We start from the raw sequence: 1,153,433 nt of genomic DNA on the forward strand, positions 1-1,153,433 counted from the left end.
TAAAAAAGAGGTCTCTCAAAATCGTTTTCATCTCTGTACCAAACCAGTCTGATCAGAGCCCGGCCCGGTTTATTACCCCTCTGACTAAAAACAAGGACAGAGTCTCCTTGAGCCAAGAAATAGCTTTTAGAAAAGAAGGGGCCTAGCTTTGTGACACACTTCAAGCTCTATCCCTGCATTTCCCATTTGTAATTCACTTAGTCTGCATAATTTAGCACGGCCAATCCACCTAATCTGCATATCTTTGGACTATGATGGAAAAACAGAGCACCCAGATGATACCCACGCAGACACAGGGATAATGTGCAAACTCCACACAGACAATCACCCAAGGGTAGAATCAAACCGGGTCCCTGGCACCGTAAGGCAGTGAGGGAGCCACTCTGCCACTGCCACTCTGCTGCAGATGTAGCATGGTTAATGGTATCCACCATAACATAGGAAAGCATCAATACCATGGTATTGAATATCTACCTGTCTACCTGTCCATCTTCCTTCCCACCTATCTGTTCCCCCCTCCCCCCCCGATCTATCACAATTACCCCCCACCTGCATCCACCTATAACCTTCCCAGCCACCTTACTCCCAGCTCTACCCCTCACTGTTTATCTCTAATCCCCTTTCCTCCTCCACATTCCTGATGAAGGACTTCCTGCTCCTCGGATGCTGCCTGACCTGCTGTGCTTTTCCAGCACCACTCTTTTCAACTCTGACTCTCCAGTATCTGCAGTCCTCACTTAGAATGTAGAACGTACAATACTACAGCGCAGTACAGGCCCTTCATCCCTCGATGTTTCACTGACCTGTGAAACCAATCTGAAGCCCATCTAACCTATTATATTCCATTTTCATCCATATATCTATCCAATGACCATTTAAATGCTTTTAAAGTTGGTGAATCTTACACTGTTTCAGGCAGTGTGTTCCACACCCTGAATACTCTCTGAGTAAAGAAACTACCTCTGACATCTCCCCTCAATTTAAAGCTATGCCCTCTCGTGCTTGCCATCACCATCTGAGGAAAAAGGCTCTCACTGTCCACCTTATCTTATCCTCTGATCATCTTGTATGACTCTATTAAGTTACCTCTCAACCTTCTTATCTCCAACGAAAACAGCCTTAAGTCCCTCAGCCTTTCCTCGTAAGACCTTCCCTCCATACCAGGCAACATCCTGGAAAATCTCCTTGACACCCTTTCCAAAGCTTCCACATCCTTCTGAGAATGCAGTGACCAGAACTGTACACAATACTCCAAGTGTGGCCGCACCAGAGTTTTGAACAGTTGCAGCATGATCTCATGGTTCTGAAACTCAATCCCTCTACCAATAAAAGTTAGCACACCATATGCCTTCCTTACAACTCTGTCAACCTGGGTGGCAACTTTCAGGGATCTATGCACATAAACACCAAGATCTTTCTGCTCATCTATAATACCAAGAATATGACCACTAGCCCAATACTCTGCATTCCTGTTGTTCCTTCCACAGTGAATCACTTCACACTTTTCCATGTTAAACACCATTTGCCACCTCTCAGCCCAGCTCTGCAGCTTATCTATGCCCCTCTATAACCCACAACATCCTTTGTCAATATCCACAACTCTACCGACCTTAGTGTCATGCACAAATTTACTAACCCATCCTTTCTGTGCCCTCATCCAGGAGTCACTTATAAAAATGACAAACAGCAGTGGCCCCAAAACAGAATCTTGCTGTACACCACAAGTTCAGTTACCAGGATGTACATTTCTCATCAACTACCACTGTTTGTCTTCTTTCAGCTAGTCAATTTCTAATCCAAACCGCTAAATCAACCTCAATCCTATGACTCCATATGTTCTGCAATTAGCCTACCGTGGGGAACCTTATCAAAAGCCTTACTGAAATCCACACACACCACATCAACTACTGTACGCTCATCCACCTTCTCAAAGAACTCAATAAGGTTGGTGAGACACAACCTAACCTTCACAGTGTTGACTATCCCTAATCAACTTATTCATCTCTCGGTGATTATAATCCTACTACTTATAACCTTTTCCAAAACTTTACCCACAACAGGTCAGGGATGAAGTAAGGCTCACTGCTCTATAATTGCCAGGGTTGTCTCTACTCCCCTTCTTGAACAAGGAGACAACATTTGCTATCCTCTAGTCCTCTGGCACCATTCCTATAGACAATTACGACATAAAGATCAAAGCCAAAGGCTCTGCAATCTCCTTCCTGGCTTCCCAAAGAATCCCAGAATAAATCCCATCTGACACAGGATACTTATCTATTTTCACATTTTCCAGAATTGCTAACACTTCCTCCTTGTGAACCTCAATCCCATCTAGTCTAGTAGTCCATATCTCAGTATTCTCCTCAACAACATTGTCTTTTTCCAGTGTGAATACTGACAGAAAGTATTCATTTTGTGCTTCCTCTATCTCCTCTGACTCCACACACAACTTCCCACTAATATCCTTGATTGGCCCTAATCTTTCTCTAGTCATTCTTTTATTCCTGATATATCTATAAAACATCTTAGAGTTTTTCTTGATCCTATCCACCAATGACTTCTCATGTTCCCTCCTGGATCATCTTAGCTCTCTCTTTAGCTCTTTCCTGGTATGCTTCTAACTCTCAAGTGCCCTAACTGAGCCTTCACCCCTCATCTTCTTGACAAGAGATTTAACTTCCTTAGTAACCATGGCTCCTGCGCTCGATAACTTTCTCCCTGTCTGACAGGTATGTACTTATTAAGAACACGCAGTAGCTGTTCCTTGTATAAGCTCCACATTTCAATGGTGCCTATCCCCTGCAGTTTCCTTCCCTGTCCTCTGCATCCTAAATCTTGCCTAATTGCATCATAATTGCCTTTCCCCCAGCTATAACTTTTGCCCTGGCTGTAAATACCCATCCCTTTCTATTGTTAAAGTAAACATAACCAAATTGTGGTCTCTATCACCAAAGTCCTCACCTACCTCCAAATCTAACACCAGGCCAGGTTTATTACCCAGTACCAAATCTAATGTGGCCTCGCCTCTTGTTGGCTTGTTTACATAATGTGTCGGAAAACCCTCCTTCACACATTGGGCAAAAACTGACCCATCTAGAGTACTTGAACTATAATAATCCCAGTTAATATTTGGAAAGTTAAAGATCCCTACTACCTTGTTACTCTCGCTCCTGTCGAGCATCAGCTTTGCTATCATTTCCTCTACATCTCTGGAACTATTCGGAGGCATATAGAAAACTCCCAACAGGGTGAACTCTCCTTTCCTGTTTCTAATCTCAACACATACTACCTCAGTAGACGAGTCCTTAGATGTCCTTTCTGCCACCGTACTAGTGTCCTTGACTAACAATGCCACACTGCTCCCTCTTTTACCATTTTCTCTGTTCTTACTGAACTATCTAAATCTCAGAACCTGCAATAACCATTCCTGTCCCTGCTCTATCCATGTCTCTGAAATGGCCATAACATTAAAATCCCAGGTCCCGACCCATGCTGCAAGTTCACCCACCTTACTCCAGATGCTCCTAACGTTGAAGTAGACACACTTCAAAACCAGGCCAGATCCCCTTAAAGCATTTCATGTATGTTGCCCTAACTCTTATAAAGATAATTGTTTTAAGCAGGTGTGAAGTGGATATAGAACATAGAACCCTTTTGAACTCTTTCTTCAAAGTATAGAGAGAAACAGAGTTAAGATTTCAAGTCCAGTGATCCTTCTTCAGAGCAGTTCATTTATTTCAACTATTATGTACAAATAATATATTTCCTTAAGCACATAAGTATCTCAGCAAGCATTAATCTAATAAGCTATAACAATAATATCATGAGCATGACTGTGAAACACACCACACACTGGAACTTTAAAATGTGAGCAAAAATGCTGCAACAAATCAGGTGACATAATCACAGTATTTCCAGTTTCTTAACAGTACTTATATTTTGAATTAAATCAGTTGGATTCTAGCTCCATGGTTTTACGCTTTGCGTCGAACTCTGCAAAGTTTGGTTTAAAGGCTGGTGCTTCGGGAGTATCCTGAGTCCAGCTGGCTTCGCTGAATTTTGTTTGGAACTAACATTGAGCCTGCAGTCACAACTGATTGTGAAGAATGTTCACCAGCAGAAAGCTGGTGATAGATTTATGATATTTTGGTGAACAGTCTCTAAAAGTGTTATAGCATCAGTTTTGTATGTCTTACCAGTATACAAGGGATGTTACCATTCTTTTTAATCATCACCTGAGAGTTGAACCTGATTGTTAGTCAAACATTTACAAGTGGGAGATATTTGTGAAGTTATATAGTTGGCAAAAAATTATATTTCATTTTCTGATATTTTACAACAAAGTACTTTGGTTAATATCTCCCTCATGAACCACTTTTGTGACAGGTAATTTTGCTGAAATTTACCAATCCATGAGGCAAAGGAAAAAAAAATTAATTTGAGGAAGATAAATTTACAGAAAACAGTTAAAAGCCCTTGGCTCCTGAATTGCAGGAACCATTTTATTAAAAGTTTGCCTCTCTTGCACTGGATGTTACATGGTGTCAATAAAATCTCCTCTCATTCTGCTAATCTCCAATGAATACAAGCCCATCCTACTCATCTTCTCATAAAAGAAAATCTCTGTACCCAGAATGAGCCAAGTGAACCTCCTTTGGAAAACCATTAGATCTGTCCTTTAATAAGGGAGTCAAAACTGTTTACAGCATTCCAGGTGTAGTCTGACCAATTCCACGTATAATTTTAACAACTCCTCTCTAACTTTATACTCCATTCTCTTCAGAATGTCGATAAGTAGTCCATATCCAGAAATGGAGTTTGGGCAGATGGAAGGCACATCACTGGGAGAGGGGGGAATATTTGGAGATAGTGATCAGTTATATTTGGGATAGTTATGGAAAAGAATAAGGAGGAGCCTTGGAAGTTCTATCTGTGGGAAGGCTGGTTTTACCAAGCTAGGATATGAAGACACAATTTGGAGCAAACGGACTGGGAGCAGCTTCTTGCAAATGAAACTACATCAGAGCAGTGTGAGGTATTCAAAGAGAAAATAACACGAGTACAAAGCGAATATGATTCCTTGAAGACAATGGTTGGGACCGAGATGGGTAATGCTGAATGTTAAGATGAACAAGAAATGAGATGTGTATAGCAGATACTGAAAGCTGAGTATGACAGAGTCCCTCGAGGATTATAAAATAATTCAAAGAAAACTTAAGAAGGAAATCAAGAAAATAAAGGAAGTGCATGAAAAATATTTAAATAAAGAGAAATTTGGAGGGTTTATTAAAATATAGAACATAGAACATTACAGCGCAGTACAGGCCCTTTGGCCCTCGATGTTGCGCTGCCTGTCATACTAATCTGAAGCCCATCCCACCTACACTATTCCATGTATTAAAAATTAATAAAGAGCAAAGAATAGCTAGGGAAACTGTAGGAACATTAGGGACCATATAGGTAATCAATGTGTATACCTGGAAAACCTGAGTATAGTCATAGAGTCATAGAAATGTACAACATGGAAACAGACCCTTCGGTCCAACCCGTCCATGTCGATGAGATATTCCAACCCAATCTAGTCCCACCTGCCAGCACCCAGGCCATATCCCTCCAAACCCTTCCTATTCATATACCCATCCAAATGCCTCTTAAATGTTGTAATTGTACCAGCCTCCACCACTTCCTCTGGCAGCTCATTCCATACACATACCACCAACTGTGTGAAAAAGTTGCCCCATAGATGTCTTTTATATCTTTCCCCTCTCACCCTAAACCTATGCCCTCTAGTTCTGGACTCTCCAAACCCAGGGAAAAGACTTTGCCTATTTACCCTATCCATGCCCCTCAGAATTTTGTAAACCTCTATAAGGTCACCCCTCAGCCTCCGACGCTCAAGGGAAAACAGTCCCAGCCTGTTCAGCCTCTCCCTATAACTCAAATCATCCATTCTGGCAAAATCCTTGTAAATCTTTTCTGAACCCTTTCAAGTTTCACAACATCTTTCCAATAGGAAGGAGACCAGAATTGCACACAATATTCCAACAGTGGCCTAACCAATGTCCTGTACAGGCGCAACATGACCTCCCAACTCCTGTACTCAATACTCTGACCAATAAAGAAAAGCGTACCAAATGCCTTCTTTCCTATCCCATCTACCTGCAACTCCACTTTCAAGGAGCTATGAAACTGTACTCCAAGGTTTCTTTGTTCAGCAACACCCCCCAGGACCTTACCATTAAGTGTGTAAGTCCTGTTAAGATTTGCCTTCCCAAAATGCAAAATGTGAGCATTTATCTGAATTAAACTCCATCTGCCACTTCTCAGCCCATTGGCCAATCTGGTCCAGATCCTGTTGTAATCTGAGGTAACCCTCTTCGCTATCCACTACGCCATCAATTTTTGAGTCATCTGCAAACTTATTAATTGTACCTCTTCTGCTCACATCCAAATCATTTATGTAGATGACAAAAAGTAGAGGACCCAGCATCGATCCTTATGGCACTGCACTGGTCACAGGGCCTCCAGTTTGAAAAACAACCCTCCACCACCACCCTTTGTCTTCTACTTTTGAGCCAGTTCTGTATCCAAATGGTTAGTTCTCCCTGTATTCCATGAGACTTAACGTTGCTATTGGGGAACCTTGTCAAACGCCTTACTGATGTCCATATAGATCACATCTACTGCTCTGCCCTCATCAATCCTCTTTGTTACTTCCTCAAAAAACTCAATCAAGTTCGTGAGACATGATTTCCCATGTACAAAGCCATGTTGACTATCCCTAATCAGTCCTTGCCTTTCCAAATACAGGTACATCCTGTCCCTCAGGATTCCCTCCAACAACCTGCCTACCACCAAGGTCAGGTTCATCAGTCTATAGTTCCCTGGCTTGTCCTTACCACCCTTCTTAAACAGTGGCACCACATTAGCAAACCTCCAGTCTTCTGGCAACTCATCTGTGACAATATAAATACCTCAGTAAGAGGCCCAGCAATCACTTCTCTAGCTTTCCACAGAGTTCTCGGGTACATCTGATCAGGTCCTGGGAATTTATCCACCTTTATCCGTTTCAAGACATCCAGCACTTCCTCCTCTGTAATGTGAACATTTTGCAAGATGTCACCATCTATTTGCCCACAGTCTGTATCTTCCATATCCTTTTCCACAGTAAATACTGATGCAAAATATTCATTTTGTATCTCCCCCATTTTCTGTGGCTCCACACAGAGGCCGCCTTACTGATCTTAATGAATACTCCACACCAATCTTCACAGTGGAAAAGGATGACAGAGGTACACACACCAAGGTGGTGGACTGTGAAATATTATGATAATGGTAATATATTTGCTGTGGTCTATGTGGACTTGAACTTGACCTTTGGTGAGGTCCTTCAATGGAGAATAGTTACGAAAATAAAAGCCCATGGTATCCATGGTAAAATGGCACAGTGGGCCCTGTTTTGAAACTCAGGGTGATGTTAGAGGGAATTTCCGTTACCAGGAGTTTGCTTCAAATGGGGTTCTATCAGGGTCATGCTGGAGTTCTTACAGTTTGTGGCCCACATTGATGATTTGGATTTAAATGTATGGGGTATGATAAAGAAGTTTGTGGATTATAGGAAGTTTGTAAGATGGTATATCATGAGAAGGACAGTCATAAACTGCAGGACGATATTGATGGATTTTTCTTCCTGGACAGAGCAGTGGCATACGGAACTCAACACAGAAAAGTGTCAAGTAATGCAGTTAGGAGAACTAACAACTCAAGAGTTTATACTGTGAATGGGAGGACATGAAAAGTATTGAAGATCTGAGGGGCATTGCTGTGCATATCCACAGATCTCTGAAAGTAACAGTGCAGGTACATGAGGTGGTTACGAAGGCGTATGGAATACTTGCCTTTATCAGCCAAGGTGCATTATACAAGAGCAAAAAGGTTATGCTAGAACTGTATAAAAACAACTGAAATACTCTATGCAGTTTTGGTCACTACATTATAGGTAGGATGTAACTGCATGAGAGAGGGTGGAAAGGAGATTTATCAGGATACTGCATGGCTGGAGGCTCCGAGCTATGAGAAAAGACTATTCAGATTGAGGTTGATTCTCCTTAGGTCAGTGATGGCTGAGATGGGACCTGATAGAAGTGTGTAAGATGATGAGGGGCATGGAAATATTGGCTAGGAAGACACTTTTTTTCCCATTAGAGAATCGGTCAATAACCAAGGGGCACAGGTTTAAGGTAAAGGGTGGAAAACTAAGAGAAGAGTTGAGAAGCAATTATTTTCACTCAGAAAGCTAATCTAGAAAATGGGATTAATGTAGCCATACTTCTACTGACTGGTGCTGACACAATATGCCAGCCTCTGTGCTGTAAATGATTGGGTATAATATAGCAGGTGACAGCTAACCTGTGTGAAACATCTGTGTGAAGCTGAGCACATCGCCCTGAAATCACATGTCCCTTCAGGACCTGTCTCTGTGCAACTCAGACTGTAGCCCAGTCATTCATTATTTAATTAATCTTTTAAAAATGTATATTCTCAGAATATATATCCAGATGGTCAGGCCTTAGCTGAGTTTCCTATTGCAATGAACAAAGCGGGAAATCGAGGGGAAAAGATGTTTTAATTAATGTTTGCAAAAAGGAGTAAGATACACCATGTCAAGTTTGGTGAAGGATATGGAAGAGGTGTTTTTCCTTTTACTTTTTACTCAGCTTCCAGGATTTGAATTCCTATTGTGTGCAGCAGAAGAATCAAAGCATCAAATTAAATCAGTGACTGCTATTCTTAGAAATATTCATTTCTTTTCGGTACAGTAAATATTGCTTTGTCTTATTAGTATGATAAAGTTTTATGGCAGCATAAAAACCTATTGGAGAGAAGAATGCAATATTAGATGAAGGAACAAACTACCACAGATCCTAGATCTGCACCGAAAACAGAAAGTGATGGGTATCACAGCCAGTCAGGCAGTATCCATGGAGAGAAAGCAAGCTAACGTGTCAAGTCTAGAAGGCTCTTCAACACAGCTGGAATACTGGATGTTTGTGATTAAGGGATGCCAATAATTATGGCCAATTTAATCTACATTTAAAGAAGAAGCATTATGTTCTCTCATATACATGCCCTGTCTCATACAAACACACATACATCCCCCACACTCTCACCCACACACATACCCTCCCACAGTCTAATACTCCATCACACCCAAGATTTCACATGCACAATCATACTCTCTCTCACGTGCACTCACACTCATATGCACGCACTCATGTTAACTCTCTCACTCTGTCCCCTATGCACACAAATATAAGTCTATAGGCTGAATTTGTACTTGCTGATTTATATTTACAGATACATTCTATTTTGCTCAAAACATGCACAAGCTGCAAGCAGCCAATCCATGTAATATTTTGTTAATTCCACTTTGGAAATAGAACCAGCCTGACTCAAGATTGGAATATAGATATACCCTAACCTCACACCTTTAATGCATCATCTGAGCTGAGATGTCACCTTTTTGTTATAAAACCTTAAATTATCTTGAGAAGATGACTTCAAAGAAGTTCTGGTGTTTACATATTAATGAACCAAAACTTCTAATCCATTCTAAAAGATGAAAGACTTAATAATTCAGGTGTGTCCAATGTATTATTTCAGTTGCATGACACTGTAATCATTTGCTATAAATTCTGTGTCTTATGATCTTACTCTCCACAACCACCTGATGAAGGAACAGCACTCTGAAAGCTAGTGCTTCCAAATAAACCTGTTGGACTATAACCTGGTGTTGTGTGATTTTTAACTTTGACAGATTTTCTGTTGTGTTCTTCATATTTAGTGTTTGGGATTTGGCACAACATTTTAATTACATAAAATAGATACTTTTTTGGCTTTACTTAATTTGTAAGTAACTTTTTTCTGCCTAAGATTAAGCAACAAAACTGCAGTCAAACAATGATGGTATCACCCTGGCCAGAATGCAGCACAGAGAGGGCTTGGAAAAGATCTGTCCAAGTGCCCTGTTACAAGTTGGATTCCTTTCAAAAAACATCAATAAAAGGGTTCAAAATCTTGGAAGGCATCACAATATGAGTAATATAAAATCTGGTGTTTTTGTCATAAAGTTGAAATCATCTTCAACATATGTATGTATGTTTAAACACTTATCTGAAAGAGTCCACCCAGCAACCGTGTGTCTCGTCTTATCATTTAAAGTCGTCCCAGGTGTTAAGCTGTCATTCTCACAGAGGCACTTTTAACCACTCTGATGATTTTGTTGTGTTCACAAAATACAGATGGCTTGTGGAGGACATTATTCAAAAGAATTCATTGGAATTGTTCAGAGGATTACATAATGGATCTCGATAGAGTAAACAAAATCTCCAAAAGCTGACATAAATTCCAATTTTTTTCATTCACAAAAGCAAAATTGAGGTTTATAGATAGACCAATGTGATGCTAGAGCCATCAGCTTCATTGAGGTGTTTAAAATAATAAAGAGCATCGATAGGTTCACTGAAAGATATGGGAGTCCCTAACCAAGACAGCTCAAACTTCAAAATTAAACTTGACCATTCAGAATAAAAATTAGAAAACAACTGTTCACAAGGAGTCATAGAAATCTGAGGTCTTTCGAGGACAGGAGTTTCTGAGATTTAAAAAATTGTCAAAACTATAGGCAACAAATTAAATGTGGAAGGGAGGTAGAACAGTGAAGTTGAGGTACAAGTCAACAATAATCTCATAGAACACTATAAATTCTGAAATTCCTCTTCTTAAACCGATTCTCTGACATTACTTCTAAAGTACTTTGGGTAATTGGAGAAGAGTGGTAGCATGGCCACTGTAAGAGACAACGCATAGAGTTATTGAGTCAGAGAGTCATACTGCAGGGAGGTAGACCCTTCGACCCAACCAGTCCACACTGACCATGTTCCCAAACTAAACTAGTCCCATCTCCCTCTGCTTGGCCCATATATCTCCACACCTTTACTATTCATGTACTTATTCAATTGTCTTTCAAATGTTGTACTGTTTCCACATCCACCACTTCCTCCACCAGTTTACTCCACATGCAAACCATGATCTATGTAAAAAAAGGTTGCCCCTCATGTATCTTTTAAAGCTTTCTCCTAGTTAAGGGGCAAAATGCCCAGAGGACTTAAAGATAATTGTTCCTATGTGTCCACATGAAACAGACTTCTGATCGTTTGGTAAAGATGGTACTGGTGTATGCATTGTAGTACCAAGCCAATGAGCAATGCTTTAATTTAAAAATACATTTTCTCGCTTTCAAATCCCCCCGATCTCCTAAAGTCATTGAGATAGCTATTGTCATATGCTTCTTGTCCATCATTGGCAGGTGTATTAAGTCATAGAGTTGTATAGCATGGAAACAGACCCTTCTGCCTACCTCATCTACGCTGACCCAGTCAAGATGGAGATTAACTAAGATAAATCTGAACAATTCGATATTTATCTAAGTTAAATTTCATCTGCCACTCCTCAAACTATTGATCCATTTGATCATCGTCACTGCCCACTACGCTGTATCTTTTGGCAAATTTACTAACCGTTCCTCCTATATTCACATTCATATTTACTAACCGTTCCTCCTATATTCACATCCATATTTAATAACTATTCCACCTAAATTCACATCCATATTTACTAACGATTCCTCCAATATTCACATCCAAATTTACTAACTGTTCCTCCTATATTCACATCCATACTTACTAACCAATCCTCCTATATTTCATATATATTTACTAACTGTTCCTCCTATATTCATACCCATATTTACTAACCATTCCTCCTATATTAAAATCCATATTTACTAACAATTCCTCCTATATTAACATCTACATTTACTAATCGTTCCTAGTATATTCATATCCAAATTTACTAGCCGTTCCTCCAACAATCACATCCATATTTACTAACCACTCCTCATATATTCATATCTATATTTATTAATCGTTCCGCCTATATTCACATCTATATTTACTAATGATACCTCCAATATTCACAACCATATTTACGAACCGCTCCATCTATATTCACATACATAGTTAGTAACAATACTTGCAACATTCACATCCATATTTACGAACCATTCCTAATATATTCACATCTATATTTACTAACCATTCCTCCAATATTCACGTTTTTATTTACTAACCATTGCTCCTATGATGAAGGGCTTATGCCCGAAACGTCGAATTTCCTGTTCCTTGGATGCTGCCTGACCTGCTGCGCTTTAACCAGCAACACATTTTCAACTCTGATCTCCAGCATCTGCAGACCTCACCTTTTCCTCCTATATTCACATCCATATTTAGTAACCAACCCTCCTATATTTCATATATATTTACTGACCGTTCCTCCTATATTCAAATCTATATTTACTAATCATTCCTCTTATATTAACATCCATATTTACTAACCATTCCTGCTATATTCACATCTATATTTACTATCCTTTCCTCCTATATTCACATCTATATTTACTAACAATTCTTCCTACATTCACATCCATATTTACTAACCATTCCTACTAAATTCACATCTATATTTACTCACCATTCCTTCTACATTTACATCCATATTTCCTAACCAATCCTCCTATATTTCATATATATTTACTAACCTTTCCTCATATATTCACATCTATATTTACAAACATTCCTCCTATATTCAAATCTATATTTACTAACCATTGGTCTTATACTCACATCAATATTTGATAACGATTCCTCCTGTACTCACTTCCATATTTACTAACCTTTCCTCCGATACTCACATCTATATTTTCTAATGATTCCTCCTATATTCCCATCCATATTTACTTACTGTTCCACCTATATTCACATCTATATTTAATAACCGTTCCTTCTATATTTCCGAACCATTCCTCCTATATTCACATATATATTTTCTAACATTTCCTTCTATATTTCCATCCATATTTACTAACCGTTCCTTCTATATTTCCATCCATATTTACTAACCATGCCTCCTATATTCACATTCATATTTACTCACCGTTCCTCTTATATTCACATCTATATTTATGAACTGTTCTTTCCATATTCTCATCCAAATTTATTAACCATTCCTCCTATAATCACATTATATTTACTAACCATTTCCTCCTATATTCATCCATATTTACGAACCGCTCCTCCTATATTCACAACTATCTTTACTAACCATTCCTACTATACTCACATCCATATTTACGAAACATTCCTCCTACATTCACATCTAGATTTTCGAACGATTCCTCCTATATTCCCATCCATATTTACTCTCCGTTCCTCCTATAATAACATCTATATTTACTAACCATTCCTTTTATAATCACATCTATAGTTACGAACCATTCCTCCTATATTCACATCGATATTTACTAACCACTCCTCCTATATTCACATCTATATTTGCTAACGATTCCTCATATATTCACATCCATGTTTACTAACCATTCCTCCTATACGCACATCTATATTTACTAACCATTCCTCCTATATTCACATCTATATTTACTAACCATTCCTCCTATACTCACATCTATATTTACTAACCATTCCTCCTATATTCACATCCATATTTAATAACTGTTCCTCCTATATTCTCATCTATATTTACAGACCATTCCTGTTATAGCCACATCCATATTTACGAACAATTCCTCCTATATTCACATCTATATTCACGAACAATTCCCCCTGTATTCACATCCATATTTACTAACCGTTCCTCCGATATTTACATCTATATTTACGAACCTTTCCTCTTATAGTCACATCTATATTTACTAACCATTCCTCCTAGATTCACATCTATATTCACTAACTATTCCTCTTACATTCACATCTACATTTACTAACCATTTTTTTCTATATTTCCATCCATATTTACTAACCGTACCTCCTATATTCACATACATATTTACTAACTGTTCCTGCTATATTCACACGTGCATTTTCTAACCTTTCCTCCTATATTCTCATCAATATTTACTAACCATTCCTCCTATATTCACAACTATATTTACTTACCATTCCTCATACATTCACATCTATATTGACTAACCATTCCTCCTATATTCTCATCTATATTTACTAACCATTCCTGTTATAGCCACATCCATATTTATGAACAATTCCTCCTATATTCATATCTATGTTTTCTAATGATTCCTCCTATATTCACACCTATATTTACTAACCATTCCTCCTATATTCACAAGCATATTTACGAACCATTCCTCCTATATTCACATCTATATTTTCTAATGGTTCATCCTATATTCACATCCATATTTAATAACTGTTCCTCCTAAATTCACACCTAGATTTTCTCATGATTCCTCCAATATTCACATCTACATTTACTAACCGTTCCACCTATATTCCCATCCATATTTACGAATCATTCCTCCTATATTCACATTCATATTTACTAACTGTCCCTCCTATATTCACATGTGGATTTTCTAACAATTCCTCGTATATTCACATCTATATTTACGAACCTTTCCTCTTATAGTCACATCTATATTTACTAACCATTCCTCTTATATTCCCATGCATATTTACGAACCATTCCTCCTATACTCACAACTATATTTTCTAACAATTCCTCCTATATTTACATCCATATTTACTAACTTTTCCTCCTATATTCACATTTAGATTTTCTCACGATTCCTCAAATATTCACATCTATATTTACTAACCATTCCTCCTATATTCGTATGTATATTTACTAACTGTTCCTCCGATATTCACATCTATATTTACTAGCCTTTCCTCCTAAATTCATGTCTACATTTACGAAACATGCCTCTTATATTCACATCTACATTTACTAACTGTTCCTCCTATATTCACACGTGGATTTTCCAACGATTCCTCATATGTTCACATCTATATTTACTAAACGTTCGTCCTATATTCACATCTATATTTACTAGCCTTTCTTCCTAAATTCATGTCTATCTTTAAGAAACATACATCTTATATTCACATCGACATTTACTAACAGTTCCTCCTATATTCGCATCCATATTTATTAACCGTTCCTTCTATATTCCCATCCATATTTACGAACCATTCCTCCTATACTCATATCTATATTTTCTAACGATTCCTCCTTTATTCACATCCGTATTTAATAACTGTTCCTACTACATTCACACCTAGATATTCTTACGATTCCTTCTATATTCCCATCCATATTTACTAACCATTCCTCCTACATTCACATCTATATTTACGAACCATTCCTCCTATATTCGCATCTATATTTACTAACCGTTCCTTCTATATTCCCATCCATATTTACGAAACATTCCTCCTTTATTCCCACATCTAGATTTTGCAATGATTCCTCCTATATTCACATCCGTATTTAATAACTGTTCCTACTACATTCACACCTAGATATTCTTACGATTCCTTCTATATTCCCATCCATATTTACGAACCATTCCTCCTATATTCACATCTATATTTACGAACCATTCCTCCTATATTCACATCCATATTTACTAACCGTACCTCCTATATTCACATACATATTTACTAACAGTTCCTCCTATATTCGCATCCATATTTATTAACCGTTCCTTCTATATTCCCATCCATATTTACGAACCATTCCTCCTATACTCATATCTATATTTTCTAACGATTCCTCCTTTATTCACATCCGTATTTAATAACTGTTCCTACTACATTCACACCTAGATATTCTTACGATTCCTTCTATATTCCCATCCATATTTACTAACCATTCCTCCTACATTCACATCTATATTTACGAACCATTCCTCCTATATTCGCATCTATATTTACTAACCGTTCCTTCTATATTCCCATCCATATTTACGAAACATTCCTCCTTTATTCCCACATCTAGATTTTGCAATGATTCCTCCTATATTCACATCCGTATTTAATAACTGTTCCTACTACATTCACACCTAGATATTCTTACGATTCCTTCTATATTCCCATCCATATTTACGAACCATTCCTCCTATATTCACATCTATATTTACGAACCATTCCTCCTATATTCACATCCATATTTACTAACCGTACCTCCTATATTCACATACATATTTACTAACAGTTCCTCCTATATTCGCATCCATATTTATTAACAGTTCCTTCTATATTCCCATCCATATTTACGAACCATTCCTCCTATACTCATATCTATATTTTCTAACGATTCCTCCTTTATTCACATCCGTATTTAATAACTGTTCCTACTACATTCACACCTAGATATTCTTACGATTCCTTCTATATTCCCATCCATATTTACTAACCAATCCTCCTACATTCACATCTATATTTACGAACCATTCCTCCTATATTCACATCTATATTTACTTACCGTTCCTCCAATATTCACATCTATATTTACTAGCCTTTCTTCCTAAATTCATGTCTATCTTTAAGAAACATACATCTTATATTCACATCGACATTTACTAACTGTTCCTTCTATATTCCCATCCATATTTACTAACCGTTCCTCCTATATTCACACGTGGATATTCTAACGACTCCTCCTATATTCACATCTATATTTAATAACTGTTCCTCCTATATTCACATCTAGATTTTCTTATGATTCCTTCTATATTCCCAACCATATTTATGAACCATTCCTCCTATAATCACATCCACGTTTACTAACCGTTCCTCCTATATTCACATTAATATTTAATAACTGTTCCTCCTATATTCACACATGGATTTTCTGATGATTCCTCATATATTCACATCTATATTTTCTAATCATTCCTCTTATATTCACATTCATATTTAATAACTGTTCCTCCTACATTCACACGTGGATTTTCTAATGATTCCTCATATAGTCACATCTATACTTACTAACCATTCCTCCTATATTCTCATTTATATTTACTAACCATTCCTGTTATAGACACATTCATATTTACTAACTGTTCCTCCGATATTCACATCTATATTTACTAGTCTTTCCTCCTAAATTCATGTCTATATTTACGAAACATACCTTTTATATTCACATCTACATTTACTAATTGTTCCTTCTATATTCACATCCATATTTACTAACCGTTCCTCTTATATTCACATCTATATTTACTAATCTTTCCCCCAATATTCAGACCTGTATTTACTAACCATTTCTCCTATATTCACTTCTATATTTTCTAGGTGTTCCTCCTATATTCACTTCTATATTTTCTAGGTGTTCCTCCTATATTCACGTCTATATTTACTAACTTTTCCTCCTGTTATCAAATCTATGTTCACTTATCTTTTCTCTTATATTCACATCCATATTGACAAACCATTCCTACTATAGCCACATCTATATTTACTAGCCATTCCTCCTATATTCACGTCTCCATTTACTAACTATTCCTCTGATATTCACATTTTTATTTACTAGCTTTTCCTCTTATAGCCACATCTATATTCAGTACCCATTCCTCCTATCTTCACATCCATATTTACTAACCGTTCCTCCTATATTCACATCCATATTTACTCACTGTTCCTCCTTCAATAACATCTATATTTACGAACCTTTCCTCCTATATTCACATTTGTATTTACTAACCGTTCCTCCTATATTTAGATCTATATTTTCTCACTATTCCTCCTATATTCATATCTATATTAACTAACCATTCCTCCTATATTCACATCAATATTTACTAACCCTTCCTCCTATAGTCACATATATATTTTCTGACCATTCCTCCTATATTTACATCCATGCTTACTAACCACTACTCCCATTTTGACATCCATGTTTACTAACCATTCCTCTTATATTCACATCTATATTTACTAACCGTTCCTCCTATATTTACATCTATATTAACTAACCATTCCTCTTATATTCACAACTATATTTACGAACCATTCCTCCTATATTCACATACATATTTACTAACTATTCATTCTCTATTCACATCCATATTTACTAACCGTTCCTCCTATATTCACATCCATATTTGCGAACCGTTCCTCCTATATTCACATCTACATTTTCTAACGATTCCTCCTATATTCACATCCATATTTAATAACTGTTCCTCCTAAATTCACACCTAGATTTTCTCACAATTTCTCATATATTCACATCTATATTTACTAACCGTTCCTCCTATACTCACTTCTATATTAACTAACCATTCCTCCTATATTCACTTCCATATTTACTAACCATTCGTCTTATATTCACAACTATATTTAGAAACCATTCCTCTAATATTCACAACGATATTTACTAAACATTACTTCTATATTCATATCTACATTTCCTAACTGTTCCTCCTATATTCACATCTATATTTTCTAACGATTCCTCCTATATTCACATCCATATTTAGTAACTGTTCCTCCTTTATTCACATCTGTATTTACTAACTATTGCTCTTATATTCACAACTATATTTACTAATCATTCCTCCTATATTTACACACATATGTAATAACCGTTCCTCCTATATTCACATCTAGATTTCCTAACCATTCGTCTTATATTCACATCCATATTTACTAAGCATTCCTCCTATATTCACATCCATATTTACGAACCATTCCTCCTATATTCACATCTATATTTACCATCTGTTCCTCCTCCTATATTCACATCCATATTTAATAACCGTTCCTCCTATATTCACATCTATATTTACTAACCATTCCTCCTATCTTCACACCCACATCAGTTGTGTAAATGACAAAACCCTTCATCTGCACAGGCCCTATGATTCAGCATTGCCTCCTGAAGCACCCTCCCAGGCTCCTTCCTTCTTTGCCTTCAGTTTACTGTCCAAATACAGGTCTAACCCCAACTTCAAAGTTAGGACAAGGAACTCCGTGTAAAAGTATAATATTTGGGTTAGCATTAAGTTTTTAAAATTATGACTGATTGCTGGCGCTGATTCCTATTCCACAATTCCTATCCAAACAACCGAGGCAACTAACCCCCAGGAGTCCAGGTTGCTGTGCCTACCTACGTGTTTATATGCATTCTGTGGTCCAGAGCTATGAGTTATCATAATAGCTGCTCCTTTCTCATAATTATACAGCCCAGCGGTTCTGTCTCAAAGGAATAACGGCCCCTTTACTGTGGTACGAAATGGTTGCTGATGGTAATGGGGAGAAAGCAGGAGAATGGGTTTGAGAAACATATCAGACATGATCAAATGGTGGAGCATTCTTGATGGGTTGAATGGCCTAATTCTCTTCCTATATCTTATGGTCTTATAAACTGATGTTTGGAGTTTTAACTCAGCAGAGGATAATTAGAATTTTTGTCAGCGATATTGGAGAAGCAGTTAATAAATATCTTTTGTAAAATTATATTTTGTTAAAATAAATTCTTATTTCTTAATGCATATACTTCTTTGAAGCATACAAATAGTTCACAGGAAATGTTCAGCCATGGCTATTTAGAGAAATTACAGTTTGTTAAAAAACATAATAAACCTGAGGGAAAGGAATTTTGAAAATCAGGAAAGGTTAGAAGAAATAGAATATGTGATCAAACTTGCAAAGAACATTAAAACTGATTCTCAGAGTTTTTACAGGTATGTTAAAAGGCAGTGATAAAGAGAAGTAACATGGATCACTTAAAATCAGGAAACGGTAGATGTAATGGTGAAAAAGAAAATAACAAAGACGTTAATGCATTTGTTTTCGGCTGCACTCACCATAGATTTTTTTTATTCATTTACAGGATATGGATGTCACTGGCTAGGCCAGCACTTATTGCCCAGAGGGCAGTTAAGAGTCAGCCACTTTGCTGTGGGTCTGGAGTCACCTGTAGGCCAGACCAGGCAAGGATGGCAGTTTCCATCCCTAAAGGATATTAGTTAACCAGATGGGGTTTCCTTATCAAATGGCTATCCTTAGACTCTTAATTCCAGATTCTTAATTGAATTCAAATTCCACCAGGATTTGAAACTGGGCCCCCAGAACATTCACCAGCTCAACAGTCCAGTAATAATACCACAAGGCCTTTGCATCTCAGTATTTACTTTCCTGAGATATACAGGGGCAATGAAGGATCTCATGGGAGTCAGGAACTTAAATTGATCAATATTAGCAAAGAAAACATTCTGGACAAAAGAGTGGGACTGAAGTCTGACATATATAGTTGGTACATATGCTGACATCCCATTAATGGACGTACAATCTCTCCTAAGGGGGCTACAACATGAAGCAAGGCTTTCCCTTCTAGTTACCTGCAGCTGCCTCTAACTTTGTACTGCCTTGTCCTGCAAACTTGAAGGTACTGTACCATGAGTGTCATGCAATCTCCTCCTTCCTCTAGGAGCTGATACAGTTAAAAAAACAGGTGGTACATACAAAATGTGACAATCTGGGTTTGAGATTTTCAGCAGCACTAGGTTTGTGAAGGTGACACAAAGCTAACCATTGAAGTATTATGGCACAGATGGAGGCCATTTGGCCTGTCAGATCTGTGGCAGCTCTTCAGATGAGCGTCATTACTAACCGCCAATCACCTGCTTTCTCTCCATGCTCATTATTTCTATCCAAATAATTATTCCGTTCCCTCTTCAATGCTTCCATGAAATTGCATCATCCACACTTCCAGGCAGTGCATTCCATTCCCTAATGACCTACTGTTCCACAATGTCTCCTCACATTTTACATTTCTTCCAATTTTTTTGTCATCTGCAAACTTTGAAATTGTCCTCTACACAAGAAGAATTAGATTATTAATATATATAATATATATCAAGAGAAGCAAGAGTCCCAGTATCGGCCCCTGAGGAACTCCACTACAAACCTTCCTCCAGTCATAAGAATATCCAGTGACCATTACCCTCTGTTTTCTATCACCCTCCCCATATCAGATGATGTGTGCAGCCAATGAAAAGACCAGATGGTCGCATGGACCAATCACAGGTAACCCAGTGTTTCCCTGCATGGCCCTGATCAGATCACCATATTTTCAAGGTTTTGAGAATTTTATCCCCCTCTAGAATTAAAGATTGCGAACTCACAATAAATGGTCGGTAACTTATGACAGGAATGGGAAAAACATTCTTTCCCCAGTAGGTTGTGAATCTTAACAGATAGTTGTGGGTTCTTGGCCACTCAGAAGTTCAAGTCAGACAGATTTTGCACACTAAGGGGATTAAGGTATTTGGGAATGTAGAGTTGTTGTGGAAGTTCAGTCATGGTCTTACTGAATGCCAGGAAACGTTTTCCTATGTTTCCAATTCGTGTGCAGAAACAAACTTGCAATAGACATGGCAAAGTTCATCAGAGCCCATAGCCCTCACGAAACAAATGGAAGGTGTTACCTCTTTAAGATTTAGTATGTGACTAGAATCTGGGGCTATGACTATTTTGCATGGGGCGGCATCAGTTAGCACTGCTGCCTCACAGCTCCAGGGACCTGGGTTTGATTCTAACCTCAGGTGATTGCCTGTGTAGGGATTGCACATTCTCTGCGTGTCTGCATGGGTTTCCTCCCACAATCCAAAGATGTGCAGATTAGGTGAATTGGCCAAATTGCCCATTGTATTCAGGGATGTGTAGGTTAGATGCATTAGTCAGGGGTAAATGTAGAGTAGGGGAATAGGTCTGTGTGGGTTACTCTTTGGAGGGTCAGTATGGACATGTTGGGCCAAATGGCCTGTTACCACACAGTAGGAATTCTATGATTCTGTTCACAATGTTTGAATATTTCCATTGAACCGATCTGTGTTCACCAATTAAGCTTAGTTTTCACTTGAGGAAAATTCACTTGTGTTGCAGTAAATAATCACCTCAGAAATCCACCATTGTTCTCATACCTAACAGTGTCCTTCACCAAAACAGATTAGTAAGAACAGGATTACTACAATAATTGAACTGTTATAACACTTGTCACAAGCATGTTTGTAATTGTACATGCAAATATAACATATTCAAGACAGGAGAGAGAAAGAAAACAGGCATCAAGGAAATCCTGATGACACAAAACATCAATTGTGGAAGACCATAAAATATAGGAGCAGAATTAGACCATTCAGCCCATTAAGTCTGCTCTGCCATTTGATCATGACTGATACATTTCTCAACCCCATTCTCCTGCCTTCTCCCCATAATCTTTGATGCCTTCACTAATGAAGACCTATCCATCTCTGTCTTAAATAGACTCAATAACTTGGCCTCCTCAGCCTCTTGGGCAATGGCTTCCATAGATTCACCACCTTCAGGCTGAGGAAATTCCTCAAATCTCATTTCTAAAGGGTCACTTCACTCTGAGGCTGTCTCTATGATTAGTGGTACCACCATGTCCACTCTGTCCAGATCTCGCAGTATTCTGGAAGATAAGGGCCTATGGAGTTGGGACTAATATATTGGCATGGATGGAGCTTTTGATAAATGGATAGAAATGAGAGAATAAGGATAAGTATGGTATTTTCAATTTGTCAAGCTGTCCCTAAGGGTCAGTATTGGTGCATGAATAACTTGTAATTAATATTAATTACTTTAAAGAGACTGAGACTAATGCATCAAAGTTTGGTGCTGATACAGGGCTGAGTGAGGATGTAAATGCTGAGAAAGATACAAAGGAGCTGCAAAAAGATATATGTTGAGTGGAAAGCAAGGTGGTAAATGAAATAAAATGCAGAAAAGTTACTAAGAATAGAACAATTTTTGATCAGAAAGCCATGATACTTATAAATGGTGATATTTAGAAAAAAATGAGTTTAACTGCACATAATCACTCCAGTGTGGAAATAGGCCATTCAGCCCATACTGCTCCTCTGAAGACCGTTCCCCCCAGGCACACTCCCCTATCCTATCCCTGCATTTCCTGTGGCCAACCCAATTAGCCTGCACATTACGGGTAGTTTACATGGCCAATCCATCCAAGCTGCACATTTTTGCACTGTAGGAGGAAACCAAAGCATGTACAGGAAGCCCACACTGGCACAGGGAGAATGTGCAAACTCCATACAGACAGATGCCCAAGGATGGAGTTGAACCTGGGTCCCTAGCACTGTGAGGTGGCAATGCTAAACACTGAGCCAACATACAAAGTATAGATTAAAGTGGTGCTGGAAAAGCACAGCAGGTCAGGCAGCATCTGAGGAGCAGGAAAATCGACATTTCAGGCAAAAGCCCTTCATTATGGCTTCACCATACAAGAAGGATCAGCAAGTAATCAGAAAGATAAATGGCTTTTACTGCAAGAGGACAGAAGCATAAGAACAAGTCATTCTACAATTGTACAGAGCTTTGGTGATACTATATATGACTTATTATAAGCAGTTCTGTCTCCATACCTAAGTGAGGATATACTTCTCTTGGAAGCAGTACAGCAAGGGTTAACTTGACTACTTTCTTTTATGTAAGGCTGTATAAACTGGTTATGTTTTCCCTGGGATTTTAAAGTATGTGATGTGATCTAACTGAAGAACGCATGATTCCAAAGGGACTTAACAAACCTAAGTCAAAGACAGCAAATGCTGGAGAAACTCAGCAGAACTGGCAGCATCTGTGGCAAGAGAAGCAAAATTAGAGTTTCAAGTCCAATAATGACTCTTCTTCAGAAAAGCTTCTGAAGAACAACTCTGAAAAAGTGTCACTGAATTTGAAATGATAATGTTGTTTCTGTATCCCCAAATGCCACCAGACCTGCCGAGTTTCTCCAGCAATCTTAGTATATACTTCAGAACTCCAGTACTCAGAGTGTTCTACTTTTGTTATGACAAGCCTGAGAGATTGGTTTAAGGAATTCAGAACACAGCTGTACATCCTCAGGAAAAGAAATTGATCATTTAGGATTAAGATGATGTGAAGATCATCACCCAGTGGACTGTGAATCCTTAGAATCATGTTACCTCAGAGAGTTGTCAATACCCCAACACTGAAGATATTAGAGACTAAGCTCCTTAGACTTTTGATCTGTCAGGGAATCAGGACCAGTTGAGAGTGGACAGGAAATTGAGGGAGACGCAGAAGGTCACCATATTCGTATTGAAAGGTAGAGCAGACTCAAGGGACTAGATGGCCTATTCCTGTTCAAATTTTCAATGTTCTTAAGTTCCTCAGTAAATTAAAGAAACTGCCATTAAAAAGTAAAATGATGAACTAGTTTATAGTGAGTGAAGGAAACCTTGTATATAAGTGACATAAACCTGCTTAGAGAACATCATCAACTTTGAGCTGAATTTCCAGTTAATAACACTCTAATTTGGTGACAACGCCTTTTATTATCCAGTTAATTATTTTTCAGGCACAACTTGTGATTAAATCCATAAGAACCTTTGAAAATACATGTTGTCATTGAAATAGCTACAATCCAAGTGTTACATATGTGATGCATTCAGTAAAAATTTTATGATATTATGTCAAAAAAATCTATGAAAACAAGCCAAAACAGAGGAAACAATTTCAGTTGACCAAATGTTATGGCCAGTGATTATTTTTTTTCTGATAGCATTCCAGAGTAATTGCATCCCAAAAGAGATGACAAGAGTTAAACAAAAGTGCTTGCCAATTTTTTGCAAAGGTGTTTAGGACATTATCCATGTTGTTATTTTATGCAAAATGTGCAAATAGCACGGCTCCCATACCTTAATGTTAGTTAATATTTTGAAGGGAAATTAAGTTACAGTTGCCTGGTCTTCAGTTTTCTGGCAAATGTGTATTCAGATCACCACATTTGGAACCCTTTGAGAAAGTTAGGGAATGCTGCAATGCCATCTGGTGGAAAAGTCACAATTACTTATTCCAAAAGGACAAAACCTAATAATTCACAAATAAAAATGCCAGTAATCTAAAAGATTAGTCATACAAGGGTGTTTCAGTCTCAAGATGTCAGATAAATTCCATTTTTCTGAGGCATCGCTCAAGTGGGCTCAGAAATACATCATTGGTAAAATTATTAGCTCCTGAAAATGAGGAGAGGCAGCATATTCTGCAACTGATGCATGCCTGTTTGTTTTAATGCAGGCAGAATGCAATCAGCATGTTCGCAGTGCTCAATAGGGGGTTCAGTTCACTGTAGCAATACCCCGCTTAAAACTGCAGCCGCGAGTCACTGGCAAAGTGCATCTGAGAATGAAGAGCTGCCATTAATGATCCAAAATTGCAGAATATGTACTCAGAGATTTTTGCTGGAGGTGGACAGGAAGAATGAGATTTTCTTTCGATAGCAAACCAGGAGAATGTCTGAACAGGCTCCGCAAAGGCAATGCCTCAGTCGAGGAGCCAATGTCCCTAAGGCCTTCAGTGCAGGGCTGCAGGGTTTTCGTGCAAATGGGCAATGTCAGTGAGTGCATTTCAAGTGTCACGTCCTTATATTTGTTTCAGATATAAGCAATTCACCACACCTTAATCATTTACCAGAGTCAAGATTAAAGTGGTGCTGGAAAAGCATTAGGAAGTTTTTTGCCCAAACATCGATTTTCCTGCTCCTCAGATGCTGCCTGACCTGCTGTGTTTTTCCAGCACCACTCTAATCTAGACTCTGATCTCCAGCATCTGCAGTCCTCACTTTTGCCTAATCATTTACCAATCAACCACCTGTATTAACCATGACACATATCTAATATCTGCAGTTTGTTCTCACACATTCAGCATTGTCATTAGCCTTACACCTATATCTCACAACTTGTACACACTGCCAGCTCATCAGGTGGTGTATGTGTTGTCACAATTCTCTCTCACCACATATTCACCAAGGCCCTGTGTGGCTTGTATGAATAAGGACAGAAACCTCTTCATCTAACTAGAAGAGTTTCTTGTAATAAAAATGTATATAATTTATTGCATCTTTGTACGTATTAACACGTTAAAAGGCGGCAGTGAGCACTATTACAGAGATGTGTAGAAAGACCTAGTCTATCGGCTCCTTCATGATCCTGAGGCACTCTCTTCCCCAGTCTTCATGGCATCATTAATGTGACTGGTGTTTCTGACTCTCAGTTCATAATAACCCTTCCAGACCAATGTACAACGTCAAACATGGCAAACACATCGCTTCAAGCGACTGCAGTGCACGTACTGACACATTTTCCTCCCCCCTACAGAGCAAGATGGAAAACAATCAGAGACAGCAGCACCTAACTGACAGGGTTATGTTCTGCATGTTCACATCCTGATAGAGGAGATAACAAACACAGAAATTGCTGGAAAAGCACAGCTGAGCTTTCCAAGCAAGTTCTGTTTTCGTTTCTGGTTTACAGCATCCGCAGTTCTTTCGGCTCTGATCTGATAGAGGCGATTTGTTTCCTATCATCGGTGGGAGCATAATTGAGGCTGGCGCATTTGGCAGGGCCAAAACCCTTTTGTATTCAAAAGCTGTTTCCATTTACAAGCTGCAGATGCTGAAAACACACAACTCTTGGCTGTTGCTATCCAGCCTTACACTTACTGGAACCCTCCATGTATGTGCTTTCTTTCAGATACCCAATCCTAGCCATGTCATGGTACAGTAAAAAGTGAGAAAGGAAGAGGACACTAATAATGACACTGAAAGTGTCACTTGCCATAACTACATACTGACCTTTTGTGATGCAAACTCTTGGCCTCCCAGATCCCTCTGTATTTCAGGGCACTGGATTCTTTCACCATCTGGATAACATGCTTATGGTCCTTGGAATGGACAATTTCACACTTCAAACATTGTACTCCATTTGTCACTTCATTTCCCACTCACACGATGTAGCTATATACCCTTGTAGCTGCTTTATGGCTTCATTAAAACTTACTTTCTTACTAACCTTTGAAGCATCAGAAAATTTAGCAATCATTGAGTCAGTCACTTCACCCCAGTAACTCATATTAATTATTAAAGGTTAAGCCCAACTTGTGACACTTGGCTCATTACTTCCTGTCAACCAGGAACAGGCATACATGTGTCTACTTTCTGTTTTCTGTTAGCTAGCCAAGCTTCCAACCATGTGCCACTCTTTATATCATGAACTCTTATTTTCTGGGGCAGCCTTTGATGTGGCCCCATATCAAGTGCCTTCTGAAAATTTCAGTACAGTTCTCCTGTTCTCTGTTATCCACAGCACAAGTTACTTCGACAAAGAAGCCCAATCGCTGAGTTATACACAATTTCACTTTCACAATCACTTTAACTCAGCTGATTGGCTTGCATTTTCTTACTTCCTTGCTATAACATTTTTAATATAGTTTTCCTTCAGCTAACTAAACTGTAATTTCCTGTTTCCTGTTCCCTTCCATTTTTCAATACTGCTTAGAAAATTCACTCATGTAATATGCTGACTGGGCCAGCATTTATTGGGAAGGTGGTGGTGAGCTGCCTTCTTGTACTGTCCATGTGCAAGGGGTAGATCCACAATGCTCTGAGGGACAATTCCAGGATTTCCACCCAGTGGCAGTGAAGACACAGTGATATATTTTCAAGTCAGGATGGTAAGTGGTTGCTGCTACTGAACATCAGTGCTGGAGGGCGTGGATGTTTGTGAATGTAGTGCCAATCAAGTGGGCTCCTTTCTCCTGGGTAGTGTCAAGCTTCTTGAGTGGTATTTGGGCTGCATCCATCCAGGCAAGTGTGGAGTATTCCATCACACTCCTGGCTTCTGCTTTGCAGATGGCGGGACAGGCTTGGGGAGTCAGGAGGTGAGTTACTCGCCGCAGTATTCCTAGCCTCAGGTGTGCTCCTGTAACATTATGTTTATTTGTTGAGTCCAGTTGAGTTTCTGGTCCTCGATGCCACAGTCACTCAAATGTGTGTCAAGGGAAGTCACACTCATATTACTGGATGGTTTAATAGACAAAACTGGTGTTTTGTGGTGACTTTTATTTCAGATTGTGACCAAATGGACATTGTAATGATATGTATCAAAGTAAGCTGTGAAACTTCTGGTAAATAGCAAATTCAATTCTCGTTCACTTGTATCACAGTTCAATGAACCAATAGTGGACAACCAAACCACAAAAGGAATGCATTGTTTGCCTCTGCCCTTCCTTCCTCGTCCTCCTTTTCCTGTTCCTGCTCTTCCTCCACAGTTGCACTGGGATTGTAAGATCATGATATGAACACTGTGCAAGATGTGACTGTAGTGCTGTTTAAGATCTCACTGAGTTTGTTCTACCATGTTTTCCATGGCAGCACAGCTCTTGTATACGTCTATACTGCACACGTGCTCACACCTTCCACTAAATTCACAAGTTGGTGTTCAGCAGATTCCCTTTGCCGACTGGTTTTCATCCACATGCTTTCTCTGGGTAGCTCAAATGCTGATGGGACAGCAGTCCTTCACAGAATGGCACAATCAGGACACAAATCAGCTGACTCATAGGGATAATCCCTTCTTGTTGGAATATCTCCACTCTTAAATGTCTGCTCTGTGAAGTAGATGTTGTCAGTAGTATCCTGTACCATGAAAAAGATTATAATCCTTAGGAAGCTGCATACTCATTCCGCCTATGTCTCTCTGGCAAGAGTAAGTGAAACATGGTTGATACGGTTGTAGCTTTGCTCGCTGCCCTGGAAGCTTTGTTTTTAGATGTGTCATCACCATGCTAGTTCGTATCATCAGTGAGCCTCTGGTGAAGCACTGGTGTTATATCCTCAACCTCAACTTGAGCTACACATCTTCTCAAAAATCGCAAAATGAAACATATTTAATATTCCTCACAAACAGAACTGCAGTGATCTCCCTTACACAGCACTGAATGGTGAACTAGGAAATTTGTGAATATCACCTGCTCAAACTCATAACAATCCTGCCACACCAAAAATTCAAGGTCATTGTCACCTTTACAGTCACTGGTAATGCAGTCCCCCATTCTGATGAGGCTCCAGTTCTGATTAACACAGGGAACAGTAGACACTCAGTGATTCAGAAATGCTACAAGCATTGTTTCTTGCTGGGATTGAATTAGTGTTATGATGTGGTTAGATACCAACAAATTTTAAAATTATTTTCATTTTTGGGTACCTAAACTGAAGTGTTTAATAAAAGAATTAGGAAACAGCATTCACTAACACAAACATCAAAGAACACAAATACTAAAACTAAACTCCACCTTGATTAGTCAGTTTTTTTAAAGGTATTAAAAGTATAATTAACACAGTTATTTATACTATATATCAAACTTCTTAACTCAAATTTCTTTGACTTAGCAGCCCTAAAATCTCAAGTCAGGTGCAAATTTAAATGATTAATCAATTTGTCTAAGTACTGTTGTTGAAGTTCTTATAAGGATTGTAATTTTTTTCACTATCTAGTTATGATGGTCCTTATAGATCTCCTTCAGATGTCCCATAAATGTAGATTCCTAGTTCATCACAATCATTGCTCGCATCTTAAGGTTTACCACTTTGACTTAGAACTCTCCTCAATCTAATGTTTTTTTAACTCTGGAGTCTTCCATTCAGACTCTCTCTCTCTCTCTCACACACACACACACACACACACACAGTCATATTTGTTAGTTTTGCTATCTCAGAAGACAAGATCATAATCACTGTATATACTTGTGTAAAAGTTGAATATTTTTAGACTTTGTTTTAAGGTTGAATTTATGGGGTCAACTATTACATGGATTCTATTTTTGAGAGATTGAAATTCGTGCTACAGGTCAAAATAACATTTCATTATCAGAAGCGCAATTGATGTCGAAACGAAAAAAGAAAAAAGATGTTAATCTGTTATCTGTGAAGAACTAGCGTTAATGGTCAGCAGATTCCCTTTGCCAACTGGTCTTCATCCACATGCTTTCTCAGGGTAGCTCAAATGCTGATGGGACAGCAGTCCATCACAGAATGGCACAATCAGGAAAATTCCAGATATTTGGGCCAAAAATAGGAGTTGACTTTTATATCAGATTGACTTTTACTCAAGTTTATATGGCAGTAAAATCCTTCAACTATCGAGGGTTTTTGCCAGTATGTAGACTTTCAACTGAATTCACAGTAAAATTGATTTTTTAGAGCAATGAATATGACCTCATACCAAGAGCTCTTCTCCCTCTCCTTGATGTGCAGACAGATGATCCTCTGTCTATTGTCCCTACCATTTGACCAGCCAAGAGGACTACAGCCATCCTGCCCATGTCTGGGAACAGAGTAGGCTGAGTAGAACCAGGGTAACTATGAGGTGCCCCAGCACTCTCTTTAACGTTCAGCAACTTTTAAGTACCACTGGAAAGCTGCAAGCACTGTCACTAAGTCAGTAACAATCTGAAGGACTCAAACAGCAACTAACTGCAAACGACTTTATGTTCCCTTGAGAAAGCACTAACAGACAATCCTCCTTATTCCGGAAGGATGTTCAGCCCTTCAAGGTTCAGAGAAGGCAACAGCTGGGGTTCACAGCTCAAAAGGAACCAGCATTGCCCACAGACTGACATCATCTCCTGCATATTCTGATTTACGCAAAATGGTTTCCTACACAGCCTGGATCAGGAGTGAAAACACCATTTTAATAATGAAATAGTACTTGTAGCACCAGAAATGTTGGCACAGATGAACAAATCTGCTGGCTGTTATTTTTATAACTGCAGCTTGCTATATGGTAATGTACTCTCCAGAACCAAAGCAGCATTTACTTGAATCTAGCTGCTTCTCTGAAAAAGCCTAGAAAACCATTCAGTTCATGGGCAATTAGAGATGGGTAACAAATGCTGAACTTGCCAGTGACACCCCATTTTTAAAAAAATGTAGAAATCATTCTGGTGCAACATATATGTTTCATTCTTGGCTTTAATTTCAGTTTTGCATTAACCCTGTCCAAAATGACTTTGAATTGGAGTTATCGAGGGTATTTTTAGTCAAATAATTCCCAAGTACGTCCTGAAGATATTTTCATGGTTTCACTTTAGCTAAGTGTCACTGGTGTAAAATTAACTTTAAAATGTTCCCAACCTGATCATGGCAACCTTGTCTCAGGTTAATACAATGGCCAGTGAAGAAAGTAGCATTTCAGAAAGAGAGGTTGATAAATATTCCCAATGGAGCACACTTGTTTTAATCGTGAGGTAGCTGTGGTTTTGCACAAATCTTCAGCACATGCCTTCAACTATTTTCAGCATTTTGGTAACATTTGTTAAAAAAATTGAGTAAACAATCCAAACTGTTTTCATAGATATTGTCACTATTACATTTTTCAGACCATGATCTTACTCTAGTGCTATATTCAATAATAATTTCTTAATATTTTTACTCTCTTTCAACATGATACCAGGTATGATTTCTTTTTATTCCTTTCAAGATCATAATTCATTTTCTGTAACTGAACAAAAATTAAATCAGTCTCAACTAATAAGGTATTTTTGTTATTTTCACAGTAATTCTGTTCTTCCTAATTTGGCCTTGTGAACACTATTCTGTGATTGATGATTTAACACAGAGAACTTGAGTTTCATTAAAGTTGCCTAAGTAACTGTTCCACATTAATGAGTCAAACATATAAATGTAACACCATAGCACAGCTCTGTTTCCCTGCCATTACTACTTGTAACTGCCTGGTACAAGTCCAATGTGCTCATTCCAGCCCATCCCCAATTGTTTTTTGACCAGCCAATTAGTTATAGCGCACTAGTCACGTTTAATCAGCTACAAATTGCCGCATCTTTAATTCCCACCAGAAGGCTGATTCAACCCTTCCAAGAGAAATATATACCAATGTCTCCCTGGCATGCTACATACACCTTCCTGCAATTTAATTTTCAAAAAACACTGTGACATTCCTGAAGTGTAGAAAAATATAATTAAAATTTCCATTTGTGAAGCATATGTACTGTAAAAATGTCATACAATTTCTCCTATTAGGACAGCATTGGCTAAGAGTTCAGCTTTTAGATATACAATCACATATTACACACAAATGCTGCATTCAGCAGTTCTCTGGGTTTGTTATTTTTGTACTGACTCCTAAATAATATCTTTATGAGTATCACTGATTTTTGCACATTGTGCTACATTTTAAAGTGTATAGAACATTGTTGGCATCAATTTGAGTAGCCACATTCCATCCAAGTCTAAACCAGATGTGTGTCATCATGGAATGACGTCTTTAAAGAATTGATTTTAAATCAGCTGGAATTCATATCATGTACTTATGATTTTAGCAGAAGTGTTCTGGACACATGTATAAGTACATACAGAAAGCAGTAGTTTTCTTTATAAATAAAGATGGCAGAGGGAAATGAAAGCAACATGTTGGGGTGATTGCCATCCCCTGGCAAGCTCAATACATTGTAAAGATGTTAGTAATGCAGTCAGAGCTGGGCATCTCCCAGAGGTTACAACTAGTGTGCACAATGTAACATGTTGCCAAAATGGTATCGGCCACATTCTATATTTCACCCATAGGAAGCAGTGAATAAAACAAAAGTATTGTAACATATCACAATAAATTTATTGATAAGTATTATACTGAGAGGCTTATCTTTGGACAAGACAGTAAAGCCTTTTTAACTAGGCACTCCCAAAATCTTCCTACTGAAAAGCAGAGCCTTCTTAATGTTCCCAAACAACGTGCTTTGTAAAATACACACGGATATATTCTGAAACCGCAGACCTTCACTAATTGCAAACTATGAACTGCCTTCAAATTACCTGGCTTTTTTTTTCACTTTAAAACATAGGACAAGCTTTAAAATGTTCAAATTGCATATTCTATCTGAGCCTGTTACACAGCAGTTCTGCTGGTCAATGGATCATGAGTAGATTCATTTTGAGGAGGCTGATCACCAAAGTTTGAATCCCCTGTGAGCTGCTGGATGCTGGGCTTTGAATGTTCCTGTGGCTACTGGTGTCCAGCATCTGAGTCCTGTCTGAAATGACTGTCTGTGCTGACAAAAGCAGCAATATTCACATCTTACTGGAGGGCGAATATTTACTCAGCCCCGTAGAGACACAGATGGCAAGCCCACACGGTACCATTGTCTGCCATCGATCAAGCTAATTTGGAGTTGGTTACGCCATGCAAGTGCTGTACTTGGCGCATCTGACTTATTGCTATACCTGCTTCCAGATGTGAGTTTTTAGCATTGCTGAAACTGATTAGGTGCTGATCATAGTCTTAACTGAAGCTCCGAGAGTGCTGGTGGTATTTATACAACATGTGCAATGATTACTTTTGCAGTAAGGTTAGTGAAACTGTCTCCTCAACTTGTGTGCAAGGAGGCTGGGCACTGAGCCCTGCGCTGGTGTTAGTGGCTGCCAGCCAGTCCGATGTGGCCACACTAATTGGTGGTAGTAGCAGGCGGAGGACATGGGCTAAGTGGATGTTCAGTGCTTGGTGGTTCCTCACCATTGTGGAGCAGCTTGAGAGGGCTTGTGAGGACATTGGGTGCAGTTACAAAGCGGATGATACACAGTGGAACTGGACTGGGGGACTGAACTATCAACTGTCTGACATATTTTATAACCTCAGGACCAGCTTTTCACTCCAAGAATAAAGAGACACAGAGCTGGAATCTTGCACACAGAGCTTTTTCCTCCATCCTCGAAAGCTAACTGCCTATAATTACAGCTGGTGCTTGTCCTCCATCAACCAGGCCCACTGCCAAGAACAGGCCACCAGCATTCTCAAAGATCCTACAACCTCTACCATCGGGGAGAAGATACAGAAGCCCGAGTACACGCAGCAGCTGGTTTCAAAACAGTTTCTACTCTACTGTTGTTAGAATACTGAATGGACTCACAGACTCTTAACATTCGCCTAAATCTGTGTTTTTGTTTTTGCCGTGTTTATCTATTATTTACGTATCTCTGCTACTTAACTCTGTGATCTGCCCCTATTGCTCAAAACACAAAGCTTTTCACTGTGCCTCGGTACGTGTGACAATAAATTCAATTCAATTCCTTAACTTGTCTGTAAGTTATAAGTGTCACAGTAAGCCTAACAGCTTCATTCAAACGATTGCATTTTCTTTGATAAGGAGGATGTTATTGTGTTTTAATCAAGTTAGAAAGTGCTAGTCTGAAGCCCAAGCCACTTTCAAGTTGCGCCCCATATTAGAATCAGTGTACCTACCCCAACCAGATAGCTGGAGTTCGAGAGATACGTTGCATTCAGTTGGCAAGTTTCTGATAGGCAACACGTCAGTGATTTCTGTCAACATTTCTTTCATTGCCCTTTAGAATAATAACAAGCAATTCAGTGTGTCCCAGAACTACAATATCAACTCTGCTCCATTGCTACAACTGGATTTCATTATTCGGTGAAACTCTCCACACATCAGCTCGAATTTATTTAACTGTGGTGCCAGTACAAGTTTTGTCGGCTTGCTCGAAACAAAAGTGAACAGAGAGGAGCACCGAGGGATGACATTGTGAAAAGATTGAAACTGAAGGTGACAGTATCCACCAACAGGCACTGGGGAACAAAACCAGACATTGCTGGAAAAGTTCAGCAGGAGTGGCAGCATCTATGGAGAGAAATCAGAGATAACATTTCAGGTTCAGTGACCCTTCCTCAGAACAGAGGCACTCTGAGTACCTACAGGGTAGAGTGAACCATCACCCGGTCACCACAGTCACCACGCAATGCCAACCATGCTCTCACCTGGTCATCATGCAACACCATCCATGCTCACACCTGATCACCACGCATCGCCATTCATGCTCTCACCCGGTCTCCACGCAATGTCACCCATGCTCTCATCTGGTCACCGCACATTGCCATCCATGCTCTCACCCGGTCACTACACATCGTCATCCATGCTCTCACCCAGTCACCATGCACCACCATCCGTGCTCTCACCCAGTCACCACACAATGTCATTCATGCTCTCACCCAGTCACTACACATCGCCATCCATGCTCTCAAAACCAATCACAACATCGGCATCAAACCAGCAGATAAAGGAGGAGCCATCATCATTCGGAGTAGAACAGATTACAAGGAAGTATACTAACAACTGAACACCCAGGAACACTACAGGCAACAACCAGCCAATCCGACCCAAAAGCACACCAGTGAACTAAACATGTTGATGAGAACTTTGGATCCAGTCCTTCAGAGTTCCCTACATGCCCTCATTCCACATCCTTCTCGCGGAGGCAACGTCTACTGCATTCCAAAGATGCACAAAGCCAACACACCAGGGCGTCCCATCGTATCAGGCAGTCCCTGTGTGAGAACCTTCCTGGCTATGTCAAAGGCACCTTGAAACCATTGTACAGGGGACCCCCAGCTTCTGTTGCAAAACTACAGATTTCTTATGGAAAATCAGCACCCTTGGACCAGTCGAACCAGGAACAGTCCTTGTCACAATGGACGTGTCAGCACTCTACACCAGCATCCCCCACAATGACGGCATCATGGCAACAGCCTCATTACTCAACATCAACAACTGCCAATCTCCAAACACTGTCCTACAACTCATCCGCTTTCTCCACGATCACAAAATTTTAATTTTGACAACCAGTTATTAATCCAAACATATGGAACAGTTGTGGGGATCAAATTTGCACTCCAATATGCCAACATCTTCATGCACTGATTCGAATAAGACTTCTCTATGCAGGCCCTCCAACCAACACTGTACACTAAGTATATTGACGACATTTTCTTCCTCTGGACCCATGGCAAGGAGGCAATGAAACAACTACACAGCGATATCAACAAGTTTCATCCCACCATCAAACTCACCATGGACTACTCCTTAGTATCTGTCTCATTCTTGGACACATGCATCTCCATCAAGGATGGGCACCTCAGCACCTCACTCTATCGCAAGCCCACGGATAACCTCACGATGCTACACTTCTCCAGCTTCCACCTGAAACATATTACAGCAGCCACCCCTATGGTCGTGCCCTACACGTACACCGAATCTGTTCAGATGAGGAGGAATGCGCCAGGCATCTGGAAGTACTCAAGGATGCCCTCATAAGAACAGGGTACGATGCTGAACTCATCGACCGCCAGTTCCGATGTGCCACAGCAAGGAACCGTAATGACTTCCTGAGGAGACAGACACAAGGTGCACCTGACAGGGTACCTTTCATTGTTCAGTACTTCCCAGGAGCTGAAAAACTATGCCATGTTCTTCGTGACCTGCAACACATTATCGATGAGGATGAGCACCTCACCAAGACCTTTCCCAGACCTCCACTTCTCACTTTTAAACAACAACCGCCAAACCTTAAACAGATCATTGTTCGCAGCAAACTGCCTGGCTCTCAGGACAACTCCATACAACCCTGTCTTGATAGGCACTGCAAGACATGTCAGTGTGTCGACACGGATGCCACCATTACGCGTGGGGATATCACCCAACCTTTACGCAGCAAGTACTCATGTGACTTGGTCAACATTGTCTATGTGATATGCTGCAGACAAGGATGCTCTGAGGCTTTGGACATTGGTGAAATCGAGCAGAGGCTATGACAACGGAGAATGGACACCGCACAACAATCAACAGACAGGAGGGTTCCCTCCCAGTTGGGGAACACTTCAGTGGTCCAGGACATTCGGCCTCAGACCTTTGGGTGACCATCCTCCAAGGCGGACTTTGGGACAGGCAACAGAGAAAAGTGGCCAAACAGAAGCTGATAGCCAAGTTCGGTACCCATGGGAATGGCCTCAACAGGGACGTTGGGTTCATGTCACACTACAGGTGACCACCATTGCACTGTACAGACACACACACACACACACACACACACACACACACACACACACACACACACACACACACACACACACACACACACACACACACACAAGACTTCTACAGACCCATAATTCACGCAGACCCTCTTTCATACGCAAGGTCTCTCTCACACGCTCACACATACTCTCCCATACTCAAACATGCATCCTCTCACAAACTTATACCCCTTTGCACTCACTCTCACACGCATGCACATGCTCAAAGTCATTCACACCCCACCCCACTCTCCCTTCACCCCCACCACCCCCCACTCCCCCACCCCCCAAACCCCACATACACCGACCCACATGCACACACACATAGTGGGGTGAATTTGGACTTGCAGAATTTCATTTTTGCTCAAAAACTGCATGAATCCATGTAAGATGATGTAAGTTTTTTTTAAGAAATGGAATCAGTCTGAACATTGGGGCACAGACAGAAAGCCTTTAACCTCACATCTTCAATACATTATCTGAGCTGACATGGCACCTATTGTTAAAGTTCACTTGAGAATGTAATATTAAAAAAAAGTTCTGGGATTTACTTATGAAAGAACTGAAACCAACGTGGTTATTCTAAAAGGTGAGAGACTTAACACACAATCCAGATCTTTTTTCAATATATAATTTCAGTTACATCACAATGTAAACTTTTGCTATAAATTCTGTGTCTTACAATCTTATACTCCACAACCACCTGATGAAGGAGCAGCGCTCCGAAAGCTAGTCCTTCCAAATAAACCTGTCAGACTATAACTTGGTGTTGCGTGATTTTTAACTTTGTCCACCCCAGTCCAACACCGGCTCCTCCAAATCAATTAAGATGGGCAGTCCGAGTCTGAGGCTAAGGCTGCAAAAGGGAATGGAATAATTGACAAGAAGATATAGTTTGTGATGTGCATTGTACCAAGGATTTTTCTACCCAGTGTTTAATTGGGAGATTTTGCAGCTCCAATAGAACACTGGATAAACACCATACTAACACAGGGTGGTGCCATCAACCTACTTTGATGAATTGACTCTGTGTCTGCAGATGAAGGAAATGGCACTTAGATGAACAATAAGAGAGAGACCAAAGAACAAATCCTTGGGGAAACCTGGAGTTCACCAATGTAATGGCAGAAAGGAAAAGCATTGTTTAAAATGCCCTGATCAGTCTGAGAGTCATATAGTGGAAGGTGGTCATTAGAGAAGGACAATTATTTCAGTGCTACAAGAAGGATGGAGGAGGATGAGAAGGGGTAAACTACCATGATCTCAATCATACAGTATGTGGTCTGTTACTTTCGTTAGTTACATTTCACTCCTGTGTCAGGTAAAATTCTGATTGGACAGGGTCAAACATGAAGTTGCAAGGAAGGTGAATGCAATTCTGTGAATAAACAGCATGTTTAAGGGCATTGGTGCTGAAACAGGGATTGGTGATAGATGGGGCACAGTGTGTCAGAACCGAAGGGCCGAGGACAAGTTTGAGAAGGGGCTTTTATGAAAGGAGGAACTTCACATGAAAGAATAAACAATTCAAATGATGAATATTAAGTAATCAACTGTTTAGCAGAATGAGTTTCATGGACAAATGGTCAAAATGGAAGCGGAAGGAAAAACTGGAGGAAAATATCCTGTTATATAGTGATAGAGTGATAGAGATGTACAGCACAGGAACAGATCTCCCATGCTGACCAGATATCTTAAATTAATCTAATCCCATTTGCCAGCACTTGTCCCATATCCCTTTAAATCTTTCCATTCGTATCCCCATCCAGATGTCTTTTAAATGTTGTAATTGTACCAGTCTCCACCATTTCCTCTGGCAGCTCATTCCACATACGGACCACCCTCTGTGTGAAAAACCTACCCCTTAGGTTCCTTCTTAAAGCTAAAGGGTTCAAAGGGTAAGGGAAGAAACCAAGATCAGACTACTGAATTGAATGGATAATGATCAGCTATGATCATATTGAATGATGGGGCAGGCTTGAAGGGCTGAATGGCCTAATTCCTGCTCCTATTTTCTATCATTCTATGTTTCTAAGCTGTGAGTTCAAGGTTAAGATGGGGGCAGCCTAGAAGGAGGTTTGGCTTGGTTTCACAGAGCCAAATGGGGAGCAGAAGTGGCAGCTGAATGGTTGGTCTTTGTCTAACAGAAACAAAACTCACGAGCCCCTTCTGTGTCCAGCTGGAGATTGGATGGGGGGTCAGGGTTCAGAACAAACAAGGAATACTGAGTGTACAAGACACTGAGTAAAAAAACTGACTTCAAATTAGCTTGCGTCACTACCACACATCTCAAAGTATTTTCAACAATGTAGCACTTTGAACTGTAGTCGTTGTTAAAAGGTAGGAAAACCAGCAGCCAGCAGCAAGCTCTCACAAACTACAATATGGTAATGATCAAATAATCTGTGTTTTGATGTCTATTGAAGTATAATTCTCGGGCTACCTGAATATCATTGAGTGTTTGTTGCCTGCATGTGCAGTAGCAAACATGAGAACTGCTCCTTCCCCAGCCCCCAACCCTGATCCTGGCCATTTGTTTTCAGATGTATCAGGTTTCCCAGCTGAAGGTTTTAAATTGCCCTCGCTTATTCATGCTTTGAAGCTCGCAGAGAAAAGCTTGATAATAAAGATACATTTCTACGGGGCCTCATCTCATTTCTGAGAAACGTGCTGTAACATTTGCATGCAATGAATTATACTGTTGGCCCACAGGCAAATATAGCAACCATTTTACAAACAGAACAGAGATGGATGGTCTGTTAATCTCTTTTTAGTATCAGTGGTGAATGACAAATGTTGGCTATGACTGAAACTTTTCAAATCATGCAGTGAAGGTTTTAAGATCCACATCAGTGAATGAAGCAGGGAGGCACGCTCAAGATCTAATACTTAAAGGAGAAAAGCATTTCTGACAAAAACCTTCCCTTAAGATTAAATTTTAGAGAAAATTTTCACCCTTAGTGATTTAGTGCGAATCAAATGGAATGAAACATTTTTTAAAATGCACCTGAGTTAATTCAGACAAAAGATTATCAATTTCTCCAAAGCATAGATGGTTGTAGATGGAAAGTATTCTGCCTGGAGGTCAGTGTTGAGTGGAGTCCCACAGGGCTCTGTGCTTGGGCCTCTGGTCTTCGTAGCTTTTATAAATCACTTGGATGAGGAGGTTGAGGGGTGGCTTAGTAAATTTGCAGGTGACACAAAGGTTGGAGGTGCCATCGATAGTATCGAGGGCTACTGCAGGCTGCAACGCAACATAGACAGGATGCAGAGCTTGGCTGAGAAATGGTAGATGGAGTTCAACCTGGATAAATGCAAATTCGAACTCGAATGTTGAATGTAGGATTAAAGACAGGATTCTTGGCAGTGTGGAGGAACAGAGGGATCTTGGTGTTCAAATACATAGATCCCTCAAAGTTGCCACCCAAGTGGATAGGGTTGTTAAGAAAGCATGTGGTGTTTTGGCTTTCATTAACATGAGGATCAAGTTTAAGAGCCTCATGGTTTTGCTGCAGCTCTACAAGTCCCTGGTAAGACCACACTTGGAATATTGTGTCCAGTTCTGGTCGCCCTACTATAGGAAAGATACAGAGGCTTTGGAGAAGGTGCAAAGGTTTACCAGGATGCTGACCGGACTGGAGGGCTTGCCTTATGAAGAGAGGTTGACTAAACTTGGCCGTTTCTATCTGGAGAGACGAAGGAAGAGAGGAGACCTGATCGAGGTGTACAAGATAATGAGAGGAATGGATAGAGTCAATAGCCAGAGACTTTTCCCCAGGGCAGGATTGACCGGTACGAGGGGTCATAGTTTGAAGATATTAGGAGATAGGTATAAAGGAGACGTCAGAGGAAGGTTCTTTACGCAGAGAGTTGTGAATGTATGGAATGTGTTGCCAGCGGTGATGGTGGAAGCAGAGTCATTCGGGACATTTAAGTTACTGCTGGACATGCACATGGATAGCAGTGAATTGAGGGGTGCGTATGTTAAGTTATTTTATCTTACATTAGGATTAATGCTCAGTACAACATTGTGGGCCGGAGGGCCTGTTCTGTGCTGTATTTTTCAATGTTCTGTGTTCTATAAGTGGTGCATTATTGAATGGAATTAGCTTTATTGCTACATGCATTGAAATGATTACAGTGAGAGGTTTACAGCAGTATCTTAGATACAAAGCTACATCGGCACAGGCACCTAAGATCAGATTCTTCAGAAACAATGAAAATTAGAAATAAAGAGGCCAGCATTATTGGTTGTAAGAATAAATTAGAAAATTAAAGAGGAGGTCTGTGACCAGTGGAGTGCCACAAGGATCGGTGCTGGGTCCTCTACTTTTTGTCATTTACAAAATGATTTGGATGCGAACATAAGAGGTACAGTTAGTAAGTTTGCAGATGACACCAAAATTGGAGGTGTAGTAGACAATGAAGAAGGTTACCTCAGATTACAACAGGATCTGGACCAGATGGGCCAATGGGCTGAGAAGTGGCAGATGGAGTTTAATTCAGATAAATGCAAGGTGCTGCATTTTGGGAAAGCAAATCTTAGCAAGATTTATACACTTAATGGTAAGGTCCTAGGGAGTGTTGTTGAACAAAGAGACCTTGAAGTGCAGGTTCATAGCTCCTTGAAAGTGGAGTCACAGGTAGATAGGATAGTGAAGAAGGCGTTTGGGATGCTTTCCTTTATTGATCCGAGTTTTGAGTACAGGAGTTGGGAGGTCATGTTGTGGCTGTACAGGACATTGGTTAGGCCACTGTTGGAATATTGTGTGCAATTCTGGTCTCCTTCCTATCGGCAAGATGTTGTGAAAATTGAAAGGGTTCAGAAAAGATTTACAAGGATGTTGCCAGGGTTGGAGGATCTGAGCTACAGGGAGAGACTGAACAGGCTGGGGCTATTTTCCCTGGAGTGTCGGAGCTGAGGGGTGACCTTATAGAGGTTTACAAAATTATGAGGGGCATGGATAGGATAAATAGACAAAGTCTTTTCCCTGGGGTGGGGGAGTCCAGAACTAGAGGGCATAGGTTTAGGGTGAGAGGGGAAAAATATGAAAGAGACCTAAGGGGCAGCTTTTTCATGCAGCGGGTGGTACATGTATGGAATGAGCTGCCAGAGGAAGTGGTGGAGGCTGGTACAATTGCAACATTTAAGCGGCATCTGGATGGGTATATGAATAGGAAGGGTTTGGAGGGATATGGGCTGTGTGCTGGCAGGTGGGACTAGATTGGGTTGGGATATCTGGTCTGCATGGACGGGTTGGACCGAAGGGTCTGTTTCCCTGCTGTACATCTCTATGACTCTATGACTCTAAGTAAAATGTTCAGGATATCAGTGTTACCTTCCCTGTCCATACTGATACTCAGCCATCTCATTGCTGCTTGCACTGGACCCACCAACTTGGGAATCAGCCCCCTCTGGGCACCATTAATCTGTCACTGGGCCCACTTCGCTGATACCACTGAGCCCACACTTACCCCAGAATGAAGAGTCCCTGGCTTCGCTGCCCAGTCAGGCTATAGCTCCCATTCCGGCTGCAGACAACATCCTGCCACCCTCGCCATCTTGAAGAATCCAGTGCCACTGCCGCCACCGATGTCCCTGATCGCTGGATCTCATACAATCTGTTACTTTTTATCAATCATTTCCTCTCAGTGTGACAATGGGACATGGAATTAGAATTTTCTAACAAAGACACTAAATTCTACAAACTGAGCCGGGTAGATGTTTTATAACTTCAATCTATATACTTCAAGATTCCTATAAAACACTCAAGAGGTGAATTATTAGGACTGAGAAGATAAAGAAATTAGAGAAAAGGATAAGTCTGGAATTGTTGGAGAGTGACACAAGTTTGGATCTTACGCTTTTATGGCTCAGTGTGATTGGGATAGAGTTTGGTAGAGTGATTCTCACTGTGTGGGCAAGCCAGTTTTCTCATATTTTTTTTACCAAACTCTGCCTCCCATTCATTTGTGGGATGTGAGTCTCACAGTTTATTTCTCATCCCTAGTTGCCCCTTGAGAAGATGGAGGTGAGCTGCCTCCTTGAACTGCTGCAGTCCACTTGCTGTGGCTTGATCCAGAACACCATTAGGGAGGAAATCCCAGGATTTTGACCAGGCAACAGTGAAGGAACAGTGACATATTTCCAAGTCAGGATGATGAGTGGCTTGGAGGGGAACTTGAAGGTGTTGCTGTTCCATGCATCTGCCCTTGTCCTTAGAGATGGAGCTAGTTGTAGGTTTGGAGGGTGCTGTCTGAGGATCTTTGATGAATTTCTACAGTGCATCTTGTAGATAGTACACACTGCTGCTACTGAGCGTTGATGGTGGACAGAGTGGATATAGTGCCAATCAAGTGAGCTGCTTTGTCCTGGATGGTGTCAAGCTTCTAGATTGTCATTGGAACTGTACTCATCCCGGCAAGTGGGGAATATTCCATCACACACCTGACTTGTGCCTTGTAGGTGGTGGACAGTTTCTGGGTAGTCAGGAGGTGAGTTACACACTGCAGTATTCCTAGGCTCTGATCTGGTCTTGTAGCCACTGTATTTATATGGTGAGTCCAGTTGAGTTTCTGGACAGTGATAGCCCCAGGATGTTGATAGTGAATGTCAAGGGGCGGTGGTTAGATTGTCTCTGATTGATGATAGTCATAGTCTGGCATTTGTGTGGCATGAATTTTAGTTGCCGCTAGTCAGCAGAAGCCTGGATATTTTCCTGGTCTTTCTGCAGTTGAACGTAGGCCGCCTCAGTATCTGAGGAGTTGTGAATGGTGCTGAACATTGCAATCATTGGTGAACATCCCCACTCCTGACCTTACGATAGAGGGAAGGTCATTGATGAAGAAGCTGAAGATGATTGGGCCGAGGACACTACCCTGAGGGATTCCTGCAGAGATGTCCTAGAGCTGAGATAACTGGCCTCCAACATCCACAACCATCTTCCTTTGTTCCAGGTGTGCCTCCAATCAGCAGAGGTTTGCCCCCAGATTCCCATTGATTTCAGTTTTGCTCTGGCTCCTTGATGTCACACTTGGTTGAATGCAACTTTGATGTCAAGAGCTATCACTCTCCCCTCCCTCAACTCATTCATTGCTGTTTGACCCTATGTGGAGAGAATCATGCCTTATCTTTACCCCATCTTACTCTAGCCATTCGTAAAGCCCATTGCATTCTTGCAGGAGTGCTGCCAAATGCAAACGGTGCGGCTTGGTTGTGTTAGGTGTCAGGAGACATATCAGAGAGGGATGCTCATACCACCTAACTAGCTTCACTTCAAAGAATTTGCTCACCACCACCTACATCTGGCCTATAACCTGGTGTTGTGTGACTTTAAACTTTGTCCACCCAGTCCAACACCAGCTCCTCCACATCATTGCTTAAAGTCGAGTTGTTTGACCAATCAAATTGCTTCATGGGCAAGTAGGAAGGGGAAATTAATGTTGGCATCATAGCCAAGAAAGAATAAATGAGAAAATAGCAAATTACAGGATCATCCAGTTTGGTACAAAATGAAATTTTGCATTTGTTTCTCCATGACACTCCTTGGAGTGACTCCAGTACTTTGCCAAATCTCAATTCCAACCATGAAATGATCAACAAATATTCTTAATCTAAAACATTAAAGGCCTGTGGAAGCCAAATTGGCTGTTTCTATACCACAAAACCTTTTAAAAATCTGAACTTGATAAACAGTAAACTTGTTCCTTTCATTCACTACAAAATATTTTTGATTGAATTTGGTTACCCTATTAGGGGAAGTCATTAGCCATTTTGGACCAGGGAGGAAAGGAAAACTTAATAACTTACCTTGTGTTATTTTCCAACACCATCTAGCATCTTATTGATAAGATCTTACTTTGTTTCACTTGAATAAAGTCAAAATACAGCAGATGCTGGAAATCTGAGACAAGCATTGAGAATGATAGAGAAACGTCAGAGGTCTGACAGTATCCATGGAGAAAGGGACAAAGGTAATGTTTCAAGTCTGTATGATTCCATTCCGAGGAAGGTTCAGGCCAGATTCAAAATGTGAACTCTGTTTCTGTCTCCACAAATACTGCCAGACCTACATAGGTTGTTGATTAGTAAGGGGGTTAAGGGTTACGGGGATAAAGCAGGAGAATGGGGTTGAGAAACTGCTATAGACCAGACCAAAGTCCCTCAAAATATACTAGGAAGATAGACTAGATCCTAACTTTTTTTCTTTTTTAAATATTAATGTAAGGTGATGCATTTCAGACGTAATTTGATTGGTCAAACTACTGGACTTTAAGTAATGATGTGGATATGCCAGTGTTGGACTGGGGTGGACGAAGTTAAAAATCACACAACACCAGGTTATAGTCAACTGGTTTATTTGGAAGCACTAGCTTTTGGAGTGCTGGTCCTTTGTCCAAAATCTTCTCCTTCCAAATAAATCTGTTGGACTATAATCTGGTGTTGTGTAATTTTCGACTTTAAGCAAAACATATTTTAACTTTATGCAAGATAAAACACAGACAAAATATAAATAAAATAAAAGAGCTTAACTTAAACTCTGTTAAAATGCTTAAAAGTAATAGATATATTAACGACGACTAGTTAACTGTTTCAATATAATAACATCCCATAATCACACCCTTGGCAAAAGCAAATTCGGTAAAATAGATTGTCTCACATGCAATTCTAGCAGCAGGAAGATAACCATATCTTTTAGCTGTAACACAGAGGGGAGTAAGAGTTTCCACATCTAGCTTCAAGACTCCAGCAACTGCAGAAAGCTTAAACTAAGAATCCTGGTTCTGTTGGCACTTGACCCCACCCATTCAGGCTGCTTCTATTGTTTGACTTAAAAGAAAACCTAAGGCCTCACAAGCTGTTTTTTTTTTTGGTTTTGAGCAGACTGCTCGCTACCTCTGTCTCAACTTTCCTTCATTAAAGAAAGGACAAAATACACCTCTTGAAACCAGAGTATAGTCATAGAAACGTATCAGCCATGAATAAATAGTGCCACAGACTTGGTGGGCTAGATGGGAGTGAAGGGGCTCAGTGGTTACACTGCAGCCTCACAGTGCCAGGGAGCCAGGTTTGATTCCAACCTCAGGTGACTGTCTGTGTGGAGTTTGCACATTCTCCCTGTGTCTGTGTGAGTTTCCTCTGAGTGCTCCAGCTTTCTCCCACAGTCCAAAGATGTGCAGGTTAGATGGATTGGCCATGGAAAATATAGGGTTACAAGGTAGGGGGATGAGTCTGGGAAGGATGCTCTTCAAAGGTGAAAATGTGTTGCTGGTTAAAGCACAGCAGGTTAGGCAGCATCCAAGGAACAGGAAATTCGACGTTTCGGGCATAAGCCCTTTGATGGGCCATAGCGATTATAGCGATTCTACAAATAACTGAATTCTGCTCCGATGTCCTTTGATCTTATCAATTACTGAGTTGCTGCAGCACTTTCTGTGTTTTTTCCCTTACTTTGCTCTTTGTGTTGCAGGTGCTGACTTTCAAATAAGAGGCTCAATAAAAGGCCCATCTGAAAGATCCCGTGCCATTATCCAAAGAATCAGAATTGACTTATCCCGCTGGCCAGGCTAATGTGCACCAACCAACAATTCCACGAAAGGACAGGACTGGCAGGGAAATTCCTTGAAGGTGCTCCCAATCCACCAGAATTACTTGGAAGAAGTGGAGAGTCAGAGTCACTCAGATTTACACTTACTTCCAGAGAACTTAAAGTGGTGGAGAACAAGCAACCTGAAGGAGTATATGAACTATGACTTGGCTATTTATCTCAGTACTATATGCAGGACCATATTGTGCACAAATTCATTTCCACATTTCCCTGCGAAACAACTGTGACAACCATTTTCTTTAAACAAAAGGCCATAGAAGTGCCCTTTCAGATACCCAGAGTTGGTGAATAGTGCTACACAAATGAAAGTTTGTTTTTCTTAAACAAAACTCATGTATGATGAGTGATGCCTGTTCACTGGATCACACCTTCAAATTTGTAAAAGAAGCAATGAAAAAATAATTAGAAGGGAAGTATAATTTTTTAAGAAACGCTTTTTATGTGATTTTATTTTTTAAATCCATCTAGATATATGAAGAATGACCAGTTTTCTTTTAAACTGTTGGACAAGAACTCATCTGGAACAAAACACCATCATTTTCATTTCCGCTGCGCTGTACTCAGTTGATAGAAAGATCACTGGATATTTTGTTTTGTTAATGTCTCTAACGTTGGGAATTGGCACAATGTACTGGTTTAGAGTGCCAATGAAAATGAGGCCAATGTAATGGGGTTGTAAGGATCCACGCTGAGCAAATCCATTATATCAGACCCCCTTAAGCACCCAGGGTAAAGGATACAGGTTCCAATTCTTTTGAGTCATATATAAATGAATGGTTTGACCTTTCTCCACTCAGATTCCCAGCATGACTGTATCTGATCTCAGCTGGTTTAGGAATATAAGAAATAGGACAGGAGAAGCCCAGTCAGTCTTTTTGACCCTCCCTGTCATTCAATAAGATCATATTCTACCTCAACATCACCTTGTTGCACTATCCGCATAGCTTTTAATGCTCTCAAATATTCAAAACTCTATTATTGAGTATATTCAAGACAGAAGTCAATAAATTATTCACAGCAGTGGTACGAAAAATTCTAAAGAGCCATAACCCTTTGAATGAAGATTTAATTTTCCTTATCTCAGTCCTAAATTGTGGGCTCCCGTTCTGGGACTGTGGTTGGATGTTCTAAATTTCTCAGCCAGGGGAAACCATCTTGCAGTATCTATGGAGAGGGCAAGCTAACATTTCGAGTCTAGATAACTCTTCATTAAAGCTCTGTTGAGCTAACTCAAAATGTTAGCTTGCTCTCTCTCCTCCATATTGCCTGAGCAGCTGTGTTCTTTTTTTTTCAGTACAGAATCCAGTGTCTGCAGTAATTTGCTCCTCTCAGTATCTATCCTCTGTAACAACATTACTTTTTAAAACATTTTTTGTATGTTTGACTGTGGACTGAAATGGGAAGAGGACTGTGAGAAACAAATGTTTAACAGACATTTAGACAGACACATGAACAGACAACAAATACAGGGATATGAACCATGTGCAGGCAGATGGGATTAGTTTAGAATGGCATCATGATCAGGGCAGCCATGATGGGCGAAAGGGCCTGTGCTGTACTGTTCTATGTTCTAAAGGATTGTGGAATTGATTACTGCACACTATACAATAAATTTATCCAGCACTCATTATAAGTGCTGTTTGCAATGCTGTTTGTTTTAGTATTATGGGGGGTTACTACAGACAAACTAGAGCCTGGGAACAGGTATGAAGGAAGCTTCAACTGGCAGCATATAGCTGATTGATCTGGAGAATGGTGACTTGTTGGTAATGTCAAAGGACTTCTGCCTGCCAACAATAGCTGGTTCGCAGGTAGCTTGAAGATATGAATGGTTGGCCAGAAGTCATTGGACTTCTGAAACAGAAACTTTCCATTTTCACTTCAGTTAAAAAAAAGGCACATCAAGCCAGGAAAAGCCAGTTTATTCCTCCGTGTCAGTTGCTATGAGGTGCATCTTTCATCCAATAAGTTAGAGACTTCATAAATGTGAACCAGTCACTCTGTGCCTCCCACAAAAAGACCAAAGACCAGGAGGTCCTGACAAGCCAAAAGACCATCTTCATGACCCCTGTGAACTGCCTGCTCAGTCTTTCCCTCCATCCATTTGCTTTGTGTCTGTCAGTGTGCTGAGGGGATATTTAAAGAGGATTGAAGTTTCATTCAGGAGAATTATATATTGACATTTCATAATTGTTTATCTGTAGATGGAATCTATTTATTCCTAAAACCTGTTAAATGCACAAACCCGGTCCATGCTCTCTCAATATCAGGATCTAAAATACAGGTAGATTGGAAAATTTTGTGTATTTCATTAAATCTTTATATTTTGTGCTGATTCTGTGGGTCTTAATTTTCAGCATGCTACCCAGTGAGGTGAAATACCTGTCAACCCACTTCAGAATGTAATGTCCAGGAGGCCAGTGACACAGTGCAGACTCAGCAGCCTCCAGCCTCCTCTGTCTGCCCGTATGGAGAAGGTGAGAGCTGTCCTGGAGAACCAGGTCCAGTAAGCTCAGGGTCTATTAGAAAGGCACACACAGATATCAGCCCAGTCCCAGAGGGGTTCTCAGCACTGAGGGATGGGCACAGTGGAATGGGGAGTCTGCTACATGGTCAAACATCCCTTCTCTCTGCCCGGGGGCCTCTGTGTCCAAACATGATGGTGTGAATGAAGTGGTCAGCAACGTGTGGGGCAGGGCAGTGTACAGTACAGGTGGAGACAGTGAGCTGAGATTGCTCGGGAAAAGGAGGACCATCCCTGTCCGTGTGTAATGAAGTCACCCTTTAAAGAGGTTCACATCACACTCTGTCTCACAGGCTGAGACACTTCAACCACCCATTCCAGGGTTGGAAGGCAACAGTGAACACTCTCTACAAGCCAATAAGACCAAGAACACGCAGGTTCCCATCCCAGTAATCCTTCCCTTAAATCCCACTGGCTTCAGATCTCCCCAGGTCCAAACCGAACCTGCCCACCTTTCTTCCCAGACCCTCGTGAATCAGGTGATCATGCCAGCTACAGCCATACATTGTCTCACACACTCCCCTCCCCTCAGTGAATCCAGGATGTCCCGCACCATAGGGAAAAACCTGTCTCTGAATGATCCCATTCATGTCCAGGCTTCACCATTCCTTCAAAAATGGAGTTATCCCACCTCACAATTCTCATTTCCACTTTCCTGAAACTGCAGCTCCGAATCATCATCAATAGGTCCCCAGGTCACCAGCAGACACCAACTTTGTCACCGGCAAACCCCCTTTCTCGTTAGTTTCTCCAGACAGACTCAAAACGCTGACCATGGTGCAGACCCCCGACTGACAGTATCACAGCTGTGAGACCCCCGACTGACAGTATCACAGCTGTGAGACCCCTGACTGACAGTATCACGGCTGTGAGACCCCTGAATGAGAGTATCACAGCTGTGAGACCCCTGACTGACAGTATCACAGCTGTGAGACCCCTGACTGACAGTACCACGGCTGTGAGACCTCTGACTGACAGTATCACGGCTGTGAGACCCCTGACTGACAGTATCATGGCTGTGAGACCCCTGACTGACAGTATCACGGCTGTGAGACCCCCGACTGACAGTACCACAGCTGTGAGACCCCCGACTGACAGTACCACAGCTGTGAGACCCCTGACTGACAGTATCACGGCTGTGAGACCCCTGACTGACAGTATCACGGCTGTGAGACCCCTGACTGACAGTATTACGGCTGTGAGACCCCTGACTGACAGTATCACGGCTGTGAGACCCCTGACTGACAGTACCACGGCTGTGAGACCCCCGACTGACAGTATCACGGCTGTGAGACCCCTGACTGACAGTATCACAGCTGTGAGACCCCTGACTGACAGTATCACGGCTGTGAGACCCCTGACTGACAGTACCACAGCTGTGAGACCTCTGACTGACAGTACCACAGCTGTGAGACCCCTGACTGACAGTATCACAGCTGTGAGACCCCTGACTGACAGTATCACGGCTGTGAGACCCCTGACTGACAGTATCACGGCTGTGAGACCCCTGACTGACAGTACCACAGCTGTGAGTCCCCTGACTGACAGTATTACGGCTGTGAGACCCCTGACTGACAGTACCACAGCTGTGAGACCTCTGACTGACAGCATCACAGCTGTGAGACCCCTGACTGACAGTACCACGGCTGATGGAGCCCCGACTGACAGTATTACGGCTGTGAGACCCCTGACTGACCGTATCACGGCTGTGAGACCCCTGACTGACAGTATCACAGCTGTGAGACCCCTGACTGACAGTATCACAGACTGTGAGACCCCTGACTGACAGTATCACGGCTGTGAGACCCCTGACTGACAGTATCACGGCTGTGAGGCCCCTGACTGACAGTATCACAGCTGCGAGATCCCTGACTGACAGCACCACATCTCCCCAACTGTGTTAACTCTACCGGCCCCCCCCCCCCTTTCCCCCATCCCTGGACAGGCTGCTATGGCACCAAAGCACTGGCCATGTCCCACTCCAATACTGCAGGACAGCGACCTGAGAATGCCCTTGACCTACAGTCCCTGATTTGATGGATACCTCCCCTGACTTCAGGATGACCTACCCCCCGAGGTATTCCTGCTGGTTTGTTGGAGATGCCACGGGCTCTTCTAGCTCATAGTGTAAGGGTGAGACTGATGAAGCATACAACAAGATGTCCTCCCCTTCCTTGGTGTACTACCGACCAGCGAGGTGAGGTGCTTGCTCGTGTGACTGCATTATTCCTCAAGATGGTAAAAACAATGACTGCAGATGCTGGAAACCAGATTCTGGGTTAGTGGTGCTGGAAGAGCACAGCAGTTCGGGCAGCATCCAAGGAACAGCGAAATCGTCATTTCAGGCAAAAGCCCTTCATCAGGGATCCTCACGGCTAGGCATAGATGTTGTAAGCATGCAGATGGATGTTTAGTGAGTGAGTGCTCACAGAGCAATCCAACAGCGCTGAGATACACTAGGGAGCTATGTGCCTGCTCCTACACAGGGTGTCCTTGCAGCAGCCTTTCAATGCTGGATTCAGGTGTACAAGGTGCACTCTGGATGGTGAGCTCCCAGACTCACACCTGGAATGTGTGGATTGACTGGGCAGGCTGGGATTATATCATCTCGGGTTTAAAAGACAAGAGCAACTTGATTGAAATATAAGATCCCGAGGGTCTTGACAAGATGGATGTGGAAAAGTCATATCCTGTTAGGATAGAATCTAAAGTTCGGGGCCATTGTTTAACAATAAGAGGGTCACACAATTGAAACAGAAATCAGGTGAGTTCATCTTCCCACAGAGATTTGTGAGTTTTTGAAACTCTGTTCTGAAACAACAAGGTTTTTGGACACATTGAAGGCACAGCTGGATAGATTTCCAGTAAACAACGAGTCAGAAGCTTATTAGGGTAGGGAGGAATGTGGATTTGAGATGACAATCAGATCAGCCATGACCTTATTAACAGTGGAGCAGGTTCAAGGGGGATGAGTGGCCTGTTTGAGCTCCTTGTTCATTATTGAAATAAATCCACAAAGGCTGGTATCCCATCATCAAATTACCCTTTATAACACATCACTGACACTGATACAAGTCCCTCAGAGCCAGCTCTCAGAGTGAACAGAACCTCTGACCTTCCCATTCTTATCTATCAGACCGTGCTCCCTGAGTGGACCAGGTTAACAGCCCCAATCAGGGAACTCATGGATGTGGATGTAGATGTAGATGTAGATGTAGGTTTGCTCACTGAGCTGAAAGGTTCATTTTCAGATGTTTTGTCACCATACTAGGTAACATCTTCAGTGAGCCTCTGCATGAAGCACTGGTGGTGTAGCCCACATTATATTTATATGTTTGAGTTTTCTAGGGTTGGTGATGTCATTTCCTGTGGTGACATCATTTCCTGTATTGATGTTATTTCCTGTTCTTATTCTCAGGGAGTGGTAAATGGGAGCACTTGGCCCATATCCCTATAAACCCTTCCTATTCATATACCCATCTAGCTGCCTTTTAAATGTTGTATTTAAAGCCGCCACCACTTCCTCTGGCAGCTCATTCTATATATGCACCACTCTCTGAGTGAAAAATTTGTCCCTTATGTCCCTTTTATATCTTTTCCCTCTCACCTTAAAACAATGGCCTCTAGTTCTAGACTCCACCACCTCAGGAAAAAAAAATGTCAATTTACCCTATCCATGCCCCTCATGATTTTATAAACTTCTAAAAGGTCACCCCTCAGCCTCTGACGCTCCATGGAAAATAGCTCCAAGCCTGTTCAGTCTGTTTGTCATGCATAGATCAAGTCAATGGCTCAGTCCCAAGCAGTACCCAAGTTACAAGAGTATGAGGACCTTGCCCAGGCTCCTCTGAGAGAGCTTGGCTGTAAAGTGAGACAGAGAACTAGACTTTCCCATTAATTGCCACCTTGGGATAAAGATGAAAGGTCATTCTGGAAAGTACACGTCAGGTTTTGCTGCATATTTCTGGATGAAAATGGTTACAATATTACTACTTCCTGTTTGCTATCCATGAATCAATGCTTCATCCATGTTGGAGACAAAAAAAAGCCTGCAGATGCTGGTGTATAAAGGAGACAAACAGGAGGCTGGAAGGACACAGCAAGTCAGGCAGCATCAGGAGGTGGAGAAGTTGATGTTCTGGTATTAACCCTTCTTCAGGACTAGATGTGGGGGTAGGGAAAGCTACAGATTAAGACCCTCATTATATGTAGCTCCCTACCCCCACATTTGTCCTGAAGAAGGGTGAAGACCCAAAATATTGACTTCTCTACCTCCTAATGCTGCCTGACTTGCAAGTTCTTCCAGCCTCCTGCTTGTCTATTCCATCCATGTTATTTGGGTGAGTACTACTGCTGTTTCCCCTTTCTCCAAAGGTAGAGAGTGAGTCTAATGAGTTAAAAAAAATTAAAGCATTAAAAACTAAGCAAAGCATTAAATTTAGCATCATTTTATTCAAAGTGACACCAAATGTAGATGAACATTCCATTACATTTTTATGAAGTAAAGCTCTTTAGTATTTGTACAGAGTAATAAGACTTATAGTTAGTCAATTTGCCAGTGGTAAAGTTTATTAGTAGCAACACGGTTAATTATCTCATATAAGCTCTGAGGAAGTGTCACTGGATCCAAAATGTTAACTCTGTTTTCTCTCCACAGATGCTGACAGATCTGCTGAGCTTTTCCAGCAACTTCTGTCTTTGTTTCTGATTTCCAACTTCTGCAGTTTTTTCAGTTTTTAGTTATTTCATAGTTTCTCTCTCCACAGATTCTGCCAGATCCACTGACTCCCTCCAGGAATTGTCGTTTTCATTTAGATTGTATGTTGTCAACCAATGAAAAATACAGAGGAACAAATTTGGAAATAAATTACAGAAAGGTGCAAGAATAATCGAGTAATTATAATGGGAGAGTTTTGTCATCCAAATGTAGATTGAGATTGAGATAGGGGTAGCAGTGTAAAGGGCAGTGAGCTCAGAAGTTCCAAATATCCATTCAGGAAGATGTTCTATAGCTGCACATTTCCAGTCCATGGAGAAAGGAGACACGTCATTCTTGAGTCAGAAGTGAGCCAAATGAATCAAATGTCTGTAGGGCAACATTTTTGGGCAGTGTCACTGTATCATAAGGTTTAGGTTGGCTATGGAGAAGGGTAATCCACGGGAAGGACAAGAAACTGGGGGAATGCCAACTTCAATGGGGTAAGAATAGATCTAAGCTTGAGAAATTGGAATCAAAAATTGGCAAGCAAGCTGTAACTGAACAATGGGCTGCCTTTACAGAGGAGATTGTTGGGGCACAGTCAAGATATATTCACGTAAAAAGAAAAGATTCAGCAAACAGATCCAGAACTCCATGAATGATAGAAGAAATGAAGCATTTCTGACAGTTGTCAGGTGGATAATACGACCGAAAATCAGGCTGAATATTCATGATTCAGAGAGGGCATGACAGATATGAATATAAAGTATGAACACATATATACACATGAACAAACACCGAATTGTTTAATGCATTGTCTGACCTGCTAGGGTGCCTGCTGTCACCAAGGACCTGATGAACAGCAAATAAGAATCAGGGAAGAATCAGGCTCCAATTTGCAGTCAGGGTTTTGTGCCGTGCTGACAGTCCATTCAGTCCAATGTGGAAGTGGTCCCCAGTTACATGAGAGGAATCATCAGCACAAACATGCCGCCACATCCGGTCACCAAAGCCTCAGTTATCATTGCAGCATAAGCCGAAGCCAGCCAAGATCTGAGTGTTGGAGTGGTACCTCAGACGGAGGTCCCACTATCCTTACCTGTTGCCCTGCGAATTCAGACCGCTGACACCATACCTGCACATACTAGTCCCCACTGGCTCTCAGGGTCTCACAGAAGACGGAGATGATTTGAAATTTGAGCATTGTGGAGTAGGAGTGGTTCCAAGGAGTAAGAACCCGATGCCTTGCCTCAGCTTGACATTAGTCATCCTGAAAGTATTGCCTCAAACATACTTTACAGATACACATGGTTACTTTTGTGATATCACATAGGTCACAGCAATGTTCTACAAAAGCATTTTAAGCATTCTCTGATCTCAAGTGCATAAAAAATTAGATCATTTTAATTTTACAGTAGCATGCACAAGTTATTGGCAAACAAGAACTTCTCTGTGATCTAATTACCCCCAATTCTTCATGATATCTGACAGGAAAACAGAAACCATTTGTTTTTTAAAAGCATTTTGCAGCCAAGTTGATTATTATCTGAATTGATCTGTAAAGGCTAACAGTAGCTGAGTCATTTGATGGTTAGTTTATGGTAACAATAACCAGTCCTAGCTTTCAGAAAGTGGCTGAGGTTTCTTACATTTCCCCTTAGTAAACTTGTTACTTTGGCAGCCATCAAGGAAATGGATACTCTACAGTTGGATAAGATGGAGCTTTAGATGGCATTTTAAACATTAAGCCTCAATCGTCCCATTGCAGTTTCCAAGCCAGGTTTTACTGGTGCTTCAAGCTGAGGACCTTGCCCCCGTGAATTTGCAGTGTTGACTGTTGTAACTTGATGACTCATTTTCCAAGATCACTTTATTACTGGAAAGCCTTGTCTCCCAGAAAGTCCCAATTCAAAACGTTTTCCCAAAAGCATTTAATCTTTGAGATACAGGCCTACACATCAACAAATACATCAAATTGAAAAGAGATTTGGCGTTCAAACGGGGAGCCATTGACAAGGTTTACTGCAGGATTGTTTTCTGCTCTTTGTCTGTCAATTGCTTTTCATGCATTTTAATCAAGTTTTTATTTGAAATAATTTGAGGCACATAATGGCCAGAAATTGTATTCAATTTTGTTGGCTGGTTCTCTGCTCTCATGGTATTTGCATCCTTCAGGGTGATCTCATATATCAGTAGAAACTGGGTTTGAAGGATTTTACCAGTTGGCCATGTTTTAGATACTTCTCTAATTTTAGCGCATTAAAATGAACAGAAAAGAAATTGAGAATGTATGAAATGTAAAATAAAGTTGTTGTAACAACATTGGAAATACCAATCAATTAACATCTTCAAATGCTGAAGGTGGTTTACAATATTTGGATTAATTAATTTCCATTTCATTAATTTTCTTGCCCTTACAAAAACACTTGATTATACAGTGTCTGATCCCACCCTCTCCTTGTAAAGGGTTGGATTTCCCAGTAAAGGCTGGAGTAGGGACTTACATTTTATAACAAATAAAATTGCTAATATCAGTACTTATGTGATGATTCATCTACCTCCAAAGTTGAACCTGTATTTTTTGGTCTAGTTAGCTCTTTTGGCTCGAGTTATGTTTGTACAACAACTGTGTACTTGCAAAAACAGTTCAAAACATCATCATGACACTGAATATCATTGATTTTATTGGGCATTGTGCAAAGGGATCTGCTTGCACTCAAAAGGATGGCATCAGTAAATGGTCATGACAGATGAAAGAAAAAGGAAAAAAAAAGGACCTTTAATGACTTTTAAGACATCTCAGAGCATTGATATTGAGATGGTCCATGAGGTTCTGAGGAAAACCTGTAGTTTCTGATGGCATGGTGGCTCCCTTTAAGAACTATGGGCAGAATCTGATTGGGGTGTGAACGACATGGGCTCTCGTGCAATGTGTGGAAGAATCAGAGTAGAATTCTGGCAAGGCTTATTGCAACATCAGAAGTATCTTGTAGCTTGGTAAGAATCTATTAATTCACCTCTTTATCCAGAATTAAAATGAGTGAAACATGTAGATGGTGCACACTGGTCCAACTTGTTTTGTATATACGAAACTGAAAGAACTGCAGATGCTGGAAATCAGAAATTCCTGGAAGAGCTCAGCGGGTCTGGCAGCATCTATGGAGAGAAATCAGAGTTAACGTGACCCTCCCTCACAACTGGTGTCATTGTTTGAGATGTGACCCATTACGGTGGTGGTATCAGCAAATTTCTACATAGTGTTAGAGCTGAATTTGGCCAAACAGTTGTGAGTATACAAGAGTATAGCAACGGGCTGAGTACACAGCCTCGCACATGAAGGAGGTGTTGTCACCTATCCTTACTGATTATGATCCATAGGTCAGGACATCATAAAATCATAGAAATATACAGCACGGAAACAAACACTATGATCCAACTCATCCATGCCAACCAGATATTCCAACCCAATCTAGTCCCATTTGCCAGTATTTGACCCATATCCATATCCCTCCAAAGCCATCCAGATACCTTTTAAATGTTGCCTCCGTTACTTCCTCTGGCACCTTATTCCATACACATATCACCCTCTGCATGAAAAAGTTTCTGCTTAGGTCTCTTTTATATCTTTCCCCTCTCACCCTAAACCTATGCCCTCTAGTTCCCCAAACCCATAGAAAAGACCTTGTCTATTTATCCTATCCCATACCCTACATGATTTTATAAACGTCTCCAGGGAAAACAGCCCCAGCCTATTCAGCCTCTCCCAAGAGCTCAAATCCTCCAACCCTAGCAACATCCTTGTAAATCTTTTCTGAATCCTTTCACGTTTCACAACATCCTTCCAATAGGAAGGAGGCTAGAATTGCATGCAATATTCTTAACCAATGTCCTGTACAGCTGCAACATGACCTCCCAATTTCTGTACTCAGTGCTCTGACCAATAAAGAAAAGCATAGCAAATGTCTTTTTTACTATCCTATCTAACAGTGAGTCTACTTTCAGGGAGCTATGAAATGTCCAAGGTCTCTTTGTTCAGCAACACTCCCTAGGAACTTACCATTACATGTATAAGTCCTGTTAAAATTTGCATTCCCAAAATGCAGCACCTCGCATTTATCTGAATTAAACTCCATCTGCCTCTTCTCAGCCCATTGGCCCATCTGATCAAGATCCCATTGTAATCTGAGGTAACCTTCTTCGCTGTCCACTACACCTCCAATTTTGGTGTCATCTGCAAACTTACTAACTGTACCTCCCCTGTTTACATCCAAAGCATTTATATAAATGATGAAAAGTACTGGACTTAGCACTGATCCTTGTGGCACTCCACTGGTCACAGGCCTCCAGTCTGAAAAGCAACGCTCCACCACCACTCTCTATCTTTTACCTTCGAGCCAGTTATGTATCCAAACGGCTAGTTTGCCCTGTATTCCATGAGATCTAAAATGTGTTGCTGGAAAAGTGTAGCAGGTCAGGCAGCATCCAAGGAGCAGGAGAATCGCGTTTTGGGCATGAGCCCTTTTTCAGGAATGAGGAAAGTGTGCCAAGCAGGCTACGATAAAAGGTAGGGAGGAGGGACTTGGGGGAGGGGCTTTGGAAATGCGATAGGTGGAAGGAGATTAAGGTGAGGGTGATAGGCCGGAGTGGGGGTGGGGGACGGAGAGGTCAGGAAGAAGCCAGCATCTGCAGTCCTCACTTTCTCCTTCCATGAGATCTAACCTTGCTAACCGATCTCCCATGGGGAACCTTGTCGAACGCCTTACTGAAGTCCATATAGATCACATCTACTGCTCTTCTCTCATCAATCATCTTTGTTACTTCCTCAAAAAACTCAATCAAGTCTGTGAGACATGATTTCCCATGTACAAAGCCATGTTGACTATCCCGAATCAGTCCTTGCATTTCCAAATACATGTACATCCTGTCCCTCAGGATTCCCTCATACAACTTGCCCACCACTGACATCAGGCTCATTGGTTTATAGTTCCCTGGCTTGTCCTTGCCACCCTTCTTAAACAGAACCACCACGTTAGCCAACCTCCAGTCTTACGGCACCTCACCTGTGACTATCGATGATACAAATATCTCAGCAAGAGGCCCAGCAAACACTTCTCTAGCTTCCCACAGAGTTCTTGGGTACACCTGATCAGGTCCTGGGGATTTATCCACTTTAATCTGTTTCTAGACATTCAGAACTTCCTCCTCTGTAATACGGACATTTTTCAAGATGTCACCATCATTCCCTACATTCTACATCTTCCATGTCCTTTTCCACAGTAAATACTGATGCAAATTGCTCATTCAGTATCTCCCCCATTTTCTGCGGCTCCACACAAAGGCCGCCTTGCTGATCTTTGAAGAGCCCTATTCTCTCCCTAGTTACCCTTTTGTCCTCAATATATTTGTAAAAACTCTCTGGATTCTCCTTAATTCTATTTACCAAAGCTATGTCATGTCCCCTTTTTGCCCTCCTGATTTCCCTCTTAAGTATACTCCTTAAGTATACTCTTCTAAGGATTCACTCGATCTATCCTATCTGTACCTGACATATGCTTCCTTCTTTTTCTTAACCAAACCCTAAATTTCTTTAGTCATCCAGCATTCCCTATACCTACCAGCCTTTCCTTTCACCCTGACAGGAATATACTGTCTCTGGACTCTCATTATCTCATTTCTGAAGGCTCCCCATTTTCCAGCCGTCCCTTTACCTGCGAACATCTGCCCCCAGTCAGCTTTTGAAAATCGTACAGTCATAGAGTCATAGAGATATGCAACATGGAAACAGACCCTTCAGTCCAACTCATTCATGCCAACCAGATATTCCAACCCAAACCTAGTCCCACTTGCCAGCACCTGGCCCATGTCCCTCCAAAGCCTTCTTATTTGTATGCCCATCCAGATTCCTTTTAAATGTTGCAATTGTACCAGCCTCCACCACTTCCTCTGGCAGCTCATTCCATACATGCACCATCCTCTGCATGAGAGGGTTACCCCTCAGGTCTCTTTTATATCTTTCCCCTCTTGTCAAAGTAGCCTTCCTCCAATTTCGAACTTCAGCTTTGAGATCTGGTCTATCCTTTTCCATCACTATTTTAAATCTAATAGAATTATGGTCACTGGCCCCAAAGTGCTCCCCCACTGACACCTCAGACACCTGCCCTGACTTATTTCCCAAGAGTTGGTTAGGTTTTGCCCCTTCTCTAGTAGGCACATCCACATACTGAATCAGAAAATGTTTTTGTGCACCCTTAACAAATTCCTCTCAACACTAAACCTTCTAAACCCTCAACATTATAGCAGTCCCAGTTGATGTTTGGAAAGTTAAAATCCCGTACCATAACCACCCTATTATTCTTACAGATAACTAAAATCTCCTTGCAAATTTGTTTTTCAACTTCCTATTGACTATTTGGAGGTCTATAATACAATTCCAAAAAGGTGATTATCCCTTTCTTATTTCTCAGTTCCACCCAAATAACGTCCCTGGATATATTCCCAGGAATGTCCATTCTATGTACATCTGTAATGCTATCCATTATCATACCATTACACCCCTCCCCTCTTACCTCCCTTTCTATCCTTCCTGTAGCATTTGTATCCTGGAACATTAAGCTGCCAGTCCTGCCCATCCCTGAGCCATGTTTCTGTAATTGCTATGATATCCCAGTCCCATGTTCCTAACCATGCCCCGAGTTCATCTGCCTTCCCTGTTAGGCCTCTTGCATTGAAATAAATGTAGTTTAATTTATCAAGCTGACCTTGCTCTCTGGTTTGTTCCTGTCTGCGCTGACTGTTTGACTTGCTTCTATTCTCAGATTGATCTCTTTCCTCACTATCTCCCTGGGTCCCACCCCCCACTTTGCTCGATTAAATCCTCCTGAGCAGCTCTTGCAAATTTCCCTTCCGATTTAGGTGCAATCCGTCCTTCTTGGACAGGTCACTGTTACCCCAAAAGAAATTCCAATGATCCAAAAATGTGAACCCTTCTCCCATACCCCAGCTCCCCAGCCACACATCCATCTGTTCCATCCTCCTATGCCTGGGCAGCACGGTGGCTCGTTAGTTAGCACTGCAGTCTCAAAGCGCCAGGGACCCAGGTTCAATTCCAACCTTGGGCAGCCCTCTGTGAGGAGTTTACACATTCTCGCTGTGTCTGTGTGGGTTTCCTTCCACAATCAAAAGATGTGCAGGTCGGGTGGATTGGCCATGCTAAATTACCCATGGTGTTAGGTGCATTAGTCAGAGGGAAGTGGGTTGCTCTTGGAGGGTCAGTGTGGACTTGTGGCTTGTTTCCACACTGGAGGAAATCTAATCTTCTACCCTCATTTCCTTGTATCAACGAGAGCTAGAACAACTCTCAAGGATCTCTTTTTTAAATTGCTGCCTAACTTTCTATATTCTCAGAATCTCATCCTTTTTCCTTCCTATATCATTGATTCCAATATGTACAATGACCTCCTGCTGGTCTCTCTCCCCTTTGAGAACATCCTGCATCCTCTCTGAGACATCCTTTATCCTGGCACCAAGGAGGCAACACACCATTCTAATTTTTCACTGCTGACCACAGAAACATCTGTCTGTGCCTCTGACCAGAGAGTCCCCTATCACAATCAATCGCTTGATACCTGACATACCCCTCATTACATTAGAGCCAGTCTCAATACCAGAAACTTGGCTGTTCATGCTACATTCCCCTGAAAGTCTATCACCCCCTATATTTTCCAAAAAGCATAATTGTTTGAAATGGAGATAGTCACAGAAGACCCCTACACTACCCACCTACCTCTCCTACTTTTCTTAGAGTTAACCATCTACCTGACTGTATCTGCTGTTTTTCTCCCTTCCTATAACTGCTACCCCTAGCTCTTGTAAATTCCTCATTGCCACTAACTGTCACTCCAACTGATCCATTCAATCTGACAGGATTCTCAACTAACAACATTTATTACAGATATAATCCTCAGTAACCCGTAAACCCTCTCTAAATTCCCACACCTGACAAGAAGATCATATCACTCTTTTGTAGATTGGAAGGAACAAAAGGCCATTTTGTTCCTTCCAATCTACAGACTCTGAAAATAACATCATCTTATTGCTGTACAGAACACTGCTCCAGGCTAATTTAATATTTATGGTTTATGTTTTTAAAATTTATTCAAGAGACAGATCCCAGTAAAAACGTATCATCAAGAATGAACCCACTCTACTCACTATTGTAGATTTACAGCAAGGTTATACCTAAAACTATTTACGTAGCTTTTTCTGTGCTGTGATCTCTCCCAAACAGGTTCCTCCAAGATGAGTTGTCAATTTCGCTGTTTTGTGAATTTTTCCTTGAGGAGTCATGATCCAGTTGCAGAGCAGGAAGCAGAGTACTAGGCCTTGCAGTTTGGAGATGGGTTTGTTTGGAATCATGATGTTGAAGGCAAAGCTAAAGTCAATAATTAGGAGTCTGATGTAGGCATCCTTGTTATCCAGATGTTCCAGAGATGAGTGTAGGGCCAGGGAAATGGCATCTGCCATGGACCTATTTTGGTAGTAGGTAAGTATCTGGCTCATGTTTTTTGCAGCTCTGAGTCAAACATATATAGAAGAAAATTTAAGTAGTTCACAAGTTCAGTCTACTGTACAAATAATTGTTTACATTGTACTTTCAATGTCCTTAATGTAACTGACTACTTAAGATAGAGGATCACTATTAATATTCACATTCTTTGATTTTTGTGTATAACGTTCTTTTTGTTGTAACATTGAATGCTATGGTTTCATTCTTTAGTCTGGTTTTCAGATTTCCAAAAGAAATGGAGTAATAAAACTGTTCAGTTTTCTCCTGTTTGCCAGCCGCACCCCCACGTTGGTGGAAATGGTGGAGTTAACCGTGGGCCTGGTTCCACCCCAATGCTGCAGCTCCTTTCATGGGCTCAATGTTCTTGTTCATTGTGGACACCCATTCCAAGAGTGTGGACATGCATCGAGTTCATTCGTCAAACACAGGGGCAATAATAGAAAAACCACAAGCATCTTTTACACGGACTCCCGGAAGTGCTGGTCACAGAAAATGGACCATCATTTGTCAGCAGGGAATTTGAGTATTTCTAAAGTTGAATAGTATTTGTCATATAAGGACAACTCCATACCACTCATCATCCAATGGTCTGGTAGAAAAAACAGCCCAAACATTGAAGACAGGCCTAAAGAAACAGCCTACAGCGTCACTAGATATCCTCCCTCTCCATCAAGTGTTGAAGATATCTTGGAATCTGAGATGAATATAGTGGACATTGTCACCCCATTGCTTCAGCCATCTGAAGAGGAGAATTAATTTCTTCCGAGATACTCTGGACGTAAGAAGGAAGCACCGTCCCAGGAGGAGCTACACAAAAAATGAACAGCCCTTGTCCTTGGACTCAGATGGGGAGGGATATAATGATTATAACAAGGTCAGCCAGGAGGACCTCACAGAATATGAGTTCCCTGTTTGGGGCTATTCACCTGGTCCAATCAGGGAGCCTGGACTGACAGTTATAAACAGGAGTGTCAGTTCACTCTGAGAGCTGGCTATGATGGAGCTAGATCAGTGTCAATGATTTTCCACCTGTAAATCAAGGGTGACTTAGTGATGGGATACCGGCCTCTGTGGAGTTATTTCAATGGGATCCTGTTTCTCACCATTCTCCAAGAGAATCTCAAACTTTGGCAAGAGATTAATGTGCCACAGTCTTCATGAGCCAGTAATATCTATAATGTGGCTCTGTATTTCAATATTTTGGCCTAAAAAGCAATAGATTTCTTCCCCCTTCCTTAGCAGGTAATCGGCAAAACTACATTGACACGGTTCCAGAGAGTAGGAGAACTGATATGTCCTCTGACAATCTTAATCAAGACTAAATTACACAAGATATTGTCAGAGGGCATTTTTATCCAAATCATTTATTCACGATAAATTGTGTTTGATTGGAGACATTCTACTTGAATCACTCATCACTTCATGTTAATACAAAAAGAATAACAAGATCAACAAATGTGAAGCAAGATTTCAATGTCAACTCTTCTAATGAGCAGTTTGCAGCAGGACTTGAATTTGTGTCACTTTGTTTGTATAAATTCCCATACTCCCCCTGCAGAATGAGGTCACTGCATGGTTCAGTGCTGGCATTTGATTTGACACATACAACCGAGTGCAATAGGGCAGTGGGATCTCTGGATAGAACCAAACATATTCAAACAGTTTGCTTCTATAAATGCAACAACGTTTGAGGACTTTGTTTCACATGATGAAATGTAGCTATTTTTATGAGTGAGACTTTGTAAAGTCTTTTTTATAATATATTTTTATTGAGAAATAAGATTTTTTTTTAATATTACAACAAGTACAAAACAATGCAATTCAAAACAGTACAAAATTAAACCCAAATAATAAAAAAAATCCCCAACCCACCTCCTGTACAAATGTATAAACATACATAGAAAATTTTAAAATAAAAAAAACCCAAACTAGCTATTTAACTAAATAAATAAATAGCCAACAACAAATAAATAAATATTAATAACTCAGCCCAGCCAAACAAGACACTCATACATTCACAGTTCCTCCTCCCTGGATATTGGACTCGTGAAACACAATCGTTATGGCTATATAAAAGCCTTTGTTAGTGTGGCAGATAAATCTGGGTCCAGGTATTCCAAAAAGGGTTGCCATGTCTTGTAAAAATTCTCATTTTGTGGTGTACCATATTTGTGAGAAAATCCAGGGGAATATGCTCCATAACAACCTTCCGCCAAGCCGACAGGCCTGGGGAGGGTTTTGGGGTATCCAACCTAGCATGATATTCTTTCTTGCACAGAACGTGAGAATATTGATTAGTTTTTTCTTATGTGCGTCTGCAGGAAATACAGTGGGCCGGCCCAAAAGGAGAGAGATAGGGTCCTTCTCCACCTTTACACCCAAAATCCTCTCCATTGCAACTGCCACAGCACTCCAATATGTTTGAAGCCTATTGCAAAACCAAAGACAATGGGTGAGAGTGCCCGGACAGACTTGGGACATGCTGAAGATACTCCGGGTATAAATTTTGACAAACGGTCTGGAGCTAAGTGGACCCTGTGGAGAGTCTTCAGCTTAAAGCATCGGTCCGATTGCAAATTGATATTTTCCTTGCATTCTCCCGAGTATCCTCCCATGCCTCTGAGGAAACTTCAACACCCAGCTCTCTCTCCTAGACCCTGCAGAGTCGATCAAACTCTGCTGAGGTGGCACCCCCCCCCCCCCCTCCCCACCCCAATTGATGATATAAAGTACTGACAGAGTGTACTCTTAGCCCTTAGCACCCTCCTCTCTATTTCAGATTTGCAGGGATCAGTCAAAAGTGATCAGTCAAAAGTGTCTTTTTGAATAAAATCCCTAACTTGAAAAAAACAAAAGAGGTCCCCTATTCGGTAACTCGTACTTCCGTACTAACTGATCAAAGGACATCATTACATCTCCCTCATATAAATCACCCATGCAAGATATATCCTAGCTGCCCAACGTTTAAAACCTGAATCTATCATACCTGGTTGAAAACCTGGCATACCCACTAAAGTGTAAACAAAGATGTTTTGCCAATATTACCTTCCCTCTGCCTAATTGCCCTCCATGCTTTAACAGTATTGATGACTATTGGGTTATGGCAATATTCTCTAACTGTCCTCACCTTGTCCAAAACAGCAAACTGGTAAGGGGGCATCTTGCCTGGGAGGCTTCGATATCTAGCCATATTGAAAGAGGATCCCCACAAACCCAATCACTCATGTAGGTCAAATGAGGTCTTATTTGCTAATTTTTAATGTCTGGAAGGTCTACTCCCCCCAATCTGTGAGGCAACTGCAGTTTAGCTAGTTTAATGAGGGGCCACTTACGATGCCAAATAAAGGAGATGAACCAGTCATTCAGTCTCCTGAGTGTTTATTTATTGAAAATCAGGTTGAGCATCTGTATAGGGTATAGCAAACGTGGGAGAATATTCATCTTAATAAGTGCTATCCGACCCAACTACAAGACTGGAAGTGCCTCTCATCTTTGAAGATCTTGTTTAATTTTTCCAAATAATTGAATAAAATCAGCTTTAAACAGCCAATCCAGAACTGGAATGATGAATATGCCCAAATATATAAAACCCCCCTGTGACCACCTAAATGAGAATCTATAGTTGCCCTCATAAGACCACCCATAGGCATAGCCTCTGATTTAGCAAAATTACTCTTGTACCCCGGAAAAGCGCCAAACACGTGAATGCATTGTATCAGGCAAGGCACTGAAACTGCTGGATTCGCCAAAAACATTAGGACATCGTCTGCATACAACAAAATCTTATGTATTTTTGACCCCACTTCTGGAGCTGATATGTTGGGATCCCCACGAATGGCCTTTGCCAAAGGTTCAATCACCAAAATAAAAAGCAATGGTGTACGGGGACAGCCCTGCCAGCTGCCCCTAGAAATATTAAAATTGCTTGATCGTACCCCATTGATAATGACCGCTGCGAGAGGTACACTGTAGAGAACCTTTGCCCATCTTATGAAGGCTTCACCCAGACCAAACTGGTTGAGAGTATAGAAAAGGTACGGCCACTCAACTCGGCCATATGCCTTCTCTGTATCTGGAAAAATCACCAATCCCTGTATTGACTGCTGGTGGCATGCTTGAATTACAGTAAGCAGCCTCCTAAACATTATTGGAGGATCTACGACCCTTTATAAAGCCCGTCAGATCCTCTTTAATAATAGAAGGTAGCACAATCTCCAGCCTGAACACAAGAGACTTAGAGAGGATCTTAAAGTTCACATTTAAGAGTGAGGTGGGCCTGTATGAAGCACAGTCTTCCGGATCCTTCCCTTTTTTAAGGATAAGTGAAATATTAGCCTCTCTCAGAGATGGTGGGAGACAATCATGACTGTATGAATCATTAAACATATTCAGCATCGGGCCTGACAGTATATTTATAAATTCCTTATAGAATTCACTGGGACCAGGCGCCTTTCCACTCTGAAGCTGCCTCACAGCTTCCTGCACTTCTTGCTCTGATAATGGGGCATTGAGAAAGGACAGTTGTTCGGGAGTCACACCCGGGAGCTTCAAGTCTATAAAAAAGGATTCCATTTTGGCCTGCCCCTCCACACAACCCTCAAATTGGTATAACATAGAGTAAAATCCCTGGAATGCCACATAAATCTTTTTAGAGTCACATGTTAGGGTCCCAGACCCCTCCCTAATCACCGTAATGGCTTGTGGGGCACTCCTCTTTCTGTCAAGATACACTAAATATTTGTCTGGCTTGTTACCATGCTTGTTTAACCTTTACTTTACAAAATCCAGCTCCTTCTTTGCCATCTGCGTGAGCACGGAATTTAGTGCAGACCGCGTAATCCTTTGTAGTTTGACCAACAAGGGTCTGTCAAAGTAGACCTTCTTGGTTGCCTTCAACCATGCTTCAAGGAGACGTTGCTGCTCACCCTTCTGCCACTTCCTACTTGTGGAATATGAAATAACTAACCCCCTGGCACAGGCTTTGGCAGTTTCCCAGAGAACGGATGAGCTATCAAGCGAGCCTATGTTGGTGTCTAGGTAGGCCCAAAATTCCGTAGAGAAATACTCCACAAACTTACTGTCCATGAGGATAAAGGGATCCATTCGCCAGTACCTCGAACCCACTGTAACGTCCTTAATCATAACCATAAGGTGCACTGGAGCATGATCAGAGATGGTAATATTACCAATCGTACAAGATGCCACCAGATCCAGGGTTACCGCAGGGGTCAGAATAAAATCAATCCTCATGTGACATCTGTGTGGATTGGACAAAAACATGAAATCCCTACCTGTAGGGTGGAGACACCTCCAGATGTCCACCAACCCTAACTCCCCACACAGACCCACTAACTGTTTAATTTGTACAGAGGGTATTGAGGAACCTTTAGGCAACCTGTCTACTGTGGAATTCATGAGACAGTTAAAATCTCCCCCTATAATGATGTGCTGGGACTTAAGACTGATCAGTTTAGAAAAGCATCGACCAAAAATTTAAGGGGATGAGCTGGGGAACAATAAACATTTAAAACATTGTATTCTTCCCCATTTAAAATTAAGAATTACAAACCTCCCGGGTGTGTCTTTAACACATTCCAACAATTTAAATGGGAGATTGTTCCTAACCAATATAGCCACTCCCCTGCTTCTGGTATTAAATGATGAAAAATAAACTCAGTCAAAGCCATTCTGCTGTAATTTCAAATGCTCCTTGTCATCCAAATGTGTCTCCTGTAACAAAGCAATATCCACCTTCTCCTTTCTAAGACTCAAGAGTACCTGCTTCCTCTTAATTGGTGCGTGACTTCCCTTGATATTCCAGGTACACCATTTAATCAAATCATTAGCCGTAATCTTCTGCAATTACATTTAAATTCCAAAGAGGAAGAACCCGAACCACAAACTGCTGAGCCTTAGTGTCACATGATCAACTAAATATAAAAACTACATAAACTAAAACCACTACATTTAACAAACATACAAAATTACTAAAAATAAAAAACAAAAAAAACAAAAAACAAACCAACATATAGAGCGCCAATAGCACTGAGTAGGGGAACTCATCCCCTGCCCAGAGGGGGCAACTACCTGTCCCAAACTGCCCATTAGTAGGCATCTAACCATCCCAACCACCTTCACTTCTCCCAGCTAGAACCGCATCGCAAGCACAAGCAGAAAAGAATAAACACCCCATAGAATATCAATATGAATAAAAAAACATACTTTTATATATTAAAAAGGGGGGAAATAAATACCCCACCCATCCCTTGGTATATCCTAACTTAGAAATTGAAAATGTACATCTTAACCACCGCTGAACATAGTTTAAACCAAATTATTATCAATAGAGGAAAAAAATAAAGCTCCAACTGGCCTTCCTCCACTTCTTTTCCAAAGTGATAAACACATACTCAAACAACACTGTTTATACTGAAACTGTTCAAATTAGGTTAGTTTGTCCACAAAGTCTCTTGCCTTCTCCGATGTGTCAAAGAGATGCATGGATCCATCTAAGGTGATCCGAAGCACTGCCGGATATCTCAGGGAGTACTGAATCCCAAGCTCCCTCAGTCTTCTCTTGACACCATCAAAAGATTTTCATTTCTGGATCACCGCAGCTGAAAAGTCCTGAAAAAACATGATCTTAGACCCTCTGTAAATTAGGGCCTTTGGATCCTTCCCCTGGAGTCTGGAAGCCTCCATGACTCTCTCCTTATCCCGGTAATGATGGAACCACACCAGGAAAGGATGAGGGCATTGACCCAGACCCGACCTCCGTACTGCAACCCTGGTGAGCCCTCTCTATCTTCAATCCTCTCATTCCAGCCTCTGGATCAAGTAATTTCTGCAGCCAAACCTCAATAAATTCTGCAGGCCGCTCACCTCCCTTACCCTCAGGCAGACCGATCATCCGAATGTTTTTTCTTCTGACCCTGTTTTCAAGATCATCCACTTGGTCACACAAATTACGGACCTGCGTCTTCAGGGCTTGGATCTCATCCTTGAATGAACTGGCATCAGCTTCCACCCCTGTGACCCTGTGCTCCACCTCATCCGTCCTCTTCTCCAGGTCTCCCAGCTGCTGCTCATCCTTCTGCAGCATGAGAGAGACTGGACCCAGCTCCTCTTCAATCTGTTTCCCCAACATCTCGCGAGATTTCGAGAGCTGGTTCACCAGGTCCTGGAGAGTAATCGGCTCCGAGGCTGCTGCAGGCTGAGCTGCAGATTCGACTTCGGGTGCTCCTCCTCCTTTTCTCGGCATCTCTGGACAGCTGAAAATAAAGATAAGTTAATTTTTAGACTTTTTTGGGACTTCACGATCTTTCCAGAGTCCCAAGAAATCCTGATGACCTGGGTTGGGCGGGTTAAAGGACCGTCCTGCTCCTGCAGCGATGCAATCTTCTCAGATTGCAGCCATCTTCGATCCTCCTGTGTAAAGTTTGATAATAACCCACTTTGTGTTGTTTATCATTTTCCATAACTTGTTGAATTTGCTTTGTGGCTTGTGCACTTACTGCTTCTTCTACATCAAGTTGAAATATTGAAAATACCAATTTCCATTTCGATATTGTTACCGAGGTAACTTTCTTGACCAGACTCACTGCTGGTTATCAACTATTATGGCTTTGATGGAGCCTTATACGCTAATGCACACCAAATCAATTCTCTGGCATCAGAAGTGGATGTTTTCAGGATGACTAATAACATCTTTATATTTGAAATTAACTGCAGTGCTAGCAGGAGAAGTTTCCAATGTAGTTGTTGATTTTGCTTTTATCAGAGATGCTGCAGAACATCAGAAATAATAGTTATCTACTTTGGCTTCAGCAGAATAGAATAGAGTAGAATAGAATAGTAGTTTATTATCTTGTGTAGTTTTATTAAAAAAAGTGAAAAGCTTCGTAAGTAGCCATACCACAGTAGCTGTCTTAATGACAGAAGTCATAAATAAGAATCAAACAAGTAAAAACTAAGACAGAGTTCAGCTCAGATTATTTTCCGTTTGGGAAATGGTGATTAAGATGATGAACACCGGAATACCTGGAAGCAGCTACTGAAGCAGACTTCCACACCAGGATGAGACCTGGAGACCGACATGCCAAGCCAAGACTGCTCCTCCAGGGCAGGGCACCACAAATGGGAGACCGCCACTCCGGGCTGGAATACCAGAGCTCCCGGCTGGGATGAGACCTCCACAGCAGGATATTATTACACCTCACTGGGTAAAGCATTGGAAACAAAACCCCACTTTTCCCAGACTCATCATGAAAGTTAAAGATTTTAAAAGTATACAGAATTTCCCAATGTAACTTCTTTAGTGCCGGGATGACAGAAACCAGATAAGTTATAAATCTATTGTGTACGAATACATAAAGTGAAATAGAAACATTGCATCTCCAGGGTGCAGATAATGGAAACAATGTGTAAACTTTCAAATTGACCATCAAACCAAATCTGTTACCAGCTGCGACATAAATTGAATCATCAAATTTATTTATTATATAAACAGATTTTTGCAACAATGGAGTCATAGTCACTTATTACAATTTTCATGAAATTCAAATTCCATTAATTACCATAGTGGGGTTCAAACCCATGTACTAGAATATTGAGGGGGTCTCTGGATTTCCAGTTCAATAATAATGCCACTAGGCCATCAACTCACTCACTAGCTTCTTTTCAATGTCCAGAAGTACTTTCACACACAACTGGCTGGTATCTTTCTCCCCATCACCAAATCACCTGTGGGTTCATTTTAATTTATTAGCCACCACTGTTAAATCACCTGTGTTTCCATTTGTTTAATTAATGTGCCAAGCCCATTAATGGCCCATCACATCCATTGTGAAATGTTTAATTTAGCTGAGCTTTTGTCCCTCTAGATTTTCAAGTAGTTTCACTTTTCAGGAAAGCCTCATGAATATTGACACAGAGCCCTGTTGTGTTTATTTGTGAATAATGCCATGACCTGTTAATCTGTTATTTGTTCCATGACATAGATGCCAAAAGTGTAAAGCAATAGAAACCTCTGACTAGAGGATGGATGGTAATGTCAGTTACGTTTGTGAAATTATGTTGACTCACACTGAAATTATAGCCCAGTAACAGTGCATTTGGCCAAATTCATCCACATTGTCCATATTGTTGATCCTCCACAAACAAAGAGCTTAATCCTATCGACCTGTACTGTTTTAATACCTCTTCATTCCTCTGTCCTTCAATCACTTTTCCAAACTAATACATTCTTAAATGTTAATTTGTTCTCTGCTTCCATAATAAACTGTAATAGTGCATTAGCGCTGAAAATGTGTTGCTGGAAAAGCGCAGCAGGTCAGGCAGCATCCAAGGAGCAGGAGTATCGACGTTTCGGGCATGAACCCTTCTTCAGGAATGAGGAGGGTATGCCAAGCAGGCTAAGATAAAGGTAGGGAGGAGGGGACTTGGGGGAGGGGCATTGGAAATGCAATAGGTGGAAGGAGGTTAAGGTGAGAGTGATAAGGTGAGGGTGATAGGCCGAAGTGGGGGCGGGGGTGGAGAGGTTAGGAAGAAGATTGCAGGTTATGAAGGTGGTGCTGAGTTCGAGGGTTGGGACTGGGACAAGGTGGGGGGAGGGGAAATGAGGAAACTGGAGAAATCTGAGTTCATCCCTTGTGGTTGGAGGGTTCCTAGGCGGAAGATGAGGCGCTCTTCCTCCAGCCATCGTGTTGCCAAGGTCTGGCGATGGAGGAGTCCAAGAACCTGCATGTCCTTGGTGGAGTGGGAGGGGGAGTTGAAGTGTTGAGTCACGGGGTGGTTGGGTTGGTTGGTCCGGGTGTCCCAGAGGTGTTCCCTGTAATAGTGCATTCACAATTTAAAATTCCACAATGCAAACAAAATGTTCCTCATTTTTCATCCTAAATTACTTTGAATTGATCACATACACTGAACTTTATTTTTGGTCATTGTAAGATGTTTGTTTCCTCTACATCGAATGCCTTCATAAAATTCTCTCTCAAATTATCCTTTAACCACTTTCACTCTAATGATAAAAACCCCAATTATTTGTCTCTTGATCTGTAATGATTTAGCCAACGAGCAAGAATTAGCAGATAGAGTTTAATTTAAATAAATATGAGGTGTTGCATTCTGGAAGATCAAACCAAGGCAGGACTCATACAATTAATGGGTAGGGACTTGGAGAGCATTGTTGAGCAGAAGGAGCAGGTTCATAATTCCTTGAAAGTGATGTAACAAGTAGTCAGGATGGTGAAAAAGGTGCGTTTGCCGTCTTTGTTCAGAACATAGAATAACAGAGTCAGGAGATCATGTTGCAGCTGTCCAAGACATCAGTGAGGCCACTTTTAGAACACTGCATGCAACTCTGGTCTCCTTGCTTTAGGAAGGATGTTATTAAACTAGAAAGCATACAGATTAAATTTGCAAGGATGTTGCCGGGACTGGAGGGTTTGAGTTATAAGGAGTGGCTGGATAGGTTGCGACTTTTTCCCTGGAGCATCAGAGGCTGAAGGGTGACCATACAGAGACTTATAAAATCATGAGGGGCCTAGATAAGGTGAATAGCCAGCGTCTTTTTACCCAGGCTAGGGGAGTCCAAATCTAGATGGCATAGGTTTAAGATGAGAGGGGAAAAACTTTAAAAGGCACTCAAGAGGCATCTTTTTCACACACGGAGTCATTTGAATGTGGAATGAACTGCCAGAGGAAGTGGTAGATGCAGGTACAGTTACAATGTTTAAAAGACATTTTGATAATTTCATGAATATGAAATGTTTGGAGGGATGTGGCCCAAATGCAGGCAGGTGGGACTAGTTCAGTTTGGGAACGTGGTTGGCAGGGATTGGTTGGACCGAAGGGTCTGTTTCCATGCTGTATGACTCTATGATTCTGACTCAATAAAAAGCCTGAGAAATATCCTTAACATTATGAAGAAAACCAGTGAAGTATATGATTTGGGTTTAGAATCCTAAAATGCTGGAAACATACAGCAATGCAGATCAGCTGTTGAAAAGAGTGAAGAGGTTACTTTGTCCCAATGTATTTCCAACTTTTTCAGATTTCTTACAATGTGTTTCTTTTTAAGGTATGTTTTACAAATGTACTTAAAAGATGCAACAATTTCTCCAGAACCTATATAGTCCAGGGAATGGATGATATGAGAAAAAGTTTGCAACATACCTTAATATAAATAATGAATAGAAAAGCAATACAAAATGTCAGCTTGTTTTTTGGGATATAGATTTTACTTAAATTTGCATTAATCTTCTAATCATCAGTGGGAATAAAAGACATCAGAAGCAAAACTCATCTCATGTCGATCTACAGAGGTTTACATTGAATATTTGAAAGGAAAATAGCATGTTTGAAATGCAGTGTTTTGCAATGAGAAATATAATAATGATGTAAATGATAACATTATTCTGCAATCAGCAAAGCAAAGACATGTTATGATCCAGACTCAAAGAGGAGCAGAAGACAAACTGTATGAGAGAGCTGTGTTCAGCATAATGTATGTCTCAGTGTACTGTAAAGAGTTTACAGTAATATCAAGAATGAGAGATTATTATTCTAATGAGTTACTATAAAGCTAGAGATAAAAGGGACTCAGTAGTAGCAGTTGAGCAAGACAATGTGGTGCAGACACTTAATGTCCAAGAGAACTGAGTATCTATGGAATCCATGAAGGGATGAGTATGTGCCCTTGAGTCTGCGGAAAACATGCAGTCAGTTGACTTAATTTGTAGCAGTCCAAAAAGTTCTGTCAAAGCACACATCACTTGACAATTCCAAAGAAAAAAGACCATAAAATAAAGGAGCAGAGTTAGGTCATTTGTCCCATTGAGTCTGTTCTACCATTCTATCAGGGCTGATATGTTTCTCAACCCCATTCTCCTGCCTTCTCCCTGTAACCCTTGATCCCCTTACTAATCAAGAACCTATCTATCTCTGTCTTAAATACACCCAATGACTTGGCCCCACAGCCCTCTGCAGCAAAGTGTTCCACAGATCCCCACTCTCTGGCTGAAGAGATTCCTCCTTGTCTCAGTTCTAAAGATTCTTCCCTTCACTCTGAGGCTGCAACCTCAGCTCCAAGTCTCTCCCACTAGCGGAAACATCGTCTCCTTGTCCTATCTATCCAGGCCTCTTGGCGTTGTCATTTTCAATCAGATCAGCCCCCTCATCCTTCTAAACACTATTGGGTACAAACCCAGAATCCTCAACTGCTCCTCTTATGACTAGACCTTCATCCTTGGGATCATTCCCGTAAACCTCTTCTGGACTCTCTCCAAGGCCAACGCATTGTTACTTAGATACAGTGCCCAAACCTGCTCATGATATTCCAAATGCAGTCTAACCTCAGCAGTACATCCCACCTCTTGTACTCCAGCTCAAATTAAGTAAAAATATTGCATTTGCGTTGCATAGTAATTGGAACCAGGTGGATCTTGTTGACTATGGGATCCTTGATTGGGGTTGTTTAACCTGAGCCAGTCAGGGAGCCCTGGATGACCAACATTAACAGGAGATTTTAAATCTCCTCAGTTGAGGGAGTGACTCTGAGCTGGCTGGTCACATGTAGTGTACTGTGCACGAGTAAATAAAGGGGGACAGGGTGATGGGATACTGGCCTTTGTGCAGTTATTTCACCTTCTGAACTCCCAACAGAATCTACAAGTTAACCTTTCCCTATTTCCTGCGCCTCTATTTTTCCAACAAAAATGCATAATTTCACACTTTCCCACAATCTTACTCATCTGCCACTAATTTGCCCACTCTCCTAGCCTGTCCAACACCCCACTTCCTCAACACTATCTGTCCCTCCAACTATCTTTGTGTCATCTGCAAATGGAGTAATAACATCCTCAGTTCCTTCGTCCAGATCGTGAATATGTAGCATGAATAGCTGTGGCCCTAACATGGACCCCTGCAGAACTCCACTAGTCACCAACTGCCAACCTGAAAAAAGACCCTTTTATCCTTACTTTCCCTTCTGCCAGTCAGCCAATCCTCTATCCCTGCCAGTACCTTGCCCCTAGCACCATGAGCTCTTATTTTATTTAGCCTTCTGTGTGGCCTTCTGGAAACCCAGATAAATCATGTCCACTGCCTCTCCTTTGACTAACTTGCTCATTACATCCTCAAAGAATTCTAACAGATTTGTCAGGCCTGACCTCCCCTCCTGAAGCTGTGCTGACTCAGCCCTATTTTACCATGCACATCCAAGTACTCCACAATCTCATCCTTAATAATGGACTCTAAAAGCTTACCAACCACCAAGATCAGGCTAACCAACCTATAATTTCTTGCTTTCTTCCTCCTTTCTATTTAAAGAGAGATGTTACATTAGTCATTCTCCTGTCCTCTAGCACCCTCCCTGACTCCAATGATTCCTGAAGGATCACCATCAATGCCTCCACAATCTCCTCCACTATCTCCTCCTGAACTCTGGAGTACAGCCCATCTGGTCCAGATGATTTATCCATTTTCAGATCTTTCAGCATCCCCAACTCCTCCTCCTTAGTGATGGCCATGACACTCACCTCTGCCAACTGACTGTCTTGACATTCTTGAAGGTGGGTAATATTTTAATTATAGATGCTCCATCAGAAACGATTGCCAGTAGCAGGTATTTCTACCTCATTCTTCCTTGATCCTTTTACCGCTTTGTTATTTACAATTTCAGTTTTCATCTATTTCTATTTTGAATTTTCAGTCGATTTCAGAAGAGTGTTTGGGGAAGTTGATTAACAACGGAGTGAACAATATGCCTAAACTCAGAAACAAACTCAATTGAGAGGGACTTAGAAATAATAGCAATTCAAAGCAAAAGTTTTGTTAAATTTGCTTTTCATTGCATTTGGCAGATTTTCCTGGGATATTACCTTGGCACAGAGAATATGAAGAAACTAGAAAACAGAACAGTACAGCACAGTACAGGCCCTTCAGCTCATGATGGTGTGCTGGCCTTTTATCCCACTCAAAGATCAGACTAACCTACCTACTAACCTATTTTATAAACAGTGAGAAAATTAATAAAGCCAAAGTACAAAGGGATCTGGGAGTGCTAATACAGGATTCTCTAAAGGTTGACTTGCAGATTGAGTCCATGGTTAAGAAAGCAAATATAATGTTGTCACTTATTTCAAGAGGGTTGGAATGTAAAAGCAGTGATGTGCTACTGAGACTTTATAAAGCTCTGGTTAGGCCCCATTTGGAGTACTGTGTCCAGATTTGGGCCCCACACCTCAGGAAGGACATACTGGCACTGGAACGTGTCCAGCGGAGATTCACATGGAACATCCCAGGAATGGTAGGTCTAACATACGATGAATGGTTGAGAATCCTGGGATTGTATTCGTTAGAGTTCAGAAGGTTGAGGGGAGATCTAATAGAAACTTGCAAGATAATGCATGACTTAGAAAGGGTTGACGCTGGGAAGTTGTTTCTATCAGGTGGGGATACTAGGACCCATAGACACAGCCTTAAAGTTAGAGGGGGTCAATCTAAAATGGAAATAAGGAGACATTTCTTCAGCCAGAGAGTGGTAGGCCTGTGGAATTTACTGCCATAGAGCGCAGTGGAGGCCGGGATGTTAAATGTCTTCAGATCAGAGATTGATAAGTTTTTAATTTTGCAAGGAATTAAGGGATATGGGAAGAGTGCAAGTAAGGGGCGTTGAAATGCCCATCAGCCATGATTGAATGGTGGAGTGGACTCAATGGGCCGAATAGCCTTACTTCCACTCCTATTTCTTATGGTCTTATGATCTTTCATTGTACTATCTTCCATGTACTTGTCCAGCAGTCACTTAAATGTCCCTAATGTCTCTGACTCCACTACCACTGCTGGCAGTGCATTCCACACACCCACCACTCTCTGTGTAAAGAACCGACCTCTGACATATCCCCTAAACCTTCCTCCAATCACCTTAAAAAAATGCCCCCCGTGATAAACATTTCCACCCTGGGAAAAAGTCTCTGGCTATCCACTCTATCTATGCCTCTCATCATCTCGTACACCTCTATCAAGCCATCTCTCATCCTTTTTCACTCCAATGAGAAAAGCCCTAGCTTCCTCAATCTTTCTTCATAAGATGTGCCCTCCAGTCCAGGCGACATCCTGGTGAATCAACTCTGCACTCTCCCAAAAGTTTACACACCCTTCCTATAATGAGGCAACCAGAACTGAATGCAATTATTCCAAGTAACATTTGGTGGGTCAGAACATTTTATTGATCCCTCTCCCATTATTTAAATGTTGTGGGGATGTCAGTGTTGGACTGGGTTAAAAATCACCCAATGCCAGGTTATAATCAAACAGGCTTATTTGGAAGCTAGTACATCCAAATAAACCTGTTGGACTATAATCTGGTATTGCATTATGTAAATGGAGAAGATTATATGGGTTTGTATGTAAGTTAGCTCGCTGAGCTGGAAGGTTTGTTTTCAGGTGTTTCATCACCATACTAGGTCACACCATCAGTGAGAGTCTCTGGTGAAGTGCTGGTGGTATGTCCCACCTCTCTATTTGTAGGTCTTGGTTTCTTAAGATGAGTGATGCCATTTCCGGTTTGTTTTCTCGAAGAAAGGTGGATAGGTTCTAAATCAATGTGTTTATTGATGGAGTTAAAAATCACACAACACCAGGTTATAGTCCAACAGGTTTGATTGGAATCACACTAGCTTCGGAGCATCACTCCTTCATCAGGTGGTAGTGGAGGGTTCAATTCTAACACACAGAATTATAGCAAAAATTTACAGTGTGATGCAACTGGAATTATACAGTGAAAACTTGATTGTCTGTTAAGCTTTTCATCTGTTCGAATACAGTGATAGTTTCACTTCTTTTATGTGTAAATCACAAAACTTTTTTTTTTAAAGTTGCATTCTCGGGTTAGCTGTTAACATTGGTGATAGCTAGACAATATGTTGAAGGTGTTGGCCCCCTGTATTCTCTGTCTATGCCATGTGTTTAGATTGATTCTAATCCAAAAAGTGAGATAACGAAGTTTTATATGAATTCATGCAGTTTTTGAGCTCAGAGTTCTACATGAATGCATGCAGTTTTTGAGCTGAAAATGTGTTGCTGAAAAAGCGCAGCAGGTCAGGCAGCATCCAGGGAACAGGAGATTCGACGTTTCGGGCATAAGCCCTTCTTCAGGAATCATTCCTGAAGAAGGACTTATGCCCGAAACGTCGAATCTCCTGTTCCCTGGATGCTGCCTGACCTGCTGCGCTTTTTCAGCAACACCTTTTCAGCTCTGATCTCCAGCATCTGCAGACCTCACTTTCTCCATGCAGTTTTTGAGCAAAGTACAATGTAACCCTGCAAGTACAAATTCACCCCACAAAATATATGTGTGCATGTGGGTCTTTGTCTGTGTGTGTCTGTCTGGGTTGGGCGGTTGAGTGTGAGAAAGTGTATGTGTGTGTGTAGTGAGTGCAGAGTGTCTTAAGTCTGTGAGGGGGTGCATGTGTGAGTGTGGGAGTGTGTGTGACTGTAAGGATATGTGTGTGTGTGCGCATCTGTGCGTATGTGTGTCCATGTGTATGTGTGTATAGGAGTGCCTGTGTGTGTGAGAGTGTGTGTGTAGTGCAATGATGATCATCTGTAATGTGACATGAACCCAAGGTCCCAGTTGAGGCCCAACCTATGGGCACCGAACTTAGCTATCAGCCTCTGCTCAGCCACTTTTCTCTGCTGCCTGTCCACCTTGGAGGATGGTCACCCAAAGGTCCAAGGCTGAATATCCTGGACCACTGAAGTGTTCCCCAACTGGGAGGGAACCCTCCTGTCTGTTGATTGTTGTGGGGTGCCCATTCATCCATTGTCGTAGCCTGATGGAGTTCTAGTTAGAAATCCATGCCTCTAAGAATTCTCGTGTGTGTTTTTGTTTCACCTGTCCTCGGATGTGTGTGTTGTCCTGGTCAAAGTGCTGTCCTTCTTTGTACGTATATTATAAGGGTTTCTTCACAGGCATGTCCACTGACTTATTCAGTGCATTCCAAAGTACCTGAGTAAAGACCCAGGAAAATGTATCCAACATTTTTAATTTTCTCCAATTAATTCAAGAAAATTAGATGGTATCCGGTCCAGTCAAACAACAAAGCCTCTAAGCTTCAAACAGAGTGATGCATTTTGAGATAATAACAGTTGCATATCCTCAGCATGTGCTCAACAGGTAGCTTGCAGGCGTCAATATATTTAAGGGAAACTTGCAAATACTTTGAAATCTTGATCATACTCACAGTCAACAAAGGACCACAGTCAAAACCAGAAAGTTGCAAAGTGATCAAGGCATCAGGCAGTATTTTGGATGCGGCAGAAGGCAATACAAACAAAAAAAAATCCAACAAAAAAATCCAAAGTTGCAAGCTACCCAAATGGGTTGGAACCAAACAACTCTGAACTCGACTTGGAAGCAGTTCCTCCCTTTTCAACATTTGTACATCTCTACATACATATCAAACCCTCCTGTGTCCAATAGAACATGATTAATCAGTTATCTTTGTAGACGTAATCCCACAAATGCATTGTTCAGAAAGAAAACAAATTAGTGAGTTGAAGAGAACGGAGATTTGGCTGACCTTGGAATGTTTCTTCTCCTCCTGTTCCTGGAAGGCAGTGTGATGTGTGTAATTTCAAATGTGGGAACAATTTTACTCATAATGAAGCAAATCTCAGTAGATTTTGCCACTGATTTGTTCATTCTTTAATCATATTTTGTGTCGTATACACTAACATGTTACATGAAGGTTCACAAAAGGGGCAATTAAGACAGGAGTCATTTTGATGTCAAAAGGACTATGTGATACAAGGATTACAAAAAAACCATGCTAAGCGAAGATATAATGGACAGAGTATTACATCCAATGTCTGTCACATCTTCCCACATGCCATTCACAATGTATTCTGGAATTGACCGATATCCCTGGTGTGGGTGCCATCTTTCTGAAGCTGTTGTGCACTGGACAGTCACTGGCAGTTCAAAGCTGCCCTGTACGGTTCCTGACATTCATTCTGGACTTAGCACACAGGAAATTGAAGCCCTAATTTTCCAACAGAAATATAAAGTTGAATCCACAAAGAACCTGCTCTGGTTTATGTTGCATTTTCTAATGTTGGTAAGATCTCAACTGGAATATTAATGTGATCAGTCAGACTGTTAATTAAGCTTTTAGCAAATAATAGTAGGAATAAATAAGAGGCTTGCCTTTACTCAAAAGAATCTCACTCCACCACTTGAGACAAAGCAACAGATTAGGTGAGATGATCTTAAATATACAAAAGGTCTCCTTCCCGCTGTTCTTTGTGGCAAGGTATTCTAAAGACTTAAACCCTCTGACAGAAAAAATTCTTCCTCATCTCAGTCTTAAATTGGTACTCTTTATTCTGAGACTATGCCCTTTGGTCCTGGGATCTCCCATAAAGAGAACTATCTGCTAAGCACTTATCCTGTCAAGCCCTTTAAGAATCCTTTATGTTTCACTGAGATCACCTCTCATTCTTCTAAAGCTCCAGTGAGTGCAGTTCCAATTTGCTCATAAGACAATCGCTCCAGACCAGGGATCATCCTAGTGAACTTTCTCTGAATTGTCTCCAATGAAGTAATGTCTTCCCTTAAATAATGGGTCCAGAACTGCACACACTACTGCACTACTCTCACCAGCACCTCATCGAGTTGCAGTAATACTTCTCTACTCTTATACTCCATCCCCTTTCAAATAAGGGCCAGCATTTCATTAGCCTTCCTAATTACTTAAAAATGGATTTCAACACTTTTCCATGAATAGATGTTAAGCTAATTGGTCTATAGTTGTCTCAATGAACAGATAACAAAGACATCTAGCTTTATGTTAATAAAATTTAGGTCTTAAGTTAAGATGCAGTAACCCCTCTGTGAACATTCATTACTCTGATGCAGACTTTTATTGGACCTCCCACTGATACCTTAAGCCTGAAGTTATAGTGGCAAGTCATATGCAAGAACATTTATTGAATGATGTCAAAATGAATTCATAACTTTAGAGTCATTATTTCACCCTGGTAAATCTTCTAAATCTTTCCAAGATTCTAATTTCTGGATTCATTCCATGCTCTTCTGATTTTTATTTGAGAACTGCATAAATGATTGAACCAAACAGCATATTGGCAGAGAACTAAAATGCAATACTTCAAACACATTCCATCAAGTAATTGATGACCTTACCCTTTACACAGCACACATATGCACAAAGCTATTGATGCTATGAAGCAGTAATGTTTACTCACAAGAATTAAAATTTAAAATTTAAACTTAAGATGATCTGCAAAAGTAGCAAGACTGAAATGAGGAAAAAGCTTTTTTAATCAGTGAGTAGTTAGGGTATGGAATGTCTGCCTGGAAGTGTGGTTGAGGTAGGTTAGATTGAGGCATTCAAGAGGACACTGGCTGATTGTTCGGACAAAATATCTGTGCAAGGCTATGCGGATAAACGGGAGACAGGCACTAGATAATGATGTCCATCTGATGAGCTGCTGTAGGCACGATGGGCCGAATGGCCTCCTTTTATACTGTAACAAATTCTAGAATTTGATCACTCTTCTACACAGTATTTGTTCTGCACCATTGGCTGCAATGATATCTTCAATCAGTTCAGATATTAGTCATGTAGAAGAATGCGCTGATTGACATGAAATACCGGAACCATGTTCAGCTGCTTCATCAATGACTTTCCATCCATCATGGATTCAGAAGTGGGAATGTTTGCCAATAATTGCACAATGCTCAATTGGTCTACTTGTCAAATGCTGAAGCAGTCCATTTGTAGAAAGACCTGAAAACACTCAATCTTTGACTGATAAGTGGCAAGTAACAAATGCTATATAAGTGCCAGTCAATGGCCATCTCCAATAAGCTGGAATCTAACCACCTCCTCTTAACTATCGATGCATTACCATCTCAGAATCCCTCACTGTCAACATCCGCGGGGTTAACAGTGACAAGAAATTGAACTGATCCAGTCAAATAAATACTCTGGCTATAAGAGAACATCAGAGACTGGGAATTCTGCAACAATTAACTCCTGTGACAGGCCCATGGGAAGAACTCTATTTTCTTGACCGTATATAGTTGCAAGATGAATGTGGGTATGCAGTGATTAAAGTAAGCAGCAGAGAAACTAGCTTCAAATTAGATACTGGAGAAGCCTTATTAATCCATTCAATACGATGCCAAGATTGAAGCCAGGAATCCTCTGACAGTCCCTTCCATTAAACCATGCGACTGAGAAATTATAATAGCTGCAGTAAGAGGCCAGATGTGCCCTACACTTCATTACATTGGAAAGGAAATCTTACTCATTCCAATTCTTCATTAAGCAAACCTGCTTGGAGAGCTTTGATACCCTGCAGTTAGGAGACAACAAAGACACTTCAGTCCTGGCATTGCAGGATGGTAAGGCACAACCTTCCTTTCTCTTGAAATTGAAGCAAAATGGTGGGGAAAAGGGCCAAAGAATACAGTGAGAAGTCAGCAAACCAGAGAGTGGTTTTCTCTTGGATAATGTAGTGACAGAGAAGGAAACGAGCACACTAATCATTAGATCACTCAGCTCGAAAGGTTTGGACCTTCCAGTACTTTGGGGATACTGAGGAGTAGAATGAGTGAGGTAACCGTCTCAATGTCCAAATCACCTTGCAGCAAATTCCCCACTTTGCTCAAGTGGTGTGGTGAGATTCTCACCGGGGAGCAGTATGTTTCCAAATGATGTTCCTTATTGTTCTATAAACATTTTGTTTACAGCCTAACTCACCACATTAATATTCCAGTTACAATCTTATCTAACTCATGACACAACCGAGCCATCAGACAGACACAGAAACCAGATCCCATTGATGGTGGGTTCAACTCGATAGTTGCTACAACAGACCTTCATGTTGGACACTGGGCACCAGTATCCCGGACACACACTGGTCACACACACCCCACATCTGTAGACATTGGCATCAGACATGTGCTAGACTCTGTGAACCCCAATGACAGATCTTCAGTTCAACTACAGGTGCACCTAAAAGTCAGCATTTCACCTCAGGCTGCACTGGGAACTCACATTGCTAGACTTTCTCCCAGATGGCCAAAACGTCTTCAACCAAAGTGGCAACCTTGGTCTGATGATATGATTCTTCTGCTGGTCCTAGAGTAAGAGGAAATCTCACCTCTGCACTACCCCATCCAGCATGACCTCCAGTTCCCTGCCCCACACAGAGGGGTGCCAATCTCCCGCTGACTTCTATTCCAGGACAAATGTCAGGCGGTGGAAAGGGCACTTCTAGACTAACAGTGCTTGTCTGGCTGTACAATGGGCTTTGAAACACAGCACATGTGTGAAGGATGCCAGTGAATGTCAGGATATCTGTGAAGTGGTGAGTTTTTCTTGGAATGGTGTGTGGTAAGATGGTGCCAGAATCAGATGGGAGCAATGCCAGAGGGGCAGAGTGTGCAGTTAATGGGGCAAATTTGGTAAGTTATGGTGAGAAAACACATTCGGTCTCCATGGCAGATGCCTGTCCAAACAAAAAATGCAAAACTTAGATTCAGCCAAAAAAATTTAGGATTCAGCCCAAAGTATCCACCCCCAACACTAGAGTGTAATGTGAGCAGTTGCACCTTCGTAAGGACTTCCATTCCCATTCCCCCTAACAATCATTCTGGAACATGAAGAATTACAGAAACATTTTGCATGCAATGCAGAGTTTGGCTCAACCTTAGATTCATTTGATTATTGAACTCATAAAATCCCCTCCCAGACAGAAATCTTCCTTACTTGCCTGGAATTATACACAAACCCACAGCATAACTTGATACAAAGGTGACTGAAACTTGGGGAGCTGAAAATGTGTTGCTGGAAAAGCGCAGCAGGTCAGGCAGCATCCAAGGAACAGGAAATTCGACGTTTCGGGCATAAGCCCTTCATCAGGAATGATGAAGGGCTTATGCCCAAAACGTCGTATTTCCTGTTCCTTGGATGCTGCCTGACCTGCTGCGCTTTTCCAGCAACACATTTTCAGCTCCCCACTCCAGCATCTGCAGTCCTCACTTTCTCCTGACTGAAACTTGCATAGGCCACCACAGTTCAAACACTTCCACAACGTGACTGCAGTTTAAACACTCCCCGAGCACAAACTGTTTAACGAAAGCACACAATCACACACGCAGCTAGCTGTCACTGGGGCTGATTGTCCACCTGAATCTGGAGTGGACCAGTTCTTATCGCTCTGCTCCCAAATGCAGTAGCCTTGCTTTGGTAATGTTCTCTTTTCAGGATGATCCATGTCATAACTATCACAATGACATGCTCTGGTTATATTTAAACAAAACACAAATCTCAAACAAAAAGAGAATTTGCCAGAGAAACTCAGCAGGTTTGGCAGCAGCCGAGGAGAGAGACACAACATTTCTGAAATTCTGATAGAGGGTCACTAGACCTGAAATATTTAATCTGTTTTCTCTCCACAGATGCTGTCAGACCTGCTGAGTTTTTACAGTACCTTCTGTTTTTGCCCTGTTGAATGATCCAGTGTTTAACCTTGGTTTATTCCATACCCTGGTGGAGAGGGGACTGGGTGGACATTACAGAAAACAATCCATTCCTAACCCCACAGTGAGAAATGGCTGACATGAAGATTGAAGGACGTGTGATTGCCGTTTCTATATCATTCTCTAGAAGCCTGTCACTTCCAGTCTCTTAATTATATTCTGCAATGACAGTTGCCTTTGCTATTGTTGGGGATAATGTCACTTATAGACTTGTGATAAGCCAGAGTTCAGAGTACACTCCTGCAGAGTTACAATTAACCCCTACATATCTTCGAGTAAAAAGTGAGGTCTGCAGATGCTGGAGATCAGAGCTGAAAATGTGTTGCTGGTTAAAGCACAGCAGGTCAGGCAGCATCCAACGAACAGGAAATTCGACGTTTCGGGCCGGAGCCCTTCATCAGGAGCCTCATTCCTGATGAAGGGCTCCGGCCCGAAACGTCGAATTTCCTGTTCCTTGGATGCTGCCTGACCTGCTGTGCTTTAACCAGCAACACATTTTCAACCCCTACATATCTGCCTAGTTCACCTCTGTACATTGTGTTGAGGTTTGGCTATTCATGTTTTACAGTTTGGGGTCACATCCATGGTATTGTGGCTTTTAGATCTACCGTTTTATAGTTTGGGGGAAGTTCATGTCCTACCGTTTACACAAGTCATTGCTATTGGCTACAGCTGTTTGTTGATCAGCTTCCTGTTCCCTTCTCTGATACAGAATAGCTAGCCTCCTGTCCACCATAAGCTGCAGTGTGGTATCCAAAACTTGTGGAACTTCAGCTCTTCGCTGGTTTGCCATTCCCTAATTGTTCCAGAAATAGATTCAGTTCCTGCATTACTCTCAGCACCTGCTTTATTTTAAACTCATGCACGAAGAGAGCGTTTGGTATGCTTTCCTTTATTGTTCAGAGTTTTGAGTACAGGAGTTGGGAAGTCATGTTACAGCTGTACAGGCCACTGATGGAATATTGCGTGCAATTCTGGTCTCCTTCCTATCGGAAAGATGCTGTGAAAATTGAAAGGGTTCAGAAAAGATTTACAAGGATGTTGCCAGGGTTGGAGGATCTGAGCTACAGGGAGAGGCTGAACAGGCTGGGACTGTTTTCCCTGGAGCATCAGAGGCTGAGGGGTGACCTTATAGAGGTTTACTAAAATTATGAGAGGCATGGATAGGATAAATAGACAAAGTCTTTTCTCTGGGGTCGGGGAGAACAGAACTAGAGGACATAGGTTTAGGGAAAGATATAAAAGAGACCTATGGGGCAACTTGTTCATGCAGAGGGTGGTACGTGTATGGAATGAGCTGCCAGAGGATGTGGTGGAAGCTGGTACAATTGCAACACTTAAGAGGCATTTGGATGGGTATATGAATAGGAAGGGTTTGGAGGAATATGGGCCAGGTGCTGGCAAGTGGGACTAGATTGGTTTGGGATATCTGGTCAGCATGGACAGGCTGGACCGAAGGGTCTGTTTCCATGCTGTACATCTCTATGACTCTATGAGCTGTGATTGCCATTGGCTAGGTCAGAATGTATTGCCCATCTCTAATTGTCCCAGAGAAGATTGTGATGGGCTGCCTCCTTGAATCTCTCCACCCTGGAGGCTTCCTGCCTCTATTCCTGATGAAGGGCTTTTGCCCAAACTGTCAATTTTCCTGCTTCTCGGATGCTGCCTGACCTGCTGTGCTTTTCCAGCACTACACTGATCTGAACTCTGCCTTCTTGAAGTGTTCCTCTCCGTGACACAGGTACACACACATCTCTCGAATGAGGGGAGTTCTGGAATCTGCATTTGTGATAATGGATGAGTGAATGGTGCTACATTTCAAATTCAGAATCAGAGGTTGCAGCTGATGGTTCTTGTATGCCACTGCCCTTGACTCTACAGATTAAAAGCTGTTATCAAAAAAAAGATCCCATTTACCATCCCCTGAGAAAAAGAACAAAAAATGACATCACAGCAGGAAATAACATCACCAATCCAAGGAAACCTAAATACATAAATAAAAAGCAGCCATATCACCAGTGCTTCGCCAGAGGCTCACTGATGATGTTACCTAGTATGGTGATGAAACATCTGAAAATGAACCTTCCAGCTCAGTGAGCAAACTTACATCCAAAATTCCTTAGTGATTTACTCACATTCCAATTTAATTGAACAATAGATTCCAAGGAAAGGTAGTTGTCTGTGTTAATGGCTGCTTTGAAACAACAAAGAGAAAACACAGTTGGCTTACAGATTCTACAAGAACGTCAGTTTGTGACAATGGTGTCTAAGCACAAATATCTGTGAACATGGTTTTCACAGTAGCGAGTAAAATGGAACACATTGAATTTGAAATTATTTTTGCTGTATGAATGGTATGCTCACCAAATTGGTGTTTGGAGATAATTATTAGAGAAGTGTTATGTGAAACTGAAGCCCAGATTTCTATTTCATAAATCTTGTTAAAAGATACGGAGCCCCACCCCAGCAGCATACATTAGAACTTGGGTTACATAATGGTCATCATTTTCTGGCCATTAATTTAAATATTTGGAAAATCACATGCAGTTCAAGCCCAGACGCTTATTGTGTGCGCTGGTGGTCGAGTCTCCTTGCTTGAAGTGCAAAGTTTGAAAACTGTTCCTTTAATCTAAAGCAATTTAAAATACCACGGTTCATATAAAATATTCATGTTATCACCAGAGTGGTTTCATAGAAACCCAAGCAGATTTCTTCCTGTGCTGTGTTCTGATTTTAGTTTAAATAATTATCAGTTTATTCATTTGTTAAATATTATTATAATGTTTTTCCAATTGTAAGCAATTGTTTGCATAAATTATTATTTCTGTGTTTGTGCAGATATTGTGGAATATTTGCAATGTGCAAATAGTTGGGACGGATGTTATTGCAGCACCAGCAGGTAAAATGCAGCGTCATTTGCAGAATCTGAAGCTGTACATTCATGGCTGTGCAAGGTCTGTAAGCTGTTATTATGTTACTAACTGTGAATCCATTAATGTGTTAAATGGTTTGGATCAATACTGAAAGCATACTGAAATGACAAAGTGAAAAAAGATACAGGGCAGAGAAACATGCAGATAGTGAGATCGAGGGTAGGTAGGGGTATAGTAGTAATGTCAGAGTCTAATGCTGACCTTAACAAATCCCACCACGAGTAATAATTGGTTAGGATATGGAATGCACAGCCAGAGAATGTGTGGAGCTAGATTCAATCCCTGCTGCCAAAAAGGAATTGAATTCGGAAAAGAAATTTGCAGGGATGCAGTACAAGTGTGAGGAATCAGATTGGCCGAATTGCTCTTGTAAAGAGTTGACATAGACTCACAAACTGAATGGCCTCCTCCTGTTTTGTAATCCCTTTATGACTGTACACTATTCTTTTCATCCACCAAAGAACAATTGTCAGTATCTGCAGACACATCTTCCCCAGCTGTTTAACAGTGCAATAACATAACGTCACAAAGATGATCAACAGACTGAACAATATGACATCTGGAGAGGAAAATATTACCCAAAGTCAGGTTACTTTCTTTTCCTTTGGTTAAAGCCAAACATAACTAAATAACACGCAATAATGCACACAATGAAGACTCAGCTGCAGTTCTCAAATTCAAGTGGTAGTTCACCACTGTGTAAGTGCAAGGTGATCATTTTTAGTGATCAGACTGACTGAAAAACATTTGAAAAAAACACAGGTTTCAGAGTGTCTGCTTCTACTTCACAAGGGCACTATTTTCCTATTCATTAAAATGAATGGGGATGCTCCCAGATTAGGGGGAGAGGGTGAAACCACCGATGGTGGTTTAACCTGAGGGTCACCATATCTCTGGTGAGAGGAGAGTTTGAGAAGGAGAGTCCTTTATGGTTACCTCAGCTAATGTGGGAATTGAACCCATGTTGTTGGTGTCACAAACCAGGGAATTCACAGGCTATAAATTCAGGAGCAGGAAAATGGCCACTGACTAAAATATTAAAAATGGAAATATTCCCTTTTTTTTAAAATGAACTTCAAAGAAGAGTAATTAAGTCAAAAATACTGATACCATTTAAGAATGTTGATTCCTCCTTGACAGATGAACTTAAGTGATTTTTGTTTTAATCTATCTGCAGATGTAAGTCATTCTTTGTAAGTATCTTTCATAGTTGAAGTGACTAGAATACCACAACTCGGATGGTTACTTTCATCCTGAGCAATCTTCACTTTCTTTCCCTTTAAAACTGACGTCTCTTTTCACTCAGGATTTTCAACTTACAACTCTTAATGACATTGTTCTGTCATAATTCTGTGTGGTGTCAAGGCAATCTATTTTTATTCAAAGCTATATAAAAAGAATCCGTTGCTAGGAAGCTATTCAGTTAAAAAAGGGTTTAATTAAGGCACATTTATAGCATCTAACTTTCTTGGCTTTGATGGAAGTGTAAATACAAAAGCATGTGTGAATTAAAAAGGAACCAAATGATAAAACAAAATTCGGAACGCAATGAGGGCAACATTACCATCAACATTTTTTTTAGCTGAAGTGATTGATGCGATATTTTTATAAGAATGGAAGATTTGCATTCCTTTTTAGAGACACATCAAACACAATTAATCATGAGACATTGAGGGAAAATGAAGTGTTTTATTGTGGATGATGAAATACTTTTACATAATTAAAAGTACATATTTTCAAGAATGATCCCATTCACTAGTCAGCACTGATTAAAGGTCTTTTTGTAGTATTGCCACATATGGGTTCAACAGTGCATTCCCTTTCATTAACACAAACCAAAGGGCACGAAGGAAAACAGGTTAAATGTGAAAATAGTTACTAACTCAGAGACCATTAATCATTGCCGTATGGCACATCAGAATCAGATGAGCAGACGCATTTTGTAACTTAGTTTTGCATTTAGCAGAAAGGGAGATTTTTATGTGCAGCCGTCTCAACTCCAAGCCACATAGAAACTTAGAACTACTGGATCGGAAACAGATGTATTGACAACCCATAACAAATTAAAGTATATTACAATTAATGCAATACACAAAGTCAGAAACATAAAAGCCTAATTATGTGCAGAAGTAGCTTCTCCATTAAACCTCCTCCTTCCTAATTACATTAATAAACCAGTCATATAGACCAAGCCAAAGATGCTTGATCAAATATACCTCCAGTGACTCCCCTGCTTATTTCCCTCACCCCTAATAGATTCAAACAATTCAGCACTCACTCAACTTGTTTCTCCTTAATTAACTTACCACCACAGAGATAATATTTATCACTTCTTAGCAGTTACACCAAATGAAGGAATCAATATCCAGTGGAAAGTATTGTCCTTCTGTTTTCGATAGGAAGTGCATTGTCGACATGTTATCTCCTTGCAACACCGGGAAGAGTAATCTCAGTTTTTATCAAAAATAAGAAAAGTTCAATCAGAGCATTTAAGGAGTGTCGGGGTACTGCATTAGACTTCCTTTCTGTTTTGGAAACTCAGAAATGTATATGCCCTTTTCATCGCAATGATATGTTATTATGACAAAGTGCTTCAATGCGATGTCCCTTTAAAGATTACTTTTTGAATCTCAGTATAATTTTGGGTCTGCTTGACAGATGTTGCGTAAAACTATTAACAGTTATATTGTGTGTCTGCAGGCAACCTGCTCCCAAACCTTTGGCTTTGCTATTCTTAAAGGCAAGATTTAGAATTTGTCAGAAGTACACTACACAAGCTGTTTGTCCATTTTTCTCCCATCTCCAGGGGGATTTGCCTGGCTTTTACACAGCAATTCCTCTGATTGTGCAGCCATCATCAAGACCAGACTGGGGGAACTGGGTGTAACCCAATTAGATCCTCACTACAATCAGAACATCAATATTCAATGTCTTGTTGGATGTTCAAGACAAGTTCAATTCCCTAATAAAATTAGACTGTTTTGAAATGTGCAGCCATTTTGTATCTAACGTGCCAGAGGAGATCATCAGGGAAGTATGTGTTGACTGGTGGAATTAAAGGGGTGTATGATTTTTTTCCTAACAAGCACCTACCAATAATAGAAGCAACCAGAACATTATGAGCTTTTGCCAAGTTTAAGCAGTTATCAAACTGATGGCTCTGTTGTCAATTAGTGGTAATGATGTAATTTGCCAGTAATGCAGTAGGATTTATACAACATTTGTAACATTAACACTTTAAGATAATAACACTAATTGTCAAGTCAATATGATGGAGTCTTATTATTGTCATGTTTGGTTTTTAGGCAAAAGGCTGTGAAATTACATTTACAGGGCTTCATCCCAATCTATCCAGCAACATCTAAAGTCAATGCAATATCCTCTGTGGTAATGAGTTGCGTAGACAAGGAAGGTGTCTGTTGTTATATGTGATGTGGCTGCCCTCAGCTGGGTCAACATCTGGATAACAATTGATATTGTGTTTCTATGCCAGACAGAGCTAAAATCAACCAGGTTTCTCTCTTCCATTCATCATCCAGTTCCTCCTGTTGGAAGGTGCATAGACACAAAAGATTAAATGAACTTGATTCACTATTTGCCAAATGAAAAATCAGAAGCTGTGCTTCATGGTGGAATGAAAGGCAGTCCTTCCATTTCAAACTTACCCTGATGTAACTTTGACCGACTAAAATTATTGTTGGCATAAAACTTCCAAGAGACAAAAGAAACTGCAGATGTTGGAATCCAAGGTAGACAGGCAGGAGGCTAGAAGAACACAGCAAGCCGGGCAGCATCAGGAGGTGGAGAAGTCAATGTTTCGGGTGTAATCTTGCAATCCTGAAGAAGGGTTGCAATCCTGAAGAAGGTAAAGCACAGCAGATCAAGCAGCATCAGAGGAGAAGGGATGTCGATGTTTTAGGACTCCTGATGAAATGTTCTTCACTTGCTGTGTTCTTCCAGCCTCCTGTATGTCAACCATAAAAATTTTCAACAGCCTTTAACTCCCCTGATCTGATGGTTATCAGAGCAGCCAGCCTGCTCACTAAGGTCAGGCAGAGACTGGAGGAGCTCCTGACAGGTGTCTGTAAAACCTATCATTGTGAGGTCAGGAGGGGCAGAAATGCTCCAAATTTTGGATTAGTGGTGCTGGCAGATCACAACAGTTCAGGCAACATCCTCCTGCCAGCACCACTAATCCAGAATCTGATTTCCAGCATCTGCAGTCATTGTTTTTATCCCAGAAATGCTCCAAAGTTGACATAGGAAGGGTATGATGCTATCACCCAGGGATCCCTTCTTTCTACTGTAAAGCACTGCTCACCTCCAAACACAAGTGGAGATAGTGAGAACTGCAGATGCTGATGAGTCAGGGTGGATAAGGAGTGTAGCTGGATAAAGCACAGCAGGTCAAACAGCATCAGAGGGGAAGGGGAGTCAATATTTCAGGTCAGAACATTTCATCAGGAGTCCTAAAACATCGACATCTCTTCTCCTCTGATGCTGCTTGATCTGCTGTGCTTTATCCACTCACCTCCGCACATAACTAACTGGACCGCTGGACAAACGAACAAAAGAACTGTGGATGCTGGAAATCAGAAATTGCCAGAGAAACTCACCAGATCTGGCAAGATCTATGGAGAGAAAGCAGAGTTAACATTTCAGGTCAAGTGACCCTTTTTCAGTCAACTCAAGATGGACACATGTTTTATGGCTCTTTGCTTGCTTTCCTAGTCCTCACTCCCTGCCTCACGTTGCTTTCCAAGCGCACATTGGCTTCAGCACTCACTCACAAGCTGCCAGCTTCTGTGGTTTAACACAGATGAAGAGGCAGGTAACCTATGGTTGTAGACTGACAGCTCAGTGTCGGCCTATCAGTCAGATAGGGGGTGGATTTGTTACTGTACAGCATCATTCCATCAACATCACAGCTATAGTATGTGGCTAGCAGGTTTTGAGGCAAAGGCTATGTGATTGCAGCAAATGGCAATGTGAACGTGCAAAGAGGACCGTCATTAGTGGGATAAAGGGGACTGTGATCAGTCAGGGAATACCACTGCAGTCAGTTGAGGGACTCATCTGTTTGCAATTCAGAGGATTGGCCAGAGTAAGTTTCTGTTTGATCTTACCAGAGGCCAGGGTCTACATCCTTGCAGTCCTGGAATGGGGCTACAGTCAGTCCTCCAGGTTAAATGCAAGTAGGCTGGGAAACACAGGCAGGTCATCCAGGGTATGGGCACAGTCAGCCCTAGAGATTGGTCATAATAATCAGGGGATGGTCTGCGGTGTCCAGGAGAAAGCAGGCAGCTGAAGTCTGGCATTGGACTTCATTGCACTGGGTCACAAGAGATTGGGAAACCATGGATGGTCAGATGGGACCTCAATGGGAGGGGATTGAAAACTCAAGAGTGCAACAGCGCCACAGCAACATTAGCCCTTACATGGGGAAGGTATAGAGCCAACAACGGCAGCCATGTGGATTTCCAAAGTCTTGGGCTCTGCAGGCAAAGTGGGAAAGTTAATAATTATGGTCGAAAATATGACGCAGCAAAAGCACAGCAAGTCAGGTAGCATTTGAGGAGCAGGAGAGTCGATCTTTCAGCCATAAGCTGTTCATTAATAATGAAGTAAGTACTGTATGCTCAATGAAATGGGAGAGGAGGGGGAAGCAAAAATGTGATCAAAGCCACACGGACAGCAAGAGCAAAAAGAGCATGCAGGATGGGCTGGAAATGCATGTGTGACGGGCAAGTCTGCAAATTATTTACACTGACCCCCAAGGTGGAAACTCACCAAGTGGGATTGAAAATAAACTGCACAGTAACTGCACAAAATGCCTGTGGACACATGCAAAGCGGTCGGAGTAATTCACTGTCATTTCTTCAAGGGTGGAGTAAAAATCTTAGAATTTGACATTCACTGGTGCTATCACTTAATCGCCAACTATCAACAGCTTGAGAGTTACCATTAACTAGACTCATGACATAAATACAGTGGCTACAAGACCAGGTCAAAGGCTAGGAAAACTGCGGTGAGTAACTCACCTCCCAGCTCCCCAGAGTCTGCTCACCACCTACACAACACAATTAGGAGTGTGGTGGAACACTCCCCACTTGCCTGGTGAGTGCAGCTCCAACAACACTCAAGAAGTTTGACACCATCCAGGACAAAGTAGCCCACTTGATTGGCACCACATCCCCTCCCTCCACCACCGCCACTCAGTAGTAGCAGTGTGGACTATTGACAAGCTGCACTGCAGAAATTCACCAAAGATCCTCAGACAGCACCTTCCACACCATGACTGTATTCATCTGGAAGGACAAGGGGCAGCAGAAACTTGGGAACCTCACCACCTCCAAGTTCCCCTCCAAGCCACACACCATCCTGACTTGGAAATATATTACTGTTCCTTCACAGTCACTGGGTCAAAATCCTGGAATTCCCTCTCTAAGGGCATTGTGGGTCAACCCACAGCACATGGGCTGCAGCAGTTCAAGAAAGCAGCACACCACCACCTTCTCAAGGGGCAACTAGGGATGGATCAGCCAGCGACACCCACATCCCACAGAAATGAATAACTAAAAATCTGGAAGATTTCAGATGCTCTAATCTCAGATGGCCTGCCCCATCATTGGCAAATTTTGCAATTTACAAGAAAAGGAGCTGCTTTTAGAAGGAATGGGTGCTAATCCTTTCCTGATATCTATCAAGGTTATACCTACCCTGACTTTTATACTAGCACCTTACTACAAGGAGCAACTGGTGACTTTTGTGATCAACTAATCCTTGATCCACAAATTTATCTGGGAAATTGAAGACAATACTTCAATTTCTACTTCGTGATGAGGAAATTCAAGCTACCTCAGACAGTGGGATTCTCCACTATGGCTGCCTCCACCCCCCTCCCCCACACCCCCACCCCCCACCAATGTACAGGCAGCTTGGGCCCAGAACATTCCCTGCACTTTTGTGAAATCTGGCCCAAGCCACTTGTATTGAATTGAGTTGTTTCCAATATCAAGGTGGGCTACACCTGACTTCCCATTCAGTCTTGCCACACACCTCACCATAGCCCACATCGCTCAGATGCCGGAAGGATTCTGCTCCATTACCGAGTCTGCCTTTCAATTCAAGGGTAATCCAAAGTTTAGACTGCAAGCAGCTGACACATGGCAATTGACGCTTGGAACGTTAAAATAGAAGATGTGCGATGGTCTAAAATGGGAGAGGATTGATGAGGGCAGAGCAGTAGATGTGATCTATATGGACTTCAGTAAGGTGTTCAACAGTTCCCCATGGGAGACTGATTAGAAAGGTTAGATTTCATGGAATACAGGAAGAACTAATAATTTGGATATAGAACTGGCTGGATGGTAGAAGACAGAGGGTGGTGGTGGAGGGTTGTTTTTCAGACTGGAGGCCTGTGACCAGTGGAGTCCCACAAGGATCAGTGCTGGGTCCTCAATTTTTTGTCATTTACATAAATGATTTGGATGAGAGCATAAGAGGTACAGTTAGTAAGTTTGCAGATGACAGCAAAATTGGAAATATAGTGGACAGCGAAGAAGGTTACCTCAGATTACAATGGGATCTGGACCAGATGGGCCAGTGGGCTGAGAAGTGGCAGATATAGTTTAATTCAGATAAATGCGAGGTGCTGCATTTTGGGAAAGCAAATCTTAGCAGGACTTATACACTTCATGGTCAAGTCCTCGGGAGTATTGCTGAACAAAGAAACCTTGGAGTGCAGGTTCATAGCTCCTTGAAAGTGGAGTCGCAGGTAGATAGGATAGTGAAGAAGGATTTTGGTATGCTTTCCTTTATTGGTCAGAGTATTGAGTACAGGAATTGGGAGGTCATGTTGCGACTGTACAGGACATTGGTTAGGCCATTGTTGGAATATTGCCTGCAATTTTGGTCTCCTTCCTATTGGAAAGATATTGTGAAACTTGAAAAGGTTCAGAAAAGATTTATAAGGATGTTGCCAGGGTTAGAGGATTTGAGCTATAGGGAGAGGTTGAACAGGCTGGGGCTGTTTTCCCTGGAGTGTCGGAGGTTTATGAAATCATGAGGGGCATGGATAGGGTAAATAGACAATGACTTTACCCTGTGGTGGGGGACTGCAGAACTAGATGGCATAGGTTTAGGGGGAGAGGAGAAAGATATAAAAGAGACTTAAGAGACAACATTTTCATGCAGCGGGTGGAGCGTGTGTGAAATGAGCTGCCAGAGGAAGTGGTGGAGGCTGGTACAATTGCAGCATTTAAGATGCATTTGGATGTGTATATGAATAGGAAGGGTTTGGAGGGATATGGGCCGGATGCTGGCACGTGGGACTAGATTGGGTTGGGATATCTGGTCGGTGTAGACGGATTGGACCGAAGGGTCAGTTTCCGTGCTGTACGTCTCCATGACTCTGTAATAACTGCAGACACTGGAAATCTGAAGTACAAACAGAAAATGCTGGAAAAGCTCAGCAGGCCAGGCAGGATCTTTGGAGAGAAATCAGAGTTAACGTTTTGTGTCCAGTGACCATTATTCAGAATTGATGATAACTTGGAAAAGGATAGTTTGTATACAGAGTTTGGAGAGGGGGTGGGGAAGAGGAGTAAACAATAAGTGGAGAAAGAGCCCAAACAAAGAGAAGAACAGTTGGACAGAGAAAAGAATGGATAAAGACCAGCCTCGGGGAACAATAGCTGCTCAGATTGGAGAGTGTAGGTACCTTGAAAGTTCTGATGCCTTTGGTAACCTCATGGTTCAGGACTGAATATTTCTTGGTTTTCTACATGAAAATATCATTTTAATAAAATTCCTTTTGCATTGACTATTTGTATAATTTGCCATGCTTTTCACCTCAGCGCTGGGAACAGTACCATTATAGTATTGTTGCTCGATTAGTAACACAGAGGAGCAGCTCTAGGCTCTGGAGATATGAGTTCATGCCCTCTCATGCTCCTAAACTCCAAATGAGGACAGTCTCAGTGTACTCACCTTCTCCCTGTACAGTCCTTCCATACCATTCCAGAGCCTGCTCTGGCCTGCCTCCAATACCAATGTTTCTTTCCTCAGGTGAGGGGACCAAGCTGACCACTGTATATATGCCAATTCTGGTCTGACATGTGGCCTATATAATTTTAGCAGGCCCACTCTATTTTGAGTAAAAAATGAGGTCTGCAAATGCTGGAGATCACAGCTGCAAATGTGTTGCTGGTCAAAGCACAGCAGGCCAGGCAGCATCTCAGGAATAGAGAATTCGACGTTTCGAGCATAAGCCCTTCATCAGGAATAAGAGAGAGAGCCAAGCAGGCTAAGATAAAAGGTAGGGAGGAGGGACTAGGGGGAGGGGCGATGGAGGTGGGATAGGTGGAAGGAGGTCAAGGTGAGGGTGATAGGCCGGAGTGGGGTGGGGGCGGAGAGGTCAGGAAGAGGATTGCAGGTTAGGAGGGCGGTGCTGAGTTGAGGGAACCGACTGAGACAAGGTGGGGGGAGGGGAAATGAGGAAACTGGAGAAATCTGAATTCATACCTTGTGGTTGGAGGGTTCCCAGGCGGAAGATGAGGCGCTCCTCCTCCAGCCGTCGTGTTGTTGTGTTCTGCCGGTGGAGGAGTCCAAGGACCTGCATGTCCTCGGTGGAGTGGGAGGGAGAGTTAAAGTGTTGAGCCACGGGGTGATTGGGTTGGTTGGTTCGGGCGGCCTGGAGGTGTTCTCTGAAGCGTTCCGCAAGTAGGCGGCCTGTCTCACCAATATAGAGGGACCCCACCACCAAGGATATATTTCCCTCCCCTCCCCTATCAGCGTTCCGCAAGGACCACTCCCTTCGTGACTCCCTCGTCAGATCCACACCCCCCACCAACCCAACCTCCACCCCCGGCACCTTCCCCTGCAACCGCAGGAAATGTAAAACTTGCGCCCACACCTCCACACTCACTTCCCTCCAAGGCCCCAAGGGATCCTTCCATATCCGCCACAAGTTCACCTGTGCCTCCACACACATCATCTATTGCATCCGCTGCACCCGATGTGGCCTCCTCTATATTGGTGAGACAGGCCGCCTACTTGCGGAACGCTTCAGAGAACACCTCCGGGCCGCCCGAACCAACCAACCCAATCACCCCGTGGCTCAACACTTTAACTCTCCCTCCCACTCCACCGAGGACATGCAGGTCCTTGGACTCCTCCACCGGCAGAACACAACAACACGACGGCTGGAGGAGGAGCGCCTCATCTTCCGCCTGGGGACCCTCCAACCACAAGGTATGAATTCAGATTTCTCCAGTTTCCTCATTTCCCCTCCCCCCACCTTGTCTCAGTCGGTTCCCTCAACTCAGCACCGCCCTCCTAACGTGCAATCCTCTTCCTGACCTCTCCGCCCCCACCCCACTCCGGCCTATCACCCTCACCTTGACCTCCTTCCACCTATCCCACCTCCATCGCCCCTCCCCCTAGTCCCTCCTCCCTACCTTTTATCTTAGCCTGCTTGGCTCTCTCTCTTATTCCTGATGAAGGGCTTATGCTCGAAACGTCGAATTCTCTATTCCTGAGATGCTGCCTGGCCTGCTGTGCTTTGACCAGCAACACATTTGCAGCCACTCTATTTTGATCCTACATTCCCTTTGAAGTAAAGATCAACTTTCCATTTGTCATTTCTATTACCCTCTGAGCTTGGGGCAGCATGGTGGCTCATTGGTTAGCACTGCTGCCTCTCAGCCCAGGGACCTGGGTTCTATTCCAGCCACAGGCAACTGTTTATGTGGAGTTTGCACATTCTCCCCGTGTCTGCGTGGGTTTCCTCTGGGTGCTCCGGTTTCCTACCACTGTCCAAAGATGTGCAGGTTAGGTGGACTAGTCAGAGGGTAGTGAGTTTGGGGGGGTTACTCTTCAGAGGGTCAGTGTGGAGTTGTTGGGCCAAAGGGCCTGTTTCCACACTGTAGGGAGTTTAATCTAAAGACTTAGATGCTATTTTATATGATTTATATATTACTGCCAAATCCCACTTGCTATAACTTTCTGCAGCCTTTCTTTATTTAAATAATATTGAGCTCCTCTGTTTTTCCTGCCAAAGTACATAACCTCACATTTTCTCACATTATGTTCCATCTGTTAAGGTTTTGCCCACTCACTTAACCTCTCTATATCCCTCTATAGGCTCCGTGTGTTATCCTCCCCACCTGCCTTCTCACCTGTTTTTTGTGTCATCTGTAAACCTTGTAACAATACAATTAGCATCATCATCCTAGTCATTAATATAATTTGTAAATAATTGTGGTCCCAGCACTGATGACTGTGGCACACCCCTAGTTACAGGTTGCCATCCTGAAAATGTACCCCCACCCTCATATCCCAACTCTCTGTCTTCTACTAGTGAACCAAATCACTATCCTCGTTAATATATCAGCTGCAATGCCATGGGTCCAATCTAATCAAGTAGCCTAAAGTGTGGTAGCTTAACGAAGGCTTTCTGAAAATCCAAAAAGCTTACATCCACTCCCTCCCCTTTATCTATCCGGCTTGTAACCTCAAAAAATACTCAAAGTTGTGATACATGATTTCCCCTTCACAAATCCATGCTGACTCTGTTTCATCATAATATGTATCTCTAAACCCTCTGCAATTACATCATTTATGTTACTCTGTATCATTTTATCAATAACAGACATTAAGCTATCTGATTAGATTACTTACAATGTGGAAACAGGCCCTTCGGCCCAACAAGTCCACACTGACCCACCAAAGCAAAACCCACCCATACCCCTACAGTTGTCCCTTACCTAACACTACGGGCAATCTAGCATGGCCAATTCACCTGACGTGCACATCTTTGGACTGTGGGAGGAAACCCACGCAGACGCGGGGTGAACGTGCAAACTCCACACAGTCAGTCGCCTGAGGCGGGAGTTGAACCCGGGTCTCTGGCGCTGTGAGGCAGCAATGCTAACCACTGTGCCACCCACTGATGTATAGATACCTGATTTTTGTCTCCTCCTTTTGAAATATAGGCAGTTTTCCAATCCTCTGGGACTTTTCATGAAACTAATAATTCTGAGAGGATTACTACCCTTGCATCTATTTTCTCTGTAGCTACTTATTATAATGTCTAAGATTTAGCTCATCAAATGCAGATGACTTTTTGGTCTTTCATTCCCATTGGTTTCCCTAGCTCCTTTTCTTGAGTGAGTTCTTATATTTATTTCCTCAACCATTTGCCACTGGAAAGTAAGTTAGTTATTGTTGTGGCACAAGCAGTGTCCAGCTACTAAAAAAAGTGCTTTACCTAAAAAACAGGTTGGCCACTTACAGGAAACACGTCAAAACAGGAAACAGTCCCCGAGCACCACAAACCAGTTAGCTACTCACACAAATAAACTAATGAGGTAGTCCACACTACAGTAGAAGATAAAACAACAAAGGTATTCTTCAGAGAAATATGCAATTGAGGTGCTAATCTTGGCAAGAGGCTATTTATGTCAATGGACATCTTATTGATTTTAGATGTGATACAGAGATAAGTGTTACTCGAATATCACATGGTCAGTCAGAAAAACACCCCTCACTATCAACCTCTGCTTCCTGCCTTTCAGCCAATTGTGAATCCGATGGGCGTTTACCTTTTCAATATGTTTCCCATGCAGCACCAAATCAAAATTCTAACTGAAGTATCCCCGCTCAGTACCTTGTACATTTTAAGAAATTCGTTCCCATTTCTCTAAACTCCAATGGCCCCAGCCGATTCGACCTTTCCTGATTAGACCATCCCCTCATCAGCAGAATCACTCTCGTGAACCTTCTCTGAACTGTTTCCAATGTATGTATTTCCCTCTCTAAATAAGGATTGTAAAATTGTACACAGTTCTCTAAGTGTGGTCTCACCAGTGCACTCAACAGTTACAGCAAGAATTCTCCACATTTAAAGTCTATTCAGCTTGTATTAAAATGTAATGTTTCAATTCAGCACAGTCACCACTATAACAGAGAAAAATCCCATGAAAGATTTTAGTTGATTGGAACATACTCTACAAAGCATCAGACGTTGCTGAGACCCATGTAAGTTCCCATCAGGATAAGTTGTTCATTGGTTAACAAAAATTTATCTATCTCAATTTTACAAAGGTATCAAGGGATAGGGCCAAAGGCAGGTATATGGAGTTAGGCCACAGACCATCTATGGTCTATGTTGAATGGTGGGACAGACTCAAGGGGCTGAATGGCCTACTCCTGTTCCTATGTTCCTAAGACAAGTCAGGTCAAAACCAGATTCTGGATTAGTGGTGCTGGAAGAGCACAGCAGTTCAGGCAGCATCCAAAGTGCAGCGAAATCGACGTTTCGGGCAAAAGCCCTTCATCAGGAATAAAGGCAGTTACCTAGTTGATTTTAACCCAACTGCAAATCCTCTTGCAAGGATGCCTGCCTTGAAGAAGTTTTCCTCCTCTCTCTACAAGAATCTCAGGGAGTCCCTCTCCCACTGCAACTCCCAGGTCATTTCCTCTGCCCTGAAGCTACTGTATGCTACTTTCTCCCCACCCCCACCCTCCTCTAGCTTATCTCTCCACGCTTCAGGCTCTCTGCCTTTATTCCTGATGACGGGCTTTTGCCCGAAACGTCGATTTCGCTGCTCCTCGGATGCTGCCTGAACTGCTGTGCTCTTCCAGCACCACTGATCCAGAATCTGGTTTCCAGCATCTGCAGTCATTGTTTTTACCAGGTCAAAACATGAGTTCATGCATTAAAGTGATCATTCTTGATTGTGACATATGTATAAGTTCGCAACATTCCTTGCATGATCGAGTTCCTTGTAACATACCTTTTGTTTTATAGGCTATCGCTCCTGGATCCTGTATTGACACTATCAGAAACTGCAGACAGCAGTGAAAGGTGTTGGACGGGTGCTGTTATGACTGGATGCCTGTATCCAGTGTGGTCCCACAAAGGTCAGTGTTGGGTCCCTTACTGTCTGTGGTTTACATACATAATTCGACCTGAATGTTGGAAGGTCAATCAGAAAGTTTACAGACAATACGAAAATTGGGAATAAGAGGGTTGAGAAGAATATGGGCCAAATGCTGGCAAAGAGGACTAGATCAGTTTAGGATATCCAGTCAGCATGGATTAGTTGGACTGAAGGTGCTGTACATCTCTATGACTCTATAGTAGAGCAGTAGATGGTGATGAGGATTGTCTTAGATTAAAGATGAACACCTCATCTTCCACCTCCAAACACTTCAAACCCAGAACACAGTTTCCTCATTTCCCCTCCCCCCACCTTACCCCAGTTCCAACCTTCCAGCTCAGCACCATCCCCATAACCTGTCCTACCTGCCAATCTCCCTTCCCACCTATCCCCTCCTTCCTCCTCTCTGACCTATCACCTTCATCCCCACCTCCATGCACTCTTAGCTACCTTCATCCAGCCCCACACCCCCTCCCACTTATCTCTCAATCCCGGAGGTTCCCAGCTTCATTCCTGATGAACGGCTCCTGCCCGAAACGCCGGATGCTGTCTGACCTGCTGTGCTTTTCCAGCACCACTCTAATCTTGACTTAGTTTAAAGACGGACTAGTCAGATGGGCTAATCAGTGGCAAATGAAATTCAGTCCTGGTAAATGTGAGGTGATGCACTTGTAAGACCCCAGGAAGCACTGAGGGTCAAAGGGACCATGGTGTACCTTGAAATATCAGGACAGGGAGATAACATGGCTAAGAAGGAATGTGGAATGCCTTTACTATCCAAAGCACAGCATTGAAGAGCAGGGAGGTGATGCTGGAATTGTGTAAAATATTGGTTAGGCCTCAGTTAGAGTATTGTATGCAGTTCTGGATTTTATGGTATAGGAGTGATGTGATAGCGCTGGAAAGGGTGCAGAGGTGATTTACAAGCATGTTGCATTGGTTGGAGAGTTTCAGTGATGGAGAGAGATTGGACAGACTGTTTTCCTTAATGTGGAGGGGTTTGAGAGGGAATATGATTGAAATTTATAGAATTATGAGAGGCAGAGATAGGGGAGACACATAGACATTACTTTAAAAGATCAGAAAAAGTTATTATCCTTGTCTTCAACAAGGTCATCATTAAAATTGTATGCAACAAGAATCAGGTGGGCAACAGGTGGAATATCAAAGTTGACTTTGGTGTTTTTGAGCTAAGAGGAAAGAAGTCTTGCTGCTGGACTGACTCCAGCTGCCTTTATAATGGTGCCTGGTAAAACATGGAGATGAGTGGACCAGGAATGGTGCCTGGTAAAACATGGAGATGATAACAAGGACTGGTATTAGCTTTGGGATTCCCCATGACGATTCTCTTGTCAGGTCCGCCTGAGGAATGACCAGTTCAAAGAAGGTACCTGTTTGTTATTGGATCCTGTCGAACTGCAACAAGGATGTTTGGACAAGAGTGAGGATTGCGAAGGGCAGGTGTTATCCATTAAAATCAATTGACAGAAATATTCAATATTCACACATTTGTGTGGGGTTTATGTATGGGGAGGTGATGACCTCGTGGTATTATTGGTGGACTGTTAATTTGGAGACCCAGGTCACATTCTGGGGACCTGGCTTGGAATCCTGCCACGGCAGATGGTAGAATTTGAATTCAATACAAATCTGGAATTAAGGATCTAATGGTGACCATGAATCCATTGGAGATTGTCAGGAAAAACCCATCTGGTTTCCTAATATCCTTTCAGGAAGGAAACTGCCATCCTTACCTGGTCTGGCCTACACGTGACTCCAGACTCACAGCGATGGGGCTGACTCATAGCTGCCCTCTGGGCAATAACTGCTAGCCCAGCTAGTGATGCCCGCATCCCAAGAATGAATTCAAAAAATTGGGTGTAATGCATTTGAGCATGTATGTCAAAACTACAAGGAAAACAGTGGAGACTAACATCTGCTTAAAATTAAGAGAGATAAACAATTTTCTCAAATGGTTTAGCTGAAGTTTCACCTGGAATTCTTCCCTCCCTTTACAGAACAGAGTAGGTACATTTCAAATAACACGTCACCAGCTTCTGATCATTTCATGATGTGGAAATGACAGTTCAGGATCAAGCATTATTTTGTAAATGGTATCTTCAAAAACTGCAACATTGCAAATTTCCTTGCAGTTAACTCTCGACTTTGAAAGCATGCCAATTATGCTACTGTACTAACGGTGTGCTCCAGTGTTTACGCTCTGATGCTCTGTTGCTGAAGATCAAGCTCTGAACTGTGCAGTGAAAACTTTGGGTTGGTTTTACAATCAACAACAGGCCGATGTGTGAAACCAGATTTCACTTTTCCACTATGTCACTGATTAGCATACTTACCATGCACACTTTCCTTACATCTGTCTGCTAGAAACATTCTTCAAAGCTAGAATAAAAGTCTTTCTGGAAATGTGACACCCATATTCTTGTACAGTTCAAGTTCCACTTCTTTCAACTTCAAGGTGTTGAAAAACCATGTTGGTTTAGTAAATCAGGGAAATATGAACCTCTTACACTTAATCCCATGCTGTGTGGGGCTTCAAAAAATAGGCATCAAAATCCAACTGAATTTTCCTCAACCTTGTTGCATATACTGGCATACACGATCTGATTGGGAACCATTCCATTATTATCATCACTGTATTGTGAAATAACAGTGCGACTCTTCAGTGCAAAAGAATAGACTCCCGCAATCTTTTAACAGACATTACTCAAAGTGAGATTGGAGACTTTGAGGGCAAGTAGACATGTATCTATACCTCACAGCTACCATATTGATCTGCAAGTGATGAATGTTTAATTTCCTGAGATAGATTTATGGAGCTTCATGAGGAGAGTGATATGATATAATGATAACACTGCAGATGGCGCATCTCCCCCTCACCCTGCCCCAGCTCTTGATGAAGAAAGGCAGGAGGCTGGAAGAACGCAGCAAGCCAGGCAGCATCAGGAGGTGGAGAAGTCACCTTTTTGGATGTAACCCTTCTTCAGGGCTGGGGGTGGGTGTAGGGGGAGCTGCAGATAAAGGAGTGGTGGGACCAAGGTGGTGAACTGGGGATAGGTGAACACAGGTAGAGGGTACAACCTGGTTGGTCAATGGGAGAAATGAATCCGGATGGTGGGAAAGAGCAGGGGAAGGGAAGGAGAGGGGCTAGGAAAGGATTCAGGAGATGGGAAGGGATGGAATTTGAAATTGGACAATTGGAGTTTGTTCCACAACTCTTGATGTAACTGAGAATGTCACTAGCAGTGAGTAAGTCAACCTCAAGCTGAATATCACTGGCAGTGACTTAGCTGTTTGATTCCAATAAAATGGAGATTGCTTCAAAATATAATTGAGGAGAAAATCTTGGGTAGAATCTCACTGGTGAAAATGTGTTGCTGGTTAAAGCACAGCAGGTCAGGCAGCATCCAAGGAACAGGAAATTCAACGTTTCGGGCCAGAGCCCTTCATCAGGAAGGGCTCTGGCCCGAAACGCCGAATTTCCTGTTCCTTGGATGCTGCCTGACCTGCTGTGCTTTAACCAGCAACACATTTTCAGCTCTGATCTCCAGCATCTGCAGACCTCACTTTTTACTAGAATCTCACTGGGCCATGAGCGACATGGGCAATGGTGAGAAGTGTGGAAGTCCAGCTATGCCATCTACAATGTCAGGAGCAAGTTTCTGCATCATTTAACTAAGTTTCAGGCCTTGAGATAAGATTCTCGTAGGCAGTTCAGAATTGTCTATTAAGGGGGTTTACAGCTTGCCATCAACACTATTAACTGCAAGTCTCACCCCTTTAATTTACAACTTTCTATCGTACCACGCAGCTCAAGTGAACTAGATGCAGAGTATCCTCAGTGTGGAAGTCACTACAGGTAGTTTCCTACTCTCCATGTTGGTTACCACGCAACAGCTTCTTAGAGATCACACCACAGGCACCTGGCTGAGACACTCCTCAACCATGGATGCTGGCTTTGATAATTGCCAATCTGTCAGGATCTTCATGGTGCATTTCCAGTCACTTGCATGGCATTTAGGAAGCGCAGAACTGCATTGTGGGATCTGGTGTCATGACCTCTTCTGCGATTCTCTGGGAAAAGGACAGCCCTTCTCTGCTGTGCCTAATCCTCCAAGTCTCTGTCAGAGAAACAAAGCATCATTTTCCATCTTTCCCACATCTTGGAATGACTGTCCTTCAACAAAGAATGTTATTACTCATCCGGTTTCACAGTAGCCTTTTCAAGATAGCATTAGCACCAGTGGTCTTCAGTTGGATATCCAGTGAGTGATGGCAGATTGTATAATAGGGCTAGAATCAGGTCACCACTGGGGCGGGCTAAGTATTGAATGAGGCAAATTCGGTAGGCTGTGGCAATAGATCTCACGAGGTCTCACAGATAGAAACTCTCCATAAAACACAATAAAACTGACACTTAGTTAAAAAAATGTAAGATTCAGTCTGTTGAGATTGGCCACTACCATTGTAATTAATATGTGGAGGACCCAGATGAAGAAACAGCACTCCAAACGTGAGTACTTCCAAATAAGATCATTGGACTATAACCTGGTGTTGTGTGATTTTTAACTTTATCATTATTGTCATTAGCTGTTGATGCAAAATAAACATGCTGGTGAGATTAGCAGTTGTTGCCTGGCAAAGGGTGTGGGGTGGGGATGGGAGGGGGCGTGGTGAGCTATCTGCTTGAACCACTGCAGCCCATTTGTTAGGAAAAGTAGTCCAGGATTTGAATTCCATAACATTGAAGGAACACTGATATAGATACCAGAATAATCCAAGGCTTTCGGGAAACTTGTAACTGGTGGCTTTCCCATGTGCCTGCTGCATTTTCCTCCTAGATGGTAGACATCTTGACGTTGGAAGGTTTTGTTGATAGAGTTTTGCAAAGTTGCTCGAGTACATCTTAAAGATGGTGCACTCTGCCATCAATGTTCACCAGTATTAGAGGATGTGAATGTTTAAGATGCTGGATGGAATGTCAAACAAATGGGCTGCTAGATGGTGTCTAGCTTCTTGAGTATTGTCAGAACTACACTCATCAAGGCAAGTGGAGAAAATTCCAGCACATTCCTAATGTGTGCTTTGTAGATGGTGAGTAGACCTTTAAGTCAGAATATGAGTTGCACATCACAGAATTCCTCCCCCCACCCCCAACTCCTCCTGACCTGCTCTTGAGTATTCACTAGGCTGAATCCTGGGATTAAAGGGGTAACTTGTGAGAAAAGGTTTCATATATTGCTCATTGTAGTTTAGAGAACTGGAGATTGATTTATCACAGAATATAATATCCTACATGGACCTCCCAGCTTAATGCTGACAGATAGGGATTTTTTCCTGGTGGGACCGAATAAAACTAGAGGATACAACTTTAACAATAAAGTGCCTCACATTTAAGATGGAGATGAGAAGAACCTTTGCTCTCAAAGGATCATTCTCTTCACATGACAGCAATGTAGCCTGAGTCATTAAATACTTGTAAGGCTAAGTTACATTGATTCCTGATTATCTGCGGGAGTCAAAGAATAAGGGGGGTGGAGAGGAGGGTCGAGTTGAGGTCAGAATCAGACCTGCCATTGTCTTATCAAATGATAGTGAGGTTGGATGACCAACTCCTGTTCCTAATTCACATATTCATTTGATCATATAACATCTATCCAGCTGGTTCAGGGAACCTCTTGGTCAAGAATAACCTTGAGGATTTTGATAACGGGGGATTTAGTGACATTACATGTGTGTATTGAACTGAGTAAGATGAGACATACTCAATTGCAAGCAGCCATGAGCTAACTTAATTTCTGTTTCATCAGCAGAAAGGGAAATATAGCAAAATATTCAGATCTTACAATGAACTCAAGAGCAATGTTGATGCTGTTGAATGTCAAGGAGAGGTGGCTAGATCTGTTTTGTTGGAGATGGACAATGCCTGGCACTAGTATGATGCATATACTTACCCATTATTCAACAAAACATGTGGGCATGATCGAATTCAATATCTGAGAAGTTAAAAAATGGTGTCAAATCCAGTACAATCTTTAGTAAGCAACCCCATTCTGACCTTATGATGGATGGAAGGTCATTAATAAAGCAGCTGAAGGTGGCTGTCCCTCGGACATTACCTTGAGGAACTCCTGCAGTGATGACCATGGGCTAAGACGATTGGCCTCCAACAACTATAATTACCTTCTATTATACAAAGCCTATGATTTAAGTCAGTGGAGATCATCCCCTATGTCCCATTGATTTCATTTCGGCTGGCATTGATACCACAGTCACAAGAGGAGGCTGAGATGGATTTAGGTGCTAAAGGTTGCAAAATTGTCTTGCTTTTGGGCTGAGATTCCTGCCACCAGGATTATTGAGGATGAGTTAGGTTCATGGAATAGTGCCTTCAGTCAGTAGTTTCATGGCCCTTAAACCTCCTCCATTCAGTTTCAATTATCCCGTGGCTAACCAATACCCTCCCAGGAGGAAGAAAACATCGGCTTTGTACTTTATTTCTGCAGGTTATATGCTGCACTCTGTTTATTACGGTTTAGAATCTGAAAGCACATTGCTCAGTCGACGAAAATTAATTTAAAAGGGAAACGTAATTCAAGTGAGATAGCTTTCTTCACAAGATGTATGATCTGCAAATGCAAGGAAAAGGGCTTCGCAACACTTGCCCTTAAGAAGCTCAATATCACATTCTGACTTTCCTAAATTTAATTCCTTAGCATTCACCCAACACAAAGAAGCTGCTTGTTGGCTTCCTGCACAGTTTGATTCTTGCTCCCAAAAACAGCAGAAAGATTCAACTGGAATTCAATTCAGAACTGAGGGTTGGAATTGGAATTGAACCAGTCTCGACTATCCTGGAATTGAATTCAGCTCCTTACCCTGTAGTTCAGAAGTAAAAATGCTACCTGTAAGTCACATACATAGAGCCAAATGATCAGGCTGTGATGACTTCTACCTTACATTCACTTTTATGCACTGAGCGAGTCAGCAATCTGTGACAGATAACACTGATGGAACAAAGAGTTCTCAGAGTTACTCGGTGACAGAAAGGAATGGTGTATTGTAAGGTTTTCAATCGGTCACTCAGGACTCATTGTAGAGGAGTTCAAAAGTCACAGACAGTTGGGAAATATAGGGAGTGCGTGAGGGAGGGAGACTCTGTGTTAGGAATACTGCAGTTAGCTGTGTTGTTGGGAAAGGAGCTGAATTACAAAGGTTCCATCTGGGAGACTTAATGAAGATAACTACTCAGTTCTGTGATGATAGAAATTGGGAGGAATTAACAGGCAGCTAAATACTGGAGTCAGGACTCAAAGTTCTGAGGATCTGAGAACGTAGGAACACCACTGGCTCAGTGTTCTGGGAAGCTTTAATTAACTCTTTTATTGACACCTGAGGGCAATTGCTGGAAAATCCATGAGATCTGTCATGATTATATTTGCTATTTGCACTATGGGGTATTTCCATTTATAAACCTGCTGTATTCAGGCAGAGCATCCATATTTGGAATGTTTTTGAAAATATAAACTGTTTCTTAGCTACATTCAAACATAAATTGCTGAGATGAAAGATTCTGAATGCTGTGAGAGAGTCCTGTAAATTTAACTTTTCTTTGGGCATGTAGAGTTATTTTGACTGGCTGGGATGCCTTTTAGATATTTATAGTGTCGTCATAATACATGTTTTATAGTTGTTTTCTAGAGTTATCTGGCTCAACATGACTAGACAGCAGCATTTTTTATGATGACTGATGTAAAGAATTTATTTAATAACAGCTGACTTTTCCTGATGCTCTATCTTAGCAATTCCTGCACCTCCACAGGACATGATTGATTCGTCCTTTGTTACCTGAAGCTGTAGTGGTCAACATCTGATGTGTAACATTAGAAGGTGTGCAACCTGTGGGAGCAATTTTGAGCACCACCTACTTTAGGCTCACCTGTGTTGGCTACTGTCCCAATGGTGGCTGCATTATACACAGATTGGAATCATAGAGATGTACAGCATGGAAACAGACCCTTCCATCCAACCTGTCCATGCTGACTAGACATCCCAACCCAATGTAGTCCCACCTGCCAGCACCCAGCCCATTTACCTCCAAACCCTTCCTATTCATATACCCATCCAAATGCCTCTTAAATGTTGTAATTGTACCAGCCTCCACCACATCCTCTGGCTGCTCATTCCATACACGTACCACCCTCTGCATGAAAATGTTGACCCTTAGGTCTCTTTTATATCTTTTCCCTCTCACCCTAAACCTATGCCCTCTAGTTCTGGATTCCACGACCCCAGGGAAAAGACATTGCCTATTTATCCTATCTATGCCCCTCATAATTTTGTAAACCTCTATATGGTCACCCCTCAGCCTCTGACGCTCCAGGGAAAACAGCACCAGCCTGCACATCCTCTCCCTGTAGCTCAGATCCTCCAAGCCTGGCAACATCCTTGTAAATCTTTTCTTAACCCTTTCAAGTTTCACAACATCTTTCTGATAGGAAGGAGACCAGAATTGCATGCAATATTCCATTAGTGGACTAACCAATGCCCTGTACAGCTGGAACATGACCTCCTAACTCCTGTACTCAATACTCTGACCAATAAAGGAAAGTATACCAAACACCTTCTTCACTATCCAATCTACCTGAGACTCCACTTTCAAGGAGCAATGAACCTACACTCCCGAGGACCTTACCATTAAGTGTATAAGTCCTGCTAAGATTTGCTTGTAGGCTCTACCCTCCCATTATTAAGGTTTTGAACTCGCCAGCACTTTGCAACAGTACTTCCACAACAAAGTCTTCAGGTTGGTGTAATTGTCATGGGTATTGGGCTAGATGCTGTCACAAGCCTGATTATTCTGTCAGCTAACTCGACCCATGTTAAAGTCTCAGTAATGCCCCTGGTCTCAGAATCTGTTGATCAATGGTCTTTGTTGATTATTGCCTGAAAGAAATTAATTCCATTTTATATTTTTTAAATTGACCTTAACGTGTAATTGATCTTCACGTGTTGACCATATTTTGTTTGGAGTTTTCAGATGGGCATTGGACGAAGTCAATATGTTCAGTTGATAGAAGCATTCATGGTCCGTAGTAATATTACTCTTACTTGTTAGTTTATCACTTTTGGAAATATTGCAGTTCAGCAAATAAGGCTTAACGTGTTGTTGGAAGTAAAGTAAAATCAGATCGGTGATCCCTTCTATCCTAATTCAGTATTAGAAATTCTGTCATGATCTTTGAATCTTCTTGACAGGGTTTTTAAAGCTATCTGGAGCTTTGGACAGCCATGCTAGTTTCCTCTGGCTTTCAGTTAAATTGGTTCTGAGTTGCAGTATCTTTAATGGTCAGTGCCTCAGCTTGTCACAGGTCACTGCTTGACAACAACGGTGATATTGTTGAGTTCTTACGGTTATTCTCTGTTTAACTCTACGCTCTGCCTGTGAAGCAGCAACATGGTGTGTGCAAAAATGGTTATGGGACTTCCAAAGTGAACGCAAGCTGTAATAAAAATACTTTTTACAAACTAAAGTGAGTCATTATTATTGTCATCTCTTTGTCAAAAGCATGCAATATTTCTTCCAATATATTTTGTCCTGCATTGTGGTTACTGTTGGGCTCCTATAGATTATTTTTACTCAATATCAGTTTAGATTAGATTCCATACAGTGTGGAAACAGGCCCTTCACCCCAACATGTCCACACTGACCCTCCGAAGAGTAACCCAGCCAGACCCATTTCCCTCTGACTAATTCACCTAACACTATGGACACTTTAACACAGCCAATTCACCTGACCTGCATATCTTTGGACTGTGGGAGCAAACCCAAAGCACATCCACACAGACAGGGGGAGAATGTGCCAACTCCACATAGACAGTTGCCTGAGGCAGGAATCAAACCTGGGTCCCTGGCGCTGTGAGGCAGCAGTGCTAACCACTGAGCCACCATGCCGCCCCATCTTTTCTTATTATTCCTCATTTCCACCCAAACAGATTCTAATCCCGATATCTGAATCAAGATGATATGTAACTATTGTGCAAATGCTATCCTTGTTGAGTTGAGTAATAATTGACAAAAGTTTGTGATTTGTCCCCTCAAAGGTATATGCTTGTAATATTACAGCAAGGTGCATGCTCTATTCTTCTTCCAAAAGATAATCACTAACTAGCCAAACACAAGCAACAGCTTTACTTTTCGATACGCAATATGTGAAAATCTTCCCAGAACACTTTGCTCAGGAACCTTAGTCTGAAAGGTAATGTTCTCTATTAATCCTCTCAGTTTATCCTTTGACCTGGAGGTTGCACTTACAAAGCATCATTATTGTAGTAAAGCAACCAAAGTTACTCGAGTACAGGAGTTGGAACATCATGTTAGGACTGTACAAAACATTGATAAGGCCATGTTTGCATACAATTCTGGATGCCCTGCTATAAGAAGGATGTCATTAAATTGGAAAGGGTACAAAAAAGATTTACCAGGATGTTACTGTGACAAGTAGGTTTCAGTTATAAGAAGAGGCCGGATAGGCTGGGACTTTTTTCCTTGGAGTGTAGGAGGCTGAAGGTTGACCTTATAGAGGTTTATAAATCATGAAAGGCATGAATAGGGTAAATAGATATGGTCTTTTCCCCAAAGTGGGTGAGTCCAAAACTGGAGGCTACAGGATTAAGATGAGAGGAGAAAGATTCAAAGGAGACATGAGGGACAACATTTTCACACAGATAGTGGTGTGTATATGGAATGATCTGCCAGAGGAAGTGGTAGAGATGGGCACAATTGCAACGTTTAAAAGACATGTGTACAGGTAATGGATAGGAAAGGTTTAGAGGCATATGGGCCAAATGCAGGAAAATGGGACTAGTTCAGTTTAAGAATCCTGATTGGTATGGAAGAGTTGGGCTGAAGGACCTGTTTTCGTGCTGTACGACCTTATGACTCTTGAACAATGGTGTGGATGGCAGGATGGTGGGGGTGGAACCAATATTGAGTAGATTTAAAAGAGAAGGTGTGGAAGCAGCCAAAGATTTTGATTTTTAGGATAATTCTATAGCTTGAAAGTAATGTAGAAAGCTCCCTAAATTTGGGAAAAACATCATGAGTGCGGTTGTCCAATGCAACAAATGATCTGATTTTTAATATCCTGTGAATATCAATATTCGGAATACAAAGTTTAAAAAAGGCCCTCTTAACCACGTTTGAAAGAACACTTGAAATGAAAGCACTTTGACAAGGTCCAAGATTGTGAATGTATGTAAATGAAAATCTTTCTCTTCCTTTCAAGTTGATACCATTATGAGAAGGCCATTTTATACCATGAACTTTTACTCATTCAGCATTGGACTGTGAGTTCCACTCAGGAATCAAAACCCGCCACCAGAGATTAGATTTTTATTCCTCTGGTTAAGGGTCTGTTCAAACTTGAGTTCCTGAGATGAAAAGACATTTCTAACACTGCGCTACAGTCCCCAGTGGACAGCAGCATTTATTTACACAAAGCAGCAATCACAATGGAAATGAAATAACTGGGATAATTAGGTGACAGAATTGGAGCACGGAAAGATTTTAATAGACAATATCTGTAGCATAAATCTTGTAGCCTTCATTTTAGGGCATTTACAATTACTTTAGGAGCATTTGTAATGTGCGGTGAACTTGGATCAAAGGTCAGGTAAAAGTAAACTCAGTTAGATTTCACAAGTTTAACATCTACAGCTGCCTGAAAAGTATCAGTTTAGAAAGCTAAATCTCAATAAACTGATTAAATTGTAACAAAACAACCATATACCAGACAATGGCTCCATAGGTCAGTGCAAAACAAACAGACCAAACTAATGCAGATTTTGGCCTTGTCCCATTAAGGTCCCATTCCATTGTAATTAAGGGGCCCATTCAGCCTTTGTTCACTAATATCCCTGCAGTTATTGGCAAGACCAACATTTAAAACAATATAAATTGCTGCCTGTTACTATTGGATCAACATAATTGTGCTATACATTTTTTGATGTACAGCAGCGTAATTTTATTTCCCAATTCCGGAATAGTTGTTGCTTGACATCAATATTCCCACAAGATGACTGAAAAGAAGCTTACTAGACAGAACTTGTTTTGGATCTTTTCCAGTTAACTGTTTACATAAGGCCAGAGCAATGTTTACCAGATATCAAATTTAATCCAAGGCAAACAGAAGAGTTTGTCAGCTAAATCACAGAGTTACAGCCTAGGTGTTCTGCTTATTTGGATTGGGCAGTGAGAAATCTCTACTCGCTGGTTTCAGGGTGAAGGGAGTTTTATTAACTTTTAGCTGGCAAGGGAGGACTGTCTACAAGTGGAAGTGTAATAATTTTTCTTTGACTGACATTTGGCATTGTTCATCCAAAGCAGGAATAATATTCATATAAGGACACAGTTCCACCATCGGTACCAGTTTGAGAACTTCTCACAGAAATGAATAGTTGGCCAGCCCCAGGTTCTTCCTACCAAGTGCTGGATGGTGAAAATAGGGTTCTCCATACAAGTCAATGCTTGCCTTGAGAACAGAATTTAAATATTGCTAAAGGGAGGCACAAGCTTTTTTTCTTGTCTCATCAAAACCTGCAGCCACACCAGGAAAGGGAGCACCAATTTATACAGCATGAGATAGGGTGCTGGTTGGTTGGACCATGGTTGCCATGGAGAAGTAACTGGATCTATAATCAATCTTAGTTAGTTTATTAACGTTAGATCAGGCAGGTAGGCAGACATGGGGATGCCAGAGGGATTGGCAGGTTTTTTTTTAACCTTCTCTCATTGGAAACGGGTGCAAGGTATGTACAAACACCTTTGCCAACGCTGTGGATTCTGTGTATGAATAAATGCAGCCTTTAGCAGATGCAACTGAGTACAATAAGACCCTGTGAACCTGATTGATAAGTCAGTTTCTGGTGTAATTCCTCGCATAGTCTGGATTGTTTACTTAATGTTGACCAATAGCTGAATAATTTCTAGTGCTGGACACTATGTTCTGAGTTTTGCAAGCACGGGTTGATTGAACACGTTTGGCATGTTGCCTGCTATGGACTGTGAAAGGAATATGTTGTTGGATACAGTCGATTGGTGGTGGAACATACAATCTACATGGCTGATATCAGACTGGCCCTGAAACTCATAGACCCCATGACTCATTTGTGAGGTCAGTAGAACATCTTTGTGTTCTGACAGCAGTGGAAGTTAGTGTAGAATGGCGCTTGTGTGCTTACTGTAAAGTTGCAGTAGCAATTGGTTAACCTCGCCTGTTACTCAAATGTTTGAGACATCCTCTCTTTTCAGGATAGTCTGAGATGGATTGGGCACTTCTCAGGACCATGAATAAGGGTCCTTTCATAAGTCTGCACAAGAGACAGTGGAGGATAATTTGGTCAGGGACATAATAACCAATTTTGAGATATGTTTTGGAGATCAGTGGTCATTCTATTGAGGTCATGTTTCAAAGGCAACCACCAAAGATGTTGACAAGAGCTGGGCATAAAGGTGATCCCATGGCAACACCATCTACGTAGGTTTTCATGACAGAGTGGTCAAGTGCACATGGCTTTAATTACTTCCAGGAATGGTACATGAATGAAGAGGTTAACATGTTGAAAGAGCATATGGACATGGTATTGCTGTCAAGATGTAACAACTATATATCTGAACAAAATGTATATGACTGGAGAAACTGGTCTTCTCATGCTACAACTTTAGGTTAATCAAAGGAGTGGCATTTTTCTATTTATCATCAAGCCACAAAGATGCTCTGCCTTCAACACAAATGAGGAATGTGATATGTGAGTTTCAGTGCTAGTGTGATGCCAAGTACATGGACTGAACATCTCAGTGACTAATGGACCACATCCTTTGACTGTCTGCACTGGATAACATGTTGACCATGCTCAATTAGCCTGTACTTGCAAAACCATTTCTAGCTTTAGATGCAGTCCAGCTATTCAACAATATTTGAGCACTAAATAATCTAGGCTACATATTACAACAAAATCCAATTGATGATTATGAGTTAGACATGCTGTGCATTTAAGGTGCACATTCTAGAAGCTGTATACTTCTAAATCCAGGACTTTGTTCTGTGCAGGGGAAAGGAGTTACACTTTTTTCACTGAAGAAGGATTATGGAGACTGTCAATCTTTGCTGCATTTGTCATGGCAACACTCTGACTAATCAGAGTCCATATGCCAGGTTTGAGATTAATCAATTAATTAAAATTGACAGTTAACATATCCAGGTGCATCTGCATGTGAACTATGGTTCAAATGCTTCAACTCTGTGCCTCTTATTAGCAATGTTTAAGTGAATTATTATAAATGTTTAGGCAATGTAAGTTGATCCCCAACATTCAAGACAGCTACATTACAGGTGTTAGTCAGAGACATAAAACCCTGCAGATGCTGGAATCCAAGGTGGACAGGCAGGCAGCTGGACAAGCACAGCAATCTGGGCAGCATCAGTCAACAGAAATTGAAGATGTTGGCAAGAGTTGGACCCAAAGGGGATCCCATGGCAACACCATCCATTGATTCTACTGTGTTCCTTTCCTTTTTATCACCCATTTAAGAACAAGTTATATAGTGTACCATTGGCCCAATGCTGAACAGTTGGAATTCAATATCATAATTTAATTCCTGCTTTTACAAGTTTATTATCAGAGCTGCCTGTTCTCACCCACCTCCAGATTTTTGGACAGTGTGGGCAGTTAAACTTGAAAAAGCCAAGAAGTGATGAATAAACAACAAATGCAAACAAATTCAAAAGGTAATCAAAACTTTATTTGAATTTATTCAAGCTGATTTTTAACAATTATTATCATGATGGTCAGCAATATTTAAAATTATGAGTTACATTTTAATCTTGGAATAGTGCAATTTCAGTCCTTATTTGGGTCCAAGACCTATATTATTCTCTACATTCAACTATTACAAGTAAGTTCTACAGCTATTAGTATTTGATAAAATGTAGAATGGCATAATCATTTGCATTTATTGCTTAAATTAATGTAAGTCTGTTTAATTGTGAATTATTATGTGGTACACACAGTTGTTCCGTTATTCACAAGGCTTTTTATAAACTGTGACAATCAAAGAGGAATTTCTCTTCTACCATTGTGAAGTTGTTATAAAAGAGAGTTGAAGTGGGAGTTTTTGTGATTGCCACAACAGAATGGCTCCCACACAAATTAAGACATTGCTGTAAGAAGATCTTATAGATTTTTCAAAATTCAAGATGGCAAAACACCATTGTCCAGTTCACCTGCAGCAAACTGTATATGGAGAGGGAATCAACGCATTTGATTATTAAACATTTTAGTATTTATCTCATTTTTATTCTGTTTCTTATGTTCCTGTGTGTTGTTTGAATTGTAATAAACACAGCAGTACTCTTAACTTCAACACTGGTGATATTCCAGTTCTAGTTTCAATCAAAAGCAAATATGGACGAGTGAAACAAAAGCAGAAATTGTTGGAAAAGTTCAGCAGGTCTGGCAGCATCTATAGAGCGAAGTCAGTGTTAATCGTTCAGGTCAAGTGACCCTTCCCCAAAATAGTAACTCTGATTTCTCTCCACAGATGCTCCCAGACCTGTTGAGCTTTAGCAGCAATTTCTTTGTTATTTCTGATTTACAGCATCCACAGTTCTTTCAGGGGTTTTTATGAAAGAACTGAATTTGGGTCCAGATACGTAAATTTTAATCCATTCACTTCATGTAATTATTAGTCATTAATCACAATCTCAGCAATGTAGCAGGATAGCATTTTGATTACTCCAATTTCAGAAGTAATTGGAAAGGAAGACAGTGATTTTAAGACTCGAGGTGTCGTATGGACTCTGAGAATAACAATGGAATTGATTGCTCAACATCAAATCATTCCATATGCATATCCTGCTTTGTTTCAAGTCTGTGTCAAGCCTTTCCAAATCAGGGAGAACGAGAAGATGGTTCATTTACATTAAGTCTTAAAGGAGCTAAGTAGAAATGTGACATTTCCATTTCTCAAGAAAGAAGCCTTTTTAAAAGTTAACAGTTTTGGCAAATTACAATCAGTTTTGTCCTATAACCACTGATGAATCAGTTCCATTATTATTTATAACTCAAAACAAAGGTGAAAGGATAAGATGCAACTTCAGCTGTGTTAATAAGCCTGTGTTATCCAGGCTGCTAAAGATCACTGTGTAAATGATAAAACAATACCCTTTCTATCATTGATTAAAGGTGTGGAGCCTTACCTCTGTCAAACTCAGGCATCTACAGAAGCCACTGACCATGTAGAACAATACTGGACTTGCACCCAAACAACAAATATGCTCTTTGAAGTCTTGAATTATTAGCATAGTATTTCTGATCAGTTATGCTCACGTACAAACCTGTTATGTTCATATAAAACAAAAGAATGCAGCATGGTTACAGTAGAGCATTTGTATGTGAACTTCACCTATTTCAAATTCTTCAGTTTAATTACATTAAAAAGTATTTTCATTCGAAGTGATTATTAAGAATGAAACTATACTCTATCCAATCTCTGGATATGATGTACAGACAATGGGCCAGACAGAAGCTGCATCAAAAAGCTAAGTAGTTTGCATAGTTTTAGTTTGATACAATTTCCCCTGAATTCCATCATAATTGGAACTCTCTTTCAAAAACCGCTTGAGATTCTTGAATAAATATCTATGTTCCAAATTTGACCAGTGACAGGTTAGAATATAGAATAATTGAATAGTTTAAAATTAGGTCTAATTGGTTTAGTTTCTGATAGGATATTCAATATGCTGCAATTCCCAATAACCTTTTCTGCTATATAAAAGGAGCAATTATATTTGCATAGAAAAACAACTTCTGAGAATTTTTGAGAGGCAGAATCAGTTCGAGACTCCTGAGAGAGAAAAAATGTGCTAGAAATTTCTCAGAAGCTGTTATTAATATCGGCTCCCACAGTGGAAGAACTTTGCGATTCACTGAACTGATCTTTGCATGATAGATGGATGAGTGACAATGAATCAGCAACATCTTTTACATTTCTTCCATATTTCCAGTAACTTTATTTGTAGTATTGAATTGTACTTAGTGTATAACTTCCAATGAACACAGAGGGAAAAATAGCTAGTTTTAAATAACTTTATTTCAGATGATTTAGTACAAAAAAAACACATTAATGATTACATCTCCATAACTACATGGCATTCCTAAGTCCAGAACAGTCCACTTTACACAATTTGTTAAATATTTGGCATCACTTCATTGTGATATCATTAAAACAACCATTCAGGATAGTGGGAAACTATGCAGAGGTTTTATTTGAACAGGCCCCATTTTTGTTACTGAGTTTGTTTTCTTATAAGATTTCAATTATTGGAAATTCTTTCCATACATTACAATTGCATTTCTCCGGCCAAAGTTTGTAAAATATTATCACATTTTGATTTCCATTTTGATTAGACTTATAAAGCTGATAACACTGTGTATCCTCTCAGTAAAAGTGATTATGATGACGGGTCAGAATCTCAAAGTCTGAGGTCATTTTTCACTTTAAATTGCAATATGTGTGTTTTTTAAAGAGGACTGATACAGAGAACATTACTACAGATATAAAAGACTTCTGTGTGGGATTGATGGGAAATAATACCTAAACATATCAAAGGAACTTTAAACAGACTGGATTGTGATGACATGTGACTACAAAGATAGTAAAGGATTAATCTCCCCAGGCTCATCAGCAAGCCAGCCCTGCAAGTTTTGTCCCAAAATGCAAATTTTGTGTCTTTCCATTTGAAGAATATACAAAAACAGTGGCTTAATCAGCCACTTTCAACTCTACTGACATTGACTAGTGGGACTGTACATTCTGCATTTGAGCATTTATGTGCTGTGAAATCACAGTTAAGAACTCTTCCCAAATGTCCCTATGTTGCAGTAAGAGGCTCTCTCATTCCAATTGCTATAAACCAGTTAAAAAGACTCAAGACAAAGGAAACCCAATAGGCTCACAAAGCCAAAGTATCTCAAATAATATGCAAAACTAAAGATTGTGAAACTGACTATTTATCTATAAACCTCAGCGCTAACAGGAGCTTCTGCTGCAGCAGCGGCAACCTTCAACTTAGCTCTTCTTGAACAATTAACATTGATCCACATAGCTTTTTCATTTATTTTTATTGTGTTGGCCTCCCCTCTTAATTCTAGCCTGTGTGTATGTGTGTATGTGTGTTGTCTGACTAATTCTTCTCATATTTAGTAATTAATAAGCTCACTCTTTCAGTGTTAATTGAAGAAAGTCCAGTGAAATTGGCTCATGTTAAGTTCATTGGGTCTGGGAGGCAAGTATTTACAAGGAAAGGGATCCTGCTTAAATTAACCTTTTGCAACCAGCTGAGAACTAGGTGAACATAGAAGAGGATCTAGTTTGGCTCTCTGCAGCTGGGAGCCTGACTGTTTGGGGTATCCCATCTGGAACCGAACAAGTTATGGGGAACCTTGCCCACGTCTGGCCAAAGCAAAATAAATATGCAAAAGAATGCCAGCTGGATCTGTAAGAGGAGCACAATTTGTTTCCAAGCAGGGCTAATGTGTTAGTGCAATTTGCTTTCAATTTTATTTCATTGCAACTATTGCTACAGAGCAATTGATTTTTTAAAAAATAAAGTTTCCCATTTTTTTATTCTTCCAAAACCATAGAGAGCACTTTGCCTAAGTTTGGTAATTCAATAGAAATCAAGCTCAAAATTCCTCCAGGCTTTAAAAGTCCCTTTTTTTGTTCTATTTCCCACTTAGTCTTATTTGTGTATTGCAAAGTGTTACATCTGCCTCAAACCACAATAATTTGACAGTGACATAGAATGTGAAATATAGTGGAATTTGTATGGTCTTGCAGCTAAAAATGGATTCATCTTCAAAAAATATTTTAAGCATAGTGTCTTGGTCACCACCGAGAGTAATCCATTTAAAATGTTTGTAAATAACTTTAAAAATAAATGCAAAATCATTTGTTGGCTTCATTGGTATCAAATAGTCCATTTCATAGTTAATTATCCCTTGATAATCAGTACTTTTAAACTATGCTTGCTTTGCACTTGCATCAAGAAATAAAGATCAGTTTTTGGAGACTCCTTGAAGACCTACAAACAGATGTAATTAGAGCAGTTTGATCCAGGGATAAGGCCAATTTTGTGGTTGGGGTCCAAGGGGATTTTTAAAACTAATCATTAACAGCGTAAAAAGTTGAGAAACTCAGTGTTGAATGTAACTTGTCCTTAAATTCCTTGATTTTAGCACTGTTTAGCTGCTTTCAGGAAAATAAATAAAATGTAACATAGGAGAAAATCTTAGCCCTTATTGTATTTCAAGTTCCTTTGAACATTTTATGATTATGCATTTTAAATATTCACTGTACTAACTTTTTCAGAACCCACTGATAGAATTTTCAGGTTTTTGTTTCCATTATTAAAAATGAAAAAAAAAGTCATATTGTCTGCCTTCAGTGCGAGAGTTTTCAAAACTCAAAACATAACAGCTGCAGTAATCATGCAATCCAATGTGTGTTGCTTGATGTCTAGGTTCACCATTTTCCAAATTGTTTTCCAAGCATCACAAATTACACCAAGCATGCCAGCTGGGCATACTTCGGTCGTAGCTCTTACGTGACAATTATACATGAATGGCTCGTTGTTAGAGCCATATTTGCAGTATGATGTACGTTTTGGAACCTCTAAAACAACTTTGAAGGACAAAAGCTCACTTGATTGAAAGCCCATTATCGAGTTTGAACATCCATCTCCTGTGGTACTGAACCTGTAGAGTGTATTACGGACAGACCACGTGGCAGAAACTTGCCAACTGCTTCCCTCAAAACCCACAAATTATAATCTAGAAAGACAGGAGCTGCAAACTCATGTGAACATTAATAACTTCTAGTTTTCTATCACCACCCCACCCAAGTTGTAAAACACACAGCCTTCTATACAAAGCTAAGATCATTTTGGATCATCTTCACCACATAGAGATTATGAAGACCCACAATCCATCTTCAAGGATAACACGATAGGCAATTCATGCCAGCCCTGCCAGCAACGTCCAAGCAAATAAACTTTTAGGCATTTTTTTAAAAATCATTGGATTGCTTAACACAGTCACAGTCAGGAAGAGAATTTAGAAACCTTACTTTTTGTAAAAAAAAGCAGCAAAATGTAAAGTAGAGGTCGATCAAAAGTAACTATTCACAGACAGCACTCTCAAAGAGGAACTAACCATCTCATCATGAAAGCACGATTAATTTAGAGGAAGGATTGGCACAAATACTAAAGAGAATTGTTGCTGGATGCTGAATAGGCTATGAAAATGTTGATTGTGGAATGCAATGAAGGTTGAATAATTTGGACTAATAATGAATTTTCCACGCAATTGCTTGCCAATAATCGGGAAGCATTTTACCATTTCCTTTGTTTGAACTGTTACTGGTGACTATTTCAGGAGGTTAAATAAATTAGTGAAACTGTTTGATGCTTTAAACAAAGTAATGTTGCAAGGAAGATTGTTTTTCTTTTTATATATTTGTTGGCTGTCATGTTTTTATTTAGAGGAAATCAAGCCACGAACTTATTGATAAGTCAAAGTAAAGAAAACTTTGACAACAAGTAAATAATTGAGCAAATGTCAACACATTAGAACATTAGAGTAAAAAGTGAGGTCTGCAGATGCTGGAGATCAGAGCTGAAAATGTGTTGCTGGTTAAAGCGCAGCAGGTCGGGCAGCATCCAAGGAACAGGGAATTCGACGTTTCAGGCAAAAGCCCTTCATCAGGAAACCTGCAGTGCTTTTGCCCGAAACGTCGAATTTCCTGTTCCTTGGATGCTGCCTGACCTGCTGCGCTTTAACCAGCAACACATTTTCAGCCCACATTAGAACATTAAACTGGCAACAATAATGAAAGACAATATTAACACTCTTGATCATGGAAGAGTGGTGCAGTGCAGTTTTGTTTGTAGCAGATCAATTCTAAGGTAAGATTAAAGGATCCAATAAAAAATATCAGCTTGGATTTCTTCTAGAATGCATCTGGTTTCCTGGAAACCATGCAGAGGCAGCTGACCATTTGATTCTGTGGGAGGCTTCCCACTGGAATTCTCAATCTTTATACCTGGAGGTTACCTTGGACAATATATAAGTAGATGAGGCTCAATTCTAGATTCATTTTCTTTCTTACATTTTGTGTCTTCGGAGGAAATAGTGTCATAGGAAAAGCGACATTTTATTGTAACTCAAGTGACATAGACAAATCTATTGATTTGCTGCCCAGATTTAATCAGAAAGGACTTTTTAATATATAAGTGTAAATTGTGCTGGTGAAATTGTGTGTCATGTCATTCCTGCGAATCCTGGCTCCCATGCTATGTCTTGTCATCTATGTCAGATGCCTTGAGGAAGAAAATGCCATCAAAACCATCTCATCCTTGATGATCGATCACTCTGATTGGATTACCAAACATTGAAATGAATTGCTGTCTTTTCAGTTTACCCGGAAAGATGGTAATTCTGCCGGGCATCATTGCCTCAAAACCCAATTTACTTCAAACCTATTCAAGTTTAATCACTTTAAAAAACAGAGTCAGATCCTCTTTGCATCTATATCTTTCCCAATGGATCCAAAACCAAAAATATGAAGACTATCTTCAATTCTGAAAGGTGTGCATGAGTAGTGTTGAGTTAGGCTTGGGTTGGTTTAAGTTGCTATGCTTTGTGGTGCTCAAATAATTACCTGCTATTGTTTGTCTCAAAATACTCAAACATGAAGAGGAACAAGCTATGAGAGAATTGAGAGTGTGGCACTGGAATAGCATAGCAGGTCAGGCAGCATCCGGGGAGCAGGAGAGTCGATGTTTCGGGCAAGAGCCCTTCCACAGGTGCCCAAGGAATTCAAATCCACTGAGGATGCTACAGCCTTGCTGGTCTCAATAGGCTGTAATATGAAAGCAAGGATCAGCTGACACACTCACATGTGAGATGGGCTTTGAAGCAACAGCAGGTATTTGAAACATTTAGTAGGTTTGCCTATTAAAGGTCATAGCTGGAAAAGTGAAAATATGAAGAATTCGTGATGAATACCACCTGACCCTATTATAATCAAGATAGTTGTATTTGTATGATTATCCATCTTGGTTATTGCGTAAGCATTCAATTTGATCACTATCTAATCCTAATCAGATCTAGTGTGATCATCATAATTTGTTACATTTATGATACTGATCAGTACTAAACCTTTCATACAGACACTTTCAGACCTATTTACGTCATCTACCACAAGCTTCTTTCCCTGTTAATGTTATGTATTTATGTACGTAATTACATTTACCATTGTTCTATCTCCCCTCAAGTGTCTGACTTTATAAATTTAGGAGATCTGGATGTTTTATCATTCCCCGAAAATGCCTTCTCTTCAGACTTAGAGGGCCAGTAGATTTCTCAGTACAATACTGAGAATACTTTGATTATATTTGTGATAGTTTGAGATCTGTACATCCCTCTAAATTGGAGAACCCACACTGTCTTGTATTTTCTCTCTGAGAACTTATTTTCTGGTGAGCCAGAATTCTGAATCTTTGAAAGAGACAATTACTTAGTTGCAGGATTTTGCACCTTTGGACACTGATCATCCTTTCTCAGAAAGATAGTTTCCATGGAACTGTTTGTAGGACAGCTTCAATCTGTGTCAGTAGATTTCTATTCTCAATCAGCCTGTAGCCCCGTGCTGAACTATGCAGACTGTTTACTTGTTGATTGGTTTTGACATTATTGTGAAACCAACGTGTTCCATTCTTCAGTTCGACTCTTCAGGGACTGCTTCTTGCTTGGCATGATCACAGTTACTGATGTTTCCTCCTGGGAAGATAAGTAATCCAAACATGTTTCTTGAACTTGTCTCTTTGAATCACCTCAGCATCTAACATCAGTATTGAAACCGCCATAAAGCCTGTCCAACAGGCTTTACTGTACTCCAAGTCTCATCAGTTAGATCAATCAGAGGAAAACATTTCCATCAAACCAGCATGGTGACATGATCTAATAAATGTCACCGTAGTTTATTTCAGTGGTTCCTGTTTCTTAGGGGAGCCCTAGGAAACCTTCTGCCAGTTGTATTTTGACCATTTGTTCCTTGGCCAGTTATTGCATGCCTGGCTGTCTCTTGCCTTTAAATAGTTTAACTACTCCTGTCATTTGGGGTAGATTGATGTCAGGTTATGTCTTCACATTGAAAAGTGAGAACCCTTGATTATAGGTTTCCTACGTCTGTACTGGAGACTGGTTTGTGGATGTACTTGCATTATTGTCAGTTGTGTTTTTAACGATGTTTTCTTTACCATGACTCGTTATCTGAAGATATAGTGATATTTGCCCCAGTATTGAATTTGACATTTGAGAAGCCCATTCACATAAATAATAGCTTGCCAAAAAACTATTTCAGGATCATTCATTTCTCTGTGAACACTGTGGAACTTCCATCTATTGTAGCCTGCTCCATCCCAATAATCTATTTGTGTTGGTAGTGATTCTATTTATTGTTTGTCTGTGACTGGAGGGAGTTCTACTTCTGAAAATGAACAAAGGGTTTGTGAGGGTTAAAGCATTCACTTTGAATGGCTGGTCTGCAGCCAGTATCTTCATCCAAGCAGGATGAGAGAACCCCAAACCCACTGGACACTGAAAGACTCATCCTGCTGCAACTGGAATAAAGGAGCCTGTTCAAAGGCCAGGGAGAGTTTGAGACTTAATTTTCTAATGTCCCGTACCTGCTCAGTTATATAAATGGTACAGAATACACTTTTGGTTGTGTCACTTAGTGGGGAACTAGATTTTCTGAAACTTGAAATACAATTTCCCAATACGTAATCAATGTTGATTTTAATTTTTTAATATATTGGCTGAGGCTTGTTTTCCCTGGAGGCCAAGGGGTGACCTTATAGAGGTTTATAAAATCATGAGGGGCATGGATGGGATAGATAGACAAGGTCTTTTCCCTGGGGTGGGGGAGTCCAGAACTAGAAGGCACAGGTTTAGGGTGAGAGAGAAAAGACATGAAAGGGACCTAAGGGACGACTTTTTCACACAGGATGGTGCATGTATGGAATGAGCTGCCAGAGGAAGTGGTGGAGGCTGGTACAATTACAGCATTTAAAAGTCATCTGAATGGGTATATGAATAGGACGGGTTTGGAGGGATGTGGGCCGGGTGCTGGCAGGTGGGATTAGATTAGGTTGGGATATCTGGTTAACATGGACGGGTTGGACTGAAGGGTCTGCTTCCGAGCTGTACATCTCTATGACTCTATATATATCATGCCTCGTAAATTATAATCTTTATATATAAACACAAGATCTATTGTGATAACTGCAGCATACCTACTCCAACGTCTTCATCCTACATCAGGAAAACTGGCCCCAAACAGCCAGAATTTTGTACGGGGATAAGGTGGCAGAGTCAAGTCTACTGACCCGAAAACAGGGCCACGTCATAGCTGGGCCTTATGTAGGGAATACACCTCAGGCTTGATGTAAGAGGAGAGCCTCGAAGGAGCTGCTGCTCAGAGACAACAAGTAGGTCAAAGTGTTCTGCTGCTGGGAAGAGACATCAATCAAGAAGCAGGTGAGCACTTACAAGAATCTTGTCCAACTGATTGCAGACAGGAGCAACCCATCAGAAACTATAGACATTGCTGTGGCCTATATACCCTGTAATGAAGGAGTACTCTCCACTAAGCTAAGGCTAGAAACATTTCACAAAACACCAACCTTGGCACTATCACAATACAGTACATTGTTTTCACTCAGATTACCATACTGTGTCAGGGATAGTCTAACTGATTGCATTGATGGACACCACATGAAGAACATAGAACATAGAACATTACAGCACAGTACAGGCCCTTCGGCCCTTGATGTTGCGCCGCCCTGTCATACTAATCTGAAGCCCATCCCACCTACACTATTCCATGTATGTCCATATGCCTGTCCAATGACGACTTAAATGTACTTAAACTTGGCGAATCTACTACCGTTGCAGGCAAAGCATTCCATACCCTTATTACTCTATCTTCACCTTCCGCCCACAGTGACCAATCACAATGGATTTTACAGAGCTGCCCTGTTGTTGAGGTGTTTGTACCTTGTCCCATGTTGTTTCCTGCCTGGGTGATCTGTGTTGGTGAAGGAGTCACCCATGAGCCTCAATATGTCTACTTCCCAAGATTTCTGAGTTTTGAACGCACCCACTACATTCCTGCTGGCTACCTATCTGAACAGGTTTGCAGCATTCTGTCTCATCTTTTGGTCATACACGGTTTGCAAAGATGCTTCCTCACTCCCAAAGTCTGCACACTCTGCCTGAACCCACTTTGTGAATTGTACAGGTCCAACCCCATTCTGCTACCAGGGTTTACTCAACAACTTAGCCCCTCCCCACTCCCATGGTCTACACAGTATCCTCCATTACCCCATGAACAGCCAATCAGTTGCAGAGTCACTGTGATGTTAGTTTTGCAAGAGGGATGGCAGCACAATGCAAATCAACCAGCAACACATAAAGCTTGATTCTTTGGGCTAAGTTTCCGATGCACTAAGAGAGCAAGTAAATATCCCTGAGGTGCAGCCTAGTCCAGCGTGTAAGCTGAGTGCATGGTTCTGTGCACAGAGTGTCCCTACTGTAGCCTGTTCAAGGCTAATTGCTGGTACATTCTGCAAGGCAGGTCTGTGCTGCCAGACTGAATTGCCAATGCATCAGAGAATTATCAGGATGTTCAGAATGAGCTGGCAGATGTCAGATACCAACGTTGGGGTGTGTGTACCTTGTGCCCATTGATGGTGCCCTAAGCTGTAATTTGGCAGCAGGCAACATGGTTGACTCCAGCAGATATGTGCTCTGGTTTCCTTATGAAAGAGTGAATATTAATGAACCGAGTTGTGACATTACCAAGACCTTTAACAAATTAATCCTTGTCAGTTGGTATATCACTGAGAAGCTCACTTGTCAAAAGGATAAAAGATGGCGTGCTATGATCTTGATGACCAGATAGGTTTTGCCAGAGTTCTGAACTGATTCCCCTGCGCATCCTGCCAAACATAGCCCACATCATCAGATCCCTAGAAGATTTGCTGTTCAAAAACTAGCTTCCCTACACATGGTCTGCCTTGTGTGTTAATAGCACAATGCATCATTCCCGTACAGCTAATTTTCAACAAAAGTCAACAGTAAATACTCTGCCAACAAGTTGTCACAGATATGCTCGAGAGATGAATATATCACTAACTTCCTATGATCTTGGAACATAATTGCAAGTTCTACAGGCATTCAGTGTAGTTGAGTGGTAATTATGCATAGTTGTCACCCAACCATTAGAAAGTCATTAGCGACTTTTTGGAGTAATTTCTTTCCAGCAGTAAACCGAGACTGCAAATCAAAATATTTAATACGGTACTTTCTAGTTTTATGCGGGTCAGGAAAATGTTTGCTGATTCTGGTGAACATTTATCCATTTCAAGGTCTTTGTTTCATTGTACACTAACATCAGAAAGTTCCTCAGGCCTCTCCTAGTTCACCAACAACAAGGTATTGGCAGAAAGTCCGAATAATTCTGTTCATGGAAGCAAGCAATCAGGAATGGCGACAGCATTAAAGAGGCTGGTTCCAGGGAGTCCAGAACCAGGGGTCACAGTATCAGAACATGGGGCAGGCCATACGGGACTGAGATGAGGAGAAATTCTTACACCCAGAGAGTGGTGAGCTGCGGATTTCACTAATGGGCATTGTCAAACCATTAGCTTCACCATGTCTTTGTAACTATTACAACCAACTCACACATTACTTCAGCCTTTCAGGACATTACGTTGCAGCTCAGGGACACTTGTAGCTTACCTGCTTCTGCCAGATCATTGTCCCTGATGGCCAAGTGGTTAAGATTCAGTGCTTTCACTGCTGTGGCCTGTGTTCTATTCCTGGTCAGGGTATCAGATTTTATGTGCTGAAAACTTTGAAAAGCATAAGGATAGATAAATCCCGTGGGCCAGACGAGGTATACCTTAGGTTACTCCAAGGAGCAAGGGAAGAGATCACATGTCTTGTCACTGTTGACTGGAATAGTGCCAAATGATTGGAGGGTGGCAAATGGTATTCCCTTGTTCAAGAAAGGAAACAGGGACAACCCTGGGAATTAAAGACCAGTCTTATGTCAATGTGGGCAAATTGTTGGAGAGGATTCTGAGAGACAGGATTTCTGATTACTTGGAAAACCATAGTTTGGTTAGAGATAGTCAGCATGGCTTTGTGAGGGGCAGGCCATGCCTCACAAGCCTTGTTGAATTCTTTGAGGATGTAACAAAACACATTGATGAAGGCAGAGCAATGGATGTGGTGTACATAGATTTTAGCAAGGCGTTTGATAAAGTTTCCCATGGTAGGCTCATTCAGAAAGTAAGGAGGCATGGGATACAAGGAAACCTGTCCATCTGGATACAGAATTGGCTGGCCCATAGAGGACAGAGAGTGGTGGTAGATGGAAAGTATTCAGCCTGGAGCTCGGTGAGTAGTGGTGTTCTGCGAGGATTAGTTCTGGGACTTCTGCTCTTTGTGATTTTTATGAATAACGTGGATGAGGAAGTGGAAGGGTGGGTTAGTAAGTTTTCCAATGACACAAACATTGATGGAGTTGTGGATAGTGTGGAAGGCTGTTGTAGGTTGCTACAGGACTTTTACAGGATGCAGAACTCGGCTGAGAAATGGCAGATGGTGTTCAACCTGGAAAAGTGTGAAGTCATTTACTTTCAAAGATCAAATTTGAATGCAGAATACAGGGTTAAGGGCAGGATTCACTGTGGAGGAACAAAGGGATCTTGGGGTCCATGTCCATAGATCCCTCAAAGTTACCAAACAGGTTGATCGGGTTGTTAAGAAAATGTATGGTGTGTTGGCTTTCATTAGCAGGGGGATTGAGTTTAAGAGCCATGAGGTTATGCTGCAGCTCTATAAAGCCCTGGTTAGACAACATTTGGAATATTATATTCAGTTCTGGTCACCTCATTATAAGGAAGGATGTGAAAGCTTTAGAGAGAGTGCAGAGGAGATTTACCAGGATGCTGCCTGGACTGGAGGGTGTGTCTTATGAAGAAACGTTGAGGGAGCTAGGGCTTTTCTCATTGCAGCAAAGAAGGATGAGAGGTGACTTGGTCGAGGTGTACAAGATGATTCCCAGGGTGGAAATGGCAATCATGAGGGGGCATAAATTTAACATAATTGGAGGAAGGTTTGGAGGAGATGTCAGAGGTCAGTTCTTTACACAGAGAGTGGTGGGTGCATGGAATGCACTGCCAGCAGTGGTAATAGAGTCAGATAAATTCGAGACATCTAAGTGACTCTGGGATAGGCACATGGATGATAGTACAATGAAGGGCATGTAGTTTAGAGTAGGATAAAAGGCCAGCACAACATCGACAACTGAAGGGTCTGTACTATGTTGTACTGTTCTATGTTCTAAAGTGTTGAAAATGTGTTGCTGGTTAAAGCGCAGCAGGTCAGGCAGCATCCAAGGTACAGGAAATTCGACGTTTCGGGCATAAGCCCTTCTTCAGGAATGTTCTAAAGTGTATCTAACACAGGAAGCTGGTTCGACCCCATTTGGAGACGGTGAGCAGATCTGGACACCACCTTTGGGAAGGATATGTTGGCCTTGGAGGGAGAACAAGAGTGATACCTGAACTTCAGGGGCTAAGTTAAATGGAAAGATAAGACAAATTCGGCCTGTTTTCTGTAGAATTTATAAGGTTAAGGATAGATCTGATTGAAGTCTTCAAGATATTAACAAGTGATAATGATAAATTGTTTCCACTGGTTGCGTATCCTAGAATAAGGAGAATTTGGGCCAGACTGTTCAGGAGAGATAGAATCATAGAGAGGTACAGCCGGGAAACAGACCCTTCAGTCCAATCTGTCCATGCCGACCAGTTATCCCAACACAATCTAGTCCCACCTGCCAGCACCCGGCCCATATCCCTCCAAACCCTTCCTATTCATATCTTCATTTAGATGCAGTTTAAATGGTGCAATTGTACCAGCCTCCACCACTTCCTCTGGCAGCTCATTCCATACACATACCACCCTCTACGTGAAAACGTTGCCCCTTAAATCTCTTTTATATGTTTCCCCCTCATCGTAAACTTATGCCCTCTAGTTCTGGAATCCCCCACCCCAGGGAAAAGACCTTGTCTATTTACCCTATCTATGCTCCTCATGATGTTATAAACCTCTATAAGGTCACCCCTCAGCCTGCAACTCTCCAGGGAAAACAGCCCCAGCCAATTCAACCCCTCCCTGTAACTCAAATCCTCCAACCCTGGCAGCATCCTTGTAAATCTTTTCTGAACCCTTTCAAGTTTCACAACATCCTTCCCATAGGAAGGAGACCAGAATTGCACACAATATTCCAACAGTGGCCTAACCAATGTCCTGTACTGCTGCAACATAACCTCCCAGCTCTGGTACTCAATACTCTGACCAATAAAGGAAAGCATACCAAACGCCTTCTTCACTATCCTATCCACCTGCGACTCCACTTTCAAGGAGCTATGAACCTGCACTCCAAGGTCTCTTTGTTCAGCAACACTCCCTCGGACCTTACCTTTAAATGTATAAGTCCGGCTAAGATTTACCTTTCCAAAATGCAGTACCTCACATTTATCTAAATTTAATTCTTCTGCCACTCCTTAGACCATTGGTCCATCTCATCAAGATCTCATTGTAATCTGAGGTAACCTTCTTCGATGTCTACTACACCTCCAATTTTGGTGTCATCTGCAAACTTACTAACTGTGCCTCTTATGTTCGCATCCAAATCATTTACGTAAATGACGAAAAGTAGCAGACCCAGCACCGATTCTTGTGGCACTCCACTGGTCACAGGCCTCCAATCTGAAAAATAGCCCTCCATCAACACCCTCTGTCTTCTACCTTTGAGCCAGTTCTGTACCCAAATGGCTAGTTCTCGCTGTCTTCCCGTGAGCTCTAACCTTGCTTACCAGGCTCCCATGGGGAACCTTTTCGAACGCCTTACTGAAGTCCATATAGATCACGTCTACCACTCTGTCCTCATCAATCCTCTTTGTTACTTTTTCAAAAAATTCAATCCAGTTTGTGAGACATGATTTCCCACACACAAAGCCATGCTGACAATCCCTAATCAGCCCTTGCCTTTCCAAATACATGTGCATCCTGTCCCTCAGGATTACCTCCAACAACTTGCCCATCACCGACGTCAAGCTCACTGGTCTATAGTTCCCTGGTTTGTCCTTACCACCCTTCTTAAACAGTGGCATCACATTAGCCAGCCTCCAGTCTTCCGGCACTTCACCTGTGACAATTGTTGATACAAATATCACAGCAAGCTCTGCACGGTAGCTGAATGGTTAGCACTGCTGTCTCACAGAGCCAGGGACCTAGTTCGATTCCACGCTAAGGCAACCATCTGTGTGGAGTTTGCTCATTCTCCCCATGTCTATGTGGGTTTCCTCCAACCCTTCAGGTTTCGACCCACAGTCCAAGGGTGTGCAGGTTATGATGGATTGGACATGCTAAATTATCCCATAGTGTTCAGGGATGTAAAGGCTAGTTGGCATAGTCATGCAGGGGTAAGGGGATAGGGTGTGAGATCTATGGAGGGTCGGTGCAGAACCAATGGGCCCAAAGGCCTCTTCCCTCATTGTGGGGATTCTGGATGTTTGGAACTCTCTTCTACAAGTGGCAGTGGAAACTAGATTAGTTTTTCAGTTTAAATTTGCTATAGATAATTTTTTGTTAAACAGAGGTATTATGGGATATAGAGGCAACAGGCAGGTAAATGGAGAAAGATCAGCCATAACCTCATTGACTGGTGGAACAGTCTCGAGGGGCTGAATGGCCTACTCCTGTTCCTCTGAAGCTCTTGAAAGAAATGAGCATCTCTGATCCACTTGAGAATGGAAAGCAGCACAAGTCACTCTTGACAAAGTAAGTCACAGGCTCAGACTCAGCCTGATAGTCAAGGGCTCCCATACCAACCACTCCTTGCCATGAAAACATTGATCTTTATTATGTGGTCTTGGGATGTGGGCTTCACAGGCATGGGCAGTATTTATTGCCACCCCCAATTGCCCAGAGTCATCCATACTGTATTCCTGATGAAGGGCTTTTGCCTGAAACGTCGATTTTCCTGCTCCTCGGCTGCTGCCTGACCTGCTGTGCTTTTCCAGCACCACTCTAATCTTGACTCTAATCTCCAGCATCTGCAGTCCTCACTTCCAGCTACTCATCCATACTGTAGCGTAGCCTGGTGTCACATGTCGGGCCAGACCAGGGAGCAATGGCAAACTTGCTTTTCCAAGTTTTTTTTAAATGAACATTGCTGGTGTTTGTTTTGTCATCACTGGGCTAACTTTTTAATTCCATATTCTTAGTCGATTCAAATTTCACCGTCTGCCGGGGTGGGATCCGAACCCACAACATTCACCGGGGGTTACTAAATGATTAGCTCAGTGACATTACCACTGCCGGCCTGCCTCCCCTCTTCCTTTCTTCCTTGCACCTTCCCATTGAGCTCTTAACCTTCCTACACAGCTCTTTGACTTACGTCTTCATCCGTTCACATCACCATCTGATCACTAACCCTGCAGTTTCATAATGCTAACCATCATGCTGATCTCTATTTCCATCATAGCCAGGGAAGTTCTGGCCATCAGTGACCCTTGTCCCCAAGACCCATGTCCTCCAACGCACTATTGCCACACCCACTTATTGGTTGAATGTTTTCCCTTCATAATTTTTGCCCCGTCTGTATCCCAGCATGCTGCATCCCATCACCAGAATTGACTTCCAGAACTTGCCAATCACAACAATGGCCTGAGAAAGCCCCCTTCAGATTCACTGTGCTGACCCCCCAGGACTGACCACAGCCCTTCTCTCTAACCACCAGCTGGAGAGGCCTGACTGATAATTGAAGAGGACCCTGACTGACATCTATGTCATTGTCTGACTGACCTGCCGTCATTCCCTGGAACGGTTGCATTGGATCTGCAGGACTGACTGTGGCCCACAGTCCAGACAATGGTGGAATGAACACCTTGACACTTACCTGGGGAAGGAAGCCGTAAACCTAAAGTAATCAAGCCCTTTGATGGATTTGAACACAGGGTGATTATGACAGGTCCATACTTGGGATGTGTATTAATCAGCAGATATTAATCTTCAGTAGCAGAGACATTGCAAACTTCTGTGAGACATGATTCACCAGGTATCAGTATGACATATATCTTCTATAATCCACAGTTCCTTCCCACCTCAGGCGGCTGACTGTGTGGAGTTTGCACGTTCTCCCCGTGTCTGCGTGGGTTTCCTCCGGGTGCTCCGGTTTCCTCCCACAGTCCAAAAATGTGCGGGTCAGGTGAATTGGCCATGCTAAATTTCCCGTAGTGTTAGGTAAGGGGTAAATGTAGGGGTATGGGTGGGTTGCGCTTCGGCGGGTCGGTGTGGACTTGTTGGGCTGAAGGGCAGGTTTCCACACTGTAAGTAATCTAATCTAATCTAATCTATTTGAAAGTCGGTAACAAACATAGCAAACTGAGCAATCACTGAGAAGGAATTCTGGGAATTCTCGGGACAGAAGCTGAAGTGCACTGTATGATAAATAAATCTTAAATAAAGAATGCTGGTTTCCATTGTTTGTATTTAAGACAATTTGAATTAGCAATGTTTACAAAATCAACATTTATTGCATTCCAAAATTAAATTCAAGTACGAAAATTAAGAAACCATACAGCAGCTGTCCATGGTTGTGGGGAGTGTTTTACATTTGTGGGCGACACGGTGGCACAGTGGTTAGCACTGCTGCCTCACAGCGCCTGTAGACCCGGGTTCAATTCCCGCCTCAGGCGACTGACTGTGTGGAGTTTGCACGTTCTCCCCGTGTCTGCGTGGGTTTCCTCCGGGTGCTCCGGTTTCCTCCCACAGTCCAAAGATGTGCGGGTCAGGTGAATTGGCCATGCTAAATTGCCCGTAGTGTTAGGTAAGGGGTAAATGTAGGGGTATGGGTGGGTTGCACTTCGGCGGGTCGGTGTGGACTTGTTGGGCCGAAGGGCCTGTTTCCACACTGTAAGTCTAATCTAATCTTTACAGAGGCAATATTGTGCTGGGGTGCAATAACATTTTATTCTGCTTTTGGTTCTCATTAAGTAAAATGACCTCGTGAGGAGGCCCAGTGTGGTCAGGGAGGAATGAAACTGAATTGGGGGGCAGATCGACACCATCAGGAAAGACTGGAAGCAAAGTGGGAATGAAGTGGAAGCAATGGACATACTAGAGAACGGAATCATCTGTATTCAATAGCAATGGACTGTCAGGAATGCAAGGACAGATTTAGGTTTCATGTATACAAGTGGACAAGATGTGGAGATGTCGGTGTTGGACTGGGGTGAACAAAGTCAGAAGTCACATGACAACAGGTTATTGTCCAACAGGTTTATTTGAAATCACAAACTTTCAAAGCGCTGCTTCTTCATCCTGATGTCTGAATAAATGGACAAAGTTGTAATGTGTCAGATTGGTGAGCTAGGAACTCAATATTTGTTTGGGAATATGGCAAAGTTCATTTTTATTCTGTCATGGGATATTGGTGTTGCTGATGAGACCTGGTTACATTTGGAAAGGTGGTTTTGAGATCTTGGATGACTATAGCCCACCTGACATAGGCAACAGGATTAATGGAAATGTGCTGAAAAATAGCAAGCATGAAATGCCCAGTATTCAAGGATATACAGTGTTCAGAAAAATAGGAAGCTTGGCTAAAAGTATATATTTGGGAATGCAGGAGCAAATTACTGTGATGCTGGAAACTGTACTGAAAACAAAAAATGCTGGCTATCATAGTGGATCAAGGAGCATCCATGGATGTTGCCTGGCCTGCTCTGATCTCCAGCACTTTTTGTTTTCAGTTTATTTGGGAATATATTGACAAGATAAAGACAAAATCCTTCAGGTTGGGGTTGAGAAGTAATCGGGATATCATCACATTATTGGGGTATTCCATAGGCCTCCAAACAAACCATTCTTTAGGAATGGTGTATGTTACGTAATTTCAATCTGATTTCAATTCAATTTTACTCCACTTTTACGATTTCCTTCAGAACTTCCCAATAATTACTAAATGTGTCAATTTGTTTACTTTCTTCCGGGGCTAAAGGTAGCACAACAAAAACTGGGACATATTGGGTGACAAAGCAGTTAGAGATCATGATGAAACAAAAAGGAGGTATAATAATTTAAAATCTGATTGAAGATTTGTAGCTCGGGTATCCGTTGTTGTGGTTCTGCTCGCCGAGCTGGAAGTTTTTGCTGCAAACGTTTCGTTCCCTGGCTAGGGAACATCATCAGTGCTGTTGGAGCCTCGTGTGAAGCGCTGCTTTGATGTTTCTTCCAGTATTTATATTGGTTTGTTCTTGCCGCTTCCGGGTGTCAGTTTCAGCTGCAGTGATTTGTATGTGGGGTCCAGGTCGATGTGTCTGTTGATGGATGTTCTTGCCGTTTCCGGGTGTCAGTTTCAGCTGTAGTGGTTTGTATATGGTGTCCAGGTCAATGTGTCTGTTGATGGAGTTTGGGGATGAATGCCATGCTTCTAGGAATTCTCTGGCTGTTCTCTGTCTGGCTTGTCCTATGATAGTGGTGTTTTCCCAGTCAAATTCATGTTGCTGGTTGTCTGAGTGTATGGCTACTAGAGATAGCTGGTCGTGTCGTTTTGTGGCTAGCTGATGTTCATGGATGCGGATTGTTAGCTGTCTTCCTGTTTGTCCTATATAGTGTTTTGTGCAGTCCTTGCATGGTATTTTGTAAACTACGTTAGTTTGGCTCATGCTGGGTATTGGGTCCTTTGTTCTAGTGAGTTGTTGTCTGAGCGTGGATGTTGGCTTGTGTGCTGTTATGAGTCCTAAGGGTCGCAGTAGTCTGGCTGTCAGTTCTGAGGCGCTCCTGACGTATGGTAGAGTGGCTAGTCCTTTTGGTTGTGGCATGTCCTCGTTCCTCGGTCTATCTCTTAGGCATCTGGTGATAAAGTTGCGTGGGTATCCGTTTTTGGCGAATACCTTGTATAGATGTTCCTCTTCCTCTTTTCGCAGTTCTGGTGTACTGCAGTGTGTTGTGGCCCTTTTGAATAGTGTCCTGATGCAGCTTCGTTTGTGTGTGTTGGGGTGGTTACTTTCGTAGTTTAAGACTTGGTCTGTGTGTGTTGGTTTCCTGTGTACCCTTGTGGTGAATTCTCCGTTGGGTGTTCTCTCTACTAACACGTCTAGGAATGGGAGTTGGCTATCCTTTTCTTCTTCTCGTGTGAATCGGATTCCTGTGAGTGTGGCGTTGATGATTCGGTGTGTTTTTTCTATATCTGTGTTTTTGATGATTACAAAGGAGTCATCAACATATCTGATCCAGAGTTTGGGTTGGATTTGTGGTATGGCTGTATGTTCTAATCTTTGCATAACTGCCTCTGCTATGAGTCCCGAGATTGGTGATCCCATGGGTGTTCCGTTGATTTGTTCGTATATCTGATTGTTGAATGTAAAGTGTGTGGTGAGGCACAGGTCCAGTAGTTTAAGTATGCCGTCCTTGTTGATAGGTTCGGCCTCCTGTGTTCTGTTCTGTATGTCCAGTAGGTTGGCTATTGTTTCTCTGGCTAGGGTTTTGTCAATTGAAGTGAACAGTGCCGTCACGTCGAATGATACCCACATACAAATCACTGCAGCTGAAACTGACACCCGGAAGCGGCAAGAACAAACCAATATAAATACCGGAAGAAACATCAAAGCAGCGCTTCACACGAGGCTCCAACAGCACTGATGATGTTCCCTAGCCAGGGAACGAAACGTTTGCAGCAAACACTTCCAGCTCGGCGAGCAGAACCACAACAGAGGTATAATAATTTTCAGGTAAATTCTTCGAGTGTGAACCAGGTCAAATACAAAAGATGGAGCTGAAAGAAGTTGAAGAAAAATGATACTGGCACAGAGAATGAAAATAGAAAACAGTCATCATGAAAGGACACCCTGAAATATAAATAATAAGGTAGTAAGATGAAGAGTTGGATCTATCCGGGATAGAGAAGGTGACATTGTGCAGCGTAGTGGCTCAATAGTTAGCACTGCTGCCTCACAGGGCCTGGGTTCAACTCCACCCTCAGGCAATGTCTGTGTAGAGTCTGCACATTCTCCCTGTACTAGTATGGGTTTCCTCTGGGGGGGTCTGGTTTCCTCCCACGGTCCAAAAATGCGCATCCTAGATAGATTGGCCATGCTAAATTTCCCATAGTGTCCAGCAATATGGAGGTTAACCATGGGAAATGTGGGGCTGGGTGTGATCTTTCTGGAGGATCAGTATGGACTGATAGGCTGAAAGGCCTGCTTCCACACTGTTGGGATTCTATGATGAGCTTTTGGGGTGCAAGGCTAAGGTGGAAAACTTAATGAATAGTTTGTATCAGTGTCTGTAAAGGAAGAGGTATTCAACAAAATATTAATAGAAGGAGAGTTAGTATGGTTAATAGATGGAGTGAAAACTGAGAGGAAAAGGTACAGTGAAGGCTGGTAACACTTTGAGTCATTAAGTCACCTGGCTTGTGTGACTTGTAGACCCAGTCACTAAGGGAAAGTTGAGCAATGACGGAAGGGCCTGTCACAATCTTCCAGTCTACCTCAGAAATGGGGAGGTGACAGGAGATTGAAAGGGGGAAATGTCATACCCTTATTCAGGGAAAGATGTAATTGGCCCTAACAAGTAAGTCAATTAGTTTGACATCATGGTGTTATGCTTATCGTGCTAGTTTTATTGTGTGTGATTTATGCATGAGGGCTGTGAAATCCCTCTGTTCTATAGCTTTCTGCAGCCTTTCTCCACTTTAAGTTGGATTTAGCTCTTCTAGTCTCCTTGCCAAGGTGTAAAACCTCACATTGTCCACCTTTATATTCTATCTGCCCAGTTTTTGCCTACTCACCTAACCTGTCTAAATTCCTCTACAGCCGCTTTATATCATTTTCACCATGTGTCTTCCCACCTATTTTGTGAAATCTCTAAACTTGGTATCCGTACATTAACTTCCCCCATTCAAATCATCAATATGTATACTAAATATTTATGGGCCCAGCACTGATCCCTATAATATCCCAATGGTTACAGGTTGCCATCCTGAAACTGACACCTTTATCCCAACCCTCCGTCTTCTATTAGTTAGCCAATCCTCTATCCATGTGAATATACTATCTCCAAAACCTTGGGCTCATCATTACTAAGTAGCAATATGTTTAATACTTTGTCGTCTGTCTGTTGGAAGTCCTACATCTATCAAATTGCATCTATTGATTTCCCTTTATCTATCCTGCTTGGTACCTGCTTAAAGATTTTTAATCAAATGTTTGATCATGATTTCTCCTTCATAAAGCTATGTTGACTCTGCTTGGTTATATTAAGTAATTCTACATACTCTGCTGGTACATACATTATAATAAAATTTCACCTTTCCCCACTGACTGATATTAACCTTACTGGCTTCCAGTTGCCTGTTTTCTGTCTCCCCTACGTTTTGAATAAAAGTCTTACATTTTCAGTTTTCCAATTAGTTGGGACTCTTCCAGGATCCAGGGATTCTTGATGATTGCTACCAGGGCATTCATTATTTCTGGAGTTAAATTTTTTTAATATCATTGGATATAATTCATGAGTTCCAGGGGACTTCAACCCAATTATATGTACCTGTACGTTTTCCATAATAACAGGGTTAGAATTCACTTCCTACTTTCCTTCTGCCCCTTGATTTTTTTTTACTATTTTTGAAGTGCTTTTAGTGTCTCCTGCTGTAACTGACACAACTCCTCTGCCATTTCCTGCTTTCCAATTTTTATTATTTCCTCAACATCATTCTCTGAGGGACCTACATTCACTTTGGTCTATTTCTTCATTTTTATATACTTAAAGAAGATCTTACTGTCCATTTTAACGTTGCTTGTTCGTTAAACTCCAAAGTTGATCTTCTCCCTTTGTTTGGTCATCTCTTGTTGGTTTTTCAAACTTATCAAATCTTTTGGCTCACCATTGACCTTTGTCATATGCATAATTTGTTTTCCTTTAAATCTGATACTATCCTTAACTTTGATGGTTTACCGTGGTTGGATTACCCACTTAGAGTCATACAGCATGGATGCTGACCATGTTCCCAAACTAAACTAGTCCCAACTTGCCTGCATTTGACCCATGTCCCTCTAAATCTTTTCTATTCATGAACTTATCCAAATATCTTTTCAATGTTGTAACTGTCCCTGCATCCACCACTTCCTCATTTCATACACTAACCACTCACTGTGTAAAAATGTTGCTCCCATGTCCTTTTTAAATCTTTCTCCCATCCCCTTAAAAATACCTCTAGTCTTTTGCTATTTGCCTTATCAATGCCTCCCATGATTTTATAAACCTCAATCAGTTTAGCCCTCAACATTCTCAACTCCAGTAGATAATTCCCAGCCTATCGGCCTAATTTTATATCTCCAACCCTCCACTCCAGACAACATCATAGTGAATCTTTTCTGAACCCTCTCCAATTTAATGATATCCTCCTTGTAACAGAGCAATCAGAACTGAACACAGTACTCCAGAAGAGACCTCACTAAAGTTCTGTACAATCCAACATGAAGTCCCAGCTCCAATACTCAGAGGTCTGAGCAATGAAGGCAAGCAGGCTAAATGCCGTCTTAATCACCTTGTGTTGCAAATTTCACAGAATTATGTCCCTGAATTGCCAGGTCTCTTTGTTCTACAACATTACCCAGGGCCCCACCTTTAACTGCCCTGTCCTTGTTTGTTTTACCAAAACACTCTTATTAGACTCTTGCTTCCTCACTGGTATTTTTCTTTGAGTATGAACAAATTTCTTATGTCTGCCACTGCTCATCAGCGGTCTTTTCTACCGAGCTCCCTTCCCAGTCCACTCCAGCCAATTCTGCTCCATCCCTTGGCGTTACACTTAGCACCTTTTTTTCTGATCGAGGATTCTCACTTTCAAACTGAATGCTGTATTATAGTCAATGTTTCCTCAGCATCATTTACTCTGAGATCATTATTAAGCCAACCTCATTGCACATTCTCAGTTCCAAAATAGCCCGATCCTTGATCCTTTACCAAAGCTGTGATATTTATCTTTCATATTACATAGCACAACTGAAATACAGATAGCTATGCCAGGAAAAAAACAGCAAATTGTATAGAATTTGCATTGACAAACTTTCTCAAAGATGTTAAACTAGAAACCAATGAACATTCACAATTATTATAGCAAAATATATGCATGGTACTTAATGAAATGCATAATTGGAACTGGATTATCAGTTCCCTGACTGTACACCGAAGAAACAGCAAATAGAATTTATTTGAATTTATTTGAAGAGGACATTGGTTGGTCCACTTTTGGAATGCTGTGTATAATTCTGGTCTCCCTTCTGTAGGAAGAATGTTGTGAAACCTGAAAGGGTTCAGAAAATATTGACAAGGATGCTGCCAGGGTTTGAGCTATAAGGAGAGGCTGAAAAGACTGGGGCCATTTTCCCGGGAGTGTAGGAGGCTGAGAGGTGACCTTATAGAAGTTTATCAAATCATCAGGGGTGTGGATAGAATAAATAGACATTTTTTTTTCCTGGGGTGGGGGAGTCCTAAACTAGAGGGCATAGGTTTTGGCTGAGAAGGGAAAGGTTTAAAAGGGACCTGTGATAATGCTGTTCCTTTAATAAGGTTAGGTTGTCCTTGGTTTTTTTTCTCTCTCAGACAGGTCATAAAAGGCACGGACTCCAAAAAGTCTAAGTTGAAGGGTTTTAGGGCCAGTTGATTATTCCTCACAGATACTGCCTCAGGCAACAGACTTTCAAGATTTTTAAGCAAAAAAACATCTTTGTACAATGAAAGGGGAGAGGCCAGTTCACCCAGCTCAGCTTTTCTCTGGTTTGGTTTGGTTTTAGGGAGCAGTGTTTATGAAGCTATTGGACCCAAAGAAGCAGGTCGATGCTGACCCTCTCTCTCTCTCTGACATCTCTCTGGAAGAGCCTGGGTTTGACTTTACCTTTTGTGCCAAGGGTTGTTTATGGGGATTGTTGTTCATGCTTGGAAGAGCATCATTAAGTTGGAATAATCTCTTAGGTTTTCGGATAAATTAAGTTATTTGGTAATCAGTTCTCTTTTGTTTGTATTTCATATGGTAATCTTGTAAATAAATTCTGTCTTGTTTAAAACCAAGTAGTTCAGCCAACTGCACCCCTCCTGGAATATTTGTGTTACACCTACTTAAAACAACTAGCAAAGTTAGGGTCTGGTCCATAACAGACCTAAGGGGCAACTTTTTCACGTAGAGAGGGGTGTGTGTATGGAATGAGCTGCCAGAGGAAGTGGTAGAGACCGGCATAATTGTAATATTTAGAAGGTATCTGAATAGATAGATGAATAGGAAAGGTTTGGGGGAAAGGGGCAAAATGCAGCTAATGGGACTAGATCAATTTTGGATATCTGGTTGGCATGGACAAGTTGGACTCAAAGGTCTATTCCATGTTATACATCTCTCTGATTCTATGACTGTATTTCAGAGACAATCTGGCAACTTTATAGCAGCTTGTTCATCAATTGATGTCAAAATGGCTTAGTAAATGATTTATTTGCTTCAAATCCTAGAAAAATCCATTACATAATTTTGACTTTTGTGACTTGGCCTCATTATGAATCAATGATCACAGCAAAAGCAATTGTTCAACTGAACGTCTGCACGTAAAACGTAACTTTATTGTCTTTGCAGAGGCTGGATGATTTTCTTTATGTTGGAGTACTGTTTGTTTTATTATATGAAACGTATGAGTTTCTCTGCTTGATTTCTATGTTTCCTTCTTTGCTTGCCAACTCGACTTTGGTGACTCAAGTATAAGATGCTAACCTTTGGTGAGAGTTGGAGCTAACAATGTTCATGATATATTACAAAATATCTGACTACTTTGCTCCTTATTACAAGTTTTCCACCTTTCCCCATCGGGTCAATGGCTCAAGCTAAACAAAGTTAATCATAAGCTTACTGTGGTAAAAACAATGACTGCAGATGCTGGAAACCAGATTCTGGATTAGTGGTGCTGGAAGAGCACAGCAGTTCAGGCAGCATCCAACGAGCAGCGAAATCAACATTTCGGGCAAAAGCCCTTCATCAGGAATAAAGGCAGTGAGCCTGAAGCGTGGAGAGATAAGCTAGAGGAGGGTAGGGGTAGGGAGAAAGTAGCATAGAGTACAATGGGTGAGTGGGGGAGGGGATGAAGGTGATAGGTCAGGGAGGAGAGGGTGGAGTGGATAGATGGAAAAGGAGATAGGCAGGTAGGACATGTCCAGACAAGTCATGGGGACAGTGCTGAGCTGGAAGTTTGGAACTAGGGTGAGGTGAGAGAAGGGGAAATGAGGAATCTGTTGAAGTCCACATTGATGCCCTGGGGTTGAAGTGTTCCGCTGCGGAAGATGAAGCGTTCTTCTTCCGGCGTCTGGTGGTGAGGGAGCGGTGGTAAAGGAGGCCCAGGACCTCCATGTCCTCGGCAGAGTGGGAGGGGGAGTTGAAATGTTGGGCCACGGGGCGGTGTGGTTGATTGGTGTGGTGTCCCAGAGATGTTCCCTAAAGCACTCTGCTAGGAGGCGCCCAGTCTGCCCAATGTAGAGGAGACCGCATCGGGAGCAATGGATACAATAAATGATATTAGTGGATGTGCAGGTAAAACTTTGATGAATGTGGAAGGCTCCTTTAGGGCCTTGGATAGAGGTGAGGGAGGAGGTGTGGGCACAGGTTTTACAGTTCCTGCGGTGGCAGGGGAAAGTGCCAGGATGAGAGGGTGAGTTGTAGGGGGGCGTGGACCTGACCAGGTAGTCATGGAGGGAACGGTCTTTGCAGAAGGCGGAAAGGGGTGGGGAGGGAAATATATCCCTGGTGGTGGGGTCTGTTTGGAGGTGGCGGAAATGTCGGTGGATGATTTGGTTTATGCGAAGGTTTGTAGGGTGGAAGGTGAGCACCAGGGGCGTTCTGTCCTTGTTATGGTTGGAGGGGTGGGGTCTGAGGGCGGAGGTGTGGGATGTGAACGAGATGCATTGGAGGGCATCTTTCACCATGTGGGAAGGGAAATTGCAGTCTCTAAAGAAGGAGGCCATCTGGTGTGTTCTGTGGTGGAACTGGTCCTCCTGGGAGCAGATACGGCGGAGGCGGAGGAATTGGGAATACGGGATGGCATTTTTGCAAGAGGTAGGGTGGGAAGAGGTATAATCCAGGTAGCTGTGGGAGGCAGTAGGTTTGTAAAAAATGTCAGTGTCAAGAGATGGAGAGGTCCATGAAGGGGAGGGAGATGTCAAAGATGGTCCAGGTAAATTTAAGGTCAGGGTGGAATGTGTTCGTGAAGTTGAATTGCTCAGCCTCCTCGCGGGAGCATGAGCTGGTGCCAATGCAGTCATCAATGTAGCGGAGGAAGAGGTGGGGAGTGGTGCCAGTGTAATTACGGAAGATCAACTGTTCTACGTAGCCATACGTGTGCCCATGGCTACCCCTTTGGTCTGGAGGAAGTGGGAGGATTCAAAGGAGAAATTGTTGAGGGTGAGGACCAGTTCGGCCAAACGAATGAGAGTGTCGGTGGAAGGGTACTGTTGGGGACGTCTGGAGAGGAAAAAACGGAGGGCTTGGAGGCCCTGGTCATGACGGATGGAGATGTAGAGGGATTGGATATCCATGGTGAAGATGAGGCGTTGGGGGCCGGGGAAACGGAAGTCTTGGAGGAGCTGGAGGGCGTGAGTGGTGTCTCGAACGTATGTGGGGAGTTCCTGGACTAGGGAGGATAGGACAGTGTCGAGGTAGGTAGAGCTGGGTTCAGTGGGGCAGGAGCATGCTGAGACAATGGGTCAGCCAGGGTGGTCAGGCTTGTGGATCTTGGGAAGGAGGTAGAACCGGGCAGTGCGGGGTTCCCGGACTATGAGGTTGGAAGCTGTGGGTGGGAGATCTCCTGAGGTGATGAGGTTCTGTCTGGTCTGGGAGATGATGGTTTGGTGATGGGGGGGGGGGTGGGGTCATGGTCGAGGGGGCAGTAGGAAGAGGTGTCCTCGAGTTGGCGGTTGGCTTCAGTGGTGTAGAGGTCAGTGCGCCAGACTACCACTGCACCCCCTTTATCCGCTGGCTTGATGGTGAGGTTGGGATTGGAGCAGAGGGATTGGAGGGCTGCGTGTTGTGAGGGTGAGAGGGGGTGGGGAAGGGGGTAGACAGATTGAGGCGGTTAATGTCCTGGCGGCAGTTGGAAATGAAGAGGTCAAGGGCAGGTAATAGGCCAGCGCGGGGTGTCCAGGTGGATGCAGTGTGGCCAGCACGGGGTGTCCAGGTGGATGCAGTGGGCCAGCGCGGGCTTGTCCGGACTTGTCCTACCTGCCTATCTCCTTTTCCACCTATCCACTCCACCCTCTCCTCCATGACCTATCACCTTCATCCCCTCCCTCACTCACCCATTGTACTCTATGGTACTTTCTCCCCACCCGCACCCTCCTCTAGCTTATCTCTCCACGCTTCAGGCTCACTGCCTTTATTCCTGATGAAGGGCTTTTGCCTGAAACACGATTTCGCTGCTCTTTGGATGCTGCCTGAACTGCTGTGCTCTTCCAGCACCACTGATCCAGACACAAGCTTACTGTTCCATTCAACTAAAGCTGAGTTCCAACTCTATTTTATCTCCATCATAAAATAAATCTGACATTTTTTGGGAAGAAACATTAAGATTCTGTAAGAAGCAGAACTGTTACACATCCTGCGAAAGGATGGATTCCTTCATTAATGTTCTAGGCTCGATCTTCTCATGGATGTGTGCATGGTAGTCTTTCGTTGACAAATTGTAGAATGGTACTTCCATTAAACTACAACTACCTTCCACCTTAACTCACCTCCCACTTGTAGTTCCAGCCGTGCTTTTGGATTTGGATTCAAAATAGAAGCAGATGGATCTTTGGCAGCTCTGTCAAGGTCATCATTTTTAAGAGCTCATTCTGTCAATTTGGAACAATGATTAAATTACATCAGAAACAGGAAAGCATGAGACAGAAGTAGAGTGCCTGGGAGAACTCTTGTGACATTAATGGATAAAATATTTGAACTGTTTGGTTTAAAACAGGTAGAGTGAACACGTTAAGGCAATTATGTTACCTTTAACCTCAGTTCAGAAGATTCAAGTTTTCAGTTCGGTTGAACTCAAAGTTCAGCTCAAGAGACAATAGTTGCTTCTACCAGGAGAATCAAGGGTTCAGGGAAACCAGCCACCTCATGAGAGGGGTGTCTAGCCTGCCCAGTTGCCAAGCCAAGATTGTTTAGATAGAAATCTTCCTAGAATAGAATTGAAAATGTTTAGGCCATCAGAATTCTGAGAGGTAATGTCAACAGACTCCATAAAGAATTATAATAAAGCTGAGATAGGAGAGATACTTCTCTGGAATTGAGTATCTGTAACAGATAGTGCTGAGAAATAGGTTGACCCTTTGTTTTGATGTTTTTGATGAGATCTTTCCAACAGTTCTCTCTCTATATCTTTGATTGTTTATTTCTTCTTTTTGTGCAATAAACATATGTTTTGTTGTTAAGGAACTTTTGCAGTCTCCTGTGAATATGTTTCAATGACTAAGCATCATGTTAATGAAAAAGCATTAACATATGACCTACCAAACCAGATTTCAATCTGGAATCCAACTTACACAGTGTTAATGTTCACTGGAAATGTACCAATCCCTAAATTATTTGTGAAATGTACAAATGTTAATAGTTATTTGATAGGGTATAACTTGAATTTTGCTAGAAAACAATGTGTTACAAAAACATCTTACTTTTTTTTATTTGTTCATGGGATATGGGCATTCCTGACTAGGCCAGCATTTAATGTCTGTTCCTCATGTCCTCGAGAAGTTGGCTGCCTTCCTGGATTATTGCCATCCTTGAACTCAACAGGACAGAATCGCAGATCACAAAATGAACAATAATTGATGCTGCTCAAAAAAAAAGTGCCAATTGCTTTGTAAATGGACTATTTTCTTTCTGTTTGCAAAAGGCAGGACCTATCTTGAATAGGGATACATGTAACTTCTAGCACACAAGTAAGTGAGCCATGCTACCAGCCTAGGCTACAGTGTGAATTCATTAAATATACCTGAAATTACACATACAGTATTCACATTCTGGCTCTGATCCTTTGCAAACAAAAAGAACATATCCATGCACTGTCCCTTTTTCCCATGGCAATATCTTAACCAGTCAGAATCAACTTTGAGCCATAGAGTCATAGAGATGTACAGCATGGAAACAGACCCTTCGGTCCAACCTGTCCATGCTGACCAGATATCCCAACCCAATCTAGTCCCACCTACCAGCACCCGGCCCATATCCCTCCAAACCCTTCCTATTCATTTACCCATCCAAATGCCCCTTAAATGTTGCAATTGTACCAGCCTCCACCACTTCCTCTGGCAGCTCATTCCATACACGTACCATCCTCTGCGTGAAAAAGTTGCCCCTTAGGTTTCTTTTATATCTTTCCCCTCTCACCCTAAACCTATGCCCTCTAGTTCTGGAGTCCCCGATCCCAGGGAAAATACTTTGTCTATTTATCCTATCCATGCCCCTCATAATTTTGTAAACCTCTATAAGGTCACCCCTCAGCCTCCGACGCTCCAGGGAAAACAGCCCCAGCCTGTTCAGCCTCTCCTTATAGCTCAAATCCCCCAACCCTGGTAACATCCTTGTAAATCTTTTCTGAACCCTTTCAAGTTTCACAACATCTTTCCGATAGGATTCAATCAAGATCTCAGCAGTTAACTGTTCAATGATGAATTCTTCATGATAAAGTCTCCACCAATTAGATTCCACTTGCAAACCAATCAGCAACCTCTTCTCATTCAGTATAAATTGTTGCTCACTTTGAGCTTTACTGTTTTTGAAATTGATACTAAGAATGTTAATGGCATATCTCTTTATCTCAGCAATATTCAAATATTCGGCCATCTTATATGGTCAACACCATGTCACCCAGAGCTCCTGCACCATGACCTAATTTCTATCATCGTTGTCATAAATGGCCTACATTGATTCCTGGGTTCCTGATGGAATTAATTTGAAATTCTCATCTTCAAATTTAAATCCCTTTCCTATCTTTCTAAACATTTCCAGCAACGTCGCTCTTCAATTCTCCCTTTCCTCTAATTGTGACATTTTATTCCACTCCCCACCTATTTCCCCCAATTGTTGCCAAACAAACCTTTTAATGCCACATTTTTGAATGCTCTCCCTAAGTTCTTTCATTTAAGGTCTGCCTGGAATTGTCGCTTTTTCACCAAATATTTCTGGGTGGCACAGTGGTTAGCATTGCTGCCTCACAGACCCAGCGATGTGGGTTCAATTCCTGCCTCAGGTAACTGTATGTGTGGAGTTTGCACATTCTCCCTGTGTCTGTGTGGGTTTGCTCTGGTTTCCTCCAAAAATATGTAAGTTAGGTGAATTAGCCATGCTAAATTGCCCGTAGTGTTACGTGTAGGGGAATGGGTCTGGGTGGGTTGCTCTTCAGAGGGTCGGTGAGGACTTGTTACCACACTGTAAGTAATCTAATCAAAAACAAATTTAGTTATTATTTCATATTTTAATTTCTGATTACATTTGAAAGAATCACACCTCTGATGGTCCATGTTAAAATTAACTCTCAAAATCGCAATGATTATTTATATAATTTTATAAATTGTCTTAATTGGCAACAATTTAACAATAACAATTTTGTTAAACAAAACATTGAATTTGCCTCAAGGAACATTTAAGACAAATTGAAATATAATCCAGTAAAGCATTGGTGCTGTATAAATAGTTATTAGCTGAGATTAATTCCATCATATTACTGAATATATCCTAAAATTATGTCATCAAGTGAGATTACGTTAACTGCCTTTTTCTTCTATAAGGTGAAAAGAACAAGATGAAGAAAAGATGTCGATATTATGTTCATTTATTGTCAGATTCAAATTCCAAACGCAGTGTTGGTGGTGTTGTACAGGCTACACCATCATAAAGAGGAGAAAACCAGAGCAAACTCCACACAGACAGTTACCTGAGGCAGGAATTGAACCCGCATCGCTGGTGCTGTGAGGCAGCAGTGCTAACCACTGTGCCGCCCAGAAATATTTGGTCATGGTGCAGGAGCTCTGGGTGACATGGTGTTGACCATATAAGATGGCTGAATATTTGAATATTGCTGAGATAAAGAGATATGCCATTAACATAAAGAGGTGATGGCTTTCTGGGGTTAGGGGTTCAGAGATCTCACTGTGATAGATGGTGACACTTGAATTTGATGAAAATGAAGAGGGAATGGGGGAGAACAAAAGTGAGCCCCATAGCAACCATTGTCAAATGTCAGAAAAACCCATCTGCTTCATTTTGCATCTCCTTTCGGGAAAGCAATCCGTCATCTTTAGCAGATCTGGCCTACATATGTCTCCAGGCCCATGGTAATGAGGTTGACTGTTAACTGCCTAATGGACAGGAAGTGCTGACTGGATGAGCAACACCCTCATCTGATGAACAAATAGAGGAAAAAGAATTATCCACAGGAGAATCAGTTTGGAGGAGGGCATTGATGGAGCAGCTAGAGGACCTTGCTGCAAGGTATTTTTGCTTTTTGTGAGTGCTAGTTTTGTGCCAGGGAGTCAATAGTCATTTATTTAGTTTAATCCTTTCCAAATTTCCAGCATTCTGCAGGGGTGTTGTAGCAACAATGGTATAATATGCTGCAATTTAAATGCTGAGCCCATTTCCGTACCAACACAGAAAGGAAATCACATTTAAAGAAAACACTTTCTAGGAGCAGAAAGCAACCAACACAGGAGAGGAAATCAGCCAACAACAGCAATTAGTCTACAGTCAGTCCAGAACATCAGTCCAAATCAACAGGGCCGAGAGTTAACAGAATCCTTGGTTTCCCCCTGCTCAACTGAATCTCAGGCATTAAGTCCAAAGCAGCTGTTTCAACCTTAAAAACACATTGCCCCCAGCATATAAATAGACATGCCAAGAAATCTGAAGGACTAGTGTACTCTCCACTAGCAATGTGGAATCAAACAATACTCTAGCCTCAAAATTATATGCAAAAGACAAACATTGCAGGTGCTGGAAATCTGAAATGGAAACAGCAGATCAGATGCTTCTGGGGAGAGGTTTTTCAGGTGAATCCAGAAACCAAACTTCTCTATGTGTATGTGCATTGTCTTGAAAATTACTTAAATATATACTACCAAAGTATCAAGAGTTTTTTTTATTAAAGATGATTATGTTACATATACAGAAATGCTGCCAACATTCACCTTCCCAGTGTATTGTGCAGTGAACGGTTCCTGAAGCAGCTTTACATTATAACTGAATTCATTAAAGCAACACACAGGATTCCAACTCCACACTTACAGTGCAATGCAATGCTTTGTGATAGAGATGCACCATATACATTTGAGGGAGACAGCGTGTCACACTGTTTACAGCTTGGCAGCAATATTTGAATCCCAATGCGAGCTGACCTCTTGGCATTACCATGGACTAATTAACAGTGACATAGTGCCTTAATGATGACACCTTCAGCCTTGTGTCGGAAGATGATGTGGAGATACCGGTGTTGGACTGGGGTGGACAAAGTTAAAAATCACACAACACCAGGTTATAATCCAACAGGTTTACTTGGAAGGTTTACTAGCTTGAAAAATGCTGCTTCTTCATCAGCTGGTTGTGGAACAGAACCAGAAGAGACAGAATTTATAGCTATCATTATGGTCCTGCTTCACAACCACCTGATGAAGAAACAGTGCTTTAAAAGCTAGCACCTCCAAATAAGCCTGTTGGTCTATAACCTGGTGTTGTGTGATTTTTAACTGTGTCAGAAGAACATGTTAAGGCCCACATGGGTTGATGATCTGGTGCAGTAGTGAGGGAGTGCAGCATTGACAGCATAACCAACTTTCAGATGACCTGGCTGGGCTGCTGGCTTGTAGATGCATGTCAGCAGCACAGATTTGATTCCTATTCCTGTTACAGACAATTTGGGATGTGTCTCCTTACCCTACCCTGAAAGTAGAAGGCTAGAACAAGCCACCTCTGGCAGAAAAATAGCTCAGGATGAAGCACCAGCTGATAACAAGCCGAAGACACTCTTCAGGCACAGCAGTTGTTGCAATTAAAAGTAATGTCACACTATGGCTGCGTCTGTCCTTTCAGATCAAAATAAAACATCCATATCTGACACTGTGTGAAGAAAAGCAGGAGGGCTCCACCATTGCCCTGGCCAATGTTTATTCTTCAGCCAACCACCTTCAAATCTCATTATCTGATCTTATTCTCAAGTCTCATTACTGTATTAGTGACCTTGCTATGTGTAAATTGTACTATTAGTTTTCTATATTATGGTGGTGAATAACATCATCAAATGAGTATCTGAATGACTGTAAAGTACTTTGGGATGTCCTAAACTCAATGAAGCTTTAAAAAGCATTATGCCCGTATAGGTATATGTCTTTCTCTTGGCAGAGGTGGGTACTGCAGATGCTGGAGATTAGAGTCAAGATCAGAGTGGTGCCGGAAAAGCACAGCAGGTCAGGCAGTATCCGAGGAGCAGGAAAGTTGATGTTTCGGGCAGGAGCCCTTCATCAGGAACCTCAGCTCAGACAATGCATTACATGTGTGAAGGTAACCTCTGCACCAAGGTTGAGTCAATTCTATTTTTAAAGTGGGGCTTACAGATTCTTAAAATGGATTCATGCAATTTTGAGCAAAACAAAATGTAATTCTGCAAATATAAATTCACCTTATAAATGTATATGTGTGCGAGTGTAGGAGAGACAGAGTGGGTGTGTGTCAGTGAGTGTGCATATGGGTGTGAGTACATATGAAAGAATGTGTATGTGTGTGTGTAAGTTTGGTCAGGTACGTGTATGAGTGTGATGGGGTATAAGCTTATGAGAGGGTGCATCTGTGGGGGTGAGTGCAGGGGGTGCATGTGTCACATGTACATATAAGTTTATGGAGTGAATTCGTATTTGCAGAAATACATTTTATTTCTCTCAAAACCTACATAAATCCATGTAAGATCTGTAAGCCCCAGTTTAGAAATAGAATTGACTCAACACTGTTACAGACTTGACCTTCACACATGTAACGCATTGTCTGAACTGAGCTTATTGTTAGATAAACTGATGTCACCTTGAGAATGTAATTCTGGGATTTACATAATTAGATTAGATTAGATTACTTACAGTGTGGAAACAGGCCCTTCGGCCCAACAAGTCCACACCGACCCACCGAAGCGCAACCCACCCATACCCCTACATTAACCCCTTACCTAACACTACGGGCAATTTAGCATGGCCAATTCACCTGACCCGCACATCTTTGGACTGTGGGAGGAAACCGGAGCTCCCGGAGGAAACCCACGCAGACACGGGGAGAACGTGCAAACTCCACACAGACAGTCGCCTGAGGTGGGAATTGAACCCGGGTCTCAGGCGCTGTGAGGCAGCAGTGCTAACCACTGTGCCACCGTGCCGCCCAGAATAATAAAGAACCTAAACCACTGTATCCCATTCTAAAAGATGAAAGACTTAATTGAAATTTGTTTAAGAACTATAACCTAGTGTTGTGTGATTTTTAACTGAAGTTGTTTAATCTATCATTACAACTCTGACACTGTAACCCTTTTGCTATAAATTCTGTGTCACATGATCATGTTCCACAACACCTAATGAATTGGCAGCGATCTGAAGGCTAGTGCTTCCAAATAAGTCTATCCGACTATAACCTGGTGTTACGTGATTTTTAACTTTGTCCACCCGAGTCCAAATTGGCTCCTGCAAATCATGTTCAAAATTGTAGGCAATGGGAAGATTTATACCAGAAGCTTACTTATAAGAACTGCTAAGCAAATCAGTTGAGATAACAGATTTGCATAATCAGTTACATCAAGCAGACCCAGTACGCTTGACTTGCCAGATATTTGTACAAAGTAATTTCTGGAGCTCCAGCAATAGTTCCTGTTCTTCATGAATGAAGTTAAAAGATAAAACGTTTAACGCATTCTTAATCAGTGTTTTGTTTTTCAGTTTTCAAATCTGATATTCCAGTAGTCTAGTGTAATTCACTTTATCAGACCTTTGGCATCTCTGAATAATGCTTCAGTTCTTGGAGAAGACAAAAGCATGAAGCCTCACGATTTACATTTTGTTCATTTTAATTTAACAAGAGACCTTGTGGTGGGTTATTTATAATGAAAGGCAGCTGCTTCACCATGGACAATACGGAGAGATTTCCCAGAGTCTGGTGTGCACAAGATCACCTGAGCATCACAATTACCGAGAAACTGGGTGGATCAGAGCACGCGTTAGTTGAAGGAACCTGAATGTTTCTCTTCCCCTATTAAACTCTTCAAGGTTCAAGATTCAAGATGTTCTGTCCAAGCAAACCAGTGCACCCTTGTACAGATCCAGAAAATCTGCCCTGTTTGCCTCTCTATGTGCGAGTAATTACAAATGCAAATGCTATTTCAAGTGATTGTCCACAGGAGATCCTTAGATAAATGGAAGAAAAAGCCAGAATCTAGCATCTCCAGGATTTCCATTGAAGGTTATTTATTGCAACCAGTTAACCCCAGTGTGAGTTTCATCCCATAATCATTAAAAGGAAAGTACAAAGGCAGATCTGCCTTCCCTCAAGCATCAAATTGACTTTTTCGTGCTGAGGGTGGTGTGTGAATGGTTGAGCTGCCAGAGGAAGTGGTAGAGGCGAGTGTACTGATAACATTTAACAGGCATCTGGATAGGTACATGAATAACAAGGGTTTGGATACATATGTGCCAAATGTTGGCAAATGGGCGTACATTAATTTAGGATATCCAGTTGGCACGGACAAGTTGGACTGTAGGTTCTGTTTCCGTGTTGAAAATGTGTTGCTGGAAAAGTGCAGCAGGTCAGGCAGCATCCAAGGAACAGGAGATTCGACGTTTCGGGCATAAGCCCTTCTTCAGGCCTATGCCTGAAACGTCGAATCTCCTGCTCCTTGAATGCTGCCTGACCTGCTGCGCTTTTCCAGCAACACATTTTCAGCTCTGATCTCCAGCATCTGCAGACCTCACTTTCTCCTCTGTTTCCGTGTTGTACATCTCTATCAATCTTTTTGTTTCATGCATCAGCAATAACTTGCACTTGCATGGTCAATGTAATTCCAGAGATAATTCCATGTGCCTGGAGGAGGAGAAGCAGTTAGCAATGGCCCCAGTGAAAAGAGCCGTGCTGCTGGGCTGAGGAAGAGAGAATGAGGTGCACTGTCCAGCACTTTCCTCATTCCCAACACCTGCCCCACCAGATTCAATTCAGAATCACCTCAACAAACAAGAGCATGATTCCAATGGGGAAACTTGGATTACCGAAGATGACAAAATATCTTTAGTTGATGAGCAAGATTCTCAGACCCTGTTGGGATGGAATGAGAAACTGCCACTACATCTCCATTCCAACTCAGAGTAGGGTCAGGGGCAGAGGGAGATGTGCTCACTGCCTGTGGCCGGCTCATCAAAACTCATTAAGCTCCTCATTGCAGACCTCGTAAGGATGCCAGCTGAAATTTACGATTTGGCCTCAGAGTACCCAATGGCAGTCGGACCTAGCTCAGGTTCTCAGAGGTGGGGACCTGGATACAGATCAGGGTGACCGGTGTTACAGGGCGATAGCGATGAGGCAGCAACAGGGAAAGATGGCAGCAATGGCGGTCGGGTGCGATGGATGGCAGTAGTAGTGGTGGGGTTCAAAGCTTTCTACGCGGCAGTGAAGGCTGGTGTGTCTGATGGGAGTCAGCGGTGAAGGCTGGTGTGTCTGATGGGAGTCAGCGGTGAAGGCTGGTGTGTCTGATGGGAGTCAGCGGTGAAGGCTGGTGTGTCTGATGGGAGTCAGCGGTGAAGGCTGGTGTGTCTGATGGAAGTCAGCGGTGAAGGCTGGTGTGTCTGATGGAAGACAGCAGTGAAGGCTGGTGTGTCTGATGGGAGTCAGCGGTGAAGGCTGGTGTGTCTGATGGAAGTCAGCGGTGAAGGCTGGTGTGTCTGATGGAAGACAGCAGTGAAGGCTGGTGTGTCTGATGGGAGTCAGCGGTGAAGGCTGGTGTGTCTGATGGGAGTCAGCGGTGAAGGCTGGTGTGTCTGATGGAAGTCAGCGGTGAAGGCTGGTGTGTCTGATGGAAGACAGCAGTGAAGGCTGGTGTGTCTGATGGGAGTCAGCGGTGAAGGCTGGTGTGTCTGATGGAAGTCAGCGGTGAAGGCTGGTGTGTCTGATGGAAGTCAGCAGTGAAGGCTGGTGTGTCTGATGGAAGACAGTGGTGAAGGCTGGTGTGTCTGATGGAAGTCAGCGGTGAAGGCTGGTGTGTCTGATGGAAGTCAGCAGTGAAGGTTGGTGTGTCTGCTGGGAGTCAGCAGTGAAGGCTGGTGTGTCTGATGGAAGTCAGCAGTGAAGGTTGGTGTGTCTGATGGAAGTCAGCAATGAAGGCTGGTGTGTCTGATGGAAGTCAGCAGTGAAGGCTGGTGTGTCTGATGGAAGACAGTGGTGAAGGCTGGTGTGTCTGATGGGAGTCAGCGGTGAAGGCTGGTGTGTCTGATGGAAGTCAGCAGTGAAGGTTGGTGTGTCTGCTGGGAGTCAGCAGTGAAGGCTGGTGTGTCTGATGGAAGACAGCAGTGAAGGCTGGTGTGTCTGCTGGGAGTCAGCAGTGAAGGCTGGTGTGTCTGATGGAAGACAGCGGTGAAGGTTGGTGTGTCTGATGGAAGTCAGCAATGAAGGCTGGTGTGTCTGATGGAAGACAGCAGTGAAGGCTGGTGTGTCTGATGGAAGTCAGCAGTGAAGGCTGGTGTGTCTGATGGAAGTCAGCAGTGAAGGCTGGTGTGTCTGATGGAAGACAGCAGTGAAGGCTGGTGTGTCTGATGGAAGACAGCAGTGAAGGCTGGTGTGTCTGATGGAAGACAGCAATGAAGGTTGGTGTGTCTGATGGAAGACAGCAGTGAAGGTTGGTGTGTCTGATGGAAGACAGCGGTGAAGGTTGGTGTGTCTGATGGAAGACAGCGGTGAAGGTTGGTGTGTCTGATGGAAGACAGCGGTGAAGGTTGGTGTGTCTGATGGAAGACAGCGGTGAAGGCTGGTGTGTCTGATGGAAGACAGCGGTGAAGGTTGGTGTGTCTGATGGAAGACAGCGGTGAAGGTTGGTGTGTCTGATGGAAGACAGCGGTGAAGGTTGGTGTGTCTGATGGAAGACAGCGGTGAAGGCTGGTGTGTCTGATGGAAGACAGCGGTGAAGGTTGGTGTGTCTGATGGAAGTCAGCAGTGAAGGCTGGTGTGTCTGATGGAAGACAGCGGTGAAGGCTGGTGTGTCTGATGGAAGACAGCAGTGAAGGTTGGTGTGTCTGATGGAAGTCAGCAATGAAGGCTGGTGTGTCTGATGGAAGACAGCAATGAAGGCTGGTGTGTCTGATGGAAGACAGCAGTGAAGGCTGGTGTGTCTGATGGAAGACAGCAGTGAAGGTTGGTGTGTCTGATGGAAGTCAGCAGTGAAGGCTGGTGTGTCTGATGGAAGACAGCAATGAAGGCTGGTGTGTCTGATGGAAGACAGCAGTGAAGGCTGGTGTGTCTGATGGAAGACAGCAGTGAAGGTTGGTGTGTCTGATGGAAGACAGCAGTGAAGGTTGGTGTGTCTGATGGAAGACAGCAGTGAAGGTTGGTGTGTCTGATGGAAGTCAGCAGTGAAGGCTGATGTGTCTGATGGAAGTCAGCAATGAAGGTTGGTGTGTCTGATGGAAGACAGCAGTGAAGGCTGGTGTGTCTGATGGAAGACAGCGGTGAAGGCTGGTGTGTCTGATGGAAGTCAGCAGTGAAGGTTGGTGTGTCTGATGGAAGACAGCGGTGAAGGCTGGTGTGTCTGATGGAAGTCAGCAATGAAGGCTGGTGTGTCTGATGGAAGACAATGGTGAAAGTAGCTCGTGAACTGAGGCAGGGCTCAGCCCAGTGCAGGGAAGAGTGAATCCTGTTTGAATTTGTCGTGCCTCCAGCCCCATGGCTGATGTAAGGACTGCAATGTTTGACTTTTTAACTTAATTTCTTAATTTTGCTGCTTTCATACTGAGAAAACTATAATGCTGAACTTCCGAACTGATATCTTTATTTTTCTACATCTGTAACTAAGATTTTGTCCTGAGGAACTTTGTACCCAAGATGAAGCAGTGTGTGCTGAGTTTATATACCTTTCCCTGTACTTGAGTATACGTTACAGTAAACTCAAAATCTCAGTCTAATCAGCAATCCCTGCTTCAATCCACATCAATGTGGGAGAGAGAATGCTAAAAGAAAAATCACTGATCAGGCTGAAATTGCAGAGCCAGAGACTCACAAAGACTTTATGAAGTGCTTTTCCTACGTTTGATCTTCACTAATTCCTGCCCATTGTCTGATCTCCTGGCAACTTCCATTGAGCAGTAATAGGGAGCAGCTATCGGGGGGTGAGGAAGGGCAATGGGATGTGATTGACGCCCACACTCATGTACATGAGACTAGGGTCACCACCAGCAGTGCTCTCTGTGCAGGCCAGGAGTTCAGCAATTGACAGAGTCGATCTGCCAGCCTTGACATTAACATGGTGAGACATTTCTGATTAGCCTGAATAGTCTGTGAGCAGTCACCAAAGGTTCCTTGAAAGAGTTTAAAATCAGAAAATCAGATATTCATTCACCCCACAGAATCTAACAGATATTTTTTATATTCTGTGGTGGGACCGTGTATCAATAGACTTGAACAAAAATCAGATATGAAGATAATCTACTGACTTTAGCTTTTTAGCAGTCTTTAGCTTTCTTGTCGCCCCCATGTGATTTAGTCTGAGAAACAAGTTTGGCTGAAGGGCAGTTCCAGATTAACACCAGAATGATGCATTGTCTGCTACATGGTATGATTGCCATGACATTTTCAGGCAATGTATCACTCAAAGACTCAGGACAATGCTATAGCAAATCCACCAGGATTCATCATCATTTTTTTTTGCCAAATACATTTTCTTTTGTTGAGGATGCATTAATCCTTTGAAGGATTTGGTGTGGTAATTAATGTGTACGAGGTTACCAGAACATGTATAGTGTGAAATAAGTTTCCAGCTCAGTGGGGAGTTGCAGCTATTGACAGTGTGTGCTCAAATTTCTGATGTGTGCTTTCAGTCAGCTACAGTCCGCCATGGAGCCCAATACTGGAAAGTACACCTCTTGTGTAATGAATAAATCCTCCCACTGATGCCAGGAAATCTTTAGTAGGAATGGAAGGCAGGATGTTTCACTTGCAGTTGCCCAAAGCCATGTGGGGGACTGCTGGAAAACGTTTAGGAATTCCAGTTTGCTGGAACGCTGTCTTGTCTTGTGGCTGCCTCATCTCCCAACATCAGGAATAGGTCATGAGTTCTCTTTCACTGAGGGAGGTGGGGCTAATCCCCTGTGTCCTCTCATTGGCCAGAATTTAGAGCCACGAGAGCTTGACCTTTATCTGGCAGACTCGTTGCAAGCTTCGAGTGGGCTGAGGGTTGGCATTCCTAACTCGGTGCCCTGTGCTTCCCCCAGAGACCACCTCCCCATACGTGGCAAGGGGTAGCTTTACTTTACTTCACATCACCTCACCCTGCCCCTCCCCTGTCAGTACCTTCATACATGCAACGCCACAGACTCCCTCCAGATCCAGGCCTGGCCTCCATTGTCGCTGTCACTTCTGATCTTGCTGCTGAAACTGAAGATGTGCTGGACCTCTGATTGGCTAGAGGCACTTTGCAGAGGGTGGGGAGGGGGCAGGATAACGTCCCTTAAAGGGGCAGGAGCCCTGACTGCAAGGCAAATAAAATCCAGCCAAAGGTTTTGTGGCTGGCTGAGAGGCGCTGAGCTCCTGACACGTGGAACAAGCCACTATTACGCTAGTCTGGGTCAGGGGCACTGGCAAATCATTTTGATTTTAGGAGGTTGGATAAAACCAGCAACATTACAGTAAAGCAACTGTTCTGATTATAGCTTCAGTCGAAGCCCATGCCACTTGATGCTGGATTGCTGCACCAACCTGGTTCTTCCCCCTGCAGCAGACATCTCGCTGGCATTTGAACAGCAATTAATCAACCAAAATAATATTAATGATGCCCTGATTCTAAAGCATGGCCAGCAACTAGAACATCACCGAGGTATTGGCCCTGTTAGGTCACACACAGGAAGCATCAAGCAGCAAGCCCCATTGCTTATGGGGTTACAGGTTATTCATGAATGGCAACGACAAAGTATTCATTGCTTGTAAACTCTGTTGGACTTTTTGATGAAATTATTATTTACAGACCCTCAGTAAAGAACGAAATATTTCTTCTGTGCTTTGCAATTAATGTTACCAAGTAAATATCCTGAAGTTCAAAAAATGAGCTGGGCAATATAAAGGAATTTGAAAGGTGAAGTGTTAGGTGGTAACAGGGTATGTGTAAAAACAAGGAAACTGGTTGGTTCTGAGTTTTTTGATTTCCGTATGTCGCAATCCCTCCCCATCATGATCTCACCTCTCAGTTTAACCAGGAGACCTTTACAGAAACGCAGTTTTGATCTCAGCTCAATATTCATTTGGTTCAGAATACAATGGACCCTGGAGTATGTTAACTCACAAGCCTCTTTAAATGCCACCTGACAAATTCCTTCCTGTTCAGATTACAACAAGCTTCAAATTTGCATGGAGCGCTCACTCAGCAAATAGGTGCATGGGATCCACTGCCAGTCCGTCCCAGGGAGCCCCACAGTCTGCAGGGACGTGGCTTCATCCTGGCAAAATACAAGCCCAAGATTTTCCTGAGGCTCTTGGAAGAAGTGTTCCATTTCATCCTATCATCACAAAGACTCTTGCTTGTGTTAAATGTACGCACTGAGGATGGTTCTGGTGCCAATCCTGTTCCTCAGTGCATCGAACTAGAAACTTACTGCCATTTCCCATTCTGGTCAGTTATTAGAAATTCAAGCCAGGCGCTCAATGACACAATCAAACCTTTCATCACCAAGGTTCCATTTGAGGTGCTACGTTCAAGCAGCCTTTGGTTGGGGTCTGGGATATATTGCAGCTGCCTCAGTGCTGAGCTCTCCGTTGGACAAGTGTGAATCAAGTTAGTTCGACAATAGCTGCCTGCAGGTTGTCTTTTCTTAGTGTGTAACTCAACAGAAGGTTCGCAGTGATATTGCAGTTTGAAGATAAAGCAGAAGAATATTGCTCAACACTTTAGGAACTTCAGTATTTGAGTTTGAGGAAAGTGAGTGGCTGAGAGGATTGTTTTGGGTGCACATTGTGTTGCTATTCAGTAAATCAGCAAGGAACAGAACTCATTTCAGAAACAGAAGACTTCATTAGGATTGAGGATGAAATTTAACAATGAGGGTGTAATCACAAGCATGGATTTCACATTTGGCTGAAAGTATATAAAATAAATGAGGGTAAAATGAATGTTCTCCTGATCATGATAAGGTCAGGTGTTTTTGTTGTAGTTTCTAACTCGGCGCCAATACCATGGAATATACTGAAACACATGGGATTCCACCCTCATAATATGGTACAATGTTGAAGGAAGTTGCAATCAGCATTGTATTTTATTAAAGAAAGCAGTTGCTTAAAAAACATGACACTGAGAATATTGAATTCGTTAACCTGGCCAGAGACCTTCATTCAGTTAATGGCAATGTGTTGTGCTTAATGCTCATTGAGGGTGGGGTGTTTGTGCAGCCTCTTTCTCCTGTTAGTTGGTTGATTTACAACTGAATGAATGTGGCAGGATTGCAGAGGTTAGATCTGATCCATTGGTTGTGTATTTGCTTATCCCTGCGTGTCACATGTTGCATTCACTGCTTGGTCTGGGAGTCAGGCCTGTGATGTCTCTATTTGAAGTCTGTGCTCCTGGTATGCCTTCCTGCACCCATCTATGGATCAGGGTTGATAACCTGGCTTGGGGTGTAATGGTAGGTTAGTAGATATGCCATGCCATGAATTATGAACTCTTGCTTGTTAGTGCTTAGTGTGGGTAAAGCATGTAGCTTCCACCTGTCCAACATGTCCAACAGTGCAGATACACGGGGATTGCAAAAGGCATGCTTCTACCAAGCAGCACCTTAGTTATCTGTACCTGTGGAGAGTGAATAGGCATTCTGGATCAGAGGAAAGGAAATTTGACAGCTGTCGATTACTCAGTAGCTTGATTCAGTAATCATGTTGGCATGACCTCTCAGTAAAAAATGAGGTCTGCAGATGCTGGAGATCACAGCTGCAAATGTGTTGCTGGTCAAAGCACAGCAGGTTAGGCAGCATCTCAGGAATAGAGAATTCAACGTTTCGAGCATAAGCCCTTCATCAGGAATAAGAGAGAGAGAGCCAAGCCGGCTGAGATAAAAGGTAGGGAGGAGGGACTAGGGGGAGGGGCGATGGAGGTGGGATAGGTGGAAGGAGGTCAAGGTGAGGGTGATAGGCCGGAGTGGGGTGGGGGCGGAGAGGTCAGGAAGAGGATTGCAGGTTAGGAGGGCGGTGCTGAGTTGAGGGAACCGACTGAGACAAGGTGGGGGGAGGGGAAATGAGGAAGCTGGAGAAATCTGAATTCATACCTTGTGGTTGGAGGGTTCCCAGGCGGAAGATGAGGCGCTCCTCCTCCAGCCGTCGTGTAGTTGTGTTCTGCCGGTGGAGGAGTCCGAGGACCTGCATGTCCTCGGTGGAGTGGGAGGGGGAGTTAAAGTGTTGAGCCACGGGGTGATTGGGTTGGTTGGTTCGGGCGGCCCAGAGGTGTTCTCTGAAGCGTTCCGCAAGTAAGCGGCCTGTCTCACCAATATAGAGGAGGCCACATCGGGTGCAGCGGATGCAATAGATGATGTGTGTGGAGGTACAGGTGAACTTGTGGCGGATATGGAAGGATCCCTTGGGGCCTTGGAGGGAAGTGAGTGTGGAGGTGTGGGCGCAAGTTTTACATTTCCTGCGGTTGCAGGGGAAGGTGCCGGGGGTGGAGGTTGGGTTGGTGGGGGGTGTGGATCTGACAAGGGAGTCACGAAGGGAGTGGTCCTTGCGGAACGCTGATAGGGGAGGGGAGGGAAATATATCCTTGGTGGTGGGGTCCGTTTGGAGGTGGCGGAAATGGCGGCGGATAATACGTTGTATGCGCAGGTTGGTGGGGTGGTAGGTGAGAACCAGTGGGGTTCTGTCTTGGTGGCGGTTGGAGGAGCGGGGCTCAAGGGCGGAGGAGCGGGAAGTGGAGGAGATGCGGTGGAGGGCATCGTCGATCACGTCTGGGGGGAATCTGCGGTCCTTGAAGAAGGAGGCCATCTGGGTTGTGCGGTGTTGGAATTGGTCCTCCTGGGAGCAGATGCGGCGGAGACGAAGGAATTGGGAATATGGGATGGCGTTTTTACAGGGGGCAGGGTGGGAGGAGGTGTAGTCCAGGTAGCTGTGGGAGTCAGTCGGTTTATAATAGATGTCTGTGTTGAGTCGGTCGCCCGAGATAGAAATGGAAAGGTCTAGGAAGGGGAGGGAGGAGTCTGAGACAGTCCAGGTGAATTTCAGGTCGGGATGGAAGGTGTTAGTAAAGTTGATGAACTGTTCAACCTCCTCGTGGGAGCACGAGGCAGCGCCGATACAGTCATCGATGTAGCGGAGGAAAAGGTGGGGGGTGGTGCCAGTGTAGTTGCGGAAGATGGACTGTTCCACGTATCCTACGAAGAGGCAGGCATAGCTGGGGCCCATGCGGGTGCCCATGGCAACTCCTTTAGTTTGGAGGAAGTGGGAGGATTGAAAAGAGAAGTTATTCAGGGTGAGGACCAGTTCAGTCAGTCGGCCCCTCCCCCTAGTCCCTCCTCCCTACCTTTTATCTCAGCCTGCTTGGCTCTCTCTCTCTTATTCCTGATGAAGGGCTTATGCTCGAAACGTTGAATTCTCTATTCCTGAGATGCTGCCTAACCTGCTGTGCTTTGACCAGCAGGCATGACCTCTCAGCATATCTGTTACACAGTTGATTTAACAAACAAAATCAGCACAATCCATAGACCCAGCCTGAGCCTTTCATAATCTGGATAACAACTAATACACCACACATTTCAACGACAAAATAACAGCAACTTGGGTGAGTTATTGGAAACCTTCCATTTGCATAGGGAACTTTACGCCACAATAAGTCACCTTTCTTCAGAAAAGAAGTAGCAGGGAAGAAAAAACTCAGAGGAAAATTGGAAAGAGGAAAATGAGGCATTCAGTATAAGAAAATAGATTAGTAATATTCATAATCTGTAAACCATTTACTCTCAGTCATTGGCTTGGAACAAGATTGTGTTCAAGTCTCGAGGTAATTGTGCAGTACTTCTGTTTTCTGGATCCATGGCTTTTGCATAAAATCTGGCCAAAACAACAAAAAATGGGAAAGAAAGCACAAATGTAGTAAAGGGTTACTCAGTCAGTCTTGCATATCTCACACACCACCCTACGATTATGGCTCTTGTTTTGAATCCATACAGATTTGTTTCACGATGCATTAGAATGTTCACATACAAAGATTAATGAACAGTGAATGAAAATGTTTGAAAGATTTTAAGGCTGTAATCTAATTAGTGGCTCCAGATGATATCATTAGGCACAAGAGCAACATTTTAGCAGTTTATATCCATCATTGAACCCCAAAGTTTAAAATAAGCTGAAACTGGACATTTCTATCTGGTTTTGTTTATGATATTCACTGTTTCAATTTGATGTGGAATTTTATTTTGTTGTCATGCTGGCAACAGCGAGAGCTGTGAGTGCCAGCTAATGGAGTGTTCATGTCCAAGATTCAGAAAGACATTCTAGCAAGAGGATTAACGACTCTAATGTAATTGCTATAGATTTACTGAGAAATAAGCTGCATTTGATTTCCAGGAAATTCTACGCCCAGTAGGTATGACATGTTAATAAATTAATAGTCGTGACAATAAGTTCAAATGTTACTGTGTAGAATTACACATCCATAAACTGTTTATTAGCTAAACCATGAAGTATAGCGACAGTCCAAACATTCAATTGTTGCTGAGGTTTATTGTCATGAACAAATTGCGTGGATCTCTACTGCCATCTAAAGGGTAAATCTGTTTGAGTTTCAGATCCAGGAATCATCGGGTTTTTACACCTTGGGAAACAGCCCTTCAGCCCATTATGTCCATGCCTTCATCAAACATCTATTTGTCTTACTTGTCATACTCTGACCAGATCTAGACACTACACCTTAGCAAAGATGTAACAGCCTGGGAGGGGGGTACAACATAGATTTACAAGAATGATACCTGGACTTCAGGGCTGTTATGAAGAATAATCACGTAAATTAGGCCTGTTTCCTTGAGAATTTAGGAGGTTAAGGGGTGATCTGATTGAAGGCTTCAAGATATTAACAGGAAAAGGCAGGATAGATAATCTATTTCCACTGGTTGGGGATTCTAGGACAAGGTGACATCGAATGAGAATTAAGGTCAGACCATTCAGGAGAGATGTTAAGAAGTTCTCCTACACACAAAAGGTGATAAACATTTGGAACTCTCATCCACTAATGGCAGTGGGTGAAGGATTAGTTGTTAATTTTAAAACTGAGCTAGATAAATCTTTGTTAAGCAAAGCTATCAAGGGATTTAGGTCAAAGGTCGATGGAGTTAACACAGATCAGCCATGTACTTGTTGAATGGGCAGAATGGTCTACTTCTGTTCCCATGTTCCAATGTTTGTATTCTCATCCCATTTTCCAGCACTTGGCTTGTAGCCCTGCATGCTCTGGCATTTCAACTGTTCATCTAAACATTTCTTAAATGTCTTGAGGTTCCCACGGTTTACCAGCTTTTTACGCAGTGAGGTTCAGATATTCACCAGCCTCTGGATGAAAAAGCTTTTGTTCACATGAAGCCCCTCCTGCTTTTTACTGTCAACCTGTGCCTCCTGGTCATTGACCCCTCAGCAAGGGACAAGGGTCCTCCCAAACTCTGCCCCTCATAACTTTGTGTTTAAAGAATCAGATTGCTTGCTTCTTTCATGTATTTGTAATTTTATTTTAAAAGAAGTCTTTATCTATTCTATTATGAACACATTTAGGTACATTAGTACAACCTACATTTGTGATTTCATATTCTCAGTGTGAAGAATATCCGGTTCCCACCAATTAGCGCAATGAAAGTGCAACCACTTCCTGAAGAACATTTTAATTCCATCACTGACAAAACAGAAATGAAATTTAACTGTAAAACAGGCACGGCGTAGCCAGGTTTAATTCTTTTGTCACTGCTAGCAATTTCCAAGAAGATTGAATGTTGTTATTGGGTAGAAATGAAACTTCACTCAGTAAATGGCCCCAGTCTCTCCAGTGAACTTACCCCAACATCCAGTTACCAGTGAACTCACCATCCCCCCACCCCACCCCAACCTCCAGTCACCAGGGACCCCATCCCTAACATCCAGTTACCAGTAATGGCCCCCAAAACTTCCATCCACCAATGATCCCCAACATCCAGCGACTCCTCCCAAAACATTGCTTCCAGTAACACCCCCCCCCCTTCAATATCCAGCTACCATAACTCCAACAGTCCACGCCCCCACACCACCCACTTGCCTTGGATTCTATGGGCTCTTCCCTTTCGGACCAACGATTCATGTGGGACCTTGTCAAAGGCCTTACTGAAGTCCATGTAAACAACATCAACGTCACTACCCTCATGAATACATTCAGTCACCTTTTCAAAAGGCTCAATTAAATTTGGCAGATAGGATCTCCCTCTGACAAATCTATGCTGATTATCCATGATCAATCTCTGCCTTTCCAAGTGTTGATTAATCCAGTCCTTCAGAATTTTGTACAATAATTTCCCTACCACTGACATCAGGCTAACTGCTCTGTAATTACCCTGCCTATCCCTGCTTCCCTTCTTGAACACAGGAAGCACATTGGCCTCCGGTCAGCTAGCAGTTCACTTGCAAAGTATTCGATATCTCCTCTGTCAGGGTCCTAGAAGTCTCCTTCCAACACTCCTGTAGCAGCCTGGGTCACATCTCAAACTGGCCCTGGGGATTTATGCACCTTTATGCCCACTAAAACACTTAATATTGCTTCCTTATTAATATTGATGCATTCTGAAACTTCACCATCCCAAATGAATCCCCCAGCTACAACTCTTCCGTGAACACAAATGAGAAATATTCATTTAAGACCTCACACACACCCACTGCCTCCATGAGTAGATTGTCCCTTCACTGTTCAATTGGACCATCCTTTCTCTGTTAATCCTCTTACTCTTAATATTCTTATAAAAATCTTTGGAGTTTTCCTTGATCCCATCTGCCAAAGATATTTCCTAGCCCCTCTTTGCCCTCCGAGTCCCTTTCTAAGCAACTTCTGATACTCCCTATACTTTTGAAGGCCCTCCTTGTTATTAATGTGTTGTACCTGACATATGTTTCCTTTCTCAAACTCTCGATATGCTTTGACACGTCGGGTCCCCTGGACCTGCTGCCCTCGCCTTTCACTCTTAGAGGATCATGCTGGCCCTGAATTCTCACTAGATTACCCTTAAAAGACTCCCAATTTCCAAATCTACACTTTCCTGCAAGTAGTTGCTCCCGGTCTGTGTTTGCCAGATCCTAGTTGTTCAGACTTCGCACTCAGTGTCTCCATTTACTCTGGGTATCTCAGAAAGCTTGTGACATGTTCAAATCCAGAGTTAGCTGCAAATGAGTTGGAGCATTCATTGGCAAACTCAGGTCAGTTGTCCAAAAGAACCACCTCAGGGATACCAGGGGTGTTTCAAGTATCTCACATTGTTCTATTCATTTATCATCACTGTCTCTCTTCCCTGATAACGCACACTTTTGGAAACAGCACCATGGCTCCATTTCACCTTTGCTCCTCCACTTAATGCCTGCATTTGGAATTTCTCTCTCAAGTCTTTATTACCTGTTGAGTCCTTACAGCAGTTTCCAATTACTTGTCTTTTGGCACCTGGACAGCATTCTTGAGAAATCTGCCTTCATCTGATGTCATTGTCCTTATCAGTAATGGGTGGGCCACCAGGTCAGAGGAAAATCTCCGTCTTCAGGCAACTCCCTCTGTATGAGTAACAAGTCATGGATTTACAAGGAAGATACTCTGGTCTTGTACTCCCCAGTCCAACACCGGCATCTCCAAATCATGACTCTGGTCTTGGTAACTGATAGATGGTTTACCTCTGGCAATGATTGTGTATATCTTCCACCCATTGCTATTTTTCTGTCTTTCTGTCATTCCAACTCTGGGCAGTCGGCATCCATTCTTACCTGGTCTCCTTCCACTCACTGGTCACATCAGCTCGGAGAGTGGAGGGATTGAACATTCCCTCCACATCTTAGCCATTCTCTTGCAACCTCAGCATCACTCAAACCTTATTTGGATTCATCTGCTTTAAGGTAAATTTAATCCAGGATGTGAGAGGGAGAGAAAAGGTTTAGTGATTAAAAATTAATACTGGGACAGTCACAGGAAACAACGCTAATGAGAGAGACAGAATAGAATCAGTCAGACCCTAGCAGAAGATGCAAATGAGTATTTTAAAATTCATTCCTGGGATGGAGGTAACATTGACTGAGCTAGCAACGGTCCTTGATAAAGTGGTGGTGAGCTGCCTTCTTAAACCACTCCAGGCCATTTGGTGGCAATTGACCCACAACACCATTAGGGAGTGGCTTCCAGGATTTTGACCCAACGTCAATGAAGAAACAATGATACATTTCCAAGTTGAAATGGTGAGGGTCTAGAGGAGGAACTTGCTGACAATACTGTTCCCATGTACCTGCTACCCTTGTCCTTCTAGATGCAAGTAGTCATGGGTTGGAAGATGCTATCTGAGGTGCCATGGTGAATTTCTGCAGTGCATCTTGCAAATGGTATATATTGTTGCTGCTGAGCATCGGTGATGGGTGTTTGGGGATATTTGCAGATGTGGTGTCAATCAAGAAAGTTACTTTGTCAGGCTTTTTGAGTGTTGTTGGAGCTTCCAGGGAAGTGGTGGTATTCCATCATAGTCCTGACCTGCATATTGCAGATGGTGGACAGGCTTTGGGCAGTCAGAAGGCGAGTTGGGGAGTTAATTGCTGCAGGATTCCTAGCCACTGACCTGTTCCTGTAGCCATTGTGTTTGCATGACTATGTTGCCAGGGTTTGAGGATCTGAGCTACAGGGAGAGGCTGAACAGGCTGGGGCTGCTTTCCCTGGAGCGTCGGAGGCTGAGGGGTGACCTTATAGAGGTTTACAAAATTATGAGGGGCATGGATAGGATGAACAGACAAAGTCTTTTTTCTGGGGTTGGGGGGTCCAGAACAAGAGGGCATAGGTTTAGGGTGAGAGGGGAAAGATATAAAAGAGACCTAAGGGGCAATCTTTTCATGCAGAGGGTGATACATGTATGGAATGAGCTGCCAGAGGATGTGGTGAAGGCAAGTACAATTGCAACATTTAAGAGGCATTTGGATGGGTATATGAATAGGAGGTGTTTGGAGGGATATGGGCCTGGTGCTGGTAGGTGGGACTAGATTGGGTTGGGATATCTGGTTGACATGGATGGGTTGGACCGAAGGGTCTGTTTCCATGCTGTACATCTCTATGACTCTATGACTAGTACAGTTCTGTTTCTGGTCACTGATAACTCTGAGAATGTTGATAATTAGGGATCCATTAAAGAAAATGCCACTGAATTTCAAGTGACGAAGTTTTCTTGTTGAAGACGGTCGTTGCCTGGCGCATATGCTACATGACACTTGTCAGCCCAAGCCCGAGTATTCTCTGTATTCTGCTGTATTTGGATTTACACTGTTTCAGTATCTGAGAAACCAGATGGTACTGAACATTGTGCAATTCTCAGTGAACATCCCCACTGCTGACTTTATAATGAAGGGAACACCTATGAGAAAGTAGCTGAGGATGGTCATGCCTAGGATACAATGCTGAGATATTCTGGAGCTGAGCTCTCTGATCTCCAGCAACCACGGTCATCTTCCTTTGTGCCAGATATGACTCTGCCCAGCTGAGAGTTTTCCCTGAATTCCCATTGACTCTAGTTTTGCTTGGGCTCCTTGATCTCACATTTTCACAAATGTAGCCTTGATATCACTCTCACTTCAGGAGTTCAGCTCTTTGTTCATGTTTTACCTACTCCAATAAAAGTGATTAACTGCAGCCTAGGACTTTGAGATGTTCCAGCCAACAATGGGAAAATATATCATCTTTAAAGTCTTACCTCTAATGATCAACCATAATATTTCAAAAACATTTCAGACATCACATACAAACTGAGTAAGTTTGAATCAAGCTAAAAGAAATTGGAGTAATTCAAAACACTTTTTTTTCCCATTTGTTCTAACATTGTCCAAGCAGCTGAAAATCTTCAAAACATGACATTTCTCTCAGCAGTCATAAATGTCATTCAAATGTGTCTATTTTCCTATAGAGAATAGCTGAGCCCACCTTGGTTTATTGCTGTATCTTAGCTCAATACCACCGAGAACTTTATCACCATAAGCAACAGAGGATCAAAGCCTAATTACCAATTCATAATAAAAATTGACATTGTTCATAATTAAGTTTGCCTGGAGTTTCCTGCTTGGTGTAAGGTTACGATAAAGGAATTAATGTGACGCCTGTGAAATAAATTGGTGATGACAAATGTGGAGGAAATAAAACTCTCCGTGAGGGGTGCCTAGTGATGTGAAATAATGTTTGTACTGCTATAAATGGTGGCCTTCTGCTAATGTGTAGTGTTAGCTACTAACAAGCTATGTGGCCAGGTGATTAATACAAAGACGTCTAATCTCTTGCAAAAAGGGATCTGGATCAATTAAACTAACAAACAAATTAATGCCAGATGCAGCGTGAAGGGAACAAATGTAACATAATAGATTGTGGAACATGAAACCTGTCATCCCATTAAAGGTGTGTAACTACAAAACTGGAAAGGCATTTGATCATTCAAGTTAAAGTGAGTATCTGGTCAATGTAAACGGGTGTTATTAAAATTCAATCAAGTACTGGAATGTATCCCAAGATAATTTGGTTGTAAATCAGAATAAATTATTTTAAGCCTGGACGGATGAGACCATGTTTGAAGAATCATGTTGAATCCCAAGACTCTGCTTCCAAAGATTGCACTGATGAATTAGAAAAAAAACTCACAGACGATCCAAGATCAAAGTTATATGTTCTGACGTTATCCATTTTCATTCAACAAAGTGCAATTGATGGAGGAGTACAATTTGTAAGGTTAAGATGTGCTTTTTAAAGTGACACCACAGCTTTCACTAGGTTTAGTATATTTAGGAATATTATAGAATTCCTAGAATGCAGAAAGGGGCCATTTGGCCCATCAAGTCTGCACCAACCATCCACCGAGGATCCCACCCAGATGCGGTTCTGTCTTTGTTCCACATGACTCCGCATCTACCAGGTCCAATCTTCCTAACCTGCACTGGAGGAAACAAGAGTACCTGGAGGGAATCTACACAGAACATGCAGAATGTGCAGACTCCACATAGATAGTCACCTAATGCTGGGTCCCTGGCACTGTGAGGTAACAGTGCTAACCACTGAGCCACCATACCACCTGAATACCATGCTGCTAAATTACTCAGCAGGATCTGAGAATGGGCTGAACAAGGAATGAGTCTGATCCATGATATTTATTCCATCGTAGTTAGTGTGGCCAAATACCTGACCACAGAGGCATGAACATCTAACATGACATAGCCTATTAAAGAAGCAAAAAGAACCATTGGCACTATCATTCACACAGATTCAATCCTTACCATAATACCAAATACAGCCTCTCCACCTTCTTAGGGTACAGCCATGGAATCATTTAATTCTTTAATAATCCTTTGGGATTGCCTCTTAAAATAACACAGTCTGATCATCTGCTTTTGGCTACAGTTGAATCCCCAAGAGAAATTATATGGCAATAGGGGGCCTGCCATTTTAAGACAGATTATTTACAATATATATGTATGACAATGTAACTGTACATTTGTGGCTTTTGTCTTCCCGTGAACACTTTTAATTGTTTTCATTTAGCTTCCCCGGCTCCTTTTTCTCTAGTCAACCAGTCATTGAGCATTAAACATAGCAAAATTCTAAAATTATTTCTATGTATGAAATATATTTCTGATTGGCATATTGGTAGCACCTACCTTTGAAGCCAGGTAGACATATCTGTAATAATAGGATTGACTGTGATGCCATTTCTTCATAAGCAGTCGTTCATTCCCTACCATGTTTGGGCATTCCTAGCTCGTTTCCCATGAGTGAGAGGCTTCAAATCCACTTTGCATATTTGAGTTTGTAATATTATTCATAAGCTTAGAAATACGAAGTACTTTAGGACAGGAACCATATCATTTGATACATTTGCTCCTGTTACAACATTATCTCCCCTTCCTGTCAATAAACTAGAATGTTTATAGGTCAATCAGATAGTGCAGCATGGGGTCTGGATTGTAGTGACCATGTGAGTGTTTGGCTGGAGACACACAAGAAAAGTTGAAAGTCTGTAGAAAGTGTTAGTGAATGAACCATCACGTTCTCTGCTCTTCCCTCTCCTCATTTTTAGGTTGTGATTTTAGAAAGTCTCTAGGATCTCTGAAAAGTTCTGGCATTTTTCTTACTGTCTCAGGTTTACGAAGGAATACTTGTGTGTATCTAATCAGTTTGCTTTTCCAATGAGAAGATACAAATAACAAGATTGAAAGGATAACCGTTAGAAACTTTGAAATGATGGAAGCTGATTAGGGTCAAATTTGTCTACTTTATCCATTTTATGAATGTAAAAGCATTCAAACATTATTTAGTCTAAAATGTCAAGAAATTATCCACTTACATTCTAATGTCCTAAACTGTAATGGAAAGATAATTCCTTCATAGAGTGTGCTAGATTTATGTTCATGGATATGAGTTCCTTTAGAAATTGACATTAACTTTCTGAACCTTTTACTCCGACGTTGTACGTGAGCAGATAGGCAGCGTGCTCAGTCCCTTCACATCAGCAACATCAGTAAAGCTGGTTTGTTTGTTTCAAGGTGTGTGTTGAGAATATTTCTTTTCAAAATAAATTGTGTACATTTAATTATACAGATAAACACAGCGCATAACATTTTTGGATGTTTTCCTTCCAATATGCATCAACTTGTTGACTTATTTATTCATGTGTTCAATATTCATAAAGTTCATCATCATTTTAATATAATGAGGATTTAAATTATGAATATTAAGTTTCCAACATTAGATTCCACTGGTCTCTATTTTCACTTTCCAGTGTTTATACGAAGATGTTCAGATACGTTTCAAACGTGCTGGTGTGAAATTACCGAAACTCAAATTGGTAAAAATAATGTATTCTGTAAAAAAAGTTCAGAAAAGCTGTTGAGTATCTCAGAGCCTGTATACCAAATTTTAAACATAAGCTTTTCTTTTTAAGTAATTAGCTTGCATACAAGCATTTCTTAATGAGATGCAAATAAGCAAGATAATTTAGCTTTAGACCGCCGAACACAGAAGTTACACAATGTGATAAAGTTATTAGTTTATGCTGTATCAGAAGAGTTTGTCAGAAATTGCTGTATTAAAAATATTATTTTGTCAGGTTAAAGACTCAATAAGCATTTTGTTCCTAATGAAAATAAGGTGTTAGCACCAGATTATCATCATTTACTTAGTATCTTGAGATTGTGCTTCTTGTATCTTGCAATAGATGATTTAAAGAGGAATAAAGTTGATAAACTAGCAGTTAAAAGTAACTTATTAATTAGTTAGAAATGTTATTTATGATGAAATAAAGTTCCAATGGTCTATCGTAATTTTACAAGATAAACTTTTGCAGCAAAGCATCTTTTCAAAAACTACCTTGTACACTTTTAAACTTCAGGGATGCTTGGTAGCAGTTTTAAGTTTATTTTGTTCTCTATTGCAGATGGGAATGAGTCACATTTATTTGAGGAGCTCTCGGTTGATTTATGATGCAATAACATTTATCAGTGACTTGTCATAGTCTGTTGAACACAGCCATCTAGAATTAACTGGAATCATGCTTTGTCATTCTCACTGGCAATGTCTCCAGTCATCAATCTTTTCACATGAAAGATGAAAGTGTTACTGTTTTTCATTTCACTGGCTTTGAATATGCAGTAAATGTTATGACATTTGGTATGATTATCAAAATCAACTTTTGCTGTTCATTATTGGGTGGTTGGAACGGCAGGATAATCCATATCAGAGACACTTCAGCATCTTCTTTGTAAAGTGAAAGGAGTTAAGACTAATCAGTAAATTAAAACAGAGAAACAAGAAACAGAATCTTGAAGAGTCTGAGCAACACAAGCTCTGGGGATATTTGTGGCAGAATTATTCAACAAGCCCAGCAAGCCCTCTTGGGAGCATCTTGATGCATCATTTGAGCATTTGCCAAGTGGCAAGGTAATGATAAGTAAGCAATTAGGGGATTATGGCTGGTTAAGCAGCTTATAAACACTGTACTCATCTCACTAATATCCAACTTATTCAGTGCATTGCCAACAGAAGAGTGGCTGCACAGTGGGATTTGAAAGATGTTGTGGCTGCAACAGCTGCCACTTCTTTGGCAGGTATCTGCTGAGTGGTGAGCCGTTCCAGGAATGACGCCCGGTAAGAGGAGGCTAGAATCAGATGTGAGGATTGTCATTGAAATAGGGAAGGTAGTTAATGAATTGGAGATGCTGGTGTTGGACTGGAGGGTACAAAGTTAAAAATCACACAACACCAGGTTATAGTTCAACAGGTTTAATTGGAAGCACACTAGCTTTCAGAGCGACACTCCTTCATCAGGTGGTTGTGGAGGACACAATTGTAAGACACAGAATTTATAGCAAAAGTTTACAGTGTGATGTAACTGAAATGATACATTGAAAAATACCTTGATTGTTGAGTCTCTCATCTGTCAGAATGACCATGATAGTTTCACTTCATTCATATGTAAATCACAAAACTGTTTTTACAAGTGACATTCTCAGGTATGAACAAAGTGAAACTATCATGGTCATTCTAACAGATGAGAGACTCAACAATCAAGGTATTTTTCAATGTATCATTTCAGTTACATCACACTGTAAACTTTTGCTATAAATTCTGTGTCTTACAATTGTGTCCTCCACAACCACCTGATGAAGGAGCGTTGCTCCAAAAGCTAGTGTGCTTCCAATTAAACCTGTTGAACTATAACCTGGTGTTGTGAGATTTTTAACATTGTAGTTAATGAAGTGAGTTTAGTAAAATATGGCAAGAAATCCATTGGATCTTGCAGTGAGAATCCCTTCAAAAAACTCAAGGCAGTACGCACTTGACCAAAATGCATTAAATTTAGCCCAAGCTTAATTGTAATTAACTGATAATCAGGGGGGCACCCCATTTGGCCCCAGGATCTGTTGGGACACTTCACTGTTTCCCTCACAATATAAGTTTTGACAGAAGTATCCCCACACATTACTAAAAATATTTTGGATTTCTCAAGAATATAAATCAGGTTTGTCTATGGCAATCTGCTGTCAAACTCCTAAAAATGTCTAAATATTATGGGTGATTGTGAAAGAAAGTTTACAATAATTTCCCACCCTCATGGGAAATTAATGTTTAAAAACTCATGGAGAACAATCACAGAATATTCTGGTTGATTACTTTGCATAACTTATTTATTCAGTTCAGGACTTCTAAGTGGTCATTTGAAGCACATGTTTACACAAAGTACAAATGGAGCTATGAAGTTGCAATGTCATTCTTTGAAGTACAAAGTAATAATTAATATGAATGGTGACAACATTGTAAGGCCAGAGTTGCAAGGTCAGTAACAATACCAACAAGAACTCTCCAGTTTTCATAACATGTTACTCTCTTCTTACTGTCCGGCTACAATTAGGAAATATGAGCCCCCTTCCCCCTCCCCCACCTCAAACCCCTTAATGACCCAACCCCAGGAAAGGCAATCACAGCTGCTCCTTTGCCTCCACAATCTCACTTCCTCTCATGTAGCATTTCTATCACATTATTACAGCAAATCACTGAAACAACATTTCACAATTCTTCTGTCGAAACAGCACGTCTGACGCTTATCTTGATCGTGCCTTCCTGCTTCTGCCAGGGCACAACTGTTACATCTCTAACTCGGACCGCTGTCCTCTTTCTCAATGCTTCCTATTCCTTTCTACCAAACCGCTGACCCCAATCTTACGTCTGAAACCAAGCTGTTTTCTTTTAGTCAGAAAAGTTCACCCTATTTCTTCAAATACAGCTAACATCCTGTTTCTATTGTTAAGCGGTTGTTAAACGGTTGTCCTGATTCTCAATATTGAAGCAGTTGTGATACCGTACAAACAGCGATTGTTCTAAGTGAATCTTACATTGGTGGAAAATACAAAAAACATTTAAATAAAAACGAAATGAGAAAGACCATCGATCTAAAGTATTAGACCACTCCAGCTTTAAAATTACCTATCGCTGATTTAAGTGACTAAATGCTAAAATTAAAAATAAATGAGTTAATATCTCCATTAAAATTGTGAAGAATGGAATGTCCTCAACATTCTTTGTTGATACAGAAACATGACTATCTGCAATAACAGATTTTTGTCTGTTGTGGTTCTGTTCGCCAAGCTGGAAGTTTTTGCTGCAAACGTTTCGTTCCCTGGCTAGGGAACATCAGATTTTTGTCTCCTACAACTGGTCATGGAGGCCTACAGCATAGAAACAGGCCCTTCAGCCGACTCATGCTGCCCAGTTTACACATTTAAATTAGTCCCATTTGTCCGTGTTTGCTCCACATCCCTCCATACCCAGCCCATCCATGTCCCTGCCTAAATGTTTCTTAAATGACAAAGTTGTACTTGCCTCTTCCACTACCTCTGGCAGCCTGGTCCAGACACTGTCCACCCTCTGGATCCTTTCTTTCACTCCCCTCTCACCTTAAACCTATGCCCTTGAGTTTTCGACTCCCGTACCAGAGGGAAAAGCTGTTGGCTATCTACCTTATCTGCGCCTCTCATGATTTTACAGACCTGTACATAGTCACCTGTCAGTCTCCCACGCTCCAGGGAAAAAAGCCCCAGCCTATCCAGCATCTCCTTATTACTCAAACCTTCCAGTCTAAGTAGCATCCTAGTAAATCCTTTCTGAGCTCTTTCTAGTTTAATAATATCCTTTTTCTAACTTAAATGATTTCATCACAGCCCACATATTGCATGTAGATAGTGTGAAATATCAGGATTGTAAGGTTTATTTTGGTAACTGCCATGTCTAATAAACAACAAACTGCTATAAAAGCTAAAGTGAGCAGACGAAAGATAATTTGCCATGAAATGAATTTAAATTTTGTTCTCAAATTAACAAATGTGTTATGGTAGGGAACTAACAGACATTTTTCTATTTTTTGTGTAATGAGAACAGGATTAAATGGGGTGGAGATGCCGGTGTTGGACTAGGGTGGACCAGGTCAGAACTGAGCTGAAAATGTGTTGCTGGTTGATGAAGGGCTTGTGCCCGAAACGTCGAATCTCCTGTTCCTTGGATGCTGCCTGACCTGCTGCGCTTTAACCAGCAACACATTTTCAGCTCTGATCTCCAGCATCTGCAGACCTCACTTTTTACAGGTCAAAACTGACACAGCACCAGGTTATAGTCCAACAGGATCTGGATCAGTGGTGCTAGAACAGCACAGCAGGTCAGGCAGCATCCAACGAGCAGCGAAATCGACGTTTCGGGCAAAAGCCTTTCATCAGGAATAAAGGCAGTGAGCCTGAAACGTGGAGAGATAAGCTAGAGGAGGGTGGGGGTGGGGAGAAAGTAGCATAGAGTACAATGGGTGAGTGGGGGAGGGGATGAAGGTGATAGGTCAGGGAGGAGAGGGTGGAGTGGATAGGTGGAAAAGGAGCTCGGCAGGTCGGACAAGTCCGGACAAGTCATGGGGACAGTGCTGAGCTGGACGTTTGAAACTAGGGTGAGGTGGGCGAAGGGGAAATGAGGAAGCTGTTGAAGTCCACATTGATGCCCTGGGGTTGAAGTGTTCCGAGGCGGAAGATGAGGTGTTCTTCCTCCAGGCATCTGGTGGTGAATAGTCCAACAGGTTCATTTGAAATCACAAGCTTTTGGGGCATGACTCTTTCATGAGGTGAAAATCTCAGAATAACAATAGAAAATACTGCAGAAGCAAAACTGGTCAGAACCATGAAAAGATGAATGTTTTGGAGTTGAGATATTTTGACAGAATCTTGGTCTTGTTTGAAAGTTTAAAGGTATCAATGTTCGCAATGCATGGAGATTGTGCGTTATTCCGGGTCATCCTATAGCAGGATCCAATTTGCTGAATTAACTTAATCACAGAAAACAAAAACAGAAACCAACTTGGAAGTTCTAAATAGAGATTGACTTCCCAAAAGGACAGGGACAGCATAATCTAATAGTTGTCCCCATCTATCCAGCATGTGTTAACTATTCAGTGAAAGAACATTGAGCTGCTCAAAATGATGGCTTTATCTAAATCGTGTAATGCATATTTGTAAACCTACTCACTCTGTCAATGTTCCAAGCAAAAATGGTTATTTACTTCAGTCAGTTAATTCAGCTGAAAATACTTTAAGCCTCTGTGAATAGTGAATTCAAAATTATCTCGAAATTTGATCTGGTGGTGTTTCAGAGATAAATAAGACTGCATTTCACTGAGTTGGATGTGATACATTATGAAAGCAACGTGCCTGTTTGTGGATCAAACTACATACATCATTCAGGGCAACGCATTAACATTCAGTGAGGAAAATATTTAAAAGCGTTCAAGTATTGGAAATATAAGTACTGTGTTGGGAGAGATGTTGACATAATGGCTATGTCATTAAATTTGTAATCCTGAGGGGAGGCGAATGCTCCTGGGACACAAGTTCAGATCTGACCTTGACAGCTGGTCCTATTTAAATTCAATTAATAAAATAAGGAATTGGAGCCCAGTGGCAGGAATGGTGGTAAAGAGGCTATCGGTGGGGTTCCTTTAAGGGAGGTGTACTCCCATCCGTACCAGGGCTGGCTGCAATTTGCCTCTTGTGTCCTCTGCAAAACATTTAGCAATTAGCGATGGACAGCAAATGCACACCTTATCACAGAACACACGGCAGCAAGGTCATTGCATGGAATCCTATAGGAATCTGAACAACTTGACCCATGGTGGAATATGTGGCAGAAACAGAAACAGCTCTAGCTTGGTATCAGCAGCAACTCACTGCATTGTATCGCTGAGTTCAGAGTGTCAAGGAGAGATTGATATTAGGCAGCGAGTTGCCCCTTAATGGACATTATTGCTGGTTAACAACTTTACTAACAGCCTGTCTCATCTCAACTTTCTCTCGTACTATTCACCCGAGGCTGGCTGGATACCAACAATTCCTGGCATTGACGTCTGATTGGGTACCAACTGGCTCTGAATACTCGCAATGTTGGACAATGGGAATAACATCTCTCAGGAACCACTCCGAGGGCAACAGCCACACACACATACACCATATCTGCAGAAAGTGACATCTGATTAGTGCCACCCTTCACGGTACACACAGGACATTTTTACACCACATTGCTGTCCCTCGGACTGACCCACTTACTCTCCTGTAACTCAGCAGTAGGGACACTGTGTACTCAGGGACAGAGTCCCAGACCAAGGACTGAACCAGGTACAATCTCCAAGATCTTCATTCACTGTCAGATCACTCACTCACTGTCAGAGCACTCACGCACTGTCAAAGCAATCACTCATTGTCAGTGCACTCACTCACTGTCAGAGCACTCACTCACTGTCAGAGCATTTATTCACTGTCAGAGCATTTATTCACTGTCAGAGCACTCACTCACTGTCAGGGCATTCACTCACTGTCAGAGCACTCACTCATTCACAGAGCACTCACTCACTGTCAGTGCACTCACTGTCAGTGCACTCACTCACAGACAGAGCACTCATTCACTGTCAGAGCGCTCACTCACTGTCAGTGCACTCACTGTTAGTGCACTCACTCACTGTCAGAGCACTCACTCACTGTCAGTGCACTCACTGTTAGTGCACTCACTCACTGTCAGAGCACTCACTCACTGTCAGTGCACTCACTCACTGACAGAGCACTCACTCACTGTCAGAGCACTCACTCACTGACTCTGAGCCTATCCTGAGGTTCCCCGGGTCCCTGCTTTGCCTTTTAGCACTACCCCTTAGTGTGAGCTTCCAGGATCTCAGTATTGATGCATTACCTTGCTGCCTGGCACAGATACCAAGCTGGGAAACAGTGTCATATTTGTCATCAGGCCTCAGTGGTAAGAAGGACGATCGCCTTTGATCAGTGTGTGCCGACAGAATAAATCAAGAACAGCTTCTATATCCAGTCCAGAGGCTTGGACGCTGCCAGGCAGCCCCTCAGCGTGGTCAGAGTCAGGATCCTCGCCTCATAAGTGATGAGAAGCCAAATGTCAGACCCCCCAGCAGCCAGCGTGACTGCTTCCATCCTTTTGTGGGCTGCTTTCCCCTCACAGTTAGAGAGAGGCAACTATAAAGGGAGACGAAGTTAGCAGCTGAGCTGTTATGTTGATGCACAGGGTGTGTGTGTGAGGAGGCATGCAGAGTTAGAGGTGTCGGGCATTGGAATGTCTGGCAGTGAGGGACGGATGGTGCTGTAGACCCGAGTCAGAGTGGCAGAACATGAGCCTTCATGGGAGATGGCTTCAATCACAGAGATAAGTAGGTGCGAGGTATCAGAGAGAAGATGGCGTTTAGCAGAGTGTGGCATGAAGGAACCGGAGCAAAACAGGAGCCAACAGAAATTAGAAAATTCTAGCAACTGATTAGAATCATAACAACCACAAGCTCCAGGACGTCTCTACAGGAGTGCTTCAGGATTATATAACAACACGGCGGTTGGGGGAAGAGCGCCTCATCTTCCGCCTAGGAACCCTCCAACCACAAGGGACGAACTCAGATTTCTCCAGTTTCCTCATTTCCCCTCCCCCACCTTGTCTCAGTCAAATCCCTCGAACTCAGCACCGCCCTCCCAACCTGCAATCTTCTTCCTGACCTCTCCGCCCCCACCCCACTCCGGCCTATCACCCTCACCTTGACCTCCTTCCACCTATCACATCTCCAATGCCCCTCCCCCAAGTCCCTCCTCCCTACCTTTTATCTTAGCCTGCTGGACACACTTTCCTCATTCCTGAAGAAGGGCTTATGCCCGAAACGTCGATTCTCCTGCTCCTTGGATGCTGCCTGACCTGCTGCGCTTTTCCAGCAACACATTTTCAGCGCTCTTCAGGATTATGTCCTCAGCCCAACCATTTCCAGCTGCTTCATCAATGACCGTTGCTATCAAAAGGTCAGAAGTGGGAATCTTTGCTAATCGTTGCACACTGTTTAGTGCAATTTTTAAGATCACAGATTCGGAAGCAGCTCATGTCCATATACAGCAAGATCTCAGCAAGATCTCAGCAAGTCTGGTTGATAAGTGCCCAAGCCACATTTGCACCAAACAGCCATCTGTAAGAATAATAGGGTGGTTATGGTCGGGGATTTTAACTTTCCAAACATCGACTGGGACTGCCATAGTGTTAAAGGGTTAGATGGAGAAGGATTTCTTAAGTGTGTACAAGACAATTTTCTGATTCAGTATGTGGATGTACCGACTAGAGAAGGTGCAAAACTTGACCTACTCTTGGGAAATAAGGCAGGGCAGGTGACTGAGGTGTCAGTGGGGGAGCACTTTGGGGCCAGCGACCATAATTCTATTTGTTTTAAAATAGTGATGGTAAAGAATAGACCAGATCTAAAGGTTGAAGTTCTAAATTGGAGAAAGGCTAATTTTGACGATATTAGGCAAGAACTTTCGAAAGCTGATTGGAGGCAGGTGTTCGCAGGTAAAGGGACGGCTGGAAAATGGGAAGCCTTCAGAAATGAGATAACAAGAATCCAGAGAAAGTATATTCCTGTCAGGGTGAAAGGAAAGGCTGGTAGGTGTAGGGAATGCTGGATAACTAAAGAAATTGAGGACTTGGTTAAGAAAAAGAGGGAAGCATATGTCAGGTATAGACAGGACAGATCGAGTGAATCCTTAGAAGACTATAAGGAAAGTAGGAATATACTTAACAGGGAAATCAGGAGGGCAAAACAGGGACATGAGTTAGCTTTGGCAAATAGAATTAAGGAGAATCCAAAGGGTTTTTACAAATATATTAAGGACAAAAGGGTAACTAGAGAGAGAATAGGGCCCCTCAAAGATCAGCAAGGCAGCCTTTGTGTGGAGCCACAGAAAATGGGGGAGTTACTAAATGAATATTTTGCATCAGTATTTACTGTGGAAAAGGATATGGAAAATATAGACTGTCGGGAAATAGATGGTGACATCTTGCAAAATGTCCAGATTACAGAGGATCAAGTGCTGGATGTCTTGAAACGGTTAAAAGTGGATAAATCCCCAGGACCTGATCAGGTGTACCCGAGAACTCTGTAGGAAGTTATAGAAGTGATTGCTGGGCCTCTTGCTGAGATATTTGTATCATCAGTAGTCACAAGTGAGGTGCCGGAAGACTGGAGGTTGGCAAACGTGGTGCCACTGTTTAAGAAGGGCGGTGAAGACAAGCCAGGGTACTATAGACCGGTGAGCCTGACCTCGGTGGTGGGCAAGTTATTGGAGAGAATCCTGAGGGACAGGATGTACATGTATTTGGAAAAAGTAAGAAGTGAGGTCTGCAGATGCTGGAGATCAGAGCTGAAAATGTGTTGCTGGTTAAAGCACAGCAGGTTAGGCAGCATCCAAGGAACAGGAAATTCGGCGTTTCGGGCCAGAGCCCTTCATCAGGAAATTATGTATTTGGAAAGGCAAGGACTGATTAGGGATAGTCAACTTGGCTTTGTGCACGGGAAATCATGTCTCACAAACTTGATTGAGTTTTTTGAAGAAGTAACAAAGAAGATTGATGAGGACAGAGCGATAGACGTGATCTATATGGACTTCAGTAAGGTATTTGACAAGGTTCCCCATGGGAGACTGATTAGCAAGGTTAGATCTCATGGAATACAGGGAGATCTAGCCATTTGGATACAGAACTGGCTCAAAGGTAGAAGACAGAGGGTGGTGGTGGAGGGTTGTTTTTCAGACTGGAGGCCTGTGACCTGTGGAGTGCCACAAGGATCGGTGCTGGGCCCTCTACTTTTTGTCATTTACATAAATGATTTGGATGCGAGTATAAGAGGTACAGTTAGTAAGTTTGCAGATGACACCAAAATTGGAAGTGTAGTGGACAGCGAAGAGGGTTACCTCAGATTACAACAGGATCTGGACCAGATAGGCCAATGGGCTGAGAAGTGGCAGATGGAGTTTAATTCAGATAAATGCGAGGTGCTGCATTTTGGGAAAGCAAATCTTAGCAGGACTTATACACTTAATGGTAAGGTCCTAGGGAGTGTTGCTGAACAAAGAGGCCTTGGAAGGCAGGTTCATAGCTGTTTGAAAGTGGAATCGCAGGTAGATAGGATAGTGAAGAAGGCATTTGGTATGCTTTCCTTTATTGGTCAGAGTATTGAGTACAGGAGTTGGGAGGTCATGTTGCAGCTATACAGGACATTGGTTAGGCCACTGTTGGAAGTATTACATACAATTCTGGTCTCCTTCCTATCGGAAAGATGTTGTGAAACTTGAAAGGGTTCAGAAAAGATTTACAAGGATGTTGCCAGGGTTGGAGGATCTGAGCTACAGGGAGAGGCTGAACAGGCTGGGGCTGTTTTCCTTGGAGCATCAGAGGCTGAGGGGTGACCTTATAGAGGTTTACAAAATTATGAGGGGCATGGATAGGGTTAATAGACATTTTTTTTTCCCTGTGGTCGGGCAGTCCAGAACTAGACGGCATAAGTTTAGGATGCGAGGGGAAAGATATAAAAGAAACCTAAGAGGCAACCTCTTCATGCAGAGGGTGGTACGTGTATGGAATGAGCTGCCAGAGGATGTGGTGGAGGCTGGTACAATTGCAACGTTTAAGAGGCATTTGGATGGGTATATGAATAGGAAGGGTTTGGAGGGATATGGGCCGGGTGCTGGCAGGTGGGACTAGATTGAGTTGGGATATCTGGTCAGCATGGACGGGTTGGACCGAAGGGTCTGTTTCCATGCTGTACATCTCTATGACTCTGTGAGTCTATGTGCCAGGGAACGACCATCACCAACAAGAGTAAATCTAAGCATTGCCAGCTGACATCCAATGGCAGTGTGTTTACAAGAGCCACAAACCAGGATGACACCACGTGACCAGTAGCCAAGAGCAGCTGCAACCTGCTCGACAAAGGATGTGAAACTAAGTTGCTCTCTGGAAATGAAAGTTTTCAGTTTGTCTGTTCAGTAAACCTGTTGGCGATTTCCAAGTAAGTTGAATGCCCAGTACTTACCATACCAGCATGGGAGTGATAACTCTGCGCTAGGGAACAGAACAAGATGGCGGCAGTGTTCACTACATTACTCTACAGTCTCCACAAAGACAGGCATATATATCTCAATAACCTGCTTTCTCAGTTCATCCATTACTGAAAACCCTTCTCGAACAATCAGAGCCACTCAGTGCGTTCCAGGCCACTCTCCCGCATTTCACACAAGCAGAAATTGCTGGAGAAACTCAGCAGGTCTTGCAAAATCTGTGGAGGGAAAAATAGAGTTAACATTTTGGGTCCAGTGACCCTTCTTCAAGCAGTCTGAAGAAAGATAGACTTGAAGCATTAACTCTGCTTTCTCTCCACAGATGTGGCCAGACCTGCTAAGTTTCTCCAGAAATTTCTGTTTGTGTTAGTCAGTGCATGTCCTGACTGTACACTTGCCTTGTTGGAAACATGTTGCGCAGGCTGCATTGTAAGCCTGAAACAAAAACAGAAATTGCTGGTGAAACTCAGCAAGTCTGGCAGCATCTGCAGAGAGGAAGCAGGGTTAACACTCCAGAAGCAGTGACCCTCCTTCTGAACAGACTCAAAACAGACCAGGGTCACTGGCCCGAATTGAGAATATGAGATAACACATGCTTTCTCTCCACAGATGCTACCAGACCTGCTGAGTTTCTACAACAATTTCTGTTTGTGTTTCTGATTTTCAGCATCCTCAGTTCTTTGATTTTCCTCTCCCACATTTCACCTTCTGTAAATTGAGGGCATCCTAACCTCTGCTGCTTGTGTCTTTAACTCACAGAAGCTCCCGTCTCCCTCCCTCCACCAGCATTCACTCCTGGCAGAGCAATGCTTGATTTGAGCGTTCTCATTCTTGTCTCCAAACCCCTCTCTGGCATTGCCCCTCCCTTGCTGTGAAGTTTCCTCCCACCGTCCCCGACATCCACATTAGCATGAGGTGACTAAAGAGGAATAACTGGAAGGAATGCAGAGCCAGGGGCAGGTCGATGGGGGGGTGGAGAAGTGGGAAGGACTGATCCATTCTCCATACAACCCCGAGCACTGAGGAAGGCCTTCTCAATAACCCATCCCAGCCATCGCTCTCCTCTCCTCTGGCTGCCTTGGCTCAGCTCTATCCTCACCTTTCTCCTCCCTGGACCCCAGCGATGATGAGATTCTACACCTCTCTACTGAGACACGTCCAGTGAGTCGGAGCGACCTGCCTTGGTAATGAAACTCCGGCCCCAGGAATGGAAGTTCCTGATGGCTCATGACCGTTTCCATCGGATTGTATCCGGAGGGAGGCCTGAACACTGCACTCCTCGGAGAAGCACGCTATCACCGAGAGCAACGTCGAGAACATGTGCAGACTCAAAGTTGCTGTCAGCTTCAGAGGAGAAATGACTGCAAACTCTGCAGCCATTACTTCTGTAAAAGCCAGGCCACCCAACTTTAAAGCTGGTTAAATGATGAAATTATTGTTGTGTTGGGTCAAGTGAAAACTAGACATTGGAGTCTCAATGCTGCCACCTGTGGTAGGTGTGAAAAATGCAATGCTGGTGTCACACAGTAGCATGATACTGCAATAAAGGTAGGGCCAGAGCTCATGTGGTGCTGTGGTAGTGTCCCCACCTCTGAGCCAGGAGGTCGGGTTTAAGTGCCATCTGTTCCAGCAGTGTGTTATAACACTTCGGCGCAGTTTGTTTTAAAACAGGGTCATTGTCCTACCTGGCCATGAGCTGCTCTCTCAGGGTGGTGGTGGTTTAACCTAAGGGTCACCATGCCTCAGGGCAGGTTGAGAAGGAGAATCTTTCATGGGAACCTCAGCCAGTGCAGGAAATTAGCTCAAGGTGTCACCGTGCATAACAAACCAGACAAGGGAGGGAAACCCACTCCTAATTGTTACTTTAATAAGCTCAGTTGGAAGAATTTTAATGTTAATTAACTTTCCATAGCATTGCATGTCGAGATTCAGGTCAGCTGTCGTTCTTAACTGAATTAAGGTTAAAATAATTCAGATTTCTTTTTAAACTTTAATGTAAATTATTTTTGTTTGTAAATCAAATCACAAGTGAAGCAGTTTGGGGAGTAGGACATGAGAGTTTTGGAGCATTGTGGGGGTGGGGGGGGAGGGAGTGAGGAGCAGTGGGAGGTAACCCTCACATTGTCAGCCCTCTGCTGGCAGGCTGCACTTACACTTTGACATCCTGACGGAGGCAGTTTCTACTGGAACTGTTGTCAGAGGAATTCATCGCAGTGACATTTCACAGAAAAACATAACGAGTGAAGTTGTAGGCAGGAAAACGGAGGCTGATGCAAGATTTGTGAGTGTTAAGAACATAAAATACATCGTTCAGATAAGCACGGTGACTGTAATCTCATAAATGATGCAGGATTATGGTGTACATTATAACAGTTATCAAAAAAATCTTGATGCATGTTATAAATGTAGTGGTGCGATGGGCTTTGATGAAAGGATGTGAATGAGAGACAGAGAATGAGGGTGACTAGAATGGGGCTGGCATCAGAGGAAGAGCAAGTTGGATAATACCTACTGCAGGGACTTGCATGGATGGGTGTATTCATGTCGGCATTGAAACAGGAGAAACATTCCAACTTAGAGGCTTTAAAGAGACTGAGGGCCAGTGGAGGATTACACAGACTTGCAACAGGTGAATGGGATTGGAGCAGGTTCCAGCCCATGCCTGAGGATGGATGGGATGGAGTAAACAATACTGACAAGAGACAGGTTCAGGTTGTCATGTTTAATTATGAGGTTGTGGCAATGATAGACCTGGCTAAAAGAAGGGCATGACTGGTTATTAAATAACTCTGGTGTTCAGGAATGAGAGGAAAGGACCAAAAGGAGGAGGGATGATGGTTTTGATTAGGGAAAGAACCACAGTACTAGAAAAAGAGGGTGTCTCGAAGATTCAAGGACAGATCAATTTGGTCAGGGCTAAGGAACACAAAGGATATCATTACCTCTGCTTGGTGCAGTCTCCAGATCACCAACATCTACCAGGCAGCTTTATTAAAAAGGAGCACTAAATCCAAAAGCAGGGAGGTTATACTGAACCTGTATAAAATATTAGTTAGACCTCAGCTGGAATATTGTGTACAGTACAGTGCATCTGACGATGGAGCAATGCTCTGAAAGCTTGCAGTTTCAAATAAACCTGTTAGACTATAACCTGGTGTGGTGTGACTTCTGACTGAGAAAATCCAGAGTGTCTCTGCTGTGGTGAAAATGCAGCCAAAATATGTTGATATATGTTTTGTGCAATAGGAAGAACGCAAAAGGCAAGTATTTGTTAAGGGTCTGTAAGAAAAACTGACACAACCTGGGAGGAGAACATGCTTTATTTCAATCCAACCAACAGCTTCATAGTAAAGTTTCGTTTGTAGATAATCATTCATTTGTCCTCGCACAAAAATGTTTTACGATCATATCCTGCTAGGTAGTCAGGGATGTTTTGGGGGCTGCATCGTAATTGTGATGTTGGCCCATTAGCACCGAAGAGCATCCTACCATCCAGCTTTGGACAGTGCAGGTAACTGAGAGGAAAGTACATTTGTTTAGGAAGAAGTTAATCTTTCATTCTCAATGTGCTTTCAATAACATTTAGTGCTTTAGGTTGTAAGGTGTCCTCCTAGCAAGGGTGTGCTGATGTGGAATTGTAGAATTAAATTTTTATACTGTTTATTGTATTCTAGGAAGGTCAGTACTGGAGGATAGAACTGGAGCCAATCTTTATATACTTTTATAAGTGCTTATTTATTCAACAATCGCAGATGAATTTTGTTGCTACTTATAAGGGCACGAGTGAATCCCTACCACCAGCATATATTGAAATGTAATTTCACACTATCATACAAATTAGGAACTTAGGCCAATCAGCCCCTTGAGCCTGCTGCACCATTCAATAAAACCATGAGTGATCTGATTGGAACCACAAATCTACATCCCCACCTGATAACTTTTCATCCCCTCGTACCAGACTCTATCTACCTCTCCGTTTAAAATATTCAATGTTTACAGCCTCCACCACCCTTTCAGGAAGAGAGCTCCATAATGATGTGAGCCTCTGAGGAAAGAAAATGTGCATTATCTCTGTTCAAGCAGACCACGCGGGATTGTTAAACAGAAATCCCCTAGTTCTAGATTCTCCCAAAAAAGGTAATATTCTCCCTAGAGATAGTAAGGACTGCAGACGCTGGAAGCCAGAGTTGGTAAAAAGTGGAGCTGGAAAGGCACAGCAGGTCAGGCAACATCAGAGGAGCAGGAGAGTTGGGATTTCGGGTCCTAATGGAAGGGCCTGACCTGAAACATTGACTCTCCTGCTCCTTCTAATGCTGCCTGACCTGCTGTGCCTTTCCAGCTCCACCTTTTATCAATATTCTCTGCCAATATACAATAGGCATTAATTATTGATTTTGTAACATACAAAGTTTTGCAAGTATAATTAATGGTCCTGAAAAGAGTCCTGCCCTGCTGTAATGCTATAGAAACTGTAAAATGATGAATGGTTTTGCCAGTTTAGTCTAATATCACTTTTTTGAATAATTCTCCTGGGTCTACTAATTGTGATTCAAATAGGAGCTAGATGTTTTTTTTTGGACAGTGCTATTTAATTAAGCATAACAACATTAAACACATTTAATGGGACAATGTTGTCACTTGTGAGAGAAACCAGACTAGGGACCATTTAAATATAAGGCAGTCCCTAATAAAACCAGTGAGGAATTTGGGAGAAATATCTTGATTTGAAGAGCGGTTAAAGTATCAAATTCACCACAGCTGAGATGATTACTATTGCTGTACTTTAGGGGAAGCTCAATAAATACATGAGAGAGCAAGGAACAGGATATGTTGATGAGTATGCAGAAAGAAGGGTGGGAGCAAGCTCATGCAGGACATAAGAACAGCATCGACCAGTTCAGATGATTGGCAACTTTCTGCACAATTAGTACTTTGTTAACTCTCTACTGGGTTTCCCAGTTTGCACCTAACCTTACTAACATTATTAGAGGTAAAACAACACCGTATGTACACAGCACATTGTTCATTGGCACTGTTGTAGCAATTTCTGTCGTTGAGAAAAAGCACCCCACATAAAAGATGGACTCTGCATGAGAATTATTATGATCATCTACTGCTCTAATGTTTATCACCAGAAGGGGTCAGTGAGCTGTTTTCCTCACTCAGCTGGGCTGGGTGTTTCACAGGTTTCCCACTTATCAAGAATTTTGAATGAGGTGAGAGCTGAACACGTTGTGAAGGACAAGGCATTGTGGTTGTGACAGTCTAATCGTCATTCTTTTCATTTCTATATTTTTTTATCTTTTATTTCATAGACTATCTCCTTCAATTTTGTTGCTTGGATATGCCTAAATATGTTATGGATATCCTACCAGGTATCTATAGGATTAACGTTATCAACCATGAAAAGTGTTGTCTACATCTTATTTTCTAGGTGTCCTAGATGAAAATGAAGCGAATGATTCCTACTGCTTGGCCATTGTTGGCACGTGTACTCACGGTAGTGCAGCCACAGCGCCCCCTGCCTGTCCTTTCGAAGGGATGCACAGAGCAACCTCCAAATTATCTTTGCAAAGTTTTTCCAAATATTCACGTGGCCAAGCCATATAGTCCGGGGATGGACACAAACCTTTGTTTCTTTGGCTGTTTGAAAATAATTTAGCACAAAATATGTTATTGTGGTTTTCATCCAGCAGCTATTTCCTCACTTGTTTTTATTCTTTTGTCCTTTTTCATGGAAATTGGGAATAACAGAAACTAATTGGAATTGATCCATGTCTGTGCATTAAAAAACTTTATTGTACAACAAGTTCTGAAGAAGATTCAGATTTGACTCAAAACATAGCATCATTTTTCTCTCCACAGATACTGTCAGACCTGCTGAGTTTCTCGAACATTTTCTGTTTTTTTTTCAGATCACGAACGCACATAGTTCTTTGATTTATTTGACCAATCTTTTAGGTTAAATTCAATGGGTTGCAGTAAAAATACCAGACTATGTGATTTTATTTATTATAGCTTGAGAAGTCAAGCATGCTTGGCCTTTTGTCACAAAGTTCAGCAGCTGAAACAATTGACTGTTCCTGTCAGTCAGTATCCTCACAGCCATCTCAATATAGTGTTAAACACCTCATCGATCAAACACCTTTCATGTGTATTGGAGACAAAGAAATTGATTATCAGGTGGAGAAAATTCTGAAAACGTTTGAGAATAAAGAAGTCAAGATTCTGACTCAGGATTTATACCTGAACCATCAAATACAGGGCAACCTCAATTATCCGAACATCAATTTCCGAATTTCAGATTATCCAAACAAGGTTTCAAAGTCCCATAAAAACACAATCCATTATCCGAACAATCCATTATCCGAATAAAATACTCCCCACCCATCTCATTCAGATAATCGAGGTTGTTCTGTATTGTCTTTTATTAATATGACTTTCTCTTTCTGATCACTAGATGGTGCCAATAAAACATTAAATTACAGTTTGGATCCACTTTCTGTCTTCTACCTCACCAGTTTACCAAATCTGTTTTATGTGCCTTCAGTTCATAATAATTATCACCTTTTTTTGCCTGCAATGAAGAATGTAAGAGGGACTTCAAACTTTTGAGTATGTGTTTTTCATCACTCCAGTAGTGACAGCCACACCTGGTCCCCAGAGTGTAGAATTCCAGTTTGAAAAGATACTGCCTCTCTGCTTTCCTCTCCTTTACGTTTCTTAAACCAACCACTTGGATTAAACTTCCAGTCACATGTTCTAATATCTCCTAATATGGTTCCGTGACAAATTTTAGCCAATTTAGATTCATCTGCATCATCGTGGGCTATTTAATTATGTATTGTATTATACAGAACACCGACACTCAGTTTCAGTAGTGTATGCCATCCACAACTTGTACTGCAAAATTCACCAAAGATCCTTAGACAGCACTTTCCAAACCCAAGACCATTTCCATCATAAAAGGACAAGGGCAACAGATACATAGAAACACCACCACCTACAAGTTCCCCTCCAAGCCACTCACCATCCCGACTTGGAAATATATTGCTGCTCCTTCACTGTCGCTGGGTCAATATCCTGGAATCCCATTCCTAATGCATTGTGGCTCTGGACTGCAGGGGTTCAAGAAGCTAGCTCACCACTGTCTTCTCAAGGGGCAACTAGGGACAGGCATTAGATGTTGGCTCAGCCAGCGATCCCCACGTAAAACTCCCTGACTCTCCAAGTGCAGACTAATTCTGTCCCTCTGTATTGTTTCCAATAGTTTCCCTGCCACCAAAGTTAACCTGACTGGTTTGCAGTTTCCTTTATCTCATGCTCCCTACTTGAATAACAGTACCATGTTGCCTATTCTCCAGTCTTCCTTCACCTCTCCTGTGAATAAAAAGGAATTGAAAACTATTGCAAGCATCCCTGTTATTTTCACCCTTTGCCTCACTCAACAACCTGGGATATATTCCATCTGACCCTGGATTTTTATCTACTTTTAAGCCTGCAAGACCATACAGAAACTCCCGTCTGTCTGTGCTAATTTGTTTAATTGTATCACAGACATTTGTCTTGATTTCTACACTTATATCATCCATCTCAATAATGAACACTGGTCTGAAATATTCACTGAGACTCCTGCCTCTGGCTCCACGGACAAAATACCACTCTTGTTCCTAATGGGCTCTACTCTTTCCCTAGTTATCCTTTTGTCTTTAATGTACTTGTAAAATAACTTAGGGTTTTCCTTTATTCCACCTGTCATTATCCCTTCTACCCCACTTTTTGCTCCTTCAGTTTCCTTTGTTAAAATTTCCCTCTTGCAGATTCTGTACTCCTCCAGAGTTTCTGCTGTTTTAAACCCCTCAGCATCTGCCATAAGTCTCTCTTTTTCTCTTTATCCAATTCCTTGATATCCAATGTTCACTCGATTTGTTGGTCCCACACCCAGTCTTTATTGGAAGATGTCAGCCCTGGATACGGTTTCCTTCTTAAATGCATCCAGCTGCTCTAAGACAGAATTACCTAAGAGTATCTGTTCCCAGTCCACTCAGGCTAAATCATACAAGACCCCATTAAAATCACTTTAGATAGAGTCATAGAGATGTACAGCACAGAAACTGACCCTTCGGTCCAACTCATCCATGCCGACCAGATATCCTAAACTAATCTAATCCCACTTGCCAGCACCCGGCCCATATCCACCCAAACCCTTCCCACTCATGTACCCATCCAGATGCCTTTTAAATGTTGCAATTTTACCAGCCTCCACCACTTCCTCTGGCAGCTCATTCCATACACGTACCACCCACTGAGAGAAAGTGTTGCCCCTTAGGTCTTTTTTATATCTTTCCTCTCTCACCCTAAACCTATGCCCTCTAGTTCTGGTCTCCCCCACCCCAGGGAAAAGACCTTGTCTATTTATCGTATCCATGCCCCTCATGATTTTATAAACCTCTATAAGGTCACATCCCACCCTCCAACGCTCCAGGGAAAACAGTCCCAGCCTATTCAGCCTCTCCAACCCTGGCAACATACTTGTAAATTGTTTCTGAACCCTTTCAAGTTTCACAACATGCTTCTGACAGGAGGGAGACTAGAATTGCATGCAATATTCCAACAGGGGCCTAAACAATGTCCTGTACAACCATAACATGATCTCCCAACTCCTGTACTCAATGCACTAAGCAATAAAAAGAAAACATACCAAACACCTTCTTCACTATCCTATCTACCTGTGACTCCACTTCCAAGGAGCTATGAATCTGCACTCCAAAGGTCTCTTTGTTCAGCAACACTCCCTAGGACCTTACCATTAAGTGTCTAAGTCCTGCCCTGATTTGCCTTTCCAAAATGTAGCACCTCACATATATCTAAATTAAACTCCATCTGCCACTCCTCAGCCCATTGGGCCATTGGATCATGATCCTGTTGTACTCTGAGGTAACCTTCTTCTCTGTCCACTACACCTCCAATTTTGGTGTCATCTGCAAACTTACTAACTACACCTCCTGTGTTTACATCCAAAGATAAAACTTTGATTTCAGGCCCATCTATTAGTTATTTAATAACTAATTTACTCCATTATTTTTACCCAGAAGGCATATAAAATTAGAAGGTTTATATAAGTTGTCAACATCTCAGAGCTACTTTCATAATGTGAAATTGTACAATCTCCAATGAGAAAAGTTAACCTTGCTTAACTTCAAAGGGGAACCATTTGCTAAATTTGTACATATTGCAGAGCAAGGAGTTCTTGGTTTGTATTCTTGTGGTGTTATATCATGTTGAAAGGATAGAAAACACAGGTATTGCAAAGTATGAAAATGAAAACAGAACATATAGAGTGATCAAACAATCAAAACTACAATTTGTTTAATGCAATTGTCTCCCAGTTTAGTAAATATTATTTAAACAGCTGTTTGTCTAAAATTCTCCTGTCCCGAAACCATAACCATAACCAAGATATCAGAACTAAATTAGATCATTTGGCCCATCAAGTCCACTTTGCCATTCAATCATGACTGATATGTTCCTGAACCCCATTCTCCTGCCTTCTCCCCATAACCCTTGACCCCTTTATCAATAACCTACCTATTTCTGTCTTAGACATTCAATGACGTGGCCTCCACACCATCTGCGACAATGAGTCCCACAGAGTCACTAACCTCTGGCTGAAGAAATTCCTCATCTCAGTTCTAAAGTGTTGTCTCTTCACCTTGAGGCTGTGCCCTAGTCTCTCCTACTAATGGAAACATCTTATCCACATACACTGTATCCAGGCCTCTCAGTATTCTATAAGTTTTAATCAGATTTCACGCTCCCCCTCCCCCCTGTCCTTCTAAACTCCATCGAGTCCAGAGCCAGTGTCCTCACCCACATCCTCATGAACCATCTGTCACTGAATCAGTGACCAGAAACATAACTAGAGTGGTCATATAAGTCCTGTAATTACAAAAGCAGTTTGGAGATAAAGTATTACCTCACACCTAACATCCCAAAGGTTTTCCATTATCGACGAGGTACAAAATAGAAGTGTGCTGGAATGTTCTTCAATTATGGGTATTAATGAATTTCCAACCACACTTAAGAATGTCAATGAGACTTGATCAGTACTCCATCCATCTCTGACAAGCTAAAGTTGTTGTGTGTAACAATTCCAAAAGGGAGTGCAACCAATCACCAATTCACAACGCCCTCCAAACCCATGCCCTCTCGTGCCTATGAGGAAAAGGACAGCAGCCTTATCGAAATGCTGCCCCTTGCATCTTCTCCTCCAAACCACACACTACCCTGACTCGGAAATGGATTGTGTTCCTTCACCATTATTGGGTCAAAATCCTGGGACTACCTTCATAACATGGAGAGCAGTGATTCAAGATGGCAGCTCACCACCACCTTCTGGCAGCAAATTAGGGATGGGGAAGAAATCCTGGAACAGCCAGTGGTCTGCACATTCCAAATATAAGATTTTTTAAAATAGAATCTAGAAGGAACTGGATTGAAATTGGAAATTGCGGGAGAAACCCTGCAGGTTTAGAGAGAAGGCAGAGTTAGTATTTTGAGACCAGAGAACATTCTCCAGAACTCTGTGAAAGGGCACAGATCAATGGGATTTGAGTGACCTGGATTTAATGGAGGGTAGAACATGGGGGGCTAGCCAGGAATTGGAATCATCAAGGCTAGTTGTAACAAGAACAACATGAGGATTTCAGCTGAGGCAGGGAGCTGGATATCAGGATAAAGATGGACATATGTGACCTTAATGATGTCACAACAATGGGGTAAAATTAAATTCAACATTGTCAATAGCTTCTTACAGCTTCAGACAGTTCCCAAGGAGAGCATTGGAGTCATTTATTGTCTATCGGCCCATATGAACGCTGAACAAAAACACTAACCTGTTTGTATTCTGTTTTTAATGAGTTGTCCTGGTAAGGGACATTATTCCAGCAAACTGGTGTGAAAGTCAATACTGTGTTTTTAAGAAATGACTCAATACGAGTGCTGTCCCCTTGGAGCTGATTGTGAAGGGACTTTAATTATCACCATGATACTTGTTCCTAATTTGCAGCCATCAGTATGATGGATACTGCCTTTATTCTGGTAAATTGATTGCTTTAATCCATTCAGAATGATAAACAGATCAGCATGTAGGAGTTGGATTTTTATTTATCACTATCTGTCAGTTTAATTGGGTCAATCATAAGCTTGCTCTACAGCTAGCACAGGGTAATGAAATCTTATAGAAGCCTCTGCAATGTGAGCTCTGGCACGATTCATGGCAAACTCACGTGAGAATTCCAGAGAGACCTATATGAATGTTGGGAGCAACCCATTACATCTTTAATGCACTTGCCAGGCATCGAGGCAAATACCAGGTGCCAGTGTCTGTGGATGGAAGGCTGGTACCCAGAGTGGTGTATATATGGAATGAGCTGACAGAGGGAGTGGCAGATGCGGGTGCAATTATAATATTTAAAAGACATTTGGACTTGTGCATGGATATGGGTTAAGGGCCAAATGCAGGCAAATGGGACTTTTTCAGTTTAGGTTGACATAGGTGTGTAGGGTCAAAGGGCCTGTTTCCATGCTGGGTCACTCTATGACTCTGTGATGGTGCCCTGAGATACTGCTTGGTGCTGAGCAATAGGGAAGTTGTTCACAGCCAGTGATGTAGGAGTCAGAATGGGTACCCAATGACTTTGCTTTGTTGCTGATGTGAACAGCCTCCCTATTGCCTAGCCATCAAACAGCAGCTTAGAGCACAATCCATGGGTACCAACAACATGCAAGATTAGAGTGGTGCTGGAAAAGCACAGCAGGTCAGGCAGCATCCGAGGAGCAGGAAAATCGATGTTTCGGGCAAAAGCCCTTCATCAGGAATGCCCAAAACATCGATTTTCCTGCTCCTGGGATGCTGCCTGACCTGCTGTGCTTTTCCAACACCTCTCTAATCTTGACTCTGATCTCCAGCATCTGCAGTCCCCACTTTCACCTACCAACAGCATGTACCTTTCACCCACGGACACTGGCACCTGATATTTGTAAACTCCTTAAGATCCTTATGCAATGTCTCTAATCCACTTGTAGGCCAGTTCAGAACCACAGCACTGTATTGCAGAGTGCCCCAGCGACTGGCATTGCAAGACAGACAGAGGGGCACCATGTGCTTAGGGATAGACACCCAGCTCACACTGGCAGGGGTAAATGTAGAGTAATAGGATAGGGGAATGGGTTTGGGTGGGATACTCTTCAGAGAATCGGTGTGGACTTGTTGGGCTGAAGGGCCTGTTTCCACACTGTAGGGATTCTCTGGTTCTATGATTGCTGACTTTGCACATGCTCACTTAGTGTCTACCCTCATGTCCGCAGCAGCCATGCCATGTCATGCCTGAACTGAGTTGAATGTTTTGTGGTTGCTGTGTGTCTGGGATGGGAAGAGGGTCAGAGCTCAGCAGGCCCTCCCTTTTCGATGTCACTTGGTTAGCCGCTGCAGGACTGTCACCAGCTTGGTGTTTGTGCTGTGACCAGGCCCAGGCAGAGTGGACAATGGAGTTTCCGCTGCATGGAGCAGTCTGGGGAGGACCCTCCAGTACAGTCCAGACAGAATGTGCTCCACCATCCTTGGGAGCTGTGCAAGCTGTGCTGGCTGCTGGTAGAACAGGAGCATTGTTCTGAGGAGGAGGAAGTGGACACTGGGGAGGAGGAGCTGTCCTTGTACATGACAGAGCTGAGCTGTGCTGGCTGTTCCAGAACAGGCAGGACCTGAGTGATACCCAGCTCCAGCCGATGGGAGCTGAGTGAAGCATATCATCACGGATTATAAAATTGTCATTGCTCATGGTGCCAGCATTCAGTTTGCATTGTGCAGGCAAACTGCAGTCTCTCTGCATTTTGTCTCCAGACACTTTCACTGGCTGTAAATAAAAGTCCATGTTGGGTATTGTCTGATTACCTGTCTGTACCTGAGCTTTCCCAATGACAAAGTGTAGGTGTGTACTAGTGGGCACTTGGGACAGAGCAATGATAATGTAGACAGGGTGTTTTGATGGGATCAAGCTAGGGGTAGGTAAACTGTGTGACCTGGGGGTTAAACAGTGACTAGAGTGAAAGAATGGACTCACATAAACCAAGGAATGTCAGTTGTGTGCCATGGGTAGCCTGGGCTGTTTGGATGCTGTGCCATTAGGTTTCTGGTTATCTGCAACACCAGTCTATCAATGAATACACAGCACCCTTTTAAAGATGGCACAGCAGCCAGGAATGTCAGATATCGAGTGAGTGGTGACTTGTTCTAGGAACAATGTGATAAAATGAGGTAGAAACAGATGAGAAGAACATTGTACAGTTGAGGGGGGAGGGGGGGTGGCGCGTTAGATAGTTTGTAAAGTGAGTTTGGTTTTGTCCAGCAAGAGATCTCATCATGTCTCAAGGCAAAAAATGATCCGAAACGTGAAGCAACAGACACTTAACAACGAAAAGCCATAAGATTCAGGCCAGGCAAAGGAATCAGTTTCATAAAATCTTCAGAGCAGCTAATAGTTTGTGTGTCAAACATCATAAATTTTCAGCAAGAAGATCTACAATATGAGCATTTTAGAAAAAAAGGTCAATATTCTGAAACATCCAAAATTCTCTTCAGCAGAACGACACTGTGGAAGTATGAATTCACCCAACTGCAGAAATCTGAATCAATCTGAATCATGAAGCTGAGGAATATTTGACCACTGCCCAAAATATATAATCTTGGGTTAACTTGCAAATAGTCTGTGAAACAATACGGCTATACTCATCGTTAAGATATCCTGCTCCCAACATAAATTTTTAATGTGTGTTGTTGTGCTTGTGTCAGCATCATGGCACTCACAACAGCATGACTTTCTTCCTATTGCTACCTGATAGTTAGTGAGGATAGAGTAAAAATACTGATAGTTCCCTAATAAGCAGCTTTCCCTGGCAGCTCAGCTGATAATCCAGTGGCAAGTGATATCTGCCTCTCCAGAAAGCCATGCTGGGGATGGGAGCAGCAATGTGACTTCAGGGGTTTCTGTATTCTCACATTCAGACACTTGTCCTAAAAGCTATGGAGGAGCCTTCATGCTAAATTTTGTTTGATAACTTCCCCTATGTTGACTGGCACTCCCTTGTTGTCAGGGGCTTAGGTGAGGAGGTATGTGTTAGATGCTTCCAAGAGGCTTTTTGGAAGCACCATGTAAATAGTCCAAATAGGAAAGGGCCCACAGTAAACCTGCTCTTGGGGAATGAACCAAGCCAGGTGCTCCAGGTTTCAGTGGGAGACCATTTCGGGAACAGTTAAGTTTGAAGTTAGTTATGGATAAAGATAAGGATAGACCTTGGGGGAGAGTATTAAATTGGAGGAAGGCTAACTATGACAATATTAGGCAGGAACTGGGGAATGTCGATGGGGGGGGACAGGAAGGGGGCAGTTGTTTGACAGTAAATACCCATCTGACACATGAGAATCTTTTAAAGAGCAGTTGATTAGAGTTGAGGACATAGCATGTTCTTGTGAAAATGACAGATAAGGACAGCGAGGTTCAGGGAACCTTGGATGACAAAGACTGATTAAGAACTTAGTCAAAAGACAAAAGGAGGCATACGAAGGTTTCAGAAACTGAAAATAGACAGAGCCTTCAGAGAATATAAAGGAAGTGAGAAAGAACTTAAACAAGGAGATGGAAGAGCTAAAAAAGGGCCATTAAATGGGCGGCACCGTGGCACAGTGCCTCACAGCGCCAGAGACCCGGGTTCGATTCCCGCCTCAGGTGACTCTCTGTGTGGAGTTTGCACATTCTCCCCGTGTCTGCGTGGGTTTCCTCCGGGTGCTCCGGTTTCCTCCCACAGTCCAAAAGATGTGCGGGTCAGGTGAATTAGCCATGCTAAATTGCCCGTAGTGTTAGGTAAGGGGTATATGTAGGGGTATGGGTGGGTTGCGCTTCGGCGGGTCGGTGTGGACTTGTTGGGCCGAAGGGCCTGTTTCCACACTGTAAGTAATCTAATCTAAAAAAAAACTACGGGCAATTTAGCATGACCAATTCACCTGACCTGCACATTTTTGGATTTTGGGAGGAAACCGGAGCACCCACAGGAAACCCACGTAAACTCCATACAGAGAGTCGTCTGAGGCAGGAACTGAACCCGGGTCTCTGGCGCTGTGAGGCAGCAGTGCTAACCACTGTGCCACTGTGCTGCCCACATATGGCATACTTGCCTTCATCAGTCAGGGTACAGGGTATAAAAATTGACAAGTCATGTTGCAGCTGTACAGAACTTCAGTTCAGCCACATTTGGAATATTGTGTACAGTTCTGGTCACCACACTACCAGAAGGAATTGGAGGCTTTGGAGGCAGGTTTACTATGGTGTGGCCTTGTTTAGAGGGTGTTAGTTATGAGGAGACATTGAACAAACTTGATTTGTTTTCATTTGAACATTAAAGGCTGAGCAGAGACCTGATAGAAGTTTACAAAACTTTGAGAGGCATGAATAGAATGGATAGTCAGAGTCTTTTTTCAAGGGTAGAAATGTCAATTACTGGGGGACATATGTTTAATGTCAAAGGGGTCAAGTTTCGAGGAGATGTGAGAGGCAAGTGTTTTACACAGAGGATGGTAAGCTCCTGGAATGTTCAGCCGGAAGAGGTGGTGGAGGTGGATACAACATCAATGTTTAAGAGGCGTCTTGACAGCTACATGAATAAGCAGCATAGAGAGGGATTTGGATCGTGTAGAGGCAACAGGCTTTTAGTTTAGAAAAGCATAATGTGTCGGCACAGGATTGATGGGCTGAAGGGCCTATTCCTGTGCTGTACTACACTTTGGTCTTTTTTTGCTAATGAAAGGTGCACAAAAAGGGTAAGTTGTTGTTGATTCTGTCCATTTTCTCCAATGAGATGTTAGTACAAAGACCCTGTACAAATGCAGATTATTGGTCTGATTCAGTGTGGTGAAAGCTTCCACTGCTTTTCATCATTTATACAAATGATTTGGATGTGAACATAGGAGGTATAGTTAGTAAGTTTGCAGATGACACCAAAATCTTACCACCTGATCATGGAGCCCATATGACTTCACCCTCTGTGCCAACGTTCCATGAGGGACATTGTCAAAGACCTTGCTGAAGTCCATGTTGACAGCATCCACTACCCTCATCAGCCAACTTTCCTCACATTTCCTCAAAAAATGCTCAATCAAGTTTGAAAGCGAAGAAGGTTACCTCAGATTACAACAGGATCTGGACCAGATGGCACAATGGGCTGAGGAATGGCAGATGGAGTTTAATTCAGATAAATGCAAGGGGCTGCATTTTGGAAAGGAAAATCACGGCAGGACTTTTACACTTAATGGTAAGGTCCTAGGCAGTATTGCTGAATAAAGAGACCTTGGGTGTAAGTTCATAGTTCCTTGAAAGTGGAATTGAAGCTAGATTTGATAGTGAAGAAGGCATTTGGTATGCTTTCCTTTATTGGTCGGTGCATTGAGTATAGGAGTTGGGAGGTCATGATGCGGCTGTACAGGACATTGGTTAGGCCACTTTTGGAATACTGTGTGCTATCCTGGTCTCCTTCCTATTAGAAGGATGTTGTGAAACTTGAAAGGGTTCATAAAAAGTTTACAAGGATGTTGCCAGGGTTGGAGGATTTGAACTATAGAGAGAGGTTGAATAGGCTGGGGCTCTTTTTCCTGGAGCATCAGAGGCTGAGGAGTGACATTATAAATGGACAGGATAAATAGACAAGGTCTTTTCCCTGGAGTAAGGGAATCCAGACTGGAGGACATAGGTTTAAGGTGAGAGGGGAAAAATTTAAAAGGACCTTGGGCAACTTTTTCACACAGAGGATGGTGAGTGTATGGAATGAGCTGCCAGAGGAAGTGGTAGAGACTGGTATAATTACAGCATTTAAAAGGCATCTGGATGGGTATATGAATAGGAAGGGTTTAAAGGGATATGGGCCAAGTGCTGGCAAATGGGACTAGATTAATTTAGGATATCTGGTCGGCATGGACGAGTTGGACCGAAGGGTCTGTTTCCATACTGTATATCTCTCTGTCTCTAATTCCCAGGGAGAGAAAAAGAAAGTCAATCTCCCTGAGTGTTTTTAAAAAAAGTAATATTTCAATGGGAGGCTTGAAAATGTTTTTCAGCGACAAACAGAATCAAGAATTAAGTCTTTGATTTCAGCTTCACAACTGAAATGTCAGGATACAAACATTAAACTAGCAGCTAACCAATGTGAAGTTACATACGTTTAACAATTTTTTAGATTAGATTAGATTACTTACAGTGTGGAAACAGGCACTTGGGCCCAACAAGTCCACACCGACCCGCTGAAGCGAAACCCACCCATACCCCTACCCTTACATTTGCCCCTTACCTAACACTACGGACAATTTAGCATGGCCAATTCACCTGACCTGCACATCTTTGGACTGTGGGAGGAAACCGGAGCACCTGGAGGAAACCCACGCAGACACGGGGAGAACGTGCAAACTCCACACAGTCAGTCGCCTGAGTCGGGAATTGAACCCGGGTCTCTGGCACTGTGAGGCAGCAGTGCTAACCACTGTGCCACCGTGCCGCCCACAATTTTCTATTAACCATCCTCCCAAGGTTACACAAATATCAGATGGTAAGCTGCACACTGGAGCAATCTCATAAAATATTAACACGGTCAAAACTCCTGAACTCCATCCGTCCACTGGACCATGTCAAATCGACTGCACCAGGTTTGTTTTGGTGTCACATATCAAGCCGTTGATTTAAACAGAATGATCCATCATGTGCAGTAAGCCATGCTGTGGCCTGGAACCACCAGCAATGTTCTTGCTTTCAGTTTTACAATCATCTTGTAATTATTTTTCTGAAGGCACATCAATATTGAGAGATTTAAACAAAAGCACCATTTAAAAAAAAAGTTCTTTACTATCATTCAATTTCACTTGGTTTAATTATTTTATGAAATTGAGGTCAGCTGATCCCCCATCACTATCAGACTGATATACTGTGACTATTAAACCTTAATATGGTAAAGTAAATCTAAAACTAATTGGACAATTTTGGAAGCTTCTGCAATTCTTTCACAGACACTCCTGAACAAAATTAATACTAAAAGCATACCATAAACCTCTAAATCTTGGAAATATTGTGAAATTAAGCATCCTTTAACATGGGTGTAAATGTAATGGAACTTAAAGCACCTTTGTACTAAGAATAAAATTCTGCAATGCTATGCATTCAGTGCTCACACAATTGTCATATTTCTGACAGAAACTTCAGCTTTGATTAGATTAGATTACTTACAGTGTGGAAACAGGCCTTTCGGCCCAACAAGTCCACACCAACCCGCACCCATTCCCCTACATTTACCCCTTACCTAACACTACAGGCAATTTAGCATGGCCAATTCACCTAACCTGCACATTTTTGGACTGTGGGAGGAAACCAGAGCACCCGGAGGAAACCAACACAGACACGGGGAGAATGTGCAAACTCCACACAGTCAGTCACCTGAGGCAGGAATTGAACCCGGGTCTCTGGCGCTGTGAGGCAGCAGTGCTAACCACTGTGCCACCCATCGGATTGAAATGCGTACATTTCAAACATAGCACAACAGGAGTGTGTTGTAGAACATTACAGATGTAGATAAATTAGATTTCAGAAAAATGTTACCTTAAAAATTTGCTAGGAATGTTCATGAAGGCAGTGGCACTCCCAGCTAGAGAGTTAGGGACAAGCAGCCAGGAGGCCACGCCTGGGTTTGATTGGGCGAGTATTGAGTGGTCAGCATGTGGCCTCCACCCTTGGATGGGAGAATGCTCCAACGTTCGCAGAGTCAGGTCAGTCACTTACTGGCAGCTTCCCCATCCCAGCAATCCCACCCAGAGCAGCTCTCTCCCATCCCAGCAATCCCACCCGGAGCAACTCCCTCCCATCCCAGCAATCCCACCCGGAGCAGCTCTCTCCCATCCCAGCAATCCCACGGGAACAGCTCTCTCCCATCCCAGCAATCCCACCCAGAGCAACTCTCCCATCCCAGCAATCCGACCCAGAGCAGCTGTCTCCCATCCCAGCAATCCCACGGGAACAGCTCCCTCCCATCCCAGCAATCCCACCCGGAGCAGCTCTCAGATCCCAGCAATCCCACCGGAGCAGTTCCCTCATCCCAGTAATCCCATCCAGAGCAGCTTTCCCATCCCAGCAATCCCAGCCGGAGCAGCTTCCTCTCATCCCAACAATCCCACCCAGAGCAGCTCTCTCCCATCCCAGCAATCCCACCTGGAGCAGCTCCCTCCCATCCCAACAATCCCACCCAGAGAAGCTCTCTCCCATCCCAGCAATCCCATCTGGAGCAGCTCTCTCATCCTAACAATCCCACCCGGAGTGGCTCTGTCCCATCCCAGCGATGCCACCTGGAGCAGCAGCCAAGTGGAGCAGCATGGAGGCTTGACTCAAAAGGTAATAACCAGTCAACAGTGAGAGGGTTAAGAGACAATGATGAGGGGGCAGGGCAGAGCAGGGAATTGGCATCACCCATTTGGAGCAGGGCCTACACTGGGCACAAATCACAAACGAAGTACTCTTCTCCGAAATGCCTGGGTATTCCTGATGATATTGCTGTGCAGCATGAGCAGTGCCCTTGCATTCCAGCAGTGGCATTGGAAGGCCTTAACAAACAGGCCAGGTGGTTCCCAATAGCAACCCCAGTGCAGGTAAAAGATAATCCCCCAAAAGAAATTCCTACGTGGGGGGGGAATGTAAACTTAGCTCTAAGGAAAAGGACACATTCAAAATGTTATCAAATGATATATATATCTTATATATCCATCAGGCAGAAGGTAGTATCCAACTTGGAAGACTTGTCAGGTAGTAGAAAGTGAGGACTGCAGATGCTGGAGATCACAGTCGAGAGTGTGGTGCTGGAAAAGCACAGCAGGTCAGGCAGCATCCGAGAAGCAGGAGAATCGCGGTTTTGGGCATGGTGTAGTGGTATTGTTGTTAGACTAGTAATCCGGGGATACAGAAAATAATTTGAGGACTTGGTTTTGAATCGCACCATGATGATCTAATGGGAGCTTTTGACCAAGTTTGGCATCAAGGAGCCATAGCAAAACTAGAGTCATGGGATCTGGGAGGGAAGACTCATTGGAGGAATACATAGCACATGGGAAGATGTTTGTGATTATTGGGCTTTGGAAATCATATTCCCAGACATCTCTACAGGAGGTCCTCAGGGTAGTGTCCTAGACCCAGCTTTCTTTAGCAGGACCATCAAAGACCATCCTTCAGTCAGACCAAAGTTGGGATGTTTGCTCATGTTCAGTGTCATTCACACTTCCTCAGATACATGGCCATATACAATCCAAGTTTGGACTGACAAATGGCGAGTAATATTCCTGCCACACTGTACCAGGCAATGACTATCTCCAATAAGAGAGACCCTGGCTATTGCCCCTCAACATTCAATGACATTACCATCAGTGAATCTCCTACATCAACAGCCCAAGGTTACAACTGACCAGAAATGAATTGGACTAGCCATATAAATACAGTGATTACAAGAGCAGGTCAGAGGCTGGGAATCGTGCAGCAAATAACTCATCTCCTGCCCCTAAAGCCTTTCTACTACCTGCAAGGCAGAAGGCAATAGCAAATATCTCACTGCCGCAAAATAGCTACTGCCTTTACCAAGTAGCTGCTGATGTGCGGCAATGAGTGAGTACGTCAAAAAATGAAGATGTCATTCTTATCAATGACCACTTAATACCACACAGAAAGTTGCTTTGTGTTAATAACTAATGACTGGCAACATAATGAATTATGTTGGGTGACCGACTCAACACAGAGACCTTTCCATTTCTATCTCGGGTGACCGACTCAACACAGAGACCTTTCCATTTCTATCTCGGGTGACCGACTCAACACAGACATCTATTATAAACCGACTGACTCCCACAGCTACCTGGACTACACCTCCTCCCACCCTGCCCCCTGTAAAAACGCCATCCCATATTCCCAATTCCTTCGTCTCTGCCGCATCTGCTCCCAGGAGGATCAATTCCAACACCGCACAGCCCAGATGGCCTCCTTCTTCAAGGACCGCAGATTCCCCCCAGACGTGATCGACGATGCCCTCCACCGCATCTCCTCCACTTCCCGCTCCTCCGCCCTTGAGCCCCGCTCCTCCAACCGCCACCAAGACAGAACCCCACTGGTTCTCACCTACCACCCCACCAACCTCCGCATACAACGTATCATCCGCCGCCATTTCCGCCACCTCCAAACGGACCCCACCACCAAGGATATATTTCCCTCCCCTCCCCTATCAGCGTTCCGCAAGGACCACTCCCTTCGTGACTCCCTCGTCAGATCCACACCCCCCACCAACCCAACCTCCACCCCCGGCACCTTCCCCTGCAACCGCAGGAAATGTAAAACTTGCGCCCACACCTCCACACTCACTTCCCTCCAAGGCCCCAAGGGATCCTTCCATATCCGCCACAAGTTCACCTGTACCTCCACACACATCATCTATTGCATCCGCTGCACCCGATGTGGCCTCCTCTATATTGGTGAGACAGGCCGCTTACTTGCGGAATGCTTCAGAGAACACCTCCGGGCCGCCCGAACCAACCAACCCAATCACCCCGTGGCTCAACACTTTAACTCTCCCTCCCACTCCACCGAGGACATGCAGGTCCTTGGACTCCTCCACCGGCAGAACATAACAACACGACGGCTGGAGGAGGAGCGCCTCATCTTCCGCCTGGGAACCCTCCAACCACAAGGTATGAATTCAGATTTCTCCAGTTTCCTCATTTCCCCTCCCCCCACCTTGTCTCAGTCGGTTCCCTCAACTCAGCACCGCCCTCCTAACCTGCAATCCTCTTCCTGACCTCTCCGCCCCCACCCCACTCCGGCCTATCACCCTCACCTTGACCTCCTTCCACCTATCCCACCTCCATCGCCCCGCCCCCTAGTCCCTCCTCCCTACCTTTTATCTTAGCCTGCTTGGCTCTCTCTCTCTTATTCCTGATGAAGGGCTTATGCTCGAAACGTCGAATTCTCTATTCCTGAGATGCTGCCTGGCCTGCTGTGCTTTGACCAGCAACACATTTGCAGCTATGTTTAGACTGCGCACACCACATGCTATGCCAGGTTTCTCTACCCATTTATTGGGATATGGTTGAAAGAGATTCTGCAGCCCTCTGACCATGACTCCATGTGCTCACTCCTCTGTGTCCCAAGGTTTTGAGTTCTCCCACTCCAAGACTTTAACAAAACAAATCAAGACTGTCAGAAGTGCTGAGTTTTGTGTGAATCCTTAACCCAGGATCCCCTCTGCCCTCTCAGGAGCACATGAACAAAATTCCATTCTCTGTTTGATACAGACAGCAAGGGGAGTTGGCCTGGTCAGTATTTATCCCCTCAATCAATATCACAAAAAAAGCCCTGATGATCTTATTGTTTGTGAGACCATGCTGTGCCCAAACTGATGACAGTGCTTCCCACACTGCAACAACGACTACTGTTCAAAACTATTCCATTCACAGTAAAGCACTTTAGGACATGAAAGATGCTATATAATTGTCCGTTTTCCTATATCTTAGCCAACCTGCAAGGGGCAGGAAGTTGAGAGGGGATGTGAGGAATTTGCTTTCTCCCAGAAGGTGATGGGAATCTGAAACTCACTGCCTGGAAGAATGATCAAGGCAGAAACCCTCGTGACATTTAAGAAATATACTGTATTCCGAAATGCACTTGTAGACCCAAGTGCTTGAAAATAGGATCGGAATAGTTAGGTGGTTGTTATTGACCAGCACAGACTCCGTGGGCTGAAGGGCATTTTCCTGTGCTGTAGATCTCAGTTACTCGATGACTTCCTACTTTCTGAGAAGAGTTCCATACTGGTATTGCTCAAGAAGCTTGACACCATCTTGGGTAATGCAGCCATGTCCACAAGCATTCACTCACTCCATGACTGATGCTCAGTGGCAGCAGTGTGTACCATTTATATTTTGCCCTGCAAACATTCATCATTAGACATCCTTCTACATCCACATTCACTGACCATCTATAAGGACAAGGGCAACAGACACATGGGAATGCCATTATCTGCAGGTCTGTCTCCAAGTCTCATTGTCAAAGTCCTGACTTAGTACGATATCGCTGTTCCTTCACTGTCACTGGGTCAAAATCCTGCAACTGCCTCCTTAACAGGATATAGGCAAAAGTGAGGACTGCAGATGCTGGAAACCAGAGTTTAGATCAGAGTGGTGCAGGAAAAGCACAGCAGGTCAGGCAGCATCTGAGGAGCAGGAAAATCGATGTTTCAGGCAAAAGCCCTTCATTAGGAATAGAGGCCAGGATATACCTATATCAAACTGAGTCCAATGATTCAGGATTCCAGTTCACCACCACCTACTCACAGAGTTTAGGAATGGGCATTAAAGGCTGGCCCAGCCAGGGAAGTCACATGGACAAATAGTTTAAAATTGGTTGGAGTAATTTTCTATACATTAGCCTGTGTCATACAGTAATTTCCTATACATTAGCCTGTGTCATATATGCCATGAACAAAAACCATGAGGTTTAGACCCATTAGCAGTAACTCATGATAGGTCTGCAGTTGTATACAGCCACATGTGACTGCTATATGAACATATCTTGAGTTGAGATTTTCAGTCAGACCACTGCATTGTCTATTTCCTGTCTAGTTTGCACATTCTCCCCGTGTCTGCGTGGGTTTCCCCTGGGTGCTCCGGTTTCCTCCCACAGTACAAAGATGTGCAGGTTAGGTGGGTTAGCCATGGGAAATGGAGAGTTGCAGGGATAGGGTAGGATGCTCTTTGGAGGGTTGGTATAGACCTGATGGACTGAATGGCCTGCTTCCACATTGTAGGGATTTGATGATTAAACCTGTAATATAGTAAAAAGGCCCTCCACTATTTATGGAAAACGTACTTGTTTAGGGGTACCCACAAAACGTTTTTGGAAAATCTTATTATTTGCCAGTACATGATTAGTGTGTGAATTATACTGAAATATAGATTGCACATGTAGAGGTACGTTAGGAAGGAAATGGAATTTAAATTTCTGGCTTTTCGTAATTCTTACAGTTTCTTACCAAACAGTAAGAAATCTGTTATGCGCCATTTCACCAAACGATCTGTTTCAATAATAGTCATAATTCATTTTGAGTTCATTCAACCCTATCGTACTCACATATTCGGTAAACAAGGGAATTTGTCCACCTCTGTTCCAGCCATCACAAAATGATCAACTCTGGGTATAGTGCCTGTCTTATCCTTGTAGTTCTCCCGGTGTTGTTGGGCTAACTGTTGTGAAAATACATTTTAAAACAGATTTCATAAAGAATTAATTGGCATTATTCCTTGTTCCCACTTTGATGATGTATGATCACAATGCTCAGGCCTTCCTGGTAATTTGCTCTCCCATAATTTTCTTTGGCAACACTGTAAGAATTAACCTTTCCTTTATTACTTCAGCTCCGCAATACAACAGCCTGATTTTGTGTACAGTCTATGGTGTCCATGTACATAGATCCCTGAAAGTTGCCACCCAGGTTGATAGGGTTGTTAAGGTGGCAGACGGTGTGTTAGCTTTTATTGGGAGAGGGATTAGTTTTGGAGCCACAAGGTCATGCTGCAGCTGGACAAAACTCTGGTGCAGCCGCACTTAGAGTATTGTGTACAGTTCTGGTCACCACATTACAGGAAGAATGTGGAAGCTTTGGAAAGGGTTCAGAGAAGATTTATTGGGATGTTGCCTGGTATGGAGGGAAGGTTTTACGAAGAAAGGCTGAGGGACTTGAGGCTGTTTTCATTAGAGAGAAGAAGGTTGAGAGGTGACTTAATTATGACATATAAGATAATCAGAAGGTTAGATAGGGTGAGCAGTGAGAGCCTTTTTCCTCGGATGGTGATGGCTAGCATGAGGGAACATAGCTTTAAATTGAGGGATGATAGATATAGGACAGATGTCAGAGGTAGTTCCTTTACTCAGAGAGTAGTAGGGACATGGAATGCCTGCCTACAACAGTAGTGGACTCAATGATGTTAAGGGCATTTAAATGGTCATTGGATAATCATATGGATGATAATGGAACAATGTAGGTTAGATGGGCTTCAGATTGTTGCACCCACCTGTGAAACCATCGAGGGGCGAAAGGCCTGTACTGCGCTGTAATGGTCTATGTTCCTCAACATTAACACATTTGGTGCTGAACACAAAGTATGTTGTGCTAGGGAGATCCAGTGATCCGTCTGGAGATAATTTCAGATCTCTGCCTGTGCAGTGATATTGTAGCTGATGATAGTGACACCATCACACTAACCAATCAGCCAATCACTGACACACAAACAGGAAACTAAAAGCTTTATTTTTACATCAAGCACCAACTAAAGATTGAGATGTGCATGTATGGGGTAAAGATGGAAGTTTATTCTGAAAAAAAGCTTTTTAAAAGATGATTTAAGCAAACCAAGGCCTGATGCCTTACCAGCTCTCCATTGTAGAGGAGAATGGTGAGGAAGGAACAGAAAGGTGTCTATTTAAGACAGTTTGCTTTCAGATAGACAGGTTGGAGGTGATAAAATTCCCCCTCAGGTGAAAAAAGCAATTCTCTGTGCATTGAAACAAAATGACCAACTGCTTACAGGGAGCATTTTTTAAAGAAAAGTTGTTTTGTAAAGCATTTTCAGATATAATAATAGTTGTGTTTTCAAATATCTCTGACCCATTACAGGTTAAATAAGACACTCATGAGATTTATGAACCATTAATTTATGTTGACAGCTTGGAAAAAATACTCATGATTTTAATGCTAATAGTTTTGGTTTTTCTAAACAGTTGTATTTTGATGTATGGTTGACAAATGTGTAACTGGTTAATGAAATCAGTCAGCTTATCTCTTAGTCAATGATGTGACATCACTTTAATAATTGCAGCAGGATTACAAACTGTAGAAAGTTCTTCTGCTGTTAATTGTATCACTTGCAGGGTTTTCAATCTTGAATTTAAAACTGACTAATGTTGGCAAGGAACTGCTGGTCCAAATCTCTTTTGTAAGCTTGATATTTTACGCTCTCCTGTGATAACATTCGGAGCTCTGGAGAGAATGGCTATCCATTTGAAAACCTCCAAACGTGAGCCCAATGATGTGTATGAAATATTAGAAAGCATCTGTTTTATGTGGCCAAAGGACAATGTGAAATTATGGAGAATGTGGATATCAATCATCTCTGTTCACATTAAAAGTAATTGTCTGATTATTTCATCTTACCTTATCAAACTTTTTCAATTCTTCATTTCTGTCAAAATCCACATCATACCTGGACCATTTGGGACCAAATAACCATCTATTCCGGTTGTGAGACCGATCCGCTATCACAAGAGTGGGGTCATTGGAGTAAACTGTTGGAAATTGCCCTCCTTTGCTGTAAGGACTCTGACTTGTATTCAGAGCTGAGAGACGGAAATCTTGGAAGTACTTCCTGGTAGCATTTCCATAGGTATCACCATATGTAAAATTAATGGTCGGGACATAACCACGGTATCTGGAAACAAGAATATAACAAATAACAGAAGTTCAATTCAGTCCGTACATATCAACGATCCTTCAATGATGCTTAAGGATGACACAGTAATGAACATTGTGATCTGGTCAGATATTTATTCCATCTGCATGCTCTGGAAGGAAGTTCTGGAGGGTATATTACCCTCCCCCGTATGTAAAGGAGACATTTTAGTTAAACAGTCACCTCTGGAGGTAGCAGCCTTTAGGATTTGGCAGGAAATGATCAGGTAATGGGACTTCTGATAGTGTCACAGTCCTGCTAATAATTGTTCATGAGAAGTGGGTGTCACTGACTTGGTCAGCATTTATTGGTCATTCCACAGAAACGGTGATGGTGAGCTGCCTTCTTGAACTGCTCCAGATCTTGGGGTAAAAGGACATCCAGAGTGCTGTTACGAGGGAGCTCCAAGACTTTGACTCAGACATAGTGAACAAATAGTGCTGTTATGCCAGGTCAGCATGGCATGTGATTTGGACAGGTACCTGCAGGTGGTGATGATAAGATACTGTTAGAGGAGATTTGATGAATTTTTGAGAGTCTGTAATTAGGGAATCAAACCATTGTCCATGAGAGCTGACAAAGAAGATTGGTTCAGTCAATATAGTTTATTATTGTATGACCAAAACTCAGAAGTACTGCAAGATTTATTCATTTCTGATTAATCTCAATAGGCTGGGAAATGCAATTAATGTTGGGTTTTCATACCAACTCCAACAAGTCTATTTCACATTTATAGTTGGAGCACACATGTGAGGGACCTCACTTTCTTTTCCTCTTTATGGTATTCAAGTCTGATTGATCAGAGGAGCTTCTAATACTATTTTACCTCACCTCTCTGTCGTTAGGCTCTGCCAATGCTCTACCTTGAATATCCCTCGCCACCGACGATGCTGCCTGAGCTCAGAGCAAAAGGTAGGAGAAGGAAAAGAACAAGAAATGAGAGAAAAACACAAAAGAAAAGCAGTGGGAGTAGATGAGCCCCAGCTCAGGAGGCCCTCTCTGCCACCATCTTGATGATGTTTTGTAACCTTAAAGAGGATTCTGACCTATTAGAAATGTAATTCAGAACTTGGGCAGGGACTGCAAAAGCAGTCCTGACCCATTTAGATGAAAATGAGAATGTCTGGAACCAGACTGTCACCCTGTACAGATATGGAGACTGTCTCCAGGTTATCATGCAGGAGGCTGGAAGAACACAGCAAGCTAGGCAGCATCAGGAGGTGGAGAGGTTGGTGTTTCGGGTGGAACTTTTCTTCCTGATGCTGCCTGGCTTGCTGTGATCTTCTAGCCTCCTGCTTGTCTACCTTGGCTTCCAGCATCTACAGCTTTTTTGTCTCGATCCAGGTTATCACAGCTGTCCAAATATAATTAATGTGAGATGATGTGGACCAGCTGCTCAGATTATTCCAAAAAATAACTGCTGCAGTAATCTCAGCATATAGGAATACTATTTCTTTAATCAAATAAGGGGCTAATGATACTCGCTCACTGATATTTCTACTATATACAGAATTTTATTTTCTTAAATAAAATGGATGGCTGTTTGAAATGTTGTTACTTTATAATATTCTGATGAATCTTCAACTCTTCTTCCATGACAACCATGTCTCAGCCTTATACTGTTATTGTAAAATGGATCAGCTTTTCAATTGCAAAATGATGAATCTGAATAGCATCAGAAATGTTTTACTTTGCAGTTTACTTAACATGACAAAACAAAATTTCACCAGGTTAGGATTGTTGTCTTAGTAAGAGTACATCTATTAAAAAAAAGTTTCAGGAAATATTTCTTTAAAGAGAAAATTTGGAGGCTAAATTGGTTCCCAGCAGTTGTACAAAATAAGCAAGTGGTGAAATGTCAGTCAATTTTACAAATCAGACACTGTAAAACTGACTATAAGCCACTATTGAAAATATCAATTGACCTTCTGAACAAAATCTCAATGAATACGATGGGTAAAAACACAAGAGCTCTTCCTTCGTAAAGCTAAATATCTTAAGGCTCTAGAAACTTTCAAGATGTCAAACCTCTTACCAGAAATAGTGCAGCCTGACATATATTATTTTTCCTGAAATCATAGATGGATAGACAAAGTATGATGGTTAAAGAGATGAGGCAATACTGTGCTGAAAATGTCCTGTATTCTCCTTTAATGCAGAGTAAATGTACATTGTTTCAGGTTAGTAATGCGACATCAAGATGAGGTGAGGTGCTCCTTGGAGGGACTGAATGGCCTTTTTCCACACCAAGGGGGTTCCGTGATTCTAATATAAAGGATACCAATATATGAGCAGCAAATACAGTAGACTAGACACAGTTGACTAGAACTAGAGGATGCAGTTTAAAAATATGGGAACTTCATTTAAAATTGAGAAGAGACTTTTTTTTAGAGGGTTATGAGTCTTGGGAACTCTCTTCCCCAAACAACAGTGGAGGCAGAGTCATTCAACCCTCCATTAGGGTGGAGCTAGATAGCCTTGGATTCCCTCCTGACTCAAGAATCTATTGGAGTTTTCGGGAATATGGAGTTGAAGCCATAATCTGATCAGTCATGTTCTTAGTGGATGGCACAGCAGGCTTGAGGGGCTGAATGGCCTACTCCAGCTTCTAGTTTGCATATACATACACATATCCCAGATCTTCCAGTCAGTATTGAGATTACATGTGGATATTTCTGTCCCCTGGCTATTTCAGCTGGCTGAAGTATCTGTGGGTCATCCATGAGGAAATCAATCCAGCACAACGGGGGATGGTCAAAGCCAGAACACCTCTCCCTTTCCTGAGACTAGCTGCCATAGCCAGATCTGGTTTTAAAATCTCCAGTTATTGAGTGCGTGAGAAAGTAGTTGGAATCAGAAGGTAATTGAATGGGAGAGATGCCTCAGGCTGTGTTAGCAGGTTAATGAGGCTGAGGAGTCAGGTTGGAATATGACTGGAGTCACTGTTGTCGTGGCCAGTCCAGTTGTGTTGGTTGACCACTGAGTCAGACCATGTATTAACACATAATGTTTCCTACTTAGGTATCCAGCCAAATGCCAGGGAATCTGGTCCAAGTCTCAAACTCTGAGCTCAACATTAGAGACATTTGTCGAGTTCCAGGAAATAGAAACCAGCCTATCGGAAGTAGGAAATTCCCAGGAAATTTTAACACAGAATGCTTGTCAGGACTATATCAGGTATAAGTAAAAAATGAGGTCTGCAGATGCTGGAGATCACAGCTGCAAATGTGTTGCTGGTCAAAGCACAGCAGGTTAGGCAGCATCTCAGGAATAGAGAATTCGACGTTTCGAGCATAAGCCCTTCATCAGGAATAATTTATTCCTGATGAAGGGCTTATGCTCGAAACGTCGAATTCTCTATTCCTGAGATGCTGCCTAACCTGCTGTGCTTTGACCAGCAACACATTTGCAGCTGTGATCTCCAGCATCTGCAGACCTCATTTTTTACTCGAAGATTTTAACCTACTGCGAATCCTCTTACAAGGATGCCTTCCTTGAAGAAGCTCTCTTCCTCCCTCTACAAGGATTTCAGTGAGTCCCTCTCTCACTGCACCCCCCAGGTCATCTCCTCTGCACAGAAGCTCCTATATCAGGTATATGCAATCTCTGATGTGGATACGGGAAGGTTTGGGTTAAGAATAATCAAGATTGATAATAAGCACACAAAATGCAAATGCTGCTTATAAACAGGAGAAACTATGCAAAATCAATACATCCTGACTAATCAAACCATCTAATACTAAATAGTGTATTCTACATTTCTTTACAGACAACCCAGAAGTGTAGCCTGTTGCAGCACAGAGGAAATTTAGCCCAGTATCAGTATAACAATAATCCTAGCTCCCTAGGCTGCATTTATTGTCACTATCAATGTCAACATAACACAGCACAGAGACAATGCAGACAAACATATCTTTGCACTGCCTCACCATGGCAGCTGCCTGCGACAAAGATGGCACTGCTGGGTTGAGTTAAATACCTGTGCATCAGTTCTTGTTCAAGTGTAAAATCTACATTCAATCTATCTGAACGAGTGTAAAACTGGGCAGACAATCCAGTTTCACTCAACAACGAAAACAGAAGTTGCTGGAAAAGCTCAGCAGGTCTGGCAGCATCTGTGATGAGAAATCAAAGTTAACGCTTCAAGTCTGGTGACCATTCCTCAGAACTGTTTTGCTCAATGACTTCTGAGCAGTCACCTTGGAGTTCACCTCTGCTCTGGACCAGAGGATGAGCCTTAATGACATATTCAATGTCTGTAGCGAGGCTGGCGTCTATCAATACCCCAGGTTAGAGCTGTAACTGGCTCCTGGTCACAGAATTGTGTTTGGTTCAAACGGGCCTTCACACTCCATACTTCGTAAATGCTGTAAGGGAAACACAGGCATTGCTGCTGCCCCCAGGGGTGTCAAAGCACTTCGGAAAATATCATTGTTGTTGTCACCACCAGTCTCTATGTGGTAGCCATTTTTGCCAGTCATCCACATTACTTGATCCTTTCAAAATAGATCCATACTTTTTCTAAATTCCTTCTTAAACTTATTATTTAACCAGCTTTTTTTTTAGATTCCCTACAGTGCGGAAACAAGCCCTTAGCCCCAACAAGTCCACACTGACCCTCCGAAGAGTAACCCACCCAGATCCATTTCCCTACTCATGCACCTATCACTATGGGCAATTTAACTTGGGCCAATCCACCTAAACTGCACATCTTTGGATTGTGGGAGGAAACCGGAGCACCCGGAGGAAACTCATACAGACACGGGGAGAATGTGCAAACTCCACGCAGACAGTCGCCCGAGGCTGGAGTTGAACCCGGGTCCCTGGCGCTGTGAGGCAGCAGTGCTAACCACTGAGCCACCCTCATTCTTTTAGTCAACGTTTCACAGAGCATCACAATTTTCGGCTTCTGTGACATTTGGTTCCTGGCATTCTGCCACCAGAAACACTGGGTCCTTATTTACACTATCAAAACATTTCATCTTCTTCAGCAGCTTCACTGAGTCTCCCCCTCACCTTCTCCACTTCTTAACGATCTACATAACTTTGCTGAAGATGTATTGAAAGAGGTGTCTGATGTGATTCGCAGATATCCAGTACTGTTTTGATAGTCAGCAGAGACATTGTGGTTTGAACAACAGGCTGATCCTTGTTGAGATTTCACATTTAAAGGAAATGAAAGTCATTTGAGCAACTGGAATTTTCTTGGAGCTGAATTTGCGTGATGGGCCCTCAAATATTACACGTTTCACATGTGAATTCTTTACTATTTCTAATTCTGCTTATACCATGTCAAGCTTTAATATTTGATAAGCTCTTCCATTTTAAATAAATTACTTCAATGGCGAGGTACTCAGACATAGTGAAAACCGTAGCTGGCATAAAACTTGGAACTTTAGTAAATAGTGAGGAAGATGGCAATAGGCAACAAGGAGTCATAAACAGGTTGGTAAAATGGGCAGGCAGATGGTAGTTGAAGTTCAGTGGTTTGGTTTGGGTACCAGAATAAGAACATAAGAAGAAAGAGCAGGAGTGGGCCACCTGGACCCTCGAGCCCTCTCCACCCCTCAATAAGATCATGGCTGGTCTTCTCGTGGACTCAGCTCCACTTACCCACGTTTTCACCATATCCCTTAATTCCTTTATTTTTCAAAAAAGTCTCTACCTTGGATTTAAAAGTGATTACTGAAGTCGTGTCAACTACATTCTTGGGCAAGGAATTCCACAGATTAACAACCCTCTGGGTGAAGAAGTTCCTTCCCAGTTCTGGTCTAACACTGCTTCCTCTAATCTTGAGACCATGCCCTCTTGTCCTAGTTTCACCTACCAGTGGAAACATCCTGTCTATTTCTATTCTATCAATTCCCTTCATAATTTCATATGTTTCTATAAGATTCTTCTATATTCCAATGAATATAATCCCAGTCTACTCAGTATTTACTCATAAACCAACCCCCTCAACTCCAGAATCAACCTGGTGAACCTCCTCTGCACTCCCTGCAGTGCCAGGACATCCTTTCTCAAGTAAGGAGACCAAAACTGCACACAGTACTCCAGGTGTGGCCTCAGGAGTACCTCGTACAGATGTAACATTACCTCCCTTTAGCAATGAAGGACTAAATTCCATTTGCCTTCCTAATTACCTGTTGTACCTGCAGACCAGCCTTCTGCAATTCATACACAAGGACACCCAGGTCCCTCTGCATAACAGCATGCTGCAACGTTTTACTGTTCAAGTAATAATCCTTTTTACTGTTACTCCGACCAAAATGCACAACTTCACATTTATTAACATCGTATTCTGTCTGTCAGACCTTTGACCACTCACTCAATGTATCCATGTTCCTCTGCAAAGTTTCACAGTCCTCTGCACACTTTGCTCTGCCACTCATCTCAGTGTCATCAGCAAATTTTGACACCATACACATGGTTGAAAATGTGTTGCTGGAAAAGCGCGGCAGGTCAGGCAGCATCCAAGGAGCAGGATCTCCTGCTTCTTGGAAGCTGCCTGACCTGCTGCGCTTTTCCAGCAACACATTTTCAGCTCTGATCTCCAGCATCTGCAGTCCTCACTTTCACCATACACATGGTCCCCAACTCCAAATCATCAATATAAATTGTAAATAATTACATTGCCAACATCAATCCCTGAGGAACAGCACTGATTGCCAGCCAGAATAACACTCATTTATTCCCACTCTTTGCTTCCTGTCAGTCAACTAATCCTCTAACCACACTAATACTCTTCCCCAACACCATGAATTCTTATGTCATGCAGCAGCCTCATGTGCAGTCTTTGTCAAAGGCCTTTAGAAAATCTAGGTACACCACTTCCATTGGGTTCCCATTGTCTACCTTGCTTGAAGTATCTTCATGAAATTCCAAAAGATATGTGAAGCATGATCTTCATGAACCCATGCTGCATCTGTACAATGGGACAATTTATTTCGAGATTCTCTGCTATTTCTTCCTTGATAATAGGCTCAAGCATCTTCCCCACTACAGAGGTTAAGCTCACTGGTCTATAATTCCCCATCTTTTGTCTGCTTGTCTTTGTAAACAGTGGTGTCACATTTGCTAATTTCCAATCTGCTGGAACTGCTCCAGAGTCCAGCAAATTTTGGCAAATTATCACTAGTTCACTTGTTATTTCTCTCACCATCTCTTTTAGTTCCCTGGGATTCAATGAGACTTATCTATCCTTAGCTCCATTAGCTTGCCTAACATGACCTCTTCTATCATAATGATTGTTTCCAGGTCCTTACTTACCTTTGTCTCTCTGTCACTTACTGGCCTGTTATTAGTGTCTCCCACTGTGAAGACTGACACAAAATACCTATTTGCTGCCTCAGCCATTTCATCATATCCCGTAACTAAATGCCCCTTCTCATCCTCTAAAGAACCAACATTTACTTTAGCCACTCTTCTTCATTTTATATATTTATAGAATCTTTTGCTATCTGTCTTTATATTCTGAGCTAATTTTTCTCATGTTCTATCTTACCTTTCTTTATAGCTCCTTTTGTGGCTTTCTGTTGACCTTTAAAGTTTCCCAACTTTCTGGATTCCTGCTGTTTTTGGCCCTTTTATATGCCTTCCCTTTTACTTTGATAGTCTTCCATATTTCCTTGGACATTCATGGCAGATTATCCCTTTTCTTATAGTCCATCCTTTTCACTGGAATATACTTTCGCTGAGCACTTTGAAAAATTGCTTTGAAGGTCCTCCACCGCTCATCAACTGTCCCACCACAAAGTCTCTGTTTCATGTCTAGTTTAGCCAATCCTCCCTCATTCTATCATAGGCCCCCTTATTCAAGCACAGGACCCTAGTATCGGATTTTATCTTCACACTCTCCATCCGTATTTTAAATTCAACCATACTATGATCCCTCCTTCCGAGAGGTTCCCTGACTATGAGGTCATTAATTATTCCTGTTTCATTACACAGGACCCAATCTCACATAGCTTGCTCCCTCATCGGTTCCATTGCATACTGTTCATGAACACTATCACGGATTCACTCAACAAACCCCTCCTCAAAGCTACCCTGACTGGGCTGGTTCAAGCAATCTACATGCAGATTAAAATTCCCCATGATAATAGCCATACCATTTTTGCAGGCATTAATTGTTGATTGTCCACCCCAATGTGATGTTATTATGTGATGGCCTATGGACTACACCTATCAGTGACTTTTTCTTCTAGGAATTCCTAATTTCCACCTAAATGGATTCGACCTCATGTTCCATAGAACCTGTCTCATCTCTCAGCACAGCCCTGATGCCGTCCTTGAATATCAGAGCTACCCCACCTCCCTTGCATTCCTGTCTGTCCTTCTGAATAGTCTGGTACCCCTGGGTATTTAATTCCCAGTCATGGCCATTCTGCAACCATGTCTCCATGTTGGCTATCAAATCATATTAGTTCATGATGATTTGTTTCATTAACTCATCAACCTTGTTCCGAATGCTACGAGAATTCAGGTAAAGTGCTCTTATGCTCGTTTCCTTACCATCATGATTCACAACATCTCTAATATCTCCTGAGTTACCCTTCATGTTTGCTTCTTTCATAGTCTGCCTTGAACTTAAACCCTCCTGCACACATACTAATCTGCTGTTTCCCTTTTCATTTATCACCATACTTCCTGTTGCTTTCCCTTTCCCTTCCCCCCCCCCCCCCCCCCCCCCACCTTACGGTAGACAAAACCAGGAGGAGATTTCTTGCAGGTTCTCAAAATTTGAAAGGGTTTAGACAATTTCTCTTTATTTATGCTGTTTTCAGGGTATACTGCCTGATAGGCTGGTAGGAACCTATTTAATAGCAATTATCAAAAGGGAGTTTGACCAAGGCAATAAAAAAGGAAAGAGCTGGGAAATGGTCTGCTGTTCAAATGAGAAGGTGCAGACATGATGGTCTGTACTGTATAAATCAACATTTGAGACCATTTTATCAACAGAATGGACACAGCTCTGTTGCAGGTGGGATTTGGGCCTGGATAATTTAGCCCAGACATAAGGATGCCATCACAAGAAACTCTTACACGCCCCTCTGAGCCCATTTGAGATTGTCTTATCAAATTGTCAATTATTCACTGCTAGGACTGCTAACCATCCAGGACTGACCTGAATTCTCCAGAAAGTAAAGATTAATCTCCAGGAAACTGTTGTGTGCAATGCTGGAGAGAAAAGAAACATAAGGGTAGTTTAAAAATGATTGGTTTTTTTCTGTCATTATTTTACAAACATTTCCCCTCACCGTTGAAAACTGGGAAATAAAGAGTGGTAGGCCAGCATTGGTTTGGTGGCGGTGAGATGTCAGGCTATCCAATCCAAGTATCTGTTGGCTGGCCAGTACAGTAGGTGCGCCCAAACACAGGAACAGAATGAACCTCTAATTTCAAATCTAATATTGATCTTGACCCCTGTGCAAGTCTACTGCCATCCTGACAAGAACCCCTTTATCCCCACTCTCTGCCTTGTCCCAGTCAGCCAATCCCCATTCCATGCCAGTGCCTTGCCCCTAATGCCATGGGAGGGCAAGTGGTTTTATTTTTGTGCAACTATAATTCTACCTCAGGACAAATCTGGCTGAGTGTGGAAATGACTGATCCCCTGGAGACCTCGGGGCAAGTGTAACTTCCGAAGCATTATGAACTGAAACAGAAATGATTCGTGATTTAACATAGCAAACTGTTGTTTATCTGAAAACAAAACCATAAAATATATAAACAGAAAGATATCTTTTATAACAGACCTGGGGGTTGGGGTTGAAGTGACAAAACATTTCTGCTGAGGCTGTATTACTTCTGCATCGGTGCAAATTCTCACTTCAGCTCTGGATTGCTGAGCCTGAGTGATGTTAAGCAATAACACTGTGGTCTCCTCAGTCATACTTCTAGGACACCCCAATCAACACAAGTCTTGATATCGAATATTCTCAAGGTTCATTAATCTTTTCAAAGAAAACAAAATAGCTGCAGATATTGGAAATCAGAAACAGAAATTGCTGGAGAAACTCAACAGGACTTAACTTCTGAGGAAGGGTTACTGGACCCGAAACGTTAACTTTGATTTCTCTCCACAGATGCTGCCAGACCTGCAGAGCTTTTCCAGCAATTTCTGTTTTTGTTTCATTAACCTTACCCTGGCATTAAGGCAGGAGGAATGTATGTCGCATTGTAGTTAGTTATGAGGGTCCCGGCACTCCGAGAAGCCATGGTTCCACCGAGGTTTGCCTGGGGAATAACAAGCCGAGTGGGAACTCTCTCTCTCTGCTGGAGTGAATTGTGGTGAACACAGCATTCCCCCTAGCCGCTCCACCCCTGGGAGCTGGTCTCCAGTCACCATCAGCTGGGCCGGTGTAACAAACTGTCTCCAGGCAACAGCGGCACGCTGCCAGCACACAGCAGGAAGCAGACACAGCCCTCCCTGCCTCCTGCTCCTATACACCAACCAGGGGGAGAGCTCACTCAACCAACCCACAATGACACTCAGCACAGCCGGCACCTTCTATCCAAAGGCAAACAGAGTTTGAAGAAGGCTCACTTTTTGTTTTCAGTTGCTCCAGCATTCCTGGTGCTGCTCTGTGCTATTAATTGATGCAAATGTAGCCCAAAGCATTCCCCACAAAACCCACTGACTGCGGCTTTATCCTGCTTTCAAGCATTTCCAAAATGCCCCGAGTGTGGGCCCAGTTCCGAGGAAGGGCCGTTCCAGCAGAAACATTAACTCTGCTTTCTCTCCAAATTCGCTGCTGAGCTTTTCCAGCAATACCTGTTTTTTTTTACCCCCCCGGAACATGTTTGCTTGTTTCTGTCTCTCCCACAGCCGCATGGTTGGTCATGTTTACAGTCTGGTCAGCCAGGGACGGGAGCTCACAATCCCACCAGCCCACCTGGGGAATTTAAATTCTGCTAATTGGATAAAAAATATAGTGGTGACCCTGAAACTAACAGGTCCCAATAAAAACAAATTATCGCCGAGGCTGGAAATCTGAAAGAAACCGAGATAATGCTGGAGGAAGATGGCTGGTCTCACACTGTCTGTGAAAAAAAGAGTTAATGTTTCAACACTGGATGCGTGTAAAAACCCAGCTAATTCTAGAATGCCCCTTTTTTTAAAAAATCTGCTTTTCTGTCTTGTGCTGGACATTTTTGTGATTGTTTGACTCTGTGAAGCAGCCCAGCAAACCATTCTGTCCTACTCCAGAAACTGGTTCATCACCAACTTCTCCAGGGTAATTGGACATGGGCAATGAACGTGGTCCTGGTAACACTCTGTGTCATCCCCACCCTCTCTGAGTAGTGCTGAGGTGGAGGGATTTGAAAGCTTCAAGCTTCTCGGAGTAACTGTGACCACCAATCTGCCCTGGTGCATTCATGTTGACACTACAGGCAAGAAAGCACACCTAGTTCCTCAGGAGGCAAGGGAAATTCGATAACCCGCAATGCCTCTTACCAATATTTATAGATGCACCATAGAAAGCATCCTGTCTGGATGCATCACAGCTTGGTACAGCAAGTGCTCTTCCCAAGACCACGAGACATGACAGAGAGCGTGAACTCAGCCCAGTCCATCACACAAACCAGCCTCCCATCCATTAACTCCATCTCTACTGCCTGCGGCAGTAGGAACTCATACATTAAACTGGGTTTAAGAAGGTAAAAACAATGACTGCAGATGCTGGAAACCAGATTCTGGACCAGTGGTGCTAGAAGAGCACAGCAGTTCAGGCAGCATCCAAAGTGCAGCGTTTAGAATGTGTGTATTTTAAGTATGAATACTATCCAATGCTGTATCCTATTGAAAGGAGAGCAAAGTGAATTGGATGTCACTTTGCCCCACTCACATCACTCTGAAGTCGACTTCAATGACATTTTTAAAGATGACCTTGTATGTTTCCAACCAAAAAAAAATTAAGCTTATTTTCATCAACACAATGTCAGACTGAAAGGATATGGTGACAATGGGTAGTATTTTGTGGGAGCTGTGTACTTTCAGTAACCACACTGAAACACAGCTCCAATGTTGCCATGAACATAGAACATTACAGCGCAGTAAGGCCCTTCAGCCCTCGCTGTTGTGTCAACCTGTCATACCAATCTGAAGCCCATCTAACCTACACTATTCCATGTACGTCCATATGTTTGTCCAATGACGACTTAAATGTACTTAAAGTCGGCGAATCTACTACCGTTGCAGGCAAAGCATTCCATTTCCTTACTACTCTCTGAGTAAAGAAACTACCTCTGACATCTGTCCTATATCTATCACCCTCAATTTAAAGCTATGTCCCCTCATGCTTGCCATCACTAGACTTGGAAAAAGGCTCTCCCTGTCCACCCTATCTAACCCTCTGATTATCTTATATATCTCTATTAAGTCACCTCTCAACCTTCTTGTCTCAAACGAAAACAGCCTCAAGACCCTCAGCCTTTCCTCGTAAGACCTTCCCTCCACACTAGGCAACATCCTAGTAAATCTCCTCTGCACCTTTTCCAAAGCTTCCAACATCCTTCTTATAACGCGGTGACCAGAACTGTACACAATACTCCAAATGCGGCCGCACCAGAGTTTTGTACAGCTGTAGCATAACCTCATGGTTCCAGAACTCGATCCTCTATTAATAAAAGCTAAAACACCGTATGCCTTCTTAACAACCCTGTCAACCTGGGTGGCAACTTTCAAGGGTCTGTGTACCTGGACACCAAGATCTCTCTGCTCATCGACACTACCAAGAATTTTACCATTAGCCCAGTACTTTGCATTCCGGTTACTCTGATCAAAGTGAATCAACTCACACTTGTCCCCATTAATCTCCATTTGCCACCTCTCAGCCCAGCTCTGCAGCTTATCTATGTCTCTTTGTAACCTACAACATCCTTCGTCACTATCCACAACTCCACCGACCTTAGTGTCGTCTGCAAATTTACTAACCCACCCTTCTACGCCCTCATCCAGGTCGTTTATAAAAATGACGAACAGCAGTGGACCCAACACCGACCCTTGTGGTACACCACTGGCAACTGGACTCCAGGATGAACATTTCCCATCAACCAACACCCTTTGTCTTCTTTCAGCAAGCCAATTACTGATCCAAACTGTTACATCTCCCACAATCCCATTCTTCCGCATTTTGTACCATAGTCTACTGTGGGGAACCTTACCGAACGCCTTGCTGAAATCCAATACACCACATCAACCGGTTTACTCTCATCTACCTGTTTGGTTACTTCTCAAATAGGTTTGTGAGGCACGACCTACCCTTCACAAAACCGTGCTGACTGTCCCTAATCAAATTATTCTTTTCTAGATGATTATAAATCCTATCTCTTATAACCTTTTCCAACACTTTACCAACAACTGAAGTAAGACTCACTGGTCTATAATTACCTGGGGTGTCTCTACTCCCCTTCTTGAACAGGGAAACCACATTTGCTATCCTCCAGTCTTCTGGCACTATTCCTGTAGACAATGATGATATAAAGATCAATGCCAAAGGCTCAGCAATCTCCTCCCTGGCTTCCCAGAGGATCCCAGGATAAATCCCATCCGGCCCAGGGGACTTATCTATTTTCACACGCTGCAGGATTTCTAATACCTCTTCCTTGTGAACCTCAATCCCACCAAGTCTAGTAGCCTGTATCTCAGTATTCTCCTCGACAACATTATCGTCTCTTGATTGTCCCTTGTGTAAATTCACCCAGCAATGTATCTTGTAAAGAAAATTAGCAATTGTTTTTATTTTTAATTTGATAATGTTTTGCAGTATCTATCCAGTAATCTGCACCTATAGCACAATAATGTTTCCTGGTCGCTGAATGACTGCAGATTTGTCCTGTTGACAAATAATATGTCCTCAGTATTATGCTTTCCTATATTTGAATAAAACTTTGTTTTAAATAGAGATGGTCTGTATATCTGTTCTTATAAGTTCTTCTGTGCAAAATTTAAACAGTAATTGGAAAAGATTGGAAGGAATTTAAAATCCCAGAATATTACATCGACAGTCACATTCAGAACCTGTTTCAGCTTCATCATGGATTCTCCTCTTTCTCAATGTGTTATCGATTATATTTGTAAACTACCTCTTCCCTCTTTATGTCATTATTGAAATATAAGCTTCTTCCTTGTCTGCAAACACTCTCTGATGAAAATGTGTTGCTGGTTAAAGCACAGCAGGTTAGGCAGCATCCAAGGAACAGGAAATTCGACATTTCGGGCATAAGCCCTTCATCAGGAATGAATGAAACACTCTCTCACAACACTCATCCATGCAGTAGGTTTCAGTGAACCAACAGCCTCACAACATCATTGTGGTTGATTCCAGATGAATGCAGCCTTCTGGACTTTATTTCAGGCTGCAAGGACATTTACAACTTGCATACTTATCCCAAGTTATTTTGCCCGAAAGGACATACACATGTTTCATTTATCTACACAGGATGCATTGAGTAGTTCTTCGCTTCTCCTTTTACTCTCTTTGTGTTAACTTGAAAGCTGCCACCTCCTGGTAGTTTACATTGTCTTTAGGACACAAGAAGAGGACACAATTTGTTAGAGTCTGGAGCACTGAACAGTCAAGGACATGCACACACTGTGCTATGTCATCATTACATCCACAATATGTGCCAGCAACTTACACAGCAAACGCACTGCATGTATTTCAATCAGTTGATCATATTTGAAAGACACATGGGATATAAAACTTATTCTCAGTAATAGTGACCATACATCTATCATTACTTTGATGTAACAGCCCATCTGGTTTATTAAAAGGGATTACATTCAGTCAGGGGTATCACCACAGTCAGTCAAGGGTTTGTTCAGTTCCAGTCAAAGGGATGGGTCAATTCTTCCTGCAATTAGACAAAAGAAGGGATTTAGGATGATCGAAGTTAGCTATTAGTGGTGATTCTTGAGCAGAGATAAGGAGTCCCAATGAATAAATAAGAAACACAGAGGGCAGGGAGGGATTTTAGTTTGGGAGGAAGAGGTGAGTGAGAGCCACTGGTGAGTAAGATGCACAGAAAACTGAGAGGTGTAGTCCATGAGCCTTGCTGAGATGAGTGTGCTGTATCAGAGTTACAGAGAGAGATAGCAGAGAGACGTGTGGGGTAATCAGCCTTGTAGAGTACATTATTACAATCATAAACCTTCCTCCTACTTTGCTCTGCTTTGCACTTCATCCAGAACCCTGCACAGGCCCGGAACACTATCTCAGCCCATGGTGGCTGAGGCTGGAGACAAAGTCTTCTTTGTTGGTTAGCAATGACAGCACTGCGCCCCTCTCCACATCCCCATCCACTAGCACCTCCTGGTCCCTGGGGATGAAGTGAGGAGGTAACCCACCTTTTCTGGGCTATCTCCTTGGGGGTAACAGGGCAGGACCACAGCGTGAAGAGCAATTCCTGCCTTGCTATGTTTGAAATGGCATTGAGCCATGGATTAAATATGGCACCAGTGGTTGTAAACATCACAAAGTCCCAACATTGATGAGTGCTTCTGTCTCACGTATGATGCCAGGCTCTGCCTTAAGCCATATCATTTAGCACTGACCTGAATTTTGCTGAAAAACCTGCACTGATAAAACAGCCTCCATACAACACAATACCAATTTCATGTACAAAGGCTTAACAAGGTGAAATTGAAACATATTAGTGTTTCCAGTGGACTATAATTCAGAAGATTCAGATTCCCATTCTGATCATTCATCTCTGGCCACAGCACCTCGTGGAATTTAAATGTCAGTGAATGACTCTGGGATATAAAACTTATTCTCAGTAATAGTGACCATACATCTATCATTACTTCGATGTAACAGCCCATCTGGTTCATTAATATCTCTTTGGGAAGGAAATCTGCCATGTTAATTGGTCTGGTCTACCTAGGACATCTGATCTGTGAGAGTATGGGTGATTCCTAACTGCCCTTTTAGCCCAGTTCAAATGTTGGTCCTGTCCACACTCATGCCCACATCCTATGGAAGAATAAAGCAGTAAAAGGACATTTTATTTCAAAGATTTACAAAGACCAAAAGCAGAGACAAAAACCTTGGACTCTATGCTGCTTCTGACCCAAGCACAATACGTCCCAATTATTGTATCCTATGGTACCCCATGTCCCAGGACCAAACTTAAACCCATTTGCATTACGCCCAACTATTCTCAAATGTTTACATTGATTCCATAAAACCTCTAGAATATGGGATGGTAGGTGGCTCAGTGGTTAGCACTGCTGCATCACAGCACCAGGGTCCTGGCTTCGATTCCCACCTGCCTGTGTGGGGAGTTTGCACATTCTCCCTGGGTCTGCGTGAATCTCCTCCGGGTGCTCTGGTTTCTTCCCACAATCCAAAGATGTGCAGGTTAGGTGAATTGGCCATGCCAAATTGCCCACAGTGTTAGGTGTGTTAATCAGGGGTAAATATAGGGTTTGGGTGGGTTTCTCTTCAGAGGGCGGTGTGGACTTGTTGGGCTGAAGGGCCTGTTTCCACGCTGTAGAGAATCCAATCTAATTCTGCTATTGACCATCAGACCATAAGATATCGGCCCAGAATTAAGCATTTGGCAGACAGTGTATACTCCATCATTCAACCATGGCTGATATGTTTCTCAACCACATTCTTCTCCCTGTAACCCTTGATCTCCTTACTAATCAAGAACCTACCTATCTCTGCCTTAAAGCAGTCAATGACTTGGCCTCCCCAACCCTCTGCAGTACTGAGTTCCACAGATTCTGGTATGTTTTGGCTGAAGAAATTCTCCCTCATCTCAGTTCTAAAGGGTCAATCCTGTGACCATGACAGTACCTTGTTCCTAACCCCTTGGGCTTTTATCTTATGGAGCCTTCTCTTTGGCGTCTGCCAAAGACCTTCTGGAAATAATGCCCTGAGTAAAAGGAATCCCGAGATAAAAGAGTAGCTCACACAGATTTTCTGAATTTCCACCTGCACTGAAAGGGCTGTAAATTCACTCAGAAGTTTTATTTCTAGTGTTTTGTGAAATGTTTCAAGCAATTTGTTTCATTTCTTCCCACTGAAACCAATTAGGTTTTTTTTACATCTTTAAAACACCTTGATTTCAAAATAGTTTGCAATAAAAATTTGAAGAGCAATTGCAAAATCTCCCCTGTTGTATTTTAATTCATAGTGTGAGGGGAGAAATTAATTTGTGTCATGCTGCAACTTAACACGTTTCCTCTGAACGAGGCAGCATCATGAACGTCCAGCTGTGCCACTCACACAGTATTTTTTAAAGATTATCTGCAGTGTGGAAACAGGCCATTCAGCCCAACAGATCCACGCTGACCCTCCAAAGAGTAACCCACCCAGATCCACGTCCCTCTGACTAACACACCTAACACTATGGGCCAGTTAGCATGGCCAATGCATCCTGACCTGCAGGGCCAAAATTTGAACTGGGCAGCTTACTAAAGGGCAGTTAGGAATCACCCATATTCCCACAGATCAGATGTCCCAGGTAGACCAGACCAATTAACATGGCAGATTTCCTTCCCAAAGAGATATTAATGAACCAGATGGGCTGTTACATCGAAATAATGATAAATGTATGGTCACTTACTGAGAATAAGTTTTATATCCCAGATTCATTCACTACATTTAAATTCCACGAGGTGCTGTGGCCAGAGATGAATCCACATGATCAGAATGGGAATCTGAATCTTCTGAATTAGAGTCCACTGGAAACACTAATATACTTTCATTTCACCTTGTTAAGCCTTTGTACATGAAATTGGTATTGTGTTGTACGGAGGCTGTTTTATCAGTGCAGGTTTTTCAGCAAAATTCAGGTCAGTGCTAAATGATATGGCCTTAAGGCAGAGCCAGGCATCATACGAGAGGCAGAAGCACTCATCAATGTTGGGACTTTGTGATGTTTACAACCACTGGTGCCATATTTAATCCATGGCTTCATACCATTTCAAACATAGCAAGGCAGGAATTGCTCTTCACACTGTGGTCCTGCCCTGTTACCCCCAAGGAGATAGCCCAGAAAAGGTGGGTTACCTCCTCACCATCCCCAGGGACCAGGAGGTGCTAGTGGATGGGGATGTGGAGAGGGGAGCAGTGCTGTCATTGCTGACCAACAAAGAAGACTTTGTCTCCAGCCTCAGCCACCATGGGCTGAGATAGTGTTCCGAGCTGAAAATGTGTTGCTGGTTAAAGCACAGTAGGTTAGGCAGCATCCAAGGAACAGAAAATTCGACGTTTCGGGCCAGAGCCCTTCATCCGGGCCTGTGCAGGGTTCTGGATGAAGTGCAAAGCAGAGCAAAGTTTATGATTGTAATAATGTACTCTACAAGGCTGATTACCTCAAACTTCTCTCTGCAACTCTGACACAGCACACTCACCTCAGCAAGGCTCATGGACTACATCTCTCAGTTTTGGACAATCTAGAATGGCCAATTCACCTGACCTGCACATCTTTGGACTGTGGGAGGAAACTGGAGCACCCGGAGGAAACCCACGCAGACACGGGGAGAACGTGCAAACTCCACACAGTCAGTCGCCAGAGGCTGGAATCGAACCCGGGTCCCTGGCGCTGTGAGGCAGCAGTGCTTATCGCTGAGCCACCATGCCATCCGTAAAGTATTGCTTACTGACTTTATTGAAGAACAATGCACAAGCCACACAAGCTGCACAGATTAAACTGCCTGTCCCCTAGAGAGCTGATTTAGTCTCTGCAGCACATCTGTAAACGGAGTCCAGCAAACAAAATTCTCTCCCAGTGTGTCTAATGAACACAACCGTTAGTGTGATGCCTACAAACTTCCAGTTTTATATTTAATGTATGTTTGTTACTTTCCTCCATGCCTGATAGCTTTTTGTGCTTATTTTGTGCTGGGTTTTATGTTCTATGTGAACGAGACTTTGATGACATAGTTCACTAACGAAACAATTGGCATAAATGTCTCAGGAAGCTTCAGTGTATTCCTGTCACACTGCTCTGCGAAATTCTGACCATTACTTTCACTTAGCAAAGTTTATGTTCAAACTTGGTTAAGACTTGAATAAGAAAATGCAACAAGAATGCAGCAAGCAATCATATACAAACTTCACTGACTGGAAGTTCAACTGTTTCGGAGCCAATATGAAACTCAACAGTATTTACTTCAAAATCCCTGGGACAGAATCAGGAAGTTTTCTTTCAGTTATAGGGTCACACAGAAACAGACCCTTTGCTTCAACTGGTCCACACCAGCCATATTTTCAAACTAAACTAGTCCCACCTACAAGTCGTTAAAAAAAATGGGCAAATAAATGCATATTGTCCTTAAGCATGTGATCAAAATTTGAAAATATTAAAGACAGCCAAAAGACAACCAGTGTCCCTACTGGCTGACTGACTAGCAAATCTGTTAACAAAAACAGCACTCAGCTGGAGTAATGGGCATAGCTGCTAAAGCAATCCACTCAGTATTGCACTCTGCCCATTGTACAAGTAATACCACTCACTGTCTATGAGATTCTGCATAATACTTTCCTCCACTGCTCTGTACCAAATAATTTCTTCACCTACTTGTTTTTTGCTACTATTCTGATGTAAACTCCCAAATTAAATTAGATTAGATTACTTACAGTGTGGAAAGAGGCCCTTCGGCCCAACAAGTCCACACCGACCCGCTGAAGCGCAACCCACCCACACCCCTACATTTATCCCTGACCTAACACTACGGGCAATTTAGCATGGCCAATTCACCTGACCCGCACATCTTTGTGACTGTGGGAGGAAACCGGAGCACCCGGAGGAAACCCACGCAGACACGGGGAGAACGTGCAAACACCACACAGTCAGTCGCCTGAGTCAGGAATTGAACCCGGGTCTCAGGCGCTGTGAGACAGCAGTGCTAACCACTGTGTCACCGTGCCACCCACAATATCGATATCATTATCAGTATCAAATCCTAAAACAAGCCTCTGATTCGACTGAAAGTGAGGAATGCAGATGCTGGAGATCAGAGCTGAAAATGTGTTGCTGGAAAAGCGCAGCAGGTCAGGCAGCATCCAAGGAGCAGGAGAATCGACGTTTCAGGCATGAGCCCTTCTTCAGGAATGAGGAAAGTGTGTCTAGCATAGCCTGCTGGACACACTTTCCTCATTCCTGAAGAAGGGCTCATGCCCGAAACGTCAATTCTCCTGCTCCTTGGATGCTGCCTGACCTGCTGCGCTTTTCCAGCGATACATTTTCAGTTCTGATTAAACTGATGTTTATTTGTGCTACTATCTGCTGCTGGAGCTGTTACATTGGCTTACTGTTGGTAACTGAAGATTCTCCTGATTTTCTGTTTTACCACAGAGCATGATTTATTGAAAATATTGGAAATCTCCTCAGAGATCTTAACATTTTCCGTGCTTATTCCCTTCGGATCATTTGTCAGTGCCCAGTAATGGACTAATCGTTCTTTTCTGTGTTGATATTTGATTTCATTGTCCAGTCTATAAAATAGATTGATAATGCAAAACAGTGAATGTGGGAAATCTTATTTCTGAAGCAGTTGACGAAGAAATAATAGCTGTGGAACATTTATGCTCTGTCCATAGAAATGACCCTGAGCTTCCAGTTGCCTGCCATTTTAACACAACCCTGTGTTCCCTGGCTAACATTTCTGTCTCAGGCACACTGCAGTGCTCCTGTGAGTCTCACTGCAAACTGGAGGAACATCGTCTCCTCTTCTGCCTAAGAACTTTATAGTCTTCAAAACTCAACATTAAGTTTAACAAGTTTAGAGTATGAACACTCTCCTCCATGTTCCTTACCCTGCCCCAGTGTCCCCAGGTCCTGTTTTGGATGGATTGCTCCCAACACAGCCACAGAGTCACAGAGTCATATAACATGGGAACAGACCCTTCGGTCCAACCACTCCATGCCAACTGTAATCCCAAGCTAAACTCGTCCCACCTGTCTGCACTTGGCCCATATCCCTCCAAACATTTCTTCTTCATGAACTTATCCAAATTGTTTTTAAACATTGTAACTGTACCTGCATCCACCACATCTTCTGGAAGTTCAGCAGGAGGATGGGAACCTGAGGTGTAGTTCCAGTGTACAGAAGGATGAAAATAGAAAAGACATGGACAGGATTTCACAGTCACAGGAATGTGCTGGCAGACAGCAAGTTGGTTTCAAGTGTGTCTACTTCAATGCCAGGAGTATCTCAAATAAGGTAGATAAGATAGGTACCTGGGACTTCGATGTTGTGGTCATTTTAGAGGCATGGATAGAGCAAGGTGAGGAATGGATGTTGCAGGTTCCAGGGTTTCGATCTTTCATTAAGAACAGGCAAGGCAGTAAAAGAGGGGGAGGTGTGGCCTTGTTAGTCAAGGACAGTATAATGGAGGCTGAAAGAACTTTTGACGAGGACTCATCTACTGAAGTAGTGTAGGCTAAGGTGAGATACAGGACAGGAGAGGTCACACTGCTTGGTGTTTTTTATAAGCCTCTGCAGAGTTCCAGGGATGTAGAGGAGAGGATTAGCAAAATGATTCTGGGTAGGAGTGAAAGGAGCAGGGTGGTCATTATGGGGGACTTTAACTTCCCCAACATTGACTGAAAATGCTATAACTCTAGTACGTCCAATGGATCAGTTTTTGTCCAATGTGTGCAGGAGGGTTTCCTGACACAGTATGTCGAAGGGCCGACAAGAGGGGAGGCCACACTGGATCTGGTGCTTGGTAATGAACCAGGCCAGGTGGTTTGATTTAGTGGTAGGTGAGCACTTTGAAGAAAATGGCCATAATTCAGTTACATTTAGTTTAGCGACGGAAAGAGATAGGTATGTGCCCCGGAGCAAGAGTTATCGATGGGAGAAGGGCAATTAGAATGTGATTAGGCAAGACTTAGGATGCACAGAATGGGGCAGCAAAATGCAGGGGATGCAGACAATGGAAATGTGGAGCTGGTTTAAGGAACAGATATCGCATGACCTTGATAGGTATGTCCCTGTCAGGCAGGGAGGAAGTGATAAGGTAAGGGAACCGTGGTTTACTACAGAAATTGCATCTCTTGTTAAGAAGAAAAAAAGAGGCTTATGTGTTGATGAGGCAGGATGGTTCAGATGAGGCGATGGAGAGTTACAGATCAGTTACGAAGGATTTAAAGAGAGAGTTAAGAAGAGCAAAGAGAGGACATGAGCAGTCTTTAGCAAATAGAATAAAGGAGAACCCTAAAGCTTTCTATAGGCATGTGAGGAATAAAAGGATGATTAGGGTAAGAATAGGGCCAGTCAAAGACAGAAGTGGGAAGTTGTGTGTGGATCCTGTGGAGATCGGAGAGGATCTAAATGAACATTTCTCATCGGTTTTCCCTCAGAAAAGGAGAATATTGTAGAGGAGAAGAATGAGGTATGAGATATTCGACTAGAAAGGATCGAGGTTAGTTACAAACAGGTGTTATCAATTCCAGAAGGAGTGAAAGTAGACAAGTCCCCTGGGCCGGATGGGATTTATCCGAGGATTCTCTGGGAAGCTGGGGGGAGGTGTTGGAGCCTTTGGCTTTGATCTTTAAGTTGTCATTTTCTACAGGTTTAGTACCAGAGGATTGGAGGATTGCAAATGTTGTGCCCTTCTTCAAGAACAGCAGTAGAGATAACCCAGATAATTATAGACCAGTGAGCATTATGGCTGTTGTAGTAAAAGTTTTGGAAAGGAGTATAAGAGATAGGATTTATGATCATCTAGCAAGCAACAATTTGATTTCATGTCTCACAAACCCCACTGAGTTTTTTGAGAAGGTGACCAAGCATGTAGGTGAGGGTAGGGCAGTTGACATGGTATATATGGACTTCAGTAAAGCTTTTGATAAGATTCCACATGGTAGGCTGTTGGAGAAAATGCAGAGGCATGGGATTGAGGGTGACTTAGCAGTTTGGATTAGAAAATGACTTTCTGAAAGAAGGCAGCAAGTGGTGGTCGATGGAAAATATTCAGCCTGGAGTCCGGTTACTATAGTGTGCCATAAAGATCTGTTTTGGGACCACTGCTGTTTGTCATTTTTATAAATGGCTTGGACGTAGGCATAGGTGGATGGATTAGTAAGTTTGCAGATGGCATTAAAGTCGGTGGAGTAGTGGACAGTTTGGAAGAATGTTACAGGTTGCAAAAGGACTTGGATAAACTGCAGAATTGGGCTGAGAGGTGGCAAATGGAGTTCAATGCAGCTAAATGTGAGGTGATTCACTTTGGGAAGAATAACAGGAAGGCAGAGCACTGGGTCAACGGAAATATTCTTGGTAGTGTGGATGTGCAGATGGATTTTGGGGTCCATGTACATAGATCCCTGAAAGTTGCCACCCAGGTTGATAGCGCTGTTAAGAAAGCATGCAGTGTGTTAGGTATCATTGGTAGAAGGATTGAGTTCCAGAGCCGTAATGTCATGCTGCAACGATACAAACTCTAGTGCGGCTGCATTTGGAATACTGTGTACAGTTCTGGTCGCCATATTTCGGGAAGGATGTAGAAGTATTGGGAAAGGTGATTTACCAGGAGTTGCCTAGTCTGTAGGGAAGGTCTTATGAGGAAAGGCTGAGAGACTTGGTCTGTTCTCATTGGAAAGAAGAAGGCTAAGGGGGATTTGATAGAGACATACAAGATGATCAGAGGATTAGATAGGGTAGACAGTAAAAGTCTATTTCCTAGGATGACGATGTCAGCCTGTACGAGAAGGCGTACCTGCAAATTGAGGAGTGATAGATTTAAGACAAATGTCAGAGGCAGGTTCTTTACTCAGGGAGTGGAATGCCTGCCAATATAGTTAACTCAGCCATAATTAGGGAGATTTAAACAATCCTTGGATAAGCACACGATGATAGCGGCATATTGTAGGGGGATGGGCTTAGATTAGTTCACAGGTCGGCGCAACATCGAGGGCTGAAGGGTCTGTTCTATACTGTATTGTTCTACGTGTTCTATGTTCTATTTTCATTCCACATACTCACCTATTCTCAACTATTTACACTTTCTGTTAGCACCCCTTCAGCATTTATCTCCCTCCCGATTCAGCGCTTTGATTGCCTCTTCTCTCTCTCTCTCTCTCTCTCTCTCGACCCTGTCTACATATAATGTACTCACTCTTCCACCCACCCCCCCCCCAACCTTAGACCCCACTCCCTGTCCATCATTAATACAGATACAATCATTTCCCAGGAAGTCCTGATGAAAGGTCACCAAATGTGAAATGTTAACTCTATATTTTCCACTCGACAGATGCTGCCAGACTTGCTGAGTTTCTTCAGCAATTTCTGTTCCATTTTTGAAGAAAGTTCATGGTTTTATCATAGCGGGCTAATTCTATTGAAGAATCTCAAAGAATTTGATGAAATACTCTTTTTTGATCTAGTGTACTGATTAACACACTGTCCAGAACAACCATGCACAAACTAGAGTGATATTTTAGTGCGGTTTTGAGAGATACTGGATTTTCCCAAAGGCATTCTCCTATGTGCAGTCTGTATGTACACTGTTCTTCTAAGTACTTCATTTCACAGAACTATTTTGAATATTTCTCAGACTCACAGTAAAGTGTGATAAAAATAAAACAATTTATTTACTTTTTGCTTTCTGCCACTTTATATTTTTTCTAACCCTTGAAGCAAAGTGAATTTCTATTCTGCACTGCTACACGTTAAATTCAGTATATCCAAGGAAAGCCTGACTCTCTGCTAGCTTTGAAAATGAATCCTGGATTGTGAAGTCAAATTTCACAGTACACAAAGAGCATTTTCACTATATTATTCATGTTTCTCTCTCTCTCTGTACTCATGACATTGGACATGTTCAATAAAGGGCAGGCAATCCACTCCACTAGTCATAGAGCCATAGAGATGTACAGTATGGAAAAAGACCCTTCGATCCAACCCGTCTATGCTGACCAGATATCCCAACCCAACTAGTCCCACCTGCTAGCACCCAGCCCATATCCCTCCAAACCCTTCCTATTCACATACCCATCCAGATGCCTTTTAAATATTGCAATTGTACCAGCCTCCACCACATCCTCTGGCAGCTCATTTCATACACGTACCACCCTCTGCGTGAAAAAGTTGCCCCATTAGGTCTCTTTTATATCTTTCCCCTCTCACTCTAAACCTTTGCCCTCGAGTTCTGGACTCCCCGATTCCAGGGAAAATACTTTGTCTATTTATCCTTTCCTCGCCCCAGCCTGTTCAGCCTCTGTTCAAATTCTCCAACCCTGGCATCATCCTTGGAAATCTTTTCTGAACCATTTCAAGTTTCACAACATCTTTCTGATAGGAAGGATACCAGAATTGCACACAATATTCCAACAGTGGCCTAACCATTATCCTGTACAGCCGCAACATGACCTCCCAACCCCTGTACTCAATACTCTGACCAATAAAAGAAAGCATACCAAACTTCACTATCCTATCTACCTGTAACTCCACTTTCAAGGAGCTATGAACCTGCACTCCAAGGTCTTTTTGTTCAGCAACACTCCCTAGGATCTTACCATTAAGTGTATAAGTCCTGCAAAGATTTGCTTGCCCAAAATGCAGCACCTCGCATTTATAGTCTAAGTCCCAGGAAGATAAACCAGACATCGCCTGCAATAACTAGATGTCTAAGCTTGAATAGAATGACTGATGTTTTTCTCATCCCCAACTTTGCTCCATAGTCATGTTGGAACAATTGTTTGATATTTAAAAGTTCCATTTCAATGATCATTATCTTGGATAGTGAAGAAAATACCGTATGTAGGTTGGAAATTGATAACTTTTCAGTTGTTTACTAAAATATTTTTAAAGGTGCACATGGTTTGTGACCTTTTCAACAAACAACGTTACTTCAGTTAGTTTTAGGTTTAAGAATATAAAATCCTGGCTTACAATTTTTAACTCAACAAGAGAAATAATTGCTTGATCAACAGCTGAGTGAGCAGCACTTTTCATCTATTCAACACAGAGAATATTACGAACATAACCAACATATGCTTCTAGATATTAAATGCATTAGTTTTAACTTTCTAAAATTCCTTGGAGTTCAGGAAAGGATCTATCAGATTAGAAAATAGTGAATGTGAGTCCACTATTAAACAAATGAGGAAGACGTGAAGTTACAGGGCAGATACCTGATGAAGGAGCAGCGCTCTGAAAGCTAGTGCTTCCAATTAAACCTGTTGGATTATAACCAGGTGTTGTGTGATTTTTAACTTTGTACACCCCAGTCCAACTCCGGAATCTCCAAAACAGGACAGATAGCCTGACATCTGTCCAAGAGAAACTACTACAATCTATTATTCAGTAGATTACTGCAGGAGACTTAGAAAATCTGAACGTGGTCAGGCAAAGTTGGCTTCATTTACTGGAAAGGAAATCATGTTTAACTCAATTATTAGAGTTCTTTGAAGAAATAATTAGCAATGTGAATAAAAGGGAACCTGAAGATAGGGGTACTTAGATTTTCAAAAGGCATTTGCTCAGATGTCACAGGAGATATGAACACCTGATATATGGATAGCATATATGGATATTACATATGGAAAGAAATTATACATTTTATTTGTACATATACATTACATATGGATGGAAGATTGGTCAGCTAACAGGAAACCAAGAATGGGAATAAATGACTCATTGTTTGGGTTGGAAAGCTCTAAATAATGGACTGCCACAGAGATCTGTACTGAGACCTCAATCTATTTACAATCTGTATCAATGACTTTTTGGGGGAAGGATCTAAATGTGTGGTTGTTGACATGTTTGATTTGTTTGTGGGATGTGGGCATTGCTGGTTGGTCAGTGTTTATTGTGTAAATACTCCAGAGAAGGGGTGGTGAGCTGCCAGCTTAAAGCCCCATAGTACCGGGGTGTAGGGACACCCACAGTGCTATTAGGGAGGGAGTTTCAGGACTTTGACCCAATGACACTGAAGGAACTCTCATATATTTCCCCAAGTCAGGATGTTGTGTGGCTTAGACAGAAACTTGCAAGTGGTGATGTTCCCATGTACCTGCAGCCTTCTTATTGAGAGCGATTGCAAGTTTAGAAGGTGCTGTCAGAGGAGCATTAGTGAGTCAGTGCAGTGCATCTTTGATGATACACACTGCTACCATGTGAAAGGTTTGATATTGAAGGTGGTGAATGAGGTGCCAATTAACCAGGCTGATTTACCTGAGATGGTGCTGAGGTTTCTTTTGAGTGTTGTTGGGGCTGCAAACATCCCAGCAAGTAAAGAGTTTTTCATCACACACCTGGCTTCTTTGTTGTAGAAGATGGTGGACAGGCACCGTGGAGAAAGGCGGTGAGTTATCCCCACAGAATGCATAGCCTCTGAACAGCTCTTCCAGCCACTGTGCTGATATGGTTCGCCGAGTTCAGTTTTCGTCAATGATGATGCCCAAGGTGTTGATAGCAATGGTAAAGGTATCAAACCTCAAAGGAATATTGTCAAATCAATATCGTCAAAGGATAGTGGAGTCAGTACCTGACACGTAGTGGTTAACATAACCTTAACCCAAATCATAATCCTGTCACATCTCAAGCCTGAAGTTGTCCAACTGCTAATGCATATGGGCTGGAACTAGTTCAGTGTCTGAGGTTTCTTAAACAGTGGTGAACATCGTGCAATAATCAACAAACATTCCCACTTTTTACCACAATGGATGAAAGGCCATCAATGAAGCATTGAAGACTGTTGGGCCTACAACAGTACCTTGAGGATTCCCCACTGTGATGTAATGGAGTTGAGATGATTGACCTCCAACAATCACTACCATCTTCCTTTGTACAATGACACCAATTAGCAGAGAGTTTTCTCTCTGACTCTCATTGGCTGCAGATTTGTTAGGGTTCCTTGATGACATATTCAGTCAAATGCAGCCTTGATGTCAAGGATAGTCGCTCTCATCTCCCCTCTGAAACTCATATGTTTTATCCATGTTTGAACCAAGGCTGTAATGAGGTCAGGAGCAAAGTGTGTGAATAAAGTGTGTTGCTTAATGTCGAGAGGCCAATCGAATTATATCTGGAACACAACACCTTACGCTAACCTTTAAAGTTAGTAAGCACATTATTCTTTTGCAAGTACCACTATCAACAACCCCATCATCAATTTGCAGATGATTGAGAGTAGACTAATAATTAGCTGGGTTGAATTTACTCTTCTTTTTAAGCAGAGGACACACCTGAATAACTTTCCACATTGTCAGACAAATGCAAGTGTTGGAGCAGTGCAGAAACAGCTTGACCATACAGTGCATTTGTTCTGGAGCACAAATCTTCAGCACAATTGCACAGCATTTTCACACCTTTATCCTTTGCCAAATTCAATGCCTTCATCCATTTCTGGACATCACTAGGAATGAACTGACTCAATTGAAGACTGGCATCTACAACGGTCAGGACCTCAGGATAATGCTAGATAGATCATCCATTCACCCTTCTTGCTGATGATGGATGTAAATACATAAGCCTTGCCTTTTCCACTCATGTGCTGGGCTCCTCCATTATCTAGAAAAGGGATGTTTGTGAAATCTCTATCTTTTGTTAGCGGTTTAATTGCCCACCATCATTCACATCTGGATGTGGCAATACTGCAGTGCTTAGGACTGATCTATTGGTTTTGGAATGGCCGAGACAAAACTGAGGGCTGCAAATGCTGGAAGGACTTTTGCCCGAAACATCAATTTTCCTGCTCCTCAGATGCTTCCTGACCTGCTGTGCTTTTCCAGCAACACGCTATGGAATGGCTTAGCCTTGTCTATTGTTATGCTTCCATTGTTTTCCTGGTATATGACTCTATGATAATGACTTTACATCCTTGTCAGGAGAAAGTGAGGACTGCAGATGCTGGAGATCAGAGCTGAAAATGTGTTGCTGGAAAAGCGTAGCAGGTCAGGCAGCATCCAAGGAGCAGGAAGAAGGGCTCATGCCCGAAACGTCGATTCTCCTGCTCCTTGGATGCTGCCTGACTTGCTGTGCTTTTCCAGCAACACATTTTCAGCTTACATCCTTGTCAAAAAACATCTGGTACACACAAGCCACTTAGTAATCAGAGGCTTGTTATGGGATGTGTGGGATAATCCTCCCTCTTTTCTCACCTCTCAGCTGACCACAGCAAGATGTATTTCGAGCAGTACTGAAATTGTTTGGGTACTGTGATTTCAAAGAACAGACACAAAAAGGTTTATATGTGAATTCAAAATCAAAAGAAAGGATAAATGATTATCTCCACAATATACAAACTATACATATAACAAAACACACAGTCCCTGCACAAGCTAGCGCACAAAGACTGAAAAGGATAATTTCTAAAGATGCTCCATGTACTAAGATCACTCACAGCTTAACAAGAAACAAGTTACTTGCTTTTATTGTTAAGGTGGGGGATGAAAATTATACAGGTGAACAAAGAACAAAGAAAATTACAACACAGGAACAAACCCTTCGGCCCTCCAAGCTTGTGCCAATCCAGATCCTCTATCTAAACCTGCCCCCTATTTTCTAAGGGTCTGTATCCCTCTGCTCCCTGTCCATTCATGTATCTGTCTAGATACAGCTTACATGACGCTATCCTGCCCGCCTCTACCACCTCCACTGGCAACACATTCCAGGCACCCACCACCCTCTGTGTAAAGAACTTCTCACGGATATCTCCCCTAAACCTTTTCCCTCTCACCTTGAACTCATGACTGCTAGCAATTGAGTCCCCCACTCTGGGAAAATGCTTCTTGCTATCCACCCTGTCTGTACCTCTCATGATTTTGTAGACCTCAATCAGGTCCCCCCTCAACCTCTGACTTTCTCATGAAAATAATCCTAATCTACTCAACCTCTCTTCACAGCTAGCACTTTCCATACCAGGCAACATCCTGGTGAACCTTCTCTGCACCCTCTCCAAAGTAGACAATAGACAATAGACAATAGACAATAGATGCAGGAGTAGGCCATTCTGCCCTTCGAGCCTGCTCCACCATTCAATATGATCATGGCTGATCATTCCTAATCAGTATCCTGTTCCTGCCTTATCTCCATAACCCTTGATTCCACTATCCTTGAGAGCTCTATCCAACTCTTTCTTAAATGAATCCAGAGACTGGGCCTCCACTGCCCTCTGGGGCAGAGCATTCCACACAGCCACCACTCTCTGGGTGAAGAAGTTTCTCCTCATCTCTGTCCTAAATGGTCTATCCCGTATTTTTAAGCTGTGTCCTCTGGTTCAGCGCTCACCCATCAGCGGAAACATGTTTCCTGCCTCCAGAGTGTCCAATCCTTTAATAATCTTATATGTCTCAATCAGATCCCCTCTCAGTCTTCTAAACTCAAGGGTATACAAGCCCAGTCGCTCCAGTCTTTCAGCATAAGGTAGTCCCGCCATTCCAGGAATTGACCTCGTGAACCTATGCTTCACTCCCTCAATAGCCAGCATGTCTTTCCTCAACTTTGGAGACCAGAACTGCACACAGTATTCCAGGTGTGGTCTCACCAGGGTCCTGTACAGCTGCAGAAGAACCTCTTTGCTTCTATACTCAATCCCTCTTGTTATGAAGGCCAGCATGCTATTAGCCTTCTTTACTACCTGCTGTACCTGCATGATTATCTTCATTGACTGGTGTACAAGAACACCCAGATCTCTTTCTACTGGCCCTTTACCTAATTTGATTCCATTTAGGTCGTAATCTGCCTTCCTGTTCTTGCCACCAAAGTGGATAACCATACATTTATCCACATTAAACTGCATTTGCCATGGATTCTGACCACTCACCTAACCTGTCCAGGTCACCCTGTAATCTCCTAACATCCTCCTCACATTTCACCCTGCCATCCAGCTTAGTATCATCAGCAAAGTTGCTAATGTTATTACTAATACCATCCACATCCTTTTGGTAATGTGGCGACCAGAACTGTATGCAGTATTCCAAATGTGGCCAAACCAAAGTCCTATACAACTTGTCAAGTCATAACGTGACCTGCCAACTCTTGTACTGAATACCCCGATCCAATGAAGGAAAGTATGCCGTATGCCTTCTTGACCATTCTATTGACTTGCATTGCCACCTTTAGGGTACAATGGTTCGAAATAGTTCTTTGCTGATACCTTGAAGAAAAATTGAGTTTGGAAGTTATTGGCTTTTCCAGAAACTGTGGTTGTGTTCCTGTAGTGAAGAAACATTATTTTACAGACAGAACGCAATTGTCTCTTTTTGCGAGCTAAGATTACCTTCACAAGGCAGTCTACTTTCCTTCAACTATGCAATCACTTCTTCTGATGTATTGGTCCCAGATTACATCATTGGGCATCTTTGTAAACTTACAAGTTATCAATTCCCACAAGGCTTCAATCAGCAGCAGTTTCAGTCATAGAGGCCTACAGAATGGTAACAAACACTGCAGTGGAACCAGTCCACACTGACCCTCATGTTCCCAAACTAGGTATAAGTGAGGACTGCAGATGCTGGAGATCAGAATCGAGGTTAGATTGGTGCTGGAAAAGCACAGCAGGTTAGGCAGCATCTGAGGAGCAGGAAAATCCATGTTTCAGGCAAAAGCATGTTCCCAAACTAAACTGGTCTCACCTGCTTGTACTTGGCCCATATCCCTCCAAATATTTCTTATTCATGTACTTATCTCATTGTCTTTTGAATGTGGTATCCATAACTGCATCCACCACTACCTCAGTCAGTTCATTCACATATGAACCAGTCTCTTGTAAAAAAACTCGACTCAGGCGACTGACTGTGTGGAGTTTGCACGTTCTCCCCGTGTCTGCGTGGGTTTCCTCCGGGTGCTCCGGTTTCCTCCCACAGTCACAAAGATGTGCGGGTCAGGTGAATTGGCCATGCTAAATTGCCCGTAGTGTTAGGTAAGGGGTATATGTAGGGGTATGGGTGGGTTGCGCTTCGGCGGGTCGGTGTGGACTTGTTGGGCCGAAGGGCCTGTTTCCACACTGTAAGTCTAATCTAATCTAATCAAAAAACTTGCATCTCATGTCTTGTTTAAACCTTTCTCCCACACTGAGGTGTGGGAGAGAAGGAAGGTGAACAGATGGTCTCTACATTGGGGAGACAGGACACCAACTTGCGGAATGTTTCAGAGAACATCTCTGGGACACACGCACTAAACAACCCAAATCCTAACTACACGACGCCTGGAGGAAAAACGCCTCATCATCCACCTTGGGACCATCCAACCACACGGAATAATGTCAATTTCCCCAGTTTCCTGATCTCCCCTCCCCCACCTTATCCCAGATTGGCACTGCCCTCTTGAATTGTCCTACCTGTCTATCTTCCTTCCCACCTATCCACTCCACCCTCCTCTCCAACCTATCACCATCACCACCACCTTCATCTACCTATCGTGTTCCCAGCTACCTTCCATGCAGCCCCACTCCCTCCCTTCCCATTTATCTCTCAGCCCCCTTGGGCTCCCACCCAACCATCCCCCTCAACCCCACTCCCCGGCCTCCCACATTCCTGATGAAGAGCTTACGCTTGAAATATCGACTCTCCTGCTCCTCGGATGCTATCTGACTGGCTGTGCTTTTCCAGCAACACATTCTTGACTCTGATCTCCAGCATCTGCAACTCCTGGTCAGGGAATTTAACAAACTTGTCAAACTCAGGCCAGACAGCAGTACCAACAATCTATCAGTGGGAACTGAACTTATCCTGCTCATAAAATATAGATTTCTGTCTTTGTAAGTCAAGTGGGAACATGTTACCATGGAAAGGGCAAGGAATGACAGGTCAGAGTCTTGCTATATTAACATGTATGAAAGGAAGTTAGAGCAATTAGGCATGGGCAGTAATTGCTGACCTAGTATGTGATTAAATGGATAACACACTCAACAGGAAGTGGCTGTATCTCAGAAGCCCATCCAACATCTGACCATCTTTATGACTCCTTGGGCTACTGTACAGAGACAAAGATGAGACAAGCCAGGCAACCACTGCAATGAATATTCACTTTCCTACAAGTCAGAACTCAGGGAAAATGTTGTTTCAAGAAATGCATTTGTACCCAGTCGCTGTCATACTGAGACTTTCTGTCTTATGTGAATGGTTTGATGTGGTTATTTTCTGTATTGAAGCATGAAGGCAGAAGTCATTAAAACTAGTCCATTGAACATAATGCTACATGTATACAGCTGAAATTGAATGGATTCTGAGAACTATAAGAGAGCCATTAACGATCAATTAAAATTTCACTTTGCAGTTATGTACCGATGGATAAGTCATTATGGCTTTCAATTTTCTAGTCCCTGCTCATGTGAAGATAGAATTTGATTCGAAACAGAAGTGTAACTTCTTCCAATCGCAGTGGCAAATTATGAGAAAATCAGAAAGTTGAACAGAAAACTTCAATAAATAAATGTGACAACTCTGTTATCAGTGCTGGAGAAAGGGTACCGCAAGCTATATTGCAGGCTAGACATCACTGGAGAAATTTAAAAGGCTTTAAAGATCTACTTTTAACCCTCTAATACTGTTATTTATAAAGGATATCTATTTAGTAAGAGGTCAGAAGGAAAGGGAAAATATTGTTCAGTATGTAACTACACTAAGTTATCTGGCTGAATTTTGTGACTGTGAACAACTAAAATGTGAACTCATCAGATGGAAGACCGTTTTAAAAATCAGAGATCCCACTGTGATAGTACAACTGCTCAGAGGAGAGAAAATATTCTCTAATCAAAGAAACTAGCAGCATGCTCAGAATTTCTGAGGTAGTCAGTCATTAGCTAGAATGTATTAATGGGAGAAATTATGACACTTTGCATAACATTGGTAAACAATCCAGGTCTTTTGAATACAAATATGGAATGAAAAGTTAGCCTAATTACAAATAGGTAACCATTGTCAATTGTTGTAAAAGTACATCTGACTCACTAATGTCCCTGAGGGAATTAAATCTGCCGTCCTTACTTGGTGTGGGCGACGTGTCATTCCAGACTCACAGTCATATAGTTAACCCTTAATTGCCCCTCTGGCCATTTATTGATGAGCTATGCTTGTTGGTCTCACCAGCAATGCCAACATTCCATCATGAATGAAGAAAAGGAAAGAATAGCATAATGAAGAAAAGGAAATTGTTTTTGCAGAAGAAGCAGCAGAAAATTCGAGGCTGGAGCATGGAATGAATAGCAAGAGCACAATGTAAAAGAAAAGCAAACATGTCAACACGGACTCGAATAGCAGACGATGTTTCCTTTTGCATGTAAGTACAGGAAAGCAAACCTGTACAGATTGCTGGAGAGATGGGGGATGATATTCCTGATGACTCCCTTCACACTATACGACAGGTCAGCACTATCTGATGTCAAGGTGATAAATTAGGTTAGATTCCCTACACTGTGGAAACAGGCCCTTCAGCCCATCACATCCACACCGACCCTCCAAAGAGTAACCCACGCAGACCCATTTCCCTCTGACTAATGCACATAACACTACGGGCAATTTAGCATGGCCAATTCACCTGACCTGCACATCTTTGTGACTGTAGGAGGAAGCGCATGCAGACATGGGGAGAATGTGCAAACTCCACACAGACAGTCACCCGAGACTGGAAACAAACCTGGAACCCTGGTGTTGTGATGCAGCAGTACTAACCACTGAGCCACCGTGCCACCCCATAAATGGTTTATGATTGTTGGAATGATGACTGCTGAAGGAGAGCTTTAAGTAAACTGGAGGCTCAATGAGGACTGAGGGGCCAAATGGCCTGCTTCCTCACAGTAAGATACAACATAGAATGTATACCATTACATCACAGTACAGGCCCTTCAGCCCTCGATGTTGCACCAACCTATGAAATTAATCTGATGCCCATCTAACCTACACCATTCCATTATTATCCATATGTATGTCCAATCCCCATATAAATGCTCTTAATGTTGGCGACTCTGCTACTGTTGCAGGCAGGCAGTTCCATGCCCCTACTACTCTCTGAGTGAAGACACTACCCCTGATATCTGTCCTATATCTATCACCCCTCAATTTAAAACCATGTCCTCCATGCTAGCCTTCACCATCTGAGGAAAAAGGCTCTCACTGTCCACCCAAACTAACCCTCTGATTATCTTATACGTCTTGATTAAGTCACCCCTCAACCTTCTTCTCTCTAATGAAAACAGCCTCAGTTCCCTCAGCCTTTCCTTATAAGACCTTCCCTCCATACCAGGTAACATCTGAGTAAATCTCCTCTAAACCCTTTCCAAAGCTTCCCCATCCTTCCTATAATGCAGTGACAAGAACTGTACAATACAACAATACAGACAATACTCCAAGTGTGGCCGCAGCAGCGTTTTCTTTAACAGCTGCAGCATGACCTCATGGCTCTGAAGCTCAATCCTTCTACCAATAAGACCTAACACATCATGTACCTTCTTAACAACCCTATTAACCTGGATAGCAACTTTCAGGAATCTATGTACATGGACACCGAGAGCTCTCTGCTTATCTGCACTACCAAGAATCTTACATTAGCCCAGTACTCTGCATTCCTGTTGCTTCTACCAAAGTGAATCACCTCACACTTTTCAGCATTAAACTCCATTTGCCACTCTATTAGCCCAGCTCTACATCTTATCTATGTCCCTCTGTAACCCAAAACATCCTTCGGTACTATCCACAACTCTGCCTATCTTAATGTCATCCACAAATTTATTAACCCATCCTTCTCCACCCACATCCAGATCATTTATAAAAATGACAAACAGCAGTGGCCCAAAACAGATCCTTGCAGCTCACCACTGGTAACTGAGCTCTAAGATGAACATTTCCCATCGACCACCACCCTCTGTCTCCTTTCAGCTAACCAATTTCTGATCCAAACCACAAAATTACTTTCAATCCTGAAACTCTGCATTTTGTGCAATAAACTACTGCTTGGAACCTTATCATCTGCTTTACCTTCATCCACCTGTTTTGTCACCTTCTCAAAGAATCCAGTAAGGTTAGTGAGGCACGACCTACCCTTCACAAAACCGTGTTGACTATCCCTAATCAAATTATTCCTTTCCAGATGATTATAAATCCTATCTCATGTAACCTTTTCCAACAACCGAAGTAAGGCTCACTGGCTTATAATTACTAGGATTGTCCCGGCTCCCCTTCTTGAACAAGGGGACAACATTTGCTATCCTCCAGTCTTCTGGCACTACTCCTGGTGACAGTGATGACATAAAGATCAAAGCCAAAGTTTCTGCAATCTCCTCCCTGGCTTCCCAGAGAATCCAAGGATAAATCCTATCTGGCCCAGGGTCTTAGCTATTTTCAGATCTTCCAAAATTGCTAAAACCTCCTCTTTGTCAACCTCAATCCCATTTAATCTAGTAGCCTGTATCTCTATATTCACATTAACATTGCCCTTTTCCAATGTGAATACTGATGAAAAGTATTTATTAAGTTCTTCCCCATGTCCTCAGATTCCACATACAACTTCCCACTACTATATTTGATTGGCCACAATCTTACTCTAGTCATTGTTTTATTCTGGATATTCCTATAGAAAGCCTTAGGGTTTTCCTTGATCCTATCCACCAACAACTTCTCATGTCCCCTCCTGGAACTTCTTAGTCCTCTCTTTAGATCTTTTCTGGCTAACTTAACTCTCCACACCCCTATCTGAGCCTCCACACCTCATCCTCTCATAAACCTTCTTCTTCCTCTTGACAAGAGCTTCAACTTCTTTAGTAAACCATGGCTCCTTCTCTCAACAACGACCCCCCTGCCTGATGGATATATACTTATCTAGGACCCGCAGTAGCTGTTCCTTGAATAAGCTCCACATTTCAAGTGTGTCCATCCCCTGCAGTTGTCATGGAGAAAATGTAGAGAATCACCAGGAGACATAGAGAGTTCTTCAAAAAGTAGGTCTTTTATTTGCAAACAAAAAACCGTGACACTGCGAAAGCAGATTCTCGAATGCCCCTGAACCTCAGCGTCTGTGGTTTTTTATATTTTTTTATCATGTTTCTGTTAGCTTATCAACATGTCCAACTATATTAATCAAAGTACCTTACTCTAGCTCCACAATAAACCAGTGATGTTAGTTCCCATTATCTCTTTAGTTGTACATTCTACTTAATGTTATTCTAATATCACAGTTAGATATTTAGTGCTAATTCTTGCAAAGATGGTCTTTCATTCCAGTCCCGACTTAATATTTTCCTAATGTCATGATTAGATATTTGTTATCACCTCTGCTACAGTGATCTTCCATTCCAGACTAACCTGTCATGATAGATATTTAGCTATCCCATCTATTCCTGTCTCAAGCTGACTCTACTAACTATTAATTAGATATTTAATGTCATGTCCCAAATATTTATGGTCCCAATCTTGTCATAATGACACTTCACAGGGAAACTACTAACTGTTATCTCATCTCGCCAAAGTGTCCTTTCAGCCTTAACTGTATTCTACTAATTGGTGTAAGAGCAATCCATTATTTTTATCCCATCCTGCCTTCCAAAAACCACAGATTGCTAGTGGTTTTCATGCTTTAACCCTCCCATGCTTTCATGCTCCTTATTTTCCATACAGTTTCCTTCCCCATTCTATTCATCCTAAATCTTGCCTAACTGCATCATAATTGCCTTTCCCCCAGTTATACCTCCTTCCCTGAGGTATATAACTATCCCTGCCCATTGCTATTGTAAACATAACTGAATTGCGGTCACTATTGCCAAAGTGCTCACCTACCTCTAAATCTAACACCTTACTGGGTTCATTTCCCAGTACCAAATCCAATGTAGCATCACCCCTTGTTGGCCTGTCTACATACTGTGTCAGAAAACCCTCCTGCACACATTGAACAAAAACTGATCCATCTAAACTACTTGAACTATAGTATTCCCAGCCAATATTGGGAACGTTAACATCCCCCATAACACCGACATTGTTACTCTTGCTCCTATCGAGAATCATCTTTGCTGCCCTTTCCTCTACAGCCCTGGAACTATTCAGAGGCCGATAGAAAACTCCCAACAGGGTGACCTCTCCTTTCCTCTTTCTAACCTCAGCCCAAATTACATCAGTGGATATGGCCTCAAATGTTCTCTCAGCTTTTGGTAATACTACCCTTGATTAACAATGCCACACCACCATTCCCCACACCCCCCTCCTTTCACCATCATCTCTGTTCTTGCTGAAAACCAAAATCTGCAACAACCATTCCTGTCCCTCCTCTAGCCATATCTCTGAAATGGCCGCAAAATCCCAGGTACCAACAATGCAGTAATTTCATCTACCTTATTCCGGATGCTCCTGGTGTTGAAGTACACCCATTTCAAACCAACATCCTGATTGCCGGTGCCATCTCGCGACCTTGTAAGCCTGTCCCTGACCTCACTACCCTCAACCCCCTGTACACTGGAACTACAATTCAGGTTCCCATCCCCCTGCTGCATTAGTCTAAATCCTCCCGAATAGCATTAGCAAATTCCCCCCAGGATATTGGTACCCCCTTTGATTCAGGTGAAGACCATCCTGTTTGTAGGGGTCCCACCTACCCCAAAAAGAGCTCCACTTATCCAAGAATCCAAAACCCTCCCTCCTGCAGCCACATGTTCAGCTCTGCTCTCTCCCTGTTCCTCACTTCACTCGCATGTGGCATGGGCAACAAACCAGACATAACAACTCTATGTTTGTTCTACCTCTAAGCTTCCACTGTTGCTCACTGAATTTCTGCCAGCCTAAGTCGTTGGTGCCTTCATGGACCACAACTTGGTCCTCCTCCTCCTCCTCCTCTGTGATGTTTCGGGTCGTGTAACATCTCTGATTTCTCTGTCGAGATTCTATGATTCTGTGATTCTAAACATGAAGTGTCAGAAAGATCCCAGTGCTTTGTCAGCTCAAGATGGTGACCCATAAATGAATTCCTCGAACTGAAAGTTAACATGCAATGATGCAATTGTAGTTAGTAAGCAAAATTATCATAGCTCAAACAGGTCTAAAGCTTGGACAGATACCCTTAAAGATGCCAAAATAAATTTGCAGAGTACTAAGCTGAACAGATCTGAAATAATTAAAAAACCAGGTAAGAGTGTAAGATCAATGCAACATCTCCCATGGAGAGTTTTAGCTGCACTTTTTAAATCTATCAAGCCAAGACCTTGCCTAATCTGACATGATGGCTTGATGTTCCATGCAGACTCATTGCAAAGAATATTCAATGGTTTTGTGGCACAAGACAAGAAGCTACTTACATTTCTATAAAACCACTAGTGATGGGATCCAAGATGGCAGCCATCTGAGTAGTCTGCTGTGCTGGGCTCTGTGCCATACCCCCGGCAAGGTGGACATTTACCACCCCTCCCCCCTCGTTAACCAGCCCTACTGAACATCTGGAGCTGTTAAAATGGTGGTTTGGCAGCTTTAAGATCAGGATGAAGGTGAATAAAGGAAAAGGGGTGAAAGGAGTACAGCAGGCAGGGTACTTTCCTACTGTGTCAAGAGTGCCCGTAGCCATTACTCAAACTCCCAGGGCAGCCCCTGTGGATTTAATGGGGCAGCAGCCATTACTCTCAGAGTTCGCCAAACTCCGACAAAAGATTGAAGCAGTGGTAGAGCCAATATCTGCCACGCTGAAAAAGCATAAACAGGAGATTTAAACACTGGACCGAAGAGTAGAGGCAGCGGAGGAGAGGACCATGGCATCAGAGACCACGGCAGAGGTCTCAGGGGGAAGGATCCGAACACTGGAAAACCAGGTCCGGGTCTTTCAGGAACAAGTGGACAACCTGGAAAACAAAAGTAGAAGCAAACACTTCCAGCTTGTGGGGCTCCCGGAGTGCGAGGATGGCGAGGACCACATTGGGGTCCTGGAGAAGTGGCTCTCCCAGTCCAAGTGCAACTCCAGCATTATAAAGAAAAACAGTTAGCGATCGAAACAGCCAGAGATCCAAAGGCTAAAGAATATTGTTTTTTCAAGACTTCTCAGAAGCCATCGTTAAGAAAACAAAGACATTTGATGAAGTTAAGAGAAAACTGAGGGATCTGAACATTCAATATTCCTTCAGGTTCCCAGCGGTCTTGCATTTCACTCACGGAGGGATGGTATATCATTTTGATTCAGCAGAAAGGGCAAAGGACATTGTGAACTCTTCAAATAAAGGACTCGGGTTGGGAGTGAGGAGGTGAGGGCACCGTTACGGACAATGGTATAGTTTTTCTTTAGTTTTTCTGCCCTTATTTTTCTCCTTGCTCCCTCTTTTGTGGTCATCGGTTTTATAGCTTTTGTACTGCCTTGGTGTCAAACCTGATTCATTCATCCTTTCAGTCAGTTGGTTATTGTCTGGGATTTATTTTTGCTGCTGTCCTTCCTATTTTTTGGATTGGGGATGGCTATACTTGTGGCTAAGATGTATGGAGAAGAGGTGTGGAGGGGACAAGGGTGAGCATCCATTGTTAACTCTTGGAATGTAATTTTGTTGTTCTCTTTATCTGTGAATTGTCTGGGACTAAGGCATGGCCTCAGCTGGAAGGAGCCAGGATGGTAGTAAGGACTGGGAGGATTTCCCCCTCGGGGCAAGGGGAGAGATCGCTAGTGAATTGGGGAGTATATGGGTGTATGTTTACGTAAAATGTAGTGGCTAGTTTTTTTAGTTGTAGTGGTTTTTATAGAAGGAGTTTTTAGATTTTATAGAGTTATTGTATTTTTTGCTCGCCACACCTCAGATAAGCTTCCTCCTCTTGGGAAACCACGGATTGCCCTGGATGACCAAGGATAGTGATTTGTTCAGGTGGTGTACCTGGAACATAAAAGGGAACCATTCCCCCAATAAAAAGAAAAAAGGCCCTGTCAAGCCTTAAGAAGGAAAAGGTGGGCCCATTCCTGTTAAGGGACATCAAATTTGCTGAGTACATTACAAGAGAGTTCAGGGCCTTCTGGGATATCATCTCGGGTATGACCAGTAATCCAGTAATCCATTGGGAGGCCACCTAGGCATATTTACAAGGCCTGATCATTTAATATTTAACAACTATAAGGAGGCAGATGGACGAACAGCAGCGGATGCTGGAGACCCAGCTGCAGATAGCTGAGGAAGCATATTATAACAGGCCTTCATTGGTCAAGCTGCAGCGGGTCACGGCCCTTCAGGCAGCTCTTCACTCATTACACACACAGGTGGCAAAAAAGAGGCCTCCTTCGCTAAACAAAGATGGTTTGAATTTGGAGATAAGCCACGTAGGTATCTGGCATATCTGGCTGAAAGGAAATAAATGCTTCCCAAACCATTATGTCTGTTAGAGAGAAGGCTGGAACAGTTACCCATGAGTTGAAGAAGATCAATGTTAGACTTAGGGAACACTATGCAGAGTTATATCAGTCAGAGGGAGGCAAAGACAGTACAGCAAGAGTGCAATCCTTTTTTGGGAGCCTGGACCTCCCCAGTATAGATGCGGAACAGGTCGCCCTGTTGAATGTGTCTATGATGATGCAAGAGGTGCAGGGAGCAATAACGCATCTCCAGGGTGGCAAAGCACCTGGGCCAGACCAGATGGATTCCTGAGTGAGTTTTATAAGGAATTCATAAATGTGTTGGTGGAGCCATTTTTGGGGATGTATAGCTAGTCATATATTCAGGATTGCCTTCTGCCCTCTCTTAGGGAGGCTAATATTGTTCTCGTTTTAAAGAAGGGGAAAGACACCAAAGAACGTGCTTCATACAGACCCATTTCACTGTTGAATGTAGGCTTTAAAATTCTGTCAAAGGTACTGACCCTGAGGCTGGAGAAGGTATTGCCTTACATATGAAAGAAGATCAGGCAGGTTTTATCAAGGGCCGTAGTTCGTCCAACAATATCAGGAGGGTACTGAACATCGTGGGGGTATACCAGCAAAGATTGATCCCAGGTTTGGTGGTCTCCCTAGATGCAGAAAAGACATTTGACCAGATAGAATGGCTGTACCTATTTGGGGTCCTACAGCACTTTGCCTGAGGGAGATTTTGGTGGGTGGCACTATTGTATAACGATCCTAAGGCAGCAAGCATCATAAACGGTACTAAGTCAGATAACTTTAACATTGGGAGAGATTGTCAACAGGGGTGTCCTCTATCTCTGCTGTCATTTACCTTGGCAAGTGAACCATTAGCTGAGGCTATCAGGAGGGATCCTGAAATCGTGGCGCCAAGGGTGGGAATGGGGGGGTGGGTGGGGGGAAGATCATCCTATCCACTGATGATGTCCTTTTGTTCTTGGCCAATCCGGAGGAGTCAGTTCCTCAACTGATTCAAAACATTAATTTATTTGGCAGTTTTTCGGGCTACAGGATCAACTTCACAAAATCGGAAGCCATCCATTGGGGGGGATTAGTGGAGGTGCCTGATCTAAAGGATGGAATGCAGTTCCTGTTTAGATGGTTGCCTAAAGGTTTTTAGTATTTGGGAATTTTTATTACCCCTGCCTTCCACCAGCTGTATAAAGCTAATTATGCACAACTTCTGGAGAGGATAAAACAGGATTTGCAGCGGTGGGAGGAGTTACCATTATCATGGTTGGACCAAGTGGCCCTGATTAAAATGAATGTTCTTCCTCGCCTGCTGTACCCGATGAGAATGCTCCCATTGTTGCTACCCAGATGAGTGTCACAGAGACTCAATGGTTGGCTCGGGTCCTTTATATGGTGTCACAGCTGCCCGCTAATTAAATTTACCAAATTGCAGCTTTTGCAGGACTTGGTTGGGGGTGGACCTTCCGGACTTGAAGAGATATCAAGGAAGCGATTTGTTAGCATATGTGAGTGACTGGGCATGGGGTGGGAGGGTGGGGAGTCCGAGTCAATTTGGATTGATATTGAAGCCTCACAGTTGAGATGTCCCTTCGTTAACCTGTAGGACTTGAAATCGGGAACTAGGACAGGATATTTTACAGGAAACATGGATAAGATGAAATCCATGACTGAGCAGTGTAAGAGCCCAATCATTTTAAATACAGTGAGTGCCTGATGGATAATGAGGCAATACAAGGGCAATTAGCTTAAGACCTCACCGTTTATCCCATTGGTGGGAGCCCAAGGATTTAAACTTGGGGCAATAGACACTGGCTTTAAGCTATGGGAGAATTAGGGAATCTTTCATTTGGGAGATTTATTCGAGGGCGAGATCTTGATGTAATTTAGCCAACTAAGTCAGAAATATGGATTTTCTAATAGGGACCTTTTCCGGTACTTTCACATAAGCGAGTACATACAGAGGAAGGCCACGTTCCTAGCTCAGCTTTACAGGTCAGACATGGAAAAGAGAGTGCTCCGGTGCACGGGCGCTCTTTCAGTATCATTTACAGGAAGGATGTGCCTTAGGAGATGTGGAGAGACTCTATAGGACTTGGAAACAGGAACTAGGAGAGGATATTTTACAGGAAACATGGAAGATATATGGGAAACTGTAAAGAAAATCTCAATATGTAACAAAGCGCAGGCCATGCAATTGAAGATTTCACACAGGGCACATATGGCACCAGAGAGGCTAAGTTTCAGAGTGGAGCATCTCCAGGGTGTCCCCAATGTAACATTAACACAGGCACTCTCACACACTGCTTTTGGTCATATTGTAAGATGCAGGGATACTGGGGTGCCATAGTAAGGGAGCTGGAGGAAAATCCTGGGAACTGAAGTCAAAGTGAGTCTGGTATTTCTTCTTCTGGGGTTTCCAAATTTGCCCTCTCTGGGGGAACACGGGAAGAGACTGTGTAACATTCTTACCCACTGTGCGAGGAAGAGCATTCTAGGGAATTGAACATTGGAAAAATATCAGGTCTTATGGGGTGGCGCAGGCTGGTGATGGAGCATCTCCCTCAAGACTACCTCACAAATATGGTGCAGCACAAAACGAAGCAGGTTTACAAGATATGGTGGCCCTTTCTAAATTATATTGATGCAGACTTATCGGCAATATTTATTAGGGCTGTGATATAACTGTGGGAATCATTCTGGGTACCTGCGATGCCCTGGGAGGGAGAAGCTGGGGACAAAATAATAATAAGGGTACAATGACTGGTGGCCCCAGGAGTGGGAGTTTGTGTGGAGTTGTGGTGAGTGAAATAGAATAAAGTAATGCGATATAATTTAATTTAAGATCATTTAAATTCAGCTTAATTTAATTTTTATTTAATTTGATTGTAGCTTAGTTTAAGTTAAGTAGATACATTTGTTCTGGTAGAATAGTAGGTAGTTTATTATTAATAGTATGAGAATATAAGATTGTTGTGCTACCTCTACCTTTTTGTATTTCGGTGTTGTTTTTATATATAGTTGTTTTGTAAAAGATTTGAAAAAGTTTGTAATAAAAATATTTATAAACAAAGATGACTATGATGACAATAAGGTAAAAACAATGATTGCAGATGCTGGAAACCAGATGCTGGATTAGTGGTGCTGGAAGAGCACAGCAGTTCAGGCAGCATCCAAAGTGCAGCGAAATCAGCGTTTCGGGCAAAAGCCCTTTCTTCCTGATGAAGGGCTTTTGCCTGAAACGTCAATTTCACTGCACTTTGGATGCTGCCTGAACTGCTGTGCTCTTCCAGCACCACTGATCCAGATAGTGATGACAATATCAGAGCTAAGGTACTGTACAAAGCCAAACTACCAATGATGCCAATGAGACAAGACTGAGAGCAACCTTCATTCAGTACGGACACTCAATTGTATTTGTATCAATGAGAAATGAAAGACATGTCTATAGAAATAATACTACCGCAGGAACAAACAGATGTTGGATAAACAGCCAGTAATAATTCAAATGTGTACCGTGACCACACCCGAAAGCTTGATGGGTTGCGTAGACTCAGATTTTCACTGTGACACAGAGCCTTTCTGACCTGCATAAAAATGCTAAATGCGCAAAGAGATGCAGTTTTAAATTTCATAGTTACTGAGAGACATTGGGAGCTTTGTGTAATTGTGTGTTTTTCCTGGAACAATGAGAGCAAAAGGAGACAGCACAGAAGCAATGAATTCTGAACTAAAGGATAAATACTTGGCAAAAATGTTTCAATTGGCTCTTGACCAGGGGAAGATGCAGATGCTGGAGAGTCAGAGTCGAAAAGTGTCGAGCTGGAAAAGCACAGCAGGTCAGGCAGCATCCGAGGAGCAGGAGAATCGAGGTTTCGGGCAGATCCTGACCAGGTGACCATCCCCTGCAGAGAAGCACACAGTCCTCAAAGAGAAAGAATCAAAAGATTCTTCTGTGTGTGTGTGTGTGTGTGTGTCTCTCTGTCTTGTGTAGAGGTAATGGAAAGTCTCCACTAACATCTGGCTGACACACCACACACCTTCCTCTGTGAATTCTCTGTTGAAGGAGGAATAAGGTGCCTACAAATACAGTGTAAGGATAAATGCTTAACTAATGAATGAAATAGAGCTTTGGAGTGCAAACAAGCAGAAAAGATTCAAAAGGAAGTCAAAGAGATCATCTCCTGTGGTCCAGTTTGGTGCTATTGAACTGTGCTTCCCCGTTTTTTTTTACAAATTCTACACCCTGGAATGCTTCAAGGATGGAACTCACCACCTGTTGCTCAAGGGCAACTAGGGATGGGCAATAAATTCCAGTCCCTTTAGCGATCCCCAAATCCCATTGATGAATAATAACAAAGTGATTAAAATCCTGATGTGAATAGTGGGTAAGATGTGTTCCTGATAAACATTGAGGAAGTAAAAATCTGGAATCATTCAACAAATAGTTGGATGCTACAATTGAGCAGGAGGGTCTGTGGTGTTTAGGGGTGGATGAACAAAATTGGCCAAAACCCCTTCCTCATCATCATTAAGTTGTGTTGTAAATCAGATCTTCCAAATGGGACTTGTTGAACAGATAATGCTGAACTCATCTTGCTTCTAACTGCAAGTTAACACAGAGCAGTCTCCATCTCAGATTTATATACTCTTTCTGATCAGGTTTGGACCTGTTTTAAACTTTTGTTTTCAGTTTGACTTTGGCGGCTGCATTTCCCCAGACTGGCTGTCTCACCCCGGCAGGTTACACTGGGCAACCCACAGGTTATGTTACAGAAAGGACATGATTCAATTCACTTTCCACCACAAGCCACAAGACCACTTCCCCATCTCGCTCCTCGGGGTTCTAAGGGACATGACAAGGCAGGAAAATGACACACATCCAGTTCATTGCGGGCGACATTCCAGCGCCAGGAGCCGGTCCAACACTGATTCAGTCCCGGAACCAGGTGTAGGCAGAAACCAGGCTTCATGTGGAAAATGCATCGGCTGCAGATTCAATGTATAAATTATTGACAGTAAACATGATCGTGGAATGGTTTCAATCAACAATATCTGTCAGCGATCCCCGAAAGGCGCTATGTTAATGAAGCTTGTGAATTATTAAGTGGATATAGCGAGCCGTGCACAGGGGGATGAGCTGCAGTGAGTTGGACTGAGGGGGTGGAGACGGTGGTGCCTTCCCTCAGCTCCAGCTCTTCCCACTCTCTCTCTCTCTCGGAGAGAGCATGGCTCTCCTGGTGCACTTGAAGACCGTCACCGACCTCCGAGGGAGAGGAGACAGGATCGCCAAAGTCGCATTCCGAGGTAAATCCAGGGACTTGCATGGGGTGGGGTGGGGTCGGGAGGAGAGGGGAGGCTGCTGTCAGTGGCACCCCGTGGATTCTCCGCAGTGTTGGAGACGGTGCTGCTCAGGTATCAGCAGCAGCTCAGGCAGCTGGGACGGGACCCTGACCCTGCCCTATCCCACCCGGTGCTGGGAATGGAGCAATTACTCATGTGCCTGGGAGCAGGAGACACTGCTGTGTGTGTGTGGGGGGGGGGGGTTGGAGTCAGTGTGAGCGGCTGCTTGAAGCGAGTTCACTAGTTCTGCTGACTCTGGGGTACGATGGGAGCTGATCTATTCGACTCGATAGACTCACCGCGGTGTATAAGCTCCACATTTTGGGTGCACATTGAAACAAATGCTAGTTCTACTTACAGTGCTGTTTTTTAACGATGGGGACCCAGCTCCCCAGTTCCAATCCCTGTCCATTACACAGCCAGGTAAATGCTGCCTGAACTGCTGTGCTCTTCCAGCCCCACAGCCATCCCAGTCAAAGCGAGAGAAAGGAAATGATACCAATTCCAATCTTTTCCAATTTCTTACGCATTGTTGGCGGCTCTATTCCTTGGATTAAGAGACCCGGGTTCAAGTATCAGAACATCCCTCAATAAGCTGATTAACAAAATCTTTAAAAATCCTTACTGTTCTTGTGGTTTGCTGGTAGCCTCCCTACCTCTAAGCCAGGAGGACGAGGTCATACCTGCTCCAGAGGTGTGTCAGAACATTCCTTAATTTAAAAAAAAGATAACTTTCCCTCTTCCAGTCTGGGGAGAGCTGTGAGATTCTGATCTGGCTGGTTATCTTGTCCTGTGTTTTTGTTGTTAAATTCCTGGGGGGTTTTTGCTGAAACTAATTCTGGCGATGGGGCTGGCAGTGGGTCAGGGGATTGGGGTGGGAGCCCGGTCCCTGGGTTCCGTGACTGGGTTAGGACCGGGGAAGAGGGAACGCTGGTTTTTTTGAAGTGAATGCAGAGTCCTGGGAAACGAGGCTGGGAATCTGAAATGAAACCGGAAAATGCTGGAGAGACTCAGCAAAAGTGGTGCAGGGGAGTTTCCAACCCTTCAGCACTGGGTGTTGTGGGGGGGGGAGGGGGGGGCAATGAGTGAGCGAGTGGTCAGCGAGCAGGAATGAAATTCACAGCCGAGATTTTTTTTTGGGGGGGGGTGGGAGACCCGACAGATTGACAGAGACAGTGAGAGGGATCCGGAATCAGATGCGTGGTTGCTGGCTCTCTGGTCTGAGGGAATAAGGCACTGGTTGTGTGAGTGAGCGGAAAGAGTTGGAAGAAATGTTCAAATCAAGAAAATTTCCCTTTGTGTGGATATGATACAAGGATGGGAGCTGTTAATCGTGCACAAATTATGTGCGCACATGGGATACATTAAAACAAACCAGAAACACACATTTCACTGAAGCGAGAGGGACCTGAATGTATTCACTCTCGGTCTGCTAGTGCGGCCAACAATGCTGGAACCCAAATTATAGCAAAGAACTGGGGAGGCTGCAAATCTGAAACAAAGATAAAACGCTGGAGAAAATGGGCAGCATCTGTGGAGGGAGAAACAGTTAGTGATTCGGGTCCAGTGACCTGAAGGGGAACTCTGCTTTCTTTTCCAGAGATGCTGCCAGACCTGCTGAGTTTCTCCAATATGTAATAAGAGTAATTCTGCGGTTTGCTTTTCTGGTCATTCTGTGCATAGCTAAGTTAGAGCAGCGGAAACAGCAGGGGGTAGTGTCCCAGCGCCAGCAAGTTAATACAAAGTTCAGGTAAAAGGCTGCTGTCGGGTAACTCTCCCGTGAATACACAGTGAGACTATGACAACGTCTGATCAAAACCGAGCGACAGTGTCTTGGGGAAACGCACAATCGTTTCTGTTGTTCACGCCGTCAGATGTTTAGTTCGAAAAACTCAGTAACACTTGGATGAAGACTGTAGATGATACACTGAAGCTTCCGTCTCGCAGCTGAGACTCAGTCATACCATAGCCCGAGCCCACAATCGATATCGAGACTAAAAGCCCAGTCTATCCTGTGACCCGCTCCCGGAACATGGATCTCCGTGTAGCCAGCTGCTGTGCTGTCAGCTGAAGGGGACAGCGGGCTGATGGTCTTTAAGCACCAATCTGTATTTATACAACACATTTCAGGGTCCCAGAAAGCTTCAAAGTAAATTGAATTTTGAAATGTGATAACAGAGGCCATATTTTTAAAAGTGTCTCTTCTACCTCAGTGAGATAAATGACCAGATCATTTGTTTCTGTGGTGTTGAACGAGATTGAAGGTTAACCCGGAAGGTGCAAGAGGTCTGTCCGCATGTACAAAGCGCGCCCTGTGTTTTGGGTTCGAGATGAAGGTCTCAGTGGGACATCTCTGATGGAGGTAACACTCCTTCAGGACTCCACTGAAATTATTTAACCCAGCCTGGGGTCTGACTCAGAGGTAGCAGTGCTACCTAAAATAGTATTTACAAATATTCAATATTGCATTTATATGGTGCCAAGACGTCTCACCGAACAAACCAATACTGGTTTGACATTAAGCTGCTGTTGTACAGCACACATTGAGAAACCCAGGCTGTGTATCAGACACACTCCCCCATTTTGATAGCTCTAGCACAATCACAGTGAAGTTCATTAGGGATTACACTTTTATTTTCACATCCAAATGCATTTGCAACAGTTCCAAAGCGTATAACTGAATCTTTAAAATCCAGAGAAATTACTCATTTTGCTTCGTATTACAGTTCAGACAAAAAAGTCAACACAAATATAGTTTGAAATACCTGTGTAATTATTTCTGATTCACAGTTTCATTCTTGTAAGTGTCGTTTGTACATGTAAATCGCATTACTGGATTCAATGCATCTATAACAGGAACCAGTTAAGGCGAAACTAATCAAAGTGGATAGCATTTTTTTTCACTATCAAAATCTGACAGCACCACAAAAGATTTTCAATCGATATTTCTATTGGCTGGAAACTGAGTGAAATTAGTCACATCGGAGGAGTATTTCAAAGGAACACAACAAGTTGTAAAGCGAAGGAAACAATGGTTGAATGCATGTGTTTAATACCTGCGGTGGATTGCTGGTTGAGCGAATTTACAGAGTATAGTTTGTGAGTGTTATAATGACATTGGGCAAGGAAAGGAATCAGTACACAGTTTCAAACCTGGTCAGCCCACCTCTCCCAGAGGCTCAGTGACTCCAGTTCAGCAGAATGTGTTTTTTTAATTCATTCACAGGATGTGAGTGTGGTTGAATAGGCCAGCATTAAATGCCATTCATTCCAGAGGCATTTGAGAGCTAACAGCTGGCTGAGTCTGGAGTCACATGTAGGCCAGACGGGATAAGGGTGGCAGCGTCCCTCCTTAAAGGCGTTAGTGAACCAGATCTTGTTTTAGGAGAAAGTGAGGTCTGCAGATGCTGGAGATCAGAGCTGAAAATGTGTTGCTGGAAAAGCGCAGCAGGTCAGGCAGCATCCAAGGAGCAGGAGATTCGATGCTTCGGGCATAAGCCCTTCATTCCTGATGAAGGGCTTATACCCGAAGTGCGATTCTCCTGCTCCTTGGATGCTGCCTGACCTGCTGCGCTTTTCCAGATTTTGTTTAACCCAGCAACAGTAACGGTTTTGTGATAAATAAAAAAGCGAAAGAACTGTGGATGTTGGAGATAAAGACAAAAATAAAAACTGCTGGAAAAGCACAACAAGTTCTGGCAGCATCTATGGAGACAACTCAGAGTTAAAATTAGATTCCCTACAGTGTGGAAAGAGGCCATTTGGCCCAACAAGTCCTCACCGACCCTCTGAAGAGTAGCCCACCTGGACCCATTCCCCTATCCTGTATTTACCCCGGATTTTGGGTCTGGTGATCCTTATTTAAAGGAAGCGGCACTGGACCCGAAACGTTAACTCTGATTTCTCTCCAGAGATGCTACCAGATCTGCTGAGCTTTTTCAGCAATTTCTGTTTCAGTCAATGGTTTCATGGTTATCATTAGACTCTTAATTCCAGGTTTTCATTGAAGTCAAATTCCACCATGGCTGGATTTGAACCCAGGTTCCCAGAACATGACCTGGGTCTCTGGATAGCAGCACTCGGCCATCACCTCCCCAATGATGAGCAAATATAACTAATATTTCAGATAATAAACCTTCCTAACAATGTTAGAAACTGAACAAGTAATTAGGATGTAGTTACCATAATTCACAAAGACAATACTTCAAAAATATTTAATTGGCTGTAAAGTGCTTTGAGACACCTGATGTTGGAAAACCATGGCAGCAGCAACACAGCAGTTTATATGATATAAGCTCTTTGACACAATGGAACGTCCCAAGGTACTTTACGGGAACAGTGCCAAGTGATGTTAAGGAGGTACTCAGTCAGGTGACCACAAGCTTGACCAAAGAGTAGGCTTTACTCAATGTTTTAAATGAGGAAAATCTGGGGGTCTCAGCAACTGAGGACATGACCATCAATCACAGAGTAATTATAACCAATGATGCACGAGAGATGAAAATCCTGGTGCTGCAGATACAGTACCTTGAGTTATGAGCAGTCCCTGGGTAAGGTCCCTAGTTTGCCATGATCCCAGCTGAGACAGGAGGAGCTGGCTTTCCTTCTTTATTCAAAAGAATAACTCAAAACCAATATCCCTTCCCTTTCTTATTCCATTTCTGGTTTAAAAGAAGCCAAATTAACTAGTTTTTCTTCAGTTAAGTATAACTTTATTAGTTACTAAAGGAAAAATGATATGCCACACAGTTACAGGCAGATTAGAATGAGAAGTCAGCAAAAAGGTAACGGTTAGAGAGATACATATCAGGGTTTGGTTTGTCCATCAAAGTAGATTGTGAAATATTGTGGCCATTCAGTTGGATGGTTCTGGTGGCATTGACAGTGACAACCGAGCAGGTGGTCTGAAAGTTCTGGGTCCTGCAGATTAGCTGGAAGGAGTCGGTCAGTTTCCTGTTAAATTCTGGCTTTTGATTAATGGCATGCTTCCAGCTATCAGAAGGAGATTTTCCAAACTCTTTCTTTTCATGCACAGGGATGTCGAGTAGATATTCTTGATTCTAACGTTCATAGCGTATTCTAGCCCAGTCCCACTCGCACTCCAGCACAAACACACCAAACCAGAGTTGAAGGTTTTCATGTAACCTCCTCTCTTGTATATTCCTGTCCGGGGAGAATGTATTCATGTATTTCTCCCAGACTGCTTTCCTTTATCTCACGTTATCTCCAACATAAAGGGACGTGACTCACAAGAGGTCATTCAGAATGTGCATTGCATGTCAGATTTCTCTGAAATTTTCGAACATTCCCTGGTGTCACTTGAGGCTGGGTGAACCGCACACAGATTTCCAGGCAGTCAATGAATTACATTCTCAGCCAACCCTGGCTTGTAGGTCCTTTTCTTAAGAACCAAGTAATCATAAAATTTCTATGCATCCATGAGTAAATCAGGGCTGTGATCATTGCCATGACAACCATTGCCATGGTTGTGGGGCTGAAATAGGGATAGAAAAATCATGGAAGGATTTGAAAACAATTCAGAATTTAAAATCAAGATATTAATTGATCAGGAGCCAATGTAGTTTAGTGTGCACAGGGCTGGTAGAGGAATTGGAATTTAAGATATGGGCAGCAAAGAGTTAGTGACATCAAAGTTTAAGGGTAGACCATGTGAGGCAGGCCAGAACTGGAAAGGCTAAAGGCATGGAGGAAGGGATCAGCAGCAGATAGCCAGCAGCGAGGTGGAGTCACACAATGTTACAGCAATGAAAAGGGATTGTCTTACTGAAGACATGAGGATTGATCAGCAGTTTCTTGTCAGGGTCAAATGTGATATTAATGATGAAAGAGACTGACAATCCAAGACTGTTCCAAGGAAGTGAATGAAGTCTGTAGCTAGGAAGTGGAGTTTGGAACTGGAATACAGGCTTTGGAACTGAAAAACATTTATGCTCAACCAGTACTGGATATTGGAAATCAAACAAACGGATCATGTTGGCACAGGGCAGCATGTGGATTAGAGATAGATGCAACCAGGAATAGAACCTTGAGGGTAGCAGAGATAATGGAGGTGGAGCAGGAAGAGGAGCCATTGCAAACTATTCTCTGGCTGTCATAAATTCATATCTTTTTTCTATATATCATCACTATCATGATTTTATGACAGAAACTCATTTTTAATGTGTGTAATGTTTTAGGACTTTGATTTTGTGCTACTTTCTGTTCAATGCTTAAGATCAATGTTTCAGACTAACTTCAAAGAAAATCCCAAATCCCAGAATATATTCTCAATCATCTAATAATGAAGTTAAAAGCAAAGCCCCCCCCCCCCCCCCCCCCCCAAGAAATCCCACTTCAAGTTGCCTGGACATGGTTTTATGCCATATCCTCATTTTTCCAGGAAGGTGGAATATTTCAGAAGACACCAAATAGAGTGCAGATCTCTTCTATATTGTGTTAATTCAGAAACAAAAATAGAAATTGCTGGAAAAGCTTAGCAGATCCTGCAGCATCTATGGAGAGAAATCAGAGTGAATGTTTCAGATCGAATGACCCTTCCTCAGACACATTAGCAGTTGACTGTGTTAACTCAGCACCATTACAATGGCACTGCTCTTCCTTGAGCCTTTCCCTTGTTAGATCAATGCTCTGTTACTATAAAACTAACTATATTGCCTGTTAAGTATTGCTTACGGGAACCTATTGCAACAGAGGATTTTTGTCTTAGATTGACATTGGCATTTGATTCATTAACCTTGTTAGAGTATATAAAGGATGAAGTCTCATGATAGCCAGGCTCTCTGAGTTTGACTCCAACACACAGGATTTGTTGGCCAATAAAGATACACAGTTGCTGTACCGAGGCCAAACAGGTCAATTATCAGCCTGTGTGAGTTACTTCATTTCAAATGTAGTGATTATTTTTAGAAAAGATAGTTGGATATCCATTCCAATATAGAACATAGAACAATACAGCACAGTACAGGCCCTTCAGCCCATGATGTTGTGCTGAGCATTTATCTTAATCGAAGATTAACCTAACCTACACACCCCTCAATTTACTGCCATCCATGTGCTTGTCCAGCAGTCGCTTAAATGTCCCTAATGTCTCTGACTCTACTACCACTGCTGGCAGTGCATTCCACACACCCACCACTCTCTGTGTAAAGAACCTACCTCTGACATTTCCCCTAAACCTTCCTCCAATCACCTTAAAATTATGACCCTTCATGACAGCCATCTCTGCCCTGGGGAAAAGTCTCTGGCTATCTACTCTATCTATGCTTCTCATTATCTTGTACATCTCTATCAAGTCACCTCTCTTCCTTCTCTCTCCAGTGTGAAAAGCCTGAGCTCACTCAACCTCTCTTCATAAGTCATGCCCTCCAATCCAGGCAGCATCCTGGTAAATCTCCTCTGCACCCTCCCTAAAGCATCTCCATCCTTCCTATAATAAGGCGACCAGAACTGGACACAATATTCCAAGTGTGGTCTAATCAGGGTTTTAGAGTTGCAGCAAAACCTCGCACCTCTTAAACTCAATCCCCCTGTTAATGAAAGCCAAAACAACATACGCCTTCTTAACAACTCCATCAACTTGGGTGGCAACTTTGAGGGATCTATGTACATGAATTTCCGTATTCCCTTTCTTGAACAGAGGCGCAGCAATCTCACTCCTCACTTCCTGTAGTAACCTTGGATGATTCGGGCCCACCCCTGAGGACCTATCTATTTTGAAGCTTCCCAGAATTTCCAGGACATCCACTTTCTTAATATCAACCTGTTCAAGCCTATCAACCTGGTCCATGGTGTTCTCACTATCAATAAGGTCGCTCACTCCAGTGAATACTGAAACAAAAAAATTCATTTAGGGCCTCCCCTACCTCTTCAGACTCCTACCCCCTCTCTGATCTTTCTCTTATTCCTCATGTACATGTGGAACGCCTTTGGGTTATTCCTAATCCTTTCCGGCCCCTCCTAGCACTCCTCAGTCCGTTTTTGAGTTATTTCCTAGCTACCCTGTTATCCTGTAAAGATGTGGCAGATCCTTGCATCCACAACCTTAGGTAAGCTTTCTTCTTCCTTTTGACAAGAAGCTCCTCTGCTCTTGTCATCTGAGGCTCCTTCACCTTACCATTCCTTGCCTCTCTGTGGGACAAAGTTATCTAACACTCACAACAAGCGCTCCTTAAACAGCCTCCGCATTTCTGTTGTGCATTTCCTGTAGAACTATTGTTCCCAATTTATATCCACAGCTCCTGTCTAACAGTAGTATAATTTCCTCTCCCCCAATTAAATACTTTCCCATTCTGTCAGTTCCTTTCCCTCTCCATGGATATGGTAAACGTGAGGCAGTTGTGGTCACTGTCACCGAAGTGCTCTCCCACCGAGAGATCTGACACCTGGCCTGGCTTATTGCCTAGCACCAAATCCAATATGGCCTCCACCCTCCCCCACTGTCGGCCGATCTACATATTGAGTCAGGAATCCCTCCTGGCCACACCCAACAAAATTGGCTCCATCCAGACCATCTGCACGGAGGAGGTTCCAATCAATCCTCCCTGTTCCTTTTAAAAGATCCTAATGATTCCAGTAATAGCTGTAAATCACAAGATGCAGTGAGAGGGGAATCAGAGCAATTTTAATTACTAGGAAAGTGGCATGAAGTAAAGTAATGGAGATCAAGATACTCTAGTGTGTGAATTCTTTGTTATTTACTACTCATCTCATGCCATCTGCCAATCTGTCGATGTGCCACCCTATCTACCTAGTGCCCTTCATGTATTACTGTTTGACTTTGCTATGTCTGTGATTCAGCTCACGTAATGCAGTTCATTTTATTCTGAGGCTGATCAGTATCTTCAGGCTGTAGTGTGACTCTGTTGGTGGAACAGGACATTCAATGAACATGCTTTCCCCACGTTCCATAGAGATATTCCCCAGTGAGATATCTCAAATGAGTAACTTTCTCAACTGGTTATCAATCAGAAAAATATTGTATCAAGTGATATTGCACTGGCATAATATATATTTAAACATTAAAACATGAACATGAAACATTCAACATTTACATTGGATGATGATAATTTTTCAATCCTACTCAGCAATTCCTGTATAATATATTGAACACCTTGAAGAGAAATCTGATTGGAAATAGATTATGTTCTGTTTTTTTTTATTTTTCAAAAAAAGATTGCTGGGCATCTGAGAGAGAGAGAGAGAGTGAGAGTGTGTGTGAATGAGAGAGAGTGTGTGTGAGAGAGAGTGTGTGTGAGAGAGAGTGTGAGTGAGAGAGAGTGTGTGTGTGAGAGTGTGAGTGAGAGAGTGTGTGTATGAGAGAATGTGTGTGAGTGTGTGTGTGTGTGAGAGTGTGTGTATGAGAGAGTGTGTGTGAGAGAGAGTGTGTGAGAGAGTGTGTATGTGTGTGTGTGAGAGAGTGTGTGTGAGAGAGTGTGTGTGTGAGAGAGAGTGTGTGTGAGTGTGAGTGAGAGAGTGTGTGTATGAGAGAATGTGTGTGTGTGTGTGTGTGTGTGTGTATGAGAGAGTGTGTGTGAGAGAGAGTGTGTATGTGTGTGTGAGAGTGTGTGTGAGAGAGTGTGTGTGTGAGAGAGTGTGTGTGAGAGTGTGAGTGAGAGAGTGTGTGTATGAGAGAATGTGTATGTGTGTGAGAGTGTGTGTGAGAGAGTGTGTGTGTGAGAGAGAGCATGTGTGTGAGAGTGTGTGTGTGTGAGAGTGTGTGTGTGAGAGAGTGTGTGAGAGAGAGTGTGTGTGTGAGAGAGAGTGTGTGTGAGAGAGAGTGAGTGTGTGTGTGCGTGTTTGCTTATTTTACAAATTAGAAAGTAAATAAATAGTTGACGAAACCATTAAATTGCTGTTGAAGGATAACAATTGGAATATTACAGGGCTTTCAATTGAAATTACTGTGTGAAAAACCATGTAATAAGAATGTACAAACCAAAAGAAACCTGTTGGGCTAGTTTCCCAAAATGCATTCGATTGGCACAGACACATAATTCCTGCCCATTTATTAATGGCAGAAGGTCATGAGCAACTCTGTAAAATATGATGGATGAAGCTCCTCACTGGTAGTACACATCCTGAAAGCCAGCCCTTATTGTAATAGTGTTTACAAAGAGTGTATTGGGTTTTATTGTTCTTCTACATGGGGTAATTAAAATAAATTTAATTTCCGGGTGTATTGTTGAGTTTGGTGTCCTGAGACATCATTTAGGTAGTGCAACGCTATCCAAACTGTACTCCCTGCACCAACCGGAGCTAACAAAGCTCAAATGCAGCCAATTAAAACCAGCAACTCAATTTTATTCGGCTTACTCTCGGATTTGTTCTGGTCCTAGCCATGGACCTGGAGATTTGGATAGGGCTATTTTAGTACTATTCCAAATCAAAGCACCAAGAATATGTGGTTCGAGAATAAAACAGGTTAATGGGATATGTGATGTTTGTTTTAGATTTGGCTTTGATGCTCTATGATCTTCAGCCAAGCAGTCCATGAAGAGAAAAGAAATGAACATTCTTGATGTAAAATACGTCAGAAAGCATTCCGTTGCATAAAAGTTGAACCCCGTTGCAGATTAAAGAAAAACATTCTTTCATTTTTATTTTTACTCATGACAATTGGATGGTTCTTCTGATTTCGGGATGTGCTCTGAGTAGTGTGGCGTTATCAAACTCACAACAAAAGGAATTACAAAACATTACAGTCCACTTGGCCCATTAAGTCTGTTCTGGTGTTTCCCTTCATAAACCATCAAGTGTAATTCCATTCACCTGTTTTTGAAGAAATATATTTTTGGACGTTGCAAGAGGAAGTGGCGGAGGCTGGTACAATTACAGCAGTTAGAAGACATCTGGATGGTATATGAATAGGGAGGGTTTAGAGGGATATGGGCCAAGTGGTGGCAAATGGGACTAGATTAGGTTAGATTATCTGGTTGGCATGGATGAGTTGAACCTAAAGGTCTGTTTCCGTGCTGTACATCTCTATGACTATATGACTATATATTGTGTTTCGACATGTTAGCAATTTAGGAATTTTTAATATTTTTGCACCACCCTCTGTCATAATATATTTCCCTTTAACTTTCCTTATAATTACTTTAAATGGTTTGCATATTTGCTGCCATTTCAATAACAAGTGGAAGCAATCGATAATGGTTTCCCTGATTATAACCCTTCCTAATGTCAGAGGCTTCTGTTCAGACATTCATTCACATTTCCATCTTCATTGACAGACTCCTACGTTATAGTGCCTGTAGGGGGTTTGTAGACTATTCTGCATTTCCTTGATGTTTCTTGTGTTAATTCATGGAGCCTGCCTCTCCCAGTCAAAGACCATTTCTTGTTATTGTGCGTATTCCATCTATACTAACAAAGCTTCTCCACCACCCTTTCCTTTCTGACCCTCCTTTCACAAAGTTGCATACCTGAATATTTAGTTCTCAGCTTTGATCTCCTTGTAACCATTTCTCTTTCATGGCGATATGACCATATTCTTTTACTTCTATCTATGTTGTTATAAAATTTACCTTGATCTGAATACTAATTGCATTCAAATAAAAGGCAATTAATTTTGCCTTTTTTCCACTTCTTCCTCCTTTGTCCCTATGGGTTGCTGTTTTTCTTTATGTGTGCACTGTCCTTCCCATCCCACTCCAGGTATTGTTATCAAAATAGCTGCCCTATAATTCTGCTGTCTTTTTTTTTGCTATAAGCCCACACTTACCCTCTCCCAAATTCCCCTCCTTTAAATAGTACAAGGCCCTTTGTACAGTCCTTGTTATTGGATTCACCAGGGCACTGGCCCCAATCCCAACCTAAAGCCCCCGAGGTCCGATATTCATTGGGGTCTTCACCATGGACTGGTCGTAAATCTGGCATCGCCGCCTACAGACTTCTTAGGAAAGTGCAAGGAAAGCCAATCAGCTCAATCTGAATGTCAGCTTTCAATGGTGGGCTCTCCCTTCACCAAACAATGGAAGTTCCACTGGTGACCATTCAGCCTATCCACAGCACATTACAACACTGGGCCAGGCTCCTTTTAGCCCTTTGGCCAGCTGCCAACTTTCCTTCCAATTTTCTGAAAGAACCGTGGATGCTGGAAATCAGAAACAAAACCAGAAATTGCTAAAGAAACTTAGCAGGTCTGGCAGCATCTGTAAATAGAGAAACAGAGATAATGTTTTGGGTGCCAGTGACCTTTCTTCAGACTTTTCTGAAGTATGGTGCCTGGATCCAAATCGCTAGCTCTCCTTTTTTCTCCACAACATCTATTTGTTGTTGATGGGGAATTACATCATGTGTTTGAGCTAATAGTGCTTCTCTGCAATGTTTTAGCAATGCTTTGGCAGGTATTCTAACAGTTTCTGATACCTCATTATTGTGACAACGCTATGGCTTTAAGAAGTTATTTAGTCCTTTTATTTTGAAGAGAGCTTTTAAGGCAGAGGTAATGAGCAGTCTACCAGAACCACAAAAGTAAACTTTTTAAAGTTGAAACAATAGAAACAGCCTGAAGGGGTGTGGTCAAACTCTCACAGAACCAGAATCTTTGGTTTAGCTTTCAGCAGAAGTTGGGGTTGTGAAAAGCTAACACCTCTCTATTCCCTACTGCTGAAGCTGGAGTTCTCTGTCTCTCTTTCTCAGAATTGGCTTCTAATGTTCTTTCCTCCTGTATTGCATGCTTCTATTGTCCCAACTTTTAAAAAATCCCCAAGGCCTCAAAGATTGTTTACTCTAGTGGTTCTGGTAAGTTGCTCTGTACATCTGCCTTAAAACCTCTCTTCAAAAAAAAGACAAAATGTCTTCTTAAAGCCACAGCATTGTCACAGTAATCTTTCACTGTCCAGTAGACTTTTCTTCTTTGTGCTAGTTAGGGTGGTGCTGAGATGACAGTGGTACCTCACTGTGGGATGGAATCGAGGTGAAGACTGAACCCGCATGTCGGAGCTTGGTGAAGTGCTCCTTCCAGTGGGCACCAATGATCTCTTTGTCCTTAATGAGCCCTTCTCTGTTCATGGCCCAGCAGTGGGGTGGGGCTTTGGATCTGAGGACCAAAGACAGTCTTGACAGCACTAAATAAATCATATACATTGTGACTGTTGCATCATAATAATATGCATACTGGCAGACTAATAATCCATCTTCCTGCTGATCCAACAATGTAAAATGTTTAAGTGTCCCTCTAGAGGAACAGTATTGACATTGAAGATGGGTGATGCCAATTCATGGGAAATCAGATCCATTGGAAGCAAGAAGCTTGTCTTGTCTAGACTGCACCACACCGTGATAGCTTCCTGGGTAAATCTCCTGTAAGATGAATAAAGGGATGTTTGCAATTATTCTGGTGTTCTCCATTCCTTTTGGAGTATATCACTTGAATGGAGGTAAAGTTGAATTCCTTCATTAACAACCATGTATTGGATCACATTGACCTCATTACTATCTGACTGGAGTCCATAAACTGCCTTATTCCAGGGATGCATGGATCTTCATTGATATGTCTCAGTGCCATGAGTGGAATGTTGGAAACACGTTTCATGTTGTACCTTGATGCTGTAGAGCATTGTGCTGCAGTTTGGGTTTCCCTCGCACCTTTTAGTCCAATGAGGTAAAAACAATGACTGCAGATGTTGGAAACCAGATTCTGGATTAGTGGTGCTGGAAGAGCACAGCAGTTCAGGCAGCATCCAAAGTGCAGCGAAATCGACGTTTCGGGCAAAAGCCCTTCATCAGGAGCACTTTGGATGCTGCCTGAACTGCTGTGCTCTTCCAGCACCTTTTAGTCCAATGTCCTCCTGTACAACATCACTTGTTTGTGTCACAAGGTTCTGGGATATTATCTTGGTGCTGAGCCAAGTTACACCTCACACAGGTTTAGATGTTTAATTCACTTTTGACAGCTGGAATAATTGTTGTCGTGTCGAGCACCTGAAGGTTCTGTTGATCACAATAATGGCTTCAAACATGCACCTTCATCTGCCTAAAAATTTATATCCTTTTGTCTCAAAGTGTTTCTTTAAATAACTTATATAGGGTTTAGGAGCAATTACCAGTTCCACAAGCCTTTCAACTATGTTTAGCTTTGGTGAAATTCCATTCCACACCATTGCATCAGCACCTTCATATCAATAAGCTAATTGCTTCACTTATCGGTTATATGACATGAACTCAAACCTGTTTACCCTAAAGTTGACTCAAACTGTAAGCTGGTCTTCAAAAACTGGAGCTGAAAATGTGTTGCTGGAAAAGCGCAGCAGGTCAGGCAGCGTTCAAGGAGCAGGAGAGTCAACGTTTCGGGCATAAGCCCTTCTTCAGGAATGAGGAGAGTGTACCCAGCAGGCTAAGATAAAAGGTAGGGAAGCAGGACTTGGGGGAGGGGCGTTGGAAATGCGATAGGTGGAAGGAGGTCAAGGTGAGGGTGTTAGACCGGAGTGGGGTGGGGGCGGAGAGGTCAGGAAGAAGATTGCAGGTTAGGAAGGAAGTGATGAGTTCGAGGGATTTGACTGAGACAAGGTGGGGGGAGGGAAAATGAGGAAACTGGAGAAATCTAAGTTCATCCCTTGTGGTTGGAGGGTTCCTAGGCGGAAGATGAGGCGCTCTTCCTCCAGCCGTCATGTTGGTATGGTCTGGCGATGGAGGAGTCCAAGGACCTGCATGTCCTTGGTGGAGTGGGAAGAGGAGTTGAAGTGTTGAGCCACGGGGTGGTTGGGTTGGTTGGTCCGGGTGTCCCAGAAATGTTCCGCAAGTAGGCGGCCTGTCTCCCCAATATAGAGAAGGCCACATCGGGTGCAGCGGATGGAGTAAATGATGTGTGTGGAGATGCAGGTGAATTTGTGACAGATATGGAAGGATCCCTTAGGGCCTTAGAGGGAAGTGAGGGGGGAAGTGTAGGTGCAAGTTTTGCATTTCTTGCGGTTGCAGGGGAAGGTGCCGGGAGTGGAGGTTGGGTTGGTGGGGGGTGTGGACCTGACGAGGGAGTCACGGAGGGAGTGGTCTTTTCAGAACACTGATAGGGGAGGGGAGGGAAATATATCCTTGGTGGTGGGGTCTGTTTGGAGGTGGCGGAAATGACGAAGGATGATACGATGTATATGGAGGTTGGTGGGGTGGTAGGTGAGGACCAGTGGGGTTCTGTCTTGGTGGCGATTGGAGGGGCGGGGCTCAAGGGCAGAGGAGCGGGAAGTGAAGGAGATGCAGTGGAGAGCATCGTCGATCACGTCTAGGGGGAAATTGCGGTCTTTGTACGGTATTGGAACTGGTCCTCCTGGGAGCAAATGCAGCGGAGACGAAGGAATTGGGAATAAGGGATGGTGTTTTTACAGGGGGCAGGGTGGGAGGAGGTGTAGTATGGTATTTTTACAGGGGGCACTTTTATCTTAGAACCTCCTCCCTACTTTTTATCTTAGAACCTCCTCCCTACCTTTTATCTTAGCCTGCTGGACACACTTTCCTCATTCCTGAAGAAGGGTTCATGCCCAAAATGTCAACTCTCCTGTTCCTTGGATGCTGCCTGACCTGCTGCGCTTTTCCAGCAACACATTTTCAGCTCTGATCTCCAGCATCTGCAGACCTCACTTTCTCCTTCAAAAACTGGAAACATTTGTCAGGATCTTTATGGTCATCATTCACAATATCCAAGGAATAAAATCTCCTTAATCCTTCATTCTTCAAGTCATTAAGGAGTTTGACTGCCTTTCTTCCATTCTCAGCTGTTAATCAATAGTCAAGATTTATTCTTTGTCAAACAAGCTGTAATTTGACAGGGTGTCAGTGAGGTGCCAAACCATGCCTAGATCTTTGTTTTCTATCTTTAATTTGAAGCTCTGTGTACTTTAAATTGGTAATTTAAATTCACTGCTGGAAAAGCACAGCAGGCCAGGCAGCATCCAAGAGTGTCAATAATTCCTCGTTCCTGATGAAAGGCTTATACCCAAAACGTCGATTCTCCTCTCCTTGGATGCTGCCTGACCGGCTGTGCTTTTTCAGCACCACACTTTCCAGCTCTGATCTCCAGCATCTGCAGGATGCACTTTCTCCCAACATAAAGAATGTGTATTGCAGTGTAATGCTTATTGTTTTTTATTCTTTACTTCTCTTTTGTTACTCCCATATTGTTGCTGCTTTAAAAGAAGTTGAATAGTTATCTCTAACTCATGTCAATGCCAAAAGCTAGATTGGACTGACATCATATGTGCACCATTTCAAATCACAAGATGGCAGAACAACAAATGCCTGGACACAGGAAAAGCTTCAGTGACACAGAGAGTGGTTTTGTTCAGGGTTCTGCCTGCACCTAGCCTGAGGATTGTTTTATTAATTTGGAGCTGTCCTGTGCTACTGCCAAGACCTTTTTTCTTGCTGTACATAAAACAAACCTTTCTGTTTTTTTTTGAAGAGATAGAACTCACAAATGTTTCTTCTCTGTTGAGGCTACTGTGTTTCAGAATGGGTTGGAGCACTTTTGTTTTGTTTGTTGCTTGTAAATGTCAGCCCAGAACACATCTAGATTAGTAAAAATGTTTTTAAAACATTAATTCAGAAAAGCGTCTGCAAAGTTGCCCTGCTGCAGTCTGCCTTGTCGGGCCAACTAGCTGCCAATGACTAGCTCTCCCCACTAGCTGCCACAATGGCTTTGTTTCTTGTGAACAACACTGCCAATACGATGTGTACTCAGTGCTTCTCTATATGATAAACCCTGTAAAATGTCTTCTTTTGTTCAGTCATGGGATGTGATCATTGCTAACTGAGCTAGCATTATTGGCAATTGCTATTTACCCATGAGAAGTTAGGGAGGAGCTGTCTTCTTGGGCCATTATAAATCCTTTGGATGCATCACAATGACTGAGTGCTTGTTGAGACCTATCTTGAAATTTGTTAACAACATTAAATATGTGCACTGCTATAAAATCTCAGGCTTACACATAGTTTGGGTTCTGCACAAATTGATATGCAACTCCAGTACATGACTGTAATACCTCACATGGCTGATTGACATTCAGCACTAGCTCCATTACAATGGGCGGTGAAGATGAAGTGAGGACCTTGGATGCTGGAAGGTTATCTAACTGCCTTGAAAGTAAATTGCCTTTCTGGTCTATAATTTGTGCAAATTCAGAAGTCACACAGTACCAGGAAGTGACTTCACCTGATGGAGGAGGAGCACTCTGAAAACTTATAGTTTGGACTATAACCTGATGTCATGTGATTTCTGACTTTGTCCACCCTAGTCCAACACCGGCACCTCCACATCATACAATCTGTGCAGCTATACACTATTGAATACTGCTCTAAAGATGCCCTGGAGTTGTGACTGCAATGTGATCAATGTCAATGTTTGTACCAATCCTGCTGCTGAATTCATCCATAGCATAACCTCACAGCTATTTCAATACAGATACAAGTGGAACCCGAGCACCTTCAATCACAATGTTCAATGAATAATCTCCTAAGGTCAATTCAGCTTCTTTTGCAACCACTAGCACTTTATTAGCAGTGAATGAGCCCTGTACTGCCATGGAAGTCTGTCTGATAAATCTGTCTGATGGTCTCCCTGTGGGCTTAGACGGTGCTCTCTAACTTGGGCACTGTATTGTCTCACCCACCAGATCCATGCCTCCACCAACCACCCTGACCCTTCACCATGGCTTCCCTGACAGGCTCCCAGTGAGACCAGACCCCACCCGACTTTGTGCAGGGGCAGTGTCCATCTCTGTACCCTCTCCGCTGGGCACAGCACAGTCAGTGTCTCCCATTCCTGTTGACAACACTGAGAATGAAGACACCTTCCAATTGGCAGGCTACAGTCCTTCAAAAAGACAAACCAGATAGCTCTACTTTGCACACAGAGGTTCTCAAACTGACTTGGGCAGGGTTAAACATGCAGCTTTGAAGCCTGCCCCCAAAGCCCCTACACCCTCACCACCCTGAGTATAGTCAGAATTCTGTGTGTGAAACTCCTTTAATAATTGCTAACGTACACATAATGTATTGATAAATCGTAAATAGCATGTATATATGAACTGTCCTGATGGATATAAGTTTTGCTTGGGTCACTTATATTCCACCGTGGCTGAAATGGAATAATCTCCTGTTTGAGATTAACATGTTCTAATTTGAAAAAATGGAAGAGCAGATTTCATACTGACATGTGCCAACTGTTTGGCATATACGATGGTATTGACACTGTGTCTAAACAGATTTTAAACTGATATCTTTTCATTATATCTTTCAATGACATTCCAATTTACGTAACATTGAGCTTATCTGTGATTTTCTCCCAGGTTTTATGGAGGGGGTGGGAAAGTGTCAGAGGCAGTTATCGCATTTCCTCCTTCAGCCTTTCAAGCAAGCCAGTAAATCTGAACTTCACTCTTTTTAAAGATTGCACTTTCTAAATTGCTATAGCCTAGCTCTCAAGTTGTTCCAGTGGTTTGAATACTTCATCATTTCACTCAGTAAGTACGCCCTCACATTAATTCAGACAACTCCCCCACTGTGTGGGTATCACAGTAAACATTTCAGCACACCCACCTGAATCAGGACAATCATGTTAAACAGCTTTCTTTGATGTTCTCAAAAACTCCTTGTTCATTAGAAATCTGAAATGTTCTAACGTGTAATTTGCTTTTCTACAAATGCAAGTAACAACATCCTTCATAAATTTATAAATTGTTTGAAATAACTTTCCATTTTGGCAACAGCTATATATCTGTGTCACTACCAATACAATCATGGCCTACAGGAATTGGAAATGTTTCGATTGCGTTGTAAGAGATAATTAATGTTGCCAACAAATGATGCATGGGAATGGAAAGATGCAGTTACCTTGTGCCACTAGACAGCACAGACGGTCAGTCAATATCCAAGGAGCAGGAGAGTCGACGTTTCGAGCATAAGCTCTTCATCAGGAATGTGGAGGGGAGCCCCTGAGAGCTGAGAGATCAATGGGATGGGGGTGGGGTTGGGGAAGGTAGCTAGGACTGCGATAGGTATATGAAGATGGGGGGTGATGGTGACAGGTCAGAGTGGAAGATGGAGCAGATAGCTAGGAAGGAAGATGGACAGATGGGACAGTTCAAGATGGTGGTGCTAAGTTGGAGCATTGTTCTGGGATAAGGTGGGGGGAGGGGAGATGAGGAAACTGGTGAAATTGAGATTAATCCTGTTTGGTTGGAGGGTCCCAAGGCAGAAGATGAGGCATTCTTCCTCCAGGCGTCGGGTGGCTAGAATTTGGTGGTGGAGGAGGCCCAGGACTTGCATGTCCTTGGCAGAGTAGGAGGGGGAGTTAAAGTGTTCAGCCACAGGGCAGTGGGATTGTTTAGCACATGTGTCCTGGAGATGTTCTCTAAAACATTTCACAAGTTGGCATCCTGTCTCCCCAGGGTAGAGGAGACCACATTGAGATCAACGGACACAGTAGATGATATGTGTGTAAGTACAGGAAAATCTCTGTCAGATGTGGAAGGATCCTTTGGGACCTTGGATGGAGGTGAGGGGGGAGGGGGGGGGAGGTGTGGGTGCAGGCTTAGCAATTCCTGTGGTGGCAAGGGAAGGTGCCAGGAGGGGAGGGGGTTGTTGGGTGGGGGGCGGGGGCGTGAACCTAACAAGGGAGTTGTAGAGGGAATGTTCTCTGCAAAACACAGACAGGGGTGGGAAGGGAAATATAACCCTGGTGGTGGGACATAGGTGGTCTTTAGGTGGTGGAAATGCAGAGGATGATGTTTTGTATCCAGAGATTGGTGGGGTGGAAAGTAAGGACCACGGGGGTTCTGTCCTTGTTGCGATTGGAGGGATAGAGTTTGAGGGCGGAGGTGCAGGAAGTGATGCGTTGGAGAGCATTGTTGACCAAGGGGAAATTGCGGTGCTTGAAGAAGGAGGGCAGCTGGGATGCTCTATGGTGAATTGGTCTTCCTGGGAATGAATGTGGTGGAGGCAGAGGAATTGGGAATAAAGGATAGCATTTTTGCAGGAGATAGGGTGGGGGGAGATGTAGTCAGGTAGCTGTGGGACTCGGTGGAATTGAAGTAGATGCCTTTGTTGAGTTGGTCATCGGAAATGAAGATGGAGAGGTTTAGGAAGGGGAGGGGTTGTCCGAGATGGTCCAGGTAAACTTGAGGTCAGGGTGGAAGGTGTTCGTGAAGTTGATGCTCGTGGGAGCACGAGGTGGCACCGATACAGTCATCAATGTAGCAGAGGAAAAGGTGGGAAATGGTACTGGCATAGCTATGGAAGATGGACTGTTCTGGATTAGTGGTGCTGGAAGAGCACAGCAGTTCAGGCAGCATCCAAAGTGCAGCGAAATCGACGCTGACAAAGAGTCAGGCATAGCTGGGGCTCAAAGTTTGGGAGAAGATTTGTAGCTTGCATGCTCGTTGTTGTGGTTCTGTTCGCTGAGCTGGGGTCCATGGGGGTGCCCATGGCTACCCCTTTGGTCTGGAGAAAGTGGAAGGGCTGGAAGGAGAAACTTTTGAGAACTTTCTGTGCGTCTATACTAAACAAAAATGCCCCTTAAAATGGTAAAAATGTTAGCCTTTGGCTCTGGCTGAAAGTGATGATGCATTACCAGGCAATGGCACAAGAAGGCTTGGCATGTACGGTGTGAGCATGCAGACAGACGCAAAGTAAGAGAACATTAGAGGAGCAAAGAGGCAGCCCCGAGGTACAACCTGGTCCATTCCATTAGCTGATCACTGTCCATGTAGGTTCTGAGTTGGCAGATGCTAGATGCCTGGCACTGTCTATGGACAATGGGTGTGTGAATGTGGCTGGTGCCCATGGATTGTGGCCTGAACAGTTGCTATCCAGTGTCCAAGATGGAACTAGCAACAAGCTCATTCCACCAGCTGTACCACCTCATTTCCTTATCGAGGTATCTCAGCATTGATCTTCTTTGGTAAGATGAGATTGTGAATATTAATGAGGTAAGCTGTGCATTAACCCTGTCATTGGTATCTTGCCACTGCCTGGTGAGAATCTCAGTGTACCACTTGTGATTAGCATAAAAGGTGGCATGAGGTAGTTTTGGGGGCGGCACAGTGGCACAGTGGTTAGCACTGCTGCCTCACAGCGTCTGAGACCCGGGTTCAATTCCTGACTCAGGCAACTGACTGTGTGGAGTTTGCACGTTCTCCCCGTGTCTGCGCGGGTTTCCTCCGGGTGCTCCAGTTTCCTCCCACAGTCCAAAGATGTGCGGGTCAAGTGAATTGGCCATGCTAAATTGCCCGTAGTGTTAGGTAAGGGGTAAATGTAGGGGTGTGGGTGGGTTGCGCTTCGGCGGGTCGGTGTGGACTTGTTGGGCCGAAGGGCCTGTTTCCACACTGTAAGTAATCTAATCAATATTGAGATAGGGATCGCTGCAGTTCTCTGCCACTCGCCTCATCATAGCCCATCTCCACCGACCACTTGAAGATACCACCATGTGTAATCCTCAGGGAAGTCAAGAACCTCATAAGAATTTGGTTGATTTTAACCCTACTGTGAATCCTCTTGCAAGGATGCCTGCCTTGAAGACGTTTTCCTCCTCTCTCTACAAGAATCTCAGGGAGTCCCTCTCCCACTGCAACTCCCAGGTCATTTCCTACTTTATGATACTTTCTCCCCACCCCCACCCTCCTCTAGCTTATCTCTCCACGCTTCAGGCTCACTGCCTTTATTCCTGATGAAGGGCTTTTGCCCGAAACGTCGATTTCGCTGCTCGTTGGATGCTGCCTGAACTGCTGTGCTCTTCCAGCACCACTGATCCAGAATCTGGTTTCCAGCATCTGCAGTCATTGTTTTTACCTCAGAATTTGTCACCAGTCATTTGTAAAATCGGTCACATAGCGTTCACATTAAAAATTACTGTTTGTATTTTTGTAATTGCAAGATTGCAAATAGAGATTGATAGATCTCTGATTGCCAGAGGCAGAAAGGATTATGGGGATAGTTTGTGTAAACACCATTGAATTGGCAATCGCCATGAGTCTATTAAAGGGTCGAGCAGATGGAATGGGTTACTCCTGTGTCTGTGTTCCATTGGCTGTGGTCAATACTTGAAAAACTGTTATAAATCAATCATCAATGAAAGCATTGGGCCAATGAACAAATTGTTTGAAAATTGACAACAGAGGAAAAAAAACACCTTTTAAAACAACAGCAATCATGGACAATTTCTGTAATTTGCATATTTCTTTCACTCCCTTCACACCAGATACCCATATGAAGTCAGTAATTGCTTCAATGGAAACTGTTAATTGTGATTTTTAGCAAAAAATAATTGTGAGCATTAATTTGAATATTTGTTTTGCTATTGAAAGACCTCCATAATTGGTGATGCAATAAAGACAATGTTTCATAATCAATCAGATAGTTGCATTTCAAGGGTAGTTAGTACCTCAGACCCCGTGCTGACGTTGTCCTGTGTCAATTGCTTCAAATAGGATACACGGGCTGCCTGTAAATCGCAAAATAACGAGGCTCCTCATTAGTCTAACCAGCAATATATTCTCAGGAGAAGGTAAACTAAGTAGAATCTGATGGAGAAACTTTGCATCTGTGTTTCCAAAAAATAAATAAAAGATCAATGCTTTCAAAAACTCTGTACGATTCTTTGAGGAAGAAAATCCCAGGTGAATTCTGCTTCAACAAAATTAAAATAATGATAAGGAAGTGGAGCCAAACCAAATAGATGAGAAGATCAAGGGGGGTGTGATAAGTTTGTTATTACAGACTTTCAGTGAGCTGTCCAGAGCTGTCTCCACCACATATGTACGTGTGGATTCAGGACAGAGGGTGGCATGCATTTCAGATGCTAGGCTTAAAGTGTTTTGTAGACTATATAAGACAGAAAAAGGCCATTCATCGTGACTAGTTTATGCCTAGAGTAGAGAACTGGCATGCTCTGTTACGTTTAGATTGTAAGAAGATTGACCCATAACTTTGTCAGATGTGTGATAACGCTGCAGCAAGAACAACAGGACATCTGTGAATTTAATGAATGCAGGAGCGACCATGTATATCCTTAGGCAATGGTGAAGAAATAGACTATGAGGTATAGCAGCAGAATTAGGCCATTCAGTCCATCGGCTCTGCCCTGTCATTCCATCAGGGCTGATACATTTCTCAACCCCATTCTCCTGCCTTCTCCCTGTAACCCTTGATCCCCTTACTAATCAAGAACCTATCTATCTCCATCTGAAATACACCCAATGAGTTGGCCTCCACAGCCTTCTGCAACAACGAGTCCCACAGATTCCCCACCCTCTGGTTGAAGAAATTCCTCTTCACCTAAGTTACGCTGCCAAGTCCAGTTTTCGCAAGTCTCGAGTGGGAGAACAAAGCAAACCCTTCAAAGCGAACATGAAGCTGTCCTCAGAGTGAGACAGTTCTGAAGAAGGGTCACTAGACCTGAAACATTGACTCTGATCTCTCTCAACAGAGCCTACCGAACCTGCTGAGCTTTTCCAGAAATTTCTGTTCTTGTTTCTGATTGCCAGCATCTGCAGTTCTTTATTTTGTTTCTGTGGAAGGCACAGAGTGGGGCCAGCTGATCCAGTGCTGGATTATCTCATCAAAATTAACCTTTTGAGCGAGTAGCTGCCAATGTATGGGAAGCCCTTTACATTCCCAATGGTCACTTGATGAACACATATGGAAGGGAGAATATTTACCTGGCCAGGTATTGGATTATGCATGAGTTTTGTTCTGGCAACATTCAAGGATAAGGTAAGTTTTTCAAGTGGAATTGAAGATGATGAGAGTGGCTCATTGGCCTGGTGCTGAGTGAGCGCTGGCACTGCGGTCATTCACAATGGTTAATCATGTCTGGCTGTGGTGGTTAGCCTAGTTGGGGCATAGTGGTGACTCTGAGTAATGAGCTTTCCTTCTGGGTGGCACTTATTAATGATACCAGAGCACAGTTGATCTTTGTTGAAGTTAATAGCCACTGTCGGGTAAGTTGCAAATAGTGCGAGGCCATCCCACAGTTTAATGTAACTCAGCTCACACTGAAGGCATCTTTTTCAGTTAAGATTGTTGCAGTCATCATCCTGAAGCAATTCCAAGAACACGGTGAAATTTCTTGGACATCCAAATCTTTGGAGCATAGTCCACACAGTCTTGACAATTGCAGAGTCTGATGCTTGGGACAAGCTGATGAATACAGTGAAGAGTTGCAAGACTTGTTTGTGCAGTGTTTCTCGGACTTCACTGGCAACAAAAACAATATCCAAGGACCAAACCCTCCCTGTGTCTCAGAAAGGAAAAATATTTTCTTCCAAATCTGCAGGATGAGCGTGTGGAGTCTTCATGTGATCAAAAACCCACCGGCTTGGAAGATCACAGCTGGTTCACCATCCAGGTCACAGACACTGCTTTTTGTCATCCTCTTGATAGCTTCCTCTTCTGTCAATGAGTTGTTCATCCTGCAATTGTACCAAATGGGACTGGGGACTACCTAGAGAGCACCAACTGGCACTGTGGGCTCATGGCTGAGGGGTTGTTGAAAATCTGTAGGAAGATAAACACGAGGAGAAAGCGAGGACCGCAGACGCTGGGGTTCAGAGCCAAGAGTGTGGTGCTGGAAAAGCACAGCAGGTCAGGCAAAATTCGAGGAGCAGGAGAATCGACGTTTCGGGCATAAGCCCTTCATCAGGGACTCATTCAGCTGAAACGTTGATTCTCCTATTCCTCGGATGCTGCCTGACCAGCTGGGCTTTATCAGCACCACACTGTCGAGGAAGGTAAACACTGTCTTATGATTGAGGGCTATTTCTGGATTTAACCATGGCCTATGCCTCCTGCAGGCAGCCTCAATACAACTTCACAAGTTATGGTGATCAACAGATTGTTGGATTGCTCAGCCTTCTCTTCTCACCTCATGTCCTTTATCTTTTTAGGTTTGTCTTTTGGTGTCAGCTTTCAGTGGCCGGAATGTTGCTCCCTGGAATTGCCAGCTTGAGTTGTTGTCCTGGGAGGTCACATCTCAGCATCATTTCCATTCAGCCAGTCCTACTGGTGACATAGCTGAAAATGTGTTGCTGAAGAAGGAATCCTGAAGAAGGGCTTATGCCCGAAACGTCGAATCTCCTGTTCCTTGGATGCTGCCTGACCTGCTGCGCTTTTCCAGCAACACATTTTCAGCTCTGACCTCCAGCATCTGCAGATCTCACTTTCTCCTCTACTGGTGACATACTCCAATCCAATGAGCAGAAGTGATTTGATCCCAGCGTTTGGGATTGAGTTGCTGGTATGAACATTTTCTAGACCGGTTGTGAGTTACACCTGGAATTCCTATCTCTGGTCAGGCTGCCTGAAAGCTGAGACATTGATCTTCTTCCTCTCGGATGTTAGGCCTATGTGATGACTTTGTACCCAGTGGATAGTCATCATCAACTGAACAGGATAATTACCTGTCCAGCAGGCATGGACTAAGGGTCATGGAAATGACTTTGATCTTTGATCTGAACAATGACATACATAGAGTCATAGAGATGTACAGCATGGAAACAGACCCTTCGGTCCAACTCGTCCATGCCAACCAGATATCCCAACCCAATCTAGTCCCACCTGCCAGCACTCGGCCCATATCCCTCCAAACCCTTCCTATTCATATACCCATCCAAGTACCTTTTAAATGTTGCAATTGTACCAGCCTCCACCACTTCCTCTGGCAGCTCATTCCACAAACATACGACCATCTGCGTGAAAAAGTTGCCTTTCCTCTCTCACTCTAGACCTATGCCCTCTAGTTCTGGACTCCCCCACCCCAAGGAAAACACATTGTCTATTTACCCTATCCATGCCCCTCATAATTTTGTAAACCTCTATAAGGTCACCCCTCAGCCTCCAATGTTCCAGGGAAAACAGCCCCAGCCTGAACAGTCTCTCCTTATAGCTCAAATCCTCCAACCGTGGCAACATCCTTATAAATCTTTACTGAACTCTTTCAAGTTTCACAGCATCTTTCTGATAGGAAAGAGACCAGAATTTCATGCAATATTCCAACAGTGGCCTAACCAATATCCTGTACAGCCGCAACATGACCTCCCAACTCCTGTACTCAATACTCTGACCAATAAAAGAAAGCATACCAAACACCTTCTTCACTATCCAATCTACCTTCAAGTCCACTTTCAAGGAGCTATGAACCTGCACTCCAAGGTCTCTTTGTTCAGCAACACTCCCTAGGACCTTACCATTAAGTGTGTAAGTCCTGCTAAGATTTGCTTTCCCAAAATGCAGCACCTCACATTTATCTGAATTAAACTCCATCTGCCACTTCTCAGCCCATTGGCCCATCTGGTCAAGATCCTGTTGTAATCTGAGGTAACCTTCTTCACTGTCCACTACACCTCCAATTTTGGTGTCATCTACAAACTTACTAACTGTACCTCTTATACTCGCATCCAAATCATTTATGTAAATGACAAAAAATAGAGGAGCCAGCACCGATCCTTGTGGCACTCCACTGGTCACAAGCCTTCAGTCTGAAAAACAACCCTTCACCACCACCTTCTGTTTTCTACCTTGTGAACCAGTCTGTATCCAAATGGCTAGTTCTCCATGTATTCCATGAGATCTAACCTTGCTAACCAGTCTCCCATAGAGAGCCTTGTTGAACGCCTTACTGAAGTCCACATAGATCACATCTACCACTCTGCTGTCATCAATCCTCTTTGTTACTTCTTCAAAAAACTCAATCAAGTTTGTGAGACATGATTTCCCATGCACAAAGCCGTGTTGACTATCCCTAATCAGTCTTTGCCTTTCCAAATATGTGTGCATCCTGTCCCTCAGGATTTCCTCCAACAACTTGCCCACCACCAACATAATCCAAGAAGTATTCTAAGACACCTCCATGTAGGTTTGTAATTATCCTCTGACAGACATTTCTTATAATGTGGTCTTGTTGAACATACCGGTCTGCAGGAGGACACCATTTGGTTTGACTTTTCCCAATGGCTCTACTCCATTCATCCAAGTCATGGCCAATCCTAGGATTACAGTACCCCAGAGGATGATCTTCCCTTCTTATGGGATGGTAATGAAGAATTAGTCAATCAGAAGAGAGCCTTTCTTTTGCATCTTCATCGTAGTCAAGGGTCAGTAATTTATTACAGCGACTTATTAGTTCCAGTTGAGCTATAAGCGATCAATCATGGCTGCTTTACATCTTAGTAATGGCTAGATTCTTTTATGCAAATGTCTGAATGTTTAATCTAAAATACAGGATGCTAAATGTTCCACCTCGCAAGTAATAAAGAAGGTTATCCAAGATTACAAAGAGATTTTGCTCCAAAGGGTTGAGGAGTGGCAGAGGGAGTTTAATTTGGATAAATGCGAGGAATTGCATTTTGGATAAGACAAACAAGGGCAGAACTCATCCAGTTAATGTTCGGGCCCTGGGCAGTGTTGGAGAACAGAGACACCTCGGGGTTCGGGTACACAATTCTTTTGAAATTTGTGTCACAGGTATACAGGGTGGTTAAGAAGGCTTTTCACATGCTCACCATCATTGCTCAGACCTTTGAGTACAGGAGTTGGGACATTATGTTGAAGTTGTACAGTACGTTGGTGAGGCCTCTTCTGGAATACTGTGTCTAGTTCTGATCACCCTGTTTTAAGAAGGATGTTATTAAGCTGGAGGATTTACCAGGATGTTGCTGGGAATGGAGGGTTTGAGTTATAAAAATAGGTAGGGACCTTTTTCTCTGGAGAATAGAAAGTTGAGGGGTGAACTTATAGAGATTTATAAAATCATGAGGGGCATAGATGAGGTACATAACAGGATCTTATCCTTAGGGTGAGGAAGTTCAAAACAAGGAGGCATATTTTTAACATGAAAGGAGAAAGATTTAAAAAGGACACAAGGGGTAACCACACAGAGTGTGGTTCATGTGTGGAAACTAACAGCCTGAGGAAATGGTGGATGCAGGTACAGCTCGAATGTTTAAAAAACATTTGGATAAGTACACAAATAGGAAAGGTATTACATTAAAAAGCTATGGAAAGAATTAGATTTTATTTATACTTGGCCTTCATGACTAGGAACTTGTTTAACCTTCATTAGCTTGTCAGGAATACTTATTAAAAGCTCAATTTGCTCAAATTACACTCACAGGAGCAAGTTTGGGAACAGGTGTGTGTCCTGGCATTTTAAAGTTACAGTGATCATGACACAGGCTAAACCTCCCAATGTGTCACCACTGCAGGCTGCAGATTAGGAAGGACAGCACTGGTCACGTTGAAACATGAACACCAACCATAGAAAGCAATATTGACAGGAACAGCACAGAGATCTAATCTCTGTCAGCATCAGGAAAGGGGAAGACTAGTCTTGGGCTATGGAGGATGGCCCACTCTGTGTACACGTGGCTGTCGAATAGTGTTTCACCCAAACCATGAACTGTTTGTCTGCAAACAAAGTTAAAGATCTCACAACACCAGCTTATAGTCCAACACTAGCACGAGCTTTCGGACCACTGCTACTGATGAAGGAGCGGTGCTCTGAAAGCTAGTGCTTTCAAATAAACCTGTTGGACTATAACCTGATGTTGTGAGATTTTTAACTTTGTCCACCCGTCCAACACCGGCACCTCCACGTTATAGTTACAAGTACAGGCATGAAGCTCCACAGTTAGCATCATCTGTGTACCCTCCAAGAAAGTCGAACGTTGGTCAGGGGGAAGCTATAATCAAGATGATTCTGAATCAGATAATCCAGGTAATTATAGACCAGTGAGCCTGATGGCAGTGGTAGGGAAGCTGCTGGAGAAAATACTGAGGGATAGGATCTGTTCCTATTTGGAAGAAAATTGGTTTATCCGTGATAGGCAACATGGTTTTGTGTCATGTCTTACCAACTTAATAGAATCAGATAAATGTAAGGTGCTGCATTTTGGGAAAGCAAATCTTAGCCGGACTTATACACTTAATGGTAAGGTCCGAGGGAGTGTTGCTGAACAAAGAGACCTTGGAGTGCAGGTTCATAGCTCCTTGAAAGTGGAGTCGCAGGTAAATCGGATAGTGAAGAAGGTGTTTGGTCTGCTTTCCTTTATTGGTCAGAGTATTGAGTACAGGAGTTGGGAGGTCATGTTGCAGCTGTACAGGACATTGGTAAGACCACTGTTGGAAGATTGCGTGCAATTCTGGTCTCCTTCCTATTGGAAAGATGTTGTGAAACTTGAAAGGATTCAGAAAAGATTTACAAGGATGTTGCCAGGGTTGGAGGATCTGAGCTACAGAGAGAGGCTGAACAGGCTGGGACTGTTTTCCCTGGAGTGTCGGAAGCTGAGGGGTGACCTTATAGAGGTTTACAAAATTATGAGGGGCATGGATAGGATAAATAGACAAAGTTTTTTTTCCCTGGGGTGCAGGAGTCCAGAACTAGAGGGCATAGGTTTACAGTGAGAGGGGATAGATATAAAAGAGACCTAAGGGGCAACTTTTTCACGCAGAGGGTGGTACGTGTATGGACTGAACTGCCAGAGGAAGTGGTGGAGGCTGGTACAATTGCAATATTTAAGAGGCATTTGGATGGGTACATGAATAGGAAGGGTTTGGAGGGATATGGGCCAGGTGCTGGCAGGTGGGACTAGATTGGGTTGGGATATCTGGTTGGTGTGGACGGGTTGGACTGAAGGGTCTGTTTCCCTGCTGTACATCTCTATGACTCTATGACTGTAATTCTTTGAGGAAGTGACAGAATTGATTAACGAGGAAAGGGCTGGAGATGTCATACACATAGACTTCAAGGACTAGAAGGTTCCCCATGGTAGGCTGATGGAGAAATTGACGTTGCATGGGGTCCAAGATGTATTAGCTAGTTGAGTAGAGAACTGGCTGGGCAATAGCAAACAGAGAGTACTAGTGGACGGGAATTTCTCAAAATGGAGACCTGGGACCACTGGTGTTCCACAGGGATTGTGCTGGGACCACTGTTGCTTGTGATATACAGAAATGATCTAGAGGAAGGTGTAGTTGGTCTGATTAGCAAGTTTGCAGATGGCACAAAGATTGATGGAGTAGCAGATAGTGAAGGGAGTCTGTCAAAGAATACAGCTGAATATAGATAGATTGGAGAGTTGGGCAGAGAAATGGCAGATGGAGTTCAATCTGGCCAAATGCGAGGTGAAGCATTTTGGAAGATTATACAGTAAATGGAAAAGTCCTGAGGAAAATTGATGTACAGAGAAATCTGGGTGCTCAGGACCATTGTACTCTGAAGGTGGCAATGCAGGTCAATCGAGTGGACAAGAAGGCATGTTTTCCTTCGGGCAGGCTATTGAGTACAAGGATTGGCAGGTCATGTTGCAGTTGTATAAGACTTTGGTTCGGCCACATTTGGAATACTGTGTACAGTTCTGGTCGCCACATTACCGAAAGGATGTGGATGCTTTGGAGAGGGTGCAGAGAAGGTTCACCAGGATGTTGCCTGGTCTGGAGAGCACTAGCTATGAAGAGAGGTTGAGTAGATTAGGTTTATTTTCATTAAAAAGTTGGAGGTTGAGGGGGGACCTGATTGAGGTCTACAAAAGCATAAGAGATATAGACAGGGTGGACAGCAAGAAGCTTTTTCCCAGAGTGAGAGATTCAATTACTAAGGGTCATGAGTTCAAGGTGAGAGGGGAAAATTTTAAGGGAGATATGCGTGGAAAGTTCTTTACGCAGAGGGAGGTGGGTGCCTGGAACACATTGCCAGCGAAGGTAGTAGAGGTGGCACGATAGCATCATTGAAGATGTATCTAGACAGATACATGACTGGGCAGGGAGCAGAGGGATACAGATCCTTAGAAAATAGGGGGCAGGTTTAGATAAGGATTTGGATCAGCACAGGCTCGGAGGGCCAAAGGGCCTGTTCCTGTGCTGTAATGTTCTTTGTTCTTTGAATGAAACATGGCTACATGTGGTAAAGACCCGAACTAAAGCAATTAAAGCTGAGTAAAGCTTGATGTGTAGTGAGTGCACAATATGTATCTGATGTTTTTATGTTCGAGTAATGTTTGCAGTGCTGCTCTTGTTCCGTTTGGGTCTTTGAGTGAGCTGGTGATGTGTGTGTGTTGTCAATCCCTGTCTGTTTGAAATGTGAGCAATGGCAGATGTGTAAGAGGCAGGGTCACAGTGTTGCTCCATGTCCAATCTGCTTAGAGTCAGACTGGACATGGAGAGACATAGATAAACATGACACATGGTGGGGATGCCTGATATCCAAGGTTGCTGTGATAGTGCTGCACTGTTCCTGTGGTAGGACACAGTCACTGGGGCATCATGAATTTAGTAGAAAGTGGCACTTATTCTGAAAGACCACAAGAAATCATTCATCTCCTTACAGCTATGCATCATCTGTGTTGGTTGTCACCTTCACCCATGGTGCCTTTATCAAGCAGGGTGGCCTCTTCTCACCATCTCTGTGGGATATAGTCTTCCTGCTCACATGCACATCCTGTAGGAGCAACTTTAGGGACTGGGTATTACATTTGGGGCTGACATCTGCCTTTCTCAACCAACTCTTAGGTTGGGTGAGGGCCAGGATGCCAGGTTCACTGGGGTTCAGTGAGGGAAGAGTTGTCCAGCTCCCTTTTAAATATACAGTCTCAGCAGGAGAGGCAGAGCATCAAATAGAATCTGATGTTTTACCCATGTACATGTATAGAGCTTTCAAAGACAGATGGAATACTCCCCACTTGCCTGGATGGGTGCAGTTCCATCAACACTCAAGAAACTTGACACTATCCAGGGCAAACCAGCCTACTTGATTGGTACTACATTCACAAACACCCACTCCCTCCACCACTGACGCTCAGTAGCAGCAATGTAATCTATCTACAAGATGCCCTGCAGTAATTCGCCGAAGATCCTCCGTAAGCTCCTTTCAAACCAGCACCAACTTCGACGTAGAAGGGTTGGGACAGCAGGTGCATGGGAACACCACCAGCTTCAAGTTCCCCTCCAGGCCGTCCACCAGCCTGTGTTGGAAATTTATTAATGTTCTTTCACTGTTCTTTCAAAATCCTACGATCCTGTTGGGTCTCCCTACAGCAGATTGACTATAGCTGTTTCAGAAGGCAACTCACCATGACCTGGTCAAGGACAACTAGGGATATCACTGGCCCAGCCAATGATGCCCACATCTCATGAATGAATGGAAAAATAGTTGGTGCCTGCTGTTTTCTGTTAAATCTGAGTTCAATAAATTCTCTGTGGTGTCTACAGATTATTGTTTGGAATTGGCAGCAATTATAGTATTTTTGGGATGAGCATTCTAGATTAAATTTTGTCATTAAATTCACTTTGTGTCAAAATTACCAAATGAATGACTTTCTCCCCACACAATGAAACTTTCATACTAACCCACAGCTCAAGAGTCAGGGCACCTTGAAAAACACCTGCCAGCTTTTGCTGATCATATCCACCTGTTTTCAGCTATGTATTTTACAAGACATTCTCAGTTAGATTTTTTATACGTCCCTTATCCCATCATTTCTCTGAGGCATTCCTGAATGCATCGTTTCAAAAAGGTGTCCACTAATATTTCATTGGTAGAACAATTTCCGAACAGTTTCTTCAAACCATTCCATTCTTTTCTTTTTTGCAGACTCAAAATCATTACCTGTTTTTATAACTTAAAATAAGTTCTAGAATTTTCAAAATAAAATTAGGGACATAATGTGTAAAATAGAAATGAGGATTAAGGAACCGGGAGTTTTGTTAAAAACTCTCTGAGAACATGCCAAACTTAATTTGCTTAAAGTGTACAGCAACAAGATGCAACTGAGTCATTTTTGGGTGGTTTAGGAAGACTAATTTGCATTTTAAATTGGAACTATATTTATTATTGAATTCAGTATGTAAAATGTCAGTTAATTCTGGTCCAATTCTCTTTCTTGACTGACGTTTGTTATTTTTCTGACATTTCAAGGGCTGTCATTTTATACAAGAGTTATAGAAAACTGTGAAGATGAAGCACCATTTGATGAGGTAAGATCATTTAATGTTTCTGGTAAATGTTTCATTGTTCAAACATCATTAAAGTTAGATTTGGAAAAGGACATGCTTTCTTCCTGACATTAGATTCAAATGCACTACAATGGCTCAATTCTTCACACTGTCCGCACAAAAGTTTCAAGTAATTTTAGCCAGAGGCCATCAGTGCTTAGAATCTATTTAAATCTCATAAGGTATATTGCCGTGGTAACTGAAGTGATGCTGGGCTCTTTTATTGTTATGCAAGATTCTTTACAGTATTTCTGCACAATTTTATTGATAAATAGAATTAAAATGCCCTCTGGAGTTTTTTATTCAATTATGTGGACTCTGAAAGGTTTTACTGTAATGATCAAGGATAACTAGAGTTAATGAGTAGTTTCAGGGGCTTCTGTTATGTATTGTGTCAAAGAAATTGAGATTAAATAATCAGAATATGCAGAAAGGATATATTTATTTGTGGAAGGGGAGCTTGCTTATGTTCAAGGCTTTTTGTTCACTAGCACCTGTCAAACAGAGATAACTAAACTCTTAAAATATTCAATTTCATGCCTTATATTTGAAAATTGATATAATAAAGTTTGATTTTTTAAAAAAGATTCACGACTTATAAGTGCTGTATCACCACACTGATCTTACGTGTGGTGTTTGTACCGATATTTGATGGTGTGTTTGTGTAGGAAGAACAAAGTCTGATGCCTCAGTTTCGAAGTGTATACAATTTCACACACCAGGGTAGGTGTGCGAGAAATAACAAGGGGACCTAAAATTTTATTTGTTTTTGCATTCAAGTAAGGAGAAAAGTATGTGATTTTGTTCCAAACCACCCTACAATTAGTGTAAGTACATGTTTGCTTCACGATTCAGAAGTAGAGAATATAAACCATCCAACAATATTGCTGGCCAATAACCATTCATTTCATGAATGAAAAATGTCATCAAAAGTAGAATGTTTAACAATTTTGGTGTTGACAATGGATACTGTCACTCTCCCTGCTCTCTTACTCTCCCTGGCACACTTCCATCATTTCTTTCCTTCTTCAATGCACTAAAACTCTATATTTTTTAAACAACTAACAATACCTCCACAAATGTACAACATAGAGACAACAATTGTAGACCATCTGTATAGTAGGTACAAATTGGATTGATTATTGATGTCTGTAGCTTGATAGAAACGTGTCAGAATAAATCAGATTCTCATCACAAAACCTACCCAATTTTTATCCAACTTAAAGGGATGAAAGAATGCATTAAAAACCTCTTCTACTTCCCACTTTCAAAGTTTAAGTAAGATCCCAGGGGCATTACTTGTATGTCCAATTTTCTACAGAACAGGAAGTGTTCTGAGGAAGGGTCACTGGACCCAAAACATGAATGCTGATTTCTGCTGCCAGACCTGCTGAGTTTTTCCAACAGTTTATGGTTTTGTCTCTGCAGAACAGTAAGTTGCCACTTGAATTTCTTAGTCTGCAGTCATGGCAATCCCTGTCCTGCGCCTGCAGGAGCAGGGCTTGTACCTCTCAGTCATTCGGAAGCACATCTCACTATAACTTCACACAGCAATCCCAGGATATAGTGTCATTGTCCTTCCATTATTCCACTTGCTCTCTGCTGCCTGCTATGAAGCTGGAAGGGGGAAGAACATGAAGGCCAGTTGCCAACCTGTCAATACCACAGACTGCCTGCCCTAGGGAGAAAAGCATCACAATTCTCTGGTTGGTCAGAGATCAGTGCTCGGCAGCTTGACAATCCCCTCACACTCTCTGTCTTCTCAGACAGCCTCTGGAAATTCAGGCAGACGCACTTCCAATCCACTTCAATAAATTCTGAGATGGCTAATAAATCCAAGTAATGGTCTGCAGATTCTTCTCTGTGCAGGGAAGTTGGGTTGTCACTTTCTCTGGCAAAGTCTCTCAAAGTGTTTGGCTAGGGCTAGAGCTGGTGCTAGGTGAGAGAGAGGATAGGGTGGTAGATAAATGGTGAGAGGGTATGGTGGTTCATGTTTCTTAGAGAATCGACGTTTCGGGCATAAGCCCATCTTCAAGACTGAGGAGGGTGTGCCAAGCAGGCTAAGATAAAAGGTAGGGAGGAGGGACTTGGGGGAGAGGCATTGGGAATACAATAGGTGGAAGGAGGTTAAGGTGAAGGTGATAGGCCGGAGAGGGATTGGGGGCGGAGAGGTTGGGAAGAAGATTGCAGGTCAAGAAGGCGATGCTGAGTCCGAGGGTTGGGACTGAGACAAGGTGGGGGGAGGAGAAATGAGGAAACTGGAGAAATCTGCATTCATCCCTTGTGGTTGGAGGGTTCCTAGGCGGAAGATGAGGCGCTCTCCCTCCAGGTGTCATGTTGCTATGGTCTGGTGATGGAGGAGGCCAAGGACCTGCATGTCTTTGGCGGAGTGGGAGGGGAAGTTAAAGTGTTCAACTATAGGTTGGTTGGTGTGGGTGTCCCAGAGGTGTTCTCTGAAACGTTCTGCAAGTAGGCGGCCTGTCTCCCCAATGTATAGGAAGCCACATCGGGTGCTGCGGATGCAGTAAATTATGTGTGTGGAGGTGCAGGTGAATTTGTGACGGATATGGAAGGATCCCTTGGGGCCTAGGAGGGAAGTGAGGGGGGAGGTGTGGGTGCAAGTTTTGCATTTCTTGCGGTTGCAGGGGAAGGTGGCGGGAGTGGAGGTTGGGTTGGTGGGGGGTGTGGACCTGACGAGGGAGTCACGGAGAGAGTGGTCTTTCCAGAACGCTGATAGGGGAGGGGAGTGTTGTGTACTTATTGTGTCTTTTGCAGGACTCTGCATGCTGCATGTAGTCTCTGCCTGGCAGTTAGTCTGCTGTTCATCTGTAAGCTGTACATTCACACAGAACATTTGGTTTGCTGTAATGTCTGCTTCATAACTTAGAATGTGTTTTACTGCTTCAAATAACCCACAGATTTAATAAATTCATAACAAGCATTTACATATTCATCCAATTTCCCTGAAATGTCAGAAGTGTACTATTCTTTTATTTCTATTTTAGATTTAAGGGTTAAAACAGATTTTAATCACATTAATCTTTCCTGCTAACCAGGAGTTAGCGCCTACTGAAATCCCTGACGCTAACTTAGATTTGAAGAAGCTTTAAGAGGTTCCAAATGCCAACTAATTGCCCTTTAGAAGTTTAAACTTCCTAAGCAACTACTGTGTAGTTAGTGCATCAGTACTTTTGAAATGCCCTGACATTCAGGATTGGCCCATCTCTTAGCCTTTGACCTCTCACCCCTTTCCACCTACTGCAATGGGAACTCTCGTGCTGTATCTGAGAACTGAAGAACTCTCTCTTTGGTTCTTTGCTCTATTATTCCAGTTTGTTCTTTTTCAGACTGGCCTTGCAGTACCCATTCTAACCAGGTCAGCCATGATGCAGAGGGAATGGACAAGCTGATTTTTCAGTCTTTATTCCTTCATCAAGACTGAAATTAAACATCAATTGCATTTTACAAATAAAGGAAGTGAGACATGAGAGAGGAAGAAAACGAAAAGTGTCCTTAACTGGAATGCTATGCATATCAATAAATATTACACATCACCAGGTTATTCGTCCAACAGGTTTATTTGGTAACACTAGCTTTTGGAGCACTGCTCCGTTATCAGGTAACTAGTGATTAGCCACCTGACAAAGGAGCAGCGCTTCGAAAGCTAGTGCTTCCAATTAAACCTGTTGGACTATAACCTGGTGTTCTGTGATATTTAACTTTGTAAACCCCAGTCCAACACCAGCACCACCACATCATTATAAATAAATAGCATTTGTTGGGCTAAATTTAAACAATAGGAAACATAATGAGAAATTAAAGATATTTTAATGGACTCTGATTATAAGGAGTTGGAGCCAGGTTTAATACCAGAATTTGAAAAGGTTTTGGATAAACAGTTAATGTCGGGTGTGAGGAAGAGTCCGTGAATTTGATGAACTGGATGATTTTTCTCAAAGAAACAATGCAAGCCCAGTGGGCTGAGTGGCCTCCTCTGTGCTAATTACCCTGCTCCTACAAGATTGCATTTCCTAAGAGGAGAAAAGCAAAATATTGTGGATGCTGGAGATCTGAAATAAAAATAGGAAATGCTGAAGAAACTCAGTCAATCTGGCTGTACCTGTGGAGAGAGAAACAGAGTTAACATTTCCAGTCCAATATGACTCTTCATCAGTTACCAAGGAGGAAGCTGCGATTAATGCTGATTGACAGTTAACTGCCATGATTTGTTTCAATTTTAAACACAGCTTGATCCTTCTGATTGGTCGAGGCATTGCCTGAGAACTGAATCAGGGAATGTCTGACAACTGCAGTGTGTCTGTGCTCTTTCTGGCTGCAGAGAACAGACCCTGGATATTAATATATGTAGCTACCAGTAGCAGAAGTGCACCACATTGTGAGCCCAATTAACAATTCTAAATTGGTTGTCAACATAATTCTTCACACCCTCAGGATGATGTAACAGATGAAGTTTGCTTGCTCCAGTTATAACTAGCAAACAGAGTGCAGACTTCAACTGAAGACAAGTTCCTTACTTTTAAAATCATATAAATCTACAGACAAAGTATCTGTTTTATTTTTCTTTCAACACATACAGTCATAGAGGTGTACAGTACAGAAATAGATCCTTTGGTCCAACTCATCCATGCTGACCAGATATCCTAAATTAATCTAGTCCCATTTGCCAGCATTTGGCCCATATCTCTTTAAACCCTTCCTATTCATGTACACATGCAGATGCCTTTTAAATGTTGCAATTGTACCAGCCTCCACCACTTCTGCTGGCAGCTCATTCCATACACACACCACCTTCTGTATGAAAAAGTTGTCCCTTAGGTCCCTTTTAAATCTTTCCCCTCTCACCATTAACCTTTATCCTTGAAGGAAACTTAAAACGGGGCAGTCAAATCCTCTGAAGGTCGAGCCCTTGGCCGGGTGTCATCTGCAGCAAGGAGGCTTTCCAACATCATAGATGATTCATCTGCAACATCATGTCCATTGATGTTAAAGGCTGAAAAATCACAGGCCCTGTATTCCAATTACCTTCCAATAGTTACAGTCTATTTTCAGATTCTACAGTAAAACTTTCAGTTACCTCTAAGGAGTTCTGAATGCCAAAACTCCAAGCCTCATGGAACTTGACGTGCTGCATCAATGACCGTCCCCAATTGTGCTGGCTGTAATTGCACTTTCTTATGTGTTTTGAAGTGTATCAGCATTCACATGATCATCAGATTATGCACCAGCATGGACATCAATCATTATTCAGTCAAGGAGTATATCCGGTGACTGCACTTAATCCATGAAAGTCAGGAGCACTAAAAATCAAGTGCTGACCACCTAATATTACACTGAATTTACAGCAGAGACAGATCAGTGGGCCAAACTACTGGTTCTAGTGTTTACCCTCCAAACAGCTTCTTCCCATCTGAATTATCCAACCTCATCGGCACACACTCCTTTCGTGGTTATGTTTTACATCTACCTTGCCTTTATGAGATTTCACCCTTTAGGGACTCATGTGCTGTATATAAACTGTACTGTGATTCAGCTGGCAGTTATTCTGCTACGTGTCTACACAAGTCACATGCAAAGAAAAAGCAGTGTGTTTGCTGCAATATCTGTTTCATAGCTTGTAATGTGTTTGCTGTCTTAAATAAATTAACCTCAGCATTAATTAATCTCTGAGCAATTGATTATGAGACCATTATCATCAACATGACAGCACCGATCCAGCTTCCCATTAAATAAATCTCTAGTAAACATCTCAACTACCATATGGTAACAGGTTCCCCATTCTAACTGGTCTATGGAAATAATTAGTGACTAGCTTTTCTTTGTGACTCTCAGTTTTAGATTCACCCACGAATGCAAACATCCATTCCCTGTCTACCTTTCAAACAAACCCTATTATAATTTTAAAGACGTCTATTAAGCTATACTCCAGCCTTCCTTATAGTGTCGTGTTTTTCCTGATAATTGTAACTTACCAATCTGGGATCAGATTTGAAAATATTTTTGCACTTGGCTAGTGCCACTATTCTTGTTTGTAATGTGGACGCACAATACTCCAGCTATACCCAGCCATCGTTCAAGACAATTTTAATATAACTTCTCTCTTTTTCAATTTGCTTAACCCAAGGTGATTGATTGCATGTTTATAGCCACATTACTTGCATTGATAATTATAACAGTCTCGTTGCTGTTCTGTTCTTTGCACACTCTTATTTCCTGAAGTATCTTTGGCCTTTCAAAGTGGACCATCTCGCCCAAAGCAATCTTGAAATTCATCAGCTATTGTTACATTCAATCACCTATTCTCGTATTTTGCTGCCGTCTGTTTCAGCATCACTTATATCCTCAATTGGCTGCAAATTTGGAAACTGTTCTTCTGATTCCCCAGTCCAAATCATGTTCATAAATTACCGACAGGGCCCAAGTTCTGTTCCCCATTGAACATACTTCCCAACTTGAGTCTGAGTAAATATCTTTAACTCTGCAACCTGATTTCTCTTTTACATTTATTCAGATATCCATGGCTATCCATTCTGCTACGTGCACCCAGTTCCTTGCTTGCACAAAATCTTTCACACTTTGAGCTGTCTCAGATTAAACCTTATCTAATGATAATTAGCAAGTCTCCAATCGGAACAACTTGTGTTAATATTGTGCTCTTTTTTACCATAGTAAAACATTCTCAGGTAATTCAGAGTCATGGGTAAAAAATGAGGTCTGCAGATGCTGGAGATCACAGTTGAACATGTGTTGCTGGTTAAAGCACAGCAGGTCAGGCAGCATCCAAGGAATAGGAAATTCGACGTTTCGGGCATAAGCCCTTCATCAGGAATGAGGAGAGGGTGCCAGGCAGGCTAGGATAAAAGGTAGGGAGGAGGGACTTGGGGGAGGGGCGATGGAGATGTGATAGGTGGAAGGAGGTCAAGGTGAGGGTGATAGGCCGGAGTGGGGTGGGGGCGGAGAGGTTAGGAAGAAGATTGCAGGTTAGGAGGGCGGTGCTGAGTTGAGGGAACCGACTGAGACAAGGTGGGGGGAGGGGAAATGAGGAAACTGGAGAAATCTGAGTTCATCCCTTGTGGTTGGAGGGTTCCCAGGCGGAAGATGAGGCGCTCTTCCTCCAACCATCGTGTTGTTATGTTTTGCCAGTGGAGGAGTCCAAGGACCTGCATGTCCTCGGTGGAGTGGAAGGGAGAGTTAAAGTGTTGAGCCACGGGGTGGTTGGGTTGGTTGGTCCAGGCGTCCCTGAGGTGTTCTCTGAAGCGTTCCACAAGTAGGCGGCCCGTCTCCCCAATGTAGAGGAGGCCACATCAGGTGCAGCGGATGCAATAGATGATGTGTGTGGAGGTACAGGGGGTGAACTTGTGGTGGATATGGAAGGATCAGAGTCCTTCAGAGTCATTACAACTTTAGCCCAGAGCCACATAAGGTGTATGAAGACAGATACAAAAGCTTCATCACAGGAAGACGTTTAAAGAGCATCTAAAAAGGGGAGAGCGACAGACAGGTGTGAAAATATTTAGGGAGGAATTCCAGAGTTTCAGACGTGGGCAGCTTCAGTCATTGCTGCCAATTACAGAGCAATTATAATTGCCGAGACCAGGTTTGAAGAAGCATAAATGCCTCAGAGGACTGAGAGTCGTAGAATCCCTCGAGTGCGGAATCAGGCCATTCAGCCCATTGAGTCCATACTGACCCTCTGAAGAGCATCCCACCACAACCCAGCCCGCCCCTCCACCCTGTTCCTATAACCATGCATTTCCCATGGCTAATCCACTTAGCCTGCATATCTTTGGACACCATAGGCCAGTTAGCATGGCCAATTCATTCTCACCCTGACATCTTTGGAGTGTGGGAGGAAACCCACGCAGACACAGGGAAAATGTGCAACCTCCACACAGACAGTCGCCTGAGGCTGGAATCGAACCCGGGCCCCTGGTGCTGTGACCACCATGCCACCCACTGCTTTGTAGGAGAATGAACAATCTGAATATGAGAAAGACACAGCTGATGTTTGTGGCAATAATGTTCTTCACTATGGATTCCTCACCCTCAGCACATTGTCACTGCATAGCTATTTATCACCTTGACAATGGCTTCAACAAGAAGAGGGCAATTGTTCATGTTAAAGGTGAGCTACAAGTTCACTTTGTGACAGTCAATTTTCAATATGTGCAGATCTTGGGTAAAGATCATCTGTAGCCAGTTGTTTAAATGAATTACCATCATCAATAGAGATGATTGTTAGAATCAATGAAAAGTAAAACACACTGAATTATTTGTTCAAATTAATAATTACACAGAAGGACCACACCATGAGAGAAACGGCAAAAACAAATGATCAGAAATACAGATGGTGTACAATTCTTGAATACAATCAACTGTCCTGAAGGAAGGTCAAAAAAATGTAACATTACAATTTCTCATTTTACCTGATCGGATATTCTTGTGATGCATTTGAATAAGAGCGTTAAAATATTCAACCCATAAATGAAAGTGAATTTTTACATCCTCCAGTGATCCCATATAAATAGATACATAGTATTTATTTTCAGATATATACAAAATAAATTATAGAAAGTTTTATAACTGGAGAAGCAGCATTTAGTTGAACAGAAAGTTATTTTTGAATTCTTTATTAATGCCATTTTCAATTATTTAAAACTAGATTACCCACAGGTGGTGAATGAGACACTTATGAAACATTTTCTGAGGACGATCCATATTCAGCAGTATGAATAAAATTACACTAGGTTACATTTTTAATGCTTGATTTTTTTTTACTGCAAAAGAACAAAATTAGCAATCCTGTTCTGAACAGTTGTCCAATGCTCGGATTCAGGAGAGATTGCACATTCACACAAATAAGTTTGACCAGAAACTTCATCAAAAATGTCAGTTAATCTAAGGCTGATATCGAAGTGGAGGTTCGATGCAGTTTGCCATCACCACCTTTGGATGCCTAAGTGTGAGAGTCTTTGACAACCATTACATCCCCGTGCTGGTACCAAGGTCCTTATGAATAAAGCAGTCATCCTTCCGATTCTTCTATGTGGCTCCAAAATGTGGGCCACATATAGATACTACCTCAAGACCTTTGAGAAGCACCATCAACATTTCCTGAATGATGTTAAAAATCACACATCTCCAGGTTATATTCCTGAATTATGATTGTGTCCCTTCATACAGGAGTTCCCTACAAGTCGTTTTCTTCTGAACAAGGGTCCTCCATAAGTGGAGGTCCCTGCTGACTTTTTGAAACACTGCCTTTGTCCCCCTCTCATTTGAGAGCCACCTTTGAGCTGGGTGAAGATGTTTTGAATCATAGAATCCCTATAATGTGGCTTACAGGCTCTTCGACCAACAAGTCCACACCACATTCAAAGCCAGGCAGAAATAGCCTGGTTTCCGATGGTAGTCTGGTAGATTGACATGAATAAGCATTTCTTGCTTGCTGCTTTCATCAGCAAACCTGCCTTTGAATTTGCTCGCCCACATCTGTTGTAGTGACAAAAAGTCCATTTAAGGGCGGCACAGTGGCTCAGTGGTTAGCACTGCTGCCTCACAGCACCAGAGACCCAGGTTCGATCCCAGCCTCAGGCGACTGTCTATGTGGAGTTTGCACGTTCTCCCCATGTCTGTGTGGGTTTCCTCCGGGTGCTCCGGTTTCCTCCCATAGTCCAAAGCTGTGCAGGTCAGGTGAATTGGCCATGCTAAATTGCCCATAGTTTTAGGTGCATTAGCAAGTGGATCTGGGTGGGTTACTCTTCGGAGGGTCGGTGTGGACTTGTTGGGCCAAAGGGCCTGGTTTCACACTGTAGGTGAGATGAAATAGACTGTGCCTGTATTCTCTGGAGTTGAGAAGGAAATGAAGCTACCTTATTGAAACACCCTGCCAGGGCTTTACAGACTGATAGTAGCGAGGACATTCCCCCTGGATGGGAATCGAAAACAACAGGTCATAGCCTCAGGATATGGGAAAGGCCAATGAGGACTGAGCTGAGGAGAAGTTCCTTCATTTTGAGGGTGGTGCACCTGTGGAATTTTCTATGATGTAAGGCTATTGATTCAAAATTACTGAATAGATATAAGAAATAGATTCCCAACACTACAAACATCAAAGAGTATGGGGAGAGAGTGAGTGTATGATGTTGACATTGAGGATTGACCAGGAACGTATTGAATGGCAGAGTAGTCTCTATAGGCTGAATGGTCTATGCCTGCTAATATTTTCTCTGTTACATTGGTTTTATTTCCACGCCTGAATTTATGTCTCCAAACTCGTTAACTGCAGGTAATGCTTTTATCTCCAACATGTGAATATTCTCATGCAAGTGTAAATCATACAATGTAAAGACAGGAGAATTTCTTTATGTTTCCACAAGCTTCCTTCGTTTTACTTGGCAAGGACAGTTTTCTTTGCCTTTGGGTAAAATTTTCATTTCAGTTCAGAACCTCCTTCTATTATTCCAGGGTGGTTTCACGAAATCCACTCAGTTTGTGTTGTCAGGTGATTCATTGAGCCATAGAGTTGTACAGCTCGGAAACAGGCCCATCGGTCCAACTTGTCCATGCTGACCAGATATCCTAACCTAATCTCATCACATTTGACAGCACTTGGCCCATATCCCTCCAAACCCTTCCTATTCATATATCCATCCAGATGCCTTTTAAATGTTGCAATTGTACCAGCCTCCGCCTCTTCCTCTGGCAGCTCATTCCCTACACCCACCACCCTTTGTTTGAAAAAGTTGCCACTTAGGTCTCTTTTATATCTTTCCCCTCTCACCCTCAACCCATGCCCTCTAATTTTGCACTGCCCCACCCCAGGGAAAAGACCTTGTCTATTTATCCAATGGCCATTTTGTCTCTTCCATGAAAGTTCCAGTTATTAATCCCGAAAATGGAATTCCAAACTACTTTACAAAATCATAACACATTAATGTAAAAAAATTAGACACAATACATCTCATTATCATTTATTTTTAGACAATTGGCTGGCACAACATTAATTACTTTAGTTTGTGGCCTAAGAAATTATGTTGAACTTGGAAACATAGCCAATGTAAGGCAGGTGCTATAAAAACTCAGCTAAGTGGGTCTATCACAAATTATCTTGTTAATAGTGCACTGGCTATTCTTTGTGTGTTGTTCCAATCATTGATTACTATACATGATGTTCTTCTACTCATAAGTACAAATTAACATACAAGCAAAATACAAGAAGTATTAGTTGTGATGTTAGAATACTGTAAGTAAAAATGCTCCTTTATGATGATTTGCTGGTCTGACCTACTGCAGCAGTTACTTATCCAAATGATCCAACTGCTTTATGAGGAGACTGAGATGAATGCCATTTTTTTTCACATATGTCATATTCCAACCTTCTTTCTCAGGGTCTAGTATGGTCTATAATTCATTCAGACACTGGTTTCAAGCTGAGTGATACTGTTGAAGACACCACACTGTGTTATAGATGATTGAAATGTGGGACTGAAATGATAAATGTTCAGCTTGCTCATAGGATCAAATTTTATAAATTTACAATCTTGCTTAAGAATTCAAACATTAAGTGAATTGCAAATGAATATCACAGATTTAGCTCTGATTGCTGCTTTAAATGTTTGATCTGATATATCAATTAAAAATAAAGGAGAAATGAAGCTGGGTAAGGGCATACAGTTTGGCTGTTTAATGTAGTGATTCTTCATTTCTGGATTTAAAATTAGATTAAAAAATAATAAAACTGTCCACAGATATTGGCATCTGATATGTGCCAGTCTCTGTAAACCCTTATGGCACATTTCTGATCCACTGACAGGACACGTCTGCACTTCAATGCTACATCTTGGATTGCCCTGGTAACTCCCATTGACACATTGTGGGACACAACCCCAGCTCAGCGACTGGAGGAGGCCACTTCACTGGACTCTGTGTTTTCTCACACCATTTCATTCACTCTGAGCCTCCATGGATGATCAGGGATTCCAGTCACTCTGGGATATCCTGGCAGTGGTGAGATGTTCTGGGACAGTAAGTGGTAGCATGGGCATAGAATCAGATGAGAGGGGTACCATACAGGGGAAACTGGTCATTAATGAGGTAAGTTTGGTAAGACATAGCAAGAGATCCTACTCAGCCTCACTGAGAGAAGCCCTCAATGAAGCTGACATAGCCAAAAAAACTAACATTCATCTCTGTGCGTCATAACAAGACATTGAACCTTATTCCAAATATATTTTTACATTGACAATGATTAGATTTTAAAGCATTGGAAGAGCGTTCTGTTTAAGTATCATTTGCTACCAAGAGCAAGGAGGCAGTTTCTTCATAAACCAGACATCAGAAAAGATCAGTTAGCACTAAAATGCCACTAAGAGTTTCAAATATTCTTTTCTGCATATCCTGATTGGATTTTCTCCAGAGCTGTAAATTAATTGCCAGAGGGGTGATCTTGGCATCCAATTAAGGATAGCGAGTGCAATCTTGAAGTTTGAGTCCCTGGTTTAGTGATTAAAGAGCAGTAGTTTTTCACAGCTTGCAAAGGGCTGGCAATGGAAAAGACTGGTGGAGATTGAAATTCCATCGTTTTGTAAATGAATCCATTTGCGGAGATGCCTTAGTTGAGTTCAGACCGAACACATGAAGAAGTTGTGGATGATAAGGTTGCTGCAGTTAGTGTGCTATCAATATCCTCTTCAACCACACACTCATTTGTGTCGAGTAAATAATGACTACTGATGAATATGCTCAACGCTGCCTTTTAGAACTTATCTCTGCATCCAGAAAGTGCATTAGTCAGGGGAAATGTAGAGTAATAGGTTAGGGAAATGGTCTGGGTGGGGTATTCTCAGGAGGATCAGTGTAGACTTGTTAGGTCTACTGGCCTGTTTCCACACTGTTGGAATTCTATTCTATTCTCTACAAACAGTTTGTAGGTAGCTGCAAGCAGTAAACCTAAGTTCCGACACTTGCAGTTAAAGTTTGCCAAATATTAATATAAATATAAATATTTTATCAAGCTGCCATGTTTGTATGCAACAGAACATTATTCCGTTCTGGATGCTCCTACTAGGGAGTCACACACTTAATTCAATGAGTAGCTAGATTTCAGATCACAGGAGAACTGAAAGTGAAAAATAATTTTATTACATTAAGACTCTGTTGATCTAGGGATGCAATATTTCGTGGAATATGAAATGCCCTAATGATTCCTTTGTTTCCATAAAATTAAAGCTTTTTAGTTGGCAAATGCTGCAGAAAGTTTTTTTGCAACGCAAATATTTTGTTTATTAAAGGCTAAGCATTTTGTTAATAAAACTGCAGCTTGTATTTAATTAAATTTGAAGATTTAACAAGGCCTCCTGGCCAAATTTACAAATAATGAAAGAAGCAACTTGGAATAATCCTTCTCTAATTTTTTTTCACCAAAAATTAAGATTCCTTGGCAGTTGATTGTTCACCAATTAGAATATCTAATGGAGGATGAGTGACACTAATAAATGATTCAACATGTTTGTTAAGTATTTCACTCTTGGATCAATCTGAATAATACTCAAATAAGATATCAATCATGACAATCCTGCTGTCACGGTAACATTTGGTAGGTAAGCGTGTGGAATATTCAAGCCATTTTTGGGAAACAAGACATGGACAGCTGCTCATTCAGCATTACCACAGAGTGAACTGGAGAGAAATAAGTAATTCCATTATAAATTCATTATTCCCACCTGTTCTGCCGTTTTTACTCCTTAAGATCTGTTTATTAATCACAGGTATTTTCCATTCAACTGAGAGGTCAGGAAGTTGGGTAGGGACGGGTTTTGGTTTGAAGAGGTTGAATTTCACCTTAAACCAGTCATCACCTGCCCCATTCCACATGGCATTGCTGTCTGTTGGATCACCTGTCCCATTCCACATTGCATTGCTGTCTGTTGAGGACTAAGATCCTGCAGGTATTGGGCCTTGGAGAAGCTCAGCAGCTTTTGTGGGCAGAGAAACATAGTTAACGTTTTGGGTCAGTCTGAAGAAATGTGTCTCTCTATACAGATGGAGCCAGACCTGCTGAGTTTCTCCAGTAAATTTTGTTTTTCTTGCAACTGTTATTGTGTGTTGTGTTATGTAGTTGGGAGGTGTGGCCTGCAAATCCTGTCTTTAAAGTGGATATTGCATGAAGGTGTGATGACAGTATGAAGGAGAATCAATTGGAGTGTGCAGAGGGGAGGGGAGGAGTAGGGACAGTGGTGTGTGACATCCCAAAAAGAAATATCAATAAAATAAAAACTGGACTACTTGAAAGTGAATATACTGGTCTTACTGGTCCTCACATTTGAAGTAAATAAGATGAGTCAGATCAATATGTCTCATGCATCATTCTTGCTGGCTTTTCCTTCGGGGGGGAAGGCAGCAGAGGGGCTGAGGGTGAGCTCACCATTCCCCTGATCTAAACAAGGCCAGGGTTGGGGTTGGGGTTGGGGTTGGGTTGGGACTGAGATTAGTGGTAGCGGTAGGTTGGAATTAGAATTAGGGTTGGGGTTAGGGTTGAGGTTGGGTTTAGGTCTGGGGTTGTGTTTAGGTTGAGTTGGGATTAGCGTTAGGGTTGAGTTACAGCTATGGTTGGGGTTGGGGTTCACACTAGGATTGGGTTTGGGTTGGGGTTGGGGTTGGGGTTGGGGTTTGGGCTGGTGTTGGTGTTGGGGTTAGTGTTAGGGCTGGGGTTGGGTTTGTAATTGGGGTTAGGGTTGGGTTGGGGTTGGGATTGGGATTGGGATTGGGGTTAGGGCCGGAATCTCTGGAAACAGATCCCTGACCCAAGGCTGTCTCAAATATCAGTAAATGAAAATCCTGCTGACGCTGGCAAATATTTCAAATTTCTACCTTTATGATGAAATTGTAGCCCGTTATGAAACATTGGATCAGCCTCGAAAGGAGGAGGCTGGAGGGGCCGGATACCTTACTCCTGCTCCTGTCTTTGATGCTTCTGTGGAACTAACTGAGCTGCTGTCACAGAGAAACGCCATCACTTCATGGCTGAATAGTTTTCCTCTGCATTGTTTCCATTGTATGATTTCTCCGTCTTTGACTCAGTTACTCACTATGCAAACACTCAGAGCGATCAGCCACGGTGGTGGGATCATTTTCAAAGTCCAAGGCATCCTCGGACTTGAAACGTGTTCCCAATAAGATGTCTGTCCTGGTCCTTAAAATGTCAGCATTGTAACTTAGCAATCTGAAAATTGAGTTTAGTAAATAAAATGGATAGCACAAGCAGTTGAAATCTTATTACAGTCCTGTTTGTTTCCCTCACTTTATCTAAAACCATCTGATCTCTTTTAAACTAGTTCTGTTTTGCTAATGGAAATAAATAAATGATTTGTAGCTCAAGTCTGTTGCTAAAAAAAGCATTTGTATGCACATTTCCAGCATCTGCAGTTCTTTGCTTTTTTTTTGTTTGTACTACATGTGTGCGATTATCAGAGATCAAAGGAACAGGACAAAGGCCAAACCAGCAACAAACCATCGTGGGATACTTGCTTAATTTCAGGACAGTCTCACAAAATCCAGGTTAATTGCTCACCCTGGATGTGAACGAAAACGAATGATAACTAAGGTAAAGAAGATACAAAGACCGAATACAAATAAATGTCATAGGTGATGTCGACACTAACATCTAGTTTGACCAGTAAAGCATCACCATTGAATATTCCTCAAGTTCCCACATCCGAATTGTTCTGATTTGAGAATCTTACGGAAACAGTGTTAGATTACTTACAGTTTGGAAACAGGCCCTTCGGCCCAACAAGTCCACACTGACCCGCCGAAGCACACCCAACCAGATTCATTCCCCTACATTTACCCTTGCACCTAACACTACCGGCAATTTAGCATGGCCAATTCACCTAAGCTGCACATCTTTGGACTGTGGGAGGAAACTGGAGCACCCAGAGGAAACCCACGCAGACACAGGATGGCACGGTGGCACAGTGGTTATCACTGCTGCCTCACAGTGCCAGAGACCCGGGTTCAATTCCTGCCTCAGGCGACTGACTGTGTGGAGTTTGCACATTCTCCCCGTGTCTGCGTGGGTTTCCTCCCACAGCCATGCTAAATTGCCGGTAGTGTTAGGTGCAGGGGTAAATGTAGGGGAATGGGTCTGGGTGGGTTGCGCTTCAGCAGTTCAGTGTGGACTTGTTGGGCCGAAGGGCCTGTTTCCAAACTGTAAGTAATCTAATGCTGTTTCTGTAAGATTGTCAAATCAGAACAATTCGGATGTGGGAACTTGAGGAATATTCAATGGTGATGCTTTACTGGTCAAACTAGATATTAGTGTCGACATCACCTATGACATTTATTTGTATTCGGTCTTTGTATCTTCTTTACCTTAGTTATCATTCATTTTCGTTCACATCCAGGGTGAGCAATTAACCTGGATTTTGTGAGACAGTCCTGAAATTAAGCAAGTATCCCATGATGGTTTGTTGCTGGTTTGGCCTTTGTCCTGTTCCTTTGATCTCTGATAATCGCACACATATAGTACAAACTAAAAAAACAAAGAACTGCAGATGCTGGAAATGTGAATCAAAACAAGAAATTACTGGTGAAACTGTACCCCTTAAGAAGTCTCTGGAGAAGGATCACTGGACCTGAAACGTTAACTCTGCTTTCTCTCCACAGATGCTGCCAGAGCTGCTGAGTTTCTGCAGTACTTTCTGTTCTCAGACTAACTGAGCTCACCTTCCAGGTGCTAGCTGTCACTGCCCCCATCTCCCTCCTTAACCCACCATGCCGAATGCCTCTGGTCTTGCCCAGACACCCACCTCCCCAGGCCCCAGCACTTTGCTGACATACGGATTCTGTTCCCCCTGAGGACTGGTCACCCTGTCCATGTCTCAAGAAGCGTTGAAGTGATAAAAATTTGATTCTTCACCTTTTCATCTCACTTGTGTGACTGCGGTGGCCCTGCACCGGAGTATTTTTCCTGTTTCATTGAAAAGTAACTTTTAATCCTTGAAAACTAATGACAAATCCAAATGATTGATTTGGATCTTTGAACTGGATTTTGCATTGACAATGTTCCGCACTGTGGTTGGAATGTCTTCAGAAGATTCGCTGTTTGGGATTTGTGATGCTGCATGAAAGGTGAAGTTAAGCAGCTGCACTGCACTGTGTGGTAATCGCTGTAAAACCCATTAGCACATTATCTAGGTCAAGAACTGCAATGCAGTAGAGTATCCTCAAAGAATTATTGCAGTCCCCTAGGAACAAACTATGATACAAAAGTGTGCCATGATAAATCCAACAAATCCAGATTTTCTGCCGGATTCATCAATTTGTCTTATTTAACACAAACAATAATGACAGTAATTTGCCTTTATATGTCACTGTTATCATTGAAAAGCTCCTGAACTACTTGCATTCTGAACAGGTATTATAGCTTTATTAATGGCAGTAATGCAGCATTTGATTAAGAAAGAACTGATATACAAACCATTCAACAATCGCATATCTATTACCTCTTTGGCATGAACATTAACATCAATCCATTTAAAATGGACAATTAAGCACTTCCATAAAGTAGCAGAATTATTTTGATGTGACTATATTATGAATTTATTTAATAACACTGTCCACAATCATTTACTGGTTATAGTATTGGCTGCAAGTTTGCATTTTCATTCTATGGATAAAAACAGTAAATTGAGATGTTAGATAAGGCCCAGGACCTTGGTGAGGCCACACCGTGAGTATTGTGCAGTTTTGATCTCCTAGTCTGAGGAAGGAGATTCTTGTGATTGAGGGAGTCCAGCGAAGGTTGTGATTGAGGGAGTCCAGCGAAGGTTGTGATTGAGGGAGTCCAGTGAAGGTTGACTGGGATGGCGGGACTCAGATTTGAGTAAAGGCTGGATTGGCTGGGCCTGTACTCACTGGGATTTAGAAGAATGAGGTGGGTTGGGATGTTGGTGTGGGGTGGGGGTGGTTTCTCAGACAAACACCCTTTTTCATTGTACCTTGGATTCATTTCTCAATATTTAAATATCATTGGATAATGAGAGCCAGTACTGGTCTCCCAGGTTGTTAAATTTCCAGATTACTTGTTTTCCTCGGCACATTGCACACTTTCAGCAAATCACTCTGCAACATCTTTGATCTGACAGATGTGGAAAGTGAGATTGAACACATGGTATAAATTGCAAGATGCCCTAATCCAGCAAGACCTGTCTCTGTGTGTTCAAACTGTAATTTTCTAATTGTGATGGCAATAGTCATTTGAGTTGCATGATTCCCATTGTAGGGCAATGGAATGCATGACTATACTTAGGTTCAATAGATTCATGCAAGGTGACTTCAGTTTTCAGGATTGTTTGGGTGCAAGTTTTCTTTTGCCGGAGAGTGCGTTATCAACATCAAGATGGTCAGTTCAAATGGCCACCTCCTGGAAAGCGTACTTGGCATCAATGACATCAAAATGCCATCACAGAGGAATAATTGGTGCAGATCATCACTAATCCCAAAAGGACCCTCAGCTCTCCTGCTCCTGCTCTACTCTCCTACTCCACTCCCCACTCCACTATACCACTCCATTAATCCACACCCATCCCACCCCCATCCCACTCCACTATCCCAATCATTCCTCACTCCCTCATCCCATTCCCCAATCCCACTCCCCAATCCCACTCCATTAATCCACCCCATCCCATTCCCGAATCCCACTCCATTAATCCACCCCCATTCCACTCCCGAACCCCACTCCCCCATCCCACTCCCCCATCCCACTCCCCCTGGTCCTGTGACTGTGCGTAGTGCAGTGACTGTAGCTGCCTTTTGCCCCTGGCCTGGGTGCAGCACCTGCATGTCATTAGTTCCATCACATGTCGATCCAACAAGCAGTGCCAGTGTCTGAGACTGTGGCTAGAAATGTCAGGGAAAGGCTCAGCACCTCTTCATGAGGTTTGATTCTCGATCTCTTCCTTCCATGGCTGCTGCAGCTGGGCAGGAGGTTGAGGTATCTGAAAATCAGGAGAGGAAAGTTGAAATGAGGGAAATGGGAAGGGAAGGAGAGCCAGGGGTGAGTGACCACACTAGCTTCACTTCACACCTGATGTTGGAAATCCACATGAGGGCAAAGTTAGAGATGTAAAGTGTTATAACTCAGGGACAGATTGGCATTGTTGATGTTGAGTGTTGTGGCTGCTCTGGGCGATGGAGTAGTGGACCTGAACTTAAAGACATTCTCCATTGGGCTGGGGGTGAGAGCATGGAGCCAACAACTCTCTACTGCACCCTGCAACTTCAGTCTATCCTGTCAATAAGTACATTCCACTGTGTTTTGGCACAGGGAGCCTGGTAATTGAATGGTTGGAAGTGGGTGGAAGATCTGAGGGTTTCATCATTGACAAATGTCTGAAGGTGAACTGGAGCTGGAGTTAGTGGATGTCAGGTAAACAGCAAAGTCCTCAGCAATAGGAAATGCTACCTGGTGAGTAAATGGGGGTATGGATACGTTGACGATGTGGTGAGCATGCAGTTTCACTGAGCCTATTCACAAGTGTAATGTCATTGAGTATCTTTGGGTACTCTTTCCAATGATCCTCAAGGTCAGACCTCTTGCATTAGCTTCCTCAGCTGCTTTCTCCACTTTGAATAACAGGGTGTAGGATTCCTCAGCAGTCCCTTTTCGAGCTGAATGAAAATAGCCAGAGGTTGAAATGGAGAAAAGAGTTTTGTTTTTGCATCTAATGGGCATTTTGTATGCATGTCAGAAAATGTGACCATGACATAATAGAATTCTTCATTGGGTTGGAAAATCATTACGTCATAGAGTCATAGAGGAGTACAGCACAGAAGCAGACCCTTCAGTCCAACTCTTCCATGCTGACCAAATATCCTAAATTCATCTAGTCCCATTTGCCAGCAATTGGCCTATATCCCTCTAAACCCTTCCTATTCATATACCCATCCAGGTACCTTTTAAATGCTGTAATTGTACCAACCTCCACCACATCCTCTGGCAGCTCATTCCATACATGAACCACCCTCTGCGTGAAAAAGTTGTCATTTAGGTACCTTTTAATCTTTCCCCATTCATCCTAAACCTATGCCCTCTAGTTCTAGGCTCCCCCACCCCAGGTAAAACACATTATCTATTTATCCTATCCATGCCCCTCATGATTTTATAAACCTCTATAAGGTCACCCCTCAGCTTCCAATGTTTCAGGGAAAACAGCCCCAGCCTGAACAGTCTCTCCCGATAGTTCAAATCCTCCAACCCTGGCAACATCTTTGTAAATTTTTCCTGAACTCTTTCAAGTTTCACAAGATCTTTCCAATAGGAAGGAGACCAGAATTGCACACAATATTCCAACATTGGCCTAACCAATGTCCAGTACAGCCACAACATGACCTCCCAACTCCTGTACTCAATACTCTGACCAATAAAGGAAAGCATACCAAACACTGCCTTCACTATCCTATCTCCCTGCGACTCCACTTTCAAGGAGCAATGAACCTGCACTCCAAGGTCTCTTTGTTCAGCAACACAAACTGTAGCTGTAAGAGTTGCTCCTTTTTTGAGGAATTTTCAGTGTTGGAGCTGATTTCCTGGAATTTCAGGAGCAGTAATTACTGTTTGAAAATGTTGGATTGTTTTGAAACTTTGGGGAAAAAAGATCAAAGCAACAGCACTTTAAAAAAGAGGAAGCCAGAGAAAGGCAGAGACCACATGGTCAGTGAGGAGGGAGAGAGAAAGACACCTACACTGCTGTCTGACACAAGAGCAAATCTGCACAGCTACTGCCTTTGCTGTTTGAGTTCAAGTATTCCTAGATATCGGAGTGTGCCGAAGAAAAACTAACAAACAGTGGAATTCACAGCTGACCTTGGAGGAATTTGTGTGGGAGAGCTCACAGCAGATAAGAGCATGGTTTTTTAGCGTAACCTTGTCTTTTTTTAATGGTGAGTTGTGTGGGTATATGTTTTGTTGAGATCTGTCTCTTGATTAAAATTTAGGCGTTAGCAAAGTGAAGTAGTCCAATCCAAAAGGAGGGTCAGAAATCAAAACAACGGAACTATAGAGATATTGGGGGGGGGGGGGGCGCTGAGGTGGTGGAGAGGGTGCAGGAGATGGAGTTACTTCACGAAAGGCATGACAGTGCATCAACAATGGGAAATATTTCAGGATGAATGGACGCGGTGCACCAGTGATACATTCCTTTTGGGTCAAAGACTACAACAGGATAAGTGGCCTAAATATGGTCAACAGCTTAAATTAAGGAGAGGACTAGATCCAAAGGAAAGTCAGATAAAATTACAAACCTGAGGCCTGGGAGCAGTTTCAGGAAAGGAGAACCAAGGGGTTGAGAACGGGGGATAGAGCAGAGTGAGAGAGTGAACTTGCAAAGCACATCAATGCACATTGCAAGAGTCTCTATAAGTATGTAAAAAGAAACAGAATAGTGAAGATATATGTAGCTACAGTCCAACATGGAAAAACTGATCATGGGAAATGCCAGAGCAATGAAATAACTGAGAATAAAAACACAGCAATCTCCTCAGAATTGTGAGGAAAGCAAGTCTTTTTTTTAAGAAAGAGAAGTTGATGGAAATAAGTCTTAAATTGGCGAATAATAAAGTGACTGAAAGCTGATATATCCCAGGGCCTGATATTGCAGGGTGCAACAGGAAGTGGCCATGCTAATGAGCAAATCTATTGGTTGTTACCCGCCAACATTCTGCAGATTGTGGAACGGCTTCAGCAGGTTGGAGCTTGGCAAACGGAACTGAATTGTTTAAAAAGGGATGCAAGCAGAAAGCTGGAAATGACAGAGTGATGACCCGAACATCAGCACTGGGGGAAAATGCTCTGAATATATTACAAAGGATATGATAACAGGACATGTAAAAATACCAGTTGTATGACATAAAGTCAACATGGATATGACGGGGGAACCTACGGGAGACCTTTAAGGCTGTATCTTGTGGAGCAGATCAGAGAGACCCAATGGATGTGATAGATTTGGATGTTCAAAAAGCTTTTGTTTCAGATTCATGGGAGAGGATAGTGTGCAAAAGCAAAGCAGACACATTGAGTGATAATATATTGGCACAGGTTGAGAACAGCTCCTGTCTGGTGTGGAAGTAATGCTCTATTTGAGATATAAGGAGAGGCTGAACAGGCTGGGGCTGTTTTCCCTGGAGCTTCAGAGGCTGAGGGGTGACCTCATAGAGGTTTACAAAATTATGAGGGACATGGATAGGGTAAATAGGCAAAGTCTTTTCCCTGGGGTCAGGAAGTCCAGAACTAGAGGGCATAGGTTTAGGGTGAGAGGGGAAAGATATAAAAGAGACCCAAGGGGCAACTTTTTCATGCAGAGGGTGGTACATGTATGGAATGAGCTGCCAGGGGAAGTGGTGGAGGCTGGTACAATTGCAACATTTAAGAGGCATTTGGATGGGTATATGAATAGGAAGGGTTTGGAGGGATATGGGCCGGGTACGGGCAGGTGGGACGAGATTGGGTTGGGATATCTGGTCAGCATGGAGGGGTTGGACCGAAGGGTCTGTTTCCATTCTGTACATTGCTAAAACTCTATGACGAGTATCGTTTGGGCCCCCAACATTCACAATATGTTTAACAATCCAGATGAGGCAAATGTGTTAATACGCAAAAGTATGCTGACGAAGCAAAACTAGGTGGAAGTTATCAGGAGGATATAGAGGCTGCCTTAAACAAATTGAAGTGAGTTGGAAACAACATGACAAATACAGTATAAGTATGGAAAATGATGCAGTGTAAAACAGGTAAATGATACAGTGTGACACGGGTAAATGATGCAGTGCAATACGGGTAAATGATGTAGTGTAACACGGGTAAATGATGCTGTGTAACCTGGGTAAATGATGCAACATTACACGGGTAAATGGTGCAACGTTACACAGGTAAATGATGCAATGCCACAAGGGTAAATGATGCAGTGTAACACGGCTAAATGATGCAGTGTAACACAGGTAAATGATGCAGTGTGACACGGGTAAATGATGCAGTGTGACATGGGTAAATGATGCAGTGTAACACAGGGTAAATGATTCAGTGTATGTCAGGAAAATGATGCAGTGCAACATGGGTAAATTATGTAGTGTAACACGGGTAAATGATGCAGTGTAACACGGTAAATGATGCAGTGTAACACGGGTAAATGATGCAGTGTATCACAAGAAAATGATGCAGTGTGACACGGGTAAATGATGCAGTGTAACACGGGTAAATGATGCAGTGTAACAGGGGTAAATGATGCAGTGTAACACGGGTAAATGATGCAGTGTAACACATGTACATGACGCGCTGTAACAGGAGTAAATGATGCGATGCAATGCAACATGAAAACATGATGCAGTGTAACACGTGTAAATGTTGCAGTGTAACACGGTAATTGATGCAGTGTAACACGGGTAATTGATGCAGTGTAACACGGGTAATTGATGCAGTTAACAACGGTAAATGATGCAGTTAACATGGGCAAATGATGCACTGCAATGCGGGTAAATAGCACAGTGTAACAAGGATAGATGATGCAGTGTAACACGGGTAGATGATACCGTGTTACATGGTTAAATGTTGCAGTGAAATACAGGTAAATGGTGCAGTGTAACCTGGGGAAATGATGCAGTATTACCCGGATAAATGATGCTTTTTACGAGGGGTAAATGATGCAGTGTAATACGGGGAAATGATGTAGTTTAGTATAGGTAAATGATGCAGTGTAACACAGGTGAATGATGCATTGTAATACATGTAAATGATGAAGCGTAACACGTGGAAATGTTGCAGTGTATCACGAGAAAATGATGCAGCGCGACACGGGTAAATGATGCAGCGCGACACGGGTAAATGATGCAGCGCGACACGGGTAAATGATGCAGCGCGACACGGGCAAATGATGCAGCGCGACACGGGCAAATGATGCAGCGCGACACGGGCAAATGATGCAGTGTAACACAGGCAAATGATGCAGCGCGACACGGGTAAATGATGCAGCGCGACACGGGTAAATGATGCAGTGTAACACGGGTAAATGATGCAGTGTAACACGGGTAAATGACGCAGTGTAACACGTGGAAATGATGCAGTGTAACACGGGTAAATGATGCTGTGTAACACGGATAAATGATGCAGTGTATGTCAGGAAAATGATGCAGTGTAACACGGGGTAAATGATGCAGTGTAACACGGGTAAATGATGCAGTGTAACACATGTACATGATGCGCTGTAACAGGAGTAAATGATGCGATGCAATGCAACATGAAAACATGATGCAGTGTAACACGTGTAAATGTTGCAATGTAACACAGGCAAATGATGCAGTGTGACACGAGTAAATGATGCAGTGCGACACGGGTAAATGATGCAGCGCGACACGGGTAAATGATGCAGCGCGACACGGGCAAATGATGCAGTGTAACATGGGCAAATGATGCAGTGTAACACAGGCAAATGATGCAGCGCGACACGGGTAAATGATGCAGCGCGACACGGGTAAATGATGCAGTGTAACACGGGTAAATGATGCAGTGTAACACGGGGTAAATGACGCAGTGTAACACGTGGAAATGATGCAGTGTAACACGGGTAAATGATGCTGTGTAACACGGATAAATGATGCAGTGTAACACGGGGTAAATGATGCAGTGTAACACGGGGTAAATGATGCAGTGTAACACGGGTAAATGATGCAGTGTAACACATGTACATGATGCGCTGTAACAGGAGTAAATGATGCGATGCAATGCAACATGAAAACATGATGCAGTGTAACACGTGTAAATGTTGCAATGTAACACAGGCAAATGATGCAGTGTGACACGAGTAAATGATGCAGTGCGACACGGGTAAATGATGCAGCGCGACACGGGTAAATGATGCAGCGCGACACGGGCAAATGATGCAGTGTAACATGGGCAAATGATGCAGTGTAACACAGGCAAATGATGCAGCGCGACACGGGTAAATGATGCAGTGTAACACGGGTAAATGATGCAGTGTAACACGGGTAAATGACACAGTGTAACACGTGGAAATGATGCAGTGTAACACGGGTAAATGATGCTGTGTAACACGGATAAATGATGCAGTGTATGTCAGGAAAATGATGCAGTGCAACACGGGTAAATGATGCAGCGTAACACGGGTGAATGATCCAGTGTAACACGGGTGAATGATGCAGTGTGACACGGGTAGATGATGCAGTGTGACACGGGTAGATGATGCAGTGTGACACGGGTAGATGATGCAGTGTGACACGGGTAAATGATACAGTGTAACACAGGTAAATGGTGCAGTGTAACAGGGGTAAATGATGCAGTGTAACACGTGCACATTATGCAGTGTAACACGGGGTAAATGATACAGAGTAACATGGGTAAATGGTGCAGTGTAATGCGGGTAAATGACGCAGTGTGACACGGGTAAATGATGCAGTGTAACACGGGTAAATGATGCAGTGTAACATAGATAATGGTGCAGTGTAACAGGGGTAAATGATACAGTGTAACACGTGGAAATGATGCAGTGTAACACGGGTAAATGATGCAGTGTAACATGGGTAAATGGTGCAGTGTGACATGGGTAAATGGTGCAGTGTGACACGAGTAAATGGTGCAGTGTAACATGGGTAAATGGTGCAGTGTAACATGGGTAAATGGTGCAGTGTGACACGGGTAAATGATGCAGTGCGATGCGGGTAAATGATGCAGTGTAACACGGGTAAATGATGCACTGCAATGCGGGTAAATAGCGCAGTGTAACAAGGATGGATGATGCAGTGTAACACGGGTAAATGATACCATGTTACGCGGTTAAATGTTGCAGTGAAATACAGGTAGATGGTGCAGTGTAACAGGGGTAAAATGATGCAATGTAACACGGGGTAAATGATACCATGTTACGCGGTTAAATGTTGCAGTGAAATACAGGTAGATGGTGCAGTGTAACACGGGTAAATGATGCAGTGTAACATGGGTAAATGGTGCAGTGTGACATGGGTAAATGGTGCAGTGTGACACGAGTAAATGATGCAGTGTGACACGGGTAAATGGCGCAGTGTAACATGGGTAAATGACGCAGTGTAACACGGGTAAAAGATGCAGTGTAACACGGGAAAATGACGCAGTGTAACACGGGTAAATGACGCAGTTTAACACGGGTAAAAGATGCAGAGTATGTCAGGAAAATGACGCATTGCAACATGGGTAATTGATGCAGTGTAACACGGTAAATGATGGTGTGTAAAACGGGTAAATGATGCAGTGCGACACGGGTAAATGATGCAGTGTAACACGGGTAAATGATGCAGTGTAACACGGGTAAATGATGCAGTGTAACACAGGGTAAATGATGCAGTGTAACACGGGTAAATGATGCAGTGCAACATGGGTAAATGATGCAGTGTAACACAGGGTAAATGATGCAGTGTAACCCGGGTAAATGATGCAGTGTAACACGGATAAATGATGCAGTGCGACACGTGTAAATGGTGCAGTGTAATACGGGGAAATGACGCAGCGCGACACGGGTAAATGACGCAGTGTAACACGGGTAAATGATGCAGTGTAACAGGGGTAAATGATGAAGCGTAACACATGGGGGCGGCACGGTGGCATAGTGGTTAGCCCTGCTGCCTCACAGCGCCTGAGACCCGGGTTCAATTCCCGCCTCAGGCAACTGACTGAGTGGAGTTTGCACATTCTCCCCGTGTCTGCGTGGGTTTCCTCCGGGTGCTCCGGTTTCCTCCCACAGTCCAAAGATGTGAATTGGCCATGCTAAATTGCCCGTAGTGTTAGGTAAGGGATAAATGTAGGGGTATGGGTGGGTTGCGCTTCGGCGAGTCGGTGTGGACTTGTTGGGCCGAAGGGCCTGTTTCCACACTGTAAGTAATCTAATCTAATCTAAAACATGGTAAATGATGCAGTGTAACATGGGTAAATGATACAGTGTAACACGGGTAAATGATGCAGTGTAATGTGTGTAAATGATGCAGTGTAACACGGGTAAATGATACAGTGTAATATGGGTAAATGACTCAGTGTAACACGGGTAAATGATGGAGTGTAACACGGGCAAATGATGCAGGGGAATAGGGGTGAATGATGCAGTATTACCCAGGTAAATGATGCAGTGCGACACAGGTAAATGATGCAGTGTAACACGGGTAAATGATGCAGTTAACAAGGGTAAATGATGCAGTTAACAAGGGTAAATGATGCACTGCAATGCGGGTAAATAGCGCAGTGTAACAAGGATAGATGATGCAGTGTAACACGGGTAAATGACGCAGTGCGACACGGGTAAATGACGCAGTGCGACACGGGTAAATGACGCAGTGCGACACGGGTAAATGACGCAGTGCGACACGGGTAAATGACGCAGTGTAACACGGGTAAATGGCGCAGGGTAATAGGGGTGAATGATACAGTATTACCCAGGTAAATGATGCAGTGTAACAGGGGTAAATGATGCAGTGTGACACGGGTAAATGATGCAGTGTAACAGGGGTAAATGATGCAGTCTAACACATGTACATGACGCGCTGTAACAGGAGTAAATGATGCGATGCAATGCAACATGAAAACATGATGCAGTGTAACACGGGTAAATGATGCAGTGTAACACAGGCAAATGATGCAGTGTGACACGAGTAAATGATGCAGCGCGACACGGGTAAATGATGCAGCGCGACACGGGTAAATGATACAGTGTAACACGTGGAAATGATGCAGTGTAACACGGGTAAATGATGCAGTGTAACACGAGTAAATGATGCAGTGTAACATGGGTAAATGGTGCAGTGTGACATGGGTAAATGGCGCAGTGTAACACGGGTAAATGATGCACTGCAATGCGGGTAAATAGCGCAGTGTAACAAGGATGGATGATGCAGTGTAACACGGGTAAATGATACCATGTTACGCGGTTAAATGTTGCAGTGTAACACGGTAAATGATGCAGTGTAACACGGGTAAATGATTCGGTGTATATCAGGAAAATGATGCAGTGCAACATGGGTAAATGATGCAGTGTGACACGTGTAAATGATGCAGTATGACACGGGTAAATGACGCAGTGTAACATGGGTAAATGACGCAGTGTAACAGGGGTAAATGACGCAGTGTAACACGGGTAAATGACGCAGTGTAACACGGGTAAATGACGCAGTGTAACACGGGTAAAAGATGCAGTGTAACACGGGTAAATGACGCAGTTTAGCACGGGTAAATGATGCAGAGTATGTCAGGAAAATGACGCATTACAACATGGGTAAATGATTCAGTGTAACACGGTAAATGATGGTGTGTAAAACGGGTAAATGATTCAGTGTAACACGGTAAATGATGCTGTGTAACACGGGTAAATGATGCAGTGTAATACGGGTAAATGATGCAGTGTATGTCAGGAAAATGATGCAGTGTAACACAGGGTAAATGATGCAGTGTAACACGGGTAAATGATGCAGTGTAACCCGGGTAAATGATGCAGTGTAACACGGATAAATGATGCAGTGCGACACATGTAAATGACGCAGTGTAACACGGGTAAATGATGCAGTGTAACAGGGGTAAATGATGCAGTGTAACAGGGGTAAATGATGAAGCGTAACACATGGGGGCGGCACGGTGGCATAGTGGTTAGCACTGCTGCCTCACAGCGCCTGAGACCCGGGTTCAATTCCCGCCTCAGGCAACTGACTGTGTGGAGTTTGCACATTCTCCCTGTGTCTGCGTGGGTTTCCTCCGGGTGGTCCGGTTTCCTCCCACAGTCCAAAGATGTGAATTGGCCATGCTAAATTGCGCGTAGTGTTAGGTAAGGGATAAATGTAGGGGTATGGGTGGGTTGCGCTTCGGCGAGTCGGTGTGGACTTGTTGGGCCGAAGGGCCTGTTTCCACACTGTAAGTAATCTAATCTAATCTAAAACATGGTAAATGATGCAGTGTAACATGGGTAAATGATACAGTGTAACATGGGTAAATGATGCAGTGTAATGTGTGTAAATGATACAGTGTAATATGGGTAAATGACTCAGTGTAACACAGGTAAATGATGGAGTGTAACACGGGCAAATGATGCAGGGTAATAGGGGTGAATGATGCAGTATTACCCAGGTAAATGATGCAGTGCGACACGGGTAAATGATACAGTGTAACAAGGGTAAATGATGCAGTTAACAAGGGTAAATGATGCAGTTAACAAGGGTAAATGATGCACTGCAATGCGGGTAAATAGCGCAGTGTAACAAGGATAGATGATGCAGTGTAACACGGGTAAATGATACCGTGTTACACGGTTAAATGTTGCAGTGAAATACCGGAAAATGGTGCAGTGTAACCTGGGGAAATGATGCAGTATTACCCGGGTGAATGATACTGTTTAACAAGGGGAAATGATGCAGTGTAACACGGGTAATTGATGCTGTGTAACACGGGTAAATGATGTAGTGTAACACGGGTAAATGATGCAGTGTAACACGGGTAAATGATGCAGTGTAACACGGGTAAATGATTCAGTGTAACACGGTAAATGATGCTGTCTAACACTGATAAATGATGCAGTGTATGTCAGGAAAATGATGCAGTGCAACACGGGTAAATGATGCAGCGTAACACGGGTGAATGATTCAGTGTAACACGGTAAATGATGCTGTCTAACACTGATAAATGATGCAGTGTATGTCAGGAAAATGATGCAGTGCAACACGGGTAAATGATGCAGCGTAACACGGGTGAATGATCCAGTGTAACACGGGTAGATGATGCAGTGTGACATGGTAGATGATGCAGTGTAACCCATGTAAATGGTGCAGTGTAACACGGGTAAATGGTGCAGTGTAACGCGGGGTAAATGATACAGAGTAACATGGGTAAATGATGCAGTGTAACACGGGTAAATGATGCAGTGTAACACAGGCAAATGATGCAGTGTGACACGAGTAAATGATGCAGCGCGACACGGGTAAATGATGCAGCGCGACACGTGGAAATGATGCAGTGTAACACGGGTAAATGATGCAGTGTAACACGAGTAAATGATGCAGTGTAACATGGGTAAATGGTGCAGTGTGACATGGGTAAATGGTGCAGTGTAACACGGGTAAATGATGCAGTGTAACACGGGTAAATGGCGCAGTGTAACACGGGTAAATGATGCACTGCAATGCGGGTAAATAGCGCAGTGTAACAAGGATGGATGATGCAGTGTAACACGGGTAAATGATACCATGTTACGCGGTTAAATGTTGCAGTGTAACACGGTAAATGATGCAGTGTAACACGGGTAAATGATTCGGTGTATATCAGGAAAATGATGCAGTGCAACATGGGTAAATGATGCAGTGTGACACGTGTAAATGATGCAGTATGACACGGGTAAATGACGCAGTGTAACATGGGTAAATGACGCAGTGTAACACGGGTAAATGACGCAGTGTAACACGGGTAAATGACGCAGTGTAACATGGGTAAATGATGCAGTGTAACAGGGGTAAATGACGCAGTGTAACACGGGTAAATGACGCAGTGTAACATGGGTAAAAGATGCAGTGTAACACGGGTAAATGACGCAGTTTAACACGGGTAAAAGATGCAGAGTATGTCAGGAAAATGACGCATTACAACATGGGTAAATGATTCAGTGTAACACGGTAAATGATGGTGTGTAAAACGGGTAAATGATTCAGTGTAACACGGTAAATGATGCTGTGTAACACGGGTAAATGATGCAGTGTAATACGGGTAAATGATGCAGTGTATGTCAGGAAAATGATGCAGTGTAACACAGGGTAAATGATGCAGTGTAACACGGGTAAATGATGCAGTGTAACCCGGGTAAATGATGCAGTGTAACACGGATAAATGATGCAGTGCGACACGTGTAAATGACACAGTGTAACACGGGTAAATGATGCAGTGTAACAGGGGTAAATGATGCAGTGTAACAGGGGTAAATGATGAAGCGTAACACATGGGGGCGGCACGGTGGCATAGTGGTTAGCACTGCTGCCTCACAGCGCCTGAGACCCGGGTTCAATTCCCGCCTCAGGCAACTGACTGTGTGGAGTTTGCACATTCTCCCTGTGTCTGCGTGGGTTTCCTCCGGGTGGTCCGGTTTCCTCCCACAGTCCAAAGATGTGAATTGGCCATGCTAAATTGCGCGTAGTGTTAGGTAAGGGATAAATGTAGGGGTATGGGTGGGTTGCGCTTCGGCGAGTCGGTGTGGACTTGTTGGGCCGAAGGGCCTGTTTCCACACTGTAAGTAATCTAATCTAATCTAAAACATGGTAAATGATGCAGTGTAACATGGGTAAATGATACAGTGTAACACGGGTAAATGATGCAGTGTAATGTGTGTAAATGATGCAGTGTAACATGGGTAAATGATACAGTGTAATATGGGTAAATGACTCAGAGTAACACGGGTAAATGATGGAGTGTAACACGGGCAAATGATGCAGGGTAATAGGGGTGAATGATGCAGTATTACCCAGGTAAATGATGCAGTGCGACACGGGTAAATGATACAGTGTAACAAGGGTAAATGATGCAGTTAACAAGGGTAAATGATGCACTGCAATGCGGGTAAATAGCGCAGTGTAACAAGGATAGATGATGCAGTGTAACACGGGTAAATGATACCGTGTTACACGGTTAAATGTTGCAGTGAAATACCGGAAAATGGTGCAGTGTAACCTGGGGAAATGATGCAGTATTACCCGGGTGAATGATACTGTTTAACAAGGGGAAATGATGCAGTGTAACACGGGTAATTGATGCTGTGTAACACAGGTAAATGATGCAGTGTAACACAGGTAAATGATGCAGTGTAACACAGGTAAATGATGCAGTGTAACACCGGTAAATGATGCTGTGTAACACAGGTAAATGATGCAGTGTAACACAGGTAAATGATGCAGTGTAACACGGGTAAATGATGCAGTGTAACACGGGTAAATGATGCAGTGTAACACGAGTAAATGATGCAGTGTAACACGGGTAAATGATGCAGTGTAACACGGGTAAATGGTGCAGTGTAACACGGGTAAATGGTGCAGTGTAACACGGGTAAATGGTGCAGTGTAACAGGGGTAAATGATGCAGTGTAACACGGGTAAATGATGCAGTGTAACACGGGTAAATGATGCAGTGCGACCAGGGTAAATGATGCAGTGTAACACGGGTAAATGATGCAGTGTAACACGGGTAAATGATTCAGTGTAACCCGGGTAAATGATGCAGTGCGACCCGGGTAAATGACGCAGTGTAACACGGGTAAATGACGCAGTGTAACACGGGTAAATGGCGCAGTGTAACACGGGCAAATGATGCAGTTAACACGGGCAAATGATGCACTGCAATGCGGGTAAATAGCGCAGCGTAACAAGGATGGATGATGCAGTGTAACACGGGTAAATGATGCAGTGTAACAAGGATGGATGATGCAGTGTAACACGGGTAAATGATACCATGTTACGCGGTTAAATGTTGCAGTGAAATACAGGTAGATGGTGCAGTGTCACAGGGGTAAAATGATGCAATGTAACACGGGGTAAATGATGCAGTGTAACACGGGTAAATGATGCAGTGTAACACGGGTAAATGATGCAGTGCAACATGGGTAAATGATGCAGTGTGACACGTGTAAATGATGCAGTGTGACACGGGAAAATGACGCAGTGTAACATGGGTAAATGACGCAGTGTAACACGTCAAAATGATGCAGTGTAACACGGGTAAAAGACGCAGTGTAACACGGGTAAATGACGCAGTGTAACACGGGTAAATGATGCAGTTTAACACGGGTAAAAGATGCAGTGTATGTCAGGAAAATGACGCATTACAACATGGGTAAATGATGCAGTGTAACAGGGGTAAAATGATGCAGTGTAACACGGTAAATGATGGTGTGTAAAACGGGTAAATGACGCAGTGTATGTCAGGAAAATGATGCAGAGCAACACGGGTAAATGATGCAGTGTAACAGGGGTAAATGATACAGTGTAACACGTGTAAATGGTGCAGTGAAACACGGGATAAATGATGCAGTGTGACACGAGGTAAATGATGCAGTGTAACACGGTAAATGGTGCAGTGTAACACGGGTAAATGATGCAGTGTAACACGGGTAAATGATGCAGTGTAACACGGTAAATGATGGTGTGTAAAACGGGTAAATGACGCAGTGTATGTCAGGAAAATGATGCAGAGCAACACGGGTAAATGATGCAGTGTAACACGGGTAAATGATGCAGTGCAACACGTGTAAATGGTGCAGTGTAACACGGGGTAAATGATGCAGTGTGACACGGGGTAAATGATGCAGTGTAACAGGGGTAAATGATGCAGTGTAACACGGGTAAATGATACAGTGTAACACGGTAAATGGTGCAGTGTAACACGGGTAAATGATGCAGTGCGACACGTGTAAATGGTGCAGTGCGACACGGGGTAAATGATGCAGTGTGACACAGGGTAAATGATGCAGTGTAACAGGGGTAAATGATACAGTGTAACACGGTAAATGGTGCAGTGTAACACGGGTAAATGATGCAGTGTAACACGGGTAAATGATGCAGTGTAACACGGTAAATGATGCAATGTATGTCAGGAAAATGATGCAGAGCAACACGGGTAAATGATGCAGTGTAACAGGGGTAAATGATACAGTGTAACACGGTAAATGGTGCAGTGTAACACGGGTAAATGATGCAGTGTAACACGGGTAAATGATGCAGTGTAACACGGTAAATGATGGTGTGTAAAACGGGTAAATGACGCAGTGTATGTCAGGAAAATGATGCAGAGCAACACGGGTAAATGATGCAGTGTAACAGGGGTAAATGATACAGTGTAACACGTGTAAATGGTGCAGTGTAACACGGGATAAATGATGCAGTGTGACACGAGGTAAATGATGCAGTGTAACAGGGGTAAATGATGCAGTGTAACACGGGTAAATGATGCAGTGTAACACGGGTAAATGATGCAGTGTATGTCAGGAAAATGATGCAGAGCAACACGGGTAAATGATGCAGTGTAACACGGGTAAATGATGCAGTGCAACACGTGTAAATGGTGCAGTGTAACACGGGGTAAATGATGCAGTGTGACACGGGATAAATGATGCAGTGTAACAGGGGTAAATGATGCAGTGTAACACGGGTAAATGATACAGTGTAACACGGGTAAATGATACAGTGTAACACGGTAAATGGTGCAGTGTAACACGGGTAAATGATGCAGTGCGACACGTGTAAATGGTGCAGTGTAACACGGGGTAAATGATGCAGTGTGACACAGGGTAAATGATGCAGTGTAACAGGGGTAAATGATACAGTGTAACACGGTAAATGGTGCAGTGTAACACGGGTAAATGATGCAGTGTAACACGGGTAAATGATGCAGTGTAACACGGTAAATGATGCAGTGTATGTCAGGAAAATGATGCAGAGCAACACGGGTAAATGATGCAGTGTAACAGGGGTAAATGATACAGTGTAACACGGTAAATGGTGCAGTGTAACACGGGTAAATGATGCAGTGCGACACGTGTAAATGGTGCAGTGTAACACGGGGTAAATGATGCAGTGTAACACCGGGTAAATGATGCAGTGTGACACGTGTAAATGGTGCAGTGTGACACGTGTAAATTGTGCAGTGTGACACGGGTAAATGGTGCAGTGTGACACGGGTAAATGATGCAGTGTAACCCGGGTAAATGATGCAGTGTAACACGGGGTAAATGATGCAGTGCGACACGTGTAAACAGTGCAGTGCGACACGGGTAAACGGTGCAGTGTGACACGGGTAAACGGTGCAGCGTGACACGGGTAAATGATGCAGCGCGTCACGGGTAAATGATGCAGCGCGACACGGGTAAATGATGCAGCGCGACACGGGTAAATGACGCAGTGTAACACGGGTAAAAGATGCAGTTTAACACGGGTAAATGCTGCAGTGTATGTCAGGAACATGACGCAGTGCAACATGGGTAAATGATGCAGCGTAACACAGGGTAAAATGATGCAGTGTAACACGGTAAATGATGGTGTGTAAAACGGGTAAATGACACAGTGTATGTCAGGAAAATGATGCAGAGCAACACGGGTAAATGATGCAGTGTAACAGGGGTAAATGATACAGTGTAACACGGTAAATGGTGCAGTGTAACACGGGTAAATGATGCAGTGTAACACGGGTAAATGATGCAGTGTAATACGGTACATGATGGTGTGTAAAACGGGTAAATGACGCAGTGTATGTCAGGAAAATGATGCAGAGCAACACGGGTAAATGATGCAGTGTAACAGGGGTAAATGATACAGTGTAACACGGTAAATGGTGCAGTGTAACACGGGTAAATGATGCAGTGTAACACGGGTAAATGATGCAGTGTATGTCAGGAAAATGATGCAGAGCAACACGGGTAAATGATGCAGTGTAACACGGGTAAATGATGCAGTGCAACACGTGTAAATGGTGCAGTGTAACACGGGGTAAATGATGCAGTGTGACACGGGGTAAATGATGCAGTGTAACAGGGGTAAATGATGCAGTGTAACACGGGTAAATGATGCAGTGCAACACGTGTAAATGGTGCAGTGTAACACGGGGTAAATGATGCAGTGTGACACGGGGTAAATGATGCAGTGTAACAGGGGTAAATGATGCAGTGTAACACGGGTAAATGATACAGTGTAACACGGTAAATGGTGCAGTGTAACACGGGTAAATGATGCAGTGCGACACGTGTAAATGGTGCAGTGTAACACGGGGTAAATGATGCAGTGTGACACAGGGTAAATGATGCAGTGTAACAGGGGTAAATGATACAGTGTAACACGGTAAATGGTGCAGTGTATGTCAGGAAAATGATGCAGAGCAACACGGGTAAATGATGCAGTGTAACAGGGGTAAATGATACAGTGTAACACGGTAAATGGTGCAGTGTAACACGGGTAAATGATGCAGTGCGACACGTGTAAATGGTGCAGTGTAACACGGGGTAAATGATGCAGTGTGACACGGGGTAAATGATGCAGTGTAACAGGGGTAAAATGATGCAGTGTAACACGGTAAATGATGGTGTGTAAAACGGGTAAATGACGCAGTGTATGTCAGGAAAATGATGCAGAGCAACACGGGTAAATGATGCAGTGTAACAGGGGTAAATGATACAGTGTAACACGTGTAAATGGTGCAGTGTAACACGGGATAAATGATGCAGTGTGACACGAGGTAAATGATGCAGTGTAACACGGTAAATGGTGCAGTGTAACACGGGTAAATGATGCAGTGTAACACGGGTAAATGATGCAGTGTAACACGGTAAATGATGGTGTGTAAAACGGGTAAATGACGCAGTGTATGTCAGGAAAATGATGCAGAGCAACACGGGTAAATGATGCAGTGTAACACGGGTAAATGATGCAGTGCAACACGTGTAAATGGTGCAGTGTAACACGGGGTAAATGATGCAGTGTGACACGGGGTAAATGATGCAGTGTAACAGGGGTAAATGATGCAGTGTAACACGGGTAAATGATACAGTGTAACACGGTAAATGGTGCAGTGTAACACGGGTAAATGATGCAGTGCGACACGTGTAAATGGTGCAGTGCGACACGGGGTAAATGATGCAGTGTGACACAGGGTAAATGATGCAGTGTAACAGGGGTAAATGATACAGTGTAACACGGTAAATGGTGCAGTGTAACACGGGTAAATGATGCAGTGTAACACGGGTAAATGATGCAGTGTAACACGGTAAATGATGCAGTGTATGTCAGGAAAATGATGCAGAGCAACACGGGTAAATGATGCAGTGTAACAGGGGTAAATGATACAGTGTAACACGGTAAATGGTGCAGTGTAACACGGGTAAATGATGCAGTGTAACACGGGTAAATGATGCAGTGTAACACGGTAAATGATGGTGTGTAAAACGGGTAAATGACGCAGTGTATGTCAGGAAAATGATGCAGAGCAACACGGGTAAATGATGCAGTGTAACAGGGGTAAATGATACAGTGTAACACGTGTAAATGGTGCAGTGTAACACGGGATAAATGATGCAGTGTGACACGAGGTAAATGATGCAGTGTAACAGGGGTAAATGATGCAGTGTAACACGGGTAAATGATGCAGTGTAACACGGTAAATGATGCAGTGTATGTCAGGAAAATGATGCAGAGCAACACGGGTAAATGATGCAGTGTAACACGGGTAAATGATGCAGTGCAACACGTGTAAATGGTGCAGTGTAACACGGGGTAAATGATGCAGTGTGACACGGGGTAAATGATGCAGTGTAACAGGGGTAAATGATGCAGTGTAACACGGGTAAATGATGCAGTGCAACACGTGTAAATGGTGCAGTGTGACACGGGGTAAATGATGCAGTGTGACACGGGGTAAATGATGCAGTGTAACAGGGGTAAATGATGCAGTGTAACACGGGTAAATGATACAGTGTAACACGGTAAATGGTGCAGTGTAACACGGGTAAATGATGCAGTGCGACACGTGTAAATGGTGCAGTGTAACACGGGGTAAATGATGCAGTGTGACACAGGGTAAATGATGCAGTGTAACAGGGGTAAATGATACAGTGTAACACGGTAAATGGTGCAGTGTAACACGGGTAAATGATGCAGTGTAACACGGTAAATGATGCAGTGTAACACGGTAAATGATGCAGTGTATGTCAGGAAAATGATGCAGAGCAACACGGGTAAATGATGCAGTGTAACAGGGGTAAATGATACAGTGTAACACGGTAAATGGTGCAGTGTAACACGGGTAAATGATGCAGTGCGACACGTGTAAATGGTGCAGTGTAACACGGGGTAAATGATGCAGTGTGACACAGGGTAAATGATGCAGTGTAACACCGGGTAAATGATGCAGTGTGACACGTGTAAATGGTGCAGTGTAACACGGGGTAAATGATGCAGTGTAACACCGGGTAAATGATGCAGTGTGACACGTGTAAATGGTGCAGTGTGACACGGGTAAATGGTGCAGTGTGACACGGGTAAATGGTGCAGTGTGACACGGGTAAATGATGCAGTGTGACACGGGTAAATGATGCAGTGTAACACGGGGTAAATGATGCAGTGCGACACGTGTAAACAGTGCAGTGCGACACGGGTAAACGGTGCAGTGTGACACGGGTAAACGGTGCAGCGTGACACGGGTAAATGATGCAGCGCGTCACGGGTAAATGATGCAGCGCGACACGGGTAAATGATGCAGCGCGACACGGGTAAATGATGCAGCGCGACACGGGTAAATGACGCAGTGTAACACGGGTAAAAGATGCAGTTTAACACGGGTAAATGCTGCAGTGTATGTCAGGAACATGACGCAGTGCAACATGGGTAAATGATGCAGCGTAACACAGGGTAAATGATGCCGTGTAACAGGGGTAAATGATGCAGTGTAAAACGGGTAAATAATGCAGTGTAACACGGGTAAATGATGCAGTGTATATCAGGAAAATGATGCAGTGTAACAGGGGTAAATGATGCAGTGTAATATCGGTAAATGATGCAGTGTAATATCGGTAAATGATGAGTGTAACACGGGTAAATGATGCAGTGTAACATGGGTAAATGACGCAGTTTGACACGGGAAAATGACGCAGTGTAACACGGGTACATGATGCAGTGTAACACGGGTAAATGACGCAGTGTGACACGGGTAAATGACGCAGTGTGACACGGGTAAATGATGCAGTGTGACATGTGTAAATGATGCAGTGTGACACGGGGTAAATGATACAGAGTAACATGGGTAAATGGTGCAGTGTAATGCGGGTAAATAACGCAGTGTGACACGGGTAAATGACGCAGTGTGACACGGGTAAATGACGCAGTGTAACACGGGTAAATGATGCAGTGTGACATGTGTAAATGATGCAGTGTGACACGGGGTAAATGATACAGAGTAACATGGGTAAATGGTGCAGTGTAATGCGGGTAAATAACGCAGTGTGACACGGGTAAATGATGCAGTGTAACACGGGTAAATGATGCAGTGTGACACGGGTAAATGATGCAGTGTGACACGGGTAAATGATGCAGTGTGACATGGGTAAATGATGCAGTGTAACCCGGGTAAATGATGCAGTGCGACATGGGTAAATGATGCAGTGTAACACGGATAAATGATGCAGTGCGACACGTGTAAATGGTGCAGTGTGACACGGGTAAATGATGCAGCGCGACACGGGTAAATGACGCAGTGTAACACTGGGTAAATGATGTAGTGTGATACGGGTAAACGATGCAGTGTATGTCAGGAAAATGATGCAGTGCAACATGGGTAAATGATGCAGCGTAACACGGGTAAATGATGCAGCGTAACACGGGGTAAATGATGTAGTGCGACACATGTAAACGGTGCAGTGCGACACGGGTAAATGGTGCAGTGTGACACGGGTAAACGGTGCAGCGTGACATGGGTAAAAGGTGCAGCGCGACACGGGTAAACGGTGCAGCGCGACACGGGTAAATGATGCAGCACGACACGGGTAAATGACGCAGTGTAACACGGGTAAAAGATGCAGTTTAACACGGGTAAATGCTGCAGTGTATGTCAGGAACATGACGCAGTGCAACATGGGTAAATGATGCAGCGTAACACAGGGTAAATGATGCCGTGTAACAGGGGTAAATGATGCAGTGGAGCACAGGGTAAATGATGCAGTGTAACACGGGTAAATGATGCAGTGTAACACGGGTAAATGGCGCAGTGTAACACGGGTAAATGGCGCAGTGTAACACGGGTAAATGATGCAGTGTAACACGGGTAAATGGTGCAGTGTAACACGGGTAAATGATGCAGTGTAACACGGTAAATGGCGCAGTGTAACACGGGTAAATGATGCAGTGTAACACGGGTAAATGGCGCAGTGTAACACGGTAAATGGTGCAGTGTAACACGGTAAATGGTGCAGTGTAACACGGGTAAATGGCGCAGTGTATATCAGGAAAATGATGCAGTGTAACACGGGTAAATGATGCAGTGTAACACCGGGTAAATGACACAGTGTGACACGGGAAAATGACGCAGTGTAACACGGGTACATGATGCAGTGTAACACGGGTAAATGACGCAGTGTAACACGGGAAAATGACGCAGTGTGACACGGGAAAATGACGCAGTGTGACACGGGAAAATGACGCAGTGTGACACGGGTAAATGATGCAGTGTGACACGTGTAAATGATACAGAGTAACATGGGTAAATGGTGCAGTGTAATGCGGGTAAATAACGAAGTGTGACACGGGTAAATGATGCAGTGTAACACGGGTAAATGATGCAGTGTAACATAGATAATGGTGCAGTGTAACACGGGTAAATGATGCAGTGTTACATGGGTAAATGATTCAGTGTAACCCGGGTAAATGATGCAGTGCGACCCGGGTAAATGACGCAGTGTAACACGGGTAAATGACGCAGTGTAACACGGGCAAATGACGCACTGCAATGCGGGTAAATAGCGCAGTGTAACAAGGATGGATGATGCAGTGTAACACGGGTAAATGATGCAGTGTAACATAGATAATGGTGCAGTGTAACGGGGTAAATGGTACAGTGTAACACGTGGAAATGATGCAGTGTAACACGGGTAAATGATGCAGTGTAACATGGGTAAATGGTGCAGTGTGACATGGGTAAATGGTGCAGTGTGACACGGGTAAATGGTGCAGTGTGACACGAGTAAATGATGCAGTGTAACATGGGTAAATGGTGCAGTGTGACATGTGTAAATGGTGCAGTGTGACACTGGTAAATGATGCAGTGCGACCCGGGTAAATGATGCAGTGTAACACGGGTAAATGGTGCAGTGTGACACTGGTAAATGATGCAGTGCGACCCGGGTAAATGATGCAGTGTAACACGGGTAAATGGCGCAGTGTGACATGTGTAAATGGTGCAGTGTGACACTGGTAAATGATGCAGTGCGACCCGGGTAAATGATGCAGTGTAACACGGGTAAATGGTGCAGTGTGACACTGGTAAATGATGCAGTGCGACCCGGGTAAATGATGCAGTGTAACACGGGCAAATGATGCACTGCAATGCGGGTACATAGCGCAGTGTAACAAGGATGGATGATGCAGTGTAACACGGGTAGATGATACCATGTTACGCGGTTAAATGTTGCAGTGAAATACAGGTAGATGGTGCACTGTAACAGGGGTAAAATGATGCAGTGTAACACGGTAAATGATGCAGTGTAACACGGGTAAATGATACCATGTTACGCAGTTAAATGTTGCAGTGAAATACAGGTAGATGGTGCAGTGTAACAGGGGTAAAATGATGCAGTGTAACACGGTAAATGATGCTGTGTAACACGGGTAAATGATTCGGTGTATATCAGGAAAATGATGCAGTGTAACACGGGTAAATGATGCAGTGTAACACGGGTAGATGACGCAGTTTAACACGGGTAAAAGATGCAGTGTATGTCAGGAAAATGTCGCAGTGCAACATGGGTAAATTATGCAGCGTAACACGGGTAAATGATGCAGCGTAACACGGGTAAATGATGCAGCGTGACACGGGTAAATGATGCAGTGTAACACGGATAAATGATGCAGTGCGACACGTGTAAATGGTGCAGTGTGACACGTGTAAATGGTGCAGTGTGACACGGGTAAATGATGCAGCGCGACACGGGTAAATGACGCAGTGTAACAGGGGTAAATGATGCAGTGTAACAGGGGTAAATGATGAAGCGTAACACATGGGGGCGGCACGGTGGCACAGTGGTTAGCCCTGCTGCCTCACAGCGCCAGAGACCCGGGTTCAATTCCCGCCTCAGGCAACTGACTGTGTGGAGTTTGCACATTCTCCCTGTGTCTGCGTGGGTTTCCTCCGGGTGCTCCGGTTTCCTCCCACAGTCCAAAGATGTGAATTGGCCATGCTAAATTGCGCGTAGTGTTAGGTAAGGGATAAATGTAGGGGTATGGGTGGGTTGCGCTTCGGCGAGTCGGAGTGGACTTGTTGGGCCGAAGGGCCTGTTTCCACACTGTAAGTAATCTAATCTAATCTAAAACATGGTAAATGATGCAGTGTAACATGGGTAAATGATACAGTGTAACACGGGTAAATGATGCAGTGTAACACGGGTAAATGATACAGTGTAATATGGGTAAATGACTCAGTGTACACGGGTAAATGATGGAGTGTAACACGGGCAAATGATGCAGTGTAACACATGTACATGACGCGCTGTAACAGGAGTAAATGATGCGATGCAATGCAACATGAAAACATGATGCAGTGTAACACGGGTAAATGTTGCAGTGTAACACGGGTACATGATGCAGTGTGACACGAGTAAATGACGCAGTGTAACACGGGTAAATGATGCAGTGTAACACGGGTAAATGATGCAGTGTAACACGGGTAAATGATGCAGTGTAACACGGTAATTGATGCAGTTAACAAGGGCAAATGATGCAGTTAACACGGGCAAATGATGCACTGCAATGCGGGTAAATAGCGCAGTGTAACAAGGATAGATGATGCAGTGTAACACGGGTAAATGATACCGTGTTACACGGTTAAATGTTGCAGTGAAATACCGGTAAATGGTGCAGTGTAACCTGGGGAAATGATGCAGTATTACCCGGGTGAATGATACTGTTTAACAAGGGGAAATGATGCAGTGTGACACGGGTAAATGATGCAGTGCGACATGTGTAAATGGTGCAGTGCGACACGGGTAAACGGTGCAGCGCGACACGGGTAAACGGTGCAGCGCGACACGGGTAAACGGTGCAGCGCGACACGGGTAAATGATGCAGCGCGACACGGGTAAATGCTGCAGTGTATGTCAGGAACATGACACAGTGCAACATGGGTAAATGATGCAGCGTAACACAGGGTAAATGATGCCGTGTAACAGGGGTAAATGATGCAGTGGAGCACAGGGTAAATGATGCAGTGTAAAACGGGTATATAATGCAGTGTAACACGGGTAAATGATGCAGTGTAACACGGGTAAATGGCGCAGTGTAACACGGGTAAATGACACAGTGTGACACGGGAAAATGACGCAGTGTAACACGGGTACATGATGCAGTGTAACACGGGTACATGACGCAGTGTGACACGGGAAAATGATGCAGTGTGACACAGATAAATGATGCAGTGTGACACGGGTAAATGATGGAGTGTAACACATGTACATGATGCGCTGTAACAGGAGTAAATGATGCGATGCAATGCAACATGCAAACATGATGCAGTGTAACACATGTAAATGTTGCAGTGTTACATGGGTAATTGATGCAGTGTAACACGGGTAAATGATGCAGTGTAACACAGCAAATGATACACTGCAATGCGGGTAAATAGCGCAGTGTAACAAGGATAGATGATGCAGTGTAACACGGGTAGATGTTGCAGTGAAATACAGGTAAATGGTGCAGCGTAACCTGGGGAAATGATGCAGTATTACTCGGGTAAATGATGCTTTTTACGACGGGTAAATGATGCAGTGTAACAGGGGTAAATGATGCTGTGTAACACGTGGAAATGATGCAGTGTGACACAGGTAAATGATGCAGTGTGACACGGGTAAATGATGCAGTGCGACACGTGTAAATGGTGCAGTGCGACACGGGTAAATGATGCAGTGCGACACGGGTAAATGACGCAGTGTATGTCAGGAAAATGATGCGGTGCAATACGGGTAAATGATGCAGTGTAATATGGGTAAATGATACAGTGTAACACGGGTAAATGATGCATTGTAATACATGTAAATGATGAAGCGTAACACATGGTAAATGATGCAGTGTAACACGTGGAAATGATGCTGTATTACCCAGGTAAATGATGCAGTGCGACACGGGTAATTGATGCAGTGTAACACGGGTAAATGATGCAGTTAACACGGGCAAATGATGCACTGCAATGCGGGTAAATAGCGCAGTGTAACAAGGATGGATGATGCAGTGTAACACGGGTAGATGATACCGTGTTAAAGGGTTAAACGTTGCAGTGAAACACAGGTAAATGGTGCAGTGTAACTCGGGTAAATGATGCAGTGTAACACGGATAAATGACGCAGTGTAACACGGTAAATGATGCAGTGTAACACGGGTAAATGATGCAGTGTAACACGGGTAAATGATGCTGTGTAACACGGGGTAAATGATGCAGTGCGACACGTGTAAATGGTGCAGTGTAACACGGGGTAAATGATGCAGTGTAACACGGGTAATTGATGCAGTTAACAAGGGTAAATGATGCAGTGTAACAGGGGTAAATGATGCAGTGTAACACGGGTAATTGATGCAGTTAACAAGGGTAAATGATGCAGTTAACACGGGCAAATGATGCACTGCAATGCGGGTAAATAGCGCAGTGTAACAAGGATAGATGATGCAGTGTAACACGGGTAGATGATACCGTGTTATACGGTTAAATGTTGCAGTGAAATACCGGTAAATAGTGCAGTGTAACCTGGGGAAATGATGCAGTATTACCCGGGTGAATGATACTGTTTAACAAGGGGAAATGATGCAGTGTGACACGGGTAAATGATGCAGTGTGACACGGGTAAATGAAGCAGTGTAACACGGGCAAATGATGCAGTGTAACACGGGCAAATGATGCAGTGTAACACCGGGTAAATGATGCAGTGTAACACCGGGTAAATGATGCAGTGTAACACCGGGTAAATGATGCAGTGCGACACGTGTAAATGGTGCAGTGTGACACAGGTAAATGCTGCAGTGTGACACAGGTAAATGCTGCAGTGTGACACGGGTAAATGCTGCAGTGTAACACGGTAAATGATGCTGTGTAACACGGGTAAATGATGCAGTGTAACAGGGGTAAATGATGCAGTGTAACAGGGGTAAATGATGCAGTGTAACACGGTAATTGATGCAGTTAACACGGGCAAATGATGCACTGCAATGCGGGTAAATAGCGCAGTGTAACAAGGATAGATGATGCAGTGTAACACGGGTAAATGATACCGTGTTACACGGTTAAATGTTGCAGTGAAATACCGGTAAATGGTGCAGTGTAACCTGGGGAAATGATGCAGTATTACCCGGGTGAATGATACTGTTTAACAAGGGGAAATGATGCAGTGTGACACGGGTAAATGATGCAGTGTAACAGGGGTAAATGATGCAGTGCGACATGTGTAAATGGTGCAGTGCGACACGGGTAAACGGTGCAGCGCGACACGGGTAAACGGTGCAGCGCGACACGGGTAAACGGTGCAGCGCGACACGGGTAAATGATGCAGCGCGACACGGGTAATTGATGCAGTTAACAAGGGTAAATGATGCAGTGTAACAGGGGTAAATGATGCAGTGTAACACGGGTAATTGATGCAGTTAACAAGGGTAAATGATGCAGTTAACACGGGCAAATGATGCACTGCAATGCGGGTAAATAGCGCAGTGTAACAAGGATAGATGATGCAGCGCGACACGGGTAAATGATGCAGTGTAACACGGGTAATTGATGCAGTTAACAAGGGTAAATGATGCAGTGTAACAGGGGTAAATGATGCAGTGTAACACGGGTAATTGATGCAGTTAACAAGGGTAAATGATGCAGTTAACACGGGCAAATGATGCACTGCAATGCGGGTAAATAGCGCAGTGTAACAAGGATAGATGATGCAGTGTAACACGGGTAGATGATACCGTGTTATACGGTTAAATGTTGCAGTGAAATACCGGTAAATAGTGCAGTGTAACCTGGGGAAATGATGCAGTATTACCCGGGTGAATGATACTGTTTAACAAGGGGAAATGATGCAGTGTGACACGGGTAAATGATGCAGTGTGACACGGGTAAATGAAGCAGTGTAACACGGGCAAATGATGCAGTGTAACACCGGGTAAATGATGCAGTGTAACACCGGGTAAATGATGCAGTGTAACACCGGGTAAATGATGCAGTGCGACACGTGTAAATGGTGCAGTGTGACACAGGTAAATGCTGCAGTGTGACACGGGTAAATGCTGCAGTGTGACACGGGTAAATGCTGCAGTGTAACACGGTAAATGATGCTGTGTAACACGGGTAAATGATGCAGTGTAACAGGGGTAAATGATGCAGTGTAACACGGTAATTGATGCAGTTAACAAGGGCAAATGATGCAGTTAACACGGGCAAATGATGCACTGCAATGCGGGTAAATAGCGCAGTGTAACAAGGATAGATGATGCAGTGTAACACGGGTAAATGATACCGTGTTACACGGTTAAATGTTGCAGTGAAATACCGGTAAATGGTGCAGTGTAACCTGGGGAAATGATGCAGTGTAACACGGGTAAATGATGCAGTGTAACAGGGGTAAATGATGCAGTGCGACATGTGTAAATGGTGCAGTGCGACACGGGTAAACGGTGCAGCGCGACACGGGTAAACGGTGCAGCGCGACACGGGTAAACGGTGCAGCGCGACACGGGTAAACGGTGCAGCGCGACACGGGTAAATGATGCAGCGCGACACGGGTAAATGCTGCAGTGTATGTCAGGAACATGACACAGTGCAACATGGGTAAATGATGCAGCGTAACACAGGGTAAATGATGCCGTGTAACAGGGGTAAATGATGCAGTGTAACACGGGTAAATGATGCAGTGTAAAACGGGTAAATGGCGCAGTGTAACACGGGTAAATGACACAGTGTGACACGGGAAAATGACGCAGTGTAACACGGGTACATGACGCAGTGTGACACGGGAAAATGATGCAGTGTGACACAGATAAATGATGCAGTGTGACACAGATAAATGATGCAGTGTGACACGGGTAAATGATGCAGTGTAACACATGTACATGATGCTCTGTAACAGGAGTAAATGATGCGATGCAATGCAACATGCAAACATGATGCAGTGTAACACATGTAAATGTTGCAGTGTTACATGGGTAATTGATGCAGTGTAACACGGGTAAATGATGCAGTGTAACACAGCAAATGATACACTGCAATGCGGGTAAATAGCGCAGTGTAACAAGGATAGATGATGCAGTGTAACACGGGTAGATGTTGCAGTGAAATACAGGTAAATGGTGCAGCGTAACCTGGGGAAATGATGCAGTATTACTCGGGTAAATGATGCTTTTTACGACGGGTAAATGATGCAGTGTAACAGGGGTAAATGATGCTGTGTAACACGTGGAAATGATGCAGTGTGACACAGGTAAATGATGCAGTGTGACACGGGTAAATGATGCAGTGCGACACGTGTAAATGGTGCAGTGCGACACGGGTAAATGATGCAGTGCGACACGGGTAAATGACGCAGTGTATGTCAGGAAAATGATGCGGTGCAATACGGGTAAATGATGCAGTGTAATATGGGTAAATGATACAATGTAACACGGGTAAATGATGCATTGTAATACATGTAAATGATGAAGCGTAACACATGGTAAATGATGCAGTGTAACACGTGGAAATGATGCTGTATTACCCAGGTAAATGATGCAGTGCGACACGGGTAATTGATGCAGTGTAACACGGGTAAATGATGCAGTTAACACGGGCAAATGATGCACTGCAATGCGGGTAAATAGCGCAGTGTAACAAGGATGGATGATGCAGTGTAACACGGGTAGATGATACCGTGTTAAAGGGTTAAACGTTGCAGTGAAACACAGGTAAATGGTGCAGTGTAACTCGGGTAAATGATGCAGTGTAACACGGATAAATGACGCAGTGTAACACGGTAAATGATGCAGTGTAACACGGTAAATGATGCAGTGTAACACGGGTAAATGATGCAGTGTAACACGGGGTAAATGATGCAGTGCGACACGTGTAAATGGTGCAGTGTAACACGGGGTAAATGATGCAGTGTAACACGGGTAATTGATGCAGTTAACAAGGGTAAATGATGCAGTGTAACAGGGGTAAATGATGCAGTGTAACACGGGTAATTGATGCAGTTAACAAGGGTAAATGATGCAGTTAACACGGGCAAATGATGCACTGCAATGCGGGTAAATAGCGCAGTGTAACAAGGATAGATGATGCAGTGTAACACGGGTAGATGATACCGTGTTATACGGTTAAATGTTGCAGTGAAATACCGGTAAATAGTGCAGTGTAACCTGGGGAAATGATGCAGTATTACCCGGGTGAATGATACTGTTTAACAAGGGGAAATGATGCAGTGTGACACGGGTAAATGAAGCAGTGTAACACGGGCAAATGATGCAGTGTAACACGGGCAAATGATGCAGTGTAACACCGGGTAAATGATGCAGTGTAACACCGGGTAAATGATGCAGTGCGACACGTGTAAATGGTGCAGTGTGACACAGGTAAATGCTGCAGTGTGACACAGGTAAATGCTGCAGTGTGACACGGGTAAATGCTGCAGTGTAACACGGTAAATGATGCTGTGTAACACGGGTAAATGATGCAGTGTATGTCAGGAAAATGATGCAGTGCAACATGGGTAAATGATGCAGTGTAACATGGGTAAATGATGCAGTGTAACACGGGGTAAATGATGCAGTGTAACACGGGGTAAATGGTGCAGTGTGACACGTGTAAATGGTGCAGTGTGACACGTGTAAATGGTGCAGTGCGACACGTGTAAATGGTGCAGTGTGACACGTGTAAATGGTGCAGTGCGACACGGGTAAATGATGCAGTGTGACACGGGTAAATGATGCAGTGTAACCCGGGTAAATGATGCAGTGTAACACGGGGTAAATGATGCAGTGCGACATGTGTAAATGGTGCAGCGCGACACGGGTAAACGGTGCAGCGCGACACGGGTAAATGATGCAGCGCGACACGGGTAAATGACGCAGTGTAACACGGGTAAATGCTGCAGTGTAACACGGGTAAATGATGCAGTGTAACACGGGTAAATGGCGCAGTGTATATCAGGAAAATGATGCAGTGTAATATCGGTAAATGATGCAGTGTAACATGGGTAAATGATGCAGTGTAACATGGGTAAATGATGCAGTGTATCATGGGTAAATGATGCAGTGTAACACGGGAAAATGACGCAGTGTGACACGGGAAAATGACGCAGTGTGACACGGGTAAATGATGCAGTGTGACACAGATAAATGATGCAGTGTAACACGGGTAAATGATGGAGTGTAACACGGGCAAATGATGCAGTGTAACACGGGCAAATGATGCAGTGTAACACATGTACATGACGCGCTGTAACAGGAGTAAATGATGCGATGCAATGCAACATGCAAACATGATGCAGTGTAACACGGGTAAATGATGCAGTGTAACACAGCAAATGATGCACTGCAATGCGGGTAAATAGTGCAGTGTAACAAGGATAGATGATGCAGTGTAACACGGGTAGATGTTGCAGTGAAATACAGGTAAATGGTGCAGCGTAACCTGGGGAAATGATGCAGTATTACTCGGGTAAATGATGTTTTTTACGACGGGTAAATGATGCAGTGTAACAGGGGTAAATGATGCTGTGTAACACGTGTAAATGGTGCAGTGTGACACGGGTAAATGATGCAGTGCGACACGGGTAAATGATGCAGTGTAACACGGGTAAATGATGCATTGTAATACATGTAAATGATGAAGCATAACACATGGTAAATGATGCAGTGTAACACGGGTAAATGATGCAGTGCGACACGTGTAAATGGTGCAGTGTGACACGGGTAAATGATGCAGTGCGACACGGGTAAATGATGCAGCGCGACACGGGTAAATGATGCAGCGCGACACGGGTAAATGACGCAGTGTAACACGGGTAAATGACGCAGTGTATGTCAGGAAAATGATGCGGTGCAATATGGGTAAATGATGCAGTGTAACAGGGGTAAATGATGCAGAGCAACACGGGTAAATGATGCAGTATACCACGGGTAAATGATACAGTGTAACAAGGGTAAATGATGCAGTGTAACACGGGTAAATGATGCAGTGTAACACGGGTAAATGATGCTGTGTAACACGGGTAAATGACGCAGTGCAACACGGGTAAATGAAGAAGTGTAACACGGGTAAATGATGCAGTGTATGTCAGGAAAATGATGCAGTGTAACATGGGTAAATGATGCAGTGTAACACAGGGTAAATGATGCTGTGTAACAGGGGTAAATGATGCCGCGCGACACGGGTAAATGATGCGATGCAACATGGGTAAATGACGCAGTGTGACACGGGTAAATGATGCAGTGTGACATGGGTAAATGATGCAGTGCGACACATGTAAATGATGCAGTGTGACACATGTAAATGATGCAGTGTGACACGGGGTAAATGATGCAGTGCGACACCTGTAAATGACGCAGTGTAACACAGGTAAATGACGCAGTGTAACACAGGTAAATGACGCAGTGTAACACGGTAAATGATGCTGTGTAACTCGGGTAAATGATGCAGTGTATGTCAGGAAAATGACGCAGTGCAACATGGGTAAATGATGCAGTGTAACACGGGTAAATGATGCAGTGTAACACGGATAAATGACACAGTGTAACACGGTAAATGATGCAGTGTATGTCAGGAAAATGATGCAGTGTAACAGGGGTAAATGATGCAGTGTGACACGGGTAAATGATGCAGTGTAACAGGGGAAAATGATGCAGTGTAACAGGGGAAAATGATGCAGTGTGACAGGGGAAAATGAGGCAGTGTAACACGGTAAATGAGGCAGTGCAACACGGTAAATGATGCAGTGTGACACGGGTAAATGATACAGTGTAACACGGGTAAATTATGCAGTGCAACACGGGTAAATGATACAGTGTAACACTGGTAAGTGATGCAGTGTGACACGGGCAAATGATGCAGTGTGACATGGGTTAATGATGCAGTGTGACACGGGTTAATGATGCAGTGTGACACGGGTTAATGATGCAGTGTGACACAGGTAAATGATGCAGTGTGACACAGGTAAATGATGCAGTGTAACAGGGGTAAATGATGCAGTGTAACAGGGGTAAATGACGCTGTGTAACACGGGTAAATGACGCAGTGCAACACGGGTAAATGACGCAGTGCAACACGGGTAAATGAAGAAGTGTAACACGGGTAAATAATGCAGTGTATGTCAGGAAAATGATGCGATGCAACATGGGTAAATGATACAGTGTAACAGGGGTAAATGATGCAGTGTATGTCAGGAAAATGATGCAGTGCAACATGGGTAAATGATGCAGTGTAACACGGGGTAAATGATGCAGTATATGTCAGGAAAATGATGCAGTGCAACACGGGTAAATGATGCAGTGTAACCCGGGTAAATGATACAGTGTAACAGGGGTAAATGATGCAGTGTAACAGGGGTAAATGATGCAGTGTATGTAAGGAAAATGATGCAGTGCAACATGGGTAAATGATGCAGTGTAACACGGGTAAATGATGCAGTGTAACACGGGTAAATGATGCAGTGTAACAGGGTAAATGATGCAGTGTAACCCGGGCAAATGATGCTGTGTAACAGGGGTAAATGATGCAGTGTATGTCAGGAAAATGATGCAGCGTAACACGGGTAAATGATGCAGCGCGACACGGGTAAATGATGCAGCGCGACACGGGTAAATGATGCAGCGCGACACGGGTAAATGATGCAGCGCGACACGGGTAAATGATGCAGGGTATTTCAGGAAAATGATGCAGTGCAACACAGGGTAAATGACGCAGTGTAACACGGTAAATGGTGCAGTGTAACAGGGGTAAATGATGCAGTGTAACAGGGGTAAATGATACAGTGTATGTCAGGAAAATGATGCAGTGCAACATGGGTAAATTATGCAGTGTAACAGGGGTAAATGATGCAGAGCAACACGGGTAAATGATGCAGTGTAATATGGGTAAATGATGCAGTATACCACGGGTAAATGATACAGTGTAATGTGTGTAAATGATGCTGTGTAACACGGGTAAATGATGTAGTGCAACACGGGTAAATGATGCTGTGTAATGTGTGTAAATGATGCAGTGTGACACGGGTAAATGATGCAGTGTAACACGGGTAAATGATGCAGTATAGCAGGGGTACATGATGCAGTGTATGTGGGGAAAATGATGCAGTGCAATACGGGTAAATGATGCAGTGTAACAGGGGTAAACGATGCAGTGTAACAGGGGTAAATGATGCAGTGTAACAGGGGTAAATGATGCAGTGTAACAGGGGTAAATGATGCAGCGCGACACGGGTAAATGATGCAGCGCGACACGGGTAAATGATGCTGTGTAACAGGGGTAAATGATGCAGTGTATGTCAGGAAAATGATGCAGTGTAATACGGGTAAATGATGCAGCGTGACACGGGTAAATGATGCAGCGCGACACGGGTAAATGATGCAGGGTATGTCAGTAAAATGATGCAGTGCAACACAGGGTAAATGATGCAGTGTAACACGGTAAATGATGCAGTTTAACACGGGTAAATGATGCAGTGTATGTCAGGAAAATGATGCAGTGCAACACAGGGTAAATGATGCAGTGTAACACGGGTAAATGATGCTGTGTAACACGGGTAAATGATGCTGTGTAACACGGGTAAATGACGCAGTGCAACACGGGTAAATGAAGAAGTGTAACACGGGTAAATGATGCTGTGTAACACGGGTAAATGACGCAGTGCAACACGGGTAAATGAAGAAGTGTAACACGGGTAAATGATGCAGTGTATGTCAGGAAAATGATGCAGTGTAACATGGGTAAATGATGCAGTGTAACACAGGGTAAATGATGCTGTGTAACAGGGGTAAATGATGCCGCGCGACACGGGTAAATGATGCGATGCAACATGGGTAAATGACGCAGTGTGACACGGGTAAATGATGCAGTGTGACATGGGTAAATGATGCAGTGCGACACATGTAAATGATGCAGTGTGACACATGTAAATGATGCAGTGTGACACGGGGTAAATGATGCAGTGCGACACCTGTAAATGACGCAGTGTAACACAGGTAAATGACGCAGTGTAACACAGGTAAATGACGCAGTGTAACACGGTAAATGATGCTGTGTAACTCGGGTAAATGATGCAGTGTATGTCAGGAAAATGACGCAGTGCAACATGGGTAAATGATGCAGTGTAACACGGGTAAATGATGCAGTGTAACACGGATAAATGACACAGTGTAACACGGTAAATGATGCAGTGTATGTCAGGAAAATGATGCAGTGTAACAGGGGTAAATGACGCTGTGTAACACGGGTAAATGACGCTGTGTAACACGGGTAAATGACGCAGTGCAACACGGGTAAATGACGCAGTGCAACACGGGTAAATGAAGAAGTGTAACACGGGTAAATAATGCAGTGTATGTCAGGAAAATGATGCAGTGTGACACGGGTAAATGATGCAGTGTAACAGGGGAAAATGATGCAGTGTGACAGGGGAAAATGATACAGTGTAACACGGGTAAATGATGCAGTGCAACACGGGTAAATGATACAGTGTAACACTGGTAAGTGATGCAGTGTGACACGGGCAAATGATGCAGTGTGACATGGGTTAATGATGCAGTGTGACACGGGTTAATGATGCAGTGTGACACGGGTTAATGATGCAGTGTGACACAGGTAAATGATGCAGTGTGACACAGGTAAATGATGCAGTGTAACAGGGGTAAATGATGCAGTGTAACAGGGGTAAATGACGCTGTGTAACACGGGTAAATGACGCTGTGTAACACGGGTAAATGACGCAGTGCAACACGGGTAAATGACGCAGTGCAACACGGGTAAATGAAGAAGTGTAACACGGGTAAATAATGCAGTGTATGTCAGGAAAATGATGCGATGCAACATGGGTAAATGATACAGTGTAACAGGGGTAAATGATGCAGTGTATGTCAGGAAAATGATGCAGTGCAACATGGGTAAATGATGCAGTGTAACACGGGGTAAATGATGCAGTATATGTCAGGAAAATGATGCAGTGCAACACGGGTAAATGATGCAGTGTAACCCGGGTAAATGATACAGTGTAACACGGGTAAATGATGCAGTGTAACAGGGGTAAATGATGCAGTGTATGTAAGGAAAATGATGCAGTGCAACATGGGTAAATGATGCAGTGTAACACGGGTAAATGATGCAGTGTAACACGGGTAAATGATGCAGTGTAACAGGGTAAATGATGCAGTGTAACCCGGGCAAATGATGCTGTGTAACAGGGGTAAATGATGCAGTGTATGTCAGGAAAATGATGCAGCGTAACACGGGTAAATGATGCAGCGCGACACGGGTAAATGATGCAGCGCGACACGGGTAAATGATGCAGCGCGACACGGGTAAATGATGCAGGGTATTTCAGGAAAATGATGCAGTGCAACACAGGGTAAATGACGCAGTGTAACACGGTAAATGGTGCAGTGTAACAGGGGTAAATGATGCAGTGTAACAGGGGTAAATGATACAGTGTATGTCAGGAAAATGATGCAGTGCAACATGGGTAAATTATGCAGTGTAACAGGGGTAAATGATGCAGAGCAACACGGGTAAATGATGCAGTGTAATATGGGTAAATGATGCAGTATACCACGGGTAAATGATACAGTGTAATGTGTGTAAATGATGCTGTGTAACACGGGTAAATGATGTAGTGCAACACGGGTAAATGATGCTGTGTAATGTGTGTAAATGATGCAGTGTGACACGGGTAAATGATGCAGTGTAACACGGGTAAATGATGCAGTATAGCAGGGGTACATGATGCAGTGTATGTGGGGAAAATGATGCAGTGCAATACGGGTAAATGATGCAGTGCAACACAGGGTAAATGATGCAGTGTAACACGGGTAAATGATGCTGTGTAACACGGGTAAATGATGCTGTGTAACACGGGTAAATGACGCAGTGCAACACGGGTAAATGAAGAAGTGTAACACGGGTAAATGATGCAGTGTATGTCAGGAAAATGATGCAGTGTAACATGGGTAAATGATGCAGTGTAACACAGGGTAAATGATGCTGTGTAACAGGGGTAAATGATGCCGCGCGACACGGGTAAATGATGCGATGCAACATGGGTAAATGACGCAGTGTGACACGGGTAAATGATGCAGTGTGACATGGGTAAATGATGCAGTGCGACACATGTAAATGATGCAGTGTGACACGGGGTAAATGATGCAGTGCGACACCTGTAAATGACGCAGTGTAACACAGGTAAATGACGCAGTGTAACACAGGTAAATGACGCAGTGTAACACGGTAAATGATGCTGTGTAACTCGGGTAAATGATGCAGTGTATGTCAGGAAAATGACGCAGTGCAACATGGGTAAATGATGCAGTGTAACACGGGTAAATGATGCAGTGTAACACGGATAAATGACACAGTGTAACACGGTAAATGATGCAGTGTATGTCAGGAAAATGATGCAGTGTAACAGGGGTAAATGATGCAGTGTAACAGGGGAAAATGATGCAGTGTGACACGGGTAAATGATGCAGTGTAACAGGGGAAAATGATGCAGTGTGACAGGGGAAAATGATACAGTGTAACACGGGTAAATGATGCAGTGCAACACGGGTAAATGATACAGTGTAACACTGGTAAGTGATGCAGTGTGACACGGGCAAATGATGCAGTGTGACATGGGTTAATGATGCAGTGTGACACGGGTTAATGATGCAGTGTGACACGGGTTAATGATGCAGTGTGACACAGGTAAATGATGCAGTGTGACACAGGTAAATGATGCAGTGTAACAGGGGTAAATGATGCAGTGTAACAGGGGTAAATGACGCTGTGTAACACGGGTAAATGACGCTGTGTAACACGGGTAAATGACGCAGTGCAACACGGGTAAATGACGCAGTGCAACACGGGTAAATGAAGAAGTGTAACACGGGTAAATAATGCAGTGTATGTCAGGAAAATGATGCGATGCAACATGGGTAAATGATACAGTGTAACAGGGGTAAATGATGCAGTGTATGTCAGGAAAATGATGCAGTGCAACATGGGTAAATGATGCAGTGTAACACGGGGTAAATGATGCAGTATATGTCAGGAAAATGATGCAGTGCAACACGGGTAAATGATGCAGTGTAACCCGGGTAAATGATACAGTGTAACACGGGTAAATGATGCAGTGTAACAGGGGTAAATGATGCAGTGTATGTAAGGAAAATGATGCAGTGCAACACGGGTAAATGATGCAGTGTAACACGGGTAAATGATGCAGTGTAACAGGGTAAATGATGCAGTGTAACCCGGGCAAATGATGCTGTGTAACAGGGGTAAATGATGCAGTGTATGTCAGGAAAATGATGCAGCGTAACACGGGTAAATGATGCAGCGCGACACGGGTAAATGATGCAGCGCGACACGGGTAAATGATGCAGGGTATTTCAGGAAAATGATGCAGTGCAACACAGGGTAAATGACGCAGTGTAACACGGTAAATGGTGCAGTGTAACAGGGGTAAATGATGCAGTGTAACAGGGGTAAATGATACAGTGTATGTCAGGAAAATGATGCAGTGCAACATGGGTAAATTATGCAGTGTAACAGGGGTAAATGATGCAGAGCAACACGGGTAAATGATGCAGTGTAATATGGGTAAATGATGCAGTATACCACGGGTAAATGATACAGTGTAATGTGTGTAAATGATGCTGTGTAACACGGGTAAATGATGTAGTGCAACACGGGTAAATGATGCTGTGTAATGTGTGTAAATGATGCAGTGTGACACGGGTAAATGATGCAGTGTAACACGGGTAAATGATGCAGTATAGCAGGGGTACATGATGCAGTGTATGTGGGGAAAATGATGCAGTGCAATACGGGTAAATGATGCAGTGTAACACGGTAAATGATGCAGTGTAACACCGGGTAAATGATGCAGTGTATGTCAGGAAAATGATGCAGTGCAACACGGGTAAATGATGCAGTGTAACACGAGTAAATGATGCAGTGTAACACGGTAAATGATGCAGTGTAACATGGGGAAATGATGCAGTGTAACAGGGGTAAATGATGCAGAGCAACACGGGTAAATGATGCAGTGTAATATGGGTAAATGATGCAGTATACCACGGGTAAATGATGCAGTGTATGTCAGGAAAATGATGCAGAGCAACATGGGGAAATGATGCAGTGTAACAGGGGTAAATGATGCAGTGTAACAGGGGTAAATGATGCAGAGCAACACGGGTAAATGATGCAGTGTATGTCAGGAAAATTATGCAGTGTAACACGGGTAAATGATGCAGCGCGACACGGGTAAATGATGCAGCGCGACACGGGTAAATGATGCAGCGCGACACGGGTAAATGATGCAGTGTAACAGGGGTAAATGATGCAGAGCAACACGGGTAAATGATGCTGTGTAACAGGGGTAAATGATGCAGAGCAACACGGGTAAATGATGCTGTGTAACAGGGGTAAATGATGCAGTGTATGTCAGGAAAATGATGCAGTGTAACACGGGTAAATGATGCAGCGCGACACGGGTAAATGATGCAGCGCGACACGGGTAAATGATGCTGTGTAACAGGGGTAAATGATGCAGTGTAACACGGGTAAATGATGCTGTGTAACACGGGTAAATGATGCAGTGTATGTCAGGAAAATGATGCAGCGCGACACGGGTAAATGATGCAGCGCGACACGGGTAAATGATGCAGCGCGACACGGGTAAATGATGCTGTGTAACAGGGGTAAATGATGCAGTGTATGTCAGGAAAATGATGCAGTGCAACATGGGTAAATGATGCAGTGTAACACGGGTAAATGATGCAGTGTAACACGGTAAATGGTGCAGTGTAACACGGGTAAATGATGCAGTGTAACAGGGGTAAATGATACAGTGTAACAGGGGTAAATGATACAGTGTATGTCAGGAAAATGATGCAGTGCAACATGGGTAAATTATGCAGTGTAACAGGGGTAAATGATGCAGAGCAACACGGGTAAATGATGCAGTGTAATATGGGTAAATGATGCAGTATACCACGGGTAAATGATACAGTGTAATGTGTGTAAATGATGCTGTGTAACACGGGTAAATGATACAGTGTAACACAGGTAAATGATGCAGCGTAACACGGGTAAATGATGCAGTGTAATATGTGTAAATGATACAGTGTAACACGGGTAAATGATGCAGTGTGACACGGGTAAATGATGCAGTGTGACACGGGTAAATGATGCAGTATAGCAGGGGTAAACGATGCAGTGTAACAGGGGTAAATGATGCAGTGTAACACGGGTAAATGATGCAGTGTGACACGGGTAAATGATGCAGTGTGACACGGGTAAATGATGCAGTGTGACACGGGCAAATGATGCAGGGTTATAGGGGTGAATGATGCAGTATTACCCAGGTAAATGATGCAGTGCGACATGGGTAAATGATGCAGTGTAACAGGGGTAAATGATGCAGTGTAACAGGGGTAAATGATGCAGTGTATGTCAGGAAAATGATGCAGTGCAATACGGGTAAATGATGCAGTGTAACACGGGTAAATGATGCAGCGCGACAGGGGTAAATGATGCAGGGTATGTCAGGAAAATGATGCAGTGCAACACAGGGTAAATGATGCAGTGTAACACGGTAAATGATGCAGTGTAACACGGGTAAATGATGCAGCGCGACACGGGTAAATGATGCAGCGCGACACGGGTAAATGATGCAGTGTAACAGGGGTAAATGATGCAGTGTAACAGGGGTAAATGATGCTGTGTAACACGGGTAAATGATACAGTGTATGTCAGGAAAATGATGCAGTGCAACATGGGTAAATGATGCAGTGTAACAGGGGTAAATGATGCAGAGCAACACGGGTAAATGATGCAGTGTAATATGGGTAAATGATGCAGTATACCACGGGTAAATGATACAGTGTAATGTGTGTAAATGATGCTGTGTAACACGGGTAAATGATGCTGTGTAATATGGGTAAATGATGCTGTGTAATGTGTGTAAATGATGCAGTGTAACCCGGGTAAATGATACAGTGTAACACGGGTAAATGATACAGTGTAACACGGGTAAATGATACAGTGTAATGTGTGTAAATGATGCAGTGTAATCCGGGTAAATGATACAGTGCAACACAAGTAAATGATGCAGTGTAACACGGGTAAACGATGCAGTGTAACACGGGTAAATGATGCAGCGCGACACGGGTAAATGATGCAGTGTGACACGGGTAAATGATGCAGTGTAACACGGGTAAATGATACAGTGTAACACGGGTAAATGATGCAGTGTAATGTGTGTAAATGATGCAGTGTAATCCGGGTAAATGATACAGTGCAACACAAGTAAATGATGCAGTGTAACACAGGTAAATGATGCAGCGTAACACAGGTAAATGATGCAGTGTAATATGTGTAAATGATACAGTGTAACACGGGTAAATGATGCAGTGTGACACGGGTAAATGATGCAGTGTGACACGGGCAAATGATGCAGGGTTATAGGGGTGAATGATGCAGTATTACCCAGGTAAATGATGCAGTGCGACATGGGTAAATGATGCAGTGTAACACGGGTAAATGATGCAGTGTAACACGGGTAAATGATGCAGTATAGCAGGGGTAAATGATGCAGTGTATGTGGGGAAAATGATGCAGTGCAATACGGGTAAATGATGCAGTGTAACACGGGTAAATGATGCAGTGTAAACCGGGTAAATGATGCAGCGCGACACGGGTAAATGATGCAGTGTAACAGGGGTAAATGATGCAGTGTATGTCAGGAAAATGATGCAGTGCAATACGGGTAAATGATGCAGTGTAACACGGGTAAATGATGCAGCGCGACACGGGTAAATGATGCAGCGCGACACGGGTAAATGATGCAGGGTATGTCAGGAAAATGATGCAGTGCAACACAGGGTAAATGATGCAGTGTAACACGGTAAACGATGCAGTGTAACACGGGTAAATGATGCAGCGTGACACGGGTAAATGATGCAGCGTGACACGGGTAAATGATGCTGTGTAACGGGGTAAATGATGCAGTGTAACACGGGGTAAATGATGCTGTGTAACAGGGGTAAATGATGCAGTGTATGTCAGGAAAATGATGCAGTGCAACATGGGTAAATGATGCAGTGTAACAAGGGTAAATGATGCAGTGTAACAGGGGTAAATGATGCAGTGTAACAGGGGTAAATGATACAGTGTATGTCAGGAAAATGATGCAGTGCAACATGGGTAAATGATGCAGTGTAACAGGGGTAAATGATGCAGAGCAACACGGGTAAATGATGCAGTGTAATATGGGTAAATGATGCAGTATACCACGGGTAAATGATGCAGTGTAATGTGTGTAAATGATGCAGTGTAACCCGGGTAAATGATACAGTGTAACACGGGTAAATGATGCTGTGTAACACGGGTAAATGATGCAGTGCAACACGGGTAAATGATGCAGTGCAATATTGGTAAATGATGCAGTGTAATATGGGTAAATGATGCAGTGTAACCCGGGTAAATGATGCTGTGTAACACGGGTAAATGATGCAGTGCAACACAAGTAAATGATGCAGCGTAACACGGGTAAATGATGCAGTGTGACACGGGTAAATGATGCAGTGTGACACGGGCAAATGATGCAGGGTTATAGGGGTGAATGATGCAGTATTACCCAGGTAAATGATGCAGTGCGACACGGGTAAATGATGCAGTGCGACACGGGTAAATGATGCAGTGTAACAGGGGTAAATGATGCAGTGTAACAGGGGTAATTGATGCAGTTAACAAGGGTAATTGATGCAGTGTAACACGGGTAAATGATGCAGTGTATGTCAGGAAAATGATGCAGTGCAACATGGGTAAATGATGCAGTGTAACAGGGGTAAATGATGCAGTGTAACAGGGGTAAATGATGCAGTGCAACACGTGTAAATGTTGCAGTGTAATATGGGTAAATGATGCAGTATAACACGGGTAAATGATGCAGTGTAACATGGGGTAAATGATGCAGTCTAACACAGGTAAATGATGCAGTGTAACAGGGGTAAATGATGCAGTCTAACACATGTACATGACGCGCTGTAACAGGAGTAAATGATGCGATGCAATGCAACATGAAAACATGATGCAGTGTAACACGTGTAAATGTTGCAGTGTAACACAGGTAATTGATGCAGTGTAACACGGGTAAATGATGCAGTGGATGTTAGGAAAATGATGCAGTGCAACATGGGTAAATGATGCAGTGCAACACGGTAAATGATGCAGTGTAACACGGGTAAATGATGCAGTGTAACACGGGTAAATGATGCAGCGCGACACGGGTAAATGATGCAGTGTAACAGGGGTAAATGATGTAGTGTATGTGGGGAAAATGATGCAGTGCAATACGGGTAAATGATGCAGTGTAACACGGGTAAACGATGCAGTGTTACAGGGGTAAATGATGCAGTGTAACAGGGGTAAATGATGCAGTGTAACAGGGGTAAATTACGCAGTGTAACACGGGTAAATTACGCAGTGTAACCCGGGTAAATGACGCATTGCAACATGGGTAAATGATGCAGTGTAACAGGGGTAAATGATGCAGTATAGCAGGGGTAAATGATGCAGTGTATGTGGGGAAAATGATGCAGTGCAATACGGGTAAATGATGCAGTGTAACACGGGTAAACGATGCAGTGTAACGGGGTAAATGATGCAGTGTAACCCGGGTAAATGATGCAGCGCGACACGGGTAAATGATGCAGCGCGACACGGGTAAATGATGCAGCGCGACACGGGTAAATGATGCAGTGTAACACGGGTAAATGATGCTGCACGACACGGGTAAATGATGCAGGGTATGTCAGGAAAATGATGCAGTGCAACACAGGGTAAATGATGCAGTGTAACACAGTAAATGATGCAGCGCGACACGGGTAAATGATGCAGTGTAACAGGGGTAAATGATGCAGTGTATGTCGGGGGTAAATGATGCAGTCTATGTCGGGGGTAAATGATGCAGTGTGACACGGGTAAATGATGCAGTGTGACACGGGCAAATGATGCAGGGTTATAGGGGTGAATGATGCAGTATTACCCAGGTAAATGATGCAGTGCGACACGGGTAAATGATGCAGTGCGACACGGGTAAATGATGCAGTGTAACAGGGGTAAATGATGCAGTGTAACAGGGGTAATTGATGCAGTTAACAAGGGTAATTGATGCAGTGTAACACGGGTAAATGATGCAGTGTATGTCAGGAAAATGATGCAGTACAACATGGGTAAATGATGCAGTGTAACAGGGGTAAATGATGCAGTGCAACAGGGGTAAATGATGCAGTGCAACACGTGTAAATGTTGCAGTGTAATATGGGTAAATGATGCAGTATAACACGGGTAAATGATACAGTGTAACACGGGTAAATGATGCTGTGTAACACAGGTAAATGAAGCAGTGTAACACGGGGTAAATGATGCAGTGTAACACGGGGTAAATGATGCAGTGTAACAGGGGTAAATGATGCAGTGTAACACAGGTAAATGATGCAGTGTAACAGGGGTAAATGATGCAGTCTAACACATGTACATGACGCGCTGTAACAGGAGTAAATGATGCGATGCAATGCAACATGAAAACATGATGCAGTGTAACACGTGTAAATGTTGCAGTGTAACACAGGTAATTGATGCAGTGTAACACGGGTAAATGATGCAGTGGATGTTAGGAAAATGATGCAGTGCAACATGGGTAAATGATGCAGTGCAACACGGTAAATGATGCAGTGTAACACGGGTAAACGATGCAGTGTGACACGGGTAAATGATGCAGCGCGACACGGGTAAATGATGCAGTGTGACACGGGTAAATGATGCAGTGTGACACGGGTAAATGATACAGTGTAACACGGGTAAATGATGCAGTGTAATGTGTGTAAATGATGCAGTGTAATATGTGTAAATGATACAGTGTAACACGGGTAAATGATGCAGTGTGACACGGGTAAATGATGCAGTGTGACACGGGCAAATGATGCAGGGTTATAGGGGTGAATGATGCAGTATTACCCAGGTAAATGATGCAGTGCGACATGGGTAAATGATGCAGTGTAACACGGGTAAATGATGCAGTGTAACACGGGTAAATGATGCAGTGTATGTGGGGAAAATGATGCAGTGCAATACGGGTAAATGATGCAGTGTAACAGGGGTAAATGATGCAGTGTAAACCGGGTAAATGATGCAGCGCGACACGGGTAAATGATGCAGTGTAACAGGGGTAAATGATGCAGTGTATGTCAGGAAAATGATGCAGTGCAATACGGGTAAATGATGCAGTGTAACACGGGTAAATGATGCAGCGCGACACGGGGAAATGATGCAGCGCGACACGGGGAAATGATGCAGGGTATGTCAGGAAAATGATGCAGTGCAACACAGGGTAAATGATGCAGTGTAACACGGTAAACGATGCAGTGTAACACGGGTAAATGATGCAGCGTGACACGGGTAAATGATGCAGCGTGACACGGGTAAATGATGCTGTGTAACGGGGTAAATGATGCAGTGTAACACGGGGTAAATGATGCAGTGTATGTCAGGAAAATGATGCAGTGCAACATGGGTAAATGATGCAGTGTAACAGGGGTAAATGATGCAGTGTAACAGGGGTAAATGATGCAGAGCAACACGGGTAAATGATGCAGTGTAATATGGGTAAATGATGCAGTATACCACGGGTAAATGATGCAGTGTAATGTGTGTAAATGATGCAGTGTAACCCGGGTAAATGATACAGTGTAACACGGGTAAATGATGCTGTGTAACACGGGTAAATGATGCAGTGCAACACGGGTAAATGATGCAGTGCAACACGGGTAAATGATGCAGTGCAATATTGGTAAATGATGCAGTGTAATATGGGTAAATGATGCAGTGTAACCCGGGTAAATGATGCAGTGTAACACGGGTAAATGATGCAGTGCAACACAAGTAAATGATGCAGCGCAACACAAGTAAATGATGCAGCGTAACACGGGTAAATGATGCAGTGTGACACGGGTAAATGATGCAGTGTGACACGGGCAAATGATGCAGGGTTATAGGGGTGAATGATGCAGTATTACCCAGGTAAATGATGCAGTGCGACACGGGTAAATGATGCAGTGCGACACGGGTAAATGATGCAGTGTAACAGGGGTAAATGATGCAGTGTAACACGGGTAAATGATGCAGTGTATGTCAGGAAAATGATGCAGTGCAACATGGGTAAATGATGCAGTGTAACAGGGGTAAATGATGCAGTGTAACAGGGGTAAATGATGCAGTGCAACACGTGTAAATGTTGCAGTGTAATATGGGTAAATGATGCAGTATAACACGGGTAAATGATACAGTGTAACACAGGTAAATGATGCAGTGTAACACAGGGTAAATGATGCAGTGTAACACAGGGTAAATGATGCAGTGTAACACGGGGTAAATGATGCAGTGTAACAGGGGTAAATGATGCAGTCTAACACAGGTAAATGATGCAGTGTAACAGGGGTAAATGATGCAGTCTAACACATGTACATGACGCGCTGTAACAGGAGTAAATGATGCGATGCAATGCAACATGAAAACATGATGCAGTGTAACACGTGTAAATGTTGCAGTGTAACACAGGTAATTGATGCAGTGTAACACGGGTAAATGATGCAGTGGATGTTAGGAAAATGATGCAGTGCAACATGGGTAAATGATGCAGTGCAACACGGTAAATGATGCAGTGTAACACGGGTAAATGATGCAGTGCGACACGGGTAAATGATGCAGTGTAACAGGGGTAAATGATGCAGTGTAACAGGGGTAAATGATGTAGTGTATGTGGGGAAAATGATGCAGTGCAATACGGGTAAATGATGCAGTGTAACACGGGTAAACGATGCAGTGTTACAGGGGTAAATGATGCAGTGTAACAGGGGTAAATGATGCAGTGTAACAGGGGTAAATTACGCAGTGTAACACGGGTAAATTACGCAGTGTAACCCGGGTAAATGATGCAGTGTAACAGGGGTAAATGATGCAGTATAGCAGGGGTAAATGATGCAGTGTATGTGGGGAAAATGATGCAGTGCAATACGGGTAAATGATGCAGTGTAACACGGGTAAACGATGCAGTGTAACAGGGGTAAATGATGCAGTGTAACCCGGGTAAATGATGCAGCGCGACACGGGTAAATGATGCAGCGCGACACGGGTAAATGATGCAGTGTAACACGGGTAAATGATGCAGTGTAACACGGGTAAATGATGCAGTGTAACAGGGGTAAATGATGCAGCACGACACGGGTAAATGATGCAGGGTATGTCAGGAAAATGATGCAGTGCAACACAGGGTAAATGATGCAGTGTAACACGGTAAATGATGCAGCGCGACACGGGTAAATGATGCAGTGTAACAGGGGTAAATGATGCAGTGTATGTCGGGGGTAAATGATGCAGTGTAACAGGGGTAAATGATGCAGTGTAACACGGGTAAATGATGCAGTGTGACACGGGTAAATGATGCAGTGTGACACGGGCAAATGATGCAGGGTTATAGGGGTGAATGATGCAGTATTACCCAGGTAAATGATGCAGTGCGACACGGGTAAATGATGCAGTGCGACACGGGTAAATGATGCAGTGTAACAGGGGTAAATGATGCAGTGTAACAAGGGTAATTGATGCAGTTAACAAGGGTAATTGATGCAGTGTAACACGGGTAAATGATGCAGTGTATGTCAGGAAAATGATGCAGTACAACATGGGTAAATGATGCAGTGTAACAGGGTAAATGATGCAGTGCAACAGGGGTAAATGATGCAGTGCAACACGTGTAAATGTTGCAGTGTAATATGGGTAAATGATGCAGTATAACACGGGTAAATGATACAGTGTAACACGGGTAAATGATGCTGTGTAACACGGGTAAATGAAGCAGTGTAACACGGGTAAATGAAGCAGTGTAACACGGGGTAAATGATGCAGTGTAACAGGGGTAAATGATGCAGTCTAACACAGGTAAATGATGCAGTGTAACAGGGGTAAATGATGCAGTCTAACACATGTACATGACGCGCTGTAACAGGAGTAAATGATGCGATGCAATGCAACATGAAAACATGATGCAGTGTAACACGTGTAAATGTTGCAGTGGATGTTAGGAAAATGATGCAGTGCAACATGGGTAAATGATGCAGTGCAACACGGTAAATGATGCAGTGTAACACGGGTAAATGATGCAGTGTAACACGGGTAAATGATGCAGCGCGACACGGGTAAATGATGCAGTGTGACACGGGTAAATGATGCAGTGTAACAGGGGTAAATGATGCAGCGCGACACGGGTAAATGATGCAGCGCGACACGGGTAAATGATGCAGTGTAACAGGGGTAAATGATGCAGTGTGACACGGGTAAATGATGCAGCGCGACACGGGTAAATGATGCAGCGCGACACGGGTAAATGATGCAGTGTAACACGGGTAAATTACGCAGTGTAACCCGCGTAAATGATGCAGTGTAACAGGGGTAAATGATGCAGTATAGCAGGGGTAAATGATACAGTGTATGTGGGGAAAATGATGCAGTGCAATACGGGTAAATGATGCAGTGTAACACGGGTAAACGATGCAGTGTAACAGGGGTAAATGATGCAGTGTAACAGGGGTAAATGATGCAGTGTAACAGGGGTAAATGATGCAGTGTAACACGGGTAAATTACGCAGTGTAACCCGGGTAAATGATGCAGTGTAACAGGGGTAAATGATGCAGTATAGCAGGGGTAAATGATGCAGTGTATGTGGGGAAAATGATGCAGTGCAATACGGGTAAATGATGCAGTGTAACACGGTAAATGATGCAGTGTAACCCGGGTAAATGATGCAGCGCGACACGGGTAAATGATGCAGCGCGACACGGGTAAATGATGCAGTGTATGTCAGGAAAATGATGCAGTGCAATACGGGTAAATGATGCAGCGCGACACGGGTAAATGATGCAGCGCGACACGGGTAAATGATGCAGGGTATGTCAGGAAAATGATGCAGTGCAACACAGGGTAAATGATGCAGTGTAACACGGTAAATGATGCAGCGCGACACGGGTAAATGATGCAGCGCGACACGGGTAAATGATGCAGTGTAACAGGGTAAATGATGCAGTGTATGTCAGGAAAATGATGCAGTGCAACATGGGTAAATGATGCAGTGTAACACGGTAAATGATGCAGTGTAACAGGGGTAAATGATGCAGTATACCACGGGTAAATGATACAGTGTAATGTGTGTAAATGATGCAGTGCAACCCGGGTAAATGATACAGTGTAACACGGGTAAATGATGCAGTGCAACACGGGTAAATGATGCAGTGCAACACGGGTAAATGATGCAGTGTAACACAGGTAAATCATGCAGTGTGACACGGGCAAATGATGCAGGGTTATAGGGGGTGAATGATGCAGTATTACCCAGGTAAATGATGCAGTGCGACACGGGTAAATGATGCAGTGTAACAGGGGTAAATGATGCAGTGTAACAGGGGTAAATGATGCAGTCTAACACATGTACATGACGCGCTGTAACAGGAGTAAATGATGCGATGCAATGCAACATGAAAACATGATGCAGTGTAACACGGGTAAATGTTGCAGTGTATCACAGGTAATTGATGCAGTGTAACACGGGTAATTGATGCAGTTAACACGGGCAAATGATGCAGTTAACAAGGGTAAATGATGCAGTGTAACAGGGGTAAATGATGCAGTGTATGTCAGGAAAATGATGCAGTGCAACATGGGTAAATGATGCAGTGTAACAGGGGTAAATGATGCAGTGCAACACGGGTAAATGATACAGTGTAATGTGTGTAAATGATGCAGTGTAACCCGGGTAAATGATACAGTGTAACACGGGTAAATGAAGCAGTGTAACACGGGGTAAATGATGCAGTGTAACAGGGGTAAATGATGCAGTGTAACAGGGGTAAATGATGCAGTGTAACACGGGTAAATGATACAGTGTAATGTGTGTAAATGATGCAGTGTAACCCGGGTAAATGATACAGTGTAACACGGGTAAATGAAGCAATGTAACACCGGGTAAATGATGCAGTGTAACAGGGCTAAATGATGCAGTGTATGTCAGGAAAATGATGCAGCGCAACATGGGTAAATGGTGCAGTGCAACACGGTAAATGATGCAGTGTAACACGGGTAAATGATGCAGCGCGACACGGGTAAATGAGGCAGCGCGACACGGGTAAATGATGTAGCGCGACACGGGTAAATGATGCAGTGTAACAGGGGTAAATGATGCAGTGTAACACGGGTAAATGATGCAGCGTAACATGGGTAAATTACGCAGTGTAACGGGGTAAATGATGCAGTATAGCAGGGGTAAATGATGCAGTATAGCAGGGGTAAATGATGCAGTGCAATACGGGTAAATGATGCAGTGTAACACGGGTAAATGATGCTGTGTAACAGGGGTAAATGATGCAGTGTATTTGGGGAAAATGATGCAGTGCAATACGGGAAAATGATGCAGTGTAACAGGGGTAAATGATGCAGCGCGACACGGGTAAATGATGCAGTGTATGTCAGGAAAATGATGCAGCGCAACACAGGGTAAATGATGCAGTGTAACACGGTAAATGATGCAGTGTAACACGGGTAAATTACGCAGTGTAACCCGGGTAAATGATGCAGTGTAACACGGTAAATGATGCAGTGCAATACGGGTAAATGATGCAGCGCGACGCGGGTAAATGATGCAGTGTATGTCAGGAAAATGATGCAGCGCAACACAGGGTAAATGATGCAGTGTAACCCGGGTAAATGATGCTGTGTAACAGGGGTAAATGATGCAGTGTAACAGGGGTAAATGATGCAGTGTAACAGGGGTTAATGATGCAGTATAGCAGGGATAAATGATGCAGTGTATGTGAGGAAAATGATGCAGTGCAATACGGGTAAATGATGCAGTGTTTCACGGGTAAATGATGCAGCGCGACACGGGTAAATGATGCAGCGCGACACGGGTAAATGATGCAGTGTAATATGGGTAAATGATGCAGTATACCACGGGTAAATGATGCAGTGTATGTCAGGAAAATGATGCAGTGCAACATGGGGAAATGATGCAGTGTAACATGGGTAAATGATGCAGAGCAACACGGGTAAATGATGCTGTGTAACAGGGGTAAATGATGCAGTGTAACACGGGTAAATGATGCAGCGCGACACGGGTAAATGATGCAGCGCGAAACGGGTAAATGATGCAGGGTATTTCAGGAAAATGATGCAGTGCAACACAGGGTAAATGATGCAGTGTAACACGGTAAAAGATGCTGCGCGACACGGGTAAATGATGCAGCGCGACACGGGTAAATGATGCAGCGCGACACGGGTAAATGATGCAGCGCGACACGGGTAAATGATGCTGTGTAACAGGGGTAAATGATGCAGTGTAACACGGGTAAATGATGCTGTGTAACAGGGGTAAATGATGCAGTGTATGTCAGGAAAATGATGCAGTGCAACATGGGTAAATGATGCAGTGTAACACGGGTAAATGATGCAGTGTAACACGGTAAATGGTGCAGTGTAACAGGGGTAAATGATACAGTGTATGTCAGGAAAATGATGCAGTGCAACATGGGTAAATTATGCAGTGTAACAGGGGTAAATGATGCAGAGCAACACGGGTAAATGATGCAGTGTAATATGGGTAAATGATGCAGTGTAACCCGGGTAAATGATACAGTGTAACACAGGTAAATGATGCAGCGTAACACGGGTAAATGATGCAGTGTAATATGTGTAAATGATACAGTGTAACACGGGTAAATGATGCAGTGCGACACGGGTAAATGATGCAGCGCGACACGGGTAAATGATGCAGCGCGACACGGGTAAATGACGCAGTGTAACACTGGGTAAATGATGTAGTGTGATACGGGTAAATGATGCAGTGTATGTCAGGAAAATGATGCAGTGCAACATGGGTAAATGATGCAGTGTAACCCGGGTAAATGATGCAGTGTGACACGGGTAAATGATGCAGTATTACCCAGGTAAATGATGCAGTGTAACAGGGGTAAATGATGCAGTCTAACACATGTACATGACGCGCTGTAACAGGAGTAAATGATGCGATGCAATGCAACATGAAAACATGATGCAGTGTAACACGTGTAAATGTTGCAGTGTAACACAGGTAATTGATGCAGTGTAACACGGGTAATTGATGCAGTTAACACGGGCAAATGATGCAGTTAACAAGGGTAAATGGTGCAGTGTAAAACGGGTAAATGATGCAGTGTATGTCAGGAAAATGATGCAGTATAACAGGGGTAAATGATGCAGTGTAACAGGGGTAAATGATGCAGTGCAACACGGGTAAATGATGCAGTGTAATGTGTGTAAATGATGCAGTGTAACCCGGGTAAATGATACAGTGTAACACAGGTAAATGATGCAGCGTAACACGGGTAAATGATGCAGTGTAATATGTGTAAATGATACAGTGTAACACAGGTAAATGATGCAGTGTGACACGGGTAAATGATGCAGTGTGACACGGGTAAATGATGCAGTCTAACACATGTACATGACGCGCTGTAACAGGAGTAAATGATGCGATGCAATGCAACATGAAAACATGATGCAGTGTAACACGTGTAAATGTTGCAGTGTAACACAGGTAATTGATGCAGTGTAACACGGGTAATTGATGCAGTTAACACGGGCAAATGATGCAGTTAACAAGGGTAAATGGTGCAGTGTAACACGGGTAAATGATGCAGTGTATGTCAGGAAAATGATGCAGTGCAACATGGGTAAATGATGCAGTGTAACAGGGGTAAATGATGCAGTGCAACACGGGTAAATGATACAGTGTAATGTGTGTAAATGATGCAGTGTAACCCGGGTAAATGATGCAGTATAACAGGGGTAAATGATGCAGTGTAACAGGGGTAAATGATGCAGTCTAACACATGTACATGACGCGCTGTAACGGGAGTAAATGATGCGATGCAATGCAACATGAAAACATGATGCAGTGTAACACGGGTAAATGAAGCAGTGTAACACGGGTAAATGAAGCAGTGTATGTCAGGAAAATGATGCAGTGCAACACGGGTAAATGATGCAGTGTGACACGGGTAAATGAAGCAGTGTAACACGGGGTAAATGATGCAGTGTAACAGGGGTAAATGATGCAGTGTATGTCAGGAAAATGATGCAGCGCAACATGGGTAAATGATGCAGTGTAACACGGGGTAAATGATGCAGCGCGACACGGGTAAATGATGCAGCGCGACACGGGTAAATGATGCAGCGCGACACGGGTAAATGATGCAGTGTAACAGGGTAAATGATGCAGTGTAACACGGGTAAATGATGCAGTGTAACACGGGTAAATGATGCAGTGTAGCAGGGGTAAATGATGCAGTGTATGTGGGGAAAATGATGCAGTGCAATACGGGTAAATGATGCAGTGTAACACGGGTAAACGATGCAGTGTAACACGGGTAAACGATGCAGTGTAACCCGGGTAAATGATGCAGCGCGACACGGGTAAATGATGCAGTGTAACAGGGGTAAATGATGCAGTGTAACCCGGGTAAATGATGCTGTGTAACAGGGGTAAATGATGCAGTGTATGTCAGGAAAATGATGCAGTGCAACATGGGTAAATGATGCAGTGTAACACGGGTAAATGATGCAGTGTAACACGGTAAATGATGCAGTGTAACACGGGTAAATGATGCAGTGTAACACGGGTAAATGATGCAGTGTAACACGGTAAATGATGCAGTGTAACACGGGTAAATGATGCAGCGCGACAGGGGTAAATGATGCAGGGTATGTCAGGAAAATGATGCAGTGCAACACAGGGTAAATGATGCAGTGTAACACGGTAAATGATGCAGTGTAACACGGGTAAATGATGCAGCGCGACACGGGTAAATGATGCAGCGCGACACGGGTAAATGATGCTGTGTAACAGGGGTAAATGATGCAGTGTAACACGGGTAAATGATGCAGTGTAACAGGGGTAAATGATGCAGTGTATGTCAGGAAAATGATGCAGTGCAACATGGGTAAATGATGCAGTGTAACACGGGTAAATGATGCAGTGTAACAGGGGTAAATGATGCAGTGTAACAGGGGTAAATGATGCAGTGTATGTCAGGAAAATGATGCAGTGCAACATGGGTAAATGATGCAGTGTAACACGGGTAAATGATGCAGTGTAACACGGTAAATGACGCAGTGTAACACGGGTAAATGATACAGTGTATGTCAGGAAAATGATGCAGTGCAACATGGGTAAATGATGCAGTGTAACAGGGGTAAATGATGCAGAGCAACACGGGTAAATGATGCAGTGTAATATGGGTAAATGATGCAGTATACCACGGGTAAATGATACAGTGTAATGTGTGTAAATGATGCTGTGTAACACGGGTAAATGATGCAGTGTAATGTGTGTAAATGATGCAGTGTAACCCGGGTAAATGATGCAGTGTAACACGGGTAAATGATACAGTGTAACACGGGTAAATGATACAGTGTAACACGGGTAAATGATACAGTGTAATGTGTGTAAATGATGCAGTGTAACACGGGTAAATGATGCAGTATAGCAGGGATAAATGATGCAGTGTATGTGGGGAAAATGATGCAGTGCAATACGGGTAAATGATGCAGTGTAACAGGGGTAAACGATGCAGTGTAACAGGGGTAAATGATGCAGTGTAACAGGGGTAAATGATGCAGTGTGACCCGGGTAAATGATGCAGCGCGACACGGGTAAATGATGCAGTGTAACCCGGGTAAATGATGCTGTGTAACAGGGGTAAATGATGCAGTGTATGTCAGGAAAATGATGCAGTGCAATACGGGTAAATGATGCAGTGTAACACGGGTAAATGATGCAGGGTATGTCAGTAAAATGATGCAGCGCGACACGGGTAAATGATGCAGGGTATGTCAGTAAAATGATGCAGTGCAACACAGGGTAAATGATGCAGTGTAACACGGTAAACGATGCAGTGTAACACGGGTAAATGATGCAGCGTGACACGGGTAAATGATGCTGTGTAACAGGGGTAAATGATGCAGTGTAACAGGGGTAAATGATACAGTGTATGTCAGGAAAATGATGCAGTGCAACATGGGTAAATGATGCAGTGTAACAGGGGTAAATGATGCAGAGCAACACGGGTAAATGATGCAGTATACCACGGGTAAATGATACAGTGTAATGTGTGTAAATGATGCAGTGTAACCCGGGTAAATGATACAGTGTAACACGGGTAAATGATGCAGTGCAACACAGGTAAATGATGCAGCGTAACACGGGTAAATGATGCAGTGTAATATGTGTAAATGATACAGTGTGACACGGGTAAATGATGCAGTGTGACACGGGTAAATGATGCAGTGTGACACGGGCAAATGATGCAGGGTTATAGGGGTGAATGATGCAGGGTTATAGGGGTGAATGATGCAGGGTTATAGGGGTGAATGATGCAGTATTACCCCGGTAAATGATGCAGTGCGACACGGGTAAATGATGCAGTGCGACACGGGTAAATGATGCAGTGTAACAGGAGTAAATGATGCAGTGTAACACGGGTAAATGATGCAGTCTAACACATGTACATGACGCGCTGTAACAGGAGTAAATGATGCGATGCAATGCAACATGAAAACATGATACAGTGTAACACGTGTAAATGTTGCAGTGTAACACGGGTAATTGATGCAGTTAACAAGGGTAATTGATGCAGTGTAACACGGGTAAATGATGCAGTGTATGTCAGGTAAATGATGCAGTGCAACATGGGTAAATGATGCAGTGCAACACGTGTAAATGTTGCAGTGTAATATGGGTAAATGATGCAGTATAACACGGGTAAATGATACAGTGTAATGTGTGTAAATGATACAGTGTAACCCGGGTAAATGATACAGTGTAACACAGGTAAATGATGCTGTGTAACACGGGTAAATGATGCAGTGTAACACAGGGTAAATGATGCAGTGTAACACGGGAAATGATGCAGCGCGACACGGGTAAATGATGCAGCGCGACACGGGTAAATGATGCAGTGTAACAGGGGTAAATGATGCAGTGTATGTCAGGAAAATGATGCAGTGCAACACGGGTAAATGATGCAGTGTAACACAGGTAATTGATGCAGTGTAACACGGGTAATTGATGCAGTGTAACACGGGTAATTGATGCAGTTAACACGGGCAAATGATGCAGTTAACAAGGGTAAATAATGCAGTGTAACACGGGTAAATGATGCAGTGTATGTCAGGAAAATGATGCAGTGCAACATGGGTAAATGATGCAGTGTAACAGGGGTAAATGATACAGTGCAACACGTGTAAATGTTGCAGTGTAATATGGGTAAATGACGCAGTATAACACGGGTAAATGATACAGTGTAATGTGTGTAAATGATGCAGTGTAACCCGGGTAAATGATACAGTGTAACACGGGTACATGATGCTGTGTAACACGGGTAAATGATACAGTGCCACACGGGTAAATGATGCTGTGTAATATGGGTAAATGATGCAGTGTAATATGGGTAAATGATGCAGTGTAACCCGGGTAAATGATACAGTGTAACACGGGTAAATGATGCTGTGTAACACGGGTAAATGATGCTGTGTAACACGGGTAAATGATGCAGTGTAACACGGGTAAATGATGCAGTGTGACACATGTACATGACGCGCTGTAACAGGAGTAAATGATGCGATGCAATGCAACATGAAAACATGATGCAGTGTAACACGTGTAAATGATGCAGTGTAACACAGGTAATTGATGCAGTGTAACACGGGTAAATGATGCAGTGTATGTTAGGAAAATGATGCAGTGCAACATGGGTAAATGATGCAGTGTAACACAGGTAAATGATGCAGTATAACACAGGTAAATGATGCAGCACGACACGGGTAAATGATGCAGTGTAACAGGGGTAAATGATGCAGCGTGACACGGCTAAATGATGCAGCGCGACACGGCTAAATGATGCAGTGTAACAGGGGTAAATGATGCAGTGTAACAGGGGTAAATGATGCAGTGTAACACGGGTAAATTACGCAGTGTAACCCGGGTAAATGATGCAGTGTAACAGGGGTAAATGATGCAGTATAGCAGGGGTAAATGATGCAGTGTATGTGGGGAAAATGATGCAGTGCAATACGGGTAAATGATGCAGTGTAACACGGTAAATGATGCAGCGCGACACGGGTAAATGATGCAGCGCGACACGGGTAAATGATGCAGCGCGACACGGGTAACTGATGCAGTGTATGTCAGGAAAATGATGCAGTGCAATACGGGTAAAAGATGCAGTGTAACACGGGTAAATGATGCAGCGCGACAGGGGTAAATGATGCAGGGTATGTCAGGAAAATGATGCAGTGCAACACAGGGTAAATGATGCAGTGTAACACGGTAAATGATGCAGTGTAACATGGGTAAATGATGCAGCGCGACACGGGTAAATGATGCAGCGCGACACGGGTAAATGATGCAGTGTAATATGGGTAAATGATGCAGTGTAATATGGGTAAATGATGCAGTGTAATATGGGTAAATGATACAGTGTAACACGGGTAAATGATGCAGTGCAACACGGGTAAATGATGCAGTGTATGTTAGGAAAATGATGCAGTGCAACATGGGTACATGATGCAGTGCAACACAGGTAAATGATGCAGTATAACACAGGTAAATGATGCAGCACGACACGGGTAAATGATGCAGTGTAACAGGGGTAAATGATGCAGCGTGACACGGCTAAATGATGCAGCGCGACACGGCTAAATGATGCAGTGTAACAGGGGTAAATGATGCAGTGTAACAGGGGTAAATGATGCAGTGTAACACGGGTAAATTACGCAGTGTAACCCGGGTAAATTACGCAGTGTAACCCGGGTAAATTACGCAGTGTAACAGGGGTAAATGATGCAGTGTAACACGGGTAAATGATGCAGCGCGACACGGGTAAATGATGCAGCGCGACACGGGTAAATGATGCAGTGTAATATGGGTAAATGATGCAGTGTAATATGGGTAAATGATGCAGTGCAACACGGGTAAATGATGCAATGCAACACAGGTAAATGATGCAGTGTAACACGGCTAAATGATGCAGTGTAACAGGGGTAAATGATGCAGTGTAACAGGGGTAAATGATACAGTGTAACACGGGTAAATGATGCAGTGCAACATGGGTAAATGATGCAGTGCAACACGGGTAAATGATACCGTGTTACACGGTTAAATGTTGCAGTGAAATACCGGTAAATGGTGCAGTGTAACCTGGGGAAATGATGCAGTATTACCCGGGTGAATGATACTGTTTAATAGGGGGAAATGATGCAGTGCGACACGGGTAAATGATGCAGCGCAACATGGGTAAATGATGCAGTGCAACACGGTAAATGTTGCAGCGCGACACGGGTAAATGATGCAGCGCGACACGGGTAAATGATGCAGCGTGACACGGGTAAATGATGCAGCGCGACACGGTAAATGATGCAGTGTAACACCGGGTAAATGATGCAGTGTAACAGGGCTAAATGATGCAGTGTATGTCAGGAAAATGATGCAGCGCAACATGGGTAAATGGTGCAGTGCAACACGGTAAATGATGCAGTGTAACACGGGTAAATGATGCAGCGCGACACGGGTAAATGAGGCAGCGCGACACGGGTAAATGATGTAGCGCGACACGGGTAAATGATGCAGTGTAACAGGGGTAAATGATGCAGTGTAACACGGGTAAATGATGCAGCGTAACATGGGTAAATTACGCAGTGTAACCCGGGTAAATGATGCAGTGTAACGGGGTAAATGATGCAGTATAGCAGGGGTAAATGATGCAGTGTATTTGGGGAAAATGATGCAGTGCAATACGGGTAAATGATGCAGTGTAACACGGGTAAATGATGCAGTGTAACACGGGTAAATGATGCAGCGCGACGCGGGTAAATGATGCAGTGTATGTCAGGAAAATGATGCAGCGCAACACAGGGTAAATGATGCAGTGTAACACGGTAAATGGTGCAGTGTAACACAGGTAAATGATGCAGCGTAACACAGGTAAATGATGCAGTGTAACACGGGTAAATGATGCAGTATAGCAGGGGAAAATGATGCAGTACAATACGGGTAAATGATGCAGTGTAACAGGGGTAAATGATGCAGTGTAACACGGGTAAACGATGCAGTGTAACACGGGTAAACGATGCAGTGTAACAGGGGTAAATGATGCAGTGTAACAGGGGTAAATGATGCAGTGTAACAGGGGTTAATGATGCAGTATAGCAGGGATAAATGATGCAGTGTATGTGAGGAAAATGATGCAGTGCAATACGGGTAAATGATGCAGTGTAACACGGGTAAATGATGCAGCGCGCCACGGGTAAATGATGCAGCGCGACACGGGTAAATGATGCAGGGTATGTCAGGAAAATGATGCAGTGCAACACAGGGTAAATGATGCAGTGTAACACGGTAAATGATGCAGTGTAACACGGGTAAATGATGCAGCGCGACATGGGTAAATGATGCAGTGTAACACAGGGTAAATGATGCTGTGTAACACAGGGTAAATGATGCTGTGTAACACAGGGTAAATGATGCTGTGTAACACAGGGTAAATGACGCTGTGTAACAGGGCTAAATGATGCAGTGTAACAGGGGTAAATGATGCAGTGTAACACGGTAAATGATGCAGTGCAACACGGGTAAATGATGCAGTGTAACACGGGTAAATGATGCAGTGTAACATGGTAAATGATGCAGTGTAACACGGGTAAATGATGCAGTGTATGTCAGGAAAATGATGCAGTGCAACATAGGTAAATGATGCAGTGTAACACGGGAAAATGACGCAGTGTAACACGGGTAAATGATGCAGTGTAACACGGGTAAATGATGCAGTGTAACAGGGGTAAATGATGCAGTGTAACACATGTACATGATGCGCTGTAACAGGAGTAAATGATGCGATGCAATGCAACATGAAAACATGATGCAGTGTAACACAGTTAATTGATGCAGTGTAACACGGGTAATTGATGCAGTTAACAAGGGTAAATGATGCAGTTAACAAGGGTAAATGATGCACTGCAATGCGGGTAAATAGCGCAGTGTAACAAGGATAGATGATGCAGCGTAACACGGGTAAATGATACCGTGTTACACGGTTAAATGTTGCAGTGAAATACCGGTAAATGATGCAGTGTAACCTGGGTAAATGATGCAGTGTAACACGGGTAAATGATGCAGTGTAATGTGTGTAAATGATGCAGTGTAACCCGTGTAAATGATGCAGTGTAACAGGGGTAAATGATACAGTGTAACACGGGTAAATGATGCAGTGCAACATGGGTAAATGATGCAGTGCAACACGGGTAAATGATACCGTGTTACACGGTTAAATGTTGCAGTGAAATACCGGTAAATGGTGCAGTGTAACCTGGGGAAATGATGCAGTATTACCCGGGTGAATGATACTGTTTAATAGGGGGAAATGATGCAGCGCAACATGGGTAAATGATGCAGTGCAACACGGTAAATGTTGCAGCGCGACACGGGTAAATGATGCAGCGCGACACGGGTAAATGATGCAGCGTGACACGGGTAAATGATGCAGCGCGACACGGTAAATGATGCAGTGTAACACCGGGTAAATGATGCAGTGTAACAGGGCTAAATGATGCAGTGTATGTCAGGAAAATGATGCAGCGCAACATGGGTAAATGGTGCAGTGCAACACGGTAAATGATGCAGTGTAACACGGGTAAATGATGCAGCGCGACACGGGTAAATGAGGCAGCGCGACACGGGTAAATGATGTAGCGCGACACGGGTAAATGATGCAGTGTAACAGGGGTAAATGATGCAGTGTAACACGGGTAAATGATGCAGCGTAACATGGGTAAATTACGCAGTGTAACCCGGGTAAATGATGCAGTGTAACGGGGTAAATGATGCAGTATAGCAGGGGTAAATGATGCAGTGTATTTGGGGAAAATGATGCAGTGCAATACGGGTAAATGATGCAGTGTAACACGGGTAAATGATGCAGTGTAACACGGGTAAATGATGCAGCGCGACGCGGGTAAATGATGCAGTGTATGTCAGGAAAATGATGCAGCGCAACACAGGGTAAATGATGCAGTGTAACACGGTAAATGGTGCAGTGTAACACAGGTAAATGATGCAGCGTAACACAGGTAAATGATGCAGTGTAACACGGGTAAATGATGCAGTATAGCAGGGGAAAATGATGCAGTACAATACGGGTAAATGATGCAGTGTAACAGGGGTAAATGATGCAGTGTAACACGGGTAAACGATGCAGTGTAACACGGGTAAACGATGCAGTGTAACAGGGGTAAATGATGCAGTGTAACAGGGGTAAATGATGCAGTGTAACAGGGGTAAATGATGCAGTATAGCAGGGATAAATGATGCAGTATAGCAGGGATAAATGATGCAGTGTATGTGAGGAAAATGATGCAGTGCAATACGGGTAAATGATGCAGTGTAACACGGGTAAATGATGCAGCGCGCCACGGGTAAATGATGCAGCGCGACACGGGTAAATGATGCAGGGTATGTCAGGAAAATGATGCAGTGCAACACAGGGTAAATGATGCAGTGTAACACGGTAAATGATGCAGTGTAACACGGGTAAATGATGCAGCGCGACATGGGTAAATGATGCAGTGTAACACAGGGTAAATGATGCTGTGTAACACAGGGTAAATGATGCTGTGTAACACAGGGTAAATGATGCTGTGTAACACAGGGTAAATGACGCTGTGTAACAGGGCTAAATGATGCAGTGTAACAGGGGTAAATGATGCAGTGTAACACGGTAAATGATGCAGTGCAACACGGGTAAATGATGCAGTGTAACACGGGTAAATGATGCAGTGTAACATGGTAAATGATGCAGTGTAACACGGGTAAATGATGCAGTGTATGTCAGGAAAATGATGCAGTGCAACATAGGTAAATGATGCAGTGTAACACGGGAAAATGACGCAGTGTAACACGGGTAAATGATGCAGTGTAACACGGGTAAATGATGCAGTGTAACAGGGGTAAATGATGCAGTGTAACACATGTACATGATGCGCTGTAACAGGAGTAAATGATGCGATGCAATGCAACATGAAAACATGATGCAGTGTAACACAGTTAATTGATGCAGTGTAACACGGGTAATTGATGCAGTTAACAAGGGTAAATGATGCAGTTAACAAGGGTAAATGATGCACTGCAATGCGGGTAAATAGCGCAGTGTAACAAGGATAGATGATGCAGCGTAACACGGGTAAATGATACCGTGTTACACGGTTAAATGTTGCAGTGAAATACCGGTAAATGATGCAGTGTAACCTGGGTAAATGATGCAGTGTAACACGGGTAAATGATGCAGTGTAATGTGTGTAAATGATGCAGTGTAACCCGTGTAAATGATGCAGTGTAACAGGGGTAAATGATACAGTGTAACACGGGTAAATGATGCAGTGCAACATGGGTAAATGATGCAGTGCAACACGGGTAAATGATACCGTGTTACACGGTTAAATGTTGCAGTGAAATACCGGTAAATGGTGCAGTGTAACCTGGGGAAATGATGCAGTATTACCCGGGTGAATGATACTGTTTAATAGGGGGAAATGATGCAGCGCAACATGGGTAAATGATGCAGTGCAACACGGTAAATGTTGCAGCGCGACACGGGTAAATGATGCAGCGCGACACGGGTAAATGATGCAGCGTGACACGGGTAAATGATGCAGCGCGACACGGTAAATGATGCAGTGTAACACCGGGTAAATGATGCAGTGTAACAGGGCTAAATGATGCAGTGTATGTCAGGAAAATGATGCAGCGCAACATGGGTAAATGGTGCAGTGCAACACGGTAAATGATGCAGTGTAACACGGGTAAATGATGCTGTGTAACACAGGCAAATGATGCAGTGTAACACGGGCAAATGATGCAGTGTAACACGGGCAAATGATGCAGCGTAACACGGGTAAATGTTGCAGCGTACCACGGGTAAATGATGCAGCGTAACACGGGTAAATGATGCAGTGTAACAGGGGTAAATGATGCAGTGTAACACATGTACATGATGCGCTGTAACAGGAGTAAATGATGCGATGCAATGCAACATGAAAACATGATGCAGTGTAACACGGGTAAATGACGCAGTGTAACACGTGTAAATGTTGCAGTGTAACACGGGTAATTGATGCAGTGTAACACGGGTAATTGATGCAGTGTAACACGGGTAATTGATGCAGTTAACAAGGGTAAATGATGCAGTGTTACACGGGCAAATGATGCACTGCAATGCAGGTAAATAACGCAGTGTAACAAGGATAGATGATGCAGTGTAACACGGGTAAATGATACCGTGTTACACGGTTAAATGTTGCAGTGAAATACCGGTAAATGGTGCAGTGTAACCTGGGGAAATGATGCAGTATTACCCAGGTGAATGATACTGTTTAATAGGGGGAAATGATGCAGTGTGACACGGGTAAATGATGCAGTGTATGTCAGGAAAATGATGCAGCGCAACATGGGTAAATGATGCAGTGCAACATGGTAAATGATGCAGCGCGACACGGGTAAATGATGCAGCGCGACACGGGTAAATGATGCATTGTAACACGTGGAAATGATGCTGTCTAACACGGGTAAATGATGCAGTGTATGTCAGGAAAATGATGCAGCGCAACATGGGTAAATGATGCAGTGCAACATGGTAAATGATGCAGCGCGACACGGGTAAATGATGCAGCGCGACACGGGTAAATGATGCATTGTAACACGTGGAAATGATGCTGTCTAACACGGGTAAATGATGCAGTGTATGTCAGGAGAATGATGCAGTGTAACACGTGGAAATGATGCAGTGTGACACGGGTAAATGATGCAGTGTAACACAGGTAAAAGATGCAGTGTAATATGGGTAAATGACGCAGTGTATGAGAATGATGGATTCTGTATGAGAAGTGATTGGGTCCAGTGGGTCTGTATCAGCTGGAGTTTGGAAGAATTAGAGAGAATCTTATTGAGTGGCATACAATTCTGACCAGATTGATAGACTGATAGATTAGGTGGAAGAATGGTGTTCCTCCTGACTGTGGATTGCAGAACAAGGGATCCCAGTCTCTGTGTACATGAGAGGCCACTTTGGATAGAGGTGAGGATTGACATGAGGATGATCACTGTGTGGAATTTGTCACTACGGAGGCCAAATCAATGAAAATATTTAAGAAAGAAGTGGACAGTTTCTAGTGGCTGAAGGTGCCTCGGGGCTTACAGTAATAGTGAGGTTGACATTGAGATCAATCATCATGATGATCATGTTGAATAACAGAGTGGACTCAGTGAGATGACTGGGGACAGTGAGTTCTGCAGATGCTGGAGATCAGAGTTGAGAGTGTGGTGTTGGGAAAGCACAGCAGGTCAGGCAACATCCGAGGAGCAGGAACTGACCTGTTGTGCTTTTCCAGCAACACACTCTCAACTCAATGAGCTGAACGGCTCACTCCTGTTTCTGTTGAGTAGACACAGGGCAAATATAAATTGGGAGTTGGAACAGTGCTGCCGGGTTTCCATGATGCAATGCCATGATCGGAGTTATTTCTTTGTTTCCTGAAGTGATGACAGTGCCATGATTGCAAAATGCAGCCAGACTGTTACTTTGGACACCTGGGAAGGTATGAATTGAAATGAACAGCAGCCTTGGAAATGTGGGAATGTCTCCAGGAGCCTGATAAGCGATTATCGGTTCAATAAATCTTATTCTGGATTGTGTGATAGTGAAAGGTGAGCTCAGGGTGAAATCCAGATCGAATTCCATTACTCTAATTTCTTTTTTGCAAATCAGTTCAGTCACATGTTCAACTGTTGACAAATATTGACAAATCTAGTGGTTTCCATTCAGCTCTGCCATCTTTTTTACTGCCTAAAAACTTTGCTAAAGTTATGAGTTTTGATGTTTTCACAAGCATTATTGAATTTGAAAGTGCAGGGTTTTGTTCACTCAACGGTCCTGGGGAAGATCAGCTTGATAGTTTCACTGTTTCAAAAGTGTTAATGGTCCTAAACTGCGGAGTTTGCTTGGTCAGCTCACCAGAAAAATGTAAGTTTGATTGCTTGGATATCCTTAATGGAAGGTGAAATATGGTTCACGTAACTATCCTGGGAAATGAGAGTTTGGCAGATTAAACAGACTTTTGATCTTATGACGAGACTAATGGTTTTTCAAGAGCATTTTCAAGTGATGTTTATTTATATTGACACACATACAAGATTCTGAAGGGTGTAAGGGCTGTTCAGGGCTATGTTTCAATTTATTTTTATTTAGACTGATGTATGATATTTTCAAATCTGATGATGCCATTTGCAAGGTGAGGTTATGAAGTAGATACCTGATGTATGGGTAAGGAGGGAGGCAGTGGACAAAAGGGCCACAGAATGAGAAGGCACATCGATCGGAGAATGGGGGACGCTAGACATCATCCCAGCTGTCCCTTCCTCTCAAGGAGACAGGATAGTGCTGGTAACATCCCAGAGAGAATGGACTCAGAGACACAGACCATTCACAGGTTGACCTCAAGCCTGTGGGAGTCAAACAGGATATCCCAGCCTCTAGCAGGGACACAGACAGCAGGCTGTCCCGGCCTCTAGCAGGGACACAGACAGCAGGCTGTCCCGGCCTCTAGCAGGGACACAGACAGCAGGCTGTCCCGGCCTCTAGCACAGACACAGACAGCAGGCTGTCCCGGCCTCTAGCACAGACACAGACAGCAGGCTGTCCCGGCCTCTAGCACAGACACAGACAGCAGGCTGTCCCGGCCTCTAGCACAGACACAGACAGCAGGCTGTCCCGGCCTCTAGCACAGACACAGACAGCAGGCTGTCCCGGCCTCTAGCACAGACACAGACAGCAGGCTGTCCCGGCCTCTAGCACAGACACAGACAGCAGGCTGTCCCGGCCTCTAGCACAGACACAGACAGCAGGCTGTCCCGGCCTCTAGCACAGACACAGACAGCAGGCTGTCCCGGCCTCTAGCACAGACACAGACAGCAGGCTGTCCCGGCCTCTAGCACAGACACAGACAGCAGGCTGTCCCGGCCTCTAGCACAGACACAGACAGCAGGCTGTCCCGGCCTCTAGCACAGACACAGACAGCAGGCTGTCCCGGCCTCTAGCACAGACACAGACAGCAGGCTGTCCCGGCCTCTAGCACAGACACAGACAGCAGGCTGTCCCGGCCTCTAGCACAGACACAGACAGCAGGCTGTCCCGGCCTCTAGCACAGACACAGACAGCAGGCTGTCCCGGCCTCTAGCACAGACACAGACAGCAGGCTGTCCCGGCCTCTAGCACAGACACAGACAGCAGGCTGTCCCGGCCTCTAGCACAGACACAGACAGCAGGCTGTCCCGGCCTCTAGCACAGACACAGACAGCAGGCTGTCCCGGCCTCTAGCACAGACACAGACAGCAGGCTGTCCCGGCCTCTAGCACAGACACAGACAGCAGGCTGTCCCGGCCTCTAGCACAGACACAGACAGCGGGATATCCCGGCCTCTAGCACAGACACAGACAGCGGGATATCCCGGCCTCTAGCACAGACACAGACAGCGGGATATCCAGGCCTCTAGCACAGACACAGACAGCGGGATGTCCCGGCCTCTAGCACGGACACAGACAGCGGGATGTCCCGGCCTCTAGCAGGGACACAGACAGCGGGATATCCCGGCCTCTAGCAGGGACACAGACAGCGGGATATCCCGGCCTCTAGCAGGGACACAGACAGCGGGATATCCCGGCCTCTAGCACGGACACAGACAGCGGGATATCCCGGCCTCTAGCACGGACACAGACAGCGGGATATCCCGGCCTCTAGCACGGACACAGACAGCGGGATATCCCGGCCTCTAGCACGGACACAGACAGCGGGATATCCCGGCCTCTAGCACGGACACAGACAGCGGGATATCCCGGCCTCTAGCACGGACACAGACAGCGGGATGTCCCGGCCTCTAGCACGGACACAGACAGCGGGATGTCCCGGCCTCTAGCACGGACACAGACAGCGGGATGTCCCGGCCTCTAGCACGGACACAGACAGCGGGATGTCCCGGCCTCTAGCACGGACACAGACAGCGGGATGTCCCGGCCTCTAGCACGGACACAGACAGCGGGATGTCCCGGCCTCTAGCACGGACACAGACAGCGGGATGTCCCGGCCTCTAGCACGGACACAGACAGCGGGATGTCCCGGCCTCTAGCACGGACACAGACAGCGGGATGTCCCGGCCTCTAGCACGGACACAGACAGCGGGATATCCCGGCCTCTAGCACGGACACAGACAGCGGGATATCCCGGCCTCTAGCACGGACACAGACAGCGGGATATCCAGGCCTCTAGCACAGACACAGACAGCGGGATGTCCCGGCCTCTAGCACGGACACAGACAGCGGGATGTCCCGGCCTCTAGCACGGACACAGACAGCGGGATGTCCCGGCCTCTAGCACGGACACAGACAGCGGGATATCCCGGCCTCTAGCAGGGACACAGACAGCGGGATATCCCGGCCTCTAGCAGGGACACAGACAGCGGGATATCCCGGCCTCTAGCAGGGACACAGACAGCGGGATATCCCGGCCTCTAGCACGGACACAGACAGCGGGATATCCCGGCCTCTAGCACGGACACAGACAGCGGGATGTCCCGGCCTCTAGCACGGACACAGACAGCGGGATGTCCCGGCCTCTAGCACGGACACAGACAGCGGGATGTCCCGGCCTCTAGCACGGACACAGACAGCGGGATGTCCCGGCCTCTAGCACGGACACAGACAGCGGGATGTCCCGGCCTCTAGCACGGACACAGACAGCGGGATGTCCCGGCCTCTAGCACGGACACAGACAGCGGGATGTCCCGGCCTCTAGCACGGACACAGACAGCGGGATGTCCCGGCCTCTAGCACGGACACAGACAGCGGGATGTCCCGGCCTCTAGCACGGACACAGACAGCGGGATGTCCCGGCCTCTAGCACGGACACAGACAGCGGGATGTCCCGGCCTCTAGCACGGACACAGACAGCGGGATGTCCCGGCCTCTAGCACGGACACAGACAGCGGGATGTCCCGGCCTCTAGCACGGACACAGACAGCGGGATGTCCCGGCCTCTAGCACGGACACAGACAGCGGGATGTCCCGGCCTCTAGCACGGACACAGACAGCGGGATGTCCCGGCCTCTAGCACGGACACAGACAGCGGGATGTCCCGGCCTCTAGCACGGACACAGACAGCGGGATGTCCCGGCCTCTAGCAGGGACACAGACAGCGGGATGTCCCGGCCTCTAGCAGGGACACAGACAGCGGGATGTCCCGGCCTCTAGCAGGGACACAGACAGCGGGATATCCCGGCCTCTAGCACGGACACAGACAGCGGGATATCCCGGCCTCTAGCACGGACACAGACAGCGGGATATCCCGGCCTCTAGCACGGACACAGACAGCGGGATATCCCGGGCTCTAGCACGGACACAGACAGCGGGATATCCCGGGCTCTAGCACGGACACAGACAGCGGGATATCCCGGGCTCTAGCACGGACACAGACAGCGGGATATCCCGGCCTCTAGCACGGACACAGACAGCGGGATATCCCGGCCTCTAGCACGGACACAGACAGCGGGATATCCCGGCCTCTAGCACGGACACAGACAGCGGGATATCCCGGCCTCTAGCACGGACACAGACAGCGGGATATCCCGGCCTCTAGCACGGACACAGACAGCGGGATATCCCGGCCTCTAGCACGGACACAGACAGCGGGATATCCCGGCCTCTAGCACGGACACAGACAGCGGGATATCCCGGCCTCTAGCACAGACACAGACAGCGGGATATCCCGGCCTCTAGCACAGACACAGACAGCGGGATATCCCGGGCTCTAGCACGGACACAGACAGCGGGATATCCCGGGCTCTAGCACAGACACAGACAGCGGGATATCCCGGCCTCTAGCACAGACACAGACAGCGGGATATCCCGGCCTCTAGCACGGACACAGACAGCGGGATATCCCGGCCTCTAGCACGGACACAGACAGCGGGATATCCCGGCCTCTAGCACGGACACAGACAGCGGGATATCCCGGCCTCTAGCACAGACACAGACAGCGGGATATCCCGGCCTCTAGCACAGACACAGACAGCGGGATATCCCGGCCTCTAGCACAGACACAGACAGCGGGATATCCCAGTCTCCATGTACATACAGCACCAGGGTCAGCCGATCCAAACTCTAAAGCAAAGGCGCTCCATCTCAACTTCAGTCTCCCTTTACCCCCGTTAGAAAACCATAAAACTGTATGAAATAGGAACAGAAGCAGGTCATTCAGCCCCTCAAGCCTGCCCTGCCTTTCAGTAGGGCCATTGCTGATCCAACACCCCTCATGTGTTGCCCTTTCTCTATAGTCTTGCCTTCCCATCCTGATCAGGAAGTTATCTCAGCCTGAAATATCCAAAAGGACTCTGCCCTCACAGGTCTCTGTGAAATGCGCTCCAAAGATACTCAAACTTCTGAGAGAAGAAATTCCTCCTTACCTCAGTCTTAAATTGATAATCTTTTGTTCTGAGACTATTCCCGCTGTCCTAGATTATTAGTGAGTTTTGAGAAGATTTGTAGCTCAGGTTGAGGTCCTAGATGTAGGTTTGCTCACTGAGCTGGAAGGTTCATTTCCAGATGTTTCATCACCTACTAGGTAACATCTTCAGTGGGCCTGAGGTAAAGCACTGCTGATAATTCCTGCTTTCTATTTATGTGTATGGCTTTCTTTGGGTTGGTGATGTCATTTCCTGTGGTGATGTCATTTCCTGTTTTTTTTCTCAGGGTGGTAAATGGGATCTGTGTGTTTGTTGATGGAGTTCCAGTTGAAATGCCATGCTTGTAGGAATTCTCATGCGTGTCTCTGTTTGGCTTGTCCTGGGATGGATGTGTTGTCCCAGTCGAAGTGGTGTCCTTCCTCATCTGTATGTCAGGATATTAGTGAGAGAGGGTCATGTCACTTTTTGGCTAATTGATGTTCATGTATCCTGGTGGCTGGTTTTCTGCCCGTTTGTCCAATGTAGTGTTTGTTATGGTCCTTGCATGGTATTTTGTAAATGACATTAGTTTTGCTTGTTTGTATAGGGTCTTTCAAGTTCAGTAGCTGCTGTTTAAGTGTCTTGGTGGGTTTGTGGGCTACCATGATGCCAAGGGGTCTGAGTCGTCTGGCAGTCATTGCCAAGATGTCTTTGATGTAGGGGAGATTGGCTAGGGTTTCTACATTAGACAAACAGGCAGAAAATTACCACCAGGATATATGAACATCAACTAGCCACAAAACGACATGACCCTCTTTCACTAGTATCCTCACATACGGATGAGGAAGGACACCACTTCGACTGGGACAACACATCCATCCTAGGACAAGCCAAACAGAGACATGCATGAGAATTCCTAGAAGTATGGAATTCAACCAGAACTCTATCAACAAACTCATTGAGTTAGACCCCATCTACCACCCCCTGAGAATAAGAACAGGAAATGGCATCACCACCGGAAATGATGTCACCAACCCGAAGAAATCCAAACATATAAATAAAAAACAGGAATCATGAACAGAGCTTCACCCGGAGACCCAGTGAAGGCCTAGCAGGATGGTGAAATGTCTGGGAGTGAACCTTCCAGCTCAGCGAGCAAACCTACATCCAGGTCCGAGACTCTCCCATGACAGGGAATATCCTCTCAGTTTTTACTCTGTCAAGCCCCTTAAGAGTCCTATATGTATCAATGAGATCATCTCTCTGTCTCCTAACCCCGTGATTAAAGTCCCACCCTGTTTAGCCTTTGCTCATCGAATAATCCCCCTGTATCAACTGAGGGAACCTTCCCTTAATGGCCTCCAATGTAATAATATCTTTCCTTAAAATAAAGAGACCAAAACTGTCCTCAGCAACCCAGAGGTGGTGTCCCCAGCACCTTGTGCAGTTGCAGTAAGGACTTCCATCCCTTTACACTCCAACCCCCTTGAAATAAAGGCCAACATTCCCTTCGCCTTCCTGATTACCTGCTGCAGCTGGCTGCTAGTTGTGGATTCATGGATTACACTGAGATATGGTGGGAAAGAGAAAGAAAATCCTTTCAGGGTACATTGGTGGCATAGGGGACACTTGTTCTTAAATTTGCTCTCATGTTTGTAAACATGTACGTTCACACCTGACGATCATCTGTTTGTCTAAGCATCAGTGAGGCCAGAAATGCACATTTTCTATGTACTGGAGCCACTGAACCTTCTCCCTGACCCAAGAAGGGGAGACAGGAACATGCCATGGATGATCTGAGCAACCACTTCTCCCTCGCTCAGTTGGACACATGTTGCTGCTGGCTCACAGCTGGCAGTGGGTTCAGCCTTTCCTGCATGGGCTGATATAGTTTGCACACCTTTCCTATCCAACCCTGATGAGGTGAAGATGCCTACTCTTGTAGTTCACTGTTGTCTCTGCTACCTCCCTGAAGCTGAACTGCTCCAGCCCCTCCCCTCTGTGTACTCTCAGTGTCAGATGCTCCATTGTCTCTCGCCCTGATATATTGGGTAATGACCTTTACCGTGGTGATCCCTGCTGGATCCCAGCTTTCTGTTTCTCCTCCTAACTCCTCCTGCAGCACTGGGCCCTGTCCTAACTTTGACCAATTGCACTGATCATGACTCACCATCCAGACAGCCCTGAACGCTGCTGGACCAGATCCCTGATTGAGATCTGTAACAGCTCTGTGATTCTCAGAACTGATCCTGTCTCACTGCCCGGATTGTGGGGGAGTAGAAGCAGACTGACCGGATGTTTGACATTGTCCAAGTCCCTGGATTGATATTGGAGACTGCCCTTAACCTGTTGCATTGCCAACTCATGGCTGCCCTGTTGGACATCAATGATGACCACAGCCGGAAGACTCTGAGACATGGCTCATGCAATGTGTTTCTTGTGTACACGGGTGGCACATTCTGCAGATAATAAGATTGTTGAAACAATGCGCTGTATAACAACACGTACACACCCTTGGCGGCTGCCTGCTGCCTGGCTTTGTGTATACTCCAAACATCGAGACAACCCAGCAATGCCTGGAACTTTTAGGATCTGGCTGAGGGGTTAAAGTGTAAAAACGTAAGGCAAGGCAGGGGTGCTGTAATGATCCAGATTGGTGCTAACTGACCGAGCGCTAAACAAGCAAGTGAGCAGCCCTGTGACACACCAGGGACCCAATCTGGCAGCTGTGTGTTTGTCCCTGTCCACAAAATATCCTTGCAATAGGATTTCAGTTTAAGCTCATCACTCAGGCTCACTGTGTGATATATTCCCATGTGCTAGAAGCCACATACATCAATACTCAGGAGCCTGATTTCTGCAGTCAAAAGGCATTTGTAAATAAATTGCACTTTTTCAAGGAAAAGAGTTCATAGAGAGAGCCAAATCCTGCTGCATTGTCACGGAAACGCCCTGACCAATCAGAATCAATCTGCCTTTTCTGGGAATTAAGATTGACAGTTAAATGTTGTTGCAGATCTCTGTGGCAATGGTGGTCCAGCAAATCAGCTCCCTCTTCTCATTCTGTATCCAATTTGCATTTTTCTTCTTGTGTACTCATTCCAAAACAAAAAGCTTCACCTTCCTGTCTCCTTTTAGCAATGTTTCCGTACTGTAACCGCCACCAAGTAGTTGCTTAGAGAATATTTTGCTTGTTCCCAATCCCACAGAATTTCACCAACGATCATTTCCCTTTGGTAATATTGTAAATCCCTTCAGGACACGATGGGATAGACCTCCTAGTCTCGGCGACCTCCTTGTAAAACACTCCCCACCGCATGGATACCAAACAACCGCACAGCAAGCAATTACTTAATGCAATTTATACTTTCCTCTCTGGTGAGCAATTCCAGAAATTAATCAAAAATCATTTGCCTATTTTCCTTTCAGCTTCATGTATTCCAACATAATTTAAAACAATCTGTTCTGATGAAGGGTCAGTGGACTCAAAACATTAATTCTGCTTTCTCTCCACTGATGCTGCCAGCCCTGAGTTTCTCTAGCAATTTCAGTTTTTGTGTCATAATTTAAAACAATCTAATTTTCTCCCTAATTATTTTCTTCTTGTTGTACAATGTAAAATGTATGCACAGAATGTTTCTCATTCTAACATGTATTCCTCTCCAGTGCATTCTTTGCACCTCAGTTTAGTTGAAAACCCATTTTATAAATTTCTTTTCTTCTTTCCAAACTTCACCCGTCCATTACAACTGAAGACCAGTTTCTCTATGCAGAACCAGGAATTGCTGGAGAATCGACCTGAGTAAAAAATGAGGTCTGCAGATGCTGGAGATCACAGCTGAAAATGTGTTGCTGGTTAAAGCACAGCAGGCCAGGCAGCATCTCAGGAATAGGGAATTCGACGTTTCAAGCATAAGCCCTTCATCAGGAATAAGAGAGAGAGCCAAGCAGGCTAAGATAAAAGGTAGGGAGGAGGGACTTGGGGGAGGGGCGATGGAGGTGGGATAGGTAGAAGGAGGTCAAGGTGAGGGTTGACCACCCCCACCCCACTCCCGCCTATCACCCTCACCTTGACCTCCTTCCACCTATCCCACCTCCATCGCCCCTCCCCCAAGTCCCTCCTCCCTACCTTTTATCTCAGCCTGCTTGGCTACTCTCTCTCATTCCTGATGAAGGGCTTATGCTCGAAACGTCAAATTCCCTATTCCTGAGATGCTGCCTGGCCTGCTGTGCTTTGACCAGCAACACATTTTCAGCAGGAGAATCGATCTGAAGAAAGGGCTCTGGAGTCGAAACATTAACTCTGCTTTCTCTCTCCACAGATGCCGTCAGACCTACTGTGTTTCTCCAACTATTTCTGTTTTTGCTTCAGATTTCCACTATTCACTGTTTCTTTTTAAAACCTATTTCTCTAACCCTCCATATCGGAGATTGCTTTTTGTTGCTGTAGCTTTCCAAGAGGGCATTGACTGATTACTTGGGTTGAAATAGTGCGCCAGGGTTTGGTGCAAAGTTGGAGATTGACACGCGGTCATGATGCCCGATGTAGAGCCAGTACAGGCACAATGGGCCGAATGGCCTCCTGTGCACTGTGACAATTCAGTGATTCTGTCATAGTATAAGCTGATCTGCCACTTTTATAATCTCCGTTTATCTTCAATCTGCACCATATCAAGAAACACCTTATGTGTAATATTTCTACAAAAAAATGGGTCAACCTGTATTCGGCCAGCCTTGACTCATGGTAATACTCTTTCCCGTTTTCCAGTCAGAAAATAATGAATTCCAGTCCCGTTTAAAAGTTGTTGAGTATGCAATTTAGGTTGACATTTAAGAGAGGTACTTTCTTTTTAATGAGACATTAATTAAAGACCCAACTGCACTCCAACATGGAAGTAAAAGATCAGATTGAATTTTGAACTAAGAACTGGGAGGTTTTTGTTAGTCCCCTGGCCAATATTTGCCTCTCAATCAACACTATCAAAAACACTGGTAAAGGTAATGTCGCTATAGTCTTATAGGGCTGTTCTGTTATTAGAGACAGAGAGACAACTGGTGGTGGTTTAACCTGAGGATCACCACATCTCACGTAAGAAGGAGAGTTTGTCTTGTAACCTCAGCTGGCAACACTCTGCGTTGCAAACCAGCTGTCCAACCAACTGAGCTAACTGACCCCAGTTCAGTGCAGTAGCTAGAAAACTAGCAAGATCTAAACTACTGCTTCACAAGCTCTCCATTACCTAGCTAACAACAGCAAAACATCTCAAAACAATTAATGGAACTATTTCCAAACAATACCTTGCAGGATACTTGAAAGTTTTAAAGACAAGCATGCACAAACAAAAGCAGAAATTGCTGGAAAAGCTCAGCGGGTCTGGCAACGTCTGTGGACAGAAATCAGAGTTAATGTTTTGGATCTAGTGACCCGTCCTCAGAACGATCTGAAGAAGAGTCACTGGCCCCAAAACATTAACTCTGATTGCTGTACACGGATGCTGCCAGACTTACTGATTATTTCCAGCAATTTCTAATTTTTTTTCTGATTTCCAGCATCAACAGTTCTTCCAATTTTTAGTTAATAAAGACAACCAGGCAACCATTTCAACCTCACCCTAATCTACAGAAAGAGTGTTAGTGATGATGCATTTTAATGTGTAGGTGTTTGCCAAGTTCTTTATTTGTCGAGAAAAAGTTTTGAGTTGTGGAATGGAGTGGTGATAATTCCTGAGTATAAAGCTGAATCATTTTCATTGTATTTCTGATCAAGTCTCAATATTGTCAGTACAAATATAAAAGTTAACATTACTAAAAAGTTGTATACCTAATAATGAAGTTAGTTAAAAGAGAAAAAGGAGACCCTGAAAATCGACAAGTAACTGCTCAATATCAAAAACAACCCTCAAGAAAATGCTAAGAAGAGGCCTTGATGATGGGGGAGGGGGGATAATTGATCCCTGTGAATAACGATCCCCATTTCACTGGTCTGGAGCTGGCCTCTTGAATTCTGGTCCTATCCTTCTCTGTCTTACCTGCATTTTAACATTCGGTATCATCTAGGTTATTAATACATAAGTACATCTTTGATCAGAAAAGAACAAATCCAAGGGTAAGCTGGCTGTATCATGTATATTGATTTATTTCTGTCATATGTAAAAATGAGTTGAAAAGCGTGGTGCTGGAAAAGCACAGCAGGTCGGGCAGCATCCGAGAAGCAGGAGAGCTGACGTGTTGGGCATAATGTGACCCATTCCTGATGAAGGGCTTATGCCTGAAATGTCAACTCTCCTTCTCCTCAGATGTTCCCTGACTTGCTATGCTTTTCCAGTGCCACTCTAATTTCTCCAGCATCTGCAATCCTCACTTCTTCGCAAATGTAAAAATATTTTGATCCTCCCCAAACTGTTGTAGTCCTTGGTAAAATTAGAGTGGATTCTCTATATTTATGACAGCTGTTTGCTGTGCTGAAGATTTTTATGATTGTTTTGTTGTTATTAACAAACTTGGGACATAAAACAGCCAGAACAATGCAGAACTTTAGGTTTGAATTCTATCCTGTGTAGACTAAGAAGGGAAGGACATAGTTTTAGTTTCAGTTTTTGAGTCCTGTGAGTGGCAGTGCATTGTTAGGAAATTTGTTTACTTATATTTAAATGAGATTTTAGATTTTAACAAAAGTCCTTCAAGCGAATAGTTCAGTGATTTGGTAAAGAGTAGAATGGTATAAAGGAATGGGCTATGAACTTACAATAAGAGGGAGGCAAAGGCTGAGTGCTATTATTGCTGGACTATTAATCCAGAGACCCAGGGAATGTTTAGTACACCTGGGTTCAAATCGTCCCTTTGAAGGATTTTCAATTTAATTTTTGAAAGCCTAACGATGGCCTTGATGCCACTGCCAATTGTCAGGGAAGAACCCATCTGGTTCATTAGTATCCTTTAAGGAAGGAAAATGTCGTCTGCATCTGGTCTGGCCGACATGACGTCAGACCCACAGCAATGTGGTTGCCTCTCACCCTCCCTCTGGGCAATTAGGGATGGGCAATAAAAGCTGGCTCAGCTAGCGAAACCCACACCACATAGAGTCATAGAGATGTACAGCATGGAAACAGACCCTTCGGTCCAACACGTCCATGCCAACCAGATATCCCACCCCAATCTAGTCCCACCTGCCAGCATCCGGCCCATATCCCTCCAAACCCTTCCTATTCATATACCCATCCAAATGCCTCTTAAATGTTGCAATTGTACCAGCCTCCACCACTTCCTCTGGCAGCTCATTCCATACACGTACTACCCTCTGTGTGAAAAAGTTGCCCTTTAGGTCACTTTTATATTTTTCCCCTCTCATCCTAAAGCTATGCCCTCTAGTTCTCGACTTCCCCACCCCAGGGAAAAGACTTTGTCTGTTCATCCTATCCATGCCCCTCATAATTTTGTAAACCTCTATAAGATCACCCCTCAGCCTCCGACGCTCCAGGGAAAAACAGCCCCAGCCTGTTCAGCCTCTCCTTGTAGCTCAGATCCTCCAACCCTGACATCATCCTTGTAAATCTTTTCTGAACCCTTTCAAGTTTCACAATATCTTTCCAATAGGAAGAAGACCAGAATTGCAAGGAATATTCCAACAGTGGCCAAACCAATGTCCTGTATAGCTGCAATATGACCTACCAACATCTGTACTCAATACTCTGACCAATAAATGAAAGCATACCAAATGCTTTCTTCACTATCCTATCTACCTGTGACTCCACTTTCAAGGGGCTATGAACCTGCACTCCAAGATCTCTTTGTTCAGCAACACTCCCTAGGACCTTACCATTAAGTGCATAAGTCCTGTTAAGATTTGCTTTCCCAAAATGCAGCACCTCACATTTTTCTGAATTAATCTCCATCTGCCACTTCTCAGCCCATTGGCCCATCTGGTCCAGATCCTGTCGTAATCTGAGGTAACCCTCCCCGCTGTCCACTACACCTCCAATTTTGGTGTCATCTGCAAACGTACTAACTGTACCTCTTATGCTCGCATTCAAATCATTTATGTAAATGACAAAAAGTAGAGGACCCAGCATCGATCCTTGTGGCGCTCCACTGGTCACAGGCCTCCAGCCTGAAAAACAACCCACCACCACCCTCTGCCTTCTACCTTTGAGCCAGTTCTGTATCCAAATGGCTAGTTCTCCCTGTATTCCATAAGATCTAACCTTGCTAAACAGTCTCCCATGTGGAACCTTGTCGAACGCCTTACTGAAGTCCATGTAGATCACATCTACTGCTCTGCCCTCATCAGTCTTCTTTGTGACTTCTTCAAAAAACTCAATCAAGTTTGTGAGACATGATTTCCCCACGCACAAAGCCATGTTGACTATCCCTAATCAGTCCTTGCCTTTCCAAATACATGTACATCCTGTCCCTCAGGATTCCCTCCAACAACTTGCCCACCACTGAGGTCAGGCTCACCGGTCTATAGTTCTCTGGCTTGTCTTTACCACCCTTCTTAAACAGTGGCACCACATTTGCCAACCTCCAGTCTTCCGGCACCTCACTACGAGTAAGGTTTTAAAAAAAAGGTGTTTTATGACACGGGAAGACAGAGATAGAATCAACTTTCCTCTTAGAAAAATAGGGTGATCCAGAAGGTCATTGAGTGAGCAGCTCTGTTTGAGAGAGAAAAGATCTAGTAGAGCAGTCATGCAATTGAGTACTGCCCAGGACAGTCAAGGCAGAAGGAAAGAAGCTGAAAATGTGTTGCTGGTTAAAGCAGAGCAGGTCAGGCAGCATCCAAGGAACAGGAAATTCGACGTTTCAGGCCAGAGTCTTTCATCTGATTCATTCCTCATTCCTGATGTCACCTAGACAGGGGACGAAACGTCTGCAACACAAATTCCCAGCTCAGCATGCAGGAATAAACCTTGTGGTCTATCAAGCCGGGTTTCACTCTGAAAACCTAACTTGTCTCACATTATCACGAGCTGGGATCACAACATCATAAACAGGAAAAGTAATAGCTCGATGCCCCAAATTGTTCAGTATCCTCTTAATTCAACAAATTCAATCCTTCGGTTCTTATAAATAATCCAGAATATCATATTAAATCAAAGAACTAGAGGCCTGAAATACACAAAACCAGAAATTGTTGGAGAAACTCAGCAGGTCTGGAAGCAGCTGTGGAGAGTAAGCAGAGTTAACATTTTGAGTCCAGTGACCCTTCTGAAGAATTCTGAAGGTTCAGTTAGTTCAGTTGACTGGACGGCTAATTTGCAATGCAGTGTGCCACATTAGCTTAGGGAAACATAATGTGCTCTCCTTCTCAACCTTACCCCTCAGCTCAGGCATGGTGACCCTCAAGTTAAACCACCACCAGTTATCTCCTTCCAATGAGAGAACAGGTTTACAGTCCACTAGGACAATGGCAACTTTACCATTTAATAACTTGCCTTCTAATGCCACTTAGAAGGATAAGGGCAGCAGATGCATCAGAACACCATCATCTGCAAGGTCCCTTCCAAAGCACATTTGAGTCTGACTTGGATATATATCACTATTCCTTCACTGTCGCAGAGACAAAATCCTGGAATTCCCTTCTGAACAGCACAGTGGGTACACACACACCCTACAAACAGCAAGCATTCCTGAACAGCACAGTGGGTACACACACACCCTACAAACAGCAGGCATTCCTGAACAGCACAGTGGGTACACACACACCCTACAAACAGCAGGCATTCCTGAACAGCACTATGGGTACACACACACCCTACAAACAGCAGGCATTCCTGAACAGCACAGTGGGTACACACACACCCTACAAACAGCAGGCATTCCTGAACAGCACAGTGGGTACATACACACCCTACAAACAGCATGCATTCCTGAACAGCACTATGGGTACACACACACCCTACAAACCGCAGACATTCCTGAACAGCACTGTGGGTGCACACACACCCTATAATAGCAGACATTCATGAACAGCACTGTGGGTGCACACACACCCTACAAACCGCAGACATTCCTGAACAGCACTGTGGGTGCACACACACCCTACAAACTGCAGACATTCATGAACAGCATGGCGGGTACACACACACCCTACAAACAGAAGACATTCATGACAAAAACTCAAGACCATCTTCTCCAGGGCAATCAGGAATAGAAGATAAATGCTGTGCCTAACCAGTGACACACTCATCCCAAGAAAGAAAGATAAAAATTGCTAAGGTTTAACACATCCTTGGATAATTAAAAGTTTAGATTACCATTTTGTTTTGTTGCAATATAAAATATACTTCTTTCTATCAAAATACCTGCTTTGAAATGTTCTATTATAACCATTGTTATTCTACTTTATTGTTTCTTAAATATATGGCTGAAAATATATGCATTATGTAGAATATAATAATGGTGCCTCGTTCAAGAGATATCTTCACAGTGTGAAACAAATAATTCCTGGACAGTATTCAGATTAGTAACATGAATGTAAGATGTAGTAGGAAAATTGTACAAAATTCAGTAGGTAACAGAAGTAGTGGATAGATCTTAGAAAGGGGCAATACTGAATTAAAATTTATACCTCAGACTTTCAATGTTTCATCTCCGAAATGATATGCTTATTTCCATTATATAAAGGACCATGTGTTCATTTTTAACAAAGACTACTCACATGACATTGTATGTAGTAGTATTTGTTCTGTGTGTTGATGAAATGCACTGAGAGTTTCCTGAACATCATACATTTGTGTTCTCCAGGCTGGAAACAAAGGTGAAAGGTTGTCTTCACAGCAGTTGATTTCATCAGAGTCAAACATGACACTTGTCACAATTCTTTCCATTTCCAATTTTACTCAATCACCAATTATCCATTCTGTATTCTACAATTAATGACACCGAACAATTACAGTTTAATCCTTCATTTGCATAGCACCACCTTGGTTCAGGAAGCCTGAGCACCATAATGATAGCCTCATTATTCAGCACCATGGCTAGCACCTCACTCTGTCATTGGGAACCTGACAACTGGATCACTCCTGGGTCCTGACTCCCACTGGGTCATTGTCATTGACATGATGTATAAAGATCCTGATTGGAGCAGAGATTTATTTGGCTCCCAATGTCTGGTGCCAGGCACTGCCACCTGAAGAGTGATCTACAAAGGCAGGCAATAGCCAGGACTGGGCTTGCTATTTCCTTACTGTATAGAGCAAGCAGAAAATCTGTTTGCTGCTAACCAGAATAAATAAATAAGTCCAGGTTTAGTTCCTCATCCTGGGAGCAGTGTTTGATGAGGCTTTATTGTATGGATTATAGTATGGGAATTGGCACAAATCCAAACCTTTCCGGTTCTTGGTTGGAAAATGTATTTGAATTAAATTAATTAACACCAAATCATAATTCTGAATGTACACTTACTTCATTTGTTTAATTAGTTCAGTCACTGTCTTCCGTAGGGGAGGTCAACAATCAACATTTGTGGTCTACAATGATAAGTTGGCATTCAACATTTTCCCATGTCATTTGTCTGAATATTCATCCATGTAAATAGCTTCTTAAATGCTGTTAAATGTGCTTAACTTAGGGAATACTGCCAACGCCAGTGTAACATCAGATTGCTTAAAGGTTAGCCTGAGGGAACAGTTCACAATGTAATAACAGATGGTGCATAGCTCTCCTTATATACAACAAAGCATTTGACTTTTGAGTATTTCAGAAGCAAATCTAGAAAGCACATTATCTGCACAATGACAAAGACTGTCCAAGGAGATAGCAAAGACTGGGCAGGTACTGTGGCATTAATAACATGCACAACATTCATGGGGACGTTAGAGGCTGAGAGGTTGGTTGGTTTCCAAGGATGAATTTGTGGGCGGCACGGTGGCACAGTGGTTAGCACTGCTGCCTCACAGCGCCAGAGACCCCGGGTTCAATTCCCGCCTCAGGCGACTGACTGTGTGGAGTTTGCACGTTCTCCCCGTGTCTGCGTGGGTTTCCTCCGGGTGCTCCGGTTTCCTCCCGCAGTCACAAAGATGTGCGGGTCAGGTGAATTGGCCGTGCTAAATTGTCCATAGTGTTAGGTAGGGGTATGGGTGGGCTGCGCTTTGGCAGGTCGATGTGGACTTGTTGGGCCGAAGGGCCTGTTTCCACACTGTAAGTAATCTAATCTAAAAAAACTCAATTGGGGGATAAACAGACACCTTAACATTTTGAGTCCAGTGAACCTTCTTCAGAACTATTAGTAGCCAGCAACAACCAGTGGTGTCGATGCTGGAGACAGAGGGTGGTCGGGGTTTGTGCGGGAGAGCAGTAAGTGAATAAGTGAAAATAGAGCCGAGAGAAAGACCAGCCAACCATCTCTATCTCTCTCTCTGGGCTCCATTTCTGGCTATTCACTTCCTCCTCTCCCCTCCTTCACGTCTTCACCATGTATACCACCTTTTGCTAGCTACTAATCATTCTGAAGAACTAGACTCAAAATGTTAAGTCTATTTTCTCACCACAGAAACATTGCAATATTTAACAGAAACATGATTAAACAGCTTTGGCAAAATAATTCACAATGTTCCCTAATGACACACCAGGCAGAGAAGTGGCAAATTTTGGGTATGCCACCACCCCATCTAATTACATGCCCCTCTGACCTTCAAGCAGGAGAATCCGGCTAATATCCAGACAAACACCTTCCTGAGCAGGCCCACTGGCAGACCCTTTGGGAATCCTCAACATTGGATCCACATTCCATAACATCTGTGACAATAAGACAAACAAGGATAAGGAGCCTATGGCTGATTAACAACTATTAACCCCAACCTCAGCCGATGAATCAATTCTCCTCCATGTTGAACAGACATCAGAAGAAGCACTAAGATTGGCAAAAACATGCAAAGTATTCTGAGTGGGGGATTTCAATGTGAAGAGTTGCGCTGTGATCTCACTACTCACTGAGCCTCTATGAAGCCCTCTCCTTCTCAATGTCACCCTTTGGCTGAAGTGTCACCCTCAGGTTAAACAACCACATCAGGTGCTGCCTGTCCTACTGTGCTTTTCCAGTGCCACACCTTTCCACACTGACTCTCCAGTATTGACAATCTCCATTTCCTCCCGGTATCCTGAATGTGAAGGTGAGACCTTGTCAAATACTTTGTGAACAAGTTCATGCAGTTTCTGCCTTTCGCTGCATCTGTGCTATAAAAATTGGTAAGCGTCATTGTGGATATGCTAAATTTCCATATATCAGCATTTTCCTCAGACTCCTGAACACTTGTGAATTCAAGCATCTCAGATTTAAACTTTGCAATTTTAAGTTTTACTGTGTGGTACACTGTAGTGAGGTTGTCAAGACTGCAATAGAATTTATTAGAATGGTATTTGAGATGAGAGATTTCAATCATGAAATTAATCTCCTTACCGCAGAGAGGGTAAGTGGAAGATATGACTGAGCAGTGTTGTTATAATGTGGAATGCACTGCCTGATTGAGTGGGAGAGGCAAATTCATTAACAAATTTTAAAAGGCAATTGGTTAAATATTTGGAAAAGACAAAAACCTTTCAGCCATGGAGTCATAGAGATGTACAGCATGGAAACAAACCCTTCAGTCCAACTCGTCCATGCTGACCAGATATCCTCAACTAATCGAGTCCCATTTGCCAGCACTTAGCCCATATCCCTCCATACCCCTCCTATTCATATACCCATCCAGATGCCTTTTAAATGTTGTCACTGTACCAGCCTCCACCACTTCCTATGGCAGCTCATTCCATACATGCACCATTCTCTGCATCAAAACGTCACTCCTCAAGTCTCTTTTATATCTTTCCCCTCTCACCTTAAACTTATGCCCTCTAGTTCTGACTCCCCCACCCCAGGTAAAAGACCTTGTCTATTTATCCTATCCATGCCCCTCATGACTTTATAAACCTCTGTAAAATCACCCCTCAGCCTCCAACGCTCCAGAGAAAACAGCCCCAGCCTCTCCTTATAGCACAAACCCTCATATCCCGGCAATATCTTTGTAAACCTTTTCTGAACCCTTTAAAATTTCACAACATTCTTCCTACAGTAGGGAGACCAGAGTTGAATGCAGTAGTCCAAAAGTGGCCTAACAATGTCCTGTACAGCTGCAACATGACATTGCAACTCTTATACTCAACACAGTGATCAATAAAGACAAGTGAACTGAACGCCTTCTTCACTATCCTTTTTGCAACTCTACCTTCAAGGAATTATGAACCTGCACTCCAAAGTCTCTTTGTTCAGCAACACTCCACAGGGCCTGTAGAAGTCCTGCCCTGATTTGCCTTTCCAAAATGCAGCACCTTGCATTTATCGAAATTAAGCCCATCTGCCATTCCTCAGCCCATTGGCCCAACTGACCAAGGTCCTGGTGTACTCTGAGGTAGCCTTCTTCACTGCCCACTCCACCCTCAATACATCTTCATGAGGAAAGGGCATGGGGATAGAACTACGTGGACAGCTTGTTTCAAAGAGCCAGCACAGGCAGGACTGACTGACTGACTGATCTCCTCCTGGGAAACTAGATTATTCACATTGAGCTTTGAGTCTAATGAGATTGCTATATCTTGTTTAGTTGCATCTTTACATAATTCAGCACGATCTATCATGCATGCCTCATTGTTATGTTACTGACAGACAGTATTTAATTGAATGTTGTTGCTGATAAACTTTCCATTACTTTCATTTCTATGGGCAATACACTTACATTTGTGTACATCAAATGTCATCGAACATTATTCACTCTGAATTCCCACAGCTTTTTGCTTAATGAATCAACTTTCACATTTAATTTTCTCAAATGCCTTTTGGAAGCCTAAGGTGCATTTCTTAGTTAATGAACACTCGTGATGTCTTGCATTGCAAATCATATCAGCCTTGTTTATAGGGTAAACCATGCCTTGAAGAAATGTAATGGTACATCGCTCAGTTTGCTGCAAATAGTGATCAATGTTATCTCCTTTTTCATTCTCAAATCATGCCTGTTTGGAGCTATTCAAACTTTTACATTAATAATAGAAAATGAGGAAACCACTACTCTTGAAAGTAATAATTTAGGGTCCTTTTGCTGAATATTTAAAAATATCTTTCAAAATGTATGATTTTCAAACATAACCCACAGTGATTCATGCTCAGGATCATAACCAGGCTATTGCAAGGGATGCTCTATGATGAGCTGAACAATCTCTTGTTGAATGTTCATGTTTAGTACACAACAAATCAGTACAGGTCTTTGATCCATTATTGGACCAACACTGTCATGAAGTCAAGAAGTGGGGTGGGTGTTGCCCTGATGGATCCCAAGCTGAGTATTTGTGAGCAGGTTATGATGAGTAACTGATATACCTTACATTACTTTGCTGATGACTGAGAGGTGATTGATATGACAGCAATTGGCTGCTTTTTGTGGACACACCAACCTTGGGCGACATTCCACATTGGCTAAGGACTGGAATCAGTGATGCTGGGGACCTCAGGACATAGCCAAAATAGACCATCCATTCAGCACTTCTGGCTGAAGATTGTTGCAAATGTTTTAGCTTTGTGTTTTGCAGTGATCTGCTGGCTCCCCTTTGTTGAGAATGGGGATATTTGTGGGAATTTCTCTTGTTATTTGTTGACCCTTCATGACTGGATTTAGCAGAACTGCAGCGCCTAGGTCTGATTTGTTGTTTGTGGAATCATTTAGCTCTGTCTATCACTTGCTGCGTATGCTGTTTGGAACCTGGTCAGTCCTGTGTAATAGCTTCATCAGGTTGACACCTCATATGGCTGGCACTGCCCCTGGTTCCTGCACTCTCGACTGAACCATGGTTGACCTTGTTTGATGGTAATGTTGATGGTACCATGGTTTGATGGTAATGTTGAAATGGGGATGTACTGAGTTACGAGGTTACAGGTTGTAGTTGAATACAGTTCTGCTACTGATGGTTCACAGTGCCTCATGGTTAGCCAATTTTGAGTTACTAAATCTGTTCAACATTTGTCCTTATTAACACAGTAGTAATACCATGTAACCTAATGGAGGGTCTCATCAATGTCGAAAAGTGTGGCACTGGAAAAGCACAGCAGGGCAGGCAGCATCCAGCAGCAGGAGAGTCGATGTTTCAGGCATAAGCCCTTTGGCAATTTTTATACCATAGATGCATCACAGTTTATTATGGTAACTGCTCTGCCCAAGACTGCAAGACATTACACAGAGTTGTGAACGCATTACAGTCCATCGCAAAAACCAGCTTTCCTGTCATTGACTCTGTCCATAGTTCCCACTGCCTCGGGAAAGCAGCCAACATAATCAAAGACCCCTCCCACCCCAGTCATACTCTCTACCACCCTCTTCTATTGGGTACAAGGTGGAAAAGTTTGAACATTACATACCAACAGATTCAAGAACAGCTTCTTCCCCGCTGTTATCAGATTTCTGAACGGACCTCCTATATGTTAGAGTTGTTCTTTCTCTGCACCTTCTCTGTAGCTTTAACACTACATTCTGCATTCTGATGTATTACCCTGATATACTTATGTAAGATCACAGATCAGCCATAATCTCATTGAATGGTGGAAGCAGTTCAAGGTCCAAAAAGATTTATTCCTCCTCCTTTGTTCATAGATGCCCACAATTGGCTACAATTCTACAGTTCAGTCAAACCAGTGTTAAGATTTACTGTACCACAACCTCTTCATTTTTATACTTGGTGGACTCAAGATTAGCATCAATAAAGGACTAGTTAGATAACAGGAAGGAAAAAAATAGAGATAAATAGACCTTTTTGAGCTGACAAGCTGAAACTCATGAAATGTCACAGTAATCAGTGCTGGGACTTCAACTGTTTACAGTTTGTATAAATAACATGGAGAAAGGGACTACACATATGCTAATTATGACATCAAAGTAGGTAAGTTGTCAAGAGGAGGTCAAAAGTCTGCAAAGAGATAAAAGCAAAACATTGGCAGATGGGGTATAATGTGAAGAAACATGAAATTGTCCATTTTGGCAGGAAGAATATAGAAGTACTGTCCTATTTAAATGGAGAGATATTGCAGAGCCCAGTGTACAGAGGTGGTGAATAAATCACAAGACGTTACTATTCAGGTCCAGCAAGTGATGAAGAAGGTGAATGAAATGTTTCTGTTTATTCCAGATTTTTTTTATAATTCAAATTCCACCATCTACCATGACAGTGATTCGAACCTGAGTAACATTACTTGGGTCTCTGGATTAACAGTCTGGTGATAACACACTGATCTTCACCTCCCCTGTTGTTATTGAGGTCTATAGCAAGCAATAATCCACAATAACAGGCATTGTACCACTTCCTCATGAGAATCACCTAGAACTGTTTGAAAATGGCAACAACTTGCTCCCAGTATCAAGAACATCCTCACTGGACTTCCCACTCAATTCTTCCAGACTCCTTGCCTTAGTTTGTTCAAGTCCCAATAAGATTCTACTCATAAAGTTAATTTTTAGGGTCTATAATTTAATTGAAATGCAAGCTCCTTGTCAATGTTTATGGGGTTTCCAAAGTGAATCAAGGGATGCAAAGAAAACATTCAATAAGAAGTGGTTTACAAAGGGATATTAATTGCAGTTTGCTATAAAATGTGTGAGTAACGTTACAACTTGTCTTTTTTTTATTCTGACTGTGTTCTGATTGCATTTTGTAGCTGAGTCAGAGGAGAATTTATCATGTGCCATAACTTTGACTTCAGTTAATCAAATCCTGGATTTTAATTACTCATGATCTAATGCTCATCATTTTCCTTTCATAGTCAGTTAAATGGAAATATTAAGACAAGCCAGACTGATTTTAATCCCTCTTTGTTCATTTACAGACTTTCCGATGGCCTATTGCCAGCAACATTGATGGAAACGAGATGTTGGAGATTCAAGTTTACAACTACAGCAAAGTCTTCACAAATAGGTGAGGCATTGCAATCTATTCTGGGCATTAATTCACAGGGATTGCCATTGACCAGAACTCTCTCGTTTTTGTTCAGGAGAAACCAATTAGCAGACATGCAGCAGGCTGGATTCTCAAGTATCTTAGTTCAGAATCCAAAATATTTGCAGAATGCATTAAATGCTTCGTTGTTGTTTCATTCAATCACTTCGACAGTATAATAGTAATTGGTAACTCTGAACCTGCTTATGGATCATGGAAACACAAAATGATTTTTATTTATTCGCTCACGGGAACGAACATCATTGCCTTGGTCAGCCTAGATGCTCTTGAGAAGATGGAGGAGAATTGCCACCTGGAACTGCTAAAGTCCATGATCTGTAGGGGCACTAGGGAGCTGGTAGGAGGGAACTTACAGGAATTTGGCCCATAACAGTGAAGGAATAGAAATACAGTTCAGAACATGGATGGTGTGTGGTATGGAGGAGAACCTGGATGAATAGCTGGTGGTTTTCCCATGCACCTGTTGCCCTGTCTTTCTAGGAGCAGACTTTGCAGGTTTGGAAGGTTGACTCAGGAGGGTTAACTCATTACTGCAGTTCAATGGCTCTAATGCAATGAAGGGTACGTCAGCTTCCAAGAGAGCAATTGTGTTAGGGGATTCTGTAGTCAGACGTACAGACAGACGTTTCTGTGGCCAGCAGAGAAAAAGCAGAATGGTGTGTTGTTTCCCTGGTGCTAGGATCAAGGATGTCTCAGAGAGGGTGCAGAATGTTCTCACGGGGGAGAGGGGCCAGCAGGAGGTCATTGTCCACATTGGAACCAACGACATTGGAGGGGAAAAGGTTGAGACTCTGAATGGAGATTACAAAGAGTTAGGCAGAAATTTAAAAAGGAGGTCCTGAAGAGTAGTAATATCTGGATTATTCCCAATGCCACGAGCTAGTGAGGGCAGGAATAGGAGGATAGAGCAGATGAATGCATGGCTGAGGAGTTGGTGTATGGGAGAAGGATTCACATTTTTGGACGGCTTGCACCTAAATTGGAAGGGGACTAATATATTGGCAGGGAAATTTGCTAGAACTGCTCGGGAGGATTTAAACTAGTAAGGTGGGGGGGTGGTAAGGTGGGACCCAGGTAGATAGTGAGGAAAGAGATCGATCTGAGATGGGTACATCTGAGAACAGAATTGAGTCAAACAGTCAGGGCAGGTAGGGACAAGGTAGGACTAATAAATTAAACTGCATTTATTTCAATGCAAGGGGCTGAACAAGGAAGCAGATGAACTCAGGGCATGGTTAGGAACATGGGACTGGGATATCATAGCAATTACAGAAACATGGCTCAGGAATGGGCAGGACTGGCAGCTTAATGTTCCAGGATACAAATGCTACAGGAAGGATAGAAAGGGAGACAAGAGAGGAGGGGGAGTGGTATTTTTGATAAGGGATAGCATTACAGCTGTGCTGGGGGAGGATATTCCCGGAAATACATCCATAGAAGTTATTTGGATGGAACTGAGAAATAAGAAAGGGATGATCACCTTATTGGGATTGTATTATAGACCCCCCAATAGTCAGAGGGAAATTGAGAAACAAACTTGTAAGGAGATCTCAGCTATCTGCAAGAATAATAGGGTAGTTATGGTAGGGGACTTTAACTTTCCAAACATCGACTGGGACTGCCATAGTGTTAAAGGTTTAGATGGAGAGGAATTTGTTAAGTGTGCACAAGACAACTTTCTGATTCAGTATGTGCATGTACCTACTAGAGAAGGTGCAAAACTTGACCTACTCTTGGGAAATAAGGCAGGGCAGGTGACTGAGGTGTCAATGGGGAGCACTTTGGGGCCAGCGACCATAATTCTATTTGTTCTAAAATAGTGATGGAAAAGGATAGACCAGATCTAAAAGTTGAAATTCTAAATTGGAGAAAGGCCAATTTTGACGGTATTAGGCAAGAACTTTTGAAAGCTGATTGGGGACAGATGTTCGCAGGTAAAGGGACGGCTGAAAAATGGGAAGCCTTCAGACATGAGATAACAAGAATCCAGAGAAAGTATATTCCTGTCAGGGTGAAAGGAAAGGCTGGTAGGTATAGGGAATGCTGGATGACTAAAAAAATTGAGGGTTTGGTTAAGAAAAAGAAGGAAGCATATGTCAGGTATAGACAGGATAGATCGAGTAAATCCTCAGAAGAGTATAAAGAAAGTAGGAGTATACTTAAGAGGGAAATCAGGAGGGCAAAATGGGGACATGAGATAGCTTTGGCAAATAGAATTAAAGAGAATCCAAAGGGTTTTTACAAATATATTAAGGACAAAAGGGTAACCAGGGACAGAATAGGGCCCTTCAAAGATCAGCAAGGCGGCCTTTGTGTGGAACCACAGGAAATGGGGGAGATACTAAATGAATATTTTGCATCAGTATTTACTGTGGAAAAGGACATGAAAGATATAGACTGTAGGGAAATAGATGGTGACATCTTGCAAAATGTCCAGATTATAGAGGAGGAAGTGCTGGATGTCTTGAAACGGTTAAAAGTGGATAACTCCCCAGGACCTGATCAGATGTACCCGAGAACTCTGTGGGAAGCTAGAGAAGTGATTTCTGGGCCTCTTGCTGAGATATTTGTGTCATCGATAATCACAGATGAGGTGCCAGAAGACTGGAGGTCGGCAAACGTGGTGCCACTGTTTAAGAAGGGTGGTAAGGACAAGCCAGGGAACTATAGACCGGTGAGCCTGACAGTGGTAGGCAAGTTGTTGGAGGGAATCCTGAGGTCTAGGATGTGCATGTATTTGGAAAGGCATGGACTGATTCAGGGTAGTCAACATGGCTTTGTGCGTGGGATATCATGTCTCCCAAACTTGATTGAGTTTTTTTAAGAAGTCATAAAGAAGATTGATGAGGGCAGAGCAGTAAATGTGATCTATATGGATTTCAGAAAGGCGTTGGACAAGGTTCCCACGGGAGACTGATTAGAAAGGTTAGATCTCATGGAATACAGGGAGAACTAGCCATTTGGATACAGAACTGGCTCAAAGGTAGCAGAGAGGGTGGTGGCGGAGGGTTGTTTTTCAGGCTGGAGGCCTGTGACCAGTGGAGTGCCACAAGGATCGATGCTGGGCCCTCTACTTTTTGTCATTTACATAAATGATTTGGATGCGAGCATAAGAGGTACAGTTAGTAATTTTTCAGATGACACCAAAATTGGAGGTGTAGTGGACAGTGAAGAGGGTTACCTCAGATTACAACAGAATCTGGACCAGATGGGCCAATGGGCTGAGAAGTGGCAGATGGAGTTTAATTCAGATAAATGCAAGGTGCTGCATTTTGGGAAAGCAAATCTTAGCAGGACTTATGCACTTAATGGTAAGGTCCTAGGGAGTGTTGCTGAACAAAGAGACCTTGGAGTGCAGGTTCATAGCTCCTTGAAAGTGGAGTCGCAGGTAGATAGGATAGTGAAGAAGGCATTTGATATGCTTTCCTTTATTGGTCAGAGTATTGAGTACAGGAGTTGGGAGGTCATTACAGGACATTGGTTAGGCCACTGTTGGAATATTGCATACAATTCTGGTCTCCTTCCTATCGGAAAGATGTTGTGAAACTTGAAAGGGTTCAGCAAAGATTTACAAGGATGTTGCCAGGGTTGGAGGATCTGAGCTACAAGGAGAGGCTGAACAGGCTGGGGCTGTTTTCCCTGGAGCGTCGGAGGCTGAGGGGTGACCTTATAGAGGTTTACAAAATTATGAGGTGCATGGATAGGATAAACAGACAAAGTCTTTTCCCTGGGGTTGGGGAGTCCAGAACTAGAAGGCATAGGTTTAGGATGAGAGGGGAAAGATATAAAAGAGACGTAAGGGGCAACTTTTTCACACAGAGGGTGATACGTGTACGGAATGAGCTGCCAGAGGATGTGGTGGAGGCTGGTACAATTGCAACATTTAAGAAGCATTTGGATGGGTATATGAATAGGAAGGGTTTGGAGGGATATGGGCTGGGTGCTGGCAGGTGGGACTAGATTGGGTTGGGATATCTAGTCAGCATGGACGGATTGGACGAAGGGTCTGTTTCCATGCTGTACATCTCTATGACTCTATCTTGTCAATGATACAGCTGCTGCCACTGTGTGTCAGCGCAGTAGGGATGGTGAGGAGGTGCCAGTGTGGAATTGGGGTGGACAAGGTTAAAAGTCACACAACACCAGATTATAGGCCAACAGGTTTATTTGGAAGTACAAGTTTTCGGATGATTGCTCTTTCATCAGGTAGCTAGTGCAGCAGGATCATAAGACACATAATTTATAATATCATACAACTGATCTGATATATTGAACAAACCTGGATTGCTGTTAACTCTTTCACCTTTGTGAATGGGTTGCATGTTTTGATTCATTAATATGTAAATCCCAGAACGTCTTTTAAGTCGCATTCTTGAGATAACTTAAGGTTTCATAAAAAAAATTGACATCTCAGCTCAGACAATGCACTAAAGGTGTGAGGTTAGAGTCTGTCTATGTCCCAATCTTGAGTCAGACTATTTTCACATGGATTGACTGCCTGCAGATTGTGTGCTTTTTGAGCAAAATACAATGTATCTTTCAATACAATTCTGCACCCATAGATTTCTATATATTTGTGCATTCATGTGAGGGGGAGAGAGAGAGGTGTGTGTGTGTGTGTGTGTGTGTGTGTGTGTGTGTGTGTGTGTGTGTGTGTGTGTGTGTGTGTGTGTGTGTGTGTGTGTGTGTGTGTGTGTGTGTGTCCCCACATGTGTATGCTTGTGCTTGTGTGCTTGCATGGTAGAGTGTGTGCATATAAGCCTGTGAGATGGTGTGCACCTGGGTGTGAGTGTAGGGAGGCAGGTGGGGATGTGCATGTGTGTCTGAAAGACAGCGTGTGCATGAGAGGGAGCCTGCATGAGTGTGTGAGTATGTAAGAGCATGTATGTGTATGTGTGCTTATGTGTGACAGTGTATAGTGTAATGGGATCATCTGTAATGCTGTAGAGAGTGGGTGTTAAAGGTGGTTTATGAGGTGCTTATCAAGCCAGCTACTTTGTTCTGGGTGGTGTCAATTTTCTTGAGAGTTGGTGGAGTTGCATTCATTCATGCCAGTTCTGTGCTCAGAGTACTAAAGATGGAAATTTAATACTTTACATTTCAAAGCCACAGATATCTTGAACCCTGACAGATTGGCTTTCCCTATTATAGTGTTCATCCTGTCCAGCCTCAGAGAGATAACACGAGGACTGCTTATTAACAAGTTTGTAATTTGGAAGAAGAACACAAGATTTTAAAATGCTGACATCAGACCCCTTCTTTATGCCAGTAACACAAGAACTAAAGCAGTCACATAGCATCCTGTGTTAACATAGAGATTATTCGGGCAATACCCCTGTTTAGCTGTCACCTAGTGTTCTCCTGTTTGTGCATCTCTTTCCCAAAGAAGGATGTCATTTGTAACCGCGGAGGGAGTTAGGGCGTGTTGCAAGGAGACAATGTGTGTTTCTTCTGTACATTCTCAAAGATGGCTTTCTGCTGGTAATGTTGATCATAATCAAAGTGCAATATGAGCTGTTCACCCTGGAAACAGTATTGTCTTTGGGTTTCTTTTGTGCACACAGTAAATTCACTACCAAAACTACCTTCACCTCAAATATTTGATTAAGAAAGCGAATGCAATGTTGTCACTTATCTCAAGAGGGCTGGAATATAAAAGCACCGTTGTGCTACTGAGACTTTATCAAGCTCTGGTGAGGCCCCATTTGGAGTACTGTGTCCAGGTTTAGTCCCCACACCTCAGGAAGGACATACCGGCACTGGAGCGTGTCTAGCGGAGATTCACACGGATGATCCCTGGAATGGTAGGTCTAACATATGAGGAACGGCTGAGGATCCTAGGATTGTATTCATTGGCGTTTAGAAGATTAAGGGGAGACTTAATAGAGACGTACAAGATAATACATGGCTTGGAAAGGGTGGACGCTAGGAAGTTGTTTCCATTAGGCGAGGAGACTAGGACCTGTGGACACAGCCTTAAAATTAGAGGGGGTAAATTCAGAACAGAAATGCGGAGACATTTCTTCAGCCAGAGAGTGATGGGCCTGTGGAATTCATTGCCACAGAGTGCAGTGGAGGCCAGGACGCTAAATGTCTTCAAGGCAGAAATCGATAGATTCTTGTTGTCTCAAGGAATTAAGGGCTACGGGGAGAATGCGGGTCAGTGGAGTTGAAATGCCCATCAGCCATGATTGAATGGCGGAGTGGACTCGATGGGCCGAATGGCCTTACTTCCACTCCTATGTCTTATGATCTTATGGTCTTATTTACCTGAAACAAATATCAGTGTGAGTAATTTTGTAATTAAGAAGAAAATTGAAAGTAACAATGCTGATAACTTCCTAATCTTACAACCACTGGATAAGGAGGAGAGATGGAAGCCATTCTGTCCATTGAGTCTCAGCTGAGAAAGGGTACTAGGCTTTATTACCTCAATTTCACCTGTGGCACCTGACAGGAAACTTCATGGGGTCTGGAGTTAATGCTAGCAGCTCACAGGACAACTTCATCCCCAAATGTATATCTATTTGTCACCATTTCTGGTGGGTTTGCCAGTCAGTGGGACAGAACACAGGAATGGTACTGGTGCTGCCTAAGACACTGGCTGGAAGGTACAATTCCATAAGTATGACTATTACAGAGTGTTGTTTAACTAACCTGTGGGCCAACTCTCCCCATGTTAGCCCAGACACTGTGACATTAATGTAGCCCTGGAGTTTTACAGCACAGAAAGAGGCTCTTCAGCCCATCATGTCCGCATCAGTTAAGTATCTATCTATTCCAAAGTTATTTTCCAGCACGTGTTCTGTAGTCTTGTATGCTATGGTGTTTCAGCTGCTCAACTAAATACTTAGAGTCATAGAGTCATAGAGATGTACAACATGGAAACAGACCCTTCGGTCCAACCCATCCATACCGACTAGATATCCCAACTCAATCTAGTCCCACCTGCCAGCACCCGACCTAAATCCCTCCAAACCCTTCCTATTCATATAGCCATCAAGATGCCTCTTAAATGTTGCAATTGTACCAGCTTCCACCACTTCTTCTGGCAGCTCATTCCATACATATACCACCCTCTGTGTGAAAAAGTTGCCCCTTAGGTCTCTTTTATATCTTTCCCAAAATGCAGCACCTCGCATTTATCTGAATTAAACTCCATTTGCCACTTCTCAGCCCATTGGTCCATCTGATCAAGAACCTGTTGTAATTTGAAGTAACCGTCTTCGTTGTCCACTACACCTCCAATTTTGGTGTCATCTGCAAACTTACTAACTGTACCTCTTATGCTTGCATCCAAATTATTTAAATAAATGATGGAAAGTAGAGGACCCAGCACCGATCCTTGTGGCACTCCACTGGTCACAGGCCTCCAGTCTGAAAAACAACCCTCCACCACCACCACGACCCTCTGTCTTCTATCTTTGAGCCAGTTCTATATCCAAATGGCTAGTTTCCCCATATTCCATGAGATCTAACCTTGCTAATCAGTCTCCCGTGGGAACCTTGTCAAACTCCATACTGAAGTCCATATAGATCACATCTACTGCTCTGCCCTCATCAATCCTCTTTGTTACTTCTTCAAAAAACTCAATCAAGTTTGTGAGACATGATTTCCCATGCACAAAGCTATGTTAACTATCCCTAATCAGTCCTTGCCTTTCCAAACAGCTTATCCCTCAGGATTCCTTCCAACAACTTGCCCACCACTGACATCAGGCTCACCGATCTATAGTTCCCTGGCTTGTCCTTACCGCCCTTCTTAAACAGTGGCACCATGTTAGCCAACCGTCAGTTTTCCAGCATCTCACCTGTGACTAGCGATGATACAAATACCTCAGCAAGAGGCCCAGCAATCACTTCTCTAGCTTCCCACAGAGTTCTCAGGTACACCTGATCAGGTCCTGGGGATTTATCCACCTTTACCCGTTTCAAGACATCGAGCACTTCCTCCTCTGTAATATAGACTTCTTCGATGTCTTCAGGGGTCCTACTGTTCTTAACCACTGAGCTCCAGTTAATCACAACCTTCTGGGTGAAAAATTATTTTCGCAAATCCCCTCTATTGATCCTAACCTTAAAATTGTACTGTTTGGTTATTAACACCTCTACTAGAGGAAGACTTTCTTCTTATCTAACTTATCTATGCCCCTCATCCACATCCCTCAGGTTCCCCTGAGCCTTCTGCGCTCTGAAAAAACAATAAAAATTGAATAACGAGTACGATTTTGAATGGTCCACAGGGCTGGGTTTGCAACTTTCTTTTCCTGTACTGAGATTAATGCTGAGCGGTCCGTCTAGTTGCATTCATAAAGGGAACATTGTTATTAACATCATTGCACAGTTTCATGTTATTTATTAATTACTTTTCAACATCTGACATAACCAAAACATCGTTTTCTTATTGTGGTATGTCAGAGTGTAGCATTTGGATAACGGGCAGCACACGTTACTTGGAAAGGGACTTTCTGGTTTAAATGAAGCCTTCTTTATTGTATACGGCAAATGCTGCACACATCGATCATTCTCTCTGACTGGCACATTGACACCATTGCTGATACTTTTGGCTGTCTCATTCTTTTCTAACTGCGGCAACCCATTTATGAAGCAGTTTAATTTCTGGCAGGGAAATTAAAGGTAGCAGCTATTAATAATTCACACGCACTGTTCATTTTAATGAACAACAGACGCTGAACGCATGCAGTATCAAATGGACACAAATTTAATTATTGAATCCAATTGGATTCAGTATCCTATATGTCAACAATTCTTTTAGGTTTCAGTCATCATGAGACTAATTACTTGTATCTAGTCCCTTTTTTCAAGCAACAGAGCAAGATAATTATTTGAATGTATGCTTTCCAAAATGCTTTTGTGCTCAATTGCTATTCTTCATACTTTGGAACTGCAGCATGTGGAGTTTTTGATTGCTGTTAGATCCAGCTGACAAACTATAAATTATTATTTGTTAATTCTTACTCATTTTTCCCAAGTTGAATTGTTTTAAAGAAATCAAAATCTTTTGGTAGCAAACATTGGCTTTGTTAGAGGAGGACATTAAGGGAATCAGACCAGCGATGGGTAAATGGGGTTAACATAGAATCCCTACAGTGCAGGAAGAGGCCATTCAGCATATCAAGTCTGCACCAATCTTCTGAAGAGCAACCCATCAGGACTCATTCCCCTACCCTATCCCAAGGATAATCCACCTAACCTGCACATCCCTGCACACTAAGGGACATTTTAAAGTGGCCAATCCACATGATCTGTACGTCTTTGGACAATAGGAGGAAACCCACCCAGACACAGGGAGAATTTGTGAATTCCACACAGCCAGTCGGCCCGAGGCTAGAATGGAACCCTGGGAGCTGTGAGGTAGCAGTGCCAACAACTGAGCCACCATGCTGCCCTAGGTATGGTGTTAAAGTATTGATTAGCCTTGATCTAATTCATCAATTGAGCAGACTTAACAGAAAGAGGATCTGAGGTTTCTGAAATGACCTCACATTTATTGCCAGGGGCATTGAGGACTAACATATGGAGGTTACAATACGATTTACAGGCACTAATGAGACTTGGCCCCCCTTTTTAAGAAAATATATCAATATATTGATATGGTATTAATCTTGCTCGGAATCTCCTCCAATACATTTATATCCTTCCTTAAATAAGAAGACCAAAGCTGTGCGTTGTATTTGAGATGTGGTCTCACCAATGCCCTGAGTAACTGGAGTATAACATTCTTTCTTTTATTTCCAATTCCTCTTATAATACAGGATAGGATTCTATCCACCTTCGTAATCACTCGCTGCACTGACATTATAACGTTTTATCACTCATGCACAAGAAAAGAGAGATGTGTAATACGCTGCTTCTTTAGTGCCATGCCAAAGTGAAGTGGGCGGGGCTGGGGGTGGGGGTGACAGCATGTAGTGAGATTACAATCAGATCAGCTTTGGTCTTGACCTTGGTGGGACATGTTTGAGGACCCACTGTTACCTTACACCTGCTTTTAACTTGTTGGAATCTGTTAGAATCTGATGTCATGTGACAGAAGGAAAGATTTCGATACCTTGTACACAAGATGCCTCCAATTTCATGCGTAAGAATGTAACCATGGGTAACACACCAACAGAGGGAATTGTTTGGATGATTACTCCTCTCCAGGAACTCTCTCTCTCTCCTTCTCCTTCCATCGATGTACATTAAAATGTGCCGATAATCAATTCAGGCGCTCCTTGAACTCTAGTGACCCCCTACAATATGTTCCCTGGACACATGAACAAGTAACAGAGCCAGAGTTTCGTTGAGGGGGGCTAGCTTTAAATCAATTTTTTAACCAGCCCATCTTATTCCATGTATAAGTTAGCAGAGAATAAACTTGTGCCATTGCTACTATGTGAGAATGGATTGTTAGTTCTGTCCAGTATGAAGGTAGCAAACAAGAGGTAAATGTTTGTTCAAAACACGACTGTAGAAATCTGGGCAACAATAGACCACAAGGTCCGATGATTCTTCGTCAACATCCAATAAGATAATGGCTAATTGTCTAACTCAACTCGACTTGCACACACAATCTCCATTGCCCAATACCCCCTTGTCTATGGACCCCATCTTGAATGCATTCAATAAGAGAACATTAACCACTTTATTGAAGTGAGGATTCCAAAATTCATTCCCCTCGAAAAGAAGAAAGCAGGAGATGATGCAACATCTTCTTGTAATTGGCAGGGAGGGGAAGGATATGTTCATAGCACAGGGGAATGGCAAGGCCAATTGCCTACGGTATAAAGAGCCAAATCAATAAACATTAAGGCTCACATTTGCTCACCTGGTCAAACCATTGAATTTTTGGCTGGTTTTCGGGACTGCACTTTCTACATGGGCTCGATCTCCTCAGCTTTGGCACACTTTCCCCATGCTGGCTCAATGTCCCCTGCACTCATCATCACTGCAAATGCTGCATTAGCCTCTCTCCTGCGATCTCAGCCTATCAAAGTCCTGATCCAGGTCTTCAGCTGCTGCCACACACCAGACCACCAGAACCCCGATGTGGGCACCATCCATGCCTGGCCTTGGCTCTGCCTTCCATCCGTGCCCCGAACCAATTGTGGAGGAGATTGGTGAGGCTTCCTATGGAATACTGTGTGCGGCTTTGGTCTCCTTATCACAAAAAAGGTCTCATCATCAGCAAAGGAATGCAACAACCCTGGACCAGGCTTGTGTCCCCAAAGGATATCAGGGATATTTCAGCCTTACGTCAGTGGGAGGGAAGTTATTGGAGAAGATTCTTAGGGACCAGGTTTATTTGCATTTGGAGAAGATGTGACATATTAGAGATAGTCAGCATGGATTTATACAGTGTGGCCGGGGGGGGAGGTCATCTTGTCTCTCAAAAGTGATTGAGTTTTTTGAGGATGTGACAAAGATGATTGATGAGGGCAGAGGGATCAATATTGTCTACATGAACTTTACAAAAGCATTTGACAAGGTCTCTCAATGTAGGCTGATCGAGAAGATTAAATCACGGATCCGCAGTGAGTTGGTAAGTTGGATACCAAACTGGCTTGGCCATATAAGACAGAGGGTAGTTATGGAGGGATATCTTTCTGACTCAGATCTGTGACCAGTGATATAGTGAAAGGAGCATCAGAAGGACCACTGTTGTTTATGTATATACATATATATCAATTACTTTGGTGAAAATATAGGTGGTCTAATAAGTAAGTTTGCAGACAACATGAAACTTGGTGGAGTTGTGGATAATGAAAAAGGTCATCAATGCATACACCAGAATATATATTGGAAAATTGAGCAGAATTGGGCACAGTTTAACCCCGACAAGATTTGGAGGTGCTGGTGTTGAATTGAGGTGAACAAAGTTAAAATCACACAACACCAGGTTATAGTCCAACAGGTTTAATTGGAAGCACTAGCTTTCAGAGCACCGCTCCTTCATCAGGTGGTTGCCTTCATCAGCAGCACTCTGAAAGCCAGTGCTTCTAATTAAAACCTGTTGGACTATAACATGGTGTTGTGTGAATTTTAATCCAGACAAGTGTGAGGTTTTGTATTTTGGGAGGTCAAATGTCAAAGGAAAGTATACAGTTTAATGGCAAGATCTTAATGAGCATCAATATACAGAGGGATCTTGGGGTCCCCAGGCCATAGCTCTCTGAAACTGCCAAAACAAGGGGATAAGAAGGCAAATGGAATGCTTGCCTTCATCAATCAGGAGGATAAAAATTGACAAGTCATGTTGTAGCTGTAAAAACGTTAGGTTAGCCACATTTAGAGTATTGTGTGCAGTCCTGGTCACCACTCTGTAGGAATGTCATGGAGCTTTGGAGAAGGGACAAAAAATGTTTACTAGGATATTGCCAAAATTGGAGTGTATTTGCTACAAGGAGAAATCAGACAAACTTGATTTGCTTTCACCTGAACATCAGAGGCTGAGGGGCGACCTGATAGCAGTATGTAAAATTATGAGCAGCATTGACAGGGTGGTTAGTCAGAGTCTTTATCACTGAATGGAAATGTCAAATATGAGGGGGAATAGGTTTAAGGTGATGGGGGGAAAGTTTAAAGGAGATGTGAGAGACAAGTTTTTTACACTGAGGCTAGTAGGTATCTGAAACATGCAGTTAGGGGAGGTGGTAGCAACAAATGAGATCACAATATTTCAGAGACATTTAGACAGAAACATGAGAAGGCAGGGACACAGTGATACGGACTATGTGCAGGCAAATGGGATTAGTTTGGAATGGCATCAAGGTCACCACAGACGTGGTGGGCTGAAGGGCCTGTTCCTGTGCTGTACTGATGCTATGTTCAATGACAGCAGAACATTCCTATGAAGAGGAGTTGGGCAAACTGGGCCTTTTATTCGAAGAATGAGAGGTGATCTCAGTGAAACTTACAAAATACTGAAAAGGATAGACAGGGTCAATGCAGCCAAAATGGTTCCCTAATTGGGAACTCTACACCAGGAAACACAATTTAAAAACAAGGGAGGTGTCATTTAGGTTCAAATGGTGAGAAATGCTTTTACTGAGAGAGTTGTGAATTCTCCACCTCATTTTGGAAATATGTGGAAGCTCAGACTTTGTGTGTTTTCTGATTACCAGCAGTATTACGTGATAAGAGGAATGGGAGGGTGTGAGGGGGTAAAAGGCACAGAAGGGTTTTCATCAGCCACGATTGTAGCGAATGGCAGGGCAGGGTTGATGGATGAATGCCCTCCTCCTGTTCCTCCAAGCTTTGAAAGCTTTGGCTGAGGGGGGCAAGACAAGGCAGAGCAGGCAGGGATAACTGTGAACTGTCAGTGAGCAGAGAGTCCCTGAGCTGGAGTGGCAGTGTGGGGGGGGGGAGTGGGTAAGGGGCAGGGGGGTTTGTCCCTGAGCACACAGTGTCCTTCCTGCAGTGTTACAGTGAGAGTAACCTGGGCAACCCGAGGGACAGCATTGAAGGGCAGGAGCATCCTGTAAATGGATCAGAGTTTAGTCATGAGGGTTGTTAGATACTGGCACAAAGCAGTTGCCAATGGCCAGAGAAGTGGGTTGCATGTGGCTGGTGCCATAGAGTGTGCCCTGAGCTGTTAGTGCCGAGTGTCCAATGTCAAGATAGGCTTTAGCTGGACGTCTAATGGCATTCTGTTGCAAATCTCACCAGATCCCACGTCATTCAAACTCCTGTAGAATTCTGCCCCAGGAAACAATTTTGGCAGAAATCTGTAACTCTCTCTTCCCCCATAAGGCTGTAAATACGTTTGAATTAGGTAGGGTATAAAGGCTATGGATTAAAATGTAGGTAAATGGAGCTCAGGGAGAAATCAATCATAATCAAACTGAATGGCAGAAAATGGAATGAATAGACTGCTTCCGATCCGATGTATTTGCAAACAATAATCTTTGTCGTATTTCCGATCTTTATGCTATTGAAACTAAAACTTAAAATACAACTTATTTGGCATAAAAATCTTATTTGTCTTTTACTTCACTCCTTAATTGGTCCATAGCACAATGTCCTGGCTAATATTTGTAATAAGATTAATGGCGAGCATCATCCTCTGAAGCCAGATGAGAAATTGCTGTTGCAAACGGAAGGAGAATTTTGGCTGTGGCTGAATGTGGTTTGTAAACTCACAGCTAATGGCTGAAGGACCCTATTCTGGATGTCTCGTTCACTTTACATCGCTGTTTCAGGTCACTTGCAGCTAGAGATCCACAAATAGCGGATGTACAAAAAAAAGCACATGATATCTGAGCACAACATCATAGATTTCAATTTCTTCCCTCTCAAATTCAACCATGTCATATTTGTGAGGAGCCTTAGTGAGGCGGAGGCATGTGATCAGATTACACTCCCTCTGCTGGGTAACTAATGATTTGGGGCATTAATAGTGTTCTGCTGTCAGCTCGACAGGGATAGCTGAGATGTTCTGGAGGCTGATGCACAAAACACTGTGCATGGAGAGCCTGTTGCTGATGTTTTCTGAGCAATTGATTATTCTTTGGCCGTTCTCATAGCAAATGGGCTTTTAATACTATTCTCAACACTCAAGTGTATGAGGTCAGAGCATTTGACTCCTAGAGCTTATTCCACCAGGCACTGCACAGCAGGTTTATGAATTTGTTTTTATATGTGGCATCATGAATGAAATAAAGCCATGTGTTGCCTACGAGAACCTTCCCAGATTGCTGCTAATTTGTGCACATACACAGCTTGGAGGTAAGATTAGCTCAGACAGCAGAGTCGGATTTACAAAACCTTTACTCAATGTCTCCTGCAATGTGTGTACACTCTGAAGTTTAGTGTTGAAACCAAGGTGAATCAGCATCGTATCGATGTCAAAATTAGGGCGTGTAGGGCTTGAACTGACCCTGTTAGGAAGTAGAATGAGATTGCACACTATGAAGAGTCTCTCTCTCTCTCTCTCTCTCTCTCTCTAATTCTGGGATCAGATCATATGAGGTCATGCCCTGACACAGATCCAAGTGGTTATCATTGCTTTACAGAGATATTCTGTAAACAGCAGCAGCTAATTGAAAAATCAAGGATGCATTTGCCTGTGGATTCTCATCCATTAAATACAGGCAGACCATGTAAGCAGCTGTCTGGTGTGAGCAACGCTTTTCCCAGTGACTCAACAACCTGGAGAGTTTTAATCTATGACTGCAATACTCTTGTGAAGCTAAAACAACATTTGCAGTTTAAGTGCACCCTAAGGCTGGTTCAAAATTGGATAATAAAAATGCAAAATGTGTACTAATTCTCAACAATGGACTTTCTTATTGATTCGGGGCACTTGAGACTCACTGGCAAGCTGACCATGAGTTGCCCTTCCCCAGTTAGCACAATGTTGGGCATTTTGTGTTAAACAAGATATATTTATCTGATGCAGCAATTCCTGTAACATAAAAATCATGTGGGTAACAGACATTGATTACTGTTCACCAATATATACAGCTGTTACATTCACAGGCACATCAGTGTCCGGGCTGAGATCAGGCTATTCAGTTAGAAAGAGAGTATGTTTCCATCAATATGTCATGTTTCAAGTGACCTAACTTACGATAAAGTGTGAAATTTTCATACTTTCCAATCACATGCTATATCACAGTAATAATATCATACCCGTGTCTGTTGAAAATACATTGTAATACTATCTACTACACAGGTATAACACTACAATATTAAGAAGGCAAATACCATGTTAGCATTCATTTCAAAAGGCCTAGAGTACAGGAGCAGAGATGTACTGCTGAGGCTGTATAAGGCTGTGGTCAGACTGCATTTGGAATGCTGGGATTCGTCCTGGGCCCTGTATCTAAAGAAGGATGTGTTGGCATTGGAGGGGATCCAGAGGAGATTTACAAGAATGAACCTGGGGATAAAGAACTTGTCACATGACGAGCATCTGCAGACTCCCAGTCTGTTTTTGATGGAATTTAGAAGAGTATGGGGAACCTGATTGAATACTGAGAGGTTTGGATACAGTGGATATTGAGAAGATGTTTCCACTAGTAGAAGAGATTAGGGCCCAAGGGCACAGCCTCAGGGTGAAGGGATGACCCTTTAGAGCTGAGATGAGGAGGGATTCCTTTAGATAGAGGGTGGTGAATCCATGAAGTTTATTGCAACAGACGGCTGTGGAGGCCAAATCATTGTGATATTTAAGACAAAAATAGTTAGGTTGTTAACTAGTGAGCGCATCAATTCTTATGGGGAGAAGGTAAAAGAATGGGTTGGTAAATATATCAGCCATGATTGAATGGCGGAGCGGACTCAGTGGCTTAATGGCCTAATTCTGATTGAACATTTTGTGGTCTCATGACTAACCCCTTTATCAAATGATATAAAATTACGCCAGACAGATAGGTGTAGACACATGTGTCATAAATTCACTAATTTTGTAAGCAACTTAAAATAGAGTATACCAGATGAGCAATTCAAACTTCAGTGTAACCCTTTGGAAGTTGGATATTTCACCCTGATCTGGTGGTTGTATATTTATCTGGAGAGACGTGTGTTCTTTTCTTTTGCAATTGTTTCACAACTTGATCATTTTGCTGCTGATTGCCGTCACTGAACATCACTGCACAAGTATTATTCCCCATTCACTTCCTGCAGGATTGCTGGATCGGATATTGATGGGAGCCAATTTCCATTCCATCACAATGTAGCCCACTGACTAGTAATGACTTCGTTTGACCTGAGCTCATTGCAAGTTTTAGAAACCTTCATTGGTATCAAAGTATTTGTATTTCTACTTCACATTCTCTGTCCATTGCTCAGAGTCGGTAGCTGATCCTGATCCTGGTCCTGATCCTGATCCTGATCCTGGTGCTGATCCTAGTCCTGTTCCCGGTCCTGATCCTGATTCCAGTCCTGATCCTGGTGCTGATCCTAGACCTGGTACTGATCCTGGTCCTAATCCTGGCGCTGATCCTAGTCCTGATCCCGATCCTGGTCCCAATCCTGATCCTGATCCTGGTGCTGACCACTGCAGCTCCTGATGCAACTGGAATAGAGACTCTCTCCAAAGTGGGAGTTGGGATTTGCTTTCAGGTGAGGAGTTAGAGTCCTATTGCTATGAGACAGCTGTAGGGAAACAGTACTGACCGTGAGAGATACACTAACAGCTCCTTGGGTGGTAGGAAGGGAAACAGCACCGTCCTGAACATCCTGATCAGTGGTCAGGAGAAACTGAGTGCATGATCCAAAGGCTAGAAACAAAAGTGTGTTGTAGAATTTCATTCTTGGTTTCCTATTCTTTGTCATTTGATTATATCAATTCAAGTGCGACTGAGAAAATTACTGAATCAATTTTAATGGGTGTCTAGCAAAGACAATGTTAGAATTGTTGTCCTCTCAGACCTCAAATGCATTACTTTATATCAAGTCTAAACAGATAAAATGATTGCCTCTCTAACAACTGTTAAGTGCTTCAATTCTGTTACCTTGGCAACTGGACCTGAAGCATTGTTTTAAACAAAACAAAGTATAGGCCTTGAAAACTGAAAATTTGCCTTAATTAATCTTGTAAACTTATGGACTAAAGTACTACAAAGGCTTGAAAACATAAAAAACACACTGCACTCAAAATAACTGCAGAACGAACTTGGCTTCGACAAATTGTCTTCAAAATGCTACTTTGCGAAAAGCAACTTATAATGAAATATAGTAAAATGGAGAACGCACGAATCATATGTCACAAGAAAATTGGAAATCATATAATTCTGTCAGCGTGGTAAAGGGATGCATTTGCAACCTTTGCAGAAATAAATGTGCAAACATTTTGTATTTACTTTCAACAGTTTAGCTCAATTGTACACTTCCAATGTCTATCTAACTGATGCATTTGGTCAAAAACTGAATTAGAAAAGATGCAATCATAAGATTCTAGAGAATACTTAAAATGTTTCACAAAAGAAATAATTACCTGTCGAGTTTATTTACATTGAGGTTAAGCGTATCAGGGCTGCTGTGCGCAGCAAAAAGATAACAACAAATAAATCATTCCTGATGCCTTATGTACCAATTTTGTGACGCATTCTTATATTGTTTCTGTTTGAGGCTTTGATAGACTTCAGTGAAGAAACTGAATGTACAAAGTCCGAAGCAATCTGTTTTATTCCAGTTTCCATTTCTACTTTCCTCCATGATGAATTGGAGGGCCTTAAGGAGTGTAGTGGAACAGAGGGAGCTTGGAATTCAGGTGCATAGTTCTCTGGAAGTGGAGTCCCAGGCAGACAGAGCAGTGAAGAAGGCTTTTGACACACTGGCCTTCATCAGTCAGGGCCTTGAGTATAGAAGTTGGGAAGTTATGTTGCAGTTATACAGGATGCTGGTGAGGCGACACGTGGAGTATTGTGTTCAGTTTTGGTCTGAAAATGTGTTGCTGGAAAAGCTCAGCAGATCAGGCAGCATCCAAGGAGCAGGAGAATCGACGTTTCGGGCATGAGCCCTTCTTCAGGAAACTTCAAGAATGCATCACAAAATTGGTACATAAGGCATCAGGAATGATTTATTTGTTGTTATCTTTTTGCTGCGCACAGCAGCCCTGATACGCTTAACCTCAATGTAAATAAACTCGACAGGTAATTATTTCTTTTGTGAAACATTTTAAGTATCCTTCAGTTTTGGTCACCTTGTTGTAGGAAGGATGTCATTAAACTGGAAAGAGTGCAGAAGAAATTTACATGGATGTTGCCTGGACTCAAGAGTCTGAGCTTCAGGGAGAGGTTGGGCAAGCTAGGACATTTTTTCTTAGAGCGTAGGAGACTGAGAGGGGAACCTTGTAGATCTGTATATGATTATGAGAGGCATGGATAGGGTGAATACATTCAGTCTTTCCCTGACTTGGAGAATTGCAGACTAGAGAGCATCAGTTTAGGGTTAGCGGGAAAGAATAAAAGGGAACCTGAAGGGAAACCTTTTTACACTGAGGGTGAAATGTAAATGGAATGAGCAGCCAGCAGAAGTGGTTGAGGCAAGTACATGAATAACACTTAAAAGGAATTTGGACAGATACATAGATGGGAAAGGGTTAGAAGGACATAGGCCATGTGCAGGGAAATGGGGTGGACGGACATTTTGGATGGCATGGACCAGTTTGGGCCAAAGGGTTGTCTCCGTGCTGTAGGACTCTGTGACTCTAAACATTATACTCAATCCATTTTTGGAGATGTCACAACTCACATCCTCTGTTCTACTCATTGTTTCATCTCATGCTAAGAGACCAAAGTGAAGAGGATGTTGCCAGGACTCAATGCTCTGAGTTATAGGGAGAGGTTGGACAAGGAGGACTTTTCTCTTTGGAATGTAGGAGACTGATTGGGGGTGGGGGGGGGGGGTGCGAGGTGTCTTAGAGATGTGTATAGATCATGAGAGGTATGGATCGGATGGATGCCCTCAGTCTTTTTCCCAGGGTTGGGGAGTCGAGGACAAGAGAGGGCATCAGTTTCAGGTTAAAGGGGAAAGAATAAAAGGGAACCTGAGGAGCAACTTTATTTTACACAGAGGGTCATGAGCTGCCAGTGGAAGTGGCTGTGTCGGGTACATTAACAAAACTTAAAAGGTATTTGGACAAAGACATGGACAGGAAAGTATTAGAAGGATATGGGCCAAGTGCAGGGAAATGGGGTTAGAGTGGATGGACAGTTTGATCGGCACAGCCCAGCTTGGGTCAAAGGGCCTGTCTCTGTACTGGAGGACTCCATGACTCTCTATGACTTTTGCACATTCCATCTGATTACATTTTCAGATGTCTATGTGCAGCATGTAGGCTACTCTGATTTTGATGGTGGGAATTAAACTGAGGAAAAAGAGCCAGAACTTAGCTGTAATTTTAACTGCTGTTTTTATTTTGAATCAAAAAAGATGGCTAAACATTATGATATGCTTAAGATATTCCTCTGCACAATGTCTTAACAGAGAAATAATCAAACTATCTGAAACAAATGAGTTCATACATTGGTTAGTGAAATAACTGCACAGAGGCCGGTCTCCCATCGTCAAGACACCGTTTATTGACATGAGCAGAGTACACAGGCTCTGGCCAGCCAGCTCAGAGCCACTCCCCAGACTGAGGAGACCTGTTTACATCTGTCAGCTAAAGCTCCCTGATTGACCCAGCTAACGGCCCCAATCAAGGATCTCATAATCAATCACTACAGTTCAACTAACAGGAAGATGAAAGAAAGTGAAGTTAATTTAGTTAAGTTTCTTATTAATAAATAAGAACAAAAGAAGATGGGAGATAGAAGCAGGAGTAACCCATAAGATTCATGAAACTACTTTCACTATCCAATATCGGAATTGCTGATCTCCAGGGACTTATCACCAACATCCCCTGTTCACGACGTCTTCATCCCAGAGAGAACAATACCTGTAAAAAGCAGCCATAAGCATAATTCATGATGGAACCTCCACAACCTATAAATCCCAAATTAAAATATATTTCAAATCCAGGCTTTACAAAATTCAGGTAAGATTAGATTTGATTCCCTACAGTGTGGAAACAGGCCTTTCAGCCCAACAAGTCCACACTGACCCTCCGAAGAGCAACCCATCCAGACCAATTTCCCTACATTTACTCCTGACTAATGTACCTAATAATACGGGCAATTTAGCATGGCTAATTTACCTAACCTGCACATTTTTGGACTTATCTACAGCCTTGAGTAGTAATTTCTATGTGTCTCAGGTAGATGTCTTTAAACATAACTCATACACACAGCATGAGGTGATTTCCAATATTGTCCCATGGGCTGAAACTTGCTTGATCAGATAGACTCAGATTTCAAAGAGATGAGAAACAGTGGGAGGGTTCAGGGTGGTCTCTGTGGAGCATTCTGCCAGATGTACAGAGAGTCAGCAAAATCCGCAATATCCCACATTATAACTTTAGCCTTATCATTGAACTCAGCAGTGCCTCATGGAAGGGCTGTTTTTATTCTGAGAACTGATAGTTTTAAATCACCAAAGATGTAAGTATGAAAGAGTCTGAAGAAACCAATTCAGTTTAACAGAGATTTTACAATCAGGAAGTTTCTGAGATTGAAAAATCCTGGTAGCAGAGCTGTTGGCTGGTATATAACATTGTTTGGATGTTGAGCAGCTGGTACCCCTGTAACCACTGTCAATTACCATAAAAACCCATCTGATTCACTAATGTCATTCAGGGCAGGAAATCTGCCACCTTTACCCAGTCAGGCCAATCTAACAGACCCACAGGAAACTGATTGACTCTTATCACCCCTCTGGACAATTGCGGGTGGGCAATAAATGCTGACCTAGCCAGTGACATCCACATTCTTTAAACATATAAAACCAAGCCGAAATTACTAATTGCCTGTTCCCATCACAACTGGGGTTTCCAAACAAGTTCAAGGCAGATAATGGACATCAGACCAGATCACTGGCAAACAGCCACAGTGACATTCCCTCAGATCATAGGGGTCTGTCAGTAATCTGGTGAGTGTCACACTCCCCTGCGGAGGGGCTGCCACTCCAGGATCTTAGCCTGATCCTTTCAAAATATGCATCAACACGTCTGCATCATTCTGGCCATTCGGGGCCGGGCTGTGGAACTGTGTCCTCCAGGTTCCTCGGTTCAATGTCAGCCATTCCCACAATGGGAGCAGTGTACGGGATGGAGTCACTGTGTTTTAAAAGCAATCCTCTGTGTCCTGGTTCTGGAAAGATTGATTCCAGGAAATCATCTTCTGCAGCAGCGTCATTATTCAGACAAGATGCTGCAGTTATGTGGGGATCAATGAGAGAAGCATTCAGATTGTCCTGGACTTCCCAACTGTTTCATGATGAACTACAGGATAAATAAGCTGTCATCTGTCATGGTGTCAAAGGTGGGCTCAGTGTGAGCCCTCAAACAGCACACACACACTCACTCACTCACTCTCACACACACTCACTCTCACACGCATTCACTCACTCTCACACACACTCACTCTCACACGCATTCACTCACTCTCACGCACATACACACACACTCACACACACTCACTCTCACACACATTCACACACACACACTCTCACACGCACTCACTCTCACATGCATACATACACTCTCACACACACTCACGCACTCTCTCACACACATTCACACACACACACATATACGCACACACTCTCACACACACACAAATACACACACTCTCACATACATACACACACACACTCACACACATACACTCTCTCACACACACTCTCTCACACACACACACTCACTCTCACACACACACACTCTCACACACACACTCACTCACTCACACACGCTCACACTCTCTCACACACACACTCTCACACACACTCACACACAAACACGCACTCACACACACACACACACTCTCACACTCTCTCACAAACACACTCTCACACACACACTCTCACACGCACACACACTCACACACACAGACACAGACATGCGCACACTCTCACACACACAGACATACAGACACACCCACTCTCACGCATACACGCTCAAGCCCACGTATAAATGCTCACTTTTGCACATGAAGTGAGGTGAGAGTAATGACACTGGACATCAAAGCAGCGTTTTACTGATTGTGGCATAAACAAGCCCGAGTGAAACTGAAAGTGGTTTTGCACTTGGTTCGAGTGTTACTCCGCACAGAGGAATGCGATTGCGGTTGTTAAAAACCAACCATCAATGATCTTCCCTCCAACAAAACAATCCAAAGCGGGGGAAGTCTCTGGTGAATGTTCTAAATTGTTCACAACTCCTCAGGTACTCAAGCTGTTGAGCTCATGTGCAGTAAAACCTGGACAACATTTGTGTTGTAACTGGTAAGTAAATGGTATTCCACACAAACAACATTCCCACAAATTAGTTTCTCCTCGATGCGGTCCACACACGGTAATAACATCTCAAACTGGATGTCAATGCTGCTGGCACTTGCACGTGTGTACAGCCATGCAGTTCAGAGGAAACGTTGCAGACAATTGCAAAGTAATGGCTAGCTCCAAAAGGGCCACCTCTGCTTAACACTGGCTCACAGAATCTGCCCCCTCAGCATTCAGCTGATCACTATTGGCCAAAAACTTAACACATCAACAATATAAATGGGAAGACTCCGAATTCTGTGCAAGTATCTCATCCCTTGACTCCTCAAACTCTGTCCTCAACTACAAGACACACAGTAGGAGAGCGATAGAATAATCTCCATTTGGCTGGAGTGAAGCTCCAACAATACTCAATACCAAGGTGTTTAACACCACGACTGACACAGCAACATGCTTGACTGACACTTCATTCAACAACATCACCAGCTCTACTCTCTGCTACTGAAAGTTGCTGCTCATAATGTGTACCACCTGCAGTGACAGTTCATTCAAAAGCACTTTCTAAATCTCAGTACTCTAACAGAAGAACTAGGGTAACAGACCTAGAATCCCCTTCCTAAACATCATCTGGACTGCAGCAGTACAATAAAGCAAGCAACCATAACCTACTTGAGGGCAAATAGGGACAGACAATAAATGCTGACCTTGCAGTACATACGCATGTACACAAAATGGGGAAGTGATGGCCTTGTGATATTATTGCTGAAAATGTATTGCTGGAAAAGCGCAGCAGGTCAGGCAGCATCCAAGAAGCAGGAGAATCGACGTTTCGGGCATGAGCCCTTCTTCAGGAATCCTGTCATAACATCCCATCTGGTTCACTCTCTGGGTCCTGATGAAGGGCTCATGCCCGAAACGTCGATTCTCCTGTTCCTTGGAAGCTGCCTGACCTGCTGCGCTTTTCCAGCAACACATTTTCAGCTCTGATCTCCAGCATCTGCAGTCCTCTCTTTCTCCTAGTGATATTATTACCAGACTACCAATCCAGTGACCCAGGGAGTGAACCAGATGGGATGTTATGACAGGATTCCTGAAGAAGGGCTCATGCCCGAAACGTCGATTCTCCTGCTCCTTGGATGCTGCCTGACCTGCTGCGCTTTTCCAGCAACACATTTTCAGGGATGTTATGACAATCAACAATGGTTTCATGGTCATCAGTAGACTCTTAGTTCCAGATTTTTTATTGACACCTTTGATGTTGATCACCTGCAGCAGAGGTTGGGTTTGAATGTCCAACAGGTAGATTGTTAAAGGCAGTTAAAAGTAAAAGTCAAAGATATACTGGAGGGCGTGTATATTTAGAGTTTCAGGCCTCGGTAACTGAAGGCACAGCCTGCAATAGTGAAGCTACAAGAGATGAGGGTTGTCCAGGTGCATGGAATTAGGGGAGTGCAGAGATCTTGGAGGAAAATAGGGCAGGAGAAGGTTACAATGGTACGAAGGAATGAGGACAAGAGTGTGTTCAAAGTGAGGATGACGACTTTGAACTCAAAGCAGACAAGTAGGAGGCAGGAGAAACTCAGCAAGGCAGGCAGCATCAGGAGGGAGAGGGACGCAGCAAGGCAGGCAGCATCAGGAGGGAGAGGGAACACAGCAAGGCAGGCAGTATCAGGAAGGAAAGGAACACAGGAGAGCAGGCAGCATCAGGAGGGAGAAGGACACAGCAAGGCAGGCAGTATCAGGAAGGAAAGGAACACAGGAGGGCAGGCAGCATCAGGAGGGAGGGGAACACAGCAAGGCAGGCAGCATCAGGAGGGAGAGGGACACAGCAAGGCAGGCAGCATCAGGAGGGAGAGGGACACAGCAAGGCAGGCAGTATCAGGAAGGAAAGGAACACAGGAGGGCAGGCAGCATCAGGAGGGAGGGGAACACAGCAAGGCAGGCAGCATCAGGAGGGAGAGGGACACAGCAAGGCAGGCAGCATCAGGAGGGAGAGGGACACAGCAAGGCAGGCAGCATCAGGAGGGAGGGGAACACAGCAAGGCAGGCAGTATCAGAAGGGAGAGGGACACAGCAAGGCAGGCAGCGTCAGGAGGGAGAGGGACACAGCAAGGCAGGCAGCATCAGGAGGGAGAGGGACACAGCAAGGCAGGCAGCGTCAGGAGGGAGAGGGACACAGCAAGGCAGGCAGCATCAGGAGGGAGAGGGACACAGCAAGGCAGGCAGCAACAGGAAGGAAAGGAACACAGGAGGGCAGGCAGCATCAGGAGGGAGGGGAACACAGCAAGGCAGGCAGTATCAGGAGGGACAGGAACACAGCAAGGCAGGCAGCATCAGGAGGGAGAGGGACACAGCAAGGCAGGCAGCATCAGGAGGGAGAGGGACACAGCAAGGCAGGCAGCATCAGGAGGGAGAGGGAATGCAGCAAGGCAGGAACCTTGCTGTATTCCTCCAGCCTCCTGCTTGTCTACTTTGGAATCCAGCATCTGCAGTTTTTTTGTCTTTAAAATCAAGTCTTTGCTTGGCACTGTGTTACTGTAGGTCAGTGAACACTCGATAAATGGCAGTTGATCAGAACCTGGCTATGGACAGTGAGGCTTTGGATGTGTTGAAATGTAATGAAAGTTTCTGGAAATTCAGTCCCAAGTTCTACAGAGCTGAATGAAAACATGACTTCAATGCCCTCCAATATACCTTTGCCTTTGTCGTTCCTCCTTGAACATATATGTCAATGCCACCGCTTTTCCCAAGTCTTTGGTTATCTCTCTTTATATCTGAACTATGGTAGATTTTTATGATTTGACAATGCTGTTGTGAAACACCTTGAGATACTTTACCATATGAATGGCACTGTCCAAATGAATGGCTGGCCAGGAGTGTCATCATTTCTGTAAAAATCACGTCTACTTAATTTTGTCCTGGAAGAGATTCCAGGGAAATCTATCACTCAGAACTCTTTCTCATATCCCACAAGCTGTCGGGATCCAACTTTTGTTCAGAAACATTCCCAAGGACAGTTAGCTTAACTTTGAATATGTCTAAACTCTGCTTCGCCTGTATATTTACCTAAAAATATTATCTCCAAGTCTGCCAAATCATTTCAACAAAATAACTTCACATTAAAGCAAATGCATGTGTTCAAAACAAGTTTACTATCATTTACTACACTCAGCAATCTTCAGCCAGATTGGCCTCCAGCAGCATGTTGTACTGGTCCGTGCTGATAACATATCCCGTCCCAGCATTGACACATCACTGCATCATATTCCCATTCGTCATTTAACACAGTTATGAAAATCAAACAGCACAAAGAAAGAAAGATTCATCTATATTCAGAAATAATTCTATTTGTTGGTGCTGATAGAATTGAGACTTCTTACACGTAATGATCAAAAGGTTATTTCATAAAGACTTAATGGCAATCATTAATATATGTCTTTAAATATACATATGCAAGGCTGGTGTGTACATTGTCCCATCCAATACAACTGCTTTTAATGCTGTGTAACGTGAGACTGTCAGAATCCATTGTGAGGTCATTGGTAAGCCTGGCAAGGTAAACTGAGAGCCTGTCAATTATAAAGCACTTGGACAGAAAGCCAGTGCAGACAGATGCTGAATATTTCATGCCAGTCTTTCTGGATCTGCTCATTGGCCAAAACATGATACGCCGTTATTTCAATAATTCACTCACTTTGGTTTTGCCAGCTCTGTCAGAGAGCAACGTGAACAAGATATTTATTTTATTTTCAGAGCTTCTGTACTGAAAATGCAACTGCAAAATACGCCAGTGTCAATTCTTCAAATTGAATTCTCCCGTATTACTCTCTGGGTACATCACTGTGGCTGATTTCCTTTTATACTGGGATGCTTCACTTCACATTTTGTACCCAAAGCCAACCCCAGCAGATTAGATTAGATTACTTACAGTGTGGAAACAGGCCCTTCGGCCCAACAAGCCCACACCGACCCGCCGAAGCGCAACCCACCCATACCCCTACATTTACCTCTTACCTAAGACTATGGGCAATTTAGCACGGCCAATTCACCTGACCTGCACATCTTTGGACTGTGGGAGGAAACCGGAGCACCCGGAGGAAACCCACGCAGACACGGGGAGAACGTGCAAACTCCACACAGTCAGTCGCCTGAGTCGGGAATTGAACCCGGGTCTCAGGCGCTGTGAGACAGCAGTGCTAACCACCGTGCCACTGTGCCACCCACGGGATCTTACACTTTTGTCCTAATTCCATCTTCTGTAAGAGTTGTGCAACAACTACACTAGCTTTTAGATGGACGCCTGGAATACTGTGAGTGGCTCTGGGCCCCACACTTTCGGAATGTTTATTGGGATGAGTGCAGCATTGGCTTGCCCCTATAGAACCTGAACTTTAAAGGATAAATGGCACAGATTATACAAACAATGTTTTTTTTAAATTCAACTAGTTTGGACACACCTCTGTGGGACATGAAGCTGGACATTAAGTCCTGGAGCTAGGGACATCACCACTGCATTGCAAGTCTTCCATCAAATTGTTACCATGGTCAGATTAGAATCAGAATAGTAGCCTGGGTCACTGGAATACTAATCCAGTAATATTACCATAACAGCACTGTTTCCCCACAAGAGTTGTATTCCCTGGAATTTATAAGATAAAGAGGGGATTTGATCACATTATCAAGATCTTAAAGAAACAGGTAATGTCAATAGAGAGAAATTTCACCTATCAGCCAATCTTCTGTACAATCTAACTAAGATGGTGGTCATTAACTGCAGATTAATTTGAGTCTTCATAAAAAGAAACAAACTGAAACGGTGTTGTTATGTGAAGAGGTCATGGTTGCCATGGTGTACCTGTAAATAGATGGCTGTAGGAATAGAGGCAGGGGAGTGGCTTAGGTACAATATTTCAAATGCTTCATCAATGACCTTCCCTCTATCATAAGGTCAGAGGTGGGAATGTTCGCTGATGATTGCACAGTGTTCATCACTATTCACAACTCCTCAGGTACTGAAACAGTCCATGTCCAAATGTAGCAAAAGCTGGACAACTGAAGGCAATATTCATTTCACACAAGTGCCAAGCAATGACCCAATCCAATAAGAGAGGGAAAAAACCTTCCCATTCAACGAGATTGGGTTGGGATATCTGGTCGGCATGGACAGGTTGGACCGAAGTGTCTGTTTCCATTCTGTACATCTGTATGACTCTATGACTCTAATGGCATTACCAACACCTTCGAGGTTGCCATTGACCTGAAGCTGAACTGCCTACATTATATAAATGTAGTGTCTATAGGAACAAGTCGGACTCTAGAAATACTGCTGCTGGTGTCTCACCTTCTGATTCCCTAGAACCTGTCCACCATCTACAAGACACCAAGCAGGACTGTGATGGAATGCCCCTCCCTTGTTTGGATGGGTGCAGCTTCAAGATCACTCCAGAAGCTTAAACAATCCAGGACAGAGCAGCCTGCTTAATCAGCACTACATCTACAAACACCAACTCTCTTCACCACTGACACTCTGAGGTAGCAATGTGTACCATCTCTATTATGATTTGGAGATGCCGGTGTTGAACTGAGGTGTACAAAGTTAAAAATCACACAACACCAGGTTATAGTCCAACAGGTTTAATTGGAAGCACACTAGCTTTCGGAGTGACACTCCTTCATCAAATGGTTGTGAAGTATAAGATCATAAGACACAGAATTTATAGCAAACGTTTACAGTGTGATGTCACTGAAATGATATATTGAAAAAGACCTGGATTGTTTGTTAAGTCTCTCACCTTTTAGAATGACCATGTTGGTTTCAGTTCTTTCGAGTGTAAATCCTAGAACTTTTTTTAAAAGTTACATTCTCAAGTGAACGTTAACAATAGGTGCCCTGTCGGCCCAGATAATGTATTGAGGGTGTGAGGTGCCCTGTGTGAGGCTGTCTGTGCCCCAATGTTCAGACTGATTCTAATCTAAAAAAAGGGATTTACAGAATCTTACATGGATTCATGCAGTTTTTGAGCAAAATAAATTATAATTCTGCAAGCTAAAATTCACCCCACAAACTTATATGTGAGAGTGTGTGTGTGTGTGTGTGTGTGTGTGTGTGTGTTTTGGAGGAGGGGGGTGGTTGCTGTGGGTAGAGCAGGCGGGAGATGGTATGAGTGTCTGTGAACCACAGTTTGTGGGATGAATTTGTACTTGCAGAATTATATTTTATTTTGCTCAAAAACTGCATGAATCCATGTAAGATTCTTTAAGTCCCATTTTTTGAAATAGTATCACTCTGAACATTGGCACACAGACAACCTCACACAGGACTTTCAACTGAGAATGTAACTTTTTAAAAAATAGTTCTAGGAGTTACATATGAAAGAAGTGAAACCAACATGGTCATTCTAACAGATGAGAGACTGAACAAACAATTCAGGTCTTTTTCAATATATCATTTCAATTACATCACACTGTAAACTTTTGATCTACATTATGCATGACTGAAAAAAACTCCCAAAGACCAATGCACAGTACCATCCACAATCACTCCATCTAGAAGGGCAAAGACAGCAGATACTTGGAAACACCACCTCCTGCAAGTTTCGCTCACCATTCTGACTTAAAAACATATCATTATTCCCTCAGTTTTGTTGGGTCAAAATCCTTCCCTGACAGTATTGGGAGTGTCCCCACACCAGGTGGACTGCAGTTCACCATTAGCTTCTCAGTTAGGGATGGACAATAACCGCTGACCCAGCCAGTGACACCTATATCCCTGGATGAATTTCTAATAAGTATGATGATTAGTTTCCTTTCTTCCCTTTACAACTTGAGCTGGGAAATAACCTCCAGGGCTATACAGCATAGTTTAAAATAGAGATCTAGGCTTTCAAGACTGAAATTACAAAACACATAGAGTAGGAGAAGTTTGGATGGATCATCTACAAGTTGCAGTGATATTGGATCAATTGTTAATTTAAAATATGAGATTGTTTAGCGAAAATCCATCAAACGTGTTCAGGGATCAGGGGCAAAGATGAGTAAATAGATCTAGGTCACAGATCACCCATGATTTCATTGATTGGTAGGACAAAATCAGTGAGCAACATAGACGACACCTCCTCCCAAGTTGCTGAATGCACAGTCTTAATCAGTCAACACACGCTGACTCTGGGGTGGGATGGTCAGACTTTCCAAACCGGAGGGGGTTAAATATATGCACTTGAACTGAATTGTCCCTGTTTTTGTTGGTTATTCTGGTCCCTGCAATGCTTTGAAGAAACTGGAGGAACGACCCCGCAAGTGGAAAAATCCACCCATTTATCCCAGAATCTGGCAATATTACATCACATAAACAACATCAGAATAGTTGGGCTTTGTAACCATAACCATTTCATGAGTGAGAAAAAACTCACAGAAGCAGCAAGTTCAGGTGGTTTTGAACAAGCAAAAACAAAAGTCTGAAATTCATGGCAATTTCAGCAAATCTTTCATTTATTCCATGATAGAGAATTATTTGTGCATGAAATACTAATTCCCATGTCTATTACAGATTTTTATTTACAGTGTGATTTATCAAACCGGTAATCAGTGAATTGATTAATTATTATCACAGAGAGATGATGGGATTCAATGGATCAATGCTGCGCACGTCACTTCAATATCACAAACCCAAATGAGTTTTGTGGATGATCATCAAAGTGCATCTAATTCAGCCGGTGTTCTATTCCCAGAGATACATCTGTATCTTGTCCTTCCGCCCAGTATAATAGCCACAGTTATGCACACATTTAATAACATGATTTCCAGCCTTCATGCATGAGCGATTCTAAAAGCATTTTATTATCCTTTAAATCTTGAATGAGCTGCACTGGAAAAGAGCAAAACAAAACATTGACGGTGTCGGAAAGTGAGAATGATTAGAGAGGATGGACCAAGAGAATCAAGTGAAGATCAAGAAAGGAAAGGAGATCGCATGGAAAAGGGATCAGAAAGGAGAAATAAATAAATGTCAAACAGGGAAGAAGGTAAAAAAACAAACCAGTGTCTGTGACAAAGTATGTGAGAAGCACAAAGTACAAAGATAAAATAAAACTTAAGAGTTAAAGCCAAAGAGAAAAAAATACTCTCATATGACAATTAGCTTTTTGCAAATGTTTGTTTTAAGTGTCAGTTAGCTTAATTGGCTGGATGGCTGGTTTGTGGTATAGAGTGATGCTAACGGTCCGGGTTCAATTTCCTGAGGTTACCACGAAGGGCTCTTCTTGTCAATCTCTCCCCTTTCCTGATGCATGATGACCCTCAGGTTAAACCCCCCTCCGCCCTGGTCATTTCTCTCTAATGAGAGAGCAGGGCTGTGGTGACTTTACTTTTTGTTTGCCTCATTCATTGTCAAAGCTTTCACAGTCTATAGCGCTGGACTCTGATCCTTTATTAATCAATGGTGAAGTCATTGTGGTTTAGTACAGAAATAAGTGCTGTGGACTAACAAGTGTCTGCTGGTATTTTTCTTCATGAACCAGCAGAGCTAACTACACATTTTTCTCACAAAGCGATCCCATTTTCTTTTCCTGAAGCTCACAGATTCTGTTTAATACCAGTTATGTCAAACAGCTCCACATCTTACCCATGCCCTGTACAGACAAATTTCTTCTAACCTTTTTGTTTCAGTCACCCAGTTTAAATGAGTACTCTTCAAAAATTCAGATGACATTTTCTTCCCCATCCACTGAAATTGTCATGAACTCCCCCAACCCCAAGTTCAGCTAAACTATCCTTCATTCCCCTAGTTTAAAGAACACTTTTTACCTATCCCTTGACACTATAGTTTAGTGATAACTCTTGTACCTGGGTCATGGATTCGAACCTAATTCCAGAGATTTCAGCACTAATCCATCTTTTAACCCAGATTATTTCAACCAGTACTGAAAGAATATGACATTGTTTGAGGTGATGATGTTTTAAATAAGATTCTGAGATAACCTACATTTTCAAAAAAATCTCCTCTGGACATAAGCACAAAACATGATATACATTAATAAAATCCATCAAAATTCTTCTTATTATTAAGTGTACCTTTTCCCAAATATGGTTGCAATCCTGTTCTCATTTAAAGGTTTGAACAGAATACACGGGGGAAGCCAATGAGACAGTGTCATGGGAATATCACTGGTCTAATAATCCAGAGATCCAGGCTAATGCTCCAGGTTGGAAAAGCACTATTGCAGTTGGTAAAATTTGAATTCAAAAAATTCTAGCATAAAACTAGCAAAAAAATTCTAGCATAAAATTATAATCACCATATGTTGATTATTGTAAAAACCCATTTTTGTTTGAACAAATGGGCCATTAATTTCACTTAGTTCCTGAGGGAATTCTGCCATCCTATCTGGTCTCGCCTACATGTGACTCCAGACCCACAACAATGTGATTGGCTCCGAACTGCCCTCTGAAATGGACCAAACCAAACCATTCAGGTCAGGGGCAATTAGGGATGGGAAAGAAATGCAGATGTTCTCATTTCCATAAACAAATACAGGAATGCAAAGGAAATTGTCAATTTTGAAAGCTGAACCCAAATTGTGATTGATATGAATGTTCTAATTTGTCATTCCTGATAAAATGTTCCTGATAAAAATAAAGAAATTATTTTTACATTTAACAGTAACAGTTTTTTTTTAATGGCAGTTTCTCCAATGGTGGATGAATTCACTAAATTCATGGATCCATTAAAACTGATGTTTTAAGCAAACTATTATCTGTGCGAGAATGGTGAGGAGCTAATAGATGATTACCGAAGTCTTTTATGAAATGTGAAGCTATGCTGTGGAAAACATCTTAATAATTTCTTCAACTAATGGAGACTTTTTCCACATGATAAACGAAAGTAAAAATAATTAGCTTTATCCCAGTTGTTGCTTTGCCATTGGGCCACTGAGTAAGTTACAGGAATGTTGGTGTAGTGAGGTGCTATGGCATGTACACAGTTTGTCAAAGCTGCCCCAATGTCTTTTCAGAGTCTTCATTGAACTGTGAATGTGTACAACTCATTTATAACCTCCCCCTTTAGTTTTCAATTGTTTCAATTTTTAAAATAACCAGCAGCATAGGCTTATGCTTTAAACAAGATAATAGATTGGCCCTTTACATAACTTTTACTGAACGTTACTGAGTATAAGTATTGTCATTAGCTAAAACTTATACAAAAATATAAAGCAAGTGAAGACAAAATTTTCATATGGAGATGAAAACGAGAGCAGTCTCTAGTCACACTGCTGGCTTCATGTCTGCGGTAAAAGATTCAACTTGAATTCAGGTTCAGCAGTTTCAATTGCTTCTGTAGTGGCTTGGTTCCAGTTTACTTTTGCAGATGGACTCAGCAGATAGTGAGGAGTAAAGGTCCTTTTCCTTTTGCTTGGAATTCTTTTCAGCAGAACACCAAGGCTTTCTGGACACCTTTTCCCCATCTCCCTTGGTGTCAGAGAGAAAACTAACTCTTAAATATTGTTCACAAGGCAAGGAAGAAGTATTCCAAGATAAACGTTAGGTTTTACAGAAAGGTTTGAAAGTGGAGTGATGATTGTGGGAGAGGACTGACGGGATATATCCTAGGATTATGTGGGAAGCAAGAGAGGAATTTGCGGAGCCGTTGGCAATGATCTTTTCATCTTCACTGTCAATGGAGGTGGTACCAGGGGACTGGAGAGTAGCGAATGTTGTGCCCCTGTTCAAAAAGGGGAATAGGGATAACCCTGGAAATTACAGGCCAGTTAGTCTTACTTTGGTGGTAGGCAAAGTAATGGAAAGGGTACTGAGGGATAGGATTTATGAGTATCTGGAAAGACACTGCTTGATTAGGGACAGCCAGCATGGATTTGTAAGGGGTAGGTCTTGAGGAGGTGACCAAGCATGTGGATGAGGGTAGAGCAATGGAAGTAGTGTACATGGATTTTAGTAAGGCATTTGATAAGGTTCCCCATGGTAGGCTTATGCGGAAAGTCAGGAGACATGGGATAGTGGGAAATTTGGCCAGTTGGATAGAGAACTGGCTAACCGGTCAAAGTCAGAGAGTGGTGGTAAATGGTAAATATTTAGCCTGGAGCCCAGTTACAAGTGGAGTTCCGCAGGGATCAGTTCTGAGTCCTCTGCTGTTTGTAAATTTTATTAATGACTTGGAAGAGGGAGTCAAAGGGTGGGTCAGTAAATTTGCAGACGATACGAAGATTGGTGGAGTTGTGGATAATGAGGAGGACTATTGTAGGCTGCAAAGGGACTTAGATATGATACAGAGCTGGGCTGAGGTGTGGCAGATGGAGTTCAACCCTGTCAAGTGTGAGGTTGTCCATTTTGGAAGGACAAATAAGAATGCGGAATACAGGGTTAATGGTAGGGTTCTTAGTAAGGTGGAGGAGCAGAGGGATCTTGGGGTCTATGTTCATAGCTCTTTGAAAGTTGCCACTCATGTGTATAGAGCTTGTAAGAAGGTCTAAGGTATATTAACGTTAATTAGCAGAGGGATTGAATTCAAGAGTCGTGAAGTGATGTTGCAGCTGTACAGGACATTGGTAAGGCCACATTTGGAGTACTGTGTGCAGTTCTGGTCATCTCACTTTAGGAAAGATGTGGAAGCTTTGGAGAGGGTGCAGAGGAGATTTACCAGGATGTTGCCTGGAATGGAGAATAGGTCGTACGAGGATAGGTTGAGAGTGCTCGGCCTTTTCTCATTGGAACGGCAAAGGATGAGGGGTGACTTTGTAGAGGTTTATAAGATGATCAGGGGAATAGATAGAATAGATAGTCAGAGATTTTTTTCCCCGGGTACAACAGGGTGTTACAAGGGGACATAAATTTAAGATGAAGGGTGGAAGGTATAGGGGGGATGTCAGGGGTAGGTTCTTTACCCAGAGAGTGGTGGGGGCATGGAATGCACTGCCTGTGGGAGTGGCAGAGTCAGAATCATTGCTGACCTTTAAGCGGCAATTGGATAGGTACATGGATAGGTTCTTAAGCTAGGACAAATGTTCGGCACAACATCGTGGGCCAAAGGGCCTGTTCTGTGCTCTATTGTTCTATGTTCTATGTTCTATGACTGTGTTCAACACCAAAATAACAAACAGGAAACATCCGGTCATGTGGCAGTGCTATTGAGGCTATGTCAATTCCCCAGGAGTTAATAGTTATAATGATGGACATGTCAGTGAGGAATAGATGGTATGGGCTGCATGGACCATGCCTGGTCACTGTGAGCCCCGCTAAAAGCACATAAGCCTGTGCAGCTATCTTTGAGATGGCACCTGAACAAAGCTGTCTACCCATGATCTTTACATTCAGGGGACTTGGGTGTCTCTGGCTGGGTCAGCATTTATTACCCATCCCTAGTTGCCCCTTGAGAAGGTGATAGTGAGCTGCCATCTTGAACTGTTATAATCTATTTGGTGGGAGTTCCAAGACTTTGACCAAGTGACACTGAAGGAAGTAAATTGCTGCAAGCATTTTTAACAATGCAAGGAATATCAGGTCGTGGAGGTGGAGAGAATAGGAATGCAAGTAGCTGAAGAATAAAGACAGAATATTTCTTAAGTGAGATATGGTGAGTGTTGATGGGATTTAAACAATATGAAGAAGCTGTGCTGTGAGATGATCATTTCCACAAACCCTTTTCAGGCTGATGGAAGGATTCAAGAGCAAAACTTCTGACCACCACTTTGTCCTCACCAGTCCTGGTGGTGGACATTGAAACCCCCCACCCAGAGTATATTTTGCATGATTGCCACTCTCAGTGCTTCTTCCAAGTGCTGTTCAATATGGATCATCCAAGAAAGGATGGACTATGGTAATCAGGAGGTTTCCTTGCCAATGTTTGACTTCATGGGGTCCAGAGTCAATGTTGAGGATTCCCAGAGCAACTCCCTCCCCACTGTATATTATGCCACCACCACCTCTGCTGGGTCTGTCCTGCCAGTGAGACAGGATATATCCAGGAAAGGTGATGGGTGTCTGGGACATTATCTATAAGGTATGGTTCTGTGAGTATGACAATGTCAGGCTGTTGCCTGACTAGTCTGTGGGACAGCCCCCTTCCCCACAATATGAGTAAAGAGGACTTTGCGGGGTCGACAGAGTTGTGCTTACTGCTGTCATTTCAATTACCTTGGTCGGCGCTAGGTGGCTGGTCCGGTTTCATTTCTTTTTTGAGACTTTCTGGCAATTGTTACAACTGAGCAGCTATTCAGAGAACAGGCTCGGGTCAATCACATTGCTGTGACTCTGGGGTCATATATAGGCCACCCTTCATTAAATAACATTTTATAAATTTGAGAAGATTCAGCAAAATTGACATGAACATAAGGGGAGGTGATGGACTAGTGGTATCAGCATGCGGCTCTTAATCCAGAGATCCAGGACCTGGGTTCAAATCCTGCCATGGCAGAAGGTGGAACTTGAATTTGATGAAAATCTCAAATTAAGAATCTCATGATGACCATGGGCCCAGTGTCATTAAGAACTACCTGGATCATTATGTCCTTTAGGGAAGGAAACTGCTGCCTGCTCTATATGTGACTCCAGCCCCGCAGTAAGCTGGTTGACTGTTAATTGCCTTCCGGGCAACTGGGGATGGGCCGTGAATGCGGGGCTAGCCAGTGACACCCATCCTAAGGCAGGAATAAAAAGCAATAAATAATTCACAAAAGACCAGAGGGAATTGAGGATGTTTAGTTTGATGATTAACTGAAATGCACTGCCTGAAAGAGTGGAAAATGGTGATTTATTAATAAATTTCAAACTGGAATTGGAAATATTTCCAAACAATTTGCAGAGCTTTAAAAGCAGAGAGTGGGTAGAGGATGCTAAGTTGGATGGTCATCTCCATTATTGTATAATGTCATAATTCAATGAAGTGGTCTTTTATTATGACACAAATTGGTGCTATAACAGTATTGAGACATTGCGCATCTTCAGGTTGGCTTATTGAAATAACGGAGCTGGTCAATCGTAAAATGAAACTCATTAATAAGCACTTTGTGGTGTCACTAGTAACTTATAAGCTTTACTCAGTGTTATTTTTGCCAAGACAAAATGTGCATATTAAAGACTAGCTAGTAAATATACCAACTTTAAACAAAATTTTTTTAAAAAGGTGTGTTTGGAATGAATACCTTGTTGGCTGTGATCAGAGGGCATGGGTTGCATTTGGAGAGTGGTATTTGCATAGAGGAGTCAGAAAACTGGACAAAACAAGGAAATTTAATTGATACATGTGGTTGAAATGATAAAATTCCTTGGGTTGCCTAGATTACTGGATATAATGAGTGATATTCATTGCCATATCGCTTATGTTGAGGCACTGTAACTGGACTGTTATCGACACAAGTGAAAAAGCTTGTATTACAGAAATGAGATTCCCTTTTATATTCACATCATTCTATTCATTATTATCAATAGTATTTATTAATGTTGAAGGAAAATGTGTCCAAACTTTATCAAAAACATAATCAACAGCAACAGTTGAAATTTTTAACTTGCCATTGGCCAAAACGAAGAGGGAGCAGGAAGAGTAAGCTTCCATCTGGCCCTTCTCCTACCCCCGGGTTTCTACTGGGGAGGAGGAATTAAATCTAATCTTTGTATTTCCATTACATCCTTTGTGATTGATTTTTCTCATGGCCTTTAATCAGAATGTGATTGCAAAACAAGCATTGCCCTCAACACTCAGGTAAATGTGCTGATGTACATATCCCTCAAACAACAAGCCATTTCCTTACTGCATAGCAAGCAAGAAAGATAACAACAATTTCAATGTTTATTATGAAACATTCACTACTAATGAGGAGAAAATTTCATTTCTACCAGTTACAGGGAAGCGTGTTAACTCTAAATTGCAATATCCGGTTTACCAAGCATTTTATGTATAGCACATCACATTAACAATGCTGCCAGTGTTAAACAAGTTGTAAGAACAATTCAGAACCAAATAGGTGGCTATTGTTAACAAACTTAATGTTTGAGCGTGACTTTGTCCTTTAGCTGAATAGATGGCCCCTTTGTCTCCCTCATTTTCTAGTTGAGATCCTCTCTGTACCTGAGTCATAGCAGTCAAAAATACCGAAAGAACAGTGGATGCAGGACATCAAAAACACAAACAGAAATTGCTAGAAAAGCTCAGGTCAGGTCAGCATGTCAGTTACTGCCAGACCTGCTGAATTTTTCCAACAATTCGTGGTGTTACCAACTGGGTATGTGCAGCTAATCTTTCCCTGTGCTATCAACTCCCTCTGCCCTCAAAGCCAACACTTACTAGGATCTATTTCCAACAAAGATCAGTCAAAACAGGGGAGACTGTCAATGGAGATCTTTTGTTGCACCAACCGATCAGATTCGTCTTGGATGTACAACCTTACAATTTGGAATCCCTCACCTTTGCTGGGTTCAGGAAATGTGATTTTAGGAAAGCATTAACCAGTTGTTTTATTTAGTTCGAATACTTACAGGTCATTTTTCCATCAGCACATTTTTCTGCCTCTTCCTTGAAAATAAAAAGACTGGTTCATGAATTAAATTAATTGTGAAACTTTGATAAATAGAGGGGAAGGAGATATCTTAATTTAATTTTATGGACCTATTTTTTAAAGTAAAATGTACAATATTATTCTTTTCTGGGTGGGCTAGATTGAAATTCTTTGGCATAACATCCTCTGCTTCTTGTCATTTCTTTACTTATTTCCCCAGCAATTATTTCTTGGATGAAAGCCAGATTTCATTATCTCCATTTCATATTGCTGCAACTAAAATCTCCTGAATACAAAATTAAACATTATTACAGTTTCCACACACAAGTTCGGTAGATTATCTTCTTCATGACCCAGCATCAGAATTCTCAGTTTATTTCTTAATGACAAATAATAGTGAAAGAGATAAAACTAGATCTTCCGATGGCCAGCCAGTCATTATTCCAGAGTAGACGGCCCTCTGTGCAATGCCTCTTGTTACAGACTACAAAGGAATTCCCTTGGAAATTGTATGTTCCTTCACCTGGAATCCTCCATAAGAGTTCATTTAAATCAGAGAATTCAGAGGCTTCCGCTGCATTAAGTATTGGTCAGGGAACATAAGACCATTAAAAACCTAACGAGAAAGTGAGGACTGCAGATGCTGGAGATCAGAACTTAAAAATGTGTTGCTGGAAATGCTCAGCAGGTCAGGCAGCATCAAAGGAGCAGGAGAATCGATGTTTCGGGCATGAGCCCTTCTTCAGGAATGAGGAGGGTGTGCTCAGCAGGCTAAGATAAAAGGTAGGGAGGAGGGACTTGGGGGAGGGGCGTTGGGAATACGATAGGTGGAAGGAGGTTAAGGTGAGGGTGATAGGCCAGAGAGGGGCTGGGGGCGGAGAGGTCAGGAAGAAGATTGCAGGTCAAGAAGGTGGTGCTGTGTCCGAGAGTTGGGACTGAAATAAGGTGGGGGGGAGGGGAAATGAGAAAGCTGGAGAAATCTGCATTCATCCCTTGTGGTTGGAGGGTTCCTAAGCGAAAGATGAGGCGCTCTTCCTCCAGGCATCGTGGTGTCATGGTCTGGCGATGGAGGAGGCCAAGGACCTGCATGTCCTTGGTGGAGTGGGAGGGGGAGTTAAAGTGTTCAGCCAGGGGGCAGTTGGGTTGGTTGGTGCGGGTGTCCCAGAGGTGTTCTCTGAAACGTTCCACAAATAAGCGGCCTCTTTCCCCAATGTAGAGGAGGCCACAACGGGTGCAGCGCTTACAGTAAATGGTGTGTGTGGAGGTGCAGGTGAATTTGTGATGGATATGGAAGGATCCCTTGGGGCCTTGGAGGGAAGTAAGGGGGGAGGTGTGGGCGCAAGTTTTGCATTTCTTGCGGTTACAGGGGAAGGTGGCGGGAGTGGAGGTTGGGTTGGTGGGGGGTGTGGATCTGACGAGGGAGTCACGGAGGGATTGGTCTTTCAAGGGCGGATGAGCGCCTTGAACCCCGCCTCTCCAACCACCACCAGGACAGAAACCCACTGGTCCTCACCTACCGCCCCACCAACCTCCAGATACATCATATCATCCTTCGTCATTTCCGCCACCTCCAAACGGACCCCACCACCAGGGATATATTTCCCTCCCCTCCCTTATCAGCATTCTGGAAAGACCACTCCCTCCAGAAACAGACCCTTTGGTCCAACTATTCCATGCCGACCATGTTCCCAAACTAAATTTGCCCACTTACCTGCAAATGGCCTGTATCTCTCCAATCTTTGCCTATTCATATACTTATCCAAATGTCTTTTAAACATTGTACTGCGCCTGCACCCCATCATTTCCTCTGGCAGTTCATTCCAGACAAGAACCACTCTCTGTGTAAAAAGGTTGCCGTCATGTCCTTTTTAGATCTTTCTGTTCTCACCCTTAAAATCTGCCCCCTAGTTTTGAACTCCCTGTCTGAGGGGAAAGACTTTTGTTTTAGAAAGATTTTCTAAACATCTATAAGTCACCCCTCAACATCCTACATTCCAGTGAGAAAAGTCCCAGCCTATCCAGCTTATTTTTAAATCTCGAACCCTCCATTCCCAGCAACATCCTTGTATATATTTTCTGATCCCTCTCCAATTTAATAATTTCCTTCCTATAAGTGGAGGATCAGAACTGCACACAGTACTCCAGAAGTGATCTCACCAATGTCCTGTACAACCTCAACATGATGTAATCAAAGGTCTGAGCAATGAAGGCAAGCGTGCTAAATGCCTTCTTAACCATCCTGTCTACATGTGACCCAAATTTCAAAGAATTATGTAACCCTAGGTCTCTCTGTCTACAGCACGACCCAGGGTCCACCATTACTTGTATAAGTGTTTAGATCAGTGTGGTGCTGGAAAAGCACAGCAGGTCAGGCAGTATCCGAGGAGCTGGGAAATCAACGCTTTGGGCAAAAGCCCTTCATTCTGATGACTCTGGTTTCCAGCATCTGCAGTCCTCACTTTTGCCAATCACTTGTATAAGTCCTGTCCTTGTTTGTTTTACCAAAATGCAATACATTGCATTTATCCAAATTAAACGCCATGTGCCACTCCTCGGCCCATTGACCCATTTGATCTCTTTGTAATCTTTGATAACGTTCTTTTGATGTCATCCACAAGCTTACTAGCCGCATCTTTTATATTCTCATCCAAATTGTTTATATAAATAACAAAAAACGTAGACCCAATCCCAATCCCTGTGGAACACCGAAACGATTTAAGAGACAATTCCATGATGCATTGATGGGACCTTCAAGGTCTTCATGGAAAAATAAACCAAAATAACTAAATGGCTTCCCCATCTGTATTTCAGTGATAAACTTAGCCATTTTTTATTCGTAGAGAAATAAAATTTAATGAGTTGTTGAACACATATCAGTTATTTTTCAAAGCAATTTGCTTGACCACAAATTACAAAATAATATGTATATACTTGGCGTAAAAGCAATACTTGTGTACAGCAGAATTGTTCAAAATATTTGTAAAGAGGTGAAGCAGCAAATGCAGAAGACCAGACAAAGCCTGGTTACTAAATCCTGAATGGTCAACGCTGAGCCTGTCCAAACTGAATACAAACTAAGGAATACAATTGGAAGACAAAATTACAAAATATCACCAATAATAAGGTCAGTGAATTGATAGATTTACAGCATAAATAAACAACACTTAACCAAAAGTTCAAATTTCACCTCTTTCTTGATACCCAAGGGGCTGAGTGGGTGGGTTGGGAGGTGGGAAGATATACAGCCGAAGTGGTGGGATTGTATCCAGAAACCCGACATTGAAGCATTGGTGTTATCTTCATTGGGCTGTGTTGGAAAAGCTGTGCATGTGCTAACCAGGAGCTTCCTCACTACAATTTAGTTGGGAGGTTGGGGTGGGGGGTAGGGGGTAGGCTTAAAGCAGGTTAGATGGAAGAACTTGAATTATTGATTTATTATTTGAACCAAAATTAAGTAATTACTATAACGTGGTGAAGTGAAATAATTTCACATCACAACTTGACATTTTGAAAAAATTGGTTTGATCGGACAAAATTGAGGTAATTTAGAATTAAGTTATATCCTAAATCAACAGTCATTTGACCCAAGAAAAATGGACAAATGTTATGGACCAGGCCAGACTCTCTCAAAACATTTGAAGAAAATAGCCCAGACCCTAACTTTGCTCGTTGTTTTAAGCAGATGTGGAGTAGATATTCCAGGAGTGATGCAGCTGGTCAAACCAGGTAGATTTAAACAAAACAGAATTTATTTACAAGGTTACCGAATGAAAGACAAACAAAAGAGAACCGTGAAAAGCTTTGTCTTGCGAGCAATAAGGCAGGTCACAGAGTTAAATAGTATAGGTAGTAAATCATGGGTAAACTGCGGCAAACAGAAACCCAGGTGCAGGTGATTGCTAAGAGATTGTGAGTCTATTCAGTATTCGAACTGTAGGGTAGAAACTATTTCAAAACCGGCTGGTGCATGTGTTCAGGCTTCTGTACCTTCTCCCCAGTGGTAGAGGTTGTAGAAGAACATTGCCAGGGTGGGATGCTGCCGGCGTTTCCTTGACAACGGGCCTGGTAGGTGGATTCTATAGATGGGAAGTTGGCCTTTGTGATTGTTCGGGCTGAGTTCACCACTCTCTGTAACCATCTCTGATCTTGAATGGTACAGCTGCCATACCAGGTAGTGATACATCCAGACAGAATGCTCTCAGTGATGCATCTATAAAAGTAGGCAAGGGTATTCATCGTCATGTCAAATTTCCTCAGCTGCCTGAGGAGCAAGAGACATTGTTGGGCCTTTGTAACCAGTGCATCCACATGAAGAGTCCGAGAAAGCTTGTTGTGGATGACCACTCCCAGGAGCTTGACACTTTCCACACGTTCCACCTCTGTGCTGTTAATGTGTACAAAGTTAAAAATCACACAACACCAGGTTATAGTCCAACAGGTTTAATTGGAAGCACACTAGCTTTCGGATGGACGCTCCTTCATCAGGTGGTTGTGATGAAGGAGCATCGCTCCGAAAGCTAGTGTGCTTCCAATTAAACCTGTTGGACTATAACCTGGTGTGGTGTGATTTTTAACTTTGTACACCCCAGTCCAACACCGGCATCTCCAAATAATGTGTACAGGGGCATGAGTAATATCCTGCTGAAAGTCAATAATGAGTCCCTTGGTTTTGCCAGCATTGAGAGCGAGATTGTTCTCAGTGCACCATTTTTCCAGCTCTTCCACCTCCCGTCTGTAGTTTGTTTCATCACCATCTGAGATTATGGTGGTGTCATCAGCGAACTTGCAAAATAGCATTAGTCTGGTATTTGGCGACACAGTCATGGGTATACAGTGAGTACAGTAGGGGGCTGAGTATGCACCCCAGGGGGCTCCAGTGTTGAGTGTTAGTGTCAGTGTTCCCAATCTTCATTGGTTGTAGCCTGTGGGTCAGGAAACTGAGGATCCAGTTGCAGAGAGTGGGGCTTAGTCCGAGATCACTAAGTTTACTAATCAGTCTCGAGGGCTTAATAGTGTTGAAAGCTGAACTATAGTCAATGAGTAAGATTCTTACGTAGCTGTTCTTGGTGTCAAGATGTTCTCGGGAGGAGTGAAGGGCAAGTGATATGGCATCTGATGTGGATCTGTTGGTCTGATAGACAAATTGGAGTGGGTCAAGAGTAGTGGGGAGGCTGGAGTTGATTAATGCCATGACCAGCCTTTTAAAGCACTTCGTGACCACCAAGGTTAGGACCACTGGGCAGTAATCATTAAGACATGCTGCTTGGCACAGGGATAATGTTGGCCCTCTTGAAACAGGCAGGGACAGTGGCCTACTCCAGGGAAAGGTTGAAGATGTCCGAGAAGACCTCTGCCAGTTGATATGCACATGTGCTGAGTGCACGGCCTGGTACTCCATCTGATCCCATCGCTTTCCTTGGATTCACACGAAAGAAAGCTGATCTGACCTCTGATGCAGTGACTGTTGGGATAGGTTCGTCAGGACTTGTCCGAGTAGGTGAAAGCAAATTATTGCGGATGCTGGAATCTGAAACCAAAAGAGAAAATGCTGGAAAATCTCAACAGGTCTGGCAGCATCTGTAAGGAGAGAAAAGAGCTGATGTTTCGACTCTAACTGACCCTTTGTCAAAGCTGTCAAAGCATAGAAGGTATTGAGATGATCTGGGAGGGATGTGTCATTGTCTGCTATCTTACACTGCCTCTTTTTTCTGCATTACCGAGAAATATAAATTAAAACAGAGACTGTGGAATGATTGAGACAATAGGACATAGAAAGATTTCATATAATTTTTCAATGATGTGGCTGAATCCAAGCCAGACATGTATCCCCCCCCTTGTCAACAGGGTAAACTGATTGATCTAACATCAATCAATACAACTAACTAAACTTAAAAGGGATGAATGTTCTTTTTAACTTTAAGGTTTGTTTGATCAAATGTCGAAGATCAAAATAAAATTGAAAGGTTTGAGACTTCCTGACTTAAACTAGAATTTGCAGTGAAGGTTGTTGGTATACTGGAGAGAGTGTATCGAAAAAACTTAAGAGCGTGTTGATTCTCCCTCATGTTTTTAATCTAAAACAATTCTTAAGTGAATTGAATAAATATTCTTTTTGCCATGTCTGATTTTGAAAAATTGGAAAAGAGCACAGATCCTGAAGAGAGAGATTCTGCATTAAAAGGGAACAGGATTATTGAAATTAAAAATCACACAACACCAGGTTACAGTCCAACAGGTTTAATTGGAGGCACAATAGCTTTTGGAGCAACGCTCCTTCATCAGGTGGTTGTGGAATATAAGATCGTAAGAGACAGAATTTATAGGAAAAATTTTCAGTGTGATGTAACTGAAATTATACATTGAAAAAGACCTGGATTGTTTGTTAAGTCTCTCGCTTTGAGAATGACCATGTTGGTTTCAGTTCTTTCTTATGTAAATCCCAGAACCTTTTTAGAAATAGAAGATATTGATTTTACCTTGCAGTAGCAGAGTGTGCTGGAAGTGAGTCAAAAGCCAAGACTGAAAGAAAGCATTAGGGAAAAAGAAACAACAATGAAATCTATAAAATATGCCAGGACGGAACAGTATAGGCAGAATCAGGCAGAAAGACAAGAAATCGATGAGTTATAGCATGTAATTATGAGAGAAATAGAAGTATTCCTCCATTTAAAAAAGCACTTTAAAAACATTTATGGGGAATGGTGTGGCTGGACTAGTTTTCCAGAGCCCCAGGCAGATGTTCTGGGGACATTGGTTCAAAACCCTACAGACTCCAGCATCATGATCCCTGATTCTCCACATCCAAATGGGAAAATGGTGGGATACAGTCAAGGCAGGGATTGCCTTGGGAATCTTCAACATTGACTCTGGTGTCTTATGGCATCAAGTCAAATTAGACAAGGAAATCTTTTACTTATTACCACCTACAGCACTACCCCCAATCAACTGAGGAATCAGTGGTCCTCCACTTGAATACAACTTGGAGGAAGCAAGTGGGAAGCTTTCAGGATGTACCCCGAGGGGAGACATCAATGTCCATCACCAAGAGTAACCTAAAGGACATATCTGCAAGACAGATGGTGATGGAGCAAATATCAGGGAAAAGTCAACTTGACCCCCTCCTCACCAGTCTACCTGTTGCAAATGCATCTGTCCATGACAGTGACAGCAGGAATGACAACTGCACAGTCATTGTGGGGTGAAGTCCATCTTCACATCGATGATACCCTTCATCTCATTGTGTGGTAATACCACTATTAAATCGGACAGAAATCAAACAGAAACCAAATGAACTGAGGATGCTCTAAATCAGAAACAAAAACATAAGCTGCTGGAAAAGCTCAGCAGGTCTGACAGAATCCATGAAGGGAAATCAGAGTTAATGTTTTAGGTCCGGTGACCCTTCCACACTGGACTCGAAACATTAACTCTGATTTCTCTCCACAGATGCTGCCAGACCTGCTGAGCTTTTCCAACAATTACTTTTCCAAGAGATCAAACAACTCACAACCAGGCTTCCATGAGGTTCCATGGACAAACAGCAATAACAGACTTATGCTCAAACAAAACCTAGAACCTCGTGGTTATCCTCCACTCAACCATTACTATAAGCCAGAGGAGAAACTCTGCTTCAATGGTGAGTGCAGGAGGGCATGCAGGAGCAATGCCAGGCAGCATCTGAAATTGAGGTATCAATTTGATAAAGCTATAACAGAACTAACTGCATGAAAATCAATACAAGCATCACACAGTTAACATGATTTAGTGACTGAAAATTCAGTGGATCAGATCTGCAATTCTACCACATCCAGTCATGAATGGTGGTGGACAATTAACCAGCCAACAGCAGGGGGAGGCTCCGCAAATGCTGCAGCTGGACAAAACTCTGGTGCAGCCACACTTGGAGTATTGTGTACAGTTCAGGTCACTGCATTAGAGGAAGGATGTGGAAGCTTTGGAAAGGGTTCAGAGGAGATTTACCAGGACATTGCCTGGTATGGAAGGAAGGTCTTATGTGGAAAGGCTGATGGGCTTGAGGCTGTTTTCTTTAGAGTGAAGAAGGTTGAGAGATGACTTAATTGAGACAATAAAATAATCAGAGGGTTAGATAGAGTGGACAGTGAGAGCCTTTTTCCTCGGATGATGACGGCTAGCATGAGGGGATATAGCTTTAAATTGAGAGGTGATAGATATAGGACAGATGTCTGAGGTAATTTCTTTACTTAGAGTATAGTAGGGGTATGGAACACCCTGCCTGTAACAGTAGTAGACTCGCCAACTTTAAGGGCATTTAAATGAGCATTGGTTAGGCATATGGATGATTGGGAATAATGTAGGATAGATTGTCTTTGGATTGGTTTTGCAGGTCAGTGCAACATCAAGGGCCGAAGGGCCTGTACTGCTCTGGAATGTTCTATGTTCTATGTTCAAATAGCCCCATCCTCAATGATGAGGGAGCCAAGCACATCAGTGCAAAAGATAAAGTTGAATCATTTTCAATAATCTTCAGCTGGAAGTGCCGAGCGAATAATCTATCTCGGGTTCTCCTACTGGCCCCCAGCATCACAAATATCTGTCTTCAACTAATTCAATTCACTCTACATGATTTTACAAAATGGCTGGAGAGACAGAATACTGCAAAGGTTATGGGCTTGAAAATTTCTAGTAATAGTATTGAAGACCTGATATCCACAATTAGTCATTCCCCGAGCCAAACTGCTCCAGGGCAGTTACATCACGAGCATCCACGCAGCTGTGGGCAAGAGAGCCACTCCGCTCCTGATTGTATCATAGATCTGGTGTAAACATGGACAAAAGAGCTGAATGCCTGAGGTGAGATGAAATTGGCTACCCTTGACAATAAGGCAGCATTTAATCCTGTATGGCATCAAGGACCCCTAGAAAAACTGGAGTCAATGGGAATTGGGGGGAAAAGTTTCTGCTGATTGGAGACAGACCTCGCACAAAGGTGTTTGATTGTGAGAAGTCAATCAGCTTAGCCACAGGCTCAGGATAGTGTCCAAAAATCCGCCATCTTCAGCTGCTCCATGAACATTGTATGGTTCTAGCTGATGGTCATACATAATAAGTCATATCTCAGAATGAAATCTGCCCTAATAGATTTTGTTTTAGTTTAGCGCATTCACTGAAACGTAGACACAGGATGCTGCAGAGTTTCCTGAACAGAAGTGTGTCACATTATAGACGAAAACCAAAACCCAGCTCAGGTAATCTAAATGTGGAGCACCCTAGAAAAATATCTTAAAACACACAGCAAATCAAAGTTTCAATCTATTCTCTAATTCATATCCAGATGATATTACTCCCTATCTCAAATCTTTAAGAGCTGATTCTCCCCAATTCTTTCCTGTGAACTGTAAAGTCTTCTTATATATTACTCACAAAGCTGCAACCTTCCACTTGCTGAGCTCCTTAATTACCTGCCAGACTTCCAACCAAGCACTGCGAGCCTGGAAGTTGCACAAACTAAACTTTTCTACTGGAAGAATTATGTTTTCTTTGCACTCTCTGTACTGTTTTGTAGTACAGAAATTATTAATTGCTTCTGACCCCAGTAGGATCTTCTCAAAGTACCCAAAATCTCTTAATATCAAAGATAAAATTATTCCTTGATTATCATGAATCAAAATAAAATCCCTGTTGTAGACCTACACAGTATCAACAAGCTTCAATTAACACTCGAGGGTGTCTGCCCTCTGACACAGACTGGATGAGCAAAAGCTGTAGATCAAAAGCTATATCTGACAATAACAACCTATGTTTTGTTATATAAAGATCAAGTAAAGGGATATGGGAATATTTACCTGTGACAGTGACAGTTAGTGGGTGGCACGGTGGCACAGTGGTTAGCACTGCTGCCTCACAGTGCCAGAGACCCGGGTTCAATTCCTGCCTCAGGCGACTGACTGTGTGGAGTTTGCACGTTCCCCCCGTGTCTGCGTGGGTTTCCTCCGGGTGCTCCGGTTTCCTCCCACAATCCAAAGATGTGCGGGTCAGGTGAATTGGCCATGCTAAATTGCCCGTAGTGTTAGGTAAGGGGTAAATGTAGGGGTATGGGTGGGTTGCGCTTCGGCGGGTCGGTGTGGACTTGTTGGGCCGAAGGGCCTGTTTCTACTCTGTAAGTAATCTAATCTAGTCTCCAAGAATGTGAAAATGTGGCTAAACACCTGAGTTAATACAAGAATAGAAGGGAAAGGGCCTTGACAGAGGAGTCATCCAAGAATGAGAAAAAGATTCAGAGAGCTCACTCATTCCATTGAGAAACATTGTAATGAAAGAAGCAAATCAATGGTCAAAAATTGAATGAAAACTCTCAGAGGTATATCTCATTCATGGTGCAAGTGTAAAAAATGGTGATAAGAGATAGCAAAAGAGATCATCAAGAAGACCATCTGTTTAGAGAGATTCGACTTGTTCACAGAATCATGTCGGTGATGTTTGATTGTTTATAACTCTTCGAGGAGCTTACAGACATAGTGCGTGATGTGCAAAACCAGATGTTATTTACCTGGATTTCAGGAAAACATCAGGTAGTGAGCTACATCATGGACAGACTCACCAGGTGTATGTCGAAAAGCAAATACCTGAAATCGTTGAATTATCCTGATGAAGGGCTTATGCCCGAAATGTCAATTCTCCTGCTCTTCAGATGCTGCCTGACCTGCTGTGCTTTTCCAGTGCCACACTCTCCATTCTAATCTCCAGCATCTGCAGTCCTCACTTTCACCACATTCCTGTCCACAGAATGAATGGTCAATGCTAGGATGGGTTACAACATGGTAACAATGGGTAGGAATGTGCTTACGTGGGAGTGAGAGAGAGTACAGAGTCCCACCAGAGTCAGTACAGTTCTCTTTACTGTTTTTATAAATGACTAAGAAGGTGAAATACTATCCTTGAAGTGAAAGTTTCTGAGATGACGCTACCTGGGGAATTCTGGCTCATGACAATGTCCAGCATGCACTCACCCAACAAGAATCTGGACAAGTTTAGTCAATGGATAGAAGGTGGCCAATGATGTTCAAGCAAATAAATAGAAAGTCAAGAGGCTAGGGGTAGAGATTACAGGCTAAATAATGACGTAATACAGATAGCAGAGCAGAAAACAGACTCAGTCCGTTTGTTGGATAGGTTACCCGGATGCACAATGAGTTTCTTGTTTACTACTGATGAGAAAAACAAAATGTTGGGATTGCCAAATGTGTGATATTGAAGGCTGGAGACGTGATGGTGAATTTCCATCCAGTCCTGGTTAGAACATTGGAAATAACCTGGATTCTGGATCAGTGGTGCTGGAAGAGCACAGCAGTTCAGGCAGCATCCAACGAGCAGCAAAATTGACATTTCAGGTCTGAAATAACCTATCCAGGGAAGCTGTGTAAGTTCTGGAAGGAATCCAGGAGAAAGATATCAAAAGGTGAGGGATGATTAGTCACCCTCCCTGAAACTATCATGTCTGAAGAAATTGATTGTTGGAAGAAATGGATGAGTAAATTTAAGATTTTCACAAGTGCGGAGATTTTGGATCAAGGGGACTATATTGTTGACCCAAGTTTGGTGGAACAAAAGATACCCATTTAAGGTAAAGGGTGTCAGACTTTAGTACAAAGTTTTGACAATTTCTTTTCATAAGCAATGATAAAGCTGAGTACCAGTTGATTGATCAAGTCTATATGAGTTTTAAATAATATCTGGATTAAATCATTTTACAAAAGTGGATACAGATGAATACTTCCACAATCACAACATGGAAGCCATTAGGAGACTGTAAAGTTTAAGCTAAAATGAGCAATAGTTTTCTCATGCTTTGAACTTTATTTTGTTTCTGTGTGATACATCGGTGAGCATTGCAGCAGTTTTGGCTTGGTCAAATGGTTTCCACATACTGGTGTGAGTCTATGCATGATTTAATTTTGTAGTGAACTGACCGTTTACACTTTCTCTGGAAACTGCTGCTGCACGGTGCATGTAGAAGTGAATGGGTTTCTTTTACTAAAATAATATGATGATTGTGTCTAATATAAAATGGATTTTAAAACTGTCATCATTTCATGGATTTCAGATTCAGATACAGGTACAGGGGAGATGATGGTCTAATGGTGTTACCACTAGACTGTTAATCCAGAGACCCAGCTGACATTTTGGGGACCCGGGTTAAAACCCTGCCTTGGCAGATGGTGGAATTTGAGTTCAATGAAAGAGAATCTGGAATTAAGAGTCTATTGATGACCGTGAATCAATTGTTAGGAAAAACCCATCCTTTGGGGAAGGAAACCATTGTCCTTACCTGGTCTGGCCTACATGTGACTCCAGACCCACAGCAATGTGGTGGACTTTTAACTGTCCTCTGGGCAATTAGGGATGGGCAATAAATGCTGCCGGGTCAGCAACACCCTCATCCCATGATTGGATAAAAAAGTTGCTGGAGTTGATGTTCTATTATTGTGTTACTTTCAGATTAATTGGGACTTTCGCAATGGTATTACAGAAGGTAGTGGAGGAAGGACAGCTTGAAATATCAGACACTTTAATCGATGACAACAACAGCTCAATCAGGGTAAGACTTTTGAACCTTTTTCTGTTTTGTTTGTGTCTTTCTCCTTCACATCCTCCCACCTATTTTTCATCAGAATCAACTAACAGGTGTAAAACTCCACAGTCTGAAGGAAGATGGAGCCTCTTTGAGATCTGAGTTGGGAGGATACATTGACAACCAAATCAGAACTTTCTATTCTTGTCCCCATTCCTCCCCTCCCACTCTTTCTCCTGATGCAATTTCAGATCATCACAGAGTACAGTCTGCTCAACAATGTTTGAATATTACAGTACGGAAGGTGTATTCCAGTTAATTTTAAACATTATTTTATAAATTTCGCAATTCCTCTCACTTCACAGATATAGCTTCCTAAATTCTACACTTCCATTTATGGCGGCTATCTTCAAATCAGCCCTTTCTAGTTTGCAGGGACCATCTGGATGAGCTGCCCACCATTAGATTTATCAACGCCCATTTCACTGCAGCCACTGTTTAAACTTGCTGCTCCACTCCCAGCTCAGAAATTACATCCACCAGCTCGCTTTTACTGATTCGGTGCACAACCAAAATATTTCACTTGCAACACAAAGTTGCAAGACTCAGGCGACTGACTGTGTGGAGTTTGCACATTCTCCCCATGTCTGCGTGGGTTTCCTCCGGGTGCTCCGGTTTCCTCCCACAGTCCAAAGATGTGCGGGTCAGGTGAATTGGCCATGCTAAATTGCCCGTAGTGTTAGGTAAGGGGTAAATGTAGGGGTATGGGTGGGTTGCGCTTCGGCGGGTCAGCGTGGACTTGTTGGGCCGAAGGGCCTGTTTCCACACTGTAAGTCTAATCTAATCAAACAAAGTGTAACCCTGAAATAATGTGAAGGGTTTACAGTTAAACAGAAATAGTTAAAAACGAAAGTAGTTGTCAAAGCATCATAGAAAGTTTTCAAAAACGAATTGGATTCATATTTAAAATGATGGGACACATAGATGACAAATTCTAATTTCAGTACATGAATGCAATATCAATATAACTCTGGAAGGACCTGAACTCAGGAGAATTATTTTCCCAACGCGTTGTGACTATTTCAAGCAACTTCCAGTGAGATATTTTATTCCCAAAGGCTATTAGAAATGGTCAGTTGCTGGCCTTAGCAGCAATGCTCACACCCCCATGAAAGAATACAAATTGTGATGACTTCAATAAACTGCTGGCACTGCCACAGGGAGCCTCATGCTGGAGGTTAGAAGGGCACTTGTGTTCAGTAGATTTGTTCCCATGCTGGTTGTGTTCAGTAGATTCGTTCCCATGCTGGTTGTGTTCAGTAGATTCGTTCCCATGCTGGTTATGTTCAGTAGATTTGTTCCCATGCTGGTTGGGCCCACAGTTGGATTGCTGTCTGTGTTGCTTTGAATGATTCTGATGTTCTGTGGCCATGAGCTCATGCATTATGGATGCTAATGCAGGAGATTCCCTACGGAGTCTTAGAGTTTCACCAGATATGCCCTCCGGACATATGGCCAAATACAAACTCAAATTTAATCTCGATGGCAGGATGTTTTGAATGGTAGAGTTTCCCACCCACTACCTGATGCACGCCCCCTGGTACTGACTGACAAGTGGCCATTTCACATTCAGCAGGCCTTTAATTCAGGTTGATAAAATGTGGCGCTGGAAGAAACACAGCAGGTCAGGCAGCATCTGAGGAGCAAGAGAGTCAATGTTTCAGGCAGGACCCTTCATCAGGACTCTCCTGCTCCTCAGATGCTGCCTGACCTGCTGTGCTTTTTCCAGCACCACACCTTATCGACTCTGACTTCTCCAGCATCTGCAGTCCTCACTATCTCAGGGTAAGACCTCTGCTACCATCCCACCATAGATAGCCACCAGCTGGGTGGCAGCTCTGTAGTTTCCACCTCGATAATGTGTGATCCCTGAACAAAAGGAGAGTCTAGGGACTGGGAGCAACTCAAGGAGGTAAGAGGTTGGGAGTCAGGCCTCTGAATTGGCCACTTGAAAGCATCAATAAGTCTAACAGCAGGCAGACTGCCCGAAGCCTCCCTCTGCCCTTGTCACTGTAGTTACAACAGGACAGGATGGAGATGGGCAGATAGGTGCTGTAAGGCAACGTTTTACATTTTATCATCTCACCTTTCAAACCACCAACAGAGGATTCAAAATTCATTCATAAAGGGAGTCTATACTCCATACAACTATATTTTAAAATGATATGTAACTATGAAAGTTTCCAACCTTTCATTAAATATTTACAATTGCATGAAAATACTTCACTATTATTAATTATTTAAGACTACGTTATCCTTTTCTACTTTCATATTCACTGTCAATATGTTAGGGAGGAGAATGTTGCTTTCACCTATTCGTTGCTTGATGTTTCTTCAGTTCATTAGTTCCTGTTAGTGTCTACTGGTAAACTGGATAAGTACCCGAAGGGGGAAAATTTGGGAAGGGTCTAGAGGGTGGGATGAGCTAACTTGCCCTGGTAGAGAACTAATGCAGACACAACAGGATGGATGGATGGTTTCCTCCTGCACTGTAACCATTCTCTGATTCAATGATGTCTATCCCTAAGTCTGGGCAATGGACATAATAACAATAACCTTAGGGTAACATTATTGGTAATTTTACTTCCGTGCAACTTAAGCTTCATGACTCCTTCGATCATAAAGCGTGCTGTTGCTCTGTGAAATTAGTCTCTTATCCTGTTGCCACTGGCCATCCATGACAATAGCCGCTGGGCAAAAACAATATATATGTTCCTTAATGAATCTTAAAAACTGTTTGGTTTCTGATCATGATGTTTCCCCTGGCAATCTGGAATAATTCTACCTCATGAAGATCAGGGCAGATATGGTTTAATAGGCAACAGCAGCACATTGTGTACTGTGGAGATAAACTCAAATTGTTGCATAACTCGTTTTGTAAAAGAGGAGGGCACAGAGTAGCACTCACCACTATCACTTTCTCACCAGCAACGAGGGTCAGGCAATAAATACTGACCAAGTCAGTGATGGCCATGAGTCATGAGAGAATTTTTAAAAAAATAAGGCAATTTATTGTTGGAGAAGGTCTGGCTGCACAGCTCCTGGTGACTATGTGTGACCTGCAACCCAGTAGTTGCTCTTAATTCTTCAGAAAATCCTGATGCATCGATGTTCCCAATGGAAACTCATTGTTCTTCCTCCAGGACTGAGCAAGGGCAGATATTCTGATCCCTGGAGGCAACACACCAGTGATGAAGAGGAGAAGTCTTTGCAAGATGGGCATTGGCAGAAGATTGGTCAGGAGGAAAGGATGAGGGGTGGTTGACAGTAACTTTTTACTTCAATCTGCATTTTGGAGATGGCTTCCAGCAGTCCCTATGTTAAGAACAAGAAAAATGATTATACCTGCAGTCAGTGATGATCCATTTTGAGAAAGGGGCTTCGAACAATCATAAAGTCTCAAACTTGCATAGGAAATGGACTTAATAATGTTTAAAATGCATGTTCTAACAACATTGGGCTTAATTTTGACCCCATCATTTTCCTTGATTAATTATATTTGTAATTCTCATTAAAAAATCAAATATCCCAATTTTGCGAAAAGTGACGTTAGGATTGATACAGTGTAGGAGATAAAAATGGGTAGTCAGTGTTTTACAATACATTGGTTCCCTGTTCAGATGCTACTTGTCAAGACACGACATTTTCTGTTTACTGTTATTGTTTACATCTTGAATTTAAACCTTACATTGTCTCACACAGACAGCATTGTTGAAATCTCTGTGCAAATGTTCAGGTAGCAGTGAAAGTATTTAATTATTTGTCACATCGTTGCAGTTATGTCATTCAATTTTTTTCCTGGGAAATTAAGGACAGCATCATATAGAGATATCTCATGTTAATTTGCTATCATGCTTGGCTCTGCATTTGTATGCCACATCAAATTTAATCCTCTGAGAACACATACAGCACACAATGAAGCGAAGACTACAGCAAGTATGTTGCCATAGCAACACCAATGCTGTAGGATAAAGTTGCCAGAGTATAAAGTGTTGCTCGTGCAAAACTAAATTAGAGCTTTAGGATGCTACTGGGTGTCAGTTTGTAATGTCTCACTTACCAGCTCTCATTGAGCTGCACAGTGTGGTTGCTATTACTATAGTCATGTACCTACATGTGACTTATATTTCAAACATGTTTGTCATGTACGAAAACATGCAATCCCTATCACGCTTGACAGGGTCGTATATCCGATGTTTATGCCTCACTTACACCCAATTAACTCAAATAACTGCTCTGTGCAAAGGTGACCACACTCATTCATTCAAATATGGGCAGGTAGAGACAACTAATAACAATAAACCGTCGATGCACACAAAACTAAATTGTCAAGGGATAGAAGCCAGTTTCCCTGCTCCCAACATGACAAGGTACAGCACCAACATTCCGAGCATATTAATGTCAGTGAATGAAGAACCCGGAGAAAGTGAGGACTGCAGATGCTGGAGATCAGAGCTGAAAAATGTGTTGCTGGAAAAGCACAGCAGGTCAGGCAGCATCCAAGGAGCAGGAGAATCGATGTTTCGGGCATGAGCCCTTCTTCAGGAATGAGGAGGGTGTGCCAAGCAGGCTAAGATAAAAGGTAGGGAGGAGGGACTTGGGGGAGGGGCGTTGGGGATGCGATAGGTGGAAGGAGGTTAAGGTGAGGGTGATAGGCCGGAGTGGGGTGGGGGTGGAGAGGTCGGGAAGAAGATTGCAGGTCAAGAAGGCAGTGCTGAGTCTGAGGGTTGGGACTGAGAAAAGGTGGGGGGGAGGGGAAATGAGGAAGCTGGAGAAATCTCCATTCATCCCTTGTGGTTGGAGCGTTCCTAGGCGGAAGATGAGGCGCTCTTCCTCCAGGCGTGTGGTCAGGGTCTGGAGATGGAGGAGGCCAAGGACCTGCATGTCCTTGGCGGAGTGGGAGGGGGAGTTAAAATGTTCAGCCACGGGGTGGTTGGGTTGGTTAGTGCGGGTGTCCCAGAGGTGTTCTCTGAAACGTTCCACAAGTAGGTGGTCTGTCTCCCCAGTGTAGAGGAGGCCACATCGGGTGCAACAGATACAGTAAATGATGTGTGTAGAGATGCAGGTGAATTTGTGATGGATATGGAAGGATCCCTTGGGGCCCAGGAGGGTAGTGAGGAGGTAGGTGTGTACACAAGTTTTGCATTTCCTGCAGTTGCAGGGGAAGGTACCGCGAGTGGAGGTTGGGTTGGTGCGGAGTGTGGACCTGAAGAGGGAGTCGCAGAGGGAGTGGTCTTTCTGGAACCCAGATAGGGGTGAAGAGGGAAATATATCCTTGGTGGTGGGGTCTGTTTGGAGGTGGCAGAAATGACGAAGGATGATACGATGTATCTGCAGGTTGGTGGGGTGGTAGGTGAGGACCAGTGGGGTTCTGTCCTGGTGGCGATTGGAGGGGTAGGGTTCAAGGGTGGAGGAGGGGGAAGTGGAGGAGATGAGGTGGAGAGCATCATCAACCACGTCTGAGGGGAAACTGCGGTCTTTGAAGAAGGAGGCTATCTGGGTTGTTTGCTATTGGAATTGGTCCTCCTGGGAGCAGATGCGGTGGAGGTGAAGGAATTGGGAATACGGGATGGCATTTTTACAGGGGGCAGGGTGGGAGGAGGTGTAATCAAGGTAGCTGTGGGAGTCGGTCGGTTTATAGTAAATGTCCGTATTGAGTCGATCGTCCGTGATAGAAATGGAGAGGTCTAGGAAGGGGAGGGAGGAGTCTGAGATGGTCCAGGTAAATTTGAGGTTGGGATGGAAGGTGTTAGTAAAGTGGATGAACTGTTCAACCTCTTCGTGTGAGCACGAGGTAGCGCCGATACAGTCATCGATGTAGCGGAGGAAAAGGTGGCACTACCCCCCACATTTTCCACACCCCCCCCTCCAATCGCCACCAGGACAGAACCCCACTCGTCCTCATCTACCACCCCACCAACCTCCAGATACATCGTATCGTCCTTTGTCATTTCCGCCACCTCCAAACAGACCCCACCACCAAGCATATATTTCCCTCCCCTCCCCTATCAGCGTTCCAGAAAGACCACTCCCTCCGCGACTCCCTCGTCAGGTTCACACCCCCCACCAACCCAACCTCCACTCCCAGCACCTTCCCCTGCAACCGCAAGAAATGCAAAACTTGCGCCCACACCTCCCCCCTTACTTTCCTTCAAGGCACCAAGGGATCCTTCCATATCTGTCACAAATTCACCTGCATCTCCACACACATCATTTACTCCATCTGCTGCACCCGATGTGGCCTCCTCTACATTGGGGAGGCAGGCAGCGTACTTGCGGAACGTTTCAGAGAACATCTCTGGGACACCCGGACCAACCAACCCAACCGCCCCGTGGCTCAACACTTTAACTCCCCTTCCCACTCCGCCAAGGACATGCAGGTCCTTGGCCTCCTCCATCGCCAGACCATGACAACACGATGTCTGGAGGAAGAGCGCCTCATCTTCCGCCTAGGAACCCTCCAACCACAAGGGATGAACTCAGATTTCTCCAGCTTTCTCATTTCCCCTCCCCCCCACCTTTTCTCAGTCCCAACCTTCAGACTCAGCACCGCCCTCTTGGCCTGCAATCTTCTTCCCGACCTCTCCGTCCCCACCCCCTCTCTGGCCTGTCACCCTCCTTCCACCTATCGCATTCCCAACGCCCCTCCCCCAAGTCCCTCCTCCCTACATTTTATCTTAGCCTGCTTGGCACACTCTCCTCATTCCTGAAGAAGGGCTCATGCCCGAAACGTCGATTCTCCTGCTCCTTGGATGCTGCCTGCTTATGAAGAACCATGAGCCAGGAACATACCAGGAGAATAAAAGTGAATATTTGTTGCAAAGCCATCTTTTTATGGCCCCACCTCAATTAATATCAAATTTTGCATGACATTGCAGTACAGTGGCTCAGTGGTTAGCACTGCTGCCTCACAGCACCAGGGACCTGGGTTCAATTCCAGCCTCAGGCGACTCTCTGTGTGGAGTTTGCACATTCTCGCTGTGTCTGCGTGGATTTCCTCCCACAGTCCAAAGATGTGTAAGGTAGAGTGGATTGACTATGCTAAATTGTCCATAGTGATCAGGGATGTGTAGGTTATGTGGATTAGTCTGGGGTAAATGTAGAGCAATAGGGTAGGGGAATGGATCTGAATGGGTTACTCTTCCGAGGGTCGGTGGGTGAAAAGGCCTGTTTCTGCACTGGAAGGAATCTATGATTCTATGGAGATTTCCATCTGTTGCCATTGCCTCTGCAGCCGCTGCTTTGGCCAGGAGTCCACACCCTTTCACCCATCTTCAGAATGTTCATTCCATCTTGATTTCTCCATCTCAAACATGCTCGAGATCTTTTTCAATGGGTTAAAAATTACACAACACCAGGTTATAGTCCAACAGGTTTATTTGGAAGCACTAGCTTTCGGAGCGACGCTCCTTCATCAGGTGGTTTTGCAATGGGAGCTGCCAGAGTAATATCAACCTTCTCAATCTACTGTCCTTTGATCCTGCAGCATTCTTTCCTTTTATCTTCTGAACATTTTAATCAAACGTTACGACAGTGATGCTGTTTGTTTACTTGTGCATTGTTGTATTGGTTTTGTTAATTCGGAGAGGACAACTTTGACGAGGGGAGATGGTTTTGTGGCAACATCACTGAATTAATAATCCAGTTTACCAAGATGATATCCTGAGACATGGTTTTGAATTTTACCAGGGCCGATGGTGAAATCTGAAGTTAATAACAATCTGGAATTAATAACTGGCCTCATGGTGACTGTGTAACCTGTAAAGGGATGTTTGTACACATGAATGCACCATCAAACAGCACTTGCTCAGTAATAATATGCTCAATCTTGCTTAGTGTAGGTTTTGCCAGGATCACACAAACATGGATGACCTCCATAGGTGAGAGTGACTGCCCTTGACATCAAACATCAAACTGCCCTTGACATCAAGGAACCTTGGCTCATCTGTATTCAGAGAGAAAATACCCAAGTCATATCTAACACAAAAGAAGATGGTTGTCATTAGAGAATGAGGAGCAGGAGAATCGACATTTTGGGCATAAGCCCTTCTTCCTGAAGAAGGGCTTATGCCCAAAACGTCGATTCTTCTGCTCCTTTGATGCTGCCTGACCTGCTGCACTTTTCCAGCAACACATTTTTCAGCTCTGATCTCCAGCATCTGCAGTCCTCACTTTCTCCCCGTCATTAGTGAATGTCAATCATCTTGGTCCAAGGTCATCACTGCACGAGTTCCTCAGGGTAGTGTTCTAGGCCCAGCCATCTTCAGCTGCATCATTAATGAGCTTCCCTCCATCATAAAGTCAGAGGGGAGATGTTCGCCAAGGATCACGCAATGTTCAGCACTATTCACAACTCCTCCTCTGCTACTGAAACAGATCATATCCAGGCTTGAACTGATAAGTGGCAAGTAACATTTGCTCAACACAAGTACCAACCAAGGACTATCTCCAAAAAGAGACAATTTAACCACTTCCCTTTGACATTTAATAGTGTTATCTTCACTGAAATCTCCCACAATCAACATCCTGGGGGTTACCATTGACTAGAAACTCAACTAGACTCAACAAATAAATGCATTGACAACAAGAGTAGGTCAGAGGCTAGGAATCCTGCAGAAAGTGACTCCCTCCTGACTCCCCAAAGCCTGTCCACCATCTACAAGGCACAAGTCAGGAGTGAGACAGGAGCCTCACTTCCCTGGATGAGTGCAACTTTAACAACACACAAGCTCAACACAAACCATGACAAAGCATCCTGCTTTATTGACATTCCATTATCCCATTGACCATTCACTTCCTTTACAACTGACACACAATCGCAGCAGTGTGTCCAGTCTATAACATGCACAGCAGTAACACAACTGGGCTCATTGGACAGCACCTTTCAAACCCATAACAACTACCATAATTCAATTCAAATTTGAAGTTTTCTTTTTGAAGAATTGCTCTCACTGGAATAGGTCCATATTGGACAGCAAAATTCAGGCCTCAATTTTCCTGGAGCCAGGCTGAGTTGAAAGGTCTTTAAAAATAATGGCCACCCCCCATTTCCATATCTGTAAAGTTTTCCCAGTGTGGGTTACAGGTTTACATTAGTTTTGTACATGGTGGATATTGGGAGAATGGCTATTGAGGAATTCTAAGAAATATTAAAGGTGCCCACAACTTTGAGGGGGTTTCAAAGGAGCATGGAGTCATGGATGGGAAATGGAGCACTTGGAAGTATCATGGGAGCGATGATGAGCATGAAGGGCTTGTTGGAGACTAGGAGACGTGTGAGGGTATGAGAAATATTGTAACTTCAAGGGGGTATGGGGTATGGAGGGGCAAGGGACAGGTGACATGGACAAGGCATGGGGTCATGGTGTTTATATGGGATGTGAGGGGGATGAATGTTTGAGGGCCTAACAGTCAGGATTAAGACTGACTCTAATAAACAGAGCTCGGGTGTGTGTTCTAGCCTGTCAGTATTACCATACATCTTCCTCCATCGCTACCTTGAACTTCCTTCTAAAAGTAACCCAGCCAACTCCATCCTGTCTCCACATCCATGAACCAAAAATATTGTGGTCAGGGTTTCCTTACAGAGATGAGTTTGCAGGGTCATAATCTTTCCGGTCTCGTGAGCTTCTCAACTCCTTCACGTAATCCAGCCCACAGTATTTTCGATTTGGTGAATGACAATAAGTCAGGGTTAAAAAATATTCACTGTGTGAAATTCAGTGCTGCACTATGTTTTCAAAAGCAAGCCTTGCTGTAAACCACCATCCCATTTCCAACTTCCTTTTCCTCTCAAAACATCTTTGTTGCTTTCCAATCCACTGCCATCTTTCCTGAACCCAAGGTTTCAGTCTCTCCAATTAGGTTTACCCCTTACCTCAGTCCTGAAATTAGACTGATGAAAATCACAGATAGTCACTGTAACAAAGGTGAATGTCCTCTCCTCGATCCTGTAACACTGACCTCACTATCCTCCTCTGAAGTCACCTCCTGTGTTGTCCAACTTTCACAACTCCACCTGATCCCATTCTTATTGATGTCATCACAGCCAGAGTATGCATCTGATAGCCTCTATTACCACTCCACCATGACCTCTGATGTCCCCCAAGATTCTATTCTTGGCCTCATCTTATTTCTCATCTGCGTGCTGCCCCTTGGGAAAATCATTAGAAGACAAAGCATCAGTTTGCACGTACATCAGTAATATGCCCACCACCTCTCTCAGTGCTGCATTGTTTATCTGACACCGTGGACTGCATGAACAGGGCTTTTCTTTGAGTAAATATTGGAAAAAATGAAGTCATTGTTTTCAGCTCCAGCTCAAAGCTCTGTTCCGTAATTATTGACTCCATCATTTTTCCTGGCAACAACCTCATGTCCAGCCAGTCTGCTCACAACCCTAATGTCATACTTGATCCTAAGTTGAACCTTATAATCGTGTCATCACTAAGACTGTTTATTCCCAACTTGGGGACATTATTTAGCCTTACCCTGTCTCAGTAAATCAGCTGTAGAAGCCCTCAGTCATGCTTTCATTATCTTCAACCTTGACTATTTCAACACATTCTCATCTGCTCTCCCACATTCTGCCCTCTTTATAAACTTAGGGTCATCCAAATATGGCAACTCCTCTTTTCTGTTCTCAGTGACTTTCATTAGTTACTAGCCAAGCGATGTCTTCATTTTTAAATTCAATTTATTGTTTCCAAAACGTTCCATAGCCTCACCCTTCCCAATCTCTGTAACATCCTCCAGCCTCACCGCCTTCCAAGATGTCTGCATTCTAGTCTCTTGATTGTCCCCAGTTTTAATTGTTCCACCATTGGTGACAATCTTTTCAAGGCCCCAAGATCGAGAATATCTTCCCGACACCTCTCTGTCTATCCACCTCACTTTCCACCTTTAACATTTCCTTTAAAATTCAGTCATTGACCAAGCCTTTGGTCACCTGATCAAATAGCACCTGATGTGACTCAGTGTTATACTTTGTTTTATGATGCTCCTCACAGTGTTTCATTCTGTTACAGGTGTTATATAAATAGAAGCTATTGTTGTTTGCAGATATGTAACTTAATACTAGAAGGGAGAAAGTTGCAAACCTTTGTCTTTTCACTATTTAATAGACATTGCATTTTAAAAATAACCTTTCTCTTTTGTTTTAATCTAGACCTGTGTCTCCATCGAGATAAAATACCAGGCTATGGATGGGACTGTTGGAGCCTGGAATGACAGTGAATTCTTAGAAAATCCGAACCAAAGAGCAGACCATGAGACAACCTTTCACTTTGAGACAGAGAGCTTGCTGTCCGGCAGTGGCCAGAGTCTGGGATCAGGAACTTCTCCTGGCCGGTCCCAGCAAAGTCTCTTAGGAGAAAAGAGAAAGTAAGTAAACTGTGTCTCTTTATAAGAACAAGGATCATACCTCTGGCACTGAATAATAATCCAAAGGAGGGCTCATTAGTTAATGTTACTTTGCACTTTGAAGAATCCTTATTAATTCTGACAGATATGCCTGCACTGGAGGAGTCATGTATCAATACACAGGACCATCTTCTTAGCGGATAGAATATACACACTCACTTTGTTTCGACCAAACAAAATAATAACAGTCATTTGCTGGTTCATTTCTCATGGCAATGCCCTGACCAATCAGAATGAATCGTGCCAGTTTAGAATTGAATCAAATCCTAGCTGTCAACTTTCGACCAGTGTTAATAGGTGCATTCTCTATGACAACACCTCAACCAGTCAGAGTCCTCTCAACAACCAATCAGCACTCTCCTATCATGCAACGTAAATGTTGCATTTTCCCCTTGAATTAGAATTTCTTGAAAATTGTCCTGATTAGTACAAGACAATAAGCTTCCACAAAATGTGACTTTTTCAAAATAATGCATCGTAAATAGTATTCCCAAAAAGGATTCTGTATCCGAGGACCTTGCTTTGTTTGTTTCTTCAGTTCACAGATGAAACATGAAGGCTGATTTATTGAACAACACTGTTGCATTAGTTCTACTTGAGTAATCGATTGATCGTGTAAGAAGATCCAAAGTCAGAGGGAAAACTTTACCAAACAATTTCACACATTGTCAGAGTCCTTTCTGGAATTGTGACCCTTCTTCTCAGTAATGCTGTGCTGTTTCTAAAACAGGTTAACAGCTATCATCACTGCGGCTTTCTGACTCAACAACTGACAACCCTCTGTTGTTTCTTGCAGAAGGTTGAACTGTAATTTATTGAACATATTTCATTCAAGGCAGATATTGGGACTGATTTTCATATCGAGGTCGAACCTGAAAATCTCAGCTAGGTGGAATATGCTCATATGCTCAGGAGTCAGCTCACTCTCGCAATTATTCACCATCCCTCAGGCTGACTGAGTAAACTAGCAATGGGACCACAACATTGAACCTGTGAAATTTCAAGGGGTGCAGGTTGTTCAGAGGGATTCACTCTGAGTCAGCCTGTGGAAGGCATTTTCGAAAAGAAATGGTGCTTCAGCTGGTTCTGAGCCTTGTGCAAATGGGTGTGGGGAAGGGGGAGTTGATGGGGGGGGCGGGGAAGAGTGTGATAGATAAAAACTAACGGGATAAAAAAAATAAGTTGGTAACTGTAACTTTGGCGATGATGTTAAGCTGATAATATCAGATCAGCAGCCACTTCTACAGACTTACATTGAAGCATGCAAACATCCTTACCCCACATTGGAACTGCAACATAATTTTTTTTTAAATCCTAATGGTTGGTAGTGAGTCTCTCTGTCAGAACATAAGATTATAAAGGAGAGGAGCAGAATTAGACCAATCGGCCCATCATGTTTGCTGGGCTGTTCAGTCATAGCTGATATGTAACTCAACCCCATTTTCTTGCCTTCTCCTTATAACCCTTAATCCCTAGATCAATCAAGACCCTGTCTATTGCTGTCTTAAATACTTGCCTGCCACAGCCCTCTGTGGCAATGGGTTCTATAGATTGTATATTGCCACAACTGAAAGCCCCACTTTGCTGAATTTGCAAAGTTATGTCAGAAAGTTGGTCAATTACGATAATCTCAGTATGTCATGCCTGGAATGAAAAAGCTCCTTGTTCCATGATGAATTCCAGCCCTGATACGTTGGCTGGAAGATAGGTGGACATTGGAGAAGAAACAATGTAAGAATGGCTTCTGGCGACAGACTCGCCCATATGAAAAGTGGCTGCTTACTCACAGCCCTGGAGCGTGAGTGATCGATGGGGAAAGAGATTTCAGCATAAATCAGCAACTTGAGATTAGGAAAAAATGTTGGAGGGGAAAATAAAACGCAGACATTCTTTTGCATGTTTTACTGTTTTTGCTAGATTTACCAAATTAATAATAATATCAGCAGGAAAACAGTGCTGGTGCTTGATGGATTTCATGAACTCAACAGTGGGAGAGATCTAAGTGAACATCAAAGGAAATAACCATTAAAACTGAATGCTTCAGTAATTACATTATGTTATTCTAGTTTCCTCACATCATTTAGTTTAGTAATTTCTCAAGCCATTTCTTGTTGTTATTGTCGGCTTTCACGATATATTTTTAAAGGGACATGCTCTTTATTTTCTGTTATAACTCCATCACTTACACATCCTTAGATTCTTTACAAATTTTATTTTCCAGCTCACCTTAAATTTCACTGCTTAAAACTGGACACTGTAACTGAAGTCTTAAGTACCTAATACAGGGCATAAAATTTATGCAGTCAGTCTGAATTGCCCACTAGTTAATTGTGTTGCTTATCATGTGCATACATCCCTCTCAACTTTATTGAGTATTTTAATTATTAAGGGAGCAGTGTGTAAATTATTGAGTTTTACATGATATTCTTTCCAGTATTATCTTGAATTCAGTTAGGGTTTAATTTCCTCTACTGCATAACTTAACTCCACATAAAGTTGCTTTGTGTTTCATTTTAATATGTTGAAAATACATGGCTAAATGACTGCATTGAAACAATGTTCAGTGGATTTTACGTGACTTTCCTCTCCCACTCTGAATGGCTCCTCTCACTATCTGGAACTGTGCGTGTTTGGGTCACAACTCCACAATATTCCACACATTCTTAATGAAGGGCTTAAGCCTAAAATGTCGATTCTCCTGCTCCTCGGATGCTGCCTGACCTGCTGTGCTTTTCCAGCACCACACTCTCAACTCTGATCTCCAGCATCTGCAGTCCTCCCTTTCTCCTATAACTCCATAATACACATGTATGGCCTCTGTAATGTTCAGGGCACATTAACTCCCCTGAGAATGCTGGGAAAAGATGGCACCAATGAATTGCGCTGACCTTGAATAGAAAGTGAGGGTTTCTGTCCCCACCACTCTCCCAAACAACGAGTTCCAGTGTAATTGTTAGGGTGGCTCGTTTGTGGAACAAACTTCCTGAGGAAGGGGTGGATGCGGGCACTGTTCCAACCTTTAAAAGACACTTAGACAAGTACATAACTGGGAAAGGTTTGGAGGGATTTGGACGAGGAGCAAGCAGATGGGACTCGTTTAGTTTGGGATTATGTTCAGCATGGACTGGTTGGGCCAAAGGGTCTGTTTCCATGCTGTTTGACTCTATGACTCTGAGAACATAAACAACAAATTACACCATTCAAAGTCTAAAAGCATAGCTCCACTATCAAAAGGTCAATCGACTTAATTCTTATTTTTTCAGAATGCTAGCAACAGTGTCAAGGTCCAGTGCACTGCTATGTGATAATGTCAGGCTTTGGGTTAACCGTTAGCCTATCACAGGTGGAGATGAGTGTTGTGCAGCTGCCATCTTGGTGTTAGTGTTAGTGTTAGTGTATGATCTGCAGCAGGACTGACAGCTGGAGTTAACGGCACCTCCCCACTGAACAACAGGAGGAGAATAAAGGCTGACCAATGCTGCTCACAGCCATGTCAAGTCAACTTTAAAAAGAACAGAAATCTTCTGATGACAAGGTTATATTGATGGTTTAGTGACTGCTCTCTGCATTAATGACCATATCTAACATTCCTTCCTGTACTATTGCATAGATTCATGGGGTTACAGACACACACACAGACACACATGCACAGGCGCACACACACACACACACACACACACACAGACACACACACACACACACACATAAACACTGGAACAGGAAATTCGACGTTTCGGGCCAGAGCCCTTCATCAGGAAGGGCTCTGGCCCGAAACGTCGAATTTCCTGTTCTTTGGATGCTGCCTAACCTGCTGTGCTTTAACCAGCAACACATTTTCAACTGTGATCTCCAGCATCTGCAGACCTCACTTTTTACACACATAAACACTCACAGACACACACAAACACACACAAATACACACAGGCACACACGCACAGACACAGACACACACACACAGACAGACACACACACACAAACATAGGCACACAGACACACACAGAGACACATACACACACACACACACACAAACTCACACACGCACAGCCACACATCCAACACACACGCTCTCGCACAAATACACACACTTACACACAGACACACACACACACAGCCACACACACACACACACACACAGCCCTTGCAAACCCCCTTGTCCTGCACACCCCACCACCTCTGTTAGCAAATTTGAAGGTGAGGAGGGGCATGTAAAATAAAGTGGGTGATCGTCCCCCTGCCTTTTTGTGCCCCACCCCCATCCCCAAAGCTTTATCCTGAAACTCGGATGTGGTAAGGCATCAGGCAGCCTGCCCCTTTCAGTCCCTCACAGCCTTTACCATTGACCAACTGCACTTTGCTTCTACCTTCCCAGGAAAAAAAGCCTTTCACTTCTGTTGCTGGGTATGAAGGAGAGGGTGAAAGTGAGGACTGCAGATGCTGGAGGTCAGAGCTGAAAATGTGTTGCTGGAAAAGCGCAGCAGGTCAGGCAGCATCCAAAGTCCTGCTCTTTCCAGCAACACATTTTCAGCTCTGAAGGAGAGGGTACCTCCCTGTTGCAGCAGTTCATCTTCCTCATTGTCACTTCAGCAATGCTGCCCCTCAAAGGAGCTGTTAACCATTGTACCCACATCTGGGAATAAATAGTTTGTGCTACAAATAAGAGGAAAGCCATTCAACCTGTCCCATCCTGGGAGTTTTACTGTTTTTTCAAAAACAACAGTGCTGCAAATGAAATGAGAACTTGTGTTTAGGCTACTTTGGTGGTTGTGTTTTGTGGAAGATTGAGAGAGTTCAGGCACAAAGGTTGTGTTAATATTTTCTGCATAGCAGTAAAGTCAAACTGCTTCAAAGTCTTGAAGAATGAAGGGATAAAAGTTTTATCTTGCATGTTAAACACTTGGCAAGTAAGCTGTCTGTTATACAGCCTGCTTTCGATTCAGTTTGATTCAAACCGAACAGGATAATTACTGGACAGAATGTATGGAACATGCTGACACAAGAACATCTATTTTGCAGTAACATTTAAGAAGATGTTTTACTGCTATTGTAAGATGTCCTACCACTTTGTGTGTGATCACAATCTTGCGCCTCATTGTATTAAATGTATTTTTAATATCAAAGTTCTGTCACTATCATTTTATTTTATTTGAATTTAATCACTGATATGATACTGAATAAATCCAAAGGCATTGGCACAAAGAGGATGAATTGATAAACACGTTGCAGTTCATTTCACTGTCGAAAGGTTTCAAGGTCTTCCTCTAAATATTGCATTTTTCAGCTTTTTTAATTATTTAAACTACAACTCTAAAAGACTTATCAGATTTATGCCTTATTTACATACTTCCATTTCAGGGAATTGTCAAAGAAGGCAGTTCAGTTTGAAAGCTCTTTATACCATCTGTCTCTCTTTGGATTATAGATTTATCCTTGAGCCTGAATTTATTTAAACTTCTGACAGTGGATTTTATTTGTGTGGTTTAGTGTTAAGTGGTCTGTTGTAACAGTGCAGGTGATAGAACTGTTGCTCAGGTTTATCATATTAGGGAGGTTAAGTGATGATAAGACAGGATGTTGTGAAGGAATTTATAACCATGAACGACTGAAATGTTTAAAACAATTGGTTCCCCAGGCAACCGTGATTTTACCGAATATCTTATTCATTAGATTTTGTGTCTTATTGGTCTCGAATTGTGTCTCAAATATTCATCGATTCTCTGTTCAATCTCAGGACTGATGACAGAGAAACCTTTTGCAATAGTAAGGAAAAGGGAGATTCATCCTTAAGGTAGAGAAGTGTAGGGCTAACCTCACCATGAAGCTATGAGTCTGGTCCTTCTGACTGTGGGTGCTCTATATCCTTATCTTAGAAATAGTGGGTTTTGTGACCAATCAAACACTAAGTCAATTAAATTTTCTTCAGAGTGAAAAATTGTTTCTTTGAGTAACAAAGAAACAGTGATCTTGAATTTTATTACTTTTGACTTGATATTCCATGTTGCTTATGCCGTTCTTGTTGTTCCTTTATATCTTTTTCAAATTGAGCTCCATTCCAGAAAGTAATGGAACAGACGTGCAGGGCAGAACAGTGTCCAGCTCCCAGGAGTGGACAGCTGGTGGGAAACAGGAAGAAACAATACTCATGGCCAAAATTTGGCTGCCAATGGATGGAGCCACAAAGCTAAGAAATTGAGCTCTCTCGACAGCTGGTGCATCTGTCTGTGTTCATGCATGTTTATTTAAAGGCAGTCTCACTAGAATTCTGTGCACCTACCACAAGAAGTTCTAAGTGAGCAGTGCTTTCACAGTAATGTCTGCACATCAGCGGTGTTCAGCAGGCGAAGTGATGTACTTGGAGTTTGCTGTGAGGAGATGCTACTTTTTCCACTTTGCTCCTTGACATGTAACATTAGAGGTCAGGGAGCGCAGACAAAAGCTGAAGGTTATGGCTATCCAATCCAAGAAGGAAGGGAGACTGACCAAGCCAGGCAGGAAGGGATGGTGGATATGCAGGAACATGCAGAGGAGAGAAGGCCCTAGCACAGTGAGTGTGGTCATCATGTTGTCATGTGAGGAGAGCACCGTGGACTTAGACAGTTGGATAGAAACAGTCCTCAAAGGCAGAGTCAATACTGTCAACTGGAGGTTGAACTCAAGGGTGCTGAGCAATGGAGAAGTGGTCACATTCAGAGGGAGGAGCAAGTTAGGGTCAAAGTTCCAGGGTCATTCTGGGGTCACAGAATCTAATGGAACACACATGAGGATGATAACAAGTGTAGGGGTTGTGGAGGAGGGATGGTTATAGAGTCAAGGATAATGAGGAGGTTTAAGGGTAACAGAGAAGAGGAATAGTTATATTGGGCAGGTCTGGGATGATGTTTTAAAATGAGAAGAGGGTCTTTTGGGATGGATAGAGCTATTGGTGAGTAGAGTTAGCCAACTGAAGGCACGCTCCATGAAGTATGCGTCTAATAGATGGTCACCATGTTCAAGTGTGTTCATTGTTCTACGGAGGGAGAGTACAGGTGCCAACAGGGTCCCTCCCTACAGAGGGAGAGTACAGGTGCCAACAGGGTCCCTCCCTACAGAGGGAGAGTACAGGAACAGGCAGAGTCCCTCCCTACGGAGGGAGAGTACAGGCACCGACAGGGTCCCTCCCTACTGAGGGAGAGGACAAGCACCAGGAGGGACACTCCCTACGGGGGAGAGTACAGGAACAGGCAGGGTCCCTCCCTACGGAGTGAGGGTACAGGAACAGGCAGGGTCCCTCCCCACGGAGGGAGAGTACAGGCACCAGGAGGGACACTCCCTACGGAGGGAGAGTACAGGAACAGGCAGGGTCCCTCCCTACGGAGTGAGGGTACAGAAACAGGCAGGGTCCCTCCCTACAGAGGGAGAGTACAGGAACAGGCAAGGTCCCTCCCTACAGAGGGATGATAGGGGTAAGAGTGATTGTTTATTGCCCCCTGCCACCCCAAAATGAAAACTTGGAAGTTTATTCCCATAATGCTGAGACTCAAGGGTAACTGTGGGAAGCTGAGGCAGTGCTGAGGATGATGATTAAGGGTGGGATAGTCAGATATACCAGTATGGTGAGGGGAGTTCGAGGATTCCTGATAGCTGGTCACGGCTCATAAAGAAGTGGGTGGAACCTATCTGAAGGCAAGGCTGGATTTTGGATGCAGGCTGAAGGGTGATGATGGGAAGCTCAGTAGTAATTGAGGGAAGGTACATGCTTGCATTTCCAAAATCATTGCTCCATTGACCAAGCACATGGTTGTGTCAGGAAGGATTGTCCAGGATGATATTGATCAGTGGAGGTGAGGAAGACCAGCCTGTGGTCTGTGCTATATGTAAAGTTTCCTGTTGTGTAAGTTGTTCAGGTTGACACCCGGGTAGTTGACCGTAATTCAATCACAGATCACTTCAGGCAGACTCACTGAGGGCTTCATTGATGCTGTCAGTACGTGTCCTAGCTTTGGTGCAGTTGTGGATAAACCTACAGAGAGTGGCAGCATAGGGTCAAGCTGTACAGGTTCCTGGCAACCCAGAGTCCGTGAGACATCTAACATTGGCACGCAGTTAAAAATACCATAGGCAGAGCAGCTATCTGAAAACATTGGCACAGGCATTGCCAGCTGTAGCCAAGGATGTTGCAGGAAGCCATCATGCCAGCTGTACCACAAAGAGCTCCATCCACAAGGGCTGATGGGTAATCCAGGGCAGGGCTATTGGCTGGAACTGTGTGACAACCCATTGGGAAAGTGTACGGCTTCATGAATCCCACCTGAACCATGTTCAATGTACACACAGAGGCCTGCAACCAGAATCCTAGTCTCACACAGCTTGATAGCCCCATCACCGTCACGTTGTTTTAAATACACAGTGCCAGTGGCCTTTCAGAAACTGCGGAATATTTAAGGCACTGGAACCAGGTCTCCAGGTTCTACTGTAAGCCCACAGTCACTGACCTGGGCAATGGTGTCTTTCCAGGTCCCCCACCTCAGTCTGAACAGAGCACCTCCTGCTGGCATCCCCAGAAAACAGCACCTCTGAGCTTTCCTTAGTGAGAACCTGCAGAATGGCTTCAATAACTCCATTCATCAATTTTTTTTTCCTGATCTATTCTAAAAGTTCACATCTGAAGAACGGCTATGTGACTTAAAAAACAGAAGCCTAATGGTTCCTGGGGCCCACACGCCAAAACCAGGTGAGGAGATGGGGGAAAGTGAAGTGAGTGCAGCAATAAGTACAGCTGTACAGTCTGTAGGGGGGGAGTCTTCTGGTAGAGGTGAGGTTGTCAGTGGTGAGGCAGGACTTCTGTTTAGGGGTGCAATGGCAGTCAGCCAATTAGCTACCCATGGGCGAGGGATGTGACCACTCATGTGGTGGAGGACAATAAAAGGTCAGTGCACCACATGTTACCTCATGGGGTCAAAGAACCATGTGCCATTTTCAGTGGGTACGTGGATAGACATTGATTCCCTCAAAGCCAGTAACATCCCTCTTGTGCTCGTTGCTGAGAAAACCCTGGTGCTCCTTTCCACCAAGATCCTCCTCACCCAGCTAACTGGCTACATAGATGTCACAGAAAAGGTAATAAGGTTTGGAAACACACCTATCCTCAACAAGCATCTGCTTTTGATAGGACCTTGCTAAATTGCGATAACACATGAGAGCATTGACTTGTAGGTGCTACATGAGGCTATCACAGTTGGGACCAATTACCTTAGATCATACAAATCACCCTTTTTCCCTGGTCCCAGAGGTGGAAGGTCAATGTCTGAACCAATACCTTTACCCCTTCTTCCTTGAAAAGAAATGTATTCAAACCCACAAAAAAAAGCATGATTACAGTTCTTCTTTGAGTCTGTTTTTTTACCTTGTACCCCCATGGATATTTCATTAATAAAATGTCTGATAATGCAATCCTAAACTATTTTCAAACAAGGTTGCTGTGATTTGAAAGTGTGTTTTTTTTTAAAACTGGAATGTTGTGCTTTTACTTTCTTGCTGTTACGTTGTGCACTGGTGGTTAAATGGAAACAAATAGATGAAAGTATGAGCTTTCTCTGTGGAGACACCTCACACAGCCAACTTTAGGTCGGTACTTGAAAATTCTGATTCCTGTGCAACATAATAGGAGATTGTATGATAAATTGGAGTTTATGCATAATGACGATATATCAGTGTAATCTTTTGGATTGATAGGTTTTGGGAAGAATATTGATTGTCATTATGCTAACGTGCAAAAGAATAACAAGATTAAATTACATCCAAGAAAAATTATAATTAGTTTAGTAAGAATTTATCACCTAATGTGTAGATTAACTATTAGCTTAATAAACAAGTACAATTTGAATTGTGCTATCAGTCTCAGTTGATTGGATGGGATGCACATTATTGGCAGATCATGAACAGGCTGGAGGCCTGTGACCAGTGGAGTGCCACAAGGATCGGTGCTGGGTCCTCTACTTTTTGTCATTTACATAAATGATTTGGATGCCAGCATAAAAGGTATAGTTAGTAAGTTTGCAGATGACACCAAAATTGGAGATGTAGTGTACAGCGAAGAGGGTTACTTCAGCTTACAACAGGATCTTGATCAGTTGGGCCAATGGGCTGAGAAGTGGCAGATGGAGTTTAATTCAGATAAATGCGAGGTGCTGCATTTTGGGAAAGCAAATCTTAGCAGGACTTATACACTTATTGGTAAGGTCCTGGGGAGTGTTGCTGAACAAGGAGACCTTGGAGTGCAGGTTCATAGCTCCTTGAAAGTGGAGTCGCAAGCAGATAGGATAGTGAAGAAGGTGTTTGGTATGCTTTCCATTATTGGTCAGCGTATTGAGCACAGGAGTTGGGAGGTCATGTTGCGGCTGTACAGGACATTGGTTAGGCCACTGTTGGAATATTGCATGCAATTCTGGTCTCTTTCCTATTGGAAAGATGTTGTGAAACTTGAAAGTGTTCAGAAAGGATTTACAAGGATGTTGCCAGGGTTGGAGGATTTGAGCTATAGAGAGAGGCTGAACAGGCTGGGGCTGTTTTCCCTGGAGCGTCGGAGGCTGAGGGGTGACTTTATAGAGGTTTACAAAATTATGAGGGGTATAGATAGGATAAATAGACAAAGTCTTTTCCCTGGAGTTGGGGAGTCCAGAACTAGAGGGCATAGGTTTAGGGTGAGCGAGGAAAGATATAAAAGAGACCTAAGGGGCAACTTTTTCACGCAGAGGGTGGTACTTGTATGGAATGAGCTGCCAAAGGATGTGGTAGAGGCTGGTACAATTGCAGCATTTAAGAGGCATTTGGATGGATATATGAATAGGACGGGTTTGGAGGGATATGGGCCGGGTGCTGGCAGGTGGGACTAGATTGGGTTGGGATATCTGGTCGGACCGAGGGGTCTATTTCCATGATGTACATCTCTATGACTCTGAGATCAGCCGCTTTGTACTCTCCTTGACTTTTAATGTCTTAGCACGTGGGACTGTCACTTTGAATGTCTCAAGAGGTGCAAGGAGGCAAGTGTTTGGTTGCTTTATCATAAGCAAAACAGCTGATTGGTGAATAGGGTTGTTAGAGATTTCTAAATGTGAAAAAAAATAGATTGTGTTTAGGTTTCTTATCTTTTCTTTGTCCTTTCCTCAGGCTAGGTGTAATATTAATACTAATGTAAAAATATGACATCAAGGATTCTAGAAGAATTATTTAACAAATTAAACAAAATATGATGGAGATGGCAGATGAGGTAATGGATTGCTGCTACAGTGAATGAGAGCTGCTGGACACAATGGGGATCTGTTCCAGGTGTCTCCAGCTCACATAATGTCAGAGCTGATTGAGGAGCTGGAGTCTGAGCGGCACTGTGCCACATCAGGCAAGAGCAATCTGACCGGGATGTTTTTCTCCAGGAGGTGGTCACCTGAGACAGCTACGATGAGGCAAGGGGTCGTTTTCGAGGAGCCCTGGCCCCTGAAATTTTCCAACAGTTGTGAGGTTCTTCCAGCTCTGGGGACAAGAGTGGGGAATGCAGGAAGGAGTTATTCAAGGTAGAGGCAACAGAAATGCGATTGTGCTAGAGGACAGTATAATTATGGAGATAGATACTGTTCTCTGCAGCCATGCCCCAAGGGCAGTCCTGCCTACCTGATTCCAGATCTAAGGACCTTTCCTCAAGGATAAAGAGGAATGGGAGAGGGATCCATTGTTGTCATCCATGTTATTACCAATTACTCTGTTCGGACAAGAAAGGTGATTCTCCTGAAAGATTCTGAATGGTTAGGAGCTAAATTAGAAAACGGAACCTGCAATCTCTGTTACAGGCACAGGGTAAATAAAGTCAACAAGTTAAATGCATGGCTCAGAGATAGGTGTGGGTGAAATGGGGTTCGGTTCATAGTGCACTGACAGTAGGATTGGGGTAAACAGAGCTGTTCTGGTGGGATGGGCTGGACGTGAACCTTGCTTGGACCAGTGTCCTGGAGAATCAAGTAACTAGGGCTGGAGAGGGAGCATTAACCAGATGAGAGGGAGGGAGAGTTCTCCACAAGGGAAATGTCGACTTATAAAGCAGAAGGGTATTGCTTTGCAGAGTAGCTATTTCCACAGCGATAATGCAGATTAGGACAGGAAGGTACAGAGTGTACAAACATTTAAAAAAAGACAAATAGGCTCAAAGTGAACCAATTAATAATGCCTTATTTAAATGCTTTTTGACATTGTTGGAACAAAATAAATGAATTAAAAGCACAGATAGCGGTTAATGGGTATGATCATAAGCCATTTTGGTTACGATGACATCAAAGCTGGAAACTAAATATTCAGGAGCATGTTAGAGGACAGGCAGGAAGGAAAGGGTGAGGGGGTAGCTTTGTTAGTACGGGATGGAATATGTGTGAGAGCAAGAAATGATCTTGGATTGAAAGATGTAGATTCAGCTGGGTAGAGGTAAGAAATAAAAAGGGGAAGAAGGCACCGGTGGAAAGAGTTTGGGACAGCTTTACAGTGGCACAACGAATAAGTCAAAAGTTAATGAGAGCATCTAAAAAGACAGTACACTGATCATGGGTGACTAAGATCTTCATGGTGGTCAGGAAAATCAAATTGGCAGAGGTAGCCATGAGGACGATTTAATGGAGTGTATTCGGGACAGTTTCCTAGGGCATTATATTGTGGATCTAATGATGTATCAGGCTATTTGGATCCAGTAATGTGTGGTGAGGTAGGTTTAATGAATTATTTCAGTGTAAACAATCTCTAGGAAACAGTGCCCATAAAATATAGCTTTCAATTTAAGAGTGAGAAACTTGTGTTGAAAAGAGCTCAGTTAAACCTAAATAAGGTTAATAGATAGGAATGAGAGCAGTGTTGGCTAGAATGGATTGAAAAGTGAAATTAGCAAAAACAGGTGATCAATGAATAATAGAAACCATCCAAGAAGATATTGCTGTTCATGAATCCCAGCAGAGATATATCCCAGTGGGGAAGAAATATGTTAGGAAGAGGATAAACCAATCATCATTCACCAAGAAAGTTAAGTTAAATTGAAAGAAAAAACATACAATATATCAAAGAGTATTTGTGGTAAAGAGGATTGGGAAAGTTTTAAAAGCCAACAAAAGATCGCCAAAACAATAATAAAGAGGATGAGTTGAGCTTTAAGGACAAATAAGCAAGTAATCTATGAACAGGGAGTAAATGCTCCTTTACAGAAAGAGGAAGAGGGTAGTAAGAGAAGAGAACAAAAGCCCCTTCTGGGGCTGGGGAAATGATAATGTGGGAACCAGGAAATGGCAGTGGAGCTGAATAAATATTTTGGCCTTCACAGAAGAGAACATTGATAATATTCTAAAAAGGTCAAGAGGCAAAAGGTGGAGAGGAAATAAAACACAGTAACTATTACTAGAGAAAGTATTCCGAGGAAGCTAATGAGGCTAAAGGCTGATTGGTCCCCTGAGATTGATAGGTTGAATCCTCAGATATTAAGGAAGTAGTGACAGAGGTAGAGTATGCAGTGGCTGTAATCTTCCAAGAATCCTTACATTCCAGAAAAGTGACAGATGATGAGAAACCTGCCAATGTAACACCCTTATTCAAAAAGGGAAGGAGACCAAAGGCAGGTAACTATAGGCCAGTTAGTTTACCATTTGTAATTGGGAAAATGTTAATGTCCACTTTAATGGATGTAATAGCAGAGTAGTTAAAATACACAACATAATCAAACACTGTTAGCACAGCTTCATGAAGGGGAAATCAGGCCCAACAAATTTATTATAATTCTTTGAGGGAGATTGGCAGGGGGATGGGATCTTCAACAGCAGAGAGGCAAGGGTGAGGCTGGAAGGAGATAGACTAAGCAGAAATAGTAAATTGAAGAGACGGGTTAGGCTGGAGCGTGACAGGGAGCAAGGAATGCCTGTTGGATTAAATTGCATTTATTTCGATGCTAAAGGGTTGACAGGTAAGGCCAACAAACTCAGGGCGTGGATACTTATGGAGGAATGGGATATTATAGCCATTACAGAAACATAGCTAAGGGAGGGACAGGACTGGCAGCTTGATGTACCAGGGTACAGGTGCTTTAGGCAGGACAAGGTTAGTGGAAGGAGGGGAGGGGGAGTTGCATTTTGATTCCCAGCAGGAACCAGAGATGAAATAGCTGAAGGACTATCAGTGAGGCTTTGTGGGTGGAGCTAAGAAATAAGAAAGAGATGGTGATGTTATGTTTGACCCCAAATAGTCAATGGGAATTAGAGGAACAACTATGCAGAGAAACTGGGGAGACTTGCAGGAGGAATAGTGGTCACTGTAGTGGATTTTAATTTTCCTGACATAGACTGCCATTGCATTCAGGCCTTAGATGGATTGTAATTTGTTAAGTGTATTCAGGCAAGTTTCCTCAATCAGTATAAAGAGGGTCCTACTCAGGAAAGGGCAAAACATGATCTACTCTAGGGAAATAGGGCAGGACAGGGTGGGAGGTGACATAGGGGCGCACTTTGGGCCCAGTGACCATAGTTCTTTTAATTTTAAAATAGTTAGGGACAAAACTGATCCACAGATTCAAGCTCTAAACTGAGGCAAGGTAAATTTGATGGAATTGAGCAGGAGCTTGCAGGAGTTGATTGGAGCAGTTTGTTTACAGGCAAAGGAGCCTCCAGCAAGTGGGAGACCTTTAAAAGTGAGATAGCTACAGTTTGAGGTCTATACATTCCTGTGAGGTGAAGGGCAAGGTTGACCGGAATAGGGAACCCTGGATGACAAGAGATAATGCGGGTGTGAGCAGATAAAAGGAGGTTCAGGCAACTGGGATCAAAGGAATCCCTGAAGGTTTACAGGGAATACAGGAGTTTACTGAAGAAGGGAATCAAGATGGTGAAAAGGGGTCACGAGATAGACCTGGCTGAGAAGGTTAGAGTGAATCCAAAGAGATTCTTTAAGTATATTACGGGAAAAAGATTAACCAGACAGAGAATAGGACTGCTCAAGGACCAACATAGACATGTGTGTGTAGAACCGCAGGAGATGGGCAAAGTTCTCAATGAATATTTCTCCTCTATGTTTACTGTGGAGAAAGTCATGAAGATTTGGAAACTTGGGGAAGTTAGCGGTGATATCTTGGGGACAGTCCATATCACGGTAGATGAGGTGTTGGATGTATTAGAATGTCTGAAAGTGGATAAATCTCCTATTCCTGGCCCGATATATCCAAGAACACTGCAAGAGGCTAGAGAAGAAATTGCAGAAGCCCTGGCTGATATTTTTGCATCATTGTTAGCTATGGGTGAGGTCCCAGAAGACTAAAGGGTAGCGAATGTTATGCCATTATTTAAGAAAGGCTGCAAAGAACAGCGTGGGAACTATAGACCAGTCAGCTTAACATCTGTGGTAGGTAAGTTACTTGAGAAGATTCTGAGGGATAAGACATGCATGTATTTGGAAAGACAGGGTTTGATTAGGAGTAGTCAGCATGGCTTTGTGAGTGGGAGATCATGCCTCACAAATTTGTTAGAGTTCTTTGATGAAGTGACCGGGAAGGTTGATGAGGGCAGGGCAGTAGATGTAGTCTATATAGATTTCAATAAGGCCTTTGATAAGGTTCCACATGGTAGGCTGCTCTGGAAGGTTAGATCGTACGGAATCCAGGGACAGCTGGCAGTTAGATACGCAATTGGCTTGATTGTAAAAAGCAGAGGGTAATAGTGGAAGGATGCTTGTCGGACTGGAGGACTGTGACTAGTGGAGTGCCGCAGGAGTCGTGCTGGACCCATTACTGCTTGTTATCTGTATCAATGATTTGGAGGAGAATGTACAAGGCATGATTAGAAGGTTTGCTGATGACATTAAAATAGGTGGTATTGTGGACAGTGAAGAAGGTTTTCAGAAATTGCAGCAGGACCATTATCATCTGGGGAAGTGGGCCAAGAAATCGCAAATGGAGTTTTGTATAGGTTAGTGAGGTCTTGCATTTTGGAAAGTCAAATCGGTAGGAGTTTCATGGTGAATGGTAGGACCTTAAGGAGTGTATTGGAAAGGGGCGACCTTGGAATTCAGGTCCATGGTTCTCTGAAAGTGGATTCGCAGGTAGATAGGGCAGTGAAGAATGCTTTTGGCACACTGGCCTTCATCAGTCAGGGTACTGAGTAGAGAAGTTGGAACGTTCTGCTGCAGTTGTACAGGACATTGATGAGGCCGCACTTGGATTATTGTGTTTAGTTATGGTCACCTTGTTATAGGAAGGATATTATTAAACTGGAAAGAGTGCAGAAGGAATTTACAAGGATGTTGCCTGGACTCAAGGGTCTGAGTTATAGGAAGAGCTAGGATTTATTTTCTTTTGAGTGTAGGAGACTGAAGGGTGATCTCATAGAAGTATATAACATCAAGAGAGACATGGATAGGGTGAATGTACTCAGTCTTTTTCCCAAGGTTGGGGATCAGTTTAAGGTTAGAAGGGAAAGAATACAAGGGAACTTGTGGGGCAACTTCTTTTACACAGAGGGTGGTACGCATATGGAATGAGCTGCCAGTGGGAGATGCTATAACGCTAGTACGTCGGATGGATCAGTTTTTGAGGCAGCGGTTGAGGCAGGTTCATTAACAACGTTTAAAAGGCATTTGAACAAATACATGGATAGGAAAGGTTTAGAAGGATATGGGCCAAGTGCAGGGAAATGGGGTTAGCGTGGGTGAACAGTTTGGTCGGCATGGACCAGTTTGGGCCAAAGGGCCTGTCCCTGTGCTGGAGGACTCTATGACTTGAACAAATTGGATAGATAGAAAGGAGGAAGTATGTGTTTTATATTAGCTATTTCAAAAGATGTTCAATAAGGCACCATACATTAGGCTATTTAATAAGATAGGGGCCCATGGTATTGAATGTAGTATGGATTGAGGATTGGCTAAACAATAGAAGACAGAGTTGAGATGAGGGAGTGAATTCCAGGATCAGTGTTGGGGCTACAATTATTTACAACAAATATTAATGACTTGGATAAGGAAAATGAATGTGCTATTGCCAAGTTTGCAAATGACATTAGAGGTAGATCTTCTATAACGCAGTAGTTGTATTCCTGTGCAACACTGTGTTAGAAAATGGTGCAATATAAATGATGGGGCATATGGAAAAAACAGGGTGGGGGGCAAACCACCAAAAATATCAGTATAAATCAAAACAAAACTAATAGTTCACCTCACATAAACAATAGTACAGTAAGTCTTTAAATAATATATTTAACACTTTAACACTAAAATCAATGACTATAGCACTGTTGCCTCCCAGGTGCCAGGGTCTGTGATGTCTCAGATCATATCTTTGGGGTCCTGAAGGGAGAGGGTGACCAGCCTCAAGATGTGGTCCATATAGGTACCAATGACATAGGTAGAAAGAGAGATAGGGATGTAAGGCAGGATTTCAGGGAGCTAGGGTAGAAGCTGAGAGCTAGAACAAACAGAATTGGTATCTCTGCTTTGTTACCCGTGCCACGTGATAGTGAGGCAAGGAAGAGGGAGAGATATCAGCTGAACACATGGCTGCAAGGATGGTGCAGGAGGGAGTGTTTCAGGTACTTGGATAATTGGGGCTCATTCTGTGGAGGGTAGGGCCTGTTCAAACAGAGGGGTACTAATATCCTGGGTGGGAAATTTGCTGGTGCTATTCGGCTGGGTTTAAACTAGCTCAGCAGGGGGATGGGAACCAGGCCAGTGTTTGATTTAGTTGTAGGTGAGCAGGGACAGGATTTCAGGGTCATAGGAATGTGCTGGCAGACAGCAAACTGGTTTGAAGTGTGTCTACTTCAATGCCAGAAGTATCCAAAATAAAGTAAGTGAGCTTGCAGCCTGGATAGGGTACCTGGGACTTCAATGTTGTGGCCATTTCGGAGACACGGATAGAGCAGGGTGAGGAATGGGTGTTGCAGGTTCCAGGATTCCAGATCTTTCATTACGAACAGGCAAGGTGGTAAAAGAGGGAGAGGCGTGGCCTTGTTAGTCAAGGATAGTATAACGGTGGCTGAGAGAACTTTTGATGAGGACTCGTCTACTGAGGTAGTGTGGGCTGAGGTTAGAAACAGGAGAGGAGAGGTCACACTGCTTGGAGCTTTTTATAGGCTTCCGCAGAATTCCAGGGAGGTGGAAGAGAGGATTGGCAAAATGATTCTGGGAAGGAGTGAAAGGAACAGGATGATTGTTATTGGGGACTTTAACTTCCCCAACATTGACTGGAAATTCTATAACGCTGGTACGTCGGATGGATCAGTTTTTGTCCAATGTGCACAGGAGGGTTTCCTGACACAGTATGTCGAAGGGCCGACAAGAGGGGAGGTCACACTGGATCTGGTGCTCGGTAATAAACCAGACCAGGTGTTTGATTTAGTTGTAGGTGAGCACTTTGGAGAGAGTGACCATAATTCAGTTACGTTTAGTTTAGCGATGGAAAGGGATAGGTACATGCCACAGGTCAAAAGTTATCGATAGGCCAAGGGCAATTATATTGCGATTCGGCAAGAATTAGGATGCATAGAATGGGGTAGCAAAATGTAGGGGATGCAGACAATGGAAATGTGGGGCTGGTTTGAGGAACAGATATTGCGTGACCTTGATAGGTATGTCCCTGTCAGGCAGGGAGGAAGTGATAAGGCAAGAGAACCGTGGTTTACAACAGAAATTGCATCTCTTGTTAAGCAGAAGAAGGAGACTTATGTGTTGATGAGGCAAGATGGTTCAGATGAGGCGATGGAGAGTTACAGATCAGCTAGGAAAGATTTAAAGAGAGAGTTAAGAAGAGCAAGGAGAGGACATGAGCAGTCTTTAGCAAATAGAATAAAGGAGAACCCTAAAGCTTTCTATAGGTATGTGAGGAATAAAAGGATGATTAGGGTAAGAATAGGGCCGGTCAAAGACAGAAGTGGGAAGTTGAGTGTAGACCCTGTGGAGATCGGAGAGATGCTAAATGAACATTTCTCATCGGTTTTCTCTCAGAAAAGGAGAATATTGTAGAGGAGAAGAATGAGGTACGTGATATTAGACTAGAAAGGATCGAGGTTAGTTACAAACAGGTGTTATCAATTCTAGAAGGAGTGAAAGTAGACAAGTTCCCTGGGCCAGATGGGATTTATCCAAGGATTCTCTGGGAAGCTGGGGAGGAGATAGCAGAGCCTTTGCCTTTGATATTTGAGTCATCATTGTCTACAGGTTTGGTACCATAGGACCGAAGGAATGCAAATATTGTGCCCTTGTTCAAGAAGGACAGTCGAGATGATCCAGATAATTATAGACCAGTGAGCCTTACTTCTGTTGTAGGAAAGGTTTTGGAAAGGATTATAAGAGATAAGAATTATAATGATCTAGCAAGCAACAATTTGATTTCAGAGAGTCAACATGGTTTCGTCAAGGGCAGGTCGTGTCTCACAAACCTCATTGAGATTTTTGAGAAGGTGACCAAGCATGTAGATGAGGGTAGGGCAGTTGACATGGTATACATGGACTTCAGTAAAGCCTTTGATAAGGTTCCACGTGGTAGGCTGATGGAGAAAATGCAGAGACATGGGATTGAGGGTGATTTCGCAGTTTGGATTAGAAACTGGCTTTCTGAAAGAAAGCAGCGAGTGGTGGTTGATGGAAAATATTCAGCCTGGAGTCCAGTTACTAGTGGTCTGCCACAAGGATCTGATTTGGGACCATTGCTGTGTGTCATTTTTATAAATGATTTAGATGCAGGCATAGGTGGATGGATTAGTAAATTTGCAGACGACACTAAAGTCGCTGGAGTAGTGGGCAGTGTGGAAGAATGTTACAGGTTGCAGGGGGATTTGGATAAACTGCAGAACAGCTAAATGTGAGGTGATGCACTTTGGGAAGAATAACAGGAAGGCAGAGTACTAGGTCAATGGAAAGATTCTTGGTAGTGTGGATGTGCAGAGGGATCTTGGAGTCCATGAACATAGATCCCTGAAAGTTGCCACCCAGGTTGATAGTGCAGTTAGGAAGGCATATGGTGTGTTCGGTTTCATTCGTAGAGGGATTGAGTTCCAGAGCCGCAATGTCATGCTGCAACTATACAAAATGTTAGTGCGGACATACTTGGCATATTGTATACAGTTCTCGTCCCCATATTTTGGGATGGATTAGATTATTTACAGTGTGGAAACAGGCCCTTTGGCCCAACAAGATCACACCAACCCTCCGAAGAACAACCCACCCAAACCAATTCCCCTACATTTACCCCTTCACCTAACACTACGGGTAATTTAGCATGGCCAATTCACCTAACCTGCACATTTTTGGACTGTGAGAGGAAACCCATGCAGACACGGGGAGAATGTGTAAACTCCACACAGACAGTTGCCTGAGGCAGGAATTGAACCTGGGTCTCTGGCTCTGTGAGGCAGCAGTGCTAACCACTGTGCCACCGTGTTGCCCATACTGTGGAATGTGGATGTGAAAGCATTGAAAAAGCTACAGAGGAGATTTATCAGGATGTTGCCTGGTCTGGAGGGAAAGTCTTAAGAGGAAAGGCTGAGAGACTTGAATCTGTTCTCATTAGCAAGAAGAAGGCTAAGAGGGGATTTGATGGAGACAGGAGAAAGTGAGGACTGCAGATGCTGAAGATCAGAGCTGAAAATGTGTTGCTGGAAAAGCGCAGCAGGTCAAGCAGCATCCAAGGAGCAGAAGAATCGACATTTCGGGCATGAGCCCTTCCTGAAGATGCTGCCTGACCTGCTGCGCTTTTCCAGCAACACATTTTCAGCTCTGATCTCCAGCATCTGCAGTCCTCACTTTCTCCTAGAAGATTTTAACCTACTGTGAATTCTCTTGCAAGGATGCCTTCCTTGAAGAAGCTCTCTTCCGATTCCTGAAGAAGGGCTCATGCCCAAAACATCGATTCTCCTGCTCCTTGGATGCTGCCTGACCTGCTGCGCTTTTCCAGCACCACTCTAATCTAGACTCTGGTTTCCGGCATCTGCAGTCCTTGTTTTTACCTTGGGCATGGAATGCTCTACCTGCTAATGTAGTCAATTCAGCCACATTCGGAAGATTTAAACAATCCTTGTCATAAGCATATGGATGATTTTGGGATAGTGCAGGGGGATGAACTGAGAATAGTTCACAAGTCGGTGCAACATCGAGGGCTGAAGGGTCTGTTCTGCGCTGTAATGTTCTATGTTCTATCTTTCATGAAGCTCTCCACCAGAATTTGCACAAGCCAACTTTTCACGTGGTGCCAATGTGGATGTCCAGTTATCCTCAAGATTCTCCCCCGGTTTCAAATAAAGTTTCTTCTAAATGTAGACGACAGTTTCCAGCCTCAAGCTCAGTTTCAAGGCTAAAGAATCACACAACACCAGGTTATAGTCCAACAGGTTTATTTTGGAAGCACTAGCTTTTGGAGCGCTGCTCCTTCATCAGGTGATTGTGGAGCAGAATCATAGGACACAGAATTCATAGCAAAAGATTACAGTGTCATACAGCTGAAATGATATACTGAACAAACCTGGATTGTTGTTAAGTCTTTCGAACGGGTTGCAGGTTTTGGTTCATTAATATGTAAATCCCAGAACTTCTTTTAAATTACATTCTCGAGTTAACTTCAGGTTTTATATAAAAACATGTGACACCTCAGCTCAGGCAATGCATCAAAGGTGGGAGCTGAGATGTCACCTTTTTTTATAAATGGTCGTGAGGACAGGGGATCAAAAGTTTAGGCAGAGAGATAGATTCTCATTACCGTGGACTGAATTTATGACAGGAAGCTTGGCAGGTAACAGAGTTTTGGTTTGTTCTGTGAGATGGACGGGGCACCTTCAACTTGGGAGCAGTTCCTTTACCTTTAAATAATGAGAACTAAAGTATTGAAAGTCTGGTCGTTATCACTAACCCCCAACTGGTGGACGAAATCTGCTTGTCATCATGATAAATTAGAATTTGTTTGAAATATCCCCCTGAAATCAAATCATTTGAACATACCAATAAGTGGCCAGATTTATCTTACAACCCTAACTGTCCTTTATAACAGTCACCCAATCTGAGTAATCTATGTGGAAACTCCCTCGTTGTGGTCAGAACAGCATGGGTTGTCCCTGCTTAAAGAAATTATCAATTGCTTTCTGGCAAATCGCTGATTCATTTGTTTGGAAGAGTAGTCTGTTGCTTCTGGGGTTTCAATGAGTGTGTTGCTTGTAGTGTTATGGTGACTGAGAATCTTTAAAGCATCATTACAATCAACCACCTTGAACATTCCTTCCTGTCCAGTGTAATGGATCACTCACCTCCCTGCTAATGGCAATAAAGATAACAAAAATAATAATAAAAATCACTTCCTTCACAAAAGCTTTCAGGGTATTATTGAAGAGTCTAGCCACAGGTTTTGCTGATTCTGTGTCCACAAGCAGCTTGTCACGAAGCCCCACTTCATGTTCCCTTTAAAATATTCCCACATCTGTCATCAGGCAACTCACTGTGCCAACATCCCGGGAGCATGACAATTACAGGCAGAATTCACACTGTTACCCATTAAATTTAAAAGACACGTGAGCAAGGATTCCAAAAGGTACAGGAGATTGTGAGGAGATAAAATAATACAGAAGGGAACAAAGACAAGTTCCTATTTTTACATACAAGGGAAAGAAGTAAACAGACATGAAATACAAATACAGATGGCAATATGATGAAAGGGTATTGAACATTTTGCATTCTCTTAGGTCAAAGGAATTAATTTGAGCAGATTCCACACAGTTCCAAGGTATGTAATCATCTGATAATGTTTGTACAAAGTAGTTCACTTCTGCTTAGTGGGATTGTATTTGACTTTAGGGCACCATTATGCAAAGGGATGAAGATGTTGTTAGAAATGCAGCAAATATGAGGACAGTTTGCAATTTTATAATAAAGAACCCATTTGCTTAATGAGCAGAAACACTCCAAAGGAAGATGGAAGTGGGAACAGTGAAGCATATTGATTTGACAATATGATTCCCATGTAGCTTTATGCATGATATATTGCTGAAGCCTTGAGCACTTCAATTTTATAAACAATTATGTTGAATATTCATATCATTTACAAAGCATTGTGGTATTTTTATGGGTGTTTACAATGCACTGGTAGGAATCAATGTACTTCTGCCATGGAAATATATTGATTCCCAAAGGCAAGAAATAACTGAGCTGTCTTATGCATAATGTGATGGGTTAAAATGTACTGTTCTTCGGTATCTGATTTTAAACCCAGGTCACATTGATGAGGAATGAAAATCAGCCAAACATATTTGTGTTTTAGCATAGATGGACATTTGCAGAAGCATCCAGAATGTATTTTGGTTTCAGAAAAGATTTACCAGGATGTTGCCAGGGTTGGAGGATTTGAGCTATAGGGAGAGGCTTAACAGGCTGGGGCTGTTTTCCCTGGAGCGTCGGAGGCTGACCTTACAAAGGTTTATAAAATCATGAGGGGCATGGATAAGATAAATAGACAAAGTCTTTTTCCTACAGTGGGGAAGTCTAGAACTAGAGGGCAATGGTTTAGAGTGAGAGGGGAAAGATATAAAAGAGACCAAAAAGGCAACTTTTTCATGCAGAGGGTGGTACGTGTATGGAATGAGCTGCCAGAGGATGTGGTGGAGGCCGGTACAATTGCAACATTTAAAAGGCATCTGGATAGTCTATGAATAGGAAGGGTTTAGAAGGATATGGGCCAAGATCTGGCAAATGGGGCTAGATTAGATTGAGATGTCTGGTCGACATGGACGAGTTGGACCGAAGGGTCTGTTTCCATGCAGTACATCTCTGACTGTATGACTCTAAAAGTAAAAAGGTACCAATGACATAGGTAGGGAAAGGGAGAAGGACCTGAAAAGTGAATATAGAGAGTTAGGCTGGAAGCTAAAAGGCAGGACAAGCAGAGTAGTAACCTCAGGATTGCTACCAGTGCCATGGGCTATTGAGGCTAGGGATAGAGAGCGAATGCAACTAAACATGTGGCTGCAGGGCTGGTGTAGGAGGGAGGGCTCCAGATATGTGGATCATTGGGATACTTTCTGGGGAAGGTGGGACTTGTACACAAAGGACAAATTGCACCTGAACTGGAGGGGCACCAAATCCCGGATGGAAGGTTTGCTAGAGCTCTTTGGGGGGGGGTTAAACTAGTTTGGCAGAGGATGGGAACCAGAGCTATGGATCAGAGGATAGTGTAGCTGGTGGTGAACAGTGTGCAGAGAGTCTGTGAGTAAGGATAGAAGTTGATAAAACAAAGTTGCAGTCAATGTGATGGGTTGAAGTGTGTCTATTTTAATGCAAATGTCAGGAATAAGGGTGATGAACTTAGAGCATGATTCGTTTCTTGGAGCAACTATGTTGTGGCCGTTACGGAGACTTGGATATCAGAGGGGCAGGATGGTTGTTGGATGTTCCAGGGTTTAGATATTTCAAATGGAAGAGGGAGGTAGATAAAAGAGGTGGGGGGAGTGACTTTGCTAATCAGGGATTGCAAAAAGAGAGGTCATCAAGGAGGTTTTGTCTACAGAGTCATTATGGGTGGAAGTCAGAAACAGGAAAGGAGCAATCACTATTGGGAGTTTTCTATAAACTCCGCCAATAGCAACAGAGACACAGAGGAGCAGATTGGGAGGGAGATTTTGGAGAGGTGCAGAGGTAACAAGGTTGTGGTCATAGGGGACTTCAACTTCCCTTATATTGATTGGAACCTCCTTAGTGCAAAATAGTTTGGATAGAGCAGATTTTGTCAGGTGTGTCCAGGAAGGATTCTGACTCAATACATGGATAGGCTGACTAGAGGGGAGGCCATATTGGATTTGGTGCTTAGCAACAAACCAGGTCAGGTGTCAGATCTCTCGTTGGGACAGCATTTCGGTGATAGTGATCATAACTGACCTTTACTATAGTTATGGAGAGGGATAAGAGTAAATGTGTGGGGAGGGGGAATTACAATGTTATTAGGGAAGAACTGTGGAGCATAAATTGGGAGCAGATATTCTCAGGGAAATGCACAACAGAAATGCAAAGGTTTGTTTAGGGAGCACTAACTGTAAAGTAAAGGATGGTAGGGTGAAGGAACCCTACCATGTGGAACATCTAGCCAAGAGAAAGAAGGAAGCTTTCTTAAGGTTGAGAAAGGAGAAAGTGAGGACTGCAAATGCTGGAGATCAGAGTTGAGAGTCTGTTGCTGGAAAAGCACAGCAGGTCAGGCAGAATCCGAGGAGCAAGAGAATTGATGTTTTGAGCAAAAGCCCTTCGTCAGGAAACGGTGAAGGACTTACACCTGAAATGTTGATTCTCCTGCTCCTCTGGCACTGCCTAACTGGCTGTGCTTTTCCAACACTATCCTCTTAATTTAAGGTTCAGGAAGCATAGATCAGACAGGGCTCTACAGGGTTACAAGGTAGCCAGGAAGGAGCAGGAGTTAGAAGAGCTAGAAGGGGCACCAAAAAGCCTTGATGGGTAGGATTAAGGAAAACCCAAAGCTTTCTGCACTGATGTGAGGAACAACAGGATGGTCAGAGGGTGGGTAGGGTCGATCAGGATAGGGGAGGGAACTTGTTCCTGTAGTCAGAGGAAGTAGGGGAGGTCCTTGATGAATACTTTGCTTCAGTATTCATGAGAGAGAGGGACCTTGTCATTTGTGAGGACAGTGTGAAACAGGCAGTTATGCTCCAATAGGTTGATGTTAAGAAGGGTGATCTGTGGGAGCTTTTGAAAAACGTGATGCTAGATAAGTCCCTTGGGCCATTCAGGATGTACCCAAGGTTACTATGGGAAGTAAGGAAAGAGATTACTGTGCCTTTAGCAATGATCTCTGTCTCCTCACTGTCCACTAGAGTAGTACCAGATGATTGAGGGTGGCAAATATTATTCCCTTGTTCAAGAAAGGGAATAGGAATAACCCTAGAAATTACCAGACCAATCAGTCTTACGTCAGTGGTGGGCAAATTATTGGAGAGGATTCTAAGATTTAGGATTTATGATTGTTTGGAAAACCATTGTTTGATTAGAGATAATCAGCATGGCTTTGTGATGGATAGGTCATGCCTCACAAGCCTTATTGAATTAATTGAGAATGTGACAAAACACATTGATGAAGGCAGAGCGGTGGATGTGATATATATGGATTTTAGCAAGGTGTTTGATAAGGTGCCCATAGAAGGCTCAATCAGAAGGTAAGAAGGCATGGGATACAGGGACATTTGTCAGTCTAGATACAGAATTGGCAGGCCCATAGACAGAGGGTGGTGGTAGATGAAAAGTATTCAGCCTGGAGCTTGGTGACCAGTGGTGTTCCATAGGGATCAGTTCTCAGGCCTCTGTTCTTTGTGATTATTTTAATGACTTTGGTGAGGAAGTGGAAATGGGGTTAGTAAGTTTGCCGATGACACAAGGTTGGTGGAGTTGTAGATAGTGTGGAGGGCTGTTGTAGGTTGCAACAGGACATTGACAGGATGCAGAACTGGGCTGATAAGTGGCAGATGGAGTTCAACCTGGAAAAGTGGGAAGTGATTCATTTAGGAAGGTCAAATTTGAATGCAGATTGCAGGGTTAAAGGCAAGATTCTTGGCAGTGTGGCGAATCAGAGGGATCTTGGGGTCCACATCTATAGATCCCTCAAAGTTGTTACCCAAGTTGATCAGGTTGCTAAGAAAGTGTATGGTGTGATGGCTTTCTTTAGCAGGGCGATTGAGTTTAAGAGCTATTTATAACAACTAATCTGTCTGTAGCCCTCTGCAAACTGTTTGTGTCATCCTCACCACTTGCATTTCCATCTATTTTTGTATCAAGCACATACATAACGATAGTATATTCTCTTCCCCCTTCCAAGTCATTAGTGTATTTTGTATCAAGTTCTGACCCCAGAACTGATCCCTGTGGCAGCCCACTAGTTACAAGTTGCCATCCTAAAAATGCCACCTTGACACCAACTCTCTGTCATCAATCAGTTAGCCAGTCAGTCAGGGCAGGCAGGGACAAGTTAGGACTAATAAATTAAACTGCATTTATTTCAATGCAAGAGGCCTAACAGGGAAGGCAGATGAACTCAGGGCATGGTTAGGAACATGGGACTGGGATATCATAGCAATTACGGAAACATGGCTCTGGGATGGGCAGGTCTGGCAGCTTAATGTTCCAGGATACAAATGATACAGGAAAGACCAGAAAGAGAGGTAAGAGAGGAGTGTATATGTGTGAGGGGTGGGATTTTTGGTAAGGGATAGCATTACAGCTGGGCTGAGGGAGGATATTCCCGGAAATACATCCAGGGAAGTTATTTGGGTGGAACTGAGAAATAAGAAAGGGATGATCACCTTATTGGGATTGTATTACAGATCCCTTAATAGTCAGAGGGAAATTGAGAAACAAACTTGTATGAAGATCTCAGCTATCTGTAAGAATAATAGGGTAGTTATGGTAGGGGATTTTAACTTTCCAAACACCGACTGGGATTGCCATAGTGTTAAGGGTTTAGATGGAGAGGAATTTGTTAAGTGTGTACAAGACAATTTTCTGATTCAGTATGTGAACGTACCTACTAGAGAAGATGCAAAACTTGACCTACTCTTGGGAAAAAAGGCAGGGCAGGTGACTGAGGTGTCAGTTGGGGAGCACTTTGGGACCAGTGACCATAATTCTATTAGCTTTAATATAATGATGGAAAAGGATAGACCAGATCTAAAAGTTGAAGTTCTAAATTGGAGGAAGGCAAATTTTAACGGTATTAGGCAAAACTTTCAAAAGCTGATTGGGGACAGATGTTCGCAGGTGAAGGGTTGGCTGGAAAATGGGAAGCCTTTAGAAATGAGATAACAAGAGTCCAGAGACAGTATATTCCTGTTAGGGTGAAAGGGAAGGCTGTTAGGTGTAGGGAATGCTGGATAACTAAAGAAATTGAGGGTTTGGTTTAGAAAAAGAAGGAAGCATATGTCAGGTATAGACAGGAGAGATCGAGTGAATCCTTAAGAGGGAAATCAGGAGGGCAAAATGGGGACATGAGATAACTTTGGCAAATAGAATTAAGGAGAATCCAAAGGGTTTTTACAAATACATTAAGGACAAAAGAGTAACTAAGGAGAGAATAGGGCCCCTCAAAGATCAGCAAGGCGGCCTATGTGTGGAGCCTCAGAAAATGGGAGAGATACTAAATGAGTATTTTGCATCAGTATTTACTGTGGAAAAGGACACAGAAGATATAGACTGTAGGGAAATAGATGGTGACATCTTACAAAATGTCCAGATTAGAGAGGAGGAAGTGCTTGATGTCTTGAAATAGTTAAAGGTGGATAAATCCCCAGGACCTGATCAGGTGTACCCTAGAACTCTGTGGGAAGCTAGAGAAGTGATTTCTGGGCCTGTTGCTGAGATATTTGTATCAACAATAGTCTCAAGTGAGGTGCCGAAAGACTGGAGGTTGGCAAACATGGTGTCACTGTTTAAAAAGGGTGGTAAAGACAAGCCAGGGAACTGTAGACCGATGAGCCTGACGTCAGTGATGGGCAAGTTGTTGGAGGGAATCCTGAAGGAAAGAATGTACATGTGTTTGGAAAGGCAAGGACTGATTAGGGATAGTCAACTTGGCTTCTATTTACCTCCAGAATCACGGGCTCTTGTCTTATTAAGTATGTAATGTGTAATATCTTATCAAACATCTTCTGAAAATTAATCATGTTACACTCACTGCTTCCCCCTTACCTAACCTGGCCATTACCTTCTCAAACAGCTCTAATAAATTTGTCAGGTCTGATTTTCCCCTTTGTAAAGCCATGCTGATTCAACTTGTTCCATTATGTATTTGTAAATGCTATGCTGTTAAATCCTTCATAATTTTATAACATTTATAAAATTTTCCAAATAACTGGGGTTAAGCTAACTGGCCTATAGTGACCCGCGTTGTGTCGACTTTACTTTTTCAATTAATGTATGGCACTGGCAACGGTCCAATCCTCTGGGACTTTTCCAGAAACTTGGAAGAAAATTGAATGACATCCCTCCCCATGGCCCCAGTGAAATGCAGCTTCTGCAGGGACCAACACTGTGAATTTTGTATAACTTTGCTTGAACAAAAGTTGCATTAATCTCACTCATTCATATTCATGAGAGTAGATAGTTTCATTATTATTCTGAATACAAAATCCACACTAATGTATTGGCTAATCCTGAGAAGTTGTTGAATGGAGAATGATAATTAACACATAACAGACAATTGATACGTGATTCTTTCACAAAGTGTAAGGAAAGGTTCATGCTAAACATTGAGTGACAGCTTCCAAATTTAGCAGATAAATAGGGGTTGAATATACAGAAGCAGACATTGCTTTGCTCTGCACAGAGACAGATACACATGAAGACTGCACCTGTTCAGTTCTATAATAAACATACTGAGGAGAGCAGCCACACCTTGTGAAGTAATGTACCAATGCAGGTAAGAATAAAAACCAGCTTTCTGGATGCCTGCACTGAGCACAGAGTATGTCCAAGAGAGGGGGCGAGAGGAAGAGATCAAGATGGAAAACAAAAAATTGCTGGAAATCACAGGGAGTTAGGCAGCATCTAAGAGAGAGCAAGTTAACATTTTGAGATCAAGAGGTGGCTGAGCAATTAGCTGCTCCTCCATGTTTTGCACTTAGCTAAGCATATACATGAATTAACCTTGATCAGACACAACCATATCTAGCGGGGGGGGGGGTGGTTGAGCCTTAGACATTGCATTTTCATGGGCAACAGGGCTAATCCTGATTTAAAACATGATTCCCTGGTTGATGAAGAAGCACCCTAACCACTATGACAAGCAAAAAGAATCAGGCTCAGTGTTACACCGGGTAAATGCATGCGGGGATTTTAGTTTGAGTGCATTGGTTACCGATGTGGATAGAAGGACATATGTATCACAAGTTCTGCCTGGCCAGACAATTATTTAAAACATTGCATATTGAAGTTTTGATTAGAATCTTGAGTAGAATCAGTAAATTAAGATTTGACTGTAACTGCATTGTTTATTAGTAATTTCAAGTGTTTCCTTTCAGGCACAAAGTCAGTTCAGAAGACATGTTGGACTTATATTCAAAGGGAGGACAGTGTAAAACTAATAATAACATACAACTATTTAAACTGGAGTTTCACTTCTGAATCCTTTTCTTTGCTCATCAATGGACTAAAATACCAGAATTTATTGCTGATAAAAAAAACTGATGAGTCACTGCTTCACTCAGACACCAGAAATCACATGACATCAGATTATGGTCCAACAGGTTTATTTGGAATCACAGGCTTTCAGAGTGCTACTACTTCGTCATAGAGTCAGAGAGTCATAGAGATGTGCAACACGGAAATTGACCTTTCAGTCCAATCCCTCCATGCCGACCAGATATCCCAACCCAATCTAGTCTCACCTGCCAGCACCCGGCCCATATCCCTCCAACCCCTTCCTATTCATATACCCATCCAAATGCCTCTTAAATGTTGCAATTGTACCAGCCTCCACCACATCATCTGGCAGTTCATTGCATACACGTACAACCCACTGTGTGAAAAAGTTGCCCCTTACATCTCTTTTATATCTTTCCCCTCTCATCCTAAACCTATGCCCTTTACTTCTGGACTCACCCATACCAAGGAAAAGACACTGTCTATTTATCCTATCCATGCCCTTCATAATTTTGTAAGGTCACCCATTAGCCTCTAATGCTCCAGGGAAAACAGCCCTAGCCAAATCAGCCTCGCCCTATAGCTCAAATCCTCCAACCCTGGCAACATCCTTGTAAATCTTTTCCAAACACTTTTGAGTTTAACAACATCTTTCAGATTGGAAGGAGACCAGAATTGCACACAATATTCCAACAGTGGCCTAACCAATGTCCTGTACAGCCACAACATGACCTCCCAACTCCTGTAATCAATACTCTGACCAATAAAGGAGAGCATACCAAACACCTTCTTGACTATCCTATCTACCTGTGACTCCACTTTCAAGGAGCTATGAACCTGCACTTCAAGGTCTCTTAGTCCGATTAAGATTTGCTTTCCCAAAATGCAGCACCTCACATTTATCTAAATTAAACTCCATCTGCCACTTCTCAGCCCATTGGCCCATCTGATCAAGGTCCTGTTGTAATCTGAGGTACCCTCTTCGCTGTCCACTGCACCTCCAATTTTGGTGTCATCTGCAAACTTACTAACTGTACCTCTTATATCACATCCAAATCATTTATATAAATGATGAAAAGTAGAGGGCCCAGCACCAATCCTTGTGGCATTCCACTGGTCACAGGCCTCCAGTCTGAAAAACAACCCTCCACCACCACCCTCTGTCTTCTACCTTTGAGCCAGTTCTGTATCCAAATGGATCGTTCTCCCTGTATTCCATGAGATCTAACCTTGCTAATCAGTCTCCCATGGGGAACCTTGTCGAACGCCTTACTGAAGTCCATATAGGTCACATCTACTGCTCTGCCCTCATCAATCCTCTTTGTTACTTCTTCAAAAAACTCAATCAAGTTTGTGAGACATGATTTCCCAAGCACAAAGCCATATTGGCTGTCCCTAATCAGTCCTTGCCTTTCCAAATACATGTACACCCTCTCCCTCAGGATTCCCTCCAACACCTTGCCCACCACTGAGGTCAGGCTCACCAGTCTATAGTTCCCTGGCTTGTCCTTACCACCCTTCTTAAACAGTGGCACCACGTTAGCCAACCTCCAGTCTTCCAGCACCTCACCTGTGACAATTGATGATACAAGTATCTCAGCAAGAGGCCCAGTCCCTAGCTTCCCACAGAGTTCTCAGGTACACCTGATCAGGTCCTGGGAATTTATCTATTTTCATGCGTTTCAAGATATCCAGCACTTCCTCCTTTGAAATCTGGCCATTTTGCAAGATGTAACCATGAAGGAGCAGTACTGTGAAAGCTTGTGATTTCAAATAAACCTGTTGGACTATAATCTGGTGTTGTGTGACTTTTAACGTTGTCCACCCCCAGTCCAACACTGGCTCCTCCACATCATCACTCAGTGCAGCTCCTGCTCTGCACAAGGCTATCCCGTGATTTTAATTCAGAAACGATAAACCAACAGCAATTTATTTCAGCACAGAAATATTTCAGCTGACTGTGCAACAACGATTTAGATAGTCTAATCCCCCACGCACAGCTCTCATCCCTGCAAATGTTTATCTTCAGGTGCTTATCCAATTTCCTTTTGGAAATTGCAATTAGATCTGCCTCCAGCACACTCTCTGGCAATGCATTTTAGATCCTAACCACTCAGTGCATTAAAATAAGGCCTCACGGAATCTGCTGTGTTCTTATATCAGAATCTTTGGTTTCTTTGCCCCTCCCACCCCTGCCATGGGAACAGCTTCTCGAGGCTACTCCCAGAAGCAATAACTAAAGTCGTTCATCCCTGCAACTAGTCTCGTAAAACGTTTCTACATTCACTCTAAAGCTTCTACATCTTTCCTAAAATGTGCTTCCCTGAAGTGATTACAGTGCTCTCAGTTAGCTGAACGGTTGCTTTGTGATGCGGAGTGACACTGACAGTGTGGGTTCAATTCCCGCACTTACTGAGGTCAAGATGAAAGACTCTCCTTCTCATCCAATCCCCTCTCCTGAGTTGTGGTGACCCTCAGGTCAAATCACCATCAGTCCTCTGCCTGTCTCCCTCTCCCTCTTCCCCAAGTGAGAGAGCAGCCCTCTCGGAATATGGTGACCTTTTACCTTTACCTTCTTACAATACTCCAGTTGTGACTATGTTTTTGTGCAGGAATGCTGTAACCTTTTCCTTTTCTGTTCCATGGCTCCATTTATACAGCTCATGACTTCCTCTCTATCTTTGAAAACAGATCACTTCACATTTGTCTATATTGAATTGTATCTGCCATAGTGGTGGAGAGGCAATGGCCAAACAATATTATTGCTCGATTATTCATCCAGAAACTCAGCAAATGTTTCAGGGACCAAGGTTCAAATCCTGCAATCGCAAATGGTTGAATTTGAATTTAATTGGAGGAAAAAGTTCTGGAATTAAGAGTCTAACAATAACCATGACAGCATTGTTAATTGTCAGGAAAAACTCATCTGGTTCACTAATGTCCTTTAGGGAAGGGAACTTCCTTCCATTCTTCCCTGGTCTGGTTTACATGACACTCCAGACCCACAGCAATGTGGTTGACTCTTAATTACCCCCTGAGCAATTAGGGATGGGATACATTCTGGCCTGGTCAGTGCTACCCTCATCCTATGAATGAGTTTTTAAAAATTTCTACTCAATCCATCAGTCTGTCTCTGTTCTGTTGAAGTTTAACATCATCCATTTCACAGTTCACATTATTTTGATGATTTTGTCATCTGAAAAATTTGAAACATCCAAGTAGAACTCAATTTGTCTCAAGGTCAACAGCAGTCCTAGTGCTGATCACTGAGAAATGTCATTGTGTACCTTCCCTCTGACCACAAAACAGTCATTTCCCGACTGCTTTCTATAACTAAATTAACTTTGTATCCATACCATTTCTGTCGATTTTGTTCCATGGTCTGCAATTTGTTGATAAGTTTTTACCAAACACCTTTTAAATGGTTAATACTCCACAGGAACTACATTGTCCTCATCAGCCATCTACATTACTGTATCAAACATCTCAATCAAGCTTGTTAAGCATGACTGTTATTCCATAAATCTATGCTGCCATTCCTATATTAATCTGCGATTGTCCAAGCAACTGTCAATCTTGCTGTTTTAATCATTTTTAAGAACATTTCCACCACCAACGTTAAAAGGACTGACCTAAAATGGCTAATTTATTGTCACGTATTTTTTCAAAGGAGTGTGTAGCCATTTCAAACCTTCAATTCATTGGTACTACCCTCGTAACCAAGGAGACTGGAAGATTGCAGCCAGTGCCTCTTCAAGTTTGTCCTATCATCATCCTTTCAGGTATTCCAGCTGCTCCTTGTGATTTATCAAGTTCAGCTACAGCCAGCCTTTCCAGTATTTCCTTATCAGCGATTTTTAGCCTATCCAGTATCTCGTTTTCCTAGTTCTTGAACAATGACATTCGCCACATCTTCTTCCATAATAAACTAAAATACCCAATTAATACAGACCCTCTGCATCTGCCTCCATGCACAGATTGCCTCTTTGGGGCGTAGCAAGCTGAAACTCTCCCTTGCCTACCATTCCGAGATGTATCTGTCAGGAAGCTCTGGCTTGTGTTTTTGCCTTACCTTTATCCCTTACAGGAATGGTCCTGATAATCTTACATCTGAATTTTTCTGGGACCCATCTGGCCTTACCTCACTGAAATTGAACCTCCTTCAAGTGAGTGTTTTTGTGCTGGTCTTTTTCAGTAGTTAATCGAAACTTCGTGATGTTATGATCATTATTCCTTAAATCTTACTCTGCAGATACTTGACCCACATTATTCCCAAAACTAGGTTCAAAAATTCCTCCTTCCTTGTTATGTCAAAGACATAGAGATCAAGAAAATTCTTATTTAACTCATTTTGATATCCTAGCCTGCCAGTAATAGTAGAATGAGGGTTCAGCCATACCAAATGATTCCAAGCTATGGGAGAAAGTGAGGTCTGCAGATGCTGGAGATCAGAGCTGAAAATGTGTTGCTGGAAAAGCGCAGCCGAATCGACATTTCAGGCATGAGCCCTTCTTGAGGATTCCAAGCTATGGGAGAACACAACACTTTTCTCGCTGATCATTGGTAATGCGTCTTGGATTCCCTGTTTTGAGCTTCCAAATGTGCCCCATGCATACCATGATCATGTTACACAACTCAGCAGAGAGTTTCCTCAGTAGGAGCATAGTGTCCACAAGAACATGGTTCCTCCTGCTAATACTGTCACAGGTAAGTGTATCTGCAAGAAATAGATTAGTAAGAGAAAGGTCAAGAAGGTTATGTTAGATATGTTAGTTTTATTCTCCACCTGACACCAGCCCAGGTATGTCCATCTGAACTTAATTAGCCTGGTTAGCAATGATACTGCCAGTAATTGCCATTGAAGTCTCCAGCGTACTTGCTGTGCCCTTGTAATTGTCAGTGTTTCTTCCAAGTAGTGTTCAATATGGAGGAGCTGAGGATGGGCAATAGGTGCTAATCAGTGGGAGGTTTCCTTTCCCATGTTTAACCTGAAGTCCCAAACCTTCTAGAGTTCCAAAGTCCTTCTTGAGGGCTCCTACTGCTGATCCTTTCTGATTATATCCTGCAACTTCTGCTGGGTTTATTCTTCCAGTGGATGGGAGATTCCCGTGATGGTGAACAAATTTGCTTGGGATATTGGCCAAAAGTTGTGACTCTGAGTGTGACTGACTAGGTAGGGCTGTTTCCTCATGAGTCTGCTCCTAACAATTGGAATCTCTAAGCTTCCCTTACGGTTGGTTCCTGAAACACGGTTACTCTGCTCCCTTCCTTTTGTTTGTTTTCAAACCGCCATTTCTCCGTCTTCCCCACCTCAGCCCACCCTGCTCCCATTTACCAGTTGAAAGATCTTGTGTCATTCCGGGTTAGCTTACCCAGTAGGACCTGATCTCAGCCTACTTCCAGGGGAGCCAATCCCTATCAGAGAATTCCTTCCTGTATCCCTAAGAAATGTCAAATCACTGTAATAATATGGAAGAAGGATGGAACCAGATGGAGCTCTCAGCTTCAACTTCAACTCCAATAGAGATTACTTTGGGAAGTGTGTCTGCCTTTCTCTGACCTCTAGACTCTGATCAGACTGAGAAAGCCTTCCACTTCAATTAAGGGTTCAATGTTTATTTCATTTTATTTTCTCATTTCTCCCCAGTGTCTCATACTATCCTCAATCCAAAAAATGACTGCGTGACCAATTCCCACACTTCCATCAATTTCATTTTGCGTCCCTCCATGATTGGATGAATGAGGGTGGGTCAATGTGACTGGTCTATCCATCCTTTTCAGGAGCTGCATGCTCATCACTCAGTGCTGCACAGAATAACATGTCACGATTTGAAGGAGCCAGTGTTGGACTGGGGTGGACAAAGCTAAAAATCACACAACCCCACGTTATAGTCCAACAGGTTTATTTGGAAGCACTAACTTTCAGAGCACTGCTTCTTCATCTAGTGGTTGTGGAGTGTAAGATCGTAAGACACAGAATTTATAGCAAAAGTTTACAGTGTGATGCAACAAAAATGATACATTAAAAAAGACCTGGCTTGTTTGTTAAGTCTCTCACTTTTAGAATGACCATGTTGGTTCTAGTTCTTTTATATTTAAATCCCAAAACTTTATGTAAAGAATAATATGTGGTATCACATGTTTAAGGATAACCCTTGATCTACAGCCGACCTGTGAAATGTACAATCTCACTATCTTCGATTTGACAAAAGAAACTTGATGGTCACAGTAGCCAGCTGAGGATACAGTGATCATTGAATCCCTACAGTGTGGAAGCAGGCCATTCAGCCCATCGAGTCTACACTGACCCTCCAAAGAGCATTCCACCCTTCTGGCCTACCCCTGTAATTCCTGCATTTCCTATGGCTAATCCATCCCGCCTGCATTTCCCTGGACACTATTGGCAATTTAGCATGGTTCATCCACCTTAACCTAATGGTGTTGGGTGTGAAAACAATTCAAAAATGGGTGGTTGGATTACGACTGAAATCTAGTTTTGGAAAATACACAAAAATGGCTTTAGTAGTCTCAAAGAGCATGTGAAGAATTGAAGCAGTAACTGCAATGCAGAAAGTTAAATTAACAACAAGGGGTGCAATCTGAATTACCTGAAATATCTTTTCATTTTTGTACAATGCTGTTGGCATGCATCAAGAATTTAAAATGCAGAAGAGAAAGGGAACAATTGACAATAACAGTCTGTGCTGGATTTGCATCATCATTATTTGACAGCCTAGAATTTTCTATTGTAAGTGGGCTGCAGGCCAGTAGCAGACACATCAGCTTCCCCCAATACACTTCAGTTCTAACAATGGAGGTGCCTATTGCCACTATAAGAAAGATTTGCATTTGTATAATGTTATAGAATCCTTTCTTTAAGATCAATTTTCACACTGGTCATAACACTGCACTCTTTAAAACACCAGGGTTCTGGATTTATGCTTATTTTATTGACCATTGAGAGGTTAGAGAGGCACTCAATAGAAATCTATCCACTTAACCTTTCGGACATGAATGATAAAAGGCTAAAACTTCAAATAATGTTAGTTTTGCTCTGTGCAGCTCCTGTGCAGTGTAACCTTGTATATCCCCGCTCTGTCTAAGCACCCAGTGATCTGTATGACCCTGCTTTCTGTGGTCTGCCTGTACAGCTCACAAAACAAACTTTTCACTGTACTTAGGTACACGTGACTACAATAAATTAAATCAAATCGAAGAAGACAATAGAATCAGAAGATGAATAATGGACAGTTTCACTGACTCCCATTCCCAACCCAAACATGCTTTCTGAAGAAGGGTTATACCCGAAACATTGACTTCTCCCCCTCCTGATGCTGCCTGGCTTGCTGTGTTCTTCCAGCCTCCTGCCTGTCTATCCTAATAACAAAGCTGAGATTGGAACGTAGTTGTTTGTGAGTTTGTACATGAGGTTGATTTTTGCTTCTTGCCTTTTGGAGATTACATACATATTCCCATGTGTTATTTTGCAAAAATTATCTTCAGTTAACAGGAGTTGGAAGAAGCTCAGTCAACTGATCAGTTTGGCTCCAGAATGAAGAATTGATTGGTTAACAAAACTAATGAGTTGAATGGGCCAGAAGTGGAGTAACCCCCTGTCAGTGGGCAGCATGGCTAACGTTGCTGGGGTAGCTGCTTTGATGTGCCATATCAGGCTTCCTGCCAAATTCCTAGTGAATAAATTAATATTGTCTTTAGTGGATTCAAAATAATTTATGGTGGCGATAGTTTGTTGCCACACTGCTCAACAGATTAACAATAAAGCTTTCTCAGCCTCAAGGCTGTAATTAGTCTGTGTTAATGACATGTACAGAAATACTGCCCAACATTAGCAGAAAGATATTGCAATCCTGTTCAGAGCTCTCTGAATTCTGGCTGGGAATACTTTTCTTCGGAGCAATCTTTTCAGTTTAGTTTTTTTTAATTTTCGCCAATGTCCTTTTATCAGCTTCTTAACTCATTACAGACCTCACAGTGTCTTGGTTACCAGAATACTGAGCTTAAAAAATTACTTTCAGGCTTATTTCTCTGAATTGTTGTTAGATGCAGAGGTGGTGATGTTCGAAAAGACTCTCACCTGTTTTGCAACACTGGATTATTTTAACATGTCAGGCGTTGTATTCAGAAGTGGGCTACATCACTGTTTTCTCCACAACTCACAACACTAGCAATCCACTTTCTCAGGGTCAGTTTTGTCAAGTTGTACAAAGGGTTTCTCTCCCTGAGGCCTTGTGAAATCTATTGCCAAGAGCAGATAATCAGAGGGTTTTTTTTCCCCAGACCGGAAAGGTCAACTACAAGAGGACACAGGTTCAAGGTGAGAGGGGGAAGGTTTAGGGGGGCAGTGCGGGGAAAATATTTCACACAAAGGGTGGTGGGTGTCTGAAAGGTAGTGCCAGTGGAAGTGGTGGCAGGCTCATTGGCAATGTTTAAGCATATCTTGATGAACACATGAACGTCAGGCAAACAGAGGGATAGAAACTGTGCATGGGCAGTAAGTAGCGGGTCTAAATAAGGAGCAGGAATCTGTGCAGGCTTTGTGGGCTGAATGGCCTGTTCCTGTGCTATATTAAATTGTCGTTACCTGATGAAGGAGCAGCACTCTGACAGCTAGTGCTTTCAAATAAACCCATTGGACTATAGCCTGGTGTTGTGTGATTTTTAACTTAAATTGTATTGTAATTGTATTGTGTTGATTAACTAATTACTGTGTCCGTGTTATCAAACCTCCCCGTTCTACCATGCACCATTCCCAGAACAAGTTGCCAATCAATGGATGTCCAGGGAAAGTGAGGACTGCAGATGCTGAAGATCAGAATCAAAAAATATGGTGCTGGAAAAGGTCAGCCGGTCAGAGCTTATTCTCGAAACGTCAACTCTCCTGCTCCTCGGATGCTGCCTGACTGGCTGTGCTTTTCCAGCACTATACTTTCTGAAACTCACTGAATATTACCAAACACTGTTAACCCTGGCACCAATGCCATCTTTAAAAGGGCTATTGTGCATGGAACAAGCAGCCCTGCTGGATAGGACAGTCTGAGCAGGGTAGGATGGTGCTGCAGGTCCTGGTGGAGAGTCTGCACCAGAGGAGGGCCGTCCAATTCCCAGAGAATTAGCAGAAGAGGTCACACCAACAAACAATGCCTCGTCTATGGTTACCCCCTGGGTCTGTGCTATATCTAGGGCCTGTAGGAATGACCAGCAATACCACAAGGCGGTCAGTGAAGGCACTTTGATTGCAAAAGTGACATTGTGCTTACATTTGTAAAAGCTTTAAAGGTTTTGCCATATCTCTGTTTGCTTAAGTCTCTGTATCTAGCCCTGAATATCACTGTACCAGCCTGAGGCCTAATCTCATGTCCATAAAGAATATACCATGGATTGCTGTCTGTGTTGAGAGCCCATTATAGCATCTGGAAGTAAGATGAACAAGGTGTTGGGTTTAGATTAGATTACTTACAGCGTGGAAACAGGCCCTTCGGCCCAACAAGTCCACACCGATCCTCCGAAGAGCAATCCATCCAGACCCATTCCCCTACATTTACCCCTTCACCTAACACTACGGGCAATTTAGCATGGCCAATTCACCTAACCAGCACATCTTTGGACTGTGGGAGCAAACTGGAGCACCTGGAGGAAACCCTCGCAGACACGGGGAGAATGTGCAAACTCTACACAGACATTTGCCCAAGGTGGGAATTGAACCCGGGTCTCTGATGCTGTGTGGCAGCAGTGCTAACCACTGTGCCACCATGCCGCCCTATCTGTCAGCACTATCACTTCTCATGGTCAAACATGTCCCCCCTATCCTTTCCCTGGCCTCTGTGTCCAAACGTGATGATGGAATGAAGTGGCCAGCAATGTGTGGGGCAGGGGACATGGAGACAACACATTAGAACCACCAGGACTTAGGGAACCCACAAATTTGTGTCCTGCACAGTGGAGGGTCTGTGGGTAATTTTCTTGTTCTCTAAAGGGCCTGACATCAGTGAGTTTTGCATGCCCCTCCTTCACAGGTCCAGACACTGACCCTACTCATTTTGGCTCTGAGTCCAGCCATTTTCTTTCCTATTCCGCGCTTTTGATTTGAGGCTCAGTTGAGGGCCCCAGTAAATACATTCTGGACAATGGCTTCCTAACTCTGCCTTGATGTGTCACTGAGGAAACATACAAGATAAACGCCATGCAAGTACTAGAATGAAGCAGTTAACTGTTTCAGTAGAAAAGACATCCTCCATCAAAGAAACTGAAGTAATAAAATGTCTTCCAGGTTACAGGAACATTCAGCCTCACATTTGTCAATAACAAAACTAACATCAACCGTCTTTAACCGATAGACCTACCAACCTCGCAAATCTGAAGAGAATACATTCTGGGGGAACAGTGAAACCTCCAGATAACCTGAATTTGTGAAGTCAGATTTGGCGGAAGTGGATTATAATAAAAGTAATTATGTACACAAATGTACATATATATGTAAAGGGAAATAAACACATGTACTTCTTTTGTAAAGGGTCACTGTTTTCAGTTAAAGCATGTAATTTATGTTTTGTACTATCTTGGATCACTGAACATGATAACTTTAGCTTAGCTTGCCTTCATTGCTCAGTCTTTTGGGTATTGGAGCTGGGACGTCATATTGAGGTTGTACAGGATGTTGGTGAGGCCTCTTCTGGAATACTGTATCCAGTTCTGATTTCCCAGTTATAGGAAGGATATTATTTAAGCTGGAGAAGTGTGAAAGCGGGCCATTCAGCCATTGAGTGCCATCACATCCCACCCAGACCCACGCCTGTATTCCTACATTTCCTATGGCTAACCCAACTAGCCTAACATTCCTGACACTACAGGTAATTTCCTATGGCCAGTCCACCAAACCTGCTGGACCGTGAAAGGAAACTGGAGCATCCAGAGGAAACCCACACGGACATAGGGAGAATGTGCAAACTCCACACAGACAGTCAGCTGAGAGTGGAATTGAGCCCAGGTCTGTAGTGCTGTGAGGTAGCAATGCTAGACCCTGTGCTACCCCAACAAGAAGATGGGGAGTAAACTCCCTTCTTATTTTGCCCTCAGCTCTCAACCATAACCAGCAAGGTTTAGTTGAGATTATGGTCGGCATCAACTGGTTGGACTGAAGAGTCTGTTTCTGCACTGTCTGACTCTCTGATTATATCTTGATTATTTGGACATTGCAGTCCCTTCTCAATGGTGCTTCCTTGGGTTGTACGAACCACATCTTCAATCTGTGTCCACCTGCTGGTCAATCTGTGCTAAAATGTGTAAATGTTTTCTTCAACTTGACTGTTATTTCCCTCAGTGATTGTGTTACAGATGAAATCAGCATGCTCACTTTCTTACTTACACAACCTCCAGACAGACTTGAATCCATGCTGTTACCGTGGACAAATCCTTAATGCCTTTATACTCAAATTTCTTAATCCACTGTTTTAACATGAACATTAAACCAAAACCCATTAAAGCAATAGTTAGTGTTCCTGTTAAAATAGAGATTGAGAGAATGTAGTGCATCCTCTAATGTTTATACATTCTAACTTCAATCTGCAAATTATCAACCAATTATCCTCAATGTATATTCGACATTGGGGTTTTCTGCACCAAATTTCTCACATATCTGAAAAAAGACAAATTCTGAACAGCAGCTATGTTAATCTGCTGCGTCCTTCACCATTATGATTAGAAATAAAAAGAAGACAGGATAAAATGAAGGAGAGAAAAACAAACCCAATGATAGTGAAAAGGCAAGGTTATGTAAATGTGCAAAGTGGAAGAGGGAGTTAATAAAGACTGTATTGTAGGAATGACAAAAACAGATAAAAGTCATTACCAAAAGGAAGAAATACAAGTTAAAGGAAAGTAACAAAGAAAGATAATCACACATCAAAAATGGCCAGCTTGTCTCAGAGTTTGTTTCAATTCTATAGCTAACCTCCTGGGAATACCAATTCAATGTTAATTTGTTGCAAAGACCGTTAGAATCCAACCAGAATACACAAGAATGTACCGCCCAAATTACCCAAAACCTGGGCTGACATTTCTGCAAACTGATGAACTAAAAACCTCTCCCTTAGGACATTTACAAAGATGACAATGCAGATAGATAGCTTAGATCGAAAACAGTAACAGGCAGTAGATTTCAACTTGAGACAAACAGTTGTATGTGGCTGTGTCAGAGTGGAGAGTAGTATTTTTGCTGGGAAAATGTTGAAACAATAATGTAAAATGGTTACAACCACCATTCAATTTTTAACCTATGAACAGAAATATAATGAAAAATAATTGTGCTGCGCAGCTAATGAAATAAACTGGAGCAGAAAGAGAAAATATACAGGCAGATTAGCCAAGGTGACAGCAGTATGATATAAATAATTAATTTGTTCCATTACAAACAGTGAGAATTGCATTTGACCATGGTTAATTGAGAAAAGGTTGGTTTGCTTCCCCACCGTCACCTTACAACCACCCCCGCTGGGCAATAACATTGTACTGTTCCTAGGCTAACAGCCAGCATTAACTAATCCAAATATGATATCTCTTGATAATTCATTAACATAAAACTTTGATACTCACTATAGAACAGAGTATGGCAATAAGCAGCCAGACACCAGTGAATTATTGATACATTCCACATGATGACTCAACAGCAGGCTGCCACTTAACAAAGCAATCAGCTTGAATGGTTAGCTGTATCAAAACAGTCACTTGTGTAAAAGAATCAAATAGCTATTCTACACAACGCAGAAGCACGTTTCAGGAACAAAACCAACTCTAATAGAGATATTTATTTTAACCATCCATAGACCATAAAACAATACAGACTTTTTTTTGAGGATGTCAAAAATATCATTCGCGAGACAGTGTGTCCATGGCAAGGAGTTGCCCATTTTTAATCTTGCAGCATGCTGCAGGTTCATGTACAAAGAATAAGCTTCATCGAGGTGAGAATTATGTTGATAAAAAATTCATGTCTGGCTGAAAAATGTTATCAGACAAGGCTTTGAGGCTTGGAAAATTTTACCAGCAAACAGACCATCTTAGAAGTATTGCTTTTCAGACATGAGAGAATCTCAAATGTCAGTTTGTACTTCAAAGGTGATTTGCATTTCTCCTCTTCGCATTAAGAGCTTTATTACGGCAGAATTGACACAACTCCCTGGGTTGGGTTGGGTTGGGTTGGCAAATGCAGCAGGTTGTAGCATTGAGTGTGTTGCTAAATGCACCTTTCCTAGCACTACCCTCCAACAGCCCTGGCACCAACATCACTATTAGCTACACATACAGTCGTGGATATGTCAGGTGTCAGATGGCACACCCATTGATTTCTTCTTTTGTGCTTCTTCCTGCCCCTGCCACATTGTTCCCTTGACAATTAGGGCCCAGAAAGTTACATTCCTCATGCTACCAAAGGGACTTGTCCACGTTCATTGATCCTTATTCCATCAGAACCCCTCGACCAACTTCAGACCTGCCCAAAATTTGCATCCTCCTGACCTGTGTTTTCCAGACCCCATCATTCTCGCTCCCCTACCCCTCCCCTTCTCATATGATCTCCAAGCATAATCCAAGAATGCCCCCAATATCATTGTCCATCAAACTCCAGTAAAAGAGGTAAAAAAGATGACTGCACACGCTGGAAACCAGATTCTGGATCAGTGGTGCTGGAAGAGCACAGCAGTTCAGGCAGCATCCGAGGAGCAGTGAAATCGATGTTTCGGGCAAAAGCCCTTCATCAGGAATAAAGGCAGAGAACCTGAAGCATGGAGAGATAAGTAGAGGAGGGTGAGTGGGGGAGGGTATGAAGGTGATAGGTCAGGGAGGAGAGGGTGGAGTGGATGGGTGGAAAAGGCAATAGGCAGGTAGGACAAGTCCGGACAAGTCAGGACAAGTCATGGGGACAGTGCTGAGCTGGAAGTTTGGAACTAGGGTGAGGTGGTGGAAATGAGGAAACTGTTGAAGTCCACATTGATGCCCTGGGGTTGAAGTGTTCCGAGGCGGAAGATGAGGCGTTCTTCCTCCAGGCGTCTGGTGGTGAGGGAGCGGCGGTGAAGGAGGCCCAGGACCCCCATGTCCTCGGCAGAGTGGGAGGGGGAGTTGAAATTTTGGGCCACGGGGCGATGTGGTTGATTGGTATGGGTGTCCCGGAGATGTTCCCTAAAGCGCTCTGCTAGAAGGCACCCAGTCTCCCCAATGTAGAGGAGACCGCATAAACCAAATCATCCTTCGACATTTCTGCCATCTCCAAAAAGACCCCACCACCAGGGATATATTTCCCTCTCCACCCCTTTCGGCCTTCCACAAAGACCGTTCCCTCCATGACTACCTGGTCAGGTCCATGCCCCCCTACAACCCATCCTCCCATCCTGGCATCTTCCCCTGCCACCGCAGGAACTGTAAAACCTGTGCCCACACCTCCTCCCTCACCTCTATCCAAGGCTCTAAAGGAGCCTTCCACATCCATCAAAGTTTTACCTGCACATCCACTAATATCATTTATTGTATCCGTTGCTCCCGATGCGGTCTCCTCTACATTGGGGAGACTGGGCACCTCCTAGTAGAGCGTTTTAGGGAACATCTCCAGGACACCCGCACCAATCAACCACACCGCCCCGTGGCCCAACATTTCAACTCCCCCTCCCTCTCTGCCAAGGACACGGAGTTCCTGGGCCTCCTTCACCGCCGCTCCCTCACCACCAGACGCCTGGAGGAAGAACGCCTCATCTTCCACCTCAGAACACTTCAACCCCAGGGCATCAATGTGGACTTCAACAGTTTCCTCATTTCCCCCTCCCCCACCTCACCCTAGTTCCAAACTTCCAGCTCAGCACTGTCCCATGACCTGTCCGGACTTGTGCGACCTGCCTACCTCCTTTTCCACCTATCCACTCCACCCTCTCCTCCCTGACCTATCACCTTCATCCCCTCCCCACTCACCCATTGTACTCAATGCTACTTTCTCCCCACCCCCACCCTCCTCTAGCTTATCTCTCCACGCTTCAGGCTCACTGCCTTTATTCCTGATGAAGGGCTTTTGCCCGAAACGTCGATTTCGCTGCTCATTGGATGCTGCCAGAACTGCTGTGCTCTTCCAGCACCACTAATCCAGAATCAAATTCCAGTGACAAGCTTCGCTCTCAGCTGGAAGTAATTCCAGCAGTGACCACACAACTCCCAGTGGCACTCTTGAGACCAGCAAGTTGTAATTCATTTGATTGGCTGGCAGCTCTCAGAGCTCCTAATATGAATGTAAACATCTTGTCCTGAGCCAATAACACTCCTTTGAGCATTAAGTGGCTTGAGACTGACTGACAGAGTAGGATGAAGGCGGGGGAGGAGTCACTGTTCACTCTCTCCTGACAGGTAGTACAGAAAATCTTGTCCTTTGTTCCCAGGCACAGCAATGAAGCGCAAAGAGCAGAAACCTGTTCTATCAAACCTTTCACCCCATCATGTGACATCAGATTTTCTGGGGACTTTCTAAGAGGACCTTCACTGGACCTTTGCCTGGAATGTAGAAAGATTCAAAATGCGAAATGAATAAAGGCCAAGCTCCACCCATTTGGTATCTTCCATCTTGATAGTTAATTATAATGAGAGAATTGCTGACCAATCATAGCAATTAAACTTCATTACTGCATTGTAAACCTGATCTAATAAGTATTGTTGTAGGGTTGTAGTGTTATTGAGTCAAGAGATAATGTTCCTGGCTCCCACTTCAGAATCTTCCTGAAGCAACATTTAGACATTATCAAAGACCATTCTGGAAAATATGACCCTATTTAAACATGAGGCTCTGGGGCCAGTTCAATCAACAAGACATGACTTTGAAGATAATTATCAGGTATTTCCCTCTGAGTCTTTTTTTCTGAAGATCACTAGATGTTGCAAAACACTCCAATGTTTGCTTTTGTTTCTTGCCTTGGTTTTGGGTATTAATCCCAGGTGGGAAGTGCCTGCCCCAGGAATGGTGCAAGGTCATGCTCATGGGCCAACTTAGAAAGCGTTCGTGCTGACCCCAGAATCACTGACAAGGGCACAAGTGAAAAGCACCAGTGGGCAACCTACCCCACTCTTCTCTCTGGTTCAAATTGTCTTCCAAAATTATTACCAATTAACTGAAAAGTCCATTGCCTTCACCTGAGTCAGACATTTTTAAAATTCCCTACAGACTCAAATCAAACCTATACAAAGCACACTGAAATGTTTCATACTCTGAATATAAGTGTTAGCAATAATGCATCTCTATACCAGTACAAAATTACATCTTCATACAATGCTGAATGAAGGTCTCTGACATTTGCTCTGTGTGATTTGGCAATTGACACCAAATTCTTGGTTATTTTCTTTTTCATTTATTGACAATTAAAACATTTTTCAATTAGAGGCAGAATCAGGTCCATAATCAATTGTTAAAAAGTTTCTATGATTACATGCTTTGCTACAATAATATTCTTGATTTTAGCGAGTTTTGAGAAGAGTTGCAGCTCAGGTTGAAGTTCTGGATGTAGGTTTGCTCATTGAGCTGGGAGGTTCATTTCTAGATGTTTCGTCGCCCTACTAGGTAACATCTTCAGTGGGCCTCAGGTGAAGCAGTGTACATGATTCCTGCTTTCTATTTATATGTCTTGGTTTCTTTGGGTTGGTGATGTCATTTCCTGTTCTTTTTCTCAGGGGGTGGTAGATGGGATCTAACTCAATGTGTTTGTTGATAGAGTTCCGGCTGGAATGCCATGCTTCTAGGAATTCTTGTGCATGTCTCTGTTTGGCTTGTCCTAAGATGGCTGTGTTGTCCCAGTCGAAGTGGTGTCCTTCATTATCCATATGTAGGGATACTAGTGACAGAGGGTCATGTATTTTTGTGGCTAGTTGTGTTCATGTATCCTGGTGGCTAGTTTTCTGCCTGTTTGCCCAATGTAGTGTTTGTTACAGTCCTTGCACGGTATTTTGTAAATGACATTAGTTTTGCTTGTTGTCTGCATAGGATCTTTCAAGTTCATTAGCTGCTGTTTTAGTGTATTTGTGGGTTTATGGGCTACCATGATACCACACCACTTCGACTGGGACAACACATCCATCTTAGGACAAGCGAAACGGAGACACGCACGAGAATTCCTAGAAGCATGGCATTCCAACCAGACCTCCATCAACAAACACATCGAGTTAGATCCCATTTACCACCACAGGAAATGACATCACCAACCCAAAGAAACCCAAACATATAAATAGAAAGCAGGAATCATGTACACTGCTTCACCTGAGGCTCAATGAAGATGTTACCTAGTAGGGTGATGAAACATCTGGAAATGAACCTCCTAGCTCAGTGAGCAAACCTACATCCATATTCTTGATTATTCCAAATCATATCATGGAATTTGTTTTATTTTAATTCAATTAATGTACATTATTATGGACTAAGCCAGACCAGTCAAAACGTTCTTAAGCAGGCAGCTCAGACCATAACTTTGCAATTTGTTTCAGCAAATGTACAGTGAAAATTACCTGGATTAAGTTAGCTAGGTTGACGACTAGACTTTAAAACAGATAAAAATTTATTCATTCACAAAACTATGCAATGAAACACAAAGAACAGAATAAAGAACCCCTACAGAACTCAGTCCACCCAACTAGACTTAATTATTATGCTGTTCTGAATATACATGATAGTCCCAATAAGCAAACTCCCTTTAAAAACCTGTATGAATGGAACACATGGGTGAAAAGAGAGAGAGTTTCTACCCAGCTCCCTCTTGAACTAAAACTGCTCAGCTCAGCTAGAGAGCTGACCACTCCCCTTTCATTGTAGGGGTCACTTCTAAAACATGACCACTTTGGCCTTTACATATAAACAAAAGGCCTCTCAAAATCCTTCTCATCTCTGTACCAAACCAGACTGATCGGAGCCCGGCCCGGTTTATTACCCCTCTGAAAAAAAATCAAAGACAGATACTCCTTGAGCCAAGGAACAGCTTTTACAAAAAAAAGGGGCTAGCTTTGTGACACCTCCACCCATAAAAGCTAATGAACCATCAACACCAAAAGATGGTTTCATTTTTAACTTTTCAAAACCTAGTTAGTAGTCTAAAGACACATATACACTATACTAACTATAGACATGCAAACATGCACAACCACATGCAAATTCAGGCACGGTACTCCCACCACTGAGTGTCTCTGTATCACGTTCAAGCCTCGATAACACATCGACAATCACGTTTCCCAACCTGCCACCTGCAAAATTGTCAAACTGAACGGCTGCAACAACAAGCTCCATCTAAACAGGCTGGCATTTTTGTCCTTAAAGTTTTCCTCAAATGTCAATTGGTTATGATCATTGTATATGATACTCTCAGATGCATTGCTGGTAACATAAACACTGAAATGTTGTAATGCCAACACCAAGCTTAAAGTCTCTGTCTCCACCATTGAATATTTCTGTTGATGAATGTTCAACTTCCTGGAAAAATACCCGGTGGGTTTTTCTATCCCCTCGTCATCCTCCTGCAGGTGCACCGCACCGACACCCACATCACTGGCATCAATAGCCACCTTGAAACCAGTGTGGCTAATACTGGGGCAGTGGTGAACACAGTTTTTAGGCTCTCACGTGCCTTTTGACAGTCCACTGTTCGCTGAAACTTCTTGTCCTTTTAAACAATTCAGTGAGTGGAGCAGCCACACTGCTATAGTTCAGCACAAACATTCGCTAAAATCCACTCAATCCCAGGAACCATAGTACTGATTTTTTTGTCAACGGTGTGGAAAATTTCCCAATTACTTTTGTTTTCACATCCCGTGGGGCCATTTGTCCGTGTCCAATATCATGGCCCAGGAAGGTGACTTGGGCTTTGGCAAAAGTCACCTTTAGCTCAGTTTCCCACCAGCCTGCCTTCCGAAGCCAATCGAACAAGTCCAATAAATGCTGTAAATGTTCCTTCCATGAGTGAATAAAAATCACCAGGTCATCAATATACACCACACAGTTAGGTAACCCGGCAATGACCTTGTTAGTCAGTCTCTAAAATGTGGCTGGAGCCTTTTTCATACCAAATGGCATGACTTTGAACTGATAGAGTCCATTTGGTATTCCAAAAGCCGGAATTGCCTTTGCTCTCTCTGACAGAGGTACCTGCCAGTAGCCTCTGAGCAAGTCCAACTGAGAAATGTAAGCTGCTAGTCCCACTTTTTTGACACAGTCCTCCAACCGTTGAATTGGATATGCATCAGAATTTGTAACAGCATCGATTAAGCAACAGTCCACACATAACCATTGGGTACCATCTGGCTTGGCACCATGACGATAGGTGAGCTCCAGTCACTGTCACACACTCCAATTATACCATCTTGGAGCATGCACTCTGTCTCCTTCTGAACCTGTGCCAACTTTAGAGGGTTATGCCTATAAGAATGTTGCTTAATCAGAGCAGCATCGCCTATCTCTACATCATGCACAGTTAGGTTAGCACTTCCCAGTTTATTTCCGCATATCTCCCCATGTGATAGTAATAACTCTTTCAGGTCATTTTGATTTTCTTGTGGAAGGTAACTCAATAATTTATCCCAATTTTTGACAACTTCCTCATTGTCCAGTTTGATTTGAGGAATGTCTAATTCAGAATCCTCTGAACATGGTTCTTCCTTCTGTGCTGTAATCACTAACACCTTCTCCTCTTGCTTTCCTTCCAGATCAAAACATCCTTTTCACATGACACACTCTGTGAGATTTCTTCCTGTCTGGAGTCCTTACCAAGTCATTCACCTCTCTGAATTTCCTCTTGATTTGATAAAATCCACTAACCCTGAGTTTTAAAGGCTCACCTGTTACTGAAAGTCACACCAATATCTTATCCCTAATTGGAAAATTGTGAATTTGTGAATTCTTATCCACTTCCTGTTTCATTGAATGCAGTGATACTTTTAAATACTGTCACTTTTAAATACTGTCTGGCTAACTCCCCAGCTCTATTTAATCGGTCTCTAAAATTTGACACATTGTCCAAATGGGTGGTCTCCGAATTCTGACTTATTAATTTCTCCTTAATCAATTTTAGCGGTCCTCTTACTTCATGCCCCAAAATTAATTCAAATAGGTTGAATTTGGTCAATTTATTTGGTGTATCTGATTGCAAAAAGTATAAACAGAACTCCCTTATCCCAATCATCTGGATAATCCTGACCATAAGCCCTCAACATGGTCATTAGTGTTTGATGCTATCTCTCTACCACTCCCTGCAGTTCTGGATGGTACGCAGCTGATTTGAATTGCTTTATTCCCAAATTATCCATAACCTCCTTGAATTGTTTGTATGTGAAGTTTGATCCTTGATCTGACTGGATCTCTATTGGTAGTCCGTATCTAGTAAAGAATTTAAGTAATTCTTCTCCAACCCTTTTAGCTGTGATGTTGTGTAATGTGATTGCCTCTGGAAATCTCATCAACACATCCATTATTGTTAATAAATACTTATATTCTCACTTTTTGTTTGAGGTCGGGGACCTATGCAATCAATCAAGACTCTTGTGAAAGTTTCCTCAAATGCTGGAATAGGTATTAAAGGTGCCTGTGGTTTTCCAATTAGCTGACATTTATGACATCCTTGTGTAGTCCAGGCCAGTAAAAATATCTTTGTATTTTAGTCTGTGTTTTCCTCACCCCTAAATCACCTCCAAGTGGTAGCTCATGCGCTACTCACAGCACCTCCTTTCTATACCCTACTGGCAAAACAATTTGATGAATCTCTGCCCATTTTACATCTGCTTGAATGTGTGATGGTCTCCATTTCCTCATTAAGACATCATTCGTTAAGTAATAACATGCAGGAATGCATCACTTTCTTTCTTAATAAATGCCTTTTGATATAACTGTCTTAATTACTCATCTTTCTGCTGTAATTTAATCAGCTTAGTAGAGCTAAAGATACTGGCCAGTTTACCTATTTGTTCCTTCTCTGTTCCACTTATCTGATCAAAGAAAGTTTTGGATAACTCTATGTCAACATCCTTATGTGTGCCTTTTGATCTCTCCTGCTTCAAATTGTGCCTCTGTGATCTTGTGATCCCATAATCAGGGAGAAGGTCTGGATAAACATTCTTCATGTCTTCAGTTGCCTGCATCTCCACTGGCTTTTCAACTAGAGTAGGCAGCACGCCTACCAGTGAATCAGCTATGTCATTTGTAAGACAAATTTAATTCCCAGAGCTGAGAGTTTGTCCAGTATTCCTTCCACAAATTCTCCACTCTTCTCTGGACTCTCTAGCCTCACTTTACATAACTGAGCACTTTTATCACACCATGAATTCCTGTTGCCAATACCTTTTCTGGCAATAGTCCCTCAGGAGTGCATATTTCCTCATCCTTCAGCATTACAGACTGAGAGGATCCTGTGTCCCTTAATATTGTAACCTCCTTACCTACTGCTCCTGGCCTGTGTGAATAAACTTTGCCCCGGCATGTGTATTTTTTAAGCAGATCTGACACTTCCTCCTTAACCAACCTCTGATCATCTTGTACTCTCTGAAAGTTGTCTAACTTCCCTTGTGCTTTTTGTTACTAGTCCAACAAAACTCCCAGGCTAGTCTGGTTTTCTTATATCTGGCTTTCTCCTAGCCCACCCACACTGTGATTTTGTGTGGCCCACTTTATTACAATGAAAACACCCGAAGATTTTTAACTTCTTTGTCCCCCTCGAGGGTTTCTTTTTTTACCCTGTGGTAAGTTATCCTTATGATCTTCACTGAGATCTACCTTTCCCTTTCCCCATAAGGATTTCTCTTTGCCCCAGTTTCTATCCCTCATGGACTGAAATTGATTCTGGAAGCCAAATCGTGTTTTATGGACCAGCTCATAACCATCAGCCTCTTCAGCTGCTAACCTGGTTGTTTTAACTCGCTGCTCTTCCACATGAGTCCGCACTACTTCAGGCAGTGAATTTTAGGGGTAAATGTAGGGGTATGGGTGGGTTGCGCTTCGGCGGTTCGGTGTGGACTTGTTGGGCCGAAGGGTCTGTTTCCACACTGTAAGTAATCTAATCTAATCTAATTACCTCTCTAAGGGCATCATAGGTTTGCTCGATTTTTAAAGCTCTTATCCATCTATCGGAATTACTCTGATTCCTGAAGAAGGGCTCATGCCCGAAACTTCGATTCTCCTGCTCCTTGGATGCTGCCTGACCTGCTGCACTTTTCCAGCAACACATTTTCAGCTCTGATCTCCAGCATCTGCAGTCCTCACTTTCTCCTATCGGAATTACTCTGTTTGATCCTTTCAAACTCTATATAGGTTTGACCTTGGTCTCTCCTTAGAGTCCCTGAAATGTTGTCTGTCGGCTACTGGTACAAGCTCATATGCACTTTAAATGGCTTTTTTCACCTCCTCATACCTCCCAGAGACCCCCTCTGATAGGGACGCGAATACCTCATTCAACCTATCTCCAAGTTTCATTTGGATCAACAAAACCAACATTGCCACTGGCTACTGAATTTGTTCAGCCACCTTTTCAAATGAGATGAAAAAGGCTTCCACATCCTTCTCATCAAGTTTAGGCAATGTTTGAACATATTTGAGCAGTTTCTCATGAGGCTTCTGACTTCCAAGGGCTTGCTCCTCCTCACTCTCTTCCTCAGTAAGCCTACCCTCAGCCTTTATCTCCAGCCTTTTCAGCTGACTTTCCTCTTTAAGTGTCAGTTTTTGAAGTTCAAAAGCTCTCTCTTTTTCCCTCTCTTCTGCTTTTAATCGTAACTCAAACTGTCCCATTCCTGCTGCCCCTTTCCTTCTCTCTCACCTCTAACTCAAGCTGCTTCATTTGCAATTGAATCCTTGCCATCTCTATAGATTTCTCCAGTAAGTGTAAATGCTGAGCTACTGCTGTAATTATCTCTCCTTTCCTCACAGAAGCAGACAGCTCCTATCCCAGCTTCTCTGCTCATTCCTGCAGCTTGGTCTTATTCACCTTTTGCTAAACTTCCAAAGTCACTGAATCCACATCCAGAAAACTTTTGGCAACTGAAATAGCCATTCCTATCCCAAACTTTGCCTACCCAACCAAACCAACACCCAGAGGGAGAGAGGGAGAGAGAGAGAAAGAAATGAAAGGGGGTGAACCAGCTATTACTGCTCATGCCTGTGGGAGGATGCACTGACAGTGTGTGGGCAGTGCAGAGAGAACACAGGGTTAATAGTGTCAGGGTTTGGGGTGGGTGTCAGTGGGTGAGGAAAGCTGCTGCAATGGCAGAGTTGGAGATTTGATGGGAGGTGAGTGCAGTAGCAGAGATAGAGTGAGTGTGAGGTGTCAGAGATAAATTGGTGACATTTACACTGGTAGAGAAAAGAAGGTCATTGAATTTCTTCTGACAGCACCGGGAATTCCTCCCAATGGCTGAGACTGATCCAGAGACAACCTCAGGCCAGGTGGGCAGGCTCTGTATCAGGACAATGTGTTTGGTCTCACAGAGAGAAACTCTACACTGCATGCAAAACAACATTTTTCACTGTACTTCGATACATATAACAAAAAGAATCAGTCAAATCCATGAAACTCAATAAAACTGACACTGAGCCAAAAACGTGTCATGTTCAGCTTATGAAGTAAATGGAACGTAATTTCACCAGTTTGATGAAGGTCTCAAAAATTGGAATGATTCCATGTATGCAGAATCTTAGTAACAATTTCAAATAAATTGGCTTTAATTCATTTTTGGCAGCTGTCAGACTGAGGGGCAGCTCAATGACTCAGTGGTTAGTACTGCTGCATCACAGCACCAGGGACCAGTGTTCCATTCCAATCTCGGAGGACTGTGTGGAGTTTGCACATTCTCCTGTGTCTGCATGGGATTCCTCTGGGTGGTCCGCTTTCCTCCCACAATCCAAAGATTTGCAGCTTAGGTGGATTAGCCGTGGGAAATGCAGGGTTACAGGGATGGAGTAGGTCACTGTGGGATGCACTTTGGAAGGTTGGTGTGGACTTGATGGGCTGAATAGCCTGATTCCACACTGCAGGGAATTCTATGATTACAAGAAGCTGTCATTTTACTGTGAGGAAAGGGAAAACTGACAAGGCGTATCACCTTGTCGAATGAATATACCTCATTTTAAATAATCAAGCATCTTTATCAGCATCAGTCAAACACACATTCCAATGAATTTCCTGGGATTTAGTTCTAACTGAGGATCCCTGCACAAAAGGTGCACCAAATCCAAGCTGTTGCTCCAATCTGTACAAATATTTAACTTCAGAAACTTCATTTTTAAAAAATTCATACTTTAAACTCGCAAATTGAAAAGGCAGTTTGAACAAGTTGACACTGAGTGACTGTACCAGAGGATCGATATCATTGTGAACTTTAGATTAGATTAGATTACTTACAGTGTGGAAACAGGCCCTTCGGCCCAACAAGTCCACACCGACCCACCAAAGCGCAACCCACCCATACCCCTACATTTACCCCTTACCTAACACTACGGGCAATTTAGCATGGCCAATTCACCTGACCCGCACATCTTTGTGACTGTGGGAGGAAACCGGAGCACCCGGAGGAAACCCACGCAGACACGGGGAGAACGTGCAAACTCCACACAGTCAGTCGCCTGAGTCAGGAATTGAACCCGGGTCTCAGGCGCTGTGAGGCAGCAGTGCTAACCACTGTGCCACCATGCCGCCCACAGACAATAAAAAACTTACTGAAGAAGTTCAGAGTGAAAATAATGAGACTGATAAATCTGCTGTGATCATATTACACCACGTCATATTTCATAGGTATACTTGATTTTCTTAAAATACTTTAGATTTTTTTTAATCTGAGGAATATAAATTGCTCATTTAATGTTGCATGCTAGCAGGAAAGTTGAAGATCCTAGGTATTTGATAAGTGAATATTTTAAGTTTTCTAGTGACTTATTTGGACAGTTAATTGCACAGTTGCACATCATTCGGTTTATAGCAAAAGAGGCTTCCTCATCAATAACTCTCTTGGTATTTGCATGTCAGATCATAGTTGACATTAATGAAACATGAATTATAATGATATAGCCTATGGAGGCATCGCATTGCGATACTTTAAGGCAGGTAGAATTGGATGGAAAAGGTAGTGAATTGTAAGATTTAAGTGCTATATTTGTCATCTCTTTGAATTAGTTTGATGGTGTGAATTCTGTCCCAGTTAACAGCAGATATTCCTCAGAATGTGCACAGTTTATCTGGCATTGAAACCTGTTCCTCTATTGTAGACCAGTGTATGAAATATGGATGTGCGTTAACCAGTAAGAGAACACAGTGAAAGTTGCTTCAGGCTATCATTGAATTTGTACTACAGTGGATATGGTGGTGCTACACCAGGTGGATTAAGCTAATATCCTCCAATTATTACCAAAGATTTAAAATTGCAACATTTGACTGATGAGAAAGAATGTAAAATAATTATGTTTTTGTATGGAAAGCAAATATTTTGCTAGTTCATTTTTGCAGGCTTCAGTTGAGTCGTGATATTGAAACTATCAGCTTGACAATGTAGCAAACGTCCTGGCTTTGCCTTTTGTTTCGCTGTTCCCAAAGGACAGAAGATGCTGCTTCACTCTACACAAACGAGAAATCAATACATAAAACACCATGGATTTCCCAGCCTGTCAATTTGAATTCCTTCACTTTCATGGATCCAAAACAGTGGCCCAAGCAGATTTTTATTTTAGCGCAGACTATGAGCAGATGTGGAACATTAATAAATAAAAGCAGAAATTGTCATAATATTGATGGACCTTTGTTGCAATGTGTTAAAGTGTTTGAATGTGTTATTCATTATTAAAGATGTCCAATAGAAAATGGTGGTAGCAACATAAACATTGTGAAACTAAGAAATAAAATGGAATTTCAAATTTACCTTGATACATTTGAACCCTCAGATTGTGCCAAAAATTCTAATTTTATTTGGAGGTGCAATCATTATTGTTTAGTAAACGAATATAGCAGTGAGACAGGGTGAAGAATGGCCTGTTAATTTGTTTTAATGGTGTGAATCGGTGAATGACAGAAAAAACATCAGGAAAATCCACTGCACTTCATCAAAACGTGTTACATCACCTGAAAATCAGCATAACTCCTGACCCGTTCTAACCTTCTTACTAAATTGGCACCATAAGTGCAGAAATTGATCAGAATATTGAGTACAGGAGTTGGGAGGTCATGTTGCAGCTGTATAGGACATTGGTTAGGCTACTGTTGGAATATTGCGTGCAATTCTGATCTCCTTCCTATCGGAAAGATGTTGTGAAACTTGAAAGGGTTCAGAAAAGATTTACAAGGAAGTTGCCAGGGTTGGAGGATATGAACTATAGGGAGAGGCTGAACAGACTGGGGCTGTTTTTCCTGGAACGTCGGAGGCTGAGGGGTGACTTGACAGAGGTTTACAAAATTATGAGGGGCATGGATAGGATAGATAGACAAAGTCTTTTCCATGGGGTAGGGGAGTCCAGAACTAGAGGACATAGGTTTAGGGTGAGAGGGGAAATTTTTAGGGGTAAGGGGCAAATTTTTCGCACTGAAGGTGGTACATGTATAGAATGAGCTGCCAGAGGAAGTGGTGGAGGCTACTATAATTGCAACGTTTAAAAGGCATCTGGATGGGTATATGAATAGGAAGGGTTTGGAGGGATATGAGCCGGGTGCTGGCAGGTGAGACTAGATTGGGTTGGGATAACTGGTCGGCATGGACACGTTGGACCGAAGTGTCTGTTTCCGTGCTGTACATCTCTATGACTCTATAAATGATACAGCCTTCGATAAATCAATGCAGCCTGATGAATTGAGACATTCAAATCATAGACCATGAGATGAGAAAAATTAAATTCATGACTTGTCCTTTTCATTTATAAAATAGGTTTGTCACTTTACACAATGTTTTCAACTCTTGTCCCATTTGGTAGTGCAACACTTTATTGGCTTCTATTTTTTTTGCGCCATCATTAGATCTCTCCAGCAGGAATTACAGGGTGCGGCTGATGTGATTTCTGCGCCGCCACATGTGCTAACACTGAAACACGGTTGATATTTAACATGTATGGAAATGTCAGGTCGTAAGATGAATAGGAACCCCTTGAAGTATTCTAATGAGATGGTGATCATCTGTACCAGTATGAGAAATAGCAAATAATATTATTGCTTTCAGTATCATGTAGAATTACAAGTCAATATGACTTTTGCTTGAGTTAAGCTACAGAAATAATTGGAAAGATTGTTTTCTGTTTTTTTAAGGTATTTGAGGTTATATGCATACTTGAAATTTAATACTTGGAGAAATATATTTTAAAGGGATATCCTTTAATAAAAAATTGTTTGAAAGAGCTTTTCTTGTTTAATTATAAATATGTGAATGTCATTGAAAAACATCATGTCACTTACACATGATATCATAGCTCTTTTTAATCATGTCTTTACCAAACACATTTATTTATATTTGTAAAATAAGGTGTAAATATGCCAAATTATATCCAAACATTTTAGCCAAATAGTACTTGCTGTGTGACTAATTAACTCTGGCATCTCTATATTGTGTGGATTTATTGCAAATTACCTTTAGAGCTAGAATCTGCTTTTGGTAGGATATTTGTTTTATTTAGAGTGATTATTTGTTGTAGTTCCTTTGGAATTTGTTTGCTGTGTGAAAATGTCATGGTCAGCACAGACTAATTCATTTAATTGATAGGAATGATTTTGTGATTGCAGAAGTAAGGGTAACAAAGAGAAAAGACCAAGCATTATACCATTCAGGTACAGTGCTGCATCTCTGAATGATGATTCATACAGGGCTAAAATTATAGAAATTAGGTGGAAATTATGATGAAGACATAGACTGAAGATATACCAGAGAACAATGGCAAGCTTCTCCATGACTTACGACTTCAATAAACTGCATTACTATAGTCTATATTGCTTTTAAAAGGTGACTTGAATCAGCTGAAACACTGCCTTTTTCAAAATACACTTGATATCAAAGTTAGTGTGATATCCAAAGTATTTCAATAAACAGCAAAATAAATCAGTGTAAAAGATTATATTGAAGCAAAATCTTGCAAACTTTATGACATGATGCTGCACCTGCTACAAACACAGCATGGATTTCTCGGGCTGAATTACGACCAAGGTCAAGTTAAAGTACAAGATCACCCGATCAATACTCTCAAGTGCACAAAGGCAGAGGCCCAGGGTATGCTATCATGATGAGAATGTAAGTCCAAGCCCAAAATTCCAAATCCCCAAGCATTCAAACGAAAGGCAGAAAACCACAGGTGCTCACAATTCGAACATAAAACCAGAAAGTGCTGGCAATACTCAGTCAATTCAACAACATCCAGGAGAGGAGAATAAACTAACATTTCAGGTTGGTGACCTTTCATCGGAATTGATCATCACCAGTCTGAAACATTAACTCTGGTTTTCTCTTTGACAAAGGGTCAGTTAGACTCGAAACGTCAGTGCTTTTCTCTCCTTACAGATGCTGCCAGACCTGCTGAGATTTTCCAGCATTTTCTCTTTTGGTTTCAGATTCCAGTATCCGCAGTAATTTGCTTTTATCTGGTTTTCTCTTTCCTGCTGCTACAGGACCTGCTGATTATTTCCACAAAAAAAAGCAGAAATTGCTGTAAAAGCTCAGCAGGTCTGGTAGCAACTGTAGAGAGAAATCAGAGTTAACGTTTCAGGTCCAGTGAACCTTCCACAGATCTGTTGGTAGCGAGGGCAATGTTGGCATTTATGCAGCGGATAGGGTGAGGGGAGGGGGCAAGGAGCAAATGATAAATGGGGATAGAGCCGAGAGAGAGAGAGAGAGAGAGAAGAAGACCACTTGAACAGATAAAGGAGTTGATAACGATCTGACGAGGAAGGTGAATAGCTGCTAATGAGGACTGACAATGACTAACATTGGGTGGTGTGTAATAGTAGACTATGTGATAACACGGCCTGGTGTGTGGGGTTTGGGATAAAGACACGGGAAAGTTCAAGTTCTAAAGTTATAGAGATCAGTATTGACTCCAGAGGGCTGCAGGGTCCCAACGTGGAAAATGAGGTGCTGTTGTTCCAGTTTGCACTGAGCTTCACTGGAGCACTGCAGCAAGGCTGAGACAGAGATTTTAACCAAGGAAGATGGCGGGTGTGTTGAAGTGTTCGGTTTTTCAATTTTTATTGAGTATTTCCAGAATATCTTTTGTTAAACTAAACACTTACTTTGAAGAGAGATTATTAATTCTGGTAGAATGGGCAGGTAACTTTGGTACATCTGCCATTGGGCAATTTCAAGAGAAACCCGGGAGAAATCATTCACTTTGATAAACATGACACTCTGTGCAGAACATCCAAAGGAGAGCAGAGAAAACAATGATGAGCCTTGTATGAATAATTTGATGCACACTTCCAAAATGAAAAACATGAAGCCAGTGCATTAAAAGTAGCAAACTTTTTTCTAAAAAGTGAACAAATAAAGATGAATACAGCAGTATCAAGGCTCAGTTTAAATGTATTGGTTTGTTTTTGTATTGATAGTGAGGTTACCTTTGTGCAGCAAGAAACAATACACCATGGTAGTAAAGATTTTCATCATTTTCTATGATCAAGTGATTAATTTGTAATTAACATCACATATACAGAAAACAATTTTACTTCACGTTAAAATTAAGAGACATCATTTCTTCTAAGGGTGTACATTTGTTTTAAATATAGTTTGGTTCTTATTTGTTTCAGTGATTTGAGTTATGTCATAATTTATTAATTATATTTTTACATGTTTTTATAAATAAATCACAACTAGATATTGAAATACAAATGCTGTTTTATAAACCCTTACCCAAATGTCCAGTAAAAATACGTGTAGAAATATGTATTAATCTTATGGTGGCCCTAAAAACCTTTTTGCAAATCAAATTAGGTTATAAAGTCTTTACTCCCTTTTATAAAATGACTGAAGCACAAGATAGTAATTTTTTTGTTAGATTCATTTATTCTTTTACTGCTACACAAGTCCTTGAGGAATAATAATAATGATGGCATGTCTGAACTTGCAGTAGAAGTTTATTGATTGAAATGTAATATCTAACTTTTGGTAGGTTCAGTGTCAAAATATTCTATAAAACAGTTGTTGTAATAAGCATGGGAATTACATATTTAGTAGTGTAGACATTGATTTCCGAGACCCAAGTAGTAAGTACCAATTCAGTTGGTTTCCTTTGAGAATACAGACTAACTTTAAAACCATCTATTCTACTGCTCCATCACAGAGAAGTATTTGGGAGTTCAGTTTAAATATCCCATTCTTAGAATACATGGGTAACATATACATATTTAAGCATCCTTATATTTTTAGTTTTGAAAGGCAAACATCTTCAATACAAAAATCATGCTTGTTGATTTTTCCAATGGCTGTTGACATAAGCCTGAAGGCTCTCATTATGGGTTTTAAATTGTATGACTGGTTTCAGAACCTATAATTATCACAACCGGGTTCCTGTCAGTTTATGGCTTAATTGTTGGAGGCACTGTGTAGGATTGAGCATCACAGACACTCCCATGTTTCACAATTATCTAATGCCAGATGGGACAGTCAAACTCCTGCTACACATAGAGAAAGATCAATGTGAGTTTTACTTGCTCTAAATTGTTATTCAGTAATAATAGTTTGGAAGTCATTTAGAACATTAAGGCCTACATTTTTATAAATATGGAGAGGGTCTCCAGCAAACCAAAATAGTGCCAAACTCCCCTTTCCAGATGTCCTGCCCCCAAGTCTGGTGCAGACTGGGGGAAATGTGTGTTTATATAATGTACTTTATACATGCAAGTAACTGCATGTGATGATTTCTAGCTGCTTTCAACTTTCACTAAAGGGATGCAAAAGTATGATGTGTGGGCTTTAAACCTTTTAAGAGAAAGTTATTGGTGTCCTTTTGAGCAGTAGCATTGATGTTTGGAGAGAAAGGGTGCCCGTTTGGATCCAGGGAGACATCTCTGGGAGAGGTAAGGTGTCTCTGGGAGTAGCCACACACATTTAGGTACTGGTTAGACATGAACGTAATTGTGTGTGAAATGTGTATAAACTCATTGCCAAGTTGTCAAAGAATCAGCCAAGATATCAAGGTATTTAAGTGCTCTGGCATCTTCACTTATGATAAACCAAATGTCTTCAGTATGAAAATCATGATTTTAAAAAAAATCTTTCAGTTGATACAAACCTGAAAGCTATCATGATGGGATTCGTACCGTATGCCTGACTTCACAATAGGGTTCCTGTCAGCTTATGGTTTGATTGACAGCTCCAAATGTGTGTATTTGAACAGAGATTAGGAATTTACATGTTTGTCTTTATAAAAGCTTAAGTTGTTCAGTTAGTTTTATAAAGTAATGAAGAACCTTCATTTATTCAATTTCTGAAATCTTCCCATGGTAGATATTGAGTAGGTTAGCATGGAAATTGTAAGGACAAAAGGGTGGTGTATGGGAGGCAACAATGGGCATTAAATTTTCATAGGACAGGAGAGGCAAGATGTTAGGGATTGTCTTGGACGTTACTGAGAGTCACCATGGTTAGAGGACAGCCACATGTTAGAATTTAGGTTTTGAGCAGACATGGGGAAGTGGATGCGGAGCATAAGTTAGGATAGGATTTGTATAGAGCCAGAGGAAATATGGAAGTCATAGGAGCTAGAGGGTGGATGGAATGAGACTGGTTTGCATGGAGCATTTGGGAGTCATCGGACTAGGGGAGGGTGGGTATCATGGCCTTAGGGGATAGTGGAGGAACACAGGTTAGTGTGGAGGGTGTGAAGACCATAGGGATGGATAGAAGGACATGAGGTGATATGATGATGGTGTGCATGGCTGTGTTTGGGCAGGGGGCGAGAATAGGGGTCTATTGTTGTTACACACTGGGGCAATGTGCTGGACCACACAGACCAGCCTTTCAGAGAACCTGCTTTCACATCCCCCAGCTTGCCCTGTGGCTACCTCCAAATTCTTTTTAAAGCAGCAGTTTGGGCTCCAGTTATCAGCTCTTCTCCAGAATTAGGCTCAGGATTATCTGAGGCACTGTGTCCTGAACTAAAATCCACAAAGCTGAGGAAATTCCAGACCGAAGCACAATCAGTACAGGATCTATGGCTGAACTGTTGTGTGACCAGTTTCCTCTATTTAGTCAGCAACTTTATGACAGAATAAAGAACATGAATTCAAAATAAAGTTGAGCAAAAACCTTCAAGAAAGGCAAAAGGAATGCTGAGATTTTTAATGAATTGAATGTTGACAGCAGCATGACTTTGATATACCTTTCATCATTGAGATATTGCCTTTATCCAAATTTGTTTTGTATGTAGCATCTCATAAAGATACAAATTGTCATGTTTCAATTGTATTATGACTGGAAGCATCCACCAAATTCTTGCCACTTAAACTAAAAAATGCAAATCAACTACTATTATGGCCAAAGGAAAATCTGTTGTGATGTCCACTTGAGATCTTTAAATACCACAATCAGGGCCTTATTAAATAACTTCCTCACAATTACACAAATAGTTGAAGGATGAGGTTCACCATTCAATTATCGTCATTTCACCCAAACAATGATCGCAAGTGTGTGGCCATGTGTTAGCATAGCAGCACAAAATAATGTACATTTTTTCATTAAACTAAAATTGATGTGATCCTATTTTACCAACATGCAAACTAACAACATCTCAACTGTACAGGAAAGTGGTAACCTCACCAATCTGCATTGACTGTCACAGCAAAATGAAATCAGTTCTTTAGTGTTGCACATCATGTGGCAACCTAATTGGTAACCTTCATCCTTGTACAAATGTGCAGCATTTATCATTTATTCAGAATATTGAAAACCAAAGAGCTATTTTCGAATTACTTTTCATGTAAACTATTTGCAAACAAATTTGTTCCATAGATCGCCGGTATGGCAAGTGTTGGCCAGACTTCCAAAACACAACATGTGGGAAATCAATCAGGTCTCTGACAGCAAAATGCAGATTGCAGTACCTACTCAGCTTTGACAGAAATCCAGACCCAGGTGCTGTCCCCATCCTGCCAGGATCCTCTGCAGAGCTCTCAGAGGGTGAAGCGTCAAAGCAGGAATCAAACCCACATTGTTAGCTTTATTCTCAACCAAAAGTAGCCTCTGAGCCATTTGAGCTAACTAACCTGAATGGCCTAAATTATCTGATAGGCAAATGGTCATTGCAACAGCCTGGTCAGGAATTGCCCGTCATGGTGGAATTACCAGGAAAGTTGAAAGATCTATCAGGCAATTTACCTGGAGATTCATGAGGAAGAAAATTTATCAAATTTATCAGTATTTATCAAAGTGGCTTTGGTTCTTTAAACTAGAGTGCAGAATAAGCCACTGAGAAAGACAGGTATGATTTCAATACCAATCCTCTCTGTAGCTGGCCTGTCTGGACAGTCCTGTACCAACTAGGAAGGCTTTAGTTTAATACATGATAATCTGGGTCAATGATAATAGGCATTTGGAAAGGTGACAATTAATTAATGCAAGATTGCAATCAATTGTGAAAGAAATCATCTTTAGCCAACTAACATAGGAAGCTTTAATGAAGGTGATGTGGTTGATGCAGTAAATTAGACTTCCTAATGGTTTTTGTTAATTGCAATATTTAGGTTTATCAGTAGCAGAAGTTCAGGAACGAGGAGAGACTGTGACAGGAAACAGAGGATAGTGATGAATAGCTGTTTTTCAGATTGGAGGAAGAGGGCTCTCCCTATAGGTTAGTTGTGGGATTGCTGTTGTTCTGATTGATGCAATGACCTTGAGCTAGTACAGATGTAATTTAAACAAAACTTGGGAAGCATTGTGAACTGTGAGGGTGATAGTCATTGCATTAAGAGGTTAGAAACAAGTTGGCAGAAAGGGTGGATGAAATTTAATGCCTCGAGGTGGCATGTCCTGTATTTGGAAAAGAAGAATAAGGAAAAACAATAGGAAATAAAAGTTACAATTCTCAGAGATTGCAAGCATGGAGATCTGGGGACATCGATCATTAAAGGTATCAGGAGTATTTGAGAAAGCTGTGGGCAGCACGGTGGTACAGTGTTTAGCACTGCTGCCTCACAGTGCCAGAGATCTGCATTCAAGTCCTGCCTCAGGCAACTATCTATGTGGAGTTTGCACACTCTCCCCGTGTCTGCGTGGGTTTCCTCCGGGTGCTCCGGTTTCCTCCCACAGTCCAAAAATGTGCAGGTTAGTTGAATTGGCCATGCTAAATTGCCCGTAGTGTTAGGTCAAGGTGTAAATGTAGGGGAATGGGTCTGGGTGAGTTGCTCATCAGAGGGTTGGTGTGGACTTGTTGGGCCGAAGGGCCTGTTTCCACACTGTAAGTAATCTAATCTTTAAAAAAAAGGCAATCCCAGTGTTGGGTTTTGCATTTAGAGGTGTAAGTCCAAAAGCAGTTTGAGATAGATCGTTCTCAAATGTTTAACCTTAACCGAAGTATTGTGTCCAACTCTGGGCTTTGGAGTTGGTGCAGGAAAGATTTATGAGAATGGTTTCAGAGATAAAAGTCTTTACTTGTCCACATAGATTGAAAAAGGGATTAGCGAAAACTGTTCAAAATGGTGAGGGATTTGGTCAGAGTAGACAGAGAGAGACTGTTCCCCTAGCTGACTGCGAACAAAAGCCCAGTGATACGATCTGACTGACAAAAGAGCCAACAATATGATGAGAGAGAATGATCCAAGCCAAAAATGAGGAAAACATAAGATGAAAACATGATGGTCATAAAGACAGTCTGTGTTTAGTTTGTGAGTAGCTGAACATTAAAGATCAAGAATCGCTAGGTTTGATGTTCAGTTTGTGCTGATCCAATGGTAAGGATCCATTTGACCTCAACTACTTTTGTTAATGAGAAGTGTTTGTGTTTCTGCTCCTGTTAATATTGTCTGTAATGATCCTGGCAGTGCTGTTCCTTGTTGGGAAAACTTGCTGACCTTTCCTTCAAGGCTCCCAGATTGGTGTGAGGGAAGTCAGTGCCTGGGGAATGTTCGCCTGGTTTAAGAGGAGGAGAAAAAAATTGATTTTAAAGAAGAAAATGAGTTAGTCTTCTTCCACAGGCAGAATATCTGTTTAGCTACTTATTTCCTTCTACACAAATTAGCCCATGCTAATATTTGTTACTTACCTTGCATGTTGCTTTCCACCAAGTAGTTTAAATGTCAGTTTGAGCTGCACGTCAAAATTGTACTTAAAGTTTTACATACAGTATTTGCAAACTGGTTCTGTAACCATCAAAATTATGTCTGAACTTCATTATTCCTGTCACCCACTGAGGCATGGTGAACCCATGATGTTCTATGTTTAATGTTCACGATCTAAATATTGAGGTGGGATTGACCTTTTCCAATGTGCACTTCTGAATACACCTACATTATTGAAGTGGAAATTTCCAGCCCTCTTCCAAATTTAAAATTACAAGAAAGTACTGATATGTTTACATTATTTCTCATAACTGGCAAATTTGATAAACTTTCACCTCATTTGGGAAAATAAACATTTATCCCAACACCGAACGGTGGCTCAGTGGTTAGCACTGCTGCCTCCCAGGTTCGATTCCAGTCTTGGATGACTGTCTGTGTGGAGTTTGCACATTCTCCCGTGTCTGCATGGGTTTCCTCTGGGTGTTCCAGTTTCCTTCCACATTCCAAAGATGTGCAAGTCAGGTGAATTGGCCATGCTAAATTGTCCATCATTGTTAGGTGCATTAGTGTGTGGGGGGGCGTTACTCTTTGGAGGGTCAGTGTGGACTTGTTGGGCCTGTTTCCACACTGTAGGGAATCTAATCTAATCAGCAGATTACATAAATATTATAGGCAGCTGATGCTTTCTCCCTTTGTCACCATGAATAGTTTGGAATGATGCATGGCGATTTCACCAATCATTTAGTTAAACTTTTTAGGATGACATTGTACCTCTGTACTGAAGGTAAGTTTACAGTTTGCTCACCTCTCTGGAGAATGATGTAAATACCACAGTCTCTTTGTAATTATGTAAATTCTAAATTTTAAAAACAGAAACTAGAAACCTCAATAACTTAACATTCCCAATGGCATGTAGCAGTCTTGACATTTTCCACACTTACAAGGCAGGTATCATTCTGGTATTACCAGTGGGATGGAAACTGCTAACGTGGCACCCTGAACCAAAAAGGGAGATAGGCAAAAAGTGGGAAACTATAGACCAGTTTGTTTGATCTTTGTAATGAGAAAGTTGCTAGAGTCAATCATAAAAGAGGAGATAACTGAACACTTGTAAAAACAATACTCAATTCCCCAGTGTCAGCACAATTTCATGAAGGGTAAGTCATGTTTAACAAACCCTTTTGAGGGTGTAACCAGCAAGGTGGATAACTGGGATTCAGTGGGTGTGATACGGCTATACTTCCTGAAGTCAGTTGACAAGGTGCCACAGAAAAGACTGATCCAGGAGGTTAGATCCCAGGGGGCTAAGGGTAGGCTATTGACTTGGATAGAGGATTGATTGGCTTACAGAAAGCAGAGGGTCAGAACAAATAGATCCTTGTCTGGATGGTGAACTGTAACTAGTGGGATACCACAGGGTTCAGTTCTCTCACCTCATCTATTTGCAATCTATATAAATGATCTGTAAGCAGGGACAGAGTGTAACTTAGCAAAGTTTGTGGATGATACCTAAAATAGGTGGGAAAACAAGCAGTGATGAGGAGATCAAGTTTACAGATGGATATTGATAGACCAGGAGAATGGGCTGAATCTGGCAAATGGAGTTTAATGCGGGTACATGTGAAGTTGTCCATTTTGGCTGGGAAAAAAAGGACAAATTTATTATTTAAATGAGAAGCAGATTCAAAGTAAACCAGTGCAGAGGGATCTGAGTGTCTTTGTGTATGAATCGCAGCAAGTGGGTACGCAGATGTAGCATACAATAGGAAAGGCAAATGGAATCCTGGCATTTATTACACAGGACTTGTTTCTCAAAGTAAAGAAGTGGTGTTGCAATGATATAAGATGTTGGTGAGACCATACCTGGAGTATTGTGTCCCGTATTGCCCTCCTTAATTGAGGGAGGATGTGGTGGCATTGGAGGCAACTGTGAGAGGGGAAGGTCACCAGGTTGGTTCCTGGGATGAAAGGGCTATTGTACAAGGAATGGTTGAATAGTTTGGGCTTGTACTCGCTGGAGTTCAGCAGAATGAGGCGGTGGATCTGATTGAGGTGTACACAATGCTAAAAGGGAATTGATAAGGAAGACAGTGTACAGATGTTTCCCCTTGTGGGTAAGTCTCGAACAAGAGATCATAGACAGAGTGAGAGCAGGTCGGTTCAAAACTGTGATGTTGAGAAACAGCTCCGTCTCTCGGAGGCACGTGAATCTGTGCAGCTCACTGCTCCAGAGGGCAATTAAGGCAGAATCAAATAAGAAATGATGAAAGGTGGGATAGAGGGCTATGGGGAGGAAAATGGAGTTGAGACCTGGATAATATGAGCCAAGATCATATTAAATAGCAGAAGAGGATTGAAGGGTGGAATTGCTGACTCCCTCTCCGAATTCCTTTGTTCCTGTGGTCCCTCAGCTGAATTTTAAAAATAGAATAAGAATAATGAAATACATTTTTACACTTTTTGATTTGAAAAACAAGGTAAAAGGTTAATGCTCATTTAAGACTGAAAGGACCAAGAGATAAATCAAGAAGTGATAATTTGCCAGCACAATCTGGCTTTTTAAAAACTGATAATTACAAGATGAAGGAAATAGAAGGGATTTGCTTCCAGTGAAATTTCATATCTTTCTTTTGGGTCCTGAGAAATAAATGTTAACATTTTTTTTAAAAGTAGGAATGAAGTTGATCAGAACAGAATTAAATATCCTCATGGCTTTACAAGGATGATGAAATGACTTTGTTTTTGTGTTTTTTTTAATGATTATAATGTTGTGGAATTCTACTGCTGTTATGTAACATTACAATGTTTTTATAATATTTACAGAATAAATTATACCAAACAGATGGGTATATGCTGTTATCCACATTGTATCTCTTTAAATGCTTAAAGGGATGAAATACCAAAACGTCCGATCCTGCATTTGTCATTAAGCAGCCTGATTTATTTGTATTCTGTTCCTGTTGCTCATGTTTGGATAATTCTTCACTCTCTAATCTATTTGACACACAGCGCAGGCAGGGACGTTATCAAACCGAAGGATGACAAGGGGAAAAAAGAAAGCAAAGAAAAGTAGGTACCGGTAAAAGATGTACATAAAGTTAATAATAATGATTCCTGAAATCAGGAATACTGAAAACAATGGAACAGTGACAAAACAAAGTGGAACGGTGCGGAATGTGGGTGAAATCATTCTCATGAAATAGTTTAAAGATTGCTGTTCACACAATGTTAGTGATTGGCAGATTTAATCATTAATATTGCCAATGAAAATAAGTAATTATGATTATTCAAAATGTATTTTATTGACTATGTGTTAATTTCTACTGTGCTGTACCCATTTCGGTTTGATTTTCTGAAGTTGCTAAGATAACTTTAAAAAGTGAAAGCTGTTACCCTTTTATTCATTACCTATAATTTTAATGATAAGATGTTAGCTTAAAGGATTCAAAACTCTGATTATATTTTTAGATTTTTTTGTAGCTAATATGAATGAATACTAAAAGAAATGAATGAAACTAGAGGCAGTTCGCGAGGGCAGGTGGCATTTTCTGTCACAGGCCTCCAGGGACTACTTGATGAGCCAAAGAGTGTGTGTGAAAGAGCTGGCTAAAGGTGGTCGTGGTTTAGCTGCCAGTTTCACCACATGGCAGAATATCTGTGCACCATGAGGAAATGCCAGTGGCAACAGGAAAGGGCTCTGAATTATACACTTGAAGAGCAGTTCAAAGCTAAGCTGAAATAAAGAGGAATTTCTACACTGAAAGGATGGTGCCTTGATGGGAAGGCATCTGCCATCACTCCTTGTCACTGGTAAGGTAGCACAGCAGTGGGAAGACTACAGGCACACCCTTGCCCCAATCCATCCATCCAATGTTGGTAAGCTCTAGCACACTTCTGCAGTCTCAATACATCCCAGTGTTTCTGTAAAAGGAAGGCAATGAATGTAGTCAAGTGACTGCACCACTGATGGATCATTTCAGCATTCATGTCCATTGTAAGCTGTTGAACCTGTACCATTTTACTCAGTTGAAGGGTCATATTTAAGTTTGGAAATCTCCAGTAAGGCCAGATTTTGCAGCACTGCATTGAATGAATGAGGGTTTCAATCAGCAGTGCAGACTGCAGTACAACTCCATCTTCCACTGAAAGCAGTAAACTCCAGCAGCTATATCGCCAGGCTACGTCCAGTCTTTCTACAGGTTAGACTGTTAATGGCATCTGTTTAGCCCAAGATTCCTGTTCACTGGCAGGGATTGCTTTTAGAAAGGCAGTCCATAGGTAACCAACAAGGGGGGAAATGCTTTCTATCAATAATCTTCATCTGTATGAAGGCTCAAAATAAAATTAATTCAAATACAAAGGATAATTAACATCTATATTTTAGTAATTACAAAATTTAATGTGTGCACTAAGCGCATTGAAAACAGGGAAATCTATATTTGACTAGCTTTAATTATTTACAATCAGCCATCAATTAACAATGTAGCTAGAATTTGATAAATAATAAATAAATAAAAATAAAATTCCCAAGTCACCTAAAACTGCATTTCAGCTATAAGTATCTGAAAGTGTATGGCCTTAAGCAATTTCTGTGAAAGAAATAAAAATAAATGGAACAGTGGGCAAATAGAAGGCAAGGAATTATTTGATATGCATTTTTATTATCTAATATAAAATGGCATTAAACGCAAATTGTTTAACTGTAAAGAACTGTAAAGCAGTCTGGTTGGATTTCATCATGTTGCTGAAGTTATATGGTTGAAAGTGATTTTCGGGTGTTGTTTAGCTGGGTTTTGTGGATTACTCGAGCTGTGGGATAGTATGTGTCACTATTGCCCTTGAAATGGAAGATGGTGCCGGGGGAATCAATGATCTAAGCGTTCCTTTCAGAGTCTCAGGTTCTCTCCATCTCATGCAACATTCATCAGGTGTCCTCTGGCAGCAGCACACTCCCCTGCCTCTGTCCCAATTAAAGTCTTTTCTAAAAAACATTTTCCATTTGTAGCTTTCTCCTTCTTTTTGAATGTCATCAATACCACCTCCAAGATGGGTTTGAAAATTAGTAACAGGTGCAATATATCTTGAAGAATTTCTTTACTTTACTCTTTCAATTGGAAATTTTGACGGGTGCAAGAAATTCAAAGTGAAGAAGCAAGAATTTAACACGGTATGTAACATTCACGCATTTCAGCAAGTTAACACCAGTATCTAAAATTATCTGAAAGCATTCTTTGCAGAAAATATATATTTTAAATTAAAAATAGGATCTTTGACTTCCTTGAGAATACAGTAATTTTTAATATTGGAAGTAACGAATCCAACAGAGGAGAACATAAATAGAATTACATCAGTGAAACTAAGAAATTAAGAATATTTTTGTTTGTCATTTGAACAATGAGTATGTGTGCATTTCCATGTCTGGTTAATATGCCCGAGGTATACAAAGTTGGATAATGTACTTATATTTTTCAACAACTTGCATTTGTGACAAATGGGTTAGATCTAATATTGAAATGGAAGAAAAATTCAGACTTCATTAATGACCAAGTTTATATAACCACAAGGCCAATTAGGTCCACATAAAATTAAGCTGCATTTCACAAATAACTTTAATGAAAAGTCTAAAGCAAAATCAATCTGTTGAGGAATTTATTTCATTGCTTCTCTAATTTGATCTGCCACTGAGGGATTTGTTGTCCTTTTAACCAGCGCTTTCAATAAACAGCTTTTAATTAGAGTAATCTATATTTTAATACATTGCGAAATTGATTTGATATATTCGAATGCTACAAAGGTTTCAAACGAAAATTGAATGAAAATGTTGGGAGGATTGTATTAGCACAAGAAATGTTAGATAAACAATTAAAGTATTACAAAATCAAAGTAGTGAGGATTCTCAAAATCTGATACAAAAATAAAAAGTGCTGGAAAACACAGATCTGGCAGTATCCATGCAAAGACAAATCGAGTTAATGTTTTGAATCAGGTCTCACTCTTATTTGGAACTGTGCAAGCGTTTAGAGATTAAAATGCTGAACTGTGGGCGGATATTCCCGGGAATGCATCCAGAGAAGTTATTTGGGTGGAACTGAGAAATAAGAAAGGGATGATAACCTTATTGGGATTGTATTATAGTCTCCTAATACTCAGAGGGAAATTGTGAAACAAATTTATAAGGAGATCTCAGCTATTTGTAAGAATAATAGGGTGGTTATGGTAGGGGATTTTAATTTCCAAACATAGACTGGGACTGCCATAGTGTTAAGGGTTTAAATGGAGAGGAATTTGTTAAGTGTGTACAAGACAATTTTCTGATTCAGTATGTGAACGTACCTACTAGAGAAGATGCAAAACTTGACCTACTCTTGGGAAATAAGGCAGGGCAGGTGACTGAGGTGTCAGTGGGGGAACACTTTGGAGCTAGCGACCATAGTTCTATTAGTTTTGAAATAGTGATGGAAAAGGATAGACCATATCTAAAGGTTGAAGTTCTAAATTGGAGAAAGGCCAATTTTGATGGTATTATGCAAAAACTTTCAAAAGCTGATTAGGGGCAGATGTTCGCAGGTAAAGGGACGGCTGGAAAATGAGAAGCCTTCAGAAATGAGATAACAAGAATCCAGAGAAAATATATTCCTGTCAGGATGAAAGGAAAGGCTGGTAGGTGTAGAGAATGCTGGATGATTATAAAGAAATTGAGGGTTGGGTTAAGAAAAAGAAGGAAGCATATATGAAGTATAGACAGGATAGATCGAGTGAATCCTTAGAAGGGGATAAAGGCAGGAGGAGTATACATAAGAGGGAAATCAGGAGGGCAAAAAGGGGACATGAGATAGCTTTGGCAAGTAGAATTAAGGAGAATCCAAAGGGTCTTTACAAATACATCAAGGACAAAGGGTACCTAGGGAGAGAATAAGGCCCCTCAAAGATCAGCAAGGCGACCTTTGTATGGAGCCTCAGGAGATGGAGCAGATACTAAATGAGCATTTTGCATCAGTATTTACTGTGGAAAAGGATATGGAAGATATAGACTGTAGGGAAATAGGTGGTGACACCTTGAAAAATGTCCATTTTACAGAGGAGGAAGTGCTGGATGTCATGAAATGCATAAAAGTGCTTTAATCCCCAGGACCTGATCAGGTGTACCCTAGAACTCTGTGGGAAGCTAGAGAAATGATTGCTGGGCCCCTTGCTGACATATTTGTATCATCGATAGTCACAGGTGAGATGCCGGAAGACTGGAGGTTGGCAAACGTGGTGCCACTGTTTAAGGAGGGCGGTAAGGACAAGCCAGGGAACTATAGACCGGTGAGCCTGACCTCGGTGGTGGGCAAGTTGTTAGAGGGAATCCTGAGGGACAGAATGTACGTGTATTTGGAAAGACAAGGACTGATTCGAGATAGTCACCATGGCTTTGTGCGTGGGAAATCATGTCTCACAAACTTGATTGAGTTTTTTAAAGAACTAACAAAGAGGATTGATAAGGGCAGAGCGGTAGACATGATCTATATGGACTTCAGTAAGGCGTTCGGCAAGGTTCCCCATGGCAGACTGATTAGCAAGGTTAGATCTGAACGAATACAGGGACACGTTGCCATTTGGATACAGAACTGGCTCAAAGGTAGAAGACAGAGGGTGGTGGTGGAGGGTTGTTTTTCAGACTGGAGGCCTGTGACCAGTGGAGTGCCACAAGGATCGGTGCTGGGTCCTCTACTTTTTGTCATTTACATAAATGATTTGGATGTGAGCATAAGAGGTACAGTTAGTAAGTTTGCAGATGACACCAAAATTGGAGGTGTAGTGGACAGCGAAGAAGGTTACCTCAGATTACAACGGTATCTTGATCAGATAGGCCAATGGGCTGAGAAGTGGCAGATGGAGATTAAGCCAGTTGTCCAAAGGGCATACAGTTTGGCAATTTTCTTTAATATTCCTGTATTTAGTTCACAGCATCATTATACTGTTACCTTGGAAGAAGTGAAACATTCTGTTTTTTTTTGCAGTGAATAGCAGCAGGGAAATGTTATGTTTCAAAAGAGGGGAAGTCAAAAGATAAATAAGTAAAGAAAAAGTGAAGTTATTGGAAGGGGCTTCACTTATTTTAATACAGTGCAATAACAACTTCCATGACAGTGATATATATCCTGTGCAAACCTGAGAGATTCTGAAGAAGGGTCATGGGACCCAAAATGCTAACTCTGCTTTCTCTCCAAACAGATACTGCCAGACCAGTTGAGTTTCTCCAGCAATTTCCTGTTTTTATTTTTGAGAGGTTTTCAAACTGATAGTTCTTCTTCAATTTATTTTAGCTTCCATGTTATACTTCTGCCATTAATATTTTGGAATACTGTTTCATAGAATTTGAATCCATGACACACCTCAATAACAAATTATAAAATACTTTTCTAAAGAAAATAAATGAAATGATTAAAGAAGTGAGATTCTGAAACATTTTCTTGTCACTGACCATTGTTTCTGTTGTAATTGCTTAACATGGTGTTTTTATATCCATTCCCTTAAATATAATAAAAATATAAACAATATTTTTTGATATTTGTTAGGATTAAGTTATTGTATTATTAGAAGCAAATAAAATGCGATCGAATATTTCACCGAAGTAAAATCTGGAACATTTGAAATAGGAAATGTTTTCTATTTAGGGAATTACTTCCAAGTCAAACATTGAGGGTTAATATCATCCCATGGGATGCAAATGAGCCAAATGCAGGGGGGGGGGGGGGGGGGGGGTTAAGAGGTTTAAGAGGCATTATCCTATTTTCTGGTTTGATGCGGCCCACTCTCTCACTAGCTGGCATTTAAATCCTTGTCGCCCACAATGAAACTCCTTGTTAAAGTGAAAATACTGGAGTCTGGTGATATCCATCAGGTCCTGATGCCATTTTAACTTTGCATTGTGAGAATGACAGACTCGTGCTAGACTCACTGGAGAACCACACTGCGATTAGATTACATTACCTTACAGTGTGGAAACAGGCCCTTCGGCCCAACAAGTCCACACCGACCCGCCAAAGCGTAACCCACCCATACCCCTACATTTACCCCTTACCTAACACTATGGGCAATTTAGCATGGCCAATTCACCTGACCCGCACATCTTTGGACTGTGGGAGGAAACCGGAGCACCCGGAGGAAACCCACGCAGACACGGGGAGGACGTGCAAACTCCACACAGTCAGTCGCCTGATGTGGGAATTGAACCCAGGTCTCAGGCGCTGTGAGGCAGCAGTGTTAACCACTGTGCCACTGTCATGCCCACAGTTGGAGTAATGACCCAAAAAAGCACTAAAGTGGTAAAGTTTTAAAAAATGATTTCTTTGTGGAGCCTGTGAGGTAAGTCTCACTTGCAACCTGAGTATCCATCTTTGACAGTGATTGAGCCCCACCTCCTGTCTACCTGAACACCCAAGGCTGTTCGATGTAGGTTCCCACCTTGATCTCCTTTCTGGAACCTTTGCACAGCGTTCATGCTGGGGATTGTCGAGCTTTGTATTTAAAAGGTACCTGAGAACTCAAATTGCCTGGACCTCTGAGCAATATTGGGGCAAGCTTAAGAATTGTTCTGTCAATTCCACCACCCCCCAGTTAAACTCCAGACGCAATTCCTGAAAACATTCTTCCCAGTGTGTTCAGTTCGGAATTCACTCTGGATGCAACACCCTCCGTGTTCTGATGAAAGGAAAACTGGCAGAGCAATGCTAATGTACTTGTTAATGTACGGAGATCCCTGAGATCAGATGTGTGGTCCCAGTCATATACCCAATCATGTCCAAAATCCTAAATTTCATATTCAAGTTTAACCTCATGAGTCAGAACATTTCCGAACATAAGAATCCAGTTAGAAGACTCATCCTGACTCATAGGGGCCTCAGCTCAATTTCATAGATGACCTTGGGACCGCCTGTCATCAATCTCCCATGCCATCACTCCAAATCACTCACCTGCAGTATCCACTCCATGGCACTCATATCTATGCATCCCCTCCCATTCTGCTCAATCCCCATATCCACTCACTCAGTATCAACCATGTGCCTTGAACACAATAGAAAGTCTTCAAGATGTTTATGAAACTGTAGAACAGTATTTAAAAAATCATCATCCTATTAGGTGGTCATAAAATCATGAAACTAAGTAAACACAAAATCCTCTTTACAACTGTTTCAACATCTCTGCTGAACTGAACGATTAGTGTGGTTGGAACTCAGCCAAGCATGCATAAAAAGATTTGATTGTATTGAAAACTCCTGGTTAGCTGAATCTGTTAGTGCAGTTTAGAATTAAGCAGGCATTTATAATGGAAGTGTATTGCACAGCTGAATAAACCAATCCTCCAGAGTTGAATATATGAAAACCTTTGAAGTTATTGATACAACTCAATCCCTATCTCTTCAACATTAAAACAGGTGAACAAATGCCAGAGTTATTATTTTCTTGTAAATTAAAAGAAAAAAGTTTACTTTTTAATGTCCTTGCAACGAAAATAACCAGTTTATTTTAAAGCTTCTCTGAAGACCTCAAAAGAAACAAATATCCAATTCTTCCAATGCTAATGAATCCTTCTGTAACAGTTTGGCCAATTTTAGACCTTCTAATATGTGCTACTTTGAAAACACACAAAACATTGCACAAGTTTAAAGAGGCATTGCGTGAAAATTATCTTTAGAATTCTGTGAGTTTCTGTGCTGGTGACACTGACTTGACTCAATTGCACCAAAACCCAATGTAATGAATCAGAATTGCTAAGCCAGTTTGAATACATCATAGCCATGGAATCTGCTAAATGTGATAAAACTTACATGAGAATTTGTTATTTTACAGAACAAGTGGCAAAGGAGTCTTTTCAGGAATGAAGCTTGGAAAGGCACGTCATGCTAAAGATGATCATAAGAAGGGTCATGCAGGTACACTTCTGCTAAAGTTTAATTTCTCTTTCACACCGAACTGACACAACTCCATCACAAAATTTCATCCAGTTTCAATAAAAGCTGACCTTTTAAGGAGTGCCCTGCAGTAAATTATTTATAAATGACTAACAGTAACTCACATGAGGAAACAAAAATATGAAAAATGCATATATAAGTGAAAACAAATCTCTCCAAACTGAGCTATTATCACCTCTAAATATTGAAGATTTTATATAAAACACACTTTCTACTGCTCTGTATGAATAAGCAGCAATCCCACACTGATTCATACGACTCACTGTGGATTCATGAAGAGAAAAATTGAAGTTACCTTGCAGTGATTACTTTGTAAAACATAAGAAAGCCTTCATGAAAATATTGAAGCACAAACTGTTTGTTTGTATCAGTCAGCATACCTGGGTCGACAGCAAACTAGGCTTTCAGCAAGTTTTCCAAAGACAGACCATTCCACTCCCTTGAGTAATGTAGGCAAGGTCAGGAAATATAGGAAAATATGGCTTCCAAAAAAATCTCAATGTTTAGGAAATAAAATTCTGATTTTGTCCCTAGTGGTTTAAATGGCATTTTCAGAATCTCTCCAATGATGTGGCATTTACCTCTTATTCCAGGAATCTGCATCTCATTAATCGCCCTTTCATACCCTCCTTTACATCCATGTTATTGTCTTTCAGTTTCCCCATGATTAATAACCCGTTTTGTTTTTGTTTGCATTGGTCTTCTTCATCAACTGTTCTGTTTCCTCTGCCTGTATCAAAGTGAATATTTAAAAAACACTTTCCAACACCTTCCAGTTTTATGGATGTGCAGGGGCACAGATACTGCAAAGACCTGGCAGCGATGAGCGCACCTACTTTTTTCTTGCCACACAATTTCACAACGCAGGCACAGAAGATGCCAGTCTCATAAGTAACAAGATGAAGATTGAGAAACGTTTGCTTAATGAGTGCCAGCCAAAAAAATGGGAACTTTCAGCCCAAAATTGGCCTTCAAACTGCACAATAAATATGAAAAATCCAGTTTGGAAACACATCTACTGCCAGCCTAATAGTAACTTTATTGTTGTCCTATCAAATAACTGAGTCGTCAAAGCAATCAATCAGCCTACAGCAGATGAAGTGATGAAGTGAAATATATCTCAGTGGTGCAAAGCTTTAGAGACCATGGATCCAATGTCACTTCTTCGACTTACAAAGCTTTATTTGTATACTGGATCCCAAATACCATCTTCTGAAAGAAATCTAATCCTCAGAAGAATGAACCAATCTTTTTCCAGCAGGTTCCTGCTAACTTAAAGGGTAATCAGCTGCTATTTAGCTCAAAGTGTTAGTTTGATCGACTCCTTGATTCTTTCATTTCAGTATTTTGCTACAGCTTCAATTCACTTCATACCTCTCAGTGTCCCATTAAGTGAGCAATAAAGAAAGCACACTCACCCCCACTACTACCAAAACAAAAATATACTCTCCAAAACAAGTCCATTTCTCAGACATTATGGATAACCATTCTATTACTGATACAGAGCCACTTTTCAGTCATAAGGTATTGGATTACAAGGAATATTTCTCCCAGAATCCTTCCTGATATCATAACTTCTCCAGTTAAAGTTTATCATTGACACCCGAAATAGCATAAAAATTGGTGACACTACATTAGAAATTGTATTTTCATCATAATTTTAAAGTCCAATTAATTCAATGCCTTTGTGTTCAATATCTTAAATAACCCAATATCATGTTTTAATTGAAAAAGGATTTCATGCCTTTTTAAAGAGGATCATAAGAAACTGAGATGATATAATCAATGTTCTGTAATCAGCAGTTTTAGAAACCAATAATAGCACTTTATTTTATTTTATTTTATTCATTCATGGGATTCCGGAATCATTGGCTGGGCAAGTAGTTATTGCCCGTCCCTAGTTGCTCTTGAGAAGGTGGGTGTGAGTGGCCCTCTTGACCCACTGCAGTCTACATGCTGGTGGTTGACCCATAATGTCCTTAGGGAGGGAATTCCAGGATTTTGACCCAGTGACAGTGAAAGAACGGCAATATATTTCCAAGTCAGGATAGTGAGCGGCTTGGAGTGGAACTTGTAGGTGGTGATGTTCCCATGTATCTGCTTCCCTTCTCGTTCTAAATAGAAGAAGTCATGGGTTTGGAAGGTGCGGTCTAATGAGCCTTGGTGAATTTTGATAGTGCATCTCCTGTAAATGGTACACACTGTTGGTACTGAGTGATGATGATGGAGGGAGTGGATGTTTGTGAATGTCCTCCCAATTAAGTGGGTTACTTTGTCCTAGACGTGCTGAGTGAAATTCTAAAACTTTCAAAACCCATCCACTCACATGGTGACAACCGAGCCTTCAGAAACTTTTCAGTTAGAATGCTGTTCAGAAGGCTGAAGCTTAAATTTGGTCCAGGGCTCCTTGGTGCACATTCCTTCAGTAACTTAGTTTATATTCTGCCTTTGAGGTTAAAAGTAAAAGTCGTCATGGTAAAGTATGAGCAAAGTACAATAAATTCAATGAATCATACAATATAAAAAAGGGACATCCTAGCAAATTCCCATTCAGTAAGACAAGGTGTGCTCGAGTGCATGTATTCTAAAGCAAAGCCTTTTTGAATACACCAGAAAGACCATGAAAAGATCATACTGGCTATTTAAATTTCTATTGTTCCAACCTATTCTCTGTTCAGTGATTATATTCATGATTTGTCTAAGCCATGATGTAGATTTAACTGTTCTAGTTGGAGTGTAAACCCAAAATTAGTTACATTTATCACTGGTCCTCATAATGGGAGTAATTGTATCGAACCCCACCCCTGTGTCAGCATCAGGGACTTGTACCTTCTCACCCAAAACCACACGTTATCTGAGGCATTAATGATTCCCTCCTTTCAAAAGGCCTGAATAATTGCTTTAAACCTTAAATGCAACTTCAAACCTTCCCTTAACCACAACATCTGTAATAAGAAGAAGGAATAACATGATTAGAAGTGAGTAAAAAATTAAATGAAACATTACCAGTGAAGTTCATGACAGGACTATATGCTAATACAGGAAAGAAGATTAGATCAATCAACAAACAATGAAAGGAACAAGATATCAGAAAAACAGTTCAGAGAACTGTGGGGAAATGTGCTGTTTAACAGAATTCAGAGGAACCTCGATTATCTGAAGGAGATGAGCGAGCAGTATTTCGTTCAGATAATTGATTATTTGGATAACTGATTCAATGCTCTCCTCTGGGACTCTGAAGGCTCCTTTCTCCTCGGTCTGCCTGCCTTGTTTCCTCTCTCTGTCTCAGGGTCTCTTTCTGAGCAGACACACACTGTGTGGAAGGGGCATGCGGCATTGCTGAAGCTGCCCCCCACCCCTCCCAACCCCAACTCTGCCGTCCATCCGCCCCCTGCCCCCTGTTCGACCTGCTTGCCCCACCAGCCATGCACCCTGACCCCTGTCAGCCCCTCGTCCATCCCCACCAAACACCCCTCCCCTCCCATCGCTCCCCCCTCCGGGGAGGCAGCCAGACTGGACACCAACAGCAAGACTGCAGTTGCCTTTTGGTGGGGGGGGGGGGGGGTCTCAAAATAGCACACGCACAACTTTTTACTGCAACTTTTTGACAAGTTCCACGCCATGTTGGAGAGATTATCTGGGGAAGGGGGGGTTTAGGGAACGCTCCTGTGTAGAACTGCAGGGAAAGTGTGGGGGGAGAGAGAGAGCGTGGGCAGTCAGTCATTTGGAGACGGTGCCTGGGCTCCCATTGATGTCCAGGACTATTCTCGGCAGCATTTCAGTAAGTCAAATTCATTTTTAATCATTTTAAACAAAAGACACGATCAGTGTTGGAAACACTTCTTTGATGTAATGTTCATATCAGGACCATGAGATCTTCTTCGGATAATCTGAAGTTTGGATGATTGATATTCAGATAATTGAGGTTCCTCTGTATTACTAAAACATTAAAGCATTAATAAGAAAGTGCTTTCTTGTGTCTGTCTTTATTGGTAATGAATGCAATCTGGCTACCCTCTACTGCATCCCCTCTGTAACTCCCCTTGCCAGCAGAAACATTATATCTTGCACTCGCTCCTGTGACCCTGATGCACTTGTACAGTATGATCGGCCTGTAAAGTACATAAGACAACATTTTGCACTGTACCTCAGTACACATGACAGTAGTAAATCATATCAAATCTATTCTTGATCATTCCTTGTTATTCTTTGCAATCTTCATTATCACTTGTACTTTTCCACCACACCCATCCATCACTTGAATCTCCCTAACTCCCATAATGGATATTGTTATGGACCAGACCAGACTGCCTCTATATGTTTTAAGAAGGTAACTTAGATCCTAACTTTTTCTTATTTTAAGGGTAAATGCTAGGTGCTGTGTTCTAGATGCAATCGATTGGTCAAACTACTCAACGTCAAACAAAACACAACTTATTCAAGAGCTATAGTTAAAATACAACCAAAGAAATCAGAACTAGGAATTATGGTAAACCTAACAGAATAATGGATGCAGTAGCTATTACTAATTAGCTGTTCCAAAGTAGTAACATCCCATAAATATATCCTTGCCGAAAGGCAAGTTCAGGTAACAGATTTTGTCTCACATGTAACTCCCGTCGCCTAGGAGGACAACCCCTAGCATTTGGCTGTAATTGAGAGAGGAATCAAGACTCCAAAAGCAACTGCTGAAAGCTAAACCTAAAATCTCGGGTTGTGTGGATGGGAGCTTGACCACACCCACTCAGGCTGCTTCTATTGTTCAAGCCTTTATATAAAGAAAAAGCACCCAAGGCCTCACAAGTTGTTTATCTTCTCATAGATTGCTCGTTACCTGTCCTCCAAACTCAATTTAAAGAAAAACCAGGACAAAACACGTCTCTTAAAGCCACAGCATCATCACAATGTATTTTAGTTCAGTTGCACATTGTCGATCCCCTGGTTTTGTATTTTAGTTGGTTCTCCTATTGATATCTGTGACCGTGTTCACATTTAAAATCCGGGACCCACTGACAGGAGGACAGAGCCTGCTTTAAAAGCTAAGTGACTCAACTGCTGCACAAGCTCTAAATCTTCAAAGTGCCTGTTCCAATTCTCACTCCACCTGTCGCTGTTACCTTCTGGATATCATTTGGGTGTATTGCTGTATTCTCTGTTTTACCATATGCACAGTTCAGACCTGGGCAGAAATCTATTGGACCAAATCTAATATCTTCACTGATTTCTTAATTTTACAGTGACCCTCCTGATTTATCATTTTTATAACTTAGACGATATTCTTTTCTGAACTATCTCTGTCAATGCAAGGAGTTCTGGATCCATTTGATTGAACAGAAACTGCTTTGATTCTTCCAGATGAACCCGCTGTCCTGGAAACGGAGGATCTGGACAGGAAGGCTATGCGGCTCGGAGGTGGCCTGGACCCTGACACCATCTCACTGGCTTCTGTCACTGCAGTCACCACCAATGTCTCAAACAAGAGGTAACCACCCACAGTCACCTTTGTGTTACAGTAAAGATTAGTATTTGCTCTGATTATAATTAAACATGCCACTCATATGAAAATAAGACACAACAGTGAAATAAAACAGTCCCACAACAATACTATCATCTCTCCAGGGCACGGCAGTCACCATCTTCAGTCTCTAGGACTAGACCATTCAGCCTCTTGAGTCTGTCCCACCATTCAGTTATATTGTGACTGAAATGCGGTCTAATTTTATACACCTGTCTGATTCATATCCCTTAAAATCTTTGCTGAACAAAAATGTATCTATGTCCATTTTAAAATTAACAACTGATGCAGTATCCACTGCCAGTTGTGGAAAAGAGATGATAGGAAGCACTTGTACACATGAAGGATGCTTCCTAATATCTCTCTTGACAGTCTGGCCCTAATTCTCACACTGTGCCCCTAGTTCTAGAATCCCCAACCAGTGGAAACAGTTCGTCTTTATCCACTCTGTCTTTTCCTGTTAATATTTTGAAGACTTCAATCAGATCATCCCTTAACCTTCTAAATTCTTGAGAAAACAGGCCTAATTTGTACAAGGTCTCCACATAACCTAACCCCTGAAGTCCAGATATCAGGTTGCTTTCTAAATCTGGAAAACCATATTCTGTGGAGAGGTCTATTCCAATGAAATGTAAGGATTGACATTCATCATCCAATATGTTGATTAGATTACTTACAGTAGTGGAAACAGGCCCTTTGGCCCAACAAGTCCACACCGACCCGCCGAAGCGAAACCCACCCATTCCGCTACATTACCCCTTTTATCTAACACTACGGGCAATTTAGCATGGCGAATTCACCTGACCTGCACATCTTTGGACTGTGGGAGGAAACTGGAGCACCCGGAGGAAACCCACGCAGACACGGGGAGAATGTGCAAACTCCACACAGACAGTCGCCTGAGTCGGGAATTGAACCCGGGTTTCTGGCACTGTGAGGCAGCAGTGCTAACCACTGTGCCACTGTGCTGCCCACAAAGATGGTCTCTAGGTGTGCCCTGGATCATTGTTCCACTACTGGGAGACCACCAGAATAGGTTTTGTTTTGTTCTGTTTTTAATCAGGCCCAGTAGCATCTCTTGTGTGCCATGTTTCTAGAAGTGAGCTGCAAGTATCTATAGTGCTCTTGCTCTTGCACTTGAGCCAATGTATAAAATGCAAATAATGCCATGGTCTCAAAATCCAAGAACATCTAAAGAGTATTGCAATGAGTCAGTGCCCACTTAAAATAAATAATTCATGGGAGGCCCTTGTGAAGTGGTAATGTCCCTATGTCTGGACCAGGAGGCCTGGTGTCAAGTGTCATACTCCAGAGGTGTGTCTTAGCATCTCTAAATAGGATAACTAAAACTATCTGAATGGAGCATAGTTGCCAAATTAGGTCACTTTTCTCAAAATTGGCTCATCCCTTTGTCTTTAATATAATTGACTTAAACCTTCCTTATGGAGGAAGTGAGGAGTGCAGATGCTGGAGATCCGAGTCGAAAGTATGGTGCTGGAAAAGCACAGCCAGTCAGGCAACATCCAAGGAATCTCTTCTACATGATGAAGAGTTTGTGCCCAAAACATCAATTCACCTGCTCTTCAGATGCTGCCTGACCTACTGTGCTTTTCCAGCACCATACACTCGACTCAAACCTTCTTTATCCCAACACATTTCCATCTAAACGTAATGAGCTGTGAACAAAGGTGCATTTCACTCCTTTTACAGATTCTAGAGAAGGAAAAGAATGAGCAAAGTAAGATGACAGGCCGCCTTGTGTCTCGGTCTATATGCGTCGGCCAGGGGAATCAGGCTTGGATATAGACAAAGAAATCTGAATGTAGACCGAGAAAGGCCAGTTTACGCAGTCCCCTCTGTGTGGGCCCTGGTTAGGTGTAGAGCTAAAAATATGTTGCTGGAAAAGCGCAGCAGGTCAGGCAGCATCCAAGGAATAGGAAATTCGACGTTTCAGGCATAAACCCTTCATCAGGAGGGCTGATGAAGGGCTTATGCCCGAAATGTCGAATTTCCTGTTCCTTGGATGCTGCCTGACCTGCTGCGCTTTTCCAGCAACATATTTTCAACTCTGATCTCCAGCATCTGCAGACCTCAGTTTCTCCCCTGGTTAGGTGTAGTCTCAATGAGTATGATGAGTCAGACCATGAACTGCGGCTGTAAATCAGAAACAAAATCAGAAACTGCTGGGAAAGTTCAGCAGGTCTGGCAGCACCTAAGAAGATAAATCAGCGTGAATGTTTTGGGTCTGGTGATCCTTCACAAATGCTTCCAGACCTGCTGAGCTTTTCCATGAACTAGTTTTATCCATAATGCCATCCAGGAAATGGGCAAACACAGAATTGAGGTCTCAGGCTTCGCTGACTGAATCCCAGCTCCCTGTTTGTTTCCATTCCATTCATAGGCCACCGCTTGGAGGAAAGAATCTCAGGACATAGTAAAGGAGAGAGAAGCTGAATTATAGGAGTCTTTGTTCACCTTTTCTTGACAGTCTTCCCAAGGAGTAGGTTTTGCCAGGGAAATTAAGAGTTAAGAAAAATCAGCACCTGTGATTCCATAATGAGTCGGTAACAAAGTGTTGCTGTTCTCCCTGGGCAGAGATGTTTTTAAAAGTCCCAGGACAGAGGCTGTTTGATCAATATTTGTGAAGGTGCACGTGGCATTAAACTGACATCAATTCAACCTAACAACCACAGCAATTACATATATAACATGATAAAATCCCAAGTGACTTTTTCATTTGAAGATTCAACTTCACCAATTCCTTCCTGGAAACCCAAAAGCAACATAACCGAATCGAATTTCACCGAATGAAGAACATTATTATGGCGATACAAGCCTTGATTCCCAGTGCCTACACCCTCACTATTGATTTCCTGCCTATCAGTATGTAATCACAATCATCACTTCAGAATCATGCAAGTCAATGCTTTGTTGCCATGATTAATCATTTTACATCAGTCTGTGGATAACTAGTTAGGACAGTGGTTTCTCAAATCATCGAAGTTCTAAAGATCAACATGTGAAGAAGTGCTTGCAACTGATTTGAATTTTTAGCATCATGCTAAAAAAAACACATCCATGTTGCATAAACTAATCAAAGGGCTTGTCATATTAAGAGTTAGCCAAGGTATTCCTAGTCATTGATTGCAGTACTTTAAACAACTTAATACAGTCAGACTGCAGGCAGGAGTAATCAGAGAAGAAGGGGATTTCATGAGAGGAAGCTCAAATAACCTCAGGATAAAGTAGAAGAGATTCTACTAAACAATACTTTAAAAATAATCTGAACACAATTCACTGAATTCTCAGCAAAGGATTGAAGCCAGAATCCTGCAGATGAACTTCTTTCTTCAGAGCTCAAAATATTCACAACACACACCCATCCACAACACACACACACCCATCCACAACACACACACCCATCCACAACACACACCCATCCACAACACACACCCATCCACAACACACACCCATCCACAACACACACAGCCATCCACAACACACACCAATCCACACACACACCCATGCACAACACACACACCCATCCACAACACACACCCATCCACAACACACGCCCATCCACAACACACGCCCACCCAAAACACACACACCCATCCACAACACACATACCCATCCACAACACACACCCATCCACAACACACACACCCATCCACAACACACACCCATGCACAACACACACCCATCCACAACACACACCCATCCACAACACATACCCATCCACAACACATATCCATCCACAACACACACACCCATCCACAACACACACCCATCCACAACACACACACCCATCCACAACACACGCCCATCCACAACACACACCAATCCACAAAATACACTCCCATCCACAACATGTACCCATCCACAACACACACCCATCCACAACACGTACCCATCCACAACACACACCCATACACAACACACACCCATGCACAACACACACACCCATCCACAACACACACCCATCCACAACACACACACCCATCCACAACACACGCCCATCCACAACACACACCCATCCACAACACACACCCATCCACAACACACACACCCATCCACAACACATACCCATCCACAACACACACCCATCCGCAACACGTACCCATCCACAACACGCACACTCATCCACAACACACACACCCATCCACAACACACACCCATCCACAACACACACACCCATCCACAACACACACCCATCCACAACACACACACCAATCCACAACACACACCCATCCACAACACACACCCATCCACAACACACACACCCATCCACAACACACACCCATCCACAACACACACCCATCCACAACACACACACCCATCCACAACACACACCCATCCACAACACACACCCATCCACAACACACACCCATCCACAACACACACACCCATCCACAACACACACCCATCCACAACACACACCCATCCACAACACACACACCCATCCACAACACACACCCATCCACAACACACACCCATCCACAACACACACACTCCCATCCACAACACACACACCCATCCACAACACACACCAATCCACAACACACACACCCATCCACAACACACACACCCATCCACAAACACACACCCATCCACAACACACACCCATCCACAACACACACACCCATCCACAACACACACCCATCCACAACACACACACCCATCCACAACACACACACCCATCCACAACACACACCCAACCACAACACACACACCCATCCACAACACACACCCATCCACAACACACACACCCATCCACAACACACACACTCCCATCCACAACACACACACCCATCCACAACAAACACCCATCCACAACACACACACCCATCCACAACACACACCCATCCACAACACACACCCATCCACAACACACACACTCCCATCCACAACACACACACCCATCCACAACACACACCCATCCACAACACACACACCCATCCACAACACACACCCATCCACAACACACACCCATCCACAACACATACCCATCCACAACATGTACCCAACCACAACACACACCCATCCACAACACACACCCATCCACAACACATACCCATCCACAACACGTACCCATCCACAACACACGCCCATCCACAACACACACACCCATCCACAACACACACCCATCCACAACACACACCCATCCACAACACGTACCCATCCACAACACACACCCATCCACAACACACACACATCCACAACACACACACCCATCCACAACACACACACCCATCCACAACACACACCCATCCACAACACACACACCCATCCACAACACACACACCCATCCACAACACACACCCATCCACACACACACCCATCCACAACACACACACCCATCCACAACACACACCCATCCACAACACACACACCCATCTACAACACACACCCATCCACAACACACACCAATCCACAACATACATACCCATCCACAACACACACCCAACCACAACACACACACCCATCCACAACACACACCCCCATCCGCAACACACACCCATCCACAACACACACACACATCCACAACACACACCCATCCACACACACACCCATCCACAACACACACACCCATCCACAACACACACCCATCCACAACACACACACCCATCCACAACACACACACATCCACAACACACACCAATCCACAACATACACACCCATCCACAACACGTACCCATCCACAACACACACCCATCCACAACACACACCCACCCACAACACACACCCATGCACAACACACACACCCATCCACAACACACACCCATCCACAACACACGCCCATCCACAACACACGCCCACCCAAAACACACACACCCATCCACAACACACACACCCATCCACAACACACACCCATCCACAACACACTCCCATCCACAACACACACACCCATCCACAACACACGCCCATCCACAACACACACCAATCCACAAAATACACTCCCATCCACAACACGTACCCATCCACAACACACACCCATCCACAACACGTACCCATCCACAACACACACCCATGCACAACACACACCCATGCACAACACACACACCCATCCACAACACACACCCATCCACAACACACACACCCATCCACAACACACGCCCATCCACAACACACACCCATCCACAACACACACCCATCCACAACACACACACCCATCCACAACACATACCCATCCACAACACACACCCATCCGCAACACGTACCCATCCACAACACGCACACTCATCCACAACACACACACCCATCCACAACGCACACACCCATCCACAACACACGCCCATCCACAACACACACCAATCCACAAAATACACTCCCATCCACAACACGTACCCATCCACAACACACACCCATCCACAACACGTACCCATCCACAACACACACCCATGCACAACACACACCCATGCACAACACACACACCCATCCACAACACACACCCATCCACAACACACACCCATCCACAACACACACCAATCCACAACATACACACCCATCCACAACACGTACCCATCCACAACACACACCCATCCACAACACACACCCACCCACAACACACACCCATGCACAACACACACACCCATCCACAACACACACCCATCCACAACACACGCCCATCCACAACACACGCCCACCCAAAACACACACACCCATCCACAACACACACACCCATCCACAACACACTCCCATCCACAACACACACACCCATCCACAACACACGCCCATCCACAACACACACCAATCCACAAAATACACTCCCATCCACAACACGTACCCATCCACAACACACACCCATCCACAACACGTACCCATCCACAACACACACCCATGCACAACACACACCCATGCACAACACACACACCCATCCACAACACACACCCATCCACAACACACACACCCATCCACAACACACGCCCATCCACAACACACACCCATCCACAACACACACCCATCCACAACACACACACCCATCCACAACACATACCCATCCACAACACACACCCATCCGCAACACGTACCCATCCACAACACGCACACTCATCCACAACACACACACCCATCCACAACGCACACACCCATCCACCACACACACACATTCACAACACGTACCCATCCACAGCACACACACCCATCCACAACACACACACATCCTTAACACACGTACCCATCCACAGAACATGTTCCCATCCATAACACACACATCCACAACACACACACATCCATAACACACGTACCCATCCACAGAACACGTACCCATCCACAACACATGTACCCATTCACAGCACATGTCCCCATACCCAGCACACACCCATCCACCACACACACCCATACATAGCACACGTATCCATACATAGTACACGTATCCATCCACTGCACACATACCCATACAGCACACGTATCCATCCACTGCACACGTATCCATCCACTGCACACGTATCCATCCACAGCACACTGACCCATACACAGTACATGTGCCCATACATAGCCCACATATCCATAAGCAGCACATGTACCCATACACAGCACACGTTCCCATACACAGCACATGTGTCCATCCACTGCACACATACCCATACACAGCACATGTATTCATCCACTGCACACATATCCATAAACAGCAGACGTACCCATACACAGCACACGTACCCATCCACAGCACACACATTACCCATTCACAACACACATACCCATCCACTGCACATGTACCCATCCACTGCACACGTACACATCCACAGCACATGTACCCATCCACAGCTCACATGCCCATCCACAGCACACATACCCATCCACAACACACACCCATCCACTGCACACACCCATCCACTGCACACGTACCCATCCACAGCACACACACATCCTTAAAACACGTACCCATCCACTGCACACATTACCCAGCCACAACACATTTACCTATCCACAACACACACATTACCAATCCACAACATACATACCCATACACAGCACATGTGTCCATCCACTGCACACATACCCATACACAGCACATGTATTCATCCACTGCACACATACCCATCCACAACACACACACCCATCCACAACACACACCCATCCACAACGCACACACCAATCCACAACACACACACCCATCCACAACACACACCAATCCACAACACACACACCCATCCACAACACACACCCATCCACAACACACACCAATCCACAACATACACACCCATCCACAGCACATACCCATCCACAACACACACCCATCCACAACACGTACCCATCCACAACACACACACCCATCCACAACACACACAGCCATCCACAACACACAGCCATCCACAACACACACACCCATCCACAACACACACACCCATCCACAACACACACACGCATCCACAACACACACACCCATCCACCACACACACCTATTCACAACACGTACCCATCCACAGCACACAGACCCATCCACAACACACACACATCCTTAACACACGTACCCATCCACAGAACATGTACCCATCCATAACACACACATCCACAACACACACACATCCATAACACACGTACCCATCCACAGAACACGTACCCAACCACAACACATGTACCCATTCACAGCACATGTCCCCATACCCAGCACACACCCATCCACAACACACACCCATACATAGCACACGTATCCATCCACTGCACACGTATCCATCCACAGCACATTGACCCATACACAGTACTTGTGCCCATACATAGCACACGTATCCATCCACTGCACACATATCCATCAGCAGCACACGTTCCCATACACAGCACAGGTTCCCATACACAGCACACGTGTCCATCCACTGCACACATACCTATACACAGCACATGTATTCATCCACTGCACACATATCCATAAACAGCAGACGTACCCATACACAGCACACGTACCCATCCACAGCACACACATTACCCATCCACAACACACATACCCATCCACTGCACATGTACCCATCCACTGCACACGTACACATCCACAGCACATGTACCCATCCACAGCTCACATGCCCATCCACAGCACACATACCCATCCACAACACACACCCATCCACAACACACACCCATCCACTGCACACACCCATCCACTGCACACGTACCCATCCACAGCACACACACATCCTTAACACACGTACCCATCCACTGCACACATTACCCATCCACAACACATTTACCTATCCACAACACACACATTACCAATCCACAACATACATACCCATACACAGCACATGTGTCCATCCACTGCACACATACCCATACACAGCACATGTATTCATCCACTGCACACATACCCATACACAGCACATGTATTCATCCACTGCACACATACCCATCCACAACTCTCACACCCATCCACAACACACACCCATCCACAATGCACACACCAATCCACAACACACACACCCATCCACAACACACACCCATCCAAAACACACACCAATCCACAACATACACACCCATCCACAACGCATACCCATCCACAACACACACCCATCCACAACACGTACCCATCCACAACACACACACCCATCCACAACACACACAGCCATCCACAACACACACCCATCCACAACACACACACCCATCCACAACACACACCCATCCACAACACACACACCCATCCACAACACACTCCCATCCACAACACACACCCATCCACAACACACACACCCATCCACAACACACACACCCATCCACAACACACACCCATCCACAACACACACACCCATCCACCACACACACCTATTCACAACACGTACCCATCCACAGCACACAGACCCATCCACAACACACACACATCCTTAACACACGTACCCATCCACAGAACACGTACCCAACCACAACACATGTACCCATTCACAGCACATGTCCCCATACTCAGCACACACCCATCCACAACACACACCCATAAATAGCACACGTATCCATCCACTGCACACGTATCCATCCACAGCACACTGACCCATACACAGTACATGTGCCCATACATAGCACACGTATCCATCCACTGCACACATATCCATAAGCAGCACATGTACCCATACACAGCACACGTTCCCATACACAGCACACGTGTCCATCCACTGCACACATACCCATACACAGCACATGTATTCATCCACTGCACACATATCCATAAACAGCAGATGTACCCATACACAGCACAAGTACCCATCCACAGCTCACATGCCCATCCACAGCACACATACCCATCCACAACACACACCCATCCACTGCACACACCCATCCACTGCACACGTACCCATCCACAGCACACACACATCCTTAACACACGTACCCATCCACTGCACACATTACCCATCCACAACACATTTACCTATCCACAACACACACATTACCAATCCACAACACACATACCCATACACAGCACATGTGTCCATCCACTGCACACATACCCATACACAGCACATGTATTCATCCACTGCACACATACCCATCCACAACACACACACCCATCCACAACACACACCCATCCACAACACACACCCATCCACAACACACACACCCATCCACAACACACACACCCATCCACAACACACACAGCCATCCACAACACACACCCATCCACAACACGTACCCATCCACAACACACACAGCCATCCACAACACACACCCATCCACAACACACACCCATCCACAACACACACACCAATCCACAACACACACCCATCCACAACACACACCCATCCACAACACACACACCCATCCACAACACACACACCCATCCACAACACACACCTATTCACAACACGTACCCATCCACAGCACACAGACCCATCCACAACACACACACATCCTTAACACACGTACCCATCCACAGAACATGTACCCATCCATAACACACACATCCACAACACACACACATCCACAACATACGTACCCATCCACAGAACACATGCCCATCCACAACACATGTACCCATTCACAGCACATGTCCCCATACCCAGCACACACCCATCCACAACACACACCCATACATAGCACACGTATCCATCCACTGCACACATACCCATACAGCACACGTATCCATCCACTGCACACGTATCCATCCACAGCACACTGACCCATACACAGTACATGTACCCATACATAGCACACGTATCCATCCACTGCACACATATCCATAAGCAGCACACGTACCCATACACAGCACACGTACCCATACACAGCACACGTGTCCATCCACTGCACACATACCCATACACAGCACATGTATTCATCCACTGCACACATATCCATAAACAGCAAACGTACCCATCTACAGCACAAGTACCCATCTACAGCACAAGTACCCATCTACAGCACACGTACCCATCCACAGCTCACATGCCCATCCACAGCACGCATACCCATCCACAACACACACCCATCCACTGCACACACCCATCCACTGCACACGTACCCATCCACAGTACACACACATCCTTAACACACGTACCCATCCACTGCACACATACCCATACACAGCACCCGTATCCATCCACTGCACACGTATCCATCCACAGCACACGGACCAATACACAGCACATGTACCCATACACAGCACACGTATCCATCCACTGCACACATACCCATACACAGCACATGTATTCATCCACTGCACACGTACCCATCCAGAGCACACTTACCCATCCACAACACACCCATCCAGAGCACACGTATCCATCCACAACACACACCCATCCACAACACACACATACCCATCCACAACACACACCCACACATGTACCCATCCACAACACACACATACCCATCCACAGAACATGTACGCATCCATAACACATACACATCCATAACACATGTACCCATCCACAACACACACATACCCATCCACAGCACATGTACCCATCCACAACACACACATACCCATCCACAACACACGTACCCATCCACAACACACACACCCATCCACAACTCACGTATCCATCCACAACTCACGTACCCATCCACAGCACACGTATTCATCCACTGCACACGTACCCATACACAGCATATGTATCCATCCACTGCACACATATCCATCACTACGCACGTATCTATACATTGACTAAATTTCCTGCAGTAGGGTTTTGAAATGGAGCTTCCTTAAATGGAGCAAATTTGGAAACATTTTTCTACAGTTCAGTTGTAGAGCTGCAACCTGATGAAAAGTAATACTGCTCGGTAACTACTGCCTGCCCCTAGTGTATTCATATTGGGTCTTGGTTACTTCACGATAGACTGTATTTTACTCCATCTGATGGTCCCTGCAAACCTCAGATCAGAACGTTTTTACTCACTGAGTCAGTGAGAACGTTACAGTGTAAGAAACAGTATCTCGGACCTGAACAAGTCGGGAAACCAACAGGGAAGCTCCTTAACAAATCACATTGCAATATTGTGATATAAACAGGGGAGGATTCCGAAGGAAGGTGAATTGGAGCAGAGGAGGTTGAGGGGATAACCTGACAGAGGTTTATAAAATCTTGAGGGGTATGGATACAGTTAATGGTAGGTGTCTTTTTCCTAGGATGGGGATTGGTATCAAGACTAGAAGGCATGTTTTCAAGCTGAGAGGAGAGAGATTTTAAAAAGGACACGAGGGGATATCTTTTACATAGAGGGTGGTTTGTATGTGGAATGAACTTCCCAAGGAAGTTATAATGGGCACAGTTACAACGTTTAAATGGCACCTAGATAAAGACACGAATAGGAAAGGTTTGGAGGGATGTGGGCAAGGAACAGGCAGGTGGGACGAGTTTAATTTGGGATTATATTCAGCATGGACTGGTTGGACCGAAGGGTCTGTTTCTGTGCTGTATGACTGTACGAGGGGCACAGATAATGTGAGCAGCAAAGGGCTTTTCCCTAAGGTGGGGCAGGCAAAAACTAGAGGGTGTATTTTCAAGGTGAGAGTATTAGAAGGGACCCGAGAGACAACCTTTCCACACAGAGGGTGGTCTGTATGTGGAATGAATTGCCAGAGGAAGTGGTAGATGTGATACAGTTATAACATTTTAAAAACATTAGGACAGGTACTTGAATAGAAAAAGATTTAGATCATATGGGCCAAATGTAGCGAATGAGACTATTTTAGTTTCGGTAACTTGGTCGGCATTACAAATTGGACCAAAGGATTTGTTTCCGTGTTTTATGACTCTGCGTAAATTGAGGGTGAACTCAATGTTAATGACCCCTCATGCTGTCTGCGAAGGTAGATCTCAAAACACCTCACATGGTTCCTCACGTCCCACCCCTAATCCACACCAGCATGTTCCATCCTCCCATCCAATTTCCCCAATACTAGTGTAAGTGCACCAAACAACCCCATGAATGTCCATGTCACCCCCGCACCCATTCACCCACTAAACACTGTATGGAAGCAATGAATCCAGTAACAGCAGCTGGATGTGTAAATAAAAATCTTTTTTTAAAAAAGTGATAACTTTCCAGTTAGTGAAAACAACTCTAGTATACTACAGACAGATAAAAAATCAATCATTTAAAAATAAAGCTTCTAAAACTAAAACAGCTAGGCATTTAAAACCATTTAACGATTATGAAATTTCCTGAAACATGTAGCAATAAGCCCAATTATTGCTTGTCTCATTCTGAAATTTCAATTGTTTTGAATTTATTCACAGGTCAAAACCTGATATCAAAATGGAACCCAGTGCAGGCCGACCCCAGGACTACCAAGTAAGTTCCAGGGATTTCTTTGCAAGAAAGAAAACTGAGTAGTTTGTGGCAGGTTCTAAGGCATGTAAAGATGAATTGCGGGCTCTCAAGCTGGAAGAAGCAGAATGGATTTAAATCATCGATCATAAATGAACTTCCTAGAAGAAGCAAGGAGTTCAACCGAAACTGTGAATATTCGAAATTTGTTCTGACAAAACATCTCTCTGCTCGCAGGGACTTTATGAGAGAACTGTAAATTATGCAGTCAATTGCATTTCTTGTCAAATCTGACAACATGCGAATTAATGCACTTGTCAATCATGCTAAATTATTTTTCTTTATCTCCATAATAATTTATGAAATGCACTTATTCATTGTTAATTTGGTATATAGTGCTCGAGTTGTATTGTTCAGGACACGAAGAAAGAACAAAGAACAAGAACAAGGAACATTACAGCACAGACACAGGCCCTTCGGCCCTCCAAGCCTGCGCCGATCCAGATCCTCGATCTAAACCTGTCGCCTATTTTCTAAGGATCTGTATCCCTCTGCTCCCTGCCCATTCATGTATCTGTCTAGATACATCTTAAATGATGCTATGGTGCCTGCCTCTACCACCTCCAGGCACCCTCTGTGTAAAGAACTTCCCATGCATATCTCCCTTAAATGCTTCCCCTCACACTTTGAACTCGTGACCTCTTTTAGTTGAGTCACCCACTTTGGGAAGAAGTTTCTTGCTATCCACCCTGTCTATACCTGTCAAGAATTTGTAGACCTCAATCAGGTCCTCCCTCAACTTCAGTCTTTCTATTGAAAATAATCCTAATCTACTCACAGCTAGCACCCACAATACCAGGCAACATCCTGGTGAACCTCCTCTGCACCCTCTCCAAAGTATGAAGGAAAGCATGCCTTCTTGACCACGCTATTGACCTGTGGTGCCACCTTCAGGGTACAACGGACCTGAACACTCAGATCTCTCTGCATATAAATTTTCCCCAGGGCTTTTCCATTTACCGTATAGTTCACTCTTGAACTAGATCTTCCAAAATGCTTCACCTCACATTGGACTGGATTGAGCTCCATCTGCCAACTCTCCAATCTGTCTATATTCTGCTGTATTCTCTGACAGTCGCCTTCACTATCTGCTACTCCACTAACCTTGGCGTCATCTGCAAACTTGCTAATCAAACCACCTATACCTTCCTGCAGATCATTTATGTATATCTCAAACAACAGTAGTCCCAGAATGGATCCCTGTGGAACACTGCTGGTCACAGTTCTCCATTTTGAAAAACTACTTCTAACTACTCTCTGTCTCCTCTTGCCCAGCCAGTTCTATATCTGTCTAGCTAGTACACCCTGGATCCATTGCAACTTCACTTTGTCCATCAGTCTACCATAAACCTAACACCTTACTGAGGTCCATGTATATGATATCTACAGCCCTTCCCTCATCAATCAACTTTGTCACCTCCTCAAAGAATTCTATTAAGTTGGTAAGACATGACCTTTCCTGAACAAAACCATGTTGCTTGTCACTGATAACCCATTTTCTTCCAAATGGGAATAGATCCTATCCCTCAGTATCTTCTTCAGCAGCTTTCCTACCACTGACGTCAGGCTCACTGGTCTATAATTACCTGGATTATCCCTGCTACCCTTCTTAAACAAGGAGACAACCTTAGCAACTTGCCAGTTCTCTGGAATTTCACCCGTGTTCAAGGACGCTGCAAAGATATCTGTGAAGGCCCCACCTATTTCCTCTCCTACTTCCCTCAGTAACCGGGGATAGATCCCATCCAGTCCAGGGGACTTGTCCACCTTAATGCCTTTTAGAATACCCAACACTTCCTCACTATGCCAACTTGACCGAGAGTAATCAAACATCTATCCCTAACCTCAACATCCGTCATGTCTCTCTCCTCAGTGAATACCAATGCAAAGTACTTGTTAAGACACATAGAAATTTTTTCCAGAGGGTAAACGTGATGAGGGATATAGTTCTGTTAGCAATTAGAGTGGTAAATCCAATTTCAAACTGACTTAAACACTTTGCCCTACTACTGAATTAATGAAACTCCTGTAATTACAGTCTCCTGACTGCTGAGTTAAGTAGCCTTTTTATTACAAATCTGTGGCTGCTTGTTTGGGAAATTTTTGCCCTTATTTCAATTTATATATCGTTAATTAGTATCCATCAGATCTGAGAATTATGGATTTCATTATTTCTCATCAATAATTCCTGTATATCTGTCAAAGGAGAGTGTGGCTGTTGAATTAAGTTCATATTTGGTCCTTTTTTACCCTGTACCGACATGGTTTCACATAGCTTTCTTTAGTTGTAGTACTAGGATTGCTGGAATGTCAATAATATTAATTGTCTCAGAGGTTGAAGACAGCTCCAGCAAGACAAGATCAGTATTTTTATTTCACTTCATCCTCAATCTAATATCCTGAGGCATTGCTCCTGTTAGTCAGATCAATAGCCAGTGCAAGTTACCTTGCTTGAAGCTGATGAAGGGCTTATGCCCGAAACGTCGAATTTCCTATTCCTTGGATGCTGCCTAACCTGCTGTGCTTTAACCAGCAACACATTTTTAGCTAGAAATTAATTCATACAGTCTTAGCAAATTGAGATCTACAAAATTACTTTGGAGATACAGACTAGACAATGTAGTGAAGCAATTTTTTTTTAAATCACAAAATATTACAACACATTGTATGGGTGTGGAGTAGAGGGGTAATTATATCCTTAAGATAGCTCATGAGCATGTGTATAGCATTAGTTTATAATGATCTGCTGTACTGCTTGCAAAACAAAACTTTTCAATGTACTGAGGTACATGTGACAACAATAAATCAAATTAAACTGATCTCTGGTCACATTGACTGAGATCAGTGTGTGTAAAGTTCCAGTGATGTCCTCTGACCATCTCCTCGGCCTGGTTATCAGTCCTGAAGATTGTGGATGGTCACTGACATCTTTGATGACCAACCTCAACCTGATCTCACTACAAAGGCAGCAGTTATTTCACTAATGACAATCAATGTATGTCTTCTTAAGCTAGAAGAGAAAGGAGAATAATCCCAAGTATAAGGCAGGGTATGGGAAAGGCTGAGCATTCTAGAAAGGTTATAAAAAAAACTCATTTCCTACAACACAAATGGAAAGTAGCTGAGGAGATACTGAATTAAATTACGTCAAATATTAAATAGCACAGATCAGATATTGATTTACAGTAATTAAGCAGACTAGAAGATCCAGGGATTACTAGTCTATGCTAGTATAAAGAAAATAAAACCCAGGTACCATCTAAATAACTCCCCCGAGCAAGTGAGAGCAGTTGGATGCTGATCTGAGACCTCCTGTCATTCAGGGTGTTATAGTAGAAACCAATGAGAAGAGCCAGAGGCCTGAACTTCAGTGCAGTCTCAATTATTATCAATGAAATGACATTTTAAATAATCTTGGGACAGAAATGTTTCAAATTATACACTCATAGAAGGTTAATGGCACAGAAATAGGTCACTTTACCCATCATCTCTGTGCCAGCCATGAGATGTTCCACTCAGCTCCATCCCCCTGTCCAGGATTGGGTCTGTAGTCCTGTAGGTTACTACACGTCAGGTAGAGATCCACGCACCTTAGAAATGTGTTGTCAGCCTTTCCTCCACAACCCTTTCAGCCAGTGAGATCCTGAAACCTACCAACCTCTGGGTGAAAAAGGTTTTCCTCGCCTCCCCTCCACTCTTTCACTGTCAATCTATGCTCTCTAGTCACTGACCTCTCCGAATAAATGGGAGGAGAAAGTGAGGACTGCAGATGCTGGAGATCAGAGCTGAAAATGTGTTGCTGGAAAAGCGCAGCAGGTCAGGCAGCATCCAAGGAACAGGAAATTCGACGTTTCAGGCATAAGCCCTTCTTCAAATGACCAGGCCCTTCCCATTCACTATCCAGGCCTCTCTCAATTTTGTACATCTCAATAAAATTGTCTCTCTGTGTACTGTGTACCAAGGTGAACAATCCCAGCCTATCCAAAATAGACAAATAACTGTGACTGCTGGGAATCAGAAATAAAAACAGAAATGGCTGGAAAAACTGAGCAGGTCTGGCAGCATCTGTGGAGAGAAAGCAGAATTAATGTTTCAAATCTTCAGAACTGAAAAAATGTAGTATTTGTCTTAGAATGTGAGGTGGAGGAGAACGGGTGAGCAGAAAAGTAGAGATGGAGCCCAGGGAGGGACGGTGTGGGGGAGGGGGAAAGAGAAGGGGAATGGAGGGTAGGGAATGGTAGGAAAACGAAGGGATTGTTGATAGGAAGTCATGGAAGAAGAAAGGGTCAATACGTGATGATCGGGATTATGAATGTGCTTATATAATCCATATCATGAGAGGAGCTGGGGTGTGGGAATGCATAAGAGCAGCATGGTGGCCCAGTAGTTAGCACTGCTGCCTCTCAGCACCAGGGTCCCAGGTTCGATTCCAGCCTCGGGCGACTGCCTGTGTGGAGTTTGCACAGTCTCCCCGTGTCTGCATGGGTTTCCTCCCACAGTCACAAAGATGTGCAAGTTAGGTGAATTGGCCATGCTACATTGACCATAGTGTTAGGTGCATTAGGCAGAGGGAAATGGGTCTGGGTGGGTTGCTGTTTGGAGGGTTGGTGGGGACTTGTTGGGCTGAAGGGCCTGTTTCCATACTGTAGGGAATCTAATAATTAAAAAAAAAGACTATTCAATCCAAGCCTATCCCACCCCATCCAATCATCCCTCAATGCTGTATTTTTCAAGTCTTGGCAACAATCTTGTAAATCTCCTCTGTACCCTATCGAGTGCAACTCTATCTTTTCTGTAATGAGGTGACCAGTACTGTACACAGGACCAGTGCTGCAGACTAACGCATGTTTCTACAGTTTCAGCATAGCCACCCAGCTCATTCTATATCTCAGTGATTAAGGGACAGGAATCCAAGTGCCTTCACAGTCACCATCACAACTTCTTTGTTACTTTTAGCGATTTGTGGACATTTATTCCACTGTCCCTCATTCCCCACTTAAGTTAAAAAGCCACTGAAAATGCACACTTAAACTTTCAGATTCCCAATCTGTAGCCAGTCTCTACACTGCACATAGATCACCCCAGTTCAACCTAATATCTAATACACAACAATATTCTCAGAGTTGGTAATTCATCCATTGACTTTTGCTCAGAGTGTTCATTTATGTGTCAATATATACAACTAAAGGACAATATATCCCAAACTTTTTAATCAGCTCTGACATAAAGGACACATGGAACATGAGTTCGCATTCTCTCCACACGCATTAATCGATCTGTTGGTTTAGTTTGAGCATCTGCTGTTTTTGTTCCCTATTTCCCATATCAGCATTATTTATGCATTATTTACTTATCATTAGCATTAATGTTACTTGATACTTCCCAAAATAAGGAACTATTAAATGGCTTTTCTACTGAAAATCCTCAAAGTTGAGAGTTCCAAGTTTGGTGTGGGAGAAATGGGTTTGAGTTCATGAGGGATTAGCACGAGCAGTGGGGAAGGAGAGAGCTGGCCCACTGATACAGACTTTACCTAAAATGTCTTAGGCCAGTACCGTGCAAATGGAATCACTAGGGCTTTAAAATAAATACGAGCGGGAAGGGACAGTTCGTATGAGAAGAGATTTTGAAAGCTAAAGAGGAATGACAAGACAATGGTGCAGTTTATTGATTCAGATAATGATAACAAGCGTTCAAAAGGAAGAACAAAGGGTACAGACATAAGAGTGCATCAGTAAATAAGGTCAGAGTAAGGAAAATGGTAAAAAGGCAGAATTAAATGCTATTTATCTGAATGGATGTAGTACATGGATGATTTGAAGACACAAATAGAAAGAAATGGGTTTGATATGATAACCATTATGGTGCAAAGTGACCATGGCTGGGAACTGAATGTTTCATGTTTAGGCTAGATAAGAATAAAGGCAAGATGGTGGTGTAGCTATGTTAGTCAGTGATGAGATCAGAACAGTAGTTAAAAAAAAAGCCTTGGCTTGCAGATCAAAAGGTAGAATTGTTTGGGTAGAGGTAAGAAATAGCAAGGGAAAGAAGTTACCACTAGGAGTTTTGTATGGCCTCCCTAACAATAGCTACATCGTAGGTTAGAGTATAAACCACAGAATCATGGGGCCTTTCAGGAAGATTTGCAATAAACATGGAAGACTTTAATCTTCATATCAAATTAGCAAAGGGAGGATGGAGAATGAATTCATAGAAAGTGACAATTTGCTAGAACAATTCATTCTAGAACTAATAAGGGAACAAGTAATCCTCGGGCTGGAAATGTGAAATGAGGACAGATAAATAAATGATCTTCTAACAAAGCAGCCCGTTGGTGAGAATGTTCAATTTCACTTTGAGGGTGAAAAAATTTGGGTCTTAAAGTTAAATAAAAGCAGTTATGTATAAAGATAACGTTAACTAAAGTAATCAAAAAAAGGGTTAAAAGGTAAGATGGTTTGGAACTCATAGGAGATATTTAAGAAGATATTCATAATCCTCAGCAGTTATATTTTTCCATGAAGGAAGAGGGAGGTCTATGAAAAGAATGCACCATGATTAACTGAAGAAATTAAGACTGGTAGTACATTGAAAGATGTACAATACAGACAGGATAAGTGGTGGGCCTGAGGATTGGGAAATTTTAAAAAAAGGAAATCTTTAAAGAAAGAAGGAATTGGAGTATAAAAGAAAACAGCTTTTGACCGAGAAGTACTACAGTAAGGAAAATGTTTGATTTCCTTAAAAGGTCAGTGGAGTAGAAGTTCTTAACTTCTAAAAGGTACCCAGTGGATGGAAAGTTGCAAATATGACACCAATACTGAAGCAAGGAGGGAGACCAAAAGCAGGAAGCTATAAGCCAGTTAGTCTAACATCAGTTATTAGGGAAATGCTTGAATCCATTATTAAGGAGGAATCTGTAGGACCTTTGTAAAATCATAACGTAATCAGGCAAAGTCAGCATGTTTGTGAAAGGAAAATCATGTTTGACAAACTTAATGGAATGCTTTGAAAAAGTAACAAGCACAAGGTAACAAGGTGAACAAAGGGCAACCAGTAGATGAAATGTATTTAAGTTCCAAATAATATTCAATAAGATGCCACATAAAAGGTTGTGGAGTCATCTCTGAGGGTTACTGATTGGTATGTATAGAGTTTGACTTGCTACCAAGAAGTAGAGAATTGGATGCATGGATCATTTTCAGGCTGGCAAACTGTAACAAGTGGCCGCCACATCTTCATTGTGAAGATCATATATCTCATGTCAATGGGATGTAACAATTATCACAGTTACAACAAGTATCAGCTGAGTTTCTGGATCAAAGGTCTGATTTCCTTAATAGCGGATGGCTGGAGGTTCTTCCCTTTGGAAGCAAATTATAAACTCCTGAAGTCAGTGAAAATCCAAAATGCTTGCTTCCATTCTGTTTCCTAGCAGTTCCTGAAGGTTTGTCCCAAAGTCATAGCAGAAAATTAGCAGTGCAGCAGAGGAATGTGGACCCAGTCTATTCAATTATAGCATTACTAATGAATCTAGTCTTCTGGGTACTAGTTTCTCTGCATATGAAAAGATATTTTACAAATTGGAAAAATATTAAATTATATAATCTGACTACAGTATATGATATTACCATTTAGAAAATTATTTTTGAACTATTTGCTGTAGTAGTGATATTCCTGTATTTCTACAGCAGTCTGCCTGTAAGTGATTAAGATTTTAAAGTAACAAAAGGTGCATGAGGTTAATTATTTCTTCATTCTTTCTACCCAAGGTGAGTATCACAATCATTGAAGCAAGACAGCTAGTGGGATTGAACATGGATCCAGTTGTCTGTGTTGAAATTGGAGAGGAGAAAAAATATACAAGTATGAAGGAATCAACAAACTGCCCATACTACAATGAGGTGATGTATTTCTGTATTTTACATCCCCTTCTGTAATCCCGCACCTTCAAAAATCACTCCTTTCAAGCTAATCACTCACCTCTGACTCTTCCAGGAATTGATTCCAATTCAGTCTACCTACCAGAGAAATATGTTTCCATGAAGTGTTTGGAAGATATGTTTCCAAAGGCATGGTAATGGTCCAGATAATCTGGTGGGCAGACAGACATTGTAGCAGCACAAACTGGAGCTCAAGCAGAAATCTCAATGCTTTGTGAGATTTGCTCAGGACATTGACAATTCTGGCAGGAAATTCCCTTATGTCTGGAAACCTCTGAGAAATCTCCTTACATTTAAAAATTCCAAATCTCTAAAGCTAAACAATTGCTCAAGAGATTTTTTTTTAAATCTTCTCTTAACTTCTGGGTAACTATTAAATTGAGTCCCTGACTCCTTATTTACAATCCCCACCCATAACCTGTACCTCCCAATGCAAAACAACAACCCAGGCGCCTGGTAACCACCCCAGACCATACTGTCAACCCAATAACTCCCTTTAATCCCAGCCAGACACGCTGATCTGAAACCAACACCATTCCCAACCCAATCCCAACTGGGAACCAATCTAGTACTAGCAATTTATTTACACTCAATCTGCACCTTCAGCCACTTACCTGGCACCCTACCTCACCCCCCACAGTTTATAACACTCTCACCCACTTGGCATGCAACCCACCCCCCCTCACTTACCTTACATATTCACCATTTCACAGTAGCCCTCAACATTACTGCTGGACATTGACATTTCAGAATATGACTGTCTCTGGTCAAAAAAGGGATGAATTGTTTTAACAATGATCTTCTCTGCTGCTGGATTTATGAATTCCTGGACAGGTTGGTAAAAGACAGTCCCTGTTCAGAAATCTCCCACACAGAAGTCAGCTGAAGGAAAGTGAATTTTTTTTAACTCACTCAGAGTCAGACATAAAGTTTCCAACCCTAATTGGAAGTTCTGCTCCAGTACGATCAGGATGATTGGTTTGATTGATGATTCCTTCCTAAATTAAAACCAGATTTGATGTGCAACTCCACTGGAACATACCTCTTTCAAAGTTTCTCCAGTTATGTTAACATTTCACACAGCAGAGTTTCAAGGGTTAACAAAATACCTTCAACAACTCCAACAGGGAAATCTTGAACCAGTGTCTGCTGCTCCTTTTATCTGGATGAAATAAAGATCAACAGTCTATTTGATTGTTAAAGGTCAAATACATCAAATAAAAATTAAAGTCATTAGTACTTACAATATTCCATCACTTATTGTATGCTTTCATATGTTAACCTTGATATTACTTTCGTATTGGTGGGAGGCTATTAATAAGCATGTAAAACAGTCATTAAACATTGGTGTGGGAAATTCTGGGTTATTTCGTAAGTTTTTTTATTGCAAAAGTCTACTTTATTCATAACATTATCTCAAAGTACTTACAAAGGAAATTCACCAAAGTTCCTTAGAAAGCACCTTCAGACCCATAAGCACTTCCATCTCGAAGGTCAAGGGCAGCAGATACATGGGAACACCACGTGTGCAAGTTCCTCTCCAAGCTACTCACCAGCCTGACTTGGAAATATATCACCGTTCCTTCACTGCTGGGTCAAGCTCCTGGAATTCCCTCCCTAATGGCATTGTGGGTCAGCCTACAGCACATGGACTGCAACGGTTCTTGAAGGCAGCGTATCCCCACCTTCTCAAGGGCGGCATGGTGGCTCAGTGGTTAGCACTGCTGCCTCACAGCCTCGGACAGCTTTGCACATTCTCCCCGTGTCTGTGTGGGTTTCCTCCAGGTACTCTGGTTTCCTCCCACAGTCCAAAGATGTGCAGGTCAGGTGAATTGGCCATGCTAAATTGCCCATCGTGTTAGGTGCATTAGTCAGAGGGAAATGGGTCTGGGTGGGTTACTCTTCAGAGGGTCGGTGTGGACTAGTTGGGCCTGTTTCCACACTGAAGGGAATGTACCCTAAACTTGGGACGGGCAATAAATGCTGGCCCAACCAGCCATGCCCACATCCCGTGAGTGAATTTTTAAAAAAGTCTCTGTAGAGATTTTGCAGAGATAAAAACAAATACTGGAATTTGACATTTCTCAAGAGTTTCCAGACAGATGTTTCCTACTCTTGCAAGGAAACTATTTACATTCCCTTAAAACAGTGAGGGGATCTTGGATCTTAACAGCCCCTCATCTTACTTTGACAGAAAGAGCTTAGATGGTGGTCTTTCCCCACTGTGCCTTGGCAGCAGCTGCCCCAAGCTTTAGTGGGTCCCTCAGCCCGTGGTCATGGGTCCTGCAATGTGCCAATCTGTAACAGTCTGTCAAGGTCAACTTTTTACCATAGAAGTCACAGAAATAATTCCAATTTTAATGGAAAAATATGTTTCATGAGATTAACTTAATCTGAAATAGAATTTTAAATGTGTAAACAATGGAAACATGTTCTTGTTTCACATTTATTGTTAATTTGCAACAACTCACATTGCCACCCCAAACCTTAATGAGATAGTCATCATCCGTATTTAATGTCTCTTGATGCACTTTTATGTAAATAATACGTAGTAGGTATTAACTTCCAAATGTTCGGTGAGTGCTGTTTAGATAGTTACTAAAGTCTTTGTTTTCCATCTTTTTTCTCCAGTACTTCGTCTTTGATTTTCATGTATCTCCGGATGTCATGTTCGATAAAATAGTCAAGCTCTCGGTGAGAATATTTACATATTTAACGTAACCATCTTACTTATTTTGGAAAAAAAACTGATAGCAATTAAACGATAAGATGAAAGAATGAAAAGTAAATATTATTTAAGAATAAACCTAATGAAACAGAATCCGAAAGCTTCGTTATTATGTAAATGTGGAGACATCCTTTCTGAAAGATGGCACCGTCAACTGTGTAGCATTCCCTTGTGCCTGAATCCAGACCCTTGACATTCACAAGCATGTGTGCTACCAACTGAGCCCTGGTTGACAGCAAAAAAGAAATACAAAGGGGAACAGAGGGAAAGTATCATGAACCATACTCTCTGTGCAATAAAAATACAATCAGATTTTAGGACTCCAAGACATAAGCTTAATATGCTGATTTCCTTTTCCACTATTATTGAAAAAAATGTTGACTTTGCTTGTTGTTCACTTTAGTGCTTGTTAGAAAGGTTCATCAAAATGATTTATCTTTAATCTCTTGCAGGTAATCCATTCCAAAAACCTCCTGCGAAGTGGGACATTGGTGGGCACCTTCAAACTTGATATAGGAACTATCTATTCACAGCCAGGTAATTACGTACAATTATGTGGAATCTATGGTCCAGAAGCCAGCCATTAACCTAAACTCTCTCTGAGAATTTATCCTGCAAGCAAGTCCCAACACCAGTGCCACAATCCCCCATCCTCTTTTCCCTGGTCTATGTCTACTTTTTTGTTTCATTTGTAAAATCACTTCCCACACCAAAAATGAATCATTCCGTCAATCAAACATTGGAAAAGAAATTGTTTTATCCATCACCTTTTATCTTATCTTTGACAGAATATCATTAAGTGTAAATGTAATTGACAAGCATGCATTCCACTCAGTTTATCGAGTACCTGATAATAATTGGATTAATTTGTACAAGGCATTTGCTGTCTGACAAACTAATGGGTTTGCCAGTCACTGACTGTCTCAGCATTTTATTTCATTATATACTTGTTAAATAAAGTATATTTTAATTGATAGTGACAAACATTTAATCAAATTCAGAATCTCCAATTTTGTAATCTTCCTGTATTTTTCACTTATCTTAACAGAGCATCAATTCTACCACAAATGGGCCATACTCTCTGACCCTGGGGACATCACTACTGGGGTGAAAGGCTACATAAAGTGTGACATAGCTGTCGTTGGGAAGGGGGATAATATCAAGACACCACACAAGTCTAATGAGACGGATGAAGATGATATAGAAGGGTGAGGAGTTGCATTTACTGAAGAATCTCCATTATTATATTCAACAACAGTGAAAATGAAAAGCCTTTCTCATGATGTGCAGTATATATTTTGACTAGAACATCCTCCAATATACTGTGCTCTGATAAATACTTCATTATACTTGCTCCAATCAAGAAAAAAAATGCTGTTATGCTATAGCCACATGATTTTTGTTTAGTGACACAATAATTGTGTGCAGAAAACTAGAGGGAGGCTTCTAATTGGATGATATCATCAGCAATGTAATTATGAAGTAAGCTGACTGGAAGTATTCTGTGACAGGGATAATTTTGGGGTTGAAATTTTCCAAGGGACCAGGCAAGTTGCTTCCCCATTCCCTGATGGGCACTCAGTCACAGACTGGCTGCCTTTAAAAACAGTTGCTTTGCAGCAACAATGCAACACAGATGATCTTGACAAGCTCTCAGAGAAAGGAAGTCCCTCCCACAAGGATTGCTGATCAATCCGATTGGCTGGCAGCTAAGTGCTCCAAGCCTCTGCTGAGCTGTCTCAAGGAGAAGATAGAAAGCAACCAGACTTGGTGGGAAATCCAGGGTTCTTGGTCTAGGAGGGGTTGGATCCACAGGTTTAAAGTTTTTGGTTTTGGATGCAGAGTGGCCATATCCAAACTGGGAGTAACATCTTGTCCTCACTGGGCACAGGACAGCACCTAAAGGATGAATCTCCTTCTTTTCTCTGTGGTAACGTGGTGGGTGCAGGAACCAGTTTTCACAGGCCACTAATTGGGTGGGACATCAGGCAGTGGCCTAGACCCCGTTCTATTTTACATGTCCACAGTGCTTGTAAATGTATTGTCTGGAAGAACCAGGAAATTCCCATTTCTGTATAAAACAAAGCCAGGTCTCTAACTATTGCGATCTTTCCTGTTCTGAGTCTATTCAGTAAACTCATTGCACACAATTTTTGTGAATAAATTTGAAATTGTCTTACAAATACAAATATTTTAATAAATGCTCGGTTCTCTATGAGAAGTAGTATTTGTTACACCCTGTCCTAAATTGTCATCAAACAGATGATGCAATAAGAGTGAATTGTGCTATCACACCCCTCATCGGTGATGTTTCTGCCACAAAATGACACATGGCTCTTCACCTTCCCAAACATTCTTTTTGTGAATATATTTCTCTCAACAGTTTCCAAATGATTATCATCTGACTGTTTATCAACAGGAACCTATTGCTTCCTGAAGGGGTACCCTCAGAGCGGCAGTGGGCAAGGTATTATGTCAAGGTCTACAGAGCAGAGGGGCTTCCAAAGATGAACACCAGCATAATGGCTAACATGAAGAAAGCATTCATTGGAGAAAACAAAGATTTAGTTGATCCCTATGTTCAAGTATCATTTGCAGGACAAAAGGTATAGTGATAAATATTTAAGACCCACTCTTTTACAAACTGTATGTATGAAAATACAAATATGATAGAAATATAATTGCACCTTTAATTCTTTGTCTCATCTATTTTACAATGTTGCCCGTCATTAATCAAAGAATTCCTTTTTGAATCTATTGGAATTAAGACAAAAACTGTACCTTTATGTTATGTAAACTTCATAACACGTGCATTTTAAAAGGGAATGATGATGATACATAACAATTTATTTAAATTGTTAATTACCATAATTATAAGTAAGTTAACAGCTAAATTAAAGTAATTGATAAAGGAATAATTGATGCACAGTTTTATTGTTAAATGTATCTTGAAGATACATTGAAAAGTGTTTTGTCACCACAACCTGCTGCCATTTTGAGCTGCAAAGAGAATAAAAAGGAATTACTTAAATAAGAATACATCTTCTGTTCAAACGGAGTGTCAAGCAAGACCTCAGGGCTTCTGCAAAGTCTCTGCAAGGTATTCCATGCCTCAAGGAGTCCCACTGGCAACAGAAACGACAACACTGTTGCCCTAGGAGACCTTTGCTGCCTGACACTACCGAGAGTGGTGTCCCATCAGGGCCTACCACCACCAGGAGTCTCCATCCAGGGCATCACCACTCCCAAGAGCCCAGATTCAGGGCCCTGACCACCAGGAGTCTCCACCCTGGGCAATGCCACAACCAAGAGTCCAGGATCCCTGCCTAGCATCACCAGGGGTCTCTGCCCTGGGCAATGCCACTACCGAGAGTCCAAAATCCAGGCCTACCACCACAAGGAGTCTCCACCCTGGGCAATGCCACCACCAAGAGTCCAAGATCCAGGCCTATCACACCAGGAGTCTCCATCCAGGGCATCACCACCCCCAAGAGTACAGAATATGAGCCTAGCTCCACCAGGAGTCTTCGCCCTGGGCAATGCCACCACGAAGAGTCCAGGATCTGGGCCGAGCGTCACCAGGGTCTTCCCCCTGGGCAATGCCACTTCAAAGAGTCCAGGCATCACAACTGCCACCAGGAGCACCAATCCACACCCTTGATATTGCAACCACCACCCCGCTGACACCACTCTAGCCTTGAAGATTAGAAAAAAGAAGAAAAGGAGATGAAAAGCACATGGAGAAATGGTGCAGCCTGGAGTGAATGGGCTCCAACAAGCCTGAACATAACTTACCAGGTTGGCATCACCATCTTGAATCTATGGGAACATTGTCTGAATGCATGTTCCAGAAGTTTCTCATTCCTTTCCCATAACCACAGTGAAAAGATCAGTGCCATTCTCTGAGAAATAGCATGGAAAACAGTTCCTATCTTTTCTGTGGCAGTTTCTCCCAAGGTTATGGGGAACATCTGCAGAACCTTCACCTTATTGTATTTAGTTATATATTTACCTACTAATAGTTTGCTGATTTGAAAACACAACCTCAGAGCGAGTGGTTGAATTTTAAAATCTGTGATCAGATTTGGAAGATGACAAACAAAATTTGAAATGGAATGGTGGGATCACAATCTTCTGATCCATCATGAGGACATTTACCCTCTCAAAGTTCTCCTTCCTTTTATTAGTTAGATATACAACTTGTAAATCTAAGCAGAACTATTTTAGATTTTCTTTTTACATAAAACCTACAACTCAGGAGTTAAAGCAACTCTCCAATTCCTTTCTATGTTGAAGCTACAAAATATCAGATCACATCCAAACTAATCAAAAACTGTGTTCATGGACTATCAGGAGGGCTAATGGAATGTTGGCCTTTATTTCAAGGAGGTTGGGCTTTAAGAGTAGGGGAAGTCTTACTGCAACTGGACAAGGTTTTGGTGAGATTACCTCTGGAGTACTGTGAACAGTCTTAGTTTCCTTATTTAAGGAACAATATCATTTCATTGGAGGCAGTTCAGAGACAGTTAACCAGGATGATCCCTGATATGGAGGGATTGTCTTATGGACAAAGGTTGGGAATCTTCTCACCGGAGTTTTGAAGAATGAGAGATGATCTCATTGAAACATATCAGATTCTTAATGGGGCTTGACAGGGTCAATGCTGGGAGGATGTTTCTCCTCATGGCAAGGCTTGGACCAGAGGGCACAGTCTCAGAGTAAAGGGGCACCAGTTTAAATCTGAGATAAGGAGGATCGTTTTTCCCAGAGTTTTGAGTCTCTGGAATTCCTTGCCACAGAGAGCTGTGGGAAGATTCCTTGTATATATCTAAGGCTGAGGACGATAGATTCTTGATCAGCCAGAGGATGAAGGGTTAAGGGGAAAGTGGACATGAGGAATGTTGGATCAGCCATGATCCTAGTCAATATTAGACTAGGCTCAAGGGGCCAAATGGTCTGCTCATGTTTCTATTTCTTATGGTTTTATGGACTTTGCAGAGAGGTTTCTGCTGCTTAATTCAAATTACAAAATCCATGGCATTATTTTCAGATGTCATTGGCTTATTATATTGGATAATCTTCAAGTGTCAAACTGTGTCAATTTTTTGCATTATATTTTGGATATTCTGAAACTTGCAGTATTGAGAATAGTTTTAATCAGAATTCTGCTCTCTTTTCACAGTCAGGATTTGTTGTGTAGGCTGAAGACAACATAGTGTTCTTTTATTTTCTGGACTAGACAAAGCCTTCGATAGAGTTCCGATGAGTCATTCACCTACCACACTTGATAGATGCAAATGATGAAATTTTGAAAGCAAAATCAGAACTGCAAACGAACTGTCTCAACAATGAATGCGCCATTACATTTTCCTTAAATTGTGATGACATTACAGACCTGCCAATTGTTAGTGGAGTGTTAGTCACTGATTTTCAGTTTCAAAATGTGGTTTATTTTGACTTAGTTTTGTAAATGGTTGTTCTCACTGATTGTTATTCAAATCACAGTTAATTACTCAAACAGCAATTAGTTCTGCGCTGTTTTACCCTAGTAACTCAAACCCACTAATAACCAGTTGTTTATTCTTTTGCCAGGGAAAAACGAGTGTCCAAAAAAGCACATATGAACCAGTATGGAATGAGCAAATCATATTTACTGAAATGTTTCCACCCCTCTGCACACGAATTAAAATCCAGATCCGAGATTGCGACAAAGTGAATGAAGTTGCTATAGGAACGCATTTTGTTGACCTGAGAAAGATTTCAAATGATGGAGACAAAGGTAATCCAGTGCTTTACATCTGACCATTTCTTTTGATTGTCCTGCAACAGAATCCAAAAGGCATGTTTCCGAAATTCTTTACAACCTCCTCCATTAGAATTTGTCAATCTCTTCTACGGTGTTGGACGTACCATTAACATGCGGTGTCCCCTTTACAGGGTTCCTGCCCACCTTTGGTCCTTCCTGGGTGAATATGTATGGGTCCACTCGTAACTACACCCTAATGGATGAACATCAGGATTTAAACGAGGGTCTCGGTGAAGGTGTTTCCTTTAGAGCTCGCTTACTCATTTGCATCGGTATGGAAATCTTAGACACAGCCTCCCCGGAGGTAATGAGCTCCACTGATGTTCAAATGGAGTCAATACAACAGATATCAGATGTAAGTAGTACCATCTCTGGGAGCTGAGTGGGGATTTTAAAGTCATCCTATTTTCCCAGCTCATGCTGAAGAAATCAGTCACAAAATCCCGAGTGTGGAGACAGGCCATTCCACCCAAGTCCATACTGACTCTCCAAGCAACATCCCACTCAGACTCACCTACCCCCACTCTATCCCAGTAACCCTGCATTCCCCATGGCTAATCCACCTAACTTACACATCCCTGGACACTATGGGCAATTTCCCACGGCCAGTCCACCTAACCTGCACATTTTTGGACTGTGGGGGGAAACCCATCCAGATTCAGGGGGTAAGTCTGTGTGGAGTTTGTGTGGAGTCTGTATGAGGCTGGAATTGAACCTGGGTCTCTGAAGCTGTGAGGCAGCAGTGCTAACCATTGATAGTTACCTTGTAAATATTACATTGTCACTTACTGCGATAATTGAACCCTGGAAAATACTATCTATTAAACGATTATACATCCCTTCCTAACAGCATTGTGAGTGTATATACATCCCAAGAATGACAATAGTTCAAGAAGGCAATCATCACCACTTTCTCAAGTTGCAAACAAACCTAGTCAGCATTCACCACGTCCTGTGATGTTTTGTCATATATATAGAAAGATTCTCCCTTTTCTAATTGGTAAAGATGTCACTCCATTTGAAAATAAGACGAATGCCTTCATTGAGACAGTGGAGAAGGATTTGTTCCATATTCCATAGTCTGTCCTTGTTCATACCAAGTCCCGTTCACTGACCATTCCTCTGCTCGTTGACTGAAGTAATTTCCCAGTTAAACAATGGTTGATTTTATAACTTTCAGTCATATTTTCAAACTCTCTCCAAGGAGTTTTGCCTTCCCTATCTCTTTAATCTCCTTCAGCATCTCTGATTTTTACTTGTCCCAAACTAGAGACTATATCCCTGGCTTTCCAAACATTAAGCCCTGAAATTCCATTCCTAAACCTCCCCAATTCTATTTTTGAATATGTTCTTTCAAATCCATATAGACTCAAAAACCCTTTAATTTAGATTATGGACATATACCTAATATCACCTTAATTGGCTCGGTGTCTAGTTTTGCTTTATAACTCTCCTGTGAAGCACCCTGGGCCTTTTATTATAGTTAAAAACAAATTACTGCGGATGCTGGAATCTGAAACCAAAAAAGAAAATGCTGGAAAATCTCAGCAAGTCTGGCAGCATCTGTAAGGAGAGAAAAGAGCTGACGTTTCGAGTCTAACTGACCCTTTGTCAGCTTTTCTCTTTTGCTTTTATTATAGGTGTTTGGTTGTACAATATTTGAGTATTGTTATAGCTTCTCATCTTGCATTCATCAGGACATTTCACAAGATTCTAGATTAGAGTGGTGCTGGAAAAGCACAGTAATTCAGGCAGAATCCGAGGAGCAGGAAAATCGACATTTTGGGCAAAAGCCCTTCATCAGGAATAGAGCACCACTCTAATCTAGAGTCTGGTTTCCAGAATCTGCAGTCCTTGTTTTTACCCATTTTTACAAGAATGGCAATTTAATAGTGAAACCAACATGTAGGGGAGGACAATGCTGATTGTTTGGCAAGTGGACTCTGATTGGTAGACTTTCAGTAAAATGCGTTTTTAAGAAATATATTTTGTTGTATTGAAAGCCATGCGTAAATACAAGTACTGCAGTTCTTGTTCTTCATATTTACATTAATTGTCCCTAAGTGAGCAATTCTGGCAAATGCTGTGGGAGATATGGGTTAAATCCCACCCCAGCAGCTGAGGGCATTTGTGTTCAGTTAATAAAGCTGGGCTATAAAACTAGGTTCAGTACCAGTGACAGTGAAACCATTGTTATTGTGGGGAATACGCACTGTTCACTAACATTCTTCCCTTCCCTCAGAGAAAGGAATCTGTCGACCTTATACTGTCTGGCCTGCATCTAACTCCAAAGTCACAGCTGTACAGTTAACTCTTACTGCCCTCTGTCATGGCCCTAACAAGCCATTCACTTCAATGGCACTTAGGGATAGAGAGAAAATGCTAAGCTCATTGGTGATGCTCATATCCCTCAAAGAATACATTTTTAAAAATAATAGCATCATCAAAAAGATTTCCTACCATTGTGCTTATTCTGCAGCTTAACATAAGTGGATAAGTATTAATCTAGTTGTGAAAACATCTTTTCAGTGCAACTAACAGTGCTCTAAATTTGGCATCAGTGTTTTTCTCAAAGTGGTTCACAGTTATCATTCCCAGATGAATGACAAGTTCCCTCCATAATAGACTATTGTGTTTGCAATTTGCGTCCTTACATCTGAGGGCTGAAGATACATAGCAGCTATTTGTTACTAAAAGGTTAGAGACTAAAAAGGAGTTATATTCAAATTGTTCATTATGAAAACCCAATGTAAATACCCCAGGAAAAGCTGCTAATCTTATTGTGAACACTTTATGAAATGATGTGCTAGATAAATGGTCAAATACAGACAATTTGAGAAACTTCGTTCTGGATTAGTGGGGCTGGAAGAGCACAGCAGTTCAGGCAGCATCTGAGGAGCAGCAAAATCGGCATTTCAGGCAAAAGCCCTTCATCAGAAATACAGGCAGAGAGCCTGAAGGGTGGAGAGATAAGTGAGAGGAGGGTGGTTGAGAAACTTGTTGACACCAGTTAGAGCCTTGCTAACCACACCGACCCGGGGTCCCCTGACAGACTCTCTGAGGTTCAGACATCTCACCTTGAGGGGTGTCTGTGTCCCACTATTCGGCACATTTGCTCAGATTTCAGAAACTGCTTGACAAAAACAGAAATTGCCGGAAAAGCTCAGCAGGTCTTGCAGCATCTGTGGAGAGAATTCAGAGTTAATGATTCGGGTTCAGTGACCCTTCCTCAGGACACTTCCCTCCTTCAGGAAGGATCTGTTTTGTCAGATTAGTCAGTTTTGCATTTACCTGAAAAACCCAAATCAAATACTTGGAAGGCAATATAACTCCTAAATAGTGTTATCATGTTTTAATTTTTAATCTCAGCTTGCTACAGGGAAGTTGGAAGAGTTCTTTCTCTTTGGCGCCTTCCTGGAATCAACAATGCTTGACAGGAGAATTGGAGATAAACCAGTCAATTTTGAAGTTACGATCGGTGAGTGTGGTGTAAGTAATCCACTGCAGAGTGGAAAATAGTTTTTGTGGGATTGTGGATCTCTGATTTCAGTTGGTTAAAATTCGTGGATGAAAAATCCACTGTACAATGAGCAATTTCACACTCGCAGCATGCATAATACGTTCCGAAGTCAAAAATTTATTCTGACACTTTAACGTGAACGTCACTTTTACAGAGTTGTTCTGGTGCAGAGGAAGGCCATTCAGGTCATTATTCCTGCATTGGAAAATATTTGCGGCATACCCAAGGGCCACAGAAACATCATTATGATTCATTAGGGCCACACTCTGGTTTGCAAAGAAAACCAGAAATAATTCAGTTTTTTTGGAAACCAAATTTCTAAGCAGATGGAAACTATGGCTCAATTTGCTGGTGATACCTGAAGCAACATTCTACACTACCATGTCTCAGGACCCTGAGGAAGTGCCAACCTGCCACATACACCATGTTTCCCTAGATATCTGAACTTCAGTGGGTAGAATCTGCTGCCAGGGCCTGTTTCTAACATTAACCTCCGTGTGGAGAACTTGGGCTTGCTGCATTTAGCCCACCTTCCTAGCATTTCTAATCTCAGAGCAATAATTAAACAGAAAAATAGAAAAACAAACACAACCCCATCCCACATTAATCAGCATCTTCCTCCATCCTCCCACCCCTAACCACACTGCACCTGACCGTATGTTCGCCCCATCAGGGTCTCCTCCTGACGATGCTGAATCTCTCCCCTTATCATTGGAAATGTTCACTCCCCTCAACCCATCCCAACAACTTTTGAACTTTGCCTCAGAAGTCTGTGGGGGTGGGGACATTAAATATTTTTAAGGCAGAGATAAATAAGTTCTTGCTGGGCAACAGAGTCTAAAGCTTTTGGATTTTGTGGGGAATGGGGACTTCAAACCAAACCTTGCTGTCAATGTCTGAGTTGTACTCAGTCCTGTTCACCCTATGCTCACTAACCTATGGTGACTCCTGTTCAAGGAATGCATTGATTTTTAAATTCTCCTTCATGGTTTCAAATCCCTCCACTGTCTTGCACCTCCCGATCTCCACAGACTCCTCCACCCCCCACAACCCCTTGAAATACCTGTCCCACTCAAATTCCAGTGTCTTGTGCATTTCCAATTATAACTCCTGCATCAATGGTTGTGTGTTCATGTGCTAGGACTAAAGCTCTGGAATTTGCTCCTTACATCGTGGAGGTCTATATAATACCGTCCTCCTTTAAGATCTTTCTTAAAACAGTCCTCTTTAGCTAAGCATTTGGTCATCTGAATCTCTCCTTATGTGACTCAGAGTCACAAAGCCACAGGGTCATACAGCAAGGAAACAGACTCATTGATCCAAGCAGTGCATGCCCATCATAATCCCAAGCTAAACTACTCCCACCTGCCTGCTCCTCCCTCCAAACATTTTCAATTCATTTATCCATCTAAATGTCTTTTAAACCCTGTTTTAATGTTTCTACATGCACCACTTCCTCGAAAGTTCATTCCACATATGGACCACCCTCTGTGTAAAAAACGTTGCCTCTTATGTCTTTTGTAAATCGTTCTCCTTTCACCTTAAAATGTGCCCCCGGTCTTAAAGTCCCCGTCTTAGGGAAAAGACAACTACCATGAACTCTATCCATACTCACATTATTTTGTAAATTTCTATCAGGTCACCTCTCATCTTTCTACACTCTAGTGAAAGAAGTCCCAGCCTATCTGCCTTTCTTTATAACTCAAACCTTCCATATCTAGCAACATTCTGGTAAACCTGACTCAGTATAATTCCTAATTTCACAATGCATCAATGAACCGGGGAGCTTTCGTTACAGCTAATCGCTATGAGTTATCGTTATCATCTTAAGTTTCCCTTTCATCTGAGGCAAAGAAATATGATCACTCTGCTTCTCTCCAGGTAACTACGGAAACCAAATTGATGGAATAAGCAAGCCAGCTGTTCGCAAGAGAAAAGGGGGAGGGGACACTGACGAGGAGGAGTCCGAACTTCTCCAGAACTCAAGTGAAGATGAAGTCGATGATGATGGCGACCTGGAACCCATCTCCTGCACTCCACCAATGAAACCGGTTATAACTGACAGGTCTGTGCTCTTTATGTAATGAGTCAGTATTCAACTATTTGCTCCAGCACTCATTCACATAGAGAATCTCACAGACCAAATGCCCAGAGTGTTACTCAGATGTGGCTTTCTCTCTCTCCACCACCCTCTGCTGGTGCAATAAAGCTCTGAACAAGCACAACTGAGCAGGATTTGTACTCACTGGCTTCTGAATAGCAATTAAATCTTAATGTTAGAAGGAAGTCAAGATGAGAATTTGACTTCATATTGCTCAATTGTACTGGCTGAGAAATATGGCCAGCACAGAACGACTAGCCTTTCAAACCGTTTTCCAGGATTTTACCAAAATACAGTCCACAGATCGATCTCAAAAGTTCGCACACTGCTCAGTTTTTTGTAGCTGAAACTATTTATGCAAAACTGAGAATGTCATTGATCTAGGGGCCCTCTTGTGGCTCACTTGCAACATCCCAGGAGGCATGAGTTCAAACCTCACCTGCTCCAGAGGTGTGTAATAACATCTCTGAATAGGCCAATAACAAAAATAGGTTACTTTTTTTAAAATGTCACTAATCTATTAAATTATTGATCCACACATAGAAATGTTTTTCTATCTGACATTTCTCATGATTTGACGTAAGAAACCTTATGGCTGTATCAGTGTAAGAGCAATATAATTTAATTGGATTGAATAAAGGTGTTACATTGGAAGCTTTCCAATACACTGAGACTTTTTCAGAATCTCTTCCAAAATCTTCAAATTCCTGGAAGATTACAACCAGTGCATCCACTGTGTCTGCAGCTCCTTCCTTTAATAGCCAGGGTATATCCCATCAGATCCAGGGCAATCATCAGTCTTTAGCCCCGTTTGTTTCTCTAGCAATTTTTCTCCAGTGATATTTATTTTCCTCTGTTTGCCCCTTGATCATTTGAAACGCTACTGATATCATCTTCTGTGAACAAAATCAGAAGTCACACAACACCAGGTTATAGTCTAACTGGTTTATTTGGAAGTACACGTTTTCCGAGCACTGCTCCTTCATCAGGTGAAGTCATGAAAGCCTGTGATTTCAAATAAACCTGTTGGACTATAACCTGGTGTCATGTGACTTCTGATGCTGTCCACCCCAGTCCAACACCAGCACCTCCACAGCGTGGCATCTTCTGTGAAGGCTGATGCAGAGTATTTATCAGCTCCTCTGCCATTGCCTGGTCCCCCATTATTATTTCCCCAGCCTCACTCTCTAAATTGCCTGTGCTCATGGTGGCTTCTGTTTTACCTATAAATATAAATAAATTTTATTTTCTCCCCCTTTATTTTTTATTTGCTTTTCATGGTTTTTAAAACTTCCCCAAACCTCAAACTTACTCTTATCTTTGCCACGTCCTTTCTTTCAATTTGATGCAATCAGTTAGCTTTCCTGGTTGACTATGGTTGTCTAATCCCCTTCCTCAAATCCTTCTTCCTCCTCTTATTAACATTTACCTGTCTCCCAACATTCAGTAAATATTTGGCTATTTTATTTTATTCTGACTGAAGTGGATAACCTTACAGTGTGCTGCGCTGTATTCCACATTCCTGCCCATTCATTCACCTGCAACAATGCAGCCTGTTTTTATCCCTCTGTAGCTTCTCTGGTCCCTCTTCACTGCTTATTTATTTAAATAATCAACAAAGTTCAGCAAAATAAGCAATTTCAGAGTTCACCAAGACCAACACTGGTGATTCACATCAAAATTAAATTTCAAGTATCCCAGTCCATGAAAGAATATCTAGTCCTGTGCCCTGTTGTGTTATTTCTCATGTCAGAGCGGTGATATGCTTTGTAGGGATATAAGACCATAATGGTATAGGATCAGAATTAGGCATTTGACTGATATGATTCTCAGCCCTGTCCTCCTCCCTCCCTTCTGTAACCTTTGATCCCCTTACTAATCAAGACGCTATCTATCTCTGCTTTACAGACATTCACTGACTTGGCCTGCACAGCCCTCTGCAGCAACGAGTTCCACAGATCAACGACCCTCTTGCTGAAGAAATTCTTCCCCATCTCAGTTCCATAGGGTCATCTCTTCTGAGGCTGTGTGTTCTTATCCTAGTCTGTCCTACTACTGGATACATCTTCTCCATGTCCACTCTATCCAGGCCTCTCAGTATCCAATAAACTTCAATCAGATTCTCCTCATCTGTCTAAACTCCAATGAGTTCAGACCCAGAATCCTTTCCTGCTCATCATATGACAAGTCCTTCATCCCAAGGATCATTCTTGTAAACTTCCTCTGGACCGCCTCCACTGCCAGCATGTCTTTCCTTAGTCATGAGACCCAAAATTGCTTACAATATCCCAAATGTGGTCTGACCAGAGCCTTACACAGCCTTCGCCGTACATCTCTGCTCTTGTATTCTAGCCCTCTTGAAATGAATGTTAATTTTTAAAAAAACTTTATTCACTTCTGTGGGCCGCAGGTGTCACTGGCTGGGTCCAGCATTTATTGTCTGTCCCTAGTTGCCCCCTTGGGAAGATGGTGGTGAGCTGCCTTCTTGAACTGCTGCAGTATACCTGCTGTGGGTTGACCATTAGTGAGGGAATTCCAGGATTTTGACCCAGCCAAACTGAAGGACAGGCAATATATTTTCAAGTCAGGATGGTGAATGACTTGGAGGGGAATTTGAAGGTGGTGGTGTTCCCATGTAACTGCTGCGCTTGTCCTTCTAGATGGATGTAGTCATAGGTTTGGAAGGTGCTATCTAAGAGACTTTGGTGAATTTCTACAGTGCAGCTTGTAGATATTACACACTGCTGTTATTAAGCGTTGGTGATGGAGGGAGTGGATGCTTGTGGATGTAGTGCCAATCAAGCGAGCTGCTTTGTCCTGGATGGTGTAAAGCTTCTTGAGTGTTGTGGGGGCAGCACTGATCCAGGCAAGTGGGGAGTATTCCATCACACTCCTGACTTGTGCCTTGTAGATGGTGGACAGGCTTTGGGGAGTCAGGTGGTGTGTATTCCTAGCTTCTGACCTGTTCTTGTAGCCGCTGTGTTTATGTGCTGAATCCAGTTGAGCTTCTGATCAGTGATAACTCTCAAGATATTGACAGTGTGGGATGTAATGATGACAACACCGGTGAATGCCAAGGGATGGTGGTTAGATTGTCCCTTATTAATGATGTTGAGAGTGTGGTGCTAGAAAAGCACAGCAGGTCAGGCAGCATCCGAGGAGCAGGAGAAGCAATGTTTTGGGCAAAAGCTCTTCATCAGGAATGAGGCTGTGAGCCGAGGGGGTGGAGAGATAAATGGGTGCGGGGGGGGCTGGGGAGAAGGTAGCTGAGCATGCGATAGGTTGATGGAGGTGGGTGTAATGGTGAAAGCGTGAGAGAGGAGTGTGGAGTGGATAGGTGGGAAGGAATATGGACAGGTAAGACAGTTCAAGAGGACTGACCTCCAACAACCACGACCATCTTCCTACGTGTTAGGTATGACTCCAACCACTGGAGAGTTTGCCCCCAGATTCCCACTGATTCCAGTTTTGCCCGGGCTCCTAGATGCCACACTTAGTCAAATGCAGCCTTGATGCCAAGGGCTGTCACTCTCTCCTCCCCTCTGGAATCCAGCTCTTTTGTCCATGTTTGAACCAAGGCTGTAATGAGGTCAGGAGCTGATGGACTCTGGTAGAACCCAAACTGGGCATCAATGAGCAGATTATTGCTGAGCAGGTGCTGCTTGATAGCACGGTTGATGACCCCTTCCATCACTTTACTGACGATCAAGAGCAGAATGGTGAGACGGTAATTGGCTGGGTTGGATTTGTCCTGCTTTTTTCATGTAAAAACATAGTTTGGATGATTTTTCACATTGGTGGGTAGATGCCAGTGTTGTAACTGCACTGGAACAGCTTGGCTAGGGGGGGGCGGCAAGTTCTGGAGCACAAATCTTCAATACTGTTGCCAGAATGCTGTATTTACCTTCCTAATTGCCAACTGAACTACCTGTTAACTTTAAGAGAATCCTGAACTAGGACTCCCAAGTCCTTTTGAGCCTCAGATTTCTTCCCCCATTTAGAAAGTAGACTACTAATTTTCTCTGCTCTTCCTACCAAAGTGCATAACCTTGTACTTTCCCACGTTGTATTCCATCTGCCACTTCTTTGCCCATTCTCCCAGCCCATCCAAGTCCTTCTGCAACCGCCTCACTTCCTCAACACTACCTGACCCTCCATCTATCTCTGTGTCATCTTCAAACCTACAAACAATGGTTTCAGTTCCTTCACCCAGATCATTACTGTATGATGTAAATATTGTGATCCTCTGAGGAACTCGACTCCCAAGCTGCCATTCTGAGAATGATCCCTTTATCCCCACTCTCTGCCTTCTGCCAGTCAGCCAATCCTCTCTCCGTACCAGGGCCTTGCCCCTTACACCGTGGGCTTTTATCTTATTTCACAGCCTCCTGTGTAGCACCTTGTCAAAGGCCTTCTGGAAATCTGAATCGATCACATAAACAAATAGACATACTCATGATGCCATCACTGTATCATGGCATGTGACCTCATGGTATAAAGCTTTCCATCTCCATCATATTGAGTTTTGTCCTCTTGGAGCCTGGCACATTGAGGGGAACATACCATAGTACATCTGAATCATTTAGCTTGAACCCAGCCATGCAAGTGCCTGTGATTGAAATGAACAAATGTAGCTCTCAGACTGTGTAATAACAGTTTGTTGCATTCCTCATTCCTGCATGATCTGTGTCTTGTCCTTGTGTTATGAGCCACCTTCAGTGTGACAGCATGACGGGAACAGAACATCCGAATATTATATCATTCTCACATCATAGTGGTACGTTCTATCATGGAGCCATGCCGTTATGGTGCCAATCAGACAGCAACAAACAGAGGGTACAATACTGGAGATACTGAGGGTACAATGCCGTTTGTCCATGTGTCTTGTCAATTATTTTTAATACGAAATAAGATAGTTCAGCCTGAGGAAGTAAACCTGCCCTAAGCACAGTGAATAATATTGCTGAAGATGTGAGTGATGGGATTAGTTTTGGGTCATAGGAAGTATTTTTCAATTGGGAATGCTGCAGCAGAAAGCAGTATCCATTAGAGTAAAGATCTGTTGGTTTGACTTCTTTATTTCCAGAAACTACTTTCACTTGCCATACTTTGAAAAGAAGCCATGCACCTACATCAAAAGCTGGTGGCAAGACCAGCGAAGACGTCTCTACAATGCAAACATCATGGACAAAATTGCAGACAAGCTGGTTAGCATTCCAATATCATTTTGTTTTCTCCTCAGGGGCTTGATCTGAAAACAGTCGCGCACGGTCTGGTATTTGCCAGATGAGTGATCCAGTAATTGGTTGTGGTTTATGACCTAATTCACAGATAGTGAGTCAAATGGCATCTTTCTGTGCCATATATCATTCTGATCCACTGTTCATCAAAATATTTGTAGGGTGAAATGTTTAAAAATACTGCTGGCGAAAGATGAAGATGGAGCATGGTGCCAACTACTTTATGTACAAAGAGTGGATGATTCGTTTGATAATAGGCCATCTCAGTTTTAGATAATAAGCCTTTCCTCATTCCTGATGAAGTGCTCTGGCCCGAAACATCAAATTTCCTGTTCCTTGGATGCTGCCTGACCTGCTGTGCTTTTCCAGCAACACATTTTCAGCTCTGATCTCCAACATCTGCAGACCTCACTTTCTCCTCGAACATGTCTATAAGGTCCCATCGCAACCTTCACTGCTTCAAAGAAAGTAGTTGCAGCCTTTCCAATCTTTCCTCAGAGTTCAGAATTTCAGGCCAGGCAGTAATCCTGGTGAATCTCCTCTCTACCCTCTCCAGTGCAATCACATCCTTCCTACAGTGTGGTGACTGGAACTGTCACAGTAATCCATTCATCACCTAACCATAGCTTTATACAATTCCAACATAATCTCCTGCCTTTGGTATTCTGTGCCTCAACTATTAAAGGCAGGTACCCATTATCCCATCTTAGCTACTTTATCTATCTGCTCAGCTACCTTCAGAGATCCACAGGAAATCACAGCAATGTTCCTCTAATCTTCAGTACTATCCAAGGACCTACCATTTATTGTGTATCCCCTTTCCTTGTTAGTCCTCCTCATGAGCACTTTTCCATATTGAACTCCATTTGCATTGCTTTGCCCACCTAATCAATCCATCAATATCCTCCTGCAGTTTCTAACTATCCTCCTCATCATTTACCATCTGGCCTATTTTTGTGTCATCCACAAACTTCTTGTACATAGCCCCAAGTTTACATCCAAATCACTAACGTACATCACAAACAGCAAGGGCCCCAGTTCCAAACTCTCCAGAATCCTGCAGGCTTCCAGAGAAACCTTACTGTAATATCGCCCTCTGTTTCCTGCCTCTCAGTCAGTTTTGGATCCACAATATCACTTTGTCTTAGTCCCATGGGCTCTTCCTTCCATGATTAGACTTACAGTGTGGAAACAGGCCCTTCCATGAGTATTCTGCCTTTGGGGATCTAATCAAACGCCTTGCGAAAGTGCACTGAGATCACTTCAAATGTATTACCCTTGTCAAGAATTCTGATTACATAGAGGTGTATAGCATAGGAACAGACCCTTTGGGCTATTTCATCCATTCTTCAAAAAACTTCAATCAAATTTGTCAAACACAGCTTTACCTTAACAAATCTATGTTAACTATCTCTGATTGTCTCTCCAAGTGCAGGTATATTCTGTCCCTCAGAATTCTTTCCAATAATTTGCCCACCACTGAGGTTAGACTGACTGGTCTATAGCTTCTTTGTCTAACACTTGCTGCTTTTTTTAATAAGGAGACGACGTTAGCAGTCCTCCAGGCCAGCAGATTTCTCCACTCCACTGCTAAACCAACCATACATCCTCTCTTTCTCTCTCTTTCTCTTTTACTCTCTCTGTCTTTCGTTCTCCTTTCGCTCTCTTTTCTCTCTCTCTCTCTCTCCTACCCTCTCTTACCCTCTTTCTCTCTCTCTTTTCTCTCTCTTTTTTTCTCTCTCTCTCTCAGTCTCTCTCACTCTCCTCTCTTCTATGGTGCATAAGGAATCTAGTCTTTCCCTAAGTATTCTCTTGCTCTTTACTTACTTACAACTCCTTTCAGTTTTCCTTTAATGCTACGTGCAGATATTTTCTCATGCATTCTCTTAGCTTCTCTAATTTCCTTTTTAAGATCCTTCCTGCACTATTTATGCTCCTTTAGGGACACTGTCACACTGAGTCCTCAATATCTTCCACAAGCTTCTCTTAACCTTTATATCCCTCAATATTCAGGGTTATCCAGTACTTGGTGCCACATTTTGCCTTTAAAGGAACATATAGACTTTGTACTCTCCTTCTTGGAGTGCCTCCTCCCGCCCTGACGCAGGTTTATCTGTAAATAGCTGCTTCCAGTTCACGTGGCCAAATCTTGTCTTAGAAAAACTAGTCTTTCCACAGTTTAGAACATTTATTCCTGGCCTCCTCTTATCCTTTCTAGAATTATCCTTCTAACTGAGTCATGGTATCTATCTCCAAAATGCTCCCGTACTGATACATGTTTCATCTGCGGAGGCTCCTTTCGGGATATCAGCCCCAGCACATTCTGGCTAAAGTGTTCTCCTGGATGCAATTGAGGAAGTTTGTTCACTCCCTACCTTGCAGACTAAACAATCCAAGTTGAGATTGTATCATCAAAATCCTTGAACATTACTGCCTTATTATTCTTACAATTCTCTGAAATTTGATGACATCTTTTTCCTCTCTCTCTCTGTTCCTCTTTCTCTTGCTCTCTGTTTGTTTGGGGACCTATAATACACATAAACAGTGTGCTTGCTCCATTGTGAGTTATTTACCTCCCCATACGGCATCTTTTAACGATCCTTGCAAAGTAGCATCCCTTCTCATGACTGTTTTTGCAACACCGCCTCTTCTATTTCCCTCTATGTTTCATTTGAATTCTCCATAACCATATTCCTCAAGCTCCATATTCCATCCAGCCTTCTAAACTCACTTTCTAACCTCGGTGATGTTTCCTCGGCTTTCCAGTAGAACCTACCAGTGTTTCAACTTTGAACTCCAGCTCAGCTTCCCTCCCCTTGACAATTTCCCCTGCCAATCTAGTTCAAAAGTACCCCACCAGCATTAGTAACCCTCCCTGCAATGATGTTGTACCTGTTCAGATGTCCAATTTGAACAGATCCTTCCTGGCCCAGAAATGGTCCTAGTGTCTCAGGAATCTAAAGGCTCTCCCTCTTGCACCAACACTGCAGCCAATATGATATTCAGCTGTTACCATCCTCACTACTGCATATCTTCAGGAGTAATGTGGAGATTGCTACCTTGTCAAGTCTTTGCTGCCTAACTCCCTGAAGTCTGGTTGCAGGATTTCATTTCTCTTTCTGCCTTCATCATTGGTACCAACATGGACCACAATCTGTGGCCATTCACCCTCCCCATTCAGAATGCCCTGCTGTCATGTCATGACATTCTTGTCCTTGGCACTGCCAGGCAACAAACAATCCTGGAGTCACATCAATAGCCACAAAAACTTCTGCCTACTGCCCTCACTAACAAATCCCCTACCACCAATGGCCATTCACATTTCTTCCTCCTCATGTGAACCACCCACAATGCTCTGGCACTGCCAGGGAACAGTCACTCTCACCATTTTCAAAAACTGAGAAATGATTTACAAGGAAGATACACTCAGGAGAATTCCTTTAATCCATGCCTGGTACCCTCCGTCTAGTTGGACTATAACCTGTTGCTGTGTGACTTCTGACTTTGTTCATCCCAGTCCAACTCCGGTACCTCCCCATCATTACTCTCTGCATAATGACTTTTTTGCTTTTATTTGCATTTTTATTTGAGAAAAATAAGTGAATGGTAGATATAGCCAGTGACGACACTGTGTGTAATATCTCAGGTGTATTCAAATCACTCCTGCAGTATGTGTGCACTGAGAGTTTTGGCTGGCTGTAGCAATTTGGAACACGCAGTTTCTGCTTTGAAGCCACAACAAAGGCAATTATAGTTTTGGAAGGCAGTTTACTCTGAGGGTTTGTTGTACCATAAAGGAGTTTGAGTGTTGGACATTCGTTGTTCCAATACACAGGATAAATACAAAATAGTTTTAATGAGCTTGTTCAGAAGTGTAATGACACACCTGTACAGTAGATGGGACTTGAATCAGGACCTTCTGGCCCAAAGGTAAGTGTACTACCACTGCACTGCAAGACCCTATATCCAATGTATCCGACATATACCTCATAGTGTTCAGACTGCAGTTTGTTCTCCTGAGGTCCCCAGTGCCCAGGTGTGGATTTCAGCCTTGGCTGGTCATCACAGACTGCCTGCCTTCACATAGCGCCTGGTGTAAAAACAATGACTGCAGATGCTGGAAACCAGATTCTGGATCAGTGGTGCTGGAAGAGCACAGCAGTTCAGGTAGCATCCAACGAGCAGCGAAACCGATGTTTCGGGCAAAAGCCCTTCATCAGGAATACATCACATAGTGCCTAGTGTAAAAACAATGACTGCAGATGCTGGAAACCAGAGTCTAGATTAGAGTGGTGCTGGAAAAGCACAGCAGTTCAGGCAGCATCTGAGGAGCAGGAAAATCGACGTTTCGGGCAAAAGCCCTTTGTCAGGAATACATCGTGCCTAGTGGCTAAACGAAGACCAACATTTAATGAATTTCCACTGAATATGCTTAATGTAAGGTGCTAAAAGAAGAAAAAAAATGGCCATTCTGCTATAAGGTGTGAATCTGCTGTACTGTGATTGATGAATTGGGGACACTGTTTCTAAAACACAAACCTTTAAGCCGTATGTTGGCTGTAACATGATTACATCACCAACACTTTAAGCACTGTTTCTAAAACACCGTTTTTCTATCATGTGGGGTTGCACAAGAATGCAACAATCACGTTATAGAGGAACTACCTGTAGATACAATAGGGAAAGAGTAAGTTAATTTTAAAGGAATAATATAATATTTTCAAGTACGCTGATGACACAAATCAGGTAGGATTGAGAATAGTCAGTAGGGTGTAAAGCAGATTTTAAGGAGATTTCGACAGGTTGATGACTGGTAAATACATTGAAATAAAAAAACAAAAAACACTTTGGATATTGAAAATCAGAAACAAAAACAGAAACTGCTGGAAAAGCTCAGCAGGTCTGGCAGCATCTGTGGAGAGAAATCAGAGTTAATGTTTCAGGTTGGGTGACCCTTCCTCAGTCGAGTAAGGGTAAGTGTTAGTTATCCACTTCAGTCAGACAGCCACAATGGTGGAGTATTATTTCAATAGTGATAAACTGGGAAAGGCTGATGTATAAAAGGAGCTGGGTCACCAGTCCCTGAAAGCAAAGTTAAAAATCACACAACACCAGGTTATAGTCCAACAGGTTTATTTGGAAGCATTAGTTTTCAGAGCCCTGCTCTTTCATCAGGTGGTTGTGGAGTGTAAGATCATAAGCCTTTGTGTGAGTTTTAACTTTGTACTCCCCAGTCCAACACCAGTATCTCCAAACCTTAAAGCAGGTGCAACACCCAGCTGGAGGATCAATGGTATATTGGCCTTCCTTCCCATTTTCAAACAGGTTCTGCAGCTCAGTGCTACACTGTGGGTTTACTGCACCTTTCATTAGAATGCTGCTGTCACTGTGCACACTAGATCCTTCTCACAGAGCTCCTTGCATTCTCCCTCATCGCTCACAGTGGAATGATCATGGTCATGCCTTGCCTTTTTACACATTTTCCCCTCAGTCAGAACTTACTGATGATCTGCCTTTTAGCACTGACACTAATCTAGTCAGCTGTCATGGTTGCCAGCAGAGCTCCGTCTAGGGGTTGGGCATATTGGGATGGTACCATGCCATGTTGATCTCTCACCTGTCTATGTGCCAGCGGTGTACCCGGCAAACACATTGCACATGCTTCAACCAAATGGCCGTATCTCAAAGCTGAGAGGAAAGCGAGGATTGCAGATACTGGAGATCAGGGTCGAAAAGTGTGGCACTGGAAAAGCACAGCAGTTCAGGCAGCATCCAAGAAGCAGGAATGAAGGGCGTATGCCCGAAACATTGATTCTCCTGCTCCTTGGATGCTGCCTGACCTGCTGCGCTTTTCCAGTGTCTCAAAGCCTAGTCAGGTCAAGGGACACAGCTTTCAGTTGTGGGGTCCTGGAACAGTAAGTCAGTGGCAGCATCTGCTATCAGTCCAGGGCCTTGGACACAGTCAGTTAGGTCATTTGGGACATCAGGGCCTGGCGTCCATCTTGTTACAGTCTGGAGAATGGGCTGTGGTCAGTCCTGCAATCCCAGTGTAACCAGTCCAGGGAGTAATGGTAAATCTGTTGGGGAGCTGAACAGAGATCAATTAAATGCATGCCTGAAGCTAACACTAGGAGGTCAAAAAAAAATCTGCAGTGGGCAGAATGACCAAATTAGTGTCAACTGACATTTACAATCAGTGAATCCCACACTAGGCTGACTGGCAGGTGAGGCCGACAGTGGGCAGACTGGGAAAAGAAGCCAATCTGAAGGGTATTCACCAATGGCTGTCCTCCTGCTCTTCACACAGTTCTCCCCAAATTTCCTGCAAACTTTTTGTTAAAAGATGACAGTAATGCCTTTAGACTGAGGCCACAGTTACTGCAGCCTTGCACATTGCCCTGTAGGTCAATCATTTGCTTGGAGACACCATGAATGTCACAGGAAGATGAAACGTACACCCCATAACCGAGATTTTCATGCCTCCAAAGTTTTCAGAATGTGAGATTTAAAAGTGACAGTTGAAACCAAATTCCACCCCCAGCCACATACACACAGACAAACATGTACACACAGACACATAGACACAGACAGACACACAGACACAGACACACACACACATTTTGAAAGGTCACATTAAATGCCCATGCTCCCAAACTCATAATCCCCCCACATCTCACCTCCAATCCTGCACAATCCTCCAAGTCAATTCAATGCCCTACTCATCCCCAATGGTTCCACATACCATCCTGTGCTAACTCCTGCCACTTCTCTGTCAAAGTACACATTCCATATGGAATTGATGAACCATACAGTAAAGGTGATATTGCTTTAAAAACTCCCATTTATAATCACCTTTCAGAAACAGCTGTTGCTCCAATTCAGAAACTGTCAACAAAGCAGATCTCCAAAGCATCAATCACAGAATCTGGAAGCACATGACATCACTTTCTAATAAAACAAAGAACAGCAGTCCAGGAAACCTGAAACAAAAACAGAATTTTCTGGAGAAACTCACCAGGTCTACCAGCAGAGGTTAATGTTTTGGGTCCTGTTTTGATGAAGGATCACTGGACCCAGAATGTTGATTACAGTTTCTTTCCACAGATGTTGCTAGACTTGCTGAGTTTCTCAACAGTTTTTACATTTCCTAATTAGCCTGTGCAGTGATGTTATTATAAAGCCCTGGAGTAGCTGGGTATTAAACCCAAGCTAAAAAAAAATTCCCAACTCCAATGACCCATCCCAAAGACAAACATCTGCCCCATTGTATTCCCATATAATTAAAGTTATATCCAGTGTAGGTGTCGTAAAGGAATGCCATCTAGCCATCCCGGTTTTGTGTGGTGTTTTTTCAAGGGTAATTGATACATTAAAACATTCTTAAGAATTTTTTCAACCATGTAGTTGTTCCTATTTTGGAGTTAGTCACCAGTGAAGTGTTGGATTCTGATAGAGTTAGCACAGTATTGCTTGTCTTGTTCTCTGTTACTGCTGCTATACTAATTAATATACTCCAATTGCTGCCAATAGGAGGAAGGCCTCAATGATGTTCAGGAGATCCTGAAGACCGAGAAACCCCACCCAGAGCGTCGGCTCCGAGGTGTCCTGGAGGAATTGAGCAGTGGCTGCACGTGGGTACAGCTGGAGATGAATAAGAACATAAGGAATAGTAGCAGGAGCAGACGATGTTGTCCCTCAAGCCTGCTTTGCCATTCAATCAGATCAGGGCTGCTCTTTGTGTACACTCTGCTTCACTGATCACCATAATTCTCAATTCCTTTACTGGTCAGAATCTATCAATGTTTGCCTTAAAAACTTTAATGGGGAAGCCTCAACTGCTTCACTGAGCAGGGAATTCCACATATTCACAATCCTCTGGGTGAACAAGTTCCTTCTTAATTCAGTCCTAGACCTGCTTCCCCTTACTTTGATGTCCCCTGGTGCTACTTCTCTGCACTACAGATTAGTTTAATAAACAGCAATAATGTTCATTGCTATAAAGATAGCTTTGCCTCTTTGTCAATTTGGTCAATCTGCCAATTCTGAATTCTTCTAAGATTTATCAGCAATAACAAAACTACTTGGTAAAATATTGAAGGACGGTTTTAGAAGTTTAATTTTGAAAATCTTTCAACCACCATCTGAAATAAGCAACATACTGTAATGCCTGTTCCAATTATAATTTAATTGCTCTTTGTTCCAATTATAATTTAACTTCTGTTTTATTTTTCAGCATTGTCTATGTTCATCCCAGGGTTATATTGTATTGAAAGTCAGCATTCCTCATTATCCGTACACCCGTACTACAGCCTTCATGTTAATCTGACTCAGCTGGTGGGGACAGAAGGCTTGGGTTTAGGTCAAAATCAGCATCAAGGGGTTAGTGCATTGTCACAGGTTTTGACCTTCTCTTGAAGTGTTAACCTGAGGTCAGGCCTCCTTGCTGCTGATGAATCCGACAGACCCCATGCCCCTGTTGGAGGGAGAGTGAGCAGTTTTCTTTATATCCTGCGGAATGCCTTCCTCCAGGAGGTTAATGCTGTTTATGGAATCATGAAGCGCTTTGAGTCACTGCTGATGCCTGCTGGGGTGTTTTATAAATGAGATTGACTGTGGATAATGTAACTTTATTGTTTATTGTTCATCCAAACCACTTGAAGAGAAATCCACTCTGTATCTGAACATTTTCTGTTCTCCCTACAGCCGTTTTGTGTCACTGGCAAATAAGGATCAGAATGCAGCAGGAAAGACAAAACTGGACAGGGAGAGGCTTAAATCCTGCATCAGAGAAATGGTATGTTCAATGTGCCTAATGTATTACTAATCATTTATAACAAGATACCTTAATGCGAAACTAAAGACATAGATTTTTTTTTTAAATTGCTTGAGATCCTCACGCAGTTTAATTAGATAATTCTGTGCAGAAATGGGGTCAGACTCAAGACCTGAATGCTCCTAATTTCTAGCTTGGGAAACAAGACCAAGATTCTGTCAAGATGTCACAACTCCAACACATTAGTCTTTTCATGGTCCTGACCAGTTCTGCATCCGCAGTGTTTGTTAACGTTATTCTGTGATTTTTACCTGACAAAGGAACAGCGTTCCGAAAGCTTGTGACTTCAAGTAAACCTGTTGGACTATAACCTGGTGTTGTGTGACTTCTGAGGTTTTCAGCACTTAGGTTTTTACGTTCATTTCATTCCGATTCTCACCTGAAACCAGCTGATTAAATGTAGCTGGGGCTAACTCATGCATTGTGAGAAATCCTGTGAATGTCTGTGATTTGCTGCTGATTTGTGGAACAGGCTTGGCTGGCACGGTGGCTCAGTGGTTAGCGCTGTAGCCTCACACCACCAGGGACCCCGGTTCAATCCCAGCCTTGGCAACTGTCTGTGTGGAGTTTGCACTGCCTCCCAGTGTCTGTATGGGTTTCCTCCAGGTGCTCCGGTTTCCTCCCACAGCACAAAGATGTGCAGGTTAGGTGGATTAACCATGCTAAATTGCTAGGAGAAAGTGAGGACTGAAGATGCTGGAGATCAGAGCTGAAAAATGTGTTGCTGGAAAAGCGCAGCAGGTCAGGCAGCATCCAAGGAACAGGAGAATCGACGTTTCAGGCATAAGCCCTTCTTCAGGAATGAGGAGGGTGTGCCAAGCAGGCTAAGATAAAAGGTAGGGAGGAGGGACTTGGGGGAGGGGCATTGGGAATGCGATAGATGGAAGGAGGTTAAGGTGAGGGTGATAGACCGGAGAGCGGGTGGGGGCAGAGAGGTCGGGAAGAAGATTGCAGGTCAAGAAGTCGGTGCTGAGTCCGAGGGTTGGGACTGAGATAAGGTGGGGGGAGGGGGAATGAGGAAACTGGAGAAATCTGCATTCAGCCCTTGTGGTTGGAGGGTTCCTAGACGGAAGATGAGGCGCTCTTCCTCCAGGTGTCTTGCTGCCATGGTCTGGCGATGGAGGAGGCCAGTCCATCTTCCGCAGTTACACTGGCACCAACCCCACCTTTTCCTCCGCTACATCGATGACTGTATCAGTGCTGCCTCATGCTCCCACAAGGAGGTTGAACAGTTCATCCACTTTACTAACACCTTCCACCCTGACCTCAAATTAACCTGGACCATCTCAGACTCCTCCCTCCCCTTCCTAGACCTTTCCATTTCTATCTTGGGCGACCAACTCAACACGGACATTTACTATAAACCGACCAACTCCCACAGCTACCTAGATTACACCTCCTCCCACCCTGCCCCCTATAAAAACACCATCTCATATTCCCAACTCCTTCGCCTCCGCTGCATCTGCTCCCAGGAGGACTAGTTCCAATACCGAACAGCCCAGATGGCCTCCTTCTTCAAAGACCGCAATTTCCCCAGACGTGATCGACGATGCTCTCCACCGCATCTCCTCCACTTCCCGCTCCTCCGCCCTTGAACCCCACCCCTCCAATCGCCACCAGGACAGAACCCCACTGGTCCTCACCTACCACCCCACCAACCTCCAGATACATCGTATCATTCTTCGTCATTTCCGCCACCTCCAAACAGACCCCACCACCAAAGATATATTTCCCTCCCCTCCCCTATCAGCGTTCTAGAAAGACCACTCCCTCCGCGACTCCCTCGTCAGATCGACACCCCCCCCCCCCCCACCAACCTAACTTCCATTCCCGTCACCTTCCCCGCAACCACAAGAAATGCAAAACTTGCGCCCACACCTCCCCCCTCACTTCCCTCCAAGGCCCAAGGGATCCTTCCATATCTGTCAGAAATTCACCTGCACCTCCACACACATCATTTACTGCATCCGCTGCACCCGATGTGGCCTCCTCTACATTGGGGAGGCAGGCCGCCTACTTGCGGAACGTTTCACCCTTCCACCTCCTCTAACCTAATAATAAGACCAATTGTGACTAGCGGGTAAGTGCTGCATTTTCCTTGTTTGTTTCTTTAGATTTAGTTGGTTTTTGTTGTTTTTTTTTAAGGAAAGCTTACTTTTAGAGGGATGGCAGTGCAGAGAGGGCAATGTTCCTCTTGCAACATGTATGAGGTGAGGGAAGCCATTAGCGTCCCTGCTGAGTACACTTGCAAGAAGTGCACCCATCTCCAGCTCCTCCAAACCCGTGTTAGGGAACTGGAGCTGGAGTTGGATGAACTGCGGATCATTCGGGAGGCAGAGGAGGTCATAGATCGGAGCTTTAGGCAAGTAGTTACTCCGAAAGTTCAAGATAGATGGGTGACAGTGAGGGGGAGTGGGAGGAGGAAGCCAGTGCAGGGACCCCCTGCGGTCATTCCCCTCAAGAACAAGTATACCGTTTTGGATACTTGTGGGGGGGATGACTTACCAGGGGCAAGCAACGAGGTTCAGGCCTCTGGCACGGAGCCTGGCCCCGTTGCTCAGAAGGGTAGGGTGGAGAAAGGTAGAGCAATAGTTCTTGGGGACTCGATAGTGAGGGGTACAGACAGACGGTTTTGTGGGGGCGACAGGGACTCACGTTTGGTATGTTGCCTCCCAGGTGCAAGGGTACGTGATGTCGCTGATCGTGTTTTCCGGGTCCTTAAGGGGGAGGGGGAGCAGCCCCAGATCGTGGTCCACGTTGGCACCAACGATATAGGTAGGAAGAAGGGTGAGGATGTCAGACAGGCTTACAGGGAGCTAGGTTGGAAGCTCAGAGTTAGAACAAACAGAGTTGTAGTCTCTGGTTTGTTACCCGTGCCACGTGATAGAGAGTCGAGGAATAGGGAGAGAGAGCAGTTAAATGCGTGGCTACAGGGATGGTGCAGGAGGGAGGGATTCCGGTTTCTGGACAACTGGGGTCCTTTCTGGGGAAGGTGGGACCTCTATAAAAAGGATGGTCTACACCTGAACCTGAGGGGCACCAGTGTCCTTGGGGGGAGGTTTGCTAGTGCTCTTTGGGAGGGTTTAAACTAACTCCGCGGGGGCATGGGAACCAGGACTGTAGCTTTAGGGTACAGGACCTTGAGTGTAGGGAGGTTAGGAATAATGCAGCGATCTCTGAGGAGGGTGCCTGTAACCAGAAAGGAGGATTGAAGTGTGTATACTTCAATGCCAGAAGTATAAGGAATAAGGTAGGTGAACTTGCAGCGTGGGTTGGTACCTGGGACTTCGATGTTGTGGCCATTACAGAGACGTGGGTAGAACAGGGACAAGAATGGCTGTTGCACGTTCCAGGGTTCAAATGTTTTAGTAGGATCAGACATGGGGGTAAAAAAGGGGGAGGCGTGGCATTACTTGTCAAAGACAGTATCACAGCAGTGGAATGGACGATGGAAGAGGACTTGCCATCTGAGGTAGTTTGGGCTGAGGTTAGAAATAGGAAAGGTGAGGTCACCCTGTTAGGTGTTTTCTACAGGCCTCCTAATAGTCCTAGAGAAGTAGAGGATAATATTGCGAGGATGATTCAGGAAAAGAGTGAAGGTAGCAGGGTGGTTGTTATGGGGGACTTTAACTTCCCAGATATTGACTGGGAGAGCTATAGCTCGAGTTCATTAGATGGGTCGGTGTTTGTACAATGTGTGCAGGAGGGTTTCCTGACACAATATGTCGACAGGCCAACAAGAGGGGAGGCTATATTGGATTTGGTTCTAGGTAATGAACCAGGCCAGGTGTTAGACTTGGAGGTAGGTGAGCACTTCGGGGACAGTGACCACAACTCGGTGACTTTTACTTTAGTGATGGAGAGGGATAATCGTGCGCCGCAGGGCAAGAGCTATAGCTGGGGGCAGGGAAATTATGATGCAGTGAGGCATGACTTAGGTTGTGTGGATTGGAAAAACAGGCTTCAAGAGAAGAACACTAATGAGATGTGGGGATTGTTCAAGGAGCAGCTACTGCGTGTCCTCGATAGGTATGTACCAGTCAGGCATGGTGTAAAGGGCCTTGTGAGGCAGCCGTGGTTTAGTAAGGAATTGGAGTCCCTTGTGAAAGGGAAGAAGGCGGCATATGTAAAGATGAGGCGTGAAGGTTCAGTAGGGGCGATTGAGAGTTATAAGGTAGCCAGGAAGGAGCTAAAGAGGGAGCTAAGAAAAGCGAGAAGGGGACATGAAAAGTCTTTAGCTGGTAGGATTAGGGAAAACCCAAAGGCTTTCTATAGGTATGTCAAGAATAAAAGGATGACTAGGGTAGGTATCGGTCCAGTCAAGGATAGTAGTGGGAAGTTGTGTGTGGAGGCGGAGGAGATTGGAGAGACATTAAATCAGTACTTTTCATCAGTATTCACTCAGGAACAGGACACTGTTGCTGATGTGAATATGGAATCACAAATAATTAGAATGGATGCCCTGGAAATATGCAGGGAAGAGGTTTTGGGAATATTGGAAAGGATGAATATAGATAAGTCTCCTGGGCCTGATGGCATTTACCCCAGGATCCTATGGGAAGCTAGGGAGGAGATAGCAGAGCCATTGGCCTGGATTTTTATGTCGTCATTGTCAACGGGAATAGTACCAGAGGACTGGAGGATAGCGAATGTGGTCCCATTGTTCAAGAAAGGGAGTAGGGATAGCCCTAGTAACTATAGGCCAGTGAGTCTGACTTCAGTGGTGGGCAAAGTCTTAGAGAGAATGGTAAGGGATAAGATTTATGAACATCTGGGTAGGAATAACGTGATCAGGGATAGCCAGCATGGTTTTGTGAAGGGCAGGTCGTGCCTCACAAACCTTATTGAGTTCTTTGAGAAGGTGACTAAGGAAGTGGATGAGGGTAAAGCAGTAGATGTTGTGTATATGGATTTTAGTAAGGCGTTCGATAAGGTTCCCCATGGTAGGCTAATGCTAAAACTTCAGAGGTATGGCATTGAGGATACATTAGAGGTTTGGATTAGGAATTGGCTGGCTGGAAGGAGACAGAGGGTAGTAGTTGATGGATTATGTTCATCTTGGAGCGCAGTTACTAGCGGTGTACCACAAGGATCTGTTTTGGGACCATTGCTTTTTGTTATCTTTATAAATGATCTAGAGGAAGGACTTGAAAGCTGGGTAAGCAAGTTTGCGGATGACACGAAAGTCGGTGGAGTTGTGGATAGTGAGGAAGGAAGTGGTAGGTTACAGCGGGATATAGATAAGTTGCAGAGCTGGGCGGAAATGTGGCAAATGGAATTCAATGTAGCTAAGTGCGAAGTCGTTCACTTTGGTAGGAATAACAAGATGATGGATTACTGGGCTAATGGTAGGCTACTTGGTAGTGTGGATGAGCAGAGGGATCTTGGTGTCTATGTACACAGATCTCTGAAAGTTGCCACCCAGGTAAATAGTGCTGTGAGGAAGGCATATGGTGTACTGGGCTTTATTGGCAGAGGAATTGAGTTCCGGAGTCCTGAGGTCATGTTGCAGTTGTATAAGACTCTGGTGAGGCCTCATCTGGAGTATTGTGTGCAGTTTTGGTCGCCATACTATAGGAAGGATGTGGAAGCTTTAGAACGAGTGCAGAGGAGGTTTACCAGGATGTTGCCTGGAATGGTAGGAAGATCGTATGAGGAAAGGCTGAGGCACTTGGGGCTGTTCTCATTGGAGAAGAGAAGGTTTAGGGGAGATCTGATAGAAGTGTATAAGATGATTAGGGGTTTAGATAGGGTAGATACTAAGAACCTTTTACCGCTAATGGAGTCAGGTGTTACTAGGGGACATAGCTTTAAAATAAGGGGTGGTAGGTATAGGACAGATGTTAGGGGTAGATTCTTCACACAGCGGGTTGTGAGTTCATGGAATGCCCTGCCCGTATCAGTGGTGAACTCTCCTTCTTTATGTTCATTTAAGCGGGCATTGGATAGGCATTTGGAAGTTATTGGGCTAGTATAGGTTAGGTAGGACTCGGTCGGCGCAACATCGAGGGCCGAAGGGCCTGTACTGCGCTGTATCCTTCTATGTTCTATGTTCTATGTTCTAGAACACCTCTGGGACACCCGGACCAACCAACCCAACTGCCCTGTGGCTGAACACTTTAACTCCCCCTCCCCACTCCACCGAGGACATGCAGGTCCTTGGCCTCCTCCATCGCCAGACCATGGCAACACGACGCCTGGAGGAAGAGTGCCTCATCTTCCGCCTAGGAACCCTCCAACCACAAGGGATGAATGCAGATTTCTCCAGCTTCCTCATTTCCTCTCCCCCCACCTTATCTTAGTCCCAGCCCTCGGACTCAGCACCGCCTTCTTGACCTGCAATCTTCTTCCCTACCTCTCCGCCCCCACCCCCTCTCCAGCCTATCACCTTCACCTTAACCTCCTTCCGCCTATCGCATTCCCAATGCCCCTCCCCCAAGTCCCTCCTTTTATCTTAGCCTGCTTGGCACACCCTCCTCATTCCTGAGGAAGGGCTTATGTCTGAAACGTCGATTCTCCTGCTCCTCAGATGCTGCCTGACCTGCTGTGCTTTTCTAGCAACATGTTTTTCATGCTAAATTGCCCATAGTGTTATGGTGTGTTAGTCAGAGGGAACTGGGTCTGGGTGCGTTACTCTTCTGAGGGTTGGTATAGACTTGTTGGGCCGAAGGGCTTGTTTCCACACTGTAGGTAATCTAATCTAATCTGTTTTTAGAATCCAAATACACCAATTTTGCAGAGTCACTTCTTAAGGCAGTTGCTGAGTGTATCGAAGCAAAGCAAATCATTTGTGATAAAAATCATAATGTTATCTGCAGTCAATAACTTCAGCATTTATGATTTTTCTTCAAACCTCTTACTGACTAACGTGCCCGGCCCCATGTTGCAGTTTGAAATCATTTAAAATTTCTCTGTTCAAATTCACATCAGACCCGAGCTCAGATGGCAGGACCACTTACAATTAGCTTCTGGAAAGTGACATTTCCACCAAGTCTATCTTTCACATTTCTTCAGAGAAGCCTGTTAAATTGTACCGCAGATGCTTTGTCAAATAAGGAATACTGCTATTCATGAATAAGAATGGGTAATAGCTACCACTGTGGAAATATTTCACTGAAATTTTGAAAGTTTATATCCAGGGACAGGAATAAAAGTAAGAAACGATATGGAATTGAAATGATTAAACTTCTTTCTGGAGACAAAATAACGTTAAGAAAAGGTCTCTTGCAATCTTTCTGCTAAATGGTTGCATATCCATCAAACTACAGGAGAACATGGCACAGCAAGCAAAGACCATGAGGACCCAGGTAAAGAAGACCACACTGAAAGACAAACTGAAACAGGTCCATGTGTTTCTTCATAAACTCCGCTTTATGGCTGAGGAGGTAAGAGATTTACCTACAAACATGATGTACAAAATATTAATTACTTTGCATGGACTATGTAGCAATACAATTGAATTGCATTTGGAACATAGAACATTACAGTACAGTACAGGCCCTTCAGCCCTCGATGTTACGCCAACCTGCCATACCAATCTGAAGCCCATCTAACCTACACTATTCCATGTACGTCCATACGCTTGTCCAGTGACGACTTAAATGTACTTAAAGTTGACGAATCGACTACTGTTGCAGACAAAGCATTCAATACCCTTACTACTCTCTGAGTAAAGAAACTACCTCTGACATCTGTCCTATATCTATCACCCCTCAATTTAAAGCTATGCCCCCTCGTGCTCAGCGTCACCATACTTGGAAAAAGGCTCTGCCCGTCCACCCTATCTAACCCTCTGATTATCTTATATATCTCTATTAAGTCACCTCTCAACCTTCTTCTCTCCAACGAAAACAACCTCAAGTCCCTCAGCCTTTCCTCGTAAGACCTTCCCTCCATACCAGGCAACATCCTAGTAAATCTCCTCTGCACCCTTTCCAAAGCTTCCACATTCTTCTTGTAATGCGGTGACCAGAACTGTACACAATACTCCAAGTGCGGCCGCACCAGAGTTTTGTACAGCTGTAGCATAACCTCATGGTTCTGAAACTCGATCCCTCTATTAATAAAAGCTAAAACACTGTATGCCTTCTTAACAACCCTGTCAACCTGGGTGGCAACTTTCAAGGATCTGTGAACCTGGACACCGAGATCTCTCTGCTCATCGACACTACCAAGAATCTTACCATTAGCCCAGTATTTTGCATTCCAGTTACTCCAACCAAAGTGAATCAACTCACACTTGTCCGCATTAAACTCCATTTGCCGCCTCTCAGCCCAGCTCTGCAGCTTATCTACGTCTATTTGTAACCTACGCCATCCTTCGTCACTATCCACAACTCAACCGACCTTAGTGTCGTCTGCAAATTTACTAACCCACCCTTCTACACCCTCATCCAGGTAGTTTATAAAAATGACAAACAGCAGTGGACCTTGCAATACACCACTAGTAACTGGACTCCAGGGTGAATATTTCCCATCAACCACCACCCTCTGACTTCTTTCAGCAAGCCAATTACTGATCCAAACAGCTATATCTCCCACAATCCCATTTCTCTGTATTTTGTACAATAGCCTACTGTGGGGAACCTTATCAAATGCCTTGCTGAAATCCATATACACCACATCAACCGGTTTACTCTCATCTACCTGTTTGGTCAAAAGTTAATTCTGAATAATTTTGTTCAAGACTAACTAAAGAAAATAAGTGTAAAAATAAGATTTGCAGAGTTTTTCAGTATTTCCTGTTTTATTTTTGAATTTCCAGAATCTGTAGAGTTTCACCTTTGTTGTATTTAAGTATCGCTGCTCATTTCAGGTAACTCACTATTCTCTCCTCTCAGGGGCGAACCTTACCATTCTCCTTTCACTGATGTATTTGCAGAATGATTCACAGTCTCTGTCATACATCCTCGCTGCACTCCATCTTCTCTTCAGCCGTCCTTATTTTCTCCTAAACCAATGTTTGTATTTTACTGATTATAACAGTGGGCCCTCTTCTTCAATTTTCATTTTGTTTTGAATGCCTTGGCCCAGGCATCCTAACCCTCAGCCCTCCATCATCATTTTTGAAGTAGCTTCTTTGAATGCCTTTACTAATCCAGTGAATTGATTTTGCAGCCTCAGCACAGCATCCCCGAAATATTCATCTGGATGATGAGCAACAACAAACGGATTGCATATGCTCGAATTCCATCCAAGGATATTCTTTATTCCATTGTGGATGAAGAAACAGGCAAAGACTGTGGCAAAGTTAAGACTGTCTTTCTCAAGGTAATGTCATCCCACTTGGAGACTCTAAACAACTGCTATTCTAAAGCAAGGATTACCGGGAGGATTCAACTTCCTGGAGCCCAAAGGGTTAATGCTCTTTAGAAACAGGAAGCCCACCTGGGAGATTTTGGCCAATAATAAAAAGGATTAGCCCCATTCCCATTCTATTACTGACATTGATCTAAGTTTGCAGAGGCCTAAGGGGTTCCATTTGATGGTTGGGTGAGCCCAAGGGGAACCGGAGCTCAAATTTCCCTTGTGGAGCCTGGAGGAGCACTCAGCGGAACAGGCAGATCAGGTTAATACATACCCCCTCTATGATCACAAGCACAGCAATAGGACTTCATGATCTTCAATTCAGAAAGATGCAATAGGATTACAAAAACCCGGCAGTAATGCAGTACAATAGTTACATAGCAATAATGCAGGACAATAGCTATGCAGCAGTAATGCAGTATGATAGTTACGCAGCAGTAATGCAGTAACAATAGTTACACAGCAGTAATGCAACACAATAGTTATGCAGCAATAATGCAATAGAATAGTTACGCAGCAGTAATGCAGTACGATAGCCATGCAGCAGTAATGCAGTACGATAGCTATGTAGCAGTAATACGGTGCAATAGTGATGCAGCCGTAATGCAGTACAATAGTGATGCAGCAGTAATGCAGTACGATAGTTACGCAGCAGTAATGCAGTACGATAGTTATGTAGCAGTAATGCAGTATGATAATTACGCAGCAGTAATGCAGTACGATAGTTATGTAGCAGTAATGCTGTATGATAGCTACACAGCAGTAATGCAGTACGATAGTGATGCAGCACTAATACAGTACAATAGTTATGTAGCAGTAATACAGTACGATAGTTATGCAGCACTAATACAGTACAATAGTGATGCAGCACTAATACAGTACAATAGTTATGTAGCAGTAATACAGTACGATAGTTATGCAGCACTAATACAGTACAATAGTTATGTAGCAGTAATACAGTACGATAGTTATGTAACAATAAGGCAGAAGGATTTCAAGGCGAGAACCAACCACATCACATCATCACAACTGGTGGTGAACAATTTTGTGCTGCTCTACTAGAATCATTTACATTATAGAAACACATTTAAAAGTCTCATGTTTTTCTGAGATTTTAATCTAATTCCCTGGTTTAATATGTCATATAAAATGTCAGCATCACAAAGGTTGAAAAAGAACAAGGGTTTTCTAATTCTGAATGGATACAAAGCTCTGGTATGCAATTACATTCAAAATCAAGTTGTAAAGATTGAATTGGCTGTAGAGGAATAAAATGGTTTAATTTTATTTATTTTTAAACTATCTGGATGCTGACATTTCATGAATTTCACTTTGAAAAATGTTTTACAGGCTGTGAATTGCATTGGGATGTCCCGAAATTGTGAAATGTGTTAAATAGATGAATGTTTGTTTTTTCTTCTTCCTCACGATAATCATTAACATTTCCATAATCAGTGCTCAGACTTCAATCCCCTGAATAGTACTGAACTTTAGATAAATACAAAATAAGGTGCAGGAAAACAACTGCATCATCACAATGATAGTCAAACTATCCTGTCCTCCTGGAGTCTCTTATATTTAAAAGGGAGGTGATGGTGTGGTGATATTATCACTAGATTATTAATCCAGAGACCCAGCTAATGTTCTGCGAGCTTGGGTTCGAATCCCATCACAGCAGTTGGGTTCGAATCCCATCACAGCAGTTGGTGGAATTTTAATTCAATAAAAATCAGGAGTACAATGGTGACCAGAAAACCGTTATTGATTGTCAAAGAAAACCTATCGGATTCACTAATGCCCTTAGAGATGGCAGATTTCCTTCCCTAATCTGGCCTTGCCTACATGTGACTCAGACCTATAGCAATGTGATTGACTCTCAAATGTCCTCTGGGCACAAATGGGGATGGGTAATAAATACTGGCCTAGCCAGTGACATCCAGGACCCATGAATGAATGAAAAAAAGGATAAATATTTGGAAAAGCAACTTGCGTGGGAATGAGACTGAACAGACTAAGTTTTCCCAGGAAGTTACGTGGCCTCTTCCTGTGCTTTACAATTCTATTGGTGCAAAATTCCTCCTGAAACTGTTCTTATTACTTTCGGGCATATGTTTTCTTTCCTGTGTCAATCCACCTTTGAATGATTGACTCGTTTACTTTCAGATTATGTGCAACATTTTGTAAGCATTGTGAAGGTAGCCTGATGAAAAAACTTTTCATTCTTTTACACCTATTATTTACACTTTTAGTTCTCTCTCTATTTTAATAGCATTCACTTTGTCTTCTGTGCTGAGTGCCCTCATCATCTGTTCACTCCTGCCTCCTCTGGCATCAGCATAAAAAACATCCTTTTCACATCCCCCTGAAAGTTCGAAAGAAGAGTCAAATTGAACTGAAAACATTCACTCCATTTCCATCTCAAACGATGCTGCCAGAGATGTTGAGATTCTCCCAAATTTTCTGGTTTTGCTGCTGAAAGGTTTGTGGTGGAGGGCTGGTTTCCCAATGGGAACGTTGTGCTTTTGGTTTCGCTACAGTCAGAAACTTTTCTTTCAAAAGTCACTGGAGTCAGGGAAAGACCCGGATGATTGGAAGACCGCTGTTGTAACCTCCTTGTTCAAGAAAGGATCAAGACAAAAGATGGCAAATTATAGGCCAATTAGCCTAACCTCGGTTGTTGGTAAAGTTCTAAAATCCATCATTAAGGATGAGGTTTCTAAATTCTTGGAAGAGCAGAGTCTGTTTAGAACAAGTCAACATGGATTTAGTAAAGGGAGGTCATGCCTGACAAACCTGTTGGAATTCTTTGAAGAGGTGACAAGTAGGTTAGACCAGGGAAACCCAGTGGATGTGGTCTATCTAGACTTCAAAAAGGCCTTTGATAAGGTGCCACACGGGAGGCTGCTGAGCAAGGTGAGGGCCCATGGTGTTCGAGGTGAGCTACTGGTATGGATTAAGGATTGGCTGTCTGACAGAAGGCAGAGAGTTGGGATAAAAGGTTCTTTTTTGGAATGGGTGACAAGCGGTGTCCCGCAGGGTTCAGTGTTGGGACCGCAGCTGTTCACATTATATATTAATGATCTGGATGAAGGGACTGGGGGCATTCTAGCGAAGTTTGCCGATGATACGAAGTTAGGTGGACAGGCAGGTAGTACTGAGGAATTGGGGAGGCTGCAGAAGGATCTAGACAGTTTGGGAGAGTGGTCCAGGAAATGGCTGATGGAATTCAACGTGAGCAAATGCGAGGTCTTGCACTTTGAAAAAAATAATCAAAGTGTAGACTACTTTCTAAACGGTGAGAAAATTCGTAAAGCCAAAGTACAAAGGGATCTGGGAGCGCTAGTCGAGGATTCTCTAAAGGTAAACATGCAGGTTGAGTCCGTGATTAAGTAAGTGAATGCAATGTTGTCATTTATCTCAAGAGGGTTGGAATGTAAAAGCACTGTTGTGCTACTGAGACTTTATAAAGCTCTGGTTAGGCCCCATTTGGAGTACTGTGTCCAGTTTTGGTCCCCACACCTCAGGAAGGACATACTGGCACTGGAGCGTGTCCAGCGGAGATTCACACGGATGATCCCTGGAATGGTTGGTCTAACATACGAGGAACGGCTGAGGATCCTGGGATTGTATTCATTGGAGTTTAGAAGATTAAGGGGAGATCTAATAGAAACTTACAACATAATACATGGCTTGGAAAGGGTGGACGCTGGGAAATTGTTTCCTTTAGGCGAGGAGACTAGGACCCGTGGACACAGCCTTAGAATTAGAGGGGGTCAATTCAGAACAGAAATGCGGAGACATTTCTTCAGCCAGAGAGTGGTGGGCCTGTGGAATTCATTGCCGCAGAGTGCAGTGGAGGCCGGGACGCTAAATGTCTTCAAGGCAGAGATTGATAAATTCTTGATGTCACAAGGAATTAAGGGCTACGGGGAGAATACTGGTAAGTGAAGTTGAAATGCCCATCAGCCATGATTGAATGGCGGAGTGGACTCGATGGGCCGAATGGCCTTACTTTCACTCCTATGTCTTATGGTCTTATGGTCTTAAACCCCTAAATCTCTTTCCACGTTCCAATCTTAAAGAACCATTGGCCAATTATAAAGTCTTGCTAACTGTCTGTTGTGTATCCTAGTGATCCTGTTATTTCTTCCATATTTTCGCAAGGTTTGTGAAGGTTTGTAGCTCAGGTTGAGGTTTAGGGGGTAGGTTTGCTCGCTGAGCTGTAGGTTTGATATCCAGACGTTTCATTACCTGGCTCGGTAACATCATCAGTGGCGACCTCCAAGTGAAGCGAAGCTGTTGTCTCCTGCTTTCTATTTATATCTTTCTCCAGGATGGGGTTCCTGGGGTTTGTGGTGATGTCATTTCCTGTTCGTTTTCTGAGGGGTTGATAGATGGCATCTAGATCTATGTGTTTGTTTATGGCGTTGTGGTTGGAGTGCCAGGCCTCTAGGAATTCTCTGGCATGTCTTTGCTTAGCCTGTTCCAGGATAGATGTGTTGTCCCAGTCGAAATGGTGTTTTTTTTCATCCGTGTGTCGGGCTTCGAGGGAGAGAGGGTCGAGTCTGTTTGTGGCTAGCTGGTGTTCGTGTATCCTGGTGGCTAACTTTCTTCCTGTTTGTCCTACGTAGTGTTTGTGGCAGTCCTTGCATGGAATTTTGTAGATGATGTTGGTTTTGTCCATGTGTTGTACTGGGTCTTTTAAGTTTGTTAGTTTTTGTTTGAGAGTGTTGGTGGGTTTGTGTGCTACTAGGATTCTGAGGGGTCTTAGTAGTCTGGCTGTCATTTCTGAAACTTCTTTGATGTATGGGAAGGTGGTTAGGGTTTTTGACTGTGTTTTGTCTGCTTGTTGTGGTTTGTTCCACAGTGTACAGATTCCTCAGGAACAAACCACGACAAGCAGACAAAACACAGTCAAAAACCCTAACCACCTTACCATACATCAAAGAAGTTTCAGCAATGACAGCCAGACTACTAAGACCCCTCGGAATCCTAGTAACACACAAACCCACCAACACTCTCAAACAAAAACGAACAAATTTAAAAGACCCAGTATAACCCATGGACAAAACCAGTGTCATCTATAAAATTCCATGCAAGGACTGCCACAAACACTACGTAGGACAAACAGGAAGAAAGTTAGCCACAGGATACACGAACACCAGCTAGCCACAAAAAGGCACGACCCTCTCTCCCTTGTAGCCCTACACACAGATGAAGAAAAACCAATTCAACTGGGACAACACATCTATCCTGGGACAGGCTAAACAAAGACATGCCAGAGAATTCCTAGAGGCCTGGCACTCCAACCACAACGCCATAAACAAACACATAGATCGAGATGTCATCTATCAATCCCTCAGAAAATGAACAGGAAATGATATCACCACAAACCCCAGGAACCCCATCCAGGAGAAAGATATAAATAGAAAGCAGGAGACAACAGCTTCGCTTCACTTGGAGGTCGCCACTGATGATGTTACCGAGCCAGGTAATGAAACGTCTGGATATCAAACCTACAGCTCAGCGCACAAACCTACACTCTATTCTTCCATATTGTTGGTGATTGGAAGAAAATGGAATGCACGCTTTGGAAACAGGGCAAGATTCAATTAGGCACAGCAGGCTCAATTCCAGCCTCGGGCAACTGTCTGTGTGGAGTCTGCACATTCTCCCCGTGTCTGCGTGGGATTCCTCTGGGTGCTGCGGTTTCCTGCCACAATCCAAAGATGTACAGGACAGGTGGATTGGCCATGCTAAATTGCCCATAGTGTTGAGAGATGTATAGGTTAGATGCATTAGTTAGGGGTAAATGTATAGTAATTGGGTATAGATCTGGGTGGGTTGCTCTTCAGAGGACCGTTGTCCATGGATTAGCCATGGGAAACATGGGGATAGGGTGGGTGGGGCGGTGAGTCTGGGTGCAATGCTCTTCAGAGAGGCATTGTGGACTTGTTGGGCCAAATAGCCTGTTTCCAAACTGTAGGAATTCTATGTGTTTATGACTCTCATTAAAATGCTTGGGATTATCCAAAAAAGAATGTTTCAGTCACTTACTTCATGAAGCATGTTTTCAGGAAGCAGATTCCCTCTCAAAGTCACTACATTGCAGAATCGCTTTCACTTTGTTTAAATCATCATCATATAGATTTGCCTTATTTGCAGCTCCCAGGAAAACGAGGCTTTGGCACTGCAGGTTGGACTGTTCAAGCTAAAATCGAGGTTTACTTTTGGCTGGGATTAAATAAGCAACGCAAGGATTTCCTGACTGGCCTGCCCAGTGGATACGAAGAGAACAAAGCAGTCCAGGGTCAGGGTTTACAGTCCTTCCCTCCTATAAGTCTGACCTATATCAGTAAGTACTGAGTTTGAAAATAAATGTTTAACCAGTGCAGCATTCAGATCATCATGCATGTCATTGAAATGATTTGGAGGAGCCAGTGTTGGACTGGAGTGGACAAAGTTAAAAATCACACAACACCAGGCCATAGTCCAACGGGTTTATTTGGAAGCACTAGTTTTCGGAGAGCTGCTGATGGTGACTACCATCTGATGAAGGAGCAGCGTTCTGAAAGCTAGTGCTTCTATATAATTGAAGGATTAGTTAGTTGGAGGAAAGAACATGAAAAACGACATTAAGTTATTTTAGTTAAAAAAAAGTTTTTCACTTTATTTTGTGCAAGTTGACAAAAGTATTGTTCCTCCTTTCAAGGCATGAAAATCTTTGAAGATAGAAAATATTTTTGTTTAAAATGGACTGTCCATAATGTTTTAGCAGTGATAATAAAATTTAATTTGTCAAAGTTGAATTAAGTTATAATTCTTATTGGAATTTTTGTTAATTACCCAAACAGAGAAGCAGCTCTTCCAGCTCCGAGTTCACATGTACCAAGCACGGAGCCTGTGTGCTGCAGACAGCAGTGGCCTGTCTGATCCTTTTGCCCGTGTCTTTTTCTCGACACAAAGCCAATGCACTGAGGTAATTATGCACCGTACAACCCAAATGGAATGCTTTCTGTCAAAGACATTCTCCAACTTGATACAATTTCCATTGTTAACACCAAGAAATGCAACTGATTAATCCACTCCCAACCAGTCAGCAGTTCCCTATTGCAGGGAGTAGTTACAAACACAGACAAGAATTTCCCACAAAGAGATGCCCCAGGCAAGGTAGGTGGGTTAGTAGAACAAAAAGAGAAAACAGTTGCAGGAAATAAAAGCTCTTACTAATTTAGCTTTTACCAAAAGCTATTTATCTCAAGAGGGTTGGAATATAAAAGCACCGTTGTGCTACTGAGACTTTATAAAGCTCTGGTTAGGCCCCATTTGGAGTACTGTGTCCAGTTTTGGTCCCCACACCTCAGGAAGGACATACTGGCACTGGAACGTGTCCAGCAGAGATTCACACAGATGATCCCTGGAATGGTAGGTCTAACATACGAGGAACGGCTGATGATCCTGGAATTGTATTCATTGAAGTTTAGAAGATTATGGGGAGATCAAATAGAAACTTACAACATAATACATGGCTTGGAAAGGGTGGATGCTCGGAAATTGTTTCCGTTAGACGAGGAGACTAGGATCTGTGGACACAGCCTTAGAATTAGAGGGGGTAAATTCTGAACAGAAATGCGGAGACATTTCTTCAGCCAGAGAGCGGTGGGCCTGTGGAATTCATTGCCACAGAGTGCAGTGGAGGCCGGGACGCTAAATGTCTTCAAGGCAGAGATTGATAAATTCTTGATGTCACAAGGAATTAAGGGCTATGGGGAGAATGTGGGTAAGTGGAGTTGAAATGCCCATCAGCCATGATTGAATGGCGGAGTGGACTCGATGGGCCGAATGGCCTTACTTCCACTCCTATGTCTTATGATCTTATGGTCTTAAAAACATGATTCCCAATAGCTCTGTAGATATGGATTTATTTTGTTTAAGAAGGCATTTCACTACCAAAGATAGGCAACAGATACTGACCTTTCTGATGACATTAACATCTCCACAATCGAAATTTAATAAATTAATTGAGTGATAGTCCCTATAAGTACCTGGAGGGCAGCCAGTTTCATTGCAAATATATTTCTTCCTGACATCTGGGTAAACAGTCAATGATGAGTATGGGACTTGCCAGATATTTTGTATTGGCTTTTCCACTACACTAACCTAAAATATTGATCAGATATTTGATGTGAAAACACTTTAGTTTGGGACAACAATTATTAATTATTGATAATTAATTAATTAGATTATTAAACTGGAGTGGTCCCTACATAGAGCGACACAGAGGGCTCAGATGGGAGCATAAGCCTGGGTCCCTTCAATCTGTGCTGGTGTGCTGCAGATTTAGATCAGAGGACTGAATAAACAGGCCATATTAGCCTCAAGATCGGAATTGGTAGGAGCAGTGGAGCCTATCATCAGCCTATCTTCTCAGTTCAACAATAATATACAAGGTAGTGGACCCCCTGTTTATTTAGTTTTAAAGTATGTATCAGTCTTTTTTGACTTTCCCTTCAATGAAGATTCACAATCATGCTTATTTTCTTTTGATATGCTTAAAATCAAGGCTAATATGAAGTTCAGTGCCAGTGATTTAAGGGGCAGTTGTTTGAATTTGTAAAAGGTAAGGTCACCCACAAACATTTCCTACAGATAGCACTGCCCCAATGTCCTTACATACCTGGTAAAATTGTGAAGAAACTGTGGTATGACAGCAGAGAGTTTGGCATGCCCTGGACCAAGGAGGACAGCAACATTGGTGATGAACAATGGAAATTGTTATGGGATTGAAATTATAAATATGTAGAATTGGTTTTCAGTTTCATCAATCTGTCACTTTCATCAATCTGTCATACACAGGTTTTACAGGAGACTCTATGTCCGACATGGGACCAGTTGTTGGTGTTTGATAACATTGAGCTGTATGGTGAAGCACAGGAACTTAGAGATGACCCTCCCATTGTGGTCATTGAAATTTATGACCAGGATACTGTGGTAAGGAGTTCTAATGATTGTATTTTTCAGCCAGTTAGAAATTCCAGTCATGTCCGTATGTGTATGAATATTTTTCACTGTTACAATGAATATTAATGGTTTCATAAAAGTACAAGTTAGTGTATCTGCTTAATTGAGCATGTACAAAGATTGTCATGGTTCCTGGTGGTTTGCAAGAACATACAGCATGAACTAAAAGTTCCTTGAATCAATGAACACCTTCATTCATAGAAAAGTCAATATACCTCTCATTCTATTGAACACTGCAAGTTAAAACTCCAGAAAATTAGTCGTAGCTGATACATCAGTTGCTTTCCCAATATGAGATTTTCGTAATCTGTGATCTAAGTGCCACAGTAGAATTCAGCCATCCCTGTTTCTGCCTTGCAATCTTATAGCACTTAATCCCTCCTAATGAGGCATTCAAACATTTTAATGGTATTAGGATAGTACTTGAATGGTGAAAATCAACATCTACAGTAGCACAACACAGCAGATACTGCATTATTTTCAAAGCCAAGAAAAGAAATTGTACCCAATGTAAAAGGGATTATTGATTTAATGTAGTTCACATCCACAATCAGAAAGAAGATTTTCAAGTTCCTTCAAATCTTCCTTCTTGTATCATTGCCAACTTAAATCAACCTCTCCACATGGGAAAGTCGATGAACTCAAAGGATGACTTTGAGGGAAGAATGTCTTTTTCACAGTCTCAGTATTTCTTGCTGTCTTTTATTGAATATTTGTTTCCTTTTCCATCTTTGTCATTCGGTGCTTCTGTACACTTTTATATCCACATTTTTATCTTTTCAGTTCCAATGTCCACTATCTTGCATTTACTCACCTTCAAATGGACTGTTTACATTTTCAAGGGGTAGAAAGTGAGGACTGCAGATGTTGGAGATCAGCATCGAGAGTGTGGCGCTGGAAAAGCACAGCAGGTCAGGCAGCATCCGAGGAGCAGGATCCCTCAATCAGGAATAGGGCTTCATTCCTGATGAAGAACTTATGCCCAAAATGTCGATTCTCCTGCTCCTCGGATGCTGCCTGACCTGCTGTGTTTTTCCAGCACCACACTCTCGACTGATTAATTTTCAACCATATATTGAATTGATTCAGATTCTGTTCCTCCCTATCAACCAGGGGCTGATTTTAGCCTTCCATGGTGAACAAATAAGGTCATACTTCATTAGTTGTCATTATTGTCATTTAATCAATCTGTTCAAAGCATGTTATGATAAACGTGGGACAAATGAGGATTGAACCCACACTTTCTGGCTCAGAGATAAGGATATTATCACTGCACCTCATTGCTATCCATTATAAGACCATAAGACATAGGAGTGGAAGCAAGGCCAATCGGCCCATGGCTAATGGGCATTTCAACACTACTTACGTGCATTCAGCCGTAGCCCTTAATTCCTTGTGAGATGAAGAATTTATCAATCTCTGCCTTGAAGACACTTAACGTCCCAGCCTCCATTGTGCTCCATGGTAATGAATTTCACTGGCCCACCACTGTCTGGCTGAAGAAATGTTTCCGCATTTCCGTTCTAAATTGACCCCCACTAATTCTAAGGCTGTGCCCACGGGTCCTAGTCTCTCCGTCTAACAGAAACAAATTTCCCAGCATCCACCCTTTCTAAGTCATGCATTATCTTGTAAGTTTCTATTAGATCTCCCCTTAACCTTAAGTCCAATGAATACAATACCAGGATCCTCAGCCGTTCATCGTATGTTAGGCCTACTATTCCAGGGATTATCCATGTGAATCTCCGCTGGACACACCCCAGTGCCAGTCTGTCCTTCCTGAGGTGTGGAACTATTTATAGATAGTTTCTAATTAACCAGATGCAGTAAGACTTGAACCTAGACTGCCCAGCCCAATGCTAGGGACACTACCATTGTACCTCAAGAGTCCTTTAACCATCCATTATACTCTATCTGATTTCTCTCTTCATTGAAAATCAGATCAGGTGTACAATCGGCAAACAATTTGCTGTGACTGATTTTCCACATCACCACAAGTTTGTATCCTTTCTCTTTGTATCCTGAGAGCCTGGCTATTTAGTTTATTAATAGCTGCAAAGATCAGGAGTTTGGGTTTTTAACTGATACAGTTGAAACATCCTTGAAACTGATTAATTTAACTTTACTACAACCTTGTCCTCTGGAAGATCACTCTTCTTCATACAACTTTATTCAGCTGAGAAAGTGGGAATGTGGGCAATTCATGGATTCCTTTATAAAGAACAACAAAGTCTCTGTAAGAACGGTTAGCAGGATCGACATTACATTACCAGAGACAGACCAGCACTGCCTCTTTCCCCTCACACCAAATGTGTTGAGAAATGGAATTCTCTATGATTATATATCACCTTCCACAATGGTTCAGCTGAAACTGAACATTTTTTATGCAAGTAACCATGTTAAATAGATATATACAGGACAACTTTGAATTGAGAAATTGAAACCTGTGTGTGTTTAGAGCTGAAAATGTTTTTTTTAAGTCATTGTGGTTCAACCTTTGCTTCTTAGAAGTTTAAATTTTTCCCACTATAAATAATTTAGATGGTAAGTAAAGGCTGATGGTATGTTTCTGCTTTCTTGTAATTTCCCTCTATTGCTGGACACCTTGTATATTATGGGCTAAGTAGAGTGTGCATTGTTCTGATAGCTGTGATTTGAGTAGTTTTAGAATAGAATTTCACTAGATTAGTCAGCTCAAGATAAAAGATGCAACAACAAAATCATTTAGCCCTTACTTTGATGTTTCAAATGAAAACTGTTGCATCTTTAAATCTACTGCTGTGAGTTGTGTAGTCACAGACAGCACTATATATTTGAACTAAGTAAACATTTCGGATTATTATATTCAAGACTTCATGTGATTTCTGTTTTTCTCCCCCTCCAAATTTCAAAATCTAGTACAGGTATTTATATCTTCACTGATGTTTTATTCCTATCATTTTGCTCTTTGAAAATGGTCGAGCACAAAACAAATCTAAAAGCCTAAACCTGAGCATCCATGACAATGTGGACCAGCAGTGAAAGCTGAATTATTTAACCCAATGGTCTGCATACTCATGGACTAATGCATCCCATGTATCTCCATCACCAACAACTAGGAGATCAAAGCTAGTCCTTTCAGAGCACACAATATAACTATTTGGAAACATTGCTGCTGGCATACAGAATTGGCAGCTTCAGGAAAGGCAAGGCAGAGAAAAATTAGCAAATAATGGAGGAATACCAAGAGAATGGATTTATTTTCTTGACACCATCATGTTCAAAGTGACTTAGAGCCGATTAAATGATTATGCTAACACATATTATTAATAGCAAGTGTAAACATGCTTCGTAATTAGCTATGAAATATTGTTCTATTTTTGGTTTTGCATGTCATTGCTTAGTTATTCTGAAGTTCTCAAACAGAATTATCCATTGGGACTTAGTGCTGTAAAATAACTCATCTTAAAAATGCTTACAATCATGATGTTTATTTGTCCTCATCTGAAAATGCATCTTGATTCAAAGACCTTGAGTACCGAATTTCAACAGAAACTTTCAGATTGACAATCTGATGTAGCATACCTTTCAAGTCATTTGTTGTGTGAACTGAACTTATTTTAGTTTTATTCAAGGAAGTAGCTTGTGTGTTTAACTTGCAGTTAATCTGCAGTAATGCTGATATTACAATATCATCACTTTAAAGGAGACATCAAAATATAAATTTCTCAAAATAAAATCGGTACCGATGAAGTCAGGAACCGAATAGTTAGAAGTTAATTTGAGGCGGTATTTCACTAAGTCAACTAATGGAAGAACTCTCTTTGGGAAAATTCCAGGTTTTTGAATGTTTCTGTTCTTAGTAAAAAGAATTAATAAGTTTAGTTCATTGTACAAAGAATTATAACATTGGTTAACCTTATCACTGTTTCATCTTATGAATACAACATTACATCAAATAAAACAGCCATCAAAGTTTGACATAGATCCGGTAAGAATAATCAAATAAATCTGATAATGTCATTAGAAATCTAGTTGGACTGTAGAGGAGTAGCAGATATAGTGAATAGAAATCCTTCAACAATAACATAAGTTCCAATTGCCACATTTCCCAGATTGGACATGCATGAGCAATAATGCTAGTCTTAAAAAAAGTAATTCAATTGATTCAGATATCTAACTGTGGCATGAAATTAGTGTTAAGTCCTGATATGTTCCATTCAGAAATGTTAGTTAGTCCTTTTCTTGAGAAACTCTTGTCAAAATCATAGTCTGTTGTTGCGTACTGTCCAAAGAAGACCATCTGGGAAACCTGGATGTCTACATGTATTTCTGTTTACTTCAGTTGTGTTGGGTAGTTATTAACAAATGCACCTTTCGCAGGGAAAAGCGGAGTACATTGGTCGAACATTTGCAAAGCCCATAGTGAAGATGGCAGAAGAAGAATATTGTCCTCCTCGCTTCCCTCCACAACTAGAGTATTATCAGATCTACCGGGGGAATTCCACTGCTGGAGACTTGCTAGCTGCTTTTGAACTCCTGCAGGTAATGCTGCCCTGAATGGAAATAACTCTTGATTAAAAGCAAATTACTGCCAACGCTGGAATCTGAAACCAAAAGAGAAAATGCTGGAAAATCTCAAGTTTTTTTCGAGTCTAACTGACCCTTTGTCAAAGCCAAAAAAAAGGGGAGAAATAGGGAGGTATTTATACGAGGCTGAGAGAAGGTGAGTCGTGGCTCCAGAAGCAAAGGTAGTAATAAAGAGGTGATAATGACAGTGCATAGAGAGATTATAGGGAGATTAGGAGCTGTGAGTGACCAAGGCTGAAGCCAGTGCTATGTGAGAAAATACGTGGGGGATGGGGGGGAGGGGTGAAGCAGGGGCAACATGGAAAACAGGGGAGAAGGGTAGCAAAGGGGTAAGAGGAGATAAAAAGGTGATGAGAGAGTGGGGAGCGAGAGAAAGAGAGACAATCAAGAAATAAGAGGTACAGAACAGTGAAAAAATATGTTAAAAGAAGATAAATAAAATAAATGAAATAAAATTGTCAGAAGTTGTTGAATTGAATGTTGAGACCGGCAGGCTGTAACGTGCCTAGGTCGAAAGATGAGATGCTGTTCCTCCAGCTTGCGTTGAGCTTCACTGGAACATTGCAGCAGGCCAAGGACAGACATGTGGCCATGGGAGCAAGGTTGGGTGGGGAAGTGGCAAGCCACGGGAAGGTCCGAGACCGGATTGCGTACAGACCGAAGGTGCTCATCAAAGTGATCACCCAGTCAGCGTTTTGTCTCTCCGATATGGAGGAGACCACATTGGGAGCAACGAATGCAATAGGCCAAATTGAAAGAAGTACAAGCGAAACGCTGCTTAATCTGAAATGAGTGTCTGGGGCCAGCTTTGACAAAGGGGCCAGTTAGACTCAAAATGTCAGCTCTTTTCTCTCCTTACAGATGCTGCCAGACCTGCTGAGATTTTCCAGCATTTTCTCTTTAACTCTTGATTACATTTGTTTAGCTTCCTTCAGCATGTTCTCCTAGATCTTTTCATTGACCTGCTGGAGGCCTAGGATGACAGTGGCATTAGAGTCTTTACTGACCAAAGTGAAAGCTCAGCTACCTAGATTCATAGTTTGGGAATTCTCATTTAGAACTAACAACAAAATCCGATTTGTAATTTGTTAATTAATGCTAGGAAAATCAAATAATCGAATAAGTATATTATTTCCGCTGGTCTAATTTTTCTCTCCATGGTTGGAAGATAAAGGGCCCAATTTTATTCTCATTTACTTTCATCTTCCCTTCCTTACTTAAAGGTAGTGATCATGCTGGGGTTCCCTCACAAATCTGTCTCCCAGTTCAGCAAAGCTTTCTTCATTTGTCAGTCTGTCCACAGGATGGTGTGAGTCTAATCCTATACTCAGTGGAGATCTTCACAAAGCTACCTTGCTGTAGCATTGGACATGATATCACCACCACAAGACAACAGCAAAATCCTGCTCATGCTGGAGGTCTGAAATGAAAACAGAAAGTGCTGGAGATACTCAGCAGGTCTGGCAGCTTCTGTGCAGAAAGAAAGCAGAGTTAGTGTTTCGGGCTGATGGCCTTTCACATGTTATGAAGGTTTATTGACGTGAAATGTGAACTCTGTTTCTGTCTCCCCAGCTGCTGCCAGATCTCATTTTGATAAAAGTTATACCCCTCCTGAATACCAATACAAGATCCAGTCATAGCATCCAGCTAACTCAGCACAGACCGGAAAATACACCTAAAGTTGTTTTAAAAATTTAGATTACTTACAGTGTGGAAACAGGCCCTTCAGCCCAACAAGTCCACATCGACCTTCTGAAGAGGGACCCACCCAGATCCATTCCCCTACATTTATCCTTCGCCTAACACTTGGCTGACCTGTGTCTCTGATTTGTATCATGCTTCATTTAAGTGTGAAGAGAGGTAGCTCAGGTCGCAGTATCACAGAGATTTTTACTGCTGCTTGGAAATAAAACCATATCATTCCCAAGTATTCCAAACCCCCATCTCTACATCAGGTGTTCTTCCTATGAATTGAGCACATATTGACACAGCTATTAATATCATAAAAGAACAAAACAGTTTTTTATTTGTTCACTTTCCTCTAACTGAAGACTGTCTGGAGGTGGTGTGTGTACGACATGGAAGATGAAAATACAATGGGATTGTGTGTCCTGTCCCTGTGTGCAACAAAATTATTTTGAAGTAACACAAGAACGTTGCGTAAACTGACGATGATTCCTTTATTTGATCAGTGACTTTTAATTCAAGTCATCACCAGTGAAGAATTAAGGTGAAACAATTGCATTTCAAATTTGAGATTACTCTCCATCCAATGGACAGGCGATGCAAACAGATGATTCTGAAAGCACATTGTGGGTCACTAAAGAGCTCAATGCATTCATATTTGATCTTTCTAATCACTTCTAAATGAGGTCATTGATCTACTTGCTTCTGTTAACATTAAAAATAATCTCTGTTACCATTTGAACCCACTTCTGCATCTAAGTGTCTGACAGGAATTGTGTACTTGCCTACATGGGACTCACAGAAACATAGAGAATGAGTGCCCTTCCAACCAGGTCCGCCATTCAATGTGATCATAGCTGATCATCCAACTCAACAGCCTGTTCCCATTTATTCTGCACATTCTTCAATCCCTTTAGCCTGAAATGCTTTACACAACTCCTCCTTAAAAGCACAGTTTTGGCCTTGACTGTTTCCTATGGTAATGAATTGCACAGGCTCACCATCCTCTGCATGAACAAATTTCTCCTCATCTCAGTCCTAAATGGTTTACCCTCTAAGCTTAAACTGCCATGCCTGGTTCTGGGAGTGGCCATCCGGATTGGCTTTCCTGCAAGTCCCCTTCCAAGTTCTGTTGGAATTTTATAGGTCTCTCAGATTCCCCTCATTCTCCTCAACTCCAGCAAGTATAACGCTAACTGATTCAACCTCTTCTCAGACGTCAGTCCAGAAATCAATCTGATAAACTTTTGGTGCACTCCCTCTATAGCAAGTACATCCTTCCTCAGATAAGGAAACCAAAACTGCGCACAATATTTCAGGTGTGGTCTCTCAAAGGTCTGTACAAGTGCAGCGAGACACCCAGTTCCTCTACTGGAATCCTCTTGGTTTGAAATCCACCATATTTTTTATCACTGTGATGGCCTGTTGTACCTGCTTGTACACCTTCAGTGCCTGGTGTATAAGGGCACCCAGGACTTGTTGCACTTCCCCTTTCTCAGTTTACAACCAGAGACCTCCTGGATCAAACAGCAACAGATAAGGCCAGCTATGGATGGCAAGATAGAGACAGAGTCACAGTGCAGTGCATTAGTGATTTGAAATAACTTGGACATGTTCCTTCAAACAAAGTTGAATTTCGCAAGAACCCATGACCAATTTTTATTTCATGTCCCAAGAGGACAGCTGACTGAATTGAAAATGAAGCCAATCAGCTGCCAACAAGAACGTAACTAAGAGAAGGCCAGGGAGTCTGGTTTCCCAGCACAGTGCCTCTCCTGTACATCATGGGGGGTGTAGAGGAATTTATACTCTGCATAGCTACACAGTTCACCACTGCCTTTCCATATTGGTTTGAAACATGAGACATTGGGCACAGTTAGCGAGTTAGGTCCTTTTAGTGTCATAGAGATGTACAGCATAGAAACAGACCTTCGGTCCAACTCGTCCATGCCGACCAGATATCCCAACCCAATCTAAACTTTTCTCCTCTTACCTTAAAAATATGCCTAGTTTTGAATTCACCCACTGTTGGAAAACACCTTTGTTATTCACCATATCTATGCCCCTCATGATTTTATAAACTTTCTATGCTCCAGGGAAAAAAGTTCCAGTAACTCAAACCGTCCATTCCTGGCAACATCCTGGTAAATCTTTTCTGAACACTCTCTGATTTAATATCTTCCCTATGACAGGGTAAAAGAACTGGACACAGTACTCCAAAAGTAGCCTCACCAACATACTGTACAACCTCAACATGACTTCCCAACTCCTATACTGAGTTACAGCAAATAAAGATCTGAGCAAATAAGACAAAGTTGCTAAATACCTTTGTAACCACCCTGTCTACATGTGATGCAAATTTCAAAGAATTATAGTCTCCCAGGGTCTCTGTTCTACACCACCACCCAGGGCTCTCCCATTAATTGTATAAGTATATTTTATCAAAATTAAACTTTAACTGCCACTCCTCAGCCCACTGACCCAATTGATCAAAAATCTTCCTCATTGTTCACTGTACCACAAATTTTGGTGTTATCCGCAAACCTAATAAACATGCCTCCTAAATTCTCATCCAAATGATCTTTCCAAAATGAACACTTCACATTTCTCCATATTGTATTCCATTTGCCAATTTTTTGCCCACTTTGATCATAAACCCCACATGTAACATTGGGAGAATGCTGTCAGCACAACTGTTTAGGTTTCTGCAATATTATCAGCAGATATCAAGTGCTAGATCCAATATTTACACTAGCATTTTGACAGAAGATAATGAGAGGATTGTGAATTCACAATATACACAATTTTAAAAAGTCTAATTGTTCCAATGGCAAAGTGAGTAAGAACTGTATCACTTAGAAGTATTAGTTATTTATTTCATTCTAATTATTTGAAAGTAATTTATGGATCACAAAGTTTCCTATCTTTCCATTTGGCTATCAACATTTGCCATCTTTTTACTTGCTCCACAAATCCTCATAAGTCCCATGTTACTTCCTTGTCTTCTATTGTCCCCTCTACCTGACTACTAACAGAATATTTAACCAAAACATTGACGCTAATTAGAATCAGGGACGAGTCCAGCAACAAGCTCATTTGCCAAGTTAACCTTTCTAACAAATAGGAGAAAGTGAGGATGCAGATGCTGGAGATCAGAGTCAAAAAGTGTGGTGCTGGAGAAGCACAGCCAGACAGGCAGCATCCAAGGGACAGGAGAGTCAACATTTCAGGCATACACCCGATTCCTGATGAATGCCTGAAATGTTGACTCTCCTGCTCCTCGGATACTGCCTGACCAGCTGTGCTTTTCCAGCACCACACTTTTTGACCATTCTAATGAATATTCATGATTTTCTGTCTGTCTCATCCATCTCATCCATTCCCATTTTACCTTGAAACTCCTTAGTCTTGCATTTTGCTAATCATCCTTTTGGGTGTGTGCATGATTTCATAGGAGTTACCACAGTTGCTTTGCCTTCTGCAAAAATCTATTGGTTGTTCAAATAACACATACCCTAAGTCTATATAGTGTGTGGCCTGGAGAGAAACTTAAAGGTGATGTGATTCCCAAGCACTCGCTGTTGTTGTGCACCCAGATGGTGAGAGCCAAGGTTTGAAGAGGTGAACCAATACATAACAGAAGTTCACAATTGTAACCTCTTTCCCTCTTTCAAACTGTCTCCCAGATGTTTTTTTCGGTTGAGGTCATAGAAAAGTTATGTTTCATCTTGGTGGACTGAAGAGCCTGTTCCTGTGTGGTATTGTCATTTGTTGTTAGGATACAGTGGGTGGCACTGTGACACAGTGGGTAGCACTGCTGCCTCACAGCGCCAGAGATCTGGGTTCAATTCCCGCCTCAGGTGACTGACTGTGTGGAGTTTGCACATTCTCCCCGTGTCTATGTGGGTTTCTTCCCACTGTCTAAAGATGCGCAGGTCAGGTGAATTGGCCATGCTAAATTGCCCGTAGTGTTAGGTAAGGGGTAAATGTAGGGTTATGAGTGGGTGGCGGGTCGGTGTGGACTTGTTGGGGATGCCTTTTGAAATGGTTTATGTTCTTGCCTCACCTTTGAGACGAAGAAAATGATTTTATTGTGACCCACTTCCCAATTCAGAGGCAATATTAAGTTTCACTGATTTTGTTAATGTGGAGATTTGCAAAAGAACTGCAGATGCTGCTTTTTCTTTCATTTATATTTGCGGGGGGGGGGGTGGAGGTGTTGCAGACAGATCATCTCAGATGTTTCCTTTAAAAATTACTTATGCATACTTTTACTTTTCAATGCAGATTCCTCCTTTGGGAAAACATAATCTGCCACCAATTGATGGTCCAACAGACTCTGAGCGTGGCCCGATTCTCCCGGTACCGAAGGGGATCCGGCCTGTGCTGAGCAAGTACAGGATTGAGGTGGGAAACCCTTTCATCATGTTCCAGACACTGCACTGGCCTGGATTGTGTAGTCAGCAACAAAGCAATGCAGCACACACCTGACTGACCTCGATACAAGCTGCCTGTGAGGATCTAGGGAGTTCCTGAACATAGGCTTCTTCAACTGCAACATCACAGAATTCAGCAATAGTGCAGGCAGCCTCATCTAACTGAAGAACTCTCACTCTGCAGGGCAGACAAAAAAATAGGAATAATTTCCCACAGTTTAATTATTGTTCTGAAAGCAGCATAAAGATTGGGACATTAAGATTGAGATTAAGGATCATTTGGGATGTCACCTTGCAACATTCATGTACCAAAGCCAGCAAGGGATAGCAAGCAGTATGGGAACCAAAGTGGCAAGTGGAGGGAGAATAGGGCAGCATGGAGAGAGGGGTGGTACAGAAAGAGAAGAATGGGGTGCAGGAGAGAACAGAAATGAGACAGCAAGGGGAGTAACAATCACATAGCATCCAATTGTGTTTCCAGTACAGTGCCAGCACACAGTGATGAGGACATTATTTGGGTCTGACTGGCAGGAAACAATGATTTATTTTAAAATATAAGCTATATTCCAATGTCCATCTAATGGAATGAAATGCCATATTTGTATAAATCAGTTTTACAGGAGCAGAGTTCAGTGATGAGTTAGTATGTTGCTAAAAATGAGTTATGCCTGATCAAGTAGGGTTTAACATTTCCATTGGATTTTACAGAGAGATTGTTGATGTTCATGACAGATCACTAATTCTGCATTGATTACATCTGAGATTACAACAGTCCATCCTGTTGAGGAGCAGGGTATCACTGATAAGAACCTAAGGATTTCAGTGTCTAGCTGTGCATTTACAGATGCCAGCGATTTCAGTCAGTTTGCCAGAGAAATGGCAGTAAGTGTTGACAGCCTCAGCACTATTACAGCCACAAGACTATTACATGGAAAATCACAGGGGTAGCATTTGTTGTGTTTACAGTCATCATTGTTTGACCTGATTACACACAGGGAATCAACCACATGGTAGGTGGACTGGTTAAGAGTGAAAGGTCTTCCTAAAAATTCCTAATGCACAGTTTAGATGGTGGATCACAATCTGCCGGCTTTCTGTACAAATACAAATTCTGTACAAATGAGGGAAGTAATCTTTCTGACAGATTTAGTCAGTGGCGGTGGTGGGGGTGGGGCAGAGGAGGGATTGGGAGGGGTCGTGGGTAAATGATTAGAAGTTGAGTCCACCCAATAGTTTGACACATTGGAATATTGAGGGACTGTGCAGTAGAACATGAGTCAGTCCCATAACTAAGGCCCAATATCAGATAGTCTGAGAAACACACCAATAGATATCGAGCAGGGATGTAAATGCATTGAAGGTTATTCAGAAAAGGTTTACCAGCCTAATAGCTGAAATGAGAAGTTAGTCATGAGATCAGACTGAACATGCTAGGCTTATATTGCTGGAGTTTAGAAATGATTTGATTAAAACATATGAAATCCTGAGGAATCTTCACAGGGGAGATGTAAAGAGAATGTTTCCTCATCGGGAGCAGTTCTGAAGAAAAATCAAATTTGTACGCCCTGTTTCTCTCTCCATAAATGTGGTCAGACCTGCTGAAGTTCTCTAGCACATTTTTAAAATTTAAAAAGCATTGCTTATCTAATCTGTGTCAGAATAGAATTAAGCACCAAATTATTTCAGGCATAAGTAGTAATGCTTCATCTTTGTTCTTCACTGTGCTCACCAAATATTAAAGAGTAGAAATGACCTTTGGATTGAATGAAGATCTCATATGTGATTTAAACACAAGCCTGAAATCTGATTATGAGAATATATCAAACAGAGTCTTAAGATCTGACCTGGAGCAATAGGACAACATTATTTCTCCTTACATACCCATTTGCCTTGATGTAGAAGATCTCTTGTTATTTTTTACAGATTCTCTTTTGGGGTCTGAGGGATCTGAAGCGTGTGAATCTGGCACAGGTTGATAGGCCACGGGTTGACATTGAATGTGCTGGGAAGGGTGTGCAGTCCGCAGTCATTCAGAATTACAAGAAAAATCCAAATTTCAGCACTTTGGTCAAGTACTTTGAAGTGGTAAGGACTGACTGTCTTGAATGTCAATGTTTTATATAGAGCTGTGTGGACTGTATATCACATGCCCCATTTTCTGCCTTAATCACATCATTCTCTTATTTCAAAGAGTTGACTTGAATGAGGTGGTGACAGAGATTGACTATTCATAGTTTAATCATCCTATTTTGAACTTTAAGCAAACAAGCTCCATGATTAAAGTTGTTCTTCATTAACATGTTCGCAATTTTTGAAATTTACAGAATACTGAGTAGCCTAGATAGAGTTTTGTGGACAAGGTATTTCCACTAGTACAAGAGACTAGTAGCAACTCACATGTTTCACTTGCCACATTTTCCAATGCTGAGGTCAGTTGCAGTGCCTGTTTGAAGTCCAGTTGGGTTTCAGCTAGTAGATTTTGCATTGTTACATCATTAATCCCACATACCAAAAGGTCTGTTAGCATCTCATTAAGGGTTAAACCAAAGTCACATGCCTCTGCCAGTCATCTTAACCTTGTCAAAAATCCAGATGTTGATTCTCAGTTCTTGAACTGCTGAGTAAAACCAATAGCATCTCAGAATTAGAGGAGGCTTGGAGTCATAGTATTCCATAACTAAATCTGTCAGTTCTTGAAAGGATTTAATATCTGGTACCTCAGGGAAAGTTAGTCTCCTAATAACCAAGAAAGCTGTGGGTCCACAAACTGTCAAGAGAATTACTCTTTGTTTTTCATCTGCCCAATGGCCAGGAAAAATAACAAATTCTTTCCATATACTGGGCCCAGCCTTCGCTGCTCCTTCATCAGGCGGTTGTTGAGTATAAGATTGTAAGACAGAGAATTCATAGCAAAAGCTTACAGTACGATATAACTGATACATCACACTGGTACATCACACTGTGAACCTTTGTTATAAATTCTGTGTCTTACCATCTTATACTCCACAGCCACCTGATGAAGGAGTAGCACTCTAAAAGCGAGTGCTTCCAATTAGACCTGTTGGACTATAACCTGGTGTTGTGTGATTTTTAACTTTGTACACCCCAGTCCAGCACTGGCATCTCCAAATCATATCTACAGATAGATATCCTGGCATGGCAGGTAAACCAGACGATGGTCAGTAGAATGATACTGGGTTTGGAGAAACTGTCTTATGAGGAGAAATTGATTAGGTTGGGCCAGTTCTCATTGGAATTTAAAAGAATGAGAAGCAACCTGACTGGACACAGGGGTTCTTTTGGGGACTGACAGGGTAAATGTGAAAAGGTGTATCCCCTTGTGGGATAGTCTAGGACTAGAAGGCATAAACTCAGAATAAGGGAGTTCACGTTGAAGACAGTGATTAGGAGAAATTTCTTGTCTCGGACAGCAGTGATTCCGTGGAATTCTTTACCACACAGGGCTGTTGAAGCTGAATCATTCCGTGTTGAGATATGTAGATTTTTATTCAGTAAGGGAATCAAGAGCTATAGAGAAAGGAAAAGAAAGTGGAGTTGAGGGTTATCACATCAGCCACTATCTCATTGAAGGGCAGTACAGACTTCTGCTCCCACATCTTCTGGTCTAAATATTATTTGGTTGTGGTGCAGGAAAGTATAAAGAATGTCATGCCAGCTAAAACCCAGAGTATTCTCACTTCAATCTTTATTCACCCCTGTCTCTCATACATTTTCCTTGGGAGCAGTTCCAACAATTGATTTGTGGTAATGGCTACAAGTGGAAGTTAACATTTCTTTCCAAGGAGATTGCTACAGAGATGAGCTGTATCACTCAGTGCTCAAGTCGAATCTCAGTGATGTATTGTGATATGAGAACCGTAATAACTGCACCAATGTTACTGTCTGTTAAATTAATATTATTTAAAAAGACAACAAAGAACAGCAGATGCTTGAAATCAAACAAATGGGTGGCACAGTGGTTAGCACTGCTGCCTCACAGCGCCAGAGACCCGGGTTCAGTTCCCGCCTCAGGCGACTGACTGTGTGGAGTTTGCACGTTCTCCCCGTGTCTGCGTGGGTTTCTTCCGGGTGCTCCGGTTTCCTCCCACAGTCCAAAGATGTGCGGGTCAGGTGAATTGGCCATGCTAAATTGCCCGTAGTGTTAGGTAAGGGGTAAATGTAGGGGTATGGGTGGGTTGCCCTTCGGTGGGTCAGAGTGGACTTGTTGGGCCAAAGGGCCTGTTTCCACACTGTAAGTAATCTAATCTAAAAAAAATCAGAATTTATAACTCAGCAGCACTGCAGAGACAAATCAGAATTAACATTTTGGGTAATGTCTTGAAGTCTGAAGGATCACTGGACCCAAAACATTCACTCTGTTTTCTCTGCACACCTGCTACCTGACCTGTTAAGTTAACTTTATTCTCTGATATGGCAAACATATTCTTCCTCTTAACACTGTTCTGTCATGTTGTTTACAGGATCTGCCTGAAAATGAACTTCTTCACCCTCCTCTTAATATCCGTGTGGTAGACTGCCGTGCATTCGGCAGGTACACCCTGGTTGGTTCACATGCTGTTGGTTCCCTGAGAAAGTTCATTTACCGACCACCGGAGAATAAAGTTCAGAACTGGGTGAATGCAGGTACACCAAAACGCAAGACCTTTCTCAAACATGTAGCAACTTATCGTACCTTATCCAGTCATTACCTTTCTGATAGCTCTCTTTTTCTTAGAGTCATCTCCTGGAAAGGTGTCTCTGATGTGTATTTAATGTATGTATACAATTAACATCACTCACGAAACTAGCTTTACAGGACCAGATTCTAAACCAAATTATTTGTCTCTGAATCAGAGTTGAGAGTGAGGTGCTGGAAAAGCCCAGCAGGTCAGGCAGAATCCAAGGAGCAGGAGAATCGACATTTCAGGAAAAGCCCTTCATTAGGAACGATTCATCTCTGAATCAGGACAATGCCTTGACCAATCACAGTCGCCTACCTAAGTTTAAAATTTGAACAAAAGTTTACAGTTAAATGTCAGTCATTATTAACTGGTGCATTTACCATGGCAACACTTCTACCAATCAGAGTCCACTTTCCAACCACTCAACTCTTTTCTCTCATACAGTGGGAAATTTCTCTTTACTTTTGTTTTTCTTGTCCAATCATTCTGATGAGTGCAAGATAAAAAATCTTGACAAAATGTGTCTTTTTTCATTAAAATTCATGTTCTATAGCACCAAAAGACTAACTATAATTCTTACAAGTCATTCCTTGCAACTTTGCAAACCCACCTTCAGAATACATCTTCCTCATTACATTTGCCTCTGGTTGGATTGCTTTATTAATCCAATTTTCTAAACAAAAATAAACCAGTCTGGGAAATAGAAACCTATCTCCAAGGCAGAGGGAGATGCTCATCTCGTGTTGAAATGAGGGAGACTGTAGACATTTTCCAGACTGCTTATCTAATACTAGGTTGTGTTTGTCCCCTCCACGTCATTCATCCTGAATAAACATGGACAACTTCTCTTCTATTTTACTTGTTTTATTAATTCCTTGATAAATTTATTTAAATTTATAATTATAAATTTGTAAATTCAGAACTTTGAGTGTCTGAGTGGGCATATAATGTTGAGATTGTACAAAACATTGGTGAGGTCTCTTCTGGAGTGCTGTCTACAGTTCTGATTTGCCTGCTATAGGAAGGATATTATTAAACTGGAGAGAGCTCAGAAACTATTTACCAAGATGTTGCCAAGAATGGAGGGTTTGAGTTATCACAATAGGCTGGATAGGCTGGGATTTCTTTCACTGGAGTATAGGAGGTTGAGGGGTGAGCAAATCAAGACTTATAAAACCATGAGGGGCAGATATAAAGTGAATGAAAGCGTCCTTTTCCCTAGAGTAGGGGAGTACAAAGTCAGGGGATACGTTTTAAAGGTGAGAAGAGAAAGATTTAGAAAGGACATGAGGGGCAACTGTTTTACACAGAGAGTGGTTCATGTGTGAAATGAACCACCAGATGCAGGTACTGTTAGAATATTTAAAAGACTTTTAGATAAGTTCATGAACAGGAAAGAGTTGCAGAGATGTGGGAATTTAATTTGGGAACATGGTCAGCATAAACTGGTTGGACCAAAGGGTCTGGTTCCGTGCTGTATCACTCTATGACTTTATCTTTTCCATTTTAACGGCAAGATTAACATATCAGAAGAATTTACCAAGCTGTCTGATTTTGCTTTAACTTTTATTGTTAAATATTTTATATTCAATCTGCCTTCTATTTTGTGCAACTGTAATTATATTTCCTTCCAATATATATTTTAATATGTATTCCATTTTAACTTGTAATACATTTCACTAAGAGAGGGTTTCATTTCTTGACATTATGAGTTTATTGTTGACAGTAAAAACTGTACATGTTTTAGCAATAACTTGGATTTCCATCTGCTTCATAGAATTCCTAAATTTGGGTGAACAATTAACTATATTTCTCTATTCATAGAAATTCACCCTACCTCATATCCACAGACCATTAAAACAATTCTAATGTATAAAAATCCTATCTATAATCAGATTATTAGTGAGTGCAATAAGAGACGTTAATTGTAACAATCTTCAATTCTTGTTGGAAAACTTAAACAATTAACATGGTTAAAGAAATTAATGAGTTCATTGCAAATTGGACAAAGCAGGAGCGACTGAAAAACAATCCGGTCTTGTGTTAATTGGTTTCCACTGTATTTTCAATGGCTCCCCATACTACATTTCTATCTTCCTTTATTGCTTTCTTAAATACATGCCAACTGGTCCAGGTAAGGGTTTGCGCTCAATATAAACAGCTGGGATGTGTGTCAGTCAGGGATTTCCAAAACCTCAAACTTATCACGTACAAAGCCAAAATCATATCCAATTAATTATTTATTTCTTTAACATAAGAGGACAAAATGGAATCCTGTAACCTCCAATTCTGTTCAGTGTAGCCCTCCTCCGGTTTCTCACTGTCGTGGATAACATTGAACAGTTTCAGTCATCATGGATAATATTTGGGGTTCCATGAAAAATGCAATTTCAGATGAATTGAAATGACATCAGTGCCAAAGCAAAAGTGTGTTCCCAGTGACCAAACTTGCTATGACAGCAAAGGAGACCTTCAGCACTTCACCACAGCATGTTACATGGAGCACAGGAGCAAGTGTTCCACTCATTTCTCTTTCATGTCCATTATGGACATACCACGGGGAGATTACCAAAATATTGAAATGGGGGTCTCAGAGAGAGCTCACTGAAGGAGTTGAGGTTAGCATTCAGGGAAACAGTAGTGTGCAAAGTCTTCCCTGCCAATTGGGTCAGGAATCTGGCCCCATGTTTGTTTCTGGAGCCTTGCTATGAAACTTGCTCAATTATTTCACACCTGGACAGGAAGTTGGGTTCAGAGTTTGTGTCTCCCCAGTAATGCACCTCAAGGAGGGAAACTGGGGTTGTAACTGACTGCACTAAATGGTTCTTTGCACCACCTCTGTCTGACTGCTTCAAACCAAATTCAAAGCATCAAATTTTCAGGCCATAGTATCAACAGATGGTCACTTCAGCCAAACCCTTGAGGAATGTACTTGGATTATCATTGAATTTCACTATGTTAGAAGAATGAATTACAGTAAGAGATATCAACACATTTTCCCCAGATAGGTGATGTGAGTATTTAGATGGGAGTGCAGCAAATACATTCATCACCTTGGAAAGAAATTTCTATTTTAGTATAAATTTTAGAAAGTCACGTTAGCGTTTCAGTACAGAGCTTGCTTACATTTACTTAATTTTATGTTGGGAAATTATAGAAAAGGTTAGAGGCCAGATTTGTATGCAGAGGTAGTGGCCTCACTCCTTTGACGGAGAAGTCTCAAGTGAGTGTGTCTCCTCGCCCTGCCAAGCTCTGACTTGATTTTCTGGCTGTCTTCCTGTAAACTGGCTCAGGTTGAGAAGGATCCCCCATCCAGGAGCTGCCAGTCAAACAGCTGGCCACTGTCCAACAGTGCCACCAGGAGTCAGCCTCCCTTGGCACTCCCTGCTGGAACTGGCTGCTGAGGTAGCTCCATTGGAACCAATGCAACTTTCAAAAGAGGTTTACCCATCAGGGACTCTACCTTTAAAATCATAGGATCTGTTTCATGGTGTTTGAATCTGATCATTTACATATTTGAAAAAGATACATCAATCCTATCTTAGTGCACTGAGGTAAGAGAAGCTCTGTAATGCTGTCCTCTATGTTTTATAGCATGCACTGAAGTGTATGCAAGGAAATTTAGGAACCTGTCTGGACTGTAGGTAAGGATGCCCTATGACCTCTTGGGTGGCTCCTGTACTGAAGAATACGCCTGATCCTCCACCTCTGAGCATGAAGCTCCACCATCTGCTCAACAGCAGAAAAAAAATCCACCCTGAAAGGAAAACAAAGCTGTGAAAGCGATAACCGAAAAAGAGAAAAAGCTGGAAAACCTCGGCAAGTCTGGCAGCATCTGTAAGGAGAGAAAAGAGCTGATGTTTCGAGTCTAACTGACCCTTTGTCAAAGCTGTGAAAGAGATAGGTGGCTATCAAGTTGTAACAATAAAACTTCCTCTTGTCTGGATGGCATGTATTTCATCACAAATCAATGAGATGGAAACTTTTCCTACATTCTGTCAGCTATTTACTTTTGCCTCGTTTCTAACCTCTGATGTAATTTCCACCATATTCTCATGTTTTTCTCCCTTTCTTCTGTCCTTGTCTATTTCTGCCTGTCCCTGTCCTCTGGATTTCCCCTGGTTTCTGTTCAGCGAAACTAATGCATGGATACCAAGCACTGGCAAATGGAGGTCCACTCTTTCGCCCTGCAGGGGATATCAACGTTAACATGGAAACAGAGGTTCCAGTGAAGAAAATGGAAACTGTTGTCAAGCTGGAAGCTGTGAGTATGAACTGATCCCAGCAAGCAAGAGAAGATTAATGGGTATTCAGGAACAAAATGCATGGGAACATGCTGTAATCATGGAAAATGGGGCATATCACCATGGAGACACAGGACAACCTTAAATGTATTTAAATCAGACTCCTACACGTAATTTAAAGGTCACTACTATTTTGTGCAATGGGATTGTGAAATGAAGGTAGGCATTGACAGCTCCCCAAGGTAAGGGACAGCAAGGACTGCAGATACTGGAGAGTCAGTCGAGAGTGTGGTGCTGGAAAAGCACAGCAGACAGGCAGCATTCGAGGAGCAAGATAATCAACATTCCGGGCATAAGCCCTTCATCAGGAATGTTGGGGAGGGGGGAGCGGAGAGATAAATGTGGGGGTGGGGATGGGGAGAAGGCAGTAGGTGGATACAGGTGGGGGTAATTGTGATATGTTGGTGGGGAGGGTGGAGCAGATAGCTGGGAAGGAAGATGGACAGGGAGGACAGGTCATCAGGGCTCCATAAGGTAGGACACTGTTTCAGCCAACATTGTGCGTCAGCAGGAACAGGAACTCTCCCCGGGGTCTTCATGATCACTGCAGCTCCCGTTGTTGGTCAGTAGCTCTCTAACCTGTGGCTATCACACGTATACTTATAGGCCGTCCCTGGTTTACAAATATCAGTCATACGAACACTTGTACGTATGATTGAGAGCCACATTAATATTCATTTTAAAGGTACAACATGCAAATGTTCATGCATACTTATGAATTGCAATTTTAAACTGTACTGTCTTGTGTTCCAACTTGTGTAAAAATCAGAAGTCACTCAACAGCAGGTGAGAGTCCGACAGGTTTATTGGAAATCGCAAGCTTTCGGAGCGCTGTTCCTTTGTCGGGCAAAGACATTTCATCTGATGAAGGGACAACGCTTCAAAAGCCTGTGATTTCAATTAATCCTGTTGCAATATAACGTGGTGTCATGTGACTTCTGACCTTATCTACCACAGTCCAACAACGACACCTCCACATCATTTAAAAATCAACTTAGGACTGCAGAATGAATCTGTTTGTACTTGCGGTCTTAACAAACCATTCAAGTGGCTTGCCCTCCTTCTATGAACAGACTCTCACTCTATTAGCAGACTCTCACTCTATTAGCAGACTCTAAGTCTATTAGCAGACTCTGAGTCTATTAGCAGACTCTCACTCTATTAGCAGACTCTGAGTCTATTAGCAGACTCTCACTATTAGCAGACTAAGTCCATTTGTGTTCTGTGGTATTGAGACTGATGGGTCAAAGCTTTCAAAATCCATTGATGTGTAAAGAAGTAAAGCCACAAGATCATGCTTCAGCTGTACAAGACCGCACCTGTAAGGACACATTTGGAGTATTGTCTACAGTTCTGGTCACCACATTATAAGAAGGATGTGGAAACTTTGGGAAGGGTTCAGAGGAGATTTCCTCAGATGTTACCTGCTATGGAGGGAAGATCTTACAAGGAAAGGCTGGGGGAACTGAGGCAGTTTTCATTGGAGAGAAGAAGGTTGAGAGGTGACTTCATCGAGACATATAAGATAATCAGAAGGTTAGATGGGGTGGACAGTGAGAGCCTTTTTCCTCAGATGGTGAAGGCTAACACAAGGGGACATAGCTTTAAATTGAGGGGTGATAGATATAGGACAGATATCGGGGTAGTTTCTTCACTCAGAGAGTAGTAGGTGCATGGAACGGCCTACCTGCAACAGTAGTAAACTCGCTGACGTTAAGGGCATCTACATGGTCATTGGACATACATATGGGTAATAATGGAACGATGTAGGTTAGATGGGCATCAGATTAATTTCACAGGTGAGCGCAACATCGAGGGCCGAAGGGCCTGTACTGTGCTGAAATGGTCTATGTTCTAAGTAAAAATGCTACTGTTGAATCCAGTGACTTGTGCTGTGCAATATGTCATAGACAGGGGACCAACCTTCAGAGAAGCAATTACTGTCTTAGTTCAGAAATAAAGTGGGTGAACAATCAGTGGGCCCACACAGGATTGGGTCACAGTCTGTGCCATGGTCCTGTGCATACAATGCTCAACAGGCATTAGCAAGCACGTCAGGCCAGAGTCAAAATCAGAGACAGAATCTCACACACCCATGTCTGTCAATGCATTGGCAGGGCAGGAGCATTAGGATGCATGCTGCTACTTTAATGGATGAGATTGCTGACCAGAAAAATATTGATGCATTTGTACCCGTACATAAACATTAGGGAAATCAGCTGAAGTGAGATGTGTGTGCACGTGACATTCTCCATCCAACTTGGTGGAGTTCAGCCCTTTGCTGTCAGATTCACCAACTGGCTGCTGTCAATTTGATCTGAGGGTCCACTTAGCGCTCTTTACAGGACAGCAGCAAGATATGAGAACCACGTCTATTCATGTTGTCGGAAAGTGGATTCATTGGGTTTTGAACAGCCAAGCCCCTCCAAGATGTGATATTAATAAGCATGTTTGTATGCTTTTCTCATTTTAATTTATTTTAGCATTTTTTTGTGAAGCTGTTGTTTTCTAAAATCATAAAACTCTTTTATTGTCCACATGATTGGTGTTTCTTCAATGTTCTCTTGCTCCATTTCTGATCGAAATGGAGACAGTATTTCATGGTCTTTGTGCTATTAGTTTTGTGATGCTGACATCATCTCATTTGTTTTTTTTTGTTCCCACTTGATGACAGAATTCTGATGCTGTTGTTAAGGTTGATGCGGTAAGTTGGAATATTGTAATCATGATAAACCATCAAATGCCACAGCACTGTAAAGGGACGCATTCTTTGAACAATTCTGATTAGGAAACAGTCTTTTCCCATTAATAGTAAACTCTCCAGAAGTCTGTCTATGACATGACTGTCCCCTCCCCCAAACGGGTATCATCTGGGAAGGTGGTGCTCCCATCTATTATGCATCCTATATAACATGGGAAGATGATACTCCCAAATATTGTACACAACTAGAAGAGATGCAAAACCCAGTTTGTAATCTAAGAAACAAGCTCTTCTCCTCACTGCCAACGATCTGTTTTATTGATCATTATTTGGTAAACATTCTTTTCCTGCTCTGAGCTTTGTTCATTCACTTTCTTCTCCTTATCACCTCAATACATTAAAACCAAGATTGATTGCTCCATCTTCTGCTCTAATTCACACTTTTCCAGGATTGCAAATCTCTGGGGTTCTTCAGCACATTGTTTTTCCCTTCTTCCTTACAATCTTCAAGTGACCAAAACCCAAGCTAGACATCACCAAACATTGCCTTTCACTTCTCCTGTCTCCTCTTTTTAATGAATTCAATCTTGGTGCTGTCCTGGACCCAGTCTTTATTGTGGTTATTATATTGGCTTGTATATTTGAAAACCAAACTAGGATAGTCTTCTGTGACACTTGGGCAAATATTAGCTATCTATATAAACAGACCAGCTGGGCGAAATCTTGTGTCCTACCCCATGGGGTGGGGAGGAGTGGGCTGTTAGAAGAAGAGAGGGGAATTTAATCAGGTGTAGATCCTGCCAATTCCCCATCTCCTTTCCCACTGAATCCTGTGGATGACTTTCATACATCACTGCTAATTGTGGTCTGTTAATACTCGCTTCAGGGTTTTATCCCCTCTTATTAACTCAGTGACGGATGGGAACTCAGCATGTTTGAGATCAAATAATTCAAATGCACTGCCGAAAGCCAACTCCTCTCCTACCCTTGACACTGACCACCTCATGACCCCACCTATGAGCCACTTTCATCATCACTGATCTCTGGACCTTGGAAGGATGTCAGATTCGAGTAAAAAATGAGGTCTGCAGATGCTGGAGATCACAGCTGCAAATGTGTTGCTGGTCAAAGCACAGCAGGTTAGGCAGCATCTCAGGAATAGAGAATTCGACGTTTCGAGCATAAGCCACAGATTCGTCCCTGTAGTGTGTATGTGTGACCATTTATTGGAGCTGTCAAACTCGGAATGGCAGGCAGGTATCCCTAGGCAGGATGTCTGCCACTGGGATTAAAGACAAGACCTTCCTATTGTCTGAGTGCAACAGGATGTGCCTGGCCTTCCTAAAAGTAAGTAGGGCAATGCTCTGACTCTAATACACATGAAGAATATATTTTAAGTAAATATTTTGAATTGTACTGCCTCTAATACTGCTACTATTGAAGAATTTCCAGTAATTCTCCTGTGTCTGGGGAGTCAGTGAAATCCTGGGTAGTACTCTGGGTAATGGGGCCATTCACCAATTTCATGCCCATCATGCTGCAGTACTGTTAACTGCCACCAGAGGAAGCTATCACATTTCCCCTGATAGCCCAGGAAGTAAAACAGAAATAAAAGTGTCAGGTCCTCAGATTTCACCAAAGACCCTGAACACGTTGGCCTTGGCGTTGTGTTTCCCTAGTAATGATGGGCTGCCAGAATTTATTTATATAGTAGCTGCGTCTCTCAAAGAATTGGGTGCAGTGCAGCAGTTACAAACAAAAGTAATAAATTGTACTATTAAGTTATCGCCCTAACTGCTTTCAATAGCAGTAGGTTATGGAGCAATATACAAACTCCACCAGGGACAGCCGTCACTCCAAACTGTACACTTCGTTATTTTTGGTGAAATTCAATGACTAGGGCAATGACTAGCTTTTTGTTAAAATTCCACTCTCAAACTCCTCTGGGTACAATATCTAACTTTCTGTAAAAGCAAGATATACTCACTGAATGGAAATCAATAATGTGTCGAAGAATTGTGTACAGGAAGTGTCTTATTTTGAAGGTGTCCCTAATATAAAGGGATGTAGAAATGTGTAAACTGCATATGAGTGTAGATTCAGGGCTCTCTGCACAATCCCACCAATCCACACTGAGGATCTACTATTCATACTCAGGAGTATTGTTTTGGAACATGTACAATGAAACATGGTGACTAAAAGGTATTAAATTGCAACATTAATTGTTTTCTTAAATGTTTGTTTTAATGAAGAATGCCAGATCTGAAGTACATTTTTTTTAATTTGTTCTTGAGGTGCAGGCACTGCTGGCTGGCTAGGCCCAACATTTATTACCCCTCCCTAGTTGCCCCTTGAGAAGGTAGTGGTGAGCTGCCATCTTGAACTGGTGCAGTACTGGGGCTGTAGGGACACTCACCATGCTGGGAGGACAGCAGTTCCAGGAGTAAAGTAACAGTGATAAAAGTTGAGCAGAGTGGGAAAAAAAAATCCTCTCCTGCCCCCAACTAAAATACAAATAAGGCAAAGAAATAAAAAATACTGAAAATTTGGCTGGAAAATATGGTGATTTGTTTTTGAATGATCAATTTAATTTATAACCAAATATAGAAGTGTATGAAAATAACTGATGTCAAATAACCAGGATTCAACCAGTTTCTCAATTTTGTTCTGAAACGGGTTTTATTTGAGCGTGAAGTATGGAGGTCTTGCATCAATTATATAGGAGCTTGGTTGGACTAAACCACCCTCACACAGAGGGTGGTTTGTATGTGGAATGAACTGCCAGAGCAAGTAGTGGATGCAGGTACAGATACAACAGTTAAAATTAATTTGGACAGGTACAGCAATAGGAAAGGTTTAGAGGGATATGGGCCAAGTGCAGGCAAATGGGATTGGTTTAGATTTGAGAAGCATGTCGGCATGGAAGAGTTGGGCCGAAAGGTCTGTTTCCATGACACAATGACTCTACTGTCTGCAATTTTGGTCTCCTTATCAAAGGAAAGGTGTTGTCACAGAGGGAATTCAACAAAGACTCACCAGACTTGTTCCCAGGAAGGCGGGACTGTCCTATGGAGAGAGATTGGGCAAACTGGGCCTGTATTCTCTGGAGCCTCAAAGGATGAGAGGTCATATCACTAAAAATTACAAAATACTGGAAGAGATAGACATGGTTGATTCAGGTAAAAAGGTTCCTCTGGATCAGGAGTCTAAAACCAGGGCACAATAAGGGGGATACTGTTTAGATCCAAGGTGAACCTTTGGAACCCATTGCCAAAGATGGCTGTGGAGATTGGGTATATTTAAGGTTAAAAATCACACAACACCAGGCTATAGTCCAACAGGTTTAATTGGAAGCACACTAGCTTTCAATTAAGCCTGTTGGACTATAACCTGGTGTTGTGTGATTTTTAACTTTGTACACCCCAGTCCAACACCAGCATCTCCAAATCATGAGTATATTTAAGGTAGAGATTGATAATTTTTTGATTTCCAGTGGTGTACAGAGTTGCGGGGATTGGATGGATGAAAGACATTGAAATATTTGATCAGCCATGAGTGTATTGTGTAGCAGTCAAATTCAATGGGCTGAATGGCCAACTCCTGTTCCTTTGTTTCGGAATATTCCAGTGATAAAGTGGAGTGACTAACTTTCCTCCCATGTAGTAAACAAAATTACAGCCAAGACAATTAAATAAAAATTTATGCCTCTATGATGAGGACATTATAACCCCAAGGAGAAAGTGAGGACTGCAGATGCTGGAGATCAGAGTTGAAGAGTGTGGTGCTGAAAAAGCACAGCCCATCAGGCAGGAGAATCTACATTTCAGGCATAAACCCTTCATCAGCAATGGAGAGCTTATGCCCGAAATGTCGATTCTCCTGCTCCTCAGATGCTGCCTGACCGGCTGTGCTTTTCCAGCACCACACTCTTTGACATCATTATAACCCCATGAAGAATGGACACTGAAAACCGGAGAACTTGCATTGCTCCAACTGCTTGTGACCTTTCTCACAGTGGGTGTGTGCTCCTTCTCTCTAGAACGAGGATGAGAAATCGAAAAAGAAGAAAAAAAAGAAGGGAGAGGAAATCGAAGAGGAGGAGCCCGATGAGAGCATGCTGGATTGGTGGTCAAAATATTTTGCCTCCATTGAGACCCTCATGGAGGTATGCACTGATTTATAGGGTTACTCACTGGACTTTGGGACATTGTGATGCAAAGAGAAAATTATAGAATTCATTCACGTTTCAGGAATGTAAAAACATCAGATCTTCAGTGCTCCTGACATTACAGCAGTGCGTAACCTAAAGTTTGAGAAACTTATGTACTGTTGATGTTTATATTCTCTTTTTAGTGAGGGTCAGTTAACTTGGATGGCTGGTTTATAATGCAGGTCAATGACAACTGCATGGGTTCAATTCCTGCATCAGCTAAGGTTCCTCTGAAGGATTCTCCTCCTTGACCTCTCCCCTCACCCTGAGGCATAGTGACCCTCAGGTTAAACCCCCCACCAGCCATCTCTCCCTAATCAGAGAGCAGGCCTACTGTCTGGTAACTTTCAATTTTTATATCATTCGTGAACAGCGAGGGATTAATTCTTAGACAAACATATTGCTGCACTGCAATCATGTGCTTAGTAACAATTTAATAGTCACAATGAGAACTGAAAGAAATATATTCATAGGAAAGAAGTAGGCCATTCAACCCCTTGAATCTGTCCCACCATTTAGTGAGACAGCTGATCTGTGGCTGGGCTCCATATACCTGCCTTTTGCCCCTATCTGCTAATACAGAAACTTATCTGTCTCTGATTTTAAAATTAACGTCTGATCCACTGCCTCGCTGTGGAATGAAGCTCCTGCATTTCAAGTTTAAACTCACTATTTCTAACTGCTGTTAACCAGAAAGATGTAATATTGTCAACAATGAGGCTCGATAAAGAGCCATCTCAATGTAAACGTGAGTCCATCCATAATTCAGGGAGTGAGCCTCCTTTTGCAATCTGCTTCAATTAGCTCCTTAAAAGATAGAGTCTCAGTTAAATATCTTATCAAAAAGATCTCCACTCTCTTACCCAACTGGAGCTGGGCTGTGTTGATTCCCTCTTCTGTAAAATAACTGGGGCTAGAACAAGTCAAGTAACAGGGTTTTGTCTCAATGTTTCAAATTTGGACAGAATTCTGTGCCATTAGAAGTGTATTCCAAATTGGTAAGTGTATTTTTACACATGTGACATGTTTAACAAGGAGGTGGCCACATTATCTATGTTGTTATCTATATTGTTTACGATGGTTGCTCCTTTATCAGCTGCTGAGTGCTGTGTTCTCAAGTAGCTCATTATCACCATCAGCTACCCCTCTAAAAATCTGCTCTCTATGCTTCCCTGCAGCAGGATGACTGAGATTGAGAACCGGTTCACAGGGGTACAGTTTTTAAGGGCGTTATTTTTAAAATTTCCATACTTTATGGAGCTCATGGGTCAATACCTTCCCCGTGCTATACAATCGTAGAATTTGAATGTCAAGAAGACAAGAGATTTAACTGTAACGCTTTCAATGGTTTATGGTTCTTCAAACTCAGGATGTGATTTGCAATTTCTGTTTCAGCGTATCCGACAGCAGGAAGCTGCTGCAGCTGAAGCAGAGGAGAAAGAGGACATGGAGATAGCAGCGGAGGGTAAACTAGGTCTGAACAAATTTACGCTCTCACTCTTTGGAATTCAAGCAAAATTGCTAGCTCCAAACTGGGTGTGTGTGTGTGTGTGTGTGTGTGTGTGTGTGTGTGTGTGTGTGTGTGTGTGTGTGTGTGTGTGTGTGTGTGTGTGTGTGTGTGACAAGTATGTGTTGGTTCACTGTAGAAAGTATGAGGTACTGTTGAAAATCATCATTGACTGGAGGATGTTATGGGCTGGGAGCAGATTGTCATATGGGGGGGTACATGGAAAGTATGAAGAGTGTATTATGGATGGGGTACAGGATATTAAAATCTGGGACGAATAATAAAAAAATGCTGGAAATCTCAGCAGTTTATTCAGCATCTGTGGAGAATTATCTTTTCACATCGAGTGAAAATCATCAAGTTTCAGCACACTGACCTGATTCTATTCATGTTATTTGTCTCCACACATGGTGCCTTTTCCAGCAATTTTGTTCAGTATTTTATTTTGTATTAAAGGATTAGGAAATTGTTAATGGATTGCAGTATGTTAACACATTGGGTCACATTAATGGCCAGGAACATGTCAATGGGAGATAATACGTTAATGATTGGGATCTGTTAATGAGTGAGAATGTTAATAGTTGCGTGTGTTAACAGTTGAGGGATGTAACAGCTATGAATGTACCCATGATGTTGATTTATGTCTTTGGTTTTTTTTTGTCCTTTATTACAACATCCTATAAGTTTACATTGTCTTATATCAGACATAATAAAAATCTCATTGAATGTGTTCTTCTTTGTTTTCCTGTGTGTCTTTGAAATTGTGCTTACATCTACAAGAATCCTCTTTGGATGTAATGGGATTTTTTAACAGAAGAACTTATAGAATATTTTAGTAAGGGTCTTCTGTGATTTTTTTTGATTGATCAGCAAGGTTTTTGAACTGGACTTGTGTCTCTCTCATGCATTCCTGAAAATTCTAAACCTTGTGAGTGTTTTGCTTTGCCCATTCTCTACCATTTTTATCATGACAGCATCTGTCGCTCATCTCATTACTAAACCATCATGAAAGTTGGCACTAACAAGACTGGACTGTCCTCTATGAGAATGAAGCACACAAAGAAACGTTGGTGGTAAGGTGAAAGCAATGGGGTCAAGAGTAGAGAGAGGAGTTTACATCAATTCTTACTGTCACGAGAATGAGGTTCCTCTTTGAGGTCACTCTTACAAAGAAGTTGTGAAAAAACTTATTGAAAACTGATTAGTTTTTTTTAAATAGAGTCCCAGAGATGTACAGCACAGAAACAGACCCTTAGGTCCAACTCGTCCATGCCGACCAGATATCCTAAACTGATCTCGTCCCATTTGCCAGCATTTGGCCCATATCCCTCTCAAACTGTTTCTATTTATATACCCATCCAGATGCCTTTTACATGCTGTTATTGTACCAACCTCCACCACTTCCTCTAGCAGCTCATTTTGTACACGCACCACCATCTTCAAGAAAAAATTGCCACTTTGATCCCTTTTATATCTTTCCCCTCCCACTTTAAACCTATGCCCCTCTAGTTCTGGACTCCCCCACCCCAGGGAAAAAACATTGTCTATTTACCCTATCCATGCCCCTCATGATTTTATAAGCCTCTATAAGGTCACCCCTCAGCTTCTGATGCTCCAGGGAAAACAGCCCCAGCCTGTGCAGCCTCTAACTATAGCTCACATCCTCCAACCCTGGCAACGTCCTTGTAAATCTTTATTGAACCCTGTCAAGTTTCACAACATCTTTCCAATAGGAGGGAGACTAGATTTGCACGCAATATTCAAACAGTGGCCTAACCAATGTTCTGCACAGCCGCAACATTAGGGGCGGCACGGTGGCACAGTGGTTAGCACTGCTGCCTCACAGCGCCAGGGACCTGGGTTCGATTCCCGCCTCAGGCGACTGACTGTGTGGAGTTTGCACGTTCTCCCCGTGTCTGCGTGGGTTTCCTCCGGGTGCTCCGGTTTCCTCCCACAGTCCAAAGATGTGCGGGTCAGGTGAATTGGCCATGCTAAATTGCCCGTAGTGTTAGGTAAGGGGTATATGTAGGGGTATGGGTGGGTTGCGCTTCGGCGGGTCGGTGTGGACTTGTTGGGCCGAAGGGCCTGTTTCCACACTGTAAGTAATCTAATCTAATCTAATAACATGACCTCTCAACTCTTATACTCAATGCTCTATCCAATAAAGGAAAGCATACCAAACACCTTATCCTATCTACCTGTGACTCCACTTTCAAGAAATTAGGGAACTTGCACTCCAAAGTCTCTCTGTTCAGCAACACTCCCTAGGACCTTACCATGAAGTAATTAAGTGTATAAGTCCTGGTCTGATTTACCTTTCCAAAATGCAGCACGTCACATTTATCTAAATTAAAATGCACCTTCCACTCCTTGGCCCATTGGCCCAATTGGCTAAGGTCCCACTGCACTCTGAGGTAACCTTCTTCGCTGTCCACTACACCTTCAATTTTTGTGTCAGCTGTAAACTTACTAACCATACCTTCTACGTTCACATCCAAATCTTTAAATAAATCAGAAAAGGGAGTGGAACCCAGCACTGATCCTCGCAGTCACAGTCCTCCAGTCTGGAAAGCGACTCTCCACCACTACCCTCTGACTCCTATTTCAACCCAATTTTGTATCCAATTGGCTAGTTTCCCCTGGATCCCATATGATCTAGCCTTACTAACCAGTCTACCATGTGGAACCTTGTTGAATGCCTTCCTAAAGCCCATATAGACTTTACAGCTCTGCCTTCATCAATCTTCTTGGTCAACTCTTCAAAAAACACAAATTCCCACGCACAACGCCATGCTGACAATCCCTAATCAGCCCTTGCCTTTCCAAATACATGTCAATCCTATCCCTCAGAATCTCCTCCAACAACGGTGGGCGGCACGGTGGCACAGTGGTTAGCACTGCTGCCTCACAGCGCCTGAGACCCGGGTTCAATTCCCGACTCAGGCGACTGGCTGTGTGGAGTTTGCACATTCTCCCCGTGTCAGCGTGGGTTTCCTCCGGGTGCTCCGGTTTCCTCCCACAGTCCAAAGATGTGCGGGTCAGGTGAATTGGCCATGCTAAATTGCCCATAGTGTTAGGTAAGGGGTAAATGTAGGGGTATGGGTGGGTTTCGCTTCGGCGGGTCGGTGTGGACTTGTTGGGCCGAAGGGCCTGTTTCCACACTGTAAATCTAATCTAAAACATACCCACAATTGACGTCAGGCTCAGTGGTCTGTAGTTCTCTAGCTTTTCCTTACCACCCTTTTTAAATAGTACCACGATGTTATCCAACCTCCAGACTTCTGGCACGTTACCTTGGCTTTCCAAGGTTCAAATATCTCAGCAAGTGGCCCTACAATCCCCTCCCTAGCTTCCCACAGAGTTGTAGGAAACACCTGATCAGGTCCAGGAATTTATCCACCTTTTTAAGACATGCATTTTAAGACATCCAGCACCATCTCTTCTGTAATGTGGACACTTCTCAAGACATCATGATTTATTTCCACAAGTTCTCTAGTTTCTATGTCCTTCTCCACAGTAAATACTGATGTGAGGTACTTGTTTAGTATCTCACCTGTCTCCTGTGGTTCCACACGTAATCACCCCTGTTGATCTTTAAGGGGCCCTAACTCTCTCCCTAGTTACTCTTTTACCCTTAATGTATTTTGTAGAATCTCTTTGGATTCTCGATAACCCTATTTGCCAAAGCCACCCCATGGTCCCTTTTTGCCCTCCTGATTTCCCTCTTAAGTAATCTCCTATTGCTTTATACCCTTCTAGGGATTCACTCGATTCCTGCTATCTATGCCTAACATATGCCTTCTGCTTTCTCCTGACCAGAGCCTCGATTTCTCTAGTCATCTAGCTTTTCCTCCACCTACCGGCCACACCATTTGCGCGAACAGGATCATCGTGTCTCTGAACTCTTGTCAGTTCATATTTGAAGGCTTCCCACTTTCCAATTGGATCTGAGAAAAGATAAAGAGTCAGCTCATTTTTTAAGGCTCCTTCTGGATTTTAATAAATTTAGGCATGAAGCATGGGTGTCATTCGGCAAGGCCATTTAAAGCCTATTCCTGATTTGATTTGGGAAGCTGGTGGTGAGCTCCCTTCTTGATCAGCTGCAGGATGTCTGGTATCTGTTCACCCATAGTGTTATCAGAGAGAGAACTCCAGGATTATGACCCTACAGTAGTGAAGAAACATTATTTCTTTCCAAATCAGGATAGTGTGTAACCTGGAGGTGAATTTGCAGATGGTGATGGTGGTGTTCTTATGTTGAGAGTGTGGTGCTGGAAAAGCACAGCAGGTCAGGCAGCATCCAAGAAGCAGGGGAATCTTTTCCAAAATGCAGCACCTCACATTTATTTAAATTAAACTCCATCTTCCACTCCTCAGCCCATTGGCCCATTTGATTAAGGTCCTGCTGCACTCTGAGACTTTCTTCACTGTCCACTCCTCCTCCTCGGATGCTGCCTGACCTGCTGTGCTTTTCCTGCATGACACTCTCAACTCTGATCTCCAGTATCTGCAGTCCTCACTTTCTCCGTGATACTCTTAGGTGTCTACACCCTTGTTTGAGATGGTGGAGGTTGTTAATTTGGAAAGTGTTGTTAAAAGAGCTTGGCAGATTTGCTGCAGTTCATCTTGTAGATGCTACACTCTGTTGCTACCACATGTTAGTGAATGTTTCACTTGGTGGATGGGGCACCAGTCAAGAAGACTGCTTTCTCCATCATAATGTCAAACTGCTTAAGTGTAGTTAGAACTGCTGTCATCCAAGCAGGTAGAGAGTATCCCATCACATTGCAGACTTATGCCTTAAAGATGGTGAACTTGCATTTGGAATTTGGATAGTAAGATTCTGCAGGATTCTGCAAAAGTGTCCTGTTTCTTTGTAAGGTTAGTTTGTTCTTTATGTGTCCCACAATGTACAATAAAGTCCATTTGTTATTTTAGGATAGGTTTTTCATTATGTTTTGTTTGTCCTTTTAGTATCAGTAGTTTTCATTGTAGTATATTTATCCTTTTAGATTAGAAGTTTTCATTATGGTCTGTTTGTCCTTTCAGATCAGTAGTTTACATTAGAATGTAGATTCCTTTCTGGTGGTTTTCTTCCTAGACTAACGAAGGTCAAGGTGTCAACTTTCATGCTATTCATGTTTGAGTGTTTTGTGTCCACCCTCCCTCCTCCACATTCAGATCTCAAAATTGATGACTCTCCTATGAAAGGCACAAAACAGTCCAAGAGTAAAGACAAGGCCAAAGCGCAGGAGAAAGAGAAAAAAAAGAAACAGCTTGAAATGGTTGAAAAGAAGGAGAAGGTGAAAATTGATGAATTACAGGTGAGTGTAAACCTTACGTTCAGGGCAAATTGTGCTAAAAAATTCTAAGATTTCCTTTAATCAATCAGTTTTTTATTACCAATGACACAATGAAATCTATCTCTCATTATTACAAGACCCAAATTCATGAAAAGCCCAAGTGATAAATGTAACATCAAATACTGAACCAAGGGAACCTCAATTCTCTGAGTTATTTGATGCTATCTGGCACAACAGAATTGTAAGTTCTTGGTATTCTAAGGTATAGTTCTTGGTATAAAAGGGACAGCAGTAACATGGAGAGTGAATTGGCTGGGTGACAGTAATGGTTAATGGATTTTTTTTCCCAAGGCAGGGGAAGATGTGAGGTGGACTTGTGACCCTTGATTCTCCTGCTATGTAATAATGAGCTAGGCCTTTTCTGTACAGGACACCGTTTAGAAAACTTCCAAATGATATGAAACCAGTGAGTGTTGTGATCAAGGACAAAAGTATGAAACATCAAAAAAACACAGACAACTGCTGTCATGGGTGTTCTAGTAGGAGTCCAAAGCAGAGAATGTGAAGTAATTAATTTTAGTTGGCAAAATACAGAGAGACGATCAAAATTGAAGGGTTTCAATTAGAGGGGTTGGGGATGAGTAGTTGTGGAGAGAGTTAAGTGTGTACCTTCATATATTACTGAAGGCAACAGGACAGGTTGACAAAGCATTAATAAAGAAGAAACAAAAACAGAAATTGCTGGAAAATCTCAGTGGGTCTGCGGAGAGAAATCAGCGTTAACGTAAACAGTTTCCTGATAGGAGGAAGAGTGTTTCACACGGTTAAGTGTTTAGGTTCTGAAATATAGTGCTTGAGTTTGATATGGGCTTTCCAATAGTCAACTGGAAAGGAACTCTGTGCAGGGGAATGGTACTGGGTGAGTTACTCATTCAACAAACTTGTGCTGTCACAATGACTGGATGGCTTCGTTCTGCACTGTAGAAATTCAGTGTTTCTGTAAAGATTGTAAAATATTAGTAATTGCCCATGGTAACAAAAATAGTGAGTAATCTCTTAGAGAGCTATGCATATCCCTCAAGCACCACATATGACTGGCTTTTGGAATCTTCAGAATTGCCAAATAAATTAACCTTTTACAATGAAGAATGGGGAATGAAATAAGATCTTTTGTGGTTAACCATGCTATTTCAACATATAGGTTTATGACAAGGAATTGGAGACGGAGTTTGGAAACTTTGAAGACTGGCTCCACACTTTTAACCTTTACCGAGGCAAAATTGGAGATGATGATGACAGCTGCACAGATGAAGAAAGAATTGTTGGGAGATTTAAAGTGAGTACATCATGGTTGAAGAGCATCCATTTAAACATCCACAGAAAAGGTAAACATTGATCCGTACACTTGGACAATCAAAGGAGTTTGTTTGAAAAATAGGAAGGCACAAAGTCCTGGAGCTGTGCTGAGTATTCAAGTACAATTCAGACAACTGAAGGTCAAATACAAGCCTGCATTTTACCTTTTTAAAACCAGATTACTCCACCTAGCTGAGATTTGGATGGTCAAAATTAAACTTTTTTTAGTTCTGGAAACCAGAATTCATTAAGCTGGACTGTACATCATTTTTTAACATTCTCGTTAAAATAAACTGGAATGCACTTTTGCATTCACTTGGATCACAGGATATGCATTGAGCTGGTACTTAAGAATGTTTCACTTTTCTGGGGGGGGCCAAAAATGCTGCCTTTGTATATACTCAGCAGTGGAGTGGTAATGATGTCACCAGGCAAGTTATCCAAACCCTTGGCTGCTGTTATTGGGGGAAATGGGTTCAAATCTCACCATGGTAGATGGCAAAATTTAAACTCAATTAAAAAATCTGGAATGGAAAATCTGGCCTAAGACAAGTATGTTGTAAAACCTTTTCAGAAAGGAATCTGCCATCCTTGCCTGGTCTGGTCTACACGTGACTCCAGACCTGCAGCAATGTGGTTGACTCTTAACTGCTCACTGAAATGCTCCTATCAAGCCAGCCAGGTCAAGGGGCAGTTACAGATAGGTAATAAATGCTTACATCCACATGCCATGAACAAATTTTTTAAATATATTCAGTCAAAGCCAGGAAGGAAATGAATGTTGTTGTCCCAATCTTTGTATAGTTATTCTAAATTCCACATTGCTCACTATTAAAATTGCATAAGTGATCACATGCATTCTTCATATTGGTGAATATGGACTGTTGAAAGTCTGCATTTAACTTATATCATTTAATTTTTGTACCTGAGACCTTTTATCAATTAATTTAGTTTTTAAAAATCAGGAAAGATAGACCTAAAATAACCACAATGGTCACCAAGCCACAGATTTAGGCAAATTTCCCAGCACCCATGTGGAATAGACTAAACAAATAAACAAACAATGCAAAGACTCTAACATTTTTAACTAAAGACATCAAAACTAAACAACTGAATTACCTTCAAGGAATTTGCATCTGTTGTTTAATTCAAATCCGGATGATAATTTCAGATTGGGAGATGACAGTCTGGTTTACCAATTAGCCAGCTTGGAAAGTCAATGGAGCTAGACTCTGGGATATGTTTCAATAGTTGCTTTGAGCAGCAAAGCAAATGAAAAATATAGATTGACAAAAACAGAAGCAGGAAATCTCTGTCTCTCTCTCACTCACTCACTTGCTCTCAATCATTGAAGTTGCAGCTTGGGAAAATACACATTCATCAAGAACTTAAAGATTTACAAACTTCATAATTGCTACGAATTTCAATCAACAAGCAAAAGAACTGGGATCTCCAATTGAAAATCTAAAACCTCATAAATTCTAAGGACTTTAAGCTGTATAGTTTTATTCTTTCTGATCCTCTGCTAGTGATCATTCTAACACAGATCATGTTTCTCCTTAATATCTAATCTCTAATGCCCTCATGATTTTGTCCATCTCCAAAGCCATTGCATCTTGAGGTGGGATTTGAACTCGGACCTTCCAGCATAGAGTTAGGGATACTACCACGGCACCACAAAGGACTCTGTAACTGAATTTAAAAGCAAATATCAAAACATCAGACCAGCCTTGTGCAATACAATAAGTGTTCAATGTTACCAGGTCATTTTAAAAAATGTGGAATATCCAATTCAGTGGAAAAAAAGGGAGGTGATTTGTTGCGGACAAATGATTTTGAAAGTGTAAGTGTTACACCTGATCCAGAATCACCTCCTTCTAATGGCCAGAGCCAAAAATGAATCTGAATGAATTTGATTACCCACTTTGTGAAAGCAATGAATTTGACAACTCAAAACAGTTCCTTTGTTAAAGTCAGAAGTCACATGACACTGGGTTGTAGTCCAATGGGTTTATTTGAAATCACAAGATTTTGGAGCGCTGGTCCTTCCTCAGGTGAGTGACATCTCCACATTGTGGTTAAAGATGTCTCTGTACAATTCATTTGTTTAAGAAAACTAATTTAATACAAATTCCCAGTATTTTTGTCTCTACTTTTGAAAATGTCAACCAAGAACACCCAAACAAGCAGTTTTCATGTCAAACGTGGTACAGCAGCTGACCTTATTTTCAGACTGGTTTAGTAAAACACTATAAAGGATAGAAACTAGAATACTTAGCACAATATCACAATAATGTTGCAGCTTCTTAAAAAATGTATCTCTAGAAGATTTAGATCTTAAGATTCACTTCTGTAGCAATATTTCAACATTTGGTTGCCATTTCAAGTCTAACATGGCGTCCAGGCTGAATGTGCACACTTCAATATGCGTCATCAGGATGTGCTACAGAAATTCAACAAGGCTCCCTCAACAGCCCATTATAAACCTATCACCCCTATCACCAGGAAAGACACAGGCAGTGGATTTAAAGGAACACCATCACTGCAACTTCCCCTCCAAGGCACACACCATCCAGACTTGGAATGATCTCAGTGTTCCTTTGCTATCATTGGGTTAAAATCCTGGAATTCATGCTCTAACAGCACTGCGGCTGTTTCCAAAGGCAGCTCACTTTCCCAAGGGCAGTTAAGGATGGAGAGCACCTGGTCAGTGATCTCCATGTCCAATGAAAGAACAAAACAAAGAAAAATGTTTATGTAATATGCTTCTGTAATTGTTGCTTAATTCAAAGGAAAATAAAAAGTCATAATTGGTGTATAGGTCACTTATTGATGTGACAGCATTTTTATGGAGGGATTTTGGGGACTATAATTATTTTGGGGAAGTTCCGAACTAGGATTCAGTCTAAGGGTCAAGCCATTCTGGACTGAGATGAGGAAGAATGTCCTCACTCAGAGAGTTGTGAACCTGTGGAATTCTCTCCCACAGGAAGCTGGTTCATTAGATAAATTCAAGAGAGACCTAAACGTGGGTCTTGCAGCTAAAAGGATCAAAGAGTATTGAGAGAAAGCAGGAGTGGGATACTGAGATTGTATGATCAGCCATGATCACATTGAATGGTGGGGCAGGCTCAAAGGGCCGAATGGCCTACTCCTGAACCAATTTTCTATGTTTCTATCATCTCGGTCAATTTTTCAACATCAATTGTTCAACAGAATCAAGTAATCAAGGATTACATTAGTTCAATTAATTAAGTTGATAAACATATTTACTCACTTCTGTGTTTGACCATTTCTTATCAGTGTTTTATTATCTTATCAAGTACTTTTGTTTTCAAAAACATAATTCAGGGCTCGGTCTGTGTTTACAAAGTACCTCTACCAGAAGATATCGCTCGGGAAGCAGGTTATGAACCCACGTTTGGAATGTTCCAGGGAATTCCGAACAATGATCTCGTCAATGTTTTAGTCAGAGTGTATGTAGTGAGGGTAAGTGGCTACCAATCAAGCTAAATGAAAGTTAATGAGTTTTATGTTCATGGATATTTATTAAAGTCATAAAATTTGACCATTCTCAAAAATGGCATTTCTTTATTTCAGAAATTATTCAGTATTTTATCACTTTTAAATTGGTTCAATGTAAGGGCGAAAAAAGTGAGGTCTGCAGATGCTGGAGATCAGAGCTGAAAATGTGTTGCTGGTTAAAGCACAGCAGGTCAGGCAGCATCCAAGGAACAGGAAATTTGATGTTTCGGGCATAAGCCCTTCATCAGGAATGAGGAGAGTGTGCCAAGCAGGCTAAGATAAAAGGTAGGGAGGAGGGATTTGGGGGAGGGGCGATGGAGATGTGATAGGTGGAAGGAGGTCAAGGTGAGGGTGATAGGCCGGAGTGGGGTGGGGGCGGAGAGGTCAGGAAGAAGATTGCAGGTTAGGAGGGCGGTGCTGAGTTGAGGGAACCGACTGAGACAAGGTGGGGGGAGGGGAAATGAGGAAACTGGAGAAATTCAGATTTCTGAACTCAGATTTCTCCAGTTTCCTCATTTCCCCTCCCCCCACCTTGTCTCAGTCGGTTCCCTCAACTCAGCACCGCCCTCCTAACCTGCAATCTTCTTCCTGACCTCTCCGCCCCCACCCCACTCCGGCCTATCACCCTCACCTTGACCTCCTTCCACCTATCACATCTCCATCGCCCCTCCCCCACGTCCCTCCTCCCTACCTTTTATCTTAGCCTGCTGGACACACTTTCCTCATTCCTGATGAAGGGCTTATGCCCGAAACGTCGAATTTCCTATTCCTTGGATGCTGCCTAACCTGCTGTGCTATAACCAGCAACACATTTTCATCAATGTAAGGGCGGCACGGTGGCACAGTGGTTAGCACTGCTGTCTCACAGCGCCTGAGACCCAGATTCAATTCCCGCCTCAGGCGACTGACTGTATGAAGTTTGCACGTTCTCCCCGTGTCTGCGTGGGTTTCCTCCGGGTGCTCCGGTTTCCTCCCACAGTCCAAAGATGTGCGGGTTAGGTGAATTGGCCATGCTAAATTGTCCGTGGTGTTAGGTAAGGGGTAAATGTAGGTGTGTGGGTGGGTTGCCCTTCGGCGGGTCGGTGTGGACTTGTTGGGCCAAAGGGCCTGTTTCCACACTGTAAGTAATCTAATCTAATCTAATGCAATCTAATAACTGGTTTTAAACAGTTGTTAAATCGTTAACAACAATGGGAAACTCCCAACCTCAACAGATTTGTGAACATTCAAAGTGTTAACCTGAATTCCATCCTTCCTAAACCTTGTAGAGTTAAGGGTCACTTGGTGTTTTTACCTTGAGCTGTAATGGTTGACCAGTAATGCTACAATTTTAATTCCACGGAACCTGGTCATTCCAATTCAGTCAGCAAAATTGGACTAATCTGGCTACTGCAGGTTCAGGACCATCAGACAGTTCAGCAGAAACAAGCACATAGTATAGGGGTCCCCAGAGGTGCGTCTCACCAACCAGTTTTCCATTTTGCGTATAGATCCTCAGAGGAGAGCAGCAAAAACCGAAACCAGAAAAATGGTGGAGACAGGTTTGGCTGAGGCATTCAAGAGGGGATTAGACGGTTACATAAATAGAAACAAAATATACTGGATTATGGGGAAAATAAAAATGAAATAAAAGAAGAGCCACATCACACTCGAAATGTGAACTTAGATGCTGCCAGACCTGCTGAGATTCACCAGCACTTTCTGTTTGTTGCTGATTGGTTGACTCATGTTTCGAATTTAGCAGCATCTCCCAACCAATATTCTTCCATTTCATTTCTGATGTTTGATTTGCAGTGTTTGTGATCATTTATTTTAATTCTTGGTCTTTCATCAAAATTCTACTGATTTGCCTTGTTTGTTTGTTTGTTTTTGTTTTGCTTGTGCATTTAGGCAACAGAGTTACATCCAGCTGACATCAATGGCAAAGCAGATCCCTACATCGTCATTAAACTTGGCAAGACAGAAATCAGAGACAAGGAGAACTACATTTCCAAGCAACTCAATCCTGTCTTTGGAAAGTAAGTACCGTCACTGGGTCCACCAAATATGGAGGAAGATCTACAAGTCCAGTATTCTAAAGTCGAATTCTGATTTTGTATGCGCTATACCGTTACTTCATTAACAAATAATGGATTTTTGCATGAGATGTTTGGATATTGTTTCAAAGGAAAATGTGAGGTCTGCAGATGCTGGAGATTAGAGCTGAAAATGTGTTACTGGAAAAGCACAGCAGGACAGGCAGCATCCAAGGAGCAGGCTAATCGACGTTTCGGGCCCTTCCGGGAGAAGGGATCATGCCCGAAACGTCGATTCTCCTGTTCCTTGGATGCTGCCTGACCTGCTGCGCTTTTCCAGCAACACATTTTCAGCTCTAATTGTTTCAAAGACCCAGCAAAGATGCCATGGGCCAAGTCGATTCTGATTATATTAGCAGATTGTGTGGCACTTTGATCCAGTTATGAAAACTATAGTTATCCTGGAGAAAACAGGGACTGTGGCAGCTGTAGTGTACCCTAAACAATCAATCAATTTCTTTCTTGCTTGTCAATACATGGAAACTTCTAATCATGAGGATGAGGATAAAGTCATAGAATCCCTACAGTGTGGAAGCAGGCCATTTGGCCCATTGCGTCCACACCAATCCTGCGAAGTGCATCTACCCAGATCCACCCATCCCTGTATTACCCATGGTTAATCCACCTTACCTGTACATGTTTTGGTCTGTGGGAGGAACCCAGAGTACCTGGAGGAAGCACATGCAGACACAGGGAGAATATACAAACTCCACACTGACAGAGGCTGGAATTGAACCCACATCCCTGGCGCTGTGAGGAAGCAGTGCTAACCACTGAGCCACCATGCTGCCCCAAGGCAGAATTGGATTATTTCTGCCAAACCTTACAATTAGACAGTAACAGTTTGCAGAGGGGGTAGAGGGGCCAGTACCTGATGAATATTTCTGGCTGGTTCATGAATCCGACATCAGTTGAAATCGGGCATTAATTTTGCAATTATTTCAAGCTGCAAATTGGGTGACTCTTTACCGAATCCAGATAAAACCTGACTTTGAAAGAAGACATGGTAATTATTGGTCAGATTACACCTCTGGCTCACTGAGATAGGTTTGACTGCAGAATGCCACTCCACATTTCTAGTCTTCACATGACTGTCACTAAAAAGATGAGATCCCGCTCAGGAATTGGCAAAATCTTGGGGAGTAGGGCAGGACCTTAGCAAACAGTAAGGAGTCGGTGAAAGTTCCACCCTGCTACACTTCCAGCAACAACATTCCAGAATTTGTACCCTAGATTCTCTGAGCAGACATTATGAAGTATGGTTTTTATTTACATAAGGAAATTGTTTTGCATCAAGCAATTATCATTGATGTTCTAATATTAATTTGTCATTTTGTTCATTCACATCATCTCACTTTATTTGCTTAAACAGGTCTTTTGATATTGAAGTCACATTTCCAATGGAATCGATGCTGACTGTGTCAATATATGACTGGGATTTAGTGGGTACAGATGATCTAATTGGAGAAACCAAACTGGACTTAGAAAATCGCTACTACAGCAAACACAGAGCAACATGTGGCATTGCACAGCAATATTCTCTGTGAGTCATTTAACATTTCATTCTAAAGATAGTCTAAATTATCTTTAGATTCTGTTGCAAAAAAGGGTGTTAATGTCCTTCCCTACTGAGAAAGATTTTGTTTTAATTTTTAATCAACTTATGCATGAGGTTACATACAGTGAAAACATAGGATAATGACTACTTGTACTTATTAATTTTAACTGTATCCCTTGGGTTTAACTTTTATTTCAACTAGATTCATAGCCATCCTCTCTGTCTGTTAAGGTCAGAATATTAACTTCACTGAATCTGATTCAAACAATTTGGGGGCAATAATGTAGCCTCAGTGTCGAGTTGCAATGTGTAGATGGTCAGCACATTTACATGGGAATAGAGCAGTTCAACAACAATGACAACATGTATAGTGTCTTTCGTATAATAACACAGCCCAAGTGTATTATAAAACAAAGTATGACATTGAGCCACATATAGAAATATTAGGTCTGAAGATTGAGAACTTGATCAGAGAGAGGTTTGAAAGGAGGTGGACAGCTGGAAATTACTCGGGACCTAGATAACTAAAGGAAAAGCCGACAATGGTTCAGCGATTAACATCTGAGATGCCCAACTGGCCAGAACCTGATATCTTAGAAAGTTGCTGTACTGAAGGAGATTACAGAGATAGAGAGGCACATGGCCATGCAGTGGTTTAAAAACAAGGATGTTTAGATTAGATTCCCTACAGTGTGGAAACAGGCCCTTCAGCCCAGCAAGTCCACACCGACTCTCCAAAGAGTATCCTACCCTTACCCATTTCCCTCTGACTAATGCACCTAACACTATGGGCAATTTACATGACCAATTCACCTGTCCTGCACTTCTTTGGGATTGTGGGAGGAAACCCACTCAGACACAGGGAGAATGTGCAAACTCCACACAGACAGTCCCCAAAGGTTGGAATCGAACCTGGGTCCCTGGGGCTGCAAGGCAGCAGTGATAACCACTGAGCCACCATGCAAGATGTGACAGTTATAAAAGGAGAACGTACTGCAGAAACACAGCAGGTCTGGTAGTATCTGTGCAGAGAGAAACAGTAGTATCCAATATAACTCTTCTTTGGAGCTTTCTGAAGAAGAGTCATACTGGATTTGAAATGTTATCTGTTTCTCTCTCCACAGATGTGTGCCAGACCTGCTGAGTTTCTCCAGCACCTTCTGGTTTTGGTTCAGGTATCCAGCATCTGCAGTACTTTGTGTGATGACAACAGCAGAATACATTTACAATCCATTTCAGTCCATTCCAGTCCACTACAGTCCATTCCAGTCCATTCCATTCCAGTCCATTCCAATCCATTCCAGTCCATTCCAGTCCATTCCAATCCATTCCAGTCCATTCCAATCCATTCCAGTCAATTCCAGTCCAATCCATTCCAGTCAATTCCAGTCCATTCCAGTCCATTCCAGTCCATTGATAGTAAACTAAGCTGAAAGTGGTAAAGGCAAGGCCAGGACGTTAATCTCGAGAGTGTGTTGCTGGAAAAGCACAGCAGGTCAGGCAACATCTGAGGAGCAGGAGAATCAACATTTTGGGCATAAGCCCTTCATCAGGAATGAGGAATCCTCATTCCTGATGAAGGGCTTATGCCCAAATGTCGATTCTCTTGCTCCTTGGATGCTACCTGACCTGCTGTGCTTTTCCAGCATCACACTGTCAACTCTGATCTCCAGCATCTGCAGTCCTCACTTTCCCCTGGATATTCATCTGATCAGTGTGGAAGGGTAAGGGAGCAACAAGTGAAGGGGTGGCAGAGTGACAACAGGCACAGTGTGCAGGAGTGGAGGGGAATTCATCTATTTTACACCCTGGAGCCTCCCTCAATGGCCATCCAAAATGGGTGCTGAGGGTAGTAATCTTTTATTAGAACAATATGGGGGAATGTCACAAAATGAATAAGGAGGGATTTGAGACAGTAGATCAAAGAAGACTGTTTCTGGTAACTCCAGAGATAACCACAATGAGTCAAGTCCACAAGTTTCAAGGTGAGAAATTTATAGTTGTGGGATGGATTAAGTTCTCTCCACAGAGGATTTTACAGCGATTAAAATAATTTCCAGAATTAGTGGTTGAAGCAGGAACTATGTCATAGAAATAGGCCATTCAGCCAATCGATCCTGCTCTGCTATTCAGATAGAGTGATTATCTGTCTCCATACCATTTATCTATACTATCTCCACGTCCCTGGAAATCCTTAGTCTCCAGAAGTGCTCAATGATTGAGCTCCTACAGCCATCTGGGTTAAGAATTCAAAAGATTCACCACCCTCTGAATGAAAAAATTCCTCCTCATCTCAATCTTATAAATTAGTCCTTATCCTGAGACTATGTCACCTGCTTTTAGACTAACCAGGCAGGGGCAACATCTTATCTACATCCACCCTGTCAATCCCTGTAAGAATTTTTTTAAGCTTCAAGGAGACCACTATCTCATTTTTTGAACATCTAATGAATATGGACCCTCCTCATAAGACATTCTCACTATCTCATGGATTAATTCAATGAATCTCCATTGCACTCTCTCTGGGGCAAGCATATCTCTCCTTAGGTGAGGGACCAAAACTATATGCAATATTTTGGGTGAGATCTCACCAAAGCAATAAGACATCTTCATCCATGTACTCAGATCCCATTCAGTTGAAAGCCGACATCCTTTTGCCTTCCTGGTTGTTTGCTGCAGTTGGACACTAACACTGCCCAACTTCTCACTATTTAAGAAACTGTCTGCCTTCCTATTCAATCTACTTCACACCCTTCCCATTCTCTTCCCGTAGACTTGTACCAGCTGTTCACATAGCTGTACAAGCCCTCTTGAAGCCCTTGGATCTTATAACTGATCTTCCCACTCAACTTGGGAAAATCAGCAAAGTTGGAAATATTACAATTTAGTCCCCACATCCAAATATTTTATATAAATTTCGAACAGTTGTGGGTCTAGCACTGACCATTGATTGCAATACTCCCATTCATAACAGTCCACCATCCTGAGAATGATCCATTTATTCTTACTTGAGAGTGTGGTACTGGAAAAGCACAACAGGTTGGGCAGCATCTGAGGAGCAGGAGAATTGATATTTCAGGCATATGTCCTTCATCAGGAATGAAACTTATTCTTGGTGAAAGGCTCTTGCCTGAAACGTTTATCCTCCTGCTTCTCGGTTGCTGCCTGACCTGCTGTGTTTTTCCAGTACCACTCTCTCGACTCTGATCTTCAGCATCTGCAGTCCTCACTTTCTCCCATTTATTCTTACAGTCTGCTTTTGGTCTGTTAAGTAATTCCCAACCCACACTGGTATGTTCCCAATCCCACATGCTCTGATTTTATTTACTAACCTCTTGTGTGGGACCTTCTGGAAAGCCTTCTCAAAATCAAATGGACTACATCTACTGATTCTCCTTTATCAACCCTCCACATAATTTATTTAATAACGTCCAACTTTGTAAAACACCATCTCTCTTCCACAAATCAATGTTGAATTTGATCAATTTTACCATTCTTTTTGAAAATTCCAGTTATCCCATTTTGTATTGTAGATTCTAAAATTTTCTCTAATTCAGATATTAAAGTAATAGATTAGCAGTTCTTCATTCACCCTCTGCCTCTTTTCTTTTGTTTGATATATTTTTATTAAAAAAAGGAAAAAAAATTTTTGAATATTACAACAAATACAAAACCAAACAATTAAAGCCAATATTAAAAAACAAACCTGCTAATTACATAAATAAATAAGAACTAATAACTAAGCTAAAAAGGAAAAGCTTAACAACAATGACAATGATAATAACCATAACACAGCGGAGCAAAACAAAGCAATAGCCCTCGATCATCGAGTGCATAAATTTATACATATTCAAATGTTTGTAGTTCCTCCCCTCTGGATACCAGATGCATTACAGAGAACTGCCTGGGCTAAATAGAGGCTCTTATTAGTATGGCGGACAAATCTGTACCCATTTGGTCCAAACAGGGCTGCCACATCTTACAGAAATTCTCAGTTTTATGGTACACCATACTCGTAAGAAAGTCCAAGGGGAATGTGCTCAATGACTAGCTTACACCAGCCCACCAGCCCCAGGGTGTTGTCCAACACTAACCCTAATAGAATGTTCTTTCTGGCACAATAAGTGAGGACACTGAAAAGCCTTTTTTTGTGTCCATCAAATGAAAGTGAATTAATAAGGCGAAGGAGAAGAGACACCAGGTCCATCTCCACCTCCATTCCCAAGGCCTTCTCTATTTTACCTACCACAGCGCTCCAGTATGCCTACAGTCTGTGACAGGACCAAAGACAATGAGTAAGCGTGCCCACGCTCACTTTACAGTGAGGACACATTGGAGATGCTCTGGCTTTAAATTTAGCGAGGAACTCTGGGACACATGGACCCTGTGGGGAATCTTCAATTGCAAAGGGTGGGTCCTGTTGCAAATTGAGATCCATCTTGCATTTTCCCAAATATCCTCCCCTATTGCAGAGAGATCTCAACATCCAACTCCTTCTCCCATATCTTACAGAGCCATTCGGACTCATCCAAGGGACCCTCTCCCAGTAGATGATAAGCGTTACTAATAGATAATGTGCCCTCAGCACTCAGCACCCTCTTCTCCATGTCGGACCTATAAGGATCAGTTAGAAGTGTGATCTTTCTTTGTATGAAGTTTCTAATTTGAAAGAAACGAAAGAGATCCATACTGGGCAATTTATATTTCCGAACCAACTGGTCAAAGGACATCAATTTATCCTTTCAAATAAATCACACAGGCAAGACCCGTCCATAACTTGCCATTGTTTAAACCCAGAGTCCATCATCCCTGGCTGAAAGCCCAGCATACCAGCTATGGGTGTCAGCGATGTTATCCTCACCCCACACATTGTCCTCCATGCTGTGACAGTATTGATGACTATTAGGCTATGGCAATATTCCTTAACTGTTCCTATTTTGTCTAAGAACAGCAGCTAATAAGGGGGCATCTCACCTGAGTGTCCAACCAAAGTGAGCGAGGGTCGCCCTGGGCCCAATCATTCACATAAGACAGCAACGAGCCTAACTAATATTTTCTGATACCTGGAAGGCCCACTCCTCCCAGTCTGTAAGGGAACTGCAATTTACTCAATTTAATTAGGGGCCACTTGCGATATCAAATAAAAGAACTAAACCAGCCGTTCAGCCTTCTAAATATTTGCTTAGTAAAAAGCGGAGGATACATTCACATCAGATACAACAGACCTGGCCAAATGTTCATTTTAATGAAGGCTATCCACCCGAACCAAGAGATCAGAAGCACCTCCTGTCTATGAAGGTCCTGCTTGATTCCGTCAAATAAATGGGTAAAATTGGTTTTAAATAGCTGATCAAAAATGGGAGTAATAAATATACCTAAATAGAGAGAGCCCTCCCATCTAAAGGGGAACTGAGATCCACCCTCAGGATCAGGCAGTCTTGGGAGACCACCCATGGGCATGACCTCTGACTTCGCAAAATTGATCTTATAACTCGAAGGGCCACCAAATAAATTGATGCATTGTATCAGACGGGGCACTGAGACTGCTGGGTTTGAGAAGAAGACAAGAACGGTCATCTGTACACAATGCGATCTTATGTGACTTCATCCCCACTTCTGGAGCGGTTATATTGGAATCCCTGTTATTTTCTCCGCCGATGGGTCAATCGCCAACGTGAAAAGCAGTGGTGACAAGGGACAGCCCTATCAACTGCCCCTACGAATATTAAAATTGCTTGATCATGCACCATTGGTGAGGACCATGGCAAGAGGGTCACTATACAAAACCACCATCCACCTGATCCACAATCCACCTCTCCCAGGCCAAACCGCTTCAGAGTATGATAAAGATAAGGCCACTCGACCCGGTCAAATGCCTTTACCACCTCTAAGGAGATCACCAATCCCTGTACCGATCATTGTCGACGTATTTGGATCATGTTATGTAATCACCTGACATTATCCGTCAATCTGCGACCTTTAATGAACCCTGTCTGATCCTCCTTAATGATGGAGGGCAGTACAGTTTCTAGCCTTAATGCCAGAGTCTTGGATAGGATTTTGAAGTCAACATTCAGGAGTGAGATGGGTCTATAGGAAGCACAGTCCTCTGGGGCCTTCCTTTTTTAAGCATGAGAGAGATGCTCACCTCTCTTAGAGATGGTGGGAGGAGGCTATGACTGTGTGAGTCATTAAACATTCTAAGTATCGGTCCTGACAATATACCACTGTACCGCCATCTTATTTGGGTTTGGAATATGACAACCGCTTCAAGGACTTAGGAGAGAAAAAGCAGGTTAGAGTTGGGGCAGTGGTTTGTAAGGATGACTGCATCAAGGACTGTACTTTCGATGATAAGGGTGATGATGACAGATTTATGAGAGAGAGAGAGAGCATAGGACCAGAAGAGAGAGAGAGCTGTTAACAATATTGCTTAACTTGGAAACCAGGAGGGCAAGTTGGGTCATCAAAGGTTTTTTGGAATAGTACTGAGGAAGCAGAAGAAACCCCTCACAGAGAGTCTGTCTCACATCAATATTAAATAAGGCCAACGTAAGGAATACTTAATGAACTATAGAGCACCTCTAAAATATACCATTGTGATAAGAATCTTGTCTTCATCTGGACACTTTCTGTAGCTGTTGGGTACCAAACTAGGGGTGTAATATTTGACGGTGTGCTTTTCCTATACACAGTCATGGCTACAATATGTGGAGAGATCCTGTGAAACCAACACAGCTCCTGACCAAACTCTGCAAAGAAAACAAAATAGATGGACCTCACTTTGGACCAGGAGGGAGAGTGAAGGTTGCTAACAGAGTCTTTACTGGGCCAACAGAGATTGAGGATGAAAACGGTATGGAAACAATATCATTTAACCACTATCAACTACCAAGGCCCCTTTTGTTCTGTTCCTTGCCCCACAATCCCCAGATTCTGCCATTGTTTAAAAAATATTCATCCCCCAATGTCTTCCAGTTTCATCAATTTGAAACACTGGGTAGCAATGACTGATCAGGCACTCGATCCAACATTGGAAAGAAATGTATTCTACTGGCCCTCTGCGTTAGCTACCAGCACTTTGCTCTGCATTTTATGAGCAGCAGTCAATTAAATAGCTGCCACCCTATTCTGTGGAGGAGGGGCTCAGTGGTGCCCCCAGAAGCCGTGGTCACTGAAGACTGATTGCCTTCAGCAGATGGGAAAAATAATTCAAAACTCAAGGAGCTCAGAGCCCAAGGGGAAATCTCCCTGGAAAGTCATTGGGTCTACGGCAGTATATTTTCCTTCCTATGACTACCTCTTAATTTCTAATACCTTTCCCACCCAACACTGGCTTTGTAACATCGCAACTGACCCAGCTGTTAAAATCCTAAAGGACATAGTTGTAGCCTGGGTCTGCAGCAAGGGGAAGCTTACCTGATCTCATCCTCATCAACCTACCTGTCTCAGGCAGTAGCAGTAGGAGTGAGATCTGCACAGTTCTTGTGGAGGGAAGCTCTTCCCCATGTCGTGTGGCACGACCACTGGATGAAATGTGACAGACTCTGAAAAGATCTCGCAAGTCAAACTCAGTCCACCAATAGGCACTCAGGCCATCAGCAACAGCAGAATTCTACTCAATTACAAACTCTAATCTCATGGTTTGACATTTTCCCAACTGTGTCATTACCATCAAACCAGAAGAGCTTGAAGAGTGCAGAAGGGCAGACTAGGGACAACTCTTGGCATACCTAAAAATGAAAATGTCAACCTGGTGAGACTACATAGGACTAAACAGCTGAATAAGCAACTGATAGGCAGGGCCAAGCAATCTCATAACCAAAGGATCAAATCTAAGCTCTGCAGACCTGTGTGAATAATCTGGGTCATGCCTTATAAAGGAATAACCTGCTCACTGCTCAGTTTGGGTTCTGCTAGGGCTGATCAACTCCTGATACCATTTCAAACTCATTACCATCACTGAATACCCCATTGCCAACATCCTGGGAGTTGGCATTGACCATAAACTGAACTGGACCAGTCATATAAATATTGTAACTACAAAGACCAGATCAGAAACTATGAATTCTTCAGTGAGTTACTCACCTCCTGATTCTCCAAAGCCTGCCTACCACCTACAAGACACGAGTCAGCAATGTGATGGAGTACTCCCCAAATGCCTTAATATTGCAGCTCCAACAACATCCAAAAAACTTAACATTCTCCCAGGACAAAGCAGCCTGTTTAATTGGCACCTTAACCACCAACTTCAACATTCACTCCCATCACCATTGAGATACTGTGGCAGCAATGTGTACCGTTTACAAGATTCACTGCAGCAACTGGCTAGGATTCCTACAACAGCATCTTGGAAATCAGTGACCTCTATCTCCCAGAAGGACAAGGGCAGCAGATGCATTGGAACACCCACTATAAGTTTCCCTCCAAGTTCACACTGATTTGGAACTAAATCACCAGCCCTTCAGTGCTCCTGGGTCAAAATACCCACTGTTATAGAACAGTGTATGTTCTTACATCCCAAGGACTGCAGCTGATCAAGAAGGAAGCTGGGCAGCACCTTCTCCAGAGCAGTTCAGGATGGACAATAATCACTGGCCTAACAAGTGATGCCCTTGAAGGAATAAACTAAAAACTAACAGTAAAACTCCCAAGTTGCAGGATACGGTTGGGGATCTGACCAGGTATGTTTCAATATGATTTTACCCCCATTCCTGCTCCACTTCCTGGTGGATAGTAAAATTCAGCCAGTTTCCCACCCATGGATGCTACTCGACCTGAGGATTCCTAGAGGTTTCCATTTTTATGTGGGATTTCCAACATCTGTGCTATTTCTTCTTTTGTATTATGAAAATAGTGAATGATATTAACAGGTTTAAAGGAATATTACCATATAATTCCTGAAATTGTGCAGTGGGTCTCAAGTGGATGAGTATGTAAGGCATCATTCTGATTGCCTGAATCTGCTACATTTGCAGAAGTATCAATTCATTTACTTTAAATAGTCTTCCACCTGTACTAAAATCATAAAAGAGGGAAGTTCAGACCATAATTGTAAGTATTAACACTTGAGTTGTGCTTTGTTTAATTTGAGAACTCTTTGGTTCCATTTTCATTCTGAATGATTGGTTAGAAAATTAGATTATTATGATGTTGTGGTTCTGTTCGCCGAGCTGGGAATTTGCGTTGCAGACGTTTCGTCCCATGTGTAGGTGACATCCTCAGTGCTTGGGAGCCTCCTGTGAAGCGCTTCTGTGACGTTTCCTCCGGTATTTATAGTGGTTTGTCTCTGCCGTTTCCGGTTGTCAATTCCAGCTGTCCGCTGCAGTGGCCGATATATTGGGTCCAGGTCGATGTGCTTATTGATTGAATCTGTGGATGAGTGCCATGCCTCTAGGAATTCCCTGGCTGTTCTCTGTTTGGCTTGTCCTATAATAGTTGTGTTGTCCCAGTCGAACTCATGTTGCTTGTCATTTGCGTGTATGGCTACTAAGGATAGCCGGTCATGTCGTTTCGTGGCTAGTTGGTGTTCATGGATGCAGATCGTTAGTTGTCTTCCTGTTTGTCCTATGTAGTGTTTTGTGCAGTCCGAACTGACAGCCAGACTACTGCGACCACTAGGACTCATAACAGCACACAAACCAACAACCACCCTCTGGCAACAACTCAACAGGATGAAGGACCTGATAACCAGCATGAGCAAAACTAATGTAGTGTACAAAATCCCATGCAAGGACTGCACAAAACACTACATAGGATAAACAGGAAGATAGCTAATGATACGCATCCATGAACACCAACTAGCCACGAAACAACATGACCAGCTATCCTTAGTAGCCACACACTCAGATGACAAGCAACATGAGTTCGACTGGGACAACACAACTATTATAGGACAAACCAAACAGAGAACAGCCAGGGAATTCCTAGAGGCATGGCACTCATCCACAGATTCAATCAATAAGCACATCGACCTGGACCCAATATACCTGCCACCGCAGCGGGCAGCTGGAACTGACAACCGGAAGCGGCAGGTACAAATCACTATAAATGCCGGAGGAAACATCACAGAAGCACTTCACAGGAGGCTCCCAAGCACTGAGGATGTCAGGGGACGGGGACGAAACGTCTGCAACACAAATTCCCAGCTCGGCGAACAAAACCACAACAACGAGCACCCGAGCTACAAATCTTCTCACAAACTTAGATTATTATGAATTAGGGTGGAAAAGTGTACATATCCCGGGTCCTGTGTTTTATCCTGTATGTACAAGTGAACGTGCTTTCATTTATTTTTTTCAAAAATATGTTTCAACAGATGTTCACTGTCCCTAAAATGCATAGAAGCTGATGGAAAAGCTCTTCACCAGCTCTGCAGTGTCAGAAACTGATTCCTGAAGAATATTCAGATGTGACATTTGGAACTTGACTGATCCATTTCCTTTCTCTTAATCAGGTGTAAAGAAAGAGACTGATGAACACTTGTCCCTCATTGTTCTCCATCACTGGGAGGAGGTGCCACGAGTGGGCTGCAGGTTGGTTCCTGAACATGTGGAAACCAGACCGCTGCTAAACCCTGAGAAACCAGGCATTGAGCAGGTACGGAAAACAGTACACAGGGGTGTATGTGGTCTTGTCTTCAAAGGTCTCCAGATTAGGGTGGATTGGCCATGCTAATGACCCATAGCACCCAGAGATGTGCAGGCTAGGTGGATTGGCCATGAGAAATGCAGGTTTACAGGGATAAGGTAGAAGCTGGGTCTATGTGGGATGATCTTTGAACGATCGGTGTGGACTCGATGGGTTGAATGGCCAGCTTTCATGCTGTAGAGATTCTATGATTCTGCAATAGTGCTAATCAGAAAAAAATGGAGGACTGTAGTATCTAACTTTCTAATTAGCATGGGCAGGAAACTTGTAAACATCATTCACTCAAATAGAAACTCTAAACTGACAAAATTCTATCAGGTAAAAAATGAGGTCTGCAGATGCTGGAGATCACAGTTGAAAATGTGTTGCTGGTTAAAGCACAGCAGGTTAGGCAGCATCCAAGGAATAGGAAATTCGACGTTTCGGGCATAAGCCCTTCCGATGAAGGGCTTATGCCCGAAACATCGAATTTCCTATTCCTTGGATGCTGCCTAACCTGCTGTGCTTTAACCAGCAACACATTTTCAACAAAATTCTATCAGGAACATGGATAACATAACAGAGTTTGAATTTGATTTTTATTAAGGCCCAATTTCAGTTCAGATTTTCAGAAATGTAGACATAGCAAGAAACCTGACTGATCTAAACATTATGTTTGATCAATTCCAGAGAAAATATTGCTTTCAAAGCATTTCTGAACTCAGCCAATACTTGATACAATTGCAAACTAAATATCAAAAATAACACCATAGAAACAGTTCTACAAGCTTTCGACTAAAGATCAAAATGACAAAGTTTTGGTCATGTCCTGATAGAAAGTTACTGGGCACAACCATGACGAACCAACCACCTGACTTCTGTTATCTAGGCATTGGGAGGTCCTTCGACTGACCTCTGTATTTAGTAGCAATGTACTGATAGACATGAATACTCTTCAAAATGCTGAGCTCCACACTGTCCTATCTAACCCCACTATGAAGTGGAAATGAAAGGTCTAGAGTATTACAGTGCACGATCCTCAAATAATAAGTAATAAAAGTAATTAGTTCTAGAACTTGACATTTCATTAGTATTTTGGGAATTTGGTAGGATCCAGCTGAAGTCATAGAAGACAAAGGAAGATAGAATACATTGATGGTTACGAAGAATTTTCCCAGAAAACAGTTCAAATCTACTCTATACCTTCCTAATTTATGGATTCTGCTGATGTTAACTGAAAATAACTTAAGCTGCTCTACGAAGTAGGCAACCGATACAGTGGGTGGGTCCATCCTGACTACAATTCGTGCTTCTGGCCTGAGTAGAGAAGCCACTGTAACGTTCCTGTCAACTGGGGACAAATGGAAGAGGACCTTGGGACCAGAAGAGGTCTTTGCTGATTGGCTGAGGAGCAGAAGTATGTAGCCACAGCTCTGCCACCACAGGTCCCACTTCCCTAATGCAGGGCTGCTGCCAAACCCAATCCCAACCCGAAGATTTTAATCCACATTCTGAAGTTGACAGACTACTGCAAATAAATGATCTGAAATTCTCTTTCTTCATAATTTTCAGGGTCGCATTGAAATGTTCGTTGACATGTTTCCAAAGGATATGCCTGCACCAGGAGCACCAATTGATATATCACCACGGAAACCAAAGAAGTAAATTATTCTCATTATTAAGGATGAGACCTATAGCAAATTTAACTTAATAGAACTGCTCTGATAATGCATATTTCACTCATTAGTGTATTGTTATAATCTTCTTTTATTGTTTTTTTTCTGAAGTAATAACCATTTAGAAAACCCTCAAAGTAACTTGAATAGGTAAGGTGACATCAATACAATCACCTTCTTGTGTAACAGCTCCTCAGCATCAAACAGGCCAGACCATGATAGACCGTGCTCAGAAGCTAGTTTCTCTCCAGAGAAAGGAAATCCATTAAAACAAAAAAAAACTGTGGATGCTGGAAACCTGAAACAAAAACACAAAGTGCGGGAGAAACTCAACAGATCCCACTGTATCAGTAAAGAGAGAAATGGAGTTATTGCTTTGGTCACCAGATGCAAAACATTAACGTTGCTTTCTGTCCACAGATGCTGCCAGATGTGCTGAGTTTCTCCAACACTTTGTCTTTTGTGAGGAAATGCAGTAATTGGAGAAGGGGTAAAGCTCCTTTTCACAACATTTCTGATTGTTTTTCTGAAATATGTTCCTCTTTTCATTACAATCCAATATTGCAGAGGCTTCATCCAGTTTGTATTTTCTGATGAGACCTATATTCCCTTTCATTAATTTTGATTTTGGTAATCAAACTTAACAAATGTGAATTGCTTTTTTTTGTGGTGGTTTTGTTTGGTTTCTACTAAATACTCTCTCTTCTTTTCTCACATAACTAGTTTGAATCTAAATCTCACGCACCCAAAAATCAGTTGCTTAGATTTGGGATGTGGCTCAGTGGTTAGCACTGTTGCCTCACAGCACCAGGGTCCCAGGTTTGATTCTAGCCTCGGGTGACTGTCTGTGTGGAGGTGGCACATTCTGCCCGTGTCTGTTTGGGCTTCTTCCAGGTGCTCTGGTTTTGTCCCACAGTACAAAGATGTGTAGATTAGGTGGAGTGGCCATGCTAAATTTCCCATGGTGCCTGGGGATGTCTAGGCTTGGTGGGTTAGCCATGGAGAATGTGGAGTTATAGAGATCAGATGGGATGCTGTTTGGAAAGTTGGTGTGGAATTGATGGCTTGAATGGCCTGCTTCCACACTGCAGGAATTCTAGGAATATGTGTGTACTCCTTGCCTATTTTAATTTAAATTAACTAACTCAGATTTTTGACACTTTTTACGTAAATGACAATGTTGAGTGTTTCAAAAGAAATTCCTGACAGAACATGCAGAATAGTTTGGCCTGACCTATGGATTATTTTGCTCTGAACTGTGCTCATTTTAGCCATCTTGTGCATACTCCCAACAACAGCTGTACACATCGCAACTAAGGCCGTGCGTGTCAAAAATACAGTTCATAATGTTACAATTCCATTTTCTGATTATCTAGTGGAAAGAAAAGATCTGATGTCAAGATGGTCTATGATGAAACCAAAAGAGAAAATGCTGGAAAATCTCAGCAGATCTGGCAGCAACTGTAAGGAGAGAAAAGAGTTTCGAGTCTATCTCTTTCTCTCGCTCCCCACTTTCTCATCACCTTTTCATCTCCTCTTCCCCCTTTGCTATCCCTCTCCCCTGTTTTCCATTTTGCCTCTGCTTCATCCCTTCCCCCCATCCCCCACATCCCCCACATCCCCCACATATTTTGTCACACAGCACTGGTTTCAGCCTTGGTCACTCACAGCTTCTAATCTCCCTATAATCTCTCTATACACTGTCATTATCACCTCTTTATTGCTACCTTTGCTTCAGGAGCTATGACTCACCTTCTCTCAGCCTCATATAAATACCTCCCTATTTCTCCCCTTTTTTTTATCTTTGACAAAGGGTCAGTTAGACTCGAAACGTCAGCTCTTTTCTCTCCTTACAGATGCTGCCAGACCTGCTGAGATTTTCCAGCATTTTCTCTTTTGGTTTCAGATTCCAGTATCCGCAGTAATTTGCTTTTAACCATGGTCTATGAATGATATGCACCTACAATCCTTGACTATCCATTTTAGAGTGAAGATGGGAACTGATGTGTTGCTGTAGAATACTCTAGCATTTAGCTTTAAGTTAAGAATTTAAAAGCAATGACACCAAATTCTACACGTTTGACAGTAGTTAAACAGCTGAAATTAAACTTTCAACTAGCAATGTGGTGGACCCAATCTACTGCAAACTACAAACAGGGTTTCTGAAACTAATTTTGCAGTTTTTTAAATGCAGTAATCATAACACAAACCCTTAAAGAACAATCCTTTTGGTGTACTCTCAACTGGTAGTGGATGACAGCGGGTTGGTAAGGAATACAGTTCAGTGTCCATTCTGTTGTAATAATCAGCAGAATGAAATTAATTACAGACCATGACAATTAAATATAAATTTCGACAGTGGGCTTTGCATTATATAGAATATTGACTTTCCAGGAATTTGGAAATGTCTCTTGTCCACTAGGATTGATAAACTTCAAAGATCACCCATTTCCTCCATATCTTATGGTCTGCGCTATCTTATGATATTTCTTAGTAATTGTAGACAGTGAAGTTGAACTCCATCTCAAAAATGTGTAGTCGACCACTGAAGAGGCCTAGCAAAAAAAGCTGAACTTTGTGCCAAGTGGGTAACAAATACCTCCTTTCTGATAGTAACCCATATTCAGTAGCTGTCCCATTCAATCATTATTCATATATTTTACCAGAGAAATTTTTCAGCCTATAGCTCTACTCACTCCTCAATAATTTTGTTTGAAGTTGCAGCATGGATACATCTCTTTGTGTATCATTTCTAAAGTAAATGGAAATATAATATTCTAACTTTCCAGGTATTGAAGTAGTGTGAAGATTATTTTTCAAGCAATATGGATAATCTCTGCTCTCCGATTCCTGACTGTACCTTTATTGCTTAAATCAAGTATCCTTTCTTTTTTATCACAATCCACACTCACCAATCAATAAAACAAGTCTGGGAACTCAACTTTCCTCTTTATTGATTGGCTTGCTGTGGTCACTGCTGAAAATTGAAGTCACTACAATGTTAAAGTCAAAAATCAGTGCTTCAATTTTGACGTAACTAAAATCACCAACTAAACAAATCCTCATGACTGGATTGTTGATAGTTTGTTGTGCCTTTTTATTTGACATATTGTCCTGTTGTTGTGAAGTCCAATAAGCACAATGGTAAATGGTGACATGATTCAACAAAAAGACATGTTTTAAGGACACTTAAATAACATCTTTGCACGACATCCTGCTCAAGTTTTACAATTCCTTCCTTGTCCCGTTGTTTATTACTTTACAAGTAATCCATCAGTATGTCTCTGATTGGTCTTGATTGGAATCTCTCCTGTGTGTGGAAAGTTAACACTGATCAGAAGGAATGCAACAGGTAGGTGTGTTGTGCATTTAACATACTTTCTTCCTCAGCATCTCACCCTATCTTCCTTCCTTCCTGCCAGATATGAGCTTAGAGTGATAGTTTGGAATACTGATGAGGTTATCTTGGAAGACGATGATTACTTCACTGGAGAGAAATCTAGTGACATTTTTGTCAGGGGGTATGTACAACTGTGTGACCTGTGTTGGGATTGTGAAGTGCTTTTTTTTCCTAATTCCTCTTTGTTTGTTGCTTTTGTTGTTAACCAGTTATGAACTGCGTGTTATTATTTGGAACACTGATGACGTTGTTCTTGAAGATGATGCTTTCATGACAGGAGAGAAGATGTCAGACATCTATGTGAGGGGGTAATGATACCATTGCACGGCTCATCCCCCTCTATGCTGAGCAATCATTCATATCTCACCATATATTTCCATAACATAGCTATTAGCAACTATATTTAGCTGCATTTCAACCCTGTACCAAACATATTTCTGGTTCCTTTCACAATTTGCTTGTAGTATAATCCAATATCTGCATGAAAAACACTATTGTAACTTGCAGCTACAAAATGAAAATTCTAGTTTTTGGAATAAGTAATTGGTTTAGAAATGGAATTCAAATTTGCTGCAAAACCAACCCACCATAACCTCAAACCCTTGGAGATAAAGATGTAACAGATGTTAAGTATAAAACCATTATTTGGCTCATTTAGCCTGCAGGTAACGATTGTCATCTGTTGCCTATTCATTTTAGACTTCTAGGGGTGCCATGGGTGAAATGGTTCCTCTGAACTTCCTTAGAATCATAGAGATTTGCAGTTTAGAAGGCAGCCATTGAGTTCAATCATTTGTGTCAATCATTTGTTAGAATAGTCTAACAAATGTCACTGACCATTTTCCCACAGCTCTGTATTGTCCACTGTTCCAAATTTTCATCTAAAAGAGAAAGAAATCCCTGCCCCATGACTTCCTGTAAGAAATTCTTCAAAAGGATTATCTTGACACACCAACCATAAGGAACAGGAGTAGGCCATTCAGCCCCTTAAGCCTGTCCCACCATTCAATGAGGTCATGAATGATCTGTGGCCTCACTAACTACCTACCATATTTAATGATAAAATATGCACATTAAATGTAAACTTACGAACTGCTTTCTGATTAAAGTATAAAATGAAATGTTTTTTATTGTGTTGTCTTGCCTTCATACTTCACAATCCACAAAATTAGGATTTTTTTATCCTAATCACTCCCTGTATTATCTATTGACAATTTTGAATTGATGACCCTTTGTCATTGACTCCCCAAGTAAAGGAAATTGTCTGTTCCAATTATCTCCACCAAAACTAATTATAATTTAAAAGAACATCCTCTCTCATGAAATTTTCTGTAATTCTTCCTTGTTTTCATGAAATAGTCCCAGCATCATGTGTTCTCTCCTCATCACCACACCTGCACATTTCTGGTATCATTTGGGTGTTGTATAATATTCAATCAGTAATGAACTCTAAACTGCATGCAGTGCTCCAACGTTTGTCTGATTTCTTTCGTTATTTAATTTTGAAAGCTCTCAGTTTCCCATTTATAAAGCCCAAAATGTCATTTAATTCATCAAGCTGAGTTCCCACATTTAGGAAATTATGTATTTTCATTCAAAAACTGTTCCTCTATATGCTGTAAGGTCATTCCTCTGAGTTCACATCTCCCCGCCCCCCCCCTCCCTTTGTTTATCTTGATGAAATGCATCACAGCACACTTTGATTTAAACTTCATTGACTATCTGCCTATTCCACTAACTGTCATGAAATGTTTTACAGTCCTGTCCATTATTTGTGAAACTTTACAATTTTATGTCATCGGTAAATATTCTCATTATGCCAAATCATCTACATATATCAAAAACAAAGGCAGATCTAACACCAATTCCTGCAGCATATTATTTACAACCAGTTCGTTGTTTTCTGTCTATCAACATTCTATTCATGTTCCTAGATGCATCTATATTCAACGCCTGTGTGTGTACCTAAGTTATAATTGGAGGAGAATCTTTAATTTCTCAACAGACATCAAGGGAGATTGAAGATGCCAATGAATCTGAGTAAAAAATGAGGTCTGCAGATGCTGGAGATCACAGCTGCAAATGTGTTGCTGGTCAAAGCACAGCAGGTTAGGCAGCATCTCAGGAATAGAGAATTCGACGTTTCGAGCATAAGCCCTTCATCAGGAATAAGAGAGAGAGAGCCAAGCAGGCTGAGATAAAAGGTAGGGAGGAGGGACTAGGGGGAGGGGCGATGGAGGTGGGATAGGTGGAAGGAGGTCAAGGTGAGGGTGATAGGCCGGAGTGGGGTGGGGGCGGAGAGGTCAGGAAGAGGATTGCAGGTTAGGAGGGCGGTGCTGAGTTGAGGGAACCGACTGAGACAAGGTGGGGGGAGGGGAAATGAGGAAGCTGGAGAAATCTGAATTCATACCTTGTGGTTGGAGGGTTCCCAGGCGGAAGATGAGGCGCTCCTCCTCCAGCCGTCGTGTAGTTGTGTTCTGCCGGTGGAGGAGTCCAAGGACCTGCATGTCCTCGGTGGAGTGGGAGGGGGAGTTAAAGTGTTGAGCCACGGGGTGATTGGGTTGGTTGGTTCGGGCGGCCCAGAGGTGTTCTCTGAAGCGTTCCGCAAGTAAGCGGCCTGTCTCACCAATATAGAGGAGGCCACATCGGGTGCAGCGGATGCAATAGATGATGTGTGTGGAGGTACAGGTGAACTTGTGGCGGATATGGAAGGATCCCTTGGGGCCTTGGAGGGAAGTGAGTGTGGAGGTGTGGGCGCAAGTTTTACATTTCCTGCGGTTGCAGGGGAAGGTGCCGGGGGTGGAGGTTGGGTTGGTGGGGGGTGTGGATCTGACAAGGGAGTCACGAAGGGAGTGGTCCTTGCGGAACGCTGATAGGGGAGGGGAGGGAAATATATCCTTGGTGGTGGGGTCCGTTTGGAGGTGGCGGAAATGGCGGCGGATAATACGTTGTATGCGCAGGTTGGTGGGGTGGTAGGTGAGAACCAGTGGGGTTCTGTCTTGGTGGCGGTTGGAGGAGCGGGGCTCAAGGGCGGAGGAGCGGGAAGTGGAGGAGATGCGGTGGAGGGCATCGTCGATCACGTCTGGGGGGAATCTGCGGTCCTTGAAGAAGGAGGCCATCTGGGTTGTGCGGTGTTGGAATTGGTCCTCCTGGGAGCAGATGCGGCGGAGACGAAGGAATTGGGAATATGGGATGGCGTTTTTACAGGGGGCAGGGTGGGAGGAGGTGTAGTCCAGGTAGCTGTGGGAGTCAGTCGGTTTATAATAGATGTCTGTGTTGAGTCGGTCGCCCGAGATGGAAATGGAAAGGTCTAGGAAGGGGAGGGAGGAGTCTGAGACAGTCCAGGTGAATTTCAGGTCGGGATGGAAGGTGTTAGTAAAGTTGATGAACTGTTCAACCTCCTCGTGGGAGCACGAGGCAGCGCCGATACAGTCATCGATGTAGCGGAGGAAAAGGTGGGGGGTGGTGCCAGTGTAGTTGCGGAAGATGGACTGTTCCACATATCCTACAAAGAGGCAGGCATAGCTGGGGCCCATGCGGGTGCCCATGGCAACTCCTTTAGTTTGGAGGAAGTGGGAGGATTGAAAAGAGAAGTTATTCAGGGTGAGGACCAGTTCAGTCAGTCGAAGGAGGGTGTCAGTGGAAGGGTACTGGTTAGTGCGGCGGGAAAGGAAGAAGCGGAGGGCTTTGAGTCCTTCGTGATGGGGGATGGAGGTGTACAGGGACTGGATGTCCATAGTGAAAATAAGGCATTGGGGACCGGGGAAGCGAAAATCCTGGAGGAGGTGGAGGGCGTGGGTGGTGTCCCGAACGTAGGTGGGGAGTTCTTGGACTAAAGGGGACAGGACCGTGTCGAGGTATTGGGAGATGAGTTCGGTGGGGCAGGAGCAGGCTGAGACAATGGGTCGGCCGGGGCAGGCAGGTTTGTGGATTTTGGGCAGGAGGTAGAAACGGGCGGTGCGGGGTTGTGGGACTATGAGGTTGGAGGCGGTGGATGGGAGATCCCCTGAGGTGATGAGGTCCTGGATGGTCTGTGAGATGATGGTTTGGTGGTGGGAGGTGGGGTCGTGGTCAAGGGGGCGATAAGAGGAGGCGTCCTACAAATTCAGTTGGACTTGTACTTCAATAGCCTGCTTTGTGTTTCATTCTGTGGAACTGTAATTATACAACCCAATAAAAGATTGACCTTCTGGCTGAGACCCTGCCCTCAAAACAAAACAATGCAATCATCGACCAGGGACTAACACCCCTCAAATGCTTGATACATAATGAATGCCAACTGGTGGAGATAAGTAGAAAGACTAATTTCACAAAATTTGAAGACATAGAGAAAAATGATTAGTCCATTTCAAGATCAGTAATTCAAAAGAAATGCTAGCACTTATAATTTGACATGAACATGAATCCATCAATCTATTTCATTTATCTTAGTCACCGAATCATAGAGATGTACAACATGGAAATAGACCCTTCGGTCCAACTCACCCAGGCTGACCAGATATCCCAACCTAATCCAGCACCCGGCCCATATCCCTCCAAACCCTTCCTATTCATATATCCATCCAGATGCCTTTTAAATGTTGCAATTATACCAATCTCCACCACTTTTATAAAGCTCTATAAGGTCACCCCTCAGCCTTCAACACTCCAGGGAAAACAGCCCCAGCCTGTTCAGCCTCTCCCTGTAGCTCAAATCCTCCAACCCTGGCAACATCCTTGTAAATCTTTTCTGAACCCTTTCAAGTTTCACAACATCCTTCTGATAGGAAAGAGACCAGAATTGCATGCAATATTCCAAAAGTGGCCTAACCAACATCATGTACAGGTGCAATATGACCTCCGAACTCCTATACTCAATGATCTGACCAATAAAGGAAAGCATATCAAATGCCTTCTTCACAATCTATCTACTTACTTTCAAGGAGCTATCAACGTGCACTCCAAGGTCTCTTTGTTCAGCAACACTCCCTAGGACCTTACCATTAAATATATAAGTCCTGCTAAGATTTGCTTTCCCAAAATGCAAATCTGAGGTAACCTTTTTCGCCATCCACTACACTGCCAATTTTGGTGTCATCTGCAAACTTACTAACTATATCTCTTATGCTCACATCCAAATCATTTATATAAATGACGAAAAGTAGTGGACCCAGCACCAATCCTTGTGGCACTCCACTGGTCACAGGCATCCAGTCTGAAAAACAACCCTCCACCACCACCCTCTGTCTTCTACCTTTGAGCCAGCTCTGTATCCAAATGGCAAGTTCTCCCTGTATTCCTAACCAGTCTCCCATGGGGAACCTTATCGAATGCCTTACTGAAGTCCATACAGTAAGTGCTGAAAATGTGTTGCTGGTTAAAGCACAGCAGGGCAGGTAGCATCCAAGGAACAGGAAATTCGACGTTTCGGGCCAGAGCCCTTCATCAGGAATGAGGAGAGTGTGCCAGGCAGGCTAAGATAAAAGGTAGGGAGGAGGGACTTGGGGGAAGGGCGATGGAGATGTGATAGGTGGAAGGAGGTCAAGGTGAGGGTGATAGGCTGGAGTGGGGTGGGGGCGGAGAGGTCAGGAAGAAGATTACAGGTTAGGAGGGCGGTGCTGAGTTCGAGGGAACCAACTGAGACAAGGTGGGGGGAGGGGAAATGAGGAAACTGGAGAAATCTGAGTTCATCCCTTGTGGTTGGAGGGTTCCCAGGCGGAAGATGAGGCGCTCTTCCTCCAACCGTCATGTTGTTATGTTCTGCCGATGGAGGAGTCCAAGGACCTGCATGTCCTCGGTGGAGCGGGAGGGAGAGTTAAAGTGTTGAGCCACGGGGTGATTGGGTTGGTTGGTCCGGGCGTCCCAGAGGTGTTCCCTGAAGTCCATACAGATCATGTCCATCGCACCTCATCAGTCTTCTTTGTTACTTCTTCAAACAAACTCAATCAAGTTTGTGAGACATGATTTCCCATGCACAAAGTCATGTTGACTATCCCGAATCAGTCCTTGCCTTTCCAAATACATATACATCCTGTCCCTCAGGATTCCCTCCAACAACTTGCCCACCACCAAGGTCAGGCTCACCAGTCTATATCTGGCTTGTTCTTACCACTCTTCTTATACAGTGGCACCACGTTTGCCAACCTCCAGTCTTCCGGCACCTCACCTGTGACTATTGATGATATAAATATCTCAGCAAGGGGCCCAGCAATCACTTCTCTAGCTTCCCACAGAGTTCTAGGGTACATCTGATCAGGTCCTGCGGATTTATCCACCTTTATGCATTTCAGGACATCAAGCACTTCCTCCTCTGTAATCTGGACATTTTTCAAGATGTCACCATCTATTTCCCTACAGTCTATATCTTCCATGTCCTTTTTCACAGTAAACACTGATGCGAAATACTCGTTTAGTATCTCCCCCATCTCCTGCGGTTCCACACAAAGGCCGCCTTGCTGATCTTTGAGGGGGCCTATTCTCTCCCTAGTTACCCTTTTGTCTTTAATGTATTTGTAAAAACCCTTTGGATTCTCTATAACCCTATTTGCCAAAGTTATATCATGTCCCCGTTTTGCCCTCCTGATTTCCCTCTTAAGTATACGCCTACTGCCTTTATACTCTTCTGAGGATTCACTCGATCTATCCTGTCTATACCTGACATACTTAGGAGCAGTCCATTTGTGAGCCCACTGAAGTTTTATAGTAAGATTTTTTTCTTCAGGAACTTCAACTGAAATAAAACATAGAAGCTCCAGTGCATTATTTTAGCTTGTGTAACATAACATTGTCCACTATTTTGATAGTGGCATTAAAACTTTATAATATCTTACAAATATAAAGTCATAGAAATGATGAGCACAGAAACAGCCACTTTGGTCCAACTCATTCATGCCAACCAGATATCATAAATAAATCTTGTCCCATTTGCCATCACTTGGTCCATATCCCTCCAAACCCTTTCTATTCATATACCCATCCAAATGCTTTTTAAATTTTCCAATTGTACCAGCCTCCACCACTTCCTCTGACAGCTCATTCCATACATGCACCCCACTCTGCATGAAAAAGTTGCCCCTTAGGTCTCTTTTATATCTTTCCCCTCTCATCCTGAACATATGCCCTCTAGTTCTGGACTCCCCCGCCCCAGGGAAAGACCTTGTATATTTATCCTATCCATGCCCCTCATGATTTTATAAACCTCTATAACGTCACCCCTAGCCTCTGACACTCCATGGAAAATAGCTCCAGCCTATTCAGCCTCTCCCTAATAAACAAAACCTCCTGGCAACATCCTTAGAAAACTTTTCTGAGCCTTCTTAAGTTTTGCAACATCCTTCCTAAAGCAGGGCGATCAGAATTGAATGCTGTTATCCAATAATGGCTGAACCAATGTTCTGTACAGCTGCAGCACGACATCCCAACTCCTATACTCAATGCACTGACCAATTAAGATAAATATAAACTCTGGATTTTAGTATACAAAACCTATAATCCTTAATGAGTTCATATCCTTAATCAGAACTTCTTACAATTTAAAAATCTGTCATAAATTCAATAATACAATGAAGTAATAAAAATTAAGCACATCACACATGGCAAGGCATAATCTGAAAGGAACAACAAATATGACTGGTATGGAGTCCGTGGTAATAATTTTAATATGCATTACTATTTAATGTTTATTTCTCCAGAGAGAGTGGAATTAGATTCTTAATTTTTCATCATGGCTGCATATATTCCCATGCATGACTCGTGCTTAAGTTATCTCTGGGTGAAATGTACAGGAAATCTACTTTTCTCAAAAGCATGTAACAAAGTAACTAAAATTTTTGCCTGTGGGTGCATGAGGTCTGTAAACCTTTAGGTTTGAATCATTAGATTGGAATCTCCATGAATGAAATAAGTTTTGATTCTGTAACCATTCAGATCAGTGCTCCCTGATGTAACACAGCACCCAAAGTAAATGCAATATTCATAATAACTTAAAAAAAGACAAAATCATACAGCTCCCAAAGATAGATTCTAAAAAAAAGTCATCTACTTTAATTCTTTTGAATGTCACATATTGTTGTCATCATAACAATGTGTATTTTATAATTCATAAAAATTGACAATAGCATACATGAAAACAGAATTATTTTAAATAAAGCTTTAAATGAGTTACAAGATGATCTACTGAATATTAAAGAAGAAAATGAGCATCAAATAACCAGTTAATTGTTTCCCTTTCTTGACAATTCAACCACCTATTGCCCCCATCCCACCGCAAACCCCACACCATTCTCCTCACTTAAGAGTGGATGGTGAACAATCTTCAGGTATCTCCTGTCTCTGTAACATTCTGTATCTCCACATGCTTCAGCCCGTAACCTTCTCTTCCCCCTCACACAGGCTTGCAGTTACCTTTCCAGTTGGTAGCTCAGAGAAGGTCAGGAGCCAAGTATTGACTATCAGGTGTAAACCTGTATGCTACTCCCTTGTGGCATATCACTTTATTGAACAGCAATCTCACCACCGTAATAATTAATGCATTGACATTGTTTCCTGCTTTAGTTCCTCTTTAGATCGTTCCCTAAACCAACTGAAAGATGTTTTGGTTTTTGCCTGAATGTTGCATTAAATAATAAAATGTTTTCGAAAGACAAGATGCAGAAAACTTCCATTTGGTTGATTATCATGGCTTATTGTTTAGGTTGGGTTGATTATATCAAGAGAACTATAATTCTCAAACAACTTGTTTGAAGGGCCCTTTTTCAAATTGAATCATTATCATGCAACCCCCATTCAAATTATAATGCTCACTAATACTCTCAGTATGAAAGTGTTGCATAGAAATGTCTTTTATTAATACTTCTGAAAAAGCAGGTGTCTGGCTTTTCTTGGCAAGAACAGACAAAGAGAGAGAGAGAGAGAGAGAAAGAGAGTAGGAACAAAACAGATAAACATCAGAATGGGTGGCAGAAATTACAGAACGGAAAGGGAGAGGTGCGCCAGAGTGATCACAGGAGCCCATTCAGAGCAGAGCACAGGATAACAGGGAGAGGGAAATGGAAAGCACACCGTACTGAGTGCAGAGTCACAAAAGCAGGAATTTGGGGGAAGTAGAACCACAAAGAGAGAGCTGTCTGGAGAGGAGAGGAACCCACAGACGGCAGGAGCTAGGAAGGGAGAGGGAAAGAGCCCAAAGAAAAGTTGCATGCAGGGTTATGAGCACAAGGAGTGCACTAGAGGAGCAAGAAAAAAACACAGACTCTGAGCTATAGGGGAATGCACTGTACAGCGTGCATCTGACCACAGCTCATTCATTTAAGACAAACAGCACCCAAGGCAGTGTCTATCTTCAAAGCTGTGGACATTGGTTTCTGGACCTCTGCATTAGAGCAAAATCAGTAATACTATCCATTTTGTCTATATGGACAATATCAACTCTCAGCTAGGTATAAGATATTCTCCACATCGTGACATTTAAAAACGACCTGGCTGCTGTCCTGACTCGAGGGAATTACAGAAAGTTGCAATTCCGTGGGAGGAATAAAGAAACATAGAAGCAAAGGGAATTTAGTTTCACAAACCGTAAACTATTGCTTCACGTTAACTTGTGAGATGAAACGAGAATGAGCAAAATAAGAGAAATTATAACTTTGCATTGCTGTTGTGTTTGTTTCAGCTGTTGCTGTCACACAAACATATCTAATGCCTGATTGAACAATCCATTCCCACAGTGAAAGTGACCATGTTGCTTGCAGCTAGTTCTTATCATGCATGACTATGTGCAATACATTATCCAGCAGTATCATTTGCACAGAGGGGAGATGGAGTTAGTTAATCAGTTCAAAAGGCAAAATTCCATGCTTCTTTATTTTTATAGCCATATTTTTAACAACCATTTATAGAGGTTCCAACTGTTGATAACATTTTGTACATTCACCAATATGTTAATAACTGCTAGGAATTCAGTAGTTCAAATGCAGCACTCTGATTGTAGCAGTGTCCTGGTGTGAAGCTTTGATACAAACAGGTCCATGGGGACAGACCATGAAAGCACCACAAGTATTATTTGATGTGGAACCTTGATATTGTTTGAAATGGTTCAGTTCAGTTAATTATTCATTTTAAATTGTATAAAAGCATTTAACCCTTTTGAGAAATGCTTGATATGTTGGATCTAATGGATTGAAAACTTCACTAATTTACTTAATAAATATTCCAGAAGAGGAAGGGCCTGTCATTCACTTACAACAGCAAGCTCATGGTTTTGGCAATTACTGAAACTGTTGAGAATGTTATCAGCTTGGCTCCTCATACAAACAAAGAGTGAAATTAAAAAGGTGATTTTATTGGAAACAATCTAGCCATTTGTCTGTTCCAACAGCAGCATAAAGGCATCAAGCAGACAATATGACAATAAATTGAAATCAATACTCAAAGGGTTAAATGAAATTATATTAATAGGCTATTTACTTTTTAATGCTATTTTCTTTTTCTATAAAAAGTGATGAGTTTTAATATTTGTAGATCAATTCTTCGTTTCTCAGAATTTCCAGAATCTTATCTTTTAGCATAGGCCATGTGGACAATGATTAATGTTAGTTTATGTACTGTTACTCTAACAGCAGCTTTACTGTGCTAAGAGGTATGTTTCTGAACACACGAAAGACACTAATTGATTGACAAATGCATTCAAATCCATAATGTGTAGTTCAACACAACTACATTGAAACACTACAGTTTCAAATGAGAAGAAATCTTCCAATCCACATGAAAGGTATCAGCAAATTCATCATTCTGACTGCACACATCAGCATCAGTCAGACAGTATCACCTTAATGGATGTTGATAGCAAATTGGAAAAACAGCAAGTATTAATCTGCGTAGTCTGCAGCTTATTTTAAAATAATTACATCTTATTTCACATAAAACGAAGTTTCATGGTATTTCACAGAAACCATACCTTGTTTGCAGGGAGTTGCTGTTTTGCTGGTGTTAGATGTTGCAGTGTAGTTCGGTTCTGTGTTGACTTTGCTTGCTGCATGTTTTTTGGAGTTTGCATGATTCAGCAGAAGTGTACATTCTAAACATTCTTGGTGTTATATCAAAACACAACTTTGATAATAACTGTTTTAAAGTCACATCATCCTCTCCAAACACTCAGTGATACAACATAAAGTTCTCTATAAAATTCTTTCTCCTCAATCGTAATTCTATTTTTGAATTGTCAATATGTCACGCTCCTTTCACCAACAGAAGTAGAAGTGGAGAACAGTTTCTATGTGGAATAACTACTGGGTTCATGATGAATAGGCCTGAAATAAAGACTGGTTTGTAATTGAGCTGACTGCAGTGAAGTCTTTATTTCAGGTCACAAATTTGAACACTTAATAAAAGCCTCAACAACAAGGATGGGGGAATTCAACTTTTCAAATAGTGAATTGTGATCAAAAACAAATTAGATTTTGGAATTCCTAAACAAAATACTCAAAGTAAGTATGACAATAAATAGGTGATGCTGTCGCACCTCTTGAATCTACTCTACAAGAGATGGACAAGAGCAACAGGTCTAAGGGAACACCATCACTCCCACCTTTTACTGCAAGGCACAAACCTTTCTTAAAGATATATATCAGTGTCTCTTCACTGTTTCTGAGTCCAAATCCTGAAGCTTACTCCTCACTGACAATCAGAGATTATTCACACCACCACAACAATTCAAAACATAACTCACCATCAGCACCTTAATTCAAACTAGAGATGAGCAATAAATGCTGGGCTTGGCAGTGATGTCTATCTCTCCAAAACAATTAAAAAATCAACTTAGAATTTTCAGTTTATGTGCATTAAAATAAATTACAATTGAGGGTTTGAAGCCATGACTTGTAAGGTGGATGGTTAGAAGTATTGGTTTATATATCCCACTGAAGTTGATGAATATAATACAGATCTAATCTTGTACAAAGTTTGTCAGTCTTCTAAGAAGCAGCTTAATGATACAATGATCATCCTGGGAACTATGATCAAATGGGCTGAAATAAGTTGGTTATCAATAGCCAGTTGTATGAGCAGCAGAACTAACCACTACCAGTTCATGTGCTATCACCAGTCTTCCTATGTTGAGAGCCTATTTAATTAATAATAATAGAGGATGAACCAAAAGTGAGTCTTAGTTAGAAGAGACACATCTTAATAATTTATAGTTTTATTGCATAACATAGATTCCAGTTGCATTGGCATGTTAGACATCATGACTGAGACTAGCAGGAAACACATTGATAATACATCTGTCTCCATACGGATCTTGAGCTAGCCCCCTCTTTTCCTCATCCACAGTTGTATGACATCATCAATTGAATGGAACTGAATGTAGTCTCTAACATTTAATCTAGAAACAATTCTTTACACAACATCTCCCTCCAAGCCTCTCTCCCCATAGGTAACATTTGTACATTTGGGTATGTAATTACATTTACTTTCAGCACTACCCCATCAACCCACAAGTTTCTAATTTCCCAAATTCAGCCAGAGGTTCACAATTTTTCCACAACATGGAAGCTGGTAGGTCTTTGGCTTGACTATTGTCAGTCTTGATTCTGATCTTGACCTTGATTGGTCTGTAAATAATTTCCATCATAACATTCCTCACTGGGTTTGTTCCAAGCAAACAGAACAATTATTCTGCAATGAGAAAAGGTTCCTGTGGATCCTGCATCTAACATCCCGAACTGTGGAGACAGTATATGATTCTGGCTTGTCTGCTGATTGTTGAACAACCAAACCCTTCCTCAAGGTCCTTATCTATGCCCATTCTCCAGCACCATCAATGAACAGAGACTCAGAGTTAACATTTGGAGACCAATATGACTTCTTCATAATTGCTACTATGGTGTTGGTCCATCATGAGAGCATGGATATAGGCTTGCTCGCTGAGCTGGAAGGTTCGTTTTCAGACGTTTCATCACCATACTAGGTAACATTATCGGTGAGTCTCCAGATGAAGCATTGGTGGCATGGCCACTTTCTATTTATGTGTTTAGGTTTCCTTAGGTTGGTGACATCATTTCCTGTCGTGACATTATTTCCTGTGGTAACGTCATTTCCTGTTCTTTTTCTCAGGGGGTGGTGAATGGTGTTTGTTGATAGTGTTCAGGTTGGAATGCTATACCTCTAGGAATTCTTGTGCGTGTCACTGATTGGCTTGTCCTGGGATGGATGTGTTGTCCCAGTCGAAGTGATGTCCTTCCTCATCTGTACGTAAGGATACTAGTGATAATTGCTCATGACTTTTTGGGCTAGTTGATGTACATGCATTCTGGTGGCTAGTTTTCTGCCTATTTGCCCAATGTAGTGTTTGTTACAGTTCTGGCAACATATTTTGTAAATGACATTGTAAATGAACTAGACCTGCGGAAAAAATTAGTCAAACTTACTCAAAATAATAACACAGACAACACAGAAGCAAGGATAAAAAAATTATCTGACCAACCCATAACAGACACTGAGAAAGGTGCCTTAGTAAGAGGATTAAATTACAACTTCCAGGATGTGGACAAGAAAGATTTCTTAGCAATATTAGAAACAACACTGAAAGACAACCAACTCACAGAAGAAGCCCAGCAAACTATCAGACAGGTAGTCACACCAACATTAAGCAGGAAAAAGGAAGGAAACACACTCAATACACAAGAAAGGAAAGCATGAGAAAGACGAAAGAAAGATAAAAACATTGTTATGCCACCTACAGACAAAGGATGCTTGACAGTAATTTTAAATCAAAGAGACTTGATTGAGAAAGCAAACGGACTACTTGCAGATACCAACACTTACCAACAAGTGACGAAAGACCCGACCCCACAACTAGAGAACTGAATCACAGCCCTACTCAAAAACTTCAGAAATCTGGAGAAATAAATGAAACCAATTTCCAAAAAATGAAACCCGATGGATCCAACACACCACACTCCTATGGATTTCCCAAAATTCATAAACCAGGAGCCCCCCTCAGACCCATAGTCTCGCTACCTGGAACACCAACTTACAGGCTGGCCAAGGAGCTACACCAAAGACTAAAACACTAAGTAGAAGACTCACGCCACTCCATCCACTCCACCCAAGAACTCCTGAAGACCATCAAAGACTTTCAGATAGAAGAGGATGAACTAATTGTCTCCTTTGATGTAATAGCCCTGTTTACATCAATAACATTAACCTGGCCAAAGAAACACTGACTACACTATTAGAAGACCCAAAGGCACATACACCAAACACCACTAACTTCATCAGCAAGGACAGTATCATCAAGCTAGTGGTCCTATGCCTTACCAGCCTCTTCACCTTCAACAACAAAATCTACAAACCAATGGTACACCTATTGGATCTCTGTTATCAGGGTTCTCAGCAGAGGCAGTAATGCAGAGACTCGAACAAACAGCGCTGTCAACCATCCAACCTAAACTTTCGATCTGCTACATGGATGACATCTTTGTCATCACTAAACAAAACAAATTAGAGGAAATCTTCAAGACCATCAATAATACCCATACTTCACTAAAGAGGAGGAAAACAACAACAAACTGCCATTCCTAGACGTCACAGTAGAGTGAACAGCCAATGTGGAACTTCAAACCGGCATCTCCAGGAAAACAACACATACAGACCAAATATTGAACTACAGAAGCAATCATCCCAACATCCACAAACGAAGCTGCATCAAAACATTATTTCACTGAGCCACCATACACTGTAGCAGAGAGAAACTATGCAGTGCAGAGGAAAATCACCTATACCATGTATTCAAAAAGAATAGGTACCCAATGAACACAATCCGCTGATTTCTCAGTCACAAACCCTAACAAGCAGACCAAACACGTCCAGAAACCTTCGCCACTCTCCCCTACATCAAAGACATCTCAGAAATGACTGCCAGACTACTCAGACTCCTTGGTATCATGGTTGCCCACAAACCCCCCAACACAGTAAAACAGCAGCTAACAAACTTGAACGATCCTATACAGGCAACAAGCAAAACTAATGTCATTTACAAAATACCGTGCAAGGACTGCAACAAATGCTACATTGGACAAACAGGCAGAAAACTAGCCACTAGAAGACATGAACATCAACTAGCCACAAAAAGACATGAGCCTCTCTCACTAGTATCCTTACTAGTCACTTCAACTAGGACAACACATCCATCCTAGGACAAGCCAAACAGAGACACGCCCGAGAATTCCTAGAAGCATGGCATTCCAACCAGAACTCTATCAACAAACACACAGACATTTACCTCCCCCTGAGAAAAAGAACAGGAAATGATGTCACCACAAGAAATGACATCACCAACCCGAGGAATCCTTAAGACATAACTAGAAAGTGGGCCATGCTACCAGTGCTTCATCCAGAGGCTCACTGATGATGTTACCTAGTACGGTGATGAAATGTTTAAAAATGAACCTGCCACCGCAGTGAGCAAACCTACATCCAGAACCTCAACCTGAGCTACAAATCTTCTCAAAACTCGCTATCATAAGAACATCTTTGTACGAAAAAGCATTTAGATTTTTGTTGCCTGAATTGTGTCCTAATTCTGCATTTGTTTTGGGACTGACCAAGTAGTACCATTCCTTTGTCATGGTTTGGCAAAGCTTGTGCCTGAGAGTCGTTTTTGTTCTTCTACTTTTTTCAGAAATAGAATCTATCTTGGCCTCAAAAACATTCAACAATGTAGCCTCAACCACTTCACTGGGCAGGGAATTTCACAGATTTACAACCCTTTAGGTGACAAAGTTCCTTCTCAACTTGATTCTAAATGTGCTCCCTGTATTTTGAGGGTATGTCCTCGAGTTCTAGTGCACTGTCAAGTCCATTTCCCCTCCAATTCAAATGCTTTCATCAAAACTGATCTTGTAATTATCACAGTGAATATTAAAGAAATCTCATTATTCAGTGGTCAGGGCAAGGAAATGTTGCACCCATATTCTTGTACAAAATCAAAGTGAAGTAAACTCCAATTAGAACCCAGGTTTAATTTGGACGTTTTTTCCCAGAAATTGTGACAACGCACAGATCTCCAAAAGGTTAAATGCAAATAACCACTTTGTACCAAAGAACAATGAATTAAATAATTTCCCTGCTGTCCTATAGTTGTGAAGAGTTACTGTTGCATTATGATTATTTGGGTGTATCCCGTAGCTGGCTGAAAGGACAACAAGAGGATAAGCAAGACACTGACGTACACTATCACTCACTGACTGGCGAAGGCAATTTCAACTGGAGGTTTATCTTCCCCTTTGATTATTTGATGGCTGAAGAGAAGATTGTCATCTCCAAGAAGGAATCCATGTTTTCTTGGGATGAGACAGAGTACAAGATTCCAGCTCGCCTGACTCTGCAAGTGTGGGACGCTGACCATTTCTCAGCAGACGACTTCTTGGGTATGTTTTTATCCAGTTTCTCTGTATGATCCTGTTGAAGCATTTCCAGAGTTTTTAAATCTAGGTTTTCTTTAGATGGAATGTATCTTTACCAAAAAGAAACATTTTTCAATTGTGAAATAATTTATATTAGCAGATGAGGGAAACAAATCAATTAACCTCCTCTATCTGGGATATTTTAGGATCTGCATCTGACATTAAAGCTACCTGCCTAGAATAAAATAGAATATGCTAAAAGAAGATTCAAATTGGCTCTATATCCCCATACTCTATAACTTTAGCTCATGCAATACATTACTACCTGTTTTCTAACCCAAATCCTGATCACCATATCACTCCTGTCCTAACTAATCTGCACTAACACCCAATCTTCCAATGTCTCCAAATTAAAATGCTCACACCTACAATTAAAATGCTTCTTGACCTTGCCTCTCCCTATCTCAGTAAATTCCAGATCTGCAAATCCCCCTGAATTATCTGTTCTCCCCTGGCTTTTGAGTTTTGACTGGGTAAATCAATGAAACCATGTTATAGTCCAACGGGTTTATTTGAAATTGCAAGCTTTCAGAGCTCAGCTCCTTCCTCAGGTGTGGTACAATAGAGAGGAATAAGACACAGTATTTATAAGTAAAAAGTTAACAACTTTAAAACTAACTTCCCTTGTTGAATCCTTTAATCAGTCAGGAGATTGATTAAAATGCAAAATCCCGATTCCTTTCAAGACTTTGTCCCTAAATAATTAAAGGCTTTATCAACGTACAAGAGGTAACATCTCAGGTTAGACTTCAGGTGTGATTTACCTGTGACAGCTTGTCATCAGCCAGTTGCATCCCACTATCTCTAAACGCTTTTCCTTTTCATCAGTCATTTTCTCTAAAAGGCCCTTCATAAAACAGCTTCTGCACACCCTTTCAAGCATCTCCTTTGCTTCAGTACATTTTTACCCCCCCATCCCGAAATTAATTTGGGACAATAGTTACATGTATACACAATAATTAATGTGAACGATGTTATTCAGCATTGTTTTTAGATTCTCTATACATTGAGTTTGATTTGCTTCAAAAACTTTTAAAGTTAGATTGAACTGAAACTTAAAAAAGCAATAATGCAATTTGAATTTAAAGATTACGGTCCATTTTGTTCAACCCACTTGTATGAAACTTTGTAAATGTGATGGTGAAAATCGGAAGGGTTCCACCTGTTTGTCATACTCAGAAATATGGGATTTTGATCATATGTTGCTTTTCAAAGGCCTCTAAACTTTTTTTTTGGTTAGAGATCATAAATAAAATGTAATAGAATTTCACACCCAGAATTGTGGTAAGCTGAATGAAAATTAAAGAGTGAAAATGAGACAATATTGAACAAAAAAAAACAAAGCTGGGGCCATTACGTTGATAATATGATCTTTTCTTTTGCTGTAGGTACACTAGTAAGGATAAACAAGTTTTTTATTCTCTTTCATCTGATTAAGGTGTGCAGTGACATCATAAGATTTCCTCTATCTGAAATTTCTAAATGTACTCATTCAAAACCAGGGCTTGTGATTTCACAAGGAGTACTAAACACAGGAAACCTTCACAAACACAGTTACAGACCTGAAGAGTTCTAGACGGTGCATGGATTATATAGGAAAATAGGGAGCAAGGATACATGAGCAATATTCTGACTTTGAGGTGCTCTTTAAAGTAATTTACCTCCATATAAAGCAAAACTAATGGATGCTGGAGTCCATAAGCAAAGTAAAATGTACAGCCTAGGGTAAACAACCAAAAGGACCAATGTAAGTACACAATGACACCTTACTGCTACATCAAATTGACAAATCTCATTTTATTTAGAAAATGTCTTGTAAATGTGTGTGGAAAAAATAGGCTGCTGAACGTGTATCTAATGACAAGAACAAAGTGCTGGAGGAACTCAGCAGGTCTGGCAGCATCTGTGTAGACAAAGTAGAATTAATGTTTCAAGTCCAGTGGCTCTCCTTCAGAACTGTTAGCAGCTAGGAAAAGATGGTATTTATGCTGATGACGAAGTTGGGGATGAAGAGGGAGAAGGGGAATGGAGCTCAGACAGAGAGATATGAAAGAGGTAGGTGTATGAGGGGACTGTGGATGACCGGTCAGGGCAGAAGGAAAGCAGAACAAGTAAGAGCTGAGAGAAAGTGAAGACTGCAGATGCTGGAGAGTCAGAATCGAAAAGTGTGGCATTGGAAAAGCCCAGCAGATCAGGCAGCATCTGAGGAGCAGGAATGTGGACGTTTCAGGCATCAGCCCTTCTGAGCTGTACTGAAACCAACTTTTATAATGTGATACTAGGCCTAGGAGGAAGGTGATAATGGGTGACTGTGCTAAAAACAACTCATGTTATAACAGGACTGGGTGTGGGATGTGTAAATAACAAACAGAAGGATGGAATCAGGTTTTAAAGTTATTGAATTTGATGTTTAGCCCGAGAGATGGCAGGGTCCCTCAGCAAGAAAATGCAATGCTGTTCTTTTAGCTAGTGCTGATCGTTGCTGGAACACTGCAGTAAACCTGCAATAGAGATGTTGGCCAGGAAACAGGGTGTTAAAGTAGCAGACAACTGGAAGCTTAGGGACAGAACATAGGTGTCCCGCATCGCAATTATGCAGTCTGCTTTTCACCTCACCAGAGAAGAGGAGACCACATTGTGAGCAGCAAATACAGTCAACTAGATTGAGTGCTGCTTCACCTGCAAGATATGTCTGGGCCCTTGGATACTAAGATGGGAGGAGGTAAATGGACAGGTGTTACACCTTGTGTGGTTGCAGGGTAAGGTGCTATGGAAGAGTGGACCAGGGTATCCAAGAGGGAACAGTCCCTGAAGAAGGCTGACAAGGGAGAAGAGGGATGCCATCTCACAGGAGATGGTGCAAATGGTGACTAATGATCTTCTGGATGTGGGTGCTAGTAGGATTGTAGGTGAGGACAAATGGGACCATATCGCTATTGTGGGAGGGAAGAGAGGGGAGGACTGAAGTGGGGAAGGTGGGTTGGACCTGGTTGAGGGCCTGTCAACAGCGATGTTGGGAGTCCTCATTATCAGAAGAAAGTGGACATTTTGGAGGCTCCCTCGTTGAAGTTGGCACCATCGGAACAGGTACAATGGAGTTGGAGAAACTGGAAGAATGGAATAGAGTCTTTCCAGTATAGTCTAGGTAACTGTGGGGGTCAGTGAGAATAGTGAATAGTGGGAGTCAACCTATCCCCAGAAATTGAAACAGAGGGGTCAAGGAAGGGAAGGGAGGAGTCAGAGGTGGACCAGGTGAAGATGAGACCAGGGTAGAAAATGGAAGCAAAATTGATTTATTTTTCCAAATTCTAGATAAGGGAGCAGCACTGATGATGTCATTGATATACCAGAGAAAGAGTTGTGGGTGGGGCCGGAGTAGGACTGGGACAAGGAATGTTCCATGTAACCCACAAAGACAGGCGAACCTGGGGTCTTTGCAGCTACCCATGGCTACACCTTTGACCTGAAGGAAGTGAGAGAAGTTAAAGGAAAAGTCGTTCAAAGTGAGGATGTGTTGGTCAGGCAGGGGTCAGGAAGAAGTGGAGAACCCTGAGTCTATCCTAGTGGGTGGTGGTGATGATGGTAATGGGGGGTTTTGACATGTAAGGACATTGCACATCCACGGTGAAGAGAAGGATTCACTGATCAGGCCATCATTTGTTGCTAATCGTAATTGACCTGAAGTGAGTGGTTTGTTCTGTCGCTTCAGAGAGGCAGTTAAGAGTCAACCACATAGCTAATGTATTTTGTGAATGTTGCAGTGTTCATTTAAAAAGTCAAAACAGTGTCCAACATGATTCTGTGATAGTTATTTAGCAAATGTAGCTCAGATCGTGTGAACAATTGCATTGATAACCAATTTCAGATTGTCGGTCAGACTCCCAGTGTGGTATGCAAGAATGAGTTGGTTGGCTGTGTATATGCTGAAGCACACACATGTCATAGAATCCGCATCTATTGATACACAGGAGCCTTTACATATGCACAGCAAAACCTTTGATTTCCCCTCTCGTTGGTATTCTTATAAATTGTCTTGATGAATGCAGGACAAAAACTTCAAACAAAACACAGCTTTTTTCCAAAAAAGTTAAAAATCACACAACACCAGGTTATAGTCCAACAGGTTTAATTGGAAGCACTGGCTTCATCAGGTGGTTGTGCTGGACACAACTGGAAGACAGAATTTATAGCAAAAGTTTAGTGTGATGTAACTGAAATTATACATTGAAAAAAAGCTTGATTGTTTGTTGAGTCTTTCATCTGTTCGAATACCATGATAGTTTCACTTCTTTCATGTGTAAATCATAAAACTTTGTTCAAAGTTACATTCTCAGGTTAACTGTAACAATTGGTGTTAGCCAGACAATATGTTGAAGGGGCTAGCCCCCTGTGTTCTCTGTCTGTGCCATAACATTTAAACTGATTCTAATCTAAAAAGTGAGATAACAGAGTTTTACATGAATTCATGCAGTTTTTGAGCAAAGTACAATGTAACTCTGCAAGTACAAATTCACCCCACAAACGTATATGTATGTGTGCATGTGGGACTTTGTGTGTGTGTGTGTGTGTGTGTATGTGTGTGTGTGTGTGTATCTGTCTGTCTGTCTGGGGTGGGGGAGTTGTGAGTGTGAGAGAGAACTCATTCAACAATATGAGTTACGCCATTTAAAGAGATATTTCATGAGAAAAAGAAACAACGTCCTGAGGCAGTTTTCTTGAACTAGACTCTTTTCTCATTGCTGTGTTTCCTGGCAGGTGCGATTGAACTGGATCTGAACCGATTTACACGTGGAGCAAAAACAGCCAAGCTCTGCACCATTGAAATGGCTACGGATGAATCTGCTTTCCCCACTGTTTCCATTTTTAAACAAAAGAGGGTGAAGGGCTGGTGGCCGTTTGTGGCCAGAAATGAAAATGATGAAATGGAGCTTACGGTAAAAAGTTTTAAATAGATTTTAAATTGATAAACAGCTGACAGTTTCACCATCAATATTACCCTAAAATCCAGGCCAAGAATTTTCATTTAGTCCCAAATGCATTCAGTCTACACAAGAACCTACACTAATCACACTGTTAGAATTTGACACAAAATATTCAAGTTTCTTTTCCTTATTAATTTATAAAGTCTCAATTCATTTGTATTTCCTTTACATCTTTCACAAGAAGGATTGTTCTTAGACAATCAGATATGAGTGAATACAATTCAGGTGACAAGAGCATTTTTCTATTATTTTTCACAGATTCTGTTGGTAACTCTTTCATTCACAGGAGGTTGTGGGTGGGACATTGGTTAGCTCAGTTGGCTGGTTTGTGATGCAGACTGACACCAATAGCATGAGTTCAATTCCTGCACCAACTGAAATTACTATGAAGGACTCTCCTTCTCAACCTCACCCTTCATCTCAGGTTAAACCCACAACCAGTCATCTCTTTCTCTAATGACTTTTACTTTATTTCATCTTCATTTTAGTGATAATTTGTATGTGGCAGAGACTGCACTTTGAGCACATTTTCTACAGTATTTTACTTGGGGTGCATCAATATTTACAATCACTTAAGAGTTGCAATACCATGAAATGCAAAGACCACTTTTTCTATTAATTGTACACAATCTTGTACTTTCCAAGTTTAGTTTCATATATAACATGTAATTTTGGCTGGGTCATTATAATCGAGACCATTTCTGAGATTCATTCATTTTTCATTGAATAAATGCAATGCTTAGTTGTTCATATTTTAGTGTAAATATACTGATGGTTCCTGAAACTACAGTAGATAAATACGTTGATCAATATGGGAATGAGACATATTCAAAAGTTTCAAGGTTCAATTTGTATACTTTCAATACAAACACAGCAACTGGATTTAGTTACTTTGTGTGAGGAAATGAAAGGACAAATCAAACAAAGGGATTCTTTCCCTAAGAATATGCCAGTGGTAGATTCTTAATGTGTACCTTGTCTGGTAGGAGAGCAGGAGTTTAGTCTTGAATCCAGCTCTCCTGGATTTACCTACACTAATACTTTCACATTGCTATTTACTAACTCTAGCTAGATCTATGGCAAGTGGGGTAGTAAAGTTTACATATAGCTCTAGTGCTGTCTGCCCCAGTAACTCACTGATACTGTCTAGTCTCATGAGCTGAATATCTTCCACAAAAGAAAAAGAGAAATTGAGATAACACTGGGTGAGTTATGGGTGGGGCACTAAATGGTAAGTGTAACATGGTCTCCACAATCATAACTTGCTGTATCACTCGTTTGTTTCACTGACTACCATACAAACAAACTATCATAATTTCAGAAGATATGAATGCCACCTCATAAACACTGGCAAATGAGGGCAGTATCTTTCTTCACTCTAAACAGGCACCTTCATACAGGAAAGAAGACCCCTATTTGGTAGCTAGATATTAACTTTTCACTGCGAACTAACCCTCGGTCTCTCAGGTCAAATGCAAACCTGTAAACTTGGTCCTGTTCGCACTCCAAACGAGGCCAAATGGAGTGACCATCACTTTGAATTTGTGAAAGAACCATTCATTCTGTCTGTTCTGTTTCCAGGGTAAAGTGGAGGCTGAGTTACACTTACTGACAGCAGAGGAAGCTGAGAAGAGCCCTGCAGGACTTGCTCGGAATGAGCCAGAGCCACTGGAGAAGCCAAAGTAAGTGTACCTTCTTCCTTTATATCCCAGTTCATGTCTCAGTGTCTCAGTAATGTCACAATGCAGTTACTCAGCCCTTTGAAGAATATGCCAAAATACAAATATTTGTCTCATAATATAAGGACAGTATCAGGTTATAATCTTTGGGACAAACAAGCTCTCCCCTACTATTGTCTGCTTTGTATTTTATTTGTAAATAGTATAAAGAAGACATTGGTGGAGCAAGATAACAGCATCTTAAAAGAAAATTACGTTTCGAGAAGAGTTTTCACAGAAATATATCTCGAATGTTTCATTACAATATTGCTGTTCACATTAGCGACTGACTTGTTCATTTACAGAAGTGAAGGAGCAGTCTTTTCCATAAGGCTGACATGGTTGATATTGCTGGGACATATGGTTAGAAGTCACTTGTAAAATGCTTGTAAATGAGGAGCAGTTGGAAAGGAATAATTTGACTCAGTGAGGCCTGTTGGTCATTCCCACTGGACGAAATACACCTCTGAATAAGCCTCTGAGTTTTCAAATTCTGCCAATATCCAACCAACTCTTTACGTTCATCTAAGTATTAACAATAAGCATTTGAAATGCATTTGGAGAGTTTGAATTTTTTGTTGTTGTTTCTAAGAGTGCATATCAGTAGCATTTACCCAGAAGTTTTATTCTCTGGGTTTGTACTGATGGGAAACACAATCTAAGCAATAGAGCTTTTTAGATTATTTGTCAAGATCACATGCTTGCTGCAGAGAGCGGGAGTGACCTCTGCACAGGTCAACCAAACTAGTACCTGTACCTGCAATGATTGAAAGCAATGATCTGTGATGACACAATTAGCATCATATACCCCGTGACTGCTGTCTTCTTACTCACCTGGAGGATTTTTCATTATTAACTGTGTTTTCTAGCCCTCTGTTCATTGAGAAAGGGACATGTGAGGAAGCTTAAACCCTTTAATGACTTACTCACCCATCCTTCACTCAGCTCAAAGTAATTTCTCAGGTTATATTCTGTTGAGCACCCATACACTTAGACCAGGCTGCCAAAGACTACTGTGACACTTCAACATTAGGTTCTGAAAATGTCAGTCAGACCCTGACCATATTTTCATGCTGAACAATTGTACATAGAGACTGGTGTTGGTATCACCAGAAGCACCACATAAAGAGGTAACCATGACAACATTTAAAAGACATTTGGACCATACATGAACAGGAAAGGTTTAGAGGGATATGGGCCAAACGCAGGCAAATGGGACCAGTTCAGTTTGGGACATTCTGGTCAGCATGGAAGAATTGGACCAAAGGGTCTGTTTCTATTCAGTATGACCTCCGCCCCTCACATCATCGCTGATGTCACACACTCAGTGACTTCCGCCACCCCTACTGCCGTGTCTGCCATCACATCCACCCCCACCGCCACTCACCTGCATTCTACTGACATGCCCCCCACAGACCCCACTGTCATTATCCCCACCCACCAAAGCCCCGAGGGGAACACCACCCCTGCTCATGACTCCACCCCCATCCCCCATCATCAGACCCACTCCAGTTACTGGCTCTACCCCCACCCCCCGCTCCACACCCACACCAGATCCCATCTCCCAGCCCTGCCGAGTTTTCACCATCCCTCCAGACCTCCCCCTCACAGAGGACGAACGATCAGTCCTCAGCAGAGGATTCACCTTCATCCCCCTCCGTCCACGCATCAATGAATTTAATACACGCCGTGACGTTGAACAATTCTTCCATCGCCTCCGCCTCCGAGCTTACTTTCACAATCAGGATTCCCACCCACCTTCCGAGGATCCCTTCGCCCACCTCCAACATACTGCATCCACCTGGACACCCCACGCTGGCCTATTACCTGCCCTCAACCTATTCATTTCCAACTGCCGCCGGGACATTAACCGTCTCAACCTGTCTACCCCCCTTCCCCACTCCAACCTCTCACCCTCACAACGCGCTGCCCTCCAATCCCTCTGCTTCAATCCCATTAAGCCAGCGGATAAAGGGGGCACAGTGGTAGTCTGGTGCACTGACCTCTACACCACTGAAGCCAAACGCCAACTCGAGGGCACCTCTTCCTACTGCCTGCTCAACCATGACCCCACCCCCCATAACCAAACCATCATCTCCCAGACCAGACAGAACCTCATCACCACAGGAGATCTCCCACCCACAGCTTCCAACCTCATAGTCCGGGAACCCCGCACTGCCCGGTTCTACCTCCTTCCCAAGATCCACAAGCCTGACCACCCTGGCCGACCCATTGTCTCAGCATGCTCCTGCCCCACTGAACTCATCTCTACCTACCTCGACATTGTCCCATCCCCCCTAGTCCAGGAACTCCCCACATACATTCGAGACACCACCCACACCCTCCACCTCCTCCAAGACTTCCGTTTCCCCGGCCCCCAACGCCTTATCTTCACCATGAATATCCAATCCCTCTACACCTCCATCCGCCATGACCAGGGCCTCCAAACCCTCCGTTTTTTCCTCTCCTGACGTCCCCAACAGTACCCTTCCACCGACACTCTCATTTGTTTGGCCGAACTGGTCCTCACCCTTAACAGTTTCTCCTTCGAATCCTCCCACTTCCTTCAGACCAAAAGGGTACCCGTGGGCACACATATGGGCCCCAGCTATGCCTGCCTCTTTGTTGGCTACATAGAACAGTCGATCTTCCATAATTACACCAGCACCACTCCCCACCTCTTCCTCCGCTACATTGATGACTGCATTGGCGCCACCTCGTTCTCCCGCGAGGAGGTTGAGCAATTCATCAACTTCACCAACACATTCCACCCTGACCTTAAATTTACCTGGACCATCACTGACACCTCTCTCCCCCTCCTGGACCTCTCCATCTCTATTAATGATGACTGACTTGACACTGACATTTTTTTACAAAACCACCGCCTCCCACAGCTACCTGGATTACACCTCTTCCCACCCTACCTCTTGCAAAAATACCATCCCGTATTCCCAATTCCTCCACCTCCGCCGTATCTGCTCCCAGGAGGACCAGTTCCACCACAGAACACATCAGATGGCCTCCTTCTTTAGAGACCGCAATTTCCCTTCCCACGTGGTTAAAGATGCCCTCAAATGCATCTTGTCCACATCCCGCACCTCCGCCCTCAGACCCCACCCCTCCAACCGTAACAAGGGCAGAACGCCCCTGGTGCTCACCTTCCACCCTACAAACCTTCGCATAAACCAAATCATCCGCCGACATTTCCGCCATCTCCAAAAAGACCCCACCACCAGGGATATATTTCCCTCTCCACCCCTTTCCGGCTTCCGCAAAGACCGTTCCCTCTGTGACTACCTGGTCAGGTCCACGCCCCCCTACAACCCCCCCCCCCCCACCCCACAATCCCCCACCCCCAACCTGACAATTTCCCCTGCCACTGCAGGAACTGTAAAACCTGTGCCCACACCTCCTCCCTCACCTCTATCCAAGGCCCTAAAGGAGCTTTCCACATTCATCAAAGTTTTACCTGCATATCCATTAATATCTTTTATTGTATCCATTGCTCCCGATGCGGTCTCCTCTACATTGGGGAGACTGGGCACCTCCTAGCAGAGCGCTTTAGGGAACATCTCCAGAACACCCTCACCAATCAACCACACCGCCCCGTGGCCCAACATTTCAACTCCCCCTCCCACTCTGCCGAGGACATGAAGGTCTTGGGCCTCTTTCACCGCCGCTCCCTCACCACCTGACGCCTGGAGGAAGAACGCTTCATCTTCCGCCTCGGAATACTTCAATCCCAGGGCATCAATGTGGACTTCAACAGTTTCCTCATTTCCCCTTCCCCACCTCACCCTAGTTCAAAACTTCCAGCTCAGCACTGTCCCCATGACTTGTCCTACCTGCCTATCTTCTTTTCCACCTATCCACTCCACCCTCCTCCCTGACCTATAACCTTCATCCCCTCCCCCACTCACCTATTGTACTATATGCTACTTTCTCCCCACCCCCATCCTCCTCTAGCTTATCTCTCCACACTTCAGGCTCTCTACCTTTATTCCCGATGAAGGGCTTTTGCTCCATTTCACTGCTCCTCGGATGCTGCCTGAACTGCTGTGCTCTTCCAGCACCACTCATCCAGAATCTGGTTTCCAGCATCTGCAGTCATTGTTTTTACCTAGATGATTCCACAGTAGACAAACAGGTTTTAGAAGAGATTTCCTTCTAGTGCAGAAAGAACAGGAGGTTCTTCCAGGCTCCAGATTACTCCTTGTATCATTGGTTTCTTTCACTGACAGTGTTCGGCTACATTCCAGCACTAGTTATCTAACTGTCTGTGGTAGCACCTGCAGATTCCCTGCCAGGGCCTCTTGTCACAGCTGCCAATTCTCACCTCACATCATTGTCACCAGGTTCAGACAGAAGGAGTGTTGTCAAACAGAGAGACCTAGGGATGCAGGCTCATAGTTCTTTGCAAGTGGCATTACAGGGGGTATATAGGCTGGTGAAGGTGGCTTTTGGCATGCTTGCCTTCAGTGATCAGACCGTTGAATACAGGGTTAAAAATCACACAACACCAGGTTATAGTCCAACAGGTTTAATTGGAAGCACACTAGCTTTCGGAGCGACACTCCTTCATCACCTGATCTACAAATATTGAGTACAGGGGTTGTGACATCATATTATGGCTGTACAAGACATTGGTAAGGCAGCATTTGGACTACTGCCTCCAATTTTGGTTGCACTATGATAGATAGATAGGATGTTATTAAACGTAAATAACGATTTGGAGGTGCCAGTGTTGGACTGGGGTGTACAAAGTTAAAAATCACACAACACCAGGTTATAGTCCAAAGGAAACACTACTTTTTGGAGCACTGCTCCTTCATAAACTATCTGATGAGGGAGCAGCGCTCTGAAAGCTAGTGCTTCCTAATAAACCTGTTGGACTATAACCTGGTGTTGTGTGATTTTTAACATTAAATAGAAAGGGTGCAAAAAAAGATTTACAAGGATGGTGCCAAGACTGGAAGGTGTGAGTACGAGGAGAGGATGGATAGGCTGGGACTTTTTGCCCTGGAGAATAGGAGGCTGAGGAGTGATCTTAGAGGTTTACAAAATCATGAGTGACAAAAATACCCAAGGTAGAGGAGCCCAAAACTTAGATGGCATAGATTTTGGACAGGTACATAGATAGGAAAGGTTTAGAGAGATATGGGTCAAACACAAGCAAATGGGACCATTTCAATTTAAGAAACCCCGTCAGCATGGATGAGTTGGGCTGAAGGGCCTGTTTCAATACTGGTGGCTCCTTCACTCTATGGCTGTCCTTCAAGACCAAGAATGAGTTAAACATAAGATGTATTTCATGTCCCACATCAAAGATTCTTAAAAGCTCTTAAAACCATAATTAAAAACATCCATGCAATCACCTGCTGAAATAAATGGTCCTTTGCCTTTTCTAACTGAGCCAAACCTTTACTAAGGACTCTGTTACGATAACAAACCTTGGAAAATCAAAACAATGGAGTCCATTGAAACTGAAGAACAAAAGGCAATGTTTCATTTTCTAATCTGCACAAGAAGACCTCTTACTGCAATCCACTGGTGCATTTCTGATTCTTTTACTCTTCTGTCTAAGTGAGAGCTCCAAACTTTTGTTTTAAATTTTGACAGAATAAGTGATCTTTTTCTGACCACAAAAGTTTTAATTCAGTTCCCACAATTACTAAAGGAAGGTGGGGCTTAGGTATTAAGTTACTGCAAGGCTGCAAACCACGCGACATCACCCATTTCCTACCACTGACTAAAACCATTCATGTCATTTCTTGACTTAAATTTGAACATTTTCTAATAGCTTCTATTTTGCTATAAAAGGTAATGTTTAATCATTTTTCTCGATACAAATTTTCAAAATCTGGAACTAAGTTCAGAAAACCAACAGAACTATAAGGATCAATCATATATTATAAATCCATATGGAAAGTGGAGTTGCAGATAGATAGGATAGTGAAGAAGGCGTTTGGTATGCTTTCCTTGATTGGTCAGAGTATTGAGTACAGGAGATCATGTTGCGGCTGTACAGGACATTGGTTAGGGCATTGTTGGAATATTGTGTGCAATTTTGGTCTCCTTCCTATTGGAAAGATGTTGCAAAACTTGAAAGGGTTCAGAAAAGATTTACAAAAGATGTTGCCAGGGATGGAGGATTTGAGCTATAGGGAGAGGCTGAATAGACTGGGGCTGTTTTCTCTGGAGCATCGGAGGCTGAGGGGTGACCTTATAGAGGTTGACAAAATCACGAGGATAAGATAAATAGACAAAGTCTTTTCCCTGGGGTCGGGGAGTCCAGAACTAGAGGGCATAGGTTTAGGGTGAGAGGGCAAAGATATAAAAGAGACCCAAGGGGCAACTTTTTCACACAGAGGGTGGTACGTGTATGGAATGAACTGCCAGAGGATGTGGTGGAGGCTGGTACAATTGCAACATTTAAAAGGCATCTGGATGGGTTTATGAATAGGAAGGGTTTGGAGGGATATGGGACAGGTGCTGGCAGGTGGGATTAGATTGGTTTGGGATATTTGGTAGGCATGGATGAGTTGGACCAAAGGTTCTGTTTCTGTGCTGTACATCTCTATGACTCTTTGGAACATTTTAAATGTCCATTTGATATTAAACTGTAACTCTTTTAATTATAATCTCTTCTGCTTTTTTCCCAATTCTCCCTTCCCTCTTGCATTATCTTTTCTTGCCCCTTCACACCTGACTCTTCTCCAACCTACAGTCGGCCTGACACCAGCTTTATCTGGTTTATGAACCCTCTAAAGTCCATCAGATATTTCATCTGGCACAACTACCGTTGGTTGATTTTGAAGATCCTCGCAATTGTGCTCCTCCTCCTTCTGCTTGGGCTCTTCCTTTATTCAATGCCTGGTTACCTGGTCAAGAAGATTCTTGGAGCTTAATGGCCTAGAAATGGTAGCCATGTTTTCTCATATTTCATGTATCCTGTGCATTCTTTTACCTCCAATGTTTCCAACAAGGATTTCCTGCTGAGTTATTGCAGTCAGTTTTGTTAATTGATGTATTTGATAGCTTTAAATCTAATGAACTGCATAACAAAACACAGGGATACATATTCCAATCATTTGAATAATTATTTCTATTAAGCTAGTAAAATCAGATTACACTAATACCAAAAATGTGACTTTGTACGGATAAACATTATATTAAAAGCAAGAAAACTAAATATTTGAAAATGCACTCAATGGCTTGGATTTTGCAGTAAGCAGGGGACAGATGGCACCAATAATTGCTCTTGTTATTCCCACATCCTTTATCTGGGCTTTATGTGAAAACTGATGAATTCAAAAGCCATTGTAGTTCATTATCTTCTGGAGGGCGCCTAAAAGCTATGTAAACAGGTCAAATAATAGAATGTCTCCTTAACTAATCCTTGAAAAAGTAGTAAAAATCTGAACCAAGGAATGTAAATTGTAGCAGTTAATATTGAATCAAGTACAGAATGCACAAATAAAAGAATTAAAATGGTGTTAAGAATTGAGATAAAGTTATAGAGAGCATAAAATATTTATTTTAAAATATTTTTCAGTAGTTAACATTCAAAGAAGTAAGATATCATACATACAAGTGTGTATCACACCTGTGATATACTTACACTTCAGTAACAAGACCAAGTATTTTCCGGTGAATTTAGTTGGTATCTACCACACATGTAGTATATAGCAATGTATTACCCTTCCATCTATTTCAATGCCAATATATCGATGAAATAACAATGTAGTGAAGCTTCTGGAGAAGTGAAATAATTAAGCCAACAACTTCCTGATTTAGCTTCTTACGTGTCACTGGGAGTCATGTACTAACTTAATCTGTAGTATCTGTGAATGCTATTTTCTTCATCTTTATTATAAAATCCTGGATATTGTCTTTCACATTAAATCAGTTAAATTTAATTGTAAACATTCATGTATTAGATATCAACTATGATATTATTTTGGAACCAAAAGATGCCCTCACATTGATAAATGGCAGCAGACAGTTTTTAAAGATATTAAATCTTGTGTTATAAATTACAGATGCTGCTGTGTCCTAGAGTAGCATTGTTCCCATATTGTGGCTAATACATATATTTATTTCAAGTACTAATACTTTTTAGCATTATTCTGCAGCTATTTTCTGCTCTTTTTCAGTTTATTTTCTCTCTCGCTTATTACATTTACTGCAAGTGTTTATGTTTCAAATGTTAACAGGAACCTTATAGTTAATAAGCAATGCCTACAGTAAGCAATATAGTAGTTACTTCTAGTTAGCCTGATTGCAAAGAAAGATGTTACAAGCTCCAACACTAAGAATGAAAGCTGGGCTATTATTGCAGGTTTAACGTTCACCTTTTTCATCTGACATGATACTTTACCATTTATAATTTGAAACCTTAAATTAGCACTGATTTTGTTTTAATCCCTTGCAGTACTTTGATTCACACCAGAAAATTGGCATTTTTGATTGTGACAACAGTTCAATTCCTGTTGTAATATCTAGATTGCTAATGAAGTAGTCTTTATAGTTTAAAACTGTCTACCACTGTGGCTGAACACCTACTCCATGGATGGGAAAGGCAGCAGTCTTTGGGAGATTGTATGAGGTCCATATGAGCAAGAAACATTGCAAGCAGGATCACTTAGGTGAATGAGATGTGAAATTTTGATTTCTCGATGGCAAACTTAGAATCCAATATGCTGCAAACACAGTATATTTAAGTTCACATCATCCTGTGATAGGTTCATAATTGTAATAGAGGTAAAAACAATGACTGCAGATGCTGGAAACCAGATTCTGGATCAGTGGTGCTGGAAGAGCACAGCAGTTCAGGCAGCATCCGAGGAGCAGCGAAATCGACGTTTCGGGCAAAAGCCCTTCATCAGGAATAAAGGCAGTGAGCCGGAAACGTGGAGAGATAAGCTAGAGGAGGGTGGGGGTGGGGAGAAAGTAGCATAGAATACAATGGGTGAGTGGGGGTGGGGATGAAGGTGATAGGTCAGGGAGGAGAGGGTGGAGTGGATAGGTGGAAAAGGAGCTAGGCAGGTCGCACAAGTCCGGACAAGTCATGGGGACAGTGCTGAGCTGGACGTTTGGAACTAGGGTGAGGTGGGGGAAGGGGAAATGAGGAAACTGTTGAAGTCCACATTGATGCACTGAAGTTGAAGTGTTCCGAGGCGGAAGATGAGGCGTGCTTCCTCCAGGCGTCTGGTGGTGAGGGAGCGGCAGTGAAGGAGGCCCAGGACCTCCATGTCCTCGGCAGAGTGGGAGGGGGAGTTGAAATGTTGGGCCACAGGGCAGTGTGGTTGATTGGTGCAGTTGTCCCAGAGATGTTCCCTAAAACGCTCTACTAGGAGGCGCCCAGTCTCCCCAATGTAGAGGAGACCGCATCGGGAGCAATGGATACAATAAATGATATTAGTGGATGTGCAGTTAAAACTTTGATGGATGTGGAAGGCTCCTTTAGGGCCTTGGATAGAGGTGAGGGAGGAGGTGTGGGCACAGGTTTTACAGTTCCTGCGGTGGCAGGGGAAGTGCCAGGATGGGAGGGTTGGTTGTAGGGGGGGCGTGGACCTGACCAGATAGTCACGGAGGGAACGGTCTTTGCAGAAGCTGGAAAGGGGTGGGGAGGGAAATATATCCCTGGTGGTGGGGTCTTTTTGAAGGTGGAGGAAATGTTGGCGGATGATTTGGTTTATGCGAAGGTTTGTAGGGTGGAAGGTGAGAGGGCACGCTGTCCTTGTTATGGTTGGAGGGGTGGGGTCTGAGGGCGGAGGTGCGGGATGTGGACAAGATGCGTTGGAGGGCATCTTTAACCATGTGGGAAGGGAAATTGCGGTCTCTAAAGAAGGAGGCCATCTGCTATGTTCTATGGTGGAACTGGTCCTCCTGGGAGCAGATACGGCGGAGGCGGAGGAATTGGGAATACGGGATGGTATTTTTGCAAGAGGTAGGATGGGAAGAGGTGTAATCCAGGTAGCTGTGGGAGCCGGTGGGTTTGTAAATAAATGTCAGTGTCAAGTCGGTCATCATTAGTGGAGATGGAGAGGTCCAGGAAGGGGAGGGAAGTGTCAGAGATGGTCCAGGTAAATTTAAGGTCAGGGTGGAATGTGTTGGTGAAGTTGATGAATTGCTCAACCTCCTCGCGGGAGCATGAGGTGGCGCCAATGCAGTCATCAATGTAGCGGAGGAAGAGGTGGGGAGTGGTGCCGGTGTAATTATGGAAGATAAACTGTTCTACGTAGCCAACAAAGAGACAGGCATAGCTGGGGCCCATACGTGTGCCCATGGCTACCCCTTTGGTCTGGAGGAAGTGGGAGGATTCAAAGGAGAAATTGTTAAGGGTGAGGACCAGTTCGGCCAAACGAATGAGAGTGTCGGAGAAGGGTACTGTTGGGGACAGCGGGAGAGGAAGAAACGGAGGGCTTGGAGGCCCTGGTCATGGCGAATGGAGGTGTAGAGGGATTGGATATCAATGGTGAAGATGAGGCGTTGGGGTCCAGGGAAACGGAAATCTTGGAGGAGGTGGAGGGCGTGGGTGGTGTCTCGAACATATGTTGGGAGTTCCTGGACTAGGGGGGGAATAGGACAATGTCGAGGTAGGTAGAGATGAGTTCCGTGCGGCAGGAGCATGCTGAGACAATGGGTCGGCCAGGGTGGTCAGACTTGTGGATCTTGGGAAGGAGATAGAACCGGGCAGTGCAGGGTTCCCGGACTATGAGGTTGGAAGCTGTGGGTGGGAGATCTCCTGAGGTGATGAGGTTCTGTCTGGTCTGGGAGATGATGGTTTGGTGATGGGGGGTGGGGTCATGGTCAAGGGCGCAGTAGGAAGTGGTGTCCTCGAGTTGGCGTTTGGCTTCAGTGGTGTAGAGGTCAGTGCGCCAGACTACCACTGCGCCCCCTTTATCTGCTGGCTTGATGGTGAGGTTGGGATTGGAGGGCTGTGCGTTGTGAGGGTGAGAGGTTGGAGTGGAGGAGGGGGGTAGACAGGTTAAGGCGGTTAATGTTCCGGCGGCAGTTGGAAATGAAGAGGTTGAGAGCAGGTAGTGGCCAGCGCGGAGTGTCCAGGTGGATGCAGTGTGTTGGAGGTGGGCGGGAATCCTGATTGTGAAAGTAAGCTCGGAGGCGGAGGCGACAGAAGAATTGTTCGACGTCACAGCATGTATTAAATTCATTGATCTGTGGACGGAGGGGGATGAAGGTGAGTCCTTTGCTGAGGACTGATCGTTCGTCGTTTGTGAGAGGGAGGTCTAGAGGATGGTGAAAACTCGGCAGAGCTGGGAGCTGGGATCTGGTGTGGGTGTGGAGCTGGGAGTGGGGTCGGAGCCAGTAACTGGAGTGGGTGTGATGGTGGGGGGAATGGGGTGAAGTAATGAGCAGGGGTGGTGTTCCCCTCGGGGCTCTGGGGCATGGGGATAGTGACAGTGGGGTCTGTGGGGGGGCGTGTCAGCAGAATGCAGGTGAGTGGCTCTGGTGAGGGCGGAAGTGGTGGTGACCACGGCAGTAGGGATGGCGGAAGTCATTGAGCGTGTGGCATCAGCGATGATGTGAGGGGCGGACGTGATGTCACTTGTGATGCATGAGGAATTGTGAGGGACGGATTGTAATACCTGTGTGTATTATGAATACTCAGTAATGTAAAAAGTTTTTAAACTATGTCCTACATTCAAGATAAAGTCAGTCAGGCATGAGAATCTCCTGATAGCCAGTACTCTTTGGAACCTTGCAATTTATTTACCATAATAGTTAGCCAGGAAATGCTAAAGGAATTATAACTTATTGTAACTCACGGCTAACTACAAAACAAACTCTCCAACCCAGGGAGAACTTAATTCTCCCACAACACCTGACTTTCTTCTCTGATCCCCATCCGAGCAGTGCAAGTTAACGTGTTCCAGGAGAAACTGATGTTGTGGGACAGTCACTTTTAACTTTACCATCTGAGGTTGAATCCAGGGATGAAAGTTTTTACTTCCTGTAGGGTGCAATTTCAGCTATGTTCCCAGTGAATCAGAATCCATAAATTGAAACATCCTTGAATCAGGAAGGAATTGGCACCAACTTCACAGCTCTTTCTTTCATAAGATATTGCTGTCATGGAAGTTGAAAATATGATCATACTGGTCTAGTGGAGTGTGTTCGTCAGAGGCTGGGATAAGGGAGCTATATTAAGTGTGGTAAAGAGCTAAATATTCAATGGTTTAAAGAAAGGTACTAAATTATAATTAATAGTGAATCAAAATCGTGATGCTAGTGAATATAGGAAGAAAACACAAAAAAAAATCACTAACCTGATCTAAAGACTCTCCATTTTAATTCCTTTTATTGCACATCTTTCCAATTTAGAGGACTGTACTGACTTCAAAATCAAACTCATGGCATACACCGGATACTTTTGATTGCAAGATTGAAATTGTATGAATAATTTATATGCGTCGAGACTGTGTTGTTGGAAAGCACAGCAGGTCAGGCAGCCCTGCTCCTTAGATGCTGCCTGACCTGCTGTGCTTTCCCAGTAACACACTCTCAACTCTGATCTCCTGAATAATTTATATGTTTTTACTTTGCTATTTTCTGAAATAATGGTAATTCTTGCATTTACTAACAACTTCTGGAGATGAAGGGAAACTAATTTTCTCCTCCTGGAAAATAGTATCATTCACAAAGTGCCTACCAACAAATATTTTTGAATAATCATTCATCGCTAACCGTTGTTTTTTCTTTCCCTCCCACTCTCTATTGCTGCCTTGGACAGTCGGCCAGACACCTCTTTTATCTGGTTCCTCAATCCACTCAAATCCATCAAATACCTCATCTGCAACAGATATAAGTGGCTTATTGTGAAGATTGTGCTGGCTTTGTTACTGCTGATTATGATAGGCCTTTTCCTTTACAGCATGCCTGGTTATATGGTAAAGAAATTACTTGGTGCATGAATCATCATCATCATCTATTCAATGCAACTAACAGCTAATATTTTTAGTAAAACATTGTTTTGTGTGTCTGAATTAATATAGAGAAAGGAGGTGGGAACATGACAGTGGCTGGGGAATCATTTTGAAAACTTCTGTGTTACAACAATGCATTATTTTGCATCATTATTTTGGCGTGCAGTGTGCAGTTCTCCAGAATTACTGTTTGAACTGTCATTAAGTCATTTTTTTTTGCTCTCATTATCACACAAACTTTGTTTGAACCGTTTTAAGTTTTGGAATTTATAACAAGAGAATTTATAACTCTTATTTGTGTTGTGGAATTTTCCTACTGTTTTTTCATTCATATTAAAAGTAACTTGTTGTCCAACTACCAATTTATCTTGGTGTCTGAATCCAATGCATGTTGCCTAGCTTCTGCTTTGAAGAAATTGTAAGTGTTATTTATTTTAATCACAGTGGCCTCGATAATCTTCAGCATTACCCCATCAAATAAGAGAAAAAAAAGTTCAATACTGTAATGTGATTTTATGAATTATGCACTTGTCAAAAATTAGTTCAGAATATTTATCTTGGGGGTGGAAAACATCTGATGTCAACAAAGGACTAACATCATCAATGTCGTGATTATAACTATCATGTAGCTACAGGATTCGTCTAAGCATTAGGTGCATAAAATGATAAGAACAATATGACTCAATGCATTATTTTAATTTTTATAACCCAAAAGTTCTAAAAGAAGCATACCATGAAACAACCATCTAGATTAAGCATTCATGAAGATTGCTTGATTGTGGCTTTATGGCAACACACACAGGGTGACCTGTTGAGAACAATTTCAAGAACAGCCCAATGTCAGTAGGAAAAATAATTTGCTCGGAAATTAGCATTTGAAATTAAAATATTATTTGAACAACAAATTCCATGTCATGGTGCAAATGGAGATATTTGAGAGATTTATTGGAGCGTTTTTGAATAGCTGAGAGCATATTTGTCTAAGGCCACACATAACAAATTATCTTTTACCTTTCTGTCAGACCATTGAGTATTAATGTAGTTTTCTATGTTTCAAGACTAATAGATAAAGTAGCACTTTACAAGTCATGATTACACTGTGGAAAATAGCACACAGTATGCCTAGAGAACAATGTTCTGTTTGCTTTGCAATTGGTAATAGACTCTCTTTGTAATACCTTTCTCATTGTGTACATCGATAAAAATATGAAAATACAACTATGTTCACAAAAGCCTGTCATGTTCTATTTTGTGTTACTCTTTGTATGGATTGCTAATGTGTAATTAACTTCTGGTTCTTGATGTGAAAACAATCTAAAGAAATAAACTATTAATTTGAAATAAAGTACTAAAAAAAGTCTATATCAAATTTGGACACTTTTTACTAGAAACACCTCATTAATTGAAAGTCAATGGATTTTAATCAGTGAGGTTTTCCCTTTTCCTCTTCTTCATAGATGCTGCCTCACCCATGATACATGTATTTCAGAAATGCAAAACAATGGGAGGTTTCTCGTGTACCGGTTCATTTAAATAACTAATTACATAATGCTTTATAAAAACAGTTTGTGTTACATGAAATCGTCCAAAGGAAAATTATTTTGTGGATAACTAGAGGCTACACCACGAAGGCATTGGGCCTTGACTGGGCATGGCAAGTTGGTGTATGGTAGAACAATCCAACCTATAGTCATTGATGGGTTGCAAAATGCCTCCTGGGAAGTGTTGACAGACATGTCCAAAATTTAACTCCATTTGTACATCTGCTGGAGGCAGCTAATTCTAGTTTTGAACTTAACTTCATGATTCTGGAAGTTTGCAAAGAGCTGTATTTTTAATGCTATACATTCATTTGTGTTAAGAAGATGAAGGTATCTGGCATTGCAAACATGATTTCCAAAGCACAGGGAATCCTCATAGGTCCACTATTAGCTTGTTGCCTTGTAATCACAATCCACAATCATTATCCAGTAATAAAAGAAATCCACATTAAATGCACTTTCGTCTTCTAATTCCATCACAATCTGACAGAAGCACTGGATTGCATAATCATCTGACATGGGGCGGCACAGTGGCAGTGGTTAGCACTGCTGCCTCACAGGGCCATGGACCCGAGTTCAATTCTCGCCTCGGGCAACTGTCTGTGTGGTGTTTGCAGATTCTCCCCGTGACTGCGTGGGTTTCCTCTGGGTGCTCCGGTTTCCTCCCACAGTCCAAAGATGTGCAGGTTAGGTGAGTTGGTCATGCTAAATTGCCCGCAATGTTAGGTGCATTAGTCAGGGGTGAATGTAGGGGAATGGGTCTGAGTGGATTGCCCTTCGGAGGGACGATGTGGACTTGTTGGGCCGAAGGGCCTGTTTCCACACTGTGTGGAACCTAATCTTATCTAATCTAATCTAATCATAACTCTCACAGAAATAAAGTGCTACAAGAAATGAACTGGCAACAGCTTCAATGATATGGGGAAATCATACCTGTGCTGCACAATGTTTGACAAACCATTATTTATTTTATATATATAAAATTAATGATTTGATAGAGTCTTAGAGATGTACAGCACAGAAACAGACCTTTTGGTCTAACTCATCCATGCCGACCAGATAGCCTAACCTAATCTGGTCCCATTTGCCAGCACTTGGCCCATATCCCTCGAAACCCTTCCTACTCATGGACCCATCCAGATACCTTTTAAATGCTGTAATTGTACCAGCTTCCACCACTTCCTCTGGCAGCTCATTCCCTACATGTACCACCCTCTGCGTGAAAAAGTCTCTTTTACATCTTTCCTCTCTCACCCTAAACCTATGCCCTCTAGTTCTGGATTCCCCCACCCTAGGAAAACGACTTGCCTATTTATCCTAACCATGCCCCTCATGATTTTGTAAACGTCATAAGGTCACCCTCTCAGCCTCCGACACTCCAGGGAAAACAGCACCAGGCTATTCAGCCTCTCCCTATAGCTCAAATCCTCTAACCTTGGCAACGTGTGGGTGTCATGGTGGCACAGTGGTTAGCACTGCTGCGTCACAGCACCAGAGACCCGGATTCAATTCTCGCCTCAGGCAACTGACTGTGTGAAGTTTGCACATTCTCCCCGTGTCTGCGTGGGTTTCCTCCGTGTGCTCCAGTTTCCTCCCACAGTCCAAAAATGTGCAGCTTAGGTAAATTGGCCATGTTAAATTGCCCGTAATGTTAGGTGAAGGGATAAATGTAAGGGAATGGGTTTGGGTGGGTTGTGCTTCGGCGGGTTGGTGTGGACTTCCGAAGGGCCTGTTTCCACACTGTAAGTAATCTAAAATCTAAACATCCTTGTAAATCTTCAAGTTTCACAACATCTTTCCGATAGGAAGGAGACCAGAATTGCACACAATATCCCAACAGTGGCCTAACCAATATCCTGTACAGCTGCAACATGACCACGCAACTCATACACTCAAATGCTCTGACCAATAAAGGAAAGCATACCAAACACCTTCTTCACTATCCTATCTACCTGTGACTCTACTTTCAAGGAACTATGAAGTATTAGAATTGATAAATGAAGTGCAACTCATGTTGTCCTGAGAAATATTATCTAATTTGGAGTGCAATCAAAAGCATTCCACAAAAAGCTCTCAAAGTACACCACAAATTTTATATCAATAATTCCTTTTCAGAAGTTTTAATCATGTAAACTGAAAGTTCTTCAAAGTTGGTGTTTTACTTTTGTTCAATGTTAAACTGCATCAGTTGTGTTGGTGGAATTTCAAGTTCATTGTTTACCTAAGAGAGACAAGACATCATTTTCAGATTAAGTTAAATTCTCTCCACAGTCTATTCTGAATAACAATTAGCATCTTTTCATAATGAGCATATCATTGCAATTAGATCATCATTTAAATACCTAATAGAGACAATTAGAGGCAATTCAAGCAAAACAATATTCCTCAGTACATTAACAAAAGTCAAATCAAAATAGCTGTTCCTGCTTAGCATTAGTGAGCAGAAGAGAAAACTACATGAATATAACACAGGAATTCATCCCAAAAACTACAACATAACAAAAGCAACTAAAACTGAAAATTGACATTCTAAAGGACAAAAGGTGGTCCTACTATATTGGACTTGTATTGTTTTAGTATGTAACTAAACCAGGGCACGTGGATTATCTTGGAGATTTATTTTCTTTGCATTTCAAAGGGTCTTTCATGTACACATCGGGTATTAGAAATTTCTTTGTGCTCAAATTCAACTATGAACCCAATGACATAAACATAAACCACAAACACAAAAACGGAGGAGCAGAAGACCCTGGGAAGTTAGCTCCCTTCATTATTAAGATGCTTGTAGGGACAGCACACAACGAATACAAATACGGAACAACCAGACAGCAACAACAATCATAAATCTGAAAACAAAGAGATCTTGTGGGTGGGAGTTTGAATGGTGTCCAACAGCAACCTTCAGCTTTAATAAGCAGCCAGGAGTTGTGTTTGAAATTTTTGATTTGAAATTTTACTCTTCTCCTTTGTGGCAGCCTCCAGCAATCCTTAGAGCACTCCTGTTTGGTTGTTGTTAGCTGAAGAAGCTAATTGAGGAATGTACTGTGCACATAGTGTGCACAGTACATTCCTGAAGAAGGGCTTATGCCCAAAACGTCGATTCGCCTGCTCCTTGGATACTGCCTGACCTGCTGTGCTTTTCCAGCAACACAGTTTTCAGCTGTGCACATAGTGTGGTCAGGCAAAATCCAGTGTTGAAAATCTGCCTAAAGTAGGCTTGTTCCTAAATTGTACCATTCCCAATTACACATCAGCATTTGTTGGTCACTGCAGGATTGTACTTGCCCATCTTGCATCTCACTCCTCCCTTCATGTACTGCATAAAATCAAGATACTGTTCTCTGAATGTTGGAAGAACCTTCAATCTCTGTACCATGGTTCCCTGTTATAGCCCACCAGCAGACACAATGCAGCAAGAAATCCCAGGCCATTTGTGGTGGTGAGGACGTGGAAGTAAAAAATTTAATATGTCACTGGGTCAGTGGCCAGCCTCCTTGTGTCTTTACCGGGGCAGGTTACAAGTCTTATAACTGCAAATGTGTTGCTGGTCAAAGCACAGCAGGCCAGGCAGCATCTCAGGAATAGAGAATTCGACGTTTCGAGCATAAGCCCTTCAGATTTCTCCAGTTTCCTCATTTCCCCTCCCCCCACCTTGTCTCAGTCGGTTCCCTCAACTCAGCACCGCCCTCCTAACCTGCAATCCTCTTCCTGACCTCTCCGCCCCCACCCCACTCCGGCCTATCACCCTCACCTTGACCTCCTTCCACCTATCCCACCTCCATCGCCCCTCCCCCTAGTCCCTCCTCCCTACCTTTTATCTTAGCCTGCTTGGCTCTCTCTCTCTTATTCCTGATGAAGGGCTTATGCTCGAAACGTCGAATTCTCTATTCCTGAGATGCTGCCTGGCCTGCTGTGCTTTGACCAGCAACACATTTGCAGCTGTGATCTCCAGCATCTGCAGACCTCATTTTTTACTACAAGTCTTATAAGTCAACTCTATGACAGAGATGGAAAGGAAGCAAAACCAATACTCTGGATCCTACCATCTCATGAAAACAAATAAACCATTGCTTTAACTAAGGGAATTTCAATGCAGGAAATAACTATGTTGCCATTAACAGTTATTATGGGAAATAGAGAGTCTAAAAGTTTTAACTGATCATTAATGGAGCTCACTATTAGGTGACTAGATAAACAAGTCCAGCCCTTTTCTCATTCACCACTTAAAACACACTAAATTGAATGAGTTAGTCGTGTAATAAGCTCACTAAAACATATAGTCTGAGTCATAGAAATGAACAGCATGGAAACAGACCCTTCACTCCAACTCACCCATGCCGACCAGATATCCTGACCTAATCTAGTCCCACTTGCCCGCATTTTGTCCATATCCTTCTAAATCCTTCCTATTCATATCCCAATCCAGATGCCTTTTAAATATTGTAATTGTACCAGCCTCCACCACTTCGTCTGGCAGCTCATTCCAAACACACACCATCCTCTGCATGAAAACGTTTCCCCTTAGGTTCCTTTTAAACCTTTCCCCTCACCCTGAACCTATGTTCTCTAGTTCTGGACACTCCCACCCCAGAGAAAAGACCTTGTCTATTTATCCTATCCATGCCCCTCATGATTTTATAAACCTTCAGAAGCTCATCCCTTAGCCTACGACACTCCAAAGAAAACAGCCCCAGCCTCTCCTTATAGCTCAAATCCTCCAACCCTGGTAACATCCTTGCAAATCTTTTCTGAACCCTTTCAAGTTTCACAACATCATTCGGATAGGAGGGAGACCAGAATTACAGACAATATTCCAAAAGTGGTCTAACCAATGACCTGTACAGACAGAACATGACCTGTGTTATGTAAAACAAAATATGAGGTTCATTTTCCCACTGGGGAAAGGGGTTGGTTTAAATTAAGCAAGTCACAATTTAATGTGGATGAATACAATTTAAAATGAAAGTTGTGCTTCCCCAACTGACAATATTGCCTTCTGTCATTACTCACCAGTATGACATTCTCCCATGGGCTAGTTTGGCTAAATGACCTGCTTCTGCACTGTGTATTTTATGTCCTATTTTTTAAACCAAACATGGTTGTTTAGGTGTCAAAGGAAATGGAATAAAAGTTGATAGTTGAGGTACAGATTGACAATGATCTAACTGAACGGCACAGCAGGCTACAAGGGCTGACTAGGTAAAAACAATGACTGCAGATGCTGGAAACCAGATTTTGGATTAGTGGTGCTGGAAGAGCACAGCAGTTCAGGCAGCATCCAAGGAGCAGCAAAATCAACATTTCGGGAAAAAGCCTTTCATCAAAGCCTACTCCTTTTCTAATGTTAATGATGATGAAAGCACAACTTCCCTCAGATGTCCCTTCTTCTCAATGACTAGTACATATTATTATTGATCAGAATCTGTATTATGGCTTTAAGATCATACCTAATTATTGACAAAAAAAAAGTCATCAGCTTATAGCAGGGGGATTACAGGTGAACGTGGTTGATGGTTGTTATTCCTGGTTGTTGAATTCTCAAAATGAATTGGGTCCTTGCAATATCACCATTCACTGTAATTCCAAAATGCAAACAGTTCTTGCTTGCAGTTTAAGATAAAAACAATTTTATCTTTCAGTATCTTGGAATACAACAGAATCTGTTTTTCCTTTTATAATGTTGTTCCTTTATGATTTTAAGAAAAAAATTGAAAATACAAAAGCACAGAATAAAACTCTTAGCTACTTTACAGACATCAAGAGTTTGGAACCAGGATGCCAGAGAAAACTAATGAAACAGAAGTGAAAGGTGCCAGTAGAGCAACAAACATTTTCTAACTGTCCACTTTGAACTTTTTTTGCACTAAAAATGAATATAGTACCTCTCTAAATTATAACTTGTTACCAATTACATTAACATCAGGATGGCTTCAAACTGGGAGAAAATCAGAAACTTTCTGATTCTTTTACAAGTAACAATGTTGGATGTGTTCATTATGTGGTCATCAGACTCAGGTTTTGTGCCACCAAATCAGATAGCCTGCTGAAGGGTTTTACATAAATATTTGCAGCTGAGTGGAAACACCAGAGGGCATGTATCATCCCTAGACTGTAAGTTAAATTAAGAGAGTCATTTCATTACTTTGAAAAAGATTGAAAGTGAAGAACAGAAAGAAGTGTGTATCACTCACCCTAGAATGCATGTACTGCTGAAGTAACAACCTGAACTCTGAATTCTGCTGAGCAAGGCCATACCTATCAGCATGTAGGTTTGCTCTTTTGACCAAGACACTGCTGCAAAAGAGATGTTAAATTCTATTAATTAAATAATAATAGTAGCATACTTTTAAATAAATGCATCAAACTAATCTTGAATGAAAATCATTAAGAATTATCAGCACTTTATATATCAAACTTGGTACAGTGCAACACTGGGAGAGAGATGGCCAAACATTTGGTCAAAGATATAGGAATGTTTTAGAAGAGGGAAGAGAGGCAGAAAGCTTTAGGGAAGGAACTCCATAACTTAGAGTCTCAACAGCTGAACTTGTGACTGCTAATTAATGCTCATGAGGCTTGAACTGCAAAGACATGGATACTTTTCAAGGGTCGGCATAGATTACACATATTGAGAGTGGCAAGGGAATGGAGGGAGTTGAAAGCAAGAATGACAATTTTAAAACCAAGGCACTACTTAAATACAAAACAGATCAGTCAACCAGGATACATGAGACCAACAAGCCACCAAAAGACATGACCAACTCTCACTGGTTTCCATTCACATAAATCAAGAGGGACACCAGTTCAATTGGGACAATACATCCATCCTGAGACAAGCTAAACAAAGACATGCATGGGAATTTCTGGAGGCCTGGCATTCAAAACGGAACTCCATTAACAAACATATTGGTTTGGACCCCATTTACCAATCTTTCAAACAGAACCAGAAGTGATATCATCCACCACAGACCGACACATAACTAGCAAGCGAGAGAGAACACCAGAACACTAGCTCAGCGAGCAACCTTACAACCTGATAAAAGTCAGTCATGTGGAAACTAACCCTCACACACATAGAACATAGAAAAATACAGCGCAGTACAGGCCCTTCGGCCCTCGATGTTGCGCCAACCGAAGCCTACCTAACCTACACTAGCCCAATAACCTCCATATGCTTATCCAATGCCCGCTTGAATGACCATAAAGAGGGAGAGTTCACCACTGCTACTGGCAGGGCATTCCTTGAACTCACAACCCGCTGAGTAAAGAATCTACCCCTAACATCTGTCCTATACCAACCTCCCCTTAATTTAAAGCTGTGTCCCCTAGTAACACCTGACTCCATACGCAGAAAAAGGTTCTCACTATCAACCCTATCTAAACCCCTAATCATCTTGTACACCTCTATCAAATCTCCCCTAAACCTTCTTTTCTCCAATGAGAACAGCCCCAAGTGCCTCAGCCTTTCCTCATACGATCTTCCTACCATGCGAGGCAACATCCTGGTAAACCTCCTCTGCACCCGTTCCAGTGCCTCCACATCCTTCCTATAGTATGGCGACCAAAACTGCACACAATACTCCAGATAAGGTCGCACCAGAGTCTTATACAACTGCAACATGACCTCAGGACTCTGGAACTCAATTCCTCTACCAATAAAGCCCAGTACGCCATATGCCTTCTTCACAGCACTATTTACCTGGGTGGCAACTTTCAGAGATCTGTGTACATGGACACCAAGATCCCTCTGCCCATCCACACTACCAAGTAGCCTACCATTAGCCCAGTAATCCATCTTCTTGTTACTCTTACCAAACTGAATGACTTCACACTTAGCTACATTGAACTCCATTTGCCACCTTTCTGCCCAGCTCTGCAACTTATCTATATCCTGCTGTAACCTGCCACATCCTTCTTTGCTGTCCACCACTCTACCGACTTTCGTATCATCCGCAAACTTGCTCACCCAGCTTTCAAGCCCCTCCTCCAGGTCATTTATAAAAATGACAAACAGCAATGGTCCCAAAACAGATCCTTGTGGAACACCGCTAGTAACTGTACTCCAAGATGAACCTTTACCATCAACTACTACCCTCTGTCTCCTTCCAGCCAGCCAATTCCTAATCCAAACCTCTAATGCACCCTCAATGCCATACCTCCGTAATCTTTGCATTAGCCTACCATGGGGTACCTTATCGAACGCCTTGCTAAAATCCATATACACCACATCTACTGCTTTACCCTCGTCCACTTCCTTGGTCACCTTCTCAAAGAACTCAATAAGGTTTGTGAGGCACGACCTGCCCTTCACAAAACCATGCTGACTATCCTTGATCACATAATTCCTATCCAGATGCTCATAAATCCTATCCCTTACAATTCTCTCTAAGACTTTGCCCACAACAGAAGTGAGACTCACTGGCCTATAGTTACTAGGGCTGTCCCTACTCCCCTTCTTGAACAAGGAGACCACATTTGCTATCCTCCAGTCTTCTGGCACTATTCCTGTAGACAACGACAACATAAAAATCAAGGCCAATGGCTCTGCTATCTCCTCCCTAGCTTCCCAGAGGATCCTAGGATAAATGCCATCAGGCCCAGGGGACTTATCTATTTTCACCCTTTCCAGTATTCCCCGGACCTCTTCCCTACATTCCTCAAAGCCATCCACATGTTTTCCCACATTTTGGCCAAGTGGCAATTTCAGGGAGTTTCACCAAGATTTTCCTTCTGTGAGGTGTAGCATACATTCTTGGGCATTCTTTCACTGCTCACCTTTTTAATTATGTATCGGGTCTCCATGGTGCCATTCTCACAATTCTGCAGTCAGCAGAGGAGAAATACTTCTGGCTTTCACTTTGTAGATGCCATCATAAATCCCAGCTGAGCACTATTTCAAACAATGCAAACCAAGACCTGCCCTGAGTGTGTTCCAAACAACATGACAGAGAGGGAAGTTGATACCTTGCTTCACTGACAAAAGTCCTGGAGGTCCGGGTGGACAAGGTAGCACCATCCTCTTACCCCAGGACCAACTTAGGAGATCACAGGACCAGAGGCTGCCAGCTAGGTCTAAAGAAACCACCCAGAACAGTGCAAAGGATTGTCAAGTACTTTATTTACTATGCAAGGCTTTGGAAAGAATTAAGATAGGTTAAGATACCACATTTGACAAGTAGTTTCTTAATATAAGAAAATAAAATGTTTAAATTGAGCAACATTGGTATCATTCATTCACACTTGCAAACTTTCCAAGAACAATGCCACAAGAAGGTTAATAATCCTCTGTGCTCCACAGGATTAGAACTGGTCACATCATCTGCTTGCTATTTCACACCCATTTATTGCACCCACTTCGGACCAAGCTTAATGATCTACCACTCACTGTTGCAAGCAGTATCTTTCTTTAATGGCTCTCACACCTTCACTCCCCCAGAAACTATTAAAGCTTCTTGACCTCTGTGCTTCCAATGCTCTTACTGTCTTGTGATACAGCTTTTCCAGCCGTTTTCATTTCATTCAATCCTTCCCTTTGTCATATTGCAGGGCAAAGCAGCTCACAATAACACTACAAGTGCTAAGATAGGTGGCCAGATGGGTAACATTTGCCTCCTCAAACAATACAAGGAGAAAATCCTTGATTGGCGAGAGAAGACTATGACTACTCATTTGGGGATTTTGAGACCTCCATACGAATTGGAGGAAGGCCAATTTTGATGGCATTAGGCAAGAACTTTCAAAAGCTGATTGGGGGCAGATGTTAGCAGGTAACCGACGGCTAGAAAATGGGAAGCTTCAAAAATGAGACCATGAGAGTCCAGAGACAGTATATTCCCTTTATGGTGAAAGGAAAGGCTGGTAGGTGTAAGGAATGCTGGATGACTAAAGAAAGTGAGGACTTAGTTATGAAAGAGAAGAAAGCATATATCAGGTATAGACAGGATAGATCGAGTGAATCCTTAGAAGAGTATAAAGAATGTAGGAGTATACTTAAGAGGAAAATCAGGAGGGCAAAACGGGGACATGAGATAGCTTTGGCAAATAGAATCAAGGAGAATTCAAAGGGCTTTTATAAATATATTAAGGACAAAAGGGTAACTAGGAAGAGAATAGGGCCCCTCAAAGATCAGCAAGGCGGCCTTTGTGTGGAGCCACAGAAAATGGAGGAGATACTAAACGAGTATTTTGCATCAGTATTTACTGTGGAAAAGGATATAGAAGATATAGACTGTGGTGAAATAGATGGTGACATCTTGCAAAATATCCAAATTACAGAGGAGGAAGTGCTGGATGTCTTGAAACGGTTAAAGGTGGATGAATCCCCAGGACCTGATCAGGTGTACCCGAGAACTCTGTGGAACACTAGAGAAGTGATTGCTGGGCCTCTTGCTGAGGTATTTTAATCACCGATAGTCACAGGTAAGGTGCCTGAAGATTGGAGGTTGGCAAACTTGGTGCAGAGGGTGGTACATGTATGGAATGAGCTGCCAGAGGATGTGGTGGAGGCTGGTACAATTGCAACATTTAAGAGACATTTGGATGGGTATATGAATAGGAAGGGTTTGACGGATATGGGCCGGGTGCTGGTAGGTGGGACTAGATTGGGTTGGGATATCTGGTCGGCATGGACGGGTTGGACAGAAGGGTCTATTTCCATGCTGTACATTTCTTTTTTTTTTAAAGATATTTTTATTAGAAATTTAATATTTTGACAGATTTACAAAAATAAACAGAACTTTCAAGCACAAACATTAATATAAAAATAGATCTTAAATATATAATCATCCAAATTCAAAGGAATGATACTAAAGAAGAAAGAAAAACAATGAAACTCAGTTAACTACTAATCTAATCCACAATTATCCAGAGTGTATAGTTGAGTCACTTACATCCTTCAAACAAGAGAAAATGTTCTCTAATACACTCACAACAGTATAATAAAAAGGAAACTATTTCCAAACAATAAGAACAATAAAAACATGTTTGAATGGAGATCCTCCCCCTTGTTCTCAGGGGCCTTACTTCCTTTCTAAAGCTCCACCATATCCTCTCCCAAACAGTGTCCCACCCTTGACCCGGGCGCTCCTTAATAGGATTTAGATATAATACCGAGCTAGAGTTAACAGTGAGCGCCCCACCTCCACCCCTCCCCACCCATACCTGAGTATATCTGATAGCATCAATGCCACGTACAAACACACATAACTATAAAATTACAACTCCAACAAATTACAGTTAAGTATAATAACATAAAATAGCAAGGGAAGACAACCCTGCTCCCAGAAGCAAAAGTAAAGTAGAGTAAAGTATCCACTTCTCCCCACGGAGTGTGGAAGAGGCAAGCCAACATAAATTGTCTCTTACGATTTATTTAAACGAGTCTAAAAGTTCCTTAGCTTCTTCTGGTGATCTAAAATTATACTCGGATCCTTCGTGGTTAAAGCATAACGTCGCTGGGTAGCGTAAGGTGTATTGAATATTTAAGTTCCTTAGACATTTCTTCACCTCATCAAACGCCTTCCTCCTTCATGCCAAAGCCGGGGAGAAGTCCTGAAATAACATAATCTTGGATCCTTCATGAATCATAGCTTTAGGATCCTTTCCGAGATTTCTGGAGGCATCCAGGAGTATCTGCCTCTCCCTATAACTCTGCAGCCGGAACAGGACCGGGCGTGGGCGCTGGTTTGGGCCAGATCCGCGTACTGCGACCCGGTAGGCCCACTCCACCCTTACCCGGTCAGTTTCAGCCCCCAGGTTTAAAAGCTGGGGCAGCCATCGCTCCAGAAATACTGCTAACTGTCCCTTCTCTTCTTGTTCAGGGAGGCCCAGAAGACGGATATTCTTTCTCCGATTTCTATTATCCAGGTCATCCGTGTAGATTTCAAAGGCCCGGACTCTCTGCTCCAGAGCTCGTACCTGTTCTGCAGCTGTTTGTGCTGCAGCCTCGGAGGTCGTGGCCTTTAGCTCCGCCCCCTCCACTCGGCCCTGTGGTTCCTCGAGAGCCTCGCTGTGCTTTTGTAGCTTTTCTTCGAATGCATTCCATCTCTGTCGGGATTCTGTGATGAAATTGACGAGTGTCGTTTCCAGCCTGGCAATCATCTCTTCAAGGCCTGTTTTTACATCAGCTGCAGCCGGAGGAGAGGAGGGTGGGGGAGGGGTCTTTGTTTTCTGAGAGCTGCGGGATCCCTTTGGTTTACTCATTATCCACTTAATATTAAACTGCTTAAATATAATAGTAAGCAGCTAATTAAGGTTAGAAAATTTTTTTTGGGTGGTTTGGTAAGTGTGGTGGGGGTGAGTAACTCACTTTACCCAGGTTTTGGGAAGAGCTCTGTAAACTCAGACTTGCTGAGTCGCCGCCATCTTGGATCTCCCCCATGCTGTACATTTCTAAGACTCTAAAAGTGGATAAATCCCAGGACGTGATCAGGTGCACCCTAGAACTCTTTGGGAAGCTAGGAGAGCGATTGCTGGGCCTCTTGCTGAGATATTTATATCATCAATAGTCACAGGTGAGGTGCTGGAAGACTGGAGGTTGGCTAACGTGGTGCTACTGATTTAAGAAGGGTGGTAAGGACAAGCCAAGGAACTATAGACCAGTGAGCCTGACCTCGGTGGTGGGCAAGTTGTTGGAGGGAATCCTGAGGGACAGGATGTACATGTATTTGGAAAGGCAAGAACTGATTAGGGATAATCAACATGGCTTTGTGCGTGGGAAATCATGTCTCACAAACTTGATTGAGTTTTTTGAAGAAGTAACAAAGGCGATTGATCAGGGCAGAGCAGCAGACGTGATATATTTGGACTTCAGTCAGGCGCTCGACAAGGTTCACCATGGGAGACTGGTTAGCAAGGTTAGAGCTCATGGAATACAGGGGGAATTAGCCATTTGGATACAGAACTGGCTCAAAGGTAGAAGACATGGTAGTGGAGGAGGTTTGTTTTTCAGACTGGAGGCCTGTGACTGGTGGAGTGCCACAAGTGTTAATGCTGGGTCTACTACTTTTCATCATTTATACAAATGATTTGGATATGAGCGTAAGAGGCAACAATTAGTAAGTTTGCAGATGACACCAAAATTGGAGGTGTAGTGGACAGCGAAAAAGGATACCTCAGATTACAATGGGATCTTGATCAGATAGGCCAATGGGCTGAGGAGTGGCAGATGTAGTTTAATTCAGATAAATGCCAGGAGCTGTAATTTGGGAAAGCAAATCTTAGCAGGACTTAGACACTTAATGGTAAGGTCCTAGGGAGTGTTGCTAAACAAAGAGACCTTGGAGTACACATTCATAGCTCCTTGAAAGTAGAGTTGCAGGTACATAAGATAGTGAAGAAGGTGTTTGGTATGCTTTCCTCTATTGGTCAGAGTATTGGTGTACAGGAGTTGGGAGGTAATGTTGCGGCTGTACAGGCCATTGGTTAGGCCAATTTTGGAATATTGTGTGGAATTCTGGTCTCCTTCCTATCAGAAGAATGTTGTGAAACTTGGAAGGGTTCAGAAAAGATTTACAAGGATTGGAGGATTTGAGCTGTATGGAACAGTTGAATAGGCTAGGGCTGTTTTCCCTGGAGTGTTGGACACTGAGGGGTGACCTTATAGAGGTTTATAAAATCATGAGGGGCATGGATAGGGTAAATAGACAAGGTTTTTTCCCTAGAGTGGGGGTGACCAGAACTAGAGGGCATAGGGTGGTGCGTGTGTGGAATGGTTGCCAGACAAAGTGGTGGAGGCTAGTACAATTGCAATATTTTAAAAGGCATTTGGGTATATGAATAGGAAGAGCTTGGAGGGATATGGGCCGGCTGGCAAGTAGGACTAGATTGGGTTGGGATAATTGGTCAGCATGAACGAGTTGGACCGAAGGGCCTGTTTCCATGTTATACATCTTTGTGACTCTATATCCTGGCAACCAAATATGCTTCATTACATTGTGTAGTCCTGGCCCCGCATTACCATGCTGTGAACCAATTTAGAACCGACTTAGGCTTCCCCAACTCACTTACCTTCTGCATGTACCAGTGGCACCACACAGCCCCTCTAGGCATCAGATTCCCCTCTTCTTCTGAGGAAGAAGCTTCAGATTGGAAAGACTGTAGCATTTCATTTGTCTTTAATTTTGATTGAGAACTCAAGATGGAAAACAGCTATTTAAACCACAGAGTGTGGAAGGAAATGCTGCAGTTTTTAGAAGACAAGTTACCAGAACTCATTGAGAGGTGCGGTTATATTGTTGTTTTGCAGTGAGGAGGAGTGATAAGATGTCAGGGCACCAGTTTGCGAACAGTGTAGATTCACTGATTGCTCTGTGCAAATATGACCAGTTTTAGAAACTGGAAGTTATCAGCCTAACGACAGTTCTCTGCGTGGTTCCCTCTAGGTGAACAGATTGAGTGTTCACCATAGAGGAAGAGAAGTCTCTGGACTACTGAAGGTCCAGGTATTGTGTCTCTATCACTACAGAAGAAGTAACTAAAGCTTGATCAGAGCCAGTTTTCTCCTCGCTACAAGCTGCTGCCTCTAGTCAGAAACTCAAAAACTTTACAATTAGCGTACCAATCACCCTGTGCCGCCAATGAAGAAGTGAAAGAATCCAGAAAGGAGATTGGAGACAGAAGGTCTTTGGAAGCAAAAGGAACATCTCATCAGATCCTGTGGACTGGTACTATTGAACAATATGGGTCCAGGGTTTTGTTTCTCCGCACATAACACCAATGTTTATTTGTTTGTGTTTATCTGTGTGCCGCGGGTTTAAATTGGGAGTTTCAACTAATCAAATTATATGGTGATATATCAGACTGCTGTTTACCTTTGACTAGAAGGTACTTATTTGCTATGACGTGGAGGTGCCAGTATTGGATTGGGGTGGACAAAGTCAGAAGTCACACACACACCAGGTCATAGTCAAACAAGTTTATTTGAAAGCACAAGCTTTGAGTACTGCTCCTTGGTCAGGTGAAGTGGAGGAAAGCATACAGGCACAGAATTTATAGGTGCAGAGATCACTGCAAGATACTTCTGTGAAATTAAGAGTGTGAAAAGGTAGTATAAATGGTGTGAGTGGAGTGTCGACAGTCTGAATAACAAGTCTCTGCAGATGATCAAAGGTGTCAAACAGAACATATAGAACATAGAACATTACAGCGCAGTACAGGCCCTTGGGCCTCGATGTCACGCCGACCTGCCATACCAATCTGAAGCCCATCTAACCTACACTATTCCATGTACGTCCATATGTTTGTCCAATGATGACTTAAATGTACTTAAGGTTGGCGAATCTACTACTGTTGCAGGCAAAGCATTTCATAGCCTTACTACTCTCTGAGTAAAAAACTACCTCTGACATCTGTCCTATATCCATCACCTCTCAATTTAAAGCTATGCCCCCTCGTGCTCGCCGTCCCCATACCTGGAAAAAGGCTCTGCCTGTCCACCCTATCTAACCCTCTGATTATCTTATATATCTCTATTAAGTCACCTCTCAACCTTCTTCTCTCCAACGAAAACAGCCTCAAGTCCCTCAGCCTTTCCTCGTAAGACCTTCCCTCCATACCAGGCAACATCCTAGTAAATCTCCTCTGCACCCTTTCCAAAGCTTCCACATTCTTCTTATAACGCGGTGACCAGAACTGTACACAATACTCCAAGTGCGGCCGCACCAGAGTTTTGTACAGCTGTTGCATAACCTCATGATTTTGGAACTCGATCCCTCTCTTAATAAAAGCTAAAACACTGTATGCCTTCTTAACAACCCTGTCAACCTGGGTGGCAACTTTCAAGGATCTGTGAACCTGGACACCGAGATCTCTCTGCTCATCAACACTACCAAGAATCTTACCATTAGCCCAGTATTTTGCATTCCGGTTACTCCGACCAAAATGAATCACCTCACACTTGTCCACATTAAACTCCATTTTCCACCTCTCAGCCCAACTCTGCAGCTTATCTATGTCTCTCTGTAAACTACAACATCCTTCGTCACTATCCACAACTCCACCAACCTTAGTGTCGTCTGCAAATTTACCAGCCCACCCTTCTACGGCCACAGCAATGGATCCAACACTGACCCCTGCAGTACAGGTGATGGTGAGCTTTGTTCTTGAACTGCTGCAGTCTACCTGCTGTAGGTTGACCCACAAAGACACTTAGTAGGGAATTCCAAGATTTTAAATCAGCATTCAAGAGAATGAGTACTGCTTATTATTCTAGTTGCAACCCCCAACATTCATGTTAAATTGTTCATTTTAGCCACGGACAACTGCCATCTGACTTAAGCCTCCCCACATATCCACCGAACTAACCATTAGCATCCCCAGACCCAAGCCTTCTGCATAAGTATTCCTGACAATTTTATTTAATGTCAATCCCCATTGAAACCAGGCTTAAAATGACATCCAAAGAACAACCCCCTGTAGTACCTATGTCATATTGGCTCCAACATTTAGACAAGAGAGTTGACCTCCTCCATTTTTCCATTTGCAACATAGTGGCTCTCCACAGATTCCAAGCCTCACACAGCAATGCCCCCCAATAACCTGCCTAAATCCCAGGACTGAATGTAGCCCACTCCATGGATTAACTTGGGAAGGCAGCTCTGAGTGAGACATACCTGACTGATCTCTGTGCAGCTCACGGATCCTTACTGATAATCCACAGACTGGTTAGATTTCACAGGCAGGACTGACTGTGGTCCAATTTTCAGAATAAGCTTCTTGGAACCTGACCGCACCAAGTTCACAACTGACTGTGGCCAACTCGCTGGACTGAGCTCAGACGATATCCTTGACTGACTGTGGTGGCATCCCAGACTGACTATAGCTCAGCTTGATTGGACTAAAAAGTTCTGCTCATAATCATTCAGACATGGCTACATGCTTGAAGGACCCAGCAGTGTTTATGCCAAGCAAGTTGCTAGCACATACATTAGGTATCACAATGGCATAGTGCAATGTCATGTGCCAACATATCCCTCCCCCTAACCATTCAATGCTAACAACCATGACAAGCCATCTGGCTTTATATCTACACAGAACAGGTAACACAAAACTACTGAGAGACTTTAAATTCTGAATGAAAGCAAATGCATAAAAAAAAACAAAGGAAGGCAGAGAAGCTGTGAGTATCCAAGTAAGTACAATGTAAATCAGTACTAAGAAAGCAAACCAGCAGTCCTGAGAGGCACTCTATTCCAATGTACAACATGGGCATGTGCTTAGGGTGTAGGTTTGCTCGCTGAGCTGTAGGTTTAATATCTAGACGTTTCATTACCTGGCTAGGTAACATCATCAGTGGTGACCTCCAAGTGAAGCAAAGCTGTTGTCTCCTGCTTTCTATTTATATGTCTGTCCTGGATGGGATTCCTGGGGTTTGTGTTGATGTCATTTCCTGTTCGTTTTCTGAGGGGTTGATATATGGTATCCAGATCTATGTGTATGTTTATGGCGTTGTGGTTGGAGTGCCAGGCCTCTAGGAATTCTCTGGCATGTCTTTGTTTAGCCTGTCCCAGGATAGATGTGTTGTCCCAGTCGAAATGGTGGAAAAAAAACTTGAAAGCCTGTTGTCTGAGGCAGTATCTATTAGCTATAATCAAACTGCCCTAAAACCCGTCAAACCCAAACCTTCCAGAGTCTGTGTGTTTACAAACCCTCCAGAAAAAAAAGGGCAGCATAACCTTCGTAAAGGAGTAGCATCTCACAACTGCTTCCACACCATTGTCAAGCTCTGCTAATTGTTTAAAGCCCACCACAACATTTAGGTACTCAATAACATGGACGCAGAGCAAAATTCATTTTTCAAAATCCCAAGGTCATTTTCTATCCTCCCGAAGTACGATGTGTCTAAAATCAACATAAGACATAATTGGAAATGGAGAAAGTAAATGTAGATGGAGAAATATGCAAATATGCCTGGAGGTGAAATTCCACTATAAAATTATATCAATATGGGATTTGGCAAGTATGGAACATATGTCAAAAGTTGATAGATTGGATAATATGCAAGGTACTAATCTCTAGAATACTACCTGGACTGTTAGCAAATTGGCACAGGAACAACAAGATTAAACAGGGTAAACGCATAGCTCACGCATACAGACATGGGAGAAACAGGTTCGAATTCGTGGGACATTGGCACTACTACTGGGGAATGAGGTAGCTGTTGCAATGTGAATCGCTCCAGGATCGGAGTCCTGGCAAATCACATAACTAGGACTGAGGATCGAGCATTAAACTAAATAGTGGAAAGAGGGGTGGGGTCAGTTGCTGAATTTATGGAAAATTATGGAAAAAGTTAAAGGGTGAGGAGGACTCAGCAGAGTTTATTAAATTTTCCATGACAAGTAATAGAAAAGAGAGCATGAAAAGATTCAGGAATCTAACTTCAGGTGGTAAGGAGACAACTATGAGCAAGGGGAAGTCAACGCAGGACTGAGGCTAATGTGCTTCAATATACCCAGTATAAGAATCGAGGTAAATGAGTGGTAACGCAGCTTGTAATTGACAAGTGTGATGTTGCAGGTATCACAGAGATGTGGCTGCAATGGGATCAGAAAAGGTACTAAATATCCAAGGATACATGTCCTGTTGAAGGGAAAGGCAGATGGTAAGAAGTGAAATTGAATCGACAGCAAGAAATGATATAGAGTCAGAAGACATAAGACCTGAGATAGTAGAGTTAAGATTAACTTGTAGGTTGAGTTCGCAGTTAGAAAAGCAAATGCAATGTTATCATTCATTTCAGGAGGGCTAGAATAGAACAGCAGAGATGTACTGCTGAAGCTGTATAAGGCCCTGGTCAGACCACATTTGGAAAACTGAGTGCAGTTTTGGGGTCCACAATCTAAGGAAAGATATGCTGGCGATGGAGGGGTCCAGAGGAGGTTTACAATAATGATCCTGGTGACGAAGGGCTTGTCATATGAGCAATGATTGAGGAGGAGAAAGAGAGGACTGCAGATGCTGGAGACCAGTGTTGAAAAATGTGGTGCTGGAAAAACACAGCAGACCAGGCAGCATCCAAGGAGCAGGAGAATCGACGTTTCAGGCATAAGTCCTTCTTCAGGAATGAGGCTGGTGTGCCAAGCAGGCTGAGATAAAAGGTAGGGGGGGAGGGAATTTGGGAGAGGGGTGCTGGGAGTACGATAGTTGGAAGGAGATGAGGGAGAGGGTGATAGGCTGGAGAGAGGGTGGGGGCGGAGAGGTTGGGAAGAAGTTTGCAGGTCAAGAGGGCGGGGTGCTGAATCCGGGGGTTGGGACTGAGATAAGGTGGGGGAGGGGAAATGTGGAAGCTGGAGAAATCTACATTCATCCCGTGTGGTTGGAGCGTTCCTAGGCGGAAAATGAGGCGCTCTTCCTCCAGGCGTCATGTGGTCAGGGTCTGGCGATGGAAGAGGCCAAAGACCTGCATGTCCTTGGCAGAGTGGGAGGGGGAGTTAAAGTGTTCAGCCACGGTGCGGTTGGGTTGGTTGGTGCAGCTGTCCCAGAGGTGTTCCCTGAAATGTTCCGCAAGTAGGCGGCCTGTCCCCCCAATGTAGAGGGTGCAGCGGATACAGTAAATGATGCGTGTGGAGGTGCAGGTGAATTTGCGACGGATATAGAAGGATCCATTGGAGCCTTGGAGGGAAGTAAGTGGGGAGGTGTGGGCACAAGTTTTGCAATTCTTGCGGTTGCGGGGAAGGTGTCGGGAGTGGAGATTGGGTTGGTGGGGGGTGTGGACCTGACGAGGAAGTCGCGGAGGGAGTGGTCTCTCCGGAACGCTGATAGGGGTGGGGAGGGAAATATATCCCTGGTGGTGGGGTCTGTTTGGAGGTGGCGGGGTCTGTTTGGAGGTAGCGGAAATGACAGAGGATGATACAATGTATCCGGAGGTTGGTGGAGTGGAAGGTGAGAACCGGGGGGGGGGTTCTGTCCTGGTGGCGATTGGAGAGACGTGATTCAAGGGTGGAGGTGTGGGAAGTGGAGGACATGTGGTGGAGAGGATCGTCGACCACGTCGGAGGGGAAATTGCAGTCTTTGAAGAAGGAGGCCATTTGAGTTGTTCGGTAGTGGAACTGGCCCTCCTGGGAGCAGATGCAGCGGAGGTGACAGGCTGCCTACTTGCGGAACATTTCAGGGAACACCTCTGGGACAGCTGCACCAACCAATCCAACTGCACCGTGGCTGAACACTTTAACTCCCCCCACCCCACTCTGCCAAGGACATGCAGGTCTTTGGCCTCCTCCATCGCCAGACCCTGACCACATGACGCCTGGAGGAAGAGCACCTCATCTTCCGCCTAGGAACGCTCCAACCACACGGGATGAATGTAGATTTCTCCAGCTTCCTCATTTCCCCTCCCCCACCTTATCTCAGTCCCAACCCCGGGATTCAGCACCGCCCTCTTGATCTGCAATCTTCTTCCTGACCTCTCCACCCCAACCCCCTCTCCCACCTATCACCCTCACCTTAACCTCCTTCCACCTATCGTACTCCCAGCGCCCCTCCCCCAAATTCCCTCCCCCCTACCTTTCATCTCAGCCTACTTGGCACACCAGCCTCATTCCTGAAGAGGGCTTATGCCCGAAACGTCGATTCTCCTGCTCCTCGAATGCTACCTGGCCTGCTGTGTGTTTTTCCAGCACCACATTTTTCAACGATTGAGGAGTTTGGATCTGTGCTCAATCAAGTTTAGAAGGATGAGGGGGAATCTGATTGAAACTTACAGAATATTGAGATCCTTGGACACTCTGGATATGAAGATACTTACACTGAGAGAAGGGACTAGGACCCAAGAGAACAGCCTCAGAGTAAAGGAATGATCTTTTAACACTGAGATGAGGAGTAATTTCTTCAGCCAGAGGATGGTTAATCTGTGGAAATCATTGCCACAGAAAGCTGTGAAGGCCAAGTCATTGAAGTCATTTAAAACATTGATATATAGGTTCCGAATTGAAAAGGGGATAAAGGAATACAGGGAGAATGGGGTTAAGAAACATATCAGCCATGATAGAATAGTGGAGCAGACTATGTGGGCTGAATGACCTAATTTTGCTCCTATACTTTATGGTCTTATTTCAAACAACAAAAGTTTAATCTCAAGAATTTCTATGCAGTACTAATATGAATTCTAAATAGAATTATTAGGTCAAGAAGGTCTAATATTAATCCGAGCATTAAAAAACTTGTGAACTAAATTAATCTTTTATAAAGGTTGTTGCATTTTGGCATTATTTTATTATTAAGAGATGGCACTTGAAATTTAATATAAAGGATTGGAACATGGGTCAAAGATGTAGAGTTATAACTTTAAGTTTCCAATATGAAGTATGCTGTCAAGGAAAAGCACCAAAGATAAAGTTAAGCATTTTCCCACAGAGAGGTGAACCACTCTTACTGTGTAACGTTTGCTCAGACAGGGCTAACAATAATGTTTTTGTGCAGCCCCTTTTGGTTGGACAGCTGCATATTGCATATAAGGAACAAGCTATATGTATGATAAACATGCAGGTTTTTAAAACAAGATCAGTTTCACAAAAGTGTGATGAAAAGGAAAGCATATTTTGAAAATGGGAGACTGTACCATAAAATAAGAATTGTATGCTATTGTTCAATTTTAACTATCACAGTATAATAAAAATGACTAAAATGTTCTACAACCATTGTATAAGGTTAATTTGATATTTCACAGTTGATTATGTGTTACATACTTACTAATATTTTTCCAGTGCATTGCTTAGATAATTCCAGATCTTCAATTTGTTTTCTGGTATGATATTTGCCATAGCAGCCCAATAAGCACTATCCTCAGAGCTATCCCTTTCCTTCACAGTGGTCACTTTGGGTTGTGATTTTTCCCTGAGTAAAAAACATCTTGTTGAAAAATTCACCATCTTTGATTCACATATTGCAAATTGAACACGGTCAATGAACATGAGTAATGTGGGTGACTCCTCACTGCCTTCTGAAATGATCTGTCGAGCCATTTCATTCAAGATAGTTAGGTACAGTCAACAAATGCTGGCTTTGTCAGCTATGCCCACATTCCATGAAAGAATACAGAGGCAGACTGGGAAGATGACCTACCATCAGTGTCACAGGGAAGCAGAATGGGAAGGTGACCTACCGTCAGTGTCACAGTGAGGCAGACTGGGAAGTGTCACCTACCCTCAGTGTCACAGCAAAGCAGAATGGGAAGTGTCAACTACCGTCAGTGTCACCGGGAGGCAGACTGGGAAATGTCCCCTACCCTCAGTGTCACAGCAAAGCAGAATGGGAAGTATGACCTACCATCAGTGTCACAGCAAAGCAAAATGGGAAGTGTCACCTACCATCAGTTTCACAGCAAGGCTGACTGGGAAGTGTCACCTACCATCAGTTTCACAGCAAAGCTGACTGGGAAGTGTATCCTTTAATATATTCCTACATGACAGAAAGTCTCTAAGTTCACCGGCTGGTATTGGAAAGGGAGGATTGGAAGGTAGGAAGATTAAACCAAACATCAAATGAAGACTTGACACAAACACTTATTTATCAGGCAGCAGCAGGGACTGAAGAGATTGTGTACCTGGTCAGCAGCAGTACAGCAAACCTTCACCAAATCCAGAGGCAAGCTCCTGAGGTGATGTCAGGATTCAAAAAGTAATGCTGGACAAGAGGAAGCTGCTGAATAGCACTTATAATTCGCAAAGTCTTCAGTTTATTTTAGTGAACTGATCATGAACTAATGTCAATTTGCAATACTCATGGCCAGCAGCATTTAAAATTCCAAATAAAAATTAACCAAAGTTTATTTCTCTCCTTAAGTTGGTGTCATCAGTCTATAGTATTGAAAATTAACATGATTTTTAAAAAGTACATCCATTGATAACTTATTTCAGAAAAAGGATTACTGAGCCATAGAGGCTCTGCAAATTTAATTTAGGCAGGACTACAGTCTAAAGTGTTTCCTCTCTTCATCAATCTGGAAAGTGTGCATAAATGTGAAAGTTACTTCAGCCTCGACTATCATTGTCTTTGTTCCTTCTTTCTGCACCACATTTGAAACATTGACCACTTGTATAAGGTTTCAAAGGACTGGGTCCATGAAACTGAAGCCTGGCATAGATTATTGGTGCCAGAAAACAAAGGTGGAAAAAATAACTGAGAAAATGTCTTTAGTGACAAAAAAAAGTGTTATCGAGTCACACATTTTAAAGGCTTGAAAAAAGTTACATACCTTGATTGCTGAATGTCTTCAAGGAAAAGTCTTAAAGTTTTGAGGATATCATTAGGGTGAACAAGTTCTAAATGATGCTCAGCTTGCAGATCTGCACAAACCTGAGCCTCTCGCTCATCAGTTTCAGTTACACAAACTTCTTCCTCTTCTGCTGGTACCATACCATGTTGTTGCATCTCTACACTAGCCACAAATTCTTCTTGTACTTCTTTATCAAGTTTCTTCAATAATACATCAGTCTCCTAAAAGCAACCAATATACACATTCATTGAAAGGAGAAAGCCATTGCTGCTGAACCTGAAATGTCAACATTTCACCAAACAAAATCATATCCAATAAAGACAGAAACACTGGAAATACTCAAATAAAAGCAAAGTATTGCAGATGGTGGAAATCTGAAGTAAAAGCAGAAAGTACTGGAGAAACTCAGTAGGTCTGGCAGCATCTATGAAGAGAGAAACAGAAAGTATTGGAAACACTTTGCAAATCTGTGAGTTCCAGAGAGGGAAACAAAGGTAACATCTCAGATTGATGACCCTTCATTTATGTTTCTCTCGCCTTTGATCCTGTCAGATCAGCATTTTATATGTTTAATTCAAATTTCTATTAACTACAGTACTTTAATGTTAGATTGTTTTAAATTTATCAAAACTGTATGCTAAGAAATAGATACATGTTCTCGGGCTGACTGTGAAATCACACAGACAAAACTCAAAACCAAAAAATAACTTCCCTGCAAGCTATTTTTATGACAATGTGACATTGCTGGGATTTTTTCTTATCTTTTATGGAATGTGGGCATTACTGACTGAGGCAGCATTTATTGCCCATCCCTAACTACCTGGAGGACAAGTATGAGTCAATTACATTGTTGTAGGCATATTTGAGGCAGACCAGGCAAGATAGCATATGTTCTTCCATTAAGGGCATTAGAATGCCCTGTAATTGCACATACGTAGATCTAATCTAATTATCCCAATTCCTAAGCTTTCCCTTCATTCTGGGATGCCACATAAATGAGTTAACTCCTTAACGAGACAACAGCAGACATCCCATTGACACTAAGAGCTCAAAATGGCATAAACTATTATATAGGGGTTTTCCATCTCCAACTCTGGCTTCATTAAACAGTAATAGGTCACTTTTAGATTTTCAATTACTTTAGGTTTTTTAACAGCTCTCAGCAGATATTTCATTCATTTTAATTTATAAATATCAACTCTCAAATGAAAAGTTCCTAAAACATACTAATCATAAATGTATTCATAACATAATACTTTAAAAACTTATAGAACTAGTTTAATTTCAAGGTCCAGTATCATTAACACAGTAAATAGTGTAAAAAATTATTTCTGAACTAGTAACTACAGTACAAGGATTAATCATGTGGGTTGTGCTGAAAAAAATCAAATGTGATACATTTGGTTCTGAGAGTCAAAATGGACTCAAAATGTTAACTCCAGATCTTTCTCCACTGATGCGGCGAGACCTGCCAAGCTTCTCCAGCATACTCTGTGTCAGTTATAAATTCTGTGCTTTAACAATGATACCACTAATATAAAAACTACTTGCAAAATGGTGTTGACCATATAATATATTCATAAAAATTTCAGCAGTTATTGATATAAAAAAGTAATGCATGACCTCTTATGTAGGTGTGATAGTTATAACTTTCTGTTTTATTGAAATATAGTGTTTCAACTATACCTCAATCTGCAATGGTTTGATTTCATTTCCACTTATTGCCCATTTCTGCCCTACCTCCATTTCATTCCAGCTGCTGCAAAAATCTTAGACCACAATTCAGTAATGCCAAGATTTAATTTCTCCAAATCAGTTTCATGTATTTCAACTGCATAAACTTCAACTCAACCAAAACTCTGGCATCTGCATATTTTGCTACACCATGTCCCAATTCCTCATCATCTTCCATTCATTTTCAAATTGCTCTACTGCCATGCCCCAATTTACATCTTTTAACATCTTTACTCCCTTCAGTTTTTCCACAATGGCATCTGACTCACTTTTCCCCATCACCTGCCTCAACTCTACTTTCCGATAATCTCTCGTGAAACATTCTGCCTCCAATACTTTACATTTTACATTCAAAAGCCTGCTTCATAGAATCATACAGTACAGAAAGAGGCTTTTTGACTCATCAGATCAGTTCTGTCAGAAATATATACTACCTACACTCATCCCACTTTCCCACAGCCTTGAAATGTTATTACACTTCAAGTGCTCATCCAAGTACTTTTTAAGAGGTTGTGTGTTATCCTCCCAAGCAATGCATTCCAGTTTTCCACCACCCTCTGGGTGAAAAGGTTTTTTCCACTGAAATACTCCTAAATCACCTGCTTTCACTTTGAAATTTTGCCCCTTAGTTGCTGACCCTTTAACTGAGGGGAACAGTTGCTTCCTATTCACCCTGTCTACACCCCTCAATCTTATATGCCTTTATCAGGACCACCCCAACCTTCTCTGCTTCAAAGAAAACAGCTCAAGCTTATCCAGCCTCTCTTCATAGCTGAAATGTTCAATCCCAAGCAACATCCTGGTGAATCTCTTTTGCACCCCAATGTACTGAACCTCAGTCAATTATATTTTCCATCTCTTACGGAAGGCAGCACACCGTAAAAGGGAACAGTGCAGAGCAAAGATGCCAGCAATCCTCAAGCCCAAGACGGCAGATGGCCCTCCACATCTCGGGGCCATCTGTAACAAAGCCCGTGGCATCTAGCATGATTCAACACATTCAAGAAACAGTTATATTTCTGCCTTTTACCCCTTTTGCATTTGCAACTCCCTTCAACACATCATCTCGAACGAGGAGCAAGATTCAGGTGTTTCATTATGGTTTCCTTTGTTTCCACCCAACCCCACATCCTTCAGCTCAATCCTCTTCTTTCTGATATTTTGCTTGCAGACATGTTTGCTACTGTCCAGCCAAGGGAGTCCAAGAAGAGCAAAGAACAACAGTAAAGCTGTTATGAAGAAGCCCATCATTTAATCTTATAATCACAATCATCAGTGTAGATGCTGACATAGCACATACTTAAAAGATTAGGGTAGAGTTGGATTCAGGATAAAGTGAGTCATCTCACATAGGCTGAAGACACACCAGGGGTAAAGGATGTTTGATGGATTAGGCCACAGCAGGAGAACTGGAAGACAGGACACTACAGAGCACTTAAATGGGAATGGCATAAAGGAGAACACTTATGGGATATGCCCATGAACCTGGCTGTCCTGTGACAGCCTCCTGACATTACCAAGGAGAAAAGAGGTGTCCTGTTTTGATTTGGCAGAGCACTGTATAGAACTTGTTCTCTCTGCAGTTTCTGTTCCATTCTGTTACTCGACAGATCCAAGAGTCCTGCAACTGTCTTTAAAATCTCCAGCAGATATTTTACAATAGTAGTTACTCAAAATTTCCTTACCTGCAATTTGGGCAGCTGGTCCTTTTAATAAGACTTTTGATACTGAACACTGAATTAGATGCTAAGCCAGTGGATTTGCAGGTTTCAAATTTAGCATTTGGGCAGCCAGCAAACAGTGAGGATGTGCAATATGATAAGAGGACGCGTTCAGAAGCTACTGGCACATGCAGATCAAGGATCAATATCTACCACTGCCATAATTAACACAAACTTAGGGTCACTTCCTGCCCACCCTTATTTTTTTTTGTTCACTCATGGGGACCACTGGCTGGGCTAGCATTTATTGCCCATCACTGATTGCCCTTGAGAAGGTAGTGGTGAGCTACTGCCTAGAACCAGTACAATCCACATGCTGTAGGTTGACCCACGATGCCCTACTTAAGATGATATGCTGTATGAGCTGGCAGCATAGCATATATTCCTAGGATATGAATCCAAATGCCAGAAGAGCTGCCCACATACTTTTATTACACCCTTCCATGACTAAAAATATGGACAGTCTATCACTAGAGAGAACCTGGAGCACACGCTGTCTCATTCTTCAATAAGAAAGCTCATAAAAGCGAAAATTCATTCTCCAAATTGCAATTCACAAAGGCTTTAAAAAGAAAGGAAAAATAAACATGCATGTTTGTAGTCCTTCCATGACCTAACATCTTCCCATAGTGTTTTACAATCAAATAAGCTAATTATCAGTGAAGAAAACGATTGCATCTTTCACAATTTTAGCACTTCTACAGCAAGTAATATACTTTTGAAGTCATTAAGGGAGTAGAATATTAAGGTCAGTGCCAGTCCAATCTAAGAATTTCACAGGGGCAGGTAAGCCTAGGCCTGCCTAATGCTGTCCTAATTAACAAAAACTCAGGGTCACTTCCTGCTCATTGTCAAATTTTTTTAATATATTCACGTGATGTGGGCATCGCTGGCTGCCAGAGCTGCTGAGCTTTTCAAACAATTTCCATTTTTTGTTTCTGAATTATAGCATCTGCAGTTCTTTCAGTTTTCATTTTTTAATCCCATCCCTGGTTGCCCTTGGGAAGGTGCGGGTGAGCTGCCTTCTTGAACTTGTACAATCCATCTGCTGTGGGTTGACCCACAATGCCACTTTGGAGGGAATTCCAGGAAATTGATCCAGCAACAGGAAAGAAAGAGTGATATATTTCCAAGTCAAGACGGTGATTGGCTTGGAGGGGTACTTGCAGGTTGTGATGTTCCCATATATCTGCTGCCATTGTCATTCTTGATTATGGTCTAGAAAGTGCTGTCTTAGGATCTTTGGTGAATTTCTGCAGTGCATCTTGTAGATAGTAGATACGCTTGAGGTCTTATAAACGGCAGGTGAAGATCTAGCGATCTTTTTGGTGTAGACTGAGGGATGAATATTGGCAAGGACATCAAGAGAACGCCCTTGGTCTTCATTCAATTGTAACATGTTATATTTTAAGTTCACAGATATCTTGGTTTGACATCTCCTTCAGAAGATGGCACCTGTGGCAGTGTAGCAATTCCTCAGGGCTGCACAGCAATACTACCAAGTGTCTGGAGTGGATCTTGATTTTCAACCTTCTAATTGGGAGACAAAAGTGCTACGGCTGATGCATGCCAAGGATGCATGCCAACTTAAAAGAAAATCAAGTTGGAAATACAGGTTGAGACTAGAAATAAAAGCACTCAGGTGAGGATACAAGTCTTGTTCCACTGGTTCAGAATACAACGCAAAGACTTCACAAATTCTCATTTGTATTTAGATGGATAACTGTCAAACCGTTTTGGGCAATTTTTCAATTTATGTTAAAATCAAACTTACTCAGAAGAGAAGCAATACCAGCTTCCAGTACTGTATTAATCCAGTTTAAAATGTATGCATATTGTTTATCAGTTCACAAAATCAACAAACTTACAGTTGATTACAACATCCACCCAACCAAAAAGTATACACTTCTTCCAAATGAACTTACATTTCTGTAAGAGGAGACATCTGCATATTGACATTCAAAGGCTTAAAAGGCTTTAATTATTCTAAAATTCTAAAATAAATTGCTCAGCAATGAAATACCAAAGTATCTCTTTCAAAGTGCAATGATGACTCTTAGTAAAAATTAAAAATCACAAAACACCAGGTTATAGTCCAACAGGTTTAATTGGAGGTACTAGCTTTTGGAGCACTACTCCAAAATAAACCTATTGGACGGTAACCTGATGTTGAGTGATTTTTAACTTTGTCCACCCCAGTCCAACACCGGCACCTCATCATCATAAGTCAAAAGCGCACTTAAATTTGTTTCTGAAGTCAATGTGTCTTACCTTATCTAATTCATGTTTAGAAGATTTACAATGCTTTATGAAGAACTCTGTCAACTTGATGATATCATCTTCATTCTCTAATCCTAATGCCTACATAAAATAAAAAAAACAAAATTTCTATTTTTATTTTACAGATAGATATGTCCTATAGTAGATCCACCTCTCAGAAAACAAGTAATTTATGTAGTCTCCATTGGAATGACTATCAGATAGCCTTGCGAGAGCACAATTAAAACTTATAAGATTCTAAGTCAGTCAAGTATTCACTTCTTTCTCTACCCAAATCATTTTCTTCATCTATGATGACACATGTAAGGACCAAAGTCATTATTGTATTAACTGTGGGTCTCCTCTTGAGTAAATCTTAGAATTATGGTCCGACAGTTGTGAAAACCATACCTGGGAACAGAAATAAAGGGTTTTTTTTCCATGCTAGTTCAGAAAATTACTCATTACACCTGAATTTTTATTGATCCTTTTCCATTGACTACACATCGTGGCCTTTCACAGCATTTCTTTTTTGCTATTAAGAACATGTTCTGTATGAAAATAGCAAACATTAAATACTTGAATTAGTGACATCTCAGCTACCTAAATGGAACTTTTCCTTGGAATTCAATTCTATTATGAATTTTTTTTAAAAATCATTTTATTTAAAGAGGTCAGCGTTACTAGATATTTTAATATAAAGTACATGCTATTCATTTACAATTATCAATGACCAACTGGAGTTTACAATTTAGAAGTGTGGGTTTTATCATTTTTGCAGGAAAAGGGCCCAAACATATACCAATGTAGAAACTCCTACCAGTACTTTTGGAATGATAGTTTATATTCTTCATATTGAAATGTAAGAATTTATGCATGTTGTAGAGCTTTATCAACCCAGTAATTAAACAATTAACTTGCATTGCATTTCATCACAGTGATCAGTCATGTCGCAGCAAATTCAGCACGTTGCCAGTTTCCTACCAAATTGTTTGATGAGACAAGAGAAAGAAAATTTATTTTTTCCACTTTAGTATTCAGAGAATTATATAGCACAGGAGAGGGTCACTTACCCGTTAGGCTCTGCTGATAATTTGAAAGTCAACACAATTAATTTTTAAAGCCCTCCCATTCTTTTCTCTTCAAATATTTATCAAATTATATTTTGAACACCATTATTTAATGTCCTTCTATCATTCTTCCAGGTACTGCACTCCAGTTCATAACAATTCATTGAATAAAACATGTTCCTTCTGTCAACTCTTCTTACTTTACTTAACTGAAAATAGCTTCACCTGATTTACTCCATTAAATCACAGTGACTGCACAAATATCTCATTTTAACCTTTCTACTTAATGAATAACGCCAATATTTTCTGTCTCTCAATGTAATTTACCATTCATCCCAAGTGCTATTCTAACAAATATCCGTTATAAGCCTTCTAGGACCCTGACATGCTTCCTAAAGTATGAAAACCAGAACGGAGCACAGTTCTCCAGCTGGAGCCAAAGCAGATTAGGGACAACTCGTTTTTTTTATTTTGTTTTTATTAAGTTAAAGGATCTTACACATTTCTGAAAGAATTTTCTCAGTGTGTCCTGTTGCATTGAAAGATTCATACATCCCACATTCCCTCAGTTTCTGCACGCCTTGTTAGCATTGCCTCTACCCATATTTCTGAACAAAACTAATTAATCAAACATAATAACAACAACAGCCAAAATAGGCAGCAAACTGTTGGAGTATTAGTCGTCAGGGATTGTCACAAATGGAGCAAACTGAAATAGTGGAAAATATTAACATGAGTGCTGCACCTGCAATTGTACCTGGCTATGTGGTTATCTTTCTTTAAAGTGCACATTTTATACCGTCATACCACTTTAATTAAAGGGCTTCTATTTCAAGATACCGATTGTATTTATACTATTTAGTTTCATTAAGTTCTAAAAATGTATTTGTACAAATCAAACACAAAATCTAAAGGTTACAAGGAAATGTTGTCATGAAAATCTGCAGCTCTTACAGCAAAAATGGCATCCAGTTTTATTAGCGATTGTTCATCCTTCTTGAGGGGAGCAAGAATTTTAAGAAGCTTGCTTTCAATCAGAAAACCCTGTCAAAAGAGGAAAATATTGCTTTATGCTCTAAATATTATATACATAGGAATTCTATGGAAATAAATATATCCCACAGGGAATTTACCCACTGTCTAGTGACTGCTACAAAGATTCATTGTATTTTCTTTTTCCTTTTGAAGTAATGTACCAACAGACTGGCACTTATAATAAAAATAAATCAATTTATTCTATCTTAATCAAAGTTACTTATCACTAATGAGTTTTGAGAAGATTTGTAGCTCAGGTTGAGATTCTGGATGTAAATTTGGTCACTGAGCTGGAAGGTTCATTTTCAGACATTTCATCACCATACTAGATAACATCAACAGTGAGCATTTGGATGAAGCACTGGTGGTGTGGCCCATTTTCTATTTATGTGTTTAGGGCTCCTTGGGTTGGTGATGTCATTTCCTGGGGTGACATGATTCATTGTGGTGATGTCATTTTTTGTTCTTTTTCTCAGGGGGTGGTAACTGGGACCCAAGTTAATGTGTTTGTTGATAGAGTTCCGGTTGGAATGCCGTGCTTCTAGGAATTCTCGGGCCTGTCTTTGTTTGTCTTGTCCTAGGATGGATGTGTTGTTCCAGTTGAAGTGGTGTCCTTCCTCACCTGTATGTAAGGATACTAATGAGAGTGGGTCATGTCTTTTTATGGCTAGTTGATGTTCATCTATCCTGGGACTAGTTTTCTGCCTGTTTGTCCAATGTAGTGTTTGTTACAGTCCTTGCATGGTATTTTGTAAATGACATTAGTTCTGCTTGTTGTCTGTCAAGTTCAGTAGCTGCTGTTTTAGTGTGTTGTTGGGTTTGTGGGCTACCATGATGCTAAGAGGTCTGAGTGGTCTGGCAGTCATTTCCGAGATGTCTTTGATGTAGGGAAGAGTGGCTAGGGTTTTTGGGTGTGTTTTGTCTGCATATTTGGGTTTGTTGCTGAGAAATCGGCGGACTGTGTTCATTGGGTACCAGCATTTTTGAATATACTGCTCTTCGTAGTTCCTCGTAGATGCTCTACTGCAACGTCTAGGAATGACAGTTTGTTGTTGTTTTCCTCCTCTGTAGTGAATTTTATCCCAGTAAGGGTATTACTGATGGTCTTGAAGGTTTCCTCTAATTTGTTTCGTTTAGTGATGACAAAGGTGTCATCCACGCAGCTGAGTTTGGGTCCGCTTTGTCATCACTGAACAAAACAAATTAGAGGAAACCTTCAAGACCAACAATAATACCTTTATGGACATACAAATATCCTTTCTGGCATAAAATTCACTAAAGAGGAGGAAAACAACAACAAACTGCCAATCCTAGATGTCACAGTAGAGCTGGGGAACTTCAAACTAGCATCTACAGGCAAACAACACATATGGACCAAATACTGAACTTCAGAACCAATCATCCCAACATGCACAAACAAAGCTGCATCAGAACATTATTTCAACGAGCCACCACACACTGCAGCACAGAACAACTAAAAAGAGCAGAGGAAAATCACCTATACAGTGTATTCAAAAAGTACTGGTTTCTCTCAGTGCTCTTATGCAAGAAAATGCAATTTTAATTTCCTTGAAGGCCAACTAACATAGACAAATAGCAACAAAAGACATGGTAACTAATTTGATCTGGGGCATGGATGGTATTATGGTCATGGTCATCTTCCAGCACAATGGTGAAAGCGCATTTTTGACTGAACATAACCTGCACCAGAAATTCCAAAATCTTTTGCAGTGGTTTGGCTGATTTTTCAGGTGAATTGCAAAGGAAATATTGAGACACAAAATTCCACACCATTGTACATAGACATATCACCTATATGCACAGCAATTATTTTGTGTGCAATGCACACTGGAGTTTGATTACATAGTACATTGAATTGAATAGTATCAAGGATATTTTGGAGGTTGAACAGAGAGTCTTTGACACAATTACATCTTATTGAACGAAATGCTGTTTTTGAGAATAAGAAAAATACTTACAGACTCATCACACAAGACTTCTAGCAATGTTTTGACAGTCGACAATGAGACATTTCCAGGTGTTCCACCACATAACTCCAATGCTTTTTCCTCACTAGCTGAATAACAAATGTTTTGGAATAGAGCATTCCACCATGATGATTCCTGGACTGTATCTGTTTCTGTTCCATCATCCAAATCTCTTTCTCTTTTTCTTGCTGAAACAAGTTTAAACTCTGTTAAAGTTTACATTTTACCAACATCAAAATATATTCATTTGGTGCATTGAAGAAATGAATTGGAGCACCAAGATACAGAAGTAAATTGGAGAGATGCTGGATTGATATTGTTCCATCACGATGATGATTTCCAGATATGTGGAAAAATATTCCAGGGACATGATGGCTGAATTGAGACCTCCAGGAAAGAAAAGGATAGAAAATCAGACAGAATAAAAATTATACAGAAATTTGAAAACAGACTAACCATTCCAGCTGATTTTCAAGAGGACACATAGGGATGGGCAATAAAAGAGACCTTATCAGCAATGCTCAAATCCAAAGTATGAATGAAAATAATTTATCACCAGATTTCTAATAGTGGAATATTCCAAATCACAACTTGACTGAGAAAATTCATAATATGACATTTGCAATAAATGAAACAAATTAAGTTATTCTATTTTCAGCAATCAATTACCAACTAATCAATATATTTAAAATTATCTTGGCTATTTACAAATGACTATTACCATTCAAAGATTACTGAGTCCGATGCCCTCTTATTTTCCTGCACAGCTCTTAAGCACATTAAAGAATCCCTACCTCCGAGAATAACCTCTTCTGCCAGCTGAGCAGCTGTTCTTTTCTTCTTAGCCTTGCATACAATTGGCCCAACATTGTTCATAAAACACAGATCTGGACTTGTCCAACTCAAGCCCAATTGTTGCTCATGAATTATCCGGTCAACATCAAGGGCCTTTCTGACTAAATCCTTTGCTTCTTTCTCATTCATTAACCAAACACCTTCAAATTTTTTTGCATCAATTGCAGCAAAATGTCTGGTAAAACAATAGATAAGATACTGAACTTACCAACACTGTAATCAAGCATTTATCTATTTTTTCAAAAATAAAAATTAAACAGGATAGAAAGTTTTTGTTAGCAGTCTAGGAGATGAGTAAAAATGCATTCCAGTCTGTAATTTTATTTGCATTTTCATTTTATACTTGCATAATTCTGGGTTCATATCAAAAATCGCTGGACTTGCTTGTTTCAAAATATACATACTGGTCAGCATTTTACAATGTGTATAATTCAGTTTTAAATCTGAAACAAAAACAGAATTTGCTGGCTGAATGCAGCAGATCTGGCAGCATCTGTAGGGAATAAGCAAAGCTAACATTTCAATTCATGTGACTCCATCAGAATATGTGACTCTCAGAACATTTAAGCACCTGCTAATGCAGTAGCTATGCACCTGAAAATGCACAAGGGGCTGCCTTCTGGCACTACAGAGGATGGAAAGGCTTGTTAGCCACCATTTCCATCACCTACATGACCAGACACGTATTCCCTTCCCCTCCCATGTCAGTATTCCTCAGAGACTGTCCCTCTGGGACACTATGGTCCACTGCTCCTCCATTTCCACAATGGGCGGAACAATAGCTCAGTGGTTAGCACTGCTGCCTCACAGCATTTGGGAACCAGGTTCAATTCCTGCTTCAGGCAACTGTCTGTGTGGAGTTTGCACATTCTCCCCGTGTCTGCGTGGGTTTCCTCTGGGTGCTCAGGAGTCCAAAGATGTGCAAGTTAGGTGAATTGGACATGCTAAATTGCCCATAATGTCCAGGGACGTATAGGGTTAGGTACATTAGTCAGGGAAATATAGGGTAGGGGAATGGGTCTGGTTGAGTTACTCTTCAGAGGGTCAGTGTGGACTTGTTGGGTCGAAGGGCCTGTTTTCACACTGTAGGGAATCTAATCTAATCTCACAATCCCAGCTTCCCATACAATACGGGTATAACACCTGCCCATTTACTTCCTCACCATCCAAGTGCTAAATATACTTTCAAGCTGAAGCAGTGATGTATTTGAACTTCATTTAATCTAGTTTACTGCATTCACTGTTCACGGTGTGGTATCCTCTCCACTGGGGAGACTGCTTTGCAGAACACCTATGTTCTCCACAAAAATAACCCTGAGCTCCCAGATGCCTGCCACATTAATATATCGCCATGTTCCCTGGCCAGCATTTCTGTCACAGGCCTGCTCCAGTGAGCGTCAACACAAGCTCAAAAAACAACATTTCATTTTCCGCTTGGGGATCCTGCCACCACTAAGACTCAAGAGTAAGTTCAATAGCTTCTCAGCCACTATTGTAAGCCATTATAGGGAGGAATATAAGAGGAGGGGGAATGAAATGTGGAATGTGACCAATACAACCACCAGTGATACAGACTTACATTGAGAGAGAAAGAAACAGGTCAGGGTGGCTTCTAAGTATGATGCTAAACCTTCCATCCCAGAAAGCTTCAGGAGAAATAGGAACACAGGGTGACAATGTAGAGGAATGAGATAATCATAGAAATTTTCAAATAAGAATAGTGCCCATGAAGGGGAATTATATTTACAATAACAGCTAAAAAAAGAAGTTAGAGAGAGCATTGGGAGGCCAAAAGTTCAGTCGAAATTAGTTTGGGGGAGTAGAAGTTGGGTCCCATGCATGATGTAAATTTAGATAGGGCAAGAGGAAGATAGGGAAGAAACTTGAGAAAATTTTGGGCAAAAGAGAAATAAAACTAACAGAGGTAGTTGAACAGAGATCTCATTTGTGGGAGATGAAAAATTCAATCATCTCCAGATACCTGTTCGACAATGGGGCTGGAAGAATAATGACAAAAAACAGCTTAAGGAAGTGATTTATGTAAGTGGAGTCTGGGGTAATCTATGCCTGTTAAGATTAGTCCAAATTGGTGAACCATTTTGCCATTAGAGGTGCAGCCTAGCTAGGCTTGACATGGTTAAACTCTATCTGATTTTGGACAGCTAAGGCAGTTGTGTTCCAAACACAAGCAATCCTTGAACCTGAGAATGGAACAACTGGGATCTTCCAAGAGATAGGATGAGAAAAACTGAATACTTTGCTGTGAGCAAGGCCACTGAGAGACGATAACTATAAAGGAACTGAGAGGAACATCAAGCCAACAACCAGGCAGTACACAATTTGAGTACATGCTTATAAATTATCTGTCTTTCTTACCAGACACAGATGCGGTAAAAAGTGAGTTTAAAAGCTGAGGGAATTTGGCTAGTTAACAATAGGAATGTGCACTGAGAGGTACCCTTAGTAATAATATACACAATAATAAATTTGTATTAAGATTCAAAAACCTCATTTTCTTCTGTAGGTCTTTATATAGTTCTACCGTCCGCTTATATTGGTCACTTAGATTCTGATTCTCTTCGCGATACATTTTCTCCTGTTTAGCCAATCTTCCCACCAATCTGTTCAGAATGTCATGTAACCTGTGAAGCAATGCGTATGAGACACTTTTTTAAGTTAGAGGTGTCATCTGAAAATTTTCCAATTACAAACCCATTGGACTATCAACTGCATGCCAATAACACTTTCTACTTCAGAGCCCTTGCTATCTCGAAGACCAGCAGATCAGACTTCGAATTGCTTGCAGCCATATTTATTACTTAACTGTTATTGGGGTAATTTTGGCTCAGTGGCAAAGCTCTGGCTTTGTGGTTTACATTAGTGATTTGTTTTCAGTCATTTCAGACAAAGCAAAGCAATTTTCTAAAACAATAGTTTGAAAATGCTGCCCACATCCGACTGAAATGCCAAACAACTGACATTGTGTATTTTGCTTTTACTAACAGAAAATGTGTTTTCTCAATATTTTAGTGAAATACAGTAGTCACCCACCCCGTATCCATGGGGGATTCGTTCCAAGACATACCGCGGAAGCCCAAAACCACAGACAGGAGCAACCCATTTATTTAAATGGGAAAATTATCTTCCTAGCAACCCCCTGGTCTCTGGTTCTGGAATGTTACCTGTAACATGCTCGGGCCGCAGTGAACTGTGGGTAACTGAAACCACGGAAAACAATTCCGCGGATTCAGCAGTCGCCCTGTACTCAAATATTTCTACAAGATATTATCTTTCCCAACTTTAACTCATTAACCATCTAGGAAGATAGAACCAGTCTGACTCAAGATTGGAATACAGAGACTGTAACCTTACACCATTAATGCATTGTCTGAGCTGAATGTCACCTTTTTTTGATAAAACCTTAAGTTATCTCGGGAACGTGCTCGAAAGTAGTTCTGGGATTTACATATTAATGAATTGAAACCTGCTACCCATTCTAAAAGATGAAATACTTAACAGCAATCTAGGTTTGTTCAATATATCACATTAGCTGTATGACACTGTGATCCTTCTCCACTAGCTACCTGATGAGGGAGCAGCACTCTGAAAGCTTGTACTTCCGAGTTATAGTCCACTGTTGGATTATAACTTGGTGTGGTGTGATTTGTAACTTTGTCCGCCCCAGTCCAACACTGGCACCTCCACATCATGGCATCCAGGAAAAGAAATGAAACTTATAGCTTTGAGATCCTCCTGGTCTGTACAGCTAAATGCCATATAAAAGCAACTCATTTATCTTTGCCAGGAGATAAGCAGTAAGAAGGGAGAAAAGTAAGGAATGACTAACTACAGCCTCGCTTGTATACTGCGGAGTAAAGTGTTTTGGGAAACAACATTTAGTTATGCTCTCTCAGGTAGCATTACAGAGAGAAAAAAATACAATCATCAACTCAATCAGTGTGCCTATTGAGTTCTGAAAATGTAATTTAACTAAAGACTGTGGTCTTCCATTCAATTAATTATTTCATTGTGGGGGAGGTGAGGAGAGAAAAAAAGAGACACTGATTCCTCCTAAGATTTCAGGATAAAATAATGTGGTCCATCACAACAGTTATAACAACAAGACAACAAAAAAGACTGCACAAATTTAATGCAACGATTATCTAAATGTACTTCTTTATCAAATTGCCTTGTTTCTCCTTTAACCAAATTCAGAATTAGGTGTCATAAACATAAGATTGTCAATATTAAGGCCAAAAGGAATAAAGCGAACGATCTTTAATCAAAGTGGATTGAATATGGAATTTGCTGGTCATACGAAGTAGCCAAGGCAAAAACATTGATGCATTTAAGGAGAAGCCAGATAAGCATATGTCAGAGAATAGAATTGAATATAGGTGTAAGATGAGACGAAGTGAGGTATGAGTGGGCCCAAATGTAGGATTATACCAGTTGTACTATACCAAATACCAGGATAATACCAAATGGCATTCTGTGCTGTAAAATGTGATGTGATTTAAATTACCTGGTAATCTTCCTTTTCTGTTGAGATTTTGTGACTGTGTTCTCTTCGTCACGTTTCTTCAACACCTGGAAGTTGTACTCAAGTTTTTCTTGGTTTAGTTGGTATACAGCTTTCATCTGCTCTAGCTGCTGCTCTAGAATCTAAATAAATGATCAAAGGTTTTAAATGATGCCGTTATTTCGTTAATATAGAAACAACTGTTAACTTGGTTTAATTTTCATTGTTGATAATGTTGTCACAAGTAAATTTAGTACCAACGATGTATCGGAGAAAACAATGCACACTTCAAAATCATTTAACATTCAATTAAAATGTTGATTGATACTCAACATTCATTTCCTCAGTGAGTTTTGAGAAAATCTGCAGTTCAGGTTGAGGTCCTGGATATAAGTTTGCTCACTGAGCTGGAAGGTTCTTTTTCAGACGCTTCGTTACCATACAAGGTAACATCACAATGAGCCTCCGGTGAAGCAGTGGTGGTATGGCCCACTTTTAATTTGTGTGTTTAGGTTTTCTTGGATTGGTGATGTAATTTCCTGTTCTTTTCTTCAGGGGGTGGTAAATGGGATCCAAAGCTTCATCCAGAGACATGCGCAAGAATTCCAAGAAGCATGGCATTCCAACCGAAACATTTACTTGGATCCCATTTACCAACCCCTGAGGAAAGTGAACACGAAATGACATTGCCAACCCAAGGAAATCTAAACACATAAATAGAAAGTGGGCCAGACCACCAGTGCTTCACCTGAGGCTCACTGATGACATAACCTAGTATGGTGACGAAATATCTGAAAACAAATCTTCCAGCTCAGCAAGCAAACTTATATCCATTTGTCTTGTCAGTTTGCTTTCGTTAATGGCCACCAGTCTTTCACCCATCGCATATCACTTAAGGGACAAGGCAAGATTTGAAGAGGGAATCTGTAACAGCATATCTCGGTTTTTCCAAAGTTGAACCGCATACTATGCATGAAAATTTGCAACACTATCCAAACAGGGACGGAGCCAAAATATTAAATTTGTCGTGCTCAGTATCTGATTAACCTGCTCAACATTTCCAGAGACAGAGATTAGCAAAATGGTACCAAGGATACAGGAATTCAGTTATGTAGAGACTAGAGATGCTTGAATTTCCTTAGAGCTGGGAGGGTTACGGGATATTTAATAGAAGGTTTATAATTATTAAGAGTTTCAATGAGAGTGATTAGCTAGAAATTAATTTCACTGACAAAAGAATTGGTAACCAGAAAACACAGATTTATTGGCAATTGGCAAAAAAAATCCTGGGATTTTGAATTCACTGCCTGAAAGGGTGATGGAGTCAGGTTAAGAACCAATTTTTAAAAGGAATATATAGAAACTTGAAAAAGAATAAATTTCAGGCCTATTAGAAACGAACAGGTGAGTGGAACCAATCAACTGTTCTTTCAATGAGCTGGCACAAGCAGCTAAATAGTCTGTTGTACTGTCGTATTAATCAATGTTCTGTTTGCAAAAAGGTAGAATTAAACAAAGAAATAACTTACTTTTGCATTAATCCTATATGTTGTCAATTAGTGGGGAAGGCTTATTAATTGATTTGAGCTTTGGGAGTAGTTGAATAGGCTGGGGCTGTTTTCCCTGGAGTGTTGGAGGCTGAGGTGTGATCTTACAGAGGTTTACAAAACCATGTGGGCATAGATAGGATAAATAGACAAAGTTTCTTCCCTGGGGTGGGGGAGTCCAGAACTGGAGGGCATAGGTTTAGGGTGAGAGGGGAAAGATATAAAAGAGACCTAAGGTGCAATGTTTTCATGCAGAGGATGGTACGTGCATGGAATGAGCTGCCAGAGGAAGTGGAGGCGAGTACAATTGCAATATTTAAAAGGCATCTGGATGGGTATGTGAATAGGAAGATTTTGGAGAGATATGGGTCGGGTGCTGGCAGGTGGGACTAGATTAGGTTAGGATATCCGGTCAGCATGGTCAAGTTGGACTGAAGGGTCTGTTTCCGTGCTGTACAGCTCTATGACTCTCAATTTATAGCCATTCAGATAATAATCTGCCTTTGGGTTTTTGCTCCCAAAGTGGATAACCTCACATTTGTCCACAATCTACTGCATTTGCCATGCATTTGATCACACACTCAGTTTGTCCAAATCACACTGAAACATATCTGCATCCTTCTCACAGCTCAGCTATCCTTCCAGTTTTGTGGTCATCCGAAAATCTCGAGATATTACATGTCCCCATCTAAATCATTAGAACAGATTCTGAGCAGCTGGGTCCTAGCACTGATCCCTGCAGTACCCACTAGTCATTTGTCGTTTGGAAAAAGACCCAGTATATATTCCTCACACCTTTGGTTCTAGTTTTGGCAGCGCACAGCACTTTCCACATATTTCTCAACCAAGTCATACACATCACTCCCTAAACTCCCCCAACACATACCCCATTTCCTATTCCCCCATACACATCCCACTTTCCAAAGCCCCTCTGACACACACCCCACTCCTTAAACTTCACTGACACACACCCCCTAGCCCCTAGCACACACAACCTAACATCACATTACCCTGCAAGGGAAAGACAGCTCAAACATTTGAACAGGTGATGCTAACTGATTTATGCTGCTGCTGTGCAGCATACCCATCAGTGAAAGATAGCAATTTTTGAGAGGATTTGTAGCTCAGGTTGATGATAAGTCTGTAAGTGAGCTTGAAGATTTGTTTTCAGACGTTCGTCTCTATACTAGGTAACATCATCTAGGTGAGAGTCTCTGGTGAAGCACTGATGATATGTCCTACCTCTATATTTGTAGGCCTTGGTTTCTTAAGGTAGGTGATGTCATTTCCGGTTCTTTACTTCAAGGTAAGGTACATAGGGTCAAAATCGATGTGTTTATTGATGGAGTTCTGGTTAGAATGCCATGCCCCTAAGAATTCTCATGCATGTCTTTGTTTCACCTGTCCTAGGATGTGTGTGTTGTCCTTCTTTGTCTGTATGTATGGAAACTAGTGATAGTGGGTCGTGTCTTTTGGCGGCCAGTTGGTGTTCATGTATCCTGGTGGCAAGTTTCCTGCTAGTTTATCTGTGTAGTGTTTTTTTACAATTCTTGCGTGGTATCTTGCAAATGGCATTGATTTTGCTGATGGTATTTAATGGATCCTTTAGGTTCATTAGTCACTGTTTAAGTATGGTGGTAGGTTTGTGGGTTACCATGATGCCAAGGGGTCTGAGTAGTCTTTGATGTAAGTTAATGTGGCTATAGTTTTTGGTTGCGTTATGTCTGCTTCTTTGGGTTTGTTTCTGAGGAATCGGCGGATTATGTTTATTGGGTACCCGATTTTCTTGAAAATGATGTACAGATTTTTTTTTCTGCTTTTTGTAGTTCTTGGGTGCTGCAGTGTGATGTAGCTCATTGAAATAATGTCTTGATGCAGCTCTGTTTGTGGGTGTTGGTATGATTGCTTCTGAAGTTAAGTATTTGGTCCATTTGTGTTGTTTTTCTGTAGACGCTGGTTTGAAGCTCTCCGATAACTGTACGTTCTACTGTCATGTCGAGGAATGGTCTTTTGGCAGTCTTCTCCTCTTTTGTGAATTTTATGCCTGTCAGGATATTGTTCATGGTGTTGTATGTTTCCTCTAATTTGTTCCATTTTGTGATGACAAAGGTGTCATGTACATAGTGGACCCAAACTTTGGGTTGGATAGATGGGAAGTCTCTGCATTACTGCTTCTGCTATTGGTGGTCCCATAGATGTTCCTTTGACTTGTTTGTTGATTTTGTTACTGAATGTGAAGTGGGTGGTGAGGCACAGGTCCACTTGCTTGAGGAGGTTTTCTTTGCTGAAGAAGGTGGTGCTGTTTGCTGTCTGTGGTCCTGATTTTCCTAGCAGTGATGCTTGTGTTTCTTTGACAAGGTTGATATTAATTGATGTGAATAATATTAATGATGAACATCATTTACAAGATACCACGCAAGGACTGTAAAAAACACTACATCGGACAAACTAGCAGGAAACCTGTCACCAGGATACATGAACACCAACTGGCCATGAAAAGACACAACCTCCTATCACTAATTTCTATACATACTGACAAAGAAGAACACCACTTTGACCGGGACAACACACATGCACGAGAATTCTTAGAGGCATGGCAATCTAACCCGAACTCCATCAATAAAACATCAATTTAGATCCTATCTACCTTCCCTTGAAAAAAAACTGAAAATGACATCACTCACCTTAAGCAACCAAGGCCTATAATTAGAGAGGCGGGACATACCACCAGCACTTCCCCAGAGACTCTCACTGATGATGTTACCTGGTATGGTGACGAACATCTGAAAACAAACCTTCAAGCTCAAAAAGCTAACTTACAGACTTATCAGTGAAAGAAGTCTGCCAATCGCGCACGCAAGCATACATACATACTATTCGCCACTCGTTCCTCTGATCCTCCTCCTCCCTCTTCCTTTGCCCCACACTCATTTACTCATAGGTTCCCTCTGCCCCACACTCATTTACTCATTGGCCAGAGTATTGAGTACAGCAGCAAATGTGTTGCTGGTCAAAGCACAGCAGGCCAGGCAGCATCTCAGGAATAGAGAATTCGATGTTTCGAGCATAAGCCCTTCATCAGGAGTACAGCAGCTGAGAGGTTGTGTTGCAGCTGTACAGGACATTGGTTAGGCCACTTTTGGAGTATTGCATCCAATTCTGCTCTCCTTCCAATCAGAAGGATGTTGTGAAATTTGAAAGGGTTTAGAAAAGGTTTATAAGGATGTTGCCAGGTTTGGAGGATTTGAGCTACAGGACTGTTTTCCCTGGAGCATCAGAGACTGTGGGGTGACCTTATAGAGATTTATAAAATCATGAGGGACATGGATAGGGTAGATAGACAAGGTCTTTCCCTAGGGTGGGGAGTCCAGAACTAGTGGGGAGTCCAGAACTAGAGGGCATAGGTTTAGGGTGAGAGGGAAAAAGTATAAAAGGAACCTAAAGGCCAACTTTTTTTCCAATCCCCCTTCATGTCACATCCCTCTCTCTCATCTGCTCCTTTTGCGTCCTTCCTCAACCCACATCCCATTCCTCTGCCCTTTCACACCACAACTCCCTCTCTCTCCTCTGCCCCTTTCTCCCACAATCCCTTCTCTTTTCACATATTTCCCTACATTGCCGTCTTCCCCCTTTGACCTGGCCTCCCCCATACCTCCCTCTCCCTTCTCTGCATTTCCTCTCTTATCCTTCTTTCCTTTCTCAATCCTGCAAACCCCTCTTCACCACCCACATCCCCTCTTCCTTATCATATAAGCCCCTCCCTCTTTTGCCCCACCCCTCTATTCTATTTCTGGCATGAGGCCTTCCCACCCACTTCTACTTTCTCTGTGTCACCCTCATCCTGCTCCTTCGTCCTCCCTCTTCTTTATCCCCCACACCCTTGCTCATCTCTCTAAAGCCCTGCTGAACCTAAAAATTCAGTCGACGGTTTGTGAAAGCAGCAGGATCGTTTAGCCTTTTCTCATCCCATGCCCTTTTAGGCTTGTAATTACCAGAGTCATGAAGTTGGAAAGTTCACAAAGGGAATTGCAGTTTGTTAACAGAATGTAATATTTCTGTAAGAATACCTCTACGTCAGTCTCCAACTTAATTTTTATCATGTTATATTCCTCTGCATCTTGAACTCGCAACTGCTGAAGTTGATTCTCATACTGCTCCACTTTGTTCATTCGAGCCATCAGAAACTCAATCTAAAAAGTAAGAAATAATTAGTGTTTTCTGTAAGCAACTAATTCTGAAAATATGCATACTCTTGGTCTATCCTCCTTTTATTTAGAGGACCGACAAGTGGACTCGAAGATACTTCTCACAATTCCTAATTGCAGTTTATTTCAGCATCAAACAAGAGAGATGGCCCTTATGAGGGAACTAACACGAAGTGCACTACCTTAAGTTACAACTGCAAACAAAGAACAATGAATGTATTAGCGATTGCTGGTTCAGTTACTATGACCACACAAATTTTAGTTGGCCAGCATACCCTTAGTACCATTGTGTGTTCGAGTGTAAATACACACAATTATATGTATGGTATATGGTAACATTTCAGATATGATACTTATATTCTGATAATGTACTCAAAACAGAAAACAAAGACTCGATGAAATACAATTTAAAATAATATTTAAATACCATACTTAAATAGTGCCAATTCTGCAGTGAAAATGTCAGAAATTTTGAAAGTTTTAAGATGTAGAATAAATATGAATCAAACAAATAGAAATTTTAATATTATCATATTTTTGAGAAGCACAGAGGCTGTCCTTTCTGTCTATTTCTGCACCTTAAAGTCATTAATTTGTTGTGAAATAATGTAAAGGAATATGTAAGAGAACATTTCCATGTTCTTCCATTAACTGTGCAAAAAGAAAATTAATTGTGCACAGTTCAGTAGTAGAGAAGCAAAATATAGGTATGTGATACAAATCAAAATTTAGATAAATATACAGAATTATCTTTTTAAAATTAGTTTGTTAGTCAGTTACATATGCATCTGTGTATTCTTTGCCTACATTTGATCATGAATCCCATATTTAAAGATTTACATGCCAGTGCAATGTGCAATTCCAAACATTATCATCAACCAGAAAACTCAGCAAAAATAATTAACCGCCTCGACCATCAGCCAGTCTTTTAAAACTTTCAGGCAACTGCAGTACTTAAAGTTTAAGTTAGTCTCTTGGTAGTTTTTCCTCCACTATTTTGTCATTGTTAATAATGACTTGGATCGAGTTACCTGGTTCCACAAGCATTTTTTAAAAATAATCCAATCAGAAAATAAAGCTTTTAGTTTGAGCTAGACACTTCATAACAAACTGTCACAGAGGAAACAAAATGCATACATAGGTTTTTAAATACCACATCAGATGAACAAGGACAACAGCCTTGAGTATTTAACTTAAAAGGGCAGCCAGTCCATAGAGGTTAAGCAAAGAATTTACATTTAAGTTTGAAAATAGTGCACTATTCAAGCTTGCATTTTTCAATAAGTTAAGCTGTTTTGATCACTTGTTTTCCTGAACATTTTTTTAAAACATGCAACACTTTTGGAAATGATATTTATGTACCTCTTTGTCTCTTCGCATCTGCATTTTCTTTTCCCACATTACAAGATTACTTTTGATTAGCTCATGACGTTCCAACTGAAATGCTTTCTGTTAAACACAGAAAATAACAAAACATACAAATAATGTAGTATCCAAATGGATCTTAAATGAAAATTAAAATTTTTATGACCAATCACCATGGTGCTGTCATCATTCGTTGATCATTGGAACTTCCTCAATAAACAAACAATCAAAAACAACAAAAGCTTTATTTCAATGGTGCAAACGAAAGACTACAGACAGACTCTTATGCTTCTACTTCAAAAAAAGATTATAAACTGAAAACAAATTGAATGGAAAGTAAAAACCAAAAGAACTGTGGATTCTGTAAATCAGAAACAAAAACAAATTACTGGAAAAGTTCAGCATGACTGGTAGCACCTACGCAAAGAAATCAGCCTTAACATTTCAGATCGAATTCTGGGGAAGGGTCACTCATTTGAAATCGAATGGAAACCCTATCAATATTGAATGAAAAGGAAGAGAATTAAAGCTATGGCACGAAACAATGTATAGGAGGGACATGGCCGAATGCAGGCAGGAACGCTCAAGATTTTTGTGAAATATTTAAACTAACATTTGAAATACCACAGCATATCAGGCTACAGGTCAAGGCAGATGGGACTAGTTCAGTTTGGGAACATAACTGGCATGGCCTAATTGGACCAATGCTGAATGACTCTATCAGATGCCCTTCAGTACCTCACCTGACTATCCTGTTTTCGAATGTGAGTTTTACTGAGTTTTAAAATATATCCAACACAATTAGCAGTCCTAAACTCAGGCAATGTCCACCCTTGCATGCAAGAATCACTCAATCATGATTGGGAACGAAATTCCCATTGCATTTTTCAAAAACTCTCCTGAGCTCAATGATAAAGCAAACTGTGGTTTTTCATCTGCTGTCCAGTTAAGAGCAGCCAATTGATCCACATATGCTTACAGATTCCAGTTATGTTACTCAGCTTTACCTGTTACAGATTATATATTAGATAACTTAGGCAAATCTTCCCAGCCCACAAACAATGTGGGTAATAGCATGTCAATTGATAAAATACAGCAAGAATAAAAAAAAATGAGATTCTCAACATTGAGATAAATACCTGATTTTTCACCCAAGGTTTCAACAACAAGGCAAGAATCTTATTTTCCTAGGTAATGGTCAGAAACTTGACAGTAAGAATTCTCAATATGAAAGTATGAGTGACACTGGAACCCATCAGCATCATTTACAGGTACCCCTCATGTTGGTCATCATTCCCAAACTTCTCAGTGCATGCTCCACAGACAGGGACTGCCTGCATTTCCCATCTATGGAAATTGACATCAGGAAAGCATCAGCCTCACCGCATCCACAGGGCACAATTGGGACCCACTTAATAGTGTGTAGAGCTTCAATACTGCACTTTGCAGCTCACTACACCTGACATTGCAATACTGCTGCCAGACCACTTAGTGCATACAGCCAAGCAACCATCTTATGCATAGGAACAGAGTACATCGCAGGCCTCCTGATGTGTTTTCTTAGCATTCATTCACTTTGCATTTATTTGGATGTTCACAGCATTTCTGCCTTGCCTTGTGTCTAAGTGCATGCAGATGGCCAGGCAGCTTGAGATGTTTGACAGTAATGAACAGTCAAAAGGGACCCTTGGATAGTCAAGGGGTTGATCTTTCATCTGTCAGGAAAAACAGTAAAGTCGGAGTCAGAAAAATATTAATAATATGGAAGGAGAGTCTTCAGCTTATCATGACCACACCAGTCATCAAGCATCTATTTATTCTTAACCCATTTTCCAGCATTTGGCACGTAGTAAATATGCTGTGGTAGTTCAAATGTTCATTTAAATACTTTACAAAGATCTTAAGGGTTAGTTCCTCAACCACCCTTTCAGGCAATGAGGTCCAGATACCCACGATCTACTGGGAGAAAACACTTTTCCTCAAATTTCCTCTAAACCTCCTGTTCCTTCCCTTAGAACTACATTCCTTAGTTATTGCATCTCTCACACACACTCTTCAATCAACACACCAACTAAGGGGAAGGGTTTCTCCCTATTTACCTTACCTATACCCCTCAGAACATTGTGCAATTCAATCAGAAACCTCCTCAGCTTTCTCTGCTCTATTTATCTCTCTAAAATCTCAAGTATGGCTCTGCAGATAGACTGCTATTTTGGTCCCTAATTGGCTCTGCTCCTTTTCAAGTTATTTCTTGCCTCTTAATGTATTTTCAATAAACCTTTGATGTTGTGGATCTGTTCGCCGAGCTGGGAATTTGTGTTGCAGATGTTTCGTCCCCGTCCCCTGACATCCTCAGTGCTTGGGAGCCTCCTGTGAAGTGCTTCTGTGATGTTTCCTCCGGCATTTATAGTGATTTGTACCTGCCGCTTCCGGTTGTTAGTTCCAGCTGTCTGCTGCAGTGGCCGGTATATTGGGTCCAGGTCGATGTGCTTATTGATTGAATCTGTGGATGAGTGCCATGCCTCTAGGAATTCCCTGGCTGTTCTCTGTTTGGCTTGACCTGTAATAGTAGTGTTGTCCCAGGCGAACTAATGGTGCTTGTCATCTGAGTGCGTGGCTACTAAGGATGGCCGGTCATGTCTTTTCGTGGCTAGTTGGTGTTCATGGATGCAGACCGTTAGCTGTCTTCCTGTTTGTCCTATGTAGTGTTTTGTGCAGTCCTTGCATGGGATTTTGTACACTACGTTGGTTTTGCTCATGCTGGGTATCGGGTCCTTCGTCCTGGTGAGTTGTTGTCTGAGGGTGGCTGTTGATTTGTGTGCTGTTATGAGTCCTAGTGGTCGCAGTAGGCTGGCTGTCAGTTCAGAAATGTTCTTGATGTATGGTAGTGTGGCTAGTCCTTTGGGTTGTGGCATGTCCTCATTCCGTTGTCTTTCCCTTAGGCATCTGTTGATGATGAAATTGCGCGGGTATCTGTTTTTGGCGAATACATTGTATAGGTGTTCTTCTTCCTCTTCTTGCAGTTCTGGTGTACTGCAGTGTGTTGTGGCCCTTTTGAACAGTGTCTTGATGCAACTTCTTTTGTGTGTGTTGAGGTGGTTGCTTTCGTAGTTCAGGACTTGGTCTGTGTATGTGGCTTTCATGTATACCTTTGTGGTGAATTCTCCGTTCGGTGTTCTCTGTACCATCACGTCTAGGAATGGGAGTTGGTTGTCCTTTTCTTCCTCTCTAGTGAAACAGATTCCTGTGAGTGTAGCGTTGATGATCCGGTGTATGTTCTCTATTTCTGTGTTTTTAATGATTACAAAGGTATCATCTACATATCTGACCCAGAGTTTGGGTTGAATTTGCAGTAAGACTGTTTGTTCTAATCTTTGCATTACCGCTTCTGCTCTGAGTCCAGAGGTGGGTGAGCCCATAGGTGTGCCGTTGATTTGTTCATATATTTGATTGTTGAATGTGAAGTGTGTTGTGAGGCACAGGTCCAGTAGTTTGAGTATGCAGTCTTTGTTGATAGATTCCCCGTCTTGTTGTCTGTTCTGTATGTCCAGCAGGTTGGCTATTGTTTCTCTGGCTAGGGTTTTGTCAAAAGAGGTGAACAGTGCCGTTACATCGAATGAGACCCCCAGATTCTATGGACTACCTAAAGTGCACAAACCAAACACCCCACTCAGACCCATAGTATCACTACCAGGGACACCATCACACAAACTGGGTAAAGAACTACAGCAGAAACTGAAACACCTGATCAGCGGATCCAGACACTCCATACAGTCAACACAGGAATTCTTGGACATCATCAGAAATATACACATGGACAAGGAAGAAATATGGTCTCATTCGACCAGTAGCCACAAACTCAGATGACAAGCAACATTAGTTCGCCTGGGACAACACAACTATTATAGGACAAGCCAAACAGAGAACAGCCAGGGAATTCCTAGAGGCATGGCACTCATCCACAGATTCAATCAATAAGCACATCGACCTGGACCCAATATACCGGCCACTGCAGCAGACAGCTGGAACTGACAACCGGAAGCGGCAGAGACAAACCACTATAAATGCCGGAGGAAACATCACAGAAGCGCTTCACAGGAGGCTCCCAAGCACTGAGGATGTCACCTAGACAGGAGACGAAACGTCTGCAACACAAATTCCCAGCTCAGCGAACAGAACCACAACCATGAGCACCTGAGCTACAAGTCTTCTCCCAAACTTAAAACACCTTTGAATTGTCCTTAATATTACTATTTTTCTCAGTCCTTTTTTCATTTTCCTAATTTCTTTCTTAAGTAACCCGTGGACTTTATATACCCTTTGAGAGCATCACTGCCTTCAGCTCTTCAAGTACTTATCTAAATATCTTTTAAACATTGTAACTGTACCCATATCCTCCACTTGTTCTGGAAGTTTATTCCACACATAGAAAACTGTGTAAAAAGATTGCCCCTCATGTCTTTTTTAAATCTTTCACTTCATACCTCAAAAATGTATCCTCTAGTCTTGAAATCCCATACCCTAGGGAAGACTACCTGCCTTTCACCTTACCTATTTCCCTCATGATTTTATAAACCTTTATAAGGTCACCCCTCACAAACCTGCATTCCAGTGAAAAAGGCCCCAGCCTATACAACCTCTCCTTTTAACTCAAATGCTCCATTCCTGGCAAGATTCTGGTAAATCTCTTATGAACCCCTTCCAGCATAACAATATCCTTCCTATACAAGGGTAACTAGAACTGGACACAATATTCCAAAACAGGCCTCATTAACAAACACCTTTTAAAACCTCAACATAACTTTCCGACTCCCATACTCAAAGATCTGAGCAATGAAGGCAAGCCTGCGAAACATTTTCTTAACCAGCCCATCTATATGTGATGCAAACTTCAAAGAATTATGTACCTGAATCCCTAGATCTCTCCTGTTCTGCAACAGTACCCAAGGCCCTTCTTTTAATTGTATAATTCTTGCCCTTGTTTGTTTTACCAAAATGCAATATCTCACATTTATCCAAATTAAACACCATCTGCCACTCTTCAGCCCACTAACCCAACTGATTAAGATCTATTTGTGATCTTAGATAACCTTCTTCACTGTCCACAATATCACCAATTTTGGTGTCATCCATAACCTTACTAACCATGCTTTCTATGTTCTCATCTAAATTATTCACACAAATGACAAAAGTGGACCCAGCCCTGATCCCTGTGGAACACAGTAGTCACAGGTCTCCAATCGGAAAAACAACCCTCTACTATCATTCTGTTTCCTGCCATTAAGCTAATTTTGTATCAAACCAGCAAGCTCACCCTGAATCCCACATGATCTAACTTTACTAATAGTCTACCATGCAGAGCCTTGTCAAAAGCTTTACGAAAGTCCAAGTAAACAATATCTACTACTCTGACCTCATCAATTTTCTTGGTTACTTCCTCAAAAAAACTCAATCAAGTCTGTAAGACACAACCTCCCTTGCACAAACCATAAAAAGAAATAAAAACTGGCCTTACCTCAATTTGTATCAATTCCGCTCTATAGGATCTTGTTAAGGTCTTTATTTGTTCTTCCATTCTTTCTAACAACAGAACAATGTCATCAGCTGCTTTCTTTAGGTCTTTCACGTACTGGTCATCACTTAACTTTAATTCCTGCAAATACAATAAGTAATGCATATAGAAACTGAAGTTTCTTTAACAGAGCTTGCTTTGTTTTTCAAGACACAGTTATGAAACTGTTAAGGTATGGTATGGAAACATAGCCTGCAAAGATGCATAGGCATCTCTTTCCATTAGCAAGAGATAATTGCTTATTAATAGTTGAAGGTAATGACCACAATTGTGGGAAAATGTGAGGAGGCACATCTCCTTATGCTAGGCATATGATCCATTGAAAAATAATGTCAAAATAACATTACATTTTAAAATCATAGCATTGCGACCTATTCAAGATTTCACATACAAAATAAAAGTTTTATGTTTTGATAGAAGTGTGGGTTCCAGTTCCATTACAGTCCAAAGCTCATTTTCTCAAAACTCATTACACAAATCTGAATTTGGTTCAAGATAAGCAACTGTGTTATCACTTAATAGTGTTTACGTCTCATTGACTTGAAACAAAACACTGTTTTTCTTTGTCTATGGGCGATACCAGAGCTGTGGAATATTTCCATGACTTCAGTCCTTATTCAGTATTCTAACTCACCAAACAGAATTTTACAGACTCCCCCAAGAAGAGAGCTGAAATGAGGGGGTTGGTAAAATTGCAGGGAACTGCATCACCACAGCTCCCCAAAGAAGAACCACTGCCAGGGAATTTCACCAAAAGATTTACCAACAGCTGAGTTGCAGTCACTCTACACAGTTAGACAGACAATTAGCATAACTGAAAAGCAGAATATCAAGATACTGAAACTCTGAAAAATAAAAAGAGGACATGCTGACCTTTTGTCAGAGTTGAGAAAAGTTCAGGATGTGACAGGTTTGGAGCATGATGTGTGCAAGTCAAGAAAGGTTTTGACAGCATGTATGTCAGGAGTCTGACAGAACAGTTAGCCTTAGAACGACCAATGAAGGAGCTGCAAGCAGGGAAGGTCACCCTATGATCCCTCTGGTGGCTTATTCAACTTTCTGATTTTTAAAAAATGTCTTTCAATCCTTACTGTCAGAGCTATTAAAGTCATGTGCACATTTTGGAAGGGACCACTTTCCTTCAGAGGTGCCACTGGGCCTTCTAAAATATTAGCATGCTGACTGGGCAGGGAGTATCAGCACCTACCTAATTGGATGGTAGATCTCTAAGTAAGCAAGTATTGGAATGCCTTTTTATTAGATCAGCAAAGCATTCCAAGTGCCATCATGTGTAAGCTCAGGATCCATTTGTTGTCCAATATCACACTCCTGATGTTAATGATAAAATTCAGGCTAACTACTAGATTTGAAAATTGCAACCACAAATGCAAAAACGTTAAACCAGTCAACATTTCACTTTCCCCCAGATTCTTAATGTGCGACAGTTACCTTCTGCAAAGTGTTAATCAGCTTGGTCTTCCCATCAATTAACTCAGAACAGCTCTGTTGCTGCTTGATGAGAACGTCACGCAGATCCTGTGGAATCTTACGGGCTTTTGCCGTTAGCCATTTCTTTGTGATGACCTCAAATTTTTCTTCACTCAATGTTGCTTCATTTTCCAGCTTTGCAGTCCTTTATAAACCAAGACAAATTTTAAAAATCCAATGTTGATTTTGAAAACTCAAACAGTGTAAATATAAATACCTCTTTTAGGTATTAAACCAGAAGAGAAATTGTTGGAGAAACTCAGCAGGTCTAGCAGTATCTGTGGGAAGAAATCAGAGTTAATATTTCAGTGAAGCTCAGCACAAGCTGGAAGAACAGCATCTCATTTTCTGCTTGAGAGCCCTGCATCTTTCAGGGCTCAAAACTGAGTTTAAGCGCTTGAGCAGCTTCTTCCATATCCTTTCCCCAAACCCCACACACCAGGCCAGGTCATTATGTGGGATGCCATCACAACCAAAACCATTGTCAGCTACTAATGGTCCCCATTAACAGCTACTGATTCTTCCGGGTTGTCCATCATGTTTTCCTTTGTCTGTCCAACTGTTTTTCTCTCCCTCTGCATTCCACCTCCATCTATCACTTACGCCTCCCCCAATACCAACTTCAGCATATATACTAAACATTTCTTAGCTGCAATCAGTTCTGAAGAAGGGTCAATGGACCCAAAACATTAAATCTGCTGTCTCACCACAGTTGCTGCCAAACCTGCTGAGTTTCTCCAAAACTTTTGTTTTTGTTTCAGATTTCCATCCATTCAAATCACTATCAGGCCAGATTATGAATGTTCCTGTTATGGATTGAGAGTTTCAAAACAAATCTCTCTCCTTATTCTCAATGCCTGCCTGTAAGCAGATAGTCATTTAACATTTTTCATTCTTTTTAAAATAAGCAATGAAGTTTACTTCCTCACTACCCCTATTTTTTTGTGGGCGGCACGGTGGCACAGTGGTTAGCACTGCTGCCTCACAACGCCAGAGATCCGGGTTCAATTCCCGACTCAGGCGACTGACTGTGTGGAGTTTGCACATTCTCCCCGTGTCTGCGTGGGTTTCCTCCGGCTGCTCCAGTTTCCTCCCACAGTCCAAAGATGTGCAGGTTATGTGAATTGGCCATGCTAAGTTGCCCGTAGTGTTAGTTAAAGGGATAAATGTAGGGGAATGGGTGGGTTGCGCTTCGGCAGGTCGGTGTAGACTGTTTCCACACTGTAAGTAATCTAATCTAAAAATTTTTGGACTCTATTGTATCATAAAACCAAAAGTAGAGCTTATTTCACGCACTTCTTTTGGAGAAAGGAAATTGAAATATTGTAAGTTCTAATCTTCAGAAACTTAATTCTGTACTTACTACAAAGCTTAATGCTTAGGTTAGATCAGATTCTCCCACAGTGTGGAAACAGGCCTTTCGGTCCAACAAGTCCACACTGACCCTCCGAAGAGTAACCCACCAGACCCATTTCCAGTATTATGAGAAAAAACCCTTTACATTTCTAGAATATTCAACAAATATGGGAGACCATGTTGATTCACAAGTTTGCTCATTAATCTGCCGCATGAGAAGATGGTACTTGGATCCTTTGAATAAATCAAATATGAAATGTAAGCAGTTTTCTCTTTTCCTAACAACTGGTCTGGATTACCAGAGAAATATACTTGGTACAATTACTTTCTCACTTAAATTAAGGTCAGTAAAAGTAATATTGAAAAGCATCTTTAGACTAACTAAATCTTTACCTAAAAGATAAGCAACAATACACAATGTAACTCTAATTGATATTGCAAACCAAATGATGAGCAGACCTGTAAAAGCTGAGTGAAGTTAGTTAACACATGTTTGTTTAAGCAAGTGGGTCTGGAAGAAAGGATCTGTAACCATCCAGGGTTACTATTACTGGACACCATCAAGGAACCAGTGCTGGTACTGATGTGCTCAATATGACATTACATCAATTAATTTTGATTTCTTGTCTAATTTTATCCAACTGTCACTAAAGGGTAGAAATGTTTCCATCCCCACCACCATTCTAAAACAAATGTAGAATTGGTGCAAATGGAAAAATATAAAAATAGTACAACTGACTCACCTATGCTTTTGCATTTCTCTTTCTGTGCTTCTCCGCAGTATCTCCCTTGAGTTTTCTGCAATTTGCACATTTGTAACCAATGATGTCCCATCTCTTTGCAGTTGAATCAATTTCTTTAAAAAATAAAACAAACTACCAATCACTTATGATTCTAAATTGACTGTTCATCTTAAATAAAACAAAGAACTGCAGATGCTTGAGGTCTAAAACAAAAACAGAAAGTATTGGAGAAACTCAGCAGGTCCAACAAAATCTATACAGAGAAAAACAGAACTGAAAAAGATTACTGGACTCAAAACATGAACTGTTATTCTCTCTCCAGGCCCCGCCAGATCTGCTGAGTTTCTCCAGCACTTTCACATTTTGTATGTCCATCTTTCCTCCCATTTTCTTTCCAACAGTTTGGGCCATGGACTTACATGGGTTATATAGTTTAAGGATTTATAAGGATCAATGTGCTAGACTGCATAAGTATGATGAGGGTAGAGATCACATGACTGAAAGACAAGCGGACAATAACCATGGCTTCAGCAGTATACATTCAGTCATGAAGACTTCAAATAATTCACTTGCATATAATAAATAGTTGAACACACTTATGGCTCAGTAGTCATTCCAAAGCTGGATTAATCAAGTGGCAGCAGCATTAATGGACCCCATAAAATTGAATTTTCAATGTTTAAGAAGATGAGAGGTCAGATCTGTACTAGTGATTGCACGGTTAGTAGGTTTATGAATGACACCAAGATTGGTGGGTAATGCAGAAGGTAATCTAACTTTACAAAGAGATCTTGAACAATTGAGTCAATGGGCTGAAGAGTGGCAAAGGGAGTTTAATTGGATACATGCGAGGTATTGCATTTTGGTGAAACAAAGACAACACTTATACAATTAAAAATAGGGCCTTGGGCAGTGCTGTAGCACAGAGAGACCTAAGAATTCAGGTACATAATTCTTTGAAGCTTGCGTCACCTCGCTCAGATCTTTGATTGTAGAAGTTGGGCTTTATGTTGAGGATGTACAAGACATTGGCAAGACTTCTTCTGGAGTACTATTTCCAGTTCTGGTTTCTTTGTTACAGAAACAATATTATTAAGATGGAGACGAAAATTCTGAAGTGCAAAGACACTTTGGAGTTCTAGTCCAGAATTCTCTCATGGTAAACTCGCAGGTTGAGTCAGTAGTTAGAAAGGCAAATAAAATGATGGCATTTATTTTGAGAGGATTAGAATAAAAAAGCAGGGATGTACTTCTGAGACTCCATAAGGCTCTGGTCAAATCACATTTGGAGTATTGTGTGCAGTTTTGAGTCCCATATGTCAGGAGGATGTACTGTCTCTAGAGCGTTTTTAAAGGTTCACGAGAATGGTCCCAGGAATGAAAATCTTAACATATGAGGAACTTTTGAGGACTCTCGGTTTATACTTGATGGAGTTTAGATGGATGAAACATGCAGAACACTGAATGGCCTGGACAGGGTAGATGCTGGGACGATGTTTCCATTGGTAGAAGAGACTAGGACCCGAGGGAATAGCCTTTGAGGAAAGGAAAGCCCTTTTAGAATGGAGATATGAAGAAATTTCTTCAGCCAGAGAGGGATGAATCTATGGAATTCAGTGCCACAGAAGGGTGTGGAGGCCAGGTCATTGAGTAAATTTATGACTGAAATAGATAGGTTCTTGAGTATCAAGGGGGTCAGGGGGCTATGGGGAGGAAGCAGGAGAATGGGGTTGAGAAACTTATCAGCCATGATTGAATGGCGGAGCAGATTCAATGGGGTGAATGGCCTAATTTCTGCTCCTATGTCTTATGGTCCAGAATAGATTTACCAGGAGCTTGCCAGGAATGCAGGATTGGAGTTAGAAAGGATAGGCTGGAACTTTTCTCACTGGAGCACAGCAGATTGACGGGTGCCCTTACAGCGGTTTATAAAATAATGAGGGAGACAGATAAGGTGAATGGCAGGTGCCTTTTCCCTATGGTGGAAGATTTCAAGACTTGGGGGCATACTTTTAAGGTGAGAGGAGTAAGATTTAAAAGACATGAGGGGCAATTTTTTTCATGCAGAGAGTGGTTCATGTGTAGAATGAATTTCAGGCTGGCTGTCATTTCAGAAATGTTCTTGATGTATGGTAGTGTGGCTAGTCCTTTGGGTTGCGGCATGTCCTCATTCCGTTACCTTTCCCTTAGGCATCTGTTGATGAAATTGCGCGGGTATCCGTTTTTGGCGAATACATTATAGAGTGTTCTTCTTCCTCTTTTTGCAGTTCTGGTGTGCTGCAGTGTGTTGTGGCCCTTTTGAACAGTGTCTTGATGCAACTTCTTTTGTGTGTGTGTTGAGGTGGTTGCTTTCGTAGTTCAGGACTTGGTCTGTGTGTGTGTGTGGCTTTCCTGTATACCTTTGTGGTGAATTCGCCATTCGGTGTTCTCTGTACCATCACGTCTAGGAATGGGAGTTGGTTGTCCTTTTCTTCCTCTCTAGTGAATCAGATTCCTGTGAGTGTAGCGTTGATGACCCGGTGTGTGTTTTCTATTTCTGTGTTTTTAATGATTACAAAGATGTCATCCACATATCTGACCCAGAGTTTGGGTTGAATTTGCGGTAAGACTGTTTGTTCTAATCTTTGCATTACAGCTTCTGCTCTGAGTATAGCGATGGGTGAGCCCATGGGTGTGCCGTTGATTTGTTCATATATTTGGTTGTTGAATGTGATGTGTGTTGGGAGGCACAGGTCCAGTTGTTTGAGAATGCAGAGTTTGTTGATAGGTTCCCCATCTTGTTGTCTGTTCTGTATGTCCAGCAGGTTGGCTAATGTTTCTCTGGCTAGGGTTTTGTCGATAGAGGTGAACAGTGCCGTTACATCGACTGAGACCATAGTTTCTTCCTTGCCTTATGTGTATATTTCTGATGATGTCCAAGAATTCCTGTGTTGACTATATAGCGTATCTGGATCCGCTGATCAGGTGTTTCAGTTTCTGTTGTAGTTCTTTACCCAGTTTGTGAGATGGTGTTCCTGGTAGTGATACTATGGGTCTGAGTGGGAAGTCTGGTTTGTGCACTTTAGGTAGTCCATAGAATCTGGGGGTTGTGTGCTTTCAGGTTTCATTCTCTGTAGGTCAAACCTGGTTATCTGTCCGCTTTTTTGTAGGTTCCTCAGTGTGTTGTTTGTCCTATTGGTGAGCTGTGGGGTGGGGTCAAACTCCCTCTTTTGGTAGGTGTTGGCATCTGCAAGTAGTTGTTGCATTTTCTGGATGTACTCAGCTTTGTCCAGGATGATCGTCATTCTGCCTTTGTCTGCTGGTAGTATGATTATGTTCTTATCATTTCTTAGTATTTTTAGTGCTTCCCTCTCCTTGGTGTTGAGGTTGTGTGTTTGTCTTTTCCTTGTTATCAGGTGTGCGATACTTTGTCTCACTGTTTGTTGTGTCTCTTCTGTCAGTCCATTGTTTCTGAGTGTGCATTCCAGTGCTGCTAGGAAGTCTGCTGTCTTGGCGTCCCTGTGGTTATAGTTGAGTCCCTTGGCCAGTATTGTTCCTTCCGTGTCTGTGAGCTGTCTGTGGGAGAGGTTTCTAACCTGTGTTTTGGTGTCCTCTCTGTTGTGTGTTAGGTTGGCCATTTTTTCTTTTCGTGCTGTTTTTTTTGTGGTGTGTGGTCCTGTTCTGTCCTATAGTGATGGCCTTTTCTATGGTCTGGGTCCATTCCTGATTGGTGGTTTTTGAAATTAATGATTTTTGGCGCGCAATCTCTTGTCTGTATTTGTGTAGTCTACTGTGTGCATCTGTAAGCATTACCTGGATCATCCTGAATCTGTTCTGTCTGGCTGTGTCTCTGGCTTGTGGGTTGTTGACTGGTGATCTGTATCTGACACATGGTGGAAGGATTCGATTCTTTCAGCATTTGTGCAGGAACCGGATTTTGCAGGTTGGAGAGTGAATAAACCCCCAAGCTGCTGTAAGAGGCAAGGGATGAGAGTGCAAGGGCTCTGACATTACTTTTAATCTCTCTAATCACAGGTGAGATACTAGAGGACAGGAGGACAGCTATGTGATACAACTATTCAAGAAGTGAGGTATGGATAAACCAGGAAACTACAGGTCAGTGAGTATAACATGGTCAGGAAACTGTTGGAAAAACTTCTGAGGGGCAGAATTAATCTCCACTTAGAGATGCATGGATTAACCAAGGCAAGGGTCTTCAGAATGCTTTAATGGGGAAGATATTGTCTAAAAAACTTAGTTGAATTTTTCAAGTTGGCCAGAATTTTAAATGAGGACAGTGCAGTTGATGTCATCTATTTGGACTTCAGTAAGGCTTTGACAAGGTCTGGCATGACATAAAAAGACTTGTGGAATCCAAGGCAATTTGGCAAACAGGATCCGAAATTGGCTTATTGACAGGAAACAGAGGGTTATGGTCAATAGGTGTTTCTGTCCCCGGAAACCTGTGTCCAGTAGCATACTACTAGGTCCCTTGCTGATGGTTGTATACATTAGTGATCTAGAGTAGAATGTAGAAGGTATGACCAGTAAATTCACATATGGTACAGAAATTGGCCATGTGGTAATTAGTGAGGTCAAAAGCCTTAGACTGTATGACATTATAGATGGGCTGGTCAGATGAATTGACGAGTAGCAAATAGAGTTTAATCATAAATATTGTGAAGTGATGCATTTTGAAAATGACTAACAAGGCAAGAGAGTACATGATGAATGATATGACCAATGAATTACAGAAGAGAGACAGAACTTGGTGTATGTCCACAGATCCTTGAAGACAGCAAAGCAGGCAGGGTAAGGGAATAAAGATAGCATATAGGATACTTATCTTCATTGGTCAAGGCACTGAAGACAAGGGTTCGGAGGTTACTTTGGAGCTGTATATAATGTTAGTTCGGTCACAGCTGGAGTACAGTACACAGTTCTGATGTGCCACAGTTTAGGATGTGATTGCAGTAGAGCAGGTGCCAAAGATATTCACCTGGATGTTGCTTGGGCTGGAGCGATTCAGCAATGAAGGAGGACTGGATAAGCTGGAATTTGAGCAGAGAGGGCTAAGAAGGGATCTGACTGAGGTGCATAAACTTCGGAGTGTACAGACAGCATTGACATGGAACTCCCTCCCTAGCAGCAGTTCCAAAAGGCAGCTCACCACCAGCTTCTCAAGGGCAACTAGAGTTGGCAGTAAGCATTAAAATGTTTTAAACTGCTTAAAGAAGCAGCCTGACACTTAATAAAACATGTAAATTCTTGAAAAAGTCAATTCATTTCACAGACCACATTGTTAGTTACAAAGGCACCTGCAAAAACAACAGCCATCAATGAATCTCCACTCCAACATTTATATGGTGCCTTCAATGTTAAAAAAGTCCCAAAGTGCTTCATATTATTAAATAAACTTTGACACCAAGCCATATAAGGAAATATTAGGAGATGTGAAAAACCCTTGTTGAAAGATGTGAGCTTTAAAGAGACTCTTAAAGGGAGCAAGATAAAGAGATTTAGGGAGGGAACTCCAGAGATGGGAGTCCAAGCAGCCAAAAGCATGACTGACAATGGTGGAAGAAGTAAAACTGGAATGTGCAGAGCAGCAATTTCACAAAAATTATAAAGTTGAAGAAAGTAAAAGAGATAGCAAGGGGCAATACGTTGCTATTTGAAATCAGGGATTTAAATTTTAAATCAGAAGGGATAATGGGTGAAGGGGACGAGGTGTAAGTTTGAATACAGGGAGCAAAGTTTTGGGTGAGCTCCAGTTTATGGAAAGTATGTTGGGAGACTAGCTGAAAGTGTACTGGAATATTCAAAGCTGAGGTAACAAAGGCACAATTGGTTGTTTCAGTAGCCATGCAATGTCACCATGAACTCTTACTGCAACTGCTCTGCTGAGACCAATCAGTCACATAATCCCCACAACGTGAAAACAGGCCATTCAGACCCAGGCCAGACCAATCCTCGGAAGGCCATTCCACTCAGACCCATCTCCCTACCCTATAGTTCTGCATTTCCTGTGGCTAATGCACTTTAACCTACATATCCCTGAAGACTATGGGCAATTTATCATGGCCAATCCAACTAACATGCACATCTTTGGACTGTGGGAGGAAACCAGAACACCTGGCAGAAACCCACACAGACAAAAGGAGAACATGCAAATTTCACACAGACATTCACCCGAGGTTGGAATTGCACCCAGGTCCCAGGAGCTGTGAGGCAGCAGTGCTAACTACTGAGCCACCATGCTGCCCTACTGAATCACCATACTGCCCATCATATGCTAACAGGTATAGTGGAATTTTCCCAACATGAAGCATGTTTAGGATAGAGTGTGTGAAAAACTGCTAATTCATTACTTCAAGCAAAATTATCGAAGAAAGCAAGGCATCATCAGAAATATCGCAATACCACAAATCAGTGTCACTGGGGGAATATTGCAATTCATCATATCACAGAGTATATCTTCTTTTACTTTTCCAACACCAAAATGGTCAGTCAAAGCAGATTCAATGTGCAATGACTGAGTAATGCATGTGCACTATCAAGCTAAAGAAAAGTAAAGGATATGGAATATGGACAGGTGTATGTTAATATCAAAGAACTGACCTGATGCGAGTCCACAATCTGCTTGCAGCTTTTACTTAAATGCTCCTTTTCCTCTTCCTCAACACCATAAATTCTCTCCATTGCTTCCCTGCAAAATGATTTGACACATACTTCATTTGTTATGTGAATCTTTTAAATATGACAAACAAAAATCATAGATGAGGCGTTCACCAGTAACTTTTTTGACTCACTGCATCAATAAGGGTGGCATGGTGGCTCAGTGGTCAGCAAAGATGTGCACGTCAGGTGAATTGGACATGCTAAATTGCCCATAGCGTTAGGTGCATTAGTCAGAGGGAAATGGGTTTGGGTGGGTTACTCTTCAGAGGGTCGATGTGGACTGGTTCAGCCGAGGGGCCTGTTTCCACACTGTAGGGAATCTAATCTAATATCTGCTTTCCTCTTCCCAACACTACACCGAGGATGGATGTGACTGGAGACAAAGAGGTCTGAAATTATTTGTGACAAGGAATCACACAAGACCATAAGAAGCAGAAGAAGAATAGGTCATTGGCTTCTCCACCTTTCAATGAGATCACAGCTGTTCTTATAATTTTCAAAGCTATTTTCCTTCCTTTTCCCCACAACCTTAGACTGCCTTACTAATTAAAAATCCGTCCATCTCAGCTTTGAATATTCTTGACAATCCAGCCTTCACACTGTGCTAAGTAAACTCACAAATTCAGTATCCTCAAAAAAGAAATCCTTTCTCATCTCTATCTTAAATGGCCAACTGCTCACTCTCCCATAAGTGGAAACTATCTCACCACATCTACCCTAAGGTCCCTAAGAATCTTATATATTTCAATATGGTTGCCTTTCAACCTTCTGAATGTCAAAGTATATGAGCCCAGTTCACTTAAACTTGACTCATAAGAAAATCCCTCCATATCCAGAATCACCTAGTGAACTTTCTATAAACACTGTCCAATGCCAATGCATCCTTCCTTTGATAAAGAAACTAAAACTGTTCATAGCATTCTCGGCATGGTCTGATTAGTGCTTTGTGCAGCTTTAGCAAGACTTCGCTATTTTTATACTCTATGCCCCTTGAAATAAAACCAGAAGTCCATTTGCTTTATTATTACACAATGAACTTGGATGTGATTTTATGCATAATCACAGGAAGAACGGACAAGGCTGAATATTAAATGAAGAAAGACTGTGGAAAGGTGCAGCACAGAACGATTCATGCATGAATCACAAAAAGCTAGTATCCAAATTCACTCTGCTTTCTCCCCACTGCTGCCAGACCTCTTGACTCTTATCTTGGTAAGTTGTTTTATGTGTGGTACTTTGTTGAACCTGTTTTTGGAAATCCAAATAAATTACATCCTGGTTCCCCTTTATCTTTCCTGCTTGTCATCTCCGTAAAAGAATTCTCATAAATTTGTCAGGCATCATTTCCTGAGCATGAAGACATGCTGTTTCTGCTTGACTAAGTTATGTACATAATAGAATAATTAATTACTTCATAAATTAATCAGGACAGCAGCCAGACATGGACTTCAATCCTACCATTACTATAAATGCTTGTTTTTGACAATAAACATATCTTCTGTTGAACTGAACAGCAATAGATCAGTAGAGGGATCAAGGATTATGGGGAAAGGTGGAGGTGTGGGCTCAGGTCAGGTTTTACACCTCTTGCAATGGCAAGGGAAGGTGCCTGGAATGGAGGGTGGGTTGGTGGGGATCATGGACCTAACAGGGGAGTCACGGAGGCAATGGTCTCTGTGGAACGCAGATAGGGGTGGGAAAGGAAATATCTCTCTGGTGATGGGATCCGATTGTAGGTGGCAAAAATGGCAGAGAATGATGCATTGTATCCAGACATTGGTGGGGTGGAAGATGAGAATCCCCAACCCCCCCCCACCTCCATCCAAGGTCCCAAAGGATCCTACCACATCCGACAGATTTACCAGTACTTCCACATACGTCACCTACTGTGTCCGTTGCTCTTGATGTGATCTCCTCTAAATTGAGGAGACAGGACGCCAACATGCAGAACGTTTCAGAGAACATCTCTGGGACACAAGCACTAAACAACCCCACTGCCCTGAGGCCAAACACTTCAACTCTCCCTCCCACTCCACCAAGGACTTGCAAGGATGCCACCACCAAATTCCAGCCACCCGCACCTGGAGGAAGAACACATCATCTTCTACCTTGGGACTCTCCAACCACACAGGATCAATATCGATTTCACCAGTTTCCTCATCTCCCTTCCCCCCCCCAACTTTATTGCAGATCCAACCCTCCAACTCAGCACCGCCCTCTTGAACTGTCCTACCTGTCCACCTTCCTTTCCACCTATCCATGCCACCTCCACTCCGACCTATCAGCAACACCCCCCCACCTTCATCTACCTATCGCATTCCCGGCTACTTACACCCCAGCCCACCCCCTCCCATTTATCTCTCAACCCCTTGGGCCCCCGACATTCCTGATGAAGAGCTTATGCTCAAAATGTCAATTGTCCTGCTCCTTAGATGCTGGCTGACTGGCTATGCTTTTCCAGCACCACACTTTTTGAATCTGATCTTCAGCAGCTGCAGTCTTCCCTTTCTCCCAGTCGTAATTAATGAGTCAGAGGGCTACTGGATGATTGATTTGCAATGCAGAGTAATGCCAACAGTGGGTTCAATTCCTGCATTAGCAGAGGTTACCATGAAGGTCTCTCCTGCTTAATCGCTCCCATCACCTGTGGCACGGTGACCCTCATGTTAAACTACCACCATTCGTCTCACTCAAATGAGAGACCAGCCCTGTGTTCCACTAGGACTGTAACAATTTTATGCAATAACAATTGTAACTTGATTCCCTGGAGTCCTCTTATAAATTTGTTGAATTGTCCAATTATTTAATTACAATTAGTTCATGCAAAATTTTGTTTCAATTACACAAACAAATTTTAGCAGATGCTTGAACAACAGGCCAATACAATTCTGAACATGTTCTGGTTGCAATTTCATGATTGCGCCTAAAGTGAAAATTCAACCCCACCACATTTAAACATGTGCCAACCAGCACCCTGATACAATATAATCAGGCTCAAACACAGGAGAAAATAATTTGAAAAGAGGAAATGACATGTAATCTAATTATAAATATTATCCACTGTTCACTCTACCTACTAGTGACAATATTAAATACATCCAAATCTAAATCTTTAATACATGTTATTACTGTACTATTCATTAGCACTTTCAGCTTATAAATGCAAGACCACATTCCCCTACCTCCCCCAAGGTAGTCCAGACCACAACTCCGTTCTCTTGGGCAGCCTCTCCCAGGCAATATTCCTTCTCTCTCTCTGCCAAATCTCCTCCCACCTCCTCTCTCTATCACCCCCAAATTCTGACTCCCCTTACTGCTCTCCTCCCATCTCTATTCATCAGCAACTATCCCCTACACCGCACCTGGCCCCTTGCTTCACCCTAGACCACCCACCCATATCCATGTTCCTCCTCGCCTCTATTCTACCCCTATACCCCTCCATCCCCTAACCCCATCCACTCCCCTCTCCTCTTCTCACCTGCACACCCCCACTCATCTCCCCCCACTCCACTGCTCACCTCCATCCCCGCCACCCCATCCATCTGCCCCTGTCTGCACCTCCCCTCCATCCCCCAATCCCATCCACTCCCCTCTCCTCACATCCACCCCACCCCACCTCCACACCTCATCCCACCCCCACCTCCTCACCTCCATCCCCAACCCCATCCACTCCCCTCTCCTTACGTCCATCCCCCCAACCCCCCACACCTCCCCCCCCACACCTCATTATCTCCATCCCCCAACCACCCACCATACCTCATCACCTCCATCCCCCCAACCCCCCACCACACCTCCCCCGACACCTCATCACCTCCACCCCCCAACCCCCCACACCTCCCAACACCTCATCACCTCCATCCCCCAAGCCCCCCACACCTCCATCCCCCAACACCCCACCACACCTCCCACCCACGCCTCATCACCTCCATCCCCCAACCCCCCGACACCTCATCACCTCCATCCCCCAACACCCCACCACACCTCCAACCCATGCCTCATTACCTCCACCCCCCCAACCCGACACCTCATCACCTCATCACCTCCATAGCCCAACACCCCACCACACCTCCAACCCATGCCTCATTACCTCCACCCCCCAACACCTCATCACCTCCAACCCCCAACACCTCATTACCTCCAACCCCCAACGCCCCCCACACCTCATCACCTCTATCCCCCAAGCCTCCACCACACCTCCCCCCAACACCTCATCACCTCCATCCCCCAAGCCCCCCACACCTCATCACCTCCATCCCCCAACACCCCACCACACCTCCCACCCACGCCTCATCACCTCCATTCCCCCAACCCCCCCACCTCATCACCTCCATCCCCCAACACCCCACCACACCTCCCACCCACGCCTCATCACCTCCATCCCCCAACCCCCCGACACCTCATCACCTCCATCCCCCAACACCCCACCACACCTCCAACCCATGCCTCATTACCTCCACCCCCCAACCCGACACCTCATCACCTCATCACCTCCATAGCCCAACACCCCACCACACCTCCAACCCATGCCTCATTACCTCCACCCCCCAACACCTCATCACCTCCAACACCTCATTACCTCCAACCCCCAACGCCCCCCACACCTCATCACCTCTATCCCCCAAGCCTCCACCACACCTCCCCCCAACACCTCATCACCTCCATCCCCCAAGCCCCCCACACCTCATCACCTCCATCCCCCAACACCCCACCACATCACCTCCATTCCCCAACACCCCACCACACCTCCCACCCACGCCTCATCACCTCCATCCCCCGCCCCCCACACCTCATCACCTCTATCCCCCAAGCCTCCACCACACCTCCCACACACACCTCATCACCTCTATCCCCCAAGCCTCCACCACACCTCCCACCCACACCTCATCACCTCCATCCCCCAAGCCCCCACCACACCTCCCCCCAACACCTCATCACCTCCATCCCCCAAGCCCCCCACACCTCATCACCTCCATCCCCCAACACCCCACACCTCCCACCCACGCCTCATCACCTCCATCCCCCAACGCCCCCCACACCTCATCACCTCTATCCCCCAAGCCTCCACCACACCTCCCACCCACACCTCATCACCTCCATCCCCCAATCCCCCACTAGACCTCTCCCAACACCTCATCCCCCAAACTCCTCATCACATCCCTCACCTCCATCCCCAACCCCATCCACTGCCCCGTCGTCACTTCCCCTCCCCTCCATCCCCAACCTCATCAACTTCCCTCTCCTCACCTCCACACCCCCACCTCACCTCCCCATCCCACTCTCCTCACGTCCACACACTCACCTCATCTCCCGCGATCCCACTCTCCTCACCTCCAACTCACATCCCATCCTCACCTCCCCTACATCCCCATTCATAGCCACTCCCCTCTCCTCACCTCCATCCCCCCATCCACCTTCTTCACCTCACTTCCATCCCCCCACCTCACCCACTCACCCCCCTCTCACCTCACCTTCGTCCCCCTCTCCATCCCCCCAGCCCCCTCTCTCCCCCCCCCCCCACCGCCCTGTCCTCACCTCCATCCCCACCCCTCTCCTCACCCCCGCCCTCCCAGCCCCACACACCAGCCTCCCCCGGCCGGTCTGACCATGACTCCCACCGTCGCTTCTCCTCCTGGCGCTCGGCGATCCGGATGCGGCGGGCGGCGATTCTCTCCTCGGCCACATCGGAGTTGACGGTGATGAACTTCTCATCAGGCTGGATGATCAGTGTGTCCGACATGGTGAGGCCGGTGACCCCCTGGGCCCGAGAGAGGCGGTAATGACCGGGAGCGGGAGCGGCTCGTGCCCCTGGGCCCGAGAGAGGCGGTTGTTCCCCGTCGCTAGGAGACGGTGGTCGCTTGGTGACCGTGACGTCACCAGATTGGTCGTCGCTGGGGGCGGGTAAGAACTTTTACATTTATAATTATTGTAATATAATAATTGGGACTAAAATGTATAACGCGACAAATGTAGGTGAATTATTCATTTAAGGAACCAATAATGAAAGCGGATGTCCTTTGACGAGGGTAACAGAGGGGGGTTAGTGAGGGTAATGTACATCACCTCAACTCCCATAGAACATTCCAGATTGATTACAAAACCATGATATTAACTTAATTGATGGGATGAAAGGGGTAGTTACAGTATTAATTAATGCAAGAATGGGCTGAGCAGTATGAAAGGTGAACTGTTAATTGATAGGTTTTAGGTTACAGGTAGCAGGGAGATTCTTGTTTTTCCCTCACTGATTTACTCATTTTGGAATTAGTGTAAATTGTAAAAACGTGTACAACTTCAAAAAAAACCAACTGAGAAGTGAGTAAAGTACACAGAAAGGTGGCAGATGAACTTCTCCAGGGAGGAGATACATGTCTAAGAGAGGAAATTGAAGGTAGTAAGGCCCCCTGAGAACAAGGGGGAAAAGATCTCCATTCAAACATGTTTAATTTTTTTTTGTTCTTATTGTTTGGAAATAGCTTCCTTTTATCATACTGTTATGAGTGTATTAGAGAACATTTCCTCTTATTTGAAGGATGTAAGCGACTCAACTATACACTCTGGATGATTATATATTTAAGATTTATTTTTATATTAATGTTTGTGCTTGAAAATTCTGCTTATTTTTGTAAATTTGTCAAAATGTTAAATTTCCAATAAAAATATCTGTATAAAAAAAAGAGGAAATTGAGTTGAACTAGCTGCAGGTGTCAGTAAACCTATAAAAGACACTAGCTCTTCCGCGGTTACATTAGGGCCCAGGTGTCCTTGGAGAAGGAGCACGCGGTGTCCACCAACACCCTGGAGTTGTTCAGGGAGAGGTGGGCGCCGCATCATTTCCCCCTCCAACTCTATTTTGATTTAGTCCCTGCCCTCCCCTTCACTGTTTGATCACAGAGCATTGCCCTTTTTGATGTGAAGGGCACCACTTGTCACTGGCCACTTGGGTGTTTTCCTATTTTCCTGGTGGTAGAAATTGAATAAAAGATTTGTACACAGTCTCACACACACACACACACACACGCTGGGGAAAAAAATAAGCACTACCACAGTTAGGCAGTAGTGTGGGGGTTAATAAAAAAAAAATAAAAGACACGAGCTAGACTTTTAGCAGGACTATTATGCAGTTGTTATAGGTGCTACACTTAAAAGTGTTTCACATGCTAAAGAATGACTTCTGCACAGGCTGAAGTATTTACAGGAATGACAGACTTAACTTTTTCCAATCTCTCTTCATAATTGAAGAGTTGAGAGGTGAAAGTGACTAATATTTTGAAAACATCAAAAATCAAATCAGTAATAGACAGCAAGGTTGGGAGATGACAGTAAATGCCCCTGCAATCAAAAAGGAGCCCTAGCAAAGCTTATGTAAATAAAAAACTAAGGGAAAAATAGTTTCACTGTTAGAATCATATCTGACAGACTGTGGTGGTTGTGCATAGGTCCATTACAGTAGTGTTCTAACCCTAATCGTTCTGCTGCTCCATCATGACCTTCCCTCCATCATGAAGGTCAGAATTGGGAACGTTCATGCACGAGTGCAGTGTTCAGCACTACATGATTCAGTAGCTACTGAAAGCGCATACCCAACTGCAACAAGATTTGGACAATATCTAGGTTTGGGCTGACAAAATAGAAAACATTTATGCCACACAAATACCTGGCAATAACTATCTCCAATAAAGAGGCAACCTAACCACCGCCCCTTGATATTCAAAAAAAAAGGGGTGACTGTCTCTGTTTATGTAGTGAATCCAGTTGAGTTTGTTTAGTGGAGGATTCAGAGTGGCTACGAGAACAGGTCAGAGGCTAGGAATATTGTAGTGAATAACTCACCATCTGTACCACCCACTAAAATCCTGTCCACCATCTACAAAAGGTGCAAGATCATCAAATTCCAAATCGTTTGGAAGGACTTTTTTTTTTTAAAAAAAGGAGTAGAAGAATGAAGGAGTGTGAATATCAAGGCAAGCAGAATAATGGTCCATAAACCTGTTGCATAGACAATTTTGAGAGCAGTTATGAAGCTCTGTTCCTGGTGCAGCTATAATCCAGTACAAAATTCAGGCTCACATTTCTGAAATATTTCAGAAAAAAGTGTTATTATTTGGGAATGCAGAAGTTATGCATAATTTTATTTAAATCAAGTTGTCAACATATTTTTCCATGAGCACAAATTCAACATACTTTATAATTAAAGGAACATTTTAATATCATCTTTGACAAGTGAATTTCAAAAGTATTAAAAGGGTTATAGTTTCAATAAAATCACCATGTCCTAATGTCTTAATCTGAAAACTGAAGTTAAAAAAACAAATCAAACCACTTTTTACCCCCGCTGATTTTATTAAAACTTCCCCAAAAGTTCATCTTTACAAATAAAATAAAATAAACTAAACTTAGTAGCATTTTACAAACTAAAGTGACCACAGGACCCCATCCAACAGCAGTCAAACATTTTTATTCTGATGGTCACGAGAAGAGGGATTTCTACAGAAAATGTATGTTATGCATGACTTCAGCTGAAATAATGACCAGTAAATATGACACATTCCTGTATGCAATGTGGCATTCCCAATAAATTCAGTTAAAAGTGAACACCCAGTTGTGGGGGTGGGGGGTAAGTAATCTGATTAACTGAATATATAGTTCTGAGGACATGCAAGTTGTCAAATGTCTACATGCTATACCCAATTGAATTACCTCGTACATTTTTGAACAACTTTATGCAAGCATGATATGCAAGCAATAGGATTGTGAACTTTTTTTACTTAATCATAAATGTAGATCATTAATGCTGTTTTCTTCATATGAAGTAAAGTTTTTAATACTTAAAACACAGACTAAAAAGTACAGTTAAAGAAAATGCACCCTACAGATTGCAATGCAAATGAATCCTATTTGAGTTTTGAACAAGTACATCAGAATTTGATTATGAATCCAGTCATTTGTGGATTACAAAAACCTGGATAATGTAACAAAATAAAGACAAACTTCTTGCCAGTAAACTAATTTAATTATAGAATGTGTACCACCAAGCTGCCTCTTCATGAAATTCAACAATGAATTAGCATACACTTCGTTTTCAGCACCAAATCTGCACAGGTACCTCAGGACCTGCATAGAGTTTACAAATGGAGTGTACGCGTGTGCGTGTGTGCAGCTTGCCCTCTATCCTTTAAATTTAAACCTTGCTATTTTTGTAACAAAATGATCTGCAAGAGAGCAATGTAATAGAGCTCTTTATGGAATATATTAGTACTATTCAGGTATTAATACCAGTCAGCCCAATTAGGTTTCTAATAAAAGCTAGTGAGGTAGCCTGGGTGTTTCAAGCAAAGGCAGCAAGGGCTTTCCCAACTTGTTCTTTAATGTTTATGAAAAACACATTTTTTGGAGTCAAGGACAAAGGCATATTAGATGATATTTAGTCCTCATGAAACAATTGTAGTCAGTTGTTGTGTGAAATATATTTATATACAATAAATCATGAATTAATCAAACATCTTAATTTGAATACTATGATTATTTAATTCCTCAGCTTACAATTTTAATGGTCCCATAATATTATGGCATAGGGTAATCTTTTGCCAATTTGTCACAAGACTTATAACCACAATTCTCTATTGAAATGTGGGTGCTTCCAAATTCTGCCCTTTTAGCCAAGGAACATTTGTGAAAGTTACCTACAAGCCAATGTATCAATTAAAAAGCAAATCGAAATTCAATAGTACAAAAGATGAACTGAACTCATTGAAAATATCATTTAAGACTAAGAGATCAAATTTTGCAATGTCAAAAAAATTCTTGCACTTAAGAATAAACTGTTATGGCTTTAAAAAGCAGTCATCCTCAGAGTAGGTCTCCCTCCTAATTACGAAGCAGGTGAAGCAGTTTTCCACATTTTCCTTCCTGTGCCTATCATATTCAGTGACGCTTGCTTTTTCTTATTTGCAAATTAGGACTTTAAAAAGGGGAGGGGAAAGCACTATTGGTGAAACCAGTGTACTGGGTAGAACATAGTATTTGTAGTAATCCTGCCTATCATACAAAGCAAAAGTATTTTCCTCATTTAAACAAAAACAAAAAAAAACAAACAAGACAGACAGACAATTTATTTTATTGATTTTTGTAACCAAGTCACTTCTGGCAACTCACGTATAACATTCCATTTTTTCCAAGCATGTACTTTAGAGCTGTCATTTACTATCACAAAAGGTGCAATACTGATAAATTATTTTAACTTTTCTTTAAATTTGGAGGGCTGTCCAAAATAAAGTTCTGAAATATTATGTATGCAATTAATTCAGTTGAATCAGAGATATGAACTCAAAGTAGCAAAGAAAAGATTTTTGCATACCCACCATGCCCTGCATCGTCAATGAGAAGTGCAAAAGGTGAATTTAAACCAAAATCCCTTCAAATTTTTAGCAATTCAAAATAAGAGTATTAAAATGAGATTTAAAATCAAAAAAGATTTCAAATTATTGCCTGATAAGCATGAAATTGTCACCTGTTGATTTACCAAAGTTAACAAGAAGAGAGTGTATGAAACTCTTAATACACCCAAGATTGGCAGTAAACAATTTGAATCAATTCTGACAAAGTGCATCTCCAAGGCTATGTTTACGAGAGGACTGGAAAAGTTGCATTTAAACTGATCTAATAACCAGTTAATAAGCTCATTTTACTTTTTTGTTAAAATCTCTCACAGTTAACAGGTAGTGATCAAAATTTAAGACATTCACAAGTGTTTAAATTATATGCAGTTTTCTCAATGTTCTCCAAAATAAGCTCCAACTGAAATGGCATCTGCAAACTATAACATTGTGGTATTTTAGACTTAAAGGAAAGAAAATTCATATTTTGGTTTAGCATTTTTGAAAATTATTCCCTTCACCAGATTTTTTCCCCCCAAAATAGACAAACCCTGAACTGCTTAATGTGCTTTTAACTATCATCCAAGTTTTATGAGAACATCCATCACTTCTTTTCATATCCCACTTATTCTTTAAATGAATTTACTGACGAACAAAAGAAACAAAAAAGATGAGCAGCCTTGAACAGTTTCAGAAGCAAACTCAAGGCAGCAAAATATTACTGAATACATCTAACAGAGACAGATATAATCTGAATACATTTAATTGCCTGCATAAGACATTAAATATCAATTTAAATAATATCACAAATTAAGCTGTACTCAGACTTCTGAATTATATAACATGCACACAATTAAGTTAATTAAACAATCATTCCCAAATATAAAAATGTCAGCAATTGAGCAGCAAAATGGATTAACTATATGAATAAAATCTGCTTTCAAAAGGATAGAAAACAGATTTCTACACAGCTGTATTGTGGTATTAACTTGCAAACAAGATCAATGTGCAAATTGAATTAACAGTACACTGCAATGGCAGGTGTGAAAAGCACTTCACAATCTAGTATAAATTTGTTAAGGTTTAATTGTTTCAGTTTGAATGGAAATAATTTATCATTTTCACTATACAGGACCTTTGGTACTAATGGAATCTGGAATAACCATGCACCCTGGACCCAAAACCCAAAAAAAGCAGAAGGTTTTTGCATTAATTACATAAGATGCCTACAGGTTTTAGTGCTAATAAACAGTTAAACTATTTGTGGTAGAGAGGGATGTAAACAAAGTCAAAATTTGACCATCAGCCCCTCAAATCCAACATTTGGATTAAGTTTTCTAGAAAACCTAGACTACCACTGCTATTTAAAAAGAAAAAAAAAGTGACAAGATTGATAAGCTGCTCTGTTCTGTTTTTACCACTATGAAATTACATAACAAAGGCCAAGGAGAATAATGAAGCCTGCAAGAAATATCAAAATCTTAAAATTGTTACAAAAAAACTGCAGCCGCTGACACTTCTTACAAAAAAAAAGCTAGTAAGATGTACAAATGGAAATTCTAAACTTTAAACTTTCATAAAGAAAACCACAAGTCACCTTAGTGTACAAGAATGTTCACTACTTTCTCCATTGTAGCTGTTTGATTGAACTTCTACTTAAAGCTTTTAATTGAAGCAGGGGGAAGGTATTGTACTTTTTGCAGGATATAACTAGGAATATAAAAAAAAAACCTGTAAAATCCAGTGATACAAGGGAGGCACATAAGTTCTGTGGTCACTTCACCACAACTCATTTTCTGACATTGAAAATCACTATACAACAAAAGAACCTATTTACACTATCAAATATCTGCAGTTATTCCAAATCAGCATTCATAGTACATATCTAACCAACTTAACCATGCATTAATTCATAATAGGAGAATTAGTTTATTTTTCATTAACAGCAAAGTTGTATTTAGATATTTCTGTACAAAATAACAGCCTCTTGAGAATTATTCAAATGTGTACCCATAAGTGAAAGCCATGAGGATGTTCACACATCAATGCTCCATACCAATTAAGTGTTCTAAGACAATCACATTACTGGCAATTTAACTGAGTAGATGGAGAGGAAAGCAAAATCAAATTGTAGATAGCAACACTAATATTAGCTTAAGATATAGTTCATTGACATCCATAACAAAAATGTTACAATAATTACATCAGAAGCTAAAAAAAAATCAATAAAAAAAAGTTACATTTGCATGAATTCATGATTCAATTACTGTCTGAACCCAGAAATAACAGACTCGTCTGGAATTGGCACAGAAAGTGCTTCTACCTCTAGTATTAAACAAACTTTTGCATTAGTTTCAAGTGGTACTTCACAAATTGACACAAAAGTTGTTAAAGGACCTACATCCTCATATACAAGAGGTAGTATTAAAACCATTGCTAGATCAGCCAGCTCACTACATTCCGATTTGAACTAATGCACTATCAGGATCTCAATCTCTTCTACAAATTGGAATAAAAAAAAAGGTGGAAGTTACACGCAACCTGAAGCTGCAAATTAAAGAAAAACAATATTCCATAGCATTGCACCCTTAAATAAAGGAAACTAGTCAAACGATTGATCATGGACTCCTTCCAACAACAAATATGAATCACAAGTGGGCTTTGAATTGTATTTTGGTTAAAAGTCGGATGGTCAAATTAAGCACTTACTTATGACTTTCAAGTCAGATTCAATCTGACTGAATTACAAAGCTAAAAATTTTAGGTATTCATCTCTTAGAATTCTGACAACATATGTAATGAAACATCAGAATCAAACACGCAAAACACAGGTGAAAAAGTAAGTGATATAAAGATGATTACTCTAAAGTTTACAAGAGGTCAGTGAGGCGCAACAAAGACAATATACATTAAGTGGATTCAAACTTCACTTTTGTACTACAGATAGTTAAAAACAAAAAGATGGATTTGATATTTTGCCATGATATTAGAACTTTAGTTCATATTCAAAGACAATTATTGATACAACTGTGCAAGACTTGCTGGTATCTCATTGAAGCTGCAATACAATTAATCATATTGTTATAATTAGTTGGGCCAGTCAAAATTGCTTTAAAAAAGGAAACTGGAGTTAGTACAAAATGATTAGCATGAAAACACAAGTTATTAGAATAGATTCTATTCAACAGATACAAATATTTTGGAAGAAATTAGTTATGAAAATGAATATTGCAATATTTTATTATGGCAAGCTTTGCCTCTATGGAAGTGAGACCATTAACTAACTTGTACTTAACAAGGATCCAAATTAAGTATGGATTATTATATTATGAAACATGACAATCAGATAGTTCTACCCCTTCTCTACACCCCTCCACCTTAACTGAGTGTAATTGCCAAAAATGAAAATACACACATTAAATTGCTTTTCGTAAACAGTATTTAGGAACTAAACCTCTGGTTTGTAAAATAACACAACTACTGCTAGTAATGCTTGTTCCTTCCAAGTATACCTTGCTCTGAGACTTTTAGTATACTCTTCATTCAAGCACAAATCTCCCATTGAAATAAAACTACATTGTAGAAAAAAAAAAATCGGCATGCATTCACCACCACACAAAAAAACTGAAACAGAAGAAGAAGAACTGAATATCAATTTAAGATTTTGATTGGTTTCTGATAATTAACTTAATTTTTAATATTTCCATCCAATTTCTTTTGCAAAAGCTATAACTCTCAGAAAAGAGGATTTAACATGAGCGGTGGCAAACTCATACTCATGACTCCATTACTATTCCATCTTTGTAAAAATATGGAATTTCCAAAATTGGCCATTTTACTCAGACTATAGGCAAGTGAACACAATCTCCAGTATACTAGGAAAGATGGAATTATGTTTCAGGACACAGGTTGAAAAAAAATGTGGACAATGTGAAAAAAAAGTATAATCACATTACCCAAGGATTAGGTTCCGAATCTAAAGAGTGGAAGTCCGACGAAAATGTTTCTTCATCCATTGTCTTGGATACAAGTTACCATCTAATTTTAATCAAACAGTCCGATAGTACAATAGAACTTGAATGAAAGGGAGCGTCACGTCAAAAAAAAGTGCCAGCCAATTGCACACAACCTGTGTGTACAGTTATTGTCTATTTACATAATTGAGTTATTCATTTTATCAGTACCTCTTCATTAAACAATATCTTAATACTTAGGAGGGACCATCTAAATCTCCTGTTTTCTACTGTTGGTGGTGTGGGGGCACAGTTTGCAGTGATGGTTGAAGCATTCAGGCTCTTCTGTTGCTATTCTTTACAATACTTCAGAAGCCTGCAAGCCAATTTTCTGTTCCTCCTCTAGTCATTCAATGTTTGGTTTTTTCAATGAGAAGACATAAATGTTAAAATGTTTGCTCAGCTGATTCACCTGTGTAAAAGAGAATAAAAAAATATTGTATTCCAAAAGACATGTTTTTAATTCCTTGAAAGTAACACTTATCTAATTCCTGTAGCTATTCTCAATGCTGAGGTGCATCAGGGTATTTCCAATCATTGTGATGTTGCGAAACTGCTTCCAGCTCAATACATATTCAACCTTTTTCAACTCATTAGTTCAATTTTGAGTCATTCTTGGAATGGTTAATTAGTCTCCCTTATCATGGCAATTTTGTTGCCATGTAGTTCACCAGCATAAAAAAAGTACTTAACTATGGGGTCAAGGTTATGTTATGTTTTCTCTAATTCACATATATAAATGGCCACAGCATGTGGAAAAAAAACTGCAAAACAAACTTGTCGTGCCTTTAAAAAAAAAGCCAGATTTTTCAAGCTATGGTCAGGAGAGGTGTACAGTCAGGAGATTATGTCCAAAGTCAGGCATCAGAAAAAAAAAAGAGTATATAATATTGGGGAGGCAGTGGCATAAATGCTCCAAAATCTGCAGCTCATGTCTTGGGATCTTGTGGTTCAAATCCCACCATGATAGAAATGTTAAAAGAACAGAATTAAAACAAGGAAAGTCAAGAAAGACAACTGTATCAATGAAGCAGAAAACTCAAAAAAGGGATCCTGCTGTAAGGTTGAGGGAAATAGGAATTGATGGGAAGGGTGAGGGCAGTAACAAATTAAAAATACTATATTTGTAATGCTTCATGCATTCATATAAGATGGATGAGCTTGAGGCTCTTTTGGAAATTGGCAGATACGATATTGTGGGAATAACGGAGACATGGCTTCAAGTGGACAGGGCCTGGGAAATGAATATTCAAGGCTACACGTGCTATCGTAAGGACAAACTGACGGCAGAGGGGGTGGGGTGACCATGTTGGTAAGGAATGATATTCAGTTCCTTGCGCAGGGGGACCTAAAATCAGGGGATGTAGAGTCAGTGTGGATAGAGCTGAGAAATTCGAAGGGTAAAAAGACCCTCTTGAGCGTAATCTACAGGCCCCCAAACTGTAGTCTGGATGTCAGATGCAAGTTGCATCAGGAGCTGAAATTGGCCTGTCGCAAAGATGCTACTACTGTTATGGGGAATTTCAACATGCAGTTAGACTGGGAGAATCAGGATGGTATTGGACCTCAAGACAGAGACTTTATGGAGTACCTCAGGAGATGGATTCTTAGAACAGCTGGTGCTGGAGCCGACCAGGGAGAAGGCAATTCTGGATCTGGTATTGTGCAACGAACTAGAATTGATCAGGGACCTCGAAGTGAAGGAGCCATTGGGAAGTAGTGACCATAATACAATAAGCTTCAATCTGCAATTTGAGAGGGAGAGGGTACAATCAGAAGTGACAATATTTCTGTTGAATAAAGGGAACTATGGAGCTATGAGGGAGGAGCAGGCCAAAGTTCAATGGTGCAATGCCTTAGCAGGGATGACAGTGGAGGAACAATGGCAGATATTTCTGTGTATAATGCAGAAGATGCAGGATCGGTTCATTCCAAAAAGAAAGAAAGATCCTAGGAGGTGGCATGGGTGGCCATGGCTGATGAGAGAAGTTAAGAAACAAAGTTAAAAGAGAAAAAAGTATAACATAGCAAAGATAAGTGGGAAAACAGGGGACTGGGAAGTTTTAAAGAACAACAGAGAATTACTAAGGAGGAAATATGCAGAGAGAAAAATAAAAAAAAAAGAGGTATGAAAGTAAACTGGCCAAAAATATAAAGGAGGATAGTAAAAGCTTTTTTAGGTATGTGAAAGGCAAAAAAGGTTAAGACTAAAATTGGGCCCTTGACGACAAACAGGGGAATATATTACAGGGAACAAAAATGGCAGAAGAATTGAATTGGTACTTCAGATCTGTGTTCACTGGGGAAGACACAAGCAATCTCCCCGAGGTAAAAGTGGCTGAAGGACTGGAACTTAAGGGAATTTATATTTGCCAGGAATTATTGTTGGAGAGACTGTTAGGTCTGAAGGTTGATATGTCCCCAGGACCTGAGTCTACATCCCAGGGAACTGAAGGAGGTGGCTTGAGAAATCGTGGATGCGTTGGTGATTATTTTCCAGAGTTCGATAGATTCTGGATCAGTTCCTGCGGATTGGAGGGTGGCTAATGTTGTACCACTTTTTAAAGAAAAGGTAGGAGAGAGAAAGGCAGGAAATTATAGACCAGTTAGTCTCACCTCAGTGGTAGGAAAGATGCTGGAGTCTATTATAAGAGGATGAAATTATGACACATCTGGATAGTAATAACAGGATAGGTCAGAGTCAACATGGATTTATGAAGGGGAAATCATGCTCAACTAATCTTCTGGAATTTTTTGAGGATGTAACTCTGAAGATGGACAAGGGAGATCCCAGTAGATGTAGTGTACCTGGACTTTCAGAAAGCTTTTGATAAAGTCCCACAAAGGAGGTTAGTGAGCAAAATTAGGGTGCATGGTATTGGGGGCAAAGTACTAACTTGGATTAAAAGTTGGTTGGCTGACAGGAAACAAAGTAGTGATAAACGGCTCCATTTCGGAATGGCAGGCAGTGACCAGTGGGGTACCACAGGGACCAGTGCTGGGACCGCAGCTTTTTACAATATATTATTAATGATATAGAAGATGGTGTTAGTAATAACATTAGCAAATTTGCTGATGATACTAAGCTGGGTGGCAGGGTGAAATGGGAAGAGGGTGTTAGGAGATTACAGGGTGACCTGGACAGGTTAGGCAAGTGGTCAGATGCATGGCAGATGCAGTTTAATGTTGATAAATGTATGGTTACCCATTTTGGTGGCAAGAACAGGAAGGCAGATTACCTAATTTGAATCCATTTAGTTAGTAAAGGGGCAGTACAAAGAGATCTGGGTGTTCTTGTACAGCAGTCAATGAAGGTAAGCATGCAGGTAATGAAGGCGGCTAATAGCATGCTGGCTTTCATAACAAGAGGGATTGAATATAGAAGCAAAAAAAAAAGTTCTTCTGCTGCTGTACAGGGCCTTGGTGAGACCACACCTGGAGTATTGTATGCAGTTCTGGTCTCCAAATTTGAGGAAAGACATTCTGGCTATTGAGGGAGTGCAGCGTAGGTTCACAAGGTCAATTCCTGGAGTGGCAGGACTACCATACACAAAGACCGGAGCGATTGGGCTTGTATACCCTTAAGTTTAGAAGACAGAGGATCTGATTGAGACATAAGATTATTAAAGGATTGGACACTGGTGGCAGGAAACATGTTTCCACTGATGGGTGAGTGCCGAACCAGAGGACAGCTTAAAAATATGGGGTAGACCATTTAGGACAGAGGTGAGCAGACACCCAGAGAATGGCAGCTGTGTGGAATGCTTTGCCCCAGTGGGCAGTGGAGACCCAGTCTCTGGGTACTTTCAAGAAAGAGTTGGATACAGCTCTCAAGGATAGTGGAATCAAGGGTTATGGAGATAAGGCAGGAACAGGATACGGATTTTGTGGGCAGCACGGTGGTCAGCACTGCTGTCTCACAGTGCCTGAGACCCGGGTTCATTTCCCGACTCAGGCGACTGACTGTGTGGAGTTTGCACGTTCTCCCTGTGTCTGCGTGGGTTTCCTCCGGGTACTCCAGTTTCCTCCCACAGTCCAAAGATGCGGGTCAGGTGAATTGGCCATGCTAAATTGCCCGTAGTGTTAGGTAAGAGGTAAATGTAGGGGTATGGGTGGGTTGCGCTTCGGCGGGTCGGTGTGGACTTGTTGGGCCGAAGGGCCTGTTTCCACACAAGTAATCTAATCTAATCTAGGATGATCAAGCATGATCATATTGAATGGTGGTACAGGCTCGAAGGGCAGAATGGCCTACTCCTGTACCTATTGTCTAAATGGTAACCAGGTAACCACTGTTGATGGTCATTAAAAACTTATCTACTTCAATAGTGTCCATTAAAAGGAAGAAATCTTCCATCCTTGCTCGTCAGCATGTGGCTTCGTATCTATAGCAACATGGTGGACTCCAAGTCCTCAGCAATTCAGGATGGGCAATAAATGCTGACTTAGGCAACATTGCTAACACCAAAAAAAGAGACAAGCCACTTGGGTTCATGTAGGAATTTGATGCACAGCAGGATAAAAAAGGTCGTCCATTTACTACCTTTATCAGCCCCCAACAGTTGAGCTCAAAGCACAGGAAATACAAGTTCCTATTTATTACTTTAGCTGTGTAATATTAACTAATTGTCTACTGAATGTTAGCTATTAACTAATCTTCCATCACTAAAGCATGTGGGCACTTTCAGCTAGTGGATGCTGAGCTGAAGTTTTAAGTGTAAATATTGTGGGGCATCAGGGAAGGGGGAAAAAAGGTTGCCTAGACACTTAGTTCCAGGAGGCAGTCAGACTCACTGGAATGAACCCAGTAGACATGAAACCAAGCAAATATTACATCACTTTTCAAGAAAAGAAGGGAGAAATAAAGCAGGGAACCACATGCCAATTAGCCCAATATCAATTCTTGGCAAAATGCTACAAACTATTACAGAAAAGTCATCTTAATGCAATTCAAAAACCATAGTATGATTACAAGTCAACATGGTTTCAGTGAAGGGAAAATCCTATTTGCAAATTTATTAAAGTTTGAGAATGTAACTAATCAAAAGGTAGATAACATGAAGAAAATCATAAGATACCTTTCAATCTCCCAGATATTTCCATTACTAATACAGGGTATATCTTGCACCAGTGACAAACAGATCCACCAGAACATTGTGGCATACAATTAGGAGGGAGTGGTCTTGAATCCATCAAAATGGACTCCATACCTCAAAGTCTCATGACATTAAGTCAAATAGGAGCAAGAAAACATCCTAGTTACCACCTCCATCACCATCCCTCCCCTAAACCTTTCATTCCTTCTTAATGTTGAAAAACTATAGAGAAGACACACAGTGCTCGGATCAGGGACTTTGAAAATGTGCAGCAAATAAGACAATTTTAGATAGATGAGAAACACCTTAACTCAAAAGGGTTGTGAATATTAGGAATTATTCACCAGAGAGGTTGTGCATTCTTTCACAGCATGTATTCAAAACTATGATAGATTTTTTTTTGGCGAGAAACCAAAAGAAAGAATGTGACAAGAGGGGAGGAATGAGGCAGGGAAGTGGGGTTGAATCCCATTATTACACTAAAGGGCTGACCAAGTTGGACAGGCCACATGGTTTACTTGTGCTCCTATTTGTTGTACTTTTAGGTTTAAATCTTGAGACAAATCAAATCACATCTCTCAAATCACTTGAAACTTTTCTTTTTAAAAAAAAAGTCTTCAAAAAGTTGTCACATTCAAAGACAAAGAAACGGTAAATGCTTAATTCATGTAGCAATGCAGAAAAAAAAAACTGAAAAATAGACTGATGAGTGGTGGTGGCAGCAGCAGTGTCATTAACTCAGAAACAATGCCAAACAAACAACTGAAAAATGAAAACACTTAAAAATAGTCCAGATGTATGGAATCAAAGTGCCAAATACATATTATAAAAACAAACAAGCATCAATTTTTCAATTATAATGGAGGCACTGAAAATAAAATATAATCATTGTTCATAGAGGCTTTTGCTCTTTCCTCAAACAGCAATGCTGTTTAAAGCAATCTGTTCCATGATAAATGTTTCTCAATACTAATGATACATCATGTTAAACAGAAGTTACTTTTTACTTAGAAATACTTAAGTGGTGAAGTACTCAAAATCTACTTACCACACACACTCCATAGTGAATATGTGCAAGAGTTATTACTGTAGTCAAAATAATGAGAAGATGATATTCTTTATCTTGCAAGATACCAGAGATTACAAAAATCACACCTACAACCAATGGCAGGAGAAACCAGCTGAGGGGCTGACAGCGAGTATTACTCATCTGACAAACTATGAGCTTACACTGCAAAAGTAGAAGAGAAGCAGCATTTAGTCATATTTACATAAATAAAAATACAAGAGCATTTCTTTATAATTAAAAAAAAGGTGGGAAAGGTGGTGAACGGGCAGACAGATAATCTTACCGTGAGATTAGAAAAGGCTGTGCCAACCAAAAAGTATACTATTCTTGGATGTTTCTCTATAATGTCATATGGTGATCTACAGACCCAGAGTGTGCAAAGACTGAAAAGCAATACTGGTGAAACGAATGGCAGCATTGCTTCATAAAAAGAGTGGTGCTTCAGGGTGTTAGACCTATATGCTCTAAGAACCAAGAGAACAGTGTTTATTAGAAGTAGTCAAGCTTCACTCAAGTTATCCAAATTTTCTAGATCAATACCTTTATAAGAAATGCTGTACTACACAGCAAAGCAATGTAAAATATTAAGAATGATACATTTTGATCCACAATATATAGACCTCAAAAATAAATGACCCGCCATAGGTTTTATGCTATTTCCACAACTGAACATTTTGCAAACTTGGGTTTCCAAGGCATTTTTTTCCCTCTTATGTTTAATAACTTGGTCAAAGGATCACAGATGCAATAAGTCATTCAAGAATGACAGATACACACTATCTTTATTAGCTAATCATGACCATGATCATTTACAATCCCAGATTCCTTTAAATCGATGAGCACATGTACAAATAAGGACTCCAAAATCAATTTCAAAGAAAACTAGAATAAATGCAGCTAGTAGAGTGCATTTATGAACATAGTTCGTGACAGCAAACATTCAACAAAATTATTCCAAAATATCAACAGCTTTAAAGTGTTTCTACATTTATAATAAAATTTTTTAAATTGAAATATTAACACTTGGTAAAACTTGTAAAAAACCATGTTTAAAACGGTGTCAAAAGAACAAAAAAGTTCAGATACTTACTTGAAAACATTGTACAAACTCACAGGAAACGTGACAATAAAGGCACAACCTGGGAGATGAAATTTATTTAATTTAACTCATAGGCATCAGTATACTATGTACATGAAATTACTTCAGTGTTCAATTCAATAAATTTACAATGGCAGGCTTTGAAAATTGTCACATCCAAAAATCACTAAAGAAAAAAAAACTTTGCTCAAGGTGGGAACGATACATAAATAACTCATGTTTTGTCACAAGTGCAACACAATTGCCCATGTTACAGCAGTTTTAAAACAACGGATATTAACGATGCTGAATTTTTTTTTCTAAGCTTGTTAAAAATTTAATATCATCACAAACATGGTGCTGGAATACCAAGTACTGCAGTCATGAACTCAGACATTTCTGCAATTGTAATAGTTAGATGTTTGAAACATACAGACTATTAGGATCCAAAATGAAAATTGGTGGACTAGTTATAACATGCAAGTCCTACTCATTTTTATCCTATTTGAATTTCTCCTGCCGGATTATTAAAGGATTCCAAAAACATCCATGTGAATTAGTAGCAATAGCTTCACATACCTGTTATAGCAAAAACTAATGGGAATGTTGTCTTAAATTCTTTGTTTTAACCACATAGAAAAGTACAGCACAGGAACAAGTCCGATGGCCCTCCAAGCCTGCAGAAACCTATTTTGCCCTTGCATATCAAAGTTCTTCACTGTATCTGTATCCCTCTATTCCCTTCATATTCATCTAGGTGCTTTTTGAATGCTGCTATTGTGTCTCTGCTTCCACCACCACTTCTGGCAGCATGTTCCAGCCACTTGCCACCCTTTGTGTGAAAAAAAAAACTTGCTTCGTACATTTCTTAAAAACTATCCCCCCCCCACCTCTTCCATCTTTTAATCAGATCACCCTTCAACCTCCTGTATTCCAATGAATACAAACCAGTCTACCAAAAACTTTCATACCCAAAATCCTCCACACTAGGCAACATCTTGGTAAACATTTTCTGTACCCTCTCCAAAACGTCCACATCCTTCTGTATGTAAGTTCATGAAACTCCATGGCTTAAGTTTACGTTTAAAAGAACAACTAACTTTCTAAATTTAGATTGAAGAAACTGTTTAAGACCTGGAAAAGTAACATCAGCAAAGCATTCACCGTCCTTACTCTGAAAATGACGACAATCTTTGGAGTATGCACACGTACAGACAAAACACTGACATCCATAAGACCCTGATTCAAAGCTGCTCCTGTTGACTGCAAATCAATCCAAAATCTACTGAACTAACAAAGAATGTCCACTGTTATGCTATTAGTCTCACTAAACAGCAATCCCCACCACGAGAAGAAAGCTATTTTGCTGAATGAAAACCAACTGAAAGTCTAACAGCATGCTAACTTCAAAAGTACACCACCTAGTGACAATAAATTTAAATTTCACTTGTTTGGAACAAATTTTTGATTGAGATTTAAAAAAAGATTTTTAAATGCACATTTTAAGCTTCTCCAAGATTTCAAACAATTAACTTTAAAAACTTACCCTGTTATATAGGTTAATATTAAACTTTTTGGCTTTGTCATCAGTTGGAATAATTTAATGGAATTGACTGCTTACCTGCTTGCTAACATCACTGCTACTACATTTCCAAGAAATCCACTTGACTTGGTGCCAAAGAAGCAAAAATTCGCGGCACAAAAGTTACTAGATCTTTGTCAGCAACTTACAATTCAGCAGGAAGCAGTTGTTTTTTAGTGGCGACAAGATCAGGCTAAAATTTGCCTGTATTTTCATCATTGTCTATCTCCTACCTTTTAGTTTGTGTAGCATATTTTAATGTCCATTTCAAATATTTTAGATTCCAATAATATACTACTTTCAGAATTTTACTACTTCGTGGTGTTAATGTACAGTTTGGAATCCATTCAAATGAGATAGAGCTTCAATTGTCTGAGAAAGGAGTCACAATGTATGGGAATGTTTGACTGGATTATACTGGTTGAGGCAAACATGGTCATGTTGTTTAGGCTAACACTTAATGTTAAAGATGGCAGCAGCAAAAAGACAGTCTCAAGGTATTTTAGACAAGTTGAGTGGACAAACATATGGCAGGTGGTGTATAACTTGGCTAAAATGTGAAGTTATACTATTTGGTGAGAAAATTAAAAAAGGACACTTATTTAAAACATGGACATAGAAAAGGGTTCTGGGTGCATGTCCACTTGGGTGTACACACACAAACATGGAAATGCAAAGTGCTATGTTGGCCTTCATTGCAAGAAAATGAGAGTTCTGAAGTCAGGACATGTGACTGCAGTAATACTGGGTTTTGGTTGGCTAACACCAGGAGCACTGAAAGACATTTTGGCCTCTCTTCCAAGAAAGGATAAAAACTTACTTGAGGGAGTGTGATAATGGTTCATTCTTCAAAACTTGGTTGACAGAGCTGTCGTTTGAGGAGAATGGTTTCAACTGAAACTGTATTCTCGACAGTTTTGGGAGATGAGAGAGAGAATGTAATTAAAACATAATAATTTCTAATAGATTTATATGTAAGCTGGATGTTTTCTGGTTGGGTAGTGAGAATCAGATATGAAGTATACCATTTGAGCCGAGGTGAGGAAACATTTCTTCACTCGATGTAGAGGAACCTGTGAAATTCTCTACCACTGAAAGCAGTGAAGGCCATCCACTGGAATATATTCCGGGGGAGAAAGGGATGGGAATAAAATTAAGAATATGACATTGAAAGAGAAGGACCAGCCATGATCATAGGGAGTGGTGGAGTAGGTTAAAAAAGTCAAATGGCCTACTCTGTTCCTAGTTTCTACTTCAAACAAAGGAACAAGCAAAACAAAACTGATATGCAAAATCAGTTAAAAGAAAAGTGAATTTGAAATCCTCCTGCACAGCACTACATAGGATTAAAAAAAATTGTTTATACTGTACCTAATGCTCAAGCAAAGTCTGGAGCAAAGTTGTCAATTCCAAAAAAAAAACAAAAATACAAATCCAAATACTGCAGATTCCAAAAATCTGCATTGTTGTTCAGGTCAAGCAATGTTTGTGGAAACAAAATTTAACATTTTATGTTGACGATCTTTCATCAGAACCCAGCTGTTGATAACAAGAACAACTTCATTTTGATGAAAGATCAACCAACCTAAACATTAATGTTTAAAATCTAATTGAAGATTTGTAGCTCGGGTATCTGTTGTTGTGGTTCTGCTCGCCGAGCTGAAAGTTTTTGCTGCAAACGTTTCGTTCCCTGGCTAGGGAACATCATCAGTGCTGTTGGAGCCTCGTGTGAAGCGCTGCTTTGATGTTTCTTCCGGTATTTATATTGGTTTGTTCTTGCCGCTTCCAGGTGTCAGTTTCAGCTGCAGTGATTTGTATGTGGGGTCCAAGTCGATGTGTCTGTTGATGGATGTTCTTGCCGTTTCCGGGTGTCAGTTTCAGCTGTAGTGGTTTGTATATGGTGTCCAGGTCCATGTGTCTGTTGATGGAGTTTGGGGATGAATGCCATGCTTCTAGGAATTCTCTGGCTGTTCTCTGTCTGGCTTGTCCTATGATAGTGGTGTTTTCCCAGTCAAATTCATGTTGCTGGTTGTCTGAGTGTATGGCTACTAGAGATAGCTGGTCGTGTCGTTTTGTGGCTAGCTGATGTTCATGGATGCGGATTGTTAGCTGTCTTCCTGTTTGTCCTATATATAGTGTTTTGTGCAGTCCTTGCATGGTATTTTGTAAACTACGTTAGTTTGGCTCATGCTGGGTATTGGGTCCTTTGTTCTAGTGAGTTGTTGTCTGAGCGTGGATGTTGGCACGCACACAAGCCAATGTCCACGCTCAGACAACAACTCACTAGAACAAAGGACCCAATACCCAGCATGAGCCAAACTAACGTAGTTTACAAAATACCATGCAAGGACTGCACAAAACACTATATAGGACAAACAGGAAGACAGCTAACAATCCGCATCCATGAACATCAGCTAGCCACAAAACGACACGACCAGCTATCTCTAGTAGCCATACACTCAGACAACCAGCAACATGAATTTGACTGGGAAAACACCACTATCATAGGACAAGCCAGACAGAGAACAGCCAGAGAATTCCTAGAAGCATGGCATTCATCCCCAAACTCCATCAACAGACACATTGACCTGGACACCATATACAAACCACTACAGCTGAAACTGACACCCGGAAACGGCAAGAACAAACCAATATAAATACCAGAAGAAACATCAAAGCAACGCTTCACACGAGGCTCCAACAGCACTGATGATGTTCCCTAGCCAGGGAACGAAACGTTTGCAGCAAAAACTTCCAGCTCGGCGAGCAGAACCACAACAACATTAATGTTTGTTTTTCCACAATGCTGCCTGACCTGCAGAGCATTTCCTACACTCCAATGTTTTTATTTACAATGGAATGCAACTTTGATTGGGAATTTTTTTGATAAATTTGGTTAAAACCCACTCCTTTCACATGTCTTGCATCATTCCAGAGTCAGGAGATAGTAATTCACTCCCACTTAAAAGTGAAGGACTATAACTGACTACCTATTGGCAGCAAAGCTGAAATTAAAAATTCACCCTGTTGGAGAACTGCAGATGGGAACTTCATCCTTTGTAGAGCACAGAGGCACTACTCTAAAGTCTATTTTCACTAGGCTTGGTTTCACACTGATAACATATTTAAGAGAAGCTACATACCCAGAATCATGACACTGAAGAGATCTCTGTATTGTAAATTAAGGAAGACTGGTCCATACCAAGCTTCAACACCAACTATAGCAGTAACGATGTACACAATTGAAATAGTCTGCAAAAGAATTAAGAATAAAACATTTTGGCTTTAATTTGTGGCACACATTACCATAATGCTGCATTGGAGAGTGGTTGCCTATATCAGACTTACAAGATCTAAATTATTTCATAATTAAAATATGCTTACCCATCTCACTGTATAAAAAAAATTGTACAATGAAATCACTGATAGACTTGTTACCTTAAGTCAATTAATGGAGGATCAAAAATGTTGTCATATGGAATTTTCCATTCAAAAAGGAAACTTGTAACAAATATCATTAACTGACATTTAAAATTGCATTTTAAGTACAAAATTCTTAAATGTTGCACTGCAGACATTATCATTGCAGCAGACAAGTCAAGATTGTATATTTTCTTTAAAAAGCAGCATTTAAAACAATAAAACTAAATATTATTTGAAGTGAGGTGGATAAATCCCCAGGACCCAATCAGGTGTACCCAAGACCTCTGAGAAGCTAGAGAAGAAGTGATTGCTGGGCTTCTTGCTGAGATATTTGTATTATCCATAGTCACAGGCGAGGTGCTGGAAGACTGGGGGTTGGCAAAGGTAGTGCCACTGTTGAAGAAGGGCAGTAAAGACAAGCCAGGGAACTATAGATCGGTGAGCCTGACCTCAGTGGTGGGCATGTTGTTGGAGGGAATCCTGAGGGACAGGATGTACATGTAATTGGAAAGAAAAGGATGGATTATGATAGTCAACATGGCTTTGTGCGTGGGAAGTCATGTCTCTCAGACTTGATTGAGTATTTTTGAAGAAGTAACAAAGAACATTGAGGGCAGAGCAGTAGATGTGAATTATAAGTACTTCAATAAGGCGTTCGACAAGGTTCCCCATGGGAGACCGATTAGCAAAGTTAGATCTCATGGAATACAGGGAGAACTAGCCATTTGGATACAGAACTGGCTCAAAAAAGGTAGATGGTGGTGGTGGTGGGTTGTTTTTCAGACTGGAAGCATGTGACCAGTGGAATGCCACAAGGTTCGATCTTGGGTCCTCTACTTTTTGTCATTTACATAAAAGGATTGGATTGCGAGCATAAAAAAGGTATAGTTAGCAAGTTTGCAGAGGACATCAAAATCGGAGGTGGAGTGGACAGCAAAGAGGGTTACCTCAGATTACAACAGGATCTGACCAAATGGACCAATGGGCTGAGAAGGGCAGATGGAGTTCAATTCAGATAAATGCGAGGTGCTGCATTTTGGGAAGGCAAATCTTAGCAGGACTTATACACTTAATGGTAAGGTCCTCAGGAGTGTTGCTGAACAAAGAGACCTTGGAGTGCAGGTTTATAACTCCTTGAAAGTGGAGTCGCAGGTAGATAGGATAGTGAAGGTGTTGTTTGGTATGCTTTCCTTTATTGGTCAGAGTATTGAGTACAGGAATTGGGAGGTCATGTTGCTGCTGTACAGGACATTGGTTAGGCCACTGCTGGAATATTGCGTGCAATTCTAGTCTCCTTCCTACTGGAAAAAATGTTGTGAAACTTGAAAGGATTCAGAAAAGACTGACAAGGATGTTGTCAGAGTTGGAGGATTTGAGCTATAGGGAGAGGCTGAACAGGCTGGGACTATTTTCCCTGGAGTGTCGGAGGCTGAGGGGTGACCTTATAGAGGTTTGCAAAATTATAAGGGGCATGGATAAGATAAATAGACACAGTCTTTTCCCTGGGATCAGGGAGTCCAGAACTAGTGGGCATAGGTTTAGGTTGAGAGGGGAAAGATATAGAAGAGACCCAAGGGGCAACTTTTTCACACAGAGGGTGGTACATGTATGGAATGAGCTGCCAGAGGATGTAGTGGAGGCTGGTACAATTGCAACCTCAAAGAGGCATTTGGATGTGTATAGGAATAGGAAGGGTTTGGAGGGATATGGGTCAGGTGCTGGCAGGTGGGATCAGATTGGGTTGGGATATCTGGTCGGCATGGACAGGTTGGACCGAAGGGTCTGTTTCCATGCTGTACATCTCTATGACTCAATGCTGAAAGTTGGTCTTCATTAGGTAGATTCATTTTTAAAATAATAGATTGATGTTTACGGAAACAGCTCAAGTTATACTGAGCTGTTTCAGAGAAATACAATTTGATTCATAGAGCACTTCAAATTCATCATGTTGATGGAAATCCTACTGTTTTGAGCAAAGTATTAAATCTAAAGATCACTCTCCTGGGAACTGAAGGAAACCAGTCAAAGTAATCAAATATCAAAAAAGATAAAATGACTGAGACCTGGATTTTGCACAAAGCATTTGGTGCTGTAACCAATGAAATACTAACCACTTTCAACAATTTCAAGCTTAAACTATCAATAGTAGGAAGAATGGGTGTTCATACAGCTTGTGTTGTGACCAACTTATTTTTGGAAAAAATGCAGATTACAGTATTCCTTGTGCCAACTGATGTTATTTTTCCTCATTTAAATTTGCATAAATTATATTGAAAGTGTCAAGAATTAATGGTCTTTAATTCTCAACAAATTGTTTGACAAATCATTGCACATTAGAAGAGTTCACTGCACTAAGCACTTTGTGACAGCTTACCACGACAAATGGCTACACAAATCAGAGTACTCACTTACCACTTGACTTAGGTCATATCCCCATGGAAGGAAAAGAATCCCTGTGTTGTACTTCTCCCAGTGGGAAAGTATAAAGGAAAATAATACTACCCACAGAATGAAGAACAGCGTAAGGACACTGACACCCGCCTCCCCACGTCCGAAGATGGAATAGACAGTGACTACAAAAAATATGCAGGCCCAGCTGTCCAAACCATGGTCAAAAAGTTCTCCAAGTGGAGTGCTGGAGCTAGTCCGTCGAGCTTGCTTCCCATCAACTCCATCTATTGGAAATTGATAAAGAGATAGGTTCAGTATTTGGATCACCATAGTATTTACTAAAATAAAATTGTCTGTCATGTATATTTATACGTCTCCAATCCAACTTCAGCCATACAAAAAAAAAAAATCTCTCATTATTGGGCAAATACTTGAACAGCTGAAGGAAGTAATGTTGCATAGAATGCATGCCTTTTGACAAAGGCAACTGTATTTATCCATTTATTGAACATGGTAAAATGCCCCAACAAACTTCAGAGTAACATTATAAAACAGAATTTGACTCAGCACCTAAAAAAGGTTTGATGACCAAAAGCTTGGTTTAAAAAAAAAGTTAGACTTTAAGGGTTGCCTTCTAGGAGGCTAGAGAATTTGCTAGGCAGGGATGTTTAGAGATGGAACCTGATCTTAAGAGTTTTGACAGCTGAAGGTAAGGCCACCAATAATTCAGCATTAAACACTGCAATGCTCAAGGGGTCATAGAGAGCTAGAGGAGTTTAGATGGGTGAAGCTGTGGAGAATTTGAAAATGACAAGGAGCATTTTAAAAATCTAACAAAGGAGCCAATATAGGTCAGCCAGAAATCTCAAACATGTTTCACTAGTTAGTGAACGTCTGATCTGTTGCAACTCCATGCCGATAATTCTCAAAAACAAAAATCCATTTTAGTGTTCAGAATAGTGTTCACAATGAAGCTAGCAAGAGCTTTTTGGGAGTAGAATATTACAGACATCCACGATCCTTTGAATAAAGGAGAGTTTCTGATACTACTAAACAGCTTAGGAATACAAACTTAAAATTACAGCCAAGTTATTAATTTACAATAATCAGATGGAAATTATTTTATATCAACTTCTTCGATAATCTTAAACATCATAACTTTTTTAAAAAGCTCATCTTACATGAATATAGGCATCATTGAGCAACCTAGCAAGTTTTGCCCTTCACTAAAATCATCCATGAGACAGAATGTTGGGAAGCCACCTTCATGAACTACTGGTGTTCAGGAGGCAACTCCAGGATTTTTGACCCAGCAAAGAAGGAAAGGTGATACAATTCCAAGTTAACTAGTATGTGTACTGGAGCAGGACTTTCATATAGGGTTGTTCTCTCATACCTTCACCCTTGTCCTTCTACATCATGCAAGTCATAGGTTTACAAAAAAAGGTACAGAAATCTCAGAGGTGCCACTAGGCATCTTACATATGGTGCAGACTGCGGCAAGCAAGTCAGTGGCGAAAGAACTGAACGAAGGTGTGGGTGGATGGGATCCAAATAATATACACTGCTTTCTCCTGGCTGGTATCAAGCTTCAAAATGTTGCTCAAGCTACATTCATCCAAGGAAATGGACACTATTCCTTCACATCTTGATTTGTAGATGTTGCACAGACTTTGGGGAACTAGAATTCCTTGCTGCTGACCCGCTCTTATATCCAATGCTTTATGACTGGTCCTTTTCAGTTTCCAGTCAACGGTGAACTCCCAGGAGGTTACTTAGAGGGGGATTCAGGAATGGTAATGCAATGAATATCAAAGGAAAAAAATTGATTAGATTCTCTCGTGAAGCTCATTTCCTGGCACTGTCACACAATATAACTTTTCACTCATCAGTCCAAGTCCAAACGTTGTCCAGATTATGTTGCATTTGGACTGCTTCAACATCCAAGCAGTTGCAAATGGTGCTTAGCATTGTGCGCTGGCTAAGGGACATCCCACTGCTGACCAAAAGACAGGAAGGTCTTAAAACAGCAGCTGATAACAACTGGGTCTATCACAATACCTTGATGAACTGTCACAATGATGCTCCCATATAGTTTCTGCTCTTCCTGTGCTTCCCCATCCCAGGTTCCTGCCTGTTTACTTCAAAATATTCCTAAACACCCTCTGCATTCTTGTGCTTTTGCAGTCCTTTGCTTTCCTCCATTAAGAATAAACCAGACTCTGCAATAAGCTGGCATATCCATCTCACTGATACTTGGAAAGAAACCATCTAATTTTTTTTTTAAAAAACTTCAAAATCTAGTTGCAGCATGGTCTTATTTCATGTTTCTTAATCAGACTAGGTTCCACAATTAATGGATTCCATTCAGAAAGGATCCTTCAACCAAAACAGTTTTAAGAATCACTGACCTAATGTGTATGCCGTGAAATTCAGGAGACCAGCAGCAATCCATACCCAACTTGGAACATGTGTATAACCTGAACCTGTAAGAGAGAAAGAGAAAGCAGGGAGAAAATACGATCAGTCTCTAATAGGACACCATTTGCTCTAAAGAATGTTTCACCAACTCCCTGGATACAATATCTACATTTTGCCATGAAACAGAAGAATTTAACTACCTGCTCATTTTCTCCCAAATTTAAATGAGGAGAAAATAAAGGCATTTCATATAGTAAAAGGGTAACAATGGTTACTTATATTACAAAAAAAACCTCAGGGACGCCCAGACCAACCAACCCAACCACCCCGTGGCTCAACACTAACTCTCCCTCCCACTCCACCAAGGACATGCAAATCCTTGGACTCCTCCACCGGCAAAACACAACAACACGACGGTTGAAGGAAGAACGCCTCATCTTCCGCCTGGGAACCCTCCAACCACAAGGGATGAACTCGGATTTCTCCAGTTTCCTCATTTCCCCTCCCCCCACCTTGTCTCAGTCGGTTCCCTCAACTCAGCACCGCCCTCCCAACCTGCAATCTTCTTCCTAACCTCTCCGCGCCCCCCCCCACTCCGGCCTATCACCCTCACCTTGACCTCCTTCCACCTATCACATCTCCATCGCCCCTTCCCCAAGTCCCTCCTCCCTACCTTTTATCTTAGCCTGCCTTGCACCCTCTCCTCATTCCTGATGAAGGGCTTATGCCCGAAACGTCGAATTTCCTATTCCTTGGATGCTGCCTGACCTGCTGTGCTTTAACCAGCAACACATTTTCAACTGTGATCTCCAGCATCTGCAGACCTCATTTTTTACTTAAAAAAATTTACTCAGCTTACAACAAATAACCATCCAAATAGCACTGAGAAATCATTAAAAAAACTGAAGACTGTCCCACATTTAACCAGCCAACCAGTTTTTAAAATAGACAGTTGTAAAACGCAATAGTTGCGTTCTTGTGCAACCCCACATTATAGAGAAAAAAAAAATCACACTTTAGAAATAGCACTTAAAGTGTTGGCGATGTAATCACATTAAAGCCAACATGTTTTAAAAGTTTGCGTCGCAGAAGCACGTCCCCAATTCGTCAGCTGTGTTACAGCAAATTTGAGTTGGTGAAATGCACATTACAGCAGAACAACAGGTCCACAGAAATGAAATACTTTAACTTCAGTCTATTTAGTGACAAAATAAACTTCCAAATGACAAATGGAAACAATAAAAGAATTCTGCAGACAATTTTCAGATATTGGTCAGCTAACTAAAGCATTCAGAGTATATGGTGCTATTGAAATCTGGATATGAAGTCATTCACAAGCTTCTGCTGAAGGATATTTTGGAAACACTCTTCTTGCCCCATACCTTTCCCCTTAGCTAGCAAAAACAACATGAGAAGTATAAGCGGTAAAGTTACCGAGACAAAACATTTTAACTTTGAGGCCAGTAAGGAGGAAATCACACAAGGAAGAGGAAGCATTTTCATACTGATGAACCAACAGAGAATCTGTTAGTAGCAGTATTCGTTGTAGTCTAGAAATTAATGTAATGGAAAATTGTCACTTTATCAAGTCTGCTAAATTAATTCAGCTGTAAACAATAATGACTAACACTTCTCAAATTCAAAAGATATTTGTGGTGTTTTCTCATGTCAGTCAGCAACATGGATTAGGTTATAAAGATGTTCCTCAACAGCAGAATCAACAGAACAGACAGCTATGACCATGCATTAAATCACATTACCATCTCAAAACAGAGATGAGCCAATGCATGGGTGGAAGGCCAGTTGCTAGAAATAAACGTGTCCCATAACTGAACTGCTCAACAACTTAACTACTCAACCTGCCCGGTCAAGGCCAGCAGAATAAAATCAGGTACAACTCAGGTCTAGGGACAAAGTCAGATATTTCATAAACTGAAAAGGAGATTACAACGAATCACTACTAGCCTCTTAAAACATTCTATTATGCAAACAAAAAACGTGAGCTTGTTAATTCAAATTGCATTCACATCTGGTGCCCACAGACAAATGATTTAGCTCCTTCTATTCATGGCAAATATTGTACACACGCACTTGGGGTTGAGACAGACGAACAAATCTTTCAAAGCAGCATAAGGTAATCTGTAAACAGCAATGCTGTTGGTGTTCTCAGGAGTGAGGACTGCAGATGCTGGAGATTAGAGTCAGAGTATGGTACTGGAAAAGGAAGGGCTTTTGCCTGAAACTTCAACACTCTGGCTCCTTGGATGCTGTCTGACCTGCTGTGCTTTTCCACTACCACGCTCGCTGTCTCAACCAGTAACCTCCCTCCCTGCATTTTAGATTCCAGCTCCAGGCCTCAGATATTCATTTTGCAATCTCCTGTTGAAAACAACTTTTCATTCTGTTCTCAGCCATGAGGACAGCTGAGATATTGTCCTGATATCAGAGTCATAGAGACGTACAGCATAGAAACAGACCCTTCGGTCCAACCCATCCATGCCGGCCAGGTATCCCAACCCAATCTAGTCCCACCTGTCAGCACCCGGCCCATATCCCTCCAAACCCTTCCTATTCATATACACATCCAAATGCCTCTTAAATGTTGCAATTGTACCAGCCTCCACCACTTCCTCTGTCAACTCATTCCATACATGTACCACCCTCTGCATGAAAAAGTTGCCTTGTAAGTCTCTTTTATATCTTTCCCCTCTCACCCTAAACCTATGCCCTCTAGTTCTGGACTCCCCAACCCCAGGGAAGAGATTTTGTCTATTTATCCTATCCATGCCCCTCATGATTTTGTAAGCCTCTATAAGGTCACCCCTCAGCCTCCGACACTCTAGGGAAAACAGCCCCAGCCTGTTCAGCCTTACCATCAAGTGCATAAGTCCTGCTAAGATTTGCTTTCCCAAAACGCAGCACCTCACATTTATCGGAATTAAACTCCATCTGCCACTTCTCAGCCCATTGGCCCATCTGGTCCAGATCCTGCTGTAATCCAAGGTAACCCTCCTCTTCGCTGTCCACTACACCTCCAATTTTGGTGTCATCTGCAAACTTACTAACTGTACCTCATGCTCGCATCCAAATCATTTATGTAAATGACAAAAGTTGGAGGGCCCAGCACCAAATCTTGTAGCACTCCACTGGTCACAGGCCTCCAGTCTGAAAAACAACCCTCCACCACCCCCCTCCGTCTTCTATCTTTGAGCCAGTTCTGTATCCAAATGGCTAGTTCTCCCTGTATTCCATGAGATCTAACTTGGTTAAATCAGTTACCGCTCTGCCCTCAGTCTTTTGTTACTTCTTCAAAAAAAAACTCAATCAAGGATTGAGAGACATGATTTCCCGTGCACAAAGCCATGTTGATCATCCCTAATCAGTCCTTGCCTTTCCAAATACGTGTACATCCTGTCCCTCAGGATTCCCTCCAACAGCTTGTTCACCACTGAGGTCAGGCTCACCGGTCTATAGTTCCCTGGTTTGTCTTTACTGCCCTTCTTCAACAGTGGCACTATGTTTGCCAACCTCCAATCTTCCGGAACCTCACCTATGAAGCTCACTCCCTCAGCAGAACAGGTAAGGACTGTTTGACAGTGGCTGCTTGAAGGCTCGGTGACGTTTGTTAACAGTTTAAATTTGAAAGTTTTTTTTTTAAAAAAAAAAGCGTGGAGCAGACCCAGAAGTTGGTGTAGCGCAAGCTTACCTGGGTAGGTTTTTTTCCTATAAAAGGCACGCAGGAGAGGAACCCGAGGCACTCCTCTAACCTAATAATAAGACCCGTTGTGGTAAGCAGGTAAGTGCTGCATTTTGCTTGTTCTATTCTTTGGACCTAGTTTTTTTTTTAAATATATAAAAAGGTTATTTTTAGAGGGATGGCAGCGAAGGCAGTGCAATGTTCCTCTTGCAACATGTTTGAGGTGAGGGATGCCATGGTCGTCCCTGCCGATTACACTTGCAGGAAGTGCACCCATCTCCAGCTCCTCCAATACCGTGTTAGGGAACTGGAGCCGGAGTTGGATGAACTTAGGATCATTCGGGAGGCAGAGGGGGTCATAGATCAGAGCTTTAGGGAAGTAGTAACTCCAAAGATCGCAGACAGATGGGTGACAGTGAGGGGGACTAGGAGGAAGCAGCCAGTGCAGGGACTCCCTATGGCGATTCCCCTCAAGAACAAGTATACTGTTTTGGATACTTGTGGGGGAAGACGACTTACCAGGGGTAAGCAATGGGGTTCAGGTCTCTGGCACAGAGCCTGTCCCTGTTGCTCAGAAGGGATGGGTGGAGAAGAGCAGAGCAATAGTTATTGGGGACTCGATAGTTCGGGGCACAGATAGGCAGTTTTGTGGGGGCGAGACAGACTCCCGTTTGGTATGTTGCCTCCCAAGTGCAAGGGTACGTGTCGTCTCTGATCGTGCTTTCCAGGTCCATAAGGGGGAGGGGGAGCAGCCTGAAGTAGTGGTCTACGTTGGCACCAACGACATAGGTAGGAAGAGGGATGAGGATGTTAGGCAGGCTTCCAGGGAGCTAGGTTGGAAGCTCAGAGTTAGAACAAACAGTTGTTGTCTCTGGTTTGTTACCCATGCCACGTGAGAGAGAGTTGAGGAATAGGGAGAGAACAGTTAAATGCATGGCTACAGGGATGGTGCGGCGGGGGGGGTGAAATCCGGTATCTGGATAACTGAGGTTCTTTCTGGGGAAGGTGGGACCTCTAAACAGGATGGTTTACACCTGAACCGGAGGGGTCACCAGTATGAAGGGCTTATGCCCGAAACGTCGAATTTCCTGTTGCTTAGATGGTGCCTGACCTGCTGCGCTTTAAACAGCAACATATTTTCAGTTCTGATCTCCAGCATCTGCAGACCTCACTTTTTACTTGTAGCTTTAGGGTGCAGGACCTGACGTGTAGGGAGGTTAGGAACATGGCATCAATCTCGAAGGAGGGTGCCTGTAAACAGGAAGGTGGCTTAAGTGTGTATACTTCAATGCGAGAAGTGTACGAAATAAGGTAGGTGAACTTGCAGCGTGGGTTGGTACCTGGGATCGATGTTGTAGCTATTATGGAGACATGGGTAGAACAGGGACAGGATTGGCTGTTGCAGGTTCCAAGGTTTAAATGTTTTAGTAGGTTCAGAGGTGGGGGTAAAAAAAAAAAAGAGGGGGAGGTGTGGCATTGCTCGTCAAAGATAGTATTACAGCGGTGGAAAGGACAATGGACGAAGACTCGCCATCTGAGGTAGTTTGGGCTGAGGTTAGAAATAGGAAAGGTGAGGTCACCCTGTTAGGAATTTTCTACAGGCCTCCTAATAGTCCTAGAGATGTAGAAGAAAGGATTGTGAGGATGATTCAGGAGAAGAGTGAAAGTAATAGGGTGGTTATTATGGGGGACTTGAACTTTCCAGATATTGACTGGGAAAGCTATAGCTCGAGTACGTTAGATGGGTCGGTGTTTGTCCAACGTGTGCAGGAGGGTTTCCTGACACAATATGTAGACAGGCCAACAAGAGGGGAGGCCATACTAGATTTCGTTCTGGGTAACGAACCAGGCCAGGTGTTAGAATTGGAGGTAGATGAGCACTTTGGGGACAGTGACCACAATTCGGTGACTTTTACTCTAGTGATGGAGAGGGATAAGTGTGCACTGCAGGGCAAGAGTTATAGCTGGGGGCAGGGAAATGATGATGCGGTGAGGCATGACTTACGATGCATGGCTTGGAAACGTAGGCTTCAAAAGGGAAGGGCGCAATCGATGTGGAGCTTGTTCAAGGAACAACTACTGAGTGTCCTTGATAAGTATGTACCTGTCAGGCAGGGAGGAAAGGGTCGTGTGAGGGAGCCGTGGTTTAATAAGGAATTGGAATCCCTTGTTAAAAGGGAAGAAGGTGCCCTATGTAAAGATGAGGCGTGAAGGTTCAATTGGGGCGATTGAGAGTTATAAGGTAGCTCTCTCTTTAGATCCTTCCTGGCTAAGAGCAGCAAGGAGGGGACTTGAAAAGTCCTTGCTTGGTAGGATTAGGGAAAACCCAAAGGCTTTCTATAGGTATGTCAGGAATAAAAGAATGACTAGGGTAGGAATAGCTCCAGTCAAGGATAGTAGTGGGAAGTTGCGTGTGGAAGCTGAAGAGATTGGGGAGACACTGAATGAATACTTTTTGTCAGTATTCACTCAGGAACAGGACATTGTTGCCGATGTGAATATTGAGTCACTATTAATTAGAATGGATAGCTTTGAGGTATGTAGGTAAGAAAAGTGTTGGAAATTCTGGAAAGGGTGAAAATAGATAAGTCCCCTGGGCCTGATGGCATTTATCCTAGGATTCTCTGGGAAGCAAGGGAGGAGATTGCAGAGCCAATGGCCTTGATTTTTGTCCTCGTTGTCTACAGGAATACTGCCAGAAGACTGGAGGATAGCAAATGTGGTTCCCTTGTTCAAGAAGGGGAGTAGGGATAACCCTAGTAACTACAGGCCAGTGAGTCGGACTTCTGTTGTGGGCAAAGTCTTAGAGAAAATTGTAAGGGATAGGATTTATGAACATCTGGATAGGAATAATGTGATCAAGAATAGTCAGCATGGTTTTGTGAAGGTCAGGTCATGCCTCACAAACCTTACTGAATTCTTTGAGAAGGTGACTAAGGAGGAGGACGAGGGTAAAGCAATAGATGTGGTGTATATAGATTTTAGTAAGGCATTTGATAAGGTTCCCCATGGTAGGCTACTGCAAAAAAATGCAGAGGTATGGCATTGAGGGTGCGTTGGAGGTTTGGATTAGGAATTGGCTGGCTGGAAGACGACAGAGGGTAGTAGTTGATGGTAAAGGTTCATCTTGGAGTGCAATTACTAGCGGTGTTCTGCAAGGATCTGTTTTGGGACCATTGCCGTTTGTCATTTTTATAAATGACCTGTAGGAGGGGCTAAGGTTGGGTGAGCAAGTTTACAGATGATATGAAAGTCAGTGGAGTTGTTGACAGTGAGGATGGATGTGGCAGGTTACAATGGGATCTAGATAAGCTGCAGAGCTGGGCAGAAAGGTGGCAAATGGAGTTCAATGTAGGCAAGTGTGAAGTGATTCACTTTGGTAAGAGTAACAAGAAGATGGGGTACTGGGCTAATGGTCGGATACTTGGTAGTGTGGATGAGCAGAGGGATCTTGGTGTCCATGTACACAGATCTCTGAAAGTTGCCACCCAGGTAAATAGTGCTGTGAAGAAGGCATATGGCATTCTGGCATTTATTGATAGAGGAATTGAGTTCCGGAGTCCTGAGGTCATGTTGCAGTTGTATAAGACTCTGGTGCGGCCTTATCTGGAGTAAGGTGTGCAGTTTTGGTCGACATACTATCGGAAGGATGTGGAGGCACTGGAACGGGTGCAAAGGAGGTTTACCAGGATGTTGTCTGGTATGGTAGGAAGATCGTATGAGGAAAGGCTGAGGCACTTGGGGCTGTTTTCATTGGAGAAAAGAAGGTTTAGGGGTGATTTGATAGAGGTGCACATGATGATTAGGGGTTTAGATAGGGTTAACCATGAGAACCTTTTTCCACGCATGGAGTCAGCTATTACGAGGGGGCATAGCTTTAAATTAAGGGGTGGTAGGTATAGGACAAATGTTAGGAGTAGATTCTTTATTCAGCGAGTCAAGAGTTCATGGAATGCCCTGCCAGTAGCAGTGGTGGACTCTCCCTCTTTATGGGCATTTAAACAGGCATCGGATAGGTATATGGAGGATAGTGGGCTAGTGTAGGTTAGGTGGGCTTGGATCGGCGTAACATCAAGGGCCGAAGGGCCTGTACTGCACTGTATTTTTCTATGTTCTATGACTATTGATGATACAAATATTCAGAAAGATGTTGTGAAACTTGAAAGGGTTCAGAGAAGATTTACAAGGATGTTGTCAGGGTTGGAGGATCTGAGCTACAGGGAGAGGCTGAACAGTCTGGGGCTGTTTACCCTGGGAGCAGAGGCTGAGGGGTGACCTTAGAGGTTTACAAAATTATGAGGGGCATGGATAGGATAAATAGACAAAGTCCTTTCCCTGGGGTCAGGGAGTCCAGAACTAGAGGGCATAGGTTTAGGGTGAGAGGGGGAAAAGATATAAAAGAGACCTAATGGGCAACTTTTTCACGCAGAGGGTGGTACGTGTACAGAATGAGCTGCCAGAGGATGTGGTGGAGGCTGGTACCATTGCAACATTTAAGAGGCATTTGGATGAGTATATGAATAGGAAGGATTTGGATGGATATGGGCCGGGTGCTGGCAGGTGGGACTAGGTTGGGCTGGGATATCTGGTCGGCATGGACGGGTTGGACCGAAGGCAAGTACATCTCTGACTCTATGACAAACATCAATTAATTCCTCCATGATGGGTTAAAAAATGCAAAAACAAATCCTGCAAGTGGAGTCTTGCCTGTTTAAAGATGGAGACATGCAAGACCTTTTAGTTCACAGCTGGGCTAGGGGCAGCTGAGCCAACCATTCATTAGACAACACTGCCTCTTCTATACAAATCGAGCCCAGGAGCAAAGCTTCAGTACAGTTAAAGCTTCACAACAACTCAGAATCCTTTGATTAGATTAGATTACTTAGTGTGGAAACAGGCCCTTCGGCCCAACAAGTCCACACTGACCTGACAAGGGCAACCCACCCATTCCCCTACATTTACCCCTTTACCTAACACTACGGGCAATTTAGCATGGCCGATTCACCTGACCTGCACATCTTTGGACTGTGGGAGGAAACCGGAGCACCCGGAGGGGACTCTCAGACACGGAGAGAATGTGCAAACTCCACACAGTCAGTTGCCTGAGTTGGGAATTGAACATGGGTCTCTGGTGCTGTGAGGCAGCAGTGCTAACCACTGTGCCACCGTGCTGCCCAGAACTCAATGGCTTTACTGGGGCTCGAACCCAAGGCTATCGATATACAAAGCAAAACAAGAGAACCACTACACTATGGAACGAACAGCCCAATTGCTCAAAAATACACCATACAATAATACATTTAATGCAAAGAAAAGGAAGCAGCCTTATAGGCAACTGGCAATGCATAATTATATACAGTTAAGTAGGTGTTTCAATAATTCCTGTATAGTGCCATACAAGCCAAAATGTGCTTTTGTATGGAGTTCCCCAGCTAGGATTAACATCGTTAATGCAATGCAAATACCAGGAGCAACAAGAACAGAAACCACTTTCCACTCAGAAAAGTAAAGTAATGTTTCTGGTGGTAAATTGAGCTGGTTAAGTTAAGTTTCTCCCCATAACTGAGCCCCTAACCAATCAAGGCTGATCTTTCATCAATGCACTTAGTGACTATCTCCACAGTATTCGGTGACAGATTCCTTCTGTTTGAAGAAGTTCCTCCTCATCTCAGTTCTAAAGCATCATCCTTCACTCAGAGGCTACATCCTTGGGTCCTAGTCTCCTACTAGTCGAAAACCTTCATATCCACTTTTACTTAGGCATCAGATTTCTGTAAATTTCAATCAAATCCCCCCTCATTCTTCAAAATTCAAGTGCAGACCCAAAACCCTCAACAGCTCCTCATATGTAAAGCCTACAGTTTCATTTCAAAGACTCCTGATGCCTTGGGAACCTGGTGAAGTAAATATGTCAGTGTATTGGAACAGCAATATTTAAGCAATTTTCACGTTTTTGAAAAAACAAGCCAACCAATCTCTTACCTGAAGCATAAAAATCATAGTCAAAATAGGCCAACATAAAAAAGTTAAGCACAAGTAGCATGAAACCAGAGAACGTCAATAGATTTGGTGCCAGCCATGTCGGTAAAATCTATAAAAACAAGAGGGAAACTTGATAAGATCAGCAGATTAGAAATTAGAAACGTAGATTAAGTAGTGTTTATAGTAAATTTAAAAAGTTTTAAAGCTGAACAGCATGTCAGGCCAGCTCAATTTCTGCTTTTTTTAAAATCCTCTATATATCTTAGAAAAAGATTTTCTTACATTGAATGAGCACCATTCTTACCAACAGGATCTCAATGAATATGAGATACCTAATTCCACTGTCCAAATGTGGCCCATCCTTCCACCATGGATCATAAAAGCTGCTAATACTGAGCAATACTCAAACTTACAGGTACACCATAGACAAGAGACTCTGACACTGAAGGAAACTCAGGAATTCTCTTAATAAATTATTTTACAAGGAAATCTGGTACAAAGTATCTTAAGAAAACTATTTTTAAATCAGATTTAGTACATATACTTAATGTGGCAATGAAACAAAAAAAAAGGTAACAAGGATCCAAGAATATTGAAAATTCATCATAATATGCTCTTACCTTAACTACAGAGTTCCAGAATGGATGCATAACATATACAGATAATGGATTGGTGTCCACTGCACTATACTGCAAGGAAAATAGAAAGACAAAACTCATGTATATTTTAGTGTAAAATCAGAATCTAATATATTTGTAAGTTTTAAAAAAAAAGAAAGAGAGGCAACTAAAAGCTAGCTATTGCATTAATCGGAACAAAAATAAGGCTTCCTATTAAAAAAAACTTTGCTAGATTGATCTTCCATTAAATAATCAGTGCTCAAGATCTGAACAATTGGCTAGTGTGACCACTACAAATGGTAGGGGTATACTCGACCAAATGACTGCTGTATTCTTAGCAGGAAGGAAACCAAATATCAAATCAGTATTTTCCCTTCAAACTGCAAATTACATCCTGTAGCAAGCTTGGTTGGTTGCTGTGATTCACCTCATCCAAAGCAGTTACAATTAAAGGATAGGTAACTCAAAGCCATGGTCTCTGGTTATTTAAAGGTTCACGGTAAAACAATAAATAAATTTAGTTATCAACTATTAATTTCACAGCATTTCAATCCAGCCACTGCCTCTTAAAATGTAATGTCTTTGTGAATAGCAAGCTATGCTAAAACAAAACCTCCCACAGAATGCAGAAGATAATTTTGCAGGTCAGAAGGGAAACAGTTCACAATTTAAGATTCTGAAGTTTACAGCATTTTGTAGCTTCCTTTCAAATTTACAGCATCCTTTAGTATAGATCATGTACTTTAGTATACATCATTCAGAACTGCAAGATGCTGGTAATGGAAAAGCTTAAGTATCAGAAGAATCAAATTTTTTAAAAAATTTCATTAGTGACATGATGGCACCACTAGCAAGAACAGCATTTATTGCCCAACCCCAATTCTCCAGAGGGCAGTTAAAAGTAAACCACATTGCTGTGGCTCTGGAGTCACATGTAGGCCAGGCCAAGATGGCATTTTTCGTCCCTATAAGACATAGGTGAACCAGATGGGTTTTCCCCCTGACAATTTGCAATTAGACATTTGGTTTTTTAGTTTTTAAAATTGAATTCCAATATCACCATCCGCTATGGAGGGAGTTGAACCTGCATCCCCAGAACATTACCCGGGCCTCTGGATTAATAGGCCAGTAATAATACCACTAGACCATAGCCTCCCTTCAACTTCAACTGTCTAACATGTGACAGGTCACTTTGAAACTTCTTACTTTAAAATCAAAAGAGGATTTCTGCATGAATGCATGAAAAACTACACATCCCAAAGATTGGCAGAAGAATGTTTTGAGCTCAAACATGTACACATGCTGGTCAAGGAAAACTGAAAATTCTTGTGTACCAAATATTAAGCCAGAGAAAATGGAATTCTGGAATAGGAAAATAGTAAATACATATTAATGTTCAAGTTCTGCTCAGTTTCAAAACCACATGAACAATCCAAGTTCCTACTCTTTACACATTTTCACTTTTCAGCCCATGAAAGCCTTCTTGATTTCTCAGTTTCTACTTCTGACAAAGGGTTCAAATTTTTGCCATTTTTAATCTGACCTATATATTCATAGAATTTTAGATTTTTCCAAATTTGCAGCACTTAAATACTTATTAAATGCACACACACACACACACGACTAGGAGTGGCAATGAAGCCCTATGGAACGTTCAGTATGGAGAAATGACATGCCCATAAATTTGAGAGGATTTTTCAGTTGGTCCAAATGAAAAATTGATGGTGATCCATTTGTCTTTGCAAAGAAGCCTTCAAGGTTGATGAGTTGGCAAAAAAGGACAAAAAAAACCCCTGAAAAATAGTCATTTTCATTCTTATTCTGCTTGTTTCTATCAGGCATCCTTCAATTAGTACTACACTAACATATGAAGTCAACACCTTTCTGTAACACAGTGAACAAACCCACTGGACAGACTCTGAATAAACTTAAGCATTTTGTGGAATTTGTTAGCACACATTAAACAAACTGGGTTGCAAGGTTTTATTTTCCAGATTCTACTCTAGTCACTTAGAATAAGATTGACATTGTAACAAAAAGACTAGAAGAACTACCTTTAGAAAAATCAAGCAAGCAATTCAGGTCATTGGAATATACAGAGCAGTTTTGTACCAGCAGTATTTGACCATTTTAGAGGGAGCACAACAACTTGGTTTTTCCAGAGCAGCAATACTTAACTGAAAACTATTCCAGAGGTAAAAACAATGACTGCAGATGCTGGAAGAGCACAGCAGTTCAGGAAGCATCCAAAGTGCAGCAAAATCGACATTTCAGGCAAAAGCCCTTCATCAGGTAATGCCACTGATGGTAATGAAACATCTGGATATCAAACATCCAGCTCAGCAAGCAAACCTACACTCTAAACCTCAACCTGAGCTACAAACCTTGCAAATGTTACTCACATTATGATCATAGTAAATCTCACTTATTCTCACCTGAAATCTCACCATTTATTCCACCTGAGATATGGTGTGGAATATTTTCTATATTGATGAGATGCAGAGAGAGGAACTAAACCAATCCGGTCCTTGTTCAGTTACACTTTCAGTAAAGTCCACTGACTAGTATTAAAAGAACAAGTCAATCACAGTGAATAGGGAGATTAGGAGCGGTCAGTATCACCTCTTTATTGCTACCTTTGCTTCTGGAGCCATGACTCACCTTCTCAGCCCAGTATAAATACCTATTTTTCTCCTTTTTTTATTATTAGCTTTGACAAAGGGTCTGGAATGAGTATCTGAAATTAATTATTTTAAAGATGCGTCAGACCAAATGGTGTCATCAAATTTGCATCAATAGCTTTTGATCCAGTTAACAATAACTTGTCACAAATTAATCTGGTGTGTCGAGGACCTAGACTAAATGATTTCATTAAAATTCCACTGCTGATGAACTTTAATTCAAATATAATTAGATCAGGAATAAAAACCTTACATCAATAATAGTGATTAGGTCATAAGAATTCATCTGATACACCAATATCCTCCAATATCTTCACACATGATCCCTAATCCTCAATTTGGGTTACTCTGAATTGCCTGAAAAAGCCACTCCCTAAAAAGGGAAGGGAGGGATAGACAAGAGATGCTGGCTTTCCCAGCAATGCTCACATCCCATGCGTAAATGTTAAAAAAGCTTGAAGTACATTGTAATATCCACACAGATAACTCTGTTCATGTGTGATCTGCTAATTGCATTGCTGACTAAATGTAACAGTTATTCTGTACAAATTCAAACAGGCAATCCTTCCAATATAGAGTCGGCAGCACAAAAGTTATACCTGCAACTGAAACAGCAAAGCTGACAAAATTACACAAGGGTGCTTCAGTTAATTTTCTAAAAGTATAAAGACGGTCACTGACCTCTCTCCCACAAACACTGCATGACATGCTAAGCATCTCAAGGATGTTTGGGACTTGAGATTCTAAATATTAGCAGTGTTTTGCTTTTGGTGCACATTGAAGCAGCACTTCAGAAAAATTAATATGGTAGGATACTTTTGTTACATATCCCTTAACATGACACCAGCAATGTGAAACACCAAAATATACAGTGCCACATGATGCTAGATCACAGTTGATTAGGGCTGAGAGAGTTTGGAGTTCCTGAACTCTGGATCCAATCACCTTCAAAACATTCTGGATGGGAATTCACCCACTGGAGCTTGCATCATAGCTCAACGTAGCAGTCAGGAGCAAAGTTCTCTAGATGGATGGAGAAATTTGCAAAATGCCACCAAAAGCAGATTAATACTCATTATTAATACTGGTGGAGAAAGAAAGAAAGAAAAGAAAAGAGAGTGTATCATACAAGCAGCCTGTTCCCTCAATATAGACAGTATCTCTGATCTCTACTTTTAAATAAAAACCCAAGTAAAAACAAAAAGATCTTAGCTGAACGCCTAACAAAACTACATACAGCATGACGAATTTATACTTTTATAATACCTCCTATAAATTCTTGTGACCACACTTTAAACTGGCAATATCAAAAAGGACAGAGTGCAACATTTTAAAAAGAGAGAGAGGTCTGCATTACCAAGTTTAATTATCCTTTGCTAATGTGTCCTCAGAACAGCAGCCATCTTGTGGTCACACAATCAATTTATTCAGTTCTTGAGGCAGATGAACTCAAGAGCATGGTTAGCAACATGGGACTGGGAGATCAAAGCAATCAGAGACATGGCTCAGTAGAGGGGCAAGTCTGGCAGCTAAATGTTCCAGGATACAAATGTTACAGGAAGGATAGAAAGGGGAGGCAAGAGAGAGGGGAAAAGTGGTTTTTTTTGATAAGGGATAGCATTACAGCTGTACAGAGGGAGGATATTCCCAAAAATACATCCAGGGAAGTTATTTTGGTGATGGTGGTAGTAGTGGTGGGTGGGGGGCTGAAGAAAGAGACTGAGAAGAAAGAAAGGGATGGTCACCTTATTGGGATTGTATTATAAACCCCATAATAGTCAGAGGGAGATGGAGAAACAGATTTGTAAGGAGATCTCAGCTGGTTGCAAGAATAATAAGGTGGTTATGGTAGAGGATTTTAAAAACTTTCCAAACATGGAACGGCCATAGTATTAAAGGTTTAGAAGGAGAGAAATTTAAGTGTGAACAAGAATATTATCTTATTCACAATATGGATGGACGTACTGGAGAAGGTGCGAGGAAAAAAAAACTTGACCTACTCTTGGGAAATAAGGCAGGGCAGGTAACTGAGGGGTCAGTGACCATAATTCTGTTAGATTAAAAATAGTGATGGAAAAGGATACACCAGATCTAGAAGTTGAAGTTCTAAATTGGAGAAAAGCCAATTTTGACAGTATAAGGCAAGAACTTTCAGAAAGTCGATTGGGAGCAGATATTTGCAGGTAAAGGGACAGCTGGAAAAAATGGGAAGCCTTCAGAAAGGAGATAACGAGAATCCAGAGAAAGTAGATTCCTGTTAGGGTAAAAAAGGAAAGGCTGATAGGTATAGGGAATGCTGGATGACAAAGAAATTGAGGGTATGGTCAAGAAAAAAAAAGCAAGCAAGCGTCAGGTATAGACAGCAGACCGCATTTAGAATTTTATGAGCGGTTTTGGTCTTTGCATCTAATGAAGGATGGGCTGGTTTTGGAAGGAGTCCAAAGCTGGTTCACAGGAATGATCCCAAATGATGAAGGGCTTGTCATATGAGGAGCAGTCGAGGACTCTGGGTCTTGTACTCGAAGGAGTGGAGGGATTCCTGAGGGACAGAATGTACATGTATTTGGAAAGGCAAGGACTGATTAGGGATAGTCAACATGGCTTTGTGTGGGGGAAATCATGTCTCACAAACCTGATTGAGTTTTTTGAAGAAGTAACAGAGGATTGATGAGGGCAGAGCAGTAGATGTGATCTATATGGACTTCAGAAAGGCATTCAACAAGATTCCCCATGGCAGACTGATTAGCAAGGTTAGATCTCATGGAACACAGGGAGAACAAGACCTTTGGATACAGAACTGGCTCAAAAAGGTAGAAGACAGAGGGTGGTGGTAGGAGGGTTGTTTTTCAGACTGGAAGCCTGTGACCAGTGGAGTGCCACAAGGATCCGTGCTGGTCATTTATAAAATAATTTGGATGTGAGCATAAGAGGTACAGTAAGTTAGTTTGCAGATGACATCAAAATTGGTGTAGTGGACAGCAAAGAAGGCTACCTCAGATTACAACAGGATCTTGACCAGATGGGCCAATGGGCTGATGGAGTTTAATCCAGATAAATGTGAGGTGCTGCATTTTGGGAAATCAAATCTTAGCAGGACTTATGCACTTAATGGTAAGGTCCTAAGGAGTTTTGCTGAACAAAAAAAAACACGACCTTGGAGTGCAGGCTCATAGCTCCTTGAAAGTGGAGTTGCCGGTAGATAGGATAGTGAAGGCAGCATTCGATAGGCTTTCCTTTATTGGTCAGAGTATTGAGTACAGGAGTTGGGAGGTCATGTTGCAGCTGTACAGGACATTGGTTAGGCCACTGTTGGAATATTGCATGCAATTCTGGTCTCTTCCTATCAATTGTATACAGTCAGATGTACAGCATGGAAACAGACCCTTCTGACCAGATATCCCAACCCAATCTAGTCCCACTTGTCAGCACCCAGCCCATATCCCTTCAAATCCTTCCTAATCATATACCCATTCAAATGCCTCTTAAATGTTCAAGTGTACCGTCCTCCACCACATCTTCTGGCAGCTCATTCCATACCCATACTACCCTCTGCATGAAAAAGTTGCCCCTTAGGTCTCTTTTATATCTTTCCCCGCTCACCCTAAACCTATGTCCTCCAGTTCTAGACCCCCCGACCCCAGGGAAAAAGATTGTGTCTATTTACCCTATCCATGCCCTGCAATTTTGTAAACCTCTAGAAGGTCACCGTTCAGCCTCTGACACTCCAGGGAAAACAGCCCCTGCCTGTTTAGCCTCACCCCATAGCTCAACTCCTCCAACCCCGGCAACATCCTTGCAAATCTTTTCTGAACCCCTTCAAGTTTCACAACATCTCTCCAATAGGAAGGAGACCAGAAGTGCACGCAATATTCCAACAGTGGCCTAACCAATATCCTGTACAGCTGCAATATGACCTCCCAACTCCTATACTTAATATTCTGTACAATAAAAAAAGAAAGCATACCAAACACCTTCTTCACTATCTTAATCTACCTGCGACTCCACTTTCAAGGAGCTATGAACCTGCACTTCAAGGTCTCTTTGTTCAGCAACACTCCCTAGGACCTTACCATTAAGTGTATAAGTCCTGCTAAGATTTGCTTTCCCAAAATGCAGCACCTCGCATTTACCAGAATTAACCACCCATCTGCTACTTCTCAGCCCATTGGCCCATCTGGTCCAGATCCTGGTGTAATCAGAGGTAACCTTCTTCGCTGTCTGCTGCACCCCCAATTTTGGGGTCATCTGTAAACTTAACTATACCTCTTATGCTCACATCCAAATCATTTACATAAAAATGACAAAGTAAAAAAAGGACCCAGCACCGATTCTTGTGAAATGGAGAAGAGAGTGCCACAACTCAGACCAGACTCTGCTCTGCACAAGTCCCTGGAAGCGCTCATGGAGGCAGGTACCACAGCCCATGTCCGGTACTGCAGGGGTGTCCTCATTGTTGCAATCCTTTACCCGTAGTCATTTCTTTGGGAAAAGAGCACTGAAACTAATAAATAGCAGTTCTGGGGGTCTAAACCAAGAATTTGCACCACAATGGGTTTTAAAGAAAACAAGAGGGTGAAGGCACCATTTTGTCTGGATTTTTGGGCAGAACCTAAAACAGGGCAGACCTACTAGATTACCCATCGGTGTTCAAGTTTGCGTAAAGTTGGGAAGTTGATTTGAAGTAATTTTGTCCCCTGCCTAGATGATATCTTCAGTGCTTTGGAACCTCCTGTGAAGCACTGCTGTACTGCTGACTCTTCTGGAAATTTGTTTCTGGTAGTTCATTGTAGTGGATGGTGTATTAGGTCTAGCTCTGTTTGTTGGAGTTTGTGGATGATGCTCTGCTTCTAGAAATTCTCTGGCTGTCCTCTGTTTAGGATGTCCTATGATCGGTGTTGTCCCTGTCAAATTTGTGGCTTATGTCAAGGTGTGTATATGGCTACTAGGGACAGCTGGTTGTGGCATTTAGTAGCTAGTTGGCATTCATGGATGTGGATTGCTAGTTGACTGCCTGTTGTCCTAATGTTTTGTGCAGTCTTTGCATGGAATCTTGTAAATTACTTTAGCCTTGCACATGATGGGTGTAGAGTTGTGTGTCCTGGCAAGTGGTTACCTGAGCATGGCTGTCGTTTTATGGGCTGCCATGAATCTGAAATGGTGGGAGAAATCTGGCTGTCAGTGCAAAGACTTTTATTAAAGTTTTTTTTTAAAAAAAAAGTAGCATGGCTAGTGTTGGATCGTGGCATGTCCTCACCACATTTGTCTATCTGGTAGGCATCTGTGGATGCAGGTGCTTAGAGACTCTAGAGCTTTAAATTCTTCTCTTCGCAGGTCAGGGGCTGTGGTGTGTTGTAGCCCTTTTGAACAGGGTCCTAATGCCGCTTTTGTATTTCAGGATCTAGTTTATGTCTGGGACTTGTGTACACTGGTGCATTCACCAGTTTCCTTTCCACAATCATGTGCAGGAATGGGATTTGATTGTTGGTTTCCTCCTCTCGTAAATCTGATCCTTGTGAGCATGGTGTTGATAATCCAGTGTTATCAATTTCTGTTCTCTTCATAAATTACCATAAAAAAAAGTGTCATCCATATATCTGATTCAGTTTGGGTTAGATTTGTAGGAGAACTATTTGTTCCAGTCTTTGCACCACTGCTTCTGCTATCAGTCCAGAGGTGGGCGAGCCCATAGATATTCCATTGATCTGTTCATCTGTTTGGGTGTAGAACATGAAGTGTGTTGTTCAGTACACGTCTAGTGGTTTGAGTACACAGTCCTTGTTGATAGGTAACCTGTTGTGTCATTTGTTGTCCAGGAGGGACTATTGTCTTTCTGGCTAGAGTTTTGTCAATTTAAGTAACCAGTGCTGTTATGCTGAGTGAGACCATTGCTTTGTCCTTGTCTAATTTAATGTTCTTGATGTTTAATAGGGAATTTGCAACCCAGGCAGACAACTAAATCTGTATCCACAAACACCATGACCAGCTGTCACTAGTAGCCATATACACAGATGACAAGTGCCACAAATTTGACTGACAACACAATGATCATAGGACAAGCTAAACAGACAACAGCCAGACAATTTCTAGAAGCATGGCACTCAGCCACACAACAAGCAGACCTAGACCCACTATATTGTCCACTATAATGAACTACCAGAACTAGCAACTGGAAGCAGCAGGAACAGAACCAAAAATTCCAGAAGACAGTACAGCAATACTTCATGAAAGTCTTCAAAGCATTGAGCATGTCACCAAGACTGGGGACGAAACGTCTTCAAAATCTCAGCTTGGCAAACATACCCATAACCACAGCTGTACAACTGACTGACTCCAGTGTAGAGGCAAAACCAATAGAAATGCACAAACTATATCACAGCTAATCCACTTGCATAACCACAAATTTAAAGTTGAGAACCAAATAACTTGTGCGTTACTTACAAGAGGTACAAATTTCACCAATATTAAAATTAAAATTATCAAAAAAAAAGTTAAATCAAATTGGGAACCAGCTGTTAATTGTAGGATAAAGAACCCCATCCTTTTACTCCAAGACACGAGTTCAGATCAGAACAAACGGAAATATTTCTGGTGGCTCTAAACACGGAACATGCTTTTTCATTCCTTCGCTAATTCCCAAGTGATGTTAAACATGACTATACTTTGTGGTTAATTGCATAAAGTCTGATGATCCACATTGACCCAGACTTGCCATTTAAATATTATTGCATAATAAAGTATGTAGTTTGACAGTGATATTCAGTAAAACACAGAACTAAACAAGTGTTTCAAAAAAAAAAGTGTACCTCAACACAAATGCATCTGACTAGAACAATTGAAATGTGTTGAGTGACCAGCAAATAGGCAATGTACTCAATTCATCTTTTAATTTGTTCATTGGATGGGGATGTTACTGGCCAGGCCATTATTTATTGCCCAATCATGAGCTGCCTAGAGGGCAGTTGAGAGTCAAATACTGGTGGGCTTAGACTCATATGTATGGCAGTTAGGATAAGAATGATAGATTTCCTTCCCTAAAAAAAGGGGCAATACTGAACCAAATAGATTTTTGACAGATGGCAAGTTTCATGATTTTTTTTTTAAAAAAAGATGGATTTAAATTCCAATGTCTACCATAGGTTCCCAGGACATTACATGGGTCTCAGGATTAACAGCCCAATGGTCATACCACTGGGCCATCTCCTCTTGCTCAGCTCTTCACAAAATGCATCACTCAGGCTGTCCAGTCTTTGCAGGATTAGTTGTAGAGATATTGGCTCTATCAATTTCTGGCTGGCAAGTGAAACATTTGCCTATTTAAAAGGATTCGGAACAGTCACCAATCATAGCCCTCAGCTAGTCTTAAAGCCCTACTTTCAACCAAAATAATCCTCACTGATGGCCACTTCTGCAAATCACTATTCATACAATGATCATCATGTCTTTGACCATGTAACCCCCATTGTAAAATTTCATTTCAACTTTTCTACTTCATCTCCACTGTTGGGGCCTACACTCCTAATATCTCTTCCTTTGGAAGGGTGTGCTTTCAATAAGCACTGGATCAGTTGACAACCTCTCCTCAAGTTCCAGAGATGAGCATATCTTCTAGTCAGATCTGAGGTAATATGGTACTATTGGTGCCTTCTTTCAGATGCAACCTCTCAAGTAGATAGAAAAGATCCTGTGGCACAATTTCGAAAAGAGCAGGTAATTTCTTTCTGCTTTGTTTAGACCACAAGATAAAGCAGCAGAACTAGGCCATTTTGGTCCACAAGCCTGCTCTGCCATTCAAATCATGGCTGATTGTAGTTTTAAAACCACATTCTCCTGTCTTCTCCCCACAAGCCTTGATCCCCTTGCTAATCATGAACCTCTGCTGTCAATACTCTGACATACTCTGCCACGGAAGGCTGTGTAGGCCATCAATTCCACAGATTAACCACATTCTATCTGAAGAAAATTTCTCATCTCAATCGAATAGGGTCATCACTTCACTGAGGATGTGCCCTCAATCCTAGTTTCTTCTACTCTCAGAAATCTTCCCCACATCCAGTCTATCTAGACCTCTCAGTATTCTAAGTTTAGAGGAGATTCTACCTCATTCTTCTAAACCTTTAAATTACAGACCCAGGATGTCCAACCACCACTTAGCTGTCTTGGAGAGTTTGGTGTGAAAATTGGTTTAGCCTTTATCATATCCTTGGGACTGCAAATCAAAACACTAATCTATGCAACTGTGAAAAGGTGCTATATCAATACAAGTTCTTTCTTAACTGCTATTGCAGTTATAATTATTTTTTAAATAACATAATTAGAAGATAGTTTGTAAAAACAAAAAAAAAGTCAGAGCACAGAAATAGACCCTTTAGTCCAACCAGTGCACACCGAACATAATCCCAAACTAAACTAGTCTCACCTTATGCTCCTGGCCCATGTCCCTCAAAACCCTTCCTGTTCACGTACTTAGCCAAGCATCTTTTAAAACGTTGTAATTGTGCCCTAATAGACCATATAATTCAACTTTTGGTGTCTCCATAATACAGAGGAGCAGAAGTTAGGCCATTCAGCCCATCAAGTAAGCTCCACCATTCAATCATGGCTGACAAGTTTCTCAACCCCATTCTCCTGCTTTCTCCCCGTAACCCTTGACAATCAAGAACTTGTTTTAAATAGACTCAGTGACCTGGCCGCTACAGCCATCTCTAGCAATGAATTCCATAGGATTACCGCTCTGGCTGGAGAAGTTTCTCCTTCGCTCCATTCCTCCCTTTAAGGCCACTCCCTCAGGCCCTAATCTCTCCTACCAATGGAAACATTTCCAGTTTAAAGTTTGTTTTTATTTATAAGTGTGTCAACACTGCAAGTGTTTGTGCCAAATATGGTCTTCATCTCTAGCCCCACAAATCCTTTGGCATTAAGTGACAGTCATATTTGCATCTAAATTTGTTACTAGTCTTATAAAGATTTAATGGGCTTGGAGGATTGAATAAAGCCTTTTAAACAGTTGGAACAATTTAAATAAATTCCAAATCAGAGTACTAAAACTAGTAGCTGCAGCTTGGGACATACAGAACTTAAAGGATAACTGATTAAAAAATAAAAGTTTACATGACTGCATACCTCCAGCAGTTACACTCTACAGTCCATAAAGAAGAAAAAGACATGATACTCTAACAAATGCAGGTAGGAACAGTTTGTAAAATCAGAAAAAAAAAACATTTTGTTCTCAATAAAGACCTCTCGGCCAATCTCGCTCAACCACCTCAAAATTCAGTAGCTGGTGAAAAGAACCCATTCTTGAGAAACACTATCGACAAACTTTATCATTGCAGGACTAGTCAATTAAATAAGTGGCCTCATGTTTAAAATCTAAATATCACAAGACTAAAGTTGTTACAGCTGATTGTGGTGAAAAGGAGGCATGTTTTGCTTTCCTTCAAGTTCTAGTCTATGAAAAAAAAGTGCTTAAACTTTTTCTATAAAAGGCACACCAATTTTCTTTGTTTAAATCTTATTAAATGCGCTCAAACACAGCCAATACCACTATCAGTTTCTCAGCATAGAAAAATAAAATTCCTCTCACACCAGAAAACAGCTAAACTACATAAGGTTATTCTGATCCAGCTATTTAAAATAAAATGCAGTCAAGATAAAAGCATCTGCTGTGGCAGAGAAGTGGTTTTTCAAAAAAAAAGGGGAACCGATCACCCCTACCCACCTCATTACATTAACATGATTAAAAATTGAAAAGTAAAAAAGTAAAACGCAAGCACATGGCAACTCCATTCTAGTTTTGGAGGTTTGAAAGCCAATCATTTGCCCTTCATAAATGAATGTAAATCACTGAGGGACGTTAACTTTCTAATGAAAGATAGGTTTTGTTTTGCCCCCTGAAACTGTAGATATGAATTGGAGGGAACATGAATCAGATTATGCCATGGATTTGCATTTCTGCATCTGCTGTGTCTCAGTATAATATCATCATGGAAGCAGTATCTCTGCTGCACTGTGTCATCTACCAAGATGAAATGGTACCACAGCTACTTCAATGCAATGGAGATTCCACACAAATTAAACAAAGTATTTTTAAAATATGAACTATTGTGGTCTATTGATTGAACCACCTAGTTTGCAATTCCATTCCAAAATGGTACCTCCAGCAAAAAAAGTGTAACAAATATTTGTTGTCACTTTTAAATAAAAAAAAGTATAGAATAAAATAATACTGCAGATCAGAGTACAATACACTCCAATATCCACCTGATTGAAAGTAAACTTTGAAGGTTTCTGTAAGAAAATTTCTGCCAACACTACAATGTTTTGCCTTTTCTATAATGAACACATTCTCAAGTGACCGTCTTTATAGCAGTCAGAAAGACATTTTGCTGTCACAAGTAGTGTTCATTGTCAGCATCTCATTAATATTTGGAAGTTGCCTAACAAAAAGGCAAGTGGGTTGAGACTGCAACAAAGCAAACAATCACAAAACAGAGCTTCAGTAAGAGATGTTCTGTCCCAAGCTGTTCCCAAAAACGTTCAAGATTTGCACAGATACCACTTTGATGGCTAATTGAAAGCAGAAAAACCATGTAGCTATTTCAGGTGGGACATTTTGTCAGAACATTAAAAAAAGGAAGTATTGAACATTAGTTTTTAATTGCCTATTTCAGTGCATATTCTCAATAGTGACATACAGAAGTGTGACTGCCCAAAGTAACATAGCATTTATGAAACCCTAAACTTAACATAGTTTTATTACAAAATCAGTAGAAAAATGAAACATTACACCAGGAAAGACCAGCCATCTATTTCTTTAGTTTCCCAATTCCATTTGGGCAAATTGGCAATTACTGTATGGTTACTTTTCTGCTGAAAGTCTAAAACAGGTTAACATTTCTGGACAGGTATCTTTTAAATGTTTGTAGCCCACTCACTGCTCATGAAAACGAGACAAATTTAATGAAAATGTTTGATAAATCCAATGTTAGTTTCAGGGTGAAACATGCAAGGCAGAGAAGGATGATGATAATGGGCACAGTACTTGAAGATTTGGAAAGCACTAAAGATTGTTGCACAATATTACTATTCATTGGATTTGGGTAGAATGAGTGCTAGGTTCTCTTCCAAGGTTTCACACAGACACGATGCAGTTTGCACACACCTACTTCTGCAAACAGTTGAAGTTTATTAAAGCCTGTATAAGCCAGGTGTGCAAAGTAGAGTCAAAAGAAAATAAAGAAAACACATTCCCTTCATACAGGTCAGTTGTTAATGCTCACAGGTACTCTGGCCACTCCTCTTCCTTCCCCCATCCCCACAAATGGTAGGATGATGTCATCCTCAGAGACAATGTAAATGTAAAATGCCCAGACCCTGGGGAAATCATGAGGCAAACAATTTCCTGATTCAGTGATTCCCAAGACAATGTAGGCATGATATGTCCTAGGTTCAGGGCAGCCCTGCAAACCAGTTATGGTTCTGCTACGCTTCAGTAATCAGGGGATGATCATGCAAACAAATTTGATTAGCTAGGGGACAGCTATGAAAGCATTTCTGAATGGAAGGGACTGAGAGTTTAATTTGATAACAGGATAATTGTTGTAATGGTTGCCCAAATTAAATGGGAGTCATCCACATCCACTTCCAGAATATGGAGTTTCTGGAGAAAGATAGTACAGTTTAACCCTTGAACATTACATTAATATCCAGAGAGAGAGATAATACAATTTAATCTTATAAACATTATAGGAGCAGGTACTGAGGATTAATGCATTTGGTAGAAAACCATAGGATCAAAAAAAAGAGACCAATTTCAGAAAGGGGGGGGGTGGGGGGTGTATACTAGATTCTTGGAAGGATTGTGTTTGAGCATCAACTATCTTCAATTTACATCAATGAGATGACCTAAGTTTGAGTGTTATACAGAGCTATGTAGAAAAAGTAAATTCAGTACATCATTGCAGGACACTAACTTTGGGCCTGTATTCTACAATTGCCTCAAAAGATCTTGCCTGATCACAAAAGGTCAGAAGTGGAGAATGTTCATTGAATATTGCTGCACTCGGCTCTATTCGCAACTCATTAGATGACAACTAACATTCACATCACAGGCACCAGGAAAAATGACCGTCTGCAACAAAAAAACGTATTTAAAGGATTTTCACTTGATATTCAATGATATGACCATTGTTTAATTTCCCCCACTCTGGGGTCACTGTAGACCAGAAACTCAAACCGACCAGCCACATAAAATTATAGCATGTCAGGGGTCAAGAATTCTGTGCCAATATAGCAGTTGTGTTCAACTTCCCAGAGCCTGTCCACTATCTCAAAACATATGTCAACAGTGTGATGGAATACTGTTCACTTGGCTGGATGTGTATAGTTCCAACAACATTCAAGAAGCTCAACACCTGCCAGGATAAAGCAGCCCATAATTCCAGTGTTAGACTCTGGCCCAATGGAGTCTGCTCTGCATGTTTCTCGACCAGTTCTCCTGCCTTCTCTCCATTCAGTTTGATCCCCCTCCCTAATTAAGACCTCAGCAATTTCTGCCTTACATACACTCCATGACCTGACCTCCACACCCCTCTGCAATCAGCTCCAATGATGAAGCACCTTCTAGCTGAAGAAATTCCTCATCTGTCCAAAAGGGTCATTTCCCTGACAGGTCCTGGTCTCTCCAACAAAAGGAGACACTTGGAGTCATATAGGTGATAGAGTTAATTTGCTCTACTGACCTGCAAGAAATCAAATGCTCCGGGGATTAGAGCGTTATGTCTTTAGGGGGCATTACTAACTGTGATGTAAAGATTTTGTGTAAAGGAAGGACTGTTTCCTTTGTTCAGAGAGCACTCCCGTGGACACACCTTGTAATCATGACAGAGTATTCACTGTTTCTCCAAAGCTTGTATTGTACAGTGCTTAATTTTGGTTGTTCACACAAATTGGTATGTTGCAGTTGCCTAAAAAGTGTGTAAGGAAACTTGGGAGAGAGAAAAAAAAAACTTAACAGCACCACTGCTATTATTTCTTCGACTTCAAAACAAAAACGGTATTCAAGGAACATAAGTTGGCTAATAAATTCTTAACACTCAGCAATGTGACATTCGGTCCTGCAAGTGTCCTATGTTCTCATGGATGTTGAGCAATTGCAAGATTTGGTGTCCAGTTTCACATGTCGTTATGTATCAACATCATGTACAATGCTTAATATGTGTGAATAAAAAGCTAATTGATTTGAAACTTGAAGTTCACACTTTAAAGAAATCAGCCTATGGTACAAGCTGCAAACTCTCCTCAGGCTCTATTTACTATACATCGCAAAGCAATAAAATTGCTTCAGAATGCTGGTGTTAATACAATGGAGAAATGGTGCAACTGCAATGCAAGGTCAGGGTTAAACTGTTTGAACAAATTGTGAGCACAGTTTCCTTGATGTCCTATTCAAGTGAAATTTCAAGTTAAATAACAACCCTTTAAAATTAAGGCTTAATAAACAGCAACTACAAAAGTCAGAGGCTAGGAATACTGCAGTGAGTAGCTTCCCAGTCCACCACCCATAAGACAGTAATATGTGATGGAAACCCCCCACTTGCCTAGGTCAGTACAGCAACAACAATACTCAGGAAGCTTGACAGCATCCAGGACAAAGCTTATGCCCGAAACATCGGATTTCCTGTTCCTTGGATGCTGCCTGACCTGCTGCGCTTTTCCAGCAACACATTCTCAGCTCCAGGACAAAGCAGCCCACATGACTGGCACCACATTCACGCCCTTCACCACAGCAGTATGTACCATCTACAAGATGCACTTCAGAACCTCACCAAAGATGAAGATGTACTGCTGATACAAGCCTCTGTTGTTACCCAAGGAATTCTGGGATTTTGATTTCACACACAGCATCTTCTATACTCACGATCAGTTCCATCTAGAAGGGCAAGGGCAGCAGATAAATGGAATCACCACTTGCAGTTCTTGTCTAAGCCATTCACCATCCTGATTTGGAAACAGTTCTTTCATTATCAAAATCCTGAAATTCATTCCCTAACAGTGCACGGGTCTACCTACAGCACATGGACTGTGGCGGCTGAAGACAACGGCTCACAACCACACATTCTCATGAGCACTAGGGATTAGATTAGATTACTAGCGTGGAAACAGGCCCTTCGGCCCAACAAGTTCACACCGACCCGCTGAAGCGCATCCACCTAGACCCATTCCCCTACATTTACACTTGCACCTAACACTACGGGCAATTTAACATGGCCAATTCACCTAACCTACACATTTTTGGACTGTGGGAGGAAACCCACGCAGACACAGGGAGAATGTGTGGAGTTTGCACACAGTCGTCTGAGGCGGGAATTGAACCCGGGTCTCTGCTAATCACTGTGCCGCCCAGCACGGGGGACGGCAGCAATAAATACCAGTCAGCCATGTCCTCGTCCCATAAACAAAACAATAAATACTAGAAAGAAAGCACACTTTTACAAACTTAAATTTTCAAAATCACTTGCTTTTCATTATACAATGAATGTCTGTGGACTGTACTTTTATTCATCAATTAACAGCATTACATACAATTTTCATGAAAACTTGTAATAAGCAAATTTCTCTGAATAGGAACCTGAAGTATGGGAATAGCTATAGGGGAAGAAAATGGAGAGGAAAATGAGACCAGCATTTGTTAGAAAGACAGCTGAGAAATGGTGAAGCACAACAAATTAAATCAGCATATCACAAACTAATGTCTTAACATGTGCTATGCTTTTGTGTGTTTTTATATCTAAAAAATTCAGGGAATAAAGACTCGAACTATGGTTGGTGGCAAATCATAAGGCTCTGGACTTCAGAGACAACTTCTGTCTGAATTTCAGGAACAACATTAAGCCCACAATATCATTGACACTTTCTGCAACATTCATAAAACCCTTGTTCTCAGGGAAACATATTACACCACTAAGTATTTACTTCGGGTGGCTCAGTGGTGGTCAGCATTGCTGCCTCTCAGCACCAAGGACCTTTTTCCACACTGTAGGGAATCAAATCTATAAAAGCTTTATATTCCTGCAGATCTTCAATAACGTTTCATCCCCTTGGCAATCAAAAGCCTACCTACCGCTACCTTAAATTAAGGAAATAAACTAACTTGATTTCTGTTGGTGTATTATTAATTGCCTGTTGAATTAACATGCCATACTGCCATATTTAATTTAAAAAAGGAGAGACGTTTAAAGCACATTTGAAGTTAATTTTTCAAATCAAATCTCAACAGCAGCAAAACTTCAATATCGACTACAAAAACAAATCGCTGGCAAAACTCATGTCTGGCAGTATCAGCTGGAAGAAAACAGTGTTAACATCTTGAATCTGATGACTCTTTAAGAACTGATTGCAGCTGGGAACAAGTAATACTTATCTGTCTTTTTGGGGTGGGGGCAGTGGTGCAGAGTAGCTGCAGAATCTGTCCACAAATTAACCCAGAGCTTCCAGTTGCCTGCCAGTTTAACAGACCATGTTCTCTATGTCAACATTTCTGTCATAGACCTACCAACGGGTCTGTGTGCAAGCTGGAGAAAAACCATTTCCCACATGCAGACCGTGTAGCCTGAGACTCAACATCAAGTTCAATAGCTTTGACAGCCTAATTCCATCCTTCCATGTTACTTTAAACCTACCCCATACCCAGTCCTGTTATGACCCGGACTGCTTTTAGCACAGCCCACCCATTTTCACCCACTCTGAAGCCTATTATCACACTACATGGTTAGCTTTCAACACAAACTACTCATTCTCTACTACCCTCAGCTCTTATTCAATTTCTCCTCTGGCCTGGCTTGCCATCCATATCCCTTGTTTATTGTTCCCTTTCTCTAGGCTCCACCTTCACCCATCCACTCACCTCACTCCTCCTCACACTCCCATCTTCAGCACAAGTACCACTTTTTCAGAATAGATGACAGCTAGGAAGAAGAGTCACCAGACTTTAAGTGTCGTTAAATCTGCTTTCTTCCCATAGAAACTTGCAGAACGCTTCAGAGAATATCTCTGGGATGGACACTCACAAAACAATCCCATTGCCCCATGGCTGAATATTTGACTCTCCCTCCCACTCCACCAAGGAGTTACAGGTCCTGGGCCTCCTCCACCGCCAAACCCTTGCCTGGAGGAAAAACACCTCATCTTCCACTTTGGGACTCTGCAACCACATGAGATCAAGGTTTCCCTCAATTACAAAAGCCTAAATATCAATGAAAAAAAAACAAACATGTACAAGGAGCCATCTGCTCCCCTACTTGATAATTACATGAAGCAAACTCAACTATACAGTCCTCAAACTGCTTCCATGTCAGCTAGAGATACAGCTAAGTTATGAAGGTTCAATTGAGTGGCATACTAACACATTTGATTAAAGAAATGCACATGTTTAAGCAATAGGAAGCCTGTCAAAATGTTAAATCATTAGATTAACACCATACAAGAGTACAGGACAGCATGCAAGGAACAGAACCAGGCCTACTTTAAAAAAGATGTCAACCTGAAGTAACAAAATGACTACCTCTATTCCAAGAGATGGAACAGTATGCAACTGACAGAACTAAACTAGTTCCACAAGCAATAGTAGTCTAGATAGGTTTATTCCAAGGCACAGGTAGGGCTTGAATCCAGGCCTCTGGCCCAGAGAGCAAGAACAGATGAACTCAAAGCTCTGCAGTTCTCCTCAGTTGCTCTGCCATTTTTGTCAAAGCTTTTTATCTTGCACTCTTCAGGATGTGAGAAATATAAGATGTCAAGGGTAAACATCACTTACACTACATGGGAGCAACCATGATTGGTTGGCAACTTGAATCGTTGGTAGAAGCACCACCATAGAAAACATGTCAATTAATGATAACTGAGTTAACTGCTAAGTGTTTAAAGCTTAATCCAAGCAGGTTGACTAATTGGACCATTTCTCAGAGCAACAGTTGACCAAGAATAACGGTGACCAATTTTGTTGAATCGAAAAAGGATGCTGAGTGCATCAGGTTCAGAACAGGGCCCTGCATATTAATATATAGCTTTCAGGATGTACAAGTGCACCACACTGAGCCCGACTGACACACATTTGCATTATCTGCATGAGTCAGTTGGCAAAAAACAAAAATCAGAATTATCTTTTCAACACTACAATCAAAATTGTTATTGCAGTTATCTAGCTCAGCTTATAATGCTCAAACAAAGCAGTGGCAGAAGAAAATTATACAAACATCTGTTATATACTGCAAGTTATTACAATGTTAACACTTCCGAGTGAATTGCATTTTCCTCTTCACTCCTCTGGGGAACGTGATAAAAAGACAGCCCAATTAACAGAACAATTATAGACGGTTGGCTGCTAAAGACAAAGCATTATTAGAGATATAAAAAAAATGGCAAATAATAATTACACAACTACCAACATGGCTCCTATATGTAACACTGACGTAAATTCAGCACCCTACATCCAATATTTCATCTACCATTAGGGGCTCCTTCAGAGTGGACTGAAGTTGTAAACTGATACAACTACAACATTTCTAAAACATGCAAATGACATATCACCCAGGCAGATGGAATGGTGAGGAGTTACTTGACAACTGCCACATCATTAAGACACCATGGCAACCATTATATGTAGACCCATGGGCTCCCAATTCTCCTCCCCCAACACCGAGAGAAACAACACAGCCCTTGAGTACAGTTACACAAACTGGCAGCAGAAGTACTGTTTGCTGTGATCAGGGCCACATTTTTGTTTCAGCCCTTGCAACCATCTAGCAGATTGTAGATCAATAGCCTACAGTTTCCTGGTTTACCTCTCTGCCTTCTTGAATAACAATACCTCAGCGGCTGTCCTTAAGTCCAATGGCACCCTTCCTGCAGGCAGAGGATTTGAAATTTATTGCAAGCATCTCTGCTATTTTCTCCCTTGTTTCACTCAACAACCTGGGATATATTTCATCCAACTTCTGGAGATTTATCTACTTTTAAAGACTGCCAGACTATTCAGAATGTCTTGTCTATGCTAAATTTATTTTTAAGTTTATCACGGTCTTCTTCTCAAAGCAGATGTGCACCAAGGGCAAAGTACTCAATATTTAAACCCCTAGCTGGATCCGATGGCACAGTAGACAAACTACCACTGTGGACTTTGATGGACCCTCCTCTTTCCATAGTTATCTCCTTACCCTTAGAAGTACTGTTAAAATATTTTAGGATTGTTCTTTATTTTATCCATTATTCCCACACTCTTCCACTTTTGGTCTCCTAACTTCCTTGTGCAAGAGGGAAACTTGAAGATTCTGTACTCACCCAGAGTTTGTTGTTTTAAATCCCTCAGTTTCTGCCAAAAGCCTCCCTTTTTCTCTTTATCGAATCCTGTATCTCCCTTGATATGTTTATTAAACTTTTGATCCCACGCTCCATTTTTATTCAAAGATATCAGCCATGTACTGTTTCCTTCTTAAATGCATCTCACTGCTCTGACACTGATTTACCTGGAAAGATCACAATTCTTAGCTTGTGGAAGCAGGCCATACAGCCCATCGTGTCCAACCAACCCTCTGAACAGCATCCCACCAAATTCCTGTAACCCTCTATTTCCCACAGCTAGTCAACAAGCCTACACATCCCGACACTACAGACAATTTTGCATGACCAACCCACTTAACCTACACATCTTTGGACTGTCAGAAAACACAAACCAGAGGAAACCCACACAGAAATGGGGATAGCATACAAACTCCACACAGACATTCCATCCTTGGGCGACTTGTACCCAGGTCCCTGGTACTGAGACAACAGTGCTAACCACTGGGACACCATGCTGCCCCATCTGCTCCCAGTCCACTCTGACCAAATCATGCTGGATCTTATTAGAACCAGCTTTATGCCAGTTCAGAGTTTTGATTTCAGGCCCCAACCTTACCCATAGCAATCCTGAATCAGAGTTACAACTGCAGTCTGCAACCACTCCCCCAATGACATTTCACCCAAATACCCAGTTTCATTACCTAAAATTAAAGTCCAGGACCACCTCCTCTCGTAGTGTCTTGGACATATTGGCGTAAAAAAGTTCTGGATACGTGAAAAATTTTGAATCTGTGGGTCATCCTCACCACATGCCTTCCCATCTATTTTTGTAACATCTGCAAACTTGACTCTCAGTCACTAATGTATAAATTATATGTGGGACATCATTACTTATAGGTTGCTAGTCTGAAATACGCAGATTTTCTCAACTGTCTTCTATTGGTTAGCAACACTCTATCCATGCTAACATATCTACAATGCAATTTTTTTTAAAAAATTCTGCAAATTCGAGATCCATGTTGAGAAACATATCAGCCATGATCAAATGACAGAACAGACTCACCTGGACCAAACAGCCCAATTCCACTCCAATTTCTTATTATCTCCCATTAAGGAGAGATGAGAAACCATTTCGAAAACTCAAGTCTGAGGAATTCTCTTCCCCAGAAAGAAGTGGACGAAGAGTCACTGAATATTTTGGGACCGAGGGACATCGATTCTTCTCAAGAGAAGTTCTCAGATACACTTTCCTCAGTTTTCCTGACCTAGCACATCATACGCAGTGATTAATTTTGTCCTCTACACCTGCCATGAGTCATCTCAAAGATTTGGAAACTGTCCATATTTTCCAGGATTTCATCACAAACGTATACGTGGGAAGCTGGCTGGAAGAGCTCCTGTCTCATTGCCCAACTTTCATCTGTTTCTTGGCTACAAGCCATTTCACATGTAGTAAATTACATGGGCAGATTACCTACAGAACAGATAAAACTGTCCAATTCACACTAGCTTTGACACTAATCAAAAATTTCTCCAACTTCAGTCAGGGTTTCAATAGGCAAATCACACTCATACGTGTGTTCACTCAAACCAGGTCATTGTCAACACCTTCTCCAAAAGCATACACGTGGCAATGGGCAGCACAGTGGTTAGCACTACTGCCTCAGTGCCGGAGACCCGGGTTGAATTTCCACCTCAGGTGACTGACTGTGGAGTTTGCACATTCTCCCCATGTCTGCGTGGGTTTCCACCGGGTGCTCCGGTTTCCTCCCACAGTTCAAAAATGTGTAGATTAGGTAAATTGGCCATGCTAAATTGCCTGTAGTGTTAGGTGAAGGGGTAAATGCAAGGGTATGGGTGGGTTGCGCTTCGGCGGGTCAGTGTTGACTTGTTGGGCCAAAGGGCCTGTTTCCACACTAAGTAATCTAATCTAAAAATGGTCTTCTCATTAGACAGCCAATAAAAAACTAAAAAGGTGCAAATAAACAATGGATATGCAAGTGGCAAACTAAACACTTTGTTAGGAGAATAAGGTGATCAGAAATACACAAAATCATCTGAAAACAGTTTAAGCACACTAGTAATTAACAGATTCCAATTCACATCATCTTCAAAGGTCTCAACACTTATGATCAAAATCATAAAAAGTGGAAAAGAACTGGGGCACATTTCAAGAAGGGTAGAATTCAAAGTGACAGAATTAAACTCTGAAGTTATAACAAGCTGGTCATAAACTTTAGTTATGCACTTATAATTTGAAGATACAACCGTTCACAGTAGAAGAAAATTAGAAAACAATGAACTAAGTGTCAAAAAGCAAAACAATGATAGAAGAACAGACAGAATATAGTTAATAAACTGAAGCAGCTCAGGCCTTCTTCAGTCAACAAAAAAAACAAAGGCACAACCTGCTCAAACATGGTGGCCTTTTTGTTTGAGAAGAGGTGACAGTCCAGAACTCAGCCATAAGATAATCACCAAATATCCATGAAGGAATTCAGGAAATGCTTCTTTTGTCAAATCTGAGAGGGGGGGGGAAAACCATTGATACTGTAAACCTGGAACAAAAACAAATTGTAAAAAGTTCAGCAAGTCTGACAGCATCTGTAAAGTGAAATCAAAGTTAAAGTTTCACATCCACTGACCCTTCCTCTGTTCTGAAACATTAACTCCGATTTCTCTTCACAGATGATGCCAGACTTGCTAAGCTTTTACAGCAATTTGTTTTTGATTTGTGCATGTGAAGCTGTTACCAGATGAATTGTTAAGGCAGAGAACATGGTGGCACAATGGTTATCGCTGATGCCTCACAGCACCAGAGACCCAGGTTCAATTTCCACCTCAGGTGACTGACTGTGGAGTTTGCACATTCTCCACGTGTCTGCGTGGGTTTCCTTCAGGTGCTCCGGTTTCCTCCCACAGTCCAAAAATGTGCAGGTTAGGTGAATTGGCCATGCTAAATTGCCCATAGCGTTAGGTGCAAGTGTAAGTGAAGAGGAATGGGTCTGGGTGGATGCACTTTGGCAGGTCAGCGTGGACTTGTTGGGCCAAAGGGCCTGTTTCCACACTAGGTAATCTAACCTAAAACTATTTCAAGGCAAATCTAAATCAAAATAGGAAGGTAAAAGGAAATAGAAGATAGTTAAAAAGGGTGAGAAGGGGGTAAAAGCACACAAGGAAACACAAATAAGAGTCAGAGATATACAGCACAGGAACAGACTCTTCAGTCCAACTCACCCATCCCAACCAGATATCCAAAAGTAACCTAGTCCCATTTGCCTGCATTTGGACATTTCTCAAAACTCTTCTTATTCATAAACCCATCTGGATACCTTTTCAATGCTGTCATTGTACCAGATTCCACCATTTCTTCTGGTAGCTCATTCCATACACACACTACCCTGGTGTGAAGAAGTTGCCCCTTAGATCCCTTTTAAAATTTTTTCCCCTCTCACCTTAAACCGATACCATCCAGTCAACAGTGGGTGTCATTAGCTAAAAGGGCCTGGTTTAGCATTACAATAGGTTTGTCACTGGTAAGTAACCATCAGGTCAGTGAAGCAAAGTGATTCTTTACTGGGGTTTGATGAAATGGTCATTGGAGTCTAGATTAGAGTGTTGCTGGAAAAGCACAGCAGGTCAGGCAGCAGAGGAGCAGGAGGATCAACATTTCAGGCAGAAGTGCTTCATCAGGAATGAGATAGATCCAGCTGATCCCCTGACGTCCAGCATCTGCAGTGCTCACTGTAGCCCAAATGGTCATAGGGCAAGACCCATGAACTCTGCTCCCTCCCTCCACACACCTGCTGGCTTTATCCAGCACTTCCTGCTGCAGGTTTCCAAAACCAGCGGTTCTTTGTTTAATTGCAGTGATTCGCTGCTGGGCCACACTGAGGAGTTTGGGAATCCCGTGCCCACTCTGCCCCCACCCCCGGAGAGTGCAGCATTGCCGCGGTCATGGTGCTGCTCACAGCGCAGTGAGCCGACACAAATGCGTCCGGAGCGCCGCCTTTAAGTTAGCTCCCGCCCAGGCCGGTTACCTTGTACTTGTCGAAGCCCGCCAGCTGCTCCGCCGTCACATACTCATAGGAAAACATGGCTCCGCGGGGTGCCTGCCTGCCGGCCGGCCAGCCGCTCTCTCCCTCCCTCCCTTCCTCACACAAACACACCAACCCTGCACCGAGCACCACGACTCCCCACCGATTACCAGGAGGCGGCACACAACACAAGAGCCACCTCGGCCCGAGAACCTCCATAAATACCGCCACCTGCAGACCAGGGGCGGCACCTCATCCCATCCCCCACCGCCCAGGAAATCCTCCATAAATACCGCCACCTGCAGACCAGGAGCGGTACCTCATCCCGTCCCCCACCGCCCAGGAAATCCTCCATAAATACCGCCACCTGCAGACCAGGGGCGGCACCTCATCCCATCCCCCACCGCCCAGGAAATCCTCCATAAATACCGCCACCTGCAGACCAGGAGCGGTACCTCATCCCGTCCCCCACCGCCCCAGGAAATCCTCCATAAATACCGCCACCTGCAGACCAGGGGCGGCACCTCATCCCGTCCCCCACCGCCCAGGAAATCCTCCATAAATACCGCCACCTGCAGACCAGGGGCGGCACCTCATCCCGTCCCCCACCGCCCAGGAAATCCTCCATAAATACCGCCACCTGCAGACCAGGGGCGGCACCTCATCCCGTCCCCCACCGCCCAGGAAATCCTCCATAAATACCGCCACCTGCAGACCAGGGGCGGCACCTCATCCCATCCCCCACCGCCCAGGAAATCCTCCATAAATACCGCCACCTGCAGACCAGGAGCGGTACCTCATCCCGTCCCCCACCGCCCAGGAAATCCTCCATAAATACCGCCACCTGCAGACCAGGGGCGGCACCTCATCCCATCCCCCACCGCCCAGGAGATCCTCCATAAATACCGCCACCTGCAGACCAGGAGCGGCACCTCATCTCGTCCCCACCGCCCAGGAGATCCTCCATAAATACCGCCACCTGCAGACCAGGGGCGGCACCTCATCCCTGTATGAACTTTCATAAATACTGCCTCCTGCAGGACATGGTGTGGTAGTGATTTCCTCAGAAAACAGACACAAGACATGGCTGATAGAGTACCCCTTGTTGTCCAGTACTTCACCGGAGCAGAGAGACTACATCATGTTCTTTGGAGCCATCAGCATGTCATCGATGATTAGATTAGATTACTTACAGTGTGAAAACAGGCCCTTCAGCCCAACAAGTCCACGCTGACCCGCCGAAGCGCAACCCACCCATTCCCCTACATTTACCCCTTTACCCCCCCCTTTACCAAACACTACGGACAATTTAGCATGGCCAATTCACCTGACCCGCACATCTTTGGACTGTGGGAGGAAACCGGAGCACCCGGAGGAAACCCACGCAGACACGGGGAGAACGTGCAAACTCCACACAGTCAGTCGCCTGAGTCGGGAATTGAACCCGGGTCTCTGGTGCTATGAGGCAGCAGTGCTAACCACTGTGCCACCATGCCACCATGATGATGAGCATCTCACCAAGATCATCCCAACGCCTCCACGTCTCACCTTCAAACAACCACCAAACCTTAAACAGACCATCGTTTACAGCAAACTACCCAGCCTTCAGGTCAACATCGACCACAACACCACACAACCTCGCCATGACAACCATCTGCAAGACATCCCAGATCATTGACATGAAGACCACCATCACACGTGGAGACATCACCCACCACGACCATGACAGATACTCATGTGAGGAGAAAGTGAGGTCTGCAGATGCTGGGGATCAGAGCCGATAATGTGTTGCTGGAGAAGTGCAGCAGGTCAGGCAGCATCCAAGGAGCAGGAGAATCCTGAACAAGGGTTCATGCCCGAAACGTCGATTCTCCTGTTCCTTGGATGCTGCCTGACCTGCTGCGCTTTTCCAGCAACACATTTTCAGCTTAGATACTCATGTGACTCAGCTAATGTTAATTATCTCATGTTTCGCAGGCAAGGATGCCTTGAGGCATGGTACGTTGATGTGAGACCATGCAGATCCTACAACAACAGATGAATGGACACCGCGCAAAATGTTCCTCCAAGTCAGGGAATATTTCAGCAGTCAAGGAGATTCAGCCTCTGATCTTCAGGTAAGAGTCCTCCAAAGTGGGCTTTGAGACACATACCAACACAGAATCACCGAGCTGAAACTGATAGCCACGTTCCTTACCCATGAAGACGGCCTTAACCGTAATCTTGGGTTCATGTTGTGGTACATGTGACCCCACCTTACTGTTCTGTATCTGTAAAATCTTCCTCACTCCTGTTTTGACACCATCACCTCGATAACTTGTTATGATCTCTCTACCTGAATTAGTTTTTACAATTTTGGATGACTTGTTACCTTGGTTAGACCCTTGTTGTGTGATTATTACACCTATCATGTTAATCCAGCCATTTGATTTGTCTCCAGTAGCATTTTACTAATTTAATTTTTGGAATTATCTCTTAACCAATTGGATCATGGGTCATTCCTTCACTTGGTGTTCAGCTGTTGACACTTTATTCACTTTTGATCACCTGCAGAGACTTATTATTCACCTTGACAACACTCCACTCACACCATTTGTACTTTATTTGACACTCGTAATTAGCTCGAATTGTCTTGCAATGATCTCTGTGCCTATAAACTCTGTGTCTATGTACTTCTCTTCACTTCATCAGACAAAGGAGCAGTGCTCCAAAAGCTTTTAGCTTCAGTTAACTTTGCTGGGTTAATAATCTGGTGTTGTGTGACTTCTGACGTTGTCCTGCAGGACAAGTAAGAGCAAATTACTGCAGTTGCTGGAATCTGTACTGAAAACAACAAATGCTGGAGATCACAGTGAGTCGGGCAGCACCCATGGAGAGAGAGCAGGCTAATGTTTCAGGTCTACATGACTCTTCATCAGAGCTGACTTGAAGTGTGAAATTGGCAGCATTTATGTTTTTGTTGGAGGGGGCTTAGACTATAGCGTACTGAAGGAGAAAGGATGTTGATAGCTCATATTAAGTGATCAGAATGTGAGAATGGCAGACACAAAATGTGGAAGATTATGCCACTTTCCAAAACAGTGCAGCTGATATGGCATACTTATTCCATAACCATGGTTTCCCACCCACATCCAACCTATCCCTCATGTTTCTGGACTTGCCCCTTCCCATCACTCACAACAGTGTGATCAATTCACCCTTGTCCTCACTTTTCATCCCACCAGCCTCCGTGTTCAAAGGATAAATCCCCGCCATTTCAGACAACTCCAGCAGAAAGCTACCACCAAACACATCCCCCCTCCCCCATGTGCATTTCACAGACATCATTCCTTCCAAGACATCCTACTCCATTCAATGACCACTAACATCACAACCCCCAACCCCCCTTCTCACAACATTTTCTCATGTAACTGTAACACCTGTCCCTTCACCTCCTTCCTGCTCACCATGCAAGGACCTATGCAGTCTTTCCAGGTGAAGCTGCATTTACTTGTACATCCTCCAATCTTATGTGTTGTATTCACTGGACCCAATCTGGCCTATTCTACGTTGGAGAAACCAAAGGCAGAGTTAACAAGTGTGGCACTGGAAAAGCACAGCAGGTCAGGCAGCATCCAAGAAACAGAAGAGTCAACATCTTGTGTGTCAGCCCTTCAACCAAACGCAGCCTGCATGACTGCTGTGCAAAACACCTTCGGTCTGTGCACAAGCACAACCCTGAACCTCCCGTAGCCAGTTATTTTAACACAGCGTCCTGCTCTCATGCCCATGTGTGTGTCCTCGGCATGCTGCAGTGTTCTAGTGAAACACAGCGCAAACTGGGAATAACATCTCAGCTTCAGATTAGGCACTTTACAACCTTCTGGACCTGCCGTATACATTCGAGTGCAAATTGACCCCCTGTTTTTGGCTAAAAAACCTTCAATTTTCCCTCTATCTCATGTAGAAGTCGACCCTAGTTCTTCACAGATAACAGATCAACATTTGTGAGTCAAGGTATTATTCTGGACGTAAATGTTACAATGAGGAAATGATTTTTTTTCATGTTATGATGCGACTTCATGTATAATTCACACCAATTGGGTGCAAAAGTCAGTTGACAACCAACATTGTGGGATACAGCCATATACCTAGTTGAGGTTTTGAAATTTTTTCATCATTTTGTGCAAAAATGTCCTCCAGAAAAAATAAAATGTAGGTAGCAGCATCCGAACTGAAAGTTATTGAAGTTGCAGAGAAGATAAATAACTGTGTAGCAGCAAGAGAATGTTGTGTTTCGGAAACCCTGTGAGAGACTGAAGAAAGATATTGAACCAACTTCAGATAATGCTCAACCGAAAGAGTGCCAACAGAGGTTCCTGATGAAGGGCTCCAGTGCAAAACGTTGATTTTTCTGCTCCTCAGCTGCTGCCTGACCTGCTGTGCTTTTCCAGCAACACAATCTCAACTCTGATCTCCAGCATCTGCAGTCCTCACTTTCTCCTCCACGAGAAAGGCAGGTTTACTTTAGTTCTTTCTTGTGTGGCTATGTTAAAACCAATGGCTGTTTCTCAGAGAAAAACATTGCCAAAGGTGAAATTTCCAAGAGGAACCATCATCCATGTGCATCCACAAGGCTGGATGGATGAAGGTGGATGATGAAAATGGATAAAAGGAGTTTGGAATTTAAGGCCTGGTGGACAACACAAAGAAAAGATTTCTCTCGTCTGGGATCATTTAGATCACGTCTAGTGAAGAATGCTGTTGATAACATCCAATCACATAACACTGACGTAGCTGTGTTTTGCAACCAATAGATGTTGGTGTCAATAAGCTATTTAAGGATATGATGAGAGTGAAGTGGAATAACTGGATGTGTGATGGAGAAAAAAAACACACGAAAGGAGGCAGAATGCAGGCTCCATCACTGCCACTGATCGATCTGTCAATGGGTCGTTGACTCATGGAAGGAAAAAAAAGCTGACACTATTTTCAAATCATTCAAGAAATGTAGAATTTCAGTTGCATTGAACTATACAAAGGATGGTTAGCTATGGGATGACACAGGTGAAAAAGAAGCAGATGATGTGCTAATGCTAACGACGGACAGCAAGGATGATCCATATGATAACATCATTCATCCTGATGATTATGAAGCTTTGTTCAGTGCTGAAGCTATTGAACAGTGTGATTTTGCAGAATTTTAATAAACTTTTGTACTTGACATGTTTAAGATGTAATACATCATTGTGATTTAAAGCTGTATTATATTTCTACTTCACTTTTTGTATGTATAAGTAAAAGTTCACTAATTCATTTTTGTCTCATTGTCTTTGTCCGTTATTACTATAACTTGTTTTGGTTTTTTCCTATATTTACTTAGAGATCAGTTTGGCTTCTGCTAATGATAAATATTTTGGACTGTAGCATGAATTTCAGCCCCTCAAAAGGAGCATCCATGTAATAGTCAACCCCATAAATTTAATCTTAAAAAGAAGTCTAAAAGTTTCAATTTTCACAAGTGTATAGTAATATAGTAATATTGAATTGAACACCTTTGAATTGTGAACTCTCTCCCATTCCTTCCTGTTCTTTTAGCTTTACTTGTTACATTCTTTGTCACCACGTCTTCTCTCCCCTCTCCGGTGGGATTGTCTGTTCTTTCCAGTCTGACAGTTAGACACGCCATTGTTTTGCCATTCTCACATTCCAATCACTTAACCTGAACTACCAACATCTTTTCTCCACACCTCCCCCATCCGGCTATATCATAAAACCTGTCCCCTCCATACTTCATGTCAGCTCTCATGAAGAGTCATCGAGACTCGAAACATTAGCTTGCTCTCTCTCCATGGATGCCACCTGACCCACTGTGATATCCAGCATTGGTTGTTGGCAGTACCTTTCCTCAGGATGTTCCTGAATTCTGAGGAAAGGTCACCAGATCCGAAACGTTAACTCTGGCTTTCCTCCTCAAATGCTGCTAGACCTGCTCAGCTTTTCCAGCAAATTCTGTTTTTGTTGCCTCTATATTTCATTTTTTGTTGTCTGTCTGTGTGGAGTTTGCACATTCTCCGTGGGTTTCCTTTGGATCCTCCGGTTTCCTCCCACAATCCATAGATGTGCAGGTTAGATGAACTGGCTATGCTAAATTGCCCATAATGTCCAGGGATACATAGGTTATGTGCATGAGTATGGGGTAAATGTGGGATAATGGGGTAGGGGAATGGGTCTCAGTGGGTTACTCTTCGGAGGGTCATGTGGACTTGTTGGGTTGAAGGGCCTGTTTCCACATTGTGGGGGGATTCTATGAAATAAATATCGTCCCCTACAGAACAGGAGCAGCACATCATGCGATTGTCAGAACCTCCATAAACACCCACAGCATCTGAGCGGCACTGGGCCCATGCTCTTGTTTCCTGAACACCTAACAGGAGTTGGAGAGTATCTTTTGTAAAATATCTAAAATTCCCATTTTACCCATTTTGTTGCTTCGTGATCAGAATACCAATATGTAGACAATTACCTGTAATTTGTCACCAATGATCCAATGGCTACAGGAACCCGAACCAGACTGAACCCCTTGCTTCATGCAAAAATAGTTATATTTTCATTCAGTTAGGGCCATGGAAAAAAACAATAAATCAATGCAGTTATGGATTTTTGATCAGAATTCCAAAAGCCTCACTGATACTTCAAATATTAGCTTATCACAAATGTTGGGGTTCAAGAGCGTGGTGCTGGAAAAGTACAGCCGGTCAGGCAGCATCCGAGGAGCAAGAGAATCGATGCTTCAACCATAAGTTCTTCATCAGGAAACATTAAAGCTGAATACTGACGAAGAGCTTATGCTCAAAACATCAATTTCTCAGATGCTGCCTGACCTGCTGCGCTTTTCCAGAACCACACTTTTCGACTCTGATCTCCAGCATCTGCAGTCCTCACTTTCTCCCAGTTGATTATCACAATTAATACTGAATCTGACATGTTTTCTTGGGTCAAACACTATGATAGGATACAAATGGCAAAGCTGTACACTTTTCACTGTATTCCTGTATTGCTTTACTTGAGTGCACTTGACAATAAAATCTAAAGCTAATTCCAATTCTATCTGTTAGGTCCCATAACAACAGTGCTGGGTAACAACAAAGACTGGGTTCATGTTGAGATGGATATCTTTAAGTTTATTGACACTATTTTCATTGCTACATCATCACAGACTCACATTATCTGGGTTCTGTGTTTGCTCCTGTTACTGTCCATGACATATTAACTGAACGTACTACATTGACTCCATTGTACCTTGAGAACAAATGAAGACTAGGAGGAGATTTTTGTCCCAGCAGATCACATTATTGTGATGTCATGTAACTATCTTATTTGCACTGCCTGTCTGGAATCTACACAATAAATGATAACTGACACTAAATCTTTCCAGCAATCTGGGATTTCCAACTTCTACAGTTTTGTCTTAACTTATGGTTTACAAATAATTTGAACTGGACTTAAACACACACATTGGCAGAAATATTTTGTAACTGAAAAGAAAGCAAAATATGGTGTACGCTGGAAATCCAAAATAAAAACCGAAAACAAAACAGAAATTGCTGGAAAATCACATCAGGTATTGCAGCATCTGTGGAGAGAAATGAGAGTTAACGTTTTGGGTCCAGTGCCTCTTCTTCACAAAAACTGAAAATACTCAGGGGGTCTAACAGACTCTTATGACAGAAAAATCGAATTGAATGAGCTTTGTCACATGTACTCCAATGAGTGACAGTGACAAGTTTACAAGTTGCATTATGGCACCAGCCTAAATACAAGGTACCTAAGTACATGTTCTTAGAAAAAAAATTACAAAACTAAGGAAATTAAAAAGTCCAGCATTCCAGATTGTAGGAATAAATTAGAATGTAGGGAAATAAAAATTACAAAACAACCTTCCTCCCAACCCAGTCCACACCCAAAACCTCGCCTCCAGTCCGCGCTGGGCCTTGACCCCAGTCCGCGCTGGGCCTTGACCTCAGACCGCGCTGGGCCTTGACTCCAGTCCGTGCCAGGCCTTGACCTCAGACCGCGCTGGGCCTTGACTCCAGTCCGCGCCAGGCCTTGACTCCAGTCCGCGCCGGGCCTTGACTCCAGACCGCGCTGGGCCTGGACTCCAGACCGCGCTGGGCCTGGACTCCAGTGCATGCTGGGCCTGGACTCCAGTGCGTGCTGGGCTGCACCCGCTCTCTGGGCTGGGGAATCATAAAATTTCAAATTGAATGGAATTGATGAAGTTGATCAATTTGGATTAATCAACAGCCTCAGAGATTATGAAGTTATAGATTTAATGTTCAAGGGATTTTTATTGAAAAAATGAAAACTAAAAATACACATTTACATGTTCACTTTAAAAGTTCTAAGAATTATTTGCACACAAGATTCATTTCCAAATGTTTCATTATTTTGAACAGAAATTGCTGCTTCTAATTTCTTAGAAATCAAAGTTCTCTTTTCTCTCAAAATAATCATGTGAAATATATTTGAGTCTTACACTCTCAGGGTATAGTAGAGGATAAAAATATTCCTCATAATAATATTGCCTATTTTCAATCACATAACTACTCTTTCAATTATTTGCTGTTTTAAACCTATTTTCAAAAGTCCATAGAAAACACCAAAACATTTAGGTTTATTTTCACAACTAAAAATATAAATCCCAAAAATTACTGAAACTTTTATTTACTATTAGATTTTAAAAACTGATGTAAATTGTTCTCTTAAAAATGTGTAAACTCTTCAGTCATTTGTCTTTAGATGAAAATGTGTTGCTGGAAAAGCGCAGCAGGTCAGGCAGCATCCAAGGAACAGGAGAATCGACGTTTTGGGCATGAACCCTTCTTCAGGAATTACTCAATTGAAGGAGACTTTTTTTTAAAAAAAAGCTGGTCTCTGTACATTTCAATCCAAAAGATATATTTCATTAATTTTGGTATAAAGTTAGCCCAAAATAACACACTGCAGACTGTGCTATTGGAGAAATTCAGACAATTTCATTGGTTAACTGTTCAAGATTCATCTGAATAAAAATTGATAATGCTGGAAATATTCAGCGTGTCTGAAAGGGCATTTTGAGAGAGAAACAAAGTTAAATTGAAAATATAAAATTACGAGGGGCATAGATAAGATAATTAGCAAGGGTATTTTCCCGAGGGTGGGGGAGTTCAAAACTTGGGGGCATATTTTTAAGGTGAGATGAGTAAGTTTTAAAAAATACATGAGGTGCAATTTTTTACAGAGACAGTTCCTCGTGTGGAATAAAGTGCCAGACAGAGTGGGAGATAGACATTTAAATATATTTAAAAGATGTTTGGATAGGTACATGAATATGAAAGGTTTGGAGGAATGTGGGCCAAATGCAGGCAGGTGAGACCAGTTTAGTTTGGGAACGTGGTCAGCATGGACTAGTTGGACCACAGGGTGTATTTCCATGCTGTAAGACTCTATGACTCTTCTCAGAACTGAAGAAAGGTAAAGATGGGGAGTGTCGCATTGTCAAAGAGGGGAAAGAGGGATCAAGAATGAAAAGGAAGATGTGAGATATGGTCAAGCAATGATTGTCTATATCGTATGGTAAAGCATCTCCCATCCCCTTTCAGAATATCTGTTATTACATATTTGATTCAGAATTCACAACATAATGTGTGAATTCACAAGCAGCTCTAACACACTTAACCTTCCATTCAGTAAAAATGGTGCAATTTCATATTCATTGTATAGCACTGGACATTTATCATTCGGTTTGATTGTGAGATTTGAAAATATCTCTGGAAAAAGTGTTTTATGTTCTTCCATCATTTCAATATTTTTGTAAGTCAACAGGTTTATTTCAGTGGTTTTAGTCTGACTTAAACTATAATACCATAGACATATGCCTGGTTCCAAAATAAACACCAAGGATTTTCATGTAACATGCACAATGCTTTAAAGTGCTGCTGCTTTGAATGTAAGTGCATTTGGACTCTCATACATCATGTTTTAGATTTGTAGAAATAACCTGTACAATGCTTCACTGCCCTTTTTCTTCCAGGAAGATTGCGTTCTTTAGCAAGATCACGTAAATCAAAAGTGACAGCCTTTCATCATGCTTCGTCAGTTTTCTGATGTACAAATCATCTCTATGCATTAGCAAATTAGGATCGTTTGACAGTCATGAATCCTAATATCTTTCGTATCACTCAGCTTTACTGGACTGTTTAGAAAACCACTTCTTGCTGTATAAAGTTAAACATCACACAACACCAGGTTATAGTCCAACAGGTTGATTTGGAAGCACTAGCTTTCGGCATGCTGCTCCTTCATCAGGTAGCTAGTGGGGCAGGATCATAGGACACTGAATTTATAGTAAAAGATCAAAGTGTCACACAACCAATGTGATGTATTGAACAAATCTAAATTGCGGTTACGTCTTTAGTCACTTAGAATAGGATGCAGGATTTGATTCATTAATATGCAAATCCCAGAACTTCTTTCAAGTCACGTTCCCGAGATAACTCGAGGTTTTATAAAAGAAAAGTGACATTCAGTTCAGGCAATGCATGAAAGGTGTGAGGTTAAAATCTGTCTCTATTCCAAACTTGAGTCAGACTGATTCTATTTCCAAAGTAGGAATTGATAAAATGACACAGACTGACTTGCCTACAGCTCGTGTGCATTTTAAATAAAATAGAATGAATCTGCAAATGCAAATTCACTCTATATGGCACTTGTTTACTACAATTTCAGTGTCCTATGATCCTGCCCCACTAGCTACCTGATGAAGGAGCAGCACTCCGAAAGCTAGTGCTTCCAAATCGACCTGTTGGACTATAACCTGCTGTTGTGTGATTTTTAAATTTAAAGATTAGAATGGTGCTGGAAACATACAGGAATCTTGATGAAGGACTCCTGCCTGAAAGATCGATGTTCCTGCTCCTTGGATGCTGCCTGACCTGCTGTGCTTTTCCAGCTCCACTCTAATCTTGACTCTGATCGCCAGCAACTGCAGTCCTCACTTTCGCTGAGTTGATTTTTAACCTTGTCCACCTCAGTCCAACACCAGCACCTCCAGATCATGGTTTTCTAAACATCAATCAAAAAAAATGTTTCTTCATTAAATTCAATACATTTTATTGTGCCCCCTTATTTTTACATGATTATGTCAGATGGGTAATCATGTTTAGGTACATCAAGGAGAAAACTGAAACCGAACTAGCTGAAATACCACAGAACTAAGTTACTCCCAAATCTAAATGGGAGAGCAGATGGATATCTTTGCTGCATAGTATAAAGTGCAACAACAATGTCCCTTAACGGTAACTTGCTATTCCAATCAGGTTGTTTCAACTTTGATAATGTGTCTATGGTTACCTGCAATACAGTGTATTTTTACAAGGTACATTTTTAAGGATTAAGTTCTGACAATATTTCAGGTTTATTAAGCAGCCAGTATTCATAGAAAGTAATAAAAACTTACAATGCAAAAGAGGCCATTTTCCCTTCGTGTCTTTGCTAGCCCAAAAAGTCATCCACTCTAATTTCCAGCTCCATGTTTGTTAATTATGCCATTTCAAACGCATATCTACGTATTCAATCTGCTTTTATCATTGTAAGGTAAAAACGAGGACTGCAGATGCTGGAAGAGCTTTTGCCTGAAATGTCGATTTTCCTGCTCCTTGGATGCTGCCTGACCTGCTGTGCTTTTCCAGCACCATTCTAATCCAGCCCCCTTTTATCATTGTAAGTCAACGTACAACCATGATAAATGGCCATATGTAAATAATATCGTCAGGTCCCTAAAAGTGCACAGCACAGAATCCCATTCTAAATGCTTAGAAAAGCTGTGAAAACTGATTTATATAAGTGTACAATTGTGAGGGAAACCTAGAGTTTTAAAAATAAATTCAAACTTCCAGTTATTATCTGATAGAATTATACAACACACTTTAAAACAATAACTTCCTGGAAAATCTCAACACAACAATTCCTGTTGGATTGCTATTCTTATCCAGGAGTTTTCCTGGACTTCACAAGACTATGAGGTCACTTCCCGACACCAAACTGCAATCAGTGGAACTGTTAAAAAGGCAATTCTTAAAGCTTAACAGCTTGTCCCAGAAACTTATCAATTATAATTTAAGATGAGAAAGAAACCTTGTAGAATCGACGAGAAAAATAAATGCTGATAGAATTGCTTTTTTTTGATGATTGAATTTAGAGGAAAATCTTTGAGAATGCAAGGGAAACCATGATTATGGAAGAACTGTCAAATAGGTTTTAAGGTCTGCATGAATGCTATTTATCAGCATCAAGTATTAAAGATCCAAGAAATAATTAGGAAAGCTCCCAGTGTTATCACTTATTACAAGGAAAATCGAACACTGAAGTAGGGAGGTTATGCTTTAGTTATGCTGGATATGAATGACACAATGTCAGTGCTTGTGTGTACAGCATTGTTCACCTTAATTAGGAATGGCTTACCAGACTAATACCTGAAACGAGCAGGGTGTCGAATGAGGAGAGTTGGACAGGTAACGCTTGTATTCGCTGATACTTAGAACAGCAAGAAATGACTTGATTGAAACATATAAAATCCAGAGAGTCTGGACAGGATAGATATGGAGATGAAGCTTCCTTTTAAAAAATGAAAAACTAATGGTCACAGTTTAAAAATCTGCCTATTTAAAACAGAAATGAGGCAATTTTCTTTTCACTTAGAAGATTTTGGCACTCTTTTACTGCAAAGATGATGGAAACAGAGTGCTTGAATATTTTTAAAGGCTGAGATGGATAAACTCTTGTTAAGCAAAGGGGATAAAAGGTTATCAGGAGCAGGAAGGTATGTGGATTTGAGGTTCTGTCATGATCTTACTGACTGGTCATGGTGTGGAGATGCCAGTGTTGGAGTGGGGTGGGCAAAGTTAAAAATCACACAACACCAGTTATAGTCCAACAGGTTTAGTTGGAAGCACTAGCTTGTGTAGGAGGCTTGAGGAGCTGAATAGCCAACTCCTGCTCCATTTTTGTCCAGGTATCAATGGTATCTCACACAGTGAGAAGATGATCGTTAGGGAATCCTCAAAGAAATTTGAGGAATAGAAAACCCGCTCAGATGGAAGATTTACTATTCATAAGGAACAAACAGAAGGACAAAGTAATAAGAATAGTGATATCACGAAAATGACATTCTTTAATAAATTTGGACTTAGCATAGCTTAAGTTAAATTGGAGACCAATTACAAAGTAAGGAAATCTGCTGATATCCCAAACACACTCCATGTGTGCGCACAAACCAATCAGCACCCTGCCAGTGACACAATTCTATCCTGTTCATTCATAACTATTGTGCTCATTTAGGAGCTATCTTACTTTTCACTGGTTTTTCCCAAAGCACAGAACTCTCCACATGCACAATGTGAATCTTTTGAGGATGTCAGGAGACACAGCCTTCTCAGAACATCCTGTAAATCCTCAGAAATGAGGGCATGAATAAAGGAAATAGGTGTTAAAACTGAGGCTGTAGTAAGAGGAGAACATGTATGAAGAAGGGGGAAGATGACTCAGAAGTCAAGATAATTCATAATTATTGACGAACAGAATCTGACCACTGGAGGTTCAGAATATATCATTTCAAAAGGAGGTAATTCCTTATGCTTTAAATAAGAAGGTAAACCAACAAAAATAGTGAGAGACACTGGAACAAGTCAGCCACTGATGCTGGCTTGAGATACAACTCATGTTGTAGAGGGGTTAATGAAGGTTAATTGGAGGCATAAGTGGGGGTTTCAGACAAGTACCATATGTAGAGTTGGATTAAAGAGTGACTAATTAAATGGAAAAGTTGCAGATGGAGGAGAGATTAAATATTTATCGAAGAATTGACTAGTTTGGGGAGTAAGTTGGCTGGTTGGAATCTATTGACCTCATCGAAGGAAGTGCAAGTGAAAGAAACAGTGATGCTATAAAAGGAACATCCTGGATTGTTACCATGGTAAAGGAACCATAGGGAGTGAGATAAATAGAAAATGAAGGAGTTAAGACCAGGATGCAATTTCTCTGACAGCATCGAGAAACAGATTGAAACTTTGTTTTGCTGCATGTTGGAAGACTATCATCTATAGCACTTTTTTTCATTTCTTCTTTTGTGTAATAAACCTCTACTTTGTTGTTAAAGAAAATTTGCAGTCTTATGTGAATATGTCTGAATGACTAACCACCACATTAACTACCTAATCAAAATCAAATCCATCAGGCAGATTTTTTTTCCCCCCAGTAAAATAAAACGAACCATAGATAGTGATCTGAACAAAGAAGCAACAGAAATTACAGGAGAAACTCAGCAGGTCTGACACATGTGGAGAGAAAAAGAGGGTTAATGTTTTGTTATTTATTCTTGTTCTGAATAAGGGTCACTGTTCTTGAAACATTATCTCTGCTTTTTCTCTACAGATGCTGCCACACCTACTGTGTTTCTCCAACAATTTATGTTTTTCTTTGTTTGCCTGGTTGGGATCAGAACATTGTGAAAGAACAAAAACATCTGCAGTCATCCCAGTCCTGGCTCCATTCTGAAGACAAAACCACTTATCCTTTATTCTTTTCCCAGTTCTCACTCTGGCGTGCTAGTTAAACACAGGTTACTCTTTGAATTGCAATTACTTGAAGTCTATTTACCAGCCTCCCCAAACCAGGTGTTTCCAACATTTTACATTTAACAATCTCAATTTTCAAACTTTAAGCTACATTCTTAAACATATAAATTATGAAATTTAGTTTTTTTTTGCAACAATGGTTTTTTTTTGTAAGAATGCACAATATTTAGTTCATGTAGGAAAAGCTATCTACCAAACGTGATATTGCTTTCAGCAAATCTTGTTCCACTGATGAGTACTGATTAGTGTTAAAATATTCAAAATTGTTGGGTCTCAAAGAAATGCTTGTCCATGAACATTTACTAAATTTACGTACATTGATATATGAAAAAGTAGTTTATTGAGTCTAAACACCCATTTGCAAGAACACCTATAATTACCGTGACTCATGGTACTTACAGTGCAGCTGGATAAGCTTTTGCAACTTCTCCTACTCTATTCATCTACACAGTTAGAAACCTAGACAATGAAAATAAATGAGTGCAGATCTCAAAATCACCCATTATCGTTGTACTTCAAGTGAAAATTGTAAACTTGTGGGAGGATTTAATAGTAAAGCATTATCCGTAGATGTACAGTCACTGTGGAAAATGCAATTCAATAGAAGACATCTCTTAAAGAACTTGTGCATATTGTATCTAAACATAGGAATTCTGTGTGACAGCGAAATACAAAGAAAAGATGTAGACTTCATTCAGCTGTATCCTCATCCACACAAAAATAGTTATGAAGAACTTTATGAGTTGTAGTTTTAAGTTACATGCAAATTACACACAAAGTTTGTAAGAGAAGAAGGGATTAAATTATATTCCATTAAAGGGAGAGAGGAAGGAGATAAGGTCATTCATAAAAGGAATTTGATTTCCATTACCCAACTCAGTCTGCCAATACTCATTTTCCAAAATAAAATAAAACTACCCTTATTCTGAACTATTATGAAAAATATTTAAAATATTGCTAGAAAGACACAAACACATTCTTAGAAAGAAAACTGTATATAAAATCAATTACCTACATTTCTTGCCAAATTTTATAGAGAGAGGATGATTCCATTATAAAAATTCAAGTATTACAATAGAAAAAATGTATCTCAATATTTTCAAGTGTGCAAATATATCCAGTGAATCAAATAATTAGTTTTCAAAAGACACAGGTGAGATAACGAAGTAGAGAATTAATCAGATATCTTTCAGTTTTAACAAGGTCTTGATCTAAGTTGCAAACAAATGATGCTATAAGTAATTATGAGGGAACTCAAACCAGTACAAAAGCTAATGTTTCTTTTGATTAATTATTTGTACACAACTGGTGATGTTAGTAGTTTTAAACATTTGCTGCAGAGAATGAAATCTGAGTAAATGTCATTTGCACAACTGAAATTTGCATTGATTGGTCTTTGATGAAAGATGACACCATGTCTAAATGACTGCACTGTACAAATAACTAAAATGTTTTAAAATCAAATATACAGTACCTCCACATATATTACAGATACATTTCAATATAACCATTCCCACAATCATGTTACTTTAGATTCACAAAATATTACATAAGATAATTTTGTACAAAAGTTTGTCTCAGAAGATAGTCTTTTACATTCTCAAGTAGTGTTTATATATTACACATGTTCAATTTCCTGATTTTAAAAAATAAAAGCTCAAATTTCAGAAATTTGTCAAATGCAAACTTTAAAACTAACAGCAACTACCTGTATATCAGTAGAGAGTTCTAAAGTAGAAACAACTCAAATATTCAAAAGTCCTAAATCTTATATAGGTGGTGTATCGGAATCAAAGATCCAGTTTCTCTAGAAAACAAATATCACACAGGTGATTTAATTCCTACAAAATAGTAAAAATGTTTAATTAGTCAGTTTCTATCAGTAGCACTGGTAGGTCAAATAGGTTGTTTTAGTGCTGGAACATTTATGGTTTCAGACATTTCCAGTAGGCACTTGTGTAACATGTCATTAAACTGATATGTAGCAGAAACTGCTTAATAGGAACATTTGTAAAGAATGCTTTGTAATGTCAAAACAGTGCTGGTACAGAAGCTTTAGGCTGGAGTCACTGCTTTGTAGGCAGAGCTTCAAATACTGGTACTGAATTGGTGAACTGCAAAAGTGAGAGAGTGTGAGGCATACTGCACTTGTTGGAAGGGCTACAGTATAACTCAACATAATACAAATGTAGTGTTGATAAACTCTTGCTCTGGTAATGACACTAACTCAACCCAATAAAGCTGTGTGGATACAGTTTAATATCTTTTAGTCAGGTAGAAATCACTTTTGGGTAGTCATAAACAATTAAAATGGTGAAATGTGCATTTAATAGTATTTCTTAACTGAACAAATTATCATGGAGTTATCCTGTGTGCCAAAAGTTATTCTGATTATGGGGTCCATAAAACTTCAATTTACAATATTGTAATGTATGGATACAAATCTGTAACGCTAATCCAGGGTTGTACCAATTGATTTCCAAGCAATGGAGCACACAGAATGGAGCTGCAGACTTCAGAACAGATAGTTTAATGAAAAAAGGTGGTTTACTGAAATATGGTGTTTAGTGTGGGAATAAATACACTGTTATAGGCCAACAATCCCAACAAAATCTACTCATGATAAAGCTTAGACAGATAGCTACACTGAAATGGTCTCAAAAACGTCCCAAAGTTTAAAACGTGCTTATGCTGTGTGCACCAGTGCAACACTGCTGTGAGTGTGTTACAGTTTCATACAATTTCTAAATGTGTATTTTGAGGCACTGTTAGGAACTTTGACATTTCTGACATTGTTATTAATTTGCCTGTTAAAATGGATCAAATAAGGAATAATCTTAAAAGTCTTGAAAACCGCAATGTGCTATAGTAAACATTTGTTTAAAAATGTAATTTTTTTTAAGAGAACTATTTTGAAAAATTTGTCAATGACATTTCCAACAATGATATTAATAGTTGTGAGAAGTCAACTTGCAGCAACTCCAGTCTAATCATCAGCACTCCTTTGCTAGTTAAACTATATGCACCATTTGTGCCCAGAATGATACAGCAGAATATTCAAGCTTCCAAGCACGGATTCAACCTTCTAGAGGCTAAAATGTCAGTTAAGGTGTCCATTCAGCCCATCAATCCAATGTCACTTCTCCCTAAGTTATGCATTCAGTTTAATTGCTTTACCCTCTCTTTATATTTTTAAATGTTTTATTTTTCACATATTTATCTAATTTCTTTTAAAAGCTGTTGTAGATTCGCCTTCCATCTTCGTTTTCTGCAGGTCTTTATGGACTTAGATTTCCACTTGGAATATTTTTGTACACTTTCATCAGATCTTCTTTTAAAACTCTTTGTCCTAAAGAAAATACTCCATTTCTTATCTTTAGTTCCATCTTAGTGGAACCTCTTTCAAATCCTTTCCATCAGTTTATTCTGCTTCCTAAACAAAACAGAACTAAAATTAGATGTTACATTCCAAATGCAGCTTAATTAATGATTTGCATGGATTTAACATTAGCTTTTTATTTATTGAGTACTTCAATTAATAAAACTTAGGATCTCAAATGTTTTAATAGACCTCCTATTTTCAAAGGTCTGTGTACCTGAACCCCCAACCTCTAAAACTAGTACAATTTCTACTGAGTTTTATTACGTAATGTATATTTTCTCTCATTCCTTCCAAGAATGCATCACCTTGCATAGCCCCTTTATAAAATTTCATTCAAGATCTGCACAAATTACCAACTCACTATGTTTTCCTAAAGTGCTCACAATTTCTATGTTAACTGTGCTTTCCATTTTCATGTCATCTGCAAGTTTTGATATTGCAATTCCTAGAACTGAAGTTCAGACCACTCTCACATACTGGTGTAGAATTTCAACAGGGATGTGTGATTTGGAGACGCCGGTGTTGGACTGGGGTGTACAAAGTTAAAAATCACACAACACCAGGTTATAGTCCAACAGGTTTAACTGGTAGCACATTAGCTTTCGGAGCGATGCTCCTTCATCAGGTGGTAGTGGAGGGCTCGATCCTAACACAGAATTTATAGCAAAAATTTACATTGTGATGTAACTGAAATTATATATTGAAAAATTGTCTGTTAAGCCTTTCATCTGTTAGAATACAGTGATAGTTTCACTTCTGTCATGTGTAAATCACAAAACCTTTTTTAAAAAAGTTGCATTCTCGTGTTAGCTGTTAACAATGGTGATAGCTGTACAATATGTTGAAGGTGTTGGCCCCCTGTGTTCTCTGTCTATGCCATGATGTTTTGATTGATTCTAATCTAAAAAGTGAGATAACGGAGTTTTACATAAATTCATGCAGTTTTTGGTTCAAACTCCATTATCTCACTTTTTAGATTAGAATCAAACTAAATATCATGGCATAGACAAAGAACACAGGGGGCTAACACCTTCAATATATTGTACAGCTATCACCATTGTTAACAGCTAACACGAGAATGCAACTTTTTTAAAAAAAGGTTTTGCGATTTATACATGACAGAAGTATTCAAATTCTACTTCTTTATCTTTGCTCATCCTATCAAATTTCTTCATCTCTACCCTTTCATTCCCATTTCCAGACCCAACTGGGAATATCGAGGCAAAATATTCAGTACCATCTACTTAAGGTATCCTTCATTATATTGCATCATTTTAAAAATTGTTGTCTTCCTTTATATTAAAAACTCAATTCACTATGTTTTTAATGTTGACTGTCAATTTCTCGCCCATCACCTCTTTATAAGCTGCATAAGCCTTTTATGTTTTTGCTTTTGATTTTCTTTTTAGCCTGATATTTGTTAAATGGTTCTTTCTTAAAGAGTGTCATTTATCTTCCAGTTGTTACACCATCTTTTCTTCTTTTTTCGACATATTCAGTCAGATTCTGGTTCTGAGGAAGGGTCACTGAACTCAAAACATTAACTTTGATTTGACTTCACAAGCTTCTGCCAGGCCTGCTGAGCATTTCCAGCAACTTCTGTTTTCATTTGATTTACAGCATCCGCAATTCTTCCGATTTTTATTCAGGTTCTAATCATCCTCTGTCTGCATATTTTCCCATTTTTGTTCATGGTTTTAACTGCCAACGAATCAAGCTAGCACTGGTTAAGCTACTTAAAATTGGCTTTCTCCAGTCAACTGTCTTTTCATAAACTGTTCTCTTTTACAATTTAATTTAATTTAAATTAATTATGCTATCATCATCTTTTTGAAGATATTAATCTTGCTACACTATTGACTTTCCCAGCTAATTTCTTAGAACTAAGGCTAGCACTGTCTCTTTCCCCACAAAAGTAAAATATATTGATAAAGAAAGCAGTCCTGGACACATTATAGAAACACCTCCTCCTCTTATTATGCCCCTTACCTTTTCCTTGTCTATTTGTGAACAAATAAAGTCGCCTCTCACATGCTGGATGCTCAGTCAAATCTGAGATTGGCTGAGCTTTGGATATCAAAAAGGGGATGGAGCTAACATGGGAAAATTGAGTTGAGGGGAAAGTATAACCATGATCTGACTGAAGCACATGCTGTATGGAGGACTCCTACTCCTATTTCTTTTGTTTTATATCTCACTTTGCATCTCTAATTTGTGATTATAGCTATTGGTAAAATTTATTCCCTATTATTAAAAAAACACTTTTTTTAAGCAATCCTATTTTAAAATATTATCATCAGCCTGTCTCTTTCCTTCCCCTGTTTTATGACATGCAATATTTATCTCTCAGTTCTGGATTAGCCGAACAAGAAGAAAAATTGCAGAAACCTCAGCAGGTTTGGCAGCATCTCTGGAAAGAGAAAAATAGTGACCCTTCTCTGAAAGATCTCTGAAAGTTGCCTTGTACACAGATCTCTGAAAGTTGCCACCCAGGTAAATAGTGCTGTGAAGAAGGCATATGGCGTACTGAGCTTTATTGGTAGAGGAATTGAGTTCTGGAGTTCTGAGGTCATGTTGCAGTTGTATAAGACCCTGGTGCGGCCTTATCTGGAGTATTGTGCGCAGTTTTGGTCGCCATACTATAGGAAGGAAGTGGAGGCACTGGAACAGGTGCAGAGGAGGTTTACCAGGATGTTGCCTGGCATGGTAGGAAGATCGTATGAGGAAAGGCTGAGGCACTTGGGGCTGTTTTCATTGGAGAAAAGAAGGTTTAGGGGTGATTTGATAGAGGTGTACAAGATGATTAGGGGTTTAGATAGGGTTGACAGTGAGAACCTTTTTCCGCGTATGGAGTCAGCTGTTACTAGGGGACACAGCTTTAAATTAAGGGGAGGTTGGTATAGGACAGATGTTAGGGGTAGATTCTTTACTCAGCGGGTTGTGAGTTCATGGAATGCCCTGCCAGTAGCAGTGGCGGACTCTCCCTCTTTATGGTCATTCAAGCGGGCATTGGATAAGCATATGGAGGTTATTGGGCTAGTGTAGGTTAGGTAGGCTTCGGTCGGCGCAACATCGAGGGCCGAAGGGCCTGTACTGCGCTGTATTTTTCTATGTTCTATGTTCTGCAGAACCAAAACATTCACTCTGTCTTCCCTCCACAGAAATCCAGCAATTTCTGCTTTTTGTTCCTGATTTTCAGCATTCCCAGTTCTTTACGTTTTTTCTGACTTGGCCTAAACTCCTAAAATATTACATCACAAAATAATTGGACCAATTTTATTTTCAATCCTTTGAAAAATCCCAGAGCATCATCAAAATGACAGAGAAGAGACCACACAATCAAGATCATCACTTCTATTTCCTGACTCTGACACCCACCCAGGGTAGTGCAGCTTTGATACAAGTACACAAGGGTCAGAAAAATCAACTCCATTACTTCTGCTCTAGTATGTAATTGCTGCTATGTGTAGTTAGTGCCTTAAGCAATTAGTTTCTAATTAAAAGTTTGAAAATTAATATTAAGAACACATCAAGTGTTTTTGAACTATCATGTGAAAAGATTTCACTTTGACCAAACGTGCTGCACAAAATTCTCTGGATTATTACCCAATGAGACCAACATTACACTGAAAGCACATTGACATACTATCTGTCCACCAACTTAAACACACAGATATAAAGGTGAACAGGCACACTCAATTCAGGCAGATGTAAAGTACACAAAATAAAGGTTTTTAATACAAACCATAGAAATAGTAGAATTGCAGTATCAGCCCTCAGTACAAAATGAAAATATCTGTCTATATGCAGGCATCTGCTCTGTTCCAGTTGCCAATGAAAGCTGTTGAAAAAGTATAAAAATTATTATAATAATAATCAGAACTACTCAAATATCTTTTTTGACTATCAAATGCATTTAAAATTGCACATGATTGAAATCTTTCCTGTACAATTTTCATTTCAGTGTTCAATTACAACTGCATCCTTTATAAACTATGCATAAAACCGATCACTATTAAAATCATTCGATGAGTTTGCAGATGGTTGTGTGACAGAAAACAAATATATTATGGGCTCTACCACAAGCTGCTCAAAAAAGCCATCTCAAAGATATTCCCTGAATTCCTTTTCTTGGGATCCACCACCAGCATGATTTTCCAAGACCCCTGTAGGTTGAATATTGTCAACAGTGTCTTTCTTACAAGCCTTTTCTATCTCCTTAAGTATTTTCTTCTCCAAATTCTGATAACTGCTAGGAGGGCTGTACACAGCTTCCATCAGGATCTTTTCTCAAGTCCCTCAACTCTACCCACATAGATTCTACACTTTCCGACCCTACATCATTTCTCGCAGTCAATTTCATTTCATTTCTTACTAACAAGGCAATCCCGTCTGTTCTGTCCATCTGCCTGTCCTCTCGATAGGACATATCCTTGGATATTTAGTTCCCAGCTTTAATCCTCTTGCAGCCACGTATGTGATACCCACAGCATCATACCTGCCAATTTCAATCTGTGCTACAAGCTCATTTACCTTGTTACACATACTGCATGCAAGTTCAAAACTCTCAGCCCTGTGTTGACTCTCCCCTTCTCATAGTTGTTCCCTAATCTGCCTGGTTAGATTCCTGACCTTTTCCATACTCTCTGTCCTGTTATTTTTCCCAAAAACTTTAATAACATTTGATGAGCCACCCCCCTTTATCTTTCTTTATAATTTTCCATGTAACTGACCCCTACAACTACAGTTAGCTATGTGATTTGTTCGGACTCTGGTCCCAGAGAAGAAAGGAGAAAACAAAATAACCACTGGTGCTAATTAATGCCCTTGGACACCCAAATTTCATTGCTGCTTAAATAATTTCACAGGAAATGCACAACCATTCTATGCAAATAAAAACAATCTTTATTAAGTTAATATTATTTAGAGAAGCATCTTATGATCAAGTATAAACAAAAGGAAGAGACAAGAAGGAACAAATGCTACAAGATTAAATTTGACACAGTTCAAATTTGATATTTAATTCTAGTGCCTTTTTTCATAAGAAAGAGAATAATTTGCTTTCTGAAATAAATATTTAGGACTATTTATTTCAGTTTGACCTAGAAAATGGATCAAATTCTCAGTAAATAAATATTGAGGACTATTTATTTCAGTTTGACCTAGAAAATGGGTCAAATTCTCAGTAAGAGAAGTGCTTGATGCCCTTCCTTATAAAATTAACGAACGTGCTTGGCAGATCTCCACTTTAGTTCTATCAGAAATATAAACCCATCATAGACCTGTGAAGCGGTTTAATTGTGCTATTGGAGACACTTTAGGTTGACCAGTCCTGGACAAAAGCACTGTGATTTTTTTAAAATTTAAAATAATTATTTGCGCTTATAGCCCACCTTTAATGACCACCCAAAGTGGACATGCCAAAATGCTTTACAGCTAAATAAGTATTTCTGAAGTGTCGTCACCACTTCAAAGTACAGTGCACATATCAGCCAAACTGTGCACAGCAAACCTTGACAAAAACAATGTCATGATCTTCACATGATCTGTTTTAATGCACTGATTGGTGGATAAATGGGCAAGTAACTGCAACATTGGGGTGGCACAGCAGCTCAATGGTTAGCACTCACAGTGCCAGGGACCCAAGTTCAATTCCAGCCTCAGGTAACTGTCTGTGTGGAGTTTGCACATTCTCCCCATGTCTGCATGGGCTTGCTCCGGTTTCCTCCCACAATCCAAAGATGTGCAGGTTAGGTGAATTGGCCATGCTAAATTGCCCATAATGTTCAGGGATGGGTAGGTTAGGTGCATTAGTCAGGGGAAATGTAGAATAATAGGGTAGGGGAACAGTTCTGGTTGGGTTACTTTTTGGAGGATAGGTGTGGACTTGTTGGACCAAATGGCCTCTTTCCACACTGTAGTGAATCTAATCTCAATTGTTCTTCCAAATAGTGCCATTGGATCTTTTACACTTCCCTGAGGAAGCAGATGGATTTCAGTTAAACACCAACACCACGAACACTGGCGTATCTAACTGTGCAACACTTCCTCACAAGTTGAGTTTGCACTCAAGTCCAAACAATGGGACTTGAACGAAGAACCTTTTGACTAAGAGGCAAGAACTCAGCCACAACTGACAGCAAAAATGCAAATACCTTCTCAGAAATATCCAGCTGCGTTTCTACTTCACCATTAATAGTGGACACAGAATCTTCAGAACTACATTTCAGCGCTGATGGAGACAAAGTCATAGCGGAACAATTCAATATGCTACCTGTTGATAAAGCCAAGGGAGGGAATAAATTCATAGATTATTTTCCATCCTTTACCCAAGTCAAATTAGGAATAAACCATCTGGTGAATATTTATGCGCCAAACTGTGACTTCTTCAAGATCTGAACCCAAATATTTAAAAATGAATCTTGTAAAAATAACCTTCAAAATGTTTGTCACAGTTCCTCTTAATCTATCACACCAAGTTCCTCAATACTCATATTTTCAATTAAATTGATGATAATTCAATAATTAGGAAATAAACTTTATTTTGTATGCCAATAAGAAACACCCCAAAAGGGTGCAATGAATTATGTAGACTCCAAACCCCACTACCTGACCCAACCCCATTACGTGAACCTTCCCTTAGACCAAACTTGCTCCTGCAGAACCCTGACCCTCACCCACCCCTGACCTTCCCACCAACCTGACCTACCCTAAGCACTGCATTACTTACCTCACCATTTTAACTCCGGCATCTGGCTCTCCTGGCACTCTACCCATCTAGCACCCTGCCCCCTAAGCAGCTGCAATCTTACCTGCCCAGCACTTTACACACTTCCAGGAGGTGATGGTATTATCACTGGACTGTTAACAGAGACCCAGGTAATGTTCTAGGGAACAGGTTTGAATCCCACTACAGCAGATGGTTACATTTGAATTCAATATAATCAATAAAGATCTGGAATTAGGAATCAAATGATGACCACAAAACCATTGTGGACTGTCAGAGAAAAACACATCTGGTTCACTAAATGTCATTTTGGGGACTGTAACTTCTATCCTTACCTGGTCTGGCCTACATTAGGCTCCAAACTAAAAGGTAAGTAAGATATAGCTAAGACAGCAAAAAACAAACAGGAAAAGAACGATCCTTTTCAAAAAATGATGAATATTAGGTACTTTTGATTGATTTTACAGAAAGGCAACAGTATTGACAGAAACCTGGTCACTTTACTGAACAAAATTGAAATTGGGGCCTGGTGGCTCAACGGTTAGCACTGCTGCCTCACGGTGCCAGGAACCTGGACTCGATTCCAGTCTCGGACAATTGTCTGTGTGGAGTTTGCACGTTCTCCCTGTGTCTGCGGGGATTTCCTCCAGGTGCTCTGGCTTCCTCCCACAGTCCAAAGATGTGTAGGTTAGGTGGATTGGCCATGCTTAATTGCATATAGAATCCAGGAATGTGTAGGTTAGGTGGGTTAGCCATGGAAAATGCAGCATTACTGGGATAGGGTCGGTCTGGGTGGGATGCTGTTCAGAGGGTCAGGGTGGACTTGATGGGCCGAATGACCTGCTTCCACACTGTAGGAATTCCATGGAAGAAATGCAAATAAACATATCTAGGAGGGATAGAAAGCAGGTGGAGTGGCAATAAAGGTATAAGAGGGAATTCAGAGCACCTGGAGGGAAGTGGGGTGCAGAGTCAATGAGACTGAAGCACAAAGACAAAGGGTGGGCTATGTGAGTCAGATGGCTCTGCTAACCTGCAAATTATGTAAGAAAAGAAGTGGAATTTTGAAATCAAATTAGAGAGAGGAGTTTCAGAAAGGCACGGAAAATTTTACATATCCACTTTTTAATTGGGACAAAGAGGGATCAGTTAAATGAAGAAAAATTAAAGGAATACCTAAAATACTGTGTGATCCTTTCCTCAGTCATTAGTTTGACATAGGGTAGAGGTGTTGTTAGATCTAGTTATGAGCAAAGAACCAGATAAGGTGGACAACCTAAATGTGGGGGCACACCATGCAAGTATACACAAAAGTAAGAAGCAATTTTTTAAACGGAGAGATACGGCTAATCCATGCAACTACACACTAATTAAATTAACATCTATAGAAGGGCAATTTTTTAAATTGAGAAGAAGACTAGAATTGAAAGTAGCAGAGATATTAAGAGGGACATCAGTGCCAAACAAGTCTTTGAGTAAATTAAATGCGATGAATATACATGGATTTTAAGACCTTTGACAAGATTTCATACATCAGATTACAAGGGAAGATTATTCAATGCCATTCACAGTAAGAACAACAAATTAGATTAAAAACTGATTAGAAAGCAGCATGTAGGAGTTAAGGGTAACTTATCAAAGTTACACAAAAAAAGATAACGGCATCCAGTTCAGGTCTGGAGCTACTTCTGTTAATTCCAATTCAAATAACGAATCGTGCACTTACATCCACTTGGTTCTTCTTGAACATTCGGCTGCACGCTTTTCAGCACAGGGTTCTGACTGACTTTGTCGGAGGTTAGTCGCAGATTTCCCTGGGATGTAAGCACATCACTTTTTCTCACGGGGATTCTACTGGGTCTCAGCTGTTGTTCAGAACTATGAATGAAGAGAAAACACAAGCCAACATTTGTGACATGACATACTGGGAGAAACATGCATTCGGTTGCTACAAAGGCTTTTTTGTAACCCATTGGACGATGACCTGGTGTTGTGTGGTTTTTGACCTTGGAAAAAACTCAGCATGTTTGGTTGCATGTGTGGTGAAAGAAACAGAGTTCATGTTTGGAGACAGATATGACTTCTTTGGATCTCAAGTCATAGTGAACACAAAATGTTAGAAGTGGTTCTTTCTCCAAAGATGCTGAGTTTTAGACCTACTGAGGTTTTTTTTTAGGACTTTGCTTCTCTTTCAGATTTCCAGAATCCTTAGTACTTGATCTCTATTTATCCATTTTATTTTTAAGATTAGCTAGGTATAAAATCTATGATAATTAAAATTGTGGTTGGTGTGCACCCATAGAATCACAGATGTCACTGATCATAGAAAACAAGCTGAAGGTACAGGATAGTATCCATGAGCTAACAGGTATAAGGCATGCGAATTCAGCCTGCTCCAAGCCAAGGGTATGAGTAACAGAAATAATGAGAAAGTTTTTCAGGATGGATGAGAGACACCTTGCCTTAACCTTTCCTCCCTCCTGTTACAACTCAGCTCCAATAGATGCAAAGATCAGTTGGGATGCAGGTCCTGACAACCCATGTGTTTATAACATGACCACACTCGAAAAGTATGAAGTGGGTGAAGGAGGCAGGTTCCATTCCAGAGGTAGCGATGTCACAGAGCAACAATCGCTTTTTTTGTGGGGGTAGAGGGAGAGGAGAGAGAGAGAGAGAGAGAGAGAGAAAGAGCGAGAGAGAGCAAGAGAGAGAGCAAGAGAGAAAAGTACCCAGAGTGGTTTATTTTTCCTTTCACAGGATTTAATTACCTGGGTGATTGTCTTTTCAAAATCAGAAACGCCTATCTTTGATGCTTGTGAGCAAGCAGCTCTCAACTCGGGGGAGAAGGTGATTAAGGCCTTGGCTAAATCAGGGGTGAATAGTTGGAGTGGGAGCGGTTGGGTTTGGGAGGTTGGGGAAGGTTTGAAGAGAATACATTATATTGTGATAGATGTGTTTTCAATACAACAAATGAAATTAAGGGAAGGGCTTTGTCCTACACCATCCTACAACTGAGAATCTCCCCCTGCAGTTTACTTTTTGACAAAAGTCAACTTCCAAAGAGGCATTTCTCTTATCAGGGCTGCACTAACAAGGACATTAAGTAGTTAGTGATGAAAAGGTTGCCAGGTGACACTGGACTGGAAGTCTGGAACATCAAGGCTGCTCGTGACTTAAGCTGTCTCCAAGTTGTTTTTCATCAAGACAAAGCTGTTGAAGTAGAGAAATAGAGGCGTACAGCATGGAAACAGAACCTTCGGTCCAACTTGTCCATGCCGACCAGATATCCTCACCTAATCTTGTCCCATTTGCCAGCACTTGACCCATATCCCTCTAAAACCTTCCTATTCATATGCCCAACCAGATGCCTTTTAAATACTGTAATTGTACCAGCCTCCACCACTTCCTCTGGCAGCTCATTCCATACATGTACCACTGTTTGTGTGAAGAAGTTGCCCCTTCAGTCCCTTTTATATCTTTCCCCTCTCACCTGAAACCTATGTCCTCTAGTTCTGGACTCCTATCCATGTCCCTCACGATTTTATAAACCTCTGTAAGGTCACCTCTCAGCCTCCTGCACTCCAGGGAAAACAGTCCCAGTCTATTCAGCCTCTCCCTATAGCTCAAATCCTCCAACTCTGGCAACATTCTTGTAAATCTTTTCTGAACCCTTTCAAGTTTCACAACATCTTTCCGATAGGAAAGAGACCAGAATTGCATGCAATATTCTGAAAATTACCTAACCAATGGCCTGTACAGCCACAAAATGGCTTCCCAACTCCTAAACCCAATGCTCTGACCTATAAAGGAAAGCATAACAAACACCTTCTTCACTATGCTACATACCTGTGACTCTACTTTCAAGGAGCTGTGAACATGCATTCTAAGGTCTCTATGTTTAGCAACACTCCCCAGGGCCTTACCATTAAGTATATAAGTTCTGCTCTGATTTTCTTTTCCAAAATGCAGCACAACACATTTATTTAAACTCTACCTGCCAATCCTCAGCCGACTGGCCCATCTGATCAAGATTCCATTGTAATTTGAGGTAACCTTCTTCGCTGTCCACTACACCTCCAATTTTGGTGCGTCTGTAAACTTATGAACTATACCTCCTATGTTCACATCCAAATCATTTATAGAGTAGATTCTATTGTCTGATTAATTGGAATGATAGCTGCTTGAATGCATTCCTAGAAAACATTCCATTATCCATTGCTTATTCTATATTATGATTGAGTTATGGAGTGGTAAATAGATACAAATGACTCTGCAAATCTCTCACTGGCAGAACCATTCTAAGGCATACAGAATGGCACAGTCCACACCACAGCCAGGAGAATGGCAGAACTGTTCACTATGCCACATAATCCAGGTGTGTGCTGCCCGGTAGGGTTCAAATCTAATTTCAGTAGCTGTCCAACAATCAGTTCATGAGGATTCACTGAGGGGAGAAGTGGTGGGGGAGGGGGGGCAAGTTGGATTTCTTTGAGATTTTGGAAGCTTTACATGACATGCCTTACTCTAAAACTTATGCAGCAAGTAAACTTTCTCAGTACACTAGGATATTGGTGATCATTGACCAGCCATCTTGGTTCATTGACATAACCCAGTGTAACAGAAGGTGCAGGTTTTGGAGATGTGGCCAATAAGCTTTGCTTATTCTGGATCTCCTAAAGTAAAACTCTAGCCCTCTCTGTCCTTTGTTTACTGCCTCCCCATCACCAACCTTCATTTCCTCTCCAAGGTCTTTGAAGGTGTTGTCACCACTCAAATTTCTGTCCACATTTCATGGCACTCCAATCAGAATTAACATGGCTTTAAAGTCACAAATGATATCCTACATAATGATGAAGGAGGTAAACTATCCATTCTCACCTTTCTTGACTTGTCTACAGCTTTAACACAGTCAAGTATACTATTCTCCTTCAATCTAGCTCCACTATTGTCCACTTGGGTAGGACTAAACTTGTCTGGCTCTTTTATTATGGAAACAATCTGGTGATTCTGTAATGACTTGTCCCTGAGTCTCTACCCTTGGCCCCTTCCAATTTCCTAACCATATACTGCCCTTTGGGAATGTCATGCAAACAAACAGTTCAAAGTTTGAGAGAAGATTTGTAGCTCGGGTGCTTGTTGTTGTGGTTCTGTTCGCCGAGCTGGGAATTTGTGTTGCAGACGTTTCGTTCCCTGTCTAGGTGACATCCTCAGTGCTTGGGAGCCTCCTGTGAAGCGCTTCTGTGATGTTTCCTCCAGCATTTATAGTGATTTGTATCTGCCGCTTCCAGTTGTCAGTACTGTCAATACAAAACGTCTGCAAAACAAATTCCCAGCTCAGCGAACAGAACCAGAACACCAAACAAACAGTGTAGGTTTCCATGTATATGCTGATGGCACCCAACTTTATCTCACCACCACTCTCTACAGTCTAGAAACTGTCAGATTGCTAGTCAGTTACCCAATACTGGATGAACAGAAATTTACACAGCTGTGAAAGCAGATAGTATTCTTCCTGGTCTCCACCATAAATTCCATTCCCCTAATCTTGACCCTATCTGTCTGCCTTTCCATTTTTACAGCTTATGATGCAGTATCCTCTACTCTGGAGTGGCCAAATGCAGATTTAACCATTGTTTTGCAGAATGTCTTCTTTCAGTACACAAACAGGGGGTCCCCAATTTACAAACGTCTAACTTACAAAAGCTCGTACTTACAAACACAGTCTCACACAGGGGTGTAATTTTAAAGTCCCGACTTACACCATTTCCTGTACTTACACACAGCTCCTTTATTTTGTCCTGCATTGTGTTCCGACTTGCGAACAAATCAGTTTGCAAACATACTTCAAACGGAACCCATTCATAACCCAGGGAGGGTCGGCCTATAATTCCAAGTTTATGGTCACCTATCATTTTAATTCTCTGTTTTGCACCCACCCTGATTATTCTGTTATATTGTTCCAATGAAATTCAACATAAGCTTGAAGAACAGCACCACTTTCAGCTGGGCATTTGACAGCTTTTCAAACTCAATATTGAGTTCAACAATTTTTGATCACAACCTCTGCCCCTTTTTGTAGATGAATTGATGGATTTTCATTCTGATCACTAGTTAACAATTTCATTCAACTGCCACCATGGTGATGTCATTCTTGATGGAACTGATTTTGCACTCTAGCAATCTCTATGCTTGTATGTAGTTCACATGTAGCATGTCATAAGAAAATCTTCGGCTTCACTGTAAAAAAAAAGTGGCATTTTTTCTGAACATGTCAATGCATCACACTGCACAAATAAAATCAAGAAAGGAAAAGCTGAAAATCGCAGAAATAGAAATTGCAAAAATTAACAGGCAATCAGAATATGCAAAAGGAAAAGGTATTTAAAGTTTTTGGTAAAGCCCATAATCAGAACTGTAAACATAAACAGTATAATTTCACAACATAATGCACAGTTCAGTACAAAATAACTCAGACCTTCCAGAAGAATAACACGTGCAATTTTGAAAAATCTTCTCACTGTTTTAACTTACATAAATCTACATGTGTATCCAAAAACAATATTTTCAGAGTATTTCAACTGTATATTTCAGTTTCTTTATTTTTTGTGGAATCAAATTTTTGATGCATTAATGATGCTAACATAAATGTAATAGCTTGGATTTTCCAATCAGTGATGAAGAAATGATACTTGCTTTCAACTCACTAAAAGCTGCCACAATGTTTTGTAGGGTTCAGACAGAGACTGAACTGCAAATCTAGGTCTGATCCAAAACAGCCCCCACATATGGCAGCCAGGTTGTTTGTAAGGAGGTTGAGTAACAGCAAAGTTTTTAAACCAATGAGAGTGAAGAGTCCTCACAGGGCACATAAGTTCAAAGTCAGGAAATATAAACCATGAAATATAAATTAGATTTAAATAAAGCTCAGAAGATTGGGAAATAAATAAAATTAGATTGGGAAATACAGAATAAATATAGAAGACAGAAGAAAGATTGAAGAGGAAATAAAAGCTATGCCATTTTTAAAAATTCTTCACCTTCATTACTTTTAGGGGAATGAGGCTCAATACTTGATTAAAAATAATGTTCATATCTAGTGGTGCTGTTCAATGGGAATTATTGTTTAAAATACCATTACAACTCACTCCCTCCTCAATGTACAAGCTGTTTTCTTGGTTTTAGAGCAAAACTCATGAGCAAATAACCAACACTCACATCATTGCATTAATCTCAAAGCCAAATCTATTACTGAGAATCAAAAAGAATACATCCTATGGAGGAGTGGATTATTTCTGACAGGACCTTCTGGATTTGTGCATTTAATTACGGTTTGTGCAGCAAAGAAGTTGTTGTCAAATTTACTCTGTTGTAATATTTTGCCATGTTGCTTCTAATTTTATAACTCCCATGTTTGTCATTCTAGTTACAAAATCCAGCCCAATACATTTTGTATTACTGAAAGGCACCTTGAGTGAATTATTTAGGATGCAACTGAACACAATTGTAACAAAAGCTGATATGCTGATGGACACACCTTGATTTGTACAAAGAGCTATTAATTAGTGTGGGGAGAGGACTGGTTTTGAGAGATAATGAACTGGTTAACAAAAACAAGAAATGTTCTACTACCTGGTAATATCTAAAGATGTCCTTAATTTTAATTTGTTTTTCTTCAATGGATTCTAGGGAACAAAATGAAATCATAAGACAAAAAAATTGGGGTCATGAGCAAATATAACAGTCAGATGTTAGTCTACAAAAAGATTATGCCTTTTTTTTAAAAAAACAAGGTTCAAAGGTCCAAAAAAGGTACACAGGGTCATGTTCATGTGTTTCTATTGCTGTTGCAAGTTGAAGGGAGCAGCCAGCAATATCCACACTTGTCACTGGCTCCATGGAAGGAGACAGGATTTCATGGACTCCATTTAAAGTCAGCCAACATCTCTTCAATCAGTTGTGCAATATGGCTGCCAGGTTGTGAAAGGCACAACATAGGTTGTTTTCTTTTAAGGCGACTTAACCTAATAGACCAACTTATTTGGAAAACACCTTTGAACTTGTAACATGGGTAAGTCATCCAGGTTTGTTACCTGCTTTCAAAATTAATAACAGGCTTTGGTCTGAGACAGAATAATTATGGCAGATACAATCTGAAAGATCAGCTGAAACCATCAAACCAGCTGCAAGACAACAATGCAGCCAAGGTAATACATGGCTATACCATGAAAGTGGGAGAAGAAATTAGCCCCAATATCTTCCAACTTCAAGTTCACCTGTGGGCTGACTGACAATTTCAACTTCAAAAATCCTCATAGCTTAAATGAGAATTCTCTGCTTTTACAAGTTCTCCATGCCAGTTAAAGCATCAATTTATCTAAGAAACACTGTTGTGAAATAGACTAAAATATTTCCAGATCATAATCATATTGCTTCCTTTTGCATCTATATCTAATCTTCATGCATTTGATAGTGTGTTTAAGAGGTTATATTTTAACCTTCCAGCCCAAGTGCGTGATAACAAAATAATCTTTAGTTTTATAATCACAAAAGTTTGCTACTGCAGTAATTTAAAGTGGGATGTATCAACATTGACAGCAGGAACACACAGTAACCTCATTTCTTTCATTGTGGACAACAATAAAACTCAAATTCTGTGCATTACACTCCTCCCTTGCTCTCTTTGGTCCACTTACTCTCACAATTATTGCAATCCTCATTTAACCACAATACACAAATATTCAGCAATTTTCTTTAACAAAAAACAGGAGACTGTCACTAGTCATTTCTAGGGGTTCAGTATATGCCCATACACATTGCCCCCTCTGGAGCAAAACATGCCTGGACATCACTCATTCTGCCCTGTGCTGAGACAGAGACCCCTGTTTATTTTAGAGAGGGTTGGAGGAGATGTCTTCACATGGTTAGTTGATGGAATATGTGCAGGGTATGGCAATTATTGGGACATCAGAGATTCTAGTTTGCCAGAGAACTAGAACATCAGATATCCTGCAGAGGACTCAAGGTGTAGATTAGATTAGATTCCCTACAGTGTGGAAACAAGTCATTTGGCCCAACAAGTCCACACCAACCCTCTGAAGAGTAACTCACCCAGATGTATTCCCCTCTGACTAATACATCTAACACTAGGGGCAATTTAGCATGGCCAATTCACCTAACCCGCACATCTTTGGGATTGTGGGAGGAAACCGGAGCACCCGGAGGAAACCCACGCAGACACGGGGAGAATGTGCAAACTCTACACAGACAGTCGTCTGAGGCTGGAATCGAACCTGGGTCCCTGGTGCTGTGAGGCTGCAGTGCTAACCACTGTGCCACCATGACTTCAAAGGAATGCCTAGAATGACTGCCAGACTGATTGAATACAATATTTCAATGCATTGTGGAGTCTGGCTTCAACTTGTGCAATGGCTTCTTGCAAAGCATGAAGATTAAACTGTCCAACATGAAGAATGATGTGACAGTGCCACCTATGATGATGAAACATTGGCTTAAAGTTTTGGCAGTTTCTAAAGTAGCTAACACTATTGAGAAAGAAATTCATCACTGCCATTTAGGTTCTTGGTGCCTGTGTTTACTCAGGTTTCCAATGTAGCACATCACTCTGGCCCTCTGTCTTACAGTCAGTCTAGGAATACAAGTGGGTGACATTGCTTCATCAGATGGAAACCTACCATCCTTCCATGCTAGCTTCCGTGTAATCCGCTATATCAAGTGCCCTTGTTAGTGCTACAGCCAGCGTGCAGCACTGTCCAGACCCATACTAATATTATGTAATCTGTAGCAAGCTCTCAATGCTGCTCATCATTCCCACTTGGTACTCCAGTGGGAGTTCCGCAGTCTGCTACCTCTCAGGTTTTAGCTACTGAGGAAACATCTAGCTGAGACTAATAAGGGATTGACAGACTGCACTAAGTCTTTTCGTAATAATTCCACGAAAATTGAATTTCTAGGCCTCCATCTTATTTATATCAAAACCCTACATGGCAGCAACGAAACAAGAACAAATTAAAAGTAGCAACCACAACACAAGAATCAGATTGAGAGGTAAATTGTGGAGTCAAAGTTTAGGTCGCAGGACTGGAAAACTAAAAAATGGCAAGATGAATCTAGAAAAAAAGCCTTGGGGGCAGGGACAAAGAATAGAAACGTCAAATAAAATATCAAAAAAATCTGTATCGTTTTAACTTTTTAACATGTTTATAAGAAGGGTTTGAACTAATATGAAAGGAACTGCAAAGCAGAAAGAAATGCAGATGTAACAAATATTTTGCAGCAGTTTTCTTCACAAAGTGATTTAATGATAAAATAAGTAAGTTCTCAAGATAATTGGATTTGTAAGCAAAAGCAATACTTACACTCTGAATCCAAATACATTCCACCATTGCAATGTTAAGTCAGAAGCAAAGCTTTTCTATCAGAAATGATTTCGAACAAAAATCTGATTTTTGGGTTCTATCTTCAAACATATCCATTTTTTTTTCTCATTATTCAGCGAACTTAAAAAATAGTTGCTGTTTACCTGCAAATGAATCTTCCTTCCAACATCTGAATTATTTTCCAGTGGCTGAGCATGTTCTAATATTTCATGAGAAATGCCATTTTTAATTGCACCAGACAGACCTTTGAACCCTAAAATGTGAACAATTGAAAATATACACATCAAATATAATGCAGACTTTAACATCTTCACCAGCTTCTTCGTTCCATGCATTTAGATTACCCTTCAGACTTAAGAGAATAAATTTCAAAAAATGAACATGGCTCGTAATTCTTGGGCTTGCCAAATCCTGGAAAACAATACTTTTCAGAAATGGTCAGCATTTTCATTTGAAAAAGTTAACTTGCTAATGGCCACGCTGAAGATGATGTTAATTATTTGCACAACATTGGTAATTCCATTCAGCAAATATGTTAGTTGCAAACTGAACAAACTATTGTCCTGTTTGAACTCAAAGATGTCTGTCCAAACAGGAAACAAAATCACTCCTTACAGCATAGATTAGTATGGAAATGATTCCCAGCTCTTGTTAAATATACACTTAACTATTAGTTAAGAGCAGCATAGGAAAAGCCCAGTTGCCAGACCACCATGAAAGTATCAGGGAAACAAGAGGAAAAAAAATGTTCATCCATAAAATATAAAGAGAGAACATACACTCTCCAATGTTTACAGTCTATGTTAAATCAATGAAAGCTAATAATGCTTCAAAAAGGATGCAACTTAACACTACAGTTTTGATAAGAGGACTCTTGTGCTGCTATGGCAGTGTCCCTAACTCTAGACCAGGAGGTCCAGACTCAAGTCCCACCTGCTCCAAGGGTGTGTTATAACATCTCTGAACAGGTTGATTAGTAAGTATCGACAGTCTTGCTGTGACACAGCCCAGAAAATTTACAGTCTTTCATGATTAGTTTGATACTCTACTCAGGTCAAAGGGACTAAGCATAGTCTAATAGATAGAGATCATTGAAATGTTACAAAAATTGTACATAAATTAGATTCATGGACATATTTTTAAAAAAAGGAAAATATCTGCAGAAGAGACATTAAAACCTTTCTTATTTAACTGCCACCCTTTAAATAGTGAGACAGAAAATTTAGGACATCAGGCTGTGAGAAGTGGTCAAAGATGTGAAAATTAATCAGTTAAAGAATAGGGAGTATTCGATCTTTGCTGAATAAGTTACTTTTCTTCATTGATCCTCCTCAAACGGTTTATCTTACAAGAGATTATCTTTTTCGGTGGAAACAAAATATCCTGGTAAACCGCCTCATCCAAAGGACAATAGGAAGCAAATGCCTCAAGATTCCCACGCTTTACCTTTTACAGGGATTTCATCATATAGAATGGGCATTTTTCACTAATCACACTTCACTTCCATAAGACTAAGTAAGATTGCATATCCAGAAACTCCTACAAATTATCTTACAGCCAAAATTAGTGCAGGAGCATCTCCACAAATCAACATTCCATACCAAATCATGAGACATAGAAAAGCATAAGGAATAATGATACTTCAAGTGCAATTAAGATAGAGAAAGACACCATTCTGGTTTCAATTTACGTGACATACGTGCAGGTTAAACTTAAAAAGCATGCTGCAATTCACACTTGTTCAGCTCAGATTAAAACTACTAGAAGTATACCTCTTCTTCAGCTATGCCTCACTCTGTTGGATCACCCTATGATCTGTATGTCCTTGTATGTTATGATCTGCCTGTACTGCATGCAAAACAAAACTTTCACTGCACTTAGGTACATGTGACAACAGTAAATCAAATCAAAAAATCCAGCTATTTGTCTTTGAAGAAACACAAAAAGTGACCACCATCACAGAATTTGTTGTTGATTCATCTGTGCTTTGCATATACTAGGATCACACCACAGTGATACTAAAATGTAGTTGTGGAACATTTATAACATCAATTTAAATTCGGAATTAAAAATCAACACACTAAATGTAACGGATTGTCAAAGGATAAATTGAAATAATTATAATTGTTTAAAACATGATATGAGGCTAGGGAAAATTTAGTAAGAGAATTTGCTAAATTGTATGTAGGACAACTTCCTCATATGGTCATATTCATGGGTAGAGACATTGCCAAATGTAATTACACATTACTAGATTTATTAGAGATGTTAATTATGCGTTGAAAATGGTACTAATCCAACTACTAGACTAGTGAGATGAACTAAGGGAGCTGGTTAGCTCAGTTAGTTAACTGTTAGCATATATTTCATGTGAATGTCATCATCAAGGGTTCAATATCCATTTGGTTGAAATAGACTTTGAGAGTTGCTTCCTTATCCTACTGCAAAGAGTGAAAGGCGACAAAAACAGCCAACGAATGTGCTCAGGATAGAGCATTAGCAGACACAGAGCCAAGAACCTGCCTTCAGGAAGAGCAAGTATGAAGGAAGCAATGAAGATGAATTAAATTTCAAGACAAAGAATCAGACAAGAGTTAAGATTCAAATAGAAAGGGAAAATTTCACACAACATGGATGTGTAGGTGAGGTGCATTGGTCAGGAGTAATAGGGTAGGGGAATGAGTCTGGGTGGATTACCCTTTGGAAGGTCAGTGTGGATTTGTTGGGCCAAATGGCCTGTTTCCACACTGTAGGGATTCTATGATTCTATGATCTATGAACAAGAGCTCGACACTGGATTACGGCAAACATTACAGAAAAAATATTGAGCTGGCTTAGAGAAACTGAAAGCCAGACTAACAAGATCCTTCCTAAAAGGAAAATTCTAAGTTTCAAAATAAATATGTACCAGTGAAAAAAGGCAACTTGCAGTTATAGAGCATTCTATGGTCACCAGATGCTACAAAGGCATTTTACATCCAATGAAGTATTTTGAAATCTAAAGTTAAAAATCACACAACACCAGGTTTTGGACACACACATACATATAAATCTATGGGGTGAATTTGCATTTGCAGAATTGCATTTGCAGATACATTCTATTTTGTTTAAAATGCACACGGCCTGTAGGCAGTCAATCCATTTATAAATTCCTACTTTGTAAACAGAACCAGTCTGACTCAAGATCGGAATACATACAGACTGTAACCTCACACCTTTAATATATTGCCTGAGTGAGGATATCACTTTATTTTAAATTAAAACTTTAAGTTATCTCATGAATGTGACTTGAAAGAAGTTCTGGGATTTGCATATTAATGAATCGAAACCTGCAACCCCATTCTAAAAGATGAAAGACTTAATAGCAATCTAGGTTTGTTCAATACATCGCATTGGTTATATGACACGGTGATCTTCTGCTATAAATTCTACGTCCTATGATTCTGCTGCACTAGCTACCTGACAAAGGAGCAGCGTGTCGAAAGCTAGTGCTTCCAAATAAACCTGTTGGACTATAGCCTGGTGTTATGTGATTTCTAAGTTCATCCACCCCAGTCCAACATCGGCATCTCCACATTTTGAAATCTAGTCATGGTAATGGATTCAGGAAATATGCTCCACTCCCCACAAATATTTAATAATGATCAGATCTATTTTTGTGGAAAATTAGACTCTTCAAAGTTCAAGATAAAGTATATAGGTTTGAAACAAATTAAAGCAGAAAGGAGACAGTACATATAATAAAGAAGTGGGTAGCAGTTTCTCCCCAAGTTTTCTTCTGGAACAGCTTTTGATTGCAGTACTCATCATTGATTTGGACTCATGGCTAAAGAGACAGTCTTCCTGTTAAAAGTATAGCAAAAGCAAAGAGACTAGAACTAGAGCACAGTGTTTAAATTTTGGGGTCTACTAATTAAGACAGAGATCAGAAGAATGTTTTTACTATCACAGATTCATAATTCTGTACCTCAAAGAGCAGTGGAAGAAGGGTCACCGAATATTTTTAAGGCAGAGGGAGAGATAACTCGTCACTATAATGGGAGACAAAAGATCTGGGAAACAGTGAGGCAAGTAGTTAGAGGTCAAAATCAGATCAGCCATGATCAGATGAAATGGCAGGCAGAATCAAAGGGCTTAAAACAGAAATCTCAACAGGTCTGGCAGCATCTGTGGAGAGAAAGCAGAGTTAACATTTCAGAACAGTTCTAAAAGGAGGATCAATGAAACATTAACTCTGCTTTCTCTCCACAGAAGAAAAAGTGAAGACTGCAGATGCTGGATGTCAGAGTTAAAGAGAGTTGCGCTGGAAAAAGCACAGCCAGGTCAGGCAGCATCTCAGGAGCAGGACAGTCGATGTTTCGGGCATAAGCTCTCCACAGATGCTGCCAGGGCCCGCCAGTTTTTCCACCAATTTCTGATTTTGTTTCTGATTTACAGCCTCTGCAGGTCTTTTTTTTGTTTCTAAGGGTCAAAAGGTCTACTTCTAACCCTATGTTCTTATTAAAATAGGTTACAGAGTAAGTTATTCTGTGGATCAAAGGAAACTGAAAGTGAGGGTTGGTTACATTTAATTTCAAACTCACCACTGGCTCTGAAGTGCTACATTTTGGTAACAAGTAGCAATAACTGTCATCTAAATTGGATAAAGCAGGATGCTGAAGTACAAAGAAAATTGGTCATTTCAACTCACACGGCATAAGCAGGATCTCAAATGGACAAGACCATCAAGGAAGCTGACAAAATATTGGGTATTATGGAAGAAGTGTAGAACACAAGAATCAAGAAGCAATGATTTATTTGTACAGAACCTAGTAACATTCCACACAATAGGATATATGTCAAGGCAACAGAGATGTGTCAGCACAGATGCATTAGGATATTACTTGAAATGAGGAAATAAAAATTTGAAAATGACAATAACTGGGGTTGTTCTCATTAGGAGAGGTGATTTGATAATTGTGCTCAATATTATAAAAGCAATGGGATAGAGTAGCAGAAACAGATTATTTGCAGTGATTGATCGACTTAGAACTAAGATTAAATGTTTTTTTTTGAAACACGGACAATCCTTTATACAGTGGATTGAGAGCACTAAAGTTTGTGGTTAAAACAGGAACCATGTTAGCATTTACAAATGGATGGTTGAGAGATAGGAGTTAAGAAAGTTTCTAACAGACGGGTATGAAATATGGGTCGTGTGGAGGAGAGAGACTAAAGGATTTGTTGCAAGCAGTTTATTTCTATGTTATAATTTCCGTGTGGGGATTTCAGTTTGGGAAGATGGTGGTATAGTGGTAAGGCTTCTGGGCTAGTATTCCAGAACTCAAGGCTAACATTCTAAAAGTATAGGTTCAAATCCCAACATTGTAGATGGTAAATTTGAATTCAATAAAAAAAAACTGGAGTTAAAAATGCTAGTCTAATAGCGACCACATAAGCATTGCTGAATATTCAAAAAAATGTTGGTTCATTATTGAAGGAAATCTGACATTCTTACCAGGTCAGGCCTACATGAGACTCTAGACTTCCCCGAAATGGTTCACTTTTAACTTCCCTCTGAACATTTAGGGATGGGCAATGAAAGCTGGCATGTGGAGGAACAATGAATCCTCATACTTCCCAATTCTTAAAGTGTCAATGAGAGATGAGGGTGCTTAGAAAAGATGAGAGGATCTGGAGGTGATTAGATTCTAACCGTCATGATTACATTGATGCGAAGATGCTGGTATTGGACCGGGGTGGACAAAGTTGAAAACCACACAACACCATATTATAGTCTAACAGGTTTATTTGGAAGTACAGGCTTTCAGAGCACTGCTAGTTTATCAGGTAGTAGCATTCTGAAAGCTAGTGCTTCCAAATAAACCTGTTGGATTATAACCTGATGTTGTGAGATTTTTACTTTAATCATGATTACAAGTGAGTTGATGTCCTGATAAGCAGATGTAGACCTAGAGTAGCTGCCTTTCATCCCATGCATCTTCATTTTATCCTTAAGCCTACATCTGAAGATGGAGGGCTAAACTGAATACTGCTCCTCTCTTCTTCTCTCCCCAACCACCCAATTTAAAATATGGAGGGTGAAAACTCCTTAATAAAAACAGTCCAGTGGAGAGAGGATCATTCCCATCTTCCACTTTTTACATCCTTCACAAAAGTCTGCACATGAGAGAAAATTACAGAACAAACATTCTGATAATAATAATTACAGGCTTGACATCAGTACCAAAATTCAAATTTGTTCTGCATAAAATGGTCATCTAGCCCTTAGAGAATACCAAACAAACTCTGATGGGAGCCAATTTAGTTCGGAATATAAAATGCAGATTAAGTGAAGCAGGATAACATAAGAACGATAAGTTTGCCATTCAGCTCCTCAAGCCTAGCCCACCATTCATGGCTGATCTACGACAGACCTCAACTGCATTTCATGTCAGTTCATCATAGTCTGATATTTCAAAGATCTATCTACCTCCTCTTGAAATACTTTCAGCAATCAAGCCTCCACATCCCACTGGGATAGAAAATTCCAGGCATTCATAAGCCACCATGAGAAGAACTTGCTTCACAACTCAGTTTTGACTGTGAACACTTATTCTGAAACTGTGTGCACTAGTTCAAGACTCCCCCATGAGTGGAAACATGTTCTTAACATTGACTCTGTCATGACCACCCAGAATCAGGTATGTTTAATTAAGACTGTACCTCATTCTTCTAAACTCTAATGAATAAAGGACTAAAATGTTTAGGCATTTTGACCATTCAACCATTTCAAGCCAGGAATCTTTCCAGTGAATCTCTTTTACATCACCTCAAATGCCAGTTTATCATTTTTTTAAATGAGAGGCAAATTTGCACACAGTACTCTGATCAAAAAGGCCAAATAAAGACCAAAATTTAACTTGCCATCCTAGTTACTTGCTACACATACATGCTAACTGTGTATATCATGCACAAGAACACACTGATCCCACTGTCCTGCATTTCTTTTTAATTCTGTCTCCATTTAAATAAGCCTGCCTTTCAATTTTTCCTAAAAAATTACTTCAAGTTTTCCCTCAGTAAACTCCATCTAAGTTTTTGCTCACACACTAAACCTACCAACATTCCCTGCAGATTCCTTATATCCTCATCACAACAGTTTCCCAGCAAATTTGCATATATTATACACTGCCACCTTCATCCAGGCATGAATATCATTTTAAGTATTTTGGAATCTAGTTACATCTGTCCAAACTGAAAAAGACTCCTTAAACCTGACTCTACCTTTTGTGCTAACCAATGCACAATCCACACTAAGTCCCAATAACCTTTTAGTGGCATTTAATCGAGTGCCCTCTGGAACTCCAAATGCATGATATCTACCTGCTCACTTTATCAAGAGTGATAAAGTGCTCACCTGCTCACTTCCTACTATAGGAAGGATGTGGAAGCTTTAGAACGAGTGCAGAGGAGGTTTACCAGGATGTTGCCTGGAATGGTAGGAAAATCTTATGAGGAAAGGCTGAGGCACTTGGGGCTGTTCTCATTGGAGAAGAGAAGGTTTAGGGGAGATCTGATAGAAGTGTATAAGATGATTAGTGGTTTAGATAGGGTAGATACTAAGAACCTTTTACCGCTAATGGAGGCAGGTGTTACTAGGGGACATAGCTTTAAATTAAGGGGTGGTAGGTATAGGACAGATGTTAGGGGTAGATTCTTCACACAGCGGGTTGTGAGTTCATGGAATGCCCTGCCCGTATCAGTGGTGAACTCTCCTTCTTTATGGTCATTTAAGCGGGCATTGGATAGGCATTTGGAAGTTATTGGGCTAGTATAGGTTAGGTAGGATTCGGTCGGCGCAACATCGAGGGCCGAAGGGCCTGTACTGCGCTGTATCCTTCTATGTTCTATGTTCTATCAATCCACTTGATATACTCTTAAATGGTTCTAGCACATTTGTCAAACTTGACTTCCTTTCCACAAAACCATGGTAACTCAGATTGGTTAAGTTTTACTAAGTGTTCCTCTATTTCTTCCTGAATAATGGACTCCAGTATTTTCTCCAATGACGGATACTAGGCTGTCTTATAGCTCCCATTTTCTGTCCCCTTCCCTTCTTGAACAGTGGCATCACTTTAGTGGTTTTCCAATCTGCTGAAATCCTTCCAGAATCCAGTGAGTTCTGGAATATTTTAGAACATGGCCTGCATGTAAGGTTATTAAAGGAAGTAGCTACACAGACAGTGGAGGCAATCAGGTTCTAGCAACTTGTCTGCCTTTTGTCCCATTACTGTGTTAACTATTTTGAACCTTAAACATACTTGGAACTATTAAGAGATAGCAATGAAATAAAAGTTTGAAAAGTTTGAAAAGTTACTGATTTCCCTTCTAACAAAAAACATCAATTTAGCAAAGTTGACTTTCTCTATATATGGGCCCTTCATTTGACTTTCACAGCACTTCCCTTTCTGCTCCTCTTGCCCCACAATTCCCTTGTTTATTAATCTTCTGAAGTTATCCCAGTCTTGGATCTTTCTTGAATAATCACATAGCTATTCCTTATTGAACAGTCGCAAAATTATCTATTGAAGCTGCATTGTCCTTCTTTTGAGTCACGTTGTCCTTCACAGTCAGCAATGCTGCTGGACGGTTGAATTCAGCAGTCTCCTTTACTTCCTAATCTTCTCAACTATAAATACATGCCCACCTTTGGATGCTCAATAGTCAGGGTAAAATGTTCATTTACTCACAAATAATGTCCTTGGCCCTATGACTCTAGGTTGGATAACTGAACTGGTATTCCTGATGAAGGGCTTTTGCTCGAAACGTCGATTTTGCTGCTCCTCGGATGCTGACTGAACTGCTGTGCTTTTCCAGCTCCACTCTAATCTACAATTTGGTTTCCAGCATCTGCAATCATTGTTTTTACCTAACTGGACTGACCTCCAGGCTCATGGATTGCAGTGTCTTACCACTTGTTAATGTTTCATTGCCTGCAACATTTAACTATTGGGGGCAATTTGTCCCATGTTAGTATGTCATCCTTTGGCTTTTTTCCCCTCAGAACATCTGCCTTATTAAAAGTTCTCTCATCTCTCCTTTAAAATCCTGTTGCATATTGCTTCCACAAGCCTTTTTTCAACGTTTTTCCCCATTATATACTCTCCAGCCATATAAACTCTTCTCCTGAGCTTCACTCCTCTTGCCTTAAGCATTGACAAGTTCATTTCTTTGAGAGTCTCAATACCTGAAGAACCCATTCCAACCTTGCTTCCTCTATGCCATTCCTCAGAAATAAATCTCTCACTCCAATCATTTACAGTTGTACTCTCAAACTGTCACAATTCTTCCACTCCCTTCAACTACTCCCTTACCTCCACCTTTAATGCCCTCAGTTCCAGAAAGATTCCTTGATCATGACCATCTGGTCATCCCCCTCATATGGCTCCAATCTTCGCTTTTGGAAATGTAAGGAACATCAATGGAAGTACATCTACAGGAGCCATTCAGCCCTTCAAGCCTACTTAAAACTTGATCTAGCTGGGTTTATATCAAGTGCCACTGAGCTACACATTCCCCTGTAAAAACTGCCTAAGACTTCAAAATCATCACAGAAAGCAAAATAAAATTCATTAACACCAACTATATGTTTAACTCCCTTTTCAATGGCATGACCCCTAAATCAGTGCAAGGAGTTCATAAACCCTTGTCACTTAGATTGGAACATGCTGTCGAGCAGTCTTTAATCTAGGAACATAACAATTAGGAACTGGAGTACATCATTTGGCCCCTTGAGTCTGCTCTGCTTTTTAATACATGGCTGATCTCACCTGGGCGTCAACTCCAATTTCCTGCCTGCTCTCCATGATCTTTCAACCCATTACTGATTTAAAGATCTCATTATCTCTTCTTTATATTTTCTCAATGTTCCAGTATCCACCTCGCTCTCCGGTAGTGAATTTCACAAATTTTAAATCTGCCCTTTAGCCTAAAACTATGACTTCTCATTCTCGATTGCCTCACGAGGAAACATCCTCTCTGCGTCTAGTTCATCGATCCCCTTTAGCATCTTGTATACCTCAATTGGATCTCCTGTCATTCTTCTAAACTCTGGGGAGTATGGGCCTAAACTGCTCAACCTCTATTCATAAGACTAGCTCTCATTTCTGGAATCAATTGAGGAAACCTCCTCTGAACTGCCTCCAATGCATCTACTTGCCTCCTCGAATAAAGGAACCAGAGTCCCTTGCTCACTGTCAAACACACCTCATGCAGCCTCCCTATTCTGTCTCTAAATCCATATCTCTGTATCAACCATCCCGGTGTCCTCTCTTTACCAGACTGTTTTGACCCTATTTCTTCAGCTCTTACTGGATCCTCATGCTAATTGATACTGTAAATGGTTCGTTCTCCTGAGAAACCATCTTCTTTACAAAAACACACCCTCAGCACATCCATGTGAACTGCACCTCATCATAAATTCCACATTTTCCTTGAAGATGCTGCAGCCTCCAAAATTGTTGCCAATCTTTCTTTCCTCGTAGTTTCTAACTATCACAGCACAGAAACAGCTATAACTGAAATCATCTGACTGTATGACTCTATGACAACTGACATTGCTCATGACTATGACGTGACATCGATGCATATACTTAATTAATCTACACACTACCTTTCCTGTGCTTAAAACACATTTGCCATAACTCGAGTTGCAGGCAGTACTCAGACTGTGGCTAAACCAATGGTTAGATTCATCAGCAATTTGGTATTGTATGCAGTTACATGTAAAATCCGGAATAATAATTGCCCTTTCAATGTTTCTTTTTTATGAACAAAATCTTAATTTGAAAGATCAAATCTTGCATTTCTTCCTAAAAGACAAAAACAAAGTTTCACTTAAGGGAAAGCAATCTTAAAGCTAATTAAAAGCTATTAAGATATGCTTTAATCCAAAAAAAGTTATCAAAATAAAGAAATGGGAAACTGTAACAAGAATTCCCTGTTTTTGAGATATATGCTTAATCTACTTCAATGATTTTTCTTCCTGTTCTGAAGGTACTAACCAAATTCAGATTACACATCAGACAGAAAAGATAAAAGATAAACCTACATGAAGTTTTTTTTAAAACAAAATATTACTACAGAGAAGACCTATCTGTATATTCACAAAACGCATAAACAAACCTTGTAATCATGTTTCCTCTGTCAACTGTAGAGCATCCAAATGGCATGTATTCACATGCATAGGTCAATCTCATGTATAAACTGATCCTTCATTTTTGGTCAAAAAATCATTTTCCATATAACTTGTGTATACATCGGCCCTGCATTATAAACCTCTTACAAAGTAAACTGTATGTGCCCATTAACTCACTTAAACAAAATCGCATTTATTCATTCATACTGGTAATTCTACTCACTCTTTGTTTACTGTATTCATTCATTCATCACTTTACTTACCCCAGTTGGTTTACTACAGCACGTTTTGATTCATTCATTCATTTATTCAGACTGGTACTAAGTCTATCGGTACTTATTGCACTTTGTTCACTATATATCCAAGTGTTAGTATCGTTACAAAGTTAATCATTTTAATTAGACCATTATATCTGAGTAAAAGTTAGATGTATTAGCTACACACCAGTATATCATTAATTCTTTGACAAATTTGTTAATGTTGTTGAGGTTCATAACATATAAGAGTAAATGGGAGGGAAACAGAAGCATTTGGCAGGAAAGTTCAAGATGCTTACATATTCAGAATTTAATAAATGTTTCATTTTAAGTGTGCCATTATACCAGGCCAATAGCCAGTGTTAAACAGTGTGATTTTGCAGGATTTCAATGAATCTTTGACTTGTTAAATATTCATACTTGTAAAATATTCATATTTATATTCTTGCTTTTATCTGGTAATTCCCTTTACCGTAATTCATTGTGTCCTTCTTCTTTACCCAGGATTAGTTGTGTGATCAAGTTGACTTCTGCGAATAATGTGGTATTTCAACCTGCAGCATGAATTTCAGCCCCTCAAAACTTGTGCCCATGTATTAGTCGACCTCCTAAGTTGAAACTTCAAAAATAGCCTTAAAAATTCTGCCTACACACGAGTATATACAGTAATATTTCTTTTGCTTCTTCACCAAAATCAAAGCCAGTGCAAAGAAAAAAGAAATCTATATTTACATGTTAAATCAAACAAATGCTGCACTACAGTACAGACTCATTGGACAGTTTGATTCTAGCATAATTAGTCTCTGGAATTCTCATCAGTAGCATTTAAGTTACTTACTTTGATCACCCTTAGATAGGCTTGACCTGAAATCAAGTCCATGGAAATAAAGATATTTCCAGGAAGGAATATGGTTGTGATCTTATACAGACTTAACCTGTATAGGGAGATGAGATTATCTAACTGAAAAGGCAAACAGGCCCACGGCAAAAAAAAGTCACAGTGCCATTTGAATATTTAGTTGATGGGGAGAAAGTAGTAAATTTCTACAGCCTTTTTTGACATCCAAAAAGCATAATGGTTATTACATTTTAAAAGTGAAATACCTTACTGAAAAGAATGATAATAATTGGCTAAATAAACAAATAATCCTTTCATGCCTAAAATGTATTGCACACTACAATGCAAAAATAGGAAAAGGTCAGTTGGCATAAGTGTACAATATATTTACAATAATCATGACTAAGTAGACTAAGAAAATATTAAGGGTAAAAAATGAGGTCTGCAGATGCTGGAGATCACAGCTGAAAATGTGTTGCTGGTTAAAGCACAGCAGGTTAGGCAGCATCCAAGGAATAGGAAATTCGACGTTTCGGGCATAAGCCCTTCATCAGGAAATCCTGATGAAGGGCTTATGCCCGAAACGTCGAATTTCCTATTCCTTGGATGCTGCCTAACCTGCTGTGCTTTAACCAGCAACACATTTTCAGCTAAGAAAATATTAAGCCATGTTGTAAATGCATCTTGAATATCCCTAGCATAACTAGCATATTAATACAGGCATTTATCATGTTTGGAGAAAGTGTTTATAGATATTCATTTAACTTTTACAGAACTTCGTAATACAACTAGTCTGTTTACATTTAATTTCCTGCATTTACTTATATACATTATTTATGTTCTGTTATGCTATTTGATGATTTTAGAATACAGGTAGTTAAAATATGACAATCAATTCTGGCCACTACACCATGATCATGAAAGAGGGACAAGAATAATTCCTAATTTGAAGGAGAGGGCTGTGCGGAAAGCATATTTGAATCACATTTGTGATTGGAACGTGGGACAAAAGACTATGGGCTTGAGAAGAAAGAATTTTCCCCAAGTTAATGGAAAACCAATAAATTACTTGCGAATTTCCATGCTCTGCCATAAAACAAAATTTAAGAACATGAGACTTTAAGAGCAGAAAAAGACAATTACAAAGTCAATCATAGCAGTTATATTTTCCATTTGTCACCATACCTGCTTAACTATTCATCATAAAGGTGCATTTTTCATGTTCTGGAATGTGCCTTTTATTTGAAACTAAAACTCTACATTGGCCCAATCCAGCAAAATTATCATCTCAATCTCTGTATACACCAGAAACCACCAACTGTTTTCACCCAAACTCCTGTCAGTGGTTGCCACATGTCTATCGTTACTGTGCGCTGCCTTCTCAAATCCAATCCAATCAGAAAGCAGACAAACAGCTTGTATCCAATTACACAATTCAATCACAAGTCAAATAACTTTTGATGAATAATTTGTGATACCCTGGTGATTCTTCTCTCCAATCGATCATCACAGTGTACAGGATACTAAGTTTTCATTCTGGCAATTGCAAGGCAGAGCAAGATGGTTAAAGTCCCTACTTCCTCAATCGTAGAAAGAAAAAAACTGACCTAGAAATCAATGTCTTACCAATGAAATTTTTGATACAAACCCAAGGTAGTACAGAAAGGCTGTACAAAGTGACTTATCCTCATAATTCCTTGCAAAATTTCCACAAAGAACTGCTGAAATCCAAATTTAACTGCACTCGTGGTCCAGACTCTTGCATGAGAGTAGGAATTCAACACCATTCAGTTTTGAATTTGATGTACACCCAATCTTTAGGCTTCTTTCTTAAGAACTGCAATTTCTTTTCAAAGTCTAATTCAGGCCTGAGCTACATAAAATCAGGGTGGAGTACTTTTTTCTAAATCGTTTTCATTCATGAGGGGAATGTGCACCAACATAATTACTAATGGGAGAAGGCAAGTGAACTTAATGCATGAAAACTCAGATCAAAATGTTTGTCAATACAATTAATTATCTATCACATAAAACATTCTCTCTCCCAGTCATAGACTTGATAGGCCAAATAGCATCCTGTTATAATGACATAACTATCTAGTCATGACAAATAGAATCACCTGCGTTTGGAGCATAATGTTTTTAAACTGGGTTTTTAAGTGATTCATTTGGCCACAGATTTCTACTGTTGGTAATAAGCTATGATGTAGGTAATGGCGGATCCGCTGCCTGATGGGCCTTTCCCTGCCCTATTACCAGTCTTCACACTTCCCCAAACACCTGCAAAGTTGCAACTCAATATTCCAAGTCTACAACATTTCTTCAAAACTGAGGAAGTTGGAAATGCAATAGGCTTGATGGAAGTGAAAAGGGCAAGAACAAATAAAATGTGAGGCCAATGTAAGATCACTGGAAGGAAGAGATTAAGTGACAAAATGGTTCATGCTGCTAAACCAACACAAGAATGGAACAGATAAAGAAATACATTATTCTTTTCAAGGAGCAATGAGTGGCAGAGTAATGAATAACTGCCAAAGGACAAAACAGAAATGTTAAAAAACAGAAAACAGAAGTTTCCAAAATTCAATAGAAATTTTGTACAGATTGAGTAGCTTTACAATGGGCTCTTTTCAGCCAGAATTGAGGGGAGTCTTCTCAGACACTCCACCAGTTCCTTCAAGAGAGTCTTTCTATCTTTGGATTTTACTGATGTTGGCCTATAAATCTCTTTGGCTGTGTTGGAAAATGTCTCTTAGCAACGAGCTGAATTTTCTAAACCCTCTGTGCTTTGGAATTATGGGGTTTTGTTTTCAACTTTGGCTATCTTTTCTGCAGTATTTAAATTTTGTTGTCAGATCAATAACACCTATTCATTAGAGAACTAAACAATGGACTTAAACAATCCAATATTAGTCCCTTAAACCTGCTCTGCCGTTAAGATCATGGCTGATCTGATTACTCTACATCCTTGCTGTCTTCAATAGCTTTTTAATTCCCTGATCAACAGTCTATCCACTACTGCCTAAAAAAGTATTTAAAGACTTTGCTCTCATCACATTTTGAGGAGTTCCAGAAACACATGACCCCTCTATAGGAATAAAATCTTCATCTGTCTTAAAAACACAGGCTCTCATTTTTAAACAATAAGCCCAAGTTCTAGGAAATTCAGATGAAAACAATAAAGCTGATCTCTTGAATACTAGTGTGAAGCTCTGGCACAATGAAGACATTCCAGATGACTATAGAGTTGCCAGGATAATCACAATCTTCAAGAAAGGAGGTAAGTCAAATCATAGCAACAACTGGACATAGCATTGCTCTCCATTGTTGGCAAAATTTTAGCTTAGTTCCTTCTTGATGATCTTTTGCCAATTGTAGATGAAGTCCTCCTAGTGTCCTCCAACATATAAGAGAAACGACAGACTTCATCTTTACTACAAGTCAACATATGAAAAATATAGACATCAGAACATCTTTGTATACTGCTTTATTCAATCCTATGTATTCAATGCCGCAAAGCCTTTTGCATGCCATTTCTTGGAAGGTGCTCCAGCAAAGTGGGTGTTCAGATGAGTTAACAAATATGATCTGTCACTGACATGACAATATACAAATAACAGCACTATTAAAAATCACACAACACCAAGTTATAGTCAACAGGTTTAACTGGAAGCACACGAACTTTCGGAGTGACGCTCCATCATCAGGTGGTAGTGGAGGGCTCAATCCTAACACAGAATTTACAGCAAAAATTTAGTGTGATGAAACTGAAATGATACATTGAAAAATTGATTGTCTATTAAGCCTTTCATCTGTTAGAATACAGTGATAGTTTCACTTCTTTCATGTGTAAATCACAAAACCTATTTTTTAAAAAAGTTTTATTCTCGGGTTAGCTGTTAACAATGGTGATAGTTAGACAATATGTTGAAGGTGTTAGCCCCCTGTGTTCTCTGTCTATGCCATGGTGTTTAGATTGATTCTAATCCAAAAAGTGAGATGACGGAGTTTTACAGAGCTCAGAGTTCGATATGAATGCATGCAGTTTTTGAGCAAAGTACAATGTAACCCTGCAAGTACAAATTCACCCCACAAAATATGTGTGCACATCTGGGTCTTTGTCTGTGTGTGCTTCTGTCTAGGTTGGGGGTTGTGAGTGAAAGTGTACGTGTGTGCAGTGAGTGCACAGTGTCTTACGTCTGTGAGGGGGTGGATGTGTGAGTATGTGTGTCTGTCTCTGTGTGTGTAGGAGTAGCTGTGGTCACCTGTAATGTGACATGAACCCAACGTCCCAGTTGAGGCCCTCCCTATGGGTACCGAACTTAGCTAACAGTCTCTACTCGGCCACTTTTCTCTGCTGCCTGGCCAGGGTTGTAAGGAGTCATGGTAGGCGCTGCAAGACGTGTCAGAGTGTGGGGAGAAAGTGAGGTCTGCAGATGCTGGAGATCAGAACTAAAAATGTGTTGCTGGAAAAGCGCAGCAGGTCAGGCAGCATCCAAGGAACAGGAAATTCGACGTTTCGGGCAAGGGCATTGTGGACATTGATACCAATATTATGCGTGGGGACACCTCCCACCTTGTACATGGCAGGTAGTCATGTGACTTAGCCAACATTGTCTATCTTATACGTTGCAGGCAAGGATGCCCGGAGGCATGGTACATTGGGGAAACCAAGTGAAGGCTACGACAACGGATGAATGGGCACTGCACAACAATCAACAGACAGGAGGGTTCCCTCCCAGTAGGGGAACACTTCAGTGGTCCAGGACATTCAGCCTTGGACTTTCGGGTGATCATCCTCCAAGGTGGACTTCGGGACAGGCAGCAGAGAAAAGTGGCCGAGCAGAGGCTGTTAGCTAAGTTCGGTACCCATAGGGAGTGCCTCAACCGGGACCTTGGGTTCATGTCACATTACAGGTGACCACCATTGTACTACACACACACACACACACACACACACACACACACACACACACACACACACACACAATCACAGACTTAAGACACACTGCACTCACTACACACACACACTTTCTCACATACACACCAACCTCCAACCCAGACAGACACACACAGACAGACAAAGACCCACATGCACACATATATTTTGTGGGGTGAATTTGTACTTGCAGGGATAAATTGTACTTTGCTCAAAAACTGCATGCATTCATGTAGAACTCCATTATCTCACTTTTTAGATTAGAATCAATCTAAACATCATGGCATAGACAGAGAACACAGGGGGCCAATACCTTCAATATGTTGTCTAGCTATCACCATTGTTAAAAGCTAACCAGAGAATGAAACTTTTTAAAAAATAGGTTTTGTGATTTATACATGAAAGAAGTGAAACTATCACTGTATTCTAACAGATGAAAGGCTTAATAGACAATCAATTTTTCAATGTATAATTTCAGCTACATCACACTAAATTTTTGCTGTAAATTCTGTGTTAGGATTGAGCCCTCCACTGCCACCTGATGAAGCAGCGACACTCCGAAAGCTAGTGTGCTTCCAATTAAACCTGTTGGACTATAACCTGATATTGTGTGATTTTTAACTTTGTACACCCCAGTCCAATACCAGCATCTCCAAATCAACATCACTATACACCGACTCCATCAAAAGATAGCAACCAGAGATGTGTCATTGCTCCCACCTGTTTCACCATTTTCCTTGCAAATAATATTGTAACTGACTATAGACAGAGGCTGAAAATGTGTTGCTGGTTAAAGCGCAGCAGGTCAGGCAGCATCCAAGGAGCAGGAAATTCGATGTTTCAGGCATAAGCCCTTCATCAGGAATGACTATAGACAGACTCACCAACGTGTACGCATGGTAATAATACTCACACAAACTCTTCAACTTCAACCTCAACCTGATAAAGACGACAACCAAAGCAACACAATTTCTCTGACAAATCTACAGCATGATGATGATACTCAAGTTAACGTTCACTTTGAAGAACTACGACTGATAGGTTTGAGTGAATATGGCAACTATCTGGCTTTACCAGAGAGACCCTCAGTGGCCGATCTTGTAAGATGACAGTGATCATGGCAATATCTGCTACATGTATGGTTAAATGTTAGAAAATGTCCCTCATCTTGTATCTTGACAGCTATCATTTAAAAAAAATACATTAATCAATACAGTCAATGTGTTTTGCTCAGCCACAGGCAAATTATGTACTTGATTTTGAGAATTACTTTGAGACCGACACCAAACACAATTGTTTATCAGGCAGTGGTTCTCTCCACATTTGTCTACCAAGTTAAGTTTGGACTGACAGATGCAATATCAGAGCCCTAGAAACACTTTATCAATACTATGTTAGAAGGTTTGCAAATCAAGGGAGGATAAAAGAACACATACAAGCAGCCAAGAAGCAGATATGCGGAGTAGAAAGGCAACAATAATCTCTCATCAATTGAAATGGAGCAGACACAATCAGAATACCTAATCTCAATAGAATGCCAAAACAGGTTATCTACTCAAAATTTTGTCACACAGTCCATTCACAAGGAGGCTAAAGGGAATGTTTTAAAGACCGCTGTCAAGCTGCCTGAAGGTCTATACTATGGATGTCAACATATGGAAAATGAGTAAGAATGAGGACTGAATTAGAGCTTGACATTCAAAACAGCTGTCAAGACATTCCAATTAGTAAGAGTAGCCCTGAAACTGAACCATGAAAGACTAACAGAAAGAGGAAGTGGGTGCACGGGCCAACAATCCATCACAACTTCTGCCAGCTGACAAATCTGTCCACTTTTTGGGACAGCCTACAAGAAAAGGTTTATAAGCCACCTACAAATTTACAAACTTCGCCACTATCCTTTCCACCCTGCTATCTACAAGAAAGAATTATCCTCAGCAGAAGAGATTTCTGATAGAAGCAGATGAGGAGCTTTCACCTCTACAGTTTCTTTTTTCTTCCCTCACGTTTAGATGGTCATATTCATTATTGTGCCATTCACACCTTTTCAAAAACATCTTTTGTTTATTTGCTTATCCCATTATCACTCCTTTTAGCCAATATCATGAAATTTTTTTGCCACTTTTTTTGATATTTCCTTTTATTGTTTTTGTCACCTCTCTTACACTTTTTCAAAACCTATTACATATCTAACTTCTCCCAGCTCTGTTAAATTGTCCCTTACCTGAAATGTTAACTCTATTTCCCGAGATACATGCTGGCCAATGTGCTAAATACTTCCAGCATTTTATGCTTTTAGATCTGCTGAATCTGCAGTCCTCTATTTCTGTAGTTGTATTTTGTCTAATTTAGTTATCAATGTTGAAACATAACACAGTATGAAAAAAAGGGAACAATGCAAGAGAAAATTTTTCTTTTCAAAAACATATATATAAAGTTTATTTACCAAAAACACACATTAGAAGTAATTTCACAAACTTCATATGAATGGCAAAAAGATAGCAAGAACATTCAAATTACACAAGAAAGTAATTGGCATGCGCACTACTCACAGTAAAACATTAAGGCTTTTCTCAGATATAACAAATTTATCAAGTGAAAACAGGAGGATAAATTACAAATTGCAACAAACAAATTTAATGCTTTCCAACATTTCCCTGACTCTGCTTATTTACAATGCAATTCTATCATTGAAGACAACATAACTGTCACCCCTTTCTACTACAGGAGCAAATTTATGTCATTTTTGTTATTTTATTAAGTGGTCACATTTTCTTCATTTTGTTGTATATGTCGAGTGTTATTTTATGTTTCTCATTTTTTGAATCGTTCTCAAGTTCTCCTGCGCCAAAAACAGTTTTTCAATTTCATCCTTGTACTCCCTACCAACCCTCCAAGCAGCATAATTCATTTTCTGGAATACTTACAAACACAGGGGATAAAGCATTAATTTTGTTTAGTCTTTGTTGCACCGTTGCCATTGTATATAATTGTATGTAAACAGCTAAACTAATAAGCAAATCAGCAGAATATAAAATCCCTTTCAATGTTAAATATTAATGTTGATCACTTTACAAAATCTGTGTAAAAATTATTTAATAAAAGCATTTAATATTCTTTACATCCATCTTTAACACATCTCTGGCTCCTTCCGTAGAGTCAGATATATAATGGAAAAACTTGGTTTGAGTAAAAAATTCCATTCATGGTTAAGACATTTTAGAACTAAAGACTTTCCAATTCTAGCTGAACTATCAGAGGGTAGGTATGAATTGCAACCAAACGGTTATTAAAGGAAAAAATGCTGGAAATAATCAGCAGGTTTGACAGCATCAGTGGACGCAAATAAAATTATAGCTTTTTGATCTACGACCTTACGGTAGAATTAGAAAAAGTTCTTCTCTCCAAAGATGCTTCCTACCTACTGGTATTGCTAGCGTTTTCAATTTTTCTTTCAGGATTCATAATAATTCGCTTTTGCACTTCTTCCATGAGGGTTGGGATTGTGTAAAGGTTTAATGCCTCATTTTCCTTTCTGCTGTCACTGGTCACTTACATTGCTGTACTGGGATAATGCTACTTTTGCGCTCTCAAATCTGAGAATACTACATGGAAGAAAGGAAAGAAGAAGAAAAAATATTTGGAATACCAAAATAGTGTAGAAATTACAAAAACTACACCCCACTGCATGAACGCCATTCTCAAAATTTCACAGTGAAATTAATAGCAAAAAATTAAAGCAGTAAAAAAATGCCAACTTGAAGACAGTTGTTTCAACTAACATATATAGACTGTTGTTTCTGAAATATTTATAATTTATGCAATTCTCAGTGTTACAAAGCAGTGGTACTGCTTTGGGGCTGCTCAGGTTTCTTCCTGAATATGGACAATTCTGAAGTCTGGCATATTTAGAGGTAAATTGCCATATTTAGAAGGTCATCCACACAAACACCAAAACTTCAACAGAAATTAATTATAAAGGAACAAAAACTAACTCAATATTATGAAAATCACACAATTTGCCAAATGAAATCAATGTAATTTAGTAAATTAGACAAATAAAACAGCAGCTGAGCTAGTACCAAGCACTAACAAGGAATAGGTCTGTTTAGTAAAACACCCATCTGGCCATCAAATATTTTGAAAATAATTTGTAAAATTGTATCTTTTATACAACAAAGTCAGGAATATAACTTTTCAAATGAACTTTCAACATTTTTTGAACGATCCTGCCAAAGGATCAGTTGAAGCACAGACCATCAAAAACAAGTTATTTTAAATAAACCATTTAAGTTATTTCAGCCTGAAGTAGATCATGTAGAAATTAATGGATAGTTCAAGTCAAACGACTGAATTGTTTTTCCATTTGCTAATAAAGGCAAAATCAAATCCTAAATGAAATCAAATCCTACATGTACAATCTTCCATCAGATAAATTATACAACTATCCATTGTTGCACAAAAATCTGATCTGTTTTGGTACTGGTCCCAGTTTTCATTTATTCTCAGCACTTAGGATTGATTTCATTTTCATAAATAATGCTTTTGGTCACATCACCAAAACAAAAATGGCCAAACATACCAAGAAAATTGGCAACTAACTGATAAATACGATCATAAAAATATCAATGATATGGAGCAAAAACAGAGTTAAAGCTTGCCTGTATAATATATTCAAATGTGAGTGGACTTGTACATGCATTGGAATTGTGATAGTGCTACTCCTTTGACAAGGTTATTCTGTCCTTGGTGTTTGTTCCCCCCCCCCCTCACCCCCCCGAGAGGGATCATAAACACAGAGGCTCCGATGTGTCTGGTTCGAATGGGCTTTAGGGCCAATTTGATTATTGCCAACACATACTGTCTCAGGAAAATGGTTTTCAAGTTTTTTTAAAAAGACTTGTACAGTGAAAGGGGAGTGGCCACTTTGCCCAACTCAGCTTTTCTCTGGTTTGTTTTGGTTTTCAAAAGTCTGTCTTTTTTTGCAGGTGCTGATCGAGTCTTAGCTAGAGACCCAGAGAAGCTGCTGGACCAAAAGAAGCAGCTCCATGCTGATCCTCGCTCTCTCTCTTGGACATCTCTCCTGTGAGAACCTGTATTTGATTTTACCTTTTTTGCCAAGGGGGTGTTTATGGGGATGTTGCAAGTATTTGAAACAGCATCATTAAGTTGTGATAGAGTCAATTGGGTTTTCTGATAAGTTATGTTATTCTGTATTCTGTTTTCTTTTGTTTATGTATAAATAAATTGTTTTGATTAAAACCAAATGGTTGGTCCAGGTGCATCACTCTTGGTACATACACTTCTCACCTGCTTAAAACAACTAGAAAATTTAGTGCCCGGGCTAGCTTTTTGAAATGTTTTGAGGGGGGTCTGGCCTGGTCTGGTCATATTAGATTGGAGGCTCTTTGTGAGATTTGTTCTATTGTTCCAAATTGAGATTAGTGTTGTTGGAGTCAAAGGCAGTGAGTGGCAGGTGTCAGTGACTTTTGCTTTGGGTGTTGAATTCGGTTAGTTTAAACAGTGCTGGTGTAGTAATGGCTCTTTCAGTCATTAAGAATTTTCTGGGGGTGGAAAGTGACTTTGGGGGCTTTGCAAAAGATGAACAAGGAAAAGCTGCTAGAATTGGCAGTCAAGCTGGAGTTGGAGCTGCCTCCTTCTGTGAAGAAAGGAGGGATAATTACAGCAATAGTTCAGCATTTAAAGTTGCTGTAAACACCGTCAGAATCTTTCAAGATGGCGAAAATTCAATTAAGAATAAAACAGGTTGAGTTAGAGGCAAAAGGAAAAGAGAAAGAAATGAAACGGTTTGAATTATGATTAAAAGCATGAAGAAAAGAGAAAAAGAATAAAAGGTCCGAGCAGAACAAAAAAAAACTAAGGACAGAATAACCTTGTCAAAGGAGCACAACATCACAGAGGTAATGGTGAGCTGTTGCGAGGGTGGGGAGTGTCGGAAATTTACAGGGACAATTTCAATAAGAAAACCATATGCTTGGAAGTTCAGAAGGGAGAATTAATTCAATTCTGGTCAAAATCCTAAATAAGATAATTTCTCCAAAAATGTTCATGAGCTACCCAGTAGCAGTACTAAATTACTGCCAAATACACATGCATCGTAACGGTGAAGAAACGCTAAAATTCTATTCAAAAGTATTTCTACGATGTGGAGTATGGATCTACCCCGCACTGGAGGGAGATATAGTTTATGATGTGCAATCAGTATTTGTTGATTCAATTCCATTTCTGCTGCAGCTACTGAAACAAATTTTGGGAATACCAAAACTATAAATATAATTTCTTCCATTCATCATTTTTATTTGGACAAAAGAAACATATTAATCCTGATTATTTCAATTCAGTCCATTTACTGTTCTAGCCTACTGTTCAGTCAAATGACAACCACTAACACATGACAAATTTTCAATGCCAATGTTAAAATTCAGAGGTCATGAATATGGTCCCGTTCTTCACTTTTCTGTTCAAAGTGCAAACAATTGCTTAGAAATGTGATTAGTTATTTGTCAACAAAAACAAGCAGCACAAACTAATACAAATGTAAAGTGCAATGTGACAAAAGATAAGAATGTATTCTTCCTATAACTTCCTAACCGAATGAGATATGTTAAGCAGAATAAAATGAGACAAACTGATTAAATTTGATTGTTATTTCATGCCAAGATAAAAGTATTGTTGACTCCTATAGTTCAACACTGAAATTGTTATTGGACTGTTAGCATCAGCATCAAAACAATAACTGATTCCCCAGCCAAATGTATATAAGTAAGTATTGAAATGTTTTTATTGAAGTGACAATTTTTATACAGAGTACATTTCACAACTGCTTTCCACTTCCTTGCTTTACAGGTTTTTCCAATGCTATAATGCAATGTAAGGCATACGCATTTAGTATCACAACACAATATCTTATACAAAATTAAGTCAGTGAACCAAATACTTTTTGTTCAAAATCTTTGAAAAAACCTAATCAAACAAAAGTGTGATATGTGATCTGAAAGGATTAAACAGGTGAGAATGAGGTTTCTTTCAAAAAACTTTGCACCAAATCCAAGGTATAAGGACACAACAAAGTACATGAACAACAAAATACTCTGCTGCCCAATTTAGCTGGTTAACCGCAAGAATCAAAAAAATTACATCAAGCATTTTCTCTTCATGCCGAGCAAAAGTAGAAGCACACGAATATGGCCCCTGGAATTTAGCCAACCTTTAACTAGGCCGATGAAGTAACTCTCAGACAACTTTGCTAATCATAATTAATTCATAATAAATAAGTCTTATTCATAAATTAATTAGACCGTGCTCAATATTTTGTTTGGAAAACGTAATTTCAAACATTAATTATATTTGCTTACAGGTTCCAGTGACATTAACCTGAAACTTAGATGACAACCTGTTCTCAATTCATGACACCATCGTCATAGTGTAAAATGACAATTAAATGAAAATGATTCAACTGTGTTTGGCATAAGTATTTACATTTCCAGCTTGTTAGAAAATCATAAGCTGTTATTGATTGCTGATTTTGAATGTCCTTTCACTCTTAATTGATTTGGTTTGCTCATTCCAAAAGAAAAAGGAAGGTTTTTGTTCAAACTATTCCATTTTAGAGTAAATTCTACTTCGAAAAAAAAGTTATTAATTTTTTTGGATACTCCCAGATCCATAGTTGTCTTCATTTAACAATTCAAATAAATTTATAGTTAGCTGGCACTAAGAAACAGTATTTTTCAACTCTGGGTTCACTCAGGTGATCTAGAACTAAAAAATAATTTAACAGCAATTACTCATCCATCACTATGCTATTGTAACTAAAGTTTTAGATTCTTATTGACGTAGTATTTCCACAATTATAGCATACTGACCATGTTAAATAGTGTAAATCTTTACTGCCTTGTCCTAAACAATCTTTTTTGCCACCTTGGACCTCCAAGCAAGGATGGTACTTGGCATAAGGAATTCATTTCTACTCTATACCAGGTGCATTTAAGCTTGACTTTACAAATACATCAAATTAAATTCATAAGGTTTTCAATATGATCATGTAACTGACACAGCTCAACTGTTTCTTGGTTCGTAAATACTGGATAAGTAAATAACAATTTTCATTAGGCAGTTAGGCTAAGTTAGAGAAAGGGAAAATTTATCAGTCATACATTATAATAACGAGACTACATTAGTCATGTTTGAAATACGAAGTTCGAACTGAAGTAATTCTGGCATTTGTAATGTGCTAATCATGTTGCTGGGTTCCTGATTATGCATCACATTAAATTAACAATGAATTAATCTTTCATGATATGTTCTTTCCCATTTTATAATATTCTAAAAGTCAAGGCAGCTGATGGAAATTATACAAGGGCACTTGAGCTGATCAGTCACATGCTGTTGCTTTTTGAAGATTCTATTGCTGGAGCATGCAAATATAACATGTGAAGTAATCTTTACTGTTTGTACACTACTTTCAAATTTGATGGCTTTAAACATTAAGCTTCAAAAAGCACAATGTGAATTTGATTTAAAATCTAAATGAAAAGTTAAAAGTTTGGGAGAAGATTTGTAGCTCAGGTGCTCGTTGTTGTGGTTCTGTTCGCCGAGCTGGGAGTTTGTGTTGCAAACGTTTCGTCCCCTTTCTAGGTGACATCCTCCGTGCTTGGGAGCCTCCTGTGAAGCGCTTCTGTGATGTTTCCTTTGGCATTTATAGTGGCTTGTCTCTGCCGCTTCCGGTTGTCAGTTCTTGCTGTCCGCTGCAGTGGCCGGTATATTGGGTCCAGGTCAATGTGTTTGTTGATAGAATCTGTGGATGAGTGCCATGCCTCTAGGAATTCCCTGGCTGTTCTCTGTTTGGCTTGCCCTATAATAGTAGTGTTGTCCCAGTCAAATTCATGTTGTTTGTCATCTGCGTGTGTGGCTACTAAGGATAGCTGGTCGTGTCGTTTTGTGGCTAGTTGGTGTTCATGGATGTGGGTCGTTAGCTGTCTTCCTGGTTGTCCTATGTAATGTTTTGTGCAGTCCTTGCATGGGATTTTGTACACTACATTGGTTTTGCTCATCCTGGGTATTGGGTCCTTCGGTCTGTTGAGTTGTTGTCTGAGAGTGGCTGTTGGTTTGTGTGCTGTTATGAGTCCTAGTGGTCGCAGCAGTCTGGCTGTCAGTTCGGAAATGCTCCTGATGTATGGTAGTGTGGCTAGTCCTTTGGGTTGCGGCATGTCCTCGTTCCGTTGTCTTTCCCTTAGGCATCTGTTGATGAAATTGCGCGGGTATCCGTTTTTGGTGAATACCTTGTGTAGGTGTTCTTCTTCCTCCTTTTGCAGTTCTGGTGTGCTGCAGTGTGTTGTGGCCCATTTGAATAGTGTCCTGATGCAACTTCGTTTATACCTTTGTGCTGAATTCTCCATTCGGTGTTCTCTGTACCATCACGTCTAGGAATGAGAGCTGGTTGTCCTTTTCTTCCTCTCGCGTGAATCGGATTCCTGTGAGTGTGGCGTTGATGATCCGGTGTGTGTTCTCTATTTCTGTGTTTTTAATGATTACAAAGGTGTCGTCCACATATCTGACCCAGAGTTTGGGTTGTATTTGCGTAAGACTGTTTGTTCTAACCTTTGCATTACTGCTTCTGCTGAGCCCAGAGATCGGTGAGCCCATGGGTGTTCCGTTGATTTGTTCGTATATCTGGTTGTTGAATGTGAAGTGTGTTGTGAGGCACAGGTCCAGTAGTTTAAGTATGCCGTCTTTGTTAATAGGTTCAACATCCTGTTGTCTGTTCTGTATGTCCAGCAAGTTGGCTATTGTTTCTCTGGCTAGGGTTTGTCGATAGAGGTGATTAGTGCCATTACATTGAATGAGACCATGGTTTCTTCCTTGTCTATGTGTATATTTCTGATGATGTCCAAGAATTCTTGTGTTGATCGTATAGATTGTCTGGATCCGCTGATTAGGTGTTTCAGGTTCTGATGTAGTTCTTTAGCCAGTTTGTGTGATGGGTGTCCCTGGTAGTAATAATACGGGACTGAGTGGGATGTCTGGTTTGTGCACTTTAGGTAGTCCATAGAATCTGGGGGTATTGTTGCTTTCCGGTTTCATTCTTTGTAGGTCAGACCTGGCTATCTGTGTGTTTTTTTGTAGATTCCTCAGTGTGTTGTTTCTCCTATTGGTGAGCTGTGGAGTGGGGTCAAACTCCCTCTTTTGGTAGGTGTTGGTATCTGCAAGTAGTTGTTATGCCTTTTGGATGTACTCTGCTTTGTCCAGTATGACCGTCATTCTGCCTTTGTCTGCTGGTAGTATAATTATGTTCTTATCGTTTCTTAGCGATTTTAGTGCTTCTCTCTCCTTGGTGTTGAGGTTATGTGATTGGGCTCACCGATTTCTGGACTCATAGCAGAAGCAGTAATGCAAAGGTTAGAACAAAGTCTTACTGCAAATACAACCCAAACTCTGGGTCAGATATGTGGACGACACCTTTGTAATCATTAAAAACACAGAAATAGAGAACACACACCGGATCATCAACGCCACACTCACAGGAATCCGATTCACGTGAGAGGAAGAAAAGGACAACCAGCTCCCATTCCTAGACGTGATGGTACAGAGAACACAGAACGGAGAATTCAGCATAAAGGTATACAGGAAAGCCACACACACAGACCAAGTCCTGAATGATGAAAGCAACCACCCCAACACACACAAACGAAGTGGCATCAGGACACTATTCAAAAGGGCCACAACACACTGCAGCACACCAGAACTGCAAAAAGAGGAAGAAGAACACCTATACAATGTATTCACCAAAAACAGATACCCGCGCAATTTTATCAACAGATGCCTAAGGGAAAGACAACGGAATGAGGACATGCCGCAACCCAAAGGACTCGCCACACCACCATACATCAGGAGCATTTCTGAACTGACAGCCAGACTGCTGCGACCACTAGGACTCATAACAGCACACAAACCAACAGCTACTCTCAGACAACAACTCACCAGAATGAAGGACCCGATACCCAGGATGAGCAAAACCAATGTAGTGTACAAAATCCCACGCAAGGACTGCACAAAACACTACATAGGACAAACAGGAAGACAGCTAACGACCCACATCCATGAATACCAACTAGCCACGAAACAACACGACCAGCTATCCTTAGTAGCCACACACGCAGATGAAAAGCAACATGAATTCGACTAGGACAACACTACTATTATAGGGCAAGCCAAACAGAGAACAGCCAGGGAATTCCTAGAGGCATGGCACTCATCCACAGATTCTATCAACAAGCACATCGACCTGGACCCAATATACCGGCCACTGCAGCGGACAGCAAGAACTGACAACCGGAAGCGGCAGAGACAAGCCACTATAAATGCCAAAGGAAACATCACAGAAGCGCTTCACAGGAGGCTCCCAAGCACGGAGGATGTCACCTAGACAGGGGACGAAACATTTGCAACACAAACTCCCAGCTCAGTGAACAGAACCACAACAACATGAAAAGTTAATTCTGGCCAGATTATTTTATAGCTTTACTAACACTGAACAAAAAATGATTAATGCAATTCCATGACTTTTTGACTTACATACTCCTAAATAGTTCTCACATGTGTCCAAGATAGTACCAGTGACCAATTCCCAAGCAACCCTCATTGCCCAAATGATCCACATAACAAAGGCCAGAAATAAACCAACTTTCCATTTACCCATCAAATGTTGTGGGCAGCTCCTGGTGTTTCATGATCTCATCCCTAAGCATTTCATAGCCAAGTGTGTTTGAAGTATATTCACTACTGTAGTGCAAATAAATGTGACAACCAATTTGTATAAAGTAATCACACACAAGCCACCTGAACTGCTTCACTGGTTAAGGGATAGTTGTTGACGAGGAAATGGGGAGAAATCAATTACAGCTCTTCAAAAACATTACAGCAGCTTTAAAGTTCATTAGAGAAGACAAACACATTCTTCAATCTCTTTTCCAAATGACAGCAAAACATTCCTCGGATGCTGCCTGACCTGCTGTGTTTTTCCAGCACCACTCTAATCTTGACTCTGGTTTCCAGCATCTGCAGTCCTTGTTTTTACCTATTTCACTAAAGTGTCAGCCCAGATAAAGTGCTTTTGTGAAGGTTGAACCCACAGCCTTCTGACTCAGAGATAACAACTCCACCTCAGAGTCCAAGGCAAAGTAGATGAAATTGAATCAAACCATGTGCTTTAATACATTGCATGACTCACAATTGCGTAAGGATGAGAGGTGGAATGATAGGCTACCATTTTGATTTTCCTGGTGGCTATAATAAGCAACCGACTATGAGATATTAGAATGTTCCCAATTGTGCAGCAGTGACTGAATGCCAGGCACACTCCCACAGAACAGGAGAGAAAATTAGGCTTGAGCTTTCTCAAAAGACTACTTCAATTAGCTTTCAATTGGCTTTTCCATAGAAGTCTAAATGGACATTTAAAAGTAGACAGTCCACCAATGTGCTCAACCAGTTGTCATACAACTCAAAGAAAATCTGAACACTTGATATGATTTTTCTTATGCAAGTGTTCTATTGCCTCTAAAATTATAGAGCAGTATAGAGATTGAAAGAGTGTGCAGTTTCAGTTGCAAAACTTGAAAAAGGGAAATGAAAAGCTTCATATTTGCAAAACTTGCATATGGTTTCTCACTTTCATGAATTGGCATTCTACAGCATGGAAGGGCATAATTCAGTTCATTGTGGCCTTTGTCATCACTGCCACATCCCTATACTATTTTAACACTTTTCAAGTATTGAGCAACTTTCCTTTTAGAGTATCTTTGTACTCTTTGAAGTTTTGAATTCTTTAATTGTTTTTAAAATGTTTGTATCTTAACCAAAGTTATAATGCTTTCTCCTTTCTGAATTTTAACCTTATTCCCAAATTATATTGCATCTTGCTCCACATACAAATTTCACCTGACATATCTACCTGCTGAATCTTCTGAACTGTCTACATCCATTTGAAATATTCATGATCAGTTAGATTAGATTAGATTACTTACAGTGTGGAAACAGGCCCTTCGGCCCAACAAGTTCACACCTACCCGCCGAAGCACAACCCACCCATACCCACTCCCCTACCTTTACCCCTTCACCTAACACTACGGTCAATTTAGCATGGCCAATTCATCTAACCTGCACATCTTTGTGACTGTGGGAGGAAACCGGAGCACCTGGAGGAAACCCATGCAGACACGGAGAATGTGCAAACTCCACACAGTCAGTCGCCTGAGGCAGGAATTGAACCCAGGTCTCTGGCGCTGTGAGGCAGCAGTGCTAACCATGCCGCTCACTTCCATTTTTGGAAGCAACACACATTTAGTTGACTTTCCAGACCAAAGTCTGAATCCTTTTTGGAGACAGGAAGATAAAGGAGAGACTGAGATAAAAGTAGAGAGAAAGGGAGAAATGAAATTGAGAGGAACCTCGATTATCTGAAAGACATGGGCGGGGAGTATTTTGTTCTGTTAATTGAATGCCAGATAACATAATAAGTCAAACACCAGGACCTTGCGATCTTGTTCGGATAATCTGAAATTCAGTTAAATCAAAAGCTTACACACTACCAATGTCAGCTTGACTGGTCTGTAGCCATTTGGTTTCTCCCTTTTGAAATAAAAGAATTACATTGGAAATCCTCTAAAATCCTTGCTCACAACTTCCATATCTAAGAATGCTAGAAAGAAAACTAAAGAATTTGACAATGCCTGTCATGAAATCATCCTGAGACTAAACTTTCACCAACCTACATAACTACATTGGACTATATTCTTGTATTGTTTTAAGAGTAACAAATTACGGTGTATTTAAGCAGACTACCAGCAATGTACAAAAGAATGATTTTTTTTCCACTCATTTCTCCAAATATGACTGATTCCTTCTCATTAGGCTCCAAGACCTTTCTATAAGTAGGGGGAGCAAATGCCAAGTATACAAAGACCATCAAAAACATTTATTTTGATACCAATAACTTCTTGTCTCATTGCAGTGGCTTTCCCAGGCAGATAGGGTTTCGTTTCCATTTAGTCATCCTCAGAGCCATGAACTAAAATTCAAACTTTAGTGAATATAATATGCAACTATATGCTGCTCCAATATGTTCTGCCACGTGAACACCACCTCAAATATTTTAAAGGTCACATCTAAGCAGAGATATTATCAATGATAATCCAGTGGAATGGTGGCACACATTAATCAATACTTACAACTGGGAAACATGGCAAAACAGAAATCAATCTGGCACTACTGATAAAGTGTGACTTCAAAATTATCATCTATGTATTCAATCAGTAATTAAAGTCAAGAAATGGTGGGGTCAGTAAGACAGATGTTAGAAAGGCCCCAGCTTTTGTTCTTGGTCTATGCTAAATTGGTTATACTGATTTGAGTTGATAGAAGGCATGACAATGGACCTCAACTTTCTAATGCCAAAAACATGGTACCCTGATGGAAATGTGGATGAATACTGACACAGGGTCAGATCATAACTCGTACAACACTTAGTCTCTTATGTCGAATATAGAACATAACAATGGATAGAGATACAAGGTGAATAGCACTAGCAGTTATGGAACTGTTTCAAGGACAGGATTGAAGGAAATAGAAACAAAAATCATTGGTGAGAACATTAACACTTGGATTTGGTAGATGGTGTGTCTAGGAGTTTAAACTTACTAACTTTTTTATGTCAATCATACACACTGTAGGTGGAATTTTATTGGACCTGAGGGATGAGATATGAATCAGAACAAGCAGCAGTGGAATGGAGTGCCTGATACCCTATTGCCACCATGGGAGTCCGTCAGTGATGAGAACATGACTTCCCCTTCCAGAGGCCAACTCTGTCCATTTTTGACCAATTCGAGGCCCCATTCCTCCATTCCTTAGCCCTTTGGCAGTTTTTTTTGGTGGGGGAGGGGTTTCTCCTGATCAGGCACTGCAGGCTACAAAAGGATTCTGTGGCAACTCACTCTGTCCTTCCAAGCCCCACCTTCCCCCTTACCAGTGCTCATTTAGCTGACTCCAGAAATGCCCAAAGCTTCATATATTGTTCCTGCATACAGTATTTATCACTGTATTGTTCAGTTATTTGCAGACCCACTAATTGCAATCGCTCCCAGCAATCCAGCTGGGACTGAAGAGCTGCTGGCCTTTTGATTGATTTGCAACTCTTAGAAGCAGGATCTTGCTCTTTAAAGGGACAGGATAATAACAGAATTGCCTCCAAGATGGGCCTGAAGTTCAACTGGGGCTTACCAAGATGGTTGAGAGGGGGTTGGCCCAGCATTCCAGTCCAACGTTAGGGCCACCTCCACCTGAAAAAATCCAGGTGGTGATAAGTCAATCATTAGGGCAAGAATTGTTCATAAGGAAACGGATATAAAAAACATGCAACTTAATGCCGGCAAATAAATCTGCTGTAATTTTCTGGTCTTGATTAAATGCTCTAATTCTAATGTAATCTAATTCCTGATAATATTGAAACCTGTAAGCAAATTATTATGCTCTCATTGGTAAAATTAAATTTTCAACACTTAGGTGTACTTCAAGAAAAATTACAACTACTTCCAAAGCTTTTCTGATTTGGTTCATTGAAACAGAAATTAATGCATGCAAAATCACTAAAGAAGAACAATTTCTTTTACAGGGTGATATATTACCTCTTTCGCTTAGGTTTGTTTGTTGGAATTCTGTCAATAATGAAAAACACAATCGTTACTTTTATGGAATATTGTTCTCAATTAGTGTTAATGATCCAAAACGAAAAACTGAGAGATAAGTTTAGTATTGTACTTCATGACTGACTAGGTTGTGAAGCTGAATGATAATTAAATGTTATACGAGGAAACCCTCATAACAATGGAAATCATCTTGGCCTCTCGCTTTTGGAATAGTTCTTTTCACAATGAAAAGATCAAGTTATTCTTTTGGTTAGCCAAATTTTTTCCTCAGTTCTGATTTTCCCTCTTTTGTTGGCTACTGTTGTCATATGAAGATCCCAAAATGCTGTTTCTTTCACCCAGAAACCCCAGAGAAGATAGGCTGGGGTGAAGCAAAGGTGAAAAGTGTTTGCTTAAGGCTTTGTTCAACAAGTTTGGCTTGGACATGGATTTTAGAGATGGATAAAACTTGGAAATGCTTGAAGTTTCGATTGCATACAAACCTGCAACTTTGAAGGAGGTTGGAAGAGAGCAAGGCCTTAAGTGGGAAGGCTGGACTTGGGATGGGTCTTTAGAGAAGTTGAGGGAGACAGATGTAGGACACTGCATGTACCGATGGGCTGGAGAGCTATGCTGAATGCTGGGACTGTTGACTGCTGCTGCTCGCAATACAGCCTGATGCTGTCGACGCTTCTCCTGTGCTTTAGTTTCTAGATAAACAAAACACAAAAGCTTCAAAATTAACGAACTGAGAAATTTCATACACAAGTTCAATCTGAAACAATTGTGTACCAACTAGTTTAATGTTTACTTCATTTATCTGAGTAGACAGTGCTTGCCACAAATAAGCCTTCTGTTTCTCTCCAGAAATGTATTAATTTAGATAATTATTTTGCCTGGCTTTAAAGTTGAAAGTTTTCACAAATGATCATAAAAACACTTGAATTACTCATCTGTCATAACCTCTGACTTAGTCTGTTTGTTGCATACTTCTGACAATCTTTTGTTAAGACACTAATTGTTACACATATAAACTATTCTTGAGGATGACAAGCTGATTGAAAGATATTGTGGATGATGGAATCAGAGAATGTTGGAGAAACTCAGCAGGTCTGGCAGCATCTGTGGAGAGAGAAACAGTTAGTGTTTGAAACTAGTATGACTTCTTCAGAACTGCAGTATGACTCTTTTTAAGGTACCAAAATAAAGCTGTACTAAAACCTGCATCTGAAGGATTCCAGAGTATGATACTCAAAATCAGATCAGGAGGAAACAAATAAACACAATGCAAACAGCCATAAATGCCCTTCAAAGAAACCAATTTATAGTCTTTGATTTTTTTAAAATGTTGGTGTTAGTTTTATTCTGAAGCTAAACATCTGAGTGTCAACGATCTCTTCTTCACTCCACAAAAAGATGTTTTCTCGAGTTTTCTCAGACAGGGTGATTACAATACTAAAAATCCTGAGCTGTCAATTAAGACTCTGCCACTTAAATATATTAGCTTGACATCCATGTTTAAACTACTCACAATCAATAGCATTGATGCTTTGAAACCAGTTGTAATGCAAGTACTTCCAGAAGTGCTGAGTTTCCCCAGCAATTTCTGTTTTTGCTGCAGTGCAGACAATTTTATTTCATAAACAGAATTGGCATTACTGAATTAGTAGCTTGTTAATCATAACTGAAAAACAAAAAATTGTTCTACCAGTGATTCTGAAGAAGAATAAACTGAGCTAGCTCCATTTTAGTTTATTTTCTCCACGTCGCATTGCATGAAATGGACATATATTGTTGCTCTTTAAAATCCATGGTAATTGTGCAAAAACAATTTTCTTTAAACAGACAATACACAGACTAGCAAGAAGCTTTACTTATCTGTAGTTGGTTAAGAAACAGAATAATTTCCGTAAATTTTCACTCACAACGTACATCCAGCCACACAACACCAGGTTGTAGTCCAACAGGTTTAATTGGAAGCACACTAGCTTTCGGAGCGCCGTTCCTTCAACCACCTGATGAAGGAGCGGCGCTCCAAAAGCTAGTGCTTCCAATTAAACTTGTTGGACTATAACCTGGTGTTGTGAGATTTTTAACTTTGTACACCCCAGTCCAACACCGGTATCTCCAAATCAGGCATTCAACCAAGTACTGTACCTTTAATGACGAAATCTTTCCTTCCTGCTTTCCAAAAATAACTAGGATCAGGCTCAGTCTCTTCCCAAAAACTGGCAAATTTCTGCTTTATCTCAGACACATTGACAAATCATGGAAGTAACAACTTGAAAGCAGGAAATATGAGGATGAAATCATTTTGATATTTATTCAAAGTGACACAAGTCAAGCTGCTTGATTTGAGCAGCCATTAACTGGGAAGCAAGTACCACCTGGAATTGCTTCAAAACTGAAATTCCCACTTGACATTGTTAGAGACTGTACTGCTACAGTAACAACCAATTTATAACAATCATGTTTATAACATGGCTTACTTGTTTGCTAGAAATAACAAATATATATTCATAGGTACATGTGTTCTTTACTCAGGAACTTATCAGTATCTTTCTAGTATTCACTGAAGGGATGTGGGCATTTATTATAGTCCTGACTTTTACTAGTCATGGAGATGGAGAGCAGACGACGGTATGGGAAAGTTTTTAATTGGGGTAGGGGGAACTACAATGCTATTAGGCAGGTACTGTGGAGCATAAATTGGGAACAGATATTCTCAGCGAAATGCACAACACAAATGTGGACATTGTTTAGGGAGCACTTGCTCCCTAAGTTTTGAAGAGCAAGGGGTGCTTTAATTGTATATGATCATGTTTGTTTCCTTGTGTGTAAATAACCCTAGTTATTTAGGGGTTCTAAATTCTGAAGAATAGTCATAGTGGACTCAATGTTAACTCTAATTCCAGCTCTTTATGCTGCTAGACCTGCTGAGTTACTCTGGCACCTTAGGTTTTATGTTAGAAATTTAGGGGAAATTTTGTAACAAAATAGTCTACACAAATATATTGTTGGCTAATAAAGGAACAGTGAATTTGTTCTGACACTGAATTGTCTTTTTATAACTTTTTCGTCATGTGTTGCCAGTCACGTCTGGAAAAAGATCTACACTAGACAAAGTCCTTAACTGTCACCTGGTTGTACAGATTTGAATATTGTTTAAAGGTCGGATGTTGCTGGAGCTCATCATTGCTGTAATTAACACATTTAGACATGATATGACATACCTCCAGGTCAGGTAGAATTTGAACTCAGACCTGCTGGCCCAGATATAGGGGCATTGCCACTGTGCCATGACACCCTTTCTTGAAGCTTATAGACTTACCATAAGCAGGAAAAGACGTGAGACCGTGAGATGAATACGTTTCAAACAATTACAACTTCTATTCCGCTTGACTCTGGGTGAGACATTGCCATGGAGATAGCAACATGTTAGCTCACCACCACCTTCTAAGTGATGATAAGTGACGGCAACAGAACATAGAACAGTACAGCACAGCACAAGCCCTTCAACCCTCGATTTTATTACCTTTTATCCTGCTCTTAAGATCAGATTAACCTGCGTGCCCTTCAATTTACTATCATCCATGTGCCTATCCAAGAGTCGCTTTAATGTCCCTAGTGTATCTGACTCTATTACCACCGCTGGAAGTGCAATCCATGCACCCACCACACTCTGTGCAAAGAACCTACCTCTGACATCTCCTCCAAACCTTCCTACAATCACCTTAAAATTATGCCCCCTCGTGACAGACAATTCCGCCTTGGGTAAAAGTCTCTGGCTATCTACTCTATGCCTCTCACACCTCTATCAAGGAGGAGAAAGTGAGGACTGCAGATGCTGGTGATCAGAGTTGAGTGTGTTGCTGTGAAAGCACAGCAGGTCAGGCAGCATCTGAGGAGCAGGAGAACCGATGCTTCGGGCAAAAGCCTTTCATGAGGAATGTCTGATGAAGGGCTTATGCCTGAAACGTCGATTCTCCTGCTTCTGGGATGCTGCCTGACCTGCTGTGCTTTCCCAGCAACACATTCTCGACTCACACCTCTACCAAGTCACGTCTCAGCCTTCTTCGCTCCAATGAGAAAAGCCCTAGCTCCCTGAACCTTCCTTTGTAAGACAAGCCCTCCAGTCCAGGCAGCATCCTGATAAATCTCCTCTGCACCCTCTCTAAAGGAAAGATGTGGAAGCTATCATGAGGCGACCAGAACTGAATACAATCATTCTAAGTGTGGTCTAATCAGGGCTTCACAGAGCTGCAGCATAACTTTGTGGCTCTTGAACTCAATCCCACTGCTAAAGAAAGCAAACACACCATACACCTTCTTAACAACCTATCAACTTGATGGCAACTTTGAGGGATCTATGGATGTAGACCCCAACATCCCTCTGTTCCCCCGACACTGCCAAGAATTCTCTGCATTCAAATTTGAGCTTCCAAAATGAATCACTTCAAACTTTTCCAGGTTGAACTCCATCTGCTACCTTTCAGCCCAGTTCTACATCCTGTCAATGTCCCTTTACAATCTACAACAGCCCTCTACACTATCCACAACTCTGCCAACATTCATGTCATTGGCAAACGTAATAATCCACCCTTCCACTTTCTCATCCAAATCATTTATAAAAATCACAAAAGCGGAAGTGCCAGAACTGAACCCTATGGAACACCACTTGTCACCAAGCTCCAGGCTGAATACTCTTCATCTACCACCACCCTCTGTCTTCTATGGGCCAGCCAATTTTGTATCTAGATAGCCAAATCTCCGTCTCCCATGCCTCCTTATTTGCTGAATGAGCCTACCATGGGGAACCTTATCAAATGCCTTACTATAATACATGTATGCCACATCCACTGCTCTACCTTCAACAATATATTTTGTCACATCCTCGAAAGAATTCAACAAGGCTTGTGAGGCATGACTCAGCCCTCTCAAGCCATGCTGACTATCCCTAATCAAACTATGCTTTTCCAAATAATCCTAAGTCCTAAATCTTAGAACCCTCTCCAATAATTTGCCCACCACTGACATCATAGAGTCATACAGCACGGAAACAGACCCTTCAGTCCAACGTGTGCATGCCGACCAAATATCCCAACCCAATCTAGTCCCACCTGCCAGCACTCGGCCCATAACCCTCCAAACCCTTCCTATTCATATACCCATCCAAATGCCTCTTAAATGTTGCAATTGTACCAGCCTCCACCACATCCTCTGGCAGCTCATTCCATACACATACCACCCGCTGTGTGAAAAAGTTGCCCCTTAGGTTTCTTTTATATCTTTCCCCTCTCACCCTAAACCTATGCCCTCTAGTTCTGGGCTCCCTGACCCCAGGGAAAAGATGTTGCCTACTTCAGCCTCCGACACTCCAGGGAAAACAGCTCCAGCCTGTTCAGCCTCTACAGATAGCTCAAATCCTCCAACCCTAGCAACATCCTTGTAAATCTTTTCTGAACCCTTTCAAGTTTCACAACATCTTTCCAAAAGGAAGGAGACCAGATTTGCATGCAACATTCCTACAGTGACCTAACCAATGTCCTGTACAGCCGCAACATGACATCCCAACTCCTGTACTCAATACTCCTTTCATAAGTGTAGAACGCCTTGGAGTTTTCCTTAATCCCACCCATCAAGGCTTTTTCATGCCTCTTTCTAGTTTGCTCAGTCCATTCTTCAGTTCGTCCCTGGGTCCCTCATAACTCTCTTGAGCCCTGTCTGATTCTTGCTACTTCAACCTTAAGCTTCTTTCTTCCTCTTGACTGCGTATTCCAAATCTTTTGTCATCATGGTTGCTTCAACCTACCATCCCTTCTTTGCCTCAATAGGACAAAACTATCCAGCTGAACTAATCTTCCCTCCTCAGACAATCTGTTCACTCAAGTATCGATCTAGAAAATCTCTAGTGAACTACCTCCAATACATTTACGCTTTTGTTTAAGCAAGACAAACAAAATCTGATTCATAAGATTATTTTGGTGTTCAATTCTACTCGTAATAAGTACAAAATTCGATTAGCTTTAACAACTTGCTAACGTTTTGTGATCCATGCACCAGATCCCTCTTCACCTTGGAATTCTTCAGTCATTCCCAATTGAGTATCTTGTGAACTCAGTGCAGAAAGAAAGCTGACATAATTCTCAAGTAATGGGAAATAGCTACCTGCCGAAAGATGGTGCTTTAAGATTTAAAATACAATGCCTTCTGAGAGGATACAAGGAATTTATTTTATTTTCAAGTTGACCGCCTCTATATGCAGTCTCCCTCTCTATCTTTGTCCAAGGTGCCTCCCTGTCTCTTCCTTGCAGTCACCCTCTCCCCCTTTTTCCTAGCAGCCTCACTCTCTTTCCCAGTACCTCCAACTCCCAGTATAGCTTTCTCTCCAACTTCCCAATACCTTTACAGGCCTCCCACCCTTTTCCCACTTATGGCCAATGTTCCTACTCTCATTAGGTTCCCAGCCACTGCCTCACCTTGCTAGATGATTCAACAGCAGCATATGTACTGATGACAAAACTGCATATGTAATGCAGTGATGACATCGAAATATGTACAGATACTCTGTGTTTGTTCCTACCACAACCAGCTGACATCACAGATTGTTGTGGACATCTACTGTTAAATAATACTCCACTATTTTATTATTCCTGCCAAAGTGAACGTAAGAGACAAGCAGGAGGCTGGAAGAACACAGCAAGCCAGGCAGCATCAGGAGGCGGAGAAGTCAACGTTTCCAGTGTAATCCTTCTTCAGGACTGGGGATGGGTGTAAGGGGAGCTGCAAGTAAAGGGGGTGTCAGGAGCAGGGTGAAAAGTGGTAGACGGTACTACCTGGTTGGTCAATGGAAGGAATGAATCTATTAGGTGGCTGGGAGGAGTGGAAGGGAGGGGAGGGACTGGGAAGGGAGTTGGGGGAAGGGAAGGTAGGTTATCTGAAATTGGAGAACTCCAGGCTGTAGGCTATTAAATGCGAACAAGTTCACATTATGCTCCACCTACCAAATTTTGTCCTAGTCATCACCTCTATTGGTCTGCATTTTTGCTCTGTCATCTTCATAATACAAATTTTCCTATCTTTCGATCATGTGCAAATTCACCACCATGCCTCTGCTTCCCTCATCTGAGTCACTGATGTAAACTCTAAGATTGCAGGTAAAGCACAGGACCAGTGCAAAAATAAAACATGTAGCACCTTCGGTCCTGGAGGACCGCTGTCTCATTTATACTGGAGCAGTTGTATATGGTAGAAATGACAAATCAAAGCTTCTCTCTCTCTCTCTCTCTCTCTCTCTCTCTGTGGAAACCCACATCTCACATCCTGCCAATCTGAAAATGACCTATTTATGTAAACCCTGGTTTTTGCCAGTTAGCCAATCTTCTGTCCATGTCAGTACATTATCCCCTACACCATGAACTTTTATTTTGTGCAATAACCTTTTATGTGGAACTGTGCCAAATGCCTTTTGGAATGCCAAGCAATGGTGTTCATCAATGGGCTCCCCTTTAACTACAGAACACATTCACCCTTCAAAGAATTCCAATAAATTGGCTAAACATGATTTCCTTTTCACAAAACTATGCGAGCTCTTCCTGGTTACCTTGTTTTTTTTTCCAAATGCCCAATTATGACCATCTGAATGATTAATTCTTAAAATCTCCCCCATAACAGATATCAAGCTCACTGACCTATGGTTTCCTCTCTCCCTCTCTTCTTGTATACAGGAAGTACATTTGCTACTTTCCAATCTGATAAAATCTTTCCAGAACATATCCACTGTTTCATTAACCATCTCTTTTAAGATCTTAAGATGAAGTTCATCAGGACCTGGAAACTTCTAACTGCAGCTCCACCAGGTTGCTTAGTAATGCTGCCTTAGTGATTATTAACTGCCTATGGTCATCCTCAACACTACTTCGCAGACTCTTTTTTTAAGATATCGATACAAATGCATGTTTTTGCATTTCTAGCTACCTTCGTCCCTTCCTGACATTTATTTCTTCTGAATAACCTTTTCGTGATTATCTATAATTCTTTGCATTACTAGGTGGGCAGAGTGACTGGTATGCTCAGAAGAGCCCCAAGTGCAAACCATGTAGTCAGCAACAAGATGGAGAGGGGCAATGATATCCTTCCTATAATTGGACAACCAGAACTGAACATTCCAGACGAAGTCTTACCAATGTCCTATACAACCTTAATATGACTTCCCAACTCCATTACTCAAAGGACTGAGCAATGAAGGCAAGCATGCTAAATGCCTTTTTAACATGCAGTCTATATGTAATGCAAACTTCAAACATTATGTAGCTGAACCCCTAGGTCTCTTTGTTGTACAACACCACCCTACCACTAATTGTATAATTCTTATCCCTATTCATTGTACCAAAACACAATACTTCACATTTGAAAGGAAGTGAGGGTGGAATAGCAAGCCTTGAGAAGCCAGAAGACTGTCATGGCTATAGTAACATCAGCACTGCCAATCTATGCATGCACAAGCAGCCAGTGGTCATCTTTGCCAGTCATACTGATAACATGCGTGCTGTTAAATTATCATGTTTTCTCAACTACTAATTAAAAGCTAGAGTAACATATTCAAAATAACTTGTCTCAGCTATATTGGAAATAATGTTCACAACCATAAACCTGTTCCTCACAGCAAAGGTATTCTCTTAGAATTGTGGTGTAACTCAACCATTTCAACTGTTTTATTCAGAATACGGTAACATTTCTGTTAAAATCATGAAAACACAAAGTGTAACACAATGATTAGCTTTTAACTCCTTCAATAAGAACACAGATTTTAGTTTTCTTGAATTAATTTTTTAATAAGGTTTTTTATGTTAAGGCGATTGAACTGGAAAGTTGCAGGCCACAGAATAAGATGTTAAAGAATCATGTCTGACTGTGCTGGTGCATGTTGCCAGCCATTAGCTAGCTGGAAGTACAATAAATAGTACAAATGGGATAGACGGAAGATGATGGATTCTTTTTAAATTTATGACCACCATAATGAACTGGTATTATTACATTCTTGATTTATTGTTTATCTGGTGATAAGAACATATCTGTCAATACCTGTGAGTGTACTAAAAATAGTCTAATTTCATCATTGCTGAATAGCTTCATAAGTTATAGAATCCCTACAGAGTAGAAGCAGGCCATTTAGCCCATCAAGTCCACACCACTTCCGAAGAGCATCCCATCCTGTCCCACCTCCACCCCCCCCCCCCCCCCCCAACCCCACCCTCACCCTGTCCCACCTCCCCCACACCCTATCTCTGTAACTCCACATTTCCCATGGCTAATTTACCTAGCTGGCACATCCAGCAAATTTAGCAAGGCCAATCCACCCTAAACTGCACATCTGTCTGCGTGGGTTTCCTCCGGGTGCTCCAGTTTCCTCCCACAGTCTAAAGATGTGCAGGTTAGGTGAACTGGCCATGTTAAATTGCCCATACTGTTAGGTGCATTAATCAAAGGGAAATGGGTCTGGGTGGGTTACTCTTCAGAGAGTCAGTGTGGACTTGTTGGGCCGAAGGGTCTGTTTCCACACTGTAGGGAATCTAATAAATATAAACAAAAATCTTTGGACAGTAGGAGGAAACCGGAGCACCCGGAGGAAATCCATAAAAACACAGGGAGAATGTGCAAACTCCACACATGGTCAAATTGAACCTGGGTCCCTGGCATTATGAAGCAGCAGTTCCAACCATTCGATTACCATGCTGCCCCAGTAGTTGTAAGGATTACATGCACGATAACTTTAGATTAATCCTTAAACCCAAAGATCACAGATTACATGAAAGAAGTAACAACTGCAATAAAACCCAGGAAAACTTAACAGAAGTTAAGCTATTGATGTATACTAGAGCTCAACACAGCAGATATATCTTAACAATAAAACTGAAAATACTGGAAACACATCATGCAGCATCCCTCTGTAAAGAGGAGAGTTAGGTGTTTCAGGTGACTAGATTAGACTTACAGTGTGGAAACAGGCCCTTCGGCCCAACAAGTCCACACCGACCCGCCGAAGCGAAACCCACCCATACCCCTACATTACCCCTTACCTAACACTACGGGCAATTTAGCATGGCCAAATTCACCTGACCCGCACATCTTTGGACTGTGGGAGGAAACCGGAGCACCCGGAGGAAACCCACGCAGACACGGGGAGAACGTGCAAACTCCACACAGTCAGTCGCCTGAGTCGGGAATTGAACCCGGGTCTTCAGGCGCTGTGAGGCAGCAGTGCTAACCACTGTGCCACCGTGCCGCCCACAAGGTCTGTGACTTACAGATTAATTCCAGCATTTTCTCACTTATTTCAGCTTTGTAGCATCTGCAATATCCTGCTCATGCAGGCAAGGCTCAATTATAATACATACAGTTATAATACATACCAATACATATCTTACCTCTCACTGGTGCAAGGGTTTTGTGAGCACCTTTTGAAGGGTTATGATTGGATCCTGGTGCACAGGCTCCTTTGCTTGTTCCAGGGGTGTACCCAAATGTAAAACTGGAAGATGCTTTAATCAGAGATGGATTTTGATGCCCATTGCTGATTCCAGAGGCGCCAGTCCCATTACTCTTCATCTTACTGAGAGAATTTTCTGAGATGGAGGATGTTATCCCACTATGTTTGAGAGAGAACGAATACATCAAAGCATCTGATGTACAGTACATAAACATCACCTCAGTAAACAGCAAATTATTTATCTTCAGTAGCTCACTATTAACATAAATAATAAAGCGTGTATGATTTTCTCTTTCTCTTCACTTGAGATCACATTTCAAAAGTACCGCACATAATTGTGGTGCAAAGGTGAACAGAAGAAAGCCTAAATTGGTTAACTTGAATAAATTTAATTCAGTAGTTTGACAGTAGTATAAAGTAGCAATTTAAAAATTGTTATTTGTTATTTCAGTAGTTACTTTATAGTTTATACGCATGCCAAAAGCAATTTCCCATTTGGAAGCATACCAAACAAAATGTCATTACAAAGTTCTGTTTACTTCCACCATAACAAAAGTAACACCATTACATTTTATGGAAACAAAAAGCAGTCATCTGTAGTAATCCCTCTTCTCTGCAAAACAAAGTCAAAACAAGGATTGAAGCAGAGATACAAACTACATGATACTCCTTTGATAATCAACCGTAAATTATTTGTTGCTATTAACTCTATACCACTTTCGTTGGTGATTTTGAAAAACCTATTAACAGTAACATGTTCTAACACCTGCATGTGCAAAATCCAACTGTGCAACTTATTCAATTCTGCCCAAAATTGACATGAGTCCACGATTACACCCATAACTGAAGTAACAGGTCATGATTCGTTGAATCTGGCAGTCTGAAAATCAATAGTTACATTCTATTGATTAGATTCCCAAGAGCACCCGGAGGAAACCCATGCAGACACGGGGAGAATGTGCAAATTCCACACAGACAGTCGCACGAGGCTGGAATCAAACCTGAGTCCCTGGTGCTGTGAGGCAGCAGTGCTAACCACTGAGCCACTGTGCCACCCATTGTGTTGTCAAAGAATCACAGAATCCCTAAAGTGCGAAAAGAGGCAGTTCAGCCCATCGAGTCTGCACCAACCCACTGAAGAGCACCCACCATATCACCTTAACCTATCCACCTAGTCTCCACATCCTGGGACAATACAGACAATCCAGAATGACCAAACCATGTAATCTGCCGATCTGTGGATGGAAACCAGAGCACCCGGTGGAAACTCATGCAGACATTAGCAGAGGACGCAAACTCCATAGTCACTCAAAGTTGGAACTGAACCGGGATCTGAGCACTGTGAGGCAGCTAACCACAGAGCCACCTGCCACCCATTGACATGTCCATTGGCATGATTTGATTTCATCTTTTATCTTCCTCCACTCTTAAATTCAGTAACTATCAAGCAGGGCGCAATGCTTGATCTTGAAGGAACTATCCTAGACTTCCAAGTCACCGTTTTCAGCTCATGCATGAAATACTATATATAATGACCCACACCTCTAAGAACAGTACAGCACAGAAAGAGACCATTTGCCCCAGTCATGTTCAGAGCAATTTAGTTGCCCATTCCACTGTTCTTTACACATTCCTGCAATTTGTCCTCCTTCAAGCATTATATATTGACTAAATAAAAAAAAATCAACTTTATCTGGACATGTTAAGACACTTCCGTAGCCATCAAATGCTAAGAAGGGACATCTGACCCAGACACAGAGACACCATCACAATACACTTTATTAGATGCTTATATGTACACGTCATGATATATCAAATCTGGTTATTCAACTTTAAATCCAATAGATTTACTATAAAGTCTTGAACTAAGAGGTTGGGAGAAGTAAAATAAGTCTTGGAACTTTTCAAAATGATCACCAAAGCCACCTGACCTGAAAACAGACAAACTCTCAAGGAAGATAAAAAGGAACATCTAATAGCTGGGATGGATTAGTGCACTCAGAAAAGGCTATCCAAGGATTAAGCGGCTGGACACTGAAGTGCATCATCTGGAGAGTTCAGCAGTGAATGAGACTTTCAGATTGCTCTCCAATAAGACTTCTCAACCACAGGTATAACTAAATCCAAAATTAATTATGTAAAGGAGAGAAATGAAACCCTCCCTCTCTCTACAGGGAAGAATCATCACAACTCCGGAGTGATACCCAGAAACCTGCAGTATTGTAAAAAATAAGTAAGGTTTCTTGGAAGTGTGCCCAGGTCTGCAAAGAATTGAACAGCCCTCTGAGAAAATCGATTGCAAGTCAAGATCTTTTAGAAAATGGAAAACCTGCCAGTCAACTATCTTAAGAAGAAAGAAAAGTTCAACCTGTAATTCCTTAATTATAAAACTGCAAATGTTATGGCACATCTCTAGAGTAGGGGGGACTTCAACTTAGTGTCTCTACCTCCGAGCGAGGGAGGCCTATCACAAGAGCCCTTCATACTAGATTATTTCAGCCAACATTGGTCTCACCAATGTCCGATGTAATTGAAGCATAAATTCCCCGTATTTGCATTCAATTTCCTCTGCAATAAACAATAACATTCTTTTAACCTCTCAAATTACTTGCTGCACTTGCATATTAATCTTTTGCGATTCATATAAATCTCTTTGCACCTCAGAGTAGGCCAAGTTCTCACCATTTATATTCTTCTTGCCAAAATTGACAATTTCACCTTTTTGCACATTGTATTCTATTTCCCAGATCTTTATCCACCACTTATCTTGTCTATGTCTCTTCTGGTCTCATTGTATCTTCCTTATAACTTTCCTGCCTATTTTTGTATTATCAGCAAATTGAGCAATCATACCTTCCGGTCCTTCATCTAAGTCATCAACATAATTCTAAAAAAAGATCCTAGCACTGATTCCTGTGGCACATCACAAGTAACATCTTGCAAACCTAAATATGACTAACGTTTGTCTACACCTCCTGCTGGCAAGTCAATCTTTTATCCATGTCAAACTTCCTAAAGCATGAACTTTGGTTTTCCACAATAACTTTTGACATAGCACCTTATCAATGCTTTCACTGGAAAGGAATTTTCTGTTTTTTATTGTGACTTACTTGGGACCTTTAGAAATCCTTGTGACATTTTTTTTTGACATTGCTGTGCTTCTTGTATTTCGAATATGCTTCAACATCCATGCACGAAGTTTAGTCAGACAACTGTATTCTGACAAAACAACTCTCGGCCAAGGATTACAATCAGCCATATCTAAGGCTGCAACGGCTAAAGCTCTCCCCACCTAAGGAAATGAGGGAAACAGAAAACTAATTAACAGATCAGACAATTACTTTTATGTGATAGCTATGGCTGTCCACATATCCCCTCTCAAATTATTAACCACCTTGGTGAGTGGTTCTTTGATTAGCTGCAAGGTATTAAAATCTAGAATTATCACACAATTCTAGAGCCCATGGAAATCCAATCTAGATAACAGAATCCTTACAGTGCAGACAAAAGCCATTCAGCCGAGCAGGTCTGCCGAAGAGCATCCACCCTATACCCATAACCCCATATTAGCTAATTCACCTAGCTTGCATATCCCTGGACTCAAAAGGCAATTTAGTATGGCCAATCACTTTACCTGCACATCTTTGGACTAGGGGAGAAAACCAAAGCACTTGGAGGAAACACACACAGACAGGAGGAGAACATATAAACTGCACAGACAGTCACCCAAGGCTGGAATTGATCCCCAGGTCCCTGGTGCTATGAGGAAGCAGTGCGAACCACTGTGCCACCATGCCTCTCATCTATGCCTGATAGACAGGTAGCTTAACAAAATGGTTAGCTAAGAAGTCAATGCTTGATGTCAGTTCTTTAATCCACAATTCAAACTCCAGATTCATTTGACAGCATTCTACAGTTCAAGTGTGAAGTTTCTTGACCAGCAGATTAAACTAATCTTAAAGTAGCAACAGTATACCACAATTAACTGTGTCTCTTCTCCAAACAAGGCTACATTTCATTTGCACAAGTTCCGATATATTCAGATTTAACTTCCATTATACCATAACGCGGTCCCTACAAAATTTTACAAATATATTGTGAGGAATATGCAATTTTTTATAGGTTTCAGGATTTCTGCAAATATGATAAATTAAAAGTGAATATTCAAGTCTGGTTTTCAAAATAGAAATTGAAGCCCTCGCTTCTTTCATTAACCTTGGAGTCCTAATAATTTAGGAGACAATCCAAGGAATTTCCGGCAATATTGAAAAATGTGTTGCTGGAAAAGCGCAGCAGGTCAGGCAGCATCCAAGGAGCAGGAGAATTGACGTTTTGGGCATAAGCCCTTCTTCAGGAATGAGGAGGGTATGCCAAGCAGGCTAAGATAAAAGGTAGGGAGGAGGGACTTGGGAGGGGCGTTGGGAATGCATAGGTGGAAGGAGGTTAAGGTGAGGGTGATAGGCCGGAGAGGGGATGGGGACGGAGAAGTCTGGAAGAAGATTGCAGGTCAAGAAGGCGGTGCCGAGTCCGAGGGTTGGGACTGAGATAAGATGGGGGGGGCAGGAAATGAGAAAGCTGGAAAAAATCTGCATTCATCCCTTGTGGTTGGAGGGTTCCTAGGCGGAAGACGAGGCGCTCTTCCTCCAGGCGTCGTGTTGCAATGGTCTGGCTTGGAGGAGGCCAAGGACCTGCATGTCCTTGGCGGAGGGGGAGTTAAAGTGTTCAGCCACAGGGCAGTTGGGTTGGTAGGTGTGGGTGTCCCAGAGGTGTTCTCTGAAACGTTCCGCAAGTAGGCGGCCTGTCTCCCCAATGTTGAGGAGGCCACATCGGGTGCAGCGGATACAGTAAATGATGTGTGTGGAGGTGTAGGTGAATTTCTGACGGATATGGAAGGATCCCTTGGGGCCTTGGAGAGAAGTGAGGGGGGAGGTGTAGGCGCAAGCTTTGCATTTCTTGCAGTTGCAGGGGAAGGTGCCGGGAGTGGAGGTTGGGTTGATGGGGGATGTGGACCTGCCGAGGGAGTCGCAGAGGGAGTGGTCTTTCCAGAACGCCGATAGGGGAGGGGAGGGAAATATATCCTTGGTGGTGGGGTCTGTTTGGAGATGGCGGAAATGACGAAGGATGATACGATGTATCTGGAGGTTGGTGGGGTGGTAGGTGAGGACCAGTGCTGTTCTGTCCTGGTGGTGATTGGAGGGGCGGGGTTCAAGTGCGGAGGAGCGGGAAGTAGAGGAGATGCGGTAGAGAGCATTGTCAACCACGTCTGAGGGGAAACTGCGGTCTTTGAAGGAGGCGGCCATCTGGGTTGTTCAGTATTGGAATTGATCCTCCTGGGAGCAGATGCGGTGGAGGCGAAGGAATTGGGAATATGGGATGGCGTTTTTACAGGGGGCAGGGTGGGAGATGTAATCTATGTAGCTGTGGGAGTCGATCGGTTTATAGAAAATGTCTGTGTTGAGTCGGTCGTCTGAGATAGAAATGGAGAGGTCTAGGAAGGGGAGGGAGGAGTCTGAGATGGTCCAGGTAAATTTGAGGTCGGGTGGAAGGTGTTGGTGAAGTGGATGAACTGTTCAACCTCCTCGTGGGAGCATGAGGTAGCACCGATACAGTCATCGATGTAGCGGAGAAAAAGGTGGGAGGTGCTGCCAGTGTAGCTGCGGAAGATGGACTGTTCCACATATCCGTCGAAGAGGCAGGCATAGCTGGAGCCCATGCAGGTGCCCATTACTACTCCTTTTGGTTTGGAGGAAGTGGGAGGATTGGAAAGAGAAGTTGTTCAGAGTAAGGACCAGTTCAGTCAGTTGAAGGAAGGTGTCAGTAGAAGGGTACTGGTTTGTTCAGCAGGAAAGGAAGAAGCGGAGGGCTTTGAGGCCTTCATAATGGGGGATGGAGGAGGTGTATAGGGACTGGATGTCCATGGTGAAGATAAAGCGTTGGGGGCCGGGGAAGCGAAAATCTTGGAGGAGGTGGAGGGCATGGGTGGTGTCCCAAACATAGGTGGGGAGTTCTTGGACTAAGGGGGACAGGACCGTGTCGAGGTACGTAGAGAGGAGTTCGGTGGGGCAGGAGCAGGCTGAGACAATGGGTCAGCCGGGGCAGTCAGGTTTGTGGATTTTGGGCAGGAGGAAGAAATGGGCGGTGCGGGGTTGTGGGACTATGAGGTTGGAGGCGGTGGATGGGAGATCTCCTGAGGTGATGAGGTTATGGATGGTTTGGGAGATGATGGTTTGGTGGTGGGAGGTGGGGTCATGGTCAAGGGGGCAGTAGGAGGAGGTGTCCGCAAGCTGGCGTTTAGCCTCAGCAATGTAAAGATCCGTGCGCCAAACTACCACTGCGCCTCCCTTGTCTGCCGGTTTGAGGTTGGGGTTGGAGCGGAGGGAGTGGAGGGCTGCACGTTGCGAGGGTGAAAGGGATGGACAGGTTGAGGCAGTCAATGTCGTGGCGGCAGTTGGCTATGAAGAGATCGAGGGCGGGTAAGAGGCCAGCACGGGATGTCCAGGTGGATGGGGTGTGTTGGAGGCAGGTGAAGGGGTTGTCCGAGGGTGGGGGAGATTCCTGGTTGAAGAAGTAGGCATGGAGGCGAAGGCGGTGGAAGAATTGTTCGATGTCTTGCAGCGTGTTGAACTCGTTAATCCGGGAGTGTAGGGGGATGAAGGGGAGGCCTCTGCTGAGGACTGATCTTCCATCAATACAATAGCAATTCTAAGAATATCCAAACCCCTATCCCAATTGTGGCCATTTAGCTTTGTAAATAACTGTCAACGTTACTGAATATTCATTCTAAGTACAATTTACAGGATCCCTAATTTTCCATCAATTAAACATTCACAGAATCAGATATACGAACAATTCGGAGGGTTAAAAAGCGAAGATAGTTCTTTAAAAGTGCTTATATTAAAACAGAGTGCATAGTATAATAATGTGCATGAGGAAACTAACACAAATGTTTATAATCAAATTGAGCTGATACAGTTTGGAATATTGTCTCTCATTGGAAATTGATGAGCTGCATAAGAAAAGTCAATCACGGCCAACATCTCAAACTGCTTTACAGGCAATTAAACACAGTCAGAGAGTCAAACGGCATCAAAACAGAGCCTTTGGTCCAACTCATCCAAGTTTCCCAAATAAAACTAGTCCTATTTGCCTGCCTTCGGCATATATCCCTCTAAATACTTTTGAAATGTGGTCACAGTTGTAATGTAGGAAATGCAGAAACCAATTTTTGCAGAGCAAAGTAGCTATAATTATGCACTTTGAACTTTGCACAAGATGATAATTAGTGGGGCACTGTTAGCTGTGAGAAAGAAGAAGCTATTCCATTAAGATGGAATCCCCTAAGAACAGGCTAGGAACAATATCATAAATAATCAAACAACTAGTGCAGTAAACAGGTCTTCAAACTAATAACAGGAGGAACAATTCAATAAGGATACAAATTCAAGGCTGTAGAATAGCGATCTAAGCAAAACCAAGCTGGAGGATCATTATAGGACTGTGGCGATTAAAGTCATATGAATTATGAAGAGTAACATTAAAAGTAATGGTGCCAAATCTGATTGTACAAGGCATTGTAGTGAATAATGGTAGCTGCAAGTTCATGACTTGTGAATTTGTCCATCCGTGTCAAAAATAAGTAGCAACAAAATTCAACATACATGGGCAAACTTACACATTTTAGATTTTTAACGGGTCCCTCACTCTCAAATTTCATCATTCATGGGGGTTCTCAAAAACAGAACGCTCACGTATACAAAGGAAGGACTGGAGATTAAATAACAGCAGAAATAATTAGGGGGTATAATCCAGTGGGTTTGACTGAGATGTAGTTGCATGGTAACCTTTCCAAAAAGGAAAAATGTCACCAGCATCAAAACAAGTGAGGCAAGACAGTGTGCCTCACCACACACTAGAAGGCTGCAGAGAAAGGTGGGGCCAACCACTGTGGTTTGTCAGATCACCTACCCATTAAGATCATGTAGACAATGACACAACCCCAGAGTCCCAGACTTAAATAAAGTTGTATTCAGGTGTCCATGGTCTTTGTAAACAAGTAAATTCAAGAAAAGTGTCAAGAATACCACCAGAATTCTTCATTGCATTCAGTGAACTGACCAAAGCATTTGATTCAATAAATCATGAGGTTTTATTGACCACTCCCTCAAGGTTTACATGTCCAAGAAACTTCAATCACAATCCTAAAACTGCTTCAGGATGATATAATTTTCACTTTTATTTGTAAAACTATACTTCACAAACACACACACACACTTCTGTACATTCTTTGTACACCAAGGCAAAACGCTGGAATTTGACACACTCTGCAATTTTTGCAAAAACCAAGGGCATTTAAACTTTACATGGTGGTCTTCCTCCACTACGCCTTGGCGGCAGCTGCCCCAAACTGTAGAACTTCCCTCAGCATGTATCATAGAACCACTAATGTGGAAGCAGGCTATTCAGTCCATTGACTCCACACTGCCCCTCTAAATAGCATTCTATACAGATCCACTCCACTGCCCCCCACCACACCCCCCCAACCCCTTCTTTAAACCTGCATTTCGCATGGCTCACCCACCGAGCCTGCATATCCCTGGACACTGGGCAATTTAGCATCGCCAATCCACCCTAACCTGTGCATCTTTGGACTGTGGGAGGAAACCAGAGCACCCTGGGACAAACTTTGCTAAAAACCACTGCATATCTCTCCAGACTTGAATTCCAAAGGCACATTCCAGAAGGAGATGTATGACAATCTTCACGCCTTTGCAGCTGCTTCGAGGACAGCATGCAGTGCCACAAAGAGACAGGGCATGCATGAAAGATCTCACAGGTAGTGCCCTTCTCTCGACCAGCCAAGCAATGTCTTGGTACTTGTTGGAAAGTTCTGGTGATGAGGCATTCTGCCAAATGACTGTGGCAGTCTATTCAGGGAACCATGCGATAGGATCCCCTCTCTCCCTTTCCCACAGGGCTGCAGGACACAACCTAATGGACTTGGGATTGAAGGTGTTCTTTACAAAATTCTTCATGAAGGACAAGTGATAAGGAACGGTCTAACTGCATCCAGAGATTAGTGGGGTGGAAGTTGACGACCAGGGCAGCTCTATCCTTGTTGCGCTTGGAGGGGTGGGATTCAAGGGCGGAGGTACGGGAAGTGGAGGAGAAGTGCTGGAGGGCATTACTGATCACATGGGAAGTTGTGGTCCTTGAAATAGGAAACCATCTAAAATGTCCAGAAGTGGAATTGCTCCTCCTGGGAGCAGATACAGCAGAGGAATTGCGAGTAAGGGGTCGCGTTTTTAATTTGTGGGGCTGGGGGTCAGGGGGTAAGCGGTTTAGTCCACACAGCTGAGATGTCAGTGTTGAGTCAGTCCCCATTGATGGAGCTGAAGAGGACCAGGAAGGGGAGGGATGTGTCCGAAATGGCCCAGGTGAACTTAAAGGTCAGGGTGGAAGGTATCTGTGAAGTTGATGAACTGTTCAACCTCCCCATGGGAGCACAAGGTGAAGCCAATACAGTCATCAATGTAGCGGATGAAAGGTTGAGGTATGGTGATGGCATAACTGAGGAAGATGGGTTGTTCTATGTATCTGAAGAAAGAATAGGTGTAGCTGGGGCCTATCCGGGTGCCCATGGCTACCCCATTGGTCTGAAGGAAGCTGGAGGGCTCAAAGGAGAAGTTGTTGAGGGTGAGAGCCAGTTTCGCCAATCAAATGAGTGTGTCGGTAGAGGGATACTGGTTGGGTCAGTGGGATAGGAATAACTGGAGGACTTGGAGGCCTTTGCCATGGCGGATGGATGTGTCATGGAGACTGGATATCCAGGTGAAGATGAGGCATTGGGGCCAAGGAAAAAACTCATGGAGGAGGTAGAGGGCATGGTTGGTGCTCCAAATATACATGGGGATCAAGAGGGGCAGGATGGTATCGAGATATGAGGAGGTAAGTTCAATGGGGCAGGGGCAGACTGAGACAATAAGTCAACCTGGGAAGTCAGGTTTGTGAATTTTGGGTAGGTGCAAACTGTGGGTTTGGAGGCTGTGGACAGTCTGGGAGATGATGATTTGGAGATCGGAGGTGATGTCATGGCGGTATGGAGAGGTGTCTGTGAGTTGGCACCTGGCTTCGGTGATGTAGGGGCCAGTGTGCCAAACTACCACTGCACCTGCCTTGTCCACTGATTTAATGGTGAGGTTGGGCTTAGAGCAGAGGGAGTGGAGGGCTACACATTGTGAGGATAAGAGGTTGCAGTGGTTGGGAAGGGTGAGAGATTGAGGTGGTCAATGTCACAGTGGCAGTTGGAGATAAAGAAGCCCGTGCGGGGCCAAAACGATGGAGTGTGTTGGAGGCGGGAGAAGTGTCCACGGAGGGAGGGTGGGAGGCATGACTGAAGTAGTAAGCATGGACACAGAGGAGGAAAAGATCAACGTCACAATGCATTCGAAATTTGTTGACCTGGGAGTGTAGTGGAATTAAGCTGAGACCTTTACTGAGGACTGATCATTCATTCTCAGTGACGGGGAGGTCTTGGGGGAAGTGGTGAAAACCCAGCAAGGCTGGGGCTGGGGCCGAGTGTTGAGAGTAGAGTTGGAGACTGTCCCTGAAGTGGGGGCTGTCACGGGATCATTGATGACATCATAGGTGATGGTCATGGGGGCAGATGTGGTGTATGTGGTGGCATCTATGGGGGCGGAAGTGACATCTATGGCAGCGTAAGCAGTGCTTTCAGTGGCGTGTGCTGGGGCAGCATGGTCGTCATCAGTGTTCCGGTGGGTGATGTCAATTGGGGGTAGAAGTGACACTGGCACTGGCAACCACAGGAGTGGAAGTGACATGCAGGCAACATGAAGGGGTTCAAAGGAGATTTACTAGAATGATCCCAGGGAGGAAGGGCTCCTCATACCAGAAGTGGTTGAGGACTCTGGGTGTGTAATCGAAAGAGTTTGGAAGGATGAAAAGGTGTGGGGAGAAAATCTCATTGAAATTTACAGAATATTGAGAGACCTGTATAGAATGGACATGGAGAAGATGTTTCTACTCTAAGTCAGACGAGGATTTGTGGGTACAGCCTCAGAATGAAGGGATAGCCCTTTAGAATGGAGGGTGGTGAATCTATAGAACTCATTACCACAGAAGATTCTGAGGCCAAGTCACTGAGATAGACAGGTTCTTAATTAATACAAGAATTAAGGCAGGAGACATATCAGCAACGATAGAATGGTAGAGCAGATGCCATTGGCCAAATTGCCTAATTCTGCTCCTTTATCTTATGGATTTTAAGAGTTTTTAGGAATCATGTTAGGAAGAAGTCATTGAAAATATTAGAGGCACTGGCATAAAAGATGAGAAAAATCTATTTGCATCAGTGTTCACAACAGAAAGAAAAGGATACATTGCAGGGAACTTACAAGTTCTTAACATTAGTGAAGGCAAAAAAGCTGAGTTATTAATGGGATTAAAATTCCCCCATGCCCAATGCCCTTCTGCCTAGAGTTTTGAAAGAGTGGTTACAGCGATTATAGGTTATTTGAGTATTTGAGGCTCCAGAATTCCCTAAATCTAGAAGACTCCCAATGGATTGATACAGAGCAAAAATTACCTCTCTTTTCAAGATAGGAAAGAAAAAGGGAATGATCAGTCAGGTGGCCAAAATGAAAAGTAGGTGGAATCTATAACAACATATATTACAAAGCAACAAGTCATATTGAAAATTACCATATTAGGCAAAGCTTAATGAGAAGGAATTAATGTTTGGCTAATCTGTTAGAGCGTTTTGAAGGTACAACAAGCAGGACAAGCAAGGGGGAACTAGTGGATGTAGTATACTTGGACTTTTAGAAGGGATTAGGTAAGGTACTCTACAATAGTTTGTTGCACAAGATAATGCACATGGGATTGAAAATATTATATGGAATAGAATGAAGACTGGTTCACAGACAAAATTAGAAAAGGACCAAATAAGTCACTTTTGGGATGATAGTTAGTTTCAAGTGCTTAGACCTCGGTGATTTACAATCTATATCAATGACTTTGAGAAGGGATGATTTGGAGGTGCTGGTGTTGGACTGGGGTGTACAAGCTTAAAAATTACACAACATCAGGTTATAGTCCAACAGGTGTATTTGGAAGCACTAGCTTTCAGAGCACTGACCCTTCATTAGGTGGTTGTGGAGGATGAAGGAGCAGCGGTCCGAAAGCTAGTGCTTCCAAATCAACCTGTTGGCCTACAACCTGGTGTTGTGTAATTTTTAACTGAGATAAGGGAAGTGATAAACCCAGGTTTTCTGGTGATAGGAAGCTAAAAAGGAAGAAATAACACAGATAGGTTGCTGAAGCACATGGACTGCTTCAAAAGATGACAAAAGATTGTATATACTGGGGGGACTGGGGAAATGTTAAATTATCAACTTGGGTAGGAAGAATGGAAAAACTGAATTCATTTAAAAGATAAAGTATTAATTCAAAGGAGAGACCTTGTGTATGCATCACAAATTCAAAACACTGCATATATGACACTATGTTTACAATGATTACATACTTGTTCAAAGATTTCTGTCGTATATTTAGGTGGAAAAGCAGGTAGTGGTGGTGGACTTGCTCGTCCATTGTCATGGCAAGCAGGAGGAACGGAGTTCACGCAGCGGCCTGTATTATAATTACATTCCAAGGTATAGCTGTGGAGGAAAATACAAACTTTGAAAAGTCACAAAACTTTCAGACAAATTCTCTAATGAAATTACATTAGGAAAATCTTTTGCATCATTGTGAGCCACGAGTGAGGCCCCAGAAGACAGAGGGTAGTGTGTATCATAGTCATAAAAATGTACAGCATGGAAACAGACCCTTCATTCATGTTGACCAGATATCCCAACCTAATCACACTTGCCAGCACCCAGTCCATATCCCTCCAAACCCTTCCTATTCATATACCCATCCAGATGCCTTTTAAATGTTGCAATTGTACTAGCCTCCACTACTTCCTCTGGCAGCTCATTCCATACACGTACCACCCTCTGCGTGAAGTAATTGCACCTTAGGCCTCTTTTATATTTTTTCCCCTCTCACCCAAAACCTATGCCCTTTAGTTCTGGACTTTCCCACCCCAGGAAAAAGACTTTGTCTATTTATCCTATCCACGTCCCTCAAATTTTGTAAACCTCTATAGGGTCACCCCTCAGCCTCCGATGCTCCAGGGAAAAAGCCCCAGCCTGTTCAGCCTCTCCCTAACTCAAACCCTCCAATCCTGGCAACATCCTTGTAAATCTTTTCTGAACCCTTTCAAGTTTCACAATATCCTTCCGATAAGAAGGAGACCAGAATTGCACGCAATATTCCAAAAGTGGCCTGACCAATGTCCTGTACAAATTGTGCCATAATTCAAGAAAGGCTGCAAGAAAAGCATGGGAACTATAGACTAGTAAGCTTAACACCTTTGGTGGTTAAGTTACACGAGAAGATTCTGAGAGATAAGGATATACACGCATTTGGAAAGACAGGGTTTGATTAGGAGTAATCAGCTTTGAGAGTGGATATCATCCCTCACAAATTTGTTAGAGTTCTTTGATGAAGTGACCAGGAAGGTTGACGAGGACAGGGTGGCAGACTTAGTCTGTATGGATTTCAGCAGGTCTTTGATAGGTTACACATGGTAGGCTGCTGTGGAACTCTCGAACACATGGAATCTAGGGGGAGTTGGCAAATTGGATACACAGTTCGCTTGATAGTAGGAAGCAGAGGGTCATATTGGAAGGATGCTTGTCGGACTGGAGGCTTGTGGCTAGTGGAGTGCCTCAGGGTTCGGTGCTGGGCCCATTACCGTTTGTTATCTAAATCAATGATTTGGATGAGAATGTACAAGGCATGATTAGTAAGTTTGCTGATGACACTAAAGTAGGTGGTGGCAAGGATGGTTATCAGAAACTGCAGCAGAACCTTGAAAAGCGAAACAGTAAATGGAGTTTAATATAGATAAGTGTGAAGTCTTGCATTTTGGAAAGTCAAATCAAGATAGGAGTTTCATGGTGATTGGTAGAGCCTTAAGGAGTGCAGTGGAACAGAGTGATCTTTGAGTTCAGGTTCACAGTTCTCTGAAAGTGGAGTCACAGGTAGACAGGGCAGTGAAGAAGGCTTTTGACACACTGGCCTTCATCAGTCAGGGCATTGAGTAGAGAAGTTGCAAAGTTATGTTGCAGTTATAAAGGACATTGGTGAAGCCGCACCTTGGAGTATTGTGCTCAGCTTTGGTCACCTTACTATAAGAAGGATGTTATTAAACAGGAAAAAGAATGCAGAAAAAATTTACAATCTACATGCTGCTAGGACTCAAGGGTCTGAACCTTAGGGGGCTGTTGGACAAGCTAGGACTTTTTCCTTTACAGCATAGGACACTGGAGGGAGGACCGTATAAAAGTGTATAAGATCATGAGAGATATGGAAAGGATGAATGTACTGTCTTTTTTCCAAGGTTGGGGAATAGAAAACTAGGGGGCATCAGTTTAAGATTAGAAGGAAAAGAATAAAAGGGAACTTGAGGAGCATCTTTTTTTTTACACGGAGGGTGGTAAGCATTTGGAACTAGCTACCAGTAGAAGTGGTTGAGGCAGGTACATTAACAACATTTAAAAGGCATTTGGATAAATACACAGATAGGAAAGGATTTGAAGGATATGAGCCCAGTCCAGGGAAATGGAACTAGCATGGACAGACATTTTGGTCAGCATGAACCTGTTTGGGTCAAACAGCCTGTCTTGAGCTCTAGGACTCCAGGAATCTAAAGTAGGTTATACGAACTTTAATAAAAAATGTTTTGGCTTCTTTTGAAAAACAGTACAATCAAACTGAACATCTATAATTACACCAGAATTATGATAAAATCTTAAATAGAAAACTAGAATAGCAAACAGCACCATCTTGTGCACCACTGAGTCAGATGCTACCGACAACAATGAGAGATTGTCCAGTAATGAGAAATCTAATTAGAAACCAGGTCAAAAATAATATTTTCAGATCACTGTGGGCAGTGTATTTTCTGTTTAACAGGAAATAAGGAACAAAATGAAATTTAAAGTGACTAGCTGTTTGTTTTTAAGTATGTCCAATAGTCATAGTAAAGCTTTGCTGTATTATATTTTCCTGAAAATTCAAACAAAATAATTGACTTTGAATAATGAACAGATTTCAGATTTATTTTTCAAATTTTGAAGAGAAATATAAATGTCATGCTGCCTAACACTTTTTTTTCTTAACTTTTTTTTTGAAAGATATTTTTATTAGAAATTTAATATTTTGACAGATTTACAAAAATAAACAGAACTTTCAAGCACAAACATTAATATAAAAATAGATCTTAAATATATAATCATCAAAATTCAAAGGAATGATACTAAAGAAGAAAGAAAAACAATGAAACTCAGTTAACTACTAATCTAATCCACAATTATCCAGAGTGTATAGTTGAGTCACTTACATCCTTCAAACAAGAGAAAATGTTCTCTAATACACTCGTAACAGTATAATAAAAAGGAAACTATTTCCAAACAATAAGAACAAAAAAAATAAAACATGTTTGAATGGAGATCCTCCCCCTTGTTCTCAGGGGGCCTTACTTCCTTTCTAAAGGTCCACCATATCCTCTCCCAAACAGTGTCCCACCCTTAACCCGGGCGCTCCTTAATAGGATTTAGATATAATACCGAGCTAGAGTTGACAGTGAGTGCCCCACCCCCACCCCTCCCCACCCATACCTGAGTATATCTGATAGCATCAATGCCACGTACAAACACACATAACTATAAAATTACAACTCCAACAAATTACAGTTAAGTATAATAACATAAAATAGCAAGAGAAGATAACCCTGCTCCCAGAAGCAAAAGTAAAGTAAAGTATCCATTTCTCCCCACGGAGTGTGGAAGAGGCAAGCCAACATAAATTGTCTCTTACGATTTATTTAAACGAGTCTAAAAGTTCCTTAGCCTCTTCTAGTGATCTAAAATTATACTCGGATCCTTCGTGGGTAAAGCATAACGTCGCTGGGTAGCGTAAGGTGTATTGAATATTTAAGTTCCTTAGACATTTCTTCACCTCATCAAACGCCTTCCTCCTTCGGGCCAAAGCCGGGGAGAAGTCCTGAAATAACATAATCTTGGATCCTTCATGAATCATAGCTTTAGGATCCTTTCCAAGCTTTCTGGAGGCATCCAGGAGTATCTGCCTCTCCCTATAACTCTGCATCCGGAACAGGACCGGGCGTGGGCGCTGGTTTGGGCCAGATCCGCGTACTGCGACCCGGTAGGCCCACTCCACCCTTACCCGGTCAGTTTCAGCCCCCAGGTTTAAAAGCTGGGGCAGCCATCGCTCCAGAAATACTGCTAACTGTCCCTTCTCTTCTTGTTCAGGGAGGCCCAGAAGACGGATATTCTTTCTCCGATTTCTATTATCCAGGTCATCCATGTAGATTTCAAAGGCCCGGACTCTCTGCTCCAGAGCTCGCACCTGTTCTGCAGCTGTTTGTGCTGCAGCCTCGGAGGTCGTGGCCTTTAGCTCCGCCCCCTTCACTCGGCCCTGCAATTCCTCGAGAGCCTGGCTGTACTTTTGTAACTTTTCTTCGAATGCATTCCATCTCTGTCTGGATTCTGCGATGAAATTGACGAGTGTCGTTTCCAGCCTGGCAATCATCTCTTCAAGGCCTGTTTTTACATCAGCTGCAGCCGGAGGAGGAGAGGAGGGTGGGGGAGGGGTCTTTGTTTTCTGAGAGCTGCGGGATCCCTTTGGTTTACTCATTATCCACTTAATATTAAACTGCTTAAATATAATAGTAAACGCTAATTAAGGTTAGAAATTTTTTTTGGGTGGTTTGGTAAGTGTGGTGGGGGTGAGTAACTCACTTTACCCAGGTTTTGGGAAGAGCTCTGTAAACTCAGACTTGCTGAGTCGCCGCCATCTTGGATCTCCCTTTCTTAACTTTAAAGCTTGAAAGTACATAACAGCAAAGAAACATAAAATAAATTACAGGTGCATTTATTGTCTGGATTGGACTTATTTGATCTGCATTTTCAAATTACAGGCTTGTTTTTGAGAATAATATTGGTTTTTGAAAATATAACAAAACGCTAAAACTTCAGTTTTGAATCGAATCATTACAAAATTTACTTAGGAGTAAAATTATTTAGAACAATTAGGGCACTCAACGTAAGAAATTTAAGTTACATTAAAAATGCTTGAGTTAAAGATACGAATATTATTTCAAAACTTTCAGCTGTCAACATTTGCATTCTTGAACATGGCATAAATACAAAATAAACATTTTTTATTTAAAACTCTGCAAGTAAAAAAAAACCTGAAGTATAACCAAAAAAAAACTTTTCATAAACAGTACGAAATACCCTCTCACCTGTGAATAATTCCAGTCGCCTTATAAATTGCCACTCTCCCACTTCCCTCTTTAGACTGTCCATCCCTTTTGTCTTTGGCATACATGTTTCTCTCAGAGAAATTGCAAGCCGTGAAATCAAAGTGTGCTGAGTTCATTGAGATCAGTTTTGGAAACAACATATTCTCTATCTATTTGGATAATGAAAAAAGAAAACTATTAAATGGAAGAATTTTATCCTATTTGAGAATATTGAGCATAAAAATCACCAAGCACAGGAAGCAAATGTTTACATTCATGGAAGTAGAAGCATTTTTAAAAGTGAAAGCAGTAACACAGTTCAATCAACACAGCCAAAAATATGCATCCTACAGAGTCTGTGTTGAGTGTAAAAGAGATATTGGGTGCACTGATAGTAATCTTCCAAGAAACCGAAGATTCGGGAAAAGTCTCAGAGGATTTGTACGCTATCAAAGTAACACCTTTATTTAAAAAGGGAAGTTGATAAAAAAAAAGGCAATTATAGGCTAGTTAGCTGGACATCAATCATTGGGAAAATGTTAGGATATATTATAAAGATCGTAAAAGCACAGCATTTAGAAATACATATGATCAAGCAGAGTCAGCACAGCTTCACAAACAGGAAACCATGCCTGATAAATTTATTAGAATTCTTTAAGGATTTAGCAAGCATGATGCATTAAGGGGAAGTGTGTGTTAGTATATGTCACATATGGCATGCACAAATATACCACACAGAGTCCCACTGGCAATCTTAAATTGGTTGTCAGCATAGTTTTTACTACATTAAAAATTATTTAGCAAGTGATGTCCAATCGTCAAGCACACCTAATGTTGGAAACTGGAATTTTGCGAGCATGGCCTGGTTAGGTATGGTCAGCACCTTGACTATTGCAAATAGCTAAAGGGACATGCTGTTTGACATGATCTGCCAGTATTTGGGACAGTTCAACAAACAAGGGTAGGCTTATAAAATTAATGATAGGGTCTAGGTTGTGTTATAGGTCAGAGAGAGCTCAGGGTTCAGGTACATAATTCTTTGAAGTTTGCGTTACATGAAGACAGGGTAGTTAAAAAGGCATTTGGCATGCTTGACTTCATTGTTCAGTCCTTTGAGTTTTGGCGTTGGGAAGTCGTATTGAGGTAATACAGGACATTGGTGTGGCCTCTTCTGGAATACTATGTCCAGTTCTGGCCATCTAGTTATAGTAAAGATATTATTAAGCTGGAGAGAGCTCAGAAGAGATTTACCAGGATGTTGCTGGGTGTGGAAGGTTTGAGATATAAAGAAAGGCTGGATAGGCCGGGACATTTTTCAATGGAGCCTAAAAGGTTGAAAGGTGACTTTACAGAAGTTTATAAAATAATGAAGGCTATAAACAGACTTAATGGGTAGGTGTATTTTCTCTAGGAGAAATTTCATGACTAGAGGGCACATTTTTAAGGTGAGAGAAAGGAGATTTAAAATAGACATGAGGGGCAAAGCTTTTACATAATGGATGGTTTGTGTGTGGAATGAACTTCCTGAGGAATAGTGGATGTGAGTACAAGTACAATGTTGAAAACTCAATTGAATAAGTACATGAGTAGGAAAGGTTTGGATGGATATCGGCCAGGAGCAAGCAAGTGGGACGAGTTTAGTTTGGGATTATGTTCGGCATGGACTAGTTGGGTCAAAAGGTCTGTTTCCATGCTGCATGATTCTATGATAAGTTACTTAATAAAGAGTCCATGGTGTTGGAGATAGCACATTAGCATGGATATGAGGACTGCCTAACAAACAGAATAGAGAGAGTTGGTATAATTGGACATTTGCAGGATGACCACCTGTAATTTGAGAGTTCCAAAGTAATCAGTGCTGGGGTCACAATTATTTACAATTTGTATTTTGCTTAAAAATGTATTGCTGGAAAAGCGCAGCAGGTCAGGTAGCATCAAAGGAACAGGAGAATCAACATTTCGGGCATAGGCCCTTCTTCAGGAATGCCCGAAACGTCGATTCTCCTGTTTCTTTGATACTGCCTGACCTGCTGCGCTTTTCCAGCAACATATTTTTAAGCTCTGATCTCCAGCATTTGCAGTCCTCACTTTCTCCTTTACAATTTGTATTAATGATTTGTGGGCGGCACGGTGGCACAGTGGTTAGCACTGCTGCTTCACAGCGCCAGGGACCTGGGTTCAATTCCTGCCTCAGATGACTGACTGTGTGGAGTTTGCACGTTCTCCCCGTGTCTGCGTGGGTTTCCTCCGGGTGCTCCGGTTTCCTCCCACAGTCCAAAGATGTGCGGGTCAGGTGAATTGGCCATGCTAAATTGCCCGTAGTGTTAGGTAAGGGTAGGGGTATATGGGTGGGTTGCACTTCGGCGGGTCGGTGTGGACTTATTGGGCCGAAGGGCCTGTTTCCACACTGTAAGTAATCTAATCTAATCTAATTTGGGTGAAGTGAATGTACTATAGCCAAATTTGTGGATGACACAAAAACATGTGGGAACATAAGTGCAAGCATGACTCAAGGAGTCTACAGAGATATACAGACAGGTTCAAAAAATGGGTCAAAACTTGTCAGGTAGATCACAATGCAGGGAAGTTATGCACTTTGGCAGGAAGAACAGAGGAGAGCTGAACATTAGTTAAATAGAGAAAGAAAGTTAAGGGACACAGGATCACCCATTTATGACAGAAATGAGTTTATCTGCAGAATTCCTTACCACAGATGGCTGTAGAGGCTGATTGTTAAGTACATTCAAGGCTGAGATAGACAGGTTTTTAATCAATGATGGAATTGAGGGATTACGGGGAAAAGTCAGGTGAGTGAAGTTGAGGATTGTCAGATCAGCCATGACCCCTCTGAATGGCACAGCCGACTGATTAAGATAAATGCCTACTTCTGCCCCTATGTCTTATGATCTTATAACATTCAACCTAATCAGAAGTAAAAATGATTCCATTTTAATGTTCTATGACATGGAAACAACAGATTTACAATGAAGCGTGGAAGCAATAAAAGAAAGAGGCAGTGCAAATCTTATTTTTAACACTGTAAACTATGCTGAAGGCTTGAAATCTTTAAAAGACAACTAAAATCTCAAGTTGAATTAAGTTTTTCAGACCCACTATCCATTTACTTAGATCCCAAAGAATGGAATGGCCGAAACACTCCAGTCGTTTCAACTGATATGAAAGAGTGCATTGCTCAAAGTAGTACCTGAAAGCCATACCCTCCTCAGGCAAATAACATATCCTAAAGAGGAACAAGAACAACATGATGTGTCAAGTCTGTAATAGGATGGAAAGCAGAAGTGATTAAATTCCAAAAGGGAGGAAGGAGAAAGAAAAACAAAAAGGAATGGGCTAATGCTCTGAAATCACAACAATCTCCCAATTCAGACCTTTTGTGCATCCATAAATTCCATTGCTCTACAATTGGCAGCAACGCTTTTAATATACCCAAATCACTCCTCACCTGTTTTTCCTTCTATATAAGCGCCTTTAACATCTACCTCTGACTAGATTTTGGATGCCTGCTCTAATATCACCTGATGTGGTTCACTTTCAAATACTGCCTGATATCCTGATGTTTGAAATACGTTTGGATATTTCACACAACTGATGTTATTGGACTGGTTGGATTGATTGGTTAGTTTCCATAGTGCAATTCCTGGTTATTTTCGAGGGATTTAAATTTTACAATAGTGTGTACACCTTAGAAAGCATCCAATGTCATCTTTGTAGATAGTATATGAATAAACTAATAGGGAGACAGAAAAAGTTACACTTTTAAAAGTTTAAGGATGCAATGTCAAATGCACTGAAATATTTTAAAACGAGCAGTTTGCACCAACTTTATTAAAGTATATCCAAATCTTCATGATATCGGGCATCATTTTCTGTTGTCCGCTGATGGTATTCACATAAAATATATTTACATAACTGAGATCCCTCATGCAATATAAGGAATCTATAATAATAAGATCTCATTTTATATTTTATGTTAGAATGCAATAAAATCACTATGTACTCAGATAAAATGTGTTAGTTCAAGGGTTGTGTAAAGATTTGTAGCTCGGGTGCCAGTTGCAGTTGTCATACGTATGTTCACCAAGGACATCATGTGCAGGACAAACATGGTGTACATGATTCCATGCAGAGACTGCACAAAACATTGTATCGGGCAAACAGGCAGAAAACTAGTGATCTGCATTCATTAACATCAACTAGCCACTAAACGGTACAACCAGCTATCCTTAGCATCTAACACACAGAAGACAAGGACCATAAATTCGACTGGGGACAACACAACAATAACAGGACAAGTCAAACAGAGGACAGCCAGAGAATTCCTAGATGTTTGCCACGCTCAATGGACTCTATCAATAAACACATTTACCTAGACCCAATATACTGACCACTGCAACAAACAACCGGAAGCAGCGGGAACGAAACCAAATAAATTCCAACCGACACAGTACAGCAGCACTTCAAAGGAGACTCCACAGCATTGATGATGTCCCTAGAAATGGGACAATACGTCTGCAAACCAAATTCCCAGCTCAGTGAACATATCCACAACAACTGCAAAATGTGTTAGTCTTGGGATTCACTGAACAAATAATACACTTAATACTAACCTGGTTATTTTCACCAGGAAGTGAATTTCCATACATAAAACAACCCCGCTTTGAGGCATGGCCATGCAAGTCCACATAGTATGCAATTCCACTTTCATGTGGAGGAATGTGCTCAACAGTTTCTGAAGGGTCAAAACTATCAGTTGCCTTCTCGCAAAGTGCGCCATTACCACTCGATGAAACTGTTTTTCCATTGTGTGTTTCTGAAAGTGGCTGCCCATTGTTATCTTTGCCTTGAATTAATGAATCTGAATGGTCAATATCTTTACAGGAAATTATACAATCTACTTCCCCATTTTCAAAGTTTTTTATATTTTTGCTTTTTTCCATCTCTGACAGAGTGGTCTCAAGAGAGGTAGAAGTCGTATTGATGGAATGGTTCAAGTCTTTTGTGCATAGAGGACCACTGGATGACAATGAAGAGAACTTTTTCCAGTCACAATTACCCAAAGACACACGATTGTTAACGTGATGATACAGGATGACTGCACGGGCCGCATAGATTGAAGGGTGCAAATTAAAATCTGGATTCAAGTATGAACGATTCAGATTCACACCTCTAGAGTCAGTACTGCAAAATACAAAACACAGAAACATAAATTGAAACAGAACAGATTAAGGCATTCAGCCACTGTGCCAATGCTGACTTTCTGGTAAAGCTCTCTTATTAATTCCACTTTCTTGCTGTTTCCTAAAGCTCAATACAGTTTTTGTATTTCCAATGCACACCAGAATCTAATACTGATAATTTGTTAATTTGGTGCTACAACCAATGTTGGCAGAACCAGGTATTCAAAGGCATAATCGCAGCAGTTCCCTGATTGAATAATATTAGAACATCTTAACATTTGCATGCTTACCGATAATGTCCCCTCACTACACCATCTGGATTCAACATGGGTATAAGTTTAAAGACAAATATTCGTCTCAACATACGAGCACGATGATCATCAGCCCGTAAAATAAACTCTAGGAAACCATTGAAAACAAAACTAGAGGGAGTTTCACCAGGATGTACTCGACTGCTGAGGAAAAACACCTAGAACAGAAAAAAAGCTTGATTTAATTAATTTATACAATCAATCAATCACAGAGACAAATGATTTAGATCACAGAAGTTCATTTGACTGTGGATGATTTATTTAGCCTGGGAATTAACAGTTAAAATAAAGTTGGACTTGAGCTTTGCTTTGGCCCACAGTTGTTTTGTAGAATCGGGCGCAGCACTCAAGTTCTTTCTCAAAATACTAAAACCGTTTTTGAGTTTATATTAAGACAGCCAACAATTATGAGTTATGTTTCTAAGGACTTCATTTGGCTGCTAAGGCCTGGAAATAAGAATTAAATCAGTGCATCACAACTCCAAACAAAGTGTGAAGTGTTCATGTTCATTTGAGGATAAAAGACTTCAGTCACATGGAGAGACTAGAGAAACTTGGATTGACCCCTCAAAGTCGAGAAGATTTGATAGCATTATTCAATCATGAAAATAGAACAATATCAGCAGCCAGAGAATACAGATTTCAATACTTGTCCAAAAAAAACCATAGGCAATATTAGGGAAAACGATACGGGATACTGTATGTGGATTGTACTGCCTGGAAAGGTGTTGGAAGCAGATGCAACTAAACTTTTAAAGGAAATATGGATAAATATTTGAAAATGAAAAGCTTTGTGGCAATGAAGAAAAAGTAGAGGTGTAGGATTAGCTTTTATCAAATATTGATCAAAGGCCTATTTCTATATGGATTAATTATATGAATAAACCAAATTTAAACCTAGAGATTATGGTAAACAATTTTTAAACTAAGACCTCAACGTGTGGCTTTTGAACAGAATTGCTGGAAAGTCAACTAAGTCTTCATATGTTGAATACAGAAGTTTTGATTTTCTTACTTGTTTCCCAGGAAACTGCTTTGGGCGAGGAATGGAATCATCTGGAAAAAGCTTGTCAAGTCTTGGTTCACATTCTGCTGCCATTCCATCACATGAAGTAATGGTGATAAGATCAACACGTCGTTTGTCCAAGGAATAACACAGAGGCTCACGGTGATAGTAAATACTATCTGGAGGACTGAAGTGAAATTTCCTAGAATTACAAGTTATTCACTTCACAAATTTAAATTCATACAATAAGATAATACACTTCAAAAAGGAATATTTGTACATGTTCAAGTCAAACTGCCTCCCCGTATACAAAGAAAGGGTAAAGAGATAGGTTTTTTTTAGGGATAACTGAAGGAGAACTCCATCTTCAAGTTCTTGCTAGTAGCCTATAGGAACTCAAATATGCAACACAGACATTCCTGTGTTAAGACCATAAACAATTACAAATGGAGGACCCCAGTGAATCAGTGCGTCATACTTTGACCTTTTATTTGGGATCGGAGGTCAAATTAAATCTTGACAGAAGAAATGGATGATCTATTTGCCTGTTAACCACAAAAATAATATAAGAACGGGACTGAGCAGTCTCAATTAAATTCTTTCTCAATACAGGTCTACAGCACAAAACCATCTTCAATTCAGTGCAAATTTACAATCTTGCTCAAAGGCTACTGAATGGTGCACAAAGAAATTTGCAATGGTAAAGCAGAGGTAACCAGAGATTAGAGTGGGAGGTACAATGTTGGGCAGGTTATTTGGACTTTGCTCTGTATTTCAATAAGAAAGTGAGGTCTGCAGATGCTGGAGATCAGAGCTGAAAATGTGTTGCTGGAAAAGCGCAGCAGGTCATTCCTGAAGGGCTTATGCCCGAAACGTCGAATCTCCTGTTCCTTGGATGCTGCCTGACCTACTGCGCTTTTCCAGCAACACATTTTCAGCTCTGTATTTCAATAGCTGACACAGAAATGTCTAATATTGACATCGCTTACTCTGATTGGCAGTAAAAGTAAAGTACACTTTTTTTGAAAAAGCAAATCACAGCTTCAATTTAAAATATTGCTCAGAAGATGATGCCAAAGAAGTTCGATAAAAAATAAATTGATAGGATGTAAACGAAGAGTTTGGTATACTTTCCTTATTGGTCACAGCATTGTGGACAGGAGTTAGGAGGTCATGTTGTAGCCAAACAGAATATCAGTTAGGTCACTTTTGGAATATTGTGCGCAATTCTGGTCTCCTTCCTATTGGAAAGTTGTTGTGAAACTTGAAAGGGTTCCGAAAAAATGTACAAGGATGTTATCAGGGTTGGAGGATTTGAGCTATAAGGAGAGGCTGAATAGGCTGGGGCTGTTTTCCCTGGAACATCAGAGGCTGAGAGGTGACCTTATAGATGTTTATAAAATCACGAGGGGTATAGATAGGGTAAATAGACAAGGTAAAAAATGAGGTCTGCAGATGCTGGAGATCACAGCTGCAAATGTGTTGCTGGTCAAAGCACAGCAGGCCAGGCAGCATCTCAGGAATAGAGAATTCGACGTTTCAAGCATAAGCCCTTCATCAGGAATAATTCCTGATGAAGGGCTTATGCTCGAAACGTCGAATTCTCTATTCCTGAGATGCTGCCTGGCCTGCTGTGCTTTGACCAGCAACACATTTGCAGCTAAATAGACAAGGTCTTTTCCCTGGGGTGGGGAGTCCAGAACTACAGGCCATAGATTTAGGGTGAGAGGGGAAAGATATAAAAGGGATCTAAGGGGCAACGTTGTCAGACAGAGGGTGGTGCATGTTTGGAATGGGTCAACAGAGGAAGTGGTGGAGGCTGGTACAATTTCAACATTTAAAAGATACCTGGATGGGTTTATGAACAGGAAGGGAAGGGTTTAGGGGGATATGTGCCAAGTGCTGGCAAATGGGACTAGATCAGTTTAGGATATCTAGTCAGCATGGACACGTTGGCTGAAGGGTCTGTTTCTGTGCTGTACTTCGCCATGACTCTTTCTATAAAGATTTGCTCCCACCCCCTCTGATCTTTATCCATGAGATTCATTAGATTTGTTGCCAGTAATCACAATAAAAAAGACCGGCCACATGTACACCAATGTCTTCAATGAATTTTTCTTTAACAAACAACTTAGTTGAAGGCAGTTCAGAGAAGGTTCACTGGGATGATCCCTGATATAGATAGTGTCTTACGAGCAAAGATTAAACCAGTACGGACTCATTAGAATTTAAAGGAATGAGAGGTGACCTCATTGAAAACATATAGGATCCTTCAGAAGCTTGACAGGATATTTGCTGAGAGCATGTTCCCCTCATGGGAGAGTTTATAACCAAAAGGGCATGGTCTCAAATTAAGGGGCGTTGACTTTAGATTGAGATGAGTGAATTCCTTCTCTCAGACAGTTGAGCGTCTTTGGAAGTCCTGGAGAGCTGTGGGGAAAGTGTCCTTATGCATATTTAAGGCTGAGCTAGCTAGATTCTTGATCAATAGGGCAATAGAGTAAAAAGTGAACATGAGGTGTGAAATATCAGCCACCAACATAATGAATGGGATAGCAGGCTCGAAGAGCTGAACAGCCTACGCACTTTTCTCCTTCTTAGTCTTAGTTAACTCCAAAATCAAAGTCATCAAATATCTTTCCCATGCACTCACCTACAATTCCCAGCTAGTTAATTCTTCATCGATCTCAAATTGGCAAAGTATGAAAATCTAGGATCAAACAAACCCCCTCAACTATAGAGACAAGCAAAGAAGAGAATATGCTACTGTCTTTGATCCCATCAGTAGCATCTGCAATCTTTATCAGAACTATTGATCTTTTAAATCAATTATTGCATACCTAAATCAAGCAATTTTGCATCCTGTTGGTTGCGAGCTTTATACAGGACTGAGAAAAATCCAGAGAGAGACAAAAAGAACTATACAGTCAACTTTATCCTTTACGTCAAATGCAAGGTGCTGTCGAGTCTCCCCTGGGCAGCAAAATTGCTACCTTCTACAATTTAGAAAGAACATGTGGAACAGATGTAGAAGTAGACCATCCGGCTCCTCAAACCTACACCTGATCTGTTTGTATTTTGAATTCCACATTCCCATCTACCTCAGAACCCTTGATTTCATTGACTAACCTCTGCCTTAAAATAAATAATGGCACCCACCTTCAGTGCCTTCTGAGGTAGAGCATTCAAAGTTGCACAACCCTCAGCAAAAAAAAGGAGACTCGTAATTTTAAAACAGTCTCACCTCCTAGTTCTGGATTAACCGAGGAGAAAAAAGCCTTTATGATAAAAAATATTTCCTACTTTCCAGTGTGAAAGTAGGAAATATTTTCACGAATCTGGGGAAATTTGGAAAATTACCAACAATACATCTATTATGTGAAAAGAAATAAAGAACTGCGAATGCTGGAAATCAGAACCAAAACAGAAATTGCCGGAAAAGCTCAGCAAGTCTTGCAGCATCTGTGGAGGGAAATCAGAGTTAGCGTTTCAGGTCCAGTGATCCTTCCTCAGAACAGATCTACTATGTAATTAGCCACTATGAAGTTAGGTTGAATTTATCTGCATAAGTTCATATTGTCATTCTCACAGCTCAAATTTGTTTGCTTTGCACCTCCCTTTCCTTCCACCTCCAGTTTTTCAGTTAATACAGCAATTTTTTTGTACTCTCTATAGTGATGACAAAAAGTTTTTTCATGTCATCCACCTTTTTTTATTGACTCTCTCTACAAGACTAACAATTACCCTTTTCCTTTTTAAATGCTTGTGGATCTTGCTATCTGTTTTTACATTCCTAGCTAGCTTGCTCTTTCAATTCAATTTCTTCCCCCCAGTTAACCTTTTAGTCAATCTTTATATTCTGACCATTCATCTTACTTCACCTGCGATGAAATGCCCATCAGCCATGATTGAAAGGCGGAGTGGACTCGATGGTCCGAATGGCCTTATTTCCACTCCTATGTCTTATGGTCTTAAAACAATTTATATCAAGCAATGTGAATAGCCAGAGCCTCATCAGAGACAAATGCCTCTCAACAACTTTTATATTCAGGTATACATCTAAAAGCCAGACTGAATAATCCTGTTTTTTGATCAGAATATTCAAGCAATATCCTAATCACCAACAACATTTATACTGTTTTGATATGCACTGCGATTCTATGTCTGAAAATGAGACTAAATAATCCATCATCTGGAATGGAATATAATGGGAAGTATCAAAATAGATTAAAGGGATATTCAAGGATACAATAATAATATAGTTGAAAATGTGTTGCTGGAAAAGCGCAGCAGGTCAGGCAGCATCCAAGGAACAGGAAATTCGACGTTTCGGGCATAAGCCCGAATTGAAGGGCTTATGCCTGAAATGTCGAATTTCCTGTTCCTTGGATGCTGTCTGACCTGCTGCACTTTTCCAGCAACACATTTTCAGCTCTGATACTCCAGCATCTGCAGACCTCACTTTCTCCTACAATAATAATATGCAATTTTAGCATCACCAGATGCAAGTAGAAGGGACTAGCCTCTTTTGTCCATGTCTGGCTCCTCCTTGTTTTTGAGTACAAGAAACTACGATGTTTAGCATAGAAATCCCACCCATCACTTATACAACATGAGCAGCTATTGGGATGGGGCAGGGATGGCACAATTTGATTAAAGGATTCAAAAAGAAAATAACCTATGCACATGTGGGTGGGCAATATGATTTAGGGACATAAGAAAATAAAACAGCAGCAAATGCCTAGTTTCCTGTTCAATAAAATTATGGATAATCTAATCTAATGCCATATATCTAAATGGTCAATAAATATGAAGAATACCTGAGATCCCAAAGTAGATTCTCGTTGGATACCATGAGTCAAATCTTTCCAATTAGAGTACCTGGCCATCATCACTGCCCTGTTTCCTGCTGATTTCTCAATAGTAAATAACTATAGACATTTCTATTTCTCTGTATACTGTACTTAGCTTTTAAAAGCCATTCAACTAGATTCATCAGGCAAGTAGTTCTGAAAATGTGCCATTTCAGTCTCTTGGTCCTTAATTATAAACATGCCCGACAACAAATGTTCATAAAATTTGTCTATAATTCCCTGGTTTCTCTCTCTCATCTTTCTTGAATAGAAGAGTGACTTGCAATCTAAAATAAGAAACTTTGCAAGATTATAGCTCTAAGCTACTTCCATTAAATTCTTGGGACTGAAATCATCTGGTCTTAGCTAGCTCTCACTCTTTCCTAAAATTTTCTTCTTTATTTGTTATTTGTTTACATTAATTCTGCAGAGTCACTAACCCTGGTCCAATGGACATTTGGAATGTTGGCTTCTTCCTCAACTGTAAATTCCAAATCACAGTAATTATTAAGCAGTTCTGCAATTTCCCTAGTTGCATTGATATTATCACTACCATTGGTTTTTAAGGGTTTGTCACTTGTTTGCTTTACTACACTGCAATTGAGATGGTAAGTATTGAATCCATCCTTACTTCCAGACATTTTTTCGCCATCCTCTTAGTTGGTTCAGCACCATTCAATATTTCTACTATTCTTATTTTATAACGTGAAATATCTTGCACTGTTCTATACTGAATTCAACTGACTGAAATTTTGTTCCAGCGTCATCTGTAATTTTTTGGCGGATAATTTAGCATCTGCAAAATTGAGCAGCAAATGGTGCATTTCTGAATTCAGGTCATTTCACATTAGAAGCCGCAGAAACCCCAACTTAGCATCTCTCCTCAATATCTTACCACATTACATTAATCGCCTATTTACTGCCTAATATCTATATCACCAACTCCCTAATCTTCAAAATGTTTGTAGAACAACCATTTCTTATTGATTTTGCAATTACAGCATTCATCTAATGTACACATAATGGGTCTTCAATACAGTCACAAATACATGACAGTAACTTGATGATCAGGTCCTGATGAAGGATCTGAACCCAAAATGTCGATTACTCCACCTCCTGATGCTGCCTAGCTTGTTGTGTTCTTCCAGCCTCATGCTGGTCTACTATGAACTAATGGGAAGCAAGCTCATTGAAGTGAACAGCAGCAGTGTATTTCCAGTCATCAACTTACATATCAACAAAAGCTAAATACAAGTTGTTTCTCAAAGGGCAACAATATTTGCATGGAAATATTTGGAAAATTAATTGCACAAGGTGCTCAATTGAAATTCTCAGACTGCATCCTACCTCTTCATAGTCAGGTGTTTACAATATTCAAACTTTTCATCCAGTTGCATCAACATCTCTTGACATTCAGAATATGTGAATGGAAAGCAAAATGCAAAGTAGGTTGTTGCTCCACGATATTCAAGGAAACGATGCATGAAGGAGAGAATAAACTGGTTTTCCACCATCTAAATTGAAAGAAAATGGTGTTAAAAGAAATGACAAGCATTTTATAGAAACAAACTGTTGAATCTTGCAACTGACAGTCATCTATTCAAACTGTAATTCGGCACATTGTAGGAGTAAAACATTGGAGGGTAGACACAAAATAAATAGCATTCCAGCCTTGGACAGTCTCAGAACAGCACCGATTGTAGTTATTACAGAACAGAACAATTTTTCCTCCATCTCATCCATGTCAGGTCTTACTAGAGCAATTTAATCATCCTCATTTCTCATTGTCCTTGTAGCCCTGTATGTTTTTGTTCAAGCGACTCATCCAATTTCATTTTCAAAGCATTCATCTTCTCTGCTTCCACCTATCTCATGGGTACCAAGTTCCAGGTCATTACCACCAATAGGGGAAGACAGTTCTAGCTCCTTAAATCTCGTGCTGAAAATCTTAAATCTATATCCTTTCATCCTCATCCCATCTTCTTATGGGGGCAGGTTTTCTTTGTCTATGTTTACTAAACCACCATAATCTTTGCACCTCTGTCAAATCTCAACCTCCCTTGAAAGAAAATCCCAATTTCTCCAGCTTAACCTTAAAGATAAAAATCCCTCATCTTTGAAATCATTGTTAAATCTTCTGTGCACCCTCTGAAGGAACCTCATGTATTGACCATCCCACTCATCATTTCATTGACATTCATGAGATTAGGTACATGGGAGATACAAACAGGTTATTTGGTCCAACCATTGTTTATGCCACACTTGTGCCTCCAACCATCTTTCCTAATCTAATCTAACATAATTCTCCACTCACATTTGCCTCACATGCTTGTTAAATGTCCCTTAAATGGATCCATGCTATCACTCGCTGTGATAGCAAGTTCCACATTCTCACCATTCTTTGAACTCTCTATTAGATTCTTCATCATCGTCTCAGATTGATAAGTTTCTAGCACTTTTCATAAATGAAAATTTCTTTGTTTTGGTTAAACTGACTTGGCAAGGGGTGGGAACCAAGTGAGAGAATTAGAAAGGACTACCAGAATGCACAAAATACTTGGAGACACAGATAGCATTAGTATACAAATGAAAGTGAAGTCAATAAGTGAACTCATTGTAATGAAGAAAGCAATGAAATCTAAATCACAGAATATCAAATTAAGATTGGGGAGTTACAAATGCAGATTGCTATGACAATAACAAAGACCCAACTCAAGGAATGGCAGAACTGGGTGTTAAATATGCCTGCGTACAAGGTGTAGAGAACAGATATATTAAAAGGAGGAGAGATGGTGGTCTTGAAGGGCAGTTTTGAAGTACAATAGAAAGAGAATATCCCAGAGGGTTCAAAGTCAGAATCAACCTGGCTAAAGCTAAGGAACAAAATGTGTACAGTTATAGAGATCACCAGCTAGTGAGAAGGTTATAAAGGAACAAATCTGCAGGGAAACTACAAAGAAATGCCAACATTATAGACTTGTTGGACTGGGGACCTTGATTATCCAGATGTAAATTGCGACAGTGGTAGCATTAAAGGCAGAGAGCAGCAAACGATCCTAGATGATGTTTAGGAAAATCTCCTACATCATTACATGTCCAGTCCAACTAGAAAGGATGCACATTGGACCTGATTCTTGGAAATGATATGAGCCAAGTAGATTAACTATCATTGAGGGAATATTTCAGAGACAATGATCATTGAGTCATAAGATTTAGTATGATGATTAAAAGTAGGACAATAAGCAATCCCGAGTAAGAATAATTAACTGGAGGACAGCTAAATTCAATGGGGCAAGAACAGAGTTGGGAAAGATAGATGGGAACAATAGGCTGACAAGAAAAATTGTAGCTGAACAATAGACTCCCTTTAAAGAGGAGATGGTTTGGATACAAATACTGTATGCTCAAAAATTATACGTGTTCTGAATGGAGCTGAAAATGTGTTGCTGGTTAAAGCACAGCAGGTCAGGCAGCATCCAAGGAACAGGAAATTCGACGTTTCGGGCCAGAGCCCTTCATCAGGAAGGGCTCTGGCCTGAAGGAGGGCTCAGGCCCAAAACGTCGAATTTCCTGTTCCTTGGATGCTGCCTGACCTGCTGTGCTTTAACCAGCAACACATTTTCAGCTCTGATCTCCAGCATCTGCAGACCTCACTTTTTATTCATGTTCTGAATGGACTTGTGTTTCATCACAAAAGGTTTAAAGAATACTCATCCTGCAAAGAACAGACAATATACTAAGTATCACTTGAGGTAACCTGTTTAAATTTAAGCTAAAACCAGCATCTCTTTTCATATAACCAATCAAACAAGGAGTTTAAAACATCAAAGAAAGCGAATAAATGTATCAACAAGATTCAGATACAATTTGTAAAATGATATATATCAACAAACTTGAAAAAGGTATTCATTATGTCAAATAGTGACATGGGGGGCTGGGGGCAACCAGTTTCAAAAATACATTGGATCATAACTTACTGAAAAATAATATGCTTAGAAGTGCATGATTATTAACATGCTAGTCAGGCAGTGACTTGTGGCATGGAAGACATACACAAATCTTAAGATATCACAAGTTGCTGGAGAAGGTTTATGCAAGCAGCATTCTGTCCTTAATTTCATTATGAGATATGTACGGCTCTACTATGTTTAACCATATGGCCCATCACTTTTCCAAGTATTGGACTAGGAAACTAACACAAGGTTGAATTAAATATGTCCAAACATGTTCACAGTTTGATTGAGCTACTCTCATAACTCAGAGTGGAGAAAGTGAGCAACAGAGGAAGTAAAATAGATCAAATGCTCCCAAAAAACTACAAAAATGATGTAATACCAGCCCAGAAACTAGAGCCTTGTTCTTAATATTATAATTTAGATTTTCATAGTATTGTAAATTACAAGTGACATCTTATATAACAGTAAACTATCCTTTCACGTTCCTGCAATTTTAGGCATGGTGAACACACCACCCTCCAGCCATCATCCAGTTGCATGGACTCATTTAGTTGCAGCCTCAGAATCATATCCAATGGTTTCACTTTTCATTACTGCAGTTCCCCAATAGTGCCCAACTCCTAATTCTCATCTACATGCTACCTGTCAACAACATCTTCCAAAATCACAATGCCAGGTTTCAAATGCACAATGATGACTCCAAATTCAACCTCAAACCCTTACACTTACCAGGTTACTTATCAACATCCAGCCCTAAATGAACAGGAACTTCCTCTATTAAATACTGGCAAAGCCAAAGCCCTTATTTTCAGTCTGTGCTGCAAAGCCTATTACTCGACATTGACTTCAAGCTAAGACAGTAAGACATTGCAGCAGACACAGAAACATAAACCATAGAGCAAACGAATAGATGTAACGCAGTCAACCTATGATCACGTGACCATCCAACCTGGCGCCCTATTCACACTTTCTTCCCATACTCTCCGATTCCTTTAGCCCCATGGAATTCTACCTATCTCCTTTTCTGAAACCACTGCTTGCTGAGAAAATAAATGTCAGCATGGTGGCTCAGTGGTTAGCACTGTTGCCTTGCCTCACAGTGCAAGGGACCCTATTCAATTTCAGCCTCAGGAGACTGTCTGCATGGAGTTTGCACATTTCCCCCATGCCTGCGTGGCTTTCGTTGGAATGCTCCATTTTTCTTCCACAGTCCAAAGATGTGCAGATTAGGTGGGTTGGCCATGGGAAAATGCAGGGTTACAGGGATAGGGTAGGGGAGTGGGTCCTGGTGGGATGCCCTTCAGAGGGTCAGTGTGGACTTGATGGGCCGAATGGCATACTTCCTCACAGTAGGGATTTTATAATTCATCTCTGTTATGAATGATTTGCTCTGAATCCTAAGACTGTGACCCCTGGTTTTGGACTTCTTGGTCACTAGAAAATCTTTCTGCATTTACAGTCTAGTCTTCTTAGAATTCTCTAGATTTTTGGTTTGAGGTCCCCTCTCATTCTTCTAAACGCCAGTGAATATAATCATCTTCATATTGTCAACCTGCTATCCCAGGAATCAGTCTGGTAAACCTTTGATCTAATTCCTCCATAATCAGATGTTCCTTCAGATAAGGAGACCAAAATTGCAAGCAATATTCCAGGCGTCGTCTCACCAAGGTCCGATACAATTGCTACAAGACATATCTGCTCCCATATTCAAATCCTCTTGCTATAGATGCCTATATACCATCTACTTTCTTCAATGCTATTCTGTAAGTCATTCAGCACACTGAGACCGCTCTATCATTCAATGAGATCATGGGTGATATGATAATCAGCAGCTTCACTTTCTTGCCTTTTCCACATAATCCTGATTCTCTTACTGATTAAAAATCTCTCTGTCTTGAATATATTTAATGGCTTAGCTTCAACAGCTCTTTGCGGTAAAAAAAATTCACAGATATACTACACACAAGAAGAAATTCCTCCTAATCTCTGTTTTAAAGACACAACTCTTTATTCTGAGATTATACCCTGTTGTCCTTGATACACCCACAAGAGGAACAATCTTTTCACATTGAACCTGTCAGGTCCCCTAAGAATCTTGAATGTTTCAATAAGGCCACCTCTCATTCTTGTATATTCCAATAAGTAGTAATCAACTCAACCTCTTTTCATAATGCAACTCCTTGATACCTTCCATCAGCCTTGTGAACCTTATCTGGACTGCCTCCAATATCAATATATCTTTCATGAGAAGGACCAAAAACTGTATTTGGGCTGGTCTGACTATAACCTTATACAATTTTAGCAAAACCTCACTACCTTTACACTTCATTCCCTTTGAAATAAAAGCCTACTTCCCTATTAACAGCTAAATTGAATATTAGCTTCTTGAAATTTGTGGATGAGGACACCCAAATCCCTCTGTTCTGTAGATTTCTGTAGTCTTCCTCCATTTCCCGACTCAGGTGACTGACTGTGTGGAGTTTGCACGTTCTCCCAGTGTCTGCGTGGGTTTCCTCCGGGTGCTCCGGTTTCCTCCCACAGTCCAAAGATGTGCAGGTCAGGTGAATTGGCCATGCTAAATTGCCCGTAGTGTTAGGCAAGGGGTAAATGTAGGGGTATGGGTGGGTTGCGCTTCGGCGGGTCGGTGTGGACTTGTTAGGCCGAAGGGCCTGTTTCCACACTGTAAGTAATCTAATCTTAAATAAGATTCATCTCCTGCCAAAGTGCATAACCTCACATTAAACTCCATCTGCCAAGTCTTGCCCACTCTCTTAACTTGTCTAGATCCCCTTGCAGACTTTTTGTGTCATCCTCATGACTGGTGTTCCCATCTATTTTTGTGGAGAAAGTGAGGTCTGCAGATGCTGGAGATCAGAGCTGAAAATGTGTTGCTGGAAAAGGGCAGCAGGTCAGGCAGCATCCAAGGAACAGGAAATACGACGTTTCGGGCATAAGCCCTTCATCAGGAATGTGTTCTATTTTTGTGTCACCCTCAAACTTGGCCACAGTGCATTCACTTTCCCCATCCAAGTTACCCGATACCCATCTATGCTACTTCTTACCTCAATGAATGCTAGTAAAGTTATTATCAGGCATGGGTCCCCTGAATGCAAGCCCTGCATTCACAGTTTGCAAGCACAGACGTGAGGCAAACTGGCTTATATAGTTACTTGTTCGTTGTCTGCGTCCCATTTTTAAATAAAGGTGTTATACTGGCAGTGTTCCAGTCACCGGGACTTTTTCACATCTAAGGATTCCTGGAAGATTACTACCTGTGCATGCACTATCTCTGTTGCTACTTCTTTTAATAGCGTAGGTTGCATTCTATGAGGTCCAGTTCAATTGCCTGCTCCATGGCAAATTTCAGAGGCTAATATGTATCTGAAAAGCTTGCTGTCACACGGAATCAAAGATGGACTTCTAACTTTATATATACTAGATTAACAAGACTGTCTACTTAAACCTCTGTTACACTGCCTGATTCCTTCTCTACCTTCTCGATGAAGAGAATTAATGTTGGAAAACATGGAAATAATGGAAGCTTTGACAGGTACTTTTTATTTGTTTTCTGTGCGATTTTGTGAATTGCCCAGAAATAATCAATATAACTAAGTGAATCATACCATAAGAATTAATGTTATAGGCAGAGTTATAACAACATTTTGCATGGGAAAAAAACCGTACAAGTTGAAATATTATACATGTGCTACAGCATTTCTGGTTGAAATAACTCTAAAAATAAAATAGATCACTAAATATTGAAGAAAAACCACAAATGGCAAACTTCCTGTTCAATACAAGTTTTAAAAGTTACAGATGTATTTTTAAGATTGATCAGACTCTACCTACTGGCAGACGTTGGTCTGTGCCAGGAATGCAGAGTCTTGGTGCCAACCAATTTCTGCCAGTAGATGGAGCCCTTTGGTAGAAGGTCAAAATCAGTGAGGAGAAGGAAACAGCTTGAAAAGCAAACGGAGTAGCATGAAATAAGGGCAAACAAAGGCAAAGTCAAAAGGAAGGATGCAAGGCCATTTGTTGCAGGGCCTAGAGTGGTCTCCTGGCCTCGAGGTGAAGCCCAGTGTGGTCTGAGGTCATGGCGCAGCGTGGACTAGCGGCTAGGTCCCAGTGTGGACTGGATTAGAAGGACTGTTGTTCTGAAGTTATTATTTCTACATTTTTCTAATTTATTCCTATGATATGTAATACTCTATTTCTTTATCTTTTAAATTTTCTTTTCCAAATAATTTTTACTTAAGAATCTGTACCTAGGTACTTTTGTACCGAGGATGGCACCAGAAGTGGTGACTTGTAAACTTTTCACGGAACTCATTTGAATACATGTGACAATAAAACTAATTCTGATGCCTTTCAACATCTCTGTCTTGTGACAACGGTCTGTGTGTACCAGGACACCAGATAAAAGCCGCTAGGAACATTTTCACATCATTTTCTTCTTCAAGATCTGACAATTCTTTAGCCAAAGTTGTTTTTAAAAAGTTAATCTCCACAGAGAAAGCTTTAGCTTTTCCTTTAACTGATGTGTGTGCAACACGTGTTAGTATAAATATATACCCTTCTGAATTACCTGTTATATTCCAAACTGTGATAATAAGTTTTGCCTCTTTTTAATAAAATAGTCATTCCATTGTTCGTTAAAGAAACTAATAGTTGAATTTATATTATGAAACAAAAATATATTTGGATTAATGCTTGAAAAATATAACCACAGAGATCTAGGGTACAGCTGATCAGGTCCTGGGGATTTATCCACTTTTATGCATTTCAAGACATCCAGCGCTACTTATGTAATATCAACATTTTTCAAGCTGTCCCCATCTATTTCCCCATATTTTGCATCTTCTATGTCCTTTTCCACATCCACAGTAAACACTGATGCAAAATGCTTTTTTAGTATTGCCCCCATCTCCTCCATCTCCACACGTAGGCTGCCTTGCTCATCTTTTTAAGGGACACTATTCTATCCCTAGTTACCCTTCTGTCCTTAAGGTATTTGTAAAATCCCTTTGGATTCTTTTTAACCCTATTTGCCAAAGCTATCTCATATGCCCTTTTTGCTCTCCTGATTTCCCTAAGTATACTCCTACTGCCTTTATACTCTTTTAAGGATTAATTCTTTACCTGACACATGCTTTTTTTTCTGTTAAACAAAACCTCAATTTCTCTAGTCATCCAGCATTCCCTGCACCTCAATGTCAGGAATATGCTGTCTCTGTAACCTCTTTCTAATTTTTAAAATTTTAAAATCTAAAAATTTAAAATTTTCCATTTTCCAGCCATCCCTTTACCTGTGAACATCTGCCCTCAATCAGCTTTTGAAAATTCTTGTCTAATGCTGTCAAAATTATTCTTCCTCCAATTTAGAACTTCAACTTTTAGACCTGGTTTATCCTTTTCCATCACTATTTTTAAACTAGTAGAATTATGGTCGCAGGTCCCAAAGTGCTTCCCCACTGACACCTCAGTCACCTGCCCTGCCTTATTTCCCAAGTGTAGGTCAAGTTTTGCACCTTCTCTAGTAGGTATATCCCCAGGACCTGATCAGGTGTACCCTAGATCTCTGTGGGCCCTGTGCTAAGATATTTGTATCATCGATAGTCATGAGGTGCCAGAAGTCTGGAGGTTAGCTAATGTGGTGCCACTATTTGGGCGGCATGGTGGCACAGTGGTTTGCACTGCTGCCTCACAGCGCCAGGGACCTGGGTTCAATTCCCACCTCAGGCGACTGACTGTGTGGAGTTTGCACGTTCTCCCCGTGTCTACGTGGGTTTCCTCCGGGTGCTCCGGTTTCCTCCCACAGTCCAAAGATGTGCGAGTCAGGTAAATTGGCCATGCTAAATTGCCCGTAGTGTTAGGTAAGGACTTTATGTAGGGGTATGGGTGGGTTGCGCTTCGGCGGGTCAGTGTGGACTTGTTGGGCCGAAGGGCCTGTTTCCACACTGTAAGTAATCTAATCTAATCTATTTAAGAAAGGGTGGTAAGGAAAAGCCAGGGAACTATAGACCAGTGAGCTTGACATCGGTGGTGGGCAAGTTGTTGGAGGGAATCCTGAGGGACAGGATTTACATGTATTTGGAAACGCAAGGACTGATTAGGGATAGTCAGCATGGATTTGTGCATGGGAAATCATGTCTTACAAACTTGATTGAGTTTTTTGAAGAAGTAACAAAGAGGATTGATGAGGGCAGAGTGGTAGATGTGATCCATATGAACTTCAGTAAGGCATTTGACATGGCTACTCATGGGAGGCTGGTTAGCAAGATTAGATCTCATGGAATACAGGGAGAACTAGCCATTTGGTTACCGTACTGCTCAAAGTTAGAAAACAGAGGGTGGGACTAGTGCTGGCAAATGGGACCAAATCAGGTTAGGATATCTGGTTGGCTTCGGGTGGTGTGGGGTTCCTGAACTATGAGGTTGGAAGCTGAGGGTGGGAGTTGTCCAAGGTGATGAGGTTGTGTATGGTCTGGGAGATGATGGTTTGGTGATTGGGGGGGAGTGGGGGGGGGGGGGGGGGAGGGATGAAGTCATTGTCGGGGGTGGTAGGAGGAGGTATCTTCGAGTTCGCGCCAAGCTTCAGCGGTGTAGAGGTCAGTGCGCCAAACTACCACAGACCCTCTTTATCAGCTGGTTAGATGGGGAGGTTGGGATTCCAGCAGAGAATGGAGGGGTGCGCATTGTGAGGGTGAGAGGTTGGAGCGGGGGAGACGGATGGACAGGTTGAGACGGTTAATGTTACGACAGCAGTTGGAAATGAAGAGATTGAGGGCGGGTAATAGGCCAGCATTGGGTGTCCAGGTGGATGGAGTGTGTTGGAGGCGGATGAAGGGGTCCTCGGAAGTTGAGCTGGAGTCCCGATTGGAAAAGTAAGTTCGGAGGCGGCGGAAGAAGTGTGCGAAATCACAACGTGTATTGAATTTGTTGATGCGTGGACGGAGGGGGATGAAGGTAAGGCTTTTGCTGAGGACTAATCATTCGTCCTCAGTGAGGGGAAGATCTGGGGGGAGGGGGATGGCGAATAGAGTCATTAGCAGAGGTGATGTTCCCCTCAGGGTTTTGGGGGGGGCGGGCGGGTATGGTGACAGTGGGATCCATTTGGCGGGGGGGGGGGGCAGTATGCAGGTGAATGGCATTGGTGGGTACAGAAGTGATGGCAACAACGGTAGTGGTGAGCAGCGCCAAAGTCACAGAACATGTGACATCAGCGATGACGCGCGGGGCGGAGGTGATGTCACATGTGGTGTATGTGAAATCATTAGGAGCGGAAGTGGCTGCAATGGGAGCGGAAGTTGCAGAACATATGGCATCAGTGGTGGATGTTTGTCAGAGGGGGTAGAAGTGGCTATAATACAACCTCAAGGCTCCAAAACTCAATTCCTCTACCAATAAAAGCGAACATACTGTACACCTACTTAATAACTCTATCAACCTGGGTGGCAACTTTCAGTGATCTATACACATGGACACAGACACCGAGATCTCTCTGCTCATCCACACGACCAAGAATCTTATCTGTATTCCTGTTACTCCTTCCAAAGTGAATCATCTCTCAATTTTCCACATTAAACTCTATTTGCCATCTCTCAGCCCTGCTCTGCAGCTTATCTACATCCCTCTATAACGTGCAACATCCTTCGGCACGACCTACAACTCCACCAACCTTATGTCGTCCGCAAATTTACTAACCCATCCTTCTATGCCCTCATCCAGGTCATTTATAACAATGACAAACAGCAGTGGCCCCAAAACAGATCCTTGTGATACACCACTAGTAAATGAACTCCAGGATGAATATTTCCCATCAACCACCACCCTCTCTCTTCTTTCAGTTAGCCAATTTCTGATCCAAATCGCTAAATCACCCTCAATCCCATGCCTCTGAATTTTCTGCACTAGCCTACCAGGGGAGACCTTATCAAACGCTTTACTGAAATTCATTTCCACCACATCAACCACTTTACCCTCATCCACCCGTTTGGTCACCTTCTCAAAGAACTCAATAAGGTTTGAGGCATGACCTATTCTTCACCAAGTTTAGATTAGAGTGGTGCTGGAAAAGCACAGCAGGTCAGGCAGCGCCTCGAATGCTTCCTGACGTGCTGTACTTTTCCAGCGCCACTCTAATCTAAACTCTGATTTCCAGCATCTGCATTCCTCACTTTTGCCTATCCTTCACAAAACCTTGTTGACTATCCCTAATCAAATTATTCCTTTCTAGATAATAATAAATCCTCTCTCTCATAATCCTTTTCAACACTTCACAACCGAAGTAAGGCTTCACAGGTCTATAATTACCAGGATTGTCTCTACCCCCCCTTGTTATCCTCCAGACTTCTGGCACTATTCCCATAGACAATGATGACAAAGATCAAAGCCAAAAATTCTGCAATCTCCTCCCAGCTTCCCAGAGATTTCTAGGATAAATCCCATCCCACCGAGGAGGACTTACTTATTTCACTTTCCAGGATTGCTAACATATCCTCATGATTCTCACCCCTGTCTAGTCTAATAGCCTGTATTTCAGTATGAATACCGACCAAAGTATTCATTTGGCACCTCTCCCATCTCTTTGGGAAGTAAAACTTCCCACTACTTCCTTGACAAGCCCTAATCTTTAGTCATTTTTTTATTCCTGACATAGCTATAAAAAGCTTTAGGGTTTTCCTTGATCCTACCTACCAAAGACTTCTCACGTCCTCTCCTGGCTCTCTCTTCTCATAGTCATAGATATGTACAGCATGGAAACAGACCCTTTGGTCCAACCCGTCCATGCCAACCAAATATCCCAACCCAATCTAGTCCCACCTGCCAGCACTCGGCCCATAACCCTCCAAACCCTTCCTATTCATATACCCTCCAAATGACTCTTAAATATTGCAATTGTACCAGCCTCCACAACTTCCTCTGGCAGCTTATTCCATACACGCACCACCCTCTGTGAAAACATTGCCCCTTAGGTCTCTTTTATATCTTTCCCCTCTCACGCTAAACCTATGCCCTCTAGTTCTGGACTCCCCGACCCAAGGAAAAGACTTTGCATATTTACCCTATCCATGCCCCTCATAATTTTGTAAACCTCTATAATGTCACCCCTCAGCCTCTGATGCTCCAGGGAAAACAGCCCCAGCCTGTTCAGCCTCTCCCTATAGCGTAAATCCTCCAACCCCAGCAACATCCTTGTAAATCTTTTCTGAACCCTTTCAAGTTGCACAACATCTTTCCAATAGGAAGAAGGAGACCAGAATTGCACGCAATATTCCAACAGCGGCCTAACCAATGTCCTTGCAGCTGCAACATGACCTCCCAACTCCTGTACTCAATACTCTGACCAATAAAGGAAAGCGTACCAAATGCCTTCTTTCCTATCCCATCTACCTGCAACTCCACTTTCAAGGAGCTATGAACCTGCACTCCAAGGTCTCTTTGTTCAGCAACACTCCCTAGGACCTTACCATTAAGTGTATAAGTCCTGCTAAGATTTGTTATCCCAAAATGCAGCACCTCACATTTATCTGAATTAAACTCTATCAGCCTATTGGCCCATCTGGTCAAGATCCTGTTGTAATCTTGGTAACCCTCTTCGCTGTCCACTGCACCTCCAATTTTGGTGTTATCCGTACCTCTTATGCTCACATCCAAATCATTTATGTAAATGTCAAAAAGTAGAGGACCCAGCACCAATCCTTGTGGCACTTCACTGGTCACAGTTCTCCAGTCTGAAAAACAACCCTCCACCATCAATCTCTGTCTTCTAACTTTAAGCCAGTTCTGTATCCAAATAGCTAGTTCTCCCTGTATTCCATGAGATCTAATCTTGCTAATTAGAATTCCCTGGGGAACCTTGTCGAATGCCTTACTGAAGTCCATATAGATCACATTTACTGCTCTGCCCTCATCAATCCTCTTTGTTAGTTCTAACTTGTAACACTCATTCGCCCTAACTGAGCCTTCATGTCTCATCTTTACATAACTGCCCTTCTTACTCTTGACAAGAGATTCAACTTCTTTAGTAAACCACAGTTCCCTCACTCAACCACTTCCTCCCTGCCTGACACACAGAAGCTGTTCCTTGTACAAGCTCCACATTCCAACTGTGCCCATCCCCTGCAGTTTCCTTTCCCTTCCTATGCACCCTAAATCTTGCCTAATCACATCATAATTGCCTTTCTCCAAGCTATAACTCTTACCCTGTGGTGTATAGCTATCCCTTTCCATTGCTAAAGTAAACAACCAAATTGTGGCCACTATCACCAAAGTGCTCACCTACCTCCAAATCTAACACCTAACCTGGTTCATTACCTAGTACCAAATCCAATGTGGCCTCACCCCTTGTTGGCCTATCAGGAAATCCTCCTGCGCACACTGGACAAAAACGACCCATCTAAGTTACTCGAACTATACTGTTTCCAGTCAATATTAGAAAACTTAAAGACCCATAACAACTACCCTGGTACATTCACTCCTATCCAGAAATATCTTTTCAATTCTTTCCTTTACATCTCTGGAACTTTTCAGAGGCCTTCAGCAGGGTGAACTCTCCTTTCCTATTTCTAACCTCAGCCCAAACTACCTCAGTAGACAAGTCCTCATTAAACTTCCTTTCTGCCACCGTAATACTGTCCTTGACTAACAATACCACACCTCCCCCTCTTTTACCACATTTTCTGTTCTTACTGAAACATCTAAACCCTGGAACCTGCAAAAACCATTCCTGTCCCTGTTCGATCCATGTCTCCGAACTGGCCACACATCGAAGTCCCAGGTACCAACCCATGTTGCAAGTTCACCCATCTTATTCCAGATGCTCCTGGCATTGAAGTAGACACACTTCAAACCACCTTCCGGCCTGCCGGTACACTCCTGTGGCCTCAAAGCCTTATTCATGACCTCACTATTCTCAACCTCCTGTACACAAGAGCTACAATTCAGTTTCCCATCCCTCTGCTGAATTAGTTTAAATCCTCAGGAAGATCATTAGCAAACCTACCCCCACCCCTCTGGTTCAGGTGTACACCATCCTGTTTATACAGATCCCACCTACTCCAGAATGAGCCCTAATTATCCATGTATCTGAATCCCTCCCTCCTACATCATCCCTGTAGCCACGTGTTCAACTGCTCTCTCTCTCTATTCCTTGCCTCGGTAGCATGTCGCACAGTTAACAAACCAGAGGTAATAACTGTTTGCTCTAGCTGAAAGCTTCCATCCTAGCTCCTTTACAAAGCTTCAAAGATGAACTTATACACTACAATCTACAAGATGCAAAAAAAAACACTTCTACAAGATCACTAATTCCAAAATTTCCATACCTCATATGTTGGTCTTTCTCGCACCCGCTCCCAGCGTGGTCTTCCAGGAAGAGTCTTAACTAATGGGGCCATTCCTTGTGAGTACAGTTTGCTTTGCTTATTCATATTCATGATATTGATTTTAATAACTTTACTTGGAATTCCCCCCTTCACACTAAAATAAAACCAGGACCTGAAGATAAAGACAAAATAAGTTATCGTCAATATGTTGCATGAATTCAAATGTCAGATCATGAATACAACTTAATAAAAAAAGCTTCTTAGCAAAATATTGATGATGCTGAACCAATTCTTTCCTTGGGTTCATCAGTCCCAATCAATGAATATGAAAAAATATCCATGAAAATAATCTAAATTTACTTAGTTTGTTATGAACATCAGAATTGCTGGAAGAGAAAATGTCTCACAATCCACATATTATTATCAGTTTCATAGTCATGTGAAACAAAATAAAGTTGCTGAGTAATTGAGGCAAACAATCTCCATCAATTAATCTTTAACTGATATGAAATGAGGTGAAAGTTTCAGGGAACCATACATCCAAAGTCACCTGCCATTCTAACCATACTTTATTTTTTTACATCTAATGTTATTAACATAATGAATAATGAGTGCTATTTTCTGAACAAAATCTAGCTAACTTAAATTTGAATGAATCAATACTGACTCATTCCACTTTCTCCATGAGACATGGTTCCATAACTTAATTCTGAATTCACTCTTCCTCATGCACAGGCTGTCCCAAATAGCTCTACTATTCTGGGCAAAATGGAAATTACTAATCATAGGCAACTTTTGTGAGAACTGTTATATAACTCTAAAAGCCGCAAACCCATTTGCTATGAAACTTTTCCAGTGACAGTGTGCGCAATAATAAAATTATTGGTCTTCATAATCTTGTAATTATTCACTCCTTTAACATTGCCATTGAGATAAAGTAAGCAAATAGTTTACTGTAACACAAGCATGACTAAGACAAACTTTAGAATCAGCTAAAATAAAAAGATGCATTTGTATAACTTCTTTCACATGCTCTGCACACTCCAACGTGTTTGCATAACAAGTAATGACAGGCAAGAAAATGTCCTCTAGTGCAGCTTGTCCCATATAATTATGATACCTGGTGCTGACCACTATAATTATCTACCTTCTGGAGGTAGTAATCTGTAGTCCTGAAAGAAGTAGGTTCAGATCTTACTTGAAGGAGTTCTGCAAACCAGTGTGCATTGCTCAAACCAGCCAGCCACCTATCCAACTGTTTAATTCCTGACATGTAACGAGATCTGGCTTATTCAATTTAACAGTGACACCCTTGGTTCATCCAAAACTATGTAACTGGAGAAAATTGTCAACTGGTATTTATCCTCTTTTTTTCCCCTATTTATATGTTAAGTAAACCTACTGTTCTCCATTGTTTCAAGTTCCAACTCTTTTAGTCTATCTAAATAGCCAAAATGATTCTCAAGAGGTCAGAATTGAAATGCAAAAATAACAATGAAGCATTGAAAATTATGAATCAAGCCTCATGCCTCATTCCTTTCACATTTAAATTCCTCACCTATTTACTGCATTGCATAAAAGATCAACAGATTTTTCCCCCAATGTAACTGAAAAGTTATTTTCTTACAAACTCATTGACCATAAAACAAATAACAACCCAGTAAGGTTGATCAAATATTATTAGGTGCAAGATCGCCCACCATTTTAAACACTGTCTTAACTCTGCAAGTTTCAACTCCCTCTCAAGTCCCACAGACACCTCGCAGACAAGTTATCAGCTACATTAATGAAGAATCATAGAATCCTACAGTGTGGAAACAGGCCATTTGGCCCAACAAGTCCACAATGACCCTCCAAAGAGTATCTCACCCAGACTTGTTCCCCTACCCTATTACTCTACATTTACCCTGATTAATGCACCTTGCCTACACATCCCTGAACACTGTGGGCAATTTAGTATGGACAATTCACCTAACCCAAACATCTTTGGTCTGTGGGAGGAAACCGGAGCACTCAAAGGAAACACACGCAGATATAGGGAGAATGTGCAAACTCCACACAGACAGTTTCCCAAGCTGGAATCACTGAAACCAGAACCACTGATCCACTGTGCCGCCCTAGTACCAGTGGTACCAGCATAGGAGGGGCGATACCAATAGCTTTGAAAAGCTTTAATTGTACTCACTCAAATTAAATTAGGCTTTGAATTGAGCTCAAATAAATGTTACGAATAATCAAGAGACCTTTAGTGTTGTAAGGAAGATAGCACTGGATAGTACAACATTCTGCAACCATCACTATCTCAGCATACTTTTGATCAGTGAAAATCTTACAAAATCAAAGGAGAATCTCAACTATTGATATGAAAAGAGTTTGGTTTAGATGTTCATGTGGTCTAGTAACCATGCCATTGAAAAATAACATAGCTATCAGTGCAAGTTTTGATTTGCCCACTGTAAAGATAAGTCCAATGTAAGATTGATGAATACAACATTACCAATAACAATAGATTTTATAAACATTTACCACAAGAAGCTAGGCGAAATTGAGACTATAGCAAGTATACTTTTGTTTGAAATCCATGTTCAGTGAAAGCAAATTAATATTTACTATTTTAAGCATCAAGACAGCTAAGGAAATGTAGATCTACAATTATATTGCTTATTCAATGTTTAAACCAATCCTAAGACTGAAGAGCATACATATTCAGTCTGTTGTTCGTGATAATTACTTGGCAGTAACATAATACTTCCAACAAACATTACTAGCTTTTGTTATTCCTGGATCTCATCAACTGATGAGATAGTTCTTAGAGCTAAAGGGATCAAAGGGTATGGAGAAAAGTAAGAACAGGGGTACTCCAATGGTAATGGTCAGCCATGATCATACAGAACAGTGGAGCAGGCTCGATGGGCCAAATGGCCTACTCCTGTTCCTATTATCTACATTTCTAATGTTTTCTACTCAAATCTTGAGGACCTGGGGCTCCTTTTTATCCAGAAAATGGACAGAACAAATGGCTTCACAGGTCTTGATCAGAAGTAAAGCTCCGTAAGGGAATCAGTGCCTGGTAAGGCATATGAGTCAAATAGGCCCTAAATCTACAAAGAAAATCTCGAAGTACCTCCAAGTGGATTTGTAATTTGTGTAAATGGTTGATCATTTTTTGTTATGTTGTTATGACTATGCTTTACTCAAATAGTCACAGACATATTAGGATTGATTATGGATCTTGGCAGGAGACCAGAATTCCTGCCATACAGCCCCTCAAAAGATTTGACCTTATTTGACTTTGACTTATCATCAAAATCAGAGATCATGGATTCACTTCCTTTTGCAACTCATAAAATCATCACAGGATCCCCATATAGGGGAAGCAGGTATTTCGGTGTGGTCCACCCTGACCCTCTGAAGAGCATCCCATCCAGTCCCATGCTATCCCTGTAATCCTGCATTTCTGACAGCTAATCCACCTAGCCTGCACACCTCTGGACACTATGGACAATTTTGCATGGCCAATCTAGCTGACCTCCACATCTTTGGACTGTGGACAAACCCATGCAGGTAGAGGGAGAACGTGTCAACTCCATACCGACAGTTGCCGGAGGCTAGAATCGAACCCGGGTCCCTGGCACCATGAGGCAGCAATGCTGACCATTGAGCCACCATGTCACCCTCATAAAGAGAGAATCTCAAAAGTCATTTTAAAATTGAGGACATTTCTACTCAAAAGGAAGACAAAGTCATGCATTGTGGTTGAATGGGTTTATAAAGTGAAGACCACAACGATAAAAATAAAATCACAAATAGTGTGTACTGCTCTCATGTGACTTTGAAACACACTCTGATAAACTCACCATTTACAGGAATATAAAAAAACCTGGCACTAACAATTCCTAAGCAATTAATTTTTAAAACTTGGAAAATGATGGGCATGTAGTAAGAACTTAAAAGTAAATTTTAATTTGTAAATAGTACTATAATTGGTCTTCACTTTGTGTCCAATGAAGTAAAATGATAAGTAATCTACTTGAACTATTTACAATCTAATCCATTGACTAAATGTTATTGGTGAATGTTCGTGAAAACTGATTATACTTGGGGTTAGCGATTAAAATATACTGAAATTCTCTTCCCTTTTCCCTTCAATACAAACCAATGTGCCACAAGGTGATTCCCTCCTGTAATGCCTATTATCATCAGATGCATCTTGTTATACTGCATTTTTTCCATAGCTCCACCTGTAATGAAATCAAGTTTCCAAAGTTTCATGTAAAAGCAATGACACCATAAATGACAATTGTTTTACGCAAATTTAACCTAGCAACAAAATTCCTAACTATTCCAAATACATTAAAAAAAAACTCATTAAATTACCTATTACCATTCTCGAACTCCGTATCGGCACAGTCTGGTTTGGTCCATACATTAAATTCACAATCTGGAGTAATTAACACATTTCCTAAATTTCCTGTGCCTGTACTGCCACCGCTGGGAGTTGAGTCCACTTCTCCTTCAGGTCGCTCCACTTTTTCAACTTGAGCAATGTTTCCAGAGTCAAACTTGGAACTAAAAAGTAAGCCGCCACATCGAATTTCCATTTTTGTGGCAAGACAGAATATTTCAAGTCATCTTTCATTCTTCTGCGCGACACTGTGAGAGCAGTTATATCTTTACCTTCTGTGCAGGGAAAGAAAATAATTATTTCCAAGTATTTCAAAACATAGCTAAATAGCTTACTGATTAAATAGAACCACAGTAAAACTTAAACAAATCAATACCAAAAATTGTCTTGGATATCTGTGCAGTAATACCTAACCACTGTCTCATAAATTAATACCCTTTAAAATCAAGATATTTAATATAAAAAGCACAACTTGCATTTTTTTCCAACAAAGATCAATAAAGATAAAAGCTTTGTAGAATCAAAAAAGGAAATCCTATCTATATGTAATCTCTTCCAAATATCAATGGCATAGCACTCACTCATTTACTGTTTCCTAGAGGAAAGACAAGGTCAATCTCTGGGTTCAGTCATCCAGTAGAAATTACAGTGAACTAGAAAAACAGAAAATTGTGCAGCTAGAAAAAAAAATGCAAAATGCAAATAATTGCACAAAAAGCTTACCCTATAAAAGGTTGGATCTCAGTTTATTAAATACATGTTATTTGCAACTTAAAATAGTCTAGAAAATGCATGACTTTTGGTTTTTACACATCTTTCACTAACTTTCCACTGCAGACTGTTAGCAATTCAGAGAATGTGAATAAAAGCTGTCTGATGTGTTACAATGTTTAGAACCCAGCAAATGTGATCACTCAGACTAGTCCCTTTTGCTCTAGATGACCCTTCAGAATGGAGATGAGAAAGAAGAATTTCTTCAGCCAGAGGGTGTTGAATCTGTGGAATTCATTGCCACAGACAGCTGTGGATGCCAAGTCATTGAGTATTTAAGAGAGAGATAGAAAAGTTTGTGATTAGTAAGGGGATGAAGGGTTATGGGGAGAAGATAGGAGAATGGGGTTGTAAAACATATAAACCATGATCAGGTAATGGACCAGACTTGATGGGCTCAATGTCTGGATTAGTGGTGCTGGAAGAGCACAGCAGTTCAGGCAACATCCGAGGATGCATGAAGGGCTTTTGCCCGAAACTTCAATTTTACTGCTCCTCGGATGCTGCCTGAACTGCTGTGCTCTTCCAGCACCACTAATCTGGTTTCTAGCATCTGCAGTCATTGAGCTCATCAAGATGGTAAAAACAATGGCCTAATTGTGCTCCTACATCTTATGTTTTCATGGTCAGAGTATCACGATCAGCCATAAATACTACAAGTTGTCTGCTGTGTATTAACTGAAGCCACCGATCTTATAAACTTTATGAAAAGCCTCAAACTCTTTGTGGAAAATTTTAAAAAGAAAACAAAGCAATGAGATTTCAAAGCTCCAGTGGAAGACCGTGGGCAAGGCTCATAAATCGCACAGCTCACAATTAACTCAAGTGTTGACTTGTCTGCGGTGGTCTGATACCCTCTGCAACCTTTCATGGATGCCATTGACTCCTGTCTCAATGCAGCAAACCCAACCGTGACAGTCTTAAGGAACCTTCCACAATTTAATCCAAGAAAACTTAAACCGTGCAGGGGCAACAGCTCAAAACAAAGTCAAGGGGCAGTGGAAGGGCGAAGGCCCGAAAAGAATGTCATAGAAACGGATATCAGCACAGGAGACCACTGGCAAAAGTGATTTAACAAATTTCCCCAAAAGCATTCCAAGGAAGTTTTATCATTTTGATACTCCATACCAACTTTAAGTAATCTGACTAATCCAGCAGTAACATATCAAAGGCACTTTTTGTAACTGACAACTCTCCTTCTTTATAACTGGACTCAAAATACTGTCAGAAAATTCTAGATTATCAGATTAGAGTATAGAATTAGTTTAAATATTAAAACCATATTCTGGCAAATTTAGGGACAACAGCTTGTGTTTATATAGCATTTTAAGCATAATAAAAATATATCTAAGCACTTCACAGAAGTGAATTTGCTACATAAGCCCATAAGTAGGAACAGGAGTACGTCACTCAGCTTGAGGCTGCTCCATCATTCAATGGATCAAGGCTGAACCTCATATCCACTTTCCTGCCCTTTTCCCCCATAATTCTAGATTCTCCTACTAATTAAATATGTCTCAGCATTGCAATATACACAATAATTCTGCTTTATCTCAGCTCTCTGCAATAAGACTATGAAAGAATTCTCCTCATCTCAGTCTTCAATTGGCACCCTTTAATTATGAGACTGTCCCCTCTGGCCCTTGACTCTCACATGAAGTAAAATGTCCTTCACCATTTACCCTGTCAAGCTCTTTAAGAATCCAAGTTTCAATGAGATCACATCTTCTGTTTTAAATTCCAATGAGTAGAAGTCCCAACCTGTTTAACCTTTGCTTGCAAGATATTCTCCCATACCAGGAATCATCCTAATGAACATTTTCTGAAATGCCTCCAATGAAATAATATCTTTCCTTAAATAAAAGGGACCAAAACTGCTCACAGTAGTCCAAATGTCTCGCCAGTACCTTGCACAGTTGCATAATGGTGTGTACAGGTATACAAAGGGACATTTGAGTTGACCCTTGTCAGAGGTAGGTTTTAAAGAATGCCTTAAAGAATCAAAGGGTGGCAATAAGACTTAGGGAACTTATTCTGCATCTAAGAGTCTTGACATCTGAAAACACAACTATCAATGCTAAAGTTATTGAAATCAAGGATACTTAAAAGGCTAGATTCAGTAAACTCCAGAGATATCAAAGGGCTGTGGAACTGCAGATTACAGATTTAGGGATGAATTTGAAAACAATGATTGATCATTTTCAAATTAAGATATTACTTAAACACTAAGTCATTGAACAAGTGCTGAAAGATGAATGGAGGGTATGTATTAGGACACAGGCAAACTTTTTGATGACCTCAAATTTACAGGAGGGTAAAACACAAACACAGCCAGTTCATTGGGATAGTGAAGTTGAGGTAACAAAGGCAGTCACCATAAGTGATTGGGATACATAGATAAAATGGACAGTACACTGACAAATGAAATTACCACAGAAGTTTGGCACAATTCTTTGATTTTTTTTAAGAAAGATTGAGGAGACAGAATAGAAACTAAATGGTATATTTTAAATAGCATGTGGGAACAGGGAGTTCTATAAGTGTGCTTCTATACATTTTGAGAGTGTAACTGGATAAATTGAGAAGGCTGCTGAAAGCAACTCTTATGGCAGCATCATAAAGTCACGACAGATGTGATTTAATTATTTCTTGAGTCAAGGACAGTTGATCATGATAGTTCAATAGATGTTCTATGTATCAACTTTTGAACAGCACTCAACACTAGGTATCCCACAGGATATTTGTTAAGATGAAAATCCATGGCATTTAAAGGGAACGGGGTAGTATGGATACAAACTTGTTCTAGCAACAGGAAGTAGTGCTAGGCTGATTTTTCAGACTGGAATGTGGCAAGCAATGATCTTATCAGTTTTAGATCCATTATTTTCTCTTTTTTTAAAAAATATAAATGCCAGAAACTTAGACAGCAATAAATGCAAAGTTTGGCAAAATTGTATATGTGATGTGATAGGCTTCAGAAAAACATGCAAGGTACAATACAATTATATTCAATGGGAAGAAGCAGATGAGTTGAACAAAGAGAAGATTTTAGAGATACACTTGGGAGAACTAAATTAAAAAGACAGCATTTATATATAAATAAATAAAAGTGCAGATGGGCAGAAAGGCCTTATTGTCAATACGTCCAAATCCTTAAAAGGTGCAGCACATGGTAAACACTTGTGGTGCAGTGGTTGTGTCCCTACTTCTGAGGCCAAAAGGCCTGCTACGTCCACTATTCAAGAGGTGTGTCATAATACATCTGAACAGATTAAAATATCTACAAGGTTAGAGGCCAGGTCCTTGCAAATGAGATTATATAGCAAATGTTTAAGGACAAGTGCAGATACTCATGGCTAAGGAATATATAGATATTGGAGAGTGATGGGTATCTGAACTCGCCATCTAAAAGGGTCCTAGAAGTGGGAACCCTCAAAACAATTAATACACATTTAAAGAAACACTTGAAAGACTATAGCATGCTAGGCCACGAGCCAAGTGCTGCAAAATGGAATTAGACTCGTTGGATGTGCGATGACTGGCACAGACACGATGGATCAAATGGTTAAAAAGCACATGGGCTGTTTGTACTTATTATAAGGTGTAGATACAAACAGTGTCTGATAGAGCTTTGCAAATCACTCGTTAGGCTTCAGTTTGTGGATAATTCTGCACATCACACTTCAGGAAAGGGACACTTTGGTTCTAGATTCCCCAGCCTGAGGAAATACCCAGCTTGTCTAACCCTGCTAGAATTTTATATTTCAATTAAATCCCCATTCCTCTAAACTCTCCTAAATATACAACCAGTCAAACCAATCTCTCAAAATAATACAAAACAAAATTCCATGGATAATATTTACAAAACCAAAGAGTACGATAGCCAAGGGTTTTTGAGTTAAAAAAGGAGGCAGTCATGCTGATTTTAACAAAGTACATAGACTGATTGAACATACACAAGAAAACTCATTGCTTTTATATGGTATTGTAGATAGATAGGTTGGATGTCAAACTCTGAAGAAAGCAAGAGTAGTCTACCTCTAGTTGCACAAATTATTCACCCAATGCAATGTATGTAGATAGACAAATATTCAAAGATTAAATATTATTTGGGCAGAGGTTAGCAGGTATGTTAGTATTAATCCAATTTAAGATGGTTCTCCTCTGGAATATGACAACTAACATGCATAAAATGATGCCAAAGCAGACCAGCAAAAAATACATTGTGTATTTTATATAGAACCATAAGATCATAAGACACATAGCACAAATTAGACCATTTGGCCCATCAAATCAACTCCACCATTTAGTCACGGCTGTGCCATTCTCCCCGTAACCTTTGATCCTCTTAACAATCAAGTGCCCATCTCAGTCTTAAATATACTCAATTACATGGTCTCCACAGTCTTCTGTGGCAATGAATTCCATAGATTCACCACTCTCTGGCTGAAGAAGTTTCTCCTTAGCTCCGTGCTAAAGGGTTTTCCTTTTCCTCGAAGACTGTTCTCTCCCATCAATGGAAACACCTTCCCAATGTCCACTGTCCAGTATTCTTTAAGTTTCAATTAGATTCCTCTCTCATCCTTCTAAACTCCAAGTATGAACCCAGAGTCCTCAAATACTCCTCATATGTTAAGCCTTTGATTCCAGGGATCATTCTTGTGAAACTCTGCTGGACCGGCTCCAGAGCCAATACATCTTTCCTGAGGTATGGAGCCGAAACAGTTCATAATACTCAAAACACAGTCTAACCAGAGCTTTATAGAGCCTCAGAATTATATCTCTGATTTTATATTCAAGTGCTCTCAAAATAAATGCCGACATTGTATTTGCCTTCCTGACTACTGACTCAACCTTAGGAGAATCCTGGACAAGGACTTCCAGGATTGGGATACATAGATAAAATGGACAGTACACTGACAAGTCATTTGTAGTTCAGATTTCTGAATTTTCTCCCCTAGTAAAAAATAGTCTATGCCTCTTCTTCCTACCAAAGTGCATGACCTCACACTTTCCCACATTGTATTCCAGCTGCCACGTCTTTGTCCATTCTCCTAACATGTCTAGATCCTTCTGCAGCCTCCGGGCCTCCTCAATACTACACATCCCTCCACCTATCTTGATAACATCTGCAAACTTAGCCAGAATACCCTTAGTTCCTTCACCTACATCATTAATGCATAAAATGAAGTGAAAAGGTGTGGTCCCAACATTGACTCTTGCAGAACACCACTAGTCACCGGCTGCCCTCCTGAGAAGGACCTTCTTTCCCCCATTCTCTGTCTGTCTTGCAGAAAGCAATCTTCCATCCATATTAGCAGCTCGCCACTAACACCATGGGCCCTTATCTTACTCAGCTGCCTCCAGTGCAGCAACTTGTCAAAGTCTTCCAGAAGCCCAGGTAGATAACATCCACTGACACTCCTTGTTTAACCTGCTCGTTACCACCTCAAAGAATTCTAACAGATTTGTCAGGCATGACCTCCCCTTGATGAAACTATGCTGACATTGCCCTATTTTACCATACACTTCCAAGTAGTCAAAAATCTAATTCTTCACATTGGATTCCAAAATCTTACCAACAATCAAGGTCAGGTTAATTCCCACTGCCCTTTACCGCATTGTATGTGTTCTCTTTTGCCTTTATGCTGTCCCTGACTTCTCCGATCAGCCATGGTTGCCTCATCTTCCCTTTAGTACGCTGCCTCCTAGGATATATTTTTACCATGTCTCCCAAAGGAACTCCTGCCTTTGCATGTTCCACTGTCTTTCTTGCTAGCTCCTCTCCTGGTCAGCTCCTCCCTCATGCCTCTGTAGTTGCTTTTATTCAACTGCAATATTGTTACATCTGATTCCATCTTCCTACGACCAAACTGTACAGTAAATTCTATCATATTATGGGTCCTTCACCTTAAGCTCCCTCATTGCACAACACTAAATCTAGAATTGCAGTGGACCCCACCACAAACTGTTGGTCCATAGAATCCCTACAGTGTGGAGACAGGGCTTTCGGCCCAACAAGTCCACACCAATACTCTGTACAGTAACCCACTCAGACCCATTCCCCTACCCTACATTTTATCCTTGACTAATGCACCTACTTACACATCCCTGAACACTATGGGCAATTTAGCATGGCCAAGTTACCTAATGTGCACATCTTTGGATTGTAGGAGGAAACCGGAGAACCCAGAGGAAACTCACCCAGACAAGGGGAGAATGTGCAAACCAGAGGTTGAAATTGAACCCAGGTCCCTGGTGCTGTGATGCAGCAGTGCTAACCATGGAGTCACCTTGTTCCAAAAAGCCATCTCAGACATTCCACAAATTCCTTTTCTTGTAATCCACTACCAACTTGATTTTCTCAGTTCACCTGCATATTGAAATCCCTGATGATAACTGTCACCTTACCTTTCTTATATGCCTTTTCTAGCTTCTGGTGTATCTTGCACCCCAAATTCTGACTACTGTTTGGAGGCTTGTACATAATTTTCATTATGTTTTTTTTAAAACATTTGCAGTTCCTCAACTCAACCTGCAGAAACCTGTAATGACAACGTGTTGTGTGATCCCAAAGTTCAGCCTCATTTTCACACCAACTGTAACCAATTACCTTTAGGCCTAATTTGAGATGCCAGAAGCACTATTTAGGGTCATGGTTGCAGTGCCAACAGGACTGTAACATCAGTGGTATACAGTGATGATAAATATTAATAACTACTGATTGTAATATGGCATTGATATTACAGCTATTCAGCAGGTGCTGATGCTTAAATCTCACTATACATCTTCTTAGCAAAAATTTCAGTTAACACAGTACTGACCTGCAGAAGTTACAAGTCATGTAAATTGCTACACTGACATTACTAACTGGCTGTAAGATCATAAAGACATAGGAGTGGAAATTAGGCCATTCAGCCCATTGGGTCTGCTCTGCCATTCAATCATGGCTGATAAGTTTCTCAACCCCATTCTCCCACTTTTTCCCATAACCCTTGATCCCGTTGGCAATCTCCCTCTTATGACCGGGCCTTCACAGCTCAAGGTCACCCTCCCTGGTGATATCACTAACCTGTGGAAGTGCTCATCACTGGTGATCTCACCAATTAGTGTCACCAGTCAGTTATCCTCAATGTTGATATAAGCAGCCCAACACTCAAGGCAAACCAGTGACTATCTAGCATCAGTTCAGTCTTCGCACTGGGAAAATCTCCGTTTGCTGGCCCCAAATACTCAACTGTCACAAACATCAGGGACACCCCAACTATGGCACTGGTCACTCTTTACCAGCGACGGCAGCAGCAATCACTGCCTCCACCAAATGGGCCCAGCACAGCCCTCATCACAACAGCTTGAACAGAGAGGCAGGAACGGTCACCTCACACCGGGGGCTAAGCGCCGATCTGGCGGAATGTCCGCTTCCCGGCTCCGCTCACCTGGGCTCAGCGACCGCGCCGCCTCCCCGCCGCGGGGCTCATCCCGAGCCCAGAACTCCGGCTCCCATCCCTCGGGGCCTCGGTCCGACTCGAAGCCGAAGCGGCCTCTTCCTCGGATCCGCTATCGGGCGGAGAATCTCGGCACTGGCACAGCCGCTCTCGCCGGTTCTGGGTGACGGCGTACCGGTCGCTCCGCCTTCGCGCCTCGGCCTCTCGCTGCCGGCGGCTCCGGGAGTCCTCCTCCCTGTCGTGATCCCGCTCCGTCCGCCTCCTCTCAGTCGCTCCTTCTCCGGAGCCCTCGCCGCTCCTTCCCCGCAGCCCTTGCCGCCCGGTATTCTGGTCACCAGCAGCCGCCAACCGCGATCGCTCGGGCTCCGTCTCTCCGTCGCTTTGTTTTTTTTCCCCCCGACAAACAAACACACACCAACTTCCCTTCAAACTCTGCTTGACATCAACAACGAGCCAGCTCATTGGCCGCCTCTCACGCAGCAGCAAAGTGACCAATGATTGGCTCGTCACAAGGCACTTTTAATTTAAAAAAAAGGTCAGTTTGATTCATGAAAAGGGCGCCTGCGCTATCCGCGAGCCCTGTCGGAAAGGCGGGAGGGGCGCTAGGGGACAACGGCCCGTGCGAGGGGCTCGGGCAGCACGGACCTGTCGCCTTGGAAACCGGGAGGCGGGGCCTGTCGCCAGGGCAATCTCGGTGCTGGGAGTCCGTCACATGGTCAGGCCACCAGGTAAGTGTTTCAGCTTGAAGTTTTACGCGAAACCGAACGTTTTTTTTCCTTTATCCACCCAACCAAAACCAACAAATTCCATTGAATTGTCAATAACATGCAAAACATCATGTCAGTGTCCTAACAGGAAAGGTGAGGACGGATGAAATCAGGGAGCCCTGTGGTGCCCACATATGTCTGAAACAGTCATGGGTTATCACAGTCAGGGGACTGTCTCCAGGCTCTTACTGGTACTTGGGCAGCTTGCCAGGACTGAATGCTTCTGGTCTTAACCTTTTGTATAACTCTATGATTCTTGAATTGCAAGGTGGGAGTGAGGAAGAGATAAAATGGGAAAAGTGGGAGAGAGAAAGGAGGAGAGAAGAGGCTGGAGAGGGAGACAGGAGACTAGGGTTGGAAAGGGATGGGGAGAGAAAGGGGAGGAGGAATACAGAAGGGAGAACAGGAAATGGATGTTGGGATGAAAAGGGGACAGGAGGGGTAGATAGGACAAACAAGAAGGGAAAGAATAATTATTGAGCTGGGGAGAGAAGAAATTAAGAAAGAGGGAGGGAAATATGTGTGGGTTGATGTGTAAAGGGTGCAGGAAGGAGAATTGCATGGGGGAGAAAGGCAGAGACGGGTGAGGTGTTGGTGTAGGTGATCCTACGTGGGTGAGAATTTACACCTGAACTTCTTGAGTTTAGCAGTGCAATGGCTGATCAAGAACGACCATCATTTACAGCAAATTACCCAGCTGTCAGGATAACATTGACCACAACACCAGGCAACCTCTGCAAGACTTGCCAGATCATCGACATGGATGCTACCATTGCACATGGGAACACCACCCAACATGATATGTGTGACTCAGTCAATGTTGCCTACCTCATATGCTGCAGGCAAGGATGCCCCAAGACATGTTATATTGGCAAGGTAAAAACAATGACTGCAGATGCTGGAAACTAGATTCTGGAGTAGAGTGGTGCTGGAAAAGCACAGCAATTCAGGCAGTATCCGAGAAGCAGGAAAATCGACAATTCAGGCAAAAGCCCTTCATCAGGAATACAGCTCTTAAAAGACAGTTTAGAAACCACAACACTGCGATGGCTGGGAATTGAACCCAGGTCAACTGCTTGGAAGGCAGCTATGCTCACCACTATACCGCCATGTTATATTGGTGAGACTATGTAGACGCTATGACAACAGATGGACAGACACCACATAACAATTGCCAGACAGGAATGTTTCTCCAAGTTGGGGAACACTTCAGTGGTCAAGGACACTCAGCCTCCAATGTTCAGCTAAGCATCCTCCAAGGTGGCCTTTGTGATACACAACAACACAATATCTAAGAAGAAACTGGTAGCCAAGTTCCATAACCATGAAGACAACATCAACCATGATCTTGGGTTCATGTGCTACATGTGACCCCACCATACTGATGTGAATTTGTAAAATCTTCCCTTACTGTTTTGACACCATCACTTTGGTAACTTAGAATCTCACCACTTTAATTAGTTTGTACAGTTTTGGATTACTTATTACTTTGGTTAGACCCTCAGCATGTGACCGTTGTGCCTATCTGGTTATTCTAGCCATTTGGTTTGTCTTCAGCACTATTTAATTTTTATTTCTTGTAATTACCTCTCTACCTCAATCAGATCATAGGTCATCCCTTCACTTGCTAGTCAGCTAGTGACATTTCAGTCACACCATCTGACACTTCTAATCACCTGTGGAGACTTGTTCAACTTGTCAACACTCCATTCACACCATTTGTCTGATCTTTTGATTTCTCTGCCTATAAATTCTGTGCCTGTGTACTTTCCTTCAGTTCACCTGATGGAGTAGCACTACGAAAGCTTGTGATTTCAAAGAAACATGTTAGACTATAACCTGGTGTCATGTGACTTCTGGCCTCGTCTACAAGAATAAACAAAGGGTCAAAGATAAGGGCCCCGTGCGAGAGTGTGGAGTGCATATGTACTAATCTACTGTGCCTGTGACTCTTCAGGAAACCTGAGTTTAATGACCAAGTAACTTGTCAATCTGGATGGTCCGTACCAGAAGCAGCCAATCTGAGGCATGTGAGTCAGGGAATTAATAATGAACGATAAAGAGACAGCAGACAAATTGAACAGCTATTTTCTTCACTAGAGGAGATACAAGTGGCACTTTGGAAGTAGCTGTAAATCAAGACCTCTTAGGGAAGGAATAACTCCAGATAATCACAATTATCAGGGAATAAATTGTTGGAACTGTGTGGGTAAACAAGTCTCCACATCGTGAGCGATTTAAAAGTAGTAACAATTAAGATAGTTAATGCCATTAGTTTTAATTTTCCAAAGCTCATGAGATTCAGAGTGAATTCATTTCAATTGAAATGCAGTTAATCTAAGTCCGTTGTTCAAAAGGTGAGGTAAGCAGAAAGCAGGCAACTACAGGCTAGTTAGTTTAACATATATCATAGGGAAAATGTTGGAAGCTGTTAGTGTAGAGTAATACAGCCCAGAAACAGACAATCTAATCATTCATGCTGATCAATTTTTCCAAACTAAAGGAGTGTCATTTGTCAGCATTTGGCCTATATCCCTCTAAACCTTTTCCTATTCATGTCTGAATGTCTTTTAAATGTTGTAACTGTACTTGCATCTACCACTTCTGGCAGTTCATTCCATGTACGAACCACCCTTTTGCACGCGAAAGTAGCCCCTTGGGTCCATTTTAATCTTTTCCCTCTCACCTTAAAGATATGCCTACTAATTTTAAGCCCCCCCCCGCCCCAAAAGGGAAAAGACTTTGGCTATTCACCTTTATCCATGCCCCTCAAGATCTTGTAAACCTCAAATGCATGTAAATCCTGTCTTTCAGAATCCTATATAACAACTTAGCCATCACTGATGTCAGACTCGCAGGTGCCTGAGATTTACCAGCTTTCATGTTTTTTAAGACCTCCAGTATGTTCTCTGCCATGTGGACAGTTTTTAAGACATTATTATTTATTTCCCCAAGTTCTCTAGCTTTCATATCTTTCTCCACAGTAAATAATGACGCAAAATATTTGGTTAGTATTTCTCCCATCTCCTCTGGTTGTACAAAGATAACCTTGTTAGATTAGATTACTTAGTGTGAAAACAGGCCCTTCGGCTCAACAAATCCACACTGACCCGCCGAAGTGCAACCCACCCAGACCCATTCCCCTACATTTACCCCTGCACCTAACACTATGGCCAATTCACCTAACCTGCACATTTTTGGACTGTGGGAGGAAACCGGGTGAAACGGTCAGTCACCTGAGGCGGGAATTGAACCCGGGTCTCTGGCACTGTGAGGTAACAGTGCTAACCACTGTGCCACTGTGCCACCCACTGTTGATCTTTAAGGGACCCTATTCTCTCCTGAGTTGCCGTTTTGCTATTAGTATACTTGTAGGATCTCTTTGGATTATTCTTAACCTTTTGCCTGCTTTTGGCCCATATCCATCTAAACCCTTCCTATTCATTTACTCAACCAGATGCCTTTTAAATATTGTAATTGTATCCACCTCCACTATTTGCTCTGGCAGCTTCTGCCATACACTCCCCACACTGCGAAAAGTTACCCCTTAAAGACAGTATAACAGGACACTTGGATTGTTCAAAGTAATCAGGCAGTGCAAATAAAAAATAGTCTAATTGAAATTATGCTTAACTAGTTTTATTTGAATTCTTTGAAGAAATAATGTGTTGCAGATAAAGGGAAACCAATGGGTGTACTATATTTAGATTTACAGAAGGCATCTGATAAAGTGCCACTTTGAAGATTATTGTGGAAATTAGTAGATCATGGTATATGGGGTAACATACTGGCATGGATAGAAGATTGGCTGACTAACCAGGAGAAGAGAGTAGAAATAAGCTATTCTTTTTCACTCTGGCAGATGGGCCACAGGGACCAGTGTTGGGGCATCAATTGCAATTTAAATTGGATAAGTTGGATGAAAGGGTTGAAGATGAAGTAGCTAAATTTACTGATGACACAAAGATAGGTAGGAAAGGGGGTTGTGAAGAGGAAATAAGGAGCATACAAAGGAATGTAAATAAAATCAGTGACTTTACAAAGATTTGGCAGATGAAGTACAGTGAGGAAAAGTTTGAAATTGTCCAATTTGGCACAAAGAATGAAAAAAGCATATGCAAATGACAAGAGGTTGTAGAGCTCTGAAATACAGGAGGTTAGTATACAGGTACAGCAAGTAATCAGGAAAGCTAATAGAATGTTATGTTTTATTGTGAGGGGAATTGAATGCAAGAGTGGGGAGATTATGCTTCAGTTACACAGGACTTTGGTGAGTACCCTGTACAGTATTGGTCACCCTAATTGCATATTAATGTGTTGGAAGCAGTTCAGAGCAGGTTTACTAGACTAATATCTGGAGTGAGTCAAAAAGTGTGGTGCTGGAAAAGCACAGCCGGTCAGGTAGCATTCGAGGAGCAGGAAAGTTGACCTTTCAAGCATAAGCTCTTCGTCTGGAATGTGTTCTGATGAAAGAGCATCTGCTTGAAACATTGCTTCTCCTGCTCCTAGGATGCTGACTGACCAGAAGTGCTTTTCAAGCACCACACTTTTTGAATCTGATCTCCAGCATCTGCAGTCCTTACACTTCTCCTAATATCTGGAGTAGGTGCATTGCCTTAATCTGTTCTATTCTGAATGATGGCGGTTCCTCCTTTGTCATCAAACCACCAGATAATGTTGTGATTGGTTTTGAGAGCATGGGTGGCATTGCATTGTGAACGGGTGATGTTTTGCTCTACCTTGTGGGTACGGCTGATGAACCTGGCATTTATATATTTCCTCCTTTCCAGATAAAAGGTGGAGCTGCCAGCTTTCAGAATAGAACAGATTACTGCAATGAAGTGTACCAACAACTGAACAACCAGGAACACTACAGGCTGATCCAACCAAAGAACATACCTGTGAACTAAACGCATTGATCAGGACTTTGAATCCAGTCCTTCAGAGTTCCCTATGTGCCCTCATCCCACATACATCTCACGTAGGCGACTCCTACTGCCTTCCAAAGATACACAAAGCCAACACACCAGGATATCCATCGTATCAGGCAATGGGACCCTGTGTGAGAATCTCTCTAGCTATGTTGAAGGCATCTTGAAACCCATTGTACAAGGGATCCCCAGCTTCTTTCAAGACACTACGAATTCCTTACAGAAACTCAGCATCCACTGACCAGTTGAACCGGGAGCATGTGGACCCCAATATGCCAACACCTTCATGCAAAGGTTCAAACAAGGTTTCCTCTCTACACAGGATCTCCAACCAACATTATACACCAGGTACATTGATGACATTTTTCTTCCTCTGGACCCACGGTGAGGAGTCACTGATAAAACTTCAGTGATACCAACACATTCCATTCGACCATCAAACTCACCATGGACTACTCTCTACTGTCTGTCTCATTCTTGGACGGACACCGCAGCACCACACTCTACCGCAAACCCACAGGCAACCTCACAATGCTACACCTCTGCAGTTTCCACCCAAAACTTATTAGAGCAGCCATCCCCTATGGACAAGCTCTAAGTGTACGCCAGATCTGTTCAGTTGAGGAGCAACGTGACGGGCACCTGGAAGTATTCCGGGATGCCCTCATAAAAACTGGGTACGATGCTCAAGTTGTCGGAACTGGCGGTCGTGCCACAGCAAGGAACCGTAATGACCTCCTCAGGAGACTGACGTGCTACAACGACAGGGTACCTTTTGTTGTCCAGTACTTCCCAGGAGCTGAAAAACTACGCCATGTTCTCCACAGCCTGCAACACATTATCAATGAGGACGAGCACCTTGCCAGGACCTTCCCCACACTTCCATTGCTCACCTTTAAACAACCACCAAACCTCAAACAGATCATTGTTTGTAGCAAACTACCCGGCTTTCAGGAAAACTCCATACGATCCTGTCTTGGTAGGCGCTGTAAGACGTGTCAGTGTGGACATAGATACCACCATTTCGTGAGGGGATGCATTGCACCATGTACACGTGTGACTCCGCCAACGTTGTATATCTCATAAGCTGCAGGCAAGAATGTCCTGAGGCATGGTACATTTGGTGAAACTGACCAGATGCTACAGCAATAGATGAATGAGCACCGCACAACAATCAACAGACAGGAGGGTTCCCTCCCAGTTGGAGAACACTTCAGTGGTCCATTGAACCTCTGACCTTCAGGTGACCATCCTCCAAGGCGAACTTCAGGACAGGCAGCAGCGAAAAGTGGCCAAGCAGAGGCTGATAGCTAAGTTCGGTACCCATGGGGAGGGCCTCAACTGAGACCTTGGGTTCATGTCACACTACAGGTGACCACCACTGCACTATACAGCCAGGCACTCCCCCTACACACAGACACTCCTATATACAGACACAGACACTCTCACACTCCTAAATACAGCCTTTCACAGACTTAGAACACTTTACCCTCACACACCCACACGGATATTCACTCTCACTCTCACTCTCACTCTCACTCTCTCACAGACACTCTCCACCCAGAGAGACACACACACACACTCACATGCACCTTCTCACAGACTTAGACACTTCACATACACAGTGTGTGAGTGTGTATACTCACAACCCCCATCCCAGACACAGATACACAACCCATGTGCACACATACATACATACACACACTTGTGGGAAGTTAAAAATCACACAACACCACGTTATAGTGATTTTTAACTTTGTTCACCCCAGTCCAACACCGGCATCTCCAAATCATGACACTTGTGGGATGAATTTGTACTTGCAGAGTTACATTGTACTTTTTTCAAAAACTGCATGAATCCATGTCAGACTCTGTTAACACACATTTTAGATTAAAATCCGTCTAAACATTATGGCACAGACAGGGAACACTGGGGCTTACACCTTCAACATCTTAACATCTTATCTGGGCTGACACTAATTGTTACAGTTAACCTGAGTGTTTTTTTAAAAAGTTGTGATTTTATTTATGAAAGAAGTGAAACGATCATGGTCATTCTAACAGATGAGAAACTTAAACAATCAAGATATTTTTCAATGTATAATTTCAGTTACATCACACCGTAAACTTTTGCTATAAATTCTGTCTTACAATTGTGTCCTCCACAACCACCTGATGAAGGAGCAGCGCTCTGAAAGCTAGTGCTTCCAATTAAACCTGTTGGACTATAGCCTGGTGTTGTGATTTTTTTTTAAAAACTTTGTACACCCCAGTCCAACACCGGCATCTCCAAATCATATTTTCACATTCCTTGCCATCATATTCCCGTACTCTAATTTTATCCTCCTGATTTAACATTTTAGTCATTTTCTGCCCTTCTTTATGTTCTGATCAATCATCTGACCTGCCGTTCATCTTTGTGCAGTTGTATACTTTTCCTCAAGTTTGATCCTTTCTATAACTCCTTAATTAACCCCAGAAGGCACATCATCTCTCTTAATAATTTTTTTCTTTATTGTAGGAAAATGCCTATTCCGAGTATTCAGAAATATCCCTTAAAAGTATGCCACTGCACTCTAGTTGATCTATCTCAAGCCCAGTATGCTTTCATGCCCAACAATTGTCCTTATTTAGATTTAAAATTAGTCTTTGGCCCCATCTTCTCACTTTAAAACTGAATGTAAAATTCAATCATGTTGTAATCATTGCTACCTAGGGAGCCTTTAAGTTGAGTTTACTAATTCTGTCACATTAAACATTACTATGTTGAATAGAACCTGCTTTCCTGTCCATTCCAGAATCTGCTGCTCTAAGAAACTATCTTGAAAGCACTTATGAACTCCTCATTTATGGTACTACTACGATTTTCCACTATATACCTCTTGATGTCACACACAATTACTGTAGTTACTTTATCACAAGTATGTAGAATTTCTGTTTGTTCACTTTGTCCAACATTGTCCCTTTAAGGCACGAGTGACTCCTTTCCATTTTTCATCTCCACCCAAACTGATTTTACATCCTGAATTCCTGAAACAATGTTATCCTAAATTACTACACAAATGTTAGCCTTGAATACCTTTCCACCTTTACCTAGTTTCCTATTTTTATTGAATGCCACGTATCTATCAATATTTAGGACAGAATCTGTAATCATTATTAGACCATATTTAAATTAATATTTGCTATCAATTTGTTTACTGTGCTATCAATTCAGATACAAAGCCCTGTCTTTTGTCTTTATTTTACCTTGTCATTCATTCACCGACAACATGCAACCTCACCTACTCTACTGCTATTCCCTAATTTTATTTGAAACAAGCTATCTTCTGTAATACTGTTCAAATGCAAAATATTTATTTACTGTATTCAAATCCTTACCTGTCTGTATCATGTACATTTCTAATAAATGAGAGAAAGGATGGTGAATATTCCCCTCTTAATTCATATTGTATAACCCTGATTAGAATATTTTGCAGAAACTACTCAATGATGTCACTTTTTCATTGTGATACTATTCCTCACTGTACCAGGGACCAATCAGCAGTTGTCATTGACTAATGACAGAAGAGATATTTCAGTCATTTTGCTTGAATTAATAAATCACAGTTCAAAATTAATATTCAAAAATAAGATTTAATAATTTTCTGGGTCAATTACCAATTATTGTCTTAACTGAAATGTAATAAATAACCTAGCCCACTAAACTGCATTTGCAATATTACTCAACACTTCCTGTCAAACTCACCAGCTGTTAGCCAAGTGCAAATGATGTTATTTGAAAGTAACCTGAACAAAATGTTCATCTGGATCTAAAAGTCAAAGTTCTAAATTGGAAGAATACCAATTTCTGCAGTATTAGGCAAGAACTTTCACAATTTGATTGGGAGCAGATGTTCACAGGTAAAGGAATGGCTGGAAAATAGGAAGCCTTCAAAAATGAGATAATGAGACTCCAGAGATAGTTTGTTCCTATTAGGGTGAAGGGCAAGGCTGGCAGATGTACAGAATGTTGGATGACAAGAGGATTTGATGTTTTGGACAAGAATAAGAAGGAAACATATGTCAGATATAGACTGCAGAAACCAAGTGATTCCCTAGAAAAGTATAAAGGCAATAAGAGTATACTTAAAAGGGAAATCAGAAATGAGATAGCTTTCGCAAATAGTATTAAGGAGAATCCAAAGGGATTCTACAAATATATTAAGGACAAAAGGGTAACAGGAGAGAATAGGGCCCGTTAAAGATCAGTAAGGCCACCTATGTGTGGAACTGCAAGAGATGGGGACGATACTAAACGAGTCAGTGTTTACTGTTGAGAAGGATATGGAAGAGAGAGAACTTTCAGAAATAAATAGTGATTTTTTTTTAAAAAAGTGTCCATATTACAGTGGAGGAAGGGGTAACGTCTTAAAAGTTATTATGATGGATAAATTCTCAGAATCTAAAGGTGTACTGCCGGCCCTTGCTGAGATATTTGGATCATTGATAGCCACATGTGGGGTATCAGGAGACTGGAGATTGGCTAATTTAGGAAAGGTGGTAAGGAAAAGCCAGGGAACTATAGACCAGTGAGCCTGATATCGGTGGTGGGCAAGTTGTTGGAGGGAATCCTGAGGGATAGGATTTGCACACATTTGGAAAGGCAAGGACAGATTAGGGATAGTCAGTGTGGCTTTGTGCATGGAAAGTCGGATCTCACAAACTTGGTTGAGTTTTTGGAAGTAGTAACAAGGAGGATTGAAGAAGGCGGAGCAGTGGGCATGATCCATATGGACTTCAGCAAGGCATTCGATAAAGTTCCTCATGATAGACTGGATAGCAAGGTTAGATCACATGGAATACAGGGAGAACTAGCTATTTGAATACAGAACTGGCTCGAAGGTAGAAGATAGAGGGTGGTGGTAGAGGGTTGCTTTTCAGACTGGAGGCCTGTGACCAATGGTGTGACACAAGATTCAGTGCTGGGTCCAACTGCTTTTCATCATTTATATATAAATGATTTGGATGTGACACCAAAATTGGAGGTGTAATGGATATTGAAGAAGGTTACAATGGGATCCAGATCAGATGGGCCAATGGACTGAAGAGTGGCAGACAGAGTTTAATTTAGATAAATGTGAGGTTCTGCATTTTGTAAAGGCAAATATGGTTGGGAATTCTCCACTAATGGTAAGGTCCTGGGGAGTGTTGCTGAACATTAAGGACAAAAGGGTAACTAGGGAAAGAATAGGGCCCCTCAAAGATCAGCAAGGCGGCCTTTGTGTGGAGCCACAGAAAGGGTTCAGAAAAGAGTTACAAGGATATTGCCTGGGTTGGAGGATTTGAGCTATAGGGAGAGGTTGAACAGGCTGGGGCTGTTTTCCCTGGAGCATCGGAGGCTGAGGGGTGACCTTATGGAGGATTAAAAAATTATGAGGGGCATGGATAGGCTAAATAGACAAAGTTTTTTTCCCTGGGATTGGGGAGTCAAGAACTAGAGGGCATAGGTTTAGGGTGAGAGGGGAAAGATATAAAAGAGACCTAAGGGGCAATGTTTTCACGCAGAGGGTGGTACGTGTATGGAATGAACTGCCAGAGGAAGTGGTGGAGGCTGGTACAATTGCAACATTTAAGAGGCATTTGGATGGGTATATGAATAGGAAGGGTTTGGAGGGATATGGGCTGGGTGCTGGCAGGTGGTACTAGATTGGGTTGGGATTTCTGGTCAGCATGGACAAGTTGGACTGAAGGGTCTGTTTCCATGCTGTACATCTCTGACTCTAAATACACCTTGGAGTTCAGGTTCATAGTTCCATGGAAAGTGGAGTCACAGGTAGTTAGGATAAAGAAGAAGACATTAGGTATGCTTGCCTTTGTTGGTCAGTACATTGAGCATAGGAGTTGGGAGGTCATGTTGCAGCTGTACAAGACATTGGTTAGACCACTTTTGGATTACTGGATTAGTGGTGCTGGAAAAGCACAGCAGTTCAGGCAACATCCAAGGAGCAGTAAAATCGATGTTTCGGGCAAAAGCCCTTCATCAGGAACGTCAATTTTACTGCTCCTCGGATGCTGCCTGAACTGCTGTGCTCTTCCAGCACCAGTAATCCAGAATCTGGTTTCCAGCATCTGCAGTCATTGTTTTTACCCACTTTTGGAATACTGCATGCAATTCTGGCCTCCCTGCTATATGATGAATGTTGTGAAACTTGAAGGGGTTCAGAAAAGATGTTTAAGTATGTTGCCAGGGTGGGAGAGGGTGAATAGACTGGAGCTATTTTCCCTGGAGCATCAAAGGCCGAGGGGTGACCTTGTAGGGGTTTATAACATCATGAGGGGCATGGATAGGGTAAACAGTCAAGGTCTTTTCCCTAGGTTATGGGAGCCCAAAACTATAGGGCAAAGATTTAAGGTGAGAGGGGAAAGATTTAAAGGGGACCCAAGGGGTGACTTTTTCATGCAGAGGGTGGTGTGTGTATGGAATAAGCTGTCAGGGGAAGTGGTGGAGGCTAGTACAATTACAGCATTTAAAAGGCATCTGGATGGGTATATGAATAGGAAGGGTTTAGAGGGATATGGGCCAAATGCTGGCAAATGGGACTAGATTTATTTAGGATATCTGGTTGGCATGGGCAAGTTGGACTGAACTGTCTGTTTTATGCTATATTTCCATGACTCCAAACATTACTGGATGATAGATTTGTGGAGAACTTCAGTGATAGTTATTAAGGAGAATGTCAGCTGACAGTTAATGTCACACAATGAGAAATCAAGTCTATGAAATTTAAAACAGTAAGATTACATGGAAAGATTGCACAATTACTTCAACAAACGTGCCTAAGGCTTGTACGATCCATCATGTGAGAAAGATGTACATTTAACTTAGTTTTTTCTTGCTTGCCTTTCGTAGTTGTTATTCATTTGTTTTGTCTTCCATTTTGTTCCTTCCCAGCACCACGATTGGCTGTTCAGTCTTGAACCAAAATATCCCCTCCTGGATGTAACTGTTAGTTACTTCATTATAGCTTTTTTACAACTCCTCCATCACAACAAATTCTATCATGCCACCTTAAAACATTAACCATAAAGAAACATTGGCCCTAGATTGTATGACACCAATGACAAGGAGGCTGTGAGCATTCACTGTTATTTTTCCATTGTTAAGAGTGTCAGCAATCTATGTGATTACAGGAACTAAAATGATGTGGATAATTTTGGGTAACCTATTGTTTTGGTTAGACCTTCGGCATGTGACTCTGAAACCTATTATATTATTCCAGTCATTAGGTTTGTCTCCAGCATCACCTTTTATTTTAAATTATCTCTCTGCCTCATATATTCAGATTTGCTTGCTATTCAGCTGTTGAACTTTACTCACACCGTTTGATACTCTTGATCGCCTGCAGATACCTATTCTTTGGCCTGATGAAAGGCTTTTGACCGAAACATTGATATTTTCCTGCTCCTTGGATGCTGCCTGACTTTTCCAACACCACTCTAATCTCCAGCATCTGCAGTACCCACTGCTGTCTATTATTTGGCCTATTAACCTGCCAGTCACACCATTTGTATGATCTTTTGATCTCTCTGCCTATAAGTTATGTGCCTGTATGCTTCTTTCTCACTTTACTTGATAAAGGGGTCATGCTCCGAAAGCTTGTGATTTCAAATACACCTGTTGGACTATAACCTAGTGTTATCTGATTTCTGACCAGGATCTATAATGTACAAATCCCAAACTTGTGATGTTCAGAAAGTACATTGAACTCTCCAGGTTAACAATGCGATCATTTGTGCTTTGCCAAAGGCATGCCCTTTATTGTTAGCTGGTGCTTCATTAAGAGCTTTTATTTCTTTGGTGATGCAGGGCAAAGAGGCTGGCTCCAAACCAACCTCATTCAGAACAGAATCTAACCCATGCTGTCAGCACATGCTGAAGTACACACACTAGCCATCTAGGTGACTGAGTTTGCAAGTCCCTTTTAGCAGCATGTCAATAGGAAATATATCGTATTGCCATGAATGTGGACCATTTACTCACTTGTAATGAACATTTCGTGCCAAAGCATTTTGGGCCTGGTGCATCCAATTGAGAAGGATTGCATATGTCCATTTGTGAAGATTTAATGACAATGCTGGTACAGTAGGATGATTTGAAGTGTGAATATGGTTGTGGAAGAGATTCTGAATACTGATCATACTTAAATGATTAAACATGAATAACTTTTAAAAGATGTTTCTGATATTATTTATCTATTTATTAAAAATCTATAAATTTGGCTGCTCAAGTTTGTAGAATTTCATAATTTCTTGTTCAAATTTAATACATTTCTTACCATTTTTTAAAAAATAAAATCCTGTTTACCTCCATATGACAGGTACTGAAAGGCTTACCATCTACAACAGTCAAATCAGGAGTGTGATGAGACAGCTGAAGCTCCACAAAACACTCATGAAATTTCACACCAATCACGACAAAGCAATCAACTTAATTGGAAACACATTCACTTGTTCCACTAGTAATATTCAGTAGCATCAGTGTGTATTGTGTACAGCAATGCAGAAATTCGCCAAGATTCCTTAGTCAATATCTTCCAAACCATCAAGAAGTATAAGGACAGCAGATACATGGTAAGACCTCCACCTGCATGATCCCCTCCAAGCCATTCACAATCTTGAATTGTATATAAATCTCCATTCCTTCCATATTGCTGGGTCAAAATCCTGGAAATCTCTTTCAGCAGCATTGTGAGTATACTTAAACCAAATGGACTGTTGCAGTTCAAGTAGGCAGCTCCCCACTATCTTCTCAAGGGCAACTACAATTTGGGGCATAAACACTTGTAAAGTGGCTAGCAACATTTTGCTACATTAAAAGCACCATAGATTTATGGAAGGAAAATATAATAAATGATTGAAATGTGAAATTAAAATACTCAGTGGTCAGGCATCAATGCAAAGAGGGAGAGAGAAAGAACAAAGTGATTTCTAGTTGATTATCTTTCAGAAGAACTTCATGATTTTGTTTCTTCACAAACGTTGCTTGAGCTGCTAAGCATTTCCAGAATTGTGTGTATTGATATATACTCTATAAATACAAGTTCTTGTTGAGAGCAAGATTTTCCCTGTTGACACCTAAACCCTGACATCAGGCTCAAATGGAGGCTGGTCACAAGCCTGCACTGTCTTGGGCATAGTTATTCATTTATGATTTTCCATGGCACAGCCTATTATCTCTGCCAAAAATATGATTTTGGCACAGGTCATGGCACATGACTTGCTGATAAAGTGGCATCTCCTGTCCAATATCTAAAGCCAACAGTAACAATAAAACCACAAATTGACTACATGGCTTTGGACAGAATAAGATGGACCTACTTGGAATACTGCAAAATGAACAATTGATCAGTGATTGATATCATTCAGCAACACGTTAGAAATAAGATAAATAAGGGGTCTTGGGGGAAAGAGACACTGGACAGGGAATCTATACTATTGCAATTGGATCACAAAAAAAATGACAGCAGAAGAGACTGTCATTGCTGCCTACAAAGATCTGCCTGTTTGTCAGACCCTGGATGAATGAACAATTCTGAAGAGCATGTCACTACCAATGATGAAGATCAGCATCTCCAACTTGGAACTAGTAAACTATTCTCGCCTATTATTGTAGAGTCAGAGAATTGTTACAGTGCAAAATTCCTGAAGAAGGGCTCATGCACGAAACGTCGATTCTCCTGCTCCTTGGATGCTGCTGCGTTTTTCCAGCAACACATTTTCAGAGCAAAATTAGCTCATTAAGCCCATCATAATCACACCAGCTCTCTAAATGAGCATCTCATCAAGAGCCATTCTCCTGTCTTCTCCCTGTAAATGCACATCATTGTTGCTCTTCAAATAACTATTTAATTCCCTTTTGAGTGCTTTGGTTGGACCACCTTTACCAATCACTTTGAGAGTTCATTCCAGACCCTAACCACTCATTGTGAGAAAATGTTTTTCATCAAATCACTCTTTTTGCTTACAGGTCATTTGTGTTTTCTGTCTGTTTAGTTTACATATTGCACCTAAACTATTGCTTCTTAAGACAAACTCCTTTAAAACTGTCAAAGTTTCAATACCCCTTTTTGAATGTCTTTTGGACCAAATCCTATACTCTTATACCTTCCTGGACCTGAAATTCTCCACCAGACCCCAACTCCTTGATCACAACAGAATCTTGAGCAGATGGGCCAATGGGCTGAGAAGTGACAGATGGAGTTTAATTCAGATAAATGCGAGGTGCTGCATTTTGGGAAAGCAAATCTTAGCAGGACTTATATACTTAATGGTAAGATCCTAGGGAGTGTTGCTGAACAAAGAGACCTTGGAGTGCAGGTTTATAGCTCTTTGAAAGTGGAGTCGCAGGTGGATAGGATAGTGAAAAAGGTGTTTGGTATGCTTTCTTATTGGTCAGAGTCTTGGGTACAGGTGTTGGGAGATCATGTTGCAACTGTACAGGTCATTGGTTAGGCCACTGTTGGAATACTGCATGCAATTCTGGTCTCTTTCCAATTGAAAAGATGATGTTGTGAAACTTGAAACGGTTCAGAAAAGATTTACAAGGATGTTGCCAGGGTTGGAGGATCTGAGGTATAAAGAGAGCTGAACAAGCTGGGGCTGTTTTCCCTGGAGCATTGGAGGCTGAGGGGGGACCTTATAGAGGTTTCCAAAATTATGAGGGGCATTGGTAGGATCGGGAGTCCAGAACTAGAGGGCATTAGTTTAGGGTGAGAGGGGAAAGATATTAAAGAGACCTAAGGGGCAACATTTTCACAGAGGGTGGTACCTGTATGGAATGAGCTGTCAGAGGAAGTGGACATTTAAGAGGCATTTGGATGGGTATATGAATAGGAAGGGTTTGGAGGGATATGGGCCGGGTGCTGGCAGGTGGGACTAGATTGGGTTGGGATATCTGGTCTGCATGGACGGATTGGACCGAAAAGTCTGTTTCCATACTGTACATCTCTATGACTCTATCATCTAAATGTCCTCTTCACTAACCTCCCATCTCAATCCCGTGCCCACTGCCTCTCTCCCAGTCCATCTCCCAACAGGCCAACTGACCTACCCTAAACCCCTGCCTGCAGTCTACTACCCCTATCCCATAATCTTACCCCACATTCTCTATTTTCATAAGCCCCCTTTCCCAGCAAGACTCTCGGATATTTCTCTAGTAACCACTCCTGCTTCAAGTCTCTTTGAGATGGGTATCGGCTACTGGCAATCGGAAGAGGTATCAGAGGAAGTTAGTAATTGGTGGGCATTTGAATAAAGAATCTGTTATGAGCAAGAAATTTAAAACCAATTCACCTACATAGATTGACACTCTTTCTTCTCTATCCACACCTGCACCATTCAAGCTATCAATACACACTAATATTAACAGCATTACTTCCTGCCCTTTCCAAGTGAATGGGATTTAAATTGCACTGGACAGCAACATAAATAAAGATGGAACGAGGATCTTGCATCTGCTCCTGAGTTGCAGGTTTTTCTTGTGGATTTCTTATGATTATTATACAGCAGAAGCTGATTTTTGTTTTTTTTTCCAGGTACAGCTGCAACATAAGACATTTGGATAAGTATGTGAATAGGAAAGGTTTGGAAGAATATGGGCAGGCAAGTAGGCGTAATTAATTTGGGAATGTTGGTGGCATGAACTAGAAACAGACTTTCAGGTCAACCAGAGTCTAGTTTAGAGTGGTGCTGGAAAAGCACAGCAGTTCAGGCAGCTTCCAAAGAACAGGAAAATCAACGTTTCAGGCAAAAGCCCTTCATGATTCCTGATGAAGGGCTTTTGCCCAAAACGTGGATTTTCTTGCTCCTTGGATGCCGCTTAACCGCTGTGCGTTTCCAGCACCACTCTAATCTAGAACCTAGTTTCCAGCATCTGCAATCATTGCTTTTACCTTCAGGCCAACCAGTCCATGCTGCCCAGGTTCTCAAACTACACTAGTCCCACCTGCCTGAGCTTGGCCCATAACACAACAAACATTTCTTATTCACGCACTTATGTAAATGTCCTTTAAACATTGAGTAATTGGACTGAAGGATTTATTTTCAAAAGAGAAAATGCTGGAAAATCTCAGCAGGTCTTTGTCAAAGGGTCAGTTAGAGTCGAAACGTCAGTGCTTTTCTCTCCTTACAGATGCTGCCAGACCTGCTGAGATTTTCCAGCATTTTCTCTTTTGGTTTCAGATTCCAGCATGCAGTAATTTGTTTTTATGAAGGATTTATTTCCTTGCTGTATGACTAAAATATTTTTAAAAGCCATGCAACAAAAAAGTTGGAGGATGCGGGCATCGATCCCGCTACCTCTCGCATGCTAAGCGAGCGCTCTACCATTTGAGCTAATCCCCCGATGAAAACTATTACAAGAAGAGAGTTAATGTACGATTATCCCTGTAGTTCATGGCTGAGATATATTGGGAAATACTGAACCAGATGAAACAATTCAACTACAATCCTGACTACCTCGTGTTACCACTCAGTTCATGTCTTTCCTTAAGAAGTGAGCCGCCGCCTGGAACCCCACACAACTCAACCGCAAGAGACAGGTTTCTAATGGCACCCCCTCACAAATAAACACAATATTTTATAATCCTGATCCAATCCTTGCGCCAAAAAAGCATATAATTCATCTCCGACGTTTGTTTAAACCTTTTTTCGAAGTTACCGTATTCCTTCATTGCGGATTTTAAAAACAGAAAACATATGTCCTTCGAGCCGGAATCGAACCAGCGACCTAAGGATGACTGGCATTTAACCCACTACAGTCCTCCGCTCTACCAGCTGAGCTATCGAAGGCGCTGGCGAACATCGTTCGCTTTCCGGCTGATGTCTGCACGTGAACGGCTGCGGTCACTACCGTTTCAGTCAGTTGTTAACTGCCGAAGCGCGTGCGGGAGGCTCGTGGACGTCCTGGCGCGATGAACGGCGGTCTTTTTCAAAACTGGACATTTAAACGGTCTTCAACTGGATCACGGACTTAACACTGCTTAAAAATAATACTTTTCAGCTGTGCAGTCTAACGGTGCTGTAAAAGGAAGGGATGAACTTAAAGATAAATAAACACCGTGGGGAACCCCAGCAGTTTTGGTAGTTTCTGAGGAAAGCAGAGCTAACGTTTCTGTGACCTCTCGCCAGAACTTAGAACATTATTTTTGCTTTCCGTGGTAAGCGTTGAAATTGATTGATTGTTCTTTATGAAGGTTTGAAGGGATGGAGACGGGGTCCCCAAGCTCTGGTGGCACTAAGAGAACAAAACAACAGTACAGGCTGTTCGGCCCATCGTGTCCGTGCTGACCATGATGCCATTCTAAATTAATCCTATCTGGCTGCCTGTGGTCCATGACCTTTTATACCCTGCCTGTTCATGTGTCTGTCTAAATGCTTGTTAAACTTTGCTGACATATCTGCTTCTATCATCCTCCCTGACAGTGCCTTCCAAACACCTATCACCCTCTGTGTAAAAAATAAATTGCCTCCCACATCTCCTTTAAATTTTCCCATCCCCTCAACTTAAACCTATGCCCCCTTAAACCTGTGAAAAAAACTCAGACTATCCACCCTATCAATGCCTCTCATAATTTTACATACTGCAAGCAGGTTGCCCCTCAGCTCGAGTGAAAACAATCCATATTTATTCAATCTCTCTTTATAGCTAATACAATCCAATGCAGGCAACATCTTAGTAAGCCTATTTTTCGTTGTCGCCAAAGCCTCCATTGTCTTTTCCCACAGTATGACAATCAGGACTGCACACAATGTCTGTGGCTAAAAGGATACAAAGATCTCTGTCAATGCCCCAGCAATTCCCTCCTTTGCCTCCTTTAGTATCCTGGGACAAATTCTATCAAGCCCTCGGGCCTCATTTACTTTAGTGTTTGTCAAGATGCCCAACACCACCTTCATAATATTGACATGCCTAAGAGCATCAACACACCCCTCCCAAATCCTACCATCATTCTTACCTTCTCTTAGTAATATAATGGAGAAACCATAAAGATCTTTTGGAGGAAGAGCCAAAAGTTAGATTTCACAGAATTGCAGAATTGTTATAATTTAAAAGGAGGCCATTTGACCTGTCACTTCTGCACCAATTCTATTACCTAGTGCCAGTTTCACGTTGGAAGGACGAAATTGTACAAGGATTGATTTCGACAGATAACACCAGAGCAAAGAATTAGTTACTGAATGAGCTCCTGGCCCTGTGTATTTCCAAAAGAACAGAGCTACTGATACTCTTCAAAGAATATTATTGTTTACCTCACTTCTGTCTGAAAAACAACCTTTCATCACTACACTCTGCTTTCTATTCCTTTGCCAATTTTTAATTCTTTCACTGTCTCTTTAATCACACAAGCTTTCATTTTTACACAAGTTTTATCACCACAACTGATATTGTTAAAAATCACACAACACCAGGTTATAGTCCAACAATTGGAAGCAGACTAGCTTTCGGAGCGTTGCTCCATCATCAGGTGGTAGTGGAGGGCTCAATCCTAACACACAGAATTTATAGCAAAAAGTTACAGTGTGATGTAACTGAAATTATACATTGAAAAATTGATTGTCTGTTAAGCCTTTCATCTGTTAGAATACCATGATAGTTTCACTTCTTTCATGTGTAAAAAGTTCCATTCTCAGGTTAGCTGTTAACAATGGTGATAGCAACACAATATGTTGAAGGTGTTAGCCTCCTGTGTTCTCTGTCTATGCCATGATGTTTAGATTGATTCTAATCTAAAAAGTGAGATAACGGAGTTCTACATGAATGCATGCAGTTTTTGAGCAAAGTTGGGAAATAAGGCAGGGCAGGTGACTGAGGTGTCAGTGGGGGAGCACTTTGGGGCCAGCAACCATAATTCTATTCGTTTTAAAATAGTGATAGAAAAGGATAGACCAGATCTAAAAGTTGAAATTCTAAATTGGAGAAAGGCCAATTTTGACGGTATTAGGCAAGAACTTTCGAAAGCTGATTGGAGGCAGATATTCGCAGGTAAAGGGATGGCTGGAAAATGGGAAGAATCCAGAGAAAATATATTCCTGTCAGAGTGAAAGGGAAGGCTGGTAGGTATAGGGAATGCTGGGTGACTGAAGAAATTGAGGGTTTGGTTAAGAAAAAGAAGGAAGCATATGCCAGGTATAGACAGGAGAGATCGAATGAATCCTTAAGAGGGAAATCAGGAGGGCAAAACGGGGACATGAGATAGCTTTGGCAAATGGAATTAAGGAGAATCCAAAGGGTTTTTACAAATATATTAAGGACAAAAGGGTAACAAGGGAGAGAATAGGGCCCCTCAAAGATCAGCAAGGCGGCCTTTGTGTGGAGCCTCAGAAATGGTGGAGATACTAAATGAATATTTTGCATCAGTATTTACTGTGGAAAAGGATATGGAAGATATAGACTATGGGGAAATAGATGGTGACATCTTGCAAGATATCCAGATTACAGAGGAGGAAGTGCTGGATGTCTTGAAATGGTTAAAGGTGGATACATCCCCAGGACCTGATCAGGTGTACCCGAGAACTCTGTGGAAAGCTAGAGAAGTGATTGCTGGGCCTCTTGCTGAGATATTTGTGTCATCGGTAGTCACAGGTGAGGAGCTGAAAGACTGGAGGTTGGCAAACGTGATGCCACTGTTTAAGAAGGGCGGAAAAGACAAGCCAGGGAACTATAGACCGGTTAGCCCGACCTTGGTGGTGGACAATTTGTTAGAGGGAATCCTGAGGGACAGGATGTACATGTATTTGGAAAGGCAAGGACTGATTCGGGATAGTCGACATGGCTTTGTGCGTGGGAAATCATGTCTCAAACTTGATTGAGTTTTTTGAAGAAGTAACAAAGGAGATTAATGAGGGCAGAACAGTAGATGTGATCTATATGGATTTTAGAAAGGCGTTCGACAAGGTTCTCCATGGGAGACTGGTTAGCAAGGTTAAATCTCATGGAATACAAGGAGAACTAGCCATTTGGATACAGAACTGGCTCAAAGGTAGAAGACAGAGGGGGGTGGTGGTGAATGGTTGTTTTTCAGGCTGGAGGCCTGTGGTCAGTGGAGTGCCACAAGGATCGGTGCTGGGCCCTCTACTTTTTGTCATTTACATAAATGATTTGGATGTGAACATAAGAGGCACAGTTAATAAGTTTGCAGATGACAGCAAAATTGGAGATGTAGTGGACAGCGAAAAGGGTTACCTCAGATTACAACAGGATCTGGACCAGATGGGCCAATGGTCTGAGAAGTGACAGATGGAGTTTCATTCAGATAAATACGAGGTGCTGCATTTTGGGAAAGCAAATCTTAGCAGGACTTAAGCACTTGATGGTAAGGTCCTAGGGAGTGTAGGTTCATAGCTCCTTGAAAGTGGAGTCACAGATAGATAGGATAGTGAAGAAGGCATTTGGTATGCTTTCATTTATTGGTCAGAGTATTGAGTACAGGAGTTGGGAGGTCATGTTGCGGCTGTACAGGACATAGTTTAGGCCACTGTTGGAATATTGCGTGCAATTCTGGTCTCCTTCCTATCGGAAAGATGTTGTGAAACTTGAAAGGTTTCAGAAAAGATTAACAAGGATGTTGCCAGGGTTGGTGGATCTCAGCTACAGGGAGAGGCTGCACAGGCTGGGGCTGTTTTCCCTGGAGCATCGGAGGCTGAGGGGTGACCTTATAGAGGTTTACAAAATTATGAGGAGCACGGATAGGATAAATAGGCAAAGTTTTTTTCCCTGGGGTCAGGGAGTCCAGAACTAGAGGGCATAGGTTTAGGGTGAGAGGGGAAAGATATAAAAGAGACCTCGGGCAACTTTTTCACGTAGAGGGTGGTACGTTTATGGAATGAGCTGCCAGAGGATTTGGTGGAGGCTGACACAATTGCAACATTTAAGAGGCATTTGAATGGGTATATGAATAGGAGGGGTTTGGAGGGATATGGGCCCTGTGCTGACAGGTGGGACTAGATTAGGTTGGGATGTCTGGTCGGCATGGATGGGTTGGACCGAAGGGTCTGTTTCCTTGCTATACATCTCTATGACTCTATGACATTTATAGTTTATGTCAAACCATGATGGAACACATTAAGGGATAGTTGCCCCTGGAGATGATAAAAGTATGTATACATATTTCAATGGCCTAAAGTTGAGGCAGCAACAGCAATGGGCAATGTGTCGAACCTTGTGTATGGATAGAGTATGAATGTTAAAAGTTCAGTTCGAGATCAAATAAAATCACAATAATTAATCATTTGGGTGTATCTAAAAGGAAATGATTTGGAAGGTGGTGTAATCTGTATCAGTAAGAGTGAGTTGGGGAAATAGGAACTTCACTTCTCCCAAAATTATGCTGGTGACAGTTATGCCTTATCCAATATTTTATGTCAGTGTGACAACCCAGTAGTTACTTGACTGCTCAGAGTCAGTATTGGAGAAATAGAGCTCAGCATTAATTGCATGTGTTTGTTCACGAGAATGATCCCAGGAACTAAAGGCTTAACATATGAGGAACGTTTGAGGACTCTATTCAATGGAGTTTAGAAGGATGAGGGGGGATCTGATTGAAATTTGCAGAATACTGAATGCCCTGGGCAGAGTGGATGTTAGGAAGATATTTCCATTGGCAGGGGAGATGAGGACCTGAAGGCACAGCCTAAGAGAAATGGGAAGACACTTTAGTATGAAGATAAGGAGAAACTTCTTTAGCCACAGTGTGGTGAATCTGTGGAATTCATTGCCACAAAAGGCTATGGAGTCCAGGTTATTGAGTATATTTAGTACAGAGATAGATCGGTTCTTAATTACCAAGGGCATCAGGAGTTATGGGGAAAAACAGGAAAATGGAGTTGAAAAACCTATTAACCATGATTGAATGGTGGAGCAGACCCGATGGACCAAAAGGCCTAATTTTTGCTCCTATGTCTTATGGTCACTATACAAATGTATACAGGCAGTTAAAGTTGAAGGTAATTAAGACTAAATCTTCGAGAAACTCCAAAAATAAAATTGCCAGGAAATAGAGAAGTAAAAACAAAGTAAAATAATCACAAAAACCTAGCATCTAAGTTAAGCCAATAATAGGGTAGACAAACTTCAAAAGGAATGGAGTACAAAAATTAGGAGATTTTGCTAAATATATACACAATATTAGTCAGACCATACCTGGAATACTGTGAACAGTTTTAGTCCCCTAATCTAAGTACGAGCATTGAACACAGTCCAGAGAAAGTTCACTATATTAATTTGGTGGGATTTTCTTATGAGGAGAGATTAAGCAGACTGGATTTACATACTTTGGAGTTCAGAAGAATGAGAGAAGACCTTATTGAAACACAAAATTCTTGTGTCATTCACATAGTACATGTGGAGAGGTTGTTTCCACTTCTGGGACTGATATGAGGAATTTCTTTACTGACAGTAGTGAGTATATACAAGTTTTTACCACAGAATGTGGCTGTCATGAAGAATATTCAAGATATTGATTGACGGATTTTCAATCATGTAAGAGAATCAAGGATTTTAGGGAAGATGCAGGAAAGTAGAATGGAGGATTGTCAGATCAAACATGAGTAAGTAAAGATCAAGAGCAGGCCACCTGGCCCAGTGAGCCTGCTCCGCCATTCAGTAAGATCATGGCTGATCTGTTTTTTTAACCTCAACTCTACATTCCTGCATATTCCTGATAATCTTTCATTCCCCTGTGTAATCAAGAATCTGTCTATCTCTGCTTTAAAAATATTTAAAGATTCTGCATCCACTGCCTTTTGAGGAAGGGCATTCCAAAGAGTGACAACCCTCTGGGAGAATCTTTTTTCCTTATATTTGTGTTAAATGGACATAGTCTTATTGTTAAACTGTGACCTAGTTGTAGGTTTTCCCACAAGCGGAAACATCCTTTCCAAATCTACCCAGGCAAGTCCCCTCAGAATCTTACATGTTTCAATTCATTCACTTCTGACTCTTCAAAACTCTAGAGGATACAGGCCTGACCTGTCTAGCAATCTATCCAGTCTTGTATTAGTTAAGTAAATCTTCTCTGAACTGCTAACAACACATTAACATTCTTCTATAAGTATGGTGACTAGTTTTATATAGTATTCCAAATGCATTCTCACCAATGTCCTGTGTAACTGAAGCATAACCTTCCTACTCTTACATTAAATTCCCCTTATAATAAAACATATGATTGCCTAATTACTTGCTGCACCTACATATTAATCTTCTGCAATTCATGCACAGGAAATCCCAGAACTCTCTGTATCTCAGAGTTCTGCAATTATTCACCTTTTATATAATATACATCTTTTTATTCTTTTCTGCCTTTGCTGTATGAATTCATGTATCGCTGGACATCAGAGTGCATCTGGGAAAATTCACAAACTTGGTTTAGTTTTTTGAAGAAGTAACAAAGAGGGTTGATGAGGGCAGAGCTGTGGACGTGATCTGTATGCACGTCAGTAAGGTGTTTGACAAGGTTCCGTATAGGAGACTCGTTAGCAAGGTTCAATCTTACGGAATACAGGGAGATCTAGCCATTTGGATACAGAACTGGCTCAAAGGTAGAAGACAGGGTGGTGGTGGAGGGTTGTTTTTCAGACCGGAGGCCTGTGACCAGTTGAGTGCCACAAGGATCTGTGCTGGGTCCACTACTTTTCATCATTTATATAAATGATTTGGATGGGAGCATAAGAGGTACAGTTAGTAGGTTTGCAGGTGACACCAAAATTGAGGGTGTAGTGGACAACAAAGAAACTTACCTCAGATTACAACACATCCTTGAACAGCTGGGCCAATGGGTGGAGAAGTGGCAGATGGAGTTTCATTCAGATAAATGCGAGGTGCTGAATTTTGGGAAAGCAGATCTTAGCAGGACTTATACACTTAATGGTAAGGTCCTAGGGAGTGTTGCTGAACAAAGAGACCTTGGAGTGCAGGTTCATAGCTCCTTGAAAGTGGAGTCGCAGGTAGATAGGAAAGTGAAGAAGGCGTTTGGTATGCTTTCCTTTGTTGGTCAGAGTTAGGAGGTCAAGTTGCGGCTGTACAGGACATTGGTTAGGGCACTGTTGGAATGTTGCATGCAATTTTGGTCTCCTTCCTATCGTGAAAGGGTGAAACTTGAAAGGGTTCAGAAAGGATTTACAAGGATGTTGTCAGGGTTGGATGATTTGAGCTAATGGGAAGAGCTGAACAGGCTGGGGCTGTTTTCCCTGTAGCATCAGAGGCTGAGGGGTGACATTAGAGAGGTTTTCAAAATTATGAAGGGCATGGATAGGATAAATAGACAAAATCCAGAACTAGAGGGAATAGTTTAGGGTGAGAGGGGAGGGGAAAGATATAAAAGACACCTAAGGGGCAATGTTTTCATGCAGAGGGTGGTACGTGAATGGAATGAGCTACCAGAGGAAGTGATGGAGGCTAGTATAATTGCAACACTTAAAAGGCATTGGGATGAGTATATGCATAGCAAGGGTTTGGAAGGATATGGGCCGGATGCTGGCAGTTGGGACTAGATTAGGCTGGGATATCTGGTCAGCATAGACGGATTGGACTGACGAGTCTGTTTCTGTGCTGTACACCTCTATGACTCTTCTGCCAAAGTGAACAAGTTTTGTTTTCTGGACAATTTCATACATTCCCATATTACACTCCATTTAGCAGTTCTTTGCTCATTCACTCAAATTACCTATATCCCTTTGTCAACTCATTACGTCTTTTCACAACTCTCTTTTCTACCTATCTTTGTGTCATTATCAAATTTAGCTACCATACGTTTGGTCCTTTCAACCAAATCATTTATATACATTCTCGAGCACAGGCTCCAATGGCACAGCAGTTGCAACATTCTGTTAAACTGAAAAAGATCCACTTATTCCTACATTCTGCTTCCTGCCAGCCAGGCACTGGTTCCCTTTACCTACAGCTCAAGTTACTTTTCAAAGAACCCCAATTAAATTTGTTAAACATGATTTCACTTTGACAAAGCTATGTTGGCTGTTCCTGAATACCTTGAATTTATCCAGGTGCCCTGTTATAATTTTTTTAACAGCAGCTTCTAATATTTTCCTGATAATAGATGTTAAGCCAACTGACCGGTAGTTGCCCTGCTTTCTGCCTCCCTCTCTTCCTGAGTAAAGGAATTACATTAGCTGAACGAAATAATCCCAAATCTAACGAGTTTTGAAAAATTAAAACCAATGCAACTGACTTAGCCATTACTTATTTTAAAATCCTGTGATGAGACCCTTCAGGATCCAAGGAGGTTATACAGCATAGAACCAGACACTTTGGCCCATGATGTCTACGCTGACCAACAAATATCAAACTGTAATCCCTTGATCTGTAGCCTATTGTCCAAATGTTTCTTAAATGTTGCGAAAGTGCCTGCACCCTCCACCCTCTCAAGTAGTACAAGGGCTTTTGCCCGAAACGTCGATTTCACTGCTCGTTGGATGCTGCCTGAACTACTGTGCTCTTCCAGCACTACTGATCCATGCCCTATGTGTATTACTCTCTGGGTGAAAACGTTTTCTTCAGATTCCACCTAAACCACTTACTACTCACCCAAAAGTTATCCTGTCTTGCGATAGACAGAGGTGTTATTGCTAGACTATTAATTATTCATCCAGTAGCACAGATAATGTTCAGGAATATGATTTTGGATCCAATTTAGAATTAGGTTTCTAATGATTACCACAAAATCATGAATTGTTGCAAAAAGAAATCATTAAGTTCACTAATGTTGTTTCAATTCCTGATTTAGTTATTTCCAAGATGCTCCTTGTGTGAAGATGAGTGAAGAATTCACAAAACCCTAGTAAAGGCCAATGCAAAATATCTGTTCAATTCATCTGCCATCTCTTTATCTTTTATTATTACTCATTTCCCATATTAAATTTTTGTAAGGCCAATACTTAGTTTGTAAACTTTTTTTTTAATCTCTCGAGGAATTGTTCCTACCTGTTTTTATATGTTTTGCTTTCTCTCCAACTCTAATCTTTCCCTCATTAATTTTTCAGTAATTTCTTGCTGTTTGTCATATTCTGCCCAAATATCTGACCTATCACCTAATTATATTTTTTTCTTGAGTTTAATACGATCTTTGACATTGTTAGCTAATCACAGGTGTTTTGGACCGTCCTTGAGAATTTTTCATATTTGTCAGAATGCACCTAGTCTGTGTTTTCTGGAATATTTAGTGAAGTCTTTGACAAGGTTTCACACAGTAGTCTAATTAGTAAAACTAGATCACATGGGATCTCCAAGTAAACTGTCAAAGTCTTTACTTGATCCTAAACAAGACTCAGACAAATGATTTATTTGCCCAAACCAATCTTTATTTTTCCCTTTCCCTTACCTATTCACATAGTCCAAGGTAACAACTTCAACAAGTGATTCAAAATAGTCTGTATAACATAAACATGGGAAAATCTCTACATGATTATTCAGCAATACAGTAAGTACAAAATTGCAATAACAAGTCTAACTGATAGGATGAGAATTCTAATGCATTTCATTGGGACTGTCTGTTCTTTCCCAGGCAATATGCCTTTCTGATGGATTTTGGCTAAAAAGATGTCTGCTTGTTTAAGCTATGGCTTTCTGTCCACTAGCTACAGCGATACCAAATCCAACACTCAAACCATTCTATCCTTCATGCTGGCCCCCAAAACATTATACTCTTCCACAGTGAACTTGTCAATTTGATACAAAATTGGCTTTACAGTAGGAGAGAGGTGGTGGCGGGTCGTTTTTCAGACTGGAGGCCTGTGACCAGCAGTGTTACACAAGGATCAGTTGTGGGTCCACTCATTTGTATAAACAATTTGGGCAAGGTTCTCGATGAATATTTCTCCTCATGTTTACCGTGGAGACAGACATGAAGATTTGGGAACTTGGAGAAGTTAGCGGTGATATCTTGGGAATAGTCTATATCACAGTAGAGGTGGTGTTGGATGTATTAGAGCATATTAAGGTGGTTAAATCTCCTGGCTCTGATCAGACATATCCAAGAACACTGCAAGAGGCTAGAGAAGAAATTGCAGAAGCCCTGGCTGATATTTTTGCATCATTGTTAGCTATGGGTGAGGTCCCAGAAGACTAAAGGGTAGCGAATGTTATGCCATTATTTAAGAAAGGTTGCAAAGAACAGCCTGGGAACTATAGACCAGTCAGCTTAACATCTGTGGTAGGTAAGTTACTGGAGAAGATTCTGAGGGATAAGACATGCATGCATTTGGAAAGACAGGGTTTGATTAGGAGTAGTCAGCATGGCTTTGTGAGTGGGAGATCATGCCGCACAAATTGTTAGAGTTCTTTGATGAAGTGACCGGGAAGGTTGATGAGGGCAGGGCAGTAGATGTAGTCTATATAGATTTCAATTAGGCCTTTGATAAGGTTCCACATGGTAGGCTGCTCTGGAAGGTTAGATCGTACGGAATCCAGGGACAGCTGGCAATTAGATACACAATTGGCTTGATTGTAAAAAGCAGAGGGTAATAGTGGAAGGACGCTTGTCGGACTGGAGGACTGTGACTAGTGGAGTGCCGCAGGAGTCGTGCTGGACCCATTATTGCTTGTTATCTGTATCACTGATTTGGAGGAGAATGTACAAGGCATGATTAGGTTTGCTGATGACATTAAAATAGGTGGTATTGTGGACAGTGAAGAAGGTTTTCAGAAATTGCAGCAGGACCATTATCATCTGGGGAAGTGGGCCAAGAAATCGCAAATGGAGTTTTGTATAGGTTAGTGAGGTCTTGCATTTTGGAAAGTCAAATCGGGTAGGAGTTTCATGGTGAATGGTAGGACCTTAAGGAGTGTATTGGAAAGGGGAGACCTTGGAATTCAGCTCCATGGTTCTCTGAAAGTGGATTCGCAGGTAGATAGGGCAGTGAAGAATGCTTTTAAGCACACCTGCCTTCATCAGTCAGGGTACTGAGTAGAGAAGTTTTGGGAAGTTATGTTGTAGTTATATAGGACATTGGTGAGGGCACACTTGGGAGTATTGTGTTCAGTTTTAATCACCTTGTTATATGAAGGATGTTACTAAATTGGAAAGAGTACAGAAGAAATTTACAAGGCTGTTGCTTGGACTCAATGGTCTGAGTTATAGAGGTTGGACAAGCTAGAACTTTTCTCTTTAGAGCATAGGAGACTGAGGGGGTACCTTTTTAGAGGCGTATGAGATCATGAGAAGCATGGATAGAGTGAATCCACTCAAGTTTTTTTTTCCCTAGGTTTGGGGAAATCGAGGACTAGAGGACATCAGTTTAAGATTAGAAGGGAAAGAATAAAAGGGAACCTGAGGGTTTTACATGGAGGACAGGACACATATGGAGTGAGTTACCGGTGGAAGCGATTGAGGAAGTACATTAAGAACATTGGAAAGGCATTTGGCCAAATACATGGATAGGAAAGGATTAGAAGGCCAAGTGCAGGGAAATGAAGTTAGTGTGGGTGGACACTTTGGTTAGCATGGACCATTTTGGGCCAAAGGGCCTGTCTCCATGCTGTAGGACTCAGACTCTAAAATACAGGATAGACAGGCAGGAGGCTGGAAGAACATAGCAAGCCAGACAGCATCAGGAGGTGGAAATGTCAACATTTTGGGTGTAACCCTTCTTCAGGTTGGGTATGTTAATAGGAACAGTTTAGAAGGATTTGGGCCAAGTGATGGTGAATTGGACTACATTAGGTCAGGGTATCTGATCGGCATGGATGAGTTGGACCAAAGGGTCTGTTTCTGTGCTGTACACCTCTGTGACATAGGAGGTTATGGGGTAACCTTAGAGATTTATAAAATAAGGTGAATAGGAATGGTCTTTTCCCTACAGTGAGGGATTCAAAACAAGGAGGCATTTTTTAAGATGAGAGGAGAAAGTTTTAAAAAGGACATAAGGTGCAACATTTTTGCACATTTTGGTTAGTGTGTGGAATGATCTGCCAGAGGAAGTGGTGAATGCAGTTACAGTTACAATGTTTAAAAGATATTTGGATAAGTATATGAATAGGAAAGGTTTGGAGGGATATGGACCAAATACAAGCAAGACTAGTTTACTTTGGGAAATGATCAGCTTCAACTAGTTGAACTGAAGGGTCTGCAACCATGCTGTATGACTATGCATCTCTATTGATCTATCCATCATCCTAAATTGCTACTTTGCTTATGCTAGCTCTGCTTTCATGCTCTCATAATTACCCTTGTTTAAATTCACAACAGTATAATTGTCTCCCTTAAACGGAGTAAAAATCAACCAATATATGATTGCTACTATCTAGGGGTGCTTTCACTCTGAGATCAGTAATTATTCCTATTTCATTGGTCAAAATCATTGGCTTAGTATAGTTTGCAGTCTGGTTGGTTCCAGAAGATACTGATCTTGGAAAGTGTCCCAAAAACATTTAGAAAACATCTGGACCATGTTTTCCCATTTGATTTTTCTAGTCTATATAGGAGTTAAAATCCCTCATGATAATCACTGTACTCTTTTGATAAGCTCTCATTATTTCTTCCTTGATATCTTGTCCTGCCAAATGGTTACTGTTATGGACTCTATACACAATTCCACAAATGACCTCTTGCCTTTATTATTCCTTATTTTGATCCAGACTGCTTCTATAATGTAGTTTCTTGAATTTAAATAATCCCTCTCTATTATAGTAATATCATATTTAAGACAGATTATAAAAACCATATGAAATAGGAATAGGTCATTCAGCCCCTCAAGCCTGTTCCACCATTCAATAGAATCATAGTTTATCTGACATTCCTGATATCCACTTTCCCAACAACCCTTGATCCCCTGACTGATCAAGAATCTATTTCAACCTTAAGTATACACAAAGGACTCTACCTCCACAGCTCTCTGTGGCAGAGTTCCAAAAGTCTCTTAATCCTCTAAGAAAATAAATTAGTACTCCTCTGTCTTAAATTGGCACCACTTCCATGGAACTATGCTGTCTGGTCCTAGACTGTCCCAAGAAGGGAAAGAACCCTCTGAGCATTTACCCTCTCAAACTTAAGAATCCTTTTATATTTTAATGAGATCAACGTCCATTTTTCTAAATTCCAATGAGGCCAACCTTTATTTATAAAACAGTCCCTCCATACCAGGATTATCCTAGTGAACCTTCTCTGAACTGCCTCCAAAGAAATTATATTTTCCCTTAAATAAGATCAAAATGGCTCTCAGTACTTCAGATGCGGTCTCACCAGCATTCTTCTTCTCCAACCTCCTTGAAATAAGAGGAGAAAGTGAGGACTGCAGATGCTGGAGATCAGAGCTGAAAATGCGTTGCTGGAAAAGCACAGCAGGTCAGGCAGCATCCAAGGAGCAGGAGAATCAACGTTTCAGGCACGAGCCCTTCTTCAGGATTCCTGAAGAAGGGCTTATGCCCGAAATGTCGATTCTCCTGCTTCTTGGATGCATCCTTGAAATAAGAGCCAATATTTGAAGTCTCTGATTATCTGCTGTATCTATATGCTAGCTTTGTGTGTTTCTTGCATATGTAAATCCCATTTGCCTTTGTATTGCTTCTTTCTCGTTTTTCTCCACATAGATAATATTGTTCTGCCTTCCAAAATGAACTTCACATTTTGCCATATTATATTCCATTTGCTAAGTGTAATTTACACACCACTTCTCCACCCTTTCATAGCCTTCTGTTCTACCTAAATGTCAGATAGCCTCCAGTCATTGTCTGTTTATCATTTCCTACTAATTCCTTCCTCTTGCCTCTTCCACACATTTGACAGTCAACTTCCCAAATTCAGTCTTCTGTCTTCTCTTTTTTTAGTTTAAAACATACTCTATCTTTCTAGTTATGTAATTCACAAACATCCATTTCAATAGTTCAGGAGTAGACCATCTGAATGGTACAGATCCCTCACCCTAGCAGTGATGGATGCTTTCACACCATCCTTTCCATAATGCATTCATTTCAAGAGTGTGGGAGAAAAATGATAGTGGATAAATTCACAAGAGAAAGCACCATGGACATCAATAAATTTTTAGAAAGCCAATTGGGGACTACAAGACACAATTTATATTGATAGCTAAATGCTTAGCTTGTCCTCATTTTTCAAATACTTTGCCCCAGGAAAACTCTTGTAATTTCTTACTTTTCCTTTCTAACTAAACCTTCTCCCAAATCTTTCCATCCTCCAAATAGAAAATAGCTCATTTGGCTCAGTGTGACCAGTTGACAATGCTATTAATTGACTAGTTATCAAATTATAGTCCGTTTTTATAGCACAGAAGAGGCCCTTCAGCCAATCATGGCTGTGCAGGTCAAACAAACAGTCATTGATTCATTTTCCAGCTCTTACCCTGTAGCCATGCATGATCCCAAATCCCACTTTAAGTTCAGTGAGAATGGTGTTTCAGCTGAAAACATGTTTCAAAGTATGATACTTCAACACAGATCACATTTTTTAATAATCCAAAGTAGAACAATAATATAAAATCTTTTTTTGAATGAAGCTGATCCCCCCTTCTTAAAAACTGAACAAATTTTAGATGTACCTAACAGCATGCTGCATCAGGTCATGCAGGTAGCAGTCAAATGACAATTGCACTTTTGTGCAATTGACTGAAAATTGCCCAGAGATAAACTATATCCTGTAGCCAAATCTGCTTTACAATAGCTAGGTTGCTACAAGAAACATTGAAAAAAAAGTGTTCACAGACAGTTATTTGTCTATAAAAGACACTAAGATGTACGATATCTTTATTTTTTTCCACCAGAAATAAGTTCATGATTTAAATTTACATTTGAGACAATACACATTAATTCTGCTTCAAAACATGTATTTGGCCAACATAAATTTCATCCACCACTTGGGTCACAATCAATATGTACATATATAATTGGTGTTAAAATTACACTTGAATAAATTAGTCAATGAACAGGGAAATTATTTAATCAAATCATAAAATGTCAATTAAGTGGGGCCAGGTAATGAAACTAATGAAATTGCTATAAATATTTTTCTCTCCTTGTCCATCCAAACGTGATGAGAGCACCAAGACGATCAATGACAGGAAACCACTTATTTTTATATAACTGCCAACTTAAACACAAGTTTCACTTTTAATGTAACATATCATATTCAAATTCCAAATTAACTGAAAACAAAATTTAGGTTATATTTAATAAATAGTCTTTACTTCCATTAATGTAGTCAAATTATGAGCATCATTTAGATGAATGTTAGTTGTAGTTATTGGAAGAATAATGAAAGACTGACCCATAAACGTCTACAATTATCCCCAGATCACTGGTTTCCTTGTGAAATGGATTTTAAAAACCAAGTATTATGGCCAACTGCTTCTTTGAAGAAAATATGCAAGATTGAAACGTGTGTATTAAATATAGTACATGTAATGTGCTGCATGTGTGACAAATATTTGCTAGGTGTGTAAACAAAGATTGACCAACTGAACAACCTCAAAAAAAAATCAGTGGCAGTAGGAGCAGTTCCTTTCAGCTATACAATCTTCCATGCAAGAAGAACTGGGTAGATAGAAGTACTGAAGCCAAATCATGCAGACCTAAAATAATGCTTGAAATAACTTTACATGTGGTTACCAATACTAACACTAATGACGTCACTGGGCAAATGATTGCCAAAAACTGAATCGCAAAAACATAACTTAATGCAAAGTTAACTTAAACATAGTCTTAACTGAAACATACAGTTTCAGCTGTAGTGGATCAGCTATAATTTTAGAAACCCTCAAAACATAATGAGATGTGACTTAGACATATTAACCAAAATAATGTGAACATCATACAAAAGAACTGTCATTACCCAAAGTTAAGACCAAATGGAGATGTTGCATATACTAGTACAGTGCCTTGCAAAAGTGTACATTAATGCATTACAAAACCCACATGCTGTTCTGCAAGGACTGGGTGTAAAGGATTAGGTAAGAATAGGCTAACAGCAATGATTTTGCTCCTAGGGAAATCACAAGTCTCATTTCAGACAGTTATCCATTACATCATTTGCATACATTACACTGGATTAACAGACTAATAACAGTTGCAAATGCAGCAAGTACTGTAGAGAAGGGAATTTGCTTCAAAATACTTTTGACTGGGGAAAATTACAGGAGCATTTAGTAGTGATCTAAAATTAATGCCTTTAAACCATACTTTAACTGATCCCAGTTATGCTGTCGTCATTTTTAAAAATCAACTGAGTTTTAGGCCATTTGATAGGATGATGTATATCTGATATTAACCAAATTTATAGAAATTCAAAAATGCTAATTTCAGGCAATGTATTCATGTTTGATGTTCATGAATAGAAGCCACCCGAAATTAGATGTTACGTTACCTAGAGAACGGTTGACAAATTAAAAAAAAGTCACCAAATCGAGAAAGCAACCCTTTAAGTGTCTGCATAGCCAAAAGTTGATGAGTACTGTTTAAATGAAAAGCTAGATTTGATAACATTACCACACATTTTTCCATAAACCTCAAAAGCGTGCAGAACAAATGGCTTCAATAGTAATTTACTTCTATAATAATCAAGCTACAGCAACAAAGTTAGCCCTCAACTATTGCAGTTACTTAAATTGAACATTCCTGGTTCATATGGCATTGGTTTTCAAAATACTGTAATTTTAAACAGTTGAAATCAGAAGTCTAATTATTGCAGAGAATGAACAGCTGTGTTATCACACAATACACATTTCTGAACATTGCAGCTTTAAATTGAGTTCTTATCCAAAGTTACAACGTGCAACAAGTTTGTTTTAGAAGACGGTTAACATTTGAGTTTGAAAAAAATTGGGTACAAAACACATGCACTGAATTAAGTAAAAATTGTTATAAACAGAAAATTAGTGGCATTTGTATTTTTAGTTCAATCAATTTTCAAATCTCTCCACAACAGGAAGGTTAAGTCTTCAAGAATTATCCAATGCAACGCTGTTGCTTTCAAAAAAGCTTGGAATATGCTTGTTGTTGTTTAATGATTGGAGATCATTGAGGAGGTCCAGTTTTTGATTGTAGTTGTTGTGTTCTGTAGATAACTCCATGTTAAATGTATTATGTTCATAAAATGAGTTTTCACACAGTCCCAACTGATTTCACCCCTGAAATTTCACAAACACACAATACATTAAATATACAATGTCAGGAACACAAGAACTAGAAGCAGGAACAGATTTCAGCTCAAGCCTACTCTGCTCTGCCATTTGATATGATTGTGGCTGATCTCATCTCTGCCACAACTCCACTTTCCTGCTTACTTTCCATAATTTAATAATGGATGGAGGGTTAAGTAAATTTAAGGAGATTAGATTTTAAGTGTTCAGCAAAAGACAGCCAAATATACATTCTCAGACCAGATATCAAACTGTAGCTCTGATCAAATTGTAATCATGATAAGAAACCAAGAATTATTGTTCACAGTTCTATCAGCATTGGAAACAGACTTTCATTGGAAAGTCTTTTTAAACACAAAATTAAGACTCTGATTTTTATGTTAATAATTTAAAAACACCTTCACTGCAAAAGGCAGTTCTCAAATCAAATTGTTTCCTCTCACCACCAAAGACTGCATTAGCTACCAAAGAGTAAAACCTTGTTTTGCAATGCTTGAAGAGAAGTTAATAGGTCGGTTCTATGAACACGCGGCTTGAGAGATAGTGTAGGAGGGAGGGGTTCAGATTTGTTGGACATTGGGACCGGTTCTGGGGAAGGTGGGACTATTTACGAAATGGATGGTCTGCATCTGAACCAGACCAAAATCAATGCCCTTGGGGGAGTTTTAAACTAACGTGGCAGGGGGCTAGGAACCAGAAGAGGAAACAGTAGACAGTGAGGTGAAGACTAAGAATTATGAAGATGCATTAATAAAGGGAAGAGTAGGCAGACAGCAGATGAGCACAAAAAATTTGGTAACATGAAATGCATCTACTTTAATGCAAGGAGTACGTATAGTGTGTAAGGCAGATAACTTAGGGCTTGAATTGGTGCCCGGGAGTATGATGTCATTGCAATCAGAGACTTGGTTGAAGGAAGGGCACAACGATTGGTGATTAAAACGTTCCAGGATATAGATGTTTCAGACAGGGCATTTTGGGCGGGGGGGGGGGGGGGGGGGGGGGGGGGGGGGGTTGGCGGCAGTGGGGCTTGCATTGCTGGTCAAGGATGATATCGTGGTTGTACACTATGGAGGTCTTGGGTAGTGAGGCATTATGGGTGGAGCTGAGAAATAAGAAGGGTGCAGTCACACTGTTGGGGCTGTATTACAGGCCTCCCAACAGTGAACGTGAGGTAGAAGAACAAATAGGTAAAAGATTATGGAAAGATGAAGAGGCAATAGGACAGTGGCGTTGGGAGTTTTTAAATTTTCCCAACATTGACTGGGATATACTTAACGTCAGAGGTCTGGATGGGGTAGAATTTGTAAGCGTCCAGGAAAAAGTTTTCTAGAGCAGTTTGTCAATAGTCTGACGAGGGAAGGGGCCATATTGGACCTGGTACTGGGGAACGAGCCAGGACACATGGTAGACGTTGCGGTGGGGGATTTCTTTGGGAACAGTGACCATAATTCTGTAAGTTTTAGAATACTCATAGATAAAGATGAGAGTGGTCCTAAGGGAAGAGTACTAAACTGGGCCAAGGCCAGTTATATCAAAATTAGGCAGGAGCTCGAAAATGTGGATTGGACACAACTATTTGAAGGGAAGTCCACATTTGAGATGTGGGAAGCTTTCAAAAGCTCGATTAAAGATAGTGCAGGATAGGTATGTCCCATTGAATGCAAAAGATAGGAAGGGCAAGATTCATGAACAGTGGATGACTGGAGAAACTGTATGACTAGCCGAGAGGAAAAAAAGGGAAGCATGGCAGCTAAGAACAGAACAGACTCTGGAAAAATATCAGAAGAGTAGGACAAGTCTAAAACAAGGAATCAAGTGGGCTAAAAAGGGGTCATGAAATAACTTTAGCTAGCAAAATTAAAGGAGAATCCCAAAGCATTTTATTCTTATATAAGCAAGCAGATAACTAGAGAAAGGATTGGTCCACTAAAGGATAACAAAGGAAGGCTGTGTCAAACCCAAGAGAATGGGTGAGATTCTGAATGATTACTTTGCATCAGTGTTCACTAAGAGGAACATGATGAATGTTGAGATTAGAGATAAAAGTTTGATTAGTCTGGATCACATTGATATAAGTGGGGAAGATGTGTTGGGTAGGCTAGAGGTTAAGGTGGACAAATCCCCAACACTGGATGGGATCTATCCCAGGTTGCCAAGGGAGGAAATAGCTGGGGCCCTGGCAGATATCTTTGTGGCATCCTTAAATACAGGTGAGGTGCCAGAGGACTGGAGGGTTGCTCATGTTATCCCCCTGTACAAGAAAGGGTAGTAGGGATATTCCGGGTAACTACAGACCAGTGAGCCTGACGTCGATGGTGGGAAAGTTGCTGGAGAAGGTATTGAGGGATAGGATCTATTTGGAAAAGAATGGGCTTATCAGTGATAGGCAACATGTTCTTCCCTGCACAAAACCATGCCATACCAACTTAGAATTCTTTGAGGGAGTGACACAGTTGTTAGATGAAGGAAGGGCTGTTGATGTCACATACATGGATGTTAGTAAGGCGTTTGATAAGGTTCCCCATGGTAGACTAATGGAGAAAGTGAAGTCACATGGTGTGCAGGATGTTCTAGCTAGATGGATAAAGAACTGGTTGAGAACAGGACACACAGTAGTACTTGAAGGGAGTTTCTCGACATGGAGAAAAAGGTGACCAGTGGTGTTCCACAGGGGTCAGTGTTGGGACCACTGTTGTTTGTCATATACATAAACGATCTGGAAGAGGGCATTAGTGGTATGATCAGCAAGTTTGCAGATGACACAGAGATTGGTGGAATAGCAGAAAGCATAAGGGACTGTCAAAGAATTCCAGAGAATATAGATAGACTGGAGAGTTGGGCGGAGAAGTGGCAGATGGTTTTCAACCCAGACGAATGTGAGGCGGTGCATTTAGGCAAGACTAATTCTACAGCGAATTATACAATGAATGGAAGAGCCTTGGGAAAAGTTGATGGGCAGAGATCTGGGAGTGCAGGTCCACTGTACACTGAAGGTTGCTGCACAGGTGGATAGAGTGGTCAAAAAGGCATATAGTATTCTTGCCTTCATTGGACGGGGTATTGAGTTTAAGAACTGGCAAGTCATGTTAACATTGTACAAGACATTGGTTCGACTGCATTTAGAATACTGTCGACAGTTCTGGTCGCCACATTTCCAAAAGGATGTGGACGCTTTGGAGAGGGTGCAGAGAAGGTTTATGAGGATGTTGCCTGGTATGAAAAGGTGCTCGCTATGAAGAAAGGTGGAGTGGGTTAGGTTTATTTTCATTAGAAAAAAAGGAGATTGAGGGGGGACCTGATTGAGGTTGATAAAATCATGAAGAGTATAAACAGGGTGGATAGAGACAAGCTTTTTCCCAGCGTAAAGGATTCAATAACAAGAGGTCATGCTTCAAATACTTCAGAGGGTGGTGGGCGTTTGGAATGAGTTGCCAGCAGAGGTGGTAGAGGCAGGCACGGTAGATTCATTTAAGATGCGTCTGGATAAATGCATGAGTAGGTGAGAGTAGTGGGATACAGATGCTTAGGAATTGACTGACAGGTTTAGACAGAACATTTGGATCGGCTCAGGCTTGGAGGGCCGAAGGGCCTGTTCCTGGGCTGTAAATTTTTTTTTATATATGGTACACTGATACCTCAAAAGAAAATGCATGGCACAATATCATATTCAATCATTCAGCAGCATTGTAAAACCAGTAACAACTACAAAAAGGTAAATACAAAACTGTTTGCACTTTGGTTGTCTCGTTTAGCAGCTTATTGTTTTTGAGCTTAAGGTCTTGAATTCCCTCCTTGAATGTGTGATGCTATGTCAAATTTGTGGTATTACAATCACCACAAATAGAATAGGGTAATAAAATAAGAAGTGAGAATCATGAAGATCTGGAACAAAAGCAAAAGTTGCTGCAGAAAAAAAAACCTATCTAGCAGCTTCTAAGAAGAGAAAGTGAAGTTAATATTTGAGTCCAGTGACCCTGGAACAGAACTAGAATCAATTGATGCCAAAGTCTTGCCCCTTTGAGTAAGAGTGCTGAGTCAAGCACAAGGCGTGTATTTGTTGCTTGCAACCAAATTGAGTTTAGCAATTCATATCTACCCTCACTAAATCGGTTTATCTGCCTTTGAAGAAAACCAGAGCAACAAATTCAAAAAGATACTTAAGTTGAAGTTGAAGAAGTGTTGCACTTCAGCTATGCAACCATAGATATTGTGTAGTGCTGGCAAATGTGCTCACTTCCACTGTATGGCCATCCCCACTGCACCCAAGAGAATAGCTTAGGTACACCCTAGATGTATGCAACACTATTATTGCCAAACACTGTAAAGAGAAATCAGAATCAACGTTTCAGGTCCAGTGACCCTTTCTTAAGGCTCAACCCAAAATGTTAACTACTTCTCTCCATAGGTGCTGTCAGACTTGCTGAGCTTTTCCAGCAATTGGTTTTTGATTTACAGAATCTGCATTTCTTTGGGTTTATATCATTGCTAATATAGGGCATTAATTTGAATAAGTCAATAAAAGAACAAAATTTAAAAAATACTTACTCGCAAGAACTAACAAGTTGCTTCCACCATTCTTTTATTACTATTTTGATATATTCGAAAGCTGGAAATATGTAATTCTGAAGTACAAAGAGAAGCAATTCCTTGACATATTCTACAAATTGCAACATTACATCTGGGAGACTAGAACGAATCTATTAAAAAAAAAGAAAGGTCACAGTAAATCACAACGGTATTAGACAAATATACAAAAAAGAGAAAATGTGCTTCAGACGGTCAGAGATCCTTTAAATTTTTAAAAGGAGTGTCACCAAAAAGTGTGAAAACAGGTTCCACAGAAGTCATCACTTTCAAATTTATCAGAGGCCCAATGCAAAACATAGCAGTGCAACATGTGGCTGTCACTAATAAAGACTTAAAAGCTTTCTTTTGTGGGCCTTGAGTTAACTTGACAAAAATGAAATTTGAAAACATGTAAAAATAGGGACTTATATCACCCCAGTTTAAAAAACAGAATTTAAAGAAACACTCAGCCAATAACAAAATGTTGACCTTCAGGTGCAATTTTCATTTTAGTATATTAAAGTTGGGGACAGATTTAATGATCCAACATTGTATCAGTTTCCCCAGATAAGACAGACAGGTTTCCAGAAAGTTAACGGATCTTAAAATTTACTAGATTTATTTTGTCTAAGTCAAAATAAAGTGTGAATGGGGATTATGAGGATTTAATGGTTCTTCATATCACAGACCAAAGACAACAGCAAGTAGCATGCTACTAAAAACTTTCATGCAGAACAGAGGAAAAAATAAAAATGAAATGATCTCATCAATTCAGCACTGCAGAAATTGCAGAATGGCTGACACTTTCTAATCTTCTGAGGACTTGATAAAAAGAACTAATTAGGAACTAAATCACATCTTAATTGACTGCTTTAACAGAATTCAGAAGCTCCATACGAGACTCCCTAAAAACCTATTACAAAAATCAAGTACATACCCATTCGATAAATCTGGGTAGATTTTCAACAATCCATGCAATATGACTTGATAACGTGTCCTTTGTATACATCATTAGTTCAAACAGCCTCCTCCAAACCAACTCAAGGCTTGGTCCAAACATTGTTATAGCCTCAGAGTAATAATAAGGAGTATTTGTTTCTATCCAGCTGTGAAAATATAGGACACAAACACAGATTGATATCAGATATACCATTAGGAAAACAAAAAGGAGAAACAAGAAAAGGATGGGAGATAGACATCATGAAAGAAAGTAACTTATTTGATGGGACCAAAATAAGAGCAAATGCAAGAAAGTCTAAATTAGGATCATTGTCCATCTATGTAAACAGACAATGTGGTTTAAAAAAATTAGTGACCTGCAGGGATAAACAGATTCATTGTATTCTGCAGTGTATGATACATGGATCAAAAGAAAAAGGATGATTTCTAAATCTTAGAAAGGTGAGGGATAGGTAGATGGTGTGGTGCAGTCACCCTGATGGAAAATACTATTGCAATGAGAGGACAGAGAGAAGTCAAGGTCAGAATGTATTTGATTTGGATCAAGAAACAATATTGAGGTGGTGTAATGCCACTGCTGGGTTCATTCTGTAGGTCAGTATCTTGTAAGAGAGGAGCAATTTCCAGGAGTGCAAGAAATATTGAGTGGAGGTAACTGAGTTAAGTTTTGCCAAAGTAGGATAATTAGGAATGTAAAAGGCAGAGTGAAGAGTTTCAAGGGTGTTCATGGCAAGGTGCTTGCTGTTGTGGATATGTCACAAAGTGTTTAATGTTGTGCAGCTATTCCTGTTGAGGGTAATGTTTTCATAGGTGTTAGTGGCTTGCATTAACCTGCTCACTTGTGGAGAACGGCCATGACTTATTTTCCATTAGCTACCAGCTCTACGGTTTTGTGGCAGCTAAGTCGCAGACAAGGCAGGCACACATGAAATCTGAGCAGTTCCAGATGACCATTGAAGAGGAGCTGACATCTCTCCCTCTTTTCTCACCATCAATAAAAGTATAATAGTGATATGTTTACCCCCGCATTACATTTCTATTACTTCGTGTTTTTACACTTATCTTACGTGCTGTGATATTGTTACATGGATTTTGAGGTATGTTGATGCCTCAAAAAGCTCTGTTTGGTCAAGATTTGCTGTGGTTATACATTCCCTCTTAATTATCCAATATATTTGATCAAGTGGCATAATCCTGGTCCCATTAGGTATTGGTTAACAATTTGCTGTTGTTGTTCTGTTCGCCGAGCTGGGAGTTTGTGTTGCAAACGTTTCGTCCCCTGTATAGGTGACATCCTCAGTGCTTGGGAGCCTCCTGTGAAGCGCTTCTGTGATGTTTCCTTTGGCATTTATAGTGGCTTGTCTCTGCCGCTTCCGGTTGTCAGTTGCTGTCCGCTGCAATGGCCGGTATATTGGGTCCAGGTGGATGTGTTTGTTGATAGAATCTGTGGATGAGTGCCATGCCTCTAGGAATTCCCTGGCTGTTCTCTGTTTGGCTTGCCCTATAATAGTAGTGTTGTCCCAGTCAAATTCATGTTGCTTGTCATCTGCATGGGTGGCTACTAAGGATAGCTGTAGTGTCGTTTTGTGGCTAGTTGGTGTTCATGGATGTGGGTTGTTAGCTGCCTTCCTGTTTGTCCTATGTAGTGTTTTGTGCAGTCCTGGCATGGGATTTTGTACACTACATTGGTTATGCTCATGCTGGGTATTGGGTCCTTCGTCCGGGTGAGTTGTTGTCCGAGAGTGGCTGTTGGTTTGTGTGCTGTTATGAGTCCTAGCGGTCGCAGCAGTCTGGCTGTCAGTTTGGAAATGCTCCTGATGTATGGACAGCAACTGACAACCGGAAGCGGCAGAGACAAGCCACTATAAATGCCGGAGGAAACATCAGAAGCGCTTCGCAGGAGGCTCCCAAGCACTGAGGATGTCACCTAGAAAGGGGACGAAACGTTTGCAACACAAACTCCCAGCTCGGCCAACAGAACCACAACAACGAGCACCCGAGCTACAAATCTTCTCCCAAACTTTGAAAAGTTGGCTGTGTTTAATATACACCAACTGACAGAAAGGTTATAAGCAAGCTCACGTTTACGAATTGTTTTCACCTCAAATTTCAGGTGAAGAAAAATGGTGAATGACGTTGTTGATCAGTTGCTTCAGGACAAGACAGAACTTTAATATGTAATAGATAATCAGAGTTTTTCATTCAAATTTCTTTGTATAAAAGGTACAGCTAAAAAGGGCAAGGATTATTTTGATCCAAAGACACCCTCTTTGTACTAACCTGTATCCCTGCTTGGAATAATGAGATATTTTAATCCAAGCCTGCTGAGACACAGACATCATTCCAGATTGCTGCAAGACATGAGCAGATGAGGACGCTAAGGGAAGAAAAGTTCAAGTCAGTAATAAAATATAGAAATGCAAATCCCTTTGATGTACATCACAGTTTCAACCAGTTCAAGTCATTAAGTGTACACAGAAAACCTGCCAGTCTGAACACTCAGGATTTCAAAAATTGGATACTTATAACTGCTTTTTGGATAACATCTTTTAGGAATTCTCGTGCGTGACTGTTACAGGGACACACTAGAATTCCTAGAAACATGGCATTCCAACCGGAACTATCAGCAAACACATTGATTTGGATCTCATTTACCACCTCCCGATTTAAAAAAAAACAGGAAATGAAATCAAAAAAAAAAGAAACCTAAACACAAATTAAAAAGTGGGCCATACCACCAGTGCTTCATCTGGAGACTCACTGAAGATGTTACCTAGTATGGTGACTAAAGATCTGAAAACAAACCTTCAAGCTTAGCGAGCAAACCTACATCCAGAACCTCAACCTGAGCTACAAATCTTCTCGAAAACTCACTAACATGCTTTTGAACAGGAGAAATAAATTAAATAGATAATATATTTACTTTTCCTTCTGTACCACACCAGTGATAAAGGTAAAATCAGATTTAGATAATGAAATAAATAATCAAATAAACTAAATAAGCACAGATACCACTTTAAAATCAGATTGTTTTGAAAAAGTCAGTGCAATGTCTTTTTGGGGATATATTTATCTCATTAATATCCAAACTGCGCCATGATTAATTTTCTGATGTTTCTCTTAAGTTAGCTTTTTTTAAAATTCTATGAACCTTAATGCAATTATTGATTACAAATCAACATTTGTTTTGAAATACCTCATGGTCAAAGCAGAAATTCGCCCAAAGTATAACTTTACCAACCATTGAAGGATCCATGTGTTCGGATGTCATGCACCACAAAGCCTGCTGCAAAAATTGTGAGCACGAGTAATAGGCGTAACCATGGGAAGCCACCACCTTTCAACTTCTGCAGAAGGTTCTTCAAAATTGAAAAGGGGAAAAAAAGTAGTCAAATTACGCAATATTAAAAATAATATCAAATTGGTTAAATTAAGGGCAAGGGCAGAAGCCAATGAGTGACAAACTCAAATTGCATAGTGTTCGTAACATTATTGCTCAAAGATGCTTCATAGCAACATAAATCACATAACAAAAGTACCAAAAGCTAGAGAATCTAATTTAGGTGATTTAAAAGCTCATTCAGAAGTTGGCTTTACAAAAGTATTTCAGAAGGGAAGTAGTGCAGAGCTGTAGGCCCATGCAGCTTAAGGGACAGCAGGCAAAAGATAGGGGCTAAAAGAAATGGGGTTGATACAAGACCACATTTAGAGAAACACAAGTCCTGAGGGTTGTAGAGTTGGAAGGGATTTCAGAAATAAAAGGATAAACTGATCAAAATAAGTATTTTTTTCCCCAGTGAGGCATAAAATGGCCAATGAATCAGAACACAATGGACTCAAGAACCAGACTCCATACAACTTTGGATATGAGCAGAGTTTCAGATGAGATCCAATTTAAGGCGTTGAAAAATTTGAGAATGCTTGAGGCAAGGGTTAACAAGACCACAAATGAGGGATTCAGCAGCAGAAAGACTAAGACATTAGTGAATACCAGCAATAATAAATTGTACCAATAGGTGACCATTGAGATGCAAAAATTAGAAGAAGTTCAGCTTAAAAATCCATAAGTGCCAAGACTGTAAACATGCAAACTGATTCAGCTGGAGATGATAGCCCGGGAAAATAATTTATGATGGGAACCACGGTGCTGTTACCACATTGTTGAAAAAAGTGGCTTTTCCAGAGATGAAAAGATAGGGGCAAGATGAAAAATAAAGTCACCATAGTACATTCTAAGGCAGCAACTAGAAAAAGGCTTGAAAGTTAAGAACAAAAAGAGATTCAGACAAGAGCAGTCCAACTCATCTGAAAAATAATTATTCTAACACAAAATAGCAAGCATAATATTCAAATTCTTACATTGCATGCAGTGTTGCAGACTTGTACTTCTTGTGAATTTGCAACACTTTTCCCAGACAGCTCTTCATTTGTAACTTTAAATGAACGAATGGTTTCTTGCAGAGCTTTCTGCACCTACAATTAATGCTTAATATTAAAAGTCAGTTTAAAATTTCAAAGTTTATGAAACATATAACTCTATTAGACTTTTCATGTCAGCAGATATTCATGAAGTCTGTCATTATCCATAGCTCACGTCACTTCCAATACAAGGTAAAAACAAGGACTGCAGATGCTGGAAACCAGAGTCTAGATTAGAGTGGTGCTGGAAAAGCACAGCAGGTCAGGCAGCACCCGAGGTGCAGGCAAATTGATGTTTTGGGCAAAAGCCCTTCATCAGGAATAGAGTAGGTACAATTTGCACAACTTGGGGAAAGTCAGGAAGTTTCCCAGTCACCAGATCCATCTCTATTTGGTTTGTGCCTCGTTTGCTGTGGGCAGGAAGAGGGAGGAATTAAGAGATGGCGATAGTGGTGGGTGTGAGAGACCCAGGTTTGCATATCCCAGAAGCAAGGGGGAAATCAAGTGTTGAGGTAGGATTCAGAGAAGCCTGTTCTTGACAGTGTCAGAAACAATTAGACCGTTTGGTCTTCACAATCCACACATAACACTCCTTCAAAAACTGTCAGACCTATGCAAATGCAATGTCAAAAATGTTCCAGTCTCTCCCTTCGCAATTCTAAGTGGCAGACAGTTTTATTCTGCAGGCCATATCCAATTGTCACTCATCCAGTATGAGGGCAGACCTCAGGAGAAAAGTATGGATGGAAAAATGTAGAGCTAACAATCTAAAACTGTTCTCACTCCTACACTTAATGAGAAGCTTCTATTCAAGGAACCCAAATATTTTTGCATCTCAAGTGGCAATCTCTTTTAAAATTAAAGAAACTCCTAATTAAACTCCACAATCAAAATCAAAACACACAAACGCAGTTCTTTAATAGCTTGTTTATACTATCAATTGAACTATAAACTAAGTAGATGCATTACTTCCCCCTACCCAGAACTTGAAGTAGATGGCCTTATTATAGAGGCTAATAAAATATTTTCAAACCAATCTGATCACAGATGTCCTTACACCTCTCTGGAACAGGTGGGACTTGAATCCAGACCTTCCAGTTCAGTGGTGTGGATACAACCACTGCACATCAAAAGCCCTTAGAGACCAATTACTTACACTTAAATGACGACATCTATAACCAGTAGTTTAAGAACACAAGGAGATTTTAAAAACTGCAGATCATGAGAACTACAGACCTAATCCATCCTTCAACATTTACATCTATTTATGACTTCGCATACTGCAAGTGAAGGCTTTTGTAATATCCAGAAATGGATTTTTTGTAATCAGCAGAGATTAGATGACCTTGCATTTGGGTTTAACTCTTCTGACAATCACCCTATTCAACTATCCTTAATGACAAAGACTGGATCTGTTTTAAACAGTGGTAGGACGTCTGTATCCAGACAATGTCCACGAGTCTTCCTGTAAAAAAAAAGGTTCAGCCCATCATCTTCCCCATTTTTTAACTCCACACAAACTGTTGCATAATGCAGACTTAGGAGTGGGTAGCTCAGACGACAGGAAAGGAAAGGAGGAATTGGAGACACTGCACAGAGTATCCTAGCATTGAATTTGCAATACTGAAACAGTTAATCCATATAAAGCAAGTCGATGGAGAAAATGATGGCAGGCAATCCTAGTTAGCAGTAGAGTACAATCCCCAACATGTTGTCAAATGCAACTTGCTTCAGTTTTTTGCATGGTGCACACAGTCTCCACATAGAGATGCACAGAACAGTATGGTACAAAATATAGCTAGAGAAATTGCACCATTATGCAATCAACTAGCAGTCTGGATGGAACACCACGCTTGTTAAAATAAGTATCATCATCCAAGGGCTTATTAACAGAGATACAAATAACAGTTTGCTTTTGATCATTTCACATTCTAAAATCTGAAAAGTCGCTTCCCCACAATTCACTCACCTTTGGTAACGTTTAGCTAAGTAGCTGTAGTAGCAATTGACAAAACAAAAAAATGCCTAACAAAAAAAACTGAAAAACTAGATTTGCAGCAAAACGTTATAAGTAGGTGCAATAGAAAAATCCAAATGTTAAGTCAGTGGATTAAAGTATTGGAATAATGCAATAGATCAAAGTCTCAAAAACCAAATATCATACAGAAGGCACTCTTTACGTTGCAAAAAAGTTTACACAGTAGTCAATTCAATCCACAAGGATCAGTTGTTTCATTGCTACATTACTCTTACAAATTATACTTTCTCAGTATTGGTTTTGCAAAATTTCAAGTTAGGGAAAATTTCCAATTGGATCACCCTGATCTTTGGGTTATCAATTCTTTTCCCAATCCAATTAATACCAAAGCTAAAAGATAAGCTGGTTTTGCAAGAGGAGAAATAAGTCTACAAATCACTCCTGGCAAAAGAGATACTTGAATGAAAACAAATCTATGCTAAAACAAAAAAGAAAATACTTTAAACTGTACATCCAAAATGTATTAACTATAGTTGAAAATAAAAGAAAGTTACCTTGGCTGGAAGATTGTCCCAGATTTCCAAAAGGTTATTTAGCAAGAGACTGAAAGAAAATTAGTTGACACTGTAGTATTCAGTTGTATTAAGTGTACCTAACATTCCAGTAAAACAAACTAAATGTTGAAACAAAAACAGATAAGTATAAATACTACATTCACAAGTGAAATTAAGTCAGGAAGTACAGCCTTGAATTTGAGAAATACAAAAAGTGATAATTTAATTAGGATGGCATAACAAAGCAAAAGGATAGTTTATAAAAAAGTTATTCATTCATGGCATGTCAGCTGGGTTATTGGACATGAAAATGCTGAGCTGCCTTCTTGAACCACTGCAGTCTATTTGATGCAAGTACAACCCACTCTGCCATTAGGGAGTTCCAAGGTTCTGACCTAGCAACATAGAAGAAATGGCTTTATAGCACCAAGTCAAGATGGCAGGTGGCTTGGAGGGGAGCTTGCAGGTAGAGTTCTCATTTCTGCTACCTTTATTCTTCTAGATGATAGAAGTCAGAGATTTAGAAAAAAAAAAGTTGTATAAAGCAGTTTAAATGAAATTTTGCAGTGTGTCTTTTAGATGGCACCCTGCTGGTGGTGAGCAGTTTGTATATGTGATGCCAAATCAGGCCAGCTGCTTTGCCCTGGTGATGCAAAGCTTTGTTGTGGGGGCCATACTCAACCACACAAATGGGGAGGAATTTGGCCACACTGCCTTGTACACAGTCGACAGGAGCAGGTAGGCAGCCAAGTTATTCATTGCACGATTCCTAGCTTTTGGCCTGCTCGTCATCAACCTGTATAGCCCACTCAGTTCAGTTTCAGGTCAGTTGTAACCCCTGCAATACTGACAGTCAGCAATTTAGTAATGTTAATCCCTTTGCATGTTAGCATGCAATGGATAGATTTCACTCTTGTTGGACATTACAAATTTCTTGGTGCTTGTGGCATGAAAAATACTTGCCATTGTACAGCCCAAAACACTGATATTGTCCAGGTTTTACTGGATTTGGACATGGACTGCTTCAGTAACTGGGAATGCATGAATGATACTGATTGTTGTGCAAATAAGCATCCCTATTTCTGACCTATTCATGAAGGGTTCGAGAGAAAATTGGACACTAGAAAATTACAGAACGGGACATAAAAGCAGACTCCAGATAAAGCAGTTTTCTAAGCAGTATGTTTTCAGCATAAATTATGTATTCTGAAGGGAGGCTATTGCAGACTTGGAGGTGAAAGTTTTGGTGGACTGAAAGCATTAAGTCCACTGATGATGGCAGACTGGTGATGTTTCTACTGGATTGTGTTTTACTTTAGGACATTTTAACAGGTATCCAAAATTATGAAACAGCTGTTTTGACATAATGGTATGCAACAAGACATCTTTATATTGATTTTATATGAAGAATATTTACAGACATGCCATAAGAAAGCAACAGCCTTGCTTTACTCAACAGCTCAACAAAAGCAAATTAATCAAGCAAAGCAGTCTGACATTTTAACTATTGTGCAAAAAAAATCACTCCTTCACATTGCAAGCTCCTTGCATCCATGATTCAAAATTAAGATTTACCCAATAGTTCAAATCACAATACCAAATTGTTACTAAGTGGAAACCTACAAGCATAATAATATGCAAATCGAAGATACCTCCGGTTGCTGAAAATTCAGAATTACTTTTTAAAATTAATTAGAAGAATTACAACCAGGATTCTTCACTGAACTAAAAAAATTAAGTCAAGTCAAACGGTTTCAGAAAACACCCCAGTATAAATTTTGGAAGGGAGACAGCACAGAAGAATTCCAAGTAATTTTCTTGCTCATTGTACTAATTAGGTTCAACCAATCAGAGACATCTTGAAAATTAGATGTGATGTTTGAAAAGTATTCAAAGAAAAGAACATGCTCTGTACTTAAAATAAGCATGTCAAAAGTTAGGCTAAATAGTCACAAGAATCTGCAACAGAGATTTTAAAAAAGACAATAGAACAGCTTACAAAATTAAACTCTAGTTAACAATATGATCAGATTTAAGTTTGACAATACCAGTTACATCAGTTTATAGAAACACAAAGATGAATGACATTACTTTTAAAAAAAAACACCAGGATCTCTATCCATTCCTACTCACGTGTCCCTGTATTCTGCTCTGAATGTTAACAATCACCTGGACTGAGAAAGATGCTTGGTGTATAGCTGTCTCCATACACTGAAACTGTTGGAATCTGTAGTTAAACATTCAACCAGACATTTCAAGAGCTGAAAGCCAAGAGGAAAAAAAAAGGCAACATTTATTAATTTCATACTTAAATCAATTCATAAAAGTACAAAATTCAGACTACTTCAAACGCTTAGTAAATGCTTTCTGGAATTCTATATAAAAATTCCATATAAAAAAGGACATGCAGAGGGCAAATTACTGACATGGCTGGGAAATTGGTTAAGTAGCAGGCAAAGTACAAATGATGGGTAGATACTTAAATTGGCAGGACGTGACCAGTGGTGTCCCAAAAGGATTTGTAGGTCAACAATATTAAAAATTGCAGTAAGTTAGATAACAGCATAGAAAGTCTTATATCCAAATTTGCTAATGACAAAATTTAGGCAACTGTAGATGGAGTGGATAACAAAACAAGGAATTGATAGACTTAGTGAATGGGCAAATTGTGGCAGATAAGAGTTCAATGTAAGCAAGCAGAAGGTTTTCCACTTTGGACCAAACAAAAGGATACATCAAGCGTAGTTTCTAGATGGTAGGAGGCTTAATATAGTGGATGTCCAAAGAGACTGGAGGGTTCAGGTGCACACATCTTTCAAATGTCGCAAACAGGTGCAGAAAAAAAAAATCAAGATGGCTATTGGAATGCCAGCGATCATGTCGGAGAACTAGTGTACAATAGATAAATTGTGCAGCTATACAAAACCTTGATTAAATGCCATTTGGAGGACAGAGCAGATATGGGCACCACATCATAAGGATGTATTAGCCTTGGAGGGATACTGTATCGGTGGTTAATGTTTATCTTAGATTTAAAATCTAAGTTAAAAAAGGCATCAAGGGATATGGGCCAAAAGGATTAGAGTGTTGAGCTACAAATCAGCCATAATCTCTCCGAATGGTGAAAGGCTCAAGGAGATGACTGGCCTACTATTGCTCCTAAAACAATCGGAACACAAAAATACATTTTCAAACTGATCAGTAGTGGGTTAAGTTAAATTTTCAGCTAGCACAAGTAGAAAACCCAGTAACAGTTGATACTAAATAAAATTTGTGGCATGCCGGCAATTTTATCCTGCTCATTAACTGATATTTCAACCAAGAGCTGAAATCTTACAGTTAAAGCATGGACAACCATTCAACCTTGAATTTTGCCCAATTGCATTTCTAGAGCCCGAGCAGGCAACATGCACCAACTATTTGAACAAAGACTGTGTGTGTGTAGGGGGCAAAAGGTGAAAAGGAAAAAAGAAGGACTGTGCCCAAAAGTCATTATTTCATAGTGGTTTAATAGCTAGTGAATTATATCGAAAACACTTTTTCTGACCTACACAGTTCTTAGTTTTTTTTTGAAAGTATTCTAAATGAATTGCTACATTTAGAGTTGTGAAACATTAAAAATTCAAATGTCCCCATTCTGAAAGCATTGATTGTTTGTTAAAGATATTCACGATAGATTGGAAGCTTGTTTCACACCGATATTAATATCAAACCAAGTTTTCCCTCGAGCACTGTATATTTTAAAAACTACAGTCCAGGAAATGTTTAAAGTTTCAAATACATTGTCCACTTGACCTTGTAAAGAAAAGCCAAAATCCTTAAATATCATGCAAACCTGGACAAGGCTGGGCTCGTAAATGCTAACTGTTAGGAATGCTTTATGGGAAAGACCACAACAAAACTGGATAATTATTCTCAAAATGGTTTTGATGTTACATTTTATTACAGTAAAAATTTATTTTAGAGACATAACATCATTCACCTCTTTCTTCATCTCTGGAGGACAGTTGGGAGTAGCTCTTGATAAGAAAGAGGGAAAGTAGGTGTGTAGTATAGAATCAGGTTTCGCACCAAAGGCCAACACTTTCAGCCGAGGATAAAGATGGCGTAACTGATCCTGTAAACTGAAAGCAAGTCAGAAAATTGACAGGCAAACTCAGGAACTAGGTTCACTTGCTTCCCTAAAGTCACAAGAACTACATAGAGATTACTGCAAGCCAATAACTTGTTCCACTGACAAAGCCAAAGCAGGCTATTTTGAACTATACAAGATCCAGTTTACAACAACATTCTTCACAATTTTCATCCATTATCTTAAAAGGATACTGATACACTTGTAAACTGTCACTAACATGATTATTTCAAGACTTGGGATTTTATCTTTTGATAATTACTTTAAGTTCTTTGGTACCTTTAAAAGAAAATGAAGTTGTTTTTGTTTTAAATATAGAAGGAACAGAATATAAATATTTAGTGTAGATTCCAAAAATAGGATTAGCTTCAATACTGAAGCACAACTGTAAACTTGCTTTTGCTAAAATGCTGTCTTCAATAGTGGATAGATACAAGAATCTCAAGTAGTTATCCATTAACAGGCTTAAAATAGCTCAGAATTTTCAACCAGCCAGTTACTGAGTATATAGTTATTATTAATAAAACAAAGTCATAGTTCTTATTTTGGTGCAAGCATTTATTCACACAATAGGACGAGGATGGGTTGAATAGCATGTATATAGCATGGGGCAGTACAGTGGCTCAGTGGTTAGCACTGCTGACTCGTAGCACCAGGGCCCCAGATTTGATTCCCAACTGGGAAAGATATGCTGATCATGTGAATTGGCCATGCTAAATTGCCCCATAGTGTCAATTTATCAGAGGGAAATGGGTCTGGGTGGGCTACTCTTTGGAGGGTCAGTTTGGACTGGTTGGGCTGATGGGCCTGTTTCCACACTATAGCCAATCTAATCTAAAGGAACACTACTTTTTGAAGTCATTGAAGTGAGGCAGAAATCAAACTACAGCTTTCTATATAGAAAAAGGTTCATCTTATTTTGCTAACATTGGTACAAGTTACATAGTTGGAAATAAATTTAAAGTATCATCAATGGATCACAAAATATTGAAGGACAGATCTCAGAAACCTGCAGTTTGCATAAATAAGTACCAAATTACGATTCTAACTTACTTGGGTGAAAGTGAGTTGTTGGGCATGTAAGCAAAGTCCAGCAATGGGAAAAAATCTTTTGGTCCAATTGTTCCAAATCCCTTGGACAGATTAGAATGCATCCTGAAAAGTGAAGGGAGGGAAGGGATATATTCAATTAAGTCTTTGAGATTATATTTTGCATTATAAAAACTGATGCTTCTTCCTACGATTAACACACTATTTACAAAAGGCTGGGAATGTGATTAAAGGGAGCAAACAAAAACAAAAAAAAGTCACAGCTATAAAATACCATCATTCTGGAATGAAGAAACTATGCTCTCCTGCATTGTTCCTTTTTTAAAAAAGGAACAATTAGTATGGCATTCCTGGGTGTGAAAAGGAGATCAGTGTTGGTCTCATCTAATTCTTCCTAATCTTTCTGCGAATGCTTACAGCAAGCCATCTGTTTGTTCTGTATCCTTAGGTAGCTCAGAATTCTCTCTGAAGTAGTCAGCCAGTTCAGTTTCAACAACCCAGCAAATTCCACACACAAGCTGTTGAATTTACTAACTTCAATTTCACAATTTGGCATAATAGATTTGAACCAAATGTTAACCACTGGACTAACTATGTCAGATAGTTGCATTATTGAATACTTCAAAAGTTACAGTTAGAGCTAATTGCAATTGTTTTCTTTTGCCTGTGCAATATTAAATACTAGCAAACAACTTCAAAAGAAAACTACATGTTTTGAACAGAAATCAGATTGGACTCCAAGTCAAACATCTTTCTCTTCACAGGTGCAATCATGATTTCTCTAGGTGGGTGATATTTAGCTGGTTCATACATTGTGAATTTTGATACAGGTTTGCACACTGAAAATATACTCACATTAGCAATCGATCCAAATAACTAATTGCATAACCAGACAGAGATTTGACACCCAATACAGGAAGCATGATGTTAAGCCACACTAAAATTGGAGGAAAGAACAATGTTATGAATGTTTTTGAGAGTTAAGGATGGTAGAAAAAAAAGTGAGGAAAAACACCAGGTTACTCGTGTATTATTAAAGAGCATTAAAAACAGCAGGGTGTCTGACATTAAATCTGCAAATCCTCTCTGGACACAGGAGGGGTGACAAGGGATAGGTGGACAGCTAATATACCACCTATATTCAAAAAAGTGAATGAAGGATGGGGGTGAGGAGGAGAAAGATGGGGATGGATAAATAAAAAGGAAACAAATTGAAAAGCTGAAACTACAGGAGTGAAGAGGAAAAAAAAAGAGCAGGAAAAGAACTAGCTTTAAAAATACTGGGGGAAAAAAGGATGGCTCAGGCGGTGGGGTTGTCTTGTGACCTGTATCACAACACCAGCCAAACAGCAATCCAAATATTCCACAGACTTCCTGCTCCTCCTGAAACAAATCACTAATGGCCAAACTAAATTACCACGCATACACACAAAAAAAAGTCAGGTTCTTTTCCTCCACCGTCGAGTGTTTTGGGCTACTTTGCTACAAATTTACAAAGTTTTACACCTTCATTTTTAAAAGAACTAGGGACAGTGCACACCCCACCCACCATCTCAAAGTTTTCCTAAACCAAAACATAAAAAACTTAAATCAAAAGTCTTTCAAATACAGAATAAAAGAAAGCCTTTTACAAAAAGATGATTCTAACAGAATCTAGTTTCAATTAAAAATCACCATCTACTTTCAAGAACATTAAAATGTGCATTTATAAGAGTGTAGAAACCCAAATAATATTCACAGAAATATAGGAAACTGGAAATGCTTATTCACCAAGTTCATTAATTCCTTACCTTTCAATCCTTCTGCTAAATCAGTCCCAGCTTGTCCCAAAGCCCACATGATGCTGAGGCATTTATTTGGTTTATTGTACTGGGATCTCAGCAATTCTAGATACTAAAATTTAAAAAAATTTTAAAAGCCACTTTTTCATTAAACCAAAAGAAAACCACCAAACAGGACTGTAAGGAGCTTAAGCTTAACAGCAGAATTTAAAAGAAATTTAGGTCTTGTAATTAAAAAAAAACTTAACTCTTTTACCCAGGAGTTCAAGCTGCATTACTATTTGTCACAAGTATGGTGAGAAAACTACTTCTGGTTTTACCAATGCCCTAAACCTGCACACTATTTCATTACTCCCAGGCCCACAAGATGTCGGTGGCCATTTGGCCCCCTTATGCATGTTCCACCTTTTGAGGAGATTGCCAGTTTGGATTATGGCGCAAAATCCTATTTGCTCAAACAAGAAACCTACTATATTAGGTGTCCTCTTGTGGGTTAGGCACTTACGTTCAGACAAACTTTTGTGCGAGCAAGTAAGTTATAACATACAATCAGTAGATTTACCCTATACATAGAGGAGGTCAACCACCTTCCAGAACAGGAATCACATGCTTTGCAGTGTGTTCTTGTGCTATTTGCAGATCCAAAGTCATCCATATGTTAAGAACAAAATTTCAACTCAACACTCACTAATTGCCATCCTTCTGTTGGGAGGACACCCATTTATCAAAAATGTTCGTGCCTAGCCTGTAACTTTCAAATGTTGACATTTTTTTAAATTTCAAAATAAAAGTGAGCAACAGCTTTAATGTTCTTCAAAAGCCTATTCATTAACTACTCCAATTGTGTTCTCTTAATTTAAAAACAGTCAACATTTTGGGGAAAAAAGATCTGATAAGTCTTGTCAGTTTCAAGGCTCCATTAAGCTTGCTCCTACATTGTTGTCTCAAAACAAAGCTGCAACTGTGGAACTTGTGCTTACCTTTCCAAGATTCGTTGTTCCAATTTTAGGTTTGTCTAGCAACATAGCCTGAATGCAAATTCTGTAGCCATGTAGGGACTCGCCTGAAAAAGGAATAAGTGTTTATTGCATTTGAAACAAAAAAAAAAGTGTTTGATAAATATTGGATACATCAGCTATGCTTTTCTTTAGCCACAGACATTAACTTTACTGATGAAAAATTTGGTAAACAATAAATTTTCCATAAATTAGCTGTTGTAGTGTATTTGTATGCAATAATTGAATGCAGATCACTTAAAGAATATATACAAGTACCAACTTTAAATTTGCAGTTTGCTGTTGCAAAGCCAGTGAAATTTTAAAACTTCCAGAATCTACATCAAGGACTGGATGCAAATTGTGAAATGCATGTCAGGATCTCAAAGTTCAAATGTCAAATACTGAAACTGCCTAGGAATTTTAGGCTTTGATGGCCAGTTTAACAATCCAGAACTTCATGTCGTCATGTCAGACTTGAACCAGATACACAGGATTTGCCTGGATACCATGAAAATTACACGGACAACTCCCTGAAATCCACTTACTAAAAGTCAGTTGCAATTAAAAAAAAACAGCAGCTCAACAGAACGGGAGCATCCAGTCTTTTGTCATGCCTGATATCAACAGGTCAGCGCAGGCTTTTTCAGCCAGGATCAGACATCCCGACTGAAAAAAAAAATTGCAGGAGTCACACTGTGGAAATCTTAATGTACATCAACACACATGACTGCTCATGGACCTACACCCTGTTTCTATGACAACACCAGGACATACTCACTAACACTGGATATTTTAATGTGCTGTATTGCAAGGACCCTGAAAATTGCCTGATGGAGATATTCTAACTTCAGCTGAATGAAGCGCAACAAGGTAACCTAATTGTCTACAGTTAAACCCAATCTTCTTTGATCGTAAATTCTCTTGTGTGCAAGTGAAGGTTGAGATAACATTTTTTAAAAAGTTGCAACTTAAACAGTTTTGAAAAAAGTTTGCTAAACCTTCAGTCAACTTTGGATATTGAGTTTTCAGACATTTAGGACTGTAGATCGTCTTGTCTTACAGATTGGGATTCTTTTCTCAGAACTTTCCATAAAGATAACTAGAGCGCAACCAAAACACCATCCAGCCACACTGCTTTCTGCACAAAACCCAGTCCAAACTGTAGTTTCTTTGACAAGTCGGTAGCAGCCTCCTTTTTGATTGCCTCTTAACATCCGAGCAGCTGCCAGTCCTTGAATATGTCTCAGGTGCCTAAACGTCTGTTCTTTGAACAAGTCATCAACTTTTCAGGCCAGTTCCCATAAGCAAAATTAGTTTATTTTTAAACAGGTATTTCACCACCGATGATATGGATGGCAAATAAAACTATTAGGCCAGTTAGCTTAACATCTGTTATTGGGAAAATGTTAGAGCCATAATAAAACGCAGTAGTACTACTTAGAAATATGTCATTCAGAGTCAACATGGCTTCATGAAGGGAAGATCATATCTGACAAATTTACTTGAATTTTCTGGGGGTGTTAACAAGCAGGATCAATAAAAGGCAAAAAAAACCAGCAGAAGTATCATTTGGATTTTTAGAAGAAGTTTTTTCCAGGATGATAATGTGCAACTAGTGTAGTGCCACAGATCGGGGATGGAGCCACAATTTACATTACTTGGATAAGGAAAGTGAATGTACTCGCACCAAAAAAGTGAGAAGAGATGACAACATTTGGTGGGAAGGCAATTGATTAGGATTAAAAAAAAACACGTGGGAAGGGAAATTGCAGTCTCTAAAGAAGGAGGCCATCTGGTGTGTTCTGTGATGGAACTGGTCGTCCTGGGATCAGATTGGGAATACAGGATGGCATTTTTGGAAGAGGTAGGGTGGGAAGAGGTATAATCCAGGTCGCTGCAAGAGTCGGTGGGATTGTAAAAAATGTCTGTATCAAGTCAGTCGTCATTAATGGAGATGGAGGAGTCCAGGAAGGGGAAGATAGGACAGTGTCGAGGCAAGTAGAAATGAGTTCAGGATCATGATGAGACAATGGGTCAGCCGGGGTGGACAGGCTTGTGGATCTTGGGAAGGAGGTAGAACCGGGCAGTGCAGGGTTCCCAGATTATGAGGTTGGAAGCTGTGGGTGAGATTGTACACCTCCAGTACCAGAAGTTCACTATATTCTCACAATCTCTGCAGGGTCCAAGTAGTCAGCTGAGGGTGCAAGTGAGAAAGCAGTCTGCTGTTAAGTTTTATTTAAAGTAAAATGGCATTATTACTAGCATAATGCACTTAAACTATGTAGTTTTTAAAAAAAAAATTATGTGGACCTCTTGATCAACCAGAATATTTGAGCAACCAGTACAATAATAAAAAAAAAAGGCTTTTGTAGCATAAACAGTTTTGGGCCCCTTCTCAAAAGGAGGTTAGAGACAGCTCAGAAGGCTCAAGGTTGATACTGGTATTGAAGTAGTATTTTAAATGGGCAAAGATCGAGGAGGATGAGCCTGTATTCATTAGAATTAAGATGAGGCACAATCTTCTTTAAAATATTCATAATTCTTATGAGACTTGAAATCCAAAGATGTTGTCTCCCACTGTGGGAGAATCCACACTCAGAGTATAATTTCAATAACAAAGCACCATTTAAAACAGAGTCAAAAGATAATTTTTTTGCAGGATAGTGAATCTGTGGCATTCTTTACTGCCGGGGACCATTGTAGCTAGACTGTTAAATGCATTTAATGCTGAGAAAGATTTTAAATTCAAGAAGGAAATCAAGGGTTTTGGTGAAAGGCAACAATAAGAGTGGAGGATCAGATCAGCTATGATTTAACAGAATGACAGGGGGCTCAACTGGGTTGAATGGTCTACTTCTGTAAGGGTTCATCACATGCCTCCAATTACTAGACTCCCCAAAAGATGCCCAAAGTACTCTACACAAAATTCAGTCTGAAATGGTTACAAAGCCACACAATTTATTGGGGCTTGTCCAGTTAAGTTTCTAATCAATGGGAATAAGAACTCAATAAAGTAATCCTTAGAATCTCAGTATCACCATTTGACTTCCAAGAGATGGCCATTGCCTGGAAAGATGTATTCATTTATTATTCATTCATGGGATGACAGCAGTGACAAGGCCAGCACTTAATCATAAGGAACTACATTCTTGGATTACTGCAGTCTTTGTTACGTAGGACAAATGTCATTTGTGCAAGATTGAATGGTTTTCCAAATCTTACCTAATATGAACATGGACTGTTTCAGTACCTGAGATATGGGAGAAAAGGGGAGGACTACAGATACTGGTGAACTGAGTCGAAAAGTGTGGCACTGGAAAAGCATAGCAGGTCAGGCAGCATCCGAGGAAATGTCAACTCCCCTGCTCAGATGCTGCCTGACCTGTTGCACTTTTCCAGTGCCACAGTTTACAACACAAGGTGTAGCAAATGAACTGAACATTACACAATGAACATTGCCACTTCCAAATTTCTGATGGAAGGAAAATCAATGAAGCATCTCAAGGTGGTTGGGCAGAGATACTGTACATATCTAGTCTTCATGTTTTTACACTGAAGAGGTGGGTGTACTGTACCGTTTTTGAGTTAAAAGCTAACACAGCACCAAGTGTTCTGAATAAGGTAACAATGTAACATATGGTCAAAAGCTAGATTAGCTGGTTGCCTGGGAGATGACAAAACAGATTCAAATTAGGCCAGTTTAAATTATGCCCTAAAAAATAATAAATTCCAATCAAGTTTGAATTTAGTACATTCAAAATTTTAAAAGCCAATGACACAATCCAATGCCTTGGGGATATAAGACTGGGGAAATTAACAGCTGGGAGGAGAACTGCCAAGCCAACGGCATCTGCAGACTGCCCAGAGAATAGCTCTCTTAAAAAAGGTACTTTTATTGATCCGTGGCCTGTGAAGCATAATCTCTAACAAGATGACGACGACACAGGAAGATCCAAATAGAAGATTCGACAGCTGGCTGGTTTTGAAAAGATTTACCAAAAATTCGAGTTTAAGTCGGGGATTTTAATCTGACTAGTATTATAGATAGGGAGGTAAATGATAGGTTAGAGGAAGGAGTTTTAAATTAGTTGTTAGTTAATTATTCTGTTGTTATAGAAAAAGTGGTTAATTTTTACTTTAAATATTTCTTGGCCTCTCGAATTTTCAGATTACTGCACAGGATAAATCATGTTGCTGGTTTAAAATTAAGCATGAGTGTTCACTACATATCGTAACAACACCATATTTAAAAACTGTACCATTCAAATTTATACTGTCTTATAGCTTGGTAGGGGGAAAAAAAAAGTGTTATTAACTTGCTACATGTTTGCTCATTTCAATAACCTCAACAAAGCTTACAATTTGTTCAGCACGATCCAGTTCTCATTCAATTTGCAAGCTTTTTAAATGACCTACAAATCATTTATCAAGATCACTAATGTCTTCAAGAGCAACAGTACCAACACCAATCTCTGGAAGATACCATGGCACATCCTTCCAGTCTGAAACAGATGTCCAACGTTAATGTTTTGTCACATAACAGTAAGTAAACAGATTGTCAAGTTATCAGCCTAAGGATTTGGCAATGCTGCCATCAAGCAGTGCACTCATTGCCTGCTTATTGACACTTGGGTCAGGGGAGAGGCAGAGGCACAGTTCAATCTTGGTTCAAAAGATGGACATGAAAGTAATTGCCTTTTGATTCATTACAGCATCTCATTAGGTTTTGCATCAAGCATTCCAGTAAAGCTAAAGTCACTGGGAATCATTTTTCCAGAGGTCAGATTATCTCAGCAGGAATTGCTCAGGTTAGTAGCATCACAATTCCAACTACCTTCAGCTGCTTCATCAAGAATGACTTTCCTTTCATTATACACAGTTAAGTTAATCCGCTCACTTAACCAAGAAGCATTCAGATAATTTTGAAGTTATTGGATAACAAATTAATCCAAAAGCAGCAAGACCTGGAAGCATCTAGAAAAAAAAAAGTTAAACAACAGCAAGTAAACTTTTGTACTATACAGGCACCAGGCAAACTTCTTCAAATAACACTGAATAATGCTACTTAAAATTAAAGGTAATCATAAATGAAAATTCCACAGAGTCATGTCGACTAGTGCATTGGCTACAAAACTATTTGCGAGGTTGGGCATTTCACAGTAGACATTCCTTCACCCAACTGACTAAAGCTTCGGACCATCTGCATAAGCCAGGAAAATGATAGTGCACCTTCTACCACATGCACGAGTAGCAACTACAACTATACCAGGAGAAACTAGGCAGCAGACAGGCAAACCAAACTAATCTGATTGATCAGCATCTCAAGCATTAAATTTCCTCCTTTTCTGGTTTTTAGTTCCCATCTGTCTGCAGTACCTAAGGGATGAACAGGAGCAAATCACCAAAATTTATTCAGCAAACCAGATTAGCTTCAACTATTCCCATATCCTCCTCCAAACCACATACCATCTCAAGGAAATGGTTATTTTAGCTTCATTATTGATGCATCAAGATCCTGGGACCCTGAGTCCACAGAAACATTTTCACGATATTTACTATATCTGTTCCAGGTGGCGTCTCCAACTTCAAGCAACTAGCAATTAGGAATAATTACTAGCCTTAAATCATCCCATTATAGAATGCCAAAAGAAAAAGTACAATTGAAAAATTGTTAAGTACTTTGAAATGGATTGTCTGAGAGATAGCATATTTTAGTTCAAATGAGCAAGGAATTTAAAAACCAATACTTCCACTTTGACAGCTGTTCAAGCCTATAGTCAAGGATCTCTCTTGTGGCTTCACATGAAATAACAGTGAAACATGACTGAAGATTTTATTTTTCAAAATTGATATACATAAAAAGTCACCCAAATTGTAAGAGCAACTCAAAAGTTGTTTACTATATTAAGACCACAGTTCACAAGAAACTACAGGGGATCCGCGATTATTAGAATACGAATTATCCGAAAATCGGGTTATCTGAAGGAGATCGAGGTCCCGATGGAAACATTACATCAAAGACGTGTTTCCAGTGATTAAACAGTCACCGCCTCCAAATGACTGACCTCCCTCCCCATACTTTCCCTACAGAGGGGTGTACCCTAACCTCACCTCGCCCTGCTCTCCAACATTGTTCTGTACAGGGCAACCCTGGAACCTGTCAAAGAGTTGCAGTAAAAAGGTATAAGTGCACGTGCTATTTGGATACTTACCCCACAAAGACAGCAGCAGCAGCAGCAGCAGCAGTCTTGTTGTTGGTACGCAGTCCGGCTGCCCCGGAGACGGGGGGCAAGAAAGAGAACCAGTTCAGGGAGAGGGTGGAGTTAAACCAGGTTGGGGGGCGCGGGAGGCAAGGGCTCACGCGCTGTGCTGCTGCTACTACTCTCCTGAACAGGCAGACTTTAAATGCCTTTCCTCTGGGGCTCGGAGTTTTAAAAAAATCAATTTTCTGAATAGTCGATTATTTGAACGAAAGATAATGCCCGCCCATCTCGTTCAGATAATAAAGTTTCCACTGTATTTGGTTCTTTGACCTTTTATCAAAGTTGGTGTTAAGTGAGGTCTTATTTTAAAAAAAAACTTGAATTCCACTACACAGCAAATACCAAAAGAATTTTCATTCACGGCGTCTCTAAAACTATAAGTTTAAAAAAATGGTTCTTATTACCTGCAGCCTTATCTTGTTCACGCAACATAGTATAGATACAATGGTCGAAAAAGTGCTCCAAATGGTCTGATGTTTTTCCCAAAAGAGATTTGATAACATTCCGAAGTTCTTTGTTAGCAAGACTGTATGGATAGTCTATAAAAAAAAATTTTTAAAATTAATCCCTGCAAACATTCAAAATTGTTCTTCCAAAAACTGACTTGTTCAACAATTACAGTGAACCAAGACTACCAGACATCATGCAACACCACCAGGAATACACAAAAGTTTGTGTTTTAGGATCACAACGATGTTTAATCATTTTAGCCTTTGATCATTCGGTCATAAAATCAGGACAGGATCAATATCCTTCAGCTTATCAAATATGAAGAACACTAAGAAATATCAGAGTTCCCAGTACGTATGGGACTATATTCAATATCAATACAACTTGCTCAAAAAGTCAGCAAATTGACAGGTTTTTCCACTAGTCCCCCAAACCTATGGACAAGTAGCTTATACTTGTATATTGTTTAAAACCAGACACATACATTATGCCAAGAAGAAATAAAATTTGTCAGTGTCAATATTGTGTTACATTTATTTTTCTAGAACTAAAAAAAATTTATAAAACAGTAGCAGATAAATACCACTTCCAAAAGAAAATGAAATCACCAGGAAAAATTCAACCATGGGGGCAACTAGAACAAGATGCATTTTGTGGGACAAAGTGAAAGAAATGAGAAGGAACTACTCCTTAAATCAAGGGTATTAATCAATCACAGTTCTTTCCCATTTTGTTATTGATAGGCGCAGAGAGAACTACCATTGGGGAAGCAGCATTCAGCAACTTCCCAACTTAGACCCTGACATTCTGTTCCCTCTACCTAAAATAGGCACATCTGCCTTGGCTTTCAACACAATAAGAATCTTTCATAAATGAACTCTACCTGCTGCAGTTGACTCAAATCACATGAAACTCAAAACTAAAAGCACAAATTCAAAATTAACAAGCTTCAAAAAGAAAGCAGTGCTCATATTGGAATGGGACAATCAAGTCTCAACTAAGTCAGTGAAGACGACAGATGCTTACACAATAAATAGGACTGGAAAACAGCAAATCAGTTATTTAATAAAATCACACAAGTCGAAATCTCAAACCTCAATGCCTGAAGTTCACAAACTAGAGCAAATAAGCAATCCACAGAGGGGGGATAAAAAAAAGCACACAACAAATGGGGAATACAAAGACCAAGCTTCAAGAAATCATATGCCACTATTCTGTTACTCCACATATCTTTTTTAAAGATTGCTGGAGGAACTCAGCAAGAATTCCAGCTTCTGTGTAGAGAAAGAGTTAAATATGACTCTTATTCAGAACTTATTCTTGAATTTGTCCCTTTTGAACCTCACGTGAAAGAGTCAACTGTAGAAGGTGGAGCATAATGTGGAAAATGAATGAGTTTCATTTTTGCACGTCCCGAAGACAGATCACTGGACCTGAAACATTAACAGATTTCTCTCCAAATGCTGATAGGCCTGAGTTTTCCCACTAACTTCTGTTTTTGACTCTGCATGTGTTGCTAGGCACCTTGCATGAATTAAAAAAAACTAACAAGTCAGTCAAAAAAAAGTTACCAAGTAATGTAGAAATCCTTCATACAAAATTATTTTTTAAAACAAAATAAAATCGCTTTGTGATAGTTACTGCAACTATGGAACAGACTTGGCTTTTATGAACAATAAGTCCCTTAGCTCTCATGCCCATTCCTATCTTATAAGCAAGACACTGGCTGATAAAATCCCATTTCAAAACCAGAAGAGTGTCTTGCACTGCAAAATGAATCAGATTGGATTCAGACTCATTTGCAACTTATTTACCCAAAGCCAAAAGGACAAAATAGCTGGTTCTGACGTAACACTATAGTTATGTTCTTATGGAAAAACCATGCAATAGCTTAATCATTTAAACTAAAAGGGGCCAGAATCATGCTATAGCCAACAGGCAAGGAATGTTCACATTCTCTAAATAATGGTCTAAATTCTTCAATCTCATTAAAGCTAAGTTGCATCGAAGAAACACACGTTATAGCAGAACAGACCATCAGTCCAAACAGGAGCTTGTTATTAAATTATTAATAAACTTGTCTTTAACTCCTTAAATTAGAGTTTTTAAAAGCCCTCACTTCCAAATAAAGAGATGAAGACCACAGTGCACACATTATGTAGCTTTTGACTGTAATATGCAAATTCTCAAATAAAGGGATTAACAAAATACTAAATACAAACAACAGTGATGTCAAAATCCAACTGACCAAATGAATATTGACTGAGAGTAGGGTCTGTGTCTGGTGCTTGTAGCTTATAATTCAAGTATCCAGCCAAATCCTTCACCCAGACAGATGGATTTCCAGGAAACAAATTCTGGCTTTTATCCAGCTGCTCCTGAAGTTCTTTCAAATCAAGCTGTGGAGAAAATGGAGACTACTTGGTAACAACTGCAGTTTATATAATCAAGTAACACTGGACAATTCTTACATTAGATTTTTTTTTCCCCACTAGAGGCAGGTTCAAATAAAAGAAGATAAACTCAGTCTCAGCAGAGTCTTAGCTCTTCAAAACCAAATTAAAATGTTGGGGGAAATCAAGGTGTCTAATTTCAATGATTCCAAACTCACTTTTCAGCTTACCAGATAAAAACCACAAACCATTAGTTCTCTGGCACAATATAAGCATAGCATGGTTCAGAGATTAGGGTGCAATGAGACTGAATGTCCAAAAACTAACATCTAAATATTGATTAAAAATTATTGGTTTGAATGTGGGAATGCCAAAAGTCCATAAAATGTAACTTTTGGTCAAGAAATTAAGTTGGAAATAGTAAATTTCCATGAAAACAAGATTTCCTTAAACATCAATTATGAATAAAAAGTTAACATTTCATGCAGCAAGCAAATTAAAAGCTATAAAAATTGAACAGAAAAATGAAAGATATTTTACACGTACAGCTTTAACAGCAGTCTCCAAAGAAGGAAACCGCTTGTGCTTCAATCCTGTATCACCAGAGGATTTCTTGACCATCTTTCCTCCAGAGAAAGATCTCAGCTGTTGGTTCTCAGGAGCTGATGTTGGAGGAACTTGTTCTTTGTTTTGTTTCTTCCCTATTTTTTCAAATCCAAGCTCAAAAAGAGTTTCAGATGGTTTCAAAGGAGCTAGGAGGGAAAAGAAAAACATTCATCAGATGCAATGACAATGGATTTCCCCATCACCAATTAACTAAAACCAACTTTTCAGCAGTGACCATTGCTGACAGAGTTTTGGTTTAGGCAATAAAGTTAGGATTATAGCACAGCACAAAACATCTGAATTTTGGTTGAAAGTGTAACTAGTTAGTAAGGCTGTATATGAGATTATGCTCCTTTGAATTGTGTAGACTTCGCTTGCCTTGAGAAAACGACAAGCAGCACAACTCATTGGAGAACTCAAACACAGAAACCTCTACACGGCAAATTCATGTAGATGTGCTGATTGAACTACTCAATTTCACTAACATATTGAGTTCCACTGTACAGCCCACCCACCCCCCCAGTCCTGGAATGAGAGAGAAAAACAAAAATTTTTGTCTCTCCCTCAAAAAGTTCATTAAGATACTCTTGTTTAAGTGGGAAAAGGACATGATAGCTCAAAAAAAAAAGGTGCTCTCTCTCAACTCTCATGAGAGAAGTTTTATTTTGGTGTGAAAAGGTAGATGACAAGCCAAGAGACAAGACAAAAAGGAAGCACTTATTAATCACAGTGATTGTTGATAGATGACCAGTCTAAGTGCAGGAGAACTAAGCATTTTCCCCTCTGAGCTCTACAGCGAAATACTTATCAAGTAGTAACCTATATTTGCTGGATACTCCCAAGTATGCAATTGCTGAGTTTCTACAGGATTAGAACATATATTTAGAAAAATGGTGATTACTAAAGACCACAGCTCCCAGAGCTTTAGGTCTGTTCAATACAGTAGCCCAAACCTCAGCAAAATGGAGAGGCCCATAACGTATAGTCTTGAAAACACTCAGAAAAATAAGAGTTAAACTGAAATTGGTGATGATGTCACACTTTTGATCAAGGAGTCAATTACTGCAGGGAGGACGGAAAAGTTCCTCTAAGTGAAGCCATACGAGTAGAATTTTTTAAAAATATTTTTAAAGGGATGGGCACTCACTTTGCTGCCTATGTAGAAAAACCTATGTAGGCAAAACCCAAGTGAAAACATAACAGGGTAATAATAGTAAGGGATTTCAACCTCTTCAATATTAATTGGGACAAGCAGAGTGAAACGCTTATGGGGCAGAGTGCTTAACATGCTTCCATGGGCATCCTAAGATGCAGGAGGTCAGGTAGCATCCGAGGAGCAGGAGAATCGAAGTTTAGGCACAAACCCTTTATCAGCATTCCTGATGAAAGGAATATGCCGAAGCGTCAATTCTCCTGCTCCTCAGGTACTACCTGACCTGCTGTGCTTTTCCAGCACCACACTCTCAACTCAGATCTCCAGTCCTCCTTTCTCCTGGGCAACACAGAGGAAGTCCAACAAGACAGGGGCCTGCGCTGGATTTAATGTCAGCAACAAAGCCAGGCATGTGAGTGTAAGAGGTTACCTTATAGAGGTTTAAGGTCATGAAGGGCATGGATAGAGCAAACAGTCAAGTTCTTTTCCATCAGGCAGCACCGTCCAAAACTAGAATACATGGGTTTAAAAAGAGGACCTATGAGGCAACCTTTGCACATAGAAGGTGGTGAGTGTATGGAATGAGCTGCCAGAGAAAAAGTGTTAAGGCTGGTACAATTACATTTAAAAGGCATCTGGATGGATACAAGAATAGGAAGGGTTTAGAGGGGCATGGACCAAATGGGTCTAGATTAATTGAAGACATCTGTTCGGCACAGATGAGTTGGACCAAAAAGGTCTATTTGTACAGCTGTGACCATCAGTGAGGGAGAATTTCAGCAATAATGACCACAGCGAATGGAAGAGTGAATGGGAGCAGCTTTACAGAAAATTTCACTCAATAGTCAGACATTCAAAAAGAAAAGGGGCAACGAGTGCAGAGCCAACATACTCCCATAATATGGTAAAGAGCAGGATCGACCAGTCTAGATGACCCTGGATTGGACAACGGGGGGGGGGGGGGGGGGGGGGGGGGGAATTAGGCTTACGGCTGTTGGTTGCCTCAAAACAGCAGAAATTCTGAACAAATATAGAAAGTGCAATTAAACGTTAGAAAAATACCAGCAAAGGGTATACGAAAGAAAGTCTGGAGATGAAGCAGAGAACTTATTAAATTTAGGATTCAAAAAAAAAATGAACCAAGCAGAAGAGGCAGCAACATTATTCTTCTAGCTTACACTGAAGTACTCCACTGAGGCACAGCAGACCAGAAACAAATGCTGGCATTGGAACATGGTGGCATGTTGAAGTGATAGGCAACCTAAAGCTCGAGCTCATTTGTAAAGACAAGTGGCTGAAAAAGTTCACTAGTCAGTGATCTGCCTTCTCAAATGTAGAATAAATCATATGGTGAACAGCAATGAATTCAATTTAATTTGCTATAAGTGCAGACAAATCATTGCTTCAGCTGGAAGGTGGATCTGGGGCCTTGGGCAGTGAGAAAGGAGGAGGTAAACAGGCAAGCATTACACTGTGGTTGCATGGAAATGTGCTACATGGGTGTAAGGTGGTGTTTAAAGGACTGAACTGGACCAAGGTGTCCTAGAGGAATGAGGTCTTCAGAATGCTAACAAAGGAGAAGTTAGGAATTGTGTCTGGTGGATATCTGCAATATTCATGGATGCTACTGATGCAAATTACTAATCATCAAACGTTGTCTTGAGAATGTCCAAATAGAGTATAAACAGGCAGGGAAAGAGCCAAGTTCTGAGTTTTGTGAAACAAGAGGTTCAGCTGAGCAAGACTCAAAAACTTGCAGTTAACAATGGTGTGCTGGAGGCAAAGTGGAAAAGCATTATGTAGAGCCATTTAACAATATTGGAAGCATTCAGCATGGGAAGTCAGTTTAACAAGGTGAAAAGTATTCATTATGTGAAGTCAGTTATTCAATGTGTAACAGCAGATGGCTTAATCTTTACATTCACTGATTGATTGGGTGACCATTACAATCAGTATGTATGTTGCTTTATCTAGATGCTCCTCCCTGTAGGATGAACTCCAGTTTCTCTGAACTATATAGTTTTAGAGAAGACCATGAAAACATGTCTATGCACGAGCGATTGTTCTCGCTCCCTCCAGAGCCTGGAATAAAAATGAAGGAGGTTAAACCATACTGTGTCTGAGCATTTTGCTTCGACTGAGAGGGGAAATGGGATGGCAGTCTCAAATTAACACCTTACATTTCCAGATACTAAAGAGGAAAGTGCATATTCTTTTATTTCCTTCTCATCTTAAAGACACAAACTTCGTATTTGTATGCATGCATTTCATGTCACATCTTTATTTTCCTCAGGATTAGCAAATTTTAAAACTGTTCTTTTCACAGGAAGAAACCTTGCAACTGGCTCCTTATTTCATTTCTGTTGCACTTCAACTACATTTCAACAGAAGTGAGCTAATAACTTCAGGCCACAAAACAAAAAAGTTGTATCAACTTTGTGGCTACCTTGAGGACGTTGAAAAGGCGAGCCATTTCATTCCTCCTCACTCAGTCAAATTGAAATAATGTACAGTGGAGATTAACATGGTGAATTATTGGGTCAGCAACAGGTTACATGAGGCAACTGCTCCAGTTGTGTTTCAGATTCAAGATCAAAACTATTTTTCCAAATGTTTCCTCAAAATTTGCTTTCCGATGAGGAACAGAAAAGGTAAAATAAGATTTGGAATTTTTTTCTGGAGACACTACAGGTGCAAAAACTGCACGTATTCTATTCCAAATGCTTCCAATAGTCATTGTGACTATATTTTGAATGTGTGAAATTATAGTAACAGGATATTACCTGCACTCACTGCTCCTTACTAATTATACTGAAAAGGCTAGACATTGATATTTTACAGATCAGTACATTAAACACCACTTGAAACAAGACGTGACAGCTCCAGAAGAAATACAGTCTCCAGGAAACAAGCAAAGACCTGCATATTGGTTGTAGTCACACTTAAAATTCAACATACTGGAGTGATCCCTGGCCAACATGCCTGGGTCAGGCTTGCTGCTGTCCTCCAGTATAACTTTAGTAGATGAGCAGCACCTTCATTCTCTGCTTGGTACCTATAGTCTTCTGGACCCAACATTGAATTCAACGATTTTCAGGGGTTGAGGCACCTTCTCCCAAGTCCTTACCCCAATGCCCATACACAAATTGTTATCACATCATCTGCTATTATAGAGTCATAGAGATGTACAGCATGGAAACAGACCCTTCGGTCCAACCAGATATCCCAACCCAATCTAGTCCCACCTGAACAGCATCCGGCCCATGTCTCTCCAAACCCTTCCTATTCATATACCCATCCAAATGCCTCTTAAATGCTGCAATTGTACCAGCCTCCACCACATCCTCTGGCAGCTCATTCCATACATGTACCACCCTCTGCATGAAAAAGTTGCCCCTTGAGTCTCTTTTATATCTTTCCCCTCTCACCCTAAACTTATGCCCTCCAGTTCTGGACTCCCTGACCCCAGGGAAAAAGACTTCATCTATTTATCCTATCCATGCCCCTCAAAATTTGCAAACTTCTATAAGGTCACCTCTCAACCTCCGACACTCCAGGGAAAACAGCCCCAGCCTGTTAAGCCTCTCCCTATAGCTCAAATCCTCCAACCCTGGCAACATCCTGGTAAATCTTTTCTGAACCCTTTCAAGTTTCACAACATCTTTCCAGTAGAAAGGAGACCAGAAGTGCACGCAATATTCCAACAGTGGCCTAACCAATATCCTGTACAGCCGCAACATGACCTCCCAACTCCTATACTCAATACTCTGACCAATAAAGGAAAGCATACCAAACACCTTCACTATTCTACCTACCTGCAACTCCACTTTCAAGGAGCTATGAACCTGCACTCCAAGGTCTCTGCTCAGCAACACTCCCCATTAACTACTAATCACCCACTAAGAGCTATTCATTCTTCCAGGCTGATGCTTATCTACTCCCTTGTATCACCATCTGTTCGCCTCTTTGGGCTTTAACATTTACTCCTTAAATGCAGCTCACCCCTTTCTCCCCTCCTCAAGATCTTCCATACAAAAACAGTACCTACCATCAGTTGTGAGAAAGCGTCACTGAACCAGAAACATTTACCAATTTCGCTCCACAGATCCTGCCAGATCTGCTGAGCCTTTCCTGCAATTTCTGTTTTTGACACTTAAAAATAAAGGTGGTTATTAGTCACCTCAGCTTCAGTTATTTCAATAATGCCCCTCTAAGAAAAAAAAGGTCAGAAGTAGGAATGTTTAACAGTCAGTTCTGAGAAACATTTTGATTCATATACTGAATCAATACCTGTGTACAACAAAGCCGGAATAAACATGCAGGCATGGGCAGGTTAGTAACAAGCAACATCTGCACCAAGCAAGACAATGAACATCTAAGTGAGAAACCAACCTACATTAAATGAGAAACAGTTCAACATTTTAAAACAAAACTTGCATGATCAACATCAAGTATTAACTCAATCCATCTGTAAATATGCAGTGGCAGTCGCATGCAACATTTACAATATGGAATATAGCATTTTTCCAAGCCATCTTCCAAACACAAACTTCCATCATCTGGGAAGAGAAGGGTAGCAAGTGCCTAAATACACTACCAACAGCAAGTTTTCAACACACACTGATAATTGGAGCCTCAAATTCAAGATGCATTCATTCACACAAAAAAAAACTGATCAGAAAAATGTTCCAAATTTTTGATTGGGACAAGAACTGCAGCAGCTCACTATCTCCTTTCCAAGTGTAATTAGTTGGCCAACACATAATGACCTTGTACTCTTTACATCCCAAAAACAGCTACAAAAGTCCCCAGCAATACACTGTAGCATATACATCTTTTCAACAGCTTATAGATAGAATGGAATCAAAATTGGATGATGTGATAGGAAACACAGCAATCATGAATGAATATTCTTTGGATTGAAGGAAAGTTTGTCAGTCAAACTTCCCAGGTCAGTATTGGGACATTTGCTTTTCTTGATATGCAGGAATTATCAGGATCTTGGTAAGCAGTGAACAACTTCAAAAGTTTGCAGATAACACTAAAAACTTGGAAGGATTGTAAATAATGTGGAACTCCAAAAAGAACATTGACAAGTTGGTGGAATGGCTGGACTGGTTGCATGAGATCAAATACAGACAAGTGAGGGGTCATGCATTTTGGTTTTGGAAAGACAACATAAAAGAGTACAAGTCTAAAAGGGATTAAAAGAGCAGAAAGAACCTGGCTGTCAGTGCTCAAATCATTGAAAGTGGTAGGATAAGTGGAGAGTGCAGTTAAAAGCACCTTTCAGAAAGGTTATGAATTTCTTGAGTATGCCCAGCATTTCATACAGCAAATGTGTCCTAGATGCAAAGGGACAAGCAATTTTAGATTTAATGAGTAATGAGTCAGATTAAATTCAACCTAATTATGCTTGAACATCTGTCAAAAAAAAAATAAAGTGAGTTCAATGCATAATTTAAAGTGAAAAAATGAAATCAGCAACCAATTTTAAACAGACTTCAATGAGATGAGGAAGAAACTGTCCACAAAAATCTGATGGGCCTGAACAAGAATCATGGAGAATGTTTAAAAGGAAAAGCTTCACTTCACAGAACAGCAGTCATAGACAGTTAAAGAGCAATAAAAAAGGTACAATATACAATTGAAGAGATAGCTGAATGGGAAAGATACAAAAACCACAAAAGGGGCACAAAATGGCTAGTGAAAAGAGCAGCTAAAAAAAGGGATTATAAAAAGAAACTTGTCAAGATACCAAAATCTTGGTAAAAAATTTTTATATGTAGTTACGGAAAGGGAAAGCAACAGGTCAGGAGCAATGTTGTCCCACTAAAAAAAGATACTGTCAACGACTCTGGGGAAATGGCAGACATCCTGAATAAATTGCTTTGTCACAGTACATATAGTAGAAAGGATAGCTTGCCAGAAGTTCTAAAGAAATTAAAAATGGATCGAAACAGTGCCCAAATAAAGTTAATGCAAGTAAAACATTAAAATAAATTAATTAATGGATTTATTTTTTTAAAAAGTGACAAATCCTTGGTACATGTGGGTTTCTACTTGAACGTGTTTAAAAAAAAAGGTAGTGTAGGAGCATCTGGTGGATGCCAAAAGGGGGAAAAAAAAAATCAGAATTCCCTAGATCCAGGATTAGAAAGTTACATAATCGCTCCACTTAAGGGGAAAAAAAGGAAAGCCAGGGAGTTACAGACTAGTTAGGCTAACATCTATGGTGGGTAAACTGTTGGAGTCTAATTAAGGTGGTGTTCAGTTGCCTTGTCCTCAATGTTTGAGTCAACCTGGGAGAAATTCAGCACAGATTCATGAAACATAGGTCACCGATTTTTTTCTGAGTTGACAAAGGTAGCAGACAGGGAAGTGTCTATGCATATTGTTTCTATGAACTTCCAGAAGGTTTTTGATAAGGTTCCACACAACAGACTAAGATAGAAGCTCACAAAATTGAAGGGAACTATGACAGAGCTGGGAAAAGAGTTGAGTGACAGGTGACATAAAGTAGAGCTAATGGGTAGGTACTCAAATTGGAAAACATGACCAACAGTGTCCGAAAAGGATCCAATCTATCTCAATCACTCATTTATTAACAAACCCTATAAGCCATTATCCAAGTTATGTCCAAATTTGCTGACAAGGTTAGAGACAAAAAATAACTCCAGTTGCTGGAACCAAAAAGGTAGACAAGCAAAAGGTGCGAAGAACACAGCAAGCCAGGCAGCATCAGGAGGTGGAGAAGTCAACGTTTTGGGTGTAACCCTTCTTCAGGACAAGTTACACAGCATTGCAAACAATGTAGATGAGAGCATAACATTACAAATGCATATTGACAGACGAGGTGAATGGGCAAAACTGTGGCAGATGAGTTTCAATGTAATTAAGTGCAGCAAGTGAGAGATTATCCATTTTGAACCAAAGTAGCCTGATGCATCCTTTTTAGATGAAATTAAATAATGTGGATGCCTAAAAATTGGGACCCAGGTGCATAGATAGTTAAAATGTCAAACAAATGCAGAAAATAAAAATCAAGAAAGCAAATGGAATGCAGGCTTTTATATCTAGAGGCCAAGTACAAGGAAGTCGTTATATAAAACCTTCGTTAGACCCCACTTGGGAGTATTGAACGCAGATCTGGGCACCTTGCCGCAGAGATATATTGGTCTTGAAAGAACAGCTTTACAAGTAGCCTTTACAAGAATGTCACTTGGACTTCAGGGATTCAATTAGAGATGAGATTATGCAAATTAGTCTTTATTCTCTAGAACATCAGAATCAAAACTCACAGCATTAAACAGGAAAAAAGACCACATATATAAAAGAAACTATTTCCACTGATTGAGGATTCTACAACTCAGGGATGCAGTCTCAGAATTAGGACCAGACCATTCAGAAGAGAATTAGGAACCACTTGATCACACACAAGGTAGATGTTTGGAACACATCTCCACAAATGGCAGTGGATGTTGGATCAATTGTGAACTTTAAGTCAGAGACAGGTAATTTTTTTTTAAGCAAAATATTACATGGGATATGGACCAAAGACAGGTATATGGAGTTAGGCCACAGTTCAGCTAATACCTCATGTAATGATGGAAAAGACTCAAGGGACTGAATGGCCTACTCCTGTCCCAAAATGTCTGTTCCTGGAACCAGTGCAATGAGCTAATGGCCACCCTAACAATAGTCATTTCATGATTCTGTGACTGAATGAACCAACATATATGGTTCCTGCACTCCACTGAGTGCTACAGTTTCAGCTGAAACAAATTGCTGGTTGGCTCTGTGAACATGTGCTTTGTGTTGTTTTTTCACTTCATCTGTGCAACCGAAACATTCTTTTTAAGAATGCAAGTGTCCTGCAGACAACTTCCCTAAAATTTTATAGGGGATATTATGCAGTATCTATTCAATTATTCACCAAAAAAATATTCTTGGAAGTATACAACTCTGCCAAGTGGAAAGGCTGGTTCACTGTTTCAGGTGCAGAACTGGAGAATTTCAGGAGTCCGTGCGCAAAATATTTAGGTTCTTTCTTTTTGGGTGTTAATGATCTGACTGTACTTCTGTTCAAAATTGATGGTTGAACTTTCCTCAGCTGTTTAATGGCATTTTCCTCCTTTTTGGCAATGTTTCTCCACCCCTAAAAATCAAAACACTTTCCTCCTCAGGATGTAAATAATGGCAAGGCTGCTTTTATTTCTATTTTTAACTAACGAGGCAACGGAACTCTGGAAGATAATAGGGGTCTTATGATTATGCTCCCATGACAACTTGCAGAACTCGAGTGCAAAAATACCAGTCCATTGTGGCAGCACCAGCTTGTTAAATAAACATCTCCTCCACCCTGAATAGAAATGAATAGGAAGGAATTTCAAATCAATGCATTCCATACCTTACCCACTCACTGAGTGGAAATGGTCTTTGATCACCCTTGCTTCTCTTACAAAAAAAAGGCAGCCTTTGTGTGGAGCTGCAGAAAATTGGAGACACACTAAACGAGTATTGTGCATCAATATTTACTGTGGAAAAGGATGTGGAAGATATAGAATGTAGGGAAATAGATGGTGACATCTTGAAAGAATGTCCATACTACAAAGGAGAAAGTGCTGGATATCTTGAAACACAAAGGTGGATAAATCCCCAGGACCTGATCAGGTGTATCTGAGAAATCTGTGGAAAGCTAGAGAAGTGATATCTCAGCAAGAGGCCGAGCAGTTTGTATCACAGGGGAGGTGCCGGAAGACCAGAGGTTGGCTATCGTGATGCCACTGTTTAAGAAGGGTGCTATAGACCAGCGGGTTTGAAGTCAGTGGTGGGCAAGTTGTTGGAGGGAATCCTGAGGGACAGAATGTACATGTATTTGGAAAGGCAACAACTGATTAGGGATAGTCAATATGGCTTTGTGCGTGGGAAATCATATTTCAAACTTGATTGGAGTTTTTTGAAGAAGTAACAAAGAGGATTGAAGTAACAAAGAGGGAGACTGATTAGCACGGTTAGATCTCACGGAATTACAGGGAGAACTAGCCATGTGGACACAGAACTGGCTCAAAGGTAGAAGACAGAGTGTGGTGGTGGACAGTCGTTTTACAGACTGGAGGTCTGTGACCAGTGGAGTGCCCCAAGGATTGGTGCTGGGTCCTCTATGTTTTGTCATTTACATAAAATGATTTGGATGCGAGCATAACAGATACAGTTAGTAAGTTTGCAGATGACACCAAAATTGGAGGTGTCGTGGACAGCGAAGGTTACCTCAGATTACAACGGGATCTTGATCAGATGCGCCAACGGGCTGAGAAGTAGCAGGTGGAGTTTAATTCTGATAAATGCAAGGTGCTGCATTTTGGGAAAGCAAATCTTAACAGCACTTATAAACTTAATGGCAACTTAACCTAGGGAGTGTTGCTGAACAAAGAGACCTTGGAGTGTAGGTTCATAACTCCTTGAAAGTAGAGTAGCAGGTAGATAGGATAGTGAAGGAGGATTTTGGTATGCTTTCCTTCATTGGTCAGAGTATTGAGTACAGGAATTGGAAGGTCATGTTGCAGCTATACAGGTCATTGGTTAGGCCACTGTTGGAATATTGCGTGCAATTCTGGTCTCCTTCCTATCGGAAAGATGTTGTGAAACTTGAAAGAGTTTAGAAAAGATTTACAAGGACGTTGCCAGGGTTGGAGGATTTGAGCTATAGGGAGAGGCTGAACAGACTGGGGCTGTTTTCGCTGGAGTGTCAGAAGCTGAGGGGGTGACCTTCGAGGTGTACAAAATTGAGAGGCATAGGATAAATAGACGAAGAAGTTTTTTTCCCTGGGGTCGGGGAGTCCAGAACTGGAGGGCATTGGTTTAGGGGAAAGAGATACAAAAGAGACGCAAGGGGAAACTTTCACGCAGGGGTGGTTCATGTATGGAATAAACTGCCAGAGGAAGTGGTGGAGGCTGCTACAATTGCAACATTTACAAAGCATTTGGATGGGTATATGAATAGGAAGGGTTTGGAGGAATATGGGCTGGGTGCTGGCAGGTGGTACTAGACTGGTTTGGCATATCTGGCCAACATAGACCAAAGGGTCTGCTTCCGTGCTGTACATCTGACTTTTCAAAAACAAAAATTACATCCTCTCGTTCTGGGGTCCTCTTCCAAGCAGAAACAGTTACTCCCTTTCAACTGTTGCAAAATTGGGCAGGCTGGACAACCTCTAACAAATCTCCATTTGGCCTTCTTCTCTCCAAGACAGACAATCCAAGCTACTTCCACCTATCCACTGAAATTTATTATTCCTCTAGGTAAGGGATGTTAGGATTTTCAGCTACAAACAGATAGCCAGTTGATGGATGGTAAAGATTTGTTCACAAAAAGTAAAACCAATGCAAAGAATCATTACAAGTATATACGTCCCAACTCAACCATACCACTGTTTCAATGTCACTTTGTGCTCCAGTAAAACCACAATTATGCATGAAATTAAAACAAAAAAATGTAACTCAGCAGATTTTAAATCACTGAGTTGGTTTCAAATCTGATTCCACTATTTGTGCTGAATGAATTTATTTCAAAGTCAGTAAACAATTTATTGTAGCACTCCTCTCTCAGAGGGTTCCCACTTTAGTTCAGCTGACCAGCAATTACTGGTAGAAACAGACAACGTCAACATCAAGTCAAGTTCGGTTACAAGGATGCCTGCAGCCAATTAACTGAACATTCAGAATAAAAACCCATGTGATCAGCAGTCAGCTAGACAGACTACCACAGATACCATTGAATCATAACCCAGCAACAAGCCATTTTCACAACAAAACTAGCAAGAAAAATACTGGAAAACCACAATCCACAGAGCTATCCAGTCAAAACATTTTCTTCATCCATTCAACTAAAATTAGCAATTATAAAATAGCAATGAAACTAAACAAAAGCTATAGTAAATGACTTTTAAATTAACAGCACCAAAAATAATTCACGTTAACAAGTTTAAATTGCACAAATTCTATACAAGCACATCCCACTGAAATAAAAAATTTCAAAAAGTTTAAAGTGGAGGCAATTTAGACATTAAGTGGGGAGCAAAGGGTGGGTACATACCCAACTAATTTCATCAGACCTTTAGTCCTAACACCCAACTCCCATTCCCTCCTTCCCAAGTCTGGGTCTCCTGAAAAGCCTGCTTGGACAGAGTTAAAAATTGCTCACCTTCTGCTACTCTCTGCCCCTCCAATAACAGACCACTTGCTTCCTCCTACTGGTGGTGGTAACCTATAAGAAGCAATCTGATTGGAGAAGCTGCTTATTCAGACGTACAGCATGGAAACACACCTTTCAGTCATCCATGCCAACCTTGGGTCTAAATTAATTTAGACCCATTTGCCAAGATTTGGCCCATATCCCTCTAAACCCTTCCTCTTCATATACCCATCTAGATACCTTTTGAATGTTTTAATTCTACCAGCCTCCACCACTTCCTCTGGCAGCTCATTCCATATATGCACCACCCTCTGCATGAAAAGTTTACTTTTAGGCCCCTTAAGTCTTTCTTCTCACCTTAAACCTATGCCCTCTAGTTCTCACACCTCCCCCCCCCCCACCCCCTGCAGAAAGAGATAGTGCCTATTTACCTTATCCATACCCATCATTTTATAAACTTCTATATAAAAAAAGGTTACCCTCAGCTTCCAAAACTTTAGGGGGAAAAAAAGCCCAGCCTATTCTGCCTCTCCCCATAGCTCAAATTCTCCAACCCTAGCAACATTCTTGTAAATCTTTTCTGAACTCTTTCAAAATTTCTACAGCAGGGCAACCAGAATTGTACAGTACTCCAAAAGCAGCCAAAACAGTGTCCTGCACAATTGCAAAGTGACCTCCCAATTCCTATACTTAATGCACCGATCAATGAAGGAAAACAGACCAAATGCCTTCTTCACTTATCCACTTTCAAGGAACTAACGAACCTGCACTCCAAGGTTCAGAAATACTCCCCAGGACCTCACATTTATCTAAATTAAAAACTTAATCCACCACTCCTCTCCCCATTAGCCCATCCGATCAAGATCCTACTGGATTCGGCAAGAACCTTCTTCATTGCCCATTAAACCTCCAATTTTAATCATAGAATCTTTACAATATGGAAAAATATCATTCAGCCAGCTCCACAATGACCGTCCTTAGAGCATTTTACCCAGTCCTCCCCTATCGTGTAACCCTGCATTTCCCAAAGCTAGATTAGAGTGGTGCTGGAAAAGCACAGGTCAGGCAGCATCCGAGGAACAGGAAATGCCGATTTTCCTGCTCCTCTGATGCTAATCTTCCTTCCCACTTATCCGTTCCACCTTCCTCTCTGACCTATCACCTTCATCCCCATCCACCTACTGTATTTTGTTACCTTCAACCCAGCCCCACCCCCCACGCCCCCTACATTTATCTCTCCACCCCGGAGGCTACCTACCTTCATTCCTGATGAAGGGCTTTTGCCTGAAAAGTCGATTTTCCTGCTCCTTGGATGCTGCCTGATCTACTGTGCTTTTCCAGCACCACTCTGATCTAGACTCAGATCTTCAGTCCTCACTTTTGCCTAGTTGATCTCCTAAAACTAATCCACCTAACCTACACTTCCTCTGGACACTATGGAAATTTTAACATGGCCAAACCCACTTATCTTCACATCTTTGGACTGTGGGAGAAAACCAGACCACCCATTGGAAACCAACACAGACACAGGGAGAATGCACAAGCTCCACAGTTGCCAGAAGACAGAATTGAACCCAAGTCCCCGATGCTGTGAAGCAGCAGTGCTAACCACTGAGCCCCCTTGCTGCCTTAATGTCATTTCCAAACTTACTAACCATACCTACATTCACATACATATCATTTATATAGATTACAAGAAGCAGTGGACCCAGCACCAATCTTTGTAGCCTATCACTGGTCACAAGCATCCAGTCTGAAAAACAACCCACCATGACCACCTCTGAGCTGGTTCTGTATACAAATAGCTAATACTCCCTGTGTTTTATGTGATCCAACCTTGCTAACGAGTATGAAAGTCTTCCAAATTATACTTACTGGAATTTTGAAATAGAGACCTGTTGGGCCAAGCAGGATGTGGAAGCAGACCACATACAGGCTTGTGGGTCAAGACTTGAATAGAATGCACGTACGCAGGCTAGGCACCAGGTTGACTTGACATGGAGATTAAAATAGTAAGAGGACTAATTGATCGTCACTTCCAAAAGCATTTTATGCCATGCTACACAACAGACATGCAAACAAAGTTTATCTCATGGAAAAAGGGGCAGCAATAACAAATTCTAAATTAGCTGGCTGACAGGAAACAGGAATACTGTCAATGTTTTCAGGGTGGAGAAAGCAGCGTTTGGTATGCTTACCTTTACTGGTCAGTGCATTGAGAATGGAGTTAGAAGGTCATATTGTGGCTGTACAGGACATCAGTTAAGCCACTTTTAGAATATTGAAGAAGGGCTTATGCCCGAAATGTCAATTCTCTTGCTCCTTGGATGCTGCCTGACCTGCTGCGCTTTTCCAGCAACACATTTTTCAGCATTTACCAGGATGCTGCCTGGATTGGAGGGCTTGTCTTATGAAGAGAGGTTGAGTGAGCTAGGGCTTTTCACACTGGAGAGAGAAGGAAGAGTGGTGACTTGATAGAGTTGTATAAGGTAATGAGAGGTGTAGATAGAGTAGATAGCCAGAAATTTTTCCCCAAGGCAGAGATGACTGTCACGAGGGGTCATAATTTTAAAGGTGACTGGAGGAAGGTATGGGGGGAAAATCAGAGGTATGTTCTTTAAGCAGAGGATGGTGGATGTGTAGAATGCACTGCCAGCAGAGTCAGAGACATTAGGGACATTTAAGCGACTGCTAGACAAGCACATGGATGGCAATAAATTGAGGGGCGTGTAGGTTAGGTTGATCTTAGATTGAGATAAATGCTCAGCACAACATCATGGGACAAAAGGCCTGTACTGTGCTGTATTGTTCTATGAATTACATAGAATCACAGATTTGAGAGCTCAGGGCACAACTTCAAAGCATGCAAACAATACGAAAAAGAGTGAAGAGTGTGCAAGATTTTAAAGTCAGATATGTAGCAAGCAAAGTTGAATGCAAGAAGAAAAAAAAAAGTCAGTCATTTGGCAAGAGGAAAATTTGACAGTATAAAATAGAATTGTTCAAAACCTAAGGGGGTGCAGGAGCAGTTTACATGCTATGTATGGACCTCAAGTAGAGTTTTCTCTGAAGCTGTAACACTATATTCTGCATCCTGTTCTGTTACTGACAAATTTATAAGACGGTATGCATGCAAAATACTTTTCATTATATCTCAGTATGTGACAATAATAAATCAGATGAAAAGGAGCGTGGGACCCAGGTGTACGTACACATACATCATTGAAGGTGGCAGGACAGGTTGAGAGAATACCTAATAACACACATCTAGACATTTTACCTCAACAAACGTACTGCCGTTTGTTCTTGGCTGCATGCTTAGAAAAATGTGAAGGTATTGGTGTTTGCAGAAAAGATTCTGGTAGACACATCCATTGATGATAGAATGGAGGGAAATAGATGGTGACTTTGGGCAAAATGTCCATATTACAGAGAGTAAGCGCTGGATATCTTCAAATGGATAAAGGCAGATAAATGCTGAAAATGTGTTGCTGGTTAAAGCGCAGCAGGTCAGGCAGCATCCAAGGAACAGGAAATTCGACGTTTCGGGCATAAGCCCTTCATCAGCCCCGATTCCTGATGAAGGGCTTATGCCCGAAACGTCGAATTTCCTGTTCCTTGGATGCTGCCCGACCTGCTGCGCTTTAACCAGCAACACATTTTCAGCTCTGATCTCCAGCATCTGCAGACCTCACTTTTTACTCAAAGGCAGATAAATCCCAAGGATCTGATCAGGTGTACCCTAGAACTCTGTGGGAAGCTAGAGAAGTGATTGCTGGGCCTCTTGCTGAGATATTTGTATCATTGATAATCACAGATGAGGTTCCTGAAGATTGGAGGTTGGCTAACGTGGTGTCACTGTTTAAGAAGGGTGGTAAGGACAAGCCAGGGAACTACAGACCAGTGAGCCTGACAGTGGTAGGCAAGTTGTTGGAGGGAATCCTGAGGTCCAGGATGTACATGTATTTGGAAAGAAAAGGACTAATTAGGGATAGTCAACGTGGCTTTGTGCATGGGAAATCATGTCTCACAAACTTGATTGAGTTTTTTGAGGAAGTAACAAAGAGGATTGATGAGGGCAGAGCAGATGTGATCTATATGGACTTCAGTAAGGCCTTCGACAAGGTTCCCCATGGGAGACTGATTAGAAAGGTTAGATCTCATGGAATATAGGAGAACTAGCCATTTGGATACAGAACTGGCTCACCACACAGAGTGGTGATGGACAGTCGTTTGTCAGACTGGAAGCCTGTGACAGTGGAATGCCACAAGGATCGGTGCCAGGTCCTCTACTTTTTGTCTACATAAGTGATTTGGATGAGAGCATAAAAAGGTACAGTTAGTAAGTTCGTAGATGACACCAAAATTGGAGGTGTAGTGGACAGCGAAAAGGGTTACCTCAGATTACAACAAGATCTTGATCATATGGGCCAATAGGTTGAGAAGTGGCATATGGGGGTTTAATTCAGATCAATGCATTTTGGGTAAGATTTGCTTTCCATTAAGTGTACAAGTCCTGCTAAGGTCCGAGGGAGTGTTGCTGAACAAAGAGACCTTGGAGTGCAGGTTCATAGCTCCTTGAAAGCGGAGTCGCAGGTAGACAGGGTAGTGAAGGCAGCGATTGGTATGCTTTCCTTTATCAGTCAGAGTACTGAGTACAGGAGTTGAGAGGTCATGTTGCAGCTGTGCAGGACTTTGGTTACGCCCCTACTGGAATATCGCGTGCAATTCTGGTCTCCTTCCTATTGGAAAGATGTTGTGAAACTTGACAGGGTTCAGAAAAGAATTACAAGGATGTTGCCAGAGTTGGAGGATTTGAGCTATAGGGAGAGGCTGAACAGGCTGGGGCTGTTTCCCCTGGAGCATCAGAGGCCGAGGGGTTGACCTTATAGAGGTTTACAAAATTATGAAAGGCATGGATAGAGTGAATAGGCAAAGTCTTTTCTCTGGGGTCAGGGAGTCCAGAACTAGAGGGCATGGGTTTGGGAGAGAGTGGAAAGATATAAAAGAGACCTACGGGGCAACATTTTCACACAGAGTGATATGTGTATGGAATGAGCTGCCAGACGAAGTGGTGGAGGCTGGTACAATTGCAACATTTAAGAGGCATTTGGATGGGTATGTGAATAGGAAGAGTTTGGAGGGATATGGATCGGGTGCTGGCAGGTGGTACTAGATTGGGTTGGGATATCTGGTCGGCATGGACAGGTTAGTCCAAAGGATCTGTTTCCATGCTGTATATCTCTATGACTCTAGGAGAGCTTACATTTGGATAGATTGGAGAAGTTGGAATGGTTTTCTTTAAAAGACAGGGCAGAGAGGAAATTTGCAAGACACACATTCATTCAAAGTCATGACAAATCTATAATTTGGAGGTGCCGGTGTTGGACTGGGGTGGACAAAGTTAAATATCGCAATACCAGATTATAGTCCAACAGGTTTATTTGCAAGCACTAGCTTTCAGAGCACTGCTCCTTCATCAGGTGGTTGTGTAGTAGATAATTGTAAGACAGATTTTTTTTTAGCAAAAGTCTACAGTGTGATGCAACTGAAATTATATATTGAAAAAGACCTGGATTGTTCGTTCAGTCATCTTTTAGAATGAGCATGTTGGTTTCAGTTCTTTCATATGTAAATCCCAGAACTTTATTTTTAAAAAATGTTACATTCTCAAGTAAATTTTAACAATAGGTGCTACATCGTCTCATAATGCATTGAAGGTGTGAGGCTGTCTGTGCCCCAGAGTCCAGACCAATTCTACTTTTCTAAAAAAAAGTTACACAATCTTACATGGATTCATGCAGTTTTTGAGCAAAATAAAATATAATTCTGCAGGTACAAATTCACCCCACAAACGTGTGTGCGCGCGTATGGGAGAAAGGGGATAAGTCAGAGAGGGGTGTGTGTGTGTGAGTGTATGAAAGCAATCTTGTATATGAGGGGGTCTGCGTGAGTGTATAGATTTGTACAAGTTTGTATACACACATGAGTGAGAGTGAGAGTGAGATGCAGTGTGACAAGAACCCAAGGTCATGGTTGAAGCCATTCCCATGGGTACCAAACTTGGCTATCAGCCACTGCTTAGCGACCTTGCATTGTTGCCTGCCCCGAAGTTCGCCTTGGAGGATGGTCACCTGAAGGTCAGAGGTCAAATGTCTCTGACTGGGAGGGAACACACCTGTCTCTGCTACTCAGCTAAATGTTGTCTATCACATATGCTGCAGGCAAGGATGCCCTGAGGCATGGTACATTGGCAAAACTTGAGCAGAGGCTACAGAACAGAGGAAGGACACCACACAACAATCAGCAGACAGGAGCGTTCCGTCCCAGTCAGAGGGCACTTCAGCGGTCCGGGACAATCATCTGACCTTTTCGGGACAGGCAACAAAACAAAGTGTCCAACCGGTGGCTGATAGCCAAGTTCAGTACTCATGGGGATGGCCTCAACTGGGACCTTGGGTTCATGCCACACTACAGGTTAACCCACAACAAACACACCCTCTGCCTCACACACCTTCTCAGACTTATACTTCTTTACACTCACACAAAAGTTTGTGGGGTGAATTTATACTTGCAGAATTAGATTTTATTTTGCTCAAAAACTGCACGAATCCATGTAAAATTCCGTGAATCCTTTTTTTTAAGAAATAGAATCAAACTGAACATTGGGGCACAGACACAGGGCATCTCACACTTTCAATGCATTATGTGAGACGACATGGCACCTGTTGTTACATTCGCAAGTGATCTTTAACTTTTAAAAAATGTTCTGGGATTTACATATGAAAGAATTGAAACCAACTAAACTAAAAGATTAGACTTAAACAATCCTGGTCTTCTTCAATATATCATTTCAGTTGCATCACACTAAACTTTTGCTATAAAAGCTGTGTCTTATGATTAATACTCCACAACCACCTGATGAAGGAGCATCACTTAAAAGCTAGTGCTTCCAAATAAACCTGTTGGACTATAACCTGGTGTTGTGAGATTTTTAAATGAGGAATCTAGATCAGATAAGCATCTAGGTTCTTACTTGCAAAAAAGATCAAGCAACAGTGCCACAATTTTCACCGTTGGCAAATCAATGAGAGAGAAAAAAAAATTCACCCAGAGAGCGGTTAAAGGTCTGTAATACACTGCCCAAGACTGTGGTAAAGACACATTCAGTCAAGGAATCCAAATTCAACCATTCTTTGAAGTGAACGGCAATTCTCAGCAGTCGCCTTACACTTGATTTCCAGTTCTTAAGACTCACTGCAGCACGAGTTTAATTCCCCTCAATGTTAGTCAACTGTTTTTCTTTGGCTAATATTGGAGAGCAGCTCCATTGTGAAAAAGTGTACGAAGAACGGAATTTCACGTTTTAAACACTAAACTCACTGAGAATAATATTTGTTACGCTAAAATATTCGAGTCCCAAAGAAAACTGGTCTTTATTCCAAATATTAAATAGATTAATATTTAGAATTTTTGGATGGGTGGACGGGTTAAACTTTAAAGCAACGTCACGGTATTGATAACTGCAGAATATAAAAACGTTTACATATTGCTAATGGGCAAATATTTCAGTAGAACATAGTGACCAACTGAAAAAGATTGTTAATAGACAAATAATTACTAGATGAAACACAATTATAGCCCAATAAAAAAATTATACTTCCGGAATACCACTTCCTGATAGCTGCACGGAGCATGTTTGCTAACTATAAGGTACGTGGCAATGCCGAGGGCAACAGCCTTTCCCAAGCTCTGTGGGGAATCGGGTTGTACGGACACACCGGCCTCCTCCCACAGGCCCCACGCTGGGAAGCTCAGAGATTTGTTTAACTCACGGACTGGATCTATCCGAGGCATGTTCTCAGACAGGGCTTTCCGGGCCGACTTCTTCTCATTTCTAGTCAAAGTGGCTTTCTTATTTTTCTTGTTGACTACTTCCCATTTGCCAGGCGACGCCATCCCGGGTAGGGTGATGGTGGAGATACTGTCGCCGGGAGGAAAGGGCGCCCAGCTCGAGGCCGCCTGTTGGAGAAATTCTCCAACGGACGTTTTTCAAACAGCGCCCGCCGCCCAATCAGAGCCGGCCGCGAGCTCCGCACGCGACGTGCACACGTGGCTGGATGCCCTGTGACGTCACACCTGAGCGTGGGCTGTCGCCCCTAATTCCCGATAAAGGGCTTGTGCCCAGGACGTTTATCCTCCTGCTCCTCGGTTGCTGTCTGACCGGCTGTGCTTTTCCAGCACCACATTCTCGACTCTGACCCCTCAGCATCTGCAGTCTTCACTTCCCCTTATGTTCCAAACACAAGAGTCAGGATTGGAGTGGTGCTGGTGCCACCTTGTGCTCCCGCCAGGAGGGTGAGCAGTTCTTCAACTCCACATTCCACCCTGATCTAATATGCTACATGGTGCCAAACACAAGGTCAGCTTCACTCGTATTCACTCCTAGGACATGGGCCAGCGTTTATTGCCCATCCCCAGCTGCCGCAGGAGGTGGTGTTGTACTACCTTCTTGAGCAACTGCAGTACATACGCTCCAGCTAGACCCACAAAACCCTTAGGGAGGGAATGCCAGGATTTTTGACCCAAGGACAGTCAGGATGGTGAGTGGCTCAAATGGGAACTTACAGGTGGTAGCATTCTTATCTAACTGCTGATCTAGTCCTTTTAGATGAAAGTAACCTCTGCTGCTGTGAGAATTAAGCACACGCTGTTGGTGTCATTTTGCACTGCAAACATGGACATGTAGCCAGTTGGGGTTACCATGAACGAACTCTCCTCGCCTTGCATGAGGTGTGGTGAATGTCATGTTAAACCACCACTGGTATCGCTGTCATGAGAGGACAGCACTATGGTCTGATCACTATGGTGATTTTTCCTATTAGATGGATGTGGTCATTGGTTTGGAAGGTGCAGTCCAAGAACCTTTGGCGAATTTCTCCAGTGCCTCTCGTAAGTGGTACACACAACTGTTATTGAGTGTCAGTGATGGAGGAAATGGATTCTTATTAGTGTGATGCCAATCATGCATTGCTTAATTAGAGTCACAGAGATTTACAGCATGGAAACAGACCCTTCAATCCAACTAGATGCTGACCAGATATCCCAACCCAATCCAGTACCACCTGCCAAGACCCGCCCATATCCCTCCAAACCCTTCCTATTCATATACCCATCCAAATGCCTCTTAAATGTTGCAATTGTACCAGCCTCCACCACTTCCTCTGGCAGCTCAATCCATACACGTACCACCCTCTGCGTGAAAAAGTTGCCCGAGGTCTCTTTTATATCATTCCCTTCTCATCCTAAACCTATGCCCTCTAGTTCTGGACTCCCCGACACCAGGGAAAGGACTTTGCCTATTTATCCTATCCATGCCCCTCATAATTTTGTAAACCTCTATAAGACCACTCTTCAGCCTCTGACGCTCCAGGGAAAACAGCCCCAGCCTGTTCAACCTCTCCCTATAGCTCAAATCCTCCAACCCTGGCAACATCCTTGTAAATCTTTTCTGAACCCCTTCAAGTTTCACAACATCTTTCAGATAGGAAGGAGACCAGAATTGCACGCAATATTCCAACAGCGGCCTAACCAATGTCCTGTACAGTCTCAACATGACCTCCCAACTCCTGGACTCAATACTCTGACCAATAAAGGAAAGCATACCAAACGCTTTCTTCACTATCCCATCTACCTAGGACTCTACTTTCAAAGAGCTATGAACCTGCACTCCAAGGTCTCTTTGTTCAGCAATGTTCCCTAGGGCCTTACCATTAAGTGTTTAAGTCCTGCTAAGATTTGCTTTCCCAAAATGTAACACTTCGCATTTATCTGAATTAAACTCCATCTGCCACTTCTCAGTCCATTGGCCCATTTGGTCAAGATCCTGTTGTAATCTGAGGTAACCCTCTTCGCTGTCCACTACACCTCCAATTTTGGTGTCATCTGTAAATTTACTAACTGTACCTCTCGCATCCAAATCATTTATGTAAATGACAAAAAGTAGAGGACCCAGCACTAATCCTTGTGGCACTCCACTGGCCACAGGCCTCCAGTCTGAAAAACAATCCTCCACCACCACCCTCTGTCTTCTACCTTTGAGTCAGTTCTGTATCCAAATGGATAATTCTCCCTTTATTCCATGAGATCTAACCTTGCTAATCAGTCTCCCATGGGGAAACTTGTCAAACGCCTTACTGAATTCCATATAGATCACATTTACTGCTCTGCCCTCATCAATCTTCTTTGTTACTTCAAAAAACTCATCAAGTTTGGGAGACATGATTTCCCACGCACAAAGCCATGTTGGCTATCCCTAATCAGTCCTTGCCTTTTCAAATACATGTACATCCTGTCCCTCAGGATTCCCTCCAACAACATGCCCACCACTGAGGTCAGGCTCACCGGTCTATAGTTCCCTGGCTTGTCTTTACCGCCCTTCTTCAACAGTGACACCATGTTTGTCAACCACCAGTCTTCCTGCACCTCACCTGTGACTATGGATGATACAAATATTTCAGCAAGAGGCCCAGCAATCACTTCTCAATCACTTCTCACAGAGTTCCTGGGTACACCTGATCAGGTCCTGGGGACTTATACACCTTTAACCTTTTCAAGACATCCAGCACTTCCCCCTCTGTAATCTGGACATTTTTCAAGATATCACCATCTATTTCCCTACAGACTATATCTTCCATATCCTTTTCCACAGTAAATACTGATGCAAAATTTAAAAATAATCACAATTCCATATATTTAAATGTGCCAGAACACTTTGTTTCCCTGTGCTATCTCTTCAGCTAAAACAAAAAGCATCTATGGAGTGAAAACAGAATTAATGTTGAGTATTTAGAACTTTGTTTCTGATTTATAGCATCCACAGTTCTTGGTTTTATTCTACTGTTTCTTAAGCTCCTTTGACAGCTCTGCCATTTTTATTTTTAATAATTCATTTTGTGGGATATAGGCATTACTGGCTGGCCAGCATTTATTGCCCATCCCTAATTGCCATTGAGAAAGTATATGTGAGAGCTGCCGTCTTGAACTGCTGCAGTCCACTTGCTGTAGGCTGACTCACAATGCCATTAGAAAGAGAATTCCAGGATTTTGACCCAGAGACAGTGAAAGAACACCAATGTACTCCCAAATCAGGATGGTGAATGGCTTGGAGGGGAGTTTGAAGATGGTGGTTTTCACTTACATGCGCTGCCCTTGTCCTTCTAAATGGAAGTGGTTGTGGGTTTGGACGGTATTGTGTGAGGATCTTCGGTGAATTTCTGCAGTGTATCTTGTAGATAGTACACGTTGCTGCTACTGAACATCCTAGTCGAAGGAAGTGAGTGCTTGTGGATGTAGTACCAATCAAGCAGGCTGCTTTGTCCTCAATGCTGTCAAAATTCTTGATCGTTGTTGTGGCAGCACTGATCCAGGCAAATAGGGAGTATTCCATCACACTGCTGAATTATGCCTTGTAGGTGGTGGACAGGCTTTGAAGAGTCAGCTGGTGAGTTACTTGCCACAGTATTTCTAACTTCTGACCTGTAGCCACTGTGTTTATGTGATGAGTCCAGGATGATAACCCCCAGGATGTTGATAATGGTCCCTTTTTAATGATTCACATAGCCAAGCAGTTATTATAAACTAGGGTTATTAATTTATTTGTGATTGAAACTGCATGAATTCTGCCCACTCCTGGTGTCTTCAGTCTACAAGAGGCCATTTGGATAAACTGCTTTAATGTAAATTGTGTTCTTTTGTTGGAAGTATGTAAACTATGCTGTTGTTTGGAAATTAAACTGTGATGCTTAAAAAGCTCACTAGGAGGAGTGCTTCCAGCTCCAGTTGTTACATGTTGTGCATAACATTTAGGAGCTGAAAATGTGTTGCTGGCTAAAGCGCAGCACGTCAGGCAGCATCCAGGGAACAGGAAATTCGACGTTTCGAGCAAAAGCCCTTCATCAGGAATGAGGAAAGTGTGTCCAGCAGGCTAAGATAAAAGGTAGGGAGGAGGGACTTGGGGGATGGGCGATGGAGATGTGATAGGTGGAAGGAGGTCAAGGTGAGGGTGATAGGCCGGAGTGGGGTGGGGGCGGAGAGGTCAGGAAGAAAATTGCAGGTTAGGAGGGCGGTGCTGAGTTCGAGGGAATCGACTGAGACAAGGTGGGGGGAGGGGAAATGAGGAAACTGGAGAAATCTGAGTACTCATTTCCCCTCCCCCCACCTTGTCTCAGTCAATTCCCTCGAACTCAGCACCGCCCTCCTAACCTGCAACCTCCTTCCTGACCTCTCCACCCCCACCCCACTACGGCCTATCACCCTCACCTTGACCTCCTTCCACCTATCACATCTCCATCGCCCCTCCCCCAAGTCCCTCCTCCCTACCTTTTATTTTAGCCTGCTGGACACACTTTCCTCATTCCTGATGAAGGGCTTTTGCCCGAAACGTCGAATTTCCTGTTCCTTGGATGCTGCCTGACCTGCTGCGCTTTAGCCAGTAACACATTTTCAGCTCTGATTCTCCAGCATCTGCAGACCTCACTTTTTACTCATAACATTTAGGAGTAAAGGGCAGGATTGCTTGCCATTATTAAATAACCTTCTAAAACAGGACTAACTTAAGCATTCTACTTATGTTCAGGAAGATGAAATTTCTCAATGTAACTGAGAAATATGTAATAAAATAAATTAAGAACTGCAATTCCTTTATGTTAAGTACCTTCAAAATATTTGTAACCCTAAAAAGGAAAAGAAAATACACTGTACTTAAATTAATGTTGCATTTTTCACAATCTCAGGAGATCTCAAAGTACTTTAGAAAAACGGAAGCACTTTTGATACTTGACCTTCACAGAGTGATTTGTAGCCACTGTTTTAATTTAATGAGGAAAATGCAAACTTATAAAGTTTGCAATGTTTTATGGGGAAATTAAGTATTCCTGAACTTGTTATGGTACTATATATAGCATAAAACAGAAAACAAACTGGGATCTATGAAAAATTGGAGGAATTTGTTGTGTCATTTCATATTTTATGTCTTAGTGTTTGCCTATGTTTAGAATGGTTTTTCAGTGAAACATTTTGGTTTATTTTCTTTTGTCTTTTCTCAGGTGGCATTCTGCAAGGATGAACAGAAAAGGAGAGAATAACCCAGGTGGAAATAAACAAATTGAACTGTAAGGCTGGAGAGCAGTAGTAGAATCCAGATGTTCTTAATTGTCTTAATGTCACCCAGAAGAGATTGGGCCTCCTCTGATGTATGCCATGAATACAGCAAGAGTCCCATGGGATTAACAATTATTCCTTAAATATATTGCTTTGCTAAATACGTGAAACATTCACTTTATTCTTCTCCCTGTTCAAAAAGTTAGTAAATATTGTCTAAACTGCTGACCAGACAATTGTTTTCCAGCTAAAAGTCATAGAAAAATTTTCTTTTGTATCTAAGGTAACAATAACTTTGCAAGATCTTAATTCTTTCCTCTAAACCATAATGATAACAACATCAGTTTCTGCAGCTCTTTTGACATTGTGATAATGTCCCTGCCACTGACCCATAAGATCTGGGTTCAAATCCCATTGATGCTGGAGATGTGAGACCATACAGATTGATTAAAACACACACTTAGAATGAAATATTATTGTTTTTGACATAGTAATGCAGAAAGGAATTGTATATTATTTGCTGATGTAGAATATTAAAATTAATTATAAAAATTGATTTTAAAAAGTCTACCTAGAATGTGTTTACTACATAGTTCATCATGCAATAAGATTTTTCTTACACTTTTGACAATGTAATGATTCCTTTCTTAGTCCATGCCAAATAGTGGACTGAATTCAAGATGCCCAAAATCTAAAATCACAGAAAAAGATGCAAGTACTTAGCATGTCAGGCAGCAACTCTAGGAAGAGAAAAGCGTTGACATTTTAGATAGTGACAATTGGCCAGAACTGGAAAAAGATATTACTTACAAACGTAAAAGTTATAAGCAGATACAGTGGCAGAGGAAGTGGCTAGGGAGAACAAAAGGGAAAATCTGTTTTGGATGAAATGTAGGAGGAATTAAATGACAAAAAAATGTGCAAAACAAATGGGGATGATGGGCTAAGAAAAAAAGTACAAAACAAAATCTTGACGAGTTGTAAATGGGAAAAGTAGAATCATCATCAACATCAGCGATGCAAATCAATGAGGGCAATAGTTAGGATCCAAAACTGTGGGGCACGATGTTGAGTGTGCAATTCTGTAGGACCCTAATTACAAGATAATGTGCTATTTCTTCTGCTTATATTGAGCTTCGTTGAAATAGTTGAGGATACTGAGGACACAGACTTCAGAATGGGAATTGGGTAGAGAATTGAAACAACGGATGCTTGCTGACTGAGCTGACCAGTTCCATAAAATGCTCACCCAATCTGCACTTGAACTTCACAGAGTGATTTGGAGGTGTCAGTTTTGGACTGGGGTAGACAAAGTTAAAAATCACACAACCCCAGGTTATAGTCCAACAGGTTTATTTGGAAGCAATAGCTTTCAAAGTGCTGCTTCTTCATCAGGTGGTTGTGGAGCAGAATCATAAGACACAGAATTTATAACAACAGGATTGCAGTGTCATGGAATGTTCCATCATGCTGCAATCTGTTACTATAATGTCTGTGCCTTATGATTCTGCTCCCCAACCACCTGATGAAGAAGCAGCACTTTGAAAGCTAGTACTTCCAAATAAGCCTGTTGGACTATAACCTGATGTTGTCTGATTTTTAAGTTTGTCCACAGAATGAAAGAGAATACAATGTATTGTTTTCATAGGTTCTGTTCTTTCCTCCTTACCCACCTTGTCTTGGCTTTTGTTCAAAATCTCTACCTCCAATTCTTTTCATTTCTGACAGATGTTCATCACCTTGAAACATATTAAGTTTGTTTCTCTCACTATGTTAATAGTCTGACCTGCTAAGGACTTAATGTTTTTATTTCAAGTTTATAATTTCTGAATCTATATAGACAAACTCAATCGAAGTTACAAGGATTATTACATAATATTTAAGCAAGTAATTTGATAAAGGTCCTCTGGATATTAAGCCTAGTATACTTTAAAAACAAAACAACCTTTTTAATTTATCCAAGAACTATGTCCTCTTTATCTGCTCAATTATTTGTATGATAAAGTATGTTTTCCATAAACAACCTAAATCTGATTTTTGTGCTTTCTTTTGAAGATTAAGAAGGGGAGACAGCTTTAATGCTAACTTCTAGTTAGTACGAAGCAATATGATATTACCTTTTGCCTTATTTAACAGAATCCAACTTCTGTTTTCATTCTGTGGAGATAATCGGTGACATGAGGGAAAAAATAGAGGAAACTCTGAGGGATGACTGATATGGTCACTGAAAGAATTAGAGTAAACAAGTCTTCATTCTGAGAAGGTGCTATGGTTTGTAATTTCTTGCACACTTGTTTTCCTGTCTGAGTGATACACATGGACCATGACTGTTATGAACTCAACTCCACGTCCTCTATTCTTCAATCAGTTAGCATAGCTCAAATCTTACAGTTACTCCCAGTCATCATAAAATGCATACTATTTAAATTACTGATTCTACTAAACCTCTTGTTAATCTAGAAAACATGATTGCATGTGATTACTTTATATTGCATACAACATTGTTTAAAAACGTATTTACAACTGAAGTAGAATGGACATTAACTACCATGTTACTTGACTTGGAGAGATAGAAGCAGTCCATAACAAGTTAATTTCACTTTTCCAGAAATTTCCTTCCAATTTCCTTTTGCTTGTTTGCATGCTTCAGATGAGATTGGTCCTATTTAGTGGTAAATGAAGTTACCAAGAAGATTGATGATGGAAGAGCAATTGATGTTATTTATTTAGATTTTAGTAAAGCATTTAATAAGGTTCTACATAGTAGACTAATTAGTAAAGTTAAGTCGCATGAGATTCAGGGTGAGCTTGCCAAATGGATACATAATTGGCTTAACTGCAGGAGACAGACAGTAATGGTGGAATGTTACTTTTCAGACTGGAGGCCTTTGATCAGCGGTGTTCCACAGGGATCAGATCTGGATCCTCTTTTATTTGTCATTTATGTAAATGATTTGGGTGAGAATACGGAAGGTACGCTAGCAAGTTTGCAGATGACACCAAAATAGTGGCATTACAAACAGTAAAGAACGTTTTCTAAGAATTAAAGGGATCATGATCAAATGGGTCAATGGGCTGAGAAATGGCAGATGAAGTTCAATCTGGATAAATGCAAGGTTTTGCATTTTGGTATTACAGACAAGGGTAGGGTTACAGAAGTAATGGTAGGGCCTTGGATGCAGGTACATAATTCTTTGAAGTTTACATCACATATCGACGGGGTGGTTAAAAAGGCATTGGCACGCTTGCTTTCATTGCTCAATACGTTGATTATAGGAGTTGGGAAGTAATATTGAGGTTGTATAGGACATAGGTGAGGCCTCTTCTGGAATAGTGTGTCCTATTCTGGTTGCCCGGTTATAGGAAGAATATTACAAAGCTGGAGAGGGTTCATGAGAGATTTACCAAGATGTTGCCACATAGGGAATTTTGAGGTATAAAGATATGCTGGGACTTTTCTCAGTGGAGCATGGGAGCTTGAGAGGCAATCTAATAGAAGTTTATAAAATAATGAGAGGTATAGATAGAGTTAATGGTATTTGTCTTTTCCCAAGGGTGGGGTATTTCAAGACTAGGGGGCACATTTTTAAGGTGGGAGGAGAGAGATCTAAAGAAGACACGAGGCAATTTTATTTTGCCACAGGGTAGTTTGCATGTGGAATGAACTTTCTGAGAAGTGGTGGATATGGGTATGATTATAATGTTTAAAAGACATTTGGATAAATACATGAATAGGAAAGGTTTGGAGGGATATTGGACAGGAGCAAGCAGGTGGGACTAATTTAGCTTGGGATTATGTTTGGCATGGACTGGTTGAATCGAAGGATCTGTTTCTGTGCGGTATGATTCTATGACCAAATAAAATGTGGCAATCAGAACTTACAGAAGTCTCTCAAATGCTGCATATACAGTCATAAAGATGTATAGCATGGAAATAAACCGTTCGGTCCAACTTGTCCATGCCAACCAGATATCCTAACTGAATCTAGTCCCATCTGCCAGCAACCAGCCCATATCCCTCCAAACCCTTCCTATTCATATACCCATACAGATGCCTTTTAAATGTTGCAATTGTACCAGCCTCCACCACATACTCTGGCAGCTCATTCCATTCACCTACCACCCTCCGTGAAAAAGTTGCCCCTTAGGTGTCGTTTATATCTTTCCCCACTCATCGTAAACCTATGCCCTCCAGTTCTGGACTCCGCCACCCCAGGGAAAAGACTTTGTCTATTTATTCAAACCATGCCTCTCTTGATTTTATAAACCTCTAAGGTCAACCCTAGCAACATCTTTGTAAATCTTTTCTGAACCCTTTCAAGTTTCACAACATCTTTCTGATAGGATGGAGACCAGAATTGCATGTAATATTCCAAAAGTGTCCTAATTAATGTCTTGTACAGTCGCAACATGACCTCCCAACGCCTGTACTCAATACTCTGACCAATAAAGGAAAGCATACCAAACGCCTTCTTCACTAACTACCTGTGACTCCACTTTCAAGGAGCTATGAACCTGCATTCCAAGGTCTCTTTGTTCAGCAACACTCCCTAGGACCTTACCATTAAGTGTATAAGTCCGGCTAAGATTAGCTTTCCCAAAATGCAGCACCTTGGATTTATCAAAATTAAACTTCATCTGCATGTCTATGTCCATTGGCTCATCTGATCAAGATCCCATTGTAATCTGAGATAACCTTCTTTGCTGTTCACTACACCTCCTTTACAGTTTAATCATACGGTCATCCAGATAGTAATTTTTTGATTTTGATCATTTCTGATTAATAATCCTTCTGGTCTTCACAGACTTAGCTCCAAATTTCTTCTGATTTGGGCTCCATCTCCACTGTGGATCTGACATATGTCAGAAGACCTGGACATGAGGCATGATGATTGATCCTTTTCCATCTTTCCTATTAATAATTTTCAAAATTTAAATCTTATCACCCCTATGAAGGTAAAACTTCATTTTTTTGTCTCAATATTCTTCTAACATTGAGACTAGTTACCAAAAAGTGTTGTTAACATTTCATGCAGGGAATTGAAATGTTTTTAGGTAGCTGGAAAGCTGGGCAAGACCCCCGGTTTGGGATTCTTAGTATTGGTTAACCATTATATACTATGCAATGTGGTAATCCATTGCAAAAAATGTTACATCTTTGTTTTAACAAAACTGAGAAACTGTTGTTGGATAAACTGGATGCTGTAAGTCTGGAGCCAAAAATCTGTTGCAGTTCCGAACCAAGTTCATGTTCAACTGTTAAGGCTGTCATTTTTCAAAGTCTGTCTAATAGCTCAGGGGGATAACAATAAATTCTCCGATACAATCAGGACTAGCTTATACTCATTCAACCCGCAGACTCTGTTTGAGCCCCTCAAGCACAGTCATAGGTCATTTGATTCAGCTTTACTTTTCTGATCACTTGTAATATAGCCACGCCTGAATAAGAGTTCATTCTCTAATGATAATGTGCCATCTTAAGCCAGATCTGTGCCTATAACTTGAAAAGATCAGACCTTGTATTTTTTGATTATTTTGATTGATTTGGATTAAAATGGAAAAAGACTGTTTTACAGCAAAGGACTGAAGAAGGAATTGCTGTCATTTTAAAAAGAAAGTTATTTAAATTAATTGTAAGTCATGTTTACACATTTACTTTATTCAACAGGTCTGGGGAGAAATGTGTTTATTGATAATGTGTACAGTAATGAAGCAGGTTGAATAAATTATCTCAGGTGAAAAGATCACCAAGAAACAATAACTATAACATGTTACTGTTTCTTGATGGAATGGTAGAATTTAGTTTTACTTTGAGAGGGAGTAATATGGGTCAAAAACAACTGTGCTAAACTTAAGGGTAGTTACAGAGGGATGAGGGCAGAGTTGGCTGGAGTGGACTAAGAAAGGGATTTAGCAGAAATAAGATGGTTGAGAGACAATGGTGGACATCTAAGAAACTAGTTCATGACTCATTTCAAGGAAGGGGATGAACTGACCAGGGTTAGTCAAAGAAATTAGGGATAGCATCAAATTTAAGTAACACAGTGTGGCAAAGATTAATGACAGGCCACAGGATTGGACAAGTTTTAAAAGCCAACAAAAGATGAACAAAAACAAAAAGAGGAAGAAAATAAATTGAGGATAAACTTACGAGTATTTTAAAAGTAGACAGTAAGAGGCAAATAGAGTTAAGAAGAATCCAAAGGGTTTTTCCAAATACATTAAAGACAAAAGGGTAACTAGGGAGAGAATAGGGTCTCTCAAAGATCAGCAAGGCAGCCTTTGTGTGGAACCGCAGGAGATGGGGAGATACTAAATGAATATTTTGCATCAATATTTACTGTGGAAAAGGACATGGAAGATATAGAATGTAGAGAAATATATGGTGACATTTTGAAAAATGTCGATATTACAGAGGAGGAAGTGCTGGATGTCTTGAAACGCATAAAAGTGGATAAATCCCCAGGACCTGATCAGGTGTACCCTCGAACTCTGTGGGAAGCTAGGGAAGTGATTGCTGGGCTTCTTGCTGAGGTATTTGTATCATCGATAGTCACAGGCGAGGTGCCGGAAGACTGGAGGTTGGCTAACATGGTGCCACTGTTTAAGAAGGGTGGTAAGGACAAGCTAGGGAACTATAGACCAGGGAGCCTGACGTCACTGGTGGGCAAGTTGTTGGAGGGAATCCTGAGGGACAGGATGTACATGTATTTGGAAAGGCAAGAACTGATTAGGGATAATCAACATGGCTTTGTGCGTGGGAAATCATGTCTTACAAACTTGATTGAGTTTTTTGAAGAAGTAACAAAGAGAATTGATGAGGGCAGAGCGGTACACGTGATCTGTATGCACGCCAGTAAGGCATTCGACAAGTTTCCCCATGGGAGACTGGTTAGCAAGGTTAGATTTCATGAAATACAGGGAGAACTAGCCATTTGGATACAGAACTGGCTCAAAGATAGAAGACAGAGGGTGGTGGTGGAGAGTTGTTTTTCAGACTGGAGGCCTGTGACCAGTGGAGTGCCACAAGAACCGGTGCTCGGCCCACTACTTTTCATCATTTATATAAATGATTTGGATGTGAGCATAAGAGATAATAGTTAGTAAGTTTGCAGATGACACCAAAATTGGCGGTGTAGTGGACAGTGAAGAAGATTATCTCGGATTACAACGGGATCTTGATCAGATGGGCCAGTGGGCTGAGAAGTGGCAGATGGAGTTTCATTCAGATAAATGTGAGGTGCTGCATTTTGGGAAAGCAAACCTTAGCAGGACTTATACACTTAATGGTAAGGTCCGAGGGAGTGTTAATGAACAAAGAGACCTTGGAGTGCAGATTCATAGCTCTTTGAAAGTGGAGTCACAGGTAGATAGGATAGTGAAGAAGGTGTTTGGTATGCTTTCCTTTATTGGTCAGAGTATTGAGTAGAGGAGATGGAAGGTCTTGTTGGGGCTGTACAGGACACTGGTTAGGCCACTGTTGGAATATTGCATGCAATTCTGGTCTCCTTACATCTGGAAGGATGATGTGAAACTTGGAAAGGTTCAGATAAGATTTTACAAGGTTGTTGCCAGGGTTGGAGGATTTGAGCTGTAGGGAGAGGCTGAATAGGCTAGGGCTGTTTTCCCTGGAGCGTCGGAAGCTGAGGTTTATAAAATCATGAGGGGCATGGATAGGATAAATAGACAAAGTTTTTCCCTGCGGTGGGCGAGTCCAGAACTAGAGGGCATAGGTTTAGGATGAGAGGGGAAAGACATAAAAAAAGACCTAAGGGGCAACTTTTTCACGCAAAGGATGGCACATGTATGGAATGAGCTGCCAGAGGAAGTGGTAGAGGCTAGTACAATTGCGACATTTAAAAGGCATTTGGATGTATATATGAATAGGAAGGGTTTGGAGGGATACGGGCTGGGTGCTGGCAAATTGGACTAGCTTGGGTTGGGACATCTGGTCAGCATGGACAAGTTGGACCGCAGGGTCTGTTTCTGTGCTGTACATCTCTATGATGCTAAGAGCCTCTTTAAATTAAAAAAAAGAGGGAGTCCAAAGTGAATGTAGGCTCCTTAGAAAACTAGACTTGGGAAATAATGATGGGGACCAGGAAATTATCGGGGGATTAGCTCAAATGGTAGAGCGCTTGCTTAGCATGCGAGAGGTAGCGGGATCGATGCCCGCATCCTCCAATCTTTGTGGGCAGCACGGTGGCACAGTGTTTAGCACTGCTGCCTCACAGCGCCAGAGACCCGGGTTCAATTCCCGCCTCAGGCGACTGACTGTGTGGAGTTTGCACGTTCTCCCCGTGTCTGCGCGGGTTTCCTCCGGGTACTCCAGTTTCCTCCCACAGTCCAAAGATGTGTGTGTCAGGTGAATTGGCCGTGCTAAATTGCCCGTAGTGTTAGGTAAGGGGTAAATGTAGGGGTATGGGTGGGTTGCGCTTCGGCGGGTCGGTGTGGACTTGTTGGGCTGAAGGGCCGGTTTCCACACTGTAAGTAATCTAATCTAAAAATAGCATAAATGTTGGAGAAATACTTTGTGTCAGTCTTCACAGTAGAGGACGCGAATTGCATTATAAAAGTATTAAATAATCAAGGAACTAAAAGAAGGGAAGAACAACTCACTAGAGGAAAGGTACTAGGTAAACCAATGGGATTAAAAGTATATACAAGGCTGAAATAGGCAGAGTTTAAATCAGTACGGGAATCAAGGGTTGTGGGAAAAGGCAGAAGTGAACGTGAGCTTATCAGACTGTCTAAATCTCATTAAATGACAACAGACTCGATGGACTGAATGGCCTAATTTTGTGCCTGTTAATGGTCTTATGGAAGTTATGACATCGTTTGATAAATTTAATATTTAGACATCAGTGGGCTTTGAGCACAATAAAGCGCTTTGAGCAATTAGACATAAGCAGATGAATACATATTGAATTGACAAATATATTCTTCTAAAACATTCAGAACTCTTACAATCAAATGAGGAGGAGGAAAATACAGCAGCCATTCCACCCCTCCCCATCTGATTCTGTCATTGCCATAAACTTGGTCTTGAATTAAAAACAGGTGTTTGCCGCATATATTCATCTGGGTACAGAGGCACTGATCATTCCAATAATCTGTCCAAGTGCCCTTACATTAAAGATATCAAATAGATTAATATTTAATTCAACAGCACACATAACTCTCTCATATATAAATAGAACATTCAAAAAAACCACTTGTATTTGTGTTTTCCTTAACATTTTATTCTTATTTGAGATTCAGTTCACCTGTATCCAACAAAACAGGCCACAACCTCAAGGCTACATAAGATTCTTTTAATTGTGCTGGATCAGGAACACATTTCAAATTTGTGCTTATTTTCTATGGTGCACAGACACTAGAAGGCACATTTTAAATGACCGATTTTTCATATCAAATATGTTTATTCACAAACTAATTAGTAGACACCAATTAAAACTACTAAATGGCTCAGTACAATTCTTTTTAAAGTCATTCTCAGTTATTTTTAAATTGACATACCCATAGGTAGAAAACTAGACAGCATTCTGAAAGATACTTGATTATGGTGATCCTTTTTTCAGCTAAATACCATTGAAATGCACAAGGTTACTTTTATATACTTCAAAAATACTTTGGAATGGAAGAAGAAAGAAAAGAATCAATTACCCTCTTTCATTCTTCCTGATTCATGGAATAGCTGACCTTTTGGATTATGCCAACCAATTTTAGTAGAATCTTGAAACATAATCTAACCAATACAATTTCAAGGGCATTTTGGACATGAATTCCAGATTGCTCCCAAAGCAGAAACTCTACCCCATATCATGATCTAATTTTGTACATTATGGTGCAGACACCCACCTGTCACTGCCATTGCTGTGTGCTTTAACAGCACATACCTATTTTCCTAACATATGGAGCTATTTTACAATTCAGTCTGTAGGCAAGGAGCCAAACTTTCTCTCTGCCTTTCTCTGAACTCAGAGGCGTGGATAAACTGCTTACTTGCTGCATTTTACCTTGGCTTGCATTATTCAATGCTCCTTGTAGAGCCAGATATAGAATTCTTGGGGGCTCTAATAGCAGGATATTTCAGGGCTCTGAAGCACCCTTACGTCTCAGCCCATTTCTCTCTGCAGTACCAGGAAATCAGGAGTTCAGCCACAATGGGAAGAAATAGCAGGCTGGACAGTTTTAAAATTCATTAGCTTAATAATTCTCCCTTGTGTTAAGGCAGGTGAACTTACAGTGTTATCCTCGCCGCTTCTTGGTGCTTTTCTTCAATTTCTTGATGATTTCCTTCCAGGTCCACAAAAAGGCAATTTAGATCTGACTCTTATTCTTATCATCTGACGAAAGACAGGTCCTTAAAATGCCATCTTGACATTTAGTTCAGAACTGCAGCAGAATGTTTAGATTGCAACCATGAGACCAGGTTTTCCAAACATTGGAGGGAATAATTTAAACAATATTCCAGCCTTTGCTTACAGTACACCTGTATTTATTCCATTTGTGTCTTTTATCATCATTACCTGGCTCAGACGTCTTACTAGTACAAAATGAACAGTATTTGTAATTCTTGTTGTTTAAGTTGTACCGTATGTATCTGTGAATTGGGAGCACTTGCCACTTTGATTGGTTGTGGTTAAACATGATTAAGTACAGGGTTAGGTCTTTATAAATAATAAAATATGAAAAATATTCCCTTAAGAGATCAAATTCTGCAAAGCTGGTTTCTGTTTTTTTATCAGCTGCAGCCCGTATCAAGCGTGTCGCCAATATTCTATATTAAAGCAGAGGAGCTTGAATATGGAGAACAACAGAGCACCTTTTGGGACTCAGGGCGACGAGATTTCCATAATTATCTGTTGTTGAACTCTTGGGAGAAAAGAAAAAATATTGCTTAACACATGTACTTTGAGTCTTCAAATTCAAATGGAGAAAATGTAACTGAGATGACATGTTCAATTTTGAACCTTCTTTAAGAAAGTTTACCACATAACAGTGCAGCCTGATTTCCAATTATTTTATGCTGATGGAATTAAATTGATGCAATAAACAGAAGTAGTGTCTGAGCTGCAATCCTTCATCAGAACTGCCCAGAAACAATAAAGGTATTGTTTGATTCTTGCTATCAGTCATTTCAGTAAGGAGAGGAATTGGAGTTTCATATGATTGAGTGTGTAGTTGAACAGCAGTAAAGAACTTTAGGGTGTAGGTTTGCTCACTGAGCTGTAAGTCTGATATCCAGACGTTTCATTACCTGGCTAGGTAACATCATCAGTGGCGACCTCCAAGTGAAGCGAAGCTGTTGTCTCCTGCTTTCTATTTATATCTTTCTCCTGGATGGGGTTCCTGGGGTTTGTGGTGATGTCATTTCCTGTTCGTTTTCTGAGGGATTGATAGATGACATCTAGATCTATGTGTTTGTTTATGGCGTTGTGGTTGGAGTGCCAGGCCTCTAGGAATTCTCTGGCATGTCTTTGTTTAGTCTGTCCCAGGATAGATTTGTTATCCCAGTCGAAATGGTGGTTTTTTTCATCCGTGTGTAGGGCTACGAGGGAGAGAGGGTCATGTCTTTTTGTGGCTCCCTGGTGTTCGTGTATCCTGGTGGCTAACTTTCTTCCTGTTTGTCCTACGTAGTGTTTGTGGCAGTCCTTGCATGGAATTTTGTAGATGATGTTGGTTTTGTCCATGGGTTATACTGGGTCTTTTAAGTTTGTTAGTTTTTGTTTGAGAGTGTTGGTGGGTTTGTGTGCTACTAGGATTCTGAGGGGTCTTAGTAGTCTGGCTGTCATTTCTGAAACTTCTTTGATGTATGGGAAGGTGGTTAGGGTTTCTGGCTGGGTTTGGTCTGCTTGTCGTGGTTTGCTCTTGAGGAATCTGCGCACTGTATTTTTTGAGTATCCGTTCTTCTTGAATACGTTGTGTAGGTGGTTCTCCTCTGTTTTCCGAAGTTCGTCTTTGCTGCAGTGTGTGGTGGCTCGTTGGAATAGTGTTCTGATACAGCTTTGTTTGTGTGTGTTGGGATGGTCGCTGGTATAGTTAAGTATTTGAAAATGTGTTGCTGGAAAAGCACAGCAGGTCAGGCAGCATCCAAGGAGCAGGTGAATCAACGTTTCGGGCATGAGCCCTTCTTCAGGAATGAGGAGAGTGTGCCAAGCAGGCTAAGATAAAAGGTAGGGAGGAGGGACTTGGGGGAGGGGCGTTGGAACTGCGATAGGTGGAAGGAGGTCAAGGTGAGGGTGATAGGCCAGAGTGGGGGTGGGGGCAGAGAGGTCAGGAAGAAGATTGCAGGTTAGGAAGGTGGTGCTGAGTTCGAGGGTTGGGACTGAGACAAGGTGGGGGGAGGGGAAATGAGGAAACTGGAGAAATCTGAGTTCATCCCTTGTGGTTGGAGGGTTCCTATGCGGAAGATGAGATGCTCTTCCTCCAGCCGTCGTGTTGCTATGGTCTGGCGATGGAGGAGTCCAAGGACCTGCATGTCCTTGGTGGAGTGGGAGGGGGAGTTAAAGTGTTGAGCCACGGGATGGTTGGGTTGGTTGGTCCGGGTGTCCCAGAGGTGTTCTCTGAAACGTTCAGCAGTATAGATAAACAGAAAGATCTCGCTGTCCAGCTGCATAAATCCCTGAAAGTTGCCACCCAGGTTGATAGGGTTGTTTAGAAGGCCTGTGGTGTGTTGGTGTTTATTGGTAGGGGGATTGAGTTATGGAGCCACAAGGTCATGCTTCAGCTGTACAAGACACTGGTAAGGCTGCACCTGGAGTATTGTGTACAGTTCTGGTCACTGCATTATAGGAAGAATGTGGAAGCTTTGGAAAGGGTTCAGAAGAGATATACGAGGATGTTGCTTGGTATGGAGGGAAGGTCTTACAAGGAAAGGCTGGGGGATCTGAGGTTGTTTTCATTAGAGAGAAGAAGGTTGAGAGGTGACTTAATTGAGATGTATAAGATTATCAGAGGATTACATAGGCTGGACATTGAGAGCCTTTTTCCTCAGATGGTGAAGGCCAACATGAGGGGACAAAGTTTTAAATTGAGGGGTGATAGATTTAGGACAGATATCAGGGGTAGTTTCTTAACTCGGAGAATAGTAGGTGCATGCAGTGGGCCTGCCTGTAACAGTAGTAGATTCGCCGACCTTAAGGACATTTAAATGGACATTGGGCATACATATGAATAATAATGGAACATTGTAGGTTGGATGGATATCAGATTAATTTCACAAGTCGGTGCACCATTGAGGGCCATAGGCCCTGTACTGCGCTATAATGTTCCATGTTCTATCTTTGTTCTATGAATCCATTGTCAATTGATGGAAAAACCCATCTGGTTCACTAATGACTTTCAGGGAAGGAAATCTGCTGGTAGGAAAGTGAGGACTGCAGATGCTGGAGATCAGAATCGAGAGTATGGTACTGGAAAAGCATAGCAGGTCAGGCAGCATACAAGGAACAGCAGAATCAATATTTCAGGCATAAGCCCAGATGACGGCTTATGCCCGCAACATTGATTCTCCTGCTCCTCAGATGCTGCCTGATCTTCTGTGTTTTCCCAGGACCACACTCTCGACAAGGAAATCTGCTGGCCTACAGGTGACTCCAGACCCTCAACAATGTGGTTGACTCTTAACTGCCCTGTGGGCAATAAATGCTGGTCTAGCCAGAGATGCCCACATCCTGTGAGTAAATAAAATAAAATTTGCTTCTTTTGCCAATTACTTAAAATCTGTGCCCTCTCATTCTCAATCCTTTCACAAATGGGTATTTTTTTTTCTAATTTACTCCGGCCCGATCGCTCATGATTTTAAATGCCTTTACTGAATATTCTTTCAGCTTTGTGTTCTCCAATGTATATTGTAGCATTCTAGATATGTACTGTTTATCACCTCCGCAACAAGTATTATAGTAATTGTGAATAGTGTGAAGGACCAAACACAAGCTGGCTCTTTAAATAAAGAAAATAGTCAAACTGGAAGCTTGCAACAAAAACAGAAACAACTGGGAATACCAACAGGTTGCTCAGCCAACCTTAAAGAAGAAGTTTGGTTAATGTGTAAGAAAAAAACCGACATGAAAATGCAGCACTGGTGATGAGAAAATGGATACCAATATGAAGGTTTGATAAACCTTTAATCAAATACTGTTTAATGTACTACATACTTCTGAATTGATGTTCTGGCAACGTACACGAAGGCTACACCAACAACTGCTCTTTCACAACAAGTGCCAGGCAGTGCTTCTATCTCTAAATAAAAGTCAAGATCTCAGGGGAACAAAATGCCACAAGAACAGAAAATACTCTGTAGTTCTCACTGCATCTGTGAAGGCAGAAACAGAGCTATTATTTGAAACTGCTAACCTTTTATCTTAAAATGCCCTGAGACTGAATATCACAATTACAGTTAGAGGTTCACAAGGAACTCCATCAGCTGGAGGTTTCACATTCACATCAACAAAAACAACAAACAAAAGCTATCAGTTTCAAAAGCAAGCATGGATATAGATTTCTACTAAGTTATACTGAAAATATGAGTCTTTTGGAACTTAAACGGACATTTTGTGATTTGTCTAGTAGAAGCCCTCTTCCTGGAGTTCATGCTGGCATTTGCAGCCTTATTCCCATTCACATCAACACTTCCCACAAATCACTTCCTTTTCACACCTATCTAATCTATCACTCTTCTCCTGAATATAAGATTATATTGACTGTGTTCAGAGTTACACACCACAAAAACAGACCTTTTGGTCCAACTAGTCCACACTAACCATGTTCCTAAACCAGTCCCACCTGCCTGCATTTGGCCCATATCTCTCCAAACCTTTCCTCTTCGTATATTTATCCAAATGCTCTTTAAATGTTGTAACTGTACCTGTATCTACCACTTCCTCTGGCAATTCGTTCCACACATGAAGCTCTGTAAGAAATTGCCCCCCAGGTCCTTTTTAAATCTTTCTCTTGTCACCTTAAGCCTATGTCCCTAGTTTTCAACTCCCCCACCCTCAGGAAAAGATCCTTGTTATTTACCTCATTTCTGCCCCTCATGATTTTGTAAACCTCTACAAGGTCACCTCTTCTACACTCCAGTGAAAAAGAGTCCCAGTCTAATCTTTATAACTCAAACTCTCTATCCCAGCAACGTCCTGGTAAATCCTTGCTCAACCTTCTCCAATTTAACAATATTGTATCGGAACCTACAACGTTTTCACCTAGAGGTACCCGATGACCAGGAGTTCATCAAGAGAGTGATGAGTCTATGGAATTCTCTGCCATAGAATGTGGTTGAGGTCAAAATATTGTATGTTTTCAAGGAGAGAGATATAGTTCTTCAGGCTAAAGGGATCAAAGAGCAGAGGGAGAAAACAGGAACAGGGTTTGAGTTAATAATCAGCCATGAACATATTGAATGGATCAATGGCCCAAATGGTCTATTTGTGCTCCTATTTCCTACGTTTTATTCCCTCACTGCTTCCTCTTCAATGACTTCCTTAGATATACAAAAATATTTATTCTAAAGTTTGTTTTAAATTGTATATATTTTGTTACATTTTAGTTTTTGTGCATGTAAAATCATGATGTACGAATGGAGTTATAAAACATTAAACTTTCTAAACCGACTAAGCATCAAATCAGAATGTTACCTTTGCTTTCATTATACAAATAATAAATGAAACAGTTTTGCAATTGGGCAGCCAATGACAGTCCGAAGCTCCACTAACATCCCAATCCTTAATGATCGAGTAACCTAGAACAACCATGCAAAGGACAATGGTAAAACAATTGCAAAAATCTTCAACCACAGGTACAGAGCGTATAAACTATCTTTGCCTCCATCTGAGGCCCTCAGTATCAGAGGAGCTAGTCTTCAGCCAGTTTGATCCAATCCACATAATATCAGAAATGGCTGAAGACACTGTACACTGCAAACACTACAGATTGTGACAGCATCCTAGCTGGACAGTTTATCTTCAGTATTAGACTGGAGCAGCTTGTCTTAGAGTCTGACTATCTGCAACAGTAGCATCTAGTTATTTTGAAATCACTCTTCTTGGACATGTTATGACACGCTTTAGGAGCAGCTGGGACTTGAACCTCAACCTCCCAGATCAGAGGTAGGGTCCCTACCACTGTGCCACAAAACCTCCATCAGTGGTATCTACTTGACAATATGGAATGTTGTCCACCTGTCCAAAAAATTAGAACAAATCCAATCTAACCCAATGCTTACCGCATTCTCAACAACAATCCTATCAGTCTCCTCTCAATCATCATGAAACGGTGTTGTTACCAGTGTTATCAAGTGCCCTCATTCAGTAACAGCCTAATTACCAATGCTCTGCTTGCATTCAACAAGGGGCATTGGATTCCAGACTTCACTACCATCTTTATCTAAACATGACCAAAGAGCTGACTTCAAGAGGTGAAGTGAAAGTTAACAACCCTTGACATGAATAAATTATTTGACTGTACTTGGGGTCAAAGAATCCTCAAAATCAAAGTCAATGGGGATAAGTGGTAGAAATTTACCAATTGGAGTCAGACTTATCAGAAACAAAGATGGCTGTAGTTATTGCAGGCGAAAGTGAGGACTGCAGATGCTGGAGATCAGAGTCGCGAGTGTGGTGCTGGGAGAGCACAGCAGGTCAGGCAGCGTCCGAGAAGCAGGAGAATCAGCATTTCGAGCATGAACTCTTCATCAGGAATCAAATGTCTTCCTAATGAAGAACTTATGCTCAAAACGTCAATTCTCCTGCTCCTTGGATGCTGCCTGACCAGCTCTGCTTTTCCAGCACCATACTCTGTAGTTATTGTAGGCCAATCAACCAGCCCCAGGACATCAATACAAGTGGTCCTATGGACAGTAACCTAGGCCAAGTTAACTCAGTTCAGTTGCTTCATCAATGACCTTCCTATCATAAGTTCACAAGGTTCAACATATTGTCTAGCTATCACCATTGTTAACAGCTAACCCGAGAATACAACTTTAAAAAAAGTTTTGTGATTTACACATGAAAGAAGTGAAACTTTCACTGTATTCTAACAGATGAAAGGCTTAACAGACAATCAATTTTTCAGTGTATAATTTCAGTTACATCCCACTGTAAATTTTTGCTATAAATTCTGTGTTACGATCGAGCCCTCCACTATCACCTGATGAAGGAGCGTCGCTCCGAAAGCTAGTCTGCTTCCAATTAAACCTGTTGGACTATAACCTGGTGTTGTGATTTTTAACTTTGTACACCCCAGTCATGTCCTTGTTAGCACATGCACATCCCAAAAATGAATAGTAAAGAAAAAGCTGAACTTTCCCACACTGACCAGTTGAAAATAAGACCTACCAACTCTCAACAACTTCATTATCTGCCATACTAGACGACCTACCAAACTGAAACTATGGTACAAGGTGTGTGATTTATATATAGTTTAATACTGTTTATTTTGAATATTTAACCAGTGGCATTGAAGTTTGTGTGTGTGTGAGGTGTTTTTGTAGCTATGACGACTTCTTTTAAAACACATTATTAACAAGATATTTTCTGGACAGTGGTGGAGTTTTATTTATAGTGAAGAAAGAAGTTTCATATCTGATGATATGCAGTTACAACAGTTCGAGAAGATCATCATTAGCCACAGACCGAATATATCCAACAGGTATCTGGTCATTCAGAGACAACAATACCATTTTCAAAGGCAAGAAAGTGGTTATTCCACAATCTCTATGTCAAGTTATGCTTGACCATTTACACATAGGAAGAACCAAGAGATAGACATATAACCTGGCCTCAGTCAGAGTATTGATCAAATTGTATGAAACATATGAACTCCATCAACTTCAACAATTAAGAGAGTCGCTCCTTTCACATGAAACTCATTCTGAGCCATGATATAAGATTGCCACTGATATTTTCCATGTCCAAGGACATGCCTATATTCTGGTGACATTTAATTAAATTTCCTTTTGACAGACAAATGAAAGATAACACTACCGCAACAGTTGTTGACACTTTATACATTATAGTCTATGCACTTGGTATCACTCTATAAATTGTGACTGACTATGGTCCACAGCACTAGTGCAGCCTTCAAAATAGCGAGTTTTGAGAAGATTTGTAGCTCAGGTTGAGGTTCTGGATGTAGGTTTGCTCGCTGAGCTGGAAGGTTCGTTTTCAGACATTCCATCACCATACTAGGTAACATCTTCATTGAGTCTCCGGATGAAGCACTGGTGGCGTGGCCTGCTTTCTATTTGTGTTTAGGTTTCCTTGGGTTGGTGATGTCATTTCCTGTTTTTTTTCCCTCAGGGGTGGTAAATAGGATCCAAGATAATGTGTTTCTTGATAGAGTTGAAAAGATAGCAATCCTATATGCAGCCTTCAAAATGGTAAGTGCTTTCTTTTCTTACTACCGTCAGTCTACTAACCATACTGCAACAGCCATTGGGGTTAAATATAAAGCAACTTGTCAAGAATTATGGATAGGGATATTAAATCTAGAAACTACTCCTTGAGGCAATGATTTACACTCACCAGCAATTTTCATGTTTGCAAAACATATCGACAAAGTTCCTCTGTCAGACATTCTTACCACCCAACTATATATACTCACAAAGTATTGGTGGAATAACGAGACAAAACTGTACAGGAACTCAATTAATGAGCATGCAGTTATCCCAAATTGACCTAGGACAAAGCATGAGTTCAAGATCTTTTTACAGGTACATGGGTTCATAGAAATATCCAACATTTTTGTGTCCAGCCCAGGTGATGCAGCATCATCACAAACAATGGTCCAATCCTCTGACGAGTCAGATGACATAGCTGAGGTGTGTATGATCAACCATTTATCATCGACAATGATGACTTAGACACAAACTATTGTCGAGACCTTCGTTTTTCTTCCCATTTTTGTTTAAATTTTGACCTTTGAGCTGCAACTTGTTTTGGAAAGGAAGAGAGAACAAACTGATGTTTATGGGAACTGACCTGGAGAAAGAATTTCAGGTTTATTGGGCTTCTCGGGCAGATGTTTAGGCACTGAGATGAATTTCTCAGGGACTGGCAGCTGGTTGGATGTTGAATGTATCAATCATGGGTTGAATGGTGCTGGCCAACCAAAGAGAATATTGAAAAAGAATCACAGTTTGATGTGACTTTTAGGCAGAAGGCAGTATGCCTGAAAGCTGCTCGACTGGAAACTATTTTGAGTTCTACTCTCTCTAGTTTCACACACCGTTATAGAATCGTTGAAGGTTTTAAGGAAAGGTCCCTAACCTGTAAGGCACAAGTAGTCTGCAGAAGTTGTTGGCATGAATCAGTGACTTCAAAATTCAAGCAATTTACAATCCTAAATATCTAGAATATAACATATCATTGAAGAATTTGTGAAGGCCTAATATCTATTGTGAAACTGTTGAACAGGCAAATTACAAACATTTATTTTTACTTTAATTCAGCCCTTAACTGCGTCAGTCTATCTGTCCATCTGTTTGAGAATGGGGCTGGTGTTTTAAAACGATTAGGCTTTTTGTTTATTCATGGTCTGCTAAAGTTGCATTAATAATAAAGTATTCAGCTTTGTGTTTAAGTACAAATTTGCTATCTGATATTTGTTATGTGTAAAGTCTGGTTAGAAGCAATTGCACAATTTTAGAGTTATTCAATGCTTTAGTATTACTGTGTTGCAAATCCAGGGTCAGGGAATCTGTTCCCTTGACATCTACAATGCCTGATATACATCTATCCACAAAGACATAGCAAACCACAGACAGAAACGACAGTAATGATTATATGGGGATGAGATATGGTTAATTATATTTCTGCCAAAATGCTGAAATAATACATTCTTGTATGTTTAACAGAAGTGTTTAATTTTCTAAAGGAAAAAGGGAATGTATTACTTGGCAAATCTTGGAAAGACTATCTTTAAAGACAATAAAATAAAAACTGTAGATGCTGGAAATGTGAAACAAAAACAGAAATCACTGGCAAAAAACTCAGCAGGTCTTGCAACATCTGTGGAAGAAAGCAGAGTTAATGATTTGAGTCCAATGACTCTTTAGAATGTAAAGACAACAAGATGATAACACTTAACACTTATATAAAAGCTATCCATTTTACACTTGGTTAGTTAAGGACACAATCCAGTGCAATACAGATTTTTAAAAAAATCATACATGGAATACTGATGCCAGCAGCTATTGTTTATCCTAGTTGCCCTCAAGGTGATAATGAGCTGCCTTTCTCAGCTACTGCAGTCTTTCTACTATAGGTAGACTTTGCAAAGCTGGAGAGGTTCTTGATTTTGACCCAACAACAGTGAAAAGATGATGATATTTTCCAAGCCAGAATGAGTGGTTTGGAAAGGAATCTGCAGATGGAGGTGTTATCACGTATTATATGCATTGTCCTAAATGGTAGTGGCCATGGGTTCAGAAAGTGCTGTCTAAGGATCTTTGATGAATTTCTGCAGTGCATCTTGTAGATAATGTACATTGCTGCTACAGGGTGTCAGTTATGGATGGGGTGGACACTTACACATTTGGTACCAATCAAGTGACTTCTTTGCCCTGGATGGTGTCAACCTTGAGTGCAATGAGAGCTGCACTCATCCAGACAACCTCCCATTTGACTGTAAAGGGCTTAATTTGTCTTCATTAATCTTATTCTCTTTACATGCCTATAGAAGCTTTCACAATCAGGTTGTACATTCCCACAAGTTTTCTTAAGTTTAGTGTATTCTCCCCCACCCCAATCAACTCCTTTGCTGAAATCTAAACTGCTCCCTATCCTCAGGTCTGATTTTGTTTTTGGCCAATTGGTATGCCCCTTCCTTCGATCTAACACTGTCTAATTGCCCTGGTTAGTTATGGTCAAGCCACTATCTCTATTTTGTTTTGTGCCAGATAGGAATGAAGGATTGCTGCAGTCCCTCCACATGCTCTTTAAAATATTTGTCATTGCCAGTCCTTCATCATCCCTTTAATTTACATCCCCCAAGTTATCATAGCCATCTTGTGCGTCATACAATCATAGTTTATTTAGATTCAGGACCTTAATCTCAGAATCAAATACATCACTCTTCATCTTAAAGAAAAGTTCTACCATATAATGGTCACTCCTCCCAAAGGGTCTTGCCCAGCTTAATTGCTAATTATAACATTATTATAAAAAGGTATTACAATTTCCTGAGCATCACACTTGGTGGAAATGGAAGAATGGCAGCCTAATTTAGCTACCATAGCTCTGAATCCTGTTGAAAGTATTATTAGACTTGAGCAGAATTAGTGCAGAAAATAATAATCCACCTGTAACCATCACTGTTATGGGCCTGCATTATTTCAACCTTTATACTGATTAACGACTGAAAAATTTAAACAGGTGAATTTAATTTTGCCAATTATTTTAAACTTGTCTCCTTTTGGGATGGGGATAGATGGAAGACGATGCATTATAATGAGGAAGAAAGTTAAACTCCAAGGTGGTAAACAGTGGACAGGACAGCTGGTCAGAAAAGGGACAAATGGAATTCAAGTTGGAGAAGAGTAAGGTAATAGATTTGAGGAGAGTCAAAGACAGAAGCCAGAATGAAAACTATGGCAGGATTCTGAAAGTATACAGGAACTTGAAATGCATGTTTACAGCTCTCTGAGGAAAGATAAATGAATTAGATGAAGTGTATGAGTAGGAATACAGGATATTTTCCTTTCTTGTCCATGACTTAAGAATATTAGAGCTGGGAGGTTATATCAGTATATTATAAAACACTAGTTAGGTTAGTGGGAATACAGCTCTGGTCACTTCATTACAGGAATGATATGATCATACAAGAGAAGATATAAACCTGTCTGTGTCAGGTAAAAAATGCCAGAAATAGAAAATATTACAACCAGAAGAATTGGACAGGCTGAGGGAGATTTGATGGGAGACAGTGCAGAGGGATCTTTATTCTGTATCTAACCCTGTGCTTTGTTTAGATTTAGATTACTTAGTGTGGAAACAGGCCCTTCGGCCCAACAAGTCCACACCGACCCGCCGAAGGGAAACCCACCCATTCCCCTACATTTACCCCTTACCTAACACTAGGGACAATTTAGCATGGCCAATTCACCTAACCTGCACATCTTTGGATTGTGGGAGGAAACCAGAGCACCCGGAGGAAACCCACACAGACACGGGGAGAACATGCAAACTCCACACAGTCAGTCGCCTGAGTCAGGAATTGAACCCAGGTCTCTGAGGCAGCAGTGCTAACCACCCCACCCCACCGTGCCGCCCACATGATTTCTTCGGATCAGTGGAGAATTGAGATGTATAAAATTATGAGGGGCTTATTTGGTAAGGCATGACTCAATTCCATTTGCAGAGAGAAGAAATAACCAAGGGAAACAGATTTAGACCAAGTGGCAGAATTAGAGGGGAATTGAGGAGTACCACTTTTTACTCGAAGGTGGCAGGGGTTCGTAGCTCACTGCCTGAAATAGTGATTAAAGTAGAAATCCTTAATGCATTAAAAAAACCTTGAATTTACATGTTATGTGCCATGACCAACAGAGTACAAAGTGCTGGTTGCTTGGACTAAATTGAATAGCTTTTTTAGCTGACACAGACAGGGTGAATAGTTTCTTTCTATCATAAATCTATGTAATCAACCCTAACTTTCCAAACATATTTTTTTGAAAACTCATGTTAATGGAATAAATAATTCCATGAACATTACCTGCAAGATTTTCTACACATTTCCTCTGAACCATAAACATTTTCACTGTAATTGTACTTTGCTGAAGTGACTGTGGAGTTGACATCAAGACTCTACAGCTCCACCTGCTGTACAGCTAGGAACTGCTGACAGGACTGGATCCACGATCATCAAAAGTTGCACATAAAAATACATCAGGAAATTATACTGAAAAGGAGACTGAGGGGAAAAAAAAACATGCAGTAACACTGTTTGCTCAGTTGTAAAACTGGACTTGGGAGAGTTCAAAATCAAGGGAGAGAGATCAGCTTTACACCAGGAGCAAATTACTGGAGATACTGAAATCTGTACCGAAAAAAAAGATGCTGAATATCACAGCAGGTCAGGAAACATCCATAGACAGAAAGCAAGCTAACACGGAGTCTAGGTGACTCTTCATCAGAGCTTCACTTCAGCTCCAGCAGTTTTTGTTTTCAGCTTTACGCCAGTAGTGGGTAAATTTCTCGAGACCCATAATCTAGGACAAAATTGCCATTTGAAAGGAGGAAGAACGTCTGCTTAAGTTGGAAGAACAAAGAAACATCCACATTTGGGTGAACAAATGATCTGGCAGCAGAATGAAAACAGTTTCCCAAATAACTGTCAGTGAACAAATTTATTCAGGCAATCGAGGATAACACACCTGGTCAAACTTTAAACTGCATTCAGTTAGAGTGTCACACTGCCTGAAGGACATGTTGGGGTCTTGAAGAAAGTGCACTAAAGAATCATCACAATGACACTCACCAAAAATATTAAACAACAAGGAGAGGCTGCGTAGACTGGACTTACATTCTCTTAATATTTAAAAAAGCTTGAAATATTTAAGGCGTTGGAGTTGATACAATAGACACACAAGCTACTTTTTCTGGTGTGTGTGTGGTGGTGGTGGTGGTAAGCATGCCATTAGCTTCAAATTAGAACTAGGATAATCAGGATTGATGTCAGATAACAGCAAGTTTTCACAAAGCTGTACCAATCTGACCCAGATAGAGCTGCAGAGGCTACTTCAACTGAAATTTTCAAATCTGAGTGCAACATTTTTTAGTCAAGGATATTAATGTTATGGAACTAAAGCAGGACGCTCGTGTCTAGGTACAGATTAGCCAGGAGTGAACTGAATAGTGCAACAGGCTCAAGTAGTCACACGGCATTTAATTGTTCCTTACCAACTGACATGATTGAGCTCTGGGAATAAAAGTAGCAGGATGCAGTTGACCTGCAGACAAACAAAATTCCAAAAATGAGAGATAGGGCAGCATGCCAAAAATCAGTGTTCTGAGTCTGTGCATCCCACCAAACAGCCGAAGTATGTTGCTGAAGCAGGAAAAAGAGTTAAATTATTGAGTAAATCGTATGCAACACTGCTGCTCAGTACTTAACACTGCTCCTTCAAAGCACCAAAGACCTAGGTTCGATTCCCGCCTCAGGTGTGTGGAGTTTACACCTTCTCCCCATGTCTATGGGGGGTTCCTCCCACAGTCCAGAGATGTGCAGGTTAGGTGAATTGGCCATATTAAATTGCCCAGTGTTCAGAGATAGTATAATAGGGTTAGGGAAGGAATCTGGGTGGGTTATTCTTCGGAGTGTCAGTATGGATTTGTTAGGCCGTAGGGCATGTGATTCTGTGAATTTATAATTGATTTTTAACAAATGGACAAAAGTGAAAAGGGAAGAAAACAGGAAGTTTCAACCAATTTACCTTAAAAAAATTTAAAATAAAATTTAGGTCAAACTATTCAAATAAGACCTTTTGGGTGTACAAGTTGGAGTGCAAGAATAATTTTGTAAATATCCTTCTTTTACATACTCAATTGTGAGATCAGTATTACATTCATAAAGCTAAATTCTATTAGAAACAGACATTAATGGGAAAATTAACATCAAAGTTCAACAAAAATGTAACTCAAAGAAGTCAAGTTCCTTTGAAAATAAATACATCCATTTGTGAACAGTTTATGATACAATTGATAAAGATTATTAACTTAGGCAGGAGAGTATGAGATGAGCAAATCTTCCTTGACGATCAAATTTCAAAGAATTTCAGTGCAAGTGTACCACGAACAATGAGAATTACATCTTGTGCCAGTCAGTATTGATGCTTTCAAGAAAAAGCTACAATGCCTCAGATACAGGGAAATCTGTTCTTTAACTTGTTTGTGTCCTTCTATCAAATAACATTCAACACAATTATGAGTAGTAGATGGGAAAATGCACTCGTGATAGGGTTTACTGAATGTTAATGCTAGAATAATTTTGGCACTGGTCAGTTTCAATCTAGTACCAAGTCAAGTCAATCTCCAAATATTCAGCAGCAGCATCAAGCAGAATAAGTATATTTGTGTATCCTAACAGACAGCACATGAAGTGGTGAATAATTTAATGCATTTAACTACTGGGAGTGCCTAAAATATATCTCTGGGTCATACACAAGATTCACGTAGAAGCTGATATGTCAAACCTTTAAAAAATGTTACATTAGAGACTTCTGACATTCAACAATGAAACAGCTTTCATGGAAAATGAGGTAGTTCGGCTCTAATTGTGTACTTCAAACCAAGTTATAGCTCAGGTAAAGGACAATCTTGGATGTGTATTCCAGAATGGAGAATTTCACAGTGCAACTTGTGGGAATGGATTTTTGCTTTTAACTGCTTTTGTGCAAATTTGAGGTTGGTGTCAGTGTCAAGGAGACTAGAGTGATGAACACCTATAATTTGCTTGTTAATACTATCAAATCTGGGGCATTACGTTTAGGCCTGTGTCAGTACACATACAATTGTACATTTTCTCCTTTCAGAATTCAAGACCATTTGTGCCCATGTTTGAACATATATACAGCGTCTTCATATTTATATTGCCAAATTGTCTGCATTCCTTTCAGCACACACAAAATGTTAGCTTGATGTGCTTTTGCATTTTGTGTGGAGTAAATCCAACACAAATGATTACATTTCATACGCTGACTGATTCAATAACTAAGCAGTAATAAATTAACATTAATTATGGGAGATGCTTTCAGGGAAAATTTGACATCAATCGGGGAGGTAATGGCCTAGTGATATTATTGCTTGACTGTTAATCACGAGATCGGGTTTGAATCCTGCCAGTACATATCGTGGAATCTGAATGCAATTTTAAAAATCTGGAATTAAAAATCTAACGATGACCATGAATCCATTGTTGGGGAAAAAAAAATCTCCATCTGGTTCACTAATGTCCTTTAGGGAAGGAAACTGCCATCCCTATCTAGTCTGGCCTATATGTGACTCCTGAGCTATAGTACTGTGGTTGACTCTTAACTGCCCTCTGGGCAATTAGGGATGGGCAATAAATGCTTGCCTAGCCAGAGACAGCGTCATCCTGTGAATGAATAATAACAACTTGCTACTGAAGTTACCATCCAATGACAGTACAGGAAACATTTACAAGCTGCCCCACATCATTTGTGAAAATGAAAGTCAAACTGAGGTAATTTTTCGTTAGCAAGTGAACCAAGTTCCAATGAATTAGCCATGTGGTTTCATGTTCAGCTTGTAAGATGGAGAATAAAAACAAGCTACTTCTTTCTGTCATTTTCACATTTATTTTAAATAAAACTTCACAGATGCAAGTTTTTTCGCACACTAGTGTCATGGGCACAGTATAAGAAGGTGCTGCAATGAGATGTCAACGGCATATTTTAGTGGTTTCTGATGAAAAGCAGCTGGAACCAAGTTAATTTGATCGATGTTGCATCATAAAAGCATCCCTTATTCTCATGTTTATAGCAAACTATAATAAATAAATTCTCTTAAAAGCACTATTAAACTTTAGACTCCAGACTTTTCACCCCGCAAAGCCAGATTTCCTGCATTTTAAAGTCAGCAATTTGCATAAAACCATAAAAACATCTTCCATGCCAGAGGTCATCTACTAAAATCTCAGTTCTTTTAAATGCCAGAAAATGCACCCAAGTATATCCAAGCTGTTTCAGTTTTAAAAGAAACCCAAACTACATGCTGCATATAACACAAAGGCAATCAACTTGCATCATGGATTTCCGAATACTTTCAAACCAAAGTGCAAGTTATTCATTTAAGAAAAATATACAAATTAAATATATTTTATAATACAGTCTGCCAGTAATAGTGATGAATATGACAGCTTTAGCAATCTGTGATACAGAATGCAGATAATTATTGTGATTGTGCAGTGGCTGTACAAACTTAATTTAAAATAATGTTAGTAAACAGCCCAGGTGGGGATCTCAATCACAGAGAGAAGACAGATAGGGACAGAAATAGATAACAATTATCTAGACTTAGTATTCATCCTGGTCATCATCTGGGTGATTTATAATGTCATCATCTTCTGGAGGAGCAAATCCTTCCTGTCAAGCAAAATCACAACAGAAAACTAATTCTGTAGCATTAAATATACAACTCACATTTATATAGCATTTGCAATATGGTATATGCCCCAAAATACTTCCAAAAAGCAATATCAAATAGAATCTGATTCAAGGATATTTGAAAACTGACTATTGTTATTACTGAAACTGCACCTGCTGCTAATGAATGTGCCATTCTGCTTTGTAAATATGCTATCAGAAAATATCACAGCTGAAGCTAACAATTTTAAAGAAACATTCATTAATGAACAAACTAAGCACATCTCCAAGGAAATAACTGTCAATATAAATTGAAAATTTGGTTCCCTGAACTTCAGATAAAGTAATCGATGAATTAAGCACAAGATGTCTGGGAACACATTCTAAATGCCCTCCAAATTGTGACTCCTCTCACGTTTTTGACAAATAGCAAAACTTCTTTGGATTAAAGTGTTCATAGAATATAGAACCGTACTACATGAGATGGCCATTCATTCAGTCACATCTGTACTGGCTCTTGAAAGAGCATTGTTGTTAGCCTCACACCCCAGTCTTTTTGTATATAAACCGGCAAGCTTCTTAGCCTTGAGTTTCTATTTAATTCCCTTTTGAAATTAGTTATACAATCAGCCCCCAATTTATTTTCACGTAGGATGTTCCAGATTCCAGCAGGGGAGTAAAAACGTTTCTCTTCTCATTCTTCTGCAATGATTGCAAATCTTTAACCTTGATCATTTATAGATTCACCAGACAGAACAGGCTTTGAAAGATTTTCTCAACTGTATCTTGAAAGCTTTATTTAGTCTGTTTAAAAGAAGTACAGTCCTAACATCTCCAATCTCATCATATATGAAACTCCATATCCTTGATCCTGCTGCGTCTCCTCTATCATTTCCTAGACAGTTACATCTCTCAAGTGCAAACTGACATTTGATGAATTCCCTCAGACTTCAGTTTACTTAACTGTTATAGTTAAAATACTATATACAAAAAGGGTTTTCTTTATCATAAAGAGTTAGGTGAAGTAGAAATAAATTAGCTGGCTGACAAATCTGGTATTTTGAGGGAGTTGTACCACATCACAAATTAGTGTGACTGTTTGTTTTCACTGACTTCAATATCAGTTGAAGCACCACTGAATGATTGACATTATGCAAAACAAGACTGTATACATTAAATAAAAGCTTTAAGATCATAAATGGGTGATTTCTTACACTTAAGATCTAAGCTATATAGGTAAAGGGCTATATTGGGAATCATTAGAGTTATAATAATCAACATCACTAAAATACACGCATCAGATAATGAACTAATAACATAGTTCAGCTCTTTTGCAAAATCAAGTGGTTAATCAGGCAATGCCGAGGCTGGAGGGAACTAATTGACCTGACAACTAACGGTGGCAAACTACAAGTTTTTCAGCAAGTACAAGGTCTAAATTCCTTCTACAGAAGAGAAAAACTTAGTAAATGACGTGGGATGTACAGCTAAAAGGTTATTTTGCCAATTAGTTGCTGGTGTTAAGGCTCCACTTGAGCCTGCTCATATCCCTCCTCATTTAAATCTTAAAATGGAATCCTCTACTGTCTTCTCCCTATATGTTTGCCAAGCATTCCTGGAAATGCTTCCAAACCATTTGTTTTGTGTGTTCACCTTCTCTCCAATCTTTTTGGGAAGAATTTTCTTTTAAAATTTCTAATTCATGTTTTGGTGACCAGCTAACACTGATGGTCTGTAGTTATGGCACCCCATAAAATGAAACATTTTATGTGTCTGAATGTTTCAACAATTTACCTTTCTTTCTCCTTTATTCTTTTATGGAATTTAGCCACAACTGACAAGTTATTCATGAGCCGATTGTTTTCCTTGCCTATTACAGAAGGCTATTAAGAGTCAACTACAGTATGTGGTCTGGAATCATGTTTAGGCCAGACAGAGAGAATGGTAATTTCCTTCCCCAAAGGACATTAATGAACCATATCATTTTTTTGTGACAATTGATAATACATCTATGGTCATCATTACTAAGCTTTTCAGCTCCAGATACTACCCTTGTCCCCAGCATATTAGCACAGGTCTGTAGATAACCAATCCAGTGACAGTATCAGTTTGCCACCATCACCTCCAAAGGCTCAAGAGAGAGAGATTAAACAGAGCAGATGCATTAGTTGATGCTACTAAGACATTAAAAGTCTTGAGGTCAATAACAGGATTCTCTTTAGTGAGGTTGAGTGCCCTATCTTTGGAGGCTATCGCCTGACACTGGACAATCTTATTTTGTTCAAAGATGATTCTTACACCTCATCCTAAAATAACAAGTTTAATAATATGGAAATGACCAAGTAACAATTTTCTTCAGAGTAATGAAGTGTGACTGATAAGAAAAAAATAGGAAAGCACAGATCAAGGTCTTTAACAAAATGCATGACTGATAAAGACACTTGGCTCTTGAGATAATGAAGTTAAAAACATTGTATATACTATTGTCTATTATAATATTAACTATTGATTATGAACTAAAAATATGTATTAATAACAAAGCATACCTCAGTTGCATACAGAATTTCCACAATCCTCTGAATTGCAGGGATGTTCTCACTTTCATGTTCTTGGCAGATCAGTTCAATATCCCTTAGTTTACTGAAATAAAAGTCTCTCTCCTTCTCAAGTCCATCCACTGTCAATTTCAATTCCATTAGCTATTCAAAGTTAAAATGGAATACGTTATTAAGAACATTTTTTCATTATAATCTCAAACTGATTTTTCAATATATATCTAACATAATTATGGAGAAGTTGAAGCTCCGGATTTAGGAACTGAAGAAATGGGTGACATTCTCATGTACACACAAAGCTGAGAGTTTTGTTGTCAGCAGGTTTCAGGAGGTAATCACCCCACAGTTCAAATAACTACAGACAGAGATCTAAAAGGTGACCATGAGATAAATAAGGAGGTCCAGGCATCCTCCAGGTCTCTCTATAACTGATATTAAAAGAACATTGGTGAGAGTGTGGTCCTCTAAAAACCAACAGCAAAATCATGTTACTACAGGTGGCTAAACTGTACATAGTCAGATGGATGATTGGAATAGCAACAGTGATTCAATAGTTAATATAAAATGTGTGTGTATCTCAGGCTGCCAGGATGATACATTGGTTCATACGTGACATGATAAACATGTCACTGCAGCTGCAGAGAATTTGGAGAATAGAAGTTAGAAAGAAAGATAGTGTGTTGGGGAGATATTAGTGTGCTTCCTACCTTCATAAAAAGTAGGAACTTTGGGGTAGCGTCCAGGCCCTTGTGTGAATATTGAAATAAGAGGATGCAGGTAAATGGGTGGTAGGAGAGGTGATGCCGGAGGAAGGGCATTCGACTCCTGAAACATGCAGTGAGGGTGGTGGTTGATCAGCTGGGCAGTCTGCATCTCAACAGATTCAAAACCAATGCCCTCACAAGGCAGTTGACAAGAATTATTGGGAGAGGATTAAATTAATTTGGCATATGGATATACATCCTATCGAAAAGACAGGCAGATGGGCAGAGGGCTAGTGTTCCTGATGGAGGGCTTATGCCTGAAATGTTGACTCTCCTGCTCCTTGGATGCTGCCTGACCTGCTGTACTTTTCCAGTGCCACATTTTTCAACTCTGATCTCCAGCAACTGCAGTCTTTACTTTCTCCTAAAGGGTTAGGCGTTGCCTTGTTAGTCAGAAATCAAAGGAAGTCGATACAGTCAGAAACAAAAAAGACCCTGAAGGGGGTTATATTCAGGTCTACTCACAATAGTCAGGATGTGGGGAAGAAAATAAATCCAGAGATAGAAAAGGCTTGTAGGAAAGGCATGATTACAATAATCATGGGGGACTTCAATATACAGGTGGACTTGAAAAATCAGGTTGATAGCAGACCCCAAGAAAAGGAATTCATGCAATGTCTAAGTTTTTGGTGTAGGGTGTGGTAAAGTCCATTGGGAACAGGCAATTCTGGATTTAGTGATGTGTAAGGAGACAGACTTGATTAGGGAGCTGAAGGTGAAGGAAACCCTGGGGCCAGTGGCTTTACTAACATTGAATTCACCCTGCAGCTTGAGAGAGAAAAGCTGGAATTTGATGTAATAATATTAAAATTGAGTAAAGGTAACTACAAAGGCATGAGGAAGGAGTTGGCCAGAGTCAACTGGAATGGGAGCCTAGCAGGGACGATGATGGAGCAGCAGTAGCAGGGGTTTCTGTGGGTAATTCGGAAAGTTTAGCAGAAATTCATCCCAAGGTTGAAAAAACATGGTAAGACAAGGATGAAGCAACCGTGGCTGACAAAGGAAGTCAGGGAAAGGTTAAAAGTCGAAGAAAAAGCATACAATTGGATGAAGATTAGTGAGAAGCATGATGATTGGAAATCTTTAAAAACCAGATGATGACAGGGTAGAAGGTGAAATAGGGCAGTAAATTAGCTAGTAATAGGAGTTATTTTTTTAAATATCTGAAGGCGAGAAAGACAAGAATGGACACTGACCCATTGGAAATTGGAATTGGAGAAGTAGTGACGGGTATTAAAGAAATGGTGGAGGAACTGAATAGGTACTTTGCATTAGTTTTCACAGTGGAAGACACCAGCAGCATATCAAACTTCAAGATAGTCAGGGACAGAGGTGAGTATTGTGGTCACCACTAAGGATAAGGTGCTGGGGGAGTTGAAATGTCTGAAGGTGGATAAATCACTTGGAGCAGATGGACAACACGAAACAGCTCTGAAGGTGTTAGCTGAGAAGACTGTAGAGGCAATGGTAGTGATCTTTCAGGAACCATTGGTATCAGGGAGGGTACCAGACAACTGGAAAATAGCTACTGTATCAATCCAACTTAAGAATGGAGGAAGGCAGAAGACAGGAAACTATAGACCAACTGGCCTGAACTCAGTCATTGCTAAGATGTTTGAATCCATTATTAAAGGCTGTGAGACAATGCTGCTCCTTGAACAAGGTAATGCTGTCCTTGGCTTTTTTTCAGAGCAGTCATAAAAGCAACGATCCTGAAAAGTCTGGGTTTAACTACATGAGAATGCTTTCAAGTTTTTAAATAAAACACTTGGACAATAAAAGGGAGCGGCCAGTTTTCCCAGCTCAGCTTTTCTCTGGTTTGGTTTTGCTGGGTTTTAGTAGTCTGGCTGTTCACTGAAAGCAGGCAGTGGGTAAGCTGCTGAACACAAAGAAGCAGACCCATGCTGATTCTCCCCCTCTCTGACATCTCTCCTGTAAGACCGTGTTTGATTTTACCTTTTTGCAAAGGGGTGTTTATGGGAATTATTGCAAGTACTTGGAACAGCATCACTGAGTTGGGATAATCTGTTGGATATTTGGATAGGTTAAGTTATTCTATATTCTGTTCTCTATTGTTTGTGGTTCATTTAATAATTTTGCAAATAGATTAGTTTTTGTTTACAGCTGGTTGGGCTAGCTGTATCACTCCTTTATACCTGTTTAAAACAGCTAGCAAAGTTAGGGTCAGGGTTACTTTCTTGAAATGTGTTGAGGGGGGTCAGGCCTTGGTCCATAACAGTTGAGATTATACAGTACTTGGAAGCACATGGTAAAACAGTGCTGGATAGCACAGCTTCATCAAGGAGAGATCATACCTGACAAATTTGTTCTGATTCTTTGTGGTGGTAATGAACAGGTTAAAAAAAGCAGAGCCAATGGACGTGATCTATTTGGATTTCTGGAAGAGCTTGGAGAAGGGGATGCACAGGAGGTTAAATCAGATCAGAGTCCATGGTGGTACAGGCAAGGTACTGGCACGGATAGAGGATTGGCTGACTGGCAGAAGGCAAGAATGGAGATAAGGTGGCCTTTTTCAGGATGGCAACTAGTGACTAGTAGAGATCCACAGGGGTGTGTGTTGGGTTTACAACTATTCACATCATACATTAATGTCCTGGGTGAAGGAACTGAGGGCATTGGTGCAAAGTTTGCCAATGAAAAAGATAGCTGGAGGGACAGGTAGTGTTGTGGTAGGCATCTGCAGAATGACTTGGACAGGCTGGGAGATTGGGCAAGTGGTAGATAGAATACAATGTGGGAAAATGTGAGGTTATGCACTTGTGAGAAGAGGAGAGGTGTAGACTATTTTCTAAATGTGGAAACTTTTGGAAATCTGAAGCATAAAGCAACTTGGCAGCCCTACTTCAGAATTCTCTTAAGGTTAACATGCAGTTTCAGTTGGTAGAAGGGGAGGCAAATGCAATGTTACCATTCATTTCAAGAGGACGAGAATACAAGACCAGAGGTATACCGAAGTTGTAAATCATCAGACCACATTTGGAATACCGAGAGCATTTTCGGCCCCATATCTAAGGTAATGTGTGCGGGCATTGGAGGGATCCCGGAGGTGGTTTACAAGAATAACTCCAGAAACTAAGGGCTTGTCACACAGGTAACAATTGAGGACTCTGCGTCTGTACTCAATAGCATTTAGAAGCATGGGAAATATGACTGAAACTTATAGAATACTGAGGCCTGGATAGTGTCGGTGCAGAGATGTTGTTTCCACTAGCAGGACAGACTAAGATACAACAACACAGCTTCAGAGTGATGGGACAACCCTTTACAACTGAGATGAGGAGGATCTTGAATCGGTAAAACTCATTGCTACAAAGGGCAATGGAGGCCATGTCACAGAGTGTATTTAGGAGAGAGATAGATAGGTTCTTGATTAGTGGGGGAAATCAAGGATAACGGTGAGAAGGCAGGACAATGGGGTTGAGAAACACATCAACCATCGAATGGTGCAGCAGACTCGATGGACCAAATGGCCATAATTCTTCTACTCAATCTCATGGCTTATAATGGTGGACCAGGCATGATTGGCTGAATAGTAGATTCCTCCTCACATTTGCAATGTCTGGAATATGGCTTACACAGCTAAAATCACTACATAACAGCTACAATGAATCAGATTCTTGGATCATTTGGGTTAAGAATGGAGATTAACTCTGCAGTGCTCAAACTGCTGGTTGTGACAGTATCGTTATAAGTCAATACGTGGGGGCAATTCTGGACCACTTTGGACATCACCTAGACAAAGCCAAACTGGAATCAATTTTTTCTACAAGCGCTTTAAAATCCACTGCCCAATACTGGACATTTTAAAATGAATTTTTATACTTTTCATGTTTTAGTTCAGTTCACAGGAAAAGCAACGAGCCAGGATTTACAGTAAAATAAAGGCAAGATTTTAACCAGAATTGTTATGACAGTGCATTACCAGGAAACTTGACATCACACAGAAGTGAGAATTTGTGGGGTTTACATAACAGATAACAACAAGACTTCTCAAAGTTAGGGTTTGTTCATTTTAGTCTAAGTACATTTTTCATGGTGTAGTAAGTCTTAATTATGGCCAAACAATGTATTTCACAAGAAAGGAACTTTTATAAGTGTATAGTCTAATTCCCTAGATTTAAATTATTGTTGGAAATTTCAAAAACAAAAGGCCCTTGACTTTTTACTTTTACTGTCAAACACACCTTTCATTTTCTCTTTGTTTCACTTAGCATCTGATAGAATTCAATTAGATTTCTTCTCAATCTTCTGAAGTCCAGAAAGTGTAAGCTGAAACTGCTCAACCTCTCTTCACGAGACAAATCTCTCATCTCTGGCATCAATCTGGTGAACCTCCTCTGAATTGCCTCCAATGCAAGTACATTCCTCCTCAAATAAGGGGACCAAAATCATATGCAATGCTCCAAGTGGACTCTTATTACTAATACTTTGTACAGTTGCAGCAACACTTGTTTATTTTTATACTTTATCCCTTTACTAATTAATACCAAAATCCCATTTACCTTCCTTATTAGCTGTTGTGCCTGCATATTGGTTTTCTGCAATTCAGATCAAGGACACCCAGATCCCTCAGCACCAAAGCTCTCCAGTTAAATAATAAATTGCCTTTCTAATCCTCCTATCAAAATAGGCAATCTCACATTTCTTTGCATTAAACTCATCTGCCAAAGTTTGGACAATTAATCTAACCTATCCATACCGAATTGTAAATTTCTTACTTCTTCACTGCAACTTACGTTCCCTATTTTAGTGTCATCCACAAATTTGGCCATGGTACTTTCTGTCTTTGCATCAGTCACTAACATACCTTATATATAGGCCATTTTGGTTTAAACGACCTAGTACTATTGAGATCAAGTGGCTAAATTAATAACCTACATCTCATTTGCAAGTACTTAAAAAACATTTCATATGATCATGAGAGAATAGGGCATTCAACTCCTCAAACCTACACCTCCATTCAAAAAGATTACGTTTGATTATTACTCTACTTCTGGCCTCCTATAACTCAGCTTCTCTGTGGATCAAAATTCTATTCAATTTTGAATATATTCAACCTCCATTATAGTTTGGGATAAAGAATTTCTATGATTATTGTTTCTTACAGAAGAAATTCCTCATACTTGTTTTAATAAAATAACTTGAATATGTGTGCTCGAGATATCCCTATGCAAAGGGACAATTCACTCAGCATCGACACTGCATTGGTTTCACGAAAAGCTCTTTTTAAAAAAAGGTACTGCACATTTGGGGCAATCAGCTTTTTCAGGAGTGTTCAGGGGCGGGGGGTGGGGGTTCGACAGCCCCAAAGAAAGAGAAGAGCAGTTGGACAAAAGACTGGATAACAATCTGGTTAGGAGGGTGAATAGCTGCCTACACACCCACGATTTCTCAGACAATTTTGCCTGCTTCAGAATTTCCAGGCTATGGACACCAACCAACACCTCTTTTCCATGGATGTGCAATTCCTTTACACACCCACCCCCCACCATGATGGTTTCAGGATTCTCTGCTTCTTCCTGGAACAAAGATCTGAAATGTCTCCACCTACCACCACCTTGAGCCTGTCCTCACCCTGAACAACTTTTAACTCATCATTTTCTTCAGGTCAGAGGGGTGGTCTGGATACGTACATAGGCCCAGGCTATACCTGTCTCTTTGTGGGGTACATGGAGCATTCCTTGTTCCAGTCCTATTCCTGCCCCCACCCACAACTCTTTCTCTAGTATGTCAATGATATCATCACTGCTGCCTCCCCTCTTATCAGAAATTGGAAAGGTTTATTGATCTTGCTTCTAATTTCCACCTGCCCTCACCTCACCTGGTCCATCTCTGACTCCTCCCATCCCTTCCTCGACATCTCTATTCCCATTTCTGGGGATAAACTGGCCACTAATATCCACTATAAACCTACCAATTCCCATAGTTACCTGGACTGTATATCCTTGCATTGTGCTTCCTGTAAAGACTCTATTCTCCCAGTTCCTCCATCACATTTGTTCCAATGATGTCTACTTCGACAAGTGAGCCTCCGAAATGTCTACTTTCTTCCTCAGCCAAGGATTCCCAACACCATTGTTGACAGGGCCGTCAGCTTGGTCAGAGCCATCTCTCCACTTCAGCCCTCATCTGCTCTTTTCCCTCCCACAACTGTGATAAGGGTCCCCCTTGTCTTTATCTATCACCGCATTAGCATCCACATCCAGAGGATCATTAGCTGCCATTTCTATCACCTCCTGGATACCATGGACCACACTTCCTTCACTCCCAACACTCCACCACAACACCTTCACCTGCAACCACAGAAGGTGTTAACCTGTCCATTTACCACCTCCTTCCTCAGTATCCAAGGGCTCAAACATAGCTTCCACATGAAGCACTGCTTTACCTGCACTTCACACAATCTAGTCTACTGCATTTGTTGCTCACAATGCAGTCTTCTCTACAATAGGGAAACGAAGCATAGACTGGGCGACCGCTTTGCGGAACACTTGCGTTCTTTTCGCAAAAAGACCCTGAACTTCCAGTTGCATGCCACATCAATATACCACCTGTTTCCTGGCAAGATCTTTGTCTCAGGCTTGCTGCAGTGCTCCAGCAAAGCTCAGCACAAGCTGAAACAACAGCACCTCAGTCCCTGCTTGGGGACCCTGCAGCCTTCTGGATTCGATATGGAGTTGAATAACCTTAGTTCTTGAGCTGTCCCATGCCCTTACCCCAAACCCTGTAGACCTGGCCTTGTTATCTCACAGTCTGCGATTACACACCATGCATTGTTAGTCACTATTAGTGCCCATTTACAGCTACTTACCCTCCTAGCCAGCTTGTTATTCATCTTCTGACTGTCCAACTGCTCTTCTCTCTCTTTAGGCTATATTGCATGTTGTTTACCCTTACCTCCTCTCCCACCCTGACTTCTACATATAAACCAACATTTCCCTAGCTGCCATCAGTTCTGAGGAATGGTCACTTAACCCAAATGATTTCTCTCCACAGATGCTGGCAGACCTGAACTTTTCCAACATTTTCTATTTTTGTCTCTGATTTACATCATCCATAGTTCTTTTGGTTTTTATATTGATCAAAGAGTTAATTAGATAACCTCCCATAAGCTGAATTCTGTATGAAGGTCTCACACATACAGTACAAGGAATAGCGTGGAAGTTTTAACATGAAGCATAACTTAATCTTTTAAGTCAATGGCATACTTTCTTTATGTTTCCAGTGTGTCCTGAACATGCAAACATCTGATATATGGAATTTTTGTTTCTTTTTTCCTTCATTTATGGACGCTTGATAGCAGGAGCTGAATGCTCATGGTTTTATTAATTGGGCAGTCTCTGTGCAATATATTGTGATTGGTTATCCTGTAACTCTATAATTATATTTACCTGTTGATTCAGCTCTATTATCTGGGCATCAGCATCACTGGCTCCATTTCTTGCTAAGTGTTGACCTTTCCTTATACCCATTGAGGATGGTACATTTGGCGTTCGCGTGACCTTAGGTGCTGTTGGAGATGTTCTCTGTGGCACTTAAATGAGAATTGAAAAGAGAGAGATAATCTCAAAACAGCATCTGACACTGACTTTGAATATTTTGCAACGTATCCCCTAATAATACTCTGGAAATTAAAATATTTCCTTAGAGATCAATCCGATCAATTTATTTTCTGAATGCAGTGTGGCATGGAAGATCAAGTGTTCAAATTCCTGTTGAGAAATGACACAGGAGTAGGTATTCCAGAATCTCAAGATATGTTATGCCGTATTTAGGCAGGTTTGGTTTAAAAAATCTTACTTCAATCCTTCAAGGTTCAAATTTTCAAGGTAAAGTGCATACCACAGGTGTCAAATGACAAACATTGCAAACAAGACAACAACTACTTTCTCTGAACATCAACTACATTACCAGCACTGGATCAACTGGAGTGACCAATGGAGTGCCACAATGATCGGAGATGGGTCCACTACTTTTCATAATTTATATAAATGATTTGGATGTGAGCAGAAGAGGTATAGTAAGTAAGTTTGCAGACACCAAAATTGGAGGCGTAGTGGAGAGCGAAGAAGGTTATCTCAGATTACAACAGGATCTTGACCAGATGGGCCAATGGAGTGAGATATGGCAGATGAAGTTTAATTTAGATAAATGTGAGGTGCTACATTTTGGGAAAGCAAATCTTAGCAGAACTTATACACTTAACGGTAAGGTCCTCGGGAGCGTTGCTGAACAAGGAGACCTTGGAGTGCAGGTTCATAGCTCCTTGAAAGTGGAGTCGCAGATAGATAGGATAGTGAAGGCAGCGTTTGGTATACTTTCCTTTATTGGTCAGAGTATTGAGTACAGGAGTTGGGAGGTCATGTTGCAGCTGTACAGGGCATTGGTTAGGCCACTGTTAGAATATTGGGTGCAATTCTGGTCTCCTTCCTATCAGAAAGGTGTTGTGAAACTTGAAAGGGTTCAGAAAAGATTTACAAGGATGTTGCCAGGATTGGAGCTATAGGGAGAGGTTAAATAGGCTAGGGCTGTCTTCTCTGGAGCATCAGAGGCTGAGGAGTGACAGTAAAGAGGTTTACAAAATCATGAGGGGCATGGATAGGAAATACAGATAAAGTCTTTTCCTTGGGGGAGCCCAGAATTAGAGGGCATAGGTTTAGGGTGAGGGGGGAAAGATATAGAGAAATAGAGTTGTACAGCGTGGAAACAGACCCTTCGGTCCAACCCGTCCATGCCGACCAGATATCCCAACCCAATATAGTCCCATCTGCCAGCACCAGGCCCATATCCCTCCAAACCCTTCCTATTCATTTACCCATCCCATTGCCTCTTAAATGTTGCAATTGTACCAGCCTCCACCACACCCTCTGGCAGCTCATTCCATACACCTACCACCCTCTGCCCCTTAGGTCTCTTTAATATCTTTCCCCTCTCACCCTAAACCTATGCCCTCTAGTTCTGGACTCCCCGACTCCAGGGAAAAGACTTTGCCTATTTATCCTATCCATGCCCCTCAATTTTGTAAACCTCTATAAGGTCACCCCTCAGCCTCCGATGCTCCAGGGAAAACAGCCCCAGTCTGTTCAGGCTCGCCCTGTAGCTCAGATCCTCCAACCGTGGCAACATCCTTGTAAATCTTTTCTGAACCCTTTCAAGTTTCACAACATCTTTCTGATAAGGAGACGACCAGAATTGCATGCAATATTCCAACACTGGCCTAACCAATGTCCTGTAAAGCCGCAACATGAAATCCCAACTCCTGTACTCAATACCCTGACCAATAAAGGAAAGCATACCAAACGCCTTCTTCACTTTCCTATCTATCTGCGATTCCACTTTCAAGGAGCTATAAACCTGCACTCCAAGGTCTCTTTGTTCAGCAACACTCCCTAGGACCTTACCATTAAGTGTATAAGTCCTGCTAAGATTTGCTTTCCTAAAATGCAGCACCTCGCATTTATCTGAGTGAAACTCCATCTGCCACTTCTCAGCCCATTGGCCCATTTGATCAAGATCCTGTTGTAATCTGAGGTAACCCTCTTCGCTGTCCACTACACCTCCAATTCTGGTGTCATCTGCAAACTTACTAACTGTACTCTTATGCTCGCATCCAAATCATTTATGTAAATGACAAAAAGTAAGGGACCCAGCATCGATCCTTGTGGCACTCCACTGGTCACAGGCCTCCAGTCTGAAAACAACCCTCCACCACCACCCTCTGTCTTCTACCTTTGAGCCAGTTCTGTATCCAAATGGCTAGTTCTCCCTGTATTCCACGAGATCTAACCTTGCTAATCAGTCTCCCATGGGGAACCTTGTCGAATGCCTTACTGAAGTAAAAAAAATCTACAGGGCAAGTCTTTCACGCAGAGAGTGGTATGTGTATGGAATAAGCTGTCAGAGAAAATGGTGGAGGCTAGTACAATTGCAACATTTAAAAGGCATCTAGATGGGTATATGCACAAGGAGGGTTTGGAGGGATATGGGCCAGGTGCTGGCAGGTGGGATTAGATTGGGTTGGAATATCTGGTCAGCATGGACGGTTGGATTGAAGGGTTTGTTTCCATGCTGTACATCTCTATGACTCTATGGATACCAGCACCATCAATATCCTAGAGGTCACCACTGACCAGAAACGTCACTAGACAGCCACATTAATAGTAACTAAAATAGCAGTTTAGGGGCGGAATATCTTTTGACAACAACAATGTGATTGACAAGAACTACCCACTGCAATGTTCTAGACAACCAATCATTTTAAGGACAACTAGGTCTGGACATCAAATACTGGCCTTTTCCAAAGTCCATATTCCACATGACAATAAAAGAAAGAAAAAAACCTTAGTTTTCAGTTTCCCTCACTTTTTGACCCTCTAGAAGCAAAATAGATGTGGGATGGAATACTGTCCACTTGTCTGAATGAAAACACCTTTGATAACACTAAAGGAGGTCAACATCATCCAGGAAAAAGCAATCCAGTGAAGTTGGTATTTTATCCACAATTTTAAACATCCACTTCCTCCACTACTCTCACCCAGTGGCAGCTGTGTGTAGATAAATAAACAAGGGTCCCTCCAAGGCCTGTATCACCTATAAGAATACAAGGCAAATACATAGAAACCACAAGCTGGTAGTTGCACTGGACAGAACTCTCTCAACATCCTGACCACAGACTATATCACTGTTCCAGCACAAAAGTCCTGAAAAGCAGTTGTAACAACAGTGTAACTGTACCTAAAACACAAAGACAATTGCAGTTCACAGCAGATCACCATTGTCATTTTAAGGACAATTTGGCTGAGTAATGTGTTTGACTTGTCAGAAACATTGTCAAAAAAATTAAATGATTCAGTTGCAAATTTGGTTAGCAAGATAGCGACGAATGTTGTGTTCAATGACAATATCCTCCGAGGACAAGAAAGCAGAGGAGACACAGTCAAATGAAGTGGAAGAACAGAGTTCTCAGAAGGTTGTCAGGCTGGAACAAGTTTCAGGTATGGGGAGGGGTAAGACTGAAGACATGTGAACATAAACAAATGCTTCCTTACATTTGCTCTATTATTCACTCATGGGATGTTGGTGTTGCTGGCTAAGCCAACATTTACTGCCCACCCACCATTGTCCAACTGCAGTTAAGAGTAATCCACATTGCTGTGGGCCTGGAGTTACACGCAGGCCAGAGTAGGTAAGGATGGCAGATTTCCTTCCCTGAAGGATATTAGTGAAATAGATTGTTTTTTTCTGACAACCAACAACAGTTTTATGGTCGTCATTTGACTCCTAATTCCAGAGTTTGTTTTTACTGAATTGAAACTCCACCCTCTGCCATAGTGAGAATTGAACATTAGCTGAGTTTCTGGATTAATAGTCTACTGATAATACCACGAGACCATTGCTCCCCAGAGGCAATATAGTGACCAGAAACAATATAGGTCAGCAAGCACAAAGACAACAGATGAAAGGTGAGTAAAGGGGTAGGACAGTTTTGAAAACTAACTTTACTGAGAATGGAAGATGGGAGGCCTGTTAAGTACTATCCAAACAAAATAATGACAACCCTAAAATCTATTTAAGATACTTCTACTTATTAGGATTTGAGAAAGTATGATCATCAATGTACTGTTGTAAAAATGTATTTTGCCCTGTCACTTCCTTCACTCTGGATGTTTGAGCAAAACTCAAGGCACCCCTCTCTTCCAGATGCTTTTCTTCCTTGACCCCACTGGCAATCATTTCCAAGAATGGCCTTTGGCTCTTCTACCACCTGCTATTTCTGTTACACCTGCTCCCATTCTGGTCCCCAAATAACATCCTCCTCTTTCCTGTGTGGGATAGAAATGTTTATTAGGTTTTTATTTTATTTTCCTGAATGTAGGTCCCCCACTTCAATATTTTCTTCCTTATAATACTTAGTCATAATACACAATATTTTTGTATAAAAACAATTTAATACTGATCAACAGTTGCTGCAAAGTAAATTTTATATTGATCTTCAGTATACATTCGCTGCACGTCAGCTTATTATCAGAAATAATGGCATTTGTCATCGATATGCTCAGAAAGGATGAAATTCCAGAACACAACAGGCATTTAGAAATTTACCTGCAGTGCCCACAGGTCTTCTTGGTTTGTTGAATATCTGATCACCTGGGTTGTGTGGTGTAAATACCTCCTGTCCTTGTCTTGCTAAAACTGGGTCATATTCCTTCCCATCATAGTTTGCATCAAAGAATTTCTTGAACCACTGAACAAATTCAAAGTTGTCTTGGAACTTTCCTTTCACTAATCTTTCTACTGGAATAATCTGAAAACAAAAGTGAGAAATGAATTTCTTGTTCAGTTTTATTTATTTTTATTCTTCAAACTAATCTACACTCCATATACCTATGGGACAGACGAAATCCATTAAATCCTACATCCAACATTTCTAATGCCGGGAAGTATCTATTATGCATGATTCAATTTTGTTTTATGAAAATGCACAACTGTTCAATTGTATTTGCAACTGTAAATGTTTGCTTTTTACTAATTTTGTTCTCAATTCAAACTATACTTGTTAAAAGACACAAACTAGCTCAAAGTTACAAAATGAAAAATTACAAAATGCATAAAGTACTAATTCTTCAATTCAGAAATGAGACTGATGGATTGAAAACTTGTTACTACAAAAAGGAAGTTATAAAAATTGTTTCAGAAACAAAGACCTTTAAAGTTCCACATGTTCAAATAAAAAATGGATACCGCTGGTATTTTTCTACAAACACTTAAATATACACGACCATGAACCTAAATAAAAGCATCTGTTACAGTTAGACCAAATCATTGGCCATGATTACTTTGAATGTACAGGTGCAGGAAAGCAGATTATGAAACAGTGACACAAATACAGAGAGATCTATTCTTCAATTTTAGCCTCTTGCAAATCCTCAATGCCTTTACCACAACAGCCAGACATCATGACTTCCACCATTTCTATCCCAAACTCTGCAACCCCATCATAAATCTCTCTGGCTCTCTCTTTCTTTAAGATGTTCCTTAAAACCCCCCTCACCAGAAAGCTTTGGTGAGGGTCCCAATTTAAAGGTGCTAAAAAAATGCACTCCCCCCACTCCCTAATAATCTTTGGAGTGAAACTTGCACTTCTTGCAACTTAGACTGAAGTGAAAATCAATGGTGATCAAAGCCACAAGGATAGCTATAGGGATTTAACAGAGATTGATTAGCAAATTTTGAGAAGCTTTGAATCTCAGTCCCAGTCATACAGAAATGGACAAATACAAACACTCGGAAATACTGACTGAATTAAAATCACATTGATAGGTACTGGGTCAAAGCCCAGAGTTCAAATCAGAAAATGAATTTCATAAAAGATGCTAATATGCAGGTCAACACCAAAAAGGCAGCCAAGATAGCTAGAATGTCATAAAGTAAAAAATGAGGTCTGCAGATGCTGGAGATCACAGCTGCAAATGTGTTGCTGGTCAAAGCACAGCAGGCCAGGCAGCATCTCAGGAATAGAGAATTCGACGTTTCGAGCATAAGCCTGATGAAGGGCTTATGCTTGAAACGTCGAATTCTCTATTCCTGAGATGCTGCCTAGAATGTCTTAAAACTCTGTTTCAGCATCCAGTATCATCATATAACTCAAGAATCCATGTTGCTAGCATCTAATGTCCTCTACAATGAGCCCAAAAGTTACTTAGTTGCGCAGCCAAGACAAAGTTAGAAGGCAGCCTGTTACCTTGTTTTCAACTTCAATTAAACCAGTCACATCAACATCATCACCATGTTTGAAAAAACAAGAGAAAAAAAACATACAATCAAGTTCTAAATAGTTGCAAGGGAATGTCAGTTACTCCATGAAAGAAATAACCTTTAATAGTGGAGTTTGGGAAATCACTCAGAAGTACCAGCTGGAAGAGCTTACATGGAAAATGAAAACAACACAAAGTTAGTAATTGTCTGACATTTGGGGTTTTATTTCTAGGGCTGTAGATTCGCTGTGCAAACTTGACACTGAAATCAGAGTCTTAAAGTCATCCTGTGGGAGAACGGCTGCCCTGGTAAGATAATGTTTCACAACTCATGGTTCTGAAAGGTTTGCAGTTTGCTTCAGATTACTGCAGGAGGGTAAGGTATCTTAAAAGTTTGAGCAGCAGCTGAAGCTAGTTATTTCACACAGCTATATAGTAGCAACAGAAGTGGCTTTTGTTACTGATAGGATGCTGCCAACAAGCCAAAAAGACATCCTGCTTATCACAAAAACCAGTAATGTGACGTATGAATTTTAGTGCCAGTATAATGCCAACCATTTAGGCTGCCCATCCTAGACTGATGGATCATATCAAACAGATGTCCCCTCAGCCTGTTCACAATAAGCAAAGTACTGACTAAATCCAATCAACCAACACTCTCAAAACTCCCCATACTATGTCTAACATTAGATGTGATTCTGCAAATGGAAAACATTTACTGAATGATCCTCAATGTGCACAGAATTAATCTAATAACCGATTTTGGATTGCGAGTCAGGCTCATAGTGCGGCACATTTGTGTTTATACTGAAAGTTACATATATTATTACACAGGGTTCTGTTCTTTGCAAACAAAAAGAACATATATATGCACTATGCTTGTTTCAACATAGTTAAATTGTGACAACTATTCACTGGTTCAACCAATCAGCAATCTCCTCTATACAGCTGAAGTTTTGCTTTTCCCCTTGAACCAATATTCTTTTGAAATGTCCTGAGGACTAGAGGCACTTTGACAAAATGGGTCTTTTTCAGCAATACTCAAGGTCTGTATAACCAAACAATTATTTTCTATACCTCTTTAACAAGCTTTCCAAACTACCATAACACTGTGCAATGAGAGTTGCATATAAGACAGACAGGCTAAAGACCCAGGATCTGCCATGCTCAAGGACATTTGTTAGGTTTTTAATGCATTTTGGCAGCTCCTGGTCATTTTTACTGATGTCAGTCTTTATCCAGTTTTGTTTTAAATTATAGATTTATATTTTAAAAACCGGAATTCAAATTCACAAACTGCAATGATATGTACAGACTTGTGCTCTGGATTATTAATCATTATGCTCGTGCACCCATAAGTCCACATGATCAAAATAATTCCAATCGCCACGATCCTTAGAATTGTCCTTTTCCAGCACAAAATTGAGCACTGGAATTTATGCTTGCATCATAACTAAAACATGTATTCTTTTAAAGGTTACTAAACAATTGTCAACAGCTTTAAAGTTTGCTTCAACATTTCTACAGGCAAGCAGATGTCCCATTTTACTGCACACGAGTAATCTGGGTCTGCAGTGTGATTATTATGTTTTTCCAATAAATTGGCTTATCCCATGACACTTTAAAAAAAATCCCAAAGAGCCAAATACAAATAATTAAAGGTGTTTCTAAACTCAAGAGGACAATTACATCAGCTTGCAAATTTCTAACTATAATTAAAAAGAATGATGTAACAAGTACCTATATATATTTATTTTGTACCTGTAACATATGGCATTACTTTATGGTTGAAATTTAACAGACATTAGAAACAGAAGAACATAAGTTCATCATTCAGTCCCATAAACATGTCCTTACATTCTATTATATCTGTTGATATCAAGACTGCAAAGTCAGTGTTGTATCTGTCATTATATATTACAGTGAATGCTGTGTGTATGTATATAATTGCAAGACAGTAATCCATTCAAGCAAATTAAACATTTTACGAAAGACAAATCACTAAATAGCATTTGACAATTTTTGAAACAATGCACATTTTCCATTGCTATTGGATTGTGCAAAGTAAAATGACGTACCTTTGTATGGTCTTCCTCAATTTCAATGTAGTTTATCCACCACATACAGATGAATCAGGTCTGTCATCCAATGGGGGAAATCACAAGACTCTGTCCTTTAAACAATGCTCTCCGCAGCAGCCATGTGATCTCCCTCACTCCCACACAGTATATAAGTCAGCGATCCAGATTCCCTCCTTAGGTATTTTTGATGGAGGTGGCTGAAAAGTAGACCGAGGTGATACAACGAAGGAGAAATTAAACAAAATTAACAAATTAACCTCCAAGCACTCCAAATCAGCGCAAGACAGTGGGGAAGGAAGACTGATGCCTTTTATGTGGAGGATAAAATACACAAAGAATAAAGAACCAAGCCAATGGTAGTTCATCATACTTGTTTCCTCATTTTTATACATAGGAAGAGCAAAAATGAAGATGGACAACTCTCTGATTGATTTAAAGATCAGTTTAGAGAACAGATTTGGCAAAGATGATGTTTTTCTTGGCAGATACATCCAAACAGTGGTGGTAAGGAAAATGCTGAGTTTCTTCCAAGTAGTTGCCTTAAAGCTAGTTTCGCTCAAAATTAATCCATTAAGTCACCACAGATTCAGCAGAACAATCTTTAACTCTGCTTGTAAGTTGACAAACCAACCAACATTAAACAATTGAGGTTTACATTCTACTAAGGCATTCACAATATATCATTTGGAGATGGATACACTTAAGAATTACCTTGCAAAAGCAAGAAATTGTGTAGAATGACAACTACTTTGATCCAATCCATTTTAACTGCCAAAGGCCTTAAAATGTTGACAGGGAATCAACATCTGAGGAATACAACGGGGACAGAAATTCTGTCAGAAGAGTGAGAGGAATACATTACTGAAAAACGGTTTTCATATAACGTATAAAAGGTCTAAATTTGCTGCACTTGAATTGAAAATTCAGTGATTGCAGCCCCAAAGCAGATTGATCAGACATTTGTCATACAGAAATAAGTGCGATGAGACAAACCGTCTCTGACACAAAGCATTTGATCACGAGTGGTCACGAAAACAAAGTGGAATATAAAAATTTCGGAAAAACAAGACAATCATAAACTGATTCCAGAGCTCTGGAATTAGAGGATAAAAGAATGAACAACCATCAATACGAGCGGTAAGGGTCAGCAGAAGTCTCTAATTCATATGTTCTGAAACAACATTGATTGTTTTCAGAGAGTAAATTCATCTGGGAGGAGATCCTTGTCCCTGCTCAAAACCCGCAGAAACTTTCTATACACAGTAGGGCTATTATGATGAAAGGCCCCAGAAACAAAAATACCAAACATGCAGAGTGCTTCTAAACAGAAACCAAACTGACACCTAATGTGTTTAATATGTAACTAGATTCTCTCCTCAGATGCTCAATAACTGTAATGAACTTGCAAGAACTTATATCACTCTGCATATCTGAGTAGCCACCTGTATTTCTAAGCTGCAAATATTTGTCAGCTTCACATTCAGGTAGAATTGCTCATTCTTCATCTATATGAAGGAACACAAGAGACAAATGGGTTTGATGTATTTGTACAGTTTGGCTCTTCAACTCATGGAAGTAATCCGAGCCTTTCTATTCCAAGTCTTTACAATTTATAAAACGACAAAAAATACATCTTCTGTTCTTCATAAATAGAAAATGCATCAAATTGGCAATGGCTGAGTGTAGAATTCAGAATAGACAACATGACGTAAAGATCAAACTCATAAAATTTCCCTAACACAGGTATCCTCATACACTAAATTAAAAATGGCTCCAAAATATTGAGCTTCCACATACACAAGTATTTAAATTTAAACAAAGCAACATTAGTTGCTAATATTTTAGACTGCATATAGGCATCAAGAATACCAATGACTTAGCAGCAGCCCAAACCAGAGCTGGGATTGAACAACCAGGTTAATCCATTCCACATCTGGTGGTAACTTGTTGAAACTTGCTCACATCAAGAAAAATATTTTTTGAACTCTTAAAAGGAGACAGATTTTCATTCAAAGCTTGCACAGAACACCCTCAGCATTGGTTTCCAAAATTGAGTAGAGTTAGATGGACAATATGTGTCTCAGTACTGATTAAACTGTACGTTATTGGTGACTGAGGACAATGTTCCTCTGCACTATAGGGAGAGCCAAACATACTTTGCACTTCTAGTCAATCTGGAATTGGAACTTCAGGCAAAGCAGAAATCACTGTGGTCCAGAAATCTTTCTTTCCGATTAGTCAAGAGCTTTTCAAAAAATGCTTCTTAACAAGAACTGTCATGCTTCTTTCAAGAAATTTCACTGGTGAAAGATGATAAACATTTCGTTTGAAATAACTATGTGATACAAATACCAAATTCAAATGCACTCCAACTTTTTTTAACACTGTACGTTGTGGGCGGCACGGTGGCACAGTGGTTAGCACTGCTGCCTCACAGCGCCAGAGACCCGGGTTCAATTCCCGCCTCAGGCGACTGACTGTGTGGAGTTTGCACGTTCTCCCTGTGTCTGCGTGGGTTTCCTCCGGGTGCTCCGGTTTCCTCCCACCGTCCAAAGATGTGCGGGTCAGGTGAATTGGCCATGTTAAATTGCCCGTAGTGTTAGGTAAGGGGTAAATGTAGGGGTATGGGTGGGTTGCGCTTCGGCGGGTCGGTGTGGACTTGTTGGGCCGAAGGGCCTGTTTCCACACTGTAAGTAATCTAATCTAATCTAATCTAAACACAATCTTTGCTAAAAAAAATATTTAATTGTTCAATATTTGTTACTGAGGGAAAGGCAATAGTCTGATTTTGTTATAGAGAGTAGGGAACAGGAGGGAACAAGAACTTGAAGTTTAGAGAAACCAAAATGGTAAGGGAGATCATCTAGTACCTGGGTGAAGACACAAAGAAATCCTGTGATTTATATTGTTTGGTAGCAGACTTGATTCATCTGTAAATGGAATATGTATGATGTCAGAAAAATGAACACTAACATTTCTTTATTTTGGCCTAATTCATGAGCCACATGATGCCAGACCTCAAAGTATGAGCTTTGTTATATCAGAGTTCCTCATTTCATATTAGATAACTTGCTCAATAATTCAACATCTGTACATTATATAAACTTACACTCAGTATTATTCCATCATAAATCATGCAAGTAGAAACTTTTAGGACTATTAGAAAAAAAAGACTATTCCCTTTTTATCCACCTGATTGATATAAAGTTAAAAGTGCTTAGGGAAAATGATTTAACTAATATCAAACACCTCCTTACCAGATGAACGACAATACAGAAGCCCTGAGGTGGATAATGTTATGACCTGAATGCAATTTCAATACCAGATTTTCAAAAAAAAAAATGCATCTCCAAAGTTTAGGAGAGCTAGAACCTCATCACTTATTTCCATTTCATCAAACAGAAAAATAAAACATAATAAAGTCCATTTTTTCCAGAATTCTCATGCAACCTGTCATCCATGGGAATAGGTTTCATTGCTCTGCAATCTCTCAGTCCCTCCCTCTCATTTTGATCAAACCTCATGATGGTATTTATGAGTGGTCCTGGCCGCAACTGGTATATTCATGTAACCTGCAGTCCTCATTCCTGTATGTACTGGATACCAGGGAGTTTACTGTACTTTGGCTTTGTCAGTACATCCATTATGACCTGAAAATGTTTATGGTCAATGATGTTATTACACCGAAAAATGTTCTTCTGCAAGATAATTCAATTCTATCAGCTATGGCAGTACTTCTGTAACAACATTTAAAATTTGGACAGGCACATAGACAGGAAAGGATTAGAGAGATATGGATCAAATGTAGGCAAATGGGTCTAGTTTAGCTTGGGATACCTGATGGGCATGGTCGAGTTGGAACAAAGGGCCTGTTTCCATGCTGTTTGGCTCTATGATTCTATAACAATATAAATGATTTTTACTGCAAATAGAAAAGCATATGATGTACATTAAATTTAATTTGCTCTCAATTCCAGAAATTGGAACTAGAAATGTAAGCTTTGATGCTTGGTGTGATATTGCATATAGTGAATAAAAATAAATTTTCGCATATAAGCCAACTATGGATGCAAATTAACTGACAAGCTTAGATAACTGTTTGACTATACACAAGCATTTTAAAAGGTATAAATGTCTTACAAACATTTTAGAAATAATTTTAAAAAGAATTACTGCTGCACTGCACTCAGCAGTAATTGGTGATCAAATTACCAATATTTTATACATTTTACATGTTATATACATTGTCATTTTTTATAAATAACAAATCCATACACAAATTACTAAGCAATACATTCAGCCTTCCAAAGTTCAAAGAATTAGTTTCTGCCTAGAAAGATGTATTGGATTTGGAGGGAGTACAATGAAGGTTGACAATTATAAAAAACCTGATATCCAGATATGAACAGCAATTACATAAATTATGTCTGCTTTCTCTAGAATTTAGAAGGTTAAGAGTTGACCTGATCACAATCTTCAAGATCTTAACACAAAATGACAGAGTAGATAAAGACAAACTATTTCCATTGGTTGGGGATTCTATAACTAGGGGCATACGCTGAGAATTAGGGCCAGAGTATTCAGGGGAAGAAACACTTCCACACACAAAAGGGTGGATGATGTCTGAAATTCTCTTCCACACAGAGCAAATGCTGGATCAGTTGTTAGTTTAAAGTGTGAGACAAATAAATTTTTGTTAAGTAAAACCATTAAGGAATACGAGTCAAAGGCATTTATACGGAATTAGGTCGCAGATCTCCCATGAGCTCATTAAATGGTGGAACAGGCTTGAGAGGCTGAGTGGCCTTCTCCTATTCCCATGTTCCTATCTTCTCAATTAACAAGTTTTCATTTAGATTGAAATGTGCTAATGGTATTAGTTCTTTATTGTTTCAACGAATGTTGTTAGTCAGAATAAATGCACATATGCGTGCAGTATTAGTTAAACAGAATAATTTTTGACATTTAAAACTGATTTTGAACAAAATATCATGCATTCTCAATCATTCATCTGTACGAGTCTCTAATAATGCAGTGCTTAAAAACATTAAATATGTGAAACGCTTAACTAAACAGAACAAAGACTGAGCTGGGAACTATTTACTATGGTAGGGTTTTGTTTTTAGTTGGTTGGGGAAAAGGTTAGAAGCTATTTTTAACTAAGTTATATCATTCAGATGAGTTTGAAGTAATCAGGCAGAGTTAACATGGTTTTGAGAAAGGGAAATCAGGTTTGACCAATCTAAGCGAATCAAAGTTATGGGGATAAGGGAGGAAAGTGGAGTTGAGGATTATCAGATCATTCACCATTTAATTTAATGGCAGAGCATACTTGTTAGGCTAAATGACCTGTTTCTGCTCCCACATCTCGCAGTTTTATTATATTTGAGATGCTGACATATGCTGTGGATATATGGGAACTAATGGATGCACTGCATTTCAATTTAGAGAAGATGCCACAATTCTGTAGAAAATAAGAGTTCATAGGGTAGCAGTATAGCATATTGGCATGGACAGATAATTGGCTGGCTCTCAAGAAGCAGAGAGCAGGCAGATATGATTTTTTTCAGGGTGGCAAGATGTAACAAGTGACACATTGCAGGAATTGGCGCTGGAACCCCAACTGTTCATAATTTATATGAATGACTTAGATAAAGGAATGGAAGCTATGGCTACCAAACTTGCTAATAAAACTAAAGATAGGTAGGAAAGTAAGTTGAGAAGAGGATATATGGAGATTACAAAAGACAATTAGACTGGGCAAATGAGTGCAGATCTGGCAAATAATAGGGAAAAATGTTCAACTATCCACTTTGACAGGATAAATAAAAGTGAGCATAGGATTTAAAAATGATGAGATTGAAGACCTCTGGGATCCAGATGGATCTGGTGGTCTTGCGCATAAATCACAAAAAATTAAATTTCAGGAATGGCAAGTCATCAGGAAAGCTAATAGAAATTGATAGTTTATCATGAGGGGGAAAATACAAATGTAGAGAGGTTATGCTTCAGTTATACTAGACTGATAGCAGGCATAGAGGGACACTCTTATGAAAGTTGAGTAGGTTGGCCCATACTTGTTAGAATATAGAAGAATGAAAGGTCATATTACTGAAACACACAAGATTCTTGGGAGACTTGACAGCGTAGATGCAGAAAGCTTGTTTCTCTTTTGGCAGAGTCTAGGACCTCAGGGGAGGGGACATCTTATAATAAGAGATGACATATTTAAGTTAGAAACGAGGAAGGATTTTATCTGTCAGATGGTTGTGAATTTGTGGACTTCTTTATCACAGAGAGCTGTAGAGGCTGGGTTAACAACTATGTTCAACACCAAGATAGACTTTTAAAAAATAAAGGAGTTAAACATTATGGGAAAAAGTAAAGTTGAGGATTATTAGATCAGCCATGATCTCACTGAATGGCAGAGCAGACTCAATGGGCTGAATGGCCTACTTCTCCTCCTATGTCTCATGGGTGAGACCACATCTGGAATACTGCACACAATATTGGTGTCCGCACTTCTGAAAGTATATTTGAATCACATTAGCTCAGAGGTTTACAAGAGAAACACCTGGAATGAAAAGGTTGTCTTAGAATGAAAGACTGGACAGGCTCCTTGAAGCTCTCTTCTTTAAATAGTGGTGTAAACAGATCTAGCAATATTTCTATGACAGGAGTATACAGACTCTTTCTAAGCAAAGGAGTGGAATATTACTGGGATAGGTGGGAATGTGGATTTGAGGTTATAATTAGATTAGCCATGATCTCACTGAATGACAGAATAAGCAGAAGGAATTGAATAGCCTACTCCTACTCCTGACACGTATAATCATACAGTATATGAGTTGTGAAAATCAGAAAATATTATTCCTTCTCAGAAGATCAGGCAGCTTCTAAGGAGAGACATTTCATATGTAGATATTTCATCAGAGCAGGAATATATGAAAATATCATATGTATTTTGAACATTTAAAAAGGAGCAAAGAGGAGAAATATAGAAAATAGAGTCTACCATTTATTTCTTCACGCTTGCTCCATCACTCAATACAATCATAGGAGGCATCCAATCAGTACAATGTTCCATACCATACCCTTTGATCCCTTAGGTCTAAGAAGTATATCTAAATCCTTCTTCAAAACATTCAATATTTTGGCCTCAATCACTTTCTGTGGCAGAAAATTCCATGAGCTCACTACTCACAGAAGGATGAGGGAAGGTATCAATCTGAAGTAGAAAGACTTGAATATCCAAATGGAAAATGGAAGCACTTTAAAAGTAGAAATTAGTTTAATACGAGTTAAGTCAAAGACAATTATGAGATTCAAATACCAAACGGAAATTGGGATAAGGCTATCAGAAATTGATGCACAGTAAAATTGACAAAAACTCCAGAAGAAAATAAACCTGGATACATGCCACCTGCCAGAATGAAATGCCCTCACCTCAAGACTTCATAACTTCTTCCAGTTTCTTGAGTCAATGGAATCAACTGTGCTTCACTTGTATTTTCGTCTTTCCATCATCTACATTTATCCTTGCTAAACTTTCGTTATCCATGAACTCTTGAATTAGCCACATATTCGCCCATGTCTCAATTTCTAACATCCCTTATCATTTCCACTCAAACATATTAGATAATTTTCTCATTTGCTTTTAAGCGCACACACGTTTTCTTGCCAATGTTTTGTTCTTTTCATTTTAAATATTAATTTTCTATAATATGACCTACAATACTGATGAAAGGCTTATACTTGAAATATCAACCAAATTTGCAGCATCTCTCTTTTTGCTGAAAACATTAGACACAATCTAATGTTTAAAAGCACTTCATACTGTTTATGATTGTTGCAATGTGAAATATTTTAAATTCAATACAGGATCAACAGAAAATAAGTATAATGGATCATTAAACAGAAAACCTTTAAAAATGATTTTTGCCTGCAGTAAGTTATTCCTATACAGTTCTTCCTATGCTAAAGAAGGCTTTGTAGTGGTGACAGCCCAAGGGAATAAACCTGTAACATGTACATGAAAAAAAAAGACTTAGGCAACTTGAACAGTCCCCTGAATAGAAAAGTTGTCCTTTGTCAAAATGCGAGTACATACTTTATCAACATTCATTTTCTTGAAGGCTGCCTGAAGGATTTTAAAATGTTGAATGTACTCATGTTCCAACTTTGCTTGAAATTTGACTTTCTTTAGAAGAATACAGCCAGGAAAGAGCATATCCATAAACTGACAGTACGCTGTTCCTGTTGAAAAAAAAATCCATATTTTAGCAATAATTAGTTTGAAAAAACATTTAATCACAAATTAGCATGAATATAATTTATATATTGAAAACATTCAATAACAAATGCTTTGAAATAATGAGAAGTCAAAAACTGCATCAAATGAGGAAAGTAAAATAAGTTATTTCCACCAGTACATGCAGTCCAGCATGAAGGTTCCACAACATTGCAAAGGAATCTGTACAGCAGATAGGTTTTTGAAAAAAAACCCACCATTTTGAATGCCATAGGCAAAAAGAGAATTATGCAAGAGAGATGGAAGACTGACTATCCTTTCAGTAATATTACATCATTAAAATACCTGCAAGTTATATACAACCACGTGCATAAATTGGGAGAAGTCAGTCATTAGCAGGACTTATACGCTTAATGGCAAGATCCTAGGGAGTGTTGCTGAACAAAGAGACCTTGGAGTGCAGGTTCATAGCTCCTTGAAAGTGGAGTCACAGGTAGTTAGGGTAGTGAAGGTGACATTTGGTATGCTTTCCTTTATTGGTCGGAGTACTGAGTACAGGAGTTGGGAGGTCATGTTGCGGCTGTACAGGACATTGGTAAGACCACTGTTGGAATATTGCGTGCAATTCTGGTCTCCTTCCTATCGGAAAGATGTTGTGAAACTCGAAAGGGTTCAGAAAAGATTTACAAGGATGTTGCCAGGGTTGGAGGATTTGAGCTATAGGGAGAGGCTGAGCAGGCTGGGGCTGTTTTCCCTGGAGCATTGGAGTCTGAAGTGTGACCTTATAATTGTTTATAAAATCATGAGTGGCATGGATAACATAAGGAGACAAAGTCCCTTCTCTGGGGAGGGGGGGCGGAGTCCAGAACTAGAGGGCATAGGTTTAGGGTGAGAGGGGAAAAGTATAAGAGAGACCTAAGGGGCAACTTTTTCATGCAATGAGCTGCCACAGGATGTGGTGGAGGCTGGTACAATTACAATATTTAAGAGGCATTTGGATGGGTATATGAATAGGAAGGGTTTGGAGGGATATGGGCCGGCTGCTGTTAGGTGGGACGAGATTGGGTTGGGATAACTGGCCTGCATGGAAGAGTTGGACCAAAGGGTCTGTTTCCGTGCTGTATATATCTATGACTGTAAATTCCCACATAAGAGAATAGCGTATAAAATTAACGTGCGGGATTGGAGGTAGTGTACTGATAAAGAGAGAGAACAGGCTGGCAACAGGAAGCAGAGTTGGAATAAATAGGTTATTTCCTGAGTGGCAGCCAGTGACCAATGGAGTATTACACGGATCAGCAATTAAACCCTAGCTATTCACAAAATATATAGATTCAGATGTGGGCTGTAATGTAGTATTTCCAAGTTTGCAGATGGCAGAAAGATAATTGGGAAGATAAACTCCAAGAATGCAGAGATCCATCAGTGTGATTTGGAGAAGTTGAATAAATGGACAAATTAACAATAATGTTGATAAATGTGAAGTTATTCACTTTGGTAGTAAAAACAGGCAGACAGATTATCAGAATAGCGATAGATGGGAAAGGAGAGGTGCCATGACACTTGTGACCTTGTATACCTGTATGGTATACCCAAGCATATGGTTAAGTAAGCAGGCAGTAAGTGGTATTTTGGCCTTCATAATGAGAATTTAAGTACAGGAATGTCTTGCTCCAATCTGACGAGCCTTGGTGATTATTGTGTGCGGTTTTGATCTACTTATAAAGAGAATGCTCTGGCTATGGAAGAAGGGCAACAACGTTTTACCAGGTGGATTCCTGGGCTGGCAGAACTGATATATGAAAACAGATTGGATCAGTTTAGATTATATTCACTGGAGTTTAGAAAAATGAGTTGGGGGTGGGAGAGATCTCTTAGAAATCTTCAAAATACCTAATAGGACTAGATTGGGCAAATACATGGAAGGAAGTTCTCAATTATTGGGGATTCCAGAACCAGGGCTCTCAGGCTATTAAGGACTGAAGTGAAGAGAAATTTCTCACCCATAGGTGAGTCTGTGAAATTCTCTGCCAGAGTAGCAGTTGAGGTCAAAATACTGTATGTTCTCAAGCAGTTAGACAGCATTCTTATGAATAAAGGAATAAATGAGTATGGAGTGAAAGCTAGAAATAGAGTGGAGTAGGATGTTCAGCCATGATCATATTGAATGGCAGAGCATGCTTGAAGGGCTAGATGTTCCTATTTTCTATATTTCTAGATGACAGAATATTAGTCTCTTGTTCCCCCAAGATGGAGTACCACCAAGAATTCTGAAGTCACATAAAACACATTTACGTAAGGAGATCTCATGAGTACTCCATGCCTGTCACAAGTTCAGGAGAAAGTAGCTCTTGAATTAGGACAAATTTAAAGTTAAGGAATTTTTGTGCTGTGGCTCATGCCCAAGATGTTGAGCTTTATGCAGAGAATTAACTTAAATAGAAAGGTACATGGTTAGCCTTCAAGACAGCTGGTCTGTAGTTCCCTGGCTTGTCCTTACCACCCTTCTTAAACAGTGACACCACGCGTTAGCTAACTTCCAGTCTTCTGGCACTACTGTCAACAATGATAGCATAAAGATCCAAGCCAAATGCTCTACAATCTCCTCCCTGGCTTCCCAGAGAATCCTTGCGTCACACCACTAGTAACCAGACTCCAGGCTGCATATTTTTCCATCAACTACCACTCGATGCTTTCTTTCAGAAAGCCAGTTTCTAATCCAACTGCTAAATTACCCTCAAACCCATGCCTCTGCATTTTCTCCAAAGCCTACCACGTGGAACCTTATCAAAGACTTTACTGAAGTCCATGTGTACCATGTCAACTGCCCTGCCTTCATCGACATGCTTGGTCACCTTCTCAAAAAATTCAATGAGGTTTGTGAGACACGGCTTGCCTGTAACAAAAACATGTTGACTATTTGAAATCAAAGCGTTGCTTGCGAGATGATTATAAATTATTTGGGGCCACTGCTGTTTGTCATTTTTATAAATGATCTGGAGGTGGGCATAGAAGGATAGATTAGTAAATTTGCAGATAACACTAAGGTAGACAGAGTTGTGGATAGTGCCAAAGGATGTTGTGGGTTACAGAGGGACGTAGATAAGACGCAGAGCTGGGCTGAGAAGTGGAAAATGAAGTTTAATGCGGAGAAACGAGAGGTAGTTCACTTCGGAAGTAGTAACAGGAATGCACAGTACTGGACTAATGTTCAAATTCTTGACAGTGCAGACGAACAGAGAGATCTCAGCATCCAGATGCATAAATCCCTGAAAGTTGCCACCCAGGTTGATAGGGTTGTTAAGGCGGCATATGGTGTGTTGGGATTTATTGGTGGTGGTGGTTGGGGGGGGTGGGGGGTTGAGTTTCGGAGCCATGGGGTCTTGCTTCAGCTGTACAAGACATTGGTAAGGCTGCAACTGGAGTACTGTATGCAGTTCTGGTCACTACATTATAAGAAGGATGTGGAAGCATTGGACAGGGTTCAGAGGAAATTCATTTGGTTGTTGCTTTGTATGAAAGTCAAGACTAGAGTGGTGCTGGAAAAGCACAGCGGGTCAGGCAGCATCCGAGGAGCAGGAAAATTGACGTTTCGAGCAAGAGCCCTCATCAGAAATGAGGCTGGGAGCCTCTAGGATGGAGGGATAAATGGGAGGGGGCTCCATCCTAGAGGTTCCCAGCTCATTTCTGATGAGGGGCTCCTGCCCGAAAATGTCGATTTTCCTGCTTCTCGGATGCTGCCTGATCTGCTATGCTTTTCCAGCACCACTCTAATCTTGACTTTGATCTCCAGCATCTGCAGTCCTCACTTTCGAATGGTATGGAAGGAAGGTCTTACAAGGAAAGGCTGAGGAAACTGAGGCTGTTTTTATTGGAGAGAAGATTGAGAGGTGACTTAATCGAGACATATAAGATAATCAAAGTTAGATACGGTGGACAGCGACAGCCCTTTTCCTCAGATGCTGAAGAATAACACAAGGGGACATAGCTTTAAATTGAGGGATGATAGATTTAAGACAGATATTGGGGTAGTTTCTTCACTCAGTAATAGAGGCATGGATTGGCCTGCCTGCAACAGTAGCAGACTTTCCAACGTTAAGGACATTTACACAGGCATTGGACATATGGATAATAGTGGAACAGTGTAGGTTATATGGGAATCAGATTTAGTTCGCAGGTCAGCACACCATCGAGCACCGAATGGCCTGTACTGTACTCTAGTTCTATGTTCTAACATTCTTCATTCATAAACACACAAGGGTTATCACTATCTTAGCCTGCTGGACACACTTTCCTCATTCCTGAAGAAGGGTTCATGCCTGAAACGTCGATTCTCCTGCTCTTTGGATGCTGCCTGACCTGCTGCGCTTTTCCAGCAACACATTTTCAGCTCTGATCTCCAGCATCTGCAGTCCTCACTTTCTCCTCGAAGATTTTAAACTTACTGCGAATCCTCTTGCAAGGATGCCTTCCTTGAAGAAGCTCTCTTCCTCCCTCTACAAGGATTTCAGTGAGTCCCTCTCTCACTGCACACCCCAGGTCATCTCCTCTGCCCAGATCATCGCCAGACCATAGCAACACGACGGCTGGAGGAAGAGCGCCTCATCTTCTGCCTAGGCACCCCCCAACCACAAGGGATGAACCTAGATTTCTCCAGTTTCCTCATTTCCCCTCCCCCCATCTTGTCTCAGTCAAATCCCTCGAACTCAGCACCGCCTTCCTAACCTGCAATCTTCTTCCTGACCTCTCCACGTCCACCCCCACTCCGGCCTATCACCCTCACCTTGACCTCCTTCCACCTACCGCATTTCCAATGCCCCTCCTCCCTACCTTTCATCTTAGCCTGCTGGACATACTTTCCTCATTCCTGAAGAAGGGCCCATGCCCGAAATGTCGATTCTTCTGCTCTTTGGATGCTGCCTGACCTGCTGGGCTTTTCCAGCAACACATTTTCAGCCAGGGTTATCACTATCACACTTGTGTCATCTATTAACAATTCATCAGAAATTTGATATTTGTGCTGCTCAGAAAACGGATTCACACTGAAAAACTCTTTTAGCATTTTGTGCCTTACAAGCAGAAGCAACAAGACACGACAAACTCAGCTTTGACAGGAGAAAATACTGTGGACCCACTGTATGACGTGTATTCACTTTATTTTCTCGCTTTTCCTCATTTAGAAGCAAATCATGTGGTAATATTGAAATAAGTAACCAAGAAAAAATATATTGTGACTTAGTTCATAAACATCTGAAATGACAAGTATAATACAAAGTGCTTTAAGGATTCATTTTTATTTTCAATGCCCATAAATGACCAAAGCATTAGAGCTGAAAATCAGAGATCTGCGACTTCTTTTAAAAAAATACATCTCCATCTTAGTACCTGAGCATAGTTGCTCAATCTTGATGTAATTGAGCTGCAAGGAGTCATTGACCCATGACAACATGTCATGTCGGCTCAGATTTTCACTTGTCACAGAGGTGGAATACACGTTCACTGCCATGCCACAGCTGTAAAACAAACAGCAAGTTAAGAAAGTGGAAATAAAGTCAATCAAAAACAGAGCATGAAATAAGCTCTCTATCAAATATGTTTGAGAACAAAAAGAAAGGAACTGCTTTGACAAATTGCTTGAGACTTCAATACATCTGGATACAGACAGAACAGTTAATTTAAATATATGTGGAGTTCAGGAAAAAATTATGATTGACAAAAGGGGGCTTGAAATAGTAAGAAATACTTGTATTTATACAGGGCTTTTCACAATACACCCAGCATCCCAAATCAATTCCAGTTGAAGAAGCACTTTCAAAAGTATAACCTCTGTTCTAAGATGGTAAACAAAATCAAGGGGAGACAGTGGTAATGCCAGTGAACTAAAATCCAGAAACTCAGGCTAATGTCTGGGGACACAAATTAAAATAGTATCATGGCAACTGGTGGAATTTAAATTTAATTAGTAGAATTTGGAATTTTTTTTCCTTGAAGGTGATCAACTGGTGCAAAAACCCATCTGGTTCACTAAATCCTGAGGGAAGGACATCTGCTAACTTTCCACTGATGTTGCTGATTCCCTTAACTGCCCTCCTAAATGGCTAGCAACTCCTTCAAGTTCAAGGGCAAAAGATAAATTCTGGCTTTGCCAACAATGCTCACATATCAAGAAACTTGAAATTTAAAAGCAAATATGCACTCAAATTCCCATAAACAGCCATCCGATAATCTGTTTTGTGTGATGTTATTTGAAGGAGTTATATTGATCAGAACACTGAGGAACTTACTGTTGTGAAAAAGTGCTGTGAGCAAACTGATGGGGTCTCTTTGCAATGTCTTATTTTAAAGATGGCCATCAACAAATGCACATTACTGAAGAAATACTGCACTGGAAATGTCAGGCTTGATTTTTGTGCTCAAGTTCTTGAACCCAGAATCTTCTGATTCAGAGGCAAGTGTATTGCAACAGCTAATACAACGTAAAGCTGTGTTTGCTGACAATGCAAATGCAGGGGCACACTCACCCCAACATGGAGTCACAGTGCCTGTGACATCACTGCCAGTAGTGCTGAAGATAACAGCCGGCAAAAAATAAGACCATCTGTAATGTCATCAATTCAGAGATATTTTAACAAGTGCAGTACCAATAAAGTGCTCTTTTACACCTATCTCAGGTGTGCCAAGTCTTGAGATATTACTTAGCCTGGTGAATAAATTGATACTTAAAGATTGCAATTTTCAAAGAATATTGAACACTACAGCTCAAGTTAAAAATAATGGGATCCACATTCAATCATCTCCCCAATTGCCACTTTGCTTACTGATCATCAGGTCCAGGCACATGTTTTCCAACCGTTCACCACTCTGCTTTCTCACTGTATACCATTCGAGAACGAGAGAGAAAGGTGCCAAGCGGAGGGACACATTGAGGGACTCAGAGGGGGAAAGCAGTAAGCAATCCAGGTGAGCAAGTGAGTGGTATGGGTTCAACTAGTGCACCACAATTGATTCTACAGGTGCAATGCGTGTCAACTTCCTACTGACTGCACAATGAGGATGTCAGCAGCATCCACTTGTTTCAGTGTATTGGTAGTATAACACAGGCCTTTTGGCCATCAAGTCTACAATGACAAAACCATTGTAAATCCATACTAATCCCACTTTCCAGCACATGGCCTATAGCCTTTAATGTTATGATATTCAAGTCATCTAAGTACTTTTTAAAGTTGAGAAATTTCCTGCCTCAACTACCCTCCCAGGCTGTGCAGATGCCCAGTTTCACACCCTGGGAGGAAGGAAAATGCACCAAATCCCTTCTCAACCACCTACTGTTCACTTTAAAATGGTGTCATGTTAATGACACTTCAATTTGCCTTCCTCCACCCAAAACCCTTTTTTGGCGAGCCATATTTTATTATTTTCCAGAAACCTAAAACGTACACGTGGTTCTGAACCACAACTATTCACATCATACATTAACAATCTGGACTATGGCACTGACAAGATTCAGTGCTAGGTTTGCAAATGACAAGGATAAGCAGGACGGACAGGTAGTGAAGAAGTGGTGAGACTGTAGGAGGACTTGGACAGGGTAAGAAAGTGATACTTTAAATGCAAATTCTTTGAACTCTGATGTACAAATTGACTAGTTATATCATCAAGTGACAAAGTAAATGTTATTCCAAGATCATTTCTAACCTGCAATATGCGTTTGGTGGACGTTAATGAAACAATAAATGAAAACTAAATTGCCATAAAACATGTTACAGAAGAACATTTTTATAAATGTATATCTAATCCATCTTCCATGATCCACTATGCACAGTTTCTAAAAATACCCACACCAAGATTTCAGAATACTTTTTATTCTCACATGAACCTGTGTTTCATTTTGCATTTAAAGCAAACCACAGTGCTGAGGAGAAACAAAAATAAAAGAGCATCAAGTATGTCAGATACATTTTTGCAGTAATATAATGCAATGGTTTGAAATTAATTTTACAGATGATTAGCCTGGTTTAGTAAGAAGCATGAATTTTTATTCATTGGTCAAGTAACAAGGTCCGGCAGACAATATTTTCTAACATATTAAAATTATTTCAGCTTCAGAATCAGTTGAGAAATCCATTTTAAGAGCTTTGTTTTGTTGTATCAGAAAGTTTATTTTACTTAATAACAAACATGGAAATATTATATTTGGGGGTCAGTTAGCTGGTTTGCGATATAGAGTGAAACCAACAGCATGTGTTCAATTCTCACACTGGATGAAGTTACAATTAGGGACTCGCCTTCTCAACCTCACCCCTCACTTGACACATGGTTAAACTAACACCAGTTATCTCTTTCTAATGAGAGCAGGAGCTCTATTGTCCTCTGGGACTATGGCAACTTCACTCACATTAAACTGATAAAGAGTAACATAATATTTATCTAAACATTGATTACATGTTCAGGTAGTCTTGCTTTACTTTTTTTGATTATTTTGAATTCAGCAGATAAGTAATGTTTTTGTCACACTGCAACATTACAAAATAAGACTAAACGTGAAAATAACTTTTTGCTCAATGTGCAAAACTATAAAATGCAAAAATACTGCCTACAACAGAAACTACTGCTAAAAATATGATAAACATTACTTGGAAGGTTGATTTGCTTACGTGCACTTACAGAAGGAAACAATCTTACTCCCACTAGGACCTTTGCTTTCAGGTGGAGAACAAATTGTTAGAGGTACTGATAAAGGAGTCATGATTAAATTGACTAAAACACTGCGTGACTCAGCATTTGGTTCATAGACATTTTTGGAACTTTCCTGCCCAAGATAACAAAAGCTCATCTCCTCAAAGTGATGTTAAATATTCACAATAGCATTCTGGTTTTAACAGTTGGATAGGATTTGAGAAATAAACTGGTTAAATACTCCAGCTTTATGATTTAATATTGATCTTATAGTTAATTGTTTGTTATCCATATTGTCAAATTATGATTAAAGCCAATTGCAGACATCCTCATTTAATGTTGAGTTTGACATTATTAAACAGCATATCAAAATATTCCACTCCTGCCCCCAAAATCTATTTTTCTGTTTTCAATGTGACCATCGCCACACCCATTACAACTGGCTGCTTGGGGGAAACCGATGCCACTTTTTTGCTTGCAAGCGTTCATCGTAATGACACCAGAATTGTCCTTGGTGATCAACTAGTAACATAAGAGGTTGGAAATGCGAATAGTTCTGGTCTAATTGTTTTGTTTCTCATGGACTAGTGCATTGACCCAATGAATTATCGGTGAAGACCCAAAAATTTGTTTCTGTAGAAATTCAACATCACTGATATGAAGTTACTCAATATCTGAGGGCATTGTTGCTTACACACCCATACACCATTTCATTGTCATTCTTTGGCTAAAGACAGATGAAGAAGCCATGCAGCATTTGACAGAACTGAATCTTTTCTTCAGCCTGGGAATGACAATACAACCCTGAATATGTTTGAGCAAGTTCTTCAAAGCTTTGGCGGGTGATTGTATTCACTTTAACTAACAGGCATCATTGTCAATCCATTGTGTCATTGCAGCCTGATCGTAAAGAGTTTAAAAATCTTTAAATGTCAAGAAATTCCCACGTCTGTTTGAAATGTATTCTAGACTGTTAAGGGAAGAAATAGAAGAAAGAGTGGAGATTCTGACCACTATTTCGCCACCCTCACCAGCTTCAGCTGTGGTACCGAAGGATTGGACTTCAAATGGTATAACCTTGTTTAAAAAGGGAGAAAGTGAATGACTGATTTATTACATGCCAGTGAGGCTAAACTCAGGTCAGAAAATTATTGGCAAAAATTCTGAGGTATAGGATAACAAGAATCAGAGTTATACAGCACGAAAACAGATCCCATGGTCTAACTCATCCTAAATTGATCCAGTTCCATTTGCCAGTATTTGGCCCACATCCCTCTAAACTCTTCCTATTCATATACCTATCCAGGTATTGTAATTGCATCTGCCTCCATCACTGCCTCTGGCAGCTCATTCTATAGACCTACCACCATCTACGTGAAAACCCCCAGGTTCCTTTTAAATCTTTCCCCTTTTATCTACATTCTCTAGTTTTGGACTTCCCTATTCTGAAGATGGATAGGGTGAATAGCCAAGATCTATCTATGCCACTCATGGACTTATAAACCTCTATAAAAGGTCACTTCTTTCCCTTTAGTATCAGAGGCCTAGAAGTCCCAGACTATTCAGCCTCTCTCTCTCGATCAAACCTTCTAATCATGGCAATAACCTTGAAAGGGTTCAGAAATGATTTACAAATTAAACATCTTTCCTATAGCAGGGAGGCCAGAATTGAATGCAGTATTCTAAGATTGGCCTCAATGTCCTGCACAACCGCAACATGACACCCCAACTCCTGTACTCAGTGCACTGAACAATGAAGGCAAGCATGCCAAATGCCTTCTTCACCGTGTCTATCTGCAACCCACCTTCAAGAAATTATACACCTGCCCCTCCAGATCTATATTCGTATATACATTTAGAACAACAGATTAAGGAAAGATTGGGTTTGACTGACAATCAAATGATGAAATGGTAACAAGGATAGCAATCAGAATAGTGCATTTAATATGGTCCATATGGATTTTAGCAAAGCTTTTGATAGGATTACATATTAAACTGGTCATGAAATATGGCATAGCAGACAAAACAGAACAATGTCCCAAGTAGGTTCACACACTGGGAACAAAACAGTTGACAAGCATGTGACTAGAAGACTATTTGCACTAGGTTGCATACAGTTCAAAAGTACATCCCTTGCTTTTGTTTCTTAATGTCTTAGCCTTAAAACCCAGCATGAAAACATGGCAAATTAATTGTAGCTAGTTCAAATCCCACTGCTTCAGCGGTTTGTCGCAACAGTCCAAACAGACTCAAAAATAATTGTAACAGCATTTTTCTCATCATTGCAGTTATGCGTCAGCTTTTGTTTTCTCTCCCTGAAATAGAGATAATACAACACAAAGTCTGCTTAATCCTCAACCTGAAACCATTTAGAGATGCAGTATTGCTGTAAAGCACACATTTTGTTAAAGTTTTTTGTCTTGCATTTATCAGGATATTTCAAAAGAATACTAATTCAAGGCGAAAAATAACATTTATACTGAACGAGAGGAGAAAAGAGTTTGGTTGGCAAGTTATTGGTAGAGGCATTGCATTCTCTATGGCATCGATTAATGCTGATTGACAGTTAAGAAGAAGGCTGTTTTAAAATTTTAAACCAAGCAGGATGACAGTTTGGTCATTACCCTGAAAAATGAACAAACACATGGCTATCAGCTTTGTTGAGTTGAAACAAAATTGCACCAAAAACAAAGTGCTGGAGGAACTCAGCAGGACTGGCAGCATGTGTGGGAGGACTGCAGTTAACATTTCAAGTCCTGTGACTCTGCATCAGCACTGTCACTGCCAGAGATACTACCAGACCTGCTGAGCTTCGCCAGTAATTTCTGTTTGTTCACATCGCCAGCATCTGCAGTTCTTTGTTTTGTTTTAGCACTGTGTACATGCTCTGGCTGTAAAGAAAGCAAGCTATGTGTAAATTTATCTGGCTTCCAGTGCGTGCAAGTTCACACTGTGAACCTGAATGAATGAAAAAAAGAGACAGCCATTGGTTGGTTCATTTTTCTTCAGCTTCAAATGCAAGTTTAGCTTTGAGTAAACTGGTCTGTGTCATAGCCAGGACCGAGAATGCAGATCATTCAGCGCACCAAGTAGCCGCCCATCGGGTGCCAATGCTATGAACGAGACTACATCCATGTAGTTGTGAAGTCTATTTTTTTTGCAGAGTTCAAGAGTAGACACCTTTTAAATTATAGATTACAACTCCATGGTTTTCAAACATTCCCTTTCACATCAGACTGTCACAATCAACCCTGGCATTGAAATGAGTTTTGCATGAGTTCATAGATATCTGTATAAAACACAGCCATATTAGTTGGATTAGCCTTCAGGGTTGGAGCACAAGTGCTGACGATCTTGAGAGGGGAAGGGCCAGAGACAAGATTTACTCTGAACTGTCAAGTATGTATTCTTGAAAAAAGGCAAAGTACTGAAGATGCTAGAAAACTGCAAACAATGCTGGAGAAACAACAGGTCTGGCAGTATTCTGAGAGAAGAAAAACAGAGTTAATCTTTCAAGTTCTGTATGTCTCTCCGTCTGCTCCAAAAATCATACCTCATTCAAGGTAGCCATACCAACATCTAGTCTGGCTAATTCGTGTGTCACCAGGGCTAAACATCAGCAAGCAGAACTTTTCACACCTTTACAAGGTTGAGTGTTCTAGTTTCTTGTTTGCAGTTTGCTCACATTAAGAGACGTCATTGACCGTGTTGAACAAACTGGGCAGTGGGGAAACAAGCATTTGTCTTAGCAACCTTTCCAGGCTCCCCTGATTCAGGAGGAATCAATGCTATCCTATAAAAATATAGTATATCGTTCAGGATGTTATCTGGTGATGTCATCATCAATACTATCAATGCTCTGAGCAGTTTGTGTACAGAAAAATTCATACTTTCCCATCACTGCAGGATTTACATGTGCTGTAGTTGTGGCAGTAATTTTCTCTATTTCCTGCCTACACAAAAGAGCTTTAACATAAAAGACAGTTTGCATTGACTAACTCCAGCCTTTGAGCTTAGAGTTGATCAGTCATGGTCCAGTGAACTACAATGCCAGTAGCGAAGTATCTATTCAAATTCTGAACTTCTGTCTGAGGTGGGTTGCTGACCAAGGCTTGAAGGGACAATACTTCTTTGCTATCTGATCCATAGCTGGCCAACCACCAGTAATAAATGGAATATGATGTGGCACATGTTTGGTCTGGTGCAAGATGGTCAATTTGGCACATGCAATCCTTCTGCCTGGCCTTTGGTAAAGCAAGTCATCCACCCAATTGGTGTCACAGTCTCTCCTTGCTACATTTTGCCTGGCAGCAGAAAGTGTTTGTTGGAATGGGTGCTTAAAGCCAGCAACTGGAGAAGATGAAGGGCCAATGATGCAAAAATAAATTCATCTATTTTTCTAATCAGCCTGTTCAAACATGTTTCTACATACCTCTTAGCAGGTGGGACTTGAACCTGAGCCTTCACTGCAGGGTTAGGGACATTACTACTACACCTCAAGAGGTCTCCCCACATTCAAGACAGCCATACCAACATCTAGGCTGGTTGGGCTTGCTCAAAGGCATTGCTAACCTTCAATATCGTTCCAATTTTAGTACATATGCTGCCAAAGTCCATCCAATAAGTAGGATTCTGTTGACTAAAAGATACAAGGTTACTACACTGTCCAGACATCACATATACCCACTGTAATTCATTACTGTATTCATTAAATCCAAAATATCACTATCCTTTTATTGCATGGCTCCATCCAACAATGGACATTAAAGAAATTTAAGCTCAATGCATCTTTGTTCAACAGCATCTCTTCAAGACATTTATTGATTTCACCCACCCACTGCCATTTTACCTTATTATAAATAGGCTACTAAAGAGTGTGGTGTAGAGATGTACATAACTGGTCAGCACAATGGGCAGACAGAATTCAGAGGGTCTACTTTAAAAAAAAGCCATATACTAGCCATTCTCTCTCTCACTCGGAGAAAAGTGGAAAGTTTAAAGTATGACTCCAGCCCGATCAACATCCAATTATAACAATAACTTCTTGCTGACTCATGCAAGCTCGCCCAATCATTTGTTGTAAATCACTTGCAGGCTAGAGGTAGGCACAAATAAAGCACAGATAAACAATGATCAAAAAAATCCCAAGTGCAAACAGAAGCCAATACAGCTTCAGAACAAAAACAATAAAATTCAAGTTTTGATAGACATCAAGCAGTTGGGCGTAACTTGGATATCTAAATCATTCAATAAAATAGTCAATTCACCATCCATATTTTGAAAAATTAAGGTTGCATTGCTATAAAAGATCAGGTATAGTAGTTCATCTGAGCAAAGGTCCAGTTAGCTATTGCAAGTTATCATTCTGTAACTATACTGGGTGGTGGAGCTAAGGCTAACAATTTCAAATTATCATACTTTCCAGGTGATGCAATAGGTTTGGGGGGGGGGGGGGGGGGGGGGGGGTAGAGGGGCAAGGTTGGAAACATAGAACAAGGAAGCACATGGATACAGCATACAATAGGGATAGAGGGCAGGAGGGGTGGGGGAAAACAGAGAGGGGGGTGGGGGTGGGGGTGGGGGGAAAACAGGGAAGGGGTGGGGGTGGGGAAAACAGGAAGGGGAGTCGAGTGGGGGGGAAACGGGGGGGGGGGAAACGGGGGCGGGGCAGGAGAGGCAGGGTGGAGGTTGTGGGGGGCGGGGGGAGAGGCGGGGTGGAGGTTGTGGGGGGGGGGGGGAGAGGCGGGGTGGAGGTTGTGGGGGGCGGGGGGAGAGGCAGGGTGGAGGTTGTGGGGGGCGGGGGGAGAGGCGGGGTGGAAGTTGTGGGGGGCGGGGGGAGAGGCGGGGTGGAGGTTGTGGGGGGCGAGGGGGAGAGGCGGGGTGGAGGTTGTGGGGGGCGGGGGGAGAGGCGGGGTGGAAGTTGTGGGGGGGGGGGAGAGGCGGGGTGGAGGTTGTGGGGGGCGGGGGGAGAGGCGGGGTGGAGGTTGTGGGGGGCGGGGGGAGAGGCGGGGTGGAGGTTGTGGGGGGCGGGGTGGAGGTTGTGGGGGGCGGGGGGAGAGGCGGGGTGGAGGTTGTGGGGGGCGGGGTGGAGGTTGTGGGGGGCGGGGGGAGAGGCGGGGTGGAGGTTGTGGGGGGCGGGGGGAGAGGCGGGGTGGAGGTTGTGGGGGGCGGGGGGAGAGGGGGGGGAGAGGGGGTGGAGGTTGTGGGGGGCGGGGTGGAGGTTGTGGGGGGCGGGGTGGAGGTTGTGGGGGGCGGGGGGAGAGGCGGGGGGAGAGGCGGGGTGGAGGTTGTGGGGGGCGGGGTGGAGGTTGTGGGGGGCGGGGGGAGAGGCAGGGAGCAGGTTGTGGGGGGCAGGGGCGGGGGGAGAGGCGGGGTGGAGGTTGTGGGGGGGCGGGGGGAGAGGCGGGGTGGAGGTTGTGGGGGGGCGGGGGGAGAGGCGGGGTGGAGGTTGTGGGGGGCGGGGGGAGAGGCGGGGTGGAGGTTGTGGGGGGGGGGGGGAGAGGTGGGGTGGAGGTTGTGGGGGGCGGGGGGAGAGGCGGGGTGGAGGTTGTGGGGGGCGGGGGGAGAGGCGGGGTGGAGGTTGTGGGGGGCGGGGGGAGAGGCAGGGAGCAGGTTGTAGGGGGCAGGGGTGGGGGGAGAGGCGGGGTGGAGGTTGTGGGGGGCGGGGTGGAGGTTGTGGGGGCGGGGGGAGAGGCAGGGAGCAGGTTGTGGGGGGCAGGGGCGGGGGGAGAGGCGGGGTGGAGGTTGTGGGGGGCGGGGGGAGAGGCGGGGTGGAGGTTGTGGGGGGCGGGGGGAGAGGCAGGGAGCAGGTTGTGGGGGGCGGGGGGAGAGGCGGGGTGGAGGTTGTGGGGGGCGGGGGGAGAGGCAGGGAGCAGGTTGTGGGGGGCGGGGGGAGAGGCGGGGTGGAGGTTGTGGGGGGCGGGGGGAGAGGCGGGGTGGAGGTTGTGGGGGGCGGGGGGAGAGGCGGGGTGGAGGTTGTGGGGGGCGGGGGGAGAGGCGGGGTGGAGGTTGTGGGGGGCGGGGGGAGAGGCAGGGAGCAGGTTGTGGGGGGCAGGGGTGGGGGGAGAGGCAGGGTGGAGGTTGTGGGGGGTGGTGGAGGTTGTGGGGGGTGGTGGAGGTTGTGGGGGGTGGGGGAAGAGGGGAGCAGGTTGTGGGGGGTGGAGGGAGAGGCAGGGTGGAGGTTGTGGGGGGCAGGGGGAGAGGCAGGGTGGAGGTTGTGGGGGGCAGGGGTGGGGGAAGAGGGGAGCAGGTTGTGGGGGGCAGGGGTGGGGGAAGAGGGGAGCAGGTTGTGGGGGGCAGGGGTGGGGGAAGAGGGGAGCAGGTTGTGGGGGGCAGGGGTGGGGGAAGAGGGGAGCAGGTTGTGGGGGGCAGGGGTGGGGGAAGAGGGGAGCAGGTTGTGGGGGGCAGGGGTGGGGGAAGAGGGGTGCAGGTTGTGGGGGTGGGGCCGGGGGGGGTGGGGGGAGCAGAGCGGCGGTTGGGTGGCGGGGGTACGGACAGGGAGCCGGTGTTCACCGCTGCCTGATTTTTCCGACTTCCCTGAGGAATGCAGGGCTAACTATAGTGTGCCCATTCCCGACACCGGTACAAAGCTGCCGTTTACCTGGAGACGGAATTTTAATTTTAAACTGAAACCGGAGCCGCTGCAGCGCGAGCGAGTCGGGTTACATAACAGCGGCTCCCATCAGGTGGGGGGGGACAGGTGCCCCGCTCCCACACCAACACAACCCTCACCGTCACCATCGCGGGAAGGGGAGGGGGCAGCTGCTCGAATATGATCGCTGAGGAACCCAGGACTCACCATGTACCACAGGGCCGCGGCTGTACCTACTTCAAGGCCGCTCGCTCTCGACCAACGCAACGCACTGATATCGCACTGCGCCTGCGCACAGAGTGCCGGAGGGGGCGGGGGACCGCGCACTGCAGCACTGCGTTTGCGTATAGCTGATGGGGCGGGGCCCGTCCACCGCAGCACTGCGCCTGCGTATAGCAGTGGGCCAAGGTGCCAGACCGTTGGCAATGCGCGTGCGCATGGTGTAGGTGGGGCTTTGTGGCCTGTAGTACTGCGCATGCTGGCTGGAAAGTTGCTGAAGCGCCCCATGTGGCCGGAGGAGGACTTGCATCTGTCACCTCTTTTATCTCCATCTCTAACTAATGCATTGGGAAGTCCAAGTGGGCGAAGGCAACAACATTTTTGCTTGATCAACTAGCCACAGAACGACCTTCTCTCACTTAATTCCCTTACATATAGAGGGGGAAGGTCACCATTTCGACTGGGATATCACATCCATTCTAGGACAAGCCAAACAGAGACGCTTGAGAATTCCTAGAAGCATGGTATTCCAACCGGAATTCTATCAACAAACACATCAGGTTAGACCCATCTACCACCCCCTGAGAAAAAGAACAAGAAACGACATCATAACAGGAAATGGTGTCACCACAGGAAATGACACCACCAACCCAAAGAAATCCAGTTGTATAAATAGAAAGCAGGAATTATCAACAGTGCTTCGCCCGGAGGCCCACTGAAGATGTTACCTAGTAGGTGATGAAACGTCTGGAAATGAACCTTCCAGCTCAGTGAACAAACCTACATCCAGAACTTCAACTTGAGCTACAAATCTAATCAAAACTCTTTAGGAGTAAAGACATTCAGCCTGGAGCCTGTTCCTACATTTAATGAGATCTTAATTCATTAAGATGGCTTAATTCCATAATACATATTTTTCGTTCATATCCCTTGATATCCTTGCTTTTTAAAAAATTATTTATCTCAAATTTAAATTAACAACTGATCCAGCATTCACTGCCATTTGTGAAAGAGAGTTCCAAACCTGTACCATCCTCAGGCTGTTCACAGAAAAATTATCAAACAAAATATCAGCCAGAGCCACGTGGAAAATCAGTAGAGCAGATGACTGAAATCTTGGTCAGATACAGTAGGTAGGTTTTGGCTGTATTGTCAAGGAGGAAAAAGTGGCAAAGAGGATTCTTATTCTTTTTCCAGAATGGAAATGTCAATAACTAAGGAACAAACATTTAAGGTCAAGGGGGAAAGTTTAACGGAGATGTGAGAGGCAACTTTTTTACCCAGTGGGTGGTAACTGCCAGGAATGCGTGGCCAGGAGAGGTGACAGAAGCAGATACGACAGCAATGTTTAAGAGGCATTTTGACAGATGCATGAATAGGCAGGGAGCAGAGGGATATAGACCATGTATAGGCAAAAGTTTCTTAGTTTAGAACAGTGTCATGTGTCAGCACAGGCTTTTGGCCTGAAGAGCCTGTTCCTGTGCTGTACTGTACTGTACTGTACTTTGCCTATGAAGAGAATTCCAAAGAAAGTAGGATAGTTAATGATGGGCATTTAAAATCAGTATGCTCGAGAAGTCACATTGGAGCAATGCAGATATCGGTGGTTTGGGCTGGGGAAGAATACGAAGTTGGGAAGTGAAATGATCAGCAGGGAATGGAAAATTTCAAAAGTAAGGTTTTACTGAACCATATGCTAATATGGTCAGTGTGTACAGGGATGATGGACAAGTGAGACTAGATAAAATCTCAGGCAGCAGCAATAGAGCTTTGTATGATCCAAAGGTCGAATGTCTGGGGTTAATTTGAAAGCAAGAGGCCAGTACCTGAGGAAAGAGAACCATTTCCAATGCCAGCAAAAATAGAAGTAAATTTGAATGATCAACAGTTTGCTAAGAATAGAGTTAAAGGAGCATGGGATGGGTTTACTGAATGAAGGAGACAGACAGGAAAAATACTGTTGTAAAAATGTGTTCCTTGTGGCACAATGTGAGTGGATCAGGGTTTAGGGTGTAGGTTTGCTCGCTGAGCTGTAGGTTTGATATCCAGACGTTTCATTACCTGGCTAGGTAACATCATCAGTGGTGATCTCCAAGTGAAGCGAAGCTGTTGTCTCCTGCTTTCTATTTATATGTTTGTCCTGGATGGGGTTCCTGGGGTTTGTGGTGATGTCATTTCCTGTTCGTTTTCTGAGGGGTTGATAGATGGTATCTAGATCTATGTGTTTGTTTATGGCGTTGTGGTTGGAGTGCCAGGCCTCTAGGAATTCTCTGGCATGTCTTTGCTTAGCCTGTCCCAGGATAGATGTGTTGTCCCAGCCGAAATGGTGGTTTTTTTTCATCCGTGTGTAGGGCTACGAGGGAGAGAGGGTCATGTCTTTTTGTGGCTAGCTGGTGTTCGTGTATCCTAGTGGCTAACTTTCTTCCTGTTTGTCCTACGTAGTGTTTGTGGCAGTCCTTGCATGGAGTTTTGTAGATGACGTTGGTTTTGTCCATGGGTTGTACTGGGTCTTTTATGTTTGTTAGCTTTTGTTTGAGAGTGTTGGTGGGTTTGTGTGCTACTAGGATTCCGAGGGGTCTTAGTAGTCTGGCTGTCATTTCTGAAACTTCTTTGACGTATGGGAAGGTGGTTAGGGTTTCTGGCTGTGTTTGGTCTGCTTGTCGTGGTTTGTTCCTGAGGATTCTGCGCACTGTATTTTTTGAGTATCCGTTCTTCTTGAATACGTTGTGTAGGTGGTTCTCCTCTGTTTTCCGAAATTCGTCTGTACTGCAGTGTGAGGTGGCTCGTTGGAATAGTGTTCTGATACAGCTTTGTTTGTGTGTGTTGGGATGGTTGCGGGTGTAGTTAAATATTTGGTTAGTGTTTGTCGGTTTTCTGTATATGCAGGTTTGTAGTTCTCTGTTGTCCTTTCTTTCGACTGTGACGTCCAGGAATGCGAGTTTGTTGTTGGTTTCTTCCTCCTTGGTGAACTTTATGCTTGTGAGGGTGTTGTTGATGATGTTAAATGTCTCTTCTGTCTTGTTTCGTTTTGTGATGACAAAGGTGTCATCTACATAGCGAACCCAGATTTTTGGTTTGATGGTTGGTAGGGCTGTTTGTTCTAGTCTTTGCATTACCGCTTCTGCTATGAATCCTGATAGCGGAGATCCCATGGGTGTGCTGTTGGTTTGTTTGTGGACTATGTTGTTGAAAGTGAAGTGGGTGGTGAGGCACAGGTCCACTAGCTTCATGAGTGGATCAGTTTGTATGGACTCATATTCTGCCAGAATTGTGCTGACTGCCATACTTTGTCAAGGTCCAAGGTGTTGCCAGAACTATTAAAGAACCTTGTTATATTTAAATTATCCGTCTCCTGCCTATATACTTTTTGTGATGCTCGGTTGCTTCTAGGTGTCTTCAAGACAGTTTCATTGCCATCATTGGTGAGCTGGTAGTCTTGCAGATTACAGGATACAGAGGAGCAGTGAAGAAAACAGTGAAGAGAGATTAAGAAACTGGGAGAAGGAGGAGCTGCATAAGAAACTATGCCTACTTTTTTCATTAGGGTGTGTGAAGTACTGTCTAGATTAGAGTGGTGCTGGAAAAGCACAGCTGGTAAGGCAGCATCCTCGGAGCAGGAATATCGACGTTTCGGGCAAAAGCCCTTCATCACCACTCTAATCTAGACTCTGATTTCCAGCATCTGCAGTCCTCACTTATGCCAAGTCTGAAGTACTGTACTGTACACAGCCTTATAGTGAAGGCACCTATCACTAACCTAGTGTAACCTGCTGCAAACACTATTAAACGCTTGAATAAGGTCATGAAAAGTACTAAATACTGTGCTGAAGGTCACTGTGACCCTTAACTTTCAGGCCATTGCATGGATCCAGGCTGCTGTAGGTGACATTTTCCAGTTTGACCTTCATCATTTTATCAGAAAGGCAACCAAAGTTTGTTACATTCGGAGAAACAACATTAATTCCAAAAGAGTGATGCAAGGAAAGATAAAATGACAATTCACCTGCGTTTCAGGTTTCCCTTGGATTAGACCATAAGACAGAGGAGCAGAGATTAGGCCATTCAAGTCTGCTCTACCATTCAATCACGGCTGATAAGTTTCTGAACTCCATTCACCCGCCTTCTCCCCATAACCTTTGATTCCCTTAACAATCATGAACCTATCTATATCTGTCTTAAACATACGCAATGACCTGGCCTTTTGTGGAACCGAATTCCATAGATTCACCACTTTCTGCTGAAGAAATTTCTCCTCATCTTCATTTTATAAAGTCTTTCCTTCATTCTAAGGCTGTGTTCTCAGTTCCTAGTCTCTTCTGTTAATGGAAACATCTTCACACGTCACAACTATCTAGGCCTTTCATATTCTGTAAGTTTTGATTAGGTATCCCCTAATCCTACTAAACTTCACTGAGTATAGACCCAGAGTCCTCAACTATTCCTCCTATGTTAAGCCTTTCATTTCTGGAATCGTTCTCATGGACCTCCCCTAGACCCACTCCAGGACCAGTTCATCCTTCCTGAGATATGGGGCCCAAAATTACTTACAATATTCTAAAGGTTCCAGGTCCCATGGACTGCAGCCACATTTGTCTTCCATGCTATGCACCATCACCATCCTAACATCTTTCAAAACAGAAAGGGATTCCACCCCTTTGATGTCCTTGTTATTTATGACTAGAGGCAGCGCATTGTGAAGGTTTAGGATGGATTTCTCAACAGCTCTCCTAAATTTTGCCTTTATTCCAAGAAAGCTGCCAAATCGCAGACTGGCCTGGATGGTAAGGGATATCATATTTGGGCATCATTCCTGTCAGGAAACCAGGTAGACAACTCCCATCTATAACCAGTGTGTGGACAGCTTTCTTGCTCTATCTTCAACAATTGCTTGGCTATTTCAAAGGGAAGTTAAAAAATCACCCAAATTACTGCAGGTCTTGAGTCCCCTGTTGGTCAGATCAGGTAAGGATGGCAGATTTCCTTCCCAAAAGGGCATTAGTGAATCATTTGGATTTTTTAAACTGGCAACAATAGTTGCCATGGTCACAATTACTAAGATTTGATTTCAATATCAGATTTTATGAATTAAATTTAAATTCCACTAGCCTCCTTGGTGGGATTTGAACTTCTGTCTGTAGAGCAGATGCCTGGCTCTCTGGACTTTGGATTAATCAAATGCCATTCACACTGTGTAACCATCTCCCCCATACTTTATTATCCCAAAGAAGTGTTCATATTTAAATGCCAATTTTCTTTAATAATTTCATGTATAGTAAATAAAGCTAAAGTCATTAATATACCCCCAGACATACACTCAGGGGACAGTAAACATTAATTGTAGTGAAACCAAAATGTAGTGTATAGCTTGTTATTTGTACTGAAATAACAGTACATTCAAATGGCTTAATACATTTTGACTTTCTCAATCCATTCCAGTTATTCCATTCCCATGTTTTAATTAGCTCAGTACATTTTCACAGTTTAGCATTTTTCAAATCATTATCTGGTACTTTTCTGATATTGAGTCATCCATTTTATGTATGGAGATATCAATCTGTGCCTCTTTACACAATCACAATGGTGTGCAATCCTACATTCAGCTTTATAATCCTACATTCAGTTTTACAATCCCACATTCAGCAGAAAGCTATTTTAACTCATTATGTGTTGATCCAAATGTAATGCAAACATGTTCACCGGCTTCCCAGGACATTCTGTGCATTCTTGTTTTCTCTTGGTGTTGGGACCACGAATGTCATTGAGCAGATTCTCAGCATACCTGAGCAATGTTTCTACTTCCTGATAGACTTTTGGGAGATGATCTGCGGTACAATCTCGATTACATTTCTAGATTTGTAGTTAAATGATACATAACTTTGACACAACGAGGGATCAGCCTTTGGCATGAATTGAGCAGGAAGAATTGCAGGAGGATGAAGAGCAACAGGAGCAATATTGTCCACTACTGGCCAGAGTTCTTGTACAGCAGCACATCCAACAACACTTCCTTGAACCAACTGGGCACACAACATCCCAAACCTCTCATAGATGGGTAGTACAACATCTTCATCAGATCGAAAGCCACATAATATTCATTTTCTTCCCTGGCCCTTGGCAATATTCTTGATACAAAGAGCATTGCTGGCAGCTGGAGACAAGATTAGCAAAAAACAGTATAATGTTCCCAGTTCTGACGTGAATGCGTACCCTACAATAACTGGCTCCCAACTCAATCATCTGCCATTTCAATGCATTATAATATAATACAAGTTATGAAGATAGAAAATATCATATGAAAGAATTATAAACCAAAGAAGATATTAATCTGAATGATCATAGTTGGCATAGCAACCAGCTAAACCTGTTAACTGCTTACATTATGGTCCAAATCTCTGTGAATCTGTCACAGATGTTAAAGTATTAAGGTTAAAGCTGATGTATCTCTGCGGATATCCGGGCTGGGTCAGCTCATCAGATCTTTATTGAAATATTTTTATATTAAATAACTGTTTATTGGGTAACAAAAGATTCAGTAAAGTGATTGGACATGCGAACGAGTGACAATTTACTCAGAGTGTAGAATCACAGAATTAGAGAGAAAACTGCGTCCATTTCTTTTTCAACTTGATATGAAGGTAGGATTCTAATTTTGTAATGCTGGCTGGCATGACAGTTTTCTGGTTCCATCTGTGAGCGAGCTTCCTGGCATCCAGTCCAACACCTGATTGGCTGCATACCCATCATCACTGGATAGCTTGTCAATGAAACAGAATGCCAATTAAAGCCAGCAATCAGAGGACAATTGTAACTTGCTCCCACAGCATTGAGACATGTTGGACTTTGAGGCCCCCAACCTATCTGCCCCCAGGCCCCTTATCAGCAGTTGTGGCTAGTTTTTATTTCAAAGGTTTCAGAAGTGCTGAGACATCACCTCAAAATGGATGGATCCTGTTGGCTTCTTCCATGATCCAATGTACTGGAACCAATGTCATGGTGACCAATGGGGCTGCAGAGAGAACTTTGAACTAAATGGAGGTGGGAGGGAATGGTTCTGGAGAGAGGAAGGATTTGACAGCATCGCAGGGTAGTTATTTAGGTACTGATACCTGATGCAAGATAGAAAGGGTCAGACAATCAAACTTTAAAAATAAGTTAAGGCGAGTCAAAAGGGATAAATGATCAAATGTACATAGTATTTGGAACAAAATAAATGAATTAACAGCACAAATAGAGGTTAATGAATACCATCTTGTAAGGTTCCAAGGAGATCAAAGCTGGGAACTAAATATTCAGGGGCATGTGACTTTTTGAAAGGACAGGTGGGAAAGATGGTGGGATAGCTTTGTTAGTATGAGATGCGGAAAGTACAATAGCAATAAATAATCTTGGATCTGAAGTAGAAACCATATAAGTCGAGGCAGAAATAATGAGGGGAAGAAGACACTTGGGGGAAGTAACGGCTAACAGTACAATAGGGCAGAGAAGAGATCAACTGATAATTAAGGCAGTGAACATAGGTCCTTTTCAAAATGAGTCAAGATTAGAGTGGTGCTGGAAAAGCACAGCAGGTCAGGCAGCATATGAGGAGCAGGAAAATCAACGTTTCGGGAAGAGCCCTTCAACAGTCATTCCTGATCAAGGGCTCCTGCCCAAAACGTCGATTTTCCTGCTCCTCGGATGCTGCCTGACCTGCTGTGCTTTTCCAGCAACACTCTAATCTTGACTCCAATCTCCAGCATCTGCAGGCTTCACTTTTACCTTTTAAAAATGAGACTAGGGAAATAACTGCGGAATCAGGAAATGGCAGAGTAGTTGAATAAATACTTTACATCAGTTTCATGGTAGAAGATGCTAATGGCATTCTAAAAATACTAAATAATCAATGGGCAAAAAGCAGGGAGGAAATAAATAATTACTCCTAAAGAAAGGATACTTATGACACTAATTGGACTAAAGGCTGATAAGTCCCTTGGACCTGATGGGATCCATCCAAAGATCTTAAAGAAGGTAACCACAGATATAATGATGCACTGATAGTAATCCTCCAAGAATCTCAGATTCGGGAGAAGGATCGGGGATTTGGAAGCTGCCAATGTAACATTTTTACTGAAAGAGGGAGGTGACATAAAAGGTAATTATAAACCAGTCAGCTTAATATCTGTATTTGGGAAAATATTAGTGTCTATTATTAAAGGTGCAAAGCAGAACATTTAGAAATATGTAAGGTGATCAAGCAGAGCTTAATGTAGGAGAAATCATGCCTGAGAAAATTATTAGAATTCTTTCAGGATGTAACAAGCAGGATGGATAAAGGAGAAACAGTAGAGGTAATACAGTCAGTTCTACTATAACGTGGTAGTTTTGTTATAAGAAAATCGTGTAATAGCAGCACCATTAATAGGGTTGGAATCGTGTTATAACCAATACATACTTTAAAACTTTGTGCTTTACAATGTCTCCAATTTGTCAATCATGTTATAGCAAATTTGTGTTAACAAAATATGCTTTATAGCATAACGATCTGTATATTTGGAATTCAAAAAGGCAGTTCACACAAGACTACTTACCAAATTAAGAGTTCATAGTGTTTGTGTATTATACTATATTAAAGTAATAGAGTTTGGGAAAAGGGAACATTTGCAGGATGACAATCCCTGATCATAAAATCATTGCTGATTTTCAGAAAAACCCATCTGATTCACTAATGTCCTTTACAGAAGGAAGCTGCCATTCTTACCTGGTCTGGCCTCCATGTGTCTCCAGACCCACAGTAATGTGGTTGACTCCTTCTGGGCAGTTCAGGGTGGGCAATTAATGCTGACCTAGGCAGTGACCTCCACATCTCCTGAATGAAAAAAATTCCCTCAAAATCGTAACTCTATTTCTCTCTCCACAGATGCTGACAATCCTGCTGAGTTTCTCCAGCATTTTCTCTTGTTATGTTAAACATGCTACAAATGGGGTTGTGATTATTTCAACCACACAGATATATTATGGCCGGGCCTTCAGGGTCTGTGTTGGATGCAGTGTATGTGGTGAATCATCCTGCAGTCATAAAGAAAATTATTTTAAGGTAATGATAAACTGGCTGCAATTCTGCAGTCAACAACAGCACTTTTTAAATGAAATGAGTGGGATCCATTTGGCCCATGAGTGAGTAGGGACATATGGTAGATTAATCTGAATTATTAAACTGACATTCAACACTTAATGTTACAATTTCAAAATGTGCAATTCACCTGAATAAAAGGAACTGAATGTTCTGTTATGGGAGGAATCATTCCATTATCTATTTGGACTGTTGCTCAAGTCCATGGACTAATATGAAGAAAAACGTCTACAGAAAACAATAAAGACCGCAGGAACCAAGGAAGGTATTAATGTTCAAACAGGGAAGCTGGAGTGAATCTTCATTATTCAGTACAACTTAAGAAATCAATAATTCTTCTATTGATTTGTGGTCCATGTAACCATTGTTTGTTATTCATTCACAGGATGAATCCCTGATTGCCCAGAGTGCTGTTAAGAGTCAAGAACATTGCTGTGGGTCTGGAGTCACATGTAGGCCACACTAGGTAAGAAGGATAATTTCCTTCTCTAAAAGATGTTAAGTGGACTAGATGGGTTTTCTCTGATTATGGATTCATGATTGTCACTACACTCATAATTCAAAGTTTCTTTCCTGAATTCAAATTCCACCATCTGTCACCATCTGGGGATTCGAACCTGGATCCCCAGAAAACCACCTGGTCTTTTGGATTAACAGTCCAGCAATTAAAGTATTGCCTTTCCTCAAACTGTCCGAACCAAATGGCAGTCGGCTCTGTTACCTCTCCAATGCCTTATCATGTTAACAAATGAAAAGTTCAGCATTGATTTTCTGCCACGTCTCTAAACTCTAGATGAGTGAGAGGAACAAACATTATTGCTGTATGGTGCAGCCATGTACACTCTGTTTGAACTACCGTAAACTGACTGTAGTGGACTCAGGTGGTGTGGAATTTATTCTCTGCTTAATCCTTAAATTCTAAGATCTGTGAAACAAATAGATATCATGGGCTTTTTGTATTGTCTGACATTTGCTTTCCTGACATTTTCACCTGTACCTTTTACCTTTGAGTTGCAAATGACCCATTTTACAAGGTGTTAATATTTATGATTGTGCTGGCACACTGGGATCAGTACTCATGATCGTTCAGTCTCTTCAATCATGGAACAAATGCACAGGAAGAGAAATACAAGAAAATTTTACACTGCATCCCATGTTCAATATTTTACATAAAGAATATTTCATACACTGTGTACCTTGCTTTGCAAGTGTTCCTCAATTGGATCAGTTGCAGATAAAGCCATTACATTCAAAGACACTTTTTGCAGTCTCAGAATCATGTACACTCAACAAAAATATTGATTATTTTTAAAGTATAGTTACAGAAGCAAATATGAAAATTATTTTGCTCACAACAAAGTCCCACAAAGCGGAGATTTTAAACAGGTTCTATTTTTGATAGATGGTGGAGTGGCCTGAACAAGAGGAAAATTCCATGGCCATCTTTCCATTGTAGATAGGCAGGAGGCTGGAAGAACACAGCAAGACAGGCAGCATCAGGAGATGGAGAAGTCGATGTTTTGGGTGTAACCCTTCTTCAGGATTGGGAGTGGGTGGAAGAGGAGCTGCAGATAAAGGGTGTGGCAGGGGCAGGGTGGGGATAGGTGAAGACAGGTAGAGAGTATGACTTGGTTGGTCAATGGGAGTAATGAATCCAGTTGATGGCATGGAGGGGAAGGGCTGGGAAAGGAGTTGAGGGATGGGAAAGGAGGCTATTGAAATTGGAGAACTCAGTGTTGAGTTCTTCAGACTGTAGGCTGCCCTGGTGTAAGATGAGGTATTGTTCCTCCTTTAGGAGCTGTGGCTTGGTTTGGTAATGGAGGAGGCCAATGATGGTCATGGTTGAGGAAATTGAAATGGTCGGTGACTGGGAGGTCCAGTCGACCCCTGCAGACTCGGCTGTGTTTCTCAGTGAACTGCTCCTGAAGTTTATGTTTGGTCTTTCCGAGGAAGAGAAGACCACATCGGGAGTAGCAGATACAGTAAACTAGGTTGGAAGAGAGGTAGGTGAACCTCTGTCTCATCTGGAAGGACAGTTTGGGGATGTGCCAGTAGGCTTTGCATCTTTTCCAGTTACAGGGGAAGGTACCAGGTGTTCAATTGGGGTATCGGTGTGGAGCGTGGCACAAACCAAGCACTGGTGAAGGGAACGGTCCTTGTGGGGTGGGGAGGGGAAGATGTTCTTGGTGATGGGGTCAGGTTGGAGTTGGCAGAAGTGTTTTAGGATGATGTGTTGGATGCAGAGACTGGTGGGGTGGTAGGTGAGGGCAAAAGGGTCTCAGTCTTTATTGTGTTTGTAGGGTGGTGTAGAGCAGTGGAACAGGGAATGGAGGTGGTGCGGTGGAGGGCTGTGTGGATGATGGGGAATGGAGAGCATGTTGTTGAACGTAGGTGGACATCTGGGAATCTCCCGAGTGGAATGTCTCCTCATCCAAGCAGATGTGGTGGAGGCGGAGGAATTGGGAGAATGGGATGGAGTTCTTGCAGGATGCTGGATGGGAGGAGGTGTAGTTCAGGTAGTTGTGGGAGTCTGTGGGTTTATAATAAACATCCATCTGGAGACTGTCACCAGAGATGGAAATGGTGAGGTCAGGAAAGGAAGGGAGGTGTTTGAGATGGACCAAATGAATTTGAGGGCAGGGTGGAGTTGATGAACTGCTCCAGTTCAGTCTGGGTGTTGGGCACTGCGCCAATGCTTGCATCGATGTTACGACAGAAGAGTTGGGGCACAGTGCCTGTGTAGGGACTGAAGAGGGACTGTTTGATATAGCCAACAAAGAGGCAGGCATAGCTCGGGCCCATCTGGGTAACCATGGGCACCCTCTTGACTTAGAGGAAATGGGAGAAGTTAAAGGAAAAGTTATTGAGGGTGAGGACCAGTTCAGTGAGGCAGAGGAAGGTATTGGTGGAGGGGGTCTGGATGGATCTGTTGGAGAGGAAGAAGCGGAGGGCCTGGAGGCCATTTTTATGGGGTATGGACGTGTATAAGCACGGCACATCCATAGTGAACTCCATCCCATTCACCCAATTCCTCCACCTCCGCCGCATCTGCTCGGATGAGGAGACATTCCACTCAGGAGATTCCCAGATGTCCACCTACTTTCAACAACTTCCTTCCCCCATCATCCAGACAGCCCTTCACCACACCACCTCCATTCCCTGTTCCACTGCTCTACACCAGCCCACAAATACAATAAATAAGAAACCCCCTTGCCCTCACCTACCACCCCACCAGTCTCTGCATCCAACACATCATAGAGCCATAGAGATGTACAGCCTAAAAGCGCGGGGGGCCATGGAACTGGAAGTTACTGAAGAAATAGATGGCATGTCACGGATGTAGATGGGAAGTGCCTGAAGCAAGGGGGAGTGGTTAGAGTCAGGGTAGGACGAGATGAGTTCGGTGGGGCAGGAGCATGCTGAGACAATTAGTCAGCCAGGTTGTTGGGCTTGTCGATCTTGGGGAGCAGGTAGACCAGGACAGTACGGGGCTGGGGGACTATGAGTTTCAGGCTGGCATTTTTGTAAATGTAGTGTAGATTAGAGTCGTGCTGGAAAAGCACTGCAGGTCGGGTCAGGAATGATGAAGGGTGTCGATTTTCCTGCCCCTCGGGTGCTGCCTGACCTGCTGTGCTTTTCCAGCACCACACTGATCTAGACTCTGGTTTCCAGCATCTACAGTCCTCACTTTTGCCCATTTTTGTAAATGTAGTTAATTTAAATTGTACAATCAGTGAAATGGTATTAATGTTTATCCTCAGCAAGTTTTAAAAATATTTTCTTTTTGGATATTTGCAGTTATTTCTTAATTGCTGCATCATGAAGACTAATTATTCATAAAGCGTTGGAATTTACAACAAAAACAGAAATTACTTAAGAAACTCATTAGGTCAGGCAGCATCTGTGGAATGAAACAGAATCAACATTTTGAGATTCTGAAGAAGAGTCGTTAGACCCAAAACGTTAACGCTGCTTTCCCTCCACAGATGCTGCCAGACCTACTGAGTTTCTTCAATAATTTCAGTTTTTTGTTTCTGATTTCCAGTATTTGCAGTTCTTTGTTTTATTTGTAATTAAGAAGTTTTGTTGTTTGAATTTAGTATCTTAACTTCGATCATATTTTCTCATTCCAGTGATCTCCTTAATTTCAAGTTTTGAAGGGTGAAAAGCTTCTAAATCTCCCTGGGTTATCCCCCACTTTTGCTAAAAGAAAATTCAAGTGTTTAAAGATCATCAAAATGCTTTAAAATGAAAAAGTATGTATTTTTTGTTTTCCCCGTGGTGGAAGAAAGACTGGTATTTCCTGCCATTTTTAACATTTTGGTCATGATTTGGAGATGCCGGTGTTGGACTGGGGTGTACAAAGTTAAAGATTACACAACACCAGGTTATAGTCCAACAGGTTTAATTGGAAGCACGCTAGCTTCTTATCTGAACCTTTACTATCATTTTACATCAAAGAAAAAGGCATTGTGCTATTCACATATCTTAAAAGCAATATTTCAGTTGAACAATAAAAAAATTCCCCTCATAACACTGATTTTCAGTAGGTTCTTCTGTCTGTGATTTTTTTCACTTTAATTTGTCAAAATATGTTGCCATTTCAACGACGTTCTTGGTAAGTATCCTTTTCTCGTAAAGTTTTCCCCTTGATTTCTGAAGAAGTCATACTGGACTCGAAACATGAACAGTCTCTCTCTGCACAGATACTGCCAGACCTGCTGAGTTTCTCCAGCATTGTCTGCATTTGTTTTAGATTTTCAGTGTCCGCAGTATTTTCCTTTTATTTTGTCGTGAGGCCTGTGGAATATTGGAACTAGAGTGACAGTGCCCTCACTCAGCCTCAGTTGTACTGATACTTAGTAGTTAATTCCATTACATCTGAGATACATGACGTTTCTTGAGAAACTATCAGGTTCAATTTAATATTAAAAGCACACTACTTTAGCTACATGCTGTTAACACCAAGAACAATCACTAAAAAACTAAACACCTTGTGCTGAACACATGCAGAACCAGGAACAGTCCTTTGTAATCTAATGTGCAGACATTGCAATGTCATTTAATCCTTTCAGATATTAACTGTCTTAGATAGCAAAGCTATTATTAACTAAGCTTGCACTGTGGGAATTTGGGGCAAATTCAGCACAGATAGAAACTGGTTGAGGATTGATATCCAGCGAATTGATAGATGTCTTTTAGTTTACATTCACACTCTAAATGCTGGAGCTGTATTTTGTATTTTACCATGTGGCTGGAAGACAAGTGTATTGTTTCTCAGTACAGGCCTGCAGTGCATTAGGATGGTGCCTGGGGACATCTTTCTAGCTTTTACAAATAATGTAACAATAAGCCAGGAGGAGTAATGTGGCTGTAATTAAATATGAAGCGGAGTACCTCTGGACTTATTGCTTTGGACCATGACTGTTTCTAATTTATATTAATGATTGCACGTTGGATTTAAATGTGCTTTTTGAAACTTTAAACAGTAAATTACCAGTCCTGTGAGGAGGAGGTTGTGCTCAAAAGGAAGAGTGGGTCAGGGAATCAATGCTACAATGTTCTAGTTTTGACCTGGTTTATTATTAATCTTGTTGTACTATGAGGTAGAATCACAGAATTTTGCAGCACGGAAAGAGGCCATTTGACCCATTGTGTCTGTACTGACTCCCGAAAAAGCAACCCAGCTATTCCCACTCTCCAGCCAGATCTCAGTAGCCCTCTGAATTAATCACTTGCAAATAATCACCCAGCTCTGTTTTGAGACCTCCAATGGAATCTGCCTCCCCTACTCTCCCAGGCAGCGCATTCCAGATCCTAACAACTCTCTGAGTGAAGAAGTTTATTCACATCTCACTTTCAGCTGTTTTGCTGACAATCTTGAAATTGTGACCTCGAGTTACTGACATACCAACTAATGGAAACAGCATACCCTCCTTTACCCTGTCAAAATTGTTCATAACTTTGAACATCCCAATCAGGTTACCTCTTAATCTTCTCTGCTCCAAGGAGAATAAGCCCAATTTCTCTAATTTGTTTTAATGTGTAAAATCCCTCATTCCTGGTATCATTTATTTGCAGTCTCACCAGGGCTTTAACATCCTTCTTTAAGTAAGGTGCCCAGAACTGAACACAATGCTCCAAATGTGGTCTGACCAATGATTTGTAGAGGTGTATCATTATTTCCTTAATTTTATACTCAATGCCTCAATTTATAAAGGCAAGGATCCTGTAAGCCACTGAACAACTGTTCCAACTTGATTGGCCACCTTCACATGAACCCTGAGGTCCTCCTACTCCTGTACTCCCCCTCAGTGTTCTACCATGGAGCCTGTATTGGCTCTCCCTGTTTCTTCTACCAAAATGCATTACCTCACATTTCTCTGCAGTGGCCTCCATTTTCAGCAGCAGCGGGAGCAGAGATTGTGGGGAGCTGAGTGGGAGCAGTCAAATTGCGCTCTGGGAAGGTGAGTGAATTGATGCATTTGGACAGTGGCTGAACCCGTGTAATGTCTCCCACCCACCCTTCTTCTCTAACGAAAAAAAGGGCTCTGGCGTGCTGATATGGTAAGGATTTTCTATTTCTTTTTTATTGTGTGATTGGTTAAAAAATTTTCTTTTTTTTCTTTTTTCATTTATCATTTGCTTATTTGAAAAAGACCATAGCAGAGAAGTATTAGAAATTAATTAACTCATAAATTTATATAAATTAATTAACTAATTAACTAAAAGTAGTTGTTATCAGGGATTCTATAATTAGGGGGCAGAGGCTCCTTTATGAGCCAGATGCTAGGGTACAGGATATCTCCGACTGGCGTGAAAGGTTATTGGAGCAGGAGGGAGAGGATCCAGTTGTTGTGGTCCACATTGGGACTAACAACATAGGCGAGGTTAGGATGGAAGACCTGTTTGGGGAGGATCAAGCACGGGGAACAAAATTAAGAAGAAAATTAAGAATCTCCAGATTTCTGCCCAAACCACATACAAGTTGGCTTAGGGATAAGAAAATTAGTGAAGTAAAAATGTGGCTAAGGGAGTGGTGTGGGAAAGAGGGGCTCCATTTCATGCATTGGCATCAGTTTTGGAACAGGAGGGATCTTTACCGCTGGGAAGATCTCCACCTGAACCGATCTGGAACCAGTATTCTGGCGAAAAGGATAAATAGGGTGGTCACTTGAATTTTAAACTTGTGAGTCGGGGGAAGGGAAAGGGAAAATGACAGGAAGTATATGGTAAATGAAAAGGGAAGCAGCCCGTTAGCATGTATGCAGGAGGGTTTAAGTACAAGGCAGACTATGAAAGATGTAAAAAGGATAACTCAGGAGATATTATTAGAGATGTTGGAAACCACGAGGATAAGAAAACTAGCATAAGGTCAATTTTCCTCAATGCTCGTAACATTGAGTTAATGGCACAAATCATCGTGAATGACTATGATTTAGTACCATTATGGAAACATGGTTATAGAATGGTCACAATAAGGAGTTAAGTATCCAGGGGTACGAGATTATTTCGAAAGACACACAGGAAGGTGGCTCCGATATTCAAGGACGTCATCAGGGCGGTGCTGAGAGATGATTCTATCTGGAATAACGTTGAATCCATTTGAGTGCAAATTAGAAATTCCAAGAAGAAAATGTCACTGATGGGCGTAGTCTATAGGCCACCAAATAATAACATCACATTGGGACGGGCAATAAACAAGGAGTTAACTAATGACTGTTAAAATGGTACGGCAATTATCTTGGGGGATTTTAATCTGCATGTCGATTGGTTAAACCAGCTCGGACAGTGTAGCTTGTATCCGTGATATTTTTCATGAACAGTATTCAATGGAACCGACGCGGGAGCAAGCTATCCTCAATCTGATCCTGTGTAATGCAAGAGGAATAATTAATAGTCAAGGATCCTCTTGGAAGGAGTGATCACAATATGGTTGAATTTAGAATACGGATGGATAGTGTGACGTTAAAATCCAATTCCAGGGTCCTGTGCTTAAACAAGGGAGACCATAATAGAATGAGGGAGGATTGGCTAAAGTAGACTGGAAACAGAGACTTTATGGTGGGACAATTGATGAGCAGTGGAGGACCTTCAAAGCAATTTTTCAAAGTGCTCAGCAAAAGTATATCCCAGTGAAAAGGATGAACTATAAGAAAAGGGATAGTCTGCCATGAATGTCTGAGGAAATATGGGAGGCTATGAAACTGAAAGAGAAGGCATATAAAGTTGTCAAGAACAGCAGGATCTAGAAGACTGGGAAAACTTTAAAGGTCAACAGAAAGCCACAAAAAGAACTATAAAGAAAAGTACAGTAGAACATGAGAAAAAACTAGCTCAGAATATAAAGACAGATAGCAAAAGATCCTATGAATATATAAAATGAAGAAGAGTGGCTAAAGTAAATGTTGGTTCTTTAGAGGATGAGAAGGGGCATTTAGTCACGGGATAAGATGAAATGGCTGAGGCAGCAAACAGGTATTTTGTATCAGTCTTCACAGTGGGAGACACTAATAACAGGCCAGTAAGTGACAGAGAGACAAAAGTAAGTAAGGACTTGGAAACAATCATTATTATAGAAGAGGACATGTTAGGCAAGCTAATGGAGCTAAGGATAGATAAGTCTCCTGGTCCAGATGGAATGCATCCCAGGGAACTAAAAGAGATGGTGAGAGAAATAGCAAGTGCACTTGTGGTAATTTTCCACAATTTGCTGGACTCGAGGGCAGTCCCAGCAGATTGGAAAACAGTAAATATGACGCCACTGTTTAAAAAGTGAGATAGAAAAAAGATGGGGAATTACAGACCAGTTAGCTTAACTGGTAGTGGGTAAGATGCTTGAATCTATTATCAAGGAAGAAATAGCAAGGCATATCAATAGGAATTGTAATGGTGGGCAAATGCAGAATGGGTCCTTGAAGGGCAGGTCTTGCTTAACAAATCTTTTTGAATTCTATGAAGACATTACCAGCAAGATGGACAATGAGGATCCAGTAGATGTGGTGTACCTAGATTTCTAAAAGGGCTTCAACAAGGTGCCGCACAAGAGACTGTTGCATAAGATAAAGATGCATGGTGTTACAGGTAAAGTATTAGCATGAATAGATGACTAACAGGAAGCAAAGAGTGGCGATAAATGAGTGTTGTTCTGGCTGGCAATCAGTGACTAGTGGTGTTCCTCAGGGATCAGTGTTGGGACTGAAATTAGTCACAATTTATATCGATGATTTGGAGGTGGGGAAAATCAAAGTTTGCAGATGACACTAAGATGAGTTACCGAGCAGATTGTGCTGAAGACTGGAAACTTTGCAGAGGCACATTGTTACTTTAAGTGAGTGGGCAAAGGTCTGGCATATGGAATACAATGTTCGTAAATGTGAAGTTATCCATTTTGGTAGGAGTAACAGTAAAAAGGATTATTACTTGAATGGTAAAACGTTGCAGCATGTTGCTATGTAGAGGGACCTGTGTGTCCTTGTGCATGAATTGCAGAGAGTTAGGTTGTAGGTACGACAGATAATTAAGAAGGCAAATGGAATTTTGTCCTTCATTGCTAAAAGGATTGAGTTTAAAAGTAGGGAGGTTATGCTGCAGCTGTACAGGGTACTGGTGAGGCCACACCTGGAGTATTGTTTTGGTCTCCTTACTTGAGAAAGGAAGTTCTGGCACTCAGTGGGCGCAGAGGAGGTTCAATAGGTTGACTCCAGAGTTGAGGCGGTTGGCTTATGAGGAGATACTGAGTAGATTAGGATTATATTCATTGGAATTTAGAAGAATGAGGGGGGATCTTATGAAAACATATAGAATTATGAAGGGAATAGATAAGATAAAAGTAGAGAGGATGTTTCCACTGGCGGGTAAAACTAGGACAAGAGGGCATAGCCTCAAAATTAGAGGGAGCAGATTTAGGACTGAATTGAGTGAGAACGTCTTCACCCAGAGGGTTGTAAATCTATGGATTTCCCTGCCCAGTGAAGTAGTTGACTCTACTTCAGTAAATGTTTTTAAAGCTAAGATAGTTTTTTTTAACAATAAAAGAAGTTAAGGATATGGTGAGAGGGTGAGTAAGTGGAGCTGAGTCCATGAAAAGATCAGCCATGATCTTATTGAATGGCGGAGCAGGCTTGAAGGGCCAGATGGCCTACTCCTGCTCCTAGTTCTTATGTTATTATGTTCTAAAATTCATCTGCAAGGTGTCTGCTTATATGGCCAACTTCAAAATGTCTCTCTGAAGTCACTCAGCATTATCCCCACAATTCATTATTTTCCCCAGCTTAGTCCAATCTGCAAATTTAGAGATTGTGTTCTCAACATCCAACTCCAAATAATGTATACAAATCAGAAAAAGCACAGGTCCCAACACTGACTCGTGGGGAACACCACTTCCAACTCATCACCAATCTGAGAAATGCCCATCTATACTGACCCTCTGTTTCCTATCTTTTAGCCAATGTCTAATTCATGCTGCTAGGGACCCAGCAATCCCAGACATTTCTAATTTTCTAACCAGTCTGCCAGGTGGCATTGTATCAAATGCTTTCTGAAAGCCTCAATATACAATGTCCACAGCACTATCTTCATCCACTGCTTTGGAGGTGCCGATGTTGGACTGGAGTGTACAAAGATAAAAATCACACAATACCAGGTTATAGTCCAACTGGTTTAATTGGAAGCACTAGCTCACAGAGCGCTGCTCCTTCATCAGGTGGTTCAAAAGGAGTAGCGCTCCGAAAGCTAGTGCTTCAAATTAAACCTGTTGGATTATAACCTGGTGTTGTGTGATTTGTAACCTCATCCACTGCCTGTGTTATCTCGCCACACATGACCTACCCTTGACAGAGCCATGTTGACTGTCTAGCATTAACTTATTTTTCTCTAAGGGTAAATTGACCTTATCCTGTATTATGGTTTCCATCAGTTTTCCCACCGTTGACATCAAGCTGACAGGTCTGTCATTTCCTGGATTACTGATTTGCCTCTTCCTTAAACAACAAAATCACATTTCTGATCCTCCAATCTCTGGGTCTAATCCTGAATTCAGAGAGACCTGGAAAATTTCGGTCAACGGCTCCACAATTTGCTCCCTCACCTGTCTCAGCAATTGAAGATGTATCCCATTTGGGGCTGGCAACATCTCCAACTGTCTGCTTTCCCTCCCATCAGTGGCCTGTCAAAGCTGGCAACCAATAGCAATGGTGCGATAGGAACCCATTCAGATGGTGGGTCTATCTCACCAGATAGCAGCTCATGCACATCCTTGCCCCAGCTCCCTTTACACACCTGGCCGTGTGGCAGAAAGGAAGCAGGGTAAGCAGAACCAATGGTGCAGCCTGTCATTTGTTTATCGTAGCATCGGGAAACTCACTCACAAGCAGCTTGTATTGTCACACAACACCTCAAGATCTCATGATATTTCAGAATACTTCAGAGTACAGGATTAGGTTTAGAAATGTACAGTTTTAGCATGCTGGTACTAGAATAATAACATAGTCATAATGGCATCCTTAGCATATGAAAACCTCTGAAGAGGAAGCAGAGTGTTAAGCTTGATTAGACATATACACACTGGGTGTTTTCATTGGAATTATGCTTTTATAAAATTGTTGTGCTGGCTGAAATTTTCCTTGGCAAGTTTCTGAAGTGTTTTCATCAGATAATATGAATGGGAGCTGTGTGAGTTGGTGCAAATACAGAAGGTTCTGTAAGTAATGGAATGTTGTGGCAGGAGGCTACACAGACATACACAGACCTGTTTGTGCATTAACCAGATGTAGTTTCAAGAGAAGGTTTTCAGTATCAGTGTGACATGAACGTGCTTTTCAGTCACAGGAAATGGTGATTGAATTCAGACTGCTGCTCAAAATTCAACAGTCAATCTTAATTCCAAATAGCTGTTTTATTACACAACCAAGCCTTGAAAGTGCCAATGGTTGGAATTCAAACATTGAATATTACTTCTGACAAATAACTTGAATGTTTTAGTTGGACTACTAAACATTTTGCAAATTTATTTGTTCAGAAGTTGAGCCTTGCACACAGGGAGAGACCTGAATTTGATCTTGAGCCTGTGAAGAGTTAATCTCAGATCAACAAAAAATGATCCTGATTCAATCAAATTATCTAAATGTAACTCCCTTTGGGTGCTATAAACTTAATGGGGAGCATTTAAAATGGGAAGGGAATTTAACCAACTTAGCAAGCAACCAGAGTCTATTTATTATATAGATCAGGTTCTGAAGTAGAGAAGCTTTTTTCAAAACCCCAGAGATATGGAATGTTGACTCATAGCCATAAGAGGGAATGTAAAGAAAGATTAATTTTATTTTGAAGTTTCCTTGTTCACCAGGAGGGGCAGTATTGGGCTTCCTTTAATATTGGTTTCCTCCTAATGCCCCAGTCATGCCCAGAATTGTCCTCTCACTGTTTATCTGACTGTCAGGAACTGTTCCTATGTTCCCTGATGGTGGCTACCAGATGTTGAAACTCACAGTCAATAACCAGGAAGACTGTTAGGCTCAAACCAGTGTTTTAACCTCAATATTTAAACACAATCTTGAATTAAAGGCTCTCTTGTTCTTGAGATGCAAGCTTGTTACACACTCTGACCCACTGAATGGTTACCTCTCCTGTTTAAAACTGCAGGTGGAATTTAACCCTGAAAAATGTGAGGAGTTACACTTTGGAAGGAATAATTTTACAAGGAAATATTCAATGAAAGGCATAACACTAGGAAGTTCTGTGGAACAAAGGGACCTTGGCATGTTTGTCCATAGGTGTCTGAAGATGGAAGAGCAGGTTACTACGATGGTGAAAAAGGCAGATTGGACACTTATTATTTGAGCTGAAAATGTGTTGCTGGAAAAGCGCAGCAGGTCAGGCAGCATCCAAGGAACAGGAAATTTGACGTTTCGGGCATAAGCCCTTCATCAGGCTTATGCCCGAAACGTCGAATCTCCTGTTCCTTGGATGCTGTCTGACCTGCTGCGCTTTTCTAGCAACACATTTTCAGCTCTGATCTCCAGCATCTACAGACCTCACTTTTTCCTCGAAGACTTATTATTTGAGGCATAGATAACAAAAGTAGGGAAGTCATGTTACAGTTGTATGGTATTTTGGTGAGACCATAGCCAGAGGACTGTGACCAGTTCTGGTCACCACATTACAGGAACGATATGATTGCAATGGAGGAGATGGAGAGGAGATTCATCATGATATTGTCTGGAATAGAGTATTTTAACTATGAAGAGAGTTTGGATAGGCTCAGATTGTTTCTTTTGGAGCAGAGAAGAATGAGGGGTTACCTGACTGAGGTGTACAAGATTATAAGGGACATGAACAGATGGATATAGAGCTGTTCCCCTTGGTTGAAGGATCAGTCACAAGGGGACATGGGTTCAAGGTGAGGGCCAGGAGGTTTAGGGGGGATGTGAGGAAAAGCGTTTTTAGCAGAGGGTGGTGTCAGTCTGGAATGCACTGCCTGGGAGACTGGGAGAGGCAAAGTGACTCACGTCTTTGTAAAAGGGCCTGGATGAACGCTTGACTTGTCATAACATTCAATGCCATGGGCAAGTGCTGGTAAATAGGGTTAGGATGAAGGCCAGGTTTTTCTCATGGAACTGATGCAGACTCAATGGACCCAAGTGTCTGTTCTGCTCTGTCTGATTCTATGGTGCATAGGAGAATCAGATCTGAATGTTGCAATACTGTAGGGTTTTAAAAGCATATTCAATGGCATACAAAAGGCTTCCATTGAGCTACCTGTCAAATGTACAGGGAAATTTTAGCCATTTACAATGTAGATGAATAACTAATGGACACAGACAGCTATTCAAAAAATAGTGACAAGAGGGACAAAAAAAATTCTTGACGTAGTGAACTAAAACTTACTGATTTCTATTGGTTAAAGTAAAAACTCTGGGAATGTAGGAAGAATCAAAGAGGAAGTGGTTTGAGTTATTAACCTCACCAGAAGAAGCAACTACAATCGGAAACCGTTTAATTTTCTAGAATGTGTCCTGCTTACTTTCTAAACCAACAATTTTAGCATTTATTATTCAAGGTGGGAAACGATGGATTAATGTAATTCTTTTGCTTTCAGTGTAGTCAAAACAATGACTGTTATGTTTGCAGTGAAAATGTATGACAGAAATAAAATAGGTTGCAACAAAAATAATTTTGAGAAGTAGAAAGAGCACATAGTCAAAAAGTCATAGATGTACAGCACAGAAACAGGTCCTTCGGCCCAACTCATCTGCACCGACCAGACATCGCAATCTGCCCTAGACCTATTTGTCAGCAGTTGGCCCATATCCCTTTCAACCCTTCCTATTCATATGCCCATCAAGATGCTTTCTAGACATTGTAATTGTATCAGCCTCCACCACTTCATTTGGCAGCTCATTTGATACACACACCACCCTCTGCATGAAAAAGGTACCACTCGGGTCAAGTTTAAAAATTATTTAGGAACCGAGGCAATAGGCTATGGGAAGGCAATGGCCAGTGGTTCTAACGCTGGACTGTTAATCCAGTCACACAGGTAATGTTCCGGGGACCCGGGTTTGAATCTTCACAATAGCAGATGGTGGAATGCGAATTCCATTTAAAAAAAAAGCTTAAATTAAGAGTCTGATGATGACCACGAATCATTGTCAATTATTGGAAAAAACCCATCTGTTCACTAATGTCCTTCAGGGAAGGGATCTGCCATCCTTACCTGGTGTGGCATGCATCTTACTCCAGACTCACAGTAATGTGATTGACTTTTAAATGCTGTTTGGGAATGGGCCTAGTCAGCAATGCGCTCATCCTGTGAATGAATAATAAAATAGGAGAAGGAATTGCCCATTGGTTCACTGAACCTATTCTACCACATGACCAAATCATGCTTTATCTTCTACAGCAACATTATTTTACCATACTGTTCCTGTATCCTTTCTTATCATTAATGTCTAGAGTTTGATTGATTTCTGTCTCTAGTATTTTCAATAATTAAGACTCCATAATCCCTTCAGGTAGAAAATTTAAAAGATTTGTGACCCTGAGTGAAGAAATTCCTTCTTGGCTCAATGTCTTGTCACTCAGTCTTAGACTGTATCCCCACAGGAAAAACCACATTGACCCAGTCAAACCATCTCAGAATTTTGTAAATTTTAAAGAGATTGCCTCTCATTGTTCCAAACGTGAGATAATAGAGGCCAAGAGTCCACAATCTCTCCCCAGAGAACAATCCCACTATCCCAGCTATCAGTCTGGTAAAGTTAGAGATGGATTGTGTCACATCCCATAAACTGAATTCTAGAACATTGAACTGCAAACTCAGTTTGTAAATTGGGTGATTGCTGGACTGACTTAAGGGAAGATATTAGCGGAGAGAAATCAGGAGTTCTGCTGGTGAGAGGTGGGGGTCTTGGTTGGTGGATGGAGCAAATTGCAAAAGGCAAGGCAGGGATTCTGTGAAGGTTAAGGTAGGAGCTCAGTGAGTGCAAAGAAAGCAAGTGAGCAGCATTGAGACTCAGCCAGGTCCAGCTATGAGCTGGGGGTGTGTCTGTGTGAACAAAGTGTCCTTGCTGTGGCATTTCACCCCAAATGCAGCAGTTCAGGGCAGCAGCATTGTGTAAGTGCATTGAAGATGTGCCAATGATGTTGTGGGAGCGCTGGCACATGCCAGATGTTAGTGTCTGTGGGCATGCTGTACACATGACCACAATCCAGGAGCATGCCCGTGACAATGGT

General features: G+C 41.8%; 7 protein-coding genes and 3 non-coding genes across 22 annotated transcripts; 2 read left to right on the forward strand and 8 right to left on the reverse strand.

Annotated features, from left to right (window-relative positions):
• Positions 1–186,592: 186,592 nt before the first annotated feature.
• Positions 186,593–220,054, reverse strand: cimip2c (ciliary microtubule inner protein 2C). Its single transcript, XM_060855332.1, has 5 exons — positions 219,981–220,054; positions 209,539–209,812; positions 207,459–207,571; positions 188,719–188,862; positions 186,593–186,734 (listed from the first exon to the last, which is right to left on the reverse strand). Exons 1-5 carry the CDS (start codon positions 220,052–220,054, stop codon positions 186,593–186,595), a joined length of 747 nt encoding a protein of 248 aa, XP_060711315.1.
• A 36,072-nt stretch (positions 220,055–256,126) lies between these two features.
• otofa (otoferlin a) lies at positions 256,127–702,464 on the forward strand. Of its 5 annotated transcripts, none has more exons than XM_060853972.1 (47): positions 256,127–256,358; positions 289,309–289,367; positions 394,908–394,996; positions 445,846–445,945; positions 457,146–457,360; positions 525,763–525,822; positions 533,590–533,672; positions 539,067–539,193; positions 552,879–552,933; positions 560,742–560,873; positions 563,544–563,606; positions 564,093–564,177; positions 564,689–564,848; positions 566,060–566,246; positions 569,233–569,419; positions 569,578–569,801; positions 572,816–572,924; positions 574,848–575,031; positions 580,154–580,274; positions 587,838–587,938; positions 589,011–589,101; positions 596,409–596,525; positions 598,258–598,410; positions 604,612–604,801; positions 605,301–605,425; positions 607,303–607,437; positions 611,830–611,991; positions 618,010–618,129; positions 620,082–620,243; positions 622,640–622,802; positions 626,974–627,104; positions 629,819–629,848; positions 633,885–634,010; positions 635,451–635,529; positions 640,744–640,886; positions 642,067–642,201; positions 645,573–645,710; positions 647,637–647,764; positions 649,194–649,364; positions 656,075–656,235; positions 659,836–659,978; positions 661,581–661,669; positions 665,107–665,205; positions 681,246–681,487; positions 686,279–686,457; positions 688,087–688,187; positions 700,981–702,464. In XM_060853972.1, the coding sequence occupies exons 1-47, from the start codon at positions 256,280–256,282 to the stop codon at positions 701,159–701,161; spliced, it is 6,114 nt and encodes a 2,037-aa protein (XP_060709955.1). In that variant the 5' UTR covers positions 256,127–256,279; the 3' UTR covers positions 701,162–702,464. The 5 variants fall into 5 exon arrangements, with proteins under 5 accessions (XP_060709955.1, XP_060709964.1, XP_060709975.1 ...); XM_060853981.1 differs by lacking the exon at positions 665,107–665,205 and adding an exon at positions 665,294–665,392; XM_060853992.1 differs by having other exon boundaries at positions 627,034–627,104.
• Positions 702,465–704,853: 2,389 nt separating this feature from the next.
• drc1 (dynein regulatory complex subunit 1 homolog (Chlamydomonas)) lies at positions 704,854–769,871 on the reverse strand. Its single transcript, XM_060822021.1, has 17 exons — positions 769,662–769,871; positions 763,987–764,074; positions 757,387–757,499; positions 755,249–755,432; positions 753,743–753,880; positions 748,225–748,311; positions 746,725–746,847; positions 741,114–741,253; positions 739,096–739,230; positions 736,528–736,763; positions 735,725–735,921; positions 733,665–733,754; positions 731,653–731,742; positions 725,906–726,147; positions 724,402–724,545; positions 708,906–709,008; positions 704,854–704,935 (listed from the first exon to the last, which is right to left on the reverse strand). Exons 1-17 carry the CDS (start codon positions 769,781–769,783, stop codon positions 704,873–704,875), a joined length of 2,295 nt encoding a protein of 764 aa, XP_060678004.1. The 5' UTR covers positions 769,784–769,871; the 3' UTR covers positions 704,854–704,872.
• A 7,432-nt stretch (positions 769,872–777,303) lies between these two features.
• Positions 777,304–830,997, reverse strand: selenoi (selenoprotein I). The gene is made up of 10 exons (XM_060854024.1): positions 830,846–830,997; positions 805,789–805,857; positions 805,169–805,277; positions 795,480–795,554; positions 793,090–793,352; positions 790,398–790,506; positions 785,685–785,733; positions 784,878–785,058; positions 784,574–784,756; positions 777,304–778,844 (listed from the first exon to the last, which is right to left on the reverse strand). The coding sequence occupies exons 1-10, from the start codon at positions 830,900–830,902 to the stop codon at positions 778,779–778,781; spliced, it is 1,161 nt and encodes a 386-aa protein (XP_060710007.1). The 5' UTR covers positions 830,903–830,997; the 3' UTR covers positions 777,304–778,778.
• A 16,266-nt stretch (positions 830,998–847,263) lies between these two features.
• Positions 847,264–966,521, reverse strand: agbl5 (AGBL carboxypeptidase 5). 9 transcript variants are annotated; one of them, XM_060854046.1, is made up of 19 exons: positions 966,067–966,521; positions 957,832–958,134; positions 953,455–953,626; positions 939,519–939,685; positions 933,328–933,505; positions 932,292–932,470; positions 931,432–932,002; positions 926,804–926,973; positions 921,950–922,085; positions 912,519–912,700; positions 909,347–909,567; positions 899,423–899,629; positions 898,920–898,949; positions 866,146–866,255; positions 863,235–863,287; positions 857,332–857,483; positions 855,034–855,152; positions 852,624–852,719; positions 847,264–848,929 (listed from the first exon to the last, which is right to left on the reverse strand). In XM_060854046.1, exons 2-18 carry the CDS (start codon positions 958,053–958,055, stop codon positions 852,648–852,650), a joined length of 2,943 nt encoding a protein of 980 aa, XP_060710029.1. In that variant the 5' UTR covers positions 958,056–958,134; positions 966,067–966,521; the 3' UTR covers positions 847,264–848,929; positions 852,624–852,647. The 9 variants fall into 9 exon arrangements, with proteins under 9 accessions (XP_060710029.1, XP_060710019.1, XP_060710048.1 ...); XM_060854036.1 differs by having other exon boundaries at positions 933,328–933,520; XM_060854065.1 differs by lacking the exon at positions 966,067–966,521 and adding an exon at positions 957,611–957,695 and having other exon boundaries at positions 933,328–933,520; positions 957,832–957,911.
• A 17,562-nt stretch (positions 966,522–984,083) lies between these two features.
• On the reverse strand, positions 984,084–984,156 carry trnaa-agc (transfer RNA alanine (anticodon AGC)). The gene has a single exon. It is a non-coding gene; the product is annotated as a tRNA-Ala (tRNA).
• A 357-nt stretch (positions 984,157–984,513) lies between these two features.
• On the reverse strand, positions 984,514–984,603 carry trnay-gua (transfer RNA tyrosine (anticodon GUA)). Its single transcript is given in 2 exon segments — positions 984,514–984,549; positions 984,567–984,603. It is a non-coding gene; the product is annotated as a tRNA-Tyr (tRNA).
• A 14,879-nt stretch (positions 984,604–999,482) lies between these two features.
• Positions 999,483–1,052,643, reverse strand: tmem214 (transmembrane protein 214). The gene is made up of 17 exons (XM_060854121.1): positions 1,052,246–1,052,643; positions 1,032,004–1,032,209; positions 1,031,313–1,031,463; positions 1,029,019–1,029,153; positions 1,022,334–1,022,416; positions 1,021,363–1,021,465; positions 1,020,428–1,020,509; positions 1,019,576–1,019,677; positions 1,018,373–1,018,514; positions 1,016,560–1,016,651; positions 1,014,391–1,014,439; positions 1,011,799–1,011,912; positions 1,010,681–1,010,798; positions 1,009,720–1,009,816; positions 1,007,417–1,007,585; positions 1,006,459–1,006,610; positions 999,483–1,001,898 (listed from the first exon to the last, which is right to left on the reverse strand). The coding sequence occupies exons 1-17, from the start codon at positions 1,052,367–1,052,369 to the stop codon at positions 1,001,772–1,001,774; spliced, it is 2,046 nt and encodes a 681-aa protein (XP_060710104.1). The 5' UTR covers positions 1,052,370–1,052,643; the 3' UTR covers positions 999,483–1,001,771.
• A 13,039-nt stretch (positions 1,052,644–1,065,682) lies between these two features.
• On the forward strand, positions 1,065,683–1,065,755 carry trnaa-agc (transfer RNA alanine (anticodon AGC)). Its single transcript has one exon. It is a non-coding gene; the product is annotated as a tRNA-Ala (tRNA).
• An 18,113-nt stretch (positions 1,065,756–1,083,868) lies between these two features.
• On the reverse strand, positions 1,083,869–1,128,662 carry mapre3b (microtubule-associated protein, RP/EB family, member 3b). Its single transcript, XM_060854131.1, has 7 exons — positions 1,128,578–1,128,662; positions 1,117,489–1,117,616; positions 1,111,963–1,112,108; positions 1,100,120–1,100,321; positions 1,095,409–1,095,551; positions 1,087,224–1,087,376; positions 1,083,869–1,084,677 (listed from the first exon to the last, which is right to left on the reverse strand). The coding sequence occupies exons 2-7, from the start codon at positions 1,117,607–1,117,609 to the stop codon at positions 1,084,609–1,084,611; spliced, it is 834 nt and encodes a 277-aa protein (XP_060710114.1). The 5' UTR covers positions 1,117,610–1,117,616; positions 1,128,578–1,128,662; the 3' UTR covers positions 1,083,869–1,084,608.
• Between the last annotated feature and the right edge of the window lie 24,771 nt (positions 1,128,663–1,153,433).

Source organism: Hemiscyllium ocellatum, chromosome 3 (genome assembly GCF_020745735.1).
Source record: "Hemiscyllium ocellatum isolate sHemOce1 chromosome 3, sHemOce1.pat.X.cur, whole genome shotgun sequence".
Taxonomy (NCBI): Eukaryota; Metazoa; Chordata; class Chondrichthyes; order Orectolobiformes; family Hemiscylliidae; genus Hemiscyllium; species Hemiscyllium ocellatum.

What these genes read in the sequence shown, in the direction of transcription:
- cimip2c (XM_060855332.1), bottom strand. Translation starts at nt 220,054, where the DNA reads ATGGCTTCTCGGAGTGCCGGGACCCTCATAACTAACTACAATGCGACA. An exon ending in CCTCCTGCCTTAATGCCAGG is followed by an intron (nt 209,813 to 219,980) that starts GTAAGGTTAATG and finishes TCTTGTTTCCAG; the next exon opens with ATACCGTGGTTATGTCCCGA. An exon ending in GGCGCTGTGGCTGCACTACC is followed by an intron (nt 186,735 to 188,718) that starts GTGAGTACACGT and finishes CTTTCCTCTCAG; the next exon opens with TTACCTGCACTGTCCAAAGC.
- otofa (XM_060853972.1), top strand. Translation starts at nt 256,280, where the DNA reads ATGGCTCTCCTGGTGCACTTGAAGACCGTCACCGACCTCCGAGGGAGA. An exon ending in CTGCTTTTGAACTCCTGCAG is followed by an intron (nt 611,992 to 618,009) that starts GTAATGCTGCCC and finishes TTTTCAATGCAG; the next exon opens with ATTCCTCCTTTGGGAAAACA. An exon ending in CCATTGAGACCCTCATGGAG is followed by an intron (nt 634,011 to 635,450) that starts GTATGCACTGAT and finishes TTTCTGTTTCAG; the next exon opens with CGTATCCGACAGCAGGAAGC.
- drc1 (XM_060822021.1), bottom strand. Translation starts at nt 769,783, where the DNA reads ATGTCGGACACACTGATCATCCAGCCTGATGAGAAGTTCATCACCGTC. An exon ending in CGCCAGGAGGAGAAGCGACG is followed by an intron (nt 764,075 to 769,661) that starts GTGGGAGTCATG and finishes ATCATTTTGCAG; the next exon opens with GGAAGCAATGGAGAGAATTT. An exon ending in AACTGGATGCCATTTTTGCT is followed by an intron (nt 731,743 to 733,664) that starts GTAAGAGCTGCA and finishes TATTTTATGTAG; the next exon opens with GCATTAGGATTAGAGAATGA.
- selenoi (XM_060854024.1), bottom strand. Translation starts at nt 830,902, where the DNA reads ATGTTTTCCTATGAGTATGTGACGGCGGAGCAGCTGGCGGGCTTCGAC. An exon ending in CGGGCTTCGACAAGTACAAG is followed by an intron (nt 805,858 to 830,845) that starts GTAACCGGCCTG and finishes TTTTCCTTGCAG; the next exon opens with TATAGTGCAGTGGACACCAA. An exon ending in CTTCAGTGTCATGATTCTGG is followed by an intron (nt 785,734 to 790,397) that starts GTATGTAGCTTC and finishes TTCATCTCCCAG; the next exon opens with GTTGTGCCTTTATTGTCACG.
- agbl5 (XM_060854036.1), bottom strand. Translation starts at nt 958,055, where the DNA reads ATGGAAATTCGATGTGGCGGCTTACTTTTTAGTTCCAAGTTTGACTCT. An exon ending in GTAGTGAGGGGACATTATCG is followed by an intron (nt 932,003 to 932,291) that starts GTAAGCATGCAA and finishes TGTATTTTGCAG; the next exon opens with TACTGACTCTAGAGGTGTGA. An exon ending in AACCTCCTTCAAAGTTGCAG is followed by an intron (nt 898,950 to 899,422) that starts GTTTGTATGCAA and finishes CATTATTGACAG; the next exon opens with AATTCCAACAAACAAACCTA.
- tmem214 (XM_060854121.1), bottom strand. Translation starts at nt 1,052,369, where the DNA reads ATGGCGTCGCCTGGCAAATGGGAAGTAGTCAACAAGAAAAATAAGAAA. An exon ending in GCCTCGGATAGATCCAGTCC is followed by an intron (nt 1,032,210 to 1,052,245) that starts GTGAGTTAAACA and finishes TTTCCCTCCTAG; the next exon opens with CTCCTTTGAAACCATCTGAA. An exon ending in GAACAACGAATCTTGGAAAG is followed by an intron (nt 1,021,466 to 1,022,333) that starts GTAAGCACAAGT and finishes TTTAAATTTTAG; the next exon opens with TATCTAGAATTGCTGAGATC.
- mapre3b (XM_060854131.1), bottom strand. Translation starts at nt 1,117,609, where the DNA reads ATGGCAGTGAACGTGTATTCCACCTCTGTGACAAGTGAAAATCTGAGC. An exon ending in AAGACCTGTGGGCACTGCAG is followed by an intron (nt 1,095,552 to 1,100,119) that starts GTAAATTTCTAA and finishes TTCTCATTTAAG; the next exon opens with TGCCACAGAGAACATCTCCA. An exon ending in TAATAGAGCTGAATCAACAG is followed by an intron (nt 1,087,377 to 1,095,408) that starts GTAAATATAATT and finishes AACTTTGAATAG; the next exon opens with CTAATGGAATTGAAATTGAC.